The sequence below is a fragment of the Halichoerus grypus genome, chromosome 3 (genome assembly GCF_964656455.1).
Source record: "Halichoerus grypus chromosome 3, mHalGry1.hap1.1, whole genome shotgun sequence".
In the NCBI taxonomy this organism is placed as follows: Eukaryota; Metazoa; Chordata; class Mammalia; order Carnivora; family Phocidae; genus Halichoerus; species Halichoerus grypus.
The window spans coordinates 167,631,264-168,631,374 of record NC_135714.1 but is presented as its reverse complement, the minus strand read 5'-3'; the positions used below and the strand labels follow the sequence as shown (position 1 = coordinate 168,631,374).

The window sequence follows — 1,000,111 nt, the reverse complement described above, 5'->3', positions numbered from 1 at the left end:
TGACTGAGTACGGGAAAGTTCGGCGGAAGCAGAGTAGAAACATTGGAGGGCATTTTCCGTTGTGGAGGAACATTCAGAATGTGTGCAGAAAAACAGCCTGCTTTGGGCAACCCCCAGATTGCACATGTTGGGGAGAAATGTAATAAACAGTGAGCATTGTGGGAGTGAGAGCACAATGAGAGTGAGTCCTCTCCACAGTCTACTTGATAAATTCAGGGGTCTGATTTGCTTCCTTAAAAAATGAAACTTTCTTGTTCCTAACCTCTCCAGACTGCAGAAGATACTCAAAGTTAGAAAGAGCCTTGGGGGCAGAGATGAGTCCTTGAGACCTAGCTATTTAGGAACCATTCTAGGGATCCTATCAGGGGAGAATTTCTGGTTTAGGTTTGGTTCGCACTGCTTATTAAATGAATGGCCTGTGGGTGCATTTAGCTGGATTGTCATTTGCCCCTGGGTAGCTGCTGTGGCCAGCTGAAAATGAATCCTAACACTGCATGGATTGAGCAGTTGAAGAACTATAAAGGGTGGTTCATCAGCCAGTAAAATTTCCATATGACACTGGTCACAGCCAGTTACCTTCCCCCACTCAAATTCTGTTCATGTCCTGATAAGTCCTTCTTTATAGCAGTGCTCCCATTTTGCTACTAACCTCTCTGTACTTCAGTTTTCCCTTCTGGGTAATAACAATGAAGTTGTTGTGAGGATTAAATGAGATAATACATGTAAAGTGCTTAGAATAGTTCCTGGATGTGGTGAGTGTTCAAACACATTAGCTTATATTATTTCACATCACATACTGTAATTTCAAGTTACAACTTCACGCTCAGACCTTGGATTTTGCTTTCTGTGGTACCTAGACTCCAAGTTAGCCTCAGTGATCCATCCCCACCTCCTCGTATGTCACTTCTGAGATTAGGTTATGGAAGACCTGTAAACGCATGCCAGGCTGGGCCTCCAGCGCAGGTCTTTGAGGCACTACTGTGGGACCACCAGCCTCAACCTTGCAGCGCATGTTGCCTGGGTGACTGCTAAATGTTCTCCAGGCAGGCAGTGGGCAGAGCTGCTGACCCTGTGAGCGAAATGGGAGATGCTGAAGCAGGCAAGATCTTTATTCAAAAATGTGCTCAGTGCCACACAGTGGAAAAAAGTGGAAAACACAAGACTGGTCCAAATCTCTGGGGCCTCTTTGGGTGAAAAACAGGACAAACACCAGGATTTTCTTATTCTGATGCTAACAAAAACAAAGGTGTTGTCTGGGGAGAGGAAACTGATGGAATATTTGGAAAACCCAAAGAAATATATCCCTGGTCTTTGCTGGTCTTAAAAAGAGTGAGAGAGGGATGCCTGGGTGGCTCAGTCGGTTAAGCAACTGCCTTTGGCTCAGGTCATGATCCCAGGGTCCTGGGATTGAGTCCCATATCGGGCTCCTTGCTTGGCAAGGATCCTGCTTTTCCCTCTGCCTGCAGCTCCCTCTGCTTGTGCTCTGTCTCTCTCTCTCTCAAATAAATAAATAAATAAATAAATAAATAAATAAAATAAAAAAGAAGAGAGAGATCTTATTCAGTATTCGAAATGGGCAACATCTTCATGAAATGCTCTTGCAACTTAAAAAATACTAGTTTTTAGGCCAGAATTTTCTAATTTCAAATATTGCATGTTTAAAGAAGTCGTATTTGATCTTTCTTGATCAGCCTGTAGTAAGTTTAACATTTAAAAATAAAGGTTGAAATTAAAAAAAATAATAATTAAAAAAAGATCTTGTAGCTTGTATTGGTGTGTGTGTCTGTGTGTGTGTGTGTGTGTGTCTTTCTCGGATATTTCATTCTGAAGGAAACCAACTGCTATGTCATGAGCAAACCTTTGGGGAGGAACTGAGGACTCTGTGCCAACAGCCACAGAATGAATTTGGAAGTGAATCCACCAGCCCTAGTCAAGCCTTTGGATGACTGCTGCATTGACATATGGCTTCAGTGCAAATTCATGCAACCACCTAATTAAGCCACTCTCCAATTCTTGACCTACAACATTGAGGTAGTAAATGTGTGTAAATGTGTATTAAGCTACTAAGTTTGAGGAAATTTGTTACATGGCAATAGATAACTAATATACCTCCTCATTGGTCTTGTTTCTAAGCCGGTTTCAGATAGCTTTTGTGTGCAGAAAATTTCATGTACTGGATAACTAATTTAATGCAGATCCAGGACCTCACCCCAGACCTGGGGAATATAATGTCTGTGAGGCCCAGGAAGTAAGCACTCCAAGTAATTAGATCAAAGATGGAGTTACATACATTTCATGCTTTCAGAAATTCTGCTCCAGGCTCTCCAGGTCAAACATTTCTGAATGCAGTTGCCAAATTAATCTTTTTTAAACATTAACTCTAATCTTTCATATTTGGTTGCTAAAATTCTTTGATGCTCACTCCTTGTCTCAAGTAAGACTAAACCTCCTGCAACTTTCAAGGACCAGGACAATCTAGCATCAATCTTCCTCAGCTTTATCATCTTCCTAATACAAACCCTGCATTCAGATAATCTGGCATTTTCCAGGCTCTTAAACCTACACAGGCTCTGCAGCTTCACATTGTGGCCTTTGTCTAAAATGTCTTGCCCCAGGGGCACCAGGGTGGCTCAGTTGGTTAAGCATCCAACTCTTGATTTCAGCTTGGGTCTTGATCTCATGGTCATGAGTTCGAGCCATGCATTGGGTTCCATGCTGGGTGTGGAGCCTACTTTAATTAATTAATTAGTTAATTAATTAGCTAATTAATTAAAACATCTTGCCCTATAACTTGGCTTATAAAAATCCTACCTATTCTTCAAGCATCAATCTTTAGGAATCCTTTCCTGTCTACCCTCTCCTCAGCCAGAAGCAACCCCTGCCTCCTCTATGTTTATAGCACTTGTATCACAAGTTAGCATTTAACACATCCAAGAACCAGGTAATGAACCCTCCCTAAGTGCTGGGCCTTGTGGTGACACTGGGGGTGGCAGAGAGCAGACAGCCGGGGCTCCTGCTGCCATCCTTGGCATACATAGCTGCATGTATGTTTTATGCCTCTTTGAAATCATAAACGTCTTGATCGCAAGGAGTAATCCTATGCAGTTTGAATCTTACCCAACACCCAGGCACACAACAGGTATTCAGTGCGTGTTAGTTGAATGGATGTTGACCGCCCAAATGAATGCCAACTGCACACAAATACTATAATCATTCATTCAGTGTGGAGCCTGGTATCTCTTCTTTTTTCTCTCCCTTTTCCCTCCCATCCTTCTTGTCCTATGCCTCTTTCCTGTATTTGTAAGTATCTCCCTTCCCCTCCTCTTATTTCTGTAGTTCTTTTTCCATCTTTACTTTGTCCCCCTTATCCTCTAGCACCTTCCTTTTTGTTTCCTCTCTCCCATTTCCCAGTATTTTCTCTTTTAGTTGGCATAATCTGCAGCAGAAAATATATTTTTCCCTTAATTTCTTTTTTTTTAAAGCTTTTATTTATTTGACAGAGAGAGTGCACAAGCAGGGGGAGCGGCTGGCGGAGGCAGAGGGAGAAGCAGGCTCCCCACTGAGCAGGGAGCCCAATGCAGGACTCGATCCCAGGATCCTGGGATCATGACCGGAGCCAAAGGCAGACACTTAACCGACTGAGCCACCCAGGCGCCCCTCCCTTAATTTCAAAAGTAGACAATTAAAATGTTTCAGATTATTCCAAAAAACATCAAGTGGCTCTGTTATTTACTCATGAGACCCTCAATATTTTTATCCTCCCTTTGGGCCAGTCCTCTCAATAGAAAACATTTCCCCCATTCTGTGACCTAGGATGCACTATGGGGAGGACTGCTACCTTCATGTGCTGGCAACACTCCTGATAGATAGGAGGTCTGGACAACCAGACCTTGGCAGGACACGGGTGCTGAGCACCTACTGCTGGCTGGTCAGACAGGCACCATGCGTGCCCCCAGCACATGGTTCAGGAGTGCCCCAATGCCCATCCAGGACCAGTGTTCCAAGAGAAAAACTAAATATCTATTTACTATATGCTAGTTTTTTAAAATTTGTCACTTATTTCTAGTAATGGATACCATGAAACAAATAGCCTACATGTTAATAGACATTAATTGACGTTCCATTTAGAATGTTGTTCAAGAACCCTGCTACCCAGGTGTGGTACTGTACCACTGGAGGGATGCCAAGCAGAGACTACAAAGTGTAAGGTACCCTTTGGAGATGTGCAACACAGAATTCCTGTTGCTGCCAGAAAGACGTTTCACTTTCCATAAGTAAAGGTCAATTTATGTTCCACAGAAATGGAAGTTACCCTCAGATATTTTCTTTGTAAAAATAAAATAGGATAAATACCAATAATATTTTTCCTGTCATATTTTGTCATCAACATCAGAAACCTCAACCACACTTTTTAAAAGGTTTTTATTTATTTATTTGACAGATAGAGAGAGGGAGAGAAAGCACAAGCAGCGGGGAGTGGCAGGCAGAGGGAGAGGAAGAAGCCCACTCCCTGCTGAGCAAGGAGCCCGATACAGGGCTCAATCCCAGAACCCTGGGATCATGACCTGAGCCAAAGGCAGACGCCCAGTCTACTGAGCCACCCAGGTGCCCCCCAACCACATTTTTAATTCTTAAAGAAGTTATACATTTGTCCCACAGTGAATGTGAAGTAGATGTGAAAGAAAAAGACTAAAACATTTCAACTTTACTAAAAATTAATCCGATCTCAAAATGAATCTCTGTTAAGTCATCAATCATAAAAAAATATATTGAAGATGTACTATGATTTCAGTTTTCTGCTAGCAGGTTTAATTTTGAACTATTTTCATTTCTTTATGACTCTATGTGGGCTTTTATTTTTTAATTCTCATAAATATCAAGATAAATTATTGGTCTTTACATTCATCTTTGAAATATTCTGATTTTAGTGTTTTTCCCTGAATTACCTTTATGAACATATTTCCTGAAAATCCATGCTCTGAGTTACTGTTAAGACATTCTGTGTTTCTTATATTTCTGTAATGCAGTGGTAAGCAGCCTGTGGCCCAGAGGAACCGCTAATCTGAGGCTTGTGGATGGAATTGGACAACTTCTACCCCAAGTAATATGGGACATCTGTGAACAGCTGTGTTGACCAGTGCTGTTTTTTTGTTTTTGTTTTATTTTGTTTTGTTTTTTACAGATCGAAGCTCTGAGAAAGGAGCAGAAACAAGATTTTGCTAGTATTGTAGCATTCCCTGGAGCTGCCCAGGTAGCTCTGAGTAAGTCTCCTAGTACTAACAAACCAAAGTCTCATCTCTTCCTTGGACCAGATTCAGAATCAGGTTTTGATTTCCTAACATCTCTCTTCTTGCAATCTTTGCAAAAAGCATACAAATTCATTCCAGTTTTACAAGGATTCACTGCCAGTGAGCATAGAAGTAGTCTCAAGCACATATGAAAATAACCTAGGGAGATTTACTATTTGTCCCTCTGCCTGCTCTCCCAAGGGGTTCTTATTTGATTGGAATGGGATGGCACACAGACATCAACATTTTTTTCAAAGCCTCCCAGGAGACCCTAATGTGTGGCCAAGCTTGAGAACCACTAAAATATATGGAAACAAAATTAATTGGTTATGGATTTTGAAGGAGTAGGAATGGCAATCCCTAGACTTTCCTAAAACAAACATGAAGGTAGATATTCATCTGTCAGGTTTGGGTCCTAAAGTTAAATGCCCCAACCTTGTCTGGAAATGGATGGTCCACCAAACCCAGCTTGTTATTTAAATGCAATGCAACAAGTGACAGTGTCTGGCTCCTTGTGGCTGCCTCAAAATATCTAATTTTCACTTCTTTCCTTCCTTTCACTGCTTCCTGGTTATGAAACCCAGATGTTCCCTCTGGCCATCTAGTTGAGGAAAGCACTTCCCTCTCTAGACCAAAGACTTCCCACTCACACCAGGGCTCCAGGTGTTCTCAGTCACTTCCTTATCTTTCCTGGAGGTAGCTCGAGTTCTGCCCCATAGCAAGTCTTTCCCTCTCCACCAAACCATTTCCCTCCATTATACTGTTTGCCTGAAGACTTTTCTCCAACTGGAAATTGGAGTTCATTCTACCCTTGGGTAAGGTGACACACTTTGCCTTTTCCTAAGGGTATGTTAGGTAAGAGCCAGCTTATGGCCACAGTGGTGAGTGTCATTGTTAAGTTCATGACAGAAAGTTGGTTTTTATTGGCATGTTAGTATTTTAATGACAAAGAAATTTGTACAGCATCTAGTATAGTAGAAAGTTATGGCCAATAAATGACAGATCATACTATACAAATAGAGAAATGTGAAAGGGGGCAGACTTTCCCTTGTGGAGTATATACCCATATAGAATGTATATAATCACATTTGCCAACCCTCATTGGAATTAAACACTACATCTTTATAAGTTCTCATTAAAAGATGTAAATCATACAATGTTTAGGATGAGAAGGAATCTAGATATTATCTGGACCCCATTCTGCAGCTGAAAGAAATAAGGCAAAAACAAGGTTAACAATCACAGAGCTATCTAATCAGTGGCATATCCAAAATTTAAAAAAAAATTTCTGACACATAATCTTTACAGGGTTATTATACCATGTTAAATTAACTAGCTCATTTGCCTTACTAAATTCAGGAAAGCGTGAAGGGAACCACTACCTGTGTTTCTCTCCTAACATAAAGCACCTTTGTGCCTTGATGAAAAGGTGTACAGGAACTGCCCTCAAGGCTGTACTAGCTCGGGGCCAGCTATTGGTGTACAGGACCCCACTCTAGTCTCTACTCACAGCCCTGGGCTCACAGTCCAAGACCTGCAGATACCACATTAAACTTTCAAGCCCCCTCTGGAGGAAACAAAGCTAAGGCTGAGGCCCTCTGAAGTATAATAAGTAGGTATTGATGAAACAACAAATCAATTCAGATTGTTAGGTTCTGACCAAAGGAGGAAGCATAAGAAAAAATGAGAAGGAATAAAAGAATCAATACCAAAAGAATAAAGAGAATGTAGGTGAATTTAAAAATGAATACATAACTTAGTTGATTTCTTAAGTGAGCCTTCCTTTGGTGCTTTCCTGTGGAGCCTCAACTCCACACTCCTTTCCTGTAGGGGAGTGGTTCACACAACAGAGGAAGGGAGAGTGCATCTGGCATCCAGACATGATTTTGAAGAGTCTTTAATGGAGGAAGAAGAATTTCTGGCCAGTACTGGACATGAAAGCATGATGTGTGTGTGTATGTGTATGTGTGTGTGTGTTTATTTGGCATTTATTGAGTGCTTTTCATGGCCCGATTATTTTTTTAATTGAAGTAAAATTGACATGTAACATTATATTAGTTTCAGGTACACAACATAATGATTCAATATATGTATACATTATAAAGTGATCATCACAATAAGTCTAGTTACCACCCATCCTCATATAAAGTTACAAAAACTTTTTTTCTTGATAAAAACTGTCAAGATTGCTCTTAACAACCTTCAAATATGTGATACAATATTATTGACTAGTCATCACACTGTACATTCCATCTCCATGACTTTGTTTTATAACTGGAAGTTTGTACCCCTTGGTCTCCTTCACCCATTTTACCTACCCCCCAACTCCTCTTCCCTCTGGCAACCACCAATCTATTCTCTGTATTTATGAGTTTTGTTTTGTTTTAATAGATTCCATATATAAGTGAAATCATATGCTATTTATCTATCTCTGTCTGACTTATTTTGCTTCGCATAATACCCTCAAAGTCCATCCATGTTGCAAATGGCAAGATTTTATTCTTCTTTGTGGCTGAGTAGTATTCCACTGTAGATGGCTAGATAGATGATGATGATAGATAGATACATAGATAGATAGATAAACAGACCAGGCACAATTTCTTTATCCATTCATCCACTGACAGGCACTTACATTGTTTTCATATCTTGGCTATTGTAGATAATGCTGCAATGAATATCAGGGTGCAGATATCTTTTTGAGCTAGTGTTTTTCATTTTCCTTAGATAAATACCCAGAATTGGAATTGCTGGATCATATGGTAGTTGATTTTTAATTTTTTGAGGGAGTTTTATATTGTTTTCCATAGTGATTTCACCAATTCACATTCCCACTGAGGGTACACAAGGGTTCCCTTTTTGCCATGTCCTCAATACTTATTATTTTTTGTCTTTTTGATAATAGCTATTCTGACAGATGGGAGATAATCATGGTTTTAATTTTAATTTTGCTGATGATTAGTGAAGTTGAGCATTTCTTCATGTGCCTGTTGGCCATTTGTATGTCTTCTTTGGAAAAATGTCTATTCAGATCCTCTGCCCATTTTTTAGTTGAATTGTTTATGTTGTTGTTGTTGTTGTTGAGTTGTATAAGTTCTTAATATATTTTGGATTTTCACCCTTTATCAGATATATGATTTACAAGTATCTTCTCCCATTCAGTAGATTGCCCTTTAATTTTGTTGATAGTTTCTTTCACTGTGCAGAAGCTTTTTAATTTGATGTAGTCCCATTTGTTTATTTTTGCTTTTGTTTCCATTATCTTTGGAGTCAGATAAAAAAAAAAATTGCGAAGAGTGATGTCAAAGAGCTTACAATTTGTTTTCTTCTGGGAGTTTTATGGTTTCTGGTCTTTCATTCAGATTTTTAATCTGTATTGAGTTAATTTTTGTGTATGGTATAAGAAAGTGGTCAATTCTTTTGCACATGGCTGTCCAGTTTTCTGAACACCATTTATTGAAGAGACTCTCCTTTCCCCCATTGTATATTTTTGCCTCCTTTGTCATAAATTAATCGACCATATTCATATGGGCTCTCTATTTCATTCATCTGTGTGTCTGTTTTTATGCCAATACCATATTGTTTTGATTATTATAGCTTTGTAATATAGTTTGAAATCCAGAAGTGTGATGCCTCCTGCTTTGTTCTTCTTTCTCAAGATACCTTGGTTATTCAGGATCTTTTGTGGTTCCACACAAATTTTAGGATTGTTTGTTCTATTTCTGTGAAAGATGACATTGGAATTTTATTGGAAATTGCATTGAATCTGTAGATTGTTTTGCATAATGTGGATATTTTAACAATATTGATTTTTAAACATTATTGGTCCTTCCAATTCATGAGCATGGAATATCTATTTATTTGTGTCTTCTTCAGTTTCTTCCATCAGTGTCTTACATTTTTCAGTGTATAGGTCTTTTTGACTTCCTTGGTTAAATTTATTTCTAGGTATTTTATTCTTATGATACAATTGTAAATGGGATTGTTTTCTTAATTTCTCTTTCTGAGGGATGCCTGGGTTGCTCAGTCTGTTAGGTGACTGTCTTTGGCTCAGGTCATGATCCCGGAGTCCTGGGATCGAGTTCTGCTTTGGGTTCCTTGCTCAGTGGGGACCCTGCTTCTCCCTCTGCCTGCCACTCCCCCTGCTTATGCTCTCTTTCTCTCTCTCTCTCTGACAAATAAATAAATAAAATCTAACAAAAAATTTCTCTTTCTGATAGTTCATTGTTAGTGTATAAAAACACAACAGATTTTCATATAAGCATACTTCACAGATATTACAGGTTCAGTTCCAGACCACCACAATAAAGTAAATATCACAGTAATGCAATCCAAATAATTTTTTTTGTTTTCCAGTGCATATATAAAGTTCTGTTTACACTATACTGTACTCTATTAAGTTTGCAATAACATCATGCCTAAAAAAGCAATGTACACATCTTAATTAAAAATACTTTATTGGTAAAATATGCTATCACTTGAACTTTCAGTGAATTGAAATCTGTTTGATGATAGAGGGTGTTGCCCTGATGTTGATGGCTGCTGGATGATCAGGGTGGTCATTTGCTGAAGGTTGGGGTGGCTATGACAATTTAAAATAAGACAACAATGTAGTTTGCCACATTGATTGATTCTTCCTTTCACTTGAACATTTAGAGGCCATTGTAGGGTTATTAATAGGCCTAATTTCAGTATTATTGTGCCTCTGGAAATAGAGGCACAAGGAGAGAGAGAGAGGCAGAAGAACAGCCAGTTGATGAAGCAGTCAAAACACACATTTATTGATTCAGTTTGTGGTTTTATATGGGTGTGGTTCATAGTGTCCCTAAATAATTACAGTAGTAACATCAAATATCACTGATCACAGATCACCATAACAAATATGATAGAAACGATAGAGTTTGGAATATTGTAAGAATTACCAAAATGTGACAGAGACAAGAAGTGAGCAAATGCTGTTAAAAAATTGTGCCAATAGACTTGCTTGATGTAGGCTTGCCACAAAACTTAAATTTGTACAAAACACAATGTCTGTGAAGTACAATAAAACAAGGTATGCCTGTACACTGATTTTATACCTTGTGAATTTACTGAATTTGTTTATTAGTTCTAGCAGTTTTTTGGTGGAATCTTTAGGGTTTTCTCTATGTAAAACCATATCCTCAAATAGTGATGGTTTTACTTCTTCCTTCCCAATTTGGATAACTTTTATTTCTTTTTCCCACCTAATTGCTCTGGCTAGGACTTCCAATACTATGTTGAATAAAATTGGCTAGTGTGGGCATCCTTGTCTTATTCCTGGTCTTAAGAAAAACTTTCAGCTTTTTGCTATTTGAATATGATGGTGACTAAAAGCTTCCCATATATGGCCTTTATTATGTTGAGGTACATTCTGTCTATACCCACTTTGCTAAGAGTTTTTATGAGTGTATGTTGAATTTTGTCAAATGCATCTATTGAGATGATTATATGATTTTCAATCTTCATTTCATTAATGTGGTATATCACGTTGATGGATATATAATGGTCTATTTTAAGTTGATAGCAAGTAAAATTTGCATGCATTCTGAAACTTTGCTCTTTTTTTCTGGGATTTTATCTTGTTTTTTTCATTTGGAATATATTCCTCTGTCTCCTTGTTTTGCTGACTATCTGTGTTTGTTTCTATGTATTAAGTGAAACAGCTACCTCTTTTAGTCTTGAAGGAGTAGCCCTGTGTAGGAGATGAACCTTATCTTTAACCTTGCCCTAGCTCTTGATTATCTCTCAAACCGTCTCTCTGATTGTTCAGACCTGCTGAGCCCAGCAGCAACCACAGGAGCAACAGGGAGGGGCAGGGCACTAGCCCACCAGGTCACACAGTGGGTTGGTGCCAGCTCGGTAGAGAGAAAGTGTAAAGATGCTGCCTGCCTTTGTTGGCACTAGAAGGTAGAAGGAGAGTGCCCCAAATAGCATCTTCTAGTGCCTTTGTCCCCAGAGAGTCCTGACAGGCTTTTGGCCCTTGGGCAGATGCCTTAGTGTTAGCAAATGAATCTCCCTCACATGTGCTCTAGATGCTTTTCAGTCTGCTACTTTTGTGCCGGGTCCTGGATCAAGAGTCTGTGTATGAGCCTTCTAAGAGCCGAATTCCCATTCCCTGGAGCCCTATGTTTCTCTTGGATGTAAGCTTTGTTGGTTTTTGGAGCTAGATGTTTTGGGAGCTTATCTCTCAGGTTAGGTCCCAAGAATTGGGGTGCTGGATGTGGAGCACAAACCCTTTGCTTCTCAGAGAGAAGCTCTGTGTGTAGGAGATCCCTCCCAACTCCTCCTGGTGTGTGTGGGTCACATGTGGGGGGTGGGGGTTTTGGAGAGATTGTGTCTCTGTTTTTCTTACCCATCTGGATGTGGCCTTTTAATTCTTGGTTGTGGAAGACCTGCTGAGCTAGTTTTCAGGTGTTTTTTTAGAGGAAATTGTTGTATATGTAGCTATATGCTTGTTTTATCTATGGGAGGAGGTAAGTTTAGGATTTTCCTAAGCTGCCATCTTGACATGCCTCTTCTAAAAGCATAAAGGCTATTGTTAGTTTTGCTACATGGTGGGCAGCCCTCCTAAATTGGCTGAATAAAAAGTCTAGTTAAATGCCCAGGAACAAAAGACTCAAATCATCTGTTTTTTAAAATAATATTTCCTGGGGCGCCCGGGGGGCATCTGGGTGGCGTCTGCCTTCGGCTCAGGTTGTGATCTTGGGTTCCCGGGATCAAGACCCACATAGGGTTCCCTGCTCGGCAGGGAGTCTGCTTGTCCCTCTGCTCCCTCTGCCTCTCCCCCTGCTTATGCTCACTCTCTCTCTCTCAAATAAGTAAACAAAATCTTAAAAATAAAATGCAATAAAATGTCCTAGTTACACTTACTTAAGGAGGTAACATATGCCATTAAAGAGATGACACTTAACAGATAGAAATAACTTTTGGTCCTCTGTGTGTGCTGTAAAGGATAATGGCACCATAAATCTGTACAGATTAACATGTCAGAGCACTTTCAAACTATTATTTCATTCAGTTCTCACAACATGTTTGGTGAGGTAGGCCTTTGATCTTAATTGACAAATGAAGACACTTAGTTACAGGCCAGTTCAATGATTTGCCTAGTTCACACAGTAAACACAGCAAACCGTACTGCTGTATAGTAAACTGGTAGTGGTGGGACCAGGGCTGGGATTCAGGACTTCTAACATTCAGTCCAAGGCTCTTTCCCCTACGTTCTACTGTCTCTGGCATTCTGTCCTTTCCCCTGCATGCGGAGTAAAGCTGGAACTTTGTCTTCTTATATTTGCATCCCCAGAGTCTAGCCCAGTTCATGATATGGAATAGGTCCTTAATACATGTTTGTTGAATAAATGAATGACTCTAAATTTGGGCTTGCCCAGGAAGAATCAGTACCTCTCTGAATAGTCAGGGTAAGCTCAATTTAGGCTTTGTAGCCTAAGAAATTATCAACATGTTTTAAGGAATTATCTTAATCCCAGGAATGGCTCCTTTAACTTGAATGTTCTGAGATGAGATACTATTCTGTAGGAAAGGAGGGGATAATTTATGGGGATGATATTATTATCCTGCCACAGAATCATATACCTCTATATTTATTTTCCTCTGAGTTTTTATTATTTTTCAAATGATCATTCATTACATTATCTTATATCTTATTTATATAAGACATAAATCTCTTATCCCTAGGATGTGAATGACACACATATGAGTAACTATTGTTTTTAAATACATAGCATTTCTAAAACTCTGGCCCAGAAGGATTATTATTATGATTGGTCTTGCAATTTTAGTCATGTACCATCTCAAATTATTATTTAATAGTTTTATTGTCCTTGGTTGTCCAACTAGATTATAAACTCCTTTGGATCAACTCATTCATTTTATTCATTTCATATCTCCCTCCTGCTTAATAAAGAACTGAAGGCACAACAAAGATGGATTTCTGAGCACACAAATCAAGGCAAAGAATGTAGTACTCCCTTGAGAGAGCTCTTAGTGAGGTCTGAAAATGTTGTGAGAAAATATTTGTTTTTTTAAATTTTCATCTTGATCCAACTTAACAGATATTGTAGTTAGAATGGAATTCTGTTTTATTAGACTCCTCACAGTATTTCCTAAGGGTATATGTTTTTTATAATAAAAGTTTTTGTTAGTAGGGCAAAATATCTAGACAGAATTGAAAGGCTACTTCCAGGATATTTGACAAGAAAAGAAGCCACATATGACTCTCCTTCTCTTCTCTTCTTGCTTTTCCATCTTTTCCTACTCACTTAACATGTTTAAAATCTGCAAGTGTATACTTTCCATTGCTAAGGTGAAAGGGAAATGATTGATTACTTCTGCTTATTTGTCAAACATGTAATAAGTGCCTATTATTGCTGGGGAGGGAGGTAACAAAAAGAAACAGTCTCTGATGGCAATAAGCATAACATCTAAAAAGGAGAAATGCTATAAATAAAAACAATTGTAATAACTTTAATGAGGGGGTAGAAAGTATAAATACCACAAAGACCACAGAGACAAAGCTGTGAGCATTCAGAAGACCAATTACATCAACCTGGAAGGATCTACATCTTGCGTACGGCAAACTGATGGTCATTGATGGGGCAGGCTGCCCCCAAATGTACCGCTTTGGCATATTGATTTTTTTAATAAGATTTTATTTATTCAATTGAGAGAGAGAGAGCACGAGAGGGGGGAGGGTCAGAGGGAGAAGCAGACTCCCCGCTGAGCAGGAAGCCTGATGCAGGACTCCATCCCAGGACTCCAGGATCATGACCTGAGCCGAAGGCAGCTGCCCAACCAACTGAGCCACACAGGCACCCTGATTTTTAAAAATTAAAGTTACTTAAGCAACAGCTACTGCAAGAAGGACACTTATTCTCCTTTGTACTCCTGAAAGCAGAAACTAAATCTCCCATGTGAAAGGTACCCTCCCTGTACCAGGAGGTAAAGAGAGATTAGGGCTGAGAAGACTATATAAACAAACCTTGTTAATTCACTAATGTACTACCCCAAGCTCAAACTTCGCTATCTTGTCAATTCTTCACAAATTTATTGGTTCTAAAAGATATAAAAGTTGCCTGCTTTGGTCACTTCTTTGAATATTATATTTTGATGAGCATATGAAATTAAATTTGTTTTTCTCCTGTTAATCTATTTTATGTCAATTTAATTATTAGGCCATCCAGGAAATCTAGAAGTGAAGAAAAGAAAAGTTTTCCTCCTTTACATTATCATAAAATTTATCTTACATTCCCTCCCTCTTTTTTATAGCTTATTGGTAAAGGATTGGTAGGAATTCATGGGGCAGTCACAGAGGCAGTTGGGGTCCTCAGTGATGCTGAACACATAATGGGATTTTAAGGCTCTAGGATTTTAGGAACATTTTCTTAATTAGAAATTTTGAGTTCTCTGGTTTGATCTTTCTAGCTTGTTTCAGTTATCTCTTACTGTGTAACAAATGCCCCAAAACTGAGTGACTTTAAACAATAACACTTTAATATCTCTCATGGGTCTGTGAGTTGGCTGGATGGTTATTCCGTGGGTCTCGCGTGGGCTCACACATGTGGGTTGGCTGAAACCTGACAGGCTGGAACAGCTGGGCCTCTCCCTGCACGTGGCCTCTCACTCTCAAGGAGTCTTCATGTGGCACTAGTAGCATTCCAAGGGGACAAGTCCCAGTGTGTTGGAGCACACGTGCTGATGACGCTATTGGCTGAGGAAAGCCACAGGGCCACATTCAGAGTCAACACTGGAGGAGCTACACAGGGGCAGGGACACTGGGAGGTGTGGCTCCCTGGAACCATTAGTGTAACGATCTACCACACAGTCCAATACAGAACTCTCTAGAATATGGACAGCATGCCTGGGAAGCTCAGAGTTGTATAGGAGTTTATTCTGTGGTGTCCTGGGTTGGTTTATTCCTGCAGGTGTGTAATGTGGAACGACTAGACAACTCATAAGTTATAATAAACCACTGCAGTACTTCCTACAAGGACCTTTCTTCCTCCCTCCCTGCCTCAATGCCTCTCACTTCCTTTCTCCCTCTCTCCTTTCTCTTCCCTCTCCCCCTCCCCCCTAGCTTTTTTCCTTCCTCCCAAGAGGGCAATTACTTACTCATGCTAAATTAGGGAACATTAAACACTAGATCTCAATCTAATGGTCTTTGCACAAACTTCCTATGTAGCTGTCAGCTGTGGATATGTGGTCTCCAGTTTCATTTACTCTAAACTATACATTTGAGGACTTCTTGTCTAACATTTTATGTGATTTTCAATGTTTATAATTAATGTATTTGATATTTCTTTTATGTTTTAATGCCACGAATGACCCTTATTTACTTCATAATTAATTTCTCATTAATTTTATTTTTATGATGTTTAACATTAACTAGTAGAGCAGTAAAAGAGGAATGGGCCCAAACCAGATCTTATAGCACTGAACCTTACATTCTACAACTATATTTCCTCCTGTTTTTTATTAATGTTGATTTACCTTGTTTTAGTTGGTAATCTGACTATGAGGGCATAGTCTGATATATGATAACTTGGGTTGCTTTTCAGAAAAGAGATGATCATTCCACATCAAACAAACCTCAACTTGTAACTCAGTGAATTCAAAGTATATTTTAAAATAGATTTTAGTTTTCATTAAGCCTAAAGGTATAATTTAACAAACAATAGAGTGCCAGATAGGAGCAGTATGCTGAGTACTTCTTTCTGTTGTGCCTTTTGTATGAGTCAGAATTTCCTAGTGTGTAAGGCCATTATATAGGGGATAAGTTAGGCCCCTCTAGAAGCCACATTAACACTCTCAGGTTGCACTACCTGATTTAAACCAGGAAGTAACTTGGGCATTAGAATTGCAGGTCCTTGAGCAACTCATATTCTTTGTCGTATATATAAGGTTCAGGTTAAACAAACAAACAAAACAAAACCTATTCATTGCTAACCGCATGAGCGCTTATGGGAGTTCTGTGAGATCTCTAGCACCCATGGATGCCCTGAGCGTCATCATTTTATCATCATCATCATTATGCATATTGTTCTCCTTACTTGTCATCAATGAGCAAATTTTTGTTCAGGCATGTGTTCATTTGAAGGAAATGAAGAAAAGAAGAGGGGCATCAAAGAAAATGTCAGGGTCTTTCTTTGGCTCAGTGAAGAAATTTTAGAGTGTTGGGCGGAAAGGTTAGATAGTTTCACCATATTCTCCTTTGGTCAGATTACCTTTGGAACGTTTGTTTGATATTGAGATAAAATCAATCACAACCAAGTGCAGTTTTTCCAGAGAATAATGAATATGTTAAGTGAAGGATAGTTAAAGGAATTGGGGATGGTTAGCCTGAATAAAAGAAGGTTTGGGGGGTGTGTGGAAACATCTTCAAATATCTGAAGGAGTCCCGTGTGTCATTTCAGTTGTGGCTTAGTTATTTCTCGTAATAGAAATACTTTGGATGAAATTAGGGCATTTGAAATTTGAGATCAGCTATTGCTTGCCAGACATCTCATCTCTTCTTCTGATAATCATCATTTACCAAATGAAGGACAACCAGAACTTACTGCCATCTTCAACCTCTCCTGGTCCATTTTCTTATGTATTGATACATTGGGTTTCATAATCTTTAGTTCTGGCTGTGTCTCCTTTCTAAATATTTTCACCCACCACTACTGTTTCTAGTTTATCACATTTCTTATACTAAAGCTCATTCTGATGTAGTTTTGGAATATAGGTAAGGTTCAGTGGGGTGGAGTCCGGAGCCAACGACCAAGAAAGAATTCTTGAGGCGTCTTTGGTGCAAGATGGTGGTTTATTAAAGCACGGGGACAGGACCCATGGGCAGACAGAGCTGCTGCCCTGTGATCTTGAGGAGTGGCTGATTATATATACTCAGGAGTTGGGGAGGTGAGGACAAAGGGGGTGTCCAGAAGGATTGTCATATGCTTAAAGACTCTCAGGATACCAGGGGCCTGGTTATTGTCAAGCCAAGGCTGTTTTCCCCTCTAATGAGGCACTAACATGAAGACAGTTGGGAGTTTCCTGGAGGAATGTTACATTCCTCCTATCACACATCTTTGTCAATAGGCTTTAGGTTTAGAAGAAATTCAATTTTATTTACATTTCCTTCTGCCTCAGCCTCCCTTAATTTTATGAAGGGGAGGGTGATATTAGGGCTTCAGGAACTGAGTTATGGGTCTCTGGAAGTTAGGCTATTCATAAGAAAGCTTCTTCCTTGGAGGAGCAAGATGGTGGAGGAGTAGGAGACCTAAATTTCGTCTGGTTCCAGGAATTCAGCTAGATAGGAATCAAACCATTCTGAACACCTATGAATTCAACAGGAGATCGAAGAAAAGAATAGCAGCAACTCTCTGAACAGAAAAGCAACCACTTTCTGGAAGGTAGGATGTGGAGAGAAGTGAATCCGAGGCGATATTCGGGAAGATAGACGGCGGGGGAGGGGGACTCCGTCAGCCACTACCGGCAAGTGATAGAGCTGCAGAGCACAAAATCAGAACTTTTAGAAGTCGGCTCTGCTGAGGGACATTCCAGTGGCTAAGTGGGAGGTGGAACCCCCCCTGGAACGGTGTGGTCTCAGGACCCTCGGGGTCACAGAAAGACCGGGGGTGCCTGAGTGTGGCAGAGCTCCCAGGTATTGGATCGGGGAAGCCGGCTGCAGAGACGGAGCTGAGGAGGGGGCTCTCAGCTCGAGGTTGCCATAAACTGTGATCCGCAGCACAGTCGGGCCACTGTTCCTCCAGCAGGGACCCAACAAGCGGCAGATCCGGGGAGACTCCCCTTCCTCCCCCGGGAGGAGTGGCGTGGGAGTGCACCGCAGGGATCTGCTGGGTTTGGAGACTCCATACAGGGTCCGGTGCCAGAGATAGAAACGCTCGGTCGGTCACAGGCCAGGTGAGCACGGAGTGCAGCCGGAGACTGGGGAGATGGGAGTGACTGACTGCTTTTCTCTGGGGGCGCACTGAGGAGTGGGGCCCCGAGTTCTCGACTCCTCTGGGTGGAGATTGGGAGGCCGCCATTTTCACTCTCATCCTCCAAAGCTGGACAGAAAGCTTGCAGGGAACAAAAGCTCCCGAGAGCAAACCCGAGCAGATTACTTAGCCCGGACCGGCAAGGGCGGGGCAATTCTGCCTCCCACAAAGACATTTGGGAACCACGGCAACAGGCCCCTCCCCCAGAAGATCAGCAAGAACAGCCAGCCAAGACCAAGTTTACCGATCAATGAGAACGGCAGAACTCCAGCGCTAGGGGAATACTGCACATAGAATTCATGGCTTTCACCCAGTCACCCCATCCCTCCCACCCCACCCCCCACTCCAGCAACACTCAGTTTGTTTCCTGAGATTAAGAATTCCTCATATCAGTGAGGTCATATGATACATGTCTTTCTCTGTTTGACTTATTTCGCTCAGCATAATACCCTCCAGTTCCATCCACATCGTTGCAAATGGCAAGATCTCATTCCTTTTGATGGCTGCATAATATTCCATTGTATATATATACCACATCTTCTTTATACATTCATCTGTCGATGGACATCTTGGCTCTTTCCACAGTTTGGCTATTGTGGACATTGCTGCTATAAACATCGGGGTGCACGTACCCTTTCGGGTCCCTACTTTTGTATCTTTGGGGTAAATACCCAGGAGTGCAATTGCTGGATCATATGGTAGCTCTATTTTCAACTTTTTGAGGAACCTCCATACTGTTTTCCAGAGTGGCTGCACCAGCTTGCATTCCCACCAACAGTGTAGGAGGGTTCCCCTTTCTCCGCATCCCCGCCAACATCTGTCATTTCCTGACTTGTTAATTTTAGCCATTCTGACTGGTGTGAGGTGGTATCTCATTGAGGTTTTGATTTGGATTTCCCTGATGCCGAGCGATATTGAACACTTTTTCATGTGTCTGTTGGCCGTTTGGATGTCTTCTTTGGAAAAATGTCTGTTCATGTCTTCTGCCCATTTCTTGATTGGATTCTTTGTTCTTTTGGTGTTGAGTTTGATGAGTTCTTTATAGATTTTGGATACTAGCCCTTTATCTGATATGTCATTTGCAAATATCTTCTCCCATTCTGTCAGTTGTCTTTTGGTTTTGTTGACTGTTTCCTTTGCTTTGCAAAAGCTTTTTATCTTGAGGAAGTCCCAATAGTTCATTTTTGCCCTTGCTTCCCTTGCCTTTGGCGATGTTTCTAGGAAGAAGTTGCTGCGGCTGAGGTCGAAGAGGTTGCTGCCTGTGTTCTCCTTTAGGATTCTGAGGGTTGCTGGAATGGGGGGTGGAGTGGGAGGGATGGGGTGACTGGGTGATGGACACTGGGGAGGGTATGTGTTCTGGTAAGCGCTGTGAATTGTGCAAGACTGTTGAATCTCAGATCTGTACCTCTGAAACAAATAATGCAATATATGTTAAGAAAGAAAAAAAAGAAGAAGAAGAATGTAGCAGGAGGGGAAGAATGAAGGGGGGGAAATCGGAGGGGGAGAAGAACCATGAGAGACGATGGACTCTGAAAAACAAACTGAGGATTCTAGAGGGGAGGGGGGTGGGAGGATGGGTTAGCCTGGTGATGGGTATTGAGGAGGGCACGTTCTGCATGGAGCACTGGGTGTTATGCACAAACAATGAATCATGGAACACTATATCTAAAACTAATGATGTAATGTATGGGGATTAACATAACAATAAAAAAATTAAAAAAAAAAAGAATTCATGGCTTTTTTCCCAGGATTCTTTAGTCTTTCAAAGCTAATTTTTAAAATTTTCTTTTTCTTTTTTTTTGATTTTTTCTTTTTCCCTTTTTCAACCACATCTTATCAATCCCTTTTTTAAAAAAATCTTTTTTTATTTTTCATTTTTAGAGCCACATTCTATGCCTTATGCCTTCATAGTAGTTAACCTTATTTTTGGTATATATATAAGTTGTTCTGTCTTTAAAATTTTGGGATAAAGTTTCTTCTAACAGACCAAAATATACCCTAAATCTCTAGTGTATGGCTTTGTTCTAGTCTCTTGCCTGATCACATTCTCTCCTTTTTTTTTTTTTTTTTAAATCCTCTTCTTTCTTTTTTCAAACAACTTCTTATCAATTCCTCTTATAAAATCTTTTATAATTTTCATCTTTATAGTCATATTCCATCCCTTCATTGTATTAACCCTTATTTTTGTACATATATAAGTTTTTCTTTCTTTAAAATTTTGGGAGGCACTTTCTTCTAACAGACCAAACTACACCCAAAATCTAGTGTGTGGCACTGATCTATGCACCAGCCTGATCATATCTGATCATATTCTATTTTTTCATTTGTTTGTTTTTAACTTTTTCTTTTTTTCTCTTTTCTTTCTTTCCCTTTCTTTTCCTCTGGTTTCAGGTCTCTTCTGATTTGTTTAGTGTATATTTTTCTGGGGACGTTTTACCCTGTTAGCATTTTGTTCTCTCATTCATCTATTCTCTGGACAAAAATGACAAGAGGGAAAAAATCACCTCAAAAAAATGAACAAGACGCAGTATCGACTGCCAGGGACCTAATCAATACAGACATTAGTAAGATGTTGGAACTAGAGTTCAGAATGATGATTTTAAAGATACTAGCTGGGCTTGAAAAAAGCATGGAAGATATTAGAGAAACCCTTTCTGGAGAAATAAAAGAACTAGAATCTAACCAAGTCAAAATCAAAAGGGCTATTAATGAGGTGCAATCAAAAATGGAGGCTCTAACTGCTAGGATAAATGAGGCAGAAGAGGGAATCAGTGATATAGAAGACCAAAGGATGGAAAATAAAGAAGCTGAAAAAAAAAAGAGAGATAAACAACTACTGGATCACAATGTCAGAATTCGAGAGATAAGTGATACTATAAGATGAAACAATATTAGAATAATTGGGATCCCAGAAGAAGAAAGAGAGAGAGGGGCAGAAGGTATATTGGAGCAAATTATAGCAGAGAACTTCCCTAATTTGGGGAAGGAAACAGGCATCAAAATCCAAGAGGCACAGAGAACCCCCCTCAAAATCAATAAAAATAGGTCAACACCCCGACATCTAATAGTAAAACTTATGGGTCTCAGAGACAAAGAGAAAATCCTGAAAGCAGCTTGGGACAAGAGATCTGTAACCTACAATTGTAGAAATATTAGATTGGCAACAGACCTATCCACAGAGACCTGGCAGGCCAGAAAGGACTGGAAGGATATATTCAGAGCACTAAATGAGAAAAATATGCAGCCAAGAATACTATATCCAGCTAGGCTGTCACTGAAAATAGAAGGAGAGATAAAAATCTTCCAGGACAAACAAAAACTAAAGGAATTTGCAAACACAAAACCAGCCCTACAAGAAATATTGAAAGGGGTCCTCTAAGCAAAGAGAGAGCCTCAAAGTAACATAGACCAGAAAGGAACACAGACAATATACAGTAACAGTCACCTTACAGGCAATACAATGGCACTAAATTTGTATCTTTCAATAGTTACCCTGAATGTAAATGGGCTAAATGCCCCAATCAAAAGACACAGGGTATCAGATTGGATAAAAAAACAAGACCCATTGATATGCTGTCTGCAAGAGACTCATTTTAGACCCAAAGTCACGCCCAGATTGAAAGTGAGGGGATAGAAAACCATTTACCATGCTAATGGACACCAAAAGAAAGCTGGGGTGGCAATCCTTATATCAGACAAATTAAATTTTAAACCAAAGACTATAATAGGAGATGAGGAAGGACACTATATCCTACTTAAAGGGTCTATCCAACAAGAAGATCTAACAATTGTAAATATCTATGCCCCTATCATGGGAGCAGCCAATTATATAAGCCAATTAATAACAAAAGCAAAGAAACACATCGACAACAGTACAGTAATAGTGGGGGACTTTAACACGCCCCTCACTGAAATGGACAGATCATCTAAGCAAAAGATCAACAAGGAAATAAAGACTTTAAATGACACACTGGACCAAATGGACTTCACAGATATGTTCAGAACATTCCATCCCAAAGCAACAGAATACACATTCTTCTCTAGTGCCCATGGAACATTCTCCAGAAAAATCACATCCTAGGTCACAAATCAGGTCTCAACCAGTACCAAAATTGGGATTATTCCCTGCATATTTTCAGACCACGATCCTTTGAAACTAGAACTCAATCACAAGAGGAAAGTCGGAAAGAACTCAAATACATGGGGGCTAAAGAGCATCAACTCTTGAATTGAGTTGATGGGTCAACTCAATTAATGGGTCAACCAGGAAATTAAAGAAGAATTAAAAAAATTCATGGAAACAAATGAAAATGAAAACACAACTGTTCAAAATCTTTGGGATGCAGCAAAGGCAGTCTTAAGAGGAAAGTATATAGCAATACAAGTCTTTCTCAAGAAACAAGAAAGGTCTCAAGTACACAACCTAACCCTACACCTAAAGGAGCTGGAGAAAGAACAGCAAATAAAGCCTAAACCCAGCAGGAGAAGAGAAATAATAAAGATCAGAGCAGAAACCAATGAAATAGAAACCAAAAGAACAGTAGAACAGATCAATGAAACTAGGAGCTGGTTCTTTGAAAGAATTAACAAGATTGATAAACCCCTGGCCAGACTTATCAAAAAGAAAAGAGAAATGACCCAAATCAACAAAATCATGAATGAAAAAGGAGAGATCCCAACCAACACCAAAGAAATACAAACAATTATAAGAACATATTATGAGCAACTCTATGCCAGCAAATTAGATAATCTGGAAGAAATGGATGCAATCCTAGAGATGTATCAACTACCAAAACTGAACCAGGAAGAAATAGAAAACCTGAACAGACCTATAACCACTAAGGCAATTGAAGCAGTCATCAAAAATCTCCCAACAAAAAAAGCCCAGGGCCAGATGGCTTCCCAGGGGAATTCTACCAAACGTTTAAAGAAGAATTAATACCTATTCTTCTGAAACTGTTCCAAAAAATAGAAATGGAAGGAAAATTTCCAAACTCGTTTTATGAGGCCACCATTACCTTGATCCCAAAACCAGACAAAGACCCCATCAAAAAGGAGAATTACAGACCAATATCCTTGATGAACATGGATGCAAAAATTCTCACCAAAATACTAGCCAATAGGATCCAACAGTACATTAAAAGGATTATTCACCACGACCAAGTGGGATTTATCCCTGGGCTGCAAGTTTGGTTCAACATCCACAAATCAATCAATGTGATACAATACATGAATAAAAGAAAGAACAAGAACCATATGATACTCTCAATAGATGCAGAAAAAGCATTTGACAGTACAAGTACAGCATCCTTTCTTGATCAAAACTCTTCAGAGTATAGGGATAGAGGGTACATACCTTAATATCATAAAAGCCATCTATGAAAAACCCACAGCGAATATCATTCTCAATGGGGAAAAACTGAGAGCTTTCCCCCTAAGATCAGGAACATGGCAGGGATGTCCACTATCACCACTGCTATTCAACATAGTATTAGAAGTCCTAGCCATAGCAATCAGACAACAAAAAGAAATCAAAGGCATCCAAATCGGCAAAGAAGAAGTCAAACTCTCACTCTTTGCAGATGATATGATACTTTATGTGGAAAACCCAAAAGACTCCACCCCAAAACTGCTAGAAGTCATACAGGAATTCAGTAAAGTGGCAGGATATAAAATCAATGCACAGAAATCAGTGGCATTCCTATACACCAACAACAAGACAGAAGAAAGAGAAATTAAGGAGTCTATCCCATTTACAATTGCACCCAAAACCATAAGATACCTAGGAATAAATCTAACCCAAGAGGCAAAGAATCTGTACTCAGAAAACTATAAAATACTCATGAAAGAAATTGAGGAAGGCACAAAGAAATGGAAAAACGTTCCATGCTCATGGATTGGAAGAACAAATATTGTGAAGATGTCAATGCTACCTAGAGCAATCTACACATTCAATGCAATCCCTATCAAAATACCATCCACTTTTTTCAAAGAAATGGAACAAATAATCCTAAAATTTGTATGGAACAAGAAAAGACCCCAAATAGCCAAAGGAATGTTGAAAAAGAAAAGCAAAGCTGGCGACATCACAATTCCGGACTTCAAGCTCTATTACAAAGCTGTCATCATCAAGACAGTATGGTACTGGCACAAAAACAGACACATAGATCTGTGGAATAGAATAGAGAGCCCAGAAATGGACCCTCAGCTCTATGGTCAACTAATCTTCGACAAAGCAGGAAAGAATGTCCAATGGAAAAGAGACAGTCTCTTCAACAAATGGTGTTGGGAAAATTGGACAGCCACATGCAGAAGAATGAAACTGGACCATTTCCTTACACCACACACAAAAATAGACTCAAAATGGTTGAAAGACCTCAATGTGAGACAGGAGTCCATCAAAATCCTAAAGGAGAATGCAGGCAGCAACCTCTTCGACCTCAGCCACAGCAACTTCTTCCTAGAAACATCGCCAAAGGCAAGGGAAGCAAGGGCAAAAATGAACTATTGGGACTTCATCAAGATAAAAAGCTTTTGCACAGCAAAAGAAACAGTCAACAAAACCAAAAGACAACCGACAGAATGGGAGAAGATCTTTGCAAATGACATATCAGATAAAGGGCTAGTACCCAAAATCTATAAAGAACTTCTGAAACTCAACACCCAAAGAACAAATGATTCAATCAAGAAAGGGGCAGAAGACATGAACAGACATTTTTCCAAAGAGGACATCCAGATGGCCAACAGACAGATGAAAAAGTGCTCAACATCGCTCGGCATCAGGGAAATCCAAATCAAAACCTCAATGAGATACCACCTCACACCAGTCAGAATGGCTAAAATTAACAAGTCAGGAAATGACAGATGTTGGCGGGGATGCGGAGAAAGGGGAATCCTCCTACACTGTTGGTGGGAATGCAAGCTGGTGCAGCCACTCTGGAAAACAGTATGGAGGTTCCTCAAAAAGTTGAAAGTAGAGCTACCATACGATCCAGCAATTGCACTACTGGGTATTTACCCCAAAGGTACAAATGTAGTGATCCGAAGGAGTACGTGCAGCCCAATGTTTATAGCAGCAATGTCCACAATAGCCAAACTATGGAAAGAACCAAGATGTCCATTGACAGATGAATGTATAAAGAAGATGTGGTATATATCTACAATGGAATATTATGCAACCATCAAAAGGAATGAAATCTTGCCATTTGCAATGACGTGGATGGAACTGGAGGGTATTATGCTGAACGAAATAAGTCAATCAGAGAAAGACATGTATCATATGACTTCACTGATATGAGGAATTCTTAATCTCAGGAAACAAACTGAGGGTTGGTGGAGTGGTGGGGGTGGAAGGGATGGGGTGGCTGGGTGATAGACATTGGGGAGGGTATGTGCTATGGTGAGCACTGTGAATTGTGTAAGACTGTTGAATCACAGACCTGTACCTCTGAAACAAATAATACATTATATGTTAAAAAAAAAAAAAAAAGAGAAGAAAAAGAAGATAGCAGGAAGGGAAGAGTGAAGGGGGAGAAATCAGAGAGGGAGACAAACCATGAGAGACTATGGACTCTGAGAAACAAACTGAGGGTTCTAGAGGGGAGGGGTGTGGGAGGATGGGTTAGCCTGGTGATGGGTATTAAAGAGGGCACGTTCTGCATGGAGCACTGGGTGTTATACACAAACAATGAATCATGGAACACTACATCAAAAACTAATGATGTAATGTATGGTGAGTAACATAACATAATAAAAATAAATAAATAAATAAATAAATAAATAAATAAAAAGAAAGCTTCTTCCTTGTAAATCACCAGGACATTTGTAAACTGAGGGAGACTCCTGTCCAGCAGGACTGTGATCTCTATCAGTTAACCATTTGTTTTTCCTTTAGGGCAGCCAGGAGTGCCTGAGCAATGTCCCACATACCACATGGGGGGGTGGTGTAGGGTGCCAGCTTCGGCTTTGCCCTCAGCTTGTCTTCTGCTCCCGCATCAATTCCATGATTTCAGAAAACCACAGGCCCAAAATGGCACCACTTAGATTAAGTCCCCAAATCAGTAAACCAAGACTTAATACCTAACTTAACTGCAATTTCAACCCTGGGGAATATTACCTTTAAGCAGTCAACATAGAATTTCCTGGTCAAAACCAGGAAACTTATTGACAGAACCCTTCCATTCCCCTTAGGAGAGTAACCTTGCCTAAATAATCATTCCTTGCTAATATATTCCTTTCTTTTTCTCTTCTTTCTCTCTTTTTCTTTTTTTTTGAGAGAGAGAGAGAGCGCACATGCATGCATGTGCAAGGCGTGGGCTGTTTGGGGGGTGGTTGTCTAGAGGGAGAGGGAGAGAGAATCCCAACCTGGCTCCACACCCAGTGCAGGGCCCTATGCAGGGCTCAGTCTCATGACCCTGAGATCATGACCTGAGCTGAAATCAAGAGTTGGAAGCTTAACCTACTGAGCCACCCAGGTGCCCCACTAATATATTCCTTTCTTGTTCTTTTAATGCACTCTCTCTGCCTTTAAAAACCTTTGCTTTGTTTAGCTCAGTGGAGCTTCCCTCTACTTGCTAGACAATATGCTGCCTGATTCATGAATCATTTAATAACACCAATTAGATCTTCAAATTTACTTGGGTGCGTTTTGTTTTTTTAACAGATTTGGTGGCAGTGTTGGGACCTGAAATGAACTTCTGATGGCATTTGGGGACAATGAGAAGCACGGGAATGGTGTCCCATGAAACCCTTTGAGTTCTTGCAGTTTCCTAGGGCTGTTGATAAGTTCCTCTAGTTTTGAGCTTTGCTCTTATTGTTTTTGAGCTACTGACCTAATTGGCTTTCCAGTCCAGGGTTATTGGGTCAGTCTGGACTAACAGGAGGCTCTAATAGAGCACCAGTTCTCAGCCCTTGGTTCAGTCTATGATTCCACATGGGAGTCCTTTCCCAATTTCCAGTCCACAGTCCCTGTTTACTGTAGTTTGCTGGTTTAGTCCTTTCCCCATTTCCCATTCCCAGTTTCCATTTACTGGTTTAGAATTGCTGATGGTGCCCATGGCCTTTTCTTGGCCAGTCCACAGTAACTTCTTTTGTTTACTACTGTTACATTAAGGTGCACAAGTTCCTTTGTCTTGTTTTGTGTAAATAAAAGCTAAGCTAATAGGATGCTTAAAATCCAAAGTATTAAGAACATCAACTTCTGGCACACCTGCTTATCTAAAAGTCTAAAAACTATGGTGCTAAGAGCTGTGAATAGCTACAGATGTGGCAAAATTCTAGAATTGCAATAGCCATTGTGGGGAATGTTTCAATTAGATTGACAGCAAGGGTTCCCAAATCAAATAGAATGGGAAACAGGCAATTAAAACAGCAATCAGAAGACTCCAAAAAGATTTTAAAATCCCCAAATAATTTCATTGAAAGATTCACTGCAAAAGCTAAAGAAAAATTAAAGATCTAAGAGGTATCTAAGATAAGAATTATAAGACTGATACTGAGACAAGGAAATTAAAGGGACCCCATTAAAAAAAAGTGTTTTTTTTTCTTTGCTCCTTTTACTGCTTCTCTTCTTGCTAGGACCTGCACCCCCACCCTACACATACCTTAATGTGTGTCCTCCTTGTAAAGATCAAGGAGTTAATGATTTCTTTGGAGTCTTCCATCTCAATAGATAACATCTAAGGAGTAACTATGTGAGGTTGTCAGGTATATTTTCCAAGACCACTGACTCACCAACACCCCTGGCTCCAGGGCATAAGCAACTTAGGGAGGACACCTGAACACTTGTTCTTGTCCAACCAGTTCCTGGATGCCTGCAAGGACATGTACACCAGACCACCATCCTCAATAAAAACCGTAGACCTCAAGCAAAGATGACACTCATGTTCCTTTTCCTTTCTGAGTCTCCCAGATGCTCTGTATCTGCTCTCTCCATGTCTTCAATAAACTTTGCTCTTACTTCCTCTCAGCTCCTGCTTGATCTCCATCTTATGCAAAGCCGAGGACCTCCTTGGCTGGTCCTGTAGGAACCACTCTGGGTCCTTGGACCCAGCCTGCCTGTATCAGTATCACTTCTACTGCTCCCTTCTATCCTCCTTTGAGTACTCATTCTATTAATCAAGCCAGTCTAAATTGTTTTTCAACTCTGAAAAGATGACACAACCAGAAACAAAAGTCCACCAAGTTAAGGGTCTTACAGACACTCCCATATCTATCTTCAGAGGAGGGCTCCCAAATGGGCCCCTCCCAGATTTGACAAAACTGAGGGATTTTCTGGTAAATTGCTACCTTATTCATTTAAACAGCTAAGGGGAAACTGTGATAGCTGCCAGACCTGCAGAGAGGATCCTATAAAAACTGGCAGAAGACAGCAAAGGGTAAAAATTCTTACCAGAATAATTTCTTCTAAATCTCTGTCTGTAATGTTCACTTGAGATTAGAAAATAAAATTTCATTCCGTCATTTCCTTTACAAATCCAAACCCGTTGTTTATTGATCCTTTCTCTCCTAGGAATGACCATTTCCTTCTTGCTTGTCTCATTTGCATAACTGGTTTGGCTTTCTGCCTGTCTGGGACATTCAGGTTGTTGGCTCTTTCTTTTGGTTATTTTTGGGAGTGACTCTGGATTTGGGAAAGGTAATATCCTTTCACCCTCTTTGGGGGCCCATCTTATACCCAAGAGGGGTTATTCAATACTGCAGAAATATTTAAAACTACATACCAAAAGGGAAAGAAGCATATTTAGGATAATATAGTTGGGTAAGTAGATGAGCCTATGAAGTCGTTTAAGTTACAGCCTTATTCTTTGAGGAACTGAGAACAACTGTCTCTATCTTAAAAATCTTTTGCAAAACAAAAGTCAGCTCTGGAGGCAATTCGAAGTTCACCCATTCCTTTACCAATCTGTCTATCTCAGAAGGCTTGTAAATTATTGGTTTTAGAAAACCAAAATCCGGGTGTTATACGCAAATAATGAATCATGGAACACTACATCAAAAACTAATGATGTAATGTATGGTGATTAACATAACATAATAAAATAAAATTTAAAAAAAAGAAAGAAAACCCAAATCCTTCTTTTTGTGTGTGTGTGTGTCTTTTTTTTTTTTTTTAAGGATTTTATTTATTTATTTGACAGAGACATAGCAAGAGAGGGAACACAAGCAGGGGAAGTGGGAGAGGGAGAAGCAGGCTTCCTGCCCTGGGACCATGACCTGAGCAGAAGGCAGACGCTTAAGGACTGAGCCACCCAGGCACCCAAACCAAAATCCTTCTCGAAAGAACTTACATTCTTTCTCTATCTCTTAAAGCTATATATATTATCATGTCTTTGAAATGTAAACACAGCCTACAGTGTACCTGAGACTAAAGGAAGAAAGAGAGGGGAAAAGAAGCCTTGTTAAAATACAAACTGCTGGGGCGCCTGGGTGGCTCAGTCGGCGATCTAGCCCCACATTGGGCTCCCTGCTCCGCGGGGAGCCTCCTTCTCCCTCTCCCACTCCTCCTGCTTGTGTTCCCTCTCTCGCTGTGTCTGTCTCTGTCAAATAAATAAATAAAATCTTTAAAAAAATTGTAAAATACAAACTGCTAAAAAGGCTCTTGTGCCCAAACTCTTGCACAGCCTCAAAAGATTAAATCCAGGGACAAATACAAATCTTAAAAATCCTCTCCACGAAGACCCCAAATAGCCAAAGCCATCTTGAGAATGATTAACAAAGCTGGAGATACCACAATTCCACATTTCAAGATATATTACAAAGCTGTAGTAATGAAAACAGATTAGTACTGGCACAAAAATAGACATAGAGATATAGAGACCAATAGAACGGAATAGAGAGCCCAGAAACAAGCCCATGGTTATATGGCCAATTATATGTCATAGAGGAATAGCTATGACAAGAAGGCAAAAATATACAATAGAGAAGACAGTGTCTTCAGCAAATGGTGCTGGGAAGTAGACAGCTGCATGCAAAAGAATAAAACTGGGCCACTTTCTTACACCATACAAAATATAAACTCAAAATTGATTAAAGACATAATGTGAGACCTGAAACCATAAAACTCCTAGAAAAAAACATAGGCAGTAATTTCTTTGACATTGGCCATAGAAACGTTTTTCTAGGTATATCGTCTAAGGCAAGGGATACAAAAATAAAATTAAACTATTGGACTATACCAAAATAAAAAGCTTTTGCATAGTGAAGGAAATCATCAACAAAATGAAAAGGCAATCTACTGAATAGGAGAAGTTATTTGCAAATGATATATCCATAAGGGGTTAATATCAAAAATATATAAAGAACTTAGAACCAAATAATCCACTTAAAAAAATAGGCAGAGGATCTGAACATTTTTCCAAAGAAGACATCCAGATGGCCAACAGACACATGAAAGGATGCTCAACTTCATTCATTATCAGGAAAATGCAAATGAAAACCACAATGAGCTATCACCTCACACTTGTCAGAATGGCTAGAATCAAAACAGCAAGAAATAACACGTGTTGGTGAGGATGCAGAGAAAAAGGAATCTTCATGCAGCGTTGATGGGAAAGCAAATTGGTGCAGCCACTGTGGAAAACAGTGTGGAGGTTCCTCAAAAAATTAAAAATAGAATTACCATATGATCCAGTATTCCACTACTGGTTATCTACCCAAAGAAAATGAAAACACTAATTCAAAAAGATATATGCGCGTGCGCGTGCGTGCACACACACACACACACACACACACACACACACACAGTGGAATATTACTCAGCCATAAAAAAGCATGAGATCTTGCCATTTGTGTCCATATGGATGGACCTAGAGGGTATAATGCTAAGTGAAATAGACAGAGAAAGACAAATACCAATATGATTTCATTCATATGTGGAAGTTAAGAAACAAAACAAATGCATGAACAAAGAAAAATTAGATAAACAAAAAAACCAGACCCATATACAGAGAACAAACTGGTAGTTGCCAGAGGGGAGGTGGGTGAAGGATGGGTGAGATAGATAAAGGGAACTAAGGATACACTTATGATGAGCAATGAGTAATATATAGAATTGTTGAATCATTATATTATACACCTACAACTAATATAACATTGTATGTTAATTATGTTTCAATAAAAATGAAATAAAATATTTTAAAAATCTGTATAAGAACTTGGAAACCTCAGTTACTAGTTTCACTGTTCAAATACAACTGAAATCCCAGGTTGAAGCCACTCTTATAAAGGAAGTTTTGTTCATTTTTCTGTTCTCATGATACCCTCCCTCCTTTGAAAAGCATAAAATAATTTCTGATTTTTTTTTCAGTCAAAGAAATTTTGTAAGCATGTGCTCAATTTCAGTTAACATGAAATATCTAATTTTTTGAAAAAAAATCATCTCCACAAATATTAGTAACTATAAGGTCTTTGCATCTATGAGTGTCCCTCTATATGTTGTAAACATGAGATATTTTTCTACCTCTGGGTGGTATTGCTAAAATAATTTGTAAAAAGAGCTCAATTGGTTTAAACGAAGTACTTGTAAAGACGGGGCATTCTACAGCTCTCGGAAAGATAGAAACTAACCCAAATGTTTTTTCAAGTTCATATGATCTGGGAAAATATTTGATATAAAAGTTAGTTTGAAGTTGTTGGTTTAATTAAAATAGACATATCTTCAGAGTTATCAGCAGTAAAAGTAAAACTTTTTTTTCTGCCTGGCTTTACTTAAAGCCAAATAAATGGATGTTATCCTTCTTAAAAATTTTTTTAAATAGCTTGGAATATTGACTGACTTTGATGTCCCATGAAGTTTTTATGGGTAATCTTAGCATAATTGTTAAGAGCAAATACATTGAATAGATGTAAATAATTTTCTTTTAAATTAGGTAGACTTTTAAATATCTCCCAAGGGGCGCCTGGGTGGTTCAGTCAGTTAGGCGACTGACTCTTGATTTCAGCTCAGGTTACATGATCTCAGGGTCGTGAGATTGATCCCTGGGTCAGGTTCCCCACTGAGTGTAGAGCCTGCTTAGTATTCTCTCTCTCTGTATCTCTCTCTCTCTCTCTCTTCCTCTGTCACCCCCCACTCTCTCTCTCTTTAATTAAAAATAATAATAATTTTAAATAAATAGTCTCCTAAATCTTTCTGGTAAACTAAAATCTTGAAGTTTTGCTGAGTTAGGTTAAATGATGAATTCAGTTAAATTTATTTAAAATCCAGATCATTTCCAAATAAGACAAAATATTAAAACATTACTAAACATAGGTTTATCTACTTTTAGCTTCTTATTACAGAAAAACTAAAAGATATTTGAATGTGTTAATGCTACATTGGAAAAATTTTAAAAGGCATATGTTTCTAAAAACCATGAAATGTATTCATAAATTTGCAAATCTAAAGTATATTGGGGCGCCTAGATGGCTCAGTCAATCATCCAACTCTTGATTTCAGCTCAGGTCATGATCTCAGGCTTTTGAGAATGAGCCCCAATTTGGGCTCGCACTGGGTGTGGAACCTGCTTAAGATTCTTTCTCTCCCTCTCTGCCCCTTTCCTGCCCCTCTCTCTCCCTCTCTAAACAAAAAAACAAAACAAACAAATGAACAAAAAGAATGTTGGTGTAACAGTTCACAATTGCTTGCTACTTAATTTTACTTAGTTAAGGTTGCTAAGGATTAAACATTCTACTTAATATATGCAATTAAAGCTGCTGGAAATAATAATGGAAAACATCTCCATATGCCAGGAAAGTAGTATGTGTTTTCTATAATGGAAGTTTTAAGAAATGGAGATACATTTTTTGTTGAGGAAAAAGAAAGTATTTTTGTCCTAAAGGCTGGCTGTTTAAAGAAAAAAACAAACAAAAACAGAATGCAAAAAAGAAAGCTGTAGAAGGTTTATGAAAAGGGAATCTGTTTTGTTTTTTTTTAGAGAGAGCCTGCATGGGGGTGGAGTGGGAGGGAGGGGGAGAGAGAGAATCTTAAGCAGGCTCCATGCCCAGTGTGGAGCCTGACTTGGGCTCGATCTCACAACCTTGAGATCATGACCTTAGCCTAAATCAAGAGTTGGATGCTTTAACTGACGGAGCCAGCCAGGTACCCCAAAAAGGGAATCTTTGAGAGCAAATTTTAATGGGTGGCCAAGTTGACTAAGATTAAAATGAATTTATTTAAAAATCAGTTTTAATATCAAAAGTAAGCTGGTGCAAAATTAGAATTTGGTTTTCTCTCAGTTAAAAGGACAATTTTTTTTTTTTTTTTTTACTTTTGATCTGCTTCTTTTTAACCTGAAACATTCCAAAAGATTTGCTAAACTATTAGGCTTATTTGCTCTGTTAAATTATATGGGAAGCATTGTTAAATAAGAAGTCATACTAAGCCTTCTTTATGTTGTATTTGTAAGACTGCAGTACAGGTGGATAGAGTCCATTCTGTCTCCACAAAAATGGCCCCTCATTGCCAGACTTTTGCCAGCCTGATGTCCTGGTAACATGGCAACAGTCTGCTCCTAAATAAAATATTAACACTGACTGTAAATTAAGCAAACAGGGCTTTAGAAAACCCAAGACGCTGTTTAGTTCTTCCCTGCTCCCTGACAAACCCCATTTTTAAATTTTTGCATTCCTTCATCCACCATAGTGCATTTAAGATGACTCTTATTATTACATAGACAGTGGGGAAACTATACAATTATAAAACAGTCTATCAGCAATGTCTGACTTGTCAGGTCCATCATTCTGGAAAAACTCTTTGCTGCCCAGAGTCCCCAGGGCTCCTCTCTCTACACCCTTTCAGCACTTGCTGATGGACTTCATTCACCTGCCACTTAGTATGGATTACCAATATGTTCCTGTAATTGCACGTATGTTTGCCAGATGAATTAAAGCCTTTCCTTGCTGTAAGACTGATACCCTCAAAGTAGCAAAGAAACTGTTGGAAAGTGTGTTACCCACTTGAGGTATACCTTCCACAGTCTCCAGTGATTAAAGCACCCACTTCACTGGACCAATCATATGAGCCTTATACAAAAACCTTGCAAACTTCTTGGAATTCTATTGCATACAATCTTCTGCCAATCCCTTGTTGACTCATGCTAGTATGACCAGTTGCTGTGAGTCTCTCATGTCTTATGTTCAAGCCTATCATCAACAGATTAAAAAGCCTTTCTAGATCCCAATTTAAAGCATCCTATTGGTCACAGTTTACAGCCTGGTGATTAGATATTTTGAAAGTATTATCAGAAAAAAGCCGCTGTCGAGCCCCGTTTGGAAAGGACCTTACCCAATGTTTCTGACCACTGACACTGCTATAAAACTAAAAGGTATTAAGCCTCGGGTACACAAAACACAACTAGAAAAAGGCTCCACATGACACCTGGTCTTGTGCAGATGCTGGGCACCTCCAAATCAAAGTGACAAGAAAGAGAAGGAGCTGACATCAAAGTAGACTGCTTCCACCCAAGACAACAAATCAAGACTTCATGCTTTAATTGAACACGAAACCCTTTCTTCTTCCCTTTCCTTTACTCTGGCTCACCCTTATCTTTATCTCCCAGGCCATTGCTAAGGGGAGTAACCTTTGGAATTTAGAACAACCTTCTGTTTCAGGCTAGGAAAAAATCTAACTGTGTCCCTAACATTTCACAAGTGAAATAAGATATCTCTCAATTCCTGTAAATTTACATTGTGAAGTTAGAAAGGACTTAACAAGAGGCTTTCATGATTCAGGATTTACTTTTTTTAACAGATCCCTATTTCCCTAGTTAGAAATAAATGCAAATGAGTCTAACTTCTTAAATTTTTTTTTTTTTGAGAGAGGGGTGGGGGAGGGACAGAAGGAGAGGAAGAGCGAGAATCTTAAGCAGGCTCCACGCCCAGCACAGAGCCCAACAGGGGATCTCACAAACCTGAGATCATGACCTGAGCTGAAATCGAGTTGGACGTGTAACCGACTGAGCCACAAGACTAACTTCTTAATTTTTTTTTAAAGATTTTATTTATTTATTTGAGAGAGAGAGAATGAGAGACAGAGAGCACGAGAGGGAAGAGGGTCAGAGGGAGAAGCAGACCCCCCACTGAGCAGGGAGCCCGATGCGGGACTCGATCCCAGGACCCTGGGATCATGACCTGAGCCGAAGGCAGTCACTTAACCAACTGAGCCACCCAGGTGCCCTAACTTCTTAATTTTTAAAATTATTACAGAATCTTCTGCTAAAGCAATAATTGCACAACAAAGATCCTTAGATTTCTGGCTAAAGTTTTTCTTGATAATAAATAGCTCTTGGTTATCTTTTACCTGAGTACAGAGGCGCCTGTGCTATGACCAACACCACCTGCTGCACCTGGATTAACTCTTCTGGGGATGTTAAAACTCAATTACATAAGATCACAAAACTAGCCACTTGCCTTAAAAAGTGACTCCTTCCATGGGGTGTTTCTTTGACTTATTTGATTTTGATTGGTTTGGGTTTGGGGACCATGGATCTGAAGTGTGCTCCAAACATTGGGAATTATTCTGTGTATGTATAGTAATCATAATAACTTCCCTGATGCATTATAATCTTGTGGTGAGCATAGCAAAATGTATAAACTTGTCAAATCACTAAGTTGTACACCTGAAACTAATGTAACATTGTGTGTCAACTATACTCAAAGTTTCTTAAAAAGCTTTAAATGTGTGTTCACAGCCACTAACCATCACACAAATGATCTCACTAAGGCTAGAATGTTAGAAAAGGAACAGAGAATAACTGACATAAACAATGTAAAACTACAGTCATAACCTGTAAATATCACAGAGATAAAGCAAAAATATCATGACCTGAGCACATATTAATCCCTAACTCACAGTGCCTAGATGCTGCTTTTGACCCTGGAGATGTCTCCTCCTTCTTGAAACCTGCTACTCCTTTGGCTTCTGTGAACCCCCACTCTCCTGGTCTTCCTTAGCTTTCTAGTCAACCTTCTCTTCTGCTTCCACTTTAAATGTTAGGGTTCCTAAGTCAATAACTCCTCTGAATCTAACAACTCCAATGGACTCTGCTTGCATGATTTCATCTACTTGCATTTTTTGAGCCTACTTGTATATGGATGCCTCCTAAATCTGTACCTGGAGCCTGGACATCTTTCCTGAAATTTAGACTTGGATAATACAATGCCTGATGGACATGTCCACTTGAACATCATCCCTGAATGCCATGTCAACAAAGCACAAACAGAATTAACATTTTCTTCTTTACTTTAATCTCTTTTAGTTGGTTATATCAACCAGTCTCTCAAGTTATTCTTGGCATTTCCCTTTTCTTTACTATTCCTCATCCCATGTTAATTCTAATCTGGCCATTGTCAATTCTAATGCTTAAATATTTCTCAAATTCATCACAGGCTTTCCAGTTGTGCTATCACTGGCCCAGAGTTTCATCCTATCTTTCTGAATTTCTAACTGATAAACTCCTAACCGGTCTCCCTTCTTCCCATTTTATTCTCTCCAAATCCATCTTATATACAGCAACAAAAAAGAATATAAATTTTAAACCAACTATGTTACTACATCTCAAAATCCGTAACTTAGAGGGTAAAGCCAAAGCCCTCTATCCCCAAGATGGGCTCCTGACTGGTGAAAATTCTGGATAGGAGGAGGATTTTTGTCAACTATCAAAGGACTCTTATTTGGGCTTCTTTTTCTTCTTGTTATTCTAATTAAGTTTTGCTGTTTTCTCCCATGCCTCTCCACCTGGTGCCAAGACTCCTTCACTGCCATAACTTCAAACTGACAGATGATCCTCTCTGCTCAAGGAGACTCCCATATGTCATCAACTCTAGACACAACTGTCTCAGCTTTCCATTACTCCTATTAAATTCCCAACTGACCAATGTTGACCCATAAGTCAGGACATCTCTACACCTCTCATTCAGCATGAAGCAGTTACAGAAGAGAAGACCTTCCACCCTCAGCAATCTTAAAGATTTAAGGGTCAAAATTGTTCAGGGGGGAATGTAGAGGTTGCTTTTAGGCAACCAACTTGAACAATGGAAAGCTGAGTAAGGTAGGAGATCTCACAGTGACTTCCTGGCTGAATACAAATAGGCTCATCAGGTGACCCATCTCAAAATATGCATAAGTCCTAGCTGACCAATGGGTCACTTACATCTGGACACAGGTACCAAAAAAGGAAAATTCCATATGTTCCCATACCTCCTCACACTCCCCTTTAACTATAGCCCTCCATCACTGCCTCATGGCAGACAATCTCTACCTCACTGTCATGTCCTTCACTCCCTTACAGTGTATTGAATAAACATCTATCTCCTTGGTCTGCTTTGGGTGAATTCTTTCACTGCTCGTGCTGCCAGCCTCCACCCAATCATCAAAGAGGGAGAAAAACCATGAGAGATTCTTAACGATAGGAGATAAACTGAGGGTTGCTGGAGGGGAGGAGGGTGGGGGGATGGGGTAATTGGGTGATGGGCATTAAGGAGAGCACGTGATGTGATGAGCACTGGGTGTTATATGCAACTGATGAATTGTTGAACTCTACATCTGAGACTAATGATATACTCTATGTTGGTTAATTGAATTAAAAAAAAAAAAAGGAAAGCAACTCTAATACTGACCTGTGGGCTCACTGGATAATCAGAGCATGTCCAAGATAAGAAGGAAGACTAAGCCATATGAAAGTCAAATATCCAATATGTTGCAATCTTTGGGTTGAAATTAGAGCAGGTGAGAATTGAAAAGACCAGTTGTTAAACTACAGTATAGATGAATCATGAGGAAGGGAGAACGGAATAGAAGTATAGTGTGGTAAATATGTTTGCTTTAAACACTCAAAAAAGAAAGGAGTTCTTATCACATGCAATGGCAATGGCTCAACTTTCAAAGGTTTTTTAGGTTTCCCGAATTGACATGCTCCATCCTTAAGTGGTTTAACCCTTATTTGGGGATATTTTGAAATTCTCCTGAGGGTAATCATGAAGCAGAGCTAAAGACCACTATATAAGTTGCCAGAATGCCAGTCTACCAAGTAGGATTCACAGGGACCCAAATACTCCATCCTTCTCTGTGAAAATGGAATAATGAGGGGCACCTGGGTGGCTCAGTCATTAAGCGTCTGCTTTCAGCTCAGGTCATGATCCCCGGGATCATGCTCCTCAGGAGGCCTGCTTCTCCCTCTCCCCCTCCCCCTGTTTGTGTTCCCTCTCTCATTGTGTCTCTCTCTGTCAAATAAATAAAATCTTAAAAAAAAAAAAACGGGAACAATGAAAACTGCTTCACTTGCCACTGTGCAAAATGCTGTTGGACCTCTGGAATGGCCAAATACCTAGAAAGAGAAATTTTAGAAACTTATTTATTTACTTATTTTAATTAAAGAAAATATTGAATTCTTTATTTTCATTAATCATCTGTATTAATATGGGTCCTTAGAGGAAATACCTCTATTGGTGGAATCTGGGCTTTCAGAACAAATGTTAACCAGGTAAAAAGACTTTTTCTCTTTACTTAATAAACTGTTTCCTTCTATGGGCTATAGCCTGTAAATATTAGAGTATAATGAAGATAGCAAAATGTGTTATAGTGCAATAATATAAAGTTTTTAAGTACAAATGTATTTGAATTGCAAACATATAATTGGCTTTTGCCAATGTAACCTGAAAGGATTGGTGGGTGGGGCATCTGGGTGGCTCAGTCGGTTGAGCATCTGATTTTGGCTGGGGTCATGGTCTTTGGGCCCTGGGATTGAGCGGGGTGTTGGGCTCCCTGCTCAGCAGGGAGTCTGCTTGTCCTTCTCCCTCTGCCCCTCCATCCTGCTCTTGCTCACTCTCTCCCTCTCCCAATCTCTCTCACAAATAAATAAATAAAATCTTTTATTTATTTGAGAGTGAGCGAGAGAGCCCGAGCCGGGGGGGCGGGGGAGGGGTAAATAAAGGCCAAGTAAATAAAATCTTAAAAAAAAAAAGGATTGGTGGGCTATTTTTATCCATGAGCTGTGTGGCTCATGCTTAATTGGTCATTCTCAATGAGAGCCATGACCATTAGCCTCATGATTGCTGGATTCCTTTAGTCTTTCTTAGCCTGTGGAATGACATATACTCTGATTCCTTCTGCTCTGTTAAACTCTTTGGTATCCCCAACAGAATCGCTTCCTTCTGCTCCCTGGTGATATGCCAGCTGTTGGACTTAGGCCACTGTCTCCTCCCTCCTGCACTAGCACCACGTGCTACCCTCTGCCCAGAATGGTGGAAGTTGTATTCATTGCATCCAGGAGAGTCTCCTTCTCCAAATGGGTATCAGTATGACAATAGATAGCACTAGGACTGGCTTTGGTTTTCCCACATCTAGCGTGTTTATGGTCTCTGGCAGGGAACTAATTTCATTAGAGGACAGAAGGAACTTTTTGCAGCTCCACTTTTGGAAGTAGTGAGTTAGTCATTAATGAAAACACCTATGCTTCTGGAAATGAGTCCCTACAACCTGAACACTACTCTTTTGTAGAAATGGCCTATGATTGAAAAAGAGATGACAGTTTGGAGTGGAATAAAGACCAAATTAAGAATGGAAAGAGGAGTGGGGATACCTGGAGGCTTATCTTGGCTCCTATAGAACAAATAAGGGGTCCAGGGCTCAGTCACTCTTCCCTCCATCCTCAGTTTTCCCAAGTCCATAATGAAGGATTTAGAAGGAAAGGACTTTAAAAGTTTAAAATTCTATAGTTTTATAAATCTTAAGAAGTAGAAAACTAATTTGAGTTAAATGTAATTAAGGGTATATGCAATACATTTGCAAGTTTCGATCTCTATTCTATGCATATTGTCATAAAGAATAAATAGGGAAGATTTTGAAAATGCCAATAGTCTGGGTTTTTTTCCAGCCCATGACAAGATCTATCCAGTTGTCAACTTCTTTTTCCTTTCATAAATCAGTCAACTAATGGTTTGACATTTAAGTGTGGAACGATTCAAGACTAGAAATTCTGGTTGCACTAGGTAAAGAGATGTGTTCCTATAGCCATTTAACTTCTTTTTTTCATTCTTAAAGATCAACCTGAAATCCAAAACCAGGCCAGTTAAATTTAGTGTTGATGTGTCAAACATTTATCAACAATGGCAGTTTGCTAGAGTCTCTCTAAGAACAAGGGTCTGGGGGGATATAAAAGTCCTTTCAGTGTTTGTTATTATGATGCATCTAGATGAATTTTATTTTATTTTATTTTATTTTAATTTTTTTTTTTTTTTTTTATATTTGACAGAGAGAGACACAGCGAGAGAGGGAACACAAGCACGGGGAGTGGGAGATGGAGAAGCAGGCTTCCCGCGGAGCAAGGAGCCCGATGCGGGGCTCGATCCCAGGACCCTGGGATCATGACCTGAGCCGAAGGCAGACGCTTAACGACTGAGCCACCCAGGCGCCCTGGCATCTAGATGAATTTTAAAACTTCTTTGCCATCTGCCAAAGGTCATGTGATGTCAGACCTGGACCCTATCATACAGTGATTAGTGAGTGGCTAGTGACATATGAGGCTTTGGAGACTGGCACCTTTGATAGGTTTCTAACACTTGAATATTTCCCAGCTTGTCCCTCAGCACTTCCAAAGGGAGTAGTACAAATCCATGAGCACCCATGTGGAACTGAACTATTTGAATTATTCTCAGTTACAAGTTTCCAGGATCTGATCCAACAGTCAAAAAATATGTGCTGAGTGCCAGTATGTTCTAAGCACAGCGCTAGGTGGGAGAGTATGTAAAAAAAAAAAGCAAGATAGATAAAGGCTTTTGCCCTCAGGTTTTCAGTCCGATGGGAAAGGATAACATTCTTCAGATTGATGTAATAAAGATTTCAAGTAGATTTCTACCAGATTCCTGTAGCAGAAGACCAGGATTATTTGGGCAAAAATATCACTTAAACTTTAAATGTCCTGATCACCACCTACACAACTAAAAGGCCCATTGACCACAGAAATGTCACAGGATTGATTTAAGTACTCAAAACACTGATGAGGCAGAATCTTTCCTTATCTCTCTAGGAGAATTATCTTGCTCAGGCTTCTATGCTCTCTCTTCTCTCTTTGTCTGGCTCTATTTTTGTCCTCTGCCTACCATATACTTTAGAATGGAAAAATTAATTAAATGACCTTAGTTTATTACCTCAATCCTAGAGCCTATCTACCTTGAGAGTTGCATAGTTCTAGATCACGTAGCATGGATAGACAACAGAAGGTAGGCACACATGCAGACAGAAATGATATGTAAAGTGGATATAGCAAATATTCCCATGGACTTTGTCATTCCTCACCTTTTCTGTTCTCCAGTGGATTTATACACAGGATGTGGTCCTGAGGAAAAGGGTCCAGAGAACACTGCCCTCTGTGGACTGGTGTATTGTTTAAGAAACAATTCCAATAGTTTTCAGTTAAAAAAAAAAAAAAAAGCTTACATGAAGTATTTACTGTGTGCCGGGCAACGCGTGTCTTCCATGCTTTAATTCATTTAACCATCACAGTAAACCTTTCATTATCTCCATGTTACAGATGAGTAAACTGAGGCAGAGAAGTTACTTGTCCAAGATTACACAGCTAAAGAATGGTAGAGCTAGGATACCAATCCAGACCATTGGACTCCCAAGTTTATGTCCTTAACTAGTATACATTCTGCTGTCCTAGAGTGAAAAACTGGTTGGGAATCTTCTCTGTCACATTTCCCATTCCTCTTGAATTTGTGTCAACCGAGTGGCAATCCTAAAGTACGCTTGGCATCCACAGAAGCTAATCTATCTGCCGTGCTGGCCTCCCTGCCACAAAACAGCACGCATATTCCTGAGTCACTCGTGGCGTGAGCAGGTGGCTGGAGCTTACGCCTTCTGAATGAGCAGCCTGTCTGGAAGTGAGGCTGTCTAACTGGCTTTGCCACTGACATCACACAGGGAAATAAATTTTTAAGGCATCTCTGTACTTCTTTAACTTCCTTGAAAATGGTGTTATTTAAGTGGTTATGAAACATGCCTTGGAAAGGATTCTCTTTGATTTAAATACTTAAAACTGTACTTAATGAAGCATGTCCATTTTTAGAGTCATTGCATAATGTCTTGCCTATTAAGTGTGCTTCATAATTTTGATGGTTAAATAGTCAATTGGTAAGATAATTGGTATAATTTCTCTTTTGAAAGAGAAACCATTCTCTGAAAATCGTAAACATATTTATATAATCATCTCCTCCTTTTTGACCTCCATGGGATGCAAATCTATTCTGGCTTAGGATGTTATTTAAACTGTTTTTTATGTGTAAGACTTGCCTCTACATTTAGTTATTAAACTCCTTAAAGACACATCAAGACCTCTGGGGACACAGTAAGTGCAATACCTAATAAATATTACTGCTGAATTGAAATGAAAATATACAGATACTAAATTATCATTAGGTATAAAAATCAAGCCATAGATAATAAATAAAACTTCAGAATTAATTTTGAAAACTAATAGTCTCCTTTATTCCCCAAGGGACTGCAAGTCTCCTTTTATATTTCTGTTTACAGTTAAAATTAAATGGCCCATCTTTGTGAATATAATGGAGTAGTTATTGTAAAAAGGTTATTTTTTAAAAAATATCAAAGAATAATGTGAGTTTCTAAAAGACATCAAATCCCATAATCAAATATGCTAGCTTTTCTCACAACAGAATTTTTTTTTTTTTTAAAGATTTTATTTTATGTATTTGACAGAGAGACACAGCGAGAGAGGGAACACAAGCAGGGGGAGTGCGAGAGGGAGAAGCAGGCTTCCTGCGGAACAGGGAGCCCGATGCGGGGCTCGATCCCAGGAACCTGAGATCATGACCTGAGCCAAAGGCAGACGCTTAACGACTGAGCCACCCAGGCGCCCCTCTCACAACAGAATTTAAAATTAATAAAGCATTCAGGACTTATTCTATTCTATTCTATTCTATTCTATTCTATTCTATTCTATTCTATTCTATTTTAATCTTTATAAGGAAGACAGTTTCTATTCCCATCCATGTTGCACCCCAGCTTCCCAACCTCGTAAGTATTAGCAGCATCGAGAGTGGCATTTAAAGGAAGGCTGTCTGAACACAAGCCAGTTCCTTGCCCATGGTTTTACAAAGAAGCAGAGCTGCATATAAAATTTAAATCTTTGAGCTGGAAGTGTCAGCTATCACTGTCTCTTGTTATGGAACCAAGAACTTGGGTTTTAATTCTTGGGGCTGGTAAAACTTGCGCACATTATGGATAGGGCCTTGTTATTAAATAGTGCTTTTTACGTTATTGGATCTCAGCTTAGAAGCTAGTAAACAAATTGCCTTGATGGATGACGAGTGATGGATGGCTGCACAGAGAGCGAGGGCCAGAAGGCCCTAAAGACAGCATGTATTTTATAAAATGCCTCCTGTGAAACATGGCCACACAGTTAGGGAGAGGAGGGAGTTGGAGCATACTTTGCATACAGTAAGGAGTGCATTTTCCCCTTATGCAAGCACAGGCATGGGATAGGGACAAGAGAGTGGGATATGGGTGAGGAAGGGGACAACAAAAAGGTGAATGACAAGCTAGTGGAAGAAAAAAGGACACACATGCCTAAAAACGCCTGAAGGAAGGTATTTCCAGGCCTCAAGTTTTCTTATTTTTATTTTTATTTTTATTTATTTATTTTATTTTTTTTAAAGATTTTATTTATTTATTTGAGAGAGAGAGAATGAGAGAGAACACATGAGAGGGGGGAGGGTCAGAGGGAGAAGCAGACTCCCTGCCGAGCAGGGAGCCCGATGCGGGACTCGATCCAGGGACTCCAGGATCATGACCTGAGCCGAAGGCAGTCGCTTAACCAACTGAGCCACCCAGGCGCCCAAGTTTTCTTATTTTTAAAATGAGAAGATTGAATTATGTCTGGTTTGATAGCCATTCATAGAAACTAACTCTAGCTGGCTAATGCGAAAGCAAGAGTATACTGGGAAGATGCTGGGGTATGTAGTAACCAAAGAAGGGCTAAAAACCCAGGCCCCAGAAACAACAGGGACTAGGAACTTCAGCAGGTTGATTTGTGAATTTTCTTTCTAGAATGTTGCTTTGCACATGATTCAATAACAGGGGCCCTCTCCCCAACATCTCCCTCCCCCCAAAAAGTTCTGTGTCTCTCAACTCAAAAGTCCCAATTTCTAGGAGAAACATCCAGTTAGCTCAGGTTGGGTCAGCTGTTCACCCCTGGATTATGCATCTATGACCAGGGAGATAGGATCTTAAAAGTACAAACATAGCTGTAGGGTCCCACTCTGTGTCTTAGGTGGGAATTGAGGTGGAGGGAAGTAATTTCTGGAGAAAGGCAAATAGATGAGAGCTGAGGAACCATACTATATCTTTCAGTTCCACCCAGGGTTCTACATAAACTACCATAGCTCACAAGAATATTTATAGAAATAAACAAAAGAAATCTTTAATGGTACAATTAAAGCTGGGTAAGTTTGATCAGGAAGGAGTTCTTAGAACGGAGACAATTTGAGTGGCACTTTTAAAGGGCCTGGTTTGGTGAGGCACTGCTTCAGACAGTGAGGAGAGCATGCACAGAGAGGCTCAGGACAAGAACAGACAAGCCATGTTTTTGGAAAAGGAACCACTTTGCTTGACTAGTCCAAAAAATTGAAGTCCGAGATTAAAGAGCATTTAAATAAATTAGGTTAAAGGTGAGCTGATTTGTCAGGAGCCTGGAGTTGGGAGGCAGCCTGGAGGAGAGGAAAAGCAACATGTTGTTATGGAAAGAGCAGGAGTGGGAGCGTGGGAGCCTGGGAGCCTGGCTTCTGCCACGAATCAGCATTTTCTCTGTGGGTAATCAGGTTCTCTTGGCCTTAGTGTATTCACCTGTAAAGGGATTCTATCACTGGCAATTGGGTTTTACTTATGCATTCAAAAAATATTTATTGAGCAACTACGGTGTTCCAGGAAGAGCTTCAAGTGCTGACAATCCAGCAATGAACAAGACAAAGTGTCTTCCCTGATGGAGCTACATACCCAGCTGATAAAGCAACCATCAAAACAGTGTTTGATTCAGACTCCTAATGATGATGAACCTCGCCGTGTTTCCTTGCTCCCGCATTTCCTGTACACACTTCCTTCCCAGAGCCACTTCTTGGAGTTACATTCTTCCTTTGCTAGCTCCCCCTGCCTATCAGATGGTTTTGTCATCATCACACAATACTTGCCAGATGCGTAAATGGAGTGTTTGAAGAGTCCCAACAATAACCCCACTCTTTCTTTTCCAAGTTGTGAACCATTGAAGAAATAAGACAAGAGTAAAGCAGATGATTCCTTAGTTACTGGCAAATGCTAGGGCACAGTTTATACTTGCTGTGAAGAAGTCCTTTGGACAGTAAGCCCCAGAGTTAGACACATTGGGTCAGTCCAGGCCCTCCTCCTGGTGGCTCTCCTCCTGGTGGCTCTCCTCCTGGTGGCCCTCCTCCTGGTGGCCTGCCCTGTGTGGTTTACTGATGGAGGAGAGAGCAGAGGCATGTTTCTTACTGACAGCTGGTTCCCAGGAGATGGAGAAAGCCTGGATTACACACATCCAGTTCCTCTCCCCAACTCACAGCCAGTAAGTCGCTCCTCCTCCCTGAACTCACTGGCTATTGATATATTGTTATCTCTTTTCTATCTGGATAAAGGAAGAAAATTTTATTTCACTTCCCCAATAGAAACGGGGCAGGGACAGGACCCCATGCAACATTCCCTGTGTAGCACTGTTACACCCAGCCCCGACTACAGGAATCCTGGGTTCCCTTGTTTAACACTCATAACTACTATTGCACGGTCCACTTCAGCAAGTTGTCTAGACTCTTTGTATATTGTTTTTGTAAGGCCTGGGGTCTCTGGTGAGTTTTCCACCAAACACTTGGAAATTAGGAAGACTGCTACCATAAGAGATTAGACACAGGCATATCATTGGGAGGACAACAAAATAACTATGAAGCCAGCAGTGCTCGACTGAGTAAGTGGCTGGGCCTATGCTGGCAATTATGAGGTGGCTACATGTGGTGATTTAAATTTAAATTAATGAAAATGAAATGAAATAAAACATTCCCTTCCTCAGTCTCACTAGTCACTTTTCAAAGCGCTCAATAGACAATATGGCTAGTGGCTATCATGTTGGACCGTGCAGACGGAGGACATTTTATCATCACAGAGCTTTCCTGGCTGGTGTTCATCTAGAAAAGCACCCATTAGTTGATTGAAGTGTTGGTCCGTTGATTAACCTTTGAAGTGCAGACAATGGAGAGCCCTCAAGTCAAACCTGGGCACTGAGATTACATCAGTCTGGGTCCTGGGAGAAAACAGATGGCACACTTAAAGGGTTAATTGAAGAGAGTTCAATAAACAGATTATGTACAAAGTTGTGGATTGGGCTGAGTGAACCAAAAAAAGATGGTGAAGCATCTGGAAGTTTTGCACAGTGAGTAGCCATCAACGGCTCTGGTGTTGAAAGGTCTGAGAGGAATGACATCCCTGGTCAGGCCCAGAATGCCTTCTGAGATCCCATGAAATCTGGCATCAGAGGAAAGAGCTACTCTGTTGTAAAGCAGAGTGGAGCCGGCAGCCCAGTGTGTCTCCCAGCAGTCCTTACCTATGGCTCAGCCGGTACCTACGTGGCCTTGACCCAGGGACTGATCCTAGAGAGCGTGACTGCAAGATGGGAGCCAGAGGAGCATGTGCACTCTGATTCCTGCCCACCTCCCACCCTCGTGTATCCAGGTCCTCTAGGCCTGAGTGAACAGGGTCACCCCAGCCCTGTAGGCTGTCTTCCTAGAGTTGTGGTTTCCTGCACTGCACTCCTGAGGCAGAGTGGGGAAGGTCTTTGAGTCAGACTCTATTGACCTGTGCTGGCAGGATACATGGGGAGTCAGGGAACCTGAGTGGTTCCCAGTGGTACCCAGGATGGCAAGGCTAGGGAGTTCCTTGAGATCAGGGTACAGGCAACTGAATTTTGGAGCCGGGTGAACCTTGGCATTGCTGTGAATTCTGCAAAAGTCCCCAGGGGGGACAGGGTCCATCCCTGCAAGTGCTGAATCCAGGGTGTATGGATGCTGAGTCACCATGACTGGCACATGCGCAGCACACTCCACCAACTTGCCCCCAGGCGTCTGGCCCCCTTGGTCCTCAGATAGGGCCTTCCCTCACCCACCAGGCCATCTTCCTAGGTCAGACTTTCCCCATGTGTCATTGATGAGGACATTTGAATTGTGGTTACCATCAGACCCTATATGGCCCTGCTGTTCATATGGGGCTAGGCATCTGTCTGCCAGTCATAATTCCCAAGTGCTTTGTTTTGGAGGCAAATTATTTTCAGAGAAGAATTCATCTTTCCTAGCAGTTTATTTAATATAGGCTCACTGTGGGAATTTCACAAGCCAATAACATACAGAATAATGTCTCTTACTAAGCCAATAAAGAAATGACAAAGTCTAAATCAATCATAGATTAATTATACTATTGTTCCAGGCAAGGAAACACTTAAGAATTAAAGTCCAAATTTAGTTGAGGTGTACCTTTATATGATTTGGTACTTGGGAGAGATAGCTTAGTCAACTAACACCTGATGTCTAACTGCCAGCATCAGAGTAAAAGTCCCCTGTTGTGAGAGCATGGTGCTAGCAAATGATGCCACTGGGATTGACAGGCAAGATGATATTCTTCAAAGGGCCATTGTATGGGTTTTGCTAATAAAAGAGGTGCTTCTACTGCTGCAGGAGCCAGTTGCCCCAAGATCTTCAAAGAGCTGTTTTAGATCAGCAAAACGTAACCTTGCCCAGACCAATCTCACGTAGTCCTCACGAACTCTCAGAATGTATAGTTTAAATACTGGTAGTTCAGCTGCTGAGGACTTAACTGGTGAGAAAAATGAGATGATGGTATCCTGACACAACTTACTTTATTTTGATATAACAAAACAATGGTTTTTGTTTTTGTCATAAACAACTGGATTGAAACAACTTTGCTTAAGTCATAAAGAAGTGGATTTGAAGTCATATCAAACCAACACACAACACTGAGTCACATTGTCTAGTATATATGCAGTTTGCTCCCTGACACCTGTTCTAGTCATCTGGCCCATTTGGCCTGTTGGCTAGGGACTGCTTTTGCTTACCAAGGAATTTTTAGGGTAGCATTTCTCCTCACTGCTTCATTGATGAAAAGGTTTGAATGGTGATTACTGTCAGGTTCCATATGCTCTTCCTCTCCTTATGGGAGTAGGGGCCTGACTGGCGACTATGATTCTCCCATCGCATGGAGTCCTAATCAGGCCTGGAATGGCTCCTGAGAGCCTGGGAAGACTGGCTCTGATATCACAAAAGATCTGCCATCAGAGGAATTAGCTATTCTGGTTGGAGCAGAATGAACCCTTTTATTCTGTGTATTCCCCACAAGTCCATGCCTGTTACCCAAATTACCGCACCTGATCCAGGTGCCCATCCATGGGAGTCTCCATTCTTCAGAGCAGCCAGCACATGGGTACTTTGCTCCCTGGGAAATTCCTGAACTCAGATTTCTAGGACTGTGTGTACAGAAGGTGCCCCAGACAGCAAGCTGTCTTCCTAAGCAAGGGCTTACTTTCACTACATTGACGATGTGAAGAGAAAGGTCATTGGAATCAGTTCACTGTGGTCCACTATTGATGAGATACTCAGGCCTATGTAGAAAGCAGTCCTCCCAGATGTTTTTCTTTAGAGAAGTTCCAAGATTTGCCTCTTATCACAAGGATCAGGAATTCCCATGAGACCTGGCTTAAGGAAAAGAGGCGACTGTTTTGGAGTGGAGTGGACCATGTCATGGCTGTAAGACCACCAGTAGTCCACAATGAGAACAGGTAAATCCCCAGCAGTAATGGACCTGAAACATAAGCCAGAAATGTAAATAGCAAGTCCTTGTGGCTCTAGCATGGGTAGTTCTAGCCTCCTCTTCTTGCCCAAGGCATCGGGCCTCTAGACCTGTGGTGTGGGGCCACGCTTCACCCAGCCAGATGCATTCCCAGAGCACCTTTGCCCATTAATTAGATCTGCCCTCAGCAGAATTAGCCCCTCATCTAAAAAAATATATATTTTATTTTGTTCTTCTTCTTCTTTATCCATGCATCTATCAGTGGACATATGGAATGCTTCCATAATTTTGTTATCGTAAATAATGCTGCAATAGAGATGTATATATCTTTTCAAATTAGTGTTTTCATATTATTTGGGTAAATACTCAGTAGTGGAATCACTGAAACTCCATATTGTTTTCCAAAGTGGCTGCACCAATTTGCATTCCCACCAACTGTGCAAGATGGTTCCTTTTTCTCCATGTCCTTGCCAATACTTGTTTCTTGTGTTTTTTATTTTAGCCATTCTGACGGGTGTAAGGTGATATTGTGGTATTGAGTTGCAGATTTGCATTACCCAGAAGATGAGTGATGTTGAGCATCTTTTCATCTGTCTGTTGGCCATCAGTATATCTTCATTGGAGAAATGTCTGTTCATGTTTTCTGCCCATTTTTAAATTGAATTATTTGGGGGTTTTTGGTGTTGAGTTATATAAGTTGTTTATATATTTTGGATACTAACCCATTATCAGATATAACATTTGCAAATATCTTCTCCCATTTAGTAGGTTGTCTTTTAGTTTTCTTGATTATTTCCTTTGCTGTGCAGAAGCTTTTCATTTAAAAAAAATTTTTTTTAGAGAGAGAGCACGTGCGAGTGTGGGAGGAGGAGGGGCAGAGGGAGAGGAAGAGAGAGAATCTTTTTTGTTTTTTTTTTAAAGATTTTATTTATTTATTTGACAGAGAGAAAGCACAAGCAGGGGGAGGGGCAGGGAGAGGGAGAGGGAGAAGTAGGCTCCCCACTGAGCAGAGAGCCCAAAGTGGGGCTCGATCCCAGGACCCTGGGATCATGACCTGAGCCAAAAGCAGACGCTTAACCACCTGAGCCACCCAGGCACTCCAGAAACTTTTCATTTTGATGTAGTTCCAATTGTTTATTTTTGCTTTTGTTACCTTGCCTCAGGGGACATATTTAGAGAAATGTTGCTGTGGCCGATGTGGGAGAAATCACCGCCTGTGCTCTCTTCTAGGATTTTTATGGTTTTGAGTCTCATATTTAAAATCTTTAATCCATTTTGAGTTTATATTTTGTATGGTATAAGAAAGATAGTCCAGGGGCGCCTGGGTGGCTCAGTCATTAAGCGTCTGCCTTCGGCTCAGGTCATGATCTCAAGGTCCTGGGATCGAGCCCCTCAATGGGCTCCCTGCTGGGCGGGAAGTCTGCTTCTCCCTCTCCCTCTGCCCCTGCTTGTGTTCCCTCTCTCACTGTGTCTCTCTCTGTCAAATAAATAAATAAAATCTTTAAAAAAAAAAAGAAAGAAAGATAGTCCAGTTTCATTCCTTTGCTCTCCAGTTTCCCAGCACCTTTTGCTGAAGAGACTGTCTTTTTTCATTGCGTATTCTTGCCTCCTTTGTCAAAGACTAATTGACCGTATACTCATGGGTTTATTTCTGTGCTCTCTCTTCTGTTCAATTGATCTATGTGCCTATTTTTGTGTCAGTACCATACTGTTTTGATTCCTACAGCTTTGTAGTATATCTTGAAATCTAGGATTCTGATACCACAAGTTTTGTGTTTCTTTTTCAAGATTGCTTTGTCTATTCAGGGTCTTTGTGGTTCCATACAAATTTTAGAATTATTTTTTCTAGTTCTGTGAAAAATGCTGTTTGTATTTTGATAGGGATTGCATTAAATCTGTAGATTGCTTTAGATAGTATGGACATTTTAACAATATTTGTTCTTGCAATCCATGACCATGGAATATCTTTCCATTTGTTTGTGTCATCTTCAATTTCTTTCATCAGTGTTTTATTGTTTTCAGAGTATGGGTCTTTCACTTCCCTTGTTAAGTTAATTCATAGGTATTTAATTATTTTTGGTGCAATTGTAAATGGGATTGTTTTATTAATTTCTCTTTCTGCTATTTCATTATTAGTGTATAGATATGCAATGGATTTCTTTTATTGATTTTGTATCCTGCAACCTTATGGAATTCATTCATCAGTTCTAGTAGTATTTTGGTGGAGTCTTCAGGGTTTTCTATATATAGTATCATGTCATCTGCAAATAGTGAAAGTTTTACTTCTTCCTTACCAATTTGGGTGCATTTTATTTCTTTTTCTTGTCTGATTGCTGTGGCTGGGACTTCCAGTACTATGTTGAATAAAATTGGTAAGAGTGGATATTCTTGTCTTGTTCCTGATCCTATAGCTTTTCCCCTTTGAGTATGATGGCTGCAGTGTGTGTTTTTTTTTTTTAAGATTTTATTTATTTATTTGACAGAGAGAGACACAGTGAGAGAGGGAACACAAGCAGGGGGAGTGGGAGAGGGAGAAGCAGGCTTCCCGCCGAGCAGGGAGCCCGATGCAGGGCTCGATCCCAGGACCCTGGGATCATGACCTGAGCCGAAGGCAGACGCTTAACGACTGAGCCACCCAGGCACCCCTGCAGTGTGTTTTTCATATATGGCCTTATTATGTTGAGGTATGCTCTCTTTAAACTTACTTGGTTGAAGGTTTTTATCATGAATGGATGTTGTACTTTGTCAGATGCTTTTCTGCATCTAATGAAATGATCATATGGCTTTTATCCTTTTTCTAGTTGATGTGATGTATCATGTTGATTGATTTGTGAATATTAAACCACACTTGCATCCCAGGAATAAATCCCACTATACTGTGGTGAATTATTTTTAATATATTGTTGGATTTAATTGGCTAATTTTTTGACGATTTTTGCATCTATGTTCATCAGGAATATTGGTCTGTAGTCCTCTTTTTGTAGTGTCTTTATCTGGCTTTGGTATCAGGGTAATGCTGGCCTCATAAAATGAACTTGGAAGCTTTCCTTCCTCATCTGTTTTTTGGAATGGTATGAGAAGACTAGGTATTAACTCTTCTTTAAATGTTTGGTAGAATTGGGGTGCCTGGCTGACTCAGTCCATAGAGCATGTGACTCTTGATCTCAGGGTCATGAGTTCAAGCCCCACAATGGACATGGAGACCACTTAAACAAACAAACAAACAAACAAACAAACAAACAAACAAACAAATGTTTGGCTGAATTTACCTGTGAAGCCTTCTGGTCCCAGACTTTGGTTTGTTGATTAGTGATTACATTTCATTGCTGGTTATCAGTCTGTTCAAATTTTATATTTCTTCCTGATTCAGTTTTGGGAGGTTTTTTGTTTCTAGGAATTTATTCATTTCTTCTAGGTTGTTTGGTTTGTTGGCATATAATCTTTCATAATACTCTCTTATAATCCTTTGTATTTCTGTGGTGTTAGTTGTTATTTCTCATCTTTCATTTCTGATTTTGCTTATTTGAGCCCTCTCTTTTTCTTTTCTCTTTTCTTTTCCTTTTTCTCTTCTTTTCTTTCTTTCTTTCTTTTTCTCTTCTTTTCTTTCTTTCTTTCTTTCTTTCTTTCTTTCTTTCTTTCTTTCTTTCTTTCTTTCTTCCTTCCTTCCTTCCTTCCTTCCTTCCTTCCTTCCTTTCTTTCTTTTTCTTTCTTTCTTTCTTTCTTTCTTTCTTTCTTTCTTTCTTTCTTTCTTTCTTTCTTTCTTTCTTCCTTCCTTCCTTCCTTCCTTCCTTCCTTTCTTTCTTTTTCTTTCTTTCTTTCTTTCTTTCTTTCTTTCTTTCTTTCTTTCTTTCTTTCTTTCTCCCTCTCTCTCTCTCTCTCTCTCCCTCCCTTCCTTCCTTCCTTCTTCCTTTTTTTTTTTTTTTAATAAGTCTGGCTACAAGTTTCTCAATTTTGTTGATCTTTTCAAAGAACCAGATCCTGATTTTACTGCTCTGTTCTATTGCCTTTTTAGTTTTTATTTTGTTTATTTCTGCTCTAATCCTTATTATTTTCTTCCTTTTACTGGTTTGGGGTTTTTTTGTCTTCTTTTTCTAGCAGACATTAGGTTGGGTTGCATATTTGAGATTTTTCTTGCTTCCTGAGGTAGGCCTGTATCGCTATAAACATCCTTCTTAGAACAGCTCTTGCTACATCAAAGATTTTGGACTATTGTGTTTTCATTTTCATTTGTCTTCATGTATTTTTTAAAATTTCCTTTTGATTTCTTGGTTAACCCATTCATTGTTTAGTAGCATGTTATTTAACCTTCATTTGTGTTCTTTCCAGATTTTTTCTTGTGGTTGATTTTTAGTTTCATAGCGTTGTTATCAGGAAAGATGGATGGTATGACTTCAGTCTTTTAGAACTTGTTGAGACTTGTTTTGTGGCCTAACATGTGATCTATTCTGGAGAATGTTTCATGTGCATTTGGAATGAATGTGTATTCTGCTATTTCAGGATGGAATGTTTTTAATATATTTGTTAGGTCCATGTGGTCCAATGTGTCATTCAAAGCCACTGTTTCCTTGTTGATTTTCTTTCTGGATAATCTATCCATTGATGTAAGTGGGCTGTTCAGGTCCCCTACTATTATTGTATTTGTTTGTTAATAGCAACTTTATGTATTTGGGTGCTCTCATGTTGGATGCATAAATAGTTATAATTGTTATATCTTCTTGTTGGATTGTTCCCTTTATGATTATGTAGTGTCCTTCTTTGTCTTTTCTTATAGTTTTCATTTTATAGTCTATTTTATCTGATATAAGTAATGCTACCCTGGCTTTCTTTTCACTTTCATTTTCATGATAAATGCTTTTCCATCCCTTCACTTTCAATCTGTATGTGTCTTTAGGTCTGAAATGAGTCTCTAGTAGGCAGCATATCGATGGGTCTTGCTTGTTTATTTATTCAGTTACCCTATGTCTTTTGATTGGAGCATTTAGTCCATTTACATTCAGTGTAATTATTTCAGTATGTCATTTTGTTACTTGTTTTATGGTTGCTTTCGTAGTTCTTCTCTGTTCCTTACTCTCTTGCCCTCTTTTCTCATGGTTGATTGGCTTTCTTTAGTGATATACTTGGATTCCTTTCTCTTTTTGCATTTCTAGTCCCAGTTTTTGATTTGTGGTTACCATTAGGTTTATACGTAACATCTTATGCATATAGTAGTCTATATTAAGTTGGTGGTTCTTAAGTTTGAGCCTATTCTAAAAGCACTATATGTTGTCCTCCCCCACCCCCATTATATGTATGTGCTGTCATACTTTATATCTTTTTATTTTGTGAATCCTTGACTGATTTTTATAGATATTCTTAATTTTACTGCTTTTGTGCTTCCTGCTTTCCTTGCTCCTGCTTTTGGTCTTTCCTTTCCACTCCAAGAATCCCCTTTAACATTTCCTGGAAAGCTGGTTTAGTGGTGATGAATTCCTTTAAATTTTGTCAAGGAAACACTTTATCTCTCCTTCTATTCTGAAAGATAGCCTTGATGGATAAAGTATTCTTGGTTGCAGGTTTTCTTCTTTCAGCACTTTGAATATATCATGCCACTCTGTTCTGGCCTGCAAAGTTTTGGCTGAAAAATCAGCTGATACACTTGGGCATTGCCCCCTTGTATGTAACTGCTTTCTTTTCTCATGCTGCTTTAAAAATGCTCTCTTTATCACTACTTTTTGCCATTTTAATTACTATGTGTCTTGGTGTGGACCTCCTTGGGTTGATTTTCTTGGGGGCTCTCTGTGCCTCCTGGATCTGGATTTCTGTTTCCTTCCCCAGATTCAGGAAGCTATTATTTCTTCAAATAAATGTTCTGCCCCCCTTTTTCTCTGTTTCTTTCTGGGCTTCCTATAATGCAAATGTTACTATGCTTGATCTTGTTGCTGAGTTCCCTTAATCTGTTCTCAGTTTTTTAATATTCTTTTTTCTTTCTCCTGTTCAGCTTGATTGCTTTCCATTACTCTGTCTCTCAGGTTGCTAATCCATTCTCCTGCTTCCTCTAATCTATTCTTTATTCCCTCCAGTGTATTTTTAATTTCAGTTATTGAGTTCTTCATCTCTGATTTGTTCTTTTTTATGTTTTCTATATCATTGTTGAGAGCCCCACTGAGGTCTTCCACTCTTTCCTCAAGTCCAGTGAATATCATTATGACCACTTCATTAAATTCTCTATCAGCATATTACTTATCTCTGGTTCATTTAGCTCTCTTGCTGTGATTTTGTCCTCTTCTTTCATTGGGAGACATTCTCCTCATTTTGTCTAACTCTCCATGTCTGTTTCTATGTGTTAGGGAAGTCAGCTACATACCTGCTCATGAAAGTGGTGGACTTATGAAGAAGAGGTCCTGTAGTGCCCTACAGGACAATGTCTCCTGTTCACCAGAACCTGGTGCTTCAGGAGTGTCTCTTATGTGTGTTACATGCACCCTACTGTTGTGGCAGTGCCACATTTACCCTCGGTCCAGTCATCTGCAATGGCTCACTTTGCCTGTTGTGGACAGGGTTTGGTTCCTCTATTGTTAGCCGGCCAGTCTGGGGCCACTTTGTGCTTGAGTTGGATCAGACCAGGCACTTGCCAGAGCTGCAGTGGCACTGAACTGCAGGGCACTCTGACTGTGTTATCCCCTGAGAGGTTTTCATCAATCAGACCAGATGTCTGCCCCTCCCCGCTCCCAGTGCTGGGGTAGCAATCCAGCAGCTATGTGTGGTTATCTTTCCCTCTCCCTGGGGCAGGAGTCACTTTGGAGTGTTGGTGGCCCCTGTCAGGTCTGCTTGCACAATGCCATGCTTGTGGCACTGCTTCAGTTTGGAAGGGGCAGGTCTGCAGGAGAATGTGCGGGAGGGGTGTACTGTTAGCAAGCAAGGTAGAGAGTGTTTAAGCTGTACTGGTTCCATCAGGTGTCTATGTATCTAGGCTGGGGGACAGGGGAGTGAAATGGCAACCACCAGCTCTTTTGTTCTTGGGAAAGTGTCCTAATGATCCCTGCCCTTCCATCACATACTCTGAAATTATTAAATAAATCTTCCCATACACCCATGATTTTCAAACTCCTGCTTAGGTTGTTATCAGGGGGACTGTTCGTTGTGTTGTCTCTCTAAAGGTGGGGACTCAGTTTCCTATCCCCCTCCCACTCTCCCAGAGCCTGCTGATTTTTAAAGTTCAAGTATTAAGCCTCACTGATTATAAGAACTCATGAAGTTAAGCCCCTGTGGTTTTCAATGCCAAACGTTATGGGGATTCATCTTCCCAGTGGAGGTCCACTGAGCCTGGAGTGCCTGGGGTGGGGCCCGTTCCTCCCCCTTCTCCATGCTTACAGTGTCCCTTCCTCTTGGGGAGAGTCTAAGGTGTCAGTTCCCAACCAAATCTCAACTGTTCCTACTCTTTACGCTGTGGCCTCTTCTCTACATGTAGCTATGGAGAGTGTTCTGCCAGGCTTTGGGTCATTTTCTGGATTATTTACACTGATGTGGGTGTTATCTACTTGTACTCATTGGAAGAAGTGAGCTTAGGATCCTCCTAGTCTGCCATCTTCCCTGGAAGTGTTCAGCTTTTTCTCCATGTTAAAGCCTGACAAAAGCTGGTGGCCTTGGGTGTTCCACACAAGCCACTATATGGGGCTTGGACCATGGTCTGCTGGTGTCTAACCTGGGGACTGAGCCCATGCAGCCTGGCCACAAGGTTTGGAGAGCCCAGCACATGCACAAGCTGCTCTCTATCTACCTCCTGCCCTCAGGTTTCCAGCACCTCCAGACCTGGAGAAATAGGGGCTGTCTTAGCCCAGAAGGCTACCTTCCCTTAGCTAAGGCTGCTCCAAGGGCACACCTGTTGCCAAGAGGGGAAGCCCATCTGAGTGAGACCAGCTGTGGCCCTGTGCCTAAGGTGGGCTCAAGGTATCTCTCCAGTGTTTGGCAGGGGAGGGAGTCTGGCACCGCAAAAGTCTGTTAGGAGCCAATATCCCAGACAAACCCAAGATGATGAGGCCAAGGGATTCCCTCTGGTATCTGGCTTCAGTCACAGGCATGAAAGGGTGTGGTGGAGTGCTGTGGACCTGGGCACTGCAGTGAGTGCCCCACAAGTCCCCACCATGAGACTGGTCCATCCCCACATATCCAAGTCCCAGGGACTCAGCTGAGGCCACTTGAATGCTGAGGCTCTGGGGCTGGTGGGTGAATCCTGGGCATCAGACTCCCCTCAGCCCGCTGGATTGGGACTGCTCTCCCTCACCAGTCCTTCTTCCTGTGTCATCACTGCTCTGCACTGACCTATTGATGATAAAGAGGTTTGAGTGGTCATTCTGGCACACCCCATCAAGCCCACCTGTCCTTATTGGACAAGGGGCCTGTTTGGCAATGGTGATTTCTAGGTGTCTCCCATCCCATCTAGTACTGCTGGGATCTGGCTTCAGAGGGGTCAACTGTTCTGGCTGGGAGCAGGGTGGACCCTTTGGTCCCCAAGGGAACCCCATAAGCCCAAATGTGGCCCAACCATCCCTACCTGGCCCTGACCCTGGGGCTGAGGCCAGGGAGCCTGGCTCCCACCTCATGATGGCCAATGCAAGGGTGCTGCCCTCCATATGCACTTTCTGCCCTCAGACTTCCCAGATGGACTGAGGTCCATACTCAGCTGTGGGCACGGGGAGGGGCCAGCCTACCCCATTACCTTCCCTGGAGCCAAGGGTCCTGTTACTGCACCCCTGAGGCTGCTGGGAAAAGGTCATTTGAGTAAGAGTCCTGGTAGCCCTGTGCAGTTGGGGTAGCCAGGGCCTCTGAGGGAGTCAAGTCTCTCAGGTGTCTCTCATCCAGATACTTTCTGGCCCTACCTGGGGAAGGCAAGGTTCAGGAGCTCCATGCCATCTGTCTTGGGCAGAGCACAAAAATGGGTCTCAAAGCAGTGTGGAATTGGGCATAGCTATGAGTGCCCTGGAAGTCCCCAGAAGTGAGTTGATTTACCTCATAGCTCATAATTAGGGTCGAATACCAGGGTGCCAGAATGCTGCTCACAAATGCAGAGTTAGCTTAGGCATACTTATCTCTTGGCATTAGGCTTTTTTTGCCTGTTCAGTAGGACTTGCCTTCTCGCCAAGCATCCCCACTGTGGGCAGCATCCTCACTGTGGCCACAGCTATTCCTACACACCCTTGAGCTGGAGACCAATCCTAGGGTGCCTGGATGTTGAGTCACACACGCTTTTGCATGGATCATTCCCTTCTGTGCACCTGTCCTCAGATACCCTGTACATGTTTTCTTGGATAGGGACTCCCCCTTACCTAATGGGACCATTCTCCTGGGGCCAGAGTTCTCTGCATTTAACTCTTGGTGGGGAGGCTGGAAAAATCCTTTACTCTTATGGCCCTGGTGAATGTCTGGGAATAGGGGTCATTCTAAGTAGTCAAGCCTCCCTGATGTCTGTTGTGCTACCTTTCTGTCTTGCTGGCATGGCATGGCTCCTGAAATCCTACAAGATATGTACACAGAGTAATTGGCATCTCTGGTTTAGAGCAGGCTGGACTTTGACAGTGTGATGTGTCCCCCAGACGTCTCTGCTTGTCATCTTCCCTGTCCCTTCCCATTCTAGACTCAGGGACAGATTCCAGGGAGACTATGCACTGAGTTGCACTGCATTTCTTTATGGAGTTCATTCTCAGGCACCTGCCTTCTGGCTCTTTGATCTGGCCTAAGCTCTCTCACATGGACATACATCCATAATCAGATACAGGAAAGAAGAGGGTGCTTTGGACTATGCACTTTTTCCTGTCTGCTTGCCTTCTATGTGCTCCCTTACTATTATCCTGTCTTCTTCCTGCCCAGCACACCCTGTATACTTCCTCTGCACCCAAGCCAACATGAAGTCATAACACTTTACAAAGGCAATAGTTAAAGCTCTATAACCCAATGGCAGAGAAACCTATTGCATCCAGGCATGGTGAAGTTTTATGCTACAGCTGAGTACCTGGATCATGTGTGTGTTGATTAGGTCACACCCACATGGAATTAGATTGTGGGGAGCTTCAGACTTACGGCATACTGTCTGGTGGTCAGAACTGTGGAGCATCCAAAATGATGTTCCACACTTGCCCTTACTTCCCCTTTGCTGCTTCCTGACTCTCCTCTCTCGCTCCCAGCCCATGGTTAATGTGTGCCCGCACATGGATCCAAGGTCTGAGTTGTAGAATCTCAGAGCAAAAAGGCACCTCAAAAAAATCACTTGGTCCAACCCTTTCCTTTTGAATAGATGAGAAAACTGAGTCCAAGAGAAGTAAAGTGACTTGACACAGGTTAGTCTAGGGCAAAACCAGCACTAGAACCAAGGTGTCCGAGAAGAAAGGCTTTTAGATAAAGGGTCAAAAGACAGGGATAAGTCTTAGCTCTGCCTTGTAGGAAGTGCATGGCTTAGGATAAAACTCACATGCCCTTGCTCATTTCCATAATTGTTCCAGCCACCTCTGCCTATCCAAAAGGCAGTTGCAAAGACCAAATTAAATAATAGATATGAGACAGGGCTTTAGATACTGTTAAGCCTCCTATCAATGTAAGATTTTTACTATGTCCAGTCAATGGTGTACCAAGGCAGCCTTGTGTGCTGACAATAAGAAGGTACATTGTCTGTAGAGAATTTTAAAGTAATTTTAAAACTGATTGAAATTTGGTTGCTTTTTGTTATCACCATGTTTGGCAATTCTAAATAATATCAGTAATAAGACATTCTTTCTTGAAATTATTTTTCATTTTGGAGCAGGTTTCTAGCTTCTCTCAAGATTATAACTTTCCTAGGTATAAAATAGCTATGTCTTTACTTGCCAGACCACTCCTGGGAAATAGTGGCTTTCTTTTTCCCTCCTCAAAACCTGTTAAGCCCATCCTTTTTTGTTTCTATCTGGAATAATTCCTAGAGCAGAATAACTTCCTTGTACTTATTTTAAACAAGACTTATTGAGCAGAGAGCTTTGCTTAGAGCCTCTTGTTGGCATACAATATAATATTTATTCATTGTGAAGCAGACCTGTGGGTTCTAATATCTTGCTTTCACTGTTTTTGTTTAATGGGCATATATTTTCCATAAAATATTGGTACTACCATTCCTAGCCATCTCACAAAGCTGTCTAGCTGTGTATTGGCTTTAGAGATAATATGTGTAGAACAGTTAACATAGTGGCACCTAAATGAAGTGCAATAATCCATTTTCCTTCCTTCCTACTTCTCTCTCTCCACCCTCTCTTCCTTTGGCAGAATTTTTTAAGGTTGACCTCCTATTTGCCTACAATATGTAAGCATGAGAATGGGGTTGGCTGATGTCTTTTGTATATTTGTTTTTCCAAGTTCACCACATTCAATTTACTAAAGTTGCATAAAATAAAAAGTTCTTCCAGAAGGCGGCACTGTAGGCTTCCAGAGGATCTGGAAGCCACTGGTTCCAGAAGTAGGTGCCCATCCTACAGTCAGAAAAGAAGTCTTACCTTCTGTGTTTGTTCAAGGATAGAGTCGCATGCTAAGGATTTCATCCTGGAATCCAACAGCGTTTTCATGTTATCCTGTTACAGACAAGACAATCAGTACATACGGCCTTCCTGAAGTCCTAGCCACAGCAATCAGACAACAAAAAGAAATAAAATGCACCCAAATTGGTAAGGAAGAACTAAAACTTTCACTATTGGTAGATGACATGATACCAAATATAGAAAACCCTAAAGACTCCACCAAATACTACTAGAACTGATAGATGAATTTATGAATTTAAGAAGGTTGCAGGATACATAATCACTATACAGAAATCCATTTCATTTCTATACACTAATAATGAAGTAGCAGAAAGGGAAATTAACAATCCCATTTACAATTGCACCAGAAATAACAAAATACCTAGGAATAAACTTAACCAAGGAGGGGAAAGACATGTACTCTGAAAACTATAAAACACTGATGAAAGAAATTGAAAATGACACAAACAAATGAAAAGACATTCCATGCTCATGGATTGGGAGAACAAATATTGTTAAAATGACCATTCTATCCAAAACAATCTACAGATTCAATGCAATCCCTATCAAAACCCCAATAATATTTTTCACAGAACTAGAACAAATAATCCTAAAATTTGCAGAGAACCACAAAAGACCCTGAATAGACAAAGCAATCTTGAAAAAGAAACACAAAACTGGTGGTATCACAATTCCAGATTTCAAGATATACTACAAAGCTGTAGGAATCAAAACAGTATGGTACTGTCTCAGAAACAGACACATAGGTCAATGGAATAGAATAGGGAGTCAGAAATAAGCCCATGATTATATGGTTAACTAAGCTACAACAAAGGAGCCAAAATGTGCAATGCGAAGAAGATAGTCTCCAACAAATGGTGTTGGGAATTCTGGGCATCTATGTACAAAGGAATGAAATTGGACTACTTTCTTACACCATACAAAATATAAACTCAAAGTGGATTAAAGATCTAAGTATGAGAATTAAAAGCATAAAAATCCTAGAAGAGAGCACAGGCAGTGATTTCTCTGACATCAGCCATAGCAACATTTTTCTAAATATGTCTCCTGAGGCAAGGAAACAAAAGCAAAAATAAACTATTGTGACTACATTAAAATAAAAAGCTTCTGCACAACAAAGGGAACAGTGAACAAAACAAAAAGACAACCTAGTGAATGGGAGAAGATATTTGCAAATGTTATATCTGATAACGGGTTAGTATCCAAAAATATATAAACAACTTCTACAACTCAACACCAAAATCCCCCAGATAATCCAATTTAAAAATGGGCAGAAAACATGAACAGATATTTTTTCAGAGAAGACATCCAGATGGCTAACACATGAAAAGATGCTCAACATCATTCATCATCAGGGAAATGCAAATCGAAACCACAATGAGATATTACCTCATACCTGTCAGAATGGCTAAAATAAAAAATGCAAGAAACAACAGGTATTGGCAAGGATGTGGAGATAAAGGACCTCTTGTGCACTGTTGGTGGGAATGCAAATGTACAGCCACTGTGAAAACAGTATAGAGGTTCCCCCCAAAATTAAAAATAGGATTACCATATGATCCAGTAATTACACTACTGCATATCTAAACAAAAATATGAAAACAGTAATTCATAAATATATATGCACTCTTACGCTTATTGCAGCATTATTTACAATAGCCAAATTATGCAAACAGCTCATGTGTCCATTGATAGATGAATGGATAGAGAAGATGTGGATAAAGAATATATATATATGTGTGTGTGTGTGTATATATATATATATAATGGATATTATTCAGCCATAAAAAAGTGTGAAATCTTGCCATTTGCAGCAACATGATGGACCTAGAGGATATAATGCTAAGTGAAATGAGTGAGTCAGAAAAAAAGAAATACCATATGATTTCACTCTTATGTAGAATTTAGGAAACCAAACACATGAACAATGAAAAAATGAAACAAACCTAAAAACAGACTTTTAATATAGAGAACAAACAGGTGGTTCCCAGAGGGAAGGTGGGGGGGGATGGGTGAAATGTGTGAAGAGGATTAAGGGTGCACCTATCATGATGAGCACTGAGTAATGTGTAGAATTGTTGAATCAGTATATAGTACACCTGAAACTCATAAAACACTGTACGTTAATTATACTGGAATTAAAAAAATTAAGTAGACCACTAAGGACACAAGATTTTTAAAATGGAATTAACAAGCTGTCTCTCTCAAAGCATAACATACACACACTGTGGTATGCAGCCTCTTACATGTCTCTCAACAATCTCTCTGTCTCCTGGATTCATACCCCTGTGTAATTAATTCCCTGCCCTTGAGTGTGGCCTTTGTAGTTGTCTTCTAACAAATAGAATATGGCAAAGCTTTTGGATGTCACTTCTGTGTTTAGGTTGCAGAAACTGTGACTTCCATCTTGCTCTCTCTCAATCTCCTTTTCTCTCTTAGCCCTGTCTCTGGGTGAAACATGATGGCATGTTTTAAGTAGCTTTATGGAGACACTGATAGGCAAGGAACTTATGTCTCTGGCCAATAATCAGTGAAGACCTACAGCTTGTGAACAGCCATCTGATTGATTTTGGAAGTGGATTTCTGAGGCCAAGAGTGAAGTGAATGAACTTGGAAGTAGGTTCTCCCTCAGGAGAGTCCTGATGCATTGACAGCCATCTTATGAGAGACCCTGAGTCAGAGGCACCCAGCTAAGCCTTGCCCACAAAAAGTGTGACATAATAGATGTGTGTGGTTTTATGTCTCTAAGATCTGGGGTTGTTGCATGGCAAGAGATAACTGATATGTACACAAACAAAAATTGGTTTTACTGGTGAATTCAATCAACTTTCAATGAATATTATCTATCTTATGAAACCTGTTTCAAAAAATAGAAAATGAAGCTGTCTAGTTCATTTGTGAAGCTAGTATCATCATTTCATTAATGCAGACATGCACAGATCTGAAGTGTATAATTAGATGAGTGATGAAGAACGCATACTCCTGCATAAACAATACACCAATCAAGATAAAACCTTTCTGTTACCCCAGAAAATTCCCCCATGCTTCCTTCTAGTCAATCTCCTTTCTCATGGGCAATCACTAATATCATAGGTTATTTTTGCTATTCTTCAAATGGAATTGTATATTTATGTACTCTTTTGTGCTTGGCTTATTTTGCTCAACATAATGTTTATAAAATTAAACCATGCACCCCTCTCTCCTCTAGTAATGCCAACTTTCCTCCATTATGCACACCCATCTATACTCAGAAAGCCAAAATACCATATTAAAACAAGGTCAGATAGTCTACCCAATTGAAAAGCTGATTAAAGATGGTCTTTTAACCACAGCTTAATGACTATGTTAAAGATATACAAAGAATTAAGATAATCTAGTGGCATAAAATCAGGCTGAGAGGCATGAAATTATTAGAGCAGGTTATAATTTTCTATCTTTCTATAGAACATAATACTATGATGAAATAAAGGAGGCTGCATGAATAAGGCTGCTGGTCAAATTGTACTAAATAATTTTGTCTTTGGTATATATTAAAAATAGCTTATTTATAGGTAGAATTTTATCTAAGAATTATCATATGGGTGTGTATAGCCCTTTGTAGATTGCTCTTTTTTGTAGCTAAAATTCTGTGTTTTTAATAGGCAATTGTTGAGGGAGGCACTGATCATTGTAATTAATACTAATATTATATTATTTTAAAATAATCATGGCAGAGATGGCAAATTGTGGACACCAAGGCTACAACTCCTCCCCTTCAATACACAAGACAATGTTACTAATCCATCACACCACTTCACTGCTCTGAGCCAAAGCTGGCCTGTGAATCCTTCTCAACCAAGTACTCTGGGCAGCCACCATCCATCTATTGGAGTTGGCAAAGGGGTGGAAACCTACTGAACTATTCAGATACCTTCTTAAAGAACATGTTATTCATAATAATGTATTGAGATACAGAATGCTACTTTATTAAAATAGTATAGTGTAAGACTGTAGAGAAAAAAGGGACTTTGGAGTCTAAGAACGCTGGGTGTGAATCCTGGTTCCATATTTAATTTACCTAATGGCCTTGGCAAACCACACCTCTTCTTCAAAAGAGGAATGATCATTGTTATCTTACTGATTTTTTTGCAAGAATATAGAAATAAATTTTTAAAGTGCTGGGCAAATAATAGGAGTTCATTAAATGGTGTTTAGTACTGTTATTATACTGGAAATAGCACAGGTTTTTAATCAGGTGACCTGTATTCGAATCTTAGCTCTGCTCCTTTACTGTGACTTTAGATAACTTATTTATTCACTCAATCTGTTTCCTCATGGGCAAAACAAACAAACAAAAATCATAATAACTGCCCTGGTGGGTTGTTTTGCAAAAATCACTGCTAATACATGGAAATTACCTAGAAAATAGTTAAAGCTTGACCAAAGATAGCTTTATTTTAATGTTACTGTCATTACTATTCTTCCTTCCGCCTTCCCCAAAAACTCTGGAAAATAATTGAGAAAATGTGTGCCAAACTCAGTTGATGGGGCAAAGGTGGTGGAGGCATAGAACTTGAAGAGCTTCCAATGACTACAATTGGTATTACTGTATTGTTTGAATTTTCCAGCTCTTAATTTATACCTGAAATTTAAAGGCAATATAATGGCAAAACTTTAAAAATGTGAATGTTCATTAACTACATATAAAGATTTTTTCAAATACTAATTCAACCATAATAAATAAAACTCCAAAGAAAGATTAAGCCATGTCATTGTGTGTATGAAGTAGTAAGTTGTTTTTTATTCCAAACAATTTGTTTATCCAATGTATTTATCCAATAGTAAGTTGTTTTTTATTGCTATATTCCAAATAATTTGTTTAACCAACAAATTTGCATTGTTTTCATATTTTAGTTATGATGAATAAAGCTGCTATAAACATTCTTGTACAAGTCTTTTTGTAGACATGTTTTCATATCTTTTGGACAAGGTAAATTCCTACAGTGGAATTACTGAGTTATATGGTAGGTATCTACTTAACTTTATAAGGCCCTGCCAAAACTACCAGTTTTCCAAAGTGGTGAAACACTTTTACTTCAGCCAGTAAAGTAGGAAAGATTTGTTATTCTGCAACACCACCAATATCACTCACCTAATTACACACTTCATACTTGGTGTTAGGTCTGTCTTTTAAATTTTAGTCACTATAATGGGTATGAAGTGGTATCTCACTGTGTTTATAATTTGCATTTCCTCAGGACTAATGACAGCATATTTTCATGTGCTTGCTTGCCATCCACAGATCTTTCCTTGTGAAGTTCACTTCAAGTCCTTTTTGCATGTTTTACATCTGGGTTTTTTATTTTTATTATTGATTTAAGGGTCCTTTATATTTTGGATACTAGTCCTTTGTATATTATGTATTTTCTCTCAGTCTGTGGTTTGCCTTTTTGTTTTCTTTATGGAGCACTAAATTTAAAAATGTTTATAAGTTCATTTATTTCATAAAGACCAATACCTATTTATAATTCAAATTGTTCCTAGTAAATTATAAATACAATAGAACTTCCCTACCTTGTTTTGGATTATATCCAAAACCTACAACCAACATTATACTTAATGGAAAAACTTTGAAAAAAATAATTCCCTTTAAGATAAAGTCTACAATCCTCAGTATAGATCTGGCCAATATTACAAGAGGAAAAAGAGGTAGTATAAATTGTGAAAGAAAAAGAGATAAATTGTTACTATTTGAAGATTGTATGGTCATCTATTTACCTAGAAAAACCAACTGAATCAACATAGAAACTAATAGAACTAATAAGAGAGTTCAACAAAATTGTCAAATAAATATCAATGTACAACAACAACATTCCTTACACCATGAATACAAAGCTAGAAAAATATAATAAAGTGTCATTTGCATAGTAACAAAAATGTATAAAGTGTCCAGGAACTAACCAAGTTATTCAGACAGTGTCCCAGTAGAAAACAGATGAGACACTCAAATTTGATAATTAGAGAAATGATGATGATGATGATGATGATGATGATGATGATGATGATTTGGTAAAATACTTTGGAGCTTGTAATATCAGGCAGTGATTGCTACTCTTAAGTCTATAAGTTTTTGAAGTTCTTATTTTGCATTTTCATCCAAGGTGGCTTATTTCTTCCTGTGTTTTTGATTTTGGATTGTGAATTCATGTTCCTTAGAACTTCATTTGCAAAAAATTTAGAAGACAAGGATTTGAAAATCCTTACCATCAGTGTTTGTTTTTGACAGGCACCTGTCAGACTAAGACTTCTTTAAACTAAATTTTAGCTTTTTCTTTTTGAGTATTGTGACTTCTGGCCCCAATCTCATGTGTGAGCTGTCTGTGATTAGGAATTCTGAGACAAAAATTGTTTTATTTTTATTATTTTCTCCTTCCACTCAAAGCCAAGGCTTATCCAGGCAAATATTCTTACCATCTCTTTCTGCATGACAGATTATTGTTAGTCCTATTTTTATGTCTAAACCAGCTGTTTTACTGAGGGAAACAACCAGGGGTTTGGGTGACTCATACAGTGGATGTCTCTGTCTTTGGCCATCCCTGTGCTTATGCATTGGACTTACTTTAAAAATAACCATTGTTGCAAAGATAAAGGCTGAGCATGAGAACCAACAGCATGGACTTCCTCTCACCGAGACTGATTTAGCTACCACTGCTGCTAAAAGTCTGATACACCATATATATTCAATATGTTGATCCCACTGGGCCCACAGTATGATTTCATCCCTCAGAGTGACCAATCAACAATTTGACTACAGGTAATTACATTAGACTATTTCCTCTTCCTTGATTCATTCTATTGTCATTGATACGTTTTCCATTTATGAGTTTTCTTTTCTTGGATTAAGGAATACACTCTAGGAAGAGGAGTTATTCCTTAGAAATAAGAGCAAAACATAAATAGATCAGGTCTTGGCCAGCAGCACTATCTGAGTTTTCACAGAGGGCCTGATTTAATATAATAGGCTATTCCAATCATTACCTCAGACCAAGGGACTAACTTTATGGATAATAAATTGTGATAATGTATACATGACTATGGAATCCACTGGACCTGTCATATAATACAGAATCTGCTGGTCTGATAAGGTGTTAGAATGTGCTCTTAAAGGTGTGGCTAAGGCATCAGTTTGGGGTGGGGGAGTTGTCCTCCCAGATGAGGTACATATTTTGAACAAAAGGCAATTATAAGGTGTTATTTCTTCATAGTTAGCTACAATGCATGAATTTAAGAATGAAGAGTAAGAATGAAGTAGGCATAACCCTTCTCACTATCATTCCTGGACTAGCTTCATAAATTGTGCATCTTGTCCCTAAAACTTTTGCCTCTGTTTTAGCTGGGGGCCTTGTTGTCTGGAAAGGGGTGAAAAGTGGTAAGATACTTCTAACATGGGACACTGCAAAGTTTCTCTAAACCTAATGTGTGGGAGAAAAAATTTTCATTTCCTTCAAGATTCTTCTAGCTGGACTAAAAATTAAATTGACATGAGATAAATTAACTGAAAAAAATCAAATTTAGTTTGTACTCACAGGAAATCCACACAGACATGAAATTCCAAAGATGGTCAGGCATAATGAGGTGCATATGTCATCCTGAACTAAATATAAGGGAGTAGTAGTCTGGGACTCCAAAGGGAAAGAATGTAATTCATAGGAAGATGAAAAGAATAAATATTTGTTAAACAGATGTTTGCTGGCCATTCAGACACAATAGGACATAGAGAAGGCTTTCATCAAACAGGTCTTGCAAGGGTACCATATCTAGCTCATATTATAGTGTAGTTATTTACAGTGATAGCTCTCTTCCTGGAGCAGGTCTTCTTTCTAAATTCTTTTAGGTAGTTGGTGTAGGGAGGTTAAAGTTCTTTCCTGAATCTTTTGGGCCTTGATTGTTTGTAGCTTGGCAAAATCTGCATGCCTAGGTGGCCTACTGTGGGGTCACCTGCCTGTAGCTCCTACACTAAATTATAACCTAAACTTAATCATTTCAGATTCCTTATACCAGTGAAGAAGAAAGAAATTACTAGAGGCAGGTGTAATTTACTGTGATATCATGAGGAGATAGAATGGTTGGTATGTAATGGGACAGGAAGAAGTACATTTGAAACTCAAGCATTCACTAGGATGCCTCTTGGATTCCTATATGCCTAGTGCTCTAAACAAAGAAATAAATGGGCAAATGTAGCAGCCATTCCCATGAAAAGGCATAGTAACCAGAGTCTCAGATTCCTCACAGATAAAGATCTGGGTTATCCTTTTGGGCAAACAACCTAGACCAGAGGAACAGTTGGCCAAGGATGAGAGAAGTCTACAGTGGGTGTTAAAGGAAAGATAAATTATGGCTTTAGCACCAACTAAACAGCAGAGTCTGTAGCATGTCCCACTATCTCTCCCATTGTACTTTGAAAAAAAAAATTATTTATTTGAATATTGTGACTGGCCACCACCTTGAAGAATCAATAACATAGCAGAGTGAACTTAATGTGGGATACAAGTGGATCTGAGTAGTGCAAAAGATACAATGTAATAGATACTGTAGGCATTCTGTCCATATCATCTGGGCATTCATCATCCCAATCCTCAATGACTCAATTGCTTCCAATAGAAAGCACCTATGACTCTTTGCCTGAGGATTTTCTCTGGATACTGGAGCACGACTGATCTGCATGAATTTAGGCCTAAGTATCAGAAGAATTAATGTCTCTTAGGATCAGCACTGAACCAATATCTGAGGGAAGTTAGTGGATACCTGAGTATGCAGAGAGTCTTTGCCCTTTTGTTAGGTTAACTGAGGTGGGTTTGTCAGTAATGAGCCCCAGTTTCCCACAGCAGTGGCTTTTCTATTAACTTTGTTTCCTTCCCTCTTACACCTCCCCTTTCTTGGTATTTCCTGTGATTACCTCCCAGATTAATTATTTGCATTCACATATATGTTACCATTATTTGGGTGGATTTCTGTTTCTCACAGCAAATAATCCCCATCTAAGATGGTTTTTGACCTAAATATCACCCCATTCAAGAAGCCTTGACAGACACCCCCAGCAAACCCTGAAGAAACCTTGCAGTGCACTTGCACAGACTTTGTAATTTTCAGTTCATAGCACTTATCCATACCATATTGTAATCTCTTATTTGTCTGTGTCTACTGCTACACTGATAATCCAATGAGGCCAGGAACAATTGTTTTCTTTTTAATTATTATATTCAAGTACCCTAACCCAGCAGTTGGCATTTGGTAATTTCTCCCCCCAAAAAAGTCTTTAAAAAATCAATTAAATAAAGGAGAATAAGTTTTGAGTGGGAGAAAATGATGAGTTTAGTTTTGGACATATTAGATATGAAGGGCCATGGCAGCTGCTTCTTTGAAGACAGAATTGGATGTATGAGTGTGAAGCTCAGGTGAGAAGTAAGGACTGAAGTTACAGATTTTGATTTGTGAGATGTATCATTTATATGATGGTTGAAAGAAAAGAATATGAACAGTGAAAAAATGTTGGCTGAGCACAAAACTCACAGAACTCTGTCAATTAAGAGACTGATGGAGGGCGCCTGGGTGGCTCAGTTGGTTAAGCGACTACCTTCGGCTCAGGTCATGATCCTGGAGTCCCGGGATCGAGTCCCTCATCGGGCTCCCCGCTCGGCGGGGAGTCTGCTTCTCCCTCTGACCCTCATGATCTCTCTATCTCATTCTCTCTCTCAAATAAATAAATTAAAAAAAAAAAAAAAAGAGAGACTGATGGAGCAGAGATTTCAAGAAGTAAAAAGTGATTGGTAGCATCCAATGTGGCAGAAAAGTCAATTAAATTGAGGACCAAAAAATGTCTATTTGATTTAACAAGGTCATTGATGACCATGGAAAGAATAATTCCTTTCTTCAGTAAATATTTTTTAAGTTTGTTTGTTTGTTTATTTATTTATTGGAGAAAGAGAGAGAGAGCCTGAGAGCCAGTGAGCAGGAGAGGAGCAGAGGGAGATGGACGAGCAAACTCCATACTGAGCATGGAGCCTGATGTGCATGGGGCTTGATCTCAGAACCCTGAGATCACGACCTGAATTGAAACCAAGAGTTGGACATTTACCTGACTGAGCCACCCAGGTGCCCCTTCGGTAAATATTTTATTTAAAGCATACCATGTGCCAGGCCCTGGTGTAGGCAGAGAGGAAGCAGCAAAATACTGTGTAATGTAGTGATGAATAAAGTAGAAGCCAGATTGCAGTGGTCTGAGGAGAAGCTATGAGATAAGGAAGTAGAAACAAAGAATGGAGAATAATTTTTTTAAAAGTTTGGAAGGGAAGAAGGGAGATTAAGTAGTCACCATAAAGACTTTTCTGATGGGGCGCCTGGGTGGCTCAGTTGGTTAAGCGACTGCCTTCGGCTCAGGTCATGATCCTGGAGTCCCTGGATCGAGTCCCACATCGGGCTCCCTGCTCGGCAGGGAGTCTGCTTCTCCCTCTGACCGTACCCCCTCTCATGTGCTCTCTCTCATTCTCTCTCTCTCAAATAAATAAATAAAATCTTTAAAAAAAATAAAAAATAAGACTTTTCTGATGATTTGTTTTCTTCTCTTGCCTGCTGATTTGTGAGTGATTGGTATTTTTAAAATTTATAATTCATTGTAATATCTGGAAGGACAGCAGTTTTAATGGTGGTATTTGCCTCTTTGACATTTAAGTAGATGTGTCTACAATACCTCAAGAAAAAGGCTTCCAGGCCAGGTGAAATGAATACAACTGCCATAGATCAACTAGGCCAACCCAACTGCCTTAGATCAGCTAGGCCAACCCAAAGCTTGGAATGACTTCAAGTGCCAAATTTTGAGGGGAATCTGGACTTTAATTTCCACTGTATGGCATAACTTAGGAACAAGAATCATATTACCAAAACATGTAATTCTAAGAAACATGTAATTCTGAGAAATTTGTATTTTTTCCTTGTGATGAGAATTCTTAGGATTTACTCTCAACAACTTTCCTATCTATCCTACAGCAGTGTTAGCTGTAGTCATTATGTTGTACATTAATCCCTAGTACTTATTTATCTAGTAACTGGAAATTTGTGCTTTCTGACCACCTTCCTCTAATTCATCCTCCCCCCACCCTTATCTCAAGTAACCACAAGTCTGAGCTCTTTTTTTTTTTTTTTTAATGAGTTTGGAGTTTTTTCTTTTAAGATTCCATGCATCTAAACTTGACATCATATAATATTTGTATTTCTCTGTCTTACTTATTTCACTTAGTATAATGTCCTCAAGATCCATTCACATTGTCACAAATGGCAAGATTTCCTCATTTTTATGGCTTAATAATATTCCAGTGTGTGTGTGTGTGTGTGTGTGTGTGTGTGTGTGTGTACTTCTTTATCTATTCATCCATTGATGGGATACTTAGGTTGTTTCCATATCTTGGCTATTATAAATAATGCTGCTGTGTCAACGTGCAAATATCTTTTTGAGTTAGTGTTTTCATTTCCTTTGAATATATTCCCAGAAGTAAAATTGCTGAATCATATGGTAGTTCTATTTTTTTTTTTTTTAAAGATTTATTTATTTATTTGAGAGAGCGAGAATGAGAGAGAGAAAGATTACATGAGAGGGGGGAGGGTTAGAGGGAGAAGCAGGCTCCTCGCCAAGCAGGGAGCCCGATGCGGGACTCGATCCAGGGACTCCAGGATCATGACCTGAGCCGAAGGCAGTTGCTTAACCAACTGAGCCACCCAGGCGCCCCCAAGGTAGTTCTATTTTTAATTTTTTGAGGATCCTCCATACTGTTTTCTGTTGTAGCTGTGCCTGTTTGGAATATAACTAACAGTTCACAAGGGTTCCCTTCTCTCCACATGCTCACTAGCATTTGCTATCTCTTGGCTTTTTGATGATGGCTGTTCCAATAGGCATGAAATGATAGCTTATTGTGGTTTTTTTTGATTTGCATTTCCCTAATGACTAGGGATGTCATGCATCTTTTTATGTACCTGTTAGCCTTTTGTATATTGTCTTTGGAGAAATGTCTATTCATGTATTTTGCTCATTTTTAAACCACATTTTTTCTTTGTTTGCTATTGTGTGGTATGAGGTTTTTTTTTTTTTTTACATACTTTTGGATATTAACCTTTTATTAGATTTTTGGCTTACAAATACTTTTTTCCCATTCCACATGTTGTCTTTTCACTTTGTTGATCATTTATTTTTCTGTGCAAAACTTTTAATTTTGATGTAGTCCCACTTGTCTCTTGTCTTTTTTTTTTATTATTATTTTGTTCCTTGTGCTTTAGTTGTCATACCCAAAAAATCATTGCCAAGATCCATGTTAAGGAGATTTTTTTCTGTGTTTTTTCTTGGAGTTTCATGGTTTCAGGTCTTTTATTTCCATTCAAAGTACTCTCTTTAGCATTTCTCGTAAAGCAAGTCTAGTGGTGATGAATTCTCTCAATTTCTATTTGTTTGGGTAATCTTTATCCTTTCTTCATTGAAGTACAGCTTCTCCAGGTATAATATTCTTGGTTGACAGTTTTTTTGTTTGTTTTGTTTTTGTTTTTAATATTTGAATATATCATTGTATTCTCTGCAGGCCTGAAACGTTTCTATTGAGAAATTCACTGAAATCTTATAGGGGTTTCCTAGTATGTAACTTCTTTTTTTTTTCTTGCTGCTGTTAACCCACCACTTACTTGCTTCTGCAGAAGAACAAAACCACTGATTAGGACTACTAATTGGGCTCTGCAAATAGAAACTTTGGCAAGATCCAAGTGCTGGTTGTTGGAAGTCCCTCCCACTTTTCCATCACAATCAGATTCCCAGTGGTTGAGCCCTGCAGGTTCCCCTGTAATCACTCTTGGTGTGAAGCCAGAATAGGGACTCCCACATAGCAACCCACATTTCTGAGGACTGGATGTCACCTCTGGGCTCTCTTTTCCCATTGGATGAACAGCAGGCTCATAGGAGACATCTTGGCATGGTGCTGCACTATCCTAGCGGAGGGGCTATGCATCTACATGTCAGCATGTAGCCAGTCCTCTTTTCCTTCTTTTTCTTTTTAAAATATTTTATTTATTTATTTGTCAGAGAGTGAGAGAACACAAAGCAGGGGAAGCAGCAGGCAGAGAGAGAAGCAGGCTCTCTGCTGAGCAAGGAGCCCAATATGGGACTTGATCCCAGGACCCTGGGATCATGGCCTGAGCCAAAAGCAGATGCTTAACGGACTGAGCCACTCAGGTGTCCCTCCTCTTACCCTTCTAATGTAGTCTGTCTTGGGCTCTGTGGTGCAGGAGGATGCTTCAGCCTCACTCCTGTGTTCTAGGATTCTCTCAGTGGTGTCTTTGTCATCAATAGTTGTTAGTTGTTCTTTTTGTGAAAAGGAAGTGAAATTAGGAATGACCTATATCACCATTTTAGTGATGTCTCTCCAGAAGTTTGTATTTTTTTCATTTGTTTTTGTTAGACTCATCCATCCAATGATATTGCTATTGCTATAATCAAAAATTAATGGAGCCAATTAAAATAATTTTAATGTAACATCTAAGTTATCTATATATAATCCATTTATTACACAAATAGACATGATATGTATTCACATTAGTAATCTGTGAATTTCATTTTCTAATCCAGTTTCTCTTCTGTGAATATTATTAATGCTTTTTAAAAATAGCTACTTGTTTTCTTTAGATTTGTTCAAGGACTAAATATAAAGCTGAAAAGCTACATGCTTCTCCAGAGTTGGTAAGCTAGCAATCTCTGAAACTAGCCACTATAGCCAATGAAGTGCATAAAATACTGTTAATTTTTCTTTTTTTAACACTACAATTTCTTCATGAAGGATGCTTTTAAAAATTATTTTGTGAAGCACTCATAACCTAGAATTTACATCTTAACCATTTTTAGGTGCACAGTTCGGTAGTGTTAAGTATATTCACATTGTTGTGTGACCAATCTTCACAATTCTCTTCATCTTAAAAACTAAAACTCTATACCCATTAGACCACACCCTGTTCCCACCACTCTGTCTGTAGCCTTGCCATTCTACTTTCTGTCTCTATGAATTTGATTATTTCAGGTACCTTATGTTAGTGGAATCATATAGCATCTGTTTTTTTCTGACTGGCTTGTTTCACTTAGCATTATGTCTTCAAAGTCAATCCATATTGTACATGTGTCAGAATTTTCCTTCTCATATTATTGCAAATATCTCCTCCCATTCCGTCGGTTGTCTTTTGGTTTTGTCAACTGTTTCCTTTGCTGTGCAAAAGCTTTTTATCTTGATGAGGTCCCAATAGTTCATTTTTGCTTTTGTTTCCCTTGCCTTTGATACATGCCTAGCAAGAAGTTGCTGCAGCTGAGGTCACAGAGGTTGCTGCTTATGTTCTCCTCTAGGATTTTGATGGATTCCTGTCTCACATTTAGATCTTTCATCCATTTGGAGTCTATTTTTGTGTATGGTGTAAGGAAATGGTCCAGTTTCATTCTTCTGCATGTGGCTGTCCAATTTTCCCAACACCATTTGTTGAAGAGACTGTCTTTTTTCCATTGGACATTCTTTCCTGCTTTGTTGAAGATTAGTTGACTGTAGAGTTGAGGGTCCATTTCTGGGCTCTCTATTCTGTTCCACAGATCTATGTGTCTGTTTTTGTGCCAGTACCGTACTGTCTTGATGATGACAGCTTTGTAATAGAGCTTGAAGTCCTGAATTGTGATGCCGCCAGCTTTGCTTTTCTTTTTCAACATTCCTCTGGCTATTTGGGGTCTTTTCTGGTTCCATACAAATTTTAGGATTATTTGTTCCAGCTCTGTGAAAAAAGTTGATGGCATTTTGATAGGGATTGCATTGAATGTGTAGATTGCTCTAGGTAGCATTGACATCTTCACAATATTTGTTCTTCCAATCTATGAGCATGGAACATTTTTCCATTTCTTTGTGTCTTCCTCAATTTCTTTCATGAGTGTTCTATAGTTTTCTGAGTACAAATCCTTTGCCTCTTTGGTTAGGTTTATACCTAGGTATCTTATGGGTTTGGGTGCAATTGTAAATGGTATTGATTCCTTGATTTCTCTTTCTTCTGTCCCATTGTTTGTGTATAGAAATGCAACTGACTTCTGTGCATTGATTTTATATCCTGCCACTTTGCTGAATTCCTGTATCAATTCTAGAAATTTTTGGGTAGAATCTTTGGGTTTTCTACATTGAGTATCATGTCATCTGTGAAGAGTGAAAGTTTGACTTCTTCTTTGCCAATTTAGTGGCATTTTATTTTATTTTATTATTATAATTATTTTTTGTTATCTGATTGCTAGGCTGGGACTTCCAGTACTATGTTGAACAACAGTGGTGAAAGTGGACATCCCTGTCATACTCCTGACCTTAGGGGAAAAGCTCTCAGTCTTTCCCCATTGAGGATGATATTCTCTCTGGGTCTTTCATATATGGCTTTTATGATATTGAGGTATGCTCCCTCTATCCTTACATGGTGGAGTTTTTAATCAAGAAAGGATGCCATATTTTGTCAAATGCTTTTTCTGTATCTATTAAGTGGATCATATGTTCTTGTCTTATCTTTTATTAATGCAGTGTATCATATTGATTGGTTTGTGGATGTCCTCTTAGGACCATCTTTGCTGCATCCCAAGGGTTTTAGACTGTTGTGTTTTCATTTTCATTTGCTTTCATGTATTTTTTTTTTTAATTCTTCTGTAATTTCCCGGTTCACCCATTCATTCTTTAGTACAATTTTTTTTAACCTCCATGTATTTGTGGTTCTTCCAAATTTTTTCTTGTGGTTGACTTCCAGTTTTAAAGCACTGTGGTCCAAAAATAGGCATGGTATGATATCAATCTTTTTGTATCAGTTGAGTCCTGATTTGTGACCCAGTATGTGATCCATTCTGGAGAATGTTCCACGTGCACTTGAGAAGAATGTGTATTTTGTTGCTTTGCTCTGAATGTATCTATGAAGTTATTCAATGCCTTTGTTTCCTTTTGATCTTCTGCTTAGATGATCTGTCCATTGCTCTGAGTATGGTGTTAAAGTCCCCTACTATTACTATGTTATTATAAATGGGTTTCTTTAATTTTGTTATTAATTATTTTATATATATGTCTGCTCTCAAGTTAGGGGTATAAATATTTATAATTGTTAGATCTTCTTGTTGGATAGATCCTTTTATTATGATAGAGTGTCCTTCTTCATCTCTTATTACAGTCTTTGGTTTAAGACATAGTTTGACTGATATAAGGATGGCTACTCCAGCTTTCTTTTGATTTCATTGGCATGATAAATGTTTCTCCACTCTTCACTTTCAATTTGGAGGTGTATTTGGTTCTAAAATGAGTCTCTTGTAAGCAGCATATCGATGGGTCTTGTTTTTTTTCTTTTTCTTTTCTTTTTATCCATTCTGATACCCTATGTCCTTTTATTCAGTATTTAGTCCATTTACATTCAGAGTAATTTTTGAAAGACACGAATTTAGTGCCATTGACTTACTTGTAAAGTCACTCTTCCTGTGGAGTGTCTCTGTTCCGTTCTGGTCTTTGTTATTTTTGGACTCTCTCTCCACTCAAAGGATCCCCTTTAATATTTCTTGCAGGGCTGGTTTAGTGTTCAGAAATTCCTTTAGTTTTTGTTTGTCCTGGAAACATTCTATTCTGAATGATAGCCTAGCTGGATAAAATATTCTTGGCTGCATATTTTTTGCACTTAGCACACTGAAAATACCATGCCAGCGCTTTCTGGCCTGCCAGTCTTATGTGTCTACTCATGTAGCTTAAGGATCTCTTGTCCTGAGCTGCTTTCAGGATTTTCTCTTCATCTTTGAAATTTTCAAGCTTCACTATTATATGTCGAGGTGTTGACTTATTTTTATTGATTTTTGAGGGAGGTTCTCTGTGCCTCCTGCACTTGAATGACTGTTTCCTTCCCTAGATTAGGGAAGTTCTCCCCTATGATTTGTTCAAATAAACCTTCTGCCCCTCTCTCCCACTCCTGGGATCCCTATTATCCAGATATTATTTCATTTTATGGAATTACTGAGTTCTTTAAGTCTCCCTTAGTGATCTAATAGTTTTCTTTCTCTCTATTTTTCAGCTTCTTTATTTTCCATCATTTTATCTTCTATATTACTGACTTGCTCTCTGCCTCACTCATCCTCTTTTTTATAGCCTATATTTGGGACTGCATCTTTGTAATAGCATTTTTAAATTTCGGCCTGACTAATTTTAGTTCTTTTATTTCTACAGTAAGGGCTTCTATGCCTTCTTCAAGCCCAGCTAGTATATTTATAATCATTTTGAATTCAAGTTCAGGCATCTTACTTATATCCATATTGATTAAGTACCTGGCAGTACTACCTCCTGCTCTTTATTTTCGGGTGAATTTCTCCATCTAGTCATTTTGTTCAGAAAACAAAGGAAGAAAGAAAAAGAAAACAACAACAACAACAAAAACTTCAGGCATGTTTCTGATGTATGCTGTGTACACTCTTCTGTTGCATTTTGGCTGCTCTTTCCCACTGATCTGTCCTCTACAGAGCTCCTCCTTGCTTGTAGAGGGGAGTGTTTGAACCTTTAACTAGGTGTGCTTTGATTTGTTTGTCAAGATAAGCTTGTAAAAGCAAAGAGAAAAGAAAAGAAAAGGAAAAAAAACCTGATACAAGACAAGAAAAAAGGAAAAGGAACAAAAATGCAAACAGACAAAAACTATAAGCCTGATTCCAATGAATAAGAAATAAAGAAGGAAAAAAGAGTAAGAAAAGAAGAAAAGAGAAAAAAAAAGTAAGATGCCTGATCTGAAAAATAAGAGAAGGAAACAAACAAATGAACAAAAAATTATAAGCCTGGTACTAAAAGGAAAGAAAAGATAAAGACAAAAGAAAAAAAAAGAAAAAATATATAAAATAAACAATAAAAAATAAAAAATAAGATATAGAAAAATAAAAAAATTAAAAATTTATAAAATTAAGAAAAGAGGTGAAAAAAAAAAAAAAAGAAGCAAGCCTAGTCCTATTTCCACTGGAAGCTGATGTTTCAGATCATTCTTTAATCAGTAGACTTGGTTCATGTGTGAGCCTGTGGTGGTCTTCTGAGGGTGAGGCCTGCTGGGCTGGCTCACGAACTGACTTGCCCTTGTAAGGATGCCCCTGCCAGGTGCAGGGGGGCTGGCTTTCATGTAAGGGACTCCAGCATCCACTGGAGGTACTGTGTTTCTCTGAAATCCAACTGTGCTGGTGGGTGGGGGTAGGGAGGGGTGATGGAGGAAGAAGAATATGGTGTCACCTCTCCCTCTTGTCCCTGTGGAGTGGAACTCTTGCCTACCTCTGTTCAGGAGGTCCTCTGAGAAAAGAGAACAATCTCCTGTGTCCCAGGCTTTCCTCAGTTCCCTGCCCTTAGCCTGTCTGTTCACAGGCTATGGGTGCACCCAGAGCCACAGATCTGTATTTTATCCCTGGCCAGTGGCTGGGATTCAAAACACCAAGTTTTAAAGGGCCTGGCAAGGTATGGGCCCACTCCCCTGCCCTGGAGGAGAGCCTTTCTTCAAGCACCATCTAGTCCTGAAAAGCACAGTGTGTTTGCAGAGGTTAGAGTTTATTATAACACTCAGCAAAAAGCTGGAAGCAGATTATCTGCCCTCTGCTCATGACTCAGTCCCCTATTCTGTTGTGTCCCAGAAAGCAGTCATACAGAGGCTTGACTCTCTTGTGGCAGTGAAAAACAGTGGCCAGGTTATCTGCAGTTTGCCCGGGTCTCTGCTCTCTGCTCAATTCTGCCGCAGAAAAGCAGCTGTTCTGTGTGCACACATAGATTTAAGATTATTGTGGCTCACAGTGTAAAGTTTTTAAGAGGTTTTTCTGCCCTCTGTGCACACCTCTGACCCTGCTAATTGAGCACCACTCAGTGGCTCCCACCTGACCTTTTGTCCTTGGAGAGGGCAAGTACACTCTTCTAAATGTACTCCAGAAAGGGGAGTGATCTCTTCCTGTGTGACCCAGGGGATCTCACCGTGGCTTACTGTGCAATCCCCACCCACTGTGCTCTCTCCCACTTTCTCCCTCTCCGTGACTTGGCTCCTCAAAAAGAGTTCCGTTGCGGGCAGTTTTCCTGTCCCCTAATTCATGGCTCTGAAGTTCACATCTGCCATGTTCTCTCCCTCCAACTGTACAGATTGTCTTCTTAGTCCTCAGATCATATTCCTAGTTGTTCAAGATGATTGGATGTTGATCTAGCTGGAAGGAGGAGAGAAGCTCAGGATCCCCCTATTTCTCTGCCATTTTAACTTGCCCATTGATGTCATTTGTTCTTTGTTCCTAAATAGGAACAAATGTGTCCTCTAATCTTTTTCTCCTTTTAATAGTTTTAATTGAGCATTTTATATGATTCCATTTTTGGGGTGCCTGGTTAGCTCAGTAGTAGAGCATGCTACTCTTGATCTTGGGGTTATCAGTTCGAGCCCTACATTGGGTGTAGAGATTACTTAAAAATGAAATCTTTATATGATTCTACTTCCTCTCATTTCTAAGCATACATCATTTATACTTCTTTTATCACTTTTCTAGTGGTTGTCCTTGTGTTTGCAAGTTTATTTTCAAATAACACTATACTGCTTTACAGGTTGTGCAAGCATCTTATAAATTCACTTCTCTGATGAATCTAAAAAGAACTGTTAATTCAGTTTGTTCAGCTTTTTTTACTTGTTAGAATGGTGTGACAACTTCCAAGCTCCTGTATACCCCAACAGAAACTGAAAGTTTCTTTTTCTTACTCTCTTAAAGATTTTTTTTTTTTTTTTTTGCAAAAGAGTGAGCAAGAGAGAGAGCACAAGCAGGGGCAGAGGAAGAGGAAGCAGACTTCCTGGTGAGCAGGGAGCTGGATGTGGGGTTCCATCCCGGGACACTGTGATCATGATCTGAGCTGAAGACAGATGCTTAACCAACTGAGACACCCAGGCGCCCCTCTTACTCTCTTAATACACGTGTTTCATGACAAAAAATGTTATGGTCGTTCCTTTCGACTTAGCCACATCACACAAATTCATTGCTCATCACTGTTTCTTATATTCTTTAGTTTTCTTATCTAAGATCTTTGTTCTGATTTATTTATCCTTTAGCTAGGTTACCTCCTGTAGTGTTTTCCTTAGATAGGATATGTGGGTGGTCTGCTTTCTGAGGTCTTGCAAACATGCAAATGTAAAGGATATCCTCACTGGGTATAAGATTTTTGGACTTATTCATTCAGTAGCCTAAAATAATTGTTGACTGTTTTTTAGTTTCTGATGCTGCAGAGAAGTTGAATCCTTTTTTTTCTTTATAGTTGTTCTGTTCTTTCTCACTAGAAGCTTAGATAATTTTCTTCTTTATCACTGTAGTTCAGGAACATTACCAGAATATGTCTAGGTATGTATCTTCTTTTGCCTACTCCTGCTTGGGACTCTGCTCCCTTCAATACAATGATTCAAACTGTTTTGTGTTTTTTTTTTAACTTTAATTTTTCCTTTAACAATTTCTTCTCTATTTGTTCTGTTTTGTCCTGATAATTCTATTATTTGTATAAGTTTCTCAGGTTTACCTTCCTTTTTTCTTTTCTTTTCTTTTCTTTTTTTTTTTTAGGATTAACTTTAAGTGTCTTTTATTCCCCTAGGTCTACCTTCTTATTGTTTTCCTCATGATTTATAATTCTTTTTTCCCTTTGAACTGTGAATTGTGAATTACTTTTCCCTTTTAATTGTCTATCCCATTAATTTAATTCTCACCATAAGTATAATAATTCTTAGTTTTCTTGATTTTTAAAAAGATTCACCTATTTACTTTAGAGAGAGAGTGTGTGTGGGGAGGGGCAGGGGAAGAGGGAGAGAGAGTCTTAAGCAGATTCTGTGCTGAGCACAAAGCCCAATGTGGGGCTTGATCTTACCACCCCAAGATCACGACTTGAGCTGAAACCAAGAGTCAGATGCGTAACTGACTGAGCCACCCAGGTACCCCTCTTGAATTTTTAAATTCAAAGTCATGTTTTATACTTACAGTGAATCTTTTTTAAATTGTGTAATTGCATCTATTTGAGATTCTTATAAATTTTGTTAAATTTTCTTATGATTTTTTTTTTTGATGTGTGTGTGTGTGTGTGTGTGTGTGTGTGCCTTCCCATCTTGGACTTTGTAATAATTATCTATTACTGCATAACAAATTACCCTAAAATGTTGTGGTTAGAAATATAAACTTTTATTAGCTCACAATTTCTATTGGGTCTGGAATCCAGGAGTGGCTCAGCTGGGTGGTTCTCATTCAAGGGCTCTCACAAGGCTGGAGTCCAGGTGCTGGTCAGGGCTGCAGTCCTCTCAAACTCAGCTGAGGAAGGATCTGCTTCCAAGCTTCTTTACGTGGCTCTCTCCACAGGGCTGCCTCATGACATGGCAGCTGATATCCCCCAGAATGAATGATCCAAGAGAGTATAAGAAAAAATAGCAAAGATAGAAGCCACGGTCTACTTATAACCCAGTTCAGAAGTGACATCCCATTACTTTTGCCACATCCTATTCATCAGGGGTCAATAAGGTTAGCTCATACTCATGAGGAAGTAATACACAGGGATGTGAATACCAGAAAGTGAACATCAGCCTTCTTCTTGCAAGCTTCTGAGACCCTCTTTAAAAAACTGTACTTTTCCAGTCTATTCATGAATGTGGGTTCCCTCTGAGCCTGCTCATGTCAAGTTCATGGGAGTCTCTCAGCCAAAGTGAAGAGCTTGAAGACATGATAGTCTTTGTTCTAGAGGCTAGAGGCAAATAAACTGTCCCTAGATTTCAGTCAGCTAGAACTTTTGGCCTTTTATTCCATTCAGAAATTTAATCAGAGTCTTCCTGAAAATCATAAAGAGTCACTAAAAAGCAACACAATCAGGTTTGCTTTTCAGGGAAAAAAATTATTTTAGCAAAGATATGGTGGATGGTTTGCAGAAGAGGTAGAGAAATCTGTTATGGATCATTGGCAATGATTGAAGCAGGAGATGATGGGCTGGATAAAGGCAGTGGCATTTGAAGTGGGTGAATTTGATATTTAGAAGGGAAAATTTACTAAATCTGATTCTGGATGAAGGGGGTGAGAGAAGAAATATAGCCCAAGTCCCAATTATTTAGTTTTAGCAGGTAGGAGCAATTCACTGAGATAAGAAAATATAATTAGGAAGAGTTAATTTTTGTGTGTGGGCTATGGGGAATAATTATTTCAGTTTTTAAAATGCTTTGCTTCAGGTGCCTGTGGGACATCCAAATGAAATTCTTCAATAGGAAGTTGTATTACAAAGACCTGCATCTCAGTAAAGAGATCTGGGCTATTCTTGGTCTTTCCCTACCAAGGGCCATGCTTCTTCAGGTATTCTGTTTTCTTTCCACATCAGTTTCTATTTACTGGGTCATTTTGACCTATATATACACACATGCCTTAATATCAACCATTAATTTAAAAAATCCTTTGATCTCGGGGAGCCTGGGTGGCTCAGATGGTTAAGCATCTGCCTTCAGCTCAGGTCATGATCCCAGGGTCCCTGGGATCAAGCCCCGCATTGGGCTCCCTGCTCAGCAGGGAACCTGCTTCTCCTTCTCCCTCTGCTAGTGCTCTCTTGCTCTCTGTCAAATAAATAAATAAAATCTTTAAAAAAAAATCCTTTGATCTCATGTCTTCCTCCAGCTATGACATTTCTCTAGTCATCTTCACAAGAAACCTCCCTAAAAGAGTTGTGTTCCTCACTGTCTCCACTCTTCACCTCCTATTTTTCTTCTCCATAACACAAAGCAGGGTTTCATTCCTACCACTCCTCTAAAACTCTAATCAAGATCACCAAAGACCAATGACCTATATCTCTCCAAAGCTAATGGTCAGTTCTCCATTCTCTTTTACTTGCCCAAACATCAGGATTTTTACATAATTGGCCATTCCCTTTTTCTTGAAAGACTTTCTTCTCCAGGCTCTATGGAACTGATTTTACATTTATCCTACTGATTAATCTTAAAGTCCGTTGTCTTGTCTAGTGTTCCTCCTACCTCCCTGATTCCTCCTTCTTAGTCTATTTTGTGACCTATTCTTCTATTTGTCTTCCAAATAATCTTTCACAGTCTTAAGGCTCCATCTATGTGCTCTGAAGATGTCCAAATCTACGGACTGCCCCAAAACCAGGAAACAGAAAACATTTATTCATTTATGTTTTTTCCAGGTTGATGAATGGACTCATGGTTTTAAATATAAAGTGACTTTTTCTGCAAAGATAAAAGAATACAGCTACATTTTACAATGTAACTAACATTTTTAAAATATGTTCTCTGTGTTTCCAGTTCTTATATTTCTGCCTTGAACTCCTAACAATCCAAATGCCACTTGGATGTGTAGTTGTCATCTCAAACTTAAGTTGGTCAAGATAGAACTACTTATTTCCCCACTCCCATTTCTCATGTCTAACCTATCTCAGAAAACGGCACATCATCCACTTATTTGCTTAGTAAAGCAACTGTACATCATCTTTGATTCTTCTTATAGTCCTCATTGGTTTCATTTCCAAAATATGTACAACCCAAGTCCAAACCACATGTTCCTTGGACTCCTGAAGCAGCCTCTTAACTAGTGTCTGCCACCACTTTTCTCACTTAGAGCCCATCTGTTCCGTCCTCCGTATTTCAACTGGTGACTTTTTGAAACTGGTGACTTTTTGAAACGTAAATCACATCAGGTCAACTTCCTGTTTAAAACTCTCAATTGGCTTTCATTATACTTAGAATAAAACCCATCTTGTTTCCTGCCTTTGCATTCACTTCTTCCTGAGGAAGCACTTCACTAGATATTTATATAGCTGCCTCCTGAATGCCCCTGGCACACTCAGTTACTGTACTTTGTTTTCTTCATCATAATTATCAGCACTCGATGAAGCTACTTATTTGTTTCCATATTTATTGTTTGACTTCCCAACCCCTCCCCATGCCCACACACTAGAACATAAGCTCCTGGAGAGCAGGGACTTTGTTCTCTTCACTGGCATATCCCAGAGGCTTGTATAAGGCCAGACACAGCAGGCATTCAACAAAGGCTTGTTCACCAACTGACTTTCTGTCCATCCTTTTCTCCTCACACATACAGACAAGAGAAACCACACTAACATGTATATCAAGCTGTTTTTCCTCTTTGAATGTCCTTTTCTTGCTTCTTCTTTTGGTGTTAAGATTTTTCTAGACTCAAATCCTCAAAAATGAGGATTTTTCTAGACTCAACTCAAAATCCCAAGAAGATTCTCAATTCAGACAATAGTATCCTTAATGGAATTATCTTTGCTGAGTTGCATTTGTGCAATGTCCTTGGCTTTTATCAATGAATGTTTAAGAAAATGTCATATAAAACCTATTTCATTTGTTATAGGAGCATTGTAGGAGACATTCTACTATAGTTCTCAGTGACACTAATAAAACTCCCACTTGAAAATTCTGTTTGATAAAATAGTTCTAAGACTTATTTTCCCCTTTATGAACTGGTTTGTTTTTTCCTTTATGACAATAAACATTATGCAATTGACCATGACTTCCTTTTCTCTTTGACTACCAGAGAGCTCATACATGCTAAAGTATGGTGTGACTAAACTCTTCTTCTCATTCTTAATTCTCCTTCTCCTCCTCTTCCTTCTCTTTCTCCTTGTTCTTGTTCTTGTTTTTCTTCTTCTTCTTCTCCTTCTCCTCCTCCTTCTTCTTTATGTATAGTTAACATTAAGCTGCTCTTTTTGGACTAAATTTATTTTTCCTCTGGTCTTGATTTTTCTTACAATATTTACATTTTCCCTGGTCCTGATCCCCTAATTTCTATTTTATCATTACTTTAATGTATGCATTTTTTGGTGTAAGCAGGTCTAATCCCTTTCTAAAAGGAGGTAGGGGTATACATAAAGAATAGGGTGATATTGTCTCAGTGACGCCATTTCCCACATCTCCAAGCTGAATAGCTCTATCCTTTATGTTCACACAACACTTTGTTCATGTCTCTACTATACCTCTTTTCAAATTATCATATAATGTAGTGGTTAAAGAGTGCTTAAGGTTCAATTACTCAGTCTGCCAAGCTATGTGATCTCGGAAAACCTCTCTGTAGTTCAGTTATAAAATGAAGATACTGATGACACCTACTTCATAGGTTTCTTGTGTTAAAAAACAAAATTCATGGGTCGCCTGGGTGGCTCAGTCTGTTAAGCGGCTGCCTTCGGCTCAGGTCATGATCCCAGGGTCCTGGGATTGAGCCCCACGTCGGTCTCCCTGCTCAGCAGGTAACCTGCTTCCCCCTCTCCCTCTACCTGCCGCTCTGCCTGCTTGTGCACTCTCTCTATCTCTCTGTCAAATAAATAAATAAAATCTAAAAACAAAACAAAACAAAATTCACTCTAGTAAATTTGAAAATCTAATTGGTTTTTATTAGGTGATTCATGAATCAGGCAGCATCTCATCCAGCAAGTAGAAAGATTCTGCTCAGAGGTATTGTACAAAATGGAAGACTTTCATAAGAAGGAGGATGGGGAGGGGGGTCTGGGTGGCTCAGTTTGATAAGTGTCCAACTCTTAGTTTCAGCTCAGGTTATGATCTTGTGGTTGTGGGATGGAGCCCCATGTAGGGCTCTGTGCTCAGTGTGGAGTCTGCTTCAGATTCTCTCTCCCTCTGCCCCTCTATGCATATGCTCTCTGTCTCTCAAATAAATAAATAAATAAATAAAATCTTAAAAAAAAAAAGGAGGGTGGGGAAAAGAGTGATTAGCAAAAGAAAAGAAAGAATAATTTGGGGCCAGAACATTTTCTTCTTTGGGGGAAAGGGCTTACAGGGTTTTCATCATGCAGATTACCTCACTAGTACTAATCAGAAAATTTTACATTGACTTTTAAAAGGTCACATTGTTGGGAGAGGTTGAAACTCTGAATAAGTCTTGATATGCTGTTGTGGGGAGCAAATTATTCCATTTGGGGATTGGTTTTTCTCTTTTAACAGTTCTGAGGATTAAAGGAGTGGATATACAATGCTTAGAATGATGCCTGGACTATATTAAGTGCTCAGTAAAGTTAGTGATTATTATTATTATTACTATTGTTTTATAGTTACTTATGTGTTTGACTCCCCTGATTTGTCCTGAGCTCCTTTAAGGCAGAAACTTTGTCTTACTTATTCCTAGTGCATAGTAAAGTGCCTGCAATCAACTAGGCATTCATTGAATATTATGGAAATTGCTTAGATTTAAATAAGAATCTGTTTCATGGTCATAGAATATTAGGAAGTGAAATTAGAGAGGAATGGTGGGGATGGATTTAGGAAGGCTTTAAAAGCCAAGTAACATTTACACTTAATGTCATGGGAAACAAGATCCACTGATGGTTTTCAAAAAACGGATAGGGAAAAGCAGTTTATTAAGGAAGATTAATCTAATAATGGAGTGCAGATCTGATTGTATATGGGGTGGGATGGGGTCACTAGGCTAATGAGCTATATCCTTCTTTGTCAAAGGCCCCACAAGTAATCCCTCCATGTTTCTAAGGTTCACTTTTCCATTGTGCTAAACTTATTCATAAGGACTTGGCTATAGTGAACTAAAAGTGATGCAAATTCTTTTGCCAGCAGTAGCCAGCAGAGCTTGCCCAGCGTTGGAGGACATAAGTCAGGGGCAAGGAAGGGTTAATAGGGATATGAGCAAAGGCACAGACACAAGTTCTCTCCCTCAAGAGAATTGTATGCTTGTGAAATAAATCAGATTGAAATCATCTCCTATGGCAATCCTGAGGTGGGGGGCGGGGGAAGGACACACAAAAAAGTTAAACATCAACCAGTGCTGAAAGAGGGTGGAAGAAAAGAGGACAGTCCCATCCTCTCTGTGACCATGAAGACTGTAGCCATGTGGACATGAACTGAAGCCTTCCTTTAGCACCTGCTGAGATTCTTCTGCCCTGGAACTAGTTCTTTTGACTTATTACCAGGCAGCTGGGGATTTGAGTCCTGCACCTGGAGGGTGAGGAGAGGATGTGGGCAGATGAGCCAAGGGGTTATGGATTTAGCAGATTAACTTCCCTGCTCTAGAGAGCTGTTGATGGAGAGGGATTCTCCCTTCTGGTGGTAGACTTCAGACTGTTTAGAGAAAGAAGGGAAGAAGTGAGAGTCAGAATGAGAAGCCCTCCCTCCCTCTTCAGGAGTATGTCCTGTTAGCAACCTCTCTGATACAAGGACAAATATTTAAGAAGCATGATTACTGCTAATATCAGAATGTGTATAGCCCTAATGTTATATGAAGTTTTCTAAAAGTTTATTTTGTAAGTTAATCATTTCATTCATTCACTTTACAATTCATTTCATCCATAATTCAGAAAAATAGTAGCAGATATGGTATATAGTCACCAGAAACAAATAATGACTCTTGGATTTAACTCCTCCATACATCATAGAGGGTTAACCATTCTCCAAAACTTTCAAATATAAGCTCCATTACCACATTGATTTGTTTAAAATTCACTGATTATTTTAAATGTATTAATCACAAAAACCTGCAAATGATTTTTTTAAATCCCTTGACTCTGTATGGAGGCATTCAAATAATCCGGAAAAGAAAAGTTTCCATCTTTCTGTGAAACTACATAAAGGAAACCTCATTTAAAATGGAGTCCGGTAGCCCAGAAGGGGGAGCTCTCATGCACCTACAACTCATTGCAGTTGAGTGAACCAGCAGAGAGAAGGAAGACAAGAATCATTTCAACAAAGGGAGGGCACTTTTCACATAGAAATTTATCTTCTGCCTTTAAGGAAGGAAGATGCCTCCCCCCACCCGCCGCCTCAGCAACAATGCTTTAGCCACTGTTTGCAGCCAATGAGAAACCCCCACAACCTCAAACTCCTGTTCTCCAATACACTTTTGTTCAGAACAACCCTCCCCAATTGCCTTTTTAAAAAATCTTTTTAAATATTTTAATTCTAGTATAGTTAACATGCAGTGTTATATTAGTTTTAGTTGTACAATATAGTGATTCAACAACTCCATGCATTCATTACTCAGTGCTCATTGTGATAAGTGTACGCTTAATCCCCTTTACCTATTTCACCCATCCCCCACATCTGTATTTTTAGAAACACACATACAGACACAATCGCTTTTTAAAATGTGATAAAAGCTGACCTTCCCCGTGTCTCTTCAGACTTGTCTGTGGATCATCATGGTTTACTTGTCCAGAATTGCAATTCCTCTGTTATTCCCAAATAAACTTTTTCTTTCTTTTTCTTTTTCTTTCTTTCTTTCTTTCTTTTTCTTTCTTTTTCTTTCTTTCTTTCTTTCTTTCTTTCTTTCTTTCTTTCTTTCTTTCTTTCTTTCTTTCTTTTTCTTTTTCTTTCTTTTTCTTTCTTTCTTTCCTTTTCCTAAAAAAAAAATTGTCCTTTTCTCTGTGTAAAGGTAACATGTCCATAAGTTAAAATCAAAGTGCACAGTTTCTTAGGAAACTTTGGGTTTGGTTTCTATTACTAGACTTGCTTCGATGTTCTTGTCATGATGTACCCAAGAATACAAATCACAGCCATCATGATGAGAAGATATTCTATCTTTTTTAGGAAATAGCAATATCTGTTAGTAAAATTCTGGGTTTTACAAAGTCAGAAATAAAATGAGTTTATTTTAGGTTGGGCCACCTTGATTCTCACAGGTTTCTCTGGCACACGTGCAGAGAATTCATCACTTACATGTAACACCCAGTGCTCTGAATCCCATCAACTGTGGATTCAGAAGTTCTGTGGGTTCTTTGATATGTAAAATAAGCTTTTATTGACCTGTATATATGCTCTGCAAAGTTTGCTTTTTATAAAAGTTGCCTGAAGACAAGAAGCATTTCTCTGTTCCCTGTAACACTTTAAAATACTTAGAACAGTGCTGTCCGCACTGGGGCTTTCAGCAAATTCTTGAGATTTATTGAAAAAATATACATAGATAAGAAGGCGAATGCACTAATTGGGCCAAAGTCCTTGACTCACTGTATATAGGTAATATGCCTTAGGTTTTGATATCATTTCAAATTTGGTATGCAGAGCAACCAAACAAATGAAAAAAGGGATAGATTCAATTGCTCTCTGGTAGCAGATAATTAGGAGTGAAGTTTCTGGGGTTTGGTGACAAATCAGAACACGAAACTCTCCAGTTATAATCTTAAAGTTAACTCAGGCAAAGGGGTCTAAAGTAAAAAGTGAAGCATATTTCTATAATTACGTTTATCACATAGGCAAAAAGTCAATTGTTTACCTTACTTGACTCCCAGTAATTGTTTACCTTACCTTACTTCCAGTAATTCTCTTAATCTTGTACTTAGTTTCCTTACAGAGTTTTGGTCACATTTCAGATACACTGTAAAGACCAGCTACAGTGGTAATTTGGGTCAGATGACAAATATTGTTGGCATTTTTAGTTTTTCTACTTTTCTTTAATACCTGTAAAGAGTAACTGTACATAAAGAACAAATTACTTCAAAGGCCATGACATTAGACTACAACCATCTGTATTTTTAGAAAACACTCATGTCACCTGTGTTCTTAAAATAATACATATTACTTATCTATGGTAAATTAGAAAAATCAATACACTTTCAAAGAAGATACATGGCTTTTTTGTTTTGTTTCAAGTTTTTATTTTAATTCCAGTTAGTTAACATATAGTGTAATATTAGTTTCAGGACTAGAATTTAGCAATTCATCACTTACATGTAACACCCAGTGCTCACTGCAACAGGTGTCCTCCTTAATACCCATCACCCATTTAGCCCATCCCCTGCCTACCTCTCCTCCAGCAATCCTCAGCTTGTTCTCTATAGTTAATAGTCTCTTTTGGCTTGCCTCCCTCTTTTTTTTTTTCCTTTCCCCTACATTCATTTGTTTCTTAAATTCCACATATGAGTGAAATCATGGTATTTGTCTTTCTCTGACTGACTTACTTTGCTTAGCATTATACTCTCTAGCTCCATCCACGTTGTTGCGAAAGGCAAGATTTCATTCTTTTTGATGGCTGAGTAATATTCCATCACACACACACACACACACACACACACACACACACACACCCCACAGCTTCTTTATCCATTCATCAGTCGATGGACATTTGGGCTTTTTCCATAATTTGGCTATTGTAGATAATGCTGCTATAAACATTGGGGTGCATGTGCCTCTTCGAATCAGTATTTCTATATCCTTTGGATAAATACCTAGGAGTACAACTGCTGGATCATAGGGTAGTTCTATTTTTAACTTTTTGAAGAATCTCCATACTGTTTTCCAGAGTGGCTGCACCAGTTTGCATTCCCACCAACAAGGTACATGGCCTTTTGACTATGTCTTTATTTTGTATAGTATAGAAAATTGATTTTTATTTATAACACATATTCATATATTAATTAATTCATAATTTTGCCATTGGAATTCTACTAAAAAATCAAAGGAAATACAATAGTTAAAATATGTTTTGAGTCTATGTTTTACTTGTAAATAACTGTCACATTACCTGTCTAAAATATAACTTTGTCTAAAATATTCACCACTCTCAATAACCTTAAAATGTAGCATTGACAATAACTCAAATTACATGTTTATTATAAAAACAAAATTTTTAAAAAAGGATAAAATGGATCTTTGCTTTTTACTTTTAATTCTGACTCTTGAACTTTGTTAGTAAATTGACTCTTTTCTTTCAATGAAGTCTTATAATAAGCTCCACACAACCATTTGAAATTGTAATTAAGAATTACACTACATTAACACCACTACTCCTAGGAAAATGCACCATAACCATGTGTCTGGACTAAGTTTTGTGCAGTTGGACACTTGTCTCCCATATTGCACAATACAAAATTGTGCAATAAGCATGCCCCTGGCAATTAGGCAAAAGATATTATTACTGAAGAGTCTCTAAATATATTTATTTTGCCATGAAGCTTCCTGGCATTAATTAAAAAGTTATATCATAGAAGTATTAAATATCATTGCATAACAGGTAGGAGGAGGAGCATGTAGGGCAGTGTTTCTTTCACAATCCAAATTAAAAAGGATTTCACCAACAAAAATAAGACTAAAAGTGACGACGAACTCATCAATTTTGTAATTGAAATAAGACAGATTCCCATTCCATAAGGTTTGAGAAGCAAATGTGACTCCATAGGCTTTTCACTTGTGTGCAAGGAAAGCAAAAGCATCCACTATGAAATGCACCCAAAGATTAGGTACAGCTTTAAGAGGAGAGTCCTGGGCAACACATGCTCCTATGAAGCCTACAATTGTGGCTACAACATTGACGGTCAGTTGAAATTGAAGGAATTTAGAGATGCTGTCATAAGCATTCCTACTCTTACTTGACAACTTTAACAGTATTTGTGAGATTGTCATTTATAAGGATGATACTGGTAGGATATGACATCATCAGTTAAGTGATAGTCCTGAGGCTCCCTTGATGAACAACTGAAACCCCCGTCAGGCAGTTTTAAGACACTAGTCATGGATTTCTTCTCTGAGTAGAAGGTATATACTTTTATAGACTCTCTTATGTTATGCTCTCCCTTTCCTTCCTTCCTTCCTCTCTTTTTTCTCTTTCTTTTTGTCTTTCTTTCTTTCTCATAGTCTATTTTTAAATGCAGAATAAATCCTAACAACGCATATTTTATTTTATTGCCAGTCTGTTGTGGTGGACCTTTGATATCTTAAAAAATACATGTTAGATTATAAGAACAATTAACACAATATTTGTTAAAAAGACATTCCAAAATGGGTCTGGAACAGACTTAAGTCTAGGAATTGTTTTATAATGATCTCACCAATGTAAGCCTGACTATCGTTTTGTTAATAGTCAACACTCTTATTTTGTCTGAGCAAATGATTGCTGCATTTCCTGTAGTTTCAAAAGCTTCCAAATGTCTTAGTAAGTTATTATCCTTTGTTATTTTCTTTATGGAATAAGCCAAGGAAAGAGGGACTGCAAATGAAAGGTTTTCTGGGATAGCCACCACCAAGACTGTTATTCCAATAGTGAAAAACTGAACAATATATTCTATGTAAACTGTAGTGCAATCTAAAGTCCATTTGTGTTCCCCAGTTCCAAAAGTCCATAGTACAAAGTTTGTCATTAAGAAGACAAAGTGAGAAAAGCCATTAGCAAGCCGTACTTGCCAGTTGTGTTATGGATAACTGAAAGTTTGTCTTATAGAGTCAACTACTGTTTGGTGCTAGTAATGTCTGAATCTGCTGCATTTGTCTTTGCTCTCTTGGATTGTTTTGCCCTCTCTGGTCCTATGAGAATCTGTTTTCTTCACATCATCTTTGCTCTTTGTTTCACAAGTCAGCAAAGACAGGATGAGGTTGCTTCGGAGCTGTGGTCACCTAGGACCCAGACAGCAGCCTGGGGTCGCGGGTCAGCATCTTCTTCACCATTTCCTACTGTGTGGTGAGGATGCTCTCCTCCATCTTGAGGTGCTGCCGGAGGAGCAGCAGCTGGTCCACTGCAGCCTATTGCCCTAGGGGATCTGCACCATATCTCCCACCACAAGGTCCATCCCACGGACCTCCTCCACCTGGAGCCCAGCAGCACAGCAAACGTTTTGTGGGCCTTGCTGATGCACTTCTCCAGGCTGCGGAATTGTTCCTGCTTGCTCTCTGGTCATTGTAGATGTCAGCCGCACTATGTGCACCACCCTCCTCCATCTCCACATTCTGGAACAGCTGGCAAATGCGGCTCCCAACCCAAGCCACATGCACCCCATCATCACGTGTCTGCTCACTGCTGGGTGCGTTTCTTCGTTTCCTTCCCCTTTTCTCCAGTGGACCCTCAAGCCCTGGCCAGAAGAGTCACCTGTGCCCTATTTCTGCAACCCCAGCTACTTTCAACTGAAGTTGAAAGTGCCCCCTCTTCCAATTCCAGATCTCACTCCCATCCACCACCCCAGCCCCGCCCCCCCCGCAGCCCCCACTGCAAGGCCAAGTGCTTCTGTCACACATCGGCAGGCTCTCAGAATTCTTCAAAGACCACAAACACCCAAATGAGAGCAAGCAGAGGCTACTTATTCAGAGCTTGCTTTGGCAGGGAAGTCAGCCACTGTCAAACCTAGGACAGAGACTCAAGGGCAGGCAAGGAGTGGGAAGACTTTATAGTGGAAAACAAGGAAGGCTTCAGGTGGGCCCTAGTTAGAATCTGTTGACCTGGGGAAAGGAGGCAAGCATTCCGTGTGATTGGTTGGGAAGTATATTTGGCTTTCTCTGGTTGGTTCTGAATTGGAAGCATTGGTGTGGGCAGGGCAAACATTAGGGGAGCTTACATTTATTGGTCAAATCTTGACCATTTGGGTCTGGTTGGTGCAGAGATTGTGGGTCAGTGTTCTATTTTTATATGCTCTGACCATGATCCCTTTGTATATTGTCACCCACCAGTCATCCCCTCTGCTTCCTTTGGCCACCTTTCCAAGTAAAAGCTGTCATTGGGAGTTTTCAATAGGAACTAACCTTCCAGGGTGCTGGGGGTTAGCATTTTTCCCAAGAGAAAAAGCTCCAAGTGGTAGGCCTGGTACATGCAGCCTGTGCCCAGGGCTGTGTCTTTTAGGCCTTCAGCTCTGTGATGCAGGAGGGTAGCTGAGCTCTTTGATTTTTAAAATTGTGAAACTCGCCCACCTCTCTTAGTTCTATTGCAGTGCAGCCAGTGCTTACAGAAAACCAAATATTGTCTCTGTATTCACCATATTCTCATGAGTAGTAACTAAAAAACTGAGCATACACCACATGCAAGATCCAGCACAGTGGATGAAGTAGGGTGTGGTGGCCATTCTGTGGCCACAAGTTTGGTATTAATCCAGTTTCTGTATTCACATAGCTCCAAATTCATTTTTGTTATGGTCTTTTCTCTGTGTCTGGATTATCACCATGGTGTAGGGAAATATGTTATGCTCCGTTACCCAGAGCCTTGGAACATCTTACAAAACCTTCCATCATTGAGGAATGATGTTTTGTCTTCATCTTTACTCTCTCCCTGCATCTGGTTAGCAACAGTTGAACAGTCAACTGGTGATTTACTGGATGCTATTTAGTTTGTTCGGTCAGCTGTTTATTAATCTGTAACTTCCTGTTAAGATGCAGGGTGTGCTTTTTAAAGAAACCTTACACAGCATAAGTTTTATTTTGGGACTGGCTGTACTAATATATAAAGAGGATCTGTGAGAGTTACTTAGTCTTGTAAACTATTTTCTTCCAGCAAAATTTTGTGGGCACTTACCATGTGCCAGGCACTGTTAAGTGCACTGTAGTGCAGGAATGAATGAGATAGTCTCAGCTTCCAGAAGTTTACCATTTACTCCAGGAAGACAAGCATAATAAAGTGTGGTAAGTGCAAACATAAATGTGCAAGGTATAGCGTGATGCAAAGGAGGAACTGGAAAATTCCAGGGGAACAGAGGAGCGAGAAAGTTTTCATAGAAGAAGCTCTAAAAGGCAATCTAGGAAAGATTTCCAACAAAGATGTCACATTTTGGTGACAACATAGAGGGACAGATTGGACAAGGAAGAGCTTGAAACTAGGGAAATTATTTGAAGGTTATTTAGGAGGCTGTTGCAATGATTTAGGCAAGAGATGATAAGGGCCTAATTGAAGACTGAGAGAGAGGTTGCAGAAAAGATTTGAGAGAATTTTTGCAATGGAGTGGATGGTGGGAGGTGAGGAAAAAAGATTTGAGCAACAGTTTTCATTTAGGAGCACTTGGTAATTAGCGTTGCCTTTAAATAGAATGGAAAAGAAGGAGAAGCAGGTGAGTTGGGTGATGGCTGTGGAAACAATGGGTTCACTTTTGGACCTGTTGAAAGTCAGGTGCCACGTGGGGACATCATTCATTCATTGGAAATCCAAGTTTGAAGTTTGAGAAAGAGGTCTGGGCTGGAAAAACAGATGTGAGTGACATCTAACAATTTGGAAGCATGATTCTATTAAAAACAGATTGTGTTTTCTGTATATGGCATTGGACAACTGACTAATACTTCAAAAGTATAGAGTTTATTTGAAGATATAGTTTTCTCTAGAAATTTAAGTTACTTTTAGATCATGTTTTTTTTCTTTAATGGTGTCATCTTTTATGTGGGGAATTGGGCATACCAGGGCAGGGGAAGAAAGCAGTACAAACTGAATACAATCTGCAAATTGAACTTGGGGGTTTTAACATTGACATTAAAAGTGTTACTTGCCTTTTCAGTATTAGAGATTTAAAAAACACACTGATAAACTATGGAAAACTGTATAGTTGCATTTAATCTTGGAATGTTGTAAAATGTTCTTTACCAACAGTGCTTTACCAGTTCCTGGGAATTCGGAAATCTGAAAAGCCTATCATCTTTTATTAGACAAAGTGGGATTTTCAGGAATACCCCTTTGTAAAATTGTCCTTTGTATCCAGGAATCTAACCTAGCCCTAAACTTAACTCAAACCCTAAATTGTAGCCTTAGCTGTAACTCTGGCCCCAACCCTAACCCCGAGTGAATGAATCTGTGCACCTAGACCTATACCTCATCTTCAGCTGAGCCTTAACCCTAACACTAACCACTAACTTAACCGTAACCCCAACTCTGAACCTAAATATAGCACTGGCTCTTTCTTGTCACTAACCCTAACTGGAACCTAGAACTGGTAGATCTATGGGGGAGACCTATGGGGGAAAAAGGGGGAAAGACCCATTTCAGGGGTAGACCTATGGGAGAAAATGTTCTTCAGGTCTCTAGTAATTAGATAATCAAAACTGAGCAATGAATCTCAGAATAAATGAGTAATTTATAAGCAGATCATCAGCAGACCATCTTTAACAACATATCATGATTAGGTAACCTGAGTTTTCAGTTAAAAATGTCCAAAGGTCTGGCTATTGTTCCTGGATGTCCTACAGGACATACTTGCTTCTGTTCTCTAATTTCAGAATGTGTATTTTACATTTACCTAAAGGTTGCTGAGAAAATTTGGTGAATATCTCTGAAAGGAAGGTCCAAATTAAGAGTACATTTTCATAGACTTCACAAAGGTGTAGGCTAACCTTGCTCCCAGTCTTCTAGGACTCCCCAAAGTGTAATACTATCCTATTCCAGAAGACTTACAGAAAGCTGGGGCTCTTTCATTTATATCTAAATCCCGATGTGACCCATAGCCAGACCTTACCAGCTGTAACTCACGTCTGTTAGACTAGCAGTCATTAAGACAATGTGCAGTGTTGGGCTCTGGGGATTATAGAAGTAATATAAGATACCGTATGCATTCAGAGACTTTACGGCCAAGCTGAGGAAAAAAATGATTAACATTCATTAAACAATGAGAGAGTGTGATGGGACAGAATGTGATTCAGTGCTGTATTATGTGGTACAGACCTGGATACTGAACTGCTTCAAAGTGTGGACAATACTTTCTCTTTTCTATATAACACTCAGCAGCTTACCAAAACTTTGTAACACACATTCAATCTTTCTTAGGATCCTGGGAGGTTCAGAGAAGGCAGGTATTAGTATAATTGTTCATATTTCCATATGTAGAAATAGGCTCAGAGGAGTTAATTATATCCCCCCAACTCTCCCAGCAAAAGCAGCAAAGCAGAGTTTTGAACATAAGTTGGTCAATTTCAAATCCAATGGGAATGCAAGTTGGTCAAATCCAATGGGAAGCTCATTCTATTTCATGGAGTAAATGAGACTTGAACTGGGCCTTGGAGGATTGAGTGAAATTTGAAGAAATGAAAGGAAATGAGAGTATTTTGAATGGGGTAAATACTATAAGGAGAAAGCAAGAAGCCAAGAATGGGAGAGTGAAGAGACAGAGAGGGGAGTGGATGAAGTAAGATTGGTTGCAGAATATGGGGCTTTGAGAGCCAGGCAAGGGGTTTATATTACATGCAGGGTTTCACTAAGAAGTCAGTGAGCGGATGGTGGCATAAAGGAAGTGTGTGTGGGAATCTGATGATGCGCAGGTGTATGGGGAGGATTAGAACAAGGAGGTCCCAGAGGCAGGAAGGCCATTTTAGGTGGCTCTGTGGTGTGGCTACAAGGAAGGGCCTGGAATGGGGTAGTAAGAGTTAGTGTTAAATGAAAATAAATGGGTTAAAAAGAGACGAATCAAAAGGATTGACTTAGTGCTCGATTGAGCATGAGAGAGGGAGAAAGTGAAAAAAAATCAAAGAGTTCCAAATTTCAAATAACTAGTTCTGTGGCCTCAGGCAAGTCATAGGATCTGTCTGGGCCTCTCATCTGAAGACAGTGTGATGGCAGAAGCTGACAGCAACCCTCACCTCACATGTGACTGAAACTTGTTATGTATGCAGAACTATTGGATTAATCAGCTGCTTTAATTATGAGGGGCAATTTTTAAATGTCTAGAAAGATATTCTCAATAACATTACTGAAAATAATGAAAAATTGGGAAATATCTAAATGTTCTACAATGGAGGAAGAAGTAAATAAATTCTGACTATTATGTGGAAATTAAAATCACGTTTGTACAACATGGGAACACAAATGTTCAAAATATAAAGGTAGGTGGAGAAAACAGGACACAATACTATCTGAACATTATTAAAAATAAATATATGAGTAGAAAAAAGGACTGGAAGAAAACATTAAGTGATTATCTCTGGCTGATGGTAATGTGGCTGATTTGTATAATCACTTTTGTGCTTTGTACTTTTCTGGAATTTCCAAATTTTGTACAATGAAGCTTTTTTCTTTTATAATAAGAAAAAATATTGAGGGAAAAAAATGAGATCGGCCACTACTGTTTAAAATCTTTAGATGTGTTGTGTCCCTTCTGTTTAAAAATAAAATATAGAATAGGTACGTACATCCTTCTCTATCTGACTTGGAAAATATCGGTGGGGTGGAATAGCTTTGAAGAAGTGCCAGAGATGGAGAGGTGACCTTCTTAGGAAACAGGGAATAGAGCTGAAGAAGATTCCGGTACTGCACAGAGCAGAGATGAGTGCCTTTACTGAAAGAAAATCGGAATCCTTCTCTGTAAGGTAGTTTGATCTTTGGAAAATGCTTACAGCTCAGATAAATACAAAAGCAGCTCCGGAAGTAGATAAGAATGTAGTTATGTCACAATTGCAAACAGTGCTTCATTGTACAAAGTATTTCATTAGGTTTGCTAACCTAAAGGAGACCTTTGCCAGGATTCCTCTTGGTTTTCCACTAGGACTGCAAAATGTTTTCATTGACTGTGCATTCAGGCACAAGTGGAAATTGACTATCCTGTGCGTTATGAAACATTTATGTGTTAAGAATTTTTAATAAACATTTGTATAACTAAACAAAATATTCCTAGGAAATAAGACCACAAATGTGCCCTTGAGGAACATAATTGAAAACCAGCAGAATAATTCTTAGAATCTTGATATTGATATGGATCCATGATAGTTCCTGGCTTTGTGCTCAGTAAACAGGTAATATGACGTGACAGGGCTATTTATCTGAAGCAATATGAAGTGTTACAATGGTCTTTGACTCAGTTTTCTGCTAAATATGTTATTTCACATGACCTTGTACTATCACTTAAATCAAAACCCATGGAATTATCTTTGGTAGGCAGATAGTTTCTGACCGTTGGAGCATTCCTTTTGGTTTATCTTGGAATTTGCTTTACATTTACCTTTGTGGTGTTGTTTTCAGTAAATATATGCTAGTTCAGGGAACTCTCCTCAAATAGTTTTTTCTCCTCCCTACGATTTATATCGGCCTTGCTATGTTTCCCCTCACTGTCTGTTCTGGATGTCACTCTGCCACATAACAGGTAAAACACACTAGGGTCTGCCAGGGAGAGCTTGAGTTCTCTACATACAAAGGTCCCCGAAACGCAAAAAGGCCAAACCTGAAAAGGGTCAGGGTACAACCTCTGTCTGGTTTTTCTTTTGGATCAGCTTGTTATTAGACTTTGGGTAGGCTCAGCCATGCTAATTTTCTTAGCTGTGCTCACATCTGTAGAAACGGCATGAAAGGAAACAAACGAGCATAGCAAACAGGGGAAAAACTTTCCCACTACCTCTTGCCATCTCTCGGTTTGTGATTTGTGCCTATATTTTATGCTGCCCAGCGGACAAAACTGTTTCATGCAGAGTTGGAGGTTTTTCCCAGTTGTACGATACTTGTCTATACAGGTCGTCAAAGTAAATACTGTAAGATCGTTTGCTTATGATATCACCATAGATGATGCCCGAAACATTAGGAAAACAAAGATTCGCATGTCAATACTAATTTTTTAAAAGTTGGACCTCAGTAGAATATATTTGCACCTTTAAAAATGTCTCACAGGAGGAAGGTAAACACTGCTGGGAAGGAAGGATAGAGGATAGTAACAGAATGGGAACTTTATGGTCTTACTTGCAAAAATGAAATAATTAGGCCGGAGATGGCTTTTCTATTGTTGTCCTCTCACCCTGTAGTTTTACTTGAATGACTGTCAAAATAAACGACAAGTGATCACACCGTGTATAATCAATGTGACATCTGGGGCTCCGTAAGAGGCCACTGTTTCTCTAACTTTAGCTAACCAGTGCACTTCCTGTAGCGTGCTTTGGGTTAATTGTCAGAGCCAAAGGGTCTGATTACCCTCGGCTTGTTTTAGAATCACTCTCTCTCTCTCTCAGCTAGCAGAAGTGTCTCTTGCTGCACTTACCGCATTCCAGCATTGAAAAAGCCTGTTCTTTTGACAAATATGTACAAGCAAAGAGCTCATGGGGTAGCTCCATCCATTTGAAGAAACTTTTAAATCGTTTTGTAACTGATGATTCCTAATTTGCTTGATACATGTACATTTTACACCTTTTCCTTGACAAGTGAGCCGAGATTGTGTGGTGGTTTTCATTGTGGCCTGAAGTGTAGAAGAGAAGGAGAATGAGGAAGAAAATATTTTTGAGATTTTACAGAGAGAAGGACTGAGATTTTCACTCTGTTGTGGAATCCACTGGAATAAACAAAGTCACTCACACCAGGCAACTTAACTGAACGCATTTTTTATACTTTAAGTTTCTGACACAACCTCAAAGCAAAGAGGAACCTCTCCAAGGACCTAATCAGATGCAAGCCTGGTAAGTCACTGACTAGCACGGAAACTTTCATGTGAAGCAAAACACTAGTAAGAATATATTTTCAGGAGGAAACTTTGAGTCCTTAAAAAATTTCTGTCCTTTCTACAACCATGAGTGTGTAAAAATAAGAATTCTCACACGGTAGATGAGGTGATTTGGGGTATCTTGCCAGGCTGCTTTGTGTTATGTTTTCCTTAGGAGGAAGGAGAGACAGAGAATATTCTTAGTTTTACCATCTAAATCTACTCTATAAAATCAAATTGCCAGTGACTGGATGTTTGAGGCTCCAGGCAGGTTGATGCCCTGTGAATCATGCTTTTATTTCGGTATGTTTTGCAATATTGACTGGTTGGATATACAGAGTTTTCATGAACATAAACTGAAGGATGATTTTATTGGAAAACTCCAGTATATCTTGCTTTTAGAAGATCCAGTTCCATTTTTTAAAAACCTTGCTTTTTGTCCTTTATTTAATAATATCTTTAGTGTTGAAGAGATGAAACCATAAAGCATTGAGTTGATGACAAAGAAGATATAAATGAAACTGTAATAGCAAAAATATTAGAATAAGATGTGTATTTCCACAGAAAAGCTGGACATCTAAACTTCAAAACACAGAGGCAGAAAAGGCAACTTTTTACTTTACATTTATCCATAGAAATTGCCTTTATTTTTGTAACCAGACCCACTAAGCTGGCCTTTATATGATCCTTTGCCCTCATGAAGCAAGTGGGGAAATACCTCTATGTGAAATGATTGCAGTTTATTAAATGTCAAAGAGAAACTTGTTAACCAGACGTATCAGATAACCAATTGCCAGGCAGAGCAGTTGACAACCATGGGAAGTGTCAGTCTTCCCTTTAAGGACAACTGGTGACTACACAAAATTCATAGTTTATAAATAATTAGGAAAAAGAGATTAGAAAGCATGCCACTCATGTTATGCTATATGTTCCTAAAAAGAATAAATATTACCAGTAGTGTCATTCATAAGAATGATTAAGTATCAGTGTGTTAGAAAACTGTGAATGCAGACAATTTCAGCCTAACTCCATAATCTCAGATATGGGCAAGATATAAGCATAGGAATGAGGTTTCAAGGACAAGCGTTGGGGGAGGGGAGTCCAGGTTTGATGTATTTTTTGTGGCTATGGACTGAAAAAACCAGTTTCCCAGGAAGGACTCCTGCAGTTAGGAGATGGGATTTTTTTTCCCTTTTCTAGTCCTGAGAATTTCTCTTCCCTGAGATGAGGAAGGAATGGAAGCCTCTCAGTCTCTTTTCTGGATGTTCTTTTTCTTTGCAAAGGAGGAAATTAAATTGCCAGGATGGGATCCTGGCCAAGTTAGAGAAACCCTCCGGGGATCTATGGGATTCTATGGGGCTGAGAAGGCCTACCTGACATGAACCCCCTGCAATTTTATGCAGAATTGCTGGTGAAGAACCACTCCTTTGCATAAGGAGAACATTTGAAGAAAAGCACTTGCGCAAGTAGAGGAGAGACAGGTCTTTGAACTACGGCTGCCTTTGAAGCTAGGGCCTCTATTGCTCTAATATACACTCTAGATCTCGGGATATTCAGGAAAAAAACAGGCTCAATTCAAGACCTCTCGGCTCGTGCTTTGTACAGGGATCTGTGTATGGAGAGCGAGAGGACAAGATGCTTCCTGCCCTTTGCAAATAAATACAGGTCAGCCAGTGAAATTTAGGAACACTATAATTGGGTTAGACTTGCCCAGGCAGTGACAGAGAGGGTCAGTTGGGAATTGGGAGATGAAGACTCAAGTGGAAAATCAGAATACTAGAACACTCGGATCACAGGAAGGGAGGCATGTGGTTCTGATGATCGAGGCAAAGAGAGAAATTGGGAGCTAGAAGTAGTCAGTGAGAGCAGAATAGGGCAGGCTGAAAGGAAGGAATCATGAAGGAATCACGACTCCGAATTGATGCGCCGGGGGAGCTGGTCATGGCCACGGTGGCCTAAAGGTGCTGCAGCAGATCGGGCAAATTCTCTTCCCCATACTGTGGGTAGGCAAACTCTGGCTAAAATATTATATCATGGATTAAAAGTCACCTCAAGAAATCTTCTATTCTGACTCCCTCATTTCATATACACGGAAAGTGAAGCCTAACTAACCCAGAACCATACAGGGAAGGAAATCCGAGAAATTAGCTAAATTGACACAGTTCAGAGTCAGCAGAGATGTCTAATGGCCTTCTCACACTTGGCATGTCCCAAACTCTACCCCTACATCTTCTTTGTCTACAACCTTTCTCCATTAATGGCATCTCCATCTTTCCTGGAACTTCGGGGTCACTCTTGATTTTGCTTTTTCTCTCACACCTACATTCAATCCTCCAGGAAGTTTAGTCAGCTCTGCCTTCAGAAATATCCCGAATCTGACCATTTGGTTCAAGCCGCCAAAGCTCCCCCCTGGATGATTGCAGGAGGTGCTCTCTCTGCTTGTCATGTGCCCCCTCCATGTATATGTTCAACACAACAGCCAGAATGACCATGTTAAAGCACAAGTCAGATCACATTCCTCTGCTGCACTAAACAAACAAACTGCAAATGAATAAAATATCTCCTTGAGTAGCATTAGGAAAGAAAGAGCCATTATTTGATATGTGTCATTCACCTGGGAAAGGGAAGGAGGGAGGCGAGGGAAACTAGCATTTTTTGAGAGTCTACGATGGAATTTGTGTAAAGGAACTTGTATGGTGCTTTTTGCACATCTGGCACTCATGACATGGTAGCTGTTTTTATTTTATTTAATTTTTACCAACTTCATGAGGTGGATATTATGATCCCTTTTTGGCAGGTAAGGAAACTTTGGCTCAGAGACAGGTTATAGATTTTAGGGTCACTTAACTAGTGGTGGTGGAGCAAGGATTCAATCCCAAGGCCACGCACCTTCCCCAATCCTATTGTTCCACTGTGATCTTCAGAAAGGACCCCCAGGAGCATACAGCAGGTATATATATGCACGCATGTAGGCATTATTCACCATAGACATGGATAAGAAGGAAACTGGCAAAAACTCCTCCCTGGTGCCTCTTAACTTCTTTTTATAACCCAGCTGCTGAGCCCTTTGCCTTACTCCTGGACACCCGTTCAGTGTCTCATATTTTCAGATGTCCCTAACCTCAGCGATCATCATTCCATTATTCAACCTGTCTGAGTTTCACTTTTCTCATCTGTAAAACTGAAATGATTATACCCCCCTCATGGATTCATTATGAAGATTAAGCAAGAATAAAAGCCAGCATTTATTGAGTGCTTGCTGTATACCAGATAGTACTATAGTACTATTTTAAGCACCTTATATGGATTAATTTATTAATCTTCACAACTACCCTGTGGAGTGAGTATAATTACTATCATTGTGATCATTTAATGAGTGGATAAGCTGAATATCAGAGATTAAATGACCTGCCCAAGGTTACCCAGCTAACAGCAAAGATTCAAACTGGGGCAGTCTGACTCTGTGGGCCCTTTGCGCCATTTCCCCTATGCGTCTTCATTTGTAAAACAAGGATAATCTCTAAATAATAAATAATATTAAAATAAGCATAAGATGATAAGAAAGAATAGCTATCATTTACTAAATGCCAACTTGTACAAAACGGTGTGCTTGCTCCCCTGCACTGGCCCCTCTGGGGGCCTCCAGCACTGCAGAGTTATTATAAGGATAAATGACATGACTAGTGTGCTTGCACATCACAGAAGATGAATAAATATTGTCTGCTTTCCACTCAGAGATAACCAGTATCAATACTTTTACATAGAAACTTCTAGACACTTTTCTATGCCTACTTACAATTAAATAAGTAAATATGGATTATACTGTACATCCTATTTTCAACATCCAAATTTGTTCATATTTTGGATAGTAAAAAAACAACATGCTTTCTCAGTGAATTTGATGTCACCCCCAAGTCAGAAAACATTCTTGGGGCTCTTGAGGGAGGAAAAAAATCTAGATATTGCAATGGTTTGTGACTCTCCCTGCCTTTCTAAATATATTTTATTTTTGTTTTTAAGGAAGGTTCTGCATCATGTGTTGTTAATTTGCAAACTGATTGGGTTATTTTGTTTTTTTCTCTCAAGAATTGAGTCTTTTTTAATTTACATGAAGCCTTTAGTTGGTTTCTTTTCTTTTCTTTTAAGATTTTATTTATTTATTTGACAGAGAGAGACAGTGAGAGAGGGAACACAAGCAGGGCGAGTGGGAGAGGGAGAAGCAGGCTTCCCGCTGAGCAGGGAGCCCGATGCGGGGCTCAATCCCAGGACTCTGGGATCATGACCCAAGCCGAAGGCAGACACTTAATAACGACTGAGCCACCCAGGTGCCCCTAGTTAGTTTCTTTTCAAACGCTTGAGTGTAGTCAGTAGACCTTCACAGGGAAAAAAAAATCCCCACCATTAAAGCAACAGACCACATGCTTGGGCTTCTGAAGCTGCTTGGTTTCTTCTCCGCGTGCCCCTGGCCTGTAGTTTGACTATCCCCACTTATGAAAGCTTTCATCCCCTACTACCTGAATTCTCAAGACTATATAATCTTCACAGGGTGGTAAAATGCTACAATATTTTACAATTTTTATAAAATTTTGTATTTTGCAACTATTACAAACAAGCAGACTATGACTCACACAGTTTTACTGGAGCCGTCCTTCAAGGAAGTTCATGAATAATATGATCTCAACAATATTTTGTTGGATGAAGCATCAGCAGAAACTGATAGTTTAGAGTCTGAGAAATCCGTTTAGGAGATGATAGTAAACATAAAGTCCCTCTATAGTTTACATCTCATGTTTAGCCTTGCGGTTTGTTCTATCCCATATACATACATATGTCTGAAGGTTTGATAGGGAGTTTTTAGGTCACCACGATCTCTGCTCAGTTTTGTGTTTTTTTTAAGATTTTATTTATTTATTTGAGAGAGAGAGACAAAGATAAGCGACAGCACGAGAGAGATGAGCAAGCAGAATGTGGAGGGGAGGGAGAAGCAGGCTCCTGCTGAGCAGGGAGCCCGATACAAAACTCAATCCCAGGACCCTGGGATCATCCCTGCTCAGTTTTAAACAGGACTAATGAATCGTTGAACACTACATCAAAAACTAATGATGTACTATATGCTGGCTAACTGAACATAATAAAAATAAATAAATTAAAATTAAAATTAAACAGGAGTTTAATATCTTAAACATTTTTAACTTTCAAATGACTTCTCTGGAAAAAAAACAACAACATAGATTTCTTAGGCAGAAAATACAGACCAACCATCAAAACAGATAATCAATATTTTTTAAATCACTCTTGAAATGATAATAAGAGTAGCTGACATTTTTTTTAAAAGAGTTTTATTTATTTATTTGACAGAGAGAGACACAAGCAGGGGGAGTGGGAGAGGGAGAAGCAGGCCTCCCGCTGAGCAGGGAGCCCGATGCCGATGCAATGCGGGGCTCGATCCCAGGACCCTGAGATCATGATCTGAGCCTAAGGCAGACCTTAACAACTGAGCCACCCAGGTGCCCCAACAGCTAACATTTTTATAGCACTTGTTTACTTGTGGGCACTTCCCTAAGGGCTTTATATTACATGTAATTAATTTATATGAAGCATAGTTTTCACAAATATCTTACGAGGTAGGGACTTTAAATAATGATTGGAAATAAAAAGAAATTTATCTCAATAAATAAATTTTGAGAAAAATAAGATTGCTTTAACATACTCATGTGTGAAAATGGGTATAGTCAACAAATTTGATGGTGGGAAAATAATGGAATGTATAACAAAATAGCTTAATTTATTTTTTTCTAAAAAGATAATTTAAGAAGCCATTGGATAGCTTGGCTAAAAACACTTTTTGGGTATTGTTTGATCTTAAAATCATCAGGAAAAAAGCTTGACACATTTAAGAAGTCTCAATCATTTCACGATCTATGTCAGTCAAATTATAATGCTGTACACCTTAAGCTTAGGCAGTAGTGTTGTATATCAATTTTATCTCCGTAAAACTGGAAAAGAAAAAAAGAAATCTCTTAGGAGTAAGAGTGTCAAGGTTAAGCAAAGAAATATTGCTTGCAACATACAATTTGAAAATAAAGAAGGGAGACATTCCTAGGAAGTTAGTAACTTAGTTGCCAGGGCAACTCTTTTATGATAAAACAAAGGAAAGTCAAAGGAAATATTCTGTATGCTGTGGGGTTTTTGTTGTTGTTTCTTCCTTATTTTGTTCTGCTAGACATAAGGAAGAGAACACTTAGGGTTTTGGAGCAGAGAGGAAGAAAAGTAACTTTCTCCTAGAAAGAAGATTCAGGGATTTTAGATTCCTTGGATAATTAAGACTTAGATACAGATAAAGTCCTACTAATTAGAATAAAGAACAATTAAAGGCCTGATAGGGCAATAAGCTTTCTTGTCTAACAAGATTGTTGCATATATGTAATATACATAATAGACAATTGCCCATGTCTTGGGCAATTTCTGATCTTAAGAAAAGGCTCAGTGAGTCCTTCTTAAAGTCAGAACTATTAAACTTGAATTCTAATTCAGAGTAGCCAAATGTACCTGGATGTTTGAGTTTCTTTAAATCTTGCTCTGTATCAGCTTATGTAGTTATGCAAGAGTTAATAAATATTTTCCCTCTCTCACTCTATTTTCTAGAAAAGAATAATTGGCCGGATTGTAACTAAGTGTATTACTTCTTAGCTGGAAAGTATACATCACTCATCTGCATCTCCATACTTCATCACTTTTCACCTGGTGGCAGCTCAGCTTCCCTATTGGAAACATAATTAGTGTTCTGTGATAGTATGTGTATACTCAAACCTTTTGTGATAGCACACATTTTAAGTTTAATATTTTATAAAGGATTGTACACATATTGGGTCAGTGTCTATATGGTAAGCCGGATATTTTCCCATTTCTAATAAAACCCTAGCTTAGAGCTTCCTGTTTTCTGAGCTTTGTAGGAAGCAGCCAGAAAGCAGTGTATGTTACCTGAGACATGTTTGTTTCCTTTGGCTCTCAACTGAGTTTGGCATCGTCTTCCCTTTTCCTTGGCAGAAGGTAGAAATTAGAACCTTGAAGGGGATTTAAATGCAGCACTTGGGGCAGCACCCTGCCAAGCAAGCCAGCCATAGACACCCGAGGTAAGGTTATGACAAGGTTTCTCAACAGTTATGACTCCAAGAGTGAAGATTAGCATTCACCTTGCCTTGGACTGATGTTACTTTTACTCCCCTCTGAAAACAATCAAGATAACCATGTCCATGTTCAGATTGTCTCAATCAGCTGTGGTTTCTCTTTCAGACAAAAGTGGTGCCAATGAATGTTACTTCTGCTCTGGCCTAAATAGCACTTTTCTCCTTATTTTAAAGTGTCATTTTACCAGGAGATGTAGTGAGGGGAGGAAAAAGCTTTAAATAAATAAGCTTTTTCATTCTTTGTTAAGCTTTGCTCCCTGGAGACCAGTGTCCATAACATCTCTATGTAAACTCAGTTTACTCCTATTTCATCTCCAATAGCCATGCCCGCTCTTGGAGAGAGATGGCTTCCTAGCTTATTCAGAAAAGAAGCTATGAGGCATATTCATGCCTTAGCTTCCCTCTTGTCTGCTTCTAAAGTAACCATATGTTTACCCATCTTATTCTCCCTCCTATCTTAGAGGAAAAGAAATCCTTCATTTCTTTCCAAAGCCAACTTTTTTCATCTTTGTTAATGATCTTTCTCTTTTCCCACCTTTTCTGGGGTTTAATTTACTAATTTTTCTACTCTCTTTCTCTCTTCTAGCTTTTCTTTCCCCCTGCCTGTAAATGTAGATGAGTCTCAACCTTGCACAAAAACCTTCTCTAAGGTCACACACTCCATCCAGTTACCCCCCTTTTCCTCTGCTTGGTTTCATTGCCAACTTCTTTTTTTTTAAGATTTTTATTTATTTTATTTTGAGAGAGAGAGCGAGAGAGAGAAAGAGCACAAGCAGGGGGAGCAGCAGAGGCAGAGGGAGCTGAGCAGGGAGTCCGAAGCAGGACTGGATCCCAGAGACGCTTAACCGACTGAGCCACCCACATGCCCCTCATTGCCAACTTCTTGTTAGAGTTTTCTACAATCACTACTTTCTCATCTCTCATGTACTTTTCACCTTGGTTTCCGTCCTCATGACTCAACTGAACTTATCATAGCAAAGGTCATCCTTGGTCTCAAATCCAGTGTCCTTCTGAGTGGTCATCTAACTGGACCTCAGCACAGCCCTCCCTTCAAACACTCCTCCCCTAGGTTTGTGAAGCAGCTCTCTTCTCCCTAACTAGTCTCACCCTTAAATGTCACCCATGGTTCTGTCCTGGGGTTGATATTAATTGAGGCTAAGGAGGTGGACTTGGCAATGGCTCCTACCATGTTCTGTCCAGTGACACTTCAAGGCATGGATTAGTCATTGGGTTCCATTTTCTCTTCTTCCCTATAGTATTACGAAAATTAGAATTTTTCAAAATATCTGACACTCAAATCCAGGAGTCGCTATTTTTGTTTTTCTTCTTGCCTCGCCCTAATAGAGGAAGGAATTCACCTTTGGTGACAAAGGCCTTGGTCATTCTCTTTGTCATGTACTGGCTTATTGAAGTAGATCAGAACAAAAGAGGGTCTTTATGAAGATATGTGAAAACTTGGACAGTTCTTGCGTCTGGGCTCTTTGGATTAAGTCAAAATGAACATTTTCCCTACATGGTGCTACCATGAGTCCATGTGCCCCTGAGTCTGGTGTCTCAGTGAAAGACATGGCAGCATGGTCCATTCTAGTGGAGTCATTGCATAAGGTTTTTTTTTTAAGATTTTATTTATTTGGGGCACCTGGGTGGCTCAGTCGGTTAAGCGGCTGCCTTCGGCTTAGGTCAGGTCATGATCCCAGGGTCCTGGGATGGAGCCCCCTGTTGGGCCCCCTGCTCAGCAGGGAGGCTGCTTCTCCCTTTCTTCCCTGCTCATGCTCTCTTTTGCTATCTCTGTTGCTATCTCTCTCTCTCTCTCAAGTAAATAAAATCTTAAAAAAAAAAAAACTGCAGTTGCTGTGGTATATTGTGAATTTTGAAAAAAAAATTATTTATTTATTTGAGAGAGAGGGAGAAAGCGAGAGCAAGCTACAGCGGGGGGAGGGGCAGAGGGAGAGAGAGAGAAGCAGGCTCCCCGCTGAGCAGGGAGCCCCACACAGGGCTCCATCCCAGGACCCTGGGATCATGCTCTGAGCTGAGGGCAGTCGCTTAACTGAATGAGCCACCCAGGTGCCCCTGCATAAAGTGGTTTTGATGTACAAGTACTATATCTTTATTTAGAAAATGGCGGTACTTGTTACAAGTTATGCAATATCTCTTTGCCATGGCATTGAGAAATGTCCGGGAAATCACCCAGGGAAGCTTTCCTGTGGTCTCTGGGTATATTCCCTTAAAGGTTTCTCCAAAGTTAGATGATTCACTTATGCTACAGATTTGTTTGTGGAGGCTGTAGTTACTTGCCTACTTCTCATTTCAGCAGAGTCTTCCTTTTCTCCTTTTTTTCTTTTCTGCCCTTCCTTCTTGCTCATGGGACTATTTTACTGGAAACTATTAATAACCCTCCCAAAACTGCACGTTCAACTTTCTTCTAAAGAACAGAGGAAACAGACAACAGAAGTTGTGAACATACCAAACTGAAAGAGAAAAACTCAGAAAGTAGCAAAGAAGCCTGAAATAAAGTGTAAGCTATATCTCATGGCCGCGAGGGAGAAGGAGAGCAGAGAACCTATCGCAGAAGCTCTAGGAATTTCAAAGGCCTTCTCTGGCACCGTGGTATCAGTGAAGAGGGAAACTAATCATCCCAGATAGGTAGTTGGGAGTTTTAGAGTTTCAAAATTCACTTAATATTGCACCGTTCACAGGTGTAATAGGTGTAATAAAGTTTATTTCTAGCACTTATTAAAAGCCCAGTGTACTGAGGTTTTTTTGGAGGAACTAAACATATCGATTTTCTCAGGCTCAAACAGTCCTTTGGTTTTCCTTTTTTTCAGACATAACTTTTAAAGGAATATGAACACTTTTGATAATTTTCCAAGGAGCATTTATTTACAGTCACCCTTTTAGGTTGTAAAGAATTATCAGAAGACTCTTTTCTTTACCTTACTTTGTAGTTTTGTATATTCTAGACAGTTCAAAGGTTTACACCAGAATAAAACCGCTTGAATTTAGAGTGGAAGTGCTTGGGTGGGAAAGGATTGATCATGCTAATGATATTGTATATTGTTTGTTCTTTCCTTCCGTCTCCCAAATATTTCCATCCATCTATACCCAAACAAAAAGTTGTTTATTCCTTTTTGTTTAGTTTTGCTTCACATTTCTTTTTAATCAAAGTATTCACTAATTACTGTGGGAGTTTAAGTTACCCAGTCTAATAAAACACCATCCAGAGTCTGAAACTATGTAACACCACCCTTTTGAATAATCTACAATGTTTGTAATTCAGCTGCAAAGTTTTTTTCACGATCTAATGTTTCTTCAGAAGTTGAATGGCAAACAGCAGGGAATCTATCATTTCAGAATTCTCCTTCCGGTAGAATGAATCTAGGATTTATGCTTTGGATACATGTGAACACAGTTCCAAAATTATCCATCTTGCTGAAGAGCAGATTTGAGACCAGACAAAAGAATGTACAATTCAGTGGTTTCCTTTTGCTCAATTTATAATGATTCCACTGTAAGCAGTATAAATAATGATAATTTTTTTCTCAAACCTTGCCTTGAATCAGAATCGGAGGGCCGGCTCCATATGGATTGCTGGGCTTCACCTCCAGAGTTTCTGATTCAGTGGTCCTGGGGAAGCCTGAGAATTTGCATTCGTAACGAGTTCCCCGGTGATGTTGATGCTACTTGTACGGAGATTGCACGGTGAGAGCTGCTGCTCTAATTATAATGTTACAGCATGATAATTATACATGGTAATTTAATTGAGTTTCTATTTTCATCTCTGCATATACGAGAGAAACTGAAAGATTAATGTGGGAATTTCAATTTTTGGTAAAGAACACACACTGAGAAAAATGATATTTTAAGAACTGGCTATTCCCTATAACCTCGAAAGTATAACATAGTATGTATAAAACACCTGAGACAAACCGAGTCATCTTTTTCTCAGTGATTTGCTGCTATGGAACAACTCTCTGGTTTTGCCTTTGCAAACAGACCACGAGATTGACCTCAGATGACTATTGCTGAGGCTGGATCCATTTATACACAAAACCCGTCTCATCAGCAGTCCAGTTACATTTTCAATCCTGTTGGCCTATTTGACACCACAATATGTAATTAATGGTCATCTGCCCCAGTGACAGGATTAAATCAGGACATGCTCCTACAGCCAAAGCAAGTGTCTTTCTCTGGTAGGTTTACCTTTGGAATTCAAACACAAATCAAATTCCCTGAGTCGTTATTCAAAGAACAGGTGCAAGAGTGCCCCACAATGTGTTTTTATTGGTTTTGCCTCACTTTTTAAAAAAGTTTAACAATTTATGGTTTTTGAAGACCACAAGTCTTTTCTTTGAATATTCCCTATGGGATCGTTCAACTTTTTTTAAAGCCCCAAGAGAGAAGAGCTCGAGGAGCTCTGGCAAGCACAACTCACACACTATACAAAAGGCAAGCAAAGATGGCACAGCCATAATTGAGTCACGGCTGTGGCTGTGGATGCCTGTCCACAGAGGCTGGTAGATGCATGCCGCAGGAAGAAGAAAAGCCCCACGGTGCACAAGGACTGCGCTCTTATGGGACTGTTAGCTCTGGCGACTGTTGTACAGAGGCTGATGAAGAGCAGTGGAATGGCTTTGAGTATTAAACATGCACAGTAGTAGAAGTGCTTACATATTTTTCTTTCCAAACATTTGGTGTCCTGCAACATGCAGCCTGAGTCTAAAAGAGCTATACAATTGCTATTGTTTAAATCTGGTTCTATGTTAGCAAAATAATCTTAAGGGAAAACATGGGGAAACAGATCAACAACATTGCATTTGGTTATGATTGTCAAGCATGTTCTTTCTTTGATCTGCCTCATCTAGATTGCTTCCCCTCAACTTTCAGTGTAAAACTGCCACCAGGGAGAGGCAAAGACAGTCAGGGAAGTGCTTTTAGCCTTTGCCTCTTTCCTGCTCTTCATTTTTGAACCCTTTCGTCCTACCCCCTTTATCTCTCCCTTTTACCACCCCTTCCTCTTCTAATATAGAAAATGACGATAAAGTCATGAACTGGTTGCCCAGCTGCACACGAGAAACAATTCTTTTCTTTTTAAGATTTTATTCATTCATTTATTTATTTGAGAGAGTGAGTGAGCTTGAGCAGAGAGAGGAGCAGAGGGAGAGGGACAAGTAGACTCTGGGCTGAGCATGGAGCCCGACAAGGGGCTCCATCCCATGCCGCTGAGATCATGACATGAGCTGAAACCAAATGTCAGACACTTAGCTGACCGAGCCACCCAGGTGCCCCACAATCCTTTTATTTTATAGCTATGACTAGAATAGATCTAGTCTCAATTATATTTTCCAGCTTATTCAATCTCATTTTTATTTTATTATGTTATGATAATCACCATACATTACATCATTAGTTTTTGATGTAGTGTTCCATGATTCATTGTTTGCGTATAACACTCAGTGCTCCATTCAATATGTGCCCTTTTTAATACCCATCACCAGGCTAACCCATCCCCCACACCCTCCCCTCTAGAACCCTCAGTTTGTTTCTCAGAGTCCATAGTCTCTCATGGTTCGTCTGCCCCTCTGAAGTCCCCCCCTTCATTTTTCCCTTCCTACTATCTTCCTCTTTTTTTTTTAACATATAATGTATTACTTGTTTCAGAGGTACAGGTCTGTGATTCAACAGTCTTACACAATACACAGCACTCACCATAGCAATACCCTCTCCAATATCTATCACCCAGCCACCCCATCCCTCCAACCCCCCACCAGTCCAGCAACCCTCAGTTTGTTTCCTGAGATTAAGAATTCCTCATATCAGTGAGATCATATGATACATGTCTTTCTCTGATTGACTTATTTCGCTCAGCATACCTTCCAGTTCCATCCACGTCGTTGCAAATGGCAAGTTCTCATTCCTTTTGATGGCTGCATAATATTCCACTGTATATATATACCACACCTTCTTTATCCATTCATCTGTCGATGGACATCTTGGCTCTTTCCATAGTTTGGCTATTGTGGACATTACTGCTATAAACATCAGGGTGCACGTACCCTTTCAGATCACTACATTTGTATCTTTGGGGTAAAGACCCAGTAGTGCAATTGCTGAGTCAAAGGGTAGCTCTATTTTCAACTTTTTGAGGAACCTCCATACTGTTTTCCAGAGTGGCTGCACCAGCTTGCATTCCCACCAACAGTGTAGGAGGGTTCCCCTTTCTCCGCATCCCCGCCAACATCTGTCGTTTCCTGACTTGTTAATTTTAGTCATTCTGACTGCTGTGAGGTGATATCTCATTGAGATTTTGATTTGGATTTCCCTGATGCTGAGCAATGTTGAGCACTTTTTCATGTGTCTGTTGGCCATTTGGATGTCTTCTTTGGAAAAATGTCTGTTCATGTCTTCTGCCCATTTCTTGATTGGATCATTTTTTCAAAGAAATGGAGCAAATAATCCTAAAATTTGTATGGAACCAGAAAAGACCCCAAATAGCTTTGTTCTTTGGGTGTTGAGTTTGATAAGTTCTTTATAGATTTTGGACACTAGCCCTTTATCTGAGATGTCATTTGCAAAGATCTTCTCCCATTCTGTCGGTTTTCTTTTGGTTTTGTTGACTGTTTCTTTTGCTGTGCAAAAGCTTTTTATCTTGATGAAGTCCCAGTAGTTCATTTTTGTCCTTGCTTCCCTTGCCTTTGGCGATGTTTCTAGGAAGAAGTTGCTGCGGCTGAGGTTGAAGAGGTTGCTGCCTGCGTTCTCCTTTAGGATTTTGATGGACTCCTGTTTCATATTTAGGTCTTCAACCATTTTGAGTCTGTTTTTTGTGTGATGTAAGGAAATAGTCCAGTTTCATTCTTCTGCATGTGGCTGTCCAATTTTCCCAACACCATTTGTTGAAGAGACTGTCTTTTTTCCATTGGACATTCTTTCCTGCTTTGTCGAAGATGAGTTGACCATAGAGTTGAGGGTCCATTTCTGGGCTCTCTATTCTGTTCCATTGATCTATGTGTCTGTTTTTGTGCCAGTACCATACTGTCTTGATGACTACAGCTTTGTAATAGAGCTTGAAGTCAGGCATCGTGATGCCCCCAGCTTTGCTTTTCTTTTTCAACATTTCTTTGGCTATTCGGGGTCTTTTCTGGTTCCATACAAATTTTAGGATTATTTGCTCCATTTCTTTGAAAAAAGTGGATGGTATTTTTTTTTTTAATTTTTTTATTGTTATGTTAATCCCCATACATTACATCATTAGTTTTAGATATAGTGTTCCATGATTCATTGTTTGTGCATAACACCCAGTGCTCCATGCAGAACGTGCCCTCCTCAATACCCATCACCAGGCTAACCCATCCTCCCAACCCCCTCCCCTCTAGAACCCTCAGTTTGTTTTTCAGAGTCCATTGTCTCTCATGGTTCTTCTCCCCCTCCGATTTTCCCCCCTTCATTCTTCCCCTCCTGCTACATTCTTCTTCTTCTTTTTTTCTTCCTTAACATATATTGCATTATTTGTTTCAGAGGTACAGATCTGAGATTCAACAGTCTTGCACAATTTACAGCGCTTACCAGAACACATACCCTCCCCAGTGTCCATCACCCAGTCACCCCGTCCCTCCCACCCCACCCCCCACTCCAGCAACCCTCAGTTTGTTTCCTGAGATTAAGAATTCCTCATATCAGTGAGGTCATATGATACATGTCTTTCTCTGTTTGACTTATTTCGCTCAGCATAATACCCTCCAGTTCCATCCACGTCGTTGCAAATGGCAAGATCTTATTCCTTTTGATGGCTGCATAATATTCCATTGTATATATATACCACATCTTCTTTATCCATTCATCTGTTGATGGACATCTTGGCTCTTAAAAAAGTGGATGGTATTTTGATAGGGATTGCATTAAATGTGTAGACTGATCTAGGTAGTATTGACATCTTCACAATATTTGTTCTTCCAATCCATGAGCATGGAACGTTTTTCCATTTCTTTGTGTCTTCCTCAACTTCTTTCATGAGTATTTTATAGTTTTCTGAGTACAGATCCTTTGCCTCTTTGGTTAGATTTATTCCTAGGTATCTTATGGTTTTGGGTGCATTGTAAATGGGATCGACTCCTTAATTTCTCTTTCTTCTGTCTTGTTGTTGGTGTATAGGAATGTCACTGATTTCTGTGCATTGATTTTATATCCTGCCACTTTACTGAATTCCTGTATGACTTCTAGCAGTTTTGGGGTGGAGTCTTTTGAGTTTTCCACATAAACTACCATGTCATCTGCAAAGAGTGAGAGTTTGACTTCTTTGCTGATTCAGATGCCTTTGATTTCTTTTTGTTGTCTGATTGCTGTGGCTAGGACTTCTAATACTATGTTGAATAGCAGTGGTGATAGTGGACATCCCTGCCGTGTTCCTGATCTTAGGGGGAAAGCTCTCAGTTTGTCCCCATTGAGAATGATATTTGCTGTAGGTTTTTCATAGATGGCTTTTATGATATTGAGGTATGTACCCTCTATCCCGATACTCTTAAGAGTTTTGATCAAGAGAGGATGCTGTACTTGTCAAATGCCTTTTCTGCATCTATTGAGAGGATCCTATGGTTCTTGTTCTTTCTTTTATTCATGTATTGTATCACATTGATTGATTTGCGGATGTTGAACCAAACTTGGTCGTGGTGAATGATCCTTTTAATGTACTGTTGGATCCTATTGGCTAGTATTTTGGTGAGAATTTTTGCATCCATGTTCATCAGGGATATTAGTCTGTAATTCTCCTTTTTGATGGGGTCTTTGTCTGGTTTTGGGATCAAGGTAATGGTGGCCTCATAAAATGAGTTTGGGTTTTCCTTCCATTTCTATTTTGTGGAACAGTTTTAGAAGAATAGGCTTAATTCTTCTTTAAATGTTTGTAAGAATTCCCCTGGGAAGCCATCTGGCCCTGGGCTCTTGTTTTTTGGGAGATTTTTGATTACTACTTCAATTTCCTTAGTGATTATAGGTCTGTTGAGGTTTTCTATTTCTTCCTGGTTCAGTTTTGGTAGTTGATACATCTCTAGGAATGCATCCATTTCTTCCAGGTTATCTAATTTGCTGGCATAGAGTTGCTCATAATATATTCTTATAATTGTTTGTATGTCTTTGGTGTTGGTTGGGATCTCTCCTCTTTCATTCATGATTTTATTTATTTGGGTCATATCTCTTTTCTATTTGGTAAGTCTGGCCAGGGGTTTATCAATCTTGTTAATTCTTTCAAAAAACCAGCTCCTAGTTTCGTTGATCTGTTCTACTGTTCTTTTGGTTTCTATTTCATTGATTTCTGCTCTGATCTTTATTATTTCTCTTCTCCTGCTGGGTTTAGGTTTTATTTGCTGTTCTTTCTCCAGCTCCTTTAGGTGTAGGGTTAGGTTGTGTACTTGAGACCTTTCTTGTTTCTTGAGGAAGGCTTGTATTGCTATATACTTTCCTCTTAGGACTGCCTTTGCTGCATCCCAAAGATTTTGAACAGTTGTGTTTTCATTTTCATTTGTTTCCATGAATTTTTTTAATTCTTTAATTTCCTGGTTGACCCATTCATTCTTTAGTAGGATGCTCTTTAGCCTCCATGTATTTGAGTTCTTTCCGACTTTCCTCTTGTGATTGAGTTCTAGTTTCAAAGGATCGTGGTCTGAAAATATGCAAGGAATGATCACAATCTTCTGGTACCAGTTGAGACCTGATTTGTGACCTAGGATGTGATCTATTCTGGAGAATGTTCCACGGGCACTAGAGAAGAATGTGTATTCTGTTGCTTGGGGATGGAATGTTCTGAACATATCTGTGAAGTCCATTTGGTCCAGTGTGTCATTTAAAGTCTTTATTTCCTTGTTGATCTTTTGTTTAGATGATCTGTCCATTTCAGTGAGGGGGGTGTTAAAGTCCCCTAATATTATTGTATTGTTTTGATGTGTTTCTTTGATTTTGTTATTAATTGGCTTATATAATTGGCTGCTCCCATATTAGGGGCATAGATATTTACAATTGTTAGATCTTCTTGTTGGATAGACCCTTGAAGTAGGATATAGTGTCCTTCCTCATCTCTTATTAGCATCTTTGGTTTAAAATCTAATTTGTCTGATATAAGGATTGCCACCCCAGCTTTCTTTTGGTGTCCATTAGCATGGTAAATGGCTTTCCACCCCTCACTTTAAATCTGGATGTGTCTTTGGGTCTAAAATGAGTCTCTTGCAGGCAGCATATCGATGGGTCTTGTTTTTTTATCCAATCTGATACCCTCTGTCTTTTGATTTGGGCGTTTAGCCCATTTACATCCAGGGTAACTATTGAAAGATATGAATTTAGTGCCATTGTATTGTCTGCAAGGTGACTGTTACTGTATATTGTCTGTGTTGCGTTCTGGTCTATGTTACTTTTAGGCTCTCTCTTTGCTTAGAGGACCCCTTTCAATATTTCTTGTAGGGCTGGTTTTGTGTTTGCAAATTCCTTTAGTTTTTGTTTGTCCTGGATGCTTTTTATCTCTCCTTCTATTTTCAACAAGAGCCTAGCTGGATATAGTATTCTTGGCTGCATATTTTTCTCATTTAGCGCCCTGAATATATCCTTCCAGTCCTTTCTGGCCTGCCAGGTCTCTGTGGATAGGTCTTTTGCCAATCTAGTGTTTCTACGATTGTAGGTTACAGATCTCTTGTCCCGAGCTGCTTTCAGGATTTTGTCTCTGAAACCTGTAAGTTTTACTATTAAATGTCGGGGTGTTGACCTATTTTTATGGATTTTGAGGGGGGTTCTCTGTGCCTCCTGGGTTTTGATACCTGTTTCCTTCCCCAAATTAGCGAAGTTCTCTGCTATAATTTGCCCCAATAAACCTTCTGCCCCCCTCTTTCTTCTTCTTCTGGGATCCCAATTATTCTAATATTGTTTTGTCTTATGGTATCACTTATCTCCCAAATTCTGCCCTCGTGATCCAGTAGTTGTTTATCTCTCTTTTTCTCAGCTTCTTTATTTTCCACCCTTTGGTCTTCTATATCACTAATTCTTTCTTCTGCCTCATTTATCGTAGCAGTTAGAGCCTCCATTTTTGATTGCACCTCATTAATAGCCTTTTTGATTTTGACTAGGTTAGATTTTAGTTCTTTTATTTCTCCAGAAAGGGTTTCTCTAATATCTTCCATGCTTTTTTTCAAGCCCAGTTAGTATCTTTATAATTGTCATTCTGAACTCTAGTTCCGACATTTTACTAATATCTGTATGGATTAGGTCCCTGGCAGTCGGTACTGCTTCTCGTTCTTTTTTTTGAGGTGATTTTTTCCATCTTGTCATTTTGTCCAGAGGAGAATAGATGAATGAGAGAACAAAATGCTAACAGGGTAACAATGACCCCAGAAAAATATACACTAAACAAATCAGAAGAGACCTGAAACCAGGGGGAAAGAAAGGGAAAGAAAGGAAAAGGAAAAAAGAAAAAGGAAAAGTAAAAGATTACAAAGAAAAAAAATAATATGATCAAATATGATCAGTCTGGTGAATAGATCAGTGCCACACACTAGATTTTGGGTGTATTTTGGTCTGTTAGAAGAAACTGCTTCCCAAAATTTTAAAGAAAGGAAAGCTTATATAGGTACAAAAATAAGAGTAAATACGATGAAGGGATGGAATATGAATGTAAAGATGAAAATTATAAAAGATTTTATAAAAGGAATTGAATAAGATATTGGTTGAAAAAGAAAGAAGATAAATTAAAAAAAACAACAACAAAAAAAGGGAGATAATGTGATTAGGCAGGAGACTAGAACAAAGCCATACATTAGAGATTTAGGGTATATTTTTGTCTGTTAGAAGAAACTGTATCCCAAAATTTTAAAGAGAGAACAACTTATATATATATATATATATATATATCAAAAATAAGGTTAACTAATATGAAGGGATAGAATATGACTCTGAAAATGAAAAATAAAAAAGATTTTTAAAAAAGGGATTGATAAGATGTCAGTTGAAAAGGGGAAAAAGAAAAACTCAAAAAAAAAGAAAAAGAAAAAGAAAATTTAAAAAATTAACTTTGAAAGACTAAAGAATCATGGTAAAAAAGCCATGGATTCTCTGTGCAGTGTTCCCCTAGCACTGGAGTTCTGCCATTCTCATTGATCGGTAAACTTGGTCTTGGCTGGCTGTTGTCGCTGATCTTCTGGGGGAGGGGCCTGTTGCTGTGGTTCCCAAATGTCTTTGCCGGAGGTGGAATTGCCCCGCCCTTGCCTGGTCCGGGCTAAGTAATCTGCTCGGGTTTGCTCTCCGGAGCTTTTGTTCCCTGCAAGCTTTCCATACAGCTTTGGAGGAGGAGAGTGAAAATGGCGGCCTCCCAATCTCCGCCCCAGAGGAGCTGAGAACCCAGGGCCCCGCTCCTCTGTGCGCCCCTGGAGAAAAGCAGTCAGTCACTCCCGTCTCCCCGGTCTCCGGCCGCACTCCGTGCTCACCCGGCCTGTGACCGAGCGTTTCTATCTCTGGCACCCGACTCAGTGTGGAGTCTCCAAACTCAGGAGATCCCTGCAGTGTGCTCCCGCACCTCTCCTCCCAGGGGAGGAAGGGGAGTCTCCCCGGATCTGCCGCTTGTTGGGTCCCTGCTGGAGGAGCAGTGGCCTGACTGTGCCGCGGATCACGGTTTATGGCAACCCCGAGCTGAGAGCCCGCGCCTCGGCTCCGTCTCTGCAGCCAGCTTCCCCGTTCCGATACCTGGGAGCTCTGCCGCACTCAGGCACCCCTGGTCTTTCTGTGACCCCGAGGGTCCTGAGACCACACTGTCCTGCGAGGGTTCCACCCCCCACTTAGCCACTGGAGCGACGTCCCTCAGCGGAGCCGACTTGTAAAAGTTCCGATTTTGTGCTCTGTGGCTCTATCACTTGCCAGTAGCAGCTGACAGAGGCCCCTCCCCCGCCGTCTATCTTCCCGAATATCGCCTCGGATTCATTTCTCTGCACGTCCTACCTTCCAGAAAGTGGTCGCTTTTCTGTTCAGAGAGTTGTTGCTATTCTTTTCTTCGATCTCCTGTTGAATTCATAGGTGTTCAGAATGGTTTGATCCCTATCCAGCTGAATTCCTGGGACCAGATGAAATTTAGGTCTCCTACTCCTCCGCCATCTTGCTCCTTCCCTCAATCTCACTTTTTCTCCCTTTTTTTCTTTATTCTTTTTCTCAGTCTCAAACTGAAGTGTCCTCTAGTTTTCCGACAAATTCTCAGGTTACTTTCTCTATTGCCCAGTGGTGTGTGCTAAAAATGATGTAACTCTTAATACTAGTTTCTCCAAAATGTAACTAAAAAATAGTGATCTGCAAACATCACATGCAAAAGCCAATAAATACATGATTTTTAATATTATCTGTGATTTTGGATTACAAGTGACTGTTCTCCATGGTAATAGATAACACAGTATATTGCCTATACTTTTAATAGGCATTAAATTATTGACTGATTGATTGTCCTTCTGTCCTATGAGTTTAATGATGCAAAAACTGAAAGATTGTAAGTATATTTTTATAATTGTTCTCAACCCAATGGTTTATTTAGTCAACTGCATTATAACAAAGTTTCTTAGGTTTGACAAAAGGCTACATTGTTTTTCTTTACAATCTTCTAAAGCTGTAGTTTTATAGTTATTTTTTAAAAGATTTTATCTATTTGAGAGAGAGAGAGAGAGCATGAGCAGGGGATGGAGCAGAAGGAGAGGGAGAAGCAGACCCCCCACTGAGCAGAGAGCCTGCTGGGGCTTGAGTCGAGGAGCCTGGGATCATGACCTGAGCTGAAGGCAGACGTTTAACTGACTGAGCCACCCAGGGGCCCTTATAGTTGTTTTAAAACAGTGTCTTTTGAGGGTACCAAGATTAAAGACCAGTAAGCAAATCAAGTTGACAACAGAATAACATGGATTCAATCTATTAATGAATAACCTGTAGCCACCAGACTCATATACTTGAGCTTGAGGTAAAAAAAAAAAAAAAAAAAAGCAAGATGAGAAGTTCTCTTTCTTTCTTAAGCATTCATATTTGGAACCACATAAACATCCCATAACAAATTCAACTTGTCTCCACACAATTTGCTACCTTGTTCTCGCTTGACCTCATGTCTAAACAGAGACTGAAAAAGTAATGGCTCAGAAAAATGTCTAGCCATGAAGTTCTATCCTGTTCTGAAACTAAAGCTAAACAATTTCTGAAGAGTGGAATGTCCCTCCTGAGACTCACTTCCTTGAGGGACTGTTTAGATCTACCTCCCATACTCCCTGCTTGGGAAGGACATGTCTTGTGCACTTCTGTGGAAAGGGTGCTCTGATTTAGGCACAAAGATTCAGACTAAGACTCTTTTTGGAAAGATCCCATAAGCCCTGAGAGCTCTCAAAGGTGAAGGAGGGAAGGGTCAGAATAGTTGGAATTCTAACAGAAGAGATATTTTACAGACTTGAGCTTCAGGTAAAGACTCAGGGGCTGAGGTCTTTTGGGTCAGGCTTCTCAAGTCCCGCTGGCTTAATTTGGAAGATAATGCTTATGGTACCAGCCTTTCAGAATGGTGGCTTGTGATATTCATAACTTTGAATATGACTTGTTGGAATGAGGTAGGATGGTATTAATATATCAATACATGCTTTCCAGTAGAAAGAAAAGTGAAAGGAGCATGAAATCTTGAGTGTTTGGGGTTGGGGGAACACTTAAGACACTCAACAACTACTTATTGATTGATTTAAATGTACCTTTTCAATCCAGAAAAAAAATCTGGTCTTCACTGTTTGATGGCCATTCCAAGAAGGGAATATTAGAAAGTCTATTGTTTTTTTCTTTGGGCTCTAGAATAGGAAAAGATGGGGGCAGGCTGGTGGTGAGGGAGAAGGAAAGGAACCGAGGAAAGCTTAATCCTTCAAAGCATTTGTATTGTATTTTTATTTACTGAAGATGCCGTTTATGATAACAGAAATACTGAAGGTAGAGAGGAAAGAGCAGATTTTTTATATGCTCATTATTAGAGAATGCCACAAACACAGGAGCTATGATGCCTGATCTTACAAAGGAAAGTAGCTGAAGATGCAGACCCAAGGGGGAAGCAAGTGAGGCACTCACCTCGGGTACACAGTTCATTGGGTGCCAAAACCTCAATCATCAAGATAAATAATGTAATACTCACAAAATACTTAAATTTTGTGCCTGAGGTAAGTGCCTCACTCCCCTCATCCTAGTTCCATTGATGGACTCTCTAAATGAGTTGAACTAATCTGCTGTGAAGAGGGTTACCAGAAAGCAGATTTCTCATGGCAGGGGCCAGGGAGGCAGGCCTCAGTTGGCTTTTAACTTGTGATGGGGACATCTTAGATATACATGCCATCGGGGCACCTGGGTGGCTCAGTTGTTAAGCGTCTGCCTTCAGCTCAGGTCATGATCCCAGGGTCTTGGGATCGAGCCCCACATCGGGCTCCCTGCTCAGCGGGGAGTCTGCTTCTCGCTCTCCCACTCCCCCTGCTTGTGTTCCCTCTCTCGCTGTGTCTCTCTCTGTCAAAATAAATAAATAAAATCTAAAAAAAAAAAAAAGATATACATGCCATCATGTCACGTATAAGTGATTTAATGGGATCTGTGACAATGTAACCCAGAAATCCCATACTTTAAAAAATATAGTTAGAAAATGTAAGCTTAACTTTAATATGAGTGGTGGGTTGAACGGTGGCCCTCAAAAAGTTCTGTCCATGTGATAATCCCTGAGACCTGTGAATGTGACCTTATTTGAAAAAAACAAAAAACAAGAAAGTCTCTGCAGATGTAATTAAATGAAGGATTTGAGATAAAGAGATCATCCTGTGTTATCCTGGTGGAACCTAGATCTAATGACAAATCTCTGCTAAGGGGGAGACGGGGAGACTATGCACACAGGAGAGACAGCAGGGGAGTGATGAGGCTGCAGACCAGGGAACAGCCAGTGGAAGCTGTAAGAGGCAGAGAACGGATTCTCCCCTGGAGCCTTCCAAGGAGGGCATCCTGGCCCACACTTTGGTTCTGGACTCGTAGCTTCCAGAACTGCAAGGGAATAAAATGTCTGCTGGGTAAAGCCATCCAGTGTGTGGGGATGTGTTACAGCACCCACAGGGCATTCACACACTACGGCAACAGGCCCAACGACTGCAGAGATACCGCAACTGCTGCGTTGAGGAGTGCTCTCATCTTGAAGATTAGACCAAGGATGGGCCTTTAAGTACGGTGACCACATAATTTATTGACCAAATCAGAGCACTTCTGAGAAAAGAAGGGGTACTATTAATCACACCTGGACAATGGGCACCAATCCTGGAACGACCGCCCTTTGAGACTAAGGACTTACATCGTTAATTTCCAGCAAATTAGTGGTCAACGGTAAGTTTGTTATTGGAGCCACAACCTCACTTCATTAATTATAGACATTCAAGGAGTTCTAGTGTGGGATGCAAACACTTCAGGGTGTTTTTGTTAAATAGATCAATTAGAGAAATGAGTACTGAGTGGCCTTTGAAGCAAGGCGTTTTTTTTTTTGTTTGTTTGTTTATTTATTTTGAGAGAGAGGGAGAGAGAAAATGAGAGAGTGGGGGAAGGGGCAGAGGGAAAGACCCTCAAGCAGACTCCCCGCTGTGCAGGGAGCTGGAAGCGGGGCTCGATCTCAGGACCTTGAGATCATGACCTGAGCAGAAACCAAGAGTCAGATGCTTAAGGGATTGAGCCGCGCTGAGGTAAGGGTTTCGTGTTGCAGCACCCAGCAGACATATTTATAAAAGCAGAGAATGTGACTTTGGGCAGCTGGAGGACCAGCAGTGCCCGTTCTGGAATGCTGGCAGGCACTGCAGGGAGTTCCCGGGCCAGCTCTCCAGGGCCTTCAGAGGCGGCGTGACTGATACATTTGTGTGTGTTTATCGTTGGCTACAGCGTTTGCCATGACGCCTGTTTCATGGTGTTTTAATTATTAAACAGCCGGAGGAGCTTCAGTATTTGGGCAAGAAAGGTAGAACAAAAAATCTATTTTTCTAATAGGGATATATAAGATCTGTAACTGAATCCACTTAGGGAAGAATTACAACTTCAAAGTCATACAATACTGTACCTTGGCTATAACGTTCTTAAACCAATTAGTTTTATGTTTTGGTTTAGAAATTTAACTTCATTATGACAACATAACACTTTAAACTTTGATGATATGTTTGGTGTTTTCTGGTTTAAACTGTTAAATATGCTGTAGCAATGCTAAAAAATGTTTTCTATATTTCTAGGATATATCAATGAGCAATATCTAAGATTCAGCAATTCAATAAGAAATATTTCTGTGCACCAACTATATGCTGGGTACTTTGCCACCTGCTGGGGATGCAAAGATGTGAGTGCATTCTCCATCTGTCCCACTTTCTGCCCTCTCCTCCCCGTTCTGTGCCCTGGGAGACTGACCCTTACCGATGCGCTCCCTTGCCTTCTGGCTTCCGCTTGGTGTCGGGGGCACCTGTGAAGTGCATCTGTCAGCAGCTGTGTCCATACAGCTTGCTCTGGTTCTGATTCCAAAAGGATTCCAGTAACTGGTCAGCTCTAGGGCTGGTAAATAAGAGGGTAGGGGGGTAGTGAGAGAAGGGAAGGGAGGATATATTGTCTGATTTCTTTCATTTTCCTAAACCCTGCTCACATTTTTTAAATAGTCCCTTTGTTAAACTGACTCCAGATTACTAATTTGAGAGGCCAAGATCCTAACTGATGAAAATACGGACTCACCATAAAGGAACTCACTTTTAGCTGGAGAGACAGATGTATAACAGCTAACTGTACCATAAAGTGAAAACTTTACAGTAAAAGCCTGTGCAAGCAGATGTCAGCGTCCTGAGAAAAGAATGAAGAAGTGCTCCCTGGCAAGCTAGAGGTGAAGAGAGAGAGAGAATAGTCTCCATCCAGAGCGTGCATTTGGGCTGTGGAGGATTCAGAGGTGGTAGATTTCCTGGCATCTTTATGGACCTCAGAGATCTTGGGCTGGTTAGTTGAAGAAGGAAGAGGAAACTCCTGGAGATCCCACTATGCTGGGGTTTTCACTATTACTATTTTAGAATAATGTTCTGTGGTGACATGAACGATGAGCCCAAGCCAGAACGCCTTTGGGTCCTAAAGTTGTCGCTAGCTAACTGGATGAACAAAGGAACGTTTCCTAACCTTCTCTCTGTCTCAACTGCTTCATCTACTGAATGGAGAGGATAATTCCTGCCCTTCCTCTTACAGGATTTCTGTGAGGCTCAAAATGAAATAGTGTTTGTAAATATAGCATAGGACTAAAGCACTATACAAATGTGGAACATGTAGGTATAGGTAAGGATGGAACAAGGTTAGCCGTGAGTTGGTGATAATTGAAGCCAGATGATAAGCACCTAGGAATTTATTACACTATTTGTTCTACTTGTGTGTATGTATAACATTGTAACTAGGAATAATTGACTTACAGAAAAATGCAAAAATAATACAAAAAATTTCTGTATACACTCTATCAGATTCCCCAAATGTTGATAACATACCCCTTGTGCTTTATCATTTTCTGTATATATATATGGATGAATGTGTATGTATTTTTTATTAAAATATTTGAGAATAATTTATAGACATGATGCCATTTACTCCTATGAATGTGTATTTCCTACAAACAAATTCATCCTCTTTCATACCCATAGTACAATTATCAAAATCAGGATAGAATTAATACCTATATAGTATTATAAGTATTGTAAGTGTATAATACTTACACACAATTATCTACACTTCATGGCTCATTCGAATGTTACCAAATGTCTCACTAATATCTTTTATAGCTAAAGAAAAATAATTCTTGCTTTCTGGTCCAGGATCCAATCGAGGACCACACTTGCATTTAGCAGGTGTTTGTGTAATGTCTTTAGTCTCTTTAAATCTGGATCATTTCCTGTCTTGTCTCATTTTTTTATCACCTCACATTTAAAAAATATATAGGCCCTTTATTTTGTAAAATGTCCCTCAATCTAGGTTTGTCAGATGTTTCCTTATGATTAGATTCAGGTTATACATTTTTGACTGGAAAACCATGTTACGGAAACCCAAGTTCAGCTGCCCGTTGCTCTAAAACCTGTTAAGAGACAGGTTTTGACTGGAAAGGAATATGAGCTTTATTCAGGAGGCCAGCCACCTGGGGAGAAGGCAGACTCTTGTCAAAGGCCTATCTGAGGTTTCTGCCTGGCTCAGGGATTTTTAAAGGGGTTTAATCGGTTAAGGGAGTGCAGCAGTCTGTGATGTTTCCTGATTACGGGCAGACTCGATGATGTCAGCTGCAGAGTTATCTCAGTGCTTGGAGACTGTGCAAGAGGGTCTGGTTCCTTGGCACCCAGGGGTTGTGCAAGAGTGCTCTGTTCTTTCTGCAAAGGAGGACAAGGTCTACAGATGTGCAAAGGGAGGCCAGTGAAGTCATTTGTGTGACCTTAAAAAAGAAAAACATTTTGCTAAAAGATCGCTGGGCTAACCAGAAAGCCAAGGGAGCTTCAAACAGACTTGTTGCCCTCTACAGCCTGGGAATCTTCTGGTCCTTCATTCCCCAAGGCCAGTGTTCTGCAAATCTCAAAGAAAGTAAATTAGTTCTGGTGAAGGGCCTTAAGTCAGCCAGCAAGGAGTGTGTTAACGTGAAGCAAGTTAACCCTTAAGACCAGCTGCAGTGCTGTGACAACCACAGAGGTAATATATCCTCTCAGGGTGTCCTTTCAAGGGTCACAACATATCTGTTTGTCACATTATTCCTGATTAACTTTACTTGATTAAGGTTATTGATGCCAGTAAAGTTACATTTTCTCTTTGTCATTAATAAGCCTCTTGTGAAGAGATAATTTATTTTCATATATTTTTTACATTTTTATAATAAAAATGGGGATGGTGGGGGATCAAGAGTTTAGTTTTAGATAAGTTAAATTTGAGATATCAACTAGGAAGTCAAATATATGAATAGGAAGCTCAGAGTAGTGTTTTAAGATAGTGTGGTATAATATAGATGAAGCATTGAGTGGACTGAAGAGAAAATTGTAGGTAAGTAAGGAAGTCAAGAGCCTTTGTAGAAATTTTTTATAAGTTCTGATTGTGAGAAAGAGCAGAAGAATGGGGTTGGTAGCTGATAGGGAATTTAAGGTCAGGGAAGGATTTTTGAAATGTTGGGAAATAGAAGAACATGATCATATGCTGATAGGAATGATGCAGCAGGTGCCGAGGGGGTTAGGCCTGGGGGGTAAAATGGTGCAGCAGAGAGAGAGGGTATCAGAAGCAGGGAAGTCCCTGCAGGTATTTAACCTCACGTCAGGAAGCTGGCTTCCCATCCCAGCTCTGCCACTCTGGAGCTCTGAAACTTTGGTAAGTAAATCAAACGCTTAGTACCTCAATTAACCCATTTGAAAAATAAGATTGTTATGAGAATTAAGATGTAAGATGATATTTCTAAAGAACACAGTACAGTGTCCGCTGAAGTAAGTGCTATGTAAATGTAAAGTTCAACATTATCTTGAACTCACAATCATTTAATATCTTAGAATTGTTTTATCTCTCAGCTGAATTCTGATGTATGTCCTCAGGTCCTTTCTGCTTTTTTTTTTTTTTTGACTATGCAAATTTCTCACATGTTTTAGTTTTTTTAAATTTTTTATTGTTATGTTAATCCATACATTACATCATTAGTTTTAGATGTAGTGTTCCATGATTCATTGTTTGTTCATAACACCCAGTGCTCCATGCAGAATGTGCCCTCTTTAATACCCATCACCAGGCTAACCCATCCTCCCACCCCCCTCCCCTCTAGAACCCTCAGTTTGTTTTTCAGAGTCCATCGTCTCTCATGGTTCGTCTCCCCCTCTGATTTCCCCCCTTCATTCTTCCCCTCCTGCTATCTTCTTTTTTTTTTTTTTTTAACATATATTGCATTATTTGTTTCAGAGGTACAGATCTGTGATTCAACAGTCTTGCACAATTCACAGCGCTTACCAGAGCACATACCCTCCCCAGTGTCTATCACCCAGTCACCCCATCCCTCCCACCCCACCCCCCACTCCAGCAACCTTCAGTTTGTTTCCTGAGATTAAGAATTCCTCATATCAGTGAGGTCATATGATACATGTCTTTCTCTGTTTGACTTATTTCGCTCAGCATAATACCCTCCAGTTCCATCCACGTCGTTGCAAATGGCAAGATCTCATTCCTTTCGATGGCTGCATAATATTCCATTGTATATATATACCACTTCTTCTTTATCCATTCATCTGTCGATGGACATCTTGGCTCTTTCACAGTTTGGCTATTGTGGACATTGCTGCTATAAACATCGGGGTGCACGTACCCTTTCGGATCCCCACATTTGTATCTTTGGGGTAAAGACCCAGTAGTGCAATTGCTGAGTCGTAGGGTAGCTCTATTTTCAACTTTTTGAGGAACCTCCATACTGTTTTCCAGAGTGGCTGCACCAGCTTGCATTCCCACCAACAGTGTAGGAGGGTACCCCTTTCTCCGCATCCCCGCCAACATCTGTTGTTTACTGATTTGTTAATTTTAGCCATTCTGACTGGTGTGAGGTGGTATCTCATTGAGGTTTTGATTTGGATTTCCTTGATGCCAAGTGATGTTGAGCACTTTTTCATGTGTCTGTTGGCCATTTGGATGTCTTCTTTGGAAAAATGTCTGTTCATGTCTTCTGCCCATTTCTTGATTGGATCATTTGTTCTTTGGGTGTTGAGTTTGATAAGTTCTTTATAGATTTTGGATACTAGCCCTTTATCTGATATGTCATTTGCAAAGATCTTCTCCCATTCTGTCGGTTGTCTTTTGGTTTTGTTGACTGTTCTTTTGCTGTGCAAAAGCTTTTTATGTTGATGAAGTCCCAATAGTTCATTTTTGCCCTTGCTGCCCTTGCTTCCCTTGCCTTTGGGGATGTTTCTAGGAAGAAGTTGCTGCAGCTGAGGTCGAAGAGGTTGCTGCCTGCGTTCTCCTTTAGGATTTTGATGGACTCCTGTCTCACATTGAGGTCTTTCAACCATTTTGAGTCTATTTTTGTGTGTGGGGTAAGGAAATGGTCCAGTTTCATTCTTCTGCATGTGGCTGTCCAATTTTCCCAACACCATTTGTTGAAGAGACTGTCTTTTTTCCATTGGACATTCTTTCCTGCTTTGTCGAAGATGAGTTGACCATAGAGTTGAGGGTCCATTTCTGGGCTCTCTATTCTGTTCCATTGATCTATGTGTCTGTTTTTGTGCCAGTACCATACTGTCTTGATGACTACAGCTTTGTAATAGAGCTTGAAGTCAGGCATCGTGATGCCCCCAGCTTTGCTTTTCTTTTTCAACATTTCTTTGGCTATTCGGGGTCTTTTCTGGTTCCATACAAATTTTAGGATTATTTGCTCCATTTCTTTGAAAAAAGTGGATGGTATTTTGATGGGGATTGCATTGAATGTGTAGATTGCTCTAGGTAGCATTGACATCTTCACAATATTTGTTCTTCCAATCCATGAGCATGGAACGTTTTTCCATTTCTTTGTGTCTTTGTCAATTTCTTTCATGAGTATTTTATAGTTTTCTGAGTACAGATCCTTTGCCTCTTTGGTTAGATTTATTCCTAGGTATCTTATGGTTTTGGGTGCAATTGTAAATGGGATCGACTCCTTAATTTCTTTCTTCTCTCTTGTTGTTGGTGTATAGGAATGCCACTGATTTCTGTGCATTGATTTTATATCCTGCCACTTTACTGAATTCCTGTATGACTTCTAGCAGTTTTGGGGTGGAGTCTTTTGGGTTTTCCACATAAAGTATCATATCACCTGCAAAGAGTGAGAGTTTGACTTCTTCTTTGCCGATTTGGATGCCTTTGATTTCTTTTTGTTGTCTGATTGCTGTGGCTAGGACTTCTAATACTATGTTGAATAGCAGTGCTGATAGTGAACATCCCTGCCACGTTCCTGACCTTAGGGGGAAAGCTCTCAGTTTTTCCCCATTGAGAATGATATTCGCTGTAGGTTTTTCATAGATGGCTTTTATGATATTGTGGTATGTACCCTCTATGCCCATACTCTGAAGAGTTTTGATCAAGAAAGGATGCTGTACTTTGTCAAATGCTTTTTCTGCATCTATTGAGAGGATCATATGGTTCTTGTTCTTTCTTTTATTCATGTATTGTATCACGTTGATTGATTTGCAGATGTTGAACCAACCTTGCAGCCCAGGGATAAATCCCATTTGGTCGTGGTGAATAATCCTTTCAATGTACTGTTGGATCCTATTGGCTAGTATTTTGGTGAGAATTTTTGCATCCATGTTCATCAGGGATATTGGTCTGTATTCTCCATTTTGATGGGGTCTTTGTCTGGTTTTGGGATCAAGGTAATGGTGGCCTCATAAAATGAGTTTGGAAGTTTTCCTTCCATTTCTATTTTTTGGAACAGTTTCAGAAGAATAGGTATTAATTCTTCTTTAAATGTTTGGTAGAATTCCCCTGGGAAGCCATCTGGCCCTGGGCTCTTGTTTGTTCGGAGATTTTTGATGACTGCTTCCATTGCCTTAGTGGTTATAGGTCTGTTCAGGTTTTCTATTTCTTCCTGGTTCAGTTTTGGTAGTTGATACATCTCTAGGAATGCATCCATTTCTTCCAGGTTATCTAATTTGCTGGCATAGAGTTGCTCATAATATGTTCTTATAATTGTTTGTATTTCTTTGGTGTTGGTTGGGATCTCTCCTCTTTCATTCATGATTTTGTTGATTTGGGTCATTTCTCTTTTCTTTTTGATAAGTCTGGCCAGGGGTTTATCAATCTTGTTAATTCTTTCAAAGAACGAGCTCCTAGTTTCGTTGATCTGTTCTACTGTTCTTTTAGTTTCTATTTCATTGATTTCTGCTCTGATTTTTATGATTTCTCTTCTCCTGCTGGGTTTAGGTTTTATTTGCTGTTCTTTCTCCAGCTCCTTTAGGTGTAGGGTTAGGTTGTGTACTTGAGACCTTTCTTGTTTCTTGAGGAAGGCTTGTATTGCTATATACTTTCCTCTTAGGACTACCTTTGCTGCATCCCAAAGATTTTGAATAGTTGTGTTTTCATTTTCATTGGTTTCCACGAATTTTTTTAATTCTTCTTTAATTTTCTGGTTGACCCATTCATTCTTTAGTAGGATGCTCTTTAGCCTCCATGTATTTGAGTTCTTTCCAACTTTCCTCTTGTGATTGAGTTCTAGTTTCAAAGCATTGTGGTCTGAAAATAGGCATGGAATGATCCCAATCTTTTGGTACTGGTTGAGACCTGATTTATGACCTAGGATGTGATCAATTCTGGAGAATGTTCCATGAGCACTAGAGAAGAATGTGTATTCCGTTGCTTTGGGATGGAATGTTCTGAATATGTCTGTGAAGTCCATTTGGTTCAGTGTGTCATTTAAAGTCTTTATTTCCTTGTTGATCTTTTGCTTAGATGATCTGTCCATTTCAGTGAGGGGGGTGTTAAAGTCCCCCACTATTATTGTATTGTTGTTGATGTGTTTCTTTGCTTTTGTTATCAATTGCCTTATATAATTGGCTGCTCCCATGATAGGGGCATAGATATTTACAATTGTTAGATCTTCTTGTTGGATATATATACAGATTTAATTCTTTTATTTCTCCAGAAAGGGTTTCTCTAATAACTTCCATGCTTTTTTCAAGCCCAGTTAGTATCTTTAAAGTGATGATTCTGAACTCTAGATCCGACATTGTAGTAATGTCCGTATTGAGTAGGTCCCTGGTAGTCGGTACTACCTCTTGTTCTTTTTGTTGAGGTGATTTCTTCCGTCTTGTCATTTTTTCCAGAGGAGAATAGATTAATGAGAGAACAAAATGCTAATAGGGTAACAACGTCCCCAGAAAATATACTCTAAACAAATCAGAAAAGACCTGAAGCAGGGGGAAAAGAAAGGGAAAGAGAGAAAAAAGAAAAAGAAAAACAAAAACAAAAACAAAAAGATAAAGATAAAAACAAACAAAAACAGAACAAAACAAAAAAAAACAGAATATGATCAAATATGATCAGGCTGGTACATAGATCAGTGCCACACACTAGATTTTGGGTGTATTTTGGTCTGTTAGAAGAAAGTGCCTCCCAAAATTTTAAAGAAAGAAAAACTTATATATGTACAAAAATAAGGGTTGATACGATGAAGGGATGGAATATGACTGTAAAGATGAAAATTATAAAAAATTTTATAAAAGGAATTGATAAGAAGTTGTTTGAAAAAAGAAAGAAGAGGATTTAAAAAAAAAAGAAAAAAAAAGGGAGAGAATGTGATCAGGCAGGAGAGTAGAAAAAAACTATACACTAGAGATTTAGGGTATATTTTGATCTGTTAGAAGAAACTATCTCAAAATTTTAAAGAGGGAACAACTTATATATATATATGCCAAAAATATGGGTAACTAGTATGAAGGGATAGAATATGACTCTAAAAATGAAAAACAAAATTTTTTTTTAAAAAAGGGATTGATAAGATGTTGGTTGAAAAAGGGAAAAAGAAAAATTCAAAAAAAAAAAAAAGAGTTAAAAGAAATTAACTTTGAAAGACTAAAGAATCATGGTAAAAAAGCCATGGATTCTATGTGCAGTATTCCCCTAGCTCTGGAGTTCTGCCATTCTCATTGATCAGTAAACTTGGTCTTGGCTGGCTGTTGTCGCTGATCTTCTGGGGGAGGGGCCTGTTGCTGTGGTTCCCAAATGTCTTTGCCAGAGGCGGAATTGCCCCGCCCTTGCCCGGTCCTGGCTAAGTAATCTGCTCAGGTTTGCTCTTGGGAGCTTTGTTCCCTGCAAGCTTTCCGTACGCTTTGGAGGATGAGAGTGAAAATGGTGGCCTCCCAATCTCCACCCCGGCGGAGCCGAGAACTCAGGGCCCCGCTCCTCAGTGTGCCCCCAGAGAAAAGCAGTCAGTCACTGCTGTCTCCCCGGTCTCCGGCCGCACTCCGTGCTCACCCAGCCTGTGACCGAGCATTTCTATCTCTGGCACCCAACCCCGGGTGGAGTCTTCAAACCCAGCAGATCCCTGCAGTGCGCTCCCGCGCTGCTCCTCCCGGGGAAAGAAGGGAAGTCTCCCCGGATCTGCCACTTGTTGGGTCCCTGCTGGAGGAGCAGTGGCCTCACTGTGCCGCGGATCATGGTTTATGGCAACCCCGAGCTGAGAGCCCGCGCCTGGGCTCTGTCTCTGCAGCCGGCTTCCCTGCTCCAATACCTGGGAGCTCTGCCACACTCAGGCACCCATGGTCTTTCTGTGACCCCGAGTGTCCTGAGACCACACTGTCCCACGAGGGTTCCACCCCCCGCTTAGCCACCAGAGTGACGTCCCTCAGCGGAGCCGACTTGTAAAAGTTCCGATTTTGTGCTCCGCAGCTCTATCACTTGCCAGAAGCGGCCAACAGAGGCCCCCTCCCCCGCCATCTATCCTCCCGAATATCGCCTCGGATCCACTTCTCCGCACGTCTTACCTTCCAGAAAGTGGTCACTTTTCTGTTCAGAGAGTTGTTGCTATTCTTTTCTTCGATCTCCTGTTGAGTTTGTAGGTGTTCAGAATGGTTTGATCCCTATCCAGCTGAATTCCTGAGACCAGACGAAATCCAGGTCTCCTACTCCTCCGCCATCTTGCTCCACCCTCCTCCTCTGCTCTTTAATTACATCTGATTTGTTATTTAACCCATACTTGGAGTTTTTAACTTCAATAACCATATCTTTCATTTTTAGTTCTGTTTAGATTCTCCTTTCTTGAGATAGTGTCTTGATCTTTCATACAGTTTCTATTTCCTGTTTTAACTTTTAAATTCTTTAAATATACTTATTATATAGTCCCTTCTAATATTTCAATTTGGGGGGAGCACATGTTTTCCTGTATATTTATATCTGCTGACTTTCCCTTATGGTGATTCATTTTCTTTTGTGGTTTCTAACTTCTACCATGAGTTCATTTTCAACTGAAGTTGTTTGTTTCTCTGGGTGTCCCATGAGACTTGTTTTGCATTTTCTTTTGCCAAGTGTTCTATGAGTTTCACTGGTCTGGAAACCATTTTTGTATTAATTTTGCAGTTTATTGTCACACAGATTAGAACTCTATACTTGCAAATGGCTCAGGATTGGGATTTCAGTTCTCATATGAGGATTTGTTGTTATTCATTTATATGATTTTTATTTTTAAATCAGAACCCTTTCCAGAATAGCTAATACTAGAATTTTTTAGAACTTCTTTCTAGGGACTTAGCTATATAAAGCATTTCCCAGTTTCAGTTCCCTCTGTTGCAGAGGCTTAAGACCACATCAAAACGCCCTTCTTGGGGCATTAAAACCTCAGTCTTTGGGACCTATATACAGGTATGATGTGCCCCTGGGCCACCAGAGGCAGCTTGTGAGCCTACCACTTTGCCTGAGACATTTCTTGCCATTGCCATTAACAGAAGAAAGTCCATTTGTTCTTTCATTCTTGGCTATGTGTTTACAATTTTTTGTTATGCTTTATGTGTAAAAGGGATAGAATCTATTTTAGTCCAAATGACCCAGTTGTAGGAACCAGAACTCTGCCACTTAATACAGAGAGATATATAGATATTATAAAGAGACCCAGCATGAAGATTTTCCTGAAGAATACGCAAGCCATCTTTTTCTCTATGGATTCTTTGAACTCAACTCCTGCGGTAAGCTAGACCAAAGATCAAGAGCTGTGTACCAGGAATGCATCTCATCGGGCCTCTTGTAGAATTGCTTTTCCTGAATTGCAGTTTGGCATGATACCCTCACCTTATATAGGCTGATTTTATCAGAAACAGCCTTATGAAAACCCTCACTGTCTTTACTATAAAGATATTGTTGAAAAGAACTCATTATGCCTTTCTGTACTCCTCCTGAGGAACTGGATTGTTTTTCTTTTATGGAAACTCTCAATTGAGTAACTACTAGTGTTCTCCTCTTTGAATGGACTATTAAAAAGCTTAGAGCTAAGTGTGTAGCCAACTTCTAATAAGAGTATAAGGTTCTTGGCATGCATTATTGGATTCTAACCTTACTCTTGACTCCATCTTATTTTACTATGCTTGTTTTCTCTTTTAGTCTCATATATTTGAAATGTACTTTACCTTGCTATATTTTATTTATCTCTGTAAACTATTTTACATCTTTGATAGGGTGGGGTGAATGATGGGTCTATGAATGAATAATATTAATATGCAAGGTACCAAGCCAGTTTCATGAGAGTAAATTGACCTCTATGAGTTAAGGGCAGAAAATAATTTATAATCCAAGTGCAAGAGAGTTAAAATATCACAAAATAATAGGCAACCATTAAAAATTAAAGTTGAAGAATGTTTAAAGAAATGGGACACACACAACAACAAAGTATTTGTCTAATGCTCCCCTTCTCATATATACCAATAGGAGCAATGCAGTAATAAGTCAATAATGATTATCTCCTTTAGTAGGATTCTGGTTGGTTTTATTTTATTATTTATGTATTCTTTATTGTCCAAAATTTTGATTATAAACATATATTCCTATTATAATTATAAAATGGAAAAGCAGATGAATACCACTGTCTCTATCAGGGCTGCGAGGAAACAGCATTCACCCCAAATAGTTTAAATAAAGAGAGTTGAATGATGGATATTCTGCAGAGGTGTGTGCTGGGTTAAAAGGATGAGCAAAGATTGTCAGGCTCCCCAAAGCTAGTTGCACTGGGAGACCCCCTGGGGGAATAGAAGCCTATGAGAGAAAATAAATAGAACAGTAGCCTGGGGGCGTGGGAGGCTATTCCACCAGAACTGTAGTCGCAGAGAAACACAGACATTTATGGAGACATGGTGCCAAAGCAGGGAGGCAGCAGGAAAGAAATCTTCAGACCTTTCTCTCCATTACCCGCTGTGATGGTCAATTTTATGTCAACTTGACTGAGCCACAGTGTGCCCAGATATGTGATCAACCATCACTCTGGGTGTTTCTGAGGGTGTTTTGTGACGAGATTAACCTTTAAATTGGTAGACCGAGTAGATTACCCTCCATAATGTGGGTGAACCTCATCCAATCAGTTGAAGGCCTTTCCCCCAAGGAAGAGAGAATCTTTCCTGTCTGATTGCTTTTGAACTGGAACACTGGCTTTTTCCTACTTTTGAACTCCTCTGAAACATGAACTTTTGCTGGGTCTCAGGCCTAACAACCCTTGGGAGGGAACCCTACACCATTAGCTCTCCTGGGTCTCCAGCTTACTGCGTGACCCTACAGATCTTGGAACTTGTCAGCCTCCATATTCATGTGAGGCAATTCATTATAATACACCTATAAATTATGCACACATGCACACACATCCAGTTGGTTCTGTTTATCTGGAGAACCCTAATACCTGACTAATACACACTCTGATCTCCTATTGGTGCTTTCCATTGGCCAAACCCAGCCTGCAGAGGACCTGGGTGATGTTCTGGGGCTCAGAGCAATGCAGAGGACAGTGGGTGATTCCTGGAGTTGTGCATGTTGACAAGGTGGTGGAGGTCCGGGGTGTGAACAAATGGAGACAAATAAAATGCTACGGTGGTTCAGAGAAAAGAGATGTTGGAACCAATGGGGAAAATTTTGTGTAGAGGTAGATTTTAAGCTATTTATCTGTGGATAAAATGGGATTATGACTGAAAATTATTTAATAACTACAAAGTTCTGTAATATTCCAGCTCTTATGAAGATTAAGCTGCGTAGAACTATACACCATAGGATGATACTACTTACACAATAAAATTATAGTAACACTGGGGTGCCTGGATGGCTCAGTTGGTTGATTGAGCGTCTGACTCTTGGTTTCAGCTCAGGTCATGGTCCCATGGGTTGTGGGATCGGGCCACATGGGGCTCTGCCTCAGTGGGGAGTCTGCTTCAATGTTCTCTCTCTCTGCCCCTCCCCCCACTCACACGTGTGTTTGTGCACGTGTGTTTGTGCACATGCATGCATGTGCGCACTTGCTCTCTCTTTCTCAAATAAATAAATCTTAAAAAAAATCATAATAGCATTTACCATGTGCCAGGCATTACGCTAAATGCTTTACATAAGAAATTGGATATTTCCTTTATGAGGCAGAAATATGAACCCCTTCACAGAGACCTAGCTATGTAAAACCAGCAGGCGGTTGGAGGAATAATTGCAGTTTGCTCAGGCACTCTGCAAGTAAGAGGCCCTATGGTTTGAAGAGACCATGATGCCATTTTGGGTTTCATGTTTTTTCAGTGCAGTCCTAGTTATTGCCAGAAAAACACTGACCTTGTGATTCAAAACCTCACATCAGGAATGGTTTATGTCCTTACAGGAGGAAAAAAAGCTCTTCCCACTCAGGTGCCCTGCAGGTAATCTGCCCTGGCTATGGCCCATGACCAAACCTAGACAGTAAGTAAAACAAAGAAGAAAACTCAGAAGGGCATATGAGTAAACATGTCAGTCGTGGAAAGGAGTTAGGAGGCGCTCAGCTTTCTGCTGATATGAAATTCTATTTCTTCCTGTTTTGTCCGTGTCTTGCCAAGCCTTTGGACGAATGAAGGGGAGGGGGGGTCGTCATGCTGTCAGATAACTATAGGTCCCTTGATAGGAAGAGAAAAAAACACAAGTGAAAGGAAGCCAAGTGAAATGGATCAGATCATTCTGGGCAAAGTAATAATGCCGATGGCAAGGCAGGGGAAGTTTCTCCTCATTGTCCCTCGGCCTTTTCTAGGCAGAGCATGTTGAAGGTCAGATGAGGCAGAGTGTGACATCAAGTCTGACTCATATCTGCCCTGAGCTAGCTCTTGTCACTAACAGACCAGACAGAAATGTTGGGGCTTGTTCAGGGTTCTGAAAAAGGTTAAGAACAGGTTAAGAACATCCAGTTTCGGGGTGCTTGGGTGGCTCAGTTGGTTAAGCATCTGCCTTCACCTCAGGTCATGATCTCAGGGTCCTGGAATTGAGCCCCGGAGTCCAGCTCCCTGCTCAACTGGGAGCCTGCTTCTCCCTCTCCCTCTGCCCCTACCCCTGCTTGTGCTCTCTCTCTCTCTCAAATAAATAAATAAACTCTTAAAAAAAAAAATCCAGTTTCATTGCTTACATGACAAAAGACACTGTATTCCAGCCTGAGCTTTGACTGGGCATTTTAGGAGCCACAATTATTGACATCTTCTGAATTAAAGTGCACAGTGAGTGACTGGATCCTGAAGAACAAGAGGTCAAACCTGTGACACCAAAATGGAACAGGGACAGAACCTAGGAAGGAAGATGGCCAACAGCTCAGAAATTGACAAGTCCCTCACAGCTTTAAGAGTAATCTGATATGGCCACCCAGGACCTCAGATCAGTGCTGTAGGCTGGGAGTAGGAGAGGGGACTTCCATTCCCAAAGAACTTCAGGTCACAGGTCTGGGAGTCAGGGAGTGTGGGTTCTGGTCACGACCCTGCCTCTAAGTTGTCCTATGTCTTATGGTGAAATAGCTTCTCTGGCCTCAGCTTCTTCATAATTAAAATGATATCGTTGTGCAAAAAGATTTCTAAGGACTTTCCCTTAGGGGGTATAGCTCAGTAGTATACCCATGAGTTCCAGAACCTAAGGTAGTGGCGCCTAAAACATGGGTGCCTAGTCTTTTTGTGGCTGCTGATAAACTTCAAAGGAAGAACAATCTCAGCTCCAGAACCCTGGTACAGGATGTCCACACTGCCAGGGGTATCTCTTAGCTGGAATCTAAGAGAGCTTGGCAAATGGCAGACAAATGGTCACTACCTTCTTTTATGCCATAGCAGACATCATTAATGGATCGTATTATTTTCCTAAAACCTTCTCAACTCAGAGCTTCAGGCAAACACTACTAACAAATTAGAGTAGGCTGGCTAGATGAAACTTATTTGCCATCCCTGCTCTCATCTTTCTTTCCAGTTTGACATTCTTCATTGGATAACATCAAAATTAATTGGTTTGCATGGAAAATTCAGTTATTGTATGAGAATACCACATTTTAATTAGGGCTTTAAGTAATTGAACTCTTTAGGCAACAGTCTTTGTATTTAAGCATTACATTAGTGAAGACATTTGTTCTCATAATTTAGCACTATGTAAACAAAGATGCAGTTACCATAGAATCATGGCATGTGGAGAAAAGAAATAGTAAACATGTGTCTGGACATCCTGTTAGTCCCCTGGAAGAAACACAGTGCAGTTACTCATAACACATTCAGTGATAATATTGTTTTCTCTGTGCTGAGTAATAATATTACTTGTGTCTCCTCTGGGAGATTTCCATAACCTAATGGAGTTTCACAACATTTGGCCCTAATTATCTTTTACTTAATTTAATTCATTTGATTTAACTTAGATTGCTTTCTACCAAGCTAAGTTTTTCATCCTTTTCCTTGTAAATACGCACAGCAATTATTAGAAGGTAGCTATCACATCCATTCCCAAATGTCACAACTGGGTTAAAAATTCTTTTGGTTTTGCATTACATCATGTACTCTGATGTTTGATGCTCTTCTCAGAATCATTTCCAAGTTATCTACATTATGATAAATAACATCATATACTTGGGAACTTTTTTCTCTTGTTGTCATGATGCAAAGTTGTGTAGGTTCTTTGAATTTTGTCTGATAAAACTTGTGTCTAACTTTTCCTATTCTTCAGTCTTTCAAAGATAGTTTCTTCCATAACACAGCGAGGACCAGAGAAGACCAGAAGTAAGGAGCTTAGTTGAGGAAGTCTGAGTTATCAGAACAAGCCAAGAGGAGACATGTTTGCATTAAGATGCAGCAGACCATCTGGGAGAAATTGAGACCACTAAAGTATGTGATTAACAGGGCTTCTCCACTCTGATTAATGCTTCTGAATAAAAGGGAGGCAAATGGTTCTCACATCTGGATAAAGAGCACAGTGGATGAGCATGGACAGTACCTTAACCAAACAGAGAATTGAGGTACCTGTCCATGTCCTGGAACACTGGCTCAAGGCTGACATAAGAGTAGAGGCTGATTTATAGTGACGCTAATAAAGCTTATGCTTTAGGGCCCCTGGCTTCTATGGACCACTTCCAAGAACCCCAGGAGAGGCCTTAGCAATGTGTTCACATTGTCAGATGTTCTTTTAAAATATACCTCAAAAAGGAAAAGAAAAGAGATTTTATTTTTAAAGATTTATTTATTTATTTTAGAGAGAAAGAGAGAGAGAAAGCGAGAGCATGGGGGGGAGGGGACAGAGGGAGAAGATAATCTAAGCAGTCTGTGGGCTGAGCACAGAACCTGATGCATGACCCTGAGATCAAGATCCTGAGATCACAACCTGAGCCGAAACCAAGAGTCAGACGCTTAACTGAGTGCGCCACCCAGGGGCCCCAAGAAAAGATGTTTTAAACACTGTTGGTCAAGATTTCTGTCTCTGTCCACTTTACTCTGTCCTTCTTTTTCTCATATTGAGTGTTAAGAGAGCCCATGAAATTTTGAGGCTCCATCTGATGGGAAGTTCACTGGGGATACATTTAGCTGGGTTAGTGGGATATATCCATGAGGTTTACAGTAGCTTTTGTGCAGGGTTTAGTGACCATGAGCTGTCCCATGTGGAGGGCCTGTACCCTCATACCTCTATGCCTGCTAGGATGTGATTGTACAGGGCCGGAGGTCATACTGTGATAATGACGGGCCCTGTGACACCTGCACCGGTACGGCGGGACAGTGGAGGAGAAGTGAGGATTTAAACAGGGAGACAGAACCTGGTCTGTGGAAAATTCTTTTATTATCAGATATTTAAAAAGATAGGTAAAGGATTCTATTGTCAATAATATCTAGTCAAAATGGAGGTGATCTTCACCCCGGAAGAGACTCAATAATCTAATGTATAAAAATAATAAAATTTCTGTATAATATTTTTATTTGTTGATGGAAATCAGTGGAATGAATCAATGGGACTTCTTGTGCATGAAGAGCACAAACTTATACCAGCACTAGATACAGAGGAAATGTCTGTGTGTGAAGTTTTGTGCTTTATGCATCTTAACATATTGCCACATGGAGAGTATCTTACTCTATCTTCTCCTAACGAAGTCTGGTGGCTCCAGAGGAAATGATGTGCCAAATAATTAGTGACACTAGCAATCCAGGGACAAAACCCCTGAACTCATCATCCAAAACTCAATGTATGGATGCTCAGAGCAGAATGATTTGATTAAATGGCAATGCAGCTAACACAACAATGCAGCATCAAAAACATTTAAAATTGCCTTTGAATTGCTCTATGTATGCCTCAGTTTCAAATTAATTTGATGTATTTCTTCATATTTATTGTTCATGCTAAAATTCAAATACAATAAGAAAGAAGTAGTCTAGTGGAAGCCCAAATTGGTAAGCTAAAAGACTGACAGAGCTTCAAATGTCAAAAACTCTCCTGTATGTCATAATAGAAACTAAAAAAATAAAGAAACAAAAAATACTAATGGTTAAAACTCATGAAGGATAAGATGAGTTGACAAAGCCCAGAAAATAAGGATAATGAAAATGACACAGAAGAATTAAAAAAATTTTTTTTTAATTTAATTTTTTTTTTTTTTAGAGAGAAACAAAGCAGGCAGGGGGTAGGGGCAGAGGGCGAGGGAGAGAGAGAATCTTAAGCAAGCTCCACGCCCAGTGCGGAGCTCAATGTGGGGCTCAATCTCACCACCCTGAGTTCATGACCTGAGCCTAAATCAAGAGTCAAACAGTTTGTGTAGTCAAACAATTTGTGTAGTCAAATAGTACATAAGGCTAATAGCTTCATTTTGATGAATTGGCTGACTTGGATAATACTGTGACCTCTCTTTTGAGCTTGTTACAATGAGCAATAATTTTATTTGACACCATTTAATGAATATATAGTTTTCTTTTTTTCTCAAAATTATTGCCCCAATAATATTTACAGAAAATCAAACAACACACAAGTGCACACACACACAAAAGATGTTTTGAAAATAGACACTCTGGAAAAAACTTTCAGTGATCGAACTGTCCTGAGATTCTGACTGGCCTATTCCAAAACTGCATGTATCATTTTGTTTGTGAACTATTATCAGAAGCAGACATTTCTTATATCAGGTTAGTTTTTAGACTGGATGACTATTTTGAGAACCTTCAAAAGTCATAAAGATTCTACAGAGCACTAGAAGGCTATGTTTACTTGGATCACATATTGATCAAATAAAAATGTACTATGCCTCAAAGAACAGACAAAGAAGTCGTATATTTTTGATTGCTAAAAAGAGTTGTGTGTATTTTTTCATAGTATTTAAGTATAATTGACACACTATGTTATATTTGTTTCAGATGTACAACATACTGATTTGACGATTCTATACATTATTCATTGCTCACCGTAAGTGTAGTCGCCATCTGTCATCATACAACATTATTACAACATTATTAAATATATTCCCTATGTATTTTGTAACTGAAAGTTGTACCTCTTAGTCCCCTTTATCTATTTTTCCCATCCCACCACCTACCTCCCCTCTGGCAATCACCAGTTTGTTCTCTGTATTTGAGTTGGGTTTTTTTGTTCATTTATTTGCTCATTTATTTTGTTTTTTAGATCCTACATATAAGTGCAATCATATGGTATTTGCCTTTTTCTAACTTATTTCACTTAGCCTTATACCCTGTAGGTCCTTCCATAAAGCCACAAATGGCAAGCTCTCATGCTTTTTTATGGTTGAGTAATATTCCACTGCATATCTATACCACATCTTCTTTATCCATTAATCTATTGATGGACACGGGTTGCTTCCATATCTGGGCTATTGTAAATAATACTGCAGTAAACAGGGGTGCACATATCTTTTCAAATTAATGTTTTCATTTTCTTTGGGTAAATACCCAGTCGTAGAATTACTGGATCATACGGTATTTTTATTTTTAATTTTTAATTAATTAATTAATTAATTTGACAGAGAGAGCAAGAGAGCACAAGCAGGGGGAGCAGCAGAGGGAGAGGGAGAAGCAGGCTCCCTGCTGAGTAGGGAGCCTGATGCGGGGCTTGATCCCAGGACCCTGAGATGGTGACCTGAGCTGAAAGCAGATGCTTAACCGACTGAGCCACCCAGGCGCCCCTATTTTTAATTTTTTTGAGGAAACTCCATACTGTTTTCCAGAGTGGTTGCACCAATTTACACCCCCACCAACAGTGCATGAGCATTCTCTTTTTCCCCCACATCTTCACCAACACTTGTTATTCCTTGTCTTTTTGATAATAGCCATTCTGACTAGTGTAAGGTGATTTCTCATAGTGGCTTTGATTTGCATTTCCCTGATGCTGAATGATGTTGAGCATCTCTTCCTGTGTCTGTTGGCCATCTGTGTGTCTTCTTTGGAAAAATGTCTATTCAGGTCTTTTGCCCATTTTTTGATCTAATCGTTTGGATTTTGGTGTTGAGTTGTGTAAGTTCTTTATATATTTTGGATATTAATGCCTTATCGGATATATCATTTGTAAATATCTTTTCCCACTTGGTAGGTTGTCTTATTTTGTTGATGGTTTCCTTTGGTGTGTAAAAGCTTTTTATTTTGTTTAGTTCCAAGGGTTTATTTTTACTTTTGTTTCATTTGCCTGAGGAGACAGATCCATAAATATGTTATTAAGGCCAATGTCCAGAATATTATTGCCTATGTTTTCTTTTAGGACTTTTATGGTTTCAGGTATTACATTTAGGTCCTCAATCAATTTTAAATTTATTTTTGTGTATGGTGTGAGAAAGTTATTCAGTTTCATTCTTTTACATGTAGCTGTCCAATTTTCCTGACATCATTTATTGAAAAGACTGTCTTTTCTCCATTATATATTCTTGCCTCCTAGATTAATTGACATAGGTTTATTTCTGGGTCTTATCCTGTTCTATTGATCTCTTTGTTTTTTGTGCCAGTACCATACTGTTTTGATTATTACAGCTTTGTAATATAACTTAAAGTCCAGAATTGTGAAACAGCCAACTTTGTTCTTCTTTCTGAAGATTGCTTTGGCTATTTAGGGTCTTTTGTGGTTCCATATACATTTTAGGATTCTTTTGTTATAGTTCTGTGAAAAATGCTATTGGTATTTTGATGGGGATTGTATTGAATATGTGGATTGCTTTGGGTAGCATGGACATTTTAACAACATTAATTCTCTCAATCCATGAGCACCGTATACATTTTTATTTGTTTGTATCTTCTTCAATAACTTTCACTAATGCCTTATAGTTTTCAGAGTATAGGTCTTTCACCTCCTTAGTTAAATTTATTCTGAAGTATCTTAGTCTTTATGGTGCAATTGTAAATGGGGTTGTTTTCTTAAAATCTCCTTCTGCTACTTCATTATTAGTGTACAGAAATGCAACCAGTTTCTGTAGATTAATTTTTTATCTTGCAACTAAATTCATTTATTAGTTCTAAAATTTTTTGGTGGAGTCTTTAAAGTTTTCTACATATAATATGTCATCTGCAAATAGTGACAGTTTTACTTCTTCCTTACCAATTTGGATGTCTTTTATGTCTTTTTTCTTGACTAATTGCTGCAGCTAGGACTTCCACTACTTGGGTTGAAGAAAAGTGGTGAGAGTGGACAGCCTTATTTTATTCCTTACCTTAGAAGAAAAGCTTTCAGTTTTTTACCATTAAGTATGATGTTAATTGTGGGTTTTTCTATAAATGACCTTTATTTTGTTGAGGTATGTTACCTTTGAACCCACTTTGTTGAGAGTTTTTATCATGAACATATGTTGTATTTTATCAAATGCTTTTTATCTATTGAGACAAGCATATGTTTTTTATCCTTCCTCTTGTTAATGTGACATCACATTGATTGATTTGTGAACACTGAACCATCCTTATATCCTTGGAATAAATCCCACTTGATCGTATGAATGACCCTTTAATATATTGTTGAATTTGGTTTGGTAATATTTTGTTGAGAATTTTGTGTTTCTGTTCATCAGAGATGTTGGCTTGTAGTGTTCTATTTTTGTAATGTCTTTGTCTGGTTTTGGTATCAGGGTAATGCTTGGCCTTGGTGAATGGATTTGGAAGTTTTTCTTCCTCTTCTATTTTTTGGAATAGTCTGAGAATATGTATTAACTTTTTAAAAAATGTTTGGTAGAATTCACTTGTGAAGCCATCTGGTCCTGGATATTTGTTTTTTGGGGAGTTTTTGATTACCAATTCAATTTTATTACTAGTAATCTGTCTGTTCAAATTTTCTATTTCTTCCTGATTCAGTTTTGGAAGATTGCATGTTTCTAGGAATTTATCCATTTCTTCTAGATTGTCCAATTTATTGGTGTATAATTTTCATAATATTTTCTTATAGCTATTTGTATTTCTGTGATGTTGGTTATTAGTTCTCCTTCTTCATTTCTGATTATTTATTTATTTATTTATTTATTTATTTTTTTATTTGAGTGTTCTCTCTTTTTTTCTTTTTTTAAAAGATTTTATTTATTTATTTGACATAGAGAGTGAGAGAGCGAGAGAGCACAAGCAGGGGGAGCAGCAGAGGGAGAGGGAGAAGCAGGCTCCCTCTGAGCAGAGAGCCCAATGTGGGGCTCGATCCCAGGACCCAGATGCCCCTCTCTCTTTTTTTCTTGATGAGTCTGGCTAAAGGTTTATCATTTTTGTTTATCTTTTCAAAGATTAAAAAAATATAAAAAAGATCTTGGTTTCATTGATCTTTTCTATTATTATTTTAATTTCTATTTCATTTCTGCTCTAATCTTTATTATTTCCTTTTTTCTACCAGTTTTGGGCTTTGTTTGTTCTCCTTTTTCTTGTTCCTTTATGTGTGGGGTTAGGTTGCTTATTTAAGATTTTTCTTGGGCGCCTGGATGGCTCAGTCATTAAGCGTCTGCCTTCAGCTCAGGTCATGATCCCAGGGTCTTGGGATCGAGTCCCACATCGGGCTCCCTGCTCCATGGGAAGCCTGCTTCTCCCTCTCCCACTCCCTCTGCTTGTGTTCCCTCTCTCTCTGTTGAAATATAAATAAAATCTTTTTTAAAAAATTAAAAATTAAAAAAAATTTTTTTTCTTATTTCTTGAAGTAGGCCTATGTATCAATAAACTTTTTTCTTAGAACTGCTTTTGCTGTGTCCCAAAGATTTTGGACCATAGTGTTTTCATTTTCATTTGTCACCATGTATTTTTCAATTTCCTCTTTGATTTCTTCACTGGCCCATTTTGTTTATTTTTTTAGATGAAAAATTATCCTGATGTTGCAATGAGAAGTGGTTTTCTTCAAATACTGGAACTTTCATGGGAATCATTAAGCTGATTATTGAATTTGATGCATTTTTGTGTGATCAACTGATAATTTTTAAAAAGTGACTTGCTTGTGCAAAATAGTTTACATTACATTAATCTAAATAACTGGAAATCCTTTACAAAATGAGTTAGGCAATCAAATAAATAAACCAGGAAACAAATACCACTCCATAATTGTAAATTCTTCATAGGATATGACAAATGTTTTATCAGTTGGTGATTATTGTGCATTAGTCTTATAACAGAAAAATCTATGCATAATTTTAACTTTTTTACCAAATGAAAACCATTTATCTGTGGTCATCATATGACAATATATGAAAGACGACTACAAAGGGCAGCAAACACCCTTTCAAATATTAATAATTGCATAGGGCATATGACATACACAGCTCATTCCCTAATCACTTTAGAGGCAAAGCTGCCCCAATAGTACTGAAGTTGTTGGTTACTGTAGTATTTCCACAATAGTTAATAAGTTTGCTTTTCAGGCTTGTCTAGTACAGTGCTACCCAATAGGAATATAATGTGAGCCATATTAAAATTTTCTAGTAATCACATGTAAACAAGTAAAAAGAAATAGTTGAAATATATTTTAATGATATATTTTATTAAACCCAATGGATCTTAATATGCAATCAATAAAAATATATTTAAACATTAAAAAAAATTTTGTGTGCTAAACTTTGAAATCTCATGTGTACTTTATGTCACAGCACCCATGTGACTAGCCACACTTCAAGTGTTCCATAGCCACGTGTGGCTAGTGGTTACCAAATTGGACAGCGCAGATATTGTTGTTGGTGTGTTTTAAACACATATGACAGCTCAGATTTTTCTTTAAAGGGTCTGAATACAATGAAATAGTTTGTCTATTATAAAGTGTTCAAGCCTTGCGACAGGGGAGCAAGCTAGGAACAAGCTAAAGTTAACTGCAGGTCTAGATCAGATAAGGCTAACTTCTGGGACTGAACTCCTCCTAGGTGATAAACATTTAGAAGTGCAGATCAGTAGGGCCCTCAGAAGAGTAACCAGGCAAGTAGTGCAACAGTTGGGCCACGAGTGAGAGCTGGTGACCAAGCAGCTGAGCCACAGGACCTCAGAGGGCTAGCTTGGGCAAAGCTTACAGGCTATGGAGGAGACACCCAAGGATCAAGGGCGACAGAAGGGGACCCTGGGGGAATAATAGATGATTAACCTTCTTGAATGCCAATGAGGGTGTGCCAGGGCCCCGGAACTTTTTATAAATATGACAACGTGGAGCCTCAGAACAATCTACAGTTAGGCATTATTATCCTGAATTTACAGGTAACACCAGTAGAGCTGAGAAAGGTGGACAGTTTGCCTGACATCACACAGTAGGGAGTGGAATCAGAATTTGTGTTGTTTCAAAGCCTCCGCATGCCACACTGCCATAATGTCCCTGTCAGAAAGAATGGTATTCCAAAAATGGTACGGGAGGTTTGAGGAATCAAAAACAAACATTACTCTTACACCTTGATTACTTTATCCCCAATTGTAGCATTGCCTAAAAAGTCAAGAGTTTTCTTACTATTACCACAGTGTCTTTCAGCAAAAATGGCCTGGGAAAATAAAGATTGCCCGCTGGCCAGATGTAAGCCAGTGCAACAGCAGCTGCTGAGAGGGCTTTCTGAAGATGGCTCTTACATTGTGGTTTCTAGAAATACGTTATGTCATAGGAGCAGAGACCGCCTATGTCATTCAGTATTTCTAAATTCCATTTGAACTAGTACAACTCTTATTTCCCTCTGACTTTTTGTTTCCCAGAGCTCTTCTTCTGAAAAACTGAATGGATGGAGTTTACTCCTTCTTACCTTTTCTCTCTCATAGATGTAACTTTTAAGCAGGAAAATTCTTCTAAAGGAAGAGAGAGTAAAAGCATATGAAGTGAATCTCAAGCTGAATGAACATCCTCCAAGTAATTGAAAGCTGATTGTCTCCTCCTAAACCCTTTAGTTTCTGGTTTCTGCCTAAGGAGTGCAAGGTTTAGGTGTGAATTGAGGGCTAAAATAGCTTGAAAGGCAACCTAGATAACTGTCTGTTGATTTGAGCTCTTCACTTATTGACTGTATGTCTGTAGGGAGAGGCGTGCATAACTTTGGAGCACCCTCATGCTTAAGTACTGATAAAAACATTAAAAACTATAGGCATTAGTTCTGCCTTTGGCTATATAACTTTTGTAAAGGTGGGTGACTGCCTAGCCTCAGTTCTTCCTCTGTAAAATGAGAAGAGATTGCTCTCATGAGCACGCTATGAAGGCACACACACGAGTTGTGTCTTTCCACAATGTCAGCTTTATTCAATCCTAAAGCAAAGTTAAATCACAATTAGAAAGCAGGTTCAGGATTCCAGACTCAGTTCACCATGTGATTAAACTTGGCTTCTTACACAGCACCCAGAGCAGGAGAGAAGACAAGCCACACAACGAACAAGATAACAGAAGGTACAGGAAGTGGACGAACCAGACTCAGTCAGTCCGTGGGCGTGTGGTTGAGCTAAGGCCTCGGTCTGGTCCGGGTCAGCTCTCTGCACTCGGCTTCTGATGTTCTAGCGGGGAAGGCTCTCGGTTCTGTTCGGAGATCCCGGAGATCAGTGGGGCAGAGCCTTCCGTGGCAGTTGCCTTTTTTGAGTGGTCAGACAGAGGGGTCAGGTCTGAAGAGTCTGACAGTTTGCTGCCAAAATCCTTCCCTTTATAAAGGGATTTAATCAGTTTTGGGTCTCTGCAGACCTCCTCTGGTTCTGCTTGTTATTAGTTCTGGGCTGTCAGCTGACAGGCGGTACCTTGTAGCTACAGTACTGTTAACTGCTTACGTCACTGCTTGACACAGGCTCCTGCTTGACGTGAGAGACTCCATTTTGCTCTCTACAGTTGACCATTTCGTGGGATTCGTGGGCATATTGAATGAGATTAAATGAGACAATATGTGAAAGTGACTCACACAGTTCCTGGGTCATGGTAAATAAAATGTTGAATGAATGAACAAATGAACATTTTAAGCTTTTTTTAAAAATCATTTACAGAATAATTATACTAATTTATCACAGAAAATACTTAGCTCATTTCTCACACAGCTTTCATTCTTATAATTCATGGTTTATTTTCCTTAGTAGACTACACATGATTATACATCTTTTTATTTATTTATTTGTTTTTTAAAGATTTATTTATTTGAGAGGGAGAGAGAGAAAGTGCACATGGGGGTGGGGGTGGGTGGAGGAGGGGGCAGAGGGAGAGATTCTTTAAGCACACTCCCTACTGAGTGCAGAGCCTGCCAAGGGGCTCCAGCCCACATGACCCATGAGATTGTGACCCCAGCCCAAACCAAGAGTCAGACACCCAACCAACTGAACCACCAGGCCCCCCATACGTCTTTTTTTAAATCACAAATTTCACATAACCAAACAACTTCCACCTCTATTTTCTTTATACATTGATTTTAAAGTTAAGTCAGAAATCTATATAGCGTGACACATCATTATTTGCATTGTCCAGAGATGGAGTCAAAAGGCTCTGAGAGGCCGTGCTGTTTGCACAGCCCAGAATTGACCTGGGTCTGGACACCTAATCTGACAGCGCCTCTGCTGAGTGCTGCCCAGTCCTCAGTGCACTGAGGGGAATGTGGGGCTCACAGATAGCTCACGGATGGCCCTCATTCTAGCTGACCCTGTTAACGAGAGGAGAACATTTTAATACCCGCACACTTTCTCCGACAGTAATGATAATGCATAAGAAAAATAGTGAGCAGTAGTGAGTACTAGGTCCCTTGTTAGGTCTCTAATGTGCATCATCTCACACAATCCTTACACCACCATATAAGGTAAGTCTAGTATTTTCCCCCATTTTCTACTGAGGAAATTGGGGGGGGAGAAGAGAGGTTAAATAACTTGCAAGGGTCACTTTGTTGCAGGAATTCTCTGCCTTTAGTGCCCATGGTTCTTGGTCATGCTGCTTTGAAGAATGAAGAGGTAGACCAGACGAAGACTCCTGGAGAAGGAGGGGACCTGAGAGGGTTGCCCTAGGAGTTCCTAAGTTTAGGGGTTTTTATGAGCTCTTTTGTGGAACTATCTTCAGCAATTAGGGTGTACTGAGTTGTACCAATCAGGGCTTTGGTCACCTACCTATCTACTTATTAGGTTAATGTCTATGTGTGGATGGTCTTCTTTGCTGACATCTGGGGGCTTATGTCTTAATTGCCCCTTGCCCATGATTGTGACAAATGCTTTGTGGTTAATTGTCTTATTTTAGGATGTTTTGCAGGAATCAGTTCTGCAAAGGCTGCAAAGCAGAATGCTAGTGTGGTCCTGTCTAAGCTGCAAAACATGTGTCAGTGCTGTTTTATTTTAGCTGTGCTGACTCCAAATTTTCTTGTTGAGGACCCTGGCCCTGACTACCTAACTGTCCAACTAACTCTTAACAACTTGACTGGTAAGCAGCAGAACTGAGACCAGATCTAGTTCTGTAGACAACAAAGCTTTAACGACCGTGCCATACCAGCGAGAGCCGTAAAACACAACATGCCGACACCAGTCTGACCATTTGAAAATGGCAAATGTGTCTGTTACAGACAATTGTGTATTTGGGGCCCATCACACCATCCATAGAGACCTGACTCCTGAATAGAATTTTTCCCAGGAGGTGATTTTCATGCTTACGTGCTATTGTTTGGGATAATAAGAATCAACTCTGAGTGCTACTTAATTAATGAATACAAAGACTGTGAAGATGGAGAACTTGGGTTTATTTTTTTTTTCCACACAAACCAATTATTTATTATATATATTCATATGTTTATAATTAAATTTTTTTTAAATTTTATTTTAATATGTTAATCACCATACAATACATCATTAGTTTTTGATGTGCTGATCCATGATTCATTGTTTTCGTATAACACCCTGTGCTCCGTGCAGTACGTACCCTCCTTAATACCCATAACCGGGCTAACCCATCCCCCCTCCCCCTCCCCTCTAAAACCCTCAGTTTGTTTCTCAGAATCCAGTCTCTAGAACTTGGGTTTAAATCTTAGCTCTGCCACTTACCAGCCACAGCAACCTGAGCATAATCAATACAATAGTGCATATAAATATTTAGTTTATTGCCTAACACACAGTGAGTGCTCTATAACCATTAGCTATTTTTCTTTTTATTATCAGCACATTTTTAAGTAAGCATCTATTATGTATAGATGTTGTTATAGTGGTACTAAGTATTGGCTCTTAAATTTTGATGTAGGAGAGATTCAGGGATAACGTTCTGGTTAGGGGAAGAAGAGTAGGCAAAGGACTTATCTTAAAGCTGCTTTCCATAACAATGGGCTTGAGAAACTTCAGTTTTATATACCAGTGAGTAGGGAGGGTAGACTGACAAAAAAAACCTTACAGGAGCTAATGCTGCTCCTAAACCACCGTTGTGGCCACAACTGTAGGTTCTACAGAGAATACATATTCGTATCTATCTAGCTGCCGTTGTGCTAGAAAAGAATATCTTATGCCACCACCTTTAAGAAAACCATCTTGTTGGAAAAGTGGACATGTAAATAAATCATGTGGTAGGAAACCTGCTAAAGGAGAGATTTCACCAAGCACTGTAGCAATTTGGAAGAAAGAACTGACCATGCTTTGTGGAGTTGGGTTCAACTTCACAGATATATTTGAGCTGGGTCTTATAGAATATGTAACAATATACCAGATAGAGAAACACAAGAGCCAGCTAAGCAAAGAAAACAGCATGAACAAAGATCTGATAACATTTAAAGGACTGGGATAGTCAGGAAAAAGCATCTTGAGGAATGGTGTAGGAATTAGTGTGGCTACAATTTAGGATGTAGGTTAAGGGGCATAACACCAGGAGATCAGCCCACAGGGATAGGTTGGCCAGATAGTCCGACAGGGTAAAGCATTTGTACCTTATCATTTAGGTAATGGTTAGACCCTGGTAATTTTTTTTTCAAAGATTTTATTTATTTATTTATTTGACAGAGAGAGACACAGCGAGAGAGGGAACACAAGCAGGGGGAGCGGGAGAGGGAGAAGCAGGCTTCCGCCTGAGCAGGGAGCCCAATGCGGGGCTCGATCCCAGGACCCTGGGATCATGACCTGAGCCGAAAGCAGTCGCTTAACGACTGAGCCACCCAGGCGCCCCGAGACCCTGATAATTTTTAAAGAAGGAAACACTGGGGCACCTGGGTGGCTCAGTTAGTTAAGCGTCTGCCTTCAGCTTGGGTCGTGATCCCAGGGTCCTGGGATCAAGCCCCACATCGGGCTCCCTGCTCAGTGGGGAACCTGATTCTCTCTCTCCCTCTGTCTGTGCTCTCTCTCTCTCTCTCCCTCACTCTCTCTCTCTTAAAAAATTAAATCTTAAAAAGAAAGAAGGAAATACTCTGATCAAATCCTTATTTTTAGTATATAAAAACATCAAAGTATATTGTCAACTAAGACTCCAGTTGTTTTAGTGAGAATGTGCTAGATTGTGCTATAATAATAAACCCCAAATTTTAAGGACTTAAAACACATTTATTTTTCTCTTCCACACAATGTGTCCCACATGGGTCAGCAAGGGTTTTATAACACATAATCCCTCAATATTCCATCTTGGAGCTGCACCATCTGGATAGAGCACAAGTCCTCCTCATCAGCAAGGGAAGAGAAAATTAATCACACAGCCTTGCCTAACTGAAGAAGAGCTAGAATTGTTGATGAGAGAATGGAATGTTTGATGAACCTTAACTGTCTCTGCCATGCCAGGAGAAAAAGAATTTTAAAACTATCTGGATATGACAAATAAGAGTCATTGGAGGGGTGGGAGGTAGGGTTAGATGCAGCACCTAGAATTTGTAAGGCAGGGACCAAGTAGCCATGGAAAAATTGGTCCTTCTGTATTCTGTCCACATGCTTCCACCCTTTATCCCATCCCTGCTTGCAGATGGTTATCCACTAACCTCTATTGAGATAGTTGTAGGTCATTAAGAAGTAAGCTGAAGCCATCAAAAAAATGAAATCTTGGGGCACCCGGGTGCTCAATCGGTTAAGTGCCTGCCTTCCAACTCAGGTCGTGATTCTGGTGTCCTGAGATTAAGCCCCACATAGGGCTCCTGGCTCAGCAGGGAGCCTGTTTCTCCCTCTCCCTCTGCCCCTCTGCTTCTGTTCTCTCTCACTTGCATTCATTCTCTCTAAATAAAATAAATAAAATTTTTTTTAAAAATCTTAAAAAAAAAAAAGAAGTAAGCTGATAAATATTCTAGGTCTAGTGGGGGCTGGAAAGACATGGTATGTGGAGATACAAGGCCATGGTGAATTATTAACCCCAACAATGTTTCAGGAGTGTGGGTCCCATTGTACCCATTTCCCTTTTCACCTCTCTGCCCTATTTGTGATAAAAAATAAAGTAGGCAACCTCTAGATGAGATGCGGGAGAATAGAGAAAAGAGAAAGAGAGTAAAATGCTATATACTGGATAAACACAACACAATGTTAATAGTGGTTGTTTGGAGGTAGTAAGATTATGGATTACCTTTTCTCTCTCTTTTACCTCCTTTCTTTTCTGTATTTTCACATTTCAAAACTAAGTAGTATTAGTTTTCATCATTGGGCAACTTGTTTTATTTAAAACAGATATAGGGGCGCCTGGGTGGCTCAGTCAGTTAAGCGTCTGCCTTCTGCTCGGGTCGTGGTCCCAGGGCCCTGGGATCGAGCCCCATATCGGGCTCCCTGCTCCGCGGGGAGTCTGCTTCTTCTTTCCCTCTGCCTCTCCCCCTGCTTGTGCTCTCTCTCTTTCTCTCTCAAATAGATAAATAAAATCTTTAAAAAAACTAAAACATGATACAGAAGTTGTACTGTTTATTCTGCCAATGGTTCTGTGAGGTTGACACTTAAATTTTTTATTTAATTTTCTACATTATGCAATGAAGAATAGAAAAGGTTAGCAAAAAATCCTCCAGCTTCTCGGTGAAACTACTCTTGGACTCAGTCAAGGATCTGAGGACAGAGTTGGGCCACTGCCTGGAAAGAAGATCTCCAGGAAAGGGGCTGGAGCCAGGCTTGAGGTATGGGGGGGCCATGGGGGCACTATTGCCCTGAGGCTGAATTGTTAGCAACAGAACCGGGTTCTGCTCTCCCAGGAGCACATTTCTTCAGGGTAGGGTAACGTCGGAGTCTTCCATCTGTCTAGAGAAAATTCTCCCCTCTCTGTCCATGATTAGATAATGAAAATAATTACTATTGATTGTTAAGAATCTTATATTGATATGAATACTTTAAAAAACCCTTTGTAAAGACAAAAAGAGCATTAATTATGTCATAATTCGCACGCGTGACAGCAGCAGGGGGACACTATTAATCTGAACAGACATAAAGATGAACACTGAAAGGACAAGAAGTTTGGGGTTTGTGATTTAAGCAATGCGAATTGTTTTCCTGCGTGAATCAAGCCAGGATGGTAACTTGTGGTTATGTCACTGTGAACATTCTTTCCCTCTGCATCATGGGAGAAGTTATGCAGTCATTCTGATTCTCCAGCTGTTTCTAATCAGATTAAATGAAAACTAGGAAAAAGACTCTGAACTGAACCCACACCATCTACAGACAGTTCTTGCCTCAAGCAACACTGGGGGAGTGGAATATTCCTGTTGCCTACTTATAGCTTATTTATCTCATTCCTCACAGAGAAACCTACTAAGAGTCATGAATCAAACAGAAGATCTCTTCTATTCTCTCTCTGGACCCCTTGTTCTTTGTAGGTCCCGCTAGAGAGACTGTCTGCCAAGCCCAGGCATTTAGTAGTGTCTTTGAAAGAGGCCACGTATGATAACTGAGGCCTTGGAAGACACCATGGATTCTGAACACCAGGCAGGGCCAACAGGTAGTTTAAATACCAAGGTTAGGAAATGCATCTGTAAGTAAAAATGCACAACATTCTTTCTTTTGGTGATAGCTGCAAACATCTCAAAAAAAAAAAAATGCTAGCAAAACATATTCTATAATGTTGTAAAGGAATAAAATGATAATGATTTGTGTGAATTGGTGTAACATAAGTGAAATGAGTGAGAGTACAGGTGAATCGGTGTTCGGTTTCAGTTCCCATTTAATGCGTGTTTCCACGCCAGTAATCGGCCTCTCTAAACACCAGTTTTCCCATCAGCATAATCAGGACAGTATTTCTCTCGTCGGAGTTCTGAGTGCCTGGCTCACAGTAAGTGAGGAAACAGAAGGACGGAAAATTCTCACAGCCAGAGAACGGCAGAATAAAGATTTAGCTTCACCTGCTTTGGACTCAGAATCTGGGCTCCTAATCTCTAAGTTGTAATGGCACCAAGAAGCCAATGTAAGAAAATATAGGACTATTTTTCTGAACTAGAGTAAGAAAGAATTTTTTAGTGATATAAACAAATGAATAAACCATAAAGGAAAATGTATAGATTTGACCACATGAAATTTTAAAACTTTTACATAAAAAACACTTTCTAAAAGTTTAAGAGGTAAAGAACAACTGAGCAAAATGTTCACAACCTGTATCGATTAATATTCTAAGTATACAAAAAAGCCAAGTGTTTAAGAAGATGAATAGTCAATTTTAAAAAAAGGACAAAATACATATACTAAAAATGTACAAAATAAGAAATACAAATGGCCGATAAACATGTAGGGAAATATTCTAAGCCAGAAAAATTATCCAGAACACTTCATAGGTTGAGAGAACGTCCATGCTCCTAGACTCCTTCTCTGCCTCCCTTTTCTCCTCAGGCTCTCAGCTTGTCACGAGCTGGGAAGGTGAGGGCTCAGCATCCAGCCACGGCTGAGCTCCAGCACCCTGTCCTGCCACTCTCCTCCACACTGTGTAGTCCAGCCTGGGGGCCACCGTAGACTTCGGCATTCTCAGATTTAACTTTCCTGGTGTTGACTATTTGTTAGCTGCTCTGCTGAGGCTTGAATTTTAATCATAGGCGGATGATCAGTTAGCTAGTGAGTGAACCTAACTGACTGAGAAACATTCCCAATTAACTGTTCTTCCTTGAATGCATGTTGCTTTAGGATTTGGTGCCTTTGCCTTCTCTGTTTTTTACCCTCTTTGCTTCCCTTCTTCCCCACAAGGCCAAGTCCCAGCCCTTTCCTCTGAGAAGCCTGCGCTGCAAATGGGCAGAGTACCTCGCATCATCTTTGTACTCTCTTCACACTTTGTGTATGTAAAGCATAACATGGAGGTTAACAGCATAGACTCATGAGCCAGACTGTCTGGGTTCAATCCCAGTTCTGCCACTCATAGACGACCTTCAGCCAGTTACTCCTCTGTGCCTCAGTGTCCTCATCTGCAAAATGGGGATAAAAATAGCAACAACTGATACGAATGTTGTAAGCCGTAAGGTAGTCAACAGGGTGCTTAGGACAGTGTCTGACATATGGTAAGTGCCTTTTTATCATTCTCTTATAAAACTTCCCACACTTAATTGTAGTTAACTGTTTATACGCAGAGCAGGATTGAAAAAGAAAAAAAGAGGACTACCAAAACTCAGTTTTGCAGATAAAGTGTAGTTTCTTCAATTTGTTTATAGATTTTCTGGAATTCCTCTTGACCGACAACTGCCACCTCTTCTCCTCTTGCTCTGGGACATAAAGCCACCAAATGTACTCCAGCTTTGTAAACTGGGTTTGATCCAATAATTTAAATAGCCCATTGATAACGCTGTCTTTGAAATTGCTTAGACTCTTCTTTGCAGTTCTCCAAACCCCACCCAACTCCTTGGGGTTGGCCTCTGAGTTTTTGGAGGGCGAGAGAATGTCCTGCCTCGGACAGGGGAAGGTGAGGACTTCCAGTACTCGTAGTACTTTCTGCTCCGCTCGTCTCCCAGCTCACAGGGGCTGTGCTGGCCCACCTTGTGCTGGGGCCTGCTACTGCTAAGCTCACATTCCCCTCTTGTTTGGCTCAGGAAGACCTCCTGGCCTCTCCCTGCTGACTTACTCTGCCGGCTGTGGCTTCCTCCAAGTCCCTGTCATGCCTCCCACCCTGCCCACTGCTCCATGGGCTGCACCCCAGCTCTCTTGCTGTTGGTGACCTCTCTACTTAGCACCCCCACCACACCAGGTACGCGAGGGGCTCAGGAGCGCAAACCAGGCCCTTCCTCTGCCTGAACGTGCTGCTTTGCCCTGATTTACCCCAGAACAACCAGGCTCCGAAACTCTCCTGCCCCCAGCATTTCCAAATTCTATAAAACATGCAACTACTTCTTTTGACCATCTTATTCCCACGATCCCTGGGGCTAGAACGGGTACTTTCCTCCATTTCTTGTGGATTGGTTGTCCCCTCCCCCCGCCCCGACCCCCCTTACATGAAACTCTGGTCTGGACATCTGGCCTGGAACTTAATATAGCTTTCTTCCCTTCCTATCATATCTGAATAGTGCCTGCCTTTCAAGCTCATTTTGTAATTGAAAAATCTAATACAAAAATTAGATTCATTCTAAATGCTAATATTTTCTTTTCCCTTTGGCATTCATGCTGCAACAATTTAAATCCCCTCAAGGCTGACAAAGAAGGTTAAATACAGTAAACACACACACACACACACACGCACGCACGCACACACACACGCAGAGCCCCTGGAAACTGGAAACATCAGCCCCATTGTTTGACATTGTTTCTCAGGCCCCTGAGCTCTGCAGAGACAGATTTCATCATATTCACTGAGCTGGGTTCTGTCTCAATTTGAACACTGGCCCTACCACTTACCCTGTGACCGTAGGCAAGTTACTTGGCCTATCTGAGTCCGTTTTTTCATCTGTAAAATCCAGTTAAGGATATAACTTTGGGGGTGCCTGGGTGACTCAGTTGGTTAAGCATCTGCCTTCAGCTCAGGTCATGATCCCAGGGTCCTGGGATCGAGCCCCGCATTGGGCTCCCTGCTCAGCGGGGAGCCTGCTTCTTCCTCTCCCTGTGCTACTCCCCCCTGCTTGTTCTCTCTCTTGCTCACTCTCTCTCAAATAGATAAATAAAATTTAAAAAATATATATATATAACTTTGTGGGATTGTTTTGAAGGTTAAATAATTTAATACATGGAAAATTTTCAAAACAGTGCCTGGCATACAATAACTGCTCAAAAAATGAGAATCATTGTTGCTATTAGCTCAGCGCTTCTCCAGAGCGGTTTGCTCAATAAATATTAATTGAAAGATCATACAATGAGGTAGTAACTAAACTTGGGGTATAGCTCAGGAGTTCTGATTATCAGACAGAAATATGAGTTTAATTGCACTGTGTCCTTAAAAAGAAGCTGTTAGTAAGGCAGGCGCAATACTGCATATGTTTTGCAATCACGTGTCTAATCCTTACAGGGGAAACTGCAATTAGCCTTTCTTTCACCTAATGTCGTGCATTTAAATATTTAAGACTTATTCCCAAAGCTACTTTTAAAAAATTGGGCTTAGAGAAAGTAAAGAAAAATAATAACAGCACAGGGAAGTGAAAAGAGCAGGGCTCTAAAAATCAAAAGATGGGCATCCCGCTTGTAGCTCTGGTTCATAGGAGCCAAATGACCAAGGGTAAGCCATCTCCTTTCCAGTCCTCCTCTGTTGCTGCACTACATGTCTAAGTCCTTTCCAATAAACAATGCTATTCCTTACTTCTCTGAAGAAAGACCACAAAGCATTACGAACTAGATCTGCAGCACTGAATTTGCTCACATAGCCCTTTAGTTTGGTTCAGGATTCCATCAAAGTCCTCTTGCAAAGAAAGGCATTTGAGTAGTATCCACTGACAACCTGCCTTGGACTGCAGGAGTCTTGCTTGAAAATGGGTCTTTTGTACAACCCGAAAAATTAAAGGATCCCTTATCTCAAATTACTTTATTGATTTAAAGACATTGATGAATTTAAATGTAAATTATTTATGAATTAAGCAGTAACAGCAAAATTTAAACACTCTTTGAGAAAGAACTTCCTAAGAAAAAAATTAAAGTAAAAAAATTAATTTATTATACTCTTTTGAAGATATTTCTGGTCATACTTGTCAACTTTTCTTCAAAATATTTAATATAACCTGGGTTTTATTTATTATTTATTTATTTATTTTAATTTATTTGTCAGAGAGAGAGAGAAAGAGCACAAGCAGGGGGAGTGGCAGGCAGAGGGAAAAGCAGAGGGAGAAGCAGAGGGGGAAGCAGGCTCTCTGCGGAGCAGGGAGCCTGATGCAGGACTTGATCCCAGGACTCTGGGATCATGACCTGAGCCGAAGGCAGACGCTCAACCGAAGGCAGACGCTCAACCGACTGATCCACCCAGGCATCCCCCCATAACCTGGGTTTTAATGCTGTAAGAATCTTGGCATAATTTTTGATTATCATTTAAAAATATTTTATAATTGTAAGTGCTGATGGCAAATCTTTGATATTATATGCATAAGAATTTGTGTTTAATGTGCATACTCTTTTTTAAAAAAAGATTTTATTTATTTATTGAGAGAGTGAGGAGAGAGAGAACATAAGCGGGGAGGGGCAGAGGGAGAGGGAGAAGCAGACTACCTCCTGAGCAAGGAGCCCAACATGGGGCTCGATCCCAGGACTCCAGGATCATGACCTGAGCTGAAGGCAGATGTTTAACCAACTAAGCCACCCAGGTGCCCCTAATGTGCATACTCTTTTTGAATGGACCTAAGAAAAATAATATTTTGGAGAAAAGTTAAAGAATTGTTTTTAGCTCCACCTCAATTATCTTAACCTTCAGTTAATTAATGTATATGTATATATGTAGTCTAATGACTGTTCACTTGTTTATTTACCTGTCTGAAGTTTAAGAGTATATTAACAACATACTTAAATACCCTATAACAACATAGTCATGGGTTAAATAAACCACCAAGATGAGAATAAGCACAGTGATATGAATTATTTTCACCTTATTTTTCTGGAGTACTAGTTCTTCACTCAGACTAGTAACTTTTCATTTTCCACTGTTTACTTTTAGTTCTCCAAATCCATCCTTTTTTATTTTCTGTTTACTTTTTATTTTTTCCAGAGAGAAAGAAAGAGAGAGATGGGGGTGGGGGAGGTGAGAGGGAGCAGGGGAGGGGCGAGGGAGAAATCGTCTTTTTTTTTTAAAAGATTTTATTTATTTGACAGAGAGAGACACAGCGAGAGAGGGAACACAAGCAAGGGGAGTGGGAGAGGGAGAAGCAGGCTCCCCGCGGAGCAGGGAGCCGGATGCGGGGCTTGATCCCAGGACCCTGGGATCATGACCTGAGCGGAAGGCAGACGCTTAACCACTGAGCCACCCAGGCGCGCAGTGAGAATCTTAAGAATGTTTCATGCTCAGCATGGGGCCCAACGCAGAGTTTGATCTCACAACCCTGATATCAGGACCTGAGCCGAAATCAAGAGTTGGATGCTTAACCTACTGAGCCACCCAGGCACCCCAGTTTACTTTTTATTTTTATATTATATTCTACTGTTAATTGAATATCTTTCCCCATTCAGACTTTAGATGCTGTTAAATTTCTTTTCTGGGACCTTTAAAATTATCTTATTTTTCTTCCTGGTTCTCCCTTTCTTCTCTTTAATCTTGTGGCACTCCTTCCCAACTTGTCATACTTTTTACACAATTACATTGATTGCTATTGTTTCTGAGCTTTATATATAGCAAAATTGTGTTTGAAAGCAAACTATCAATACTGTTAACTGCCCCCAAACTCAATCCTACCCTTGAATCTGCCAATAAAGCTGTATGGGAATATAGGGATTAGGCAATAGTTTGTATTGAACAAGATATAACTGGTTCTCTTCCTAATGGAAAATCATGCTCACTTCCTCTTTTTGTGGGGTAATACTTTTCCTCACTGAGTGATATACAATTACTTACAATCAACAAGGGAGAGATAATTGATCTGAGATTAAAAGATATGTAGGAGGGTACAGTTCCTCCAGCATTAACACCCTCTCCATATGTGTAGATATAAAGAAAAAATCTGAATCAACTTTTAGAAAGATGAATAAAATTAGCTCCAATGGACTTTGAATAAAACATATATTATTGGGAGAAAAAAATTAAAATTCTAAGGGATTCATTTATCAATCCATAAGTCTAAAAGTTTTATGAAAAAAGAAGTAGAATCAAAGAATGTGACAGCTGGAAAAGGCCTAGAGATGATGTAGGGGCCCACTCATTTTATGGCTCACTCTAGTGCTCCCACTGGACTTTGTTGGAGATGCCAGAATCTGTCTCCTGCAAACCATTGCTACAAGAGATTGTACTGAAACCTACTGGAGACCTAGTGATTATTCTAAATTGACTGAAAAAAAATTGAAAGATATGTTTTCCTATTCTTTTGATTGATTTCACAAAAATATACTGAAGTCAAATTTAAAATTCAGACTACCAAAAATGTTTGTGTAATTTCACCATGGTTTTGAGTCCTTTTAGTGTATTGATGGTCCGTTTTTGTGTATTATTATAATAAGGGACATTGAGGTTTCCCTTATTATAAATGTATTTTTAAACAAATTGGAATTTTTGAGTGGGAATGGCTTAACAGAAACATTTGGGAGGAAATTCCACATTTCCAAAGCATGGCTTCAGTATAGAAAAAGAGCAAATGTGTTGATTTTTCTTTTGGGTGTGTTGGTTTTGGTTAGGTCTTAGTCATAGCACAATATATGGAAAATTCATAGGACTTTATGTTAGCAAAGGGAATGAAATGGAACAGTTATTTAAAGGAACAAGACTTTTGGGCAAGAACCCAAGCACCTGGATATCTAAGATATATAGCCTTGTTTAGAATAGCTGTTCCCTTCCTGTGTGTATGACTTTCATAGTCACAGACTGAAGTATACAGAACCCTAACTGCCTATATGTTTCTATAACTAAACCTAAAGTCTAATAAGGTCTCATTCTTCCCGAAGATAAAAAAAATCAAAGATATTTGCAAATGACTTATCCCATAAAGGGTTAGCATCCAAAATATATAAAGAACTTATAAAACTCAACACACCAAAAAATAATAATCCAATTAAAAAATTTGCAGAATACATGAATAGACATTTACCCAAATAAGACATCCAGATGTCACCCTAACTGCCTATATGTTTCTATAACTAAACCTAAAGTCTAATAAGGTCTCATTCTTCCTGAAGATAAAAAAAAATCAAAGATATTTGCAAATGACTTATCCCATAAAGGGTTAGCATCCAAAATATATAAAGTACTTATAAAACTCAACACACCAAAAAATAATAATCCAATTAAAAAATTTGCAGAAGACATGAATAGACATTTACCCAAATAAGACATCCAGATGTCAACAGACACATGAAAAGATGCTCAATATCACTTATCATCAGGGAAATGCATATCAAAACCACTATGAGATATCACCTCACCCTTGTCAGAATGGCTAAAATCAACACAAGAAACAACAGGTGTTGGGTGAGGATGTGGAGGAAGGGGAACCCTCTTGTACTGTTAGTGGGAATGCAAACAGTGCAGCCACTGTGGAAAACAGGATGGAGGCTCCTCAAAAAATTAAAAAATTAAAAATAGAGCTACCCTATGATCCAGTAAACACACTACTGGGTATTTACGCCCAAAAAGAAAAATGCCAATTCAAAGGAATTCATGTACCTGTATGTTTATAGCAGCATTATTTATAATAGCCCAGTTATGGAAGCAGCCCAAGTGTCCATCAATGGATGGATGGATAAAGAAGGCGTGGTATATGTATATACAATGGAATATTACTCAGCCATAATGAAGAATGAAATCTTGCCATTTGCAATGACATGGCTGGAACTAGAAGGTATAATGAATGGTAAGTGAAATAAGTCAGTCAGAGAAAGACAAATACCGTTATGATTTCACTCATGTGTGGAATTTAAGAAATAAAACAAATGAGCAAAGGAGAAAAGAGAGAGAAAGAGAAACTGACTCTCTTTAAAAATCTTTTTGTGATGTAATTTTTAAAATCACATTTCCATTTTTTTAGGTTTTTATTTAAATTCCAGTTAGTTAACATATAGCATAATATTAGTTTCAGATGTACAATACAGTGATTCAACACTTCCATACAACACCTGGTATTCATTACAAGTGCGCTCTTTAAACCCATCACCTATTTAACCCATCCCTCCACCCACCTCCCTTCTGGTAACCATCAGTTTATTCTCTATAGTTTATGAGTCTGTTTCTTGGTTTGCCTCTCTGTCTCTTTTTTCCCCCTTTGTTCATTTGTTCATTTTGCTTAGCATAATACTCTCTAGCCTCTATCCATATACATATGTGTGTATATATATATATACACACACACACATATACGTATATGTACATCCATATACATAGGTATACATATATATACCTATGTATATATATATGTATATACCACTCCTTTATCCATTCATCAGTTAATGGACACTTGGGCTGTTTTCATAATTTGGTTATTATAGATAAAGCTGCTATAAACATTGGGGTTCATGTATCCCTTTGAATTAATATTTTTGTATTCTTTGGGTAAATACCCCATAGTGGGATTGCTGGATCCCAGGGTAGTTCTATTTTTAACTTTTTGAGGAAACTCCATACTGTTTTCCACAGTGGCTGCATTCCTATCAACAGTGTTAGACAGTTTCCCCTTCTCTGCATCCTTGCCAACAGCTGTTGTTTCCTGTGTTGTTGATTTTAGCCATTCTGACAAGTGTGAAATGATATCTCATTGTGGTTTTGATTTGCATTTCCCTGTTGATGAGTGATATTGAGCATCTTTTCATGTGTCTGTTGGCATCTGGATGTCTTCTTTGGAAAAATGTCTTTTCATGTCTTCTGCCCATTTTTAATTGGATTATTAATTTTTGGTGTGTTCAGTTTTATAAGTTCTTTATATATTTTGGATACTAACCCTTTATCAGATACGTCATTTGCAAATTTCTTCTCATATTCCATAGGTTTCCTGTTAGTTTTGTTGATTATTTCTTTCTCTGTGCAGAAGCTTTTTATTTTGGTGTATTCCCAATTGTTTATTTTTGCTTTTGTTTCCCTTGCTTCAGGAGACATATCCAGAAAAAAAGTTGCTTTGGTCAATTCAGAGAAATTACTGCCTGTGCTTTTTTTTAAAGTACTTTTATGGTTTCAGGTCTCAAATTTAGGTCTTTCATCCATTTTGAATTTATTTTTGTGTATAGTGACAGAAAGTGGGCCAGTTTCATTCTTCTGCATGTGGCTGTCCAGTTTTCCTAATACCATTTGTTGGAGAGACTGTTTTTTCTCATTGGATATTCTTTCCTGCTGTGTTGAAGACTAATTGACCATAGAGTTGTGGCTTTTTCTGGATACTCTATTCTGCTCCATTGATCTATGTGTCTATTTTTGTGCCAGTACCATACTGTTTTGATCACTACAGCTTTGTAATATAACTTGAAGTCTGGAATTATGAAGACTCCAGTTTTGCTTTTCTTTTTCAAGGTAATTTTGGCTATATTGGGGTCTTTTGTGAGTTCATGCAAATTTTAGGATTGTTTGTTCTAGCTCTGTGAAAAATGCTGATGATATTTTGATAGGGATTGCATTAAATGTGTAGATTGCTTTGGGAAGTGTAGACATTTTAATAATGTTTGTTAAAATATTCCAATCCATGACATTGGAATGTTTTTATATTTCTTTGTGTCCTCTTCAATTTCTTTCTTTCTTTCTCTCTCTCTTTCTTTCTCTCTTTCTCTTCCTTTCTCTTTCTTTCTTTCTTTCTTTCTTTCTTTCTTTCTTTCTTTCTTTCTTTCTTTCTTTCTTTCTTCTTTCTTTTTCTTTCTTCTTTCTTTCTTCTCCTGGCTTAATCTTCATTTGTTGTTCTTCTTCTAGTTTCTTTAGGTGTAAAATTAAGTTGTTTATTTGAGATTTTTCTTGATTCTTGAGGTAGGCCTGTATTGCTATATACCTCCCTCTTTGGACTGCTTTTGCTGCATCCCAAAGGGTTTGGACTGTATGTTTTCATTTTCATTTATTTCCATGTATTTTTTTTTATTTCTTCTTTGATTTCCTGGTTGACCCATTCATCTTTTAGTAGCATGTTGTTTAACTTCCATGTATTTGTGGTCTTTTCAGAATTTTTCTTATGGTTGATTTCTAGTTTCATAGTGTTGTGGTCAGAAATGGTGCATGTTAGGGTGCCTAGGTGGCTTTGTCAGTTGGACAGCCAGCTCTTGATTTCAGCTCAGGTCATGATCTCAGGGTCATGAGATTGAACCCCACTTCGGGGTCCACACTTAGTGTGGAGTCTGCTTAAGACTCTCTCTCACTTTGCCCCTCCCCCTTCTTGCTCTCTAAAATAAATAAATAAATCTTTTTAAAAATGGTGCATGGTATGACTTCAATCTTTTTGTATCTTGGAGGCCTGTTTTGTGACCTAATATATGATCTATTCTGGAGAATGTTCCATGTGCACTTGAAAAGATTGTTTTAGGATGGAATGTTCTGAATATCTGTTAAGTCCATCTAGTCAGTGTGTCATTCAAGTCATTGTTTCCTTGTTGATTTTCTGCTTAGATGATCTGTCCGTTGATGAAAGTGGGGTATTAAAGTCCCCTAATATTACTGTATTATTATCAATGAGTTACTTTATGTTTGTTATTAATTTTTTTTTATATATTTAGGTGCTCCCATGTTGGAGGCATAAATATTTACAATTGTTATATCTTCTTGTTGGATTGTCCCTTTCTTTATCTCCTGTTACAGTCTTTGTTTTAAAATCCAGTTTGTCTGATATAAATATTGCTGCTCTGGCTTTCTTTTGACATCCATTTACATGATAAATATTTCTCCATTCCCTCACTTTCAATCTTGAGATGTCTTCAGGTCTAAAATGAGTCTCTTGTAGGCAGCATATAGATGTGTCTTGTTTTTTAATCAATTCTGACACCCTACATCTTTTGATTGGAGCATTTAGTGCATTTACATTCAAAGTAATTGTTAATAGATATGTATTTATTGTCATTTTATTACTTGTTTTGTAATTGTTTCTGGAGATTTTCTCTGATCCTTTCTTGTCTTTGTCACTTTTGGTTTCTCTTTTCCACTCAAAGAGTTCCCTTTAATATTTCTTGCAGGGCTGTTTTAGTGGTCATGAACTCCTGTAGGTTTTGTTTGTCTGGGAAACTCTTTATCTCTCCTTCTATTCTGAATGATAGCCTTGCTGGATAGAGTATTCTTGGCTGCATATTTTTCTTATTTAGCACATTGAATATATCATGCCACTCCTTTCTGGCTTGCCATGTTTCTATTGAGAAATCTCCAGGTAACCTTATGGGTTTTCGCTCATAAGTTAAGGACTTCTTTTGTCTTGCTGCTTTTAGGATTATTTTCTTTATCACTATATTTTGCAAATTTAATTACAATATGTCTTGGTGTTGGCCTGCTTTTGTTGATTTTGATAGGAGTTCTCTGTGCCTCCTGGAGCTGAATGCCTGTTTCCTTTCCCAGATTAGGGAAGTTTTCAGCTATTATTAACTCAACTACATTTTCTGTCCCCTTTTCTCTCTCATCTTCTGAACTCCTGTAATACAAATGTTATTATGTTTGATGAAGTTACTGAGTTCTCTAAGTCTATTCTTGTGTTGTATAATTCTTCTTTCTCTCTTTTGTTCAGCTTCATTCTTTTCCATTATTTTATCTGCTAGGTCACTAATTCCTCGGCTTCTTCCAACCTGCTGTTCATTCCATCAAGTGTTTCTGATCTTGTTTGTTACTTTATTCATCTCTGATTAATTCTTTTTAACTCTTTTATCTTTGTTGTAAGGGTCTCACTGGTGTCTTCTATTCCTTTCTCAAGCCCAGTGTGTATCTTTATGATGGCTGCTTTAAATTCTCCCTCAGGCTTCAGGGCATCTGATTGGCTCAGTCGGTTGAGTGTCTGTCTCTTGATTTTGGCACAGGTTGTAGTCTCAGGGTTGTGAGATCAAACCATGTGTCATTCTGCATTGGACATGGAGCCTGCTTGGGATTGTCTCTCTCCCTCTCCCTTTCCAAAAAAAAAAAAAAAATTCTCCATCAGGCATATTACTTATATCTGTTACTTAGATCTCTGGCTGTGACCTTATCTTGTTCTCTCATTTGGTATAAATTCCTCCATGTTTTCATTTTGTCTAAGTCCCTGCCTTCTTCTGAGTGTTAGAAAAGCTGGGAGCCAGAAAAGCCAGCTCTTTCTCCTAAAAGTAATTGCCTTATGAAGGAGAGGTCATAGAGTCCCCAGGGCTTGGCACTTCAGGGAGTGTCTGCCATGTGTGCTGCCTGAGCTGTGGTATTATGTTCTGACTATTCTCTCCTTCTGGCCAGTTGTCTGCAGAGGCTCTCCTTGCCTGCAGTGGGCAGTGTTTGGTCCCTGGCCTGAATGTGGTGAGTTTTAACTAAATGTGCTCTGGTCTGCTTGTTAAATAAGACCAGATACTCCTTCCACTAGAACTGAAGCCCTATAGAACTCTTTGGTCAGGAGACATGGTGTGGCCAGGGGTTTATGCTGGTCTTCTGTGGAAGGGGCCCACTGCACTGGGATTGGTAAGCTTTTCTGAAAAAGGCAGTCCCACCAGAGCACAGAGGTGTGGCACTTGGTGTAAAGTTAGGTAGCCAGGGTCGGTGCTACAGTGCTTCCCACAGGTGGCTCTGTGTTTATGCTGAGAAGCCAGGGAGGGAAATAGCACCAGCCAGCTTGTTTGTCCCTGGAGAGGTGTCTCCATGAATGCTGCCTCTCAGGGATATGCTCCAAGAAGAGCAAATAATCTCTCCACTGTGTGCCCTAGGTGCTCTTCAGATCGCTATTTCCATGCTGTACAACTGTGGTTGGTTGCCTGCCTCTCTCTAGGAGTTGGTCAGTGCCCTCCAGGCTCTATCTAAGCCAATCCCACTGACCTTTAAAACTTCAGGCTTTAAGCCCCACTGGTTGCAATAACTCGTATAATTCAGCTCCTCTCATTTTTCAAGCCAATGGCTTTGGGGAAATGGTCTCTTTGTGTGTTCCCCTGTGTGCTCCTCTCTCTCTTGCCCTTCTCTGCAACCATGGCTCTCTCTCCCCTCTGCAAAGCTCAAGATCAATTTCTCTCCTAAACTACATCTCCACACTTCCTATCTTCTTCAGTGTGGCTTCTTTTCTCCCTTTAGTTGTGGATTTTGTTCTGTCAGTCTTCAGGTTGATTTCTGGGTTATTTAAGATGATTTGATCATTATCTAGTAGTGTTCATGGGACAAGATGAGTATAGGGTCATTCTACTCTGCTGCCACCTTCCTCTACCTTAACAGACTCTTACCTACAGAGAACAAACTGATGGTTACCAGAGGGGAGGTTGGGGGGGCAGGCATGGGTGAAATAGGTGATGGGGATTAAGGAGTGCATTGTGATGAGCACAAGATGATGTATGAAATTGTTGAAGCACTGTATTGTACATCCAAAACTAATAGAACACTGTATGTTAACTACAATGGATTAAAATAAAAAAATGAGAATGTGATTTTTAAAAATGTAGTCAGTTTCAAGTAAACCTATTGCCATAAGGGTTTTTTAGTCATTTTAGGGTTTCCCTGCCCACTTCTTCCTACTTTGAAGGATAATGTAAATTCCAGAGGCTTGTCTAGCATCGCAGTCCGGGCAGAAGTAGCATTCGGGGAAAGCACAAGAGCTCTAGTTTTTCTCTGTCCTACAGTGGCACCTAGTGAGAAGAACAATTTGCTTAGTCCTTGGGTGTGGACCTCTCAGCACACTTGTGCTTGCTTGGGTGAATTCATCCCTATCTCAGTATGGGCTATAGGATCCACATTCTTATCTTGACTAAGAGACACTCTTCATATGTCCTCAAATAAGACCACTGGTTTTTCTTTAAGTACATATCCCCATTTCTCTGTTTTTACCCACACTATCCCCTCTATTTGTAAAGGTCTTCCCCACTCAATAATCTTGTCTCAGAACATTATCCAATCTTGAAAAAATTTGTAAGTTCTGGCCACAGTGGGCCCTTATGCCTGTATGACTGCAGTCCACCCATGTGAAGTCACAGTTGCCCTCTTTTTTCCAGGCTTATGTAAACTGTCCAGAGCCTATAGGTACTTGTGACTTGCGCCTCAAACTACTAACTTTTACATTCAGTTTTTAAATTGAACTCACCACAGGCAAGGTAAAAAAAAAAAAAAAAAACTGACTGGGGTTATGACAAATAAATGTAAGAACAGAATGGAGAATCAAGAGGCCTGCTCCCAGGTCCCATGGCTGCCATGTAACAGGCTGTGTGACTGAATGAATCCCTCAGCTTGTCTGTGCCTCTGTTCCTCACCTGTACAATGATGGAGTGGGATTAAAGTAGTAAAGGCCTCTTCCAATACTAAAATCAGTGGAGACAGCTTTCTGATGGTCCCTGCTCTCCTCTGAACTCTTCCCTCAAGTGGGGTTGTCATCTCTATGCAAGTGAACTTGATTTATGTACTCTCCATGAAGCACTTCTGTGCTCAGGGAAAAGTAATTCCCTCACCTCTGGAAGTATTCTGTGGTGTGAGTGTGCCTTAAATAATTGAATGAGAGAGAGAGGGAGAGAAGAAAGAAAGAAAAGGAAAGAGAAAGTAGTTTACCTACAAAAAAAATTAAGAAGAAAATATTTGTAAACAACTGGAAATCTACAGTGTATTAAGGTTCATTCTATGACATTAAATCAGCATATTAAATTACCTTCACCTTAGTCTTCATTGTATTTTACCTTTATGCTGATCTATGCTGATAAGTAAATATATTATGTTGTTATATATATATATATATATATATATATATATATATATATGTAAAATCTTTTGCTTTCAGTCTATATACAATTGAATTTTCATCTCCTAAAATAACTGATTATGGAGATGCCACCTCTTGCAAGAAGCTCTGTGATCCCTCTGAGTCAGAAATAATCTCTTTCAGGGGCGCCTGGGTGGCTCAGTTGGTTAAGTGTCTGCCTTCAGCTCAGGTCATGATCCTAGGGTCTTGGGATCAAGCCCCACATTGGGCTCCCTGCTCAGCAGAGAGTCTGTTTCTCCCTTTCTCTCTCCCTCTGCCTCTCCCCCCTGCTTGTGCTCTTTTTCAAAAAAAAAATCTTTCTGCTCAAAACCTCTTATTATGTTTTATATCTCTCATATCGCTCACTACATATTTTGTATTTTGTTTATTTGTGTCTTTTTGTATTTTACCTTCTAGCCTATAAGGTGCTTGACAATAGAAGAGATGAAGTTTTGTATATTAAAGAATAGCCACAGAATCTAATGCATGGTAGTGCTCGAAATATGTTTTCTCAATGAATAAAATGACAATTGCGTTAGTCAGCTTTCATGATGATAAGCTGTGTAAAACAAAAAATCAGTGGAATGCAAACATTTATTTCTCCCTTGAAGGTCATGGACAGTCAGGTAGCTGTGCTTCGGGCTGATGTTCACTTCAGTTCTGTTCCATGTGTTTTTCCTCTGGGACTCAAGCTGAAAGAGACACTTTTTCTCTGGAATGCTCACTTCCATTGTTGGAAAGTTACTAGAAGGTTGGCAGAAAATCTTGAAGCTTCTTCAAGCACCCATTTGAAACTAGCAGGAGTCACTACTTCCCTCACTACCAAGCCAAAGCAAGTCACCCAAGCAAATCCAATTTCATTGGGAAATACACTTCTCCTAGGAGTGAGGTGGGACAGGTTTGGAAGTGAGGCAATATTTACTGAAAAATAATATTATCCACCAAAAAGACAATGAAAGATACAGAACAGAAAATAAGCAGATCCACAGATCTTCAGTGTTATGGCAATAGTATCATCAAGCTAAGTAAGTGTACTCAAAAAGCTCTTCCGCATTCATTTCCTATCCTTATATACTTTCTAGTTAGGAAGTTGTTGTTTATATAGCTCTAGCCTGCATGAAAAATATACATAGATGAACTAAAATTCAGATCAGCTATAGAATAACATGCAGGTTTTCCCCCAGGAGACTAAGAATGAATGGCTCCTTTCCATTTCTGACCTAAGCTTAGAGAAAAAATGAATAGAGCAGTCTTAATGAAGTTAATTAAAAAAAAATTTTTTTTGTATCTTTTTGAGATATAATTTTGCATATCATAAAATTCACCCATTTAGAGTAAACAATTCAATTCAATGGTTTTAATATATTGAAAGATTTGTGCAACCATCATCACAATCTAAATTTAGAAAATTTTCCTCCTCAAAAAGAAACAGATATTCATTAGCATTCTCTGCTTATTACCCATCCCCTAGCCTTAGGCAACCACTAATCTACTTTCTGTCTCATTAGATTTGCTCACTATGAACATTTCATAGAAATGGAATCATATAGTATGTTGTCATTTATTTTTTTTTTAATTTTATTTATTTATTTGACAGAGAGAGACACAGTGAGAGAAGGAACACAAGCAGGGGGAGTGGGAGAGGGAGAAGCAGGCTTCCCCCTGAGCAGGGAGCCCGATGCGGGGCTCGATCCCAGGACCCTGGGATCATGACCTGAGCCAAAGGCAGACGCTTAACGACTGAGCCACCCAGGCGCCCCTATGTTGTCATTTATGACTGCATTCTTTCACCTAGCATCTGTTTTCAAGGTTTGTGCATGCTCTATCAGTACTTCATAATTTTTTTTATGGCTGAATAGTATTCCATTGTGTGGATATACCACATTTTGCTTATCCATTCATCAGTTAATAGACATTTAGGTTGTTTTCACTTTTTGACTATTATAAACATTTGTGTATAGGTGTTGGTGTGGACATATGTTTTCATTTCTCTTGGGTACATATGAAGGAGTAGAGTTGATGGGTCAGATGGTAATTCGATCAACCTTTTGAAGAACTGCCACAATGCTTCCTAAAGCCACACCACCATTTTCTATTTTAATCAGCAATATACAGGGCTCCCAATTTCTCCACATCCTCACCAACATTTGTTATATCTGTCTTCTTGATTCTACCTTCCTAGTGATAGCTCACTGTGGTTTTGATGTGCATTTTCTAAATGACTAATGATGTTGAACATCTTTTCATGTGTTTATTGGCCATTCATATACGTTTTCTGAAGAAGTAACTACTGAAAGATGTTGCTCATTTTTAATTAGGTTATTTGTTTCTTTACTATGGAATTCTAAGAGTTCTTTGTATATTCTGGTTATCAGTCCCTTATCCAATAAGTGATTTGCAAATATTTTCTTCTGTTCTGTGGTTGTTTTTTCACTTTCATGATGGTTTCATAGAATGAAGTCCTTTTGCCTTAGCTCTTAAGGTTTACTCTTTTCATGCCAATGCATCTGTACTGCTTTAACAATAATAAGATGCTAGACTGGGTGCTGAAGACTATGACTTCACATGACTTTGTCCCCATATCTTGACTTCTCTGTTCATTTTGTGAGCATAAAGGAAGTTAAATTAGCACTGGCTGAGACTAACTCCTTAAACAAACATAAATCCCACTTCCTCTGTTTGTGTACCAGCTACACTTGGATGCACCCTGAACAACTGGATGAGCCACAATTCAGTTGTGGCTTGAGTGGAAGCCCCTGGAGCAATGTCTGCTCTCACTTAGGTGGAGCTCTTTCTGCTTTAACTGAAATTCAAGGTCATCAGTGCCTTTCAGCTTAAAGAAGCATCACTGCTAGTTCTTCTCTGGGTCATATCACCATGAGAATTTGTTTTCTGTTGTAGTAAGAATTATTTAACTCTTCACATTTAGTCTCAAATAATCTAATTTGGAAAGGCACAGCGTACTTTGCATGGACTTTAAATCAAGTATCTCCCTTGGAATGGCGCAGAGGTACTCAAGAAAGCTTCATTATTTCCAGTTAATGTTCCATGACCATGCCTGCGTATTCTCAATCCTCTGATCTAAAACCTAAAGATATGAAATGACCTAATGGAAAATGCTAAACCTATAAATTTCCAAGCATGAATGTGACTTTCTAAACCTGAAATCCCTTGAGAGCCCTTTGTTTCCAATATGCAAGAAGGCTGTGGTGTGCAAAGCCTGCTTTTAGTTTTAGGCAGTCTTTCAATTAGCAAATTGTAAGCTTGTGTGCAGCTATAACAGGTGAAATATTCTGAAATTCATTAATAAAACTGGAAGCCCAGAGAGTTTAAGACAATTTATGGAGATTTCAGAGCTGTCAGATCTGCTGTGGACAAAGTTAGAGATATTAGTTTCACCACCCTTGCTTCCCAATTTCCTCTTTTAATACATTGAAACTTATTTAAAAACATGAAGTCGTATGCAAATAGCCAAACCCTGGGATGGTGACAATAAGTTATTGTCTTTGGTAGAATTTCCCAGAAGAGGTCCTGAGACAGAAATTGACTTCCTGGAGGTTTATTGGGTGTGCTGTCAGGAATCACTCCTGTAAGAAAGTGCGGGATGTGGGCTCACACTGTATTCTCAACATCTGGGATGTGCTGAAGCTTAACCCTAGTTATAGGCTGAGGTCAATAGGTGAGGTAGGGGTAGGTTCTGATGGGGATACATACCTTGTGGGTAGAGATCTCAACACTGTCTTCAAGTAAGGGGGTTGCTGCTATTAATAGGGAGGGGTGGCCCACTTCTGTAGGCCCAGAGAGCTTGGGGAGTTAGGAATTGGAAGGGGGAGCTGAAATCAACTCAGATGTCCTTAGCTGGAAGTTTCCTCTTTTTTGGAGGTTTGCTGTTCTCACAATTAGGTCCTGAGCCTGGTAGTCAGCTTTCTGTGCCTTCTCTATCTAGCATTTGAGACCCTCTTGGTACGCTTCAGGGAGGTCCTCTTGCTTCCACATTTGGCTCTCATTTGCCTGTAAATTGCTTTCAGGTTTTCATTATCTTTTCCAGAGTGTCAACCTATCTTAGTAATAGCTACTGAATTACATTATAGTTACTATTTTCTCCAAACTTTGGACACATCTGGTACTTAATACCAGCTACTGCATGTCCTTCCACTGGTGTACCATTTCAATTTGCTACTGGTGAAAGTTTTAACAGCCAGACCAAGCATTAGTTTCCTATGGCTGTCATAATAAACTGGGTGGCTTAAACAGCAGAAATTTATTTTCTCATAGTTCTGGACACTGGGAAGTCTGAAATCAAGGTTCAGTAGAGCCATGCTTCTTCTGAATGCTCTAGGGGAGAATTCTTCCTTCTTCTTACTGTTTCTGGCGGCTCCTGACATCCCTTGACTTGTGGTTTTATGACTTCACGCTCTGCCTCCATCTTCATGTGCCTACTTCCCTATTTCTTTCTGTCTGCATGTTTCCCCTTTTCTCATAAGGATGCCAGTCATTGGATTTAAAGGAATCCTAAATCTAAGATAATTATATCTTGAAATTCTTAACTAATTACATCTTCAAAGACCCTATTTCCTTTTTTTTTTTTTTAATTTGACAGAGAGAGAGATAGTGAGAGCAGGAACACAGGCAGGGGGAGTGGGAGAGCGAGAAGCCGGCTTCCTACGGAGCAGAGAGCCCGATATGGGGCTCGATCTCAGGACCCTGGGATCATGACCCGAGCTGAAGGCAGACGCTTAATGACTGAGCCACCCAGGTGCCCCGACCCTATTTCCTTTTAAAAAAAAATTTTAATGTTTCAAGTCTTTATTTAAATTCTCGTTAGTTAACATACAGGGTAATATTAGCTTCAGGAGTAGAAGTTAGTGATTCGTCCTTACATGTAACACCCAGTGCTCATCATAACAAGTGCACTCCTTAATACCCATCACCCATTTAGCCCATCCCCCACCCAGCTCCCTCCATCAACCCTCAGTTTGTTTTCTATAGTTACCTGTCTCTCTTATGGTTTGCCTCCCTCTATTTTTTTTCTTTCTCCAATGTTCATCTGTTTTGTTTCTTAAATTCCACATATGAGTGAAATCACATGGTATTAGTCTTTTCTCTGACTGACTTATCTCGCTTAGCACAATGCACTCTAGTTCCATCCATGTCATTGTAAATGGCAAGATTCCATTCTTTCTGATGGCTGAATAATATTCCACTGTGTGTATGTGTGTGTATGTATGTATGTACATACCATATCTTCTTTATCCATTCATCAGTCAGTGGACGTTTGGTCTCTTTCTGTAATTTGACTATTCTTGATAATACTGCTATAAACATTGGGCTGCATGTATCCCTTCAAATCAGTATTTTTGTATCCTTTGGTTAAGTACCTAGAAGTGCAATTACTAGGTCATAAGGTAGTTCTATTTTTAACCATTTGAGGAACCTCCATACTGTTTTCCAGAGTGGCTGAACCAGTCTGCATTCCGACCAACAGTGTAAGAGGGTTCCCTTTTCTCTTTATCCTCACCAACATCTGTTGTTTCTTGTGTTGTTAATTTTAGCCATTCTGACAGGTGTGAGGTGGTATCTCATTGTAGCTTTGATTTATATTACCCTGATGATGAGTGATGTTGAGCATCTTTTCATGTGTCTGTTAGCCATCTGGATGTCTTCTTTGGAAAAATGTCTGTTTGTGTCTTCTGCCCATTTCTTAACTGGATTATTTGTTTTTTGGGTGTTGAGTTTGATAAGTTCTTTATATATTTTGGATACTAACCCTTAATCAGATATGTCGTTTGCAAATACCTTCTCCCATTCTGTAGGCTGCCTTTTAGTTTTGTTGATTGTTTCCTTCACTGTGCAGAAGCTTTTTATCTTGGTGAAGTCCCAATAGTTCATTTTCGCTTTTGTTTCCCTTCCATTCAGAGACATGTCTAGTAAGAAGTTGTTATGGCTGATATCAAAGAGGTTGCTGCCTGTGTTCTCCTCTAGGGTTTTGATGGTTTCCTGTCTCACATTTAAGTCTTTCATCCATTTTGAATTTTTTTGTGTGTATGGTGTCAAAAAGTCAAAGACCAAATTTCCAAATAAGGTCTAGAGGACATGAGGTTCTAGATGGACATGAACATGGGTGGTGGGGGAGAACACTATTCAGTCCACTATAGGTAGCCAGTTTGGCCAGGGACTATTTGTGCTCAATTTACCACTGATGAGGAGCTCCTCACTGCTAGCCAGGTGGCAAGTGATTCATTTCCAAAACCCCATATTACCTTTGTCATCTCACTCCTGATACCAGCCTCATAGGTTGGGTTCTCCAGGAAACAGACCCTGAATCAGAGTTCAGGCTGCAGAATGTTAATTAGGGAATGCTCTTGGTATCTGTGGAAGGGAAGAGGAAGTCAAGCTGCATCAGCCTCAACCAACCCTACGGGGAACTTTGGAGCTAACTAAAATCACCTGTCAGAGTCAACCAGGGTTGGACCCAAAAGGTTAAATGTTTATATACCCACTTCTCTTAGTCACTGGATATGAGCAACTGTGGGAAAGGCTTGACCTTGAATGAGGTGGCTCTTTGTAGCTTTCATAAATATCACCAAATTGCTCCTCCATATGTTTGAACCAATTTACTTTCTCATTGGCAATATGTGAGTCCCAGTTATATCACATTCTTGTTAAATTTGATGTCAGACTTTAAAATTTTTGCCACTCTGATGGATGTGATCCAGTTTGTTAGTTTAATTTACATTTTGTTTATTACCAGTAAATTTGAGCTCATCTCCTAAGTTTATTAACCATTCAGATTCCCTTTCTTTTTGACTTGCCTTTCGTATTCTCTACCCATTTTTCTACTGTATTGCTTATATTTTTCCTTTTATAAAGTGTTCTTATGTTCTGGATCCCAACTCTTTTGTATTCTATAGGTTGCAGACATTTTCTCCCAGTCTGTCCTTTGTCTTTTATAGTGTCTTTTGTTTTACAAGAGTTTTACATTTTAATATACTGAAAAGTATTTATTATTATATTTGTTGATTGTATTATTCTCTTTTCCCGAACCTGATGTTATAAAAGGTATTTTCATAAATCTTCTCTAAGATCAAAAGTTTTACTTTTTACATTTGTCTTTAATATACTTAAAATGTATTTCTGTGTAAAATATAAAGTTTCTACATGAATAACCAATTTTCATAAAGATAATAAGCAAAACATGTTTGAAGAGTATTCATAATTTTTGACTTGGAATTACATGATTAAGATTTATCCCAAAGAAAGGAACAGAGATATATGCAAAGATTTACTAGGATGATGACCACATCATTGTTTACTATATGGAAGAATTGCAGACAATCCAAATATTTAACAGTGGGAGAATGAGTGAAATTAATCTGATTACAGGTATATAATGTTATATAGCTACAAAAATAACACATTTGAAGAAAATTAAATGACATTGAAATAAATTAATGATAGGATCTCATGTGGAAAAGACCAGTTAAAACAGTGTATATGTATGGAATGAATAAATTACAGGGATGGAAGGCACAGCATAGGGAATATAGTCAATGATACTGTAATAGCATTGTATGGTGACAGATGGTAGCTACACTTGTGGTGAGCATAGAATAAAATATAGACTTGTCAAATCACTATCTTGTACACCTGAAACTAATTTAACATTGTGTGCCAACTATACCTCATTAAAAATCCAGTGTATATGATCTAATATTATTTTGAAAAGAAAATGTAAATACACACAAAAAAAGCTAAAAAGTTATTTATTGAACTGTTAGTGTCTGTGTCGTGAAGTTATGGATGGATGATCTTATTTACTTATTTCTTCACATCTATTTATATTTTACTTTTTAATAAAAAATTGGAAGTTATTTTAAAATAATCATTCCAAGGATTAAGGTTAACAGAACATTCCTATGTGATTAATGAAGAAAAAGTAGTCTTTGTTGCCTGGTACAGTGGTTAGAATGATAGAAAGCCCAGAATCTTAATGACAGAACTGAAGTCAAACATCCTGATCCGATGGCCTTCCATATTTGTATGACCACATGTCCTGATTTGGAGTTCAGAAAATGTGATTACATTACACCCTGGGTTATGGGTGCAAAGGCTTGCTCAAATCATAGAGACTTTCAAGGTGATAGCATAACCACTTTTAATCCAGATTTATTTTTACACAAGTAGAAACCAAAATTGTGGTTCAACAACTAAAATTTAATGAGGCAAATGTAGGTATTCTGGCAGTTATGAAACATGTTATCTTTTTTGAGAAGAGGCAGGAAGTTTCTTATTGCATAGAGGATGTCATATATGATTTGAAGATACTTTCTCCTGAAATTATGCAAGAAATAGGAAGTCCAGAATTTCTCCCAACACAAATAAACCAGGTTTTCTCAAAAGCCAAATAAAACCTGATGTTTGCTTATATCTTTCTTAGAGATGTTTTACTTTTTTTCATTACCCCAGCAAGACATATATACAGGATGCTTTGTGAAAAAAAAATCTGAAAAATTAGATAAAGATAGAACTTCAATTTTTTTATATTTTGAAAAATTTAAAAATCACTAAGAAGTAGTAAGATTATTTTAATAACTCATTGTACCCAGAGGTGTGCTGGTCAATGTTAATCACTCTTCAGCAGGGAAAAAAAGCTCTGATTTGTAATATTTGCTGATATCTGTGATGTAAATACTTCCACAGTGGTCAGTTTCAAGCTATCATGGTGGCATCATTGACAGGGGGTTGGGGAGAGATGCACAAAATTTCACTCTTCCTGGTGTGATCCAGATCCAGCACACCACTGATTGTACCCAATAGCCATAATTAACAAATATTAACAATTTTTGCATGACATTTTCCACAAAAGAAATAAAACATTATGAACAATGTTGAAGTTCTCCTTGTTTCTCTCCACAGATCCATCTCCTTATCTTCCTTCCCCAGAGACACCACTATCAAGAATCTGGTATGTATTCTTCTGGACTGCATTTTCATACTTTTATTACAATATATATGCAGTCAAAACAATAATTATGTTTTGCATATTTTGAATTTTACTTAATGCTGTCATATTGTTCATATTCTTCAGCTTCCTTTTCTCTCACATTATGAAGTTTATTTATACTGATTCATATAGATGTGGTTCATTCATTTTAACTGCTGATTGTGCTCAATTATATGAAAATATCACAACTTATTTATCCATCCTCTTATTAATGGACTTTTAAGTTGTTTCCAATTTTTGCTAATATAAGTGATGTTGTAACCACTCTAGGTATGTCTCGGTATGTAAAGTTACAATGCCTAGAAGTGAAACAAATGAGTTTTAGGGGATGGTTATTTTCTACTTTAGTAATATTGACAAACTGTTCCCTAAGTGGTTGTACCAATTTATACTCCTGGTAGATGTATTTGAGAATTTTTCATTTTCATATTGCCAATTTTTAGTATCACAGGACTTTTTAAATATCACCAAAACCTTAGGGTATGAAATGGTATCTTGTTTTAATTTGCATTTCATAGATTACAGGGTAGGTTGAACATTGTATTAGTTAGCTAGTGTAAAGGCTAAACTGCTGTAACAAATAGCCTGTCCGCCACCCCCCCACTCCCAATATAGTAGTTTAAAAGAGAAAGACATTTCTTGCATAACAATCTTATGTTGGGTAGTCCAGACTGGTAAGGTGGCTTGGCTCCACACAGTTATTCAGGGATCTTTCCATCTGTTATACTGCTGTCTCTTAGGCCATCATTCTTGTCTTCATGGTTAGTTAGGTTGTTGCCACATACCAACTTTTGGGGAAAGATTAGAGAATTTTTGGGAAAACAATTTTCTTATAGGCATGTAAGGCAGAAGCTGCACACATCCCTTCCACTCACATTCCATTAGCACTATTTAGTTTTATAGATGCATCCTTAGAAGGATACTGGGAAATGTAGTCCTTGGCTGGACAACCATGTGTCCAGTAGGAAGGGAGGAAGGTGGGGACTAGTATTCCTTCTTAAGCAGCTGTTTATTGACCTTTTGGGCTTTATCTTCTATGACTCAGCTGGCAATATATTTTGTCCATTTTTGTTTTGTTTGCTTTTTCTTATTTATTTATAGGAATTCTTTATATATTCTAGTTTGCTTATTTATAATAAATTTGATCACTTAAAATGTACCAGTATACATACATCAATAAAGATACCTTAAAATATTCTATTGTACATATAAAGGAGTTACTTAAACAAGTCATGTCACATTCTTTTGATAAATTAAGATTTCCTTTATAAAGTGAATAATTCCCACCCATTCCAATTTTCTCTTTTCTGGAAATATGGAATCTCACCTACTCATTTTATTTAAAATGAGATAGACCTATATACTCCATTGACTTCTTAAAAATCAAAGTTTTATGGCAAGTTTTTAGGTTAATATGAGTTTCTCAAAATTAACACTTAGAAAAATGTTGTTTCTTAGATTCAGTTGAACTTACTGAACCTATAAGGGACCCTGACAACATGTCTGATGTTGTGGTAATTTTCTTAACCACACTGAGTTTCAATTATCTCAGTTGAATTAAGGATATTATTTGCTCTAACTGCTATATGAGATTGTTGTAAGTACCAAGGAAGATAATGTAGGGAAATGCTCTATAGAATCCAAAATTTATTCAATTGTTAGGAATCAGAATTACAAATAGGATTTAAGTAGCATGCATTAGATTTTATTTGAAGTTTCATAAATCTGTTTCCAGTTCCACTGACATACTCTATATATTATCTACACACATAATCTATACTCCATATCAAGGCCTGACTTTTGACAGTCACTACCATCTCTGGGTGTGTGTATAGGTGCAGGTTGGAATAACAGCCATGTGGTTGAGCACATCTAGGTGAGATAAGACTCTTCTGAGAATTGCTTTTATTCAGAGCTGCTCCTTTCCTAATGGCAACCTAGGAGACCCTTTTCAGATTGTTTTCAAGCTGTTCTCAGCTAAACCTCATCATTTCTAGTTGTGCCTTGGAGTTTCTTTCTATCACTGATTCAGGCCAACCCAGCTTGTCATTTATCACTGTCTTCACTGGGGAAAATTCTCAGTTTCCTGGAATTTTGTGTCCAGCCTGTCACACACAATTAAAGCTCATTACAGTTAGTTGGGCAGTACATAAATGGCACCTCCTTATCTCAGCCTGATCCATCAGCTCCTCTCCCCAGTATCTCTGTGCCACCACAACTCTGCATGGCAGTCCTCAGGCATGGCCAAGGAAAAAGAGGGCTGGTGGGGGCAGAGAGGGAAAGAAACAAGAATGCCCTGGAATGTGATTTTTGCTTTATTAGTGATAAACTGATTTTAAAAAGTTGGAAAGAATTATATCAATGTGTTGAAGAAGTGACTATATAGTAGAAGTCTCATTATTTTATTGATATACTTGAATTTTGTTTTAAAAATTAGAACAACAGTGTTCTTGTGACAAAATGCAGGACAATTATTTTATGCTGTGTAGCTTACACCTGCAGATGTTAGGTATACTCAGTGGGAAATAAAGTGAGAACCAAGGTGATTATGTGATGACCAAGGTGGGGGAATTAGCAGAATGAGGGTCTCTGTCCTCCCTCCTACCCAAAATGGGGTTAACATTCATTCACTTGTTAAGCATTTATTGAGGGACTCCTATGTATTAAGAGATATCCTAGGTGCTGGGACACAGCAGAGGTAGAAAAAGGTGAGGTCCTGCTCTCATGAAGCTTGAATGGTAGGGCATGGAGGAGGTTAAAAGGCAAGACTTAGACAAAGAGGCACATGATAATGAAAATAAATAAATACAAGCATATCAGTTAGTGACAAATGCTATGTAAAGATTTTTAAAAATGATGTGAAAGAGATTGGGGTCATCAAGAAAGATCTTTCTGAAAACGTAACGAGTAAACTGAGATCTGAATGATAAGGAGCAAATAATTTAAAATCAGGTGGGAAGAACACATAGCTGGAAGGCTTAGCTAATGCAAAGGACCAAAAGTAGGACCAAGTTTAACAAGTCCCAGTGGGACAAAGAAGAAGGCCAATGGGCATGTAGTGAGATGGTGAGGGCAGATGGCAAGGAGGTGCGTGTGGATAGGTAGGTTGGATCATGCAGAGCTCTGTCAGACAAGGCCTGAGTCACAAGTCCAGGGGTTTAGTCCAGAATGAGGTCCATTTGGGGGAGCTTTTGCGGCAATGAGGAAGCCAAGGTTCTCAGAATCAGGTCTAGGAAGACCTAGACCTGATTCCTAGACTACCAGGTCTAGGAAGTTTATCTGGGTTGATTCAAGGATAGTCTTTAGGGGTAAAGAGCAGACATTGGGAAGATGGAAGCCATTACAGGAACAGTATCCTGCCCTGAAGGAATAATCTAGTAGGTATTGGGTGAGTTGGTGGTGGTCTCAGCTGATGGAAATGAAACACCAGAACAAGGTAGGACAGACAGACATCCTCTAGGTAAAGATTTAGTAGGGCTACAGTACCTCTTAACCCATGCAAGCATCCCATAAGCACCAGTTCAGCCCCTTGTATACCATACTAGAGACATGGGGCAGCAAATAAGCTCCCAAACCCACTCACTTGTGTGTGGGAGCCCCAAATGTACTGCAAGGTCTGACTGTTGTTGGCTAACAGCCTCACCAGGTCCAAGCCTAAAGTTGGCAGATCATTTTGTCAGGGACAGGGAATGTGTACCTATATAGTCTAGAGCAGACTGGGAATGACAACCAAGAAGGAAAAATTTTGCTTTTAAAGATTCAGAATCAAATTCAAGGTTCTTCACCTTTGAGTTCGGGCACCACTCAAGTCAATCAAGCCTTTCAAGTTTTTTTGACATTGTAAGGCAACCATCTGGTAAAGGAACAAAGGTAAAAGTTCACTGTGAATAAGACTTAATTATGCATCCCATAGGATGCATATCTATCCCATAGATATGCCCTGGGTTAGGTCAGGCACAAGTTGAGGCTTTATGTGTCAAGAAATATCTCAGGATAGCAGAAAGTGTCCCTCCTTCAAAGGTGGCACCATGTCTAACAACAAGTTCCTTAATTTTCGTAGCCAGGAAAATCTCCTGATAGCCTAAAACCCCATACTATTCTTACTAGACCATCCTGTCTTCCGAGTAAACACATCCCTAAACTTTTTATTTATTGTAGTAAAATTAAACAATAATGATGAAGAATTGAAATGAGGCATATTTCATAGAGATAATACATAATATTAAATTAAAATGTGTGTGCCTGTTTGCTCAGTGGAAACAAGAGATAGATAATACACATGACTGTGTACATCACATGAGGATCTTTCTATAAAAAGTTAACAACAAAATCATTTTTTTTATTAGAAGCTTTCATTTCTTGGTGCCTGACTGTGTTCTAGGCACTGTGCTGAGCACATTTTACATGATTTCATGTAACCTCGGTTATGCTATTGTTTCTAACTAAAAGTAATGTACTCAGGGAATCCCAGGGTTTGGAGGATCGTCTGATCTGATTTATACCATTTGACTTACAGCAGCTTTTACATTAATGTAATCTTCTTCACCTCATGGGACTTGGGTAATCACTTATTTGTACTTCTCTCTCTCTCTTTTTTTAAAGATTTTATTTATTTATTTGATGAGACAGCGAGAGAGCACAAGCAGGGGGAGGAGGCAGAGGGAGAGGAGAAGCGGACTCCCTGCTGAGCAAGGAGTTCCTCACAGGGCTCAATCCCAGGACCCTGGGATCATGACCCGAGCCGAAGACAGATGCTTAACGAACTGAGCCACCCAGGTGCCCCTGTACTTGTCTCTTTTTGAGGGGAGGATGAGGGCAACAACAAATTAACTAAACTAAGTGCTTGGATCATATATATTAGAGAAAGAAGGACCTTATGAGGCTTGAGCTAGCCTTCTGCCTTCAGATGATTATGCACAGGCAGGCAGGAGAGGTTAAATCCCCTTCTCAACGCCACCAGCTAAAAACTGGCAGAATGAAAACCACAGTCCAGATCTTCTATTAAGATCCTGTCACCTGGGTGCCTGGGTGGCTCAGTCAGTTAAGTGTCTGCCTTCGACTCGTCATGATCCCAGGGTCCTGGGATTGAGCCCCGAGAGGGGCTCCCTCCTCAATGGAGACCCTTCTTCTCCCTCTCCTTCTGCCCCTCCCCCCCCACTCATGTGCGGTCTCTATCTCAAATAAATAAATAAAATCTTAAGAAAAAAAAGATCCTGTCACCTGTTAAGATCTCCCTCTCCTAAACTGAGCTTTGTTGTGAAAGCAAGAGTAAATATGTATTGAGATACAGCACATTTGTGCCATTGGTTCTCCTTGACAAATTGCACTTTCAAAACATAGAATGAAGAGGTGAGGGTAGAATAAAAAATGGTTACTGCAAATGGTATATTGTGCTTCTAACTGCTCAATTTGGAAGAATTTAGGAAAGGCAAAAAACTAAAATCTGTAGCTCAGAATAAGCACTACCCCAAGCAACAAGATCATAGCCTTATCCCAGCCCAAGCTGTAACAACATTCTACCCAGATGATGAAACAAATATGCCTCCCTCCTGCCCACCTCCTCTACTCAAGCATGTCTGTTCCATTCCATCCCTCCCATTTGCTGATGTCCCAAACCTCAGGAGAGCCCGAGGATGCAGTACAGGATTCACAAGGGAAGGTGCTAAGGGGAACTTTCTGACAATCTCAAGTGTTTTTTAAAATGCAGAAATGGTAATTAGCATCAAGAAGGCTCATTTTAGTGTGTGTGTGTGTGTGTGTGTGAGTGTGTGTGTTGGGGAGATGAGCACTCTTCCTGATGACTGTGCCTGAATGCTGGTCTTTCCTGACCTAATGAGATTTCCTGCATGGCAGAGAAATAGCCTCTCACTCCATGAAAAGAGCCAGTCCCAGACAAATCTCTGGAAAGATAGAAAGATCTAAACAAACATAGACCAGACATTGATTTAATGCAGATGCTGACACCACCAGGAAAATGAGAGAAAAGGGGAATATTTGGGGAGAAGGAACAGCATATCTTGAAAGGCGAAAGCAAAGTAATACATTAAAAGACCAAGAATTGGCAGCAAGAAAATTGTCTTGTAACATTCATAACCATGTCAACCAGAACATGTCAAGAAGTGACTCTGGAAGCAATAGAGAAAACGTGGAGCTTTAGCAGAGGATAAAGAACCCAATCAAAGCATGAAACTTGCTCACATCCAAGCTGTGAAACTATCATCTCCCTAGTAAAGAGGGATAGAGGCTCAAATTGCACTCGCCCTAGCATGATTTATTTACAGATAAATTATATATCTATAATTAAGCACATAGATTTAACTGAAATGTTTAGCCACAATATTATACATACCATGTTTGTTGAATTATACTTAAATGACCCTTTGCATTTAAAGTGCCATTAGGGAACTGGGTAGTGGGGGTGAGGTGGGGAAAAGAGGAGGAGAAGATGGAGAACTCCAAGAATAAGCTGTATTTTGCATAACAAAAGATGATCCTAGATTAGGGCTCTCTCTACCTTTACCTACTTGCTGGAAAGGGGGGTATGTTGGAGTTAATGTCCCCACGTGGAAGTTCCATCAGCAGATTTGAGGGTGTGCTGGTGGACTGAGTCAGTGAGTGAGTCAAATCCCTGCTCCACCCAGGAGCAAAATGACAATAGCGTCTTTCAGGGCATAGGTGTGAGTCATGTTTAAGCATCAACCTCTGCAATGCAACACCATGACATCACCTCTACAGCCTACTATTTGGCCCACAGAACAGCTGTGGAAGCAGTGATTGAATGAATCAAATTCAACTCTATTAAGTTAACCTTTGCAAGGTCAACATCTGCTACTTGCTTTTTGACCAGCCAGCAATCTAGAAAATGAGCATAGATGACTTGGTTAATGAAGCTTTAATAATAGAAATCTGGGTCCTGATTAAATTTTGTGCAGCATGTCTTTGTGGATGCTAGTGTATCTTACAGGGTTTCTCAGGGTTGTCAATTATATGTAAAAAATTATAACAGCAAATGCTCTTTTAAAAAGTATCCTATATATAATTAGAATTAAATATGTATATGAACAACTTTGTGTATATATACACATATATCTATATATACATTTACATACATATACATACTATAAGTACTTAATTCTATTGTATCTGTATATATATGTATACATAGGCATACGTGTGTGCCTGTGTGTGTGTATACACAAAGTTGTTCACTATAGCATTTTTTATTGCAACAATAAATCCAACAATAAATGTCCAACAATAAGATATTTTTAATTAGATTATGGCCTATATATACAGCAGGATGTTATGGAGTTATTGACAAGAAAAAAAGTGTAATCATTATAAGCTATTATGAAAGAAAGCTATGTGATAGAAAAAAGTATGCAGTAGGATCCCATTTATGCAAAAAAAAAAGGATATCTGTAAATATAAATGTATACCAAGGCTTAGACAGTCTCTGAAAAAATGGGGGAAAATAGCTATTAACTGGATTAGGCTTTGGAAAGGGTCCAGATGAAGTAGAGAGGTGTGAGGGAGAATTTGTTTGTTAAATGAGTTTTTTTCTTAATGTATCTTCTAAAATACAACAAACATTAAAGAAAGGCACAAGAATGGCATCCAATATTCAGAGGCCAAACTGTCATTAGTAGGATACTGGCTGCTGAATATATACGTAAAAATGGTTCCAAGTTTCCATGCATAAGGATTCAAGTGCCCCGAAAGCAATTTCACTATTAATGTTTTTATTCTGCCATGTTTTCTCTTTAGCACCATTTTCAAGGAATTGGGACATTGTCTTTCTAGGTATTTTCTTTCTCAATTATTCAGACAATCATTGATCTAATAACAAAAGGAAGCTTTTAGAGATACTGTGTGCCAGATATTACTCATACTTGATAAATTGCATGCCCAAGGGAATATGAAAAGAAGCACATCAACAAAAATAGAATATAATTCACATTGATTAAAACAATATGTGCCAAACACTTCTTTTTGTGGGAGAGGAAAAATAGCAACATATATTAAAAAATCTAACAAGTGAACATAGGAGATTATGACCCTCATAGGTTTTAGTTATTCAGTGGACTTTTCCTGATTGTTTATTTTGCATTAGGCATTATGCTGAGAATGAGTAGTGGGACGCTTTGGTGGAAGGAACAGATAAGTTAAAACAGTAATTACAATGCAATGGAATAAGTGGTAAAGTGGAGGTCAAGAGGAAAATACATTTAAGCAAATGCAAAACAGCATATAAACATGAAAGAATGAGGTATTGAAGGAAAGGCAAGAATACTGCTATTCTGGAGTGTGGAGGATACATATCTCACTGTCTATTCAACATGTCCACTTGGATACCTAATAAGCATCTCAAACTTAATACACCCCAAACTGAGCTTCTTATTCCTCCACTCTCCACCTCCACCAGCTTCTCCATGGTCTTCCTCTTCTTAGTTTATGGCAACCGCATCCTTCAGCTGCTCAAGCCAAATGCCTAGGAGTCACTATTGAATCCTCTCTATGCTCCATATACAAAGTGTCAGCAAATCTTTCTGGATCCCCTGAAAGGATCCAGAACCTGATCACAACTCACCAGCTCTACTGCATCCATCCTGGTCCAAGCCACCATCATCTCTGGCAGCATTGCCCCACTTCAATCTATCTACACAGCAGACAGAGTGATCTGTTTATACAGTAAGACAGATCAAACCCCACCTTGACTCTCATCTCACTCTGAATAAAAAGCTAAAGTCCTCACTGTGATTGATCAAGGTCCTGAATAATCTGACACTTCCCCTCTCCTCATTCTGCTTACCTCACCTCTACTTCCTCTTGTTGCCCTCCCCTCTCCACCCACAGGAGTCCAGCTCTTCCCCCAGCCTCCCCCAGGCATGCCTGTTCTACCACCTCCAGTTTTTATTCAATGACCCTTCTCAGTAAGTCTTTCTAATCCCCCTACATAAATTGCAACCTCTACTCTCATACTCTATCTTCTTTTTAATTTTTCATATCACATGTAACTATCAAACACATTCTTTATTCTATGTATTTATTTTGTTTATTATCTGCCATCTAAAACCCATCCCCAGAATATAAGTTCCAGAACGATAGAGATTTTTGTCTGTTTTTGTTCACTGCTGTATCCTCAGAACCTAGAATAACATTCAGAATATTATAGACATTCAACAAATATTTGTAAAATTCATGAATGAATGAGTGGGGTGAATGAGATATGAAATGATCAAAGTTGAGACTGAAGGGATACACAAGGGCCCAGCTCTTGAAGGTGCCATGGTAAGAACTTTGAAACTTGGGCACCTGGGTGGCTCAGATGGTTGAACGTCTGCCTTCGGCTCAGGTCATGATCCCAGGGTACTGGGATCAAGTCCCACATCGGGCTTCCTGCTCCTTGGGAGCCTGCTTCTCCCTCTACCTCGCTCTCTCTCTCTCTCATGAATAAATAAATAAAATCTTTAAAAAAAAAAAGAACTTTGAAACTCATCAAACAATAGAAAACCACAGGAACAAGAGAGGTGTGTATGTGTGTGTATGATATATAAACACATATACGGTATAAAGAATGCAATGGGTGGGGGGAAAGACAGGAAAAAATGGACAAAGGACTTGAATAGACATTTCTCCAAAAAGATATCTAAATGGCCAACAAGCACATTAAAAGATGCTCAACATCATCAGTCACTAGGGAAATGCAAATCAAAACCACGATGAAGTATCACCTCACTAGGATGACTATAATCAAAAAGAGAGGTAATGACAGGTATTGATGAGGCTGTGGAGAAACTGGAACTCTCATACATTTCTGCTGGGATTGTAAAATGGTGCAGCTACTGTAGAAAACAGTTCTGCATTTGTTCAAAAAGTTAAATGTATAGTTACCATATGACTCAGCAATTGTGGCTTGATAGTTCATTTCTTCTTGTCACTGAATAATATTCCATTGTATGGATGTCCCAAAATTTGCCTGTTTACCTATTGAAGAACATCTTTGTTGTTTCCAAGTTTTGGTAATTATGAATAAAGATTCTATAAACATTCATGTGCAGGTTTTTGTATGGGCATAAGTTTGCAACTCATTTGGGTAAATATCAAAGAGTATGATTGCTGGATCATAGGGTAGACTATGTTTAGCATTGTAAGAAACTGCCAAACTGTCTTCTGAAGTGGTTGTACCATTTTGCCTTCTCACCAGCAATTAATGAGTGTTCCTGCTGCTCCATATCCTCATCAGCATTTGGTGTCAGCAGTGTTTTGGATTCTAACCATTCTAATGGCTGTAGAGTTTGTTTCAATTTGCAATTTCCTGGGGCACCTGGGCAACTCAGTCGGTTGGGTGTCTGCCTTTGGCTCAGGTCATAATCCCAGGGTCCTGGGATCGTGGCCCACATTGGGTTCCCTTCTCAGTGGAGAGCCTGCTTCTCCCTTTCCCTCTCTCGCTCCCCCTGCTTGTGTTCTCTCTCTCAAATATATAAATAAAATCATTAAAAAATAATTTGTAATTTCCTGTAATTTCCAATGAAAGCATTGATGAAAAATGTTGACTATTTTGGATCCTTATTTGTCATCTTTGTATTTATATTATAGTATTATATAATAAGTTTCCAGTGTCTCCAATCTAAGTATGAATTGCTTATTTTTAGTCTTCCCACATTTCTAGATTCCAGTTCATATTGAGGAAAGTGAATCTAAGGAATTAAAGGACAGACAATATCTAGTACACCCATTATCTGTTATAGGAAATCACTTGTGTAATATGTAAAAATTGACTCATAGCATGAGACTGATTATAAAGCCCAGAAGTCAGTCAGTTTGCATTTCCTCCTGGAAGATACCACTATTGGTTTTTACTACCTTCCTTCCAGGTCATATATTCTAACTTAATTTAATGGCATTTAAACATGCCCAAACACCCAGACTAGAAACTCAGAGCTACATTTGGGTTTTCCTTCTGCTTCACCTTGCACATTAATATAGCTACTATATCTCATGAATTCTACTTTAAAATGTTTCTGGAATCAGTGTCATTTTTTTCATCCTGACTGACAAATATTGCAATAACTTTAAAATTTTTTTTTCCTGCTATAGAGGCCTGATGTGGCAGCAGGAGGCTTCCTATTGTGATCAGAGATCTAAGATCTCCACTTCTGCTTCACCTGAGTACCTTCACTTTTTGTCTGTTTTATATACTGGATTCCACATAGATTTAATTTTTTCGAAAAAATTTTTTTCCAAACACAAGCAACCAAAAATAATTTGATAAATTGAACCTTATCAAAATTAAAACCTTATGTGGATCAAAAGACACAACCAAGAAATGAACAGGAGAAAATACTTGCAAATTATGTATCTGTTAAGAGTCTTACAACCAGAATATATAAAGAACTCAACTCAATAAAAATAAGACAAATATTCCAATTTTTAAATGAACTCAGCAATTCCACTCCCAGGTATATATTCGAGAGAATTAAAAACATATGTTCACACAAAAACTTGTACATAAATTTTCATAGCAGCAATATTTCAAAATATCCCAAAGTGGAAACAACCCACATGTCCATCGACTGATAAACAGATAAACGGAATGTTATTCAGCTGTGTAAAGGAATGAAGTACTGATTCATGCTACAACATGGATGAACCTTGAAAACATTATACTAAGTGAAAAAGCCAGACACAAAAGGCCACATATTGTATGATTCCATTTATATAAAATATCCAAAGTGGACAAATACACACAGAGAGAAAGGAAATTAGTGGTTGCTAGTAGATGGGTAGATGGGAGAATAGTGAGTCACTGCTAACAGGTATGGAGGTTCTTTTTGGAGTCATGAAAATGTTCTGGAATTATATAATGGTGACAGTTGCACAACATTGTGGATATACTGAAAACCACTGGATGTACTAAAAAACCACTTTAAAATGGTGAATTTTGTGTTATATGAATTATATCCCAAATAAACATTGCAAAAAAAATGGTGTCTTCCAGAAATTATTATCTGGAGCTTTAGCGACAACTTTGTGATCCAGAAAATAAGCAGGTGGATCAAGGAGACTACTGTGGATTTCTGCTGAGGAGGAATTTGTGGAGAATTCTTACTGCCAGATTGAGTGATCCTGCCAGATAAGCAGAGTTGGGCTTTGTTCTCAGGTCACTGTACTCCCAGGGTAACTGCTGTCATGTGCAAAATTTGAAAATGAATTGTTCAAACTGAGTGAACACAATGCTGGTGGGGCACATGAAAGCCCACAAGAAATTATAGATAGGCTAGTTTAAGGGCTGCTGACCAATGCCCTTAGCCTGAGGTAGGGCAGAACTTTCATACGTTCTTGTAAAACTCAGGTAGAAATGAAACTAACTACTAGAAATAAGGAAACAATGACAAAACTAAAAACACCACTATAACTATAAAAGCACACGGGTTTCATACATCATGGGAAAATAATCTATGCATTGAATGCCTTTTCTCTCGTCACCTGTGGAGGTTAGGATAGATGATCCAATCAAATCGACACTTGTTTGACTTCATTCCCAAAAGAACACAAAAGTACAAGATTTGAGTTTAATGGCAAAAGACAAATATTTTTTTAAAATACGAACCAATTAAAAGCTCATTACCCAGAAATACATTTGATGGTGTATGTTTTTGGAGGAAATGGTCTGACGAACCTTTTCTTGAAGCCACTCCCTGATCTACAGCTGGAGTAAGAACAATAAGAGAGAGAGAAGAAGCAGTGCAAGACTCAGGCTCCAAGTGGTTGTTGAGGCAAACCTGCAATAAGATAGAGGAACTCTGAGGAAAAGAATTCAAGGGTGGTTCTCAACATACCAAGCAATGGGACACAGCCTGCTATACCTGGAGCAGTTTCCAAGTGTCAACTTCCTTAGGAGACCTGGGATTGTTGAGGGGCCCTGATTGATAGGTAGCCTTGTCTGGATTTTCAAGTTAAGACTAAGATGACCCAGGCAGGCAGGATGGTCCCAAATAGACTGGCATGTAGTAGTTCTGTGTAGTGCCCAAGTTTGAAAGGGACGTTATATCTTGTGTGTTATGTAGACTGACAACACTAGAGTTCTTAGTTTATACTAGAGCAATAGTACTCAAAAGCAAACAAATAGTAATTTGACAGATATTTGACTATAATCACTGCATATTGTAAGCTATATATAGAGTTACACATTTAACTCACTCCCAAAGAGAGAGAAATGGAAGGATTTTTTTTTTTAAGACAAGAAAAAGATGCATCCTTTTGATTAGTTTTCTCATGTTCTGTCATTGTGCAAAATGAAATTCAGGTCCGAAGGGCAGTAAGCAGTCACAAATATGCAACATCCATCTGGAGTGGTACATGAGTAGTCACTAAGGAAACGATTCCAAAAAGGAAACCAGAAATGCCTTCACCAAAGCCAGATAATTAGAAGTGCTGTTAAAGAAACAGTGTAGGATTTTTCTTAAACTTCCTGGTTAAGGTAAATCAGATCTAATTATATTTTAGTTGCTAATTACTACCCAAATCATCAAAATCTTTCATGAAAATAAATTAAACTGATAATTCTTAATAGGAAATTTGAGAACAATCAAGCTCTCTCAATGTTGCATAGTTTCTCAAAATAATTTATAATCTTAACAGGAGTACAACATCTTCATGCATTACTCTCTTCTCATAACTCATGGGATTCTTTTTCTCTTTGTAGTTATACTAAATAGATCCTATAGAACCTTTGTCTGTTTTAGTAAGTTTAGAGAAGGCAAATTTAATTACTTCAATTTCATATAGGCTTGGGAACACAGACTGACCCACGTCATAAAGAGACAGCATGCACGTTATCACAGCCTACCTGAAACATATCTGGCAGCCATTAAATCATCTGCTAAATTGCCTTCAAGTTTGAGCAGGAAACTGAATGAGGGAGCACAGGAGGGAGAAATAACTTTTGGGTAACTGAGAGTCAGAAGAAAAATCAAGTAGGTGGAGAGTTCTGTTACTCGCCTTGCCTTCTGAGCCGTGGTATCCCCCCAGTAGTCTCACAGCCCCTTATCTGAAATTTGTGGGGTCAGAGGTGTTTCAAAATTCCGAATGTTTTGGACTTCATGAAGGTAATCTATTTTGGATATGTTGCATATGCCATGACACCCCCAGGGTGGCTGGGGCAGCAGCTTATAACCAAACATATTGGCATGTCTGCAGTTTAATGTATGAACATCACTAAGTAGAATAAAAAAACAACTGAAAAAGCCTCTTGTCAGTTCAGATCAGGGTTGACTTTCAAATTAAGTCTGAAAAATCCTTTGGTTTTCAGAGATGATTTTGGAATTGTGGATAAAAGATCGTGAACCTGTAATGAAATTAAAGAGATTGCCCTCTTTGTCCTGGTTGTAGGTGGAAAATCCTCTTGGGTGTCTTTTTCACACCCTGTGTCCCCCTGACCCTTCATAATAGAACTTGAGCAAAAGAGCAGAACCGCAGGCCCCAGCGTGATCCTCGCTCCGACAGGTCAGTGTGTCTTGGGAAAGAAATTTGACGTTCAGTCAAAATAAGAGATCCTTGTTAGTTATACCCTCAACTGAAGAATTCTGTAATTGCTTGATTTGGTGAATCATGGTGAGTATGTGAATTTCCAAATAATTATCTTGGAAATCTCTCACTCTCTCATTCACCATTACCTAAATTTTGTGTATCATTTATCTCAGCAGTCCAAGATTATCTGATGATGAAAAAATGTTTACCTTCCTGCGAATTTAAATGTGTGAGGTATCACTGCCTATTCTTCTGTTTCCTCTCTCTCCCCACTGAATCCTCTGCCCCCAATCCAAGTTAAATGGGACTAAAAGTATGAGCAAATTCTGAAAAACCTTATTTTGATAACTAGCACGAGCATAACAACTATAGTCAATGTGAATCTTTTTGGCTGGCAATCAATTTTCATGTTTGAACTGGCAGAGCTGTCAGTTTAGGAACTGAAAATGCCATTTTCTTGGTCTTCAGACCTACTCAGTGAAGGAAGGTTCTTAACTGGGAGGACTAAGGGCTGTGTCAGAAAGGATCCACTGTGGCTATGCAGACCAGTGCCATCCAAAAGAAGCATAATGTGATCCATACTTGTCATTTAAAATTTTCTAGCACCCACATTTAAAAAGAAACAAGTGAAGTTAATTTTACTAATATATTTTATGTAAGCTCGTATATCTAAAACATTAACTTTCTGATATGTAATCAATATGAAAATTAATGATAAAATATTTTACATTTTTCCCACCAAGTCTTTGAAATCTTGTGTATATTTTATACTTAACATCTCAATTTGCACAAGTCACATTTCAAGTGCTCAAGAGCCACATACTATTTATTGGCCACCATTTTGGACAGTAAAAGGAATGTGAAAGTTTAGAAAGCAAAGCTGGCACCCAGTCCCTCAGAAGTTTGTGATTCTTCTGGGAAAAGGATGGCTCCTACTTTGACTTTTCTTTCACATTAATTCTACTATATATTATAAACAAAAATAAAGACCATCAACTAGTGAAAATAATGTTTAGTACCTCCAGTAAACTAATGAAATACTCGGGATTCATGCTAAGAATTGGATGTCATTCCTTGGCTAAGTAGAAGTCACAGTTTGAATCCAAAATTGGAGTAACACTGCAATCAGAAAGGTGTTGCTCACTGATCTTTTTGCAAAGAAATTTACAGAACAAGTATCTCTATTGACTTTAACCCTGAACTTCTGCTGGTAGCAATTTAAACTGCCCTAAGGAAAACATGAACATGGTAAATGCTAACAAGTGAATGTTGAAATGATTTAAAAATAAAATTCAAACATGTTTAGGCAGTTAGACTTCTTCCCTTCTGGAACTAAGGAATTTAGATCTTACAATCTTATTGTGCAGTAACGAGCTGCATCTAGATTTTCACAACTATGAAATGAGAATAATGTCTCGTGTTTATTACAGGCATTGTTCTCAGTGTATTACATGTACTGATTTGCTTAATCCTCACACTAATCATATATGGAAGACACTGTATTTTATTCCCATTTGAAGGATGAAGAAACTGAGACCAAAAAGGTAATTTATCCAAAATCACACAGCTAAGAAGAAATGAAATAGTATTCAAATTCATGTTAGTAATCATTATTCTGTAACCTATTAGATTTATAAGATGAGGTGAAAATAAAATGAAACCTGATCTTAAATAGAAATCACAGTATAAGCACAATATATTAATATTAAAAAATATCTTAGTGAAAATACCTTTGTTAAAGGAAATCTTATTTGGTTTTGTTTTTAAATATGTGTATTTTTATGTCCCTCTTTTAATACAAATGGTAGCATAATATGGAGACTGCTATGAATTTCACTTTTTTTAAACTAATAACTTTTTTTTATCTTTTCACCTAAGCATTGATATAGTATTGATTAGTATTTCTTTTTTTTAATTCCCAAATTTGCTTTATTTTTTTCATCATTTTATTTTATTTTTTTCATCATGATAAGTGTACTCTTTAATCCCCATCCATTATTTCTTCCAGTGCCCCCACCTACCTCCCCTCTGGTAATCATGTTTGTTCTCTAGGGTTAAGAGTCTGTTTCTTGGTTTATCTCTCTCTCTTTTTTTCCTTTGTTCATTTGTTTTGTTTCTTAAATTCCACATATGAGTGAGATCATATAGTATTTGCCTTTCTCTGACTGACTTATTTTGCTTAGCATTATACTGTCTAGTTCTGTCCATGTTGCTTTATGTTTAAATTATATGCAGTTTGTCTCATGTTGTACCAAAGCAGCTAAAATTTAAACTCATTCATTCATTTATTTCATTCAAATAATCATCTATTAGTGATACTTTCCCTGATGCTTTAAAGTAAAATAGCAATAAACTTTTCTAGCTCTTGGCAATCTCAATCTTCCTTAATTATAAATTTATACATATTATTCCTTATTATAAATATATAGTTATAAATTTATCTATAAATTCATTATTCCAAATTTACTTATGTGTTTGTGTTCTCTCTGTCCTTAATAAGGTAAGGTCCATACAGGCTAAATTTTTTTCTGTTTTGTTCACTCCTATATCCCCAGTACTTGACAACAATGTTGGGATCTTAGTAAATCCTCAATAAATATTTATCAATTGAACAAATGATTGACTTTTTAATATTTATTCATTTGTTGATGCTGAAACAACACATATAGCAATTATGAACATAGACTTTGGAACAAAAAAGACTTGGATTAAAATCACAGCTGCCATTTACTATTTGTAAAGTATTTATTTATAAATTTATTTATTTATTTAATTTATTTATTTAAGATTTTATTTATTTATTTGTCAGAGAGAGAGAGCCCAAGCATGGGGGAGCAGCAGGCACAGGGAGAAGCAGGCTCCCCGCTGAGTGGGGAGCCTGATGCAGGGCTCGATCCCAGGACCTGAGATCATGACCTGAGCCGAAGGCAGACGCTTGACCCACTGAGCCACCCAGGCGTTCCTATTGTAAAATATTTAAAAAATAATAAATACATTGATCTTGTAAGATTATTGGGAAGATTAAATAGGATACTTCTTTCTAAAAGTAGCATAGGGCTGGCACAAGGCTGTGCTCCATGAATGTTGTTGTTGTTGTTGAATTTGTATTACTTATGCACTCATTAAATAAACACAGTGCCAAACACTGTGCTAGGTGCCGAGGGAGTTTGAGTTAAAGAAGGCATCTCTTTTGAGATAAATCATAGCTTTTAATACACTACTGGACTCATAAGAAGTAAAGGAGCTCTTTAAGGCTTCCTTATCCCACAAGCTCCAGCCCACACCCCCCACCCCCAACCCTAAGGTGAGCTGAAAGCAGAGTCAGGCGCTGGGAGCAGCAAGCAAACAAGAAGTGTATGTTTTCCTGAGGGCAAACGCTACAAGCCATACGGCCTTCAGGCGCTCAGGCCTCAGGCCAGACCGGGCAGATAGGTAAGCCTGCCAGTCGGACAGAAGAGAGGACTAAAGTCGTACCTGTTTCAGTAGCAGCAAAAGCAGACAGAAATTCTCTCTGAAGAAATCTGCATGATTCCCATGATTTAAGATCATGCAAGTATGACTTCAAAAAGATCACCAAAAACACAAATAAATAAGCCATCATGTTGCCGAAAAAGGAAATAAACAGGTTTAGATCCACAAGGATTTCACATTTTTAAATTATTGGATAAACAATACATAATATAGAAATAAAGGATAGGATTATAAATTTGATGAACAAAATGACAGGTAGATTTACAAAAGAATCTAATAGAACTCTTTAAATTGAAAAATATAATTGTGGAAATTAAAAACTCAATGGAGAGGTGAAACGGGATGAATAGCAGCTGCAGAGGGAATCTAAGAGGGCGTACATGGAAACTACGAGAAACACATAGAGGCTTGTGGAGGAGGGAGTGAGAAGCCTGCCGTAGGCATAACCAGGGTCCCAGAAGTAGACAATAGAAAATATGGAGGAGAGGTGAGGATTGAAGAGAAAAATGGGTTTCTGATGAGACAAGACTCACCAAACAGGATAAATAAAAATAAAACTACACTTAGATAAATCACAGTGAAACTGCAAAATATCCAAGCAAAGAGGTTATAAGTAGCCAAAGAGAAAATGCAAATCACCCACAAAGGTATGACAAGCTTCCAGCACACTTCTGAACACACCATAAAAACAGCCAGAAACTGTGGAATAATGTCATGAATAGTTGAATGAAAACTTAGAAAAGCTGTTTACAGAATAAGTCTGAAATAAAAACCATTTTAGACCATCAAGCCTGGGAGAGTTGCCCCCAGCAGATCTTTACTAAAGAAACTTCTACAGAGGGGCACCTGGGTGGCTCAGTCGTTAAGCATCTGCCTTCGGCTCAGGTCATGATCCCAGGGTCCTGGGATCGAGCCCCGCATCGGGCTCCCTGCGTGGTGGGAAGCCTGCTTCTCCCTCTTTCACTCCCCGTGCCTGTGTTCCCTCTCTCGCTGTGTCTCTCCCTGTCAAATAAATAAATAAAATCTTTAAAAAAAAAAGAAAAGAAAAGAAATTCCTACAGAATCCACTTCAAAATAGAGAAAAGTGATTCCAGAAGGAAGGTCTGGGATGCAGGAAGGAATGGTAAGCAGATCGATTAGAAAACATGTGCTTTATGACAAAAACGATGTCTAATTGTGAAATAAAGCATTCCAAAGCCCTTGCATTTTGGGGAGAAGATGAAGATAATGGATTACAATTCGACTTTGTTTACTCAAGAAAGATCACTGAAAAAAATAGTAATAGAAAATTTTAGTTTCGAAAACCAGAAGCAAAAAGAAGATGAGAAAAACAAGTGAATAGAAGTCATGTTAAACTTTTTTAAAGGCAAAGAAGAGGGGGAAAAGAGGTGTAGAAAACATAAAACAAACAAAAATAATAAAATAAGGTGGAGTAAACAAGTCTAAATGTATCAATAATCACAATGAATATAAATGTTACCATCTTACGAGTTAAAAACAAAGTAAATCAAAGAGAGAGAAAAAATTCCAGCTATATACTATTTATGAGATATGCCTAAAACACAAAAACACCAAAATGTTGAAGTAAAAGAACAGATAAATATTAAAGTATTAAATAACTTTTTTAATAAAAAAACCAAAAACCACTCAAAATCTTAACCATAATTATTTTTCATTTTTGTAAATTCCTCCTTTTGTCCCAAACTTCCATATTTGGATATTACTATATTTATGATACACATTTAACTTCAATTCAGCTTTTTTCTTTTTAAAATTATAGTATAATATAATATCCCGAGTTTTTAGGTGGTCTGTATCAAACATATTTGACCTTTTTATAATTCAATTCTATTTCCTGCACGACCTTTCCAGTAGTGAATTTTATAAGCTTATTACCAACTGTGTGAGGTAAAAACTCATTTTATTTGTCCTAAATGCTTAGAAATTCAGAATCTGTTTATCGTCTGAATACTTCTCGATTTAGGGTCCGCCCGTGTTCATTTTACGCATGCCACTCAGATTTTATAGATTGGGAACATAAGCCTACTTGGTCTTTGCAAGCTGAAGCGTTGCCCTCTTTTGCACATCCTCACATAGCACCACCCATCTTGCGGATCATTTTATCTGACTCTTCGGTCTTTCTGAAGAGGGCAGAAGGCTGCTCCGTTGGTTGGGAGTTGGAGTTGAGGATATAGCACCTTTGTACGAAGTCTCAGGATGGAGTACAAGACTGAAATAGAGGTGCTCAGAAATACCAACAAGCGACGACAACAGTAACAAACTTCCTATGTGCCACGTACTGTTTAATCATATTCCATACGGTAGGGTTTACTGATGAGTCCAGGAAGGCCTCAAATACCTGTCTGATTCTTCTCTTTCTCCTCCTCCCTTCTTTGTTTCCAAACAAATTAGAGGCAAGTGAGTAGGCATTCAGGCCTCTTGCCTGTTTGCAGAAGCTGTAGATAGGCATCAATGCTTCCATTCATCTGCCTCTCTTGTGGGTCAAGAGGGCACAATGACAGTATGGATTCTGAAACAAAGGGGTGTGAACTTGGGGGCAGGAGGCCAAAAAAAAAAAAAAATCCAAGTAAACAAACCGTAGAGGTCAATGCTAATGAGCAGACAACCAGTTTACAACTAAGACTTTCCAAGCCTTTAAGGAACTAAATAAAATTAGATTATGTTTCAGTGACTGACATCACAGCATAGCTGAATAGTAATAATACAGTAGTGCAGGACATAGAAATTACATGCGTACATAATTATGGCTTTACGCAAACTAATGAACCAGATGAACTTCTCTGTTGCCTCTGACACAAACCTTGGTTTTTCTCCTGGGAGTTGGAAAAAAGTCAACGTGTCAGCAATTCATCTATTTCTGCCTGTTGGTACATCATGCAGAAATTAAATGAGGTGCATAATATGAATTTAGATGTCAACATTCTGTTGAATTCTAGAAAGATGTACTAAAATGTTTAGTTTGCATTATAACAAATTTGTGTCATTCTGAGTTTGTTAAATTTGGATTATGGAAAATTGAAGATTTGCATAAATCTAAATTCTGCTAAGGACCCTGTGTTAATACATTCTTCACATTTTTTTCCAAAAGATAACTTTGATCTGTTCAATCCAATCCTTAAAGTCTTCATTATATACTTTGGAAAGCAATATTTCCTTCAACCTCAAGTATTCAGCCATTAAATTAATCTTTTGAGCAGGTCCTAAAATATTTAGTAGTTTTATCTGACAGGGTAATCATCTGACATTAACATTATCGTGATGTATTAAAAACCAAAACAAACCAAAATAAAACAACAAAAAAAGGTTCATGTTGCCAGTCATTTGGTTGGTCTGTGCTAGAGTCACCTGTAGGCCCTCACTGGGTCCCCCTGACAAATGGCACCTATCTGGGAATAGAGGCTGGTCAGGCCCAGAGCTCTGAGCTCAACCACGGAGCTGAGCACATCTAAGTGGGCTCTCCTGGGCCTGCCCAAGGACAACGACAAGAATTATAATTACTACTTAAGTGAAGCAAGTTTTAATATTGTGCGACCCAATATTAAATATCAGCTTATGTAAAACAGCCTGTAGCATATGCTGCATATCGGTTCATTTATGTGATAGCTTATCTCGAAACTGGCTCCTTTTAGAGCTAATGGCCCCGCAACCCTCTTACGTATCATCACTGTGGATACCGATCTAATCCAAGCCCTCGTCACCCAGACTGAGGCCACTGTCACTCTTTCCCCGTTCTCTTGCCTCAGCCTCATTCCACTTAGACTGCTCTCCACGGTCGAGCTAATCGTCCTGTAATAAAGCTAGTGTCGTGTCTTACCACGACTGGACAAGCTAGAGCGGTGCACAACTGCTCCTCTCTCTGGCTTTACCGTCAGTCTTCCCTGGCTGCCTTCTTTCCTTCCTCCCTTCTTTGTTTCCTCCCTCCTTCTTCCTTCTTTCCTTTTGACTTTTGACTGAATTATAATATACACCTAGAAGAGTGCATATATCAGTGAATTTTCACACAACTGACTAGCAACTCAGAAATTCCTTCTTGCTCCTTCCCAGGCTCCACCCACACGCCCTAAAGGTAACCAGTATCCCACGGTCTAAGAGCAGGAGTTAATTTAGTCGGTCTTTACTTTTATTAACCTCCTACATGCAGGGCTCCGGGAAAGGCTCTAACTTGGGGTGCAAGAGGATGCCTTGGGCCCCCCAGACCTTGAACCTATGGCAGCAAGTCTAATTTGAGTCCCTACACTGATGGATCTGAATGTCCTGAGATGTCATCTGCCTTCATCAGGATTTGCTCAGGAGCTGCCAGCTGGAGGTGTCCAGGTGACAGCTAATGAGAGTTCGGTAGGGAGAGGGAGAGACGGGCGATGGGTAGCGTTTGCTGACGATGTTCTAAAGCTAACATATGCATTTCGCTTCCCTCCCATTTTCTCCATCTCTTGCTCCTTAACCATCTCCTCTGCTTCCTACTCAATTGCTTTTCAATTAACAAAGCCACAAAAGGCACCTGCAACCTGTGGCGTTCAATCATAGAGTCCCCAACTAATACCCAGGGCCTCTTGCATCTCAAGTGGAATGCTTCCAGGGTGCGAGAGCCTTTGCTGCATCTCTGACCCACAGAACATTCTCCTTGTCTTCCAGGAGCAAAGACATGAAAATAATTTTTATCTGTGATTCTTTTTAACAGCAATTCAACAAATGCTATTTGTTGTTTCCTTATTGTGAAGTTGAGATTTTCTTAAGCATACCTCTTGAAAACATAACATAAAAACAGTATATTCAATATTGAAGAAAAGTCAGTGGGTATTAGTCATCATCCCAACCTAACTCTACAACTAGTTTAATTTTGCATATCGTCTCTTTTGCATATTGTCTCTCAGATCCCATCCACACTCAGAATTTGTACACTTGCTATTGTAGTGCTCATATCAGGAGACTACCTTTAAGTAGCCTTTTGTTTATGCAAACAAAAGGAGTAAGTTTCACGGAGTCCCCCTGTGAAATAATTTGAATACAGAATCACAAAGTTCTGCCTTTCTTTTCTGATGTATCCTAATTCTTTTCATTCAGGGGAGCTATGTAGCTCAGCTACAACAGATGGCAGCCATGCCAGGACGTGAGGAGCCTGGTTCTTGCTCCCGCTCTGTCAGTCACTGTTTAAGTAAACAGATAGGTGTCATTGTAACTTTGGTATGCCTCAGAATCTTCAGGAGTAAAGTGCAGAGACTAAGACCTATCCCACCTACCTCACAGGATGTCTTATTATCTCAATAAACCGAGCACCTACTACGCATGCACGGGGTCCCTGCTGGGGGCTGTGGACAGTGGAAGAGCTGGCAACTGAGCCTACCTGGGCGGCTACCTGGGCAGTGGACAGGTGAAGGTTCTGGTACAGAAGAGGCGATGGCCCCACTCAGGAGGGTACGTGAGTCAGGCCTCGGTCTAGGCTCCGGTTCTTGCAGTGCCGCTCTCTTCCCCTCATCCTCGTACTCTCTGAGCAGGTTCCCAAGGTCCCCAGGATGGTCACAGGGTTTTGACCTCTCTGCATCCCCCCTTGTCCCTCTCTCCCAGCTCCTCACCTCCCTCCCCAGCTTCCACCACATCTTCCTTAGTCCTCCTTCACCAAAGCCTCATTCTCTGCTTTTTCCTAGGCAGGGGCTCGGTGGTCCCCCAAACTGGGACCCTGACCCTGTGCAACACAAAACTTATTTCCCTTCCTGGAAGGGAAGTGTGGGGGCCTCAGAAACCCAGGGGCTTTTCTTTAAGATATATCACCCTCCCTCAAGAATGCACAGAAAAAAGTTTTCTGCTGAGGAGGGGAAAAAATAGTTTTAAAACATTCCCTTTCAAATTCCATATCCCATTCCGCTTACATGAATCCAGAAGCAGGAGCAGTTGTTTCTGACTGGAAATGTCTTGCGGGATTTTGCAGAGTGTGGCATTTGTGTCAAGCAGTAAAGACAGTTGGGGCTTAAATAGGGCACCTCACATGAAGGAGCACAGGGGGCAGAGTTCAGAGGTGGGAGAATCCAGAGTGTGTCTGGAGAGCTGCAAGGATCCAGAGGCAAACGGAGGCCTTAGAACTTCAGAGCTGCTACGCACATGTCCTGAATAAGAGCGCTTGTTCTCCAAGTTTAAAGCAATCTGATTTGGAAGGAGTGAGAGGTTCCTTGTGTGGGGTATCCAGAGAAGAGATGCCTGTGTTGACAAGGGTGGGACTACGGCACCAGCCCGCCAGAGCCAAATCCACTTCCTTTAAGAGGCCGGTCGGCCCATTGCCTGGTGCACATCTCCCCGTGCCTCATCGCTCCAGAGGTCCCAGCATCCCCAACATCCATCACCACACTCTCACCGCACATTCTCCATATGTGCCCTGACCTGATCAGTCCACCTTCAGTTCCCTTCTGAAATTTCTCCATATCACAGCCTCTCCTCTGAAATATGGAGGTTCTCTGAAGACACCTTTCTCAAAGGCTGTCTTTTCTCCCACATTCCTTGTGACCAGGACCCCAGAGGTAAGGTAGATATCTTCCTTGCTTCCCTGGGCCTCCTCCAGACCATTTTTTTCCTGTGAAACCCTGACCTTTGACATTCATGTGATTGGGACACAGTACCTCCCTCATCTCTGTCACCTCCCGGTCACACTTCTTCATTCGCTTGTTCCCAGGCTTCCTCTCCACTCCAAATTCTGTCACTCTTGTAATTGCAGCATTCCCAGGAAAGGCCATTTTAATTCTCTGGCATCTCAGTTTCTTCATCTCTTTGTCTCATATGATCTTTCCTTCCCTCTGCTTCGGTTACCTCCTCTTATCGTTGCACCCTGGACAACTTGCACCACCTCTGAAATCTTGAATGCCAACATCACGCTCCCAGACTCTCCATATCCTTCTAGTTTAATTATTCATGTAACCTACTAGAAAAGTCCTTTAACCTCATCATGGCTTCCACTTCATTGATCCTCCCACTTTCTCACTATCCAACAACATCCTCCTCATAAATGCCTCCCTTCCTGCCTAGGTTCAATTCCATACTCCACCATTCTAATCATTTTTTACAAATGCCATAAATTCACTTACCTGCCATTGCTTCATGGATGTGTTATGGACAAGGATCCCCGGTAGCAGCAGAAGGAATGAATTAAATTAGAAGGAAATTGAAGGCAAAACTGTTGGGAAGATAAAGTGATCCCACAGATATATATCTATTCTTTGAAAAGGTAAATGGACTATATAAACATATGGTTGTACTAAGTTACATTTAGTAATTTTATTCTTCATTAAGAATTAATAATATTTGACTTGATCAAATAGTTTAACCTTGGGTTTGTCATGTTCAAATTATCATGGTTTCTGAGTAAATGTCCCAGATTATCTCAATATATTTATGCCCACAAGCTGTAAAACATTTATAGTTTGTGGTTTGGGGGCTAATCAGGCCTAAAAGTATCTTTCCACAGTAATTGGAAAAAGCCTCCCATACTCAGCTGGCTATTTTTAAACACAAGGAACCTCTCACTCCTTCCAAATCAGATTGCTTTAAACTTGGAGAACAAGTACTCTTATTCAGGACATGTGAGTAGCAGCTCTGAAGTTCTAAGGCCCTTTTCCTTCAAGTATCTGGATTGAAATGGTGCCTAGAAAAAGTGATTACAGTGGCAATGAGTTTGAAAACTTCAAAAATAGTCATACAGATTTTAAAGATGTATTTAAAAGCAAATAAACAAAAACTAATTCTACCCACAGTACCTGTGAAATGAAGGAGGTCGAGCTCTACTCTCAACACCAAAAGAAATGAACAACGGAGGAAGAAAGGTGTTGAACTGAATGGATGCCAAGAGACCTCTAGCAAAGGGCTATAAAAGGCTATTTTATTCATTGTTGTTTCAAAACCCAAAAATTCTAAGTGAAGCCTGCACACTGATGTGTTTGGTTCTGTGGTAGTAATGTGTGAGCAGATCTGGTGATGAAAGTAATTTGCTGCCTACTGAAAAGGAGGTACATCTCAAGCACCCTGCTTCCCGGGCTGGGGCATCCTCAACATAGTGGTGACACAGAGAACATGATGGAAAAAAGAAAAAAAAAGATGGAGTTCCTATGAAAGGCATCTGAAAAAAATTAGTTTTCATTGTTAGGACAGAAAGCATTATATTGATCCCTGGGTTGTCCTGAAGAAAGTGCAGTGAAAAAAAGAGGAAACTTAAAATAGTTCTAGTAAAAAAACTTGACCGATTACTACCAACAGATATTCACAACGTGACTAGGTAATTTTATGCCAGTATAAAGAATGTATTAATGACGTGTCATATACTTGGGCCTCTGGGGAGGCATTAGAAAGGCAGCATGGCGGATGGAAAGGGCCCTCACCTCGGCATCAGGAGATGCGTTGGTTCCAGTCAGATCTCTGACTCTCACCACCACTGACTTCAGATAGTTAGCTTCCCTTTTCTGACAATTCTTTCCTCTTCTTAGACTAAAGTGTTGGCATCCACCTTAGGCAGGAGGAACGACATCTCAGAGACTAACCAGGACAGTCTGTGGGTACCGATGTGTTAAAGAGTGGAGTAGAAAGCCAGCCTCCAGCTTGGACCTCATCCTTTTTGTAGAGCAGGAAGTGATTTACCCACTGAGGGAAGAGGCAGGGGCCCAGGTGAAGAGAAAGTTTGGAGGAGTGAGCAGAAGGGGATCAGAAAAAGCCGGCAAAGCCACAGTAACATTTACCAGCACAGATACGTAGTGAACCTGACGAGTGGCTCCTTGCAGCGGCAGCATTTCCCAATGTGTGAAGCCGGAAGATGGAAATCCTTGAGCAGTGGGAGTTGGAGACAGTAGGGGTCAGGAAAAGGTCCTGCAGTCAAATCTGAAGAAATATTGCAGAGTGCATCCCCTTATTGAAGATTCATGGTGCATATTACCATATTGAAGGCTCTGGGGAGACCTACAGTAAGGAAACAGGATTAACTATTTAATCCTGAACTCACTTCAGTACAGAAACTTTTAAAAATAGATGTTTGCGATGGTTACCAGAGGAGAGGTGGGGGGGGGGGGGAGGACGGGGGAAATAGGGGATGGGGATTAAAGAGTACATTTATCATGATGAAAAAATAAAATAAAATGAAAAAATAATGCTGGAAAAACTATGTTTGTTAAAATTTCACTGAACACAATAGATAAAACCACTGTTCTAGGGTATAAAAGTCCAAGCTCGCTAACAAGGTATGTAAGACCCTAAAGCACTGAGCCCCTGCCCCGGCCGGCCCCAAGCCCAGTGTTTAGTGCTACTAGGGCCAAACCACGTGGGGCTCACCTCTGCCCACCCCACCCCCAAGGCCGCACACCCCAGACTGCCCTGTAAACTGCATGCCTCGTGGTTTCGTTACGTGTGTTTTGTTCAGTGAAAACACAAATGCTCTCCCACCTTTCAGACTGGCTAGTCCCTACTCATGTTTTAAGATTTGTGTAAGAATTATCCAGGAGGGGGATGCCTGGGTGGCTTAGTCGCGTGAAGGGTCTGCCTGGGGCTCAGGTCATGACTGGAATGAGCCCCCCCATCCCCCCTACCCCAGCCCCCCCCCCACTTCCTGCTCAGCAGGGAGTCTGCTTCTCTCTCTCTCTTTCTCTCCCTCTGCCCCTCCCCACCACTCGTTGTCTCTCTCTCTCAAATAAATAAATACAATCTTAAAAAAATAAAAAGAATTATCCAGGAGGCCATGCTTGTCAGGGATATTTTGTAACTTTAAGTGGAGTCATATTCAGAAACATAACTCCCCTGTGACCTTATTATTATCATCATTATATAAGTGAGAAAATGAGGTTCAGCCAGCCCCAGGGACTTGCCCAAGATCACCCCGTCAGGAAATGGCAGAAGCAGGGCATTCTCACTTCAAAGCCGAGGCCTGCCCATACAGTGGCTATGTGAGCCATTAGAAATAGACTCAAAGCATTTAAAGAGCTTCTTGTAAAAAAAATCCTCGGCTTCTCCCTCCGGTCTCTTTCTCTGTGTGTCTCTTTCTCTAACATCGTCACTGCCAGCATCATAGCGTCTGCCTCTTGGAAGGGCCACTAGTGACTGAGAAGGACGGAGAGTCTAGGGTGGACTAAAACTCATTTGTACCCTGTGCACACGTCTCTTCTCACAGCTGCTGCTGTTCCCAGTTTTCTGCTTGGCTGGATTTTTTAAAGAGTGTTAACTGTGTTTTTCCTATTGCTAAATGCAAAACAAACAAAAAGCACAGTCACGTGTGTGTACACATGCTAGTGTATTTCTTTCCGAAGCAAATATTTGTAATAACAAGGAGCTGGAAAGGATGAAACTTGCCTTTAAAAAATTTTTTTTACATTGTTTTCCATATTTTAAAAGTAGACAGGGACTAAAGGAAAATTCTCCAACTACAGCTGTAAACACTGAGCCCAGCACTGAGCCCAACAAAACCTGTGCTGTTGTCAGACTTGTGTGAGTTCACTGGGAATAGTGGGTGCACATGAGACTCTTGCTGGCCTGCTTATGGCCCATTCTCTCCTCCTGCTGCTGAACCGGAACAGTGTATGAGGAAGCAGCCTCAGAAAACCACTTGCACCAAGATATTAGTGGTATGGTGGATTTGCTCCTCCCAGAGTAATTAGAATTTTAAAAGAGAATCTACCTCCAGGTGATGATTGACCCAGAGAAATTAATCTGTAAGGGTAGAACTTTTGGATATGTCACTCTGATGAACATCTCTTTTGGGCCAAGTAGGCCTTCCTGGCATCCTTCGAGTTGCATCCTATGGAAGGACGTTTTCCCACTTATAAGGCCATCCTAACTACCAGGGTGAAAGAAGTAATGCTAAGTTGAAAAAGAGGCCCTAACACATATGTGCGTGAAATGGAATAAACAACCATTTTCCATCATCGAAACAGCTGCACAGACCTAATGAAAAGCAGTCTATTTCAAACAGTTATACTTTTAAGTATTGCTTTCTGCCCTTTACTCTTCACTCTTCTTTTACTCCTTTCAAGATAAATAGGCCTTTTTTTTTTTTTTTTCCTGCTATTAGAAGATTTCCTTCTGAAAGGCACAGACTGTGTGTGAGAAGCACATCCATTCATATCCAGCCGAGGTAGTCAATGCTGCCTGGTCTGCCAGGCAAAGGGGAACCGGATCCGTGTGCCCCTGTCTGTCCGCATCTGCCCACTGGGCATGGCCACATGCCCACCACCCTCAGTGCACCATACTGGCCCTGTTCTTCTCCCAGCAGAAAGGACACGCTGTGTCTCCCAGGCAGCATTTCTGTTTGCTTCCTGACAGGAACCCAGCTTGAGGGCTGCAGAGAATGACTCGGACGTCGGGCAGACCACACTAGTCACTAAGGCTGCTGCTTGGTCGGGTTACCTCAGAGCCTCTGTTTACTTCTCGAAGCCTGGAGGTGCCAGGGTGTGCTGTGGGAAGTCATGACATGTGGTCTATGAAGTGCCTGGCACACTCATGCCCAGCACAGTATGGAGAAGTCGCTCTTGCCAGATCCCCAAGGAAGGTTTGTTGGGCTGAAGCACTGAACAAACTGTCTTTCACAGACTCAAAGTCACTTCCTCCTCAAAAGCCTCAAAAGACCCCCTTAACTTTATTTTCAAGGTCCTCCGTGACGTAGAACAACCCCCCCCCCAAATTTCCCATTGTAAACCATGCTTTGCATGCACTCCATCATTTTGAGCCACATATCATATGCTCTAAACTTGCCACATCATGTCCCATTTCTGTGTTTTTCCTCTGGTTTCCTCCAGCTTTGAATGTATGACTCCCTAATCTTTACCTATTGTAATGCTGACCAACAAGGCCACCTCAGGTGGTGCTTCTTCCATGAGACCTCCCCGACAGCTCTGTCAGAATAATCTCTCTCAGGGCGCCTGGGTGGCTCAGTCGTCAAGCATCTGCCTTCGGCTCAGGTCATGATCCCGGGGTCCTGGGATCGAGCCCCGCATCGGGCTCCTTGCTCCACAGGAAGCCTGCTTCTCCCTTTCCCACTCCCCCTGTTTGTGTTCCCTCTCTCGCTGTGTATCTCTCTGCAAATAAATAAATAAAATCTTTGAAAAAAAAAAAAGAATACTCTCTTTCTACTTGTACCTCTATTCAATATTTACCACATTCTGTCTTGTATTACAGCTGTGTTTTTCTGTCTTCCCCATTAGATTACAAGCTTACTAAAGGCAAGAACTTGTCCATGTACACACCATTTCTTCATTTAACAAGTATTTATTATGCTAGGCTCTGTTCTGGGGACTAGGTAGGGGGTGAAGAACAAGATCATGTGGTGCCTGCCCTGGTCCTGAGGGAAACAGACTTTAAATAATTAAGCAAATAAATAACTCTGTGATGACACATTGTGATATGTGCTATGAAACCTATTGCAGAGACACATCCGTAAGTAAGTAAATATTTTCTGAACTGCCCTCTCTTCCCTACTCTCATCTCACCTTGATCTTCAAAAGTCAAATGTTGATAATGCTCCTTACATGGCAGTTCATGCCCATTCTAATCTCCTTATCAAATGGGTGCTGGGACACACCCTAAGTTCTCTTCCAAACACATTCTCTTTTTATTCCATATGGGAATTTTTCAAATCTTCAAGTCCTGGTTCCTTTTGGCTTAATAATTCCATCTTTAAATCATTTCTATCCTCTCATATTTTACCGTAAGAAGTCAGAAGAAACCAAGTCACTTCTTCAACACTTGGCTTAGAAATCTCAGCAAAGCATCCAATTTCATGGGGCACCTGGGTGGCTCAGTCAGTTAAGTGTCTGCCTTCCGTCAGGTCATGATCCCGAGGTCTTGGAATGGGACCCCACATCAGGCTCCCTACCTAGCAAGGAGCTTGCTTCTCCGTCTCCTCCCCACTCGTGCCCTCTCTCACTATCTCTGTCTCTCTCTCTCAAATAAATAAATAAATAAATAAATCTTTAAAGCATCCAATTGCATCACTGGCAAGTTCTACCTTCCACAAAATACTAGAACACAAACACAGTTCAGCGGCATTTTTCACCATGGCCTTTTCTCCATTGTCCAATAACATGTTCCTTACTTCCATCCCAGACCTCATCGGAACAGCCTGTATTGTCTGCATTTCTATCAATATCCTGTACATGGTTATTTATGTATTTTCTAAGATGGAAACCTTCTTTACAGCTCTCCTTTCCTTCCTGAGCTCCCACCACAGTCGTTTATAAACATTCCTGTATGTTAATTTCAGCTTTGTCTAACATGCGACTAAAACTCTTCCTGCCTCTACCTGTAACCCAGCTTCAGAGCTGCTTCCCCCTGTAACCCAGTTTCAGAGCTGCTTCCCCCTTTCTAGACACCTGTTGTAGCAGCATCCCATTTCTTGGTTTGAATTTCTGTCTTAGTCAATTCAAGCTGCTTTCACAAAATACCATAAACTGGGTGGCTTATCAACAATAGAAACTTATTTCTCACCGTTCTGGAGTCTGGGAAATCCAAGCTCAAGGCGCTGGCCAATTCAGTGTCTGACGAGAGCTTCCGTGCAGTTGCACACTGCTGACTTCTTGGAGAAGGAACAGTCTCCCTGGCCTCTTCTTTTAAGGACACTAACCTCACCAAAAGGGCTCCACCCTCATGACCTGATTACCTCCCAAAGGTATAATCCCATCATATCGGGATTAGGTTTAAACCTATAAATCCTGGGGGGGACACTAACATTCGGTCCATAATAGCATTCATCTATTGACTCTCCCCAGTGTCCCCTCTTCTGAGCCCTGTAGCACTTTAGCCTCATTGCCTCTAAGGACGTTTACTTACTTGTGTCTGGATTCAGAGTTTTCCATGTAGGCAGCACCCCTACTGGATCTGAGCTGCTTCTGGGCACTGACTAGTGCATACTTAACCTCTGCAGTCCTTGCCACACAGGAGATGCTCAACAATATTTGTTGAAATGGTGAATTTGTGTCCCTTCGTGGCAATGATATATATGCCACTGATGTTAGAAACCTCAACTGACACAGAAGAGAGGAACATAGAAGAAGGGAGGGAAAAATAAAACAAGACAAAATCAGAGAGGGAGACAGACCTCTTAAAAGAGACTCTTAACCATAGGAAACAAACTGAAGGTTTCTGGAGGGGTGGGGGGTGGGGGGATGGGGTCACCAGGTGATGGGCATTAAGGAGCACACGTGATGTGATGAGCACTAGGTGTTATATGCAACAGATGAATCACTGAACTCTACCATACTAACTATATGTTAATTAATTGAATTTAAATAGAATTAAATTAAAATAAAATCTCAATTGTTCAATCAATTTGTCTTATCTTAAAAGAAAGCATCAGAATTCAAATTCTCCTCTATAGTCCTAACATGGTAATTATTCAGTAACACTGAGTTAGGGCAGATATTTTTATATTTCACAAATGGAGGTTGAATCTGTGCTCCTGGTGAGGTATAGGGCTTGACCTGCAATCTGGTCAGGGCTCTGTTCTTTTTATCACTCTTCTCCAAAACAAAGCCTAGGCCTGTCTCCAGTGAACATCATTCTTTTGACGTGAAGCCCCTGTCAAGAATGATAGCAGAAGCCCAGAAATCCTAAAAACAAAGCAGGGAATCCATTTTGGATAAGTATCCCCAAATATTATCTAGCCTTATTACATTCTAGACTTCTCCCTTCCTGTTACTTAAGGGATTACATCATGCCTTTCTTGGGAGAGAAATTGTGTTTAACACTGACCCGGGGACTGGTTTGATTCTGGATCATTTTGCTGTTGCAGGAGTTACGGAATTGAGCAAAAGATCAAACTCCCAAGGACTGAAGATCACTGTGTTTTCCCTTCAGAGTCTTCATGCAAGGACATTACTGGAGTAATGCAGTAGCATTATTACTGCAGGGTAGAGAGTGGATGCTCAATCAATATGGGTTTAGTAATTGTTTTTATTATTAAGACCTGATAAAACCTCCTGCGCTTCTATTAAACAGTGCCTCATTGTGCAAGTTGGTATGCCACACACACAGCTTTCCAAATTCACTGCTGAATTAGTCATAATTTGATAGCGTTTCAAGTGAATTTATTGTCTGATATATCTAAAAAATTACCAATATGTGGTTCTGATCTGAGTATACAACTAAGCCAAATGTTTTACTTAGGGCAGAATTGTTGCAATACTAAAATATTTTGGATTTTTGAGACTGAGTCAGGAGTTAGCAAAAAGAAAATTTCTAAAGCTTATTGAAAACTTCTTTCTTTCCTTTCTTTTCTCTTTCTTTCACCACCGGGAAGAATATGTGACTGGCATTAGAATAAATGTTGTTGGCAGAAAGTGCTAGAAAGGGAAGGATTACTGATGGCTGGAGTGTCTGGCAAAGGTGTCAGAAAGCTGGTAGAATCTATACAGGATCCCAGAATGCAGTAGCGTTTGCACAGATGGGGAAGACAGAGAAGGGAAGGGGCTCAAGCAAGGGTCTAAGTGAAAGCTTTGCATGGGGAGCAAACCTGCATGAGTGGGATCACATGGAAGAGCAGTGGGAGAAAAGTCGAGGAAAAGAGGGAAGGCACAGGCAAACCAGTGAGATTATCTTTATGTTGGAGACTGGTGACCACAGGTCACGGGCATGACAGACTAGGGGTCTTAGAAGACCAATGTAGCAGCAGCTAGTAAAATCCGTTGAATGCGGATGGAGGGAGCACTGAAGGAACTCGGTTCCTTCAGTGGGTTGGAATGAGGACAGGGATGCACTGAGAGGCACTTGGCCCCTGTTTGGAGTAAGGGCCCAAGTGCTGGCTTTACCTCTTGTTAATGACCTTGGGCAAGGTGCTTCATCTCTCTGGGTCTCAGTTTCTTCATCCTGTGGCCTCTTGAGGACTAAACTGGGTAGCAAATGGGAAGTCTTTGGCACATGGTGGCACTAGATACAATTACAGCTATTATGGAGTTCAATGGAAATGAGTCATTTCCTCTAATTAGTTATAAAAAGTGCACTTAGACGTAATCCCTATTCATCTAATCAAGCTTTTGTGAAGGCAGCTTCTGGCAAACTCACAACACTGTGAGGATGGCTTCACTAAGGAACAATCTGGAACAATTAGAGATTAAGTGAGGCAGGTGTAGCCTTTGGCTCTGACCTGGATCTCAGAACACCAACACCTCAAACTTCACTCCTCACACCACAAACTGTCCCTATCCCATCCCACCCCACCCCCTCTGTAAGGTAGAGCCTGCTCCCTACCTGGCTGCAAAGACCCCCACCTTTGACTGTCTAGCGCTTCCATGTGGAAAAAAGCTTCAGAAACCATGAACTAAAAGACAGTCATCTGGGCAGGACACAGAGCAGAGCATTTAAATTCCTTATGGCCATCGCTCTGGTCTGTTCAAGAACTTTTTCCATTTACTTCAAAAACAGTCAGCCTGTGTGATCAGATGCCAGGGTAGGCACATATCAACCCAAAATACAACGAGTCACTCAAAACACACCCACGTGTGTGTGGGGTCAAGGTGGCAGGCAGTAAAGGAAATAGAAACAGGATGGAAATGGGAAAACTCCATCTGGTTCTTCCAAAAATAATCATCACAAGGGGGAATATCTGACATGGTGTCAACTCCTGAAGAAATGAACTGAGCTTGCTTTTTGGGGAGAGGCAAAAAACGGTCACAGGGGAGTGAGTTTGAAGAAAGTAAGAGGAGGAGGAGTTGAGGGGACCATGTGCCCCTGATACTTGAAGAAGATGTGAGAAAAGTTTTTTTTTTCTTTTTTTTCACCTCTCCAAATCTCAAGTGTTTGTCTGTAAAATAGAAAATAAAGTTGGTCCCTAAATAGATGCATTTGGAAGCAATGTGGCATCATGGAAAGATCATAGACTTTGGAGCCTGAAAGACCAGAGTCTGCATCCACTTCGTTGCTATGTCACTTTGGGAAAATAGTTGAACTTCTGCAGACTTCAGTGTCCGCTTTGAGACAGAGACTCTAACATTTAACTTGTTGTGAGGATAAGAAGCAATATATATATATGTATATATATATAATGCCCATGGCTGTGTCAGGCATATAGTAGACATTCAGTAAATGGTAACTATCGACGTTGGCATTAACACGTTCACTATTATGCAAATCTCCTTATATAAGCCACAACTGTGAGGTGAGGTGTATTTCTAACCAGTAGATAGAACATCCTGAAGAATCTTGAAGCCTTATTTGAAATGGCATGAATAGGAATGCTCAGTGCTTATTATTGTCATAGCTCGGACTCTCCTAGGTCATATCTTTCAGTTCAGTCCATGTCCCTGCCCTAGACATACTCTCTCTGGCCGCTTCATGCCTCCTTAGCCATTCAGGTTTCATTTCTGCCCAACTCTTCCTCAGTCCCATGCCCCACCCTTACCTCTGCCCTGTTTCTCATTCTTTCTTGACTCAAGAATGCATTATCCAAACACATATAGTAGGAGAGGCTATAGTTACTACCTCCTTTCCTTCCTATTAGGCTGTTGATGACCAACAGGTCACAAACAAATTGGACACAGTGACTCCAGAAGTCTCCCAGTTTAATTGCCAAGGGCGGACCAGTGTTGATGCCACCTTCTGTGAGAATGAATGACTGTGGAGAGGTAGGTTGTGACTCCTTTGACTTAAACTCTGAATAGAATATTTCCAGGAATCCTTGGGATTCCCTGGAACGTGAACCTCTAACACTCGTTCTCTGGAATCACCACTCCTGGGAGAATTACTTATCTTCAACTCAAGTGACAGATCTTGATTGTACCATTTTTGTACAATCTTGAATCATTTAAGCTCTTAAAAACACCAGGGAAACCACTTTAGAGAGGCTCCCTCATCAGCAAACATAACACATGAGTGGTGGGTCGGTCTTTCCTGGGAATCCAGGCTCTAGAGATTGGAAGTACAGACAGGCTGAACAAGCTGCATTGATTGGGTCCACCCATCCTAGTGAGGGGAAAGAGCCAGACCTGGATGAAAATCTCAAATTCCTGCCCTCCCGAACCACATTGCTCTAAGCAAGTCACTTCATTTCCCTTATTTTCTCTTTTCTGCATTTATTTCATTTTATTTTATTTTATTTATTTGAGAGAAAGAGAGAGAGAGAAAAAAAAAAAAAAGGACAGGCAGAGGGAGAGGGAGAAGCAGACTCCCCGCTGAGCAGGGAGACCGAAGTGGGGCTCGATCCCAGGACCCTGGGATCATGACCTGAGCCAAAGGTAGACGCTTAACTGACTGAGCCACCCAGGCACCCCCCTTTTCTACATTTCTAAAAGCAGGATCCTGCTGCCTACTTCCTAAGGTTATCATAAGGTCTAAGTGAGAGAAGCAAGTGCTCTGATATCCCTTCCCAGTGCCCACTCCCCACTCCACCCTTGTTAAGATTCTAGAATGTTCTTTTTCTCTCTAAAAGTAATGAGAAGAAATCACCAGCAGAAATAGAGTATAATTTAAATGATCTGTTGTTTGCAGTAATACTTTATGAATCTTGAAGGTCAGTGGTGGTGGGAATCCACCTAGAATCCTTTCAGACAAAGAAATCTTGAGTTTTCAGAGAAATCAGAGACAATGATTTAGAGTTATTATTGATATTATAACAAAACCCATGCTGACTTAAAGACCTAATATGTGTTAATTTTTGTGTTTACAAAGTATTCTTACATAGATTATCCCATTTGACCTTCAAGATAATTCTGTAAGTCAGGAAAGGCAGAAATTTATTTTGCCCGGGTAAATGCACTGAAGTTCAGAAACTTGCTGTGAGTCATAACTAATAAATGATCATACTAGGACTTAAGCATATGTGTCCAGACCCCAATTCGCTGCTGACTCTTCCCTCATCCCAATTAATTCTTTAGCTCTTAGATGCTTATCTATCACATTAGAAGCATGAAAACATGCCGTGTGATTGACCACCATGGATTAAACATATACATTTCATGCCACAACTCAAACCATTCCATTGGGTCAACCAGTTTTCTCTAGGCCTTAATAGTATGTGGTTATAAATTCTAAGAGTTGCTAACATTTATTGAGAAACCATTATGTGCCAGCTACTCTGCTAAGTAAGCCCTTTATATACACTTCTACCTGATCCTCTCAGCAACCCTATAAAGTAGATATTGTTACCTCATCTTAGAGAAGAAGAAACTAATAGAGGTTAAGTAACTTGCTCAAGGTCACACAGCCACACAGTGGGTTCAGAGAAATGTCTGTCTGCCACCAAGCACATGCTCTCAATCACAGTGCTATTTACATCATAGCAGAAACCCATGTTTCTCTGGCTTGCCCCAACATCTCATACAGGACTCCAGCCTCCTTTTGAGGTGGCCCCCAAATACTTAAAAGTGTCCGAAGGAGATGTCTTATGTGTGTCCTCCAAGTAAGTGCTGTCAGCCCTTCTGTCGACTCTTTAGTGGCATCTACCATTTCTTTACTCTTCTATTCCAAGCCCGCACAACCTAGAAATGAAATATTTGGCCACAGTCACTCCTGTGGTAGGCTTACAAATAGAAAGTTAGAAGAGAGAAGTGTCCTGAACACACCATCACTACCACCAGAGTTCTTTTGTACATCATTTTATTTGGAGGTTGGAGTTGAAGTGAGAGCTTTCATCTGATAGCTCTTTAAAACCCTGGCCCTTCTGCGGTTGTGGGAAAGAGGCAGCCGGCAATCATTTCACTTCCCTGAGCCATGCATTCCTCGACTGCAAAATGAAGGTGATGCCACCTCCTCATGGGATTGTGTTCTGCCTTGGATCACATAAGGTTTGCAAAGCACCTAGGGTAATGCTTGGCACCCACAGAGGCTAAAACAAAATGATGGTTTCTTCTCAGCCAAATCCCTGTTCTGTACGAACACAGGGCTCCTGGCCTTCTCAGCGGTTACTCAGTGAACAAACTAGCATTTGTGGAGTGATTAGTGTCTGAGCAAAGTACTTTTATAGCAGAGTGGGTAAGTCACGTAAGAGGACCGGCCATCACCCACACAGGACTTTTGTTCAAAAACAGTGTGATCAGATCAACATATCATTATTTCAATGGATGGGTCTAAGACTTGGACATAGTACTGTTTTGCCAAAGTTTTCTCTGTAATGGTGTTTGTTGTAAAGGAGTTATAGTGTCCCATGCCTGCACTAGACAGCTCTGGCACATTTCTCAGTAGATGTACACGGAGTCCTTTGTCAGCTGTCTGGAAATGTGGGCAGAGCCGCCATCACCTTGGTTGTAAAGGTTGTGCGAAGATGTTTAAAAATAAAAATAAATGGAGAGCCCCAGCCACCCCTCCTGAGAACGTCCCAAGACACCCTGGCCAGCGGTGGTCAGCCAGGGCCATGGCCCTGCCTTACTCCAGGGGTGCTGCCAGCGGAAGGGAGCGGCCAGGTGCCAGGGAGAGAGAGACAGCTCAGGCTCATGTGCTGCAGAGCAGCCTACTTTCTGGGCTCTGGGCTCAGTTTGTCTCCTAGCATAACGCCCTGGTTCCCCTTCAGTCAAGTTCACATTGAGAAAGAAAAGTCCTTTCCCACCTCCTACTCTCTTCACTCCTCAGGGACAAGGCCACAGGACTCAGAATGTTATTTTCCACTGTGAGAGGTATTGAGCCTCTAGTAACACTCTGAAAGTGAATTACTCAATGAATTTTCAGGTGGATTGCTGTAGTTCTCACAAGAGGCTGAAGTATTTCTCTAAAACAAACAAAAGCCCCTTGCATCTGGTTTGTCACCTGCATGTTTTTTCTTATTTTCTGTCTTTTTCCTATCTTTCTGTCTCTCTCTCTTTTTTCTCTTATCTCTTTTTCATCTTTATCTCATTATTTTTATTTATTTGTGTGTGTGTGATGCCAAGTATTTTGATGTGGGACTATGGGACTCCTGGGGAACTCCTAAATAAACACAGGATTTAAAGAGGAAATTCATTAAAATATTAAAGTTGTTTACAAGAGTGCATTATCAATGCAGGCAAGGGAGATCAAAAGTACACTTTGAAGTGTCCTGGAGGCTTCATGTATAAATCACAGTGTCTCACAAGTCAGACACCAAAGAAGAGGTGTAGCTAATACGGAATTCAGGATTAAACAATGAGACAAATAACTTTTGTGTTTTCATTTCAAATATGGGGAAGGGGACATTTAATTAAGAAAAAGGAATTCCATCAGATGCACCAAGGTGAAAGTGACGGAGTCTTGACTGTCCCCTCCCACCTCATTCCTAGATTGTGCTCCACCAGTCTGTCTGCTTTTATGATTCTATGAAGTGAGTGCTGAGTCCAGTCCCACAGCCAGCATTACCCCTGCTCCTTGAAGACTCCCCCTGAAGGTGTGTCGTTTTCTTCCTCAGGCTGTCGGTGGAACCATGGGGCCAAGTCATGTCTGGCCACAGCTGCTGGCATTTGCATCCCTGGGCGCGGAGGTCTGAAACTCGACCCTGGCAAGAGCCAGCCCTACCCCCTTGGAGGAAATGGCTGAACAGCCTGAGCAACAGCAGATGAAAACTTCCTTCCTCTTCATCCAGCTGCAGGCCCCCCCCGCCCGAGCTCTCCCCTCCCTGTCTCCAGCGGAGGCAGCCTGGACAGCAGCCCCAGGGGGCCCGGAGGAGGGACACATTTTCCCAAGTCCCAGGACTGGCTTCTTGGCAGGCCGGGACCTCAGGCGCACACAGGGCTCAGCTGCTCCTCCCTCGCGCCTGCCGCAGAAGGGGGGCTCTGGGACAGAGGAACCAGCTGCTTTCAGTTGCTCTGCTCTGAAGGAGGAGGAGAGAGAAAAAACACCCCAGGATCTGGATGTAAGGAGGGGTGGTGTTTGCAGATCCCTACGTCACAGGCCTTCCCTGGCCCCTGCCTCCAGGAAATTTGGACGACGGCAGCCCCTGTCATGCAGCCTTCCTAGCCCAGCTCCCGTAATGAGTGATGAAAGCAGCAATCCCTCCATGGGCTGGGAGCACTGGCCAGCCATCACTGCCCCCCAGGACCTGGGGAGCACGGCCCCTCGGTCTTGGGATGCCCTGGGATGTTCAATTCCACAGGCCAACCTGGCTCACACCACTGACAGGGGTGAAAGCGCTACGCTGAGGAGAGATGTTGCCACCTGCCAGGCACCCCCGAAGAGCTGTGAAGCGGACATCGGCACCGCAGCGCGAGCTAGGAGAGCCAGGCTCTACAGATACTGTCCGCGCATTCAGACCAGCCAGAGCTGCCCGGCCCTGCCTGCCCCTCTGCCTCTCAAGGTAAGAAAGTGTGCGTGGCTGAATCCCCAGACTCCAGCTGTTCCCCTAGAAGAGGACTAGAGAGTGGGGACAGATAAGCCCACTAGGGTTCCCAGTTCCTCACACTCGGGTGTCCCCTCCACTGTGGATGGGGTGCACCTCAATAACAGGGGTACTCACCAGCCACAGTCCCCTGGGGCCTGGGCCTGGATCTTTCCTCCGTGTTCTGCCACCTTCTCCGCCATTAGCAACATCTTGTTTGGAAGGAGAGAGTGAATAACTGTTTCCCAAGATTTCTGCCAAAGATAGGAGAAGAAAATTTAGGCGAGGAAGTACATACTTTTAGGGGAAGACAAGAGGAAGGACAAAGGAGATACATAGACCTATATTGAGCCCTATGCTGTGCCAGCCATTTATACTAGATGTCTTCTTATATCCCATTTATCCTCATAACCACCCTGAAGAATAGAGGCCCATAGCCCCAATTCCAGATAGGGGGACTGAGAAGTGACTAGGCAAAATCATCTTCCTTCCAAAAAGAAAAGGGCAGAAACAAAACCTGTTCTCCAGAATGGGCTGTGGGAACTTTGGGGAGGCTTCAGTGAATTTTGTGGAGGTTTTCAGAACTGGGGTACAGCTTGGAACTCAGACACATCTTTACATGCTTGACCTTCTAAGGCCCACATCTACTTCCCATCACCCTCCCCCGCCCCAAGAGGATATATAGCCCTGGGTGTCAGCCTCCCAGCCTCCATTTCCCAGCAGGAAGGGAAGGGTTAGGTAATTTTGTGTGATCCTCAGGGTCTCTTCCAGCTCTTATGGGCTATATCTCTAATCACAGCCATGCTGACTCTTTGGTACTAACATCTTTTTCTCTGCAACTCTGACTCCACCTCCTCATCATGCTGGTGCTCTCTCCACCCAGTTCAGGTGTATGGTTCCCAAAATGGGTGGACAAAGTAAAAAATTATGCTTTTATTTTCCCTTTCCTCACAGCATGGACAATTTGCTATACTTTGCACATATACAGGTGACAGCAGTGAGGGTGAGGCAGAGTGTGTGTGTGTGTGTGTGTGTGTGTGTGTGTGTGTGTTTTGGCGCTGCTGGGATGAGATAGAAGACTAGGGATTCTTGTTGGGATATGTGGAAGGTTGACCTGGAGGGCACTCTCAGGGACCTCACAGGAGAAATGGATGAAATTCACAACATCAGAAAATGGGTCTTCCATGGGCTTGGAAGTGATGTGGCTTCATCTAGATTCTGTGGCTGTCTCCTACATGCTTCTACCCACCATCCTTCCTTTCCCTTTCCCCTTTTCACAGGGAGCCTGTATAGTCACAGTTAAGAAAGGATGAGCCCAAGTTCTATTCAGGGGAACTCCTGGAAGAAGAGAGATGCTAGCATGCTTCCTTAAGAAATAGTTTACATTCCTTCCTAGTTCTTGTATCACTCATTTCCTACAGGGATTTAAAAGGAATGACATACCCGTGCGTCAGAGCCCCATCTCTCTATGTGGGATCACACAGTAGTTGTTTATGTACTTTAATGCTGGTCTGATAACTTGAAAACTCCATCTTTTCCTACTCTCCCCTCCTGTCTTCCAGATATAACCCAAAGCCTCAGAACTGTTGCCATTTCTCTAGGGAGAGGCACCTTGGGAATTGGTCCAAGTGGATAGATTTCTGCCTTGTCTGCCTCATGTAGTCACTTTTGCTAATGGGTTCTCAGATATCTGCCCCCATCTAAAGTAGGGATTGCAAGATTCCAGACTAAAAACTTAGATTTGTATATGAAAGTGTTGGTCCAGTGAAAGGGACTCTCAGTAGCCCGGTCTTAAAGGAGAGAAGAAGAGAGGCAAATCAGTGGAATATCTGGGCAGGACCAGGGAATACATGGTCCATGTAGGGTGGGACTCAAGGTGGTTATGAAGCCAGGCTAAAAAAATTAACCTTGAGTGTGCTGGTCAGATGTTGTGATTCCTCCACCACAGGAAGGTGAGCTGGGAAATTAGCACCCTCAGACCCCAAGTCCTTTAAATGCCTATGGCTATTATTAACCAGGTGACCTCTGCCTGGTCTTTTGTGTTAGAGAAAGGAGAAATTAACAGAGATAGATTTTCCATCTGTGCAGTCCTGAGCAGATTAAAGTGTCTGGATTTGATAGATTAGTGTATGAGAATTCTCCAGTCTTCTCATGCTTCTCGTAGCTGTATAAGTCACAGCAAAGTGGCAGAAGGGTGATTAGAAATATCTTCTTATCACCTATGAATGGAAAGCCCCTGATTACCCATAGTGGAAACTTTCACTTGATGTACTCATGAAAAATGTGATCGATTATATTTGTTAAAGTGAAATGCTGGTTATATGGAAGCAAAGCCTACATATACTACATGTGTATGATAGGATTGAGGCTCTTGTATCAACTTTCCAAGCAGAAAAATCTGGATCATAATTGTAAACTCTCTTCTTCGCAGTGCTCCAGATGGCTAAATTTATCCTCTCACAGTTGAAACAAATGGGCTCCAATGTGAAAATTGTTGACTTAAATCCTTCCAAGTTAGCATAGGGAATAAGCACAGCAAATCAAATCAAATCAGTTGGTTCCTAATTTATAGTAAAAACAATTATAGCACTCAGTGACCAACACAGGGCTTCCAATGCACTATTTCCTCTTATTAAAACCTAAAAATTCCATGAGGATATACGTTATTATCATCCCCCCTTCATGGATGAGGAGACAAGAAGCTTAGGGATGGTCAGCAACTTGCTGGGTTCTATGACTAGGACGGGGCAGCTCAGGACAGAACTCTAGTTATCCACTCAGAAGCCAGAGTTCTTTCAGCCTTCTCCGAGTGTCTTCTGAGAGGGTGATTTCCTTGGAAGGCAATCCACTACTTCCTAGAACCTGGGATACTATTCTCCTACTTTCTCTGGTGGGAAGGATGGGAGAAGGACCCTCAGGTCTAGTGACTAGCCTTGTATGAAGAGGCGCTGCTTTCTAGAAGCAGTGAAGGCCTGGGTTTGGAGGACGTCGAGTTCCAGCTCCTGGCAATGCCAACTGAGGGCTATAACATTCCTGTGGTGAGTCTGTCAGTGTGAATCAGAAAATGTTCCATGGTCTGAGGCCAGAGCCTGACTTAACAATTTCTTGGACCCCATGTTCTGCTGCCTCTCTGTGGGAACGAGAGGAACTGTCGATGTGTGGCTTGAATTTGGGGCTAAAGATACAAAGACCATACAAAGATAAAGAAAATAGACACAACACAAGAGAGGGGAAAAAAGCTTTCTCTATAATCATTTTGGGAAATTCCCAATTTTTTAAAAACTAGGTCTTCATATTTTATGTATTTTATGTTTTGAAACAACAATGACTTTTGGTAAATAAATGACAGAAAATCTTCCCCAAATACCATTTTTATAAACCCCACAAAATTTTCACCTTATAGCTTTATATTTCCCAGAATTTTTACCTCTCTTTGTTGGTCTTCCTTTTTCTCTTCCTGTCATCTCAAAAGCAATCACCTTTTTGAGTTTTTATCACCAGCTTCCAGGAATGTTCAGGTTTAGAAGATAGGGTGGAGAATGAGCAGGCAGACAAGGAGTCCATGGAAGGTTTATGCGGGAGGGAGACAGGGAAGGGTAGTTCTTTTTTAAGGTCGTGAAGGGAGTGCAGGTCTATCGTCCTGTAGGCAGGCCTTGTCAAGCAGACTAAAAAAAATAGTTTTAACTTTCTATGTCTTGGATTGTTTTCCCTTAAAATAAGACCAATGTGTGACATATAAGTCTGTAAAGGGCATTACATTTTTTAAAGATTATTTATTTATTTATTTGAGAGAGAGAGAGCACACAAGAGCAAGCACGCAAGCAGGGGGGAGGGGCAGAGGGAGAAGGAGACGCAGGCTCCCCCCTGAGCAGGGAGCCCAACTTGGGACTCGATCCCTGGACCCTGGGATCATGACCTGAGTTGAAGGCAGACCCTTAACCGACTGAGCCACCCAGGCACCCCAAAGTGTATTAAATTTTTGATGGAAAGCTTTTATTTAAAGTTCTCTGGCATGGAATTTAAGAGATGATAATGAAGCTCTGGTTTTGGCAACTAACTAGTTAAGTGGCCCCTGACAACTCACTGAACAAAGCTAGGTTATCACATTTGTTCTCTGAGGTCTTTCCAGTTCTGACACTCTACATAAAGTATGAATCCATGAGTCCAGAAGGGGAATGGAACTGTTTGATGAAATGAAAGTATTAAAACAATCAGCTTGGGGGCACCTGGGTGGCTCAGTTGGTTAAGCATCTGCCTTCAGCTCAGGTCATGATCCCAGGGTCCTGGGATCGAGCCCGCGTTGGGCTCTCTGCTCAGCGGGGAGCCTGCTTCTCCTTCTCCTTCTGCCTGCCTCTCTGCCTACTTATGCTCTCTTTCTCTGTCAAATAAATAAATAAAATCTTAAAAAAAAAAATCAGCTTGTCTCTAAAGATCAATGATTTTGTCAAATGACCTCACTGCAAGGAAGATACCTAGTGCCTCTCTCTGGGAGATCTGGGACTTCAGTGGGCTCCAGGGTGGTTATATACGGTAGCACAGTGCCTGGCACTCAACAATTAGGTGAATGAGTGAATGAATGAAGGAATGAACCTTTGAAAGGCTGATTAACCTTCAGTGAGATGGAAGAGTCAGTGCCTTGGGGCGCCTGGGTGGCTCAGTAAAGCATCTGCCTCCGGCTCAGGTCACAATCCCAGAACCCTGGGAGTCCCACGTGGGGCTCCCTGCTCCTTGGGAAGCCTGCTTCTCCCTCTCCCACTCCCCCTGCTTGTGTTCCCTCTCTCACTGTGTCTCTGTCAAATACATAAATAAAATCTTAAAAAAAAAAAAAGGAAAAAAAGAGTCAGTGCCTTTTTTGATCAATAAAACAAATCTCACCATGGAATTTTAGGGACCGAATTCCCAGCTGTCGGTCCCCTAATGATTGATATTTCCTTCTCTGACCAGATTCCAGGTGAATTAAATTCCCTTCTGGTGTTGAATACTGACCCTCCAGGGTATACTTAACCTGCCCCTGGCAAAGGTCATTTATCTTATCTAGGGTAGATACTTAATTACCCAAGTCTGTTTGTTTTCTGGCCTGTCATAAGTTTAGAAACTGTTCTGCACATAAAATGGTATTCTAGATAATTCTACCTTTAAATTAATCCTTCCTGGTGAGCAATTTAGAATTAAAAAAAAAAATTAGAACAAAGAGAGAGCTTGCACAAATGCCCATATAGTAATTTTAACAGCAATATAGATAACATGTGCAATGCTGTCCCTTTTAAAAGATTTTGGTACTTAGGAGACAGTACTGATTGGATTGAAAAGCTTATCTTTAGTCTATTTTATACTGCCTTGGTTTTGACACAGATGTCTTGATTTAGTACTTGAATAAATGAAGTCTGAGATAGCAGAATGGGTTTCGATTCTTTTTTATCTTGTGATTTGCCTTGGTGTTCCCATGACAACGTTTTCTCGCTCTTTTTCTCTCCTTACCCTTTCGTTTCACATTCAAACACAGAAGTCCTGTGGATCACCGTACAAGTGCTACCCTCGCGGAACTGCATGCGTGGCGGCATCTTGATGGCGGGAAGAGGGCAGAGAGCACACGGGCCACGTTACGGTTGGGTGTCCCTGTGACACACAGAAAAGCAATTGGAATGGGAGCTGGGACATAGGGACTCTGGCCCTCTCTTTGATTTAAGTTAGCTAAGGAAGGACAAGTCTTTTCATTCTGGGTGTCAACACCTTGTCTATAATGTGAAAAGATTAGACTGCTTTCCTCCCATCTAGTCTATGATTCTAAGTTCTTGCCAATCCATTTGTGCCTACTTTAAAATTCAACCCAAACTACAGCTTTTGATGACAAATCTCTAAAAGTCCATCATATTTAGAATTTACTATGAGTTGGAAAACTCCTTTATTGGTGAAATTAGATGTCTCTTCACTATCCAGAGGATAAACAAGAACTAAATACTTTTTTTAAAAAAGATTATTTATTTTTAGAGAGAGAGTGCAAGCCGGGGAGGGGCAGAAAGAGAGGGAGAGAGAGAATAGGAGGCAGACCCCCTGCTGAGTGCAGAGCCCAATGCCAGGCTCCATCTCATGACCCTGAGATCATGACCTGAGCCAAAACCAAGGGTCAGATGCTCAACAAACTGAGCCACCCAGGCGCCCCAGAACTAAATACATCTTAAAACACTTTACACCGGGTGCCTGGGTGGCTCAGTTGTTAAGCAGCTGCCTTCGGCTCAGGTCATGATCCCAGGGTCCTGGGATGGAGCCCCGCATCGGGCTCCCTGCTCAGCGGGAAGCCTGCTTCTCCCTCTCCCACTCCCCCTGCTTGTGTTCCTTCTCTCGCTTTGTCTCTCTCTGTCAAATAAATAAATAAAATCTTTAGAAAAAAAACAAACACTTTACCCCAAGTGTTAATAGTTTTTATAAAATGTTAGTAGCATTAGTCAAGTATTAGAGACATTTGGACAAAGAGACTAAAGTTGACTGTTTTTTATAACTATACAAAAAGGAGTTTTGTTATTCTCCCATATTAAAAAGGAAATAAATGCTGAAGGGGGTTGCTCTGTGTTTTTAGTCTCTTGAATCAGTTATTCAGCAAAGGAAATATTTGGAATTCAATTCATATCAGAAATTAAGACTTAGAATGGTGAAGAGACTTGTTCCTCACTTAGCTAGTTTGAATTAGTTCCAACAGATTGCTTCCGTTTAACTCTGAAGGTTTGTGCCTTTGAACAAAAGTTTTCTACTTGTAGATTTAGTTAGGATTCTTGGTTGTATATAATAGAAATCCTCAAGGATACTTTATCCCAAATGCAGGGCACTCACTAGAAGAAGGACACATGTGTGTAAGAGTAGGGTCTCATAGAACCCTAGGGCCTCAGGACCCTAGGATGTGGCGATGTGGATGGGCCTCAGGACCAACTGGAGTGGGGGCTCCAGAGCTTTTAGGGCTCTCTCTGTATCTCTTTTCTCTGTTGGTCCCTGCTGTTCTCTGTACTCTTCTCTGAATCATTTTTTCTCTTTCTGCACATCTACTTCCTCTATTCTCTCTTCCACAGGGCGTGTATGGCCACCCACAAGTCCCAGGTTTACATCTCCTCTCTTTAGAGACAATGTAGACTAAGACTGGAACCCTTAGGCCTGCTTCCCAATCTCCCAGGAAGAGGCTCCTTGGCCTAGTGTGGGCTGGGTGTCCCCCCAGTTTACTATGGTGGGGGCGGGAACGGGTACAGCTCACATGATACTATCAGGTCTGCTGAGAGCCCAAAGATGGTGATATACATGTATATCTTAGAAAGGGACAGTTTCTAGAAATTAATGGGATGTGGAGAGGAGGGGAGCAAATTTGGACAACCAACCCAATAAATGACCAAAAACACTTTCAGGGAGTTGTCAACTAAATTTACAAAGTGATCGCTTTGTGTAAATGTCCTATCTGAGCCTTCTGAAATTTTAGGGAAGCCAGTTTTTATAGCCTTTGGGGAGATTTTTTTAAAAAAGCACACCTTAACTAAGCAATATATTAGAAACAAGCTATTGCCTGATACGGTTTATGAATAGATTTGCTTCTAGAATCTGATACTGGTTATGACATTGTCAATTTTCTCTTTCATATATGTTTCTTCTTCATAGACTTTCCAGAGACTATAGGATGCTAGAAGATTTACACAAATCTAAGTCCTTAGTGAAAGTGGGCTTCTATAATAAGCAGATTACCATCTCAGATTCTACATGTGATCTCTTCCACTTTACAGCAACTCATTGGGACTCCTGACCCACAGTATTCAAGAATTAAGAACAACAAAAATCGTAAAGATAAGCCACATTCCTTGAACTGGGTTATACAGATTCCTTGAACTGAAACATATCAATGGAAAACAAAGGTGGGCGCAAGAAGGAATGAAGGTTCCATGCAGTTCACATTGTTGGGCTATTTCAGGGCTGCATGTTTTGGAGGTTCCCTTTCCCTCATTCTGAAGTAATCAGCAGCTGCAATGCTTTTTTGGCTGCCCTTTGTGTTGTGCATATTTCCTGTGGTTATATTTAGTCAATTTTAACTTTTTGGAATTTAACTTCCAATTTTCAAGATGTGTGATTTTGTATTAACCTTTCAATTACCAGGTTTAGCAGATTATGAGCCAAAAAGCTTCTGGACATTATTCAAGCACTTACAATGTTTTATCATTTGAAAATCCCACTTTATCAGCAAGGAGCTTGGTTTCTCTTTATTGAATTCTCAAAGTGATTGTATGATGGAGGAACAATTAAAATGTCACACCATTTATCCCATGCCACATGCAGAAAGATCTTCAGGAGAGTTTGTTACACACGCTCGATCTTTTTCCGTAAAGGATTTCAAGTGTACCTCAACGATAGCACAAATAATAAATAAAAATAATGGTAAAGGTAAATAGTAATAAAGAATCAGGTCTAGGAAAATATAAATAAGGATCAAGATGAAGAAGAGATCAAGTGAAAATCAGGAAAAGAACAACAATAACAACATAAATGCCATAAAGGCTTACAAAGTTGGTGTTTTTCAAGGTCAGATCTGGATCTGTGCTTTCCAGGTATCCATGCTATAAGGGACATGGTTAGCTACACGGTTCCAGTTGTGAGAAGGGAAGGAGGGAAGGGAAGGAGAAGGGGGAAAAGGAAGAAGGAAGGAAGGAAGGGAGGGAGGGAGGGAGGGAGGGAGTTTCTTTAACATGTTCCACAGAAATAATGCTCTCAGAAAACCAAATTTTGCTTGCCCTTTCAAATAGCAATAAAAATAACATTTTAGATAAAATCTTTTCTAAGGAGCACTTGATATTTACTATTTCCTTGTTTCTTTAGAGGTATATACAACATAATTTAACTTTCTTGATAACTTAAGTAATTACTATAATAGCAATATTGTTTGTTGGCAACTTTACATCTGTAAGACTATTTGCTTTGTACTAATGCCCCCAAATACTCTGCTTTCTGAGTTCTTACTGCTTTTTAGTTATTTTTCAGTTCCCTCCATCCTGGCCTATTCCCTCTTACTGCTATTAGTGTGCCTACCTCTGACATACTTTTTTAAATCTACCGCAGGCCAGGAAACTAGATAACAAATTTGTTTAAATTGTAAAGCAAGTTTGTTAATTATGGAAAGTAAAAGTAAAAACCCTGTATGAGGGGTTGAGGGACTCATCCAGCAGAAAATCTCATGAGTTTTAATACAGACTTTTTTTCTTTTGATTTTGTGTGTTCAGACGTGATACTTTTGCTTTCTATAACTATGGTTTCAATCCGGATGAGTAGTTGCTAAATAAATAACTTCTGAATTCATTCATTCAATAAATATTTCTTGATCACTGTTCTAAGCACTGGGGATACAGCAATGAATAGGACAAAGTCATTGCTCACGTATTCTGGTAGGAGCAGGAAATGAAACAAATAAACAAGACATGAGCATACAACTTCAGATTGTGACAAGTGCTTGGAAGAAAATAAAACAGAAGGAAATGGTGAGGTGAGGGGTGTTAGAATGAATAGTTTAGTTTGTGGGATGAAAATTGGCCTCATGGAGAAAGACTTGAATGACAGGAAGGAGCCAACCATGGAAGATTGGGGAGGGGGAAGGTTCGAGGCAGGAATTAGCACAAGAGTGCCTACGTACCTGCAGGATCACTAGTGAGCATTAGTTACTAGAAAAGTCAAAGCCATAGGAAGGGACAGATCATGTAGAGCTTCACAGACTCAGAAAAGAAGTTTGAATTTTATTCTACGTACAATGCGGAGCTCTTGGAGAGTTTTAAACAGGAGAGGAACTCAGAAATTAAGATAAGAATGGGTGCATTGATGAAGTAACTTCCCTACAATTACTCTATAGATTACAGGATTTAATAATGTTCCTGCCTCCCACTTCCTAATCTTATCGAAAAATCTTTGAGGCACACAATTTAACTTCCTCTGGATGATAGGAAACTCTCATTTTTTCCTCAAAGTCCTTTAGTTCTGAACTATAGATTTTATCTTTTATTTATTTATTTATTTATTTATTTGAGAGAGAATGAGTCCAAGCGGGGGGAGCAAGAGAGGGAAAGGGAGAAGCAGACTCTCTGCTGAGCAGGGAGCCCGATGTAGGGCTCGATCCCAGGACCCTGGGATCATGACCTGAGCCGAAGGCAGATGCTTAACCGCCTGAGCCACCCAGGTGCCCCTAGTTCTGAGCTATAGAGGTATGATGAATTCATGAAGGAGGGGGGAGAATACTCCAGTTCCTCAAGTATTTGAGGTTTCCCTGAATGAAACTCCATTCTAATGATAGACAATTGAGCAGATCCTTTCAATATTTGTAACCTTGAAAATTTTGATTTTGTTTAGGATAACAATGTTTAAGATTTAAATTAAAAAAAAACTTTCTCTCTTTTTTTTTATTATTATAAAATGTATTGTACATAATAGGTGCTCCATCAATATAACCTCTAGATTGCCTATGGCATAGCCACTCTAAGTGACCTCCTCTTTTACTAATTCCTTCACTTTTTCCTCATGTCCTTTAGTCCTTCCACTTCACATTTGTAAGGCACTAAACTATGAGGCCTCCAGGCTGGTGACTTGTCAAGCAAGGGGTAGTTGGCACTGTTGGAGTCAATCCAAAGAATTTCAAACTATCTTCGGGGTCATAAATTTAGCATAGTGGTATTTTTATGATAATATATTTCTCTTGTGGCTGAGACCAATGTTTAAGGAGTTCTTGGGTGGGCCTGTGGCCAAGGAATTACAGTAATATTTCTGTTTGGCTCAACTTGTTGACCTAGTTTTTGCAATCTACTTTGCAAATAATCTCGTGAATAATGTCCCCTCAATAGTGATAACTATTCTACTAAAGAACCAGCTTTACTCCATGCTCTGAACAACCTATTAAATTAGTATTTTCACCATAAATAATCATTCCTACTTTTCATGCCATTTGAGAAAGCTAATGGCAATATTCTTTCCATTTTCATCCTCAATCTGTTTTAGTAAGTGAACTTTATCTTACAGTTCTCTCCAAACTGCTCTTCCACCCTTCTTTGCTGTTTGTGAACCATTTATGGCTGGCTGCCTTCTGTGCGTTTATTGGGTTGTCTTGTTTGTAGCCTCTGGAGCCTTTTGGGAAAAGAAAAAGCATTACAAAAATCCAACTAGAAAGAATTATACTGTTGACTACTGTAAGTTACTTCAAGCATTGTTAAAAGAATTTTTTTAATGTTTATGTAGGTCCTTGGGCAGACATAAAACAGGTGGGAGGTTCTTTTCATGCTTTCTATAAGCTTGAAGTTTGAGGCAGACAAACATATATGCAAAGAGGCACTTTAGACATATACAAGAAATATCAGCAGAGTAAGGACAAAGGCTTGCTACTTTGGGTAATAATCAGTGTAGGCCTGCACTCTGATGATGGCCAAATAAGAAGGTTGTTGTGCAAGTTACTATCTGTTCATCATGGTTTGAGGAGAAAAGTCACCATCTCTGTTCCATTTAGTCAGGGGAAGATCCATACTGGAGATGGGCTTCAGGGCCTTTCTGAGTGAAGGAAGGAAAAGCATGGTGATGGATAGAATGTAAAGAGGGTTTGAGTATGGAGTTTCTCCTGAGTTCACAGGTGAATTTTCTTATTCATTAGTAAGGAACATAACAACTAATATAATCATATACACATAGAGTGAATGTTTTCCTAACTGAAAACTAAGATTTCTGGGTTGTAAGTTTATACCTCTTATTCAAAATATAAAAAATAAATTTAAAATAATAGGCTGCATTTACTGAATTTAAAAAATGCCATGAAAAGAAGCACATATTTCAGCATAAAAATATGCATCATTTAATGCGACACTGGAGAATTTGGAGTCAGGACCAGAAAATCTGGACATAGACTGCCATGTTTGTGCAATAGAGAAAGGTAGTAGCATCCCCTGGGATGGAGAATATTTCTCCTCACCCTGGAAGATTTCCCTTCCCAGGTGGCAGGCAGTGATGGCAACTGATTAAGGCCACTTTGCAAGGCGTTGCTAAGAGACGGCAGACACGCAGGAATGGGTCCTGTAAGCTTGATCAAAGTCAGTGAATCTGAATCTATTTCCTGGTCAGAGTGTGCAAGGAGGTGGGGAAGGGGAGGTTGGGCTTGGGATGCCTCTTTGAATGTGGCTCCTTTTGCAAGGACTAAATCTTGCCGATAGCACGTGAAGGATTCTGTCACTTGGACAGCAAATCAAAGCAAGTGATCCAGGTTGGGAGTGAGCAGAATGTGGCCTCTGAACAAAAATGAGGTTTAGAACTTTGTGACACTATAACAATATGTCAGTTCACAACAGTAATGTATACCTTGGCTTTTCTGCATCTTTCTTCCCAGACAAAATGATTTTGAGATCTCTTAGGCCTCTTAATCATGAAGACAGGCCAAAGAATTCATAGCGTTAATACCCCTCCATTTGCATGCTTGCCTAGCCTATCCTGAACATGCAACAGACTTGGCCTTATGAAAAATTTGGTTCCTACTCTGTTAAGAGTAGGAAAAAGAAGAAGATAAGTTATTCATGAACTATAACTATAGCAGGTATCAAAAGCCATCACCATGTTCAGAGAAAGAGCCATTTCATTATTTTTCATAAAATCGCATTAAAATCTTGCTCCATACCCCCATCTTCCTGGACTAGCAATAAATTCAGTCTTGGATATTCTCAGGGTTCCCTGTCCACTAAAATTGGGCCAAGGGTCGAGAAATTTCCATGGTACGAAAGCATTCATGAATTCTTGCATTTACTTGTTCCCTCAGCACATGGTCAGCACAGCACCATGTTGGAGAGCACAGACCCCAGAGCCAGACTCCAGGTGTGAGTCTCAGCTCTGCCTGCACCTTCCTAGCTGGGTAGCCTTGGGTGAGTTACTTAATCTTTCTGTACCTCAGTTTCCTCATCTGTAAAGTAGAAGTGAGGTGAGTTCCTACCAGATAGAAAAAAAGAATTAAGTTCTAATTTGTAAGGCACTCGGCCCATGCCTGGCACAGAGTATGCAGAGTATGCTGGGGAACTCCAACTTCCATCCAACTTCCATCACCAGTACCCCATCCACCCTAACCTTTGCCAAACTGCCTCTCATTCTAGGCTCTGGCCTTCAGGTCTGGCAGCTCCATTGCTTCTGTGCCCCAGGGCCTGGGGTCTGGACTCCGTCTGTGCGTCTGGAAAAGTAACACATAGGAAGTAGACAAGTCGGGAGCAGGGGAGAAGAAGAAGAGGTCTCCCTTTACCTGTAGGTCTGAATAATGATTCCTTTCCTTACCAGCTTCCATCTCCAAGTATAAAGACAAAGGCTGTTACTTTCTTTGTCTAATCATAACTTTTGTGTTACATGCACCTAGTATGAGAGTTCTCCATCAAGTCATCATCTACTGCAGTCCAGAACTGAGGGACCTGGAGAAAAGGAAATGCACTGAGGCTCAGAAAACTTCAGGAAAACAAAAGAGAGCTCTCTGTAGTTGGAAGCGTGAAGTAATTTGCCTCAGATCCTAAAACAAGGCTGGGAAGTGGGAGATAGAAATATGAAAGCCTGTAAAATCCTGACTAAGGGCAAGTCATTTCATAAACACACCCACTCTTCCTTTAATTTCTGCTCTCTCCTGCTTAAAACTTCCCAGAGGGCGCTGCCTCTGAGTAGCCCCCCAGGATTAATCAGGATTCTCATTGTACCCCTGGCCAGGCTCAGGCCAACACCCTCCTCTCTCAGACACTTGTTTTAGCATCTTTAGTGTCTTCTAACAGAAGGGAAATGTCCTGAGGGACACTGTGCCTTGACATATAAACCTCCCCAAGGTACAGCAAAGGGCTTCGCTTAAAGGGACGGGTGCTGAAAAAAAAAATCAAGAGAAAATTCACAAATTCATGTTAAGAAATTATTCTGCCACTTAAGATGATTTGGAGAGGTTTTTAATTATTAGACCACATTCTAAAAACAAAACACTAAGTCTGGGTCTGCCTAGCCTAAGTAAAAAAGGAAAGAGTTAAACAAAATTTGAATTTTACAAAAATGTATTGATATACTAGGCTGGTTCTCTGGACTCAATATCTGGGATTCAAGATTCAGGTTGCTTGGTTAGTTCCAGTAGTTCCAGGATCCTCTTTTTTTTTTTTTTTTTTTTAATTTTTAGGAGGGGAAACCAACCTTTATTTACACTTGGGTTCCAGTTCAGAGGCATCTTAAACAGGATAGCAAAGCAGGAAAAAGCACAGATCCTAGGACCAAGGTTCAAATTCCAACACAAGCATATTATCTATGTGACAATTGGCAAACATTACCCGTAGTTTCTTCAGTAAAGTGGGGAGAGCCTCACCCCACCTTCAGCAGCTGTTGTAGCTGCCTCCGCCCCAGCCCCTCCCTGAGCACTCTCCCCGAAAGGCAGCTTGGCGGAAAGGAGCATGGGCTCTGCAAGTCTCAGTTCTGCTGGTTACGGAGGGACTTGAAATAGGAACTCTAGAACTGATGCAAGGACCAAGTGAGAAAAACTGCACATAGGCTTTCAATAAATATTAGTTATCTTCAAGTCTTGCCCAGGACAAGGATGTGTCCAAAGTGGGCGATGATGTGCAAAGTGGGGTGCACAAGACAATTTATTTGGCACAGAAAGAAAAAGATAGTTTTTTATGTTTTTATAACTCATCTTTTAAAATTTTTATTTTGTGGGGTACCTGGGTGGCTCAGTCTGTTGAGCAGCTGCCTTCTGCTCAGGTCATGATCTGGGATGGAGCCCTGCGTTGGGCTCCCTGCTGAGTGGAGAGCCTGCTTCTCCCTCTCCCTCTGCCTGCCGCTCTGCCTGTCTGTGCTCTCTATGTCTCTGTCAAATAAATAAAATCTTTTTTAAAAAATAAAATAAAATAAATAAATAAAAATTTTAATTTGTGTTTTAAAGCTTACATGATGTATTAAGATGATAGTATTAATTGCAATGATGATTGGGTTCAGGGGAAAAGGTTTAAACATTGCTAGGCATATCACACTAAAAACTAATATTAAAAACAAATATTATTTACATTTTAAAATTTTAAATGTACAGAAATTTTGAATTTACAAAATTGACAATTTTGTCTAAGTCTTTTGCTTCTTGTAGCATCATGATGCATCTGAAATAGGGTGGGAGTGCCCAGAACTATGATCTACATCTGCTCCAAATTCCAATGTGTGGAGCTTTTACCTACACCACCAAGCAATTCTACACCAGCTGGGTGCCCTACAATTCAACTCAATTCTGACACTACCGACATGGAGATCGCGTCCAATTCCACAGGTTGAGTGTTTAGTACTACAAAACTGCACCTCTCCTCTCCCATTTTAGATTCCAGACCAGACTGTCACCTTTGCTTCTGACCTACTGGCTCTAGATTGGAGCTTTCCTAAATCACTCCTTGAGTTCAGTTAATTTGCTAGAGCAGCTCACAGAACTCGGAGAGACGGTTTACTTGCTAGATCACCAGTTTATTATAAAAGGATGTAACTCAGGAAGAGCCAGATGGAAGAGATCATAGGGTGAGCTCTGGGGAAATGGCACGGAGCTTCCATCCCCTCACTGGGCAGGTGTGCCGCTCTCCCCAAATCTCCAGTGTTTGCCCACCCAAAGGCTTTCTGACCCTACCTTTTCTGGTTTGATGGTGGCTTAATCGCACAGGTATGATTGATTATATCATCAACCATTGGTAATTGAATTCAGTCTCCTGTCCCTCTCCCCTTCCAAAAGTTTCGTCATTAACATGACAAGAGACATCTTCCTGGCCCTCATCACTTAGGACATTCCAAGGGTTTTAGGAGCTCTAAGGCTGGAATGAGACAAAGACCAAATACATATTTCTTATTATGAATCATAATATCACATACAGGCAATAAGCTATTTTGTGATACTCCTAACTAGAGGGAATCCCTTCTAGTCCTGAATTCCCTACCACCTAAAAATAGGATCTTATCTTATAGGTTGAGATTTGGAGTAGGGTTGCCAGATTTAGCAAATAAAAATAGCAATATTTGAGACATACTTTTACTTTTCAGTGTAATTATTTGTTGTTTATCTGAAATTCAAACTTACTGGTGTCCTGTATTTTATCTAACAACCCTTGTCTGGAGATGGACTTGTCAACCTGTCCTTGTTTGGAGTCAACTTGCTGCACTAGCTAGCTAAGTGATCTTGGACAAATTACTTAACTTCTCTGAGCCACACTTTCTTTGTACCCCTCCATTGTTGTGAGCATCCTTTTTATAGAGGATGTCAAGCACTTGCACAGTTCTAGCACGTAGTAAAGTTCCTACTAAATTATAGGTATTATCATAATCACAGGTGACCCTATTACATAGTTTTGCCTAATATTACAGTATTTCTATACAAACTTTATCTCCTTTACTGGAAGTTGGGATCCACATCTGCATGGGCCTGCACATAATGGGTGCATAACTTGTTGAATTCTGCATAAATATAGCCTCTATCACTTCTGTGGACTCTGGGAGACTGGCTACTGGGCTGGCCCTTCTTCCCATTCTCCTATTCCCTTCCTTCCCCTTCCCCCATACGAAGAATAAAGCTTGGTTCCTAAGTAATTTCAAGCAAGCTAAGCCCTTGTGGAAACTGCTTCAGTCAGTTTTTATAGGCCAAAAGATCCCACAACATGTATAAGATTTATTGTTCATATTAAATTGAAAAGCTCCCTTGTGTAATTCTTTGGAAATACTGATGAAAATGAATGGCATTCACTAGAATTGTTGTAAAGATTTAATGACACTTGCATTCAAGCTGCTGAAAGTAAATAATTATGATGCTGGGTAGCTATTTTTCTGCAGAGGTTAGACAATTTAAAACAACTTGCCCTATGTTAGCTTGGCATTAACTCAGGGTGTGTGAACAATCCCCATCAAAACTGTGGGCTAGGGGAGCCTGGGTGGCTCAGTTGGTTAAGCTTCTGCCTTCAGCTTCAGGGCATGATCTCAGGGTCCTGGGATCGAGTCCTGTGTGGGGCTCCCTGCTCAGTGGGGAGTCTGCTTCTTCCTCTCCCTGCTCTTGTGCTTGTGCTCGTTCTCTCTCTCCCTCTCAAATAAATAATCTTAAAAAAATATAAATAAATAAATTAAATAAAATAACCAATATGCCAGAATGGTACATTTTGGGTGGCCTACCCTTGGCCCCTACAGCTTCATATGCAGGCTGCAGAGGAGCCAAAATCAGAGGACTAGCCAGTCAGCTGGACTTGAGTGAACTTTTGGGCATGTGGAAGATCATTGTTTTCCACGTCATTATCAGAAAGCATTTCCCATGTGCCTAACTAATGGAGGGATTTTCCTTCAGACCCCAGATGTCCATGTTGAAAGCTAAAGGGAGATCCCAGCAGTTGGCAGAAAAGACAGAATGCATAGACAGATGCCAGAAGAATTTCTCCAAGCTGGCCAGCAAACAGTACAAAGGGCTGCATTTGATAAACCCAGTGTCACCCAGTTGCCTCAAAGGGAGAAATGAGCCACACATAGGTGACTGCTGTGGGTCTCTCCAGAGCAATTCCTACCTGCTTTGCCTAGCTTGCCATGCTTCACTTCACCCTGAGACTTGAGGGTCACCCCTTGCTGCAGGCTCAAGACACACCAGGAAAGACTGTGTCTGGACCACCAAATTGTACTTCCATCTTCTCTTTCTGGCTGCCCATTTGTGTGGGATTTCCTGTCCTTTCACAAGCTATTTGAGTGATGCTCACGAAAGTTATGATTCAGACTTGTAAGCTCATTGAACGCACTGGTTAGAGTCCACGGACTTTTCTGATGCCCTTTCTGTGGGAGGTGTTTTGAAGAATGCAGTGACTCTTGGTGCAATGATGGTTTTCAGTTTCCTTATCTCTCAAGTGAAGATTTGGATGCGATGACTCTGGAATGTCTTCCATCTCTAATATTCTGTGAGCCTCTGATATGGAATAATAGATATGAACATACTATAAAGCACTATCAAGTCGGGTCACTACTGTTACTATGTTTTCCCCTGCATCATATCACAAACTAAGATGTAGCTTGATACCAATTTCTCTCAATAATACCTTCAAATTGACCAATCTTTTAAAATAATAATTGAGATAATTGAATGTCTACCCAAAGAACGCATCAGTCTTATAGGTTTAGCATTAACTTTCACTCATTCAACAAATACTCCTTTACAGGCTCTGTGCTAGACATTAGGGATATAAATAATAATAATAATAAACCCCAGACTTGTTCTTGAAGTATACATAATCTAGCTGAGAAGACAGACTTTGAATAAGTAATTAAAAGTATGATGAGTGTTACAAGGAAGGTCAAGATGCTGTAGAAATGGGGGCACCCAGCCTGGTTTGAGTGGGTAAGAATAGCTTCCTGCCAGAAGTAACTATTCAGGTTAATAATATTAATATTAATATTAATTATATATAATAATTATACTTGTGTATTATATTATTAATAATTATTATATATAATTTTAATTAATATTAATATTAATTTTATTAATTATTAATTGTTAATGTAATAACAGCTAACGTTATTGAGTATTTATCGTATGTAGTCACGTTATGTGCATTATTTCATTTAATTATTTCATTTAATCTTCACAAGAGCCCCATTGGGTAGGGTCTATTATTATTTCTACTTACAGAAAAAAAAAACAAAGCACAAGAGGTAAAAAAACATGGCCAAGCCTCCCAGCTAACACCTGGATATGATGCGGGTAGTTGTACACCACATTCTTTACTGATTCTGGGGTAGAAGAGAAGCTGGACAAGCCTAGAGACAAAGGCTGGGTCAGATCCTGCAGGACTTGATGGACTTGTGAAATTGCACTGGAAGAAAGCATCAAATGGTTATGTGTGAACTTGAGAGGGAGTTTCTCATTGTTCCTCTGTTCCTTAAGATAATAATGTGTTTGTGAAAGAAAAACAAGCTGCTTTAGAATTCAAGAAAGAAGGAGATGGAATGGTTTATATGCAGCCAGAGGTATTAGGTTTTGTGAGAAGTAGAGTTTCTCTAAAGTTTTCTCATAAGTAAGATAGAAGGCATAATGTAATTTTCTAATAAGCCTTGAGTAATAAAACTCTATAGTGGATCTTAATGAAATTCCACCTGGTATCTATCAGATGGCAATAACAGTAGAGGTTGACTGTTTTAATAATAGAATAATTCTAGCTAAAGTCACAAAGGCATTGATTCTAGCAGGTTCTTTTTCTCAATACTTGGAATTATTACTATTTAGGGAAGAAGTGGGAGTAATAAGGAAATATTACAATGGTAGTACGGAGGAGTTTTATTTCTGACATTTTAAGCATAGCTCTAAAAAGTTTAACTTGAACATTTCTTATGACATAACATTTAGGAGATGAATGTGCTGGGCAGCATTTAGATTCTTCGGTATTATTAAAATGTTTCTACCTTAAGGTCAAAAGAAGCAATTTAAGCGTGTCCAATATTACTTTATCTAGGTGCATACCAAAAGCATCTTTAATTATTAGGAATCACATGCTACTAAAGCTTAATTAACTAGAATTCAGCTACCTGGACTTCACAATTAACTTGAATTTCTTTTTGTATTGTATCCAAGGCTTAAGGGAAATTGCCAGATAATAAGGTATTAAAAAAAAAAAAAACCCCAACTCATATATTTTAACACTAAAGCATGTCATGCTGAATGTGCACCTCAGGCCAGGATTCTGTGCATTCCAATTCTGCTACACCTGGGATTAAAGGCTGAACTTGGAAATCAGATGGACCTAGCTGAGAGTCCTTGTTAAACTTGTTATTAGTCTCCAGGCAAGTTATTTATTTTCTTGATAGCTCGATTCATTCATCTGCACAAAAGAGATAATAATACTGTCTTGCTGTAATGTAAGAAGAGTCAAAAGGGATTGCATAAGTAAAGCAGAGAGCCACTCAGGCACTTGACAGGTGCTCAAGAAACTGAAATCATTTAAAACCAAGATTTAACCATCCTAGTGTCACAAATACTCCAAAAAAAGGTGACATTACATTTGGTATTCAGTACTCTTATAGAAAATTATGCCTTCATTTTTTCAAAAATTATTTTTAACAATGATGATTAAAATTAAAATATTTCCTGGTTAACCCTTGTTAAGCTACAATTAAAATCAGGTAACTAGAATTTCCAATTTAGAAAATATTCAGGTTAATAAAGACTTGACTTTTTACATATTCAGAAACTACAGTGTTTTATCTACAAAAAAAATAAGATCACCTTCCAGAGTCAATAGACTGGTTAACTCTGATTTTAGCGAAGTTTAAATAGACTGCCAGGTAGGAACTAGTGCTATGTTTCTCTGGCTGTTTAAGCTAATTCTGAAATTTTCAAGTCTTGCTGTCTCACACATGCCTTATAATTAATTTCGTAGTTTTTTTTTTTTGCTGAATACCTATTATCACCTTTATTTTGCAGGGATAATAGACTTTTTTCTTGACTAATGTTGAATGGTTCTGAATTTTCTTTTCTTTTGCAATTGGGGCAAAACAGACAAATCACATAGATATGACTTTGAAAAGATTGATTTTCAAATATAAGTTATATCAGGATGTGGCAAATTTCACCCAGGATGGGGAGGCGGAAGTTGTCAGCAAGTTTGAGGAGATGGAACATGGCCTGGAAGGAAGAGGAGTTTAAAATAAAGGCTAAGAAGAAGGAGAACATTCTAAGTGGGGTAGGCCTTGATGTTTTTAAATGTATAATTTAACAAATTTACTAGCAAACAAGCAAAATAGTAGTACCTGTCTATTCCTGATTCAAGCACAGTGTTCGCAAACTAACATGCTTGTTGGTTGAGTCATTTTGTTAATTTTGTCTTGTCACCAATGATTAGATTATTAACTATGTCCTTTTTTAATTTTCCAAAATATTCTCTAACTATAAGGACCTTGGCCAACTAAATTACTTTATCTCTTTTGCTTGTTTGTTTTATAAGTGTGGTGTGGTTGTGTGTGTGTGGGGGGGGGGCATTTATAAGGACTGTCAACTGTGATTTCACTTTTTTTTTTTAAGAAATTCTAAGCTGGCATAGGAAAATGGGGAGGGATGAAGACAAATGAGGCATGATCAGATGCCACCAGTGGAGGCTGGCACCTGGCTGATGCCCGCAAATTGTGCCAAGGCTATAAAGGAAAGCCCGGCTAATGAATGTGCCCTACTGTGTTTTGTGGCTGATTGAAAGAGGACAAAGAAAGGGCCAGTCAGGGTAGGTAGAAGCCAGGAGCCTTCAACAAGGGGCTATTGTTACCTTGCCCAAGAAGGTATCTAGATAACTGGGGACAGGCACCTTCTAAGCCACTTGCTTTTCTTAAGCTTCATGCCCTTGCATGAATGGCTGCTTCCATTTATCATCTTTCATTTCCTTCTTTCCTCCTCTAGTTAACTTTATAACTGAGGAAATCATAAAGAAGAATTTCATCCTATCAATAAAAAATAGGCATAACAATGAAACGATGATCAATTTGGCTTCATCAGGGAGGCATATTTCACACTAACAAGATTTATTGACATATATTAATGTTAGTGTTGAGCTATGTTTAAGATCTGCAAATCTCTGTGACTATAGATATAAGGAAACCAATATCCTATAAGTGAAGCTACAGATATATATGTATTGATAAATAAGAGGTATTGATAGCAAAATTTCTATATAGATATTTCTAAAGCTGCTTCTTAGAAACTCAATTAAATTTTAAAGTGTTTTTTTTTTAAACTTTCCTCTAGTCATCTGAAACCACAGACTCCTTAAATCTTCAAGCTTCAAAATGTATTCACTTCCTTCAGCTGACATTATTCACAAATAAGGAGGAAAACAAACCCCAGCTCAACAAAACTTGACATTTCAGGGAGTTAGGGCCCTCCAAACATCATAATATAAAATAGTTGCTATCATTTGAAAGGTCAGTGACATTTAGGGCTGCCTGTGGTCAACAGCACTCATCTCAAGCACAGATTTGACTGAAGCCCAGACAGACTTGCTAATCCTTTGGTTCTCAATGCAGTTGCTTGGAATGCAGTGCTAGGCACAGCACAACACTAGAATTTCCCATGGTTATAGGAGACAGAAGGCAGCCTGGGGCGGTACCCTGGTCTATACAGAGCTGAAGAGGAGTCTGGCAGGCTGGAAAAAAAGAAAATGATCCAAGAGAAAGAAAAGCCTTGACATTTCTATGAATTATTTCTTTCCTATCTCTCTCCTTTTGTTGTCTCCATAATGTTATCCATTTCATCTTTTTGTTGTGGGAGTGATTAAAGGTCTCAACTCAACATTCTACAAACATAAAAAATTTTTAATTTTTTGAATAACTGATAACAAACTTGCTCTCATAATTTCCTCGCTTAGGTACTGAGGGAGGAGAAAGAGGAATCTATTTGATCTCATCAAATAAAATATCCCAGTGTAATCTGATATTGTTTTAAATCTCAGACTTTTTGAAAAGCTTAAATCTCTCACCCTCCTGTTGAGGCTAGTTTTTTGTTCAAGAGCAGCTGCTACTGCTACTGTTGGGAAGATTGAGTTGCAGAGTTTGGCATGCCCCATATTCCTCGTCCTTCTCATAATTTTCCCACGTTTTCCCTTTGAGCTGCACCCTCTGCAGAAGCAGCACAAGAGCTGGAGGGTAGGGCAACCATCTTCCTATGAGAGTGAAGGTAGTCTACAGACTCTAGAAACATGGGTGTGGTCACTCTTTGTTGACCCCTGCTGTGGTGCCGTTCCCTAGTCTGGTTCCTGGCATGATGTTGCAGACTCAGCGACAGCTGGGTCTATCTGGGTGGAGGGAAGTGCCCATGACTTAGACCTTGATCATTCTGTTTTTCATGGTCTCTGCTAAAATGGGGATTGCAGTGTAGGTGGCATTCAGAATTTGCATGGGCAGCATTCAGCTCCAAAATGTAATCAACCTCAACCAGATCACTGGAGGATAGTCACACTTTCCTGTAGCTCTTGCCAACAGTACATGCTGTGTCCCTTCAGGCTGGACAACTCTGCTTTGCATAGTGATCACAAAGGCAAGCTATTGGCTTCCCTCCTTCACTTAATCTCATTTGGGTCACAGAAACCAGCAGGGGTCTTGCCTTGATACCCAAAGTCACTGAGAACTGGAATGGCAATATCCTCACTTTCTCTTTCCTTGGTGTGCTCCATGCTATGGTCCCCTCTCATTCTACTGGCCTAGATACTGCTGAGCCTCTTGCCATCAAAAATATCCAGATAAGCAGCTGGCACCAGTCCTTAGTTTCCAGAAACATCGCTGAACTTCAGAGGACTTCTGTACAATGTGCTTAGTTACTCCAATTCAGGGAGAAAGAAGGGATACCAGCATTATTTTGGTTGGGCCTAGCTGGTAGAGTAGACAACACTTAAAAAAGTATCATAAAGAAAAATTAACTTTTGTGTATGTGCATATGTATGTGTGCATGTGTACGCAGTTCTATGAGTTTTAACACACATATATATACATAGATAATACATACACGTGTAAGTTTGTGCAACCAACCACCACTATAATCTGGAAATATAATGGCTACATCACCCCAAAAAACTCACTTGTGCTATTCCTTTAGAGTTATACCTCCCCCTCACCCATAATCCCTGGAAATCATGGATCTGTTCTTTAATACAATAGTTTCGTCTTTTCAAAAATGTCATAAAATGGAACCACAAGTATATAATTTTTTGAGACTCAAGGGTTTTGAGGTTCAACCAAGTTATTAATTATTGCATGTATCAATAGCTGTTCCTTTATGATGCTGAGCATTCCATTGCATGGGAATTTGTCCACAGTTTGTTCATCCATTTACCCTTTCAAAGACATTGAGCTGTTTCCAAGTTTTAGTGATTATGAATAGAGCTGCTATAAACATTCATGTACAGGTCTTTTGTGAACATTAGTTTTCATTTCTCTAGGGAAAATACACAGGGGAGAGATTTCTAGGTCATATGGTTGAACTTTATTTAAAAAAAAAACTGCCAAGCTGTTTTCCTAGAATGGTTCTACCATTTTGCATTCCCACCAGCAATGTAGGAGAGATCCCATTTTTCCTTTTGCCAGGGTTTGGTATTTCTTCTGTTTTGTGTTTGTTCCATTCTAATATGGGTGTAGTAGTATCTCCTCATGGTTTTAGCTTGCACTTCCCTAATGCCTATCCTTATAATTTCTTCAGTGAGGTGATTGTTCAAGTCCTTTGCCCATTTTTTCCCTTAAACCATTTATTAAGTGAATTTTTTTCTTTCTTTTCTTTCTCTTTTGAGTTTTGAATGTTCTTTATATAGTCTAGATATGTCCTTTGTCTGATATGTGGCTTGTAAATATTTTATCAGTCTGTAGCTTATCTTTTCATTTTCTTAACAGTGTCTCACTAAACAAAAGTTTTTAATTTTGATGGACTAAAATTTATCATATCTTTTCTTTTATAGATCATGCTAATGGAATATCATGTCTAAAAGCTCTTCATTTAATCCTAGATCATGAGATTTTTTTCAGTTGTTTTCTTCTAGAAGTTTTATGGTGTAGGTTTTAGATTAAAGCTTATTACCCATTTTTAGTTAATTTTTGTGTATGAGATTTAAATTGAGGTATACTTTTTTTTATACAAAGATAACCTGTTGTTCCAACATCATTTATTGAAAGGGCTATACTTTCTCCATTGAGTTGCTTTTGCATTATTGTTAAAAATGAAATAGTCATATTTGTGTGGGTCTATTTCTGGACTCTGTTCTGTTCCCTTGACCTATATGTATTTCTTCATGAATACCACTCTTATTACTGTAGCTTAAAGTCTTAAGATTGGATACTGTGATTCCTCCAACTTTATTATTCTTCAAAACTGTTTTAGTTATTCTAGTTCCTCTACCATTCATATACATTTTAGAATCAGCTTGTTTATATCTTCAAAAAAATCCTGCTTGGGGCAACCCTCTCGGGTCCCCTCCCTCTTCAGGAGCTTTGTACTCTCACTCAATAAACTTTCATATCACTCAATAAACTTTGCTGTCCACCAAAAAAAAAAAAAAAAAAAAAAAAAAAAATCCTGCTTGTATTTAGATTAGTATTGCATTAAATCTATAGATCAACTTGGTGAGAATTGGCATCTTTAACATGTTGACTCTTCCAATTAATGATCACAGTATATCTCCATTTATTTCAGTCTTCTTTGAGGTTTTTTTTTAATGGATATTTTGTAGGTTTGGTGTGTAGCTCCTGAATATTTTTTTTTAGACTCTACCCAACTATTGCAATTTGGGGACTTATTATAAATGGCATATTTTTTGTTTTAGCATCGACTTTTCTTCTTAAACTACAGTAAAACACACATAACATAATTTTTTTTTTAAAGATTTTGTTTATTTATTTGACAGAGAGAGACACAGCGAGAGAGCGAACACAAGCAGGGCGAGTAGGAGAGGGAGAAGCAGGCTTCCCCACGGAGCAGGGAGCCCGATGTGGGGCTCAATCCCAGGACCCTGGGATCACGACCTGAGCCGAATGCAGACGCTTAACGACTGAACCACCCAGGCACCCCAAATTTTATCATTTAAATCATTTTATTTTATTTTATTTAAGTAAACTCTACCCCTAACTTGGGGCTTGAGCTCACAATCCTGAGATCAAGAGTCATAAGCTCTACCAACTGAGCCAGCCAAGCACCCCTCATTTTAATCATTTTAAAACATACAATTCAGTGGCATCAAGTACATTCATAATGTCATACAATTATCACCTCTATCTGGTTCCAGAACTTGCTTATTACCCCAAAAGTAAATAGTATTATTTTTTAAAGTTCAGTTTTCAATTGTACATTGTTAGCATATAGAAATAAGACTCTTCTGTGTTTACTTTGTGTTTGTGACCTTTCTAAATTCACTTACTAGTTTGAGGAGTTTTGTTGTAGATTTATTGGGATTTTCTACATAGACAATTTGCAATCTATAAATGAGGATAGTTTTATTTATTCCTTTCCAATCCACTGGGTTTTTTATTTTAAAAATTGCCATTTAGTTCTTCTTTATATCTTCTGACACTTTCTATTTTAATATTTCTTTCAAGAATGTTTGCAATTACTTATTTGAGTGCTTTTATAATAGCTGTTTTAAGGTCTTTTGTCAGATATTCCAGTATCTATGTCATCGTATTGGTATCTGCTGATTATCTTTTCCCACATGAGTTAACATATTCCTGGTTCTTCATAGGCCAAACAGTTTTGGACCGTATCCTGGACTTGTTGAATATTACTTTATGAGACTCTGAGAACTGTTTAAATCATATGAAGAATATTATTTTTGTTTTAGCAGATAACCAACCTGGTTAAGTTCAGGCTACAATTCCAACCCTCCTTTTGTGGTCTGTGGTTCCAATGTCAGTTCAATTTTCAAAGCTTTTATGGTACTATTTAGATTCGTCTCACAGGTGCACCACTCAGTGGTCAGTGTGGAACCTGGGTGGAGTTCATCCATTACCTCAGTTCTCAAAGTCTTTGATTTTCTAATTAGGATCAAATCCAGGCATGGGCATGACAGGCTTGAGCCTAGGAGTTCCTGAATGTAGTCAGTTTCCCGAGATGCTCCCTCTTCACTATCTCCCTAGTATTTTCCAGTTCACTAGTTTCCTCTTTTTGATCCCCTAGCCAGAAACTTTTTACTTCCATACCTGCACCGTATCTGGGGCCAAGTGACAGGAGGAGATATGAGAGGGAGAGGATAAGAGAGATGAAAGAAAAGGAAAGCAATGGGATTTGATCCCACTTCTGAGAGCTGCAACTTCACTGAACAGGGAAAAAGTTTCTCTCCTTTTGAGTTTCAGAGTTTGGGCTCCAGCAGGTTGCTGTTGCCACTGCTATCACTGCTGCCACCATTGCCACAGGATAATCTGGTGGCTGGTACCTGAGAAATTGGAGAAAATAAAAAATAAAGAGGTGATTTCCCCCACACTCTCTGAAATTTAGTAGGTCCCTTCATTGCTTCTTAAGCCAGAACTAAAGTGCTTCTCCTGATCTGTCCCTATACACATCACACACCTCCACATTTCCAGCTACCTTAAGTTCAGGCTGCAGCATATGGGAGGGAAAATAAAATGGTAAACTCACCAATAGTTCAGTGCTATTTTGAATTACAGTGTTCCCTGATCTGCCTGCTGGTGTATATTTCCTTTGTTGGGTCTTCAAATATCTAAACCATGCTTTCTGTCTATGTTTTATACCTGCATTCAGCGAGAGAACAAGCAGCATATGTTTATGCCATCATACCTAGAAACAGAACTTCTGACAAGTTTTGCATGACATAATTTTTTTAACCCAGCCAATTTTGATTTAGAAAAAGTGTTGTCAATTAAGGCATCACTACATAAAATTAGAATAAAAGATTACTGGATCTATACTCTTTCCATGCTTCAGCTTCCTCTTCTGAAAAGTGAAGATAATAATAATTTTTACTTTACAGAGTTGTTATGAGATTTATATGAGGTAATATATATGTAACACTTAGAATTGTGCCTCAAACATAGTGGTTTATAAACTTTTGGTATCATCATCATGCACCATTAGAAAGACATTAATCATTTTTGTAACATTAGATCTATTTTTGATATTTCAAATATATGTGCAAATGGAAATAAAAAGACAAATTTTAAGCAATTATATAGAATGTAGGAAAAATGTCAGATAAATATAATATCAATTTTATACTTATGTGTGAAAACTAAGCAAGTAAAATGAAATTTAGACCTGAAAATCCACTGAAAATTTGGAGTTCTTTCTTACTATAGATACCAGTTTGTAAAAAAGAAATCATGATTTTCCTTGACACTTACTGCAAACGTGAGTTTTCTTATTAGATGAATATATAATTTCTCATTGTTTCTTTGAAGAACAATTTAGCAAGAATCCAAAACTTATTCAATTCTAAATGCTGAAAAAATTAGGATGACCTACTAAAACCGCTCCCTCGATTTGGGAAAGCACTGAGTCTTATTTTTCAAACTAATAACAGTTTACATCTGCTGAGTTGAATTTCCCTTAAAAAGTCCTGTCCAAATTGCTTTAGAAGTGTCCCTTCCATTCTTGCTGTTGTTTGTACACAGGAACAGCCACACTAACAATTCTGTATATTTTGTCAGGCTCTTTGTTGTTCTCAGACATTCTTGGGGGTTAGTCTTTAAGTCAGGGATGGGACATTCATTTACAGTTTTTTAAAGGAGCATAGCCATAATTTTAGCTTGGTTAGCTGACATCATTCTTTAATTTCATTCATATCTCTAAAATGTCAACATAGTCCAACCCTGTTTCTCCTTAGAAATATTTTCTTCAAATGTAAAGAAAATTAACCCATAAGTCCCCAGATTGTGCCTACTTAAATTACAAAAGGACTATATGCATAGTCTGAGTGAAAAAAAATGACTATTTCCAAGATGCAGTCTCACTAAACCTTTCTACTTCTATGTTGTATCTTACCTGACACATGCTGCTGGCTCTCAGTAGTCATCCTCTAACCTGTATAGTCCCAAATGGAAGAGAGCAGCTTTTACATCTCCTTATACTGCCATTATTCCCTTATGCCAGTGGGGCTAGCTCAAGAGAAGGCCTACAGGGGGAGGAACAAGATGGCAGAGGAGTAGGAGACCTAAATTTCGTCTGGTCCCAGGAATTCAGCTAGATAGGGCTCAAACCATTCTGAACACCTACGAACTCAACAGGAGATCAAAGAAAAGAATAGCAGCAAATCTCTGAACAGAAAAGCGACCACGTTCTGGAAGGTAGGACGTGCAGAGAAGTGAATCCGAGGCGATATTTGGGAAAATAGACGGCGGGGGAGGGGCCTCCGTCCGCCACTTCTGGCAAGTGATAGAGCCACGGAGCACAAAATCGGAACCTTTAGAAGTCGGCTCCGCTGAGGGATGTCACTCCAGTGGCTAAGCGGGGGGGTGGAACCCTCATGGGACAGTGTGGTCTCAGGACCCTCGGGGTCACAGAAAGACTAGGGGTGCCTGAGTGTGGCGGGGCTCCCAGGTATCGGAGCGGGGAAGCTGGCTGCAGAGACAGAGCCAAGGCACGGGCTCTCAGCTCGGGGCTGCCATAAACCGTGATCCGCGGCACAGTCGGGCCACTGCTCCTCCAGCAGGGACCCAACAAGCGACAGATCCGGGGAGACTCCCCTTCCTCCCCCGGGAGGAGTGGCGCGGGAGCGCACCGCAGGGATCTGCTGGGTTTGGAGACTCCACACGGGGTCGTGTGCCAGAGATAGAAACGCTCCGTCACAGGCCAGGTGAGCACTGAGTGCGGACAGAGACTGGGGAGACGGGAGTGACTGCTTTTCTCTGGGGGCTCACTGAGGAGTGGGGCCCCGAGTTCTCGACTCCTCCGGGTGGAGATTGGGAGGCCATCATTTTCACTCTCCTCCTCCAAAGCTGTACGGAAAGCTTGCAGAGAACAAAAGCTCCCGAGAGCAAACCCGAGCAGATTACTTAGCCTGGACCAGGCAAGGGTGGGGCAATTCTGCCTCCAGCAAAGACATTTGGGAACCACGGCAACAGGCCCCTCCCCCAGAAGATCAGCAAGAACAACCAGCCAAGACCAAGTTTACCAATTAATGAGAACGGCAGAACTCCAGTGCTAGGGGAATACTGCACATAGAATTCATGGCTTTTTTACCATGATTCTTTAGTCTTTCAAAGTTAATTTTTTTTAATTTTCTTTATTTTTTTTCTTTTTCTATTTTTTTATTTTTGGAATTTTCCTTCTTTCCTTTTTCAACCAACATCTTATCAATTCCTTTTTTAAAATAGTTTTAAATTTTCATTCTTAGTCATATGCTATCCCTTCATTGTATTTAACCTTATGTTTTGTATATATATATATACAAAATATATATATAAGTTTTTCTTTCTTTAAAATTTTGAGATAATTTCTTCTAACAGACCAAAATATACCCTAAATCTACTGTATGGCTTTGTTCTAGCCTCCCACCTGATCACATTCTCTCCTTTTTTTTTTTTTTTAATTTTTCTTCTTTCTTTTTTCAACCAACTTCTTATCAATTCCTTTCTTAAAATCTTTTTAAATTTTCATCTTTACAATCATATTCCAACCCTTCATCATATTTACCCTTATTTTTGTATATATATAAGTTTTTCTTTCTTTAAAATTTTGGGAGGCAGTTTCTTCTAACAGACCAAAATACACCCAAAATCTAGTGTGTGGCTCTGTTCTATTCACCAGCCTGATCATTTCTTTTTTTTTTTCTTTCTTTTCCCCCCAGTTTTGGGTCTTTGCTGATTTGTTTAGTGTATATTTTTCTGGGGTCGTTGTTACCCTGTTAGCATTTTGTTCTCTCATTCTTCTGTTCTTCTCTGGACAAAATGACAAGATGAAAAACTCACCTCAAAAAAAAAGAACAAGAGGAGTACTGACTGACAGGGACCTAATCAATACAAACATTAGTAAGATGTCAGAACTAGAGTTCAGAATGATGATTATAAAGATACTAGCAGGGCTTGAAAAAAGCATAGAAGATACTAGAGAATCCCTTTCTGGAGAAATAAAAGAACTAAAATCTAACCTAGTCGAAATCAAAAAGGTTATTAATGAGGTGCAATCAAAAATGGAGGCTCTAACTGCTAGGATAAATGAGGCAGAAGAGAGAATCAGTTAGATAGAAGACCAAAGGATGGAGAATAAAGAAGCTGAGAAAAAGAGAGATAAACAACTACTGGATCACGAGGGCAGAATTTGGGAGATAAGTGATACCATAAGATGAAACAATATTAGAATAATTGGGATCCCAGAAGAAGAAAGAGAGAGAGGGGCAGAAGGTATATTGGAGCAAATTATAGTGGAGAACTTCCCTAATTTGGGGAAGGAAACAGGCATCAAAATCCAAGAGGCACAGAGAACCCCCCTCAAAATCAATAAAAATAGGTCAACACTCCGACATTTAATAGTAAAACTTACAAGTCTCAGAGACAAAGAGAAAATCCTGAAAGCAGCTTGGGAGAAGAGGTCTGTAACCTACAATGGTAGAAATATTAGATGGGCAGCAGTCCTATCCACAGAGACCTGGCAGGCCAGAAAGGACTGGAAGGATATATTCAGGGCACTAAATAAGAAAAATATGCAGCCAAGAATACTACATCCAGCTAGGCTGTCATTGACAATAGAAGGAGAGATAAAAAGCTTCCAGGACAAACAAAAACTAAAAGAATTTGCAAACACGAAACCAGCCCTACAAGAAATATTGAAAGGAGTCCTCTAAGGGAAGAGAGAACTTAAAAGTAACATAGGCCAGAAAGGAACAGAGACAATATACAGTAACAGTCACTTTACAGGCAATACAATGGCACTAAATTCCTATCTTTCAATAGTTACCCTGAATGTAAATGGGCTAAATGCCCCTATCAAAAGACACAGGGTATCAGATTGGATAAAAAAACAAGACCCATTGATATGCTGTCTGTAAGAGACTCATTTTAGACCCAAAGACACATCCAGATTTAAAGTGAGGGGGTGGAAAACCATTTACCATGGTAATGGACACCAAAAGAAAGCTGGGGTGGCAATCCTTATATCAGACAAATTAGATTTTAAACCAAAGACTATAATAAGATATGAAGAAGGGCACTATATCATACTTCAAGGGTCTATCCAAAAAGAAGATCTAACAATTGTAAATATCTATGCCCCTAACATGGGAGCAGCTAATTATATAAGCCAATTAACAACAAAATCAAAGAAACACATTGACAACAATACAATAATAGTAGGGGACTTTAACACGCCCCTCACTGAAATGGACAGATCATCTAAGCAAAAGATCAACAAGGAAATAAAGACTTTAAATGACACACTGGACCAGATGGACTTCACAGGTATTTTCAGAACATTCCATCCCCAAGCAACAGAATACACATTCTTCTCTAGTGCCATGGAACATTCTCCAGAATAGATCACATCCTGGGTCACAAATCAGGTCTCAACTTGTACCAAAAGATAGGGATCATTCCCTGCACATTTTCAGACCACAATGCTTTGAAACTAGAACTCAATCACAAGAAGAAAGTTGGAAAGAACTCAAATATATGGAGGCTAAAGAGCATCCTACTAAAGAATGAATGGGTCAACCAGGAAATTAAAGAAGAATTAAAAAAATTCATGGAAACCAATGAAAATGAAAACACAACTGTTCAAAATCTTTGGGATGCAGCAAAGGCAGTCTTAAGAGGAAAGTATATAGCAATACAAGCCTTCCTCAAGAAACAAGAAAGGTCTCAAATACACAACCTAACCCTACACCTAATGGAACTGGAGAAAGAACAGCAAATAAAGCCTAAACCCAGCAAGAGAAGAGAAATAATAAAGATCAGAGCAGAAATCAAAAGAACAGTAGAAACCAAAAGAACAGTAGAACAGATCAATGAAACTAGGAGCTCGTTCTTTGAAAGAATTAATAAGATTGATAAACCCCTGGCCAGACTTATCAAAAAGAAAAGAGAAACAACCCACATAAAATCACGAATGGGAGGAGAGATCACAATCAATACCAAAGAAATACAAACAATTAGAACATATTATGAGCAACTATATGCCAGAAAATTAGACAATCTGGAAGAAATGGATGCATTCCTAGAGACGTATGAACTACCAAAAGTGAACCAGGAAGAATAGAAAACCTGAACAGACCTATAACCACTAAGGCAATGGAAGCAGTCATCAAAAATCTCCCAACAAACAAAAGCCCAGGGCCAGATGGCTTCCCAGGGGAATTCTACCAAACATTTCAAGAAGAATTAATACCTATTCTTCTGAAACTGTTCCAAAAAACAGAATGGAAGGAAAACTTCCAAACTCATTTTAAGAGGCCACCATTACCTTGATCCCAAACCAGACAAAGACCCTATCAAAAAGGAGAATTACAGACCAATATCCCTGATGAACATGAATGCAAAAATTCTCACCAAAATACTAGCCAATAGGATCCAACAGTACATTAAAAGGATTATTCACCATGACCAAGTGGGATTCATTCCTGGGCTGCAAATCTGGTTCAATAGCTGCAAATCAATCAATGAGATACAATACATTAATAAAAGAAAGAACAAGAACTATATGATACTCTCAATAGTTGCAGAAAAAGCATTTGACAAAGTACAGCATCCTTTCTTGTTTAAAATTCTTCACAGTGTAGGGATAGAGGGTACATACCTCAATATCATGAAAGCCATCTATGAAAAACCCATAGCGAGTATCATCTCAATGGGGAAAAACTGAGAGCTTTTCCCCTAAGGTCAGGAACATGGCAGGGATGTCCACTATCACCACTGCTGTTCAACATAGTACTAGAAGTCTTAGCCTTAGCAATCAGACAACAAAAAGAAGTCAATGGCATCCAAATTGGCAAAGAAGAAGTCAAACTCTCACTCTTTGCAGATGATATGATACTTTATGTGGAAAACCCAAAAGACTCCACCCCAAAACTGCTAGAACTCATACAGGAATTCAGTCAAGTGGCAGGATATAAAATAAATGCACAGAAATCAGTTGTATTTCTATACACCAACGAGACAGAAGAAAGAGAAATTAAGGAGTCAATCCCATTTACAATTGCACCCAAAACCATAAGATAACTAGGAATAAATCTAACCAAAGAGGCAAAGAATCTGTTACTCAGAAAACTATTGAATACTCATGAAAGAAATTGAGGAAGACACAAAGAAATGGAAAAACGTTCCATGCTCATGGATTGGAAGAAAAAATATTGTGAAAACATCTATGCTACCTAGAGCAATCTACACATTTAATGCAATCCCCATCAAAATACTGTCAACTTTTTTCAAAGAAATGGAACAAATAATCCTAAAATTTGTATGGAAACAAAAAAGACCCTGAACAGTTAGAGGAAGTTTGAAAAAGAAAAGCAAAGCTGGTGGCATCACCATTCTGGACTTCAATCTCTGTTACAAAGTTGTAGTGATCAAGACAGTATGGTACTGGCACAAAAACAGACACATAGATCAATGGAATAGAATAGAGAGCCCGGAAATGGACCCTCAACTCTATGGTCAACTAATCTTCAACAAAGCAGGAAAGAATGTCCAATGGAAAAAAGACAGTCTCTTCAACCAATGGTGTTGGGAAAATTGGACAGCCACATGCAGAAGAATGAAACTGGACCATTTCCTTACCCCCCACACAAAAATAGACTCAAAATGTATGAAAGACCTCAATGTGAGACAAATCCATCAAAATCCTTGAGGAGAATACAGGCAGCATCCTCTTCGACCTCAGCCGCAGCAACTTCTTCCTAGAAACATCCCCAAAGGCAAGGGAAGCAAGGTCAAAAATGAACTATTGGGACTTCATTAAGATAAAAAGCTTTTGCACAGCAAAGGAAACAGTCAACACAACCAAAAGACAACCGACAGAATGGGAGAAGATCTTTGCAAATGACATATCAGATAAAGGGCTAGTATCCAAAATCTATAAAGAACTTATGAAACTCAACACCCAGAGAACAAATAATCCAATCAAGAAATGGGCAGAAGACATGAACAGACATTTCTGCAAAGAAGACATCCAAATGGCCAACAGACACATGAAAAAGTGCTCAACATCACTTGGCATCAGGGAAATACAAATCAAAGCCACAATGTGATACCACCTCACACCAGTCAGAATGGCTAAAATTAACAAGTCAGGAAACAACAGATGGTGAGGATGCAGAGAAAGGGGAACCCTCCTACACTGATGGTGGAAATGCAAGCTGGTGCAGCCACTCTGGAAAACAGTATGGAGGTTCCTTAAAAAGTTGAAAATAGAGCTACCCCACGACCCAGTAATTGCACTACTAGGGATTTACCCCCAAAATACAAATGTAGTGAAAAGAAGGGGCATGTGCACCCCAATGTTTATAGCAGCAATGTCCATAATAGACAAACTATGGAAAGAGCCTAGATGTCCATCAACAGATGAATGGATAGAGAAGATGTATATATATTATTGTATGATGGAATGGAATGGAATGGAATATTAGGCAGTCATCAAAAAATGAAATCTTCCATTTGCAATGATGTGCATGGAACTAGAGGGTATTATGCTAAGCAAAATAAATCAATCAGAGAAAGACAAAAATATGATCTCACTGATATGAGGAATTTGAAAAACAAGACAGAGGATCATAGGGGAAGGGAGGGAAAAAAGAAACAAGATGAAACCAGAGAGGGAGACAAGCCATAAGAGACTCTTAATCTCAGGAAACAAACTGAGGGTTGCTGGAGTAGAGGGGTTGAGAGGGATAGGGTGGCTGGGTGATAAACACTGGGGAGGGTATGTGCTATGGTGAGCGCTGTGAATTGTGTAAGACTGATGAATCACAGACCTGTACCCCTGAAACAAATAATACATTTTATGTTAATAAAAAAATAAGTAAAAATAAATAAATAAATAAATAAATAATAAAATTTTAAAAAGAGAAGGCCTACAGAGGACAGGGCAGTTTCTGAATATTGGAATCCCTCTTCCCTTATGCTGGAGAGGAGAGGGCACAGACTGTGTGTGTCCTTTACATTGCTGACCTCTGAGGAGAAAGGACAATTATAATGTGATCTGGGCTTTCAGGGATTACCTCCAAGACTAGTCTGGAGTCCCCAAATTTCCTTTCCTTCAGACTCCTACAGTCAGCTTGCAGGACCCTTAATTTTAATTTTTCTCTCCTAGCAACTTATGAGTGTGAGAAATGAGAGGCACAGTATTTGCTAGTCAGTGAATGATGGGTCACAATGGGAAGGTGGTCTTTTATTAAGAGAAGATAAATGCTAACTAGTTCTAGGAGCCTGAGTTCTGCACTTCTCCACTACTAGATATCTTGTCCATTCAAACCACCCAACAACGCATAACATGGCCTTGAGGAAAGCCTTCAGAATATCTACAGGTTCAGTCAGACACTTTCATAAATAACCAGAGTTTTCTGACTTCTATGGGGAGATTACTTGGCCTAACAGTGTTTTCAGGAAACTTTAGTCATTTATATATTGTCTTTGTGGTTTTTTTTTTCCATGAGTAAATATCTCTGAAGTCAAGATTTGATGTTCTAATTACATGCTTTCTAATATATGTTAAAATAGGTACTTGTAACTATCAAAATATATCAGAATCTCCAAGGTGGGCCACATGTATCAGTATTTCAAAGATCCTCAGGTGATAACAATGTCTGGTCAATGTTGTTGAGACCTCATGCTTTAGAGGTTGTTGTGAAAAGAAAATGAGATGCTATATATGAATGTCTACCCTACTAGCTGGCACACAGTGTTGACTTTCTTATACTTCTAACAAAATGGGTACTTCCTTTATACCCTTTCATTGACCAGCAGCTGAAAAATCTCAAAATACAAATAATAAGGTGGTATATTCTAAAGATATGCTTTCATTGGCTTCTATCAGTGAAATCAAGTACCTCCTGATTTCATAATATGGAGAGTAAAGGGCTTCTGTTTTGTCAATGGTGGTTACTTGCAGCTCTTTTCTGTAGAAGAGTGGTATCACCATTAAGCATATGGCTGAATGGCTAGATGGAAGGTGGTCAGTTGACCATGAAATCCAAGGAAATTTCTTTTTTCTTTGTGGTGGCATCAGGCTCTTGGTATATAATTGTGAATAAAAGAGGTGGGTGAAAATAATGGGAGGAGGTAGAAGAGCATACTTTACATTTGATAGTTAGGAAAGACCTCTCTGAAATAAAAACATTTATGTTAAGACCTAAAGGTTGGGAAGAATTTTACCAAAAGAGTAGAAAGAAAGAGCATTTCAGGTTGGGGTGTGAAGTCCTGAGGTTGGAAAAAAGCTTGGTGAATTTAAGGAATTGAAAGATCAATATGATAGGATCCCAGAAAGAAAACAGGAAGTAGCATGCTTACTTACTTATTACTGATGTATTTTGGTTTATTCCAAATGCTATGGGAAGTCATTGAAGAATTTGGGCCAGGGGATACTATGATATACAATATATATATATATTTTAATATTTTATTTATTTATTTGACAGAGAGACACAGTGAGAGAGGGAACACAAGCAGGGGGAGTGGGAGAGGGAGAAGCAGGCTTCCTGTGGAGCAGGGAGCCCAATGCGGGGCTTGATCCCAGGACCCTGGGATCATGACCTGAGCCGAAGGCAGACGCTTAATGACTGAGCCACCCAGGCACCCCAGGATATATATTTTTAGATCACTCTGACCACAGACTGGATACAGGCAAGAATGGAAGCAGAGAACAAGTTTAGAGGCTATTCAGTGGTTCATGAGAGAAATGATATGAAAGTGGACATGAGATACATTGTGAAGTAGAATTGACAGAAGATGGAAAAGAAATGGAGGAGTTGATTAAGGGTGAAGGAAGAATCTTGAGCAACTTGGATTATGGCAAAGACCACAGACAAATAAGTTGGTGTGTGTGTGTTGTGTGTGTGTTGTATATGTGTGTGTGGGGGTAGATTAAGAGTTCATTTGGGATGTATAAAGTCTGAGATGTCCCTGAGTTCATCCAAAAGGAAAAGTTGGGGAAGCAGTTGAACTCTGCGGAGAGGATGGAGCTGAAGATAAAAGTTTAGGAATCATCAGCATATTGAAGATATTTAAGTCAACAGATATAGGTGAGGTTACTCAGGGAAAGAATGTAGAGGGAAAAGAAGTTCAGGACAAAGCATTGGGCCTCTAAGAATTTAGACATCAGGTAGCAGAGGAGTCCAAATGGTCACAAGGGTCAGACACAGACACTGGTCAATCTGAAGAAATGCTAGTGACATCCCTAAAACAGGGTCTTGGAAGCCCCCTCCTGTGTTATATTAAGTAAATGTTTACCAGGGCCCAGAAGAGGGTCCAAGACAGCAGAAAGGCTGGGGCAGAAGTGGCTCAGGACTGTAGCTATTTACACGTGGTATGAAGTATTTCAATATTTTAGTAACAGGTATAGTCAAAGTGGTACAGACCAATTGAATATCAGTACCGGATCCTGCAAAGGAACACAGAGGAGTAACTAGAGTGGTAGGCAGAGTTTTTGGTGTCTTAGAAGCTTGAAGGTTTAATTGTGTCTAACATTGCTGAGATGAGGCAACATGCAGACCTTGACAACAGAAATTTCAGTGGAAGGATGGGAATGAAGCCAAATTACAGTGGCTACAAAATTTGGCTACAAAATAGAGAAGAAAATTGAAGAAGTAGATGGAGGGATGTGTAAAGAGACAGTAAAATATATTTGCATGCCAGTAAGAGTAATATAGGAGAGTAAGTGTTGGGGATGCAGAGTCCAGGGGAGAACCAAAGTAATACAGTTTTCAGAAGCAGAGAGATGAAATAGCATCAAGAGCTCATCAAAAGCTAGGAAGAGAAATGAGAGCAGAAGCAGATTGGCATGAGGTTTGGTGGTAGCAAAATGAAAGATCACAGCCTTGTCTGAGAGCTTTTCTTTTCTTTTTTTTTAATTCTTTTTTATTTTTTAGTATTTATTTAAATTCCAGTTAACAACAGTGTAATATGAGTTTCAGGTGTTACAATTTAGTGATTCAACACTTATATAAAATACCTGGTGCTCATCAACGGGTGCACTCCTTAATCCCCATTACCTTTAACCCATCTCCCATCCTCCTCCCCGCTGGTAACCATCAGTTTGTAAGAGTCTGTTTCTTGGTTCACCTCCCTCTTTGTTTTGTTTCCTACGCTCCTTTGTTTTGTTTCTTAAGTGCCACATATGAGTGAAATCATATGGTATTTGTCTTTCTCTAACTTATTTTGCTTAGCATATACTCTCCAGCTCCATCCGTGTTATTGCAAATGGTGAGATTTCATTCTTTTTTATGGCTGAGTAATATATTCCATTGTATATATAGACCAACTCTTCTTTATCTGTTCATCAGTCAATGGACATTTGGGCTGTTTCCATAATCTGGTTGTTATTGTAGATAATGCTGCTATAAACATCGGGGTGCATGTATCCCCTATGAATTAGTTTTTTTAAAAATATTTTTATTTATTTATTTGTCAGAGAGAGAGAGAGAGCAAGCACACAAGCAGAGGGAGAAGCAGGCTCCCCGCTGAGCCAGGAGCCCTATGTGGGACTCGATCCCAGGACCCTGGGATCATGACCTTAGCCAAAGGCAGACGTTTAACCTACTGAGCCACCCAGGGGTCCCTGAATTAGTATTTTTGTATTCCTTGGGTAAATACCTGGTAGTGCAATTGCTGGATCATAGGGTAGTTCTATTTTTAACTTTTGAGGAACCGCCATACTTGTCTACAGTGGCTGTACCAGTTTGCTTTCTTACCAACTGTGCAGGGGGGTTCCCCTTTCTCCACATCCTCGCCAACACCTGTTGTTTCTTATGTTGTTGATTTTAGCCATTGTGACAGGTGTGAGGCAATATTTCATTGTTTTGATTTGTATTTCCCTGATGATGAGTTATATTGAGCATCTTTTCATGTGTCTGTTGGCCCTCTGTATGTCTTCTTTGGAAAAATATCTATTCCTGTCTTCCGCCCATTTTTAAATTGGATTATTCTTTTTTGGGATGATGAGTTTCATAAGTTCTTTATATACTTTGGATACTAACACTTTATCAGATATGCCATTTGCAAATATCTTCTCCCATTCCGTCGGTTGCCTTTTAATTTTGTTGATTGTTTCCTTTGTTGTACAGAAGCCTTTTATTCTCATGAAGTCCCAATAATTTAATTTTGCTTTTGTTCCCCTTGCCTCAGGAGACATATCTAGAAAAAAGTTTCTACAGTTCATGTCAAAGAGGTTATTGCCTGTATTCTCCTCTAAGATTTTAATGGTTCCATGCCTCACATTTAGGTCTTTAATCCATTTTAAATTCATTTTTGTGTCTGGTGAAAGACAGTGGCCCAGTTTCATTCTTTTGCATGTTGCCATCTAGTTTTCCCAACATAATTTGTTCAAGAGACTGTCTTTTTTCCATTGGATATTCTTTATTGCTTTGTTGAAGATTAATTGACCATATAGTTGTGTGTTCATTTCTGGGTTTTCTATTCTGTTCCATTGATCCATGTGTCTACTTTTGTGCCAGTACCATACTGTCTTGATCACTACAGCTTTGTAATATAACTTGAAGTCCTGAATTGTGATGTCTCCAGCTTTGCTTCTCTTTTTCAAGGTTGCCTTGGCTACTCAGGGTCTTTTCTGGTTCCATACGAATTTTAGGATTATTTGTTCTAGCTCTGTGAAAAATGCTGATGGTATTTTGATAGGGATTGCATCGAATGCATAGATTGCTTTGGGTAGTATAGACATTCTAACAGTATTTGTTCTTCAGATCCATGAGCATGGAATGTTCTTCCATTTCTTGTGTCATCTTAAATTTCTTTCGTCAGTGTTTTATAGTTTTCAGAGTACAGGTCTTCTATCTCTTTGGCTAGGTTTATTTCTAGGTATCTTATTGTTTTTGGTGCAATTGTAAATGGGATTGATTCCTTGATTTCTCTTTCTGCTGTTTCATTATTGGTGTATAGAAATGCAACAGATTTCTGTACCTTGATTTTGTATCTTGCAACATTACTGACTTCGTGAATCAGTTCTAGCAATTTTTTTGGTGGAATCTTTCTGGTTTTCTAGATATAGCATCATGTCATCTGCAAATAGTGGAAGTTTGACTTCTTCCTTGCCAATTTTGGAGGCTTTTATTTCCTTTTGTTGTCTGATTGCCATGGCTAGGACTTCCACTACTATGTTAAATAACAGTGGTGAGAGTGGACACCCTTTTTATTCCTGACTGTAGGGGAAAAGCTCTCAGTTTTCCCCCATTGAGCATGATATTAGCTGTGGGGTTTTAATAGATGGCCTTTGCTATGTTGAGGTATGTTCTCTCTAAGCCTACTTTGTTGAGGATTTTTATCATGAAGGTATGTTTGTACTTTGTCAAGAGCTTTTTCTGCACCTATTGGAGTGATCATATTGTTCTTATCCTTTCTTTTATTAACATGGTGTATCAAGTTTATTGATTTGTGAATACTGAACCACTCTTGCAACCCAGGAATAAATCCCACTTGATCATGGTGAATTATTCTTTTAATGTATTGTTAGATTTGGATTGCTGGTATTTTATTGAGGATTTTGGCACCTATGTTCATCAGGGATATTGGCCTGTAGTTCTATTTTTTAGTGGTGTCTTTATCTGGTTTTTGTATCAGGATAATGCGGGCCTCTTAGAATAAATTTGGAAGTTTTCCTTCCTTTTCTATTTTTTGGAATAGTTTGAGAAGAATAGGTATTAACTCTTCTTTAAATGTTTGGTAGAATTCTCCTGTGAAGCAATCTGGCCCTGGACTTCTGTTTGTTGGGAATTTTTTGATTACTGATTCAATTCCTTTGCTAGTTATCAGTCTGTTCAATTTTCTGTTTCTTCCTGTTTCAGTTTTGGTAGTTTTCTATGTTTCTAGGAATTTATCCTTTTCTTCCAGGCTGTCCAATTTGTTGGCATACAGTTTTTCATAACATTCTCTTATCATCATTTGTATTTCTGTGGTGTTGGTTGCTATTTCTCCTCTCTCATTTGTGATTTTATTTATTTGGGTCCTTTCTCTTTTCTTCTTGAAAAGTCTGCCTAGAGGTTATCAATTTTATTAATTTTTTTCAAAGAACCAGCTCCTGATTTCATTGATCTATTCTATTGGTGTTGGGTTTTTTTTTTTCTTTTAGTTTTTATATCATTTATTCAGCTCTGATCTTTATTATTTCCTTTCTTCTGCTGGCTTTAGGCTTTGTTTGTTGTTCTGTTTCTAGCTCTTTTAGGTTGTTTATTTGAGGTTTTTCTTGCTTCTTGAGGTAGGCCTGTACATCCCTCTTAGGACCACTTTTGCTGCATTGAAGAGGTTTTGGACCATTGTATTTTCATTTTCATTTGTGTCCATGTATTTTTTAACTTTTTTTTGGATTTCCTGGTTGACCCACTCATTGTTTAGTAGCATGTTGTTTAACTTCCATGTATTTGTGGTCTTTCCAAACTTTTTTTGTGGTTGACTTCTAATTTCATTGCACTGTAGTCAGAAAAGATGCATGGTATGATCTCAGTCTTTTTGTATTTGTTGAGGCCTGATTTGTGACCTAACATGTGATCATTCCAGAGAATGTCCCATGTGAGGGAGTATACTTTCTTAATGAAGAGCAGCAAACTGCGGTCATTGCCTATAGTCCAGGAGATAAGGTGGAATTTGGGGAGCAAAAGAAACTTCTGCCCAGTTTCTTTTTGCAAATTTTTACACAGTGAATCCCTTTATTATATGTTTATCTTTCTGTTTTATTTTATTTTTGTCTTTGTTTGTATATTTTGAATCAGTGCAACTGAGGAAGGGGTTAGCAAGGAATACTTAGGTATATTTGTACCAGGCAAATATCAATGTTCACTTAGTTTCAGAATATGGAAACTAGAAAACCAGAGAAGAAGTTTGGAATAGCTGATGAGAAAGCCTGCACAGACACCATATATATTTGGAGTCTGAATGGAATGTTTGCTGTCTGTTGAAATTTGAAAATGAAGCAACTGCCTTGCTAACATGGTCTCCACTAAGCCATATCTTGGTTTGCCCATGCATTTTTCTGTTCTAGTTAGATTGCATGCATGGAATATGTCCAATCTTTCCATCAGGAGGTTTCTCTTTACTTTGTAGTTGTACAATGAATAAAAAATCTGACTCACTTCTCTTCAACTGAGAGGAACAGTTCCAAGACACATTTTAGATTTAGTATAAATATTCAAACATCCAGATTCTGCCTGGCCTGATTAATTAGGGTATAAGAGAGTCAACTTTCTTTCTTTATTTGTAAAGCTGCAATGTAACAAACTGCCCAGAGGCCACAACAGGTTTCTTTTGTGGCTTCTGAGTGTCAGATTTTGCATTGGAATAATATCTTTTGTCCTTTTGTACTTGAAAAAGATGAAAGGGAAGGAAGTTATCCCATGAGAAAGTTGCTATAAATGATCACATTTAGATGAGATTAAAACTCAAAGAAACACAACAAAGGACACAGTATTTAACATCAAGGAGGAAAAGAAAATTCAGAGCAAGAAACAAACATTTTCAAGATAATAGAATTATCTTTCAGTAGACTATATCTTAATAAGGCACATAACAGCATTTTTAGTATGAGAGCAAATAATTTTGGAAAGTAATGTGTTCTCTTGCCATATACATCAGCATGCAGCATGGAGACTGAAGTTGAATTGTATTGAATTCTGTATCTACCTTTGTTTGGTAGAATGACTTTCCAGTCATGTTTAAGGTAATCTGAATACAGGAAAGGAACCACTGAGAAGATTAAATCTCGGTGGTAACAGGTCACAGAATGGGGTGTGGATTTAGTTGGGTCTCGGATTTCAGCACTGGTCCTAATTGTGTCATTTTGCTTTGTCAACACACTTTAGCATCAATTCTACATTTACCCTCTGAGCCTTTTGCCTTTTCTTGCTATCTTGACGATTGAAATAGTCATTTTACCCCAGAACTAGTGATATAGATCATTGAAAAAGTCTGTAAGTCGTCTAGGAATAGATGTGTCATTAGTTATGTATGAACTGCCTCATTAGTAAACTTCAGCTGTTATATTAGTTAGACTAGGCTAACCTCTTCCTTGGCAACATAGCAACCCGAGTCTCAGTGGATTAACACGACAAAGGTTTATTTCTTGCTCATGCAAAATCAAATAAGAGAAGAGAGATCAAGAAGGTTATGCAAAGGCTTTTCACTGTCACAGTCCAGAAATGACATATACATCTCTTCCACTCACATTAAATAGGACTACTCACACTGTGTGCCTTCCTGTAAAGGGGCTCAACATGTGGTCCTCCATGTGCCCAGGAAGAAGGAAAAAGGATAGACAAATTTCTACCACAAATTTTCTTTCTATTGGCATTATATATATCACATAACCTATAATATATATAGTATTCTTATTTTCTAAATTACTTAGTTCAAAAGTCCCTCAAGCCTAGAATTGCAGATATGCCAGAATTAAAAATTGTTGGCATTGTTAGATGCTATTAAGGGGAAATTTTATTAGCATGATTCCTGTTTAAGAGTAGGCCTTTAGAAGAAAAAAAAAATCCTATTTTTTTTAAAGAAAGTTTTGGGGTTTTTTTAAGATTTTATTTATTTATTTGACAGAGAGAGCAAGAGAGCACAAGCTGGGGGAACAGTAGTAGGGTGAGGGAGAAGCAGGCTCCCCACCAAGCAGGGAGCCCGATGTGGGGCATCTATCCCAGGACCCTGGGATCATGACCTGAGCCGAAGGCAGATGCTTAACCATCTGAGCCACCCAGGAGCCCCCCCAAAATCCTATTTTTATAAAATAGTTTCAGATTCATATAATCAGCTCACATGTATTATTAAAACTAAGATCACCAAAAATATTAATTCTCTGGACTGCATTTGGCAAATTCCCAAGTGAAGATTCCTTGCTGCATTTTTCAGCATAAAGAGAAGTAGGGGAGATGGGAGGAAGAAAACAGAGACATATGGGGCAAAGAAGTTGGATCCATGCAAGATGATTATAGAGCTCTGGAAACATAATTTCCTTGCTCCCTTCCTCCCTCCCTTTCTCCCTTCCTCCCTTCCTTTCTCTCTCCTTTTCCTCAACAAATATTATTCAATCTCAGCCATATGCCACAAACTGCCAGGCACCAAGGAAACACTCACAAACAAGGGAGTCATTGTCCCTATATTAGGGTAACACTGGGTGCTATAACAGATAAACCCCCAAATCTCAGTGGCTTAACACAATAGAAGTTTGCTTTTAATTCATGTAAAATCCAAAATGTGTGTTTCAGAGCAGTGGGAGGCTGCTTTCAATCAAGTAGTTCACTCACATGGCTCCACAAATTTTACATGTGGCTTCCAGAGTGCTTGACTGCAACAAGCCAGCAGAAGGGGAAAACACATGGATGATCTCATTTAGGAGATTTTTATGGGCCTGGCCTGGGAATACTCTACACCACTGCCATGTCCAAATGCAGGGAGGGCAGGTCAGAGCAGAAAAGACTTAACAGACCATAGAGAAACAGGCTGAAGGAGTCCTCTTTTGGTTTAGAGAAACAAAAATCAAAAATTTATTCACTTCGGGCGCCTGGGTGGCTCAGTTCGTTGAGCGACTGCCTTCGGCTCAGGTCGTGATCCTGGAGTCCCGGGATCGAGTCCCACATCGGGCTCCCTGCTCAGCGGGGGGTCTGCCTCTCCCTCTGACCCTCTTCCCTCTCGTGCTCTCTGTCTCTCATTCTCTCTCTCTCAAATAAATAAATAAATCTTTAAAAAAAAATTTATTCACTTGTTCAACAAATAATCATCAGTGCCTCCTCTTTCAGGCATTGTTGTGGGTACAAGAGATACTAGAGAAAAAGATAGACATAATTCTTCTCTCATTAGACTAATGGTAAAGTTTAACATATTCCTAACCAAAAATTCTACTTTTAGGTCTATACTCTTCAGAAAATCTTGTACAGGGTGCCTGGGTGGCTCAGTCAGTTAAGCGTCTGCCTTCGGCGCAGGTCATGATCCCAGGGTCCTGGGATCGAGTCCCGCATTGGGCTCCCTGCTCAGTGGAGAGCCTGCTTCTCCCTCTGCCCCTCCCCCCACTCATGCTCTCTCGCTCTCTCTCACAAAAATAAATAAATAAAATTTTAAAAAAAGGAAAATCTTGTACATATAAATAAGAAACCATACACAAAATGTTTACTACACTGTGTAAAAGAAAAAAAATGGAAATAAATGTCCATCGTTGGAAAAATAAATTATAATATATTTATTCAATAGAATACTATAAAGCAGATAAACTGAAAAAATTTGAGCTACAACTATCAACATGAACAAATCTCAAAAACACAATATTGAGTGAAAAAAAAAGTAAATTGCAGAATGATTACTGATAGACCAGGGTTACATTTAAATAAGTTTTAGAACCCCAGAAAGCAATACTGTATACACTTCATGGATACAAATATATATTAAAAGTTAAAAACATGCATGACCATGGTGAACACAGAATTTAGAATAGTGGTTATTATCTCCAAAAAAGAAGCAACAGGGAAATGGATTAGGAAGGGATACACAGAGGTCCTTGTGTGTATCTATAAAGCATAATTTCTCTTAGAAGAATCTGAAGCAAATATGGCATAGTGTTTAGATTGGATAAAGCTGGATGTAAGCAGGTGAGTGTTCACCATAGCATTACCTTTTTTTGCTATTACATTTGAACTGTTTTTGGTACCCTCTTTAACTACTCATTGCCTCTATCCTCTTCCCATATTTTCCCTCTCCAAACATCCTACATATCTCCTGGCTAGTATCTCAACTACTGGTCCTGCCAAGGGGAGACATTTTCCCTTCTTGCCTTTGGGTGATGCATCTGAGGCAGTACAGAAAGGCTGCTAGTGGGAAGGCAGGAGGAACAGGGCACAGGTGTTATAGGCTTTCAAGTGGGGAGGGAGTGGTAGGTAGAAACATGGTCACTGGAGCTCCCTACTTACACTCAGGTCTGTACCCAAACACCTGTCCTCCCCAGTTGGTCTGATTTCCAAATCCTGGTGCACCCAATGGACCCACTCACCATCTTACAAGATGGTCCTGACCCTCAGCCATCACCAAGATTTCTAGTGACTAAAATCCTCCCACTTTGCATGGACAATTTGTTCTCTCTTTATATCCCTGGACTCCTTCCCCACCTTGGACTCCTTGATTAGCTGTATTAATGCAGAGCCTCCACCCCATTCTTCAAGCTCTGAATTTAGATATTGAAGCACAGTTAGAGAAATTTCAAGAAATCCATACATATATTTATAGCAAACCAATTCTCAGCTCCTGATACTTGCTTTTATAACTTTCTGTATTTTTTTTTTTTTTTTGCTAACTTTCTGGCCTTATTACTGTAGTAGCTTTTCCAGACCACCTTTACTCTCTTCAAGCCTCCATCTTTTCTTCCACCTCCCCATACTACTATCTGAGGATCTCGCCATGGGAAAGCTGAAACGAAGCAAACTGTGGACACCTAGCACAAATGCTCCGTCCCCAATCACCTTTACCTATTTTTATTTCTACATCTGTTCTCTCTTCCTTTGTTGTAGTATAGAAGGAAGAGATTTTCCTATTCCTTCCTGGAGTTAATTCATCTACCTGTGCTCTAAATTTCTTTACATCTAAGCTGAAAGATATTATTTCTGTATCATGCCATCTTTTTCTAGCATCCTGTGTAGTCTGTCATTTTCAGTTAGATTTTGTGGATTTTTCTTTTTCTTTTTGAGTGCTTGCACCATGCTAGATGCAGTGGATATAATAAAGATAAAATGTGGCCTGCCCTCAGCTGAGTAGGGGAAGATGGTAACATGCTATTTCCCTGACTATTATAATATAGTCAGCATGACACAATGACAAATAGTTCTCCAGGTGTTCACAGGAAGGAGCAATTATTCTGATGGGGGATTTTTATTTCCTCAAGTTTCAACAGCCCCCAAGCCAATTTCCCCATTCCAGCAGCAATAAAATAGAAAAGGAGAAAATGCAGGCAAATTCATTCATTAATCCATTCAGAAAATATTTATTGAATGCCTACTATGTGTCAGCACTACTGGGGTGCTGGAGGCTTCCTAATAAGCAAAAACAGACAAGGTCCTTGCACTCCTGGAGCTTATGGATAATTGAACAAGAAAAGTCTTAATTACACAAGTATGAGCTATAGTAAGTGCTAAAAAAAAGACAATGCTGGATCATGTAAGAGAGCATAATAGAAGATGTGGTCTGATCCCAGGAAGCAAAGAAGTCTTCCCTGGACCTGTGATAATGGAACTAAGAACTGAAGAGTGAGCGCTGGTTATGGAGGCAAAGACGGAGGCAAGATGAGGGCTAGCCTGTGCAGAGCTCCTGTCTGGGAAGGGAGCTTGACAAGTACACAGGCCTGGAGGGGGCCATCAAGGGAAGGTGATACCATGGAAGGCTGGGGTGCATGCATGTCAGGTGAAGAGATGCCATGGGGAAGGAACTCACAGGCTCTTTATTCTAAGAGCCATGGAGCTGTTGATGATTTAAACAAAAAGGGAACATAATCAGATGTATAAATAAATGAACACTCTAGCCTCAGTGTGAGGAGCAGTGTGGAGGGGTTGGGGGTCAACTCTTCTGAAATTGAAAGAGCACTGGACTTGGAATTGGGAATCATAGGTTCTATCTCCAAGTTTTACAAGTCCAGTGACCTTGGGTGAACTCTTGTTCCTGAGGCTTGTTTCCTCCTCTGGATACTGAGACTATTGGAAGAGTATGTATGTGACTAGGTCCTGGCCCACAGGAGGTCTTCAGCCCATTTGCTTAATCCTGTACCTTTTTTTTTTTTAAGATTTTATTTATTTATTTGACAGAGAGAGATAGCGAGAGCAGGAACACAAGAAGGGGGAGTGGGAGAGGGAGAAGCAGGCTTCCCACTGAGCAGGGAGTCCAATGCGGGGCTCGATCCCAGGACCCTGGGATCATGACCTGAGCCGAAGGCAGACACTTAAGCGCCCCCTCCTGTACCTTTTTAATTTTCTCTAAGCCTATAGCCAAAATCCATTTGACAGGTAGAGATGTGATGAGGGGTATAGACTATGGAGCCCACAGCATTTCTGTGGCTGAAGTTCCAAGAGCTTCAGGCAAACTTCACAGGCCCAGAAGAGGTGGAGTCACTTAAATTAGAACACCTTTTTTTTCTAATTTCAAAATTGCATTTGTCGAAAACTAACTTAGCAGAGCTAAATGGCCTCTTTGACCTACATCGTAAGTAATGAGATCTTGATCTAAGAATTATTGCAATCCCTATCATGAATTGGCTGGCTTGTTTGAGCAGAAGTGTAATGTTTTTTAAAATCCTGGCTTCTTCAAGACTTCAACTTTCTGCTAGGTACTGGCTGGAACCAAGAATTTTAATTGTTTCATTCCTTTCCTTGTTGTGATTGTTTTCTATTAATGGGTTAGTCAAATAAGAGGTTAAGCTAATAAGTGACAGGGATGGGATCCAAATGCAAGGAGTCTGGCTTCAGACTTTGGATTTTGCCAGGCCACTCTGCCTTCTCACTAGTCAAAGCAGGCTCAGGAGCCAAACAGATAAAACACCTAGATTTTTGCTTTCTCATTAAATGAGAAAATAAAGCCATCTTCACCATTATCTTCTCTCTCAGATCTTAGAGGCACAGGAAAGTCTTAGAAACCCAGGAAGCTCATCCACACACATGATTTAGGCTTAAGGGATTCCTGATCTCCTGCTTATGGTAGGACTACAGTGATGGGAGATATTCTCCTCCCTCCTCATTGGAGAATATCACCTCCTTTTACAGCCTGTGAACCATGCTCCCTTCCTTACCCCCAGTTCATATGTTGAAGTCTCAACTTCTAGTACCTCAGAATGTGACTGTATTTGGAGATAGGGCCTTCAAAGAGGTAATTAAGATAAAATGAGGTCGTATGGTTGAACCCTCATTCAATATGACTGGTTTCCTTATAAAAAAGAAGAGATTAGGACACAGACCACACACCAAGGGGCAACCCTGGGAGGATACAGAGAGAAAGTGGCCATCTGCATGTCAAGGAAAACAGGCCTCAGAAGAAACCAAATCTGCTGATGCCTTGATCTGGGACTTCTAGCCTCCAGAACTGGGAGGAAACAAATTTGTTTTATTTAAGCCTCCTAGTCTATGGTATTTTGCTATGGTAGCCCGAGCTAATTAATACAGAGCCTCATGTAGCTCTACCAAATCCACATAAAATGAGAAAACCTGATTAAGTTTCCTTGCTTTCCTTCTCCTATGGAATAAATCTGACTCTGTGACAGTTTTCTATATTTTGTGAATGAGGCTGCCTACTGCTTAAGCAAATTGCTTTTCCATATCTTTCAACGTGACATTGCACAGGTCTCACATTTATTGACCATGTTGATGATTTGGAATCTCCTCTCTTTCTTCTCTCTCATTTCTCTCACAAAGATATATAAGCTAGCACTTTGGCAGCTAAATTGCTTAGAGTTCTCAAAGTATTAATTCAGTAGCTAAGCACCTTTCACTAGTTTATTCATATATCTTTGTAAGCTAAATATTTTTTACCATGATCAGTGCTATAAACTGTTTCTCCAGGAATCTTTCAAAGTTGTGGGCTTTGGGGAGACAAAGTACACTCTGCCCTCATAAAAGGATTCCATAAACGATGTCTCTGCTGTTTTTGCCTCTAAGGTGGTAGGTCTGCCAGAATTCGGCAGCCTGTAGGAGAGGGTGGGGCCACGTCTCTTTGAAGAGCCAAAGAGGTTGGCTCCATTGCCCCACCAGGTTCATTGGCATTTGAGTTGATTTTAGTCCCTGAGGGCAGCTATCAAGCCTCGCCTCACTCTGTCTGCTGCTTCTGACAGAGGCTTCAGGAGAATGAATTAGAAGCTGTTGGCCCTGTTCTTTGAAGTATCTGGATGTGCACATACTGCTTGTTCTAGGTTTAGGCAAGCCAAGGATGCTAACCGGTTTGTCAGTGGAACTGCTGCATAAGAAAGGATGGAAAGTAAATTTGCAGGAAGATTCATCTGAAAAAAAAAAAAAAATCTAATCACAAGACACTCAGTGGCCCAACTAGGCTGTAAGTAGATGCCACCTCACAGCAGAAACTTCAGAGCAGGAGGCCCACCTGGCCATGGCATTGGGCCCTGGGCAGTGTGATAGCCAGCTTCTGCCTGGAGCATGGGCACCTTGGGATCCTTATTCTAAGGGGTTCCCATTCTTAGGAAGGAGAGGACTGGTTCTCTGCCTTGTTAATTCACATCATTCACCATGTCCCTATTGAATGCCTGCCTTGTGCTGGGTATTATGCAAGATGTGGGAGAACAGTGGTGAAAAGACAAACATGGTCCCTGCCCTTTGGGCTCAATAGTATAGTTGTGCAGAAAGCAAAGATTGTGTTTCCTTCCTCTACCCACACTCTGTATCTCCATCTTCTTTGTCCTTTCTTCCATTCATCTGTCCCCTGTACTCCTACTCCCAGAGGTTGGCATCTGAGGAAGACAGCCACAGGAAGAGTGATGCTTATCCCAGGGCAAGAATCTTATCATCTGGGTAGAAGACCTTTATGATAAATGAGCATCTTGTGGACCCTCCAGTTACACAATCCTGAATCCCTTCTTTTGTGATGAAATCTGCTCAATGCACTCATAGTGTTGTAGCCTGGACACCTTGTGGAGGTACATGAAGGCTGCTCCAGAGTGCCAAGAACTGCAGAGTTAGAGACCACCAGGCTTGCAAATCAGCAGTGCATGTTGTCATTAGCAAATAAACAGCTGAGTGGCACTGAATTTCTCTGCTGAGGCTCTTAAATACTTGTCTACTCAAGCTCCTAGTTTAGTTCCTGCTTCCTGCAAACAGATTTATGTCCCCACATACACAGGAATAAGAGGTCTGCTGGCAGTGAGCCCCAGAGAGGTAGTGGGGTTTATAGAGGATATGCTGACAAATAGACTTGCTGGCAGCTGTTGGTCCCAAGGATACCAGCCATAATATTTAATTTCTCCAGATAGTATATGAACTAAGGATGGGTAGAGACCACTCTTGATCAAAGACAAATGTTCACCTGAGGCCCACACCTGAGAACTTTGTCCCTATCCCTACTAAGTTTAATGCCTTTTCTTCTATTGCAAGACTAACTAATCATTTCACTTGCTAAGAATTGAATGATAGCAAGCTTCAGTATTACTGTTTAACAGAGCCAAAAATATTTCTTTGAAATACAATTTCTTTTTTTGGCTTTAACAAAACCTCATCAGGTCTTACTAAAAGGATTAGCATCTGGAGTTTTATTTGGATAATCCAACACTGGATCAAATTTGGAAAAAAAAAGTTTAGCTTGCCTTAAAAATTTAAGGCAAGGTTACACTTGGGCATTCCAAGAGGCAGAAGGAAATGATAAGGGGATTATGATTAAGTAAGAAGGAGTGGGCATGGCTCTTTGTTAAGTCTGACCTCAATCAAATGCATGGTGCTGGGAACTTAGCTCATATTTATTGAATAAGTAAGTGATGGCCCAAGAAAAGAAATTGGCCAATGCTAAAATGATAAATAAATCAGGATCCCCATCAGGTCTGAGAGTGTAAGATCCAATTATTTCATCTTTTTCTAAACAACTTTTTTTGTCCGTATTGGATAATCCCAGTAAAAGTTTGCTTATGCAAACTAAATTTGAAATTAATTTCAGTTGTCCTTGGTAATCATCTATTAAGGACAGAGCATAAGGGATGATAGTTATGGCCTAAAAAGAGATATAAAGAAAAGTATTTGAGAACCTAGTAATGATTAGATTGATGTGAACCCTGAATTCAACTGGGATAAAAATGCCTACCTGGCAGGTTTTTGTGAAAATTAAATGAATTAATGGGTATAAAGCATCTAGCATAATGCCAGCTGTAGAGAAACTTCATCTTTGCAAGAGCCAAAAATTTTCTAACCACCTGGGTGAACTTCTGTAGAGTCAGTCTTAGAGAACAACTACTGAGAACTGTTATTTTCAAGTACTCTAGGCTGTTGCTTAGAAACGCGTATTATTTTCCCAGGAAAGACGCTTGGCCGTGTTCAAGGGAGTTTGGCTACTGTCAGTCTCAACTCCTTTAACACTTCTGATATATTCAAAATAAAAGATATATGAAAGGAATATCTAGGCCCTTTGGTCAAGTTTTCCCATGATACTGTGAATCTCTTAGTTTTGTATCATCCTCTCCTTAAAATTTTCTCCCAATTGCCTGTGAGAAATGAAGTCCAAATCCCTTATAATGGCATTCAAGGATTTTCGCAATTCAGATCTTAACTTTTTTCAAAGTCTCATCTCCCTCTCTCCCTGGAACATTTATCGCCTTCCCCACCTCTACACCAAACTCCTCTTCATCTGTGGAGAATCTCCTCTGTAAAGCTTTATGGCTTTGGGTAGAGCAGGGTTCTTACAGTCCTTTCTTATTATTTTAATCCCACAGTACTTTTCATGATTTATTGTAATTATTTTCATGTGTTTGTCCTCACTGGACTACAAAGTCCTGGAGACCAAGGCCTGGGTACTGAGAGTCACTAGATTAAGAGCTATGGAATGAGTAGAAAAGGAACAGTAAATACAGTGAAAAAGAACAGATGATAATTTATATTCACTTAATATCTGCTATAAACTGGGTATTGTGCTGGATGCTTGCCAGGATATAACTGATACAATCTTATTTAATCTATTCAACAACCATGCAGGCATTAATCCATTTACAGATTAGTAAAAGGATTTAAGGATAGAGTGACTTGTTTAGACTAATTAAGAATAGTACCTAGATTTGAATCCTTTCTGATGCTCCAGAAAAACCCAGGCTCTTTGCATTACAGCAGGCTGGCTTGAGAAGGGAAATGCTACAGTGGAAGATATAGGCTGGCATTAGTAAGCAGTACAGATTTGATAGGCGAGGAAAAGCAGCTAGGAGCCTAGCTACTGGAGCAATTGAATTATGGAGTAATGAGGGCCTGGAAAAGAGTAATAAATAAAGAATAATTAATGAAAGTGATAGACATTGACAAGGAGCCAAACTGAGAACCAAGCAAATGAAAAGCAGATTCATAGAAATCACGAATGCAACACAGTACATGGTCCGAATGTGGTTGGGGGACAGAGGACCTGTAGTAGGGACAGGACACAGTCCTTAGCCTGAATCCTCAGAGGCTCCTGGCCCTGTGCTGGGATACCACCCAGTAGCATGTGGAGCAGAAAACCAAAAGGACTCAGGTCTTGCCAAGAAATCATAATCTGTTCAATCCTATGTGAGTATTTGAGATTTGACATGAGAGGTGTTCAAGGTATTTTCCCCCTAACTATGAACCTAAAGGTGGTCTACAAAAATAATAGATTGAATCCCATTTCTCTCCCAGCTCAGATTTGTCAAGGGGATTTCAGCTGCTGTGAAGAAAGGACAGCATCTCAGCCCCACAAATGCACTAACAGATTGGAGGGTTGTTTGAGTTGTGTTTGGCTGAATATCACAGTACATGGAAAGGCTGACCCTGAACTACCACTAAAACTGTTTGAAATCTTGTTTATGTAGCATGATTCCACATGTATGAATTCTTTCTGCAGCCATTTTGGCCAAATATGCTACTTGCCAATCTGTAGTATTTGACAAAATGTGTGGTCTGATGCTGAACATAGAATTGTCCTCCTGGTTCAAGTCTTGGGTCTTTGCTCTTTTTTTCTACTCTTTTCTGTTCTGCCTGCTCTCCCCACCCCCCACCCCCGCCTTTCTGGACATTTTGTTTCTATAAGGTCAAAGTAGTTTAGGGACAAGAACCAGATAATTGGGAAGAAGAGGTAGGACAAAGTGAGGACCATATTTTTTTTTGTAACTCCCTCTTATTTGCATTATTGGGCAACTTACTGGTAAACTATTCCTTTATTTGATCTTACCAAGATAGAAGTTGTATTTAACTGGAAATTAGGGCAATTCTTCTTCTCTTGTGAAGTTGTGCTTTCTTTTTAGGAAGTGTGATTCTTTCACAGGCATTTAATTCAATTTAAAAAAGAAAGAAAATGGAACTTTTGGCAGCAAACTCAAGCATTATGAATGAAATTAAAATGCCCAAGTCTGTGCTCAAGCACATTATGTGGATTAATGATACTCCTTTGAGCTCGTCATGAATTCAGCTATTTTGAGTTTCAGTGACCCATGAAAAGAGCACTTTCATGACTGCTTTTTGTTTATATCCTCAGCTTTTTTTTTTTTTTTTTAAGAAAACTGCAGAAATTCTATTGGTGTTTAGACCTGGTCAATTTCATAGACTACCTACTTTGCTGGCACAGAATTGAAGGTTTTTGATATTTCAATCACTGACATTTGGCTGTTACATGTGATTTTTTTCACCTTATTCATTATAGAACTAGATTTATCACGCCTGATGTTTTTCTTTTAAGTATGTGCCGGTTTTGCTTAGAAACATGTTAAGGACTTATATAGAGCCTCACCCCACATTTCACTAAACATATGGAAGGGAAATCATTTTGCAGGATGTAATTCTAGAAGCTAGGTCACCTGCTAAATCACTTTGGAATTTGATATCCTTAAAAAAAAAAAAACAAAGAAAAAAGCCCACAGGGATGAAATACCATATGTTAGGTGCAATGTGGGAATCTGAATCTTTTTCTTCTCATTTATTATGTAAGTTTTAAAAACCACATGTTCATCCAGCTGTTTCTCATCAGTTTTGTTTTGTTCCCATATAAACACATACACATAAAATAGACAATTTTAATGAAAAGAGAAATTCTCTTTTTCCCTTAAAGTTTCTTTGATGATGGAATTCATATAAAGCTCTGAAATATGAAAATGTATAAGTTAAGAATCCAAAAGAGAATTTAAAACAAAATGCATTTTGATTGTCTCTTTGTTTTGTCTCCATTTTTCAAATATGTTCATTCTTTTAACTCTATAAAACCACATGGGAAAAGCACAATTTTAAAATAATATTAGCAAATAAGGTTTTGGTTTCTTTTTAATGAGAAAAGATCAATCAGAACATTTTTGCTGACAAGATCAACACAGAGAGGAATACTGGTTGTTCAGAGCATGTTGGGACATAGCCTTACTGTTGTCTCACCTATTTATTTATTTTTTTTTGTAATTTTTAAGATTATTTATTTATCTATTTTTGAGAGAGAGAGAGCAGGAGTGGGGGTAGGGGCAGAGGGAGAAGCAGAATCCCTGCTGAGCAGGGAGCCCAACACAGGACTCAATCCCAGGACCCCGGGATCATGACCTGAGCTGAAGGCAGACGCTTAACCGACTGAGCCACCCAGGTGCCTGGTCTCATCTATTTAAAAGCTGTCTGGGCATATAGTCCAGGGTGTTGTGGACTATAAGTACATATTGACTTATAGCTTTTAGCTATCTTTATGTAGAGCTTTGGAAAGTTCAAGAGGTACAGCATTTCCAACGGTTACAAAGTAACATAGAAAATATTTGGTTGTATCTTTTGTACTGAATTTTACTTAAAGAATAGTAACTTAGATATCTATAGAACTTTATAGCTTTATGGTTTTCATATACATTCTCCCATTTAATCCTCCCAAATGTATACCTCTTTTACCATGAATTTAAGGTACAGGGGACATAGAAAATTAAAATGAGTGTCAGGGCGCTTGGGTGGCCAGTAGGTTAGGCGACCAACTCTTGGTTTCAGCTCAGGTCATGATCTCTTAGTCATGAGATTGAGCCCCACATCAGGCTCCACGCTCAGCATGGAGTCTGCTTCAGATTCTCGCTCCCTCTCCTTCACCCTCCCCCTCTACCCCTCTCCCCACTCATGCTCTTTCTCTCTCAAATAAATAAATAAAATCTTCAAAAATAAAATAAATGAGTGTCATAAAATGGGCCCATTCACTTTGGCAGTATACGCTACCATATTAGGGTCAATTGAGCTACTAAAGATAGGATAATTAGCTAGACCAGTTCCAAAGAGCTTTGTCCTTCTCTGAGTTAATGCCGTTGCCATTTGTCTTGTGACTTACAGGATGTAGGGGGCCATACAAAAGTAAATAAGGTAGGTTCTACATAAAATGGGATCAAGTCTCACAATATATAGAATGTCGAAGTTAAAGAAACCTTACATACCATGTGGTCCAAGCACAATTCAGACAGCATCCCTAATTTCCCCCATTTTTGCTTGGATACTTCCAATAAGGGACATAGCACCTCACAAAGTAGCTTATTCAGCAAACTCATCATTTGCATTGATACTATGGTCCAAGTCATCATAATCTTACCTAGCCCACTGAATCTTCGCAGGTCTTCCTGCTATCATTCTTGTCCTACACCAATCTCCATGATCGATTCTTCATACTGCAGCAAGTGAACTTTTAAAAATGTAATCAGGACAAGTTATTTTCAGGTTTAAAACTCCTCTAATGTATTCCCACCATGCTTTAAATCTAAATCCAAACTCCTACTATGGCCTTAAGGTCCAATGACCTGGCTTCCTGCCTACATCTCCTGCCCCTCCCCTTCTTAAGTGCTCTGCCCTGACCACATGGATCTTTCTACTGTTCCCATTTAGCTATCTTTATGTAGAGCTTTTATATGTGTTTATTTGTGTGGATGTTTATTGTCAACCTCCCCACTATACTGTAACTCCGTGAGGTAGGGACTTTGTCTCTCTCATTCTCTACTATGTTGTCATATAGTAGAGATTGCCAAAAGCAGAGAAAGAGGGAAAAAAAGAAAAGAAAATGGAAAGAAGAGAGGGAAAAAAGGCTAAGTCCAGAAACTTTACATATAGAAGAAGTTTGCAAGGAAAAAAGGATCCAAGTGGTCTCATAGAGTCAAAGAAGAAAGAAAATCAACCTAGGGAAGGTCAAGTAGGATAAGTACTAGGCAGAAGGAGATGCAGTTTCAACAATGTGGGATAGAAAGTCAAATTTCTCAGGACTGAGAGAATAAGGGTGAGGGGCTTAATGGTTAAGAGCTCTGGAATTAAATTGCCTGGATTTAAATCCAGAGTTCAGCATTTACTATATGTCCTCAGACATTTTTAATGTCTCTAAGCCTTATTGCCTCGTATATTAAGTAGGGATAAAATTAATATCTACCACATGAAAGTGTTATGAGAAATAAATGAAATAATCCATTTATATAGTTTAGTCCAATACCTGACACATAGTAACTACTCAATAAATTTAGATACTATTTCTCTTGGTAAAAGCTTAGAATATAGAGTAAGGAGAAAGATAAATTTTGGAAATTAATGGGGTCAAGGGAAGACTACTCTTGAGGGGAAAATCCTGTAAAGAAAGGAAAAAGGCTTACAGGTTTAAGCACAGGGCTTAGTTTTAGGGAAGAGAAGATAGATTTTGAAATAAGAGCACAAACAGATTTTAGGGATGAGAAGAAATATGGATATTTTGATAAAGAGAAATGTATTCCAATGTCACCTTGATAGATCAGTCCATGGTCCCAGCTTGTTGAGAGCTTTTGAGTCCTTATTTCTTATAATGCCACATGTTAGCTGATAATTCCAACACTCTGAAGTGATAAGCTTGATAAGTTTGATAAGCACTGCAAAGAGCTAAGGATAGATTCCTACAACATGCTGTGAGAAAGCCTCTCTAAGTTGCCATTGATCAACACTGAATCAAGTGGCTATTGATTTAACACAATCCTTTTAAAATTTCAGGTTGGAAAGCATCTGATAAGGCCCTCTGGCCCAATCTCATCTGAATTCTCTCCACATCTCTAGCAGGTAGTTTTATATAAGCTGTATTTGAACAACATCCCATTTGATATCTTGCAAGCCAGACCTTTCTTCCTCAGATTAGATTCTTCAGCATATAAGTTTCTTCCCACTGAGTTGCCATGGGTCTTGAAATGTTCACATTCAATCACTTCTTAGGTTTAAGGGACAGAGGATTCTTTTTCTTTTCTTTTTTAAAAAATATTTATTTATTTATTTTAGAGAGAGAGAGAGAAAGAGCAAGAGGAGGGGCAGAGGGAGAGGGAGAATCTCAAGCAGATTCCCCACTGAGTGTGGAGCCTAATGCAGGGTTCAGTCTCAGGACCCTGAGATTGTGACCTGAGCCAAAACCAAGAGGGTGACACTCAACCGACTGAGCCACCCAGGCACCCTGACAGAAGGATTCTTTCAAACAAATACATACCTGGGAATAAAGACACTGGTAATGACTTGTCTGTAACAGTTCTTTGTTAGTCACATAGAATGACCTCAAAGGTAGGTAAAGTCTAATGTGCAGTAGGAGACGCTGGAGCACAGAGAATGTTTAAGAGCATAAGATACTGCTAAAAGGGTTAGTCCTAGAGAGTGGCAAAACAAAAGCACAAGGTATCAGAGGAAGGGAAATATTGAAATCATATTCATCCTTCTTCACACCTTTGGCTTTCTCTGACCCTAGGTGGGTAATGGGTGAGCTACCATCTAAAGAGGAGCCCAGGTCTGAGCATTTACTTGCCACCATTACTGGCAACAAGATAGTCCATTTAGTCCATTAAATGGACCCAGCCAGCAGTGCATGGATCTGGTCTGAGCTAAGACAGCTAAAGATATTCTCACTCTACCTGTGGATAAGATTTCCAACTCCAGATGCATAATGCCACCACAGTCCAGATATAGTCCAACCCAGCCCAGTTCAACCCACTACTCTGAGTTCAGCTAATCTGAATTTTGTGTTTCCTCATTTGTAAATTACCTTACCTATTAGAATTCAGAGAGCTGGTTAAAATGCTCTGGTGGGTGTTCCCACTTTTAAGTTCCATGATAGTAGCTCAGCTATAAGATCTCCCTGGCGACTCAAGAGGTCATGGCAAGAGGTGGGTAGGCAGTGGCAGCTCCAGAATTTCAACCTAGGACACAGCTGGGGGGTCAATCTACTTAAAGGGGAAAGCTGCAGGCTTGTCATGGAGCTGCATCTTCTTGGCAAGTGGCTGTTTTTACCTTAATTGCATAAGCATTGGGGGGACTTAGGGGAGGTTAACAAGAATTGGGGGAATCTAAACCTCCCCCACAAATAACCCCTTGTGCCATTTCTGGAAATAGTTCTAGGTAGATGGTGTGGTAATTCTTCCAGCTCTATACTCCTGGAAATCTCCATATCCTTTGTTCAGCTTTAGGAAACTAAAAGACTCAACAGTGGTTATTTGAACATTACATCCACCATCAGAAGATACTCCTTTTTCATCAGGAAACTTTGGTTATCTCTGTGTGTTTTCTCTTCTGCCTGAGTGTGTAATGTGAGTTGGTTAAGATTTGGCCAAGAGAAGTATAAAAGAAAGACTGGACAATTTGTTAAAAACAACAACAACAAAGAAAAGAAAAGAAGTTTAAAAAATTCTTCTTCTTAATTCAACAATGAAATTATGACTGTTAATGAAAAATGAACTGGTCAGGATGCCTGGCTGGCTCAGTCGGGCATCTGATTCTTGATCTCAGGGTCCTGAGCTCAAGTCCCACATTGGGCGTGAAGCCTACTTTAAAAGAAGAAAGGAAGAAAGAAAGGAAGAAAGGAAGAAAGAAAGAAAGAAAGAAAGAAAGGAAGAAAGGAAGAAAGAAAGAAAGAAAGAAAGAAAGAAAGAAAGAAAGAAAGAAAGAAGAAAGAAAGAGAGAGAGAAAGAAAGAAAGAAAGAAAGAAAGAAGAAAGAAAGAAAGAAAGAAAGAAAGAAAGAAAGAAAGAAAGAGAAAGGAAAGAAAGAAAGAAAGAAAGAAAGAAACAAAGAAAGAAAGAAAGAAACAAAGAAGAAAGAAGAAAGAAAGAAAGATGGATGGATGAACTGGTCTATTCTGACCATGAACACTTTACCATTTATGATAATAACACTAGCATCGATACTAAACGTCATGCATTTATTAATAGCAGTTTTCATCTTCATAGTGTTTTACCAACAACTAATTAATTAAACAAACCTATTTTAATTAGTTGCTATGGTAGTAAATAGAGATACACAGAAATAGTTGCCTCCATCAAATCTGTTCTTAGCTCCTGAAACATAATTCAGTTTGGGCAATAAATCATTATTATGTAGCACTATACTGTGTTTAGAATGACAATTATGTTATTACGTTAGTAATGAAAAGATTTGCAAGTACACATAAATACATGCAATAGCAAATATTTATAAAGATAATTTTTATGTTTGTTACACATAGAATTTTTTCTTTAACTGAGTCTGATAGCTAAAAATGAAAATTTCATCTATAATTATTACTCTGTTTATATCTTACCTGTTACGTTTCTTCCTGGGTACCCATCCTGAGAAGAGGGTCATCAGAATGACAGAGGCTACAAAAAAATCTGCTGTTAAATTAACAGTGAAAAGAGGAGTTATGGAGGGAAGGTGAGAAGATGACACAGTCACCATCTTCAAGTGTCTGAATGGTTATTGGAGGAGAAGAGGAATTGGACTGATGGTTTGTCCTCTGGGGTCCGGACCAGAGTGCATGGTGGAAGCTACAGGGAAGTGTGATCTGAGGTGTCACGGCATAGTGGTTATGGCAAATGCTCTGGAGTCAGACTGTGCTTAAAGTCTCTGCCCCAGACTCTGCCCCTTCCATAGGTCAGGCTACCTACTCTAAGCCACAGACCTGTTGCATGGGGTCATGTGGGGATTACCAAATTAATGCACTGAGAATGCGCTCAGGCCTATGCCTACTATATAGGAAGTAGTGCATGAGTGTTAGCACTTCATTAGTGGAAGGTTGTTAAAAATGGAATGGGTTGCTTTGTGAGGCAATGACTCACTTCTCTGTGACCAGAAGTAATGCAGGATAAACTGAATGGCCACCTGTTAAAAATATCGTATAAGGGCTTCCTGCTTTGAGGGTGAGGTTGAAATAGATGATTCTTGGGTCCATATGATTTTTTGGGAGGGGAAGGAGGAAGGATTTCTACTTTTGTTCTACACTGGATTCTTGCTATAATGTAATGCTTGGGGGACTATGTTGGTGACATAGAATTACTGGTTAAATGGTATTATATGGAGCAAACTTTTCTCTTTCAGACTTTTGCCCTGAAATAGCCTTAATTTTGAGGAAAAAAAATCCATAATTTTGACAATCTAGTCTCTGCTGGGTTTTCCTCTGAGACCCCTTAAGTCATTTTCAAAAGGTGATTTTTTTTCCAACTGCTTTCCCTAAGTCTGTGGCTCACTGTTCTAAAATTAAAAATTACTTCTCTTAATATCCAGAATGTTCTCTGTTATAATCACATTTCCCTAAATATTTATATTGACCTTTACCTTGTTGTTTAACTCTTCTCTCAATGAGCAAGCAGGGAACTGATCTAGGTTTTAAACAGTGGGAGCTTCTTTCTCATCATTTTTCTCATTTTTATTTCATTCTCTCTAACAACACTGTGTGATGACAACTCTGGTCCAGTTGCACAGAGCTGCTGAAATCCATAACATTTCGGGCTTGTTTGTGGGATATGACATTGGGTCGGTCCCAAATACTCATGAGACTGCTACTCCTGGAAGTGTGGCTGTCACTATGACAAAAGGCTGGGAATAACAGTGAACTGACTAAGAACCTTAAAGAGAGGCTGAGACGGAGCCAAGGGAAAAGGAAATGAAAAAATGAATCTTGGGGAGGTAACCAAGGCAAGGGTAAAAGGCTGGATATAAACAGTACAGGAAGAGAGCACAAAGCAGAGAAAGAAAGAAGAGAGGTTTAAAATCTGTTCTTTTACCTTTAAACCTTACATCTACATAGATCCTTCAAATGCAACAAAAACTATTCTTTTTTTTAATTTAAATTCAGTTAATTAACATATAATGTATTATTAGTTTCAGAGGTAGAGGTCAGTGATTCATCAGTCTTATATAATACCCAGTGCTCATTACATCATATGCCCTCCTTAATGTCCATCACCCAGTTACCCCATCTCCTTCCCCCTCTCCCCTCCAGCAACCCTGTTTGTTTACTATGATTAAGAGTCTCTTACGGCTTGTCTCCCTCTCTGATTTCATCTTGTTTTATTTTTTCCTCTCTTCCCCTATGATCCTCTGTTTTGTTTCTTAAATTCCACATATAAGTGAGATCATATGATAATTGTCTTTCGTTGATTGACTTATTTCTCTTAGCATAATACCCTGTAGTTCCATCCATGTTGTTGCAAATGGCAAAATTCATTTTTTTTGATGGCTGAGTAGTATTCCACTGTGTGTATATATATATATATATATATATATATATATATATACCACATCTTCTTTATCCATTCATCTGTTGATGGACATCTAGGCTCTTTCCATAGTTTGTCTATTATGGACATTGCTGCTATAAACATTGGGGTGCACATGCCCCTTCTTTTCACTACATTTGTATTTTGGGGGTAAATCCCTAGTAGTGCAATTACTGGGTCGTGGGGTAGCTCTATTTTCAACTTTTTGAGGAACCTCCATACTGTTTTCCAGAGTGGCTGCACCAGCTTGCATTCCCACCATCAGTGTAGGAGGGTTCCCCTTTCTCTGCATCCTCACCATCTGTTGTTTCCTGACTTGTTAATTTTAGCCATTCTGACTGGTATGAGGTGGTATTTCATTGTGGTTTTGATTTGTATTTCCCTGATGCCAAGTGAAGTTGAGCTTTTTTCATGCATCTGTTGGCCATTTGTATGTCTTTTTGGAGAAATGTCTGTTCATGTCTTCTGCCCATTTCTTGATTGGATTATTTGTTCTTTGGGTGTTGAGTTTGGTAAGTTCTTTATAGATTTTGGATACTAGTCCTTTATCTGATATGACATTTGCAAATGTCTTCTCCCATTCTGTCAGCTGTCTTTTGGTTTTTTTGACTATTTCCTTTGCTGTGCAAAAGCTTTTTATCTTGATGACGTCCCAATAGTTCATTTTTGCCCTTGCTTCCCTTGCCTTTGGAGACGTGGCTAGCAAGAAGTTGCTGCAGCTGAGGTCACAGAGGTTGCTGCCTGTGTTCTCCAAGGATTTTGAGGGATTCTTATCTCATATTTAGGTCTTTTATCCATTTTGAGTCTATTTTTGTGTATGGTGCAACAAAAACTATTCTTCAGAGAAAATAAAAATTAAAGTTTGAAGGCCAAAATAGGTAGTAAAAGAGAAAAGAAAAATGTCCTTTTATAGATAGCCATTGTAGAATTAATCATTTACTAGAAGCACTATAACTGCGTAGGCAGCATAAACTAGTATGTCCGGTATGGGCACTTTCCATAGTAAACCACAAATGAGAAAAAAATTAAAGGAGAAAACAATCTTATATCCAAGAATAACTAAAACATCACATTAAAAGTCTTTTTTCTGAACAAAATGGATTTGAAGTTAAATGTCTGTTGTTTTGGGTGTGTGTGTGTGTGTATGTGTGTGTGTGTGTGTGTGTGTGTGTGTGTGTGTGTGTATGACATCTACGTGACATTTTTACCAAATGACAAATTTTAAAACATTAAAATAGCCCTCCCTCTTAATGTTTATAGTCTCAGAATTTCTTCAGCAAAAATGTGGGCATATTCAACTTATATTCACAACAAAATAAGAGGTGAGTTCTACACTCTGATATTAATGTTGAATATCCATCGGCTACAAATTACTAATACTTTCTTTGGAAATATTTTATTACCTGAAAAAGTTCCACAGCAAATCAGTATAACTCAAGTTATAAAATAAGTCAAATTAGGGGCACCTGGGTGGCTCAGTCATTGGGCATCTGCCTTCGGCTCGGGTCATGGTCCCAGGGTCCTGGGATCAGGCCCTGCATCGGGCTCCCTGCTTGGCGGGAAGCCTGCTTTTCCCTCTCCCACTCCCCCTGCTTGTGTTCCTCTCTTGCTGTGTCTCTCTCTGTCAAATAAGTGAATAAAGTCTTTAAAACAAAACAAAACAAAACAAAATTCCTTTAAAAAAAATAAGTCAAATTGGTTTTGAATTTTGTTTCTAAAATTATATTTAACATATAATATAAGGGATAAATAGACTATAACTCACTTATGGGTTTGTGTGTGTGTGTGTGTGTGTGTGTGTGTGTGTTTAGGGGTAGTGTAAAAGGATAAAATGTTGATTTTTAAAAGATAAAAATTGCTCTACAAATCTTAATGTCTTTTCTATAAGGTCAAAGCATTTTTATTTGTAACTCATCTGATAAATGAAGATGGTGATTGGAATAAAATGACCAGATATGACTCATTGGTTTCAGGTTGGCATCCTGAAACCAATGAGTCATATCTGGTCATTTGTCCCCTCCTTCCAGCAGGTGTCCAGGGGTCTGAGCACCCCATTCCCAAGTCATGTTGTATGGCAGGAAAGACTCCTCTCAGAAGGTGATCATCTCTAAAATAGAGCAGATCATTGGATGTATCCAATTATTTAATTTTTATAGTAAAATGTTATGAGGACTTGACTCAAACAATTGTCTTGCAACCTAGCCCAAGAGTCTATAGGAGGGTTTCCTCATCTGTAAATAAAGAGATTGGGTTAAATAATCTCTAATGTCCCTTTTAGTTTTGTCTATGAGGTTGAGTCCCTTGCTCATGGTTTTATTTTTCCATCCCCATTTAGTTAACATACAGAAACAAACCTGTCATCAGAATGTCACCCACTTTCTTCACAAGTAGCACTTAACCACACTATGATGAATCTAGTATACTTGGTTAATGAACTTTCATCCTAAGTCTCTTTATTGGAGAGCTTTTAGATCATTTGTTGGGGAGGCAGGGAATACCTTCACCTACATATGTGTTTAGTACTTTTTCAGATTGTTCTTGACTTTATTGTGTCAAACAACAAAGATCAGTTCACCAGGGAAGATATTAGAATGAGTTTAAATTTGTTATATACTACCCTGTTCCCTGCTGTGATTTTACTCCTAGAAGTAGTGTGGCAAATGTGACTAAACTGATGACTGTTTTGAGGATACGTGATTCACATATCTTCCAACAACAGAATTCCCTTACAGCTTTCAAAATAATATGCTTATTATTTGGTACTTGATTATGTGTATTGGGGCTAGGTATTAATCACGTTCTTGCTCTAATCGAAAACCCCATAGATTTCAGTAACTTAACACAATAGAAGTTTTTTTATCACTTACTTCACAGAATGTATGTTGGTGAGTGTCCTGGTTGCTTTAGGCACTGCCGACTTCCTGATAAACGAGGAAGAGAATAAGGGAGATTTGGGATGTCAGGCCTTGAAGTGTCATATATTACTTCTGGTGACATTTCATTGACCAGAACTAGTAAAATGGCCTCACCTAGATACCTTTGGGATAGGAAATGTAGTCTTCCTAACATGCCTAGGAAAAAATTAAAATGGATGGTAAACTCAGGGGATTGTTTCTGCCATAGTATTCCATAGCAATGAGCCATATTTAGCAATGAGTTGAAGAAGAGGAGCCTGATGGGGAAAACAGCTTATACATTTTCCATGACCAAAGTTAGGATGGTCCTCAGAGGTTGTAACAATTATCATGTTGAATTTCTCCTATTTGTGTAATTCAGAAATGAAAGAGTGGTAAAACTTTAGAAATTAAGTTGATATGGGGCCGGAGAAGATAAATGCTGAGTAGGGAAAGTGCATTATTCTGGAGAGAGAGCGTGTGTGTGTGTGTGTGCACGTTTTGGGGGAGTATTTACAGAATCTGGAGATACGCTCTGTCAGATATTAGCTTCATATTTTTGCCTGGATGCCCCACCTCCTAACCTTTGTACAGTCTGTACTTGCTTGTAATATACCTTATTTTCTTTGTCATTGGCTTAAATTTAAGATCTCTCTAAGCTGCAACCTTAAGAAGCTAGAAAAAGAAAAGCAAATTAAATCCAAAGTAAGAAGAAAAATGGACACAAAACAATAAAAACAGAAATCAATAAAATAGAAAATAGAAAAATAATATGAAATAAAGTTGATTCTTTGAGGTCAATAAAATTGACAAGCCTCTAGCTAAACTGATGAGAAAAAATAGAGATAAGACACAAATGACCAATATCAAGAATGAAAGTGAGAACATGACTAGAGATCATAGAGATATTAAAAGGATAATAAGGAAATGCTATGAAAAACTTTATTCCAATTAATTTTGATAATGTAGATGAAATGGACAAGTTCTTTGGGAGCTCACTCAAGAACTAGATAACCTGAAATAGATAACCATATATATTTTGTATGTTATTATTACATGTAATTATATGTGTATATATATATATATATATACACTTTTTTAAGAAATTAAAATGTAATTATATGTGTGTATATATATATATATATATATATATATACACACATGCTTTTTTTTAAGAAATTAACTTTGTAATTAAAAACTTTCTCCAAGAAAACTCCAAGTCCTGATGGTATCACAGGTAAATTATACCAAACACTTCAGGAAGAAATAATACTGATCTACACTAACTCTTTTAGAAAGTAGGAGAGAAGAAAATACTTCCCAACTCTTTTATGAGGCCAGCATTACTCTGATATTCAAATCAGAAAGATATATTACAAGAAAGGAGATGTCAGGCCAATCAATATCCTTCATAAACATAGCTGCAATGGTAGTATAAATAATTAGCAAATTGAATTCAGCAACATATAAAAGGTATAATTATTATGAACTGAATTATGTACCCCCCAAACCTTATGTTGAAGCCCTAACCCCAATGTGACTGTATTCTGAGAGAGGGACTTTAAGGTTAAATGAGGTCATAAGTGTGGGGACCTAATCCAATAAGACTGGTGTCCTTATAAGAGAGGAAGAGACTCCAGGAGTGTGCACACACAGAGGAAAGACCATGTGAGGATATAGCAAGAAGGTGGTATCTGCATGCCCAGAAGAGAGGTCTCATTAGAAACTAACCCTACTGACACCTTAATCTTGGACTTCAGAACTGTGAGAAAATACATTTTTATTGTTTAAGCCACAACATCTATAGTGTTCTGTTATGGCTGCTTTTGAAGACTAATGCAGTAATATATGGTGATTAAATGAGGTTTATCTCAAATGTAGGGTTGGTTTAACATTTGAACATCAGTCAATGTAATTCTCCAAGATTACAGCATTAGAAAGAAAAATCATATGAATATCTCAATAGATGCAAAAAAAGCATTTGACAAAATTCAATACCCATTCATGATTAAAAAAAAAAAAAGAAAGAAAAAAAAAAAACTCTCAGCAAGTTGGGAATAGTAAGGGACTTTCTCAACCTGATAAAAATCATCTACCAAAAACTTGTAGCTAACATCATACCTAGTAGGGAAAAACAAATGCCTTCCCCCTAAGATCAGAAATGAAGCAAGAATTCTTATCAATTTGATTTAATATTGTACTAAAGTTCCTGATCAGTGCATTAAGCAAGAAATAAAACTATCTTCATTCACAAATGACATGATCAGCTATGCTGAACATTATAAGGAATTTTTTTAAAAGCTAGTAGAATAAGTGAGTTTAGCAAGGTCACAGGACACAAGATCAATATACAAAAACAAAATTTGTTTCTCTGTATTAATAGTAAAATATTTGAAAGTATAATTAAGAAAATAATAACATTTACATACCATGAAAAATCATGTGACAATTGGGTATAAAGTTAATAAAATATGTGCAAATACTATCCACTAGAAACTACATAACACTGATGAAATAAATCAAAGGAGACCTTAATAAATGGATATATATATTTATATAACATCTTCATGTTTCATAAGACTAAGTGCTGTTGAGATTTTCAATTCTCTCCAAATTGACCTATAGATTCCGTGCAATCCCAATCAAAATCCTAGTAGGCATTTTAAAAGAAATTGACAAGTTGATTTTCAAATTTATATGGAAATACAAAAGATGTAGAGGAGGCAAAACAATTTTGAAAAGGAAGAACAAAGTTGAAACAAAGTTTAAATACTTACACAACCCCATCTCAAAATAATCTTTTTAAGAATGGTATTAGAACAGGGGCGCCTGGGTGGCTCAGTCGTTAAGCGTCTGCCTTCGGCTCAGGTCATGATCTCAGGGTCCTGGGATCGAGCCCTGCATCGAGCTCCCTGATCGGCGGAAGCCTGCTTCTCCCTCTCATGCTCCCCCTGCTTGTGTTCCCTCTCTCGCTGTGTCTCTCTCTTTCAAATAAATAAATAAATCTTAAAAAAAAAAAAAGAATGATATTAGAACAACTGGATATCCATATGGGAAGACCCTTAACTTATGCCATATATAAAAATTAAGTCATAATGTAAACATAAGAATTAAAACCATAAAACTTCTGGAAACAAACATAGGGGAAAACTTTGTGACATGATGTTAGGCAAAGATTTCTTAGATAGGACACTAAAAACATAAATCATAAGAGAAAAAAGTGGTAGACTAGACGTCATTTAAATTAAAAACTTCTGTTCTTCAAAGAAATTTAAGAAATTGAAAAGGCAAGACAGAGGCAGGAAGAAAATATTTACAAAATACGTATCTGACACAGAATTTGTATCCAGGATATACAAGAATTCTTACAATTCAATAATAAGAAGACAAAAATAATCCATTTTTTAAAAATGGGCAAAAGTTTTAAACAGATACTTTAGGAAAGAAGACATAGAAATTGGAAATAAGCACATAAAAGGATGCTCAATAGTATTCATCATTAAGACATGCCAGCCAAACTACAGCGATAGCCAACTAACTACACACACACAAAGCCAAAATTGAAAAAAAAGAAAATTGATAATACCAAATGTTGGCAACAATGTAGAATATTGGGACTCTCATACCTTACAAATGGGAATGTAAAATAATATGGCCAATTTGGAAAACTATTTGGTATTTTTTTTAAAAATCCAGTTAAATATACATACACCACATGAGCAGCAATACCATATCTGGGTATTTATCCAAGAAAGAACATACAAACACAAAAATACTTGAACATATATATTAATACATTTTCTTTATAATAGCCAAAAACTGGACACAACTCGAATGTCCATCAACTGGCAGAGAAACAAGTTAGGTATTCATGCAATGGAACACTACCGAACAATAAAGAGGATTAAACTACAGACCCATATAAAAACATGCATGACGGGCGACTGGCTAACTCAGTGGCAGAGCATCTGACTCTTGATCTCAGGGTCATGAGTTTGAGCCCCACATTGGGCATCCTACTTAAGAAGAAAAAAAAAAAGAAAAACATGCATGAATCTTAAAAGCATTATGCTATGTGAAAGAAGGTAGACAACAAAAAATTTCTTATTTTATGATTCCATTTATGTGGAATTCTAGAAGGGCAAAACAGAAAAGCAGGTCAGTAGTTGCCAGTATCCAGGGTTTGGAGGGAGGAATTGACTGCAAAGAGGCTTGGAACTTTGGCTGTGGGGGGGTGGGGAGGCAAAATATCTTGATTGTAGTAGTGATTTACACAACTCTATACATTTGCCAGAACTCACTGAATTGTATACTTAACAATTCTGATCACCAGTCCCAACATGTGTGAGTTTTCCCCCCATATCACCAAGCAATTCTCCCATACCAGCTGGGTATCCTACAATTCAACTCAATTCTGACACTGTCTACCTGGAGACAGCATCATATCCCATACGTTAAGGGCTCAGGCCTTAAGGGACTAATGGCAATACCGCCCCCTTCCCTTCAGAAACCGTAAGTCCAGGTTGCCATTTGGGCTTCTGACCAACCTGCTGTAGATTGAAGGTTCCCACGGCTTCCACCTCAGGTTCAGTTATTTGCTAGAGAAGCTCACATAAATCAGAGAGACAGTTTACTTACTAGATTACCAGTTTATTATTAAAGGATATAACTGAGTGACAGCCAGATGGAAGAGATGCAAAGGGCAAAATATGGGGAAAGGGCACAGAACCTCCATGTCCTTTCAGTGTGAGCCACTCTCCCAGAATCTCCAAGTGTTCACCAACCTGGAAGTTCTCCGAACCTGTGCTTTTTGGTTTTTATGGAGGCTTCATTACCTAGGCGTAATTGATTAAATCATTAGTTCTGGGCAACAATTCAACCTTCAGCCCCTCTCCCCTTCCTAGAGGTCAGGAGTTGGTACTGAAATTTCCAACCTTATAGTCACAAGGTTGGTTCTCCTGGCAACAAGCAACAAGTCCCATCTTCAGGTGAGGTCCAAAAGTTACCTCATTAACAAAACAAAAGACTTTTTAAAAAAGATTTTATTTATTTGAGAGGAGTGAGAGACAGAGCATGAGATGGGGGAGGGACAGAGGGAGAAGCAGACTCCCCATGGAGCAGGGAGCCTGATGTGGGGCTCCATCCCAGGACCCTGGGATCATGACCTGAGCCGAGACAGAGGCTTAACTAACTGAACCACCCAGGTGCCCCAAAACAAAAGACACTTTAATGCTCTAGTCACTTAGGAAATTTTGAGGGTTTTAGGAGCCTCTGTGCCAGGAACAAGGACAAAGATGAAATACATATTTCTTATAAATCACTATATCATAATACTTAAAATTGTTGACTTTTACTGTATATAAATTGTACCTCAATAGAGAGAGGTATTAAAGGGAAAACACCCTTTCCTCCAGGGTTCCTGACTGGATTTATATGAATCAATAGACCAAAATATCTGGTCTCACGGATCTTAGAGGCGAAGTGACTCAAAAAGAGCCACTCTGTCAGAATTAAGCCTCAGGAACGTGTCACTTCTTGCAAGTAATTCAGCAGGTGTGTCTAGAATGAGAGTCTTTAATGGGAAATAGAAAACTGATAGATTTCTCTCCTTTCAGAAACATTTAAATTTACAGAAATTTTCAAATGTAAGAGTTCATAATGCATGTATTTTGTGATGAGAGTTCTATTCAAAGTTCTCTCACTTACTTTGTTGATAGTGCTTACCAACATTACTCTCTATGGAGTCAATGAAATCAAAGGAATTCTTAAACATGTTCTCCTTCCCAAAACAAGGAGAGAGAATTCTTTCATTCATTTATTCATTCAGTGAACATTTGTTGAGTACTTCCTCTGTGCTAGGCAATATGTTCTGCAGTGGAGACAAAAAGTAAGTAAATGAATGAATGAATGAGTGAGTGAATGAATGAATAAGGTGTGGTCTGTACCCTCTGGAAAGGGCTGTCTGCCCCAGGTTTCTTGGGGTCACAATTCAGAGCATTCAGCTCCTGGGGTTTGCCATTGTCACTTAAAGACTTGCCAGAAAGACTGAGGATCATGAAAATAAAGAATATTTTTAATTGAAAGCTCTTTAAATCCCCAAATGCTGCAATTTTTCAAGTGGGAAGGACAATCTCTCCCAGTCATAGAAAAGGAAACGAGGGCCTAAGGATAAGAAGGTCCCATCCCATGGTTAGACAATGAGTGAGCTGAGACACTGTCGTCTGATTCTTGTTCAATATTCCAGAGGTCCCTGGGGTCATCTTCATTGTCTCCTCTCATGACTGACTGTAGAGCAGCCTGTTACTATGTTATGCTTTCTTCTTGGAGAAATGCCTGGTTACTTTTACAATTTGAACGCACACAGCATTGGTAATTTCCATAGGTCATTTCTACTCTGTAAAAGATATTATAATGAAATGCTTTTTCAGCAAAGAAATGCTTTGTATGGAATCCCCCTTCAATACAAATACTGCTTTTGAAACAATTCCTTTTCATTTGTTGAATGATTCTGAAAAAAGTGATTTGTTTTTTGAGGGAAATAGGGACTTTTTCCCAAACATTTTCAGCAATTATTCTGATGGTAAAGCATTTTTTGTCAAAGTAGGAGGAAGCAGATAGATTTTCAAGTGTGAAATAGAAAAGCAGCTGTAGCTATGTAAAGGTTTGGTTGTTTTTAATTGTTGAGTTGGTAGGGGTGCTTGGGTGGCTCAGTCGTTAAGGGTCTGCCTTCTGTTCAGGTCATGATTTCAGGGTTCTGGGATCGAGCCCCACATCAGGCTCCCTGTTCAGCAGGAAGCCTGCTTCTCCCTCTCCCACTCCCCCTGTTTGTGTTCCTGCTCTTGCTATCTCACTCTCTCTGTCAAATAAATAAATAAAATCTTAAAAAAAAAATTGTTGAGTTGGTACATAGTATTGCACTAAAAAGCTTTATCTTCTCAGAAAAATAAATCAGTGCAATCGCATGGTATTCTTGGACCGAACTTTCATTTGTCATTTATTCAGTGCCACCTATGTGCCAAACCCTGTGTGAGGCAGGGCTGTCAACAAAACTCTTATGAGGATGGCTATGTTCTGTCTGCATTGTCTAAATATAGGAGTCATTAGCCACATTTGAAATATGGCTAAAAACTGAATTTTAATTTAACTTTAATTCATTTAAATTTAAATGGCTACATGTGGCTAGTAGTTCTCAAATTGGACAGGATATGTATGAGGAATGAGGAATAAGTAATACGAAGTGTCTCAATATGCACAATGTGGTTATGGTGTATTGGGCTAGATGTAGATGTAGGATCTTTTCCAGTGATATCTGTCCACAAGTGTACCAAATCTTTCAGAATCATCACCTTCAATGAATCTACAATGAAAATGATTATGTCTGTATCCGGAGGTACAATGAATAACGTGCATACTTAAATGTCCATGTAAATGTCCGTGTAAATATATGTGCACACATATTTAACAGTGAGAAAATAAAGTGCTAAGACTCTTTCAAGCTAAGAAGCATAAGAGGATGGTAGAATAAGGCTCTGCCTCAGGTTCAACTGAGGTGTCAGTGCAATAGATATCAAAGGATATGAAAGTGAATGTGAGACAAACCTCTACCCCATGTGCAGATTTTTAAGGAAACGGTCCTGAGACCCTGTTCCACAATATTGGGTCTTACAGTCAGATCAAAGCTATAAAAAGAAGAGTATGAGGTCAGTGGGAGCCTAACCCTACTCCTCATTAGGGGGAGGTAGGGAGTGCTACTCTCTAATTCTAAGCCTAGTGAAGGGCCTTTAAGGGGCCCCTTGGAGATATTTGAAATTGTTCCCTGTAGCTGGAAAATACTGAGAACGGTGGCCTAACTCATGACCCAAAAAACTAATGGAGACTGCGGCTTCCCAGGAAAATCAGTGTGGGAGACTGTTGACCATGCTTTGGGGGCAGGGCCAGAGAGCTCCTGCTGTGTGGTTGGGATTAGTCTGCAGTTCCAGAATTAGTGAAGCCAGGGACATGTGAGTGTTTCTTGCGGACCAGGTGTGGATCGTGTGCAAGAGAGTTGGCCTTGGGTCCGCCCTCTTGGGGTATATCCAACAGGGTGGGCTGGAGAGAGACTCAGCGGGAACAGGAGGTGTCCCGCTGGGGTACCTAGGGCTGAATAACAGGAACAGGGGACCTCGCCCACCCTCTTTGCCACTGCAAACTTCCAGATAAGCAGAGAAGATTTTAATGCTAGGTCAAACGTTTTTTTAGCCACTTTCCTTTATTTAGGCACCTTCTTGCGATTACAAGAGGTAAGACTAGTCTTCGTGACATAAAACCGTAACACAAACATACTATAAGCACCATGCAGTTGGCCACATGGACTTCTACCTCTAGGTAGACCTGGCATTTGTGAAGCGCCCTTGACCTGCAATAGACCTTCCACAGGGTGGTTTTTAGATCGCCCTCTCCCTTCGCCAGAGGAGGGCGCCTTTTCAGGTCCTGCCTTTGCCGCACAGCACAGAGGGCAAGAGGAAAAAGAGCACGGGACTTTGGCACTTTCGACTGAAAAGGCAGTTTTTAAAGTGAGCTACCCCCTTGCAGGCACATTCAGTGTGGGATAGTCCGGAGACTAGACTGCCGGGTGGAGTGAGCGCCTGTCTTCCCAGGCAACACCCTCCCCAGGGGAATGGACCTCAGATGGCGCGGCTGGTGGGCAGGTCGCCAGAACTCCGGCGGCGACTAGTGGCCCTAGGAGCCCCCGCAGAGGCAAACAAACAACAACCCCGACCTGAGGGGCCTCCCCTGGCACGCCTGCCGCCCAGGACCCTAGGGGAGGCGCGTAGGCGCGTGTCCCCGCCGGCGCGCGGCCCGGCGCTCTTCCTCCTCGCCGATCCTTCACCCGGCCCTTCCAGAGAGGAAACACCCTGGAAAGCGCCTCTCACTTTCCTCAGGGTGGGAAAACTGGCAGGGAAGAAGACAAAGCAACAGGCACAGTTCCGCACTCCGGCTGGAGGCCGGGCGGAGGGCGAGCCCGTGGCACCTAGCGACTGCTGAAGGCCCAGGGCACCGCCCCCGCTCGCCCTTGGGGCACCGCCTCCCCTCCCACCCCCTCCTACCTCCTCCCACCCCCTCCCACCCTCGGGCAGTTATTCCTTCCCGCTCTCCCGCCCCTCCCCGCCCCCCGGGCGCCTGCCCCGCCCACCGCCTCCAGGCGCAGCCTGCTCTCGGACCTTCTCAGGGGGCCTCGGGGGCGGGCGGGCGAACGGCTTCGGCAGCCTCCGCCAGGGTGCGCACCGCCGCCGCCACTCGCCAGTCCCGCGAGCCCAACAAAGAGCGCGCGGCGCCGGCCGCCCGCCTGCAGTCGCGCCCGAGGCTCCCTGGCCCCGGAGCGCCCGGCGACAGTTTCGGCGCGGGCGATGGAAGATGGAAGGAAGAAATGCCGCGGTGAGGCACGAGAACCGCCGGGGGCTGAAGGGCGTGTGGGGTCGCTCGCGTTGCTTACCGTCCGATCGGGGATGTGATTTGCTTTGTCGCTCCTTAGTCCCCCTGGGTCCCTGGGCCACTTGTGTTTGTGCCCTGATGTCAGATTCTGGTAACTGTTTTCCTTTTTGCGCTTCCTTTGTGTGTGTTAGGAGCCCAGAAGGGTCAACTTTGCGGTGTTAAGGTTTAGGGGTTTTAATTCAACCCTCCGCTTTGAAAACCTGCCTTGGAAAAAAAGCCTGAGTACTCGTACTTGCTTAATGATCGAAAGAAGGAAAGCATTAAAGAGGACTTAATGTGCCAGTTTTTACTCTGCCCAAGTCAGCTCTTGTATTTAGGGGCTATCACGTTTCTCTTTCAGAAAGAAAAAACAACAACAACAAAAAACCCCAAAACAAATTTGCATTGAGCGAGCAAACAGGAGAAGATTATTTGGTCTAATATTCTCAGTAGCTTTTAAAGACGTTTCATTCTGTTTTACATGCATTTAACTTTTATCTGCTGTTTTCAGCTGTAAGTTCTAGCAAATGATGTTCTGAGATTTAAAAAAAATCCGGGTTAACACTTAGAGAACGTGGGTTTAGAATGTTGTCCTTGACTTAAATAATAAATGTTTAGTTTTACCGGTCCCCTCGAGGGTATGTTAAACACCCAGTAGGCAGAAGATGTAAAGGGCATTATGATTTTTTTTATAGAAACTGGTTTATCTGACATTGGGATGCAGGATTTCCACACCAGAGTAACTCTTCAGTGGGTCCAGGTGTTGGATGTAGGGAAAAGGCAGATCTTGAAAATTACACCAAGTGGGATTCTGAGAACAAATGCTTTGTTTCATTAACTATAGTTCCATATATACAAAGGATTTTGCAAAGCCCAGTAGCCAAGTAAGACAGAATTTCAGCTGTCAAGGAGCTGCTTTCTAGTAGGAGAGACTTCTGCATAGGTTACATGGAGGAACCCAGAGGGAGGAGAGCTTCTGACCTAAGGGCTTGGAAGTCCTCTGAGAGGAGCTAGCTGTTGAGCTGGACCTTGAAGTGGGGAGGGTTTGGCTGTTTTTTTGTGTGTGGGGGAAAGGATGTTCCCTGCTGAAGGAAGAGAAATGCACTTTCTATCCTATTCCAAGAAATGCTTTACCATCCTTTCTTAGAGTATTTACAAATCAAGAGATTTTTTTTTAAGTCATTAAATTCCTCTTCACTTGAAAATGCAACATGCTCAACAGAACCAGCAAAACAATACAGAATAAATTAACACCTTCCCAACCAATTTTTAGTGGCTTGATGCATGTCTAACAACTTTCTTATATCCATTCACAGATCATATCACAAATATATGATTTGTCTTGCCAGATACTTTATTAACATATGCTTTTTATACTAAAAGGAGCAGAGTGGTACCATGGAAAACACTTGGGTGGAACACTTGGCTTGTAGGTTTTGTCACTGAGTTTTTGGTGTTGTTTTGGGCAAATCATTTTAACCTCTAGCTAAAATTTCTTCCTTTGTAGGTTGAGGGGATTGGGTAGATGCTTTCTCAGAGCCATCTAGCATTTCATGGTAACATGCTTAAACATGTATATGCATTACTTATTTAGTGATGTAGTCTTAACTTCACATTCTGACTATCTCTCAATTTGTGTTTGTGAACGGATCATCGCTCTTATCCTATCCTGGCCATTGAAAGTGGGAGAGCGATTAAAGCTGCAAAGCTAAAATAACACCTTATTTAAAGGTGAAATTCCACAATTGAATGTTATTTTTAAAAATGCAAGCATAAGAAGCTTGATTTGCAAATCTCAATTTGTGTTAGTTTTAAAAAAATTTTGCTGACACTCTTCGTTTGTGAACAAAGAATAATGCATACTTTACTATGTACATTGTATTTAAGAGGTTCAATTTTGCTTTTAATTAAATAGTAGTTAAAAAATGGGTTGGGATAAAAAAAATGGGATACCTTGGAAATCCTTTTAGGCTAGTAAATCTTGGGAATTTGGAAATAAAAATAAAATAAGACAGAAAGTTCATTGAAAAAGGAAAATTCAGAGATACTTTCCATAAATGGCTCTATTCACTTTCTAAAAACTTGGTATTTATTTATTTGTTTGCTAATCCTGGTGGAAAATATGAATGGGATTTAGTCTGACATTACATTAAAAACAACAACAACATGTCCAAGGCATTACTACTTTCAGAGGTGATTTTTTTTTCCTTTAGAAATTGTGGAGTCATCTGTCCTGTCTTATTCATAAACTAACATGCTGTTGTGGTAATGGGTTAATCTCAGTCATGGTTAATCTGAGGCAAAAACCATGTGAACATTAAAATGTGTATGCGCTTTGGCCTCCAGATTGGTTTGTTTGAGGTTTACCAGAGGTATCTTGTCATATGGCAGTTATGAAAAGAGCGTTTCTTTGGGCTTGGGTTGGATTAGGAGGTGAGTAATGGATGGTGATCCTTTCCAATTTTTAGAAATGAATTCAGACATTGAAGTTTAGGCAGTCTGTGAAAAATAATCTGGTGATCAGTAGGTGACCAAAGTCCACTTACCTCAGGATATGAGTCAGGCTCCCAGAAGGCTGCGGATCTAGTCTAGCTTTAAATCACTGTTGTTTTGTGGGTTCTCAGCAGTTAGGGATTCTTCCCCTGTAGTCTGGGCCAAACACAGAAGTCCTTAGTTTCCCTTTGCTGAGAGTGGAGGTGATTTATCTCGAATACTGCCTTTTAGTTCTTTCTGAATTCTTTTACAGTTAAACCAGCCTAACCTTATGTTAGAGGAGTACAGGATCCAGATGAATTTCTCCAGAGCATTTGTTCAGAGTGTCCGTGTCAGGACAGTTTGTGTTGTTTGTGATATTGCAGACTCAGAGGCGTGCTGGAAAGAATTTTAGTGGTGACATTTTGAGAGTGTGTCCCTTTTTTACTTTTCCTGTGTTCTGGAGCTACAAGACCATCTTCCAAAGACATTCTCAAATACATGCTGCAGATTAGTGTTCGTTGCAGTGGCTACAGTGCAGTGGCAGGGTGGATCACTGTTGCAGTTTACAGTGGAGAAAAAAACACAGCTTGCAGCATATAGTTAACAAGCTATTCTTAAATCCAGATCACCAGATTTCCATGCCTCCTTTGAAAATAAGGTGTAACTCATAACCGTAATGAATCTTTGCTTATGCTATCTTATTTATATAAAAATAGCACATGTCCCTGCAGTCCTTGTTTTTCACTGGGCCCAGAAGGTCAACAAACTGGGGCCCAGTTGGTGCCTAATCGGCAGGGACTTTGTTGACAATCCAGGACACAGAGGTGGTGAAACATTTTTTCTCTTGAGCATACTTGTGGTGTGAGGGAGTCACCCCCTAGCCCCTTCTTCCATGTGAGTGCCAGGCCCTGGCTAGGGCCCGCCACTCATTTCTTGGGGCTTGCTTAACTTTGAACAGCCGTCTAGTATGAAACTCCCTTTTCCTTGGCCACAAATCAGTGATATGAGTCAGAATAATTGTACATGTTGATGGATGGTTTTCAAGTTTATCCTTGGAGTTAGGGACTTACGGTAAGTGGAAAAATAAGCATTTTGACCTGAGCCTGAGGCTCTTTTCTTACACAGTATTTTTATGTGGGTTGTCTGAGCAGCAGCATTTTCCTTTAAATTTCATCTTAAGTCCTAACTTCTAGAAAATGCTTATTTTAAGCATTTTAGAAAAGCTAATTTAAGTTTTCAGGAGATGCATTGTTACCATCATAGCTAATACTGATTGAGATTTACTATGTGCTTTGACAGATTACCTCCTCTAGTCCCCATGACAACCCCATGAGGTCAGTACTGTCATTATCTCCATTCTGAAGTCTGGAGAGGTTAAGTAACACAGCTAACAAGTGGCAGAATGAGGTTTAAATTCAACAGTCCAATTTTCTTAACTACTGTTCTGTTTTTATGTCCTCAAAGTTAGCATTGCATGTTGCAGAAACTGAACTTTTTGGCTCTCATATTTAGATTCTGTATGTCTTAGAACCTGAAATGGAATGACTAATCAACAGCCATTATTTTATATATGTGTTGGCTTAAGTGGTAGGACCAGGATTGTAGTTTGGCTCAAGAGATGGAAATTGTGTAATTTTCTTTCAAAAACACTCTTAGTGTCTAAAGGGATCACTAAATGGATTATGTAAGGAGTTCTGTATAGTTATAAGCAATTCATTGGAATTCAAAATAAAGCAGATTTACAATTTGAAATTGAATGTAAGGCTCACCTATTTTAACTTATAATTACATCACCTCATAGAAGTAATCTAGACTTTTTTTTTTTTTATAATTGCGGGTGTTGACACAGAGAAGGCTGTTTTTTTCTTTCCGTGAGCTGGGACTTGTTGTTGAGAAAAGGAGCCTGAAACAATGAGGAGGAGAAGGAGAATGAGCTGAGGGCATTAATAAAAAGGTCAGGCAGCAACTGCTCCCTTTTCTCTTACCTTCTGTTCCCAGACTTGTGCTAAGAAAAAGTGAATTATAGAAATGGAGTAGCTTGGTTCTTTCTATGGCTTTCTATGGTCTGTGGACAAGGCGAGTAGAAACATGTAAATAGAAGAAGCTGTAGCTTCTTTTGTTTGGACTTGAGGAGATTATTGGTTAAGGGCCACTGGAACTGCTTTTCTCGGTATATGAAAACTTACACCCTTTTCTGAATTTTGATTTTTTTTGGTAATCCTTTCCAAGAAGTTATTTGATAGGCACAGTATAGATTCACTCAGAGGACACTGGGGGAAAGGGAAATCTAGGGGTAACAGTGAGTGACATATGCAATGCAGTTAAATGATTGCTGCCTATGTGACTAATAATATTTTCTAACAAAATTATATTAGGAAGATACTGAGAAATGACAGCAGGCTGTGTGATCTTTCATAGCATCTTACTACCCTGATCTTTCCTTCATGTCTCTAAAAGCTACAAGTCGGAGTGTTTAAAGAAGGAAGATAGTTCCTTGGGGCTGAAGTTTTTCATTTGAACATCAGAGTTTGCTCTGGGCAGGTGTTTATTTTCAGCTTTTATTTCTAGTGGCTTCAAAGGGTCCGTGAGCTGCCTGCCCCACCTGCTGATGCTTATTTCTTCCTATAAAAATCCCCTGTGCCAGAAAAAATCCCATTGCATTCCATGAACTAATATCTATAAGTAAATTAAGGCAGAACCTGAAGTACAGACATTAATATGCTATTCATTCATTCAGCAGATGTTAAGTACTTACCGAGTGCTAAGTTCTATGTTAGGCCCTAAAAAAGCTTGTCCACTGACCACTAAGAAAACCTGCCAAGAACATTCAGAGGCATTTGGGTACTTCTGAGAGTCAGACCTCACAATCTGTAAATACTGATAATGTACCTAAGAGCTCTGAACTTACAAACTTTCGTAGAATCAATGAAGTTTCTGTCATATCAATATTGTTAAATGGAATTTTCTGCTATGATGGCAATATTCTATATCTGTGCTGTCCAGTATGGTAGTCAGTAGCCTCATGTACCTACTGAGAGCAGTTGGAATGTGGCTAGTGAGATTTAGGAAATGAATTTTAAATTTTATTTATTTAGGTGAATTTAAATAGCCTCATGTGGCTAGTGGCTATTATGTTGATAACACAGCTCTAGGGCAAAAATGCACTAACAGATAGCATTGGCTATCCTGGGCAGTCATTTCCCATGTGACCATCTGGTTGCTTATGATGTGTTCACCAACGAGGCTTTGTTAAGTTTTTAGTTTTGCACATATTTACAAAAGCAGTGAGAGTGTATGGAAGCATGGGATTTTAATGGAAATGAAAGTGGAGATAAAATCATTGAAAGTGATGAAAAGGAAAAACCTTTGATAAAATGGAAAAACTTGAGTGTCTTGCTGAGAGTCTTCTATTATATTAATAATTAGGTGCTTGAGAACTTATGGAGATGGTGAGAACACCGCAGTTGACTTTTTTTTGTTGCAAGCTGTGGATAGGTCATAATTTCAAGTCCCCTTTGATCTGCCTACCATTGCAGTGAGTATCAGGGTGGGTCATGCCCAATATCTAAGTGGCTAAGGTCTTTCCTGGGACCCCTTAAAGCTGTCCTGGAGGCCCAATGGATTTTTAGTGTAGATGAAGCCGACTAGGAAAGACGCCTGAATAGCATAGATGTTGGCAAGGAATGGGCCTGGTTTTAAAACTGCTCATTAGTAGAGGTGCTTCCGCACCATCCTTAGAGATCGAGAACACAGACAATGGAATGGAGGAAAAAAAGTCTTACTCTTTTTCCCCAAATACTTTTTAGTGACAAGTCTGGGAGGTGGACAGCCCTGTTTGCAGGCTCCAGGATTTCTCCAGGTAGGCGTACAGGAATAGCCGTGAGTGTAGCATGTGTGAAATCATGAGAGAATTCTCATGGTTGGGCCTCTGTTGAAATAGATTCCAGTTTTTGAGTTTTGTAACTTGTGGTGAAAACAATGAAATCAAGGTGTAACGGTACAAAAACGTGGGTATAAGAAGAGGAGAAGGAATAACATGTATTCTGTATTTACTGTGTGCCAGGCTCTGTGTGAAGTGTGCATGTGTGTGTGTGTGAACTTATATATTCTTATATGTTCTTTACATTATTGTAAGATAGGTGGTGTCTCCATTTTCAGAGGATGAAATTGAGGCTCATGAAGGTTTAAATGGGATTCTTTTTAAAAACAACTTTATCGACAATAAAATTTACATACCACACAACTCATCCATTTAAAGTGTACATTTAGTGACTTTTCGTATGTTCACAGAGTTGTGCATTTGTCACCATAGTCAACTTTAGAGCATATTCATCACCTCAAAATAAACTTTGGACCTATTAGCTGTCACCCTTCCCAACCCAGGCAACTGAATATCTACTTTCTATGGATTTGCCTATTCTGCACAGTATGTGGCCTTTTGTGACTGTCTCCTTTCATTTAGCACAATGTTTTCAGTGCTCATCTGTGTTGTACTTCATTCCTTTTAATTGCTGAGTAATATCCATTTGAATACGCAGGGCGCATTTCATTTATTCATTCATCAGATAATGGGTTGTTTCCATTTTTTGGCTATTAGGAATGATGCTACTTTGAACTTGCATGTACAAGTTTTTGTGGGGACATATGTTTTCATTTCTCTTGGATATATACATAGGAATGCAATTGCTGGGTCATATTATAACTCTATGTTTAGCACTTGGAGGAATTGCCAAACTGTTTTTCACGGGGCTGCACTATTTTACATTCCCATCAGTGATGTATGAGGGTTCCTATTTCTCTACATCCTCATCAACACTTGTTATTTTCTCTGTTTTTTATTTTAACCATCTTGTGGGTGTGGAGTGTTATTTCATTGTGGTTTTCCCTAATGTAGTTGAGCATCTTTTCATACGCTTGTTGCCCATTTTTATATCTTCTTTGGAGAGATGTCTCTTTAGATCCTTTGCTCTTGGTAAAATTGGGTTGTCTTTTAAAATTGGGTATTTGTCTTTTCATTATTGAATTGTAAAATTTCTTTATGTATTATGGATACAAGGCCCTTGTCAGATATATGCTTTGCAGATATCTTCTTCCATTCTGTGGGTGGTCTTTTCATTTTCTTGTCTTATCCTTTGAAGCAAGTGAGGATCTTTATATTAAGCAAAGCATGAGAGGGCTTAGCACACTTCACGTACGTACTGAGGTCAGTCAACAAAATGACTCGTAAAATGGCTTATGTAATGAATGTCATCTTGTTTGTTTCTGGTTGGAGAAAAAGATAGATTTAACCTTTGCCTAAGCTACTCAGACAGAGTTGCAAAGCTTTCATGTGTATTAAAAGTAAAATTTGCAAGTCGTTTCTCTATAGACTTTTATGTACAGAAAATAGTGCTTTCCTCTTGGATTCAACAGAGAACTGTTAAAAAGGAAAAGAATGGGGTGCCTGGTAGCTCAGTCAGTTAAGCATCTGCCTTTGGCTCAGGTCATGATCCCAGGATCCTGGGATTGAGCCCCACGTCTGGCTCCCTGTTCAGCGGAGAGTCTGCTTCTCTCTCTTCCTGTGCTGCTCCCCCTGCTTGTGTGCTCTCTCTCTATCAAATAAATAAATATAATCTTTAAAAAAAAGTAAAAGTAAAAGGAGCCTTTACCAAGAAGAGCCCTCTTTTGAGATCCTGTAATTTTTATGATCTAAATAGTGTTTCCCATATTTGTCTATCAAAGGAATTACCTGGTTTTAGATTTCTAGGGCCAGTTGAAGGTTCTGGTTCAGGAGTTCTGAAGTGGCACTTTTCATCAACACTTCCCATGATTAGGATCAGGAATGCTTGAGAAACTCTGATCTAAACTGGTGATAATCATGACCTTTAGTGGTTTGCCCCTAGAACTTAATTAGACCTCTTTAGTGGGTGTGGCCTCCAGGGGACAAGCATCCTTCACTGAGGGTTATTACAAAGAGCAGATCCAGCCAGTCTGACTACTTTGCTTGCCGCAGCTACTGATCTTGATGCAACACAACCCAAATTCTCTTCCCCTATCCTTATATAGTAGAGATAGTTCCACTATAAAAATTTAATCCAGGTTCATAAACATTTTCATGTCATAAGGTTACCACCGTCCTCCTGAGAATATTGCTCTGTTTTCTTTTCCTCTCCTTTAAGATGTGTTCGTAATTTTCTTAGCATTGTTGAATCCCTGGAGGCCTCCCATAGCCACACAAATCTCCATGTAACTTGGTTACTTACCTGGATGGATGGGAATTATTTTTAATCTTCAAGTCACACAGCTATTAATTGGTAAAACTGATCTTTCTTGTACCCTGTATTATTATTGCCTGTAGTGCACTGTGGTTGCCAAGAGGAAAATTCTAGTACTTTGTGTGGTGCTTTGGCACATAGTAGTCGCTTAGTAAATGTTTGTTCGATGAATGAGTTGAACACCACAGTCTCTTTAATAGCTAAGCCCAGGAACCCTTCCAAAAATGTATGGACAGAGTAGGTGCTCTGACTTTTAGCCTTGTGTTATGGTGGAGTAGAATTTCCAGAGTCAGCAGATTTCTGGCCTCATCGTTTTTTGTTGTTGGCTTCACTGTGGGGTTTTGTTGCATCTCCTGTTTTAGGGAAGTGGAATTTTCCCCTACTTTGTAGACAGTGTTCGTGGTCTGCTTTTACAGCTCCAGGTGTCTAGAACATTCCTTTTAGCTTTCCTGGAAACAACTCTTTTGTATGTACCCATATGTAATTGTTTTACATAATATTTAATTGAATTAGACAATTTCAGTAGCAGGTACAACTGGCACAAGTCAGTTTGGGAGCAAACACAGTTGATTTGTGGTAACCATCAACTCAATGATAGGAGCAGAATTTCATGAGCTTGCCAGAGTCTTGATTACTAGCTATAGGCACCGAGTAATAATGGGCATCAGCTAGGATGTTTTACAGGGTGAATGTTCATCCTGGAGTTGGCTAATTGGAGGTTGGTTAAGAGCTTCTGCTCTAAATGTGACTTCCTATACATAACTTCAGAAACAGGCAAACATATATGAGAATTAATATTATAAGGTGGAGAAATTAAGACACTCCATTTTTTTAAAAGTTAATTTTGGCTTTTATCTGCCTCACATCACTTCTGTTTGTGTACAGAGTTACTTTACTCCTGAATAATTTATTTCTGCATGTAAATGTTTTTTGAAATTATTTTGCTTTCCTTTTACATGGAAATAGTTGAAGTTCTTTTAAAATGTGGTTTGTAAAAATATGACCCACCCATGTCTATCTATTGAGTGAGTATATTACTAAAGTATTAATACCCCAATTTTTTGTCTTATATTTAAGTTCAGAGGTTCACCGAAAACAGGGTTGCACCCAGATCTTTTATATTATTAAAACATTAAGTGCTTCGTACTTTGTGTCGTAATTTCTCTATCTTTTTTAGAAATGAAAGCCCATTCTGTTCGTCTGGCAACTTTGACCTGCTTCAGGAAGGGTATCCATATCCAGACCATCTTTTCAGTGTGCTCTGGTGAAGCAAGATCTAGGGTTTTGAGAAGTCCTAGTGCCTTTGGAGTGTTTTAGAGTATCCCTCAGTTTAGAGAACTATGTCTTTACATTACTCAGTTTTTTTATGAGGTTAACTTAATTTTTAAATTGGAGCCCCCCCTTCTTTTCCCCACAGTATCTGAATATGAATATACATACAAAGTGCCTTATTAAAAGTACGCTATCATACATCATATACAGGTCTGTATCACTGTCCTCTTTTGTTCACTCACTTATTTATTAAACAAATATTTATCGTCTCTTATGTACCAGGCATTATTTTTAGATATGGGGGATACAGTCATCAATAAAATAGACAAAAAATTCTTACTTTTGCAAGGTGTGTGAAGTACTTTGGGGAAAAATAAAGCAGAGGAGAGAGATTAGGAATGAGGTGGAGTTGCAATTATAAATAGGATCGTCAAGAATGGCCTCAGTGAGGTGACTTGTAATAAAAGGCCTGAGGAAGGTAAAGGGAGTCATGTAGGGAAGAGTACTTCAGGAAGAGTGGACAGCAAGGGCTAAGTCCTGAAGTTGAGGCATGCTACCTGCTGTCGAGGAACTACAAGAACAGTGTGACTGGAGTAGAGTGAGCAAGGAGGAGAGTAGACACCAGTTCCTGTGTGGCCTCTGGTCTTGTAGGCTATTGCCAAAGGCTTGGGCTTGTGCTTAGAGGGAGAGCAAAGAAGCCAGGGGAGAGTTTCAAGTAAAGATGTTACATGGTCTGGCTTCTGTTTTAAGAAGACACACTGCTGCTGTGCCTCATGAGACTAAACTTAAGTGGGGAAGGGTAGAATAAGGACACCAGTTAGGAGGCTATTGTAGGAACCCAGATGAATGATGGTGACTAGAGTGTTATGTTTTGAAGGTAGAGTGGGAAAGATTTCATGAGTGACAGGATGTGAGATGTGAGTGAGAGAAATCAGTGGTGAATTGGAGGGTTTTTAGCTTATGCAGCTTGAAGGATAGAGTTGCATTAACTAAGCTAGGGAGACAATGATTTGGGGGGGAAGATCAGGAGCTCAGTTTTGGAGATGTCCAGTTGGCAGTTGGATATATTACTCGGGATTTTAGAGCAGGTCTGGGCTGGAGGTAGACACTTGGGAGTTGTCAGAGTAAAGGATTGGATGAAATCCATAAGAGAGTGAGTGTAGATAGAGAAGCAGAGAGGTTCAGGACCAAGAACCTGGGCTACTTCCACACTGAGGTTGGGAGATGGAACCAGTAAAGGAGAATGAGAAGCAGCAGCTAATCAGGTAGGAGGAAAACCAGGAGAGTGCGGAGTCTGGGAGCCAAGTGAAGAAGGACAGTGAATCAGATGCTCCCAAGATGAGGGTCAAGACTTGACTTAGGAATTTAGCAATGGGGAGGTCACTGGTGAGCTTGACAACAGCAATTTTGGTGGAGTATTCGGGACCAAAATTGGTAAGGATTCAAGAGAGAGCAGGGATAGAGAAATGGAAACATCAAACATGGACAAATATTTCAAAGGATTTTTGCTGCAAAGGGAAGATGAGAAATATAGCTGAAGGGAAAAGCAAGGTCAAGAGAGATTTTAAAATGGAGAAAAGAGCAGTATGTTTGCTGATAGGAAAGACAGTAAAGAGGAAAAAAGGAATGAGCCTTCATGTAGTAGCATAATTCTCATTCAGAAGAACATTGATTTTGTTTGATACAGCTAAGATCATTTAGCTTACTATTGTAAACACAAATTCTTGTTAATGCAGTTTGTATGTTCAACATACAAAGTTCTTATCTTCCCATCTCCATCAAAAACCAAAACCTTTTCTTTTGTCTGAGCCTTTAAATAAATGATGTTTTGGTATGGATAGTTTCTGCTCATCTTGAACAACCTAATGTAGTCCTTAGTTCTGCACCAGTATGCATGGGCTGGAGGTACACTCAATTCACATACCTTCTTCAGTAGCTGATGACTTTTTTTTTTTTTAAGACTTTATTTTTTAAGAGCAGTTTTAAGTCCACAGCATAATTGAGAGGAAGGTACAGAGATTTCCCATTTATCTCCTACCCGCACCCATTCATTGCATCCCCCATTATCAACATTTCCCATCAGAGTGGTACATTTGTTACAATTGGTGAACCCACACTGACACATCATCATCACCCAAAGTCCATACTTTACATTAGGGAGTTACTCTTGGTGTTCTGCATTCTGTGGGTTGGCAAAAATGTATAATGATTTGTATCCTTCATTATCATATCATACAGAATATTTTCACTGCCCTAAAAAGTTCTCTGTACTCTTCTTATACATCCTTCCCCACTGTCCCAGCACCTGGCAACTGATCTTTTTACTGTCTCTACAGTTTTGCTTTTTCTAGAATGTCCTATAGTTGGAATCATGAAGTGTGTAGCCTTTTCAGATTGGCTTCTTTCACTTAGTAATATGACCTAAGCTTCCTCCATGTTTTTTCATGGCTTGATAACATTTCTTTTTAGTGCTGAATAATATTCCATTGTCCGCATACACCACAATTTATCCATTCACCTACTAAAGGATGTCTTGGTTGTTTCCAAGTTTTGGCAATTATGAATAAAGCTGCTGAGAACATACATGTGTAGGTTTTTGTGTGGGTAAATACCAGGGAGCATGATTGCTGGATCATATTATAAAAAGAGTATGTTTAGTTTTGTAAGAAAATGCCAAATTGTCCTCCAAATGGCTGTACCATTTTTGCATTCCCACGAACATTGAATGAGAGTTCAGAGGTACTATTTCTGAGCTTATTTTTACCTTCTTAGGTTTTGCTTCTGTTTTCTTCCTATTTTCTCTTACTTCTCTCTAGCAAGAACTTTCTGACTCTCAGAACATGTAGCATTTCAGTATCTTCTGCCATCCAACCTTTGCATTTTTATTGATCTCTGCAAAAAGGCTATTGGCTCCTGGGTGTTTGTTTAGTAATTAGGTAGCTGAAGGGACTCGAAGCACATTTCATTTGTATGAATGGCCAGACTTCTGGGTCTTACTTAAATCTTGAGGCACCACATACTGACAAAAGCTTCTCAGATGGCTCTAGAATTGAAGAGGTACTTAATCAAAGGTAATTTTTTTTTTTTTTTGGTTGAAGAAGAGTTTGAAGTTAATTACATATAAACTCTGAAAATTCATTTAAGTTTTTACATTTAGTTTCTGCTATAATTTAGAACATATATCTTGTCCTGAATTTAATTTTCATGAGGCATATTTTTTAGGATCATCTATATCAGTACAGTCTAATGGAAATACAGTACAAGTTTTATATATAATTTTATTTTATTTTATTTTTTTAAAGATTTTATTTATTTGACAGAGAGAGACACAGCGAGAGAGGGAACACAAGCAGGGAGAGTGGGAGAGGGAGAAGCAGGCTTCCCACTGAGCGGGGAGCCCGATGCGGGGCTCGATCCCAGGACTCTGGGACCATGACCTGAGCCGAAGGCAGACGCTTAACGACTGAGCCACCCAGACGCCCCTATATATAATTTTAAAATCCAGGATCCAGGATTTGAACTCTAGACAGTCTGATTCGAGAGCTTATTTTCTTACAGGCTGTGCCAGATTATTTCCTCAGCATATCTTAGCAGTGCATCTTTAAATTGTATGATTGAGGGGTGAAGAGTGGGGATCGCTTGATTTATGAAATCAATATATTCTGGAAACTTGAGTGTAAATTAACTCTTTAAATAAATCACATTCTGTTTGCCATTAATTTGTCTTAATTTTAGAGTTGCTTTATCTTGATTTCTCACTGATCTTCCATTACAGTTGAGCCTCAACACTTTATTACTTTGTCCAACTCTGACTTGGGGGAAAAACACCTAGTAATATATAAGGCATACCTTCAGTGTAAGAGAGAACTGGAACCCAGTAACACCAGCCACAACTATTTATTGAGTGATTATTGTATGCCAAGCATTGTGCTAATAAGACTTAGCACTTATTGTCTTATTTAATCATTAAAATGATGCTGTACGGTTGGTTTTCTCTTCCTCAGTAAGTGCCAAAAGCTGTGCCACTGCAGTCCAAAACAGTTAGATTCTGTGAGAATTACTGTATTCGATTCTGGGAATCATATTTTAAAAGAGACATTAACAACGAAAGGGCAGTTAGGTGGCTGAGTGGTAGGTGAGTGGTCAGAAAATAATGTGATACTAGGAGAGATCGTAGAAATTGTGATCTTTAACCTAAGGAAAGAAGACTCAGTGGTTAGAAAGTTGTCTTTAAGTATTTGGGACAAGGAATGTGATCTAAAGAGAAACCTGACTATGGGAAAGGACTATACTTTTCTTTCTCCAAAGAATATAGAAGAGAAATTTGCAGAACAACACATTTTTATTTCTGAATAAGAAAGAACTTTCTCAAAGAATTGTTTGAAAAACTAAACCAACTTTAGATGTGTTTGGACAGAGGCTATGTCCTTACCTAGATATTTTAGATTAAACGCTTGTATTTGTAAGATTCGGATTATAGGAATTGGCCATTGGGCGAGTTGTCCAGTTCCTCACATGAAAGTTCTTGGGAGTTTGTGATTTTGTCATAAATTGTATTCTAAAATCAGATGCTTTTATAATATAAATAATTGTCTCAGTTGGTTTGTAAATTAAGTTGGAGATTGTGATTAATAAGAATGTCAGAGCTAAGGATGAAATCTTATAGTCTAACCTCATTTTGCAAATGAGGAAACTGAGAGAGAAAGTTACAGAGGATAAAGCCCCTGTTGGACAAATAGTCAGGCATTAACTTCATAGGTGAAACAGACTAAATCACTTACAGCACATGTTTAAAGGTCCTTTTTAATCTTACCCAAAGCTAACAGAATGAAGCATCTGGAATTCTAATTGGGGTACACTGGAGTCCTTTTGTTGTTGTTGTTATATCATCTGAACTTGGAGCTCAGTGATTTTCCTAAAGACAAATTTTCTGTTTCTTCATGGTGTTTTAGTTCCTTGGAAACATATGCATCTTCACATTAAAAGCAGAAGAAGGTACAGTGGCTCTGATAATTTATTGTTCATTCAACATATATTTATTGAAGGTCTCCTGTGTGCCAAACACTTTCCTGAGCAGGGTTGTACTGTCACAGGCTTTTACTCTGAGATGGGAAGCCATCAAATAGTTTTGAGCAGAGGATGAGGAGATTAGCTTTTTTCTTTTAAGATTTTATTTATTTATTTGACAGAGAGAGAGCACAAGTAGGCAGAGCGGCAGGCAGAGGGAGTGGAGAAGCAGGCTCCTCGCTGAGCAGGAAGTCTGGCGTGGGGCTTGATCCCAGGACCCTGGGATCCTCACTTGTATCAAAGGCAGGGGCTTAACCGACTAAGCCACTCAGGTGCTCCCCACCTTAAAAAAAAAAAAAAAAGAAAGAAAGAAAGAAAGAAAGTATGGCTGAAATATAAAAGGATTCTCTAGGAGTTTCCCCCAGGTGTAGTCTGCTTTGATTTAGTGAGACACACCTTTTGGCCCCTAGGCACAAGATTGGAATAACGGCAATTAGAGGTTTATATAAATTATATATGTAAGTTCACAACAAGTTATATAAGTAAGTTCTTAATAAAACAAGTATAGACCTCTTGAAAATATTTACCATAGGGCGCCTGGGTGGCTCAGTTGGTTAAGCGACTGCCTTCGGCTCAGGTCATGATCCTGGAGTCCCGGGATCGAGTCCCACATCGGGCTCCCTGCTCAGCAGGGAGTCTGCTTCTCCCTCTGACCCTCCTCCCTCTCGTGCTCTCTTTCATTCTCTCTCTCGCAAATTAAAAAAAAAAAAAAAAAAAAAAAAAAGTTAAAAAAAAATAATAATTTAAAAAAAAGAAAATATTTACCATATGCCAGTTTGAAAAACATTATAACTTCTTGATAGAATTTACAGATCTAGGTTTGAATCTTACCTCTTAGGGGTGATCTGATTTTGAAATGTATGAATTCTCTGAGCTTCAGTTTCCTCATTGGTGAAATGGGGGTAAAACCTTTTTCATGGGACTTTTTTGATGGTTAAATGGTTAAAGTGGGACCGTGCATGTAAAATGCTCAGCTCAGTGCCCGGCACATTGTAAACATTCAATCAGACTATTACTATGATAATTGAGTCAAGGGAATTTTAAGATGGGTATAAAGATAGATTTGGAGTGCTAATTCTGAATGTTAATTTATTTTTAGTTTAGACTAAATGTCTTAAATACCTTTGTCTAGAAGGCCTGACATTGACTCAATGCTTAAAAATAATACCCTTCCTTAATACTGTTTTACATGTATATGAATGAATCCTTTTATATGTCACTAGCTGCTTTTGTGGTGTCACAATGTGGCAAATTCTAGAGCCCTCCTCCACATTCCACAGCCCTTATCAGTTTGGACCAATTCTGGAGGTTTGGCTATTGATAAAAGCAGGCAGGGAAGGGCCCTGCCTGTAGGTCATAGTTGACCTCTAGCCAGAGGACACCGAAGGGGCTGGTTCACTGTGGAAGCTGCCTGGGTTTGAGGGGTGTGTGCATGTGTGCGTACTGTTATCCAAAATCTTTGTCCTCCCAGAGAGTAAACACAACACCCTATGATTCTGTGGACGAGGTCACCTCTGTAATGTTTTTTGTTTGCCCATTTTTATACCTGGAAATTCAGTCTGACTTTTAGTTCAATATTCTATCTATGGCTGTGTCTGGTTAAAAGCATAACAAATTTGACTTGCCAGTCTCCAAGTGATACTAGGAGAAAGTTCTGTGTAAAACTGACTTGGACCTCAGTAAAGCATGCCTTTAGGGTGCCCTCCTTTCGTTTTGCTATGGCATCAGCTGCTTCTAGCCCAGTGCTCCATCTTATTTTCCTGAGGCTTTAGGTATCACCTAGCTGAGTTGATAAATTCATCTGGGTTAATGGGAGAGGGTTAGAGGACATTTTAACTGTTTTTGGAGGCACGATTTTGTTTTCCTCTCCCCTCAGTTATTTGAAAGTACTTTGACAAAACTAAGGCCACTGTGTTAATACCACATTTCAGCATTATTTTCAGTTGAGCCATTAGTGCATGTCGAGTCATGAGAATTCTAGATCATGGAAAAGGTAGGTGCATGGCAGGTCTCTTGTGAAGATATAGGCACGTAGAGCCCTTTTTGTTTTCCCTTTGGATTGTGTAATTTTTAAAATTCTACTTTAAAATATAAAATTTTAATTTTAAACTTTTTCTGATTATGGGAAAAGGCCTGGTAATTGTGGATTAATTGGGATATACAGAAATATTTAAAGAAGACAACAAAAATCAGTTAATCCTTCTACTCAGACATAAAACAGTTAATCTTTTTTTTTTTTTTTAAAGATTTTATTTATTTGGGAGAGACAGAGACAGAATGAGTGAGCATGATGGGGGTGGGGGTGGGGGTGGGGGTGGGGAGCTGCAGGCAGAGGGGGAGGGAGAAGCAGGTTCCCTGCTGAGCAGGGAGTCTGATGCTCCTCCATCCCAGGGCCCTGAGACCATGACCTGAGCTGAAGGCAGACCCTTAACGGACTGAGCCACCCAGGCGCCCCATTGTTAACCTTTTTTGAGAGATTTCTGTTTCCTCTCTCATTCTGGGTGTGTGTGTGTGTGTGTTCATATAGTATACAGTTTTACGTGGTGTTTTAGTTTGCTTAATATTATAATACGAGCATTTCCCCATGTTAACACTATTTGCAGGTATGCTTTATGATTTGTTATTATTGTTTTTGAGGAGCATCCTTCTCTTTTAATTGAAGTATAGTTGACGTGCGATGTCACATTAGTTTTAGCAAATATGTTTTTTAAATGGCCACCTGCTATTTAATCGTAGGGCTTTTCTGTAAGTTTTTTAACCAATTCCCTATTACTGAATACTTAGGATGTTTCTATTTTTTCATTGTGATGACGTATATATACACCTTACAAATAAAGGCTTTTATATAAACTTTGTGTCTATGTCTCTGATTATTTCCATAGAATGTTTTCTTAGGAGTTTGAGAGTCAAAGGTGTGAACTTTTTAAGGTCCCCAAATCTGTATTCCTTTCTGGAAAGGTGGCACCAGTTACATTTTACCCACCATCATATAGAGGCAGACAGAAACATGTGGTTTTTAGGTGATACAGGTTAGGGCTGGCTCCGTTTTAGCCACTGTCCTAAGTTTACACCTTTTAAAAAGGAGGTGGTGGAATCACAGAGCTCAGATCTTTAGATCTGTATCTGTAAGAGATCTAGTCCTACTTTGATACTTTTATAGATGAAAAAACTGAACTACAACAAGGAGTTAATTCATTGACCCAAGATCATATAGCTAGTAGTTGGCTGAGCCACAATTAGAGACTTGACTCCTTTTTGTCCTGTGTCGTTTCTTCTTCAGCTTGAACCTGATGCACCAGAGAGAGTTGTCTCTAGGACTGAACTCGAGGGGAGTGGGGACAGATTATTATTATTATTTTTTTCCTACAGCATAGCCTCTGTTTAGTGTATAGTACCATTACCCATCATCTGGCCCCCCTGGCATGTCTCTTGCCCATATTTCCAGAAAAATCCCCAGGCTTAAATTTGATAGGGCTAGCTTGAGTTATGTGTCTGTCTCTGTGGCCAAGGGAGTGGAATACCTTGGCTAGGTCTGAGTCGCATGGCTGCATGCGTGGCCCTAGGTAAGGATGAAGGGAAGTTGTCAGTTTAAGCCTAACTACATGGAGTGAGAATAAGGGAGAGATGATTTAAAGAAGAAAAGAGGTGTTCTATTATGAGAAGAGAGAGTGCTGGGCAGGCAGAAACAACAGATGCTCATGGCAGATGAAATGGGGCTGGCCAGAAGAAGCATATGCCGCAGAGAGGAATAGCAAGCACAGAGGCCAGGGGTGGGCTGGAGCCTAGCATATGAAGAATGGGAAGAAGTGAGTAAGGAGGTGTTAGGGTGGGGGAGAGGAGGACTGGAGAGAAGGGAATTAGAAAGGGAGGCTGAAGCAGATAGGGCAGGACCTTATAAAGTAGGCTGTTTGGCTTTTATCCTATGATGATGGGAAGTGATTGAAGGGGTTTAAGCAGTTTGGCATTTTAAAAAGATCACTCTTGGGGCACCTGGCTGGCTCATTTGGTAGAGCGAGTGATTCTTGACCTCAGGGTTGTGAATGAGCCCCATGTTGGGTAGAGATTACTTAAACTAAAAAGATCATTCTTCATTCCATTCTCCACCCTGTAGAGTTGGAAGCAGGGCACTCAGGAGGCGTTTGTAGGTGAGAGAGGAAGGTTTCTTGGATGGGAATGGTGGCATTTGTGATACAGACAAATAAATAAGCTACATTTTGTGTAGATCAGTAGAACCTGATTATTGATGGGATGTAAGGAGAGGGGAATGACATAGATTTCTGGCTTGATTAACACAGTGGATGGAATTGCCATTACTGAGATTTAGCACTCTTATTGTTTTGTGTCACTCAGTTCCTTCCACCTAGACTGTGGATTAGACATCATCTCTTAAAAATAGGATTAGACATCAGCTCTTTACCATTGATGGTAGCACAGTGCTGAGCATGTGATAGGCACTTGGTTCGGCATCTGTTAGGTGGGTAGTTGATCCTAGTCTCCTTCCAGGGTGGGCCTTGAGAGGAGGCTTAAAGTAACAACAACAAATCCTATTTGTTAGGACATACCTTGTTGCATTTTTAAATTTGTTTAAAATACAAATTATGTGGGAAGAAGTTACCATGAGCTGCATTTAATAGAAAATGTAATCAGATCTCAGAGTTAAAGAAATCTGCCCATACTTATTGACAGAGCTGTAACATTTTCTAATCCCTGGTATTCTCATTAAATCACCTACCCTATTCTTGTTCTTCTGGGTAATTTTTTTTTTTTTTTGCCTAAAATTAGTGTTTTTTCTTCCTTTGGCATTCTAATGCTAAATTTTGTTTTACTTTTAAAAGTAAAACAAAACACTAGATAACTGGCCACGTCATCTTTGGGTGGTCCCTGCACCTTTGATACTGCTTTGTTGTCTCAATTCCTTTCAGTCTCTTTTTTCTCTTTTACCAAAAACCTCATTCTGAAGTGCCTGCGAAAAAGAGACCCAGACCAGGAGAAATCAGTCCAGCGGCCCAGCAGCAAGCTCCCCGAGGTTATAGGGCAAAGTAAACCTCTTCCCAGAATGTGCTTCTAACATGGAAACACAGTGCCTAGCTAGGGCTCAGGAGATGCTCACCAATGCTGGTTACTCATCCTTAGCCAGTGCTTTGGTTTGACTTATTCATGGCTGTTGCTCTCTCTGGCATGCTTTCATTTCCCCCTGAGAGAAACCTTAAAACAGGAGGAATTAAATAGAGGCAGTCTAAAAAAATGGGTACAGAACACAAGCTACCCTTATCTGGTGTCCTCACTGTGTAGGCTGTTGTCGATGTGGAGTGCCCCTACAGTCCTATGGTTTGCTTGACCCAGGTTTGCAGTTGGTTTTGAAGCCCCCAGGCCAAATGGCAGGCTCTAGTCCAACAAGTACACACCTTACCTTCTGGGGCAAAAATGTGCTTTTTGTTCTGCCATTCCTCCATTTGCTACAGATTTTTATTTTTAATTTTTAAAAAATTTTATTTATTTGAGAGAGAGAGAGCATGTGCGGGAGAGCACGAGCAGTGGGGAGGGTCAGAGGGAGAAGCAGACTCCCCACTGAGCAGAGGAGCCCAACACACAGGACTCGATCCCAGGACCCTGGGATCATGACCTAAGCCAAAGGCAGATGCTTAACTGACTGAGCCACGCAGGAACCCTGCTACAGATTTTTAAAAGAGTGATTGATTAAGAGAATTTCAGAAACCAGAGTTACTTTCCCTACTCTTATTTGCATATTTCTGAAGGGTTATTAGAACTTTAAGTTCTGTTCCTTAAAAGTTTCTAAGGAAAAAAGTGTTCTAAAACTTTGGGGTCTTTTTCATACTCCCAAATCAATCCTTGTTTTTTACATGTGGTGGTGTCATTAATGTTCTTGTGGAAAAATTGTTTAAGGAAGTAGAGCTGTGGAGGGGTTTGGTATATGGGGGTTGGGTGAACATTTTGAGTTAGGTAATTAGGCAGCTACAGCCATGTGGAACAGAAGCGATGATTAGACTAATTAGTTAAGCCATTTTGTAAGTGCCATGTCGACCCAAGGGTAATGGCCTAGAAATGCTGCCTTTCCTGATTTATTTGATTGATGAAAAGCGGGTTTTACACGTGGGGTTTACTTATTTTTAAAATTAGGGATTTGCCTGGTTTTCATCTGTTTCAGTTTTAGTTCTCTGTATCTGATTTTGGAGTTTTGGGCTAGGGCTTTTCTGCTTCTGTTCCCATCTCCACTGTACTGTTGTCGTGGAGCAGATGTGACAGGGTACCTATAGACAAGCAGGTCTTTGCAAACACCTGGAGTGTTGCGTTTGGTCGGTATACAAGCAGCTTTCTAGGGGCAGGCGTCTTTCTGGTCATTTTTATACACCTAACTTCTCCATGTGTGCATTTACTTATCTACCATCCCTGATGTCTGTTGTGTGCCAGATACTATTAGATGCAAAGGATCCAAAGATATGTAGCAGTTAGAGACTTTATTTTGTTCAGTGTTACTGCCCCAGTTGCCCCAACTGCTTGGCGTGGTGGGTATGTATGTTCAGATTCACCTCATGCAATTGTAGCTGAGTTTGCAAGGCAGATTTTTTTTTAAAAAAAGAAAACACATTTTTGTAGACTGAATCCCATTTATTTCCTTGTAGTTTTAAAATTTAAGTTGAGTCTCTTAAAATGATTTGCTTTCTAAAAAATAATAAATATTATCAGGAATGCAGTAGATCTTTTAAAAATAAAAATACGAAGTGAAAACATTTTACCAAATTTTAATATGGTACTATGTGTAATTTACTAAGTACTTTTACACATGCTATGTTGTTTGATCCTGCCATCAGCTCTGAGGTAGGCAGGCAGGCATTGCTCCCTGTGATAGCACCCTGATAGTGGGCGCATTGTGCGGAATTCAGAAAAGGTAGCTGATTTTCCTCAGGTGTTCATAGCCAATACATAACAGAGACACAACATTACTGCATCTTCTCCTTCCTGGCTTATTTTAGTCTTTTTTTTAAAGGAATACTTTCTTCTGTAGTCAGTTCACAAATGGCTAAAGTAGACCCACTGGGTTTAAAGAATCCTTTAGGGGCATTCAGCAATAAGTGGTAAAATGTATAACTTTTCAAAAACAGCATTATACACTAATCAGATAAACTAAATACAGCGCTATTAAAACATGTTTGTGAGACTTTTTTCACACAGTGAACATTTTGTGATTTGTCTATTGTCCTTACCTTAGGTAAGAGTGGTGGGCTTTATGAAAATCTGTAGTGAGGTGAAGAGCCAGGTAGCTTTCTGAATCCTTTGAGTGTATTTTGTAATATACAATGGAGTAATAATACCAACCTTGCAGGAGTGTTCTGAGGATTACGTGGTAATCCATGTAAGCAAGGTGCTACTCATATGAGGTACTCAATATTTGGTAGCAAAAACGAAGTAAAACAAAAACAGGTTCCCCTGAACACCAAAGGGGAGAATAAAACTATTTTTAGGTGCCTTTTTTACTTTATAATTGAAATTCTAATTATAATTTTTATCTATTTATTAATACGGTTTCTCCAAAAGCCTACGCTATTAACCTAATTTCAATATTCCATGTATGTGAAGGGAGCAAAATCGTTCTTTTTAAAATAAAAACTTCTCAATTCAGTATGACCTTTTACAGTTAGTCTGAGTTAATGACCTTTATTACATCATTACTAATTGAGGATTTTAAAGACCTATTGCTCTGACCCAGCATCTCGTGGCTTAGGAATCTGAGACACAACTGGAATCTTAGTCTTTAAATAGACTTTTGGGTAATAAAATGAGGTGGATTATCAACAGCGAAGCTTGATTAAATATGATTGTAATGTAATGTTATTAATTCAGTCACAAGGTATCCATTAAAATCACACTAATTAGGAAATATTTAATTGGCTTCTGGAAAAAATAGAAAATGTTATAGAGTGAATTGCCACCCAAAATCAGGAACAGAGAATTAGAATTGATTCTGAGACCTTTTCATGGTACTGAAATACATCATTCAAATATTTAAATATTTAGAGAGAAAAGAAATCTGAAACAACTTTAAAATATTTCATCTGTCTTATGGGATAATAATGAATATTGATTTCATTATTTGGATAATATTTCTGGAAAATGCAGAAATTAAAAAAATACTTTTTATAGCTGTAATTAAGGAATTATGATAATATTCACAAATTTACTTTATTACCTTATTTAAAAAACTGAAACTTGTTCCTTAAAATGGTCAGATGGTTCCTTTAGATCATATTTTGATGGAATTCTTTAAAAAATACATTATTATTCCCTTTTCTGTATTTTAAATGCATGTACTTAATGATGCTTAACTTTTTTCGATGATTCATGTTGACTCTTTCCTAGTATTCAATTACAGTGATATTGTCTTTATGGGGTATAAATCTGTATCTTAAAGGCATTATGGTAAATTATTTTAATGTATGATAACCAGCTTGTAAATAACAGTTTTAAATATTAATGTATGATAACCAGGTTTTAAATAACAGTTTAGTTAAATTATGCTATTTAACAACTAGATATTCAGCCCCTATTGTAAGTGTACATACAGAATCTTAAGAAAAAATGTTTTAAGTACTTTTCAAGTAGTAGCTCATTTAGCCCTTACAATACCTTAATGAGGTTGTTATCCTCTTTTTTTATTTTTTATTTTATTTTATATTTTTAAAGATCTTATTTATTTATTTGACAGAGAGAGAGAGTACAAGCAGGGGGAGCGGCAGACAGAAGGAGAGGGAGAAGCAGGCTCCCGCTGAGCAGAGAGCCCGACGTGGGGCTTGATCCCAGAACCCTGGGATCATGACCTGAGCTGAAGGCAGTCGCTTAACCGGCTGAGCCACCCAGGCGCCCCATATCCTATCTATCTATCTATCTATCTATTTTTGAAGGGAGATCCTTTATTTTATTTTATTTTTTTATTAACATATAATGTGTTATTTGTTTCAGGGGTACAGGTCTGTGATTCATCAGTCTTACACAATTCACAGTGCTCACCATAGCACATACCCTCCCCAGTGTCCATCACCCAGCCACCCCGTCCCTCCCACCCCCCTCCACTCCAGCAACCCTCAGTTTGTTTCCTGAGATTAAGAGGCTCTTATGGTTTGTCTCCCTCTCTGGTTTCATCTTGTTTCATTTTTTCCCCTCCCTTCCCCTATGATCCTCTGCCTTGTTTCTTAAAGTCCTCATATCAGTGAGGTCATATGAAACTTGTCTTTCTCTGATTGACTTATTTCACTTAGCATAATACCCTCTAGTTCTATCCACGTCATTGCAAATGGCAAGATTTCATTTTTTTGATGGCTGCATAATATTCCATTGTGTGTGTGTGTGTATATATATATATATATATATATATATATATATATATACCACATCTTCTTTATCCATTCATATCCATTCATCCGTTGATGGACATCTGGGCTCTTTCCATAGTTTGGCGATTGTGGACACTGCTGCTATAAACATTGGGGTGCAGGTGCCCCTTCGGATCACTACATTTGTATCTTTGGGGTAAATACCCAGTAGTGCAGTTGCTGGGTCATAGGGTAGCTCTATTTTCAACTTTTTGAGGAACCTCCACACTGTTTTCCAGAGTGGCTGCACCAGCTTGCATTCCCACCAACAGTGTAGGAGGGTTCCCTTTTCTCTGCATCCTCACCAACATCTGTCGCTTCCTGACTTGTTAATTTTAGCCATTCTGACTGGTGTGCGGTGGTATCTCATTGAAGTTTTGAGATATCCTCTTTTTTTAAAGTCACAGGGAAGTTAAGTACCTTGTCAAACTAGCAAATAGTAGCATTTAGATTTGAATTCTCTCGTCTGGCACCAGAGCCTTACTCTTAATCACCAAGGTAGTCTTTTTGTTGTATAATGAGTGGACTTTGTTTTTCATTTTGGGTAGTCTGTGGCCTGTTTTGTTTACATCCTGATTTTTGTATGTTTTGAAACTTTTTGTTTGTTCATTTGTTCATTGGCACATACTGATTGAGCACTCATTATGTGGTGCTGAGGGTGCAGCAAGTAATCCAGGTAGGCCCTTACCTTTGGAGTTTAGTGTCCAACAGTCCATGACTGTTAGTGCTTGATGTCTAGTAGGAGGGAAAACAGATGTAGCAGAGTGCACTTACTGTGGCGTTAGAAAGAACTCCCTGGGAAGCAAGGGTCTGAGAGAGGCGCAGGGTTAAGCCTGATTGGGAAGGAGGTATGAGGAGAAGAGGGGTGACATTCTAGTTCAGAAGGAGCAGTCAAGCGCAAAGCCTGGGATGAGAGGCTGCGTAAGTTGTTCAGGGAACTGCCAATAAATCCATTGTGGCTGAAACTCAGTGTTTTGAATTGGGAGGGGTGAAAGGTGTAAATAGTGTAAAAGTGTTTTAAGATAAGATAGAAGAGTAAAAGAATTAACTTAATACTTTATTGTAATTTCTGGGATAATAAGAGCATAGAAACAGAGTATATGGCTTCCATACTTACAGGGCCACAGAATAATAAATCAATTCAAAAGGAGCAAGAAAGGAGATTAAAATAAAATAGATGGGATAAATAGCACAAAGTAAGATGGTACATCTTACAAATGTATTTGTAATTACATTAAATATGTATGGACTAAATTAAAAGACAAAGGTTGTCAGACTGATAAAAACCAACCAACCAAAGAAGGCCCTACTTTTACTTTATTGATTCTCACAATATGAGAAATGATAAGAAGTGGCCATGAGATGATATACCCCCAGCTCCTCACCTCTCCTTGTACTCTGGAAGCTGTCACCTTCTTGGGAAGGGCACTGGGCTTCCCGCCGTAAGTGCAGTGGTCATACTGGGAGCTGGCAGGTTAGTGGTATCTGGGTTATGAAGGACTGGCTCCCCACCAGCTTGTGAGACCTTTTATGGCAGAGGTGGAGTTTTATTCACATCCCTAGTGACTTATGTAGTGTTTGACTTGTGGTAGTATTTGGTATACGTAAGTATAAATACTGTACCTAGTATTTATCATGTGTATACATTTGAGTTCCATGTGAGATTGTAAACGCTTTGCAGGCAGGGAACTTGTTATAGTTTTCACTTTTCCATAATACCTCCTAAAGTATGTATAAGTATATAATAAATATTTCTTAATTAATTCAGTCAAGGTTAAATCTGACTTCTGCATGAGGACATTCTACCTCTGAATGCTTTGGAGGTTTGTTTGTATATATAGCACAGAAAAACAAAAACCACTTCTTTATACAATAAAGAATCTAATGACCTACTTTTCCATAAATACATTTTACAGATATGAGTATTCTTTTGAGGTGGTGGGGGGGATGGGTGAAATAGGTGAAGGGGATGAAGAGTACACCTATCTTGCTGAGCACTGAGTAATGTATAGAATTGTTGAATCACTTATATTGTACACCTGAAACTAATATAACACAGTATGTTAACACGTTGGAATTAAAGTAAAATTTAAAAAATTAATTAACATCCAAAAGAGGTATTCTTTTGTGTTTTGAAGAGCATGATTTATTTAATATCAAAATAAATACTTTGCTTATATAAAAGCTATAATAAAATATTAGTAATAAAATAATAAAAGTATTTTTCTTGGAAGAAATATTGGGCAGAACATATCAAAACAGCAATTTCTTTTTCTGGAGCGAAAGATACTTTTGATTCTGTTAGTCCAATGCCTAAAGTTCTCTTGTTGACTGAGAATATACTACTTGGTACAAAGCTCAGTTGAGTTCATGTAAGAGCTACTCCTTATAAGTGGAAAGAATTACAGAGTCCAAAGTAAAAGCAAGACATTCTGTTTTTAATTACAATGTATAAAAATTAAAACATGCAGCCAGGGTCTAGTTGAATATACTTTTTTGTAGTAGGCATTTTTGGAAACGTTTACTGAGAAAAATAAAAATGGGTAAATGCAGCTTCCCCTCAATGTCCTGGTAGTCCTCCTGTTTAGTGTTCTATTTGGCTGTCATGAAATCACAGTTTTAAACCATGGAGAGGTTCTCAGAAACCTCTTAGTGGTGAGAGGACTAGACTGAAGTTGTATGGCTAACTGTAGAAGGAACTAGAAAGGGAGAGAGGTTGAGAGGGAGAGTCAGTGTCAGTGAGAGAGATGAGAGATTGGGATTGAGAGGAGGAGAGGCATCGCGGATGATGAAACAGTATTTCCTCTTTGCTTCTTCTTGGAAGTGGGAAGTCAAGCAGTGATCTGAAGCAGTGCGTACATGAGGCGAGTGGAGAATGGCAGTGCTGGGGATCTAAGAACATTCTATACCTTCAGTATAAACCACCTAGAGCTAACTGAGGCTTGCTGGCTGCGCTTCAGTCCAGCCACCATAGAGCTAGCTGACTGTCAGGGTAGATAGAGATGTTAACGAGAGAAGAGGCAAATTGAAATTTATGTGGCTGATAATTTGTCAGATTTCAGATTTTTCAAATCTTAGCAAAAGGGTATAACCTCACACTCCCTTTTCTACTTTCAAATTTGAGCAAAATTGTTTGACCTTCCTTCCTTGGTTAGGGTATGACTTTTAAAGAAGAGTCATAAGGCAAACTATTTCAAAGGTATTTTGAATGTTTTAGTTATCCTTTCCCAGTTCACACAGGTGATTTGCTGCAGTGAAACAAACGTTGAAACTATGTGTGGGGGGGTGCGGTGCTGGTTTTTAATGTTGCGCACAGTGCCCTCTGGACTTCCATCAAGCCTGGGGCGGTCACCTGGCACCAGATTTAGGTTCTTAAATCCCCGGATACCTCCCTGAAGTCAGGTGGGAGCCTGGCCCAATTGAGGCTGAGAGTCTTAGCTACTGATTATCAATTGTTTTCTTTGGTATTACTGTGCTGTCTGACTTAACAGGTTCTCAGGAAAGCATGTGCTCTTCACTTGTTTGTACTCTAAAGTCCATTTCTGGTTACATCATTGGAAGTCTCTCAGTTTGACCTCTTACTTTGTAGGTTCTATACATAAATATATTAAGACAGTTTATTTGTTCTCGTTACACAGGTAATGTATGTTCATTTTAGGAAAATCAGAAAATAGGGAAAACAAAAACAGAAAAATATAAGTTAATCTATAATCCCCCTCCTAGAGAAACCCCTGGTAACATTTTAGTGCCTATCTAAATGGTTTTCTCTGTACGTTTATTTACATAATACTAAGTATGCTTTAATACATATACTGTTTTGTACTAGCATTTCTCATTTGACATATTCTATACCTCTCTCATGTCAATAAATACAGTTTTATATTTTCAAAAGACACATCGCTTTGTCTCTATCTTTTTTTTTTTTTTAAATTTTTTTATTGTTATGTTAATCCCCATACATTACATCATTAGTTTTAGATATAGTGTTCCATGATTCATTGTTTGTGCATAACACCCAGTGCTCCATGCAGAACGTGCCCTCCTCAATACCCATCACCAGGCTAACCCATCCTCCCAACCCCCTCCCCTCTAGAACCCTCAGTTTGTTTTTCAGAGTCCATCGTCTCTCATGGTTCTTCTCCCCCTCTGATTTCCCCCCCTTCATTCTTCCCCTCCTGCTACATTCTTCTTCTTCTTTTTTTTTTCTTTCTTAACATATATTGCATTATTTGTTTCAGAGGTACAGATCTGAGATTCAACAGTCCTGCACAATTCACAGCGCTTACCAGAACACATACCCTCCCCAGTGTCCATCACCCAGTCACCCCATCCCTCCCACCCCACCCCCCACTCCAGCAACCCTCAGTTTGTTTCCTGAGATTAAGAATTCCTCATATCAGTGAGGTCATATGATACATGTCTTTCTCTGTTTGACTTATTTCGCTCAGCATAATACCCTCCAGTTCCATCCACGTCGTTGCAAATGGCAAGATCTTATTCCTTTTGATGGCTGCATAATATTCCATTGTATATATATACCACATCTTCTTTATCCATTCATCTGTTGATGGACATCGTGGCTCTTTCCACAGTTTGGCTATTGTGGACATTGCTGCTATAAACATCGGGGTGCACGTAGCCTTTCGGGTCCCTACTTTTGTATCTTTGGGGTAAATACCCAGTAGTGCAATTGCTGGATCATATGGTAGCTCTATTTTCAACTTTTTGAGGAACCTCCATACTGTTTTCCAGAGTGGCTGCACCAGCTTGCATTCCCACCAACAGTGTAGGAGGGTTCCCCTTTCTCCGCATCCCCGCCAACATCTGTCCTTTCCTGACTTGTTAATTTTAGCCATTCTGACTGGTGTGAGGTGGTATCTCATTGAGGTTTTGATTTGGATTTCCCTGATGCCGAGCGATATTGAACACTTTTTCATGTGTCTGTTGGCCATTTGGATGTCTTCTTTGGAAAAATGTCTGTTCATGTCTTCTGCCCATTTCTTGATTGGATTCTTTGATCTTTTGGTGTTGAGTTTGATGAGTTCTTTATAGATTTTGGATACTAGCCCTTTATCTGATATGTCATTTGCAAATATCTTCTCCCATTCTGTCAGTTGTCTTTTGGTTTTGTTGACTGTTTCCTTTGCTTTGCAAAAGCTTTTTATCTTGATGAAGTCCCAATAGTTCATTTTTGCCCTTGCTTCCCTTGCCTTTGGCGATGTTTCTAGGAAGAAGTTGCTGCGGCTGAGGTCAAAGAGGTTGCTGCCTGTGTTCTCCTTTAGGATTTTGATGGACTCCTGTCTCACATTGAGGTCTTTCAACCATTTTGAGTCTATTTTTGTGTGTGGTGTAAGGAAATGGTCCAGTTTCATTCTTTTGCATGTGGCTGTCCAATTTTCCCAACACCATTTGTTGAAGAGACTGTCTTTTTTCCATTGGACATTCTTTCCTGCTTTGTCAAAGATTAGTTGACCATAGAGTTGAGGGTCCATTTCTGGGCTCTCTATTCTGTTCCATTGATCTATGTGTCTGTTTTTGTGCCAGTACCATACTGTCTTGATGATGACAGCTTTGTAGTAGAGCTGGAAGTCTGGAATTGTGATGCCGCCAGCTTTGCTTTTCTTTTTCAACATTCCTCTGGCTATGCGGGGTCTTTTCTGGTTCCATACAAATTTTAGGATTATTTGTTCCATTTCTTTGAAGAAAGTGGATGGTATTTTGATGGGGATTGCATTGAATGTGTAGATTGCTCTAGGTAGGATTGACATCTTCACAATATTTGTTCTTCCAATCCATGAGCATGGAACGTTTTTCCATTTCTTTGTGTCTTCCTCAATTTCTTTCATGAGTATTTTATAGTTTTCTGAGTACAGATCCTTTGCCTCTTTGGTTAGATTTATGCCTAGGTATCTTATGGTTTTGGGTGCAATTGTAAATGGGATCGACTCCTTAATTTCTCTTTCTTCTGACTTGTTGTTGGTGTATAGGAATGCCACTGACTTCTGTGCATTGATTTTATATCCTGCCACTTGACTGAATTCCTGTATGAGTTCTAGCAGTTTTGGGGTGGAGTCTTTGGGATTTTCCACATAAAGTATCATATCATCTGCAAAGAGTGAGAGTTTGACTTCTTCTTTGCCAATTTGGATGCCTTTGATTTCTTTTTGTTGTCTGATTGCTGTGGCTAGGACTTCCAATACTATGTTGAATAGCAGTGGTGATAGTGGACATCCCTGCCGCGTTCCTGACCTTAGGGGGAAAGCTCTCAGTTTTTCCCCATTGAGAATGATATTCGCTGTAGGTTTTTCATAGATGGCTTTTATGATATTGAGGTATGTACCCTGTATCCCTATACTCTGAAGAGTTTTGATCAAGAAAGGATGCTGTACTTTGTCAAATGCTTTTTCTGCATCTATTGAGAGGATCATGTGATTCTTGTTTTTTCTTTTGTTAATGTATTGTATCACGTTGATTGATTTGCGGATGTTGAACCAACCTTGCAGCCCAGGGATAAATCCACTTTGTCTCTATCTTTTAAATAGTAAGTACAAGAAAACAAAAAAGTCCTGTAATCTCACAACCCATGTTGACGTATTTGAATGGCTAGTAATAAAACATCTAACACTAAATGGTTGCTTACTGTATGCCAGGGGCTGTTTTATCTGTTAATTCCTCTAATCCTCACAAAAGCTGTAAGAAGTAGATACTATTATTAATCTTGTTTTGCAGATGAGGATACTGAGGCTAAGTGTTTTAAGTACTTTCCCAAAGCCATAGAGCTAGTAAGAAATGAGCCTGGAATAGGACTCAGGCAGTCTGGCCCCAGAGCCCATTTCTTAACCATGTACCACACTTTAAAAATAAACAAACAGAAATACTTTTATGTCCATTTTAGCATTCATTCATCCACCATCCATCCATTTCTGTTTATATGAAAGGGATCATACACATTTTTCTAAAAGGTTCATAATAAATTTGGAGATCCTTATCAGCATGAACAGAGCTATTTCATTCCATATAACAGTTACATAGACATCCTTTGTGTAACTTTAATTATCTAGTTCACTACAATAGACAGTTTGGTTGTTTCCAGATTTTGCAATTATAAGCAGTGTGGCAATAATATACTAATCTTTATTAAGTGATAAGATCAGGTACTATATGTAAAGTTCGTAGAACAGTGCCTGTTACATAGTAAGATAATTATTGCTATTACTGTTAATACTCTGTGCCACACCTTGTGCTAAAATTTTATTTAATCTTCAAAATATCCCTAAGAGATAGTGTTGTTATTCCTAGTTAAGGAAACTAAGGCCTACAGAGGTTAAACAGTTCTTATTGTGTCACGTAGTGAAGTAAGTAAAACCTAGGATTTGAACCCAGCCTTGTGATTCTGGAGCACATGGTCTTGACTACTCCCATCTCTATATGCCCAACTTTCAGAGGCCGGGGAGTTGTGATCCTCCCAGTACCCAGAAGTGGAGGAGCATGGATATTGGTAAATATTTATTTTGGTGAGAACATTTAAGTTCTAATCTCAGTAAATTCCATTCATGCAACACAGTGTTATCAGCTATAGTCACCATATTTTACATTAGGTCCTCATACCTTACTCATCTTGTAGCTGAAAATTTGTACCCTTTTACCAACCTTTCGTTATTTCCCCCACCCGTGTAGCTCCTATAAACCACTTTTCTACTCTGCATAAGTGTTTAACTTAAAATTTTTGTTTGTTTGTTTGTTTGTTTGTTTTTAGATTTCACATATAAGTGATACCATGCAGTATTTGTCTTTTTCTTTCTGGCTTATTTCACCTAGCATAATACCCTCAAGATACATCATGTTGTTGGAAATGACAGGATTTCTTTCATTCTCATGGCTGAATAATATTCCATTATATATACATATACCTATGTATATATGTGTTATATATATTATATAAACATGTATGTATATTAAATACATATTTATAAATATGTATATTTATAAATTATATATCATGTACATAATGTGCATAATATATATGTATAAATATACATATACACCGTGTCTTCATTAGCCATTCATCCATTGATGGACATTTACGTTGTTTCCGTATCTTGGCTATTGTGAATAATGCTGCAATGAACATGGGAATGCAGATATCTTTTCCATATACTGTTTACATTTCCTTTGGATATATACCCAGAATTAGGATTGCTGGATCACATGGTAGTTCTTTTTTTAACTTTTTAAGAAGCCTCCATACTGTTTTCCATAGTGACTACAACAATTTACATTCCCACCAACAGTTCACAAGGGTTTCCTTTTCTCCATACCCTTACCAATACTTGTTATCTCATCTTTTTTTAAAAAAAAATTTTATTTGAGAGAGAGAGAAAGACAGAGAGAGAGCACATGTGTGAGCAATGGGAGGGGCAGAGGGAGAGTAAGAGAGAATCCCGAGGCAGACTCCCTGCTGAGCATGGAGCCCAGTCATGGGACTTGATCCCAGGACCCTGAGATCATGACCTGAGCAGAGATCAAGAGTCAGACGCTTTAACTGACTGAGCCACCCAGGCACCCCATCTTTGTCTTTTTGATGATAGCTGTTCATATAGTTGTGAGGTGATATCAGAATGTGGTTTTGATTTGCATTTGTTGATGACCAGTGGTGTTGAGTATCTTTCACGTATTTTTTGGCCATTTGGATGTCTTTTTTGGAAGTATCTTTTCGCTTCCTATGCCCAGTTTTTAATTAGATTGTTCCTTTGCTATTGAGTTGTATTTCTTTATATCTTTTGGATATTAACTCCTAACAGATACATGATTTGCAAATAGTTTCTGTCATTCCATAGATTGCCTTTTCACTTTGTTGATGGTTTCCTTTTCTTTGCAGAAGCTTTTTAGTTTTTGCCTTTGTTGTCTTAGCTTTTCCTGTCATATCCAAAAAAATCATAGCCGAGGCTAATGTCAAGGCCTGTGTATTCTTGTAGGAGTTTTATGGTTTCAGATCTTATGTTTAAGTCTTTAATCCATTTTGAGTTGATTTTTTGTTTGTGGTGTAAGATAGGGGTCCATTTTCTTTTTTTTAAAAAAAAAAGATTATTTTGAGTTCTTTATAAGATAAATAGCCTTTCAAATTTCATATGCATTGTGAATGTTTTTCCAATGTAAGCATTTTTAATGACTGTATTTTCCATTATATGAAGGATTGTAATTTATTTGAATAGTCAGTCTTTTGATTCTAGTTTTTTATTGCAATGCAATTTTTATTGCAAGAACATCCACTTAATATTTTCTTATGAAATTTCTTAGAAGTATGAATGGTAGGTGGAAGGGAATACACTTTTTTTTTTTTAAGATTTTATTTATTTATTTGACAGACATAGCGAGAGAGGGAACACAAGCGGGGGTGGGTGGGAGAGGGAGAAGCAGGCCTCCCGCTGAGCAGGGAGCCGGATGTGGGGCTCTGTCCCAGGACCCTGGGATCATGACCTGAGCTGAAGACAGACGCTCAACAACTGAGCCACCCAGGCGCCCCGGGAATACACATTTTTAAGGCTTTGATTCATATCATTATATTTCTGTCTAGAAAGATCATATGTATGTTGGCCAGCAGTGTGTGATACAGTGCCTGTGTCCCCATAATGGATGATATTACTTGGTGTTATTAAATTAAAAAATCTTGGCTAATATGTACTCCTTTGTTTATGAGTTAAGATATTTTTTCCATATGTTTATTAGGAGTTGATATTTTTTCATGAATTGCCTATTCACACATTAAGGAAGATTTTGACTTTATGTGCAATTTTTCAATTCTTTTATTCCAGTTATCTACCAGTGGAATGAACTGCCTCACCTTCCCATCGCAGGTGATACTGAAGTAGAAGTTAAGGATACTGGAACTGTTTAAAGCCAGGGAATGAATACAATTATAAGTCAGATTTTATACCTTTATAAAATTATAAGTCAGTCTTTAATCTGTTTTAATCTTACAGGTAAAGAACAAGAGGCTTAGATAGGCCAAGTAACTTATCCAGGGTCCCATAGTTGTAAATGGCAGAAAGGATATAAATCCTGTTCTGCCTAACCCTACAGCACATGTTTCTTCCACTCTAACCATGTAGCCTTCCACTCCTGGGCCATACTTTGTTTAAGAAGGCACATTTATATTAGGTGTTAAGTTAGCTGGTTGAAATCTAAGGTACATTTTGGCCCAAAAGATGAAATTTGCAGAAAATACCAATTTAGAGATATGCTAATGTGATATAGAGTACTTCAGAAACTTGGTGTATTTTTCTTTTTACTTTTCTGCTAACTCTTCCATTAAGAACTGTGATGTATTAGGGGTATAGAAAATGGGTGGGGATTAGGCAAAGACATTATCCTTAATAGCTTTGACCTCTTCCCCTTACCCACACTTCCAGGGAAGTGATATACCTCTACTTGCCTTTTGTCCTCTCCTTGCTAGTGCATTTCTCTTCCTACCCTGGTGTTAGAATGCTGCTTTCTCCATTTCCCAATGCCATGGCAACAGTACATGGTAACTGCTTTCCTTGAGGTCAAGGAAAAAGACTTCTGATTTTTCTTTCTGTTTGGCCTATTGTTTTCAGTTAGCACTGTGGTCTACCCTTTGATCCGGTGAAAAGCAAAAACGCACTGAACAGTAGTCAAGACTGCAAGACCTGCTGGATGTATTAGCTAGCGGGCCTGCTGTGCCAAACACAAGCCTCTCTGACCACGAGTTCTAAAATGGCACCTCTTGGGTCTTCTGCCCCCAGCCCTCTGCCCCTTCACTCTCTGTGCCTTTCTTTTTTAACTTGATGTGTTATGTATTAGAAGTTTGTTTGTTCAGTCTACCCTCTACCAGCATGTAGTGGGTAGGTGAGTGGGATTTTCTTTTGTTCGCTGTTCTACATGTTCCCTGGGACTAGCACATCGCAGGGGCTCCATAAGTATTTGTCAAATGGGCCATAGGACTTGGTGGTGAAAAGTCTAATTTGCTCTCCTTATATCTCTTCCCCTTGAAGGCACATAGGATTATATTTGGCCCTTCCTGGGAAATTTGGTCAACTCCAGGGATTTTGAAGTCCATCAGGTCTTAGGGCCTGAGCCAAGTGAGAGTCCCATAAACAGGGGGTTTATAGTTATGAAAGATTTGCATGAAGAATAGCTCAGACCTTAGTTTGAATCCTGACCCCAGATATTTTTAGTCATTGTATGAATTTGAGGAAAGCTTTCTGGGCCTGTTTGCTCATCCGTAATTTTGTGTAATAATACCTGCCTCCTTGGTGTGCAGTGAAAATGAACTGGTACAGGGGAAGAAAAATAAACAATGGTGGTAATGTGGTTGTTAGCATTTTAGTTTTCTTCTGTGTGATTTTCTGTTGATAAATGGATTTATTTCCTCAGTTGGATTGTACTTACTGTCTTTTACTAATTTAGAGAGGCTGTTCAATGTAATGGTTAAAAGCTCTGTAGGTGACTTCGGAGTTTGCCTGGGATCTGGTCCTTTTGCCACTTACCAGCACTGTGACACCGGGCAAGAGTGAACTGTCATTTATAAGTGACAACAAATGGCTGTAGTAGTAGTATTTACCTCAGAGTGGATATAAAGATTCAGTGAAATCCTGCTTAGCACAAAGTTTGGTCCATAAGAAGCACCCGATAATTTATATCCTGTAATTTAATAATAATAGTTATGATAGTAGAGTTGACAGAAGCTTAGACTTCATCTAGTGCAACTCTAGAAGCCCTGTGTTTGTTTGTTTGTTTCTTTCTTTCTTTTAAGATTTATTTATTTATTTGAGAGAGAGAGAGAGAGAGAGAGAGAGAGAGAGAATGGGGGGAGGGGCAGAGGGAAAGAATCTCAAGCAGACTCCCTGCTCGATCTCATGACCCTGAGATCATGACTTAAACTGAAATCAAAGGTTGGAAGCTTAACCAACTGAGCCACCCAGGCGTCACCACCCTGTGTTTCTGATTTTGCCTCCTGCAGGAATAAACAAATGAGTATCCTTTTCAGTCGTAGTCATTCATGTACTTAAGATTGGATCTTGTAGACTGATTTATATCCCTTCAGAATTTGTATGTTGAAGCCCTAACCCCCAAGGTCACTAAATTTGGAGATGGAGTGTTTAGGAAGGTAATTAAGGTTAAATGAGGTCGTAAAGGTGGAGCCCTAATCCTATAGGACAAGTGTTCTTAAAAAAAGAGGAAGAGACAGCGGAGATTCCTCTTTGTGAGAGACAGATATAGTGAGAAGGTGGCCATCTACAAGTCAGGACGGGAGGCTTCATCAGTAAACAACCCTGTGGCACCTTGATCTTGGACTTCCGTCCTCTAGATCTGTGAGAGAGGCCTGGAGGCTGGTTCTTAAGCCATTTAGTCTGTGGTATCTTGTCAGAGCAGTGTGAGCAGATTTGAACAGATCTTTTTTCTTTTCTCTTGTTATCATCCCTATCTTATCTTAGTTCTCCTCTTGAGACAGTTTTCAGATGCCTTGCAGTCCTGGTCATCACTGGCTAGATACTTTCAAGTGTGCCATTGTCCTTTTTGAAAATGGGAAACCCCAAGAAGAACTCAGGACTCTCAGATGGTCTGAGCAGATTGGGTACTGGACATTACTCTTCTAATGAAATCTAAGATTGTGTTAGGTAGTCCCCCAAATACCCAAGACTCATGTCTGTGCCAGCCTATATTTGGTCAATATTTGAGTCCAAATCCAAAATTTTATCTTGCTAATTTCAGTCTTCTTTTTTTTCCTCCTTCAGAACTCTCTTTGGATCAACTTAGTGCTGGCAGTTTTCATGTTGTGTGTTTTGGTCAGTCTGGGCTGCTATAACAAATTACCATAGACTGGATGGCTTAAACGGTAAACATTTCTCACAGTACTGGAGGTTGGAAGTCCAAGTTCAGGGTGGTGGCATGGTCGTTTTCTAGTGAGGGCCTGGTTTCTGGTTTACAGGGGGCTGCCCTGTTGCTGTGCCTTCCATAGTGGAAAGGGAGCTACTCAGCCCTCTGTCCTCTTATAAGGGGCACGAATCCCATTCTTGAGAGCTCTACCCTCGTGACCTAGTTAACCTCCCAAAGGCTCATCTGCAATTACAATTACACTGGGATTAGAGTTTCAGCGTGCACAAGCACATTGCACGGTGCTCCTAATGTTGGCCGCCTAGCCTGCTCGTACACTTCCAGTGGTGGGGAGCGCACTCTTTTGCTGTAGAAATTATTTCATTGTTTGGATTCCTTCAGGTGTTTTGAGGAAGTATGTATGTTGAGCCAAAATCTGACTCTGTAACTGTGTTCTGTAGAGGAGCAGAAAATGTCTATTCTGCCTGCACTTGATAGTTTCTCACAGACTCCCCTTTCCCCTCCTGATATTTGTTCTAAACAATGTAATATTTTATGTAGCATCATTGGGGAAAATCAGTTCCACTTGTTTTCCACAGCAAAAGGTATGTAGATAAATAAATCTATAATACATAAATAAAAGAGCAGCTTAATTGACTGTATTTGTTTTTGTTAATGAGTAGCTTCCATCAGATCTGTTCTCTGTGAAAATAGATTGAGGTAATAGGCTCTTCATTCCTTATTATTTTCATCAGTAAGATACATTTCTCTGTTTAATGTGATGAGCATTAAATCTTTACCTGAACTCTTCATAGTATTTTAGATCTGGAAGGTACCCTACAAATTTAATTTCTTGTAGACCCTTCTGTGGCAGATGTTTATCTTTTTTGTGTTCAGTTTTCTTTTTTGTTGTGGTAATCCAAGGCCAATGGAAAGCTGGGCTCAACCTCCCTGTGCTGAAGCCCAAGGCAGCCAGACCTACCGTGGCCAACTTCTGGCCATCAGATTGGGCTCGTGATTCTAAGGAGCTCTGAGTGCTTCAGTTTGCCTGTGTAGACTACTGGAGGCAGCTGCGCTGGTTGACGGGTAACGGTATTCTATGGTCCAGAGTCGAGGTGGATGGAGGTGACTGTCTGCTGGGGTGGAGTAGTGGATGGAGGTGCCTGTCTGCTGGGGTGGAGTAGTGGATGGAGGTGACTGTCTGCTGGGGTGGAGTAGTGGCTGGAGCAGTGGCTCCAGCAGCGTTCCGGCAGGCGAGGCTGTTCTGTTGTAGGACCTTGGCTGTGCTTTGCCCTGCTTGGTCCCAGTCTGAGTCTGCATCTGCAGCCCCTCTGTAGACAGTGAGCTCCCCGAAACCTTGCCAGTTACAAGCACCTTTTCTGCCTAAGCTAACCTGAGTCAGTTTCTTGTTTTTCACCAGGAACCTAGGCAGGTACATCCTTATTTGAGTGTTTTCAAGTTGTGGTATAGGATCTTGGTGTGTAATCATCTCTGCCTAAGCACATCTGAGGTTTGCATGTACTAGTTAAGGAATGTACTCCCTAGGGTGTATAATTGCTATTTATGTGGCAGTTAGGAGCTATATCTTTTCATCCTTAACTGATTAATTTTCAGAGTACTCTTGTAAGCAAGATTTCTTTGTTTGTTTTTTAATTAAGTTCTATGCCCAACATGGGGCTGAACTCACAACCGTGAGGTCCAGAGTTGTATGCTCTACTGACTGAGCCAGCCAGGCGCCCCAGAGAGATTTATTTTTTGACCCTTTCAAAGCAAGTACTGATAGAGTAGCAGTTAGACATGACCTGGAGGCAAAAGTGGTGATAAATAGGTGCCACTTAGAAGCACACTTAGAAGCCTGAGGGCACAATATCCTGATTTTGTGGCTTTTAACATCTTGGCCTTGCTGCTTCCAGCACCCTGGGGCTGACAGACGAAGAGCCGCAGGTGCAGAACCTGCGCTCTCCTCTTCAACTGCTGCCCTGGGGTAACCTGTGGCTTCATTATAATATATTTATATTGTGGTTTTGACCTCCCCCACCAACCCCCCCGGGGGAAGATGGCTCTGACAGTTCCGTTTGTACCGGCAAGTACCTTGTAGGGCCAGAAACTCCCCCTCCCAACCCTTAGGAGGAGTCCCTTAGATGATTGGAAACAACCTCAGTTGGAGACTGCCTAGCTATAACCTCTGCGAGACACCCCTGACCGGTGCGTGGCCAGCTCTAGGCCTGCCTGCTCTCCCACCTTGAGGGTGTACTGTCCTTAATGAACTGCTTTGTGCTTGCTACTTTCTTTCTGGCTGTCTTTATTAAAGCGTGGATCCTCACATACATCTTTCATGCGGAATCCAAGAACTGAGACCTCCATTCACACAATGCAGACTCTCCCACTGGTAATAGTACATTTATTTATTTTACTTTATTTTTTTAAGGGGGCTCCACATGCATTGTGGGGCTTGAACTCACGACCCTGAGATCAAGGGTCTCATGCTATACCTACTGAGCCAGCCAGATGCCCCGGTAATAGTATTTTTTAAAAGAAGGTGGACAGGGGAACCTGGGTGGCTCAGTCGTTAAGCTAAGCGTCTGCCTTTGGCTCAGGTCATGATCCCAGAGTCCTGGGATCGAGTCCCACATCGGGCTCCCTGCTCAGCGGGAAGCCTGCTTCTCCCTCTCCCTCTGCTTGTGTTCCCTCTCTCGCTGTCTCTCTTTCTGTCAAATAAATAAATAAAATCTTAGGAAAAAAAAAAAAGAAGGTGGTCAGGCAGGGAACATGCCAGGATGTTGAAATTTAGGATGTGGAAAGTGTTATAAAATGGTAAAGCTATGTCTGATTGGCTGGTAGGAAGGTTACAATCTATTATAAAACTGAAGTTTTTACCGAGCTCCATGGAAGGGCTCAAATTGCAAATAAATTTAAGAAAATGAGGTAAGTTGGTGTATCAGTGTTTGAATAGATTAGGGTAAATGAGGGTTTTTTTCCCTCTTTTACTGAGCATGTTATTTCTCATTTCAAAAACTAGATAGTTAAGAAATGTTACCTTGCACACTTGTATATATTTATATTTTATTAGCAGAAATAAACTTTTTAAATTCTTTAAAGCTATATGTAATTTGGAGGGGTTTTTAAAAAATCTCCTGTGGGCCATTCATAGGGAGACCATGTGTCTGTGGTATCTACAAATCCATAATAATAATACGTCCTTTCAGAATATTTACTCCTTATGACTAGTATTTTCAGATTTCTAAAGATCCTTGGGTTTACTTTAAATTACACCCACTTACATTAAATTATAAGTAAGTTAACAGGGATTCAGGTCTGTGGAGTATGATAGCCAAGGCTAATATTAATAATAATATTAATGATACTAATATTATAACAATTTGGATATTGAATTTTCCTACAGATGAACATTCAAAATATCAAGGGTGTTTGATTAATTTAATCTTACACTATCTTGTTGAAATTTGTCTTGCTTATTAGTCCATGTCTGTGAATACCAGACCTTGAACAAATAAGGTATAGTGTGATCTCTTTTTAGAAATGGACACAACAAGCTGTAACTATAAAATAATTTTTAACAAGACCTACAACATGGATACTTTATTTCATTACTGAATTTCCCCCCACTAGGAATTTGTATTGTTTTATGGTCATTCCGTAAATACACATTGTACTGTGGATTTTTTTGTTTTTTTTTAAGATTTTATTTATTTACTTGATAGAGAGAGAGGGAACACAAGCAGGGGGAGTGGGAGAGGGAAAAGCAGACTCCCCGCTGAGCAGGGAGCCCGACATTGAGCTCGATCCCAGGACCCTGGGATCATGACCTGAGCGGAAGGCAGACGCTTAATGACTGAGCCACCCAGGCACCCCTGTACTGTGGATTTCTAAATCTAAATTCAGCTGTTTTGTTTTCAGAATTTCATTAAGATAGTGTACTTTGTGGAGCACTTGAACAAAGAATATTTGTGGGAAAGGGATTTTTAAAAGAATATATGAGTGTGATATAACTTTACTTAGTACCTTAAAGCTGTTATTAAAATGGATCCCAGTAAGAGAAGGCATTCTGGAAAGCATACTGAACATTAGCTTCCCCCCCGTCCCCCGCCACCTGTTTATTAAATAAATAAATTTTATATCAAAACATAAAGATTTTAAAGAACATTATTCTTTTCAGAGTAGACACTTGAGGAGGCTTTACACTTATTTTTGTGATTTTACAGTAGCTGAACACATTGTTGGATCTTTTTACTTTGGAATTACATTTATATCCTCCATTGCATTTTGAAAAATTACCCACAGCAGTGATGGACCTTTATTTTTTTCTGGGTGGATTTTATTTTTGAGTCAGGCTACAACTTTGAAAGTTTGCTCTGTAGGCCAGGTGATAGCAAGCTGGGACACAGTCTTTCTTTAGTGAGACATGAGGTGTGTCTGTGAAGAATCCCCCTGTCTTACGTGGTGTGAAAACTGGTTTTGGAGGTTACTTCAGAACAGGAATTCTGAATGATTTGCTCAGGATTTCTTGAAATAACAAGTGTGGTTTCCTAGGGCGACTCTTTGAATGAGGACAATTCATTTAGACATACAAGTTCTGTTTTTAAAAATAAAGTTCAGTATACTTTATGATCTGCTTGTGAAATCTTCCTCAATGTCTGAGTATCCTAATTAGGTGAATTGGACTTGAGAGCAGTTTTTCTGAATTGAGAAATCTCAGTTATTGGGTAGAAATACAGGATGATCTTAACCGAGGGCAACGGCTTCCCTGAAGTAGTGTACAGTGTTCTATGTGGGTGTGAGTGGATATTTTTGTTCTATGTGTGTGTGGATTTTTTGTTTCCCCTCAAGAAAGGGTACAGTGTATTCACCACCTTCTCCAAGGGTTCTGGAACCCCAAACAATTGAAAACCAAGAGTATCTTCCTTCTCTGGTAGTTTCAGGAACTGTAGGAACATGGATATGCATTTCTGCACCCTGGTTCTTTTGTAAATCTAGAGGTGTCCCGAGGAGCTGAAATGAATGTCTTGTGATTCTAAGGAGCTTGTGATTCTAAGGAGCTCCATCTCAGGACCCCAGGATCATGACATGAGCCGAAGGCAGACGCTTAACTGACTGAGCCACCCAGGTGCCCCAGTTAGTGTATATTTTTAGTAAGTGTAAAGGAATCACTCCTGCCAACATATGTGGTCATATGCCTTTTCTTTATTATTATTATTATTATTTTAAAGATTTTATTTATTTGAGAGAGAGAGCATGAGCAGGGTGGGGAGGGGACAGAGGGAGAGGGACAAATAGACTCCCCACTGAGCAGGGAGCCCGAGGTGGGGCTCGATCCCAGGACCCTGAGATCATGACCTGAGCCAAAGGCAGATGCTTAACTGACTGAGCCACCCAGGCGCCCCTATTTTTTAACTTTCTGGTTGAAATACTAAAGAGGACACTGTTCTAAGAGTCAAAGGGGTTCAGGCACCTTATGGACCAGCTCATAGTTAAGAGACTTTAGCAGGGTGAACCTGGTATGTGTTAGGCATTCTTAAAATAGTTAAGTGTACACATAAGTAGAGCTAAGCATTGTCTAGGTTTAATGTGGTTATAGCATTTTACTGCTGGTAATCTTTTTTTTTTTCTTTTAAGATTTATTTATTTATTTGAGTGGGGTGAGGAACAGAGGGAGAAAGAGAAAGAATCCTCAAGCAGACTGCTTGCTGAGTGCAATGCCCAGCAAGGAGCTCAACTTGGGGCTCCATGCAGGGCTTGATCCCAGGACCCTGAGATCATGACCTGAGCTGAATCAAGAATTGGCTGCTTAACTGACTGAGCCACCCAAGAGCCCCATTTACTGCTGGTAATCTTAAGATATTTCTGTAGAAGATGTGAAGTAGAATCCCAGTCTGATAGGTCTTAGAACCTACATGAAAAGAAAGCCAAGTAAAAGACTTTATGGAACAGTGTATTCCCATTTGCCTGGAATAGTTTGGGCTAGGCAAGAAGACTGGAATAAGTTTTTCTCTTAAATCTCTTAGTTCTGTTTATCAGAACTTCTGAAACATTTCCCTTGAATTACCCCTAAAATACAAGTTACATTCCTTCTACTCTCCCAACCTTGCTTGAGTGCATACTCTAAAGCAGCATGCTGCATGAACATAATTTCTTTTATGACTCATTTAAAAATTTTATGCCCATTTTCCATTACATGTTAAAAATATACTTATTTTAATATAAAAATCAGGTTTTAAATGACTGTCTATTCAAACTGAACTCCAAGAAAATGTACCCATTGGTCCTGAGACTTTGTGTACCCCTTAGCACACTGCTGAGTAACCCTGAGGATTTGAAGATACCCGTGTTTGAGTAGCACAGTTGTAGGGTATAATTGGAAGCTAAGAGGTCTGGGGAAGTATGCATTTTTTTTTTTTTTTTAAGATTTTATTCATTCACTTGAGAGAGAGAGAGACAGAGGACAAACAGGGGAAGAGGCAGAGTGAGAGGGAGAAGCAGGCTCCCCGCCAAGCCGGGAGCCTGATGTGGGGTTCGATCCCAGGACCTGGAGATCATGACCTGAGTCAAAGGCAGACGCCCAACAATCTGAGCCACCCAGGCGCCCCAGAAGTATGCACTTTTAAAAACTACTTTGTTTGACATTGTAGTATAAATTCTAAAAACTTTGTGAGAAGTGGAATGGCAATCCCTTTTGCAAAGTATATAGTAGTGTGGAAATTATAAAGGGAAACCTAACAAAAATGGAGTTGGGAGGTCAGAAGGGGGAGCCTTCACTTGTCAGTTGCAGAACCAACAGAGAGGTACTTTGCAAGTCCATACTACTTTACTACTCCAGCAGGAGAGAAGGGTTTTCTCCTTGCTCTGTAACAGCCCAGACAATGAAAATCCACTACACTTGGAACTCCCAGTTTACTCCAGTATACTTTTTGTTTATAACAGCCCCTCCCAATTCCCTCCTTTTCTCTATAAAAGAACGTTCCTCTCCATTGTTCTCCAGACTTAGCTATGGTTTTGCCATAGCTTGGTAGTTTGTATGTCCTGAATTGCAATTCTCTGCTATACCCAAATAAACCCATTTTTGCTGGTAAAATAACTGGCAGTTTTATATGTAAGGTTAATAGTATACAGCTGCCTAAGAAATCCATCTTATCTCAATGAGAATCATTTCCTTTAAAATAGCCCAGTGTATTCCACCCTTTACTGAGAGTCAGGCTAGCTGTTTCCCTGACTGTGTACCAGCTGTAATCTTGGAAAGTTATACATCACATTTTTTTTTTCCATTTTAAAAAGGGAGATTAAAATACTTGTTGCCTATTCCTCTCATAAGGTGTTGTAAGGATTAATGAGATCGTGCTAGTAATGTGCCTTAAACTCTCTGGAAAAAATGGGCACGGAAAATACCAAGTGTTATATTACCAGGAGTTTAACCCAGGCGTGCCTTTTACTCTGCCAGTAAGCTTCTATTTATTTTGTTTACATATTGCTTTAAACAATAAAGTAAAGTACTGTATTAAGCTTGAGGCCCTTCCAGTAGGTGTGTCAAAATGAGGAGTAAGGGAGTAAGCCTGTTGGCCTCACATGTTTTAACTTGCCGTCTATTTCAAGAATCCTGTAAGCTTGACTGTTACATGTTGGATTGGACACTTTTTTTTTTTTAAGATTTTTATTTATTTATTTGAGAGAGAGAGAATAGGAGAGAAAGCATGAGCAGGGGGAGGGTCAGAGGGAGAAGCAGACTCCCCGCTGGGCAGGGAGCCCAATGCGGGGCTCGATCCCAGGACTCCAGGATCATGACCTGAGCTGAAGGCAGACGCTTAACCAACTGAGCCACTCAGGCACCCCACTTTTTTTTTTTAAAGATTTTATTTATTTGAGAGAGAGAGAGAGAGAGAAGACAAGCAAGGGGAGCGGCAGAGGGAGAGGGAGAAGCAGGCTCCCCGCTGAGCAGGGAGTCCGATGCGGGACTCGATCCCAGGACCCTGGGATTATGACCTGAACCTAAGGCAGACACCGACTGGGCCACCCAGGCATCCCTGGACACTTTTTCTGTAGACCTCTTACTACATTTTGCAGCTTCAGGTCTGTTTGTGGGACTCGGCTTCTTTAATAACTCCAGGCTGTCATTTTTTGTTTTTTAAAGAAATTAGTGTTTTGTTTTGTTTTTTAAAGATTTTATTTATTTATTTGACAGAGAGAGACACAGCGAGAGAGGGAACACAAGCAGGGGGAGTGGGAGAGGGAGAAACAGGCTTTCCGCAGAGCAGGGAGCCCGATGCGGGGCTCGATCCCAGGACCCCAGGATCATGACCTGAGCCGAAGGCAGACACTTAACGACTGAGCCACCCAGGCGCCCCAGGCTGTCATTTTTTTTTTTTTTTTAAGATTTTATTTATTTGACAGAGAGAGACACAGCGAGAGAGGGAACACAAGCAGGGGGAGCGGGAGAGGGAGAAGCAGGCTTCCCCCTGAGCAGGGAGCCTGATGTGGGGCTCGATCCCAGGACCCTGGGATCATGACCTGAGCCGAAGGCAGACGCCTAACGACTGAGCCACCCAGGCGCCCGAGGCTGTCATTTTTAAAAGCATATAGTTTAAACTTTGTGCCCTACTTGAGTAATAAATTGTCATTCTGGCAACCTGATGTGCATTCTCACCAGGGGATATGGTGTGCATGCCAAGGAGAGGGCTGATGACATGAGAGAGAACAAAGCCTTGCCAGTGAAGCCTGTGGTCCTTTTGTGAATGGCCCAATAGGGATGCTGATTCCTGAAGGGCATAGCCTCCTCTCTGGGTAGATTTCCCCCTGATTTCATTTGGGGAAACCTCTTGGGCTTGGCAGGATGTGCTCATACATCTTTATGTAGCCAAAACCTGACTGGTATAATAACTGAGTTTAAAAGTCAGATGCCAGAGTGTTCAGAAAGGCATTATTTCTGAATTATCTATGAATGAAGCTACTGTAATAGAAGAACAGCAAAGTTTAAAATAATGTTGATATTCAGGATGGCAGAATTGGGGGAGTTGGGAAGGAGATGGGAGAAATATACTTTTAAACTTTTAAGATTCCACTGAAGTATAATGCTTAATTGTTAGTGATTCTAAGCAATGAGTTAGGCGCATTTAAAAATAGCTTTTTAACATGAATGAACCTATTTATGAGTTGAACTTCAATGAAGAATAAATTCGTCATGCAAATTGTTTTTAGTAGTCTGTTAAACATTTCAGGGCTGAGATATTTTTAAAAAACATTTTATAAAAGCAAAAAATCTGACCTAAAAGCAACATTAATTATAATAATAGTCCATTGTATAGCTCAATGAAGAAATATGTGTCACTTTCTTTTTAATGTTATGTTTTCTTTGAGTTTCAAAATATGCAAAAGGGGTGGCTTGGGTGTAAACTGGAGACCAGTGAGTTGAGTGAATTGAGAATAGTTGTAGACACAGGGGTCTTTTGTGTGTCTCTGAGTAAAAAACAGCCAGTGCAGAGCCACTCTGCACTCCAGCAGCTTTGGAAATCAAGGGAGGCCTTGCAAAGAGAGAAGTTGAGTGTAGTTCGTTGCTCAGGAAGTAGCACTGTGAGGAGGAAATCAGTGCTTGTGCTATGAATTTGTTCTGAGGCCACTGAGTCCTTGAAATAAGAAAGTAAATGCTCCAAGGTGTTAAGGAGTAAAACACTATTTTGGTGAAGTGTAACAAGAGATGTGGATTAGAATTAGAAAATAATATTTCTTAGGGAGCTATTTTGCCTGTAAATACAGGCAAATAAATGTGGAAACTATGCATATGTAAGTGCTGTCTTCTTAATGAGGTATTATATTTTTGGTAGAAAGTACTGAAATGTGTAAATTCCATTACTTTTCATAATTTTTCTTTCCTCTGTACATGAAGAAGGCCTACCTCTTGTGGCTAAATTACTGAAAGCAGGGACCAATATTCACAGAGGGGCAGCAAGCAAATCATACAAGTATGGAATACCTAGGATGAATGGACCCAACCGATGGGGCGAGCTTGATTAACTCCTACTCTTTCCAGGGACATATTTACTTCATGTTGTAATAATGTGGCCTCTCTATTTTAGCTATAAACAAAGCCTTAAAATATTGCTGTTTCATTAAATTTGTGGTACTATTAATAAATTATTTATACCCAAAACATTGCTACTGACCATGCATTTCCCCCCACTCCCCATTTCTTATTTACTCCCAGCAGTGTTGTGTATTCCTCTGGCAAGATAAATGTAAAGAACTAATCATTGGTTCTAGTCTTTAAATGTTTTAATGGTCTCTACTTACCGTTCTGAGTAATTCTGAAAATGAATCGAATTTGTTTTGTTTATGCTTTGCATTTCAGTTGTTGCTAGTTGGGTATGTATAAAATAAAAAAAACAAAACTCTGAGGTTCACAAACTGAGAACCCATAGCATGCAGAAAATTTCGAGAACCTGGTATGTGCATGAGAAAAGTTTTGAAGGAATTTTTTAGTATTTAGAAGCAGAAATTAAGGGGGTCAAGTTCTTTGTGGGTTGTAATGTATGGGAATATATGTAGTCTAAACAGAACTCTTCCAAAGACCACGGCAAATCTTGGCTCCCCTGGTGGCCTGATGTGATATTTAATCCTTCTGTGTCTTCTTTGAGATAAGATTGACAGTGGAACCTAGATCTCAAGTGCTTGTAAGGATTAAGGTGTTACAGTATGTGAAGTTGGTTAGTCAGGCACCCCTGGCTCATAGTTTGTAACCATACATACCTTTTTTTTTTTTTTTCCTAGACAGTAAGAGCTGTCTAGGCTAGTCAGTTCTTCAACAGTTGGAGGTATTCAAACTTCAGTGTGCTGTGGAAGGATTCAAGCATAAACTTGATAGTCAAACTGAAATAATTCCAGGTCCCATCTAAGAATGATCTTTTTACCCAGGTAAAAAAAGACATCTTACTTGCATATTGCATTAGCAATGTGGTTTGCCATTTTTTCCAAAACGATATTTTCTTTCTCTCCCATAAAAAAATCCCTTTGGCTGCGTATCTGTATTGTTATATCTTGCCAACTTTATTTATTTATTTTTTTCAGGTTTTAAAACTTTTTATTGCATATTAAAAAAATTGTGCATTCCAATAATTAAAATCATTTGAACAAAAAAAAATGGCACTCTGATTAAACTGCATTTTGCAGCCTGCAGGACACCCTGGACTAGCTTGGTTTTTACTCTCGATTTCACTGTCGTCCCACTCAGCTTCTTCCTTAAAGCAAGCCAAAGACTTCTAAGTTTTTTAATGCTGGGGAAAGTGTTCAAGGATTCCTAATAGGCACAACAAGGTTTTAAGAATCATAGTTGACCTGTCTTCATTTTGAGACTAATACAAAATTTTTGCAGAAAGAAAGCCAGTGTTGCAGATTTTACAAAGTTTTATCAGGAAAGCAGGTTATGTCTGTTATGTGCTCGAAGGAATGAGCTCTGGGCAGTGGAGGAAGAAGCACATATATTGTTGACCAGGATTTAGAAATATTTTTGTCAGACAGATACCTGATTTATCTGCTCTTTGACTCAGGACAAACAAAATGCCTGAATGACAATTTTAAAGACCTCTCTAGAGGAATAATATTCCTCTGTATATTTATTAGTTTCTGTATATTTATTTTTTATGACTCTTGTTTGTTATCTTCTGTTGCCTTTAGGTAGCTTAAATTGTAGCAACATGTTCTGTGTTACTGTGTTCTGTATTACTGTCCCATTGTGTTGACAGCTGTGTGGACTACCAAGTATTGAGATGACTAAAAAAGATAGTATTGTTTCTACTCTGCTTCATTAACAATGCTTATGCTTAGAGTTTCTCCTGTGTATTTTGGTAAAATTTCTCTGTTGCTGAATTTCATCATTTTTCAGTGGAGCTGTAAAATGTCTACTTGCTATATTCTCTTTAACTTCTAGTCTTCAAGAGTATGATTACGCCTCAATTTTTTTTATATTTGTTCGAAGCTTTTTTACTCTTTGCAGAAGTTTCATTTTTCAGCTCCATAAATCGTCTTCATTATTCTTTTCAGTTAGGCTTGGAACTCTAATAAGGACTAATTGGGGTCTGTTGGTTGTACATAAAAAGAGCATAAAAATGACTTAGTTACCACCTCTGATTTTTGGCAACTCTGTTTTGTGAGGAATATCCCAGAGGCAGTAAGCAGTTCAGGATCAGCTGAGGACCTACAGTGAAGTGACCCTTAGTATATTTATGCATTTCTTAATTTGTTTTCATGAATTGTTTTGTTCAGTTCTTTGTTGGACAGCTTTCCATTATTTTATGATTTCTGCTTTAATTTATTACTCTGACATTCAAAGAACCCTTTTCCAAATCACCTCTAAATAACTGTAATCCCCTCTCTCGCGTCTCTCTTGCCTATTCTCTTGGCTTTTGCTGCTTCTTTGTATTTTGTATTCTAACCAGGCATGCCACTGACTATGAATCTTCAGAGAACACCCCTTGATTATGTTTCCCCTTTATTTAGCATTCCTTCCTAACTATTGAACACTCCACTCCACATTCTGACATGAATAATTTTTCAAAATCAGTGGATAGCTGAGTGTCGTTTTTGTTAGGGCATGTATCTAAGTGATGCAAAGTCAAGAGAGATAAGATAGAGTCCCAGGATCAGGAGACTTACTGTCTATTTTATCTGGATAGACTACTCATCAGTACAACAGATATTATTGCAAATGACAAGAGTAACACAGTATTAAGTGCTATAGGAATTCCAAGGAAAGGATAACATGATAAATGATGTCTGATTGGGATGGTTTTCCGGTCAGGGGTGGGACTTGTACTGTGCCTTGAAGAAAGGGTTGAGTATTAGTGAGACAGTCTGTCTTTACCTGGCCTCATGTTTCCAGTCAAAGGGACTGCCACAGAAAGAGGAGTGACTTATTGATTGGTGAGCTGGGGAGAATGAAGATTTTCAACTCATCACCTGCTAGGCCTCTCTGTTCAGAGTCAGCCTGCATTTGGCTTTTCCTGCCTTAAAAGACCCGGCCCTGCTGGGATGGCTTGGGGTTGTCTAGCTGTGCCGATGACTGGCTAGAGAAGTCTGGCTAATTCTTATCATAGATTATAGCCATTTTCCCTAGTCAGCTTTATCAGTAATAAAGTTGATGTCTTGACTCATCTTGACTTGCTTCTCTCTTAGTTGGATGTGAGCTTGGAGAGAGGGTGGAAGGACAAGGTGGGTGGAGGTATAAGGCATTAACTACTGAGTAGATGAATAGTGTTGGCTAGTGTAGTGGATCAGTGAGAGATAAAAGTTGAAAGAGGAGATGGAACCAGATTGTGCAGGGCTGTAGAGCATGGACTTTATTTATTTTGTAGTCTGTGAACACTTGAGTGTATAGAGTCTTGTTTTAGTACTGTAAATCAGATAGTGCTATAGAATGGATTCCTGTTTTTATACTTTTTTTTTTTTTTAAGCCTTTACTTCAAGGATTCTTCAGTTGGGATTCATGGAACTTCTGGCTTTGGAAGTTATGACGTAAGATGTTATAAAATATGCTGAAAGCGTATGTATGATATTTTGAAGGGGTTAATCTTCCAAAAAGGGTTTAAGGCCCACCATTAACACTTTTGTATTGTTTGCTTATAGGACAGGTAGGAAGAGAATTTCACCATGAGTAAACACCAAATGGTGTTTACTCTGGATTGTTTGTAATGCCTTTGCCAGTAAGAACGTCTTTTCTATACCTAGTTTGCTAAGGATTCTTTTTAAAATAATAAATGGATGTTGAATTTTATCAAATATTTTTCTGCAGGTATTCTGATGATCAGATAGGTTTTTTTTCTCCTTTAATTTGTCAATATGGTACATTACATTAATGGAGTTCTAAAATTAAAACAGCTTTGCTTTCTTGGGATAAAGCCAGATTGGTTGTGATGGATTATTTTTTTTTATGTATTGTTGAATTCACTTTGCTAATTTCTTGTTTAGGATTTTTACATTTAGTTTTGTGAGATTGACCTGCAATTTTCCTTTACAGGAACATCTGTAAATGTTTTCTGTAACTTCTTGAATGCTCAGAAGGAATCCGTACATTAGAGAACCTTAAGAAAACAACCAACCAACCAACAAACCTCAAATTGGAAATAATATATGATGTGTAATTAAAAACTAATTAATTAATTGATACAAAAGGGTAGGAACTATAAAGAGAAAGTCTTTCTCTAACCTCAAAAACCCAGGTCTCCTGGCAATCTGTTACTAGAGATTGTGTGTGTGTGTGTGTGTGTGTGTGTGTGTATGTATATGTACACGCACATACCCACACATCCCTCCCATAAATGGTTGCATATTCTACACAGTTTTCTACTTTACTGTTTTTACTTAATATTCTTTAGAGATAGCTTTAGAGTAGCACATAAAGTCTTCCTTATTCTTTTCTTAAATCTCTATTGTATTTCATTATATTCTAGAATAGGTCATTAGACCCTTATTGATAGACATGTAAATTATTTCTTGTGTTTTGCTGAAACAAATATCATTTTACTGCCCTCTTTGGCATGTTGGTTTTTGTAGACCAAATTCCTACAAGTGGAGTTGCTAAAGGGGTGTGTGCATCTCAGATTTTGACAGAAATAGCCAAATTTTCTTCCAAATGGGTTACATCTCTTTACACTCCAACGGTGTATGAGCATGCCATGGCAAATGTCTGGAGGATCCTGACCTAAGACTTATTTACTGCGGCACAGGTCACTGGGTTTCTTGGTCATGCTAGTTGCACCCACACTTCACCCCACCTATAAGTGCATTCATTATTAACTTGGTGATCTCCTAAGCTTTGGCAAGCAGTGATTTCCTGCTTAAGAGCCTCTTGAGAGCCTTGGAAATGGCTGTGTTCTAATGTATTACTGTTCTAACGTATACCTGATCTCAGCCTACCTAACTTATTCCTGTCTCTTCTCTACGTCCCTCCTTTTCCAGGTCCTAGTAGAATAGTGGAAATAAATTCAGGAAATGCTGGCTTCTGTCTTAGTCGGCTTTCTAGTGCTCATGCTGAATGGAGTGGATAGGGATTGATGGGATGACATGGAATTAGTTCTCTGAGAATTGGACTCTGTCTGGGCTGTTCTTACCTTTGATTTTGTTGCCCCGAGTTAGATTAATTTCTCGAGTTGTGTGCAGTCACCCTTCTTTCCTGAGGGATTATTTATTCTGAAGCCTAGGTGTGTGGAGGTGATTGATATGTACTCCTAGAATTGGCCATCATCTCTTACTGAATTATGCGTCCTTGTAGTGGTAGTCATGGGGGGATGTGTGGCAGGGGAGACTTAACACTTGGTTACTCCTGTCCCTAATAAACTGTTGGGAGTCTTACCAACTTAGAAAATAACAAGATTTCCCCCAGTTCATATACAAGAGCCCTCAAGTGTTCTCCTGATTAACATATATATATTTAATTGCATGGTCTTCTGAACATGTATACTTTGATCACTCTGAAAGTCTATTTTCTGTTGTCCCAATATGTGTTTGTTGGATTATTATGTTCTAGATAAGGGAAGTGTTAAACTAATAATACCACCATCTCTTTATATTTTCAACTGATTTGCTCTTGTAAAAAAGATGATTTGTTCTCAGCTCCCCCAAGCAAAATTAGGGATCTGTAATCACTCACATCAGTAGTTTTTATTTGTAAATTTATGTGAGCTACCAGTCTCAGTTAACCAGATTTTACTGTATGTCTAAGTGAAATGTATAAGCAATCTCTGACTTTCTTATGTGAATCCCAAAAGTTATTTATCATTATTTGGAACTCTGCTTTTATTTTTCCACAGAAACAAGTCAGTTTCTAGGTTTCCAGCAAGCCCAATCAAGCATTCTTTTTTTTTTTTTTTAAAGATTTTATTTATTTATTCATTAGAGACAGAGAGAGAGAAGCAGAGGGAGAAGCAGGCTCCCAAGGAGCAGGGAGCCCGATGCGGGACTCGATCCCAGGACCCTGAGATCATGACCTGAGCCGAAGGCAGACGCTTAACCATCTGAGCCACCCAGGCGCCCCCCAATCAAGCATTCTTAAAATTAACTCTCAATACTTAGTAAAGCAGTATTATTTGAGCACAACCTAAAAAATACAGTTTATCACATGATTTTTATATTCCAATTATAGATGTAAAAATAGAACGAGCCTCTAATCCTCTGAAGCTCGGGTGATCAGAGACTGTGGGATATGTGGGTGGGTAGGTTGGGGGTAGGGTATGTGTAAATGTCTTTAAAACCAAAAAAGTGATTCACCTCTCAGTGAATCATTTATTCTCCAGTGTTCTATATTTAAGAACAAAGGTAATTTGCATTCACTCCTTTTTCTTTAGCTCATGCATTGTCTGTTGAAAATCCAGTGTTTGTGAAAAGAACTTGCCTTTTGGAGCAACAGGCATCACTCCATCCTGTACTCCTTGCATTGCTTGGGTCCAAAACAACTTCATGGCTAATAGCGTTGCTCTCACTCACTGCACTAATTTAAAGCCATTGATAATAGCAACTGACATCTTTAACACCAGTTGTAAAATACCCACAATAAACCAGAAATCCTGAGAGTACATTTTCCCAGGTATTTTGTGGTTGTAATTTTTGCTGTAGGGATGGTGGAGATAGCCTAAGAGGAACAGGCTTTGTTCCCTTCTCTCAGCTGTCCTGCTGTTTCTTAGTACTTCTTGAGGGCTCAGTTGTATACTCCATGGAGCTCTAACAGCTCTCACACTTCAGCATGCCAAAGAATCAGCTGGAGGAGTTCGGTAAAAATTTAGGTTCTCCAGCTCCACTTCCAAGAATCTGATCCAGTGTGCCTGAGTAGTTCATCAATCTGCAGTTTATCTGTTGCCCCCCAGGTACTCTCTTACAGATGTTCCCTGGGCCAGCAGAAATAGTGCTCTAGAATGTGTCGCACTTCCTAATGTTATCTTTCTCAGGTATGAGTGAGAGCAAGACAATTCCTAGATCACCTGCTTCTGTGGTTGAGGCTGATGAACTCTGTCAGGGACCAGTGTACAATTTGATGTCCCTGAAGAGGTAATTGACCAAATGGGACATAAAAGTCCTGAAATAATTATTTACTTTTATCATGTTTATATAAGCAGTTTGTTTCTGAGAAGTTTACTCATTTTGGATTACAAATGTGTGTCTTTGCAAAATCTAAACATGTAAAATTGGAACTTTTTAGTATTGAAGGTAGTGTGAGTATCCTGACAATGCTTAAGTTTAAAGAACGGAGATCTGAGATCAAAATCCAGATCACTTTGTCAGTTCATATAGTGTTATTTATTTATTTATTTATTTATTTATTTAAGATTTTATTTATTTGACAGAGAGAGCATACAAACATGGGGAGCAACAGAGGGAGAGGGAGAAGGAGGCTCCCCACTGAGCAGGGAGCCCGATGCAGGGCTCGATCCCAGGACCCTGGAATCATGACCTGAGCTGAAGGCAGATGCTTAACCGGCTGAGCCACCCAGGCGCCCCTCGTGTAGTGTCTTTTACCTATTAACTGCCCATCATGCCTTTCCTGAAGCTAAGATGCTGAGAAGTTATCAGTGGAAAATTGGGCAATTAATGTATCTTGCTTTGTCAGGACATTTTAAAAAAATGACTTTACTGGTGATTAACAGGGGTATTAAGCACCCACATAAATATTTCACTTTGTTTCATTTTAAATTAAAATTAAAAATTTGGTGAAAATTAAGACCATTGATAAGTAGTGTTATTTGTCTGAGAATTGACTTAGAATTTTTTGTTAAATTTCTGTTTTCAGGACCTAGTGTTCTATTTGGTGTCTTTCTGTACCTTGCCTTGACAGATGTATATTTTATAAATCATGTATCTTAGCTCATGCACATTTCTTCATAATAGGCATCTGTTAGCAGCTAGGGATGTGATGTTTGGTATTGTCTGTTCTGGATTTATGTCCTGCAGGAAGAACCAGATGCAGGGAGAACCAGCTCCAGGGTGGTTGACCTGGTCCTTAATGGTTTTCTTTATGATGCCAATTTCATGATCATTTGGTGTTTTTCAAGAGGAGTTTGGAGACACTTTGCTTTGGACTGCATATTTTCTTGTAGAAATTAATGCAATGATGGTTACTCCTAATATTTCATGGGTTATTTTAGCTTAAATTACAACCTGAATTTTATGACATTTAGAATGTTTGTATTTGCCCAGAAGCACTTTTTTCTCTATACATGTGGGTCTGGTAAATGACTTGGACTTCAAAAGTAGGAAAGAATGTTGGTTTAATTTATTTGATCTCTCACGTGCCTTCTTGAGAAGAAATTTGTGGCTGCTTTTCTTACCTTAATCAAGAACCATCTTTAGCATGTCTTATTTGTAAGATCCAGTCTTGGGTATTACATATTTCAGTAAAATACATACCACCACCCAAGAGGTCACTTTAAGTTAAGGGAAATAAAGATGTAGCAAACTAAGGTGAGAAGACACTTACTTCTCGTGGTTTCCACCTTGGTCACATTTGGCATCTATTTTTCCTTCCTGTCAAAGTGCCAGATGACATGTTTTTTAAACATTAGAGTGGTTGTAATTTTTTTCAGAATTTAGCGGAACCTTTGAAGTAAATAAAGACACAGTCATATTTTGCAAAGCTTAGATTTAGGTGAGTAGGCAGATAGTTTTCATTTATGTAATTTTTTTGTGATGTTTCTGCCAAGGCTTCCAGAGTTTTTTGAGGTTGTTGAGTTTATAAGGACTCAGCAAAAACATTTTGGAACACTTACTGTGAGCCTGTAGTCTGTCTGCTTTGTGTGATACTGGTTTTGATTGTTCTCAGTACCTAGTCTTCCTGCCTTTTTTTTTGAGTACATAGAGCGTTTATGAATGCTATTATTCGAAGTCTGGTTGATTTCCTTGGAGGGATGTTGATTTTGCTGGGCTGACTTCTAAAGTTCTATGTGGCTTTGCAGTCTTCCCTCAATTTGCTGAAATCCTGCAGCGCTCTCCCCATGTGGAAAGCTCCAGCCTTCTGAGTAAGGACCTGAAGCAAGTAGGGAGATGTGTTCAAAGGCTTAAAAAAAGTGTGTTTTTCTCTTTAAAATCTGGATCTTTACATTGTCTGCTTCATTTATGAGTTTTAAACCTGAAGCACACAGGTGCAGAGCCTGAGGAAGGTGGAGGTGGTAGGTAGTAGGTAGGTAAGGAAACAGGAAAGGCAAAATGAAATCTTGTCACTGGGCCTGTACATTTGCTGCCAAAGGTCTCACCCCCTTGTCATTACTAACTATGAAATAGTGGGAAAGGCAGAGGATATATTCTGAACTGATAATATTTGGTTGCTAGTTTTCTTTTAATTCTTTCTTTGAAGCTCTCCAGCACTTTAGTTAGTTGGTGCTTTAGTGAAGGAGCTGTGAGGAAAACTTGATCCCTATGTCTTGCATTTGTTTTACAGAGGTTTTGTTACAAATAAGTGTTTATCATCCTAGTTTCCTAGCTCCTAACTTTCTACGTTGCCCTCCCCCCAAAATAAAGGTTCTATCACTATTTGTAGTAAGTCATAATGTGTTGTGAATGCAGAGTCTTGCCCGGTGTGGGCACAGTTCCAAGAAGGGAGATGTAATCTTCCCATTTGGTCAGAAGGCAACTAAAATGGGTCCAAGATGCAGATTATCAAGGGAAGAGTCCTTTGAGTTGGCCCAAAAGTCTGCTTATCCTTCCCTTTGACTTTACGTGAGATGAATGGCAGCAGGGTGACTCTGTGTGCTCTGGAGCCCCTGCTACCCCTTCCCCCATTAGGCTGGCTTCCCTGACACCATGCCTGGAGGAGCAGTAGAACCCTCACTTGCCCTGCCCCGGGGGAATGTGCTTTCAGGAAATGGGCTGAGTGAGTAGACAGCAGCTGGTGGGAAAATGAAAATGGACCTCCAGGGGCTTTTAAAAAAGCCTTGAATTCAGCTCTTGTCTTTGTGCTCACACAGTAAAAAAACAGGCTTGGCAGCAGGGCTAGATAGTGACTAGGTGAGGAGCTGAGGTCTCCTTTTTGCCACTGTCTTCCCTTTGGTCTTGTAGCCCAATTCCTGCTTTGCTCTTTGGTTTTGAAGCTGTTTTTTACCTTTAGAAGTCCCTTTCTGTTACCCTGTTTCCTGGCTGTTTTGGCCTCTCTCAACTCTTGAGAGGCCCTTTGTCCCAATTTTACTTGGTGCTGTTACTGGTTTTGGAATATCTATCCAGTTAGCCTGTCAAGGTAGTAGGAGCTGGTTGTAGGGGAATTCTAAATCCCCCCCCCCCATAAATTGGGCCACCCTCTTCTCAAACACCAGTGTTTTTTCTGCTTGTTTATATGCCGGCATGTGTCAAATATCTTTTTAAAGGGAAAAATGCTGCGCATGGTAAGATTTGAATATCTCTTTTTATAACCATGTAAATGGAAGAAATGGATGGTTTTGTTTTTGGTTTTTCAGCAAGACAAATTTCTTAGCTATAGTGGAACAGTGGAGTATATTTGGATGAACTGCAATCACGAGGAACACTTAGTGGAATAACAATTCCTTGATAAGTCTTGTGATTATTTCATTAACAACTCATTTGTACTTGAAAGCAGCAGAAGTATACTTACAGAAAAAATATGAGTGTGAACTCTTGGTTTAATTGCATAGATGTACAAGTATAGAATAAAAGTGTGCACTTGTATATATATTTCTCTGTGTGTTTGTATTAGTTTCCTGTGGCTGCTGTAAGAAAGTACTACTGCGTGGTAGCTTACAACAACAGAAATGTATTCTCTTATAGTTCTAGAGGCCAAAAGTCTGAATGAGTCTTAGGGGCTGAAATCAAGGTGCCAGCAAGGCAGTGGTTCCTCTGGAGACTAGGGAGGATCAGTTTCCTTGCTATTTCCAGCCTCTGGAACTGCATTTCTCACATTCCTTACAAGGGGCATTTGGCCCCTTCATCCATCTAATAGCATAGCACTGTTTCATTCTGCTTTCTTCTTTCCACTCTTTCTTCTTTTCTCTATCAAATCTTGGCCCACCTGAGTAATCCAGAATTATCTCCTCCTATCAAGAAACTTAATCACATCTTCAAAGTCTTTGCCATATAAGGTGACATTCACAGCCGGCAGGGCTTAGATTGTGGACGTGCTGGGGGCCCTTATTCAGCCTGCTGCAGTGAGCACATGTGCTTGTGTGTGTCTGTGTCCTCTGAGCTGGTCTATAAGCAGGTACACCCCAGTAGCAATGAGCGTACCCAGTCACCCAAAGTCCAGTTCTTGTATCTAAATACTAAATAATATTCTTCACTAAAAGGGACTAGGTTTTTTTGCCCCCCCCCCTTTTTTTTTTTAAAGAAATGGCTGATTCTAGGGAGAAGCCTGGAACATCCTGTTGTACCAGAAAGTAAAGTGGTACTCATAAAATAATGGAGACAGGTCAAAAAAACCAGAGACTGGATAGAACTTCTACTGGTCAAAACTGGGCAATCCGAACTTTGAAATAAATAATGAACATAGATTACAACCCATTGAATAAAATAGTAAATTCAGCCTTTACTGATAAAAATATATAAATTTATAGGTTAAAAGTTTGATGAGGTATTTACTTAGTTTCTGAGTATTTTTCTACAGCATACTGATTAATTGCAATGAGGAAAAGTTGCAGTTGACAGTGGAGAAGCCTCGCAGATCAAAATGAATATGATTAAGTGGTGGGACAGGTTAAAATTGTGTGCCACTGGAGGATGCAAAGAGCAGAAGAGCATCACTTCCTATGATACATCAGAGATGCATAATCTGAACTTAATCATGAGGAAATGTAAAGATGAACCCAAGGGGAAGAACATTCTACAAAATAATGGGGTGGTAATTTTCATAAAGTGTCACAGTTGTGAAAATTAAGGAATATGATGTAATGTAATAGTGGGGTCTAATAGCCAGTTGGTAGTTCTAAACTTCACTGTATGGGGATGTGGTTAGGCCACGTATTAGTGGACCCCTGGTTTAATTATCTAGGTCTTTCTTGGGCTGGTTACATTCTACAGAGAAAACTCTTCACATCTGCCTGCCTGCAGGGTAAAGTCTAGGGTGCCAGCATTTTACAGGCTGGATGGGAGAAGTCTAAGCATCCTAACACTTAGCAAACAAACCCCATTTCCACTCTGCTGCCTTGTATCATCTGTGCCTGGTGACCCTCAGCCAGAGATGTTCTTCAGAAAATCTCTCCAGTGAATACAGCTCCATTCTTTTGCCTGGGTTGGGGAGGGACACTTGCCCATTGAAGCAGAGGTAGGGATCTGGGGATCTAACTTTTGGATAACCATTCTTTTTTACTAATCCTACTTGTTTTAGCCACTCCTCTCCCTACCTTCCCCCTCCCCCTGGCCTTTGAGTGCTGTGTGGTATGGCTTTGATTGGTTCTGTTCTCTTTTACTTGTCATCCTAAATAACTTTCTTTTGGCTCTTAGCTCTTGCAACCTTCCCTAATGTTGTACTTGTCTAGGCTGCCACAATAAGGTACCTCAAAGTAGGTGGTTTAGACAGCCAGAGACAAAATTATTTTATCACAGATTTGGAGGCCAGAAGTCTGAGATCAAGGTGTCAGCAGGGCTGGTTTCTTCTGAAAGCCTCTCTCCTTGGTGTGCAGATGGCTGGCTTCTCCTTGTGTCTTCATATGGTCTTCCTTCTGTGTGTGTCTGTGTCTTCATCTCTTCTTCTTGTAAGGACACCAGTCATATTGAATTAGAGTCCACCCAATGACCTTATTTTAACTTAATTACTTCTTTAAAGACTATCTCCAAATACAATCACATCTAAGGTGCTGGGGGTTAAGACTTCAACATAATGAATTTTGGAGGACACAGTTCAGCCCGTAACAGCCATCTAACCATCGCCTTTGGCAGCATTAGCACTAAGGCGGGCACTTGCCATGGCATGCACAGTGCCCTGTTTCCACAGCCTCACTTCTGCTGGGCCACGGGAGCAGATGGGACTGAACAGGCTCAAGTGTGAAGTGTGAATGTTGGAACCAAGTGTTTGTTCTTAATGAGTTCTGAAATACTGGTTTTTTGGCCTTTTATTTAGCTTTTAATCGTCATGGCTTAAAGCATTTGATAATACTTAGCTCTGACCGACTAGGAGGCTCTCACCACACTGACATGGAAATGATGAGGAAATGAAAGAGCATACACCACCACCCTCAAACTCTACTCTCCGTCCCTATTCCACCCTTCCCTTCCTCTGGCCCCATCCTTCCCCTCCCAAATCAAATTACTTTTACTTCTAAAATTTGCTTGCTGCTGTCTGCTTTCTCCTCTTGATTTTTTGCAGCTAGACAATTAGAAAAATTATTTTACATCAGTAGTGTTTCTCATGTGTCTAAGATTGGTAATTATAGTCAGTAACATCCTGAGAGTTGGATAATGTAAGTGAAAATTCTTTGCAAATTTGAAAAGCCATGTAAAACTAAGATTGAGATTTTATTTGTCCTGTCCATGTAATGGTGGACTTGCATCTTTAAATGCAAGGCATGTTTTGGTAATCATGTCATTGTAATGTTATCATAGGGAAAGATTTGTGTTTTTCCTCCTTAATGTAATATCTGTGAAGGTGGTTCAGAAGTGTGAAGAATCGGGCGCTTGGGTGGCTCAGATGGTTAAGCGTCTGCCTTCGGCTCAGGTCATGATCTCAGGGTCCTGGGATCGAGTCCCGCATCGGGCTCCCTGCTCCTTGGGAGCCTGCTTCTCCCTCTGCCTCTCTCTCTCTGTCTCTAATGAATAAATAAATAAAATCTTTAAAAAAAAAAAAAAAAAAAAGAAGTGTGAAGAATCTTTGTGCTTCAGAATTTGAAGGGACCTTAGAGATAAATTTGAATAACACTCTTTATCAGGAAGGAAGCTAACGTCCACAGACTAAGCATTAGTGTGAGATTGAGTGATAATTCCAGGTGGGATTGAAGTCTGGATCGTCTGGCAGTTCGTTTGATAATGTTACTTCATATCCCATACTTTTTAATGAGATCTGTGTTTCTAAAATGACTGTGACAAAATCAAAGAATATATTTTATTCAATTAGTAATACAGAAGGAAAAAGTAGTACTGAATTATATGGGTCAAGTTGCTTGTTTCAAATACTGTTTATCAAAGACCTGCAAAAATTTAGAGATGGGTGCTGCTATAACCCTGGGCATGAGAAGAGGATATATATATATATATGTGTATATATGTAACTAAGAATAATTAATGTAGGTAGAATGGATTTTATTTCACTAGGCAAGGTGGAGGAATGTTAATGCTTTGATTCGGGTCTGAATGTTGGGTTTTAGGCTCCCCCATAATTGTCATAGCATGGAGTGCTTTATCAGAGTGGAATCTTTTAGTGTATTTAGGGTAAAACATCCCTTTAAAAAGTGCTTCTCTTCTCTGAAGTCTGAATATGCTTTGAACACTGCTTTACTTTCAAACTTTAGCACAGATGTGCTCTGTGAACCACTGTCAGCATCCCCCTGGGAACTTTTTAGGAATGCAGAGTCTCAGGCATCTCAGGCACCACCCCAGACCTGCTGCATTTTAACAGGATTTCTCATGTGATTCATATATACAAGAAAGGATGAAAAACATTGGCCTAGGGCAGTGGTTCACAGTATTCACTCCCTGGAGCACCAGCATTAACATTACCTGTAACATTGTTAGAAAATGCAAATTCTCAGGCCAAACATCCCAGACCTACTGAAACAGAAACTCTGGGTGAATCCAAAGTACATGTTTTAACAAGCCCTATACATGATGCCAATTCATGCTGAAGTTTAAGAGCCACTCTGAGCAATGTGTTTCCAACAGTTTGTAAGATAATACATTTTACATCATGATCTCTCTCTCTGTCTCTCTCACAAACACACACACACACACATACACGCATGTGCGCATGCACACAAGTAACTTAGGAGTTTCATAAAATAGTACTTATCTTGGGGCGCCTGGGTGCCTCAGTTGGTTAAGCGACTGCCTTCGGCTCAGGTCATGATCCTGGAGTCCCAGGATCGAGTCCGACGTCGGGCTCCCTGCGCAGCAGGGAGTCTGCTTCTCCCTCTGACCCTACCCCCTCTCATGTGCGCATGCTCTCTCTCTCTCTCTCTCTCTCTCATGCTCTCTCAAATAAATAAAATCTTTAAAGAAAAAAACAGTACTTATCTTACTGCATAGTAAGATATCATACTCTGGTATTTTCAGTTTTATTCTCTTAAATATATATATGTATGTATAAACTTACACAGTGCTCTTGAGCAGGGTCTCTTTTTGTTTGTTTGTTTTCTTTTTTTAAATTATTTTATTTTATTTCATCATGATAAGTGTACTCTTTAATCCCCGTCATGTATTTCCCCCACACCACCACCCACCTCCCCTGTGGTAACCATCAGTTTGTTCTCTGTAGTAAAGAAAAGGTCTCTTCTTTTGTGCCATGGCCCCTTTGGCAGTCGGGTTAATGCTCTGGATCTCTTGTCAGAATAATGCTTCTAAGTACATACAGTAATACACATGGAGCTGCAGGAAAACCAGTTACAGTGTTTAACACATATGTTTAACAAAATATTAAACAAGTTTTTGGTAGGGTAGTATGTTTCTTTATTCATAATTTAATTTAGTGGTGGGTCTAGTAACTACTATCATTTCAAAGTAGGGATGAGTATAAATTATATTTTTAAAATATCTGCAGTAACTGTTAGGTGGTGTGAAAATGGTGATTTCTATTGATAACAAAGTTGCAGCTACTGGTAGTAATACTGTGGTTCATTGCATACATTCATATTTGAAAAAAATGCTACATTTCAGCTTAAGGTAAGTGAAAAGAAGATGGAATTTTTTTTCACCGTCTAACTTCAGATTTCCAGAATTCTGTTGATAGACCCCTATGGAACTGAGGTTAAGAACCCTTTCTCAAGAGGAATGTTCCTTTATAGAACAGTTTTCAGGCTTTAAATTGAAACTATGCCAAAAAATTATCTTTCTGCAATTTCTTAAAACTGGTTCTTCATAGACAGCATATTTTCTTGTTTTTTAGCACCATAGTAATGGATTTTGTTTTTAGGACTTTCTTTTCTGTTGTTTTACTGAGACCTTGCAGGGTCACCTGGAAGCCCACATCCACGCTGTTGATAATGTTCCTTCTCTAGTCTCCCCTGTCTCAATGCACGCAGCCAGATGCTCAGGCCAGATTCCTGGGAGTCATTCCCTGGGTCATGGGTTCTGGATTCAGGATTGAATCTGTAATTTATTGGCTTTATAACCTTGGACATGTTACCCACTCATTGCTTCTTTCTCTACGTATGAGACTGGGATGATAGTAGTGCCCGCCTTGTATGATTGTTCTGAGTGTTAAGTGAGATATCCCATGTATTGCATTAGTGTGACCAAGTCCAAGTTTGTCCACTGGCCACATGATAGAGCAGTAAGTCAAGGGCAAGATGTTTGGGCAAGGAAAGCAATTTTATTTAGAAAGCCAGCAAACTGATGGTGGATTAGGAGTATTGTCCCAAAGAACCATCTCCCCAGGCATGAGATTTGAGATTCTTTTATGTTAGGAAGAGGGGGAAGTAGGAGAGGGTTGGAGTCAAAAGGTGACTGATGTCTGTAAACATCTGAAGAAGGTTGTGTAACTTTGTCCTTGGGTCAGTTGATCTTTGCATACAGGAATCTGGTCATGTCATTCTTGAACATAGCAGAGTCATTTTGTACATACTTCCTTATTTCCCTGGGTGAGGTAGATTTTGGATAGAAAACAGTTTTTGCAAATCTTAGCTGTAACATGCCTGTGTGCAGGGGTAAGCAGAAGTTTCTAAGCTGTAAGTCACAGTACCAATGGAAGTAGAAGCAATATGGAGTCAGACATGCTAAGTTTCTCTGCTGCATTAGAGCAATGATTTGCTGGGACTAAGTGGTTAGTAAATGTGATTCATTATAATTATCCCTGATTTCTCCCTGTCTCTCATTGCTTAAACCCAATTTATCGAAAGTTTATGTAGATCCTCCCTACAAAATATATTTAAAATTCATCTACTTCTGCCTATTTTTATTGCCATTTTTCTACTCTAAGCTTCCATACTCTCTAGCTTGGGCTCCTAACTGGTGTCTACTTCCTCTTGACTCATTTCAGTCCATTTTCCTTTAACAATCATATGCTCTTTTAAAAGTTTAAATGGATGACCTTTAAAAAATGTTAGTGATCACTGTGTATTTCAAACCCTTCACTGGCTTCCCATTAAACCTTTCCTTGACTTACACACCTTGTATGTTTGGCCCCTGTCTGGTTTACAGTGTTACTTTCTGCTGTGTTATTTTCCTGGTCAGTCTCTAGTTTCCCATTTACCCACTATTCTGTGGCCACATGGACTTTTCAATCATTTGAAAAGCCTAATCCTTTCATGCTTTAAGGCCATTGTGTATGACCTTCCCTCTGCTTAGATGATGGGGGTTTCTGTCCCTCCCCAGCCTCTCCTCCTTCTCATCTCTGCAAGTATTAGTTCCTCAGAGAGCCTTCCGTAACCACTCTACCTAAATTAGGGCACCGCGTTCCTCTTCTACCAGTCTGAAGCTCCCTAAACACATCAAAACGTTGATATTTCCTCTGTTATGGGGAAAAGGTTGATCAACAGCCTGCGATTATCAAGCATGTAACTCCAAGAGGAGTGTGCACCTTTACCATAAAGATAAATATTACACATTATAAACATTAAGTGATTGTAGAGCTATTTTTAGAAATAAATTGTTATCTCAAAATTGTACAGGCTAGCTCTTTGATATTGGTATTAAAGAACAAAGAGAAGCCTGCCCGTTGAACTGGTCTGCAGTAGGGTGATGGAGTTAATCATAACCCCATCATGGGCCTTCTCACTACTGTCAATCATTTCTGCTCCAAAGAATATAATAGAAATCATAAGATTTCCCTCTTTGAAGTAGTTGCCTGGTTGCTGATAAAACCCTTTGTGTTTTTCTCTCAAAGTGAATGGTCAGGTTTGCTCCTCAGACATGAGAAAAGATGTCTCATAATTAGAGGGTGGAAACCAGTGAGGGCAATGTCTGGATCCTGGTTGATTTTTGAGTTCAAGGTAAAGTGGCAGAAGAATGGCTGTTTGATTGAACTAGGTCAGATTTCTCTGTGTTTTCCAATTTCTGCCTGTTACTTATTTTTTATTTTAATTAATCCTAGGCAAGAGAAGGTAGGCACTCGCCAGGAAGAAGGTCATAGGAATTCCGAATCATGATGTGAACTCCGTTCACAGTTACTTTTGTAGCTTTTCTTTCAAATAGGGGACTTTAAGGAATTCCAAAGAACACTGGGACATATGCTTAAATTTAGGACAATTAGTATAAATGGGATGACTGGCACTTCTACTCTGTGCCCCCTCTTTGGCTGAATGGTGTTCCTGATTATATAAAAAGTATGGTCTCTTTTGGGGAAAGACTACTTTTTGTTGGCATATTTTAGTAGAACCTATGCACAAATATTCTTACTCTGTGCTGTGAGGTAATGATAATCATTTGGAAAATGATACATCTAAAAATAAAATACAGTTTTCTAATTGCAGAAAAGTAACATAAATTTAATTTAAAAAATTCCAGCAACCCCCAGCTAACATCATACTCAATGGTGAAAAGCCAAAAGCTTTTTCTCTAAGACTAGGAACAAGACAAGGATGTCAGCTCTCGCCACTTTTATTCAACATAGTACTAGAAGTCTTAGCTGCAGCATTCAGTCCAGAAAAAAAATAAAAGACATCCAAATTGGTAAGGAAGAAGTAGAACTGTTACTGTTTGCAGATGACATGGTATTATATAGAGAAAACCTAAAGAGTCCACTAAAAAACTATTAGAACTGATAAATGAATTCAGGAAAGTTGCAGGATACAAAATTAATACACACGGTAATAATGAACTAGCAGCAAGAGAAATTAGGAAAATAGTCCCATTTACAATAACATCAAAAAGAATAAAATACTTAGGAATAAATTTAACCAAGGAGGTGAAAGACCTGTACTCTGAAAACTATAAGACATTGATGAAAGAAATTGAAGATGACACAAATAAATGGAAAGATAGACCATACTTATGGACTGTAAGAATTAATGTTGTTAAAATGTCCATACTGACCTAAAACAGTCTACAGATTCAATGCAGTCCCTATCAAAATACCAATAGTACTTTTCACAGAACCAGAACAAGCAATCCTAAAATTTATATGGAACCATAAAGGACCCTGAATGGCAGCAATCTTGAGAAAGAAGCGCAAAGTTGGAGGTGTCACAGCCGCAGATTTCAGAATACACTGCAAAGCTATAGTACTCAAAACAGTATGGTCCTGGCACAAAAATAGACATGTAGATCAATTGCACAGGATAGATAGCCCAGAAAAAAATCCACACTTATATGGTCAACAAATCTATGACAAAGGAGGCAAGAATGTACACTGGGAAAAAGACCATCTCTTTAGTAAATAGTTTTGGGAAAACTGGACAGCAACATGCAAAAGAATGAAACCAGACCACTTTCTTACACCATACACAAAAATAAACTCAAAATGGATAGAAGACGAAAATGTATGACCTGGAACCAAAAAACTCCTGAAAGAAAACATAGGCAGTCAGCTCTTGGACAGTGCCCTTAGCAATATTTTTCTGGATCTGTCTCCTCAGGCAAGGGAAACAAAAGCAAAAACTCAACTATTGGGACAGCAAACTAAAAAACTTCTGCACAGCAAAAGAAACCATCAACAAAACAAAAAGGTAACCTACTGAATGGGAGAAGATATTTGCAAATGATATCTCTGATAAGGGGTTAATATCCAAAATATATGAAGAACTCATAGAACTCAACTCCAAAAAGCCCCAAATAATTGATTAAAAATTGGGCAAAGCACCTGAATAGATGTTCTTCCAAAAGAAGACATACAGATGGCTAAGAGACACATGAAAAGATGTTCAACATCACTCATCATCAGAGAAATGCAAATTATAATCACAATGAGACATCACCTCCCACAGACAGAATGGCTAATGACTATTATAAAAAAGACAAGAAATAACAGTGTTAGTGAGGATGTAGAGAAAAGGGAACCCTCATGCACTGTTGGTGGGAATGTAAATTAGTGCAACGACTATGGAAAACAGTATGGAGGTTCCTCAAAAAATTAAAAATAGAAGTACTGTGTAATCCAGGAATTCTGCTCTGGAAGAAGAAAACAAAAATGTTAATTTGAAAAGATATATGCACCCCTATGTTTATTGCAGTGTTACTTCTAATAGCCAAGATATGGAAGCAAGCCAAGTACCCATCCAAGATGAATGGATTAATAAGATGTGGTATATATGTACAATGGAATAATAGCCATAAAAAGGATGGAAAGTTTGCCATTTACGACAACATGGATGGACCTAGAGTGTATTACGCTAAGTGAAATAAGTCAAAGACAAATGCCATATGATTTCACTTATATGTAGAATCTAAAAAACAAAATCAGTGAACAAACAAACAAATATACCCAGAAATAGAGATAAGTGCAGAGAACATAAATGCGGAGAACAAACTGGTGGTTGCTAGAGGGGTGAGAGGATGGGCTAAATAGGTGAAGGGGATTAAGAGGTCAAACTTCCAGTTATAAAATAAGTCATGGGGATGAAAATTACAGTGTAGGGAATATAGTCAATACTGTTGGAATAACTTTGTATGATGACAGGTGGTAAATACATTTATCATAGTGAGCATTTTGTATGACTGTGTTGTATACCTGAAACTAATATGTTCTATGTCAACTATACTTTAATTTAAAAAAGATACTGTACCACAGTTCTGCCCTCCCATCAAACCGAAGTTTTCATATTTTTCTTATTCCCCTATAGATATATGTTTATTTTTCTATGTAATTGTAATCTTGCAGTGATCATCTTGTATTTTGCTTTTTGCTGTGTTATATTTTTCATGTTTCATTTTTAATGGCTGTGTAGCATTCTGTCAGGTAGATATGTCATTCTAACCATTCTCTTGTGGTTGGTTTGCTTTATGGTGTATTTTTTATGATATGTTTTAAATGATGTCTTTGTTATGTTTTAATTTTGCAGGCAGAGACATTTGTTTGGGTTAACAATGCATCAGCGCATTCCCAGAGTGTTGCCAAGGCCAAATATGAGTTTTTATTTGGCAGATCTGAAGAGAAACCTCCAGATACTAGTAAGTGTTTCCTGACCCTCTTCCTTCAGGTAACAGATGTGAAGTGCTACTGAATTTTCGTATCTCAGAAGCTGAGAATTCTTCAAACCAAGAACTGATTTGAAATTACCCAGAACTGGCTATAAGAATCACGTCCAGTATTTCTTAGAAAGTTTGTTTTGAAGAAAAATTAAAAGTGAGCAGGTTTCAAAGAGGAGGAAGGCAGCAGTGAGGGTGGAGAAGTACTCAGTAGGTGATAAAGGGGATATTAGTGTGTCTTGGGAGTTAGCTAGGAAAGGGATACTGCATGTGCTCAGGAGCCTGGGCTCTGGAGCTAGACTTCCTGCATTTGAATTCTGGTCTTGTAGCTTATGAAGTTTGTGACGTGAGTAGGCTAATCTGTTTGTGCCTCAGTGCTGTCATCTGTAAATGGGATTAGACAGGTTATAAATAAAGCAGTTACACATGTCTCGGAGTTCTCTTAAGGTTTTAAATAAATTGACATATATAAAGATCTTAGAGCCACATGCGGCATGTAATAAGTGCTATAAAAGTGTTTGCTGATGTTATTATTTATTGTAATCATCATCATCATCACCATGTCCCTGACGTTTGAAGTACAGTCCTGACTCTCCTCGATTCTGTCACTGTCTGACGCTGATTTTTGTTATGGGTAGACAAGGAATCTGACCTAATGTAGTTGTTGTTCAGTTGAAAAAAAATCAAATAATAACTGCATTTTGGACTTCTTTGTTAGATAGGAATATGTGATGGACCTCATAATATTTGGGGATAGCAAGAATGTAGTGTATCTGCAGCCATTTAAGAATTTCTTTTGCCCTAATCATGAATACTTATTAGATATTTCATTAGTTGAGGACTCTTAATGAAGTATAAACCAGCTTGATTATTTTTTAAAAATCATTCTGCTTTTATTAGAGTGCCCCAATTTGCTATTTATCACTCAGCATAAATATTTAACTATTCTGGGGTTGAGGTTTGGGGCACTTAAATCATTATTCACTATTTCTCAGACAGGAAGTACTGATTCAACCAAGACTATTTAAAACTCCTTCTCAAACAAACAAAACAAAACAAAACCCAAAAAAACCCCACAAAAAACTCCTTCTTGACATTGTTTTAACTTCGCATGTCACATTGTGATTTTATGCTGATTAAGCTATTTTTTTACTTTGATAAAAAATGATTTTTTCTTTACTATGTAGAAATAATATCAAATGTCTGCATAGTTCTCTGACTTGGTGGGTGAATTTGGTTCTTCCTTACTTAACAGGTTTTGAGTATACCTGTGTACCTGAGGCAAATCAGAATGACATTTTAATGACATTTTAAACCTGTTTTTATTTGCCTTGGTAAAAATGGTTAGTATGATTTGTTTCTAGTGTGATGTTGTTCTGCAGGTGTGAAAGTATGTATACATTCATTGAATAAATACGTTTAAAGAACACTTACTGTGTGTAGTCACCTGTACTGGGGACTGTGAGGATGCAAAGAAGTACAGATACAGTTCTTCCATTAGGAGCTTATTCTGTGGTCAGGGAAAAACAGATCTGTAAGTGACTAGAGGGAGGGAATAATCATTTTCAGCTGTGACTTCATGGAGGAGATAGAAGTTGAACTTTTTCATAAAGAATGACCAGTGTTCTGATTAGTATGGTTTTTGGGGAGGGCATTTCAGATTGGAGGGAATGGTATGAGCAAGGGTGTGGTGGCAGAAAATAAAAATTGTTTGAAGGACAGGAAGGAGACTAGCCTGGTTGGTTAACAAAGTATCTCAGTGAGAGAGAAGTTTAGCAAGATAATCATTTAAAAAGGGGCAAAATCATGTAGGGCCTTCTAAGGCAAGATAAAGAGTTTGCACATTATCCAGGTGTGCAAAAGGAAGTGGAAAATCAAGAAGGATTGATCTGGAAATTGGAATAGAGCAGCAGAAGCTGTTGCTTACCACAGGAGGGTGGTTAAGATGCAAGTTTATATCTTTTTCGTATCTTTTTCTTCTCATATCTTTACAAAAAATTATGGCATATTTTTTTCATTTCAAAAACAGAAGTTTCTTTACGTAGACTAGTCATCTGTCATCAAAACACTGCCCAAATTCAGAATACCGCAGGGTAAGGTAGTAGAGAGAATAGGACAGTGTTTTATTTTAATTTGATTGATAGACATACCTCTTCCCACAAAGGTTTTTTTTCCTTAAAAAAAAAGTGAATTAGGGGCGCCTGGGTAGCTCAGTCAGTTAAGCGTCTGCCTTCGGCTCAGGTCATGATCCCAGAGTCCTGGGATTGAGCCCCGCATCGGGGTCCCTGCTCGGCAGGAAGCCTGCTTCTCCCTCTCCCGCTCCCCCTGCTTGTGCTTTCTCTCTCTGTGTCTCTGTCTGTCAAATAAATAAATAAAATATTTTTTAAAAATGTGAATTAAATAAGTGACTTAAACTAGGTGCTCCAGAAACAGCCTGCTGGAGAAATGGATGCATCCCCAGTAATAGGTGCCATCACCTGAGGGGTGGTACCCTAATAATGACATATTCAGATCAGGTAAAGTCACTTGGTTTGTGATTCCTCAGTTAGGCCCAAGGAAAGTTTCGCTGCTACAGGGAGAGAAGGCTTAGACTTCGCCATTGAGCAGGGACTTAACAGGAGTCGTAGGTGGGAGGTTCTAGGGAAAACAAGTCAAGACTATTTGCACGCTATAGCTTATTGCAGGGATTTTTGAATCAGTGACAAGACTTAGGGTGTTGGATGGGGTACAGGAGAACATGTGAATTGTGGGAAGATGGCTTGGAATTAAGATCTAGATTCTCATTATTTGTTCATCAATATAGTGAAAGGAAAGTGATGACTGTGCTTCTCTGGTTTCTGTGTTCACTCTGCTTTCTGGGAGCTGCAGCTTTCACGAGCTTCTCAAGGGCGAGAGCAGTAGTTGGTGATTGTTGAGAGGCTTTGGGCTACGTGTGACTTCAGTTGTGCTGTGACTTAATGAGGCTGTGGTTCTCGTCTTCCATCCCAGTTGGCTGTTGGAATGTGTATGGAGCTGCATTGAACTTCAGAGAGATAGAAAGAGGTATCATAGGAACCTCACGGGGGCTAACCATAGGCCTGTATTAATTAGTGTTTGGGTGACAATGCCTTTCAGACTTCCACTTACCACACTTTTCCTCTTTAGGTTGCCACACGTAGATGACCAGCATGGCTTTTCTAAACTAGTCAGATAAAGTATACTTTAACAGAAGGGTGGCTTCATTTTGGGAAAGTATGTTTTTTGAAGTGTTTGTAAGGCAGTATCAGATGACCACGGTCAGTTGGTCTTTTATCAAAATCTGGAAGGAGAAATGCTTGAGAAAGTCTTTGAAGAAGAGTAAAACTCTGGTCCTCAACTTACAGGGAGAACAAGTGACTTAGGGAGTATGTGAGGAAGTAAAAGGGCCTGTGGGATGCTAAGAAGGGGAATTGGCTTCTTATATTAACTCTTAGAAGTTGACAAAATCTTACTCCTATGTTCTTTATTGATTTATAAACTAATTTTTAAGGTAAGTAGGTGAAGAAATGCACTTCAGAAATATTAAAGAACTTGCCCAAGGGTGCGTAGTTTAGAGCTTTAGAATGAAGTGGAGGGCAGGGAGGAGGTAAAGGGACTGGGGATTGATATACCGATTTTCCAGAGCTCTGAGGGGGGGAAAGCCACTCAAGTGGAACTGAAACCCAAGGCTGCAGCACAGAGGGGGTAGAGATCCAACTGTATCTTCACATGATTTCTAGAAATTGACACAAAACTGGTGTTGGACTTGTTGACCTTAAAAGAGCCAGTTATTTTACCAGCAAAATCAGTTTATTCAGGAATAGCAGAGGAATTGTAATTTGGGACACGCAAAGTATGGCAAAAGGTAGAAGTCCAAAGATCAAAGGAGAGGAACCTTACTTTATAGAGAAAAAGGAAGTTGGGAGGGGCTGCTTTGAACAGAAGTCCATTGGAAGAAAGTGAGAGTTTAGGGTGGTGACAGTTTCTCATTGGTTGAGTCGTGGTATTATTGGTTGAGCTTATTGCTGGCCAATCAGAAATTCTTCCTTTCTCCTGCTGGAATCGTAAAGTAGGCTTCTTCCTGTTGGGAAAGCACAATACCTCCCTTCCTGTTGGCGTCTACAATTGACCAGTAGTAGGGCATGAGAGCTCCCCTTCTGGCCTCCCCACTCCATTTTAAATGAGGTATCCTTTAGTTTTCAGTTTCACAGACAAGGGAAAACCCACAAATTATTGTCAAAGTAAATGCAAAACCACTGAGGGATCGATCGTTTCACAGCTCAGGACATAAGAGAACTCTCATATTAATAAATAAATCAGTAATCCATAACATTAATCAACTCACAATAAAATGGTATAAATTGCAAAAAGGAAGGAACTTGCATGGAAGGAGGGGAAGTCAACATTCACAACAAATAGGGAATTAAGACCCAAAGAACTAGAGATGGAATATTCTGAAATTGTAAAATTGGTTTGTTTAAAAGAGAAAAAAGGGAAAAGACGACATTATGATGAAAGAGGAAAGTGTGAAATTGGACATACATATTAAGAACCAAATATAACTTAACAGAAAATAAAAAGAATATAGATTAATCATCAGTGTCTCTTAATTTTTCTCTCCTATTTTAAAATATTACCTTCTATTCTTTCTAATAAAAGTTTCACTTTGATAATTCTATTTATAATTTCTTTCCCAATCTCTGATCACTTAGTTTCCATTTTAACCTGTTCTTTTATATATGCATTATTATGTCTAGAGACTCTCTCTAAAGAATTCACTAGAATAAAATTGTTTTTCTAAGATTACCTTCTGTTTCTGTAATTTCGACTTCATCCAGGGTCAGTTCTATTTTATTCAATTTTGGAGCTTCTCTTGGAAGCCACTGTTTTTCCTCAAATGTCTGTTGGAGTTGTTTTTTTTCCCATTCATACACATGAATAAAAGACTGAGTTCCTCGGACGCTTGGGTGGCTCAGTTGTTGAGCATCTGCCTTTGGCTCAGGTCATGATCCCAGGGTCCTGGGATTAAGTCCTGCGTCGGGGTTCCTGCTCAGCGGGGAGCCTGCTTCTCCCTCTCCCACTCCCTCTGCTTGTGTTCCCTCTCTCGCTGTGTCTCTCTCTTGTCAAATAAATAAATAAAATCGTAAAACAAAAGAGACTGTATTCCCAAATAGAGATAGCTAGAACTTTTCTCTGTGTGTGGAGTGCATCCCAAGCAGGCCTCTTCCTTGTAAATAGAGAAGGCCTGAGAAGAATCTTGGTGAGTTGAGATTTGTGGACTGGTACAGGGGTAGGTAGGTGGGCTGCCTTTATACTCTGGCTAAGTGCTTTGATGCCAGCAAGCCTCTAGGTAGGGAGGGTGGTGGGAGAGGGGCCAACATAGGAAGCTGTTTTGTAGGTAATTCTTCAGTTAATCACAGTGACATCTGTTCTGTTTCCCATTCTAGATATGGACACCTGTCAGCTCTGGGCTTTTAGCTTCTCTGTGGCTTTACCATGGGGATATCTGCAACCTTCAGGATTGGGTCTTGGTTGTGATTTCTGCTTTATTTTGTCTGTGATTATAACCCCATCCATCCCTTTCAGTCTGACAAACTCATTAAAATTTCTGGCTTAATAATGTTCCTCTTTTTCTCAGTATCATTAACAAATTTATTTTCTTTTGAAAATTTATTTTCATTTAAATAGGACTTAGAAAAGGAGAGGAGGAAAACTTGTGTCCTTGTCTGTCACAGTAACCCAGAAGCCCAAATAATTCTTTTTTCTCCAGTTTTATTGACATATAATTAACAAATAACTTTGTGTAACTTTAAGGTATACAGTGTGATTACTTGATATATGTATATATTGTGAAGTGATTACCACATTTAATTAGCACATCCATACCTCACATAGTTACTATTTCTTTCTCTTTTCTTCTTTTTTTTTTTTTTTTGTTTGTGATGATTGCATTTAAGATCTACTCTCTAAGCAAATTTCAACTATGCAGTACGGTATTGTTAACTGTGGTCACCATGCTGTACTTTACATCCCCACAACTTACTCATTTTTTTAACTGGAAGTTTATACCCTTTGACCAACATCTCCCCATTTCCCATCCCTTAGCCCCTGGTAACCACCAGTCTACTCTGTTTCTAGGAGTTGACTTTTTTAGATTCTACGTAAACGTGAGATGATGTGTGGTACTTGTCTCTGTCTCACTTAGCATAATGCTGTTAAGGTCCATCCATGTTGTTGCAAATGGCAGATCTCCTTCCTTCCATTATATATACCACATTTTCTTTATCCATTTATTTGTTGATGAACACTTCAGTTCTTTCCATGTTTTGGCTACTGTAAATACTGCAAGTGAGCATGGGGGTGCAGATATCACTTTGAGATAATTTTTTCATTTCCTTTGGATATACCCAGAAGTGGTATTGCTTTTTAATAGCTTTATTGAGATATATCTTATAATACCACATAGTTAACCCATTTAAAATGTAAAATTCAGTGGTTTTAGTATGTTCACAGAGTTGTACATACATCACCCCAGTTAAGTTAGAATATTTTCATCATCCTAAAAAGAAAAGACTGCATGCCCTAGCAGTCACTCTGTATCTCCTCCTCACTTCAGTAGGCAACCAGTAATTTATTTTTTGTCTCTATAGATTTGCTTATTCTAATCACTTCAAATAACTGGAATCATATAATATGTGGTCTTTTGTGATTAGGTTTTTTTTTTACTTATTGTGTTGTTTTCATCCATGCTGTAGCATGTATCACTACTTCATTCCAAAATAAAAAATTGCAGAATAATATTCTATTATATGATAAGACTACATTTTATTTATCTCTTCATCATTTGATGGATATTTGGGTTGCTTCCACTTTTTGGCTATTATGAATAATGGTTTTGTGAACATTTACGTATAGGTTTTTGTGTGGGTGTATGTTTTCATTTCTTTTGGGTCTGTACCTAGAAGTAGAATTGCTAGATCATATGGTGATTCTATGTTAAACCTTTTGAGGAACTTCTAAAATTTTTTCCATAGCGGTTGTACTATTTTATATTCCCATCAACTGTGTACGAGGGTTCTCATTTCTCCACATTCTAGTCAACACTTATAATTATCTTTTTTATTATATCCATTCTAGTGGATGTGAAGTAGAATCTCATTGTGGTTTTGTTTTGCATTTCCTCAATGACTAATGATGTTGATCATCTTTTCATATGCTTATTGGCTTATTTATTTCTTCTTTGGGGAAATGTCTATTCAGATTCTTTGCCCAGTTTTTAATTGGTTTGTCTTTTTATGATTGAGTTTTAAGAGTTCTTTGTATATTCTGTATATAGGTACATTATTCGAAAATATTTTCTCACATTTTGTGGATTGTCTTTACTTTCTTGATAGTATCATTTGCAGCACAAAATTTTGAAATTTGGTCAAGTCCAATTTATCTGTTCTTTTGTTGCTTGTGCTTTTAGTATCATATCTAAGAAGCTTGTGCCTAATCTAAGGTCAAGAAGATTTACTCCTGATATTGTCTTCTAAGTTTTATAGTCCTAACTCTTAGATTTAGGTCTGTGATCATGTTAAGTTATTTTTTGCTTATGTGTGAGGAAGAAGCTGACTAATTCTTTTTTTTTTTTTTTTAAGATTTTATTTATTTATTTGACAGAGCACAAGGAGGGGGAACGGCAGGGAGAGGGAGAAGCAGGCTCCTTGTGATGTGGGGCTCAATCCTATGATTCCGGGATTGTGACCTGAGCTGAAGGCAGACGCTTAACCAGCTGAGTCACCCAGGCGCCCCTGGACTTAGGACATCTAAACAAAATGTTTTTTGCATTATTTTAAATATCATTGCATTTCCTAGGACTATAACTATCATGTGAACCAAGGGAAGATTTTACTTAGTTCGGAAGTTTACTAAAAATTGTTCACCATTTCAAAATACCGTGTCCCACAGGTGGTGTTCATGCTGTTGAGTCATCAGCTCCACACACCTGTTATCTGTCTTCGAGCCTTGCCATCCGGGGGACTCTGTGTTTAGGTGCAAGCAAGCATCTGACTAACCCAATCATTTACATAATGAAAATCATTTTAATTTTTTGTATTGCATTTAGTAAACTGCTGAATGTACTACATTCCATAAATTATTGATTAGTTTGAATTTATATTTAGTCAGGTTATATTATTTTTGAATGTCACTTTATGATAATAGAGGAGGCATTGTAAAATATTTGTTATAAAATTAAAGGCATTTTTGCTCTTACGAAGTTGAGAATTGCTATTTTTTTTTTTAAGATTTTATTTATTTGAGAGAGAGAACACCAGGCAAGTAGGGGGAGGGGCAGAGGGGGAGGATGTGGGGGTGGGAGAGGGGGAGGGAGAAAATCTCAAGCAGACGCTGCACTGAGCTCAGAGCCCCCTGCAGGGCTCCATCTCGAGACCCTGAGATCATCATGACCTGAGCTGAAATCAGGAGTCGGCTGCTTAACTGACTGAGCCACTCAGGCCCCCCAAGAATTGCTATTTTAAAGCAGTGGTTCTTAAGCATATCAGATTGCCCTGTGGCAGTTTTGAAAATCATCATTGTGAATCTCCCCTAGAAATACTAATTTAATTGTTCTCTACAAATTCTAGGAACTCTACAAACCTTTCCCACTTCATGACATACTTAGATGATAGTCTTTGTATTATATACTTAGGAAGAATGAAGGCAGCTGCTTCAGGCTTCAGGTAACAGTTTCTGAGGATTCTGTGGCCCGTTTTGTCCAGCCCTGTCCTGCCTTGCTAGCAGAGATATATTGGCACTTTGGATGCTTGGAATGCATGTTAAAAACTCAAATACTTCCTTTCACAGTGTATACATATATAAAATATCACTTGTGCATTTTAAAATCTTATAATTTTACTGTCTGTTATATCTCAGTAAAGCTGAAAAACCAGTTTGGATTCTTGAACTTCACCCCAGTAATTCTGATTTTGGTGTGTGACCTGAACATCTAGTACTGTATTGAATGCCCTAGATGATTCAGACCCAGGTGGTTCTCAGATTGCACTGTGAGCGGTCCTGCTCTTGAGGGGTGAGTGCAGTAACTGTGTGGCATCTGACAAGAGGACAAGGGGAGGATTTGCTCCTTTCTAAGGGTGCGGGAGGTCATGTTAAGAGATTTCAGAGATAAAGTGGAGATACAAAACTCCAGCTTGGTTGCGTTTGTCCTATCACTGAAAGCAATTGCCTTGTTGGAAATGGTAGAGCAAACAGTGCTAAGAAGCAAAAGCCCAGGAAGAACTCAACTTGCTCCTTTTACGTGAATTTCAACTGTGAGGGATTGTGTCCTGAGAGGCTGAGCAGATTTACAGATAAAGTACAGATCCACTCTAGGTAATCTTGGAAAAACAGGAAAGGCAAGTGCTCAAAAATTTTGAGAGGCGAAACCTTTATTTTTAGAAAGAATAAAGGAAATTGTAGAGACTCGTGAGTTTCAGGGTAATGTTCAGCCAAAGTGTAGAGGATTTTGAAAGTATTGGGAGAGTAGAGAGTCCTCCCCGGGAAGGAGCTGGTGGTGGGGGCTCACGGATGGAGGGTGGGGTCCGGACGGAGGGCGAGGCTGAGGGAGAAGAGCTTCCAGGCAGAAGGTAGCCAGCAGGGTTGGGAGACAAGGTGGAAGGACTTTGACAGGTTAGTGGAACTGAAAGTCGTCTGGAGTGGCTGGAAACCCACATGTTATTAACATTATTAACTTCCCTCCATGGATGTTATTGGAACATAGCTGGGGAAATGCTGATGTATTGGAAACAGGCCTGGGCGAAGAATCAGGAAGCCTGGATTTTCATTTGTGCCGGGTACCAGATGCCAAAAACTTCCTTCAAGGCAAGTAAAGGCACTTCTGGGTATTTGCTTTTTCAACATATAATAAATATCTATAGTTGCTAGGCTGGAGATACAGAAATAAAGCATAGAGTCTGACTGAAGACCAGTGGGGGAAACAGACAAATAATACGATGATTGTTAACACAATATGCGACTTGCTATAATGGAAGGAAGAACAGTGAGATTTGGGAGGCGATTGGAAGCACACCTAAGATCGACTGGAGGGAAGGCTTCTAGGAGAGGTGATTATCCGAGCAGGGTTTTTGAGGGTAAGGCGGAGCGGGTGCTGGGAAGAAAGATGTTTCCGACAGGGGAAGGAGCGTATGTAAAGATGTGTTACTGTGAACACGGCTTGTTCAGAACAAGGAGCATCAACATGGGAGGAAGGGGGGAGAATGGGGAAGGCAAGGGCCAGGTTGTGAACTGTCTTACATGACATGCTAAGGAGTATAGATAGTATGGATTTTTTAAAATAATGGACTGATTTTTCACATTTGGGATTTATAGGAAGTAGCATAGAGATTGGGGTGCAGTTAAGGAAAGGTGAGTTTGGAGGTGGTGTACCATGTTAGGAAGGTACACGCACATACAAACACGCACACGTACACACTAGTGGCTTAGACAAAATAAAAGTTTACTCTTCTTTTCCATGGAAGGAATCCGGCCCGATGATTTAGAGCTCATATGCTGATTCCACAGAGTCAGATGATCCTGACTCCTTTGGACTTTTTGGTCTGCTATCCTTTGAACATTTCTCTTCTGATGTGGTTGCTTGAGCTCTGCCATACTTCTTGAGAGCTGGAAGGTGCAGGAGGAGCATTAATGGTAGAGGGGCATGTGCTCTATGTAATTTAAAGATATTGGGCAGACAGGGCCACAGAACACTCTCAGCTGGAGCTCATCTTTTATAATGTGGTGCCGTATTTACAAGGGGAATGCCGAAAACGTGATCTTTATTCCAAGTGGCCATGTGTCCAGCTAAAAATTGGGAGTTCTGTTAGTAAGGGAGGAGGACAAATGGGCCAGTGTCTCTGCTGCAGAGTCGTATAGGAATGCAAGGGACTTGTGAGGAGGAAGGGACTGAGGCAGTGGAGACCGGAGGGAAGAGGCTTCCTGCAGGGAGTGTGGTACCACTGCTGGCTGCTGAACGGATGTGGAAAGGAAGAAGAGGGAGGCCCTGAGTGGCATCTGCTTGGGCGGCTGCGTAGATGGTGGTGCTTTTCGACAAGGCACAGTGTCTTTCTTTCTTTCTTTCTTTTTTTTTTTTTTTTTAAAGATTTTGTTCATTTATTTGACAGAGCGAGTGAGAGCAGGAACACAAGCAGGGGGAGAGGGAGAAGCAGGCTTCCTGCTGAGCAGAGAGCCTGATGCGGGGCTCGATACCAGGACCCCGGGATCACGACCTGAGCCGAAGGCAGACGCTTAACAACTGAGCCACCCAGGCGCCCCAACAAGGCACAGTTTCGAAGGAGGAGCAGGTGGGGGGTAAGAATAAGAATGGTGACATTTGGACGTGTTGAGTTTGAGAGGCCTGTCGCACACTCAGATGGAGACATACGGTGGGCAGGTGGGCATACAGGTCTGGGCCAGAGAGAAGACATTCTGGAGGTGGGTAGGATTGCCCAGGAAGCATGTGCAAAATGAAAAGATGGCACTTGGAAGAAAAAGAAAATAAACGGCAGGCTGAGAGAGTGGTGTTTGAGGAAAATCAGAACAGAAAGATTTGGGGAACAAGAGAGAAGGGATTTTAATAATGAGGGAGTAATTCCTGCCGTAGATGAATCTAGTAAGATCAAGACTGAAGTAACTAGAAATTAGGATTTAACTGAATGCAATAAAATAGAGAAATGTGTGTGTGCATAGACAGATGTACAGATGTGTACAAGTGTATGTGTCAAGTTGTTTAGATTAAACCTCTTGATCCTGTGACTCAGGGTAGATGGTTGCTATTTTCCTGAAATGACCTAGAAGTGGTCTGCATATTCCGTGCCCCTAAACCCTTAGCAGCCCACACTGGGCTTTTGTCACTGGGACAGGATAGTGACTGACTCTCTCAAGCTAAAATTATGGGTATATTTACTGCTAAGTGAGAATATTTTTATGGGTATGGTGGGGTAAATATTTAATACAAGGACTAGTGTGCCCTAAGTATTATGAAATGGTTTAAAATATGTGATGAAACGTTATTCCACCTGCCACTGTCCACCACCTTCTTGAGCTTTAGAGCATCAGGCTGAGTGAGGATGAGGGACTGGTCAGAACTGCAGCGAGCTTGGCTAGGTGGAACTGGACATGGTGAGTCTTTGTTCCTTTTAGGATAATCCTTTACCTAGAAGTTTAATTCATAGGCACAAAATGATTTTGAAAACTGGACCATCTTTTATGATATCATTTTAACCTAATTACAGATACGTAGTGGCAGATTTCTAGGTTTTCCTTCAATGAGTAGATATTTTTTTCCCCCAAAAGCTTGGAAAGAAATATTTTGAAAATACAGAATTTTATTCCTGAGTTTTAAATTGTTCCTGCAGTTCTGTTACTAGTGAGACAACACTGCCCTCTGGTGGACAAAGTGTGGAACACTTTCAGTAGAGGTTCTCAAGTTCTGTTTGCTTTTCCTGCAGGCAGATTTCTTGCAGATTGTTTTGGAGGTCAGTTAGTATGCTTTTGTTCTTTATGCCTAATCTATTCTGGAGGTTTATAAAAATTCCAGTGGTGTACAAACATGTCTTAAATCTGTTGTGTCTTAATCTCATGATGTTACGAAATTAAAGATTTTGAAATTTTTATGGCAAAAAAACACTGAAGTTTTTGAAATAGAAAGTTAACCAACTATACCCTCAGATGGACATTTTGGTAGGTTGTTGATAATAATACTGTCTGAATATAAGATGCATTAAAATAATATATGAAACCCAATCTGGGGTGCTATTTTTTTTCCTTGTATATAAATTTTGCAAAAACTTCCAAAGAAGTCAGTATTATTGGAGATGTAATAATTGAAAGATTAATGTGGAACGTCCTAAATTGTTCCTTAACTGATAGGTTTTTGGTTGCTGCGCTTGTTATAATTATGATACAGGCTGGGGCGCCTGGGTGGCTCAGTTGGTTAAGCGACTGCCTTCGGCTCAGGTCATGATCCTGGAGTCCCTGGATCGAGTCCCGCATCGGGCTCCCTGCTCAGCAGGGAGCCTGCTTCTCCCTCTGACCCTCCCCCCTCTCATGTGCACTCTCTCTCTCATTCTCTCTGTCTCAAATAAATAAATAAAAAAAATCTTTAAAAAAAAAAAAAATTATGATACAGGCTGGTAATAACGTGAGTAGGATATTTTTCTTAAATTTTTTGGGTTCAATCCCGAGTGAACATTTTTACACATTTATTATGTAACGTATACTCTACTAGAAAATTTTTATATTAGTTTAAACCTCAGAAGAATCCTCTTGATATTAATGTCTCCCCACCCCCTGGGTTATTTCATAGATGAGACTCACTGAGATTTAAATAATTTAACCTTAGGTTACACAGCAAGTAAGGCATGGGACTGGCATGCCAACTTGAGTGTGACTTCAGAGCCTAGGTCTTCCCACAATATCCTGTGTTTCTACAGAGAATCAGAGTGGGGTGTCACTGTACCCCCAGTTGCCAGTCAACATGAAAGTGGACTGTAATTCTGACTTCGTCATTTTTTTTTAAAGGATTTTATTTATTTGACAAAGAGAGAGAGCACAAGCAGGGCAAGCAGCAGGCAGAGGGAGAAACAGAGTTCCTGCTGAGCAGGGAGCCCGATGTGGGGCTTGATCCTGGGATCATGACCTGAGCCAAAGGCAGAGGCTTAACCGACTGAGCCACCCAGGCACCCCTGACTTTGTCATTAATTGGTAGTATGATATTGGATAAACTATTTAACTTTTTGGGTTCACTTTTTAAATTTTTTTTTTTTTTTAAATCTTGAAACCAAAATCTTTCTGTTTCCCTGAGGTTTTGGGGAATGAGGAGATGGTGGTATGAGTCCATGCCCCACCCCAGTCAACCAAAGGCATCCCCTCTTTTATCTGTCTCACATATTGGACTGTTGTGTGAAATATAATTTGAAGGCATAATTTTTCCACTTAAAATATTTTTATGTTGGTCTGTATGATTTTTTAGGTCTCATGTAGTTCATTATTTTTTGACAGGTGTTGATGCAGTGCAATACCTCCTTGTATTTTCCTTTGGGAGGAAAGAAGATATGGCCTAAGGCATCAGATTATTTAATGCATGTTCCTTTCCATTGGTAGCATTAGGGTGCTGATGACAGGGCCATTAACTTAGGAAGAAAGCAAACTCTTGATGGGGCAGTCTTCTGTGTCTCAGGATACTGAAATGTCTAAATTCTTTATCCATTATGATTGGAGCATCCAGCCTGCCCCTTTTTCCTTGCAGTGTAACTTCAACAAGCAAACCTTTCTTATCCAAAGGGAAATTATAATGCCAGGAATACGATCGAAGTAAAAAATACATAAAAACATTGAAACATAAATTAAAAGATCTATTTGCTTTCAACATTGTAGAATTAGTGATTTCTTGGCAAGATACAAAATAGCAGTGAATAAGACCAAGCACCCTTTCATCCATTGCTACGTTATCTGTGCTTTCCCCCAACAATTTTTTTTCCTTGTTGTGTCTGTACTGTTCATATATTGGAGTATCCAGTCAGTATTTATTCACTTGATAAGACAGTGGTGTTAACAAGGCCAGGGTCAAATCTTAAGGAATAGATAAGTTTATTTCAGTATATCAGGAGACTTGCAAATAATTTTACAAAAATGTTTCTGTTGGTTATGAGGGCGGCCCTAGCAAATGAACAGGGATGGCTCAATGTAAAACCCAACTAACTGTACTAGGAAAAGCAATTTAGAGAGTTTGCCCTTTTGATGACAGATTGTTAAATATTTAAAATATGGTCTTTTTAGTTGTCCTTGGAACAACTAGCGTTGGTGAACTTTGAGTTAGTCCTGGTAAAAATGAAGAGAATTTTTAAAAGATGCTTGAGACCCTGTTCTTTTTAAAGGAAAAATGACTAGAGATTCTTTGTGATGGCAAGTACCCTAAAATTTGCTGAGAACTGAGATTTGTATAACTTTGGTTCTTATATCTAGGTAATTAAAAATAAGAGAAGAAAGTAGGGGCAGGAAAGAAGTTTCTCTTGTTTAATACATTTAAATAATATCTACAAATATTTATTGAGTGTTTGCTATGTACCTAATACTGCTGATCACTGTTTACAAGAAGCTGATGAACTTGTAAGCAAGACGATATTCATGCTTGGAGCCATTAAATAGAAGATGATGTATTTAAGTGCCAGATAATTGGTTTAAATCTCATGAACAGATGACTAATTCCATGTTAAAGATCCTGCTAGAGACAGACATACACTCTTAAAAGGAGACAGACTGTCGAGGTCAGGAGCAGCGTGGGAAATCAGGGATATGTGGTCATCATATTGTATATAGGAGAGGAGAGAACAGAGCAGCGTATGAAATAGTAATCAGAGGCGTCTTGGAGGGATGCTAATGTGTTCCGTGTCTTAAAGGATAGGTAGTATTTGAATATATGGAAAAGAATGGGGAGAACGTTCTGTTGTGGGAGAAGATGCAAGTGGTGTTGTGGAGAACAGTAGAACACTGACTCAAGTGGAGAGGTGAATGAAGGTATGATGCCTTTAATACCAGTTCAGAAGGTTGTGATTTGATGTCTGTCCTGAGAAGCTTTATTTAATCCCTTTCAATCTGATTGACTATCCATTTCTTTCAGGGTCCCCTCTGTACCTTAGAGTCTGCCTCGGCTTTTGAATCAGTTACTCTGAAAGGCACTAATTTATTTACAGGTTTTTCTTTCACTAAATGAGACTTAAGACTACACCTTGTTACCTTGACTGGAATTTGGCTATTTTTGAAATTCCACATTTATCAATTTACCTATTATGTTCAAGGTGGATTACTTCTACAGATAGTTTGATTTTAATTATTTTATGTTTGAATCTTAAAATTTAGGTTTTTGTGATTTTGCCCTCATTCTCATGTGCCGAGTGCAAAAGACATAAAAATTAAATCCTATCTAGCAATACATTTAATGAATTTGTCTTATAAAAAAAGACTAAGTGAAAGAAAATTAAAATTCAGCCACTATGTGTCATGAATATTATTGTGTGTTTTATTTATCTTCTTTTGTATTCACAGTATGTTATTCTACTGATATTTAGGAACTCATTTTTATCTCTGAATTTGTTTTAAAGAGATATTTTACAATTAGTTGCTAATGACAGTTTTTCCTGAGTTGTTTTAGGCTATGAAACTTCCACTTCTGATGTTTGAGGTTTAGCAGTAACCTGTGTTGGCCTGAGGAAACCTGGGTGTGGTGGAGGTTGTCTCCAGGCCATCTGAGCTTTCTTAGCAAGCGGTGAAATGAAATTGAAATCTGCAAGTCATTGCTGATATTTCTCCTCTCCCCTCCCACCCATTTGCTTGTAACTATAAATTTTTCCATTTCCACTGTTTATGATCTTTGACATCTTCTGATTTGGCTATACTAGTCTGTTCTTTGACAATGTAAAAAAAAATATTGCCAGATCCTTTGGTGCATTGAAATTTCTTTGAATAAACTTTCTTAGATGAGTGAGAGCTGTGAATGTCTAACATGAAACCCTCTGAGAGAGGATTTCTTAACTTTAGAGGGTCTGTGAGCTCCCCAGAAATTTTATGCAGAGTTTATATAAATGTCCATCTGAATGTTTCTTATTGGGAGAGGGTCCATAGCTTTCTCTAAGAGGTCCATGATACCAAAAAATTAAGAACCACTTCTCTGAGACTTGGGGAACAGAAAAATAAGTTTAAGGATTATATTTTTATAGTCCTACAAATATAACTGTTATCCTAAATCAACAACACTAATAAGGTGTTTATTGTAAAATAACCTCTTTTAAGTAGTTCAGTTACTGAATCTATATTGTCATTGTTTTTTGCAAGATATACCTCATAATGGAAAGGCCAAAGGGATCAATTTATACTTTGTTTCTTTTTTCCATTTAGAAAAATTATGTATTTACTACATAGGGATCACTTGCTGTAATCTTTATAAATAAGGGGAGTGGTGAAAATTGTTTTGGGTCCATATATCCATGGATTGCCTTGTAACTTAACATTGTCATCATCCTAGTAAAGAATTAATGAATACCTTAACTTTTACAGTATGATAGTTATCTAGCATATAGAAAATTTGAGATAAAAAGTAAGTGGGGAAGGCAGTATGAAATCATGAAAATACAGGGACCCAAAGAAAAGTACAGGCAGTATATGTTGTAAGAGTAAAAGGGAGGGGATGGTCACGGAGTTGGGTTAAGCATGGAGGACCTCAGTGAGAGGTAGATTTTGAGTGGGGACATGAGTAATGAGGAAGACGTAGTTGGAAAAGAGGGAATAACTGTATACTAGTTTTACACAGCCATGGATTAATTTACTCTCGTCTGTGGCTGTTTTTGCTACCAGGGCAGAGTCGCATATTTGCGTAGAGACCTTATGGCCCATGGAGCTTAAACTATTTATTATTTAGTCCTTTACAAAAAAGGTTTGCTGACTCCTGAGTTCAAGAATTACATCTTTAATTTAGTCACACTGGGAATTCGTTTTAAGATTTGTTTTGTTTTTTTAGGGGAAGGGGAAGCATTTAATGGGACTGTGGTGACAATAATGCTATCAGAAAAGTGCTTTAGGAAGATTAATATGGCAAAATTACTTAGAGTGTATTAGAGGATATGAATTCATGTTGAGGTGGGTGGGATGTTCAGGATCAGTAGCTAATAGTACCTGCTCTAGAGGAGTGATAGTAATAATATAAATGAAGGGATAGATGCTTAAGACTTTAAGAAACGAGTTATAGTCTTGGAGACTAAAGATATGGGGACGTGTGACAGGGGAGGTTAATGTTAACATCAAAGTAGGAATTCTCTCTCAGAAGCTAGGTTTTCAGGGAAGGTAATCACTATGATTTTGACATGTTGAATATGTAACGTGAGACATCTGTCAGATAGAAATTGTTGACTCTGCTTTTTGTCTGCTTCTCTGGACAGACCCAACTTTCCAGGGATGGTAGGCACAGTTATAGAGGAGGCTGCCTGAGACCCCATACAGGATCCCAGGAAAGAGAGAATGTTTCCTCAGTCCAGGTTTCCTTCTTCCTGGTAATGCCTTTCAAAGTGAGAAGGCAGGGGTTGGCATGGTGAAATAATGTGGATATGTAACGCATGGTTTACTCTTGGCAGTGATGTGGCTACTGTCTGTGGAGAAGCATGGGGCGGAACTCTCAGGGGCTCTCTGGAGCATATAGACCCAAGTGAGCCCATCATACAAAGCTCTTCCTTTGCATTTTTCACGTGAGACACACATCTCTTCTAGACTCCTCCTGAGACACCTCCCCACCCCGCCCCCCATGCCAGCTAACTCGATTATATGAGAACTGCTTCTAGCTGTGGTCTACTTTGTATTTGTTTTCTCATTATGTTGTCATTAACCTAAGTTTTTCATATATTGTCATTATCATAGTTTGACAGGAATGTAGCCTCCAGACCTTTAACTCTCCTTGGTAAGATTTCTTCTGTGTTTGGCTTCCTTCACGTTTGTAATTAAAAGGATACAAACTGGTCTAGAGTTCTCCTGTTTTCTCTCCTTTTTCTGTTACCGCAGTCCAAGTCTAGACCCTGCCCCAGATGTCTGGTTTGGCTGATTGGCAGTTTCTTCTGAATTGACTAAATCATTGATATCTTTCTCTTTTTATTTATAGTGGTCTCTATGTGAGGTGGACTAAAGCTTGGGAGAGATGTTGGGTCTGGACACGTGGAATTACCAGTGTAGAGCCCTACTTTCAAATACCATTTTTTAGTTTTCAGTTACTCTTTCATGTGACCTTTCTAATTTTAATTCTTTTTTTTTAAGATTTTATTTATTTATTTGAGAGAGAGAAAGAGCGCGCACGAGAGAGTTCGAGAGCATGAGCAGGGGGAGGAGCAGAGGGAGAAGGAGAAGCAGACTCCCCAGTGAGCAGGGAGCCCAATGTGGAACTCGATCCCAGGACCCTGGGATCATGACCTGAACCGAAGGCAGATACTTAACCGACTGAGCCAAGCAGGTGCCCCTATAATTTTAATCTTATAGCAACCTTGTGAGGTAAACATCTTGCTTACCTACATTATTGTTTGAATCATGAATCAAAATTAATTGCAAATTTTTATTTAGTGAGTACAAAAGACTGGAAAAAAAGTTTGACTTTTAATGAGTTTTTTTAAAATAATAGGTGAAAGTTTGAGGCTCAGAGAGACAAAATTATTTGCCCAAAATAGAAAAATATCAGTAAGTAATGGAGCAAAGACAGATTCCTAGTAGTGATAGTAATATCAGCTGGTTCATACTAAATGTTTCCTATGTGCTGGGTGCCATTTTAGGTATTTTATGTGTATTAACTCATTTAGGATACTTTTGCCACCATACAAGTTTGTCTTTTGGATGATCAATATTTATTCCAAGCTCTTGCATTTTATTTTTTTTTTTAGGATTTTATTTATTTATTTGAGAGGGAGAGAGAGAGAGAGAAGGAACAGGGGTCGGGCAGAGGGAGAAGAGAAGCAGACTCAGGACTCGATCCCCAGACCCTGGGATCATGACCTGAGCCGAAGGCAAACGCTTAACTGACTGAGCCACCCAGGTGCCCCAAGCTCTTGCATTTTAGAAGGCAGAGAATGCTAAGTGAGAAGAGCAGTGAGCTGAGAACTACCTAGAATTCTTGATACTAACTATAATTCAAGGGCAGAAGAAGAACTGTAACAAGCCACGGCGACAGAAACATGGCAGAAGAGGTAGAACCACAACCAGGACAGCATATTGATACACAAGCCAATGGGGGAGACAGTTTCTAAAAGAAATTCTATTCTCTTCCATCCTTTTTGCTGAGCAGATGTGCTCTGTTGTTGAGGCTGGGTCTAGAGTTGTTCTGGTCTCGATTCCCTGCCATCTAGCTCATGGATGCCCTTATTGATCCCTACAGAGAGGTGAAATTACATTTTACATTAACGTAGTTAATACGAGAATTTTTTAAGAGAATCTTTTACTGAAAGAAGGAAAGAAAATAGAAACAGCAAATAAAAGAGTTTATAAGATAGAGGATTATATAAGTATGGCTTACTGAGCCTTTCTGGCTAGCTTTAGTTGCCCACCTGAATGCCATGTGGATACTTACCAACTTTTCTATATTAGGGGAGATTCAGTTCCTCATAGTATTTGCTTTCAAGTTTTACTTTTGTGTATGGGTAAGGATCCCTTCAGGTCACCTCTTTAGCTCAAGACTGTACTTTCCTTCAGCTCCAGTGCTATCCTGGCACCCTTGGGTTCTGATTCCATCCTGCACCCCATATATGAGGAAGGCAGTTTGCTGACTGTAAAAATTCTTCTTGCTCATTACATGCAACTGAGTTTTATGCCCTCTTGAACAGGCCTTGCAGTTCAATATTTGTGCTTCCTGAGTATCTCAGTGGCATGAGGATACTGCAGTGAACAAAATAGAAAAATATCAGTGACTTCATGGAAGTTTCATTTGGGTCTTTGGGGGCTTATATTTTGGTTACATTCTGAATAATATTAATTAGCCAGTTGTCAATGGTAAGAATCTACTTAGAATAATATTGGAAATAACCAGACTATTCAACAATAACTAAATTATATTACTACTAAAAATGATGTTTACATGGTTTATATTAGTAAACAAGAACATGATATGAGTGTTATTATAAATAATACAATCAACAAGAAAAAAAGGTTCAGATCCCCAAACTGTGCTAGATTAAAAGACAGGAATGAAGTATAATCCAGTGTGAAATAATGATTTTGTTTGTTTCCTTCTGCTGTTCTGTATATTCATATTTGGGCTGGCAACTAATTGCTTTTCTTTTTTTCCCTTACTTTGGCCTGAGGGATGTTTCTTGCTCTCCTGATCTTCTAATCGTGTGCCAGCCAGGTTTCTTCAGCTTTATACTCTTGATCTGTAAGAAAGCAGTTAATATCCTATATACTCCCAAATTAGGGTAAGGATGTTTTCCTTAAAAACTTATCAGAGGGGCGCCTGGGTGGCTCAGTTGGTTAAGCGACTGCCTTCGGCTCAGGTCATGATCCTGGAGTCCCAGGATCGAGTCCCGCATCGGGCTACCTGCTCAGCGGGGAGTCTGCTTCTCCCTCTCCCACTCCCCCCTCTTGTGCTCTCTCTCTCTCTCTCACTCTCTCTCTCAAATAAATAAAATCTTTAAAAAAAAAAAAAAAACTTATCAGAAAAAAAGGAGTGGTCTTATACTCAAGTTGTTAACTGTTTCTGTATTAGAGATGTTTTGATTATTTTGAATAACAAAGAACTTTTTGGAGAAAACACATTAGCTTGGAACAACTATAGATAATGCTATTGGGATGTTTACAGAAATCACTAAAACATATTAAAAAAAGGAGAAGAAAACATATCTAACACATGTTTAGTAATTATTACTGGGGAAAGATCCTAGAGTTGTGTCAAAAGTCATTGTAATCTAGCTTTTTAAAGATGACTTCCAAAGGTTACATTGTGAGGATCACCTAAAGTGAATGGATACTGTAGATTAGGATAGAATTTCCACTTACAGCATCACACAGATTTAAATATTGCTGTGTCGCAACTTAAGACAGAATTGAAGATATAATATAACTCTATGGTAGCAAAGATCCTAATAACAAATTGCATATGAAAAGCTTGAATAAAATAATTCTCTGAAATGTAAGTGAAAAAAAGCTAATATTTTTTAATTGCTTTATGTGGTATGTTGTTAAATAAATATACAAAATTAACATAAAATATCAATATGCACAAAATTAGTATGAATTATGTGCAAATTTGTACAAATATGGACAGATTAACAGTAAAAGTGCTAATAGAGAAAGTGAGATTGATTAAAAACAGTTCTTTTTTAGGAGAAGTAGAGAGAGAGGAGGGGCAGAGGGAGAGGGAGAGACTCTTTTTTTCTTTTTTTTTTAAAGATTTTATTTATTTATTTGACAGAGAGAGAGAGAGCAGGAACACAAAGCAGGAGGAGTGGGAGAGGGAGAAGCAGGCTTCCCGAGGAGCAGGGAGGAGGGAGAGACTCTTAAGCAGACTCCACACCCAGTGTGGAGCCTGAAGTGGGGCTTGATCTCACAACTCTGAGAATGTGATCTGAGCCGAAATCAAGAGTTGGATGCTTAACCAACCAAGCCACCCAGGCGCCCCAAGTCTATTAAAAATTTTAAGATTTTATTTGAGCAAAAATTGATTTAAATCATACAGCATCCAATATAGAAGATAGAAACGAGTTCCAACTTGTATAAAATGGAAGTTTTTTTTTTTTTTTTTTAAAGATTTTATTTATTTATTTGACAGAGAGAGACACAGCGAGAGAGGGAACACAAGTAGGGGGCGTGGGAGAGGGAGAAGCAGGCCTCCCGCAGAGCAGGGAGCCCGATGCGGGGCTCGATCCCAGGACCCTGGGATCATGACCTGAGCCAAAGGCAGATGCTAACGACTGAGCCATGCAGGCGCCCCTGAAATGAAAGACTTTTATTGGCAAAAGGGAATGGGAACAAGGAGGTTATAGTAGGCAACAAAATGGGTTGGTTACTGCAAAGTTACCTTCCTATAGGGGTGGCTGGTGTGTGTGAGGCGTATTTCCTAACTAGTACTGATTAGGTGGTTCCTTCCTAAGTGACTGGATTAACATTACAGTTCTGGGAGAGCCAAAACTGTAATTAAGTTCTGTCTCAGTTTGATAATGTAGAGTTTAGCAATAAGAGATTCCGTTTGGTGCCTGTTTTTTATTTTTTTTATTTTTTTATTTATTTTATTTTTTTATTATTTTGTGTTGTCTTGTTTTTAACATAAGTTACATTTCACCTTGGAGTGATTTTTTTTTTTTAACAGTATTTCGGAGTATAAAGCTCTGACTTCATATCAGTCTTGGTGTATTGCCCACCCCTCCTCTCTGCTTGGATTTATTGGATTTATTTCATGTTATATCTTCCTAGATTCTATTTATCTGTATGTGAAGCTTAAACTTTCAGATGTACCTTACAATAGAGACAATAGACTAATATATAAAAACTAAATTTTTGTAATCCTGAAATAGGCATTGAGGTTTTTTGTTTTTAAGATCTAAGAACCAGACTTAAAAAATAGACTGGAAACTGGCTCCTTATTTATTGGAATTTGCTCAGTGAAAGAAAGTTAATTCAAATAAGGAATTATAGTTATCAGTTCTTCCACATGGATTTAGGAATTAATAAAAACTAACAAAAAATGATATGGTGATAAGAATTGGCATCATAGTCAGTCTTGATTTGTGAAAAAGGTCTAATTCTAAAATCTCATACTTAATTGGATAAATTTGCTTGCCTGTCTGTATTATTTTGTTTGAAGATTTTGAGAAATAACACATATATGAAAGAACAATTTATTACCTACAGCTTGTCATTTCTGAACTAAAGGGGCAGTGCCAGTGACATGAAAGTGGAGAAATACCTTACTGATTTGAAATTTTGTTCTTAAGGAATGTGTAGTTGTTCATTTCTCTTAAAACTTTGTTATAAAATTTGGACTGGGCATTTGTGTTATCAGGTATGGTAAGACACACAGACATGGAAATAATTGTCATGAAGGATGAAGTTTATACACACAGATCCCTAGAAACAGGAGGCATAGTTGGTGTGCAGGGCCACATGGGGAAGGAGGCAGAGGGAGTCAGGGAGAACATGGCCCAGCTTTTAACGTGGTTTTTGCAGGAAGGAATGGGCAAGCAGTGAAGTTCCCTGAGTATGTTTAGGATTGGATAGTTTGAATAATTTCATGGGTTCTGGTCTATAGTGGTAGGTCCTAGTTGTCCAGTACAAGGCCCTGGAGTGATTTAGGGCAGGGGAGATATTGGTTTAAGAGTGTGAGAGATTTATGTAGGAAATGGGGTGTGGCTATAGATTGGTTTGTATATCAAAAGTGTACTCCCATGGGAGTCCATTGCTATCTCCAGGAAATAGCTAGTGGGGTGGGGGAGGGGTGCTTTGCCTCAAGATCAAAGTTTCAAATGCCAGAGCATCAGTTATAGCAAATAAGAAGATATAGTCAATATAAACTTTGTGTTAATGTTCAAAATATTTTATAATTTAAATTTCATCTTTGTTTATTAAAAAAATTGGTTGTAGTTAGTTGGCAAGTATACTTTTACTTAGAAAATATTCCTTTAAATTTTAATGAAAAATCTAGTTTTTGATTAGTTCACTCTGTCAGTGATATTTCTAGAAAAACTATTAATATTTTACGGAAGAGGTATAAACAGAATATTGGTTTGGATTTTTTTAATGGTTCTCTACTCTGAATATTTTGGTATTATGTATCCTTTAAGAATAATGGCAGTGTTACTAGATTACATTTGAGACACAAAACAAAATAATTTCAGGATGGCACTGCCGTCAATCTGAATAAAGGGGTAAACTGAGGCAAGCTTGAATTATCAGAAATTGAGTTTATTTGGGGATAACAGAGCAATTGCAATTTGGGCAATGCATCCTGTAGCAAGCTATAGGGGGATCCATTGAGGGTTTGGATCAGCCTGTATCTATGGCCAAGGAGTGCAGAGGCGGAGGGCCAGCCCGAGTTCAAGCAGGTGAGTTCATTGGCTTGTGGGTGGAGAGAGCGTTGTGGCAGATATTCATTGGTCAGGAGAGAAGTCTTGGTCTTCTGTAAATCAGACATTTATAGGAATTAATCTCTTAGTTACTAAGTTCTGTTTTTCTGCGGGTGCCTGTGAGTTTCTCCATTTCATATCCCCTGGTTCCAGTTTAGATTGAAAAATCCTTTCACTTAATCTAGTTATGGACTCATATGCTGTTTTTGAACATACAGTTTTTAGAGATGGTGCCCATGAGAGACTAGAGAATATATAACAAATTTGTTTTTGAGCTTTACTTTTTGAAATAGAAGGTTTTAGAATGTCAGTCCAAGATAGTATTAGTTAAAGCCTAATGTGAAAGGCTAGACGTTTGGAATTGGGACATTTGTGAGGTGGAGACACATTTCTTCGTGGTCCCTGGTAGTTGCAGTTGTATAGTCTTTATAACAGCAGTAACTTTATCAAGCATCCTCATTCTTGTATTTGAGGGTTTTTTTTTCTCCTTTAACATTAGCCTAGTTGCATGCAGATTGGATATATGGAAGAGTAAGGACAGTAAGATGGAGGAGGGACATTTCACGTGCTGTTGCTTTAGCCCTTCAACCCTTTGTTGTTCTGTTTGTAATAGGGCAACATAGCTTCTAAGTTTTGGGAAGTAGTATGTTTTGCTTTTTCTTTCCTGTGGGGTCATCCATTGACTTGGACTTGGCACTGGAGAGGACGCAGGCTCCGAATCTAACAGGAAAGTCATGGTAAATAGCCCAGCCCTCCAGTTAGCCTTGAAACGACCAGAGAAATGTGACCTTTAACTGTGTTTCATAGGATCATGGAGAGTTGCATATAATAGAAAATTGAATTAAATACTTGAACTAAAGGTTTATTTCTGTCCATTGTAAAAGAAGATGAGGGTGGTAGATCTATGGTGGGTTTGGGCATTCTCTGTTTCACCTCCCTAACTAATATTAAGGATGCCTACAGTTTGGGATGGCTGCTTTGGCTCTGGTCCCCTTCCATATTCCCGGCAGAAGAAGTTGGGGAGGGCAAAATGGTAAATGCTCCTGTTTCTTCCCCATATAAGGAGCTTTTTTGAAAGGCATGCCTAATAACTTCCATCTTCCATCTCATAGGGAGTCGGTGATTCATTGATTGGTTAATGTTTATATGAGGCCAGCAGAGGTTGTCCTTTGCTTTTCCAATCAACTCTGGAAAAATAGCAGCTCTTTTTGGAGAGGTTTTTGAAAAGTTGGCAGTTTTAGTAAGAAAATGTGACATTAATACTAAAAGTAATGATGATTATGGGAAACAATAATTAACCTTGAGCTTTTATTATATACTGGTTGCTACTCTGAGTGCCTTATATATTTATATGCTAAGGACCAGTATTACATTATGCTATTCATCTTGTACTGTTTTTCACCTCACTTTTCTCATCTACAAAACTGTTAGTTTTTACGTTTAGTATTTTTATTGAGATTATGTTGAAAGGTACCGCACACATCCAAGGTTCTATTAGTGATGTAAAAGTTTATGCCGTCATATTTAAAACTAGACGTTAATGTCTTTGAATTTTTTATATCACATTTCCCAAGTAATATCAATTACCCATTAAATATTAATTTAATCACAGGAATGATAATGTAATCATCAGTAAAATGACTTGAGATGGCAGCGTCATTTAGCAGTGAGATAAGGACTGGCAAAGCGGGATTTATATCTTCCTACAGCAGTTTTTCAACATTGTATTTGCTTTTGCCTTTTCTGTTTAAATAACACAAGAATTAAACCCTTTTACAGGGAACCCATGCATTTCCTTTCACATATGTCATTCCCTCATCAGAGAAAATGCTGCATAATCCTGAGAGGACAGCCCCACCTCTGATGTCACTGAGGATGGTACAATCCTCTCCGAGCCTTTGCTGGGGTTTCTGCCGCCGCACTGGGGAAATGGTTACATTAAAGCTAACTCCTGTCATCTCAATTATCTCCTTGGAAGTAGTTTTCACAAATATAGAAAAGCCCTACGGTGGTTGTTTTCGGTAAGCTACCAGGGTAGAGAGAGACAGGCAGAAAGAGGGCGAGCGAGCGAGCGAGCGAACAGGCGGCTTAGCCTTTGTGAGAGAGGGACTGAGGCGGCAGCTCCTCTCAGCTAGGGTTTCCAGTGCTCAAAGTGCTTCCATTGACATCACCGTGTGCAGTGCAGGGCAAAAGGGGCTGCCAGGAAATTTGAAACTCATTTGCTTCCAGTTGACTAGAACAGCAGATTTTGAATTAGCTGGTTTTTTTTTTAGCTAACTTTTCTCAAGCATTAAGCTGATGAACTGGGCATTTTCTATGATCAATGGGTAACTGCTGGAGCTACAGTAATCTCTGTGAGTAACCTCTATTTGTAGGTCTATGCAGGCAAATATATTTTTATATATCTATCTCTTGTAAAATGCTGCTGTGAAATGATCCATCTGTATTATTGACTGCTTTTGCTTACTAGTCTTGTCTTTTGACTGTCCCAGTAGGAGACTCCTGGGGCTAGACCAGGTTGTGCTGAATCCTGACATAGGAAAGAGCATACCGCATTATTTAGGGATGCCCATGCCAATATTTTTTTTAACTCCCCAGTCATCAGAAAGATGCCACCTACCCCTCTGAGTGCTTTTGCCCAGTACCTTACCTGGCTTTAACCTGAAATGTTTATTTTAACATCTGACATTGGATTTTCCAAAATTTTTATTTTTAAATAGAAAGCAATATTCTTACCTGTGCTTTTATTTCCTTTCATTGTTTTTGTTTTGTTCAACCAGCTTTCCTGAGAATACAGTTCTCTCAACCTATTTCTCTACTCTCTGTTTGTGATGTATTATATAGAAAGAAGGAGGAAAACAGGCTACCCCTGTAGTTTTAGAAAGACATAATATTGTGGCACTGGACGGGAATAGGGGAGGAGTTTCTCTTAAAGAGCTCAAACCCCTTTCCATCTGCATGCCTAAAGTATGGCTCTGAGCAGCCTAGAAGAGAACCAAGGTTGGCCACAGGGTAGCACCAGAAATGTTCTGTGAACACTGTAGTTAAGGCTGAGATAGTATCCATTGGAGATTTATAATCAGTATTTTAACTCCTCAGTTTATACACGGGGGTGTGTTTTTTGTGTCTATTGAAAGTGTCACTTTTAGAGTAATACAAGATTTATTTTTCTCTCACCAGGGTACTTGACTTTCTGTAAAATTTGCATCTCAGATATACTTGGAATTATTGCTCATGTTAGTTTGCAGCTGAATCCTTAGCAAAACTGTGGGTCTCTTTTTGAGCATGAAAATCACCGAATGCAAATACGAATCAGCTGAGGCTTATTACAGACTGGAGGCTGAGCGAGGTTGTTTACCATTACACCTAACATCTGTCTTGACACGCAGCAGTGTAGAGAAGTCCACAGCTGTAGTTGATCATCACTGCGAGGAACTCCAGCTGCTTGGCATTCATGATAAAAAAAAGAGTTGTGTTTTGTTGTTGTTGTTTTGTTTTCTAAAGATTTTATTTATTTATTTGACAGAGAGAGAGCGGGAGAGCACAGGCAGGGAGAGCGGCAGAGGGAGAGGGAGAAGCAGGCTCCCCCGCTGAGCAGGGGGCCCGATGTGAGGCTCCATCCCAGGACCCTGGGATCATGACCTGAGCCGAAGGCAGTTGCTTAACTGACTGAGCCACCCAGGCACCCCAAGACTTGTATTTTGAAACATCAATTTCAGTTTCTTTAATATTAAAATATCTCATAAAATATTTTATGTAAGAATTTATATTAATACTACCACATTCATATTAACTTTAGCAGAAGAGAGACTGCTGTAAACAAAATTGTGGAATTATTTAAAAGTTTAAACTTTTTTTGCTTTTCAAAATAAAATAACAAAAAGTAAGGGTCAGAGAATTGTTAAAATTGGGTTTTTCAGAGAATAGAATGGTGGTTATGAGGTGCTGGGGGGTGGAGGAAATGGGGAGATGTTGATCCAAGGGTACAAACTTTCAGTTATGAGTGAGTTCTGGGGATCTAATGTGCAGCATAGTGACTGTAGTTAATAATATTGTATTATACACTTTGAAGCTGCTAAAGAGAGTAGATCTTAAATGTTTTCACCACAAAAAAGAGATGGTAATTATGTGACATGATGGAGATGTTAGCTTAAACTATGGTGTTAATCATTTTGCAGTCTATAAGTATCAAATTAACACATACACCTTAAACTTACACAATATTGTATGTCAATTATAGCTCAATAAAGCTGAAAAAAAAGTAAAAAATAAAATTGGGTTTTTAAAAGTGTGAATTCCTAAATAGGAAGGAGTAGTAGAAAATGGATAGAGTGGATGAAATCAGAGGAGCAGCTTTAATCAGAATAAGGCTGAAAGGAGAAGCACAAGGTGTGGATATAAAAAGAAAAGTTATGAGAAGTGGATGACAGTGGAGGAACTTATTGTTTGACAAAAGGAAACCAGCTTTAAAAAACAATGATTTTAAAGCTAGGCTTAAATTTGATTCTTACAGCTTAGTGTTTCTTCTCCACGACAAGAACAGTGTTCTGCACACTTGCAGAGACTTTGGTTTAAAATTAATGGGCTGTTCCTTATCTCAGTCATTTTACCTTCTGTATGCTGGATGCAGTGCCACTCCTTAGCTTGCAGAGCTTCCTCTGAAATTGACTGGGATGGTAAGCTAGTGTCATTTCCCCAGGGATTAGAACTGAACGGGAAAAAATGGTTCTGAGTGTTCAGTTAATTCAACAGTCTCTAGTTGTATGCACATGCTAATAGCTTGTGTAGTAGTTGGCAGGCCTTTTCCTGGGTTTTGCACCATATAAATAAATACCTGAAATATGTGTGTTTTTAGACTTATTAGTAACCAGACAGTAGCCAGCATTCTCTGTGAGTTTTATTAGGGTGAAGGGTATGTACCAAAATACAGTGTACTTAGATTACTCATTTAGTAAATTCTCATTACTCATACTCATTTTCTGTTATTTTTATCATACTAAATATATTTTCCATTGCTTAGTAAAAACAGACTAGATTATTTTTTTAAAGGCAACTTTTTCTGTTGCATTGCAAATCTGAACAACGTGTACATGCATCACTATTACTGGAGGGGTTTATTGATTATTAGACTTAAAAACATTGATCACTGTTATTCACAGTTAAGGATTATAGTTACTTATAGATGAAATGTATTTGAGATTTTTTAGCTCTGCAAGGCTTTTTATACATTTTGTAAACTGGACCTTTGTCTTCCAATTTTTTTTATTGATTTATGAAATTTCAGACTAAAGGGGACAAAGTGGTCACCCTCCTATGTGTGGGACTGAATTCCTGTTTGACAAGTCAGGGGGACTTTAAGCTTATTTCTGTAAAATTTCCAGTGTTAAAATAATTTAGGAATTTATAGTTCTTTTATCACACTAACTCATGATGTAAGTCTTAAGGTGTTTGCTAAATGATATTCATTAAGGAACAGAGTGCCAGTGACATTATTGCATTTTATTTTTATTTTTAAATTTTATTTATTTTATTTTCATATTTTTGCATTTTTAAGGAATATTTTATTTATTTATTTATTTGAGAGAGAGAGAAAACAAGCAGGGGGAGGGGCAGAGGGAGAAGGAGAAGCAGACTCTCCACTGAGCAGGGAGCCCAATGCCAGGCTCAACCCTAGGACCCCCACAGGATCATGGCCTGAGCCAAAGGCGGACGCTTTACCAACTGAGCCACCTTGGCACCCCAACATTATTGCATTTATGAACAAAGTACATGGAAAGGAGAGAAAATAGATTTTTAGTGGCTAAGTTAGCTGCGATTTATAAAGACATGAAAATCTGTTGATTTGAACTCATAAAAAATAGATTACAGACCCCCTAGTGCACTCTTGAAAGTACCTCATCAGAGTGAATTTGTCCATGCATTTTTATTTTACAAGTAATATATCCAGTGACATGTACATTAAAAGTCTGGGAAAATCCTGTTTTTAAAAAATTGAAAAAGCTTACCTTTCCCTCAGCCCTTTTCCTTTAAGCTCTAATGTTATTTCGTTAAGGCTGTGTACAGATGTTTACAATGCTCAAGTTTACATTTGCATTATTTTAGGATTTTATGTTTTTTTTTCATAGGTAGAGTTGAGTCATTGACCATTCACTGTGAGAGAAATTTACTATGAGATGTAAAATAAAGAAGAGATTATATCACAGTAGAGGAGATTCTCTTCCTCTCTTAAAAAAGATTCTAGGATAATTGGAGGGCAAACCCAGATGAGAATGAGCAAGCCCTTGTCTTGTAGGAATGAGAGACTGTATGCTTCTTTAGTTGTTGTCTATTTGGTTGTTTGTTGGACCTTTCAGTTAGGAGGTAGGAACTCTTGGTATTATATTTTATTTTTTATTTTTATTTTCATTTTTTAAAAATATTTTATTTATTCATTTGACAGAGAGACAGCAAGAGAGGGAACACAGCAGGGGGAATGGGAGAGGGAGAAGCAGGCTTCCCGCCGAGCAGGGAGCCCGACTCGGGGCTCGATCCCAGGACCCTGGGATCATGACCTGAGCCAAAGGCAGACGCTTAACGACTGAACCACCCAGGCGCCCCTTGGGATTATATTTTAGAATAAAAAAGTAGCCATTTAAATGTAGTCAGAACAACTTCTAGATATTGTAGTAGATACTGTTGTAGTTCTATGGAGAAGTGCTTCTCATACTTTAATGTGTATATAAATAACCTGGGTTTCTTTTTAGAAATACAGATTCTGATTAGGAAGGTCTAGGGTGGCAACAGAGTCTTCATTTTTTACAAACTCATGGGTGGTATTTGTGTTACTGTCCCAAGGCCACACTGTGAGTAGGAAGATTCTAGGACGGTACTTCCAAATAGAATTTTCTGTGATCACAGAAAAATGTTCTATATCTGTGTGGTGCAATATGGTAGCCACTAACTACATATGGTATTGAGCACTGGATTTTCAATTTTATTTTATTTTAATTAATTTAAATTTAAGTAGCCATATGTGGTTGTGCGTAACATATTGGACAGCATAGCACTTAAAGTAAGACAATCAGTTGAGAAATTTATTCTTAATGGTAATAGCCCCTCTGGGGTCATGTTGAAATCTGGAACGGTGGGCGAGATTGTGTCCTCTTAATTTTACCACTGCCTGAACTTTGTCTGCAATAGACAAGTGCATACAAACTGGATTGCAAGCTCTCTGATGGCAAGAGCCATGTTGGCCTTGTTTGTTGCTTTGTTTTCCAGTGTTGAGCACATACTTGGCTCACAATAAATGTTGACTGAGCAGTTGGAAGAATTAGCTGGCTGTAACATTAGGAAGGACCCCCATGTTTGCAGCAGTCTATTCAAGCCTGTACTGGGGACTAGGGGACAGAAGGCTGATGGCACTGACATGTAGTATTTTGGTTTTGGTAGGTTTCTTTTTGTTTCTGTTTTGAGGTTCTATTAAATGGTATCCTGATGGTTATAGGACACTCTTCATTTATTCATTTATCCAACAAATATATCCATTTTGCTAGGTACTATTGTTCTGGGCTCTGGGGATATAATGAAAAAGAAAGCCAAGTTCCAGCCTTTTGCAGTTTATATTCTCATGGCAACAAAACAAAAACAGTACAAAACAAAAACAAAAAACCTCTTTCTAAACATGACTGGATCCAGTTTCTAGGGAATATGTATGTGTAGAATTCATAATTATGGTTCTTCTGGGGCTCTAGGCATAGACATGACAGTCATATTCTCTTGGGAAACCGACATCCTGTTGCTCAGAATCCCTCATGATAAACCTTTTCACTTGCTTCACATTTCAGCTTCCTGTGTCCTAGTCTGCAGTAGACTTGCCAAATAGTTCTTACTTTTTTCCTTCGACCATTTTCTTTTAAGGACTTTGCTAGCCAGAATGGAAGAAAATCCATTTCATTTACTGGTCCTCAGGATCATTCTTAGAAGGCCACAGTTTTTCTGAAGCCCATCTTATGGAGCAAGCTCATTTCCTTATGATTTGAAGAAAAACAGGTTTTTAAAGTTGAGGTATAATTGACATGTAACATTATATTAGTTTCAAGTGCATAACGATTTGATATTTGTATATATTGCAAAATATTCGCCACAGAACGTGTAGTTAACATCCATCACCATATATAGTCATAATTTTTTTTCTTGTGATGAGGGCTTTTAAGATCTACTCTCTTAGCAACTTTGAAATATATGCTACGGTATCGTTAATTATAGTCACTATACAGCACATTACATCTCCATGACTTATTTATTTTGCAACTGGAAGTTTGTGCCTTTTGACCCCCTTCACCCATTTCACCTAACTCCCACGCCCTGCTTCTGGTAACCACCAGTCTGTTTTCTGTGAACTTGGATGTTGTTGTTGCTGTTTTTAGGATTTCCGTATGTATATGAGATCATACAATACTTGTCTTTCTCTGTCTGACTTATTTCACTCAGCATAATGCCCTCAAGGTCTATCCATGTTATTGCAGATGGCAGGATTTCCTTCTTTTTTTATGACTGAGTAATATTTCAGTGTGTGTGTCTGTATGTCTGTGTGTCTATGCGCGTGTGCACACACCCGTGAGATTGTCTTTATTCATTCATCTGTTGATGTACACTTGGGCTGTTTGCATATGTTGGATATTGTAAATAATGCTGCAGTGAACATGGGGGTGCCTCTCTTTTCGAATTAGTGTGTTTTCATTTTCTTTGGATAAATACCCAAAAGTGGAATTGCTGGGTCATATGAGAGTAAATAATATTTTTAATTTTTTGAGGTTCCACCATACTGTTTTCCATAGTGGCTGCACCGATTTACATTCCTACCAACAGGGCACAAGGGTTCCCTTTCTTCCACATCCTCTCTAACACTTGTTTTTCTTGTGTTTTTGATACTGGCCTATCTAAGAGATATGAACTGATATCTCATTGCGGTTTTGATTTGCATTTCCCTGATGATTAATGATGTTGAGCATCTTTTCATGTACCTATATGTATATCTATATGTCTTACTTGAAAAAAAAAAGTCTTTTCAGAACTTCTCCCCATTTTTAAATTGGATTTTTTTCTGCTGTTGAGTTATATGAGTTCTTTATGTATTTTGGATATTAACTCTTATCAGATATATGATTTTCAAGTATTTTCTCCCAATCAGTAGGGTGCCTTTTCATTTTATTGATGGTTTCCTTTGCCAAACAAGAAGCTTCTTAGTTTTATGTAGTTTTTTTTTTCCATTGTGTTTTATTTCAGTCCTGTCCCTGTTTCCCAGAAGTGGATGGCTATTTAATATACAACCCAAAGCACTCTTGAAATTGATCTTGTTAACATTCAAAAGTATCCCATTTCTTTCTCAATATATTAAGTTAAAAAAACATTAAAAGAACTACTGGGTTTAGTTTATCACAGGAAAAGCATCTTTACTAAACAACAAAAAACAATTTGTTAGGGATCTGACCAAATACACAAAGTGGCAGATAAGATTCCTATTAGAAAAAGATGATTCCTAAAGGAATATAAATAGATAACTCCGCAAAGTATATGTATTTCACATGAGTGTAAAAAACTCTTCTTCTCTCTCTCCTCCCCTCCCTCCTACACACTTGACACTACATTTTCATTCCTTTAAGGGGAAAAATAAATGCAGAAAAGCTATGAACTCTTATTAATTCAGATTCTACTAGTGTGTGGTTTATATTTAGTTAACTGCTAAAGTTCTTTTTTTATACTTCGCAAATCCCTTTGTCACAGATACGGAACCAAATTTGGGCAAGACTAATTCAGTAAGACTTTTGGGAAGAGAAATAGCTATTTCAGTATTCACTTGGATTCTTACATTAGTAATAGATAGACACTGACAAAGGTGAAGGAAAAGCTTTAACAAGTGAGGTCTAAGAGCCCACAGCAGTTGGCATGGGCTGAGCAGTAGCTTTGTGGGAGCATGTTGAAGTTAGAGGGGGCTGGGCAGAGGGCATGCGGTGATACTGGGTGTGGATACTGGCTGGAGTGGGAGATGCAGGAGCCCTTGCATCTTTGTTCTGTCCCTTCTGCCCTTGCCCAGGCTCAAGCATGCATCACCTCACCTGCGCTATTGCCAGTAGCCTGTGTCGTGACTCCTGAGTCTGTTTATGCTCGTTCTTTCTCCCCTGTATGTCCCTTCAAATGCTACCAGAATAAACTTCTCTAACATGGTAAACAGACTTTTCATGCTTTGGCAGTATTTACTTTTGAATCCCCTATGTTTAGTACACAGCAGGTAATTAAAGAAGTATGTTGAATTTGAAGGAATTTTGGAAATGATAGGCATTTAATGGGAAGTATCTGTGGTCCTGTTTCCAAAGGGAACAGAAAAAAAATCTTAAAGTAAAAGAAGAATTTGGTCTTTTAAAAAACAATCACCCTAATAAATAGTCTCGATTTTTAAAAATAAGGAATAAGTCAGAAATTCTAAATAAGAAGGTCAGGATTAATATCTTACAAAGTTTTGTTTGTTGTTAAATACAGTTTAAGTGGTGACCTGAAATGCAAGCAGCAAAAATGAACCGCTCTTGCATTCTAACAAAGAAATGCCTTATTTGAAAGGAAAGATTTGATGCTATGCTGAGTCCTGTGATGAGTGCTCTAACCAAGAGCCATGTGATGTTTAAGGCTATTTTTACTCAGAAGCTACAACTGGAAGATTTTTCATTCTTTATTGTGTCTGGTAATATTATTGCTGTCAGAAATAAAGGTCTGACAAATCAGAGGCCTCTTAGTTTTTCCCAGGAATTTACTCCAGATAGACAAAAAGACTACGAATCTAGTCCTGACTTGTAATTCTCGCATAATATATGGTTGAACGTCGTTCCATTTACCTTGGTCAAGTCAGTTTGCCTCTCAGAACATTGATTTCTCTTGGTCTATGCTAGTCCTTATTTAGTTAAAAAGTAAGCAAAACTTATTAGAATAGTATTTATTAGAACAGTAAACTTAGAACAGGAGAACTGACTGGAATAGTAAAGCAGGCTATTTGTCATGCAGGGTTTTGGTTTTGTCCTTCTCCCTTTTGTCTCACTTTCTTTGACCAGTTGTGAAGTTGTTATATCAAGATATCACAAGCTGTTTCCCACAACTGAGGCATTTGCCATCTCCTTTATGTGGTACATTTTAATGAAAAGTATTAAAAATAGGATGGAGAGATTATTTAATTCCTTTGAGGCGTCTTTTCTTGATTTCTTTATGGTCACTTCTCTTTGGGCTAGTTGCTGTGTTTATTTTAGTGGTGGTTTTACAGGTGGCAGTTTAAACTGTTAGAGCAAAGTGGACTCCTGAATGATAAAGTGTAATTTTTCTTCCTTTTGTTGAACGGATTTCCCTTTGGTATGTTAAATATATGTATGGCTTCAATGGTCACTATGGGCAGTTTTGTTAAAGCACTTCAGATAGGTTAAAAATTGTTGCCTTTTGTAGCTTTAAAATATGAGCTAACATCATGTCCACTTATTTCATGTATTTGTACTACTATATGTAATGTACAGCTAAGATTCTCTTGATATTTGTAAGGGGAGAGGTGACTTCTTGCAAGGGCTGGTGATTAAGGGAAGACTTAATTAGAGAAAGGGGATTTGAGTTAGGTCTTGAAGGATGAAAACAATCTGGTCATTTAGAGATGGGAAGAAAAACTATGTCCTCTGGGGAAAAGAGATTGAGCAAAGGCAAAAGCATGTATATATAGTTAACTTAATTTCCAGTATATATTTGAGAGAACCTTTTCAAGGTATTCATGTGCTGTATCCCTTCTTCAGTTAGAGAAGTAATAGTATAGTATATTTGAAAAGAGTTGAACAAGAGAAAAAGAGTAATTTGGGGAAGATAGATTGGGACTGGTTTGGGATTGGGACTTCTAGCTCAAGGAGTTTAGACTTTATTCTGTAGGCAGTGTGAAATTACAGAAAGCAACATAATTTTTGGTTTAGGAGCAAAATGGGAAAATGAGGCTGGGCATTGGTTAACCATTTCAGAAGATTTTTAAATTTCAGGGAAAAGATTGAAGACACACATATTAGGGTACCTTACTACCAATAAAGGTGGAGGGGCGGGGAGGGATGTAAAGCATAGTAGAGGTAGAATAGAAAAGCTCTGATTTTTTATTTGTTGTGTCAGGTTGGTAGAGTATATCATTCAGTTGAGCCTGGTTTCTCACCTAACTAATGTTAGATGGCTTATTTAATTCTTAAATCCCTTCAACCTTTGAAATTCTATATTCTTTGGTCCTTGAATTTTTGTAAAGATATCTAGCTTAGAGAAATAATGAAAAACATTTAAAATTTAAAGGAAATATTTCCTACTGTGGACTAAGTACTTCTCTATGCATTTTAAGCTCTTTTACTATGTTAAAGAAAGGAAATTATCTTTTTGGATTATTCAGTTTTTTCTTTCATTGCATATTAACAATAAATTTATAGCTTTAAAGTGCTAAAGAAACTTATTAATGGAGAGAAAACTGTTAAGAGCTCAAAAAAAGTATAAAACATAAAAAATGTTTTAAAAAAGTGTAAAAGGTATAAACAGATGCCAATATAGGATATTTCCCAATTCATTTTGTGAAGCCAGCATCACCCTAATACCAAAGCCGGGTGAAGATAATACAAGACAACTGCAGACCAATATTGCTCACCCAAAATACTAGAAACCTGAATTTAGCAACATATAAAAAGGATTATACACTCCGACCAAGTGAGATTTATTTCAGGGATGAAGGTTGGTTCAGTATATAAAAATCAGTTAATGTAATACACCATGTTACTAGAAAAAAATATGAAATCCACATGAGCATCTCAACAGAGAAAAAGCATTTGACAGAATTCGACACCATTTCGTGATAAAAACACTCGACATACTAGGAGTAGAAGGGATCTTCCTCAGCCTGATAGAAGGCATTTGTTAAAAGTCCACAGCTAACGTTATATTTAATGGTAAGAGACTGAAAGCTTTCTCCTAAGTTTAAGAACAAGAAAAGATTGTCTGCTCTTACCACTTCTTTTTTTTTTTTTTTTTTTTTAAGATTTTTATTTATTTGAGAGAGAGAGCGCGCGCCCATGAGCCAGGGGTGGGGGGAGGGGCAGAGGGAGAAGCAGACTCTGCTGAGTAGGGAGCCTGACTTGGTGTTCAGTCCCAGGACCCTGAGATCATGACCTGAGCTGAACGCAGGCGCTTAACCAACTGAGCCACCCAGGCATCCCTGCTCTTACCACTTCTAATCAACGTTGTACTAGAGGTTTAGCTAGAGCAATTAGGCCAAAAAAAAGAAAGAAAAGAAATAAAAGGCGTCCAGATAATAAAGAAAAAGTGAAATTTTTTATTTTCATGGATGACATGATTTTGTATGTAGGAAATCCACAAAAAAGTTATTAGAACTTGTAAGTTCAGCAAGGTTGCAGTAAGTTCAGTGTACAGTAACCAATTGTATTTCTCTGTGTTAGCAATGAATAATCTGAAAATGCAAGTTTAAAATGACAGTTGTACTTATAACAGTATCAAAAGGAATAAACTACTGAGGGGAATAAATTTAACAAAAATAATGCAAAATTTGTACATTTAAAATTACAAAAGAATGCTAAGAGAAATTAAAGAAAAATAAATGGAAAGACAGTCTGTAGCATAGATCAAAAGATGTAATAGTAATATTGTTAAGATTCCAGTACTCTACAGATTTACCCAAGTCTCTCAAAATTCCAGCTGTCTGACAAGCTGATCCTAAAATTCATATAGGAAATGCAAGGGGCCCAGAGTAGTCAAAACAACTTGGAAAAGGATGAACAAAGTACGACTCACACTTCCTGATTTTACTTTCTACAGAGTTATAATAATCAAGATGGTGTAATACCAGCTACAAGAAAGGCTTCTAGCTCAATGGAATAGAATTGAGAGTCCAGAAATAAACCTTTACACTTAGGGTCAGTTGATTTTCTACAAGGGTATCAAGGCAGTTCAGTGGGGGAGGGAATAGTTTTTTTCAACAGATAGTGTTGGGACAACTGGATATCCATGTAAAAAATGAAGTTGGATCTCTACCTCACACCATATACAAAAATTAACTCCAAATGGATCAAAGATCTAAATGTGATAGCTAACACTGTAAAACTCTTAGAAGACGACGTAGGAATAAATTTTTGTGATCTTGGACAATAATTTGATACATATAACACCAAAAGCACAAGCAACAAAAGAAAAAAGTAGGTAAGTTAGATTTTATCAAAATTAAATACCTTTGTGCTTCAAAAGACACTATCAACTAAGGGAAAAGACAACCCACAGAATGGGAGAAAATATTTGCAAAGTATATATCTGATAAAGAACTTCTGTCAGGAATATATAAAGAACTCTTACAGCCCAATAATAAAAAGATAAGTAACTGAATTATAAAATGGGCAAAGGATCTGAACAGATATGTCTCTAAAGAAAATGTACAGATGACCAATTTGTGTATGACAGGATGCTCAATATCAGTCACTAGAGAAATGCAAATCAAAACTACAGTGAGGGGGCGCCTGGGTGGCTCAGTTGTTAAGCATCTGCCTTCGGCTTAGGTCTTGATCCCAGGGTCCTGGGATCGAGCCCCGCATCAGGCTCCCTGCTCTGTGGGAGGCCTGCTTCTCCCTCTCCCGCTACCCCTGCTTGTGTTCCCTCTCTTGCTGTGTCTCTCTCTGTCAAATAAATAAATAAAATCTTAAAAAAAAAAAAAAACTATAGTGAGATACCATTTCAATCTCACCAGGACAGCTAGAATTAAAAAAAGATGGACAATAATGGTACTCTCAGATTTTGTTGGTAGGAATGTAAAATGGTGCAGTTACTTTGGAAAACTGGCAGTTTCTCAAACACTAAACATAGAATAACCATGAGACCCAGAAATGCCACTCATAGGTGTATATCCAAGAAAACTGAAAATAAATGTAGACACAAAAAGTTGTATACAAATGTTTATTATTCCTAATAGCCAAAAAGTAGAAACAACACAAATTCCATCAAGTGATGAATGGACAAAGAAACTGTGCCATATCCATGTAATGAAATATTGTTTGGCAATAAAAAGGAATGAAGTTCTGATACATGCCACAATGTGGATAAACCTTGAAAACACTGTGCTAAGTGAAAAAAGCCAGACACAAAATGCCACATATTATATGATTCCATTTTTATGACATGTCCGGAATACACAAATCTGTAGAGACAGAAAGTAGATTGCTCATTACCAGGGGCTGAGGAGACAGGGCAATGAGGAGTGACAGCTGATGGATATGGGTTTTGTTTTGGGTGGGTGGTGAAATGTTCTGGAATTAGACAGTGGTAATGGTATAATTTAGTGAGCAGATTACAAACCACTGAATCTTCAAAGAGGAAAAAAATCTCAATATGCCACCCTAGTAAGAGAGATCTTATTGTTTTTAACTGTCTTTGTTTCAAAGTCAGGATTTGAAGAGATGCTCCCTCTTCAGATTTCAGCAAGCCACATTTTCTTAGTCCTGTCTTACGAAGGTATTATAAGTGCTGCCATCACAGAGAAGTGCTTGTTGGGTTCCGTCCATACCTTATTCAAATTTAATTTAAAAAATATATTTCAAATTACTTAAAAAAATGGAACATTAGTATACACTCTCAGATGTATTACTATTCATCATATTTTGCATACTGTGGGATACCATATGTTAACTCATGTTTCCAAGTTAACCTCATTTTGTGCATGCCTTGGAATCAAGTCTTCCCTGTCATTTTAGTGTATATATTCAGATATTTAATATTTCACTAAGTAGGAAAGTTGTAGTTCACAGTGCTTTAAAAATAACAACAACACAACAACAAATGTCCTCTTTCATAAAGTTGTCAAAGTGAGTACACTACATTTCTAGTGTAGATGAGGACTTTCTTCATACAAAGTAACCAAAACCAAGTTCAGAAGGAAATTGGATTATCAGAGCTGATTGAACTGTAACTGTTATCCATAAACTCCCAGTTTAAATTTTTCTTCATCAGAACATTTTCGTTGTTCTCACCGACTGCCATTTTAATAAGAAAATGTAAATTTGGTTTGTTGCAGTAAATATGTACTAATTACTGTTTTTACTGCTTCATATATTGGGGTTCTGTATAACACACATTTAGGTTTTATGCAGCTGGGATCCTGGAAATTTTTCTTAACACATTAAGTATCCTATTCCATTTTGACTTCACTCTCATTCTCCAAGGATGTTCTGAAAGCCTTTTTTCCCCATAGAAATCCAATAGTGAAGGGGAGGCTTCCAGCTGAAAAAGTATTTACTGACTTTAAATAGATCATATCTGTCTCGGAGATTGCACTGCACAAATGTTGTTGGCTGGATCATAAGGCTCTTTGTTTTTATGCCCAATATAAATATTCTAGTTACTACTTCACAAGTGGTATACGGCAAGTGGTACGGATTTTGTTTTAATCTCTTTTTGCATGTGCAGCAACTGAGTTGCATGTGTGGGACTTTATCAAAACAGTGAAAGATGGCGTGTGTCATTAGATGCCTCCTTCTGTACTAAAACCCTTACCCTCATGTAAGCTAAGTGGAAGGGACCACTGGCAAAGTTATGAGAAGAATGTGTTGCTGGGTGGCTGAGGGGCAGGAGACAGTGAGAGAATCAAACAAGGACTATTGAGTACCTGATATGTGTTGTTATTTATTAATATACATTGGAACCTGTTGTTCAAAACAAGTTATGTGTCTATTCTGTTCTGTTCGTAGGTGATCATGGAGGAAGCACTTTACTGCCACCAAATGTCACAAATGAATTTCCAGAATATGGGACCATGGAGGAGAGTGGAGAAGGCCTAAGAACTTCTCTTGGGTTTGATACAGAGTCTCTGCCGGGCGGCCCACAGGGGCAGCAGGGGGCCCGGCTTCTCGATGGCCACCACTCTGGGCCTGACAGTGCTACAGAAGGACCAAAAGATGTCAGAGAGTCCCTCTCTCAAAGTCACCTCAAGGAACAAAGTTTACAACCCATTGACTCTTTGATTTCAACTCTGGAGGCCACAGAAGCCAGAATAGCTTCAGGAACATTACAGGCTACAGAGGTACCGGACAAAGATGCTGTTTCTAGTTTTTCAGTTCAGCAGGTGGAGAGGGAGCTGGACACTGCCCTTCATAAAACAAAGAGACACAGAGCCAACAAATTATTTCCTGCTGGCCAAGGAAAGGGACCAGATATACCTCTTTCAGCTAAAGTTACGACTGAGGAGAATTCTTATTTGAGCACCCAGAAGGATCTGACTGTACTATTAACTGGAGAGGCTCAGGCAGAGCTTTCAGAGATAACTGATAATGGTAGAAAAGGGGCTCTTCGTGTGCAGGAGCCTGCTCGTCCGGTCTCCTCCCTGGGGAACCCAGCAGCGACCCATACCTCTGCGGGCAGTGTTGGTTTTTTGAGGGAGAGAAGGTCTGACCAAGGTAGCTCCACAGGACGCCCCGGCCGGGTCAAACATGTGGAATTTCAAGGGGTGGAAATACTGTGGACAGGAGGGGAGAAAAGAGAGATACAGCACCCTGTGGATTTTGAGATCCCATTGGAAAGGCCGACCTCTCCTGAAAGCAGAGAGTTTTCCAACGTGCCAAGCCATCTCCTCTCATCTGCTGGTTTGTATAATTCAGTTGGTTTGACAGAGAGTGTTTGGGATGGAACCTGGAGCGCTTCATCAGAGAAGCCAGACACTAGCTCAGGGACGTTTTCCCCTCTGCCTCTTGTCGACAGTGGAGAGGATGAGGTCTTCCTAAAGGAAAACAGAGAACATCCTGAGAAGAAACCTGAACTGGAGAGAGACAAGGGAAGGTGAGCTCCCATAGTCATCCTGCTGTCTCTGATGCCTGGTACACGTAGTAGGAGACCGTCATCCTGTGCTTGGCTATGAGAACTCAACACACTATCCCAGGGCCTTGTTACCATAGAGTGCAGGAGAAGTTACTGTAAGCTGGATTCCTTCTAAGTCCCGAAGATACTAAAGTGATCTTGTTATAAAGCTGTCCATCAGGCATAGACTAGGGAGGCAGAGTTATGGAGAAACTGCGAACCCATCCATTTCTGACATTTTTTATATTTGACAGGTTTCAAGTTTTCCAGCGTCAAGATAGCTACATATACAATACCCCGCAGTTATCTTTAATAATATGAAAAGATTTGGACTCTTGACATATCCTGTAGTCACTGTATCTTACCTTAGGCACTTCTTCTGGATGCAGCACCAGTGCCCGCACACAAGCTGCAGACGTGTGAATGCAGAGGTTTTGGGTGCGGGCTGCCTCAGTTTCCTAGGTTTAGAAAGGAGGTCAGGAGGTCAGAAGTAGACTTTATAATTCAGTTGTTTGTGGTATTGACATGAGAATCCCTTCTCCCAAATAGCACATGTTTTGATTTGGGGCCTGATAAGTCAACTTACATATATGGTATTTCCTGATCTTTCCACACATTTCTGACGTCTGCACCAGCTTAGAGCCTGGATAAATGGAGGACAGGACCCAGCTTTCTTCACCTCTCTTGATTGCAGTGCTCCTTCTGGCAGAATGATTTGTTGTATACTCTCATTTCCAATTTGTACCATCTTTTCTTCCATCAGTCCTCAGAACACCACATTTTACAGTTTATGTGGGAGAACATCTATGTCAAGGCTGTCGGGTTTTTGTTTGTTTGGTGTAAGGAAATGCCTTTTCCTCTGCAGTTAATTAACAAATCCATCTAGAGTGATGCTCCTTTAGGATGGTTATCAGGACTCCTCCTCTCTACTCCTTCCCCCCTCCACCCCCCTAACACATAAAATCTCTAGACTTCCCTCACAAGCAGCCTTGATATGTGGCACATGGCTCAGTAATTATATTCCCACTGGAATATGCACTTTTGCATATTATTAATTCATTCTTCCTTTCCTCTCTCTCTCTCTTTCCACAAATAGTGTTTGATTGTCTACGATGTTATTGACCCTGCTAGATGCTGGACATAAAAGAATGTTCAAAAATAGAGAATGGCCTATGGTCACTGCCTTCATGGAGTTTACTGCTGAAGATAAACACTGACCATATAAACATATTAATAATTATAGGATCATAAATAGTGGTAGGTTCTGTGAAGTAGAGGAAGAGAGACATACTAGAAAAAATAACTTAAATTCAGTTGATGGCTCTGAGGCGGCCTTTCTGTGGAAATGATAAGTAGGCTGAGACTTGAGAAATAAAATAAGTATGAGTTAACCAGGCAGAGTACCGGGAGGAAAAAGACTCCAGGGAGGGCGGGAACAGCATGTGTAAAGGAGGGCTGCCTGACTACGCATGCTTCCTGGAGTTGTGTGAGACAAAGGCAAGTTGGACAGCAGTGTGGCTGGACCACAGGGAAGCAGGGTTGGGGGGGTAGGGGGTGAGTATGGAGGGGTAGGGAGGAGCTTCCTCATAGGAACTTGCCATTTTATTCCATAAGCAGTGAGAAGCTGTTTAGAGATATAAACCCAGAATACTATTTGGTACATGGTAGACCTTTGTAATTTAGAAACAACAGAGACAACTGTATTGTTGATTGTGAGTCCTCATAATACCTAGGAATATGGTTACTTACGAGGTAGTTTTCTTTCTATTTTTATTGTATTCCTGTTTATAGGAATCTGAGGCTCAGAGGTTAAGTAAAGTTTTCTAAAGTGACATAGCTGGTAATTGGCACATCCATCATGCAGCTCCAGGTTTTTCTAACTCTTGACCTCTTGCTCTTACTGAGTTTTAAATTTTTTATGTAGTTATCCTAATATTCATTTTTAATATTTGAACAGAATGCTGCATACTAATTAGTTGGTGCTCTACCCATGTATATTAAATTGTAAGTTGTTTATAGGTTTTCACTGTTTTGGCTAGCCTTGGAATTAACATGTTTGTTGGCTTTAAAAAAAAAAAAAACTTTCTTTAAAGGTCATTCACTGGCTCTCTAATTTTGGGCTTGAAATCTCTCTGCAGTGCTGCCTTGTTGTCAGCAGGGGGCGAGCCTTGGATTCTAATGTATTCATCCTCTTGAGGGCGTTTGTTCTTTTTAAATCAGAAAGTATTAATAGACTGATGAAAGTTTAGTGTATTTTTACTCCATTAAGTTTACACGATATATTTATGGGTCCGTTAAAATTGAGGATGACAGTAGCTGCTAATAATTTGAATTATTATTTGGAGTTTAGTTGACCAGATAGAGTCACATACTGGGAAACTAGTGTGAAACCATATAAATTATTTAGAGGGTAGTGTAGCACATGTATGCCAAGAGGTTTGTCAACCCGAATATGTTTCCGTGGTATCTTCCTTTCGAAATATATTAAAATATAAGCCCAAAGAATATAATTGCTAGCTTTACAGAATATTATCTTTTTTATATGGTTGAAGGGGAAAAAATAAAAAGAATATTAGCCTAATTTTGAAATTCTTTATTCTTATTTCCTTTCCAGGATTCTTGAGCAAGAGGAGCACTTTAGGGGAGGAGATGATGATATCCTTGGGCCTGGGTATGCAGAGGACTCCACTGATATGTACAGCTCCCAGTTTGAAACCATTTTGGACAACACTTCCTTATACTACAGTGCTGAGTCCTTGGAGACATTATATTCAGAACCTGATAGCTACTTTAGCTTTGAAATGCCCCTAACTCCAATGATACAGCAGCGCATTAAGGAAGGCGGTCAGTTCCTGGACAGGACGTCGGTGGCAGGACAGCAAGATGTCCTGAGCGTCTCAGCAGATGGTGGAATAGTGATGGGCTATTCTAGTGGGATCACCAATGGGCTGAATGACACCAGTGACTCCATCTACATGAAAGGCACACCAGAGATTGCTTTCTGGGGAAGGTACTAGCTCTATTCTCATTAATTTCATGTGGTGGTTTTTGTTTCATTTTCTCTTTGGGAGATCTGAGTGTGGAATATATCTAAGCAGCATTTGGCCAATTTCTGTGGATATAAGTGAATGATGGGAGTAGAAAGTAATTTGGGTTTTAGGGGCAGGCAGAGTACACCCTAGCAGTTTGCTAAATTGGCAAGCTGTGGTTATTGTATTTGGTGATGTTTCCTGGACTACAGTATGTAAATTGGATCCTGAGCAAATATTCGTGGGTGAGGAGTAGGTGTCACCTCCCGTGGTGCAGCTTTGGTGGCCGTGGTATGGTGCCGTGAAAAGAACACTGAGAGCTGTTGACTCCTGTTTTGGCACTGATAGTGGTTGATGACTTGAAGCGGGTTGCTTGACTACGCCAGAAATTCCTTAATTGCAAATTGAGGGTGTTGGGTTAGCTGGGCACCAGAGTCTCTTCCAGGCCTTGGCTCTGTGAGGTCCTGCTCTTTCGGGCATTCTTCCTGTTCCTGAGATGGTGGGGGAAGGATCTGATTATATGAATGCTTGGTAGAACTGATACTTGGTCAAGGCTGTAAATACTTCCTCTCTCTACTTCAGGATTTGAGTCTATCTGGGAGCTAAGATGACAAATTACATTGTTTATATGTGCCATACCTGTCATTTAGTGATTCCCTGTCTGTCTGTGGATTATCCAGCATTTCATTTCTTCTTGTTCATCATCCTCAGGTGATTTACCTGTCATTTAGCATCTTGATCAATGCCCAGGGAATACTAAACTTCAAACGATTTTGTGAATTTGGTTTTAATATAATTTTCCTGAATTAATGTGTGTCAGTGTGTGTGTGTTGGGAGAGGTGGAGGGGAGGTTAAATGGAGATAAACTATTTTAAAGCTGTATGAAAAAGTGTCAGTGCTTTTTTTAAGTGAGTATTCATGTTACAGGTTTCCAATGAGCCTCTCTTAGTGAGCAGTCCATCTTATGTTGAGCATTTTCTGGATTTCGTTGGATGAACACATTCAAGACTGGCATGTTACAGCATTGCAGCTATGCATTGCCATGTGAAATGGACCATGGATGTTGATTGACTTCTTGGATAACTAGTGAGATAATTAAAAAATCTCTAGTCTCAAAAGCAGAAGACCTTGGTCTGAAATACTTGGGCAAGCCACTTATTTTCTCTGATACCCACTCTATTTATTGTCAAAATGGGGTTAATGATATCCAGTATGCTATGTGGCTATATTAAAGAGTTAATACAGATTTAAGCAACTAGCATAGTGCCTGGTATAAAGTAGGAGCTTGAGTAAAGGTGTTGTGAATCAGAATTGGTTTGGCTGCTAAGTCCACATTTAGACTTCCTGTATCTCTTGAGAGGGGCGGCGTCCCTGAGAGGGAGGGTGTCTCTGGAGGGGATCTTTGAGGGGAAGATGTTTCTGAGGAGGGTGGTCCTCCCCTCAGAGGGGGGACCTTTTTGCTCTACTCTTTTGTCCTTTTTTTTCACTATCATCTCTGATAACTAAGTTGTAATAAAATGCAGTAGTATAGGCATGCAGATAATTTTCTTAAAATTTCGGTCCAACTTTCTGGGGTGAGTTGAAATTATTTATATAACAGGCCCAAAAATAGGTTGGGGAGCTGAGAGGTTTTGTGACTGAGAGGCTTTGTTGTAGAAGCTACAGGGAGGGTAAGTAAATAAAAAGAAGAGGTGAACATCAGCGAGTCAGATCAGGAAGGAATTAGGTGAAAGTTTTATCAAATGTATGGTCTGCTTACTTGGAATAGGAAGTAGTCATGATTGGGGCCAGCATAGGTGCCAATCATTTTTAGTAGGGCAGAGTTAGATATAGTTAAGGAAGAGTATTATCATAGGTTACAGTATTTTAGCATCTCACATTTAGACAGCAGTATACTTCAGTCCATCTCAAGACAAAGCTTCGTTACCTGCACTGTAAAACCATGAGATCTTGGCCAGTAGTAAGACAAACCAAGAAACAGACTGTTAACTATAGGGAACAATCTGATGGTTACCAGAGGGGAGGTGGGTAGGGAGATGGGTGAAATAGGGAATAGGGAGTGCAACAGCACTTTCAGAGCAACCCCGTCCCCCCATGTGTTAATACCATGTACATGAATTCAAGAAGGACCACCCTTTTGTCTTTTGGTGCACAGTTTATTTAACAATATGATTGATAGAAGAAATGAGTTGGTACTTTACCATTCTATACAGTGATTGAATCTTCTTGGATTTTCTTATATATAGTAATTATAATGCTTGCATGATTTATACTAGAATTGCTTTTCCTCATTTCAAGTTTCATATAGAAGAAAGAAAAGAATGCATCTTCTCTATTAACATTAGCATGATCTAAGAGAGTGATTATCCCTGTTTTTTGTCTAAAACCAGTTTTATCAGAGAAATAAAGCAACAATTTCTACATCTGCAAGACAAGAGTTTGGCTTAAGCCAGTATGTATAGACAGATGTGTGTGGGGGTGTGTACGCGTGTGCACGCAGGAGCCAATTCCTATCGTCCAGGGGTTAATACTTGGAGAACGCCCACGGGAGTTCACTATAGAAAAAATCTTCTATGTCAGAAAGTTGGGATACATTATAAGCTTGCATTATTTCAAGAATCAGTTTCCAAATATTATTCTTCGTCTCACTTTTAAACATAAATGTTTAAAGTCTTGAAAATACAAATAAAAAATATGAATATAATGAACTTGTTTTTCCTGTTAAAAAAAGGCACAAGTCACCAGCAATGACAACAAAAAGAATCCAAACAAACCCCCCCGTCCCCAAAACAAAACAAAAACAAAAAGAGAGAGAGAGAACAGATATTTAAATCAACTGTTTTTTAACAAAAAATATATATTATTTGTATTATATGGATGGATGAGATGGGGATTAAGGAGCGCACTTAGTATGATGAGCACAAGGTGTTGTAATGAAAGTGTTGAACACCCACCTGAAACTAATATTACACTGTATGTTAACTAACTGGAATTTAAATTAAAACTTAAAAAAAAATAAGATGGAATTCTAGTACTGAATGAGAAGCATCTTAGAGATGTGCCACCCAAACTTCTCTCCCAGCTCTGGCATTCTTCCTCATGATTCCTGAACTGGTGGTCATTCTACCCTTCCTTGAACCCTGCTGGTGACTTGGATGGATCTATTTGTGGTCTTTGAGTTGGCATAAGATAGTAAATGATTATAGGTGGAAGAGGTTTTGTTTTATGATATGTGTCTCTATTCAGCTTAAAAAAAATAGAGTGGGCTCAATGATCCTAAGAAATTTTAAAGAAACTAGAATGACTGTTATGTTTTTCTTTACCCTCTCTGCCTTATTGGTGCTTTCAAGTTGCAGCATCAGAAGAATTGTAGGTTGAAGAATTATGACATTTTTCAGCTTGAAGGGGCCTTAGATAATCTTTCCTGTTTTTATGGTAAAGAATCCGAGTCCCAGTTTGGTGGGATGGATTTACCTGGTGAGAGATCCTGTACCAGAATTCAAATAGTCTGACTCTTAGACCAGATACATTCACTGTTCTAGGCTGCCTGGTCTCACACCTTTGTTCTTTTTCTAAATCTAATTTCTCTCATTCATAGGTCTATAGTACCAGGAGTCTGAGTTGGTAATTGTAGAACTTGGTGGTGGTGGTGATGGTGTGTGTGTTTGAGAAAAAATTTACCAAATTGATAATGAACATGTCTCCATAAATCTTTTAAGTAATCAATGAGCAGGCTTTTAAACATTTCTTCTACATTAAAACATTCTTCTGCAGAGGTAAGGAAGTAGACTATTGAGCCTGTTAAGGAAATCCAGATTAGAATGCACAGTTGCCAACCTGATTGACTTCCCTCAACCAAACACTGAGGGTCAAAGTGTTAGGATTCAAGGGAAAAATTTTTTTCCAATTTTATTAATAAATGTGACATTTACATAAGGAAAGTGCTAAATAAAACAAGTGCACATGCCTAGTATTTTGTCTCTATTCACCAGCCTTGCTGTTCCGTTGGCAGTGGACTGGGGGGGGTCTGACCATATTAAATAAAGGGAATCTGAAGAAGGCTCAAAGGAAAGGGGATGATATGACTAATGATATGACTAGTGACTAATGATATGACTATCTCCCTGATAATGCTTCTTTGATTCTAGCTAGACCTGAACCAAGAAATTAAGCCCGTCTCTGTTGAAGTATTGATTTTAATGTATAAAATGTTAGGTCTCAGCCAGTAGAAAAGATTATAAGATTACTTAGGTTGTCTCTGAGCACAATTTTATATCAAAGGCATCCTATAGGTTTTATTTAGTAAACACATGGTGCATACTTCTCATAAGAAGACAGGAGAAAGAAGCTATTAATGTTCACATTTTCCAGATAAGGAAATTGAGGCATAGCACAACTGAGTAACTTGCTCAAAGTTACCCAGGTGGTAAATGGCACACCCAGGATTTGAACCCAGGTAGTCAGGCTCCAGAGTCCATTTATTATTGGTTTCAAAACAAAAATATATTTGGCATTGCCTAGGTATGTTTTAAAATCTTTTTCTACTTCAATATGTGCCTTTACTTTGTCATTAAAGGTGATTTCAGCAGCAGTACTTGACAGTGATTTCTTTTGAACGCAGGATGACACTTCTTTATTGTGTGGCTTCTTGAAAGACAGGTGCAAATGTTTGGGAACGGTGATGAGGATGTTGTATCGCTTCAGCAAAACTTAGTTCTATCTCTCAGCAACATCTTCCAGTCTTGGATTTGGCCATGCGTTGGTGGCCAGAGGGGGTTGGTGTTCCCCGATACTCTCTCTCTCACCACTTAACTCAGAGAATAAGACATTTCAAATCTGTAATATTCTAGTATCAGGTCGGAAGGGACATTTTCAAAGAGTACATGTGCTCACTATTTGTCTTTTAAAGCATTATTTACCTTTGTGATATCAAATAGATCGTTCTTTTTTTTTTTTTTTAAGATTTTATTTATTTATTTGACAGAGAGAGACACAGCGAGAGAGGGAACACAAGCAGGGGGAGTGGGAGAGGGAGAAGCAGGCTTCCCACTGAGCAGGGAGCCCGATGTGGGGCTCGATCCCAGGACCCTGAGATCATGACCTGAGCCGAAGGCAGACGCTTAACGGCTGAGCCACCCAGGCGCCCCTAGATCGTTCTTTATAAGGTGAAAAAAATTCTTAAGACCCTGGACTAAACCTGGATAGGAATAGTAAAATTCTCTCAGGTGCTCTGAGTGCTCTGAACACTGAATATTGGCGAGGGAGCTGCGTGTCAGTCAGGAAAGAGCACACCCTGTGAATGTAACACAATATTTTAATGAAGGAGCAAAGAGGAGCATCCCCTCCCGTTGTGGTCCGCTACAGAGCACTCAGGCTGATAGGGTCAGCAGTGCTGTGTGAAGTCCAGTCACATGGCTCCAAAATTAGAAAGGATAATTAGAGACTTACAGTTGTACATGTTCCAATGGGTTCCTTTGTGTCTGGGTGTTTCTCCCTCGCTGGCTTATCATCTGATGATTGCAACTCCAATCAGTAAGTTCTGACCTGAAGACTGAAAGGCACAAATGTTGTCACTGTGACCATTAAGAGAGCTGAATATTGTCCATTTCTATTGAGCTTGGGTTTGGACAGATGGGAAAAGAGAGATATCAAATACAGTAATATGGCAGGAGCTTTCTTTTGGTTCTCTGAAATATATAAAACTGCTTTTTAAAATCACCTGTTTAGTGTAATGGATATATTTTATGTCTCAGCTTCCTAGTTTTTCTTTCAGATACTGCTCAGGATGTGGAGTACAGCAGAGGAGGTGAATTACATCTGCGTGCAACTGGTATGCCTGAGGAGAGTGCTCCAGCCAGTCTTGGGTCCACTCTGAATTTGATAGTTTGGGTTTTTTGCCTTCCTCTTGTTCTCTCCCTCCCCTTCTCACATGGAATGCTGGCATTTAAAAGTATCCCCTTTCCTCAGTTTTTCTCTTTCTTTAGTGTCTTTCTGTCTAGGAAAAAGTCACATGAAATAGGATTAATACAGAAATTTGTGAAGTGTGGTTTCAAAAATTTTTTTGAAATTCCAACTTAAAACCTGCAGGCATTTTAATATAATGTATAAGTATTAAAATAAGAAATTAAAATAACATGGTATTAGTTAAGCTGGTGACCGAGGAAAAGATTTGATCTTGTGAAATCATCTTTAGAGACCTGGCAGGCCACTGAGTACCCAACTTTTCTTCTATCATTAGAAGCCGGAAGCTCTGCTGTCTCATAGGTTGATTATAGGGTAGCCGTTGCTCTAGTAATCTCTTTAGTCCTTTTCTTTTACATTTTAAAACTAGTTCTGCAGAAAATGGGTTCTAATTTTTTTTTTCTTTCTAGCTTCTTCTTTCTGCTTTTCTAGCAGCTATAATGGATTTTGTTTTTTTATTTACCAAAAGGGGTTCTTGCTCAGTGATAAGTGATGTGGACTCTACTAGGTAGAGCCAGGCATACCTGGGTTTGAATCCTGCCTCAGTTACTTACTAGATGTGTAATCTTGAGTAATTATGGAAAACCTGGGAGCCTTTCCAAGTATAAAATGCAATGAATAATCCCTATCTGGTAAAGGAAGGAAAAGCAAATGAAATTAATCAGGTGACAAAAATCAAGAACAGAAAATCAAGTGGCATGACAATGCCTGGTGTACACAGTAGGAGATAAATAAATCAAAATTTATGTCCATGTCACTCTACCATGTGCTCAAATCCTGCATCAGCCTCTGAGCTGCCAGCAGTGTCCTCCCAGCTCTAAGCTGCCTGGCACACTTATTACTGGACTTCCTGAAATCTCACTTTTTTTCATAAAGTACAGCGCACTGTGGTAGGGTGGCATAAATATGGGGATTTAGAATCAGAAGACCAGGAGGTATAGGGTGGCATAAATATGGGGATTTAGAATCAGAAGACCAGGAGGTCAAGTCATCCTTTTTACTGGCTGCCTGATGTTGGGTAGGTTGTTTTACTTCAGAGAGCCTCTGATTCCTTATTGGTAAAATGGAAATAATCTTACCACTCAATTTATAGTTTGTTGTAAGAATTTGCTAAGTTCTAGTTGGTGGATATTTATTTTAAACCTGTTGTGAGTTTTGTAGTATTCTGAGTAATAGTTTAAAGGATATAAGAAAATAGGTAAGAAAAGCCTGGTAAAGAAAAAAAAAATGCAAGGATTTGGCGAATGTTTGAATATAGGACATGAAGGCTGAGTCAAAATCATAGTGAGACTTCAAGCTTAGATGACAGAAGTAATAGGAAGTGGGGAGATCAGCAGGGTTTGTGGGAGAATAGCTTATAGTGGGGTCAGTTTAAACAGGTTAAATTTGAGGAGAGTGATGGTGCTTTATGTACGAATGCTGGTGGGAATATGAGATTGAAGGTTGGTTGCAGGGACTTTGGAGCCACCATTTAGAGGTGAGGCCCGCAGCTGTGGACACGAGCAAACTCTTGAAGGGTGGGGGCTGCACTGAGGCCACTGCAGAGATGCACACACAGGAGCACAAGAGTGCTGCTTGTGCGTCTTTCTGATTCCATATTTGTAGAAAATAGCCCCTAAGGTGACTTTCCTGGCAGCTCTCTGCGCTGGCTTCATTTCTCCAACAGCACCTTGTTTATCAGGGGGCCCGGTGTAAAAGCTATGTGCTCTGGTCATCGATGTCCTTTCAGTTCCTCCCAGACAGTCCTGGCCCTGGCTGGCTCTGGTGGTTTTGGGCTCTTAGTACTTGTTGAGTGCCTCTTGTATAAATTGGTGATGACTTCGGGAAATGGTGCTGGATTTGAAATAGGGTTTCTTAGAAACATTCTAATTCTGTAGTTTACAACTTAAAGTAATGCGCCCTGGGTAATGGTGGATATTACACTGAGGAGTGCTGCGGGATGCTCACTGAAGTGGATGATCTTTTATCAAAGACCATATTAAAAGACTTCAAATGATAAAAGATGTTGGGGCATATATATTAATTACAAGGACAATCGCAGGTCTAAATAAAAACTGGATTGGCTGTTAATATTGTAACTGGTTGGGATGATGCAGCAATCTTTTTATTCATATATCAGTGCATTATTTAACTTTTAAAGGAAGCAATAACATTTCCTCTCAGTAGAGGTCACTTAACACAAGATTTGCAGTACTGGATGAGAAATGTTACCCATTGATTTGTGGTTTGGAGAAGAAAAAAGAGAAATAAAGTTCTTTGAAGGTATTTTCCATAGGAGTACCAGTTTATCAGAACCCAAAATGGGTACATTTCCAGTGCTTTGATATTTTTTTTTCTTTTTCTACCGTGGATCTCATAAGCTTTCTATAAACTGATATACAGAGTCTGTATTAAATTGGCTCAAGCTCCTAGCAGAGCCTTAATACTCAGTACCCGAGTGGCCATGCTACAAGTTATGTTCAATATAATCTTTCTCATGAATGCTAATGAGGATTAATATTAAACTACATCTAAACCAGTGTTAGATAAATGACTTACCTTTATAATCCCTGCACCCCATATGCTATTTCATATGCCTGCACCTAAACCTCCATCTGCAGTATTCTCCTGGTCTCTGAATTAAGAATTACGAAAGGAAAGCGTAATAAATCACACACACTGAACTACTGAGATTTTTAATCTTTCTACTTACCACCTTGCTTCCCAGCAGTATTGACCTGGGAGCTTGTTAGAAGTGCAGAATGTCAGGCCCCACCTCTGACCCACTAAATTAGGATCTGCATTTTAAGATGTCCAGGTGGCTTATGTATACAATGAAGTTTGAGAAGCACGGGTCTAGGACAGTGGTCCACGGACCAAGCTAAAGTAGGAAAGCTCTATAATAGGGTTTTCTAACCTGACTTCACATTAGAGTTACATAGGGAACTTTTTAAAATTCCGACTTCCCACGCTTCACCTCCAGAGATTCTGATTCTGTTGGTGTAGGGTGACATCCGGACAGTGATAGCTTTGAAAGATTCCCAGGTGATTCTGTTGTCAGCTTAGGCTGTCAACCTCTCAGAGTTTGTTGGAAATGTGTACCACAGAGCTTACCCCTGACCTACTCGATCAAAATGTGTGTTTTAACAAATTCCGAGGTGATTCATAAGTACTTTAAAGTTTGAGATGCGGTGAAAACTGTTTAGAGGCAGAATACAAAGCTCAGTAAGACAGTCCCTGTTCTCAGGTAAGCAGGGTTACTGTGCTAGTGGCAGAGGTTTGTAAAAGTGAGTGGTCCTGGCCGTGAACCTTGAAATGATTTCTTGTTTCATCTTTGGTGTAGTGAACATAGGGTGCCCATCCTTACTCTAGAAATATAGGGGTTGATCCATTTTCCTGGTAGGAAACAGTATGGTTTTTTAAATAAAGAGTGTGGGTTCTGAAGTCAGACTGCTTTGGTTCAAATTTTGGTGAATTATCTCCCTAAACCTCAACTTCCTTATCTGGGAAAAGGGATAATAATTTACTTCCACTTGATGAGTACTCAAAATATGTTGGCTGTTATTATCAGTAATAACACTGCTTAAACTAAAAGTTTTCTTTAAAACTTTTTCAAAGTCACCTGATATGAATGGGCTGTGGTCAGATTGACAAAGGTGTTGTGTATCTGTAATAATAACTCTAAGAGCCTTGGATTACTTGAAGGTGAGGATTTTTAATGACAGTTTGTTTTACTGTCTTTATAATTATCTATTTAGCAGCTGCACCTCAACACAAAGAAGGTGACATTTTGGGGCGCCTGGGTGGCTCAGTTGTTAAGCGTCTGCCTTCGGCTCAGGTCGTGATCCCAGAGTCCTGGGATCGAGCCCCGCATCGAGCCCCGCATCGGGCTCCCTGCTCGGCGGGAAGCCTGCTTCTCCCTCTGCCACTCCCCCTGCTTGTGTTCCCTCTCTCGCTGTGTCTCTCTCTTCAAATAAATAAATAAAATCTTTAAAAAAAAAAAAGTTTAAAAAAAAGAGAAGGTGACTTTTTTTAGTCTAGAATAGTAGTATAAAATTTTTAGTACAGAGAAAATAAGAGGTATTGAATAATTATTGCAAAACAAAATCATAAAAGTTCTTTATTCACACTCAGCATTCATTTAACAGTAGTTTTAGGGTTCATCCTGTAACATTGTACTTAGTCAGGTATGGGCCCATCTCTCCTTTTAGGCCGTGATCTTCTCAAGTCTTCAGTTCTGAGACTCAGAACCTCTGTTACAGGGGCCAGCACACACCAGACACTCGGTTTTTGCTTAACAAAGAACTTAATTATCCGCTGCTCTCTACTAGGTACTAGGTGTCTTCCAGAGAGGAGGCAGATAAGAAAATTTCACAAATAGTTCTAGTTCGGGCTTGCCGAGCCAGATGTAAGGTTCTAAGCCTGGGGCTACTTCTGGCATGAGGTGTTGTGGAGGCCCTCTGGAAGTGCCGCTTTTTGTGGCGGGTTTTGAAGGCAGAGGTAGATATGTGTAGATGATCATGGGGGAGTGGGCAGGGTGACTGTCCAGGTAGAGCCAAACTGAGGCAGAATTAGTAACAGGTGCTCGGATCTGGGGACTTGAGAGTTAGGAGCTGAGGGAACTGTGATCCTCTTTGCCTCTTCTGTTAATTTTTTAGACTGAACAGGTGCTGCTACACTCAAAGGCAGCCATTATGAGTTGACTTTTTACAACTTCTGAAACATTTTAGGCATACCAAAAAGAGTAGGAAATAATAAACACCTGTGATCTCACCAGCCAATTTAAAAAATAAACATTGCAGATGAATTGCCAACTCCTGTGAATGCCTCCATGGTCTCATTCGTTTCTTTCTCTTCGTTAAGGTAACCATGACCTGTGGGTGTTTGTCATTCCTAGATAGGCGTGCATCTGTCAACACTAGTGTTTTTTCACGTTTTTAAACCTTATATAAACGCTACCTTCATCTCTCCTTTTGTAACTCACATTTTTGCTCAACATTTCAAATTCATTCTTAACTGATTCATAAAGTCCTAATTTATTAATTTATTTGCTTATAGTATTGATTGTATGAATGTATACTATAATTTACTTTTCCATTTTCCTATTTATGAACACTTTGGCTGTCTTGTATTTTTGTTATCTCAAATGGCATGGCAGTGAACGTTCTAATTTGTGGCTTCTTGTGCGCTTATGGGAGAGTTCCTCTAGGCGAGGTGTATATTTAGGAATAAAATTGCTGGACAGTAAATTATAATCATTTTCTGGGTGAACCAAGGCATTCTTGAAAGGGCATATTACATTTTCTTTGAGAGGATGTAATTTTATCTACTTCTATTTATAAAGTGATTTTTAGGTATTTTACCTCCTAATCCTTATAATTCCGATATCCCGACAATAATTCCGATATCCCAACAAAAACAGCTGGCGCCCAAAGAAAAAGCATGGGAAAGAAACTAAAGTAGAAGGCTGCCGTCCTTTCCCCAGAGGGGCTCCGAGTGCTGCGCACTCTGTTCTCCATTAGCTGGGTCTGGTGGCCGCGCGCTGGTCGGACGCCGGGAGCTCCGGAGCTCCGCGTTTCTGAGACTTCTGCGTGGCCGCGGTGGCCGGTGTCTGGCCGCTGTGAGCGTCGCCCGTCTACCTCTGGTTGTCTGAGGCAGGACTCCACAACAGGGCAAATGAATATTTTCACATTAACGATAGCAGAAAACCAGAATCAAAACTAGGAATGAAAGTAGGAAACACAAATCACATAAGATTGTGAATTTTATATAATATAAATGAATTAGATTTATTTTTCCTATTTCAGTCATTCTTTTAGGTCCAGAATGTGTGTGCTGCAAGAAATTATAGTCTTCAAAAACAGTACTTCAAAAACCTTAGTGCTGTTATGGAAGAACAATGCTGAAATTACTTTGTTTTTTTTCTTTTTTTTAAATGATGTTGGACAAACTTCTCTTTGTTCTGTAAGAGCAACCACTCCAAATCAGCTAAGACAGTTGCCCTTTCTCCCTGTTGTCGGCTTGCTGCCTGGCTTCTAAAGAGTTAAGTTGGAGGTTTGTGAGGTCATGTGTGACTTCACTGGGTCTGGACTTTTGAAGCAGATCTTTTGGAGGGAAGCTGCCTGTTGAGAGGGGAGGCTAGGCAGAGGGGGTGGAGGGAGGGCTCCTTTCACTTCTTTCAAGTTCTTATCCCTCAGCCCCTGAGGGACATAGTGGCATTCGGGGAGAATGTCACTGCAGAGCCAGTGTGTAGCGGTTCGCACTCCCAACAGAAGCAGCTGTATAAGTACATTAAAAGAGGCCTTGCCGAACATGAAGGTTTGCTGAGCAGCTGGAACAGGAGAATGTTCTTTGTATTCCTGATAAAATTATGGGCAGACTGTTTGCTGACAGAGGTAACTGGAATTCAGTTTATTTTCTTTGTCTGGTCCTAGACAGTACTGGATTATATATAATTGTAGTTAGAGAAAAATTCCTTGGATTTTAAACTGTTTTATTTAAAGTGGAAAACATCGTAAGAAAGTCTCAGAAACTTAGGAAAATGATAATTCATATATATTCTAAATAAGGTTGACAAAAATGAAGAGGGTGTATTTGTTATAGGGTCTGTAATGTTTGGACAGGATGAGATTTTCTTCCTTAGTAGAGTTGTGCTGCTCTTTGAGGTGGTCGGACATAGCTTGGTGCTCCTAGACTACAGTGTGCTTTCAGCTACCTTTTCTGAAACTGAATCCAGGCATTGGAAGGTTACCAGTTTGTTTGAGCTTGATCATTTAGTGGGGTCCATTCTGACTACTGCGCAAGGCTGTCACTCTTAAATTTTGGTGTGTCACTGCTCTAAAGGGAAAGTTGGCTGTGCTGTTAGTGTAGAAACGTGATTTGTCTTAGATTTTAGCATTAGGTTTGAAACTTCAAATGCTAGCTGGTTATCTAAAGAAAAAAGGCATAGGGAATATTTTTTTCTGGAACCGAGGGAATTTCAGCTCCACAGTTTATCTCTGAGAAGGTCTCTCTCTTGTTTCATATTCATAAATAAGGTCAGTGGTGGTAAAGGAGGGAACTTGAACCCAGTGTGTTGGTATTTTTTTTGGTCCATTCTTGAGATGCTTGGGGTTAAAGGATTCCTGAACACCTGGGAGCCCGTGAGGACCCTGGCGTTTGAATGTCCAGGACAGTCAGCTGATTCTAACAGATGTATTTGCGGGTATGTATTGGGGAAGTTGAAGTTTCTTGCCTTGATAACAGTGTTTAAGTTCATAATTTTAAATTCATATTTGTAGTATTTTATAATGTCATTTATCTTACCTGGCCATCAGTATTTTAAAAAAAAGCCTCTTTCTAATTGAATATTTTGTTTCATAGCTTTAATAACAAAGGGCAAAGAGAATGCTTGATAAAAAGGATGTGAAACATATTTTAGTGAGAGGCATAGTGGTTATGAGCCTGGACTTGGGAATTATAGGCTCATTGATTGAGTTTTATCTCTATTCTTTACAATTTGACCTCTAGTAAGTTACTTAACCACTCTTCAATCTCAGTTTCTTCATATGTGACCTAGAGATGGTCATAGCACCTAACCTGAGAGGTGGTTGTTGTGAAGATTAACTGAGGTACAATACATGGGAAGCACTTAGCAGAATATCTCCTGCATTAATAAAAGCTCGGTAAATATTAATAAACTAGCTATTGTTATGTTTAAATTGCCCTTCCTTACATCAAGCACATGAGAGGACTTAGACCTTAGAGAATGGCTGTTGTGAACTTGGAGTTGTGGGTGTGCCCACACTATAAGCATGGCAGGGTTCCGGGTAGTGCCCTGTGCCTCGTGGAAGGCAGTCTTCCCCGCTGCTGCCCCAGAAGTCCTCTCTCGAACGGAGCCTTAGGTGTCAAGGAGGGCTGAGAGAGAAAGGGGGTGGATCAGTGCAATCCATCAACACTTTGTGAAACTTCTTTATGCTCATGTCCTGTTGATAGTGTATCCATTCCATCATCTTTGAATATGGAACACAGGACTGCACACACATGTACCTCATAGGAGGAATGTGACCCACACTAGGAGTAAAACTGAAGTGATTGTCAGAACCGGGCCATTCTTTCTGTGTTCTTTCTGTAGGTGCAGATTGTCCTTTTCCATGCAGTAGTGGCTGTTCTTAGAGGGTTTATCTGTATTTCCAGCTTGGCCCTTTCTATCTTTAGGCTCCAGGAGTTGGTAGCTGTGCAGCTGTTTGAAGCTCCTTAACTTTTATTTCCCGGAATATGACTTGTGGATAATATCTTTTCTTCCATGGTTATTGAGATTAAATAAGATAAAATATGGGGCACCTGGGTGGCTCAGTCAGTTAAGCATCTGCCTTTGGCTCAGGTCATGATCCGTGGGTTTGAGTCCCACGTGAGGCTCCCTGCTCTGCGGGGAGCCTGCTTCTCCCTCTGCCCCTCCCTTAGCTTGAGCGTGTTCTCTCTCCCTCTCTCAAATAATTAAATAAAATCTTAAAAAAAATAAGATAAAATATGTGGAAATGCCTAGCATAAAGTCCTAAGTACTAACAAATTTTTTGGTCTTCCAAAAATTCTTCCATTTCTTCTATTACTGTGAAAGGAAAATTCACACAATTTGTAAATGAGTCTCTCGCTATTTTGCTTTATAAAGGTCTCATGTCTAGATCAGTGTTTCTAAAGTTTTTGTTTACAGTGATTTTCTTCTGTGTTATTAGTTTACTTTGTCTAGTGTCAGTTTCTCTGTCACCATGACTTTCCCGGGAAGTCATTATGGCTTTTAAATTTAATTTAGAACTAGTTTTCAAAAATATGAAACGAATATGTGCCAATGGTAAAAATTGAAATTGAAGTTCTCTTTTTTCCCCACTTCGCTCTGACTTCTCAGAAGGAACCTCTTGATGGTTTTTAGTGTATTCTTTAAGGCATGGTCTGTGCGCTCTTTGGGAACCAGTTTTTAAACTGCCTTACTGGTGCAAAAGTGCAGATGTAGAATGGAAAGTTCTGTCAGATTTGCCAGCTCCCCGTGCAGCTCAGTTCCTCCCTCCAGTTCTGCAGCACAATGTTTGGAATGTTTGGGAGCACTCTTGTAGGGAACCTGCCCGCACAGCTGGGTTGTGTCACCAAGAGCCTAATGCACTTGACAGGTCCAGCTGTGGCCACACTATTGTGATTCATGTGATCAGGCCAGAGTTCATGCATGATAGCAAGGCAGGCCTGGGTCTGAACCTACCGTGAGAATGCTCAGTCCTGAAATTCTGGGGAGGCAGAGCCTGTGTTGGGTTCCAGCAAGGATTTTAGTCATTGTTTAGCTGGCTAGAGGGTGTGGTTCAGTCAGCTCTTTGAGCGACTGTTGTGTTTGGCTTTTTATCATTAATAACATTGGGTGGAGGGAGGATACAAGTAGGTGCACTGAATGTGGAGTTGGAAGAAAGGGGCTCAGCTATCAGCCTTGCTGCTTACCAGCTGTGAGCCGAAGGGGGGGGGGGCAAGGCTTCTTTGGTTCTCTGTTTCTTTACTGGGAAAATGGGACTGTTGTGAGGGTGAGATACAGTAATGCATATGAAAGTGCTAGATAGACCGCAAAGTGGTCTGTGGGTTTTTAAATTTGTTTTTCTTAATGGATATTGAGAGGACTGGCTTATTCCTCTTGAATGGCTTAGGTATGTTAAACTATTTGTGCTTTGGAGAGGGAGGAACCGTGCTTCTCTCTAGTGTTCGGTGTCATTGGACTTCATCCCACCTCTTTGTGAGGGTTGTTTGTCCCATCTGCTGTTGAATGCTCCTGGCATACCTAGAAGCCTGCATTTAGAAGGGGCTAGGGCAGTATAATTTCTGTGCTTAGAATGTTCTCAAAGAAGCCACTCCCTTTTGTTGATTTAGCTAGTCTTTTATTGAGACCCTACCTTTTAGCAGAGGAAGCACTGAGAACTGAGGCCCTGATCATCTCCATTGACCCAACTCTGCTACTGATTGTGAGACCTGGGAAGAGTCACTTCCTCTCTTGATCTCTCACTTTTCTTCTCTGTACAACAAAGGTGGTTGGACAGAAGACTTTTTTTGTTTTGGGGGTGGAGTTGGTGGACTAAATATCTTCCTGTTTCTATCTTTCCTCTACCTTATTATATCCATCATCTTACTGACCAATTCTTTCTTCCCCTTTTAAACACCTTAGGACAGTTGTCTTCAAAAAGATAAAACAAGTGAGTAATGAGGCTAAACATCACTTGAGGGATGCTGTGTTGACTTGTGAGATCTAAATATAATGAAAACCCTTTAAGGGTGACAGGGTGTTAAGAGTGAGTATCATATTCTCCTGCCTATGATTCCTGACCTTGACATGCTTTGTTTTGTAGTCATCTGGAACTAATCATCTTTGATTAGGGCTTCCATGTCTCAGATCTGTTGTTATGGGAGCTATGAGTACCTGAAGGGAGAGAGAGAAAAAGGACGCCATGGCAGGTGGTAGCTGAAATAGAGATGCCACCATGACAAGAAATGGAGTTTGAGTATTCTTTTAGCTGGAGGCAATAATCCCTTCAGGGCAGAGGAGGGGCCTTTTGCCAGGCTGCTGTGGCTTAGTTCTCAGTACTATTCATCCATCCTGGTTCTTAAGTTCTTTATCTAAATCTTATTCACTAGAGGAACACATTTATCATGTGTGGACATTTTTAGTCTGGCTTTCCCAGGACAAGACTGCATTTCTAGGTGACAGAATTATAGGGAAACATTTGTATTTCTTCAGTATTTTGCTGCTAAAAGATAAACAAAAAGACAGTTAAAAACTGTCTCTGCAGCTTACAAATCAGAAGGCTTTGGACTGGTCCAAGTAGTGTGAGACAGTCATTGCCTGCTGTAACTTGTGTTCCTTGGGTCAGCTGAGGCAACTTTTAGAGACCCATGGAAAGACTCCTCCTTGTTGAAATAATTCAGCTAAAGAATTCCAGGATTCATGACTTCAAAAGTCAATGGTTGGTTAAGAGGAACACAGATTTCTTATGTGATTGGCTGAGTCTAGCCCAAGTGTATGACCGTGTGTTAGAGGGATTATCTCTGTTGTAGACCCTTCAGTCTCAATGTAAGTAGAGATTCTGTTGATCAAGATTTCACACTTCTTGCTAATTCCAAAAGTGAGGTCTTAGATATTTACCTTGCATAAACTTTGTGACAAGTAGATCAATACCTGCTTAAATGTCAAACATATAAGTGCTGCTTCAGGATTGGAGGTGGGGATATGGCCAATAGGTTTAGAAGGTAATGAAGAATAAACCTAAGGACTAAGTCAGTATAAGATGAGTTTGGCTTTGCATTTTCTGGCATCTTGACCTTGGGAAGCTGGTGTGTCCCATCCTTGACTATAACTTTGAATTCACCATGGAAATTGCTGGGCATTTTCTTAAGCTGGAAAATGAGGGAACCAAAGTATCCACTTGAAACACAGCCAAAAACATGTTGGCGTATTTTAATATAATGAGAAACTGCCTAGTCTCTGGGCCCCACCTTCTCAGTAGGGTCCTGGTAAATTTACTGATCATTCTGGGACTCCTCATTGGTAAGCAATATGGATTTCACATCCCAATCCTTTGAATATAACTTTTTTTTTTAAGATTATTTATTTATTTATTTGACAGAGAGAGAGAGAGCGCACGCATAAGCAGGGGGAGTGGCAGGCAGAGGGAGAGGGAGAAGCAAGCTCCCCACAGAGCAGGGGGAGCCCGATGCAGGGCTTGATCCCAGGACCCTGGGATCATGACCTGAGCCGAAGGTAGTTGCTTAACCAACTGAGCCACCCAGTCGCCCTTCTTCTTCTTCTTTTTTTTTTTTTTAAAGGAGAAAAACATTTTTATTAACAAATTCATTGGCAAATTTAGGTTGAACAAAACAGACACCCACTATCATACACACACACACACACACACACACACACGGCAAATTTAGGTTGAACAAAACAGGCACCCACTATCATACACACATACACACACACACACACACACACACACGGTAAATTTAGGTTGAACAAAATAGGCACCCACTATCATACACACACACACACACACACACACACACACACATACGGCAAATTTAGGTTGAACAAAAGCAGGCACCCACTATCATACACACACACACACACACACACACACACACACACACACACACACACACAGCTATTCCCAGAAGTATCCCAGCTTGAGAGAGAACAAACAGCACTCACACGTGAGCCACAGTCAGTAGACGTTTGAAATGTCCGCGTTGCTCCCTACTGATTCTTCGCTCCATGTCTGGCTTCGTTTGGTTGCTGCAGAGTGAGAGCGGGCCATCTCCTGAGTCATCAATATCTCTTCCTGTGGCACTGAGGTCTTCTTGGGAGGTCTCAGAGCCACACAGCCATGGGGCCAGCTCTGGCAATAGGCTGAGAGATCCATCTACAGAAACTAGGCTGTGAGCCAAGGGTGGGGTTGCCCCACCCAGTATGTGTTAAGTATTAAAATCCACCCATGGTTGGCTAGTGTAGAAGTAATATTTATCTTGTGTTATACTCGGTTTTATGGAACCATACCCGAAGACAGCAGTCTGCTCTAACTGTACACCAAGTTGATTAAAAATTGAATTAGATATACCTTCTTAAAGAGCTTAAAGGGGAAGTCTCATTGTGAAGAAATAACAAGATTTTGGTATTTTTTTTCCCCTCAAAATATTGTATATTATATGGCTACCAGCTATCCTTCCTGTGCTCCGATGCCATTCTTTTCACTAGCTTTTTTTTTTTGATAGCATGTTTTCTCCTTCCTGCTGTCCTTCTTCGCCTTTCCTGTCTCCTCTGTCCTCAGAATTCAAATTGTCATGGGATCTTTTCCTTTCCCTGATTATTTAGCCATGCTCATGTCTCCCCAATTGTTTCTCCATTCCACATTCTTATCTTCCTGAGCCTCAATAGCCACTGACGGACAGGGACTTTAACTTGCTATGTTGCTGTAGCCATTGTGCATCTACCAGTGAGACTCTTATAAGCTCAGGTTGCTTCCAGACCTGTCTATGGAAGGTGGATGTCTACAGTAGTCCTGTGTCTGCTGGTGATACAAGTGGCAGTAGGAAGAGTGCTGTGCTGGGAGTTGGAAGACTTGGGCTCTGGCCCTTGTTCTGTCTATATCTAAATTCCTAACCTGTCTCTCCATTCACTCATATGGAAAATGAGATTAGATTAAATAATTCACAACGTGGGGCGCCTGGGTGGCTTAGTCGTTAAGCGTCTGCCTTCAGCTTGGGTCATGATCCCGGGGTCCTGGGATCGAGCCTCGTGTCGGGCTCCCTGCTTCTTGGGAAGTCTGCTTCTCCCTCTCCCACTCCCCCTGCTTGTGTTCCCTCTGTCGCTGTGTCTCTCTCTGTCAAATAAATAAATAAAATCTTTAAAAAAAAATTCACAACGTGTATTTCCAACTCCAAAAATCCATTACTTGACTCTATGAAATCATACTAATTCTGGCTCCTTAGATTAGCTCTTTGTGACCAACTAGAATCTTCTTTACAAGAACAGATTGAAAAATAGTGAGGAGACTGTGGAATTGGAGCAGGTAGAATAACACCAAAATTTAGCAACATGCTCAGAGCATTGATAAGATGGAGAGCAAGTGGAAGGAGAGGCCATTTTCCATTCTTCTGTGGTCTTTTTTGGGCTGTGTACACAGCCTGACTTTTGCATCTTTCTTCCATGGAAGCAACAGCCACCAATTACCCTTTTTCAGTCTAAGTTGGCTGATAAGAAATACTTATTTTGAAATCCCAAATGCACTCTGCTCTGAAGATGAGCACAGAGATAGTAGGCTATTGGTATTTTCCTTCTTTTGGCCGAAGGAAGTGACTGATGGTTGCATCTTCTTTATCCCTTCTTAAAGTCCTTGTTTCTCACATGAAAGCAGAAGTGTGACCCACAACAGCTGAAATGAAACCAGAATGTAGGAGGTTAGAGTCCATGTAATTCTCTCTCGATTTTTAGTTATCCAGTGTCTGGATACTGTATCCCCTGCATTTAGGAGAACTATTCTCTCCTCTTTGAACTGAAGAAGTATGGAGTTGGCAGTCAGGAGCCTGGGGTTTTTCTAGTACTTCACATTAGCTCTGTGGCTCTGGGCATGTCACTTACCATTTCTGAGGGGATCTTGTCTTTAAAATGAGGGAGTTGGGCTAGGCAATACTTAGATTTTTTTTTTCCAGAGCCAACATGCCATGACCCTGTAATTTTCCTCTTCCATTTGCGAGACCATGAGAAAGGAGTGGCGGTGAGGGAAAAGGAGAGTAACAACAGTCAGGTTCTTCTGATGCCTTGTATAGAGCTTACAACCTCCTTGAAGGCAGAGGCTGTCTTATTTTTGTACAGCACTAAGTCCAGGTTACCACAATGTTTTAAAATTGATTCTTCTTTTCAGTTAGTATATTGATTTTTGCATTTATGAAGGCATCAGCAGTCTAAGCCTCTCTCTGTGGGGAGAACGACCTCCCAGAAACATGAGTGGATTCCAGTCTGAATTTTTCTTGTAGTGATGGCAGAAGTTTTGAACTATCTGTACTTTCATGAGGAGAATGTTTCCCTCTGTGGGGTGGTAGAAACTTTTCTATTGATCTCCCTTTCTGTTTGTTTTTTCTTCAACAAAAGCCTCAAGGACATTTGTTGTTCCCCAGCTTGTAATAAATGTCTCTTGGCATCCAGGTTAAAGGACCTCCTTGTGTTTTGGAACCCTAAGTGAGGGTTAGCAAGGGAACATCAGTGTTTCTTCAGGGAATTATTTGCCTTTGCCTTCTTGATAATGATAGTGCCAATCAAAACATTTGTATTCTGATTGATAAAGTTGAGTACCTGCATTGAATGGCTTATCAAGAATATTTTCCGGTCATGAGGAGATCTGAAAATCTCCTTTCCCTATTTTTACTTTTTTTAGTACCACAAGGCAACTTCAGAGTCGGCAGATTGCCCTGAGTTTAAAATAAATCCTATCTCAGTGAGGGATGCCACTCTTTGGAGTCCTGGAGAATGCTTTGGTTTAGGCTTATACCACTGACTTAAGGGAAGGGTATCAATACGAGTGGAGATTATTATAATTGCATTTAGTTAATCTGTGCTATTGGTCAGCAGAAATAGAAAGCATTTCACTTATTTATATACGTTTATTTTATTCAAAACATTAATTTCGGTATTCTCTCCTGTCAAACTCTTAGACTGGGTTATAGTTTGATTTATTTGTGTTTCTCTCTTCTGCCATGTCCTAACTGATGTAGTAATGTGATGTGCGAAGCTTCACCTGAGGGAGAAGAGGGAGTCAGAGAACTCAAGTAGTCCCGGCCTGTGCAGCTGACATAACTAAGAGGGGGTCGATGTGGTGGTTACAGAGCTCTCTTAGTTTGGAAGTACCTGTCTCCTGAAGCCCTGTCCAGTACCCTTGGAGCGATGACTGAGGATGGACTTGCCACCCTGCCTATATCACTAATTCTGGGACCACAGACAGGGCCACGTCAGTGGGACCAACGGCCCAGGGGGCAACTACTCCAGCAGATTGCAAGATTTCTCCAGCTTACTGCTGATGTGACAGTCTCTCCTCTTCCCGTCCTCTTCAAGATATTATCTGTATAGATGTGCCAAGCTTGTATGAGTAATATAGTCTCAAGTCAGAATAGTAATAGTGAAAGATGCTATTTACTTTTGAAGAAAAATTCTAATTTACTAAATATATTTCTACCTACTGATTTTTTTCTCCTTAGAACAAACTTACCCTCAAGTTAAAACTTTGTTCTATTTAAATAACAAGATTTTAGACAACCTAGGCTAGTTAGTGAACTCCCATGACATGCTTTGAGCCATCCATGGCCGTACATTCCTAGACTTGAGTACAAGGCTTTTCCCACCAATTTGGAATGAACTGGTCATTGTAACCAGTTTTGTATGGGACAGTTGTTTCAGATCCTAATCCTATAATGACGTCATTTTCTTTATACCCAAAATAAATGCTGTGCAGACTAGATTATTCTGGAATTTGACTGCTCTATTTTTCTCCCAGTTAAAATCTGTTGCAAAGGGACCATACTGGTGAACAGTTTCCCTTATAAGTTATTGTTTTTGTGCTTCTAACTTTGCTAGTAATAAATCTTATTTTTCCATGAGAAAGTAGTCCGTTCTATTTAAGGTGGAGTAGGAGTTGTGGTTGAAATTGCAAGCACATCCAGTGTGTTCTATTTTGATTTTCTAGCTTCAGAGTATTCAGTGGAAATGGTTTAATCTCAGTGTGGTTTGGGTTCAAGGGTATAGAATAGTAAGAGCTATAAATATGGTGAATGGAAGAAGGATCATTATTTAGCCAAAATAAAGTGTACTCTAGATTGTTTATACATAAGGCCTTGAATTAGAGAAACTAGTAATCAGTAATAGAGTTCTCAAGTTTCTGATGGAAGGTGTGCATGTCTACCTCAAGTTGTTTATATGGAAAAGAATAGAGGAGAGATCACCTTGTAGAAAATTCCACCTTCTTGAGAACTCCCAGGGGATTGAAGGGGGGACCTTCCTTTACTTTCTTTCTATGATATCTTCCTATTTGATGAGTAATTACCAGAACTCATAGTTTATCCTTGGGAAGCTACAGCTCTTAGGTAATTATGGATATATTTATAAGATTTAAAGAGTATTAATGCAAGTCTTGCCATAACTATTTTATATAATCCCATCAAGCTAACTGCTGGACCTCTTTTAGGGCTAGAATTATAAGTATGCGATGGCTTAGAATCACATGTAGGGCTAAGAACCTGTTTCTTTATCAGGAGATTTATCTTCATAGCCCAAGCTGGCAGTATTACCTTGGGCAAAAAAACCCTCCCTTTTGTCCTGTAAAAGGACAGTAATACAGTAATACCTACTTCCTAGAGGTGTTTCGGTTAAGATAATGCTCATGAAGTGCTTAACACAGTGTGTAGAAAATGTTGGTTGTCATCACCATCTTCACTGTCATCATCATCATTATCAAGTCATTCTGTATACTTGAAAATGCCTGTATTTTCACTATGCTTTTTGTATTATTTCCATTAAGCATAAAGCTTAAATTAGCAACAAGGGACATTACTGCATACTCATTTCTTTTCTACTCTCCTCTATGCTTTGTATCTCTTGGTGTCCTTCGCTCAGGGGTGCTAGGTGAGGTTTAAAGCTGTATCTCAAAGCTATTATTAGAAGAGGAGTTTTCTGGATGCAGAGTTCTTTGCAGGCATCTTTTCAGGGAGAGGGAATTTCCTAATGCCTCTTATGGTACTTTGTTGCATAAAGGAGAAAAAAATAGAAAAATTTAAATAATGTCTGACTCCCTTGCTTAGATTTTTAAGTGTGGTGAGTTTAATTCCTCATGCTGGTATTTATCTATCTAGAACAATAACTTTCAGTTATGGGTCCCTGTAATTCTTCTGATGATTTTATCTTTTATTAACAACCACAGCAGAGACATAGCTTTCTAGAGTGGTGCATTGACAGTGGAAAAAACAACATGGAAACTGAATATATCCTTTTAAAAATTAGAATAATATGAAAATTTATGGGTCTCTGCCCAAGGAAAATCCCGTGCCTGATTCCATAATGTTCTGACAAAAAGGAACCTAAGATGAAGACCTCTGTACCTTAACATTGTACCAGGCTTTCTTTAGTCAATGCACTCATTCTTTGATACATATTTATGTCTAAAACCTTTGCTGCAGAGCTCTCATTGACTGAATATTAACAAAGTCAGCATATTAGTAAAACCATAAATTTTTGTGAGATCTAACTCATCTTAAAACTAAAGAAAAAAATTTATTTTTTTTGAGATTTTATTTTTAAGTAATCTCTACACCTAACATGGGGCTTGAACTTAACCCCGAGGTCAAAAGTCACATGCTGTACCAGCTGAGCCAGCTAGGCACCCATAAAGAAAACATTTAGATTGCTATGAAGAGATCCAAAAAAGATGTTTCCATTTAAGCCCATGGCGAGAGCATTTTTATGTCAAAAATAAACTACCTCTAAGAGCCTACCTCTAAGCAGTCTCTGCAGCACAGAGGGGTTATAAAGGCATGTGAACTTTGGAACTGTGCAGTCTTGAGCTGCTTTGGGATAATGGTGATGCTATACAGAGTAGTTGTGGTTTTTGTCCAAGGAGCTCTGGTTGTGGGCTAAATGCTAGTTGGTGTGATCCTCAGTCTCATTGTGTATCCAGCAGTAGGCTTCAGGTACTACTTCCTTCTTGGGATTCTAAGACACTTGAAGTACCGACTAAAATGGGAGAATGGTGAAGTCCATCTGATTGTTGGCCTTGGAAACAGCAGAGGAGGGGCTCTTCACTGCCTTCCTGCTCCTACAGCTAGTAGCTAGGGTTTCTTTATCAGCTGTATACCTCCATTGGCCTTGAGTATTCTGCTTACAAATAGAGTAGGTACTAATTAAACAAAGAAAGGGGCCAGGGACCCTTTGTTAGTTTATGCTTTTAAATTCATTTTGTTACCCTCATATACTGAGTCACGCAGGATTTTTCTACAGGTCGTGTGGCTCAGTGTACAACACTCTTCCTTCCCTGATCCTTCTGAGACTTCCTGAGAATGGTTCATGCCTGTTAGCAGCAAACAACTGTCTCTTGAAAAACTCAAGAGAATTTTGTCCGTCATCATCATAGTTGAGTCATCCAGGCATGACTAGTTGATACCAGCTGGCTGGGTGCAACCCAGAAAAGCCCACCCACTCACCAGCATCCTTCTTTTTATCCAGTTCAAACAACACCTGCACTTCCATTCTCCATTTCCATATGGGATCCAGGGAGCCCTTTCTCTTCGTGGCAAGTAAGGGCGATTGATTCCTCCATGCTAGTGGGTTTTAAAACCTCTGTGTGTGTGTGTGTGTGTGTGTGTGTGTGTGTGTGTGTGTGTGTGTGAGAGAGAGAGAGAGAGAGAGGGAGAGTTTAAAAAGACATTTTTAAAAATAAAGTATTATAAAGAACTCTCAGTTTTATCGGATAGTTGAAAGTGGAACTTGCTTTGTCTGAAGCTTAAATGGGGTGATACTGAATTCTACTCCAGGCATTGCCAGCCCTCCTCAGGCACTGCTTTCATGAGTTGTCCTTGCTAAGAATACATAACCTATTTCTCCGTGCTTTTCCGTGCTGTGCACAAACATGCATACACACAGGAACACAAGTTAACAAGCCATAACAAGTAGGACAGTTTACTAAGCCACCACAAAGTTAGGTACTACCTAACTGCCTTAAGCATGAATTGTCACTCCTGGCCAGGGGTTTACCAGGCAGTTTAGGTTATAAACTTGATTTTTACCCAACAGAAATTATGAGACTTCTTTTGCTTTCCATCCCCTACTTAGGTTCTTGTTTTAGTACTTTTTAAGTAGCACATAGTATTCTAATAACCTTACCAGGTACAGTAGACTATTGTAGAATTTTAGAGAGAGAAGGGACATTCATTCAGTCCCTCCCTACACACATGCACACACATACACACACACACACACGAGTGTTGTGCAGATGAATGAATATACTAAGGTTAAGGTAGTAAGGCAGCTTGCCCCAAATCTCACAACTAATGATGAAATGGAGACAAGAATTCAACTGTCTTGACTGCCGTATATATCCTGCTGTTCCAGACTGTCTTCCAACATGTGCCTCCCGCATCTGACCACTATTTGTAAATCTGCCCTACCACACTGGCGTCACAGACCTGTGCTAGGGATGCAGGATAAGCCGTGTGATGTCTTAGACAGTCCAGATACACATCCCAGCTCTGGCATGCTGCTCACCTGTGCCTCAGTTTTCCCATTTGTCAAGTAGATATACTAATAATACCTACTTCATAGAGTTGATATGAAAAGTAAATATGCTAATGCCTGTAAAAGTCTCAGAACAGTGCCTAGAACAGTGAAAGTGCTTAATACACATTAACTGTTGTTTTTATCTGAATGCAGCTATGCATTGAATGGCAGTGGAGAGAAATTGAGTGAAGTCCATTATGGATCACTGCAATGAAACACTGCAATGTTTACCACAACCTGGGCAGACCAACTAGGGTTCATTTAGTTCATTTAGCATTAGCAAAATATATACCAACCACTCAGGTCATCTCTAGAAGGCCACCATGTTTGTCATAAGTGTTTTGAGACATTTGGCTTAGCCTCCCCTCCAGTACACACCTCTCCATACCCCAGACTGTAACCAGGAGTGATTGGGGGCATGAGGCTTAGCTGCTTAGCATGATATGGTGGGATGTTTTCAAACAGAGGAAGGTAGTTCTTGCTCTAAGCTCCTTAGGCTTATTCACTTGGCAATCACATTCCTTTGAGATAATGCAGAGTAGTTTTGTTTGAGACCCAGAGGACAAAGGGATCAGCAGTAGGATCCTTAAAGGCTCATGGGATGGTTAGTTTTTACAAAGCATAAGCCATTATTTTGTTCGTTCATATAATAATGTAAATTATTATGTGGAACAGTATGTGGGAGGAGAGAGAAAAGTTTTTATGGAACGATGGCACTGCATTGTCTGTCTATGTGAATGATGTGGGTGAAATAACCACAAAGTATTGCTAAGTAACTACCACATCTGTCAGTCCACTGCCATAGGCTGCGTGGGAGGCAGGGAGATACTGTGTGGAGCTAACTGTGTCATCACTGTGTCATGGGAGAGCTACAGTCAAGCCCAAGTCTTGCTTTGTGTGCTAAAATACTTGGAGGATAACCCCATTGGTACTTTGAGCTCAGTGTTGAGTTGACTTACAGTGGGTGATACCTGTGGTGAGTGGTGTGTTCTAGAACTACTGGAGCTGCAAAACCTTCTTAGGAAATTTATTTTTCTCTGGGTGAGTAATCCTGGTTCCAGCTTACATTTGCAGAAGTGTTTCTTCTCTAAGTAGGCCTCCTCTGTGACTGGCCACAGCCTGTCTGTCACTCCCTTCTCTTTGCTGTAGCAAACAGGCTCCACCTTTAAGGGCCAGGAGTTGTATGAGGAGAAGCAAACTCAAGGTGCTTTGGTGGAGAGAGAATTCTGTGAGGAAGATGTCCCTAGAGGAACCAGGGAAATTTGCCTTTTGACAAAGGATCTTTTAAAGGGAAAGCTTTGCTCTGTTGTTTTTTGGTCGTTTTCCTCTTTCAGGCTTAAGAAACAATTTTCCTTTAAAAGTAAGTTAGATTTGTGTCTAAAAGTTCAATGGAGAAAATGTGCTTGCACTAGGGATGTCTTTTCTGTCTGTGCTCTGATGAGATAATAATGCAAGAAACCGATGAATTCACCAATTCAGAACACTTGTAAATGGTGTACTCTCAAGTTAGGATGCTGGCACACTTCTGTGGCTCTCTTCTGCTTAAAATGAGGAGCAGTACCTTGGCTGCTTTTGAGAGAGCTTAGTACAAGAAGTGGTGTTTTGAGATTTAGTTCCCTTTTTGAAAGACCCCTTCCTTCTGTTTGTTTTAAAGTTGGTTTTGAGTTGTCTGCCATTTCTATTTGTATGATAAGCCCATTTCCTCTGGGTTATTTGTAGAATATTTAGAGACTGATTGTGATTACTGAGAAACAGGGCCAAAGTTATATTTTTGAACTGCTTTTAGCCAAAAAAGGTTGTCAGCCACTGAAGGCTTATATTTGTTTTATTGAACGTTATAATTTTTAAAAAGTTGAACTTTGGTTTGTGTGTACTTAAAAAAGTTTCCCTAACTCTATGTAGTTTTGTTGTTGTTTGTTTTTTTTAAAGAGAACAGGACACATTTAGTGAATAATGATACTTAGCTTTACTAATCACAGAAGTACTTTTGGAGAGCAGATGCAGACTATTTCCTTTCCAGGAAACCCATGTTCTAACACTTATCAAGAGTGGTAAGACAATGCAGTCCTTTGGATAATATTTTAGACTTAATGTTTCTTGATCACATCATGAAGCCATAGCTCTACATGAAATCAAAACTTAAACTCTAGTATTATTGGCAGAAGATTGTTTAGAAACTAAAAGCCCTGCTCAGGGCTGCCGGGTGAATACAGGTGTGAGCTTTGTCAGATGGCATTGTGCGATAACTGGTTAAGCCATATGATTCATCAGATAAATGAGATAACTTAAAGCCATTCATAATTATGCTTTTTATTAGAGAGACTGGAGAGCTTTGTCTACACAGGGCGGGCATCTAGAACAGTCCTGTATCGTTTCATTCTCAGACTGACCCTCCCTTACCCAGTGGCTGGCTGTCTGATGTACAACATGACATTTTGAAGATAGAACGAGTTGTTGATCTGATTGAGGTTAGAAGAGAGTCATCCTAATTCTTACCCAAGGTGGAGTACTTGAAAACCTTAGAGCTGACCAGGAAAGTATGTATATTTTATGGTCTTTTGCCAGTTAGTAATAAAGTGTTAAAAACAGTGATATCTTGGTAACCTAACTAAGTGATATGAAAATTAGGCCATTAGGATGGAGAGGGAAAGCATGGTCACTTTCTTCCGGAGACCACTCTGACTTTCATTGAACTTGCTCTCTTACTCCTCTTGAACTCTATGTAGGCAAACCTGGGTTTATTTTACTTTGGTAATGTTTTATTTTTTTGTTTGTAATTTTTTATTTTTTAAGATTTTATTTATTTGAGAGTGAGTGAGCGAGAGAGAGAGAGAATGAGTGGGAGGGGGGAAGAGCAGAGGGAGAGGGAGAAGCAGACTCCCCACTGATCAGGGAGCCTCGACGTGGGGCTCGATCCAGGGACTCCAGGATCATGACCCGAGCCAAAGGCAGCTGCTTAACTGACTGAGCCACCCAGGCACCCCCTGGGTAATTTAAATGACATTAATTAAAATATGGTATTATGGTATTGGCATGTGTCGAGAAGACTTGTTTACCACAAAGCAGTGAAGAAGCTCTTGGTAGAGCTGGGCCCCTGGTCCAATAAGTGCCCAAGAACTTGTTCATGGCTGATTCAAGAGCATCTTGCACTTGCTCTCTGTCTTCTACTTTCTGGACCTTGATTTTTGCACATGAAAAGCTGTCCACTGGAGTTTTAAGATTATGTATACTATCTGTGTCTGCTACTGGTAGTATTATGTATACTACTACTATCTGGGCTTCTGTTTTTTGTTTCTGAGCATAATTCCCACCCCCACCTTGAAGGTCTCCTAGTTCCTTTCTGTCCTGGATATGTAGCTAAAAGCCTTACCCATCAGATCAAAGCAGAAACCAAAGAACTTAATTTTTTTTTTATTAGTTTCAGAGGTGGAATTTAGTGATTCATCAATTGCATAAAACACCCAGTGCTGATTTGCCTCCCTCTCTGTTTCTGTCTTATTTTATTTTTCCTTCCCTTCCCCTATGTTCATCTGTTTTGTTTCTTAAATTCCACATATGAGTGAAATCATATGGTGTTTGTCTTTCTCTGACTGACTTACTTTGCTTAGCATAATACCCTCTGGTTCCATCCATGTCGCTGCAAATGGCAAGGTTTCATTCTTTTTGATGGCTGAGTAATATAATATAATATAATTATATATTATTTATATTATATTATAAAATATATTATATATTGCCATATATATATATACCACATCTTTATCCATTCATCTGTCGATAGACATCTGGGCTCTTTCCATAGTTTGGCTGTTGTGGACATTGCTGCTATAAACATTGGGGTGCATGTGCGCCTTTGAATCACTATGTTTGTATCCTTTGGATAAATACCTAGTAGTGCAATTGCTGGGTCATAGGGTAGCTCTATTTTTCACTTTTTGAGAAACTTCCATACTGTTTTGAGGAGTGACTGCACCAGTTTGCATTCCCACCAGCAGTGTAAGAGGGTTCCCCTTTCTCCACGTCCTCGCCAACATCTATTGTTTCCTAGGTTGTTCATTTTAGCCATTCAGACTGGTGTGAAGTAGTATCTCATTGTGGTTTTGATTTATATTTCCCCGATGCCAAGTGATGTGGAGCATTTTTTCATGTGTCTGTTGGCCATTTGTATGTCTTCTTTGAAGAAATGTCTGTTCATGTCTTCTTCCCATTTCTTGACTGTTTTTTTTGTTTTGTTTTGTTTTTTGGCTGTTGAGTTTGATAAGTCAAAGAACTTAATTTGAATAACACTTGCATGTATACTAAAAACCCAACCACTTAAAAAGGAATCTAATTCTAAAAGGAAAGTATTTATTCATAGAAGACAATTTCAGAAGTAAAGTATATATTCGTTGAAGACAACCTGAAAAACACAAAGAAGAAAACAATCTATTATTCTACCACCAAGGAATTAGTGCTGTTGCCATTTTGGTATATGCATTTTCAATGTGTGTGTGCATGTGCACACATGTGCACAGAATATATCAAGTTTATTTAGATAGCATTTCCCCAAGTTTGGTGCAGACACTATTCGTGGTATATGAGATATTGTAGAAAATATATGAATGAGCATGTTTCGTTAATAAGTATATATTCTAATATGTATTATAAAATTATAACTAGCACATCAAATCTGTGATTTCATGGTTACAATTACTGTGAAAGACCTTTAGTTGTTGGGAGTCCTCAGCACCTCTTCATTGCCTTACTCCTTAGGTGATTTCACTAGGTCTTTAATATCTAGCACACCGGCAATCTGGTCAGCTCTACCTTCAAAATATATTAAAATTAAATTCTTTCACCATTCCAAATGCCATCATGATCCAAATGATCCACGTCACAATGGCTTATTACAATATCCTTTTAACTAGTGTCCCACTTCAGTCTTTTTTCAATCTCTGTTGACTTCTCATCTCAGAGCAGAAGCCAGAATCCTTACCATGATGTGTAAGTCCTTGCAAAATATACCCCATGTCTGCACCCCATAACTTTATGATCTCATCTCCATTCACTCTTATACTCACTTTGCTTCACTCACATTGGCTTCTTTGCCCTTCTTTGAATACACCAGACATGTTTCCACCTCTTCCTTTGCCCTTGTTATTCCATCTTCCTGGAATGTTCTCACTCTGTCTCATGGCCAGTCCCTTCACTTCAGGTCTTTCTAGTGAGCATTTACCTGGCTACCTTCTCTAAAATTCTAACCCCTTTCCCCACAAAGCCTCATATTCCCCTTGCCTGCTTTATTTTTTCTCCCTAACCATGTCACCAACATGCTGTATATGTTATTTACACTAAAATGTAAGCACCACTAGGGTAGGGATTTTTGTCTGCTTTAGTCATTGCTGAATTTCCAGCGCCTCCAACAGTTCCTGGCATAGGGCACTCAGTAAAACCTTGTCGGAAGAGTAGGTTAAATAAAAATCATGAGCTGACTTAAGGAGTAATGTCAAGTAAATCAGTACATGTGGTGAAGGGGTATATATAAAAATCATGAAAGTGATCAATGATGTTTGAGAAACACTGATTTAAGTAATCTTTGAGTTTGTTTCTTTTGTGTTATTATAAATAGTACTGTAGTAAATATTCTTAAGTAATTTTTTTGTGCATGTTTATCATTATTTCCTTCAACTAAATGCTTAAAAGTGTAATTTCGGATTCTTAGGCTATATAGTTTTTAAGTCTTACAAAAACTAGAAACTTTACAGTTTACATTCCTCTCTCCAGTGTATGAGTTGTCCGTATTTCCTCCCATACCCCGCTGTGCAGTTATCTCAGTCCTTTCTTATCTTTTCCAGTTGAATAGCTAAAGAAGCTATCTGAGTACCTTAACCTGTACTTCTTTAATAACTTATTTTTTGTATGAGCATTTTGTTACATGTTTAATTCTGATCTTTTTATCCTTTTTTGTGAATTATTTGCTCATGTCTGTTTTGGTCTGGGCCCTGGGTGTAGTGGATTGAAAACCTACATGAACTGGTTTTATTGGACTGATATCACAGGCACTCTGGTTTATCTTGGGGAATAGAATACAAAGGACAGTCATACCTCCCAGAGACAGGAACTGGAGAGTCAGCCTCCTTCCCTCATCGTGACTCTCCTGCTTTTCTTTACATCCTGCATTTCCCTTTCCTCCAGGCCTCTTTGCTCTCCCATAACTCTTTATTCCATCTGGCTTTGGCTTGCCACGTCACTTAGTTCAGCCTCTACTTTAACATGACCCTTCAGTTCAGGTACCCTTCATCATCTGAGTGCCATGGATATCTGTGTCCCAGATTTCTAGGAGTGAGCAATCGATTGGCTCAGTTTCACTCCGTGTTCAGTCAGCGGAGATCAGGATGGGGGTTGAGGTACTTGGGGCCTGTTCTTTCCAGGCACTGTGGATGAAACAGCTTCTCTAGGAGAGACACAGCAACTAGAATGTTCAGTACAGTGTCCTTTGCCCATTTTTTGATTGGTTGTGTTCATTTATCTCTTTTGGGTCCGTAGAAGTCCTTTACATATGTAGGCTAGTGTTGTCTTTATCTTATGGGTGTTTTTCTGTCCATTTATCATTTTTCTTTTGCTTGGTGTTTTTGCCATGTAATTAAATCTGTCAGTTAAAACATGATTTCTGCTGGTGTAATGTTGAGAAATACCTTCTCTGTGAGGAAATTTTACATTTAGCTATATTTTCTTCTAGTTCTTGATGGTTTTAATTTTTATGTGCCCCCTGAATTGTGTTAAATTTTAGAGGAATTTGAGAAATGATTATCTTTGCCATTTTCATTCCAGGAGTATAGTCTTTATTTAGTACTCATCTTTTTTTTTCTCAGCAAAGTTTTATAGCTTTATTTTAGTTCTGTGCTTTTAAGTTTATTCCTAGCTACTTTATAAATTTTATTCTTATTATGAGTAGGATTTTTTTTTCAGTTATGTTTTCTAGTTGCTCCTTCATGGTTTATTAAAGCTATTTTAAAAATATTTTTATTTTATAATTGACCATCTCAGGCAGGCTGGCTCATACTAGTTCTAATAACTTTTTTACTTGATACTTTTGGGCTTTACATGTGGAGAATTTTAATATATAAGTAATAATCACTTTATTTCTACCTTCATCTCTTTCTTTCTTCTTTCATTTATTTTGTGGTAAATCTTTTAGGATGAGGATAATAATAGTTGTATTGAAATGTAGGACATGTCTTATACTTTTGTATTTTGTTAGGGATAATTCTGATTAGAATGCTCTGGGAACATATAAGTAAATGAAACTAGTGGAAAATGGGTCTTGACCCTCAGTTTTTTTCCATTGCCTTGTGTTAGAGCCTGAACATTTCACTTGCTACACTATTTCTGGTCCAGCCACTGTCTCTAGAAAGTCCCTGTTAAAATGCACATATGATCCCTCCCATTAACATATTATACTTGCTAATATAGCATGTCATGGACTTAGTTTTCTGATGGATTTAGTTTTCTGTTTCTGGTCTACTATTATTATGGAAAATTGAGAAATACACCTTAAATGGAATAGAAAGTGTTTCGATGCTGATGTCAGCAGGAAACCTTCATAATGTAGCAGCTGCATGCCTCTCTAGCTTCCCTTTTGCCAACTCTGTGTTCTGCATACCTCCCACTTCCACCCCATAACTTCAACCATAGTGAATTTTTGCTCTCTTAACTATGTTTTCTTCTTGTGCATTGGGTTTTCCTGTTTTTTTCCCCCACTCTTAGCATCCTTGTCCTCAGGGTCAGCTTCAGTATTACTTTCTCTGGGAAGGCTGATATCCTTAGACTAAGTTGTGTCCAATCATGTATTCCTAATGCACCTGGTATTTTCTTTAAAATAACATTGTAATTTTTAGGGGCACCTGGGTGGGTCAGTCAGTTAAGCATCTGCCTTTGGCTCAGGTCATGATCCCAGGGTCCTGGGATCAAGTCCCACATCGGGCTCCCTGCCCAGTGGAGGCCCTGCTTCTCCCTTTCCCTCTGCTACTCCCCCTGCTTATGGGCTCTTTCTCTCTCTCTCTCTGTCAAATAAATAAACAAATAAATAAATAAAATATTTTTTAAAATAACATTGTAATTTTTGAAATCATGCATTTTAAAAATTGTTACAGCTATTCAACTGTAACCTCAATCTGCAATGCCAGAGAGTGTATCTTGTATCTGCCTTATTGACCATTGTGTCTGATACATAAAAGTTCTCACCCAGTAAATGCTTCCTAAATTAATGATTAAAAGGGGAATGGAGGATAGTGCTTGGCACGCTTATCAGTGAGTTTATCAGTAAGATACTGCAGGGAGCTGCCTGGATTAGCAACAGTAGTAGCAAGAGGGAAGTTGGTGGAGTTGAAAAGGGGTAGGGACAGCGTATGCCTGTGTCAGAAACATTTAGTTGTACCTGGATCTGAACCCATGCAGAACTGAAGGGAAGGCCTGTCTTCTGTTACTGGAGTCTGAATTAAGAGTTTTGAGGAATGTAGAAGGCCGTTTCATACATGGATGAATTCTGTATACCCTTGTGTACCCTTGGACATGAAGGAAAATATAACCCTGTACTTTATGCTTTTCCCCTTTAATTTATTTGCTCTCCAGGGTTGAAGTAGTGCAGCTACTGGACTTTTACATCCTCTAAAATGGCAGCTGCCTCATAAAGTTCAGGAACCCCACCTACAAGAAAGACCATGTTTAAGAAGCCTGAGTTTGAAAAAAGGCAACAGGAAAAACAGGAATGTCTACAAAAATGTAGTATTTGGTGCTCTTTTGTTGTCAAAAGAAAGGAAGGTTTGCTTTTGTGAGCCTGGATAGTACCAGTTTATGAAAATATTTCCAGCAGTGAATAAAAAATTATCATATGGTTTCAATGTTCTTCAAGTTAAACTCGTCTTCCTATGCGTCTTTTCTGTGTATTATCATACTCTATTATAAATTATAAACTGTGGGGCGCCTGGGTGACTCAGTTGGTTAAGCGTCTGTCTTCGGCTCAGGTCATGATCCCTGGGTCCTGGGATCAAGCCCCACATTTGGCTCCCTGCTCAGTGGATAGCTTTCTTCTCCCTCTCCACTCTCTCCGTCTGCCCCCCTCCCCCTCCCAGCTCGCTCGCTCGCTCTCTCTCAAATAAATAAAATCTTAAAAAAAAAAATAAATTATAAACTTGTAACTCAGAACTGAATATAAAGGAAGACCAAATATATTTTTGGTTTTTATTTTCTATGTCTCATTTATTCGTACTATGTCTTTCTTAGGCAATCTGCTGTTTGACATAATGTTGAACTGGTATTAAAAACAAACATAGCAATTGAGCTGATTTTATGTGAGATTACTATATGACTAATAAACAAGTTGAGACTGTGTATTTTGGCAGTTTGAGTTGTGGTGCTGTATTTCAGTTCAGAGTAATTCTAGAGCTGAACACTGGCTCAGATTTAATTAACCCTTTCACTTTACAGACAAGGTAGCTGAGATATTAAGTGACTTACCTGAGGTCATGTGGCTTTCCAGTTTCAGGGCCAGACTAGTAATAGTAGCCACACTGTTGTATGCGCTTGATGACGGTAATACTCTTACCTATCTTACAGAAGAGGAAACTGAGGTGCAGAGAAGTAACTTGCCCACCTTCACACAGCTGTTGCACATGAAGCCAGGATGTGAACCAAGGTCAGGGTCTCACATGCCTGCTTTTAACCATTGAGTTGTTTTGTTTCTCCACTCAGTATTCTGTGCTGTTAACCATGCTGCCACCTAGCATTGTTTCAGCATTGCTATTTATCCAGTATTTGGCTCTTAGAGGTGCTTTTCATACCTGATAATGGTATTAGATTTTCCCCAAGACATGCTCTGTTCCCAGAGCTGGTTGAGGTTGAATGGATCTAGTCTGTGATTAAGGAACCTTGAGACAGGAAATAGGTCTGCAAGCAGTAGGGCCAGTTCCCCCAAAAGACAAATACAGCCTCTTCAGGGACATAGCTAAGGTTATGCTGCAGTCCTTTTATTTCCTTTCTCAACCATGGAATTTCTTAGTTAACTAATTTCTTTTTCCTCAAAAGCCAACAGATGAAATTTGTTAATGCTATAATAGCCGAAGGGTACTCTGATACTTAATAAATATTTACCATAGATCACAGAAGGTAATGTCTACTGGTATTCTTAGAAATTAATTGTAGTATGCATCTATTCTGTGTCCTCTTGGGAAATAGCTAAAAGAAATCCCCAGGAGCTTTGGTGCATAAAATTTGCTGTAAAGCTAGGTTTACCACCAAATGGATCTGTTTTAGATGTGGGCCACAGGGGTTTATCATCGGGAAGACCAAGTAGAACCTGAACACATTTTACTGCACTTGTGGAATCCAGAGTCCACAGTGTCCAGAGGGCTTATTCATTCAATAGAAAATTGCTAAGGCTTGGTGTTTCTAGAGCTTTTTTTGAGGGGAAAAATGGTTGTGCTTTTTGCCAGTCAGGTCATGTGAGATGGTAGTCTTTTAAAAAATTTCTATTTATAAAATTATAATAAAAATTTTCTCTCAAACTTTAGAGCATCTTTTAATTCATATCATATTATTTTATTTCAAGACAGAATTAAAGAAGTGCCCTTTTAGAGGTCGAGCAAAAGTGCTGTGGGATTATAAAGTCAAGTCATTTGAAGGCTTGGGTCAGCTCTATAGAGGCATTTGAATTGAGAATGGAGGAGTGAGTAGATTTCCATATGGTAGAGAGAACGAAGCACACTTGGAGCTAAGGGAACACTAACCTGAGCAAAGGGTCTTCATAGTGTACAGGGAAGGATGCAGTGGGGACTGAGCCTGGAGGCTTGATCAGCTGATACTGAGAACACCGTGCTAGGAACAGTGCGATGAACATCATGCTGAGGAGGTAGGGGGATATTCTGTAGGCTTTGGAATTTTTTTTAAGAGAATGATATCCATCCTATGATAGTAGGAGAACTCTGGACGAATGGAGGTTGGATTAGAAAGAAAAGGCCCATGGTGATTGAATGTATCTAAAGATTCCTGGGTTACTATATAATCTTGAAACTTTTTTCCTTCTGTGTTTTTTAATGAATTTTTATTTTTCCGTATGTAGTTACTAAATTTATTTTAATTAAATTTATTTAATTAAATATTAAATTTAAATATTAATTTAAAAATTAAAATTTAAAAAATTTTAGATGTTAGGTACCTTGCCTTTTCATTATAAAGAAAAGTGCCTTTGTCGGGGAATTAAAAAAAATAAGAATCATGAGTAAGACCATTTTTTCTGTTATCAAAATTTGGATGTGGTAACTTGGTTGTTTCTGTAACTTGTAAATAGACTTGAATCTTTAGTATTATTAAGTGTGGGCATTTCTCATTACTAAATACATATAACAAAGCCTTCAATGGAAAAATCAGCAACTGTAAGACTAGTTTGTAATTATAAAAGACCAGTTATTTTGGTAATTTAGGCTGCTGTCTACAATTAGTTAAGAGGAAAGTGGAAAATTAGAGTATGAGGATGATGTGTTTCCTCTGATCAAATTTGTAAAGTGGAAATAACCCTGAACCAAGGAGCTAGAGGATTTGGCTTATAGTTCTGCTGCTTGTAACTTTTAAATTATGCAACTCAGAGAATCTTGTTAACTTCTCTGAGTCTTTTCTTGTAAAATAAAAATAAACTGTTCACCTTACAAGGAGTTTATGAGACCCAAGAGATTTAAGAATGAGAAACATCAGATTTTATTGCTGATATAAAAAAAATCACATGCATTATCTCTGTCCTTCCTAAAACAGTCTAACTTGTATTTCTTATCTTGGCTAAAAGTTGGTTAAATTCACTATTATTCACCCAACATCCTTACGTTGTACAAAGCCAAAAGCCCAGAAGTCTACCTCGATTCTGCTTCTTCCTTCATTTCCCAGGTATAATTGGTTAAAACATTTTACTACTTTTACTACTTTTCTCACAATTCTGCTCATTAGCTCCATATTCATTACCTTGAATTGAGTCTTTTGTGTTTTTCGCCTGGACCTTTGCAATAGTTTAATAATTGGAAGCCTCTGTCTTCAGTCTCTCTTCCTAACAAACATTTGAATGGCACTACTTTCCAGGTGCCATTTAAGCACTTTATAAATTACAACTCATTCAATCCATCTGTGTAATCCAGTCACCTTCCATAATGCCACCCAATGATCTCTCTCAAATCTGGCCATTTTTCTTACCTTCTTAAGTCTTTATCTGGCTTCCTTGCCTGAGGTTCATACTCCTCCTTCCCCTTCTCCTACCCTGTAATCTGATGACACTTGCCTGTTGCAGTTCTCTGAACAAGCCATGCAGTTTTACTCCTCCGTAACTTGCATATAGCCATTCCCGGTGCTGGGAGAGCCTTTCTTTCATCGCTATCCACCTGGTGAATGCCTTCTTTTGGCTCAGGGTTATGCAGGATGTAACCTTTTGCAACTGAAGCACTAACTGCTCCATGATTTCTGTCATGTTTCTAGTTATTTGTATAAAGTTCATCTTCACTCCCTTTTTTGCTCTTTATTCATCTCTGTATACTCCATACCTACTGTGAAGTCTGGATGCTTAATAACTGATGTCAGTGAGGGAACTTCGTAGATGGTTAGGCATATCTGTTAAGCCTGTGCTCTTAACCGTGATGTTAACATTGTACAAGACAATGTCAGAGGCATCATACTATTCGTATCACTTTGGTATGAGCTGATGTTAGAGAGCTCCTTGTTAGTTATAGCTGATGTTAGTTATATTACAGCACTTAAAGCTTAGAACTTATAGTACACTTGAAAGATAGAAGATGTACTTCTTCTGGCTATAGAAATACTCATATCACTCTTATAAGTAGGAAATGGAAGTGGCCCTGGTTATATATAGACATAATTAGATTTTAAAAAAATCAAAAACAAAACCTTCAAAAATTTTCAAAGGGCCTTTGCCAAGACTGATACGCATTCCCAAACATTAGGGATAACACAGTAGATGTTAGTGGAATCAGTTGTATGTAATAGAACTTTTTTCTTCCTTAATGATACATTTTATTTTCCCAACAGAAAAGTACGAAAGAAACTCTTTTACATCACAGGGAATATAAAGTAATATGACATCATACCATCTGATGAGAACTATAGGAAGTTGGACTTAGGTTAGAAGGGAAATTGCTGTTGATATTATTCTGTTTGGATCCAACATTTGCACTAATTCATAGTGTGTAGTATACCTGTTATAGTCAGGGTTCTTCAAAAAAACAGAATCCATAGGAGATACATATAATGAGGGGATTTATTTTAAGGAATTGGCTTATGTGCTTACGGAGGCTAAGAAGTTCCACAGTCTGCCATCTGCAAGCTTGAGGCCCAGAAAAGCTGGTGGTATAATCCAAAGACTTTGGAGCCAGAGAGGTGTAGATTCTGAGTTTGAAGGCCTGAAAACCAGGAGTGATCAGGGCAGGAGAAGATGGATGTCCTAGTTCAAACAGTCAGGCAGAGGTCAAACTCAGTTTTTCTTCTATTCATGCCCTCGGTGGATTGGATGATACCCACCCATATTGAGGAGGGTGAGCTGCTCTACTGAGTTCACTAACTTAGATGTTAATTTCTTCCAGAAACACCCTCACAGACACACCCAAAAATAATGTTTAACCACATATTTGGGCATCCTGGGGCTCAGTCGAGTTGATGGACAAAATTAATCAATCATCACAATGCATTTTGTTTTAAGAAGGGAACATGCAGAAAAACTCCAGCATCTGAACAAAGGAAGTGGCTACGAACCAACCACACAGATCCTGCTGGGTGTTCTGATCTTGCCATACTTTTAAAGGTATCAGTGTGGAGGCAATGGAAGAGATCAGATTTTCACAGGTCATTCTCAGTCCATGAAAGATAGCAGTCAGTTAAAGCAGTAATGTTCAAAGTATGAATCAATGAATCATAGCTTCTTATCTTAAAGCAAATATTGAAAGCATCTTCATTCAAAATAATATTAAAATGCTTTGAGCTGTTTTTTACCAATGAACAGGGCTCCCTTCCCCCTCAGCATTCATATCCTAATTGTTACTTATTTTATAAAATATAATGATTAGGATGAAGATGCTTATAGCCAGGAGGTGTTTTAGTTATACCCGCTATAGGAGTGATTCTCAAAGTGGCCTGCACCCTGCAAATCTGAGTCTTTAGGGGTGGTGCCCAATAATGTGCTTGCTTGCTTGCTTGCTTCCTTTCTTTCTTTCTTTTTTTTTTTTTTAAAGATTTATTTTACAGAGCGAGTGAGAGACAGAGCATGAGCAGGGGGGAGGAGGAGGCAGAGGGAGAGGGAGAAGCAGACTCCCCACTGAGCAGGGATCCCCACGTGGGGCTCGATCCCAGGCCCCTGGGATCATGACCTGAGCCAAAGGCAGACGCTTAACCGACTGAGCCACCCAGGCGCCCCAGTAATGTGTTTTTTTAAAAACAAGCTTCCAGGTGACTCTGATAGACCTTGAACTTTGAGATGGACTGGTGGTAATTACAATGAGAGATAGCTGGCAACTCTAAAACTACTGGTACACGGTTTTAAATTTGTTATAACCTGGGAGGTTTATTTGAAATATAACTAAATCATTGTTTCTCAAACTTTAGGTCTTGGGTGGGGTTGGAGAAGTTGCCTTTGTAACAATTTCCCAGGTGCTTCTAATGTAAACATAAGTTCAAGAAACTGCTCTAGTATTTGACAGCATTATAGTAAGTCAGGGTTTTCCAAATTATATTTCTCTAGGTGTCAATAGAGATGTTCTTAGCACAAAAGGATTTATGGTCAAATAAGCTTGAGAAATGTTAGAAAGTTAAAAAAGTTTTTTTGTTTTTGCTTTTGTTTTTAATAGCTCACTTTTCAGAGCCTGGAATGGAATACTGTTTGGGGGGACATATAGAAAAAGGTGGCTCTTGTCCTCTGGTTTGTTCTAAGACATGGCTAAAGAGGTGCTGTTGGACTTGTGTATAGTGGGGCACACTCTGTGTTATTGGTACTCTGAGTTGGGGATTAGTTGGTCTCTCTTAGATACCTGTATTACAGTCAGGTAATGAACAAAGCCATCTTGGTTCTACTTTTTTATTAACTGCTGCCCCCAAACACTGCAAATTTCTTTGGAGCATTTATCATGGATAATGAAGTCTGTGCCTTAGACATTGGTATGTGGCCCATGGATTTATTTTGGGGAGTTGTGGGGAACTTTTTTTTTTCCATTTCTGTTCTGTAAAATCAAGAATTCTGGGGAAGAGAAAACAAAATCTTTTAAACAATTTAATAGTTATCACTATTTTTGAGTGACTAATTTTATTTAATCTTCACTGTAACTCTTTAATGGAGGTATTATGATCTTCATTATTTGTAGGTAAGGAAGCCGAGGCTAGGACAGGTGATATAACTTGGCGAGGCTGAGCCCTGAGCCTAAGTCTGTTTGAGTCTCCAAACTCATAATTTTTTTTTTCTTAGTGATTTTGCCTTTCAGTTTTATTTAAGATCTGTATTAGTGCATTGGATTGTTTACTGTGGGAAATACTCTTAAGACTGAAGATAGATGTGGCTCAATTTCAGTTTTGTGTCTAAGTAGTTTTGTGTTTTTGGGAAAGTCCGTAATCTCTCTGGGCCTCACTTTTTTTCCTCCATTAAGTTTATAGTGCTTTCCAGACCTTATTCCCAGAGTATTAGGAAAATTTGTGAGTGTGTGTGTGTGTGTGTGTGTGCGTGCACGCGTGCGTGTGTGTATTCTGTATAAAGTACCACCTGTAACTGTATGGGAAGAGAGCAGGTAATGGTATTCTCATTTATAGTAATGAGCTTTCCCCAAACTTCGGCAAGTTTAAAATGGTATCAATGGGAGTTACTTCTGCAAGTATTTTGGTTGCTGTGAAGTGACTAGCATGTGACAACAGTGTGACAAGGTGCAGAAACGTCATCTCTTGGGTGACTTGGAGCTGATGGCATTACAGCAAATCGTGGAATTTAGGCTCTCCTGTGCCAGGACCAAAAAGCTAGCCTGATCTCCAACAGGACAGGACTTTTAACACCTCTGGTGAAGAAAGGGGAGGCGAGAATTCACTCCTTGTCAGTTATTGCCACTTGCCTTGTATTTTCTTTTTATTTTAAGTGGTTGGGGTAAAAATCTTCTGGTAGGATTGGCGAGATTGACTTATTTTATCAGCCCTTGTTCCAAGGATAAGAATTCGGAATGTGAAAGTAAGACTACCTAGGTGATTTGACTGTAGTTGAAGAAGAAATTTAAAAATGAATTTTAAGAATGGTGCCACAGTAATTTCTGTTTCCTACAGACCCCAAAGGAAGGAGTGTATCCTTCGAGTAGAAGTTCCAGACTGGTACGTTGTTTTTTTTGTTTGTTTGTTTGTGTGTGTTTGTGTTTTAATTTTGCTTCTTGGGTGTTTTTCTAGCTACTGACTTAAATTTTTCTTTTCTTTGTCTTCTTTCCCTTCCTCCCTCCTTCCCTCCATACTGCTTTATAAAACTGGAGTTTTTATACCTCAGAATAAAATTACTTACAATATACCTCAGAAATAAAATTAAAGAATAAAGCCTAAATAAAAACTTCATAGAGCTGATTGACTAGATTGATTCATCATTTCTGAGTGAGTATATATGCTGGGATAGGAGTTGTGGTGCCAGAATCTAGGAGAAGGGTGGGCAAACAGATATTCTTGTTCTCTAAACTTTAAAATACTTAATGGTCATCCGACATGTATTTTTTATTTTAGAAGAAGGACGAGATATTATATGAAGTTAATGTACTAGTGAGGACAGTATATTTTATTTTCTATTGCGCATCTTATTCTGAAATGTCAGAATGTTCTCTGAAAGTCACAATGTATGTGAAAGCTGTTTTCTGGCTTGATCTCTGATACACAGCTTTGTGTAGCAGATAGTTGGGAATTGCTAAATTATTCACATTGACAACTATGGCATTTAGGTCAGGAAGTAGACAGACGGTCACTAGGGGGATACTGGCTTATGGATAGACAGGTTGTACCCAAGACATTACAACTAGGTCATTCATTCTAGCTATCTTAAAAGTTGAGTTTGAGGATATTTCTACTTTATTCTTGCACGATGGTGTGAAGTGTTGCTCATAAGAGTGTGTATGTCCAGCTTAGGGTGGGGTGAAGGGGTATCAGGAACACACTTCAGGGGGTGGACTGTATTATTGAAGAAGGGACCCAGGTTTGCCCTCCTACTCTCAAGTGAGTAACACTCTTTGAGGAGCTGGGCCAGAGAGACAGCAGGTACTGTCTAGGGCTCTGCATGGTACTTCTTTTTCAGAAAGACATACATGACCAGATCTCCCTCTATTTGCTTCTCTCTAAAGTCTAAAGACTCAGCCTGGGCTATCTATTGGATTCAAGACCCTCTTATGGCCCCTCCCCCCCCCCAAAAAAAAAGTTTCTGTGGCACAAAAAGCATCTAACTCTATAGCTCTAATAACTTAGTGAAAGTTTGAATGCTTGTGTTCACAGAGTGTGTGTTCCATGTAGAGTAGATAGGAAGTAAATGGGTAGTAAACAAAATGAAAACCAAACAACAAACAAAGATTTTATCCAGGTTGAAGTAAAACTCTTCTGCAGAGCTTCTAAGTCTTTAGTACTAAGAGGACCCAACTGCATTGTGAATCGGCAGGGGAGGAGGGGCGGTTAGAAGTAAATACTCTCTTCACTTTCCACAGTCCTCTTTTGTATGGTATGGAGGGTGTTTATTCTATAGAGAATTTTCTCCCCTTGCTATCCCTTTCTCAAAATACAGTTTGAAGTGATAGAATTGATTATGGTTTCAAGATTTTAAAATCTTTCTATATATATAGATGTAAATTTGAAGCCATGGGTATAGAAGTTCATGAATTGTATGGAGTTGCAGCTTTATTGTGTGTGTGTGTGTGTGTGTCAAAAGTCCAAAATTTTGGTATTATAGCAATATGGATATTTAATATTATCTATAGCAGTGTTTGAATTAGCTGGGGAAATATTCATTTCTACAGAAACTGGCCAAAAAATGAGAAAAGTAATAATTGTTTTAGAGAAAGCACAAGAGTTTTCATTTGCTTTTGTTAGGCTTTAACTAGTTCACATAAACTCCACTTTATCATTTTTCTTAGGAGGAATAGTTACCTGTAATCTTTTTTTTTTTTTTAAAGATTTTATTTATTTATTGGAGAGAGAATGAGAGAGAGAGAGAGAGCACAGGGCGGGGAGGGTCAGAGGGAGAAGCAGGCTCCCTGCTGAGCAGGGAGACCGATGTGGAACTTGATCCTGGGACTCCAGGATCATGACCTGAGCCAAAGGAAGTCGCTTAACCGACTGAGCCACCCAGGCGCCCCAGTTACCCATAATCTTAAAAGTTTAGCATTTTGGAACTTGGTATATTGGTGTTTTTGAAATTGGAGGAGCAAAATTGTAGTACTAATTATCTCAAATGTGTTCTTGGTGCACCTTGTCTTGGAGATAATAGCAATGGTTTAAAAATACTGTTCTCATTTATCTATGCTGAAAAATAGTATTTTTAAAAGCACTGATTGGAGAGTATGTCTGTGTTCTTTTGAATGGTGATTTTTGAGAATTGGGCCATAAACTTCTGGAATTAAATGCAAACACCAGAACTTCAAAATAACTTGTCTTTTCTAAAATAGAGGGAACAGAAACCAAAGACTTTAGTGCCATCGTTATTTTACTCTCATGACCCATAAATGAGCAAATCAAAAAACAGAATATAATCTTCCTTTTAAAAAATTAAATGTTATTGAAATTTAATGTAAGTCTAAAGTAATAAAAACAAAAAGATATAGAATTTTTAAAATCTAAGATGCTGTTGATTCTGAGGTAAATCATTATTTTAAGTACCACCAGAAAATAATAGGCCACTAATTAACTATGACACAATGCTTTTTAATACTTAGAATTTTTTTTTTCTTTGTCTGGCTTATTTCACTTAGCATAATATTCTCTAGGTCCATCTATGCTGTTGCAGATAGCAAGGTCTCATTCTTTTAATGGCTGAGTAACATTCCATTGTATATATAGACCACATCTTCTTTATCCATCAGTTGATGGACACTTGGGTTGCTTCCATATCTTGGCTATTGTAAATAATGCTGCAGTAAACATAGGGGTGCATGTATCTTTTCAAATCTGTTTTTGTTTTCTTCTAATAAATAACCTAGTAGTGGAATTACCAGATCATATCATATTTCTATTTAAACGTACAGATTTTTACATGAAAATAAGAATCTTAGTTGCTTGTTTTCATTGCCTTCTCCATACACAATACTTTTGTTTCAATACCAATTAATAGCATAATCTTTTTGGAGACCTTGTACACATCAGTTAAGTCAAGACTAAATCAACAATGTATAATTTTCCTTTGCACACAGATAACGAACATCTGTCTGCCTGACAGGGGTTGTACTATATAAGAAACCATCCTAATTTCAGAGACTATGAAATTTAGAAAAAAATTGTCTAAGAATCAATGGAATGTGATATGTACTTGTGTTTATATAGTTTTGTCAAAATCAGTACCACTTTTGCCTCATCTCTCTGGAGATGTTCAGTGGGAAAAAAAGGAAAGGGGGAGAGGACTTCTGATTTTTATTCAGGAGCATCCCTGGCTCTTCCTGGTATCACCCCCCTCCCTTTATAGGAAGGCTCATGATCAGGTTCTGGAGGATTACTTTCAGGGTTTCAAGCTGGTCTGCACTGCCTCTGACATCATCCCCTCCTTTATTAGTTTTCTGGGCTTTCAGAAGTGCTCCTCCCCCAGTGCCCTTTCCCTTGACCAAGAGACTGTCATTTTCAGTTTACTTGAAAAATATTTTCAGAAGCATTTGTTGAAACTGAAACTACCCTTTGGGAAGGCGAGCTTTGTCACCAGCTATTTAAATTGTCATCTTTGCTCTGAAAAAAGTTTGGGATTTGGAGTTGGAAGACATGACTCTAAGGGCAAGTCACACCTCTGGGTATCAATTATTGTCGTGTAAACAATGAGTAGTTAGGTGATCTATTATTTGAAAGTTCTGCAGATGCTTTCCTAAGGCCGCGTGGGCTAACAGTAGGTGGTTGTCCTAATTATGCCATAATTTCTTTGGACCACTGCAAGGGTCTCAGATGTGAAGAGTAGTTTTATGACCTGAATTCTGTTTACTCAGCTGTGAGCCCTGGTAGGGTTTCCTTTATCTAAAACATGTACCAAAATGGATGCCTTATTGTATTTCATTTGTACATAGGGGATACCTTTCTAAAATTCATTCAAAGAAGCTGTACTAGGAGGTTTTGACTATCATTAAAATGAGATGATATATGTAAAGGGCTTGTTACGTGTCAGAGTGTCAGAAAATGTGATTTCCTTTCTTCTCATCTGATTTTAAAGACTCTCTTTTTTTCTTTTTTGGAGAAGGAGGTATTCACTAAATTTGTTGTCTACTGTGTCCCTTTAATTCTCAGCTTATTTGCAGAGCAGATTGTCTTGTCTTGTGTCCAGGAACTGAATCTGTTCCAGCTCATGTTATTAAACTACCTCTGAAATCCCACGATTTCCCAATTTTAAAATACCAAAATACTTGAGAAAAGAGTTGGATGGTAGATAGCTGATGTCATTTACATTAAGGAGCACCAGGCTTGCTCCCCTCACATTGCAGGAGTTGATAGTGTGAAATCAGAGGGCAAATAAAGATGATCTACAGCTCCCTAAAATTTGGTAACTTTTTTTTGCATGAGAAAAGTAGTTTATTTCTAAATTAAACTTATACATGGTTCAGATGATTTATTCATTAAGCAAACACTTTGGTAAGAATAAACTGTGTGCCAACTGTCTGGTAGGCACAGTTCTCCTGGTTTTCTTGCTTATTACCTCATTTGTTTAAAAATATATATATTTTTAAATCAAAGATGGTTTCAAGAAACCATAATTTTCTAAAACATATTCCTTGGAAAGGAAGGCACCCCGTGTCTGAGCACCTCCTCCTCTCTTACATGACTCAGTGATCCAGGGAAGTCGTCTTGAGCATCGTCTTATCTATTTTTAACATATAATAAATGAAGATAGGAAGAACCTGGTTTAAGCATCATTCCTGGGAACATACAAAGCTTGGCAACTGGCAATGCTACTTTTCTTTTTCAGATAATATAAATGATCTTTTTATTAGCAATGATGGTTTTACTTTTCTAAGTTATTAAGAATTGAGTGTTCCCCTTGGATTCTACTTTGTTGCCACTTTTTCATATTTTCTCCCCATTGTGTAGTATTAAGGAGCAGGTAATGTTTAAAAAAAATAATAAACCTGGGGAAAAATGTCTAGAGAGAGCTCATTGGTAAGTGTTTTGTACTGGTCAGAGCTTCTAGATTCCACAATGAGGGAAGTATTTAAAATTATTGAAGTAATTCTAATTGGTGGATATAAGTAACCAAAACTTCATGGTGGAGACTTTCAGCTTTTTATATAGGTTCAAGAGAAGAAGCATCCTAATTATTATTTTCAGGTATCTTCTAGTCAGGTTGCTTGGTGTGTTTAGACTAGAACATAGTCATTGACTTTTCTTTTTAAATTTATCACAATTTGATTAGGGCACTTTTAGTGAGCAACTGTTTATGTGCCAGTCCTTGGACTAGGCATTGAGATAGAAATGTGATGAAGATCTGGATTCAGCCTAGAAATGTCACAGACCAACCTGATGGGGGGGACAGTAGTAGAGACAGTATGCATAGTATGCAGTGGATCCTTGTGCCACAGGATGACTTAGGGGATTGCTGGAGTCTGGGCCTTGGATGATGCTGAGGGTCACGGGATCATTCCCAGAAGTAGGGGAGGAACTGAAAAACTAACTTTGGAAGCTAACATGTGTCTAAGATACTAACAGTCTGGCTTGTTGTTGTTTTGTTTTTGTTTTTTAATTGTTGCACCTCTTCTGACCATAGCTGTTTGAGAATTGGAGTTGATTTGGGGGCTTTTGAGTGAGTGACTGCTTCGGATGTACAAGTGAGTTCAGGCCCCACCTCTTCCCCTTGCTGTCTCCTCTCTAGCTGTAGTGTCCTCTCTGTGCTGTCCTTTGGACTTGCCAAACACAGTCCTGCCCAGGCCTTAGTATTCGTTTGGAGTGCTCTTCCTGAAGATACTTTGCGAGGACACATCCCTTACTTTCCTTCAGTTTTCCACTCACACGGCACTTTCCTGGTGCCATGAATAAAACAGCAGGTCTAGCCTCCCCTGTTTCCTTCCTGGCTGTATTTATCTTCAAGGCATTTATCACTATCACTGTCTGAATGTTAGCTCCATAAAAGCAAGGACTTGCTCTTCGATGCTTTATTGAACACTTAATATTTACCTTAGAACAGTGTCTGACTCATAACAGATATTCAGCAGATATTTGTGGAAAGGTAAAGGGGAGGGACACAGAGAGGGAGATCTTCATTTGTTTATTATCTGTCTCTTATTTGAAGTTAAAACTGTACAAAGGCAGGACTTTGTACTCCTAGCACCTAAAGTATGTCCAGCACATATTAGATGCTTTAATAAGTTATTGCAGAGGTAATTATGCACATTGATGTGTACACTTAATTAACTATACTAAGCATGTTTAGTCATATGGATGTCCCTTAAGAAGTAGACATTTTTGTTCTAATATGCCAGTGTTATACCAGAAGTATAACATTGCCACAGAAGAAAGGCCACACAGCATATTGTTTAAGAGCTTGAACTTTCCAGATCAAACTGCCTGGCTTGAGCTCCTGTGCTAGCTTTGCCATCGATTAGCATTGTGACCATGTGAAATTACTTTACGTCCCCATGTCTTAGTTTGCTCCTCTGTTAAGTGCATGATAGTACTGATCATAGGGCTGTTAAAGGGGTTAGGTGAGTTAATATAAAGTGCTCAGAATAGTGTACAGAGCACAGTAAACATTCTAGATGTGCTTACAAAATATATTAAGACAAAAAATGTATATGGATATTCTTGCTAACTCATTCATCATAGGCAATAAGGAGTGGAAGAAAATCCCTTTTTATTCCCATAGCCCCAGATGAGGATGATCCCTTTGTTATGTCTCCAGATGAGCTGGAATAATGTAAAGAGATGAAAGCAGGAAGTGACTGAGATAAGACTTTATTTCCTTAGGGAATGATCTTCCTGCTTTCTTTGTGCTGATCTTACTACACTGTTGTTAGGAAGCACATTTTTTCTCTTTAAAATTAAACACAAAATTTGTTAAGCGAATCTGAGAAACCTCTATTAAATACAGCAGCTTTCAGTGTACTTGCAATAAGTGGCACTCAGGAAAAACTCAGTATGGAGAGGATATGCTGACCGGCCACTGTAGTAGGAATTGCATGGAGTTTGTGAAAGCGAAAAAGCGAAAACCTGCATCATCTGGGTCATGCCCCCCGAGGAGTGTGAAACTCTAGAAGGGTGAAGAGTAAAATTATATATTGAAAATAAATGCCTCTAAAGTAAATGCAGCCTGTTTCATTCACTTGGTGTTTGGGCAGTTTCTGTACCTCTGCTTTGCATGCTGGTGCCCTCTCCTGGAAGACTACAGAAGGTATTTGCAAGGTGAAACTGCCAGAAGCTGAGGGGCACTGCAGGCCAGCTGTGCAGTTCTGAGTGCTCCAAGGAAGTGCAGCAAGAACTGTGGTGTGGGGCAGTGAAAACAGGTATTCATAAAAATTTGAAGAGAGGGCAGAAAACACTAATAGTGATGATACAAATTGGATATATCTAACCATAGAAAGTATTCATAAAGCCTCTTGTTCTTCCTAAGATGGAAGAGTTAGAAGAGAAGAGGAAGAGAGACAGAGGAGAGTACAGAATTGATCTAATGTTCTCTAGATGGATAATAATATTTAGTACCTGGACCTGCAAAAGTGTGTGTGGGGGGTGTTTGATCAAGCTAAATTTGTATTTACAAGTATACTTTTGAGGGTTCTAATGTTTCGTTTAGGAATGGGATACTTACGTTTAGTAAGCTAATTTTAACTTACTTATCCCTAATGGTAATCACTCTCAAGTAAATTACATTAAAAAGAAATTAAGTTCTAAGTTGAGACCTCTAGCAGGGATTGATTAAAAAAAAAAATCGACTTGAATTAGGATACATCTTCTAACTCTAGACACTGCTTGCAAGATAGAAGAGGGCTATCTATCCCTGACTCGCTTTAGGTGCCACTTAACCTGTGTGCTCAGAGGGAAGCAGGGATTCACAGGATTGGTTTAGGTACACCAAGCCTTTTTTATTTTCTTTTAAATTCCAGTATAGTTACCATACAGTGTTATATTAGTTTCAGGTGTACAATATAGTGATTCAACACTTCTATACATCACCGTGTGCTCATCACAACAAGTGCGCTCCTTAATCCCCATCACCTATTTAACCCATCCCCCCACCTCCCCTCTGATAACCATCAGTTTGTTCTCTATAGTTAAGAGTCTGTTTCTTGGTTTGTCTCCCTCTCTTTTTTCTTTCCTTTGCTCATTTTTTTGTTTGTTTCTTAAATTCCACATATGAGTGAAATAATATGGTATTTGTCTTTCTTTGACTGACTTATTTTGCTTAGCATTATACTTTCTAGCTCCACCCATGTCATTGCAAATGGCAAGATTTCATTCTTTTATATGGCTGAGTAATATTCCATTGTATATACATACTACATCTTTATCCATTCATCAGTCGATGGACACTTGGGCCGCTTCCATAATTTGGCTATTATGAATAATGCTCCTATAAACATAAGGGTGCATGTATCCATCTGAATTAGTGTTATTGTATTTTTGGAGTAAATATCTAGTAGCACGATTACTAGATTGTAGGATAGTTCTATTTTTAACCTTTTGAGGAAACCATATTCTTTTCCAGAGTGGCTACACCAGTTTGCCACCAACAGTGCAAGAGGGTTCCTTGTTCTCATATCCTCGCCAACACTGGTTGTTTCTTGTGTTTTTGATTTTAGTCATTCTGACAGGTATGAGGTGGTATCTCATTGTAGTTTTGATTTGCATTTCCCTGATGGTGAGTGATGTTGAGCATCTTTTCATGTATCTGTTGGCCATCTGTATGTCTTCTTTGGAGAAACATCTGTTCATGTCTTCTGCCCATTTTTTAATTGGATTGTTTTTTGGGTGTTGAGTTGTGTAAGTTCTTCATATATTTTGGATACCGACCCTTCATCTGGTATGTCATTTGCAAAAATCTTCTCTCATTCCGTAGGTTGCCTTTTAGTTTTGTTGATTGTTTCCTTTGCTGTACAGAAATTTTTTATTTTGATCTAATCCCAATAATTTATTTTTGCTTTTATTTCCCTTGTCTCAGGAGACATATCTAGAAAAATGTTGCTACAGCTGATGTCAGAGAAATTACTGCCTGTGCTCTCTTCTAAGATTTTTATGGTTCCAGGTCTCACATTTAGGTCTTTAATCCATTTTGAGTATATTATTGTGTATGGTATAAGAAAGTGGTCCAGTTTCATTCTTTTGCATGTAGCTGTCCAGTTTTCCCAACACCTTTTGTTGAAGAGATTGTCTTTTCCTACTGGATATTCTTTCCTTCTTTGTCAAAGTTTAATTGACCATATAGTTGTAGGTTTATTTCTGGGTTTTCTGTTATGTTCCATTGAACTCTGCGTCTGTTGTTGTGCCAGTACCATACTGTTGTGATCACTACAGCTTTGTAATATGACTTGAAGTCTGGAATTGTAATACCTCCAGCTTTGCTTTTCTTTTTCAAGATTGCTTTGATTATTCGGGGTCTTTTGTGGTTCCATACAAATTTTAGGATTGTGTGTTCCAGTTCTGTGAAAAATGCTGTTGGTATTTTGAAAGGGATTACATTAAATGTGTAGACTGCTTTGGATAATAGAGACATTTTAACAATATTTGTTTTTTGGATCCGTGAGCATGGAATGTCTTTTCATTTTTTTGTGTCATCTTCAATTTCTTTCATCAGTGTTTAAAGTTTTCAGAGTACAGGTCTTTTATCTCTTTGGTTATGTTTATTCCTAGGTATCTTATTATTTTTGGTACAGTTGTAAATGGGATTTTCCTTTTTAAGTTTTTATTTAAATTCCAGTTAGTTGTGGGGTGCCTGAATGGCTCAGTCGGGTAAGTGTCTGACTCTTGGTTTTGGTTCAGGTCATGATCTCGGGGTCATGAGATCGAGTCCTGCATTAGGCTCCGTGATCAGCATGGTCTCTTGTCCTCTCCCTCTCACTCTGCCCCTTCTCCCTGCTCATGTGTGTGCACGCCTCTCTCTCTCTCAAATAAATAAAATCTTTAAAAAAAAATTCCAATTAGTTGAGATTGTTTTCCTAATTTCTCTTTCTGCTTCTTCATTATTGGTATATAGAAATGCAACAGATTTCTCCATGTTGATTTTGTACCCCGGGATTCTACTGAATTTGTTTATCAGTTCCAGCAGTTTTTTGGTGGAGTCTTAACGGTTTTTCTGTATAGAGTATCATGTCATCTGCAAATAGTGAAAATTTGACTTCTTCCTTACCAGTCTGTATGCCTTTTATTTCTTTTGGTTGTCTAATTGCTGAGGCTAGGATTTCTAGTACTATTTTGAATAAAACTGGTGAGAGTGGACATCTTTGTCTTGTTCTTGACTTTAGGGAAGAAGGCTCAGTGTTTTCCCATTGAGTTTGATATTCACTGTGGTTTTTTCATAGATGGCTTTTATTATGTTAAAGTATGTTCCCTCTAAACCTACTTTGATGAGGGTTTTTTTAATCATGAATGGATGTTCTCCTTTGTCTGATGTTTTTTCTGCATCTATTGAGATGGCTTTTATCCTTTTATTGATGGGTACACCAACTCTTGATATGACACTATTTAACAAACTGTTTACAATAGTAAAATTGTAGTCATTATCCATGTAAGGATTATCCACTTAGTGGAGTATCTGTTGCCAGTTGTGTTGGTTAGAGTTCATACATACCCTCACTGGCAAAATCCTTGACCACTTTCTGTTGCCCAGTGAATGTATAGTAATACTAATTCAATGCAGTAAAAGTGTAGACAGATGATAAATTTTTGCTTAAAAATTATTTATTGTATTCTAAAATGTGCGAAACATCTATTAATATGAATAATTAGAAGATGGTTTAAGATTCAGTTGAAAGTGCTTCATATTTTTTAAATTAAAATTGAACATTTTTTTCCCTCTGTGGTATGAAGGGACAGAATATAGCACCTCTATTTATTTATTTTTTTTTTTTTAAGATTTTATTTATTTATTTGACAGAGAGCGAGAGAGCACAAACAGGGGGAACAGTAGAGGGAGAGGGAGAAGCAGGTTCCCAACCAAGCAGGGAGCCCGATGCAGGGCTTGATTCCAGGACGCTGGGATCATGACCTAAGCCAAAGGCAGATGCTTAACCATCTGAGCCACTCAGGCGCCCCAGAATATAGCACTTTTAAAACATTATCTTTTAGTTATAACTTTTCCTCAATAATATAACCATAGTGATAGAAAACTGATCATTTTCAAGTATCAGATAAACTTAAAAAACTAGAAAAAATTTAGATAATTATGATTGAACTTATAATAAAACATGTCTTGAGTTATCAGATGGTTATTTGGGAATTTATTGCTTTTGCATTGACTTCTTTTGTTTAATGATAGATTGTACCATTGAATGGGCCTCAGTAGAGGGAAGCACCAAGAAATAATGTTACAAGCACTACAGAAAAGCAGCCATTATCATTAGTTTTTTTGTTATACAGAATTGTATGTGACAATTATTTGTTGTCTCTTTTTTTAGTTGGTAGGGATTTCAGAGAGAAAAAGCAAAGATGTGCTAGTTGAGGCAATTTTGGCTTCTAAAAATTTGACATTCCTTTTTATAAATTGTCTTTGGAAGGATAGACTTGATTTCATTCTGTGTTATTGTAAATACTCTAAGGATATTAAACTTTCTTCCTTATAATTGTATTGCATTTGGCAATAATAGCATCCTTGACTAAATCCCAGGAGTGAGGTTAGTGGGCTCTAGCAGTTCAGTTAGTCCCTTTTACATGTCTTACTTTTCTCATGTGTCATAGGGCCAAATAGTACCTCCTTCTTCCTCAGTCAAAGGAGGGTGTGTTTTGATGAGTTTATGCTTTATTTGTGTATGTATACATTCATTTATTTAGAGTGTTAATGCCTTCCTTCAAATGAAATTTTTTTAAATTAGATAATTTGAATTTGGAGAACCATGAAGGGATATAATATCTTGGCATGGGGGATAAGCTACTGTTTTTCCGTGTAGACATGTGAGTGTATTGTCTAAATTCAGACCACCCTGTTTCCCCAGAGTGTGCAGTGCATAAGCACAGTCATTAACAGATATGGTCAGCTTCAGACTGTCTACTTACGAATTTACAGGGATATGGAATGCAGTTGTCCCTTTTATTTCCTTTTGTCAGGGTAGAGAGTGATATAGTGCCATTAGAGATTTTTAATGCCATATAAAGGCAGTGAGGTAACATGGCCAAAAGCTGTATCTCATGAAAGATGTAAACTCAGAATACGCAGTGACATTTTAATAGCATTCCAGGAAAACAAGTTAGTCCATCTGTGAATGATTCACTCTTCCTTTTTTGCCCACTGGAATTGGGATTCACTGATTCGTTCACCGAAGCTTCTGTGCAAATAATGAACATGTATATGTTTTTGCATCACTTTCCTCCTTATTTATTATCAAGCTAGACATCTAGTAATAGTTGCTTTCCAAATGATTGATCTCATATTTTTATAATGTAGTTGTATTAAAATTGCCTTGATAATATTGCAGCAAAATTACATTCTCATTTGAGAGCCAGCCAAAAGCTCCAGTTTAATATGAAAAATCAAAACAAAAGAAAAAAGAAAAAAAAATAACCCTGCATCATCTCGATTATGCCCCCAGAGGAGTGTGAAGCTGTAGAAGAGTAAAAATACCAATTATTTATTGGAAATAAGTGCTTCCGAGGCAAATTTGTAAGTTTGGTCAGCTTCTGTACCATTGCCTCGCACGTTGGTGCCCTTTTCTGGAATACTGAATGTAGGACTAAGTAAAATGAATGAGGTTTTAAAAATATCCCGAGCCAGAACCTCTAGGTGACACTTATTACAGTTCTTCATTTGTAAAGACTGAATTATGTTATCCATGCCAAACAGAACTAGCCATTAGGAGTTTCTATAGTTAGATTTTATCAGTGGTTCTCTATAATTATAAAGTCCCTGAAATCATGTATAAGTAAAATGCAGCCCCATCTAGAGAGGTGTATTCTATATAAATGTCAAAAGTAGGCTCATTTGAGGCAGTTTCTTTAGAGAAGTCAAGTATTAATTTCTACTGAGAGCCAGTTAACATTTGTGTACCATACAAATAGCAGTTTACATTTAATAAAATACTGCCTGATGTAATAATCTCATGTGATCATCCAAATAACCAAGTAACAATCTTAAAGATGTAAGGAGTAGTAGCAGTAGTAGTAGTGGATTTTCCATGGGTTACAGTGGTGCCTCAAAATCCTGATAATACATCAGAATCATCTTGGAGCTTAAAAAGAAAATGTGAAGACCCACCTCAAGCCAACAGTCTGAGAATTCCCTGGAGTAGTCGGTCTGGTGATGGAAACTAACATTTATTGTTCACTATGTGCCAAACACTACTAGGTAAACGTTTATGTGGATCTTCTCATTTAATCTGTACAACACCTTGGGAAGTTGGTATTGTTCTCTCCATTTCATAGAAGAAGACACTGAGGCTCACAGAAAATAATGAATTTACCCACTCTGGTGACTGATAGAACCAGTGTTTGAACCTTGGCATTCTAACTGGAGCTTTTTGGCAGATACTTGCTTTTAGCATCTTCTACATTAATAATTGTTACTGACAAACTAAGCACTTGCATGTAGAATCTCATTAATAAATGAAAGGAGACCTCCTCATTCTTCTGCTGTAATGGATTTGTGTTCAGATGAATGCACTGCTAGACATACTTCTTTGTCACACATTTCTGGGTTCCTTGGGCATATTGGACATCACAGCCCTTTACCAGGTGATCGAGCCACATGAGTGGAGGGGACTGCTAAGGTTGTACTGAGTTCCCATGGGTAGTGGATAGTTGCTGTGGCTACTAGACAGCTCTGCCTGAATATCCTGTGGACCCCTTACATGATTACGTATATATTATTACCCCTCTGTCTCCTGTTTCTGTATGTGTGTGTGCTCGCGTGCCCGTCACACACTGTTACACGTCCCATCTTCTTCCTCTTGTATTTGTTACCTTGGTTGGTGGCAACATACTGTGCCCAGCTTCTAAGTCAGAGTTAGCTTTCTGCCCTCCCTTGGAACACAACTCCACACACATTCCAAATCACTCATTATGTTTTTTCAATTTACTTTTTGTAAATATCTTTCAGAGCAGAGCAGCGTTTGTTGTTTTTTTTTTTAAGATTTATTTATTTATTTGAGAGAGAGAGAGAGAGAGAGAGAGAGAGCACGCACGGGGGAGGGGCAGAGGGAAAAGGAGGGAGTCTCAAGTAGACTATGTGCTGTGTGTGGAGCCCGAGGCGGTCAGTCTCACAACCGTGAGATCATGATCTGAGCGGAAATCAGGAAGTTGGTCAGTTTACCAACCGGGCCACCCAGGCGCCCCTTGGAGCAGGTGTTGTTTTTTGGTTTTTTGTTTTTTTAAAATATTCACATGAATTATCTTTGAATTCCGGTTCTTGTCTCCTAGCCAGAGTATTTTGATAGCTTTCCTAGCTGATTTCTCTGCCCTCAATTTTGTCTCCCTATAGTTTTTCCCACATGGTACAAAGAAAAGTGATCTTATAAAAATACAAGTCTGGTGGGGTGCCTGGGTGGCTTAACCATCCGACTCTTGATTTCCACTCAGGTCATGATTTTAGAGTCGTAAGATCGAGCCCCGAGTCCAGCTCTGCCCTGAGCATGGAGCCTGCTTAAGATTGTCTCTCCCTCTCTCTTAAAATTAAAAAAATCCAAGTCATCATTACCATTTCCCTTCTTTAGACCTATAGTGATTTTCCATGGGTTACAGTGGTGCCTCAAAATCCTGATAACACATCAGAATCATCTTGGAGCTTAAAAAGAAAATGTGAAGACCCACCTCAGGCCAACAGTCTGAGAATTCCCTGGAGTAGGCCCCAGGCACATGTCTTTTCTGAAAGACATTACATATGCTCATATTCCCATATCTCCTTGGATATCTAATGGAGATCTCAAAGTTAATGTAACTAAAACGGAACTTCTTTCTCTTAAAACCTGTGCCAACTTTGGTTTTCCTATGTTAATTGATGACAACTCCACCCTTCAAGTGGTTCGGACCTCCCATGACCACTTTATAAATAAAAATATATCTACCTCTCTCCCCAAACTGAGATTCTTGATCTCTCTTTCTTTTCTATTTTTCTTCCATAGCAGTTATCACCTTCTAATGTAATACATGTATATGTATTTTTTTCATTTATTATAGTTTGTTGTTTATTTTTAGCTCTCCTGGGGGTAGAAGCTTTTTCTTTTGTTTACTGAAGTATTCCTAAATAGTAAGCACCTAAACACATTGCCTGACACATGGCAAGGAATTTGTTAATATTTGTTGAATCAGCAAAAACAACCATACCAGAAAATGACTAGCAGTAGCAAAATTAATAGTAGTAGAGGATATAAAGGACTTGAGTACTGAAGTCCCATTGTCCATGTCCAGCTCTATGCCTCAGTTTCCATCTGTAAAATGGGTATACAACTATCTACTTTATAAGATTATTGAGGATTAGATGAGACAGTCTCTAGGAAACACTTATCTCGGTGACTGGCACAAAGTAAGCGCTTAATCAGGGTTAGATGCTGTTAGGTGAATGGGTACCACTGGAGGTACTGTAGCTGTTATGAATAATTTCTCATTTATATTTCCTCCAAGATTAGATGATGTGCTATCTCTGCAATGCCTGAGAAATAAATGTCCTACATAATGATGGCCAACAAGATTTCCTTTCCTTTCTCAAAAGTGATGTTATATACTTCAGGATTTTAAGTGTATCTTGCTTACGATATCCTTAGAACTCTTTTTGACTGACGTTCATTCTGGCCATGAAAGCTAATGCATTTTTACCAGTTTTTTTCCTGAATCTGTTGCTTTCAGGCCTTTATATCTGTATTTTCAACCTGAAGAGTGGTGCCAGGGTCATATTGCACCCTCTGGTCCTTTCATTCCACTTTCCACTCTTTGGGATTCTTCTGACTGGCCTTTACCTAGCTTATGCAGTATAAAATTGGACTAGGTGCTGTTTGTTGTTGTTTTCTATGCACAACTCCCCCGGTATACTTTATAAATGCGGGGGGTGGGGGAAGCTTTTACACCTCAACCTAGTTTACTTTTTTTTATCCTAGTTTTATTACCTCAATTCAATACAAATTTAAAGAATTTCTTAAAATTTAAATTCAAAGTAAATATGAAACCAGGCTATCTAACTGGTACCCTGTGCTGATGTCAGTCTCTTCTAGAACATTCCAGGATTGGTCATAATGAATTAGAAAGTTCGTGCGTGCCATGTGTCATTGATAGTATAGCATAGAAGACATTGGAGAAAGTGGACAAAGCCAGTTGCTCAGTTCTTGCATCCTTTTAGCAGATGGCTACTGAATAACTTCATCCTTCTCTTGTGATGTGGATACAGAGTGAAATTCAAGATTGTAGTAGGTGAGAGAGATGGGACTTTCAAAAGAAGAGCTAGAGTAAAGGTAATTTATCAGCTGCTCTGAGAATGCAGCAGGAGGGAGTTGGAATATGATTCTTAAAAAAGTTATCTCATTTGTGTTCTTGTAGGGTCAAAAAGAATTTGCAAAATTTGGGGCACCCCAGAAATTTAGGGTAGGGGTAACAAGAGGGGCAAACGGAGCAAGATGGAAAAGGGGTATGAGAGCACAGCTAATATTGCCGTGTGACCCAAGCATGAGGAAAATGGTAGATGATAAATCTAAATGAGCCATTGGGGTCAGCTTGTGAATGGTCTTATCTGACATGCTACAGAATATGGATTTTTATCTTGTGTAGGATTTTTATGAAGGAGGCATATTATTACATCTGTGGTAGCAGTATGTAGGCTGGGAAAGAAGGGTGAAAATAAGAGGAAAGAGTTTTTCCTTTGTATTTAGAGGACATTAGAGAAGAATCAGTAGGTCATAGGCAACTGAGAGAAGGTCTTAATGAAACTATAGAACAATAGTTTAATAAGGAATAAAAATTACGTAAGTAAGTCAGAATAAACCCATGCTGTGGGTTGTGAAACACGCTACCAATTGGCAGTTAGGGAACACCATTATTGGAATTCTTCAAATAAGTTTAGAACAAATATTTTGGGAGGTTGGGTTACCGGGTGAACCTAGGTAAAATATAAGATGACCAGTTAAATCTGAATTTCAGATAAACATTGAATGATTTTTTTTTTTTTTTTAGTGTGTGTTCTGTGCTAAAAACTTTTTTTGTTTGTTTATCTGAAATTCAGATTTAACTGGATATCCTATTATTTTTATCTAGAAAAACTGGTAATCCTAATATTATAAAAAGGTTATGAGAATGCCGGGTGATCAGACTCAATCTGATCCTTCTTTTGATGATAGTGTTACCATATGTGTTTGAGGGTATGAGGTACAGGCCCCAGTGAAGCATTTTCTAGAACACAGGAAGAACCTTTTGGGGAGTCTTTTTACATTTAAGTGGCTGTTAGGAATTTCACCTTAGGAAATTGTAAAGTTACTTGATCAAGAAGAAAAGAGAGACTAGGAAAAAAAAGGGAAAATTCAAACTACTGAAAGCATCTAATATTCAGCAGACTAGATGGACAATGTCTTGTGTATTCCAGGAAACAAAATGGGGTGTCATCCCTCCTGAGAGGGATCATCCAGTTTGCTTTATCAAGTGTGAGCAAGGCTGGGCTGCCATTGTTGTTTATGCTCTTAATATACAGTGGCTCTTGTGTTCTGGCTCCTGTTTTTATTGGGGCTGTAAAAACATTACAAAAACCCCAACAGTAAGCACTCTGCCAAGAAGGTGAGGTCATAGTAATATGACTTCACAGGGAGCGAGGTCCTTAGAAGCCCTAGTGGACCAGTAGACACTGGACTTGTGGGGCAAAGAGTGCTGAGAAGGGGCTTATAAGGGGATGTATGTATGGCCCAGCCACCCTAGGCTCTGAGATGAGTTCTTTTTGGTGTCTGCCTTATTGCTGGTGAGTTTGTATTGCCATTATATTGCCAGGCTTTCTGATTTAAAAGGAGCAGTCTCTGTTCTTGCTCAAGTAATCTCATAAATCATGAAATGGGACAGAATGAAGCCATCTAGGAATGGAGGTATTTATCCTCACTGTATTCCTTATTTTTTTTTTTTACTGAAGGTTTTGTCAAGAAGATCCAGAGAAGTCTGATTTGTACAGATGTTAAAATTACCTCCTTTTGAAGAATGTGGGGAGAATGAGGTGAAATAGACTGGGCTGGGCAAGAGAGTAGAAAGAGGGGGCAAGTAGAAAGAGTGGTGACTGTCACCACTACACTTTAAAAAAATATATGCTCATTAGGGTAAGTCTCTTGTATTTGAACAAAATCTTTGCAGTACTGTATATGTGGTGTAATTATACTATTTACATGGAGTGATTAAATATATGCCATAAATATGTCATGAAAAATGAGCAATAAGTAGCAGTTTAATTGAAAAGAAAATGCTTTCTTTGGCATTTGTTTTTTCTCCGTGATAGCTACTAGATAGAGTAAGAGAATGCATGCAGACAGAACTGCAGGGATTTTCTTTTATAATTATAAAAATTATTTGATTGTAACTAAAATAGTTCTTGGAATAAATGTTTTACATTTCCACCACGAATGCAGGAAAACACAAAGTATGAGTTGCCCTTTAAAAGAATTTTCTAATACAAGTTTACTTACTAGAGGTTTGCTGTATATAATGATTGAATACTCAAGTTTTCTGATAGGATAGATTTCATAAAACTGGCTGGTAACTCTGTAGAGGAAGGTTTAGGATGAAAAAATATTTAAAGGTATTTGCATGAAGATCTCATCATAATGAAGCAATTTATTTTAATTGGTATCTATTTCTGTTGGAAAATTGTTTAAGGTGGCTAATTGTTTAAAGAAGGGTTACCAAATATCTTAGTTTGCCTGGGGTAATTCCAGTTTATGTTTGTTGTCCTGGCATTGACTGTGGCTTAACATTAGACTGACTTTAAAAAATGAAGTATTATCATTAACAGCTGCAGTAAAGTTAAGTCAGCCTGGGTTTGAAAAGCCTCCAAGTTGGTACTTCTAGCTTCTCTGCAGTGTCCTGTGGGATGTGTGAGTTGACGTGTGCATTGAACAGAATAGTTGAGTCTAAAAGACAGTGTGGGATAACCTCTCTCTTTTCCCTCCCCTTATAGCTCTCTTTCAAGGACAGCATGTGGAATACTTGCTGATAAAATGAGCTTGGAGAGGAGTTGTGAGGGGCAGTTATCTCCCTCAAGTCTGGCAGTGGTTGGGGAAGTCTGGGACTGTGCAGTTCCTAAGTGTACTGGCTGGGCAAACAGTGATAGTGTACCTGCCAGGCTACCACTTAGTTGGTGGTAGGAAGTGGAAAATCATAAGGTAGAATAAGTGACAAATATAGATACTGAATAGTTCTGCTTAAAAAAATACATTTTTTGCTATAATGATTTTTATCATTTATTATAAGTTTACAACTAATTTTTTATTGGTGATGCCTTTTTTTTAAACTTTGTAACAATTATAATCTCATTTAATTTTATCATCCTGATCCCTCTTAAGAGTATCTTGGGTTAGACAATAAATGGATACTCTACTTATAATTCAGGCCAAGTTAAAGAACTATGTGACAGAGCAAAGACATGCAAAACTAGGCCTATGAGCCCGTTCAGCCTAGCCTGGAATGGTTTTTAAGTTTTAAAACGTTGGAGAAAAACAAAAACAAAAACAAAAGCAAACAAAAACAACAAAAACAAAGAAGCATGTGTGACAGAGACCTTATGTGGCCTTGCCTGAAATATTTACTATCTGGTTCATTACAGAAAAATTCTGTGTCTGGTTTAGAGTCTGTGGTAAGTGTGTTGGAAGGCTACTTAAATGTGGTAGTTTATCATGAATGTATTGTTCCTTAGTTACCAAGTTAAAGTGAGGATTTGGAAATTACTGCGTTATTGGTGTGTGTGTTATAAATGCATGATGTAGCATTCTGTAGCCACCCGCAGGCTGACCCCTTTGAAGAGCAGAGGCCTCGTGGTGAGGTTTGTGGGGCTTACCGAGACCCTTTCAGGAGGTTTATGAGTTCCAGTTTATTTTATAATAACGATACAGCATTATTTTCCTTTTTCACTGTATTGATGTTTACACAAATGATGCAAAAGCAGTGGTGCAGGGGCTTTAGCACAAATCAGGGTAGTGGCACCGAACTGTCCTAGTTGTTATCATGTTCTTCACTCTCATGCACCCAAATAAAAACAAAAGCCAGTCTCACCTAAAAATTCCTAAATATGATAAAGCAGTACAAAATAATTACATTTTAACTCTTGAGTATATACCTTTTTAATTTCACGTGTGATGAGATGGAAAATATGCATAAAGCACTTCTACTCCTGATGGTTTTCTTTAGGACAATCTTGTATGTAATTCGAGTTGTAAGTTATAAACTAGTTGCTTTTTATGAAATGCCATTTTTCTTTCAAAGTGTAACCAACAAACTATGGTTATTGGGAGCCATTTTCTTAAAAAATTAAGAGAGTGAGCCTATTAATAATTTAAGAAAACAACTGACAATATTTGTTGCCAACAATAAAATTTGAGCTTTCAGTTAAAACTTAGAATTTTGGAAAACTTATATTTGCCACCAAAAGTTTGGTAGCTTTTCCATACTTAAAGATTTTTCTGAAGATAATAGTGGTGACATAATAAACGTGATTTTAAAAAATACCGTATAATGAAATGTGTCAACAGATATTTTGCAAATGACCAATGTATGGTACGGAATCTTGCCTGGGTAAAAGATCCATTTAAAGTAGAAGACATTTTAATATGAGTATAAAAAGTTCTTTGATACGATATTGGCACTAACCTTTGGGAAACTACCACTTGTCTTATTTTGGTGCCGTATAAAAAAAGAATATCTACAATTATCTGAAAAGGATATTAAATTACTTCTTATTTTTTTAACTAAATATCTGTGTGAGGCTGGGTTTTAATATTATTCAATCAAAACAAAGTATTGGTTAGTGGCAGTGAGAACCCAGCTGTCTTCCAGTAAGCCAACCATTAAAGAAATTTCTAAATATGTAAATAATTGTTGCTTTTCTCACTAAATTTTATGTTGTTTTGGAAACTATAATTGTTTTTAGTAAAATATATTATTTATTTCATGAAATGGGTTTGTTATTTTAGGTGAGTTCATAGTTGAAATTTTTCTTTTTAAATTATTAATACAGTGAATATCAATTGATAAAACCCACATAAACACAAAGGTCTTTGGTGTCCTCCGTATTTTTAAAAATGTAAAGGTCCTGAGACCAAAGTTTTGAGAACCACTCATCAAGGGTTTAAGCAATCACTTCTTCGGTACATTGAAATATAGTAGCTGGAAACACTTTTATGAATAATTAAGCATAAAACTATCATTTAAAAGTTTCTTTCATTTAGTTCTACAATAGCATGGTAATTTCATCAGCTATTTTTCCTTTTTGTCACATAAAAAAAAATCTTTTCTTTTTTTCTTCTTTATCAATTCTCACAGCAATGCTGGGGTAAAAACAACACTACTAGAGGCTCATTCTGAGATGGGGAGCACTGAAATTCTGGAAAAGGAGACCTCAGAAAGTCTCAGTAATGGTACCAGCAGCAACGTAGAAGCAGCCAAAAGGTTGGCCAAACGCCTTTATCAACTAGACAGATTCAAAAGATCGGATGTCGCAAAGCACCTAGGCAAGAAGTACGTTCTGTACCAAGGCTGGTGTCTGAGTGTTCCGTATGTGTGTGTCTTTTTTAGTAGCTTGGATTTTAATAACAAAGTTTATCCTGTTTTCTTATAGCAATGAATTTAGCAAACTAGTTGCAGAAGAATATCTGAAGTTTTTTGATTTTACAGGAATGACACTGGATCAGTCTCTCAGGTATGATTAAATATCACTTCTTTTTTTTTTTTTGTTAAGATTTTATTTATTTATTTGACAGTGAGAGAGACAGCCAGAGAGGGAACACAAGCAGGGGGAGTGGGAGAGGGAGAAGCAGACTCCCTGCTGAGACTCCCAGGACCCTGGGATCATGACCTGAGCTGAAGGCAGACATTTAAATGACTGAGCCACCCAGGCACCCCCACTTCTGGTTTTTTTTGCCTCCAAATAATTAATTTTGAGAAGAGAAAGTAATGCTGAAACTAATTTTTTAGCCCACAGTGACTTTGTGATCTTAGCTCAAGTTATACTATAGTTTATTAGACACAGTAGAAAGAAAATTATATTGTTTTTATGAAATCACACATGAAATCATATTTTCCAACTAGTAGATGACATAATAAAGAATAGTGACAAAGTCTTGAGAAGTGGAATCTATGGGAATTTGGTTTTCGAATGATCAATTAAAAAAGGCATAGATTTACAGACTGTAGAATTACAGGCTTCCCCCCCCCCCCAAGCATTTGTTTACAATAGCCTTTTAAGATGATACTTTGAATTAACTCGTGAATGGAATAAAAGTGAATATCAACATAATAATCAGCAGAAGATATCTGTAAACTGTTTCAGATAGTAGCACTTTTTGCTGATCTGTTCAAATGAAGGTTTAATAAACGCAATGATCCTCACTTTTCACACCATATTGTACTATAAATTTCTAAGAGCCGCTGAAGGTAAAACTCAGTCAGCATTTACTCTTATAAACTTTATAACATGTCAGAGCCTGGAGGAATTCTGAGATCATCTGTATAACCCTTTAGTTTTATAAATCAGGAAACTGCGTTTTGGGAGGTGAAGTAAGGATGTTTGGATTAGAATGCACAATAATGACTAATTTGGTGGCACTTTGTGTGAATTGAGGGCATGCATAGGTTTTTCCACTGAAAACAAATAAGGGTAGAGGAAATATCTATATTTATGCTTTGTTCTCTGATGTGGTTTATAAAAGACAGTTATGAAAAATTCAAGTTTGATCAATATAATTTAGATTTAACAAACTAAGACAGCAACATTTTCATCATAGAAATAAGGTTTTTTGTATGTTTCTTTTAATTGTAAGATTTCTTAGAACATTTTAAAGGATTTTTTTTCTTCCTATCTCATGTTTAGGGAAGTGCATCTACTTTGTCAAGTGAGGGTTATCGGAATTTATCATTAATAGACAGTACTCTTAGTGACCCCGATTTAGATTGGTGTGTGGTTCTGGGCATATTTTTATTTTTCAAAGAATTTTTATACATAAATTTATTCCTAGCCTAAGGAATAAATTAGGGTTTTAGCTCCCAATTTTCTTTTCATATAAAAAGTTAATAATATAATGTGATAATAGGCAAAATAAAATTCACAAAAATCTGTGCACAAGATAATATAATTGTAATTTTCTTTTTTTAAATTTTATTTTATGTTCAGTCAGTTAACATATAGTGTATTATTAGTTGCAGAGGTAGAGTTCAGTGATTCATCAGTTGTATATAACAGTGTGTCAGTGGCGAGTACAATCATATAACAAAATGACAAACTGTGATCCATGTATAGTTTTTAAAACATAGCCTACATGGTTATGGGTTCAGTCTTAAGTGTTCTTTGGTTTTTATCTGACTGATCTTTCAAATGGCTACTTGTCACTCAGTCATATGGGAAGTTACTACCTTCCCAAGGTTTTTCTTAATGTATTAACTACCATGTTATTGTTACTGCCCTGTCATCTTTTATATTGACATTGTATAGAATTAAATAAATTTATATTGAATGGCTATCTAATAAGTGATTTTTTAAAAAAATAACTAGAATATCTTCTTTGTTTAATTAATTTCTTGTTATATATGAATTAACTTTAATTGTCAAACGTAAAGAGTATGGTAATGTTTTCTAGTTTCACTTTTTTTCTCTTAATTCTTTTTAAGGTATTTCTTTAAAGCATTTTCTCTTGTGGGAGAAACTCAAGAACGAGAGAGAGTTTTAATACACTTCTCCAATAGATACTTTTATTGTAACCCAGATACCATTGCTTCACAAGGTAATCTGATGGAAATGTTTGTATTTCAAAAAACAAGGGTTATTTTTCTCATGAAAGTTATATTTTATTGTGGAAAATATGGAAGGTTATAGAGATGAAAATGAAAATCATCTAGGGATCTCTAATTACCTGGAAAAAACTATTAACAACTGTTTGATTTATTTCCTTCTATTCTATTTGTATAATATTTAATTTCAAATTTGAATCATTACAGAGTTTTGTTTCCTGTTGTCTTTCCCTTTCATTGTGAACATTTTCTCATGTCATTAAATATTCTTTAAAAAGCAAGATATTTAATGACTGCATGGTATTCTTTTCTTTTCATTATTTTTTACTTCGTTTTCCAGGTCCATAGTATGACAAGATGCTTTAAGTTGCTCATGCTGCCACTCTGAGATTTTACATGGCAAAGCACATTGTAATAAATGAAATGCTGGTTTTCTTATGTCTTCTTTCTATCCATCTGATCTCTAAACTTCTTGAAGTGCATGTATACTTAGTTTTGGAAACATTTACAAATCTCACTGGAGTTTGTAGTGTGTCTCCAGTGCTTTGGTTTGATATTCATTGTAACACTGACCACTGACTTTGGTTTATGATTTTAATGAACTATGAGTTTATGTTTATTGTACTATTTTTAAAAAGCAACTTTAAACTATTTAATTGTTGCACCCTATCAAGAGGTTTTCTTCCTCCATGCCGTTTCCTGCAATAAAGCAAAATTTTCAGGGTTTGAAGTCAGGCACATTCATTTGCAATTGGAGAATCTTTCATAAACACAAATTCTGGAATAGATCACTAGGACTAGATGCACTAGAAATAACAATTATCTCTTAGCTTCAGTATTGCCAATTAACTGGGATAAATGTACTTGATATTGACTAAAGTGATTAATCCCCCCCGGCCTCTGCCCTGCGGGCTATAGCTAAATTAACTAACAATCTGATCCTTAGAGTCACATTCCTCTCTGTAAAATGGGAACTTAATTTTCTTTCGTCCTTTCTTTGTTTATACTTAGACTATTTATTCACTGTTTCTATCACTATCAGGATTGAACAGAGAATGAAGGGGATAGAAGGGAGTTGTTTTTATTAAAACCTCCTTTAATCTAATAAGATGTTGACATTCCTGAGTGAAATAAGGAATATGGATGGACGTGTACACTCAACTGGCCATTGAGTTGGCTACTGAGTTTTACAAATGCTTTCAAGGAATTTATTTTAAATGTATTTAAAATTTAATAATAACAAACTGGAACTGGAATAAATATACTTTTGGGCATTTGATAGCATCTCCTTAGAGACATTAATAACAGAAATCACCTACTATATTCAAAGGCATACTTCTGAAAAATAAGCTGTCTTTAATTCATGAATTCAGTAATTAGGAAGGCCTGCCTTTCTGTACATTTGGCATACACTAATAAGATTTTTCTGCATCTTCACTGCCATTGTCTATTATACTTGGATTGAGAATTGCAGGAAAAGAATGAGGAGAAGTAATTCTAAGGTTTGGAAATGAGAAGCTTCTAACTCTCAGTGCTTTTTCTTTTCCTTTATAAAGTAAGAGAGAGTGATGTTTCCATCTAAGTGTGACATGATCCATCTGGTTTGAGCAACATCTTTCCCCTGAATATGTAATTTTTTAATCTTTACAGTTATTGCAGTATTTTACTTTTGTCTGATCCATAGTATCCTGGACCAACCTACATGTTGCCTTTAGTGAATTGTCAAGAAAGAGGATAACTATTCCTGCCCATAAATTTTTATCCAGAGACCTAATACCCAGACAGTACAGTGAAAGACCCAAATCTTGGTTTCCTTTAACTTTTGCTTCTTTCTCAATTCACATTCCTCCCAGAAAGTAAAAAAAAGAAGGAACAGTAGCAAATAATTTATTTTCATTTCTGTATCTTACATTACAGAAAATTGGGAAAATATAAATAAAAAGATAAAAATTATCTCACTATCCAGAGATGATAATCTTTAATATGTTATATATTATTCTAGATGTATTTATATTTAAATGGAACCGTACTGCATATAATGTGCTTTTCATATAATAATTTATTGTGAAATATCTTTCTATTTCAACATGTATACTTGGACAACATTTTTAATGACTTAAACATAACAGGATTGTGGTTTTGGAGGGTTTTATTTACTTGTTCCCCATTATAAGCAATATTTCTTTAGATACCCTTGTATTTTGCATAGATCCTTGTTTCCTTAGTGTAAAGCCTTATAAATGGATTTGCTGTGTCAAAAGACACTGTTTCAAAGCTTAAGATATGTTCTATCAAACTACCTTCCAGAGAGGTAAAAATGATATACTTTATCACCAGCAGAGTCCAACTCTGTGCACTGAGGTCCTTCTAATAATTTATCTATTTTTTGTCTCCCCAAACAAATACGATTAATTGTGCCTAGCCACATGTTTGTGTTTTCATAGGTTCTTAATGTATGCCACTCTAATGATAATAAGGAGTCCAATAGGAAATAGTGAATTCATGCTTTCTTTCCTTGTCTCTTCCCTTAGATGGGGTCCATTGTCTCACCTGTGCAATGATGCTTCTTAACACAGATCTCCACGGCCATGTAAGTGTAGGTGTGTGAAGCTGTCTTATGGAAATCAAAATATCTTGGGTTTATCTTTGCTTTTGTGTTCATACGCACTTATTCTCTGCCTCCCTTTCTCTCATTCTCTACATGGCAGGTAGGTAAACGTAAATCCTTGGAAAAAGAAATAACTATTTTACATGCTAGCACAGAGCATAATTCACTTAAAAGTGAATATGATATTGTCTACATGTCTGGAGTTGACTTACCTGTAGTGAGTGTGTTCTGTATCTTCTTTCTCCAGTAGATGGCAGAGACATTTTTATTTGGGTTGATATATGATGGAAAGGGGATATAAGTTAGATCTGAAGATGGTGACTGTGTTTTTACTAAATCTAGTAGCCAGTCTTAAGAACACAGCCTTTTCTACACTTCTCAGCTCACGTGGTCTTCTACTAGTTGAAATACCAAAATATTCTAATTACTATCTCATCTTCTATTTAAAATCTAGAGTGAACTTAAATTTATAATTACATGTAAACCTTTACCTTTCATAGATGTGGAATTTTAGCATTTACTTAAACTGTTTATCTTAGAGAAAATGAAAATGTTTTAGTTTAATATAGGCCAATATGTACTTATTTAGCACAAAAATTATTTCATAGTCCCAGGTCCATTTATTTTGAAGAGAAAACCAGGTTTCTTATGATTAAAGAATCTAGATCATCCCTTGATTTGCTATATGATTTATCTTACAATTTTAAAAAATCACATTAAAAGAACTAAAACTGGGGCGCCTGGTGGCTCAGTTGTTAAGCATCTGCCTTTGGCTCAGGTCATGATCCCAGGGTCCTGGGATCAAGCCCCACATCGAGCTCCCTGCTTGGTGGGAAGCCTGCTTCTCTCCCTCCTTCTCCCCCTGCTTGTGTTCCTGCTCTCGCTGTCTCTCTGTCAAATAAATAAAATCTTAAAAAAACAAAACAAAACAAAAAAAACACTGAAACTTAGGTATCCATACAAATTCGTTCTCGTATTCCGAAAGTCCACATAATTCCCTTAAAAAAGGCAAAATGGAGCTGTTTGGGACTGTAAAGATGGACTGAAGGAAAAAAAAAGTGATCTACTATCAGAAAAATGAAGAGATGTAGTGATAGCTAACACTGTTTTCACAGACCTCTCAACTCAACTAGGAAGCTAGGAAGTTCCTTTTGCAATTTGCATGAGATGAGTTTAGAATAACCTAGTGACTTGTAGACATATGTAACATGTGTCCAGAGATGATACAGAATAAAATTAGTAGATACTCTCAGGGGACATTTTGGGGTAATAGCGCCATAATACATCTTGGGGAAATAAAGGTACTAGGATTCCCACAGTGTGAACTTTGACATGAGGATCAGAATCTAAACTCATTGGCTTGTTACGGGGATGACCAGTCAGTGGACAGTCCTGACCTCTGTTTTTCTCTTACCAGTAAAGCAGATTTTCCTTGTTTAATTTCTCTGCCTGTCTTATGATGACAGTTACAAGTCTGTCCCCTTCTTTTCCTCTGACTTAATTTCTCAACCTAACTTTCAGCTGAAAGAGACAATTTTGAATACTCTTGTCCACATGTAACTTTGATCCAAGTCAGCGAGTCCCAGCATGAGTTATCTTCCTCACATGAGATATTTTGAGGTCTCATTCACATACGATGGTTGTGCATTTAGTGTCTGTTGACTGAGAAAATTTATAATGACGAAAAAAAAATCCAGTAACACTTTCAATTCTTATTTAAAAGTTGATCTCATAGAACTTCTGTGGAAGTTGCTAGATGGCAGATTGGTTTTTATTAAAAGCTGAATTACTTTTTAGAAAGCTAATATTGCTTTAATAATACTTTCAAATAAACATGTATCTTATTAATCACAATAATTTGAAACATAGCAGTAAATAAAGGTGTGAGGTTTGTTATTTATTCACATAACGCAGCATGTTTTATATCCAAACTAACCATGGGCATCCCAGTGTCTATAGTCCATAGGTTCAGAAGCACAGATCTCGGACATGCTCTTGCTCTGTTTTCAGACCAATTTTGAATAATTGAAAAGAGATTAAATGAAGTGTCACACTTCTTTTTGGCAACTAGAATGTAAGAGTTTATAGGTAAGAGGCAGTATACAAATGAAACAGTTTAATACTGTTTGGCTCTAGTCACAATTACATATAAGAAAGAGAATAAATACAATATCATCAACATATTTTTAGTAATTATTGGTTCTTAGCTTTGTTTTTGAAAATGTGTGCTATATACTTAGGATTGTCTGTTGTTTAGGTTTTGTATATTAGAGGTTTTTTTAATCCTTATTTACAGTGCATGCTGTTAAAAGTGTTGAATATATAGTAGTTATCATAAGAACTAACCATATGAAAATGTGTTTTCTTATCTTCCAACTCTGGATTCATTTTAAAAATAAATTTTCCTTCTAGGTGGTAAGTTTTTATCCATAATTCTGGGTGTAGCTTCTCTTGCATCATGATTGCCTGATTTATTGTTACAGTGTCTGTTTGACTTATTAGCATGGCCCCTTTGAAGGTGAATCATTCAAAATATAAAGTGAATTATTTCTAATGTCTGCCCCTTTTCACCTCCTCCCTAGGCTGTACTGCCTAGGCCATCACCTCTCATTACTTAGTCCAATGCCAGAATAATCCTCTTGGGAAGTGAACTATTAAACCATTTTCCTTTTCTTCCTTACCATTGTGCCATGATAGCAATACAACAGCATGACCCTTTCTAAGAAGTATTGAGATAAGCCTGTCTTTTGCTTTCAGTGGGGGAGGCATAACTTGGGAATTAGCTTCTTTTGGCTTTTCTTTGTGAATCCTCCTTGTGGTTTTATTTACTCTAAGGAATGATACATTGAAAATGCACTGATATGGGCCTTTGTTCATTCTGCTAACTTACTAATAAAATGATAGAATGTATACTAATATAATAAATCTAATGTACTGTCATATGTTGGAATGCCATTCTTTCTTTCTTTTTATAATTCTATCATTCAGTAAACACTTATAGTATGTCTACTCTATCCAAGTTCTGTGCCACTTGGGTAAGGATCAGAAATGAATGAGACATTTATGGAACTCAAATCTCATTTCTGGTAGTGTTGGCTAGGCTGACTTCCCTTAGTCCTTTTAACTGAAGAATGTAGCAGGTAACTGAGGTGCTATAGTGGAAAAGTACTGGGGGGGCTATTTTAATTATACCTTGGATTATTGAATTTCACTAAGTAAGCTAAAACAAAAACCAGTACGAAGTATATGCAATATTTTTGGGAGAAGTTCATTCAAATGTTATAATTTCATTGGAGCTAAAAAGGCTGATTCCCTTTTGTACCTATTTTTTTTTAAAAAAATAATGATGTATCATTATTTTAGCAATTGTATTGACTTGCTTTTATTTGCATGTGGTTTATTCTCAGATAAAATATTTTATAATTGTGGTCACATGGCTAATTTGCTAAGTAATTTCTTATTTTTAAAATGCCTCTTCATCTATGAAATAGGTATGTAAATTAAACTTTTGCACATACAGATAAATTTCTATTAAAACAAACTCTAGAGTTTATTTTTCTCTTACCATACTGGAACTAAGTTGTATTGATGTTATTTCAACTATCAACATGGAAAGAGCTGAAAATCTGAAAATCTTTCTTTAAAGCCATGTGTTTTATTGGAAATAGTATGAATATAGGATTTTGTCATGTTAGAATAAATTCAAAACTATTTCTTTTCTGGACTAAGCTTCAAATGTGCTTTGTTGACTATAACTAGCTCTCAGGTACTTGGATCATAGTTGAGATTCAGGGCAGGACAATAGGCAAAAACTTTCTTACCAGGGCTGGACCCTGAGGTGGGAGGAAGTTTTAGATATAGACTGAGTTGTAATGAAGACCAGGATAGATAAATATAGAATCAGTTGGTCATTTTCACAAATAAAAGTCAAAAGTGATCCATAAGACAGTGGCTGCCCAGGGTCAGGCCATATCAGAGGCAGTAGCCAGGACATTATTTTTAATCAAGATACTGTGGCAGAATCTACCCTTTAACACTGTGGCTTGGGATTTTTAGTAGCAATTTTACCCAAGGTGTCTCTGTGTTTTTCAGTAATGGCAGGAGCTAGCCCACTCTGCGACAGATGTAAGGGATTTGGGGGTGTGGTTCTTCTGGAGTGGTGGCTCTATCTGGCTCAGGCTAGGCCTCCTGTAGGTATCTTTGGGATACTCTGGGTGCGTTGACTATCATCCTCAGTGGTCTGAGTTTAATGTATGAGGCAGGACCTTACTGTTTTTTGTTTGTTTCTTTTTGTTTTTGTTTGGTGTTGGGTTATAGCTTGAATGACTAAGGGATAAAACCACAGTTAGTATACCATACTGGTAGGGTAGGGGGGCAGAAAGAAGTCAAGGAATCAAGTATAGGTTTTGTAATAGAATAATGTTAAAAATATATGCATAGTACAGTTTGACATAGGTCATAGCAGTTCATTATTTTTCAGTCTGTAAACTGCATTGTTAATTGTATTTTTAATTCCTAGATTGGCTCTGTAGGATCATAGAATTGTAAATGGTGGGTTAAATATTTGAGTAATTATCAGAAGTGGAAAATGACTATTATCAGAATTGTTTACTGCTTTTACTTCTCATATTGTGCTGTTTTACCTTTGTACCCTCAAAGCACCACAAACCTCTGTGAGGGTGGTAAGTAGGGTTAATAGCCTAGGAAATCTCTGTTTCTGTGATTATCATTCTTGTAACTGGCATCTGCCTTAAGTGCGTTTGGCCTGCTGCTCTCCCTCCCGTAGAGCTGTCTTCTCTCTGGCTCCTCTTCCTGTCTCTGCTGCCCCACACCCTCGGTGCCCTCTGCCAGGAAAGCCATCCCTGGCATTCATTTATTTTCCTATCTGAGTTTTTCCCTACTGTAGATTCTAGCCTTGTTCTTAATTTCCATTCAGCCAGCACAGTCTCCTCCCCTTGGAGTCCTCTTTTCTATGTCCTTGGTACCAAGTCTCTCCTTTCACCTCTTTTGGAGCTTCCCAGCCACAGTGACTTCCAGCAGGCTCTCATCCCTGGAGCTTCTCAGTGATACTGATAGTTCGCAGAAGCATCAGGTCTGGACCAGAGTTGCCAAGGGTTTTTGGTGGGGCCTTGGGTTCACTTTTACTGTTACTGTTTTTCTCACCAGAAGGAGCATTTTGGGGATTGCCTGAGAACCTTAACCATCAGCTGTGGAAATGTTTTTATAGAAAAATGTCTTGATTTCAGATTTTTCTATTTTTTTAAAGATTTTATTTATTTGAGAGAGAGAGAGAGCTAGAGCGAGCATGAGTGGGGGGGAGGGGCAGAGGGAGAGGGAGAAGCAGTCTCCCTGCTGAGCAGAGAGCCTGACTCGGGGCTCAATCCCAGGACCCCGGGATCATGACCTGAACCAAAGGCAGACGCTTAGCTGACTGAGCCACCCAGGCGCCCCTCAGATTTTTCTAACCTTTAAGATACTGTCACATTGACAACTATGTGGATTTTAATAGGAATGCTTACTTCAGCCTGTCACAGTTAATCATGCACTGGTGCATTTTCTATGCTTTTGTGACTCTTCAAAATGAAAGCCTCCTTTCCTTTTATTCCTTTCCCCCATTTCTTCCTCCCTAGCCACCTCCCACCCCTTCTCTTTCTTTCTTCACTTTTTTTTTTTTTTTTTTTTTTGGTAGCTCTGATTTTTTTAGAATAGGTTCATACATGGAAAAAATACAATGCGGGGCGCCTGGGTGGCTCAGTCGTTAAATATCTGCCTTCGGCTCAGGTCATGATCCCAGGGTCCTGGGATCAAAGCCCTGCATCGGGCTCCCTGCTCGGCGGGAAGCCTGCTTCTCCCTCTCCCACTCCCCCTCCTTGTGTTCCCTCTCTCGCTGTCTCTCTCTGTCAAATAAATAAATAAAATCTTAAAAAAAAAAAAATACAATGCGGATATCAGTTGGGTCAATGGGGTTCATTTAGGAACCTCTGGTTATCTAATTTATGCATTATTCAGTTGCTGCATTCCTTTTCCTTCTTACCATTATGAGTTTTTCACATTTGCACAGGTCATTAGTAGAAAATGATAAAGGGAAGTAGATGAAACGCCATATTAAGCCTGTTTTTGCTCTTTCTCCTGCAGATGGTTTGGGGAGGGAAGAAGTGAGGGTAAGGAAGGTGACTGAAACCTCTTAGCTCTAATCCCATTGCTTAAGTTAATGTCTGTCATTCTATGATAACTTAAAAGTAGAGTTTAGTCTTTGTAATTTGATAATCAGGTCAGTGTCTTTTCCTTTATCTTCTCAAATTTCAAAGGAAACACTTTTTGTTTTGTTTGTTGTGATAGAATATGCTACTACAGTACTTCTCTCAGACTTTATAGTATCACATTCCCTTTATACTCTTAATTTTTTTTTAGGACCCCAAAGAGTTTTTGTGTATATCCATTAATATTTACCATGTTAGAAACTAAAATGGATAAGATTTTAAAATATTTATTAAATTATTTTAAAATAGCATTAATAAACCCATTAAATGAATAACATACTTTTTTCTTTTAAAATGAGTGAATTTTATTTTTTAGTTTTTAGGTGTACAACATAATGATTCATTGTTTATATATATTACAAAATGATCACCATAGTAAGTCTAGTTAACATCTGTCACCATACATAGTTATAATTTTTTTTCTTGTGATGAGAACTTTAAAGCTACTCTTCGGTTTCAAACATGCAATACTGTAGTCACTAGGATGTACATTATATCCCCATGTGGTATTTATTTTATAACTGGAAGATTGTACCTTTTTTTTTTAAATGAAGTATAGTTGACACACAATGTTATGTTAGTTTCAGGTGTACAACATAGTGATTTGACAAGTCTGTATGTTATGCTGTGCTCACAACTGTAGCTATCGTCCATCACCACATAACGCTATTACAGTACTAGTGACTGTTTTCCCTATACTGTACTTTTTATCCTGTGACTTATTCATTTCATAACTGGGAGTCTGTGTCTCCCACTCTCCTTCACCTATTTTGCCCAGCCCCTCCTCCCCCTCCCCTCTGGCAGCAGTCAGTTTGTTCCTCTGTATTTATGTGTCTGTTTCTGCTTTTCCTTTTTTTTTTTAACTTTACACACATATATTTTTTTAAGTTTTTAATTTAAATTCCAGTTAGTTATCATACAGCATAATATCAGTTTCAGGTGTACAATTTAGTGGTTCAGCATGTACAAAGAATACCTGGTGCTTATCACAAGTGCACTCCTTAATCCCCATCACCTATTTGTTCATTTATTTGTTTTTCAGATTCCACATACAAGTGAAATCATATGGGAATAACATTCTTTTTTATGAATTAGAAAAACAAAAAAAATCAGTGAAAAATATAGCATTGAAAATTTTTTTGCAAGACTTTCATATTTGGCTTAGTAGAAGACAGCTAAATTCTCTGCTTCTGTATTTAGTTAGTTGCAGTATGTCACAAGTAATATAGCTTCTAGAACACTCCACTGTAACCTGTGAGAGAGAGTAAAAAAAATGTTCTGAGTATTATTATAACACTAGGTGTGACCTCATGGACACCCTGAACAGGATCCCTGAGTCATACTTTGAGAACCACTGTGTTACAATATTATTATCATTTGCCATATATATATATATTTTTAAGATTTTATTTATTTGACAGAGAGAAATAGCAAGAGCAGGAACACAAGCAGAGGGAGTGGGAGAGGGAGAAGCAGGGAGCCCAATGAAGGGCTCGATCCCAGGACCCCAGGATCATGACCTGAGCCGAAGGCAGTTGCTTAACAACTGAGCCACCCAGGTGCCCCTGTTTTTTTCTTTATACCACGTCTAGTTCCTTTTTCAGTGGCAGTGTATTACACAAGTGGCAGGAAAAGTCCAAGTAATATTTCAGATATCCCTAAAAGTTGAATTTCTAATACTTCATTAGCTCATGATTGGGGTTTATGAAAGAATACTTTGAATATCACATCCATAGCTTCTTGGTTTGGAAATTTACAAAGGATACTGCTTTGCCTGCTAATCATGCATATAAAAGAATAGACACCTGAGGGCAGCATAATACAATTAAACTTATTTGATAGAGAAGAATACAAAACAAAAGCAAAATAGCTTATAGCAGATCTACAGAACTGAACTAATTACCAAATCTGTAGTATGAACCCCCCCCCCCCTCATTTATTGTAACATGTTGGAGGAGGTGGAATTGTCATGTGGGAGAGTATGCCTGCTGTGTTTTAAAATCCCAAGATTTATGAGGCCAGATTTTACCAATGGGTCATGAAAGCTTTTAGTTTCTCTGAAAGCATGTTTTTCCACAATGCTTCCAGACTCTACATTATTTTAGGATTATTTTGCCTAATTCTGCAACGTAGGTCAGAGTATATGCTACGGTCTGTTTTCCTGGTGAATACTTGAGATAGCTCTCCTTGCTAGAAGCTCTGTTTTAGAACTGAGTTTAGGTTAGGTCTTGGGGGGAGCTTTGAAGAAGGTTTCATTCCTCCAGTTGTCAGGGAAGGCATACTCAAAGCAGACGCTTGGTCACTCTTGTGCTGAATTTTGGTCAGTAGCTTGTATGGTTTCTAGGTGACTCTAAAGAAGGAATCTCTTCATCTTAACTTTTTACCCCTTTGCTCTCATTGTTTCCACTAAAGTTGGGAGCTAATTATCAACTGAGTGGGGGAAATGCCATAATTTTAACAGCAAGGCACAAAATAGTTCAGGATGCCTAATCTATTTGCATGCTCACTCAGGATGTTATCCTCAATACAAATGCCACTTCCTTCCAGTTTTCTTTTAGTTCAGGGGCTCAGCTGGGCGCCTGGCTGGCTCATTGGTGGAGCACGGGACTCTTGATCTCGGGGTTGTGATTTCGAGGCCCCCATTGGGTGTAGAGATGACTTAAAAATAAAATCTTAAAAAAAAAAAAAAAAAAGATCAGGGGTCAGCAAAGCATGACTCACAGGTAAAATCCAGCTGATGGCCTGTTTTTGTAAGTGAAGGTTATGGAACACAGCCACACCCATTTCTTTACATCTTCACACTAAAATGATAAAGTGTTGAGTAGTTGTAACAGGGACCTCATGACCTGTAAAGCCTAAAATATTTCCTATGGTTCTTTTCACAAATTTACAGAACTTTTCTCTTCTACACCCCCTGCCCTTAGTCCATGAAACCTTCTGCTCTCTCTCCCAAACATAGTAGAGTAAGGTTGAGGATGATCCTTTTACTTAACATTCTGAATGAGAACATGTTAAAAACATATCTGAGTTCAGTTTTTCAGAAATGATAAATTCATCAAAGAATTTCTCTCTAAAAGGCATTTAATGTATCTTTAAAAGAAAACAAATGGCGAAAACAGTTCTTTCTTTTGTATTATAAGAGAACATATTTGAAACTGGCAATATAATCATTTTGGAGAAAAGCCTTAAATTTTTCTGGGGATATGAACCTCCAGTCTTGGGTTTTTTATCTTTTTGCTTAATATTTTCTCTCATTAAGGAAGATGTCTTAATTGGCCAAATATTCAAAATTTGGGCCTGCCTGGTATTTTGGGATTTCAAATAAAATTCTTACTTTTTGTGGATTTTCCATTCTGTATGTTAAATTTTAGATTTGATTAAAGATGCCTCTTGATTTTAGTTAATGATCTAGAGATTCATATTCATCGAACAGCTCAGATTTGATTGGAAATGTTTCATTGATTTCAAGAAAGGATTTCTGTGATTCTCAATGCATCAGGAGGCTTTTTCACATCTCCATGCCTTATTCATTTAATGGAAGGGAATCCAGAATATAAAAAGGTACTACAAAATTACTGCCTTGGCATGTAACTGGCCAGCATGTTTCAGAGCAAGCCTACTTTTTTCCAAAGTTATGAATCAGTTTGGGAAGAAAATAGAACCATGGCAATGTGTGAGTTTCTCTGTGATAGCTATGAATGGTTGAGATACAAAATCAGTGATTACAGTTAGCTTTGTTCAGTGGAAAGTATTTGAATAATAGTATTTCAAGGTAATTGATACAATTTGGTATAACAAGAAGGAAAAATCCAGGTATTATATGAAGGAGTGTTTCTCGATGACAAAGACTTCATTTCATTTTACTTTTACTCCATGATAAAAATGGAGTTTTTGTAAAACTCAGGGAGTGTTTAAACATATATGTTAGTAAGGCACAAATGGACTAATGAGACCCTTTGCCTTTCCTTCTGGGCCTTACCTAGAATTACCACTGAGTCAGAGGAGGATAATAAGTAGCAGACATAAATAGCCTCAAACAATCAAATATTCAGTAAGTTGTTGAGCATCTTTGACTAATAGAAGACCATGTATCTTGGTTATTTTCCTACATTAGTCAAACAAATTGAGGTACCAGGTATTGGGTGATTGTACTAATTCTTCCTTACTGTGGAGGACCCAAAGTGCATGAATTGTTTTTGTTGGTTTGAATTTACATATCCATTTTCTCCCTAATTGCTATTTTCCTAATTGTTATTTCAAAATCCATATGAGTCAAAATGATATCTTTATACTAATGTAGGCTGTGAAAGTATATAAAAAGCAATGCTAAATAAGCAAGTAAATAAAATAAATTTGAATTTAGAATGAAGTATGACTTTATAAACCAAAATAATGCCAGGGACTTTGCCATTGTCTTTAAATGTTATAAAACATAACAATTGTTAATTAAATGATGAAAGTTTTATTTATACCATACAATAGAAATTCATGGTGTCCTCAAGAAGTTTTTTTGACTTAGTGATCTTTAAACGTGTTGCTCATGAATCTTTCAAATTTTGAACAAAGAATAGTATCTTTCTTCCAGTTTAAAGGTGTCCTCTAATTTTTTTCATTAGAAGCTTAAGTAATTAAAAATAATAATAAGATTTTGTGGTGTTTTCACTTGCTCTCTTATCATTCCCCTCTCCTCAGCTCCACAGTAATCTTGAAAACCAATAGTCTCTCACAGTCACAGTAGCTGTGAAAACCAAAAGCTTAGCATTCACTGGATTGGGCAGTTAGGAGCTCCCTCAAAAGCCCCATTCCTGGAATTATCATTATTTGACTGGTCTGGCAGCTCCCTGGAAAACCCTCACTTGCAGAGCTTGTTTTTCTTCGATCTGACTCTATGCTCATTCGGTAAAAACAGTCTTTTCCCCAGAGCATTTGACAGTTGTTCAACATTACTGCTGCATCTGGTGCTAATAGCAGTTGGGCAAACAAGAAGCTGACCAAAAAACTTAAAAGGAAAAGCTGGGAAATACGGCATACTGGTGAACTCTGACATGTTCTTGGGAATCTTTGTCCACCTGTCTGGGAAAAACCTGAGAAGGCTCTAAGCTCTTACCTCTAACAACCCTTGAGATTCTGCATAAACAGAAAGTGAAGACTGCAACAGACTTAAAAACTGTCTCCTGGAGCATTGAAGGTATTCCTTAACATGCACGCAGAACCCAATGACAAAGGCTGGGATACTTATTCATTCAAGGCATTTAAGGAAATCTCTATCCAATAATAAGCTGGCTACTGAGCTAACTGAGGCTTCAGGGGTCACATACAACAAAGAATTAGTTCAGGAAAAGCCACTAAACAAACAATACAGTAACAACAATCAGGTGGGGAAGGGGAATCTGATTTACAGATTTGCCGCATTATTTAAAATCCTTAGTTTTCAACAAATAATTATGAGACTTGCAAAGAAATAGGAAAGTATGGGTCATACACAGTAAAAGAAAGCGGTCAATAGAAGCTGTCCTCTGGGAAAGCCAGACATTGGACTTAAAATATTAGAAAAATGGATTAAAAATATTCAACTATGTGCTGCCTACAAGAGGAACATTTTAGATTCAGAGACAAATATGTTGAAAGTTAAAGAATGAAAAAAGTAGTACCATGTAAACAGTAATTGGAAGAGAGCCAGAGTTTCTATGTTAATATCAACAAAATATACTTTAAGACCAGAATTACTAGAGACAAAGATATTTTATAATGATGAAAGGGTCAATGCACCAAGAGGATACAACAATTCTAAATGTAGGAACTTAATAATGTAGCCTTGTAGGGGCACCTGGGTGGCTCACTCAGTTAAGCGTCTGCCTTTGGCTCAGGTCATGATCCCAGGGTCCTGGGATCTAGCCCTGCATCGGGCTCCCTGCTCTGTGGGGAGCCTGCTTTTCCCTCTGTCTGCTGCTCCCACTGCTTGTGCTCTCTTTCTCTCTGTCAAATAAATAAATAAAATCTTTAAAAATAATAATATAGCCCTGTAATAAATGGATAAACAACTGACAAGTGGAAGGTAGATAATACACCAAAAATCAGAGCACCAAAATATATAAAGCAAATATAGAACTAAAAGAAATAAACAGCAGTATAGTAATGGTTGGGGCCTTTAATACTCACTATCATCAGTGGATAGATCACTTAGAGAATCAATAAGGAAACAGTGGATTTGAACAATAGTATAGGCCTGATGGACCTAGGACACATATACATTCTGACATATACATTCCATCCAGTAGCAGTAGAATACATATTACTTTTAAATCACACATGGTGCATTATCTAGGAACAATCACATGTTAGGCTGCAAAACAAGTCTCAAGAAATAGAAGATGATAAAAATTATATCAAGTACCTTTTCTGACCACAAAGGTCAGAAAATGAAAATAGAAATCAATAACAGGAGGAAAGCTGGAAAATTCACAAATATATGGAAATTAACAAACAGTGGATCAAAGAAGAAATCAAAAAGGAAATGAAAAAGTATCTTGACAATTAAAAATGGAAACACAATATACTAAAACTTATGGGATGCAGCGTAAACAGTTCTAATAGGAAACTATAGCTATCAGCAATATGTCAAGAAAAAAGAAAGATCTCAAACAACCTAACCTTATATTTCAAGGAACTAAAAGAAGAACAAACTAAGCCCACTGTTAGCAAAAGAAAGGAAATAATAAAGATAAGAGCAGAAATAAATGGAATAGAAAATAGGAAAGCAATAGAAAAGATTAACAAAACTGAGCTGGTTCTTTGAAACAATAACAAAATTGACAAACTTTTAGGTAGACTAACCAAAAGTAAAAGAGAGGACTCCTAAATAGATAAAATTATAAATGAAAGAGGAGACATTACAATAGACACCACAGAAATAAAAAGAATTATGAGAAACTATTAACAATTATACTCCAACTTATTGGACAACCTAGAATAAATGGATAAAATTCCTAGAAACATATAGTCCACCAAGGAAATAGAAAACCTGAACAGACCAGTAATGAGTAAGGAGATTGATTCAGTATCAAAAACCTCCTAACAAAGATAAGCCCAGCACCAGATGGTTTCACTGGTGAATTCAAACATTTAAAGAAGGATTAATGCCAGTCCTTGTCAAACTCTTCCAAAAAATTAAAGAGGGAGAGGGAACACTTCCAAAATCATTTACAAGAACAACATTACCCTGATATAAAAGCCAGATAAGGTCAGTATAAGAAAAGAAAATTACAGGCCACCGATGAAGACATGCAAAAATTCTCGAAATACTAGCAAGCCACATTTAAGAGCACATTAAAAGGAACATACACTGTGATCAAGTGGGATTCATTTCTAGGAGGCAAGGATGTTTCATCATACACAGATCAATAAATATGATACGTTACATTAATAGAATGAAAGAAAAATTATATAATCATCTTAATAGATGCAGAAAAAGCATTTAACAAAACTTATCATTTCATGATAAAAACTCTTAATATATTGGGTATGGAAGTATGTATACCTCAATAAAGGCCATACCACTGCTAACATCATACTCCATGGTGAAATGATGAAAATTTTTCCTTTAAGAATGAGCACTGTGAATTGTGTAAGACTGTTGAATCACAGACCTGCACCTCTGAAACAAATAATACATTATATGTTAAAAAAAAAAAAAAAAAGAAGATAGCAGGAGGGGAAGAATGAAGGGGGGGAATCGGAGGAGGAGACGAACCATGAGAGACTATGGACTCTGAGAAACAAACTGAGGGTTCTAGAGGGGGGGGTGGATGGGTTAGCCTGGTGATGGGTATTAAAGAGGGCACGTATTGCATGGAGCACTGGGTGTTATACGCAAACAATGAATCATGGAACACTACATCAAAAACTAATGATGTAATGTATGGTGATTAACATAACATAATTAAAAAAAAAATGAGGCAAGTGTTTCCATTCTCACTATGCCTATTCAACTTAGTAATGCAAATCCTAGCCATAGCAATCAAACAAGGAAAAGAAATTAAAAGAATCCAAATGGGAAAGAAAATAAAATCATCTGTTGGCAAATGACATTCTTTTTTTTTTTTTAATTTTTTATTGTTATGTTAATCCCCATACATTACATCATTAGTTTTAGATATAGTGTTCCATGATTCATTGTTTGTGCATAACACCCAGTGCTCCATGCAGAACGTGCCCTCCTCAATACCCATCACCAGGCTAACCCATCCTCCCAACCCCCTCCCCTCTAGAACCCTCAGTTTGTTTTTCAGAGTCCATCGTCTCTCATGGTTCTTCTCCCCCTCCGATTTCCCCCCCTTCATTCTTCCCCTCCTGCTACATTCTTCTTCTTCTTTTTTTCTTTCTTAACATATATTGCATTATTTGTTTCAGAGGTACAGATCTGAGATTCAACAGTCTTGCACAATTCACAGCGCTTACCAGAGCACATACCCTCCGGCAAATGACATTCTTAAATACAGAAGACTAAAGACTAGACTCTACACACACAAAAATGTTAGAACTAATAAAGGAACTCAGTAAAGATTGAAGATAAAAAGTTAATATGCAAAAAATCATTTGGGTTTGTATACACTAATGACAGAGTATCTGAAAAAGAAGTAAAACAATGCCAGTCACAATATTATCAAAAACAATGAAATACTTAGGAATAAAAGGAGGTGAAAGATCTGTACACTGAAAACTAGAAGACATTGATGAAGGAAATTGAAGATACAAATACATGGAAAGATGTCCCATATTCATAATTGGAATAATTAATATTGTTAAGATGTCCATAGTACCTAAAGTCATCTATCGATCCAATGCAATCCCTATTCAGATTTCAATGGCAATTTTTACAGAAAAGGAAAAACAACCCTAAAATTTGTATGGTACCACAAAAAACCCCAGGGAGCCAAAGCAATTTTGAGAAAGAAGAACAAAGCCAGATATATCACATTTCTGGATTTCAAACTACAAAGTTATAGTAATTAAAACAGTATGGTACTGGGGGGCACCTGGGTGGCTCAGTTGGTTAAGCGACTGCCTTCAGCTCAGGTCATGATCTCAGGGTCCTGGGATCGAGCCCCGCATCGGGCTCCCTGCTCGGCGGGAAGCCTGCTTCTCCCTTTCCCACTCCCCGTGCTTGTGTTCCTTCTCTCTCTGTCTCTCTCTGTCAAATAAATAAAATATTAAAAAAAAAAAAAAACAAAAAAAAAAACAGTATGGTACTGGCATAAAAATAGACACATAAACCAATGGAACAGAATTCAGAGCCCAGAAATGAACTGACATATATACAGTCAACTTATATAAATTGATATATGTGTGTGTATATATGTATATAAATATTTTTTAGAGAGCGTGAGCAAGGGTGGGGAAGGGGTAGAGGGAGGGGGTGAGAATCTTAAACAGACTCCACACTGAGCACAGAGCCTGACATGGGGCTCAGTCTTGCAACCCTGAGATCATGACTTGAGCTGAAATCAAGAATTAGACACTTAACTGACTGAGCCACCCAGGTGCCCCACAATCAACTAATATTTGACAGGGGAGCTAAGAATACTCTATGCAGTAATGATTGTCTCTACAATAAATGGTATTGGGAAAACTGGTTATCCACATGCCAAAAATGAAACTGGACCCCTATCTTACACAACTCACAAAATTAACTCGAGTGGATTAAAGACTTACATGTAAGGCCTAAAACCATAAAATCCTGGAAGAAAACATTGGAAAAAAGCTCCTTGACATTGGTTTTAGAAATGATTTTTTTAATCTGACACCAAAGCAAAAGCAACAGGCAAAAATAGGTAAGTGGGACTACAGCAGAATAAGAAGTTTGTACAGCAAGGGAAACCACCATCTAAATGAAAAGGCAGCCTATGAAATGAGAGGAAATATTTGTATATCATATATCTGATAAGAGATTAATATCCAAAAAATATAAGGAACTCCTACAACTCAAGAGCAAGAAAAAAAACTAAAATTGGGAAAGGAACTGAACTTTTCCAAGGAAGATCTATTCAAATTGTCAACAGATACATGAAAAGATGCTCACCATCACTTACCATCAGGAAATGCAAATCAAACACTGAGATATTACCTCACAGCTGTTAAAATGGCTGTTATCAAAAGGAGGAGGAAACAAGTGCTGGTGAAGATTTGTAGAAAAGGGAACCCGTGTGCATTATTGGTACAAATGTAAATTGGTGCCTCTTGTCACTTCTATGTACCATATTGAAGATTTTAACGAGTAATTAGGCAAGGAAAAAACATCAAGATTAGAAAGGAATAAGTAAAATTAACTTTGTTTGCAGAAGACTTGATCTTGTATTTAGAAAATCTTAAGGAATCTACAAAAAAAAACCTTAAAAATCTCAAAAGCAAGTTCAGCAAGGCTGCAGAATAAAAGTTGAATGTACAAAGAGCAATATTTGTATATATCAGTAATGAATAATACGAAAATGAAATTCATTTACAGAAGCATCAGAAATACTAAGATACTTAAGAGTAAACTTAAAATAAGACTAATATATTGATGTTGAAAACTATGAAATGTTGTTCAAAGAAATAAAGTGGAAAGTTATCCCATGGTCATCCCATGGGGATTGGGACACTTAATGTTAAACTCTCCAAAATGATCTTAAGAGTCAGTACAGTCACTGTCAAAACCCCAGTTGGCCTTTTTTCGGCAGGGGCTTGGGGGAGGTGGGTGGGTGGGTGGTTGTCAATCTTAAAATTCATGCAGAAAGGCCAAAAAAATCTAGAGCACAGAAATAACTTGGAGGACTTGTACTTTTTGATTGCAAAACTTACTACAAAACAGTGCTAAAAGAAATTAAAGAAGACACAAATAAGTGGAAAGACAATCCATGTTCATGGATTGGAAGACAATATTGTTAAGATGTCCATACCACCCAAAGTGATCTGTAGATTCAATACAGTTAGTATCAAAATCCCAATGGCATATTTTGCAGAAATAGAAAAAAAAAATCCTAAAATTCATATGAATTCTCAAGGTACTGTGGATAGCCCAAACAACTTTGGAAAAAAATGGAGGACTCACGCGTCCTGATTCCAAAATAATAGTGTAAGGCTGCAATAATCATAAGAGTGTGATACTGACATAGACAGGCAAATAGATCAATGGATTGGAATACACAGTGCAAAGATAGACCCTTGCATGTTTGGTCTAATGATCTTCAACAAGGATGCCAAGACCACTCAATGGGAAAGGACAGTCAGTCTCTTCAAATTGTGTTGGGAATAAAGGATACCCAAGGCAGAAAAATGAAGTTGGACCTTTATACCATATAAAAAATTAACTCAAAATGGATTAACAATCTAAATACAAGACCTAAAACTATAAAACTCCTAGAAGAAAACATGACGTTGGACCTAGCAGTGATACACAAGCACAGGCAAAGCACAGGCAACAAAAGCAAAAACAGACAAACAGGGTTACATCAAACTTTTGTGCATGAAAGGACACAGTGGAGTTAAATGGCTGCCAATGGAATGGGAGAAAATATTTGCAAATTATTTATATGGTGAGGAGTTAATATCCTGTATATGTACCAAAACTCTATAATAAAATCAAGGATGAAGGTAGACAAAGTAGTTATTGGAAACATAAAATTACAACAATTAGTTAATGGAAACATAAAAGGATGTAAAATGTGTCATCAAAAATATAAAATGTAGATGAGGAAAGTAAAATGGTAAAGCTTTGGAATGTGTTTAAAATTAAGTTTTTAGCAGCATTATCTACAGCCACCAAATTATGGAAACAGGTCTTAAGTATCCATTGACTGATGAATGGATAAAAAAGAATGAAATCCTGCCATTTGCAACGACATGGGTGGAACTAGAGACTGTTATGTTAAGCAAAATAAGTCAGGGAAAGACAAATACCATATGATTTCACTCATATGTATAATTTATGAAACAAAACAAACAAAGGGGATTGAAAGAGGGCGAGAGCAAACCAAGAAACAGATTCTTAACTATAGAGAACAAACTGATGGTTCCCAGAGGAAAGATGGGGAGGGGGGCATGGGTAAAATAGATGATGGGGATTAAGGAATGCACTTGCTGTGATGAACACCTGATGTTGTGTGGAAGTGTTGAATCACTGTATTGTATACCTGAAACTAATAGTACACTGTATGTTAACTAACTGGAATTTAAATAAAAACTTTAAAAAATAAAATTTGCTATCAACTTAAAATAGGCTGATGTTTACATAAGATATTTTATGTGAACCCCACAGTAACCGCAAGGAAAAAAACTTACAGTAAATAGACAAAAATGAGAAATGAATCTAAACAAAACTTGAAATAAAGCCATCAAGCCACAAGGGAAGAGAGAAAGAGAAGAAAGGAACAGAGAAGAACTACAAAATAGCCAGAAAACAGTGAACAAGATGGCAATAAGTATATGCTTATCAATAGTTACTTTCAATATAAATGGACTCAATTCACCAATCAGAAGACATGGAGTGGCTGAATGGGTAAGGAAACAAGAGTCATCTACATGTTGCCTATAGGAGACTCACTCCAGAAGTAAGGACACATGCAGAAAGTGAGGGGATAGAAAAAGATATTCCATGGAAATGGATATGAAATGAAAGCTGGAGTAGGTATACTCATATCAGACGAGTAGACTTTAAAAGACTATAATATAAGTAGGTATACTTACATCAGCTAGAGTAGACTTTAAAAGACTGTAATAAAAACAGAGAAGGGCATTGCACAGTCTTAAAGGGGTCAATACAATAGGAAGATATAACACTTACAAATATATATGCCCTCAATGTAGGAGCACCAAGATCTATAAAGTAAATATAGACCTAGAGGGAGAAATATAAATAAAGACCTAGAGGGAGAAACTGAAAGCAGTGCAATAACAGTAGTGTTTCAATAATGGACAGACCATTCGGACAAAAGATCAAGATGGAAACATCAGGTTTAAATGATACATTAGACCAGACGGATCTAATAACTATATACAGAACATTCCATCCAAAAGCAGCAGAATACACAAACTTCTCAAGTGCACATGGAACATTCTCCAAAGATAGATCACATGTTGAGTCACAAAACAATTCTCAGTAAATTCAAGAAAACTGAAATCATACCAAACATTTTTTCCAATCATAATGATATGAAACTAGAAATTAATTACAAGAAGAAAATGAGTAAAAAAATTCACAAAACTTGGAGATTAAACAATAAGGTACTGAACAACCAGGGGTCATTAAATAAAAGAGAAAGAAAAAAATACCTAGAGACACATAAACAGAAATATGACATATCAAAATTTATGGGATGCAGCAATCCCAAATCTAAAACACCTAACAAAAATGGTTCTAAGAAGGAAGTTCATAGACCTACTTCAAGAAACAAGAAAAACCTCAAACAATCTAGCTTTACACCTAAGAGAACAAGAGAACGAAGAGCAAAGCCCAATATTGATAGAAAGATCAGAGAGGAAATAAATGAAATAGAGCCTAAAAAGACAATAGAAAAGGAATCAGTGAAACTAAGAACTGGTTCTTTGAAAATATAAACAAAATCAGTAAACTCTTAAGCTTGACTAACCAAGAAAAAAAGAGGACTCAAATAAGAGATGAAAGGGAAGTTAAAACTGATATCCCAGAAATACAAAAGATCTTAAGAGACTACGATGAACAATTATATGTCAACAAGGTAGACAACCTAGAAGAAATGGATAAATTCCTAGAAACATACAATCTTTCAAGACTGAATATGAAGAAATATGAATTTTAATAGGCTTTTACCAGTAAGGAGATTAAAACAGTAATCAGAAAGCTCTCAACAAATGAAAGTTCAGGATCAGATGGTTTCATTGGCAAATTCTATCAAACGTACAAAGAAGATTTAATATTCTTCTCAAATTCTTCCAAAAAATTGGAGAGGAGGGAACCTTTTCCAACACATTTTACAAAGCTAGCATTATCCTGATACCAAACCTAGACAGGGATACCACAAAAAAAGGAAAATTATAGGTCAATATCCTTGATGAACATAGAAGCAAAAATCCTCAACAAAGTATTAGTAAACTGATCCAGTAATATGTTAAAAAGATTATACACCATGATCAAGTGGCGTTTATTTGGGGGATGCAAGGATGGTTCAACATCTGCAAATCAATGTGATCTATTAACAAAGTGTATGATAAAAATCATGTGACATCTCAATAGACACAGAAAAAGCATATGATAAAATTCAACATTAATTTATGAGAAAAACTCAACAGAGTGCGAATAGAGGGAACATACCTAAACATAATAAAAGCCATATATCGGGGTGCCTGGGTGGCTCAGTCGTTAAGCGTCTGCCTTCGGCTCAGGTCATGATCCCAGAGTCCTGGGATCGAGCCCCACATCGGGCTCCCTGCTCAGCGGGGAAGCCTGCTTCTCCCTCTCCCACTCCCCCTGCTTGTGTTCCCTCTCTCACTGTGTCTCTGTCTGTCAAATAAATAAATAAAATCTTTAAAAAAAAAAAATTAATTAAAAAAAAAAAAAAGCCATATATCACAATCCCAGAGCTAGCATCATACCCAACAGCAGCTGAAGGCTTTTCCTCTAAGAACAGGAACAAGACAGGGTTGCCCACTCCTATCACTTTAATTAAATATAGTATTAGAAGTCCTAGGTACAGCAGTTAGACAAGAAAAAGAAATAAAAGACATACAAATCAGAAAGGTGAAGTAGAACTGTTTTCACAGATGACATGCTACTACATATAGAAAACCCTGAAGAATCCACCAAAATCTGGTCCATTGGAACTGATAAATGAATTCAATAAAGTTGCAGGACACAAAATCAATATATAGAAATCCATGGCATTTTTATATGCTAATAACAAAACATCAGAAAGATAAATTAAGAAAACAATCCCATTTATAATTGCAAACAATCACAAATAATAATATACCCAGGAATGAATTTAACTACAAAGGTGAAAGACCTATACTCTGAAAACTATAAGATGCTGATAAAATAAATTGAAGATGACATGAATAAATGGAAAGATACTCCATACTCAGGGATTGAAAAAATTACTATTGTTAAAATGTCCATACTACTTAAAATAATCTACAGATTCAGTTCAATACCAGTCAAAATCCTAATGGCATACTTCACAGAACTAGAACAAGTAATTGTAAAATTTGTATGGAACCACAAAAGTTTCTGAAGAGTCAAAGTGATCCTGAGAAAGAACAAAGTTGGAGGTATCATGCTACCTGACTTCAAACTGTAATACAAAGCTGTAAAAATCAAAAAGTATGTTATTGGTATAAAAATAGACACGCAGATCAGTGGGATGAAATTGAAAGCCCCAAAATAAATCCACACATATATGGACAATTAAACTACAAAAAAGGAATCAAGAATATACAATGGGGAAAGGATAGTCTCTTCAATAAAGAGTGCTGGGAAAACTGTACAGCTACATGCAAGATAATGAAACTATACCCACTACCACCTTATACCATACACAAAAATTAACTCAAAATGGATTAAAGACTTGAATATAAGACCTGAAACCATAAAATTCCTAGAAGAAAACATAGGAAACTCCTAGACATCAGTCCTAGTGATGTCTTTTTGGACCTGACTCCCAAGATGAGAAACAAAAGCAAAAATAAACAAAAATGGGACTATATGAAACTAAAAAGCTTCTGGAAAGGAAAACCATCATTAAATCATAAAGGCAACCTACTGAATGCAAGAATATATTTGCAAACCATATATCCGATATGGGGTTAATATCCTTTATATATAAGGAACTCCTATAACTCAACAAAACCCAAATCTGAATAGACATTTTTCCAGAGAAGACAAAGGGCAAATGAGAAGATGCTCAGCATGCTCAGCATCACTAATTTTTAGGGAAATGCAAATCAAAACCAAGTGAGATACCACCTCACACCTGTTAGAATGGCTGTTATTGAATGACAAGACAAGAAATAAGTGCCAGATAGGATGTGGGAGAAAGGGAACCCTCACACACTGCTGGGATTGTAAATTGGTGTACCCACTATGGAAAACATTATGGAGATTCCTCAAGAAATTAAGAATAGAACTACCATATGACTCAGCTATTCTACTTCTCTGTATTTTTTCGAAGAATACAAAAACACTAAAAAATACGCGTGCATCCCTATGTTCCTAACCCAGATATGGAAACAGGCTAAATATCCATCAGTAGACAAATGGGAAAAGAAGATGTGGTATGTATGTATGTATGTGTGTGTATGTACAATGGAATATTAGCCATAAAAAGAATGAAATGTTGCCATTTGAGACAACATGGATGGACCTTGAGTGTATTATCCTAAGCAAAATAAGTCAGATGCAGAAAGACAAATACAGTGTGATTCCCCTCATATTTGGAAAGTTAGAAAATAAATGAACAAACAAAACAAACTCATAGATACAGAAAACAGAGTAGTGCTTACCACAGTGTAAGGGGATTGGGGAGTGGGTGAAATGGGTAAAGGAGATCAACTGTATGGTGATGGGTGGTAACTGGACTTGTGGTGGTGATCATTTGGTAGTGTATGCAGATGTCAAGTTACAAAGCTGTGCACTTGAAACATATATATACACACACACACATACATTTATACATACATATATGTGCATACAAGGAAGTACTCTATGATTCCACTTATGTAAAATATCTAAAGCAGTCAAATTCAGAGAAACAGAAAGAATGATTGTTACCAGAGGCTCAGGGGAGGGGAAAAGGGGAGTTGTTTTTTAATGGGTATAGAGTTTAAGATTTGCAAGATGCAAAAGTTCTGAAAGTCTGTTTTATAGCCATGTGAATATACTTAACACTACTGAACTCTACACTTAAATATGGTTAAGATGGTAAATTTTTTCTATGTATTTTTTAGCCACAGTAAAGTACAAAGGCAAAAACAACTTACTACAAAGCTACAAGAATCAAGAGAGTATTATACTGCCATCCAGTCATATGTCTAGGTCAATACAATAGAATTGAGAATTTGTGCTAAACCCTTACATTTATGGTCAGTTGATTTTCAACAAGGATGCCAAGATTATTCAGTGGGAGAAAGAATAGCCTTTTCAACATATGGTGTTGGGATAGCCACATGGAAAAGAAGGAACTTGGGTATGTTTTTCCTGTACAAAAATTATTGCAATATGGATCAAATATCTGAATGTAAGAGCTAACTGTAACATTTTTAGAAAGCATAGGAATAAATCTTTCTGATCTTGGATTAGGCAATAATTTGTTAATTTGACAATAGAAACACAAGCAGCAAAAGAAAAAAATACATAAACTGGATTTCACTGAGATCAGAACTTTCTGTGCTTTAGACAACACCATCAAGAAAAGATAACCCACAGAATAGGAGAAAACATTTTCAAAGTATGTATCTGATAAGGAGTTTTGTATCCAGAATATATAAATAACTCCTACAACTGAACAAGAAAAGACAAATGACTCAATAAGAAAAGGGCAAAGAGTTTAAGAAGGCATTTCTTCAAAGGATATATACAAATGGCCAATATGTGCATGGAAAGGATGAACATCATTAGTCATTAGGGAATTGCAAATCAGAACCACAAGATGGCAATTCATATCTACTAGAAATGGCTAAAATAAAAAAGATAAATGTTGGTAAGGATGTGGAGAAATTGAAACTCACACTTTTAGTGGCGATGTAAACTGGTGTGGTCTGTTTGGAAAAAATTCTGACAGTTCTTCAGATGTTTAAACATAGAGTTACCGTACGACCTAGCATTCCTACTCCTGAGTTATATATATAGGAGGAATAAAAACATATGTCTACACAAAAACTTTACACAAATATTTATAGCAACATTATTCATAATAACCAAAATGTGGTAACAGTTCAGTCAGCCATCAACTTCTGAATGGAAAATTTGTTATATTCATACAGTGGAATGTTATTTTGCAATAAAATACTGATACATGCTAGAATATGGATGTACCTTGAAAAAAATATGGTAGATGAAAGAAGCCAGTCAAAAAAGGCCATGCCCCTCCCCCACACGTGCTCGCTCTCTCAAATAAATAAATAAAATATTTTTTTAAAAAAAGAAAGGGAAAAAAAAGGCCATGATTCCATTTATGTGAAATGTTCCTGCACAGGCAAATCCATACAAATAAAAAGATTAGTGGTTGCCAGGAGATGGGTATTGGGAAGGGGAGGAGAGATATGGGAGCTGACTGTTAATGGATATGGGGTATCTTTTGGGGTGATGACAATGTTCTGAATTTAGATAGTGGTGATGGCTGCAGAATTCTATCAATATATTAAGAATTACTGAATTGTAGGGGCACCTGGGTGGCTCAGTAGGTTGAATGGTGGACTCCTGATTTCAGCTCAGATCATGATCTCAGTTGGGTTCTGCGCTCAGCGCAGTCTGCTTGTCCCCCTCCCTCCCCCTCTGCCCCTCCCCCTACTTGCCTTTGCTCTCTCTCAAATAAATAAATAAATAAGAATTACTGAATTGTATAATTCAAAAGGGTGAATGTTACGTGGATTATATTTCAGTAAAGCTGGTATTTGTAAAAAGTTAACAGTGAGCGGACACGCCATATAAAAAAGTCAACTCTTTATTTCACCTTTTTTTCCTCCTAATAGTCATAATTGCTTAATTTTCCATGGTTTTTTTTTCATGTAACATGTTTTTATACTTGGGAGTCTTTTATTCATTATTTGTTACTTACTTGTAACAAAATATCTCATGACTATAAAATACAACAAATGTTTAAATATAAATCATTCTTCAAGAAATTTTTGCTATGAACAATACAAAGCTGATTTTAAAAAAATAGTGTTACAAATATTTGAATTCACCAGATCACATGTTAAAGAAAATTTTGGTTTTTAACTGATGGTTAAATCATGTCATCTTTTGATTTTGAGAATTGGAAACTGCCTGACTTGGAAAAGAATTTGTTATGTAGTCATTATTCATTCATTTTCTCGGCTCCTCAGAACATAACCAGAAAGTCCTTGTCAAGTCATATCAAAATGACTATTGAATATACTTGTTACTTTTTACCTTGAGGTACCTTTTGTTTTTTTTAATACTATGTTCAGTTAGCCAACATATGGTACATGTACCTTTTTGGATCTGATACATTTGATAAGGATTGGGAAGGTTGAGATACTGTGTTTTTCAATATAACATTGTGAAAAAGTATTTTTTATTAAAGTTTCTGTGCTTTAAATAAATTTTTCATCAGAACTTAGGGCTGCAGATTTAACTTACTTAAAATAATTGGCAAAGGCAGTTCTCATTGTTAAAACATTCATCCAGTCATGTGAAGTCTGACTATGCCCTCTTTGCTGAGAAGAGGCAAGGTTTTTAACAACAGTTAGTTAGCACTTTCACTCTAACTAATTAGATAGGATCAGTTGGATGATTTGTTTCATGTTATAAGGTAGAAGAGCAGCTGTGAGAGGGGGAGTGGGAAGCGATTACTTTAAGACACATAGGTGTATATGTCCCCAGGCAGATCTGTATTTTTGAAGTTAAGGTTTTATATACATACTCTCAAAACTATCTATGGCTTTGCATCCCTTTTAAAGTCTTAATATTTTTCCTCAACTTGAAGACTAATGTCCTACTCTACTCTTAGTCTTTTCTGAAAAATAGCCTCATAGAATATACATTTTATTTGTATGCATATTATGTACAAGGATATTAATATGTTGGTACACTTCATATTCACTTGGACCACATTTGCCAGAGATCTCATGCGGGTGCGTGTATATTCCACACCCCTCTCCTGCACTCACGATGGATTTCTGTTGGTGTCAAATTGAGCCTCTGAATCCTCTCTGACTGGCAGCTCTTACTAGTTGACTGAGGCTGGCATAGGAGTTTTATTAGTTTTCTCAGTCTAACATATTTGTATCTTCTCTTTTTTTGTTAGTTTATATTTTCTGTTTGCTTTTTTTTTTTCATTTTATTTATTAATGTGATTTTTTGGTTAAACTCATTCTTAAATCTTAAACTTAAATGTGTTTGGAGACAATTTTCCATGGGTCTCTTGCATTTCTGTACATTTTGTGAACAGGAGCTTTGGTTGCCTTTGTTCTGTTCTATTTTTTCAAAATTGTTTCTGTAGTGAGCAGTTTGGAAAATATAGTGACTTTAGAGCAATGGATAGGTTTGCTTATAGCCTTGGATGAGAAGAGTCGGTTTCTTATTTAGAGCAAAAGCAATAGGCATGCTTACTGTCCATTACAAATATTCAGATTCCCAAATCTCGGGGCTCCTTTCCTGTATCACAACCCACTGTGTGTGCGTGTCATCTGGCCCTGTTCAGGTTCTGTGAGAATTGGGACTCAGGAAACTGGAGCAAGAAAATGCTAATATTTTGGCTACTCCTGTTGTTATAAAAAAAATTCCTGTGCCTCCGACTCAGGAATCTTACTTCATCTGCCAACATGTGAGATTGTGGTAGACTAGTTTGTTAGCTTGAAAGTGGGCTAAAATCTCAGATCCTTCACAGTTCTTGACAATATGTAGGAAATAAAAATAAGCAAATAAATAGCTATCAGAGTTCAGCCCAGAAATGTCATTTTATCCATGTTTTCCATTAAAAACTACCTTATATATATATAAATGTAGCATAGATTTCTCAGATGTTTTCTTAGGTTAAAATAAAGGTTTGGCATAATTTTGCTATTTATATTTAATGACTGTTTTGAAAGCATAATAAGCCATCTGTTTCTTATGAGTATAAGTTTGTATTATATGTATGTGTGGATATATGCACATATAGGGGCATGTGTATTCATGTTTTGAAAAGCCAAATCAGTCTTGCTTTGCTTAATCACAGTTTTAAGAATTCCATGTATGTATGTCATTATGATGTATTATTCGCCTCTATTCCAGAATATTGGAAAGAAGATGACCTGCCAAGAGTTCATTGCAAACCTTCAAGGGGTAAATGAGGGCGGTGATTTCTCCAAGGATCTACTGAAAGTAAGCACTGAAATATTGGTTATTAAAATATGTTTATATTTTGTCTTTTCTGCTTATTTTTTTATCTAAAATAAACAGGGCAAGGATTACTTAAGTATTTTGTTTTTGCTTTTGGTTTTGTTGGTGATATTTCTATTGGACCTCATCCTTGATGTGTCAGACTGCAAATACCCTTCAGTGCTAAAAGTTCACATTGTAGTCAGTAATACTGAGATAATAAGTAGATTTGGAATAATTGGTGATTCATATAGTGAGCAGTTTTTGTTTTATTTTTGAGCATACTGTCAGAACTTGAAAAAGATCACAAAGGTATATTCACTATGGAAACAGAAAAACATTTACATACTATAATGGAAGCTGTATTCAGTCCCTAGTTACAGAACTAGGGCTTAGGTTGTCTCTGGAAATCTGAGTAATTGTAGAATGTTTGAATTATTTGTAGTTAGCTTTATTATTGGTAACAATCAGCATGTTTTTCTGTATCAGATTGTTTTCAAGGAGACAACGAAATCAGCTTTAGAATTTATAACATTCTACAGCAGTATAAATGAGATATGCATTTGTTTAAATACAAAATAGTGATTGATAATGGATGTGAATATTTTAGAAGTTCAGGATAAGATCTGTATGTTGACAATCTGAGTTTTACAGATTTCTAATTGATACTAGTCTTCTTTTTAAAAACTTTGTACATATGTAGATTTCTTTGGCAATTCCTTTGAATTTGCTAAGGGCAACGCATATGAATTGTGGTATGATCTGGAAATGTACCAGTTGAGAATAAGTCCTTTATTATGTTTTATGTATCTTTTAAACCATATAAAAGATATACAAGAGAGTTCTAGATTTTGAAAGACATATACTATGGAAAGTGAAAGAAGGCATAAGAATATAGTATTTTGAGATTCTTTTACTGACTTTAATTGCAGCTCATTAAAGAATTACATTATGTAAAAAGCAGGAAGAAAAGTAGCTTCAGGTTACTATAGAAAGAAGTGTTTTTTAAATTCTTTCTTTATAGGACAAATGCTGCCATTGCTGAAGCTACAGTTCTGAATGGGAAATAAAAGGTGTTGGATTTTGACATGATAAATATATTCTCTACATCCACTGAAGATGTACTGAAGATACATGTTAACAAGTCTTTTTTCAGTTTAGTGGTATTAACGTGGAAAATAATGCAGTCTTTCTAAGAGAAGGATTGGTGAGGGTTTTATCAAGTTATGTCAGAAGTAGAAATTGGCAGGAAAATTTTTCATAGTGAAGCTTTTGTATTTTATTGGTAGGCTTATGGTAGCATGCATGACTGTGGATGAATTATTGGGCAGATTTAGAGCACATTTGATGAGCTGTCTGAAACCAAATGTAGTTAACACACAGTCCAGTTGCTGCCGTTCACCTTGGGTAAACATATGTTCTTTGGTTTACTCTGCCAAGAATTTTCTGGATGATTTGTTACAGTTGTACCATTGAGATCGTGTTTATAAACCTCAGGGGGGGAAATATTTATTATACTCTTTTATTTACTGTAGGAAGATGACAGTGAAATGACACTGAGAGTGACAGTGGGATTTAGCATGGAAATTTTCGAGTAAAAAAATGATTCCCTTTAGTAGCCAAAACCGCAGCCACTCACCCACCTAAGATGGGAGTTTTCCATTTCAGTAAGAATCTGAATTTTACTGCAGATTTCATCAAGAAAAGGTTTTCTTCAAACCATTTTTGTTTTGTTTCTCTTCCATGTGGCTATTCTTTTTTCCTTCCCTGCCCTCCTGCTCCCCCCACCCCCAACTTTCCCTCCTTTACTTCCTCTGTTTCTATTTATCTATGTTTTTTCCTTTCTCTTGTGCTCTTTTTGTCTCTCTTCTTTTTCCTCTTCTCTCTCTCTCAAACTCTCTCCCTCACTCTCTTTCTCAATGGCTATCTCTTGATTCTCTTCAGAGATAAATTACTGGGTGGAATGTTAATTTGAACTTTTGTGGAAAATGATTATACACATGTCACACAGAGGGATAAACACAAAACATTTGGTATTATGTTACAGGTTCTGAGTAACCTAACCCCTTTCTGTCTTCTTCCACCCTCTCTCCAACTTGAAAATTATAGGCACCTACAACATTCAGTTTAATTTATGAGGTAAGATGCTTAGAGTTACATGGATTGAATTGAGGCTTTCATTGCTGCATATTGATCTTATTACTTTTAGATTTCTTTGGCTCAAAAATAGCATTTGGATCTTTGTCTGTTCAGATTTCTTTGGACCAGCAGTAAGATTTCACCTTATGTCTGCTGTTCAATGTGGTTGGGTAGTAGGGAATATTTATTGATGGCCCATTGTACATTCACTGGGTATTGTGGACCTGGAGAACATGCTGGAACTAAATGGGCCCCTGTCCTCACAAACTACTGAGAAAGATGGGTGGTTCTTTTTCCCTTAAAATAAATAGTTATTACACATTAAAATTAAAATATGAACTGATTCTGCTTGTTCTCAACAGAAATGGTTATCAAAAAAGATAAACCATAGTGTATTTAAATATATGAAAAATGAGAAATTTATTTCAAGCCTTTAATTCAGAGACTTCAATTAATATTTTGCTTTAATTTTGCCTTGACTACATGAAAGGGATAGATGATACATTGAGCCCTTTTTTTAATAATTTACAGTTCCACTGTAGTGTCCCTTTTTTTTTTTTTTTTTTTTAAGATTTTATTTATTTATTTGACAGAGAAAGAGAGCACAAGCAGGGTGAGCGGCAGGCAGAGGGAGAAGGAGAAGCAGGCTCGCCACCGAACAGGGGGAGCCCGATGCGGGACTCGATCCCAGGACCCCAGGATCATGACCCGAGCTGAAGGCAGATGCCTAACTGACTTTGCCACCCAGGCGTCCCTGCAGTGTCCCTTTTGACCTGATGACCTAACAGATAAATGAGTGCTTTGTGCGAATAAGAATGTTTCTCCCACAAGTTGCTTTGAGTATAAATTCTAGATGCCTACAGTAGAAGGTATAATCTAAGTAGAATTAGTTGGAGACCAAAGGACAACCAGTGATAGAATATTACTTAGGTTCTTTAAAGTTGAAGTCTGGCTGTGAGGATGTGATGTTTGAGAGAGGCCTTTGAAGTATAGGTATGGTTTTAGTAGTAGACTTACTTTGTTTTTTAGTTAGATTATTATTTATTTCATTTCCTACCACCTTTCCCACCCATAAACATTAATGTTCTCTGTCATAAGTACCTTTCACTAAATCAGGACAGCAATTCATTTAACAAAATACACCAAGCCATCTGGCATGTTTCATGCTGTATAGGGACTGCCCATCCCAACACTTGGTTGTGGTTTGTGCTTAAGCATCCTTGAGGGACAGTGTGGAAAAGGAGGGTTCGGGAGGTTCTGCTTTTGGTTCTCATAGACTTAATAAGACATTCCTAAGATTTTATAATAAGTAATAAAACAATTAAGTACATGAATAGAGAGGGATGAGAATGTAAAACGTGGGCCAGGTCTGGGTTGGAGGCTAAACTTTCTGAGAGACACTGTAGTGTGGTGATTATGCTTGTGGCCTTGGGAGCTATGTTGATTGGGTTCTAATCCCAGCGCCCCCCTCTTAGTAGCTGAGAGATTGTAAGCAAATTCACTGAAACTTTGTCTCTTGATTTCCGGATCTGTGAAATGGGAGATCTTATTAGTACCCACCTCATCAGTTGTTTTAATAATTGAAGGAGTTAACCTATAAAGCCTTTAGAGTCCTAGCATGTAATAAATGCTGTATGTGTTAGCTATTGTAACTTTTTATTTTTAATATTTTATTCTTTACCTAACTTGAAGTGGATTGGGAAAGGCCTCCATCCCTTCCTGCAGGGTTTGGGTCTAAGGTGTTTTATAAGTATGAGGTCTAAGTGGGATTAGCTTTTATTCATAAGATCTCTATCGCCCATCCTTTTTTAGCATAACCATGCACATCTTCTTGCTCTTTAAACAGACCATCTGTGACCTTGAGCTTGAGCATTTCCTCCTTTTGTGGTAAGATTTTTAACCCTCATCATTTATGGCTTCCTTTCTTTCCAAAGACTGTTGATTCCAAAGAATGGCCGTCAAAATTTTCCACAAGCGTTTGTTCCATAAAGTCTGTGTTAACATTGTGGAGGCACATGAAAATGAACCTTGGTTAGAACTTCCCTCTTGCCGTGCTTTTATATCTTATATTTGGTTTGGATCTTTGAAACTGCAAGATTGGAGGTCCTGAGCCTTCTTACCTAGGACTGTTTGGAGAAAATATAAGAGAGTAGGTGGACATCTAGCAGCCTTTCTTTTTTCCCCTGGAATTTTTAATCACTTCAAATAATTCATATATCCATTAATATCCCAGGATTATTTTGGGATCTTCGAAGAGGAGAAGAACTAATTTGCTTCCTCAAAGGTTCTTCAGGATTCCAGGACCAGTTTAAGTTTGGTCTTAAATTATTCTGTAAGTTTTATTTCTTCTGAGTGTCCTATGAATCTCTATTCTTGATTTTAACAGAAAAGCCACATTTTTATCTTTAGTCCATTCTGTGTTCTATTTCTAACCTGGGTGGTTGATAATCCTTCATTTCTCATTACATATAGGGGGAAACACAGGAACTTTGGGTGACGGCCACCTGTTATTTAAATATTTAGAGGGGAAGTAGCCATTTCAAAATATATTTACATAAAAGCAGGAAAGAAGCAATGGGAAATAAGGCAAAAGGAGCCAATGAGAAGTGTCATAGAAACGTATAGGGTAGAAGGTTAGTTATTGGTTGCATAATAATTTCATTTTGGGGAGATCCAGACTGAAGATTTTGACAGTGAAACATGAAACCCTGCTTGTTTTCTATCTCAGCGTTCTTATTGCCACCTACCATTTGGTACTCAAATAACATTCTTAATATTTTTATCCTTGTCATAGTTAGGTCTCCAAGTTTCTTTTTTTCTTGAGCGGCAATTGAATTCAATAGGTGCCAATGGGAATTAGAAAAAAAATCTCTAAGAATTTTTGTATCATCATAATGATGGAGAGGGTAGAAACAACAAAACACCCAAGTCTTTCAAAATGATCCTAATAACTAAAAAACAAAACTGGATGCAATTTGCAGAATGTTTTGAAACCTATCTCCTTTTAAATCTGCCTAAATACAGAAATAGCTTTAATAATAGCTCTAGTTACAAGGCAGTGTCACTGGAAATCATTAAAAAGCAAGGTAAATAAATCTTGCTTGGGCAAGTCAATAACATGCCATCCTTTCAGGCTATTGCTTATGCTCAGATGTTTGACTTTAGAATATTCTTCTGAAATTTATTGCATCTATCTCCTTTACTTGGGAATTTATTAACCTTGAAATTAACTTGCAGTCTCTTGAGGGAAGACCAAAAGTTTTCACTCTCTCAGGTGTTAGTGGTGAAGAGAGAGGTAATTAATGGTGAGAGAGAGAGAGTGTGTGTGTGTGTGTGTGTGTGTGTGTGTGTAGATTGCAGCTAGGGGGGTATGGCAGTTAAATTGACAACATGTAAATCAGTATGCCTGGCTTAGTGGAATTTCATATGCATCATTCCATTAATGGAATGGTAAATAACATAGTGAGTTCAATTGTTACATACTGTATTGGTCAGAATCCCAATAAAAATTCTTATTCAGCTGTGCTTGTTTTCCCTTAGCTTTCACAAAAGACAGAATTTAGGTGAGGTTCTTTTATAAGAAGTTTCTAAGAACATAGGCTATCTGTATCCAATCCTTAACATACATATTTGGCTGAAAGCATTATGTTTTATTCTAAATGCATTTTTCTTGTTTGGTATTATTAGGGAAAAATAATTTGTGAAAATGATGGAGAAATTAGCTGGAAGGGTAGCATTTAAACAGATGACTCTAAAGGTCAGCAAAGAAAGATATAATGCAGTTTATTTCTTTTCAAGTTTTTAAATTCCAGTTAACATACAGTGTAACATTAGTTGCAGGTACATGCAATACCCAGTGCTCACCACAAGTGCCCTCTTTAATACCCATCACCCATTTTACCTGTCCACCTGCCCACCCCCCCCACCCCCTCCACCCCCCAGTAATGCTCAGTTTGTTTGTTCTCTAAAGTTAAGAGTCTCTTTTCTGGTTTGCCTCTCTTTTTCCTCCCCCCATGTTCATGTTTTGCTTCTTAAATTAATGAGTGAAGTTATATGATATTTGTCTTTCTCTGACTGACCTATTTAGCTTAGCATAATAAGCTCTAGATCTGTCCACGTTATTGCAAATGGTAAGATTTAATTTTTTGATGACTTTATCTTTATCCATTCATCTGTTGATGCACATTTGGGCTCTTTCCATATTTTGGTAACTGTGAACATTGCTGCTATAAACATTGGGGTGCATGTGCCCCTTCGTATCACTGTGTGTGTATCCTTTGGATAAATACCTAGTAGTGCAATTGCTGGGTCATAGGGTAGCTCTATTTTTCGCTTTCTGAGGAACCTCCATACTGTTTTGAGGAGTGGCTGCACCAGTTTGCATTCCCACCAACAGTGTAAGAGGGTTCCCCTTTCTTCACATCCTTGCCAACATCTGTTGTTTCCTGAGTTGTTAATTTTAGCCATTCTGACAGGTGTGAGGTGATATCTCATTGCAGTTTTGATTTATATTTCCTTAATGATGACTGATGTTGAGCATCTTTTCATGTGTCTATTAACCATCTTTAAGTCTTCTTCAAAAAAGTATCTGTTCATGTCTTCTGCCCATTTTTTAACTGGATTATTTGGTTTTGGGGTGTTGAGTTTGATAAATTCTATATAGATTTTGAATACTAACCCTTTATCAGATACGTCATTTGCAAATATCTTCTCCCATTCCATAGACTGCCTTTTTGTTTTTTTGATTGTTTTTTCACTGTGCAGAAGCTTTTTATCTTGATGAAGTCCTGTCGCAATAGTTTATTTTTGCTTTTGTTTTTCTTGCCTCAGGAGACATACCTAGTAAGAAGTTGCTATGGCTAATCCCAAAGAGGTTATTGCCTGTGTTCTTTTCTTGGATTTTGATGGTTTCCTATCTCACATTTAGGTCTTTCATTCATTTTGAATTTATTTTTGTGTATGGTATAGGAAGGTGGTCCAATTTCATTCTTTTGCATGTTGCTGTCCAGTTTTCCCAACACCATTTGTTGAAGAAACTGTCTTTTTTCCATTGGATATTCTTTTGTGCTTTGTTGAATATTAGTTGCCCATATAGTTGTGGGTTCATTTCTGGGTTTTCTGTTCTGTTCCATTGATCTATGTGTCTATTTTTGTGCCAGTACCATACTGTCTTGATCACTACAGCTTTGTAATATAACTTGAAGTCAGGATTTGTGATGTCTCTCACTTTACTTTTCTTTTTTGAGATTCTTTTGGCTCTTTGGGGTGAAAAATACATTTTAAATAAAGATTAATGTGTCTTATTGGACAAGGAAGAAACATGATTATGAAATATAAAATATTGTGAAGGTTCATAACCATTAGGCTTTTCAGTCAATTATAGCTGTATTTAAGGGTAAATAAACAAAAATCAATCAGCAGTCAGACTTAGAGATAAGCGATTTTTTTGTGATCTCAGTCCCTGAAACGGACCTGTTTCACAGTGTGACATGAAGAGCTGTAAGGATTCTTCTTAAAAAGAGAGAGCAAAGCCAGCCCACTTCACTTCTAGAGTTCTATCTAATTTGACCCTTTCAGCCAGGGAGAAGGTTGAAAATTTAACACTGGAAATTGCCCTCCTTTTCTTTATCCCAAAAGACTATCCTTAATCTGGTAAGTGCTGTGAATTGTGCGAGACTGTTGAATCTCCGATCTGTACTTCTGAAACAAATAATGCAATATATGTTAAAAAAAAAAAAAAAGAAGAAGAAGATAGCAGGAGGGGAAGAATGAAGGGGGGGAATCAAAGGGGGAGACGAACCATGGAGACGATGGACTCTGAAAAACAAACTGAGGGTTCTGGGGGCGGGGTGGGAGGATGGGTTAGCCTGGTGTTGGGTATTAAAGAGGGCACGTTCTGCATGGAGCACTAGGTGTTATACGCAAACAAGGAATCATGGAACACTACATCTAAAACTAATGATGTAATGTATGGTGATTAACATAACAATAAAAAATTTTTTAAAAAAAGACTATCCTTAAGCAACATCCCGCACTCCCCCCGCACACACCATTTTTGCTCTCTACTCTTTCATCTTTACTTCCAGTGTTATCACTGAGGACAAGTATAACTAGAGAAACCTGAATAAAGTCAGGTTTTATTAATGTCAGTACTGTGGTTGTGATATTATACTGTAGTTTTGCAAATGTTACCTGTGGAGGAAACTGGGTAAAAGATTTAAGAAATCTATTATTTCTTACAACTACATGCAGATCTGTAATTACGTCAATAAAACTTTCAATGAAGAAAAGGCCCACTTAAAAAAAGGGGGGTGGGGGCAAATGGGCCTGTTCTCTCCATTCAGCCAGAGGTTTAGGCATTGTATAAAAATTAGCTTAATGAAATTTTACTCCTTGTGGGTCTTTCTTTTAAATTACCAAATATCATGATCAACAGGTTAGGTATAACTATGTAGCAGCATTAAAAACAATGATATATTAAGAAAAAGGCAACGGGAATTATTTTCAAGAGTTGAAAGTTGGAAAGTCACATAAATCTATTTTTATGATTACTCCGGATACTGTAGAGATTTGTTTGGGAAGATGTGGGAGTAGAAATGGAAAAGAAATGGTCTGTCCACAAGAGAAGGAATTGGCGTGGATGTGGGTAGTGACACTATTGAGAAAAATATATTAACTATTGAATTATTTTCAGTTTCTTATTAGAGTTTCTGTTGCTAAATTATTATCCCGAATTGCCCATCTGCCCCCTCCTATATTACCTGCATTCTAATCTGCGTGGAATCTAAGAGCAATAAAAGGTAGAACAACCATAATTTTTTTTTCTGAGTTAATGTTTGATCTGTTAGGCTGAATGTAATGGTAGGCTTTGTGGCCATGTGAAGTGAATAGTGTCAGATCTGGAAAGGAAGCCCAATATTTTACCTTGGCCAGACAATTAACTTCTTTCAGTTTCCTCATGTATAACACAGATAATACTTTCCTCCAAGAGTGATTATGAGGATTAAATAAGATGATGTGTGTTCAGTGGCTGCATTGTGTCATCTAAAATGCATTCAAGTGTTCATAAATATTAGCTTCTTTGTTTTTTCTACTCCCTAGTTTTTGTGAATGGGCTGTGGGGGTCACTGGGGCTCTGAGCCTGTCTTAATGCTGCCAGTGACTGGTGATGGACTCTTAGCATGATCATTTCACCTCTTTGTACCTTAGTTTCTTCATTTGTAAAATAAGATATTTGGGCTGTGCCCATAATGTGTTCGGGCTTCTATAGCCCACAGTGTCTATCACCACCACTTGCCACCTGGACCAGAACTTCTTGCTCTGTTTTTCTGCTGTGCTCATATTTTTTGAGCTAAATATTCAGTGGCAAAGCTGTTGGAAAAATCCTATAGATGATATTTAAGGTACCTTTCAATCTAAGTATTGGAAGCATTCTTAATTTCTCTTTGTAAACTCAAATCATATCAAGTTTTATCTTTCATATTGTATTTATTGATTTAGACAAACAAGTGTGTACCTAATAGTGAAAGTTCAGATTTAAATCCAGGAAGATTACCTTTGTCGTAGCAGCATTCTCAAAGGCTTGACTCCTAAAGAATTACATGAGAGAAAGAAGCAGGCTGCAGTCAGAAAGAAGTCTGAACTTTTTATAAATGAAAAGCTTGAAGTGAATTCTCAAAAATACTTGATCTGAGTTATATTCGGAGTATGTAGTTGAAAATAGGAACTTATGGGTGGTATTTAAGTGTAGCTAAAAAAAGAGCATCAACTGTTGCCTAGAGTAGGTGAGTTCTCTCAGAGAGAAGGTCATGGAAACCTGGTAGCAACAGTATCTATGGAGGAAAAGGGCTTAGATGCTTATCCTGATACAAAAGCAGGATAGCTTTTAAAGAGAAAAGCTGTGTTAGCAAGCTTTTTAAGAGAAAAGCTCTAAAGGTTCTTGTTTAAAATATGGAATATTGCTTTTTTCAATAAAATGAATCAAGCTGAGTTGTGATGAACGGTTCGTGGTGTGTTTCTGCTTCTGCTTTCCCCATGGAGATCTAGAAGCATGCTTTGCTTCCAGTCATGTGCTCGTCATGGGCTGAATAATGATGCTCCCTTTCGTATGGTTCAGACCTTGAATGAAACATGGTGACGGTAATGAGGATAATACTTTGAAGTAGCTGAATATCCACAAATCATCTTCATGCTTTAAAAAAAAAAAATTATCGAAAAGAAGTCTGGTAGAACATTTTGGCAGAACAGATGCTGCTTAAAGAGTACAAACAGATTTTTAACCAAAAAAAAGAAGAAGAAGAAGAAAAAAGAAAGAAGTTTGAGTAGGGGAGGTCGTAATCAGTAAGGGCACTTTAATGGAATATTAATGATTCCCAGAGAGATTCTATTTTTAATTTGATTATGAAGGTGTGCTACAGAATTTCATATTCAGCTGTATCTATGGAAGTTAGATTGTTTGTATGTTTAGAGATGTTTTAAAGCATAATCCGTCAAGGTTGCTGCTCCTTTCACTCAAGTATGAACATGTGATATGAATGTCATGGGTCACATGTGAATTTAAACCATCCTTTGCTTATGATATACCACATGGGGATGGGTTCCTTAGGAGTGATGTGCTTTTTTTTTTCAAGAGGGCTGCAATCCAATGTAAATGAACTATCAGCAAATATGTATTCTAAACACAGTGTTTACCTATCCATTAAGGATACAATGAAACAAATTTTAATTTAAAGGCATTTTTAGCTGTACAGTAAAAATGTCATAAAGGAAAACAATTTTCGTGGTTGTATTAATTGTATACTCATGTAAAGGTCAGTTGTCTGAAAAAGACTCAGAAAGTTGAAAACACAAAATTAAAATAAGAACTCCGAACAGCCAGAATAAATGGATGTTATAGCGTCTGTGTAACAAACCTTAAAATGTTACTCAGACCCTGACTTGTGGCCTATTTTTAATAATAACCACAACTTTTACTTCAAAATTTGGCCTAATCTCCTTTCTGGGTATATCCTAAGCAAATGGCCACGCAGACACAGGCAGATACTGATAAACAGCTGCTTCAAACTATGGCCTGGCTGGGCACCTGCCAGTCGGAGCCAGCTCTTAACTGGCAAAGTAATAGCCACATTCAATCGATTTTTCTAAAACAAACTTCATAAAACACAAGTATTTCGGTTGTTACTTAAATTTTTTAGTTGAAAATTTAACTTAATTTTGTTATTTTCTCAGTTAGCCATGAATTAGAAGGATAAAGTTGGAGGGAGTGCTGTTAGCTATTTGGACATTAGCAAGAAGTGATTTGATAAGGAGGTGGAGAGAAAAGGAAACCTTAAAAAGCACTGGGTCTCCAGATGGAACAGCTGGAGTTGTTTTGACAAAGGACAGGCAAATCTAGGTAGTCAAGTAGGTGCTTAGAGAATGGCTCTATTATATGGCACGTCAGAGTAATGGTTGTACTTAATGAATAATCAGAAATGTTGCATTATGCTTATTTAGTTTAAGGAGACAGTGTGAAATAGATTTGGAAAGATTGCCAACGAAACTATTTTATAAAGATTTTGGCATTTAAAGAAATTAGCTTACATCAGAAAATCCACTATTGTAGAATAATTCATTTCTCTACTCATTTTTTAACTCCATTCCCTGTCAATGTTGGATTTTTTTTGTTGTTAATTTAAAGCTCTTTGTTTATTTTAGTAGTTCTAACATTTACCCTTCCCTCAAACTTTTCACAGATAGCATATAGTTTTTGTGCTGTAATGTTGATTTCTCAGAAACAGCAGGAAACAGCATTTTCCCAGACTTCACAAGGAAGTGTTTCCTGGATGATGTCGGTACACAGACTTTCCTCTTGACTGCTATACATTCCTGCAGTTCTCCCTCATCATCTCAGCTACCTGTTGAAAATTCTGATACTTTCAGATAAATGAACTAATATGTTCATTTCAACACACTGCCATTTGAAGAAGAGCACTAAGGGAAGTCAGTACTTAATCCTAGGCAAGTCAATTTACCATGTAGTTGCTTAATTCTAGAAGCAATCAGAAGCAATTATTCTTTAAGAACGCAACATAGATACGTTGTTTTCTTTCACTTGTAGAAACATAAATCAAAGACAAATCTGTGTACCTAAAATATTACCTTGAAGGGTTGTTTGCATTTCAGGTTGTTAGTCATATGTTATAAACTTAGGCAAAAAAAGACATATTTGAAAAGAGTTATGGATTTTGAGAATATCTGAATTTTTATTAGATGATATAGCTCGTTGCTTGCGTATGACCTTTTCCCTGACTCTTTTTTTTTAGTATAGTTGACATACAATGTTACATTATTATCAAGTGTACAATTTAGTGATTTGACATGTTTATACATTATGCTATGTTCACCCCAAGTATAGCTACCATCTGACCCATTTCATTGGTATTAAAGTATCCTTGACTGTGTTCCTTATGTTCTGCTTTTTATTCCTGTGGCTTAGTTATTCCTCTCCCTTTCACCCATTTTACCCAACCTCACACCTTTCTCCATCTGGCAACCATCAGTTGGTTCTCTGTATTTATAGTTCTGAGTCTTGTTTTTATTTATTCATTTTTGAAAAATTTTAATTCCAGTGTAGTTAATGTACATACAGTGTTACATTAGTTTCAGGTGTGCAATATAGTGATTCAGCAGTTCCATATATTACTCAGTGCTCATCAAGATAAGTGCATTCTTAATCCTCTTCACCTAACTCACCCATCCCTCCCACCTTCCCTCTCGTAACCATCTGATTGTTCTCTGTAGTTAAGAATCTGTTTTTTGATTTGTCTCTTTTCCCCCCTTGTTCATTTGTTTTGTTTCTTAAATTCCACACTTGAGTGAAATTGTATGGTGTTTGTCTTTCTTTTACTGGCTTATTTCGCTTAGCATAGTACTTTTTAGGTCCATGTTGTGTCAAATGGCATGATGTCATCATTTTTATGGCTGTGTAATATTCCAATGTGTGTGACATTTTCCTTATCCATTTTCCCTGACCCTATTCTTTTTTTTTTTTTTTTTAATTTAATTTAGTTAACGTATAGTGTATTATGAGTTTCAGGGGTAGAATTTAGTGATTCATCAGTTGCATATAACACCCAGGGCTCATTCCATCAAGTGCCCTCCTTCATGCCCATCAACCAGTTACCCCATCCCCCCACCCACCTCTCCTCCAGCAACCTTCAGTTTGTTCCAAATAGTTAAGAGTCTCTTAATGGTTTGCCTCCCTCTCTGTTTTTATCTTATTTTTCCTTCCTTTACCCTATGTTCATCTGTTTTGTTTTTAAATTCCACACATGAGTGAAATCATATGGTATTTGTCTTTCTCTGACTGATTTAGCTTAGCATAATACCTTCTGGTTCCATCCACATTGCTGCAAATGGCAAGATTTCTTTTTTTTGATGGCTAAGTAATATTCCATTGCATATATATACCACATCTTCTTTATCCATTCATCTGTCAATGCACATTTGGGCTCTTTCCATATTTTGGCAACTGTGGACATTGCTGCTATAAACATTGGGGTGCATGTGCCCCTTTGAATCACTGTGTGTATATCCTTTGGATTAATACCCAGTTGCTGGGTCATAGGGTAGCTTTATTTTTCACTTTCTGAGGAACCTCCATACTGTTTTGAGGAGTGGCTGTACCAGTTTGCATTCCCACCAACAGTGTAAGAGGGTTCCCCTTTCTTCACATCCTTGCCAATATCTGTTGTTTCCTGAGTTGTTAATTTTAGCCATTTTGACCGGTGTGAGATAGTATCTCATTGTTTTTTTATTTCCCTGATAATGAGTGATGTTGAGCATTTTTTCGTGTGTCTGTTGGCCATTTGTATGTCTTCTTTGGAGAAATGTCTGTTCATGTTTTCTGTCCATTTCTTGACTGGATTTTATGGGGGTTTTTTTGGGGTGTTGAGTTTGATAAGTTCTTTGTATATCTTGGATACTAGCCCTTTATCTAATATGTCATTTGCAAATATCTTCTCCCATTTTCTAGGTTGCGTTTTAGTTTTGTTGATTGTTTCTTTTGCTGTGTAAAAGCTTTTTATCCTGATGAAGTCCCAATAGTTCATTTTTGTTTTGTTTTCCCTGACCCTGTTCTTGAGGGCAGAGACTGTGTCTTATTGGTTACAGTATCTTTATACCTAGTGTAATTCTAGGACAAATCAGATATTCAACAAATACTCGTGAAAGAAATTATTGCAGTTTTATGTAAAACACAGTGCAGTGATTTCTGTCCATGGATTGGCTTTGTGAGCATCATGTGAACACCTTGACACTACATGCAGAATTGTGAATCTGTGTGAGTGTATACATAATTCCATCTTTTGTGTGTGTGTGATAGAGAGCAAGGGGATCCATATAGTTTTAATCAGATTGTCAGAGGGATCTTTGGTCCCCCAAATACTGAGAGCCTATAGACCTAGGACCCTCCTAGAGTAGAGACTTGTGCCTTGTTGTTTTGATTTAAATAAACACACAAAATACTTAGGAGAAAGAGTTTTTTCTTTCCCCAAAGCATATTGTTCATTCATTGAGGTCCTGCTATGGGCCAGTCTCTGCTGGATTCTGGGGTGCAGCCCTTAAATAACACAGATACAGGTTACGCCTTCATGGAGCTCAGAATTTGGTAGGGAAAACAAATATTGGACCCATGATTATAAAGTATGAAATGCTTTACTCAAAATTATACAGTAATTGTGGTTAGGTATAAAAGGCATACTTAATAGATTTGTCATGTATGGCAAAAGTAAAAAACTGGATTAAGATAAAATTTGATAGGATTCATGAGTTTCTGCTTTGGTAAAGACTGTGCTAAATATATTAGGGAAAGCAAAGATGAGTGAGACATGCATCTTGCCCTGAAGGAATTTTTAACATAGTGGTTTGCAACTCTGGCTACACATTAAAATCATTTGAGGTGAGAGGAGAAATAATAGGCAACTAATGTATTCTCACTTAGGTGGAAACTATTAAAATAGTATAGACTCTTTGAAGTAAGGTCTTGAACTTTCTTATAAAACTAAACATACACTTACCCTATGATCCAGCAATTCAAGATAAATGAAAACCTGTGTTACAAAAATATTTGTAGCAACCTTATTCATAATAGCCCCAAACTAGTAACAACCCAAATGTCCGTTAACAGGTGAATGGATAAACTGTGGTATACAGTGTGGTATTCAGTGAAAAGGAATGGCCTACCAATTCACACATCACGAATGAAAGAAACTTTATAAACAAATGTATGCAATGCATGGTTATATATGAAGTTCTGCTATAAGCAAAACTCTTCTATGGTGGATAAAAAAAAATTGGGGACGTGAGAGTGGGAATATCCTAGGAATGGGCAGGCAGGAACTTTCTGTGGTAATGCTAATATTTAAAAAAAAAAAAAAGTTGAGGAAAATGTCACTTGTGGAGCTGTAAACAAAATCTTGATGTCTTCTCCCAGCTCTCCTCTCTCCCCTGTCATCAATTTCAAATCTCTGGGTCCATGTGCATTTTTAAAAGCTCCTCAGATGTTTCTGTTATCCACTGAGATATGAAGGAATATTGAGTAGGATAAAGTACAAAAGAAAACATACTAGTTTTCTATTGCTCTTGTAACAAATTACTGTAAACGCAGCAGTTTAAAACAACACAGATTGATTATCTTACTGTTTTGTAGGTCACAGGTTTGGGTTGACAGAATTTTCTGCTCCAGGTCTCACAAAACCAAAGTCAAGGTACAGGCAGGCTTACCTCTCTTTCTGAAAGCACTGAGGGTGAATCCATTTCCAAACTCATTCAGGCAGAAATCAGTTCCATGTGGTTGTAGGACTGAGATCCTCATTTCCTTGTTGCCTGTTGGCCAGTGGTCATTCTCATCTTTTAGAAGCCATCTGCATTCCTTGGCTTCTGGTCCCCTTTCTCCATCTTTACACCCAACACCGATGGCTCAAGTCCTTCTCACTCATAATCTCTCTGACCTCCCTTCTGCTTCATCTCTCCTCTGCTTTTTTTTTTGGGGGGGGGGGCGCGGTGAACATCTCCTGAGTAACTGTTCTGTCTTCCTCTTATGTTTTGGAGGGCTCGTAGAATTAAATTGGGCCCACCCAGATAATCCAGAATAATCTTCCTGTATTAAGGTCAACTGATTAATAACTTTAATTCTATCTGCAGAGTTCCTTCCCAGCAGTACCTAGGGAATGAGAAGTAAGCATGTTTAGAATTCTGTCTACAGTAGAGAATTACCTATAAAATGCTGTGGAATAATGAGAAATGACTTCCAACTAGGGAGCATTGGAAAACCTCCTTTGAGGAAGTGGAATTTAGTTGTCATTTAAAAGGTGGTTCTTATGGAGTCTATGGAGCTAGAATAGGAGCGAGAGCTCTGGATGGGGGTAATAGTTGAAGTGCCAGTGTGGAGAAAGGAAAGGTGACAATGTGTGATGCACTTAGAACAGCCCTTATCCCATGAATGCAATCCATGTGTATTGGTTATTTACAGTGAGTTATTTGAACCACTATAGCATAAAATCAGATTTTTTTTAGAGTAAAATAGGAGGAATGTCAAAAAGTTACACATCTAACGTGTAGAAATATCATTTTTAAAAGGACTGGGCAATTTTGTAATGTGACTTTTGTGTCAACTTTTTTTTTTGTTAGAACCCCGTAGATTTACATATGAAAGTCTAAAAAATGATTTACATATTTCTAAATTTTTTAGAACTCCAAATCTACTGAGGAAAACCTGGGGATTGTGGCCTTCCATGAAAGTAAACCACTCTTCCTTTATATTTCCCCACAATACTTAACTCTTGACCATTTTTAGTAGACTTTTTATCCTGCTATAGGTGGATGATGAAACATGAGTACAGTTGCAGGTTCTGTGTAGAGATGCCGTGGCCCTGTGGCATTTATCTAAAAACTGCATCATTATCCACTGATTTTTTTTTTTTATAGTAATTTCACATAAAGGAAAAATCCTTTTTATAAGCATTAAGTTCTTTGTACCAGTTATCTTCTTTTTAACTATTTATTTATTTATTTATTTATGGGGGTGATGAGGGGCAGAGGGAGAGAGAGAGTATCGTAAGCAGACTTCATGCCCAGCATGGAGCCCAACTTGGGGCTCGATTTCACAACACTGAGATCATGACCTGAGCTGAAATCAAGAGTCAGACACTTAACTGACTGAGCCACCCAGGTGCCCCTATTTATGTTTTTTAAAAAGATTGTGTATACATTTTTATGTTGAAACACACTCATCTATATAAAAAGTCTTAGAATACTTCCTGCCAACCTTTTAAAAATACAAAGGATGTAACTGCCTATGGTCATTTTTATTCAGCCTTCTAAAGGATGTGTACATAAAAGCTAGAATAATAAGACCAGCACAGCTAGCTATGTAAACTTCTGGTGCATATTAAGCATTCTGGAGTCTTTCCAGACTTTTCTTCCTAGCTCTTGCCAGTGTCTGTCTTCTTTCCTTCTCTTTCCAACCTCCACCCAAAACTAAAGTGGTGGTCATGATGATTGGAGTCCTGCTAAAGGACACCCATTCTTCTTCTGTGTCATTTTTTACTAGCTTTGAGAGGAGAAATAGCTTTTTCTTGGAGTTGCTTTCTGCATTCTGAGTAAATAGTATATAAGTTATTCATACAGTAGTTAATTTAGCTATTTAGCACCTGCAAAGGAAGCACTGCTTTCTCCACCATGTTGCAGTCTTTTTCTTGTCACCATCCTGCCAGGATCTCTGCTGGTGTTTTGATTAAAACCCCATGCTTTCATATTCAGAATTACTGAGAACTCTTTTCTGATTTCATCTTTTTCCATTCATTTTCCCACTTTTACATGCTAAGGTATATTTTCCAGTAGTTCTAAGAGATTGCAGTTACTTTCACTTATTTCTTTCTCTTCGTATTTCCATAATGCTACTGACTTTGAGAGTATATATATTTTTTTGCCTGTCTACTACATCAGTTACATTTTTTTAAAATAGGAAAAATTGAATTAAAGATACCTGAAAACTAAACCTTTAGAAACTCTCTTAGGTAACTTCTTCAAGTTCTTATGTTCCTATATTTTCCTTGTTTATAATATTTTTAATTAAGCTTACTGTAAGGATTTTTCCAGTGCTGTTAACCTCCGGGAAGTGGTGTCAGTACTTTTGCAGGTACCCACATATATTTTTGTGAAAAGGCCAAACTCTGATTTATGATGTGTTTTACATTATTATTATTAAGAAATAGAGAATTATTTGGCAATATTTGCTTTTGAGAAGCCCTTTTTAACATTAAAAAACTGGTATGTTTATAAACTTCACGTTATTTCCTATGAGCAAAGGAGGCCATGAGCTGGCAGTTCTGAAACTATTACTAGGATTAAACAAATAAGCAAATAAACTGTAGATGATAAGAGACAGGTTTCTCTCTATAGGAGAAAGACATTACAATTTAGGGAAAGGGGTAAGGTTAAACCCTTTGGGTGTTAGATTGGAATTAGAGTTATCAGTATAAATTTATAGTTTTTAATGTACAGACACAGAAATGTAGCTGGGTGTGTATGTGCTGGGTTAGTATGCATACAGATATTTCCTAGTTCTGCCTGCTGAGAGGATCCAGAAGCAGTGACCTTCCTAGGATCCAGACCTTGGTTTCTAATTATTCACCAGTAAAAAGAACCAGGGCTCCTTGGAGAAGTGTTTAACTCTAGACCTGGGACAGGGAAAATACAAGGGGAGCCTAGAACATCTCAGGGGCATGCCAAAATAACTGGGCCAACCTGGAGAGACTCCCAAGGTCAAAGCTGGAATAATTTGAGCAAGGAAACGGTAATATTAGATTATACCCCATAGAACAAAATAAATATCCATTGAAAAATGCCTAACCTCAGTGTAAACATGAGAAAACATCAAGCAAACTCAAACTGAGGAATATTCCACAGAATAGCCAGTTCTCTTCAGAAGTGTCAAGGTCATGGAAGACAGAACTATCACAGATTAGAGGAGACAAAGAAAACAGAACTACCAAGTGGATCATAGGATCCTGGATAGTGTCCTGGAATAGAAAAAAGACAGTAATGGAAAAACCTGTGAAATTCAAATAAGGTCTATAGTTGAGTTAATAATACCATACCAGTGTTAATGTCCTGGTTTTGGTCATTATAGTATAGTTTTATAAGTTAACATTAGGAGAAGGCTGGATGAAGGGTATACAGGAACTCTCTGTACTATTTGTACAACTTTTTTGTAAGTCTAGAATTATTTCAATAGAAAAAGAGAAGATGCTGGGTACTTAAATGTACAAAGATGTGTGTACAAGGACATTAATTGCAGCATTGTTTACAAAAGCAAGAAATTGAAAATAATGCAGTTGTCCATTGGTAAGGGATCAAGTAAATTATGTTATACTCATATAATTAACATAGTTATTAAAAAGAACCACATAGCGTTATGTGTACTGATATGTATGTCATCGTGAAGGATTGAGAGTGTACAGTTTCATTCAGGCTATGTGGATTTTCATCCCCTCCTCAATACTTAAAACTGATTCTGTGACCTTGGGCAGATTATTGTCTTCTCTCGGCTCACCAGTTTCCTCATCTGTAGATTGGGAATAATAATAGTATGTACATAAGTACATGGACTGGCTATGAAGATTAAATGTGACAATCCTTGTAAAGCTTGTGCTAATAATACTTAGTACATAATATTGATAAAATATTAGGACTTTTATTTTCTAGGAATAAATGGGAAAAAGAAACCAAAATAACATTAAGAATCAAATGATGCCATTTCTGTTAAAAAAATATTGTGGGGCACCTGGGTGGTTAGACCAAGAATCGGTAAGCGTCCGACTCATGATTTCAGCCCAAATCATGGTCTTGAGGTCATGGGATTGAGTCCCATGTCAGACTCTGCACTCAGCACCGAGTCTGCTTGAGATTCTTTCTCTCCCTCTGCCCCTCCCTCTGCTCATGCACACACTCTCTCTCTCTCTCTCTCTAAATAAGTAAATAAAATCTTTAAAGAAAAAATAAAGTCTATTGAAAAACATATGTATGAATCTTAAAGATCAGATACTAATGCATTAATGGTGGTCGTGTTAGGGGAGGTTGGCAAATTAGGGAACTTGCACTTTCTAAGTTAAACTTTAAAAATGTATTTTCCATAAAGTATACAATTAGACAAGTGTATACAGCAGCTTTTAAAAGAAGCCTGCTATTAATAATTATTAAATAAAAATTATTAAATAGAAATAATTATTAATAGAAATGGAAACTATCTCTAAGGCTAAAGGAGTTGGTTAGTCATTCTAGATGAGTCTTCAAGATCATATGACTTGTATTCTCTTATAGTGGAAAGTAGAAGAGGTTTGACTCTGTTCTTGGCTAGTCAGTATCTAATACCCTGCAACAAGGTTCTTGACTTGGAAAATGAAGAACTTAATGGCTCTAGCTGATTATTCTAGGCTGTGGAAGGTTATTGTGAGGATGAATGTGACCACCTTTTTGTCTTCATGGGATCTAACCCAAAAGGCCTAAATTGTAGAATTTAGCCAGAAATAAGTAGTTCTGGTAATTTTTATTAGAATGATTAAACTCTGGAGGAGAGCACCAAAATGATATAATCTCTAGGCTTATAGTTAAAAATAGGATAGGTATGAATTGCTTTTTGATCCTTAGATAGTGGTGGCCCACCTGAGTTACAGTGTAAGCCAGAATTCACTGATACGATAACAAAAGCCATTTATATTTGTATACAGCATTGATAGAATATACATGTATGTAACCTGTAAATAACTACACATTTTCACATTTTTGAAGAATATCCTTAATTCATATTTTGGATATGACATCAACTTTTTTGTGGTTAAAAAGGTTTGTGTTTCTTGTTTGTTTTTTTTTTTTCCTTCATTCTTGCTTCAGTACCTGTGATGTTTTGAAGTTCTTTATAGTGCTAGGGCTCTATGCTTGACCACTCTGATCTGTACAAGTCTATGCAGCAGATTCGGGTACATCTGTCTTTGTAGTTTTAGACTGTACTGGATTTCTAAAAGGATCACAGGGTGGAATTAGGATGAAATCTTAAAAATAAGTATATTCCAGGGATATGGGAAGACTATTTCTAGAAATTAGAATAAAAGGTAAAATGCTCTTCTGTTCTTTTGCATTTGTAATTCCTTTTTAATATCTTCCCTATAATAGACCTCTCAAATTTGAATCACTAAAGCTTTCCAAGGGAAAAAAGTGAAAATGTTGAAAGCATATTTTCCTCATTTGACTCTTGGTAATGTTTTTACACTCTTTCCTCCTGGTTTTGTTAAACATTTTTGTTCAAATATACAATATTGGTTGACCTGCTATTTTAAAAATCTTTTAGATTTCATTTACTTTTCACTTTTCCTTCAGGACTCCACCTGCTTTTTTCTTCTGTTTGCAACAGTCACTGTTTCATCCATGGTAACTGGATGGCAGAGAATTTTTCTTTTATGATAAAATTAGATGCAGTGCACTCAAGCCCATATTATTATATTGCAATCTCTGGGGAGCTTAACGTAGATAAGAGAGGGCATCCCCAAATGCAGTGTGCTTGTGGATAAGGTACTGACTGGTAGATCATCTTAGCACAAGATTGGGTTTTACAATGTTACATTTTAAAGGTACTGTTATGTATAGCTAGTGGCCACATATAAATGTAGAGTCCGTACGTGAATAGCACAGCTGGAATGTCAGTAGGGTTTTCCCACTTTTTCCTAAATACTTTAATCTGAGATAAATTCAGCTAGGTGTAGTGGGCACAGCTCATGTGAGCCAGTGCTATGAAGGTGGGATCATGATAGTGACAAGTCTAGGGAAAGAGCAATGGACTTCTGGAGTCACATCATCTTGGGTGTAGTTCTGACCCTGCCACTCACTGGCTTCGTGACATTGGGCAAATGATTGAAGTTTTCTGAAGATCTTTCGGTAACTGTAAAATGGAGATAACATTATATCCCCTTGAAGAGTTGTTACAAGAATTAAATTAGATCATGTATATCAAAATGTTTAGCACATCCTCTGGCTCATAACTAGTACCTTTCCATCCTACCTTACTTGTTCTAATCTACTTCTTGCTCAGTGCTTTGTTTTCTAATACTTAAAAGACAGATAGCAGAAAATATTACTTCAGTCAAATTTTAAAAATGAGAAAAAATTTTGAAAAATATATTACGTAAGTCCCTTTCGTATATTTGGACCTGAAAATTCTTATTGTAAGTTTTCTTTTGTCATTTCATTCTTTCATTCATTGCTGACTGTGTGTCAGAACATCTTTCTGGAGGATAAGCTCACACTCAGCAGAATAACTGAAGACACTGGGAGAGCCCTGAAGCAGATGTACTGAACCCTGGGGGAGCTAGAAGGTGTGGGAAGGTTAAGATTGGCTCCGCAGAGGAGGCTGAAGCAATGTTTAAGCAAAATTAGGAGGAATAGTAGACCAAGTGGCAGAAATAGAGGGAATAATTTGTTCATTTGGATCTGGGGATGAGTGAGAGAGAGGATTCTGGATGGCTGGTGGTGCCATTTCACTGAGATTAGGAATACATGGGCAATTTTATTAGAGCTGGAGGTAGTTTTAAAAGGTTATCTAGTCTGATGTCCCTGAAATTTTAGATGAGGAAACTGAGGAACTATTAAAGGTAGGCTCAAAGTGGTATTGAGATTTATTCAGGGTCCCTCAGACACTTTCCCTGCTTTATTAGGAGTGCAGTAATTTGATTGCTGAAAGAGTCTCTTAAGAATGGGATAGATATTGGGGAGGGTATGTGCTATGGTGAGCACTGTGAATTGTGCAAGACTGTTGAATCACAGACCTGTACCTCTGAAACAAATAATACATTGTATGTTTAAAAAAAAAAAAGAAGATAGCAGGAGGGGAAGAATGAAGGGGGGGAAATCGTAGGGGGAGACGAACCATGAGAGACTATGGACTCTGAGAAACAAACTGAGGGTTCTAGAGGGGAGGGGGGTGGGGGGATGGGTTAGCCTGGTGATGGGTATTAAAGAGGGCAAGTTCTGCATGGAGCACTGAGTGTTATACGCAAACAATGAATCATGGAACACTACATCAAAAACTACTGATGTACTGTATGGTGACTAACATAACAGAATAAAAAAAAAAGAATGAGACTAAAGGTATGATGTGTTTTACTTGAGAATTTTACACATGAAACACCAAGGCATTCCTGTCTTTGTAGCAAGAGAAGGTCACTGCAAGCTGTCAGAATTGAGGAGGAGGAGTGAAGTGGGAAAAAAAAAAAGGTAGAGCTGAGGTCAGATTCTGAGGAGTGAGTAGGTTGCCAACACCCACTGCCAGTAAAAGCAGTGTGGGAGTGATCCAGGGTGAGTTAACACAGCAGCAGCTGTCTGCCTGGAGCCCGGGTCAGTGTCCGGTTCATCAGGCCAGTTGGAGATCAGAGCTGGGGACAGAGGACAAGGAGGCAAGGCCGTGTTATATGAGTGGAGTTGGTGCCGAGAAATAACATGGGAGCCACTGTGGAGGTGGCCTGAGGACCTCTCCTACAGGCCGGCCTGCCACCATTGCTCTGCAGTGTTTGGCTGACATCTAACATCTGGCAGTTTTGTTTCTCTGAGCGTTTTCATGAAAAAGAAAGTTACCAAGCAGTCTCTTAGCCCAGATTTGATGTTACGTTATTTGTGGTATCTTGAAAATTCTTTTGGAAAGAACCTATGTTCTAAAAATAGCTAATAGTGTCTGCCTTCGGCTCAGGTCCTGGGATCAAGCGCTGCTTCTCCTTCTCCCTCTGCCACTCCTCCTGCTCGTGCTCGCTCGCTCGCTCTCTGTCAAGTAAATAAATCTTAAAAATAAATAAAAATAGCTAATAGTGTTAATTTCATCTAGTCTTATATAATTAAAAATACTTGGTTTTTATTTTTTTTGCTACTAAAAAATAGGATAAGTTAGAAATCTGTGACTATGTTTATTAATAAGTAAAAAGTAGACGGTATTTATAAAATGGACCTCTTTTCTATAACTATTAGACACATGATAAATAGAAGTTTAAAAAATAAATTTTGGAGTACATAATCCTGTTCTTCATTTCCAACCCTATAATAAAACACAGATGTTTTAGGAAATTTTATGGTTCACCATAGAGTTCAAACAAATCTATTTATATTTGATGTTTCCCAGGTTTGCCCAGCCCTCGGTTTCTTTAAATACTGATGGTATTTCAACAGTGAGCCTACAACTAATAATTAAGCATAGGAACACCCATTTTTCTCCTTACATATCCCAGTCTTCTTTCTTGCACAAAGATTTGTTTATTGCCTAAAGTCTATTTCTGCTGGGAGAATCATATGTTTCCCTGTTACTGATTATAGCTGAGCATAGTTTTCAATCTAAATGAGTTTTTCAATTGCTTAGTATTTTCTTTCTTAAAGATACGTATCACTAAATTCTCATCCACTTGAATTTTTCCTGCTTTTCCATATGTGCCTTCCAAAATGATTTTTTAATGTTGAACTACTTATTTATTAACTGAATCACTAAGTAAAAATCAGTCTTTTGTCCGAGTTGTTCTGGCAGGTGCCAGAGGTTCTTAAAAGGAAAAGAAAATCATTCTTATGGTTGTTTTTGTCTTATAAACATATTAAGACAATTTTAGGGAAAAAATGACTAGAATTTCTTACAGAACACTTTTTATTTTTTTATTTTTTTTGAGAGAGAAGAGGTAGTTAGAAAGCTTACCTTTGTTTTTTAGCAATCCAAGAAGACCATTTCTGGAACATGATCAGTTCATTAAAGGTATAATCAACCCTTCTACCTGTGTGATGTTTATATCCCTTTCGTTCAGCCATTGTTCTGGTAACTAGTATGAGTCTTCATTTTGGTGCTGAGTAAGGTACCAGTTTGGCATTCAGACCTACTCATGTTATGGTTTAACCTATGATAGAATTGAGATACCCAATAATGAGTAGAATTTTCAAAATTTAATGTGCAATGTGTATGGTAGACCCCCTTTATAGGATGATTACTGTGTGGATTCACATGTACCACCTGGTGGATTGTGTCCCCAGAAAAAAGCAGCTACATGTAGTAAAACATATTGGTTCTGACAACATGGATGTTATTTAGTCATAGATCATTAGGGTTAGAAAGTCACTCGTGATATGATTCTGATGAACCCTCTCTGTTAACAAATGAGAAAATGGGTTTCAGGGAGATAGTGACTTATTCAAGGTCCTAGTCAATATGGTGAGGCAAAAACAGAATAGAGAGGAGTAAAGCTAATTCTGTTCCCCACTGCCATGGTTTTCCCACCTGCTAGGATGCCTCTAATTTTGAAATGACATGCAAAACTGATTACTGTCAAGTCATGATAATAGTCTGTGATGCAGATGCTAGGGTCTGGAATTAACAGTCAGTTCTGTTTTTTGCCAATGACCCATGTCAGGGATTCAGATTTCCTGATTCCCACTGCTTTGTCCTTCTCCCAATCTCACACTGAAGGACTTTTTTTTTTTTTAACAACTACTTTTTTTTTTTTTTTAAGATTTTATTTATTTATTTGAGAGAGAGCGAATGAGAGACAGAGAGCATGAGAGGGAGGAGGATGAGAGGGAGAAGCAGACTCCCCGCTGAGCAGGGAGCCCGATGTGGGGCTCGATCCCGGGACTCCAGGATCATGACCTGAGCTGAAGGCAGTCGCTTAACCAACTGAGCCACCCAGGCGCCCCTGAAGGACTTTTAAGATCAAGCAAAGACAGAACAACAGAATAGCACAACAGAATCCCTGAGTTCAAATGATAGTTCTACCATTTTCTAGCAGTAAGCCCTAATTTTCTCATTTGTGAACTAATGCACTGTTTCTCAGCTGTGGCTATGTTAGCATCATCTGGGAGAATTATAAAGACAACCCAAAGCAAATCAAAATAGGCTTTACCCCGAGAAAGCTCTGATTTTAAGTGATCCTGGATGGGGTTAGTATTGTTTTTAAAGCTCTTCAGGTGATTCTAATGGACAACTAAGCCATCAGACCTGATAACTTTGAAGTTCCTTTCAAGTTCTAATATTCTGCGATTCTTAGATTTTTTTAAATGTCATCTAGTCCAACTCCTCATTCAGCATAATCATCCCTTAGTATTTGAAAAGTGGCATCTTATTTTTATGTCAAAATGTTGAAAGATGCCTAATTACCATCAGAAATCTTAGATTCTTAAAAAGTTCTTTTCTGATAAGCAGCCAGATTTGCCTGTGGAGAAACAGATAACTCTATTTATTTATTTATTTGATGACTTTTCTAATATTTGAAGATTACTTTTATGATTCTGCAAAGTTACCTCTTAAAGCAGACGACTCCCAACTTTCCATCTCTGTTGATGTGACAATATGTCCATATCCTAATATCCTGCTTGTCTTGCTCTGGGGATAACCTGGGCGGCTATCATCTCTGTGATGTGTATTCCCTAGAAGTGAACACAATCCCTTGATGATCACAGGAGGGAGCCCTAGGGGGTTTTGGTGATTGTCATCCTCTGAAACTCTTTTTGAGCATAGGGTTAATGAAAGTCCCTAGTTTCAGTAAATAATTATTTACTGACCCTCACGGGTTTACAGATATATTCACTAATAAATACCATAGATAATATAATCCCCAGCATTTTTGAATTCTTATGTACCAGGCATGGTTCTAGTGTTTTAAGTATATTAATACATTTGATTCTTGGAATAACCCTATCAGGTAGATATCATTATCTTCTTCATTTTATAAATAAAAAGAAGAAACTATCCAAGAGCATGACAGGTAGGTATCTTGCCTCTGATTTCACAATGGGTGGCAGAGCTGGAATATGAACAATATAAGGCATTTTACTGCAGAACCTGTAATCCTTTAGCTTTTCAGTAGAGGTCTCCTCATCTGTAACGTAAGAATCTTGATTTCTAAGTACCTTGACACCTCCAAGTTCTTCTGATTCTATGTAAATTAACAATAGTATATTGATACTAATCAATTTAACATAGTATATTCAAAGAAAACAATCTTCAGCTCCTTAAGCCTATTTCTAAAGCCAAGAATTTTTCATTTATTTTGTTATAAATCACAGATACATTGCCTGACTTTGCACAAGAAATTAATCTTTTTATTTTATAGTAATACAGACATGCATACATGCATAAACATGTAAAATAAAGGAATTTAAATTCTGTTCATTCATCCCTCATCTAAAAGTCTAGACAGAGGCTGGCCTGAATCTTGTTATATTTCATAGAATTCTAGAATTCGAGAGTTTCAAGCATTGTGACTCATGATATGAATTACCCTTAGTTTGTAATTGTGGAAGTTGGAAGTTAAAGAAGTTATATGGAGGGCATAAGGCTTATGCTTATACCTAAATAGGTAAACTAAATTTTAGGAGATATGCTCAAATTTGTTATAATTACATGCTGTTTTAAGAAACTTCAAGCACTGGGGCACCTGGGTGGCTCAGTCGGTTAAGTGTCTGCCTTCGGCTCAGGTCATGGTCTCAGGGTCCTGGAATCGAGCCCCACATAGGGCTCCCTGCTGGGCGGGAAGCCTGCTTCTCCCTCTCCCACTCCCCCTGCTTGTGTCCCCTCTCTCGCTGTGTCTCTCTCTGTCAAATAAATAAAATCTTTAAAAAAAAAAAAGAAACTTCAAGCACTTCAGAAGCTACTTTCCATAAAAACAATTTATATGCTAATTATGTTATTTTTATTTATTCTTTAAAGTAGATTTTTAATGAATTCTGCTAGACAATCTTTGTTCAATTTGCCAAATAAATTTTCTAAAAGATAATTTTATTATTCAAATGAGTGTTTCTTCAATTGACTCAAACAGAAAGTTTCTGACTATATCATTGAAAAATCATTGAAAGAACCCTTGTTGATATCCAGTAATCCTTTGTGTTCTCACAGTTTCACCGGCCTGAGAAATTTGTATTGATTCTAAGTTTTTATGAATACTGTTTCTTAGTCCTTGTCTGATTCATTCTAAAAAGCTCAGTCTTTCTGTGTAAGGCTTATACTCAAGGTTGCCAGTAAAAACCATGCTCCTGGGGAATAGAAACATTTCAGAGAAAAATTGACCTTGTAGAACTTACTCTCATCTGATTACTTTAGCAGGTATGTTTGTATGGCTGGTAACAGAATATAAAGTATAAAAGCTGCAAATAAAGCATTTCTTTCCAGTGTGACTCTTAACCTTCGGAGTAGTGTGTCTACTTGTGCTCATTTGCAGTCATGTCTCAGCTCAGTAGATTTTTCTGAACTCATATTGTGAGCATCTCAGCCATCAGTTGGATTGTTTATGCCAAGGCCTTGGTGGTCTTGTGAATATGTGCCAGTATTACACTCTAAATTACTGGCTTTAGGAGTTTATGGAAACACAGTCTTTTATGTGAAGATCCGACTTTCCCTTTAACAGCAGAATTTTAAGTTTTCATCTCCGATGAGGACTGTTGCTTTTGTAGTACAGAAAAGCTTTGTAATGACGCTGCTGTTCTTTGGAAGCTTTTGATTTCAGCTTTAGAAAGAATGATTTAACACCTTATAAAACATCAGAATGAGAAACTGTGATCTTCCTTTCTTTTTGTTGACTTTGATATTTATAGTCATGGGCTCATAGACTTAAATGGGGATGAGATGGGGCTTGAAGATACTCTCGCCCAGTCACCTCATATATAGGTGACTCTACCTGGCACCATGCATTTGCTCCTTTTATGTCTCCCCATGACACGAAGAGCTCCATGAGGGCAAGGAGTTGATTGGCCTTATTCACTGTTGTGTCCCCAGTGCCCCAGTAGGTGAAGAACCTAAGACTTAGGGAGAGAAAAAAGACTTACCCAAGATTGTCCAGCCCAGTAAGTTGCAATATATGACCTAGACGCTTCATCTTCTGACTACAAACTTTGTGCCTTTTTATGATTAAAAAAATAGACTTGGGATGCCTGGGTGGCTCAGTTGGTTAAGCGACTGCCTTCAGCTCAGGTCATGATCCTGGAGTCCTGGGATCGAGTCCCGCATCGGGCTCCCTGCTGAGCAGGGAGTCTGCTTCTCCCTCTGACCCTCCCGTCTCTCATGTGCGCGCTCTCTCTCACTCATTCTCTCTCTCTCAAACAAATAAAATCTTAAAAAAAAAAACTGGCTTTTAAAAAATAAATAAATAAATAAAAAAATATACTTTACTTGGGCGTCATAATTATTTGGGGGCCTTAATCTGTATAAAAAGGCAGAGTCATACATAGTTTACATTTATTAAATACTGTTTTTCAGGTGTATAGACTCCTTCATTGAACCCCTAGAGGAAAACTCATTGATTGAGTGTATTTTTATCCATATTTTTATAGGTGAAGAAACTTGGACTTTAAAAGATTAATTTACCAGGGGTTCTATACAGAGTCAGAGAGCCAGGATTCAAATCTTTTTTCTTCCTCCCAAGTTTAGTGATCTTTCTACTTTTGCCTTTTATGTGGGGGCCAGTGTTTGTCGGACTAAAGAATTATAGAGGCCCAAAGTAACAGTAACTGAAATTATTTAGCCTTCTGTGTCGCAGACCTTAATACCTGTAAAATTTGCTAGGTGAGTGCTAGTTTAGCCTAGAGGTCTCTCTTTAAAAGATAGCAAAAGAAGCATCACTTCCCAGTTTCTTTCATCTGTGGTAGTCAGTGTTGGCCTCCTGTGTGGTCTGACATGAAGGGCTTTTCTGCTCCCTTATCTTTTTCTCATTTCCCCATAATTACACTTGGATTTCCTCATTTTGGTCTTATATGATTTGCAGGCTTCAGAGCTTTCCTGCTAAATTACAGATACCCCTGAGATGGTGTGGTATTGGATTAGTTGAAGACTAACATCTATAGCTGGCAGAAAAAAATTAACCTCTGTTGTTTTTATTATGGAAAATGGAGAGGAACAGTAACAAACTGGGAAATGAGTGGAAGTCACTGTGACAGAGCATATTTGTCCACATTCTTTGCAAATGATAAACCTCTTATCCAGTGGAATTTTGTCGAGGCTCAATTGGACTAGTTTCTTGGGACTCAGGATTATCTCATTACATCTCCACTTTGGTATATAAACCCATCTGCCAACCATTTTTTGGGAAAAGTCATGCATGAGTAATACCACTGTTTCCTATACACGGAGATTGGAGATGTCAAGAGGGGTTGGTGTTCTGCAGCACTGCACGTTGGTGCAGGAAAGAGGCAGCTGCCTGTCCACAAGAGCTGCTATGTTACTACCTCCATTTATCACTTTTATTTTTCAACTGTGGATATTCCAGTATTTACTTCTTCTAAGAAAGATGTTAGAAACATGATCTTTTAAAATCATGACCCTAAGAAGTAGAACTTTTTTGAAAAGAACTTTCCATCTTTTCCCCTAACAATTTATGTATTCTTTACCTGGTACTAAATCCTTGTATATTTTGTTTACAACATACATTTAGCTAAAGGTACTAAGAGACGCAGGGACGGTTCTATAGACTCATTTTTTTGTTCTCTATTTCTATATTTTAAAAGAATTCTAATTAGATGTTATCATCGAGGTTGCTCTCTGTGAAGATATCGTCTGCACTGCATCTTCCATTTTGTTCTTTTCTATTCTTCATTGGGTGAAGAGTCAACGGTAGGAAATAGGGTATATTGGCAAGAAAAGGCACTTAATTTTGGCCATTTTTAATCTTTTCTCTTGATTTCCTTTATGTTACAGTGGTTTCCAGTAGTGGGGCTTATGACAGATTGCTTACAAAGATGGTCACCTGTAGTTCTTCCCATCCCTATTTGCACATGCTGTTCACCCATCAAGAGGGTAGCATCTTTCCCCTCCCCTTGAAGTCTGGGCTGGCCTAGTGGGACAGAATGTGGCAGAAGCAGTGCTGTGAGAATTACAAACCTTAGAAGGGGGCAGTTTCTGAGCCACTGTGTAAGGAAGGAAGCCCAAGCTATCCTGCTGGAGAGGGGAAGCATTTGTAGTAGGAACTCCAAAGCTCTGCATCCTGCAACCAGCACCACTTCCAGACATGGGAGTGAGGTACCTGGATCCTCCAGCCCCAGTTAAGCCCGGCTGACACCATGTGGGGCAGAGGTAGGCAGTCTCCTTGGAGCTCTGCCCCAAGCTGCACATCCACAGAATCATGGCGAATAAAACAGCAGGTGTTACATGCCACTGGCCTTTGTGGGGCAGCGTGTTGCAGAGCAATAGGTAATCAAGACAGGGTTTTTATTGCTTCCAAATCTTTCTTCTTTTCGCATAGCTGTTTATTAATTGTCTAAGTATATCCATGAACTTGTATTCCTGAGGGGGTCTGCTACCTGATCAGTATTTTGTTTGTTGTGGTAAAAATTTGTTAACATTCTTTAACAGCGGTTTCTCATTTTGTTCTTTACCAGCTTTATATTTGTCTTCACTTACAGCAGATTCTGTGTCTCCTGAAATGCCCCTGAGAGGTCATTTCTCTGGAGCACACAGAGAGACCAATTTCTCATAGTGTGTAGAAGACAAAAAAATTACTCCTGCCTTGCAAAAGAAAAATAATGAAACAAAGAAAAGATAACCTATTTTCTCTAAAGAGTATTTCCTTGCTACTACATTAGACCATACTCACCTCTCAGACTCCACGAGTAGCTGAACATTGTGCTCATTGGTGGACAAAGAACATGCAATGTACATTCCTATTGAAATTGTAAGTATTCCCAGGAAAAGTTAGAAAGTAATTATTTCGTTTTACTGTAAATTTTCTGGAAGGATCTGAAACCATTTTTAAGAGTATGACTTTTAATTTCCTCCTGAGCAGAATGAATGCTTATACTGAGATCCTTGTATCAGCTTCTATAAGCAATTTCCTTTGAAAACTCAAGGTAATATTTTTCTCATTTTGTTGTCAGTTTTTTATACTTTAATTAAAGATTTATCATTTTTTCTGTTGTCTCTCTGTCTAGCAATTTCTTTCTTCAAACTCTCCCAAATAGTTGACTAAAAAGAATTACTGGAATTATGTTTGATCAGGCAATAAAGTTTAAGTATCAAATGGATAGAAGAGGCTGGATTTAGAGGATCTGAGTTGTCTTTCTTAATAGAGAGAATCGTATCAGGCCCACCTTAATGATTTATTTACCATTTCACTTACTTCCAGTCATTATTTATGGGGTAACACGATTCCATGAGTTCAGTAGTCAGTAGTTAGAATAAATGTTTTGCTGTTTGATGAAGAGGGTTCTTTGGGGTGGTGGGGGAGGAGACAGTTTTCTAGAAAAGGCTGAAGGGAATGATTTTTAGGACCAAATTCTCTCTCCTTCATTTTATTTAAAAATGTTTTCCAGGCGCCTGGATGGCTCAGTCAGTTAAGCGTCTGCCTTCGGCTCAGGTCATGGTCTCAGGGTCCTGGGATCAAGTCCCACATCGGGCTCCCTGCTCTGCAGGGAGCCTGCTTCTCCCTCTCCTCCCCACTTGTGCTCTCTCTCGCTATCTCTGTCTCTCTCTCTCAAATAAATAAACAAAATCTAAATATATATATATGTATATATATATTTTCCACCTTACCTAGGTACATGTGAATTTCTGCTTGGTTACCATCTCTCCAACCCTAAAACGCTATTACATACTCTTAACAACCTGTAAGGCAGTGGTTCCCGCTGGACATTTGGCAGTGTGTGGAGACATTTTTGGTTTTTACAACTTGAGGTGGGTAGGTGCTAATCATATTTAATGCACGGAGACCAAAGATGTCACTGAACATTTTGCATTGTGTAGTATCTGGCACACAGGAGGTGTTAATTAAATGAGTATTAAATGGATGAATGAGAGGTCAGTGAATGTAGCAGTGGATACAGTGTGTCTTCCTTCTCTTTCCTCAAAGATACTAAAAGTAGGCTTTGTTAAAGATCAGATTGCTAGTTCAGGTAGAACCCAGGGTCTTCTTGTTAATATGCATAGATAAAAGGTTTTTGCATTTCCTACACACAACAGAGATGAAAGCTAAATAATTTTTTTAGGTATAATGTGTGTGTGTGTGTGCACGCACGTATGTGTGTTTATATTAGAGATACTTGCCACTTATCAACTAGAGATTAACAGATTAAGGTATTAACAGATGAGAATTAATGGCAAGGTTGATCACACCATGGTACTTTCATCCTTAAAATGTCAGGTCCTCGGGCGCCTGGGTGGCTCAGTTGGTTAAGCGACTGCCTTCGGCTCAGGTCATGATCCTGGAGTCCCAGGATCGAGTCCCACATCGGGCTCCCTGCTTGTCAGGGAGTCTGCTTCTCCCTCTGACCCTCCTCCCTCTCATGCTCTCTGTCTCTCATTCTCTCTCTCTCTCTCAAATAAATAAATAAAAAATCTTTAAAAAAAAAAAAAATGTCAGGTCCTCATTTTGTTGTCCTAGGGTTGTGGAATGCATGTGATTTTTTTAGAGCTGTTCCAAAGTAACATTCCCCATTAAGAACATCTCAAAAGAAGTGGTATATTGGGAATAACACAGTGTACTATTTGTAATTAGTAAAAAGCAATACTTTAGTGTATTTCTTACTTTTGAAAGTCAAGAACTAGTATGCCAAATGATGCGCCTATTTTAGAAAAGGGGCAGCTTTTTTGTTTTATGATGCTTTCTTTTCTAGTCTCTGTGGAATTGTGCCTTCGCTATTTTAATGAAAGAGGAAATAAATGAATGTGCTAAATAATGAGAGTTTTTACTGGGTAGAAACATTGTTTAATGCACTGGGGCAATATTATTTTAAAAATTTGAATTAGTAACTTCCTCAGAAGGAAGAAGGTTTAGCAGGGGATTTATTTCCCTCTCCTGTGTAGTAGGCTAGAAACAGGGATATTAGGGATTTTCCCCAAGAATAGCATTTATATTTTTTCATAGTGTCCTCATTTCATTCATGGCCCAGAGCGAGTGCTAGCTGTTTTGAGGAAGAGCAGTGTTTAAAGATAATGTATGAGACAGGTGCTGGGTAGTTCTTAATACACAGTTCTGAAAATTGTCCATTTAAAATCCATACCTTTTCTAATTCATACTTAGAAAACTGCATCTTTTTTGTCTTGGGAGCTGTGGATTCTGTTTATCCCTTTTATCTTTGTTGCACACTTCTTTTCTTTAATGTAATGGCATGTTCTCAGGAATACTATATGAGTCTAGATTTAGTCCTCTGTCTTGAGATAATTTCAGGTGACAGTCCCAAACAAGATACCACATTTGGACAGAACTCAGTATTGAATATGGACTAATGTTAGAAACTGGTGGTGGATTAAAGGGAGCTAGTAAATTCGAAGCAAGAAATTAAACGGAAAGCAGAACCAGTTTAAACTGTTTCGTTAGCTCATTGCTTAAACTTCTACACATTGCCTGGTAATTATGGGAATCTATAGGATTACAGGTTCTGAGAGGAGTCCAGTTCAGAAATCTCTGCTGACTAGCAGAGGAAGTTCAGAGTCCCAAAGGGGGAAAAAAATTAGAGACTTAAGGTTCATATAGTTGATGAAATCTGCATTTGCATTTAAAATTGCTTGTTAGTTCAATTACTACATTTTAAAATTACTCTTGTTTGTTTGTTTGGATGGGAAAGGAGCCAGAAGAATAAAAATTTTCAATCAATGTTTTCAACACTGCATCTTTTTGAACAGACATTTCAGGATACAGAGAAAATGTAAGACCACAAGGATTTTATTCTGTGTTTTTCCTACAAGGAATTTATTCTCTAACTGAGAGAACGAACACGTAAGGCCTCTCCCTTTCTTTTGCCCCTTCTCAGCTTCCCTCTCATAATCATTTTGATAGCCCATACTTTTTTTTTTTCCCCTTTGAATGGGAGGGGACAACTGAAGATGATTTCCAGGCCCTTCAAACTCTGATCCTTCCCAGTCCTGAAGCTTGAGCTCTTTTCTTGTCCTCTTTGTGCTCTGAACTCTCAACCTATTGAACTTCTTTCAGTACCTGAACACCTTCTACTCTGTCTTGCTTCTAGGTCTTTATTCATGCTATTCCCTCTGCCTCAAACATACCTCCCCACTTTTTCTCTGGCTAACTCTTACTCATCCTTCAGGTCTTCCTTTGCATGTCCCTCTAAGAAGCCTTCCCTGTTGTTGACTTCCAAGTTAAATATCCTTCCTCTTTCATCCATAGCACCTTGTTTCTAGCTGACTTTAATGTTTACAGGAGACTCTAAGTTTGGAGAAGACCAAGACCATGTCTGTCGTGTTCACTGGTGATCGCCAGCGCCCGACCCAGAGCTTGAGGCACAGCAGGCTCTCAGCTGTTCACTGAATACTTGGCATGAGTATTTAAGTGCTAAGTTGGATGAAGAGAAAAAACACTGAGGATGGAAGTGATTGTAAAAGTGGGGATTTGACCTGAATTATAAGCTCCTTCATCGAAGGGAGAGTGCGGCACATTCTTTCTCCTACTTCCCTTTCTTGCTTTCTTCTGTTTTTCTCTTATTCTTACAACAACTCATTCATTCATCCAGCAGATATTTTTTGAGGTCCTAATATGTTTTCAGCATTACTATAGGTGCTGAAGATATAAAAGTGAAAAAGTCTTGCTATGGTGGCATTATATTCTGATGGACTAAATGGATAAAAATGATTAAATCTGAGTATAGAAATTAGCAAGCTGGTAGGGCAACGAGGAGGGCCAGGTTGATGAATAAGGTATGTTGCAAGTTGGACTTTGAATGGCTCCCCTTAAGAGCATAATTTTACTTTGGAAAGTAGGTGGGTAATGGAGAAGTATATATAGCTTTTGAGTAAAGGAGACTTTTAGTCTGTAATTAGTATGCAGCAACTGAAAGTAAAAAGGCCAACTTAGACAAGATTGCCAAAATAGGGGTAAAGATACCCAACTTGGAATAGGGTAGTGGCAGAGAGGTAAAGATTTTTAGAAGAGACATTGTGTGTGTGTGTGTGTGTGTGTGTGTGTGTCTGGGGGTAGTGTTTGGACTTCTTTTTAATTCAGCAATTTAGTTTCTGAAGAAAATGTCCTAGATGATAGACTGCCTGGATAGAGGAGATAAAGGAGAGAGATAAATTAAGACTATACATTTAGAGCCCAGAAGAGCAATAGGAACCCTGAGAAACACAGGGGCAGGAGTTTTGGCTGGAATTAAGATATTTTGCATAAGTTGAATCAGATTTCATCAGACTTAGGTTTATTCAGTTGATGCTTATTAAGCTCCCACACTGTATCATTCTCTGGAGGTCAAACAGCTACAGGAGACCAAGACTGATGAGGCCTGTGCTGCCATAAAGTTACATTTTAATGGATACCCAGATGAGGGGATGGAATTGTAGATCAGGGTTTGGCAATCTGCTGTAACACATGTGAGTTGAAGTCATGGGATATCTAGGTAGCCGATGATCTTGTAGTTTATTTAAATCTTTATATGTAGCGTTTGATATAATGGTGTTATAATTGTAATCAGTTATGGCAATTGGAATGAAAATAAAGAAAAAAGATAAGAGAAAATCAGGGAATTACTGTGAATCTTTTAACCAGCTATACTCCTTTTCCATATGTGGAAAAAATATGGAAATACAGACATTTCTTTGTCTTTAAATTCTGAGCTGTCATTTTATTAAAGTTCAGTAACTTAATGTCTCTCTCTGCTTATTACTTGGCAGGATCTCACTAGCTCATCGATGTCAATTTAGGCTTGTCTCCAACAAACGCATGAAAGAAATAGAGGCCAGTAATTCATATGATCTTTAAATAGATTTAGCACATGAGTGCCTTTCTGGGTTTAGGGAAGTGGAGTAAGGAGAGACCCACAGTCCTAGCTTCTGTTGTCTTTGTCTTCTTTCAGTAATGGCCCTGAACTGGGAGGTTAGTGTCTTGGCTCAGAGATAAGGATGGTTTGGCATTGATTCTTCTGTTGCTATCTCAGGCTGTTTTTTTCGTCCCCAAGAACAGCACTCTCAGTGGGTGTGGAAGTGGGTGGGACGTGAAGCAATGGCTCGTTGCATTGCCTGGCTACCGCTTGGCATTTCTTCCCTTTTTCTTTCTCTCTGCGTCATCGCCACTAGTGCCACTAATTTTACTTACCCCACCACCCTTATTCTTGGGAGTGGCCCCGTGTCTCAGCAGTATATTCTCTTTGGAGGTGTGGCAATGTTCTCAAGAAAGAATCTAGGAGACATTACCCATCCCATCTTCCAAGGTTAATGCTAGAGGAATTCATGAAGGACATAGAGTGGGAGAGCGAGAAAGTCCCTCTCCCTTGATCTTCTACTTTTCTCTCTGATTGTCTTTTACTTGGGACATACCCTAAGTGAATATATACAAGATGCCTCGGTTGCAAAAGGGAAGGATTTAACATGGGACGTAAGGTAGAAGGGTTGTAAGAAAGAGTGCCAACCCCATTCCTTCCAGTGATTCCAGAAATCAAAAGCAAGCCTCCTTGAAGGAAGTATTTTTACCCCCTTAGGACAAAGTGTGATTGAGAGACCTGGTTTTCATCTTTTTCTTTTTCTTTTTTTTTTTCCAGATCCCAACCAAAGAAGTCTATAATATTAGTTTCAGATCCTACTTACATCTCCTCCTTTATCTATTTCTGTCCCTATCTGTTCGTAGCCTCTCTTCTCAAAGCTAGCTATTTTCTAAGTTTCCTAAAGAAGAAAGAATTCTTAGGGCTTGTATTGAGATAGACCTTAAAGGATGAATAGGTTTGGGGTGGGGTGAAGGTGGGGTGGAGACTTATTATGGACATGGGTTACAGAAGAAATAACATGATTGGGAGCCAATAAATCGAACATGTTTTCTACATTGAAAGCCTAAGGAAAGGTTATTTGGCAGAAAAGAACTAAGAAATTAGGATTTGCTCAGTGATCTACATGGGAAAATACAGTTCACTTTATCTAAGTCTTAAAATCTTTCTAGGTAAGTTTTTTTTTTCCCACCTGATTGATAACTTTGCCCCAAGCTCACCTGCCCACTTCAGATCATCCAGTATTCCTGTCTAGTGGTTAGGATTGTTCTTTGTTCATTGTCCTTTTACTTCCCCCATATCCAGGAGTAAATAATTTATCCCCACACTCCTTGTTCTAGTCTTGCCTTCATTTATTCCTTCCTCTATTTATTTATATGTTCATGTGTTCTAGAATCATTTGTTAAGCAGTATTTACCTTTCTCACATTAACCATTACACGTTCACATTAAATTTTATTCCCACAGTGGAAAGAATTATAAAGAGGTGTCTAGCTGTAATAGTACTGCTGTTTGCTTTGGCTACTCAGTATGTTGTTGCCTCATTTTTCTTCTGGTGATAGACCCCTTGATAATAGGCATAGGCATGCCTGATGCCAAGATCTCCACTCTGCGTAATGCTTCCGCTCTCACCTGTGACCCAAGCCCTAGGCTTATATTTTTGTCTTCTTTTTAGTATATCCATTCTTTAATGTCTGTTAATGTTTACTTCCAAAAGAATAATTTTCTATGTAACTTTCCTTATGCATGTAGGCTTACAGTCCTTTACTTAATACGGCTGTGATAGCAGATCACTGTTCTCTGGTATGTGTAGATACAGAAGTGGCCTCTGACATTAATTTCTGCTTCAGGGAACATGAGATTTAAAATCAATAAATGGTTTTTGCAGTGACAGTGTGTGGGAGAATCAACTCTTCTCTAAAAATTAAGTCAGAAGAAAAACATGTCCTTAAAATATATTATTTTTATGCACTTGGCTTTCATAGGATTGTTTATTTATAAAGGGCCGCTGTGCTTTTCTCTGTTTATACCTACAAACTTCATTATTTCATAAACAATGCAGTGCGACTGACGCACTCTTTGAACTATTACTGTATATGCAGCCCTGGGAGAAATGGTGATGGAGGAGCAGAAGGAATAGGTTTCTGTTCCTTTCCTTGAGAACTCGATGTGTATGTGTATATGCGTGTCTAGGTGTGTTTGTGTGTGCTTTTTATATTTGAGAATTAACAAAATAGAAAGGGAACTCTGTCATGTCTTTTTGTATTTATTTCAGGATGTTGTTTGGTGCTGGGCATTTAATAGATCTTCGGTAGAGAAATGCTTATGTGACTAATTTGGGTTACATTAAAATAGTTGACGGAAGGATCCTTTTAATGACTTGCTGTAAAATGAAAAAAATGACTGGATGATGAAATCCAAAAATGAAAGAAAAATTACATCCATATTGGCACAAAGGCATTTGAGGAATTTGCATACCTAAGTGTTACTTATGGCATTTTGCTTTCTTGAAGATGAATAACAACCATAATATTGATGATTATGTCTAGTCTCTTCAAAGGAGCTGGATCACTGGTGTGATTTATAGCCGTATACCTTTCAGTTGCATCTGAGTTCATGTACAGCCAAAGGCAGAAATACTGTGTCACTCCTGAGAGGCATGAGTTTGACTATGCTAATTCAGTGTGGCAGGATTTTTTCGCCAACCTCCTATTTGTCCACTTATATGCTAGTGCTATGGAACATATTTTGAAAGTATAAGTTCTGGTGTATGTCCTTGATCTTACAGTTTAAGTGAGGAAACAAACCGGGTAATGTATATGCAACAACTAGCAAAGGACATGACATTCTGTAGTTGGTAATGAATTATGGGTTTTGCATATGAGTGCTATAAGAGTTCAGAAAATGAGAACTTGGCGGATACGTGGTACTCCAGGGAAGCTCTATTTGTGTGATGAATTTTGAATGGGCCTAACAGATAGATGGGATTTAGACAGATGGGAAGGGTGCTTATGGTGGGGAGGAAAGGGTATTCTGGGGTTAGAGAAGAGCACAGTATTAGTGTTGGATAGCAGTAAAGATGGCCAACCTGAGGTCCGACTGCACGGGTCTAGTGGTTACTGAGAGGACGTGACACTAGTGGGAGACAGTGGAAGAGCAGCGTGGGGGCTGAAGGAGGTTGATGGGCTTTCCTTGCCCCATGCACAGTTGCTGCCACTGCTGTGTGCTTTCTTGAAGTGGGAATGAAGGAGAGAGGATGGAGAGAAAGATTTAATATCTGTCCCTTTCTTAAAAGATTAAGTTTTTTCTTAGTGTAGATCATTTATTACCCAGATGAAGGGAAACCTTTTACAAGGCCATCTAGGTAGAAATCTCAGATTATCACTGTGATTAGTGTTTATACTGTGCTGGAAAGAGAACATTATAAGAACATGTACATTTTTAGATTCTGGTTTAAGTTTTTCCTGTGTTTGTCAGCTTTATAAAGTAGACCCAGCAAAGGAAGGCTGAGTGTTGCTTCTTTAAAAAAGGGAACAACCTGCTCCTTGTCGAATTAGGGAATCTCTAAGACTTTGTCACATACTTTTTAGTCCCACTGACATATTACTCCCACATCCTTGTGGGTAGTAAAGTTAAAATTTTTTAAATGTTCTTTGATCTTCCACCCACTGATCTAGTAGACATTTAAGTTCAATACTGCAGCTGGGAGAAAGGGGAGTTGAAGTATAATTTATACCATTAAAAAAGCATCAGAAATCACAGTCTCTATGTCTGCACTAGTTTAGAAATTATAACAATAAATTGGCTTCCGTTTTAGAAAATGTTGTTAGTCATCACACTTTAAATTACATGGAATTACTATTTGTGACCTACTTAAAATGGTTGTCCTTGTACTGGGAACAATATGTGCATAGCCACTGGTTGACTTGTAGGCCTTTTACAAAGCTGTCTTTTAATTGCAACCATATTTTGAACATCAAGTTAAAGGAACACTGACTGATTCTCAATGGACTGGATTTTATTGGGTGAAAAAGTGCAACGAGCCTTTATTCAGGGAACTACTTAGTAAATAGTTAATAGTAATTAAATGCCTCTCCCCTGCTCTATATTAAGATAGGATACATTTTCCAGAGTGATCATCTGTTTATGCAGAGTGATTCCTAGAGCAGGAGTCAAGAGACTCAGGCCCTCACGTAGCCATGATGGTACACTGTTCTGTGGCCTTGGGCAGGTTACACACAGCTTCACTTTCCTCATGTATAAACTGAAACATTGCATTGTCATCTCACTAAATGTCAGTCTTTTTAACTTCTGAATTTTTGATGGTCCTAGCTATACTACAGAACTCTGGAGGAATATAAAAGATCAATCCAGTGTTCCTTGGTCTCAGGTGGCTCAAGTACTTGGTCCTGGCTACCTAGGACATGGTTGACTCATCCAGGTAGACATTTGTAGGCATATCTCAAAATGAATCTTACATCAAATAGCACTTTGCCTCCCCCAGCCCTTTGGAGCCTCTCCTAGAAATTTTGTAGATTTTATTAAGAAATAATTGATCCTTAAAAGGAAAGCATTAAGATTATTTGAAAAAAAAAAAAAAATACCAGAAGTTTCATACATCTTGTTTTGCTAGCCGGAAGTGAGTGCTCTGAGGGGTATCCTACGTGTCAGATGGCAGTGATATGATCCCCTGGGGTTCTAGGGGTGAGAAGGGCTTTGTTCTCAGAGGGACGTAGACAGTGGGCAGTCTTCTTTCACCAAGAAAATTGGTAGAATGTTCATGATTTAATCTCTTTGTTCACATTGGCTGATGAGCCTTACCCCTCAGTATAAATATTTTTATCTTCATGCTTGCTTTTAAAATAAAGGCTCATTTTGGTTTCCCCAAATTCTGAGGAAGAGTGATATAAAATAGGAAAAATTAGAGGCGCTTGGGTGGCTCAGTTGGTTAAGCATCTGACTCTTGATTTAGGCTCAGATCATGATCGCAGGGTCGTGAGATTGAGCCCCAGGTAGGGCTCCATGCTGGGCGTGGAGCCTGCTTAAGATTCTCTCTGTCCCTCTCCCTCTATCCCCCCTCCACCCGCTCCCCACCCCGACTTGTGTGCACTCTCTCTCCCTCAAAAAGAAAAAAGGTAGGAAAAATTAAAACCTTTAAAACATCACCGCTAATGATAAATCACTATTTTTTAAACTGACCTTTGAACCTTCTTTGCTTTTCTTGAAGACTTGAGTTGTTGTAATTATGTGTGTATTTAAAGCGTGTTACATGAGTGCATCTGTATCCCTGCTTATGGGTATTGTATGCCATCTGCAGAGCACTGTGGGGGTGGTCAGGCCGGGAGGAGGGTTTCATACTAGACTGGATTTTTCTTTCAGTTTTTCTGGCAGATTTCAATATGAACTTCTTTAAGAATCTTTCATTTTTCTTTTCTTTTCTTCTGGCCAGTTTGCATATAATAATTTGTTTCTATCCCATCAAGAGCTTCTCATTCTTGCTGCTTTTTGCCAATCCTAAATAGCTGTAAACATATAATTCCAGGTAGTTTGAGGATATGGTTACAGGCTTTTGTTGTTGTTTTTTTTTAAGTTTTGTTTCCTGCATTGCTTGTGTTTTACTCAACAAAATTGTACTGTCTTTCCAGATTTATATTAAAGTATGTTGTCAATTCAAAGGGTCTTAAGAGGTTCAGAGTGCAGTTCTGACAAAAAGTGTAATCCAGTAAATATCTGGTGGTTCAGGTAGGTAGGAATGATTGGAATGTGCCTATGTGCTTTATTAATAAAGGGTTATGTTTTTGTATCCAAAGCTAGGGCTTTGAGCTTCTTTGTATTTTCTAGCATGCCCCTCTACGTGCAGAATATCTCTGCAGATTTTCTTTGTACATATCAGTTTTGCCATATCGGGTATGGCAGTTATCCTTGATGGGGTGGGTCAGAATGGGACTGTCATAATTGCCTGTAGGTTTCTATATTTTACACTTTGGGCACTGTGGGCAAAATTTACATATCCTTTTCTGTATTTCAGTGAGAGAAATAACAGTACATGACTGTGAACAGAATAGATATTTCTATTTTAAAAATTTTTTTGTTTGAGTATAGTTGCCACACAGTGTTATATTAGTTTCAGGTGTATAACATAGTGATTTGACAAGTTTATACATTATGCTGTTCTCAGCACAAGTGTAGATACCATCTGTCAACCATACAATGCTATTATGATGTCATTGACTATATTCCTTAAGATGTGCCTTTTATTCCCATTACTTATTCATTCCATAACTGGAAGCCTGTATCTCCTACTCCCCTTCATCCATTTTGACCATCCCCCCTACCCTTTCTCCTCTGGCAACTGTGAGTTTGTTCTCTGTATTTATAGGTCTGATTCTGCTTTTTGTTTGTCTATTCATTTGTTTTTTTAGATTCCACATACTAGTGAAATCATATGGTATTTGTCTTTTTCTGACTTTTTTCACTTAGCATAATACCCCTCTAGGTCCATCCATGTTGTCACAAATGTCATAAGCTCATCCCTTTTTATGGCTGCATAGTATTCCATTGTGTGTTTTATACATATATAAGTTTATATACTCACAGCTTCCTTATCTGTTCCCCTATCGATGGACACTTAGGTTGCTTCCATCTCTTGGCTAGTGTAACTAACACTGCAATAAACACAGGGGTGCATATATACTTTTGAATTAGTGTTTTCATATTCTTTGGGCATCTACCCAATTTGGTCTTCCACAATGGCTGAACCAGTTTGCATTCCCACCAACAATGCACAAGGGTTCCTTTTTCTCCACATCCTCACCAACACTTGTTGTTTCTTGAGCTTTTGATTTTAACCATTCTGACAGGTGTGAGGTGGTAACTCATTGTAGTTTTGATTTGCATTTCCCTAATGATGAGTGATGTTGAGCATCTTTTCATATGTCTCCTGGCCATCTGTATGTCTTCTTTGGAGAAATTTTTCATGTCTTCTGCCCATTTTTATTTAGATTATTTGGTTTTTTTGGTGTTGAATTGTATACGTTCTTTATATATTTTGGATAATAACCCTTTATCAGATATGTTGTTTGCAAATATCTTCTCCCATTCAGTAGGTTGTCTTTTAGTTTTGTTGATTGTTTCCTTCATTGTACAAAAGCTTTTAATTTTAATAGTTTATTTTTGGTTTGGTTTCCCTTGCCTTAGGAGACTTATCCTCCTAAGTCAGAGAAACTGACTTATCCTCCATTGTTAGAGAAATTATTGTCTGTGTTCTCTTCTAGGAATTTATGGTTTCAGATCTTTCATCCATTTTGAGTTTATTTTTATGTATGGTGCATGTAAACCACAATTTATTGAAGAGACTATCTTTTCTCCATTGTATATTCTTGCCTCCTTTGTCATAGATTAATTAACCAGATAAGCATGGCTTTATTTCTGGGTTTTCTGTTCAGTTCATCATCTTGTAGATACATCAATGTATCTATGTATTCATATAGATAACAATGATTCATGTAGATACATCAATCTATGTATCTGTTTTTGTGCCAGTATCATACTGTTTTGATTTCTATAGCTTTGTAATATATCTTGAAATATGGTGTTGTGATACCTCCTCAAGATCACTTTGACTATTCAGGGCCTTTGGTGGTTCCATACAAATTTTAAGATTCATTGTTCTAGTTCTGTGAAAAATGCTATTGGAATTTTGTTAGGGATTGCATAGAATCTGTAGATTGTTTTGGATAGTATGGACATTTTAACAATATTAAGTCTTCCAATCCATGAGCATGGAATATCTTTCCATTTTTTGTGTCATCTTCAATTCCTTTCATCAGTGTTTTAAACTTTTCAGAGTACAGGTTTGTTCCTAGGTATTTTATTCTTTTTGGTGCACTCATAAATGGGATTTTCTTAATTTTCTCTTTCTGCTACTTTGTTATTTGTGTATAGAAATGCTACCAATTTCTGTGTATTAATTTTGTATCCTGCAACTTTACTGAATTCATTTATTACTTCTAGTAGTTTTTTGGTGCAGTCTCTAGGATTTTGTGTGTATAGCATATGTCATCTGCAAATAGTGACAGTTTAACTACTTCTTTACCAATATGGATGCCTTGTATTTCCTTTTTTTGTCTGATTGCTGTGGCTAGGGCTTGCAGTATTATGTTGAATAAAAGTAGCAGGAGTGGACATCCTTGTCTTGTTTCTGATTTAGAGGAAAAGATTGTTTTGGATAGTATGGACATTTTGTGGACATTTAGTTTTTCACCATTGAGTATGAAGTTAGCTGTGTTTTTCATATATAGCCTTTATTATGTTGGCTAAACCCACTTTGTTGAGAGTTTTTATCATGAATGGATATTGAATTTTGTCATGTGCTTTTTCTGCATCTTTTGAGATAATATGATTTTTATCCTTTGTTTTGTTGATGTAGTATGTCATTTTGATTGATACTGAACCATCTTTGCATCCCCACAATAAATCCTACTTGATCATGGTGAATGATCCTTTCAAACGTGGTTTAGCAATATTTTGTTGAGGATTTTTGCATCTATGTTCCTCACAGATATTGGCCTGTAGTTTTCTTGTGATTTTGTCTGGTTTTGGTATCAGGGTAATGCTGGTGACTTCTGTTTTTTAATTATATGTGTTCGTATATAGTTTATGATATACAAAATGCTTTCTTATTACCTCAAAATCTTTGGCAAAACAAAATATAAAATACTGAGTTTGCTATATACATATATGCTATCTTCCTACAAAGCTGTTTGGTTAAAATGAAACTACTTGACCGTAGAAGAGATGTAGGCAGTTTTAGGAATAAAAATAAAATATCCTAGAACAAGCAAGTGAGTCTTTCTCAGAGTTGGAGTTGTCCATAGATAAAACATACTGCCTCTGTAAGTGTGGCTTCCTTGATCTGAAAGTGTTCAAGCATAGTCTGGGCAGTTAGCTGGGGTACTGAAGGAAAAGTTCAGCTAAAAGAATAGTTGGACTAAATGACTTTTAAAGTCCTTCTCAAATAAGATTCTATGCTATATAGTTCATTACAGTTTAATACAGATATGAATGTTGTTTTAAGCAAGATGACTAGTAATACATAATAAAGACGATGTCTTTAATGATGTCTTCTGCTTCTGCCAATGCTGCTTATGTGGCTTGAGAATGTTTGTTGTTGTTGTTGTTGTTGTTTTTTCCTTAGGAGTCCTTCTAAAACATGGAATAAGGTAAAAGCCTGGATTTAGTTACTTCCTCAGGCCAAACAGTCAATGTCAGATTTCTAAATTTTTCCTAAGGACTTTGTCTTTTGACAAATACCCCAGTACAGCCTGATTAAGAGGAACTTTATCATTAGTATCCTCCTCATGTTACAGATAAGGCAGTTGAAGTGTTTAAGTGAGGAACATTTCTGCATTCCTAAAGTCTGACTCCAGAGTCTGAACTTTGATTTTATATTTTATACTGTCTTTTTATTTTTTTTAAAGATTTTATTTATTTGAGAGAGCAGAGAGCACAAGCAGGGATTGGGGGAGGGGGCAGAGGAAGAGGCAGAAGCAGATTTCCCACTGAGCAGGGAGCCTGATGCGGGGCTCAATCCCACTACCCTGAGATTATGACCTGAGCCGAGGGCAGACGCTTAACCGACTGAGCCACCAGGTGCGTCTATACTGTCTTTTTAGAAACAGGATGCCTCTCATAAAGAAGCTGGCAGTTTTGTTAAATATGATTCCTCAGTGATCTTGGTGCTACTAATCATCTCACTTGACATCTTTAAAAAAATAAATAAATAAAGGAACTTTATATATGCCACACACTAGACATGGTACTTTGACAGTCTCAGTGGAGTCTACTCATACCCCTTTTCCAAGGTGCCTCCTAGAAACTTGTTTATTATCTGGAACAGGGCAGAGTGCTTTTGAAACGGGCTGCATGCCTATCAGAAATCACAGATACCTAATTTTCAATATCTGTCTTCATTCTTTCCTATTAGCCTCATTCTCCTGATCTAAGATAACTCTGTTATCACTTATATTCCTTAATCCTTTATTCTCATAAGTTCTCTACATCAGCTGACTGACAGTTTTACAAGTGTCTGTGTCAGTTGGGTAGAATCTGAAGTTCTGTGATGTCTGTTTTTGCACATTATCTAGGCATTTGTGCTAAATTCTGCTCTCCTTATTTGCCTTCTTTTTTTTTTAACCTGTTTTTCCCATTTTAGTTTAGTTTTTTATTTTTTCTGGCACCAAATCCCTTTACTTTCAAACTCCTTATATCTCTTAAGTTAGAAAATTTCCCTGACTTCCTACTTTCTTTTGCCATCATTTCCTATTTTGTCTTACCTCTGTTTTTCATCTCCTAAGGGCTTTTAGGGTTTTTACTTCAGATTGTACGACCTTTCAGGTCTTAGAAAGACCTTATGCTCAGGAACACAGCTGAGACCTGAATATATGCAGTATTGATGTGTTTTCTTTTTATTAATATTTTTTCTGACTGTGAAATGCATTAAACACTTGTTATAGAAAACATTTAAAGTATTAAAAATGCCTTCAGTATTCCTACAGCCCAGAGATAATATTTTTGAATATTTCCTTCTAGTCCTTTTTATCTATCTATGAAGCTGAATGATTTAACCTCTTTGTAATCCCTGCCTCTGCCTACTTTCTTAGAAAAACAAAAACCAAAAAAACACATACAGTAGTATGCTAAAGTTACAAGTCTTTTATAATTTCTTATGGGGGAAAAAAAAAGTATGTGAGCCTGTAATGGATAACATGGGAAAACAGATAAACATTGCTGGATGATTCTAGAGAAATGAACATGAATGAGTAAATGGATGAAAGGATAAGATAAAGAGTGTGGGTGTAAAAGAAGATTATTGACACTATAACTCGGTGAGGGTGCTCTTTTAGGGGGTGGGGGAGGGTTGTGCATGTGGGAGCAGCAGCAGGAGGTAAGAAACAGTCAAAGCCCGCTGACAACAGAAGGTTCCTGGAGGGCTGGCTGGAGCCAGTGTGAAACATATACCCCCTCTACCAAGTATCCTTGAAAAAATACATAGGAAACCCTGGTACAAAAGTAGAAAGGGATGTACAATGTGGGACTCCCAGAGGCAGGACACACTGGGTACCTTCTTACAGGCTGGCTACCACAAATCCTTCTGAGCCATTTTTGACATTTATTCTGAAACCTGTGGAACATGTTCTGTGTTCTTCTATTTACCAGGTCTCAGTTCGTCTAATTTAGTGTATGTAGGGAGCTGGAGCAGGCGAAAGTTTGTGAAATGGAAAGAATGATTTAATATATGTGTGAAAAAAAAAAAATCACCAAAGCAGGCTGTATGGAAAAAAAGCCAAATAATGTTTTTGTCTGACTCTGTCAAAATGGCAGGAATTCATCAAAGCCAGTGTTGTGGTTGCTTTGGGGAAAAAGATAAAAGAAATTATATAAATAACTAATATACAGATACATGAAATAGATAATATATCAAAGGGTATTTAAAACGGATTCCCTGTCTGCAGTTTTGCTTTATGTTTTCTTTTAAAATTGGAGCAAAATATGTTTAGGCTCAAAAGGTTAAGACATTATAACTGTAAAAATAAAAGCAAATTAGAATGTTTTGACCACAGTTATGATGTGTGACCTCACACCAGGAACAGGTGCTCCTGGCAGAAGCATGGCAATTGCTAAACAGGTATATACTTAAGGAAAGTTCCCCTAATTCCCATTCTGGAACATTTTTTAAATTGACATTTTCTTCTGAATGGCTTTACTTTCTCTCTCTCTCTCTCTTTCTCTCTCTCTCTCTCTCTCTCTCTCTATATATATATAACATTCCATTGTAAATGGAATGTTAGGGTGAAATGTTTACTACCTGAAAAAAAAAAACAACAACAATTGAGAAACATGATTTACTTTGATGGTTTATTTATTTTTATTTAATCCTGTTGTTTTGCTTTTGATTTGTGTAATGGAGAAGAAAACAAAAAACCTTTGTTGATACTAGGACTCCTTTAAAAAGGCTGATTTCATTTCTGCTGGCTAATTTTCATTTTCTTCTCTAACTGTGCTGTTTTTTCATGTTTGAAGAACTTCAGGTTTCTAAGTCTAGAGGTTTGAATTTTTTTTTTTTTAATTTATTTTTTAAGTAGGTGCATCCTGATCAACCACATCTCTTTGGAGTCTGGCAGGAGACCATGCCCAGGGTTGGGCTGCCATTGTGCCTCCCCTCTCTGTCCTGGGGAAGGTGGAGATGATCATATTAACACCTCTGTCTCTCTGACAGAGATATAAATTGAGAGATACTACCTTGTAGTCCTTTCTTTTGATTTCTAAAATTCTCATTCTATATGATATCAAATTAGCCATTTTTAAACCATTGACTTAAATCGGACATGGAGAATAGTTTATAGAACTATAAAATGATCTATTATAAAGGTTAATCAGATCATGTTATTCCCTGCTTAAAACCCTTAATCCTACAACTTCCCTCCACACTTAGAAAAATAAATTTGGACTCCTTATCAAGATCTGCAAGGCTCACATGATCAGACTGACACCGATCCCCTAACCTCACCCCCTCCTCATCTCCAGTCCCCTTGCCAATGTTTTTCTTACTGCACAAGGTTCAGCCACAGTGGCCTTCTTGCCACTCTGTGAATACACTAAGTTCATTCCCACTCTCTTCATTGTTTCACACACTTGGAACATTAGCATTCTTCCTTTCATTGGCTCCTCCTCGTTAATCAGCAGCCTGCTCAAAAATTGGATTCTCAGGCATCTATGCCTTTGCAGTGCCTGAAAAGGTAAAAATTGTATTTCCTTTAGCTTTTGCTGGCCGGGTTCAGATCTATGATTTAGGTTTGGCCCTCAGAACTCCAAGGAAGATGATCATGAGCCATAAAGGGGCCAAGTCTGCTTGTAATAGTGCTGTTCTTTCTGCTGCAGTTTCATTTTTCTGTGGCTTCTGTGGCAGATGTCCAAATGTCCACTGCTTGTGTACCTACCCAGAGGCAGGATGTGGGCGCGAGTCATGTTAGAGGTCGGGTGGTTCTGGTGGCAGCGCTGTCCTCATCCTGGCCACGGCCGTGACTTCTCTAGTGGTGCAGGTCTGCAGTATGGCTCTGGGACTATTGCCTGGACACTCAGCCTGGACTTTTTCATTAGCCCTTCTAGCAATCTGTAAACTGTTTAATATCTGATAAATCACAGTCTTACACTTCCTAAGGAGATTCCATTCTCTGCACTTGCACCCTGACCACTATTTGTGCTGGGCCTACCCTCTCAAGTAGCACTTACCCACCCCCACCATTACATTCTGTTCTCTAACCCTACTTTATGTTCTTCATAGCACTTCTGCAACCTGGAATGATTCATGTATTTGCTTATTCATATGTTGCCTGCTTTCCTCACTGAAATCTATGTTCTATGAGGGTAGATGCTTTGTATTTTACTGTGCCCATCTATACCTAGAACAATGCCTGACACATAGTTGAGTCTCAGTACATATTTATTGAATGAACTTCTATGCCACATCCAGTTTTGGGGTAGCTTCTGAGAGAACTGAGAGAGAAACTGAAGACTGCAATGGGATTTGGTTAAAAAAAAAAAGAAAAGAAAAGAAAAACAAGTATTATTAGTAAGTGATATTCGTCATAGGCTCTAGAGCAGCAAGGCCTGTGTTTGCCATGCCTGCCATGGATTTTCACAGCTGAGGCAGAGCGTTGATACCTGTGTTTGGAAAGCATTTTCAAGTACTTTAATTTAATTTTTAAAAATCTGTTATATTTAGCAAATATTACAGATAAGTCTTTAGACTTAGTCTGTAGAAATAAATCACATTTTAAAATTACTGTCAATTTACAAACTAGGTAATTTAGAGTTTGTAGAGTGCTTACCTTTTTTGAACAATCTGAATTAGGGTAATTTAAAGAATAGCAAAATATTCTTTTCTTGAAGTGCTAACAATTTGTAGATGGACAATAAATACATACATGAATACATTAATAAAATAAATGTCCTAAAATTGGGTTTTCAGATCTGCTTAGTCTAGACCATTGCTTTTTAAATTGCAGGTTAGCGGATCATTAAATCAATCTAGTGTTTTGTGGCTAGCATTTCTTTCATTAAAATGGAATAGAAAAGAATGTAGTACATAGAGGAAAGGTAAGTATTACTTTCTGAAATTTTTGTTTCAGATATATATGTGTGTGTCTTGTATGTGCTGGGTCATGATGAAAGTGTTGTTACTGAATATTAGAGTAAAAATTTCCTGAAAAAACATAGAGAGATAATTGTATGATCCACAACTCATCAGTGATAGCTCTACCCAGAAGTACTGCTAAGATTGAAGGTTAGAAATTTGTCTATGGATAAACTTACTGTTTTTTAAAGCCCCAAACTATCACACCCTACTTGAGCAAACAAAAACTGCACTCCCTGCTCTCCAGAGAAGACAGATTGGTATTTATCTGTTTTTATTCAAGCACTCTTTTGGGGGGCTCTTACTTCCCATTCCAAACTTTCCAATCTCACATGGTACTCTTCTGAGGAGTGTAATGATTTTTCTCTATCTTGTTTCATTTCCAGTGAATCTTACATTATTATGAGAAGCTAAAATTAGCAGGAGGTAATATACATAAGACCAAGCTAATGGACTCTGAATCCCAGCTGTACTGCTGCTGCCCCGGGAACGTTATTAATTGTCTGAGTCTTGCTGTGTCTCTGGAATATGGGAGTGATGACAGTCCCTATCTCATAGTCTTGTACTTTTTTTTTTCTCGGTAATTTGTAAACAAGTGCTCAGGACTGTGCCTTGAGTAGTAAATGTGTTTGCTGCAGGGCTGCTGCACATAAATCCTAAGCATCCCTGCCCTGAAACTGTGACATGAGTGTGGTCAGATATCAGTTGCACAAATATTTTTTGAGAATCCACTGCTCACTTGTTGCTGTGGGGAATACAGGAGAAGCTTTCAAGGAGCTTGTAGTTCCTGCAGAGGAAAAGTCTCATATACTTGACATGTGAGTGGAGCAGAATAACCAGGTAGTGCTGTTGTGAATTAGAAAGGAAGGAATAGGGTTCCTGGAAAGGAGAGGAGGGTGAGCTTTGAGGTGTTGTTTTGAATGATTCCTTGCTGCTCTCTCTCCTAAAAATGAAATCTGAATCGCAATTTCTTAACTTATTGACTTAAATAACTTTATCTGAGCCTGTTTTAGTAGCAAATTCTTTTCCATTGGTTAAAACTATTAAGCCATATAATATTCAGAAGATTGTTTGGCTGGGGTGGCATCAGGGCAGAGGGGGTTAGATGAATTGAATGTTTAATGTCATTGAGCTAATAACAGCTTGATATAGCCATTTCCAATAGGGATGAGTGTGCAGTGGACCACAAACCTCAGAGTTCCTTAGCTGCGGCTTCTGTATCCATCTCTATGCTCGGAGATTGCCAGTTGGACCAAAAATATATAGCTAAGCTCACTTAGCTAAGGCTTCTTCTCTGGACTGTACATGGATGGGCACTGCCAGTGCTTTTGTGTATGGCTCTTTTGCTCTTCTTCCTTGGCTAACAAATAGCTGACAGTGAGGATTTCTTTAGATATTGTAATATATGCAGTCAAGGTGAATCTTTCTAGCTTGTTGAGCTTGCTTTTTTGAACTACGGTGTGATTATGTAATACATAGTTGTAATAGAAAAATTAGGAAATAAAGATAAGCAAGAGAAAAAATCTCCCATGATAACATTTTGCAGATTAGCATTGCATTGTATATTTTTTTAAATAGTTTTGCTACATAACAAACAACCCCAAAATCTTGATGACTTAAATCAGATTTGTTTCCTTCTCTTATTACATATTGGTGGCTGTGGGATGGCTATGACTGAACTCTGCTCTGCTCCAAGTGTCTTCTCATTTGGAGATCCAGCCTGGATGAGGTGTTCCTCTATGGACAGGCCCATTCTTGTGGTAGAAGGAAGACCGGGAGAGGCTGAGCCCAACCACCATGAACTTAAAGCTTCTACTGGTGTGTGACATAGATCATACTCAAATACTCATATGCTGTTGGCCAAAGCAAGTTACATGTCTGTGGCCAACATCAATGGAGTAGGTAGTTTTTCTTGGGAAACCTTGGGAGTAGGGTGTGTATAGGTATTTGAAAAACAGTACAATTTATGATAATTTTGGTCACAAATACTCCCTTTCTTCACACTCAAAATATACATGCATCCAATAATACAGCAACCACATTCTACTTTCCTGTTCATGAATACTCACTTCCTTCCACAGGCAAAGTACACTCACCCCCCTACAAAGAGGAGCCATTCAAGAACAGCCTTTTTGTTGCATTCTTTAGGAGTTTTATAATATAGTCATAAATGAACACAAATTTAAGTGGCGTGTTCTGCCTTTTTCAGTTCATATATTAAAAAATCTTTTACAGATCAATATATATTTTAATAAAATTTTAATGCTTGCACTGTATTTCATTATTTATGCTATGTTTTTTTTTTTTTACCAGTCGTCTATTAGTAGACATTTTGATTGTTTTAGTTTTTGCCATTTTAAACAACTGTTTAAACATTTTTTTTTCATTCCTCAGTTATTTACTTAGGAATTGCTGAGTCAAAGGATAAATCCATATTTTTAGTGCTTTTTCTTTATATTATAAAATTACACCCCAGAAGAGCTATTTTGTGTTATTTCTGAACCAGTTTGTCAGGTGAAAATTCTATCTCATTGTTATTTTTTAAGTATCAATTTCATTATGTTTATTGAACATTTTAGTATTTCTTCGTTTTTGAATTGCCTGTTCATTACTTTTTTTCCAATTTTTTAAATGGGGATTTTCATCTTTTTTTCTAATTGATCTCTAAAATTTGTATTTAGTGATTCACATATGCTGCTTATTTTTTTCTAGCCTGTCTTTTAACTTTGTTATTTTTTAAAGTTTCAGTTTTTAAATATTAAGTAGGGCAAAGACATTGTGGATAGTATATTGCATGAAGATAGAATAGGGTAGAATGCAGAAAATGGACACACTGAGACTGGACAGCAGGTCTCTCAGTAACTGGGCAGGCCTGAGATGAAACTCGAAGAGTAGGAAACACTGGGATTCTCTCATTTTGCTCTACTCTCTGTGTTTAAGGTTTCCCACTCTGGAAGTGTATCCTCTCAGAACTGGTCTACTCATAAAGGGACATTCTCCGTTTATAGTCTAGTAAGAGAAAAAATGTTTAGGGTAAAGGAAATGATCTTTATTTTAGTGGCAGTAAAATTAGTGTTTGAAGACAGAAATGTATGTTTTCAGTTGGGAGGCAATATTTTGGTACATCATGCCTTGCTTTGATTTTTGCTTTTTCATCCTTTTGGCATCTTTGTTTTAGGTCTTATCTGCCAGGAAGTTCATTTTTGATTAATCAGCTTTTTTTTTTTTCTTTCTTTCTGTCTTTCTTCCTTTTTTTTTGAGGGGGGGGGAAATCGGTGCCACAATTTTAGGAACAAACCAGTGATGTTGCAGTATTTTTCACCACTTTGATTAATGTGAAATTCATGGGCAGTATACTTCAGGCCAAATTCTGAAAATGATTGCTTTGAGATTCAACTGCATTCATTTCTCTTGGTTTTAAAATACAAGGTTTACTTATTAATTTTCAAAAGGCTTAGTGTTATATATTCTCATTAGAAACACATTCATGTTATTTTACTTTTAAAAAAAGAAAACCCTAAAGATTGGCAACTGGTCTTTTCAGCATCCATGGAAATGGATGTATATCACCTGGTCTTCTGTGGAAGTTATTCATGTGTTATTTATTCTAACTAACAGTTCCACGTCCATGGGAATTCTGTATGTGGGAGTGTGTTTTCTGTGGGTGATTATTTACACCAACAAAAATGGCACATTGTTAATTGTTTATATTCTTAGAAATTTGTTTAAAATTTGTCCTTGAAAAGTAAATGCTCGAGCTCCTCAGAGTTCAGATATTCTCACGATAATGAAGAATTGAAGGAAAGCAATTTTGATTTCAACCTCTTGAAAGTCTGATTAAGCACCTTTAGGGACCTTGGAAGGGACAATAACTCAGTGTAACTCTGGGTAAGCCACTCCTGAGCTAGGTGGGTGCTGGATAGCTGTAGGTTTCAGTTGTATATTGGTCAGTAAGCTTCACTCTCTTACAACTACAGAAAGCATGTGAGACAAATCTCTGTCATGGTTCATAGACTACGAATTCATCAAGAAAAGACCCCCTATAACCAGGAGAACAATGAGAAAGTTCAGCGACTGTTGGTGGTGCCTTCTTTTTAGTGGAATCCTAGCAGCAAAGAATTAAAGGGCACTTTATGCAGCTCTTGACACTGACAAATAAGAGTTTTCTCGTGCTAGAATTTCTCACAGTTCTTGTCCTCACAAAAACACAAAAACCAAGACAGCATCAGAAAAGAGATAAGAGGAGGACATTTTAGGAGAACATGAAAATGGCCCTGGCAAGCAGTACACAAAACAATAAAGTGTCTCTTGTAAAGAGTACCAGTTAAGGTATAGATATTTTACAAATAAGCTAACACTTTAAGTCATTTCCATCTTATAACTCTGAGAACAGTTCATAGGTAGGTTATATGTATGTGTGTATATATATATACACATATATATGTATCCATATACACATACATAAGATTTCCCTATTTTATAGAATGGAAAGCTGAAGCTTAACATATAGCATAGTTCTCCAGACAGAAAATGGTATATCTCCCCCACCCCCATCTTTCTTAACCACTGTACTGTGTTTGTGTGTGCCTCAGTATAATTTACTTAATTAATCAGGTCATGTTTTCAAGTTATTAGGGAGAATGTGGATCTTAGAGTTACAAACAGTTCCATCTATTTCAAGATGATCTTAAACATGTAGAAACAACTGTTGGTTACAGATTAGTGGTTTCAGCCTCCTCTACAGATGGATCCGCTGTCAGTGTAATACCTGCAGCAGTAAACGTCACTCAGACTATCTGAAGGCAACACCACAATTCCTGGGAAACACTCTGTCTTGAGAAGTCCAATGTTAAAACTTGATCTTGAAGAGTTTTTTGGTTTTGCTTTTATTTTCAGTTCTTTCACATAATTTTCAGATAATGTGCAGGCAAAAAGTCCCAAGAGCCATAAATGGTCCTATGAACATACGAACACAGAGACATTTTCATGATTTTTTTGTGTCGGATGAAAAAGATTGAGATGAAGTATTGTCCCTAGGTTTCTTTTTTTTTTTTTAAAGTAGGTTTTTACACCCTTGGGAAAGCTATGGCCATGCTATTGTAAAGCTTATTGCAAGTGTGAATAATTCCATTTTAAAAATAAATATCCACTTAAAGCAAACACTAAGCATTATCACATAAACTCAGTGCATTTGAGGAAAATTCACCTTGACAGATACATGTGTATATCTTGGAATATGTCCTGTTAGGAAACCACTTTTTGTTTCTTTCTACAATGAAGGCCTTAACTCATATGATGGCATTTGCACACATGTTTGGTTTAACTGGATTGTAATATAAATGATCAACTATTGATAATCATTATAATTCTGTTTTGTTCTGTATGAGAAGGCCCCTTGCTATACGCTAGGTTTTAAGTTGTGCAGTCTTCACATGGGGCATGTTTAAGTAGTGTATTATATATGGGTTTGAAATTTGTAGCAAGTTGAATGAAACTTGTTTTGTCATTGAAATTATTTATATCAACTCAAAATATCCAAATCCAACTTTGAGTTATACCAACTCAAAGCATCATTTCCTGTGACCAAATTTTTTTTTAGTTATAATATTTAAGATAAGATGTTATTTTATGAAATCTGCAAGAGCCTTAGAGGTCATACCTTCTCTACAGATGAGTAAACTGAGGCCTTGATATGTGAAGGGACTCTTCCAGGGTTGCTTCAGTTTCACTTAGGGTTTTGAACCTCAGTTCAGCACCCTTTCTGTTCCACTATTTTTTTAGACCTTGGCTGAGGTAAAGAAAGAAAGGACAAAAGGAGAGGAGGGCTCAATATTCTATGGATTGGTCTGTAGTGTGATACTGTGAAATCTGTTGGTCTTGGAGTCTAGCAGTTTAGAGGTTTGGCTTCTCTTTTTGCCCTTGCTAATTTTGGTCTTGTTTTCCTCTTAAATAAAACTATTTCTGCAGTGTTTTATGTATCTGGCCTCTTTTTGTGTTTTGTTTCTGATGGGAAAATGAACATTTATACATTTTGTTTTATAAAAGAAAGTTTGTTTTTAAATCTTTACTTTCGAGAGTTCAGATCATTTATAAATAGGTAACTGTGTTTAATGATAAAATTAAGTAGATCCCTACACAGCTGCTGCAGGCCTGCTACATGATGAAGCTGTGCTTCTGCTTAAGTCTTAGCTCCCAAACCAAACTGTTGATTTTCTTAAACACAGCTTTCAGGTTATTAGAAGTAATAGCAGAAAGGCTTAAGATGATAGGTGTGGGATATAGACTCTAAGCAATGTTCACTCTGTTTAAGTGGTGTTTTATGTGTTTAAGAACTTAATCCAAAAACAAACAACCATACTGTAGAAAGTACATCATATTTCCAATTATTAATGTGAAAATATATACCTTTTGATGACACATTCATTATAATCTATATAATATTCATATTCTAACAGCCTATATAATAAATTCTTGGATTTTGTGTATTTTTTTAAATTATATTTAATTAAGTGATTAAATTAAGAAATCTGTTTTCAGAGGGAAACAGGGAGAGCTACTGCATTATTTTCTGGTCTTTGTTTTTAAAAGATATGTTTTGTTTTGTTTTGTTTTAAAGATTTTATTTATTTGACAGAGAGAGACACAGCGAGAGAAGGAACACAAGCAGGGAGAGTGGGAGAAGGAGAAGCAGGCTTCCCGCTGAGCAGGGAGCCCGATGCGGGGCTCGATCCCAGGACCCTGGGATCATGACCTGAGCCGAAGGCAGACACTTAACGACTGAGCCACCCAGGCGCCCCTAAAAGATATGTTTAATGTTAACATGAGAGCCCCAAAAAGTGGTGGTTAATTTCTTAGGTCCCATTTCTTTAAATCTTAACTTAGGAAAATGATAACGAGGTTTGACTGAAGTAAGATTCTATCAAATCCTCTTGCAAAGAAGGGAGCCGCACCTCATTAAAATTTTCCAGGACTTTTGTCATTGATTAACTAACTGCCTGTGGGAAAAATTTTATTCTTGGAAATAAGTTCAAAAAGTTAACCATTCACCAATGGTTGGTAAAGAAAGGAAGAAATAAAAGCAGAATCTATAGCTTGCTTTTTGTTTTTTTAAGGCCTCTGTACAATTTGTACAGTGTGTAGTACTAGGAAGAACCCTAATAAACTTTGTTTAAATAATGGAAATAATTAAAATGCTTCACATCTTACTTTTTCCTCTGTCTTAAAACACTCATTCTGGGGGTGCCTGGCTGGCTCAGTTGGTGGAGCGTGCAACTCTTGATCTCAGGGTCGTGAGTTGGACTTAGAGCTTACTTAGAAAATAAAATAAAATAAATAAAGTAACACATCCATTCTGTATCTCAGGATGCCTATCCAAAAGTTTCTTATAATTAATTTATCTTTCATACTACTTGAATTCCTTTTATTTTTCTCTTATCATATATTGCCCAATAATCCTTACACTGCCTGAAATCTTTACCAAGAATTATAAACATCCCAGCAAACATTTTCTGAGGAAGCTCTTCTTCATATAGAATAATTGACCAAGTGAGATTAGCCAGATCACTAAATAAAAAAGCTACAATTTTTACCATATTCCACACTGTCACCGTGAAAGTAAATTCAAAAATCAAATGTTGGGTCCTCTTTCTTAATTGTAACTAGGGGTATCAATTTAGGTAGGCTAAATTGCGATAGTAAATGATCCCAAATTGTATAATGGTTAAACACGGTAGAAGTTTATTTTCCTTCTTACCCAGTTGTCCAAGGCAGATATTCCTGATGAGCAAGTTGCTTTTCTCCATGAAGAAAAATAACAGCCTGTTTCCATTTTGTGGCTTTAACAAACCCAGGGACACCTTAATTTTTCTATATCTGGCTTGTAAAAGGGAGAGAGAATATGGTGGGAGCGGGGGAGAGGGGGCTTTAAAAGTGGTCCACATTCCTTCCACTCACATTCCATTGGCAGGCATCTGGCTACAAGTGGGGCTGAGAAACAGTGTCTGGGTATTTCCAGCAACAGCCCTATTAACCCTAAGTTAATTCCACATGTTTTCTTTTTACTCATTTTGATGAGGTTACTAGAAAATTTTAAAGTATGTATCTGAGTTTCATTATATTTCTGTCAGACAGTACCTACCCCAAACTTTTCCCCCAAACTAATGATGGTATGATTTAAGGCTGAACACCTTTCCCCTATCCTAGTCAGAAGGGATAAAAGCGGTGGAGTCAGATTTGTTAGAACTAGCTTAATAAAAACTATTTCCTGTTAAGCTTACATTGATGAACATGACTTGATGAGTGATTGTGATACTGTATATAGTAAAACCTTGGTAATTCTCAAGGGAGACTGTAATTAGTACCTGAGTTAAAGAATATTTTAAAAGAAATGCATTTTATTTGCTTCTAGGAATATATACTAATACAAGCTAAGCAAAATGCTGCTCAGTAAAATAGGTCACACAGTATTAGAAAGAGACTAGCTTTTAAGATCTTAGTGGATTTAACAGTGAATTCAAGTCCCTATTTTAGCTGAAAGACTTTCTGCAGTTTAGCTAACTTATCTAAAACCCATCTCTAATGAGATTAATAATGTCTACCTAGTAAGGCATGTCACAGGATTAAATGAGATAATGTAAGTGAAGTTTCTGGCATATATAAAGTTCCCTGGGGTGCATACTCTGAGTCAGAGGTTAACTTGTAGGAAGTTTACTAGGGAGTAGAATCCAGATCATACCAGGGAGGTGGGGGTGGGGTGGGGGTGTGCTGTGGAGGGGAGAGGAAGAGAAGTTGGACTGCGATGCAGTCTCACAAAGGCCTCAGCTCACCCTTGATGGAGCTCTGAAACTGAGAGGTGGCCCTTCAGAACGATCCTGCAGTGGGATGATCCAGGTCCATCCCTCCCTCAGATCAGTTCTCAGAGAGGGCTAACAGGTGAGGCTGGATGTGTCCTTCTTCCCTGAAAGGGCATCTGGGCTGTCCAGCACTGTTTTCACCCAGGAATGTTCATTACCTCTTCCCTCCTGTTAACAAAGCTTGCTTTACAATAGGAAAATATGCTATTATGTTGTATGAAGTTACTATAATTAATTTAACCATTTGAATTTTTTTCCTGTGCCTTCCCATTACAATGAGATTTTTGAGTTCATCTCCTGGAGCATATATATAAGAGCTTTTCTAGAGTATAGTCCTAGGAGAAGAACTGCCAGGTCATAAGGTAGACAAACTCAGTTTTATAAGATAATGCCACATTTTCCGGAGTGTTTATATGGAGGGAAGAGCAAGACAGGTAGGATTGGGCCCCAGAAAGTTTTAATGGTAATGATTATATTATATTTCACATAATGAGGGTAGAGGGCTAAGGGGTGTTTCTTTCATTATTATGTTTATTTTGCATAGATATTGCATGTATTATTTTGTATGTATCAATTATTACAAAATAAAAATGCCCCCTAAATGGGAGTAGGTAGAAGTTTTCCATAGTTCTATGAAATTCCTCAGGGGTTGTCTGTAGTACATGGAAGAGGTCTAGCAGTTTGTTTATCTAAAGTACTTGATACCTTAACCAGTTATGTTTCTAACATATTGTGAAGGGAGGCATGAAAGACATTATCTTGTTACTCTTTTACCTCATGCTTGCACTTTCCTTTCTGCAAGGCTCATTTGGGGCTGTCAGGTATCAGTGATTGTTGTGTCTACAGCTTCCTCTAAGAGATAATTAAGATTTAATTTAGATTGTCAGCCTTCCCCTAGTCAGCCCAAGTTGTGATCTCAGTATCACTGTAATATTAGCTCTCATCAGCCCTTTGTTGTTGCTGCTCTTTGTAAAGAAGCTTTTTCCTTCTGCTGGAGATCTTTAGTCTTTTTAGGGGTAGTCTTATCCCTAGAGAATTTGAGAATTGCACAGCATAGCTTTGGTCCCTTTTTCATGCTATTTGTCTTAGAGTCTCTGTTTCCATTTATTGGTTCCTCTTACAATAAAATGTGTATTGGATTGTTTTTCGGGGCACCTGGGTGGCTCAGTCAGTTAAGTGTCTGCCTTCAGCTCAGGTCCTGATCCCAGGATCCTGGAATCGAGCCCCTAGTAGAGCTCCTTGCTCGGCTGGGGAGTCTGCTTCTCCCTCTGCCCCTCCGCCACCGCTTGTGCTTGTATGGGCGCATGCGCTCTCCCTCTCTCTCAAATGAATAAGATCTTAAAAATAAATAAATAAAATGTGTATTGGATTGTTTTTAATATCTAAGAGTTAGTAGTATTTTTTTGAGGAGGTGGTATAAATTTCCACATACTTGGCCAGCTCTAAGAATCCCTTGAATGACTACTGCTAACCTGAAAACCATTTCATTTTTCAGAATAATTTAAATTTATTATCTAAGTAAGAAGTGAAAGAGCTTACATCTACAAAGGTAAACTCACTTTTTAATTAATTTGAGCTTTGTAGGATGTTTTCCCGAAAGACTTGGGGAGCACTGTAGTGGTGGGAACAGGTGAGCAGAGTTGGCTAGTGGGGTGGGAATGGCGGGTAGCTGTTTAAGGCATAGGGAATGGGAATGTTTTATTAATGATTATTTACTATTTGTGTCCCAGGCTTAAATAGGTACCAGAATCTTTTTAATCTTTGTTACCGAAGTGAAACTCTGGATTGAGCTGCCTTATTTTTTGTTTCATGAAGCTTAGACAGGAGTATTTTCAGATCTCAAAAATCAAGTCTTTCAGAGCATCAGGATCTAGCTTTACTACTCAGTTATCACAAATATGTCTTTTACGTATCAGGTGCTATGCTAAGTGCTTCATCTGTGTTTTCTAACCTCTACCATCTTCCCTAATGCCATTGTAATAACCACGACTGTTGACTACCCGCCCCTCCAAAAAAAAAAAAGGAAACTGACCCATGATAAGGATAAAAAGAATTTATTGGAAGGTATTCAGGTAGCTCACAAAATGGAGGGGGAGATTATTTGAGAATCGTAGTGGAAAATAGGCTCTATTCAAGGAAGGCTGACAGCAGAGGAAAATGCCAAGTTGCTTCCATGAGAAAGGTGCCGTCAGGACCCTGCAACTGCCACCAGGACTATAACAGGGATGCTCTGTCATTGCCCCTGTGTCTTTATGTCACTCCCTTGGGAGCACCAGGTGGTCAAGCTTAGGTCACATGGCTTTTGCTGCCAGCTTACAGTGACAGAAGACTGTCTGTAACTCCACCTCTGGCCCACAGTAGGGGTTTCCCCTAAAGTAGGAAGTTGTTCTTAATGAGTAGCCTAAAATCAACAAATGTACATTTAGTTGTTTCCCCCATTTTTCATTGAGATTTAGAGAATTCAAGCAACTTACCCAGAGTCATACGTCAGTCAGTGATGAAGCCAAGGTGTAAACTCCAGTCTGTTTTGGCTCATAACCTTATACCTTATTGCCACTTTAAGTGCTATTAACCTTGTAGAAGCCCCAGGTATAGTCTTGTCCACACTGAAATTTGAATGAAGCAGGGAGTATTAAATAGAAATCTATTGCTTTGTTTAGTTGGTTTTTGTTTTGGTTTTTGACGGTTGCACATTTCCAGCTAGTCTGGTTCCACTGGAAAAATCTGGCTCAGTTTGAGAAATTGATCATTGGATATTCTGTGATATGCATAGTCTAGTCTTTACCTACTTCAGAATAAACTATACTCCTGAATTTGCTCTGAGATTTTTCTTAACCCTTCAGGAGTTTACTTGAGGGTAAACTCATACCAGTCCAACCTCCCACCTGGATCCCCACCCCTGGAAATGACTTTCTGAAGCTCCAGAGCACAACTTTGGTTTTACAGGACTTTAAATGTTCCTAACACTCTGTGTTCCATTCTTTTCTTTAATTGGAATTGCTGATTGAGAAGTTAAAATAATATCCATGTAGTCTGAGCAGTTTGGTTTATTGTCCTTTTGAAAATAAAAGCCACAGATAGATTTGGAAACAGAAAATGGCCCCAAATTAACAATTTTTGCAGTTCCTTTTTTGACTAATATAACTATGGCTACTGCTATTATGCTATAGTTGTTTAGACCGTTGGTCCCTCTTCTTCCTGTTTATCCTTCAGATTCCATCTCATCATCAGCTTCCTCAGGGAAGCCTTCCTAGACTTCTTAAGACCAGCTCAGAACCTGATGGAGACTCAGAGTACCTTGTGCTTCTCCTCAAATCAGTGGCACAGTTACTGTTTTCCATTTGCTTGTGGGATTATTTGATTATTTACTAATTAATCATTCTGGAGCTAATGTCTAGCTCCATGTAGACTCAGTAGGAGCAGGAACCTGTCTGGTTTTGTTAATATTCTGTTCCTAGTGCCTAACATAGTGAATGAAGGAAATTATAGTGGTGAGTAGAATTAAACAGGTCTTTTGTCTTTAGCACGATAGAGCTTACAGTTACTCTTATGTAACACTATTTTTGGTGAAATTAAATATGACTTGAAATTATTAAGACTAATAGAAACTGATAATGTGACTCAAACTACCAAGCAGACTAATCAAAGAAATGGAAAATGAAATTCTTTGGTTTGTAAGGATTTTCTGAAAGAGAGGCAGCAAAAAGTGGTGCTCTCTCTGTATAAATCCTGTTTTTGTTGTTGTTGTTGTTGTTTTGGAAAAAAATGAAAGTAAAGTCATGTACTTTGGTTAGCATTATTTTTTACTCAAGAGAATAATTTGTCTTTGGTGTGAAGTTCTGCAAGGGCAGCAATCTCTGACTATTTTTCTTTTCTCCCGGACATTGTGCCTGGCATGTGTAAGGCACTTAGGGAATATTTTTTGAATCAACACTAAATGTTATAAAGAGATTATTGTGGGTGGGTTTATTGGATTAGCTTCTGGAACAGAATATTTTCTCAGCACTTACCATCCCATCTATAATTATTGGTTTACTTCCTAGAAGAACATCTTTAGGGCTCTGAAATGATAACCATTTTAGCGTTTGCATTTTGTGTGTATTTGGAGGTAGAATGAAGAATACCTTCTTGTGGCACAGAAAGAAAAATTTGTAGTGTCTCAGGTATACATGCTAGGTTTTTCTAGCATCCTAGAAGGCCTGGGCTGAATGTGACAGTGGTATACAAAATTATGTCTTATGAATACATGGATGAAGCCTTCCTTCTGTAATTTCCTGTACTTCTAAATAGCAAATCTAATATTTGACCCTTGTTTAAACGTTTTACATCACTGGATTTGGTTTTATGAGGGCAATGTGATGTTTTTTCAAGTTTGGAACTATTTCACGCTTACAGGGTGTTTTTCCCCCCCTCAAGAATGTTATTTAATTTTAAATGTAAGAAGGTTCTATTTAAAGATTTTTTTCCCCATCCTGTTGCTTTGTATGAGGAACAGATGGAACTAAAGCATGTGATAATAGAGGCAAGATTGAGGGCTGCTAGAGTGAGGTAATATGTCTTCATAGGTTGAACAAGTCATAGGGATTTTGACTTCCAACTACCAATTACTGAAGACAGTGGTTATTCATTAAAATTAAACTGAGTTTACTTTTTAGATAATGAACTATGACTCAAAGAAATCCGTAGCCCCACTGCTAGACAATACTTCTCACTTTTGTACACAGCTGAAATGTGTAAAGATAAGCATTATCAGACCTTTAGGAAAGGGACAGTGGACAAAGGGAAGGGGCTATGAAACTTGCTCATTAGGCCGAGATTGAAGGATAAAGGGACCAGAGAGCAGGTTCAGTGTCTATTTGTGGAGAAATTGTCTGGGTCCCAATTTGGAAAATAGTCTTGAGGTGTGTCCAATCCATTAAAGTAGTAGATTGGTGGGGTGCCTGGGTGGCTCAGTCGTTAAGCGTCTGCCTTCAGCTCAGGTCATGATCCCAGGGTTCTGGGATCGAGCCCCACATCGGGCTCCATGCTCCGCAGGAAGCCTGCCTCTCCCTCTCTCACTCCCACTGCTTGTGTTCCCTCTCTCACTGTGTCTGTCTCTGTCAAATAAATAAATAAAAAATCTTTAAAAAAAATAAAAAATAAAAAATAAAGTAGTAGATTGGTGACACATGGCAACAGAATTCCAGTTCAGACTGTCGGCACAGATGTCCGGCAGGTGAGCCTGCATGAGGCCTCATGTGGTCAGACCACCTGTGGATTGGGATTTAGTCCTGGGGTGTAGAGCACAAGGAGAATCCAGGCTAATCACCATTTGCTAGGGTTCAGAATGGGTCCCCATATTGGAAAAGTACCAGAATTATGGGAAAGCCTGGAAGAAGACAGGAAAATAAAGCAGGGAATAAGTTTTTATCAAATGTCTCTGTTTTATTATTTGAAGTTCTTTGTTGTTTTTATGTACTTTCAATGACTACATTGTCCTCTAGAAGGTTAACTAATTTTGCGATCATGTTGCTGTATAGAAAGGAATAGCCCCCAGAGAATGGGAGGATACATACCTTACTCTTGCCACATCAGCAACAGGAAGCTGTCACACATTTTCCTGGACCCTAAGACTAGTTCCTAAGCTGTTGGCAGAGTTGATTTTTCAAGTCTTCCCTAAAGTTATTATATGAGTGGCTGGGTTCCATTTCACTTCTGGAGTCAGTCTTCCTGTAGTGAATTTTCCATTTCAAGGTAACCATTTCAAGCCTTATTGCAGTCTGAAAAAAATGTAGGGCCGTGGAATCCTTAGCTTTCAAGAAGCAAACAGCACAGGAGAAAAACATCTTTTGTTAGATATTAGGAAACCTGGACACAAGTCTCAGTTCTGTCACTTATTAGTTATGAGATCCTGGACAAGTCACTTCATGTTTCTGGGTCACAGAAATCTTCACCTGTGAAATGAAGAGATTGAAGGTGATTTTTCTAAGGTCCCTTCCAGCTCTGCCAATGAGATTAAATCCAAATGAATGGCCTAGAAGAAAACCACTCATTAGCACCTTTATGGTGCCAGCACTAGCACCAATATTGAAGATGTGGGGCCACATGACAGTCGTGGCCAGAGAGCCTCAGTGAGCACCTGACCTCTGACTCCCAGATCAGCATGCTGTCGCTTTACTATCTTTTATACAAGACACTGTGTTCTAAAGAACCTAGGGAAAGCCATGAGATCCTTGTATATTAAGTGAATATGACATCCACCATTTGTTCTGTTCTGAAAATAAAGTGAGCTGGTTTCCTCTTGCCATCTCATGCCTCTCCCCCTAGCCCTTCTATGTATCATGTTAATAATTGTACCTCTGGGCAGTTGGTATTTAGAATTCATTACCACTTTGGCTTCTCTCCAGAGTTCATCACTCAGTCTTTATCTTTTTCTGCTTGTGATTCCATGACATTTTCTTAGAGGGGAAAGAAGCATCTGCCTAGATACCACTGATGTTCTCTTCTGTATCTCATTTGGGGTCTACAGTCTTCAGTTAATTGATCTTTCAAAGGTATCCACCATTATAATTATGGTAATAGAATTTCCTGTTTTTTCTACCCCTCACCCCCAGCTGACTATGGGCTGCCTAAAGTTAGGGGCCTCGTGCTGATGTTGTATGTATATATCCCCAGCACCTGGTAGGCACACGTGAACAAGGTATTAAATTGGATTAGTTTCTCTGGGACTCTGCCTATGGAAAGGCTTAGAGAGTTTTTCTGCTACCCATTAACTGGGGCACTTTTTTAGCCAGCCTTTTAGGGTTTATGTACTAAATAGTATCCTAAGTCAGAAAGCATCAGAAGCTGAAGTACCAATTTTCAGACTTTCAGTTAATTTACTTGCATAATTAAATTTCCCTTACAATTTCTATTTCATGTGGAAGTCACCTTTATTTTCTGTGAAAGCTTTTATGGAAAGTTATTTTGAAGTTCTAAATAGCTGCTGCTCTCCAGGAGGCCTGCCTTTACTTTATAGCAAGCAGGCTGTCTGTGTACAGGCTGAAGTCTAAGGACAGTCAAGCCCACTGAGAGCAGGATGGGGCAGCACAGGGTGTTTTGATAAGTCTTTGAAGTGATTCATATTGAATCTAGTTGCAACCCCCATAAATACCTAACATGATGACTGTGGAAGATATGAAATAAATGCAAGAAAAGGAAAATAAGACCTGTTCAGAAAAACAGTTGGAAAACCGTATTGTTTAAATACTGTTTAAGATGTGGCGTATTACAGGCATATTCACTGCATCCTTATTTATGGTAGCAAAGACTGTAAACAAAATGTCCAGTGCTAAGACCCTGATAACATATGATACCTCAGCACACTGGAATACTATGTAGCTATTAACAAGAGTGAGGTAGCTTTGTGCTGATGGAGAAGGATCTTGAAAAGGGAAAAAAGCAAGAAACAAAAAGAATATATAGCATGCTTTCATTATAGCCCCTAAGACGGAAAAGGACACAACATACACATACTCACACATATAGTGTAGATGGATGGCTTATCTCTGGAAGGATGCATGGGAAACTGGCAATCGTGCTTTTTTCTTGGCAGAGGACTGGGAAACTGGTGTGGGAGGGAACTTAAATTCCTTCCCTTAAAACTGCATACTCTTTTGTACCATTAGGAAAGAAATTGTGTATTAACTGTATTCATTTTTCAGAAAAAAATTATGCTGAATTTTCTTAGAAAGTTTAACAACATGAAATGCAGTAGAGAAGGGAAGCTTACTGTGTATTTAAGGAGTTTAATTATTCAGCAAATAGTCATTGAGCTCCTGCTCTCTACCAAGTACTGTTGTAGGCTCTGAATGTCAGATGACTTCAGACAGCAGTGAGCACTGTAAAGACCAGGAGATAGCAGTTATGATGGAGAATGACTGGGGTGGAGGGTAGGGGCTCTTTTAGGAAGCATGACAGAGAAAGTCTCTTGGAACAAGTAGCAGCTGAACTGAACCCTGAATGATGAGAAGCCGGCTATGTGGAGGATCAGGGTAGAGCAACAGAGTTCCAGGTGGGAGGACAGCAAATAGGAAGTAATTGAGGAGAGCTACAGTAAGGAGCTGAGCTTGTGTTTGTGTGTGGGTTGAGTGAAAGCTGCAGTGCAGTGTGTACTGCACTGGAATGGAGAGACAGGCCTGACTGAAGGAAAGAGTGGTACTGGGAAGCGGTGGGAGTTAAGTGTAGGTCAATGGGACGCGGCCACACCACTGACCCTGAGTGCTAGGGGCCCTGCCAGCGTGTCCACGTACCTCTTGGCCAACATGCTCAGTTAGGCTCAGACAGGCTCATCCATTGCTGACTCTTAGAGTACTAGAGGCTTTGCAGCGGTTCTCTTTACTCTGTCCAGACGGAAGTGTGGAACAGAAAATAGAGGGGAGGCACAGGAGGAGACTTTTCTCTCCCTGACTTGCAGAAAGATTTATTCTAGGTTTAAAGAGGAAAGGGCCGATGTAAACAGCCATAGTTTGTGGAAGACAGTGTGGTTGGTGGTATGGTTTAAAGTGAGGGTTGGAATGCTGGCTCTGTGCTAGCTCCCTGAACTGACCTCGCTCATCTATAAAGTGGTAGGGATTGTAATGTCACCTCAGCCCACTTCACAAAATTGTCAAGTTGAGAATCAAAATGAGATAACAAATGTTACTTCTATAAAGTAGTAGTATAAGGTGTTAAATAGATGAAAATTGTTACTAATAATGTCATTACAGGAGTAGTACTGTCATTTGGGCAGTCTGTGGGTAAAGATAGAATATTTCTGCTAAACAGAAATCAAGTTGTAGATCAGAATCCATTTCTGTACATACTAGCACATGGTTTTCATTCTTTTTATGTAACCTTTTTGGTGGAGAAAAGGAAATTCAGTTCGTCAGGAGACATATTCTGACTCCTTATTACGGTGACCAGCAAATATCCAAAAGACATGTTTCTTTTAAACCAGTGCTCTGTATTTATAACCATGCTGAGGCGGGGGCTCTGTCTTTTACACAGTACTTTTTGAATTTTTATCTTGCCTCTGCTAGTAGTTCCTTCATGGGTTCTACCTCAGGCTTATTTGTGTTAAATGAAGATATTTCCCTATATAATCATCATATACTTAAATTTGAATTGTGCAGATTTAATGGTCAGCTTTATCATAATGTTAGAGCACTTCTTTTTATGCCTTTAGAACATGCTTTGTAATATGTGGGGTCACTACTTTTTTTTTTTTTCTTTACTTTATAGAACAGTTATGCAATAGCTTCAAATTACCTGGGAAGAGAGGAAAATTTACCACAAAGTAGCCAAAATGATGTTATAGACTCTAAAATCAATTAATTCTTAGAGGAGATCCCCAAGATCTTCTAAAAAGCTATCATCTATTATTATTTTAGACAAAATTCTATCAAAAATTAATTTCTCTTTTCGTTTATGACAGAGTGGAAGTATCAAGTGCTTCAAAGATAAGAGACGGAAAGTAAAGAAGTCTAGAGGAGGGTGGGAGGAAGCCCCTGACCTGAGGGTGAAACAAAACCCCAAGTCCAAATATCACTTTTTCTGGGCTGATTGACAGTGGACAAACAGCCTGAACACTGTCTTAAGTAGTTCTCAAGCACATCGGTGCTTTGCCATATACTGTATAAAATTTGTAATCCTGAGCCATCAAGGAAAAGTTCCAACTTGAGGATTAGATCAGTTGAGGCACCACTCTCTTCCTAGATTGGCGTTTTACAAACTATTTTAAAATTTTGTTATTTATATTAACAATAAAACTTCTTTTATCTGGAGGTTATCTGGCTGACCCTCTCTCCACCCCTGAGATGCCAGATAAGTGAGGCATTACAATCCTGAGTGTTATACTCAAAACTGACTCTGTGTGTCAGGAACTAAAATTATCTGGTCTTCTAATAATGTCCAATTTGTAATACTTACTCAAAAGGTTGCATGTGTTCTTGTTCACTGACAGAGCATTTACAGCTCTTGGAAAAGCTTATTGCTTTTTATTGATTGAAATTGGTGTTATCGGTCTTACTCTAAGCCATATTTAAAATTAACATGTGCTAACTGACCAATTTTTTTTTTTTTAACTTTTTAGTATGATAGGAAGGTAGCATAACCTCTTTTTTATTCTGGATTTTTCATACAACCTGACACAATTCCTGTCTAAATATCTGGCTAATTACTCTAAGGTCATAATAAACATTTAATTCATCAGAAGGCAGTACAGTTTAAATTACTGCTAAACAATGTGTGGCCTGGGACAGGAAAGAGAGGAAAACAAATGATTGTTGGAGATGCCTTTGTGGCTACCATCTTTTTACTAGCCTGTAATTGATGAGCCTTTTGATTTCCATCCTTCTTCCCCTCCCCCCCTTTTGGAGATTTATCTCTGTTCCCACCCCACATGGTGCCTCACAGATTACTTGAGACTTTTATTTGTGGTATCTCTATTTTGTTGTTGACATTAATGAGCTTGCTGCACAATATCACAAGAGAAATGGTGTTGCTATTTGAAATGTTAATGAATAGCTTGCCTGGCCAATTGCCATTTGTTTCAGTGTGTGAATATGGAGCGTGTGTGTATGTGTGTGTGTGTGTGTGTGTGTGTGTAAAAGAGAGACGAGTAGCAGGGGTGGGATTGCATTTTTTTTCCTCTTTCGCAGCCAGTGACGTGAGCCGTGCCTGGAACAATCAGACTCGCTGCAAACAGGGTAGTTGAAGATGCTGGGGGAGGCAGCCTGGTGTTTCTTAAGCTAACGCAGATCTCCGCTCTCTGAGCTGCTCAGGCACAACCCGACAGAGTTCCTTCAGCATTAGAACCTTTCAGCGGTTGGAAAGTGCCTTTTTATTTCTCCAAACCTCTTCCCCGGTCAACCTGAAAAATGATTGGAGTGAATAGTGTTCAGAGTACCAGCAAGGTGCGGGTGAGGACCTCAGGTTCCGTGAAATACTCCCGGGAGGATTCTATCCGGCGGCAGTCCCACCGGTCAAAGTCTATGAAAATTTCTAACTCCTCAGAGTTTTCTGCTAAGGAAAGCAAGGTAAAGAAATACCATGTTAAACCGCATTGAAAATCTGATACAGTCTTTGCAAATGTCTAATGTGCAGTGACAGAATGAGAAAGTACGATAGATAAAATGGTTCTAAGATAATCAGGTGAGATCAGATGAGAGGGACGGTATCTGAACTCCAGATACAAAGATCGCTGTGGCATGGGTCAGTTTTATAAAGAGCCCGTTTGTGGAAGAGAAGGGTGAGGCAATGCTCAGAATGAGATGATTGTGGGAAAGTGCTGGTTGGCATATTGCTCTTGTTTTTAAGAAAGGTTGCCTTGACAAATAATTTGTCAGTGCAGTGTATTTTTAGAACATCAGGAATACAGAGACATTGTGTATGATTTTATCATTCAGTTAGTCCTCTTGCCTTCCCTTCCCTGCTCTGCCCACAATATATGGAGCTGATGTACAACAGTGACCTGGTCTTATTAAACTACATTCTTGCCTTGTACAGAGTCAATAGCCTCGCGTATATGTAATTGGGAAGATTTTCTTCTTTCATGTTTCTTACACATATGTGCTGGCTGTGCTGCCATTAATCGCTTGTCTTTTTGCGACATCTGTAGGATAATATTCTCTCTGTTCATATGAAATGTGAAGGGAGTGATTACGTAGTGAAATGGGCATTTACTACATGCAGCATATTCTTGAGATTCTTCCCACCACCATCTGTGTGAGCAGGGTACTCAGAAACACTCCCACTCCACAGGTTTAAAAATGGAATAATAGAATCATAGGATCCCAGAACTCTAAGGCTGGAGATGTAGATGATTATGATGGAGATTTCAGAGGTTTGATGATGCACAGAAAAAGCTCAAGGAGGTAGATCTCAGTGTCCTGTCTTCTCACAAGTTACATATCCAGACCCACTGAGAGTGACATTAGGCTTTCACCCTCCCACCTTTCACCTTCCCAGTCCCCTTCTATGGCATTTACATTGTTGAAAGACTTTGGCATTAGCAGATTCCCTTAAAAGTATGGCAGGGGTGGGGATGAAGGGGGCAAAATACTTTAATGTGACTTTAAGAAACATGCTGGCTTTCTGTCCACCCCCTTAGATTATGACACAGTGAGATCTAACCTCTTCAATCATTAGCAAATTTTCTAGCTAGAATGTCGTCAGATGTAGCTCTTTCCCCTTCAGTATTTTTTTTAAAAGCTGTAGCTTTGGGGAGAAACATGTGTCTTCACATGTCCTGTTCACATGTCATCTTCACAGTCCTGTCACTGTGACCTGCATGGTGAGACCTCCTGTGGTGTGCCGACTACTGTCTCCTGCTGTGATAGACCTGGATGGCTTATTTATTGTTAAATAGCTAAATGTATGTAAAATGTATGTGATTCTCAACATGGCTCTAAAATTGGCTCCTATTAGGAGTGCAAAGAAGCATCTTTAGATTTTGTTTTAACATGGATTTTACCTACACTATGCTGTCAAAGACTTTGGGAAATAAAAGGATCATCATCATCTACCAGCAATCCTGATGAATACAACTAGAATTATGGTTGTATACTGTAATTAATGTTGGAATCTAGCATAGATGTAAAATGAAAAGACTTTCTACTATCTTCTGTTTGTTACACAGTACAGGTTTTCTTATTTGATATTGCATCTATGCAAGAGAAAGCCAAGCATTTTTTTTTTAATATCACAAATATTACAAGGAGTGAACAATATAAAAGACCCCTGGTAGAATTGTAATCAATAGGCCGTCATATGGTACTTTGGAAATTATAGTCAAATTTTTTAAATTATATTTTTTAAGCATATGTGGTCTTTAAGTTCTGGAGTGTATATTTAAGAATGTATCCAAGTCCCCAATATCTCACAAGAGATATTTTTGTAGGATTATGTTGTCTTTTAAAATTGAACACCAGAAGGAGCTCATAGAAAATCATTAGAACAGGAAATTAGATAGATTGAACTTAATCTTTCACTAGCCATTTTTGTTCCCTAAATGAAGTTAACTGAATAACACTATAGACTTGTACCCTAAATATAGGGGACTGAATTATATTATAGATGCATAAATACGTATCAACACATATTTCTATCCATAGTATATACATTTTACTCCAGGAGTTAATAATCAGAATTCTTATTCACCAGTAGTCCTTTTTTAGCACTTAATGTTTCTTCCCACTAATCATGTAAATAACACTTTTTAATTATCTGACTCTTTATCCAAAATGAAAGATATCTAATCCAATGATTAGAAAAAATTCTTCCCCTAATCCCCTCCAAAAAGGTCAGGTGCTTGTGATATATGCTCCTGGGATTTAATTTTGTCTCTCTGGAACTCTCGTTCTTCCTAGAATAGGTGTATTAATTGTCCTTTGTCAGAGAGTTGGAGTTATAACATGTTTTGTATTCCTTGAAAGCTTTCATTTTTCACGTTTCTAACTTCTGTTTTGTTGTTTATTGAAAACATAATGGTTTAATTTAAATTTGATTCATCTGTTGTCCTCACTTTTTATCTGGTTTATTCATATTTGTTCTTCATTTGAAGCGGGTATTAAAGGACTTCTGAAAGGATTAGGTACTATTGCCTTTGATTTTAGCAAAATATCTTAAAAGCTTCCCTTGATCTAATCATTTTAAATTAAGAAAATTGAATTTTCTAATCCTTTGTGGTTCATTTTGACGTAGTTTAAAGAATGTTATTTGAACTACCAAAGTGCAGTCTATATGTTATTTTCTTTAAAACTTGATTTTCTGTATGGTCTTTTTTTTTTTTTTTCCTTTAAGGTATTTTAAATTATATTCTTTAGACCTCTGGATAGAATGTGGCTTTGTCCTTTTCTAGATAACATTGTTAATATCAAATTCTGAAGCAGATAAGATGAGTAGGACACATGTCAGTATGTTTTAGAAGAATATGCATTTTGTGGAGAACACATTCACTGTTCAAATGTATTAATTCTTACTTTGACTTAAGCTATTTATCAGTTAAGGGTCTGTTATTGGAAGAGTTACCAGTGAGGCTCCTGGCCATGAGGGGGCAGTGCAGACTTTCCTGCTGTCAGGCCCAGCTTGTTGCTCTGCCTTTGACAGAAGTAACATTTTGGAGTCAATTTCTTCAAAGGCAAATACTCCAGAATTTGGTGTGTAGTGTAAGAAATGTTGATTAGGCCTCAATTCTGCCTGGAATTTCCACATGTCTCCCATGGATTTAGTTAAATCTCAAATATAAATTATTTCGGTATTCCTTAGTTTTTAACTTGAGTAAGTCAATTATCGGTTTAAAACATAAATCTGTAAAAGTTCATGTTGATAATGTCACTTATTTCCTTCTTTATCTCTTGTCAGACTGCATTATATATTATAGATCAGGAAGATCTCAACTGATGCTTTTGTTTCATGTTGTTGTGGGTGAATATAACAAACATGGTTGAACTCTAGAGGCCTTTTTTTGAGGACTAGTATGAGGCTAGGATAAACCAACAGTTCTCTAGTTGATTATTGTATGGGTTCAAACAAATTGTTTAAAGCTATTATTTAATAATATGGCAAAGAAGTCAATTTCTCCAACGCTGAAATTTCAGAGTAAAACTTGTACTTTGGGTAGTGCAAAATGGAAAAAGTTGGCCATTTGCTCTCTGTGCCAGCGTATTGCATCCTGGTGGCCTAGCCTGGGTTTTGCTCCCTGTAATTAGCAATATGTGCCTAGACAGTCACTTCTCCTCCCTGGGACTCATCCATAAAATGCAGGGGTTGATAGAATGATAGCTTTGTTCTGAGCAATGTTAATTTTAGAAATCTTGCGGGGGTTGGTGGGGGTTATTTCCTCTGTAAAAGGAATCTCAAGACAGCTTGATTCAGGGAAGGTGAGTTTTATATGTATTTTGAATAAAACTTCCCGTGCTAGGAGATGTTAACCATAAACATGTTAAAGGGAAATGAAATGCCTAATTCATTGCTTTGTAAAACATGTTGCAATTGTGGTGAAAGGCCCCATCAACTCTATTCTCTCCATCCTGAATAAGCTTGCTTGTTATTTCTTTAGCATTGTTAGGTAAATGTTACTCATTTCCCCTTCTGTGAATCAAATCCATATACACAGGAACCTTAAAGATGTCATTACAATGCCCACTGCAATCTAAAGTTTTTCAGGAGAGGTTTGAGGATTTTTCTTATTCTTTACCAGATCCCTTTTGTGCTTTAGATTAAGGCTAGAGCCTGGGAAGGAGATTCTGGTCAAATGGCTCCTTTATATATGCGTATTCAAAAATGTATATCTCATATATTATGGGAAAAATCCTTAGTCATAATTTGGAAAAATTCCTGCAAATGTCTGTTTATATATATATTTTTTATTCTTAAATTGAAGCAGAACATCTTTTAATCTTGTAAATTCATCCTCACTTGGATCCTTGCAGGACAGTAGATTTAAACAATTGGGGTCGGAATTCAAGAACATCTCTCTGAACATCTTATAACCCTGGCACATGAGAGAATTAGGGAGGAAGTGTCTTTCACAAAGCAAATCTGATAGTGTAAAGATAAAAATAATTTTATCTCCAAAACCCTATTTTTCTTACTTTGGCTCTACTGTCTTCCCACTGGAGTCACTTCTTGTGTTCCAAGAAATTATACTTTTCCCTCAGGTGTGATTCTGCCAGACTAACAAATTTTGATGTTTTAATGTGGTCTTTACCCAAAGGAGATCTTAAGAAGAAACCTGGCTCCTTCTGGAAAGTATTTCTGCAGACTACATTATTATCAATAGCTGTTTAACTCAAGTCTTAAGACTTTAGTCAGCCTTGCCCCAAAATAGAAGCTTGTACTATCTTTGGATTTATTTTTAAATTATAAAGTTAGCAAAGTGATATTGGTTTTTATTGTTGGGCTTGGGTTTTTTTTCGATTCTCCTTCAAGCCCTAACCACCCCCAGAACCACCACCAGCTTGTTTCTGAATTTCTCAGATCCTGCCAGTACCTTTTCATGTAAATTAATACTTTTTTTCCCCTTAGATTATACAGATTTTGAGATGTTGAGCAAACTGTGCTCCTGATGAGATGACCCTTGTTGACCCTTGAATATAATTAAAAGCAGATCTTCATCATTTACCTATTTTCACTTGATTAAAGTGCCAGTAGAGTTGTGCTTGGCTTGAGTGTCTCTAAAATAACTCCCAGTGTCATACTGTGTTCTTGATCTGCTTCCTTATGCCTTTCTATTTGAAAACATTCTTCCAATGATGTATATAGCATACATGTATATAGCACCTATAGCAGGTGGTTCAGAGCTTCCATGTAATATTTGAACATTGTAAAGAAATTGCTGGCCCATGCCATCATTTTTGGCAAGCTAGTATAATACCCTTGTCAGAATCAAAGAAAAGGAAAAAAAAAATCTATGAAATATTAAGATGAGAGTTCAGGGAGGAAAAAAGAATCCTCTCATTTTTAAGAGTCTTTGTTGAAGCTCGAGGGAGGTTAGTACCATTATGATAACCTGAACTTAACCAGCTGGGAGCTCTAGTGTGGGAATATACATGGTGACCAGATGTCCTGATTTTCTAGGATGATGACTTTCCTTTATTGTATCCTGTTGTTAGATCATGCCTGGTTGCCTGGTTTATAATTCATGATTGCATTCAGTTTACGGACTAATAGGAGATTTTTGGAGAGTGTTTTTATTTACTCATCCATGGTGATGCAGAAACCATGAGGGGCTGGGCAAGATGGCTCTTCCTCAGTCATTTATCGTGAGAGTTACTCTTTTATCTTTGATTTTAATTAAGATTTTGGAGCATTATCTTAACCTTCAAGCAGATCACTTTTCATTGCTTTTTAAAAGCCAATCTTTCACATTCAATGGTACAACATTTGGTTTATTTGTGCATATAGATCATTTGATCTTTGTGGAATTTGTTTTTCTAGGTAGATTACTTGGAGTGTTTCATGTCAAAATTTTTAAGAAAGTACTGGCTGAGACTCAATTTTTATAGCCTGACTCATCTCATAACATAACACTGGTTGTAGCCTGCAGTTAAGTGTTAGAAGGCAGGATGATACCCAAGGCACTGGAGACATTCGTATACTGACTCATTATTACCAGATTCAAATCTGGTAAGCCAAGTTTTTGTTTGATTCTGGCAAATCAAAGAAGATTATATAGCTGTTCCATGCGGCACCTGGGTGCCTCAGTCGGTTAAACGTCTGCCTTCAGCCCAAGTCATGATCCCAGAGTCCTGGAATCAAGCCCGCATTGGGCTCCTTGCTCATCAGGAGCCTGCTTCTCCCTCTCCCTCTGCCTCTGCCTGCTGGTCCCCCTGTTAGTTCTCTCTCTCTGTCAAATAAATAAATAAAATATTTTAAAAAAAGATTATATAGCTGTTCCAGACATAATAATCCCCTTGCATCCAGGTGCAATTTAGGGGGGTCAGCTTCAACCTTGTAATTGAGAAATCTCCTGGATCATGCCAAGGTATTTATAGTAAGCAGTAGGACCTTCTCTAGACCCTGGAGCTCCTAGCAGCTAATGACAAGGGAATTCATGCCTATTGAGCTTTTTTATTAAAGTTTTCTTCTAAGATTTCCCAGTGTAAGTAAACTAGAAGGGTTGGGGTCTAGTTTGTTGAGTAGACTGAATAGGCAGACAGATATAGGAGAGTGCTTTGAGAGAAAAAGCTCTTACTGTCACTTAGAAGGACTGCTAAGGTACCAGCAGTGTACTGATTTATGACAATTCTCCCCAGAGAACTTTTTAAAGAATAGGTAAAATGGAAAGTCTCTCCAGAATACTTTAATTATGACTGGACAGTATTTTGAGGGGATTTTTGTATGTTTCATTAACCCCCTGCTGTGACCTCTTAACATTGTGATTAAGTGGTATTTATACACTGCAAAAGCATAACTCTTAAAATTAAAGATAACAATATGCTTTTCTCTCCATGCCTATGTAAACCTCACTGAAATGACAGTGGAACTCCTAGATTTTGAAGTACACAGATTGAGACCTGATGCCCTCAAGCTGTCAAAAAAATTTGGAAGATGGAAAGCTTACCAGACTTGTTAACTATTTACCACTCCAGAGAAAGCCAAAACCCAAGTGTCTGCAGACCTGGAAGCCAAGGAAAGATGACTGATTTTCCCCATAGAACACAAGAGAGGTCTAGGAATTGGAAGCACTGATTACACCTAAGGACAGTAGGTCGAAAAAAGAAGATCTCTTTAAAGGTTCTAAATTAGTAACTAGACACTCTCAATGCCCTCCCTACTTTGTAGAGCCAAATGCTCCTCATCTTCTGCAACTCCTGTCTGGGAAGATTAACCCCAAAACTGGACTTTGGAAATCAGGTCAGTTGAGGCCAGTAGTGAGATTCCCACATTGAAAATAGCAAAACTAAGTGAAAAGTACATACATTTCACAATGGGCAGGCTCTTCCTTTCTCCTCACCCATGTACTTTTTCTTAGTTACTTAAAGAAGAGGAGGCTTGGAATCCAATAAACAGGAAATCTAATAGCAGAGAGGCAGAGGAAAGCCTCAGGATGATGATAAAGAGAAGCCCTAGGACATCAGCTATGCAGGAGATAGAAACCAACCAGTTTAGATTAGAGTGAGAGAATAGAGAATTCCAAGGATGCTTCCAACAGTGTCACTGAGAGAATATGTGAAATGTTAGACTATATGGAGAGGAGAGTCACGGTTCTTTTGGAAAATGTGGAGATGAATTAGAGATAAGCTTTTGAAAATGAAGTAAACAACAACAAAATGAGGTAATAACTCCAGAGAAGACAAAAAGCAAATGAAACAGAGTGCATACATAGCTCAGGGGTGAATTATATCTACACAGTCATAATAATGTAAGCACTAAAAATTGATGTAACGTTAAATTGTGATTGTGATATAATTTTAGTGGAAGGATTGGGGTGCAGGAGGGGAGAGAGAATGAGAGTCAGCTGTTGGTATGTGTGAGTGAGAAAGAGAAGAGAGAAAGAGAAGTGCCCTTTTTCCAGAGGTCCATAGGTAAAAGTCAGTTGGTCATACTGAAAATACAAAAAAACAAAAGGAGTTGAAAGAGATTACTTCTGGGCAGCAAGAATCAAGAGGTAAATCAAGGGATTGTTTTTGTTTGTTTGTTTGTTTTAAAGATTTTATTTATTTATTTGACAGAGAGAGACACAGCGAGAGAGGGAACACAAGCAGGGGGAGTGGGAGAGGGAGAAGCAGGCTCCCCGCAGAGCAGGGAGCCTGATGTGGGACTTGATCCCAGGACTCTGGGATCATGACCTGAGCTGAAGGCAGTCGCTTAACCGACGGAGCCACCCAGGCTCCCTAAATCAAGGGATTGTTATATTAATTATATGCCTTTTAGTAATTGTTTATTATAAAAATTATATACATGTATGGACTTGTTAAGCTTTTAAAAATGAATAGAAAATAGCATATATATGTGCATATGAGACTGGAATAATTTTCAGTGACTAGAATGGTTTGTGTAGAAAAGCAGGCTAGAAGAGTTGGTGGCAGAGTAGGATGACACTGGGCTTGTCTCATCCCATGAGTATAGCTAGATAACTATCAGATTATCCTACATACTCGAGAAATCAATCTGAATACTGGCAGAACAAACTTCACAACTAAAGGTAGAGAAGAGCCCACATCAAAGAAGGTAAGAAGTGTGGATACACAGTTTGGAAGAGAAATGGAGCATGGCTCCTGTGGTAGGGAGGGAGCTGCGATCATGGAGAAGGGCTAGAGGCAGACAAGCACATAGGAGAGCTCACAAGGAAAACGAATCCCCATAGTAATTGGCTTGGAAAGTAAGAGGTCCCAAATTTTGTGAGTTCTTGCAAACAGTGGGGCTTAAAGCCTAGAGTTTTAAAGGTCAGCATGTGTGGCTCTGGGAGAGCTCAGAGGACATTGGGACTGCTCTTGGGGAGAAGGCAAGCAAACAACCTGCAGACATGCAGTGTGGAAATAGCAATCTGAAGAGCACCTGGGGCATACAGTGGGGAGGTTATTTGCTCATCTCTTGGAGCTCATCCCAGGGAGAGAGCATTCACAGAGACCCATCCAGTTCCCAAAAAGGTACTGGTAGGCATTATTTCCCTCCCTTCAGCATAAGCACAGGGCCACCTGGGAGAACCAACACAGCACCAACACTCGCTCCCTAACTTGCTTACACCAAGTCCCACCCCCACGCTCTGGTAGAACAGCCCCTCCCAGTCTTGCCTCAGTCCCAGCACATCACCCCTTCCCCCAGAAGACAGGTCCAAACCCTTGCTGACCTCACATCTCCTGATGTGGGAGTTTTGTGGGGCCTTGGTTCTAGTGGCAGTGGTGACAGGTCTCATTTCACAAGTAGACCAGAACATGCCTAGTTAAAAATGCGCCGCATTCAGGCCAAGGAACAAACACTGCCCACAACAGTCAAAGAGACTCCACAGACAACTGGCCTCAAGGATAAAGCCACCAGGACACAAAAGCAGAGCACAAGTAGCACACATTGAAGACATTTCCAGAAGCACCAGGGTCTAAGCAACAGGGGACACTACTCAGCAAGGCACTACAGGACCTCTTTTTCATGAGGCCATTACCTTCAAGAAAAGGAGATACAGCTGACTTTCATAACACACAGAAACAGACACAGAGATTTAAACAAAATCAGAAGATAGAGAAATCTATCCCAAATGAAAGAACAGGACAAGGCCATAGCCAGGTATCTAAGTGAAACAGATATAAGTAACATGCCTGATAGAGAATTTGAAGTAATGATGATAAGGATACTCACCAGACTTGAGGAAAGAGTGGAAGACATGCGTGAGACCCTTAACACAGAGATAAGGAATAATATAGCATAGATAAAAGGCTCAATAAATGAAATGAGAAGCACACTTGATGCAACAAACAGCACAATGGAAGAGGCAGAGGAACAAATTAGTGACTTAGAAGACAGAGTAATGGAAATTAAGCCAACCAAAAGAGAAAAAAAGAATTATGCAAAATGAAAATAGATTTAGGGAACTCAGTGACTCCATTTGTAGCAACATTTCTATTATAAGAGTCCCAGAAGAAGAGAGACAAAAAGGGGCAGAAAATTTATTTGAAGAAATAATAGCTGAAAACTTCCCTCATTTAGGGAAGGAAACAGACACCAGATCCAGGAGGCACAGAGAACTCCATCAAAATCAACAAAAGCAGATCCTCACCAAGACATATTGTAATCAAATTGGCAAAATACAGTGATAAAAAATTTTAAAAGCAGCAAGACAAAAGAAGACAGTAACTCACAAAGGAAAACGCATAAGGCTAGCAGGGGATTTTTCAGCAGAAACTTTAAAAGCCAGAACGGAACAACATAATATATTCGAAGTGCTTAATGGGAAAAATCTGCAGCCAAGAATACTCTATCCAGCAAGGCTGTCATACAGAATAGAAGGAGAGATAGAGAGTTTCCCAGACAGATGAAAATTAAAGGAGCTTGTGACCACTAAATCAGCCATGCAAGAAATATTTTATTATATTTAAATTCAAGTTAGTTAACATAGAGTGTAATATTGGTTTCAAGAGTATAATTTAGTGATTCATTGCTTACATATAACACCCACTGCTCATCCCAACAAATGCTGTCTATACCCATCACCCATTTAGCCCAATTCCCCCCACCAGCTTCCCCTACAGCAACCCTCAGTTTGCCTGGTTTGCCTCCTTCTCTGTTTTGTCTTATTTTATTTTTCCTTCCCTTCCCTTGTGGTCATCTGCTTTGTTTCCAAAATTCCACATATGAGTGAAATCATATGGTGTTTGTCTTACTCTGACTGACTTATTTTGCTTAGCATAATACACTCTAGTTCCATCCAGCCATGCAAGAAATATTAAAGGGGACTCTTTGAGTGAGAAGGAGAAAGTGACAGTATAAAGGTAGGAAACACAAAAGCAATAAAAATAAATACTTCTGTAAAAAATCAGTCATGGAACTCACAAAATAAAAGTACATAAACCTAAAGTGCGGGGAGGAGTAAAGAATGAGTTCAAACCTAAATGACCATCAACTTAATATAGATTGCTATATGCAAAAGAGGTTATATACAAACCTAATAATAACCATATATCAAAACCCCCTAATAAACATGCAAAGAATAAAGAGAAAGAAATCCAAATATATCACTAAAGAAAATAACCCATGAAAGAAAGAAAAGAAAGGATCAGAGAAAATATTAAGAAACAACCACAAAACAAATAATAAAACAATAAATACATATCTATCAATAATTACTTTGAATGTAAATGGACTAAATGCTCCAATCAAAGACAGTGGATAAAAACACAATACCCATCTATATGCTGCTTACAAGAGACTCATTTCAGACTCAAAGACACCTGCAGATTGAAATTGAGGGGATGGAGAAACATCTGTCATGTAAATAGTTTTCAAAAGAAAGCTGGAGTAGTAATACTTATAATAGACAAAATAGACTTTAAAACAAAGACTTTAACAAGAGACAAAAAAGGACACTATATAATCATTAAGGGACAATCCAAAAAGAAGATATGATAATTGTAAATATTTACACACTCAATATAGGAGCACCCAAATACATAAAATAGTTAATAACACACATAAAGGAACTAATCGATAATATAATAGTAGGAGACTTTAACACCCCACTTTATATCAAAGTACAGATCATCTAAACAAAATCAAGAGGGAAACAATGGCTTTAAATGACACACTGGAACAGATGGATTTAACAGATATATTCAGAACATTCCATCCTAAAGCAGCAGAATATACATTATTTTCAAGTGCACATGGAACATTTGCTAGAATAGATCACATATTAGCCCACAAAACAAACCTCAACAAATTCAAGATGGAAGGCATGCTACATATGTTTTCTGACTAAAATGTAGTAGAAGTCAGACACAAGAAAAAAATCTAGAAAGACCACAAATACATGGAGGTTAAATAACGTCCTACTAAACAATGAATGGTAGAAGTCAGACACAAGATAGTAGAAGTCAGACACAAGAAAAAAATCTAGAAAGACCACAAATACATGGAGGTTAAATAACATCCTACTAAACAGACACAAGTCAGACACAAGAAAAAAATCTAGAAAGACCACATAGCATAATACACTCTAGTTCCATCCAGCCATGCAAGAAATATTAAAGGGGACTCTTTGAGTGAAGTCAGACACAAGAAAAAAATCTAGAAAGACCACAAATACATGGAGGTTAAATAACATCCTACTAAACAATGAATGGGTCAACCAGGAAATAAAAGAAGCAATTAAAAAGTACATGGAAACAAATGAAAATGAAAACACAACAGTCCAGAACCTCTGGGATATAGTAAAAGTTGTTCCAAGAGGGAAGTTTATAGCAATACAGGCCCACCTCAAGAAGCAAGAAAAATTTCAAATAAACAACCTGACCTTACACCTGAAGGAGCTAGAAAAAGAAGAACAAACAAAACCTAAAACTAGCATAAGGAAAAAAATAATAAAGAATAGAACAGAAATAAATGAAATAGAAAGTAAAAAACCAAAGAACAGATCAAAAAATCAGGAGCTGGTTCTTTGAAAAGAATCAATAAAATTGATAAACCTCTAGCCAGACATATCAAGAAGGAAAGAGAAAGGACTCAAATAAATAAAATCACAAATGAAAGAGGAGAAACAACAACCAACACCACAGAAATACAAATAATTATAAGAGAATATTATAAAAACTATATGTCAACAAATTGGACAACCTAGAGGAAATGGATAAATTTCTAGAAACGTGTAAATTACCAAAACTGAGCAAGAGGAAATAGAAAATTTGAACAGACTGATAACCAGTAAAGAAACTGAGTACTCAAAAAATTCCCAACAAACAGAAATCCAGGACCAGATGGCTTCATAGGCAAATTCTACCAAACATTTAAAGAAGAGTTAATACCTAGTCTTCTGAAACTATTTCAAAAAATAGAAAAGGTTGGAAAAACTTCCAAATTCTATGAGGCCAACATTACCCCAATACTAAAACCAGATAAAGACACCACTAAAAAAGAGAAGTACAGGCCAGTATACCTGATGAACATAGATGCAGAAATCCTCAACAGAATACTAGCAAACCAAATCCAACAATACGTTTAAAAAATCATTCACCATGGGGTGCCTGGGTGGCTCAGTTGGTTAAGCGTCTGCCTTCAACTCAGGTCATGATCTCAGAGTCCTGGGATCAAGTCCCGCATCGGGCTCTCTGCTCAGCTGGGAAGCCTGCTTCTTCCTCTCCTCCCTGCTTGTGCTCTCTCTCACTATCTCTGTCACTATCTGTCTCTCTCGAATAAATAAAATCTTTAAAAAAAAAAAAAAAAATCATTCACCATGATCAAGTTGGATTTATTCCTGGGTTGCAAGGGTGGTTCAGTATTTGCGAATCCATCAACATGATACATCACCTCAGTAAGAGAAAGGCTAAGAACCATATATGACTATTTCAATATCTGCATAAAAGCATTTGACAAAGTATACAACATCCATTCATAATAAAAACCCTCAACAAAGTAGGGATAGAGGGAACATACCTCAATGTAATAAAGGCCTGATATGAAGCCCCACAGCCAGCATCATCCTAAATGGGGAAAACCTGAGATTTTCCCCTAAGGTCAGGAACAAGACAAGGATGTCCACTCTCACCGCTTTTATTCAACACTATACTAAAAGTTCTAGCCACAGCAATCAGACAACAAAAAGAAATAAAACGCATCCAAATTGGTAAGAAAGAAGTAAAACTTTTGCTATTTACAGATGACATCATACTCTAGATAGAAAACCCAAAAGACTCCACAAAAAAACTCTAGAATTGATAAACAAATTAGTCAGTCACAGGGTACAAAATCAACATACAATAATATGTTGCCTTTCTGTGCACTAATAATGAAGTAGCAGAAAGCAAAATTAAGAAAATAATCCCATTTACAGTTGTGCCAAAAATACCTAGGAATAAACCTAACCAAAGAGGTAAAAGATCTATACTCTGAAAGAAATTCAAGACAATGCAAAGAAATGAAAAGATATTCCATGCTCATGGATCGGAAAAACAAATATTGTTAAAATGTTTATACTACCTAAAGCAGTCTACAAATTTAATGCTATCTCTATGAAAATACCAAGAGCATTTTTCTAAAACTAGAACTAGAACAAAGAATCATAAAATTTGTGTGGAACCACCAAGGACCTCAAATAGCCAAAACAGTCTTGAAAAAGAAAAGCAAAGCTGATAGCATCCCAATTCTGGACTTCACGTAATATTACAGAGCTGTAATAATCAAATATATGGTAGTGACACCAAAGTCAACACCTAGATTAATAGAACAGAATAGAAAACCCAGAACTAAACCCATAACTATATGGTCAATTAATCTTTGACAACACAGGAAAGAATAGCCAGTGGGAAAAAGTCTTTTCAACAAATAGTGTTGGGAAAACTGGACAGCTACATACAAAAGAAAGAAACTGGACCTCTTTCTTGCACCATACACAAAAATAAGTTCAAAATGGATTAAAGACGTAAATGTGTGACCTGAAACCATAAACATCCCAAAAGAGAACACAGGGAATAACCTCTTTGACATTGGCCATAGCAATTTCTTTCTAGATATGTCTCCTGAGGCAGGGGAAACAAAAGCAAGAATAAAGTATTAGAACTACATCAAAATAATAGCTTCTGAGCAGGGGAGGAAATGGTCAACAAAACTAAAAAGCAGCCTATGGAATGGGAAAAGATATTTGCAAATGACATATCTGATAAAAGGTTAGTATCCAAAATATAAAGAACTTACACAACTCAACACCCAAGAAACAAGTAATCTATTTAAAAATGGGCAGAAGACATGAACAGGCTAACAGATACATGGAAAGATGCTTAACATCACTAATCCTCAGGGAAATGCACATGAAAACTACAATGAGATATCACGTCACACCTGTCAGAATGGCTAAAATCAACCACACACCAAACAACAGGTGTTGGTGAGAATGTGGAGAAAAAGGAACATTCATGCAGTGTTGGTTGGAATGCAAACTGGTGCAGCCACTGTGAAAGTATGGACATTTCTCAAAAAGTTAAAAATAGATCTACCCTTTGATCCAGCAATCCTACTACTGGGTATTTACCCAAAGAATAAAAAAACACCTTGCACCCCTATGTTTGTAACATTATTTACAATAGGGAAGATATGGAAGCAGCCCAAGTGTCCATCTATCGATGAATGTTTAAAGAAGCTGTGGTGCACATACACACACACATACACACGAAATTTTGCCTTTTGCAATGACATAAATGGAGCTAGAGAGTATAATGCAATGCAAAATAAGTCAGTCAGAGAAAGACAAATACCATATGATTTCACTGACAGTGGAATTAAGAAACAAATGAGCAAAGGGAAAAAGAGAGGGAGAGAGGAGTTAAGAAATTGATTCTTAATTATAGAGAAAAAACTGATGAGTACCAGAGGGTGAGGGGATGGGTTAAATAAGTGATGGGGATTAAGGAGTGCATTTGTTGTGATGAGTACTGGGTGACGTATGGATTGTTCAAAACTATATTTTACGCTTGAAACTAATGCAACACTAACTGGAATTATGTATGTTAACTAACTGGAATTACAAAGTTAAGATTTTTAAAAATTTAGGAAAGCATAACAAATTCGTGTATCTTAATTAACTTGTTTAGCAAATGCCAAAAAACAGAGACTACTTTTTTAAAAGTTACATCTTTCCCAAGACACTATATTTTAGCAGTTATGACACTAGATCATGTTCTGCTACTGGTCGCTGTCAAAATTTTCTGTCTGTAGTAAAAATGGTCATGAAAGACTGGTCCTCTCTTGGGAAACATTCCTTTATTTGAGATTGTCCTTGTTACTTATTTTTATGGAATGATGACAGTAGTAGATAGTGTTGTGGTTTGGTTTGTTTTTAAAAATTTATTTCCTCACTTGGCAAAATTTAAAACTTGGCAATTCCATGTGGGTTCCCAAAACCTCTTTAGAAAATTTTCCTGTTTATGAAATCCAAAAACCTGATAGTCACTAGATTAGATCATTTAATTTGGCTGTATTGATTGTTTTTGGATAAAATCTAGTTCCATTTGGTTTGTCTTTCCTTGCTTTGTCTAATCCACGGAAATGACAGAGAACAAATGCCATGCCTGGTGTTCTCTCTAAATGTCAGAGTCCCCTAATAATCATTACAAGCTTTTTGTAAAAGAAATCTGCATGTTACCCACCAAACAGTTTTTTAACTGTGTACATTAACTTTACCATCATGTCCATAATCCTTAAATAGTTGATCATTTTTCTCAGGTATTTAAACAATACTGCATGCAGTTTATAAAGAAGCTTAGAATTTGTTTTCCTTATGTTCTAAAATTATGAAGCATTTTTATTATGGTACAAGCCTGGCAGTTCTTTTTTTTTTTTAATCTTTTATTGTTATGTTAATCACCATACATTACATCATTAGTTTTTGATGTAGTGTTTCATGATTCATTGTTTGCTTATAACACCCAGTGCTCCATGCAGAACGTGCCCTCTTTAATACCCATCACCAGGCTAACCCATCCTCCCACCCCCCTCCCCTCTAGAACCCTCAGTTTGTTTTTCAGAGTCCACTGTCTCTCATGGTTTGTCTGCCCCTCCGAAGTTCCCCCCTTCATTTTTCCCTTACTACTATCTTCCTCTTTTTTTTAACATATAATGTATTATTTGTTTAAGAGGTACAGGTCTGTGATTCAACAGTCTTACACAATTCACAGCGCTCACCATAGCAATACCCTCCCCAATGTCTATCACCCAGCCACCCCATCCCTCCCACCCACCCCCCACTCCAGCAACCCTCAGTTTGTTTCCTGAGATTAAGAATTCCTCATATCAGTAAGGTCATATGATACATGTCTTTCTCTTATTTCGCTCAGCATAACACCCTCCAGTTCCATCCACGTCGTTGCAAATGGCAAGATCTCATTCCTTTTGATGGCTGCATAATATTCCATTGTATATATATACCACCTCTTCTTTATCCATTCATCTGTCGATGGACATCTTGGCTCTTTCCACAGTTTGGCTATTGTGGACATTGCTGCTATAAACATCGGGGTGCATGTACCCCTTTGGATCCCTACATTTGTATCTTTGGGGTAAATACCCAGTAGTGCAATTGCTGGATCGTAGGGTAGCTCTATTTTCAACTTTTTGAGGAACCTCCATACTGTTTTCCAGAGTGGCTGCACCAGCTTGCATTCCCACCAACAGTGTAGGAGCGTTCCCCTTTCTCCGCATCCCCGCCAACATCTGTCGTTTCCTGACTTATTAATTTTAGCCATTCTGACTGGTGTGAGGTGGTATCTCATTGAGGTTTTGATTTGGATTTCCCTGATGCCAAGCAATGTTGAGCACTTTTTCATGTGTCTGTTGGCCATTTGGATGTCTTCTTTGGAAAAATGTCTGTTCATGTCTTCTGCCCATTTCTTGATTGGATTCTTTGTTCTTTGGGTGTTGAGTTTGGTAAGTTCTTTATAGATTTTGGATACTAGCCCTTTATCTGATACGTCATTTGCAAATATCTTCTCCCATTCTGTCAGTTTTCTTTTGGTTTTGTTGATTGTTTCTTTTACTGTGCAAAAGCTTTTTATCTTGATGAAGTCCCGATAGTTCATTTTTGCCCTTGCTTCCCTTGCCTTTGGCGATGTTTCTAGGAAGAAGTTGCTCCAGCTGAGGTCGAAGAGGTTGCTGCCTGTGTTCTCCTTTAGGATTTTGATGGACTCCTGTCTCACATTGAGGTCTTTCAACCATTTTGAGTCTACTTTTGTGTGTGGTGTAAGGAAATGGTCCAGTTTCATTCTTCTGCATGTGGCTGTGCAATTTTCCCAACCCCATTTGTTGAAGAGACTGTCTTTTTTCCATTGGACATTCTTTCCTGCTTTGTCAAAGATGAATTGACATAAAGTTGAGGGTCCATTTCTGGACTCTCTCTTCTGTTCCATTGATCTATGTGTCTGTTTCTGTGCCAGTACCATACTGTCTTGATGATGACAGCTTTGTAATAGAGCTGGAAGTCCGGAATTGTGATGCCGCCAGCTTTGCTTTTCTTTTTCAACATTCCTCTGGCTATTCGAGGTCTTTTCTGGTTCCATACAAATTTTAGGATTATTTGTTCCATTTCTTTGAAAAAAGTGGATGGTATTTTGATGGGGATTGCATTGAATGTGTAGATTGCTCTAGGTAGCATTGACCTCTTCACAATATTTGTTCTTCCAATCCACGAGCATGGGACGTTTTTCCATTTCTTTGTGTCTTCTTCAATTTCTTTCGTGAGTATTTTATAGTTTTCTGAGTACAGATCCTTTGCCTCTTTGGTTAGATAAGCCTGGCAGTTCTTAACAATAAGGTTTACCAGCAGGAAGGTCTAACAACTGATTAGGGCAAGTATAATTCAGGACCTTCTTTGAAGTTACTGGTTATTGGTATATTTTTTCAAAAGAATGGCTTAGCTCTCCAAATCCAGACAAGTTTTTGATAAATTATAGTGCCAGAGGATTAGGATATAAGAATTAAAAGCAAAACCAGGAGATAATTATAAGTGTAATGAGTTTGAAAATCATGAATAGTCTGAACCAGGTCAGAAAATAGTTAAACATTTGCTGAAGAATATTTTGGAAGTTCATCATAACTCACATGGAAGAAGGTGGTGATTCACTAAGAACATAGTTACATTAACTTTTCCCAAGCTGTCTAGCTCTAAGGATTGTTATATTAAGTTACATCTATATAATGTTTTTGGATACTAGTTTTTAATTCCCACATTGGTTTGAAAATGGAGGGTCCTTTTAAAATATATGTTGCAGTCTTTCCATCTTTCATGAGAATCTCACTTAGTGAGAATACCTCTTCTACCTGAGATACATATCCTCTTTTAAGAGTGTTTTGACAGGGTCATGGCAAGTTCATTTGAGGAAGGACAAAGAAGAAAGTGTAGAGTAGTGAATAAAAACATGGGTTCTGGAGTCATAGTCCTATGTTTGAGTTCCAGTTTTGCCACTTACTAATAACTCTGTCACTAGGATAAAGGTTGCCAGATTTAGCAAATAAAAATACAGAAAACCCAGGTAATGTGAATTTCAGATAAATTATAATATTTAGCATAAATATCTCATGCAAAATTTGGAGACATACTTATGCTAAAAAAAAAAAAAAAAAGGTCATTCATTGTTTATCTGAACTTCACATTTAACTGGGCATCCTGCACTTGATCTGACAACCTACAGCATTCAGCAAGTAACAGTCTGCCTTATTCCCAGCTTTAAGATCAATGGAGTAAATTATACTTGTAGAATGTTAAGTTAAATAATGTACATAAGTGCTCAGTTTAGAGTCCAGCACATAGTAGCACTCAGTAAATGTCAAATATATGGAAGGCCTTCTTTCAGTTGTCAGACATCTAGCCTGGCATCCTAAAACAGATAGGACTCTAGCCCTAAAATGTTGTTAGACATTCAGTTGGAGTTCTGTGCCAAATTCTAAGATTCTTGAGTGAAGAGTATGCTAGTCTAAGTGGTCAGAGACTTGTACTCTTGTCTTTTAAAATTTGGGGAGGAGGAATTATATAGCCTAGGCTAGTTAGTATACACAGAGGTAGAAATAGGAAGTGAACGCCTATATTTTTAAAAGAAATCAAAGGTCAAGGAAAAAATTATAAAGGCTTTAGAGTCAAACTGCCTATGATTCCATTTTGAGATCGGCCACTTTACTTAACCTCTGCACTCTGTTTTCCTTCTCTGTAAAATGGGAATAATACCCATGGGTGGTGGTATAAAGAGTAAATGATGTAGGTCATGTATAACCCTAGGAACAGGTCTTGGAACTTGTTAACTACTCAGTAAATATTAGTTTGTTGGCATAATTTGTCCATGATGCCAAACTGCCAATTTGATTAAAAATAAGTGATTCTCCTAATGCCCAGCATATGTTTGCCATGGGGTATTGATTGGCTAAGGGGCATGGAATGGATAGATTTTGGGTATTTAAATTCAAGTATTCTATAAAATCTGAGGAGGACAGGAGTAGATTGCATGTAACAAAAGTAGTACTTTCTATTTATGTGTCACTTAACCAGAGTACAAATGGTTTCATATCATTTTCACAATTCTGTGAGGTAGGTGTTGTTACGCTATCTTTACAGATGAAGAAAGCAGAGGTTTAGTGTTAGTGGCCTAAAGTCATAACAGCTGATTCAAGAGGCAGATTTGATACAATTCTACTGATTTCTAGTCCATTGTTCTTTTTTCTATGTTTACTGTTTCCCATCATAATTGTTGTATTAGGATTATCATCATTGAGGTCTTTGGTTTCTCAACAGTTTTTTTTTTTTTTAAACACTGGCTGTGGTCGAGACAATTTATGAGGCATTGTGGAGACTAAAGAGAGGCAGAAGACTTGATTACATGTGCAAGAAGTTTAAAATTTAGTATCTAGTTTTTCAGTTGAAGTAATGCATACATGGTGTGGTAAACATTCGAATAGTACAGAAGATTTTACATTGAAAATTCTCTCTCACCCCATTTCCCCAATCGCCCTCTCCAAAGGCAGTCACTGTCAATGGTTTCTTCTGTATTTCAGAAATGTTCTGTGTAAGCATATATTTATATTTATATGTACACATGTGCACTCTTTTGCACCTTACTTTTTTCTTTTAGCAATATATTCTAATATATCTACTTCGTTTTTAATTTAAATGACTTTAAATACTAATGGGAGAGAATATATCTCTGGTGCTATTGTTAAAACTGTCTTATCCAATTTTTCATTTGTGCTTGAGGCATGCAAAAATGGGCCACCCTTCTCCCATAATTTAGGAAGATACCCTGATACATCCCAAATCTGCCACTGCCATTACCTCAGTCCAGGTCACATCATCTCTACCCAGCCACCACCAGTCTTTCTGGCATTTCCCTTGCTCTCTTCTAGTTCTTTCTCCACATAGAAACCAGGGTGACCTTAAGAATATGAACTAGAGCAGGTCTCTCCTCCATGGTTGCCCAACACACACAGAAGTTCTTTGTTTTCTGGTCAAAAAGCCCTATGTGACCTGTCTACCTGTTTGCCCTTACCACAGGCCTTCAGACCCGCCAGTCTCAGTTATACCAAGGAGCTGCTTACCAATCTTCTGTTTATCTTTGTGTGGCTGCTCCTTGTCACTCATATTAAATTTCCTTGCATAGAGGTTTTCTTGTCCATCCAGTTGAAAGCTAGTCTTTTAGGTTACCTTATATTAAATACCTTATGATAATTATCTGGAAGTCTACCAGAAAATGATAGAATCATTTTGATGTGTTTGTTTTCTTATTCCTTTATTGTCTGTTTCCACCCCCACTAAATCTAAGTTCTTTGCCTGTGTTTTTCACTACTGGACTTTTCAGTGCCTATATTAATACCTGACAACCTGATAGGAGTAGAGACTCAGTAAATATTTATTGACTGAATATATGAATGAATGAGTGAATAGTCTTAAGAGATTCGTTTATACTATATTGTTACAAGTGTTACAAATATTATACTGTACTATTGATGTTACAATAGGAATTATAGTCTTCTAGTAGTGAGGAAGGAAACTATACTATTTTGTATAAATATTTATACTATGTATTATACTATTATAGGAAAAAATATCATTGGTAATTATAAAATGTAGTTTAAAAAAGTTACTTAAAAATTTTCTCTGACATATTAGCATATGTTATGATAGAGTATTTGTAGTTATTGTACAATAGAGTGATACAATAAATATGAATTATGCCATTTGAAACAGTTTATAAAGATTTAGTGATGTGTTAAAGGATAATTTGAACTACTGACTATCAATTCATGTAGTCTGTGATAAGTTTTAGGTGTACAACATAATGACTTGATATTTGTGTATATTGTGAAATGATCACCTTACATAGGAAAATTTTTTTTCTTGTGATGATGAATTTTAATTTAATCTACTCCCTTAGCAACTTTCAAATATGCAATAGAGTATTATTAACTATATTCACCATGCTGTACATTACCTCCCCGTAACTTATTTTATAACTGGAAGTTAGTACCTTTTGACCCCCTTCACCCATTTTACTCACCCCCCAGTCTGGCAACCATTAGTCTGTTCTCTATATCTAAGAACTTGGTTTTCTGTTGTTTTGTTTTAGATTCCACATATAAGAGATATCATACAGTATTTGCCCTTCTCTGTCTGACTTTTTTCACCTAGCATAATGCCCTCCAGGTCCATCCATATTGTATCAAATAGCAAGATTTCACTCTTTTTATGGCTGAATAATATTCCATTGTATATACGCCACACTTCATCCATTCATCTGTCAGTGGATATCTAGGTTGTTTCCATATCTTGGTGATTGTAAATAATGCTGCAGTGAACATGGGGCTGGCATATATGTTTTTGAATTAGTACTTTTTATTTTCTTTGGATAAATGCCCTGAAGTGGAATTACAGGATCACATGATAGCTCCAGTTTTAATTTTTTGAGGAACCTCTGTAATGTTCTCCATAGTGGCTGCACCAGTATACATTCCCACCAGCAGTGCACAGAGGTTCCCTTTTCTGTGCATCCTTGCCAGCATTTGTTATCTCTTGTCTTTTTGATACTAGCCATTCTAACAGGTGTGAGGTGATAACTCATTGTGGTTTTGACTTACATTTCCCTGATGATTAGTGATGTTGAGCATCCTTTCATGCTGGCCATCTGTATGTCTTCTTTGGGAAAAAAAAAAAAAAATGTCTATTCAGATCCTCTTTGGAAAAATGCCTATTTAGATCCTCTGCCCATATTTTAATTGGATTGGGTTTTTTTGTTTTTTGTTTTTGCTGTTGAGTTATGTGTATTGTATTTTGGATATTAACCCCTTATCACATACATGATTTGCGAATATTTTTTCCCATTCAGTAGGTTGCCTTTTCATTTTGTTGATGGTTCCTTTGATGCGCAGAAGCTTTTTCATTTGATACGGTCCCACTTAACTTATTGTTGCTTTTTGGTGCCAAATCCAAAACCATCATTACCAATACTGGCATCAAACAGCTTACCCTCTGTGTTTTCTTCTAGGATTTTTATGATTTAGGCCTTATATTCAAATCTGTAATCCATTTTGTGTTAAAATTTATGTATGATGAGAGATAGTGGTCCAGTTTCATTCCATTGCATATAGCTGTCCAATTTTCCCAATGCTGTTTATTGATGAGAATGTACTTTCTCCATTTTAGATTCTTGGCTTCTTTGTCATAAATTATTTGATCATACATATGTGGGTTTATTTCTTGGCTTTCTATTCCGTTCATCTGTGATTCTGTTTTTATGCCAATATCATACTGTTTTAATTACTGTAGCTTTGTTAATATAGTTTGAAATCAGAGTGTGATGCCTCCAGCTTTGTTCTTCTTTCTCAAGGTTGCTTTGGCTGTTGGAGGTCTTTTGTGTTTCTTTCCATCTTTTAGAGATTGTTTGTTCTATTTCTGTGAAAAAAAAAGCCGTTAGAACTTTTATTTGGATTGCACTGCTTTGTAGACTGCTTTGGGTACAATGAACATTTTAACAGTATTCTTCCAGTCCCTGAACACATAATACCTTTCCATTTATTTGTGTCTTCTGTAGTTTCTTTCATTAATATCTTACAGTTTTCACTGTATAGGTCTTTTACCTTCTTGGTGAAATTTACTCCTAGGTATTATATTCTTTTTGATATAGTTATAAATGGAATTATTTTCTTAATTTCTCTTTCTGATACTTTGTTATTAGTGTATAGAAACACTACAGATTTTCATATAGTGACTTTGTATCCTGCAGCTTTACTGAACTCTTTTATTAGATCCTATAGTTTTTTTATGGAGTCTTCAGGGTTTTTTATATGTAATACCATGTCATCTGCAAATAATGACAGCTTTACTTCTTTTGTTTATTTCCCCAACTTGAATGCCTTTTATTTCTTTTTCTTACCTAATTGCTCTGGCTGGGACTTCCAATACTATGGTCAGTAAAAGTGGCAAGTATAGACATCTTTGTCTTTTTCCTGACTTGAGGAAAAGTTTTGAGCCTTTTCACTGTTGAATATTATGTTAGCTGTGCACTTGTCATATATGGGGCCTTTATTATGTTAGGGGATCTGTTTACAGTTTTAACAAGTGGAAAAAAATTCTACTTAAAATTGTTACTTAATAAGGAACTTAGTACAGATACTGAATCATTATATTGTACACTTGAAACGAACATAATGTTCTATGTCAGTTATACCTCAATTTAAAAAGAAAAAAAGGAACTTAGTGGCTATTTACTACTTAAATTTTTGCTTACATTTGCAATAGTGTTATTCATACTAGCATATTTAAGAAATTTTCCCTAAGACACAGCAGCTAGTCAAATGGGAAGCAATTGTAAGGTATAGTAAAGGCACTTTAGGAGGAATGTGCTCTGTGTAAATTCTCATAACACCTTATTGACCAACCTGTCCCTCGAAATGAACAAACGAAAATACGTGTGTGTGTATTTGTTTGGAGTATTGCATTAGTAGAAATGATAATTAGGAGTTACAGTTTTATTTATTTTCATGTTTGGTTTAGTGGTACCTCCAGAGCTGCTCACCAAATCTTTTGTGTGCCTATTTAGTATTATCTTTGGCTGCATTTCTTTTCCCTTCAGTAATAATGAAGAAATGGTGGTTTCTATTTTAGCTCACAAAGATTTGACAACAGGCAATCACACAAGCCCCATGTTCTCCTCCTCCCCCGTAGAGAATTAAATCTCTCTCTCTCTCTGTCAAATAAATAAAATCTTTAAAAAGTTAATGTCAGTCAGATGCTCACCCCCCACACTTTAAATTCTTAGATCTGGAGATTGGATATGTTTTCCTTCTATAAAATTTTTCTCTAAAGAAAATACATTTAATATAAATCAGATATTAGATACTGTGTGTGTAAAAGCATCTTGCACTTTGTAAATAGGAAGCAAAGTTAGTTGACTCTGTTAGCTAATTCTCCATTAGGTAAAGGTCAATCAGGTTTAGCATCACATTTTGTCACCCTTACATAAGAGGCCCCTGAAGACAGAATGTATTTATCTGCACCTAGCATAATGTCCCTCCAGCCAATAGAATGTTCTCAAAAATGTTTATTATGTGATGAATTATACATATTAGTTATACCTCAGATTCCCTTTCAATAACAAAAGCATTTTTAAATTGGTTTTCTACTGTCTATTATGGGTTTTTGCTGGCACGTCTACTCAATTGAGTCAGACAGATAATGGGTTGATATTTCTGCCATTGCTGGCTGGGTTTGTAAGTGCACCACAACAGAAGGTTCGAGTTAATTGTCCAAGACATAGATTTTGATTTTGTTTATATGGTGGCTGGATCTGACTATAGATGTGGAAACAAACTCAAAATCAGTTACTTTATATTGAGCATGCTTCTGTCACCCTGAGTAAAAACTGGAGATGAATGTTTATGATGTTGCTTGTGAATATATGTTCTTTAATGTAGTGCTCTTTAAACTTGGATACATGAAAATTGTCTAGTGGGTTTGGGAACACAAGTGGTTTAAAGGGAAATCAATTTCGAGAAACTCATCTTTATTTTTACTTATTTTTTTTTATTTTTTTTCGTGTAAGAAATTGGGAAAGATTATTTTTATTTTTATTTTTATTTTATTTTATTATGTTATGTTAGTCACCATACAATACATCATTGGTTTTTGATGTGGTAATCCAGGATCCATTGTTTTCGTATAACACCCAGTGCTCCATGCAGTACGTGCCTTCCTTAATACCCATCACCGGGCTAACCAGTCCCCCCTCTCCCCTCCCCTCTAAAACCCTGTTTGTTTCTCAGAGTCCATAGTCTTTCATGGTTCATCTCTCCCTCCAATCCGCCCTCCCCCCCATTTTTCCCTTCCTGCTCCTAATGTCCTCCATGCTATTCCTTATGTTCCACAAATAAGTGAAACCATATGATAATTGACTTTCTCTGCTTGACTTATAGTACTTCTCCCTAAAATGGATCTACCCTATGAATGCTCTGTGGTCAAAGCTTCAGGCTGTTTATTCTTTTTTACCTCTACTTGACAATTGCCTTCTGCCACTTAAAAAAAGAAGGGGGATATAGCTTTCACCCATAATCTTATTTGGTACATTGCATACATGTGAAATCCTCCAGGAATAGAAGGGGCAAACAAAAAGTCCATTCTAAATACTGGTTTTAGGGAAGCCTCTAATGAGGGGGGTAATGCAGTTTTTCAATATTATTTTAAGGCATAGAGAAGAAAATAAAAATAGAGCACCATTTCTTTAGCATATTTTGAGTTTCTCTAAACAATTTGAAATTCATTTGGTTACGAGTTTTATCATTAGTTTTTTAAATAATGTCTTTTTCAAACATAGTCTCTCTTTGAGTACTTCCAGAGTAGTGCATATTTAATTTTACACTTAAAAGTCTGCTTGATCTGAATATCTGCATGAATATTGTACTTGGAAAAGACAGCCCTGGTGTTAATGGTGTCATAATTCTTCCTGGGTACAAATTTCATTGTGGTCACTTTCTGTCTCACTAAAGGCAATCGGAAGCTATCCAATTTATCCTTTGTAATTTTTATAATAATTGAAAGAACACATGGGAGAAAATATCATTGGAGTTTAGAGATGATTGAACTAAAATACATGAATATGATAGATTGCAAAATGTGCCTCTGTGTGGGGAGGGGTGGGAGACAGGGAGAGGGAGGGAGAGAGAGAGACAGAGAAACTCAGGTTACACAATGCATGGTAATGGGGAAAACTTCAGAGAACCATGTGTAGGCTGTCAGTGATGCTGTTGAGCCTTGAATAAAATTGCATTTTATCATCTCAATGAGAAACAATCAAAAGTTAGGAACAAAGACTTAAAAGTAAATTTAGACCAAGATACCTTGATCTCTGTAATTTAAGCAATTTACTTTTGCTTTCTCATTCTTAAAATTTAATGAACTTCAAATTTGAAGAATCATTCTGACCTGTTTAGTCTCAGTGGAGGCATTTGTTTGTTGTCTAGCTCCTGGATTTAAGTTGCAGGAATTTCACTTAAAGAAATGATTGGTAGGGACACCTGGGTGGCTCAGTCAGTTAAGCACCTGCCTTCAACTCAGGTCATGGTCCCGAGGTCCTGGGATCCTTGCTCAGCGGGGATTCTCCGTCTGCCTGCCGCATCCCCTGCTTGTGTGTTCTCTCTGACAAATAAATAAATAAAATCTTTAAAAAAATTAAGAAACGATTGATAAATTTGCAAAGCAGTGGTTTTTAATGAAGGGCTCATACCAGAGTCAGGAGTAGAGCATTTAGAAATATTCATATATTTTCTCAACTGGGAATCTGATTCAGTAGATCTGGGATGGGGCTCAGTAATCAATATTATTAAAAAATTCCTTGACTGATTTTGACGACCACTATGGTAGAAGATTATGTTTTACCTAGGGACTGACTCTGGAAATATTTCTGAAAATCAACCTTTCTTTACTCAGATATCTGTCTTCCATTTATACCTTTGTGTATTAGTTTCCTAGGGCTGCTATAACAAATTACCACACACTTGGAGTCTTAAAACAACAGAAATATATCTTCTCCTAATTTTGGAGGCCAGAAGTCTGAAATCAAGTTGTCAACATGCTGCACTCCCTTTGGAGTGTCTAGGAGAGAATCTCTGCCTCTCCCAACTTATGGTGGTTGCTGGCATTCCTTCACTTGTGTCTGTATCCAATTTCTGTGTCCATCTTCACATTGCCTTCTCTTCTCCTGTCTTTCTTAAATCTCCCCCTTCCATCCTCTATGGACACCACCCAGCCCAGATACCCTCCCCATCTCAAGATCATTAACTTAATCACATTTGCAGTCTTTTTGCTATATACAGAAATGTTTACAGGTTCCAGGGATTAGGACCTGGACATCATCTGAGGGTCCATTATTTAGCCCACCATAACTGGTTATTACCTTACTGCATATAATATATATATGGGTTACTGTGACCCATTAAGGTTGATTTATCCCCAACTATCCATTTGTGGCCACTGGGATATAACAGTCTTTCATGACAGTGTTTGCCCACAAACCTTGCTCTCTTGGAGCTAGGTCAAATAACCCCTTACATAGCTAGGGATAAATTATTTTCCTGAGCTATAGACTACATCTCCAGTTTCAGCCATTTATATGGCAGATACCTTTAGTTGTAAGTGGACTGAGACTACAGGATCAGTGTGGCAAACCAGTCATGGTCACCAACAAAGGCATTTGAAGCATGTGTCCTAGCAACAGTGACTTTTGTTGAAAGCTCATCCTTTAGAATATTACAGTGACCACCATTATTGAATGTATTCTAAGAGAGGCACAAGCCTTGTTACTTTTTCACATGGGTCTTGACAAGCCAGGCATTTACAGTGCTGTAAAGTTTGGTCTTAGGAGGAGACAATGTAGTTAGTTTTAGTTAGTTGATAAAAGAGAATGTATTTAGTTGAATGAGTATAGTCAATTGATTTCTGAAAAATGTGATTTCTGAGTCAGAGCTTGTGAAAAACAGCTATTGGATCTTGAGAGAAGTTAATTAACATATGACTTCATTTTCTTTAACCTATAAAAGGAAGAATTTGTTTTATGATTTCTAAGGCCCCTGTCAGCTGTGAAATTCCATTTTGTTGTTTCTTGAGTGGGAATTAGAGAGTTTTTACAATTCATCCCGAAAACATTATTACTAAAAGATTTGTCCCTATGCCATTAGCAGGCAGATACAAATATGATTTTAACTTGGAACTTTCCTGCTTGTATGATAGGAATATAATAGTATTGTGGATGAAATAGCTGATAGAAAAATTCTGGCATCCTAGGATTCTGACTTGGATATATTTTATATTACTGTAAACTACCTTTACTTGGGCTTTATATATAGTGTTTCCACACTCAAAAAATTAAATACTTTATACTAAGTTTACTAAGTTTGAGAGTACATTTTCACTTTTAGGTCTTCATGCCTTAGTTCTGAGTTTGTGGTATTTGGAAACATCCAAGTGCATCTGACGTATGGATCCAATGTTCACAAGAGTTCACATAAACTTAGGCTCACCTACATTTAAGTGATAAGATGAGGAAGATGTGAGTAATGGGGATTATCCAAAGAGTTATGAGAAATTATGAGAAAGTTATGAGAAAATTCAGGAGACTGTATTGTGTCACAGAAAATAAGGAAGAAAATATTTGAGAGTATTCAGTGCTGCTGACAGGCAAAGTAATGCAGGAACACTGAAAAGTGGCTTGAATTTAGCATGAAAGAATCGGATGCATTTATTGTGATCAGTTTTTAATGGAGGAACAGGAATAAAAGCAAGATTGCCTGATTTGAAGAGAAGACATTAAGTGGAGATGTGAATTGCAGAAACTTATCTCAGAAATTTAGCTAAAATAGCGGCTGAGGAACAAAGGGTGCTAAATTGCAGAAGTGGGGTTTAGAGAGACTTGCACATGTTTGAAAGCTAATAGAAAGGAGAAGATGTTACCACAGAAAGGGAAGGTATCAGGACCAGTTTTAGAGGTTTAGCCTGGTAGAGGTGGGATATCCCTTCCCTTACCATCAGAAAGGCAGAAAAAATAGATGCCATTGCGGATACATTTTAGGGAAGATGGCAAAGAGTTAAAGGAGGCTCATGAATAAGCCTCTCCTGAAGTTTGAGATGATGAATATTCAATGGCATTAATTTGTGTTCTTGTTCAATTTTTACCATTAGTGCTGAATTAGTCACATACAAATAGGGGAGGCTGTGAAGCTCAGGAGGATTACACTAGTGGCTAGCTAGGTCAGTGCTACCCCTTCTTTAATATATACCCGAACCTCCTTGACTTCAGGGCTGGGCCCAGTCATTATATTTCGTCTTCCAGCCACATGGATTAGTCCATGGGGAGGACAGGTGATCTAAACCACACCAATTAGAATCTTTTCAAATTGGAGTTAGGAGAAAGAACTGTTTTTTCTTGTTGAAAGACATAAAAGATGTAAATGGGTGTTGCTTGTTGTAGGCATGTTTCTTGTGTAGTAAAAAAACAAGGAGTGGAGATGTTTGGGGTGGAAAGAGAATAGTTGAGAGGAGAGTAGGAGAGTTTTAAATGCCTGTGTCCCTGAGGCCAGCCGCATCCATGTCTTTTTATGATTTGGCTACATAAACTATTACATATACTATTAGGTCCCCCTTATGCATAAGGTAGCTAGAGTTTAGGTATTTGTATTTGAAACTAAAGAAACTTTAACTAATATAGGGGGTATAAATTGGAGAAGTCAGAGTAGGATTGGTCAAGAGTTTCAATGTTTCTTTTTTAGGTACAATGGAGAGGCAGTAGGACAAAGAAGTTGAAGATATTAATAATAACAAGACTGGTTGATGTGATAGAGCATGGGGTCTAGGTTGCACGAGAATGGAAGGGAGGACTGTGGGGCTAAAGAGGAATCAATTCTTAACTAAGCTAATAGGTAAAAGGATAGGAAGTTGTGATGAAGGATATATAAGTGTTAGATGCATTTGCAAAGCATATTTTCCTTTTTTTAAGAAAAATAGTGTGTCATTATAAAGCACCAGAAAGATTCAAGCAAATCCCTTTGTAATTTTGCAATTGGAAAAGGATAAGCATAACATCCACTTTTTAGATTTGTCATGTTATAATATATACACTGGGAGAGGACTACAATATGACAAGTTTGTTGAATTTTACAGAATACTTTATACAAGATTTTTGTTGCATGATATGCATCTGAACAAGAATTTTCTATTTTGGAACTCAGTACCTCATTAAGCAAAATATTCTCATGGACAAAAAATTTGAAAAAACTTGCTTTAGGACAGAATTGAATATATTAGAAAATTTTTAGATGCTTAGATATCATTGTCAAGTATCTACCTTTATGAATAGATTTTTTTTTATCTTTACTACATTGTTAAATTACTCTAGGTAATTTTGAGTATGATAGTATATAAAGAACCTTTAACGATCTGTCTTTTTTCAATTGCAGTTTCTCAGCTCACTATTACTTGTAGGTTCAAAATGCTCATGCAAGTAATGGAACCCATTTAAAAGGCATTTATCCAGGAAGAGTCTCTGAGGCTTGAGTTAGACATCTTCTCTCTCTGCACATCTAAACAAGTGCAGTCTCATGAGACATTTAAACAATAGGTTGTTGTAGTTCTTCAGTAAATTTGAGTTCCTCCAAAAGAACATCCAATTTATAGCATGGTCTTTGTGCCTCAATTTAACCCTTATTTTAATTTGATGTTCTATCAGTTTTTGTATTTGAGGACACGTTTTACCATGCCCTATTAATGATGAAATGCCTCCTAATTTTTATTAGCTTCATAATTATTCAGTATTTAAACTGACTGTTGTAGCCACCCTGCAAAATTCCCACAGAGTTTGTGAAAATACTGGCTAAGGATACATGAATTAAATCTCAAGTAATATAAAATCTGTAACCTAAATATATTTGTACTGAATCTTTGTTGAGTTGAGTTGGTCCAAGTTCTTTGAAGAAGAACATTCCAGCATCATTATAATATCCTTTTCTTCAGTATAATTTGTTGTCGTGGTTTTATAGCTTAAAGATACATTTGTGTTTTCTTTTACATCTTACTCAAAATTAAGAAAGCATAGATGTGGAGTAGCATTTTCTTGGGTGGTTGTCATAGTGGAACAACTTGATTACAAGGATCTTACCTGGGAGAATCAGAGAGAATCAGGCTGACTGTCATTATTGTTACCAAAACTCTAGTTTTCTGTCTTTCCCCTCCACCACCTCACACCCACCAGGGTGGCACTCACTAACTGTAAAGCACAATTATGAAGTTAGACTGATAACAACTGCATGAATCATTGGTATAGAAACTCTGAAATTATTCTAAGATGGTTTTCCATGCCCTAGGTTCAGTCCCCCTCATATGTATCTTACTCATTAAAATGTTATGAAAACAGTTAAATTTATTACATCAATGAAAAAGGTATGCATACTTCAGTATCCAAACTAATGAAACTACAAGACCATATTTTGAATAAGGAAAATAGAGTACATGGTCTAATTTTAATCATATCCTAATATTTACACAGTGTTGTGTGTCTTATTTATAAAAGCCATTTTTTACTTTGTGCAAAATCTGTTTCACAAAATGCTGCTTACCCTATGCTTATTTGCCTCACCTGTCCTTATCTTTCAGAGCCAACAGGGGTGACTAACAAGGGGCTTAGGAATTACTTGCTGATTCCTTTTGGCTTTGGTCATTTTCTGAATTAAAAATATTGAACAGAATGAAAAGAATAATTCCATCTTGTTTTCTCTCTTTACAGGCTCTGTACAACTCTATTAAGAATGAGAAGCTTGAATGGGCAGTGTGAGTATGCTGGATGTCAGCATTTTAATAAATGAACTACTTGTTCTTTTCTTACTGTCTTTCTTTATGCTTTAGAGGGTGATCTTAGAGAAGGATTAAATATGCATGGCCAGTCCTCATTTTACACCAGTGTCTAACGTACTCTGTATAAAACCTAAGTAAACCCTGAGTATCCCATGTCTTTTTCTTGGTACCCAGCATGCTTCTCTTAGCGTTTAGTCTAGTTGCCTTGCCTAGAGACAATTATCTTTTTAATGTATCCTTTTAAAAAACAGCCATTCTAGAAAAAATCTCATAAAATCACATAATTCCAGAATCCAGTACAAATGATTTTGGTACCGTCTACTTACTATAATTCCTTCCTTCCTATCATCATAGATCAAGGTTTTCCAGTCTTATTTCCAGTGACCCCAATTATATCAAGATATTGATAAACTTGAGAAATGATGGATTAAATAAGCAAAAAAAATTTTTTTAACTGCAGAACTTCCAGGAGCTTGTACAATGCCAGTCTCCAAGAGAGGAATCAAATTTGCAGTGTTTTCTGAACCTTTCAACAGTATAATGTAGTGCTTCAAGGTACATACTTGTAGATGCTAGTATAGATAAATTATATCTAACCCTATGTAGACCAACAATACTGCTCTTGCTGAACTTTCACAGATCAATGCAGCAGTTAAGAATTTAACTTAAAAAAAATTGTTGCTGGGCGCCTGGATGGCTCAGTCGTTAAGCGTCTGCCTTCGGCTCAGGTCATGATCCCAGGGTCCTGGGATTGAGCCCCACATCAGGCTCCCTGCTCTGCAGGAAGCCTGCTTCTCCCTCTCCCACTCCCCCTGCTTGTGTTCCCTCTCTCGCTGTGTCTCTCTCTGTCAAATAAATAAATAAATCTTAAAAAAAAAAAAAAAAAGTGTTACTAAAGTTATCCATAAATTAGGTCAAAATATGTTTTTTAAATAGAACTACATGTGAATTTTATTTTTGGTTTTCACTGATATTAAGCATTCATAAATATTTTTTTCTACCATATGACCTAACATAGCAGTCTGCAATGAACTTAGGTTTATAGAATCAGAACTTAGGGGATAAATTTTATTCTTTCATATGTACATTGGAAAAAAGTGGGTTAGCAATTGACTACATATATCTCACATATATACACATCATGAGACTCAAAGACAGTGTATCATTTCAAGGAAAACTGATTAAGATAATAAGAAGAATTCATGGTCTATCCAAAGTGATCACTTTTGGACTTCTCTGTCATGAATGAAAGTGGGTTTCCTGAAAAATTTCATAAATGATATACTTAGAATCTTGCTGAAATATTAAAGGTATAGCCTGACCTATGCAGAATATCTCCTCTAGTGAAAATTAATAAAAATGAAATGTAAATATATTCATACTAGGGGAGAGAATATTTTTCTTTTATAAAGTTATTTTAAAAAACCAAATAAATGTACCCCTGAGGATCTGTTTTGTAAATCTAAATCTTTGATATATTGAACTTGTTATAGTAGGTTTTATATATATTTATGTATAATGGCAGTTTGGTGCAAGAAAGTATCTTTTACTTTCAGGCTAGTATAGTTAACATAGAATGCCAGTATAGTTAACATAGAATGTTATATTAGTTTCAGGTGTACAATATAGTGATTCAGCAATTCTATATGTTACCCAGTGCTTATCATGATAAGTGTACTCTAATCCCCATCACCAATTTCACTCATCCCCCAAATCACCTCCCCTCTGTTAACCCCCAGTTAGTTGAGTCTGTAGTTGAGTCTGTTTTTTGGTTTGTCTCTTTTTTCTTTGTTCATTTGTTTATTTCTTAAATTCCATATATGAGTGAAAGCATATGGTATTTGACTTTCTTTAACCGACTTACTTCACTCAGCATTATACCCTCTAGTTCCATCCATGTCATTGCAAATGGAAGACTTCATTCGTTTTTATGTCTGAGTAATATATACAATTATATACACCACATCTTCTTTATCCATTCATATATTGATGGATGCTTGGGCTGCTTCCTTATCTTGGCTATTGTAAGTAATGGTGCAATAAACATAGAAGTGCACATATCTTTTTGATTTAGCGTTGTTTTGTATTCTTTGGGTAAATACCCAGTAGTAGAATTAGTGGATCATATGGTAATTCTATATTTAATTTTTTGAGGAACCTCCATACCATTTTCCACAGTGGCTGCACCAGTTTGCATTCCCACCAGCAGTGCACAAGGTTCCTTTATCTACACATTCTCTGCAAAACTTGTTTCTTGAGTTTTTGATTTTAGCCATTTTTTTTTTTTTTTTTTTTTAAAGATTTTATTTATTTATTTGAGAGAGAGAGAATGAGAGAGAGAGAGCACATGAGGGGGGGAGGGTAAGAGGGAGAAGCAGACTCTCTGCTGAGCAGGGAGCCCGATGCGGGACTTGATCCAGGGACTCCAGGATCATGACCTGAGCCGAAAGCAGTCGCTTAACCAACTGAGCCACCCAGGCGCCCCTGATTTTAGCCATTCTGACAGGTGTGAGGTGATATCTCATTGCAGATTTGATTTACATTTCCGTGATGATAAGAAAGTATCTTATCTTGGGCCTAATCCATGGCTGAGCATGTGAGTTTCCCCAAGAACTGAATTCTTCTGTGGCCCTCATGTCAAGTCAAGAGAGCACTGTGTTCAGGAACCCAAATTCCAGAATCAGATAGATTTGGGTTTGAATCCCAACTCTTGCATGTACTAGCTGGGTCACTGGTCATGCCTCTATGCCTCAGTTTTCTCTTTTGTATGATGAGCAATTAATGAACCTCATATAACCCTCAGGATGACACTATAAAATGTTCTAAACTACTAAACATAAAGCAGCAGTGAAAGCCATATCTACAGCAGTGAAGGGTATGGGAGGAGTCATAGGTAAGGTAGAGGCCAAAACCTAAGTAAGTAGGGAAATACTGGTGTTGCTAATAGAAATGGAGAATATATGACAAAGTTCCAGAGACAGATGATAAAGTCTAAATAAAGTGGAAATGTCCTGTAGGAAAGTAAAAATGTTGAATTGAAACTTGGGAAAGAGGTCAGAGCTATATAAATACTTGGGAAAATTTTTTATAGATCTGGCAGATGAAGTTTTAAGCATGAGTAAAGATTGCTGAGAAAAGGACCTTAGTGAAAAAAAGACAATTCTAAGTGGTGGTCTTTGGGAGGTACCAACATTAATAAATAATAGGATGAAAATGAGTTACAGAAAGTGTGATTGGAGAGGTGCAAGAAGAACTGGGTGAGCACAGTGTTCTATATGCACATACTTATTTATCAAGGAAAAATCTTAGTTCTTGATCTGAAGAATCACATAAATTGATATATAGCAGAGTTTTCTAAAGTAACGTGTTCTCAGGAACATTAGTTTTGGTAGCTGTTAAAAGGTACTTTATAATCAAAAGAGGACTCAGTTATCCCATTTTTAAATTGGATTATTTTTGGGGGGGTGTTGAGTTTATAAATTCTTAATATATTTTAGATACTAGCTGTTTATTAGAAATGTCACTTGCAAATATCTTGCCCATTCTGTAGGTTGTCGTTTAGTTTTCTTGGTTGTTTCTTTGCTGTGCAGAAGCTTTTGTTTTGACGTAGTCCCAATAGTTTATTTTTGCTTTTGTTGCTTCAGGAGACATATCTAGACATATGTTGCTATAGCCAGTGTCAGAGAAATTACTGCCTATGTTCTCTTCTAGGGCTTTTATGGAGTCAGATCTCACATTTAGCTTCTTAATCCATTTTGAATTTATTTCTGTGTGTGGTTTAATGTTCAGTCTCATTCTTTTACGTAATGCTGTCCAGTTTTCTCAACACCATTTGTTGAAGAGGCTGTCTTTTTTCCATCACACATTCTTTTCTGCTTTGTTGAAGATTTGTTGATCATATAATTGTGGGTTTATTTCTGGGATTTTATTGTGTTCCATTGTTCTGTGTGTCTGTTTTTGTGCCAGTGCCATACTGTTTTGATCACTACAGCTTTGTAATATAACTTGAAGTCCAGATTGTGATGCCTCCAGCTTTGCTTTTCTTTTTTAAGGTTGCTCTGGCTATTTGGAGTCTTTTGTGGTTCCATACAAATTTTAAGATTGTTGTAGTTCTGTGAAAAATACTGTTGATATTTTGATGGGATTGCATTAAATGTGTAGTTTGCTTTGGGCAGTACAGACATTTTAATAATACCAGTTCTTCTGATCCAATGAGCATGAAATGTCTTTCCGTTTCTTTGCATCATCTTAAATTTCTTTCATCAGTGTTTTATAGTTTTCAGGATACAGGTCTCTCACCTTTTTGGTTAGGTTTATTCCTAGGTATCTCATTATTTTTTGTGTAGTTGTAAATGGGATTGTTTTCTTAATTTCACTTTCTATTCATTATTGGTGCACAGAAATACAACAGATTTCTGTACGTTGATTTTGTATCCTATGAATTTACTGAATTCATTCACCAATTCTAGAAGTTTTTTGCTGGAGTCTTTTGGGTTTTCTATCTAAAGTATGATGTCATCTGCAAATAGCAAAAGTTTTACTTCTTCCTTACCAATTTGGATGCCTTTTATTTCTTTTTGTTGTGTGATTTTGAGGACTAGGACTTTGAGTAACATGTTAGATAAAAGCAGTGAGAGTAGACATCCTTTTCTTGTTCTTGACATTAGGGGAAAAACTCAGTTTTTCCCCATTTAGGATGGTGTTGACTATGGGTGCTTCATATTAGGCCTTTATTATGTTGAAGTATGTTCCCTCTAACCCTACTTTGTTGAGAGTTTTTATCATGAATTGGACTTTGTCAGGTGCTTTTTCTGCAGATATTGAAAGGTTCTTATCCTTTCTCTTATTGATGTAATGTATTACATTGATTTGCCAATAATTAACCACCTTTCATCCGAAGATTAAATCCCACTTGACAGTGGTGAATGATTTTTGTTGGATGCGGTTTGCCAATATTTTGTTGAGGATTTTTGCATGTATGTTCGTCAGAGATATTGGAATGTAGTTCTCTTTTTTTATTGTGTCTTTATCTGGTTTTGGTATAAGGGTAATGCTACCCTTGTAGAATGAATATGGAAGTTTTCTTTCCTCTTATATTTCTTGGAAATGTTTGAGAAGAATAGGTGTTAACTCTTCCATTAATGTTTGGTAGAATTTAGCAGTGAAGCCATGTGGACTTCTGTTTTTTGGGGAGTTTTTTGATTACTGATTCAGTTACATTGCTGGTAATAGATTTGTTCAAATTTTCTGTTTCTTCCTGCTTTAGTTCTGATAGGTAACATGTGTCTAGGAATTTATCCATTTCTTCTAGTTTGTCCAGGGTGTTGACATAAAGTTTTTCATAATATTCTCTTACAGTTGTTTCTATTTCTGTAGTGTTGGTTGTTATTTCTCCTCTTTCATTTCTGGTTTTGTTTGAGTCCTCTCACCCTCTTTCTCTCTCTCTCTCTTGATTTTGGCTAGAGTTTTATCAATTCTTTGATCTTTTCGAAGAACCAACTTCTTGTTTCATTGATCTGTTCTATTTCTTTTTTATTGTCTACATCATTTATTTTTGCTGTAATCTTTATTATTTCCTTCCTTTTGCTTGTTTTGGGTTTAGTTTGTTGTTCTTTCTCTAGCCTGTTTAGGTATAAGGTTAGGTTGTTTATGTGAGATTTTTCTTGCTTTTTGAGATAAGACTGTATTACTATAAATTTCCCTCTTAGAACTGCTTTTGCTGTATCCCAAAGACTGTGTATCATTATGTTCTTATTTCTATTTTTCTCCATCTAATTTTTGATTTCTTTTTTGATTTCATGGTTGGCCCACTCATTGTTTAATAGCATGATAATTAACCTCCATGTATCTGTGCTCTTTCCAGATTTTTTCTTGTAGTTGATTTCTAGTTTCATAGCATTGTGGTCATAAAAGATGCATGGTATGACTTCAGTCTTTTTTAATTTCTTGAGACTTGTTTTTTGGCCTAATATGTGGTCTATCTGGAAAATGTTCCATGTACACTTGAAAAGAATGTGTTATTTTAGGATGGAATATTCTGAATATATCTTTTAAATCCATCTGGTCCAATGTGTCATTCAAAGCCACTGTTTCCTTGTTTGATTTCTGTTTCTATGATCTGTCCATTGATATAAATGCAGAGTTAAATATCCCCTAATATTGTATCAATATTGATTTGTTTCTTCATGTTTGTTATTAACTGTCTTATGTATATAGGTGCTCCCATGTTGGGTGCATAAATATTTACAATTGTTATATCTTCTTGTTGGATTGTCCCCTTTATGATTATGTAGTATCCTTTTTTGTCTCTTGTTACAGTCTTTGTTTTAAAGTCTGTTTTGTCCGATAAGTATTGCTACACCAGCTTTCTTTTGACATCCATTTGCATGATAAACATTTCTCCATCCCCTCACTTTCAATCTGCAGGTGTCTTTAAGTCTGAAATGAGTCTGTTGTAGGAAGCATATACATGGGTCATGTATTTTTATCCATTCCGTCAGCCTTTATCTTTTGATTGGAGCATTCAGCCTATTTACATTTGGAGTAATTATTGATAGATATGTATTTATTGCCATTTGGTACTGGTTTGTGGTTGTTTTCTACTTCTTCTCTGACCCTTTCTTCTCTTGCTCTCTCCTCATGATTTTCTGGCTTTCTTTAGTGATGTATTTCTTTCTTTTTATTTTTTGCATATCTCTTACTTGTTTTTGAATTGTGGTTAACATGGGATTTGTATATAACATCTGCATATAGCTGTCTATGTTAATTTGATGATCACTTAAAATTGAACCCATTCTTTACTCCTCCCCCCACCCATGTTTTAGATATATTGTGTCATACTTTACACCCTTTTGAGTCCCTTGACTGATTTTTACACATACACTTATTTTTACTGCTTTTCCTACTTTTCTTACTCCTGCTTATGGTCTTTCCTTTCCATTCAAAGAGTCCTCTTTAACATTTCCTGTAGGGCTGGCTTGTTGGTCATGAACTCCTCTACCTTTTGTTTGGGAAACTTTTTATCTCTCCTTCTATTCTGCATGATAGCCTTTCTGGAAAGAGTATTCCTGGCTGCAGATTTTTTCCTTTGAATATATCATGCCACTCTCTCCTGGCCTGCCAAGTTTCTGCTGAAAAACCCACTAATAGTCTTATGGGGTTTCCCTTCTATGTAACTGTTTTCTCTTGTTGCTTTTAAAATTCTCTCTTTATCACTACTTTTTGCCATTTTATTATTTTGTGTCTTGGTGTGGACCTCCTTGGGTTGATTTTGTTGAGAGATCTGTACCTCCTAGATGTTGATATAGTTCCTTCCCCAGATTTGGAAAGTTTTCAGCTATTATGTCATCAAGTAAATTTTCTGACCCCCTTTCTCTCTCTTCTGGGATCCATATAATGAGAATGTTATGCTTGATGGAGTCGCTGAGTTCCCTAAAACTATTCTCATTTTGCATATTTTTTCTCTCAATTTTTCAGCTTGATTACTTTCCATTATTCTGTTCTCCAGGTTGCTGATTCATTCCTCTGATTCCTTTAGCCTGCTATTTATTCCATCTAGTATATTTTTAATTTCATTTATTGTGTTCTTCATCTCTGATGTGTCCTTTTTTATGTTTTCTCTCTCTTTGATAAGGGTCTCACTGATGTCTTCCACTCTTCTCAAGTCCAGTGAGTATCTTTATGATCATTAAATTCTCTATTAGGCATATTACTTATATCCATTTTGCTTAGGTCTCTTGCTATGGTTTTGTCCTGTTCCTTCATTTGGGACATATTCCTCTGTCTCCTTATTTTGTCTAACTCTGTGTTTCTGTGTGTTAGGAAAGTCAGCTTTGTCTGCTGCTCTTAGAGGTAATGGCCTTATGAAGAAGAAGCCCTATATTGCCCCGATGTGCAGTAACCCCTCTTCACCAGAACCTGCCACTTCACAGGTGTCTCCTATATGTTTTGTGCACCCTGCTGTTATGTCTTGGCCTCTTTTTCCTTCAGTCCAGTCATGTGCAGTGGCTTTCTTTTTGCCTGTTGTGGGCAATGTTTTGCCCCTCTGGGGCTGCCTTGGTCTTGAGTTGAGTAAGATCAGGCATTTCCCAGAAATGGCAGTAGCACCAAACTGCAGTGTATTTTCCCTGTGTTGTCTAGTGAGAGGGTTTTGTTGGTAGGTGGGTCCTGCAATCAGACCAACTATCTGCTCGCAGCCCACTACTTGGGCTGCCATCTAACTGCTGTGTGTGGTTATCTTCCCCTCACCCCAGAGAAGGAGTCACTTTGGAGTGGCACTGGCCTCTGTTGGAGCTGTTTGCATATTATCAGTGGCTTTGGATGGGCTATGGTCAAGGGCATATTGGAGGGGACATCATGCTGCTGCTGGGACTAGCTGGTGTGGGGCATGTAGTTTTAGCACAGTGTGCACTGGTCTGCTTTTGAAATGAGACCCTTCACCAAAGCTGCAGGAACTGGGTAGCCTGGGCGAACCTACACAGTGCCCAGTGCCTGTGGGAGGGGTAAACAATTTAACAAGGTATGCCACCATGAGGACCAAGGCCCCACAAAGCAGTTGGGTTGGAAGACACAGTGTTGGTAAGGTTTGTTCCAGTCTTCTGAGAAAGTAGACTCACAGCTCCGGGACTGAGGCAAATGTGACTGGAAAGGGTGGATTTGTGAAAGTGTAGGGGGCAGTGCTTGGTGTAAGCAAGTTAGGTAGTGATTGCAGGCACTGTGTTGGTTCTCATAAGTGGTTTTGTGTTTCTGCTGAGGGGCCGGGGAAGGAGATGGTGTCTGCCAACTCCTTTGTTTCTGGAGTAGTTTCTTACTCTATCCCTCCTGGACGTGCTCTGAGATTAGTAACTCTCCCTCCCATATGCCCCAGGCATTTTTCAAACTGATAGTTTTACAAGGTATCTTCTTGAGCTCTTCCTTATTCTCTTTAAGTGTGGGTACTCAACTTCCTATTGAGTATTTCTCACCTAGTATTTCTCGCCTAGAGCCAAGCCCCCTGATTTTTAAGGTTTTAAGTACAGCTATTGTAAGAACTCCAAAAATTCGGCCCCTCTCCTTTCAAAGCCAAATGTTATGGGGATTCGTTTTCCCCATGTAAGCACCCTGGTGTGATAGTCTATTTCTACCCTTTTCCACCCCATGGCTTTCTCCCCGCCTTGGGGGCTGGGGTCTTTTTAGCTACCCACCACATCTCCACCTTTCCTACCCCTTTGATGTGGCTTCTTCTCTACATTTAGTTGTGGAATTTGTTCTGCTAGTCTTTGGGTCATCTTCTGGGTTATTTATGCTGAATGTGACTGTTATCTGGTTGTGTCTGTGGGATGAATTGAGCTTATGGTCCTCCTACTCTGCCATCTTCCCAGCCTCCCTCCAGTAATTCTCTTTTTAAACTTCCAAATAGCCACCTGTAGATTTATATTAATTACTATTGAGAAAACTAAGGCAAAAAAAAGTTGCTATAGATTGTACAGTGTAGATACCACAAATATATTTAATGTTAAAAAAAAATTGAGTGTGTTGGCAAAAAGTTGGGGAAGTTGGCATTAAGAGTTACTGGTACAGAAAGAAGTAACCATGGGAAAATTAATAAAACTATTTGCGTGAAACATTGGACCATAAGGAAGAAAAGGAATAAAACTCAGTTCTCCATTTTGGGTATTCATACTACTAAACATTTGCTAGATATGTATTGTGCCTCATTAAAATAATAGAGTAGAATAAGAATTAACATTCTTACCATCATTGCTATTAGATGATTGCTTTCCTCACATTCCTAACATGGAGAATGCTACATCATGTTTTTGGTAAAATAATAATTCTAATGTTAATGTTACATGGAATTGACAAATTTAGAAGGTAATCTACATGAATATTAAATAAGGGTAAGTCTGTATATATAGATGGATATGTAAAGAATATTATTCATTTGATTATTCTAATGTAAATTCAGTGAAAATACATTGAATATAAGATAAGGAAAGAAGGAAAAACAGAAATAACATAGTTATGAAAGACTCATTAATTTGAAGGGAGATTTTTGAGCTGAAGAATTAATATCACTTAAAAATTTGTTAGCTAAAAATGATATTGACTGTGACTCTATCTCCCTGATTTGGGGGCTTAAAGGAGGGAAGATTTCAGGGTATAGAATTAGGGAAGATTCTCCTACAGCTCTGTGAAGTGTAATTTATTAAGAATCTGAATCATAGCTCACAATGTTTAATCTGTAAGGACCTGTTTTTCTCAGTCTTTTCAAGTATGCTGAACTCAGATATATTGGAAACTAGAAGAATTTGCCATCAATTCTCAGCTTTAAAGGGAAAGTTAAAAACAAAATGTCTGCTTTCTGTGTAAGTAACATCTCTCTCAATGCTGAGATTGAGATGGATACTTAGAATATTTAAGGATTTATTGTCATAACAGTTTTACTATCCATAAAGATGATGAAAGTGATGTAATTTACAAATATTGTTATCTTTGCTTTACATTATCTTTAATTTCAGAATATGCTGAACAGTTAGATGGTGAGCATATGGAATATGATTATAATGTTAGTATCCTACTGGTCCCAAAGCAATTTTAGAATCACTGAGGTGCAAAGAATTATGGAGGCTGGGCTATAAGGAAATTGTTTTTCCTAAAAACTGAAGATTTAGAATTTTGTACCATCTATATTAATTGCTAACTTTTTGATTTTTGTTAAAGACAGGAGTAAAATACTACAATGAATATAATTTCTAAATGAAGCATATTAGGCATGGAGTGGCTAAATAGTGCCTTGAACATTTTAGACAATAGTCTGGATTTCATTAAGCATTTTGTATGTGTACATTTTAATATACATGCATACATACATTTTCAGGGGTGAGGAAAATTTAGCCAGATCAGTAATACTAAAAGAAGTTATTTTAAGTTGCCCATTAAAAATTTCTTAGTAGATCTTTTGGAAACATCTTGTTTGACTCCAGCAAACTTCCAACAACTTTTTAAAAACCATCTTATCATTTATAGTTAACTTTTTCTTAGTTTGAAAAGCATGCTCCAGTCTGTACATATGGCTAAGTTACCAACCTGCATCTTCCTCACATCTGGCAGCATTCTTATTGGTGTTAAAGGACTAAAGATAGAGCTGGACATTTTTAATAGAAAGATCGACTCTTTTTTATAGTTCAGATGCCTATGTCAGAATAAGATATTTTTAGAAAATATTTCCTGGTTTCATCAGAATTTTTAAATTTACATACCTTTTTTATTTTATACTGTTGGTAAAAGACAAAGACAGATTCATTTTATACTCCTTCTACTTTGTGCCATAATATGATCCAGTATCACAGAAATTTCTTGGCATGTCAGCAAATTTTTAAAGTAAGTTTATTCTTTATTTTCCAACAGTCACCTGATCACTATATTCAGATCACGTTCAATTTAGTGTTCTGTTCGTGCACTCAACTACTATGTTCATTTTTAAAAAACAGATCTACTAAGGTGTAATTTATATACCATAAAATTCACTTATTTAATTGTGCAATTTCATGTTTTTTTGTGTATTTATGGAGTTGTATAATAGTCACCAGAATTCATCACCCCATTGTTACCACTTCATAAAGATTCCTTGTGCAGTCATTCAGTATATTTGATATGGAATCTTCCCTCCTCTCTGGTCCTACACTGTCTTGTGCATAACTCTATTGAGGTTTATAATACAATACTCTATTTTATAAAAAATGTATTACCCATTATTATATGTATCTATTCCCCTGCTTGGACTATGAGTCCCTCATATGCTCTTAATCATTTTGATACCCCTTGCCTAGCACACTGCCTGACAACTAAAGGCTCCTTTTAATCATTAACTGAGCTGGCACCCACTCCCTCTTGGAGACAAGTAGGGGCTTGGCCTCTTTCTGTCTACCATCCTCCATAGGCATCCCTGTAGATGATGCAGTGACTTTCAAAAAAAAATTTTTAAAGATTTTATCCATTTATCATTTATTTTAATGAGACAGAGAGACAAAGAGAGTGTGACCAGGGGGAAGAGCAAAGGGGGAAAGAATCCCAAGCATACCCCGCACCGAGTGTAAAGCCCAACGTGGGGCCCAATCTCATGACCCCAAGATTGTGACCTGAGCCAAAACCAAGAGTTGGACTCCCAACCAGTTGAGCCATCCAGGTGCCCCAAACCTGAAGATAGAAATAGACACCAGATCCAAGAGGCCCATGAGCCCCAAATAGGTTGAAGCCAAATAGGGCTACACTGAAACATATTGTTATGAAATTATCAAAAGTAAAGACAAAGAATTTTAAAAGCAACAAGAGAAAACAAAGAAGGACATAAAAGGGAGCCCTCATAAAACTGTAGGTAACTATCTCAACAGAAATTTTTCAGGTCAGAAGAGAATGGCATAACACATTCAAAATATTGAAATAAAAAACTGTCAACCAAGAATACTATATCCAGGGGCGCCTGGGTAGCTCAGTCATTAAGTGTCTACCTTCGGCTCCTGGGATCGAGCCCCGCATCAGGCCCCTGCTCCACGGAAGCCTGCTTCTCCCTCTCCCTCTGCTTGTGCTCCCTCTCTTGCTGTGTCTCTCTCTCTCTCTCTCTGTCAAATAAATAAATAAATAAATCTTTAAAAAAAAAAAAAAAAAAAAGAATACTATATCCAAAGAAGCTGTCCTTTAGAAATGAAGGAGGGATAAAAACATTCTGGAATAAACAAAAGCCAAGGGAATTTATTACCACTAGACTTGCCTTAGAAGAAATGCTAAAGGGTTTATTTAAGTGGAAATAAAAGGACACTAATTAACATCATAAAAGCATATAAGAAGGCAGTGTAAAACTCACTGGAATGGTAAATTTATAGTCAAAGTTTGATTCTGTAATAGGGTAATAGTGATAATTTACTTACAACTCTAGTTACTTAAGCTTAAAACAAAAAAAAAAGAAATAGAGTAAAAATATACTAACTGCAATAACCTGTCATTAGTTACAAAATGTAAGAAATATGTAAATTATAGCATCAGTAACTTAAAATATGTGGAGGAGGAAAAGGAAATGTGTAAAACTTTGGAATTTTATTGAAGTTAAATTAGGGTGTTATAATTCTAAGATATTTATACATCATGGTAACCACAAAAGAAATACCTATAGTAAGTACACAAAAGAATATGATAAAGCAGTCAGAGCATGCTGATACCAGAAGACATCAGGACACATAAAAGACAGCAGGATAAGAAGGCACAATGGATCTACAAAACAACCAGAAAACAGTTAACAAAGGCAATTGTAAGTTCTTACCAATAACTACTCTAAAAATAAATGGATTAAATTTGTCAGTAAAAAGATATGGAATGGCTGATAGATTTAAAAAAGAAAACAAAACAGGAAAAAAGGTTCAACCATATTCTGCCTACAAGAGACTCACTTGGCCATTAAGACAAGCAGACCAAGAGTAAAGGGATGGAAAAAGATATTTGAAGTAAATGGTAACCAAAAACAGAACAGCAGAGATAGCTATACTTCTATCAGACAAAAAAGACTTAAACTAAAAATGGTAAAAAGAGATAAGGCCATTATGTAATGATAAAGGGGTTGATCAAGAAGATATAACTTGTAAATATATATGTGACCAACATGGATCACCTGAATATATAAAGCAAAAATTAACAGAACTAAAAGGAGAAATAAACACTGATACAGTAACAGTTAGGGACTTTAATACCCCATTCTCAACAATGGATAGGTCATCCAGAGAATCAATAAGGAAACAGCAAATTTAAACAACACTATAGATTAAATGGACCTAAGAGACATATACAGAACATTGTACCCTAAATAGCAGAATATATTCTCATCAAGTGCATATGTAACATTTTCTAGGATAGATTATATATTAGGTCACAAAACAAGTCTTAGTGAGTTGAAGATTGAAATCATACCAACTATCTTTTCTGACCACAGTGATATGAAACTAGAAGTCAATAACAAGAGGAAAACTGGAAATTCACAAGTATGTGGAAATTAAATAACACTCTTCTGAATAACCAGTGGATCAAAGAAATTAAAAAGTATCTTGAGACAAACAAAAATACAAAACATACCAAAACATTTGGGATGCAGCAAACGAAGTTCTGGTAGGAGAGTCCATAGCAAAAAACACCTATTTTAAGAAGCAAGAAAAATCCCAAATAAACAACCTAACTATGCCCTAAGGAACTAGAAAAAGAACAGAGCCTGCAGTTAGCAGAAGGAAGGAAATAGTAAAGACTAGAGCAGAAATAAATGAAATAGAGAAAAGGAAAACAGTAGAAAAGATTAACCAAACTAAGAGTTCCTTTTTTGAAAAGATTAACAAAATTGACAAAGCTTTAGCTAGACTAGCCAAGGAAAAGAAAGGAAACCCAAGTCAACAAATTTACAAATGAAAAAGGAGATATTACAACTGATATACAGAAATACAAAGAATCATAAGAGGCTACTATGAACAATTAAATACCAACAAACTGGCCAACCTAGGAAAAAAATGGAAAACTTCTTAGAAACATACAAAGTACCCTTCCTGAATCAGGAAGAAGGAGAAAGTCTGAATAAGTCAATTAGTAAGGAGATTGAATCAGTAATCAAAAATCTCCTGACAAAGAAAAGCATAGGACCAGATGGCTTCATCGGTAAATTTTACCTAACATTTAAAGAATTAAAGACAATCCTTCTCAAACTCTTCCATAAAATTAAAGAAGAGGGGAAACTCACAAATTTAGTTTACAAGGTCAGTATCATCCTGACACCAGAAAAGGAAAATATTCAAAAACTACAGACCAATATTCCTGATGAATATAGATTCAAAAATTCTCAATAAAATAGTAGCAAACCAAATTCAGCAGCACATTAAAAGGATCATTCACTATGATCAAGTAGGATTTATATTTGGATGTAAGGATGGTTCAACATATGCAAATCCATCAATGTGATACATCACATTAATAGAATCAAAGAAAAAAATCACATGACCATCTCAATAGATCCATAAAAAGTATTTGACAAAATTCAACATTCATGATAAAAACTCTTAACAAATTAGGTTGAGAAGCAACATACGTATCTCAACATACTAAAGGACATACATGATAAGTCCATAACTAATATATCAGTGGTGAAATGTTGAAAGCTTTTCCTTTAAGATTAGGAGTAAGACAGGGGTTCCCACTCTCACCACTCCTATTCAAGTAGTACTGGAAATTCTTGCCAGAGCAATCAGGTGAGGAAAAATAAAAGGCATCAGAATTGGAAAGGAAGATATAAAATTGTCTCTGTTTGCAGATGACTTGATTTTATAAATAGAAAATCCTAAAGAATCCAACAAAAAACTATTAGGCCTAATCAACAGATTCAGTAAAGTTGCAGGATACCAAGTTAACATATAAAAATCAGTAGCATTTTTATACACTAACACTGAATTATCTGAAAAAGAATTAAAGAAAATAATCCTATTTACTATATAGCATTAAGAACAATAAAATATTTTGGAGTAACTTAACCAAAGAGGTGAAAGATCACTACTCTGAAAACTGCAAGACACTGATGAAAGGAATTGAAGAAGACACAAATAGAAAATTATTCTATGTTCATTGATTGGAAGAATTAATGTTGTTTCAATGTCCATACTACCAAAAGCCATCAATAGATTCAGTACAATTCCAATTAAAATTCTGATGGCACATTTTGCAGAAGTAGGGAAAACAGTCCTAAAATTTTTTTTTTTAATTTTATCTATTCGTTTGATAGAGAGAGACACAGCGAGAGAGGGAACACAAGCAGGGGGAGCGGGAGAGGGAGAAGCAGGCCCCCCGCAGAGCAGGGAGCCTGACACGGGTCTCGATCCCAGGACCCCGGGATCACGACCCGAGCCGAAGGCAGATGCCCAGTGACTGAGCCACCCAGGTGCCCCAAAACAGTCCTAAAATTTATATGGAATCACAAAATAGCCAAAGCAATACTGAGAAAGAACAAAGCAGGAGGCATCACACATCCTGATTTCAAGCTATACTATTAAAGCTATAGTAATCAATACAGTGCGATACTGGTATAAAAACAAATAGATCAATGGAACAGAACTGACAGCCCAGAAATAAACCCCAGCATATATGGTCAACCTAATATTAGACAAGGGCGCCAGTAATTCTCAGTGGAAAAAAGACAGTCTCAAATAAATGGTGCTGGGAAGATTGGATATTCGTATGTAAAAAAAAATGAATTTTTTCACTATTTTACACCACTCATGAAAACTAAGTTGGTATGTATTAAAGACTTGAATGTCAGATCCGAAACCATGAAACTACTAGAAGAAACATAGAACTAAAGCTCCTTGACATGGATCTTGCCAGTGATTTTTTTCTATTTAACACCTAAAGCACAAGCAACAAAATAAAAAATAAACAAGTGGAACTACATCAAACTGGAAAGCTTCTGCACAGCAAAAGAAACAACAAAGTGAAAAGATAACCTACAGAATGGGAAAAATATTTCAAAGCATGTTTCTGATTAGAGGCTAACGGCCAAAATATATAAAAATGCCTGCAACTCAATAGCCAATAAAAAAAAAAAAAAAACCTAATTAAAAATGGGCAAAAGACCTAAATAGACATTTTTCCAAAGAAGATACACAAAACACCAACAGGTACATGAAAAATGCTCAACATCACTAGTCATTAGGGAAATGCAAATTTTCCAGTAAACCTGCCTTATAAGAATTATTAAAAGAAGTTCTTGAGAGAGAAGGAAGATGATATAGGGGCGCCTGGGTGGCTCAGTCGTTAAGCGTCTGCCTTCGGCTCAGGTCATGATCCCAGGGTTCTGGGATCGAGCCCCGCATCGGGCTCCCTGCTCGGCGGGAAGCCTGCTTCTCCTTCTCCCACTCCCCCTGCTTGTGTTCCCTCTCTCGCTATGTATCTATCTGTCAAATGAATAAATAAAATCTTTAAAAAAAAAAAAAAGGAAAATGATATAGATCAGATTCTCAGCTCTACATAAAGAAAGAAAGTGCATCATAGGAGGAATAAGTGAATGTAAAATTTAAAAGAACTTCTATTTTTCTTACATCTAACTGATAACAGTTTGTTCAAAATAATAGGAACAATTACTTGATGTATTTATGCACATATGTGTACTTATACATATATACATATATGCTTGTATATAAGTGGCATGAATTATAGCAATGATACAAGGAACAGGAGGCTGGAATTTGATGGTTTCTGTTATTATAAAGTATTTGCACTACCTCTGAAATGTTATTTGAATGTAGATTTGTATTAGTTGTAAATGTATATTGCAAACTTTAGGGCAACTACTAGAAAACATTCAAAAATGTAAAATACTAAGAAATGAGGAAAATGGAATCATATAAACTGCTCAGTTAAAATCACCAAAAGATGGAAAAATAAAATAAAATAAAATAAAATCACCAAAAGATGGGAAAAAGGGGAAATGAGTAATAAGAGCAATGAATAGAAAACAGTAACAAGCATGGTAGCTATTAATCCAATTATATCATTAAATGTCAGTGGCCTAAATACACAGAAGACAAATTGTCAGAGTGGATCAAACAAATTTATAGCATAAATTCTTATATTAAAAAAGAAGAAAGTTCTCACTTCAAAACCAAATTTTATACCTTAAAGAACTAGTAAAAGGAAACTAGCAGAAAGAATTAATATACTTTACTGCAGAGATGTAAAATAAGGAATGGCAAAATAATAGAGAAAATCAGTGAAACCAAGAGTACTTCGAAAGGTTAACAAAATTGACAAATCTTTAGCTAGATTGAGGAAAAAAGAGAAGACTCAAATAATTAAGATCAGAAATGAAAGAGGGGATGTTACTACTGATTTCACTGAAATAAAAAGGTTTACTAAAAGAGTACTATGAACAATTGTGCACTGACAAATTGAATAACCTATATGACAAATGAACAATTTTTATAAACAAACAACCTACCAAGACTAATCATGCAGAAATATAAAGTCTGACAGACTGATAGGAGATTGAATCAGTAATAATAAACCTCCCAATGAGGAAAAGCCCAGAACCATATAGCCTTACTGGAGAATTCTATCAAAACTTTAAAAAGAATTAAGGCCAGTCCTCCTAAGACTCTTCTAGAAAACTGAGGTGGAGGGAACACTGAACACTTCCAAACTAATTCACCAATACCAAATTCACCAGTATTACACCAATACCAAAACCAAACTAAGATCTTTCAGAAAATTCCAGAACAATATCTCTTAGGAATATTGATGCAAAAATCCTCCACAAAACACTAGCAAAGCAAATTTGTTATGCCACATTAACAGAACAAAGAATGTAATCCACATGACTATTTCAATTGATGCAGAAAAATAATTTGACAAAATTCAAACTATTTCCCCTAGAAGCACTCAACAAATCAGGGATAGAAGGAAAATACCTCAACATTTATGTATGAAAAACTTGGAGCTAACATCATACTCAATGGTGAAAGACTGAAAGCTTTTCCTCTAATATCAGAAACAAAAGAAGGATGCTTACTCTCACTACTTCTTTTCAACATAGTACTAGAAGTCATAGTAACAGTGTTATGGACTAAATTGTGTTCCCTTTATATTCATATGTTGAAGCCCTAATCCTTAATGTGACTGTATTTGGAAATAGGGCCTTTAAAGAGGTTATTAAGGTTGAATGATATCGTAAGGGTGGGTCCTAATCCAATATAACTGGTATCCTTAGAAGGAGAGACACCAGACATGCACACATACCGAGAAAAGGCCATGTGAGGACACTAAACAAAGCCACCATCTACAAACCACGGAGAGAGGCCTCAGTTGAAACAAAACCTACCAGCATTTTGACCTTGGATTTTAACCCTCCAGAACTGTGAGAAAACACATTTTTATTGATAAAGCCACCTAGTTTGTGACATTTTGTTATGACAGCTATGACTGACTAATACACAGAGCAATTAGGTAAGAAAAAGAAATAAAAGGCATCAATATTAGAAAGGAAGAAGTAAAGTGTTTAAAGGTGACATGATCTTATATGTAAAAATCCTTGAAGATTACACACACACAAATAAAAAACTGTTAAAACGAATAAACAAGGGGCACCTGGGTGGCACAGTCAGTTGAGCAACCGACTTTTGGTTTCAGCTCAGATTGTGATATTGGGGTCATGGGATCAAGCCCCATGTGGGGCTCCACACTTAGCATGGAGTCTGCTTGAGGTTCTCCCTCTCTCTCTGCCCCTCCCCCCCATGCATGCTTGCTCTCTCTCAAATAAATAAATCTTTTTAAAACACTTATAATAAACAAAATCAGTAAAGTTGCAAAATACACAAATACCAGTTGCTTTTCTATACACTAAAAACAATATAAAAAGGAAATTAAGAAAACAACTCATTTTACAATAGCATCAACAAGAATAAAATACTTAGGGCTGAACTTAACCAAGAAGGTGAAAGACTTGTACAGTGTAACCCCCTCCCCTGATACACCAAGAAAACTCTGTTTAATTTTTGAGAAACTACCTACTATATAGTTTTCTAAAGCAGCTTGAATAGTGAAAATGTTTCAGCACTGAAAATGGTGATTGAAATTAACAAAGACAAATAAATGGAAGAACATCTTGCTTTCACGGGTTGCAAGACTTAAATTACTGTTAAGGCATCAGTTCTGCCTATAGCAACCTACAGATTCAGTGTGGTTCACAGAGCATTACTAAGTGACTTTTTTGTTGTTTTGCAAAATAGAAACCTATTCTAAAATTTATAGGGAATCTGAAGGAACCCCAGATAGCCAAAACAATCTCTTTTTTTTTAAATCTTAAAAGATTTTATTTATTTATTTGACACATGGAGATAGTGAGAGGGGGAGCTGCAGGCAGAAGGAGAGGGAGAAGCAGACTCCCCACTGAGCAAGGAGCCCAACGCAGGGCTCCATCCCAGGATCCTGGGATCATGACCTGAGCTGAAGGCAGACGCTTAACCAACTGAGCCACCCAGGCGCCCCTAGCCAAAACAATCTTGAAAAAGAACAAAGTTGGGATCAAAAATATTAAAAAAAAAAAAAGTTTAGGGGTGCCTGGATGGTTCAGTCAATTAAATGGCTGCCTTTGGCTCAGGTCATGATCTCGGGGTCCTAGGATCGAGCCTTGCATCAGGCTCTCTGCATAGCAGGGAGTCTGCTTCTCCCTCTCCCTCTGACCCTCCCTCCTGCTTGGGCTCTCGCTGGCTCTCTCTCTCTCAAATAAGTAAATAAATCTTTAAAAAAAAAAAAGAAGAAAGTTGGAGGACTCACCCTTAATGATTTCAAAACTTAACTACGAAGCCATAGTAATCAAAACAGTGGAGTCAGTACTGACAGGAAGAAAGATATAAAGACCAATGGAATAGAATGGAGAGCCAGAAATAAACCATTCCATATTGTGGTCAAATGATTTTCAACAAGTTGCTGTGACCATTCAAATGAGGAACGGACACTCGTCAACAATTGGTATTTGGAAAAGTGGACTTACACATGAGAAAAAAAATGAAGTTGAACCCTTATCTTACACCATATACGGTAAGTACCTTAAAATGGATCAAAGACCTAAATGTTAGAGCTAAAATATAAAACTTTTAGAAGAAACATGAGGGGAAAAACTTCAGACATTGGATTTGGCAATGATTTTTTGGATATAACACCTAAAATACAGGAAACAAAAGAAAGATAGTTGGGTTTCATCAAATTAAAAAATTTTGTGCATCAAAGAACATTATCGACAGAGTGAAAAGGTAACCCATGGAATGGGACAGATTATCTGCAAATCATGTATTTGATGTAGGATTAACATCCAGAATATATAAAGGATGACACTTCAACAATTAACAACAAAAACAAAACATTTACTTGAATAGATAAGTTTCCAAAGAAGACATATAAATGGTCCATAAGCATTTGAAAATATGTTCAACATCACTGATGATTAAGGAAATACAAATCAAAATCACTATGAGATACCACCTTATACCTGTTAGGATGGCTACTATCAACTCAAAAGAAAATAAGTGTTAGCAAGCATGTGGAGTAAAGGAACTCTGTGTACCATCTGGGAAAATGTAAAATGGCATAGCCATCTATGGCAAGCAATTCCTCAAAAAGTTTAAAAAAGAATTACCAAAAAAAAAATTACCGTATGTTCCAGCAATTGTATTTCTGAGTATATCCCCAAATTCCTTGTTTAAGTTCAATTTAGTTAATATATACTGTAATATTACTGTCAGGGATAGAATTTAGTGATTCATCAGTTGCATATAACAGCCAGTACTCATTACATCAAGTGCCCTCCTTAATGTCCATCACCCAATTACCCCTTCCCTCCCCCACCTCCCCTCCAGTAATCTTCAGTTTGTTTCCTAGAGTTAAGGGTCTCTTATGGTTTCCCTCCCTCTCTATTGTCATTTTATTTTTCTTTCCCTTCCTCTATGTTTACCTGTTTTCTTAAATTCCACATATGAGTGAAGTCCTATGGTATTTGTCTTTCTCTGACTGACTTATTTCGCTTAGCATAATACCCTCTAGTTTCATCCACATTATTGCAAATGGCAAGATTTCATTCTTTTTGATGGCTGAGTAATATTCCATTGTTTATACATACCACTTCTTTATCCATTCATCTGGCAGTGGACTTCTGGGCTCTTTCCATTTATTGGCTATTGTGGATATTCCTGCTATAAACATTGGGGTGCATGTGCCCCTTCAAATCACTACGTTGTATCCTTTGGATAAATACCTAGAAGTGCAATTGCTGGGTCATAGGGTAGTTCTATTTTCCCCAAAGTAATTGAAAGCAAAGACTCAAGATATTTTTACACCCATGTTCTTAGCAGCATTATTCAGAGTGGCCAAAGTATGGAAGCAGCCCATGTCCCTTGACAGATGAATGCTTAAAGAAAATGGATAAGCACATACACATATACATACATACATACGTATACACAGTGGAATACTAGCCTTTAAAAGGAAGAAAATTCTGAAACATGGTACAACATGGATGAACCTTTAGGACACTATACTAAGTGAAAGAAGCCAGTTATAAAAAGACAAAAACTATGATTTCACTTACATGAGGTGTACCTATAGTAGTGAAATTCATGGAGACAGAAAATGGAATGGTGGTTGCCAGTGGATGGGACAGGAAGGAATGAGAAGCTGTTACTGAGCCAGGATAGCATTTTAGTTTGGGATGATGAACAATTCTGGAGATGTATGGTTGTTTTGGTTTCACAGCAGTGTGAATATACTTAATATCACAGAACTGTAGCATTTTTAAAATGGTAAATTTTATGTTTAGTGTATTTTACTACAACTTGAAAAAAAGGAAATGCACGTATAAAAGGGAATACTGGAAGTGCTTCACTTTTTCTGCCTGGTGAGCTTATATTTGTTGTCCGACTCCAGTATCACATTCTTAGTGATGATTTCACATTGAGTGCAGTTGAGGAATATTCCAGTTTTGCTCTAGAAAATGTTTTTCTTTTCTTTCAACTGTTACTTCTCTCTGCCCCCCAACACACACACACACACTCATACTCATACACACACACAAACAAGCCCCACCAATTTATATTTTATTTCAGTATTTGAATGCCACATAACTGAGGCCTTTCAAGATAATGTAGTTTTCAAGTTTGGTTCCAGCTTAACTACTTTGTTAAAACTGAAACTCCACTTGATGAAACTTACCAAAATGAGGTATTTCAAAATCTACTCAGTGTCTGCGTCAATATAATGATACTCAGCTTTTACAAATTTTAGGAAGCAGTTGTTTTCCATTCTTTGTGAAATTACACTGAAATACAAGACTCCAATGAATTCGTTTGATTTCTTATCTAATTTTTGTTTCATAGTAAATCACCTGTCATGAGTAAGGCAGAATATAGGAAATTCATGATTTACGGTTGACCTTTAGAAAGAACATGGAAGTTAGAAAGGTTATCCGCTATCGGCACAAGAGCTTTTGTCATTCTTGAAATGAACTGCACTGCTAAGTAGTGGACTTAGACCACCAGATGAGTTTATACACTTGATTACTGAGAGAACAGATTCATGTGAAGAATGGGGGGGGGAGGGGTGTGGTTTTGTAGGTTGTAAGGTTTTGAGATGTCTGGAATCTCAGTAGAAAATAGTATACTTATGAGTCTTTTTAAAAATACTCAGGTATGGGGCGCCTGGGTGGCTCAGATGGTTAAGCGTCAGCCTTCGGCTCGGGTCATGATCCCAGGGTCCTGGGATTGAGTCCCGCATCGGGCTCCCTGCTCAGCGGGGAGCCTGCTTCTCCCTCTGCCTCTCTCTCTCTCTCTCTGTCTCTCATGAATAAATAAATAAAATAAAATCTAAATTAAAAATATTCAGGTATGAATCATTCTTTTCACAATCAAGACTGAGAACCCTGTTGTGTCTCCATTTTACTTTAACAAAGTATGATCATCCTGAAAATTTTTCAGTGGTTCAGTACACACAGGAAAGTCCTATTTAGGTGGGCTTTTTTCTGTAGAAATGAGCTAACTTTATTTATAGAATTATTTTTATCAGGATATTAATTTATATCTTCTCCTGTATACAGTGGAAATAATCTCCCTTATGGGGAAGCACTGACATTTATGATAAACTATAAAAACAGTAACTCTACAATGATGCAGTCAGGGATCCAGGTATAAAGTGATTGGCTCCTATTTTCTGCCAATTCCATGTCTCAAATGAAGCCTGACACAGGTTCTTCTGGGGACTAGGGAGATACGAGAAGGAGGGTAGAATAATAGAGAAAGAGGGTATACTGCAGGGGTGGAGGGGTGGTTGTTAGGGAAGGAGAAGATCCTCACATTATTATCTGATATCGCTTCCGTCCTAGAAGTCCCAGCCAGCACAGACCCATGTATATTTAAGCCCCAAAAATAGCCTCCAACAGATGGAGCCAATCTGCATCTCAGACTAAAGTAGGTTTTTACTTTCAGAGCTTGACAAAATCATTTCATTAATTTTCAAAATATCAAGAATACTTGTTTTGCAGGATTGAATATTTTCAGCCTTCACTTACTTTCAGGGTTTTACTGAGCTGTACTGTTTTGAACATTTTTTAATTATTGTTGTCCCATTGTTGTTTTAATATTCAAATATCATAGAATATTTAAGCTGCTTTAACAACAGACCTGCCTAAAAGAAATCTAATGCGAGCCACATACGTAATTTAAAAATTTTTAGTACCATATCCTAAAAGTAATAAGAAATCAATGAAATTAATTTCATAATGTATTTTTAATTTAATCCAGTGTATACAGAATTTTATTTCAATATGTAAACAGAAAAAAAAAACTTACTGAAACATTTCCTCCCCTTTTTTGTACTGAGTCTTTTGAAGTCTGTTGTGTATTTTTTCACTTATTGCACATCTCAATTTGGATTATCCACATTTCAATTTCTCAATAGCTATAGTGGCCAGTGCTACCATATTAAACATTGTAACTCTATAAGCTTATTTTTGTTGATGTTTATATAGAGAAAAATCATAATTGTAGCCCTAAAACTCAGTACCACATTTTATTATTTTTTTAAGATTTTATTTATTTGACAGAGAAAGAGCACAAGTATGCAGAGTGGCAGGCATACAGGGAGAGAGAGAAGCAGGCTCCCCGCTGAGCAGAGAGCCTGATACAGGGCTCAATCCCAGGCCCCCAGGGTCATGACCCGAGCCAAAGGCAGACACTTAACTGACTGAGCCACCCAGGTGCCCCTCAGTACAACATTTTAAACAATACATGTGGAAAGTCTCAAATAACATTACAATTGAAGGTCAATCATGTAGTTATTTTGAAAACTGTGCCCAGCTGTCAGTAAAGAATTTTCTTGGACTAGGATGTTGCTGGATTTGTTTGTTTAAAGACAGTTATTGGGGTGCCTGGGTGGCTCAGTCAGTTAAGTATCCGACTGTTAGTTTCCACTTGGGTCATGATCTCAGTGTTGTGGGATTGAGCCCCAAGTCTGGCTCCACACTGGGTGAGGAGTCTACTTGAGATTCTCCACCCCCCTCGCCCTCCTACCAGTCATGCACATGCTCTCTCTCTCTCAAATAAATATTTAAATAAATAAAATCTAAAAACACAGTTATTTGGTGATATGGACACAATATTTTATTTTATTTTATTTTTAAGATTTTATTTATTTATTTGACAGAGAGAGACCCAGTGAGAGAGGGAACACAAGCAGGGGGAGCGAGAAAGGGAGAAGCAGCAGGCTTCCCGCTGAGCAGGGAGCCCGATGCGGGGCTCAATCCCAGGACCCTGGGATCATGACCTGAGCCGAAGGCAGCCGCTTAACCACTGGGCCACCCAGGTGCCCCTGGAAGCAATATTTTAAGCACCTTATATTTTATGTGAGTGATTACTCTGTGTGTGTGTGTGTGTGTATGGCATTTTTACTGTCCTTTAGACACTTCTTAGGAAATTATTTGAGATTGACGTATAATACACTATTATTACTTTTTTCTCTTGCAAGGACTAGGAAATAGATCCCCATTTTGCATATTTTGACCAAACATTGATTTCCAGAAATGAATTACTTGCATTAAGTGGGACAGGATTTGGATGCTAACTAACTCTTGAGTACAGTGCTTTTCAAATGTGTTTCTGTTGACTGAAGTTGAAGGCTTTTTCATAGTGCTTCAGGACTTTAAAAGAATTTGATTCTACATTCATTTTAAATAGTGTTTCAAACTTTTCAGCTTAAAATACAAAATGCCTTACATGTACTAAATTTTTATACATTTATACATTATCATATCAATTTCTTTTATATATCTCAGAATAATGTTCTACTGCTATCTCACTTTTCTATTAAAAAGTACTCTTTTTTTGAAGTAGGCAACTTAAAAACTTTTATTGTTTATGCCACTTTTTCATATGAATCAGAATTTTCACAAAACTGTAACTATCCAAAGTACAAAATTAGACAGAATGCTGAGGCTAACTACACTGATACACAGTCCAAGTTTTATAAATTGTGTGTTTGTAAAAAACCATTCCAAAAAAAAAAAAATTGTAAAAAGTTCCACCTTTCCAATTGATAATACTTTATAATAAATATTATACATTAAAATTTATAAAGCAGAATTACACTTCATCAACTTCATACTCAGATTTTTAGTTTACTCCCTCCAAAAGATTAATCTGCTTAAAAAACAAGCTTGTAAAGAACGTATAAAGTAGTGTTTCTTATAGTTCTTTATTTCTAAAATAATTAACATAATTCCCAGGATAATCATTCTGGTTTTCTCTGCTCACAACTCAAACCCCCCAAAGTTGGTAATGCCCAAATATTAAGGACAGATTTATGAATAAATTTTGAAGTCAGGCAGTTAACAGTCCATTAACTCTTATTTAATCTGTATCCTGTTTTTCTCCTTCAAAATGAGAAAATAGTACTTTGAGTATGATCATCTTAAAATACCACTGCATGGATAAAGAAAAACTAACATTTACTGTTATTTTTGTCTTGTGCTTAATAATTTAAAGCAATCAAAATTGCTTTAGAAATAACCATGTGTGTCATGTGCTCTCTTTTAGAAATGTGGCTTATTCACATTAAAAATCTATTTAATCAAAATTTCAAAATTTTTATTTCTGATGACTACCAAATGTAATAATATAGAATGGTGTGGTGAGAAAACTAAATCTAATTTTTATAAGCACTTTGTAAATAGGTAAAACTAGAAAGGAGATATCATTTTTTCAGGTAGATATATTTTGGCTTGCTCACATCAGAATTTACTTTGTATCATCAGTTGCACAAACAAAAAAATTATGTAGGACACTACACAGAGAATGAAGTGATATTCAACAAGCAATATTTGACTTGTGAACCTGCAATTCTTTTTTTTAATACAGGGGATTACTTTTTGTTTTTCAAACGAATCCAAATTTATATCTTACCAGTATTAAATCTTAATAGTAACAGAATAATCTATTTGAATAATAGGAATCTTCCTTCTGGATTGATTCCAAACTATGAAAGATCTGTAAAACTATTTTTATTTTATTATCATGATGTTGTTTACAAACACAAATGATTTTTCATTATAAAAATAAAACCTAGAAACTAGAAGTTACCCAGATAGCTTTCAAAAGAGAAATTAAAAGAATATCTTGAGACAAATGAAAATGGAAGTACAACATATCAAAACTTAAGGGACACATGAAAAGCAATTCTCAGAGGGAAGTTTATAGCAATAAATGCCTACATTAAGTAAATAAACAACCTAATTTTAAACTTCAAGGTATTAGAAAAAGAAGTACAAACCAAACCCCAAATTAGAAGAAAAAAGGAAATAATAAAGGTCAGAGTGGAAATAAATAGTCTAAAAAAGACAATAGAAAAGATCAATGAAACAAAGAGTTCCATTTTTGAAAAGATAAACAAAATAGACAGACTTAAGAAAAAAAGAGGACTTGGGGCACCTGGGTGTCTCAGTCATTAAGCGTCTGCCTTCAGCTCAGGTCATGATCCCAGGGTCCCGGGATCAAGCCCTGCATTGGGCTCCCTGCTCTAGGGAGGCCTGCTTCTCCCTCTTCCACTCCCCCTGCTTGTGTTCCCTCTCTCGCTGTGTCTCTCTCTGTCAAATAAATAAATAAAATCTTTAAAAAAGGAAAGTAAAATTGGAAATGAAGCACATTACAACTGATATCACAGAAAATACAGTCATTCATAAAAGACTACTATATGCCAACAAATTAGACAACATAAAACAAAAAAAGGATAAATTCCTAGAAATGACTACCCTACCAAGACTAAATCATGAAAAAATAGAAAAACTGAACAGACGAATTACTAATAAGGAGATTGAATCAGCAATCAGATACCTCCCAAAAAGTAAAAATCCAAGACCTGATGTTTTCACTGGTGAATTCTACCAAACTTCAAAGAAGAATTAATGCCAATCCTTATCAAACTATTCCAAAAAAAATAAAGAGGAGGGAACACTTTCAAATTACATTACCCTGATACCAAAGCCAGACAGGGATACAGCAAAAAAGGCCAAATCGCTGATGAACATAGATGCAAAAGATCCTCAATAAAATACTGGCAAACTGAATGCAACAACATACTGAAAAGATCATACTCCATGATCAGATGGGGTTTATTCCAGAGATGCAGGGATGTTTTGACATCTGCAAATCAATAAATGTGATGTACCACATGATCAAGATTAAGTATAAAAACTATATGATTGTCTCAGTAGACTCAGAAAAAGCATTTGACAATATTTAACATCCTTTTATGATAACTCTCAACAAACGAGGTAGGAAGAGGATGTATCTCAACGTAGTAAGGGCTGTATGTGACAAGCCCATAGCTTATATCATACTCAACACTGGAATGCTAAAAGCAGTTCCTCCAAGATCAGGAACATTGGCCAAGGATACCTACTCTCAACATTTTATTCAACATAGTACTGGAAATCCTAGCCAGAGGAGTTAGGTAAGAAAAAGAAATACAAATCAAAAAGAAGAAAGTAAAATTACCTCTGTTTGCAGATAACATGGTATTATATCTAGAAAACCCTATAGAGTTCAACAGAAACACTATTAGAATTAATAAATGAACTCAGTAAAGTTGCAGAATATAAATCAATATACAAAAATCAGCTATGTTTCTATATATAAACAGTGAACTATCAGAAACAGATTTTAAGTAAATCCCATGTACAGTAGCATCCAAATCAGTAAAATACTTAGGAATAAATTTAATGAAGTGAAAGGCTGTACACTGAAAACTATAAGACACTGATGAAAGAAATTGAAGAGGGCACAAAAAAATGGGAAAAGTATTTTGTGTTTATGGATTGGGATAATATTGTTAAAATGTCCATCCCAGCCAAAGCAGTCTACAGATTCAATGCAATCCCTATCAAAATTGCAATACCATTTTTCACAGAAATAGAAAAAAAATCCTAAAATTTGTGTGGAACCACAAAAGACATCAAATAGCCAAATCAATCTTTTTTTTTCCCTTTTTTTAATTTTATTTTTTATTATTTTTCATCATGTTAAGTATACTTTTCTTTGCCTTCTGTATGATTGGTTGATTGATTTGGTTTCTGGAGTAGAAGTTAACGATTCATTACTTACAGATAACACCCAGTGCTCATCATAGCAAGTGCCCTCCTTAAATACCCATCACCCATTTAACCCATCCCACACCCACCTCCCTCCATCAACCTTCAGTTTTTTCTCTGTTGTTAAGGGTGTCTTATGATTTGCTTCCCTCTCTTGTTTTTTTTTTTCTTCCCATATGTTCATCTGTTTTGTTTCTTAAATTCCACATGAGTGAAATCATATGGTATTTGTCTTTCTCTGACTTACTGCACTTAGCATAATTCTCTCTAGCTCCATCCACATCATTGCAAATGGCAAGATCTCATTCATTTTTATGGCTGAGCAATATTCCATTGTATATATATACCACCTCTTCTTTATCCATTCATCAGTCAGTGGACACTTGGGCTACTTCTATAATGTGGCTACTGTAAATAATTCTGCTATAAATGTTGGTGTTCATGTATCTCTTTGAATTAGCATTTTGGTATCCTTCAGATAAATACCAGTAGTGCAATTGTTGGATCACAGGGTAGTTCTATTTTTAACTTTTTGAGGAACCTCCATACTCTTTTCTACAATGGCTGCACCAGTTTGCATTTCCACCAGCAGTGCAGGAGGGTTCCCCTTTCTCCACATCTTTACATCCTCGCCAACACCTGTTGTTTCCTGTGTTGTTGATTTCAGCTATTCTGACTAGTATGAGGTGGTATCTCATTGTAGTTTTGATTTGTATTTCCCTAATGATGAATGATGTGAGCATCTTTTCATGTATCTGTTGGCCATCAGTTTGTCTTTGGAAAAATGTCTATTCATGTCTTCTGCCCATTTTTCAGTTGGGTTATTCTTTTATTGGGTGTTGAGTTTTATAAGTTCTTTACATATTTTGGATACTAAGCCATCATCAGATATGTCATTTGCAAGTATCTTCTCCCATTCCATAGGGTTCCTCTTAGTTTTATTGATTGTTTCCTTTGCTGTGTGAACATTTTTATTTTGATGTAGTTCGAATAGTTTATTTTTGCTTTTGTTTCCCTTGCCTCTGAGACGTATCTAGAAAAATGTTGCTATGGCCGATGTCAGAGAAGTTACTGCTTGTACCCTCTTCAAGGATTTTTATGATTTCAAGTCTCACATTTCAGTCTTTAATCTATTTTGAGGTTTTTTTTGTGTATGGTATAAGAAAGTGGTCCAGTTTCATTCTTCTGCATGTAGGTGTCCAGTTTTCCCAACATCATCTGTTGAAGACTGTCTTCAATCAACAAAACTAAAAGGTAACTTATGGAATAGGAGAAGATATTTGTAAATGGCTTAACTGATAAAGGGTTAGTATCTAAAATATATAAAGAACTTATAAAACTCAAAACCCAAGAAACAAATAATCCAGTTTAAAAATGGGCAGAAGACATAAGTAGACATTGAAGACATACAGATAGCCAGCAGATATGAAAAGATGCTTAACCTCATTCATCATCAGGGAAATGCAACTCAAAACCACAATGTAATGATTACCTCACACTTGTCAGAATAGCTAAAATTAACAACACAGGAAACAACAGCTCTTGGTGAGGATGTGGAGAAAGGGGAACCCTCTTGCACTGTCGGTGGGAATGCAAACTGGTGCAGCCACTCCAGAAAACAGTATCAGTGTTCATCAAAAAGTTAAAAATAGAACTACTCTATCACCAGCAATCTCAGTACTTGGTATTTACCCAAAAGATACAAAAATACTAATTGAAAAGGTTATATGCACACATAATGCAGGATTATCTGCAATAGCCAAATTATGGAAAGAGCCCAAGTGTCCATGACTGATGAATGGATAAAAAAGATGTGGTATATATATGTGTGTGTGTGTGTGTGTGTGCGCACGCGCATGCGTGTGTGTGGTGGAATGTTACTCAACCATAATAAAGAATGAAATCTTGCCATTTGCAATGATGTGGATGGAGCTAGAGATTATTATGGTAAGCGAAATAAGTCAGTCAGAAAAAGACAAATACCATATGATTTCACTCATATGTGGAATCGAAGAAACAAAACAAATCAACCAAAGGGGAAGAAAAGACAGAGGGAGGAAAACCAAGAAGCAGACTCTTAACTGTAGAAAACAAACTGATGGTTTACCAGAAGGGGAGGTGGATTGGGAGATGGGTTAAATAAGTGATGGGGATTAAGGAGTGCACTTATGATGAATACTAGGCAATGTATGGAAGTGCTGAATCACTGTATTGTATACTTCGAACTAATATTACACTTTATGTGAACTAACTGGAATTTAAATAAAAACTTTTTGAAAAGACTGTCTTTTTCCCATTGTATATTCCTTCCTCCCTTGTTGAAGATTAATTGACCATGTAGTTATGGGTTCATTTCTGGGTCTTCTATACTCTTCTGTTGATCTATGTGTCTGTATTATGCCAATACCCTAATGTTTTGACTATTACAGATTTGTAATATAACTTAACATCTAGAATTGTGATACCTCCACTTTTGTTTTTTTCAAGATTGCTTTGGCTATTCGAGGTCTTTCGTGGTTCTATACAAATTTTAGGATTCTAGCTCTGTGAAAAATGCTGTTGTATTTTGATAGGGATTACATCAAATCTGTAGATTGCTGTGGGTAGTTTAGACATTTTCAATATTTGTTCTTTCAATCCATGAGCATGGAATGTCTTTCCATATCTTGACATTGTCTTAAATCTCCTTCATCAGTATTTTGTAGTTTTCAGAGTACAGTTCTTTCATCTCTTTAGTTTTATTTATTCCTAGGTATCTTACTGTTTTTGACGCAGTTGTTAATGGGATTTTTTCTTGATTTTTCTTTTTGCTTCTTCATTATTATAGTATAGGAATTCAACTGATTTCTATACATTGATTTTGTATCCTGCAATGTTACTGAATTCATTTATAAGTTCTAGTGATTTTTAGGTGGAGTCTTTAGGATTTTCTATTTTTGTTTCTGGTCATATGCAAATACTGAAAGTTTTACTTCTTCCTTACCAATTTGGATGCATTTTATTTCGTTATGTTGTCTAATTGCTATGGCTAAGACTTACAGTACTATGTTGAATAAAAGTGGTAAGAGTGGACATCCTTGTCTTGTTCCTCACCTGAGTGGAACGGTTCTCCGTTTTTCCCCATTGAGTATGATATTGGATGTGGGTTTTTCATATAAAGCCTTTATTATGTTGAAGTATGTTCTGTCTAGACCTACTTCACAGAGGATTTTTATCATGAACGGATGTAGTACTTTGTCAGATGCTTTTTCTGCATCCATTGAAATGTGGTTTTTATCCTTTCTGTATTGCTGTGATATCCATTTGGTTGTTTTGGAAATACTGAACCACCTTGCATCCTGGGAATAAATCCCACTTGATCATGGTGTATGATTTTTTTTTTTTTATTTTGAGAGAGAGAGAGAGAGTACGCATGCATATGGGTGTGGGGCAGAGGGAGAGAATCTTCATGCAGACTCCCCCTAAGCATGGACCGCTCCCCACCAATGCAAGGCTCAGTCTCATGACCCATGTAACACCTGAGCCAAAACCAAGAATCAGACACTTTAACAACTGAGCCACAACCCCTGGTGTGTAATATTTTTAATGTTTTTTTGGATTTGGTTTGCTAAGATTTTTTGAGGAGTTTTGCATCTATATTCATGAGAGAGATTGGCTTGTAGATCTCTTTTTTTTGTGGTATCTTGGCAAGCAGTCTTGAGAAAGAAGAACAAAGCTGGAGGCATCATAAGTCCTGACTTCAAACTATACTACAAATCTATAATAATCAACACAGTATGGTACTGACATAAAAAAAAAACAGACACACAGATCAGTGGAACAGAATAGAGAACCCAGAAATAAGCTCATGGAAATTTGTTCAGTTGATTTTTGACAAGGCAGCCAAGAATAGATAATGGGGAAAAGACTGTCCCCTCAATAAGTGGTTTTAGGAAAACTGAATATCCACATGGAAAAGAATGAAAATGGACGTCTTATCTTCTACTTTACACAAAAATCAACTCAAGTTGGATTAAATCTTTGAATATAAGCCCTGAAACCATAAAACTCCTAGAAGAAAACATAAAGAGTAAGCTCCTAGACATTGGTCTTGACAATACATTTTTAAATTTAGGAACAAGAACAAAAATTAGTGGGATTACATCAAATTAAAAAACTCTACACAATGAAGGAAACCATTAACAAAATAAAAAGGAAACCTACTAAATGGGACAAGACATTTACCCTGTTGGTGTAAATGTTAACTGGTACAGTGACTATGGCATATAGCACTGAGGCTCCTCAAAAAATTAAAAACAGAACTACCTGGTGCACCTGGGTGGCTCAGTCGGTTAAGCATCTGCCTTCAGCTCAGGTCATGATCCAGGGTCCTGGGATTGAGCCCCACGTCAGGCTCCCTGCTCAGCAGGGAGTCTGTTTCTCTCTCTTCCTCTGTCCCCACCTCTCTCTCTCTCGTGTGTGTGCACTCTCTCAAATAAATAAAATCTTTTTTAAAAAGGTAGAACTACCAGTAGTCCCACTTCTGAATATATAGACAAAGGAAACAAAATAATTATCTGAAGGAATAACCTGTACTCTCATGTTTATAGCAGAATGGTTTACGATAGCCAAAGTATGGAAAAAACCTAAGTGTCTGTCTACAGATGAATGGATAAAGAAGATGAGGTATATATACATGATGGAATATTATGCAGCCTCTAAAAAAGAATGAACTCTTGTCATAGGCAGCAAACATGAATGAATCTGGAGAGCATTACGCTAACTGAATTAAGTTAGACATCAAAAGATAAATACTACACAGTATCATTTGTGGTATTGTGATATATGGGATTTTTTTTTTTAAGTTGAATTTATAGCAATGGAGAGTATAAAAGTCATTTTCAGGCATTGAGGTGTGGGGGAAGTAGGGAACAGCTGGTAAAAGTATGTAATAAGTTAAAAGTATGGTTATAAGTTATAAGATGGATGAGATCTGAGGAAATAATGTATAACATGGTGACTACAGTTAATAACACTGTGTTGAATAATTGAAAGTTTCTGAGAGTAGAACTTAAATGTTTTCACACAAAAAATATTTGTATATACATATATTTAAATATGTAAAGTGATGGGTGTGTTAACGCAATGAAGTGACTTTTTTCATGATATATATGTATATTAAATCCTCATACTGTATACTTTAAATATCTCACATTAAATTATCAATTAAAAAAACTAATAAAGCAACATAGAAGAGGAAATGTAATCTGTATAATAACAAATTGTAATTTTTCAGGATTTTTGCAGTATCCAGAAGGTATTTCCTGAACATCAATAGTGACCATTAATTTTAAATAAATTAATAAATAACTAAATCTCTTACATTGCATAAATCAGTTATTCCAGAGGGAATGGAAGATGGCAGCAGAGTAGGAGGACCCTAGACTAATGTTCCATGAACACAAACTAGGTAACTATCAAATCCTAAATAACCCAGAAATTGACATGAAGACTGACAGAACAAACTCCACAACTAAAGGAAGAGAAGACATTGAATATGGTAAGGAGTGCAGAGAAGTGATTTGGGGGAGAAACAGATGCGAGGTACTACAGAGGGGAGAGAAGTGTGGTTGTAGAGAAGGATAAAAGAGGAGCACACAGGGAACACACAAGGAGAACATTTCCCCAAAGCCATTGGTTTGGAAGACAAGAGGGGCTGGATTTTATGTATTCTTGCCGTCAGAGGGGCTTAGAGCCTGGAGTTTTAAAGGTCAGCAGGCTTGCCTGGCATAGAGACCAGAAGGCACTGTGCTCCTCCTGAAGAGAAGGCAGGCAAAGCAGAGGGAACTAGACATCATTAATGCTAAGCAAAATAAGTCATCAGGGAAAGACAAATACCATATGATTTCACTCATATGTGGAATTTAAGAAACAAAACAAATTAATAAAGGGACAAAAAAAGAAACAAACCAAGAAACAGTCTCTTAAGTGTAGAGAACAAACTGATGGTTACTAGAAGGGAGGTGGGTGGGCAGATGGGTTAAAGAGGTGATGGGGATAAAGGAATGTACTTGTTGTGATGAGCACCAGGTGATGAATGGAAGTGTTTAATCACTATGTTGTACAAACTATTACACTGTATGTTCACTAACTGGAATATAAAAACTTTAAAAAATATTAAAAAATCATTTGTTCTTCAGTAAAGTTGGGAGCAGGGAGATAAATGGATAAGCAAAATAAATATGGTATACCACAAAATGAAATAGTACTTAGCAATAAAAGGAAACAAACTATTGATTTGCACAATATGGATGAATCTTAAATATAATTTGCTGAGTAGAAGAAACCAGTTATGCCATTTTGAAAAAGGGAAATCTCTAGGGATGGAGGACATCAGTAATTTTCAAGAATTGGTAGGGGAAAGGAATTAACTAAAAGAGGGACGCAGGAGGCAATTTTCTATATACAGTGAACACATCTAGTACCTAGATTTGGTTTCTAAATACCGTTGTCCAGCAAGAAGAACTGAACTTCTTGGAGACATTTCTTCCAGGGTCGAGATAAGGAAAATTTAAGATGAGCTTAGAAGCATCTTCTTGTGGTACCTAAAAGAAGTGCTTGAAAAACAAAAAAGGAAAAAGAGGGAGGCATGTTCAAAGGAAACAGAAGCCTCCTTGATAGAACTCCTAGTGGCCAAAGCTGAAAAAAATGGAGCAATAAATTTAATAATGATAGTGTCTTATTATAATGCAAAAGAATAAGATTATATCCATGTGTCCATACTTACAGAAGAATTCCAATTACTAATGTAGAACAAATGAGGGAAATAAAAAAACACCATTAGAGCAGCACAATAATAATTGTCATAGGCAGGATCCACTGATGAATGCTCATATTAGTGTTCTGAAGTTTAAGGAGAAACAGGCTATATTCATAGTCACAAATTTTCCCCAAAACATTTACAAAAGAAAATTGTAACATTACAGAATAGAAACTTGTCAGACAGCACCTTAACCGAGTAATCAAGGTTAATAACACTAGTCATAAAACATATATACCCTCATCTGATGCACTGAGAGGGTGCATCAGTATGATATCCTTCCCAAAAATGTACAACCTCAATCTAATCAAACAAACCTAAATTGGGGATATTCTATAACATAACTGCCAGTTCTAATACTCTTCAAAATGTCAAGGTCATGAAAGACAAGGAAGGAGTGAGGTTCAGTTGGTGACTGGAGAAAACTAAGAAATCATAACAACTACATGCACTGTGGGATCATGGATAGGACCCTGGAACAGAAAAAAAAATTAATGAAAAAATTGGTAAAGTCTGAATAAAGTCTTAAGTTTAATTCATAGTATTGCATTATTGCTTTCTTCATTTTGAAATTTTTACTATGGTTATGTAAGTTGTTAACATTAGGGGGAACTGGGTAATGGGCAGATGGGAATGTATGTACTATCTTTACAAATCTAAAATCTCAAAATTAAAAATTAAGTATAGATGTCTAAGGGCCCAGTGTTGTTTTTATATATCTCACAATAATCAAATAGCAGTGGAGAAAAAAAGACTATTTTAATTTGATCACCAAATAAACACTTCTGATAATTATTAATTTTCTCATTTCTTTTAAATATATTTTGGGAAAAAAATAATAAATAAATATATTTTGGTGTGGTTATTTGGAAGTTTTAATAAAAATATTCACTAATCAATATCTAATAAGCATTTAAACCAGAGGTGATTGAGGAAATTGAACAGGTGAACTAAGACAGATGCTCTTAATTTGGTGCTGTGTTTTTTAGCAGTATATCAGAGTTTATTAATTTTCTTCTTCTCTTCATTCCTCTTTATTAATTGAATGTAACCATCTATTTTCTGCCTCCTTCATACTTAATGTACATTAGAATCTCAGAGTTAAATTTGCCCTCCTTGAAGGATCAGAGATTTTTTTTTTAAGATTTTTTATTTATTTGGGGTCCAGGGGAGAGCAGAACAGGGGGGAAGAGCAGAGGGAGAGGGAGAAACAGGCTTACTGCTGAGCAAGGAGCCAGATGTGGGTCTCAATCTCAGGACCTTGAGATCATGACCTGAGGCCAAGGCAGACGCTTAACCAACTGAGCCACCCAGGCACCCCAGAACAGAGATTTTAAAAAAGATTGGCCAATTACAGGTTTTCTCAGTGGCTGTTAGGGTGCCCCACACTTTTATGGCAGTTGAGAAAGTAGTCGCTGTAAGATGCCAAAGCACTGTGGATGACACCACCATCCTACCTCATTAATAGCTTTACCAGGGGTTTCAGTATAAGAGAATTACCTGTTATTTGGCAGCTATAGTTCAATATTATTCATTGGACTGAATCTATAATTATTTGTTGTATTCTGTATACTTGGCAATGTGCTAAACCATGTAGAAATCAAAAATCAAAATCAAAATCGTGATCTCTACCAAAGAATCCCCACTCTTTTGAAAGAGGACAGACATGAAGGCACTGTAGTGGGTAGAAAGAGCAAAGGCTTTAGCGATTTTGCAGTCATATCCTTACTATCTGTTTCTTTGATTACTAGATCTGTGGCCTTGGGCATTTATTTAAACTCTCTGAGTTTGTTTCCTTATCTCTAATATGGGATACTAATGTCAGTCTTAGAAAATCATTATGATCATTAATACCTGGCACATAGACACATAGTAAATGATACCGGTTATTACAGTTTTTGTTATCAAGACTGATAGACTATTGGAAAACATGGTAGTTTATTACACGAAATAACTTTGTTCATTGAATATTGTTAGGTGCTCAATCTATGTTTTCTCCCTTTAGAGATGATGAAGAGAAAAAAAAATCTCCATCCGAAGGTACTGATGAGAAGGCTAATGGAACACATCCAAAGACCATCAGTCGTATTGGGAGCACTACCAACCCATTCTTAGACATTCCTCATGACCCAAATGCTGCTGTGTACAAAAGTGGATTCTTGGCTCGGAAGATCCATGCAGATATGGATGGAAAGAAGAGTAAGCACAATTTGTTGTCATTGTCTGTTTCGTTTATTTCATCTTGAGGCCCAAAATGTAAAGTGAATTTATTTGAAGTAAAGTCAAGGATGAAGAAAAATTATATTAGGTTTATGTAGAGGAGTATTTAACTGAAGTTTGATGAAGCCTCTAACCCTAAGTCAGAAATCCATTGTGGCACCTGCTCTTCTCCAAGTAGAATTATAGAGCTTCAGAAATGGAAGACGTCATACAGATTATTCATTTCCAACCTTTTATTCATTTATTTACTCTTGCCTTCAACAAATAATTCTGGGTACTTAACTATGTACTAGACATCAAAAATGTAGCAGCAAATGGGATGGGCAAGGTCCCTGTCTTCATGGAGTTTACATCTCTGGTGGTTGAGGGGAAGAGTGAATTTATAACACAGCATAATCAATATGTAAGATCCCACAGACAAGGAAGGGAAAGAATGGCAGTCTGCACACATTTGAAGGGATTGGCCTTTATGGGAGATGGATAGGTGTTCCGTAGGCAAGCATGGTATAGTTAGTACTGGAAAATTAAAGGAGTCCCATCTGACGGTTCTGTGAAGTATGAGACATCGTTATCTACTGACAGGTAATAGTGTTTGAGATTTGAAAGAAATGAAGTATGTTTTATGCTTAGAATAACCTATGCAGAAAGTGAAATAGCAATTTGATATAGTTGAACAGGCTAAGGTAAGCTAGTATGTATGCTCAGAATTAGTGGGTTAAACCTTTAGGGTGTTCCTACTTACCTACAGACACAAATATGCACTGCTTGGATAGATAGTACCACTACTTCTATCTGTGGCTGGGTACTTTGTTAGCACATTCTGTTGGGTTACAGTCAAGAGAAATATTGTAATAGAGTGGCTTTGACACTGACTTATGATGCTGAGTATGTTTCTCAGTTTTTCCAAGTTCCTTAGGAGTACCTCTACCATATATCCTGTACACTCTATATACTAGCCTATTAGACTACTAAATTTTCTCAAAGAGAATTGTTTCAGGACTCTTGTAGTGGCAAGTGACAGCAAGTCTAACTGGCTTAGGAAAAAAAAGGCAAGGACACATTTAAAATGATGAATGTTGCCAGGACCCTTTGTCCATTTCTGTCTCTGCATTATATTGCATGTCACCTTTACTCTTTGAAACAGGTCTCTTTTACATGGCTGGATATATGATTATTAGCAGCATTTTAGAGCAAGTGTTCAAATTTTGTCAACAAAAAGTATTCTCCTTCTTTCCTGATTTTGAATTTACTATATTCTGGGCACAACCCTGATTTGTATGACTGAGAGATGGAATACTGTAATTGTCAGCACTCACTTGGTTGAAATGCAAAGAGGGAAAGTTCCCTCAAGAATGAATAAGATACAGTTCTCATAGAAAAGGGGTTCTTTTTGGTGGACAAAACACTAGATATTCATCTCTTTGTTGCCAGCATACACACACACCCTTTCTCCAGCCAATTCAAGCAAAGCTTTTGGTAAACATAGTACCATTTTTCATTTATAACCACAGATATACTTATCTCTGTCCCACATGTCATGCCTAAGAGTGGCTCCCATCTCCAAGGTTTAAATTTGCTGCTCAGTGTCCATTTTCCCTAGGTAAGGATGTAAATTCACTCTATAGGCTAAATGAAAAATACAGAAATATCTGACATACTTTATATAAAGTACTAGAAGCAAAGAGCAGAATAACTGCAGTTGAAAATACCAATTCAGGAAAGGCAAAAAAGGAAGCAAAACAGCAATCATTGGTTCGGTGTATTTTACTGCATTCTGCAAAGTTAACCTACTTGAGCATCTTTTCATTGATTCACTTCCTTAGCAATGGATTGACATAATTGATTAACTAATTTCAAAGAGTCCGCAGATTCATCCTACCAGTGAAATTTTCTTTCTGTCTTGTTTTCCTGGGACACTTCTAAGGATTATTGGAGAGAATTCCCTTGCTGGAAGCTCTACTCCCTTAGCAGCCCACTGTATATGAGTATAGGTACAAAACCTGGGAGTTCCTTAGTAGTTGAGCCATCATAGACCTTCTATATCATGCTAGATTTTCCTGCCAATATAACCTCCTTTAAAGCCTTAGTTAACTCCTTTGAGAACTTCAGATTCATTTGGGCAGTTTTAAGTGTCATGGGACTTCTATCTTTTTAGCAACTTAAGAATTTCTGCCTAGGTGAGGCGCTCCCCCCAAAGACCAGCACAGGCCCCTGTGCACATCATGTCCCTAAAGCCTAGAGTGTTAAAAGTCAGCAGGTTTGGCTGGGATACAGCTCAGAAGGCACTACACTGTTCCTGGAGAGAAGTCAGACAAACAACCCAGAGGCAGACTGTAGAAACAGCAATCTGAAAAACACCTGAAACAAACAGTGGGGAGATTATTCATTCTTCTTGGCTTGCCTCCCTGAGAGACAGCATGCACAGATACTCCTCTCCAGGAACAGAGGAACTGGCTAGGGCCATTTCCTCCGCCACCCCGCAGCATAAACACAGAGCCACCTGCAGTAAGCAGCACAGTGCCCACACTGGCTGTCTAACCTGCTTATACCAAGCCTCACATCGCTGCAATCTGGTAATACTGCCCTTCTCAGTGAAGCTTGCCTCAATCCCAGTGCCACAGGTCCTTTCCACAGAAGACCAGCAGAAGCCCCTGCCCACACCACAGCTGCTGACCAAAGAGTTCTGCATGGCTTCAGTTCAAGTGGAAGTATCAGGTCTCATTTAACACACAGACCAAAGTGAACCTAGTTAAAACATGCCACATTCTAGCCAAAGACCAAACACTTCCCACTGCAGGCAAGGAGAGCCCCTACAGAAACTGGCCCAAAGGATACAGCAGCCAAAACACAGTAGCAGAGGGCATGCAGCACACACCAGAGACACTATCTGAAGTACCAGGCCCTGGACCTATATGATCTCTTCTTCATAAAGCCATGACTATCAGGAGCAGGAAACATACAGGCTTTTCTAACACAGAGAAGAAGAGAGACTTAAACAAAATGCCAGAGATCTAAGCAGAACAGATACAAGTAATATGACTGATGGGGAATCCAAAGCAACAGTCATAAGGATACTAGCTAGCTTGAGAAAAGAAGACCAGGGAGACGCTTACCACAGAGATAAAAGAGTAAAAAAACAGTCGGAAATGAAAAATTCAGTAACTGAGATTCGAAACAACAAATGTAACGACCAAACGATGCAACGAACACAAGGATGGAAGAAGCAGAGGCACAAAAAAGCGACATACAAGATAAAATAATGAAACATAAGCTGAACAAAAGAGAGAAAGAATTTTGCAATATGAGAATATACTTAGGGAATTCAATGACTCCATCAAATGTAATAACATTCATATAGGTGTACTAGAAGAAGAGGACAGAGAAAAGAGGACAGGGAATTTATTTCAGAAAATAATATGTGAAAATTTCCCTAATCTGGGAAAGGAAACAGGCATCCATATCTGGGAAGCACCAAGAAATCCCATCAAAATTAACAAAAGCTGGGGTGCCTGGGTGGCTCACTCAATTAAGCATCTGACTCTTACATCTCAGGTCATGATCTCAGGGTCATGAGATTGAGCCCTGTGTTGTGCTCCGTGCTCAGCAGGGAATCTGCTTGAGATTCTCTCTCACTCTTCCTCTAACCCTCCCCCACACTCTCTCTCTCAAATAAATAAATCTTTTTAAAAATCAGCAGAAGCTGGCCAAGAACATGACATTGTAATTAAATTTTGTAAAATATACTGATAAAGAGAAAAGTCTTAAAAGCAGCAAGACAAAAACAAGTCCCTAACTTACAAGGAAGACCCACAAGGCTAGCTTCAGATCTCTCAATACAAATTTGGCAAGCTAAGAGGGAGTGGCATGATATATTCATAGTACTGAATGGGAAAAATCTGCAGCCAAGAATACTCTTATCTAGCAAGGAATAGAAGGAAAGGTGAAGAGTTTCCCAAAGAAAAGCTAAAGGAGTTCGTGGCCATTAAAGATTTTATTTATTTATTCATGAGAGACAGAGAGAGAGAGAGAGAGACAGAGGCAGAGGGAGAAGCAGGCTCCCCGCGGAGCAGGGAGCCCGATGTGGGACTCGATCCCAGCACCCTGGGATCACGACCTGAGCCGAAGGCAGACGCTTAACCGACTGAGCCACCCAGGCGTCCCAGTTCGTGGCCATTAAACCAGCCCTACAAGAAATATTAAAGGGGACTCTGAGTGGAAAAGAAAGACCAAAGTGACAAAGACAAGAATGTAATAGAGAAAATCTCCCCAAATAACAAAACAAGTAATAAAATGGCACTAAATACATATCTATCAATAATTACTCTAAATGTGGGGCGCCTGGGTGGCTCAGTCATTAAGCATCTGCCTTCGGCTCAGGTCATGATCCCAGGGCCTGGGATCAAGCCCCGCATCAGGCTCCCTGCTCCTCGGGAAGCCGGCTTCTCCCTCTCCCACTCCCCCTGCTTGTGTTCCCCCCCTCGCTGTGTCTCTCTCTGTCAAATAAATAAATAAAATCTTTAAAAAAAAATAATTACTCTAAATGTAAATGAACTAAACACTCCAATCAGATACACGGTGTCAGAATGTATTAAAAAAAGAAGACCCATTTATATGCTGCCTACAAGAAATTCATTTTAGACCTAAAGACACCTGTGCATTGAAATTGATGGAATGGAGATATACTTATCATGTAACTGGACATCAGAGTAAAGCCAGATTAGTAATACTTCTATCTGACAAACTAGACTTTAAACCAAACACTATGAGATGAAGGGCATTATATCATAATAAAGGGGGCAATCTAAAAGTAAGATCTAATAATTGGAAGTATTTATACACACAACGTGGAGGCACCCAAATACATAAAACAATAACAAACATGAAAGAACTCATTAATAATAATAGAATAAGAGTAGGGGACTTTATCACCCCACTTACATCAACGGACAGATCATCTAAGCAGAAAATCGACAAGGAAACAATAACTTTGAATGACACACTGGACCAGATGAACTTCACAGATATATTCAGAATATTTCATCCTACAGCAGCAGAACTCACTTTAATGCAGGTTCTTTTTGAGTGCACATGGAACATTGTCCAGAATAGATCATATACTAGGTCACAAATCAGGCCACAAAAAGTACAAAAAGATTGAAATCATGCCATGCATCTTTTCTGACCAGAGTGCTATGAAACTTAAAGTCAACCACAAATATTATATATATATATATATATATACCACAAATACATGGTGGTTAAACGACATGCTACTAAACAATGAATGGGTTAGCCAGGAAGTCAAAGAAGAAATAGAAGCCAGACTTATCAAAAAGAAAAGAGAAAGGAATCAAATAAAATCAAAAGAGGAGACAAAAAATAACCACCAACACCACAGAAATAAAATTATAAGAAATATTATTGGGTGCCTGGGTGGCTCAGTCATTAAGTGTCTGTCTTCAGCTCAGGTCGTGATCCCAGGGTCCTGGGATCAAGCCCTGCATCGGGCTCCCTGCTCAGTGGGAAGCCTGCTTCTCCCTCTCCCACTCCCCCTGCTTGTGTTCCCTCTCTCACTGTGTCTCTCTCTGCAAATAAATAAATAAAATCTTAAAAAAAAAAAAAAAGAAAAGAAAATATTATGAAAAACTATATGGCCACATATTGGACAACCTGAAAGAAATGGATGTATTCCTAGAAACATGTGAACCACCAAAACTGAAACAGGAAGAAATAGAAAACTTGAAGAGACCAATAACTAGCAAAGAAATTGAATTAGTCCAGGGCTAGGTGACTTCATGGGTCAATTCTATCAAACATTTAAGTGACAGTGATTACCTATTCTTCTCAAACTATTTCAAAAAATAGAAGAGGTAGGAAAACTTCCACATTCATTCTGTGGGGCCACAATTACCCTGAATTCAAAAATAAAGACTCCACTAAAAGAGAGAACTAGAGGCCAATATCCCTGATGCTTATGGATGTACAAGTTCTCAATAAAATAGTAGCAAACCAAATCAAACAGTACATTAAAAAAATCATTCATCACTATCAAGTGGGATTTATGCCTGGCCTGTAAGGTGGTTCAATATTAGTAAATAAATCAAAATAATACACCACAAAGAAAGGACAAGAACCATATGATCCTTTCAATAGATGCAGAAAAAGCATTTGAAAAAAACTATATAACATCCATTCATGATGAAAAAAAAAATCCTCAACAAAGTAGGGTTAGAGGGAACATACCTCAACATATAATAAAGGCCATATATGGAAAAACCCACAACTAATATTCTCTTCAATGGGGAAGACCTAGGAGCTTTTCCTCTATGGTCAGGAACAACACAGGGATGTCTACTCTCACCACTATTATTTAACATAGTACTGGAAGTCTTAAGCATCAGCAGACAACAGAAAGAAATAAAAGGCATTCAAACTGGCAAGGAGGAAGACAAACTTTCACACTTCACAGACAATATGATGCTCTTATGTAGAAAACCCAACAGACTCCACCAAAAAATTGCTAAAACTCATACATGAATTCAGCAATGTCTCAGGATAAAAAAATCAATGTACAGAAATCTATTGCATTTCTCTATGCCAATAACAAAGAAGCAAAAATCAAGGAATCGATCCCATTTATAATTGCACCAAAACCTGTAAGATACCTAGGAATAAACCTAACCAGAGAGGTACTCTGGAAACTATAGAACACTTATGAAAGAAATTGAAGTTTGAGACCCTTACAACAGGTTACTTTCTTTTCTATTTTCCTAGCATTTGGTCTATAGTCATCTGTTTTCCTTGTGTATAAAACTCATAGTACATTGTGATTATTTTTGCTTTAAATAGAAATGTAGTTTTTACTTTTACCCACACATTGACTATTTCTGGTATACCAAGTTTCCTTTTTCATTTTCAAATTTCCATTTAGTATCTTTTCTTTTTCTGCTTAATTTCCCTTAATATTTCTTGTAGTAAAGTCCTGCTAGCAAGAAATGTTCTCGTGTTTTATTGGTTTTGAAAAAAATGTACACTGCATCTTAATTTTAGGAATTTTTGATTACTGGTTGTAAAATTATTTGGCAATGTTTTCCTTTTCCTTCAGTAATTTAAAAATGTTCTATTTTTCAGTGCCCTGTGTGGTTTCAGACAAAAAGCCGCTGACATTATTTATTTCTCTGTACCTATCATGGTTTTATTTTTTCTCTCTGGCTGCTTTCAAGATTTTTCTTTTTCTTTTTGATTTTCAGTGATTTTATTATGAGCTGCCTTAGTGGGGTTTTTCTTTTTGTTTTTCTTGTGTTGATTGAAGTTCTTGTATTCATCAGATTATATTTTTCACCAATTATGGAAATCTTTTAGCCATTATTTCTATAGCACCCACCCCTCTTTCTAGGATTCTCCTTTCCTATATATTTGACTACTTGATATTACACAAAAAGTTCATTAAGGCTCTGTTCAATTTTTTTCCAAATCTTTTTATAATTTCAGAACTTTGTTTATTGCATGTCTTCAGTTTTACCATAGTATTTGTCATTTCATACATAGTATTTTTTTTTTAATGAGAGTGGAGGGAGGGGCAGAGGGAGAGGAGAGGGAATCTTAAGCAAGTGTACACTCAGCACAAAGCCCAACTCAGGGCTTGATATCATATCCCTGAGATCCTGTCCTGAGCTGAAAACAAGAGCCACCCAGGCACACCATATATATAGTATTTTTTATTTTTGAAACTGCATCTTGAATCTTTTCTATCCTCCACTTCTCTCATTATCAAATTTTTAATGTCCTTGAGCATATTTTTCATATTTACAAGAGCTATATTAAGGTCCTTCTCTTTGATTCTTTTCTCCCTGTGATTTCCAGAACTGTTACTTTAATTTTCCTGCTACCTCTAGGTTATAGTTTTCTTTTTCTTTGCATTCCTAGTAATTTTTATTTGAATGCCAGATGTGACATTTTGGGAGACTGGATTTAGTTATATTCCATTAAAGAATGTTGGATTTTATCTTATTGTATAGATAAGTAACTTAGGAATTAACTGAATCCTTCAAAGACTTGCCTTTACTCTTTGTCAAGGTATATCCAAATCAACCTTTATTCTGGAACTTACTTAGCTTCCTCCTGGGGACTATTATTAGTGTTTAGCCTCTAACCCTGGTATTACAAAGTGTTTCTCTCCTCTGTCTGATGAAAATACAGACTATTTCTACTCCCACATGAGCTTGTGAAATTGTTCATTCCACTACTGTTTGGTTATTTTTTTCACATGTGACCACATCAGTGCTCTAGCCAAGACCTGGGAATTCCTCTGCAGATCTCCAGAACTATCCTCTTGGGTAGCTTTCCTCCCTTGTGCTCTGATGAACAAATTCTAGCCACCTCAACCTCACAAAAGTCAGCACAAGTTCCTGACTATAGTTTGGTACCCTCTTTCACTATTGGATCTTAGATACTTCCTTCAAGCAGTTATCTGGGCTTACCTCTTTTGTTCCTTTCTCTTTAGAATCAATTCAAAGCTGCCTAATGTACAACATCTGGAAACTTTTGTTTCATATGTATTGTTCTGTTTTCTACTTGTTATGAAAGGAGAGAAGTTTTTGTAGCAGTTAACCTTTCATGGACATAAGGAGAACTAAACTGGTTACTGATCACTTTTGTTAAGAAATTTTTTCTAGTTGCCTCAGACCTCAAGACTTAATATTTACTGAGCTATGAAAGTGAAATGGAATTCTAATACTAAGCTCAATGGAGAAAAACTGAGAGCTTTTTCTATATGGTCAGGAACAAGACAGATGTCTACACTCACCACTATTGAACATAGTACTGGAAATCTTAAGCATCAGCAATCAGACAACAAGAAGAAATAAAAGGCATCCAAATCAGTAGGGAGGAAGTCAAACTTTCACACTTTGCAGACAACATGATACTCTATGTAGAAAACCGAACAGACTCCACCAAAAAATTGCTAAAACTCATACATGAATTCAGCAAAGTCGCAGGATATAAAATCAATGTACAGAAATCTATTACATTTCTCTATGCCAATAATGAAGCAGCAGAAATCAAGGAATCGATCCCATTTATAATTGCACCAAAACCTGTAAGATACCTAGGAATAAACCTAACCAGAGAGGTAAAAGATCTGTACTCTGGAAGCTATAGAACATTTATAAAAAATTGAAGAGGATACAAAGAAACGGAAAAGCATTCCATGCTCATGGATTAGAAGAATAAACATTGTTAAAATGTCTATACTACCCAAACTACTCTACACATTCAGTGCAATCCCTATCAGAATACCACCAGTATTTTTCACAGAGCTCGAACAAATCCTAAAATCTGTATAGAACCACAAAAGACCCCGAATAGCCAAAGCAATCCTGAAAAAGAAAAGCAAAGCTGGAGCCATCACAATTCTGGACTTCAACCTATGTTACAGCTCTGTAGTGATCACAGCAGTATGGTACTGGCACAAAAACAGACACATCAATCAATGAAACAGAATAGAAAACCCAGAAATGAACCCACAACTATATGGACAACTACTCTTCAATACAGCAGGAATGAATATCCGGTGAGAAAAAAGACATCTCTTCAACAAATGGTGTTGGGAAAACTGGATGGCAACATGCAAAAGAATGAAACTGGACCAGTTTCTTATACCATACCCAAAAATAAATTAAAAATGGAAGAAAGACCTAAATATGAGATGGGAAACCATCAAAATCCTAGAGAACACAGGGAGCAACCTCTTTGACCTCGGCCAGAGCAACTTCTTACTACTTATATCTCTGGAGGGAAGGGAATAAAAAGCAAAAATAAACTATTGTGATGTCTTCAATTTAAAAAGCTAATGCACAGCAAAAGAAACAATCAACAAAACTAAAAAACAGCCTGCGGAATGAGAGAAAATATTTGCAAATGTCATATTTGATAAAGGGTTAGTATCCAAAATATATAAAGAACTTGTGAAACTCAACACCTCAAAAACAAATAATCCATTTAAGAAGTAGGCAGAAGACATGAATATAGACATTTTTCCAAAGAAGACATCCAGTTGACCAACAAAAACATGAAAAGATGCTCAACATCACTCATCATCAGGGAAATACAAATCAAAACCACAATGAGATACCACCTCACACCTGTCAGAATGGCTAAAATGAACAAAACAGAAACAACAGATCTTGGCACAGATGTGGAGAAAGGGGAACCCTCTTACACTCTGTTGATGGGAATGCAAACTGGTGCAGCCACTGTAGGAAACAGTATGGATGTTCCTCAAAATGTTAAAAATAGAACTACCCTTGTGACACAGCAATTGCACTACTAGGTATTTATCCAAAGGTTACAGAAATACGGATTCAGAGGGGCACCTGCACCCTGATTTATTAGCAGCATTATCAACAACAGCCAAATTATGGAAGGAGCCCAAATATCCATTGACTGATAACTGGATAAAGAAATTGTGGTATAGGTGTTAAGGAGTTAAGGTGTATAGGAGTTAAGATGGCAGAGTAGTAGGGGTACCCTGGTCCTGCCTCTCCCTTGAACACAGCTAGGGTAATATCAAATCATTTTAAACACCGAGGAAATTGATCTGCAGATTAAGAGAACAGTACGCACAGTTAGAGGGACTCTGAGAATGTGGCATGTACAAGGTGCAGTGATGTGAATTGGAGAGAAAAGCCACGGTGCTGTGAAGGGGAGGAGGGAGCACGTTCCATGGAGGAAGGAGAGCGAGAGAATGAGAGAGGGGGACAGAGAGCAGCATGTTGGTTCACACAGGAAAAACACTTCCCCAAAACCATTGACTGGGGAATCCAGAGGAATGGACTTTCGCAAGTTTTTACAAGCAAGAGAGTTCAAAGTTTGAAGTTTTAGAAGACAGTGCCATTCACAGGAGTCCAGTGGGGGGGTGGGCAGCATTTCTCCTGGAGAGGAGGAGGGCGGAGACCTGGGAGCAGAAAGTATTGTGTAGGGATCCCCTGGGTCACACTGGGAGAGAATACTCCCCTTCCTGGGGTACATCTGGAAGAGGGTATATTGCCTCTCCAAGGAAAAAATACCCTCCAGGCACCATTGAGCAGCTATTCATTAGCAAGGTACAGAAGTATGCACAGAGGGCAGATAACCTTTTCACAGCTTTTCATTGTGCTTTACCATAAACTCCAAGCACCTGCACTGCCATGCAGCTGCTCTCCTGGGACAGAACAGCACCAGACACAATGTGGTGAGGCTCGGCTCCAGAGGAGGGGAGTGGGTCCACGCCATAGCAGGTCCTTTAAGATTTGGAGTTTTGTATCCCATCCAGGCACCAGACATAAAACACAGGAGAACTGTGGCGCTGGATGTGCCCATGGCTCAGGCACAGACAAATTGAGGGCAGGGATCAGCCTGGGACACCAGAAGGGAGGTTGTTCAATTTTCTTTTAGGGCTTTCTGAACAGTGTCTGCCCGAGCTCCCCTCTTTGGGATGAGAGATTGAGTGATGCCATCTTTCCCTCTCCCAACAGCATGATTGGACCTCAGTGAACAACACAGCACCCCCGGTGGAGTCTTGAGCCACTTACACCAAACCCCACCCTCCTGTGCCCTTGCAGGTGCATCTTTACTACAATAGGTTGGACTATGAGCGAGCGCAGCAGGTGTCTCCCACAAAGGAGTAGCATAAGCCCCCCGCATACGCCAAGTCTACTGATCATAGAGTGCTCCAAAGTGTCAACTTCAGTTCTGATGGAAGTAGGACCAGGCTTTCTTTTTTCTTTTTCCTTTGGAATCAGGTTCATAGTTTACAGTTTTCTGTTTGTTTGCTTTTCTCTTTTTTAGTATCAGGCTTTTTTTTTTTTCTTTCTTTCTTTTTCTTTGGAATCAGACTTACTGCTTTTAGTTTGTGTATTTTTGGGGTTTTTGTCCTTTTCTCTCTTTTTGGATCAGGTTTTAAAAAAACACCTTGTTGTATCAAACAAATCAAAGCATACCTGGTTAAATGTCTAAACACTCCCCACTACAAGCAAGGAGGAACTCTGCAGAGGACTGACCAATGGGAAAGGGCAGCCAAAACACAACAGCAGAGTGCACAGCATATACCAGAAACACTTCCTGAAGTGCCAGGCCCTGGACAGTATATTACCACTTCTTGATATAGCATTACTCTCAGGAGCAGGGAACATAACAAGCTTTCATAACACACAAAAGACAGAAACCTAGACAAGACAGGATGGAGGAATTCTCCTCAAAAGAAAGATCAAGAAGAAATCACATCCAGGGATTTACTCAAAACAGATATAAGCAATATATCTGAACAAGAATTTAGAACAGCAGTCATAAGAATACTGGCTGGGCTTGAAAGAAGCATAGAAGACACTGGAGATACCCTTACTGGAGAGAGAAAAAAACCTAAAAAGTAGTCAGGCAGAAAGAAAAAATGCTATAATTGAGATGCAAAACTGAATGGATAAAGTCAAAATGAGGATGGAAGAATCAGAGGACACAGTAGGTGATGGAGAAGTTAAAATTATGGAACATAATGAAGATGAAAAAAAGAGGGGAAGAAAACTGTTCGATCACGAAGTTAGGCTTAGGGAACACAGCAACTCCATAATGTGCAATAATATCCATATCATAGGAGTCCCAGAAGAAGAGCGGGATAAAGGGGCAGGTTTATTTGAACAAATTATAGCTGAGAACTTTCCTAATCTGGGGAAAGAAACAGGCATTCAAGTCCAAGAGGCACAGAGAACTCCCCTCAAAATCAACAAAAACAGATAAACACCATGACATATCATGGTGAAACTTGCAAAATATAAAGATAAAGAGAGAATTCTGAAAGCACCTAGGGACAAAAAAAAAGTCCTTTACCTACAAGGGTAGACATATAAGGTTAGCAGCAGACCTGGCCACTGAGGCTTACAAGGCCAGAAGAGAGGGCAGGAAATATTCAACATGCTAAGTGGGAAAAATATTTAGCCAAGAATACTTTATCCAGGGGTGGCTCAGTTGGTTAAGCGTCTGCCTTTGGCTCAAGTCATGATCTCAAGGTCCTGGGCTCAGCAGGGGAGTCTGCTTCTCCCTCTCCCCCTGCTCGTGCTCTCTCTCTCTCAAATGAATAAAATCTTAAAAAAAAAAAAAAAAAAAAACACTTTATCCAGCAAGGCTGTCATTCAGAATAGAAGGAGAGATAAAGAGTTTCCAAGACAAGCGAAAACTATAGGAGTTAGTGAATTCTAAACCACCTGTGCAAGAAATATTAAAGGGAACCCTTTGAGCAGAAAAGAGAGACCAAAAACAACAAAGACTAGAAAGGAACAGAGACAATCTATAGGAACAGCAACTTGACAGGTAATACAAGGGCACTAAATTCATATCTATCAATATTATTCTGAATGTACATGGACTCAATGCTCCAACAAAAGACACAGGGTATCAGAATGGATAAAAAAAAAACAAGACCTATTGATACACTGCTTACACAAGATGGACTTTAGACCCACAGACATCTCCAGATTCAAAGTGAGGGGATGGAGAACCATTTATCATTTTAATGGACATCAAAAGAAAGCTGGAATAGCCGTACTTAATATCAGACAAACAACATTTTAAACCAAAGACTGTAATAAGAGATGAAGAAGGACACTGTATCATAATAAAAGGGTCTATCCAACAAGAAGATCTAACGGTTGTAAATATTTATGCCCCTAACTTCAGAGCAGACAAATATATAAATCAACTAATAAAAAGGAAAGTCATTGATAATAATCCAATGACAGTAGGGGATTTTAATACTCCACTCACAGCAATGGACAAATCATCTAAGCAGAAAATCAACAAGGAAAAAGGGCTTTGAATGACACACTGTACCAGATGGACTTCACAGATATATTCAGAGCATTTCATACTAAAGCAGCAGAATACACATTCTTTCCAAGTACACAGGGAACATTCTCCAAAATAGATCACATACTAGGTCACAAATGAGGCCTCAACCAGTACAAAGACATTGAGATTATACCATGCATATTTTCAGACCATAATGCTGTGAAACTTGAAGTCAACCACAAGAAAAATTTGGAAAGACCACAAATACGTGGAGGCTAAAGAATATTCTACTAAAGAATGAATGAGCTAACCAAGAAATTAAAGAAATAAAAAAATACATGGAAGAATGAAAATGAAAACATGACAGTCCCGTACCTTTGGCATGCAGCAAAGGTGGTCATAGGAGGGAAGTATATACCAACACAGGCCTTCCTTAAGAAGCAAGAAAAGTCTCAAATATACAACATAACGTCACATCTAAAGGAGCTGGACAAAAAATAGCAAATAATGCCTAAAACCAGCAGAAGGAAATAATAAATATTAGAACAGAAATCAGTGATATATAAATCAAAAAAAAAAACAGTAGAACATATCAATAAAACTAGGAGCTGGTTCTTTGAAAGAATTAACAAAATTGATAAACCCCTAGCCAGACTTACCAAAAAGAAAAGAGAAAGGACCCAAATAAATAAAATCACGAAAGAGGAGAGATCACAACCAACACTGAATAAATACAAATGATTATAAAAGAATATTATGAGCAATTACATGCCAATAAATTGGGCAATCTGGAAGAAATGGATAAATTCCTAGAATCATATAAGCTATCAAAATTTCAGGAAGAAATTAAAAAATTAGAACAGACTCATAACCAGCAAAGAAATTGAGTCAGTAATTAAAAATCTCCCAACAAACAAGAGTCCAGGGCTGGATGGCTTCCCAGGAGAATTCTTCCAAACACTTAAGAGTAATAGTGATTTTTCTGAAACTATTCCAAAAATTAGAAATGGAAGGAAAACTTTGAAACTCATTCTATGAGGCCAGTATCACCTTGATTCCAAAACCAGACAAAGACTCCATTAAAAAGGAGAATTACAGACCAATATCCCTGATGAACATGGATTTAAAAATTCTCAACAAATACTAGCAAATTGAAAGCAACAGTACATTAAAAAAATTATTCACCACAACCAGGTGGGATTCATTCATTGGCTGCAGGGTTGGTTCAATATCCCCAAATTAATCAAGAGAAAGAAATAAAAGGCATCCAAATCGACGAAGAAATCAAACTTTTCCTCCTCACAGATGACATGGTACTCTATGTTGAAAACACAAAAACTCTACCCAAAAATTGCTAGAACTTATACAGGAATTCAGCAAAGTGGCAGGATACAAAATTAATGCACAGAAGTCAGTGGCATCACTATACACTAACAATGACCCAGAAGAAAGAAATTAAGGAATCGATCCTATTTATAATTGCACAAAAAACCATAAGATACCTGGGAATAAACCTAACCAAGGAGGTAAAGGATCTGTACTCTGAAACTATAAAACACTCTTGAAAGAAATTGAGGAAGATAAAAAGATGGAAAAACGTTCCATGCTCATGGATTGGAAGAACAAATATTGTTAAAATGTCTGTGCTTCCCAGAGCAATCTATACATTCAGTGCAATCCCTATCAAAATACCATCAACATTTTTCGCAGAGCTGAACAAATGATACTAAAATTTTTAAGGAACCAGAAAAGACCCTGAATAGCCAAAGGAAAGTTGAAAAAGAAAACCAAAGCTGGTAGCATCACAATACCAGACTTCAAGCTATAATAAAAAGCTGTAAGCATTAAAACAGTATGGTACTGGCACAAAAACAGAAACATAGAGCTGTGGTACAGAATAGAGAACCCAGAAATGGACCCTCAACCCTATGATCAACTAATCTTCGGCAAAGCAGGAAAGAATATCCAATGGAAAAAGACAGTCTCTTCAGTAAATGGTGTTGGGAAAATTGGACAACAACATGCGGAAGTATGAAACTGGACCACTTTCTTACACCACACAAAAATAAATTCAAAATGGATGAAAGACCTAAATGTGATTCAGGAAACCCTCAAAATCCTACAGGAGAATACAGGCAGAAACCTCTTTGACCTTGGCTGTAGCAACTTCTTATTAGACACATTGCTGTAGGTAAGAGAAACAAGCTAAATGAACTATTGGTTGGGGCATCTGAGTGGCTCCGTAGGTTAAGCATCTGCCTTCGGCTCAGGTCATGATCACAGGGTCCTGGGATCAAGCCATGTTGGGCTTCCTGCTCAGTGGGGCATCTGCTTCTCCCTCTCTCTCTGCCCCTCCCCCTGCTCATGCGTGCACGCTCTCTCTCAAATAAATAAATAAAACCTTTTTAAAAAAGATAAAAACTTATGCACAGCAAAGGAAACAATCAACAGAACTATAAGGCAGCCTACAGAATGGGAGAAGACACTTGCAAATGATATACCTGATAAAGGGTTATCCAAAATCTGTTAAGAACTTGGCAAACTCAACACCCAAAAAACAATAACCCAGTTAAGGAATGGGCAGAAGACATGAATAGACATTTTTCCAAAGATGACATCCAGATGGCTAACAGACACATGAAAAGATGCTCAATATCACTCATCATCAGGGAAATACAAATCAAAACCACAATGAAATACCACCTCACACCTGTCAGAATGGCTAAAATTAACAACACAGGAAACAAGAGATGTTGGCGAGAATGCAGGTAAGAACCCTCTTGCACTGTAATGGGGAATGCAAACTGGTTCAGCCACTTGGGAAAATAGTATGGAAGTTTCTCAAAATGTTCAAAATAGAACTACCCGACGACCAAGCAATTGTACTACTAGGTATTTAACCAAAAGCTGCAAAAGTACAGATTCGAAGGCGTACATGCACCCCTATGTTTGAAGCAGAATTATCAACAATAACCAAACTATGGAAAGTGCCAAGCATCCATAGACTGATGAATGGATAAAGAATATTTGGTGTATGTATACAAAGGAATATTACTCAGCCATCAGATTGAATGAAATCTTGCCTTTTGTAATGATGTGGATGGAACTAGAGTGTATTCTACTAAGTGAAATAAGTCAGAGAAAGACAAATACCATATGATTTCACTCATATGTGGAATTTAAGAAACAATACAAATGAACAGAATGGATGGGTAGGAAAAATACAATAAGATAAAAATAGAGAGGGAGGTAAACCATAAGAGACTCTTAAATATAGAAAACAAACAGGTTTGCTGGAGGGGTGGTGGGTGGGGAATGGGCTAAATGAGTGATGGGAACTATAGAGGGCCCTTGTTGTGATGAGCAGTCGGTATTATATATAAGTGACGAGTCACTAAATACTACTCCTGAAACCAATACTACACTATATGTTAACTAACTTGAATTTAAATAAAAGTTGGAAGAAAAAAAAAAAATGTATGTCCTGGAGATCAAAAGTAAAGTATAGTGAATATAGACAACAATATTGTATTGTAGTCCTCAAACTTGCTAAGAGACTAGATCTTAATTACGCGTACCATGAAAAAAGAAATGACTGTGATCGACATGATAGCAGTGCTAACTATTGCTACAATGGCAATCATATCACAGTATATAAATGTATCAAGTCAACATGTTGTATACCTAAAATTTACATAATGTTATATGTCAAATATATTTCAAAAAAAATTAAACTGTAACTGAACAAAAGAAGACTTTCGGCAGTAATAGGATTACCTGAAGTTGGTAAAGAGCATATACCAAAATCCTATTTCCAACATCATACTTACTAGTGAAGGACTGAATAGTTCCCCCTGAGATTGGGAAGGGGGCAAGGATTTATAAGCTTACCACTTTTACTCAATATAATACTGCAATTCTAGCCCGTACAATAAGGCAGGATAAAAAAATTAGAAAATTAGATGGAAAAATAAAACTGTCTCTATTCGCGGATGACATGATTGCTATATATAAACTTCTAAGGAATCTACCAAAAAGTCCTAGGATTTACTGCAAAAGAAAAATCATAGTATTTAGTGTGAGGTCAGCCTTGTTGCAGATTAAAAGATCTACACAATAAAATATATCCCGTTTCTATATACTAACAATGAATATGTGGAAACCAAATTAAAAATGCAATTTCATTTACAATTACTTTAAAGAAAATATATTATTTAGTGTGATGGATTGAATTGTGCCCCCGGTGTGACTTCGTTTAGAGAAAAGGGTTTTAGGAATTGAGGTTAAATGATGTCCTAAAGTTAGAATCCTAATCCAATAGGATTGGTGGCCTTAAAAGAAGAGGAAGATCTCTCTCTTTCAGTCCCTCCATATGTATGTACTATGGAAATGCCATGTGAGTACTTGAAGAGAACTCTTACTAGAAACCAACCATGCTTAACACCCTGATCTCACACTTCCAGGCTTCAGAACTGTGAGAAAATAAATTCCTGTTCTTTAAGCCACACAAATTATCTGTGATAATTTGTTATGGCAGCCCAAGCGGACTAAGACACTTAGGTATGCACTTAAAACGTGTACAGTATTTGTGTGCTGAACATTACAATATTGTGATGAAAATAATCAAAGAACTAAGTAAATGGAGAGGCATACTATGTTCAGAAGTAGGAAAATTCAACATAGTAAAGATGTCAGTTTTCTCCAAATTGATATATAGGTTTAATGCAACTTAATATCCAAATTCTAGCAAGATTTTTGTAGACATAGTGAAGCTTATTCTAAAATTTATATGGAAAGTCACAGGCCCTGAATAGCTTAAATAATCTTGAAAAAGAATAAAGTGTCAGGAATGACTTTATGAGATATGAAGTCTTACTATGTAGCTACGTTACTCAAGACTGTGGTATCAGTGCATGTATAGTCACACATATCAGTGGTGCAGGATAGTGAGCCCAAAATAACCACACGGGTGTGTTCATCTTGTTGTTTACAGTGGTGCAAGAACAACTTCGTGGAAGAAGGATAGCTTTTTCAACAAATGGCAGTGAGGCAATTGGACATCCATAGGCAAAAAAAAAAAATCTTGACCTAAACCTAACACCTTATATAAAAATTAACTCAAAGTACATCATAGAGTTAAATATAAAACTTTGAAAACTTGAGGGATAAAAACATAAAATCTTTGGAGTTTAGGGCCAAAGAGTTCTTAGGCCTGACAGCAAAAGCATGATCAATAAAGGAGAAATTGATAAATTGGATGTCATAAAACTTAAAAACTCTGCAAAACCCATAGTAAAGAGGATAAAAAAAAATAAGGACAGACAACAGGAAGATATTTGCAAATCAAATCTCCAACAAGGAACTGCTATCAAGAATATATAAATAGGTCTCAAATCTCAACAGTAAAAAAAAAAAAAAAAAATCCAGTTAAAAATGGGCAGAGACATGAAATGACTCAAAATAAAAACACAGTGAGATATTGCTATTCACCTATCAGAATGGCTAAAATAAAAGTCAGTGACAGCATCATGTGGTGGGGAGGATATGGAGACATAGGATCACTCTGCATTGCTGGTGAGAATGTAAGATGGCACAGCCACTCTGGGAAATAGGTTGGCAGTTTCTTATAAAACTATGCAATTATTGTGTGCTTCAGCAAATGCCCTCTTTATATTAAATAAAAACTTATGGTCACACAGACACCTATACACAAATGTCCATAGTAGATTTATTTGTCATTCCTAAAAATTGGAAACATGCCAGATGTCCTTCAACAGGTTAAATGTTTCAATAAACTGTATTATATACACATCATGGAATACTACACAGTAATAAAAAATTAACTATTGATACACCAGGCAACTTGGATGATACAGAGTATTATTCTGAGTTTATAAAAGCCCATCTTAAATAGCTACATACTATTTGATTTCATTTATATAAAATTTTGGAAATGACAAAATATTAGAAATGTTGAACAGATTTGTGGTTAGTAACTGCAATGATGGGACATGAATTTATATATGGGATCTAATTGCAATGAATGTATTTTGTGCCAGTCTCAGCTTATCAATAACCAGTGTTCTGGCTGGACTGGCCCTTGTGGTTCTTATCATGACTGCAAGATGCCCTCAGCAACAATCATTAGGTAACTTTGAAAATGAGTTTTATTACTTACAAAAAGGAAGGAAGGAAGGAAAGTAGGAAGGAAGGAAAGAAGGAAAAGAAAGAATTTATTGTGTGTGTGTGTACACACACACACACACACAGAATATTACTCAGCCATCAAAAAGAATAAAATCTTGCCATTTGCAACAAGGTGGATGGAGCTGGAGCGTATTGTGCTAAGTGAAATAAGTCAAGTCAGTGAAAGACAAATAAGTGATTTCATTCATATGTGGAATTTAGGAAACAAAACAGATGAACATAGAGAAAGGTGGAGAAAGAGAGAGAGAGGGAAGCAATCCATAAGAGACTCTTAAGGATAGAAAACAAACAGGGTTGTTGGAGGGGTGGTGGGTGGGGGATGGGCTAAATGGGTGATGGGTATTAAGGAGAGCACTTGTTATGATGAGCGCTGGGTGTTGTATGTAAGTGATGAATCACTAAATTCTACTCCTGAAGCCAGTATTAGACTGTATGTTAACTAACTAGAATTTAAATAGAAATTTAGGGGAAGGAGTAGGAAACCACTAAAAAAAAAAAAAGAATTCTAAGCATTTGAGTACAATCGAACTCTTTAGATATGTATTTGGAGATCCTGAAAGGAATTTTTTGGCTTCCCAGCTAATCTTCTCCATGCTCTCCCCAACCCCTATTTGTTGAACTTTCAGTCATATCTAAGATAGTTGAACTGGTTTATCTCAGTGATAGGCTGCTGCTGCTTCTTAGAAATATACCAGAGTGGCTGAACTGCTTCTGAATGCATCTGCTTCTCTTTTGAGAGGTGGTCACTATAAGTAAATTTGGAATATATTTTATGTTACTCATATCTAATGTGTTTTGAAAATTATCACTTTTCATTTCTAATACATTAAAACAAATTAGAACAACAGTGGAGTTTATTTGGAATAGGTGCTTCAAATAATTTTTGAGAAATCTGTGTAATGACACCTTCTGGACATATTTATCCTGCAAAATCTGTAGACATTTATTTGGGTTATAATGTTCAGTGTTGCTAGAACTGTATTGCATTTGCATATATATGTAAACATAGCCAGGTGCTATGATAACAGATATTACTAAAAATTTTTAATAAGTGAAGATTTGGGTTGAAACTCTGTGGAGAGATGAAAACCCTGATTAACTTGTCTCTAAAAGACCTCTTATCTGACTCTATATTTGATATCTTTAACTTTTTAAAATTAACTCTAAGGACTCAGTTTGTGAGATTGCATCTGTAATTGCTCGTAAACATTTTTAAAAGCCTTGGAGCTTTTCTTTGCTTCATTTAATTAATTTATTTAGCCTTTAAAAAATATGCTCAAATCAGAAATTCTACCTCCAGGAGACAAATCATGATCGAAAGCAAATGTATCTCTCATAGAAGTATATGTGTTTATCAGACTCATTAAATCTGACATTAAGGTAAAGTTTTGAACAGTCACATTTGGAAAACAAACTATATTTTCTGGTTTTGTCATGTAAAATAAAAAACAAAATTCAGTATAGCCTCTTAGTTTTATTAACCTGATGTAAGAAATTTGTGGAAATCAAAGTGACTGGAAACAAGGTATTCAAAATATAAATGTTCTAAAATGAAGATAATAACAGTGATAAAGGTGACAATCAGTATTAAAGCTTTATCATAAGCACTTCATGCATTAACTCATTTAATCTTCACTCTATGAAGCAAATATTATTAGTATCCCCATTTTATTAAGGAGAAAATTGATCTTAAACCTCTTAACCAAGGCTGTAGTAGAGAATTGCAAGACATCTGATAGGACTAAAATCTGATTATAGCAAACTAATTGCAGCATATTGTTTAAAGCAGTACCCAAAAGAAAATATGCCTATGAAACATTTAAGTTCTGCATTTTTTGTGTTGGTGGGGACAGTCTGTCACTATGTAGCATGTATTTAGATGACAAGAGGTATCAAACTAGAGCCTGTGCAGGCTGAGCTTTTCTTTTCTTTGGCCAACGCAGTCCTTTTATGTGTTTTGACTTGCATGAATTTTGTTCAGAATTTTCTCGTTGACCATAGTTTCCACAACTCCCTATGTCATACCAGGCCTCCTCACGCAATAATTGCTACTTTTCCGGCCCCATATTCTTTTGAGATTGTGATCCCAATCCCTGTCTCCCATTTAGACTGAAGTAGCACACAAGAGATGGGGGCAGGCAAATGAATAAGATCATACATAGTGCCGTGTTTGTATTTTAGTGGTATCGATGTGGGAAGAAATGAAGTGGCTGTCTAGTTTTTATTACCACAACCTACATAAGGTGAGATGCAAGTAATGATTTTTTTCCCTACATGAATTAATCACTCCTGGAGTACCTAAGACCGAATATGTATAAAGATTTATATTAAACATAGCCTCTCTCCTAAGTGGCTTACATCTCTTACATATGTAGAGAGTAATTACAATCTAGCCTCCATAGTACAAATTTTTAAATACGTAGTTAGCTAAGGTACCACACATAATGTTCAAAGTTGAGTGGAAAAAGTACTATTCAGACCATGCTTACATTTTCTCAGATAACAAGACATTGATAGGACCACTGGAATTGAAGAGAGCCTAGAAGCAGCAGTGTCCATTGTTTATAACTTGAAAGATGTCATAAGAAGTATTTCATATAGTTAAGGACATCAGAAATGCTTCAGTAAATTGTGCAAAGTGTGGGACGCGAGTATGTGGATGGGATATGTAGGGGGGTATGGTATGTGTGATAGGATGGTATGTGATATGTGTTCATGTGGGGTGTGCTAGGGTGTGTGTGTGTATTTTCCACATCAATCCTACCAGAAAAATCAGTTCCAGGTAAATTAAAAGTAAAAATTTGAGAAAAAATCTAAAATTTTTAGAAGAAACTGTGGAACAATATCTTTATTATCTTTGGGTAGAGAAATTTCTTAAGATTTAGAAAAACAAAAACAGTGAAAATATGTTTATACATGTGAATACATTAAAAGTAAAGACTTTTTTGGGGCGCCTGGGTGGCTCAGTCGTTAGGCATCTGCCTTCGGCTCAGGTCATGATCCCAGGGTCCTGGGACCGAGCCCCGCATCAGGCTCCCTGCTCAGCGGGAAGCCTGCTTCTCCCTCTCCCACTCTCCCTGCTTGTGTTCCTGCTCTCACTGTGTGTCTCTCTGTCAAATAAATAAATAAAATCCTTAAAAAAAAAAAAAAAAAGTAAAGACTTTTTTGTATTAAAATCCTCTTTTGAAAAGTTAAAAGACAGTCCACAGATTGGGAGAAGATACTTGTAGCACATTGCCAGGATTAATATCCATAATATACATTTATTTTTTTGTAAGATTTTATTTATTCATTTGACAGAGACAGAGAGCACAAACAGGGGCAGCAGCAGGCAGAGGGAGAGGGGGAAGCAGACTCCCCGGTGAGCAGAGAGCCTGACGTGGGGCTCGAACCCAGGAGCCTGGGATCATGACCTGAGACAAAGGCAGATGCCTAACCAACTGAGCCACCCAGGCGCCCCCATAATACACATTTAAAGAAATCTTAAATTAGTTACAAAAGGCAGCCCAATAGAATAATGAGCAACAATTTGAACATATATCATCCACAGAAAGAGAAAATCAGATAATCAATAAATATATGAAGAGATACCCAATCTCACAAATAACAACGATATTCATATTAAACACATGATGATATATTATTTCACATATGTCATTGGCAAGAATTTGAAAGAATGATAGCAAATGTTGGCAAGCATTTAGAGCAGCAAGCACTCTCCTACCCTGTGAGTTTATCAGTGGTATCACCACTTTGGAAGCCAGCTGGCAATCATCAGTAGAGTTGAAAATACTTCAACCTATGTCTCAGTTAATCCAATCCTACTTAGGTACATATCTACAAAAACTCTTGCAGTTTTATGAGGGGAAATTTCATAGCAACATTACAATAGCTGAAAATGAAATAACCAAAATGGACCTTAATAAGGGATTGGATGGGTTTCATGAATTCATATAATTAAAAAAAAATATATGATGTAACAGTGAAAAGCAAGGAACTAGTGTTCCATGTATCAACATGGATAACTCTCACAAACATGATGTGAAATGAAAAAAAGGCAACTTGCAGAAGAATGCACACATATGGTAAGATGCTTTTTTAATTGAATTTAATTGTATTTAAATGTGGAAAACCCAAAGACTCCACCCCCAAATTACTAGAACTCATACAGCAATTCAGTAGTGTGGCAGGGTACAAAATCAATGCACAGAAATCAGTTGCTTTCTTACACACTAACAATGCAAATGTAGAAAGAGAAATTAGAGAAACGATTCCATTTACAATAGCACCAAAAACAATAAGATACCTCAGAATAAGCCTAACCAAAGAGGTAAAGGATCTATACACTAGGAACTACAGAACACTCATGAAAGAAATTGAAGAAGACACAAAAATGGAAAAACATTCCATGCTCATGGATCGGAAGAATAAACATTGTTACAATGTCTGTGCTGCCCAGAGCAATCTATACCTTCAACGCCATCCCAATCAAAATACCAATGGCATTTTCCAAAGTGCTGGAACAAACAATCCTGAAGTTTGTATGGAATCAGAAAAGACCCCAAATCGCCAAGGAAATGTTGAAAAAGGAAAACAAAGCTGGGGGCATTACGCGTGATTTCAAGCTATATTACCAAGATGTGATCACCAAGACAGCATGGTACTGGCACAAAACAGACACAAACACCAATGGAACAGAATATATTGAGAGCCCAGATATGGACCCTCAACTCTATGGTCAACTAATCTTCGACAAAGCAGGAAAAAATATGCAATGGAAAAAAGACAGTCTCTTCAATAAATGGTGCTGGGAAAATTGGACAGCTATATACGGAAGAATGAAACTCGACCATTATCTAACACCATACTCAAAGATAAACTCAAAATGGATGAAAGACCTCAGTGTGAGACAGGAATCCATCAAAATCCTAGAGAGGAGCATAGGCAGTAACCTCTTTGACATCGGCCACAGCAACTTCTTTCAAGACACGTCTCAAAAGGCAAGGGAAACAAAAGCAAAAATTAACTTTTGGGACTTCATCAAGATAAAAAGCTTCTGCACAGCAAAGGAAACAGTCAACAAAACAAAGAGGCCACCCACAGAATGGGAGAAGATTTTTGCAAATGACACTACAAAGGGCTGATATCCAAGATCTATAAAGAACTTCTCAAACTCAACACCCAAAAACAAATAATCAAGTCAAAAAATGGGCAGAAGACATGAACAGACACTTCTTCAAAGAAGACATACAAATGGCTAACAGTCACATGAAAAAATGTTCATCATCATTAGCCATCAGGGATATTCAAATCAAGACCACATTGAGATACCACCTTACACCAGTTGAATGGCAAAAATTGACAAGGCAAGAAACAACAAATGTTGGAGAGGTTGTGGAGAAAGAGGAACCCTCTTACACTGTTGGTGGGAATGCAAGTTGGTACAGCCACTTTGGAAAACAGTGTAGAGATGCCTCAAAAGATTAAAAATAGAGCTACCCTACCACCCAGCAATTGCACTGCTGGGTATTTACCCCAAAGACACAGATGTAGTGAAAAGAAGGTCCATATGCACCCCAGTGTTCATAGCAGCAATGTCTGCAAGAGTCAAACTGTGGAAAGAGCCGAGATGCCCTTCAACAGACAAATGGATAAAGATGTGGTCCATATATACAATGGAATATTACTCAGCCATCAGAAAGGATGAATACCCAAGTTTTGCATCAGCGTGGGTGGGACTGGAGGAGACTATGCTAAGTGAAATAAGTCAAGCAGAGAAAGTCAATTATCATATGGTTTCACTTATTTGTGGCACATAAGGAATAGCATGGAAGACATTAGGAGAAGGAAGGGAAAAATGAAGGGGGGGAAATCGTAGGGGGAGATGAACCATGAGAGACTATGGTCTCTGAGAAACAAACTGAGGGTTTTAGAGGGGAGGGAGTAGGGGGATGGGTGTGCCCGGTGATGGGTATTAAGGAGGGCACGTATTGAATGGAGCACTGGGTGTTATACACAAACAATCATGGAATATTACATCAAAAACTAATGATGTACTGTATGGTGACTAACATAACATAATAATAATTTTTAAAAAAAGGCAACTTGCAGAAGAATGCACACATATGATAAGATTCTTTTTTTATTGAATAAATTCAATTAATATATAGTGTATTCTTAGTTTCAGAGGTAGAGTTCAGTGATTCATCTAGTTGTATATAACACCCAGTGCTCATTACATCACATGCCCTCCTTAACGCCCATCACCCAGTTACGCCATCCCCCACCCCCCACCCCTCCAACAACCCTCAGTTCGTTTCCTATAGTTAAGAGTTTCTTATGGTAGGGCGTCTGGGTGGCTCAGTCAGTTAAGTGTCTGCCTTTGGCTCAGGTCGTGATACCAGGGTCCTGGGATTGAGCACCGCAGTGGGCTCCCTGCTCAGTGGGGAGTCCGCTTCTCCCTCTCCCTCTATCTCCACCCTGCTTGTGTGCTCTCTTGCACACTCTCTCTCATTCACTCTCTCAAATAAATAAATAAAATCTTTTTATGAAAAGTCTCTTATGGTTTGTCTTCCTCTCTGATTTCATCTTATTTTATTTTTCCCTCCCTTCCCCTAAGATTCTAAAGCATGTAAAACAGCACTATTTTTAGTAGGAATACATTCACGTATAGAAATAATTACATATGGAATAGTGGTTACCTCTTGCAGAGGGGAGAGCATGTAGTCAGTGAGGCGTACACAGCAGTTCAACTACATTGATCTTTTTAAAAAAAACTAGGTGATGGTGTATGTTTGCTTTATTGCTCTTCATAAACTTTAGATGCATTAATGTTTTATAATTTTTAAAAACCTGATTGAACACGATTGTATGGGAACTTTAGAAACAATGGAGGATATTTCTTGAAATCTATGTGAGAAAAAGAACAGTTGGAAAACCCAAAAAAACAAAAATTAGTAGTCACCATCATGACAGTATAACATTTTAGAACTTTATCACAATAAAAGATTTCTGGTCGTCCTTTACATCTAGAAATGGGAAAGATTTAATTATGGTTACAGAGTAGATGTAAATACTGTCCACCTTGACTCTGTAAGAGTACAGATGAAAGAAGGTGGGAGGTAAAAGTAGAGAGGAGAACCAACCAAAGGAGAGCCATTATGTTGCTCTTACAGAAAGTCAAAAGAGACTGCCTATATTGAGGAAACAGAAAATAATCAAAGCACGTGCTTTTAAACTATTGAGGTAAGCAAGAGAGATGCAAATAAAAGCCACACAAATATATTGAGAAGATGGAATGAATTGGTTAATTTTGCTAAATCCTCATCTCGCAGCACAAAAATCAGTGGAGAATTTTACAGTCTATTATGACAGCACATTGTTTAGGGATATAATGGAAATTACCCAGAGAAATAGCTCAAATGTTAAAAAGTGGTTTCTTGTGGAAAATGGGATGGGAGGACTTGTGAAGAAGTGAACTAAGGTGGCTAATTGTGTGGACATATTACTTTAATAATTTTGAAATACTTTAATCACATTGCATTTCCAGTATAGATTCTTCAGTGACTTCACCCACATGAGATTTGTTTTTGATTTGAAATATTGAAATGTGGTTTGCTTTGTAAGGAAGTAAGAACCATACCGGTGCTATTCGGTAGCATCTTGAGAAGGTTAGGGAGGTTCACTCACTTTATAGGGATTTACACACTTGCCTATCAGTAAAAGTTTTGAATATTTAGTCCCATATAATCAAATTTGAGAGAGTAGATGTTATTCTGAGTCACACATACTGAAAATAGAGTTTATGCAATGCAGGCAGAATTCTTTGCTATTGTATAACATTGAGAACAGTGACACTATAATTAAAAGATAATAAAATTGAAATAGTTTTCTTATTTCCATAAGCCAGTTGTTTCGTCCTGCTAGAGAAAGACTCTTTTATGTGGCGGCAAAGCAAAGCAGTTATTTTAAAAGTATGCTAAGTTCTCCCCCTCCTTTCCACTTTGCAGTGCTGTGGGCTTTGGGTGAGTAATGAAGCCTTTGAGCTGTTGATACAAGGTTAAGGAGCAGCACCTTGAGGGCAGCCCTTTGAGTTCTCATGTAGTAGTTTAACCTGTGACAGTCTAGTTTTGGTGGCATTTTATCTGTTTTTGGTGGGGAATGCCTCTTCACAATTCTACACTTAGACTAAAAAAATAAATTTTAAGTTTTTAAGTTCCATTTTGATGGTTAATGTCTCTAATTTAAAATCCTTTTCCTGAAGTGGACTAAAGTTGTTTGAAAGAGATCATCCACCATTCTCAAAAGCCCTTGACAAGGACCCATGAAATAGGAACTGCAATCTTTTAGCACCAAAAAAATCTGTGTTCATAATTTCTGACATACTTTCTGAAAGAGGAATGCACTGTTTTCACTGTATCTGATTTTTAGTAATTATTCTATTTGAACTGTTGACTCTAAAGATTTTTGATATAGTTAACATTTGTGAAAAAAAGAAAATAATGTTGCTGTCTCTGTTATGGTTATTTAATGCAGTATGAAATTCTTCAGTAATCTGGTAAAAATTTGAAATGAAAAATACAATACTTTTGTTTTAAAGGAAATAATTACAGTGACAAATATATTTATAAGAGTTTTATCACTGGATACTACAGACTTAATTTAAGTTTTGAAACTAGTAATCAGTCTTATTCAGGTTTTCTATTTCTTCTTGATTCAGTCTTGGAAAATTGTATGTTTGTAGGAATTTATCAATTTTTTCTAGGTTCTCCAATTTATTTATGTATAAGTTTTATAGTAGTCTCTTAAAATCCTTTGTAATCCTTTGTATTTGAATCATGAATCTTGAATCCAAGAAACAGGAAATCTTCTTAGACCAGTAATAGAAATGAAAGTTGAACTAGGAGTCAGAAATCTCCCAGCAAAGAAAATAGCCCAAGACCACATGGTTTCATTGATGAATTCTACCAAACATTTTAAAAAATAATCACAATCATTATCAAATCTTATAAATAATGGAATAGAGTGAACACATTCAAAATCATTCTATGAGGCTAGTACTACCCTGATACCAAAGCAAGATAAAAACAATACAAGGACAAAAAATTCTAGTTTGTTGGATATAATTATTGCTACTTTGGCTTTATTTTGACATTCATTTGTGTGATAAATGTTTCTCCATCCCCTCACTTTCAAACTATAGGTGTTTTTAGGTCTAAAATGAATCTCTTCTAAGCAGCATATAGATGGGTCTTGTTTTTTTAATCCATTCTGACACCGTGTGTCAGATGGGAGCATTTAGTCCATTTACATTTAGAGTAGTTATTGATAGATATGTACTTAGTGCCATTTTTACTACTTATTTTGTTGTTTGTGGAAATTTTCTCTGTTCCTTTCTTCTCTTTGTTACTTTGGTCTTTCCTTTCCACTCAAAGAATCCCCCTTAATATTTCTTTCAGGGCTGGTTCAGTGGTCACAAACTCCTTTACTTTTTCTTTGGGAAACTCTTTCTCTTTCCCTCTATTCTGAATGATAGCCTTGCTGGATAGAGTATCCTAGGCTGCAGATTTTTCCTTTTCAGAACTTTGAATATATCATGCCACTCCCTTCTGGCTTGTTAGATTTCTGTAGAAAAATCTGCAGCTAGGTTTATGGGTCTTGAGAGTTAAGAACTTCTTTTGTCTTGCTGCTTTTAAGATTTTTTCTTTATCACTGCATTTGCTTCCTGCATGTGGCTCTGTGTTTATCCTGGGGGGCAGGGGAGGCCTATGGCACTGGCCAGCTCCCCTGTTCCCAGAGAGGTGTCTCTGTGAATGCTGCCTCATAGGGACACTCTAAGATGATTGAATAATCTCCCTACTGTGTGCCCCAGGTATTCTTAGATTGCTGTTTCCATGCCATCTGCCCCTCAGTTGTTTGCCTGCTTTCTCTCCAGGAGCAGGACAGTGCCCTCTAGGCTCTATCCCAGCCAAACCCACTGACCTTTAAAACTCCAGGCTTTGAGACCTGCTAGTTGCAAGAACTCACAAAATTCAGCCCCTCTTATTTTCTAAGCCATTGTTTTTGGGGAAATGTTCCTCTTGTGCATTCCCCTGTGTGTTCCTCTCTCTTACCCTTCTCCAGGGCCATGGCTCCCTCCCCTCCATGGCAGCCCTGATCCATTTCTCCCCTAAACCATGTCTCCAGGCTTTCTACCTTCTCAATGTGGCCTCTTCTCTCCCTTTAGTTGTAGAGTTTTCTGTCAGTCTTCAGGCTGATTTCTGTGGTATTTAGGATGATTTGATAGTTATCTAGTTGTGTTCCTGGGACGAGATGAATCTAAGGTATTCTACTCTGCCGCCATCTTGGGGAATCTCTATGTCTTTTGATTGGAGCATTTAGTGCATTTACATTTAAACTAATACTGTAGCTGTGTTCTTATTGCTATTTTATTAACTTTTTTTCTTTGTTTTTGTCATTCTTCTGTGTTCATTTTTTCTTGTTCTTTTCCCTTGTAATTTGATGACTTTCTTTAGTGTTATGTTTGTAGTCCTTTCCTTTTATTTTTTGTTTACCTGTCATAGCTTTTTGATTTGTAGTTATCATATGACTCATATACAACAACCAATCTACATAGCAATCTATTTTAAGTTGATGTTTGCTTAAATTGAAATGCGTTCTAAAAGTACTGTGTTGTTGTTCTGCTGCCCACGTTTTATGTTTTGATATGTTACTTTACATCTTTTTATTTTGTGTATCATTTAACCTATTATTATAGATGGAATTGATTTTACCAGTTCTTTTAATCTTCATAATAGTTTGCAAGTAGTTTATCCACTACCTTTACTATTTGTTTGCTTTTACCAGTGAGATTTTTTTCTTTTGTAATTTTTTACTGCTGATTATGGCTTTTTCTTTTCCAATTAAAAAAGTCACTTTAAATTTTTTGTAAATCCAGTTTAGTTTCAATGAACTCCTTTATTTGTCTGAGTAACTCTTTCTCTCCCTCATTTCTTTCTTTCTCTTTTTTTTTTTTTTTTTAAAGATTTTATTTATTTATTTGACAGAGAGAGACACAGCAAGAGAGGGAACACAAGCAGGGAGAGTAGGAGAGGGAGAAGCAGGCTTCCCGCCAAGCAGGGAGCCCGATGCGGGGCTCGATCCCAGGACCCTGGGATCATGACCTGAGCTGAAGGCAAACGCTTAACGACTGAGCCACCCAGGCGACCCTCTCCCTCATTTCTGAGTGATAACTTTTCGGGGTAGATTTATTCTTGGTTATAGGAGTTTTTTTTTTTCCTTTTAACACTTTAAATATATGATGCCATTCCCTTCTGGCCTGTAAAGTTTCTATCATTCAAGGATGATAGTCTTACTAGTTTTCCCTTTATGTAACTCGCTGGCTTTATCTTACCACTTTAAAAATTCTGTCTTTACCTTTAATTTGCGACTTTTGAATTATAATCTGTTTTTTTGTGAACCTCTTTGGGTTCATCTTGTTTGGGGCTCTCTCTTCTTCATGGATCTGGATGTCTGTCCTTCCCTTGTTTGGGGAAATTTTCCACTATTATTTCCTGAAATATGTTTTCTGTTCTTTTTTCTCTCTCTTCTCCCTTCTGGGACCTGTATAATGTGAATGTTTTATGCTTGAAGTCCCTGCAGTCCCTTAAGCTAATTCCATGTTGTGTGTTTTTCATTTCAGCTATATTCTTCAGTTCTGAATCATTCTGTATGTATGTACTATCACTTTTTAAAATTTCTCATTGTTCTTCCATTCGTATCCTGAGTTCAGTTTAGCATCTTTATGACCATTACCTTGAACTCTTTGTCAGGTATATTGCTTATCTCCATTTTGTTTAGTTCTTTTTCTAGGGTTTTTCCTTGTTCTGTTGTTTAAAACATATTTCTCTGCCTCCTCATTTTGTCTGACTTCTGTGTTTGTTTTTATGTATTAGGTAAGTCAGCTATGTCTTCTGGTCTTGAAGATATTGACCTATGTAGAATGGTCCTGTGGTGGCCTTTGGTGCTATCCCTCCTGGTTACCAGAACCAGCCATTACAGGGGTGTCTACTGTATTCATTGCATGTGCTCTTCTGTTGTGTTTGGGCAGTGACTTTTGTGGGCACACTGATGGGCAGGGTAGCCCCTGGTTTTGCTGGCTGCCAGGCCCAGCACCTGTTGGCACTGATCCCTCCAAAGCCACCTTTCAGGTGTGGTAGGGTGGGAGCTGCTTTGAATGGGGGACACAGGTCCTGACTGAGACTGCTTGCTAGGTATTGTGGGACAGAGCCACCTTTGTGTGTGGGGGGAATTGCTTTCCAGCCAAGGCTGCCTGATGCTTGTGGCAGTATTGGAGCCAACTTGTAGGGGTGCCTGCCTGGGTAGGCAGGTTGGGTGGGTTCCTTTATAGAGGAGTACCCAAGCAGGGCAAGCATTGGTAGCAAGGTAGATGAAAGTGTTTAAATGGTGCTCACCTTTGCCAGGCCAGCAACATAGGAGAGTAATAAAAACTGGTATCTAATTCCGTTCCCAGATAAATTTCCTATAGGTCCTTCCCTTTTTGGCACACACCCAAAATTGGTTAAGTCCCCCCTTCACATATGACCTTGGTGCTTTTCAAACTGCTGCCTCTGTGCTGGGTCTCAGAACAAGTGAGTTTGTGTACAAGCCCTTTAAGAATGAAGTCTTGGTTTTCTATATCCCTCCAGTTCTCCTGCAGTTAAGACTCACTGATTTACAAAGCCAGATATTATGGCAACTTGGCTTTCTGGTGCAAGTTCCCAGGGCTGCACCCAATGTGGGGCTGGAACTCCTCGCTCCTCAGATGGGATCTTCTCATTTGTGATATCTTTCCTCCTTATGGGTCACTACACTGGAATTGTTGGTCCTCACTAGACCGCATCTCTGCCCCTTCAACTTGTCTTAATATGGCTTTTTCTTTATATCTTTAGTTGTGAAAGAGCTGTTCTCCTAGTGTCAGGTCATTCTCAGAGAAAGTTTTTCTTATGTATTTGTAGTTTTAGTGTGTCTTTGTGAGGAGATGAGCTCAGAATCTTCCTATTCTACTGTTTTTATCTCTCCTCAATTCATTGATTCATTTAAAAAAATACGTTTGAGCACCAGCTGTGTGCCAGTACACTTAGTCTTGATGGGGAATAAGGAGGAGTGGATATACCTGAATAAGTGTCTTTCAACTAGGAGCTGAATTATAAAAGGAAGTCCATAAAATCTTTGCACACAAAGATCATGGATACAAGTATTCTAGCAAGGAAGTAGATAATGCAAAGCCTTAAGGTGAGAAGGATGAAATGAAGCTAATGCCTGTTAGGGTGCTTAGAAAGAACCTAATTGTTATTTTAAGAACCTAATTGTTATTTTTGCTACTGTATATCATCATCATCATCATCATCATCTTGGAAATTCCATGGCCAGTGAAAGACTCATTGAGTAAAACAGGGAGAAGAGTACAATGCCTTTCTTTGATGTCATTTTTTAAACAACATAAGATATATTCTTAGCAGAAGTGTTTTTAAAAAAATCCCAGTTGTGTGATACATGTGTGCATAGTAAAATTATAAGGTAATATACCAAAATGTCAATAATGGTAGTCTCTGGTTAGATTGGTGATTTTATAGTTTCTTATGTGCTTTTTTTTCTCTTATTTTTCCTTATTTTTTATTTACTTTTGTATTTTTGCTGTTGATACTGGACAAGCATGACTTACATTTTCAGGGAAAATCAATATTTTATGTTAAAACATGTTATTTAAAATATGACATTAAGGGGTGCCTGAGTGGTGCAGTTGGTTAAGCATCTGTCTGACTCTTGGTTTCAGGTTAGGTCATGATCTCAGGGTCCTGGGATCAAACCCCACATTGGGCTCCACACTCAGTGTGGAGTCTGCTTGAGATTCTCTCTCTCCCTCTGCCCCTCCCACTCGTGCTGTCTCTCTCTCTCTCTCTCAAATAAAGTCTTAAAAAAATAAATAAAATGTGACATTAATACAATGGTATGTTTTAATGTTCTAATGAAGTATAATTATACTATGTCTAAAAATATAGATATATACTATATCTAAAAATATAGACAAACATTTGCAAAATAATGATAAATGGAAAAGGGTATAACAAATATTTATCATACATGATTAACAATAAAAAAATGACTTACGGTAAGATGGGTCTGTGTTTTCCCTCTTCTGAAAATTCACTTAATGGTTGTTTTGGTACTGTTCTTAAATAAATGAGAGGCTAGGGGATGATTGTATAGTTGACAAAGGTGGTTTTGTGTTGTTTTAAGTAATTTGTATAAAGGATGCTTGTTGCCATGCTCCTGGGAATGCATTCCTGTTTGCCTTTTTACAAAGTGGAAAGCACTTTAGAGCACCAGAAGTCTCAATAAATGGAAGACATTTGACCTGAATTGGAAAAGCCAAGAGTTAAGCACACAGTGGCATCAATTCAGATACAGTCTATGACACTTCTGTGTGAGCAGCCTTGTAGTGTGCGGGTCAGGAGTCATATTTCAGAAGGAGGAGCTGGAAGTCTCTCCTGAAGCTTCTAAGTTTGGGGAAGAGCAGACAGACTTCTATTACATGCCCTGGAGAATAGATTCTGTCTGGAGGCTGCTCATCCTTGCCATTAGGAATTATTTTTATTGACCTGCAGTAGCTTTTGCCTAGGGGCATTCTAAAGATGCTAGGAGCCTTGGGCTGTTTTACAATTACAATAGCTTATTTGAATTGCTCTTTGTAGAAATCCATGTTCAGCAGGGTCTTTGACTCTGACGTTTCTCAGTCATAACATTCTTGTGAAGTGACACGTGATTTGGTGTCACTTGATAAGCCTACTTGACTGATTGAGCAGTTACCTGCACTACTCAGACTATAAGGATTTAACCTTACATTTTATTTTAGCACTTAGCTGTCTAAAAGTTTTATAATGAGCTCTATAAATTGCTGAAGAAATTATGAAAAAACATTAGTATGCTTGATTTTCTTGTAGTTCAGTGTTCATACCTTTCATATATAATGAAGTTATTGAACCTCAGTAACATTTAGCTATGTGCAACTTTTTAAGATGGTTATTAAAAACAGCAAGTTCTCCTGCATCCTCCTTCAGTTTATAAGAATTATGATCTTGTTGACTGTAGCTAATAATACTGTATCTCATATTTGCATGTTGCCAAGAGAAAAGATCTTAAACATCCTCATCATAAGAAAAAAAATTGCCACCATATATGGTGACAGATACTGGCTAGACTTACTGTGGTAAGCATTTCATTATATATACAAATATCAAATCATTATATACCTGAAATTAGCGTAATGTTATGTCAATTATACCTCAATTTTTTAAAAATGAATTTTGAGATGGCATTTCTTTCCTAGAATTTTGAAGTCCTTTGCCACAAATGTTCATTCTGTAAATGCTTGAAAACCCATAGTACTTTGTCAAGCTGTATTTGTTCCTTATGAGCCTTAGTCTTTGCTAATAATCTTATTTTCATATCTAACATCATCTTGCTGATATAATCTGCATCAAAATTTTATCCTGCCCCATCTTTTCTCATTAAGTAACCTGAGTTTTATAACATGTTTCATCTAAATGATAGAGAAAATCAATTTTTAAAAAATTCCCTTTAACATTTGTTCATTCACATCATTTGCATACCTATTTGGGACATCTGATTTTTTCCATTTTTCTTCCAAGTTTTTAATCTGCTCTCTGGCCATGGCAACAAATCAAACAAAGTACATACTCGGAGGTTCCATTCTACTATAGAGGGAGCTCAATAATAAATTTGCCATATTTCAGACAGGTGTTAAGTGATCCAGAGAAGAACAAAGCTAAGGTGAGGAGAGAGTTGTTAAATAACAAAAATTCAGCTGAATAAATTGAAGATCTAATTGGCTTTGTAAACATTTGGGCAGCATCCCATCTAACAAAGAAAAAGGAATTTCATTGAGCTGTAGAAAATGAAAGGTTTTTAAAGGCAGGACAAAGAAAAGGAAATTATTAGCAATGAATATATTGTTTTAGGTATGACCATACCCTCCTAAGATGAACTGAAGGGGCCTATCAATGAATTTCCTAGTGCTGACCAAGAAATTCCATGTTGACTGGTTTTATTCCTGGCAGGGGTGCGTAGGAATTGAAACTGCAGTTTGGTCAGGCATTGAGTCTTGGTTTGTTGACTTGGGGTCTTAACATAAATGATAACACTTTGGACAGAGAGTCTAAGGATCTTTGTTGGGCAGCTGTTGTCTTAGTAACGGATTCTATTAAATCTTAGAGTTAAGGAGAGGCTCTGATCATATTCTTATTTATATTTACTCCTAACCAGCATAGTATGGCCCCACCAAAGAAAGCAAATTCTGAATCATGAATACTTCCTATAGTTCCTTTCTACCTTGATGATGTAAATCCAGCAGAGTCAAACCATGAGATGTAACTATTTAGGGCACAGTTAGAAAAGCTGGTTATGTACCAGCCATCTGGTATTCACAGGCCCAAGGAGAAGATAACCATCACAGACAACGATAAACCCTGTCAAGGTACAAACTACTTCCACTAAGCTGGCTCTGTTCATTGACATGTAGGAGTTTTTGATGACAGATCCAACAATCTGAAAGGCAAACTTTTTCTCATTAGTAATGGCCTGGGAGACACAGATGGTGGCATTATCTTTCCAGAACAGTGCCAGAGTAAAGGACAGACAGGAAAGAAGGAGTTACTTGGTCAAGTATGAAGTCTTGATCCAGCATCTTGGGAGGAAGCATTCTACCTCAATTTCAGCCACTTTACTTCCTCATCAATTTGATTTGGAGTTTTCAGCATCTGTACAGGACCACGTCAGGTGGAGACTTCTTTAGTTGTGAGATGCGAATCCAAGATTTAAGTTCCTGAAATGTGGCTCTCATCTAGGTAGTGGGAAGGACCTGGTATAGTCCCTTCCAAGGATATTTAAGGGCAGTCTTTGTTCTTAATGATTCAAAATCAGAAGAGCATCTGTCCTTTTTTTTTGCATACAGAGATGTTCTGGTAGGTTTAATCACATATATTTATTTGAATTCTTAACCTTTAGGAACCTTAACTAAGGAGTAAACAACTGTGAACGGTCTTTTACATTAGCATTCTGTGAATTGGGCAGATTTATACTTTTTATGATTTCTAGAAACATGCTTTTTTTCTTAGGACATTTCTTAGCATCTCATAATATGTTTACTAATAGATGCAAATGTCTTTAGTTCCTATGTAAAAGGGAGCAAAAAGTGGGTAAGCTTATGTTTAGTGATACTGTTTCATTATTTTATCTTATCTGGAAATGATCTAGATATTTGATAATTTTCCATTATTTAACTTCACTTAGCAAAACTTAAAATATTTCAAGTTACCAAAGAGATTTGGGAAGCTATTTTTAAGTACATATGCTTTATAAAACATAATTATTGCTAAAAAGCTCACCTAAAAACTTTTTATCATCCATATCTATTTAATTTACTCATTCTCAACAATTATTTTGAGATTACCCATGAAGACTTAAGAGGCATTAGACAAATTCAGCCATTATTCTGTTACCTTTTGCTGACAAATTTTGCAACAGAGATAACATTAACTTACTTGAGTAATAAACCCAGGAAGAGTAAGAAGTTATGTCTGCATTACATTCAGTGTTTGTAACTCTAAGACATGTTTTTTAATCAAACCAGCAAACTTAAATTAGCTTTAATACCAAATATCTTATGATCACATGAACCTAAAAAGCATTTGTGTTAGTTTCTATTATATTTCTGAGATTTAAAAATAATTTATAAGTGCTTATTTTTAAGCCAATTAAATAGAGCTCTTTACAAATCTCAGCAATACCATCCGGAGTTGGAAAATGCTGCACATCTACAATAGACACACATAAACATATAAACAGAGATCTTAACTGTTTTCAAATTTTTTAGCCATAGGACTGGTATTATGGTAATGCATCTAGTCAGTATTCACTAGTCTGTAAAAGAACAGTTGGATCCAAACTGTTTTTCTGGCAGATAGAATAAGTTAAGGTTACCTGCTCAGATGGCCTAAGTTTTTTCTGCTAATATTTGTGGAAAAGACACATGATTTTTCATTTGTCTAAATTTAAAATGACCTTTCCTTTTTTTCATTCTTCTTCTGATAAGAATTACTTCTCTGAGGTTTGTACTTTAATATTTTCATCTCAAAGGCACAGGGAAAGAATTTAAGTTCCTCCCAGGACCAATAATTTAAAAGCCTTTGCAATAAACGGGAGGTTTGGAGATCAGTGAAAGGAATAGGTGAACTTTGAATTGCCTCTCATGCTGCATTTATGGTTTTGAAAAACTTGTAAGACAAGGACGCTTTCTGTTAACCTTAGCTTTCCCTTGGCTGTTTAAGGATATAATGTCGCAGTTTACCAGAAAAGCCCTCAGAGTCGACTCTGGGAGGGGCACATATGGGCCCTCCTTTGAAGGTAGATATGGGGGTGTCTCTAAGGCCATTAACCTGGTGGGCTTTTGTTTACAGTCATGTAGTCTTTTCAGAGAAGGAAAACTACTAAGAGGGTCACTAGAATGAGTATTCAGAGGGGGACAGAGGGAAGCAGCAGGAGTTACATCAGTCTTACAGTCTTTGTAGTCTTTCCTATCAGGTACCTCTTGTCTTTAATTTGTTACCAGCCTTTTACCGTGAAACTTTTGATAAAGTTATTTTGGGAATTTTGAAGATTTTGCTTTTAAGTTCACTTCTTAAATAATCTTATCTAACTAGAATGTTCCTCATAATGGCCGTTATATTCTAGATTGTAATTCCCCTGAAGGCTGGCAGTTCAGTAAGACCCTAACTACAAATGGGGTGCAAGTCACATTTCTGTCCAGCCTTAATTTGGGGACCCTAGCCTGACAGTTACCAAGTGAAGTTCTTCAGGACACAAAACAAACTTAGTAAGATTTTGCCATTTTTGTAGATATTTATAGCTTCTGGGACCATGGTTCTTAGATATAAAATAAGCAGGTATGCTAACTCTGGATTTTAAGGATCCCATTTTATTATTTATTTATTTATTTATGATTTTTCTTTTAGCTAAGGCTTTGGGTCTCTTGGAGCCAAATTAATGCCAAGGAGGTATATGCTGCAGGGTTGGGGTTGTGTGGTGTCTCACGGTGTACCTTGTTACACAGAAATTTTCTTGAGGTTGGTGGGTGACTTAATATCAATCTAACTAACCCCTTCCGTGACCAACTTATGCTAACACAGGAGTCTTTGGGTTAAGAGATGAGCACTCTAACAGCTCTTAAATGCTCAACATGTATCCACTAATTTTTGTGGCCTTTTGGCCTTTGAGATCCCTGTTAGCAATAGCTTTTATCTACACCAAACAAGACAAGCAAACATGCACTTAATATATCAGCAGTAACCAAGAGATGTTACTGTGTCTTGGCCAAGAGAAGGCCCTGTGCACACCACCAATTCCCGTGGAACCTTGGACTGGGGAAAGGATTCAACCAGCAAACCCAAGGGATGGGGACTGCAGACTGATTCCAAACAACAAAATGCAGAACTGCAGTTGCCACCAGCAGTTCCCAATGTTGGATTCCCAGGAAGGATTCCAAACCAATGGGCAACTGCAGACTAAACTGCCAGCAGTTCCCTGCATGGAATCTGGAGATGGACTTGAGGACTGGGGTTTTCCACTAAAAAACCTGGGGCTCAGCTTTGAGCAGAATTATCTGCCAGCTCAGCTGGGCTCCAGGAAGAACCATCTGCCAGCTCAAACTGATGTGTCCTGTAAAGGAAAGCCAGTTAGATTGGGAGCTCAAAGCAAAGAGAGCAGAGCTCAGAACCAAGAGGGAACTTACCCATAGCCCTTGGAAATATCAAGAAAGAGTGAACTTAAAGGGTTTGTGGGTACCACACATTTTTTTCATTGTTCCTTAAGGCCAGCAGAAGTCTCCTTTGGTTCCCAACTACTATCACCAAATCTGTTTAAATAACAAATATTCAACTGAGTAAATTTGAAGATCTAATTGGCTTTATTAAATGATTCATTAATCAGGCAGCATCGCATCCAGCAAATAGAAAGGAGCTCTGTTCAACTGTAAAAAAGGAAAGGTTTTTAGAGAAGGAACAGGAAAAAAAATTATTCACAAAGAATGCATTGTTTTAGACAAGCTATCCCTCCTAAAAGCAACAGAAGTTGTCTACCAATAAATTTCTTAGTGCTGACCAGGAAATTCGATGTTGATTGGTTAAAGGTTACATTCTTGGGGAGGTTGAAACTGCAGTTAGGTTAAGTATTAAGTCTTGGTTTGCTGACGTGGGGCCTAAACATAAATGAGTCCATTTTGGGCCTGTGGTTTTCTTTTTAACAGAGTGAAGCAAGGGTGGGGGGAGGGGTAGGTGCTATATCGCATAGAGTGATTAAAGTGGACCTGTGGATGAGGTGGTATTTCAGCAGAGACCTAGTTGAAGTGAAGGGGCAAGCCATGATGATATATAGGGAAGGAACATTTTAGCTGGAGAGAATGTAAGGTATAGTTCCTTTGTAAAAATTATTTTTTAAAAAGTTACATGACTACTATTTCTGTTTTTCCTTAACATGTATTCAGAGTCATTTTTGTTTTTCTTGCTGCCTGCATGCTTTTCCTGTAAACTTCAGCTTATGATGATATGTTTTTCTTGTGTTCTGCCCTCTTTTTCAACGTCAGCATACGTCATTTAAATTCTTCCTGTGCTTCAGTAATGACTACCAGTGAAGCTATCTCCTACCTAAGTGGAGAAAGATAGTTGTTTATAAGTTAGGTTTGTAGATTTTTGTAGCTTATTACTTGGGTAAAAAGTTCTCCATCAGCTTTTGTCCTTTCTCCTATTATTTATTTTTATTGTTTGTAATCATATTTGATCATCTTCAATATTAATACAGGGCCTGAGACAAACAGAAACAAATATGTTAATAAATGAGTTGCACTTCCCCTAGTTAAATTAAGAGTGAAAGGTATACCCTCTTTCTGTTAAAAATTTATCAATAATGTTGGGGGGGGTCCTCAAAATACTGACTTTAACAAAGAAAAATTTCTGAATACATCTTGTGTTTTATCATGGAAATTGGATGCATTTTCTTTCATCAGACAGTATCCTTAACTTAAAGAAGAATACACTTCTAAAAGATTCACGTATATTAGTTTTCAGAAGTAGGTACTGTTTTATTCCTATTTTACAGAGAAAGGAAGTGAAGCATGAAGAGGTTAAGTGACTTGCCCAAGGTCACTCTTGTAAAAATCAAAATTTCAAACCTGGTGCTTTCTATAAAAAATACTGTGTTGACTTTTGTCCAGAGGTCATCTTATTAAAGGATGGTGGTTATTAGCAATGTTATGAGACTTCCATAATTGAGATCCATATTTTGATTCAGTGTCTTAGTCTAGACATACTGTAGAGAATGTAAAGGTCAAAAGAAAATCTTTTTTTTTCCTTCAAAGTCCTGCTGAAAACTAAATGCTTATTTAAAATCTCTGACTTCTCTGACTCATCAGTAGAATTAATGACTTCTGTCTTTAACAGCTTGAAACTCCACTGTGATTTTCTTAGGTTGGTGCCATGTTACCATTTGTTTACACAGCTTATTATGTTGTATTAAGTTTTATTATTAATGTGACTGCCTCTATATACAAACTCTTTAGCGCTAAGATCTGTGTCCTTTTAATCTTTATGTAACAAAATTACGACAACATTGTAAGGTAATTACAGTACAGTGAGTGTAGCATATTCATTTTATAGTATAAAACCACAGATGTTAGGTGACTTGTCCAAAATCAGAGAATAGTGGATATAAAGGTGTAAATAAAATCCAGGTTTCTTGGCAACCAGTTCAGGGTACTTTCTGCCATTCCAAAAAGGTCAATTTAGGTAAGAGTCTTGATTTCTTAAAGGCATAGAACCATATCCAGAATGATCTTCATTAGGGGACATTCTTATGTAGGATATTCTCCCAATTCTCTTCTTTTGTTTCATGTTCTCCTCTATCAATAAAATAAGCCTATTCCTATATATAAAAGAAGGAAATATTTTTCTGGATAAAACAAAAAGTATAGGTTATACTTCTGGTTCCATTGAGGCTGCCACATTTTTTCCTTTTATAAAATATAGTTGAGTACAAATAACAGCTCCCAGTCTTGAAGAGAAAAATGTAAAGATTAACTGACTTCAAACATGAGCAAATTGCCTTAAATGTTTCAAATATAAATGATGTAGAAATATAAGGTGATCTCACTGATATGAGGAATTTGAGGAGCAAGACAGAGGATCATAGGGGAAGGGAGAGAAAAATGAAACAAGACGAAACCAGAGAGGGAGACAAACCATAAGAGACTCTTAATCTCAGGAAACAAACCGAGGGTTGCTGGAATGGAGGGGGGTGGGAGGGATGGGGTGGCTGGGTGATGGACACTGGGGAGGGTAAGTACTATGGTGAGCAGTGTGAATTGTGTAAGACTGATGAATCACAGACCTGTACCCTTGAAACAAATAACACATTATATGTTAATTAAAAATTTTTGAAAATTAAAAAAAATAAAACCCCATATGAACCCCCCCCCAAAAAAAGAAATATAAGATGGTAATAGTACTACTTTATTTCAACTACTCTGTTATATACCTTGGGATAAATACTGTCAGTAGCTTAATATTATGTGACTCATCTCCCAAAGGTAACTTCTGTTGTGTAGAGCTTCCATTCCATTGCTTCAAGTAGTAATCTAAAAGTGTCTGAGTTACTCTTGTAAAAGAGAAAGAAAGTTTTTTTCTGCCCTTCAGGGTCCTTCTAACTGAACTAAGAATTAAATTGACATGAGACAGAGTAATGGGAAAAAAAAAAACAAAGTTTTATTACATGCACACAGAAGCCCAATAATGAAATTGAGACCTAAAGAAATGACCAAGGCAGGCAAGTTTATATGTTTTAGACAAAGAGACAATAAACCTGTGAGGAACTGATAGGACAGAGAAAACTTAACTTTGGGAGTTTCAATTAGTAAGGAATTCTAAACAGAATTTCAGCTGGAGGAGTAAATTAGTAAAAAGTAACAAGGGTTGTTTATATAGTTTTCTCATCTCTAAAATTTTCTGTCTCTGGTGATAAGAATGTCTCTACTTCATGGTACAGAGAGGGTATCTTTCACATGAAAGATTTTATTTCTTGTTTCTGTAGACAAAGTGTATATGGTGGGGGGATCAGAGTGTTCTTTTTGCATTGGTTGTTTCTTAAGTAGCTTTTATTGAAAATAATATGCCAAAGTGGCACATTTTGGGCATCCTTCCCTTGACCCCTAAAGTTCCCTGGAAGTTTCACACATTAAAAGTTGAGCTAGTAAACAATGTCCACAATAGCCAAACTGTGGAAAGAGCCAAGATGTCCATCAACAGATGAATGGATAAAGAAGATGTGGTATATATATACAATGGAATATTATGCAGCCATCAAAAGGAATGAGATCTTGCCATTTGCAACGACGTGGATGGAACTGGAGGGTATTATGCTGAGCGAAATAAGTCAAACAGAGAAAGACATGTATCATATGACCTCACTGATATGAGGAATTCTTAATCTCAGGAAACAAACTGAGGGTTGCTGGAGTGGGGGGTGGGGTGGGAGGGATGGGGTGACTGGGTGATGGACACTGGGGAGCAATATGTGCTCTGGTAAGCGCTGTGAATTGTGCAAGACTGTTGAATCTCAGATCTGTACCTCTGAAACAAATAATGCAATATATGTTAAGAAAGAAAAAAAGAAGAATGTAAGCGCTGTGAATTGTGCAAGACTGTTGAATCTCAGATCTGTACCTCTGAAACAAATAATGCAATATATGTTAAGAAAGAAAAAAAGAAGAAGAATGTAGCAGGAGGGGAAGAACGAAGGGGGGGAAATCAGAGGGGGAGAAGAACCATGAGAGACGATGGACTCTGAAAAACAAACTGAGGGTTCTAGAGGGGAGGGGGTTGGGAGGATGGGTTAGCCTGGTGATGGGTATTGAGGAGGGCACGTTCTGCATGGAGCACTGGGTGTTATGCACAAACAATGAATCATGGAACACTATATCTAAAACTAATGATGTAATGTATGGGGATTAACATAACAATAAAAAATTTAAAAAAATAAAAAATAAATACTGAAATTGGGAAAAAAAATAAAATAAAATAAATGCACGTAGCAAAAAAAAAAAAAAAAAAAAAAAAGTTGAGCTAGTAGATTGTTCTTTCTCCTCAAACCAGTCTCCTAGTTCTGACAATAAAGGTCAGTTCAGTTAAACTCATTTCAGGAAGTGGGTGTGTTCTCAATCGTAGGCCTATGGCTAGAGTAATCAGGTAATAAGTAAGAGGCATGGAAAGAAGAGAAAAACAATAGTTAATGATTAGATCAAGTTACAAAATAACTTTTGAGTTTTGAGGGTAGCTAGTCAAGAGGATTTCCAGATGTCAGGCGTAAAGCATCTTTAGATAGAGTGAGGGTAGGTAGCAGCATTCTAACAGATTTTCTTGTTTTGTTGTTCAAGTGTCTTTGGTGATCTATTTGAATGGCCCAGTGGGCAATAGGCATGAAGATTGTCTATATATGAGATATTGTGCTGATTGCTATGAAGTTTAAGTCAAGTTGCTCATAATCAGTTTGTAGGGCCTCCGGAAAAAGGGTAGTTTTAGTTATCAAATGATTACAAATCAAAAGGATGGGGGAAAAATTGAAAATGTTATTTTGGAGAGTTGTAGCCTAGGCATTGTATGAAACTAGAAGAAATCAGGATGTAATCCAGTTTATAATGAACTGTATTAGAATCTAATATCCACAAAGGTTTGTTACCAAAATATTTTTTCCTTCTGTAATCACCCTTACCTTACCAAAGATAGCCAATTAATACTAATTTGTTTGTAAAATAAGTCAAGTTAAAAAACAAACAAACAAAAAACTTGTCCTGGTTATTTACTTCAGTGCAGCAAGAAGAACAATTGGTCATATAGGCTCTTTTCAATCTGGTCTGCTGGAACTTTTTATAAGGAATCTCCAGATTGAACTTTTAGCAGCCTCTTTAGACCTGAAGCCAAGCAAAATACTTGCCCTCAGATTTAGCCTGTTACACCGTGTAGATTTGGGTTAATAATTCTCTTCTTGAGGTCCCCAAAATATCTTGAGGTTCTTATACCTGCCAGGAAGTAACCTTCTTTACTCACCTGGTAAGACTGCTTCAGAACCCCATAAGCAAGGTAGCAGGCTATTTTTCCACAGGGCTTTATTGGCTCCATAAAGTCAACTTTAGTTCCTTAAAGCTGTCTGGTCATATCTTGAGTTTAATGCATATCTCCCTCAAATATGACATTCCACTTAAGTCCTGGGTAATATAACCAATGTTTCAGGGGTGCCTGGGTGGCACAGTTGGTTGAATGTCCAATGCTTGGTTTCAGCTCAGTCTGTGATCTCAGGGTTGTAAGATCAAGCCCTGCATCAGGCTCTGTGCTCAGCGCAGTGTCTGCTTGAGATTTTCTCACCCTCTCCCTCTTCCCCTCCTGCCTCGTACTCTTTCTCTCTCTCAAGTAAATAAATACATCTTAAATGTATACATCATATATATATATATATATATAAAATCAATGTTTCCAATTGTGTCTTGTTACAAAGAGAACATATTCTTATTGAACTTGGGCAAATAAATATGTTCTGAAAATAAAAGAATACTAAGCTTTTGAATTTTGGAGGGATCTGGTAGGGAGAAAAAGATAAATGTTTCAATTTGTTTACAAAGGTATATTTTATCAAACTGCTCTAAGTCATAGTTACCTTAAGAGAAGAACTTTCCTTAAATCTGGAAAAACAAAACATTAAGAAAATTAGCAGTGTTTCAAACAAAAATGTTATAAAAATTATAACCATCTTTTTCAATTCATTCAATGCATGTTATTAATTCTACTTTGGCTTGAATCCAGTTCTTCCACTAGTCCCAGAAATTCTTACCCAGTGTCAGTTTTATGATCTTAAGGTTATCAGAAACCTGTACTCAGAGTTCTTTCCTTGAGTCTCACTGAAAATGAAATACATTTGCAGGATGCTTTTGTAAACACATCTGAGTTAAGACTTAACTGTTGTAAATGATAAAAAGACTTAAAAATGGCCATGCTTAAAGATCAGATTAGAGTTCATTACAATGCAGTTGACAAGGAAATTTGGTTATTTCTGTGATGTACAATAATACTTCAAGACAATAATGTACCAGGGTATATCGTATTTTTAATAATCTAAGAAGGTTTGTATCACTTATTTGACAATGCTTCCCATGGAATTTAGCATAACAAATAAGCCTAGTTAGTTGACTACCTGTCTTTTATGAAGAGAGTACATCCTTTGAAATATTCCAGGGACCCTCTTGAATCACTTCAGTTAGATTGTGGCCAAAAGGCTTCATTTTAGAATCTGATTTTGGGAAGTTTGTCAAAAAAAAATCAAAAGGTTGAACATTTTATTAAATAGGGTCACAGATCATTATGAAACAATAATTCCCTCTTTAAATTTACACTAAAGGATTTTTTAAAGGCAAATACAGAATGTTACATAGTTGTGAGCAAAATTTAGCTTTTTTAATAATAAAAAGATTCTGTTTTCTTGAATAATCAAAAACCTGATAAAGACAAAACATAGTCTCTAGAAAACTAGACAGATTACAATTAAAGAAAATTTTGTTTACAATTTTTTATAAAAAGCAAACTAATAACCTAAGAAAACTTTTTCCTTTTTACAGAGAGAAAAACCAAATTCTGATTCTGCACCAGTGTATTTTTGATATTAAACCTCATTCTTTTTTTTTTTTTTTTAAGTTTCAGAGGTAGAATTTAGTGATTCATCAGTCTTGTATAACACCCAGTGCTCATTACATCAAGTGCCCTCCTTAATGCCCATCACCCAGTTACCCCATACCCCCCACACCTCCTCTACAGCAATCCTCAGTTTGTTCCCTATAGTTAAGAGTTTCTTATTGTTTGCCTTCCTCTCGTTTTTATCTTATTTTTCCTTCCCTTCCCCTATGTTCATCTGTTTTGTTTCTTAAATTCTACATATGAGTGAAATCATATGGTATTTGTCTTTCTCTGACTTACTTTGTTTACCATAATACTCTCTAGTTCCATCCATGACATTGCGGATCGCAAGATTTCATTCTCAAAACTCATTCTTAAATAAATTTGTTTGAAACTTAGCTGGTATTGACTGCATATAAAAATTTCTTTCCAGAGGTTCATTTTCTGTAGAAAACTTTGTTTTTTACATTCAGATTTTGTCCTGAGATTTGTCTCTTTAAATAACTAGCCTCACTTTAGGACAAAATTTTCTTTTTCCTCAACAAAAATGTATTTCCATTCCTCATAGTTTTTCTTAGCAAAAGCATACATTTTACTTTCCGTTCTTACGGAGAATTTTTCTTACTATTTTGGGTAGCTTTGACGCAGGCAGGCTGGGCTCATGGACCCAGAGAGGGTCCCCACAGGACCAGCCAAGAAGGTCCTTGGCTTCTCACAGCATAGAAATCAAATGTGAGCTGGAGAAAGTGAAAACAGGATTTATTAAATAGTATGAGTAACAGAAAATAGCACACAGAGTGTCTGGGAGACTCCAAAAGGAAAGGAGAATGAGTCTCATCATCACTTGGGGTTAGGGATTTATATTGGAAAGGGCTCTAGGATATGTGTTCCTTCAGGAATCCATGGTGAGATCCTATCAAAGGCAAGGGTCAGATGAACAATAGGTGCTATTCCATAAATTACCAAAGGTAGGTGTACTGATGCCAGCGTCAGCCGAGGTTTGTTTGAAGCTAGTCCTAGAACATGTTCAGGATCTGGCTCTTCTTAGATGTTTTTAGGTGTTTGGAGCCTAGTAAAGAACTTAGAGAATGGTTAACTTTCTTGTTTCCCCCTTGAAGTGGCTTAAGCTTCTTTGGCTTATTCAGAGGCAAAATATAGAACATGAATAAGTGGGGCCTAGCAGAAAAACAGCAGAGACAGAGTTCCTTCTAAATGGAGTCCCTTCAGCTTCCCTGCCTCAGCTTTACCCATATATATTAATTGGAATTCTTAACTCTCAGAAACTTCAATTTCTAGTGAAAGCTAAATGACAAGTAAATGTGAACTGTTATACCAACATTGTTTTAGATTGGTAAATTTATGAATACAATTTCTAAAAACTTGTGTTTTTTTCATAGTACAGTCTTTTAGTAAAGCATAAAACGTGTTTACTAACAGACCCAAATTTATTTTTAGTTTCTCTGTAATTAAGAAAGCAAAAGGAGGGCCGCCTGGGTGGCTCAGTTGGTTAAGCATCTGCCTTTGGCTCAGGTTATGATCCCAGGGTCCTGGGATGGAGTCCCGCATCGGGCTTCCTGCTCAGTGGGGAGCCTGCTTCTCCCTCTGTCTCTGCTCCCACTGCTTGTGCACTCTCTCTCTAACAAATAAATTTTAAAAATATTGAAAGAAAGAAAAGAAAACCAAAAGTACGTAAACCGATGTTTAGTATGTAATGTTTATTATTTTCTTATTTGGAAATGACTGGGATATTCAGTGAATTAAACCTAATTCATCACTTAACTTAGCAAAACTTAAAGGTTTCAGGTTACCAGAAAGATTGGGCGAAAGTAAAAATTTACCTTAAAAATGTTTTTTTTATTTACAGCTGTGAAATTTACCTATTCTTAACAGTTATGCTTCAGGTAGCCATAGAAACTTCAAGAGATATCAGACAAAGTCAGTTACCTTCCCAAAGCATTATTGTTTTAAAACATTTTCTAACATAAAACATCAACTTTAGTTTGAGTAAACTCGGGTAGAATAAAAGTTAGTGTTAATGCTGATAATTTTGAAGACATGTCTGCTTTAATTAAACTAACAACCTTGAATCAGCTTTAATATTGAATATTTTTCCCAGATCACATGAACTTGAAAAACATTTGGGTTAGTTTCTGTCTTTTGGAAAGTTATAGAATGCCCAGTCTGTATAAGCACTTGTCTTCAGACCAACTAAATAGAGCTCTTTTACAAATTGATTTTAATAATACCATTTGGAGTCAGAAAAATTATCTGACATTTACAACATATATATATGGGCCATACATAAACATATAGACAGATACAAACAAAAATCTCACAGCTTTTGTTTTTACTAATATTTGTGGAGAGGATATTATAGGCTTTATTCCAAATATCTTTTTTTTTTTTTTTATCTTTTGATGAGAAACTTCTCCTTAAAGTTTGGATTTCAAAGAATGGCTTTTAGATTCTAGAAAAGATGGGGGCAGAAAATTTATACCACAAAAGCATAGAGAAAGTATTCCCAAGTTTTCTCCAAGGTGGACTTTTTGGAACATAATGGCCTTTTATCAGAGGTGCTATAGCCTCTGGGCACAAGAGCCCTTTCAGCAGTTTTTATTTTAAGAAGGATTCTTCTCTCCCAGACTTCCCTTTATTTTCTTCAGTGTCAGGTAATTGTGGGTTGTGTTTACATTTCAAAGACATGATGAGATTTATTACTTTAAGAGACAGAAAGAGTATGCAAGTTTTATGTTTTCTTTCTTCAAGAGTTTTATAGTAATTGCTATTTAAAATCTATCTTCCTTTTTTTTTTTTTAAGATTTATTTATTTATTTGAGAGAGAAAGAGCAGGGTAGAGGGAGAGAGAAACCTAAGCAGACTCTGGGCTGAGTGTGGAGCCCAACATGGAGCTCCATCTCAGCACCCTGAGCCCACGACCTGAGCGGAGACCAAGAGTTGGCCACCTAACTGACTGCACCACCCAGGTGCCCCTCTGTCTTCCTTTTTTTTAAGTACAGGACAATTTTGTCCCAAGATCCTGATCTTTTATAATATCTATAAGCATTTTGAGAGTAATAGGCAAAGTTTGGGGATTGGTAAAGACAGGTGGGCTTAAATTTGTTTTTAGATTTGTGTTACTGGTTTTGTAGAGATTTTTTTTTTTAATTTTAATTTATTATGTTATGTTAGTCACCATACAGTACATCATTAGTTTTTGATGTAGTGTTCCATGATTCATTGTTCGGGTATAACACCCAGTGCTCCATGCAATACGTGCCCTTCTTAATACCCATCACCGGGCTCACCCATCCCCCCACCTCCCTCCCCTCTAAAACCCTCAGTTTGTTTCTCGGAGACCATAGTCTCTCATGGTTCATCTCCCCCTACGATTTCCCCCCCTTCATTTTTCCCTTGCTTCTCCTAATGTCCTCCATGCTATTCCTTATGTGCCACAAATAAGTGAAACCATATGATAATTGACTTTCTCTGCTTGACTTATTTCACTTAGCATAATCTCCTCCAGTCCCATCCATGTTGATGTAAAAGTTGGGTATTCATCCTTTCTGATGGCTGAGTAATATTCCATTGTATATATGGACCATATTTTCTTTGTGCATTGGTCTGTTGAAGGGCATCTCGTCTCTTTCCACAGTTTGACTCTTGCGGACATTGCTGCTATGAACACTGGGGTGCATATGGCCCTTCTTTTCACTACATCTGTGTCTTTGGGGTAAATACCCAGCAGTGCAATTGCTGGGTGGTAGGGTAGTTCTATTTTCAATCTTTTGAGGCACCTCTACACTGTTTTCCAAAGTGGCTGTACCAATTTGCATTCCCACCAACAGTGTAAGAGGGTTCCTCTTTCTCCACAACCTCTCCAACATTTGTTGTTTCTTGCCTTGTCAATTTTTGCCATTCAACTGGTGTAAGGTGGTATCTCAATGTGGTCTTGATTTGAATATCCCTGATGGCTAATGATGATGAACATTTTTTCATGTGACTGTTAGCCATTTGTATGTCTTCTTTGAAGAAGTGTCTGTTCATGTCTTCTGCCCATTTTTTGACTTGATTATTTGTTTTTGGGTGTTGAGTTTGAGAAGTTCTTTATAGATCTTGGATATCAGCCCTTTGTCTGTAGTGTCATTTGCAAAAATCTTCTCCCATTCTGTGGGTTGCCTCTTTGTTTTGTTGACTGTTTCCTTTGCTGTGCAGAAGCTTTTTATCTTGATGAAGTCCCAAAAGTTAATTTTTGCTTTTGTTTTCCTTGCCTTTGGAGAAGTTGTTAGTGTATAAGAAAGCAACTGATTTCTGTGCATTGATTTTGTACCCTGCCACCTTACTGAATTGCTGTATGAGTTCTAGGAATTTGGGGGTGGAGTCTTTTGGATATTCCACATAAAGTATCATGTCATCTGGGAAGAGAGAGAATTTGACTTCTTCTTTGCCAGTTTGAATACCTTTTATTTCTTTTTGTTGTCTGATTGCTGTTGAACTTCTAGTATTATCTTGAACAATAGTGGCAAGAGTGGGCATCCTTGTCATTTTCCTGATCTTAAGGGAAGGACTTCTAGTACTATCTTGCACAATAGTGGCAAGAGTGGGCATCCTTGAAGTTTTCCTGATCTTAAGGGAAAGGCTCTCAGGTTTTCCCCATTGAGGATGATATTTGCTGTGAGTTTTTCATAGATGGATTTTGTGAACTTGAGGAATATTCCCTCTATCCCTGTACTCTGAAGAGTTTTAATCAGGAAAAGATGCTGTATTTTGTCAAATACTTTTTCCGCATCAATTGAGAGGACCATATGGTTCTTCTGTCTCCTCTTATTAATGTGTTCTGTCACATTGATTGATTTGCGAATGTTGAACCACCACTGCATCCCAGGGATAAATCCCACTTGGTCGTGGTGGATGATCCTTTTAATGTATTGTTGGATCCTATTAGCTAGGATTTTGTTGAGGATTTTGGAATCCATATTCATCAGGGATATCGGTCTGAAAGTCTCCTTTTTGATGAGGTCTTTGCCTGGTTTGGGGATTAAGGTAATGCTGGCCTCATAGAATGAGTCTGGAAGCTTTCCTTCTGTTTCTATTTTTTGAAACAGCTTCAGTAGAATAGGTATTATTTCTTCTTTGAATGTTTGGTAGAATTCCCCGGGGAATCCATTAGGCCCTGGACTCTTGTTTTTGGGGAGGTTTTGATCACTGCCTCAGTCTCGTTACTGGTTATTGGCCTATTCAAGTTGTCAGTTTCTTCCTGTTTCAGTCGTGCTAGTTTATAGGTTTCCAGAAGGCATCCATTTCTTCCAGGTTGCTTAATTTATTGGCATAATAATTTCTAATAATTGTTTCTATTTCCTTGGTGTTCATCGTGATCTCTCCCCTTTCATTGATAATTTTATTAATTTGGGTCCTTTCTCTTTTCTTTTGGATAAGTCTGGCCAGTGGTTTATCGATCTTATGAATTCTTTCAAAGAACCAGCTTCTAGTTTTGTTGATCTGATCTGCTGTGTTTCTGGTTTCTAATTTATTGATCTCTGCTCTAATCTTAATTATTTCTCTTCTAATGAGTGGCTTAGGCATCGTTTGTTGCTTTTTCTCTAGTTCTTTAAGGTGTAGAGTTAGTTGGTGAATTCGGGATTTTTCTATTTTTTCGAGTGAGGCTTGGATGGCTATGTATTTCCCCCTTAGGACCACCTTTGCAGTATCCCATAGGTTTTGGACTGATGTGTTTTCATTCCCATTGATTTCCATGAATTGTTTAAGTTCTTCTTTCATTTCCTGGTTGACCCAAACATTCTTGAGCAAAGTGGTCTTTAGCTTCCAAGTGTTTGAATTTCTTCCAAAATTTTCTTGTGATTGACTTCCAGTTTTAAAGCATTATGGTCTGAGAATATGCAGGGAATAATCTCAGTCTTTTGGTATCGGTTGAGACCTGATTTGTGACCCAGTATGTGGTCTATTCTGGAGAAAGTTCCATGTGCGCTCAAGAAGAATGAATATTCTGTTGTTTTAGGGTGGAATGTTCTGTATATATCTATGAGGTCCATCTGGGCCAGTGTGTCATTCAAAGCTCTTGTTTCTTTGTTGATTTTCTGTTTAGATGATCTGTCTATTGCTGAGAGTGGAGTATTGAGGTCTCCTGCAATTAACGTATTATTATCACTATGACTCTTTATTTTGGTTAACAGTTGGCTTATGTAGTTGGCTGCTCCCATGTTGGGGGCGTAGATATTTACAATTGTTAGATCTTCTTGTTGGATCGACCCTTTAAGAATGATATAATGTCTTTCTGTGTCTCTAACTACAGTCTTTAGCTTAAAATCTAATTTGTCTGATATAAGAATTGCTACCCTAGCTTTCTTTTGAGGTCCGCTGGCATGGAAGATGGATCTCCATCCCTTCACTTTCAGTCTGGATGTATCTTTAGGTTCAGAATGAGTCTGTTGTAGACAGCATATGGATGGGTCCTGTCTTTTTATCCAATCTGCAACCCTGTGCCATTTTATGGGAGCATTTAGGCTGTTCACTTTGAGAGTGATTATTGAAAGATATGAATTTATTGTCATCATGTTGCCTGTGAAGACGTTGTTTTTATAGATTGTCTCTGTAAATTTCTGTTGTATATCACTCTTGGGGTCTTTCTCCTTTTATAGAAACCCCCTTAATATTTCTTGCAGGGCCGGCTTAGTGGTCACATATTCTTTCAGTTTCTGCTGGTCTTGGAAGCTCTGCATCTCTCCATCCATTCTAAGTGACAGCCTTGCCAGATAAAGTATTCTTGGTTGCATGTTCTTCTCGTTTAGTAACCTGAATATGTCTTGCCAGGCCTTTCTGGCTTGCCGGGTCTCTGTGGATAGGTCTGACGTTATTCTGATGTTCCTCTCTCTGTACATAAGGAATCTCTTCCCCCTAACTGCCCTTAAGATGGTTTCCTTGGTTCTAAGATTTGCGAGTTTTACTATTACATGCCAGGCGTTGGCCTGTTTTCCTTGGCCTCTAGGACATGAATGTTTGTTTCATTCCCCAGATTAGGGAAATTCTCAGCTACAATTTGCTCAAATATATCTTCTAGTCCTCTCTCTCTCTCCACCCCCTCAGGGATCCCAATAATTCTGACATTGGAACATTTCATGGCATCACATTTCTCTAATTCTGTTTTCATGGATTTAAAGTGTTTTTCCCAGGCCACCTCTTTTCCCTTTTTTTCTATCAATTTGTCTTCTAGATCACTAATTCGTTCTTCTGCCTCGTTTACCCTAGCTGTTAGAGTATCTAGATTAGATTGGCTCTCATTTATAGCATTTTTAAGTTCTGCCAGTTCAGCTTTCATTTCTACCCTTAGAGACTCTGTGTTGCCATTAATCAATTTCTCCATTCTAGCTGTCGTCTTCATAACTGTTACCCTGAAGTCCATTTCCAACATCTTGGTTATATCTGTATCCATTTGTAAATCTGTGGCAGAAGTCACAGTCTCCGAGTCTTTCCTATTTTGGGGGTTCCTCCTCCTAGTCATTCTGTTGAGGGGTGGTTGAGGGAATGTACAGAGTCCAAATTATTGACCACAACCGAAGCAAGATGCACCTGTTTTGTAGGGACCTTAGGATTGTCAGCCTCTTGTTCTCCCTTCTTGTCTTCTGGGGGAGGGGCCTGCTGCGCAGTTACTCAGACAACCCTGTTAGGGCAGAGTTGCCCTGCCCCTTGTGGGGGGGGGGGATGGGCTCAGGGAAAACCGGTTTTGGGGGCTTTTGTTCTCTGGCAGCTTTCCCTGGCAGCTTTCCGCATCTCTTCCAAGAATCAGAGCAGAAGAGACCGTTTCCAGCCCTCTGCCTCAGAGCAGAGATCGCAGTCTGTTCTTCAGTGAGCTCTCCAGGCCACACTATCTCTGTTTCAGTCTGTGCTGCTAAAAACTGCAACATCCTGGTTTGTGCGCTCCCAGTCCTCACCTCCAGGTCGGGGCACAGGGGCACGTCTCTGCCTTTTGTGCTTCTAAAACTGCCAGCCGTCCCCAGTTGGCACATGCAGCTCTGCCACTCCAGGTTTCAGTCTGGGGGGCTGCCCTAAAGTCCTTTCCCCACCACTACCAGTCTGCGAGTCTGTGCCCCGTCCCCAGCACAGGAGGCTTTCACTCACCAGCAGTGCAGGATCCCAAAGGCTCCCTCCCCCTTCTGTTTATCTTCCGGTATGTGCCTGCAGAATCACGGCTCCCTGCTTCATACCTCGAAACCAACCACTTGCAACATTCTGTTTTTAGAGATCCAGATATATCTTCTTACATCTCAGGTCGATTTCGTGGATGTTCAGAGTGTTCTGGTAGATATCCAGCTCACTTCAGGGGACCATTTGGAATAGGGTCCCCTACTCCTCTGCCATCTTTTTTCTAATGGTTTTGTAGAGAGTTGGGGGAAAAGACAAAGACAGTTGTTTCCATTTCCCCCAAATTACTGTATTACAGCCTGAGTATCAAGGGATTGACCTGCCTTTTTAAATTAAACTTGTTTATTTGGTTTTTTATATCAGGGCAGTTTTTAACTAAAATGGGAATCAAAAGATTTTTCCTTTGTAAAGTCTGTATAAAGCATTTTAACAAAAGTCTTCTTTCTGAATACACAGTTTAATCTTGTCTTCTATTAGTCCCTGAATACTGGCCTTTCCCAGATCAATTGTAGGAGGACCTGTTAGAAATTATGGTCATTCCTTTCCTTTGTGAAGGACTAGCTGGGAGGGATAGGGGGATGTGCACGGTCTGGCCTGCCTGGTGACCATAATATAATCATGGGCTGGAAGAATTCCCCTTAGCAGCCTATCTAGTTATCTGTGAATGGGGTTGTAAATAGTTATTAATCTTTTTAATTTTTCTCTAAATTTGGTAGAATCTTTTGAAAGTATAGGGAAAAGGGCTTTATAATTTAAAAAATCTGCTGCTGTTTAGGGGATATGAATTCTTTGCAAAGGTGGAAGCAGGTCCTAGGATACATTTGCAAAGGTTATTGCATAGGAATGTCTGAAACTGGCAGAGCTTAATTACAGTAAACCAAGTCCTGCTGCCTATCCCACATGCTTCTGCTAAATTCACTTTCTGGCTTTCAGCATTTATAAGAATAGCCTATATTTTGAACCTATAGGTTAGACCAGAATACTCTGCAAATCTTGTAGGGAAAAGGAAGTTAAAACAGGCAGATGGAGCCAGATTTTAACATGGGAAATTTACACTGGATGTGGACATTAATTTTTGTCTTAAGTCTAATTTCTGTTTTTTGTTTGTTTTCATATTTTAAGGGAGTCCCTAAGTCTAGCCGTTATACTAATAAGACAATTGAGAGCTCTCAATAAAAAAATTTTTTTCTTCCAAATACAGCCGATTAAAAGGATCCATTGTCTGACCACTGATGAATAGGATTTTATTAATTTCAATAATGACTCAAACCAATAAGCCTTTTTTTTTTTTTAAGCTTTTATTCATTTATTTGACAGAGAGAGAGAAAGCACAAGCAAGCAGAGCGGCAGGCAGAGAGAGAGGGAGAAGCAAGTTCTCCACTGAGCAGGGAGCCCATTGTGGGACTTGATCCCAGGACCCCAGAATCATGACCTGAGGCATGATGCTTAACCAACTGAGCCACCCAGGCACCCCTCATAAGCCTTTTTATGGAAAGACTCAGAAGCAACTTCCATGCTTAGATTATGGACCCAAGAGGCAGCCCTGGAGAAGGCATAGGTGACAGCCCCCATGATCCAAAAGTTTGCTCCCAAAAATAGTCTAAGAAAGCAAAGACCTTTGTTGTATAGGTGGTAAAAATCCTGTTGTGTATATGGTGTCTCCAGTCTCCCACAAATGTGAGATGCCTCAAGTCATAGACCCACTAATCACCAGGCAGGTGCTACTGGAATGGGGTGTTTTTTTAGCACTAACAAGCAACCATGGTTGAAACAACAAAGATACCTTATGGCTGGGACCTCTCACAACAAATTCCCTGACAGCTGGCATAGCCCTACAGAGAGTACTGCTTGTAACTGTGTATCTTAGATCCCCACCCAGTCTGTTAAACTAGCCACCTGCTAAGTGCATCCTCTAGATGGAGGAGACTGGAAAGAATATTTTCACTTGGTCACAAAGCCAAGCTCTTAGGACATAAAACCAGATGAAAGGAAAAACCTCATTCAGGTTTTTTTATATGTGTATTAGCAGCTTTAGCTGACCCTTGGGTCTCTCAGAGCTAACAAATACCTAGAAGGAATGTGCCATTGGTTTACAGTGTACCTCATTGCATGGAAGTTTTCTTGAGGTTGGCCAGTGACCTAGTGTTAATCTAACTTGTTCTGTGACTAACCTATCCTAACATAGGAGTCTTTGAGTTGGGTGGCAAGGGCCCTAACAGCGTTTAAATGCTCAACTCATGCCCACCAATTTTGTGGCTTTAGCTTCCAAGATGTCTCTTAACAATAGCTTTTACCTCATATACACACTAACCTTCAACAAAGCTTATCTGAAACAAATGCTGGTCTGATAAGAACCATGAATTCAGTCTGTAAGGCAGGCTTGAGCAGCAGGCTTGTAGGGCCTATGCCTGGTGTTCTGTCCTATGGTAATAACTTTTGTGTGGCAAACAACCCAAAAAACACAGACAAAGGAAATCAATGACCATCTCTGGGAGGAAATGGATCAGTAAAACCAACAGTATTCTACCAAATTTTTACCAAGAATCACTAAGCCCAAAGAACTAGTTCCACAATATTTTCTCCTGCTAATCTAAATTTAGAGAAAGGAGAAAAAGAGTCTTACCACTCTTGCCCCATCGGACTCTGGGGATGGATTCCTGGAAGCTGCCACGGTAAGAAATCTTACCTTCTGCAAGCTATATATCAGATGTCCCAAGATTGGAAAGCTGCAGAATCTTCAAAGCAAATATCAAGCAGAATTTGATCTTGCCAACTATGCCTACTGTAGGAAAGGAAATAATTTTTCCTGTGCCCTTCAGGGTTCTTCTTGACTAAGAATTAAATTGACATGAGACAGATTAACGGGAGAAAAAAACCAAAGTTCTATTACATGCAAACAGAAGCTCAGTAATGAAATTGAGACCTAAAGAAATGACTGAGGAAGGCAGTTTTTATACTTTTTAAACAAAGAGACAATAAATCTGTGCAGGATTGACACAACATGGAAAACTTAACTTTGGGAGCTTCAGTTAGTAAGGAATTCTGAATAGAATTGGGCTGCGGTAGTAACAAGGGTTGTTAATACAGCCTTCTCGGCTCCAAATTTTATATTTCTGATGATAAGGATATCTTTACTACCTGGTGCAAGAAGCATACCTTTCTCATGAGAGATTTACATCTTGTTTTCTGGAGACAAAGGAGGGAGGGATTAGAGTGTTCTTTTTGCATTGGTTGTTTCTTAAGTAACTTTTATTGAAAATAATTGATATGCCAAAGTGGCACATTTTGGGTGGCCTGCCCTTGGCCTTTACACTCTATAAAGATTTAATAGTAGTTATGATAGTGCCTGAGGATATTTATGAAAGAAAATTCATACTATACAAGGATTAACCCTTAACTTTACTTAATGATTTGTAGGGCTGTCATTTATGAATCCGTCCAAATCCTTTGCAAATCCGTCGCAGAAAGTAAATTCTGCCTGCCTGTGTTGTACCTTCAACTACCTTAGGGGCACCGAAGTGACTCAGTCGGTTGAGCGACTGACTATTGATTTTGGTTCAGGTCGTGACCCCAGGGTCCCGGGATCGAGCCCTGTATCGGGCTCCCCACTCAGCAGGAAATCTGCTTGTCTCCATCTCCTTCTGCTTCTCCCTCCCACGCTCACTCATTCTCTCTCTCTCAAATAAATAAATCTTTAAAAGAAAAAAAACCCTACCTCAGTGATGTAGAATTTAAGTTTGCCTCCTACCAAGGTAGGATACCTCTTCATCCTGTAAGATAATTTAAGAATTTTACCCACTTTTCAGGTGCTGTCACTAGAGAAATAAAGCAACTTTAAAAATGTCTTATGCCTTTTACAAATATAATATAAATATATCCCAATTGTACTAGTATAGAAGAGCATTTGCTGAACACATATTTGTTTCCAAGTTCAGCAAGGATTTATTTTGGAATGCCCTCATTGGTATCACATTGTATTTTAAATGTCCTTGCCCATTAACATAAGGAAATTGAAGGTTCTATGCAAAATTCTCATATTTCCTTTGGTTCCAAACCTGGTAGGGCCTGCAGTGTTAGCCTTCAGGCCATGACTCAAGAATTCTTTCTCATTAGTATGGATATGGCTTACTGACCTTCTCTACTCTTTGGGGGGGGAGTATTTTTGTCATTTTACTGGGGCAGTGGAAGAATGCTTTTCAAGCCAACATACAGGAAGGATTAGTGTATTAAAAGAAAAAATAGACAATGTACATACTATGTCTTTCTATACATATTAAGTTTTTCTCATATTAAACTTGAATAAAAGCAAAAAGTTGATGATCAGGGAATCCAAAGTGAGCAGTTGCCAAAAACAGGATGAATCGATTTTGATGTAGGAAAAAATTCTCTGCTTTTTGAATAAAATAGAAAAATTGGAACAGTAAGATATCAGCCACAATTTGTTCCCAGTTTAGTTCAGAAGAAATTAAAGTTGAAGGGTATAGCATGCAAATAGAAACTTTTACATGAAGCCTATACCTTTTGGTGGATTAAAAAAATACATAACTTTATTTTTTGGCATATATCCAGCAATACTCTTTACTTAATATTTTATTGCTCAAGAATATTTTCTGATTCCTTCCTCTTTATGAAAAAATGGTGACAATCTGTGCTTTCAGTCCCAGTTATGTATTAACTATTTTACAAAGATCAATGGCAATAATTGAAGCCAAGATGTTGTTACTTTATATTTCCAAAAAGACTTCTTCAATTTTATAATGGAGATGAGAACATTAATAAGAACTGGTTTGTAATATTGAAGATTTAATGACAGTTCCATTATCACTCATCTGCCAGTTTCTCTTTTGCAGAAATGTATATTCCGTGTGTGTGTGTGTGTGTGTGTGTGTGTGTGTGTGTGTGTGTGTGATATGTAGAATAATAAACAAAAAGGTTTGTTTGACTTTTCTTGTTCCTTATTTTAACCTATGATGGGCAAGAAATAGTACCCTAGCCAGGGCTGATAGTCAAGGAATGTGTTCAGTTGAACAGACTGTTTACCTTGGATGTCCCTTCAGTCCTGATTGGGCAGTGTCTTTCCTGATCAGTCAGAGTCCATGCTAAGTCAGCTCTTAAATAACTTGAATATAACTCTTACATCTCAGAGTTAACTAAGACATTGTACTTGAGTCTGGTTTAACTGGTCTTTCCCTGCATACAAAGCAGAGTAAAGTGTCCAGTGCTATGGGAACCAAGTACTGCAGGTTAGGTGAGATCCCAGATTCCACGTCGGTAAAATGGAGATTATAATAATCGCTTCCTCATAAAGTTGTAGGCTTTAGTTAATACACATCAGGTTTTGGAACAGTGCTTAAAACAATGTGTGCTGTTACTTCTGCTATAATTAGTGCTGCTATTAGCATTGGTACTGTGCAAAGACGTTGGGCTGGTCGCATCTGAGAGGGCAGACACAGGGATCGTGCCTCAGCTCTGAATCTCATAGCCATGAGCAAGGATACCTTTGAAAGTTCTGTAGTTCAGTGAAATTAGAAAACATACCTAACTTGCATTCCCCTCCTATCCCAACTTCTTCTTTCCTTTTCCCTTATATTCATGTCACTGGAGTAGCAGGCCTGACCATTTGCAAAAGGGTTATCATCTGGACAGTTTCTCTTTCTTAATGTAGCCTTAGAATATATTTCCTTGTCTGAATTGCCCTATAAGCTTTGAAATCCTTAGATACGTAGCCTCCTCAGTAGCTTACTCCACCTCTAGGACTGCAAGTGTAGTTAATAAAGGAGACATTAATGTGAAAAGAGGCATTAAGACCTAACCAAAAGGATTGTTTGGATCAAATTTAGTGTACATTTTCAATGTTAGCCCAATGCCCAGAGCACTGTATATAGGTGCTCAGTTAACATTACTGCCTTCTCCTTTCCTTCTATTTGTTTGTTTTTTTTTTAAGATTTTCTTTTTCTTTTTTTTTTTTAAAGAGAGAGAGAGAGCAGGGAGAAGGGGCAGAGGGAGAGGGAGAGAGAGTATCCCAAGCCGACTTCACACTAAGCCCAGAGCCCTATGCGGGGTTTAGTTTCACAACCTTGAGACCATGACCTGAGCTGAAATCAAGAGTCGTACACTTAACCAACTGAGCCATCCGGCCACCCATCCTTCTATTTTATTTTTATCTTATTTGTTGTGCACCTCTATGCATATTTTGGCCTTTTTCTCTCATCTGGGCAGTTGTAATAGCCTCCTCACTGGTGTTCTGTTTTCTAATTCCTCTCATCTTGTCCTCAGCACTTATCTCCTGTATTCTGCTATAAATGAACTCTTCATAGATTACAAAATTCTCTACAAAATAAATTCTTTTAAAGAAAAAGAAAAAAGAGCTAGAGGGTCTACTTTGGCAATATGATGGCCTAGAGATTCTAAAACTTGCATTATAAAACATCTAAAAATAATCAAATGGGGCATCTAGGCGGCTTAGTCAGGTAAGCATCTGCTTTCAGCTCAGGTCATGATCCCCGGGTCCTGGGATGGAGCCCCACATCAGACTGCCTGCTCAGCGGGGAGCCTACTTCTCCCTCTCTCTCTGCCACAGCCCCCTGCTCATGCTATCTCTCTTGCTCTCTCTCTCTCTCTCAAATAAATAAAATCTTTTTTAAAAAATAAAAATAAGTAAAAAATTAAAATGATAAAATTTTTAAAATGCCTTTTAAAAGAATGAATGACTATAACAATGAAAGGGAAATCCTGTAAGCCAGGAAAAAAGCATGAATACAAATCTAGGGAAGGAAGCTAACCCTAGGGCTGCTATACCTTTAGAGTATTTCTGGATCTGGGTGTTGAAGAAATACTGGAGATAAAATTACACAGCTTTTAGCACAGAAAGACATAAAGAATGTGAAGGGGCAGTCAAGAAACCTGTGGAATGGAATGAGAAATTAGAGTGTCAGAGGTTACAATAGTGGAGACAATGGAGGACACAATATTCAAAGATCTAATGACTACAAGTGTTTGGAATAGATATGCAGAAAACCCAAAGAACACCAAGCTGGCTCAGTTTAAAGAAACCTCTTCTTAGACATAACAATTAGGCTCAAGATAGATATTGCAACAATGACGGGAGCCAAAGGATAGTGAAATAATATCTTCATAAGAAAATATAATTGTCAACCTCGAATTTTTAATAAAATAAAGACATTTTTATATAAACAAAAATAGAAAAAAGATTTACCACCCAAACAATCCTCACTAAAGGAACTTCTAAGTATAGATTTAAAGAATTAATTGAAAATTACCTTGGGGTGCCTGGGTGGCTCAGTCAGTTGAGCATCCAACTCTTGATTTTGAAGCTCAGGTCATGATCTTAGGGTCCTGGGATGGAGCCCCAAGTCAGGTTCCATGCTCAGTGGGGAGTCTGCTTGAGGATTTCTCTCCCTCTCTGCCTCCTCCCCCTGCTCAAGTTCTCGCTCTCTCTCTCACATAAATCTTAAAAAAAAAGAAAGAAAGAAAATGGCCTCAAAAAAATTTGAGGTAAAGAAAGTGTTAATGAATAAAGGTAATAGTAAACATGACAGTAAATCTAAATAGACAGTGGCAGTTTATAGAAAAATAATGAGATCCCTTTTGGTAGTGTTAAAAACAAATAAAGTAATAGGTGGCATTATCATGTAAGGTTGGAGGCAGATGATTAGAATAAAATATTCCAAAATCTTTGTATTTTCAAAAAGAAGGAAAGTATCTTTGGATTTCAAGTATGCATATTAAAAAGAATCATGAAAACACAGTCTAGTGCATAGAATGGTGTCTTTTGATCAAGTTCAGTAAATACCTTTTCACAGTAGACACCCAGGTATCTTTAAAATCTATCTACCAACTCTCTATCACCCTTATAATTTTAAAGCCTTTTAGTAAGAGACATTGGGTTTCCAAACAGAACTCTTACTCATTCCTCCCATCATGTTTATTATGTAACCAGTTACAACTCTTTCCCTGGTCTTCTATATTTTAATAATCTTGGAGTTATGAAATCAGTTTTAACTCATTCTGCAGTCATTATGAGGAGCAATGCTCTTCATTCATTGACATCTAACCCATGTGCTTCACATGGCAAGCCTCACCAAAGATACAAGAGCCATAGCAGCACTTTGTGTGTGGCTTTAGGATCAGGACTGTTGAGCTTGCCTTTAGAGAGCCTCCCCAGCCTGCTCTAGTGCACAGTGGTCTCTCTCTTCCCTGAGTTCCACTCATTTGTACCCACAGTCCCATATGTAAATGGAGGTAACAATAGTACCTTATTTTTAGCATTGTGGTATGAGTTAAATAAATTAATACATATAAAATCATTTAAAGTAGTACTTTTGTAACACACTAGCTATATACTGGTGAGCACTTGCTCCTAAGTTGTGTTAAGAATATTGATTGTTTATTTAAGGCTTAAACAACTTAATTATAATTGATCAAAAACAAGATTTTATGTTTTAACCTCCTGTGGGAGATGGGAAAGTAGAGAATGCAATACAGAGTTAATGCTCATTGACTTAAGCATTAGTCATCCACAGTAACTTAAGATCACGTTTCATTTGGAAAGCTCTTTGTGATCTGTTTCTAGTAGGCTTGGTGTGGTAATGATACAGAGCTACTAAAATTTTTTGTGAACATGTACATGGATTCATGGATTGGAGATTTCTACTTGAAAAGTAGTAAAATAGATTTGTAGATCTTTGAACTGAAGGAATCTCAAGATGCCTCTGCTAGTTTTAGGGGAAAGCCTTTAAAATCCAGGACCTACAAGCCTCCTATAAAAACAAAAGGGTTTTCTTGAAGATGACGGAGTAGGAGGACCCAAAGCTCACTTTCTCTCACAGATACAACTAGATGACACTCAAATCAGCATAAGTAACCCAGAAAACACCCCCAAGACTGACAGAACAAAGTCCTCAACTAAATGTAGAGAAGAGGTCACATTGAAGAAGATAGGAAGGGTGGAGATGTGGTTTGGGAGTGAAGAGGACTGTGGCTGTCCACTGTCAGGAGCGAAGCCAAGGGTGTGGTGAAGGGAGAGAAACAAAGTACCACACCAGGGAACCCACTCAGGGAAGACTAATATTTGGCTTTGAAAGTAAGAGGGGCTGGGGGTCCTGGGATTGAGCACCGCATTGGGCTCCCTGCTCTGCAGGGAGCCTGCTTCTCCCTCCCCTCTGCCTGCCACTCTCCCTGCTTGTGTGTGCTCACTCTCTTTCTCTGTCAAATAAATAAATAAAATATTTTTTAAAATAAAGAAAGTAAGTGGGGCTTACCTCATGAGTTCTTACAGTTTGTGGGACTTAAAGCTTGGATTTTTAAAAAAAATCAGCAGGCTCAGCTGTGGGAGAGCCCAGAGGACATTAGGAAGGTGAGTCCCCATCCTTAAAGAAACAGTATGACAAACAGCCACCAGAGCTACAAAGTAGAAGCAGCAGTTTGAAAAACACCTGGGGTATACTGGAGGGAGGGTTATTTACTCATCTCAGAGCATGGTTTGAAGAGGCAGGAATCACAGGGAGACCTCTCCAGGATTAAAGGAGCTGGCAGGTGCCATTTCATTCCCCCGCTCCTCAGCATAATCACACAGCCACCTGCATAGCACTGACACTTGCTACTTAACTTGCTTACACCAAGCCCCATCCCCCCACATTATGGTGGATCTGCCCTTGCCAGTCATGCTTGCCTCAGTCCTGATGCTACATGTCCCCTCCCCCAGAAGAATGGTACAAACCAAGCTAACACCACATCTCCTGACCTGGAGCCTCAGTTCTGGTGGTAGTGACAGGTCTCATTTTGCAAGCAGACCAATGCACACCTTCTTAAAATGTGCACCATTTGGCTGGGGACCAAACACTGCCCACAACAGGCAACAAGAGTCTCTGCACACAACTGCACTAAAGGATAAAGTGGCCAGGACACAACAGTAGGGCACAGCACACATAGGAAACACACCTTGAAGCGTCAAGTCCTGTAGAGGAGGGTCACTGCACTGTAGGGCACTATAAGACCTCTTCTTCATAAGGCCATTACCTTAAAGAACAGGAGATGAAGCTGACTTTCCTAACACATGGAAACAGATACAGTTGGACAAAAATGAAGAGACAGAGGAGTATGTCCCAAATAAAAACACAGGACAAAACCACAGCAAGAGACCTAAGCAAAATGGAGATAAATGATATGCCTGATAGAGAATTTTAAGTAATGATCATAAAGATACTCACTGGACTTGAGAAAAGAGAAAAGGACATCAGTGAGACCCTGAACAAAGAGATTTAAAAAAGAAGCAGAGATGAACAAGACAATAAATAAAATTAAAAGTACACTTGATAGAATAAATAGCAGGTTAGAGGACTCAGAGGAACAAATTAATAACCTGGAAGATAGAGAAATGGAAAGTAACCAAGCTGAACAAAAGAGAGGGAAAAAATTTTGCAAAATAAGAATAGATTTAAGGAACTCAGCAATTACATCAAGCATAATAACATTCACATTTTAGGGATCCCCGAAGATCACATTTTAGGGATCCCTGAAGAAGAAGAAAAAGAGAAGGGGGCAGAAAATTTATTTGAAAAAATAATGGCTGAGAACTCCCCTGACCTGAAGAAGAGATCCATATCCAGGAGGCACAGAAATTACTCAACAAAATCAATGCAAGGAGGTCCACACCAAGACAGATAGTAATTAAAATGGCAAAGTAGTGATAAAGAAAAAAATTTAAAGCACCAAGAGAAAAGAAGACATTACTTACAAGGGAAGTCCCATAAGGCAATCAGTGGGTTTTTCAGCAGAAACGTTACACGCCAGGAGACAGTGGCGTGATATAGTCAAAGTGCTGAAAGGGGAAAATCCTCAGCCAAGAATACTCTATCCAGCAAGGCTATCATTCAGAACAGAATGAAAGATGAATGGATAAAGAAGATGTGGTGTATATATACACAATGGAATACTACTCAGCTGTCAAAAATGAAATCTTGCCATTTGCAATGATGTGGATGGAACTAAAGGGTATTATGCTAAGTGAAAGAAGTTAATCAGAGAAAGAATTATCATATGATCTCACTCATATGTGGAATTTAAGAAACAAAACAGGATCACAGTGGAAGGGAGGGAAAAATAAAACAAGATGAAATCAGAGAAGGAGACAAACCATAAGAGACTCTTAACTATAGGAAACAAACAGGGTTGCTGGAGGGGAGAGGGTGGAGGATGGGGTAACGGGGATGGACATTCGGGGGCACGTGATGTAGTGAGCACTGGGTATTATATAAGACTGATGAATCACTGAACTCTACATCTGAAACTAATAATACATTATATGTTAATTGAATTTAAATTAAAAAAGAACAGAATGACAGATAAAGTTTCTCAGAAAAACGAAAAAATAAAGGAGTTCATGACAACTAAACCAACCCTATAAGAAATATTAAAAGGGACCCTTTGAGTGAAAGGAAATGAAAGACCATAGAGTATGAAAAGTAGGAAACACAAAAGCAGTAAAAATAAGTATATCTGTAAAAACCAGCCAAGGGATTCACAAAATAAAAGAATGTAAAATAAGATACGGTATACCTAAAACATGAGGGTGAGAGGAGTAAAGAATGGGTTCCAGCTTAAGCAACCATCAACATAGCATGGACTGCTATATGTAGAAGATGTTACATAAAAACCAATGGTAGCCACAAATCAAAAACCAGTAATAGATAAGCGAAGAATAACAAGAACTAGATCCAAGTATGTCACTAAAGAAAGCCAGCAAACCATGAAAGAGAGCAAGAGAAGAAAGAATAGGAGAAAAACTACAAGAATAACCACAAAATAAGTAACAAAATGGCAATACATACACATCTATCAATAATCATTTTCAATATAAATGTACTAAACGCTCTAATGGGTAAGACATGGGGTGCAAAACTACAGTGTGATATCACCTCACACCTGTCACAATGGCTAAAATCAACACAAGAAACAACAGGTGTTGGCAAGGATGTGGAGAAAAAGGAACCTTTTTCGGCCAGAATGCAGACGGGTGCCAGAATGCAGACGGGTCGGCCAGAATGCAGACGGGTGCACTCATTGTGAAAAATAGTATGGCCCATCCTCAAAAAATTAAAAATAGAACTACCCTATATTTAATAATCACAGTACTGGGTATTTACCCAAAACATGTAACAACACTAATTCAAAGAGATACGTGCACCCCTATGTTGATTGCAGCATTATTTACAATAGCCAACTATTGAAGCAGCCCAAGTGTTCGTCAACAGATTAATTGATAGAGAAGATGTGATACATACATGCAATGGAGTATTACTCAGCCATAAAAAGAATTAAATCTTGCCATATGCAACAACATGGGTGGAGGTAGAGTGTATAATGCTAAGCAAAATAAACCAGTCAGGGAAAGACTAATACCACATGATTTCACTCATATGAGCCATTTAAGAAACAAAAATTATTAAAGGAAAAGAGAGAGAAGACAAAGCAAGGAGCAAATTCTTAACTATAGAGAACAAACTGATGCTTACTAGAGTGGGGGTGGGGTTGTTCAATAGGGGAAACAGTTAAAGAGTACTTACCATGATGGTATGTAAAGAAGAGTTAACACCTATTTTTCTCAATCTATTCCAAAAAAATAGTTGAAGAAGGAAAGCTTCAAATTCATTCTATGAGACCAGCATTAGCCTGATAAGAAAACCAGATGAAGACACCACAAAAAACAAAACTACAGGCCGTATCTCTGATAAACATAGATGCAGAAATCCTCAACAAAATACTAGCAAGCCAAATCCAACAATACATTAAAAAAGATCAACAAGATCAAGTGGGATTTATTCCCAGGATGGAAGGATGGTTCAATATTTGCAAGTCAATCAATGTGATATATCAATTAGAGAAAGGATAAAATCCATATGATCATTTCAATAGATACATAAAAAACATTTGACAAAGTATAACATCCATTCATGATTTTTAAAAAGGCCCTCAACAAGATAGGTTTAGAGGGAACATACCTCAACATATAAAGACCTTACATGAAAATCCCACATCATACTCAGTGGGAAAAAACTGAGAGCATTTCCCCTATGTGAGGAATAAGACAAGGATGTCCACTCTCACCACTTTTAGTCAACAAAGGCTGGAAGTCCTAGCCACAGCAGTCAAACAACAAAAAGAAAGAAAAGGCATCTAAAACATTAAGGAAGAAGTAAAACTTTGAGTATTTGCACATGACATAAGACTACATAGAAAACCCTAAAGACTCCACCCAAAAGCTATTAGAACTGATAAATAAATTCGGTAAAGTTGCAGGATACAAAATCAATGTACAGAAATCTGTTGCATTTCTATACATTATTGATGAAGCAGCAGAAAGAAATTAAGAAAACAATCCCATTTACAGTTGCACCAAAAATAATAAAATACCTAGGAATAAACATAACTAAAGATGTAAAAGAAATCAAAGACCACACAAAGAAATGGAAGGACCTTCCATGCTCATGGATTGGAAGAACAAATATTGTTAAAATGTCTTATACTACCCAAAGCAATCTACAGATTTAATGCAAATCCCTATCAAAATACCAACAGCATTTTTCACAGAACTGGATCAAACAATCCTAAAATTTGTATGGAACCACAAAAAACCCTGAATAGCCAAAGCAATTTTAAAAAGAAAAGGTGGAGGCATCACAATTCCAGACTTCAAGTTATGTTGCAGAATTCTAGTAATGAAAACAGTATTGTACTGACACAAAAATAGACACATAGATTAATAGAACAATAGGATACACAGAAATAAACACACAACTACATGATCAATTAATCTTTAAAAAAGGAGGAAAGAATGTGCAATGGGGAAAAGTCTGTTCAACAAATGGTGTTGGGAAAACTGGACAGCAACATGCAAAAGAATGAAACTGGACCATTTTTTTCACCATACACAAAAATAAAGCCAAATGGCTTAAAGACCTAAAATGTGAGACCTGAAACCATAAAAATCCTAGAAGAGAGCACAGGCAGTAACTTCTTTGACATCAGGTGTAACAATCAATATTTTCCTAGATATTTCTCCTGAGGCAAGGGAAAGAAAAACAAAAATGAACAGTTGGGACTACTAAATTAAAAGTATCTGCACAGAGAAGGAAACTGTCAACAAAACTAAAAGGCAATCTGTGGAATGGGAGAAGAAATTGGCAAATGACATATCTGATAAAGGATTAGTATTCAAAATATATAAGGAACTTACTCAACACCCAAAAAACAACCCAATTAAAAAATGGGCAGAAGACATGAACAGACATTTCTCCCAAGAAGACATCCAGATGGCCAATAGACACATGAAAAGATGCTCAACATCAGTCATCATCAGGGAAGTGCAAATCAAAACCACTGTGAGATATTACCTGTCAGAATGGCTAAAGTCAAAAACTCAAGAAAGAACAAGTATTGGCAAGTATGTGGAGAAAAAGGGACCCTCATGCACTGTTGGTGAGAATGCAAACTGGTGCAGCTACTGTGGAAACAGTATGGAGGTTTCTTAAAAAATTAAAAATAGAACTACCCTAAATACCCAGTAATCACACTACTGGGTATTTACCCAAAAAATACAAAAACACTAAGTCAGAGACACACATACATCCCCATGTTTATTGCAGCATTATTTACAATTTCCAAATTATGGAAGCAGCCCAAGTGTCCTTCAGTAGATGAAGGGGTAAAGAAATGGTATATATATTATATATTATATATTATACACACACACACACACACACACACACACACGGGAATATTACTCAGCCATAAAAAAACGACTGAAACCTTGTCATTTGCAACAACATGGTTGGATCAGAGAGTGTGATGTTAAGCAAAATAAGTCAGTCAGAGAAAGATAAATACCATATGATTTCACTCATATGTGGAATTTAAGAAACAAACAAATGAACAAAGGAAGAAAGAGAGAGACAAACCAAGAAACAGACTCTTAAATATAGAGAACTAACTGATGGTTAACAGAGATGACTTGGGTGGGGGGATGGGTGAAATAGGTGATGGGGATTAAAGATGGTGGAAGAAAGCAAAAAAAAAAGAGAGAGAGAGAACCAAAAAAGAAAAGGGTTTTCTCTAAATTACTTTCCACCATTAGCTAGTGGTTTGCCTTAACTTAGGTAAATTATCCATGTTTTTAAATGAAGCATCTGAAGTTTTGAAAAGTTGGTGCATTTGGTCAGTGGTCAGGAGTTACTCAGGGGCTTTGGGTGAGATGGTTTAAAGACAGGACTAGAAACCAGATGGTCTGTTTTCTAGACAGGTGCCTTCAGCACACCATGCTGTCTTTGGTCCTGCTCTGCCATGGCTCCTGCAGCCTGTGGTCACTTCTGTGTGCACTGTTCTCACATCAACTGTATCAGAATTTGACACCTATTGAACAATGCAGTCAATATTTATTATATATATATATAATGATCTATGGTTCTCTTTATAAAGGAGATGATTGTGTACTGTTGTTGATCATTTATTTTTGAGTACATACTTTTAAACCTTGCATAGTGAAAACAGATGGATTGATTTTTTTTTTTTTTTTTTTTTGTAATTTCCCCTGGAAACCTGCGGAGCGGATGTTTTGAGTCCTTTTTTGCCAGGTGGATATATCAGTATGGTGTTGGTAGGGGCACCTGTGTTCTGTAGGTGGATATTCACACAGTTACCAACCCTAAGGTTTCTTGAGTCTTCAGTCAAAGATTTAAAGGATTTGCTTAAGAATAATGTATTTCCTAATTTAATCAGGTATCCAAGTTAAGATGGCATAAAGGCAGCCAAATAGTTGATAAAGGAATAAGAATAAGTGGTCCTCCCTACCTATTTGGATAGACATGTTTAGAAAAATGGCATTCAGATATACCATAACATTTTCCAGTTACATATTTTAATTAAGATTAAATAGTAAACTGTTTTTGCTAATCTGTGCTTTTGTTTTAGGACAGTCTGTAAAAGTATACATAAGTCAATAGAGAAATTCCACTTTTTACTCCAAGAAAATACAAACAAATGTGAGGACTTCTGAAAGAAAGTTAATTTGGAGAATTTTTATGAGGGTACCTAATGTCTGCCTTGCACGGTGCCAGGTACTGTGAATTATAAAAATGAAGGGTACCTGCTCTCAGGTCATTCGTAATCTCCTGAAAGAGACACCTCCACAAAAATATTGTTACAGTGTGGCAGGATCTGCAACTGAGGTATCACAGATTGCCATAGGAATAATAATAACTAAAGTTATAATCCAGCTGGTAGGTGTGTGGGGGAAATGCCAAGAGGAGTTCTTTTATATTCTGAGATTTTAATGATTTCTAGAAACTTTGACAGAGCTATAAGTGATCTGGAACATGAGCCTTTTAAGCTTTCTCTTAGATTAATATGTACTTCCAGAATGCCTCTCTGCTTTCCCAGTCCTTAAGTCGTGTCTCTACAGCCATGCTGCCTGGGTTAGATTCCTGCTTCTCTTCCTAGTTGTGTGGCCATGAGCGGATTACTTTCTGTGCTTCAGTTTTATGAAAAGACAAGAGTCATAGTACCTATCTCACAGGATTATTGTGAAGATTAATTGAGACAATACATGGAAAACATTCTTGGAATACTGCTTTTTTTTTTTAAGTCTCAAGAAAATTTTAGTTCTCATTATTATTAATTTTGGAAGTTAATAAACCAGGAACATTGAAACACGATCACCATGTTGATCGTTTTGATTATTTCTAAAATTCTATTTTCTGTCAAATAAAATTTTCCATTTTTTTCCCCTTTCTAGCTCCAAGAGGAAAGCGAGGATGGAAAACTTTTTATGCTGTACTAAAAGGAACAGTCCTTTACTTGCAAAAGGTAAACATAAATTAAAAAATGAAGCCCACAAAACTTTATGAAATGATTTGACAAGGTATCCAGAAAATATTTACTTTGTACAAAGAGACTACATCAAACACCCAAAAGATTATTTAATTGATGTCTAAATTCTTTTTTAGGTTTTTTTTGTTTCTGGTTAAAAAATTATTTTAGAAATTGTATATATGTAATTATATATTATATAAAGTATTTTATACATAAAATATTTTATGATATATGTGTTATATATATATATTAAATATAAATATTGAGCTGTGTTCCATTTGTGTTCAGTTAGAAATTTTGAATAGAGGTTGATAAGTCAGACTGCATATGGTCTATGTAGGTACAGACCTGTGGCAGCACTTGTTTCAATGGTTATTTATACTATAGATTGGTTAGAGCCTTCATTTATCTCCTTCACTAATGCTATGTAACAGTATATCTTCATTTAATTATTTGCCTTCATTTAGATCTTACCTAAATCTAGAAACACATTTCATTCAAGTCCTGAAGCATTGGTACTTAATCCAAATTATCTGGCTAAATTTTTAACCAGACCATTTCCTGCCCAGATCCTTTCTTCTAATCCTAGAATCTGGGAACCTGTTTGGGATCAAGTTTGTATGTTCTGGCCTTTGAAGTGTAATCCCTGGAGCTTCCACCTCCCTAGCTCTGTGTGTGTGGACATGGGAAATTTGTGTGTTGACTGGAATGAGGTCCACTGCTTCCCAGGGCGAAATAGGATTCCAGCTCTAACTGTGAAGGGTAGCTTGGAATTCAGGCCAATAGGCAGCAAGGCAGTAACAACACTGTCCTCAATGATGACTGATAGGAAAAGTCTTAATTTTTTAACTGTGGTCAAAAACATATAACCCTCAATTAATTTCTTTTTTTTTTTTTTTAAAGATTTTTTATTTATTTGACAGAGAGAGACACGGCGAGAGATGGAACACAAGCAGGGGGAGTGGGAGAGGGAGAAGCAGGCTTCCCGCAGAGCAGGGAGCCTGATGCGGGGCTCGATCCCAGGACCCTGGGATCATGACCTGAGCCGAAGGCAGACGTTTAACGACTGAGCCACCCAGGCGCCCCAACCCTCAATTAATTTCTAAGTACACAGTAGATAGTATTAACTATCAGCACAGTGTTGTACAGTAGATCTCTAGAATTTTCCATCTTGCATGACAAACAATACCAAGTGAACAGCAATTCTCTCACTCCCCCCCCTCCCCCCAACCCCTGGCAACCACCATTCTACCTTCTGTTTCTTTGAGTTTGGCTATTTCATGTAAGTGGAAACAAGTAGTATTTGTCCTTCAATGACTGGCTGATTTCATTTAACATAATGTGATGAAGGTTCATCCATGTTGTAGCCTATGACAGAATTTCCTTCTTTTTTATGGCTAAATAATACTCTATTTTTTACTTCATTTTCTTTATTCATTCGTTCATCCATAGATATTTATGTTGTTTCTACCTCTTGGTCATTGTAAATAATACTGAAGTAAACATGGAGTGCAAATCTCTTTTTGATATCCTGATTCAATTCCCATTGATAACACAGAAGTGGGATCGCTGAATCATATGGTAGTTCTGTTTATTTTGTGAAGAACGTCTATACTGTTTTCCATAGTGGCTGAATTATTTTCAGTTCCCACCAACAGTGTACAGGAGTTCCAATTTCTCCACATGCATGTCAGCACTTCTTATTCTGTTTTTTTGTTTTGTTTTGTTTTTAATAATGGCCATCCTAACAGGTGTGAGGTGATATCTCATTGTAGTTTTGATTTACATTTTCCTGATGATTAGTGATGTCAAGCATCTTTTCACATACCAGTTGGCTATATAAGTGTTGTCTTTGTAGAAATGTCTATTCAGGTCCTTTACCCATGATTTATTCAGATGATTTGTTATTTTTCTTTTGTTTTTTTGCTGTTGAGTTATAGGAATTCCTTATGTATTTTGGATATTAATCCCTTATCATATATATGGTTTTCAGATATTTTCTCCCATTCTGTAGGTAGCCTTTGCACTCCCTTGTTTCCTTTGCTGTACAGAAGCTTTTTACTTTTGTGTAGTCTCACTTGTCTATTTTTGCTTCTGTTGCCTGTGCTTTTAGTATCACATCCAAGAAATCATTCCCAATGTCAGTGCCAACAAGCTTTTCCCCTATGTTTTCTTCTAGTTTTATAGTGTCAAGTCTACATTTGAGCCTTTAATCTATTTTGAGTTAACTTTTCTGTAGGGTGTAAGGATTAAATTTCATTCTTTCACATGTGGATACTCATTTTCCTAGTACTGTTTATTGAAGGAATTATCTTTTCCCCCTTGTGTACTGTTGGCACTCTGTGGAAATCAGTTTACTGTATATGCATAGTATGTCTGTCCTTATGCCAATACTATAATGTTTTAATTACTGTAGCTTTGTAATGTATTTTGAAATCAGGAAGTGTGAGGTCTCTAAATTTGTTCTTTCTCAAGATTGTTTTGAGTATTCAGGATCCTTTCTCATTCCATATGAATCTCAGGGTGAGATTTCTATTTCTGTAAAAAATGCCACTGGGATTTTGATAAGTATTATATTGAATCTGTAGATGACTTTGGGGTGTATAAACATTTTAACAGTATTGTCTTCAAATCCATGAACATGAGATGCCTTTCCATTTATTTGTGTCTTTAATTTCTCTTAACAATGTTTTCTAATTTTCAGTATATAAGTTTTTCCCCTCCTTCATTAAGTTTATTCTTAAGTATTTTATTATTTTTGATGCTATTGTAAGTGGAAGTGTCTTCTTAATTTCCTTTCAGGATTATTCATTATTAGTATATAGAAATGCAACTGATTTTTACATGTCAATTTTTTATCCTGCAGTGTTGCTAAATAAGTTTCTTAGTTCTAACAGGGTTTTTTTGGTGTGTGTGTGTGTGGAATTTTTAGAGTTTTCTATGTGTAAGGTCATGACATCTGTGAACAGATAGTGCTACTTTTTCCTTTCCAGTCTGGAAGCCTTTTATTTCTTTTTCTCACCCATTCTGGCTAGGACTTCAGTACTATATTGAATAGAAGAGGTGAGAGTGAGCTTCCTTGTCATATTTCTTTTCTTAGAAGAAAAACATCTGGTTTTTCACCATTGAATATAGTGTAAGCTGTGAGCTTTTCATATATGACTTTTATTATAGTAAGGTAATTTCCTTTTATTCTTTGTTGAATATTATCATTAAAAAGTCTTCAATGTTTATTAAATGCTTTTTCTGCATCTATTGAGATAATCATGTGGCTTATAACCTTTGTTCTGATAATATGATTTATCACATTAATTGATTTTCATATATTGAATTACCTTTGCATCTGAGGAATAGCTCTCACTTGGTCACAATATGTGCTCCTTTTGATGTAGTGTTGGATTTGGTTTGCTGGTATTTTGTTGAGGATTTTTACATCTATATTCTTCAGGGATATTGGCCTGTAGTTTTCTTGTGTATCTTTTTCTGGTTTTGGTATCAGGATAATGCTGGCCTCATAAAGTTGAGTTAAAAGTGTTCCCTCCTCCTCAATTTCTGGGAAGAATTTGAGAAGGATTGGCATTATTTCTTCTTTGAAACTCTTCTTTAGGGTACCTGGGTGGCTCAGTCAGTTAAGTGTCTGCCTTCAGCTCAGGTCATGATCCCAGGGTCCCAGGATCAAGCCCTGCATTGGGCTCCCTGCTCAATGGGGAGTCTACTTCTCCCTCTCCCTCTGCCCCTCCACCCTGCTCGTGCTTGCTCTCTGGCTTGCAGTCTTTCTTTCTCTCTCTCTCAAATAAATAAATAAAATCTTTAAAAAAATAAACAAACTTGTTAAAAGAATTTATGAGTAAGCCATGTGGTCCTAGACTTTTCTTCATTGGGGAGGGTTTTGATTACTGATTTAATCTGCTTACTAGATACAGATCTGTTTTGATTTTCTATTAATTACATGATTCAGTCTTGGCAGATTGTATTTTTCTAGGAATTTATCCCGTTCTTCTAGGTTGTCCAATTTGTTCATAGTTGTTTCTTAATATTTGTAGTGTAGTTAAAGGACTGTCGGTTTTATTAATCTAAAAAAAAAAAAAAACAATTCTTGTGGTGCCTGGGTAGTTCAATTGGTTAAGCATCCGACTCTTGATCTCAGCTCAGGTCTTGATCCCAGGGTCATGGGTTCAAGCCCCATGTTGGGCTCCACACTGATCATGGAGCCTACTTTAAAAAAAAAAAAAACAATTCTATGTTTTGTTGATTTTTTTTTTTTTTTGCTATTTTTCTGGTTTCTATTTCATTTATTTCTGCTCTAAACAGAAATACACCTTTAAATATAAAGTGAGCCTGTAATCTTATAGACAGCATATAGCTAGGTGTTGTTTTATTATCCATTGAGACGCTCTGTGTTTTGGTTGGAGAGTCTAATCCATTTACATTTAATTATTAACAGTGAAGGACTTAATATTAGCATTTTGTAAATTGTTGTCTCTTTTGTAGCCTTTTGACACTTTTTTCCTCTGTCAGTGTCTTCCTGTGCATTTTACTTATATTTTGTAGAAACATGTTTTTATTGCTTTCTCATTTTTTTGTATATCTTCTGTACATATTTTCTTTGTGGTTACCATGAGGCTTACATAAAATATTTTATAGTTCTAACAGTCTCTTTTAAGCTGACAACACCTTAACATTGTTCAATCACATACAAAAACACATACATTTTCACTGCCTACCACAACATGCACAATTAATATTGATGTCAGAATTCTTTTAACAAAGTTTTGTGTTTATAGTTATTCTTGATGCATTTCTCTTTTAACTTCTGTGCTATAGTTATATGTGATTTGCACACCACTTCTACAGTATTTTATTATTCTGTATTTGTCTATATATTTGCCTTTACCAGTGATATTTATACTTCATGTGCTTTTATGTTGCAGTTTCACATCCTTTCATTTCAAATTCTTGTTTTGTTTTCATTACACTTCTAGTAAGGCAGGTCTAGCAGTAGCAAATTCCCTCAGTTTTTGTTTATGTGGGAAAATCTTTATCTCTTCTTCATTTTTTAAAGGACTAATTTGTTGGATATAGTACTCTTGGTTTGCAGGTTGTTTCCCACCATTCCGGATATATCATCCTATTTTCTCCTGACCTGAAAGGTTTATGCTGAGAAGTCCTTTGAGAGTCTTAAGGGATTCCATGTAAATTATAAGTCACTCTTTTGCTACTTGCAAAATTTTCTTCCATCTTTGACTTTTGGAAAATTTGATTATGATGTGTCTTGGTGTAGTTGTCTGTGAGTTTATCTAGATTTGAGACTTTGGGGCTTCTTGGATCTAGATGTCCATTTCTTTCCTGATTTGGGAAGTTTTTGGCCATTATTTCTCTCTGTAAGCTTTCTGCCCCTTTCTTTCTTCTCCTTCTGGGATTCTGATAATGTGTATTTTAGTCCAGTGGATGGTGTCCATTAGGTCCCTTAGGCTTTCTTCACTCTTTTTTATTCTTTTTTTTTTCTTTGTACTTCTTTGACTGAATAATTTCAAGTTGCCTGTCTTCAAGTTTGCTTATCCTTTCTTCTTGCTCAAATCTGCTGTTGAACCCTTCTAGTGATTTTTTTTAGTTCAGTTATTCTATTATTTAGCTCCAGAATTTCTGTTTAGTTCCTTTTTATATTTTTTATCTCTTTATTAATATTCTCATTTTGTGCACACATCATTTTCTTGAGCACATTGAGCATCTTTATGATGGTTAATTTGAATTTTTTAATCAGATAATTTATATACCTCTCCTTATTTAGGGTTGGTTTCTAGAGGTTTATTTTGATTTTCTAATCAGGTCTTATCTACTTGTTTCTTCAGTTGTCTGATAACTTTGTATTGGGATCTGCACATCTAAAGTTACCTCTGTGTCTTTACAGGCCATTTTCATATAGGGAAGACCCTTACCAATCTGCTTGGCTAATTTTCTGGGGACCTTTGAACCTTTTTTGAGGGATGCAACTTCTCTGTGCCTCTGCATGCAGTTTCTCAGGTAGACAATCTTGCATTCTTCTTTTTCAAGAGCTTGTAATTTTTGCTCTCTCATGTTTATTTCTAGCAGTGCAACTGCTCTGGTTTTACAGCAGCAAGCCACTCAGCTCTCTCTTCTTCTGAGAGACATCCAGAGTATGCCAGCTCCCATCAATGCCCCAAGGCAGACAAGATAAATACCATTTCCCTTGGCAGCCCTCTGATGAGAATGCCAGATACACACTCCATCCCTGTATCTCCCTCTTGAGAGAGAAGCCTTAGGTTGTGCAATTTTCTCCTAATCTTACCAAGCCAGGCTGGCTGCAGCAAGCCACCCACCACTTTCCTTTAATTTCAGCAACCTCCAGGTATCCAGTCTATGCTGATTCACTCAGAATTCTGAGTGAGGCAAGACAGAAACCATTCCTTCAGCAACCTTCCAAAAAGCCAGAACATTAGAGATATTCTCCACTCTTCATTTTACCATGAGGGAATAGTCAAGGGCCAGGGTATTTTCTTGCAGTGCTGACCTACGGCAGTTTCAGGGAGGGGCTGACACAGGTAAAGTGAAATTGTTCTTCTTACCCATTTCAATATGGTTCTTCTTGACTTTTTTTCTCCTGTAGTACTGCAACCTCTTAACTGCATTCTAACATTATCATAAAGGGCTTTTGATGCATATATCATGGCTAAATTGTGTTTCTGTAGGGGAACAAGAACTGAGACTTTTTATTTTGCCATCTTGCTGACATCACTCCTAGGAAAATATTTTTAAATCTACTTGGACTATGATAAATAGTTTTGGCATCATTTTCTTTTTACTTTACTTAGTATCCTAAGCATTCTTAAATTTAAATTTTTTCAGAAGTATATTTTTTGGTCAATCTGGTATCTGGTGACTGTGATATAAGTCATATGGTTTTATTTTTTTTCCTCTCTCCTTAATAAAGTTTATAAAAGCATTCATTTTTAATTGCTTACAGTATATTTTCCATTAAATAGGTTTACCATAACTTCATCTTTTTCAGACATACCCTCATTTCAGTTGATTTTCAGTTATAAATAATGGTGTGTGTATTTATGCACATATCTATTTATATCCTGAAGATAAATTCCTGGTACTGTCATGGGTCACAGGGACAGGATAGGAACTGCTTAAAATTATTGAGACATAACTCTAAATTCCTTCTGAAGAGGCCAAACCAACATTCATTCCCAGCAGTTATTTATGACAATATCTGTCTCATCACAGCTTCTTCTCACCACATTAATTATTGGTATTTGGATATTTGAAGAGAAAGTTCCCATTCATTTTGAACTTTTTGTTTTTAGTGTACATGCCCTTACACATTTAATATTCTTTTTTTTTCTTTTATTATGTTATGTTAATCACCATACATTACATCATTAGTTTTTGAGGTAGTGTTCCATGATTCATTGTTTGCGTATAACACCCAGTGCTCCATTCAGTACATGCCCTCTTTACTACCCATCACCAGCCTAACCCATCCCCCCACCCCCTCCCCTCTAGAACCCTCAGTTTGTTTCTCAGAGTCCATAGTCTCTCATGGTTCGTCTCCCCCTCCGATTCCCCCCCTTCACTTTTCCCTTCCTGCTATCTTCTTTTTTTTTTTTTTTTAACATATAATGTATTATTTGTTTTAGAGGTACAGGTCTGTGATTCAACAGTCTTAACACAACTCACAGCATTCACCATAGCACATACCTTCCCCAATTTCTATCACCCAGCCACCCCATCCCTCCCAAACTCCACCACTTCAGCAACCCTCAGTTTGTTACCTGAGATTAAGAATTCCTCATATCAGTGCGATCATATGATACATGTCTTTCTCTGATTGACTTATTTCGCTCAGCATAACACCCTCCAGTTCCATCCACATCATTGCAAATGGCAAGATTTCATTCCTTTTGATGGCTGCATAATATTCCATAGTATATATATACCACATTCTTCTTTATCCATTCATCTGTCGATGGACATCTTGACTCTTTCCATAGTTTGGCTATTGTGGACATTGCTACTATAAACATCAGGGTACACGTACCCCTTCGGATCAGTACATTTGTATCTTTGGGGTAAATACCCAGTAGTGCAATTGCTGGGTCATACGGTAGCTCTATTTTCAACTTTTTGAGGAATCTCCATACTGTTTTCCAGAGTGGTTGCACCAGCTTGCATTCCCACCAACAGTGTAGGAGGGTTCCCCTTTCTCCGCATCCCCACCAACATCTGTCGTTTCCTGTCTTGTTAATTTTAGCCATTCTGACTGGTGTGAGGGGGTATCTCATTGAGGTTTTGATTTGGATTTCCCTGATGCCGAGAGATGTTGAGCACTTTTTCATGTGTCTGTTGGCCATTTGGATGTCTTCTTTGGAAAAATGTCTGTTCATGTCTAAAGCTGCCTTTTCGCAAGTGTTTTTCTCTGGGCAAGAGTCCTTCCTTTGATATAACATCTACAATACTGAATCAGATAGCATCCCCTGTATGATGGCACCCATACTTGCAACACAGATGTAATAAAATGCTTTGGAATGGAGATATCACTAATGGGAAATATATTTGATTTATTTTTATTTTAAACATCTCAAATATTGTAATAATGCTCTATATAATAAAATGGAAAGAACGATTTGCTTTAAAAACCCCCCTTCCTTAGGAGTCCTCCCAGTCCAAAGAAGGAGTTTGAGTGCATTTTATTATATTCTATATCAACATTTTGCATATTATCAGAGCAGCTTTGTAAGGAACACTTTTACAATTCTCTTTTGTTCTATTCTTTATTGGAGCTTTTTTTCAGATGTTTACATTGGGAAGGACCATTTCTTACACAAACCCTTTTATTTTCTTCCTTTTGTGATAGATTAGGTGAGGAATATTAGAGCATGGGATGCTTCACCTTGGACCAGAAGTCTCTTTGTCAATAAGTCACCTTTTCAGAAAAAGGTGTGGCGTTAGCTGAAATCCGAAGATTACAAAGAATTTGCAGCATCCTCCTAAAATTGACACATTACTTTAAGTGAGAAAACAACAGGAGAAATGGAGACTGTCATTGATATTAGATTATCCATGCTCTTACATGGTCAGTTTATCTTGTACTGTCTTTATTTCCCTATGGAACCAGCACAGCTTCTAATTTATAAGTCAGCCACCTTGGCCTCTGCCAAAGCAGCATGTGTGTACCTGCTGGGCCCACACTGGTCCTTTCAGCTAGCTTTGTCTCTGCAGGAAACAACCCTTTGAAATTAAATTTCACATAACACAGCTGTTTCCCCAGCAGAAATCCTATTCTCTTGGCTTACTTTTTCATTTTCTCTGAAATCTCTGTAAAGGGCATGGCCGTCTTTGGCAAAACCATTCCATTGAATACGGAGCCACAGGATTTCTACCCACTCCATCCCAGAGTGAGCCTGGGGAGAGAGAAAAATGCTCTTGCATTCAACATTTGACAGAGGCAATGCAAAGAGAGATGCTGTTTCCAAGTTACCAGCTTTTCTTATCTTGCCCTCTCCCTCAGTTAAGTGAATTGGATTGAGTTTGACTCATCCAGATACTGAAGAAAAAGGGCTAAATATTGACAAGGGAATAACTTTGTGAACTTTGAATCTTTAGCATCAGTTTGTATTAGAGCTCCAAAATTAGATTGCCCACCATTCTTTTTTTCATGCCTTTTCACCCCATGTAAATTTGTCAGCATTAAAGATTCCTGTCCAAAGACTTCCAGTAATTGTTCTGTACTGGGTCCCTTCCATTTTTCTCAGATGGGCAGATGCTCTATCACTGCTCCCTACCACATCATGACTTCTAGTATCTTGGCACTCCTAAAGGTGCAGCAGGGGGTAGAGTGGGTGAGGGGATAGTATTGCCTAAGACAGGACACAGGGCCTCTACTCCCTTGATAAATTAATCAAGTAAATAATCTAAGGAGATCATAATGACTGGCAATTCACTTCTTTAAAGCCCACCTTCCCTTTATTATAAACACATACACACCACACACACACACACAAAACCCCTCTCCCATTTAAATAACGATATATTTAGGCACTCATTCCATTATCAGATGCTCATCATTTATGTTTAAGCCTTTCATCAAGATTTCCCAACTGTGAAATAGCCTAATGATTTTTACCCATATGGAACAATGCAGTTAGTATTTCCTCATTAAGAGTGAAGAATAATAAGTCACCTCCCCCTTCAAAAGAAAAAAAGTCATTCAAGGCATAGCTTAAATTATACTGAGAAAGAGCTCTGAATCCTCTGTCTCCATTCATTCAGCCTCCTTCCCTACTTCCATCCCAAACAAAGAGGCTTATCCCGAAGGTTTTCAGTGACTGCTATAAGAAATTGAAGAGTTAATAAATATCTAATGCCTCTAAAGTTTATAATCCTGCCTGTGTGTTTATAACCCTCTCGTGACTATTCCTGTATTTAAAAAAATACATCCTTACAGAGCGCTGCTTTTTTATCTAATATCTAAGAGAATAATCATTTCTCGATCCGAGCATCACACATCAAAGAGGTAGGAAATGGGTTAGCAAACATACTAAGACAGCTTACTTCGGTGATCATTCAGCCAGAAATGACTAGTTAACTTTACATCCTCAACCAGATTCAACTTACCTTTGGCTAATACATAGCAAGTGTGCAATAGCTTATTTTCTTTCCCTTTAACCTCCTGCTTTGGTAAGAACTAATGGTTACCTTCTCTCTCTTATTGTACTCCCCTGGCTCCAGCTACTGTTTTACTGAAATATGAGACCATCTCTAATCATCTTCTATAATTAGAGTAACTAACTTTTGAGATTTTCTAACATGGACCCATTTTCAATTATTCTTCCTTATTGTTCCCATAAACCATGAAAAACCATGAAAATGTCAACATTCCAACCATTTCATGACTCCTGGATGGACACTTAAAAGTAACCCAAGCATCCTTTATCAGCTGAACTTTGGCAAAGAAACTACCATTCCGATACAGAGGGCCATACTAGGAAGAAAATCCATAGTGAATACATCTATTAGATTAGGACTATGCCAGTTTTTGAAAGTGCTATACACTGGTGACATGACTGTGAGCAAGATATAGTCCCTAAAGAAGCTTATACTCTGTCTGAAGAGATCAAAAAAACAAAACAAAACAAACTATCTGAATGCAATTTGATACATGCTACAAAAAGTATGGTATGGAAGCACTTAACTGAGCCTCAGGAAGAGAAAGGAAGATTGTGAAAGATTTCATGAAGTAAGTGATATTTAAGCCTACATTTAAAAGACAAATAGAAGTTAGTCATACAGAGGATTGGGACAGGGAGAGACCTGTGTGGATGCCTAACTGTGAAAGACCACAACACATTTGAGGAGCTATAGGTTCAATGGAGTATAAAGGGTATCCAAAGCAGATGGAAGAGCTTATAAAATTATGTTTAAGAGTTGAGATTTTATCTTAGAGCAATGTGGAGCTATCAGAAAGTATAAATGGGATGTGACATGATCAGATATATATTTTAGAAAGATCAGTCTGAATGTAGGATAGAGAGGATTGGAGTCAGATTCAATCAGAGACAGAGACCAGATTAGCTTGAACTATAGTAGGGATAACAGAAAGGGAGAAACATAGTCTAACTAGAGAGTTCAGTTTGTAGTGTTGAATTCAAGGTGTCTTTGGAATAATAAATGGATATGTCCAACAAACAGTTATGGATATTCAGATCTAGAGCTGAGGAGGGAACCTAGAAATACAGATTTGGAGAAGCCATCAAAAAAATAGTTAATGATTTCAGCCATTGGAATAAGTTATGTCACTCAGAGTAGAGTGAGGAGAAGATGGAGGATAGAACCAGTGGACCGCAGACACTTCGTATGTTTTCTAAGAGTTAAGTGAAGGAGCCTGAGGAACCTAAACAGTATAACCAGAGAGAGCCAAGAACAAAACAGAGAGAGACAGAGAGATGAGATACTACAGACGTCAAAGATGGTAATAGCATTCCATGTTGTAAGATGGTTAAAGTAAGATAGGAATTGGAAGGTGTCACTTGAATTTACAAACAAGGAAATTATTGATAAAGCAGTTTCAGCAGAGTGGTGGGTATGGAAGCCAAAATGGACTGAGAATTAAAGACATACAGGCAAATGGGGCATCTGGGTAGCACACTCTGTTGAACATCCAACTCTTGGTTTCTGCTCAGGTCATGATCTCAGGGTGATGAGATCGAACCCCTCCTCGGGTCATGCTGAGCTGGGAGTCTGCTTGAGATTGTCTCTCTCCCTCTCCCTCTGCCCCTGCACCCCCCTCAAATAAATAAATAAATCTTTAAAAAAAAAAAAAAAGACATACAGGCAGAAAGTATATAGACAACTACTTTGAAGAGGATTGATTTATAGCTTCCACTTTGATCTTACCTCCACTCCCCTTTTCTGATACTCCCTTTCTGTGACTTTTACCAATAACATCCCCAGTTTCTAACTCATTTCTATTGAATCTCTTTTCTTTCCTGCTAGTGATTTCTCTCTAAAGTAAAATAAGTCCTTTTTCTTTCTTCTTTTCCCCTAGACAATTTCTGACATTATCCAAAGCTCTTGTTTTGCTGCTTCAGGTTACACACAGTCTTCCTGACCACCTCATTTCCCTTTCTGGTCCCCTTGCTTAATATCACTTAGTCACATTTGTCTCTAACTTTCAAGCAAAAAGTAAATCCACAGAGTATCACAATAGTAGTTTCAGAACCATTTATAAAATGTCATATTGGGAGCTATATCAGAAACAAACATGGTGTCTACCCCCTCAAAAAGCTTAGGGTTACAATGTAAATGAGAAGACCAGTCTCATGCAATGAATGACTAGTGATATATAAACCAAATGTATAGGTGGAAAAAACATAGGATAAATGGAATAAAGTTGGGTGAATAACTGATTCCAGTTTCTAGAACTCTCTTAGGTACACCAAAATAGGGCATTTATGATAGAGTGGTTTTGTCTGTCTTCCAGCTAAGTAAGAATATACTCCTATTGTTGTTTGGTTTTCATACTTGCAGTATCCCTGAACCAAGGCAAGCTCATGCCTAAAAAATGTATACCCTATTAATGATTATTATTGGAATATAAAGTGTTCATTACAGAGGATTCTAATATTATCACTTTAATATAACACAGTTTATATATGCTTTAAAATATTGAAATTGCTATGAATTGATGATAAAATGAGTAAATTCTTGTTGGTCTTGATGATCCATCATTGTTCATATTCAGATATTAATTCATATCCATTTGTTAACTGAGAATGAGTCATCTGCTAGCTAAAGGCTTAGACAAGCCTTTGCTATCACAGAGCTTCAAAAGTTCTCTGTTGGTTTCTATCATGGGCTTTGTGCCTGACCTTGCTAGTCTGTGCCTTTTTCTTGAAAGTATTTTTTGTAAGCTTTATGACGGTATTTCTGTTACAGGTCTGGTGGTGACAAAACTGAACTATGTTACTCTTAAAATAAATTGTCAGGTGATTGATGGAACGGTTAAGAGAAATGGGTATAGGTCTCTGGTTAATACATGGCATTAATTACTTGATTATTGCATTCTCCAGACCAGGCTCTTGAGAATCTTCTAGTGTCTTTTATCTCAAGGGTCTAGAAAACAGCCATTCAAACCTGACTATATTTGTCTTCACCAGGTCTTTCAAAGGTGAAAAATTAATTCGTTATCTAAAAATTTAGTTTGCTGTCACAATATCCTAGGAACTCTCTGTGCTTATAGCAAGATGTTCTCTTCGTTCCTTGGATTACTTGGAAGAGAGTTTTGTTCCAACTGCTTATAAGGTTTTTTACATCTGATTGGGAAGAGAGTTGTTTTTTGTTTCTGTTTTTGCAGTGTTTGAAGTATAGGTGGCATCAGGAGTGAGCCTGGACCCCAGGCAGAAGAAAGACACTGATGATTTAAGTCTTTTGACTGTGATGATGGCGGTCAGTCTGGGGCTGATATGACAAATACCATAGTGCCAGGAGCCGGCTTATCCCTGAGAGCAAAAGCTTTCCTGTATGCTCAGAGCATTTTTATTTCCTTTCATGAAACTGCTGGCTCTGTGCCCTTTCACACTTTGGAAAGTCTGTCTGGACTTCTCTCATTCTCTAAAACAATGGAAAATGCATGAAAGAAAAAGTTAACTAGGCTTTGAAGCCTAGTGTTTCCTTGGGAGAATGATGATAATATCCAAGTTTTCACTAGTCATAATTTAGTTGAATGACGTAGTCCAGCAGAGAAATGTGGCCATCATATAAGAGATATTCCGGAAATAATTGCAATTCTAAAAAAGATTGTAAATTTATAAAAAGACACTATAGCTAGAAACATACCTGGTTGCTGGGGCTTAAGACATATAGGCTGTGCTCTGAAGATTTCTCTTTAAAAACATAATTCTCATTCAAATGCCCAGTAAATAGTTTATTCCTGAAGAATTTTTTTGTCCCCACATGAAGAGATGATGCAGTGCTTTGTGGTTTTGATATAGGAAAGACGTTAGGGTTCAAAGCCAATGGCCAAGAAAGAATTCTTGAGATGTCTTTGGTACAAAAATGTGGTTTTATTAAAGCATGGGGACTGGACCCATAGGCAGGAAGAGCTGCACTGGGGTCACGAGGAGTGGCCCATTATATACTTTCAAGTTGGGCGGGGGGGCGGGGGGTGGGTAGGGATAGCGTAAGTCTCTAAGGAATGTTGGAAGCCAGGTTTCCAGGACCTTGAGGGGACTAGCTATTATGAGGAAAAGGTCATTTATTACCGTCTAATAAAACCTTAGTCATGAGACCCTTCAGATGTATATCGGTGGGCCATATGCTTGGGGGATGATTGCCAACACGTATCTTGGTGGGGGTGGGGGGTTTAGAGATATTAGAGATAAAGGAAGTTTCCAAAGGAAATTTTATATGTTAAAGTAGACTTACAGGATCCTGGTGGGGGGCGGGGTGGGGATTAGGCTAGGATTGCCTTTTGCCCTTAGCAAAGTAGTAACATTGAGGTAGTTGAGTCCCTAGACGAATGTCACTCTGCCTATTTCAAGGACTTGTCAATGGGCTGTAGGTAGTAAGGAAATTTAATAATTTTTCTTCTGCCTTTGTTTCCCACATCAGTTTCTTCCAAGTTATTCAAGTTTGAGACAGGTCCAGAACTCAAACTTCATTCCCCATTTACTACTCAGGTCCCTAGACAGTGCCTCTCTCCCTGTCTTCCTCCCTCTCATTTTCCCTCTCTTTCAATAAATATTCCCTCCTTTCAATAAATATTATACCCCCATCAATCACGTGAAAGTTGTAAAGGGAAACATGAATTAGACACTAACTTCATCTCACAGGGCTCTGAACTGAGGGATGGTAGGGTGGGTGATGGACAGACATATCAGTGTGGTCACATCATAACAAGCACATGTTAGTGATACCTAGAACTGAAAGGAAAGCAGAAAGCAGCCTCCTACCAATAAAAATAGAAGTATGGAAGGGTGCTCGAGATTTTTTTTTCTGCTTATAAACTTAAAGACTGCTTGAGTCTTTTCATATGTTAAGTCAAGGAACCCTATTAGCTTTTTCAAAGGCTGTTGATGGTTATCACCTCTGTCTAACTCTTCCAGTTCAGTTGTGGAATCATTAAAAATATAGATCCTAAATTCCTAGTTCAGTCACAAGACTGATTGTAGAAAATTTCCTGGGCTTCACAGAAGTCTGAGGCCTTACTGAGAAAGCATTTCAAGTCCTTCATGTTCTCCTGTGTCTGTAAGTGCTTGCTGTCTACGTAGACTAAGGAGGGTTACAGTGCAAATTGTTTCAGTGCATAACAAAGTTCTCCTACTACAGGCCGGTACCTCCACATTATTGTAATATATAATAGAAACATCTTGAATCCTTTGACTTTAACTTGTTTATTCTCCTAATTCTCTTTATTTTTCTGACACTAAAATTGCTTACCTAACATGAGAAAATTAGATGAAAAGATCCCTCAGGCTCCTTTCAATTTTTAAAGTTCTGCAAATAACTGATTGTCAGATGTGTAATTAGTTGAGTGATGGGCTAAAACATGCCTTCGTTTGATATGATCTTACTCCTCACTTCCCACATTTGTGGAAACATAGCACTTTTTTTGCTCCCTGGGAGAAGAAAAAGAAACTGAATGATTTTTAGAAAGCGATCTAACCAGAAATATTTAGAATTTTTAAAAAAGACAGTCACCAAGGTATAAAAAACACTTTTTTAAAAAAATCAAGGATTAGACTGTCTAGGATCCAGTTTCCTTTAATTACTAACATTTTTATTAATATCGTAGTTTCAAACAAGAATTTGTTTTCAATTTTCTAGTCTTTATTCTCTCATTGGAAATAAAGATCATTTCAACTTTGCTTTGAATTGTTTTAATTAAGTATACCAATTTTACCTATTTAATAAGGCGTGAAATAACATTTTGAAAACTGGAATCTGAGAATCTTTTTAATTGATATTGAAGAATTTCTTTTGAGATTTGGTCACTTTCCAAATGGGACTTTATATTTACCTAAAGAGTACAAGTTTTCAGACTGATACCAGTTATTTGTACATATATAGATGATTTTTGTATTAGTGTATTATGATTCAACTTTATAAGATGTTTAATTAACAAGCTTCGTAGGGGGAAGAAACTTCATTCCATACTTTAAATGAATTTAAAATAAATAGCATTGTAAAATCACATTATTGGTGCTTAATAGGGTTGGTGGAATGCTCTAATGAATTACACTAGATAAAAAAGATGTAGATTGCAACTGAACATGGAGGAGGGTAACATGTTTTTAGGCATCACTGTCACCTTTAATTTGTTTGAAAAAATGGATAGTAGTTAGATGTCATGGAGCATTTTCTTTTCTTACAGAAAATTTCTTGGTTGTATTTATCTTGCTGTTTCATATTATAGCTTGCATAGCAAAGATTCTTAGGTTTGAAGTGGTTTGATGATCATTTATCCCTTATTTCTTCCTTCCCAATTCCATCATTTAAACACTATCTTCTACTTTAAGTAGTGAAAAATAAAGATGTCAGAATAAACTCGGTAGGGTAAAGTCATTTCTTTTTATCCAATTGTCAATCCTAGTGTTTCCAATCTCACTCTGGAATTTGCTCATTTTTTATGGACTTGGAGCTTCAATTTCTAGTGGGACTTCAGAATGCCAAACATATTTTGTTTTTATTTAGCCTTTGTTTTTTTTTTTAATTGATGTGTAGTTGACATACAATATTATATTAGTTTCAGGTGTACAACACAGTGATTCAACATCTGTATACATTAGGAACTGATCACCATCATAAATCTGTTACCACATCTGTCACCATACAAAGTTTTACAATATTATGCACTATATTCCCTATGCTGTACATTGTATCTGCCTGTCTTATTTTATAACCAGAAGTATGTACCTTTTCACCCCCATTCAAAACAGGGGAATGGGGGTGAAAAGGTACATACTTTTCCTCCAACCCTCCTCCCCCTCTACTTTAGCAACCACCAGATTATCTGTATCTATGAGTCTGTTTCTGTTTTGTTTGTTCATTTCTTTCGTTTTTTAGATTCCACATGTAAGTGAAATCATATGCTATTTGTATTTCTCTGTCTGACTTATTTGACTTAGCATCATATCTTCTGAGTCCATACATGTTGCAAATGACAGGATTTCATTCTTTTGTATGTCCTGAGTAATATTCCATTGTATGTATGTATACACACAGACACACAAACACACACCCCACATCTTTAACCATTCATCTATTGATGAGCACTTAGGTTGCTTACATATCTTGGCTGTAGTAAAAAATGTTGCATTGAACTTGGGGTGCATATATCTTTTCAAATTAGTGTTTTTGTTTTCTGTGGATAAATATCCAGAAGCAGAATTTCTAGCTCATATGATAGTTCTATTTTTAATTTTTTGAGGACCCTCTGTACTGTTTTCCATAGTGACATCACCTTTTTGCATTCCCACACAATAGAGCACAACGGTTCCCTTTTATCTGCACCCTTGCCAACAATTGCTGTTCCCTCTCTTTTTGGTAATAACCATTCTGACAGGTGTAAATCTCACTGTTATTTTGATTACTATTTCCCTGATGATGAGCATTTTTTCACGTGTCTATTGGCCATCTATATGTCTTCTTTGGAGAAATATCTATCCATGTCCTCTGCCCATTTTTTAACTGGATTATTTATTTCTCTGATACTGAGTTGTGTGAGTTCTTTACGTAGTTTGGATAATAACCCCTTACCAGTTGTATCATTTGCAAATATCTTCTCCCATTCAGTATGTTGTCTTTTCATTTTGTTGGTGGTTTCCTGCACTGTGCAAAACCTTTCGTTTGATGTAGTCTCATTTGCTTATTTTCACTTTTGTTGCCCTTTCCTGAAGAAACAGATCAAAAAAATATACTGTTAAGACCAATGTTTAAGAGTTTACTGTCTATATTTTCTTTTGGAGTTTTATGATTTCTGGTCCTACATTTAGGTCCAGATTAATCCATTTTGAGTTTATTTTTATATATGGTGTAAGAAAGCGGTCCAGTTTCATTCTTTTGCATGCACTTGTCCAATTTTCCCAACAGCAATTATTAAAGACATTGTCTTCCCCATTGTATATTCTTGCCTCCTTTGTCAAAGATTAACTGAACATATAAGTGTGGGTTTATTTCTGTATTCTGTTCATTTATCTCTGTGTCTGTTTTTGTGCCAGTACCATAGTACCATACTGTTTTGATTACTACAGCTTTGTAGTATAGTTTGAAATCAGGGAGCATATTACTTTCAGCTTTGTTCTTCTTTCTCGAGATTGCTTTGACTGGGGTGTTTAGTGGCTCCATACAAATTATAAGATTATTTGTTCTAGTTCTGTGAAAAAGACACTAGTATTGTGATTGGAATTGCAGTGAATCTGTAGATTGTTAGGGGGTAGTGGGTATTATGGGCATTTTATCAATATTCTTTCAATCCATGTGCATGGAATATCTTTCCATTTGTATCATCTTCAGTTTCTTTTATCAGTTTCTTAAGGTTTTCAGAATAGGTCTTTCACCTCATTGGTTAAATTTATTCCTAGATATCTTATTATTTTTGGTACAGTTTTAAATGGGATTGTTTTCTTAATTTCTCTTTCTGATAGTTCATTATTAGTATCAGGAAATACAACAGATATATGCATATTAATTTTGTATCCTACAACTTTACCAAATTTATTTTAGTTCTAATAGTTTTTGGTGGATTCTTCAGGGTTTTCTATATGTAGTATCATGTCATCTGCAAATGGCAACAGTTTTACCTCTTCCTTACCTATTTGGTTTTTTCCTTTATTACCGTGGCTGGGATTCCCAATATTATGTCAAATAAAAGTGACAGGAGTGGGCATCCTTGTCTTGTTTCTGATTTTAGCTTTCAGCTCTTCACCATTAAGTCTGATGTTAGCTGTAGGTTTTTCATATATGGGCTTTATTATGTTGAGGTATGTTCCCTCTAAACCCAGTTTGTTGAGAGTTTTTATCTTAAACAGATATTGAATGTTATTAAGTGCTTTCTCTGCGTCTATTGAGATGATAATACTTTTTATCCTTTTTGTTAATATGGTATATCACATTGATTAATTTGCAAATATTGAAACATCCTTGCAATCCTGGAATAAATCCCACTTGATCATGGTATCATGATCCCACTTGATAATGTATTGCTGAATTTAGTTTACTAATATTTTGTTCAGGATTTTTGCATCTGTGTTCATTAGGCATATTAGCCTATAATTGTCTCTTTTTGTGTTGTCTTTGGTTTTGGTATCAGGTAATGTTGGCCTTATAGAAAAACTTTCAGCATGTTCCAAATTCTTCAGTTTTTTGCAGCAGTTTGAGGATAGTTATTAATGTTTGATAGAATTTACCTGTGAAACCATCTGGTCCTGGACTTTTGTTTGAGAGGAGTTTTTCAGTTACTGGTTCAATTTTATTACTAGTAATTGGTCTGTTCACATTTTCTATTTCTTCTTGATTCAGTTTTGAAAAATTGTATGTTTTTAGGAATTTATCCATTTCTTCTGGGTTGTCCCCTTCATTAGCATGTAATTGTTCGTAGTAGTTTCTTATGATCCTTTGTGTTTCTGTGGTATCAGTTGTAACTTTTCTTATTTCTGATTTTATTGATTTGGGCTCTTTTTTCTCTTGATGAGTCTGGCTCAAGGTTGTTCAATTTAGTATTTCTTTTCAAAGAACCAGCTCTTAGTTTCATTGATCTTTTCTACCTTTTTAACTTTCTATCTCATTTATTTCCACTCTGATCTTTATTATTTCCTTCCTTTACGAACTTTAGGCTTTGTTCTTTTTCTAGTTCCTTTAGGTATAAAATATTCATTTGAGATTTTTCTTGTTTCTTGAGGTGGACCTGTATCACTGTAAACTTCCCTGTTAGAACCTCTTTTGTTGAATCCATTGTTTTGGACTATTGTTTTCTTTTTCATTTGCCTCAATATATTTTTTCCCTGTTTTCTTCTTTGACCCATTCGTTGTTTAGTAGCATGTTGTTAGCCTGTTTGTGTTTCTTGGGGTTTTTCCAGTTTTTTTTCTTATAATTTCATCCCTGAGGGAAACTTGCAAGTCCCAGTGGTATCCCAAACAATTCCTTTGGGGCCCGATCTTGGGGCCAAGGCTGGGGACCAAGTTCCTACCTCAGGGCAGCCAACACAATGGCACTGCCCTCCCTGCCCTCTTCCTGCGCTCAGGCCTCCTGGACGGATGGATTGGTATCTTGTTTTTTATCCATTCAGCCACCCTGTGTCTTTTTTTTTTGGAGAATTTAGTCCATTTGCATTTAAAGTAATTATTGATAGATATGTGCTTATTGTCATTTTATTGATTGTTTTCTGATTGTTTTATAGTTCTTCTTTGTTCCTTTCTCTTGCCATCATCTGTTTGGATTTTGTGATTTTTTTCAGTGTTATAATATATTCCTTTCTCTTTATTTTTTGTGTATCTATTACAAGTTTACAGGTTTTTGGTTCATGGTTACCATGAGGTTCATTCATAGCACATATGGCAGACTATTTTAAGTTGCTAGTGGCTGAAGTTCCACCACAGTGTAAAAGCACTACATCTCCCCATCCCCCCACCATGTTTTATATTTTTGACGCCATATTTTACATCTTATTTTTTGTTATGTCTCTTGACTAACTGTTTTAGGTCTAGATGATTTTACTGCTTTTATCTTTTAACCTTCATACCAGCTATGTTAGTACTTGATCCTCTACCTTTACTATATGTTACCTTTAGCAGTAAGATTATTTCTTTCATATTTATTTTTCTAGTTATGGCCTTTTCTTTTCTGCTAGGGAAGTCCTTTTAACATTTCTCATAAGACCAATTTGATGTTGATGAACTCCTTTAGGTTTTGCTTTTCTGGGAAACTCCTTTTCTCTCCAATTCTGAGTGATAACCTTGCCAGATGAAGTATTCTTGGTTGTAGGTTTTTTCCTTTCAGTGCTTTGAATATATTGTGCCACTTCCTCCTGGACTGTAAAGTTATTCCCAAAAAACCAGCTGGTCATTGTATGGGGGTTCACTTGTACATGACTAGTTGTTTTTATCTTACTGCTTTTAAGATTTTCTCTTTAACTGTTGACACTTTGCTTATTATATGTCTTGGTATGGACCTTTTTGGGTTCATCTTGTTTGAGGCTCTCCATGCTTCCTGGACTTGGATGTCTGATTCCTTCTTCAGGTTAGGGAAGTTTTCACCCATTATTTCTTCAAATAGAGTTTCTGTTCCTTTTTCTCTTCTCCTTCTGGGACACTTTTAATATGAATGTTAGTATATTTGATGTTGTTCTATGGTCCTTTAAATTATCCTCATTTTTTAAAATTCTTTTTTCTTTTTACTATTACATTTAGGTGATTTCCACTACTTGTCTCCCAGATCACTGATCCATTCTTCCGCTTCATTTAATCTGCTGCTGTTGATTCCCTCTAGTGTATTTTTCATTTTAGTTATCGTATCCTTTAGCTCCGATGATTCTTTTTTATATTTTCTATCTTTGTTGAAGTTCTTACTATGTTTATCCATTCTTCTGATTTCAGTGAGCCTCTTTATGACCATCACTTTAAACTCTTTATCTGATAGATTGCATATGTCTGTTTCATTTAGTTCTTTTTGAGTTTTGTCTTGTTCTTTCATTTGGAATATATTCCTTTTTCTCTTCATTTTGCATGACTTTCTGTGTTTGTTTCTGTGTGTTAGGTAGATTGGTTACATCTCCCAGTTTTGAAGGAGTGGCTTTATGCAGAAGGTGTCCTGCGGCGCCCAGTAGTGCAAACTTTAGTCACCCAAGCCCTTGTGTTGGCAGTGTGAACCCTCTTGTAGCTGGGTCATGATTGGCAGACTCACTAGTTTACAGGACTATCTCAACATGGTTGTCTGTGAGGCTTGGCCACAACCACTATGGACATGCTGGTGACTAGGGTTGGCCCCCAACATAGCAAGCTGAGAGGCCTGGCTATGACAAATGTAGGAGTGCTGATAGGTGGGACAGGTGGGACAGGTTTCTGATGCAGCTGGCTGTGAGGTATGGCTGTGACTGTTGTAGATGCTCTGGTGTGCAGGGATGGCTCCCTGGGTTGGGGTCACTGATGCCAGCTGAGGCCACCACCATGTTTTGTGGGGCAGGGAGTCACTTGGGAGGAATGCTGGGCGGGGGTAGGCAGTTTGGCAGTGTAAGTCCACAGGCAAATGTTAGCATTAGGTGAACGGTGCTAGCCCAGTAGATGGAAAGTGTCAGAAATGGTTCCTGCCAGCACTTGCATCCCCAGACAACATTCCAACAGATCCCTCACTCTCTGATGCACACCCTAAAGTTAGTTGATGGATCTCCTTCTCTGTTAACCCAGGCACTTTTGAAACTGCTGCCTCTGTGCTGGGACTTGGAGCAAGTGAGTTGTGTTTGTACCCCGTAAACCCCCCCAGACCTAAGCCCCACTGATTTTTGAAGCCAGACATTATGGGTGCTTATCTGTCCGGTGCAGATCCCCTGGGCTGTGGAGCCCAATGTGTGGCCTGGAACCCTCCTTTCTCAGAGCCCTCGTTGGTTCTGAAATCCCTTTCTCTGTGGATCACTGAACCAGGGGTATGGTTCCTGACTAGACATCTCTGCCCCTTCTACCCAACTCTTTGTGGATTTTTTTTATTTCCTTAGTTGTATATGATCTGTTCTGCTATTTTTCAGTTTGTTCTCAGAGATAGTTGTTCTGTATGTAGTTGTAGCTTTTGGTGTGTGCATGGGAGGGGATGAGCTCAGGATCTTCCTACTCCATTATCTTGATCCTCTCCTATTTTGCCTTATTTTTTTCAAGGTAAAGTGATATTACTGTCAACTAGAGAAACACAAGTTTGTTAGACTTAAAAACAAACTGAGGGTTGCTGGAGTGGTAGGGGGTGAAAGGGATGGGGTGGCTAGGTGATAGACATTGGGGAGGGTATGTGCTATGGTGAGTGCTGTGAATTGTGTAAGACTGTTGAATCACAGACCTGTACCTCTGAAACAAATAATACATTATATGTTTAAAAAAAAAAAAAGATAGTAGGAAGGGAAAAATGAAGGGGGGGAAATCGGAGGGGGAGACGAACCATGAGAGACTATGGACTCTGAGAAATAAACAGGGTTCTAGAGGGGAGGGGGTGGGGGGATGGGTTAGCCTGGTGACGGGTATTAAAGAGGGCACGTACTGAATGGAGCACTGGATGTTATACGCAAACAATGAATCATGGAACACTACATCAAAAACTAATGATGTAATATATGGTGATTAACATAACATAATAAAAAAAAAAATTCCTCAATTTTGGTTCCATCCTAACTACATAGATCTTGCCTACCATTTCTGTCCTGTGCAGTATTTTCCTTCCAATGTAAGATAAACTGGCAGTGTATCTTAGTTTTGGATCTGCCATAGAATAGAGTCCTCTTCAGCAACAATGGTACAGTTCTCCCAAGTTTGATAATTACTGTTTGCTTTTACTTAGGGCTATAATAAATGTTGCATTTTAAAATCCCTTGCACTTTTAGAGCAGTCTAAGAATGTCATCCTTTAGGCTTGGTTTTAAACAAAAATATCAGCAGATAGAATATGTTCTAAAAATATTTATATTCCTCCAAGTTCAAAGGCTTAAGTCATTCACTATTAATAGCTATCAATTGGTCTTATGTTTCTTATTGAACCTACAGCAGTTTGTTAGACATCATGATATAGGTAGGAGTTTAATTGATAAGAGCAGTTGTAATCATCCCAAGGGGTATTTGGGGAATGAGAAAAGATGAAAGACAACAGCAGAACTAACATCTGAAGATAGTCTAAAGAGGAGATAACAAAGAAATACTCAGTAAGGTAGGAGAAAAACCAGGAGTGTATTTTAAAAGAAGCAAAGGAAGACTTTCAAAAATATTGTTGACTTCATTGGGTGCCATATGATGAGAACAGACAATAATTTGTTGAATTTTTCAATTAAGAGGTCATTGATGACCTTTGCCAGAGCAGTTTCAGTGAAGCATAGAAATGAATTCCAGATTGCAGTGGGTTAAAAGGTAAAGTGGAAATCAATATATATAAAAACGGTTAATATGGACTTCTAACTCGTCATGTATAAAGGAAAAGAGGTGATGGCAGAGGAGAAAGCAATATTCAGAAGAGACTTATTTTACAAAGATAAGAGACTTGAAGTGTATTTATAGACTTTGGGGAAGAAGCCAGTAGATAGAGAATAATTAAAAATGTAGAAGAATGATAATAATCAGTGAAATAAGCTCCTAGGGAAGGTTAATGGAGGATTAGCCTTGAGCAGGCATCTTCTGTTTTTGGAAGAAAGAAAAGTGGTCACCAAATATGGTATTTATAGGGTATGTAAGCAGAAAGTTTTATATTTACAAGTTTGACCTTATAAAATACAAGATCAAACCATATGTTACTAAGAAATTATTATTAGAAACTATACCAGCTAGCATTTGAGTGGTTGCTATATGCTGTGAACACTGAGTTTAAGAAACAGTATCTCATTTAATTTCATCATACAGTTTGTGAAGAAAGTATTCTCACTACTTCTCAATCTTAGAAACTGAAGCTTAATAAGTTTAATTAACCCAAGGTCACGGAAACATTAAGTATCATATTGGAACTAGCTCCAGGGCACCTATGCTCTTAACCACAGTTGTGGTGGGTCAGGGGTGTTGAAGAGACTGGGGGATATTTGGCAGAATGCAACAAAGAAGTTGTCATGGATATGTGAAAGAATTGTTAGGTGGCACTGAGTGCAGCCATAGCTGGAGGCCGTAAGTCAGTGCTGGCACGCATCTGTGCACCTGGCACGCATCTGTGCACCTGGGTTGATTATTTCTAGCAGCAGCTAGCAGCCCAAGTGAATAATCATATTGGGGTGGGAATTTTTTCATTCCGAACTGGGTAGATGAGAATATTAAGGCATAGCCTAGCAAAAATTCCTAAATTCTGAGAATAAAAAGAAATCTCTATAAGATTCCTAACAGAAAATACAGTAATATGGGAAAAAAAATCAGACTAGCATTGGACATTTGTAAAACTGGAAGGTAGAAGACAATAGAATAGCATCTACAGATTACAGAGTAGAAGAGAACTGCAACCAAGACTTCTATACCTGTCAAAGAAAATGAAAAACATTTGGAAATAAAAACTAGAGTATATCATTCACCTGGAAAAAAAAAAATACTTGAAAGGAGAGAAAATAACCAAGGGATGAGAAAAAGGACCTCAAGATAGAAGAAAGAAAGTGAAGATAGAAGAAAGTGAGCAATTAAATCTAAAAGATAAGGAGAGACTCAGTGAACATGTAATGTAAGTGAAGTAAGGTTTCTTGAAACAGAAAATACATAATACAAGGTAATTTTAATAAGATTGCAGAAAAACATAATAAAGTATTTCAGCAAAGTTTAGGATTAATGAGAAGGAGGGAGGGAAGTTAAATTATTTTAAAAATCTTATCTTGTTGAGGTGGACTATTAGTAGAGAATTAGAACATTTTGATGGGAGAGAGAGCCTTTTAAGTTTCTATCTTATGTAACTAAGCACTACTGGATAAAGAACATTTTAAAATAATAAATAGCACATCATTTAAGGAAGAAAGCAGTCATAAGCCTAAATACATCAAACAACATAGCACGTAAAATGTGAAACAAAAACTATTAGAAATGCAAGGAGAGCTTAAAATACAATATAGTGAAAGAAAGAGGTCAGTATATTTGTCTCAAGAGGATAAACTTGTAGAAAAAATGATGCAGGAACATAGAGGGATTGAATCAATAAATATAAAAACACACATCCCTCAGAGAATATTATTTTTCTGTATGTCCATGGAACATTAACAAAAATCAAATATAGTTTGAAAACCTTAACAAATTTTGAAGAAATAGAACATTTTACAGAGTGCTATAAAATCTCTGGTCAGAAGCCAATAAAATTAGAAATATACAGTGATAAATAACTAAAACCTTAGGTACTTTAAACTTAAGAAACATACTATTTGACATGACTAAGCTCAAAGAAGAGATCAAAAAGTAAAGAAGAAACCAGAAAAACAAAGAACTAAGTTATCATCTTAAATTCAAACAGAAAACATAATCAAAAACTAGTGAGAAGGAATTAAAGTAAAAGGCAAAATCATGGACCTAGACATCAAAAATGACACAGGAATTTCTGGGCTGATCCCTGTGCAAATTCCAATATCCAGTGTGTTAGAGATCAGTATGTATGCAAATGGAGGTAACATATAAATTCTCCGAAAATAATTTTGGCCCTGGTCTTTTATCCCCACTCCCCATTATTTATCTGCTTCAGATTCCTGTATGGAGCTAAGTGGTTAAAATGAGTGGCTGTTCAGCTAATGCAGGGTTCTATTGTAGCATAATCATGAGGTTGGAGGGGAGCTCTACCTCTAGTTGATACCTCCTACTGGAAGGAGATTTGTGAATCTTTGGAATGCTAAATCACTAAGAAAAATCTCATTTAAAAAAGACAAGACCCCAAAATGTAACTAGATTACAGCTTTATGCATTAATGGGAATTGTAGAACAGATAGGTATAAATATATTGTATTTATTTTAAGATTTCTATTTTCTTTATTAGTCATACTGCTCTGGATAACTGTCATTGTCAACAGCAGTTCTTAATCTCTGAGGCTTAATAAAATAGACTTGTTGCAATTTAAAGTAGTAATGTCATCATTTAATATTATAAATTTGGGTAACCTTTATATTCCTGTTGGTATTTACTGTGTATTTTAGGTTTTCCTTACCTTTGTTTCTCAGCACTCTCACTGACTGATCATTAAGAATCAACAGTTTATTTCTGTTGATTTCTGACTCCGTTTGAATTAATAGCAATAGTACATTTGAATTGCTTGATTTGTGGAGGGGATGGGGGAAGGAAGGAGGAGGTATGAGAAAGTGTAATTGTTTTTTTGGAAATTTGTAAAACCAGACTGTGATAAGAAAATAGATAATGTCTTCCTTTTAGGATTTTTTTTACTAATTAGAAGGTAAGAGAAGTGTGTGCTTATGTGTGTTTTCTTTACAGAAATGCAAGTTTATTTAGCATCATGTCTGACAGATTACGGGAAGGGGAAAGAGGGGACCTTACACACTAGAAAACATCTTCTAAAACAGTTTGTAATGTCGACTATATTTAATTGCCTTCTTTGAAGTCCTTTTTTATTCTAATGGACCTGTGGAAACTACTAAATATAATAATATGATAATCAAATTTGCTTTAAATTTTCATTATTGTACTAGTTGGGATTTTTTTATTGTTATTTTGGAGGGAAGCCTTTATAAATTTAAAGAGTTGTTTTTACATCGTGTCACTTTTTTCATGCAACTTCATGGATTTTCTAATTTCTTTTAGTTTTAGGGGTTTTTTTTTACTTTCATAAAAAGAGAAGGTGAAATCTGAACAAGATCTTGTCTTAATTTTCTTTGTATCCATGTTTCCATCTGTAGGATGAATATAAACCAGAAAAGGCCCTGTCTGAAGAGGATTTGAAAAACGCCGTGAGTGTGCATCATGCGCTGGCATCCAAGGCCACAGACTATGAGAAGAAGCCGAATGTGCTTAAACTTAAAACTGCCGACTGGAGAGTCTTGCTTTTTCAAGCCCAGTATGTTTCATTGGTTTGGTTTGGTCTCATGGTTTGCATAGCACCACCTTATACCATGAAATAGGATCAGAGTCTTCAGGGGAATTTGAGTTGGATTCAAAGTCATTAACTGATTACATCAGAGAGACAACTGCCTAAGAAAACTAGAATTATAAATAGAAACCCTGAGTTCAAGTTTTTTGTTTGCTACAAAGTAGCCCTGTGACTTTGAATCAGCCACTTACCATCTCTAGAACTTAATATTTTTATGAATAAAATATAAGCATTGTGGTGTACAAGTTTTATCACACAATAAGTAAAATAGACATGGATTCAAATCACCATTTCCTAGCTCTTTGTCCTGACACGTAATTTAACCTCTCTGAACCTTAGCTTGTCACTACTGCAGATGATAATGTTTATCTCACAAGGTTCTTGTGAGAATTAAATGAGATCAAGTATATGAAATACTTCATATAGTGCCTGGCACACAGAAACTGTTCAGTAAATGTAGATTTCCATTTTGTTCCCTCTGTCTCTCTTCTCTCTTCCTTCTGAGCTCTAATAGTCTTTGATAAAACTAGAAGAAAAAGATAAAATTATATTGTGGGCAAGGAAATGGGATGGATTGCCAGTTTAATAAGGGGTCCACGACAGCCTTCAGATTAGAAGTGGAGCACTTCACACGGACAATTCTGGATCTGTGAAGTGAGAAACTGTGGATTTTCAGAACTGAGCCTCTAGAACAGGAATCTTTATAGGCGCACACATAGCATCAGTGTCTGTGGCAGTATTAATTCTTCACGGCATGCTTTCCACAGCCTGAGCTTGACTTCAGAATCACTCTCAACACAACACCACCAATTGACTTCAGTTGGCAGTGGTCTTAAGTTTTGACATCAAGATAGTGAACACAAGTATTGCTTGTTGATCGTAGCAATGTAAGATCAAAAAAAAAAGAAATAAGAACAACAGCAGGTACTCTGGTGGTTTACGAATGTTGAATTTGCGGAGGTATGAAATTGTTGACATCGGGTGAGGAGGAAGCTGTAAGGAAATCCAAGTTACACAGGATTTTTTTTAGTGTGGGAGTAAGATAGCTTTAACATCACAGAGGGAATCATAGCCAGATGTTAATTACAGCTATTAGTCATCAGAGTCCTTCAAAGTATTCTATTCTCCAACACTTTTTTTACTAAAATACCAAATACGATAACTAAGAAGCTCTAATTACTTCAGATAGAATTGATGCAGAAATCAGTGAATTAACAGAGCCAGAGAAATCAGATTAGAGAAGCATCTGGGGTGCAAAGAGTTGATTTCTAGTGTGGTCTCAGGTTAATGTGATTTCTCAGAGTAACCGGTAAAGGAAATTATTTTATGTGGGCTGACATTTTGTCCATCTTCTGTTTATTGATTATATATACATGGTGGATCAACTATCCTGGCTCATGACTATTTCTCCCATTCATTTATGAATTCACAAATATTGATAAGCGCTGTCAGTGCTGGTAGCTGCAAATATATGACATTTCAAGTTAGAAGTATGTTAATGACATCAGATGATTTTCACATCCTGTCAGGTAGATTTTTAACATCCTTTCGGGATATACCTTATGATGATTAATCTCACCTGGGTTAAGTGTACAATTCAATGATTTTTAGCAAATTTACAGAATTGTGCAGCCCTCACCACAGTCCAGTTTTGGAACACTTCTGTCACCCCAAAGAGATCCTCCATGACCATTTTGTAGTCACTCCCCGTTTTTACCCCCAACCCCAGACACCACTAATCTCCTTTCTGTCTCTATAGTATTGCCTTTACTGGACTTTTCATATACATGGAATCATATAATGATATATGACTGGCTTTTTTCACTTACTATAAAGTTTTGGGGGTTCACCATGTAGTAACATATCTGCACTTCATGCCTTTATTGCTGAGTAGTATTCCACTGTATGGATGTATGCCACATTTTTTTATTCATTCGCTAGTTGATAGACATTTGGATTGTTTCCCCTTTTGGACTCTTATGCTATGAACATTCACATACAAATCTTTTTGTGCCTATATGTTTTTATTTCTCTTGGGTATATACCTAGGAGTAGAATTGCTGGGTTATATGATAAATTTATAGTTAACTTTTCAAGAAACTAAAGCTGCTTTCCTAGTGGGTGTTCCCTTTTTTACATTCCTTTTAAGTTCTATCAATTTGTCCCTCAGTTGGATTTTAAAATTGAATTATGTGATTGGAAGAGATGAGTTAATTTTTTAATTAATTTTTGACTGAGCCTAGTATCAAAGTAGGGACTTAATATTTATTATCAAGTGATTTTGCTTTTTTTCCCCTTCTGTATCCTTGAAGGATAATCATAGCCTTATACTATAATGATCATAGGTTCCTGGGCCTCTTATTACCATGGTGATTGCTGTTGAAAATGTTAATCTCAGTGAAATTTTGTTAGGAATTAATTGTACCAAGAAAAATAAATAAATGATTTTATTTGCCTTTTTAAATTGGTAATGAGAAATGGGCAAGGTGTGATGCACTTAAGATAGAGAAATACCCTGATGTAAATTTATCTGTTTCTCATAGGAGTCCAGAGGAAATGCAAGGGTGGATAAGCAAAATTAATTGTGTTGCAGCTGTATTTTCTGCACCACCATTTCCAGCTGCCATTGGATCTCAGAAAAAGTTTAGTCGTCCACTTCTGCCTGCAACTACAACAAAATTGTCTCAGGTATGTCATTTTGATAGTGCTTTGACTTTGGGAAAAAGCCCTTTGTAAAATAATCTTATTAACATTTGATTGGAATAATACTCCACATTTTGGCAGCAAGGATGAGAACTTGCCTTGGAAGGTCTATTGTATAAATGGGGCAAAATGCAGTGTACTGGGTTTTACACTTCATATTGGAAGCTGACACAATTGAGTCATGGTTGGTAGGACACATACTTTGAATACGTTTCAAAAATTTATAGTAGTTACTACTCAGTCATATGGGACTAGATTACTTTGTTTTTATTTTTTTTTAATTGAAGTATAGTTGACACAGAGTGTTACATTAGTTTCAGTTGTACAGCATAGTGATTCAGTAAATCTCTTTGTTGTGCTGTGCTCACCACAAGTGTAGTATCATCTGTCCCCATGCACACTGTTACAATACCATTGACTATATGCCCTATGCTGTACTTTTCATCCCCATGACTTACTCATTCCATACCTGGAAACCTATGTCTCCTATTCTCTACTTCACCCATTTTGCCCATTCTCCACCCCTCCTCCCCTCTGGGAACTATTAGTCTGTTTTCTCTATTTATGGGTCTGTCTCTGCTTTTTCCTTATTTGTTGATTCATTTGTTTTGTTCTTTAGATTCCACATATAAGTGGAATTTTATGGTATTTGTCTTTTTCTGTATGACTTATTTCACTTAGCATTATACCCTCTTAGGTCTGTCCATGTTGTTGCAAATGGTGGCTTAGGTTTCTCGTTCTGTTTGTACTAACAGCTCATATTTAAAATGACTGGCTAGTGTTAGACGCCCTGGCTTGAAAACAAGCTAGCCAGCTATTTATTTATTTATTTAATGGAACTTTTCCCATATCTCAGGCTGTATTTTATGCTGGGGGCATGTAAGAATATTCCCAGGGATCCACTATCCACAGTACAGTGGGGCATAGACTTCCCTACCTCTTAGGGAGGACCATGTGGGTTTTCCTAGGTAATCAAGACAATGTACAGTAGAAGAACGGTATTGCAAATGTAGTCACCTAAGCTGCTCTCCTCTTGTCAGATCGATCTCTCTAAAGATCATATTTTATGTCCCTCTCTTCCTTAAAACTCTGTTCTAAGGACACTGTAAACAGACCCGTTTTGTCAATTTTAAACCTGTCTGCACTGCCCCTATTGCCATTGACTAGTTAAGGATTTTGGAAGCTACTTTGATGTCCATGTGAATTTCTTATTGGTGCAATAGTAGAAATAGTTTCATCTGGCTCTAGTCAACCAGGTGTTGATAATCACTGACTCCTCTGCCTACCTGATATCATGGATTATCACTGTGTTTATGTGCCTGTTACACTTGAGAGACTATTTTAGGCTCTGGAGACAGAAAGACAAATGAAACCCAGATACTCTTTGGATACAAAACATGCAAGTAAGTATAATACAGTTTGGTTAGAGTATAGGAAGGATACGTCCAGAGTGCTATGGGAATACAAGAAGGGACATTTAGCCTGGCTTGTAGGTGGAGGAGGAAGTTTGGTATCTACTATGAAACTTAAAGGATGAGTAGCAGTTAGATGTGATGTGGGAAGAGAAAATGATGCCGCAGAGGATCAAAAAGGCCCAGAAGAGAAAGCCCTGAGATGTGGAATCACATATAAAAGGCAAGATGCATTCTTCTGTAGAAGTAAGGCCAAATGATGAAAGGTCTTTTATGTCATGTATAGGATTTTGGATGCTTCACTGGTTCCCCAGCATCCTTAGGATAACAGTTTAAGCAAGTGACCAAATTTGTGCTGTAAAAATTACTTATGTTACAACAGGAAGAAAGTATTAGAGGAGGAAATACTAGAAGCAGAAAGCCTAATTTTAAAGGCATGGGAGGGGCGCCTGGGTGGCTCAGTCAGTTAAACATCTGCCTTCGGCTCAGGTCATGGTCCCAGGGTCCTGGGATCGAGCCCTGCTTCTCCCTCTCCTTCTGCCTGCAGCTCCCCCTGCTTATTCTCTCTCTCTCTCTCTTTCCCAAATAAATAAGTAAATCTTTAAAACAAATAAGATAAAAATAAAGGCAAGGGAAATAATGAGAGGAAAAATAACAAAGTTATTTGTAGAAGAGGTGGATAAAGTGGAAGTATTTGAGACATCTTGAAAGTGTGGAATGAGTGTTCTTAATGGCTCACTGAAGTAAAGGGATAAGGACTGTCATCTAGGCTTCGGCAGCTGGGGATTGTGCTGTCTGACTTGGCTTTTGTGACCTCACCATCTGGTTTTCATCCTGTTGCTTCTTCCTAGGGTTCTTTCCTGGGTCCTTTTCCTCTTTCTACTTCCAAATGTTGCGATGCTCAGTGCTCAGAAGGAGACCAAAATGGACACTTGAGAAACAGTTTTTCTGTTGTTAAGGAAAAACAGGGAGAATGTTGTGCCAGAAGAGGGGAGAAAGAGGAGAGACTATCAGATAAAATTAGTACAAAAAAATCTATGAAGTGGTAGGAGGTCATTGGGTCCCTTGGTGAGAGCAGTTTGCGGAGTGATGGGAAGAGAAGCCACATTAGTCTTCTTTGAGGAAGGATTGGAAAGTAGTAAGGAAGTGGAGGAAGGGAATACATACAAGACTTGCCATGAGCTTATAAAAAATAGACTAGTGGTAAGAAGAGAAGAGACATGGTTTAATGAAAGATTCTTTTGGTTTTCTTAATTTGTAATTATTATTAACATGAATTGGATACTCCCCATGTAAGCATTACTATTACTATGTAGTTCATAGACTACAAAAAAAAAAAAAAAAAACTTAAGAATAGAAAGGACTGGGCTAGCTCACTTTACAAGGCAGAATGGCATTTAATTTTCAAGGATAACAAATATTCTAAGAGAACAGGTCATCTTATTGATGACTAGAAAGGATGTTAGCAGAATTCTCCATCTACCCACCTGAACTGTGACCTCTTAAAGCAAATGCATTCCCCCACTTTAATTTTGGGTACTTGAAATAAACAGTAAACCACATTATATAAGGTACGAGAAGAGAAAACAACTGAACAACTAACTAGAGGCAACAAATACCTTCAGAAGTTGGGTTTTGTTCTGTTAATTTCACGAGGGATTTTACAGTACTTATTTTTCAATAGATTGGTCTTTCTCACAATCATTCTTATGAAAGATCCAGGAGAAAGGTGAGTTGAAGTTTGAAAGGATAGAGCAACTTACAAGCTTTAACTTGTTCTTTCCTTACTATGGATCTACATTTCTATTTACTTTCTACTTTAAAAATGTACTTCTGGGGGCGCCTGGGTGGCTCAGTCGTTAAGCGTCTGCCTTCGGCTCGGGTCATGATCCCAGGGTCCTGGCATCGAGCCCCACATCAGGCTCCCTGCTCAGTGGGAAGCCTGCTTCTCCCTCTCCCACTCCCCCTGCTTGTGTTCCCTCTCTCACTGTCTCTCTCTGTCAAATAAATAAAAATCTTTAAAAAAAAAAAGAAATGTACTTCTGTTCTATTTATTTATGGGCTATATTTTAGTAAGTCACTAGCACATGAAAATGAATGTGTTTCTCTATTTGTATATTTTTTTACCATGAGACCAGGCAAGCAAGCACCTTTTTCAAGGCAAAATCTCTTATTTTAAACAAACGTCTTACACTGGAACTAAAAATAGGATGCATAAAATTTTTAATATTTTTCCTCATTTTGAACATAAATCCACAAAGATACACAAAAAAAAAAACCAAACCCTGCTTATGTAATGTGATCAAAATGATGGACTTAGGATTTTAAATAAGGCAGTAACCAAAAAGAAGCATACTCCTTTGTCACATAAGACAAGATGACCAAGTCCTTACAGGAATTTAATTACCTTGTAAAAAAAAAAAAAAATAAGATGTTTTCCTCCTCCACAAATAAATCACCAAGCCTTTGTGGGCCTCAGTTTTCCAACTGGAAATTGAGGAGATTGTTCTAGAATGTTTTTAAGGTTCTTTCACTAGCTCTGTATTTTTTGCCCAGGTCATTGTATTTGTTTACTTAAAAATGAAGATGTTTTGCCTTTTGTTTGTTTGTTTGTTTGTTTGTTTTGGGTTTTTTTGTTTGTTTTTTAAAAGATTTTATTTTTATTTATTTGACAGAGAGAGAGAAACAGCGAGAGAGGGAACACAAGCAGAGGGAGCAGGAGAGGGAGAAGCAGGCTTCTTGCTGAGCAGGGAGCCTGATGTGGGGCTGGATCCCAGGACCCCGGGATCATGACCTGAGCCGAAGGCAGATGCTTAACGACTGAGCCACCCAGGCACCCCGATGTTTTGCCTTTGAGAGTAGTAAGACAATTTAGAAATAAATATGTAAAACGAAGCATGGGATAAAGAATAGATTAGAAAGAGGAAGAGAAGAGTTAGTCCACACACAGCCTGTGCAGTATGTGGAGTACCCTCCACATCATATAGAGACTCCTGTGGGGATATCTTTGGAGGAGTCATAGTGTCCCTTCAGTGAATCCTGGGATACATGTCTAGATGCACCCACAAGTTTTCCAGTACCTTGAAGACTAGTCCTCTTCATTTAGCGCTGGCATTGCCAACCTAGGCACAACTGCCATTTTAGCCTAGATAGTTCTTTGTTGTGAGGGTTGTCCTTTGAATTGTAGGATGTTTAGCAATATCACCAGCCTCTACCCACCAGATACCAGTATCATCCCCCTAGTTGTGACAACCAAAAATGTCGCCAGACATTGCCAAATATCCTGTGGGGTCAAAACCCACCCCACTGCTACCTGCTGCTATTGAGAAGTACTGAATTAGCCCAGCCATCTTTCCTTTCTCCACACATGCACAGCCTGGCTATGACTCCCCTAAATGCCAGAACCACTTGGATAATTTTAGTTTACAAAATGCATGGATAACAATGTGAGTACCGTACTGGAAAAAAACTTAGTAGTGTTAGGAAAAAATTAAACATTCAATTTAAGAGATTGTTTGGTGCTTTTAAAGACATACTGTTCATCATCACCCTGTCATTCGCAGGCTTTTCTTTAATTTTTTCTTGTCTTCTATCCAAAACATATTAGCCTTCATTATTAAAATTGATAATTGTCAGTGCAGTGTGGTTCTTTCTGAACAACTCTGCTGTGTAGGAGTCATCTTCAGTTGTTTTCATGGCAGTGTTGCCAAGGCACATTTTTCTTCTTCTTTTAGGGGTAGAGAGACTAGTTTGAAAATTTAAGTTTTGTTTCTCCTTCTGGTACAGTACTCTAAACTTAGGATTTCATGGTTGGCCCTCTTCAGGATCTATTCAGGACCTCCCTTTCTACTCATCAAAGTAGTCATTTTCAGGCTTTAATGTGTACAAGAATGATCTGGGGACTTGTTGAAAGTGCACATGTCCCAGCATCCCCACCCCAGGTTAATGAGGTCCAGGTCAGGGGCCCGGGAACATGAATGTTTTAAGACATACCAGGTGTCCAGCCTGCAAGCAGTGCAGATCATACTTAAAGGGACTGCACTGTACTCCCTACAATCCCTACCCTCTCTTTCACTACTTCTTTGGAGACGTGTGAAACTGAACTGGGCTCTTGGGCTAGTTCAGCAATAGAAATTGACAAGAGGCCAAATGCGAGTTTCAGGCAAGGCTTTATTGGGGCTTATGCTTGAGCACTGGCGAGCCCCTCAGCCTGACTTCCCTGAGGCAAGGTTAGGGAGAGCTTTTAAAAGAAAGTTGGGTGGAAAAAGGGTCCTGTGTAAGGATGTATAGGCAAGGGTTTATTAGCACCTACGCATTTAAAATTCATGCTTCTTTGGGGCGGAGCAAGATGGCGGAGGAGTAGGAGACCTGGATTTCGTCTGGTCTCAGGAATTCAGCTGGATAGGGATCAAACCATTCTGAACACCTACGAACTCAACAGGAGATCAAAGAAAAGAATAGCAACAACTCTGAACAGAAAAGCGACCACTTTCAGGAAGGTAGGACGTGCGGAGAAGTGAATCTGAGGCGATATTTGGGAAGATAGACGGCGGGGAGAGGGGGCCTCCGTAGGCCGCTTCTGGCAAGTGATAGAGGCCAGGAGCACAAAATCGGAACTTTTAGAAGTCAGCTCCGCTGAGGGACGTCACTCCAGTGGCTAAACGGGGGGTGGAACCCTCGTGGGACAGTGTGGTCTCAGGACCCTTGGGGTCACAGAAAGACCGGGGGTGGCTGAGTGTGGCAGAGCTCCTGGGTATCGGAGCGGGGAAGCCGGCTGCAGAGACAGAGCTGAGGCGCGGGCTCTCAGCTCAGGGTTGCCATATACTGTGATCCGCGGCACAGCCGGGCCACTGCTCCTCCAGCAGGGACCTAACAAGCAGCAGATCCAGGGAGACTCCCCTTCCTCCCCGGGGAGGAGTGGCGCAGGAGCACACCACAGGGATCTGCTGGGTTTGGAGACTCCACACCGAGTCGGGTGCCAGACATAGAAACGTTCAGTCAAAGGCCGGGTGAGCACAGAGTGCAGCCGGAGACGGGGGAGACGGGACTGATTGACTGCTTTTCTCTGGGGGCTCACTGAGGAGTGGGGCCCCGAGTTCTCGGCTCCTCTGGGGCGGAGATTGAGAGGCCGACATTTTCACTCTCATCCTCCAAAGCTGTACGGAAAGCTTGCAGGAAAAAAAAAGCTCCTGAGAGCAAACCCAAGCAGATTACTTAGCCTACACCTGGCAAGGGCGGGGCAATTCCGCCTCCCTCAAAGACATTTGGGAACCATGGCAACAGGCCCCTCCCGCCGAATATCAGCAAAAACTGCCAGCCAAGACCAAGTTTATCGATCAATGAGAACAGCAGAACTCCAGCGCTAGGGGAATACTGCACATAGAATCCATGGCTTTTTTACCATGATTCTTTAGTCTTTCAATGTTTTTTTTTTTTTTTTAACTTTTTTTTTTTGAATTTTTCTTTTTCCCTTTTTCAACCAACATCTTATCAATCCCTTTTTTAAAAATCATTTTTAATTTTTAAAGTCATATTCTATCCCTTCATAGTAGCTACCCTTATTTTTGGCATATATATATAAGTTGTTCGCTCTTTAAAATTGTGAGATACAGTTTCTTCTAACAGATCAGAATATACCCTAAATCTCTAGTGTATGGCTTTGTTCTAGTCTCCTGCCTGATCACATTCTCTCCCTTTTTTTTTTTTTTAATCCTCTTCTTTCTTTTTTCAAACAACTTCTTACCAATTCCTTTTATAAAATTTTTTATACTTTTCATCTTTACAGTCATATTCCATCCCTTCATCATATCAACCCTTATTTTTGTACATATATAAGTTTTTCTTTCTTTAAAGTTTTGGGAGGCACTTTCTTCTAACAAACCAAAATACACCCAAAATCTAGTGTGTGGCACTGATCTATGCACCAGCCTGATCATATTTGATCATATTCTGGGTTTTTTTGTTTTGTTCTATATTTGTTTGTTTTTATCTTTTTCTTTTTCTTTCTTTTTCTTTATTTCCCTTTCTTTTCCCCAGCTTCAGGTCTTTTCTGATTGGTTTAGAGTATATTTTCTGGGGACGTTGTTACCCTGTTAGCATTTTGTTCTCTCATTAATCTGTTCCCCTCTGAACAAAATGACAAGACGGAAAAAAATCACCTCAACAAATAGAACAAGAGGTAGTACCGACTGCCAGGGACCTACTCAATACAGACATTAGTACGATGTTGGATCTAGAGTTCAGAATCATCACTTTAAAGATACTAGCTGGGCTTGAAAAAAGCATGGAAGGTATTAGAGAAACCCTTTCTGGAGAAATAAAAGAACTAAAATCTAACCAAGTCGAAATCAAAAAGACTATTAATGAGGTGCAATCAAAAATGGGGGCGCTAACTGCTAGGATAAATGAGGCAGAAGAGAGAATCAGTGATATAGAAGACCAAATGATGGAAAATAAAGAAGCTGAGAAAAAGAGAGATAAACAACTACTGGATCACGAGGGCAGAATTCGAGAGATAAGCGATACCATAAGACGAAACAACATTAGAATAATTGGGATCCCAGAAGAAGAAGAAAGAGAGAGGGCCAGAAGGTATATTGGAGCAAATTATAGCAGAGAACTTCCCTAATTTGGGGAAGGAAACAGGCATCAAAATCCAGGAGGCACAGAGAACCCCTCTCAAAATCAATAAAAATAGTTCAACACCCCAACATCTAATAGTAAAACTTACAAGTCTCAGAGACAAAGAGAAAATCCTGAAAGCAGCTCGGGACAAGAGATCTGTAACCGACAATGGTAGAAACATTAGACTGGCAACAGACCTATCCACAGAGACCTGGCAGGCCAGAAAGGACGGGCATGATATATTCAGAGCACTAAATGAGAAAAATATGCACCCAAGAATACTAACCCAGCGAGGCTGTCACTGAAAATAGAAGGAAAGATAAAAAGCTTCCAGGACAAACAAAAACTAAAAGAATTTGCAAACACGAAACCAGCCCTACAAGAAATATTGAAAGGGGTCCTCTAAGCAAAGAGAGAGCCTAAAAGCAACATAGACCAGAAAGGAACACAGACAATATACAGTAACAGTCACCTTACAGGCAATACAATGGCACTAAATTCCTATCTTTCAGTAGTTACCCTGAATGTAAGTGGGCTAAATGCCCCAATCAAAAGACACAGGCTATCAGATTGGATTAAAAAACAAGACCCATCGATATGCTGTCTGCAAGAGACTCATTTTAGACCCAAAGACACCCCCAGATTGAAAGTGAGGGGGTAGAAAACCATTTACCATGCTAATGGACACCAAAAGAAAGCTGGGGTGGCAATCCTTAACATCAGACAAATTAGATTTTAAACCAAAGACTGTAATAAGAGATGAGGAAGGACACCATATCCTACTTAAAGGGTCTACTCCAACAAGAAGATCTAACAATTGTAAATATCTATGCCCCTAAGATGGAAGCGGCCAATTATATAAGGCAATTAATAACAAAGCAAAGAAACATATTGACAACAATACAGTAATAGTGGGGGACTTTAACACCCCCCTCACTGAAATGGACAGATCATCTAAGCAAAAGATCAACAAGGAAATAAAGACTTTAATTGACACACTGGACCAAATGGACTTCACAGACATATTCAGAACATTCCATCCCAAAGCAACAGAATACACATTCTTCTCTAGTGCCCATGGAACATTCTCCAAAATAGATCACATCCTAGGTCACAAATCAGGTCTCAACTGGTACCAAAAGATTGGGATCATTCCCTGCCTATTTTCAGACCACAATGCTTTGAAACTAGAACTCAATCACAAGAGGAAAATCAGAAAGAACTCAAATACATGGAGGCTAAAGAGCATCCTACTAAAGAATGAATGGGTCAACCAGGAAATTAAAGAAGAATTTAAAAAATTCATGGAGACCAATGAAAATGAAAACACAACTATTCAAAATCTTTGGGATGCAGCAAAGGCAGTCCTAAGAGGAAAATATATAGCGATACAAGCCTTTCTCAAGAAACAAAAAAGGTGTCAAATACACAACCTAACCCTACACCTAAAGGAGCTAGAGAAAAAACAGCAAATAAGGCCTAAACCAGCAGGAGAAGAGAAATAATAAAGATCAGAGCAGAAATCAATGAAATAGAAACCAAAAGAATAGTAGAACAGATCAACAATTCGTTCTTTGAAAGAATTAACAAGATTGATAAACCCCTGGCCAGACTTATCAAAAAGAAAAGAGAAAGGACCCAAATCAACAAAATCATGAATGAAAGAGGAGAGATCACAACCAACACCAAAGAAATACAAACAATTATAAGAACATATTATGAGCAACTCTATGCCAGCAAATTAGATAACCTGGAAGAAACGGATGCATTCCTAGAGATGTATCAACTACCAAAACTGAACCAGGAAAAAATAGAAAACCTGAACAGACCTATAACCACTAAGGAAATTGAAGCAGTCATCAAAAATCTCCCAAGAAACAAGAGCCCAGGGCCAGATGGCTTCCCGGGGGAATTCTACCAAACATTTAAAGAATTAATACCTATTCTTCTGAAACTGTTCCAAAAAATAGAAATGGAAGGAAAACTTCCAAACTCGTTCTGTGAGGCCACCATTACCTTGATCCCAAAACCAGACAAAGACCCCATCCAAAAGGAGAATTACAGACCAATATCCTTGATGAACATGGATGCAAAAATACTCACCAAAATACTAGCCAGTAGGATCCAGCAGTACATTAAAAGGATTATTCACCACGACCAAGTGGGATTTATCCCTGGGCTGCAAGGTTAGTTCAACATCCACAAATCAATCAACGTGATACAATACATTAACAAAAGAAAGAACAAGAACCATATGATCCTCTCAATAGATGCAGAAAAAGCATTTGACAAAGTACAGCATCCTTTCTTGATCAAAACTCTTCAGAGTATAAGCATAGAGGGTACATACCTCAATATCACAAAAGCCATTTATGAAAAACCTACAGCGAATATCATTCTAAATGGGGAAAAACTGAGAGCTTTCCCCCTAAGGTCAGGAACACGGCAGGGATGTCCACTATCACCACTGCTATTCAACATAGTATTAGAAGTCCTAGCCACAGCAATTAGACAACAAAACGAAATAAAAGGCATCCATATCAGCAAAGAAGAAGTCAAACTCTCACTCTTTGCAGATGATATGAAACTTTATGTGGAAAACCCCAAAGACTCCATCCCAAAACTGCTAGAACTCATACAGGAATTCAGTTAAGTGGCAGGATATAAAATCAATGCACAGAAATCAGTGGCATTCCTATACACCAACAACAAGACAGAACAAAGAGAAATTAAGGAGTCAATCCCATTTACAATTGCACCCAAAACCATAAGATACCTAGGAATACATCTAACCAAAGAGGCAAAGGATCTGTACTCAGAAAACTATAAAATACTCATGAAAGAAATTGAGGAAGACACAAAGAAATGGAAAAACGTTCCATGCTCATGGATTGGAAGAACCAATATTGTGAAGATGTCAATGCTACCTAGAGGAATCTACACATTCAATGCAATCCCCATCAAAATACCATCCACTTTTTTCAAAGAAATGGAACAAATAATGCTAAAATTTGTATGGAACCAGAAAAGACCCTCAATGGCCAGAGGATTGTTGAAGAAAAAAAGCAAAGCTGGTGGCATAACAATTCTGGACTTCCAGCTCTATCACAATGCTGTCATTATCAAGACAGTATGGTACTGGCACAAAACCAGACACATAGATCAATGGAACAGAATAGAGAGCCCAGAAATGGACCCTCAACTCTATGGTCAAGTAATCTTTGACAAAGCAGGAAAGAATGTCCAATGGAAAAAAGACAGTCTCTTCAACAAATGGTGTTGGGAAAATTGGACAGCCACCTGCAGAAGAATGAAACTGGACCATTTCCTTACACCACACACAAAAATAGACTCCAAATGGTTGAAAGACCTCAATGTGAGACAGCAGTCCATCAAAATCCTAAAGGAGAACACAGGCAGCAACCTCTTCGACCTCAGCCGCAGCAACTGCTTCCTAGAAACATCGCCAAAGGCGAGGGAAGCAAGGGCAAAAATGAACTATTGGGACTTCATCAAGATAAAAAGCTTTTGCACAGCAAAAGAAAGTCAACAAAACCAAAAGACAACCAACAGAATGAGAGAAGATATTTGCAAATGACATATCAGATAAAGGGCTAGTATCCAAAATCTATAAAGAACTTATCAAACTCAACACCCAAAGAACAAAGAATCCAATCAAGAAATGGGCAGAAGACATGAACAGACATTTTTCCAAAGAAGACATCCAAATGGCCAACAGACACATGAGAAAGTGCTCAACATTGCTTGGCATCAGGGAAATCCAAATCAAAACCTCAATGAGATACCCCCTCACACCAGTCAGAATGGCTAAAATTAACAAGACAGGAAACGACAGATGTTGGCGGGGATGCGGAGAAAGGGGAACCCTCCTACACTGTTGGTGGGAATGCAAGCTGGTGCAGCCACTCTGGAAAACAGTATGGAGGTTCCTCAAAAAGTTGAAAATAGAGCTACCATATGATCCAGCAATTGCACTACTGGGTATTTACCCCAAAGATACAAATGTAGGGATCCGAAGGGGTACGGGCACCCCGATGTTTATAGCAGCAATGTCCACAATAGCCAAACTGTGGAAAGAGCCAGGATGTCCATCAACAGCTGAATGGATAAAGAAGAGGTGGTATATATATACAATGGAATATTATGCAGCCATCAAATGGAATGAGATCTTGCCATTTGCAACGATGTGGATGGAACTGGAGGGTGTTATGCTGAGCGAAATAAGTCAATCAGAGAAAGACATGTATCATATGACCTCACTGATATGAGGAATTCTTAATCTCAGGAAACAAACTGAGGGTTGCTGGAGTGGGGGGTGGGGTGGGAGGGATGGGGTGGCTGGGTGATAGACATTGGGGAGGGTATGTGCTATGGTGAGCCTTGTGAATTGTGCAAGACTGTTGAATCACAGATCTGTACCTCTGAAACAAATAATGCAATATATGTTAAGAAAAAAAAAAGATAGCAGGAGGGGAAGAATGAAGGGGGGGAAATCGGAGGGGGAGATGAACTATGGAGACGATGGACTCTGAAAAATCAAACTGAGGGTTCTAGAGGGGAGGGGGGTGGGGGGATGGGTTAGCGTGGTAATGGGTATTAAAGAGAGCACATTCTGCATGGAGCACTGGGTGTTATGCACAAACAATGAATCATGGAACACTACATCAAAAACTAATGATGTAATGTATGGTGATTAACATAACAATAAAAAATTTAAGAAAATAAAATAAAATAAAATAAAATTCATGCTTCTTCTTATATCACACGTCCAAATAACATGCGAAATCTCCACCCTGGGTGGGATTTTTAGTATTATTATGAGGGAAGAAGTCCGTGAATGTTCAGCGCTGTGGTCCATATTGGTGCAGACTGGTTTGGTCCGGTCTTCACCAGTCCTTGTAGGTAGTATCTTCATTTCAGTAAGCATCCTTCCTCCGCATTCCTGCAAGATGTGCTACTCAAGAGGCACAGAGTTTTATCTTTTTTTTTTTTCTTTCTCCTTATGGAGAAGGCAGGGAACACTGGATTTCACAGTCAGGGTTAGGGGACCTGAGTCTAGTCCTTGCTCTGTCTCACTTGCACCTCATGGAGTTACCATTTCCTGAATCTAGTTCTGTTTTCTTTGAATTTCCACCATTCTCCTGTAAAGATCTGAATCAATCATTATTTGAATCACTAACCAGTGATACTTTGATCATTAAATGTTAATTGTTGAAGGCCAGGCCTTGTGATAAACACTGATTTGAAACAAAGGAAAGCGCTCTGCTTGCTTCTCACCCCTCTTTTTTTCCTGTGGTTTGACCATCAGGGCAGTAATGGCCAGGGGCCAGATGAGTGTGGCAGGGTGCATTCATAATCTGGCCCCTATATACAGAGGGCAAGGAGAGACTGAAGAAAGGAGACCACTTCAGATTGGTAGGTGGCAGTTTTAATAAGCAAGGGAACTTACTTAAGAGGCCTGTCTTGGGTGGCCACAAGATGAGTAGATCTTTGCACCCACCTGCCACAATCATAAAGTTTATATAGAGGCTTTAATTGAGCCCAATCTTGTGTACCATTCAGATGATCTCAAAAACACATTACTATTTCAAGGCTGTGTCCTTGGGGCAGCTTCTAGCTTCGGAAAGGGAGGTAAAATGCACATTTCATGGACGGGGAGGAGGTGAGGAGCCTCCAGTTGCCCAGGTCCACCTTGCCTTTCAGCCACTGGTTACGTCATCTCAGTGACCTCCTCCGACAGGCAGGCATTAGGAGCAGTGGGATTTCAGAGGAGGAAGTCATTCTTGTAATCATGTCCCTCACTGGCCAAAACCATACCCTTCCCACCCGACTCCATCTTAGACTTTTAGTCACAAATACTGTCACTTCTGCTTCTTAAATATCTTTCATATCCTACCCACATTCCTTAGTTCAGACTTTTGTCATTTTTCACCTACATCACTGGTCTCAACTTTTTTGATCATTCACCTTATTAATACTAAATATTTGAACAGATATCCTCCAACATATGTATATATTTTTATAAAATATACTACATATCCGGTTATCAATACAAGACGGAAAAATGCTGACCATCATTACTCATTAGGAAAATATAAATCAAAAACAGGAGATACCACTTTATACTCATTAGAGTGGTTATAATTAAAAAAATCTTTCAAGGAAAATAATGTGTTGGTGAGGATGTGGAGAAATTACAAGTTAGGTATGTTGCTGGTGAGAATATAGAATGATGCAGCTACTTTGGAAAATAATTTGGTGGTTCTTCAAATGATTAAACATAGATTTAACATGTGACCCAGCAATTCCACTCCTACTTAGATAGCAGGAGAATGAAAACATAAACCCACACAAAATCTTTTGCACAAATGTTCATAGGAGCCAGGGGTGGAAATGGCCATCAGCTGATGAATAGATGAATGAAATGTGATATGTACATACAATGGAATATTATTCAGTTGTAAAAAACAATGAAGTACTGGTACATCCTACAAAGTGGATGAACCTTGAAAACATTCCACTAAGTTAAAGAAGGCAGTAGTAAAAAGAAACGTGTGATTCCATTACAAAAGGATTTCTTTCAGGGAAACTAAAATGTCATAAAATTAAATTGTAGTGATGGTTGCACAACCCAGTGACTATACTAAAACTTATTGAATGGTAAATTGTATGGTATGTGAATTATCCCAATGCTGATCTTTAAAATTCTTCCCAGTGGATCATCTTGCTTGGCTTGCACACAACCCACTTTGAAAAACTCTGACAGACTATTTGTATAACCACTTGAGATCTCTCTTCCTCCAGTCTTGCTTTTCTCTAATCCATCTTTCACAGTTGTGGCTAAAATATGACTCATGTACTATCACTTAAACTTAATTGATTCACTTTCGCCAACATGATGCAGTCCACACTCCTTGGCATCACCTTAAATGGTTGACTACACGTTTCCAGAATAGATTTTGTATTCATTTCTTAGACATCTGCATTTAACATATATTGAGTACTCAGTAAACAATGAAATCATGTTGAAGTTATTCAGAAGCTCACTAAACTGTTTGAAGTCTTTAAATCTCGGGGCACCTGGGTGGCTCAGTCGTTAAGCGTCTGCCTTCGGCTCAGGTCATGATCCCAGGGTCCTGGGATCGAGCCCCGCATCGGGCTCCCTGCTCAGTGGGAAGCCTGCTTCTCCCTCTCCCACTCCCCCTGTTTGTGCTCCCTCTCTCGCTGTCTCTCTCTCTCTCTGTGTCAAATAAATAAATAAAATCTTTTTTAAAAAATAAAAAATAATGTCTTTAAATCTCTTAAACATAAAATGATAAAATCTTTCTGATGGTGCCTTCAATAATAGTTCAAACTGACTTAAAGCAGATGTTCTTTATTCTAAATTCCATATAGCTTGGGTTGAGAAGGCTACAGTATTTAGCAATTTGACTTGTAAGTTTCCCAGAAGATTCTTAGAAATGTCATTACCTTCTAAATCATCTATCTACTTTAAAACAGTACAAAGGAAACAGTCTGAGCCCTCCCCTTTTTACCTCCCCTCCCCCCCTTTTTAAATCATTTATTCAGCTACTGTTTGCTGAAGAACCTATATATCAGGTACTATATTAGGTATGTGGGCATTATAAAAATAGCTAAGATGATGGTCTTGGCTCTTAGCTAATGAGAACTTAAGGAATATGTTAATGTTATTCAGGTACTATACAAAAACTATGCCATATACTATCTTTTCTGCTCAGTACTGCACACCGGAGGATTTGAGAAAAAGGAAAAAAATAATGTCCCTTTTCTGCCTTTAAAGAGCTTGTAATCAGTAAAGGAGATAAAATTCACACATAAGTAGTATAGACATTTAAGTGCTATAGTAATGCAGAAGTGGAAGAGATTGTGAGATCTGGAATAACACTGGTTTTCAGTGAGTATCAAATTTTGGCAAAGATATAGAACAATGTGAATTTTTAAGCCTATTATGGAAATGTAAACTGGTAGAAACACTTTAAGAAAACAGGTTAATGTCATCTTAAAGATGTGCCTATTCTAAAACCCCAAAATTCTACATCTTAGTGATTACACTGTAGAGCAATTCTTGCCCATATTCACTAGGCAGCATATTCAATGTAGCATCATTTATAATAGCCTAAAGAAACCCAAAAACAACCTAAACATCCTTCAGTGAAATTCTCGTATGTCCTATACTTAAAAGGAAGAAACTAGAACATATATGTGAGTAAATTTTAAAAACATGTTAAGTGAGAAAACAAGTCACAAAAGGAAACCTATAAAGTATAAAAGCCTGTAGAACATACTCTTTATTTTTATGGATCCTTATATTTGTATAGGAGTAGCATAGAAAAAGAATTAGATAGGATACCTGGGTGGCTCAGTCGGTTGTGGGGCAGACTCTTGATTTCGGCTTAGGTTATGACTTCAGGGCTGTGAGATCAAGCGTGCTTAGTGGGGAGTCTGCTTGAGATTCTCTCCCTCTGCCCCTCCCCCCGTGCTCTGTCTCTCCAAAATAAATAAATAAGGAGGTGCCTGGGTGGCTCAGTCGGTTAAATGTCTGCCTTTGGCTCAGATCATGATCCCAGGGTACTGGGATCAAGCCCCACATCAGGCTCTCTGCTCAATGGGAAACCTGTTTCTCCCTCTCCCTCTGCCCTTCTCCTCCCCCCAACTCCCCACTTGTGCTCTTGATCCAAAGACCCCGGGATCATGACCTGAGCTCAGATTCATAATGTGGCATATTTATATACATATTGATAGATGATAGATAGATAGATAATATACTCTCACATCATAAATTAAAATTATTAAGATTTTTCACCTCTAAATTATTCTATTAGATTTGAATTACAAGCTTAAATTGACAGATTTATTACACAGTTGCTTTAGGGTTTAAATTCTTCATCATCTGGCAACTATGTATGCTGATCTTGGATTTAGATAGTAATTTAAATTTACAAAAATGCCATATGGAAAAAATTCAGCTGGGAATTGTGATGATGATGTGTTGTACATGTTAATTTTTTACCTTTAACTCTGCTTGTGATCACCTAGAATGACATGAATTTGGGAAGCAGAAGGGGAACACTCTTCTTGTTTGTTTGTTTTTTAATGCCATGCCTTTTATGAGGAGTACAAATTGATATGTCCTAAAATAAGAATGTAATAAAGGAGGGAAATCCCTTTTGTCTGCTATTTTAAAAAAATAAATAAATTATGTTGTTATTATACAAAATATATTTATCACCTAGTTTAATCAGTTCCTCTTCATTTACTTTCATCCATTTATATCTTATTGTACATGTAAAATTTATATTCAACAAGAATTTGGATAATATATATATGAAAGTAGAATAGTGAAAAAGCAGTCATACAATTAGAGAAGTGCAAGAAAATTTCAGTCTCTTTGTTTCATTTTTAAAATGTTGCCATAGGGTTTGATAGTGTGTTTCATTATTGTAAGGCAATAAAAATGGTACCCCTAGAATGGAAGTTCTTTGACACAGGATCAACCGTGTTGCGTTGGTGCATGGTGCCTAGAGTAACGCTGTTCAGGCAAGAATTGCTCTATAGGTACGTTTAACTGAATCACTGCTTTGTTTGGGTCAATAAGATTTTGAAGGAAGTCAGAACCTCTACTACTTTGGAGGGGAAAAGCATAGGTTGCTTCATTTTTTAGAATATTATCTGATAGGGATGCCTGGGTGGCTCAGTTGGTTAAGCATCCCGCTCCACGGGGAGCCTGCTTCTCCCTCTGCCTGCCACTTGCCCTACTTGTGCTTGCTCTCTTGCTCTCTCTCTCTCTCTCTCTCTCTCTCTGACAAATAAATAAATAAAATCTTTTAAAAATATATATCATCTGATAGGTTACAGAGAATTATTTCTTGGTGGCATTGCTTGTCTCAAAAAAGAAAAAAAAAAACTAAGCAGAGAGGCTCTTCATTCATTGTGACAGACGGGGAAATTAGCAGCATTGCTGAGTGGACAGGAAATGGGAAAGCCAAATTTTGTGGGACTTTAAGGATAGGTACTTAACTGGTGCCTTGCCTATTGAAGTATTTCTTAGGAAGCCTAGTCTCAACTCCATGAGAGCTACACTTGATAAGGGGCTCTGAAAGTATTTGGCTTTGTAACAAGGGGACTGGTTGTCATTTTGCAAAGGTGCATGTGAATACTAGCCTGAGAAAGTTGGTAAGATGTGCAGCAGAGGCACATTGGACTGTTTTGATGAATTAAAGTCATTCATCATAAGGGATTTTAAAAAGTACTCTATGATTTTTTTATTGATTTATTTTCCGGATGCTAAATAGCTTAATAATTTCCTGCAGGAGGAACAGCTGAAATCTCATGAAAGCAAGCTGAAGCAGATTACCACTGAGCTCGCTGAGCACCGCTCTTATCCCCCAGACAAGAAAGTTAAAGCCAAGGAGATAGATGAATACAGACTGAAAGATCACTATCTGGAGTTTGAGGTATGTTGAACCTGAATGTAATAAATGCCTATACCTAAATTATTTTATGATTTTTCCATGAGGCAATTTTTTTTCAGCTACCGTAACTATAGGAAGTGTACCTTGACCCTGACTCTAACTTGGGGGCTCCAGGCATGGTCTAGATCATGGTGGCCTCTCATGTTCGAATCCCTAGAGGAAGGTCACCCTGCCTGTGGCAAGGACTTGTCAGTGGGCTGTAGGTAGTAAGGAAACGTAATAATTTTTCTTCTGCCTTTGTTTCCCACATCAAGTGGCATTCCTCTCTTCAGCAGTTGCCTTGATTTTCCCCTACAACTACCACCACAATTTATCTTACAAATAAAGTCCTAATCCTTAATTTAAGAGGATTTGGGTTCTTTCTGTGTTTCTACCACACTGGTCTTTCCACAACAGCCTCCATGTATGTTAGTCACATTTCTGCCCACTCTCTCTGAGCACCCTTTATGCCTTTATGCCTTTGTTCATCTACTTTCTTCTGCCCCAAGTGCTCTTCCCCTCATCTTCATTTCTGAAAGTCCTGTTCATCTTTCCCAAGATGCAGCTCAAATCCCTCCTGATGTAGTTTTGGAATGTTGTTGGGGTCCAGAGCCAATGGCCAAGAAAGAATTCTTGAGATGTCTTTGGTGCAAAAAAAGTGATTTTATTAAAACATGGGGACAGGACCAGTGGGCAGAAGGAGCTGCAGGACTGGGGTCGTGAGGAATGGCTGATTATATACTTGGGAGTTGGGGGAGGTAAGGAGAAAGTGAGGTATCCAAAAGGACTTTCATATGCTAAAGAAGACTCTCAGGATGCTGGAGGTCTGGCTATTGTTATGTTAAGGTGGTTTTTCCTTCTAGTAAGGTATTAACATTAAGATAGTTGGGAGTTTTCTGGAGGAATGTTATACTCTGCCTATTTCAAGTATTTGTCAATGGGATGCAAGTTATAAAGAAATTTAATTTTATTTCCGTTCCCTTTTGCCTTTGTTTCCCACATCACTGTGGAGGGGAGGGTGATGTTAGGGCTCCGTGAAATTGAGTCTATGGGTTTCTGAAAGTTAGGCTATTCATAAGACTGCTTTTTCCTTGTAAATCACTAAGACGTTTATAAACTGATAGGGACTCATGCCCTGTAGGGTTGTGATCTCTATTAGTTAACCATTTGATTTTTTCCCTTCCCTTAGTTTTAGGGCAGCCAGGAATGCCTGAGGAATGTCACACAGATCCCACCTTGGGGGGAGGGTGGTTGCTGGGTGTCCGCTTGTGCTTTGTCCTCCACTTGCCTTCTGCTCCCTCATCACCTCCTATGAAAAGCCTACTCTAAACCTATTAGCTGGGTTTAATCTGTTACAGTCTTTGCCACAGTTGGCTTTATATTAGTTTTTCAGTATGTCTTTGTATCTATAGTAGATTCCATTAACACCTCCCCTTGCTCAAGATGGTAAGGCCTTGGAGTACAGAGACCTCAAGTTCATTTCTAATCTTTGCTTCATGTTTGCATATTGAATTGGACAGGATCTCATGGAAGCTTAAAAAAAGTATCTTCCTGAGTTATAAAATTTCCATTATAAGATGTGGCATTTGATCCCTGCAGGTCCAGGGACTGGTTTCTTCATGGTTCGAGCAAGCCCTTGCTCTGGGGAGATGAAGAAAAACCATTATTTTAGTAAAGGTTAAAGTTTATTAGCAAAAACTGTGGAAGCCTTGATGTGATTTGAAGTGGGGTTCGGGAGCAAACGGTCAAGAAAGAATTCTTGAGGCGTTTTTGGTGCCAAAAAAAAAAAAAAGGTGGTTTTATTAAAACACAGGGACAGGACCCATGGGCAGAAATAGCTGCACTGGGATTATGACATGTGATTGGTTGGGAGGGGCAGAGACAAAGGAAGTTTCCCAAAAAGATTTTTGTATGTTAAAGAAGCCTTAGGGATCCTGGAGGCCTAGCTATTGTCAAGCTAAGGTTGTTTTTCCCTCTAGCAAAGCATTAAAATTAAGACAGTTGGGAGTTCCTTGGAGGAACTCATTCTCTGCATATCTCAAGTCTTTTGTCAATGGGCTGCAAGTTATAAGGAAGTTTAATTTTTTCTACATTTCTTTTGCCTTTTTTCTCCACATCAGCCTCACCAGCAAAAGACTTGAAAAATATTTTTTAAAAAACAAACAAAAAACCTAAGCAGCTCATCTTTGTTTCCCTAGGCTTGTTCGTTCTTGAGAAATGGGAGTATCTCAAAAAGCAATTATAATTCTTCACACTTCTAGAGTGGCTTTCAGCTATAGGCCCTTTTATTTTCACACATGCTAATTAAATTTCCCAACACCTCAGTCCCCTGTTTCTAGTACTCAACAACTTACTTTGAGCCCTTGACTTTGAAGGCTAAGAGCCTGTTCCCAGGAGGTGGGGGTGGCTGCAAGACCATGGAAAGGTTGTCACTGCAAAAAGCACTCCTTATTTTTTAACCTACTGTGGTACCCCTTTTCCAAAAATGTAACCTAACAAGAAACAGCATTTTCATTTAATGACATGGAACTTAGACCAAGCTTTGTGGAGATAAGTCTTGCTTTCATCACACTGTCACCTCAAGGAACCTGAAGACTGTATTCCACAACCTCTGGCTCATTAAAATCCATACTCATATGCTAATATGTCAGGCATGTTGGATTGTCTCTTAAGCTGCCTTAACCTGTGTCTACCAGGAATGTAGAAGCGTAGATGCTATCTAAACAGGTTTTTGTAAAAGTAATTCTTTTTAAAAAGTGAACTATTATTTTTCATTAATTTGAAGTAGTATAACTTGTGGAGTCCACTTTGCTATTCTTTCAGCCACCAGAATTTTTCATGTGTGTGTGTGTGTGTGTGTGTGTGTGTGTGTGTGTGTGTGTGTCTGCGCGCACACACACACTGATGGAGATCTTTTGTGTAGCATTAAGTACTCTGCTTTATGAACAGCGTTCCCTGAGCAGACTGCTTCATTCCCTAATTGAATCTAATCTCATTCCCTGAATAAGGAGTGTGAGAGTGATTGATCATTTTTTATATTTTGTTCACTGCTCTGTCCTCACTTTCTGGGGCATGCAAATGAGTGCTCAATACATATTTGTTGAATGAATGAATGGAATTGTATTATTGTATATAAAAGATAACATCAAAGAAAGCAGTTCCCTGAGACAGCTTAGTAGGTCCCCTGAAAGCACATCTGATAGGCAGGTGTCAACAGACAGCAGCTTCTGTAGTTCAGTGTGAACCGCAAATGGGCAGTGACAGGAAGGGGAGTTTCAATCCCATCGGCATCCTGTCACCAAGAAGAATCATAGTCAGAAAGAAGCTCTTTCACCTATTCCTGGAGAAAGGGCCTCCCTGTGGTTTCAGAACACAGAAAATTCTTACGATTTTTCACATCTTCATAAAGAAAAATGCTTTTATTTTGTTAGAATATTAAGCTTTTAGTGATTACACTGGGAGTTGTTCCTAAATTTATGCATTTCAGTTGTTTATATCCCAAGTTGCTTTCAATACAACAGTTCTTCATGGTGGGCTGAATTCACAGCTCTTTCTGTGCCTGAGAAATATTCTCTAATCAACAACAGCCAAATTCTGGAAAGAGCCCACATGTCCGTTGACTAATGAATGGATAAAGAAGATATGGTATATGGGGGGGGGGTGTGTGTGTGGTATATATATATATGGTGTATATGTGTATATATATAGAGTATATATTATATGTATATATATATAATAGTGGAATATTACTCAGCCATCAAAAAGAATGAAGTCTTGCCATTTGCAACAATGTGGATGAAGCTGGAGTGTATTATGCTAAGTGAAATTAGTCAGTCAGAGAAAGACAAATACCATATGATTTCACTCATATGTGGAATTAAAGAAACAAAACAGATGAACATGGGGAAAAAAAGAGAAGCAAACCATAAAACAGACTCTTAACTATAGAGAACAAACTAAGATTTGCTGGAGGGGAGTGGGCAGGGGAATGAGCTAAATGGGTGATGGGTATTAAGGAAGGCGCTTGTGATAAGCACCAGGCATTATATCTAAGTGATGAATCACTAAATTCTACTCATGAAACTAATATTATACTGTATGTTAACTAACTAGAATTTAAATGAAAACTTCAGGAAAAAACTGCCTGTTACTGCCTCCTAATTTTTCTAGAAGCCTTTGTCTTAGACTGCTACCAATAAATGCCAAAAAAAAAAAGAAAAGAAAAGAAAAGAAAGAAATATTCTCCAAACTCTGACTGACAGTAAGTCACTAGAAATTGTACTAAGTAAAGTAGGTTCAGGGTTTGTTTCATTGTTTTTGTTTTTTGTTTTAAAGTCTATAAAAAGTCTACAGTGAGCAAGGAGAGTGGAAGTTCCATTTATCTTACTAGCCTTAGCCTGTAAGAAATAGATTCTTGTTTACTTAAAGCAACAAACTTCAATCAGAATTGGTTGTAATTGACTAAATCCATGCCTGTTTCTCTATTGACTGTTAGCAGGGAAGGGCAGATGGTTTGTTTTTTATAGGATTGGTACCCCCAAACTATGGCTGTTAATTCTTTGGAAAGGTTCACTTGGAACCTAAACGTACTTTTGAAAGAGCTGTTAGACATCACAAGTTTCTGTTAAGAAACTCAGCATCATTTTCCAATTTTAAAAAATAAGTATCAGAAATAGCCTCACTTCTTTATAAATTATTTCTACTTTATTCAGTTCCCATTTCACTTAAAAATGTCTAAGTTGATCTCCATGCTTCTGGTGCATTTGGAAATTTTTCAAGATATAAGCAAGATGGATGATTTGTATCAAATATAAAAACTTACAAAACTCCAGCCAGTGAAAGCACAGTAGGCTGAGCTGTGGCAGGAAACTCCTGGGACGTTTAAGAAACAGCCTTGTTAAAGAGATTCCTTTGATAGCATGCTAGCCCCATAAATTTGGATTTGTTTCTTCAACTTTAAAGACAATGGCAAGTAGAAAATGAAGATACTATTTACACCAAGATGTTTTTCATGTAACAATTAGAGTGTTTTCAGAGGAGGAGTTAAGATGGCAGAGGAGTAGGGGACCTATTTTCGCCTGGTCCCTGGAATTGCTAGTCAGTTATCAAATCTTTCTGAACACCTGTGAAATCAACTGGAGATCTGAGAAAAGAATTGCTGCAATTCTTTATTGCAAAGAAGGAAATTCTGTTCTATTGAATAGAAAAGCAACCACTCTTTGCAAGGTAGGAGGTGCAGACACGTGAACCCAAGATGATAGAGATATCAGAAGATAAACCACAGGGGGAGGGAGCCTCGTTAACTGAGTACCAGAAAGTGTTATAAGCAGCGGAGAGCAAAATCAGAACTAAAAGTTTTGCCTGAAATGTGCTAGGGGGCAAAGCAGGGAGGAATCCCAGATGGGACAGCGTGGTCTCAGGATCCCCAGGGTCACAAAAAGAATTGGGGCGAGGGTGCCTGAGTGTGGCAGACTACCAAAGCATCGGAGCAGGGAATCCAGCAAGTCCAGGTGCTGGCTTTCTGCTCGCTATTGCCATAAACCACAAACAACTGTATGGTCTGGTGACCGCTCTCCAGACTGGGGCCCAGCAAGAGGCAGCATCATGGGAAGAGCCCCTCCATCCCCTGGGAGGAGTGGCGTGAGAGCAGGCAGCAGGAGTCCATAAAGTTTGGGGACTTGAAATGGAGTCCTGTGCCTGAGATAAAAACACTTGGTCATAGGCTGGCTGAACACAGAGTTAGGACAGAAACCAGGGACACAAGAGTGATTGACTGCTTTTCTGTGAGGGCTACTGACAAGTAGGGGCTGCAGACTTTCAGCTCTAGGGCTAGAGATCAGGATGCTGTCATTTTCATCCCCCACATCAGTACAGAAAGCCTTCAGGCAGCAAATCAGCCACATAGAGCAATCCAGAGTCTCTCACACTGAGCCCGGCCCCCTGGCAAGGGTGGTGCAATTCTGCCTGGGGAAAGACACCCTGAGAATCAGCCCAATAGGCCGATCCCTAGAAGACCAGCAGGAACATCTTGCTAATAGCAAGTTTACTGATCATAGAGAACTGTAAAACTTCAGCTCTTGGAAAAGCAGTATTTAACATTTGTAGTTTTTTCTTATTATTCTTCAGTCTTTCAGTTTTATACATTTTTTTCCTTTTCAGCTATTTTCTTATTATATCAATTCCTTTTTTAAGTCTTTTTAAATTTTCATTCTTACATTTACATTTTATATGTACATTTTTCGTTTTTGGCTTCCTTTCATTGTATTCAATTTTATTTTTGTATATCTGTGTTTTTCTTTCTTTCCTATTTTAAGATCTAGTTTCTTCTAGCAACAGACCAAAATACACCCAGGATCTAGTTTATCGTTCTGTTCAACTTCTTTCATTTTACTCTCTTTGTTTGTATGTTTGTTTGTTTCTGTTCCCTTCTGATTTGTTTAGTGTATATTTTTCTGGTGTCACTGTTGCTATTTTTGTATTTTCTTTCTCTTTTATCTGTTCTTTTCTGGACATAATGACAAGATGGAAAACTCACCCCAGAAGAGAGAACAAGAGACAGTACTCACTGCCAGGGATTTAATTGATAGGGATGTAAGATGTTGGAACAAGAATTCAAAACAAGGATTATAAAGGTACCAGCTGGGCTTGAAAAAAGCATAGAAGACAATAGATAATTCCTTACTGGAGAAATAAAAGAACTAAAATCTAATCAGGTCGAAATAAAAAATTCTCTTACTGAGATGCAATACAAAATGGAGGCTCTAACTGCTAGGATAAACAAGGAGAAGAGAGAGTCAGTAATATAGAAGACAAAATGATGGAGAATAAGGAAGCTGAGAAACAGACATAAACAACTACTAGATCACGAGGGGAGGATTCGAGAGATCAGTGATGCCATAAAGCAAAACAATATTAGAATAACTGGGGCCCAAGGAAGAGGAAAGAAAGAGAGGAGCAGAATGTTTATTTGAATAAATTATACCTGAGAACTTTCCTGATCTGGGGAAGGAAACAGACATTCAAGTCCAGGAAGCACAGAGACACCACTCAAAGTCAATAAAAATAGGTCAAACCTCGACATATTATACTGAAGCTTACAAATTTCAGAGATAAAGAGAAAGTCCTGAGAGCAGCTTGGGACAAGAGGGCCTTAACCTACAAGAGTGGAAATATAAGGCTGGCAGCAGACCTGTCTGCAGAGACCTGACAGGCCAGAAAGGACTGGCATGATATATTCAACGTGCTAAATGAAAAAAATACGCAGACCAGAATACTTTAGAGATAAAGAGCTTTCAGGACAAACAGAAACTAAAAAAATTGGTGATCATAAAACTAGCTCTGTAAGAAATATTAAAGGGGATCCTTTCAATTAAGACAGAGCCCAAAAGTAACAAAGACCAGAAAGGAACAGAGACAATCTACAAAAACAGTGATTTTACCCGTAACAATGGCACTAAATTAATCTTTCAGTAATTACTCTGAATGTAAATGGACTAAATACTCCAAACGAAAGACACAGGGTATCAGATTTGATGAAATAAGAGGACCCATCGATATGCTGTCTACAAGAGACTCATTTTAGACCCAAAGACACCTCCATATTGAAAGTAAGGGGGTGGAGAACCATTTATCATGCTAATGGACATTAAAAGAAAGCTGGGATAGCAATCCCTATATCAGACAAATTAGATTTTAAACCAAAGACTGTAAAAAGAGATGAAAAAGGACATTCTATCATAAAAGGGTCTATCCAACAAGAAGATCTAACAACTGTAAATATTTATGCCGCTAACTTGGGAGCAGCCAATTATATAAACCAGTTAAAAACAAAATTAAAGAAACATGTCGATAATAATACAATAATATTAGGGAACTTCAACACCCCACTCACAGCAGTGGACAGATCATCTAAGCAGAAGCTCAACAAGAGCTTTGAATGACACACAGAACCAAATGGACTTCAAAGATATATTCAGAGCATTTTCTCCTAAAGCAGCAGAATATACATTCTTCTTGAGTGCACACAGAACATTCTCCAGTGTAGATCACATACAGGGTCACAAATGAGGTTTCAACCAGTACCAAAAGATTGGGAATATTCCCTGCATATTTTCAGACCACAGTGCTTCAAAACTTGAACTCAATCACTAAGAGAAAATTTGGAAGGAACACAAATACATGGAGGTTAAAAAGCATCTTACTAAAGAATGAAATTAAAGAAGAATTTTTAAAATTCATGGAAACACGACACTTCAAAACCTTTGGGATGTGACAAAGGTCATCCTAGGAGGGAAGTATATAGCAATAGAGGCCTTTCTCAAGAAACGAGAAGTCTCAATACACAAACTAACCTTACACTTAAGGAGCTGGAGAAAGAACAGCAAATAAAGCCTAAACGCAGCAGAAGAGAAATAATAACGATTAGAGGAGAAATCAATGAAATAGAAAACAAAAGAACAGTAAGACAGATCAACGAAACTAGGAGCTGATTCTCTGAAACAGTTAATCAAATCGATAAACCCCTAGCCAGACTTATCAAAAAGAAAGAGAAAGGACCCAAATAAATAAAATCATGAAGGTAAGAGGAAAGATCACAACACCACCAAAGAAATACAAACAATTATAAGAACATATTATGAGCAACTATATGCCAACAATTGAGCAATCTGGAAGAAATGGATGCATTTCTAGAAACATATAAACTACCAGAACTGAAACAGGAAGAAATAGACAATCTGAACAAACCAGTAACCAGCAAGGAAATTGAAGCAGTAATCAAAACTCTCCCAACAAACAAGAGTCCAGGACTGGATGGTTTCCCAGGGGAATTCTACTAAACATTTAAAGAAGAAATAATACCTATTCTTCCAAAGCTGATTAAGAAAACAGAAATGGAAGGAAAACTTCCAAACTCTTTCTGTGAGGCCAGCATTACCTTGATCCCAAAACCAAAGACCCCACCAAAAAGGAGGATTACAAACCAATATCCCTGATGAACATGGATGCCCAAATTCTCACCAAGATACTAGCCAGTAGGATCCAACAGTACATTAAAAGGATTATTCACCACGACCAAATGGGATTTATTCCTGGCCTGCAGTGGTGGTTCAACATCGGTGAATCAACCAATGTGATACACCACATTTATAAAAGAAAGTACAGGGGCGCCTGGGTGGCTCAGTTGGTTAAGCGACTGCCTTCGGCTCAGGTCATGATCCTGGAGTCCCGGGATCGAGTCCCGCATCGGGCTCCCTGCTCGGCGGGGAGTCTGCTTCTCCCTCTGACTCTCCTCCCTCTCATGCTCTCTGTCTCTCATTCTCTCTCTCTCAAATAAATAAATAAAATCTTCAAAAAAAAAAAAAAAAGAAAGTACAAGGGGCGCCTGGGTGGCTCAGTCGTTAAGTGTCTGCCTTCGGCTCAGGTCATGGTCCCAGGGTCCTGGGATCGAGCCCCGTATTGGACTCCCTGCTCGGCGGAAACCTGCTTCTCCCTCTCCCACTCCCTCTGCTTGTGTTCCCTCTCTCGCTGTCTCTCTCTGTCAAATAGATAAATAAAATCTTAAAAAAAAAAAAGTACAAGAACTATATGATCCTCCTAATAGATGCAGAAAAAGCATTTGACAAAATACAGCATCCTTTCTTGATTAAAACCCTCTGCAGTGTAGGGATAGAGGGAACATACCTGAATATCATAAAACCCATATACTAAAAGCCCACAGCGAATATCATCCTCAATGGGGAAAAACTAAGAGCTTTTCCCCTCAGGTCAGAAACAAGACAGGGATGCCCACTCTCACCACTGTTGTTCAACATAGTACTAGAAGTCCTAGCCTCAGCAACCAGACAACAAAAAGAAATAAAAGGCATTCAAATTGGCGAAGAAGTCGAACTGTCACTCTTCGCAGATGACAAGATACTCTATGTGGAAAAGCCAAAAGACTCAATCCCAAAATTGCTAGAACTCATACAGGAATTCAACAAAGTCGAAGGGTATAAAATCAATGCACAGATGTCAGTTGCATTTCTATACACTAACAATGAGACAAAAGAAAGAGAAATAAAGGAATCGATCCCATTTACAATTGCAGCAAAAAACGTAAGATACCTAGCAAGACACCAACTAAAAAGGTAAAGGATCTGTACTCTGAAAACTATAGAACACTTATGAAAAAATTGAGGAAGACACAAAGAATTGGAAAAACATTCCATGCTCATGGATTAGAGGAGCAAATATTGTTAAAGTGTCTATGCTACCCAGAGCTATGTACACATTCAGTGCAATCCTTATCAAAAATACCATCAACATTTTTCACAGAGCTGGAACAAATAATCCTAAAATTTGTATGGAACCAGAAAAGACACCAAATAGCCAGAGGAATGTTGAAAAAGAAAACCAAAACTAGTGGTGTCACAGTTCCAGACATCAAGCTATATTACAAAGGTATAATCATCAAGACAGTATGGTACTGGCAGAAAAACTGACACATAGATCAATGGGACAAAAAAGAGAACCCAGAAATGGACCCTCAACTCTCTGGTCAACTAATCTTTGACAAAGCAGGAAATAATATCCAATGGAAAAGACCGTCTCTTCAAACAGTGTTGGGAAAATTGGACAGCCACATGCAGAAAAATGAAACTGGATATTTTCTTATACCATACACAAAAATAAACTCAAAATGGATGAAAGACCTAAATGTGAGACAGGAATCCATCAAAATCCTAGAGGAAAACATAGGCAGCAACTTCTTCAACCTCAGCCACAGCAACTTCTTGCTAGACACATCTTCAAAGGCAAGGGAAACAAAAGCAAAAATGAACTGTTGGGACTTCATCAAGATAAAAAGCTTTTTTGCACAGTGAAGGAAACAGTTGACAAAACCAAAAGACAACCTACTGAATGGGAGATAATATGTCCAAATGTCTTATCAGATAAAGGGCTAGTATCCAAATTCTATAAAGTACTTATCAAACTCAACACCCAATAAACAAATAATCCAATCAAGAAATGGACAGAAGATATAAACAGACATTTCTCCAAAGAAGACATACACATGGCATCAGACACGTGAAAAAATGCTTGACATCATTTGGCATCAGGGAAATACAAATCTAAATCTCAATGAGATACTACCTCACTGGCCATCAGACCAGTCAGAATAGCTAAAACTAACAAGTCAGGAAACACCAGATGTTGGCAGGGATGTGGAAAAAGGGGAACCCTCTTACACTGCTGGTGGGAATGCAAGTTGGTATAGCCACTCTGGAAAACAATATGGAGATTCCTCAAAAAGTTAAAAATAGAGCTACCCTATGACCCATCAATTACACTACTAGGTATTTACCCAAAAGATACAAACATAATGATTCAAAGGGGCACCTGCACTCCAATGTTTATAGTGGCAATGTCCACAGTAGCCAAAATAAGGAGAGAACTCAGATGTTCCTCAACAGATGAATGGATAAGGAAGATATGATATATATATACAATGAAATATTACTCAGCCATCAAAAAAAAAAAAAAGAAATCTTACCATTTGCAGTGATGTGGATGCAACTAGAGGGTTATGCTAAGCAAAATAAGTCAATCAGAGAAAGACAATTATCATATGATTTCATTCATATGTGGAAATTAAAAAACAAAACAGGATCATAGGGGAAGGGAGGGAAAAATAAAATAAGACAAAATCAGGAGGGAGACAAACCATAAGAGACTCATAACTCTAGGAATCAAACTGAGGGTTGCTGGAGGGGAGGGGGGTAGGGGGATGGTTACCCCATACCTGGGGGATGGACATTAAGGAGGGCACTTGATATAATGATCAGTGGGTGTTATATGCAATTGAGGAATCACTAAACTCTACCTTGAAACTAGTAATACACTATATGTTAATTTAATTGGAATTAAAGAAAATCAGTTAGGATGTTTCCAGTGGCATCAATAATTAATCCTTGTAATGGCCCAAAATGATTAAAAACATGACTGAGCTATAAGAGATTTAATAAAGAGGGATTACTTAGGGTCAGGTTAATAGAGGGAGGCTTCTGAGGTTCATTCTAGGTCAGATGGAAACCTGGTGTCCAACACAATGCCATTGAATTTTATGTGGTCATCAGACCTAATGATAACATTTTTGTTTGGCCAGCACAGTGCTATATTTGTTTTCATTGTAATTTATATACCCTCACCTATTATATCATGTGTGGTAGGTTTCTACATTTATGTGTTGGCCTGAAGGCATTTGAGTTTGCCATCCCTATTATAAAGGCTGCAGCCAGTTGTATATGCTTTGTGTGTTAGTTAGATCTTTGAATGTGTGCTTTTGAATCAACTGTCCCTTCATGTTTAGAAAGTGGATGCTTCCTGTTATGTGTTTTCAGGTCCTAATCTAGCAGGAAAAAAGTCCACTTCTCTAATAGCTCAAGCCAGATGCAGAATAATGTCCCCTTGGCTTCATGGGCTAGATTTCAGTGAGTTCTCATTCCTGAATTGCAGCCTAGAGTAGCATATGCTATGGCTTAAGACCATTAGGACCCACACCAACCACATGGCTAGAAAATTCAATTTTAGAAACAACAAATGTCCACTATAACAAGTCATATAAGAGTCTTGGGACAGAGTATTTTAAATCTAGAAAATCTAGGACATTCTTGAGATATGATGCATTTTTTTCTGAATTTCTAATTTTTCTTGACGTGTAAAATGGCATGATTCTTTCTGAAATTGACATATGAGAATAAGCGCACATTCCACACAGCCTCATTAGAGAAACTCAAACAACTTATATTTAGAAGTGCATATAATATAAATATCTAGTTGTAAACCCTCAGTTTTTTGGGGGGGTTGTTTGCTGCATGGTGGGTAGATGGGTGGTTTGAGGTATTTTCTTAAATTCTCTGTGATCTTAGCCCTGTTTCCTCAGATTGCTCATTTTTTATTTGTCAACATTAAATAAGTAATTTTCACATTATGGACCACTTTTCCTCTCACAGGAGCAGTGCAAGGGCATATCTCAATACAATGCCAACTGTCACGAGGCAAATCCACCTCTGAAACCAAGCTATTAATTTATAAGTGGCCTTAATCATAAAAGTAAAATGATAGCAGTTGTAACCCTTTTTCTCCCTAGTGAAAGCAAGGGAGAAATTCCATTCACTTACTTAAAGAAGATAGTAGCAAGTCTCAGTCTTAGTAACAGAGTCTAGCCTGGAATCTAATATCTCCTTCACAGAAAACCTCACAGAAGTGTTATGTCTGGGTCTGAGAAGCTGTATTACAGGTTAATAGAATTCTTGAGGAAATTTAAGAATTTTTTTTTTTTAGTGGGATACTGTTGTGAGTCAAAAGCTAGAGACCTAAGATCAGCAGTTTTCTAGGAAATTAACAATAGAGACATCATTCTTGCCATACCATTTGGAATTGCATTTTTATGACATGATGAAAGAGGGCTAAGAAGCTCAGAATTTTACTCTGTAAATGATGATATGTGCTTTTGAAGGGAGGAGCTAAGCAGCAGGATCCTTTGAATCACATTTTTTTAATTTAAATTCAATTAGCCAAAGTATAGTACATCATTAGTTTTTGATATAATGTTCAGTGATGCATTAGTTGAATATAACACCCAGTGCTCATCATATCACATGCCCTCTTTAATTCCCATCACCCAGTTACCCATTCCCCCCACCTACCTCCATTTTAAATAGATTAAAAAGAACTAGGGCCATACCTGGGAGGGCAGAATAAACAGCCATATGAGTTGAAATGACTTTCTGTCCCTATATACCACGTTATGCCTGAAATATCTGCTCTCATGAGGTTCACTGCTTTGGATTAAGGTATTATCTGCAGGATAAGTGCAAATGCAGTATAAAATAGTAAAATTGGGAAAAGGACTGGGCTGGGATTTAGGCAGCCATTTTAACCTTATCCTTAACATGTTTGTTGCACATTTATTCTCTCTGGGCCTCAGTTTCCCAGCCATTAAAAATGAGATGGGATTGGGTGAACTAGCATAAAGGCCCTAAAGGACTAAAGGTCCCTTCCAACTGTGTATTTTTTAGGAGAGTGACATATTAACACCAATTAGTTTGTTAGATTAACTCACTCTCATGAAGACCCCTAAGAGTGTTAAACATAGAAGAAGAATATTTTGATTTGGTGCTTGGCTGGCTCAGTCGGTAGAACACGTGACTCTTGATCTTGGGGTTGTGAGTTCAAGCCCCATCTTGGATGTAGAAATTACTTAAAAAAAAATAAAAATCTTTAAAAAAAAAGAATATTTTGATTTGGGGATTTCAGGAGATCTAGACCAGTACTATCCAATATCTAATATCTAATAGCTACATTTAAAAATTAAAGGAAACACATGGAATTCATTGTAATAAGACTTCCAAATTTAACATAATATATCCAAAATATTATCATTTTAACATGTAATCAATATAAAATATTAAGATATTTTACATTCTTTTTTTCTTACTAAGTCTTCAGAATTTAGTGTTTCTTTTTTTTAAAAGATTTTTATTTGTCAGAGAGAGAGAGAGAGAAAGAGAGCACAAACAGGGAGAGTGGCAGGCTGAGGGAAAAGCAGGCTCCCTGCTGAGCAAAGAGCCCGATGCGGGACTCAATCCCAGGACCCTGGGATCATGACCTGAACTGAGGCAGACACTTAACCTACTGAGTCATCCAGGCGTCCCTAGTGCTTATTTTCCATTTACGACATATGTCAATGCAGACTGGCCACATTTCACATGTTCTGTAGCTACCTTAGGCTAATGGCTACTGTATAGGCTTACGCATCTATAAAACCGTGCAATCTGCTTAAAACTCAGGTAAGGTTTAGGAGGTCTGATAACAGGCCTGGGTAAACTTTATGGTTAATTTAAGAGGTGGAACGTGAGCTGATAGGCAGCTATTGTGTACCTATAAAGCTTTAGGATGGTTTACAAGTGGTTTCCATTCTGATTTAGCACTGCCTATTGCCGTACCAGTAGTTTAATATTTCGATTATTACTTCTGGTTGGGAATACAATAAAGAGGAGGCCCACCTGGTGTGAATGATGTCGCCTGTAGCCTTGTAGTGTCCTTTTTCATATCAGTAACTTTTGAGATAGGAGAAAACCGAATACATTTCCCTCACAAAGTTCTCATGCAAACAATGTGAATCACCTCCTTTCTGGTTCCTGTAGACTTTTTGGTAAATGACCCTCCCCATCTCTTCTGTTAGTTTGCTGACCACTGGTGCTAAATACATTCCTGGGCTAACCTCTGGAATCAGAACAGTGAAAAGAGGGTGTGTATTTTGGTTTTGCTTTTTTATTTTTACCCAGAGTACTTTATCTCTAACTACATTAGATTTTTTCCTATTGTATTCTAGAAGAATCTTATGCTTCTGATATGAGTTTTAAAAATTTAAGTACCTGATCTTGGATGAAGAGGTTTTTGGGGTGGGGTGCTGGAACAGTCTGTTGAGATTCTTTAGGTATATCTAGTTTAAAATTACTCAGTAGACTTATAATGAAAATGTAAAATGTTTTTTAAAATTTTATTTCTGGAAATATTAGGAAAAAAACCATATGCAAACCAAGTGATGTTTGCTATAAGAACTTTCAGTACAGCATTCTTTGGAAGACTAGAAATTGGTTCTACTCATGTCATAGACTTCTTTTAGGCGCACTCAATAATTTGTCTACTTGTGTTCCTCTTTGAGGTGTCACTCACACACACCAAGGAATGTACAAGGTGCTTTCACAACAGGTTTCTTCCCTGACCAGATCCGGCCTTTGGCAAAATTGTGAATTAAGTAAACCATGGCTTGTTTTCCATTTCCCTTCAGTGCCCTATGTGGAACTTGAAACCTGCAGGAATCAAGGGATTTAGCCAAGGTCCGGTTGCTCAGTGTTCTGACTCCACTATTTGGAAGATGCTTTAGAGACAGGCTCAAAATTGGACACAAAAATAATAAGATGGTAGCTGGGGCACCTGGGTGACTCGGTCGTTAAGCGTCTGCGTTCGGCTCAGGTCATGATCCCAGGGTCCTGGGATCGAGCCCCTCATCGGGCTCCCTGCTCCGCGGGAAGCCTGCTTCTCTCTCTCTCCCACTCCCCCTGCTTGTGTTCCCTCTCTCGCTGTGTCTCTCTCTGTCAAATAAATAAATAAAATCTTTTAAATAAATAAATAAATAAATAAATAATAATAATAAGATGGTAGCTTATGGTATTACCCTTAAAGGGACATTTGAACTGAGAATACAGAAGGTGTAAAAATGCTTTTAGCTCAAAACAATTAATAAATCTCAGGGATGAAATGTCATGCAAGATTAGTAGGGAAGGTAGTTTAAAGCCAAGGTCTTTCAAAGCCGCCTCAGATCCAACTTTTTAAAAAATTTCCTGACCCCGTCTCCTTACGACTGGCATTGGCCATTTTGGAGCTGTGAGTCTGTGACAAGCTGTAGTGAAGACTCTGGGAATGTGCTGCTGAGGGATATCTTGTATGACTTCAGGGAATTACAATATAATCAGAAGCATTAACAAGATATAAACCAAAAGATTAAGAGCATGACTTTTATAAAAATGTTATAACAAACTAAAATTTTGTTTTAGATGAGTTCCATAAGGAAAAATTTAGTGAGAGACAAACTTTTATTCCACAAGAGTTAAATTTAGGGCGCCTGGGTGGCTCAGTCGTTAAGCATCTGCCTTCAGCTCAGGTCATGATCTCAGGGTCCTGGGATCGAGCCCTGCATCGGGCTCCCTGCTCAGCAGAGAGCCTGCTTCTCCCTCTCCCACTCCCCCTGCTTGTGTTCCCTCTCTCACTGTCTCTCTGTCAAATAAATAAATAAAATATTTAAAAAGGAAAAAAAAATAGTTAAATTTAGTCATTTGTGCAGATAATAGAAATAGATAAATAGTATTTCTCTAGCTCATATTCCTTAGCTTGTAGAAACCTGACTTCGTAGCTCTCTGTTTCAAAGGACAATATCTTCTCCGTTTTTTCTAACAGCGAACTTTTTAATCCTATTAATCCAGAATGAATTTTCTTTTATAGTTAACTTTATACTTCACTGCTGTCAAAACCCTTACACAAGGCCAAACTGTGTGGGGCCATTGGGAATAGGCGTAACTGGAGCTCCCAGAGCCAGAAGCCTTGTGAGTGACAGTTCTCTGTAGAATTGCCCCATTGGTGGGTTGGAACCAAACAATTCATTTCTTGAATTTTCCACTGAGAAAACAAAATGTGTACTATTTTCTAAGTGAGCTTTGTGGACTTTTAAATTAAGAATTTTGAGTTTAATTTTTTAAGATAGAAATCTGTATACGAATACAGACTGGGTTTATAGAAAGGGTTTTGAGAGCTAGAAAAACAAAGAATGAGAGAGGTAGTGGTGTTTAGCAGGAATCAGGAATATTCTCCTTAACAACCCAAGTCTTTTCCTTTTCCACAAAGATGGAGGTGTCCTGCAAAGGTAAAAAGCACTGCAGGGGATCTGCCTCCCCAGTGCTGGCAGCCAGGCAGGCCCTGAGGAGAGCAGTAGCAGGTCCACTGATGGCCATTCAGCTCTCCTTTCTCCCTAAAAAGCCCATGGAAGAGCTCTTCACGGGCAGTGAAGTCGGGATGAGTTGCCACCTAGCAAAGACCGAATGCCATAGGAATCTTTGGGCTGGGAGGGCCAAAGGCAAAAGAATGGAGACAGTAAAGCTCTCAACAAATCCAGTTCTTTTTGTATATAGTAGAGCTTTTTGATCCCTTCTGCTTATATTATTATACAAAAGCAAGCTTTTTGTTTTAAAGTTTTTAAAGTAGAAACCACAAAGTTCATTTAGAGAGTAATAGAGCCGAGAGGTAGACTGAAATGAAAAAATGGAATTCACATTTCCTCAGATTTTCCCAGAAAGCCACAAATACAAATATACAAATTAAAACATGTATATTTGCTATGTTTAGGCAGTGGGTTAACCACTGCATGTGGAGGCCTAATATGGGAGTAGCATAAGGGGAAAAAATTCTTTTAAAAATTTCTTTTTAAAAATGTAAGTCCTAGCATAGCTTTCAGATAAGAACTTCCAGAAAGCTGCTTTGAATGTAATTGCTTTCCTAAGTTAGCAGGTGTAGTGGTGGATGAGCCAGCTCGTCAAGGAGAAAGTCTGCAAATCGGTCTGCCACTATTCCGTACAATGCAAAATGGAAATGAACAGTCTTTGTTGACATAAGCAGTTACTTCAAGAGTTCCTTCCTGTATTGTTTGCTTCTTTTTATTTTTTAGTTTGTTTGTTTCCCAGTGTAGAAATCTAAGAGCAAAAGCGTTTTGCTATGTACATGACATTATTGGTTTTCTTCTCATTTCATTTTGAAATGACCTTTTACCCTTTCTGCATGAGAAAGGGAAATGTCAGGAGGAAATATATTCAGGATTTGATTGCTAGAGCAGTAAGGTCTGAACGCAAATGGCAGTACCAAATTAAAATTGCCTACACAGTGTTATTTTCATTCAGGTTGTTACTATTGTATTCATGTATCAGAAATCAGAAGGAGATAGTGTACTGTTAAATGAAATAAATGGTATGCAGGGCTCAAGAGAAAAGAAACTGTTCAGTCAAATGCATGTAAATTTATATGTGGATGTGATTAAACTTCTTTTCAAGTACTATCAGTGGTTGGGTTGTTTTTTTTTTTTTTCTTTTTTCTGGTTTTGTTTTTGTTTCTTTTAGTAGGTAGTTAACATTCAACCTCAGCAACAGCTTGCTTGCCTTAGACATGGTGTTTTCCGTTCCTCCCTAGTAGGCATTGCTGCTAGTGAAAAGGGATTTTTTTTTCTACATATTAAGAAGCATTGTTATAGGTGATTAAAGACCAACTTTTTAATAAACGAATATAACAAAACAAAAATATAATCAAGAGGTTACAGACTGAAGAAAGAATTTTATTTTAGCAGAAAAGCCATTTAGCATTTGAATTGTCTTTGGCTCTTGATGGTCACAGAAGTCTTCGTGAAAATAGCAAATCTTAAGAAGGAAATTAAAGGAGAAAGCTTGCTGAATGGACAAAGCCACCAAAACAATGTTTAGAAGCTTTTCTGTAGGGAGTAACTATTGGACTTGGATTTCGTAAAATCCCATCTCAAATTGTTTTGATAGTGGCATAAGATTAGACTGTTAGACTGTTAGAAATCTATTCAGACTGTTGGAGAATTCCTAAGGAAGGAAGCTGAGCGTACAACTACCACATTTTCTAGAATTGATCTGAGAATGAATCAGCAGAGACTAAGACAAAATTTTTAGTAACTTGGCCAAAGGCAGCAAATTGTCCCTGAGGTACATCTTCTTATTCTCAAATTTTCTTTGCCCTTCTTAATGAAAGAAACAGACCTGAATGTGCTACATAACAAAGAGTGAATAACAATTTAGGAAAGTAAACAAATGCCATACTTAATAGTGGCAATGTCAACATCAGGCCACCTGACCCTAAGACTAGTCTTTTCATTGCCACAATGCCTTTCACTCATTTTTTATATCCCATCTCACTCTTAACTTGCCCTACCTGGAGTGTGTTAATTCTTGCATAGTGATTACTTTGTGGCATGAAATTATGTTAGCTAAACCATTCAGGTTTTTGTTGTTTCTTCTTCCCTTTATTACCGTCTGGTTATGAATATTATTGTCAGAGCAAAGGTATAATATTTTAATATTGTTATTATTTGTTTACTATCAATAGCAGATTCCCTCCTGTATTAATAGTGACAAGGCTACTACTCTCAGACCCAGGGAGTCTAGTTTCTTCAGTTAGTATTGAAGTATTTACCCAAGGGTAAATGTGATCCTAATACATTACATGTAAGTTACATGTAGGAATGATCAGGCAGGGGAATTAAGATATAAATAACCAATGAAAAATTCTTATCTTTATAATGGATGCTTTTGTTAGAAGGTAAATGTAGAAGCTGCTCTTCATGTCAAAATGAGATCTAGTAACTATCCAAATAAAGAACCACTGTAGTCTGTGTACAATGATCCCATTTCTCAATTTATTTTTAAGCTCAAAGTGGGTAGTAAAAATTGGGTCTTCACTTACTGCTATATGAGATGCTCAGAAATATGTCTTATGTTTTAGGAACCTCAAAAATATGATATAAACTACTCTTCTCTCTCTGCAGAGAGAGAGAACCCCTGTTTTTTATTTTTTTTTAATTTTTTAGTTTTTAAGTTTTATTTATTTTTAGAGAGAGCGCGTGTGTGTGCAAGCTGGCAGGGAGAGAGAGAGAGAATCTCAAGCAGGCTTCACGCTCAGTGTGAGCCCCACGCAAGACTCAGTCCCACAACCCTGAGATCATGACTTGAGCTGAAATCAAGAGTCAGACACTTAACTGACTGAGCCACCCAGGCACCCCAAGGGAACCCCTGTTTTAAGCACAGCAGCCTGCCTGTCATTGCACTGCATGTCATCATGATGACCGTGGTCAAGTAGATGTGGACATGGGAAGAATATGAACAAGTCTCATGCACCTCAGTACTGCTCCACAGGGTCAACCCTTCATGTTATTCTGGAAAGCATGTGAATGGTAGAACACTGAAGATTTAAGTGTGTCCCCATGGGTTACTGACTTAGGAATTCATCAGGCATCTACTTCTGTGTTTATATACATGTTATTTTAATTTTTCTAGGATTTTCCGTATTGAGAGTTCAAAATATGTGAAGTTTTATTGAGAAATTTTATTTTTTAGTATTTGTTCTCTCTTTCCATTCAACATTTATTCAGTGTTTTCTCTGTGCAAAAGCAAAGTTCTTAACCTCATGTGATTACATTCTAGTATTGGCAGGAGAAAGAGTAACAGAATTTTTTATAAGTAAAATTTAAGTCTGATAGAAGTACTAAGGAGAAAAATAAAGCAGTGAACAGCAATAAGAGTAGGCATTGCAATTTATAGGCCATTTTAAAGATTTGAGGTTGGGAAGGATTTCTAAGGATGAGAAACCATTGAAGAATTTTGAGCAGAGATGACATGCTCTAACTTATTTTAACATCCATTCATGATAAAAACTTCCAACAAAGTGGATATGTAGGAAACATACCTCGACTTAATAAAGACCGTATATGACAAACACACACCTGACATGGTACTCAGTGGTGAGAAACTGAAAGCTTTTCCTCTAAGATCAGGAATAAGACCAGGATTCTCAGTCTTGCCACTTTTATTCTACACAATATTAGTAGTTCTCGCTACAGCAGTCAGACAAAGAAAGGAAATAAAAGGCTTCTAAGTTGGTAAAAAAGAAGTGAAACTGTCACTATTTGCAGATGACATGATACTGTATATAGAAAACCCTAAAGACTCTGCCAAAACACTGCTGGATCCAATAAATGAATTCAGTAAAGTTGCAGGATAAAAAATTAATATACAAAAAATCTGTTGTGTTTCTGTACACTAATAACAAACTAGCAGAAAGAGAATTTAAAAAAAAAAAAACTCCCAGTTGCAATTACATCAAAAAGACTAAAATAAAATACCTAAGAATAAATTTAACCAAGGAGAGGAAATTGAATGACACAAATAAGATTTGGAATGCTCACGGATTGGAAGAATTAATTGTTAAAGAATTGTTAAAATGTGTATTGCCCAGTGCAGTCTATAGATATGATGAATTCCCCATTGGAATACCAATAGCATTTTTCACAGGACTAGAACAAATAATAGTAAAATTTATATGGTACCAGAAAAGATCCCAAATGACCAAAGCAATCTTGAGAAAGAACAAAGCTTGGAGGTATCACAGTCCCAGATTTCAAGATATACGACAAAGCTGTAGTAATCAAAACAGTGTGGTATTGACACAAAATAGACATGTAGATCAATGAACAGACTAGAGAGCCCATAAATAAATCCACACTTACATGATCAATTAATCTTCAACAAAGGAGGCAAGAATATACAATGGGGAAAAGACAGTCTTTTCAATAAATGGTTTTGGGAAAACTGGACAACTACATACAAAAGAATGAAGCTGGACCACTTTCTTACATTATATACAAAATAAAAACTTAAATGTAATAGCTGAAATCATAAAGCTTCCAAAAGAAAACACGGGCATTAAATCTAGACATTGGTCTTAGCAACAGTTTTTTGAATATGTTTACTCAGGCAAGGGAAACAAAAATAACTGCACCAAAATAAAAAGCTTTTGCACAGCAAAGGAAATCATCAACAAAATGAAAAGAATGGGAAAAGATATTTGCAAATGATATATCCAATAAGGGATTAATGTCCAAAATATGTTAAGAACACATACAACTTAACTTCAAAAAAAAAAAAACAAACAATTCAGTTAAACAATGGGCAGAAGACCTGAATAGGCATTTTTCCAAAGAAGACATACACATGGTCAACAGACACATGAAAAAATGTTCAGCATCACTAATCATCAGGGAAATGCAAATAGAAACCACAATGGGATATTACCTTCACATCAGTCAAAATAGCTAGTATCAAAAAGACAAAAAATAACAGGTATTGGTGAGGATGTAGAGAAAAGGGAACCCTCCTGTACTGCTTGCTGATGGGAATGAAAACTGGTGCAGCCACTATGGAAAACAGTATGGAGTTTCCAGGGAAAGCAAAAGCACTAATTTGAAAGATATATGCACCTCTATGTTTATTGGAGCGTTATTTACAATAGCCAAGGTGTGGAAGCAACCTAAGTGTCCACTGATAGATGAGTGGATAAAGAAGATGTAAATTTACACAGACAATGGAGTATCATTCAGCCATAAAAAAGATTGAGATCTTGCCATTTGTGACAACATAATACCTAGAGGGTATTATGTTAAGTAAAATAAGTCAAAGACACCATCACTTTTATGTGGAATTTAAGAAGCAAAACAAAAGAACAAACAAACCAGAACAGAAAAAGAATCATAAATACAGAAAAAAAACTGGTGGTTGCCTGATGGGTAGGGGGTATAGGGATGGGTGAAATAGGTGAAGGGGATTAAGAGGTACAAACAAATTGTAAAATAAGTCACTAGGATATAAAGTACAACAGAGGGAATATAGTCAATAAGATGATAAAACTTTGGTGACAGATGTTAATGATACTTAAATTGTGGTGAGCATTTCGTAACATATATAAATATCAAATTGCTATGTTGCGCAATTGAAACTAATATTGTATGTCAGCTCTAAAGCTAAGTTAAAGTTGTTGTGTAAGGCAAGCAGAGAATCAACAGGGAGTGTATTTATAAATTGCATTTAAACTATCTGATATACCAGTTTAGAGAACAAAAACGTGATGATCATGTTCAAATGGTCAATGTTGGCCAAAGTTGGTATGTTATGTGTTATGCAGTCACTGTTTGCTGCTTCCGTAGCAGCCCCTTCTTTCATGCTAACAGAACTGTGATTTTCATTGAGGAGGTCAATATGCCTAGCCCCAGGAAGGGAATCATGGTTTAAACCAGACATGATAATACTTGCTCATGTGGCTAGTCAACCTAACCCACAAAGTTTCTGCTGAAAAATCAGGTGAGAGTCATATGGGTGTTCCCTTGTATGTAACTAGTTGCTTTTCTCTTGTTACTTTTAAGATCCCTTTTTATCTTTAATTTTTGACATTTTAGTTATTGTATGTCTTGGTGTGGATCTCTTTTGGTTCATCATGTTTGCAGCTGTGTTCTCTTCCTGGACTTGGATGTTTGTTTCCTTCCCCATGTTAGGGAAGTTTTCAGCTATTATTTCTTCAAATAAGTTTTCTGCCACTTTATCTCTTCTCCTTCTGGGGCCCCTATAATGCAAAGGTTGGTACATTTGATGTTGTCCCAGAGATCCCTTAACCTATCCTCATTTTATTTTAAATTCTTTTTTCTTTTTGCTGTCCAGTTTAGATTATTTCCATTACCTTGTCTTCTAGATCTCTGATCCATTCTTCTGTGTCTTCTAACCTGCTGTTCATTCCCTGTAGTATATTTTTCATTTCTGTTTTTGTACTCTTCAGTCTGATTTGTTTCTTTTTAATATTTTCTGTCTCTTAGTTGAGGATCTCACTGAGTTCATCCACTCTTCTCCCAAGTCTGATGAGCATCTTTATCAGGTAGATTGCTTTTCTTCATTTCATTTAGTTCCTTTTCTGAGGTTTTGTCTTGTCTTTCATTAGGAGCATATTCCTCTGTCTCTTTATTTTGTCTAACTCTCTGTGTTTGTTTCTATGTATTAGATAGGTCAGTTATGTTTCCTGGTCTTGGAGGTAGTGGCCTTATATAGAAGGTATCCTGTGGGGACCAACAATTCTCCCTGATCACCAGAACCAGGCATTCTAGGGGTATCCCCTGTGTGGGCTGCGTGTGCTCTCCTGTTGCGACTGGGCCACACAGCTTCAGGAGTGCTCGTAGGTGGAGCTAGCTCCTTGCCATGCAGACTGCAATGTGGGTCATGACTACTGCAGATGTACTGGTGTGTAGGACTGGCTGAGAGGTCCAGCTGCAGCTGCTACAGGCATGCTGGTGGGTGGGGATAACCCCTGTTGTGGCTGGCTGTGAGGCTTGGTGTGACCCCCAGTTACAAGTGTACTGGGGGTAGGATTAGCACCTGGTGTGGCTGGCTGCAAGGCCCAAGTGACCATTGCAGGGGTGCTGGTGGGCAGGGCTGGTACCCCTCCCTGGGCCAGTAGTTGCTTTGGAGGGGCACTCGTCCTGGCTAATGCTACCTGCCAGGTATTGCAGGGGTTGTGGAGAGCTGCTTTGGAGGAGCACCTGCCAGGGCAGGAAGATTGGACAGGGTGGAGTAAGAGGCTAGCAAGGTAGATGGAGAATGTCAGAACTGGCACCTGCCAATCAGGCCTGCTAGGCTGAAGGAGGGCAGGAAAAATGGCACCTCCCCACACTTCCATTCCTAGAGAAAGTTCCTATAAATCCCTGAACCTCTAGCACATGCCCTAAAATTATTCAATAAATGTCCTTTGTGTATAGTTCAAGTGCTTTCAAACTGCTGCTTCTGTGCTAGGTCTCAGAGCAAGTGATATTGTGCATAAGCGCTTTAAGAGTGGAGTCTCTATTTCTGGCTCTTCCAGAATTAAGACTCACTTGATTTTCAAAGCCATATGATATAGGGGTTCATCTTCCCAGTGTACACCTCCAGGGGGAAGTACACAATGTTAGGGGCTAAATCCCACAATCCTCAGGGAGGACCTCCATTTCTGTAATAGTCCTGCCACTTGTGGGTCACTGTGTCAGGGGTTTAGTTCTGACCATATCTCTGCCCTTCCTGCCCTTCTCTGTGTGGCTTTTTCTTCCTATCTTAAGCTGTGAAGAGTTGTGTTAGTTTTTAGATCTTTCTCAGAGTTGCACTACATGTATTTGTACCTTTGTGTGTTTTTTGAGAGGGGGTGAGCTCAGAATATTCCTATTCCTCCATCTTCCTCTCTCCCCCAGCTTTAACTTTAAACTTAAATTTCACAGTTGGTTTTAGAAAAAGAGATAATAATCATGTCTTCTCTAAAAGAAAGAAAGGAAATAAACCCTTCCAAAGATACCACATGGTTGCATAGTTAGAAAGAAGTATGGTTTTCTCACCCCAAAAAAAGGAGAGTAAAAGGAGATATCAATGAAGAAGAGACTTTTTAAAAATTTTTTATTTAAATTCAATTTAGTTAACATATAGTGTATTATTTGTTTCAGGAGTAGAATTTAGTGATTCATCAGTTGCATATAACACCCAGTGCTCATTACATCAAGTGCCTTCCTTAATGCCCATCACCCCACTCCCCCCCACCTCCCCTCCAGCAACCTTCAGTTTGTTCCCTATAATTAAGAGTCCTTGGGGTGCCTGTATGGCTCAGTCAGTTAAGCAGCTGACTCTTGATTTCAGCTCAGGTCACGATCTCAGAGTCCTGGGATCAAGCCCCACATCAGGCTCCGCACTCAGTGGGGAGACTGCTTCAGGATTCTCTCTCCTTTGCCCCTTCTCCCACTCTCTCTTTCTCTCTCAAATAAACAAATATTTAAAAAGACAAAAGAGTCTCTTACGATTTCCTCCCTCTCTGTTTTTATCTTATTTTTCCTTCCCTGAAGAAGAGATTTTTTTTTTTTTAAGATTTTATTTAGTTATTTGACAGAGAGATAGGGAGAGCCAGAGAGCAGAAGCTGGGGGAATGGCAGAGGGAGAGGGTGAAGGAGGCTCCCCCCTGAGCAGGGAGCCCAATATGGGGCTGGATCCCAGGCCCCTGGGCTCATGACCTGAGCCAAAGGCAGACACTTAATCAACTGAGCCACCCAGATGCCCCAAGAAGAGACTTTTTAAAGTTACGTTCATTTCCATTGCTCTTCAGGGCTTCACTCAGAGCTGTTTCTCTTTACTCAGAGACCATATTTTTTCTTAGCCCTAAGCCTCAAAGATAGAGATGATTTATATATTTAGATGAATCTATAATCTCGGAAGAATATGGCTGAAACTAATACCCACTGAATAATTCTAAGATTAAAGATATCCTAAAATACTTTGAAGATGCATTTAGTTTGATTTTAGAGAAGGCTGAAAAGCAAAGTTGCATCACTGGGTTTAGTAGCCTCTGTCCCTGTAAACCTTTTTAACACAGAAACAGAGTACAGCCATTTGGAAGTTTATAAACACCCATCGGTTTCCTTTTCCTTATTTCCCTTAACAACAACTGAACACTTCATTTTCTGGTCCCCTTTCATTCTTTGCTTTGCTTTGTCTTTTCTTTTAATCTGATAACTCATGTGCTTCCACTCTTCAGTGCTATTCCTTTTGTTTGTTGACTGACACACTGATGTAATTTATTTGAGACAATAGCTTTACAGCTAAAGCTGTAGAATGAGTGTTTGAAATGGTATTTTTCAGGTGAATTTTCCCAGTAGTATCAGTTTCTTCAAAGACTAGTAGAAAATTGGCCCTATCACCTTCATTTTGTCCCCTTTCAAGTCATCTCAAAAATTTGTCTTTCGTACCCCTTTTATTGTATAAATGCCCCAGCTTCATGAAATAGTATGCCTTCTACTGGCTTTCTGAATCTATTTTTAAACTGTCTTTGGATCATTTTACTAAAGGTTGTTCATATTGGGAGTAGTTCTTCCTGTACTTTAATCTTGCCACCAAGGCAGTTTAAAGACAGATTAAAATAGTAAATTTTTAGAATGAATAGGACTTTAGAACTAGTATGCCCTTTGGATATTGTCTAGTTCAGTCCCCTGATTTCACTGATGCATTGACTAATGTGTAATATTGATAACATGACATTTTTTATTAGCAAATGCCCTTATTAAGCCCTTTTGTAACTTTCTGAGATAAGCTTAGTATTTCATTCTTTTATTTTGTTACTTTATTAAAATTGGAATGTATATCAGTTAGTAATGCTTTCAGCTGCATTTGACAATGCCTAATGAAGAGTGGCTTAAACCCTAAGAATATTTATTATTCATACTAACAAGATATTCAGAGATAGTAGGGAGTCTTAGAGTTGGATCCAGCTCATTGTATCATCAAGAACCCACGTTCTTTCTGTCTTTCCCTTTTTTCCTCAAGCTAGTATCTGGTCCTTTTGTCTTTCTGCCTACTGCCCTATGTCTTGGCGTGCAGTTTAAGCAATCATATCCATGTCAAGGAAGAAATGAAAGTGAAAGGGAGCTTGTACCAGTAGTTTCTCCTCTTAAAGCCCAGCCCCTTTATCAGAAAGCAAAATCACTTTCTCAAAAGCTCCCCAATAGATTTCTCCTTACAGCTTATTGGCAAGACTATCACCTGACCCATCTTAGCTACAAGAGAGGCTGGGGAGGTATTCATGTTTTATGGTGGGAGGAACCTTCGTAGTGGGAGGAACACAGTAATAGGAGGGATTGAGAATGCCTTTTAATTGACTAAACTAACAGCGTCTGTCAGAGTAGTCATCCTAAAATATACATGTATATATTTTCATATCCAGTGAGGAAATATATCTTAAGACAGTGGGTTCTGGAGTCGGATTTCCTGAGTTTAAATCCCATCTTCTTTGCAAACTCTGACTTTGGATTTCTCTCTGCCTCTATCTCCTTTACTGTAAAACAGGGATAATTTACTGATTATGTACATGATTATTGTATTAATGACCTGAAGTTAGCATATGAGCACTCCATATAAATGTCATTATCATCATCAAGCAAAGCTTGACATCCCCACGTAGATACTGACCAAACCCAGAGCAAGCTTAATTACTAGCAGCTTTTTCCCACTTTTGAACAAAACATCCTGAAAGAGTAACTTCCAATAGCTTCAACATCATAATTCTTAACTTGAAACTAAGATATACAAAATTTCAATCTAACTAGGAAAGCCCATAAAAGTCATAACAGAATTTGCCTGCCTTTGTTGGGATAATTTATAACTGACATGTCATTTTGTTTAAAAATAAAACACTTTAGGCTTTTTATAAATGCTTCCTGTGTCAAAGCAGTATGGTGAAAGGCTTATTTTGACTAGAATCTATCAAATCAAGAATCTGAGACCCATCTGTAATTTGCAAGATATATATACATACATTCTGTAGTGACCCAGATAAAAACAAACAAAAAAAAGCACCAATTAGGGTTAGGGGGGAAAAAAATCTCTGCAGTGTTCTTTTCAGTTATTTTTAGACAAAGATACACAGAGATAGGAGAATCGAGGACCTGTTTAAAACATAAGAGATACTCAGGAAATAGTTGATGATGAAAAAAATTTTGTAGTATGAGAAAAACATCGGAATATAATTTGAAGTTTTATGAGAAGCTATAGTACTCTGAGAAATTGGTAATCCTAACAGAAAAGCAATGGTGGGAAACCCAGAGCAGCTTCTAGAAAGTGTTGTGGTCTTGTAGGGGACTGGAGAGTAGAGTCACCATAGACTGATTCCTCAAGTTAAGTCTTTGTAGAATTACAGGGAGTAGGAAAGAGAGTAAACAACCATATCCAAGCGAGGATCAAGTGGTCATGTGAGGGATGCTCAAGTGACTGTACCATAGGAGCCATCTGACTGCCCACAACCAGAGGTTATAGCTCCTCCAGCTTCTACCATTCTTGTACCTGGATGTTGAGGAAGCATGATTTTTCCATGCATTTATGAACAGTGTACTGACTACCATTCTTCTCTGACTTTCCCTCCAGAAAACCCGTTATGAAATTTATGTCAGCATTCTAAAAGAAGGAGGCAAGGAGCTCCTGAGTAACAATGAAAGTGAGGCTGCAGGACTGAAGAAGTCACATTCAAGTCCTTCACTGAACCCGGATTCATCCCCAGTAACAGCCAAGGTCAAGCGTAATGTGTCAGAGAGGAAAGATCACCGACCTGAAACACCAAGCATTAAGCAAAAAGTCACTTAGAATCCATCTGTGACCAGGAAGTACTGGTCATGGAGCAAAATAGAGTTTTTCAAGATCTTTCTGGTAAACCCGTGAATATATTTTTAAACAGTCTGTGACTAAATGGTGCATTAGTAACCTTTTCTATTGTATAGTTTTGTTAGTTTCTGTACTGATTGTCTCTTTGCTCTTAATTTCTTTGCTTTGATGATTTTTTTGCTACTTGATGACTAATGCACCTTTTTCGTGAGGGGGAGAGGATTGTGATTTCAGAATGAATTGCGTGTCACTTTTCCTTTGTTTTTTTTCTTGTTTGCCCTCTTCTCAGTTGTTTTATGTATTCTCAAATCAGCTGTTACACTTTTTTAAGGTTAAAAAATTTAATTCATTGTGAAACATTTAACTGGACAAACTTGGTAGTTTAGCAAATTCTAGCCAGAGTTAATACAAGCCTTTATATGTGAAATCTTGCTCAGTCACAGAGGTGAAATTGAGCACTCACAGAAATTCAGTTAAGAATAACAATTCTGGGAATCAAGATGTTCTACTGTGATGCAGGTGTGCATACATCTTTGCACTTACTGTTGAGTTCTGACCCTGCTGGAAGCAGGGATAGGAGGTGTGAAGATCGGAGGACTGGAGAACTTAAGAAGTGCATTAGCTTCCTTGAAGTGTTGATTTCATTTCAGCCAAAGAAGGAAAGAGGAAATGGAATCTTTTGCCATTGAAGGTTGTGGAAAGACAACACCAAGTTTATTTTGTTTCGTAAAGGGCAGTGGCAATAATCGACTCTTGAGAAGCTGTAGCAGTAGGCATGTGATCGGTGTGCAGGAAATTGTTACCTCACTCCCAGGGTCTAGACTAGGAATCCAGAATCATCTCTGTCATCAATACCCTGCCATTCAGGAATTAGGTTATTTCAGGCATTTTGTTATCTCCTGTTTGTAAAATATTGGGGTCTTCCTAACAAAATAATGTTGAAAATGGAACCTCTTTTGTTCTTTTTTAAATCAAAACAAAGTAAGACAGGAAAAAGTAGCTGCGGTTCAGCAATGCAATGATTCTTTAAAATAAATCTGAAAGTAATAAATTGAATGAATTGTGGTTGGAAAACAGGAATCTTCTGGTTGCATATGCAAGGTTACTTATTTTATTCTGATCTCAGTCTTTTTGATAGCCAATTCACTCTGCTACTACTGAACTTTCTCCTAAAAATAAGTACTTTATTTTAAATCATTATTTTCTACCTATTCAAAATAGTTCTAATAACCTTACAGTAATGAGTTTGTTCCAGTGATGGTCCCTTTGCAATTTAGGATGATAAACAGCACATTCTCTTGTAGAGGAAGAAAAAGTGAAAAATGAGCCCTCTATGAGTTAGAACTTTCTGATTTTGAAATCTTGAAACTTTGTGATCCTGAAAGCTATACTCTCCATGATTTCAGAACTAATGGGGAATCACTTTGAATACTCTTTTTCCCTCCCATACATATTTGCTCTAGTTATTAGTTAAAGGTACTATGACCAAAGAATCAGGGACTCTGCATGAATATCATGGTTCTGGTGAATTAGAGAAAACCTGCTATTAAACCATGGTGGTTTCTGGTGGCATATTGTTCTGATGTACCAGCATTTAATCACAAGATTATTTATTAACATTTATTTCCTTTACCTATATAAATGCCCATATTTGCTAGTGCCCAGAAAAGAGAAACCCCACACTATGGTTGTAGCTGCTTGCTTTGTGATAAGTATTTTGCCACACCTTTGAAGAACTCACTCTAACCCTCTGTTGTGTTTACATAAAGGCAATGACTAAATTTATGTTTCAAAACCATAAAACAAACAAGGTAGTTACCAATATGGCCCTGTGTACCTGATTCATTTTTGTAGCTTCTGACCAAATCCAAGATTTCCATGAGTGAATCATCTTTCTTCCTCAAATCTGAACAATTAGCCTGTTTGTTTTCTGCCTAGATATTCATACCAAGCAGAGAGAAATACCTAGACTATATCATCTCTGAGCTCCAGTAACTAAAGAAAAATAAACATCCCTGATTGGCTTGAATGTGTTTGTCCACAGTGTGACTGTGTCTGTGTATATAGAATGTCTCTGTGTATTTTACTTACAGTATATAATAGACATGAAATGGTACCTTGCTGCAGTGTTTCTGACATTTAGAGTAGTTCTGAAATGCTTAGTTAGCATCAGCACCACTACAGCATTATTCCTATTATATGATTCTCTAATGTTAGCTACAGGAACTTCTGTATATGCTAATAGATAATAAATGGATGAGAAGGACACTTTGAAGCTGCTGTATACTATGTTTGCATAGTTTCTCTTTAAAAACAACTGCAAAAGGTTTTTCTGTCGGCCAGGATCCCAGATTGCCCTGGCATGATGTTGCCCATCTGCAGGGGATGGTTGAGAATACCTCTGCCCTATCTGTTGTCAGTGCACCTAGCAGGCCAAGAGTGTTTCCAATAGGAGGAAACGGCCCTGGATTTGACTAGATTCCGAGTCTTCCCATAGCCAACCACATTTTCCTTCGTGATAATTTCTTTCCTGTGGTATCTAGTCAGAAGAAATTGAAGACATTTCCTTTCACAGCTATTCCAAGCATGCTGCCTAGTTCACAGTACAGGGGGTCTCTCCTCCTCCTTTCCTTCTGAAGGTACTCCCGCTTTTCCCATCCCCACTCCTCACCCATACCTCAGCACCAGGAGCCTTGGGATTTCTCTCCATGTGATAAATCATTATTCTCCTTCACATAAATACACTTAATATTATTTTTTGTACAGAAAATCTTTATAGCCATCAAAACACCTTGGTGATAGTCTTACTGCAAAATTGACCATAGAAGTGGCCCATGTATAAAATCTTTAAGTGTTTTCGGGGTTTGTTCCCCCACCTCGCATGTTGACTTTTACAAGAGGTGTCAGAAATCCATTGTTAGCAATCAGACTTAACTACTAGCATGCAGAGTCCTCATTTTATTGCCAGGCTATAGCCATTGTTTGAAGTGCGCTTTTTAGAAACATTTTGGTAACTCTTAGCAATGCCTAATTAAACCAAGCAATACTTCCATGTATTTTAATTAATCATAAGTAAAACCAATGTGTAGGAGAGTCCTGTGGTGGAAATGTAGTTCCTATCGATGTTAGTTAAAAAAGGTAGAAAGCAACTGTGCAAGACCCTCTAGGCTTCTCTGTTATCCTAATTCAAAAATGAGGACTGTGTCCTAGTCAGGAGTGACATGAGGGACTTAATTCTGGAAGAGCAAAATTGGCTGGCTTTCCAAGGCCAAGCTAGAGGTGGGCTCTTGAGTTTGTATTTCACCCTGTGGCCAAACCACAGAACTTCTGAGGCTGCAGAAGAATTTATATAACCAGCAGTGAAGGAGCATTTTCTGCTGGCCCTGGCCTGCTACTCCTTCTGATATAAAGAGCTTGAAAAGTTGTTCTTAGGTAAGGCAGGGCCTGATTTGGTATGAGCTTTAACTCTTCTCTGCCTTTATCCTTAATTGTAGACAATGGGAAGAAACTTGACCTTTTAGAAGTTTCTCTATTGTCTTACTAGCAAGACTTTCTTGAGTATAGTTAGTTGTCATTGGATCTTGAATTCCTTTGGTATCTTTCCTTGTAGTCATCAGTTAGGCTTTTTTAAGCCAGAATTCACAGGGAGTTTCAGAGCCTTGTAGGTCCAAATTTCTGTACGTTAGCTCATGGACCTGGTCAAGTTTTCAGCACGTTGGTAGCTACCTTCCTGAATTTCAGCAGCAAACAATCTCTTCACTTTTCAAATGACAGTTTTTTTCCGATTGTAACATTAACACTGTTAAACAAAGAACCAAAGTGGCATCCTAGGACTTATTAAAAGTAGAGTTTAGTTAATGAATAATAGTGTGAGTTTGGGTTTAAATAGCATCTGCTTTTCTCAGCATCTAAGTTACTCTAACAAAAAAAGATCAGTCAGCTTTGTAGGCAGATGAGTCTCTGGGTCTACCTTGCTCCAAAGCTTTCTGGCTGTCTCTTCTCCCAGGCCAGGTCAGGCCACTAGTCGGCCTCGGGTCAACAGATCTCCATCAGCCTTTTGACATCTTACACTATCAAGTCACATAGAGGACTTTACAAGTCAGTAGTTCACCACAAAATAATTCCAACAAGTGATAGGGAGGTGCTTTGTCATTGCTTCTCCTCTCAGATTCCTTTTCAGTGTCTCACTGTTAAAAGGGGATCTAAAGTCCAAAGCCATTGCCATTCTCCTTTTGTACCTATAGTATCCAAAACCCAAGTGGGCAGCATTCTGCTTAGGACAATAACACCCATTGCATGCAAAGAGAATATCTTCATAGAGAGAATGTCAGTAAATACTTGAATCTGCATGATAGTTTGTTGACTTGAATGCAACAGCAAGAAAATATTGCAAGTTAAGTAATTGTATATACAGTTTCCTTAAATCTCCGTGGCTCATTCTTTGTAATTTATGTGTGTATTTGTGGTGTTGCAGGCTTTTGGAGAATATTCATATAGATAGTATGTCAGACATCAAAGAAAATGCTTTCTGTCACTTGCCATGTTGTATTGTGGGTATTTATAGTTGTATGTATGTATGTGTATATGTATCAATGTGTAGACTGTATATCAGTATATGGTATATGTATATCAAATTTATTTTTATCTTTAATAACCAGTGTGATATGAAAAGCAAGTAAAAACCTCATAGGGTTGATTATATAATACAGTTATTGAGAGTATATATAGTGGTACTGTTTTATTAAACTTAAATTAAAATGATATTTTGATTAGATTTTTAATAAGATTTTATGTTAGAAAATTCCATCTTTGATCTTTGAATCACCAGGGCAAAAATGACTCTGAACTAACTTTGTGAAACTATTTCAGTGTACTGTGTATGATACTAAAGGGATAGCTCATTATAATTTGAGATATACAGAAAGAAAAAAAAAAACAGGCATCCTATGCAGTCTTAACAACTTCAGTATTCTGAGCACTTAACCATAAAATCAAACTGACAATTTTGGGCTTATTACAAAATGTGATGCTTTAAAGCACACGTTCTTTATTGTTGTAATTAGTCCAGAAAAATAGAGCTTTCAGAAGAATTAAATAAGTGCCCACTATATCATTTTTGTGCCTGTGTCTATTCTACAGTAGGTCAAACCACTCTTCTAGCACCACCTCCTTACCCTCTTTACTTTAAAGAAATATTACAATGTTAAAGTATATCAGGGCTTCCCAAGATCAGGTACTATATTCTAGGTTTGCAGTTTTACAAATTAGCATCTAGTGTCACAAGTAAAAGAATGTTAGGGCAGACTATGGACCAGGTTAAAACTTTATTTAATATTTTTATACTTAGGTCTCTTCCTGCCTCTCCCCAAAGAAGAGCCACTGGCCTTAGTTGTTTGAGCTTACTGCTTATCTTACAGTGTGTAAATAGATAATTAGAGATTAAATGTATATTAACCAGCATGTTTGGTGTATTTAAAGCAGCAACTGAGTATGTTTGAGTGAGTGGTTGAGTGCAGTATATTTTTAAACATACTGTCTCCTATTCTTTGTATCTGATTCAGAGAATTGGAGTTGTGGGGTGGGAGACTAATCTTCGGCTCCAGTCTGCAGTAGTGTGTTGGTGGTTACATTGGAGTTTTTTATTAATTCTACAGTCTCAAACTATTTTTGCAAATATATCATATTTCCTAATTTGTTCTTGACGTGCAGTGAACTGGCTCTGTGACTGATCAGCAGGGTCTTTGTTCTGCAAGAGTGTGTTTCTTTCTAAAAATTACAGTGATTTGCAAAAGCATCCATTTGATTCAGAAAGTATATACAAAAGGAGTAGCAAAAATAAAGTTTCATTTTGGGCCTTAATCATTTGAAATGTTTGGACTTTTAATATAAAGCCATGTAGGTTATAAAGCCAAGTAACCATTTGGCGTGGATAATAATATCCACTGTATAGAAGAGTGTATATGCACATTGATTTTTAATGCCATTAGGATACTTTTTTAAGCTATAGGAACGAGACTAATTAGACCAAATTGAGGTCAGGGGGCTTGGTAGGGGAAGTGTATGAGCTGGTTGCCTTCCATTTAAGGTAGACATACATGTGGTCAGTCCTCTGCTCCTGAGAGATTCAGAACCAGTTTACTGTCCCCTTAGGTGTGTAAGGGGTAAGTGTTACACATCTGGGCCTCTCACATGTGTACATACACTTGCACACATGTACACGTAGGGAATGCTTTAAGTTATAGGAACTTACAAAGGGCCAGAGTGTAGAAGAGGTGATGAACGAAGGGAGTGGAAACTGCATCACAGGAATGTTTTCTAAGGGCTAGGGAGGAGTTTGAGGTCTACTGTCTGACTTTGAGAAGCATTGGATTTTTAACAAATACGTGAGGGCGTACATATCACAAATTGAAGGCTTTGTTATAATTCACAAGCAGCAGGTCTCCAACACCCCGCAGTAGCATAGGGACATTCTAGAAGGCTGATGTTCACTGTTTTCTAGGGTGGCATTGCTGCTTGCCCTGGAGATCATTACTTTGAGAAAGAAACATAAGTGGAGAAGCAACAAAGCATTTACCATAGAAGCATTGATGTGAATTGTACACACTCCCTTTTGAGCTGTACTGTTGAGAAGGCTCTGAAGTATGCTGAACAGTTAAGCAATGACAGTGAAGATGGAGATGAAAAGAAACCTAGCTAAAATATATTTCCTTTGCAGGGTAAAGAGCTAAACTCTCACTAATAGTGTTATAAAAAGCACCTTCACTTCAATTCCTGAAAATGTTGGTTAGTGGAGAGAAATTTGAGGTTTCACTTACCATTTCCCTGTGATAAGACTTTAGACACTTTAGATAAGACTTTAGATACTCCCAGGAGAGTCCTTTTCGGAAAGCTTAGTTAAGGACAGTACTGTAGGTCTGAGGCTCCTTGTTCTAACCCCTGAATACTGGGGCACTACAGAGGGTGATAATGTATTCTCTCTGCAAAGAGGAGCTTCTCTTCTGGCCTTGCACTCCACTAGGGCTTCTACTGAGCAGCAAGCACATCCTGGATTTCAGTGCTAGTTCCCCGGCTTTAGGAATCCAGCTGTTGGAACAGGTTGACCCTGCTGAGGAAAGATACCAACTCAGAGTGACTGAGTCACTGGGGGTGACACATGACAAAGGTGTTTTAAAAATTCTCTGACTAAAGCCAAGACCATATATTTTGCCTTTGCAAGAAACAAGCTGTCACATTGAACTCTAACCAGGGATGGATGATATCTTTGCCTTTGCACCCAGATTTGTGGAAATGGATGATGTTTCAGTTCTGTGGGAAGGGTCAAGAAACACTAAACTTACTGCTTCACATTTCTGCTCAGTTCAGATGAGAGCTGTTGGGTAAAGGCCTAAATGCCTCCCTGCATTCTCTTCTACCTCAGGTTTTAGGAGCCCATTTCTAGAACAAAAATTTATACAAGTGGAGAACCAATACTGTCAGCCTTGATTACTGTAGGACAGGTAGAAGGGTGGTAGTATGTATCCTTTAATATAGAACAAGCTTCTAACTTTTCCAGCCTAGTAACTGGGTTATATTTACTGTGACTCAAACTAATTGGCAGTGTGGAACATTCCTTTACCTTCAAAGTTATCTCCACCAATCATTGCAGTTTCATTGCAGTCCTGGTGCCATATCTCCCTGCAAATTGTGAAAGTAATTAGTGACAAAATAGCAGCCTACTCCTTTTCAGTGGCCAAACTGTCAGCATTAGCAGACTTAGGTAAGCTAGTGGGACTGAATTATGTACTGGAAACCTGTTCCTCATTATCACCCACCAGATTGAAGAAATGCCATCTCCTAGAAAATTATGGCATTTGTGGTGGTCATCTTTTTAATGGAACAGTAATTTATGTGGATATTGTTAAAGTGTTTAGAGAACATTTTCAAAATTAAGTTTACATTTTACAATTGCTTTATTTTTATTAAAATAGTTGTATATAAATATTACCCCATTTCACTGTTGTTGAAGTAAACCTAAACCATGTAGACAAGTGAGTCACCTGATATGTATAGAAACTGTGACATATATATAGTACTTTTCTCTATTGTGTAAATGTTTATGAATATAACTGTTCCTGTGTTTTTATAAGTTGGGGATAATTTGTTGTTTTACAACAACAAAATCTATTGGATTTAAGTGGTTTTTATGTAACAGAAATCATGCAAAATAGCGAAGGATTTAAAATATGTATATGATATATGTAAATGTACAAACTTTAGAAAGAAATAAATTAACAAATTTCAATCATTTAGGGGAATATTTTTATTTGCTTATTTAAGCAACTGTATAATACCTTTAAAAATCAAAACAACACAATACACCCCCTTGCATTAAAAAGATAGCCACAAGCCCCACAGTGAGAGATTTGGCCAGGGTAATTGATTAAGGTGTTAAGAAAGTCAAATCATTAGCTCTTACTCACCTCCATTAACTTCTGTAAAAACTTGTGTTTGCACAAAGAGGTTGATGAGACTTAGGAGACCTGTCTTCATCAGGAGGCTTTGAGCAGGGAAAGAACAAAAGTTTTGAAGTAATCTCAAAAATTCATTTGCATTTCCATACTCCTAACACTTTTTATCAAGGTAAGGGGACTGAAGAGTTAATTATTGCCCTAAAATGCAAACGCTGATCACTGCTTTATGGTGCCTAGTGTATACATTTGTGTTCTCATAACCAAACTTAATGTTAAAAATAACATCTGTTGACTTGGAAAAAGAAAAAATAAAATTCCACCCTAATCACCTAACTTCTGAATATTTGAAAAAATGTTTTATGTTTGGGGATTTGGGCTTTTTGAAGCAAGATAGCTGATAAATGAATGAAACTGATGCCTGGCAACGATGAAAACTGTTATGTGTAAATCTCAGAGAAATAAATAGCTTGGGGTGGGGAAAAAGGGGGAAATAGGTCCTTTGGCACCCCTTGGCTTCCACTAAAATTCCCTGTGTGACTCTCAAACACGAATCCTCTGACATAAATACTGAATCATATTGTACACCTGAAACTAATAAAATGTTATAATGTCAATTATATCTCAATTTAAAAAGAAACAAACATGAATCCTCATTGCCCAGTTGTCTGTCCTCCGGAGCTAGGAGTTTTATATATCTTGTCATATTCTGTTTGTTGCACAAATTAATATTAAAAGATGAAACACTCGTGAGAACAAACTAAAACCCAGGGCAAATTAAGATATAATGAAAAAACTATCAACTCTAAATAATGTCTCACCTCTACATTAATACTATTCCACAGTACTGTGAGATTTACCAATGAGACTGCTGAATAACCCAATTTTTACTGAAAAATTATAAGCCATATTGAAAATATTGGAGACAGGCATATATTTTCCTAATATTAGAAAAGAGTGTAAGTTCTGGATGCTGCAGACTAGTGAGTTTGATATTAATTCTAGGCATAGTTACAGAGTGAATGATAAGGATGCAACAAATATTACAAGCCAGCATGGATTCTCAAGAACAAACTATTTCAGACTACATATATTTCCTATTTTGTAAGATTAAGTAGATTAGAAAAATATCTGAGCCCTAAAAAAGAATTTAATGTGGTCTTATATACATTTGGGCAAAATGGTGAAATATCGACGTTATACAATTAGTAGGTGTGTAATCACTTGATTGGTGCTAATTAAAGGATACCTATCAACCTGGAAGAGCATGTCTAGTGTCCAGCTGCAAGCTAAGCTTGCCTTTTGGCTCCATCTGTCCAACATTTCAATTAATAACTTGACTAAAACTACAAAAAATGTGTTTATTAAAAATGTACATGTCATAAAGCTGGGAAAGAATGATTTTACTAAAGGACAGGATCAAAATTTGAAAAAAAAATCTCACCAGGCAGGGAAATGGGACAAATTAACAATGTGAAGTGTTGAAGTGTAAGATTTTACACTTCGGTTATTAAAAAAAAAAAGAGTTTTACAAGGTCAAGCTAGGACCTTGTGTTGCATAGGATAGCAAGCACATAGGAAAGAAAGCCTCCAACTGTAATCCACAGCAAGCTCAATTAATGTGAACAGAGTGATGTAGCCACCAAAAACACTGGTACCATCTCAGGCATACTCTGTGTCATGTAAGTATGAAAGTGAGTCACACTGCCCTACCCTAATGAGACTACACCCAGATTAATTGTCTTGTGACTTGAGATGTAAACAGACCAGAGGGTATGCAAAATTATCAGTCAGGATGGCAAAACCATGAATAATGTAATGAGAAATGTAGGAAATATATGAACTGGGAATGGTTAACCCATGACAGAACTAAGGAATACTGGTTTTAAAAGTTCAAATGAGTCTTAGAAGGGAAATGAGAACTGTGCTGTAACAATCTAAGGGGTTTAACTAGGATTGACTTTTGGACCCTACAAGAACTTAATAGAAGGGAGAGCTTTCCACACAAGGCTGGCCACAACAGACAAATCCCTTGCCAATAGAGTAGTTCAGATGTGCTCTGGCAGGTTGCAATATTGAGAAAAATAAGAGAAACCTCAGGTGGGTAGTTGGATTGTAGTAACACTGATAGATGATACTATTATTTAAAATATCTATTGAGCACTTAGGTGCCTGGCACTGTGCTGGCTATTTGGCATGGATCATCTCATTCAATCTTTATGAAATTCCATGATACAGCATTATTATTTGCCCCATTTGACAGATGAGAAAAAGCCTGCATCGAGTTCCATCTCTTCAGATCTTCAGCATTTTAATACCTCAACAGCTTCTATCTTGATCTACAGAAGTCAGAGCTAACACTACCTTTCTTGTCAGCCTCAGTTTTGAGGAGCAATGACTCCATCACAGGAGTTAGGAATGTATGTGTATCATCTGGGAGAAGCTGGCAGTAAAAATAGTCTTTTTAGCTCCAGAGGCCTGGATGCCACCCACAAAACGCTGAATGAATTGATCTGGAATGTGGAAATTTTAGAAGTTCCCTGGGTGAATCTGTCATGCACCCAGGCTTGAGCACCACTTCCTTGGAGCTTGACAACTTAGTAACATCTCCTTGGACCTTGTAGGAGAAGTAGAATCTTAGGCCCCTTCCCAGACCTGGTGAGTTAGAAGGAGTCTGCATTTATGTCCCCAGGTGCACAGAAAAGCTTGAGAAGCACTGCTTTAGAGCAGTTCTCAACGTGTGGTCCTGAAGCAGCACCAGCAGCATCTCCTGAGTATTTGTTAGAAACACAAATTCTCCATCCTACCTTGGACCCGCTGAGTCAGAACTGGGGATGAGGCCCAGCCATCTGTGCTTTATCAAGCCCTCCAGATGATGCTGATGCCCACAAAGTTTGAGAATCATTACTTTAGAGTTACTTTAGAGTTAACTCACATGGCTACAGAAGACTTTTGTACGCACAAAGGGCAACTGGCTGTTTCCTGACGTTATTGTACTTGATGCAGTGCTGTCCATTGTTCCTTGCATCTGTCCTCATAAAGAAGTGGCTTTGACCACTGTATTATGAAATGTGCCCTGGATGGTGCTACTGAGCCGGCCAGAGGGCTTGCTTATATGTAGAAGTGAATGGGAAGCCCCAGCACTCTCTTATCTGTGTAAGGGGCCTTCCTACTGACCCACTGCATAGACCCTGCCTGAAGTACATGCCTTGGGCTCACCCTTCTGAAATGGCTTCCTCTGTCAATTCAGTTGCCTTCCCTCGCTTTAAGGACAACCTGCCCCTTCTTTTCCAGGCAACCTTCCCTGACTAGACTTAGTTCTGTCTTAAGTTACAACAGAATTCTGGCCACACCACTAAAATTTGTGAGGGGCCTTTATGGCCTGGAAGAATATATCCATGGAATTCTTAACTGGCAATCTCCCTAGAGTACAGTTGCTGGATAAAATATAAGATGCCCACCTACATTTGAATTGCAGATTAACAACAGTGGTTTTTTTAGGGTATATCTCATGCAATATTTGAGTCATGCTTATGCTATGAAAAGTATTCATTGTTTATCTGAAAATCAAATGTAACTGAGTATCCTATATTTTATCTGGCAGCCTTACACAGGGGGTCCCTTTGGGTAGCACTTCCTCACTAATTTACCCTTTGTTAGCTTTTGGATTTTGTCAATATCTTCAGGCTAATAAGATTCACAGAAGCTCATTCACACTGACTGACAATCTCACAGAGGATGGAAGTGTAAAGCCACATGACAATTTTATTGAGAATAAAAACAAAATCATAATGTGGCCTGGAATGTTGGTGTTGTGGTAACAAATATTTTCCCCCTTAGGCATATCTACAGTGGAAGTCAAATTATAATCTGAATTTTGCTTAGCTCCTCAAGGGCTGAAAAAACTGTGCCTTGCTCAACTTTGTGTGAGGTAAGGTGCTATGTACCTGGCATCCCAAGAAGTTGCTCAATAAATACATTTTGGATAGAATCAAAACAAGAGGCATTAGGTCTTCTAGGTGATGCCCTTCCTTTGAAATCATTTGTAACGCTTTTCCCAATTAAAGACCTGCATTGCCAGCATAATCACAGGGTATTGGGTGGACACCACACTAGATAGTGCTAAATGTACATGGCCTCACATGCTGACTTCTGCTCAGTAGAACAAATAGTTAAAAACAGAGATACTGGAATCCAAAGGAGCTGCCTTTAACTCCCTACCCTGCAACTTACTGGTTGTGTGACCTTGGGCAAGTTACCTAATCTCTATTCCTGTTTCCACATTTTAAAAATGTGAATAATAGGGGCACCTAGGTGGCTCAGTTGGTTAAGCGGCTGCCTTCAGCTCAGGTCATAATCCCAGGGTCCTGGGATTGAGCCCCGCATCGGGCTCCCTGCTCAGCGGGAAGCCTGCTTCTCCCTCTCCCTCTGCCTCCCTCTCTGCCTACTTGTTCTCTCTCTCTCTCTGTCAAATAAATAAATAAAATCTTTTTAAAAATAAATAAATAAATATGTGAATAATAATAACATTCAACTCATAGAGTTGTTATGAGGCTTAAATGAGAGAATACATATAAAACACTTAACACAGTACTTGTCCCTTAGCAAACCTTTATAATAATAATAATAATAGATAATATTGACTAACCCATTACCTTATTGATAGGCATTAATTCCATTAATGGTAGTTATCAGCTTGTTCCTCCAGTTTCTGTCCCAGGAAGAATTGTGCTTTTAGCATATATCTCAGCTCATCTACAATGTGTTGATTTTGTAATTTAACTCTTAGAAGAATTTTGGAGAGGGCTACTTTGCTAACCCAGTCTGCACATAAAGTTTAACAAGTATTTAGTATTTACATTGTCTACTTTTGTTATGATCTTGTTCCTCTAGAAAAGTACTGTTCAACATGATAGCCGCTAATCACATGTGGAAATTAAAATTCTGTTTTAGTTACCTGACCTATGTATCATTGATATATAACATATACTAAGTGTGTGTATGTATATATATATATATATATATATATGTGTGTGTGCGTGTATCTAGACAAACACACATTTCCATCATCTATTGGACAGTACTGCTCTAGACTCATGTTTAAGTTGAAATTTTCCATGCACTTCATAAGCACACATGATGACAATGAAAATTTCTGTATGGATCAAGTCTCAGGCACCCAAAATTGATTCATTCATTTAACAAATATTTATTCTGCCATGGAACTATGCTCAGTAATAACAACAAACAATATAGCTAAACATTACTTCAACCCTTACATAAAAAGATACATACAGTATTGCTAAATAGCCTCAGAGAAAAATTCCAATAAAAATAATATAAAGTATATCAGGATCTAATTAAAATAAGTTAAGAACTAATGAAATTTACTGAAAAAGAGTGTGTAATTCAACCCAATGAGCAAGTCTGCTCTAAATTTTTGTTTTTACTTCTTCCTTTGAAATATGGATCTCTATTCCTCTCCTGGTTTCCCTACAACTACTAAAAGCAGGGTGATAGAATGATCTCCCTGCATCTCCTTCTAGTTTTTCTACTAGGAGATGTGGAAGTGCGGCTGCTCCATACTGGGGATGAGAACAACTCACTGCCAGGTTGTGGACGACTTTGAGAAACAGAGTTTCAACCCTGAAGAGGCTGGTTTTGGGTAGTGTGATCTGTGGCTTGCCTCTCAGTACTTGCTGTTTAGGTAATCTCATGATTCCTAACCAAGATATGTCCCCATAATAAGAGACATGCCCATGGACATGGGTAGATGAAAGCTCAGATCTGGGAATTTCAGCTCTACCTGAAAGGCATCTACAGCCCACATTTTCTTAGACAGCATATTCTCCTCAAAGCCCAGCTAAAATTTAAATCTAAACAGTTGTAACTGCCTATTTGGGTTCCCAATGTATCTAAGAGGTGCTTGCATTTGGGAGCTCAGTAAGTTTGTTGGAAAAAAATAATTGTGCTCTTAACAATGATGAAAATTGGAAAGCATGACTCCCCACCTCCCCAGAGGAACAACAAAGATCTACACCATGGGAGTCCCTGAAATTTGGAGTTTTGAAACTCAGTCACAAGCCTGAGGTAAAAAAGCTCAGACACAGGCAGGATGAACACAGGGTTCTGACAGAAGCTGGGGACATAAATGTGATTGCTTGCTCTTCTGTGAGGGCTCACTGAAGGTGGGGGGCACGAACTTTCAGCTCTGGGGCTAGAGAGTGGGGCACCGCCATGGTGCCCATCAGTGCTGAAAACCTTCAGGGAGCAAAATAGCACCACCTAGTGCAGACCAGAGCTGCTTACACCAAGCCCTGTCTCCTGGCGCACTGGAGGCACAGTTCCACTAGGGCAAATCCACCTGAGAATCAGGGCAACAGGCCACTCTCTCCCAGAGGACCAGCAGAAAACAACTCCCTCACACAAAGTTTACTGATCACGGAGAGCTACAAAGTTCAGCTATAGGGGAAAATAGCATCTACCCTTTTTTGTACTTTTATTCTTTATTTGTCTTATTATTTTTCATTTCTTTTTTAATTTTTTTCATTTTTTAATTTTAATTTTATGTACACTTTATGTATTTTTTTCATTTTTTGCTTACTTTTATTTTATTTTATTTTTACATATATTCTTTATTGGGATCTAGATTCTTTTAACAAGCAGATTAGCTGGGCTTGGAAAAGCATAGAAGACACTACAGAACCCCTTACTGCAGAGACAAAAGAACTAAAATCTAGTCAGGCCAAAATTAAAAATGCTATAACTGAGATGCAGTCCTGAGTGGAGGCCATAAAAATGAGGATGGATGAATTAGAGGAGTGAATCAGTGGTATAGAAGATAAAATTATAGAAAATAATGAAACTGAAAACAAGAGGAAAGGAAAGGTAATGAACCACAAAGGTAGACTTAGGGAACTCAGCAAATTATTAAGACATAATAACATAGGAGTCCCAGAAGATGGAGAGAAAAAGAGGCAGAAGGTTTTTTTGAACAAATTAGAGCTCAAAAATTCCCTAAATGGGGAGGGACACAGACATCAAAATCCAGGAAGCACAGAGAACTCCCATTAAATTCAACAACACCCACCCATCACCAAAGCATATCATAGTTAAATGCACAAAATACAAAGAAAAAAATTCCTGAAAGTAACAAAAGGGGAAAAAAATATCCTTAACCTACAAGGGAAGCCAGATTAGTTTCACAGCAGATCTATTCATTGAAACCTGGCAGGCCAGAAAGGAGTGGAAGGAAATATACAATGTGCTGAATGGGAGAAATATGCAGCCAAGAATTCTTTATCCAGCAAGGCTGTCATTCAGAATAGAAGGAGAGATAAAGAGTTTCCCAGACAAACAAAAACTAAAGGAGTTCATGACCGCTAAACCAGCCTGGCAAAAAATTTTGAGGGGAACCCTTTGAGTGGAATGTAAAAAAAAAAAAAAAAAAAAAAAAAGCCAAAGCAACAAGACTAAAAAGGACCAGAGAACATCACCAGAAATACCATCTCTACAGATAACATAATGACACTAAACTGATATTTTTCAATAATCACTCTGAATGTAAATGGACAAAATGCTCCAATCAAAAGACATAGGGTATCAGAATGAATTACAAAACAAGATCCATCTACATGCTGCCTACGAGAGACTCATTTTAGACCTAAGACACGCAGATGGAAAGTGAGGTGATGGAGAACCATCTTTCGTGCTAATGGATGCCAAAGAAAGCAAGAATAGCCACATTTATATCAAACAAACTAGATTTTAAGACAAAGACTATAACAAGAGATGAAGGTCATTATATCATAATTAAGTGGTCTATCCATCAGGAAAATCTAACAATTGTAACTATTTATGCCCCCAACTTGGGAGCACCCAAATATATAAAACAATAATAAATATAAAGAAACCCATTTATAATAACACAATAATAGTAGGAGACTTTAACACCCCATTTACAGCAATGGACAAATCACCTAAGCAGAAGATCAACAAGGAAACAAAGGCTTTGAATGACACACTGAACCAGATGGACTTAACAAGTATATTCAGAACATTTGATCCTCAAGCAGCAGAATAAACATTGTTTTCAAGTGCACATGGAATATTCTCCAGAACAGATTATATACTGGATCACAAAACAGGCCTCAACAAGTACAAAAAGATGGAGATGCATATTTTCAGACAGCAACACTATGAAACCTAAAGTCAACCACAAGAAAAAATTTAGAAAGACCACAAATACATGGAGGTTAAAAAACATCCTACTAGGCCGGAGGAGCAAGAGGGCGCAGGAGTAGGTGACCTAAATTTTGTCTGGTCTCAGGAATTCAGCTGGATAGGGATCAAACCACTCTGAACACCTACGAACTCAACAGGAGATTGAAGAAAAGAATAGCAGCAACTCTCTGAACAGAAAAGCGACCACTTTCTGGAAGGTAGGACGTGCAGAGAAGTGAATCCGAGGTGATATTCGAAAAGATAGACGGTGGGGGAGGGGGCCCCCCCCGTCAGCCGCTACTGACAAGTGTTAGAGCTGCGGACCACAAAATCAGAAATTTATTAAGAGTCGGCTCCGCTGAGGGGCGTCGCTCCAGTGGCTAAACAAGGGTGGAACCCTCGCTGGGACAGTGTGGTCTCAGGACCCTTGGGGTCACAGAAAGACCGGGGGTGCCTGAGTGTGGCAGAGCTCCCAGGTATCGGAGTGGGGAAGCTGGCTGCAGAGATGGAGCCAAGGCATGGGCTCTCAGCTTGGGGTTGCCATAAACTGTGATCTGCGGCACAGTCGGGCCACTGCTCCTCCAGCAGGGACCCAACAAGCGGCAGATCCGGGGAGACTCGCTTTCCTCACTGGGGAGGAATGGCTAGGGAGCACACTGCAGGAAACTGCTGGTTTGGAGACTCCGCAGGGGGTCGTGTGCCAGAGATAGAAACGCTCGGTCACAGGCTGGGTGAGCACAGAGTGCTGCCGGAGACTAGGGAGATGGGAGTGACTGCTTTTCTCCGGGGGCTCACTGAGGAGTGGGGCCCCAAGCTCTTGGCTCCTCCAGGGCAGAGGTTGGGAGGCCACCATTTTCACTCTCATCCTCCAAAGCTGTATGGAAAGCTTGCAGGAAACAAAAGCTTCCGAGACCAAACCTGAACAGATTACTTAGCCCAGCCCCCAGCAAAGGCTGGGCAATTCAGCCTGCGGCAAAGACATCTCAGAACCACTGTGACAGGCCCATTCCCCAGAAGATCAGCAAGAACAGCCGGCAGAGACCAAGTTTACCAATCAATGAGAATGGCAGAACTCTAGCGCTAGGGGAATACTGCACATAGAATTCATGGCTTTTTTCCCATGATTCTTTAGTCTCTCAAAGTTAATTTTTTTAATTTTCTTTTCTTTTTCTTTTTTTTTAATTATTCTTTTTCCCTTTTTCAACCAACATCATCACTTTTTTAAAAATCTTTTTTTATTTTTCATTTTTACAGTCATATTCTATCCCTTCATAGTAGTTAACCTTATTTTTGGAATATATATAAGTTGTTCTCTCTTTAAAATTTTGGGATACAGTTTCTTCTAACAGACCAAAATATACCCTAAATCTCTAGTGTGTGGCTTTGTTCTAGTCTCCTGCCTCATCACATTCTCTCCCTTTTTTTTTAAAATTTCTCTTCTTTCTTTTTTCAGTCAACTTCTTATCAATTCCTTTTATAAAATCTTTTATAATTTTCATCTTTACAGTCATATTCCATCCTTTCATCCTATTTGCCCTTATCTTTGTACATATATAAGCTTTTCTTTCTTTAAAATTTTGGGAGACAGTTTCTTTTAACTGACCAAAATACACCCAAAATCTAGTGTGTGGGAATGATCTATTCACCAGCCTGATCATATTTGATCATATTCTTTTTTTAAAAAATCTTTTTCTTTTTCTTTTTTCTTTTTTCTTTCCTTCCCTTTGTTTCCCCCCGGTTTCAAGTCTCTTAGGATTTGTTTAATGTATATTTTTCTGGGGTCGATGTAACCCTGTTAACATTTTGTTCTCTCATTCATCTATTTGCCTCGGGACAAAATGACAAGATGGACAAAAATCACCTCAAGAAAAAGAACAAGAGGCAGTACCAACTGCCAGGGACCTAATCAATACGGACATTAGTAAGATGTCAGAACTAGAGTTCAGAATGACGATTATAAAGATACTAGCTGGGCTTGAAAAAAGCATGGAAGATATTAGAGAAACCCTTTCTGGAGAAATAAAAGAACTAAAATCTAACCAAGTCGAAATCAAAAAGGCTATTAATGAGGTGCAATCAAAAATGGAGGCTCTAACTGCTAGGATAAATGAGGCAGAAGAAAGAATTAGTGATATAGAAGACCAAGTGATGGAAAATAAAGAAGCTGAGAAAAAGAGAGATAAACAACTACTGGATCACAAGGGCAGAATTCGAGAGATAAGCTATACCATAAGACGAAACAATATTAGAATAATTGGGATCCCAGAAGAAGAAGAAAGAGAGAGAGGGGCAGAAGGTATATTGGAGCAAATTATAGCAGAGAACTTCCCTAATTTGGGGAAGGAAACAGGCATTAAAATCCAGGAGGCACAGAGAACCCCCCTCAAAATCAATAAAAATAGGTCAACAACCCGACATCTAATAGTAAAACTTACAAGTCTCAGAGACAAGGAGAAAATGCTGAAAGCAGCTCAGGACAAGAGATCTGTAACCTACAATGGTAGAAACATTAGATTGGCAACAGACCTATCCACAGAGACCTGGCAGGCCAGAAAGGACTGGCAGGATATATTCAGAGCACTAAATGAGAAAAATATGCAGCCAAGAATACTATACCCAGCGAGGCTGTCATTGAAAATAGAAGGAGAGATAAAAAGCTTCCAGGACAAACAAAAACTAAAAGAATTTGCTAACATGAAACCAGCCCTACAAGAAATCTTGAAAGGGGTCCTCTAAGCAAAGAGAAACCCTAAAAGCAACATAGACCGGAAAGGAACACAGACAATATACAGTAAAAGTCACCTTACAGGCAATACAATGGCACTAAATTCCTATCTTTCAATAGTTACTCTGAATGTAAATGGGCTAAATGCCCCAATCAAAAGACACAGGGTATCAGATTGGATTAAAAAACAAGATCCATTGATATGCTGTCTGCAAGAGACTCATTTTAGACCCAAAGACACCCCCAGATTGAAAGTGAGGGGGTGGAAAACCATTTACCATGGTAATGGACACCAAAAGAAAGCTGGGGTGGCAATCCTTAATATCAGACAAATTAGATTTTAAACCAAAGACTGTAATAAGAGATGAGGAAGGACACTATATCCTACTTAAAGGGTCTATCCAACAAGAAGATCTAACAATTGTAAATATCTATGCCCCTAACATGGGAGCAGCCAATTATATAAGCCAATTAATAACAAAAGCAAAGAAACATAGTGACAAAAATACAATAATAGTGGGGGACTTTAACACCCCCCTCACTGAAATGGACAGATTATCTAAGCAAAAGATCAACAAGGAAATAAAGACTTTAAATGACACACTGGACCAAATGGACTTCACAGACATACTCAGAACATTCCATCCCAAAGCAACAGAATACACATTCTTCTCTAGTGCCCATGGAACATTCTCCAGAATAGATCACATCCTAGGTCATAAATCAGGTCTCAACCAGTACCAAAAGATGGGAATCATTCCCTGCATATTTTTGGACCACAATGCTTTGAAACTAGAACTCAATCACAAGAGGAAAGTCGGAAAGAACTCAAATACATGGAGGCTAAAGAGCATCCTACTAAAGAATGAATGGGTCAACCAGGAAATTAAAGAAGAATTTAAAAAATTCATGGAAACCAATGAAAATGAAAACACAACTATTCAAAATCTTTGGGATGCAACAAAGGCAGTCCTAAGAAGAAAGTATATAGCAACACAAGATTTCTCAAGAAACAAGAAAGGTCTCAAATACACAACCTAACCCTACACCTAAAGGATCTGGAGAAAGAACAGCAAATAAAGCCTAAACCCAGCAGGAGAAGAGAAATAATAAAGATCAGAGCAGAAATCAATGAAATAGAAACCAAAAGAACAGTAGAACAGATCAACGAAACTAGGAGCTGGTTCTTTGAAAGAATTAATATGATTGATAAACCCCTGGCCAGACTTATCAAAAAGAAAAGAGAAAGGACCCAAATAAATAAAGTCATGACTGAAAGGGGAGACATCACGACCAACACCAAAGAAATACAAGCAATTATAAGAACATAGTATGAGCGACTATATGCCAGCAAATTAGATAACCTGGAAGAAATGGATACATTCCTAGAGATGTATCAACTACCAAAACTGAACCAGGAAGAAATAGAAAACCTGAACAGACACATAACCACTAAGGAAATTGAAGCAGTCATCAAAAATCTCCCAAGAAACAAGAGCCCAGGGCCAGATGGCTTCCCAGGGGAATTCTACCAAACATTTAAGGAAGAATTAATATCTATTCTTCTGAAACTGTTCCAAAAAATAGAAATGGATGGAAAACTTCCAAACTCATTTTATGAGGCCACCATTACCTTGATCCCAAAACCAGACAAAGACCCCATCAAAAAGGAGAATTACAGACCAATAGCCCTGATAAATATGGATGCAAAAATTCTCACCAAAATACTAGCCAATAGGATCCAACAGTACATTAAAAGGATTATTCACCACAACCAAGTGGGATTTATTCCTGGGCTGCAAGGTTGGTTCAACACCCGCAAATCAATCAATGTGATACAATACATTAATAAAAAAAAAAAGAACAAGAACCATATGATCCTCTCAATAGATGCAGAAAAAGCATTTAACAAAGTACAACATCCTTTCTTGATCAAAACTCTTCAGAGTATAAGGATACAGGGTACATACCACAATATCATAAAAGCCATCTATGAAAAACCCACAGCAAATATCATTCTCAATGAGGAAAAACTGAGAGCTTTCCCCCTAAGGTCAGGAACACTGCATGGATGTCTACTATCACCACTGCTATTCAACATAGTATTAGAAGTCCTAGCCACCACAAACAGAGAACAAAAAAATCAAAGGCATCTGAATTGGCAAAGAAGAAGTCAAACTCTCACTCTTTGCAGATGATATGATACTTTATGTGGAAAACCCAAAAGACTCCACCCCAAAACTGCTAGAACTCATACAGGAATTCAGTCAAGTGGCAGGATATAAAATCAATGCACAGAAATCAGTGGCATCCCTATACACCAACAACAAGACAGAAGAAAGAGAAATTAAGGAGTCGATCTCATTTACAATTGTACCCAAAACCATAAGATACCTAGGAATACATCTAACCAAAGAGGCAAAGGATCTGTACTCAGAAAACTATAAAATACTCATGAAAGAAATTGAGGAAGACACAAAGAAATGGAAAAGTGTTCCATGCTCATGGATTGGAAGAACCACTATTGTGAAGATGTCAATGCTACCTAGAGCAATCTACACATTCAATGCAATCCTTATCAAAATACCATCCACTTTTTTCAAAGAAATGGAACAAATAATCCTAAAATTTGTATGGAACCAGAAATGACCCCGAATAGCCAGAGGAATGTTGATAAAGAAAAGCAAAGCTGGTGGCATCACAATTCCGGACTTCCAGCTCTATTACAAAGCTGTCATCATCAAGACAGTATGGTACTGGCACAAAACCAGACACATAGATCAATGGAACAGAATAGAGAGCCCAGAAATGGACCCTCAACTCTATGGTCAACTAATCTTTGACAAAGCAGGAAAGAATGTCCAATGGAAAAAAGACAGTCTCTTCAACAAATGGTGTTGGGAAAATTGGACAGCCACCTGCAGAAGAATGAAACTGGACCATTTCCTTACACCACACACAAAAATAGACTCCAAATGGTTGAAAGACCTCAATGTGAGACAGGAGTCCATCAAAATCCTAAAGGAGAACACAGGCGGCAACCTCTTCGACCTCAGCCGCAGCAACTGCTTCCTAGAAACATCGCCAAAGGCAAGGGAAGCAAGGGCAAAAATGAACTATTGGGACTTCATCAAGATAAAAAGCTTTTGCAAAGCAAAGGAAACAGTCAACAAAACCAAAAGACAACTGACAGAATGGGAGAAGATATTTGCAAATGACATATCAGATAAAGGGCTAGTATCCAAAATCTATAAAGAACTTATCAAACTCAACACCCAAAGAACAAAGAATCCAATCAAGAAATGGGCAGAAGACATGAACAGACATTTTTCCAAAGAAGACATCCAAATGGCCAACAGACACATGAAAAAGTGCTCAACATCACTCAGCATCAGGGAAATCCAAATCAAAACCTCAATGAGATACCCCCTCACACCAGTCAGAATGGCTAAAATTAACAAGTCAGGAAATGACAGATGTTGGTGGGGATGCGGAGAAAGGGGAACCCTCCTACACTGTTGGTGGGAATGCAAGCTGGTGCAGCCACTCTGGAAAACAGTATGGAGGTTCCTCAAAAAGTTGAAAATAGAGCTACCGTATGATCCAGCAATTGCACTACTGGGTATTTATGCCAAAGATACAAATGTAGTGATGTAATGTATGGTGATTAACATCACATAATAAAATTTTAAAAAATCCTACTAAAGAATGAATGGTTTACCAGGAAATTAAAAAAGAAATAAAAAATACATGGAAGCAAATTAAAATGAAAACACAACAGTCCAAAACCTTTGGGATACAGTAAAGGCAGTCCTAAGAGTGATGTATATTGCAATACAGACCCATTTCAAGAAGCAAGTCTCAAATACACAACCTAACCTTATACCTAAAGGAGCTAGAAAAGTAACATCAAATAAAGCCTAAAGCCAGCAGAAGAAGGGAAATAATAAAGATCAGAACAGAAATAAATGATATAGAAACAAACAAATAAACATAAACACAGTGGAATGGATTAATGAAACCTAGAGCTGGTTCTTTGAAAGAATTACTAAAATTGATAAACCCCTAGCCAGACTCATCAAAAAGAAAAAAGAAAAGACCCAAATAGATAAAATAATGAATGAAAGAGGAGAAATAATAACCAACATCACAAAAATAGAAACAATTATAAGAGAATACTATGAAGAATTATATGCCAACAAACTGGGCAATTTGAAAGAAATGGACAAATTCATAGAAACATACATACAACCAAAACTGAAACAGGAAGAAATAGAAAATTTGAACAGACCCATAACCAGCAAAGAAATTGAATCAGTAATCAAAAATCTCCCCCTACCCTGGGGCACCTGGGTGGCTCAGTCGTTAAGTGTCTGCCTTCAGCTCAGGTCATGATCCCAGGGTCCTGGACTCGAGCCCCGCATTGGGCTCCCTGCTCAGCGGGAAGCCTGCTTCCCCCTCTCCCACTCCCCCTGCTTGTGTTCCCTCACTCGCTGTGTCTCTCTCTGTCAAATAAGTAAATAAAATCTTTAAAAAAAAATGTCCCCCCCAAAAAAAGTCCAGGGCTGGATGGATTGCCAAGGGAATTCTACCAGACATTTAAAGAACAGTTAATACCTATTCTCCTCAAACTGTTCTAAAAAATAGAAATGGAAGGAAAACTTCCAAACTCCTTCTACAAGGCCAGCATTATCTTGATTCCAAAACCAAAGACCCCACTAAAAAGGAGAATTACAGGCCAATATCCCCGATGAACATGGATGCAAAAATCCTCAACAAGATACTAGCAAATCAAATTCAACAGTACATTAAAAGAATTATTCACCACAATCAAGTGGGATTTATTCCTTGGCTGCAAGTGTGGTTCAATATTCGGAAATCAATGTTATACACCACATTAATAAAAGAAAGGATAAGAACCATATGATCCTCTCAATAGATGCAGAAAAAGCATTTGACAAAATACAGCATCCCTTCTTGATAAAAACTCTCAACAAAGTAGGGATAGATGGAACATACCTCAACATCATAAAGGCCATATACAAAAGACCCACAGCTAATATCATCCTCAATGGGGAGAAACTGATAGTCTTTCCCCTACAGTCAGGAACAAGACAAGGATATCCATTCTCACTATTACTATTTAATGTAGTGCTGGAAGTCGTAGCCTCAGCAATCAGACAACAAAAAGTAATACAAGGCACCCAAATTGGCAAGGAACAAGTCAAACTTTCACTATTTGCAGACAATAGATACTATACATAGAAAACCTGAAAGACTCTACCAAAATTTCCCAGAACTGATCCATGAATTCAGCAAAGTTGCAGGATATAAAATCAATGTACAGAAGTCCGATGCATTTCTTTACACCAGGAACAAAGCAGCAGAAAAAGAAATTAAGAAAAAAAAAAAAGAGAAAGAAATCAAGGAATTGATCCCATTGGCAACTGCACTGAAAACAATAAGATACCTAGGAATAAACCTAATAAAGAGGTTAAAGATCTGTATTCTTAAAACTATAGAACACTTATGAAAGAAGTTGAAGAGGACACAAAGAAATGGAAAAGCATTCCATCAGGAGAGAAACTGCACAGTAATTTGATTAGGGACAATTGAATACCAAAAAATGATTATAAGAGAGGATTGAAATAATGAGTAAAGGGTAAGAAAAATGCTTAAGAACAGCAACTACCACTAAGACTGAGGAAGAGTACCCACGGAAGAGTCCACATCTCCCCCGGGGATGAAATCCAGATCTTGGAAAGGCATGGCTGTACTCACTAAATGGCAGATAAATTGCCATGCTACTATGCCAGTAGAAGCTGCTGGGCATTTGCCCTCTAGAACTTGCTAGAAATCTATCCTCTAGAATGCCAGGGAAAGCATCTCATGGGAAGGTGTTCTACTGGAGTCACTCTGGTACAAAACTGCCCAAGGGGAAGTTGCTGGCGATTGCATTCTGCTTACCACTGTATGCTTCAGGAGCCTACCACTGGAGAAGCTACCCATCCTGCAGGATCTGGGTGCTGGGGAAACTACATGCACTGAACTTGCTGGGTGCTGGGCAAGACAAATTCACTGCAGGAGTCAGGCTTACTATATGAACTAAGTGCTGGACAAGATTCATGCACTGAGGAAATGAGCACTGGTGAAGCCATGTCTACTGTAGGAGAGGCAATGCAGGAGAAAGCTGAATGGGCACATCAAATCCAGAAATGAAAAGCACATTCTTTCTGTAATCTTTCTCCAGCACCCTCTACCACTCTACTGACAAAGCTTTTATGCCAACTGGCAAAGGAAAAATATTTCAAGGGCTCAGATCCACTTTCACAGAGCAGGAAATGAAATATGAATTTAGACCTAGAGGATAAATGATACAAATGATAACTGCTATACTGCTGAGTCAAAAAAAAAAAAAAAGGCTCCACATAGAGGAATTAATATCTGGATTCAAATCATACCTTTACTAATTATGTGCTTTGTGACTCTGGGCCAAGTACTTCTCTATGTGCTTCAGTTTTTCCCCGAACATTTTTTGCTTTGAAAAAATTTAAATCTCTGGACAAGTTGAAAAATTAGTTAAATGAAAACCTGTCATGTGTTGAATTCTCAGGAAGAAGTTACTGAGATAGAGTTTGGATGCAAGGTGTTCATTAGGGATCAACACCTGTGAAAGGAAGGATAAGGAAGCAGAGCTAGCTAGGCAAGAGTCAAACTACATCGGGGCCTGATGAAGCCTCTGTGAACCCAGTAGTGAACTCTGGCACAGGTTATATTATTAGAATGACCTGTGCTAAACAGAAATGGCTGGGTCTTTGTACCCTACCTCTCTCAGTCACTGGATGTGGAATGCTATAGAAAGAAGATGATTCTGATGAGGCAGCTCTCCACTATTGAGGCAGAGTGGGGGAGCTGACAGCTGGAGGCTGTCTCCTAACCACTCTCTCGGCAGCTGGACAAGTCCTTCCCTGAAGATACATGTCCATGTCTCCCAGAATACCCTAGACCTAGATTCACCACAGGTTAACATTTTGCCACATTTTCCCCATGCCTTTCTCTCTATAATCACTCACCCTTTCACACGCACACAACATTTACACTTCTTATTTTAGGTGAAATTGGAAGACTTTTTTCCTCTGAACCATTTACAGGCAACATGAAACTTCGCCCCTTAGTGCTTCAGCATACATCTCCCAAGAACAAGGATATCCTCCTACATAAGCACAGTCTCATCACACTCAAGAAATTTAACATTGATGACATTATATTGCCTAATATATAGTCCATATTAACATTCCCCAAAAGTCCCAAAAATATCGCTTATAGCTATTTTTTTCTGCTTGCCATGATCAAAGATCAAAGTAATTACATTTGGGGCACCTGGGTGGCTCAGTCGGTTAAGTGTCTGCCTTCAGCTCAGGTCATGATCCCAGGGTCCTGGGATCGAGCCCCGCGTCGGGCTCCCTACTCAGTGGGAGGCCTGCTTCTCCCTCTCCCACTCCCCCTGCTTGTGTTTCTTCTCTCGCTTTGTCTTTCTCTGTCAAATAAATAAAATCTTTAAAAAAAAAAAGCAATTACATTTCAACTATTTCTTCTGCCCTTTCTTTCTCTCTTCCTTTAGGATTCTTTTTACACGTATAACAGACTTGATATTGTCCTACAGCTTTTTTATTATGTACTCTAAGTTTTCATTTTTTACTGTTTTCTCCATTGTATTTTAATTTGGGTATTTTTTCTTTTTTATTATTTTTTATTCAAATGTAATTAACATACATGTTATATTTGTTTCAGGTGTACAATGTCATGATTCAACAATTCAATACATTACTCATTTCTCATCACAATAATCTCACCTGATCTATTTCACCCATCTCCCCCAAAGAGCTCCTATGGCAACCAACAGTTTGTTCTATTTAAGAGTCTGTTTACTGTTTGCATGTTTTTGTTGTTCATTTGTTTTGCTTCTTAAACTTCATGAGTGAAATTATATGGTATTTCTCATTCTCTGACTGACTTATTTCGCTTAGCATTTTACCCTCTAGATCCATCCATGTTGTTGCAACTGGCATTATTTCATTCTTTTTTATGGCCGAGTAATTCTCCAATACGACATCTTCTTTATCCATTTACCTATCAGTGGACACTTGGTTATTGTAAATAATGCTTCAATAAACATAGGGGTGCACATATCTTTTCAAATTAGTGTTTTTATATTTTGGGAGTAAATACCCGTGGGGCAATTACGAGGTCATATGGTAATTCTTTTTTTTAAAGATTTTAAAGATTTGTTTATTTATTTCAGAAAGAGAGTGAGAGACAGAGAGAGAGCATGAGTGGGATAGGGGCAGAGGGAGAAGCAGACTCCCCACTGAGCAGGGAGCCCGCCATGGGCTCAATCCCAGGACCCTGGGATCACGACCTGAGCCAAAGCCAGACACTTAACCTAATGAACCACCAGGCACCTATATGTCTGTTTTTATTTTTTGAGGAACCTCCAAACCTCAGTGTTTTCCACAGTCACTATACCAGCTTGCATTCTGACCAACAGTACATAAGGGTTCTTTATCTACAAAGCCTTTGCAACACTTACTATTTCTTCTTTTTTAAGATTTTATTTATTTATTTGACAGAGAGAGAGATAGTGAGAGCAGGAGGACAAGCAGGAGGAGTGGGAGGGGGAGAAGCAGGCTTCCCACTGAGCAGGGAGCCGGATGTGGGGCTTGATCCCAGGACCCTGGGATCATGACCTGAGCTGAAGGCAGACACTTAACGACTGAGCCACCCAGGCGCCCCAACACTTACTGTTTCTTGTGTTGTTGCTTTTAGCCATTCTGACAGGTGTGAGGTGATATCTCACTGTCATTTATTTTTTATTTTTTATTTTTTGTAACATATTTATTTATTTATTTATTTAATTTTTATTATGTTAGTCACCATACAATACATCATTAGTTTTTGATGTGGCAATCCACGATCCATTGTTTTTGTATAACACCCAGTGTTCCATGCAGTACGTGCCCTCTTTAATACCCATCACCGGTAATTGATCCCCCCTTCCCCATCCCCTCTAAAACCCTGTTTGTTTCTCAGAGTCCATAGTCTCTCATGGTTCATCTCTCCCTCCGATTCCCCCCACTTCATTTTTCCCTTCCTTCTCCTAATGTCCTCCATGCTATTCCTTATGTTCCACAAATAAGTGAAACCATATGATAATTGACTTTCTCTGCTTGACTTATTTCACTTAGCATAATCTCCACCAGTACCATCCATGTTGATGTAAAAGTTGGGTATTCATCTTTTCTGATGGCTGAGTAATATTCCATTGTATATATGTATCCCATCTTCTTTATCCATTCATCTGTTAAAGGGCATCTCGGCTCTTTCCATAGTTTGGCTATTGTGGACATTGCTGCTATCAACATTGGGGTGCACATGGCCTTTCTTTTCACTACATCTGTGTCTTTGGGGTAAATACCCAGCAGTGCAATTGCTGGGTCATAGGGTAGCTCTATTTTTAAATTTTTGAGGAACCTCCACACTGTTTTCCAAAGTGGCTGTACCAACTTGCATTCCCACCAACAGTGTAAGAGGGTGCCCCTTTCTCCACAACCTCTCCAACATTTGTTGTTTCTTGCCCTGTCCATTTTTGCCATTCTAACTGGTATAAGCTTATATCTCAATGTGGTTTTGATTTGAATTTCCCTGATGGCTAATGATGATGAACATTTTTTCATGTGTCTGTTAGCCATTTGTATGTCTTCTTCAGAGAAGTGTCTTTTCATATCTTCTGCCCACTTTTTGACTTGATTATTTGTTTTTTGGGTGTTGAGTTTGAGAAGTTCTTTATAGATCTTGGATACCAGCCCTTTATCTGTAGTGTCATTTGCAAATATCTTCTCCCATTCTGTGGGTTGCCTCTTTGTTTTGTTGATTGTTTCCTTTGCTGTGCAGAAGCTTTTTTATCTTGACGAAGTCCCAAAAGTTCATTTTTGCTTTTGTTTCACTAGCTTTTGGAGATATATCTTGAAAGAAGTTGCTGTGGCCGATGTCAAAGAGGTTACTGCCTATGTTCTCCTCTAGGATTTTGATGGATTCCTGTCTCACATTGAGGTCTTTCATCCATTTTGAGTTTATCTTTGTGTATGGTGTTGGAGAATGGTCGAGTTTCATTCTTCTGCATGTGGCTGTCCAATTTTCCCAGCACCATTTATTGTAGAGACTGTCTTTTTTCCATTGCATATTTTTTCCTGCTTTGTTGAAGATTATTTGACCATAGAGTTGAGGATCCATATCTGGGTTCTCTATTCTGTTTCATTGGTCTATATGTCTGTTTTTGTGCCAATACCATGCTGTCTTGGTGATCACAGCTTTGTAATATAGCTTGAAATCGGGCAACGTGATACCCCCAGCTTTGTTTTTCTTTTTCAACATTTCCTTGGCGATTTGGGGTCTTTTCTGATTTCATACAAATTATAGGATTGTTTGTTCCAGCACTTTGAAAAATGTCATTGGAATTTTGATCGGGATGGCATTGAAGGTATAGATTGCTCTGGGTAGCATAGACATTTTAACAATGTTTATTCTTCCAATCCATGAGATGGATGGAAAAATATCTTTTTGTGTCTTCTTCAATTTCTTTCATGAGTGTTCTATAGTTACTAGAGTATAGATCCTTTACCTCTTTGGTTAGGTTTATTCCGAGGTCTCTTATGGTTTTTGGTGCTATTGTAAATGGAATCATTTCTCTAATTTCTCTTTCTACAGTTGCATTGTTAGTGTATAAAAAAGCAACCGATTTCTGTGCATTGATTTTGTATCCTGACACATTACTGAATTGCTGTATGAATTCTAGTAATTTGGGGGTGGAGTGTTTTGGATTTTCCACATAAAGTATCATGTCATCTGTGAAAAGAGATTGATTGACTTCCTCTTTGCCAATTTGAATACCTTTTATTTCTTTTTGTTGTCTGATTGCTGTTGCTAGGACTTCTAGTACTATGTTGAACAATAGTGGCAACAGTGGGCATCCTTGACGTGTTCTTGATCTTAAGGGAAAGGCTTTCAGCTTTTCCCCATTGAGGATGATATTTGCTGTGGGTTTTTCATAGATGGATTTTATGAACTTGAGGAATGTTCCCTCTATCCCTATACTCTGAAGAGTTTTAATCAGGAAAGGATGTTGTATTTTGTCAAATGCTTTTTCTGCATCAATTGAGAGGACCATATGGTTCTTCTCCCTCCTCTTATTAATGTGTTCTATCATATTGATTGATTTGCGAATGTTGAACCACCCTTGCATCCCGGGGATAAATCCCACTTGGTCGTGATGGATGATCCTTTTAATGTATTGTTGGATCCTATTAGCTAGGATTTTGTTGAGGATTTTGGAATCCATATTCATCAGGAATATCAGTGTGAAATTCTCCTTTTTGATGGGGTCTTTGCCTGGTTTGGGGATTAAGGTAATGCTGGTCTCATAGAATGAGTTTGGAAGTTTTCCTTCGGTTTCTATTTTTTGAAACAGCTTCAGGAGAATAGGTATTATTTCTTCTTTGAATGTTTGGTAGAATTCCCCAGGGAATCCATCAGGCCCTGGACTCTTGTTTTTTGGGAGGTTTTTGATCAATGCTTCAGTCTTGTTACTGGTTATTGGCCTATTCAGGTTGTCAATTTCTTCCTGTTTCAGTCTTGGCAGTTTATAGGTTTACAGGAAGGCATCCATTTCATCCAGATTGCTCAGTTTTTTGGCATATAGTTGTTGATAATAATTTCTAATAATTGTTTCTATTTCCTTGGTGTTCGTCGTGATCTCTCCCCTTCATTCATAATTTTATTAATTTGGGTCCTTTCTCTTTTCTTTTGGATAAGTCTGGCCAGTGGTTTATCGATCTTATTAATTCTTTCAAAGAACCAACTTCTAGTTTTATTGATCTGATCTACTGTGTTTCTGGTTTCTAATTCATTGATTTCTGCTCTAATTTTAATTATTTCTCTTCTAATGCGTGGCTTAGGCATCATGTGTTGCTTTTTCTCTAGTTCTTTAAGGTGTAGAGTCAGTTGGTGAATTTGGGATTTTTCTATCTTTTTGAGTGAGGCTTGGATGGCTATGTATTTCCCCCTTAGGACCGCCTTTGCAGTATCCCATAGGTTTTGGACCGATGTGTTTTCATTCCCATTGATTTCCATGAATTGTTTAAGTTCTTCTTTGATTCCCTGGTTGACCCAAACATTCTTGAGCAGAGTGGTCTTTAGCTTCCAAGTGTTTGAATTTCTGCCAAATTTTTTCTTGTGATTGAGTTCCAGTTTTAAAGCATTGTGGTCTGAGAATATGCAGGGAATAATCTCAATCTTTTGGTATCAGTTGAGACCTGATTTGTGACCTAGTATGTGGTCTATTCTGGAGAAAGTTCCATGTGCGCTCAAGAAGAATGAATATTCTGTTGTTTTAGGGTGGAATGTTCTGTATATATCTATGAGGTCCATCTGGTTCAGTGTATCATTCAAAGCTCTTGTTTCCTTGTTGATATTCTGCTTAGATGATCTGTCCATTGCTGAGAGTGGAGTATTGAGATCTCCTACAATTAATGTATTGTTATCAATATGACTCTTTTTTTAAAATTTTTATTGTTATGTTAATCATCATACATTACATCATTAGTTTTAGGTGTAGTGTTCCATGCTTCATTGTTTGTGCATAACACCCAGTGCTCCATGCAGAACATACCCTCTTTAATACCCATCACCAGGCTAACCCATCCTCCCACCCCCCTCCCCTCTAGAACCCTCAGTTTGTTTTTCAGAGTCCATCGTCTCCATGGTTCGTCTCCCCCTCCGATTTCCCCCCCTTCATTCTTCCCCTCCTGCTATCTACTTCTTTTTTTTTTTCTTAACATATATTGCATTATTTGTTTCAGAGGTACAGATCTGAGATTCAACAGTCTTACACAATTCACAGCGCTGACCAGAGCACATACCCTCCCCAGTGTCTATAACCCACCCACCTCATCCCTCCCACCCCACCCCCCACCCCAGCAACCCTCAGTTTGTTTCCTGAGATTAAGAATTCCTCATATCAGTGAGGTCATATGATACATGTCTTTCTCTGTTTGACTTATTTCGCTCAGCATAATACCCTCCAGTTCCATCCATGTCGTTGCAAATGGCAAGATCTCATTCCTTTTGATGGCTGCATAATATTCCATTGTATATATATACCACATCTTCTTTATCCATTCATCTGTCGATGGACATCTTGGCTCTTTCCACAGTTTGGTTATTGCGGACATTGCTGCTATAAACATCAGGGTGCATGTACCCTTTCGTATCCCTACTTTTGTATCTTTAGGGTAAATACCCAGTAGTGCAATTGCTGGGTTGTAGGGTACTTCTATTTTCAACTTCTTGAGGAACCTCCATACTGTTTTCCAGAGTGGCTGCACCCAGTTTGCATTTCCACCAACAGTGTAAGAGGGTTCCCCTTTCTCCACATCCTTGCCAACATCTATCGTTTCCTGACTTGTTAATTTTAGCCATTCTGACTGGTGTGAGGTGGTATCTCATTGAGGTTTTGATTTGGATTTCCCTGATGCTGAGTGATGTTGAGCACTTTTTCATGTGTCTGTTGGCCATTTGGATGTCTTCTTTGGAAAAATGTCTGTTCATGTCTTCTGCCCATTTCTTGATTGGATTCTTTGTTCTTTGGGTGTTGAGTTTGATAAGTTCTTTATAGATTTTGGATACTAGCCCTTTATCTGATATGTCATTTGCAAATATCTTCTCCCATTCTGTCAGTTGTCTTTTGGTTTTGTTGACTGTTTCCTTTGCTTTGCAAAAGCTTTTTATCTTGATGAAATCCCAATAGTTCATTTTTGCCCTTGCTTCCCTTGCCTTTGGCGATGTTTCTAGGAAGCAGTTGCTGCGGCTGAGGTCGAAGAGATTGCCGCCTGTGTTCTCCTTTAGGATTTTGATGGACTCCTGTCTCACATTGAGGTCTTTCAACCATTTGGAGTCTATTTTTGTGTGTGGTGTAAGGAAATGGTCCAGTTTCATTCTTCTGCAGGTGGCTGTCCAATTTTCCCAACACCATTTGTTGAAGAGACTGTCTTTTTTCCATTGGACATTCTTTCCTGCTTTGTCGAAGATTACTTGACCATAGAGTTGAGGGTCCATTTCTGGGCTCTCTATTCTGTTCCATTGATCTATGTGTCTGGTTTTGTGCCAGTACCATACTGTCTTGATGATGACAGCTTTGTAATAGAGCTGGAAGTCCGGAATTGTGATGCCGCCAGCTTTGCTTTTCTTTTTCAACATTCCTCTGGCTATTCGAGGTCTTTTCTGGTTCCATACAAATTTTAGGATTATTTGTTCCATTTCTTTGAAAAAAGTGGATGGTATTTTGATAAGGATTGCATTGAATGTGTAGATTGCTCTAGGTAGCATTGACATCTTCACAATAGTGGTTCTTCCAATCCATGAGCATGGAACGTTTTTCTATTTCTTTGTGTCTTCCTCAATTTCTTTCATGAGTATTTTATAGTTTTCTGAGTACAGATCCTTTGCCTCTTTGGTTAGATGTATTCCCAGGTATCTTATGGTTTTGAGTGCAATTGTAAATGGGATCGACTCCTTAATTTCTCTTTCTTCTGTCTTGTTGTTGGTGTATAGGAATGCCACTGACTTCTGTGCATTGATTTTATATCCTGCCACTTGACTGAATTCCTGTATGAGTTCTAGCAGTTTTGGGGTGGAGTCTTTTGGGTTTTCCACATAAAGTATCATATCATCTGGAAAGAGTGAGAGTTTGACTTCTTTGCTGATTTGGATGCCTTTTATTTCTTTTAGCTGTCTGATTGCTGTGGCTAGGACTTCTAATACTATGTTGAATAGCAGTGGTGATAGTGGACATCCCTGCCACATTCCTGACCTTAGGGGGAAAGCTCTCAGTTTTTCCCCATTGAGAATGATATTCGCTGTAGGTTTTTCATAGATGGTTTTTATGATATTGAGGTATGTACCCTCTATGCCTATACTCTGAAGAGTTTTGATCAAGAAAGGATGTTGTACTTTGTTAAGTGCTTTTTCTGCATCTATTGAGAGGATCATATGATTCTTGTTCTTTCTTTTGTTAATGTATTGTATCACGTTGATTGATTTGCAGATGTTGAACCAGCCTTGCAGCCCAGGGATAAATCCCACTTGGTCGTGGTGAATAAACCTTTTAATGTACTGTTGGATCCTATTGGCTAGTATTTTGGTGAGAATTTTTGCATCCATGTTCATCAGGGATATTGGTCTGTAATTCTCCTTTTTGATGGGGTTTTTGTCTGGTTTTGGGATCAAGGTAATGCTGGCCTCATAAAATGAGTTTGGAGGTTTTCCTTCCATTTCTATTTTTTGGAACAGTTTCAGAAGAATAGATATTAATTCTTCCTTAAATGTTTGGTAGAATTCCCCTGGGAAGCCATCTGGCCCTGGGCTCTTGTTTCTTGGGAGATTTTTGATGACTGCTTCAATTTCCTTAGTGGTTATGTGTCTGTTCAGGTTTTCTATTTCTTCCTGGTTCAGTTTTGGTAGTTGATACATCTCTAGGAATGCATCCATTTCTTCCAGGTTATCTAATTTGCTGGCATAGAGTTGCTCATAATATGTTCTTATAATTGTTTGTATTTCTTTGGTGTTGGTTGTGATCTCTCCTCTTTCATTCATGATTTTGTTGATTTGGGTCCTTTCTCTTTTCTTTTTGATAAGTCTGGCCAGGGGTTTATCAATGTTTTAATTCTTTCGAAGAACCAGCTCCTTGTTTCGTTGATCTGTTCTACTGTTCTTTTGGTTTCTATTTCATTGATTTCTGCTCTGATCTTTATTATTTCTCTTCTCCTGCTGGGTTTAGGCTTTATTTGCTGTTCTTTCTCCAGATCCTTTAGATGTAGGGTTAGGTTGTGTACTTGAGACCTTTCTTGTTTCTTGAGAAAGGCTTGTATTGCTATATACTTTCCTCTTAGGACTGCCTTTGCTGTATCCCAAAGATTTGGAAGTTGTGTTTTCATTTTCATTGGTTTCCATGAATTTTTTAAATTCTTTAATTTCCTGGTTGACCCATTCATTCTTCAGTAGGATGCTCTTTAGCCTCCATGTATTTGAGTTCTTTCCAACTTTCCTCTTGTGATTGAGTTCTAGTTTCAAAGCATTGTGGTTTGAAAATAGGCAGGGAATGATCCCAATCTTTTGGTACCAGTTGAGACCTGATTTATGACCTAGGATGTGATCTATTTTGGAGAATGTTCCATGGGCACTAGAGAAGAATGTGTATTCTGTTGCTTTGGGATGGAAAGTTCTGAGTATGTCTGTGAAGTCCATTTGGTCCAGTGTGTCATTTAAAGTCTTTATTTCCTTGTTGATCTTTTGCTTAGACGATCTGTCCATTTCAGTGAGGGGGGTGTTAAAGTCCCCTAATATTATTGTATTTTTGTCACTATGTTTCTTTGCTTTTGTTATTAATTGCCTTATATGATTGGCTGCTCCCATGTTAGGGGCATAGATATTTACAATTGTTAGATCCTCTTGTTGGATAGACCCTTTAAGTAGGATATAGTGTCCTTCCTCATCTCTTATTATGGTCTTTGGTTTAAAATCTAATTTGTCTGATATAAGGATTGCCACCCCAGCTTTCTTTTGGTGTCCATTAGCATGGTAAATGGTTTTCCACCCCCTCACTTTCAATCTGGGGGTGTCTTTGGGTTTAAAATGAGTCTCTTGCAGACAGCATATCGATGGGTCTTGGTTTTTAATCCAATCTGATAGCCTGTGTCTTTTGATTGGGGCATTTAGCCCATTTACATTCAGGGTAACTATTGAAAGATAGGAATTTAGTGCCATTGTATTGCCTGTAAAGTGACTGTTACTGTATATTGTCTGTGTTCCTTTCTGGTCTATGTTGCTTTTAGGCTCTCTCTTTGCTTAGAGGACCCCTTTCAAGATTTGTTGTAGGGCTGGTTTCGTGTTTGCAAATTCCTTTAGTTTTTGTTTGTCCTGGAAGCTTTTTATCTCTCCTTCTATTTTCAATGACAGCCTTGCTGGGTATAGTATTCTTGGCTGCATATTTTTCTCATTTAGTGCTCTGAATATATCCTGCCAGTCCTTTCTGGCCTGCCAGGTCTCTGTGGATAGGTCTGTTGCCAATCTAATGTTTCTACCATTGTAGGTTACATATCTCTTGTCCCGAGCTGCTTTCAGGATTTTCTCCTTGTCTCTGAGACTTGTAAGTTTTACTATTAGATGTCAGGGTGTTGACCTATTTTTATTGATTTTGAGAGGGGTTCTCTGTGCCTCCTGGATTTTGATGCCTGTTTCCTTCCCCAAATTAGGGAAGTTCTCTGCTATAATTTGCTCCAGTATACCTTCTGCTCCTTTCTCTCTTTCTTCTTCTTCTGGGATCCCAATTATTCTAATGTTGTTTCATCTTATGGTATTGCTTATCTCTCGAATTCTGCCCTTGTGATCCAGTAGTTGTTTATCTCTCTTTTTCTCAACTTCTTTATTTTCCATGATTTGGTCTTCTATCTCACTGATTCTCTCTTCTGCCTCATTTATCCTAGCAGTTAGCACCCCCATATTTGATTGCACCTCATTAATAGCCTTTTTGATTTCGACTTGGTTAGATTTTAGTTCTTTTACTTCCCCAGAAAGGGTTTCTCTAATACCTTCCATGCTTTTTTCAAGCCCAGCTAGTATCTTTAAAGTGATGATTCTGAACTCTAGATCTGACATCGTACTAATGTTCGTATTGAGTAGGTCCCTGGCAGTCGGTACTACCTATTGTTCTTTTTGTTGAGGTGATTTTTTCCATCTTGTCATTTTGTGCAGAGGAGAATAGATTAATGAGAGAACAAAATGCTAACAAGGTAACAACATCCCCAGAAAATATACTCTAAACAAATCAGAGAAAACCTGAAGCAGGGGGAAAAGAAAGGGAGAGAGAGAAAAAAGAAAAAGAAAAAAAAGAAAAAGAAAAAGATAAAGATAAAAACAAACAAAAACAGAACAAAACAAAAAAAAATCAGAATATGATCAAATATGATCAGGCTGTAGATTTTGGGTGTATTTTCGTCTGTTAGAAGAAAGTGCCTCCCAAAATTTTAAAAGAAAGAAAAACTTATATATGTACAAAAATAAGGGTTGATATGATGAAGGGATGGAATATGACTGCAAGAATGAAAATTATAAAAAATTTTATAAAAGGAATTGATAAGAAGTTGTTTGAAAAAAGAAAGAAGAGGATTAAAAAAAAAGAAAAAAAAGGGAGAGAATGTGATCAGGCAGGGGAGTAGAAAAAAACCATACACTAGAGATTTAGGGTATATTTTGATCTGTTAGAAGAAACTGTCTCACAATTTTAAAGAGAGAACAACTTATATATATATGCCAAAAATATGGGTAGCTACTATGAAGGGATAGAATATGACTCTAAAAATGAAAAATAAAAATGGTTTTTAAAAAAGGGATTGATAAGATGTTGGTTGAAAAGGGGAAAAAGAAAAACTTAAAAAAAAAGACAGTTAAAAAAAATTAACTTTGAAAGACTACAGAATCATGGTAAAAAAGCCATGGATTCTATGTGCAGTATTCCCCTAGTGCTGGAGTTCTGCCGTTCTCATTGATCAGTAAACTTGGTCTTGGCTGGCTGTTGTCGCTGATCTTCTGGGGGAGGGGCCTGTTGCCTTGGTTCCCAAATGTCTTTGCCGGAGTCAGAATTGCCCCGCCCTTGCCCAGTCCGGGCTAAGTAATCTGCTTGGGTTTGCTCTCGGGAGCTTTTGTTCCCTGCAAGCTTTCCATACAGCTTTGGAGGCCGAGAGTGAAAACGGCGGCCTCCCAATCTCTGCCCCGGTGGAGTCGAGAACTCGGGGTCCTGCTCCTCAGTGAGCCCCCAGAGAAAATCAGTCAGGCACTCCTGTCTTCCCGGTCTCCGGCCGCACTCATTGCTCACCCGGCCTGTGACCGCGCATTTCTATCTCTGGCACCCGACTCGGTGTGGAGTCTCCAAACCCAGCAGATCCCTGCAGTGTGCTCCTGCACCTCTCCTCCTGGGGGTGGAAGGTGAGTCTCCCCGGATCTGCCGCTTGTTCGGTCCCTGCTGGAGGAGCAGTGGCCCGGCTGTGCCCCGGTTCACGGTTTATGGCAACCCCGAGCTGAGAGCCCGCGCCTCGGCTCCATCTCTGCAGCTGGCTTCCCTGCTCCCATAACTGGGAGCTCTGCCACACTCATGCACCCCCGGTCTTTCTGTGACCCCGAGGGTCCTGAGACCACACTGTCCCGTGAGGGTTCCACCCCCTGCTTAGCCACTGGAGCAACGTCCCTCAGCGGAGCCAACTTCTATAAGTTCCGATTTTGTGCTCTGCTGCTCTATCACTTGCCAGAAGCGGCCCACAGAGGCCCCTCCCCTGCCGTCTATCCTCCCAATATCACCTCGGATTCACTTCTCCGCACGTCCTACCTTCCAGAAAGTGGTCACTTTTCTTTTCAGAGAGTTGTTGCTATTCTTTTCTTTGATCTCCTGTTGAGTTTGTAGGTGTTCAGAATGGTTTGATCCCTATCCAGCTGAATTCCTGAGACCAGACGAAATCCAGGTCTCCTACTCCTCCGCCATCTTGCTCCGCCCCTCCCAATATGACTCTTTATTTTGGTTAACAGTTGGCTTATGTAGTTGGCTGCTCCCATGTTGGGGGCATAGATATTTACAATTGTTAGATCTTCTTGTTGGATAGACGCTTTAAGAATGATATAGTGTCCTCCTGTGTCTCTAACTACAGACTTCAGTTTAAAATCCAATTTGTCTGATATAAGAATTGCTACCCCAGCTTTCTTTTGAGGTCCGCTGGCATGGAAGATGGATCTCCATCCCTTCACTTTCAGTCTGGATGTATCTTTAGGTTCAAAATGAGTCTCTTGTAGACAGCATATGGATGGGTCCTTTTTATCCAATCTGCAGCCCTGTGCCGTTTTATGGGAGCATTTAGGCCAGTCACGTTGAGAGTGATTATTGAAAGATATGAATTAATTGTCATCATGTTGTCTGTAAGATGTTTTTTTTATAGATTGTCCCTGTAAATTTCTGTTGTATATCACTCTTGGGGTCTTTCTCCTCTTATAGAACCCCCCTTAATATTTCTTGCAGGGCCAACTTAGTAGTCACATATTCTTTCAGTTTCTGCCAGTCTTGGAAGCTCTGCATCTCTCCATCCATTCTAAATGACAGCCTTGCCGGATAAAGTATTCTTGGATGCATGTTCTTCTCGTTTAGTACCCTGAATATGTCTTGCCAGGCCTTTCTGGCTTTCGACGTGTCTGTGGACAGGTCTGACATTATTCTGATGTTCCTCCCTGTGTACGTAAGGAATCTCTTCCCCCTAACTGCCCTTAAGATGGTTTCCTTGGTTCTAAGATTTGCGAGTTTTACTATTACATGCCGGGGTGTTGGCCTGTTTTCCTTGATCTTTGGGAGGGGTCCTCTCTGCCTCTAGGATGTGAATGTTTGTTTCATTCCCCAGATTAGGGAAGGTCTCAGCTATGATTTGCTCAAATACATCTTCTAGTCCTCTCTCTCTCTCAACTCCCTCCAGGATTCCAATTATTCTGACATCGGAACGCTTCATGGTGTCACTTATTTCTCTCATTCTATTTTCATGGATTCTGAGTTGTTTTTCCCTGGCCTCCTCTTTTCCCTTTTTATCTATTAAATTGTCTTCCAGATCGCTTATTCGTTCTTCTGCCTCAGTTACCCTAGCTGTTAGATTATCTAGATTAGACTGGATCTCATTGATAGCATTTTTAAGTTCTGCCAATTCAGCTTTCATTTCTGCCCTTAGAGACTCTATGTTGCCATTAATTGATTTCTCCATTCTAGCTATTGTCTTCACAATTGCTACCCTGAATTGCATCTCTGACATCTTGGTTATATCTGCATCCATTTGTAAATCTGTGGCATAAGTCATAGTCTCTGAGTCTTTTCTAATTTGGGGGCTCCTCCTCCTAGTCATTCTGTTGATGGGTGGTTGAGGGAATGTATAGGGTCCAAATTATTGACCAGAACCCCAGGAAGATGCACCTGTTTTCTAGGGACCTTAGGGTTGTTGGCCTCTTGTTTTCCCAGCCTGTCTTCTGGGGGAGGGGCCTGCTGTGCTGTTACTCAGGCAACCCTGTTTGGGCAGAGTTGCCCTGCCCCCCTGTGGTGAGGGATGGGCTCAGTGGGAATCAGTTTATTGGGGCTTTTGTTCTCTGGCGGCTTTCCCTGGTGGCTTTCTGCGTCTCTTCCGAGAGTCAGAGCAGAAAGGACTGTTTCCAACCCTCTGCCTCAGAACAGAGAGATCGCAGTCTGTTCTTCAGTGAGCTCTCCAGGCCACACTGTCTCCGTTTCTGTCCGTGCTGCTATAAACTGCAGAGTCCTGGGTTGTGCGCCCCTCTACAGTGCTCCCAGTACTGCCTCCAGGTTGGGGCATGTCTCTGCCCTTCGTGCTTCTAAGACCGCCAGCCGCTCCCAGTTTGCACACGCGACCCTGCCGCTCTGGGTTTCCATCCTGGGGGCTGCCCTAAAGTCATTTCCCCGCCACTATCGGGTCGGCGAGTCTGTGGCCTGTCTACAGCGCGCAAGGCTGTCGCTCACCGGTGTAGGATCCCCATGGCCAGGCTCTCTCCCGCTGCCGTTTATCCTCTGATATCTGCCCGCGGAATCAAGGCTCCCCGTTTCGTACCTTGAAACCATCCGCCTGCGATATTCTGTGGAGATCCAGATCTATTTTCTTACATCTCAGGCTGATTTTGTGGGTGCTCAGTGGTCTGGTAGATATCCAGCTCAATTCCAGGGACCAGTTGAAATAAGGTCCCCTACTCTTCTGCCATCTTTTCTCTCCTCTCTCACTGTCATTTAGAGCTACATTTCCCTTATGAGTAGTGATGTTAAACATCTTTTCATCTGTCTGTGGGCCATCAGTGTATCTTCTTTGGGAAAATGTCTATTCATGTCTTCTGCCAATTTTTTACTTAGCGTATTTCGTTTTTTGATGTTGAGTTGTATAAGTTCATGATATATTTTGGATATTAATACCTTATCAGATATATCATTTGCAAATATCTTTTCCCATTCAGTAGTGTCTTTTTGTTTTGTTGATGGTTTCCTTCACTATGCAAAAGCTTTTAATTTTGATATATTCCCAATAGTTTAATATTTCTTTTGTTTCCCTTGCCTTAGGAGACATATCTAGAAAAATATTTCTATGGCTGATGTCAAAGAAATTACTGCCTATCTTCTCTTCTAGGAATTTTACAGTTTCATGTCTCACATTTAGGTCTTTAATACATTTTGAGTTTGTTTTTGTGTATGGTAAGAAAATGGTCCAGTTTCATTCTTTTGCATGTTGCCATCCAGTTTTCCCAACACCATTTGTTGAAGAGACTTTTTCCCATTTTACATTCTTGCCTCCTTTGTAGATTAATTGATCATAAAAGCATGGGTTTATTTCTGGACTCTCTATTCTATTCCATTGATCTTTGTGTCTATTATTGTGCCAGTACAATACTGTTTTCATCACTGCACTTTTGTAGTATACCTTGAAATCTGCAACTATGATACCTCTTGCTTTGTCTTTTTTCAAGATTGCTTTGGCTATTCAAAGTTCCTTCTGATTCTTTATAAATTTGAGGATTATTTGTTCTGGTTCAATGAAAAATGGTGTGAGTTTGATAAGTTCTTTATAGGTCTTGGATACCAGCCCTTTATCTGATATGTCATTTGCTAATATCTCCCATCCTGTAGGTTGCCTCTTAGTCTTGTTGACTGTATCTTTTGCCATGCAGAAGCTTTTTATCTTGATGAAGTCTCAATAGTTCATTTTTGCTTTTCTTTCTCTTGCCTTTAGAGACCTGTCTTGCAAGAAGTTCCTTTGTCCAAGGTCGAAGAGGTTGCTGCCTGTGTTCTCCTTTAGGATTTTGATGGATTCCTGTCTCACATTGAGGTCTTTCATCCATTTTGAATTTATCTTTGTGTTTGGTGTAAAAAAAAAAATGGTCTAGTTTCATTCTTTTGCATCTGGCTGTCCAATGTTCCCAGCAACATTTATTGAAGAGACTCTTTTTTCCATTGGATACTCTTTCCTGCTTTGTTGAAGATTAGTTGACCATAGAGTTGAGGGTGTTTTTGTGGGCTCTCTATTCTGTACAACTGATCTGTCTGTTTTTGTGCCAGTACCATGCTGTCTTGATGATCACAGCTTGTAATATAGCTTGAAGTCAGGCATTCTGATGCCCCCAGCTTTGGTCTTCTTTGTCAACATTCCCCTGGCGATTTGGGATCTCTTCTGGTTCCATACAAATTTTAGGATTGTTTGTTCCAGCTCTTTGAAAAATGTCGATGATATTTTGATAGGGATTGCATTGAAAGTGTACTTTGCTCTGAGCAGCAGACATTTTCACAATGTTTATTCTTCCAATCCGTGAGCATAGAATGTTCTTCCATCTCTGTGTCTTCCTCAATTTCTTTCATAAGTGTTCTGTAGTTTCTAGAGTACAGATCCTTTATCTCTTCGGTTAGGTTTATTCCTACGGATCTTCTGGTTTTTGGTGCAATTGTAAATGGAATCGATTCCTTAAATTCTCTTTCTTCAGTCACATTTTTAGTGTATAGAAGTACAACTGATTTCTGTGCATTGATTTTATATCCTGCCACATTGCTGAATTGCTGTATGATATCTAGTAAGTTTGTAGTGGAGTCTTTTGGGTTTTCCATGTAAAGCATCATGTCATATGCAAAGAGAGAGAGTTTGACTTCTTTGCCAATTTGAATGCCTCCTATTTTTTTTTGTTGTCTTATTGCTGAGGCTAGGACTTCTAGTACTATGTTGAACAAAAATGGTGAGAGTGGGCATCCCTGTCATGTTCTTGAGCTTAAAGGAAAAGTTCTCAGTTTTTCCCCATTGGGAATGATATTCACTGTGGGTTTTTCATAGATGGCTTTTATGATATAGCGGTATGTTCCCTCTATCCCTATACTTGGGAGAGTTTTAATCAAGAAAGGATGCTGTACTTTGTCAAATGCTTTTTCTGCATCAATTGAAAGGATCATATGGTTCTTGTCTTTCTTTTATTAATGTGCTTTATCACACTCATTGATTTGTGAATGTTGAACCACCCTTGCATCTCAGGAATAAATCCGACCTGGTAGTGATGAATAATCATTTTAATGTAATGTTAGATCCTATTGGCTAGGATTTTATTGAGTATTTTGGCATTCATGTTCATGAGGGATATTGGTCTGTAATTCTCCTTTTTGATGGGGTCTTTGTCTGGTTTTGGTAGCAGGGTAATGCTGGCTCATAGAAAGATTTTGGAAGTTTTCCTTTCATGTCTATTTTTTTTTTAAACAGCTTCAGTAGAATAAGGATTATTTCTTCTTTATATGTTTGGTAGAATTCCCCTGGGAAGCCATCTGGCCCTGGACTCTTGTTTTTTTGGGAGGTTTTTGATTACTGCTTCAATTCCTTACTGGTTATTGGTTTGTACAGATTGTCTATTTCTTCTTGTTTCAGTCTTGGTAGTTTATAAGTTTCCAGGAATACATCCATTTCTTCCAGATTGCTTAATTTGTTGGCATATAGTTGCTAATAATAATTTCTAGCATTTGTTTCTATTTCCTTGGTATTAGTCATGATCTCTCCCCTTTCATTCATGATTTTATTAATTTGGGTCCTTTCTATTTTCTTTTGGATAAGTCTGGCCAGAGGTTTATCGATCTTATTAGTTCTTTCAAAGAACCAGCTTCTAGTTTTATTGATCTGTTCTCCTATCCTGGTTCCTATCTCATTGATTTCTCCTCTAATCTTTATTATTTCTCTTCTCCTGTTTGGTTTAGGTTTTATTTGCTATTGTTTTTCCAGCTCCTTTAGGTGTAAGGTTAGCTTGTGCATTTGGGATTTTTCTAATTTTTTGAGAGAGGCTTGGATGGCTATGTACTTCCCTCTTAGGACTGCCTTTGCAGTATCCCATAGATTTTGAACTGATGTGTTTTCATTCTCACTAATTTCCATGAGTTGTTTAACTTCTTTAATTTCCTGGTTGACCCATTCATTCTTTAGCAGGATGCCCTTTAACTTCCGAGTGTTTGAGTTCCTTCCACATTTCTTCCCTTGTAGTTGAGTTCCCGTTTCAAACCATTGTGGTCTGAAAAAATGCAGGGAATAATCTGAATCTTTTGGGATCTGTTGAGACCTGATTTGTTGACTTAGCATGTGATCTATTCTGGAGAAAGTTCCATGTGCACTCGAGAAGAATGAGTATTCTGTTATTTTAGGATGGAATGTTCTGTATATATCTGTGAAGTCTATCTGGTCCAATGTGTCATTCCTTAAAGCTCTTGTTGATCTTCTGCTTAGATGATCTGTCTATTACTGTGAGTGGGATGTTGAAGTCTCTTACTATTAATGTATAATTATCGATATGTGTCTTTACTTTGGTTATTAATTAATTTATATAATTTGGTGCTCCCACATTGGGGGCATAGATATTTACAATTGTTGGGTCTTCTTGTTGGATAGACCCTTTAAGTATGATATAGTGTCCCTCTACATCTCTTACTATGGTCTTTGGTTTGAAATCTAATTTGTCTGATATGAGGATTGCTATCCCAGCTTTCTTTTGCAGTGCATTAGCATGGTAAATCATTCTCCATCCCTTCACTTTCAATCTGGAGGTGTCTTTAGGTTCAAAATCAGTCTCTTGTAGATAGCATATGGATGGATCCTGCTTTTTTATCCAATCTGAAACTCTGTGTCTTGATGGGAGCATTCAGCCAGTTCATGTTGAGAGTTAACTATTGAAGGACATGAATTTAGTACCATTGTATTGCCTGCAAATTCCCTGTTTCTGTAGATTTTCTGTTTTTTCTGGTCTATTTAGCTGTTGGGGTTTCTCTTCATTTACAGAATCCCCTTTAATATTTCTTGTAGGGCTGGCTTGGTTGTCACATATTCTTTCAGTTTCTGCCTGTCCTGGAAGCTCTTTATCTCTTCATCCATTCTGAATGACAGCCTTGCTGTATAAAGTATTCTTGGCTACATGTTCTTCTCATTTAGTACCCTGAATATGTCTTGCCAGCCCTTTCTGGCCTGCCAGGTTTCTGTGGACAGGTCTGATGTTATTCTGATGTTCCTCCCTCCAGATGTAAGGAACCTTCTCTCCCTAGCTACTCTCAAGATAGTTTCTTTGGCTGTAATATTTGCAAGCTTCACTATTATATGTCGAGGTGTTGACCTATTTTTAATGATCTTGGGAGGGGTCCTCTCTGCCTCTTGGATTTGCATGCTTGTTTCCTTCCCCAAATTAGGGATGTTCTCAGCTATGATTTGCTCAATATGCCTTCAGGTCCTCTCTCTCTCTCCACCCCCTTGGGGATGCCAATAATTCTGACATTGGAGTATTTCATGGCGTTGTTGATCTCTCCAATCCTTTTTTCATGTGCTACTAGCAGCCTATCTCTGTTTTCCTCAACTTCCTTCCTTTCCATCAGCTTATCTTCTAGATTACTAATTCTCTCTTCTGCTTCACTTACCCTGGCTTTTAAAGTATCCAGTTTTGACTGCATCTCATTCATAGCATTTTTTTTTTTTTTTTAGTTTGTCCTGATTATATCTCATTTCTGCTCTTAGATTCTATTATGTCACTAATGCTTTTTTCAAGCCTAGCTATTGACTTCATGATTGCTATCCTGAATTCTATCTCTGACATATTGCTTATATCCATATCCGTTAGTTCTGTGGCAGAGGACATTGTCTCTGGTTCTTTTCTTTGTTGAGAGTTCCTCTTCCTAGTCATTCTTTTGAGGGATAGTTGAGTGAATAAGCAGAGTCCAAAATATCAACCACAACCTATGCAAGATGCACCTAGCAAAATCTGGAGTGGTCAGAAGCCACCACGGAAAAACAAAGCCAAAATGAAACATAAGAATAAAATTTAAATTTTTTTTTAAAAAGGGGTAGAGGTGAAGAGGGACTATAATTTCTCAGTGTGGACAAAGCAGGGTTTTCCAGTTGTTCCTGGGTGTATTTTGGATTACAAGGAATGTAAAACATATATCTATATGTATAACATATATCAATATATTCAATTGATAAAATTGAATAGAGTGAAAAAAGGACTAAAATGAGGCATATATCTATAAAAAATTATAGGTGTGAATAAATACTGGTTAAAAAGCAACCATGAAATATAAGTTGATATAATAAACATCTAATTAAAATGAGAGAAAGGTGAAAAGAAAAAAAAAACCCGACGAGATTGGGCATGTTCAGAGTATTAGGGCTGTAGACAAGGATATAGATGTAGTAAAAAGAAAGGGCACATGCACCCCAATGTTCATAGCAGCAATGTACACAATAGCCAAACTGTGGAAAGAGCTGAGATGGCCTTTAACAGATGAATGTTTAAAGAAGATGTGGTCCATATATACAATGGAATATTACTCAGCCATCAGAAAGGATGAACTTTTGCAGCAACATGGATGGGACTGGAGGAGTTTATGCTAAGTGAAATAAGTCAAGCAAAGAAAGTCAATTATCATATGGTTTCACTTATTTGTGGCACATAAGGAATAGCATGGAGGACATTAGGAGAAGGAAGGGAAAAATGAAGGGGGGGAAATCGGAGGGAGAGGCGAACCATGAGAGGCTATGGACTCCGAGAAACAAACTGAGGGTTTTAGAGGGGAGGGTGTAGGGGAATGGGTGGGCCCGGTGATGGGTATTAAGGAGGGCATGTATTGCATGGAGTACTGGGTATTATATGCAAACAATGAATCATGGAACACTACATCAAAACTAATGATGTACTGTATGGTGACTAGCATAACATAATAAAAGAAAGAAAGAAAGAAAGAAAACAGAAAAAGCATAAGAAAAAGAAAAAGAAAAGAAAAAAAAGAAAAGGAGAATTTTATCTGAAAAATAAACAAGTCATGAGTCAACACCTGGAGCTCAATATACTATTTCCCCCCACCCCACCCCCACCCCCCAGCTTTGGGATTTTACAGTCTTATGGGATCCATAGGGTTGTCATCCACCTGAGGGGCCTGCTGCACTGTTTCTCAGGTAAGCTGCCTGTGTGGAGTTGCCCCACCCCTGTCAGGGGGATGGGCTCAGTGGAAACTGGTCCTCTGTGTGCCTTTTGTTCCCTGTAGGCTTTCCGGCCTCTTCAAAGGATCAGAGCAAAAATGGCTGCTCCCAAATCTCTGGCCCAGGGCAAAAAAATAGCAAACTGCCCTCTTTAATAAACCCTCCGGGACAAAAAGTCTCTGCTTTTATAGGCGCCGCCAAAAACTGCAGCCTTCCCTGGCGCGTGCCTGGGAGTGGCTGCGGGCTCATGCGCATGCCCTCCCCACGCTCCTGGATCATGTCTGGGTGCTGCTCAAACGTCCTTTCTGGGCTGCTACAGCCCTGTGTCTTTTTGCCCGGTTGGGCACATGTTCCAGACTTTTCCTGTCTGCTCAGGAAAGGCGCAGTTACCCACAGGCCCAGCTTAGGGTTTACGGTGATCGGAGTTGAGAGACCCTTCCTGGGCTCGCTGACCCTAACCTGCTTCCTGGCTCCACTGCTCAGGCACTCTACTGGTTCAGGCTCCCCCTTACCCTCTGTGGCTCCTTGTATCCTGAGACCACAATGCCTTATCTAGAATTCTGCCTTTTCATTTCCAGAGCCCCTTTCAGAGATGGATGTCTCTCACTACAACAGATTTCTAAGGGTTCCAATTTTGCGCTTCGGTGTTCTATCACTTTCCAGGGGCCAGCTTATAGATGCTCCCTCCCCCTTTTGTTTATCTTGATATCTCCCCACAGATTCACAACTCCTCACGTCCTACCTTGTAAAATGCAGTCACTTTTCTGCTTGTAGAGATCCAGATATATATTCTTACATCTCAGGCTGATATTGTGGGTGTTCAAAATGTTTTGATAGATATCCAGCTAATATCAGGGGACCAGTTGAAATGGGGTCCCCTACTTCTCCACCATCTTGCCTCTCCTCTCTGGAGCTGGAGTTTTACAGTCCTGTGGGAAATAAGCCTCTCATTCACCTGTTCTTCCAGTCTGTTTTTTGTGGTGGGGCCTGCTGCTCAGCTTCTCAGGCATCTCTGCCTGGGTGGAGTTGCCCCACCCCTTCTCAGGGGGTTGGGCTTAATGTGAGCTGGTCGTCTGTGTGGCTTTTGTTCCCTGGTGGCTTTCCCCACCTCTTTAGAGGGTCAGAGCAAATATGGCCATGCCAGGATCTCTGTCCCAGAGCCTCAGGGTTGTGGTCCTCTTTCTTCAATAAACCCTCCAGGTCAAACCGTCTCCACTTCTGTGTGTACCAAACTCCACAGACTTGTGTTGTTCTCACCCACTGTAATTTCCCCTGGGGGAGTGTCAGGGACCTACTAGCATCTCTGTGCTTTGTGTCTTTGCTATAGCGAGCGGCCGTGGGCTCCAGTGTGCACCCTGTTCCACCACTCCCAGGTCACACCTGGGTGCCTCCTCACTGTCCTTCCTGGGACCACACTGCCCCAAAAGCTGTTGCCCAGTCCTGGGCGCAGCCTCTGTGTGCACCAAACCACTGAATCCCTTGGTTCAAGGTGGCTGCAACTCTCGGGGCGGGGGGAGTTCCAGGGGCCCAGGAGCATCTCTGTGCTTTGTGTCTTTGTGATTGCGAGCAGTTGTGGGCTTGCTCGGGCACCTGATTCTGTTGCTTCTAGCTCACAGCCGGGTGCTGCCCTACTGTCCTTCCCAGGGTTGCTGCCACCCTGAAACCTGTTGCCCAGTCATGGGTGCAGCCATTTCCTACATCCCGGGAAAGTTAAACAGCCTACATGTTCCAGTCCTTTTCAGGGTGCTCAGGCAGAGAGTGGTCTCCCTACCGGTCTGGCTCCCAGTTTACAGCTACCAGAGCTAGGAGTCCCTTCTGGGCTTGCTGACCAGAACCAGTTTCCCCACTCCACTGCTTGGGCACTCTATTGGTTCAGGTTCCCCCATTCTTTTCTGAGTCTCCTGGGATCCTGAGACCACAATGATCCACCTAGAATTCTGCCTTATTCATCTCCTGTGCCATTTTCAGAAAGGAAAGTCTCTCACTGGAGCAGGTTTCTAAAGGTTCTGATTTTGTGCTCCAGTGTTATATCACTTTCTGGTAGCCGGCTTATGGAGGCTACCTCCCACCTCCATTTATCTTCTGATATTTCCCCCGAAGATTCAAGATTCTACACCTCCTACCTTGCAAAAAGTAGTTGTTTTTCTTGTAGAGATCCAGATATATTTTCTTACAAACCAGATTGAATTCATGTGTGTTCAGAATGGTTTGATAGATATCCAGCTAAATTCGAGGGACCAGATGAAATGAGGTCCCCTACTCTGCCACTCTTTCCCTCCTCCTTAAATTTATAGTCTTAAATAAGCTCCCAGCCCTTGTTTTATTTTGGTGTATTCTGTTTGATTTGTTAGCTTTAAATGATATTCTTTTACTCAATTACCAATGTGGCAATTACTAAACTTACTCTCATTTCCTTTTCTCTCTCCTTCCTCTCAAGTTTTTGATTTTGTCATTTCTTGCCAGAATATATAAGTATTATATTATTTCTCCACTCTTGTCCCATGATTGTATTATTTATATAGAAATAAATTCAGTGCTCACAAATACATTTTTTTTTTTTTTTTTGCCAAAATTTCCCTAGTTACCTCTTGGTTGGGTGAAGCTTGCGTTTGAATAGACTCCTTTTTTTTTTTTTTTTTTTAAGATTTTATTTATTTGAGAGAGAGAGAGCATGAGTTGGGGGGGAAGGCAGAGGGAGACGGAGAAGCAGGTTCCAAGGCAGGACTCAATCCCAGCACCCTGGGATCATGACCTGAGCTGAAGGCAGAGGCTTAACCAACTGAACCACCCAGGCGCCCCTTGAATAGACTTCTTAGGCAGAGTTCCTGAATGTTGTATTTCTAGTATTATTGCATTTAAAAAACCATTTTCAACACTTTTCATATTTGCAAGACTATTTAAATACTGAAGAGGCTTAATACAAAATTCCTGGGCTCACATTTTCTTGAGTTTTTGAAGACATTGTCTTACTTTTGTTTTTCTTTGTATATTGATGTGAAGAATTCTAATGCCAAGCTAATATCCTCTCCTTTATACACAGCTTGGCCTTTAACCTTGAGAACTAACAGATTTTTCCTGTATCTTTAAAGTCCAATTGTTTTAGTGAGATATATCTCATACGTGGCTATTCTGGTTTAATATTTCCAGGTACACTTATGGTCCTTCCAATGTGTCTTTAGTTCTTTTATTTCAAGAATGTTTCCTTGGATTATAGAATTTAAAGTTTAGTGCTGGGTTTTTTTCCCCCACTTTTTGGGACTTTAATTATATGTATTTTGGATCTTCTTTGCTTACTTTTCATATCTATCTCACTTTCTCTCAGCTCCCTTTTACTTCTTCTTTATTTTATTTTCATTGTTTTGACTATAGTTATTCCTCTCCTCGGTGACCCGTATTATTTTATCAATCAAATATTTTCCCTTGCAATTTAATCTTAATTTTTGAGGTGATTTTCAATTTCTTTCCTGAGTTTGGTCAGCTCTTATTTCTTCCTATTTTGAAAGGGAAAGTTTTTTGGATTTCCAAGTTTGTTGGAACATATTAAGATTTTTTTCATATCTTCAAAAAAATTTTCAAAGATATCTATATATTTGATATTGGCTGAGAGGTGAGTGTTCCCCTGCTATCTGGGGGATGAGGAAAGGACTGGACAATTTTTATCAGATTCTCATGTTTTGTTTTCTTCTTGTATGCATGTATAAAAACTGCCATTTTCTGTTATTTGAAATGTATTATTTTTTTTTTTCTGGACCAGCAATAAAAGATTTTTTTTAAGCCAAGAATAAGGAGTTTGTATCACTTATTAGTTTTCTTAACTCAAGTTTACCTTCTTTTCTTGGAGTAGAGAGGTTCGATTTCTTTAATAAATCATGCCTTCTGGAGGAGAAAGTCTTAACTGATTTTGTGATTTCCTTTTGCTTCTACACAATCCTATTTTCCAAATTAAATGAGGTAACATACAGAATTCCTAGCCTAGCATATGGCACATATTAAGTGTTCAACAAATTTTAGTTGTTATGTTGTTATTCTGATGCACATTGTGAGTCTTCCCCACGTTGGATGCTTTCACTGGATCCTCATGCATCAAGAATCCCCAGGGAGGGAGAATCTGATGTTTAGTTCTAGATCCTCCCTTAGTAGCATGTGCTAGCCCTGTTTTCCTTCCCAAATTCAACTTGAGTTTGACAAGTAGTCATTTTTACCATTTCTAGAATTCTAAAAAAATATTCTGATATTTTTCCATTGAGGATTAAAGCTTCTTCAAAAACAATGAATCATACAAACTGATGGAGTGGTAATGAATACAATGCCTTGTTGGTCCCAGCAGGAGGGCTAGAATGGTGCCTCTGCCTCTCACTCTGCCTGAACTGCCTGCATTTGGTTCCTGTGCCATTTGGTATTATAAGATTTACTTTTCCAAACTGAGCTGTTTCATCTTTCTTTCACTTTACATTTTTCCTCTCCCTTTTCCTGATGCCTCATCCTTATTCCTCTTTTTCCCCATCATACCCTATACCCTCTCTTGCATCTTCAATCACAAATAGGTGATTGCTCTGCAGTGTGTCGCTTGAACAAATAGTTTATATTTAGAATATCCCTCTGCCCAAATTGGAATTAACATATACCTTCTCATTCAGTTTCCATTTCTTTTTCCAGCTGCCTTTACTAAACGATCACTGCCTTAAGTATAGACTATATAACATGTAATGCATTCTGGGTAAATGACTTACTTAGGATGGGGGCACTGAGAAACAGTTGCCCTTGAACCTCAAGCCTTTAGTGAACAAGCTGGTTCTTGTATCACCCCATAAGCAATGGCATATCTTATGCAAGGGGCACTGAACAAAAATAAGAATACTCAATTATTATTGATTAGGAATCCTTGTAAACCATTCCAGTCTAACTTCCTGACGTTAGAATAAGAACTGTTCTTTGCATCTCTACTTCCCCACTACTCAAGAGAGAACCTAACATGCATAAAGTTCTTAGGCAATGTAGTATGCTGAATAATGGCTCCCCAAAGATATCCAAGTCCTGATCCCTGGAACCTATGAATGTTTCTTTATATGTCAAAAGGGAGTTTCAGATGTGATCAAGTTTAAGGATCTGGAGATGGGAGATTATAACTGGAATATCTGGATGGATCTAATGTAGTCACTGGGATCTGTATAAGAGGAAGGCAGGAGATCAGGGAGAAAGTGCATGTGTCAACAACAGAAGCTAAAGGGTTGTAGCAGATGTGAAGAAAGGGTCACAAGCCAGGGAATGCAAGTAGCCTCCAGAAGCTCAAAAAAACCAAGAAGATGGATTCCCCCCAAGAGCCTCCAGAAGGAATGAGCCCTGCCAATACCTTCATCAAACCCATTGAAACTGATTTGGGTCTTCTAGCTCCCCAAACTGTAAGAGAATAAATTTTTGTGGTTTTAAACTACTAAATTTTTGGTAATTTCTCACAGAACCACTAAGAAACTAATACAGGCAATGTTAGTTACCTTTTTACAAAATACATTTTACAAAATGTACTTATTCTTTACTTAACATTTAAATTCAGTAGAGTTAAGGGACTTGTCCAAGTTCACAAGGTTGGTTAAGACAAAGTTTTGATTAGAGCTAGGATGACTCTATGTATCAGTTAGCTTGATGCATAACAAATAGCCCAGAACTCAGTGATTTAAAACCATGAACATTTATTTAGCTAACAATTTTACAGATCATAAATTTAAGCTATAGGCTTGCCTGTAGTTTTTCTGATGTTCACTGAGCACATCCATGCATTTGCAGTCAGTTGCCAGGTCATCTGGGGATTGGCTGATCCATGATGACCTCATCTGGTAGCGTTTTGTCTCTGCTCCACATGATCTTTCAGCCTCTAGCAGGCTCACTCAGGCATGTTCTCATGGCAGCTGGACAAAGCTCTAAAAGAAACAATGAAAATATGCAAGATAAGCTGAGACCTGGGCTTGGAACTCGCATATCACTTCCATTGTGTTTTATTGGCCAAAGCCAAGTCATAAGTAAGTTCAGATTCAAGAAGGGGAAATAGATTCCTCTTTTGATGGAGAAGCTGAAATTCATATTGGAAAGTATGTTGATGAAGGAAGGAGTGATTGATTTTGCAATGTACCCCATCATATAATTTACATCCTAAATTGTGTCACTTCTGAGAATGAAAGGGGATGTTTTTAAGAATTACATCAAGAAAATAGATATAAACCAGGACTGTCCCAAGTGTTAGGGTATTAAGGCCCTTATCTCCTGACCTCCAACCCAAGGTTCTTGTTATGTCTCCAGACTGTTATCATACTGCTTTAATGATGTTGGGAGGAAGACACAGAACTTGCAGAGGATAGACCTCAAATCTGAGTCCAAGCCAAAGATTAACATGAATGCTATTCCTGGTGTCCAGGTAAATACCTATAAAGAATTTATTTTCCCACTTCTCTCTATAACCCAAATGTCTTCTCCTTTAAAACTCTTCCCTGGGGCCTCTAGCACATCTCAGTGGTCATCAAAGTGTCATTGTCAATAAAAATAGCTGCTGCTCTCAGTTTGGCTCTTGGTGCTCGCTGTTCAGTGTGTATGTGTGTTTAATATGAATGTACATTTTATAAATAAAAAGATGCAAAGAAAATAATTTCTAGAGTTCCCAACTGAAGCTTTTCATGTAAGCATGGTGTATAAAACTCACCTCTGTGAATTCAAACCTTGTCATATATTCCTGTTGACCTGAACCATAGGGAATCTGGCCTCCTTTTCTAGTCCTGTCAAGGCTTTCAAAGGTTTATTTCAAAAGCTTATTTTATAGCTTGGTTTATAAAAAGGTCTATTTTTCGTTCAAATAATATAGTATTTTTGAAACAGAGAATTTATCCATCAACTTTGGAAATATTTGTACTATGGTTTGAAGTCATGAGCTGGGACATTTTGGAACTTATTTAAAAACCTAGAAATCCTAATGGATGTGTGGTGGCCTTGTAATAAACTCTGAGCAAGCAGGACATTTTCAGAGAGAACATTCAGCTAGTAGTAGCTGATTGGCCTGGTTCCACTACTTCCATCATAAGATTCTTAGATCAGATTTTGTGATAGCATTTCCTGCCTTGATTAAATCTAAAGGCCTCTGTGGCTTTGCAATCATGTCCAGCCTGATCCTTGTAGCTCTGAAACAAGTAATTTGTCAGTCTCTCAGATTGATTCTCTTACTTTGCCTTATGTGTACAATTCCTGAGAAATACATATCATCTCTCCTCACTGGTAGAAGGCAGAGAAGAGTGCAGATGATGATGACAAGGGTGACTACTGCCCAATCATCATTGGGTGGGATGGGGGTGGGCAGTGTGTGTCTTCACACACAAATGCCTGTTGTTCCTTTTCAAAACAGTTACCATGGGAGGCCACACTCTGCAGTAAGGCAGGACCTCAATTCTGCCCAACTTGCCCTCTCTCAGATTGTGACTAACCATCCAAATGCTATGCTTACCCTTAATTATATCTGTGGCCCATCAGCTCTTTTCTTATTTTCTTATTTTTATTTATTTTATTATTATACTCAGTTGGCCAACATATGGTACATCATTAGCTTTTTATGTAGTGTTCAGTGATTTATTCGTTGCATATAACACCCAGTGCTCATCACAACACGTGCCTTCCTTAACATCTATCACCTGATTACCCCATCCCCCCACCCCCCTCCCTTCTTTAACCCTCAGTTTGTTTCCCAGAGTTAAGAGTCTCTCGTGGTTTTTCTCCCTCACTGATTTCTTCATATGCAGTTTTCCTTCCCTTCCCCTATGGTCCTCTGTGCTATTCCTTATGTTCCAAAAATAAATGAAACCATATGATAATTGACTTTCTCTACTTGACTTATTTCACTTAGCATAATCCCCTCCAGTTCCATCCATGTTGATGCAAGTGGTGGGTATTCATCCTTTCTGATAGCTGAGTCATTGTATATATGAACCACATCTTCTTTATCCATTCATCTGTCAATGGACATCTTTGCTCCTTCCAGTTTAGCCATTGTGGACATTGCTGCTTTAAACAGTGGGGTGCAGGTGCCCCTTTGGATCACTACATCTGTATCTTTGGGGTAGTGCAATTGCTAGCTCATAGGTTAGCTCTATTTTTAACTTCCTGAGGAACCTCCATACTGTTTTCCAGAGTGGCTGCACCAGCTTGCATCCCCACCAACAGTGTAAGAGGGTTCCCCTTTCTCCACATTCTTGCCAACATCTGTTGTTTCCTGTCTTGTTAATTTTAGCCATTCTGACTGGTGTGGGGTGGTATCTCATTGTAGTTTTCATTTGTATTTCCTTGATGACAAGTGATGTGGAGCATTTTTTCATGTGTATGTTGGCCACTCACATGTCTTCTTTGAAGTGTCTGTTCATGTCTTCTGCCCATTTCTTGACTGGATTCTTTTTTGGGTGTCAAGTTTGAGAAGTTCTTTATAGATCTTGGATACCAGCCCTTTATCTGTTATGTCATTTGCAAATATCTTCTCCCATTCTGTAGGATGCCTTTTAGTATTGTTGACTGTTTCCTTTGCTGTACAGGAGTTTTTATCTTGATGAAGTCCCAGTAGTTCATGTTTGCTTTTGTTTCTCCGGCATTTGGAGACATGTCTTGCAAGAAGTTGCTGTGGCCAAGGTCATAGATATTGCTGCTTGTGTTCTCCTCTAGGACATTGGTGGATTCCTGTCTCACGTTGAGGTCTTTCATCCATTTTGAGTTTATCTTTGTGTTTGGTGTAAGAGAATGGTCCAGTTTCATTCTTCTGCATGTGACTGTCCAATTTTCCCAACACCATTTGTTGAAGAGACTTTTATCTATTGGGTATTCTTTCCTGCTTTATCGAAGATTAGTTGATCATAGATTTCTGGGGTCTCTATTCTGTTCCATTGATTTATGTGTCTGTTTTTGTGCCAGTACCATACTGTCTTGATGACTACAGCTTTGTAATATAGCTTGAAGTCAGGCATTGTGATGCCCCAGCTTTGGTTTTCCTTTTCAACAGTCCCCTGGCAATTTGGGGTCTTTTCTGGATCCATACACATTTTAGGATTGTTTGTTCCAGCTCTTTGAAAAATGTCGATGATATTTTGATAGGGATTGCATTGAAAGTGTAGATTGCTCTGGGCAGCATAGACATTTTCACAATGTTTATTCTTCCAATCCATGAGCATGGAATGTTTTCCCATCTCTTTGTGTCTTCCAGAATTTCTTACATAAGTGTTCTATAGTTTCTAGAGTACAGATCCTTTACCTCTTTGGTTAGGTTTATTCCTAGGTATCTTACGTGTTTAAATTAAAAAAATAAAATTTCTTTAAAAAAAAGTGTAAGGGGGTTCCCCTTTCTCCACATTCTCACCAACTTTTGTTGTTTCCTGACTGGAAACAATGAATTTGAATGACATACTGGAGTAGATGGATTAACAGATATATTCAGAACATTCGATCCTAAAACAGCAGAATACACATTTTTTTCAAGTGCACATGGACCATCCTCCAGAAAAGATGACATATTAGCCCACAAAACAAACCTCAACAAATTCAAGATCAAAATAATATCATGCAGAAGAGAAGATGGCAGCAGAGTAGGAGATTCTAGGCTCATCTCAACTAAGGAACACAATTTGATAACTATCAAATCAATCTACATGCCTCAGAAATCAACCCGAAGACTGACAGAACAAACTCCACAACTAAAGGGAGAGAAGAAGCCACATCAAAGAATATAGGAAGTGTGAAGATGTGGTTTAGGGGAGAAAAGGATAGCAGGTGCTGCAGAGGGAGAGGAGCTATGGTCATGGAGAAGGGCAAGAGAGAGTAGAGCACACACAGGGGAATGCACAGGAAGATTTCTCCAAAGCCATTGGCTGAGAAAACAAGAGAGGCTGATTTTCTTGAGTTCTTGTGACCAGTGGGCCTTAAAGCCTGGAATTTTAAAGGTCAGCAGGCCTGGCTAGGAGAGAGCCCTAGGAGCACTGCCCTGTGCCTGGAGAGAAGGCAAGCACACAACCCAGGGTCAGCTAGCATGGTAACATTAATTTGAAGAACGCCTGGAACACGTAGAGGGGAAATTATTCCCTTTTTGGAGCACATCCCTGAGTGGTAGCATTCAAGGAGACACCTCTCCAGGGACAAAGGAGCTGGCTGGCTCCTAGGAGGTGGGGGAGATAGTTTGGATGGATGATGAAGAATAAGGAATGCACATATTGTGGTGAGCACCAGGTGTTGTATGGAAGTGTTGAATCACTAAATTGTATACCTGAAACTAATATTACACTGTACTTTAACTGTAATTTATTTTTTAAATTTTTAAATTTTAATTTTAATTTATTTATTTTTAAGATTTTATTTATTTATTTGACAGAGAGAAACACAGCGAAAGAGGGAACACAAGCAGGGGGAGTGGGAGAGGGAGAAGCAGGCTTCCCGCCGAGCAGGGAGCCCGATGCGGGGCTCGATCTCAGGACCCCGGGATCACGACCTGAGCCGAAGGCAGAGGCTTAATGACTGAGCCACCCAGGCACTCCTTATTTTTATTTTTTTAAAGATTTTATTTATTTATTTTTGAGAGAGAGAGAGAGCATGAGCAGGGGGGAGGGGCAAAGGGAGAGGGAGAAGCAGACTCCCTGCTGAGGGAGCCCAGTGTGGGACTCCATCCCTGGACCCTGGAATCATGACCCGAGCCAAAGACAGATGCTTAACTGACTGAGCTGCCCAGGCGCCCAACTAACTCTAATTTAAATAAAAACTTTTAAAAAAGACATAAAGACAATCATTTAAGAGTCTATAAAATTTTCAGGTGAAATCAGAAAAAGTAGCTATTGCTTAGATACATTCATACAGATATCCAATTCATACATTTTATTTACATTAGTCAATGTGAGCAAAATGGGCATTCTGGTATCTCTGCAGCCACAGCCCAAGTATATTCTCTTCTACAAGCTCTTTTACATTGATAATTTCTAAATCTTTGCTAGGTTTGCTACCCAGAGCAGTTTGGTAGGACATACACTTTTGAAAATGCTTAAATGCTTAAGACAAGGCAATATACTTATTAAAGTAAAGACAATGTTGTTTTTATAAAGGAACTTTATCCCTTTAGAATTTAAAAAGTTTTCTTCAAGACAATTGCAAAAAAAGTATATATTTAACCTTTAAAAATGTCTTAGAGAAGTTCACACCAAGGGCTATTTAAATATTTAAACTATTGCAGTTTTGTCAAGAATGAGGAAATGGCTAAAATTAGAGGCTGGAAACTACAGGTCAGATCTGCCTGCAGATCTTGGCCTACACAAAACCCCCCAATTTTAAAAATTATATTTAGGATATTGAATTTGGGTTGCTATTGAAAAATGGGAAGATCTGCCACACTGGGCCAATTTCTGCAATCCCCACTACTTTCCTATTTTCTCACTGAGAACACAAAATAAAAATAATTTTTATACCAGTGATCTGAAGAAGAAAACACAGGATTTTCTCTCTTTAATTATATATGGCTAACTCTTTTAAGTTGAGAAATGTCAAACTTACAGGGACACACTGTAGCAAGACCTCCCAGGTAGTGTGGATAAGAAGGGAAATGGCAGAAAAGCCTAGTATGGGTAAGTGTAAAATACTTCATGTAGGAGATATATCTTAACTAGAGTTCTAACACGAGTGTCTCTGAGGCATGCATTATATTTCAGGAGTGATTCCCATTTCTTTATTGTCTCCAGCTGAATGGATCACATTCATGATGAAGTATATTGATATCCATCTCTCCTTTTGGGAAATTATGGCGACATGTTCTACAAGAGCTATAAAATAAATCTGTGAGTGGCTACAATTCCTAAGTAGAAGTTAAAATAATTCTGGAAAGATAGACCCATATGTGTCTGAAAATACATAATTTGAAATGCAAAAAGTCCAAAATGCAAATTCTAGAGCAAGGATAAATTACATTTCCATGTTTTCTTTATAACTTTGGCACCATTTGGCATAGATGCTTTAATTTAATTTTGTGAATAGGTAATACATCCACATGATTGAAACACCAAAAAGTATTTTTTAAAAATGGAGAACTTTCTCCCACTCCTCAACATATGTCCCAAACTTCCCTGCCTCCATCATACACAGAGCTTTTTTTTTTTTTTTTTTCGTTTAGACACCATTATGCATACAGGAGCAAATAGATATATTTTCTCTCTCCTTTTTAAATTTTTAATTCCAATATAATTAACATCCAGTGTTATATTAGTTTCAGGTATGCAATATAATGATTCAATAATTCTATACATTACTCAGTTCTCATCATAATAAGTGTACTCTTAGTCCCTTTTACCTACCTTTCTTCAAAGTTTTTAATTTAAATTCCAGTTAGTTAACTTACAGAGTAATATTAGTTTCAGGTGTACAATATAGTGATTCCATACTTCCATACAACACCCAGTGCTCACCACAATATGTGTACTCCTTAATGCCCATCACCTATTTAACCCATTGCCCCCACCCTCCTCTCTGATAACATCATTTTGTTCTCTTTAGTTAAGAGTTGGTTTCTTGGTTTGCCCTCTTTTTCTCCCCACTTTGCTCATTTGATTTGTTTCTTAAATTCCACGTATGAGTGAAATCATACAGTATTTCCCTTTGAGCGTTTATTTTGCTTAGCATCATACCCTCTAACTCTATCCACATCATTGCAAATGGCAAGATTCATTACCTTTTTTGGGTAATATTCAATTGTATATATATACCACCTCTTCTTTATCCATTCATCAGTTGATGGACATTTGGACTCTTTCCATAATTTGGTTATTGTAGATAATGCTGCTATAAACATTGGGTTGCATGTATCCCTTTGAATTAGTTAGTTTGTTTGTTTCTTTGTTCTGTATTTTTGGGTAAACACCTACTAGTTCAATTGCTGGATCATAGGATAGTTCTATTTTTAACTTTGTGAGGAACCCCCAAACTGTTTTCCAGAGTGGCTGCAACAGTTTGCATTCCTACCAATAGTATAAGAGGGTTCTCCTAGCTTCAGATCCTCACCAACATCTGTTGTTTCTCATATTGTTGATTTTAGGCAATCTGACAGGTATAAGGTGATATCTCATTGTAATTTTGATTTGTAATTCCCTGATGATGACCCATGTTGAGCATCTTTTCATGTGTCTGTTGGCCATCCTATGTCTTTGAAAAAATGTCTGTTTACATCTTCTGCTTATTTTTAAATTGGATTGTTTTTTGGGTGTAGAGTTGTATAACTTCTTTATATATTTTTTATACTAACCCTTTATTGGATGTTATTCTCAAATATCTTCTTCCATTCCTTAGGTTGTCTTTTAGTTTGTTGATTGTTTCCTGTGCTGTAGAAAGGCTTCTAATTTTGATGTAGTCCCAAGTGTTCATTTTTGCTTTTATTTCCCTTGCTTCATGAGACATATCTAGAAAAAAATGTTGCTACAGCCAATATAAAGAAATTACTGACTGTCCTCCTTCTAGGATTTTAGGTAAGAAATTTAGGTCTTTAATCCATTTTGATTTATTTCTCTGTACGGTGTAAGTAAGTGGTCCAGTTTTATTCATTTTCATGTTGCTGTCCAGTTTTCCCAATACCATTTGTTAAAGAGACTGTCTTTTACTTATTGGATATTCTTCCCTGCTTTGTCGAAGATCAATTGATCATATAGTTGTTGGTTCATTTCTGGGTTTTCTACTCTGTTCTATTGATCTATGTGTGTATTTTTGTACCAGTATCATACTGTTTTGACCACTATAGCTTTGTAATATAACTTGAAGTCTGGAATTATGATGCCTCCAGCTTTGTTTTTCTTTTACTTCTTTTTATCATTCTTTTTAAATTTTTAAAAATTTAAATCCAATTTAGTTACCATATAGTATATTATTAGTTACAGAGGTAGAATTTAGTGATTTATAAGTTGCATACAAACCCAGTGCTCATTACATCAAGCACCCTCCTTAATACCCATCAGCCAATTACCCCATTCCCCACACACCTCCCTCCAGCAACCTCTACCTCTGTAACTAATAATACATATGTTAATTAATTGAATTTAAATTAAAAAATTTTCAAAAAAAGAGTCCCTTATGAAACTCCCTCTGTTTTTATCTTATTTTATGCTTCCTTCCCTTCCCCTATGTACATTTGTTTTGTTTCTTAAATTCCACATATGAATGAAATCATATGGTATTTGTCTTTTCTGACTGACTTATTTTGCTTAGCATAACACCTGCTAGTTCCATCCACATCACTGCAACTGACAAGATTTCATTCTTTTTAATGGCTGAGTAATATTCCATTGTGTATATATGCCACTTCTTTATCCATTCATCTGTTGATGGACATCTGGGCTCTTTCCATAATTTGGCTATTGTGGACATTACTGCTAGAAACATTGGGGTGCATGTGCCCCTTTGAATCACTATGTTTGTATCCTTTGGGTAAATACCTACTAGTGCAATTGCTGAGTCATAGAGTAGTTCTATTTTTAACTTTTTGAGGAAACTTCATACTGTTTTCCAGAGTAGCTGCACCAGTTAGCATTCCCACCAACAGTATAAGAGTGTTCCCCTTTCTCTTCATTCTCACCAACATATGTTGTTCCTGAGTTATTGATTTTAGCCATTCCAACTGGTGTGAGGTGGTATCACATTGTGGTTTTGATTTGTATTTCCCTGATTCTCAGTGATGTGGAGCATTTTTTCATGTGTATGTTGGCCATGTGTCATCTCTTCTTTGGAGAAATGTGTGTTCATGTCTTCTGCCCATTTTTTGACTGGATTATTTCTTTTTTGGGTGTTGAGTTTGATATGTTCTTTATAGATCTTAGATACTCTCCCTTTATCTGATATGTCATTTGCAAATATCTTCTTCCATTCCATAGGTTGCCTTTTAGTATTGTTGACTGTTTCCTTTGTTGTACAAAAGCTTTTTATCTTGATGAAGTCCCAATAATTCATTTTTGTCTTGTTTCCCTTGCCTTTGGAGACGTGTCTTGCAAAAAGTTGCTGTGGCTGAGGTTGAAGATGTTGCTGCCTGTGTTCTCCTCTAGGATTTTGTTGGATTCCTGTCTCCCACTGAGGTCTTTCATCCATTTTGAGTTTATCTTTGTGTATGGTGTAAGAAAATGTATAGTGTACAGTTTCATTCTAGATATAGCTGTCCAATTTTCCCAGCACCATTTATTGAAGAGAACTGTCTTTTTTCACTTGGATATTCTTTCCTGCTTTTCCAAAGATTAGTTGACCATAGAGTCAAGGGTCCATTTCTGAGTTCTCTATGTGTCTGCATTTGTGCCAGTACCATACTGTCTTGGTGATCACAGCTTTGTAATATAGCTTGAAGTCTGGCATTGTGATGCCCCCAGCTTTGGTTTTTTTTTCAACATTCCTTTGGCTTTTCGGGGTCTTTTCTTGTTCCATACAAACTTTAGGATTGTTTGTTCAAGCCCTGTGAAAAATATCAATGGTATTTTTATAGGAATTGCATTGAATGTGTAGATTGCTTTGGGAAACATAGACATTTTAATGATATTTGTTTTTTCAATCAGTGAGCATGGGATGTTTTCCCATTTCTTTGTGTCTTCCTCAGTTTCATTCATAAGTGTTCAGTCATTTTTAGAGTAAAATTCCTTTACCTCTTTGGTTAGGAATAATGGTTTTGGTGCAATTGTAAATGGGATTGATTCCTTAATTTCTCTTTCTTCAGTCACATTGTTAGTGTATAAAAAAGCAATTTATTTCTGTGCATTGATTTTGTATCCTGCCACGTTGCTGAATTGCTGTATGAGTTCTAGTAGTTTCAGGGTGGAGTCTTTTGGGTTTTCCACATAAAGTATCATGTCATTTTCAAAGAGAGAGAATTGACTTCTTCTTTGCCAATTTGGAGTCTTTTATTTCTTTTTGTTGTCTGATTGCTGAGGCTAGGACTTCTCATACTATGTTGAACAATAGTGGTAAGAGTGGACATCCCTGCCATGTTCTTGACCCTGAGGGAAAAGCTTTCCGTTTTTCCCTGATGAGGATGATATTTGTTGTGGGTTTTTTGTATATGGCTTTTATGATATGGAGGTATCTTCCTTCTATTCCTACACTGCAGAGAGTTTTAATCAGGAAAGGATGCTGTATTTTGTCAAATGCTTTTTCTGCATCTATTGAGAGGATCTTATGGTTCTTGTCCTTTCTTTTATGAATATGGTGTATCACATTCATTGATTTGTGGATGCTGAACCACCCTTGCATCCCAGGAATAAATCCCACATGGTTGTGGTGAATAATCATTTTAATGTATTATTGGATCCTGTTGGCTGGTATCTTGGTGAGAATTTTTGCATCCATATTCACTGGGGATATTGGTCTGTAATTCTCATTTTGCTGTGGCCTTTGGCTGGTTTAGGGATCAAGGTAATGCTGGCCTCATAGAATAAGTTTGGATGTTTTCCTTCCATTTCTATTTTTTAAAAGATTTTATTTATTTATTTGACAGAGGCACAGTGAGAGAGGGAACACAAGCAGGGGGAGTGGGAGAGGGAGAAGCAGGCTTCCCGCTGAGCAGGGAGCCCGGCGTGGGGTTCGATCCCAGGACCATGGGATCATGACCTGAGCTAAATGCAGATGCTTAACCAACTGAGCCACCTAGGCGCCCCCTTCCATTTCTATCTTTGAAACAGCTTTAGAAAAATTCTTCTTTAAATGTTTGATAGAATTCTGGTGGGAGGACATCTCACTCTGGACTCTAGTTTGTTGGGAGATTTTTTATTACACTGTTTCAATTTCTTTGCCAGTTTCAAGTCTGCTCAGCTTTTCTATTTCTTCCTGTTTCAGTTTGGTAGTTTATATGATTCTAGGAATGCATTCATTTCTTCCAGATTGCCTAATTTGTTGGCATGTAATTGTTCATAATATTCTCTTATAATTGTTTGTATTTTTATGGTTTTGGTTGTGGTCTCTCCTCTTTCGTTTATGATTTTATTTATTAGAGTCCTTTCTCTCTTCTTTTTGATAAGTCTGTCTAGGGGTTTATCAATCGTATTAATTCTTTCAAAGAACTGACTCCTAGGGGCACCTGGGTGGCTCAGTCATTGAGCGTCTGCCTTCGGCTGGGGTAGTGATCCCAGGGTCCTGGGATCGAGCCCTGCATCGGGCTCCCTGCTCGGCGGGAAGCCTGCTTCTCCCTCTCCCACTCCCCCTGCTTGTGTTCCCTCTCTCGCTGTGTCTCTCTCTGTCAAATAAATAAAATATTAAAAAAAAAAAAAAAAAAGAACTGACTCCTAGTTTTGTTGATCTGTTCTACTGTTGTTTTGATTTCTATATCATTGATTTCTGTGCTAATCTTTTTATTTCTCTTCTCCTGCTGAACTTAGGCTTTATTTGCTGTTCTTTCTCCAGCTCCTTTAGGTGTACAGTTAGGTTTTGTATTTGAGGCTTTTCCTGTTACTTGAGAAAGGCTTGTATTTCTATGTACTTCCGTCTTAGGAGTGCCTTTGCTGCATCCCAGAGGTTCTGAACTGTTGTGTTTTCATTTTCTTTTGTTTCCACATCTTTTTAAAATTCTTCTTTAAGGGGCGCCTGGGTGGCTCATTTGGTTAAGCAACTGCCTTTGGCTCCGGTCATGATCCTGGAGTCCTGGGATCGAGTTCCGCATCAGGCTCCCTGCTTAGCAGGGAGTCTGCTTCTCCCTCTGACCCTCCTCCCTCTCATGCTCTCTGTCTCTCGTTCTTTCTCTCTCAAATAAATAAAGAAAATCTTTAAAAAAATTATTCTTTAATATTCTGGTTGATCAATTCATTCTTTACTAAGTTGCTCTTGAACCTCCATGTATTTGTGCTCCAAATTTTCTCTTGTGATTGAGTTCAAGTTTAAAGTTTTGCTTTCTGAAAATATGCAGGGACTAATCTCAGTTTTTTTGTAGCAGTTGAGACCTGATTTGTGTCAGTATGTGATCAATTTTGGAGAATATTGCATATGCACTTGAGAAGCATGTGTGTTCTGTTGCTTTAGGATGGAATGCTCCAAATATATCTGTGAAGGTCGTCTGGTCCAGTATGTCATTCAAAACCCTTGTTTCCTTGTTGATCTTCTGCTTAGATGATCTGTCCATTGCTCTAAGTGAGGTGTTAAAAGTCCCCTATTATTTTTATATTATTATCGATGTGTTTCTTTAATTTTGTTACTAATTGGTTTATATAATTGGGTGCTTCCACGTTGGGGACGTAGATATTTACAATTATTAGATCTTCTTGTTGGATAGACCCTTTAAGTATGATAGAGTGTCCCTCTTCATCCCTTACTGCAGTCTTTGGTTTAAAATATTTTTTTAGGGATGACTGGGCTGTTCAGTCGGTTAAGCATCTGCCTTTGGCTCAGGTCATGATCCCAGCATCCTGGATCCTTGTTCAGTGGGGAGCCTGCTTCTCCCTCTGCCTGCTACTCTGCCTGTCTGTGCTCTCTCTCAGACAAATAAATAAATAAAATATCCTTAAAAAATAAAATAAAATAATTTGTCTAATATAAGGATTGCTACCACAGCTTTCTTTTGATTTCCATTAGCATGATAAATGGTTCTCCACCCCCTCACTTTCAATCTGGAAGTGTTTTTGGTTCAAAAACGAGTCTCTTGTAGACAGCATCTGGATGGGTCTTGCTTTTTTATCCAATCTGTTACCCTGTGTCTTTTGTTTGGAACACTTAGCCCATTTAAATTCAGAGTAACTACTGAAAGAGATGAATTTAGTGCCATTGTATTACTTGTAAAGGTGCTGTTTTTGTAGATTGTCTCTGTTCTTCTCTGGCTTTGTACTTTTGGGCTCTCTCTTTGCTCAAAGGATCACTTTTAATATTTCTTGCAGGGCTGGTTTAGTGCTCATGAATTCCTTTACTCTTTGTTTGTCTTGAAACTTTTTATCTCTCCTTCTATTCTGAATGACAGCCTTGCTGGATCAAATATTCTTGGCTGTGTATTTTTCCCTTTTACCACATTGAATATATCATGCCAGTCCTTTCTGGGCGGCCTAGTCTCTGTGGACAGGTCTGCCAACAGTCTTATGCTTCTACCCTTGAGGTTAAGGACCTCTTGTCCCCATCTGCTTTCAGGATTTTCTCTTTATCTCTGAAATTTGCCAACTTCACTTCTATGTCAAGGTGTTGACCTATTTTCATTGATTTTAGGGGGGTTCTCTGTGCCTCCTGGCCTTGAATGCCTGTTTCCCTCCCCAGATTAGGGAAGTTCTCAGCTATAATTTGTTCAAATAAACCTTCTGCTCCCCCTTCATCTTCTGGGACCCCTATTATTCAAATACTATTTCACATTATGGTATCACTGATTTCTCAATCTCCCTTTGTGATCCAGAAGTTGTTTTTCTCAGCTTCCTTATTCTCCATCATTTTTTACTCTATATTACTGAATCTCTCTTCTGCCTCATTTAGCCAATTGTTAGAGCCTCCATCTTTGACTGCATCTCAGTAATAGCTATTTTAATTTCAGCCTGATTAAATTTTAGTTCTTTTATTTCTACTGTAAAGGATTCTCTAGTGTATTTATTATTATTATTATTATTACATTCAATTAAGCAACATCATTAGTTTTTTTTTTGTTTTCTTTTTTTTATTATGTTATGTTAATCACCATACATTACATCATTAGTTTTTGATGTAGTGTTCCATGGTTCATTGTTTGCGTATAACACCCAGTATCCGTTCAATACATGCCCTCTTTAATACCCATCACCAGGCTAATCCATTCCCCCTCCCCCTCCCCTCTAGAACCCTCAGTTTGTTTCTCAGGTCCATAGTCTCTCATGGTTTGTCTCCCCCTCTGAATTCCCCCCCTTCATTTTTCCCTTCCTACTATCTTTTCTTTTTTATTTTTAACATATAATGTATTATTTGTTTCAGAGGTACAGGTCAGTGATTTAACAGTCTTACACAATTCACAGCACTCACCATAGCACATACCCTCCCCAATGTCTATCACCCAGCCACCCCAAGCCTCCCACCCCCCACCACTCCAGCAACCCTCAGTTTGTTTCCTGAGATTAAGAATTCCTCATATCCGTGAGATCATATGATACATGTCTTTCTCTGATTGAACTTATTTCGCTCAGCATAATGCCCTCCATTTCCATCCACGTCATTGCAAATGGCAAGATATCATTCTTTTTGGTGGCTGCATAATATTCCATTGTATATATATACCACCTCTTCTTTGTCCATTCAGCTGTCAATGGACATCTTGGCTCTTTCCACAGTTTGGCTATTGTGGACATTGCTGCTGTAAACATCGGGGTGCACATACCCCTTCGGATCCCTACATTTGTATCTTTGGGGTAAATACCCAGTAGTGCAATTGCTGGATCATATGGTAGCTCTATTTTCAACTTTTTGAGGAACCTCCACACTGTTTTCCAGAGTGGCTGCACCAGCTTGCATTCCCACCAACAGTGTAGGAGGGTTCCCCTTTCTCCGCATCCCTGCCAACATCTGTCATTTCCTGACTTGTTAATTTTAGCCATTCTGACTGGTGTGAGGTGATATCTCATTGAGGTTTTGATTTGGATTTCCCTGATGCCAAGGAATGTTGAGCACTTTTTCATGTGTCTGTTGGCCATCTGGATGCCTTCTTTGGAAAAATGTCTGTTCATGTCTTCTGCCCATTTCTTGATTGGATTCTTTGTTCTTTGGGTGTTGAGTTTGATAAGTTCTTTATAGATTTTAGATACTAGCCCTTTATCTGATAGGTCATTTGCAAATATCTTCTCCCATTCTGTCGGTTGTCTTTTGGTTTTGTTGACTGTTTCTTTTTCTGTGTAAAAGCTTTTTATCTTAATGAAGTCCCAATAGTTCATTTTTGCCCTTGCTTCCCTTGCCTTTGGCGATGTTTCTAGGAAGCAGTTGCTGCGGCTGAGGTCGAAGAGGTTGCTGCCTGTGTTCTCCTTTAGGATTTTGATGGACTGCTGTCTCACATTGAGGTCTTTCAACCATTTGGAGTCTATTTTTGTGTGTGGTGTAAGGAAATGGTCCAGTTTCATTCTTCTGCATGTGGCTGTCCAATTTTCCCAACACCATTTGTTGAAGAGACTGTCTTTTTTCCATTGGACATTCTTTCCTGCTTTGTCGAAGATTACTTGACCATAGAGTTGAGGGTCCATTTCTGGGCTCTCTATTCTGTTCCATTGATCTATGTGTCTGGTTTTGTGCCAGTACCATACTGTCTTAATGATGACAGCTTTGTAATAGAGCTGGAAGTCCGGAATTGTGATGCCACCAGCTTTGCTTTTCTTTTTCAACATTCCTCTGGCTATTAGGGGTCTTTTCTGGTTCCATACAAATTTTAGGATTATTTGTTCCATTTCTTTGAAAAAAGTGGATGGTATTTTGATAAGGATTGCATTAAATGTGTAGATTGCTCTAGGTAGCATTGACATCTTCACAATATTGGTTCTTCCAATCCATGAGCATGGAACATCTTTCCATTTCTTTGTGTCTTCCTCAATTTCTTTCATGAGTATTTTATAGTTTTCTGAGTACAGATTCTTTGCCTCTTTGGTTAAATTTATTCCTAGGTATCTTATGGTTTTGGGTGCAATTGTAAATGGGATTGACTCCTTAATTTCTCTTTCTTCTGTCTTGTTGTGGTGTATAAGAATGCCACTGATTTCTGTGCATTGATTTTATATCCTGCCACTTGACTGAATTCCTGTATGAGTTCTAGCAGTTTTGGGGTGGAGTCTTTTGGGTTTTCCACATAAAGTATATCATCTGCAAAGAGTGAGAATTTGACTTCTTCTTTGCTGGTTCGGATGCCTTTGATTTCTTTTTGTTGTCTGATTGCGGAGGCTAGGACTTCTAGTACTATATCGAATAGCAGTGGTGATAGTGGACATCCCTGCAGTGTTCCTGACCTTAGGGGGAAAGCTCTTAGTTTTTCTCATTGAGAATGATATTTGCTGTGGGTTTTTCATAGATGGTTTTTATGATATTGAGGAATGTACCCTGTATCCTTATACTCTGAAGAGTTTTGATCAAGAAAGGATGCTGTATTTTGTTAAATGCATTTTCTGCATCTATTGAGAGGATCATATGGTTCTTGTTCTTTTTTTTTATTAATGTATTGTACCACATTGATTTGCAGATGTTGAACCAACCTTGTAGCCCAGGAATAAATCCCACTTGGTGGTGGTGAATAATCCTTTTAATGTACTGTTGGATCCTATTGGCTGGTATTTTGGTGAGAATTATTGCATCCATGTTCATCAGGGATATTGATCTGTAATTCTCCTTTTTGATAGGGTCTTTGTCTGGTTTGGGGATCAAGGTAATGGTGGCCTCATAAAACGAGTTTGGAAGTTTTCCTTCCATTTCTATTTCTTGGAACAGTTTCAGAAGAATAGGTATTAATTCTTCTTGAAATGTTTGGTAGAATTCCCCTGGGAAGCCATCTGGCCCTGGGCTCTTGTTTCTTGGGAGATTTTTTTTTTTTTTTTTTTTTTTTTTTTAAAGATTTTATTTATTTATTTGACAGAGAGAGAGACAGCGAGAGAGGGAACACAAACAGGGGGAGTGGGAGAGGGAGAAGCAGGCTTCCCGCGGAGCAGGGAGCCCGATGTGGGGCTCGATCCCAGGACCCTGAGATCATGACCTGAGCCGAAGGCAGTCGCTTAACCAACTGAGCCACACAGGCGCCCCTTCTTGGGAGATTTTTGATGACTACTTCAATTTCCTTAGTGGTTATGTGTCTGTTCAGGTTTTCTATTTCTTCCTGGTTCAGTTTTGGTAGTTGATACATCTCTAGGAATGCATCCATTTCTTCCAGGTTATCTAATTTGCTGACATAGAGTCGCTCATACTATGTTCTTATAATTGCTTGTATTTCTTTGGTGTTGGTTGTGATGTCTCCTCTTTCAGTCATGACTTTATTTATTTGGGTCCTTTCTCTTTTCTTTTTGAGAAGTCTGGCCAGGGGTTTATCAATCATATTAATTCTTTCAAAGAACCAGTTCCTAGTTTCATTGATCTGTTCAACTGTTCTTTTGGTTTCTGTTTCATTGATTTCTGCTCTGATCTTTATTATTTCTCTTCTCCTGCTGGGTTTAGGCTTTATTTGCTGTTCTTTCTCCAGCTCCTTTAGGTGTAGGGTTAGGTTGTGTATTTGAGACTTTTCTTGTTTCTTGAGAAATCTTGTATTGCTATATACTTTCCTCTTAGATCTGCCTTTGCTGCATCCCAAAGATTTTGAACAGTTGTGTTTTCATTTTCATTGGTTTCCATGAATTTTTTAAATTCTTCTTTAATTTCCTGGTTGACCCATTCATTCTTCAGTAGGATGCTCTTTAGCCTCCATGTATTTGAGTTCTTTCCGACTTTCCTCTTGTGATTGAGTTCTAGTTTCAAAGCATTGTGGTCTGAAAATAGGCAGGGAATGATCCCAATCTTTTGGTACTGGTTGAGACCTGATTTATGACCTAGGATGTGATCGATTCTGGAGAATGTTCCATGGGCACAAGAGAAGAATGTGTATTCTGTTGCTTTGGGATGGAATGTTCTGAATATACCTGTGAAGTCCATTTGGTCCAGTGTGTCATGTAAAGTTTTTATACCCTTGTTGATCTTTTGCTTAGATGATCTGTCCATTTCAGTGAGGGGGGTGTTAAAGTCCCCTAATATTATTGTATTTTTGTCACTGTGTTTCTTTGCTTTTGTTATTAATTGGCTTATATAATTGGCTGCTCCCATGTTAGGGGCATAGATATTTACAGTTGTTAGAACTTCTTGTTGGATAGACCCTTTAAGTAGGATATAGTGTCCTTCCTCATCTCTTATTATAGTCTTTGGTTTAAAATCTAATTTGTCTGATATAAGGATTGCCACCCCAGCTTTCTTTTGGTGTCCATTAGTGAGGTAAGTGGTTTTCCACCCCCTCACTTTCAATCTGGAGGTGTCTTTGGGTCTAAAATGAGTCTCTTGCAGACAGCATATCAATGGATCTTGTTTTTTAATCCAATCTGATACCCTGTGTCTTTTGATTGGGGCATTTAGCCCATTTGCATTCAGCATAACTATTGAAAGATATGAATTTAGTGTCATTGTATTGCCTGTAAGGTGACTGTTACTGTATATTGTCTGTGTTCCTTTCTGGTCTATGTTACTTTTAGGCTCTCTCTTCCCTTAGAGGGCCTCTTTCAATATTTCTTGTAGGGCTGGTTTTGTGTTTGCAAATTCCTTTAGTTTTTGTTTGTCCTGGAAGCTTTTTATCTCTCCTATTTTCAATGACAGCCTAGCTAGATATAGTATTCTTGGCTGCATATTTTTCTCATTTAGTGCTCTGAATATATCATGCCAGTCCTTTCTGGCCTGCCAGGTCTCTGTGGATAGGTTTGTGCCAATCTAATGTTTCTTCCATTGTAGGTTACAGATCTCTTGTCCTGAGCTGCTTTCAGGAGTTTCTCTTTGTCTCTGAGACTTGTAAGTTTTATTATTAGATGTCGGGGTGTTGACCTATTTTTATTGATTTTGAGGGGAGTTCTCTGTGCCTCCTAGATTTTGATGCCTGTTTCCTTCCCCAAATTAGGGACGTTCTCTGCTATAATTTGCTCCAATATGCCTTCTGCCCCTCTCGCTCTTTCTTCTTCTTCTGGGATCTCAATTATTCTAATGTTGTTTCGTCTTATGGTATCGCTTATCTCTCAAATTCTGCCCTCGTGATTCATTAGTTGTTTATCTCTCTTTTTCTCCGCTTCTTTATTTTCCATCATTTGGTCTTCTATCTCACTGATTCCCTCTTCTGCCTCATTTATCCTAGCAGTTAGAGCCTCCATTTTTGATTGCACCTCATTAATAGCCTTTTTGATTTCGACTTGGTTAGATTTTAGTTCTTTTATTTCTCCAGACAGGGTTTCTCTAATACCTTCCATGCTTTTTTCAAGCCCAGCTAGTATCTTTATAATCGTCATTCTGGACTCTAGTTCTGACATCTTACTAATGTCTGTATTGGTTAGGTCTCTGCCAGTCAGTACTGCTTCTTGTTCTTTTTTTGAGGTGATTTTTTTCATCTTGTCATATTGTCCAGAGGCGGATAGATGAATGAGAGAACAAAATGCTAACAGGGTAAAAACGACCCCAGAAAAATATATACTAAACAAATCAGAAGAGACCTGAAACCAGGGGAAAAGAAATGGAAAAAAAGAAAAAGAAAGAAAAAGAAAAAGATTTTTTTAAAAACTATATGATCCAATATGATCAGGCTGGTGAATAGATCAGTGCCACACACTAGATTTTGGGCGTATATTGTTTTGTTAGAAGAAACTGCCTCCCAAAATTTTAAAGAAAGAAAAGCTTATATATGTACAAAGATAAGGGTAAATATGATGAAAAGATGGAATATGACTGTAAAGATGAAAATTATAAAAGATTTTATAAAAGGAATTGATAAGATAAAAAGTTGTTTGGAAAAATAAGGAAAAGCAATTTAAAAAAAAAAGGGTGAGAGAATATGATCAGGCAGGAGACTAGAACAAAGCCATACACTAGAGATTTAAGGTATATTTTTGTCTGTTAGAAGAAACTGTATCCCAGAATGTTAAAGAGAGAACAACTTATATATATACCAAAAATAAGGTTAACTACTATGAAGGGATAGAATATGACTGTAAAAATGAAAAATAAAAAGATTTTTAAGAAAGGCATTGAAAAGATGTTAGTTGAAAAAGGGAAAAAGAAAATTTCAAAAAAAAAGAAAAAGGAAAAAAAGAAAATTACAGAAATTAACTTTAAAAGCTAATGAATCATGGGGAAAAAAGCTATGAATTCTCTGTGCTGTATTGCCCTAGCGCTGGGGTTCTGCCGTTCTCATTGATTGGTAAACTTGGTCTTGTCTAGATATTCTTGCTGATCTTCTGGGGGAGGGGCCTGTCACAGTGGTTTTCAAATGTCTTTGCCGGAGGCAGATTTGCCCCACCCTTGCCGGGGCCGGGCCAAGTAATCTGCTTGGGTTTGCTCTCAGTAGCTTTTGTTCCCTACAAGCTTTCCGTCAAGCTTTGGAGGATGAGAGTGAAAATGGCAGCCTCCCAAGCTCTGCCTGGGAGGAGCCGAGAACTCGGGGCCCCACTCCTCAGTGAGCCCCCAGAGAAAAGCAGTCAATCATTCCTGTCTCCCTGGTCTCCGGCCACACTCTGTGCTCACCCGCCTGTGACCGAGCATTTCTATCTCTGGCACACGACCCTGTTCGGCATCTCCAAACCCAGCAGATCCCTGCAGTGCACTCCCATGCTGTTCCTCCCAGGGGAGGAAGGGGAGTGTCCCTGGATCTCCTGCTTGTTGGGTCCCTGCAGGAAGAGCAGTGGCCCGACTGTGCCGCGGATCATGGTTTATGGCAACCCCGAGCTGAGAACCCACTCCTCGGCTCTATCTTTGTGGCCGGCTTCCCCGCTCTGATATCTGGGAGCTCTGCCACACTCAGGCTCCCCAGCTTTCTGTGACCCCAAGGGTCCTGAAACCACACTGTCCCAGGGAGGGTTCCATCCCTCATTTAGCCACTGGAATGACTGACGTCCCTCAGCGGAGCAGACTTCTAAAAGTTCCAATTTTGTGCTCCAGGGTGGCTCTATCACTTGCCGGTAGCGGCTGACAGAGACCCCCCCTCTCCCCCCACCCTCTATCTTCCTGAATATTGCCTCGGATTCACTTCTCCGCATGTCCTACCTTCCAGAAAGTGGTCATTTTTCTGTTCAGAGAGTTGCTGCTATTCTTTTCTTCGATCTCCTGTTGAGTTCATAGGTGTTCAGAATGGTTTGATCGCTATCTAATTGAATTCCTGGGATCAGATGAAATTTAGGTCTCCAACTCCTCCACCATCTTGCTCCTTCCCCCCAACATCATTAGTTTTTGATGTAAGGTTCAATGAGTCATTAGTTCTGTATAATACCCAGAGCTCATCACAACATGTGGCCTCCTTAATATGCATCACCCGGTTATCCTATCCTCCCACCCCTCCATTCTGTAACCCTCAGTTTGTTTCCCAGAGTCCAGAGTCTTTCATGGTTTGTCTCCCTCTCTGATTTGTTCCCATTCAGTTTTCCCTCCCTTCCCCTGTGGTCCTCCATGATATTCCTTATGTTCCACATATGAGTGAAACCATATGATAATTGTGTTTCTCTGCTTGACTTATTTTACTTAGCCTAATCCCCTCCAGTTCCATCCACGTTGATGCAAATGGTGGGTATTCATCCTTTCTGATGGCTGAGTAATATTCCATTGTATATATGAACCACATCTTCTTTATCCATTCATTTGTTGAAGGGCATCTCAGCTCCTTCCACAGTTTGCCTGTTGTGGACATTGCTGCTAAGAACACTGGGGCTTCTATGCTTTTTCCAAGCTGAGCTGGTATCTTTATAATTATTGTTTAGAATTGTAGTTCTGACTCTCTTATATCCATATTGATTAAATACCCAAGAGTGAGTACTACCTCCTATTCTGTTCTTTGGGGTGAGTTTTTCCATCTCGTCATTATGTCCAGAAAAGAATAGAAGAAAGAGAAAAAAAAAGACAAAGATAGCAACAATAATGGCAGAAGAAAGCAAATAAAACCAACCAGAAGAAACCAGAAAGAAAACAAAATAAGAAAATCAAACAAGAAATAAAACAGAACAAAATAATAAACTTGTTCCTGGACGTATTTTGGTCTGTTTGTTAAAAGAAACTAGGTCCCAAAATAAGAAAGAAAAACTTATATATGAACAAAACTAAAATAAAATATAATGAAAGGAAACAAAAAATATATATATGACATATATATATAAGTAAAATTTGAAAAGAATTAAAAAAGAGAATGATAAAATAAGAAAATACCTGGAAAAAAAATAAAACTGAAAGACTAAAAGTAATAATAATAATAAAAAACCCCACAAATGCAATATACTGTTTTCTCCAGGAGCTGAAGTTTTGAAGTTCTCTATGATCAGTAGACTGGGTGTTAGTGATTTGTTCCTGTTGGTCCTCTGGAGGCGGGGCCTGTTGCTCTGATTCTCAGGTGCCTTTGCCCTGGTGGAATTGTGGCCCCTTGCCATGGAGCAGGCTCAGTGTAAGTCGCTTCTGAGCCTTTTTATCTCAGGCATGGACCCACTTTAAAGTCTAAACTTTATGGATTCCTGTGGTGCAGACCCATGCTGTTCCTCCTGGGCTATGGTCGGGGGAGGGGAGTCTCTCTGCACTTCTGGCTATTGTTGGGCCCCTGCCCAAAGACTGTCATGCAACCGTGCAGCAGTTCACAGTTTATGGCAACACTGAGCAGAAAGCCAGAACCTAGACTCATTGTTTTCAGCTGGCTTCCCCGCTCTGATGCCTGGGAACTCAACTGCACTCAGGTACCCCTATTCTTTTTGTGACCCCAGGGATCCTGAGGCCACACTGTCCCACCTGGGATTCTGCCCTTCATCACCTGAGCACCTTTAAAGCCAGGGAAATCCCCCACTGTGGCAGACTTCTAAAAGTTCTTTTTTAAATTTAAATTCAATTAGCCAACATATAGTACATCATTAGCGTTTGATGTAATGTTCAATGATTCATTAATTGCATATAACACCCAGTGCTCATCAGATCACGTGCCCTCCTTAATGCCCATCACCCAGTTACCCCATTCCCCCACCCCTTCCCTTCCTCAACCCTCAGTTTGTTTCCCTGAGTCAAGAGTCTCTCATGGTTTGTCTTCCTCCCTGACTTCTTCCCATTCAGGTTTCTCTCCCTTCCCCTATGATCCTCTGTGCTATTCCTTATATGAGTGAAACCATATGATAATTGTCTTTCTCTGCTTGATGTATTTCATGTAGCATAATCCCCTCCAGTTCTGTCCATGCTGATGCAAATGGCAAGTATTCATCCTTTCTGATGGCTGAGTAGTATTCCATTGTATATATGAATCACATCTTCTTTATCCGTTCATCTGTTGAAGGGCATCTCAGGTCCTTCCACAGTTTGGCTAGTATGGACATTGCTGCTATGAACATTGGGATGCATATGGCCCTTCTTTTCACTACATCTATATCTTTGGGGTAAAGACCTAGTAGTGCAATTTCTGGGTCATAGGACAGCTCTATTTTTAAAGTCTTGAGGAACCTCCATAGTGTTTTCCAGAGTGGCTGTACCAGCTTGCATTCCCACCAACAGTGTAAGAGTGTTCCCTTTTCTCTTCATCCTCACCGACATTTGTTTTTCCCTGTCTTGTTAATTTTTGCCATTCTACCTGGTATAAGGTGGTATCTCATTTTGGTTTTGATTTGTATTTCCCTGATGGCAAATGATGTGGAGCATATTTCATGTGGCAGACTTCCAAAAGTTCTTGTTTTGCACTCCACTGATTATAATACTTTGTGGTAGATTCCTTAAGCAAGCTCCCTAACCAACTCCATATCTTCTGAATATATCACCCCGGATTCACATCTCTGTACTTCCTATTTTCCAAAAAGTAGTCACTTTTCTTTTTGTAGTAGTGCAGCAATTCTTTTCTCAGCTCTCTGATTTTTCAGGTGTTCAGAATGTTTTGATAACTATCTAACTGAATTCTAGGGACCAGATGAAATTAGGGTCCCCTACTTCTCCATCATCTTAACTCCTTCCCACCTTTACCATACTCTATTGATTAGAAACAAGTCAGAAGTCACATACACACTTAAGGGGAGGAGACTACACTAGGGAATAAATACCAAGAGGAGGGTATTATAGGAAGCCAATTTTAAAGCAACCTAAGCACATGACTTCTCTTTTGTTTTCATATAAACCAAGGTATCAATGTTAAAATTTAAAGCCATGTTCTCTAAGAAAACTCCAGGAATGTATGACATAATAAAGTATGATGTGATAACCAGTTCCTATATCTTCTGTCATTGGGAATCATTCAACATAATTATGTCTAGGAGAGAATTGAGACAGTGGAGAGGAGTCAGTATCTTTTACAAGAGATTGGGTTGGGTAATATAGAGTATTTATCTGTTGTTTTTACCTGTATTGCCCATTTCATCTTTGGTTTATAACTCCTTAATTTTTTTAAGAAATATTTCCTTCCCTTTTCTCAACCCAAGCCATTCAAATTGGAGAGGCCTCAACCCACAGCCCAAGACTACCACTAGAGCTATAGTAAGGGTTTAGTCATGGCCATGTGCCCTAAACCCAGATCATCAGAATGAGGCCTGCAACTTTTATAGTTATTCCTGCGAAAGATTCTCTCAGTTCTCTGGGGTAGTCGAGTTGGTAGAATAAAAGACTTGTCCTGCTGGCAACTATCCATCTCACCAGTTGGTGTGAGGGAGCAAAAAAAGAGCTAGAGGTAGAGAGAGTAATACTCCTGATAACATCATTTTAGTATCTGGTTCCATCTGCATCTGAACTTAGTGCACATCTAGCCTTACAAATTTCATAAACCAACAAATCCACTGCCACTTTGCTTGAGCTAATTTAATTTAGGTTTCTGTCATTTGCCACTGAGATAAGGAAGAGATACCTTTCTTCAGATAAAATGGCAATTCCAGGGGACAGGGAGTTAATGCTCACTTCTCACTATTTTTCTTTGCTTATTGTAGTCTGAACCACCTTTTTATCTATTTAGGGTGAAACCTAAGTGGCTGGTTCAGGCCTAGGTGATTTTGTTTCTAAGAGCTTATCACTACAGTTATTGGTGCCAGGTGTTATCACTTGCCTAAAACTCAAGTCTATAAGTTTAAAAAAATGGATTAAAAAAGTCAATGAGGTAAGAGAAGATTCAAACCCACGAAGTAAAAAAAAAAAAGTATGTTGAACAGTACGAAGTGCTTCAGACAGAATAAGTAAAAATAGAAATGAAATCACTTCATCAATGATGATTAAGAGGATGTTTGGTAACTTTGAGGGAGTATTTTCAAAAGAGTGGCATGGAGCATTTAGCAAGAATGAAGGAGTCAATGAGTAGTAGCAAGTGTATGTTTTGCTTCACTTTGCTTTTTGCTTTGGCAAAAAGAGGAACATCAGAGAATGGTAGCTCAAAAAGAAGCCTGAGGAAGGAAAATGTTTTTGCCTGAGAGGATGGAAGAGCTAGCTAGAATGTCAGATGGAACAAAATCTTTCATGAACTGATGTCCAGGGAAAAAGTGAAAGGCACTCCCCAAACTGGTGTTCTCAGCCTGATTGTACATAGAATCATGCAGGGAGGTTATTAAAAAATACCAATATCTAAGTCTCATTCCAGTCAATGTAATCAGATTCTCTGTGGGGTGTGAAAAGCACATTGGGGTGTTTTCATGTGAATCAGGCTTAGGAATACTTTGGTCCCTAGATCAGTGGGAATGGATAAAGTTTGAGAAATTTAGCAACAGGGAGATTTCAAGACAGTTGGCATTGGTCTCTTCAATAAAAAAGAAAACAAGGTCATCTGTTAAGAACAAGTGGGATAATGGCTGGGTTGGGACCAAAAAAAAAAAAAAAAGAAAGAAAGAAAGAAAGAAAAGAAAAAGGTTTAGAACAAGCCATCAGGTTAAAAATAAATGTCTAAGGAAATAAATGTCTTCATAGTGCTTCTACTTATGTGAAATTAGGTCATGTAATGAATAGTGCCCAAAATGAAATACAGCTACTGCAACTGGAAAACAATTCAATAACTCATCATGTTTGCAAAAACAAGGAAAGTAAAATTGTTAAATCAACTTTGGAAAATAAATCACACAGAGGGTAACATTAGCTGTAAGGATTAAACAGTAGGAACATTAATGTGTGCTCAAGTGGTGATTTAAATATAATGCTGGTTTCTTTGAAGGAGTTCTAAGGATGAAATTACATTTCTGTGTTACATTCTTATGAGAAGGCTTTAATAGACTTCTCTTTCTATTTATGAAGAGACTTAGGGATAGTGGATGGATAGGTGCCAAAAGTATTGATTAATTTGCCCAGGCTCCAAAGAAAAACAAATTTATAAATTCAACTAAAAAAATGGCTGGGACTTAAGAAAAGAAAGAGAAGGAGAAGAAGAAGCCATAGCACTTTACCATAAAGAGCATTCAATCCAGTAGAGGGTTTAAAATATAACTGTAGAACATAATGAAAGCCATGAAACAGGTACAAAATGCTATGAAACCATGAAAACAAACAACTGAAAAGACATCTGCCCAGTTTATCAGAGACAGTTTAATGTGCATGATGAAAATTCAGCTGGGCCTTGAAATATGGGTAAGTATCCATAAACAAATGCTAGTGGGTATGTAGAGTGTGCAGGGAGGAGGAAGAGGGAGCTATGAATACAAAGTATATCACAGGGGAATCAATTTAAGGAAGGCCTAGAAGGCCATGTCAAGGACTCTGAGCAATGAGCACCGAAGACAGATGAATAATGAAGTCGTGATATTAGAATTATGTCTTTCAAAGATTATACATGTAGGAATGCTAATTGGGAAGCAATTATGATGCCTGAATGAGAAATAAAGAAGGAAATGGGTGGGCGCATGGGTGGCTCAGTCAGTTAAGCGTCTGCCTTCGGCTCAGGTCATGATCTCAGCGTCCTGGGATCAAGCCCTGCATTGGGCTCCCTGTTTAGCAGGAAATCTGCTTTTCCCTCTCTCTCTGCCCCTCCCCACCCCACTCCTGCTCTCTCTCAAATAAATAAAATCTTAAAAAAAGAAGAAATGGGTAATTCATATACATATATAACTTTTAATTGGAGTCTTGTAAATATAAATAAAAGTACACAAGCCCTCTAAGTGTACAACTCAATGAACACAACTGTGTATCTACCACTGAGACTAAGAAATGGAATATTAGCATTTCAGAAGTCCTTCCAACCTTCCCCATCAAGCAATCTCCCAATCAGCACACTCTCCAGTAATTACTACCCTGACATCAACACTTGCATTTGAATTTCATATGAATAGAATCATAGAATATCATTCTTTTTTTCTCAAGTTCTGTTTTTTAATTTCAAGATTTTATTTAAATTCTAGTTAGTTAATACATATGGTAAAATTGTTTTCAGGTGTAGAATTTAGTGATTCATCACTTATATAACACCCAGTGCTCATCACTGCAATGCCCTCCTTAACACCTAATCACCCATTTAGCCCAACCCACACCCACCTCCTTCCTTCCAGCCTCAGTTTGTTCTCTATGGTTAACAGTCTCTTATGGTTTGCTTCCCTTTCTATTTTTTCACCTTCCCCTATGTTCATCTATTTGTTTCTTAAATTCCACATGAGTGATATCATATGATATTTGTTTTTCTCTGTCTGACTTATTTTGCTTAGCATAATACACTCTAGCTCCATCCACACCATTGTAAATGGCAAGATTTCATTCTTTTGATGGCTGAGTAATATTCCATTATATATATATATATATATATATATATATATATATACACACACACACACACACACACAGTACTTCTTTATCCATTTATCTGTCGATGGACATTTGGGCTCTCTAACAGTTTGGCTATTGCTGATAATGCTGCTTATAAACAGCAGGGTGCACATGCCACTTTGAATCAGTATTTCTGTATCTTTTGGGTAAAAACCTAGTAGTGCCAATAGTTGAGTCATGGGGGAGTTCTATTTTTAACTTTTTGAGGAAACTCCATACTATTTTCCACAGTTTGCATTCCCAGCAACAGTGTTAGAGGCTTCCCCTTTCTACACATCCTCACCAACATTTGTTGTTTCCTGTGTTGTTAATTCCAAGTGATGTTCAGCATTTTTTTTTATGTGTCTGTTAGCAATCTGTATGTCTTCTTTGGGAAAATGTCTATTCATGTCTTCTATCATGAATGAAATATCATCTATTTCTTAAGTGGATTATTTCATTCTTGGGTGTTGAGTTTGATAAGTTCTTTATAGATTTTGAATACTAACCTTTTATCAGATATGTCATTTGCAAATATCTTCTCCCATTTTGTGTCTGGCTTTTAGTTTTATTGATTATTTCCTTCACTATGAAGAAGCTTTTTATCTTGTTGAAATCCCGAGTTCATTCTTGCTTTGTTTCCCTTACCTCTGGAGATGTTTTGAATAAGAAGTTCTTGCAGCCAAGGTTACAAAGTTGCTGCCTGTGTTCTCCTCTAGGATTTTGATGGATTCCTGTCTCACATTTAGTTCTTTTTTTTTTTTAGGTTTTTTTTTTTAAATATATTCATTTGAGACAGAGAGATACAGAGAGAGAGAGAGCATGAGCAGGGGGAGGTGCAGAGAAGGAGGGAGAAGCAGGCTCTCCGCTGAGCAGGGAGCCAGATGTGGGACTCGATCCCAGGACCCTGGGATCACGACCTGAGCAGAAGGCAGAGGTTTAACCATCTGAGCCACCCAGGTGCCCCTCACATTTAGTTCTTTAATCCATTTTGAATTTATGTTTGTGTATGGTGCAAAAAAGTGGTCCAGTTTCATTCTTCTGCATGTTGCTGTCCAATTTTCCCAACAGCATTTGTGGAAGAGACTTTCTTTTTTCCATTTGATATTCTTTTCTGCTTTGTCAAATATTAGATGACCATATAGTTGTGGGTTCATTTCTGGGTTTTCTGTTCTGTTCCATTGATCTACATATCTGTTTCTGTGCCAGTATAATATTGTCTTGAGGACTACAACTTTGTAATATAGCTTGAAGTTCAGAATTGTGATGCCTCCAGCTTTGATTTTGTTTTTCAACATTCCTTTGGCTATTCCGGGTATTTTCTGGTTCCATATAAATTTTACAATTATTTGTTCTAGTTCCGTGAAGAATGCTGGTGGTATTTTGATAGGGATTGCATTAAATGTGTAGATTGCTCTGGGTAGTATAGACATTTTAACAATGTTCTTCAATCCCTGAGCATGGAATTCTTATCCATTTCTTTGTATCCTCTACAATTTCTTTGGCAAGTGTTCTATAGTTTTCAGAGTACAGGTCTTTTACCTATGGTTAGATATTTGCTAGGTATCTTATGGTTTTGGTGTAATTGTAAATGGGATTGATGCCTTGATTTCTCTTTCTGCTGCTTCATTATTGGTTTATAGAAATGGAACAAATTACTATACCTTGGATTTATATCCTGCAATTTGCTGATTTTGTGTCTCTGTTCTCCTAATTTTGGGTGGAGTCTTTTGGGTTTTCTACACAGAGTATCATGTCATCTGCAAATTGTGAAAGTTTGACTTCTTCCTGCTGATTTGGATGCCTTTTATTTCTTTTTGTGTCTAGTTGCTAAGGCTAGGATTTCCAGTACAATGTTAAATAACAATGGTGAGAGTGGACATCCATGTTAAGTGCCTGACTATAGAGGAAAAGGTTTCAGTTTTTCCCCATTGAGGATGATATTAGCTATTGGTCTTTCATATAGGGCTTTTGGTGTTGAGGAATGTTCCATCTGTCCCTACTTTGTTGAGAGTTTTTATCAAGAAGGGATGCTGTATTTTGTCAAATGCTCTTTCTGCATCTCTTGAGAGGATCACATGCTTCCTATCCTTTCTTTTACTAATGTTCTATATCACATTAATTGATTTGTGAATTTTTTTTATTATGTTCAGTTAGCCAACACATAGTACATCATAAGTTTTTGTTGTAGTGTTCAATGATTCATTAGTTTCATATAACAACCACTGCTCATCAGATCACTTGCCCTCCTTAATACCCATCACCTGGTCACCCCATCCATCCACCCCCCTACTTTCTGTAACCCTCAGTTTGTTTCCCAGAGTCCAGAGTCTCTCATGGTTTGTCTCCCTTTCTGATTTCTTCCCATTCAGGCTTGCCTCCTTTCCCCTATGGTCTTCCATGTATTCCTTATATTCCACATGTGAGTGAAACCATATGATAATTGTCTTTCTCTCATTGACTTATTTCACTTAGCATAATCCCCTTCCAGTTCCATCCATGTCGATGCAAATGGTGGGTATTCATCCTTTCTGATGGCTGAGTAATATTCCATTGTATATATGAACAACATCTTCTTTATCTATTCTTCTGTGAAGGGCACCTTGTTTCCTCGCACAGTTTGGCTATTGTGGGCATTGCTGCTATGAACATTGGGGTTCATGTGCCTCTTCTATATCTGTATTTGTGGGGTAAATAACTAGTAGTGCAATTGCTGGGTTATACAGTAGCTCTATTTTTAATCACTTGAGGAACCTCCATACTGTTTTTCAGAGTGGCTGTACCAACTTGCATTCCCACCAACAGTACAAGAAGGTTCCCCTTTCTCCCCAACCTCACCAACACCTGTTGGTTCCTGTCTTGTTAATTTTGGCCATTCTAGCTGGTGTAAGGTGGTATCTCATTATGGTTTTGATTTGTATTTCCCTGATGGCTAGTGATGTGGAACATTTTTTCATGTGCCTGTTAGCCATTTGTATGAAGAAATATCTGTTCATGTCTTCTGCCCATTTCTTGACTGGATTATTTGTTTTTTGGGTGAGTTTGGGTGATCTTTATAGATTTTGGAAATCAGCCCTTTATCTGCAATGTCATTTGCAAATACCTTCTCCCATTCCGTGGGTTGCCTCTTAGTTTTTTTGACTGTTTTCTTTGCTGTGCAAAAGCTTTTTATCTTGATGAGGTCCCAAAAGTTCACTTTTGCTTTTGTTTCCCTTGCCTTTAGAGACATGACTTGAAAGAATCACTGTAGCCAATGTCAAAGAGGTTACGGCCTATGTTCTTCTCTAGGATTTTGATGGATTCCTGTCTCACATTGAGGTCGTTCATCGATTTTGAGTTTACTTTTGTGTATGGTGTAAGAGAATGGTCTAGTTTCATTCTGCATGTGGCTGTTCAGTTTTTCCAGCGCCATTTATTGAAGAGACTGTCTTTTTTCCATTGGATATTCTTTCCTGCTTGGTTGAAGATTAGTTGACCAGAGAGTTGAGGGTCCATTTCAGGGCTCTCTATTCTGTTCCATTGATCTATGTGTCAGTTTTTGTGCCAGTACCATACTGTCTGATGACTATGGCTTTGTAATATAGTTTGAAGTCAGGCATTGTGATGCCGCCAGCTTTGCTTTTCTTTTTCAACAGTCCCCTGGCAATTTGGGGTCTTTTCTGGATCCATACACATTTTAGGATTGTTTGTTCCAGCTCTTTGAAAAATGTCGATGGTATTTTGATAGGGATTGCATTGAAAGTGTAGATTGCTCTGGGCAACATAGATATTTTCACAATGTTTATTCTTCCAATCCATGAGCATGGAATGTTTTCCCATCTCTTTGTGTCTTCCAGAATTTCTTACATAAGTGTTCTATAGTTTCTAGAGTACAGATCCTTTACTTCTTGGGTTAGGTTTATTCCTAGGGATTTATGGTTTTTGGAGCTGTTGTAAATGGAATTGATTCCCTAATTTCTCTTTCTTCAGTTACACTGTTAGTGTATAGAAATGCAAAATACACCCAGGAACAACTGAAACTGTTTTGTCCACACTGAGAGATAATAGCCCCCCTTCCCTCCCCCCTTTTTCCCCTTTATTTTCTATTTTATATACACATATATTTGAATATACATATATTATAATTTTTTCTTTTTGTTCAGTTTTTTAACTTTATACTCGTGTTACATTTTGGCTTTGTTTTTTGGTGGTGACATCTGATCATCCCGGATTTTGCTAGGGTGCATCTGGCTTGGGTCGTGGTTGGTATTTTGGGCTCTGTCCAGTTGTTCAACCATCCAACAACAGAATGACAAGGAGGAGGAACTCCCAACAAAGAAAAGGAACAGAGACAATGTCTCCTGCCACAGAACTAATGGATATGGATACAAGCAAGATGTCAGAGACAGACTTCAGGATAGCAATCAGCAATCATGAAGTCATAGTTAGGCGTGAAAAAAGCATTAGTGACAATATATAATCTCTAAGGACAGAAATCAGATATAATCAGGACGAATTTAAAAATGCTATGAATGAAATGCAGTCTAAACTGGATACTCTAACAGCCAGGATAAATGAGGCAGAAGAACAAATTAATGACCTAGAAGATAAGCTGATAGAAAGGAAAGAAAATGAAGAAGAAAGGCATAAGCAGCCAGTGGCACATGAAATTAGACCTAATGAGATCAACAACACCATGAAATGCTCCAATGTCAGAATTATTGGCATCCCCGAGGGGGTGGAGAGAGAAAGAGGACTAGAAGGTATATTTGAGCAAATCATAGCTGAGAACTTCCCTAATCTGGAGAAGGAAACAAGCATTCAAGTCCAAGAGGCAGAGAGGACCCCTCCCAAAATCAATAAAAATAGAGTAACACCCTGGCAAGTAATAGTGAAGCCTGCAAATCTTAGAGCCAAGGAAGCTATTCTTAGAGCAGCTAGGGGGAAGAGATTTCTTACATACAGAGGGAGGAACATCAGACCTGTCCACAGAGACCTGGCAAACCAGAAAGGGATGGCAGGACATATTCAGGGTACTAAAGGAAAAGAACATGCAGCCAAGAATACTTTGCCCAGCAAGACTGTTATTCAGAAGGGATGGAAAGATAAAGAGCTTTCAGGACAGGCAGAAACTGAAAGAATATGTGACAACCAAGCCAGCCCTACAAGAAATATTAAAGGGGATTCTGTAAATGAAGAGAAACCCCAAGAGTCACATAGACCAGAAAGAAACATAAAACCTACAGTAATAGATTACCTCACAGGCAATACAATGGCACTAAATTCATGTCTTTCAATAGTTACTCTCAACGTGAACTGGCTGAATGCTCCCATCAAGAGACACAGGGTGTCAGTTTGGATAAAAAAGCAGGACCCATCCATATGCTGTCTACAAGAGACTCATTTTGAACCTAAAGACATCTCCAGATTGAAGGTAAGGGGATGGAGAACCATTTACCACACCAATGGACCTCAAAAGAAAGCTGGGGTAGCAATTCTCATACCAGACAACTTAGATTTTGAACCAAAGACTGTAGTAAGAGATGTAGAGGGACACGATATCATACTTAAAGGGGCCATCCAACAAGAAGACCCAACAATTGTAAATATCTATGCTTCCAACATGGGAGCAACCAATTATATAAACCAATTAATAAACAAAATAAAGAAACATATAGATAGTAACACATTAATAGTAGGAGACCTCAACACTCCACTCACAGCAATGGACAGACCATCTAAGCAGAAGATCAACAAGGAAATAAGAGCTTTGAATGACACATTGGACCAGATAGACTTCACAGATATATACAGAACATTCCATCCTAAAACAACAGAATACTCATTCTTCTTGAGTACACATGGAATTTTCTCCAGAATAGATCACATGCTGGGTCAAAAATCAGGTCTCAACCGATCCCAAAAGATTGAGATTATTCCCTGCATTTTTTCGGACTATAATGCTTTGAAAATGGAATTCAACCACAAGAAGAAATTTGCAAGGAATTCAAACACTTGGAGGTTAAAGAGCATTTTGCTAAAGAATGATTGGGTCAACCAGGAAATTAGAGAACTTAAACAATTCATGGAAACTAATGAGAATGAAAACACCCATCCAAAACCTATGGGATACTGCAAAAGCAGTCCTAAGGGGGAAATACATATCCATCCAAGCCTCTCACAAAAAAATTAGAAAAATCCCAAATGATTTGTGAATATTGAACCACTCCTGAAGCCCAGGAATAAATCCGATTTGATCATGGTGATGTACTTTTAATGTACTGTTAGATTCGATTTGATAGTATCTTGTTGAGGATTTTTGCATCCACGTTCATCAGGGATATTGACCTGTAATTCTTCTTTTTAGTGGAGTCCTTGTCTGGTTTTGGAATCAAGGTAATGCTGGCCTCATAGAAGGAGTTTGGAAATTTTCTTTCCATTTCTACTCTTTGGAACAGTTTGAGAAGAATAGGTATTAACTCTTCTTTAAATGTCTGGTACAATTCCCCTGGGAAGTCATCTGGCCCAAAACTTTTGTTTGTTTGGAGATTTCTCATTACTGATTCTTTGCTGGTTGTGGGTCTATCCAAATTTTCTATTTCTTCCTGTTTCAGTTTTGGTAGAACGTATGTTTCTAGGAATGTATCCATTTCTTCCAGATTGCTCAGTTTGTTGCATATAATTTTTCATAATATTCTATCATAATTGTTTGTATTTCTGTGGTGTTGGTTGTGATATCTCCTCTTTCATTTGTGATTTTAATTATTTGGGTCCTTTCTCTTTTCTTTTTGATAAGTCTGGCTAGAGGTTTCTCAATCTGAGTAATTATTTCAAAGAACCAGCTATTAGTTTCATTGATCTGTTCTACTGGTTCATTCTCTTTCTTTTTCTTTCTTTCTTTCTTCTTTCTTTCTTTCTTTCTTTCTTTCTTTCTTTCTTTCTTCTTTCTTTCTTTCTTTCTTTCTTTCTTTGTTTCTTTCTTTCTTTCTTTCTCTTTCTTTCTTTCTTTCTTTCTTTTTCTTCTTTCTTTCTTTTTCTTTCTTCTTTCTTTCTTTCTTTCTTCTTTCTTTCTTTCTTTCTTTCTTCCTATATCATTCATTTCTGCTCTTCCTTTTCTAGCTCCTTTAGGTGTGAGATTAGGTTGTATATTTGAGATTTTTCTTGCTTCTTGAGGCAGGACTGTATTGTTATATACTTCCCTCTTATGACTGCCTTTGCTCCATCCCAGAGGTTTGGACTGTCATGTTTTCATTTTCATTTGCTTCCATGTATTTTTTCAATTTCTTCTTTAATTTTCTGGTTAGGGGTGCCTGGGTGGTTCAGTAGGTTAAGTGTCTGCCTTCAGCTCAGGTCATGATCCCAGGGTCCTAAGATTGAGCCCCATGTCAGGCTCTCTGCTCAGTGGGGAGTCTGCTCCTCCCTTTCCCTCCTGCTCATGCTGTCTCTTGCTATCTCTCTCTCAAATAAATAAATAAAATCTTTAAAGAATTTTTTCTGGTTAACTCATTCATTCTTTATTAGGATGTTCTTTAACCTCCATATATTTGTGGTCTTTCCAAATTTTTCTTGTGGTTGACTTCAAGTTTCATATCATTGAGGTCTCAAAATATGTATGGTATGATCTCAAACTTTTTGTATTTGTTGATGTCTGATTTGTGACCCAGTATATGATCTGTTCTGGAGAATGTTTCATATTCACTTGGAAAGAATGCATATTCTGCTGTTTTAGAATGGAATGTTATGAATATATCTGTTAAATTCATCTTTTCCAGTGTGTTATTCAAAGACACTTTTTCCTTTTTGATTCTCTGTATGATCTGTCCACTGATGTAAGTGGAGTGTTAAAGTCTTCTACTATTATTGTATTGCTATCAATTATTTCCTTTATGTTTGTTATTAACTGTTTTCTGTATTTAGGTGCTCCTATGTTGAGTGCATAAATATTTACAATTATTATGTATTCTTGTTGAATTATCCCCTTTATGATTACATTGTGTCCTTTTTTGTTTTTTGTTTTTGTTTTTTGTTGTTGTTGTTGTTGTCTGTTTTTGTTTTGAAGTCTATTTTGTGTGATATAAGCATGGAAATTCTGGCTTTCTTTTGACATCCATTTGCATGAAAAATGTTTCTGCATCCCTTCACTTTCAATTTGCATGTTTCTTTAGCTCTGAAATGAATCTCTTGTGGGCAACATATAGATGGGTTTTTTTTTTTATTCATTCCATTGTCCTATGTCTTTTTTTTTTTTTAAGATTTTATTTATTTATTTGAGAGAGAGAGAATGAGAGAGAGCACATGAGAGGGGGGAGGGTCAGAGGGAGAAGCAGACTCCCTGCAGAGCAGGGAGCCCGATGCGGGACTCGATCCAGGGACTCCAGGATCATGACCTGAGCCGAAGGCAGTTGCTTAACCAACTGAGCCACCCAGGCGCCCTGTCCTATGTCTTTGATGGAGCATTTAGTCCAATTACATTGAAAGCAATTATCCATAATATGTATTTACTGCCATGCTGTTTTATGGTAGTTTTGTACTTCTTTTCTGTCCTTTCTTCCCTTGCTCTCTTCTCTCACAGTTAGTTGGCTTTCTTGACTGTATACTTGGAATACTTTCTCTTCATGTTTTTTTTTTTTCATATTTATTACTTATTTTTCATTTGTGGTTACAATTAGCTTTCTATATAACATTTTTTTGCGTATAGTAGTCTATATTATGTTGATGGTTGCTTAAATTTGAACCCATTATTTTTTCTCTCCCCACTACATTTTAGATGTATGGTGTTATACTTTATGTCCTCTTATGTTGTGAGTTCCTTGACTTTTTTTTTACAGATATACTTATTTTTACTGCTTTTGTGCTTCCTAGTTTTCCGACTCTTACTTATGGTCTGTCCTTTCCAATCAGAGTCCCTTTAACATTTCTTGTATGGCTGGTTTAGTGGTCATGAACTCCTTTAAATGTTTGTCTGGGAAAGTCTTAAGTCTCCTGTTCTGATGATAACCTTGATGGACAGAATATTCTTGGCTGATAATTTTTTACTTTCAGCACTTTGAATATATCCTGCTACTCCCTTCTGGTCTGAAAAGTGATTAAAAATCTGTGGATATCCTTATGGGGCTTCCTCTTCTATGTAACTGTCTTCTTTTCTCTTGCTGCTTTATTTTTTCTTTTCTTTTTGTTTTTTAGGTTCAATCAGCCAACATAGAGTACATCATTAGTTTTTTATGTAGTGTTTAGTGATTCATTAGTTGCGTATAACACCCAGTGCTCATCAGATCACTTGCCCTCCTTAGTGCCCATCACCCAGTTACCCTGTCCCCCCACCACTGACCTTCTGCAACTCTCAATTTGTTTTCCAGAGTCCAGAGTCTCTCATGGTTTGTCTCCCTCTCTGATTTCTTCGCATTCAGGTTTCCCTAACTTCCCCTTTGGTCCTCTGTGCTATTCCTTATATTCCACATATGAGTGAAACCATATGATAGTTGTCTTTCTGTGCTTGACTTATTTCACTTAGCATAATCCCCTCCAGTTCCATCCATGTCAATGCAAATGGTAGGTATTCATCCTTTCTGATGGCTGAGTAATATTCCGTTGTATATATGGACCACATCTTCTTTATCTGTTCAATCATTGAAGGGCATCTTGGCTTTTTCCACAGTTTGGCTATTGTGGATATTGCTGCTTATGAACATTGGGGTGCATGTGCCCCTTCTTTTCACTACATCTGTATCTTTGAGGTAAAGACCTAGTAGTGCAATTGCTGGGTCATAGGGTAGCTTTATTTTTAACGTCTTGAGGAAACTCCATACTGTTCCCCCGAGTGGCTACACCAGGTTTCATTCCCACAACAGTGGTAAGAGGGTTCCCCTTTCTCCATAACCTCACCAACACCTGTTTTCACTTTGTTGTTAATTTTAGCCATTCTGATTAGTGAGGTGATAACTCACTGTAGTTTTGATTTTTATTTCCCTGATGGCTAGTAATGTTGCACATTTTTTCATGTGTCTGTTAGCCATTTGATTGTCTTCTTTGGAGAAGTGTCTGTTCATGTCTTCTGCCCATTTTTATTTGTTTTTTTGGGTGTTGAGTTTGAAAAGTTCTTTATAGATCTTGGATACCAGCCCTTTATCTGTTATGTCATTTGCAAATATCTTCTCCCATTCCGCAGGGTTGCCTTTTGGTTTGGTTGGCTGTCTCTTTTGCCATGAGAAGATATTTATCTTGATGAACTCCCAATAATTCATTTTGGCTTTTGTTTCCCTTGTCTTTAGAGATGTGTCTTGCAAAAAGTAGCTTTGTCCAAGGTCGAATAGGTTGCTGCCTGTGTTCTCTTCTAGGATTTTGATGAATTCCTGTCTCACATTGAGGTCATTCATCCATTTTGAGTTTATCTTTGTGTTTTGTGTAAGAAAATGGTCTAGTGTCATTCTTTTGCATGTGGCTGTCCAATGTTCCCAGAGCCATTTATTGAAGAGACTGTCTTTTTTTCCATTGGATATTCTTTCTTGCTTTGTCAAAGATTAGTTGACCATAGAGTTGAGAGTCCATTTCTGTTCCATTTATCAGTGTGTCTGTTTTCATGCCAGTACCATGCTTTCTTGATGATCACAGCTTTGTAATATAGCTTAAAGTCAGGCATTCTGATACCCCCAGCTATGGTTTTCTTTTTCAACGTTCCTTTGGCGATTTAGGGTCTTTTCTGGTTCCATACAAATTTTAGGGTTCTTTGTTTCAGCACTCTGAAAAATGTCAATGATATTTTGATAGGGATTGCATTGAAAGTGTAGATTGCTCTGGGCAGCGTAGACATTATCACAAAGTTTATTCTTCCAATCCATGAGCATGGAATGTTTTTCCATCTTTTTGTGTCTTCCTCAATAGCTTTCATAAGTGTTCTGTCATTTTTAGAGTACAGAACATTTACCTCTTGGGTTAGGTTTATCCTAGGGATCTTAGGGTTTTTGGTGCAATTGTAAATGGGATCGATTCCTTAAATTCTCTTTCTTCAGTCACATTGTTTGTGTATAGAAATGCAACTGATTTCTGTGCATTGATTTTGTATCCTCCCACGTTGCTGAATTGCTGTATGAGTTCTAGTAACTTGGGTGTGGAGTCTTTTGAGTTTTCTACATGAAGTATCATGTCATCTGCGAAGAGAGAGAGTTTGACTTCTTCTTTGCCAATTTGAATGCCTTTTATTTCTTTTTGTTGTCTGATTTCTGAGGCTAGGACTCCTAGTTCTATGTTGAACAACAGTGGTGAGAGTGGGCATCCCTGTTTTGTTCCTGACCTTAAGGGAAAAGCTCTATTTTTCCCCATTGAGAATGACGTTCAATGTGGGCTTTTCATAGATGGTTTTTATGATATTGAGGTATGTTCCCTCTATCCCTATACTTTGAAGAGTTTTAATCAAGGAAGGATGCAGTATTTTGTCAAATGCTTTTTCTTCATCAATTGAAAGGTTCTTGTCCTTTCTTTTATGAATGTGGCATATCACGTTGATTTGCAGATGTTGAACCAGGCTTGCATCCCAGGAATAAATCCCCCTGGGTCGTGTTGAATAATCCTTTAATGTACTGTTGGATCCCATTGACTAGTATCTTGTGAGGATTTTGGCATCCATATTCATTAGAGATATTGGTCTGTAATTCTCCTTTTTGATGGGGTCTTTGGTTTTGGGATCAAGGTAATGCTGGCCTTATCAGATGAGTTTGGAAGTTTTCCTTCCATGTCTATTTTTTGAAACAGCTTCAGAAGAATAGGTATTATTTCTTCTTTAAATGTTTGGTAGAATTCCACTGGGAAGCAGTCTGACCCTGGACTCTTGTTTTTTGGGAAGATTTTGATTACTTCTTCAATTTCCTTGCTGGTTATCAGTCTGTTCAGATCGTCTATTTCTTCCTGTTTCAGTCTTGGTAGTTTTTAAGTTTCTAGGAATGCATTCATTTTTTTCCAGATTGCATAATTTTTTGGCATATAATTGCTCATATTATGTTCTTAGTATTGTTTGTGTTTTTTCAGTGTTGGCTGTGGTCTCTCCTCTTTCATCATGATTTTATTAATTTGGGTCCTTTCTCTTTTCTTTTTGATAAGTCTGGCTTGGAGCTTATTGATCTTATTAATTCTTTCAAGGAACCAGCTCCTAGTTTCGTTGGTGTCTTCTACTGTTCTTTTGATTTCTCTATCATTGATTTCTACTCTAATCTTTATTAATTCTCCTCTCTTGCTGGATTTAGGCTTTATTTGCTTTTCTTTCCCCAGCTACTTTACGTGTAAGTCTAGGTTGTGTACTTAAGACTTTTCTTGTTTCTTGAGAAAGGCTTATATTTCTATATACTTCCCACTTAGGACCGCCTTTGCTGCATCTCAAAGGTTTTGAACAGTTTTGTTTTCGTTTCATTTGTTTCCATGAATTTTTAAAATTCTTCTTTAATTTCCCGGTTGACACATTCATTCATTAGTAAGATGCTCTTTAACCTTCATGTATTTTGTGTTCCTTCCAAATTTTCTCTTGTAATTGAATTCAAGTTTTGAAACACTGTGTTCTGAAAATATGCAAGGTTGATCTCAGTCTTTTGGTACTGGTTGAGACCTGATTTGTGATCAGAATTTGATCTACTCTGGAGAATGTTCCATTTGCACTGAAGACGAATTTCTATTCTGTGCTTTAGGATGAACTTCTCTGAATATATATATGAAATTCATCTGGTCCAGTGCGTTATTCAAAGCCCTAGTTTCCTTGTTGATATCAGCTTTGATATCTGTTCACTGTGTTGAGTGGAGTGTTAAATCCCCTACTATTATTGTATTATTTATCAATGTGTTTCTTTAATTTTGTTATTAATTGGTTTAAATATTGGCTGCTCCCAAGTTAGAGGCATAACTATTTACAATTGTTAGATCTTCTTTTAGGATAGACCGTTTTATTATGATGCAGTGTCCTTCTTCATCTCTTACTATAGTCTTTGTTTTAAAATCTAGTTTCAGAGGGTTAGAGAAGGGATGGGGGTGGGGGTATGGGGTAACTGGGTGATGGGTATTAAGGAGGGCACGTGTTGTGATGAGCACTGGGTGTTATACACAACTAATGAATCATTGAACACTACATCAAAAACTAATGATGTACTATATGTTGGCTAATTGAACATAAAAAAAAGTAACTCTCATTGGTGGGATTAAAAAAAAAACTAGTTTACTGATATAAGTACTAGTACTCCAGCTTTCTTTCAAGGTTCATTAACATGATACATTGGTCTCCCTCCCCCCTAATTTCAATCTGGAGGTGACTTCTAGTCTAAAATGAGTCTCTGGTATATAGCATATCAATGGTTCTTGGGGTTTTTTTTTAATCCAATCTGATACCCTGTGTCTCTTGATTGGAGCATCTAGTCTAATTACATTAGATTATTGAAATTATTGCAATATAATTTATATAATTTATATCTATTAATATATAATATAATTATTGAAAGATATTAATTTAGTGCCATTGTATTACCTCTAGTATTGCTGTTTCTGTAGATTGTCTCTGTTCCCTTTTGGTTTTCATTACATTTGGACTGTCTATTCACTCAAAGAATCACCTTTAATATTTCTTGCAGGGCTGGTATAGTGTTCACAAATCCCTTTAGTCTGTTTGTCCTGGAAGCTCTTTATCTATCCTCCTATCGTGAATGACACCCTTGCTGTATAAAGTATTTTTGGCTGCATATTCTCCCCATTTAGCAAATTGAATGTATCATGCCAGTCCTTTCTGGCCTACCAGGTCTCTGTGAGCCTTATATTTTGACCCTTGTAGGTTAAGGACCTCTTGTCCCAAACTGCTTTCAGGATTTTCTCTTTATCTCTGAATTTGCAAGCTTCACTATTATATGTCAGGGGGTCAATCTATTTTTATTGATTTTGAGGGGGGTTCTCTGTGCCTCTTGGACTTTAATGCCTGTTTTCTTCCTCAGAATAGGAAAGTTCTCAGCTATAATTTGTTCAAATAAACTTTCTCTCCCCCCTTTGTCTTTTGGGGCCCCTACCACTCAAATATTATTTCACTTTATGGTATCACTGATTTCTTAAAGTCTCCTTTTGTGATCCAGTAGTTATTTTTCTCAATTTTTTTTTCAGCTTCCTTATTGTCCATCATTTTGTCTTCTATATCACTGATTCTGTCTTCTGCCTCCTTTACCCTAGCAGTTAGAGCCTCCATGTGACTGCATCTCAGTAATAGCTTTTTCAATTATGGTCTAATCAGGTTTTAATTCTTTTATTTCTACTGGAAGGGATTCTCTAGTGTCTTCTATGCTTTTTACAAGCCCAGCTATTATCTCAATAATCATTGTTTTGTATTCTAGCTCTGACTTCTTACTTAAATCCATCTTGATTAAATTCCTGGCAGTGAGTACTGCCTCCTGTTCTTTCTTTTGGTGTGAGTTTCTCTGTCTCATCATTATTTCCAGAAAAGAATAGATGAAAGAGAGTGAACAGACTACAACAAGAACAATAACATCCAAAAAAATAGAAACAAAAGAAATCAGAAGGGGGGGCGGAGCAAGATGGCGGAGGAGTAGGAGACCTGGATTTCGTCTCCTCTCAGGAATTCAGCCGGATAGGGATCAAACCATTCTGAACACCTACAAACTCAACAGCAGATTGAAGAAAAGAATAGCAACAACTCTCTGAACAGAAAAGCGACCACTTTCTGGAAGGTAGGACGTGCGGAGAAGTGAATCCGAGGCGATATTCGGGAGGATAGACGGCAGGGGAGGGTCCTCCATTGGCCGCTTCTGGCAAGGGGTAGAGCCGTGGAGCACAAAATCGGAACTTTTAGAAGTCTGCTCCGCTGAGGGACATCACTCCAGTGGCTAAGCGGGGGGTGGAACCCTCGTGGGACAGTGTGGTCTCAGGACCCTCGGGGTCACAGGAAGACCGAGGGTGCCTGAGTGCAGCAGAGCTCCCAGGTATCGGAGTGGGGAAGCCGGCTGCAGAGATGGAGCCCAGGTGCGGCCTCTCAGCTCAGGGTTGCCATAAACCGTGATCCGCGGCAAGTCGGGCCACTGCTCCTCCAGCAGGGACCCAACAAGTGGCAGATCCGGGGAGACTCACCTTCTTCCCCCAGGAGGAGAGGTGCGGGAGCGCACCGCGGGGATCTGCTGGGTTTGGAGACTCCACCCGGGGTCGGGTGCCAGAGATAGAAACGCGCAGTCACAGGCCGGGTGAGCACGGAGTGCTGCCAGAGACCGGGGAGACGGGAGTGACTGACTGCTTTTCTCTGGGGGCGCACTGAAGAGCAGGGCCCCGAGTTCTCGGCTCCTCCAGGGCGGAGACTGGGAGGCCGCCATTTTCACTCTCCACCTCCAAAGCTGTGCGGAAAGCTTGCAGGGAACAAAAGCTCCCGAGAGCAAACCCGAGCAGATTACTTAGCCCGGAACGGCAAGGGCGGGGCAATTCCGCCTCCGGCAAAGACATTTGGGAACCACGGCAACAGGCCCCTCCCCCAGAAGATCAGCGAGAACAGCCAGCCAAGACCAAGTTTACCGATCAGTGAGAACGGCAGAACTCCAGTGCTAGGGGAATACTGCACATAGAATCCATGGCTTTTTTACCATGATTCTTTAGTCTTTCAAAGTTAATTATTTTTTTTAACTGTCTTTTTTCTTTTTTTTTGAATTTTTCTTTTTCCCTTTTTCAACCAACATCTTATCAATCCCTTTTTTAAAAAAACATTTTTATTTTTCATTTTTAGAGTCATATTCTATCCCTTCATAGTAGTTACCCGTATTTTTGGCATATATATATAAGTTGTTCTCTCTTTAAAATTTTGAGATAGTTTCTTCTAACAGATCAAAATATACTCTAAATCTCTAGTGTATGGTTTTTTTCTACTCCCCTGCCTGATCACATTCTCTCCCTTTTTTCTTTTTTTTTAAATCCTCTTCTTTCTTTTTTCAAACAACTTATCAATTCCTTCTATAAAATTTTTTATAATTTCCATCTTTACAGTCATATTCCATCCCTTCATCATATCAACCCTTATTTTTGTACATATATAAGTTTTTCTTTCTTTAAAATTTTGGGAGGCACTTTCTTTTAACAGACCAAAATACACCCAAAATCTAGTGTGTGGCACTGATCTATAAACCAGCCTGATCATATTTGATCACATTCTGTTTTTGTTTTCTTTTGTTTTGTTCTGTTTTTGTTTGTTTTTATCTTTACTTTTTCTTTTTCTTTTTTCTTTTTTCTTTCTTTTTCTTTTTTCTCTCTTTCCCTTTCTTTTCCCACTGCTTCAGGTCTTTTCTGATTTGTTTAGAGTATATTTTCTGGGGACGTTGTTACCCTGCTAGCATTTTGTTCTCTCATTAATCTGTTCTCCTCTGCACAAAATGACAAGACGGAAAAAATCACCTCAACAAAAAGAACAATAGGTAGTACCAACTGCCAGGGACCTACTCAATACGGACATTAGTACGATGTCAGATCTAGAGTTCAGAATCATCACTTTAAAGATACTAGCTGGGCTTGAAAAAAGCATGGAAGTTATTAGAGAAACCCTTTCTGGAGAAGTAAAAGAACTAAAATCTAACCAAGTAGAAATCAAAAAGGTTATTAATGAGGTGCAATCAAATATGGGGGCGCTAACTGCTAGGATAAATGAGGCAGAAGAAAGAATCAGTGAGATAGAAGACCAAATGATGGAAAATAAAGAACCTGAGAAAAAGAGAGATAAACAACTACTGGATCACGAGGGCAGAATTCGAGAGATAAACGATACCATAAGACAAAACAACATTAGAATAATTGGGATCCCAGAAGAAGAAGAAAGAGAGAGGGGGGCAGAAGGTATACTAGAGCAAATTATAGCAGAGAACTTCCCTAATTTGGGGAAGGAAACAGGCATCAAAATCCAGGAAGCACAGAGAACCCCTCTCAAAATCAATAAAAATAGGTCAACACCCCGACATCTAATAGTAAAACTTACGAGTCTCAGAGACAAAGAGAAAATCCTGAAAGCAGCTCGGGAGAAGAGATATGTAACCTACAATGGTAGAAACATTAGATTGACAACAGACTTATCCACAGAGACCTGGCAGGCCAGAAAGGACTGGCAGGACATATTCAGAGCACTAAATGAGAAAAATATGCAGCCAAGAATACTATATCCAGCTAGGCTGTCATTGAAAATTGAGGGAGAGATAAAAAGCTTCCAGGACAAACAAAAACTAAAGGAATTTGCAAACACGAAACCAGCCCTACAAGAAATCTTGAAAGGGGTCCTCTAAGCAAAGAGAGAGCCTAAAAGCAACATAGACCAGAAAGGAACACAAACAATATACAGTAACAGTCACCTTACAGGCAATACAATGGCACTAAATTCCTATCTTTCAATAGTTACCCTGAATGTAAATGGGCTAAATGCCCCAATCAAAAGACACAGGCTATCAGATTGGATTAAAAAACAAGACCCATCGATATGCTGTCTGCAAGAGACTCATTTTAGACCCAAAGACACCCCCAGATTGAAAGTGAGGGGGTGGAAAACCATTTACCATGCTAATGGACACCAAAAGAAAGCTGGGGTGGCAATCCTTATATCAGACAAATTAGATTTTAAACCAAAGACTGTAATAAGAGATGAGGAAGGACACTATATCCTACTTAAAGGGTCTATCCAACAAGAAGATCTAACAATTGTAAATATCTATGCCCTTAATATGGGAGCAGCCAATTATATAAGGCAATTAATAACAAAAGCAAAGAAACACATCGACAACAATACAATAATACTAGGGGACTTTAACACCCCCCTCACTGAAATGGACAGATCGTCTAAGCAAAAGATCAACAAGGAAATAAAGACTTTAAAGGACACACTGGACCAAATGGACTTCACAGACATATTCAGAACATTCCATCCCAAAGCAACGGAATACACATTCTTTTCTAGTGCCCATGGAACATTCTCAAGAATAGATCACATCCTAGGTCATAAATCAGGTCTCAACCGGTACCAAAAGATTGGGATCATTCCCTGCCTATTTTCAGACCACAATGCTTTGAAACTAGAACTCAATCACAGGAGGAAAGTCGGAATGAACTCAAATACATGGAGGCTAAAGAGCATCCTACTGAAGAATGAATGGGTCAACCAGGAAATTAAAGAAGAATTTAAAAAATTCATGGAAACCAATGAAAATGAAAACACAACTATTCAAAATCTTTGGGATACAGCAAAGGCAGTCCTAAGAGGAAAGTATATAGCAATACAAGCCTTTCTCAAGAAACAAGAAAGGTCTCAAGTACACAACCTAACCCTACACCTAAAGGAGCTGGAGAAAGAACAGCAAATAAAGCCTAAACCCAGCAGGAGAAGAGAAATAATAAAGATCAGAGCAGAAATCAATGAAATAGAAACCAAAAGAACAGTAGAACAGATCAACGAAACTAGGAGCTGGTTCTTTGAAAGAATTAACAAGATTGATAAACCCCTGGCCAGACTTCTCAAAAAGAAAAGAGAAAGGACCCAAATCAACAAAATCATGAATGAAAGAGGAGAAATCACAATCAACAGCAAAGAAATGCAAACAATTATAAGAACATATTATGAGCAACTCTATGCCAGCAAATTAGATAACCTGGAAGAAATGGATGCATTCTTAGAGATGTATCAACTACCAAAACTGAACCAGGAAGAAATAGAAAACCTGAACAGACCTATAACCACTAAGGAAATTGAAGCAGTCATCAAAAATCTCCCAAAACACAAAAGCCCAGGGCCAGATGGTTTCCCAGGGGAATTCTACCAAACATTTCAAGAAGAATTAATACCTATTCTTCTGAAACTGTTCCAAAAAATAGAAATGGAAGGAAAACTTCCAAACTCATTTTATGAGGCCAGCATTACCTTGATCCCAAAACCAGACAAAGACCCCATCAAAAAGGAGAATTACAGACCAATATCCCTGATGAACATGGATGCAAAAATTCTCACCAAAATACTAGCCAATAGGATCCAACAGTACATTAAAAGGATTATTCACCACGACCAAGTGGGATTTATCCCTGGGCTGCAAGGCTGGTTCAACATCCGCAAATCAATCAACGTGATACAATACATTAACAAAAGAAAGAACAAGAATCATATGATCCTCTCAATAGATGCAGAAAAAGCATTTGACAAAGTACAGCATCCTTTCTTGATCAAAACTCTTCAGAGTATAGGGATAGAGGGTACATACCTCAATATCATAAAAGCCATCTATGAAAAACCTACAGCAAATATCATTCTCAATGGGGAAAAACTGAGAGCTTTCTCCCTAAGGTCAGGAACGCGGCAGGGATGTCCACTATCACCACTGCTATTCAACATAGTATTGGAAGTCCTAGCCACAGCAATCAGACAACAAAAAGAAATCAAAGGCATCCAAATCGGCAAAGAAGAAGTCAAACTCTCACTCTTTGCAGATGATATGATACTTTATGTGGAAAATCCCAAAGACTCCACCCCAAAACTGCTAGAACTCATACAGGAATTCAGTCAAGTGGCAGGATATAAAATCAATGCACAGAAGTCAGTGGCATTCCTATACACCAACAACAAGTCAGAGGAAAGATAAATTAAGGAGTTGATCCCATTTACAATTGCACCCAAAACCATAAGATACCTAGGAATACATCTAACCAAAGAGGCAAAGGATCTGTACTCAGAAAACTATAAAATACTCATGAAAGAAATTGAGGAAGACACAAAGAAATGGAAAAACGTTCCATGCTCATGGATTGGAAGAACCAATATTGTGAAGATGTCAATGCTACCTAGAGCAATCTACACATTCAATGCAATCCCCATCAAAATACCATCCACTTTTTTCAAAGAAATGGAACAAATAATCCTAAAATTTGGATGGAACCAGAAAAGACCCCGCATAGCCAGAGGAATGTTGAAAAAGAAAAGCAAAGCTGGCGGCATCACAATTCCGGACTTCCAGCTCTACTACAAAGCTGTCATCATCAAGACAGTATGGTACTGGCACAAAAAGAGGCACATAGATCAATGGAACAGAATAGAGAGCCCAGAAATGGACCCTCAGCTCTATGGTCAACTAATCTTTGACAAAGCAGGAAAGAATGTCCAATGGAAAAAAGACAGTCTCTTCAACAAATGGGGTTGGGAAAATTGCACAGCCACATGCAGAAGAATGAAACTGGACCATTTCCTTACACCACACACAAAAATAGACTCCAAATGGTTGAAAGACCTCAATGTGAGACAGCAGTCCATCAAAATCCTAAAGGAGAACACAGGCAGCAACCTCTTCGATCTCAGCCGCAGCAACTTCTTCCTAGAAACATCACCAAAGGCAAGGGAAGCAAGGGCAAAAATGAACTATTGGGACTTCATCAAGATAAAAAGCTTTTGCAAAGCAAAGGAAACAGTCAACAAAACCAAAAGACAACTGACAGAATGGGAGAAGATATTTGCAAATGACATATCAGATAAAGGGCTAGTATCCAAAATCTATAAAGAACTTATCAAACTCAACACCCAAAGAACAAAGAATCCAATCAAGAAATGGGCAGAAGACATGAACAGACATTTTTGCAAAGAAGACATCCAAATGGCCAACAGACACATGAAAAAGTGCTCAATATCGCTCGGCATCAGGGAAATCCAAATCAAAACCTCAATGAGATACCCCCTCACACCAGTCAGAATGGCTAAAATTAACAAGTCAGGAAATGACAGATGTCGGTGGGGATGTGGAGAAAGGGGAACCCTCCTACACTGTTGGTGGGAATGCAAGCTGGTGCAGCCACTCTGGAAAACAGTATGGAGGTTCCTCAAAAAGTTGAAAATAGAGCTACCATATGATCCAGCAATTGCACTACTGGGTATTTACACCAAAGATACAAAAGTAGGGACCCGAAAGGGTATGTGCACCCCGATGTTTATAGCAGCAATGTCCACAATAGCCAAACTGTGGAAAGAGCCAAGATGTCCATCAACAGATGAATGGATAAAGAAGAGGTGGTATATATATACAATGGAATAGTATGCAGCCATCAAAAGGAATGAGATCTTGCCATTTGCAATGACGTGGATGGAACTGGAGGGTATTATGCTGAGCAAAATAAGTCAAACAGAGAAAGACATGTATCATATGACCTCACTGATATGAGGAATTCTTAATCTCAGGAAACAAACTGAGGGTTGCTGGAGTGGGGGGTGGGGTGGGAGGGATGGGGTGACTGGGTGATGGACACTGGGGAGGGTATGTGCTCTGGTAAGCGCTGTGAATTGTGCAAGACTGTTGAATCTCAGATCTGTACCTCTGAAACAAATAATGCAATATATGTTAAGAAAGAAAAAAAGAAGAAGAATGTAGCAGGAGGGGAAGAATGAAGGGGGGGAAATCGGAGGGGGAGAAGAACCATGAGAGACGATGGACTCTGAAAAACAAACTGAGGGTTCTAGAGGGGAGGGGGGTGGGAGGATGGGTTATCCTGGTGATGGGTATTGAGGAGGGCACGTTCTGCATGGAGCACTGGGTGTTATGCACAAACAATGAATCATGGAACACTATATCTAAAACTAATGATGTAATGTATGGGGATTAACATAAGAATAAAAAAATTAAAAAAAATAAAAATAAAAAAAATAAAAGGACACATAACCCAAAAAAAAAAAAAAAAAAGAAATCAGAAGAAAACAGGACAAAGCAAAAAAAAAAAAAAAAAAATCAAGCAAGTGACAAAACAGAACAAAATAATAAATTATATTCTTGGTGTATTTTGGTCTGTTTGTTAAAAGAAACTAGATCCCAAAATAAGAAATAAAGAGAAACTTAAATATATACAAAAATAAATTAAAATACAATGAAAGGAAACAAAATATATATATAATGTATATATAAAAATAAAAATTAAGAACTAAGAATAAAGAATTGATAAAATAAGCACATAGGTGAAAAAAATAAAACTGAAAAGCTAAAGAATAGTTAAAAAAAACATGAATGCTGTATACTGTTTTCCCCAAGAGCTATGGTTTTGCAATTCTCTATGATTGGTAAACTTGGTGCTAGCCAGTTGTTCTTGCTGGTCTTCTGGGGAGGGGCCTGGTGCCCTGATTCTCAGGTGTCCTTCCCATGGTAAAATTGTGCCCCCCTTGCTAGGGGGCTGCACTCAGTGGAAGTGGCTCTGGATTGCACCATATGGTGCTGTTTTGCTCCCTGAAGTCTTTCAACACCAATGGAGGAATGAATATGGTGGTGCCTCGCTATTCCCAGAGCGAAAGTTCGAGTCCTCCCAGTATTCAGTGAGCCCTCTCAGAAAAGTAGTCATTCACTTTTGTGTCCCTGGTTTCCATCTGAAGTCTGTGTTCACCCAGCCTGTGACCGAGCTTTTTTATCTCAGGCATGGGACCCAATTTCCTGTCTCCAAATTTTATGGAGGGGAGTTTCACCATGCTTCTGTCTTTTGCTGGGAACCTGCCTGGAGAGTGGTCACACAACCATACAGTGGTTCACAGTTTATGGCAACACTGAGCAGAAAGTGGGTACCCAGACTTGCTATTATCAGCGAGCTTCCCTGATGCTTGGGAACTCTGCCACACTCAGTTACCCCTGTTCATATTATGACCCGAGGATCCTGAGATCATGCTGTCCCACCTGGGATTCTGCCCCACTTCTCCACCTGAGCACCATAAATTCAGGGTGTCCCCCACCAGAGCAGACTTCCAAAAGTTCCGATTTATTTTATTTTATTTTTATTTTATTTATTTTATCTTTAGTTTTTAAATTAATTTTTAATTAACATATACTATATTATTTGTTTCAGGGGTACAGGTCTGTGATTCATCAGTCTTAAACAATTCACAGCACTCACCATAGTACATACCCTCCCCAATGTCTATCACCCAGCTACCCCATCCCTCCTACCCCCCTCCACTCTAGCAACCCTCAGTTTCATTTCCTGAGATTAAGAGTCTCTTATGGTTTGTCTCCCTCTCTGGTTTCATCTTGTTTCATTTTTCCCTTCCTTCCCCTATGATCCTCTGTCTTGTTTCTCAAATTCCTCATATCAGTGAGATCATATGATACTTGTCTTTCTCTGATTGACTTATTTCGCTTAGCATAATACCCTCTAGTTCCACGCACATTGTTGCAAATGGCAAGATTTCAATTTTTTGATGGTTGCATAATATTCCAGTGTGTGTGTGTGTGTGTGTGTGTGTGTGTGTACCACGTCTTCTTTATCCATTCATCTGTTGATGGACATCTATGCTCTTTCCATAGTTTGGCTATTGTGGACATTGCTGCTATAAACATTGGGGGGCAGGTGCCCCTTCGGATCACTACATTTGTATTTTTGGGGTAAGTACCCAGTAGTGCAATTGCTGGGTCATATGGTAGCTCTATTTTCAATATTTTGAGGAACCTCCATACTGTTTTCCAGAGTGGCTGCACCAGCTTGCATTCCCACCAACAGTGTAGGAGGGTTCCCCTTTCTCCGCATCCTTGCCAACATCTGTCATTTCCTGACTTGTTAATTTTAGCCATTCTGACTGGTGTGAGGTGGTATCTCATTGAGGTTTTGATTTGGATTTCCCTGACGCTGAGTGAGCAAAAGTTCCTATTTTGTGCTCCACTAGTTATAATATTTTCCAGTAGCTGACTTAAGGAAGCACCCTCTCCTCTGCAGTTTATCTTCCAATATGTTGCCCCAAATTTACATCTCTGCACTTCCTTCCTTGCAAAAAGTGGTCACTTTTTATTTGTAGAATTGTAGCAATTCTTTTCTTAGATCTCCAGTTGATTTTGTATGTATTCAGAATGTTTTGATAAATATCTAGCTGAATTCCCAGACCAGATGAAATTAAGGTCCCCTACTCATCTGCCATGTTAAATCTTCTACTAGATGGGTCTTTTTTCTTCTCCCATTCTGATACCCTATGTCTTTTGATTGGAACATTTAATCCATTTACATTCAGAGTAATTATTAATAGATAAGAATTTAGTGCCAGGTATTACCTGTAATTCTGGAGATTTTCTCTGTTCATTTCTAGCCTTTGGTGTTTTGGTCTTTCTTTCGCGCTCAGTGGGTCCCCTTTAATATTTGTTGCAGGGCTGGTTAAGTGGTTACAAACTCCTTTAGTTTTTGTTTGTCTGGGAAGTTCTTTATCTCTCCTGTTCTGAATGACAGCCTTTCTGGATAAAATATTCTTGGCTGCATATTTTTCCCCATCAGCACATTGAATATATCATGCCACTCCCTTCTGGACTCTTAGGATTTCTGTGTGAGATCTCTTGTGAACCTGATTTGTTTTCCCTTATAGGTTTGGGATTTCTTTTTTCTTTTGGCTTTCAGGATTCATTCCTTATCTTGATTTGTTAAAAATTTTTACTACAATGTATCTTGGTGTTAGCTGGCTTTTTAAAAATTTGATGGGATTTATCTGTGTCTCCTGGATTTTGGTCTCTTTCCTTCCCCAGATTAGGAAAATTTTCATCACCTATATTTTGCTCAGATAAACCTTCTGCTCTTTCCCCCCTCTTCTTCTTCTGTACTCCTATGATAAAAATATTATTATGTTTCATGGAGTCGCTGAGTTCCCTAAGTCTACATTTGTGATCCAATACTTTTCTTTCCCTCTTTTTTTCAGCTTCATTATTTTCCATAATTTTATCTTCTATATCATTGATTCATTCCTCTGTTTTGTTCATCCTTGTTGTCATTACATCCAGTCTGTTTTGCATCCCAGTTATAGCATTTTTTTTTATTGCCTGACTAGTTGTAGTTCTTTTATCTCTGCAGTAAGGGATTCTCTAGTGTCTTTGTTTTTCTTAAGCCTAGGTACTATCCTTCTGATTGTTTTCAATTCTGGTTCAGGCATATTGCTTATATCTGTTTTGATTAGATTCCTGATTGTCACCTCTTCATTTTCTTTCTTTTGGGGTGAATTTCTCCATCTTGGCATTTTGTCTAGGTTACTGTTTGTGTGTGTGTGTGTGTGTGTGTGTGTGTGTGTGTTAGGAACACCTGTTATATTTTCTGCTCCTGAGAGTAATGGCTATCTTAAGAAGAGGTCTTATACTGTCCAGGGCATGGCACTTCAAGAAGTGTTTCAGAGTGTGCACTCTCCTGTTTTGTTTTGGTATGTGAACTGTTTTTCCTGGAGTGACCCAGGAGATCCTCAGACCATGCTGTCAGCTCTGCCTCTGCCCTTTTCCTCACAGGAGCACTGCTAAGCCCCCAGGCATGACCCTGGCAATGGCACAGTCTTCTAAAATTTCAGACTTTGAGCTCTGTTGCTTGTAAAAACTTGCAATCATCAGCCACTCTTCTTTTCCCAGTCAATAGTTTTGGGGAAGAGTTTTTTTTGTGCAATCCCCTACATGCTGCTTTCTCTCTTTCTCTCTTTCTTTCTCTCTCTCTCTCTCTCTCTCTCCTCTCTGTGATCAAGGCTCCGTCCCCTCCACAGAATACACAATTCTTTTCTCCCTTAAATCAACTCTCCACAGCTCCTACCTTCCATGATGTGGCTGTTTTTCTCCCTCTAGATGTGCAGCTTATTCTCTCAGTCCTCAGATAGATTTCTTAGGTGTTCAGAATGATTTTATATTTATCTAGCTGTGTTTGAGAGATGAGGCAAACATAAGTCCCCCTACTACTTTGCCATCTTAACTCCTCTCCCCTCTTCTATTTTTGGAATAGTTTGAGAAGATAGGTATTCTCGTGAGCTTTGTCTTTTGGAATGTTGTTTGGCTACAGTGAAAAACAGTATTCCAGAATTATCTGGACCATGTTGGTACATTGAAACAATGATCACCATTACAAGCTGAGCTTATATTTATGCTACCTAATTACATAGAAATACTTGTGATAGTCTCTATCCATCAGATTTTATCCATCATTTCATGAGAATTTTAGAAATATGATTGCCCATGTGGTATAATAAAACTAATTTAAAAGAAGTTTTTAAAGAGGGTACGTGAAATGGTCAGCACTGGGTGTTATACTGAACTAATCAATCATTGAACATTATATCAAAAACTAATAACATATTATACCTTGGTTAATTGAATTTAAATAAGTTTTTTAAATTAAGGTTTAAATTTTTAAATTGAAAATTTATTTTTTACTGATAGGGAAAAGAGTTTTCTGTGAAAGAAAAAAGTACATATTTATATTCCCTTTGTGCTTTCTAAGGAGGATGAAGTCTAAGTGTGAGAAGGGCTTCTTTTTACTGAGTATTGTGAAGAAAAGAAGTTTGCGGTTTTGGAGGTAGAAACTGCAAGAAAATCAAATTGTTCTGCAGAAAGAGTTGGAAAAAATCAGACAGAGGGGGTGGGAAAATGGAGGCAAAGATGGGATTGCTCACCAGAAAGGAAGAGAGAGAAGCTAAGTGACAGTAGGCTGATCTTTGGATGGAAATGGAAAAGAGAAAAGACCTGGCAATTTTAAGGATGAGGAAAGAGAATTCATAAGAGATATCTCTTGTGGATTCTTAGAGTGTACACTGTACATCCTCCTCCTTATTTTCTATAAAATTTTTATTCAAACATTTTGAATGAATGATCTAGTGCAAGTGGTCTCTTCATGTTGAATGTAACAGAATAGAAATAAAAGCTGCCTGTGCAGGCCAGCTTATGATTGCTTAGGAAAGTGTCTGAGAAGCTGCTTTGGGTGTAGAAGTTGGGGTCCTGAGAGTATACATTGGGAGAACACGGTAAAACACAGAGATACTAAACCGAATGATAATAAAATAGGGAATTTGGAAGTGAGAGGAAAGAAAAGTGAAGGGAAAAGGCTGGGTTAAGTCTGCAGAGAAAGTAAGTACTTTTAGTGTCAGGATGGTTTATTCTTTTTTTTTTAAGTTAAATATTTTATTTAGAGATAATTGAAGACTCATATGCTGTTGTAACAAACAATACAGAGTTATCCTATGTACCCTTTACCCAATTTCCCAGTGATAACATCTTGCAAAACTATAGGACAGTACAACAACCAGGATATTGACATTGATTCAACTCACTGATCTTATTCAAATTTCCCAGTTTTGCTTGTACTTGTGTGCATGTGTGTGTATTTAATTCTATGCAATTTTATCACATGTGTAGGTTTTATATATATATATAAATATATATATATCACCACAGTCAGGATACAACACAGATATATATATCACCACAGTCAGGATACAAAACAGTTCCATCACAACAAGGATTATTCATCTTGCTTTTTATAACCACACACAGCTGCCTCACAACCCACATACACTTGTTTTTAAGCCCTGATAACCACTATTCTCTATATCTATACTTTTGTCATTTCAAGAACATATAAATGGAATTATACAGTATGTAATAGTTGGGTGTTGGCTTTTTTTTATAAATCACAATTACTTGGAGATCAATCAAGTTGCTGCATATATCAGTAATTCATTCCTTTCTGTTGCTAAATACTAGTTAGTGGTAAGGATGTAATCACAGTATTTTTTAACTATTCACTCTTAACACCTCCTCTTTCCCTAGCTGCCTTTCTCTACAGTATTCAACCCTGATTTCTGCTGTTTTCCACTTTCATATTTTGGTCTAGGACATCTAGATTATTTCCAGTTTTTACTTATTATGAATAAAGCTGCTATAAACATATATGTACAGATTTTTGTGTTTCATTTCTCTGGAATAATTGCCAATGGTCCAATTGCTGAATTGAATAGCAGTTGCATGTTTAGTTTTACAAGAAACTTCCAAATTCTTTTCCAAATTTCCAAATTCTATCCTTCAGTCTAAAATTCTTTTTCAGAGTGATTGTATTATTTTACATTCTTACCAGCAATGTACTGAAGTACTTTTAAGTACAAGAATATTCATATTTTATTTTATTTGTGTTTCTTTAATGTAAGTTTCTTCTATTACTCCACACCTTGAGTAAAGTTGGCTACATGAATTACAGCTGTAGGAAGTCAAAGAATGGTGACCAAATTCTATGTCACTGTTGGTGCTGATAGAAAGAAGAGGATAGGGCAGGAGACAAAATGTGAGTAAGATAATTCATGGGATGCAAGATCTCAAAGCCATGTGTTTGTCTCAAAGTCATGAAAGTGTAATGCCTTGGAAATTGATCAAAATCTTAGAGAATTTCTATAAGAGGCTGAGTTAATTATATGTAAATCTCAAAACACAGTGTAGTTTTAGCTTATAACTGATTTACAACTAAAATCCAGAGTAAAATCCAAAGTCTGTCCTTTCAACTTTATGATAAAGTCCTCACTTTCATTTGGATTGCTTTCATATCTCACCTTATTGATCAAAATTAAACTTAGGTGGTATTATAAAACAAAAATAAAGAAGAGGTATGAGAATTGGAAGATTTATAAGAGAAAAAATAAATTTTTAATATTTGCACTTGACATGATCACATGAATGGAAAAAACTAACCAAATTAGCAAATTTTAGGACCAGTAAAGAGGTTTACAAGTTTGTTTATACAGATAAACTTGTAAAACTAATAGTGCTTCTCCACACCAGCAATAACTAAATAGAATTTATAATGGGATATACAATACCATTCACAATAGTAGCAAAAACTATAGTTACATAGAAATTATTTCTTAAGGAGGGAGGCAAGATGGCTGAAGAGTACAGGACCTGGTTTCATCTGGTCCCTCAAGTTTAGCTGGATATCTATCAAACCATTCTGAACAGCTATGAAAACAGACTGAGATGTAATAAAATATATCTGGAACTCTACAAGCAGAAAAGCAACTGCTTTTTGCCAGGTAGGAAGTATAGAGTCATGAATCTACAGGGAAATATCAGAAAATAAATGAAGTGGGGAGGGATCCTCCATAAACTGGCTACTGGAACATTATAACACCTGAGTGCAAAATCGGAACCCTTAGGAAACTGCTCCAGTGAGAGACATCCTTTTCTGAAAAGGGCAAAATTTAGATGGATCATTGTGGTCTCAGGACCCCAGGAGACAGAGAAAGAATGGGGGTGCCTGAACCAGTAGAGTGCCCAAGACGTGGAGTGGGGAAACTGGTTATTGTCAGCGAGCCCAGGAGGGACTCTCAACTCCAGTTGCCATAAACCATAAGCTGGGCTGGTAGGGAGATCACTCTTTGCCTGAGCACCCTGAAAAAGACTGGAATGTACAGGCCATTTACCATCCCCTGGGAGGGATGAAATGGCTGTGCCCATGATTGGGCAACAGCTATTGGGGTGGTGGCAGACCCAGAAAGGACAGTAGGCAGCAACCAGCCATGACCTGGGATCACTGGAGCAGGGTGCTTGTGCAAGCCCACAACTTCTTGCAGTCGCAAAGACACAAAGCACAGTGATGTTCAGGGGTCCCTGGGACTCCCTCCTGGGAGGATTGCAGTGAGCACAAACCACGAGAGTCTACGGAGTTTGGTGCACACAGAAGTGGAGACTCTTTGACCCAGAGGGTTTATTGAAGATAGGGGACCGCAATCTTGTGGCTCTGGGCTGGAGATCTGGGCATGGCAATTTTTGTTCTGACCCTCTGAAGAGGCACAGAAAGCCTCCAGGGAACAAAAGCCACACAGACAACCAGCTTACATTGAGCCAATTCCCCTATGGGGCAACTTAGGCAAAGACACCTGAGAAGCAGCACATCAGGCCCCTCCCCCAGAAGACAGACTGGAAGAACAGGTGAATGACAAGTTTATGGATCTCACAAGACTGTAAAACTCAGCACCAGGGGAAAATAGGATACTGACCTCCAGGTGTTTCCTCACGACTTATTTATCCTTCAGTTTAAAATTTTCCATTTCAGGATGCCTGGGTGGCTCAGTGAGTTATGCGCCTGCCTTTGGCTCAGGTTATGATCCCAGAGTCCTGGGATCGAGTCCCACATCAGAATCCCTGCTCACCAGGAATCCTGCTTCTCCTTCTGTCTGCCGCTCCCCATGCTTGTGCTCTCCCTCTCTCTCTCTCTGACAAATAAATAAATTAAATCTTTAAAATTTTCCATTTCCTTTTTTTTACCTTTTTCCTGTTTCAACTAGATTCTTATTTTACCAATGTATGTTTTTAAATTGCTTTTTAACCTTTATTTTTTCATATCTACACTTTATACATATATGCTTCATTTTAGTCCTTTTTTCACTGTATTCAACTTTATATATATATCAGAAGATAAATATATATATTATATATATATAAGTTTTTCTTTCTTTGTAATTTTGGGATGTAGTGTCTTCTAATACACAGAACAAAATTTAATCAGGAACAAGCGGATCACCCTGCTTTGTTCACCCTGGAAAATTATAGTCTCTATTCCCCCCACATTTTATATTGTTTTGTTTCATTTTGGCTTTGTTTTCTTTTCTGTGGTGGCTTCCGATCACTTCGGATTTTTCTATGGTACACTTTGTTTGGGTCACGGTTGATATTTTGGACTCTGTTCATTCACTCACCCATCCTCCCCAGGGCAAAATGACTAGAAGGAGGAATTCACAACAAAAGAAAGAACCAAAGACAATGTTCTCTGCCACAAAGCTAATAGATATGGATATAAGTAAGATGTCAGAGATGGAATTCAGGATAGCAATTATAAAGTTAACAGCTAGGCTTGAAAAAAGCATAAGTGACAATACAGAATCTCTAAGGGCAGGAATGAGATCTAATCAGGTCGAACTTAAAAATGCTGGAAATGAGATGCAATCTAAATTGGTAGCTCTAACAGCTAGGGTCAGTGAGGCAGAAGAGAGAATAAGTGATCTAGAGGACAGGCTGATGGAAAAGAGGTGCATTGAGGAAAAGAGAGATAAACAACTAATAGCGAATGAAGAAAGGCTTTGAGAATTTAATGATGCCTTGAAAAGAACCAATGTCAGAATCACTGGGGTCCAGAGGAGGTGTAGAGAGTACCAGAAGGTATATTTGAGCAAAACAGCTAAGAACTTCCCTAATCTGGGGAAGGAAACAAGCATTCATGTCAAAAGGCAGAGGGGACTCCTCCCAAAATCAATAAAAATGATCAACACCATGATATATAATAGTGAAGCTTGCAAATCTTAGAGAAAAAGAAGCTATCCTGAGAACAACTAGGGAGAGGAGGTACCTTACATACGGAGGGAGGAACATCAGAATAACCTCAGACCTATCCACAGAAACCTGGCAGGCCAGAAAGGGGCTGGCAAGATATATTCAGGGTACTAAATGAGAAGAACATGCAGCCAAGAATACTTTTTCCAGCTAGGCTGTCATTCAGAATGGAAGGAGAGATAAAGAGCTTCCAGGACAGACAAAAACTGAAAGAATATGTGACCACCAAACCAGCCCTTCAATAAATATTAAAGGGGATCCTGTAAGCAAAGAGAGAGCCTAAGGGCATCATAGACCAGAAAGAAACAGAGACAATCTACAGAAACAAGGACCTTACAGGCAGTAAAAATGGCACTAAATTCATATCTTTCAATAGTTACTCTGAATGTAAATGGGTAAATGCTCCAATCAAAAGACAAAGGTATAGGATTGGCTAAAAAAGCAAGAACCATCAATATGCTGTCTACAAGAGACTCATTTTACACCTAAAGTCACCTTCAGACTGAAAGTGAGGGGTGGAGAACAATTTACCACACTAATGGACCTCAAAGAAAGCTGGGGTAGCAATCCTCATATCAGACAAATTAGATTTTAAGCCAAAGACTGTAGTAAAGGGTGAAGAAGAACACTATATCATACTTAATGGGTCTATTCAACAAGAAGATCAAACAGTTGTAAATATTTATGCCGCCCGTGGGAGCAGCCAATTATATAAACCAATTAACAACCAAAGTAAGGAAACATATTGATAATATTACATTAATAGTAGGGGACTTCAACATACCATTCACAGCAATGGACAGATCATCTAAGCAGAAGATCAACAAAGAAACAAGAGCTTTGAATGACATACTGGCCCAGATGGACTTCACAGATAGATACAGAACACTCCACCCTAAAACAACAGAATACTCATTCTTCTCGAGTGCACATGGAACTTTCTCCAGAATAGACCACATACTGGGTCACAGATCAGGTCTCAACCAATACCAAAAGATTGAGATTATTCCCTGCATGTTATCAGACCACAGTGCTTTGAAACCGGAACTCAATCACAAGAGGAAATTTGAAAGGAATTCAAACATTTGGAAGTTAAAGACCATCCTGCTAAAGAATGATTGGGCCAAACAGGAAATTAAACAAGAGGTTAAACAATTCATGGAAACCAATGAGAATGAAAACACTTTGGTCCAAAACCTATGGGATACTGCAAAGGCGGTCCTAAGAGGGAAGTACATAGCCATCCAAGCCTCTCTCAAAATATTCGAAAAATCCCAGAAGCTAACCTTACACCTAAAAGAGCTGGAGAAACAATAGCAAATAAAGCCTGAACCAAGCAGGAGAAGAGAAAAAATAAAGATTAGAGCAGAAATCAATGAAATAGAAACCAGAAGAATAGGAGAACATATCAACAAAACTAGAAGCTGGTTCTTTGAAGGAATTAATAAGATCGATAAACCTCTGGTCAGACTTATTCAAAAGAAAAGAGAAAGGACCCAAATTAATAAAATCATGAATGAAAGGAGAGAGATCACAACCAACACCAAGGAAATAGAGACAATTGTTAAAACTTATGACCAGCAGCTATATGACAACAAATTAGGCGATCTGAAAGAAACAGATGCATTCCTGGAAACTTAAAAACTACCAAGACTGAAACAGGAAGAAATAGAAAATCTGAAAAGACCTGCAGGGAAATTGAAGCAGTAATCAAAAACCTCCCAAAAAACAAGAGTCCAGGGCCAGATGCCTTCCCAGGGGATTCTACCAAACATTTGAAGAAATAATACCTATTCTTCTGAAGCTGTTTCAAAAAATAAAAATGGAAGGAAAACTTCCAAACTTGTTCCATGAGGCCAGCATTACCTTGATCCCAAAACCAGACAAGTCGCCACCAAAAAGGAGAATTACAGATGAATATCCCTGATGAACATGGATGCCAAAATACTCACCAAGATCCTAGGCAATAGGATCCAACAGTACATTAAAAGGATTATTCACCATGACCAAGTAAGATTTATTCCTGGGATGCAAGGCTGGTTCAACATCTGCAAATCAGTCAACCTGATATATCACATTCATAAAAGAAAGGACAAGAACCACATGATCTTCTCAACTGATGAAGATTTGACAAAATACTGCATCCTTCCTTGATTACAACTCTTCAAAGTATAGGGATAGAGGGAACATACCTCAATATCATAAAACCCATCTATGAAAAGCCCACAGTGAATATCATTCTCAATGGGAAAAACTGAGAGCTTTTCCTTTAAGGTCAGGAACACAACAGGGATGCCCACTCTCACCACTGTTGTTCAACATAGTACTGGAAGCCCTAGCCTCAGTAATCAGAAAACAAAGGCATTCAAATTGACAAAGAAGAAGTCAAATTCTTTCTCTTTGCAGATGACATGATACTTTATGTGGAAAACCCAAAAGACTCCACACCCAAGTTAGTAGAACTCATACAGCAATTCAGCAACATGGGAGGATACAAAATCAATGCACAGAAATCGGTTGCATATCTATACATGAACAATGTGACTGAAGAAAGAGAATTTAAGGAATCAATCCCATTTACAATTGCACCAAAAACCATAAGATCCCTAGGAATAAACCTAACCCAAGAGGTAAAGTATCCATATGCTAGAAACTACTGAACACTTACAAAAGCTATTGAGGAAGACACAAAAAGATGGGGAAACATTCCATACTCATGGATTAGAAAAATAAACATTGGGAATACGTCTATGCTGCCCAGAGCAATCAAACTTTCAGTGCAATCCCTATCAAAATATCATTGACATTTTTCACAGGACTGGAACAAATAATCCTAAAATTTGTATGGCACCAGAGAAGACCCCCAAAAACCAAAGGAATGCTGAAAAAGAAAACCATAGCTGGGGGTATCAGAATGCCTGACTTTAAGCTATATTACAAAGCTGTGATCATCAAGAAAGCATGGTACTGGCACAAAAACAGACACACTGATCAATGGAACAGAAAAGAGAGCCCAGAAATGGACCTTCAACTCTATGGTCAACTAATCTTCAACAAAGCAGGAAAGAATATTCAATGGAAAAAGACAGTCTCCTCAATAAATGGTGCTGGGAAAATTGGACAACCACATGCAGAAGAATGAAACTGAACCATTGCCTTACATCATACACAAAGTTAAACTCAAAATGGATGAAAGATCTCAATGTCAGACAGGAATCCATCAAAATCCCAGAAGAGAACACAGGCAGCAACCTATTCAACCTTGGACAAAGCTACTTTTTGCAAGACACATCTCTAAAGGCAAGGGAAACAGAGGCCAAAATGAACTATTGGGACTTCATCAAGATAAAAAATCTTCTGCACAACAATGGAAGCAATCAACAAAACTAAGAGGCAACCTTCGGAATGGGAGAAGATATTTGCAAATGACATAACAGATAAAGGGCTGGTATCCAAGATCTATAAAGAACTTCTCGAACTCAACACCCAAAAATCAAATAATCCAGTCAGGAAATGGGCAGACGACATGAACAGACACTCTTCCAAAGAAGACATACAATGGCTAACAGACACATGAAAAAATGGGCAACATCACTAACCATCAGGGAAATTCAGATCAAAACCACAATGAGATACCACCTTACACCAGTTAAAATGGCAAAACTTAACAAGACAGGGAACAACAAATTTTGGTGAGGATATGGAGAAAGGGGAACCCTCCTACACTGTTGGTGGGAATGCAAGCTGGTACAGTCACTTTGGAAAACAGTATGGAGGTTCCTCAAGACATTAAAAATAGAGCTACCCTACCACCCAGCAGTTGCACTACTAGGTATTTACCCCAAAGATACAGATATAGTGAAAAGAAGGGCCACATGCACCCTAATATTCCACAATAGCCAAACTTGGAAGGAGCTGAGGTGTCCTTTAACAGATAAATTGTTAAAGAAGATGTGGTGCATATATACAATGGAATATTACTCAGCCATCAGAAAGGATGAATACCTATCATTTGCATCAACATGGATGGAACTGGAGGGGATTATGCTAAGTGAAATAAGTCAATGAAAGAAAGACAATTATCATATGGTTTCACTCATATATGGAATATAAGGAATAAGGCAGAGGACTATCAGGGAAGGGAGAAAAAACGGAATGGGAAGAAATCAGAGAGGGAGACAAACCATGAGAGACTATGGACTCCGGGAAACAAATTGAGGGTTTAAGAGAGGAGGGGGGTGGGGGGATGGGATAACTGGGTGATGGGCATTAGGGAGGGCACGTGATCTGATGAGCACATTAGTTATACGCAACTAATAAATCATTGAACACTACATCAAAAACTAATGATGCACAGAAATCAGTTGCATTTCTATACACGAACAATATGTTGGGTAATTGAACTAAATAAAAAAACCAAACAAAAAAATTGAAAAAAGATTTAATATAATACTAATAAGAAACTCTTATAAGTCAGATTGAAAATCTAATAGATAAATTGGCAAAAAATATGAACAGGCAATTTACAGAAGAAACTTAAATGACTATAATCCATATTAGGAGTTGTTTAAACCCATTAGTAATCAGAAAAACATAAAATAAAATTACAATCAGATATCACTTTACACCCATCAGAATGGGAGAAAAAGCCAATTTGGTGGAAATATTAAAAAAAAAAAAGAAGAAGAAGCCCCATGTACTACTGGTAGGGGTTTAGCCTGATGCAGTCTTAGGGAGAGCAATCTGGCTGAAGTTAGTCAAATCAAATATGGCACACCCTGTGCATTGGTAGTCCTAATGGATTTATGCTCCAAAGAAACTTTCAGTTTATTTATTTATTTTTAAAGATTTTATTTATTTGAAAGAGAAAATGTGTGTGTGTGAGAGAGAGAGAGAGAAGGAACAGGCGTAGAGGCAGAAGGAGAGGGAGAAGCAGACTCCCTGCTAACTACATCCTGGGACTCTGGATCATGACCTGAGCCACCCAGGCACCCCAAAACTTTCAAAGTTTATATGAGGATGCTCATTATAGCATTTAGTGGCATTGGAGGAGGCAAGCAACCTAGCTTTCCTTTATGGGGGGACAGAGGAGATTTAAAAACTATGATGCAGTGGATACATACTCTGGAATAATATGCAAAAATTAGAGGCACCAAAACTTCTAACAAAGAGAGTCACCACAGCAAGACTGATAAATCTCAAACACACAGTACTAAATAAAAACAAACCAAAGTGTCTCTATAAAGCAAAATAGAATTTATGTAAATTAAATGTACACTCATATAACACTATATATTAAAAGGATAATTACAGTTTCAAGTATGCATATCAAAAGCATCAGAGTGGTGGTCTATAAAGGTTGGGAAGGGGAATGTGTGAGATAACAGAAATACAAATAGATTATAGATATAGATGTAGACAGATACAGATATAAAGATCCCTGCCCTGGTTCCTGACATGGGGTTCCTGAAATCTTTGTAATTTTCTGGGTGAAATAAATGTCTTTTGTTCCAGTTAAACAATTCTGGATGGGCTCCTAAATGAGGGCTGGTCACCAGAAAGAACAAACCATGATTAGAAGCTTGGAATTTTCTGTCCCATTCCCATTTTCTTAAAAGGAGAGAAGGCTGAAAATGGAGTTAATGATCAAGCATGCCTATGTGATGAAGCCTCTATAAAAAAAAATACCAATAATATGGGGTTCAGAGTGTTTTCAGGTAGTTGAGCACCAGTAGATGCTGAAAGAATGCATGCCTGGAGAAGGCCTGGAAGCTCTGCCCCTTCCCATATACCTTGCCCCATTGATCTCCATCTGGATATTCATCTGTATCTTATATCATATCTTTCTATAATAAACTGATAAATGTACATAAACTGTTTTTCTGAATTCTGTGAGCAGCTCCAGCAAATTAATTGAACCAAGGAGAAGATATGGAAACATCTGATTTATATCAATGAGAAGCTCAGGTGATTTGTGATTTGTGATTGGCATCTGAAGTGGGGTGGGGGCAATCTTTGGGACTGAGTTCTTAATTGTGTGATCCAATGCTATCTCCAGGTACATAGAGTGTGATAATAGTGCCAGAGAAAAGGGGAAAAACACAGAAAGACCAGCTGAGTTTTTCTAAATCAGTGTTTGGAATTGATTTTTACACTGGCTAAAAGCAAATCTAAAATATTCCCTATAAAATATTAACTGAATTGGAACTTGTGTTTAAACTTCCTGGAGCAAGCATGACTTCTACTGCCTAAGAATTCGTTACACAAATGAAAAAGAATGCCAGTCACACTGAGGACAAAGGAGTTTCTAATCTCATGGGGGAAAGTATTAGAAACGGACACTTTTTTTGAAGATTTTATTTATTTATTTGACAGAGAGAGACACAGTGAGAGAGGGAACACAAACAGGGGGAGTGGGAGAGGGAAAGGCAGGCTCCCCACGGAGCAGGGAGCCCAATGTGGGGCTCGATCCCAGGACCCTGGGATCATGACCCGAGCCGAAGGCAGACACCCAACCGACTGAGCCACCCAGGCGCCCCAGAAACTGACACTTGTAACTCAAAGTTAGCTTTTAACTTTTTTAAAATCCAGAGATCAAAGCACATTGAGGGTTTTCTTTTGAATGAGGTTGAACACGATAGCCTTTATTTTCATTTTGTTGTGTAATAAGATTTACTTTTTATGTGTCCCACCAGTTATTCTAGGTTCTCAACAAACGTTTTTTGAAGATAGCCGTGTATCAGCTTTGTGAAGAATGTGGTGGAATGCGTTTCCTGTGCCTTCTTCTTCCCTGTATTTTCTACATCCAGCTTAGTGAGTTTCTATCTGATACACTGTGACTTAGTCAAAACACTCCAGTTTAGATAACAGGAAACAGAAATGCCTAGTCAGCTGGTATGAAGAATTTAGATTCTCACTCTTACCAAAATTCAGATAAATTTACATGTGTTTAGAATTTAATTTCTTTTAAATAATAAACAGATTTTCCTAATCCAGAGTAAGTCAAGATTTGAAATTTTTATTTTTTTTCACTAATTGTTTCAATAATAGGATATCTAGAGTCCTTAATAACTACCAGATTATTTACACGAAGAGAATGTTTGAATACACCTTGAGTCCCTCATTATAGTTTTTTTTTTTTTTAATTTTGTGGTCACCAGCAGACCAAATCATTACTTTCTAGAGAATTTGGGCTACTTGGATTTCCCAGGTTGCAATAGTAAAGATGAGTTATTATATGGGAATTTATAGTACGGTTGTCTACACTAGGCAGGCATTTGGACCCATAAACCTTTGAGGTCTCTTCTTGTATTGAGGTACATGAAAGCCATATGTTGAAACTGGATTATAAGTATATTTTACCAAGACTAGAGATTTTTCCTTAAATGAGAAGAAATATGGAGGTGTGGTCACAGATGGCAATTTGATCTCAAATGGCCTCATGGTGGGGAAGGAATATGTGAGAATTGCATGTTGGCAGCCCTAATGAATAGCCCCCACAGTCCCCAGGCCTCAGAAAAAAAAAATCACCATACTCACCCTTCATGGGTTGGAGCAATCTGGTAGGGCTGGAGAGCCCAAGTTTCAGGGAGTTGGGCAAGGAGGACAAGGTTTGCTATGGTTTTCACAGTGACCAGAGGGTGTAATTGTTGCTAGCTCTTCCTCTACATTTCCAAATATCTGTTCTTTTGACAACTACAAGTTAGCCTGGCTTTTCAAAACAGATTGTTACAATTATTACCCCAGGGCACCAAACACCTGGTTTATGGGTTTTAGAATCAGGCCAGGTAGAGGTGGTCCTGTCTACTTTATTGACATGGTTATCTTGATTACATGTTTATTTTGTTTTCAAGTTTTTCTCCTCCTTCCCTTTCTTCTCTCTACCTCACCTTGGCCTCTGCTCTCTTCTTCTCATTCTAGGAAAGAGAGATCTTTCAAGGGAGGGAATGAATGAGAGAATATAATTACTAAAGTAGAAAGATCTTAGGAGCAGAGATTTAGTACCCACTTTTATAATTTCATGTACCTCAGAAGTGACATCATAGTGGAACTGTCAGAGAGTAAAATGGGCATGCACTGTCAATTCTCTTGGTTGAATATATTTACCTTCCTTATCAAGAAACACCAAATGAATATATAGACAGGGGACATGGAAAAGAAAGCATTCATTTGGAAATGTCTTGAGAGCAGAGGGAGCCCCAGTGGCTTTTGACTTTGTCACTATTTGACACATGAAGGTATAATAATATTTGTTGTTTGAACCTGGGAAATGTACTTCATAAATAATACTCATTTCATAGGGCTGTTGTGAGGGTTACATGAGTGTGATGGTTAATTTTATGTTAACTTAGCTGGGCCACTGTGTGCCTAAATATTTGGTTAAACATTATTCTGGATGTTTCGTGAGGGTGTTTTGGATGAGACTAACATTTCAATCTGTGGTCTTTATGTAAAATAGATTATCCACCATATGTGGGTGAGCCTCATCCAATCATTTTAAGACCTGAATAGAAAAAAAAAAAAGCCTCTCCCCAGCAAAAGAATTTTTTAGGACTGCTTTTTGACTTTATCTGAAACACTGGCTCTTCCTAGTTCTACAGCAGACTATAGAAATATCAGCTCTCCTGGGTCTCCATCCTTTCAGCCCAGCCTGCAGAGTTGGGACTTGCTGGCTTCCATAATCACATGAGCTAATTCCTTCAAATCTCTCTCTCTCTCTCTCTCTCTCTCTCTCTCTCTCTCTGTGTGTCTCTCCCAGCCCACCCCCACCCTTTCTCTCTGTTTACACACACACACACAGACACACACACACTATTGATTCTGTTTCTCAGGAGAACTCTAATAAAATAAGGTAATATTATTATCCTTATTTCACACACAGGGAAACTGAAGCTCAGAGAGAACACACAGACAACATGTGGTAGAAACAAAATTCAGGTTCAGATATGTCTGACTTGAGAGCCTGGGCACTTACCTATTTTTCTGCCTCATGAGAAAATGAAGCAAAAAAAAGTAATAGCTCTAGCATTATACGGCCAATAAATTCAGACTTTTGAGTTTTGGCTTCCAAGCCTGACTTAGACTCCATTGCACAATCTCTTGATATCTTACTGTCATGTTCCTTTTTGCTCTTGCTTTTGTTTAGGAGACAGTAGAAGGTATAGATTCAGTAAGGAACTTCCCAGTACAGAGCATCAGAGATAATCCAGTCCCACCCCAATTGATAGGGTTTTGTGATGGACTGCATCACCTGGGAGGCAGCCCCCTACTGTTGCCTGTATAAACAAACACAGTGGAAATTGCTCTCAGGCATTTTAGTGAGAGGTATGGCCTCTGAGGGTATCAGCCTAACAGTGTATTTGGTTTTCAAATCAAGGCATCGGTAAAAAACCAATTTGTAAGACTAATAAATCCAATTCTGAGTCACAAAACCCTGCAAGAGGATTGGAGCTTTGAATTCTTATTTTTAATTGTTTCATCTCCAGTCCTGAAAGGACAAGCCCTTTCCTCACCCTGAAGGGTAAGATTGTCTCATTCTTCTGATTCATGTCCATCTTTTAAAATATAAGGTTTTTTCATAGTTCATCCCTTTTTGAAAGTAAGCATCTTTCTATCTCAAATTTAAACAATAACTACATATCTTGGTGCTTGACTGTTTCTGGAAATCTATTTAATTTCACAAAACAAGTTACCAAAGCATGTAGACTTGCATGATTTCTATTTTAAAGGTATCTGAATAGTATCTTCTTTACCTGAAGTTTGGATTTAAATGAGTATAGGCCGATACCTAAAACATTCTGAATATTGAACACTGCTCCTTTGTGGAAGGGATATCTATTTGACCAAAAATGCTTTTTCATTTAGGCCTATCTTGGGGACATAAAAGCAAAATATAAAACTTGAAAAATCACCGGGGGCACCTGGTGGCTCAGACATTTAAACATCTGCCTTCAGCTCAGGTCATGATTCCAGGGTCTGGGATTGAGCCCTGCGTCAGTCTCCCTGTTCAGCGGAGGTCTGCTTCTCCCTCTCCCTCTGTCCCGCCTCCCCACTTGTGCTCTCTCTCTCAAATAAATAAGTAAACAAGCAAATAAATGAGTAAATAAAATTTGAAAATAGCTGACTTCTCCATTGCTTTGGATTTGTTAGAAAAATGGATGAGCAGGATCAAAAACTGACTAAACTAAGGAAACAACAAGAAAATCATTTTGGATAAAGACTTATGAGGCCTGTGAGATTTCAAGGAAGGGCCTGAAGGCCATCAATTACCAGTGAGTTCTGTGGCTTTTTTTCTTCTCTCAACTGCCTTGCCTAAAATTCTTTATTATTATTATTAATTATTATTATTATTATCATTAGTTTTTGATGTAGTGTTCAATGATTCATTAGTTGTGTATAACACCCAGTGCTCTTCACAACATGTTTCCTCCTTAATACCTATCACCTGGTTACCCCATCTTCCCCCCCCCCCTTTCTGTAACCCTCATTTTGTTTTCTGTAGTCCATAGTTTCTCATGGTTTGTCTCCCTCTCTGATTTTTCCCTCCCTCCCCCTGTGGTCCTCTGTGCTATTCCTTATGTTCCACATATGAGTGAAACCATATGATAATTTTCTTTCATTGACTTGTTTCACTCAGCATAATCCCCTCCAGTTCCATCCATGTTGATGCAAATGATAGGTATTCATCCTTTCTGATGGCTGAGTAATATTCCATTGTATATATGTACCAAATCTTCTTTAAACATTCATCTGTTGAAGGGTATCTCGGCTCCTTCCACAGTTTGGCTATTGTGGACATTGCTGCTATGAATATTGGGGTGCATGTGGCCCTTTTTTCACTATATCTGTATCTTTGGGGTAAATACCTAGCAGTGCAATTGCTGGGTGGTAGGGTAGCTCTATTGTTAACATCTTGAGGAAACTCCATACTGTTTTCCAAAGTGGCTGTACCAGCTTGCATTCCTACCAACAGTGTAGGAGGGTTCCCCTTTCTTCACATCCTCATCAACATTTGTTGTTTCCTGACTTGTTAATTTTAACCATTCTGATTGGTGTGAGGTGGTATCACATTGTGATTTTGATTTGTATTTCCCTGATGCTGAGTGATGTTGAGCATTTTTTCGTGTTTGTTAGCCATTTGTAGAAATGTCTGTTCACGTCTTCTGCCTATTTCTTGACTGGATTACTTGATTTTGGGTGTTGATTTTGATAAGTTCTCTATAGATCTTGGATGCTAGCCCTTTATCTGATAAGACATTTGGAAATACATTCTCCCGTTCTGTAGGTTGTCATAAATGGTGCGAGTGGGAATCCCTTTTGTGTTCCTGACTTTGGGGAAAAGCTCTGTTTTTCCCCATTGAGAATGATATTCACTGTGGGCTTTTCATAGATGGTTTTTATGATAATGAGGTATGTTCCCTCTGTTTCTACAATCTGGAGAGTTTTAATAAAGACAGGATGCTGTGTTTTGTCAAATGCTTTCTCTTTATCAGTTGAGAAGATTATATGTTTCTTGTCTTTTCTTTTATTAATGTGATCTATCATGTTGATTGATTTCCAGATGTTGAACCAGCCCTGCAGCCCAGGAATAAGTCCCACTTGTCTGTGGTGAATAATCCTTTTAATGTACTTTTAGATCCTTTGGCTAGTATCCTGGTGAAAATTTTGGCATCCATGTACATCAGGGATAGGGGTCTGTAATTCTCCTTTTTGATGGGGTCTTTCTCTGGTTTAGGGATCAAGGTAATATTGGCCTCAGAATGAGTTTGTTTTCTTTGGAAAAGAAAAAAGTCTTCTTTCTGTTTCTATTTTTGAAACAGCTTCAGAAGAATATGTATTATTTCTTCTGTAAATGTTTGTTAGAATTCCCCTGGGAAGCCATCTGGCCCCGAACACTTCTTTGTTGGGAACTGCTTCAATTTCCTTATTGGTAATGGATCTGTTCAGATTTTCTATTTCTTCCTGTTTCAGTCTTGGTAGTTTATACCTTTTCAGGAATACATCCATTTCTTCCAGACTGCTTAATTTGGTATCATATAGCTGCTCATAATATGTTCTAAGAATTACCTGTACTTTCTTGGTATTGGTCATGATCTCTCCCCTTTCATTCATGGTTTTATGAATTTGCGTCCTTTCTCTTTTCTTTTGGATAAGTCTGGCCAGAGGTTTATCGATCTTATTAATTCCTTCAAAGAACCAGCTTCTAGTTTCATTGATCTGTTCTCCTATTCTTCTGGTTTCTATTTCATTGATTTCTGCTGTAATCTTTATTATTTCTCTTCTCCTGCTTGGTTTAGGCTTTATTTCCTATTGTTTATCCAGTTCCTTTAGGTGTAAGGTTAGCTTGTGCATTTGGGATTTTTCTAATTTTTTGAGAGAGGCATGAATTGCAATGTACTTCCCTCTTAGGACCGTCTTTGCTATATCCCAAAGGTATTGAACAGCTGCATTTTCATTCACATTAGTTTCCATGAATTTTTAAAATTCTTCTTCAATTTCCTGGTTGCCCCTTCATTCTTCAGCAGGATGCTCTTTAACCTCCAAGTGTTTGAGTTCTTTCCAAATTTCTTCTTGTGATTGAGTTCCAGTTTCAATCACTATGATCTGAAATTATGCAGGGAAAAATCCCAATCTTTTGGTATCCATTGAGACCTGATTTTTACCCAGTATGTGATCTATTCTGTGTAAGTTCTATGTGCACTCGAGAAGAATGAGTAGTCTGTTGTTTTAGGATGGGATGTTCTGTATATGTCTGTGAAGTCCATCTGGTCCAATGTGTCATTCAAAGCTCTTGTTTCTTTGCTGATCTTCTGCTTAGATGATCTGTCCATTGCTGTGCGTGGTATGTTGAAGTCCCCTATTTTTAATGTACTGACGTCTCTTTACTATGGTTATTAATTGGTTTATATAATTGGCTGCTCCCATGGGGGGCATAAATATTTACAACTGTTAGACCTTCTTTGCTCAAATATGCCTTCTGGCTCTCTCTCTCTCTCTTCCCCCTCAGGCATAGCAATTATTCTGACATTGGTTCTTTTCAGGGCATCATTAATTTCTCAAATCCTTTCTTCATGGGCTCTGAGTTGTTTTTCTTTCTTTTCTTTAATTTCTTACCTTTCCATCAGCCTGTCTTCTAGATCACTTACTGTCTCTTCTGTCTCATTTACCCTAGCTGTTAGAGCATCCAATTTAGACTGCATATCAATTATAGCATATTTTTTAAATTTTTTTATTGTTATGTTAATTCCCATACATTACATCATTAGTTTTAGATATAGTGTTCCATGATTCATTGTTTGTGCATAACACCCAGTGCTCCATGCAGAACGTGCCCTCCTCAATACCCATCACCAGGATAACCCATCCTCCCACCCCCCTCCCCTCTAGAACCCTCAGTTTGTTTTTCAGAGTCCATCGTCTCTCATGGTTCTTCTCCCCCTCCGATTTCCCCCCCTTCATTCTTCCCCTCCTGCTACATTCTTCTTCCTTTTTTTTTCTTTCTTAACATATATTGCATTATTTGTTTCAGAGGTACAGATCTGAGATTCAACAGTCTTGCACAATTCACAGCGCTTACCAGAGCACATACCCTCCCCAGTGTCCATCACCCAGTCACCCCATCCCTCCCACCCCACCCCCCACTCCAGCAACCCTCAGTTTGTTTCCTGAGATTAAGAATTCCTCATATCAGTGAGGTCATGATACATGTCTTTCCCTGTTTGACTTATTTCGCTCAGCATAATACCCTCCAGTTCCATCCACATCGTTGCAAATGGCAAGATCTCATTCCTTTTGATGGCTGCATAATATTCCATTGTATATATATACCACCTCTTCTTTATCCATTCATCTGTTGATGGACATCTTGGCTCTTTCCACAGTTTGGCTATTGTGGACATTGCTGCTATAAACATCGGGGTGCACGTACCCTTTCAGATCCCTACTTTTGTATCTTTGGTGTAAATACCCAGTAGTGCAATTGCTGGATCATATGGTAGCTCTATTTTCAACTTTTTGAGGAACCTCCATACTGTTTTCCAGAGTGGCTGCACCAGCTTGCATTCCCACCAACAGTGTAGGAGGGTTCCCCTTTCTCCGCATCCCCGCCGACATCTGTCATTTCCTGACTTGTTAATTTTAGCCATTCTGACTGGTGTGAGGGGGTATCTCATTGAGATTTTGATTTGGATTTCCCTGATGCCGAGCGATATTGAGCACTTTTTCATGTGTCTGTTGGCCATTTGGATGTCTTCTTTGGAAAAATGTCTGTTCATGTCTTCTGCCCATTTCTTGATTGGATTCTTTGTTCTTTTGGTGTTGAGTTTGATGAGTTCTTTATAGATTTTGGATACTAGCCCTTTATCTGATATGTCTTTTGCAAATATCTTCTCCCATTCTGTCAGTTGTCTTTTGGTTTTGTTGACTGTTTCCTTTGCTTTGCAAAAGCTTTTTATCTTGATGAAGTCCCAATAGTTCATTTTTGCCCTTGCTTCCCTTGCCTTTGGTGATGTTTCTAGGAAGAAGTTGCTGCGGCTGAGGTCGAAGAGGTTGCTGCCTGTGTTCTCCTTTAGGATTTTGATGGACTGCTGTCTCACATTGAGGTCTTTCAACCATTTGGAGTCTATTTTTGTGTGTGGTGTAAGGAAATGGTCCAGTTTCATTCTTCTGCATGTGGCTGTCCAATTTTCCCAACACTATTTGTTGAAGAGACTGTCTTTTTTCCATTGGACATTCTTTCCTGCTTTGTCAAAGATTAGTTGACCATAGAGTTGAGGGTCCATTTCTGGGCTCTCTATTCTGTTCCATTGATCTATGTGTCTGGTTTTGTGCCAGTACCATACTGTCTTGATGATGACAGCTTTGTAATAGAGCTGGAAGTCCGGAATTGTGATGCCGCCAGCTTTGCTTTTCTTTTTCAACATTCCTCTGGCTATGCGGGGTCTTTTCTGGTTCCATCTAAATTTTAGGATTATTTGTTCCATTTCTTTGAAAAAAGTGGATGGTATTTTGATGGGGATTGCATTGAATGTGTAGATTGCTCTAGGTAGCATTGACATCTTCACAATATTTGTTCTTCCAATCCATGAGCATGGAACACTTTTCCATTTCTTTGTGTCTTCCTCAATTTCTTTCATGAGTATTTTATAGTTTTCTGAGTACAGATCCTTTGCCCCTTTGGTTAGATTTATTCCTAGGTATCTTATGGTTTTGGGTGCAATTGTAAATGGGATCAACTCCTTAATTTTTGTTTCTTCTGACTTGTTGTAGGTGTATAGGAATGCCACTGACTTCTGTGCATTGATTTTATATCCTGCCACTTGACTGAATTCCTGTATGAGTTCTAGCAGTTTTGGGGTGGAGTCTTTGGGATTTTCCACATAAAGTATCATATCATCTGCAAAGAGTGAGAGTTTGACTTCTTCTTTGCCGATTTGGATGCCTTTGATTTCTTTTTGTTGTCTGATTGCTGTGGCTAGGACTTCCAATACTATGTTGAATAGCAGTGGTGATAGTGGACATCCCTGCCGCGTTCCTGACCTTAGGGGGAAAGCTCTCAGTTTTTCCCCATTGAGAATGATATTTGCTGTAGGTTTTTTCATAGATGGCTTTTATGATATTGAGGTATGTACCCTCTATCCCTATACTCTGAAGAGTTTTGATCAAGAAAGGATGCTGTACTTTGTCAAATGCTTTTTCTGCATCTATTGAGAGGATCATATGATTCTTGTTCTTTCTTTTGTTAATGTATTGTATCACGTTGATTGATTTGCGGATGTTGAACCAACCTTGCAGCCCAGGGATAAATCCGACTTGGTCGTGGTGAATAATCCTTTTAATGTACTGTTGGATCCTATTGGCTAGTATTTTGGTGAGAATTTTTGCATCCATGTTCATCAGGGATATTGGTCTGTAATTCTCCTTTTTGATGGGGTCTTTGTCTGGTTTTGGGATCAAGGTAATGCTGGCCTCATAAAATGAGTTTGGAAGTTTTCCTTCCATTTCTATTTTTTGGAACAGTTTCAGAAGAATAGGTATTAATTCTTCTTGAAATGTTTGGTAGAATTCCCCTGGGAACCAATCTGGCCCTGGGCTTTTGTGTTTTGGGAGATTTTTGATGACTGCTTCAATTTCCTTAGTGGTTATAGGTCTGTTCAGGTTTTCTATTTCTTCCTGGTTCAGTTTTGGTAGTTGATACATCTCTAAGAATGCATCCATTTCTTCCAGGTTATCTAATTTGCTGGCATAGAGTTGCTCATAATATGTTCTTATGATTGCTTGTATTTCTTTGGTGTTGGTTGTGATTTCTCCTCTTTCATTCATGATTTTGTTGATTTGGGTCCTTTCTCTTTTCTTTTTGAGAAGTCTGGCCAGGGGTTTATCAATCTTGTTAATTCTTTCAAAGAACCAGCTCCTAGTTTCGTTGATCTGTTCTACTGTTCTTTTGGTTTCTATTTCATTGATTTCTGCTCTGATCTTTATTATTTCTCTTCTCCTGCTGGGTTTAGGCTTTATTGGCTGTTCTTTCTCCAGATCCTTTAGATGTAGGGTTAGGTTGTGTACTTGAGACCTTTCTTGTTTCTTGAGAAAGGCTTGTATTGCTATATACTTTCCTCTTAGGACTGCCTTTGCTGTATCCCAAAGATTTTGAATAGTTGTGTTTTCATTTTCATTGGTTTCCATGAATTTTTTAAATTCTTCTTTAATTTCCTGGTTGACCCATTCATTCTTCAGTAGGATGCTCTTTAGCCTCCATGTATTTGAGTTCTTTCCGACTTTCCTCTTGGGATTGAGTTCTAGTTTCAAAGCATTGTGGTCTGAAAATAGGCAGGGGATGATCCCAATCTTTTGGTACTGGTTGAGACCTGATTTATGACCTAGGATGTGATCTATTCTTGAGAATGTTCCATGGGCACTAGAAAAGAATGTGTATTCCGTTGCTTTGGGATGGAATGTTCTGAATATGTCTGTGAAGTCCGTTTGGTCCAGTGTGTCCTTTAAAGTCTTTATTTCCTTGTTGATCTTTTGCTTAGATGATCTGTCCATTTCAGTGAGGGGGGGGGTTAAAGTCCCCCACTATTATTGTATTGTTGTCGATGTGTTTCTTTGCTTTTGTTATTAATTGCCTTATATTATTGGCTGCTCCCATATTAGGGGCATAGATATTTACAATTGTTAGATCTTCTTGTTGGATAGACCCTTTAAGTAAGATATAGTGTCCTTCCTCATCTCTTATTACAGTCTTTGGTTTAAAATCTAATTTGTCTGACATAAGGATTGCCACCCCAGCTTTCTTTTGGTGTCCATTAGCATGGTAAATGGTTTTCAACCTCCTCACTTTCAATCTGGGGGTGTCTTTGGTTCTAAAATGAGTCTCTTGCAGACAGCATATCGATGGGTCTTGTTTTTTTAATCCAATCTGATAGCCTGTGTCTTTTGATTGGGGCATTTAGCCCATTTACATTCAGGGTAACTATTGAAAGATAGGAATTTAGTGCCATTGTATTGCCTGTAAGGTGACTGTTACTGTATATTGTTTGTGTTCCTTTCTGGTCTATGTTGCTTTTAGGCTCTCTCTTTGCTTAGAGGACCCCTTTCAAGATTTCTTGTAGGGCTGGTTTCGTGTTTGCAAATTCCTTTAGTTTTTGTTTGTCCTGGAAGCTTTTTATCTCTCCCTCAATTTTCAATGACAGCCTAGCTGGATATAGTATTCTTGGCTGCATATTTTTCTCATTTAGTGCTCTGAATATGTCCTGCCAGCCCTTTCTGGCCTGCCAGGTCTCTGTGGATAAGTCTGTTGCCAATCTAATGTTTCTACCATTGTAGGTTACATATCTCTTCTCCCGAGCTGCTTTCAGGATTTTCTCTTTGTCTCTGAGACTCGTAAGTTTTACTATTAGATGTTGGGGTGTTGACCTATTTTTATTGATTTTGAGAGGGGTTCTCTGTGCTTCCTGGATTTTGATGCCTGTTTCCTTCCCCAAATTAGGGAAGTTCTCTGCTATAATTTGCTCTAGTATACCTTCTGCCCCCCTCTCTCTTTCTTCTTCTTCTGGGATCCCAATTATTCTAATGTTGTTTTGTCTTATGGTATCGTTTATCTCTCGAATTCTGCCCTCGTGATCCAGTAGTTGTTTATCTCTCTTTTCCTCAGCTTCTTTATTTTCCATCATTTGGTCTTCTATCTCACTGATTCTTTCTTCTGCCTCATTTATCCTAGCAGTTAGCGCCCCCATATTTGATTGCACCTCATTAATAGCCTTTTTGATTTCTACTTGGTTAGATTTTAGTTTTTTTACTTCTCCAGAAAGGGTTTCTCTAATAACTTCCATGCTTTTTTCAAGCCCAGCTAGTATCTTTAAAGTGATGATTCTGAACTCTAGATCTGACATCGTACTAATGTCCGCATTGAGTAGGTCCCTGGCAGTCGGTACTACCTCTTGTTCTTTTTGTTGAGGTGATTTTTTCCATCTTGTCATTTTGTGCAGAGGAGAATAGATTAATGAGAGAACAAAATGCTAGCAGGGTAACAACGTCCCCAGAAAATATACTCTAAACAAATCAGAAAAGACCTGAAGCAGTGGGAAAAGAAAGGGAAAGAGAGAAAAAAGAAAAAGAAAGAAAAAAGAAAAAAGAAAAAGAAAAAGATAAAGATAAAAACAAACAAAAACAGAACAAAACAAAAGAAAACAAAAACAGAATGTGATCAAATATGATGAGGCTGGTTTATAGATCAGTGCCACACACTAGATTTTGAGTGTATTTTGGTCTGTTGGAAGAAAGTGCCTCCCAAAATTTTAAAGAAAGAAAAACTTATATATGTACAAAAATAAGGGTGGATATGATGAAGGGATGGAATATGACTGTAAAGATGGAAATTATAAAAAATTTTATAAAAGGAATTGATAAGTTGTTTGAAAAAAGAAAGAAGAGGATTTAAAAAAAAAGAAAAAGAAAAAAGAAAAAAAAAGGGAGAGAATGTGATCAGGCAGGGAAGTAGAAAAAAACCATACACTAGAGATTTAGAGTATATTTTGATCTGTTAGAAGAAACTATATCAAAATTTTAAAGAGAAAACAACTTATATATATATGCCAAAAATACAGGTAACTACTATGAAGGGATAGAGTATGACTCTAAAAATGAAAAATAAAAATGTTTTTTAAAAAAGGGATTGATAAGATGTTGGTTGAAAAAGGGAAAAAGAAAAATTCAAAAAGAAAAAGAAAAAGAAAAAAAGACAGTTAAAAAAATAATTAACTTTGAAAGACTAAAGAATCATGGTAAAAAAGCCATGGATTCTATATGCAGTATTCCCCTAGAGCTGGAGTTCTGCCGTTCTCACTGATCGGTAAACCTGGTCTTGGCTGGCTGTTCTCGCTGATCTTCTGGGGGAGGGGCCTGTTGTCGTGGTTCCCAAATGTGTTTGCCGGAGGCGGAATTGCCCCGCCCTTGCCCGGTCTGGGCTAAGTAATCTGCTCGGGTTTACTCTCAGGAGCTTTTGTTCCCTGCAAGCTTTCCGTACAGCTTTGGAGGCCGAGAGTGAAAATGGTGGCCTCCCAGTCTCCACCCCGGAGGAGCCGAGAACTCGGGGTCCCGCTCCTCAGTGAGCCCCCAGAGAAAAGCAGTCAGTCACTCCCATCTCCCCGGTCTCCGGCCGCACTCTGTGCTCACCCAGCCTGTGACCGCGCATTTCTATCTCTGGCACCCGACCCCAGGTGGAGTCTCCAAACCCAGCAGATCCCTGCGGTGCGCTCCCGCACCTCTCCTCCTGGGGGAAGAAGGTGAGTCTCCCCGGATCTGCCGCTTATTTGGTCCCTGCTGGAGGAGCAGTGGCCCGACTGTGCCGCAGATCACGGTTTATGGCAATCCCGAGCTGAGAGCCCGCGCCTGGGCTCCGTCTCTGCAGCCGGCTTCCCCGCTCCGATACCTGGGAGCTCTGCCGCACTCAGGCACCCTCGGTCTTTCTGTGACCCCGAGGGTCCTGAGACCACACTGTCCCACGAGGGTTCCACCCCCCACTCAGCCACCAGAGTGACGTCTATCAGCGGAACAGACTTCTAAAAGTTACGATTTTGTGCTCCGTGGCTCTATCACTTACCAGAAGTGGCTGACGGAGGCCCCTCCCCCGCCGTCTATCCTCCCGAATATCGCCTCGGATTCACTTCTCTGCATGTCTTACCTTCCAGAAAGTGGTCGCTTTTCTGTTCAGAGAGTTGTTGCTATTCTTTTCTTCGATCTGCTGTTGAGTTTGTAGGTGTTCAGAATGGTTTGATCCCTATCCAGCTGAATTCCTGAGAGGAGACGAAATCCAGGTCTCCTACTCCTCCGCCATCTTGCTCCACCCCCTCTCAGTTATAGCATTTTTAAGTTTGACCTTATTAGATCTCATTAGAGATTCTCTATTGTCTTTTACACTTGCTTCAAGCCCAACCATTAACGTCATAATTGCTATCCTGAATTCCATCTCTGACATCTTACTTATATCCATATCGATTAGTTCCATAGCAGAGAACATTGCCTCTGGCTCTTTCCTTTGTTGTGAATTCCTCCTTCTAGTTATTTTGCCCAGAGAAGAATGGGTGAGCGAGTGAGTAAAATTCAAACTATTAACCATGACCCATGCGAAATACATTCTACAGAAATCTGAATTGGTCAGAAACCAAAACAGAAAAGGAAACAAAAATAAAGCAAAACAGAACAAAAAAGAAAAAGAAGGGAAAGAGTTGGGGGAGATAGAGACTATAATCTCACAGGGTAGACACAACATGGTGATCCACTTGTTCCTGAGTGTAAATTTGTCTGTGAGTTAGAAGACACTACATCAAAGAAATTGCAAAGAAAGCAAAACTTATATATATATGTAATAGTAAAATTGAATAGAGTGAAAAAAGGACAAAAAAGAGGCATATATCTATAAAATGTAGATGTAAAAAACAAAAGTTATAAAGAGACTTAAAAAGAGTTGGTAAAATAAGAGACTAGTTGATATGGAAAAAAAGAAAAAAAAAAGAAATGGAAAATTTTAGACTGAAAGATAAATGAATCACGAGAAAAAAAACCTTGAGCTCAATATGCTATTTTCCCCTGGTGCTGGAGTTTTATAGTCTTGTGGGATCCATAAACTAGTTGTCCACCTGTTCTTCTGAAAAAGGGGCCTGCTGTGCTGCTTCTCAGGTATCTTTGCCTGGGTGGAGTTGCACTGCCCCTTGGTAGGGGCCTGGGCTCATTGTAAGCTGGTCCTCTGTGTGGCTTTTGTTCCTTGGAGGCTTTCCGTGTGTCTTTAGAGGATCAAAATTAAAATGGCTGTGCCCCAATCTCTGGCCCCAGAGCTGAAAGATCTTGGTCCCCCCTCTTCAATAAACCCTTTGGGACAAACAATCTTTACTTTTGTATGTGCCAAACTCTGCATACTCCTGTGGTGTGTGCCCTCTGCAATCCTCCCAGGGGACATCCTAGGATCTGGCATTACTGCCCTTCTTGTGCCCTGGGGCTGAGAGTGGTAGCGGGCCCGTGCACCTACCCACTCCACTGCTTCTGGGGGATGGCTGAGTGTCGCCCTACTGTCCTTTCCAGGGCCACTGCCCTGAGAGCTGTTGTCTGGTCATGGGCACACCCATTTCTCCCCTCCTGGGGATGCAGATGGCCCATGTGTTCCAGTTCTTTTCAGGGTGCTCAGGCAGAGTGGTCCCCTGACCAGCTGGCTCACAGTTTATGGTGACCTAAGCTGAGAGTCCCCTTCTGGGCTCACTGATTGTAACCAGTTTCCCCACTCCACTGCTTGGGCACTCTACTGGCTCAGGCACCCCTGTTCATTCTATGATTCCTGGGATCTTGAGACCACACTGACCCATGTAGAATTCTTCCCTTTTCATCTGCTGAGCCTCTTTCAGACAGGGATGTCTCTCACTGGAGCAGATTTCTAAGTGTTCTGATTTTGCTCTCTGCGACTATATCACTTTCCAGTAGCTGGCTTATGGAGGCTTCTTCCCCCCTCTGTTTATCTTCCAATATCTCCCTGCAGAGCCATTTCTCTGCACCACCTACCTTGCAAAAAGCAGTCACTTTTCTATTTGTAGAGTTCCAGATATATTTTCTTATATCTCAGGCTGAATTCATGGGTGTTCAGAATGGTTTGATAGATACCCAGCTAAATTCAAGGAACCCTACTCTTCCACCATCTTGCCTGTCCTCTAATGTTTCTACCTTTGTAGGGAAGGACCTCTTGTCTGGAACTGCTTTTTTCTTTTTTTTCTTCTTTATCTCTGAAATTCGCAAGCTTCACTGTTATAGATTGGGGTGTTGATCTATTCTTATTGATTTTGAGGGTAGGTTCTCTGTGCCTCCTGGATTTGAATGCTTATTTCCTTCCCCAGACTAGGGAAGTTTTCAGCTATAATTTGTTCAAATAATCCTTCTGCGCACCCACCACCCCCCATCTCCCAGGACCCCTATTATTCAAATATTAGTGCTTTATGGTTTTATTGATTTCTCAAAGACTCCTCTCGTGATCCAGTGGTTGTTTTTCTCTTTTTCTCAGCTTCCTTATTTTCCATCATTTTGTCTTCTATATCACTGACTCTCTCTTCTGCCTCATTTACCCAAGCAGTTAGATCCTCCATTTTTTACTTCATCTCCATAATAGCATTTTTAATTTCAGCCTGATTATATTTTGTTCTTTTATTTCTGCACTAAAGGATTCTCTAGTGTTTTTTATACTTTATTCAACTCCAGCTAGTATCTTTATAATCATTATTCTGAATTCTAGTTCCAACATCTTACTTATATCCATATTGATTAAATCTATGGTAGAAAGTATTACCTTTGGTTCTTTCTTTTGTTGTGAATTTCTCCTTCTACAGATTTTTCCAGAAAAGAAAGAAGAAATGAAAGAGAAAGAAAATAAAGGGGAAAAAAGAATAAATATCAGTAAAAACAGCAATAATAATATCAACAACAAGAACAACAACAATATCTTCAGGAAGTGATTCTGGTGTATGCTGTGTACACTCTGCTATTGTGTTTTGACTACTCTTTCCCACTGGTCCTTCCTCTACAGAGTTACTCTTTGCTTGTAGTGGGGAGTGTTTGTTCATTTAAGTAGGTATGCTTTGATTTGTTTGTGAAGTTAAGCCTGAAGCTGATGTTCTGGAGCTTTCTTTAATCAGTAGACTTGGTATATGCTGGGGTTTGTGTTGGTATTCTGAGGGAGAGGCCTGCTGGTGTGGTTCACAAGCTGACCTGCCTTCAGAAAGATGCTCCTGCCAGGTCAGGATGTGGGGTTTAGTGTAGGGGCCTCCACTAGAGGCCCTGTGCTTCTCTCTGGAGTCTGGCTGTGCTGGTGGGTGGGAGAGGGGGTGGTGGTGGAGGAGATAAAATATGGTGTCACCTCCTCCCTTTGTCCCTGGGGGGTGGAACTCCCAGCAGCCGCTGCTCAGGAGGCCCTCCCAGAAAAGCAATCAATCTCCTGAGGCCCAGGACCTTATAAATTCCCTGGCCTAACCTGTACATGTCCAATCATTGGCATGCCCAGTACCATAGATCTGTATTTTATCTCTGACCAGTGGCTGGGATTCAAAACTCCAAGTTTTCAAGGGCCTGGTAGTGTGTACACCCACTCCCGTCCCCAGGCAGGGAGGCTCAGGACATGCCCAGTACTGTTTCGTCCCCAAAAGCCTTTGCACAGTGCACACACAGGCTAGAGTTTATTGTATTGCTCAGTGAAAAGCTGAAGCCAGGCTATCAGCCATCTGCAATTGACTTAGTCTCCCACTCCCCTTTGTCCCAGAAAAGCCATGGCAGAAGCTTGAATCTATTGAGGCAGACAGCAAAAAGTGGGGGCCATATTATCAGTGATCGGCCCCAAGTCTTTGCACTGCACTCAGTCAGTCCCAGAAAAGTGACAATTGGCATGTGCACAGAGGCTCAACCCTATTGTGGCTCAGAATAAAAAGCGGTGGCCAGGTTAACCCTGATCACCTCCAGTCTCTGCACTGTGCTCAGCCAGTCCCAGGAAAGCAGCTGTAAAGGCAGGCCCAGAGGTTCAAGCCTATTGTAGCTCAGAGCAAAAAGTGGCAGCCAGGTTATCTGAGATCTTTTCCAGTCTCTGCACTCTACTCGCTCAGTCCCAGAGAAAGCAGCTGTAAGGTACGCACACAGAGGTTCAAGTCCACTGTGGCTCAGAGCGAAAAGTTAAGAGGTTTTATCCCCTCTGTACACCCCTCCAACCCTGCTTTGGAGCTCCCCCCAGTGGCTCCCCAGCTGTCCCTCTGTCTCTGGAGAGAACAAATATGCTCCTCAAATGCCCTCCAGAAAGGGGAGCAATCTTTCCCTGAGCAACCCAGGGATCTTATTACCACACTTTATTGTGGGGTCACAAAAAGATGAAATCTTTCTGCCTTTCTCCCTCTTCTTGGCTTTGCTCTATGAACCAGGTTTCCTACCCTTGCCTGCCCTGTGGCTTCCCAATCCCACTATTCAGGGCTCTGAACCTTGCTTCTGCTAAATTCACTTGCTCCAAATATGCACATTGTTTCTGTGCTTCTCTGATTGTTTCCTAGTTGTTCAAAATAGCTGAAGGTTGACCCATCTGCATTTGAAGGATGAGGCAAGTTCAGGGTCCCCCTGTCATCTTGGAATCTCCCTAATAGGTTCTTTATAGATCTGGAATACTAGCCCTTTATCTGATAAGACATCTGCAAATATTTTCTCCCTTTCTGTAGGTTGTCTTTTGGTTTTCTCGACTGTTTCTTTTGCTGTGCAATAGCTTTTTATCTTGATGAAGTCCCAATAGTTCATTTTTGCTTTTGTTTCCCTTGCCTTTGGAGACGTGTCTAGCAAGAAGTTGCTGTGGCTGATGTTGAAGAGGTTACTGCCTATGTTCTCTAGGATTTTGATGCATTCCTGTCTGACGTTGAGGTCTTTCATCCATTTTGAGTTTATCTTTGTGTATGGTGTAAGACAATGGTTCAGTTTCATTCTTCTGCCTGTGGCTGTCCAATTTTCCCAGCACAATTTATTGAGGAGACTATCTTTTTTCCACTGAATATTCTTTCCTGCTTTGTTGAAGATTAGTTGACCATAGAGTTGAGGGTACTTTTCTGGGTTCTCTTTTCTGTTCCATTGATCACTGTGTCTGTTTTTGTGCCAGTACCATGCTGTCTTGATGGTCACAGCTTTGTAATATAGCTTGAAGTCAGGCATTGTGATGGCCCCAGCTTTGGATTTCTTTTTCAACATTCCCCCGGTGATTAGAGGTCTTTTTTGGTTCCACATACATTTTAGGATTGTTTGTTCCAGCCCTGTGAAAAGTGTCAATGGTATTTTGATAATGAGTGCATTGAATATGTAGATTGCTTTGGGAAGCATAGACATTTTCACAATATTTGTTCTTCCAATCCATGAGCATGGAGTATTTTTCCATCTCTTTGTGTCTTCCTCAATATCTTTCATAAGTGTTCTGTAGTTTCCAGCATATAGATCCTTTACCTCTTGGGTTAGGTTTATTCCTAGGGATCTTATGGTTTTTGGTGCAATTGTAAATGGGATCTATTCCTTAAATTCTCTTTCTTCAGTCACATTGTTCATGTATAGAAATGCAACTGATTTCTGTGCATTGATTTTGTATTCAGTTGCTGAATTGCTGTATGAGTTCTAGTAACTTGGGTGTGGAGTCTTTTGGGTTTTCCACATAAAGTATCATGTCATCTGCGAAGAGAGAGAGTTTGACTTCTTCTTTGCTAATTTGAATGTCTTTTACTTATTTTTGTTGTCTGATTACTGAGGCTAGGGCTTCTAGTACTATGTTGAACAAAAATGGTGAGAGTCGGGGCGCCTGGGTGGCTCAGTCGGTTAAGCGACTGCCTTCAGCTCAGGTCATGATCCCAGGGTCCTGGGATCAAGCCCCACATTGGGCTCCCTGCTCAGCAGAGAGCCTGCTTCTCCCTTTCCCTCTGCCTGCCACTCTGCCTACTTGTGCTATCTCTCTGTCAAATAAATAAATTAAAAAAAAAAAATGGTGAGAGTGGGCCTCCCTGTAGTGTTCTTGACCTTAAGGGAAAAGCTCTCAGTTTTTCCCCATTGAGAATGATATTCACTATGGGCTTTTCATAGATGGTTTTTAAGGTCTTGAGGTATGTTTCCTCTATCCCTACACTTGGGAGAGTTTTTGTAAAGAAAGTATTCTGTATTTTGTCAAATTCTTTTTCTGCATCAACGAAGAGGATCATGTGGTTCTTGTCTTTTCTTTTGTTAATATGTTCTATCACATTGATTGATTCCCGAATGTTGAACAACCCTTGCATCCCAGGAATAAATCCCACCTGGTCATGATGAATAATCCTTTTAATGTACTGTTGGATCCTATTGCCTAGGATCTTGGTGAGTATTTTGGCATCCATGTTCATCAGGGATATTGGTCTGTAATTCTCCTTTTTGATGGGGACTTGTCTGGTTTTGGGATCAAGGTAATGCTGGCCTCATGGAATGAGTTTGGAAGTTTTCCTTCTATTTTTATTTTTTGAAACAGCTTCAGTAGAATAGGTCTTATTTCTTCTTAAAATGTTTGGTAGAATTCCTCTGGGTAGCCATACAGCCCTGGACTCTTGTTTTGGGGGAGGTTTTTTATTACTGCTTCAATTTCCTTACTGGTTATTGGTCTGTTCAGATTTTCTGCTTCTTCCTGTTTCAGTCTTGGTAGTTTATAAGTTTCCAGGAATGCATCCATTTCTTCCAGATTGCCTAATTTGTTGGCATATAGTTGCTCAAAATATGTCTAATAATTGTTTGTATTTCTTTGGTGTTGGTCATGATCTCTCCCTTTTCATTCATGATTTTATTAATTTGGGTCTTCTTTTCTTTTTGATAATTCTTCCAGAGGTTTATCTCTCTTATTCTTTCTAAGAACTAGCTTCTAGTTTCATTGATCTGTTCTACTGTTCTTCTGGTTTCTATTTCATTGATTTCTGCTCTAATCTTTATTATTTCTCTTCTCCTGCTTGGTTTAGGCTTTATTTGCTATTCTTTCTCCAGTTCCTTTAGGTGTAAGGTTAACTTGTGTATTCGAGATTTTTCTAGTTTTTAGAGAGAGGCTTGTATTGCAAAGTACTTCCTTCTTAGGACCACCTTTGCCGTATCACAAAGGTTTTGTACAGCTGTGTTTTCATTTTCATTTCTTTCCATGAATTTTTAAAATCTTCTTTATTTTCCTGGTTGATCCATTCATTCTTCAGCAGGATGCTCTTTAACCTCCAAGTGTTCGAGTTCCTTCCAAATTTCCTCTTGTGATTGAGTTCAAGTTTCAAAACCCTGTGGTCTGAAAATATGCAGGGAATGGTCTCAATCTTTTGGTACTAGTGGAGACTTGATTTGTGACCCTGTATGTGATTTATTCTGGAGATAGTTCCATATACACTTGAGAAGAATGTGTATTCTGTTGCTTTAGGATGGAATGCTCTGGGTATATCTGTTATATCCATCTGGTGCATTGTGTCATTCAAAGCCCTTGTTTCCTTGTTGATCTTCTGCTTAGATGATCTATCCATTGCTGTGAGTGGGGTGTTGAAGTCCCCTACTATTATTGTATTATTATCAATGTGTTTCTTTAACTGTGTTATTACTTGGTTGATATAATTGGTTTCTCCCAAGTTAGGGGCATAAATATTTGCCATTATTAGATGTTCTTTTTGGATAGACCCTTTAACTATGATATAGTGTCCCTCTTCATCTCTTACTAGAGTCTTTGGTTAAAAATGTAATTTGTCTGATATAAGGATTGCTACCCAGCTTTCTTTTATGTCCATTAGCATGATAAATGGTTCTTCATCCCCTCACTTTCAATCTGGACGTGTCTTTGGGTCTAAAGTGAGTCTCTTGTAGACAGCATATGGATGGTTCTTGCCTTTTTATCCAATCTGATACCCTATGTCTTTTGATTGGAACGTTTAGCCCATTTACATTCAGAGTAACCATGAAAAGATATGAATTTAGTGCCATTGTAATACCTGTAAGTTCCTGTTTCTGTAGATTTTGTTTCCTTCTGGTTTATGTTACTCTTATGTTACTCTTGGTCTCTCTTTGCTTACATTACCTTAATATTTGATTAAGCTTACATTACATTAATATACAGTGATTAAATATATATATATACATATATATATATGTATACATATATATATATATATATCAATTCAATTCAATTAATTGCTTACATTACATTAATATTTCCTGTGGTGCTGTCTTGGTGGTCACATATTCTTTCAATTTCTGTCTGTCCTGGAAGTTCTTTATCTCTCTTTCCATTCTTAATGACAGCCTTGCTGGATAAAGTATTCTTGGCTGCATGTTCTTCTCATTTATACCCTGAATATATCATGCCAGATCTTTCTGGCCTGTCAGGTCTTTGTGGATTAAGTCTGATGTCAGTCTAATGTTCCTACCCTTATATGTTAAGAACCTCTTGTCTCCAGCTGCTTTCAGGATTTTTTCTTTATCTCTGAAATTTGCAAGCTTCCTTAGTATATGTCAGAGTGTTGATCTACTTTTATTGATTTTGGGAGGGGTCTTCTCTATGTCTTGGACGTGAATGGCTGTTTCCTTCCCCAGATTAAGGAAGTTCTCAGCTATACTCAAATATACCTTCTGACCCTCTCTCTCTTTCCTCTCCCTAAGACACTCTAATAATTCTGATGTTTCATTTTATGGCATTACTGATTTTTCAAAGCCTCCCTTCATGGTCTATTAGTCTATTAGTTGTTTTTTCTCTCTTTTCCTCAGCTTCCTTCCTTTCCAACTTGTCTTCTATGTCACTTACCATCTCTTCTGCCTCAGTTACCTTAGTTGTTAGAGCATCCAATTTAGACTTCATATCAGAGCATTTTTAATTTAGGCCTGATTAGATTTCATTTCTGCAATAAGAGATTCTCTAGTGTCTTTTATGCTTTTTTCAAGCCCAGCTATTAACTTTATAATTGTTATCCTGAATTCCATCTTTGACATTTTACTTACATCCACATCAATTAGATCTGTGGCAGAGAGTATTACCTCTGGATCTTTCTTTTGTTTTGAATTCCTCCTTCTAGTCATTTTGCCTAAAGATATATGGATGAACAGATGAAAAAAAATACAAATATCAACTCCAACTCAAGGGAAATACACACTAGCTAAATCTGAAGTGTCAGAAACCAAACAAAAAAAGGGGGGGGCGGGGCGGTGGGTGGGGAAGAGAGAATAAAATCTCCCAGGTGGACAAAACAGGGTGATCCACTTGGTCCTGGGTGTATTTTGGTCTGTGTGTTAGAAGACACTAAATCCCAAAATTGTAAAGAAGGCAAAACTATACATATACAAAAATAAAATTGAATACAGTGAAAGGAAACCAAAATAGAAGAATATGTCTAGAAAATGTAAAGGTAAAAAATGAAAATTTAAAAAAGACTTAAAAACAAAGAGTTGATAAAATAAGAAACTCGTTGAAAAGGGAAAATTTTAAACTGAAATATAAAAGAATCATGAGAAACAACCTCAAATTCTATATACTATTTTCCCTTAGAGCTGCACGTTTGCAGTGCTGTGTGCTCTGTAAGCTTGGTGTTCCCTGTTCTTCCAGCTAGTCCTGGAGCAGGGGCCTGCTGCATTGATTCTCAGGTGTCTCTCTTGGCCGAGTTGCACCAAACCTTGCCAGGGGACAGGCTCAGTGTAATGTTTTTCTATGTGGCTTTTGTTCCCTGAAGGCTTTCCAGGCCTCTAGAAGATGAGAGTAAAAATGGCTGTGCCCCAATCTCCAGCCCCCAAGCAGAAAGACAGTGGTCCCCTTTCTTCAGTAAACCCTCAGGGATAAGCAGTTATCACTGTGTGTGCCACACTGCAGACTCCTGTGGTACGTGCCTGCACTGATCCTCCTGGGGGAAGGTGGAGGGTCATGCATTTCTGTCCTTTTCAGAACACCCCCCCCGATAGAACTGTCACCTGGTCATGTGTGCACCCGTACCTCCCCTACTGGGGGAAGGTAGGGGGTCACGAGCTTCTGTCCTTGCAGGGACCCTGCAAGGAGAGCATTCACCTAGTAGTGCCAGTGTCCCTATTGTCCCAGGGGAAGGCAGAGGACCACGGCTTTAACTGACCTTTGCAAGGCTCCTCCCCACCCCACTGAGAGGTGTCACCAGAGCCTGCAGGGTACACGGTTTATGGTGAACCAAGCTGAGAGCCTCCTCCTGGGCTCACAGACAGTAACCAGGTTCCCCGCTCCAATGCTGGGGAACTCTGCTGGCTCAGGGACCCCACATGCTCTCTGTGACCCCAGGGATCCTGAGACTACACTGTTCCACCTAGGATTATGTCCCACTTCACCAAAGAGCATCTTTCAGGCAGGGATGTCTCTCACTGGAGCAGATTTTTAAAGGTTCAGATTTTGTGCTCTGGGGCTATATCACTTTCTGGTAGCCGGCTTACAGAGGCTCCCTCCCCTCTGCTGTTTATCCTCCGATATGTCCCCTCCATTTCACTTCTCCACACTCCTACCCTGCAAAAAGTGGTCACTTTTCTATTTATAGAATTCCAGCAATTCTTTTGTTATATCTCAGGTTGAATTCATAGGTGTTCAGAGTGATTTGATAGTTATCTAGCTAAATTCAGAGGACCAGATGAAATGAGGTCCCCTACTCTTCCACCAAATTGCCTCTCTTCCATAATTATTTTTTCTACATTCTGATATTATCCTGTTTCTTTTTTAATTTAGTTAACATATAGTGCATTATTGGTTTCTGGAATAGAATTCAGTAATTCATCACTTACATACAATCCCCAGTGCTCATCACAAGTGTCTTCTTTTTTCTTTTTAAAGATTTTATTTATTTATTTATTTATTTATTTATTTATTTATTTATTATTTATTTGAGATAGAGTGTGAGATGGAGCAGGGGCAGGGGCAGAGGGAGAGAGAGAAGGAGACTCCCCACTGAGCAGGGAGCCCATTGTGGGGTTTGATCCCAAGACCCTGGGAGCATGACCTGAGTTGAAGGCAAACACTTAACTGACTGAGTTGCCCATGTACCTCAACAAGTGCCTTCTTTATTACCCATCATCCATCTGGCCCATCCACCACCCACCTCCCTCCATCAACCTTCAGTTTGTTCTCTATTGTTATGAGTCACTTATGGCTTGTTTCCCTCTCCCCTTTTCTTCTTTTCCCATGTCCCATATGTTCATCTGTTTTCTTTCTTAAATTCCACATATGAGTGAGACCATATGGTATTTTTCTTTCTCTGACTTATTTCATGTGGCATAATACACTCTAGTTCATCTACATCATTGCAAATGGCAAGATTTCATTCTTTCTGATGGCTGAGTAATATTCCATATATGTATCTCCTCTTCTATATCCATTCATCAGTTGATGGACATGTGGGCTCTCTCCATAGTTTGGCTATTGTTGAATAATGTTGCTATAAACATTGGGGTGCATGTACCACCTTAGAATCTGTATTTTTGTATCTTTTTGGTAAATACCTAAGAGTGCGATTGCTGAATTGTAGGGAGTTCTATTTTTAACTTTTTGAGGAACCTCCAAACTGTTCCCCAGCGTGGCTACACCAGTTTTCATTCCCACCAACAGTGCAAGAGTGTTCCCCTTTCTCCATAGCCTCACCAACACCTGTTTTTTTCTTTGTTGTTAATTTTAGCCATTCTGATAAGTGAGGTGATAACTCACTGTAGTTTTGATTTTTATTTCCCTGATGATGAGTGATGTTGAGCATTTTTTCATGTGTCTGTTAACCATTTGTATGTCTTCTTTGGAGAAGTGTCTATTCATGTCTTCCACATATTTCTTAACTGGATTATTTGTTTTTGGGGGTGTTGAGTTTGATAAATTCTTTATAGATTTTGATATTAACCCTTATCTGATATGTTGTTTGCAAATATCTTCTCCCATTCCATGGGCTGCCTTTTAGTTTTATTGTCTCCTTCACTGTGCAGAAGCTTTTTATTTTGATGAAGTCCCAATTGTTTATTTTTGCTTTTGTTTCCCTTGCCTCTGGTGACGTGTCTAGTAAGAACTTGCTGCAGCTGAGGTCAAAGAGGTTTCTGCCTGTGTTTTCCTCTAGGATTTTGATGGTTTCCTGTCTCGCATTTAGGTCTTTTGAATTTATTTTTTGTGTATGGTCTAAGAAAGTGGTCCAGTTTCATTTTGTGCATGTGGCTGTCCAGTTTTCCCAACACCATTTGTTGAAGAGACTGTTTTTTTTTTTCCATTGGATGTTCTTTCCTGCTTTATTGAAGATTAGTTGACTATATAATTGTGGATCCATTTCTGGGTTCTCTATTCTGTTCCATTGATTTATGTGTCTGACCATACTGTCTTGATGACTACAGCTTAATATGTTAAATGCTGACATTTTTAAGGGTAAAATTTTCCTCATTATAATGTGTGAGTATTGGGGAAATATGGTAGCTGATAATTGATAAATTGGGTGATACAGACATTTACTTTTTTATTGTCTCTAATATATGTTTAAAAATTTTTATAATAAAAAGTTTCAGTACATGAAGTAATACTGAGGACCATTTTTGCTCCTTATACTAAATGGTAAAAAATTGATCACCATGTTTGGGCACAAGTTTTCTCTCCAAGGAAATATTAAATATATTTTTCAGCTTTTTTTCTACTTCTTCCTCATTCAGTATTTTAAACTCTATCAAATCCATATTATCCTTAAAATTGAATTTCCTATAGGTAAGCGTGCAGCCCACTAAACAGTGAACCCCTTCAGAGGTCTGCAAGGAACAGAATGACTTGCTTGTAAACACAGATGTTGGAGACATCTGAAGGTATGTATTCACAGACTCAAAATCTTCAATTGTTCGAGGTTCAAGAGTAAAGGAGTATATTTTTCGGTATTTGTTCTTTTCTAGGAGATCAGAATTAAGAAACTCTTGGTTTGGAATGTACTGGTCTCTTCTGATTTGGTCCAAGTACCAGATTCCTTTGTCTTCTGTCAAGTGGAAGATGCAAGGCACCTGAGGCTGTTCCTTCCCAGAAATTAACTCCAGAGGCTGCCACATCTGGTAAGAGCGTCCAAACCCAGCATCTACTATGTAATTCCTGCCATCAGTAGTCACCTTCAGCAGAAGGTGAATCATAGCATTGCTATATTTGCTGGCTGGAGTACTGTAAACATACCCTCCTAACATTGTGGTCTCAAAACCGATTGTGGTCAGAGCCCAGTACAGAAGATGATTGACCTGGAGACACCACCCACCACGGTTCTTCCTCACAACTTGATCAAAAATGGGCTCCAAGCCCAATTCCATGGCTTCCCCACAATGGATGTTAAGGTTCTCAAAGGGAATGGTTCGAATTTGGTGCTGAAGAATGTCAGTTAATGTTTCCAAGTCCACTTTCTTCCTAGAGTTCCTATAACCAATTCTTTCAAAATATGCTTCAATGTCCATGATCCCCTAAGGGAAGTACAACAAAACAGAAATAAATACATTACTTTTGCACTGGATTTCTTTGATTAGCCTAATTATAACTAACATATTTTTAAAATGTAAATGCAATCAGTGGTTATAAATATCCATAATCATAAGTCTTTTTTTTTAGTGCTTTTATTGTATAAATTACTTTTGTACATATAAACTCACTTAGTAGACTTAGTAACCCTGTAGGAAAACTGTTATCACTTCTTTCATGTTTTAAGCATGAGAAATTGGAAATCCATCAAAAGTGAGGAGTGAAATTATAAAAACAGTTTACATGTGGTTTTCTTCATGACGAACAAAACAAGGTTCAAATTGGTATCAAAATAGGGTTTAAAAATAGTTCCTAATACAAATAGGAGAATTATATAGAAGAGTCTATCGATTTCATGGTACCTGATCCACACAATTTCCCCTTTAGATAAATTATCTGGTCAAAGTTTCCCACTCAAAGATTATATTCATTTGTGCATTGATTTATTAATTCATTCAATATATTTTCTGAATACCTACTATGTATTTGCTACTGATCTGCTTGCTTGCCCTCAGAAATCTTACATTTTAGTGGGAGTTGGATGACATAGATAATAAATTGGATAAACCAATAAAACATTCAATTTCTTAGATTCTGATAAGTGCCCTGTGGAAAACTAAAGCAAAGAAAGAACACATGTTATGTACTGAGAAAACTAATTTTGAATAAAGTGATCAAAGAAATCACCATTGTGACCTTAAGAATGTGAAAGAATGAGCCATGTCCACATGTGTGGGGAATACCATTCAGGCAGAAGAAACAAAGCAAAAAAAGTCTCAAAGTAGAACCTGCTTAGAATGCTCAAAGAACATGTAGGAGGCCAGGGCGATTGAAGCAGAGTGAGTGGGAGGGAATGTGAACTGAGATGAGATCAGACAATTAACATAGGCCTAAAAATCAGTGGGGGAAGGTTGCAGATTAGGCAAAGTGTACCATAATCAATTTGATATTTCTGGCTATTATATGAAGAATAAGCTGTATTTATTCAGCTGAATAAATAGACATGTGACCCATGTGGACCAATTAAAAATATGTAGGTTCTAGGACCAGTACTTTGCTCGTGAATGGTATGTTATCCAAGTCAAGTCACTGAGACTCTATTGAAGGAATATTTCAGAAACCTAAGCAGATATGTTCTGCTGCAGGGCTAAGAATTGGCAGGGTATTTTCTCAAAGCTACTGGGAGAACTTGCTGAAAAATAATATCAACAAAAATTTATGGGGTTGAAGAATTAAAAGCAGGAGAAAAGAAGATGAGAAAAGACCTGAATCAAATCTTAAATTATCTCTTGACTTTCTGTTAAAGTGAGCTAGCAAAAAAAAATAAAAAATAAAAAAAAATCCTTATTTTGCTAAATTCCATGTAGAAAAGGTTTCTGTCCCTTGCTGGTGAAAAGTCCTAATCCCATGTAGACGCTAACTGTAACCGTAGTGCATTACCTTTGTTAATATGACATGGCTTGAGGTGACAGGATACAAAAGGCCCTGTCCCCTAGGCTAGTGGTGATAAGCTGTTTCTATTGTCCTTCTTATTCTCATTTCTTTTGGATTCTATTTTTCTTTCTTGATCAGCTCTTCTCATTTTGCTAGGATTTTAACTTTCTCTATTTTTAACTTCAGCAACATTATTTTCTCTAAATCTATTAAGTTTATTTCATCTCTTCTCATCTTATTTGCATTGATATCCTTTACCAACATGTACACAAGCTCTAAAACTACCACTCAGACACGGAGAAACAATTGTAATTGAGCCAGGCCATTCAAAACCCTCTCTTACTCTATATCCAGAAGCACTGTTGAATAAGTAAGGAGGACAGGTGATATGGAACAAAAGAAATATGGTTTAGACATGCTTGACCTTTAAAAAAAATTTAGTCAACAGTTTTTTCCCTTTTCAATTAAGTTAACATATAGTGTATTATTAGTTTCAGGGGTAGAATTTAGTGATTCATTACTTGCATATAACATCCAGTGCTCATGACATTAAGTGTCCACCTTAATGCCCATTACCCAAATATCCCACCCCACCACCTCCCCTCCAGCAACCCTCAGTTTCTTTCCTATAGCTAAGATTCTCATGGTTTGCCTCCCTCTCTGTTTTTATCTTACTTTGTTTTTCCTTCCCTTCCCCTATGTTCATCTTTTTTGTTTCTTAAATTCCTATGAGTAAAATCATATGGTATTTGTCTTTCTCTGACTGACTTATTTCCCTTAGCATAATATCATCTGGTTATATCCACGTCATTGTAAGTGGCAAGATTTCCTTCTTTTTGATATCATATATATAATGATATTATATAATCACATCTTTATCAATTCATCATCCATAGACATCTGGGCTCTTTCCATATTTGGCTATTATGGATATTGCTGCTATAAACATTGAAATACACGTGTCTCTCTGAATCACTGTTTGTATCCTTTGGATAAATACCTAGTGGTGCAATTGCGGGGTCATAGGGTAGGTCTATTTCTAACTTTTCAAAGAACCTCCATACTGTTTTCCAGAGTGGCTGCACCAGTTTGCATTCCAAACAACAGTGTAGGAGAGTTCCCCTTCCTCCACATCTTTGTTGATATCTGTTGTTTCCTGACTTGTTAATTTTAGCTATTCTGACTGATGTGAGGTGGTATCTCATTGTTTTGATTTGTATTTCCTTGATACTGAGTGACACTGAGCATTTTTTCATGTGTCTGTTGGCCCTTTGCATGTCTTCTGTGGAGAAATGTCTATTCATGTCTTCTGTCCATTTCTTGACTAGATTATTTTTCTTTTTTTGGTGTTGAGCAAGCTATAAATTCTTTATAGATTTTGGATACTAGCCCCTTATCTGATATGTCATTAACGAATATTTCTCCCATTCTGCAGGTTGCCATTTAGTTTTGTTGACTGTTTCCTTTGCTATGCAAAAGCTTTGTATTCTGACGAAGTCCCGATAATTCATTTTTGCTTTTGTTTCCCTTGCCTTTGAAGATGTATCTAGCAAGAAGGTACTGGCAATGAGGTCGAAGAGGTTGATGCTTGTGTTCTCCACTAGGATTTTGATGGTTTACTGTCTCACATTTAGGTATTTTATCCATTTTGAATTTATTTTTGTGTATGGTGTAAGAAAATGGTTCAGTTTCATTCTTCTACATGTGGCTGTCGTTTTCCCAACAGCATTTGTTGAAGAGACTGGTTCCCCCTCCATTGCCTATTCTTTCCTGCTTTGTTGAAGATTAGTTGCCCAGAGAGTTGAGGGTCTATTTCTGGATTCTCTATTCTGTCCCATTGATCTATGTGACTGTATTGTGCCATACTGTCTTGATGGTTACAGCTTTGTAATACAGCTTGAAGTCCAGAATTGTGATGCCACTGGCTTTGGTTTTCATTTTCTTTCTTCCTTCCTTCCTACCTTCCTTTCTTCCTTCCTTCGTTCCTTTTTCTTTCTTTCTCTCTCTCTTTCTTTCAAGATTTTGCTTATTTATTTGACAGAAAGAGAGTATGAGCAGGGGGAGCAGCAGAGGGAGAGGGAGAAGCAGGCTCCTCACTGAACAGGGAGCTTGATGTGGGCTTGATCTCAGGACCCTGGGAACATAACCTGAGCCAAAGGCAGATGCTTAACCAACTAAGCCACCCAGGCACCTCTGGTTTTCTTTTTCAACATTCCTTTAGCTATTCAGGGTCTTTCCTGGTTCCATACAAATTTTAGGGTTGTTTGTTCCAGCTCTGAAAATGGTGGTGATATTTTGATAAGGATTGCTTTAAATGAGTAGATTGCCTTTATTTATATATTTGGCTGTTCCTATTAGGGGAATAAACACTAACAGTTGTTAGATCTTCTTGTTGGATACCCCTTTATTATGATGTAGCATCCTGTTCATCTATTACTACAGTCTTTGGTTTAAAATCTAGTTCGTCTGATATAAGGATGGCTACTCCAGCTTCCTTATTTTCCATAATTTCATTTTCTATATCACTGATTTGCTCTTCTGTTTCATTCATCATTGTTTTTATGTCCTCCACGTGTGACTGCATCTTGGTGATAGCATTTTTAATTTCAGCCTGACTGGATTTTAGTTCTTTTATCTCTACAGTAATGTATTCTCTAGTGTCTTCTATACATCCTTCAAGCCCAGCTAGTATTTTTATAATCCTTGTTCTAAATCTAGTTCAGACATCTTACCTATATCTGTATTGATTAAATTCCTGGAAGTGAGTACTACCACCTGTTCTTTCTTTTGGGGAGGTTTGCTTGGTCACATCTTTTTGTCCAGCAAAGAAGAGAAAAAAAATAACAATAACAAGAGCAAGATGGTGGAGGAGTAAGAGACATAAATTTCGTCTGGTCCCAGGAATTCAACTAGATAGTTATCAAACCATTCTGAACACTTACAAACTCAACAGGGGATAGAAGAAAAGAATAGTAGCAATTCAATGAACAGAAAAGTGACCACTTGCTGGAAGTGTATATTTTTCTGGGGTTGTTGTTACCCTTTTAGCATTTTTTCTCTCATTCATCTATTCTTCTCTGGACAAAATGACAAGATGGAAAAAATCACCTCAAAAAAAAAAAAAAAAAAAAGAACAAGAACAAGAAGCAGTACCAACTGCCAGGGACCTAATCAATACGGACATTAGTAAGATGTCAGAACTAGAGTTCACAATGATGATTATAAAGATACTAGCTGGGCTTGAAAAAAAGCATAGAAGATACTAGAGAATCCCTTTCTAGAGAAATAAAAGAACTAAAATCTAACCAAGTCGAAATCAAAAAGGCTATTAATGAGATGCAATCAAAAGTGGAGGCTCTAACTGCTAAGATAAATGAGGCAGAATAGGGAATTAGTGATATAGAAGACCAAATGATGGAGAATAAAGAAGCTGAGAAAAAGAGAGGTAAACAACTACTGGATCACAAGGGGAGAATTCGAGAGATAAGTGATACCATAAGATGAAACAATATTAGAATAATTGGGATCCCAGAAGAGGAAGAAAGAGAGAGAGGGACAGAAGGTATATTGGAGCAAATTATAACAGAGAATTTCCCTAATTTGGGGAAGGAAAAAGGCAACAAAACCCAGGAGGCACAGAGAACCCCTCTCAAAATCAATAAAAATAGGTCAACACCTCAACATCTAATGGTAAAACTTAAAAGTCTCAGAGACAAAAAAAAAATCCTGAAAGCAGCTCGGGACAAGAGGTCTGTAACCTACAATGGTAGACACATTATACTGGCAGCAGACCTATCCACAGAGACCTGGCAGGCCAGAAAGGACTGGCATGATATATTCAGGGCACTAAATGAGAAAAATATGCAGCCAAGAATAGTATATCCAGCTCGGTTGTCATTGAAAATAGAAGGAGAGACAAAAAACTTCCAGGACAAACAAAAACTAAAAGAATTCGTGAACACCAAACCAGCCCTAGAAATATTGAAAGGGGTCCTCTAAGCAAAAAGAGAGCTTAAAAGTAACATAGACCAGAAAGGAACCAAGACAATATACAGTAACAGTCACCATCCAGGCAATACAATGGCACTAAATTCATATCTTTCAATAGTTATCCTGAATGTAAATGGACTAAAAACTCCAATCAAAAGACACAGGGTATCAGACTGGATAAAAAATAAGACCCATCAATTTGCGGTCTGCAAGAGAGTCATTTTAGACCCAGAGACACCTCCAGATTTAAAATGAGGGGGTGGAAAAACATTTGCCATGCTAATGGACATCAAAACAGAGCTGGGGTGGCAATCCTTATATCAGACAAATTAGGTTTTTTAAAAGATTTTATTTATTTATTTGACATAAGAAACACAGCGAGAGAGGGAACACAAGCAGGGCGGGGGGGGGGGGGCGGTGGGAAAGGCAGAAGCAGGTTTCCCACCGAGCAGGGAGCCTGATGCAGGACTCAATCCCAGGACCCTGGGATCATGACCTGAGCTGAAGGCAGATGCCTAATGACTGAGCCACCCAGGGGCACCGACAAAATAGATTTTAAACCAAAGACTATAATAAGAGATGAGGAAGGACACTATATCATATTTAAGTGGTCTATCTGACAAGAAGATCTAACTATTTTAAGTATCTATGCCCCTAACATGGGAGCAGCTAATTATATAAGCCAGTTAATAACAAAATAAAAGAAACACATCGACAATAATACAATAATAGTACGGGACTTTAACACCCCCCTCACTGAAATGGACAGATCATCTAAGCAAAAGATCAACAAGGAAATAAAGGCTTTAAATGACACATTGGACCAGTTGGACTTCACAGATATATTCAGAACATTCCATCCCAAAGCAACAGAATACACATTCTTTTCTAGTGCCCATGGAACATTCTCAAGAATAGATCACATCCTGGGTCGCAAATCAGGTCTCAACCAGTACCAAAACATTGGGATCATTTCCTGCATATATTTGGACCACAATTCTTTGAAACTAGAACTCAATCACAAGAGGAAAGTTGGAAAGAACTCAAATACGTGGAGGCTAAAGAGCATCCTACTAAAGAATGAATGGGTCAACCAGGGAATTAAAGAAGAATTTAAAAAATTCATGGAAACAAATGAAAATGAAAACACAACTGTTCAAAATCTTTGGGATGCAGCAAAGGCAGATCTAAGAGGAAAGTATATAGCAATACAAGTCTTCCTCAAGAAACAAGAAAGGTCTCAAATACACAACCTAACCCTACACCTAAAGGAGCTGGAGAAAGAACAGCAAATAAAGCCTAAACCCAGCAGGAGAAGAGAAATAATAAAGATCAGAGCAGAAGTCGATGAAATAGAAACCAAAAGAACAGTAGAACAGATCAATGAAACTAGGAGCTGGTTCTTTGAAAGAATTAATAAGATTGAGAAATGCCTGGCCAGACTTATCGAAAAGAAAAGAGAAACGACCCAAATAAAATCACAAATGAGAGGAGAGATCACAACCAATGCCAAAGAAATACAAACAATTAGAACACATTATGAGCAACTATATGCCAGCAAATTAGATAACCTGGAAGAAATGGATGCATTCCTAGAGAGTATAAACTACCAAAACTGAACCAGGAAGAAATAGAAAACCTGAACAGACACATAACCAGTAAGGAAATTGAAGCAGTAATCAAAAATCTCCCAACAAACAAGAGCCCAGGGCCAGATGGCTTCCCAGGGGAATTCTAACAAACATTTAAAGAAGAACTAATACATATTCTTCTGAAACTGTTCCAAAAATAGAAATGGAAGGAAAACTTCCAAACTCGTTTTATGAGGCCACCATTACCATGATCTCAAAACTAAGGACCCCATCAAAAAGGAGAATCACAGACCAATATTCCTGATGAACATGGATGGAAAAATTCTCACCAAAATACTAGCCAATAGGATCCAACAGTACATTAAAAGGATTATTCACCACAACCAAGTGGGTTGTAGTCCTGGGCTGCAAGGTTGGTTCAACATCTGCAAATCAATCAATGTGATACAATACATTAATAAAAGAAAGAACAAGAACCATATGATACTCTCAATAGATGCAGAAAAAGCATTTGACAAAGTACAGCATCCTTTCTTGATTAAAACTCTTCAGAGTATAGGGATAGAGAGTACATACCTCAACATCATAAAAGCCATCTATGAAAAACCCACAGCGAATATTATTCTCAATGGAGAAAAACTGAGAGCTTTCCCCCTAAGGTCAGGAACACGGCAGGGATGTCCACATCACCCTTGCTATTCAACATAGTATTAGAAGTCCTAGCCACAGCAATCAGACAGCAAAAAGAAATAATAGGCATCTGAATTGGCAAAGAAGGACTCAAACTCTCACTCTTTGCAGATGACATGATACTTTATGTGGAAAACCCAAAAGACTCCACCCCAAAACTGCTAGAACTCATACTCCTGTATTCAGTAAAGTGGCAGGATATAAAATCAATGCACAGAAATCAGATGCATTTCTATACAACAACAACAACAAGACAGACGAAAGAGAAATTAATGAGTTGATCCCGTTTACAATTGCAAATTGTAACCAAATTGTAACCAAAACCAAGGGATACCTAGGAATAAATCTAACCAAAGAGGCAAAGGATCTGTACTCAGAAAACTATAAAATACCCATGAAAGAAATTGAGGAAGACACAAAGAAATGGAAAAACGTTCCATGCTCATGGATTGGAAAAACCAATATTGTGAAGATGTCATTGCTACCTAGAGCAATCTACACATTTAATGTAATCCGTATCAAAATACCATCCACTTTTTTCAAAGAAATGGAACAAATAATCCTAAAATTTGTATGGAACCAGAAAAGACCCCGAATAGCCAGAGGAATGTTGAAAAAGAAAAGCAAAGCTGGCGGCATCACAATTCCGGGCTTCAAGCTCTATTACAAAGCTGTAATCAAGACAGTATGGTACTGGCAGAAAAACAGACACGTAAATCAAAAGAACAGAATAGAGAGCCCAGAAATGAACCCTCAACTCTAAGGTCAACTAATCTTTGACAAAGCAGGAAAGAATATCCAATAGAAAAAGACAGTCCCTTCAACAAATGGTATTGGGAAAATTGTATAGTCACATGCAGAAGAATGAAACTGGACCATTTCCTTACACCACACACAAAAATAGACTCAAAATGGATGAAAGACCTAAATGTGAGACAGGAATCCATCAAAATCCTAAAGGAGAACACAGGCAGCAACCTCTTCAACCTCAGTCACAGCAACTTCTTCCTAGGAACGTTGCCAAAGGCAAGGGAAGCAAGGGCAAAAATGAACTATTGGGACTTTGTCAAGATAAAAAGGTTTTGCACAGCAAAGGAAACAGTCCACAAAACCAAAAGACAACCGACAGAATGGTAGAAGATATTTGCAAATGACCTATCAAATAAAGGGCTAGTATCCGAAATCTATAAAGAACTTATCAAACTCAACACCCAAAGAACACATAATCCAATCAAGAAATGAGCAAAAGACATGAACAGACATTTCTGCAAAGACATCCAAATGGCCAACAGACACATGAAAAGTGCTCAACATCGCTTGGCATCAGGGAAATCCAAATCAAAACCTCAATGAGATACCACCTCACACCAGTCAGAATGGCTAAAATTAACAAGTTAGGAAAGGACAGATGTTGGCAAGGATGCGGAGAAAGGGGAACCCTCCTACACTGTTGGTGGGAATGCAAGCTGGTGCAACCACTCTGGAAAACAGTATGGAGGTTCCTCAAAAAGTTGAAAATAGAGCTACCCTATGACCCACCAATTGCACTACTGGGTATTTACCCCAGAGATCCAAATGTAGTGATCCAAAGGGGCACCTGCACCCCAATGTTTATAGCAGCAATGTCCACAATAGCCAAACTGTGGAAAGAGCCCAGATGTCCATCAACAGATGAATGGATAAAGAAGATGTGGTATCTATATACAATGGGACATTATGCAGCCATCAAAAAATGAGATCTTGCCATTTGCAACAATATGGATGGAACCAGAGGGTATTATGCTAAGTGAAATACATCAACCAGAGAAAGACAAGTATCATACGATCTCACTGATATGAGGAATTTGAGAAACAGGACAGAGGATCATAGGGAAAGAGAGTAAAAATTGAAACAAGACGAAACCAGAGAGGGAGACAAACCATGAGAGACTCTTAATCTCAGGAAACAAACTGAGGGTTGCTAGAGTGGAGCGGGGTGGGAGGGATGGGGTGGTTGGATGATAGACACTGAGGAGGGTATGTGCTATGGTAATTGCTGTGAATTGTGTAAGAGTGATGAATCACAGAACTGTACCCCTGAAACAAATAATACAGTATGTGTTAATAAAAAAAAAATTAACCACAAAAACCAAAGCAAAACAAAACAAAAATACTAGATCCTGCATGTATTTTGGTCTGCTTATTAAAAGAAACTAGATTCCAACATAAGAAAGAAAGAAAAACATATATATACTTATAAAAATAAAATAAAATATAATGAAAGGAAACAAAAAATTAAAAATATGTAAAGCATATTTAAAGAGGGCACGAGCACTGGGTATTATACTGAATTAATGAATCATTAAATATCATATCAAAAACTAATGATGTACTACTATTCCTTGGCTAATTGAATTTAAATTAAAAAATTTTATCCTACTTTGTTCAAATGGCAAAAAAATAAAAAATAAAGCATATATAAAATAAAAATTAAAAAAGAATAAAAAATGAATTAAAGAAGGAAGAAAATGACTGGAAAAATAATACTGAAAGTCTAAGGAATAAAAATACAGAGAATGCTATATACTGTTTTCCCCAACAGCTGAAGGTTTGCAGCCCTCTATGATCAGTACCCTTGATGAGACTGAGTTGTTTGTGCTGGTCTTCTGGAGGTGGGGTCTGTTGTGCTGATTCTCAGGTGGACTTGCCCTAGAGCAAATGCACCTCCAGTGCACAGAATGGCCAGGCTCAATGTAAGCGGCTCCAGAGTCCTTTAGGTGGCACTGTTTTGCTCTTTGAAGGCTTTCAGCACTGATGGGGAGGATGAATATGGCTGCACCCTGCTCTCTAGCCCTGGAGCTGACAATCTGTGCCCCCCACTCTTCAGTGAGCTGTCACAGAAAAGCTATCAATCACTCTTGTTTCCTTGGTTTCTTCAGAATTCTGTGTTCACTCAACCTTTGAGAGATCATTTTTATCTCAGGCACTCGACTGAGTTTCAAAACTCCAAATTTCAGGGACTCTCATGGCACAGACCCACACTGTTTCTCCTGGGGAAGGGGAGTCCCGCCCATTGTAGGTGGGGTCCTGCCAAGCTGCTTTTTTGCAGGGCCTGTCCCTGGAAAGCAATTGCATGACTGTGCAGTGGTTCACAGTTTATGGCAACACAGAACAGAAAAAACCATCATCTAGACTCCTTGTTCTCAGCCAGCTTCCCCACTCCAATGCCTGGGAACTCTGCCAAACTGAGGGACCATCTGTTCTTCTTGCAACCCTGCGGATTCTCAGACAATGCTGTCACACCTGGGATTTGGTCCCACTTCACCACCTGAGCACCTTTAAGCCAGCCATATCCCCCACTCTAGCAGACTTCTAAAAGTTCTGATTTTGCATTCCACTGCTTATAATGCTTTGTGGCAGCCTCCTTAAGCAGGCTCCCTCCCCTCTGCCATATCCTCTGCTATATCACACTGGATTCAAGTCCCCTTACCTCCTACCTTCCAAACGTAGTCACTTTTCTACTTGTAGACTTGCAGCATTTATTTTCTCAGATCTCTGATTTATTTCTTGGGTGCTCAGAATGATTTGATAACTATCTAGTTGTATTTGATGGATAAGACAAACTTGAGGTCCCCCTACTCCTCTGCCATCTTAACTCCTCCCCTTTAGTCAATAATCTTAATCTACTGAGACTCAAATTGCAACCATTTTACATATCAAGGCTAACCCTTTCACAATGTGGCACAGCCTGAGATGGCATGGTATAAAAGGCCCTGGCTCTAAGTTTAATAGTCATAAGTATTTCTCTTCTTTCACCCTATATAATTTCTTTCTCCTTATATAATTTTATTTCTCTTTTTTGACCCAGCTATCACTCTCATACTGCCAATGCTTCCAACTTTCTCTGTTCACAGTATCTGAAATATTGTTTCCTTTCCATCTATTAGATTCATTACATTTCCTCTCATCTCACCAGCAGCTTTCCCAATATTTAGAGAAGCTGTAATACTCTATTATTTAGTCACAGAGAGAACAACTGGTATTTAACCAGATCCCCCCATATCCTCTCTGGCACTAACCCAGAATCTATAAATGTGTATGCAAAGAAAAGAGATGAAGGTTAATTGAAAAGGAATCAAGTGGTTTATACCTGGACCATTTGATTCTTGGTTAAACCATTATTCCTCCTACTAGGAAATTATTTTATATTTATTACGAATTGTCATAATTTGTTTTCAAGTGTTTTCCTTTTCCCTTTTCTATTCTTTCCTTTTTTTAAGATATAATTTTAAATTAGAATTTAGTAACTGCATGTCCATGAAAAAAAAAAAAGTTTCTGTTAGGAGTTTTGATGCAAGCAGCATATTGTAACCAAAAAATACTTGAGTATTGTGTGTCTAAACATAAGAAATTGTGTATTACTAAAGTTGTGATTCAAGGTGAAATGCTGAAAGCATTTAGAAAGTAGTTGGAAGGGAAATAGCTCATTGAAAACACTATTAGCTTTGTATATTGATTTGTAGCATCTCCAGCTCAAAGATAAATATAAGAGAAGATTCAAAGAAGACAGAATGAACATACTTAGAGTGCTTACCGAGAACTCTCAGAAAAGTATTTAATATCTTACTAAGTAAATAGGAAGGAGGTTGATTTTTAATTTTAGTTCAGAATACTTAGAAATGTCTTATTCCTGGCCCTGACTCTAGAAATAATGGAAAAGATAGTAAAACATATAATGTGATTTCCCTTGAAAACAAAAAGATAGTTTGGTGGACCATGAATTCTTTTTAAAATCCCTAAAATCAAAAACAGAAGAGAAAGAACTGAAGAGTAAAGTGAACATCTGAACTATATAGGAGAAACTGCAGAAAGTTTAACCACATTAGATGAGAGCAGCATGGATGGAGCTCTAGTATGGAAATTGTGGAAGCCAGAGAAGGAGGCTCAGAAACAACCAACCAAATGATTGTTGCTATGGGATCAGCAAGGAGGGTTTATGCCCCTCTTTGCTACAATATTTACCAAACACAGCAAATGCCAGTATGTAATGGTAATATCTGGTCTTCCTTTTGGTGTAAAGTATAATTGGGAATATTGGCACACAAAAATAAGATAATGTTGTTAATGTATGGTGTCACCAGAAAGGAAGAACCATCTATATACAGAAGACTGGCCATCAAACTATTTTCTGTCATATTCATTGCCCTTCATTTCCACTGAAAAGATTGAGGAGTCAAACCCCACCCCAACTAGTCACATTAGATTTAAGAAACAAGGGGGACACAGAGCTACACATGCATGAATATGATGAAAAAACAGAATGCAAATATAGTATGAGATTGGGCTTAAAAGAAAATGACATAATATGTAAAATAAGACCAAAAAAGGCAGCCAACTCAAGAAAAATATAAACTGAACAATGAAAAGAAATTTTTCACAGGTACTTGGAATGATAGAACACTTTAAATACATAACAAAAAGCCAAAAAATGAGCTGCTAAAATAATGCAGCATTATGGAACAGAAGATTTCAGGCCCTAGGAAACTAATTAAGAACAAAACCAAAGCTAATAAATAATTATAAACTGAAAAAGACAATATAGATACAGCATGATATCAAATTACTTATGTAGAAGAACACCTTTATACTCACAATAATAGTTAATAAAAAGACAAAGCCATTAAACAGAAAAAGCTAATAGAGAAAGCAGTCAAGGACAATTCAATATGAAGACAACTGGTGATTCTGAAGAAAATTCAAAAAGCATAATGGAAAAAATAGAGAGAGAGAACATTTTCCTGAAATGAAGCAAAAAAATTGAATTTACAACACAAGAGAAACAAGATTTTGGGGAAGTCTGATTTTACATATTAACACTGGAATATATTCTGATTAAATTATTGAATATTAAAAATTTAACTAGTCGGGCGCCTGGGTGGCTCAGTTGGTTAAGCGACTGCCTTCGGCTCAGGTCATGATCCTGGAGTCCCTGGATCGAGTCCCGCATCGGGCTCCCTGCTCGGCAGGGAGCCTGCTTCTCCCTATGACCCTCACCCCTCTCATGTGCTCTCTGGCAGACAGAGAAAACAAACAATTTATAAGGCAGAAAACATTACACTGGCATCAGAATACTGCACAGAAATATCCAAAGGTTCACCTTACTTCAATAATGGAATTATGCTTACAAAGTTTTGAATGAAAGTGTGACCCTCAAATATGATTCTGTTAGTGTTTCATTGAAGGCAAAATGAATATAAAGACAATCTGAAGCATGAAAAAACTTGAGAAATGCAACAATAATGAGCTACCCTGACAAAATGTTACCTTTACATTGGTTAGTGAAGATGTAAATCAAAATGAAAAAAATAAGAGAAACCACAATAAAGGAGTACTGGGCAGAATTGACTCCTTTTATTATAGAACAAAGAGTAGAAAAATTATGAGAATTATGGCTGAGGTATTTAAAAACATCTAAAAAAATGTGACTCAAATGAAACCTATTACTCCAGCACGGGTAAAGGGGGGTAAAGAACAGAGCAAGCATGCTTAGTGTACCTAGACAGGGTACATGGGATTGATGAGGATTCAGAACTAAGGCCAGTGTGGGGGAAATCGGTCTGTAGGCCACTCATATCACTTCAGATCTCTTTCACCATTTTGCTGTGCCCTGGTCTAGCTTTTGTGTTCTTGCACTTAAAGACCTGCACCCTAGACTCTCTTTGGAAAACTCCTTGAGGGCTTCTGGGGCTGCTTTGCCTTCCTATCCACAAAGCTGCAAGTGCCAGGGAATTCACATCTGGCCAGGGCTGCTCTGGGTCAATGACTTACTGGTGGGACATTTTGAAAGCCCAGTACTTTGCCTTCTGTCTGGACAAATTTATAGTTTGCATCCAGGCTGAAATTTGGATTCTTCCAGGAATACTTAATATGTCACTTGCACATGGATCTTTTTCTCTCTCTGATTCTGGGAACCTGATTTAAGTCACACTGATGGTTGTTTTGGCAAGCTGTGTGAAGGAAAGATAAGATACATGGGATAAGGCAAATTCCAGAGGGCCTTGAATATCAAATAAAAGGGACTTGTTTTTTTCTGTAGATCAAACGGATGTCTGTTTTCTTGAATGGTTGATATTCAATAGTTGAGTGGACTTATCCTTAAGTGACATGTTACTTCAATTTATCCTTAAGTGACGTATTACTTCAATTTATCCTTAAGTGACATGTTACTTCAATTACAAGTTACCTTTTTGAAGAGGGGGAAAAGATGGCAAAGGAGTAGGGGACCCTATTCCAACCAGTCCCCAAAATTGAGCTGGATATCTACCAGACCACTCTGAACACCCAAGAAATCAGCCTGAGATGTAAGAAGATAGATCTGGATCTCTACAAACAGAATATCGCAGGCAGTTACTTTCGAGGTATGAAGTGGGGAGCTGTGATTCTTCGGGCAGATATCGGAGGATAAATGGAAGGGAGAGGGAGCCGAGCCATCAGGATCCTATGCTGCTGGTGAGTGATAGCCTCCCCCTGGGGAGGTGGCACGGACTCGCAGACTGGTAGCGATGGGAAAAGGACTTTAGGGCAGCCCCCCAGATGGAAACCCAGAGCGGTGGAGCCACACGTGTGAACTGGGGGAGGCTGGCGGTTTTAGAAGCACAAAGGGCAGAGATGTGCCCTGACCTGGAGGCAAGGCCTGGAATGGTGCTGAGGTGTGCACAACACAGGATGCTGCAGTTTATAGCAGCACAGAAAGAAATGGAGAGAGCTCACTGAAGAACAGACTGTGATTTCTCTGCTCTGAGGGAGAGGGTTGGAGATGATCTCTTCTGCTCTGACTCTCAGAAGAGATGCAGAAAGCCACCAGGGAAAGCTGCCAGAGAACAAAAGTCCCAAAAAACCGGTTTTCACTGAGCCCGTCCCCCGCCACAGGGCGCAGGGCAACTCTGCCCACACAGGGTTGCCTGAGTAACAGTGAGGCAGGCCCCTCCCCCTAGAAGACAGGCTGGGAGAACAAGAGGCCAGCAACCCTAAGGTCCCTAGAAAACAGGTGCACCTTGCTTGGATTGTGGTCAATAATTTGGACTCTATACATTCCTCAACCACCCCTCAACAGAATGACAAGGAGGAGGAATCCCCAAAACAGGAAAGACTCAGAGACTATGATTTATGCCACAGATTTACAAATGGATGCAGATATAACCAAGATGTCAGAGATGCAATTCAGGGTAGCAATTATGAAGACAATAGCTAGAATGGAGAAATCAATTAATGGCAACATAGAGTCTCTAAGGGCAGAAATGAAAGCTGAATTGGCAGAACTTAAAAATGCTATCAATGAGATCCAATCTAATCAGATAATCTAACAGCTAGAGTATGTGAGGAAGAAGAACGAATTAGTGATCTAAAAGACCAATTAATAGACAAGAAGGGAAAAAAGGAGGCCAGGGAAAAACAACTCAGAATCTATGAAAATAGAATCAAAGAAATAAGTGACACCATGAAATGTTCCAATGTCAGAATTATTGGAATCCCTGAGGGGGTGGAGAGAGAGAGAGGACTAGAAGATATATTTGAGAAATTGTAGCTGAGAGCTTCCCTAATCTGGGGAATGAAACAAACATTCCTGTCCTAGAGGCAGAGAGGACCCCTCCAAAGATCAAGGAAAACAGGCCAATGCCTGGCATGTAATAGTAAAACTCGCAAATCTTAGAACCAAGGAAACCATCTTAACGGCAGTTAGGAGGAAGAGATTCCTTACATACAGAGGGAGGAACATCAGAATAACATCAGACCTATTCACAGAGACCTGGCAAGCCAGAAAAGGCTGGCAAGACATATTCAGGGTACTAAACGAGAAGAACATGCAGCCAAGAATACTTTATCCGGCAAGGTTGTCATTTAGAATGGATAGAGAGATGCAGAGCTTCCAAGACCGGCAGAAACTGAAAGAATATGTGACCACTAAGCTGGCCCTGCAGGAAATATTAAGAGGGGGTTCTATTAAAGGAGAAAGACCCCAAGAGTGACATACAACAGAAATTTACAGGGACAATCTATAAAAACAATGTCTTACAGACAACATGATGACAATTAATTCATATCTTTCAATAATCACTCTCAAAGTGAACAGCCTAAATGCTCCCATAAAATGGCACAGGGTTGCAGATTGGATAAAAAGACAGGACCCATCCATATGCTGTCTACAAGAGACTCATTTTGAACCTAAAGATACATCCAGACTGAAAGTGAAGGGATGGAAATCCATCTTCCATGCCAGCGGACCTCAAAAGAAAGCTGGGGTAGCAATTCTTATATCAGACAAATTAGGTTTTAAGCTAAAGACTGTAGTTAGAGACACAGAAGGACACTATATCATTCTTAAAGTGTCTATCTAACAAGAAGACCAACAATTGTAAATATCTACGCCCCCAACATGGGAGCAGCCAACTACATAAGCCAACTGTTTACCAAAATAAAGAGTCATATTGATAACAATATGTTAATTGTAGGAGACATCAATACTCCACTCTCAGCAATAGACAGATCACTGAAGCAGAAAATGAAAAAAGAAACAAGAGCTTTGAATGACACACTAGACCAGATGGACCTCATAGATATATACGGAACATTCCACCCTGAAACAACAGGATACTCATTCTTCTCGAGCGCACATGGAACTTTCTCCAGAATAGACCACATACTAGATCACAAATCATGTCTCAACTGATACTAAAAGTTTGAGATATTCCCTGCATATTCTCAGACCATAATGGTTTAAAACTGGAACTCAATCACAAGAAAAAAATTGGCAGAAATTCAAACACTTGGAAGCTAAAGACCACTCTGCTCAAGAATGTTTGGGTTAACCAGGAAATCAAAGAAGAACTTAAACAATTCATGGAAACTAATGAGAATGAAAACATCAATCCAAAACCTATGGGATACTGCAAAGGTGGTCCTAAGAGGGAAATACATAGCCATTCAAGCCTCACTCAAAAAGATAGAAAAATCCCGAATTCACCAGCTAACTCTACACCTTAAAGAACTAGAGAAAAAACAACAAACGATGCCTAAGCCACACATTAGAAGAGAAATAATTAAGATTAGAGCAGAGATCAATAAATTAGAAACCAGAAACACAGTAGATCAGATCAACAAAACTAGAAGCTGGTCCTTTGAAAGAATTAATAAGATCGATAAACCACTGGCCAGACTTATCCAAAAGAAAAGAGAAAGGACCCAAATTAATAAAATTATGAATGAAGGGGAGCGATCACGATGAACACCAAGGAAATAGAAACAATTATTAGAAATTATTATCAACAACTATATGCCAATAAACTTAGCAACCTGGGTGAAATGGATGCCTTCCTGGAAACCTATAAACTGCCAAGACTGAAACAGGAAGAAATTGACAACCTGAATAGGCCAATAACCAGTAACGAGATTGAAGAAGTGATCAAAAACCTCCCAAAAAACAAGAGTCCAGGGCCTGATGGATTCCCTGGGGAATTCTACCAAACATTCAAAGAAGAAATAATACCTATTCTCCTGAAGCTGTTTCAAAAAATAGAAACAGAAGGAAAGCTTCCAGACTCATTCTATCAGGCCAGCATTACCTTAATCCCCAAACCAGGCAAAGACCCCATCTAAAAGGAGAATTTCAGACCGATATCCCTGATGAATATGGATTCCAAAATCCTCAACAAAATCCTAGCTAATAGGATCCAACAATATATTAAAAGGATCATTCACCACGACCAAGTGGGATTTATCCCTGGGATGCAAGAGTGGTTCAACATTCGCAAATCAATCAATGTGATAGAACACATTAATAAGAGGAGTGAGAAGAACCACATGGTCCTCCCAATTGATGCAGAAAAAACATTTAACAAAATACAGCATCTTTTCCTGATTAAAACTCTTCTGAGTATAGGGATAGAGGGAACACTCCTCAAGTTCATAAAATCCATCTATGAAAAACCCACAGTGAATATCATCCTCAATGTCATCCCTTTCCTAAGGGAAAGCTGAGAGCCTTTCCCTTAAGATCAGGAACACGTCCTGGATGCCTACTCTCGCCACTATTGTTCAACATAGTACTAGAAGTCATAGTAACAGCAATCAGACAACAAAAAGAAATAAAAGGTATTCACATTGGCAAAGAAGAAGTCAAACTCTCTCTTTTTGCAGATGACATGATACTTTATGTGGAAAACCCAAAAGACTCCACCCCCAAATTACTAGAACTCATACAGCATTTCAGTAGTGTGGCAGGATACAAAATCAGTGCACAGAAATCAGCTGCTTTCTTATACACTAACAATGCAACTGTAGAAAAAGAAATTAGAGAAACGATTCCATTTACAATAGCACCAAAAACAATAAGATACCTCAGAATAAACCTAACCAAAGAGGTAAAGGATCTATACTCTAGGAACTACAAAACACTCATGCAAGAAATTGAAGAAGACACAAAAAGATGGAAAAACATTCCATGCTCATGGATAGGAAGAATACACACTGTTAAAATGTCTATGCTACCCAGAGCAATCTAAAACTTCAGTGCCATCCTGATCAAAATTCCAATAGACATTTTTCAAAGTGCTGGAACATACAATCCTAAAATTTCTGTGGAATCAGAAAAGACCCCAAATCGCCAAGGAAATGTTGAAAAAGAAAAACAAAGCTGGGGGCATCACGTTGCCCGATTTCAAGCTGTATTACAAAGCAGTGATCACCAAGACAGCACGGTCCTGGCACAAAAACAGACATACAGACCAGTGGAACAGAATAGAGAGCCCAGATATTGACCTTCAACTCTATGGTCAAATAATCTTTGACAAAGCAGGAAAAAATATGAAATGGAAAAAAGACAGTCTCTTCAATAAATGGTGCTGGGAAAATTGGACAGCTATATACAGAAGAATGAAACGCAACCATTCTCTAACACCATACACAAAGATAAACTCGAAATGGATGAAAGACCTCAATGTGAGACAGGAATCCATCAAAATCCGAGAGAACATAGGCAGTAACCTCTTTGACATCGGCCACAGCAACTTCTTTCAGGATACATCTCCAAAGACTACTGAAACAAAAGCAAAAATGAACTTTTGGGACTTCGTCAAGATAAAAACCTTCTGCACAGCAAAGGAAACAGTCAATACCACCTCACACCAGTCAGAATGGCTAAAATTAACAAGTCAGGAAATGACAGATGTTGGCGGGGATGCGGAGAAAGGGGAACCCTCCTACACTGTTAGTGGGAATGCAAGCTGGTGCAACGACTCTGGAAAACAGTATGGAGGTTCCTCAAAAAGTTGAAAATAGAGCTACCATATGATCCAGCAATTGCACTACTGGGTATTTGCCCCAAAGATACAAATGTAGGGATCCGAAGGGGTACGTGCACCCCAATGTTTATAGCAATGTCCACAAAGCCAAACTGTGGAAAGAGCCAAGATGTCCATTGACAGACGAATGGATAAAGAAGATGTGGTACATATATATAATGGAATATTATGTAGCCATCAAAAAGAATGAGATCTTGCCATTTGCAACGACGTGGATGGAACTGGAGGGTGTTATGCTGAGCGAAATAAGTCAATCAGAGAAAGACATGTATCATATGACCTCACTGATATGAGGAATTCTTAATCTCAGGAAACAAACTGAGGGTTGCTGGAGTGGGGGGTCAGGTGGGAGGGATGGGGTGGCTGGGTGATAGACACTGGGGAGGGTATGTGCTATGGTGAGCGCTGTGAATTGTGCAAGACTGTTGAATCACAGATCTATACCTCTGAAACAAATAATGCAATATATGTTAAGAAAAAAAAAGAAGAAGAAGATAGGAGGGGAAGAATGAAGGGGGGCAATCGGAGGGGGAGATGAACCATGAGAGACGATGGACTCTGAAAAACAAACAGGGTTCTAGAGGGGAGGGAGGTGGGAGGATGGGTTAGCCTGGTGGTGGGTATTAAAGCGGGCATGTTTTGCATGGAGCACTGGGTGTTATGCACAAACAATGAATCATGGAACACTACATGAAAAGCTAATGATGTAATGTATGGTGATTAACATAACAATAAAAAATTAAAAACAAAAAAACCCAAAGAGGCAACCCACAGAATGGGAGAAGATATTTGCAAATGACACTACAGATAAAGGGCTGGTATCCAAGATCTATAAAGAACTTCTCAAACTCAACATCCAAAAAACAAATAATCAAGTCAAAAAGTGGGCAGAAGATATGAAAAGACACTTCTCTGAAGAAGACATACAAATGGCTAACAGACACATGAAAAAATGTTCATCATCATTAGCCATCAGGGAAATTCAAATCAAAACCATTGAGATATAAGCTTATACCAGTTAGAATGGCAAAAATGGACAGGGCAAGAAACAACAAATGTTGGAGAGGTTGTGGAGAAAGGGGCACCCTCTTACACTGTTGGTGGGAATGCAAGCTGGTACAACCACTTTGGAAAACAGTGTGGAGGTGCCTCAAAAAAATAAAAATAGAGCTACCCTGTGACCTAGCAATTGCACTATTGGATATTTACGCCAAAGACACAGATGTAGTGAAAAGAAGGGCCATATGCACCCCAATGTTCATAGCAGCAATGTCTTCTAGAGTCAAACTGTGGAAAGAGCCAAGATGCCCTTCAACAGATGAATGGACAAAAAAGATGTAGTTCATATATACAGTGGAATATTACTCAGCCATCAGAAAGGATGAATACTCAACTTTTACATCCACATGAATAGGACTGGAGGAGATTATACTAAGTGAAATAAGTCAAGCAGAGAAAGTCAATTACCATATGGTTTCACTTATTTGTGTAACATAAGGAATATCATGGAGGACATTTGGAGAAGGAAAGGAAGAATGAAAGGGGGGGAATTAGAGGGAGCGATGAACCATGAGAGACTATGGACTCTGGGAAACAAACTGAGGGTTTTAGAGGGGATGGGGTGGGGGTGGGGGAATGGGTTAACCCGGTGATGGGTATTAAGGAGGGCATGTACTGCATGGAGCACTTGGTGTTATACAAAACCAATGAATCATGGATTACTACATGAAAAACTAATGATGCATTGTATAGTGACTAACATAACATAATTAAATTAAACTTAAAAAAAATTACCTTTTTGAACATACCCCTGGAGAACAAGTTGGTATACAGAACTTATTGTTTAGCTTCCAATCTCTAGAATCTCGTACCTTTCATGTGCATCAGTGATTTTCATTTTCATTTTTTTTTTTTTTTGCTACAGAAACCCTTTATTCTCTCCCCAAACGAAGTTATAAGCAAGAGCCTTAAAAAATTTTGAATAGATTGATCCGGAGATAGACCACATGGGGTGCTGCCCTCCCACCTCAAGACTACAAGCAGCATAAATAAATTATTTGACTGAGACAGAATCTTCTATACCTAATGCCTAGATTTCTGGCATTACTGAACTGAATTTAAAAAAGTGCTAGTGGATGATTTTTCTTTCTGTGTTTGCTGCCCCCTCCCACCCAATCCCCTTCATTCTCTTTTTTTTCCCTCTGTCCTAATGAAGGCCATGGTATCCCACTGGATTGACACTACAATCCAGCCCTCCCCCCAAAGGCAAATGACAGCTACTTGACTTTCTGGATGAAAAAAAAAGTTGCTAGGCTAGCTATCTCATAAGCCATTGGTCAATAAGCCTTAGTGTACTTAAGGCCTACATCTCAGCCATCTCTCTAAGTTAATACCTATAGAGATCAGGCAGGTATCATGGCATCCATACAGCAGGACCAGAAAGCCAATCTAAAGTGAAACATCTGCTTAGCTAAAGATAGCAAAGGCCAAACAATATAAGTCTCTGGGACAGATGTAGCTAGGAAATTGACAGTTAAAAGTTTTCTTTTGAGGGAAAGAATGAAGTCCACCACTTTATGTCTGAGTAGCTAAAATGAGGGCCCTGGGGAAGGACATATGCTGCCATCACATTCAAGGCTACAGGCAGCACAAGTATACTTTTGGGCTGAGGTGGAATCTCCAACTTCTACATTTCTGGCATTACTAAATAGATTTTTTTTAAGTGATGTAAAATTCACATAACAAAATTAACTATTTAAAGTAAACAATAGAGTGTCATTCACAATTTTATGAAACTACCACCTCAATCTAGTTCCAAAATATCTTATTGTCATGAAATAAAATCTCATATCCAAATCAGAGTTAAGATGGCAGAGTTAAGATGGGGCCCTAAGTTTCTCTGGTCCAAATAAAGCTAAATAGTTATCAAATCTTTCTGAACACGTGTGAAATCAATCAGAGGTCTGAGAAAAGAAATGCTACAATTCTACAAATAGAAAAGTGACCACTTTTTGGAAGGTAGGAGGTGCAGAGACTTGAAAATGGGGTGATATATCAGAGGATACAGGGAAAGGGAGGGAGCCTGCTTACAGAGGCTACCACAAAGTATTATAAGCAGCGGAGTACAAAATTAGAACTTTTAGAAGTCTCCAACAGTGGAGGATGTGCCTGGTCTAAAGGTGCTCAGGTGGCAAAGTAGGGCAGAATCCCAGGTGGCACAGTATTGTCTCAGGATCTCTGGGGTCACAGGAAGAAAGGAGTGCCTAAAGTGTGGCAGAGATCCCAGGCGTAGAAGCAAGGAAGCCAGCTGAGAATAGGCAGTATAGCCACCAGCTATCTGCTCTGTGTTGCCATTAATTGCAAACCACTGCATGGTCATGCAACCACTTTCCTGACAGGGATCCAGGAAAAGGTAGAAGCCTTGCAAGACCTCCCCCTATGCACCCCCCCCCCCAAGGAGGAACAGCATGGGTCTATACCACAGGAGTCTGTAAAATTTGGAGTTTTAAAACTCAATTGCATGTCTAGTTAAAAATGTTTGGTCATAGGCCAGGTGAACAGACAGAAACCAGGGAGATAAGACTGATTGACTGCTTTTCTATGAGAGCTCACTGAAAAGTAGGGGGCATGAACTTTCAGCTCCAGGGCTAGAGATTGGGGCGCCACCATTTTCATCCTGCCCATTGGTGCTGAAAGCTTTCAGGGAGCAAAACAGCACCACATAGTGGAATCAGAGCTGCTTACATTGATCCCAGCTCCCTGGTAAGGGAGGTGCATTTCCATAAGGGCAAGGGCATCTGAGAATCACTGCAACAGGCCTCTCCCCCAGAAGACCAGCAAGAATATCTGGCTCACACCAACTTTACTGCTTATAGAGAGCTGAAAGCTTCAGCTCTTAGGGAAAACAGTATATAACATCTGAAGTTTTTTTTTTTTTAATATTCTTAAGCCTTTTAGTATTATTTTTTTTCAGTTATTTTCTTATGTTTCAATTCTTTTTAAAAATTTTATATATACATTATATACATTTTTTTATTTTTTTGTTTCCTTTCCTTTCATTGCATTTCATTTTATTTTTTTAATTGTTGTATATATTTAAGTTTTCCTTTATTTTGGGATTCAATTTCTTTAAACAAGCAGACCAAAACACACACAGATTCGAGTTTTCTGTTTTGTTTTGTTTGTTTGTTTGTTTCATTTTTTTTCTGGTTTGTTTTTATTTCTGTTATTATTGTGGTTATTCTTGTTTTTTCTTTTTCTCCTCTACTATTTTCTGGACAAAATGAAGAGATGGAGAAAGTCATGCCAAAGAAAGACCAGGTGGTAGTACTCACTGACAGGGATTTAATCAATACAGATATAAGTAAGATGTCTGTACTAGAACTTAAAACAATGTTTATAAAGATAATAGTTGGGCTTGAAAAAAGCATAGAAGACACTAGAGCGTCCCTTATTGTAAAAACAAAAGAACTAAAATCTACTTAAGCAAAATGTAAAAATGTTATTACCACGATGCAGTCCCAAATGGAGGCTCTAAAAACAAGGATAAACAAGACAGAAGTCAGTCAGTCAGAAGATAAATGATGGAAGATAAGGAAGCTGATAAGTGAGAAAGACAAATACTGGATAAGTAAGGGAAACTTACAGAACTCAGTGATTCCATAAAGCAAAATAATGTTCAAGTAATAGGGGTCTCAGAAGATGATGAGAGGAAGAGAGGGATAGAAGGTTTATTTGAAAAAATTATAGCTGAGAACTTCCCTAAACTGGGGAAGGAAACAGGCATACAAATCCAGGAGGCATCACGAGCCCTCCCTTATTGCCCAAGTGATGTGATGAGCACTGGGCATTATATGCAAGTAATGAATCATTGAACATTATATCAAAAACTAATGATGTACTATACATTGGCTAATTTAATTTAAATTAAAAAAAAGAAAACAAATCCAGGAGGCACAGAGAACCCCCTACAAAATCAACAAAAATATCTCAAACCTCGAAATATAATAGTGAGTGGATATCTTTGCAAATTACAAAGATAAAGAAAAACTCCTGAAAGCAGTTTGGGACAAGAGGTCTTTAAACTACAAGGACATTATTAAACATAAGGCTGGCAGCACATCTGTCCACAGAGACCTGGCAGGCCAGAAAGGACTGGCATGATATATTCAAATTAAAAAATTCATGGAAACAAATGAAAATGAAAACACAACAATTTGGGCTGCAACAAAGGTGACCCTAAGAGGGAAGTATATAGCAATACAGGCCTTTCTCAAGAAACAAGAAAATTCTCATATACAGCCTAACATTACACTTAAAGGACCTGTAAAAAGAACAGCAAATAAAGCCTAAACCCAGCAGGAGAAGAGAAATAATAAAGATTAGAGCAGAAATAAATGATATAGAAATAAAAAAAACAGTAACCTGGATCAACAAAAGTAGAAACTGGTTCTTTGAAACAGTTAATAAAATCAATAAACCCCTAGACAGACTTATCAAAAGAAAAGAGAAAGGACCCAAATAAATAAAATCATGAATGAAAGAGAAGCAATCAGAACCAACACCACAGAAATACAAACCATTATGAGTATATTATGAGCAATTATATGCCAGCAAATTAGACAATTGGAAGAACTGGATGCCTTCCTAAAATACATAAACTACCAAAACTGAAACCAGAAGAAATAGAAATGCTGAAAGACCCATAACCTGCAAAGAAATTGAAGCAGTAATCAAAAATCTCCCAACAAACAAGAGTGCAGCACCAGATGGCTTCCCAGGGGAATTCTCCCAAACATTTAAAGAAGAATTAATACTTATTCTTCTGAAACTATTTCAAAAAGCAGTAAGGAAGGAAAACTTCCAAACTCAATATGGCCAACACTACCTTGATCTCAATACCAGACAAAGACCCCACTAAAAAGGAAAATCATAGACCAATATCCCGGATGAATACAAACGCAAAAATTCTCACCTAGATACTAGCTAATAGGATCCAACAGTACATTAAAATGATTATTCACCATGACCAAAAATAAATCCCACTTGGTCATGGGGCAAGGGTGGTTCAACATCTGCAAATCAATCAATGTGATACACCACATTAGTAAAAGAAAGGACAAGAACTATATGGTCCTCTCAATAGATGCAGAAAAAGTATTTGACAAAAGTAATTTTGATTAAAACTCTCCACCATGTAGGGATAGCAGGAACAGACCTCAATAACATAAAAACCATATACAAAAACCCACAGTGAATATTATCCTCATCAGAGAAAAACTGACAGATTTCCCCTAACGTCACGAACATGTCCAGGTCACCACTGTTGTTCAAGATAGTACTAGAAGTCCTAGCCTCAGCAATCAAACAAAAAGAAATAAAAGGCATCCAAATTGCCTTCTGCACAACAATGGAAGCAGTCAACAAAACTAAGAGGCAACCTTCGGAATGGGAGAAGATATTTGCAAATGACATAACAGATAAAGGGCTGGTATCCAAGATCTATAAAGAACTTCTCGAACTCAACACCCAAAAATCAAATAATCCAGTCAGGAAATGGGCAGAAAACATGAACAGACACTCTTCCAAAGAAGACATACAATGGCTAACAGACACATGAAAAAATGGGCAACATCACTAACCATCAGGGAAATTCAGATCAAAACCACAATGAGATACCACCTTACACCAGTTAAAATGGCAAAACTTAACAAGACAGGGAACAACAAATTTTGGTGAGGATATGGAGAAAGGGGAACCCTCCTACACTGTTGGTGGGAATGCAAGCTGGTGCAGCCACTCTGGAAAACAGTATGGAGGTTCCTCAAAAAGTTGAAAATAGAGCTACCATATGATCCAGCAATTGCACTACTGGGTATTTACCCCAAACATACAAAAGTAGGGATCCGAAAGGGTACGTGCACCCCGATGTTTATAGCAGCAATGCCCACAATAGCCAAACTGTGGAAAGAGCCAAGATGTCCATCAACAGCTGAATGGATAAAGAAGATGTGGTATATATATACAATGGAATATTATGCAGCCATCAAAAGGAATGAGATCTTGCCATTTGCAACGACGTGGATAGAACTGGAGGGTGTTATGCTGAGCGAAATAAGTCAAACAGAGAAAGACATGTATCATATGACCTCACTGATATGAGGAATTCTTAATGTCAGGAAACAAACTGAGGGTTGCTGGAGTGGGGGGTGGGGTGGGAGGGATGGGGTGACTGGGTGATGGACACTGGGGAGGGTATGTGCTCTGGTAAGCACTGTGAATTGTGCAAGACTGTTGAATCTCAGATCTGTACCTCTGAAACAAATAATGCAATATATGTTAAGAAAGAAAAAAAAAAAGAAGAAGAATGTAGCAGGAGGGGAAGAATGAAGGGGGGAAATCGGAGGGGTAGACGAACCATGAGAGACGATGGACTCTGAAAAACAGACTGAGGGTTCTAGAGGGGAGGGGGTTGGGAGGATGGGTTAGCCTGGTGATGGGTATTAAGGAGGGCACGTTCTGCATGGAGCACTGGGTGTTATGTACAAACAATGAATCATGGAACACTATATCTAAAACTAATGATGTAATGTATGGGGATTAACATAACAATAAAAAAATTAAAAAAAAAAAAAGGGCTGGTATCCAAGATCTATAAAGAACTTCTCAAACTCAACACCCAAAAAACAAATAATCCAATCAAGAAATGGGCAGAAGACATGAACAGACACTTCTCCAAAGAAGACATACAATGGCTAACACACACATGAAAAAATGGTCAACATCACTAGCCATCAGGGAAATTCAAATCAAAACCACATTGAGATACTACCTTACACCAGTTAGAAGGCAAAAAAATAACAAGGCAGGAAACAACAAATGTTGGCGAGGATGTGGAGAAAGGGGCACCCTCTTACACTGTTGGTGGGAATGCAAGCTGGTAGAACCACTCTGGAAAACAGTATGGAGTTTCCTCAAGACGTTAAAAATAGAGCTACCCTATGACCCAGCAATTGCACTCCTAGATACAGATGTAGTGAAAAGAAGGGGCACATGCACCCCAATGTTCATAGCAGCAATGTCCACCATAGCCAAACTGGAAGGAACTGAAATGCCCTTCAACAGATGAATGCTTAAAGAAGATTTGGTACATATATACAATGGAATATTACTCAGCCATCAAAAAGGATGAATACCCACCATTTGCATCAACATGGATGGAACTGGAGGGGATTATGCTAAGTGAAATAAGTCAGTCAGAGAAAGACAATTATATGGTTTCACTCATATGTGGAATATAAGGAATAGGGCAGAGGACCATAGGGGAAGGGAGGGAAAACTGAATGGGAAGAAATCAGAGAGGGAGACAAACCATGAGAGACTATGGACTCCAGGAAACCAAATGAGGGTTTCAGAGAGGAAGAGGGTGGGGGGATTGGGTACCCAGGTGATGGGTATTAAGGAGGGTACATATTGTGATGAGCACTGGGTGTTATACACAACTAATAAATCATTGAACACTACATCAAAAACTAATGATGTACTATATGTTGGCTAACTGAATATAATAAAAAAAGGAATAAATTCTTAGAAAGAAAACACACATACACAAAGACTGTGGGGCACTGTGGTGGCACAGTTGGTTAAGCATCTGACTCGGTTTCAGTTTATGTCGTGATCTCTGGGCGGTGAGATCGAGCCCCACATCTGGCTCCTCACTCAGCATGGAATCTGCTTAAGACTCTCCCTCCCTCTCCCTTTGTCCCTCCCCCCTGCTCTCCTTCTCTCTCTCTAAAATGAATAAATAAATCTTTTAAAAAACACAAAGTCTATAAGTAATGCGACATGAAAAGATATTACATGTAAATGGAAACCAAAAAAAGGGCTAGCAATACTTATATCAGACAAAACAGATCTTAAAACAAAGATTGTATTGAGACCAAAAAAGGGCATTACATAATGATAAAGAGATCAATACAACAAGAGGATATAACACGAATATCTATGCACCGGACATAGCAGCACCTAAATACATGAAGCAATACTGACAGACATAAAGTGAGGAACTGACAGTAATACAATAATAATAGGAGATTTTTAACATTCCACTTACATCAATGAATCAATCATCCAGAGAGAAAATCAATAAGGAAATGTTGGCCTTAAATTACATATTAGCCAGAGGACTTAACAGATATAGATAGAATATTCCACCAAAAACAGCCGAATACGTATTTTTCAAGTGTACAGGGAACATTCACAAAGATGGATCACATTTTAGGCTGCAAACAACTCTCAGTAAATTTAAGAAGACTGAAATCATATCAACCATCTTTTCTGAACACAACAGTTTGAAACTTGAAATCAATTACAAGAAGAAAACTGGAAAAAGCACAAACATGTGAGGCTAAACAATATGGGTCAACAAAAAAATCAGAGGAAATCATATTAAAACTCAAGACAAATGAAAATGGAAACAAAATGTTTCAAAACCTCTGAGACGCAGCAAAAACAGTTCTAAAGGTAAGTTTATAGCAATACAGGCTTATCTCAAGATTGAAAAAAAAATCTCAAATAAACATTCAACCTTATATCTGAAGGAACTAGAAAAAGAACAAACAAAGCCCAAAGTTAGTAGAAGGAAGGAAATAAAGATTAGAGTGAAAATAAATAAAATAGACACTAAAAAACCAATAAAAAAAAATCAGTGAAACTAAGAGTTGGTTCGTTGAAAAGATAAACAAAATTGACAAACCTTTTGCCAGACTTATCAAGAAACAAGAGAATGCCCACATAAGTAAAATCAGAAATGGGAGAGAAGTTACAACTGATGATACAGAAATACAAAGGATAATAAAAGACTATTTTGAACAATTTCTTGCCAACCAATGGGACAAGCTAGAAGAAATGGATAAATTCCTAGAAATATACTCTCTTCCAGGACTGAGTCAGGATGAAATGGAAAATCTGAATAGACAGATTACTATTGATGAAATTGAATCAATAAAAAAAAAAAAACCTGCAAACAAACAAAAGCCCAGGACCAGATGGCTTCAAAGATAAATTCTACCAAATATTTAAAGAGGTTTGCAGAAGGGAGGGTGGTGGGTGGATGGGGTAACCAGGTGATGGGTATTAAAGAGGTCACATGACATGATGAACACCGAGTGTTATGTGCAACTAATGAAGCACTGAACATTACATCAAAAAATTATGATGAGGGTGCTTGGGTGGCTCAGTCGTTAAGCATCTGCCTTCGGCTCAGGTCATGATCCCAGGGTCCTGGGATCGAGTCCCACATCGGGCTCCTTACTCAGCGGGAAGCCTGCTTCTCCCTCTCCCACTCCCCCTGCTTGTGTTCCTGCCCTCGCTGTCTCTCTCTCTTGTCAAATAAATAAATAAAATCTTAAAAAAAAAAATTATGATGAACTGTATGTTGGCTAATTGAACTTAATAAAAAAATTAATGCCAAAAAAAAAAAAAGAAATTTGTTTTGATGTAGGACTGGAGGTGAGACTCTAAATTTCCTGTGAGTAAGTATGTTCACAAAAATATTTCTCTTGAAAATAATTTTATTAATCTTTAGTTGGTTTTATCTAGGAAAGCTTATTTTTACTGATTTTATTTCTTTTTATGAAATACAATGAGATCTTTTAAATTATGATTAATGTTTTTTGTCTGTTTTATTTTAGCCAAGAGAAATTAATAATATCTTTGTTTATTGATTCTGTTCCCCACAATTATAGACAATGCTTACAAAAAAATAATAAACAATAAAGAGTTAATACCTATCCTGGTGAAAATATTCCGAAAAAATGAAGAGGAATGCTTCCAAAACCATTAAAGGAGATCAATATTACCCTGATCCCAAAACCAGGGAAAGACGCCACAAAAAAGGAAAATTATAGGCCAGTATTCCTGATGAACACAAATGCAAAAATCCCCAAAAACTATTAGCAAACCAAATTCAATGATACATTAAAAGGATCATCACCATGTTCAAGTGGGATTTATTCCAGAGATGCAAGGATTGCTCAGCATTCACAAATGAATCACAGTAATACACCATATTAACCAAAAAGGATAAAAACCATATTTTCATCTGAATAGATGCAGAAAAAAGCATTTGATAAAATTCAACTATTATTTATGATAAAAACTCACAACAATGTGGGTATAGAAGGAACATAGCTCAACATATTAAAGGACATATATGACAAAGCAACAGCTAACATCAGACTCAACAGGGAAAAGATGAAAGCTTTTCCTCTAAGATCAGGAATAAGACAAGGATGCCCACTATTGCCACTTTTATTCAACATAGTATTGGAAGTTCTAGCCATAGCATCAGAGAAGAAAAATAAATTTTAAAAAATGTAAGTGGAAATAACAAGTAAAACTGTCACTATTTGCAGAAAACATATTTATATAGCTAACAGACACATGAAAAAAATGTTCATCCTTAGCCATCAGGGAAATTCAAATCAAAACCACATTGAGATACCACCATACACCAGTTAGAATGGCAAAAATTGACAAGGCAAGAAACAACAAATGTTGGAGAGGTTGTGGAGAAAGGGGAACCCTCTTACACTGTTGGTGGGAATGCAAGCTGGTACAGCCACTTTGAAAAAAAGTATGGAGGTTTCTAAAAAGTTAAAAATAGAGCTACCCTATGACCCAGCAATTGCACTACTGGGTATTTACTCCAAAGACACAGATGTAGTGAAAAGAAGGGCCATATACACCCCAATGTTCATAGCAGCAATGTCTTCAAGAGCCAAACTGTGGAAGGAGCCAAGATGCCCTTCAACAGATGAATGGATAAAGAAGATGTGGTCCATATATACAATGGAATATTACTCAGCCATCAGAAAGGATGAATACACAACTTTTGCATCAACATGGATGGAACTGGGGGAGATTATGCTAAGTGAAATAAGTCAAGCAGAGAAAGTTAATTACCATAAGGTTTCACTTATTTGTGGAACATAAGGAATAGCATGGAGGACAGTAGGAGAAGGAAGGGAAAAATGAAGGGGGGGGTCAGAGGGGGAGATGAACCATGAGAGACTATGGACTCCAGAAAACAAACAGGGTTTTAGAAGGGAGGGGGGTAGGGGGATGAGTTAGCCCGGTGATGGGTATTAAGGAGGGCATGTATTGCATGCAAACAATAAATCATAGAACACTACATCAAAAACTAATGATGTACTGTATGGTGACTAACATAATATAATAAAAAAAAAAAGAAAACTCTACCAACTCTACCAAAAAAAAAAAAACCTATTAGAACTAATGAATGAATTCAGTAAGCTTGTAGGATACAAAATTAATATACATAAATCTATGGCAATTCAGTTAGCTCTTGGACATCAGTTACTGATAAGGGTTAGTATACAAAATATATAAAGAACTCACAAGCTCATTATCAAAAACAAATGAAAAAACAATCCAGTTAAAAAACAGGCAGAGGACTGGAATAGACATGTTTCCAAAGAAGACATAAAGATAGCCAACAGACACATGAAAAGATGCTTAACATCACTAATCATCAGGGAAATACAAATCAAAACCACAATGAGATATCACCTCACACCGGTCAGAATGGCTAGTATCAAAAAAGACAAGAAATAGTAAGTGCTGGGGCACATGGCTAGCTCAGTCAGTAGAACATGTGACTCTTGATCTTGGGGTCATGAGTTCAAGCCCCATTGGGCATAGAGCTTACTTAAAAAAAAAGCAAGTGTAGGTTAGGATGTGGAGCATAGAGACCCTTGATCACTGTTGGTGGGAATGTAATTGGCACATCCATTATGGAAGATAGTATGGTAGTTACTCAAAAAATTAATAATAAAACTGCCATGCAATCCAGCAATTCCATTTCTGGGTATTTATATGAAGAAAATGAAAACACTAATTCAAAAATTATTGAAGTTAATTGCAGAATTATTTATAATAGCCAAGATATAGAAGCAACCTAACTGTCCATTAATAGAAGAAAGGATCAAGTAAATGTAAATATTTACAATGGAATATCACTAAGCCATAAGAAAAAAAATAAAATCTTCCCATTTGTGACAACATGGATGGACCTAGAGAGTATTACCCTAAGTGAAATAAGCCAGACAGGGAAAGAAAATTCTGTATAATTTCACTTAAATGTGTATATAAAAAACAAAACAAACAAAACAGAAATAGACTCATAGATACAAAGATAATCTGATGATTGTCAGAGAGGAGGGGCATGGGGCGATGGGCTAAATAGAAGAAGGGGATTAAAAGGTACCAACTTTCAGTTACAAAATAAATAAGACATGGGAATACAATGTACAGTATAGGGAATATAGTTAATAATATGTAACAATTTTGTATGGTGACATTTTTCAGTATCTGCTTTCAGTTTTGGGTGGTATGTACCTAGGAATAGAATTGCCAAGTTGAATAGAAGAATTTTAAGGAGTGCTCTTGAATGACTTTTCTTCCTATGTGCTTTTCTTTTCTTTTCCTCTCCCTTCCTTTCTTTTCCCATCCTATCCATTCAGCTTTGGCTCTGAGGCCCACCACAAGGACACTACAGCCCAGCCCACTCTCAGGGGCAAGTGGCCAGCACAGTAATGTTCCAGATGGAAAAGGAGAAGTTGCCAGGCAAGCCATGCCCACATACCATCCTTGAACTGTCACTGAAAAGCCCCATCCAGGAAAAACAGTTGGTACAGTTAAAGACAGTTAAAAGGAGCCCCAGGAAGCAGAAAGTTCTGAGAGTTTTGTTTTGTTTTGCTTTTGCCCTCCTCAGCAGGAGAAATTCAGACTTGAAGGTAAAATCTGCCTATTTTTAAAGTTGGATCTGAACTTCTTAAACCTATAAAGGACAAACAAAATAAGTCTCTGGACAGGATGCAGCTAAATAGTCGACAGTTTAATTTCCTTTGGAGTGAGAGAGGGGTGGGATCAGCTGTTTTGTGATTGAGAAACTAAAATGAGGGCCCTGGGGAAGGGAGAGAGCAGTTTATTTAAAAAGAGCCAACAGGCATGTTGTGGGAATCATGCCAAAGCCTGGGAGCAATGTCCAGAGTGGAGAGCCCATCGGGCCCATTGCTCCTGGGGCTGTCTGCTTCGGCAGCTTCCTCTCTCCTATGGAATTCTGTACCTCGCTGCTCAGTGCCAACAGTGAAGGAGTTGATTCTTGTCCTTATGGCTCCTGGGACTCTCCCCACTAAGTCTCTTTCCAACATGATGGAACTTGCTTCAGGAATTCCCTTAAACACTGCAGACAGTGCAACTTAGCCTCCCTGGACATTTGGGATTATTAGAGAATTTCTGACCAGTTAATGCAGGAGGAGCAGGAAATATGAACTTGCTGCCTATAGGGCTAACTGAGCCCTTTGGGACACAGCATGTTGGGGACAGAGGAGGTGGACATCATTGTTTCAATTATCCAAGAGGGAAATCCCTGAAACAGTCATTATACACATTAGCTTTTATACACTTCTTTAACTCACACAACAACCCTTTTAAGTAGCTCTCTTATTACATCCATTTTACTGATGGACAACCTGACTTTTAGAGATGCAGAGTGACCTACCCAAGTCCTCACAGCTAGGATTCGATGTGGCTGTGACTATAACCCCTATAACCCAGGCAGTTTGAATCAAGGGCCCGTTTCTTATATGCTGTATAGTAGTTACAGCATAAGGATTCAAAGTATGTGTTAACCAAACTTTCTGAACCACCATAGGACCTGAAATTCAAGCAAGTACAGTATCTAGTCCTCTGGATACACATTTAAGGTAGGATTAAGCCCCAATTTCAAAGCATAACAAGTCACTTACCGAGGTCCACTAGGCCTCACAACCAGGAACCAGGCTGACAGCAGTCCTCCCACTTCCAGCACCAGTACAAGAAGTGCCCTTCCTGTCTTTCCAAACTGCTCCACCCCCTAGAGTTGAGTTAAAATCACCCAGAGATCTCTGGGAAATGTAGTTTTGGGGCCTTATATTGTGCTTGTGTGCCTCTTCTTCAAGTCTATTTATTGAAAAAGAGTGGAGAGCTGTATTATCTGATGAACCTTGGCCACAGGCTGTGAGGGGTATAATGTTGTGTTTGACACAGTTCCTGCTTTTTATGGAGCCCAAAACCAGATGTCCTATGTGTAATGTGGGAGGTGAGAGTTTTGATGAGGTCCAGAAAAAGCAGATCTTTTAACCTAGAGGAGGCAGAAGATAGATGTTTTAAATCACTCTCCTCAGTTTATGACACCCTTTCTTCATCAAGTCCTGTGAGGCCCCTCAGTTTCTATATTTCTTTTTTTCATCCCCCATCTTTCAGTCCCATTCATCACTGCACCTCAAGGCACTGTGTAGTGTTTCTGAAATGTGTCCACATATGTGGTATGAATGTGATATATGTAATATGGTTTGGTTTCTGCTTGTGTTTTAAATTTACATTAATGATATTGGCCTATAACTCTTCCTGTTTCTTATGCATTTCCCTCTACCTGTCTCTTAAAATCTGTCTGCATGACACAATTGTTGCTTTGTGCTCTCCCTTTGGTACTAATTTTTCTAGTTCATGCCTCTGGTGTCCTGCTCACAAACTTGGGACTCTACCTGAAGGTTTTCTCTTGGCCTGTGCTGTGCAGGCTAGATGGACCTAGATGGGTGTAATTTAATGTACCTGGGACCACCACTCAGCCAGCCTGATGGGAACTGGAGGATAAATATCCCTGTGTTCTACGCACTTGGGTAAGATTACTCGGGGGCATAGATAACACTGCCTTTCAGGGTTTTCCTGTGGGATTAAGCTCTCTTTGTCCACAGAAGTAACCTGCCATAATGTACCCTTTATTTATTCTCACACTGCCTCTGCCTCACTTTCCCTCTCCCTCACTGGTGCTTCCTTAAATCATCTCCCAAATAATCTACTTGAATGCAAATCCTTATTTCAGGATCTGGTTTTAGAGGAAACCAACCTAAGACCATTTAGCTTGTCAGTCCCACTTATGAAGGACAATTGAGTTGCCTCTAATTCCTGGTTACTATAAACACCACTGTGATGAGTGACTTTCTAATGTGCCCTGTAGGTAGACATGAGAACTTTGCTTGGATATAGATTAGGAATGGAGTGTTCTGGGGATAGGACATACTTATACTTAATTTCACTGATCATTATTGTCCTCTTGGGTAGGAAAATTCCCATTTTCTTCATATCCTGATTGACACTTTATATTAGCAATATCCAAATGTCTACTGAACTTATATGACTAAGGTGATAGCTTAGTGTTTTAATTTTTTTTAATTTTTTATTGTTATGTTAATCACCATATATTACATCATTAGTTTTTGATGTAGTGTTCCATGATTCATTGTTTGTGCATAACACCCAGTGCTCCATGCAGAACGTGCCCTCTTTAATACCCATCACCAGGCTAACCCTCCAGAACCCTCAGTTTGTTTTTCAGAGTCCATCGTCTCTCATGATTCATCTCCCCCTCCAATTTCCCCCCCTTCATTCTTCCCCTTCTGCTATCTTCTTTTTTCTTTTTTTCTTAACATATATTGCATTATTGTTTCAGAGGTATAGATCTGTGATTCAACAGTCTTGCACAATTCACATCACTAACCATAGCACATACCCTCCCCAGTGTCTATCACTTAGCCACCCCATCCCTCCCACCCACCCCACTCCAGCAACCCTCAGTTTGTTTCCTGACATTAAGAATTCCTCATATCAGTGAGGTCATATGATACATGTCTTTCTCTGATTGACTTATTTCGCTCAGCATAACACCCTCCAGTTCCATCCATGTTGTTGCAAATGGCAAGATCTCATTCTTTTGATGGCTGCATAATATTCCATTGTATATATATACCACATCTTCTTTATCCATTCAGCTGTCGATGGACATCTTGGCTCTTTCCACAGTTTGGCTATTGTGGACATTGCTGCTATAAACATCGGGGTGCACATACCCCTTCGGATCCCTACATTTGTATCTTTGGGGTAAATACCCAGTAGTGCAATTGCTGGATCATATGGTAGCTCTATTTTCAACTTTTTGAGGAACCTCCATACTGTTTTCCAGAGTGGCTGCACCAGCTTGCATTCCCACCAACAGTGTAGGAGGGTTCCCCTTTCTCCGCATCCCCGCCAACATCTGTCATTTCCTGACTTGTTAATTTTAGCCATTCTGACTGGTGTGAGGGGGTATCTCATTGAGGTTTTGATTTGGATTTCCCTGATGCCGAGCGATATTGAGCACTTTTTCATGTGTCTGTTGGCCATTTGGATGTCTTCTTTGGAAAAATGTCTGTTCATGTCTTCTGCCCATTTCTTGATTGGATTCTTTATTCTTTGGGTGTTGAGTTTGATAAGTTCTTCATAGATTTTGGATACTAGCCCTTTATCTGATATGTCATTTGCAAATATCTTCTCCCATTCTGTCAGTTGTCTTTTGGTTTTGTTGACTGTTTCCTTTGCTTTGCAAAAGCTTTTTATCTTGATGATGTCATAGTTCATTTTTGCCCTTGCTTCCCTTGCCTTTGGCGATGTTTCTAGGAAGCAGTTGCTGTGGCTGAGGTTGAAGAGGTTGCCGCCTGTGTTCTCCTTTAGGATTTTGATGGACTCCTGTCTCACATTGAGGTCTTTCAACCATTTGGAGTCTATTTTTGTGTGTGGTGTAAGGAAATGGTCCAGTTTCATTCTTCTGCAGGTGGCTGTGCAATTTTCCCAACACCATTTGTTGAAGAGACTGTCTTTTTTCCATTGGACATTCTTTCCTGCTTTGTCAAAGATTAGTTGACCATAGAGTTGAGGGTCCATTTCTGGGCTCTCTATTCTGTTCCATTGATCTATGTGCCTCTTTTTGTGCCAGTACCATACTGTCTTGATGATGACAGCTTTGTAATAGAGCTGGAAGTCTGGAATTGTGATGCCGCCAGCTTTGCTTTTCTTTTTCAACATTCCTCTGGCTATGCGGGGTCTTTTCTGGTTCTATACAAATTTTAGGATTATTTGTTCCATTTCTTTGAAAAAAGTGGATGGTATTTTGATGGGGATTGCATTAAATGTGTAGATTGCTCTAGGTAGCATTGACATCTTCACAATATTGGTTCTTCCAATCCATGAGCATGGAACGTTTTTCCATTTCTTTGTGTCTTCCTCAATTTCTTTCATGAGTATTTTATAGTTTTCTGAGTACAGATCCTTTGCCTCTTTGGTTAGATTTATTCCTAGGTATCTTATGGTTTTGGGTGCAATTGTAAATGGGATCGACTCCTTAATTTCTCTTTCTTCTGTCTTGTTGTTAGTGTATAGGAATGCCACTGACTTTTGTGCATTGATTTTATATCCTGCCACTTTACTGAATTCCTGTATGAGTTCTAGCAGTTTTGGGGTGGAGTCTTTGGGATTTTCCACATAAAGTATCATATCATCTGCCAAGATGAGAGTCTGACTTCTTCTTTGCTGATTTGGATGCCTTTTATTTCTTTTTGTTGTCTGATTGCTGTGGCTAGGACTTCCAATACTATGTTGAATAGCAGTGGTGATAGTGGACATCCCTGCCGCGTTCCTGACCTTAGGGGGAAAGCTCTCAGTTTTTCCCCATTTAGAATGATATTCGCTGTGGGTTTTTCATAGATGGCTTTTATGATATTGTGGTATGTTCCCTCTATGCCTATACTCTGAAGAGTTTTGATCAAGAAAGGATGCTGTACTTTGTCAAATGCTTTTTCTGCATCTATTGAGAGGATCATATGATTCTTGTTCTTTCTTTTGTTAATGTATTGTATCACGTTGATTGATTTGTGGATGTTGAACCAACCTTGCAGCCCAGGGATAAATCCGACTTGGTCGTGGTGAATAATCCTTTTAATGTACTGTTGGATCCTATTGGCTAGTATTATGGTGAGAATTTTTGCATCCATGTTCATCAGGGATATTGGTCTGTAATTCTCCTTTTTGATGGGGTCTTTGTCTGGTTTTGGGATCAAGGCAATGCTAGCCTCATAAAATGAGTTTGGAAGTTTTCCTTCCATTTCTATTTTTTGGAACAGTTTCAGAAGAATAGGTATTAATTCTTCTTGAAATGTTTGGCAGAATTCCCCTGGGAAGCCATCTGGCCCTGGGCTTTTGTGTTTTGGGAGATTTTTGATGACTGCTTCAATTGCCTTAGTGGTTATAGGTCTGTTCAGGTTTTCTATTTCTTCCTGGTTCAGTTTTGGTAGTTGATACATCTCTAAGAATGCATCCATTTCTTCCAGGTTATCTAATTTGCTGGCATAGAGTTGCTCATAATATGTTCTTATAATATATAATTTGTATTTCTTTGGTGTTGGTTGTGATTTCTCCTCTTTCATTCATGATTTTGTTGATTTAGGTCCTTTCTCTTTTCTTTTTGATAAGTCTGGCCAGGGGTTTATCAATCTTGTTAATTCTTTCAAAGAACCAGCTCCTTGTTTCGTTGATCTGTTCTACTCTTCTTTTAGTTTCTATTTCATTGATTTCTGCTCTGATCTTTATTATTTCTCTTCTCCTGCTGGGTTTAGGCTTTATTGGCTGTTCTTTCTCCAGATCCTTTAGGTGTAGGGTTAGGTTGTGTACTTGAGACCTTTCTTGTTTCTTGAGAAAGGCTTGTATTGCTATATACTTTCCTCTTAGTACTGCCTTTGCTGCATCCCAAAGATTTTGAATAGTTGTGTTTTCATTTTCATTGGTTTCCATGAATTTTTTAAATTCTTCTTTAATTTCCTGGTTGACCCATTCATTCTTCAGTAGGATGCTCTTTAGCCTCCATGTATTTGAGTTCTTTCCGACTTTCCTCTTGGGATTGAGTTCTAGTTTGAAAGCATTGTGGTCTGAAAATAGGCAGGGAATGATCCCAATCTTTTGGTACCAGTGGAGACCTGATTTATGACCTAGGATGTGATCGATTCTGGAGAATGTTCCATGGGCACTAGAAAAGAATGTGTATTCCGTTGCTTTGGGATGGAATGTTCTGAATATGTCTGTGAAGTCCATTTGGTCCAGTGTGTCCTTTAAAGTCTTTATTTCCTTGTTGATCTTTTGCTTAGACGATCTGTCCATTTCAGTGAGGGGGGTGTTAAAGTCCCCCACTATTATTGTATTGTTGTTGATGTGTTTCTTTGCTTTTGTTATTAATTGCCTTATATAATTGGCTGCTCCCATGTTAGGGGCATAGATATTTACCATTGTTAGATCTTCTTGTTGGATAGACCCTTTAAGTAGGATATAGTGTCCTTCCTCATCTCTTATTACAGTCTTTGGTTTAAAATCTAATTTGTCTGATATAAGGATTGCCACCCCAGCTTTCTTTTGGTGTCCATTAGCGTGGTAAATGGTTTTCCACCCCCTCACTTTCAATCTGGGGATGTGTTTGGTTCTAAAATGAGTCTCTTGCAGACAGCATATTGATGGGTCTTGTTTTTTAATCCAATCTGATAGCCTGTGTTTTGATTGGGGCATTTAGCCCATTTACATTCAGGGTAACTAATGAAAGATGGGAATTTAGTGCCATTGTATTGCCTGTAAGGTGACTGTTACTGTATATTGTCTGTGTTCCTTTCTGGTCTATGTTGCTTTTAGGCTCTCTCTTTGCTTAGAGGACCCCTTTCAATATTTCTTGTAGGGCTGGTTTCATGTTTGCAAATTCCTTTAGTTTTTGTTTGTCCTGGAAGCTTTTTTTTTTTTTTTTTAAAGATTTTATTTATTTATGTGACAGAGAGAGACACAGCGAGAGAGGGAACACAAGCAGGGGGAGTGGGAGAGGGAGAAGCAGACTTCCCACTGAGCAGGAAGCCCGATGCGGGGCTCGATCCCAGGACCCTGGGATCATGACCTGAGCCAAAGGCAGACGCTTAACGACTGAGCCACCCAGGCACCCCTGTCCTGGAAGCTTTTTATCTCTCCTTCAATTTTCAATGACAGCCTAGCTGGATATAGTATTCTTGGCTGCATATTTTTCTCATTTAGTGCTCTGAATATGTCCTGCCAGTCCTTTCTGGCCTGCCAGGTCTCTGTGGATAAGTCTGTTGCCAATCTAATGTTTCTACCATTGTAGGTTACATATCTCTTCTCTGGAGCTGCTTTCAGGATTTTCTCTTTGTCTCTGAGACTCGTAAGTTTTACTATTAGATGTCCGGGTGTTGACCTATTTTTATTGATTTTGAGAGGGGTTCTCTGTGCTTCCTGGATTTTGATGCCTGTTTCCTTCCCCAAATTAGGGAAGTTCTCTGCTATAATTTGCTCCATTATACCTTCTGCCCCTCTCTCTCTTTCTTTTTCTTCTGGGATCCCAATTATTCTAATGTTGTTTCGTCTTATGGTATCGTTTATCTCTCGAATTCTGCCCTCGTGATCCAGTAGTTGTTTATCTCTCTTTTCCTCAGCTTCTTTATTTTCCATCATTTGGTCTTCTATCTCACTGATTCCCTCTTCTGCCTCATTTATCCTAGCAGTTAGCGCCCCCATATTTGATTGCACCTCATTAATAGCCTTTTTGATTTCTACTTGGTTAGATTTTAGTTCTTTTACTTCTCCAGAAAGGGTTTCTCTAATAACTTCCATGCTTTTTTCAAGCCCAGCTAGTATCTTTAAAGTGATGATTCTGAACTCTAGATCTGACATCGTACTAATGTCTGAATTGAGTAGGTCCTTGGCAGTCGGTACTACCTCTTGTTCTTTTTGTTGAGGTGATTTTTTCCGTCTTGTCATTTTGTGCATAGGAGAATAGATTAATGAGAGAACAAAATGCTAGCAGGGTAACAACGTCCCTAGAAAATATACTCTAAACAAATCAGAAAAGACCTGAAGCAGTGGGAAAAGAAAGGGAAAGAGAGAAAAAAGAAAAAGAAAGAAAAAAAAAAGAAAAAGAAAAAGAAAAAGATAAAGATAAAAACAAACAAAACAGAACAAGACAAAACAAAACAAAAACAGAATGTGATCAAATATGATCAGGCTGGTTTATAAATCAGTGCCACACACTAGATTTTGGGTGTATTTTGGTCTGTTAAAAGAAAGTGCTTCCCAAAATTTTAAAGAAAGAAAAACTTATATATGTACAAAAATAAGGGTTGATATGATGAAGGGATGGAATATGAGTGTAAAGATGGAAATTATAAAAAATTTTATAAAAGGAATTGATAAGTTGTTTGAAAAAAGAAAGAAGGAGATTAAAAAAAAAGAAAAAAAAAAGGGAGAGAATGTGATCAGGCAGGGGAGTAGAAAGAAACCATACACTAGAGATTTAGAGTATATTTTGATCTGTTAGAAGAAACTATCTCAAAATTTTAAAGAGAGAACAACTTATATATATATGCCAAGAATGCGGGTAACTACTATGAAGGGATAGAATATGACTCTAAAAATGAAAAATAAAAATGTTTTTTAAAGAAGGGATTGATAAGATGTTGGTTGAAAAAGGGAAAAAGAAAAATTCAAAAAAGAAAAAAAGACAGTTAAAAAAAATAATTAACTTTGAAAGACTAAAGAATCATGGTAAAAAAGCCATGAATTCTATGTGCAGTATTCCCCTAGCGCTGGAGTTCTGCCATTCTCATTGGTCGGTAAACTTGGTCTTGGCTGGCTGTTCTCGCTGATCTTCTGGGGGAGGGGCCTGTTGCCGTGGTTCCCAAATGTCTTTGCCAGAGGCGGAATTGCCCCACCCTTGCCTGGTCCGGGCTAAGTAATCTGCTCGGGTTTGCTCTCAGGAGCTTTTGTTCCCTGCAAGCTTTCCGTACAGCTTTGGAGGCCGAGAGTGAAAATGGCGGCCTCCCAGTCTCCGCCCTGGAGGAGCCGAGAACTCGGGGTCCTGCTCCTCAGTGCGCCCCCAGAGAAAAGCAGTCAGTCACTCCCGTCTCCCCGGTCTCCGGCCGCACTCTGTGCTCACCCGGCCTGTGACTGCGCGTTTCTATCTCTGGCACCCGACCCCGGGTGGAGTCTCCAAACCCAGCAGATCCCTGCGATGCGCTCCCGCGACGCTCCTCCCCGGGGGGGGAAGGGGAGTCTTCCTGGATCTGCCACTTGTCGGGTCCCTGTTGGAGGAGCAGTGGCCCGACTGTGCCGCAGATCACGGTTTATGGCAACCCCGAGCTGAGAGCCCGCTCTTCGGCTCTGTCTCTGCACCCGGCTTCCCTGCTCCGATACCTGGGAGCTCTGCCACACTCAGGCACCCCCGGTCTTTCTGTGACCCCGAGGGTCCTGAGATCACACTGTCCCACGAGGGTTCCACCCCCCACTTAGCCACCAGAGTGAAGTCCCTCAGCGGAACAGACTTCTAAAAGTTCCGATTTTGTGCTCCGCGGCTCTATCACTTGCCAGAAGTGGCCAACGGAGGCCCCTCCCCCGCCGTCTATCCTCCCGAATATCGCCTCGGATTCACTTCTCTGCATGTCCTACCTTCCAGAAAGTGGTCGCTTTTCTGTTCAGAGAGTGGTTGCTATTCTTTTCTTCGATCTCCTGTTGAGTTTGTAGGTGTTCAGAATGGTTTGATCCCTATCCGGCTGAATTCCTGAGAGGAGACGAAATCCAGGTCTCCTACTCCTCCGCCATCTTGCTCCGCCCCCCCCCAATAGTTCATTTTTGCCCTTGCTTCCCTTGCCTTTGGCGACATTTCTAGGAAGAAGTTGTTGGAGCTGAGGTCGAAGAGGTTGCTGCCTGTGTTCTCCTTTAGGATTTTGATGGATTCCTGTCTCACATTTAGGTCTTTCATCCATTTTGAGTCTATTTTTGTGTGTGGTGTAAGGAAATGGTCCAGTTTCATTCTTCTGCATGTGACTGTCCTATTTTCCCAACACCATTTGTTGAAGGGACTGTCTTTTTCCATTGGATATTCTTTCCTGCTTTGTCGAAGATTAATTGACCTTAGAGTTGAGGATCCATCTCTAGGCTTTCTATTCTGTTCCTTTGATTTACGTGTCTGTTTTTGTGCCAGTACAATACTGTCTTGATTACAGCTTTGTAATAGAGCTTGAAGTCTGGAATTGTGATGCCACCAGCTTTGCTTTTCTTTTTCAATATTCCTCTGGTTACTCGGGGTCTTTTCTGCTTCCATACAAATTTTAGGATTAGTTGTTCCATTTCTTTGAAAAAAGTGGATGGTATTTTGATGGGGATTGCATTAAATGTGTAGATTGCTCTAGGTAGCATTGATATCTTCACAATATTGATTTTTCCAATCTATGAGCATGGAACGTTTTTCTATTCTTTGTGTCTTCTTCAATTTCTTTCATGAGTATTCTATAGTTTTCTGAGTACAGATTCTTTGCCTCTTTGGTCAGATTTATTCCTAGGTATCTTATGTTTTGTAAATGGGATCGAATCCTTAATTTCTCTTTCTTCTGTCTTGTTTTTGGTGTGTAGAAATGACTCTGATTTCTGTGCATTGATTTTATATCCTGCCACTTTACTGAATACAGGAGTATGAGTTCTAGCAGTTTTGGGGTGGAGTCTTTTGGGTTTTCCACATAAAGTATCATGTCATCTGCAAAGAGTGAGAGTTTGACTTCTTTGCCGATTCGGATGCCTTTGATTTCTCTTTATTGTCTGATTGCTGAGGCTAGGTCTTCTAGTACTATGTCAAATAGCAGTGGTGATAGTGGTCATCCCTGCCATGTTTCTGACCTTAGGGGGAAAGCTCTCAGTTTTTCCCCATTGAGAATGGTATTCGCTGTGGGTTTTTCATAGATGGCTTTTAGATATTGAGGTATGTACTCTCTATCCCTACACTCTGAAGAGTTTTAATCAAGAAAGGATTCTGTACTTTGTCAAATGCTTTTTCTGCATCTATTGAAGAGTATCATATGGTTCTTGTTCTTTCTTTTATTAATGTATTGTATCACACTGATTGATTTGCAGATGTTGAACCAACCTTGCAGCCCAGGAATAAATCCCACTTGGTCATGGTGAATAATCCTTTTAATGTACTGTTGGATCCTATTGGCTAGTATTTTGGTGAGAATTTTTGCATCCATGTTCATCAGGAATATTGGTCTGTAATTCTCTCTCTTTTTTTTTTTTTTTTTTAAAGATTTTATTTATTTATTTGAGAGAGAGAGAATGAGAGAGAGAGAGAGCACAAGAGGGGGGAGGGTCAGAGGGAGAAGCAGACTCCCCGCTGAGCAGGGAGCCCGATGTGGGACTCGATCCCGGGACTCCAGGATCATGACTTGAGCCGAAGGCAGTCGCTTAACCGACTGAGCCACCCAGGCGCCCTGTAATTCTCTTTTTTGATGGGGTCTTTGGTTTTGGGATCATGGTAATGGTGGCCTCATAAAACGAGTTTGGAAGTTTTCCTTCCATTTCTATTTTTTTGGAACAGTTTCAGAAGAATATGTATTAGTTCTTCTTTAAATGTTTGGTAGAATTCCCCTGGGAAGCCATCTGGCCCTGGGCTCTTGTTTCTTGGGAGATTTTTGATTACTGCTTCAATTTCCTTACTGGTTATGTGTCTGTTCAGGTTTTCTATTTCTTCCTGGTTCAGTTTTGGTAGTTTATACGTCTCTAGGAATGCATCCATTTCTTCCATATTATCTAATTTGCTGGCATATAGTCGCTCATAATATGTTCTTATAATTGTTTGTATTTCTTTGGTGTTGGTTGTGATCTCTCCTCTTTCATTCATGATTTTATTAATTTGGGTCCTTTCTCTTTTCTTTTTGATATTGTCCAGGGGTTTATCAATCTTATTAATTCTTTCAAAGAGCAAGCTCCTATTTTTGTTGATCTGTTCAACTGTTCTTTTGATTTCCATTTCATTGATTTCTGCTCTGATCTTTATTATTTCTCTTCTCCTACTGGGTTTAGGCTTTATTTGCTGTTCTTTCTCCAGCTCCTTTAGGTGTAGGGTTGGGTTGTGTATATGAGACCTTTCTTGTTTCTTGAGAAAGGCTTGTATTGCTATATACTTTCCTCTTAGGACTGCCTTTGCTGCATCCCAAAGATTTTGAATAGTTGTGTTTTCATTTTCATTGGTTTCCATGATTTTTAAAAATTCTTCTTTAATTTCCTGGTTGACCCATTCATTCTTTAGTAAGATGCTCTTTAGCCTCCATGTATTTGAGTTCTTTCCAAGTTTCCTCTTGTGATTGAGTTCTAGTTTCAAAGCAGTGTGGTCTGAAAATATGCAGGGAATAATCCCAATCTTTTGGTACCAGTTGAGATCTGATTTGTGACTCAGGATGTGATCCATTCTGGAGAATGTTCCATGGGCACTAGAGAAGAATGTGTATTCTGTTGCTTTGGGATGGAATGTTCTGAAAATATCTGTGAAGTCCATCTGGCCCAGTGTGTCATTTAAAGCCTTTATTTCCTTGTTGATCTTTTGCTGAGATGCTCTGTCCATTTCCGTGAGGGAGATGTTAAAGTCCCCCAGTATTATTGTATTGTTGTCAGTTTGTTTCTTTGCTTTTGTTATTAATTTGCTCATATGATTGGCTGCTCCCATGTTAGGGGCATAGATATTTACAATTGTTAGATCTTCTTGTTGGATAGACCCTTGAAGTATGATATAGTGCCCTTCTTCATATCTTATTATAGTCTTTGATTTAAAATCTAATTTGTCTGATATAAGGATTGCCACCCCAGCTTTCTTTTGGTGTCCATTAGCATGGTAAATGGTTTTCCACCCCCTCACTTTCAATCTGGAGGTGTCTTTGGGTCTAAAATGACCCTCTTGCAGACTGTGTATTGATGGGTCTTGTTTTTTATCCAATCTGATACTCTGTGTCTTTTGATTGGGTCATTTAGCCCATTTAAATTTTGGGTAACTATTGAAAGATGGGAATTTAGTGCCATTGTATTGCCTGTAAGGTGACTGTTACTGTATATTGTCTGTGTTCCATTCTGGTCTATGTTACTTTTAAGCTGTCTCTTTGCCTAGAGGACCCTTTTCAATATTTCTTGTAGGGCTGGTTTGGTGTTCACAAATTCTTTTAGTTTTTGTTTGTCCTGGAAGCTGTTTCTATCTCCTTCTATTTTCAGTGACAGCCTAGCTGGATATAGTATTCTTAGCTGCATATTGTTCTCTTTTAGTGCCCTGAATATATCATGCCAGTCCTTTCTGGCCTGCCAGGTCTCTGTGGATAGGTCTGTTGCCAATCTAATGTTTCTACCATTGTAGGTTACAGACCTCTTGTCCTGAGCTGCTTTCAGGTTTTTCTCTTTGTCTCTGAGACTTGTAAATTTTCCTATTAGATGTCGGGGTGTTGACTTATTTTTTGTTGTTGTTGTTGACCTGTTTTTATTGATTTTGAAGGGGATTCTCTGTGCCTCCTGGATTTTGATGCCTGTTTCCTTCCCCAAATTAGGTAATTTCTTGTTATAGTTTGCTCCAATATACCTTCTGCCCCTCTCTCTCTTTCTTCTTCTGGGATCCCAAATATTCTAATAGTGTTTCATCTTATAGTATCACTTATCTCTTGAATTCTCCCCTTGTGATCCAGTAGTTATTTAGCTCCCTTTTTCTCAGCTGCTTTATTCTCCATCATTTGGTCTTCTAACTCACTAATTCTCTCTTCTTCTTAATTTATTCTGGCAGTTAGAGCCTCCATATTTTAATGCACCTCATTAATAGCCTTTTTTGATTTCAACTTGGTTAGATTTTGTTCTTTTATTTCTCCAGAAAGGGATTCTCTAGTATCTTCTATGCTTTTTTCAAGCCCAGCTAGTATCTTTATAATTGTCATTCTGAACTCTAGTTCTGACATTTACTAATGTTCCTATTGATTAGGTCCCTGGCAGTTGGTACCGCCTCTTGTTCCTTTTTTTTTTTTTTTTGAGGTGAGTTTTTCCATTTTGTCATTTTGTCCAGAGAAGAATAGATGAGAGGACAAAATGTTAAAAGGGTAACAATGACCCCAGAAAAATATACACTAAACAAATCAGAAGAGACCCAAAACCAGGGAAAAGAAAAAAAGTAAAAACAGGAAAAAAAGATGAATATGATCAAGCTGGTGAATAGAACAGAGCCACACACTAGATTTTGGGTGTATTTTGGTCTGTTGGAAGAAACTGCCTCCCAAGATTTTAAAGAAAGGAAAACTTATATATATATATATATATATACACAAAAATAAGGGTAAATAGGATGAAGGGATAGAATATGACTGTAAAGATGAAAATTAAAAAAGATTTTAAAAAAGGAATTGATAAGAAGTTGGTTGAATAAAGAAAGAAGAAAAATTTTTTTTAAAAAGGAGAGAATATGATCAGGCGGGAGACTAGAACAGAGCCATACACTGGATTTAGGGTGTATTTTCGTCTGTTAGAAGAAACTGTTTCCCAAAATTTTAATAAAGGAAAACATATATATACACACACAAAATAAGGTTAAGTACAATGAAGGGATAGAATGTGACTGTAAAAATGAGAATTAAAAAAGTTTTTAAAAAAGGAATTGCTAAGATGTTGGTTGAAAAAGGAAAGAAGAAAAATTCAACAAAAATTGAAAAAGAAATAAAGAATATTAAAAAAATTAACTTTGAAAGACTAAAGAATCATGTGAAAAAAGCCATGAGTTCTATGTGCTTTATTCCCCTAACACTGGAGTTTTGCAGTTCTCATTGATTGGTAAACTTGATCTTGGCTGGATGTTCTTGCTGATCTTCTGGGGGTGGGGCCTGTTGCTGTGGTTCTCAAGTGTCTTTGCCTAAGGCGGAATTGCCCCGTCCTTGCCAGGGGCCAGGCTAAGTAATCTGTTCGGGTTTTCTCTCAGTAGCTTTTGTTCCCTGAACGCTTTCCATATAGCTTTAGAGGACGGGACTGAAATTGCTGCCTCCCAATCCTTGGCCCTAGAGGAGCCAAGAACTCAGTGTCCCACTCCTCAGTGAGCCCTCAGGGAAAAGTAGTCAATCACTCCTGTCTCCCTGGTCTCCAGCAGCACTCTGTGTTCACCTGGCCTGTGACCGAGCATTTCTATCTCTGGCACATGACCCCATTTGGAGCCTCCAAACCCAACAGATTCCTGTGGTGTGCTCCCATGCCCCTCCTCCTGGGGGAGGAAGGGGAGTCTTCCCGGATCTGCCACTTGTTGGGTCCCTGCTCGAAGAGCAGTGGCCTGACTGTGCCATGGATCATCGTTTATGGCAACCCCAAGCTGAGAGCCCACTCCTCGGCTCTGTCTTTGTAGCCATCTTGTCTGCTCTGATACCCGGGAGCTCAGCCACAGTCAAGCACCTCCTGTCTTTCTGTGACCCCAAGGGTCCTGAGACCACACTGTCCCAGCGAGAGTTCCACCCCCCGCTTAACCACTGGAGCAATGTCCCTCAGCGGAGCAGACTTCTAAAAGTTCTGATTTTCTGCTCCACTGCTCCATCACTTGCTGGTAGCCAGCTGATGGAAGCTCCCTCCCCCCACAGTCTATCTTCCCAAATATCACCTCGGATTCACTTCTCCGCACATCCTACCTTCCAGAAAGTGGTTGCTTTTCTGTTCATAGAATTGCTGCTATTCTTTTCTTCGATCTCCTGTTGAGTTTGTAGGTGTTCAGAATGGTTTGATAACTATCTAGCTGAATTCTTGGGACCAGATAAAATTTAGGTCTCCTACCCCTGTGCCATCTTGCTCCTCCCCCAACCAGGATCTTTCTATATGCTGCCTACAAGAATCTTATTTCAGACCTAAAAAAACCTGCAGATTGAAAGTGAGGGGAAGGAGAAACATTGGTCATGTAAATGGATGTCAAGAAAGTTAGGGTTTCTGACCACTCCAGATTTTTCTAAGGTGCATCTCGCTTGGGTCATGGTTTATATTTCGGACTCTGTTCATTTGCCCACACAGTGTTCTCTGACTAAAATGTCTAGAAGGAAGACCTCAAAAAAAAGAAAAAAAGAAAAAAAAAAAAACAGAGGCAAGATATAAGTAAGATGTCAGAGGTATAATTCAGGAGAGCAATCATAAAGTTAATAGCCAGGCTTGAAAAAAGCATAAGTGTCAATATAGAATCTCCAAGGGCAGAAATGAGATCCAATCAGGCTGAACTTAAAAATGTTATGAATGAGATGCAGTCTAAACTGGATACTCTAAAAGCTAGGGTCAATGAGGCAGAAGAGACAATAAGTGATCTAGAGGCCAGGCTGATGGAAAGAAAGAAAATTGAAAAAAAGAGGGAAAAACAACTCATAGCACATGAAGAGAAGCTTAGAGAATTCATTGATGCATTAAAAAGAAAGAATATCAGGATCATTGGGATCAAAGAGGGGGTGGAGAGAGGGCTAGAAGGTATATTTGAGCAAATCATGGCTGAGAACTTCCCTAATCTGGGGAAGGAAATAAGCATTCACATCCAAGAGGCAGAGAAGACCCCTCCCAAAATCAATAAAAATAGATGAAAGAGGAGAAATGACAACAAACACCACAGAAATACAAAAAAAAAATTGTAGGAGAATATTATGAAAAATTATATGCCAACAAATTAGACAACCTAGAAAAAAATTGATAAATTCCTAGAAACATATAATCTACAAAAACTGAAGCAGGGAGAAACAGAAAATTTGAACAGACCTATTACTAGCAATGGAATGAAATCAGTATTAAAAAAAAAAAAAACTAACAAACAAAAGTCCTGGATGAGATAGTTTCACAGGTGAATTCTACCAAACATTGAAAACAGAGTCGATACATTTTCTTCTCAAATTATTCCCCCAAATATTGGAAGAAAACTTCCAAATTTCTCTTATGACGCCAGTATTACCCTTATACCAAAACCATATAAAGACACCACAAGAAAAAGAGAACTAAAATGCAGTATCTTTTAACATAGATGCAAAAATCCTCAACAAAATACTAGCAACTCAGATCCCACGATACATTAAAAAAATCATTCACCAAGATGAAGTGGGATTTATTCTTGGGTTGTAAGTGTGGTTCAATATTTGCAAATTAATGAATGTGATACATCACATCAATAAAAGAAAGAATAAAAGCCATATGATCATTTCTTTAGACGCAGAAAAAGCATTTGACAAAGTATAACATCCACTCATGATAAAAATCTTCAGTGAAGTAGGTTTAGAGGGAGTACACCTCAACATAATAAAGGCCTTTAGTGAAAAACCCACAGTGAACATCATACTTAATGGAGAAAAACTGAGAATTTCTTCCCTAAGTTTAGGAAGAAGACAAGGCTATCCACCCTCACTACCTTTATTCAACATAATACTGGAAGTCCTAGCCATAGCAATCAAACAAAAAGAAATAAAAGGTATCCAAATTGGTAAGGAAGAAGTAAAACTTTCACTATTTGCAGATGAAATGATATTATATATAGAAAAGCCTAAAAACCCACTGCCAGACCTGATCAATGAATTCAGTAAATTCATAGGATATAAATATCAATGTCCAGAAATATGTTGCATTTTAGTGAAACCATATGATAATTGTGTTTCTCTCACTGACTTATTTCACTTAACATAATACTCTCCAGTTCCATCCATGTCGATGCAAATGGTAGGTATTCATCCTTTCTGATGGCTAATATTCCATTGTATATATGCACCACATCTTCTTTAACAATTTATCTGTTGAAGGACATCTCAGGTCCTTCCACAGTTTAGCTATTGTGGACATTGCTGGTATGAAATTGGGGTGCATGTGCCCCTTTTTTTTTCACTACATCTGTATCTCTGGGGTAGCTACCCAGTAGTGCAATTGCTGGGTTGTAGGGTAGCTCTATTTTTAACGTCTTGAGGAACCTCCATACTGTTTTCCAAAGTGGCTGTACTAGCTTGCATTCCCACCAACAGTGTAAGAGGGTGCCCCTTTCTCCATATCCTTGCCATTTGTTGTTCCCTGTCTTGCTAATTTTAGCAATTCTAACTAGTGTAAGGTGGTTTCTTGTTGTAGTTTTGATTTGCATTTATATATGTGGAATATAAGGAATAGCACAGAGGACCATAGGGGAAGGGAGGGAAAACTGAATGGGAAAGATTCAGAGAGGGAGACAAACCATGAGAGACTCTGGATTCCAGGAAACAAATTAAGGGTTGCAGAAGGGAGGTGGGTGGAGGGGTAACTAGGTAATGGGCATTAAGGAGGGCATGTGATGCGATGAGCACTGGGTGTTATACGCAACTAATGAATCATTGAACACTACACCAAAAACTAATGATTACTACGCGTTGGCTAATTGAATTTAAAAAAATGTGTTGCATTTCTGTACACTATTTTTTTTTTAATTTTTTGTTTTATTTAAATTCAAGCTAGTTAACATAGAGTTAATTCCAGGGTAAAATTTAGTGATTCATCAATTGCATATAACACCCAGTGCTCATTACATGATGTGCCCTCTTTACTGCCCATCACCCAATTACTCCATCCCTCCACTCCCCTCCCCTCCAGCAACCCTCAGTTTGTTCTCTATAGTTGAGTCTCTTATATGACTCAGCAATTGCACTACTAGATATTTATCCAAAGGATACAAAAAAAGTGATTCAAAGGGGCACATGCACCCCAATGTTTATAGCAACACTATCCACATTAGCTGAATGGATAAAGAAGATGTGATATATTTATACAATGGACTATTACTCAAACATCAAAAAGAATGAAATTTTGACATTTGCAACAATGTGGATAGAACTAGGGTGCATTATGCTAAGCAAAATAAGTCAGTCAGAGAAAGACAAATACTAAATGATTTCACTCATACGTGTAATTTAAGAAACAAAACTGATGAACATAGGGGAAGGGAAGGAAAAATAGGGTAAAAACAGAGAAGAAATTGAATACAACAGAAAGAAATTGGAAGACATTCCATGTTCATGGATTTGAATAACAAATATTGTTTAAAATGTCTATACTATCCAAAGCAATCTATGCATTTAATGCAATCCCTCTTAAAATACCAACAGCATTTTTTTCACAGAACTGGAGTAAAGAATTTTAAAATTTGTATGGAACCGTGAAAGACCCCAAATAGCCAAAGAAATCTTGAAAACAAAACAAAAAACAGCAAAACACAATTCCAGATTCCAAGTTATACTACAAATTGTAGTTATCAAAATAGTGTGGAACTGGTGCAAAAATAGACACATAGATCAATAGAATAGAATAAGAAACCCAGAAAAAAACCCACAATTATATGGTTATTAATCTTCAATGAAACAGGAAAGAATATCCAATGGGTAAAAGTCTCTTCAACAAATGGTGTTGGGAAAACTGTACAGTGACACTCAAAAGAATGAAACCTGATCACTTTCTTACACCATAACCAATAACAAATTCAAAATTGATTAAAGACATAAATGTAAGACCTAAAACCATAAAAGTCCTAGAAGATCACACAGGCAGTAATTTCTCTGACATTGGCCATAGCAACATTTTCTAGGTATGTCTCCTGAGTCAGGGAAAATAAAAGCAAAAAGAAACTATTTGTACTACATCAAAATAAGAAGCTTCTGCACAGTAAAGAAACAACAAATATAAAAGGCAACCTACGGAATGGAAGAAGATATCAACAAGTGACATATGTAATAAAGGGTTAGTATCCAAATTATATGAAGAACTTATACAATTCAACACCTAAAAAAACAAATAATAAAATGTTTAAAATGGGCAGAAGAAATGAACAAATATTTCTCTGAAGAAAACATACAGATGGCCAAGGAGACACATGAAAAGATGTTCAATATCACCCATCATCAAGGAAATGAAAATTAAAACTACAATGAGATATCACTTCACACCTGTCAGAATGGCTTAAATCAACAACAGAAGAAACAAGTGTTGGTGAATCTGTGGAGAAAAACAAACCTTCGTGCACTGTTCGTGGGAATGCAAACTGGTGCAGCCACTTTGGAAAACAGTATGGAGGAGTTTCTCAAAAAGTTAAAAATAAAACTATCCTATGATCCAGTAATCACACTACTGGGTATTTGCCCCCCAAATACAAAAACACTAATTCAAAGGGATACATGCACTGCTATGTTTATCGCCGCATTATTTACAGTAGCCAAATTACGGAGAGTTATACCTTACCATCACATTGTTGCAAATTATCAAGAGCAGAATTTGCTCCTTGCCATTCCAGGCTGTAATTCTCAACAGAATAGGTAGATTCAGACAAAATAAATGATAGACACAGATACACACACACACATACTCCCATCATGATTGGAAATACGTTTAGTGAAACACATTACTGGGGGACACAATAACTTAAAAGGGGAACATTAAAGTAAGCCACTGATTCTTTCACTTATAAATTTTATCATAGCTGACATCACCATGCCAAATTTTTTATGTAATAGGATGTAGCTTTCTTTCTTTCTTTTTTTGGTCTAATACTTATTAACATTTCCACCAAATTATGAGAATGTAGTAAAATAAGGTATATTGTAATTGTGCCTGTTTTGGTAAGTTTATGTGTTTGAGAGGGGAAATAAATATGTTCTCCTTTTTAGTTTTTATTTCAGAACATAACTTCCCACTCACTTCCAAAAATGAAAAATGTGGGGAAAAGGCGTATTTTTACCCAGAAGATTATGTTCCCTTTAATGTGCATGTTATTTCAATGGAAATGATGCTTTGGAAAAAGACAATTTTTTTTTTAATAAAAGAGGTTTTCTTTAGAGGCAAGATATGTCTAAAATTCCTAAATGTTATTTTTCTTTAGAACATTTTTCTAAGTTCCCAGCAGTCTCTTTTTTCAGTTCACCTACTAGAAAAAGACCACAGTCCTTTTGGCTTATTGAGGAAAGCCAGTTTCAGAGAAGGCCATACTGAATTTTAAAACTCCCTTTAGGTCTTGTATTATGAGTTCTTATTCTCTTTTACTCCACTAGCCAACCAATGCCTTCAAGCCTAAACCATCACACTATGTCAGCTTATCAAGGTGATGAGATTTCCAGTTGCTGAGCCACATCTGTCTACTTTTTTCCTAATTCCCTCCTTAGAGAAAAATTTCTTTGTGATTAGTTATGTTAGCAAAATTTTAATAAGTAAATGGAGTCACTTAGCATTAAAAGGTACATGTTGTGTGTTAGATGGTGTTCTCTAACAACAACTAAAATTTATTAAGTACTTGCTATGTTCTTAATTGGTGTTTGAAGAACTTAACATATATTGACTCATTTTAGTCACATATCATTCTCATGATATGCTATTACTTGCTCCTACTCAAGCAGGAGAAAGAAAATCAGAGAATGAGTAACTTGTATGAAATCTATTAAGGGGAAGAGTTGAATTTGAACCAAGGCAGTCTATTTCTGGAGTCTGCAGGTCACCATTGCACTGTGCTGTGCTATACTATTGCACTAACCCATATTTTAAAAAAGAATTGATATATAACTGGCATAGAGCAATAGTGTAAGTTTAAGGAATACAATGTGTTGACTTGATACATTTATATATTGCAATATTATTACTATCACAGTTAAGCTTACACTTTCATCACATCACATTATTATCTTTTTTTATGTGATCAGAACATTAAAGATCTTATCTCTTAGCAGTTCTGAAGTATATAATACTTCTGAAGTATATAATACAAGTATTATTGACTGTGTTATATACAATATATTATATACAATGACTGCACAATGTTGTGCATTAGATTTCCAGAATTTATTCATTTTCTAACTTCAAGTATGTACTCTTTGACAAACATCTCTGAATTACAACACACCCAGTCCCTGGTAACCACCATTCTACTCTCTGTTTTTTGTTTTTTGGGTTTGGTTTTTTTTTTTTTTTTTTTTGGTCTTTTTTAGATTTCATATATAAGTGATATTATACAGTATTTTAGTATCTCTGTATGACTTATCTCACTTAACATAATGCCTTCAAGGTCCATCTATGTTGTTGCAAGTGACAAAATGTCCTTTTTCATGGCTGAATAGCATATATCCAATCACATCTTCTTTATCCATGCATCTTTTGATTGATACTAAGGTTGTGTCCATATCTCGACTATTGTGAATAATGCTACAATAAATATGAGATATCTACTTCATATCCTGTTTTCCTTTCCTTTGAATATATACCCAGAAGTGGAATTGCTGGATCAAATGATAGTTCTATTTTGAGTTTATCGAAAAACATTTGTACTGCTTTCCATAGTGGCTGACCCAATTATTATTCCCACCAGTGGTGCACAAGCATTCCCTTTTCTCTGCATCCTCACAAACACTTTTTATTTTTTGTCTTATTGATAGTCATTCTAACAAGTGTGAGGTGATACCTCATTGTGGTTTTGATTTGCATTTTCCTGATGATTAATTATGTTGAGTATCTTCATGTACTTGTGGGCCTTTTAGATGTTCTTGGGAAAAATGTCTATTCAGTTATTTTGCCCATATGTTCAGTCATATTGTTTGAAAGTTATTAAGTTGTATGAGTTGTTTATATATTTTGGATATTCACTGCTTGTCCAATATATAGTTTGCAAATATTTTCTCTCATTTCATAGATTACCTTTTCATTTTCTGTGTTGTTTCTTGCTGTGTAGAAACTTTTTGGTTTGATGTGGTCCTACTTATGAATTTTTGCTTTTGCTGCTTGTGCTTTTGGTGCCATATCGAAAGAATAATTGCCAAGACCAATGTTAGTGAAATTTTCCCTGTTAATTTTTCTAGGAGTTTTATAGTTTCAGGTCTTATGTTTAAGTTTTTAATCCATTTCAAGTTTTTTTGTTTTGTTTTAAATCAAAACATTTATTTCAACAAATTTCTTGGAACTTACAAATACTGTGGAAGTAAAACAATCATCAGCCAACATGTGTGACTTAAAGGTAAGCAAGCCTTAGATGGGCTGGGTTCATAAAATAACATTACATTCTTTTCAGCAAAGATTCTACAGTTTTAAAGGTTTTTGTTATTTTTTCAATACAACAAAGTATGATAACGTCCATATTATATAGGTAGGAAGTTGGAATGTTCTCTTGAATATCTATATAAGGAAATAGGAATAATTACTTCCCATAAATGGGAGAAAAGCAGAGCATTTGAAGCCATGCCCTGAACTTAAAAGAATCTGGTAGGACTTTCACTTCCCCTTACTTGGCTCTTCACAGGCAATAAGCATAAGAGAGACTTTTGAATCATGAATTGGATATACAACACTCATCCTGAAGTCACATAACAGCTTCCAAAGAAC

At 38.4% G+C, this 1,000,111-nt stretch overlaps 2 protein-coding genes and 1 non-coding gene across 12 annotated transcripts; 2 read left to right on the top strand and 1 right to left on the bottom strand.

Moving 5' to 3' along the window:
- Positions 1-94,916: 94,916 nt before the first annotated feature.
- Positions 94,917-191,970, top strand: LOC118542296 (uncharacterized). The gene is made up of 3 exons (XR_004920513.2): positions 94,917-95,050; positions 179,923-179,971; positions 191,111-191,970. It is a non-coding gene; the product is annotated as an uncharacterized LOC118542296 (transcript).
- A 27,670-nt stretch (positions 191,971-219,640) lies between these two features.
- PSD3 (pleckstrin and Sec7 domain containing 3) lies at positions 219,641-806,298 on the top strand. 9 transcript variants are annotated; one of them, XM_078069539.1, is made up of 18 exons: positions 219,641-220,208; positions 363,656-363,764; positions 405,148-406,231; positions 408,864-409,259; positions 451,334-451,378; positions 472,823-473,017; positions 473,118-473,198; positions 475,163-475,275; positions 477,814-477,872; positions 505,116-505,205; positions 608,551-608,594; positions 646,593-646,786; positions 718,613-718,683; positions 746,742-746,899; positions 749,476-749,620; positions 768,024-768,167; positions 792,184-792,242; positions 797,282-797,458. In XM_078069539.1, exons 1-18 carry the CDS (start codon positions 219,885-219,887, stop codon positions 797,313-797,315), a joined length of 3,345 nt encoding a protein of 1,114 aa, XP_077925665.1. In that variant the 5' UTR covers positions 219,641-219,884; the 3' UTR covers positions 797,316-797,458. The 9 variants fall into 9 exon arrangements, with proteins under 9 accessions (XP_077925665.1, XP_077925663.1, XP_077925664.1 ...); XM_078069537.1 differs by lacking the exon at positions 792,184-792,242 and having other exon boundaries at positions 219,655-220,208; positions 797,282-806,298; XM_078069540.1 differs by lacking the exons at positions 219,641-220,208; positions 792,184-792,242 and adding an exon at positions 295,161-295,270 and having other exon boundaries at positions 797,282-806,298.
- Positions 806,299-850,728: 44,430 nt separating this feature from the next.
- Positions 850,729-977,914, bottom strand: LOC118520433 (arylamine N-acetyltransferase 1). Of its 2 annotated transcripts, XR_013446607.1 has the most exons (3): positions 977,836-977,908; positions 932,278-932,311; positions 850,729-850,973 (listed from the first exon to the last, which is right to left on the bottom strand). XR_013446607.1 is itself a non-coding variant. In XM_036068485.2 (2 exons), the coding sequence occupies exon 2, from the start codon at positions 942,900-942,902 to the stop codon at positions 942,030-942,032; it is 873 nt and encodes a 290-aa protein (XP_035924378.2). In that variant the 5' UTR covers positions 942,903-942,908; positions 977,836-977,914; the 3' UTR covers positions 940,627-942,029. The 2 variants fall into 2 exon arrangements, 1 of the variants encoding a protein (XP_035924378.2); XM_036068485.2 differs by lacking the exons at positions 850,729-850,973; positions 932,278-932,311 and adding an exon at positions 940,627-942,908 and having other exon boundaries at positions 977,836-977,914.
- Positions 977,915-1,000,111: the final 22,197 nt, after the last annotated feature.

Bases quoted from the DNA above. Each gene is read 5' to 3' on its own strand.
- PSD3 (XM_078069537.1), top strand. From the start codon at position 219,885: ATGAGTGATGAAAGCAGCAATCCCTCCATGGGCTGGGAGCACTGGCCA. The intron at 451,379-472,822 runs GTACGTTGTTTT...CAATTCTCACAG, and splicing joins CGAGTAGAAGTTCCAGACTG to CAATGCTGGGGTAAAAACAA. The intron at 746,900-749,475 runs GTATGTTTCATT...TGTTTCTCATAG, and splicing joins GTCTTGCTTTTTCAAGCCCA to GAGTCCAGAGGAAATGCAAG.
- LOC118520433 (XM_036068485.2), bottom strand. From the start codon at position 942,902: ATGGACATTGAAGCATATTTTGAAAGAATTGGTTATAGGAACTCTAGG.